The following is a 1,153,433-nucleotide window of genomic DNA, read 5'->3' on the forward strand; positions in this document are numbered from 1 at the left end:
ATTAATGGGTCATGGTCTAAGTTAAACTGAACATCTCCCTGTTAGTGATTCTGACGTATATGGTTCTCACCAAGCAGAACCTAGCTTTTGGAATACTGATTGTGGGATGGGGTCAAGACCAGGTGGTGGGTGCGCTCAGGTCAGAAGTCACAAAGAGTACCTCAAGTCTCAGTGAAAGACAGCTGCAGATTCCGATACTGGTTAGGCTAACACTTGTCGAAGACTGTAAAGTATAAATCATGATTTGTGTCGGTATCAATGCGCTTGCCCTACCTGATAGATATCAAGTTCTTGTCACAAGGAATAAATCAATGAGCATGAAATATTTGTGGTATTAGTTTGATTTAATGGGCATATTTGCAATTAACAGCCCTCATATATTGATGCGAAAACAGTATGGACAGTATAGAATTAATCGATTTACATCAGTGTATGATTCAAATAATCAAAAAACATAATCAATTTCAGAAAATTGCACAGGATTCAATAAACATCCAATATTTGTGAAAAGCAAGATGAAAACATGAAAAAATGCAATTATTGAAGAAAACAGTAATCAACATAAGAGAGAAGGGAAACATGGGGTAGGGCGAAGGGAAAATTAGAAAGAGAATATAAAGGTGAGAAATATGTTGATAGGTTGATCCGTTCAAAAGTTACGCACACATCCTTTCATGCGCCTCCTTGGTGTTATTTAACATGAATGTCCGCTTAGGAGTATTAATTTGTTGCTCACAGTTGTTAAAGAATCTGTGCCGAACATAGATAAACTGTTAGAACATTCACTATGTCATAGGGCATGTTGGTGTTGCGTATCATATTAATTCTCTATAGATATCCAAATCCTTGTTCACATTTGTCCACAATGTATCCTGATCACTAGTTAAATACTTTCTATCATTGAGTCATAATAGTTAACCAACTGTTTACTTATATGAAAAGACAACAATTACAACGCCTAGGCCCAACCCCTTGGTGTTGCTGGAGGACTTTTTGGGGGGACACCAAGAGGTATGGGCATATTTATTTGATCGAGAAGAAGACTTACTGCTGGCGGGGCTTCTCTATCTATTATTTCACCAATATGGCCTGTCAGGATACAGAGGGTGGCAGGGAATATGGGAAATGCAATAACAATTTTGGCATCCTAAAATGTTGGATGTTCCTTCTCTTCTCTCTCTCTTTTGAGTTCTTCCTCCACTTCCTGTCACTCCTCTTTTTCTCTTCTATTCTTTTCTTTTTAATTCCCCTTCTTTTCTTTTTTTCTTCTTTTTATCTCCCCCTCTGTACTCCTCTCCTCTCTTCTCTTCCTTCTTGTCCTTTTTTCTCAGTTCTTTCCTTTGTTCTCTTCTGGTCCTACCTGATCCCCAATCGATATACAGGAGTAGCGAGCTTATGTTGTTCGAAGAAGCTTGGACTATTCGCAATGCGATTGATCTATCATACAATAGGCATGTCATGGTTAGTAGTTCACTGATTGATAATATTTTCAATACGTTGATTGCCATCATTCAAGGAATAATGTGCATGTTATTTAAATTTCGGGCTTACTTTTTGTATTCTGCTATAAATCTTGCAATAAAATGTGCAAAGTAAAATAAAAAAAACGATTGATTTTACCAAGAGCTATTGGCAGGTACCATTAAACCTGGAAGACACGTAAAAACCAGCATTCTCAACCCCTACCAGGCTATTTCATTTGAAAGTACTTCCATTTGGGCTCCATGGCTCTCCTGTCACTTTCCAGAGGTTAATGGACCAGATTTTGCAGCCCTATTCTCGTTTGTGTGGCTCCTATCAGGGACGGCATTTTAATTCATAGCAACACCTGGGATGAACATATGTACCATCTGTATGAAATTACTAGAGCCCTTAAATGAAGTGGCCTAACAGCTAACCCCCAAATAAAACACTTAGCGTAATCAGCGGTTAAGTACTTGTGTTTCTTTGTGGGAAATGGACAGGTTCAACAACAGTTAGAAAAGTCTGGGCCATTCAAGAAACACCCATTCCCAAAACTAAACGGGATCTGAGGGCCTTCTTAGGACTTACTGGTTACTACAGAGGTTCATCCCTAATTACTCCGCCATTACCTCCTGTTTAAGTGATAAATTAAAGAATGCAGACCCTCAGTAATTACGATAGCAAAAAGAAGATCATGCCCGTTTTGATAACCTGTCCATTCTATGTAGCAAACCAGTCTTAAATGTCCCTAACTTTAACAAAACGTTTTTGCTTCAAACCAATGCTTCCAAGGTAGGGATAGGGGCAGTCGTATCGCAAGAATATGATGGGGTGGAACCTTCGGTGCTTTACATCAGCCAAAGACTATTCCCACGAGAGAGGAATTATGCCACCATTGTATTAGAAGCTTTAGCGATAAAGTGGCCCGTAGGATACCTTAAAATGATCACGGAACATTCACCCCTGACATGGCTCAGTCTTAGAAAGGATACCAACCAAATTCTAATGCAGTGGCTCCTTGATCCTCAACCCTTTGGGTGTTGAACACAGAAGGGGAAAGTAGCACGAAAACGTGGATTTCCTGTCCCATTTTCCTTTAGAAGACGAGGAAGTCTGAGGTATTAGGGGAAGGGTATGTGGTGAATCCCAACATGTCGTCACTTCTCCTCGAGGGGGAGACCCTTCCCATTAGGTCAGGGCAATGAGGCTGATACCCAATAGTCCCCCTGGTGGTGGTACTCAGCAGGAGAGGCTCCCCCTCTGGGGATCAGGGAGGACATTTTTGGGAGAATGGGGTACAACACCACTCAAGCTCCACCCACTTCCTTTACCTTCCCTCAATCTATGAGGACCACCTTCTCATCCCTCACTTCCATCCCACATACTTCCATGTAAATATGTGAGATTGAATACCCTACAGTGACTGAGACTAGGAAGAGTAGGGATGACTTAATGAAGATCTCCTTGACAGATACTAAGACGAGGAAGAGTAGGGATGACTTAATGAAGAACCCCCTTGACAAGGACTGAGATGAGGAGGAGGTGTAAAATGAGGAAGAATCCTCCTAAGAACTTGAATGAGCATTCTAGCTGTCATTTCTTATTCAACATAAAGAGAGAGGAAGGACTTGCCTTTTTGTCAGACCCTCTCATGATGTCCAGCGTGAAAGAGAGAGGCTGCTGATGACCAGAACATGTGCGAGGGAGCCGAGGAATCCCTATATGGTCTGCCGTGGCTGGGCAGACCGGGGAATTGAAGGAGCACAGATCCAGGTGGAAGCAGTGACCTGACCACATGGTTGTGGCAGAGCGCGCAACCCACCCATAGAGAAGCACTGCAGATACAGCACAAGAACGTGAGAAGCCGAACAAGATGTCAGAGAAGCATGCAGCCAACGGAAAAGAGACAGCAGAGTCCCAGAAGGTACATGGGGTGTTGTGATTGAGAAAAGGGGCAAGAGGAACCTCAAGTCCGGGGTCTGGGTCCCAGCTATATCTAAGGAGAATATCTTAAGCAATTTTCCATATGACAGTACCTGGCAGGAGAGTGAACCAGGTATATCAGGAACAAAATACAGAGGAGACAACAGGGTTGGGGACATGCAACCTGAGGAGGGGATCCTCACTAGCCATCTACTTTGTGGCACTACCTGGCAGGCGAGTGAACCAGGTCTGCCCAGATGAAGGGCCATAAAAACCTGGATCCGGGTACCCACCAACAAATGTTTATATGAGAAAGGCCAAGGGAAGGGTGACATTCCCTCTGGCATTGTGAACTGTGATACAAGGCCAGAGATAGGCCAGAGAAAGGGAGAAATGTCCCCTGTAATTGTAAATTGTGATAAAAAGCCTGAGAAAGACCAGGGGAGAGACATTCCCCCCCTGGCAGCATGAACCATGAAAGTAAAACCAAGAAAGGCCAAGGGAAGTGAGTCATTCGCCCTGGTGTTGTGAACTGTAAAACTAACGCCAAGAAAGGCCAGGGAAAGGGAGTCATTCCCCTGGTGTTGTGAAGTGTGAAACTAAAGCCAAGAAATGCCAGGGGAAGGGAGTCATTCCCCTGGTGTTGGGAACTGTAAAAGTAAAAGCCAAGCGAGTGTGAGAACAAAGCCCGGAAGGCCAGGAAAAGGGAGCCATTCCCCTGGCAATGTGATATTCTGAAACCAAGTGAAACCAGAGTCCAGGGAAAGGGTATCATTCCTCCTGGCTTTGCGTGGGGAAAACACTGAAAGCTAGATACCGGGAGAAGGGACTCATTCTTCTGGTAATTGAGTTTACAAGAAGAATCAAACCTGTGATCCAGGGAAGCGATTCCTTCCCCCTGGAGGGAAGAAATAATGAATGTATGATGCAAAGCCAGCAATCCTTTGTTTTGAAGTATTGAATTCAGGGGAAGGGCTTTGTTCCCTGTTGGTGGAAACCCAGGAACAAGATACCTGGAGAAGGGAGGCATTTTCCAGGAACCCAATAGTGAAGAAGCATCTATGGGCACTAAGGAATGTTGATGTTTGAACTGGAACTTTACCTTTTGAGTTTGAATGGAGAACTTTCACTGCTTTTTGGCATTTCAACCCGAAACTTTGTATTGTGTTTTGGGAAGGGATTGAGACCTGGGGAAGGGAGTCATTTCCTCAGGTAAATAACCCATCTAATGGGAGTCATTCTTCTGGACCAAGATGATACACTACCTCTTTAGTTTAGTTATAAGTGTAAGGCACAGGTATAGGGACGTTTGACTGTGGAATCTTTCTAGTTGCAACAACATCCTGACCGATCTATTGTCACTTCTTTTAGTTGAGGCAGGGAAACCCCTCATAGATATAGGGAAAGGTAGATTTTTCTCTGTATTTTGATCTTAATTAAAAGTTTATAGTGATCACTATCCTGTGTGTCAGGCACCTCCTTCTGCACCCTTACAGTTCCCTCTTTTTCCCACATGCAATTCCAAATTATTTGCCTGAAGCGTCCGGTGAAGTTATGCTCCCAAACTATGAGATTTCTTGTTTGTCCCACCTACCCAAATCTTTACCCATTTCTTTAAATACATATGGGAAATTATAGTGAAAGGTCTGCAATATTTCACTTGGGATCTGAACCCCCAAATAATGTATGGACACTCTTGCCCATCGAATCAGGCATATTGTAGCAAGGTCACATTGCCTCTCTAGTGGAATAGACATATTAAGGGACTTAGAATAATTAACCGTAAATACTGACGCTAATTGAAATTCTCAGAGTTCCTCCATCACAGCCGCCAGGGATGTTGCCACTTCCCTTATAGTGACCATCACGTCATCTGCATAAAGGGACATCTTATATATGCTTCCCTTAACCTCTATTCTATTTATCATCCCATTATTTCTAACCCTTGACACAAATGGTTCCATAGACAAAGCAAAGATTAGGTGGGATAACGGACAACTCTGCCTGGTTCCCCTTGAAATCGGTATCTCAGTCATTGTTAGCCCATTTCCTCTAATTACCGTGGAGGGGTTTTGATAATTCGCCAGTAACATTCAACTTAAGTTCGGTCCATCCCCATATTATCCCAGCAATTGCTTAATGTAGCCCCAATCCACCATATTGAACGCTTTATGCACATCTAGTGACGTGCGATAAATCCGAGGGAAATATCCCAAAAACCCTGCCCCGGGATCCTTCTCGTGTGGCCAAGGAAAGGCAGATGCTTCCTGATCCTGATCCTGGGGGTGGTGTTCTGCGGGAGGATCACATGAGGGGGGACTTGGGTCAGGTAAATTGGGAGAACCCCCTTAATAACTTCCCTAGAGACCCTACAATTTTAGTGGCCTACTGTAAAATTAAGACCTTTGAAACAAAAAGAAAACAGAACATTGGTGACTTCATGTCCCACAATGCACAAAGTACTGGGACAACGAAGAGTGGCTCAGAGGCACGAAACTGCATTGCGCAGTTAAATGATCCGAATGACCCACACCTGAGCGTGATCTTTGGGTATTTAAGACCCCCTCAGGTGCAGGCCATTAGAACTAGTGGGGGAACAGCAGTAGAAGTTGTAAGAAGAACTTGTAGCAGCAGAGAACTGAAGAAGCCAGAGCAGCCTCTGTTGTGGAAGAGGAGTTCAGTCCTAAGTGGGAAGCCTAAACTGACAAACCATTCTGTAAGAGAGAGACTCTCTTCATTGCATGTATGGTTCAAGCGGCTGGTGAGCACCGGGGTGCAGGAGGAGCAAAGCAGGCTCCTTTCCTAGCAGCGCGAGCCGCAGGAATGAGACAGGGGCCGGCAGGAGTTCAGAAGTCAACAGAAGAATCAGAGGCAGCGGTTCGAGCAGACGTGTGTGACACGACTCGTGAGTTTGCCTGTGTTAGGAAACCTCGGAACGCTCCGTAGTCAAACACTGACCTCTAATCATAATTTTGAGTACAGAACTAATTAAAGAAGGTTAGGTGTGTGAAATACTTTAAAGGAAGGCAATGTTACAACCAAGACTGCCAAAACAAAAAGTGAGCAATATTGCAGCAAGACAAAATCCAGCATTGCCAAAGTAAACAAGAGGCAATACTTTGGTGAACATATAGCCTATATTGGCAATATAAAAAGGGAACATTATTCCAGCACATGTGTAACCATTGTTCCCAGAGTGAGGAATAAGTAATATATAAGCCACCCACCAGCAAGTATTGCCTAAGCCAAAGAAAAGCAAGTGTAATAAAGAGATACGATCAGCGGTTGTTTGATGTAAATGTGAAAAACAGAGTGGCAGGAGTGAAACATTCCTTGTAAGAGGTATCAGGGAAGAGAGGAACTTAACCTGCATTGCCTGGGGCAAATATATCAGAGGAATGAACAGCCCCAATGTGTATTGTGACTTCATAGAAGAAATTGTGAATCTCAAATGTTGTTGAAAGCCAAAGACTTTTCCTCAGAGAATTGTGAAGCAAACCAAACCACAAATTGCAGGTCAAATTCAAAGTCCAGTCTTGTAGAACTTTCCCATTCAAAACCTTACATGTAGGTATGAGGCATAAGTACTTATTGCCTCTTTAAGGGTTTTGTGGTAATGGAAAAAGCATTTGGTGGCTCATTTTGCAAGATGCGGTAAGGTGAAAAAGTATGAAAATTAGGTCTAAATTGTGTACATATTTTAACACCACTCCATGGTATTTTATAAAACATTTACAGGCAGAGTGGAGACAGGAGGGAAAATATGTTTCCTTCTAATTCCCGCTCTCCTTAGAAAAATACAGTTTTATGCTTGCATGAGATTTTCATGCAGAAGAAAAACGAATGGAGTAATCCGTCTGCATTACCTTCCTGCTAAAAGCAGGCGGATCACCTGCAAATCCATTGCAAATGATGTATAAAAACTGTAATTTTCATGTGGCACTTACTTTGTTCACAAAACCGAGAGTACAGGAAATAGTCAAGGCCATGTTGCCTGTTCTTTTCTTCTTTAATTTTCCACTTCCTTTTGTGAATGTGCTGTCTCATATGACCTCTTTTGAAAAAACCAACCCTAGATACAGATGACCTAGGCAACTACAGGCCCATTATGAACCTCCCGTTTATTGGCAAAATCTTAGCAAATGTAGTTGCTACACAACTACACGCCAGAATTGAACAACTCCACATACTAAATGACTATCAGTCAGGGTTCTGCCCCAAGTGTAGCATCAGAATAACCACCATACAGGTTGACCACTGCATCCTTCTCTCCCTCTTTGCTGACAGGATGGGATTCTCTGGCTCCGTCCTGAATTGGTTTACCTCCTACCTCTCAGGCAGACACCAGGCCATCCAGATGAACTTGTTTAGTTTTAACCGACTCTAGATCTCCTGCGGAGTCGCCCAAGGCTCCATCCTCTAACTAACCCTTTTTAACCTTTACATGGAGCCTCTGGGCACTCCCCTCAAAGAACCTAATGATACGCAGATGCTGCTCCGTTGTATGTGAGAGTAAATAGCACGCAGGACATCATTCGTCTCTGCGATTATCTAGCCATCATCCAGTCCTGGATGTCGACTGCCTACCTCAAACTAAACCCGTCCACTGAATTTGCCCTCATCGGTCCGCCCACTAAAAACTACCTGTCCAACAATGGCTCAGTGATATGTGCCTAGAAGGATTTGATTCACACCTCTCAGACTCAGCAAAATCCTTAGGTTTCACTTTTGACAGCAGCCTGTCCTTCCAACAACACATAGCCAAGAAGACTGAAATAGCCTGGCTCAGAATCTCTACCCTTCAAAAAATCAAACCATTCTTCCTGCCGCAGGACTTCCGGACCGTAGTGCAGGCTCTTGTGGTCTCACACATCGATGGGTGAAATGCTCAACTGACAGGGCTCCCAGTTGCTCACTTGGCTTCCCTAAAAGCAGTCCACCACGCTGCAGCGTGTGTTAATATGTGAGCACGGAAATTTGACTGAATTACCCCCATCGTAGGCAAACTAAATTGGCTTCCACTGCAGGCCAGGATACTGTTCATGACTGTATGTATCATCTTTAAAGCAGTCATGATTAGCACACCAGCATACCTGGCAGCTAAGCTCCACATATATGGTGGCACAGGCACCTCGCACAGCAAATCAACCAACCGACTTGAATCACAACTCTTCCGCAAAGAGAGGACCCGCAAACAATCCTTGTTTTGTCATGCACCCCCCCTCTGAAACTTGATCCCGGTGACAGCTTGGAATGTTCCCACAAATCTTCAATTTTGCAAAACATGGCTAAACACTTGACACAGGACTAATTCCAGTGGATGGACATACCGATGCACAGACATCACAGTACTGCACTACTGTGAAAAGATGACAGACCAAATGACGGCTACACACATTCTGTACAGCGCCCTGCTGCTCTTGCGCTAGGTTTGTGTGTTAAACATTAAAATAATAAAATTAAAATAAATGTTAGCATTAATGTTGACAGTCCCCTGCCTGCAATTACCACTTTTGTAAAAGGACCCCAGTGTGGTGGGCTACATAGCGCCAATTTTTAAAATGTCACGCAATTTTGAGTAGGAAATGCCATGGGATATTTACTAAATTGCTTACATATGACTTAATGGATGGGATAAAATATTCCATATTTATACACTGCAGCACTTCGCCTTTATTCCATACAGTACAGTGAATATCCCATGCAATCCAAACTCATAACTAGGTGCTATTAAAGTTACCTCACATTGTCTAATGAAAATATCAAGCTGCTACAGAACTTTTACAGGGAACTGGCTAAAAGTAAAAAAGACTATGTTGAATATTCAGGATAGCCAATATATGTTGAAATCGGTCATTAACAGTGTTCTCACCTATTTTGAAGATGTATTAATTGCATTAGTCCTCCACTCAATATGTAATTCCTGAGTCATGTTGGAACAAGTATTTCATGGGGAAGTTAGGTCACACTCTCTTCCAATACTCATGCAAGACAAATTTGATTCTTAGAGGGGATCCTTCTCTCGTTCAGACATAGAAAACATAATTTCTAAATCAAAAAGGTTGATAGCAATGGGCCTGGATGGCCTATCTAATCTTGTGTTAAAAAGGGACCCAGTCATCTGGGCAGAAATTATTTTTGACCTGTTAACTGGTATTTCTATCTGTGGTATTATTCCTCCCTCATGGTGGAAGACTTTTATAGTCCTAAATGTTAAGAAAGGTCACTGTACTAATCTGCCCATTTATCGTTCCATTACCATCCTTGATTCTTTTTCCAAGATCTTTGCCTTCCTTTATCTAGATCATCTGAATGAATGGGCTAAGACAGTGGGTCGCCATTGAAATTCCAAAGTAGGGTTTGAAGAAAATCTTGTACTAGCCTAATTGACCTAATTATCAGTCTTTTGCAAACAGAAGCATGGCAGAAAAATAATCCACCATTAGATATGGCTTTTGTAACTCTCATGTCTGCATTTGATTGCATTGACAGGGTTAGATTATGGAACAAACTATGTGTTTGGGGTTTTCCTGGTGGATTGCTCAATATGATCATACAGGTGCAGACAAAAACTACCATTCAAATAAGAACGAGGAATAGTGGCAATTTGGTTGGGTGGGAATGTACATGTGTTGCTCTATTACAGGGTTGTGTCTTTGCCCTCTATCTATTTAATGTATGTTTGTAAGATCTTTTAGAAGACCAGGACAAATGCCTATTCCCTCCTAAATTCAGCTATCTATGAATTTCAGCACTCTTATTTGTGGCCCGTATTGTCTTATTTGACAACACCCAAATCAGACTGCCACGTGCCCTGAACAGTTGGAACCAATATCCACAAATAGATCATTTGAGAATGAATTTGAGTAAATAATGCATTCTAAGTTGCATAAACAACAATAAACTAGTTAATTTTAATTTTGAGCTTTTATAAAATTGACTAATAATCTCTAATTAAATTTACTTAGGATTTGCAGTACATGTTAAATCTAGAACTTTCAGACATATTCATAAGATTAAGGTCAAAATTGCCCCCTGTTAATGCACAAATGCGGACAATTGAGGCAAAATATTGTACATTTTCGTGAATACCCTTAATTAAATTCTATGAAGGGAAGGTCATTGCAACAATCTTGTATGGCCTTGAGATTATTATTCTTCCAGATTGGAAGATGTTAAATATTTTGAAAGGGAACTTCTGCAAAGAATATTGGAATGACCTTCCTCTTTGCCTATTGTCTTAAAACACTACAAATCGGGCATCCAATCTTGGCATTCAATAATTGCATGAAACAGATTGAAACTATTTTCCAAAATGTGATATCCTCCAAAGTGTCCTTATTTGTTGATTTAAATCAAATATCTGTGGACAGCTGGACACATTTCTTATTATTTTTTTAATTTTATTAGGCATTTAGTTTATTTAAACCTTTGCCAATTTCTTTCCAATTATCCTGTCCAACCGGTAAAAACATCAACAAAAACATTCCAGGTCTCATGGGGACGTTATCATATCATAAAAAAAATGTTTCCTTAAAAAGAAGGACAGAAATACAAATAGGGGAATACAGAGAATGATCAAAATATTTTCCCAGAGTCCCAACCACAGTCAATCAAGAAACACAACAATGATGTCTGACCACCTGCGATAGGAATCAATTGTGCTGTCAAACTTCATATTCACTCAGCCTTTTCAAGGTAATTTCCCGAAATGCTACAAGGCAAAACTGAGTTTGGTATCCCTCCCATTCGATAAGACCTCCCACCAAGTCTCTGCATCCACACCATACTGTCCTTGCATTTGTTCGCAGAAAGTAATCGTTCTCTAGGATCTCAATTCAGTACAAAAAGGGAGTAGATGTTTTAATGATTCCTGGTCCATCTTACACAATCTGCATCGATCATCTTGCATAGTTTTGCCATATTTATAAAGGGTTTCTTTCACAGGCTAGATATACTTTGCTAGACTCTTTGATTGTTCTCTACTTCAGCCGATAAATTAGTAGGAGGTTCAGGCTGCATCCGAGTTCCTTGAAAAAGCCTGTTTGTCTGCAATCATAACACCCAGCCTGAACAAACCACTCATTTAGACGATTTAGTAGGAGGGAGGTAAAGAGTTTCCACAACACGTCCAATAGCGCGATTGGTCGATAATTATTGGGGTCATTCCTATCTCCCCTCTTAAAAATCGTCATCACTACTGCAGTTTACCAGGAGAGTGGGACTTGGCCTCTTAACAGGATTCCTTTAAACAGTATCACACAAACATCGACCCAGGCCTCTGGGGCGGACCTCAGCATCATATTAATCAATTCATCAGGTCCAAGAGCCTGGGATCTGCTCATTATCTTAATTTGGGCTAAGATTTCTTCCCTGTCAAACATGATGTTTTTTTTATTAAATTTTTTTATTTGTTTTGATCATATTTTGATCTTTACAAAATGTTAAAATTAACATATTACCAGCTAGTGAACAGCTACTAATTTTACAAATGTCTTATATACAATTCTAATAATCAGAGGACAAGCCATTAAAAGAAGAAAAAAAAATCATTAGTACTGGAAGCCAAAGGTCCTTCACCCACCAAAAGCCTCCACCATAACCTATATTACTCTAGATTGACTCTCTACTTCTATATTAAGACTAGCTTTCTAGAAAAACATTAGGCCCAGTCTGCTGAGCGCCTATTGTGGTCAAGCCGAGTTTTTAAAGGACCTGGCCCACAGCAATCGTCAAGGAGGTATTATGCCCAGATATCAAGCGATTCCAAAAGTTCTGAGTGCAGGCACTCCACTTTATAAACAAATTTCAAGAAGTAGAGACTCTAGTCTCCCACATTCCTTCACATTCTAATAGGAGGTGATGCAGGTTTTGATTGTTTTGGTTGGCACATATTTTGCAAAAGGATAAAGTATTATGGCTTTGCCCTCTGATGTTTAAAATATCACCTCTATGAATTAAGTTTAGGTGCGCCCTAAGAAATAAATATTTTGATTCACTGTTTGGATGTTTTAGCAAATATTTAGGCAGTTCTCCCAGGTTTTTTTCCACTACTAAAAAACTGTTCTTTGGTTTTACGAGTCTCATTTCCAGCCCTGTTTGATCCAATCCATTGTTTCCAGTTCTTTCTTTGCTTTTGTAGGATTCTCTTTCAGGGTTTCTACCAATGAGTCAGCTTCTCCCAAGTTCCTTTTTACTTTTAGATCCAGCTTTTGAAGGATCTTGGAGCTGTCCGTATGAAGATGTTGCTTAATGTCTTCATAAAGTGAGTTTTTTTGTGGCATTATTATTAGCCTGTAAAGTGATAGCAGTCTCCAGACCACCTGTTGCTGCAGTGATTTTAGGCCGAGTTTAAACCTTTGGAACTGCATAGGAAGACAGTTGGGCAAGCCCAAAGAGTTCTTCCAAAGCTGTCGTGATGTTCCATTCGTGCCTTACTGTATCAGATTCATTGTTTTTATGGGAGCTGTACTGAGCATACAGGTTCCCAAAGTAAGACACCCAGATGTTACTGTGTATCTGGTTTGCCTGCAGAGCATAATTTAGCGCTCCTTCTTCATTGATGATTTTCCATAGGGTCCTCGTGTTGTTCTTGTTTAGGGCTCTAAGCATCTTTTCTACCTTATTCTGATGTATTATGATTTTATGAGAGATGAGCCAGTTTTTGTACTTTTGCTTCCGCTTTTTGATCAGTTTATTTCTGGTCAAAAGAGGGTAGTCCTTAAACGTCCTTATTTTTCTCTGTAATTGTCTCTTCTGCACTACCAACTCCTCGTCTTCGGAGTGTAAGGGTTTAAAGAGTGGTCTAGAGCCATTAGTGCATTGTTCTCTAAACAACACTCAAATCAAATCATACTTGATCTCTAGAACATGGCTCATCCGCCACAGCTTTAGTCGGTTTGTCAATTGTGGGATTGTCTCAGGTTTCAATCTCAGTCTACGATGTCCACCTTCAACCTCCACCTTTTGTGTCCAAGTTGGTCTTTTCTTTCTTTTTCCAGCCATTATAGTCAGGATGTACAAATTGTGATCACTATATCACGTGGGGAAAACATTTAGTTGCAGTATTTGGGAGTGCATGTAGCTTGAAACAAATAAATTATCAAGTGTTGCACTGCTGCAACGATTCTGCCAAGTAGAAGCCCCCGGGATATCTCCTGGCATTTGGCCATTCAGCATAATCAGGCCTTGATAGTCCATTGTGTCAAGCCAATCATTAGTCCTTTTAACTTTGCAGCCATTTCTCTCCCCTTCATACCTCCCTTCCACCTTGTCATATTTTAGTCCGTCTATATTCAGATCCCCACAGAGGATCAAGACTGGCTCCACCTTTGATTGATACGCCAGATCTATCCAGGACGTCAATGTATCTACAAAGAAGTTAGAATCAGTTGAGTCTGGATTCCAGTACAGATTTAGAAGAGTCATATGACTTTGTTGTCCGGTCTCCCTATCAACAGATGAAAGAACCAGAATTTGGATGTGAGGATTTGTTTCAAAGGATTCAATTACCTCCAGATTTGCTTCTTTTCTTACCATGGTTAACAGAGCAGCTGATGGGTGGCTCTGAGTTCCTTTCAAGGTTTTGTTTTGATACACTGAAAACCCCTCCAACGTGGGCAAGTCCAATAGCCAGGTTTCTTGTAAACACAGCATATTGAGAATGGCAGCAACGGGGTCAAGGTTTTGGAAGAGGTGGGGAAAGCCTCTAGTGTTCCAGGAGCCAATCCTCCAAGATCCTGCATGTCGATCCATCTGGCTCTAATGCTGGGGCTTCCCTACCAGTGCTCTGGCCACCAATTCCATGATGTCTTGTTATCCAACGTGGATTTCTTGGTTTGTTCCACATGCATGACTTTTTTAGGGTTCGCCTGACATACATCCTTTCCAATCGGTATTTTTAGTTGGGTAAAGTCATTTGAACATATTGGCTTTAGCCAACTTGCCTTACTTATGGTTGTTTGCTCTTCAGGGCTCTCAAAGGTCACAGTAGTTTGTCTATTCAGGATACTTCTTTTGTTCCCGGAAGTGCTCACCTTAGGCGACTCCTGCTCATATCCTTTTTGTCCAGGACTATCACCCCTATTTCTCAGATCCAGATTATTTTGGGGAGTACGCAGCTCAAAGCCCAATGCCCACAGTTCATCTCTGCAGTACAAAAGTATTGTAATCAAGGAGTCTGATTTCATATAAAGCCGCACTCGGTCAGTTTCCTTTTCATTTACAAAGCCAACGGTCATTATGGCAGTATCAATCACCCTGAGTTTTGGTACATCATGAAACAGACACAAGGTGTTTGATCGGTTCAAGATAAATCCATTGTTAGCCTGTAGGATTCTTTCCAACACAATGGCATGATCGAGTGGACAGATTTTTTTGGGGGGGCAAACTTCATTTTTCATTGATTTCTGGATCCCCTTGAGCCTCCTCTTGTTTTGAATGTCAAGCTAGGGGCATAATGGTCTCCTGTTTTGGGTTTTCTATGAGCTGGTGCATAATCCCAGCTATGGGCTTATCTGCTGTTTTCACAGATCCACTGACTCCAGCACTCCTTTATTCCAGCGTCATAAATGGACTTGGTGATCTTGGTGGCGTTTTCCTCGCCAATTTTCTAATTTCTAGTACTTTGGCAGATTTCTGTGGAGGATTGTTGCGTTCCTGAGGACAGCTACATTTACAGCTGTCATGACCGTTGGCATATTATCCTCATCTGTAATCTCATAGGTTAAAAGTTGCATTAACACATCATCCTCAGTAGCCAAGTCAGTTGTTATTCCAGCATCGACACTAGGAGCATTGTTGTGATCAATCAGGCCAGCACTGGGCTTTATGATCAACTGCAACCTTGCATTTAGTTTGGACTGCACAGAGAGAGCAGTGCACAAAACAGATTTCAAGTTTCTTAAAAAGCTCTGAGATCTACAGGTTTCCCCCTGCTTAGCTCATTGCATGTTTGTTCTTTGTTTTTTTGGTAAATCTTTCATTCTTGATGACTTCCTAATAGTTGATGGAGTTTGAATATTTTGATCAAAAATGGAGAAAATCTGTGACTTTTCGCTTAGCTGTATCACTTCCAGAGCTCCAGATGATTGTGTCAAAGCCGTCCCTTCACCCCCTTCCTCAACCCTCCCTTCCGATCTACTCTGATTCGCTTGACAGTTTAACCCTGACAACAAACCCTCCTCAGAAGGATCAGAAATTGGACAGTCAGTGGATGTTGCAGAGTACCTTGGTAAACATAAGGAGCTTCTTCTAAGGGACCTGGTGGAGATTCTTCTATAGGTGTTACAAGGCATGATGTCCTTGATGGACAGCTCACTGCCACCCTGTGAATCATGTTTTCACCATTTCTCACCCACAGTGCAGTTTTCTTTTAGCCGGTATTCAAGTCGGCACTACCTGCCCAGCTGGATTCTTCATCAGGTTATCACTGTGATGATCCAGAAAATGTAGATACTGGACAATGTCTCAAACTCCTTCTAAGAAGATCTTTTTATCCATATGGGCTTCTTGGGTTAGATCTATGAATGACTTTAAGATCACACTCTCCAGCTCTTTTTCTCTGGAGCGCTTTTCTTTGATGGCTGTTATCAATGTTTCCACGTGTGTCATCTTCGTGTGCACTAGTGCCAACAAAGTGGTAAAATCCTTGTAATTGTCATTAGGTTCTCATAAATTTTCAGATAGGTGTGCAGCGTAATGGCAATAGATACGGTTGATTGCATATGTATCAGCCAGTCTGACTCTCTGTGATCCTCCGATATTTTAGTAGGTAAAGTTTTAAGTCTTGTTGATAAGTTGGTCCTCGCTGCTTATTGTTAAAAGGGAGCTCCATGTTCTTGAGCACATGAGGCTTCCGACAACAAGTCAGACTCAGAGTCTTCAGTAGACTTGTACCACGAAGTCCTGGGTGGTTTGCCTCTGGCTGGACATTTCCGCCTTAGATCTTGCTTTAAGGTTGTCTTCGAGGTGCCAGCGAAGGGCTGTGAATCTTTCGATTGTTGCTGAGGTGACAGGGGTTTTTCCACATAGGACGCATTTCTCTGTCGTTTCACCGGAATTCTAGCTGCCTTCCTCTGAGTCACTCATTGGAGGCCCCCCGCGGGGCCCTCTCCCTCCACTACTCCATTGTGGGGTCGGTCTTGCAGGGTCTCTAAAATGGCTAGCCTCCTTTATTGGGGAGGCTGCAAAACCCGTAGGCATTTCCAGCACCATTCACAGGACAGTCTCTTGCAAAAAAGGTGAGGACTGCTCTGCAGCCTCCCATACGGGACTATTTATAGGATCCACACTTCCTCCTATTCGTGTGGAGGCTTGCACAGGGTCCAGATCTTTGGCAGAAGCTGCAGTAGTCACCACCGCTGCCAGGGCCCAAGCCATTTCCCCCACTAACAGGATGCTAGGGGTAACCTCCCTCTGGATCTCGTGTGAAGTTTGTAGTATGGGGCCCAGTCACAGTGCCTGACCATCAAGCTCCATAGAGTAAAGAAGCGCTTCATCGCGAACTTCCCCCCACCCCTCAAGTGTGCCGGGCAAGTCCTTCTTCTCATCTGAAACATCAGGAGAGATTTTTTTTTATAGCGGGGCGCCACCCGGGCATTTAAAATGCCATTTCAGGGATCCTAAGTCGGCAAGAGATTTGGATCTGTTTTTTGCAATTTTTGGCGAACCATATATATGGTGGGTACCCTTGCAAATGTCCGGCGAGGTAATCTGCAAAGCAGGGTTCAGCAAGGACTTTTTTTGGGCTGAAAAAGACTCAGTTAATACATCCCCTGCGGCTATCGACACGCAGCACCCATTTCGCGCAATCAAGTATTCAGCCCGCACACCACCCGGTGATCCAGAGCTGGCGGTCACATCACATACAGGTGCCAAAAGGGGGGGGGCAAGTTCACTTAGATTACAACTTGATGCCAGTTGTTATTTAACTTTAAGCTTCAAGTTCACTGCCTCTTGGTGAAGCGAAGAGGAGCCATCCCCCGCCTCAGGTAAACCAGTTTTCAGACGCCGTTCTTGTAGCCGCGTTCGCTGTAAACGAATAAGCTCTGTAGTGGGCTCCGTCTGCAAACACTCAGACAACAGTCCGCTACGCTCTGCGTAGGGGGGCTCTCAAGAATGTTTTCTGCCCCGGCAAACTCCTCCTTCAGGCAGAAATGAAAGACAGACTAGCTGCAGGGACAAAAAGGACAGCAGGGCTCACCAGGAACACTCAGGCAACACTCTGGACAATGTATCTATGACCTTGATATCCTTAGTAACAGATTGCAACAATATTGTGCTGGAATAGGACAGTAATCGGCAGTCTCTTTTAGAGAATTTGGACAAAGTAAAGTAAAAACTATATTATTTGTAGGGTGTGGCCAACATGATCAAATCTTAAAATATAAATTACATCTAGAGTATGGCAATACCTTCAGATCCTACAATTGTATTATCCATTATTTGGAAAGATTTCAAGATCCTACATTCTGTCAGATATTTATGTGGTTTCGTTTGAATCTCCTTCGGACATTGGAAAGTTGGGGCCCAAATAGGGGGATTGCTACAGATAAAAGAGGTTATCATCTCTGCACTATTCCAGAAAATGTAGAAACGTTGAAACATGTGCTTATACGTTGTGATTCTACTGTCGTGTTGAGAGTAAACAAATCATTTTGGAACTTTGTACACAAATTAAGCCCTTTAAACACAGACAAATGTTGGTACCGCTTAAGAGCAGGTACATAGATGTCCTGACTCTTGCCTTGCTTCGCATCACTTCATACCCGTTAAGGAGAATCGATTTATTTTGAATACTGAATTATGCTTGCCTATTACCATTTCAATACTTTATCATGTTAATAAATGTATGTGTTGTTATAATAATTTCATTTTTATTTTGTGAACTGTGTTGTTTTGAAGTATTTATTCATTTTTGAAATTTGTTTTTAAAAAACAAAGACACAATAGGTGGTATTTAAAACAAGTAATAACTAAAACGCTACATGTTTTTGCTGTTACCAATCTGGGCTAGATCGGATGACTTCACTCCTTGCAACCGTGGGATATTCCCCAAAATGTTTAAGACCAATGATCTATTTAGGTCATACACCCCATACTCCCCCCCTGCACTGCATTATTAAGCTTACATGTATCAACTCATTACAATTACCATGTCTACCATTCATTCGCTCATTCTTTTCAGTGTGTTTCCCATTAAAGGTTCTATTAGTACCAAGAATATTCGGCCAGAAGTGAGCTGAGGTAGCCTTGTCTCTATTTTTCTGCCTACAACCCCTCTATTCAATTCCAAATTACTTGGCGGAGCCTTCAATGGCTCATTCATTCTACCCTCTTTCAACCACTTAGGAGGATCTTCACCCATCTGTTTAGGGGTTACTACCGGTTGTGTCAAATATTGCCTCAAGGATTTTTCAATCTCTTCTCTGCGCTCTTCTAATGTCAGATATTTGCCTTGACTAGGAGGGTCAAGTCATCCGATTCCTGTAGATTTTTCAACCTCACATGTCCCAACAGCGGTTCTTTTATCCACATTCATTTCACCGTCCTTTTTACTAATTTCTAGCAGCAAATTATCCAGCGGGGCATATTTTAACTCAGATTGAGAACTACCCGGTGTTTCCATCAGTACTTGTGTAGGTTGCGTTGTTTGACCCTTCATTTTAGCTAGAGCCGCATATTTTCTCACAATTGCAGCACTTTTATCCTGCACCCGTTTGCCAGGCAAGGTTAATAACTTTATAAATTGCCTGGAATTTTTACTTTTTTGTAACTTTGTTATTTTATGATTCTTTTCCTTCTTTGAGTTGTTGGTTTAGACCTCCGACCAACTTTTTTAGTTTGTTACTGCAGGTCCTGAGCAGCACATATATGATAAACCGGAGTATCTGCTGTCACAGCCTTATGCTCCGGAATCTCGATATTTATCTTACTTTGCTCCTTTGGATTACTTAAATCTGAAATTTCCTCGCCCTTTTCTTGCTGAACAGCACAGCCGTTTATTTGTTCTTTACATTTATTCTTTTCGGTTTTGCTACCATTGCCTTTACTTCACTGACTTGTTCTTCTTTATCTAGTCGCATTGCCGCTCGTACAACAGCTTCTATTTGGGTTTGAAATATTTCATTTTGTTTATTGCCCACCTGTATTTGCGGCACATTTAGCACCTCCCGTTGTTCATTTATCATTCTGGATTCAACCAATTCTTTTAGTAAAAAGTTTTGATCTGTGAGACGAGAGTCTAAGGACTCATATAGCTTGGCCAGTGTAAAAAGGACAGTATTCATGGCCTGCAATCTATTTTCAGCCCCTGATAGTGCCTCTTGCCCCACACTTTCATTTATATCCAACGCTTTAGACCTGCATTGTCATGGAGTAGGTTGTGTGAAAGAAATTGAGAGCTCTGAGGATTCATTCTGTGAGTCTGTAAACTTCACTGGTGATTGCGACAAATGCTCTCTTTCATCCGTTTCAACTGATTGCAAATCCTGATTATTCACATTCGTATCTTGAGGCCTAATAGCCTCCACTGCAAACATTCTCCTTGATCATTCTTTGATTCCTCAATCCCAACAGTCTCCCCAACCAATCCATTACTACAATCTTGAGGGCAGGCAATTGCTGCTAAGTGTACCTGCACTGAGGTCACTTCTTTCAATACAGGCGGTATAACAGAACTCATTTTTGCCGGCACAACAAATTCTCCCAATAAGTCCTTCTGGGAGAAGGCCATCATCAGGGAATCTGTGGGCGAACGTAAATCAATTGCAATATTTACCTCACCCGCCGACTTGTCATTTGTATTTTGAACTTCACGCCCAGCAATAGAGACCACATTCGTTGTGACACTTTTTTTTTTAATTCTTTATTTTAATTTTAGTAATTAGAACAGGACTGAACAATAAATCACAAAGTATCATAACACAGCATAAAGGATATAAACATGTAGCAATAGAAAAAATAAATAAATAAATAAAAAACCTTAAATATATAATTTAACGATGAACTAGTACCTACTCAAAAAAGCTCCCCAGACCTTCGTATATAAACTCAATTTTCCCATTTTTCTGTATATAAATTTCTCAATATTCGCTAAGCAGTTCATTTCTGTAATCCAATCCTCCAATATTGGTGAGACACACGATTTCCAGCTCCTCAAAATCATTTTTTTGCAAATAGAAGCACCTCTGAACAAAAATTTCTTTTCCGATAGTGAAAGGTCGTCAAGTAAATCATCGCAGCCTAGCACCATAGTCTTAAAATCCAAGTGAACATTTTGGTTCAGAACCCCGAAACAAATAATACAAACCTAATGCCAAAAACCACGAACCCTCACACAGTCCCACAGCAAATGTTCCGTACTGCCTTTCTCACTCCAGCAACACCAACAAACATCAGAATCAGACAAACCTCTATTTTTAAGCCTTTCCGGGCTCCAACAAACTCTATTGAGAATTTTAATTTGTCTCAAACGTTCAGTCAAACTTATCGAACAAAGCTTCACATTCACACACATCACAAGCCACAGGTCAGAAGTGATTTCACAACCCACTCTTCTGCTCCATTCATTAAGTAATTCATTATTCTCCTTATAATTCGATACAATTCGATGATAAACCCTACTCGCAAGTGACTGAACGCCAGTAGTGAACAGTTCAACATTCGCATCCCCGTCACAATGCACTTCACCAATACATCTCTTCAATTTCCTGAAGTCCGAGATAGAAATCTTTTCAACAGTAAAAGTAGCACTTAACTCAGCAAAGTCAATCCATTTTCCATCTTTAAAAACATCACTAATCCATTGAATTCCGCCAAGAAAACACTCCGGCCAAAACAACAACTTGCCATTGTCCGTTATAGCTTTATTCAACCACAGAGATGCATCAGGCGATTTCAGAGCAACCGAGCCACACATATCATAGATATTCTTCCATCCAAACGTCTCTTAGAAACTCCATTAAGGGGCATCTACTACCATGTTTGCTAACAGTCGTGAATATCGCTCTTGGGGTGAGTGGGCCCATCACACTTGCCTCTGCCATCGCCCACACACTAGGAGAATCCTTCAAAAAAGGAAGAAAAAATTGGCACGAGAAGGCCAAATGATATGCCTTAAAATTTGGGACACCTAGTCCCCCCTTCTCAACCGGAAGCTGGAGTTTCCAAAGCTTCAGTCTTGGCGGTTTCTCATCCCAAAGAAAGGACTGGAGAGTGGTATCAATCAACTTCCAAAAAGATTGACCAATTTTCAGGGGAAGCATACTCAGAATATAATTAATTTTTGGTGCAGAATTCATCTTTAGCGCATTTACCTTACCCCCACAGAGATAGATGCAATACCGACCACCTTTGGACGTTCAATTTCAGTTCCTTACAAACCATACCCATGTTCTCTTCACCCATATCACTGACATCCGGAGTCAACCAAACCCCCAAGTACTTCAGTTTTTTCTCACACCATTGAAATCCAAACCCCACCACCAAAGACTTATCACAATGTGCAGTCACCGGCATTACCTCCGATTTAGACCAGTTAATCTTATATCCATATCCAGCCACTTCATGAAACCAATTAAGTGTGTTCATCAACGAATGCAAAGACAAATCCAGGTTCCTCAAAACTAATAAAAGATCATCTGCGTAGAACCAAATCTTCTGTTCAACACCGTGAAAGGAAACACCTTGCAAATTCAAATCACATCTCAATGCAATAGCCAGCGGTTCAATGGCTAGGACAAACAACAATGGGGACAATGGACAACCTTGCCTAGTGCCCCTATGTAAATCAAAAGATTGCGACAATAAGCCATTAGTTTTAACATCGGCTGTGGGGCGAGCATATAAAAGGGCCACCCACGCAATGTATTCTTCTCCCATGTTCATATTTCGTAAAACCATAAACAAATATTGCCAGTTAATTCGATCAAATGCTTTCTCAGCATCTAGGGAGAAAATCGCCACGTCTTCATCTAAATCATGTGCATGGGACATAGTCAATAACAAATTCCTGATATTACTGGAAGTCCTACGGCCTTTAACAAACCCAGATTGGTCAGTGTGAATAAGCTTCGGCATGAGTTGTTCAATCCGTAAAGCAAGTAATTTAGCCAAAATCTTATTGTCAGTGTCTATCAAACTGATTGGTCGATAATTTGACGCCAAGTTACCATCCTTGCCCTTCTTTAAAAAGACCGAAATAGTAGCATGGTTTGTAGACGACGGGAGAAGTCCAGGTTCCTTGGATTCAGTATACATATCCTTCAAAAGACCCAACACCCTCTCTGGCAGAATTTTATAGAACTCAACCGGTAAACCATCAGGTCCCGGAGTCTTCCCAGAATTCAATTTACCAATGGCAAACCTGATTTCATCAATTGTGACCTGTCTGTTCAACTCTTCCTTCTCATCACAATTAACCTTTGGAACATCCAACCTGCGCACAAAATGTTCACCTTGACCAGTAACATCAGATTCATTTCTATTTAAATCAGCATAAAAGGTCTTAAAGACTGCATTAATCTCACGCGGATTAAAAGTGGTCACACCATTCCCATCCTGAACTGAAGTAATGGCACCCTCAGAGTGTTGTTGTCTCAATCTGTAAGCTAGCCACTTATCGTTGTGACACTTAAAGACGGGCATTCATGATAAAATTTCCGAATATCCGTCGTATTTGATAACAATCTAGAGCGTGATGCGTTCCTACGTGGAACGCTCAGAATGATGTTAGCATGTTTGGGATTGACCATTGCTGTATCAAAATCATCAATTCCAGTGCCCATGGGTGGCATGCCTGTACGCAAAGTGAACATTAAGCCAACTTTTGAGGGGGAAAACTAAAGCACTTCACTCAGTTAAAACAATGACTAACAAATTTATATAATAAAAATTAAATAAATTAAAGCACGTATGTAAGCCTCGCCCCTCTCTACTCACCAGCTCTAACAGCCCTTTCCAAAGCCCTTCCACAAATGTGCGCACGCGAATGCGCGTGCGCTGCTCCTAATGAAGGGATGCTGGGAACTGGCTCAGTAGGAGAGGCGGAGCCAAAAAGTCACTGCAAAACAACAGAGTGTTTGTTAAGCCTCGTTAAGCCTCCACACTCCACACTCTATCAGCTGCTTTACTTAGTAATGATCTAAGCTGCAAATATCGTGTCAACAAGTAAAACGTTTGTGTAACTGAGTCCTCGCAGCAGCTTCAATATTCAGAGGTCCGGAGCTGTAACAGCCCTTTCCAAAGCCTTTCCACAAATGCACGCGCGCGAATGTGCGTGCGCCGCTCCTAATGAAGGGAGGCTGGGAACTGGCTCAGTGGGAGAGGCGGAGCCAAAAAGTCACGTGTCAACAAGTAAAACATTTGTGTAACTGAGTCTTCGCAGCAGCTTCAGTATTCAGAGGTCCGTAGCCGTAACAGCCCTTTCCAAAGCCCTTCCACAAATGCGCGCGCAAAGAGAAGATCCGCTGAACCCTGAGCAGGGTCATCGCAGCAGAAACAAATTATTTTAATCAATTTTCTTTGCCAAATTCTAAGAAAATATTTCTTCTGTGAGCAGGATACCATCCTGAAGCCCTCTTTTCAGGGTGACGGTTCTGACAGATATTGCAGAAGAATGCGCTGTGAACCAAGATTCACAGGCTTTAATTAAATTGATATAATCTGGGACATGACAAATGAACTTCTCTGTCACATTTTATTGCCCAGTAGCTAGCTTATAAGGGTGAAAGTGACAGAACATCAGCAATGTTCATGTTGGTCACAGTCATTAAAACGTACGCAAGGCTACGTGGAAGGACTTGTCCGAGCTACAGTTGGACTACTGCTGCCATATCCCGGTTCAGGCATGTTGCAGTAATGTTGCTACTGATAAAAACAATGCCATGATCTCCAAATTTCATTGTGCAGGGTTTTCAGTGTCAATGAATTATCATTATGTGAAGTTTTTAAAAGTTTTTCACTCAATAGCACTTCTTCAGGGATTAAATGTAAAATTCACACACTTTTGTAATCAATGGCACAATCTTCGACAGGGGTCAAACTGCCTTGCTCATGCTACTCAATGTGTCCACAGCTTTGACCTCGTGGACCACTCGCTACTTCTTAAGAGGCTCACTGAGTTTACCAACTGATCTGTCTCAGTCACAGCCTAGATTGGGTCCTTTCTTGGTCCAAATCTTTCTAGGGTATGGTTGCAGATTTGAAGGCTTCACCTGTCTCAGTGTCATGTGGTATTCTGCATGGGTCATGTTTGGCCAACATGCTTTTCAATCTTAACCATGAAAAAGAATATAGCAAACCTTAGCTCTATTTGTGTGTATACTATTAAACTGTTCAAGTAAGTTCGGCCATATCTCTCCATTGACAACTTGGCCTATCTTGTTTGTGTATTGGTTAATAGCAAAATTGATTATTGTAATGGTTTACTAGCCGGTACTTCCAAAACCAAGTTGAGGTCTCTACAGGTCATTCAGAAAGGGGCAGTGAGAGCTGTGAAAGGTCTCATTAGGATTACGCATATCACTTAGAAAAGAAGAGTGCTCCATTGGCTTCCTGTTTGTCATAGTCTCTCATAAAATCTTGACTTTGACAGGCACATGCTGAACAGGTAGCGCCCGCACATAGCTTATTCATTGTTTTCAGGAGTCCTTGACACCTAGGGTGCATAGATCTAATGGAAATAATAAACTCCAGCAGGCACTTATTTAAACTCAAGAACGTTGGTGGCACAGGTTTTGATAACTTCGCGCAAGAGCTTTGGAATAAACTTCCACCTGGTTTGTGGGATGCAAATAAGCTTTAAGAAAGCAATACAAACATACCTCTTTAACTCGAATGACTGAGTTACATGTCTCTGGTCTCTTAGCTTCTCTCCTGGTCTTTGAAACTTGTTTGTCTTAAATGAATGCACCTTTCTGTTGTTTTTTGTCTTGTCTGGTTTCTCTGTGCACACTGAGGCCTTTGGACGAGTTGCGTATTACAAGAAAATAAATAAATAAATAATGCCCTTGGCCTATTGATTCATTTTCAGTAGTGGAGCAAGTCATTCCTAATTCTTTGAAAAGCGTTTGCGCTTCCTTTGGCTACATTCAAGCTGTTACTCAATCTGTGTCCTTGGCTGTATTTGCTCCAATGTAACACCAGAAGGTGAAGGCCAGAAGGTTTTAAATCAATCATAACCACTTCCCAGCTCTGGCCACATCTCAGGACCATTGTTTTTCTGTCTACCAAGCCATTACAGAAGGGGATAGACCATATGCAAATCAGACTTGATCATGCTCTGAAAGGAGCAGTCCAGCTCGAACTGCTGGATCAGATCCCATCTGCACGAGACCACAAGCATCCCTAGAAATTGTTCAGCCTCAGTTATGTATCATCAGTGAGGTGTAGGCTTGGTCTCTAGGCCCAGGACCTACCTTTGGGCATACCCGTCCCACTAGGGGTGGCTTATGCAAAACCAAAAGGTGATGGCTGGAAGATTTTGAATCAGTCATAAGCACAGGCACATCTCTGAGAAACCCTCCACACCATTGTTTTTCAGCCGGCCGCCGCATGACAGAACCGAAAAGACCATATGCAAATCAGGCCTAGTCCCGCCCCAAAAGGAGCAGTGCAGTCAGGACTCCTAGGTCAGCTGCTAGGCTCCAAAAATCGCTTCCTACACTTATCTCCTGCCCTAACTGATGAGCACCTTTTGCCCTATGCTCCATGGACCGCACTAGATCTGGATCTGGAGAGCCTGATCGTAATAGTGAGATTTCACCATGACACCTCTTATAAGCATGCATGAGACAAAATGTCTCTATACAACGAGCCTGAAGCCACTTACCCAACGCTCTATGCAAATCATTAAAATGCAGACATTGCTCCTCTGCGGGAAGCCATTCCTCCTCTTCCAGGGGAGCTATATTGGTGGATTTCCTGGTTCCATTGGACTATGAGCCTGGTCCTCACGAGGGAATGCTTAAGAAGCATTATCTTCCACTGGAGTCGCCCACGGTGCGCGACTACCACAGTGCGCGACTTCCACAGTGATGCTTCGTATGTGTCAAGGGAAAGGATACTTAAGATAGAACAAGGTTTTGCAAACCAACGCGTCGGGACTCCAGTGCGTATCAACAAAAGACTTTAGGGCAGAGGTCGTCAAACTTTTAGATTGGAGGAAATGGGAAGGGGCAGCTCACATGGTCGGACTGGACCATAAAACGGTCTTAGGCACCAATGAAAAAATGGCCAGCAGTTGAAAATGATATTCAGTCCTTTAGTCACAGACTGTTTGAATAGTACCCAAGGGGTTGTTTTTTGTTCAAATGTAAACAAATTGTGATATTTAAAGAATATTTTTTCAGCAACAATGGTCAAAACTACCAGTGAAGTAACACCTCAAACTGGCCCACATTGGCCAAAAAAGTGGCCCATTTTGACAGGCCTACGCTAGCATTTTGCATTTTTGGTACGGTCATTGCCCTATTGCCCTATAGGCCAGTCCATAAAGGGTGAGAGGGCGTCCACCCACTGGCCACCTCACCCATTATGGAGAAGCCGAGGAGCCAGCCCAGTGAAACACTGAGCGCTCCCTCAGCTGCTTTTTCCAGCTGAGGGAGTGCTCCTGGGCTGGCTGAACTGTCAAAGGGAAACTGAGGGAGGGCTCCTGGGCTGGATGAACTGTCAAAGGGAAACACTGTTTGCCTTTGACAGTTCATTTCTCCAGCTACACACGATCACTGAGCCATGCAAGGCTGGGAGTGTTTTGCTTTGCCATCCTTGCATAGCTCATTGGAAATGCTGGCTGGGGCACTGCATATATGTATGTGCGAGGGGGTGCTCCTGCGCCTCCTCGCACATACGGGCAGAGCAACCTGGAGCGGGGCATTGAGCAACCACGCGCAGGCCCCTGGAGAAGGTAAGTTTATGCAATTTATTTTTTATTTAAATGTGTATGGATGTGTGTATGCTTGTGTTATGGGACTGTGGTGGGAGCAGGATGCAGCAGCACTGGGATAGTGGTGGGAGTAGGGTGGGGAGAGCCCAGGGTCTTTACTGGGAGTAGGGTATGGTGACGGCACGCAAAGTTCATAGCGATTTCTACATACTGTCCATCTGGCACTTTTGGAGGGGTCCGGCCTGCCCAAACTTAGCTCAGGGGGGCCCAGGCCAAAAAAGTTTGAAGACCTCTGCTTTAGGGTGAGCGTTTGTAACGAATACAGTAATGTTGAAACTAGAGGGACAGGGAATGTGGTCATAGCAATATCAGCCTTAGGCACTTAAAGGAAGCTTAGACTGCCTGCTATGGTGAGACACAATTCTATGGCAGGTGAAAGTACCAGGTAAAAGTACCAACTATGAGAGAGCTAACATGTTGACTGTGTACATTAAAAGGGGTAAAAAAGGATCTCAAGCAATTATCATTACCGCAAAGCCATAGTCATTGTGCATGTAGACGGATAATTCATTAATAATATAATTAACCGATAAATATGAGTTTAAGGGTGCAGGAGAGATGCCAGCCCCTTGTGAAATAATATGGACATGTATGTTTGTGAATTACCATTTTTTTGCGCAGAAAGGTCAAACTTGTGCAAGATGCAATGATTGTCAGTATAAGGCCTTTTTATATTAATAAGGTGTTGGAGATAGTTGCGGTCAACCAAGACCTATGTTATGAGTTTATGTTATACTATGAGTTATGTCATATTATGTCATATTGTAGTATTTTATGTTATCTTATGTAGTTAGGTTTTCTACTGCACTCCTCTGCCATGTGCATGGTAAAATGGTGTAATTGGACCTGGCAAAGAAGAGAACTGTGCTTGGTTAGTGGAGCAGGGGGAAATTGCAAGATAGCTTGACTGTTGTGTAGGTTTGTGAAGGTCGGAAAAGCCCGGATTCTAAGTGCTTGTAAGTTTCTGGGTGATTTGCGTCAATGGCACTTCAGGTATTTGAAGCCACGGGGAAGCCTGGGGTGCCTGTGTTGTGAGGGCGCTTTGGTTGGGAATATGCTATGCAAGTTGATGGGAGAGTTGAAGAGGTCTGATGCTGTTACTATGTGTTGGTAGGGGATGTTGCCTGGCCCTGTGTAGGTGGTTTAGTTGACATTTATTTATTTTTATTTATTTATTGTGCATTTGTAATGCACTTAAACATCAAATAAATTGTGTTTCAAAGTTCCCACAGGGCAACAGGAAGGGAACATGGGCAAGAAAGCAAATATAACAATGACAGATAGATGCTAACCTACTAGGACTTGTGAGTATTTAGAACGTGCAAGTGCAGAGAGAGGGAAGGATGGGGAAGTGGGAGGGGCGCTGGGGTTACCAAGAGTGAAGTGCTAGTGAGTAAGCAGCTGTTAAGTTACTAGGTGAGAGTGGTCAGCTGCCAATAAATAAGTAAGTGCTGGCCTGAGGGAGGGGCGTGGCTAGGAAGCCATGTGAAAGGACGTGTCTGTACGGGGGCTCCCAAAGATCCGCACATTATCCGACTAAAAACAGTGCAAGGACCGATGTAATTTGGCTGAGACTGATATGACTGCGTACATGAAACTCAGGTGAACGTGTGGATACGTTTCGATACGGGCCTGCACCTTGAGAGCGCAACAAAAAGCTAAAAGAAGATCTGGAGGCGAGAGTGCGATGAACGAGAAATTGGCCGCCGCCGCTGAACGAAGGAACAAAGGGGTGCTTGATCTGGGTGCCTGACGGTCGCACTGGAGCGTGGTGGTGGTGTAGGTGCATGACGCGGGTGCATCGAGGTCATTAAGGACACCCAGTCCTGCGAGGCCGACGGCGTGGACCTGGGAAGGGTGCAGGGCCTGACCGAAGATACTTGGTAACCGGAGCATGCGGTGTGACCGGGAACTGTGCCCCGGGCCCTTTGTGGCCTAAAGTGCGCCTCAGAGGGTGAGACGCGACCTGGCTTGGATAGGTGATAGACAAGATGGCCGGGGGAGCCGGAGGACAGAGGAACTTTGTGCCGGGGAAGTGGTGGTAACAATGGGGCACCTGCAGAGCGCACTGTGATACCCTGCCCCAGATCTGAGCAGGGATAGAAGGACGGAAGACATGTCTAACAAGCCCCTGAGAGCGAAGACCAAACAGCACACGCTCGACGAATACGCTAAAACGCCTCCCGGCCCAGACGGAGCCAAAAGCAAAGACAAAACGCAAGCCAAGGAAATGGCCGCCGGGGGTGCGAACCACGAGGTCCTCGCTGCGATCGCAGACCTGAAAGCGACCTGGGAGACCAAGCTCCAGCTCGCTGTGGCTGAACTGAAGACCGCAATGGAACTCCAAGTTGGGGCAGTGCAGGAGGACGTGAACCTCCTAAGGCAGGACGTGCGTACCCTGGCAGAGCGCACAGAGACTTTGGAGAAAGAATTGGGCCCTACCGCGGCGGACTGCGCTGTGCACAAGCGTGAACTCCATGCCCTGGTGCAACGCGTGGGCAACTTGGAGAGTAGGGCGGAGGAAGCAGAAGGGCGCGCCCGGAGGAACAACATCCGTATCGTGGGCCTGCCGGAGGGAACTGAGGGCCACAATCCAACGGAATTTATCGAAAACATGCTACTGCAGGAGATCAAGGGAGGCACCCTATCGCAGGGTTTTGCGGTTGAGAGAGCGCACAGGGCCTTAACTAGGAAGCCACCACCAGGAAACCCGCCCAGGCCAGTGATAGCTAAGATCCTAAACTACCGGGACCGAGAAAGGATCCTTGAACACTTCCGCAAGGGAGGCACAATACAACGAGGAGCGGTGAATATAACGGCCTATCCCGATTACACCCTGCAGGTACAGCGCAGTCGCATGAACTTTGGAACAGTGAAGAGGAGATTGCGGGAAGCGGGGCTTAAATACATGTTGCTCTATCAGGCCAAACTGAAGGTTTTCTTTCAGAGCAAGCTTCTGTTCTTTGTCACCCCGGAGGATGCTATGGAGTGGTTGGATGCACAAAACTGCCCTCAGGAGTCAGATGTTCAGATGGCCGGTGGAAAATAAAGGACGAGATAAGTAACGCTGTAGGCCCGGTCGGGTCATGAACATTGGGACTAGATTATAGTCATTGAACTCGCTTGAGAACATGCGAGCGTCAGGGGTTATGAAACGTGGTCCTTGCGCGGACATGGTTGCGAAGTTGAGGAGCCGCCTGAAGCCACCCTTTACACCCCCTTTTTGTGTTTAGTTTAGTCACTGTTAGTGGGGTGACACCCTGTCGGGTTCTCTATTTGGGTATTCCAAGGAGACCGAACACAGGGATGCCTGAGATCCAGGGATGGAGCTGGGCAGTTGTTGGGGGTAGGGGTTTGGGGGGGAGTTTTAGTTTTTGTATGAGCCTGGGGGTGAAACCGGGAGTGGGTGTTCGCAAAGTGGGGAGGGATTGCCTCGGATGGGGGGAAGAAACTACTGATAGGCCATGGGAGACCTCAGGATATTAACGTGGAACGTTAGGGGGCTTAACAGTTATCTCAAGCGAAATAAAGTCATGTTGTATCTTAAGAGGCAGAAGATAGACGTAGCCCTACTACAGGAGACACATCTAAAGCGAGAGAAACTGGAGCTGGTAGGGAGGAAGTGGAAGGGAACAGTGGTAGGATCAACGTACTCCGCCTATGCCAGAGGAGTGCTGGTGTGGGTGGCGCCACACGTCCCATTCAAGCTAATTGAGGAGGTTGTGGAGGAGGATGGGAGGTTGGTTATGGTGAGGGGGCTGGTAGAGAACAAAGTAGTGTGCATTGTAAACACATACGCGCCTAACCAGGAAACGGCGACATATTTCAGGACGCTGTGCACCAAGCTCAGTGTTGGGATGGGGGGAACGGTGATATGGGGTGGTGACTTTAATTGCGTGTTGAACCCCAGGGAGGATAGGTCGGATGACAAGATGGCTAAGCCCAGTCCGGCGGCTAAGGTATTGCAGACGCTGCTGGCGGATTTTGGCCTAGTGGATGTGTGGAGAGCGAAACACCCGAGCGCGAGACAATACTCGCACTATTCGGCTCCGCATCTACTGCACACGAGGCTTGATTACTTCTTCACTACGCCAGACATAGTCGCTGAGTGCGACCATATAGACTACAGGGCGAGGGTCCTCTCTGACCACTCGCCCCTGGTCATGAGATGGCAACTGTATTCCCCACGAGCGCGTATACCAACATGGCGCCTAAGGGCGGAGGCGCTCAAAGACCCCGCCTTCAGAGAGGATATTAGGGAAGAGATGACTGCTTATTTTGAGGTAAATAAAGGGAGCGTTAAGTCGGCTGGCACCTTATGGGAGGCCTTTAAGGTCGTAATGCGGGGGATCGCCATTGCGAAGTCTAAGGGATTGATGGGGGGAGTCCTGGCGGATTTGCATAGAGCTGAGACTGTGCTGGAGGATGAGTTGAAAGGTGGTGGGACAGATGCGGAGGCGGTCTCCAAATTGCAACAGGAGTGTGCGGAACATTGGGACAGGCTCTGTAATTTGAACTATAGAAAGTATATTGAGAGACTGCATGCGGGGGGAGATAAAACGGGCCGACTCTTAGCTTGGCTGTACAAGAGTGAGACCCCACGATCCCCGATCAGATTGGTAACCAATGTAAAGGGGGAGGAGGTAGACACCCAAGAAGGCGTGAACAGGGCATTCGTGGAATACTATAAGGTCTTATACGAAGATTGCGAGGGGGGCAGCCAGGCGGAGATAGACGAAGTGCTGGAAGATGTAGGCTTGCCCAAGGTCAGCGATGAGGAGCGAGAGGAGCTAGATGCTCCGATCACCCTGGAAGAGCTGAAGGAGATTGTGAGACAGTTGCCCACTAGTAAGGCCCCAGGGGCAGATGGGTTCCCCAGTGAATTTTATAAAGTTTATGCAGAGGAAGTGCTCCCGCCCATGCTGGAAATGCTCAACGAAGCGTACGAGATGGGACGGTTGCCGGAGTCACTTAGGGAGGCGATTATAATACCGCTCCCCAAGCCAAATAAACCAGGACATGATTGTGGCTCCTACAGGCCGCTGTCGATGCTGAACCAAGATAGTAAGATCCTGACAGCTGTCCTGGCTACTAGAATGCGTAGAGTGATCGGCAAGTTGATCCACCCTGACCAGACGGGCTATGTCCCTAATAGGAACATCACTCACAACCACAGACGCCTCCATAGGGTGGTCGAGTGGGGTGGTGGTGAGGACGGCGAAATGGCGATAGTGGCATTGGACGCGGTTAAGGCATTCGACTCTGTTCGGTGGCCTTGGCTGCTAGCGGCTCTGAGAGGGTACGGGATGGGACCAGGTTATGTTAGGTGGGCCGAGATGTTATACAGTGCACCACTAGCCAGGGTCCGTACGGGTGCGGTGGTGTCAGAGAGATGGCAGTTGGGCAGAGGCACTAGGCAGGGGTGTCCCTGGTCCCCAATGTTGTACATCCTGGCACTAGAACCCTTAGCGATTTACCTCCGGCAGCAATATGACCCGGTCGGCATCGATGTGAGAGGAGAGTGTCACCTTATATCCCTGTATGCAGATGATATGCTGTTATACCTAAGATACCCAGAAGAAAATTTGCAGTATGTCTTAGAGGTGATGGGGAGGTATGCCTGGTTGTCCGGTATAGCGGTAAATCCTCAGAAATCCACCCTATTTCCGCTGGGGGGCTATGTGGGGACTCCAGTGGAGAGGTTGCCAGTGTTGCAGATCCCGTGGGCGACGAGATCCTTTAGATACTTGGGAATTGATGTGTATCACACGACCGTGGAAGAGCACAAGCATAACACTGAACTTGCTGTGGGGAAGATCGAGAAATGTATGAGGTTCTGGGAAAGATTGCCACTAGCGATGATGGGCCGAGGAGCTATGCTTAAAATGGTAGTGCTGCCCAGGCTTCTGCATTATTTTAATAACATCCCCTACATGATTCCTAAGAAGTTTTTTGTGAGGCTACATAGTGTTTGCAGAGAATTCCTGTGGCACGGCATGCGCAACAGAGTCGCACTGTGGAAGCTGCAGAACTTCTATGATAAGGGCGGAATCAAGCTGCCGAACTTTGAGGCATATTATGTGGCAGCGCAGCTACAATATGTGTCCAGGTGGCTCTCTGATGACGAGACCCCTGAACACAGGCTGTTTGGGAGGGATTGCTCCCCTTTTTACTTGCGAGAGGTGATCTGGGTGGCTAATGCATGCATGAGGGAGCGGCCTAGTATGCTAGCTTTGGGACGGAACATGTGGAAACGGGCCTGCCGGATGATGGGCAACCCTTTCCCGTGTGTGTTGCAGTTCCCATTGGTCGCACTGGCGAAGGGAGATGGGCAGCTCAGAGCAACTATTCGGACATACTGGGAGTCAGTGGGGTTGGTCACCATGGGAGATATTTGGCAGGATGGGACCATCTTGGAATTCGAAGAATTAGAGGCAGGGTTCGGACTGCACAGGGGTCAATATATGACATATCACAGGATAGTGCAGGAGATCCGGAATAGGTGGCCCGAAACTACCCTGGCCGATGAACCGGATGCCACGGTGGAGATACTATATGACACATCGGAGGGCGGGCATGAGGTCTCTAGGTTGTACGAGATGTTGATGACGAAGGTTGGGAGCGATTTAGAGCACTTGAGACTGGAATGGGAAACGGAGATGGGGGCCCCGATGGCAGATGGGTTGTGGGAGCGAGCCCTCGGGTATCATAAAAAAGTATCGAGAAACGCCAGGTTTAAGCAAATACAGCTTTATATAACGCACAGGGCATACCTGACCCCTTTGAGAATATCCAAATTTCGGGATGTTGGACGCCAGGCGTGCCCCAAGTGTGACGAGGAGAATGCAGACATGATACACATGTTTTGGGCGTGCCCAGTAATTGCAAGCTATTGGGGTGAAGTGGCGCAGAAGCTGGCAGAAAAGGGAGTTACGCTCATAGTGGATTCAGCCTGGGCCTGCTTACTGGGGGGATATCCCATTGCGCGTAAACTTAGACATGTCGATAAATTGAAAGATCTGGCTTATGTGCTTGCTAAACGTAGGATTGCCATGGGTTGGAAGGAGTGTCATAAGCCACGAACGGAGGTCTGGTGGAGGGATCTCCAAAAATGGGCGGAGGCCGAGACGGCTGTGTGGCGGGATGCCAGTATTGCAGGGGAGGAGGAGGAAATGTGCTCTCTTGCGGCATGGAAACTGTTGATAGCTGAACTTTTTGGAAGGGGGTCGGCTCCAATTGAATCTGAAAGTGATGACGCCCCCTCGTCCACAGCGGATACCAATGGCGAACACCATACAGGCTCATAGGGGGGAGGGATGGGGATTGCAGTGTTGTTTGTTGTTAAATGTGTTTATTTATGTTCAAGTTGTAATGTCGTGTGGTTTATAAATATAAAATAAAATATATTTAAAAAAAAAAAAGTGCTGGCCTGAGGTGGCATAGTCCAGTGAGTGCCGAGGCAAGTGCTGGGAGCGGGCGGAGTCTGAAGGCGATTGGGTTTAGGAGGCCAAGACCCAGAGGATACATAAGGACCCTGGTCACCGATCTCAGAAACTGTGGGGTTTAGCAGAGGAGGGAGGAAGGGAAGGAGGAGGTGAAAAGGAAGGTCTTGAAGAGTTTCCGGAATTTGGAAAGATCCGGCTCAAGATGAAGTGGAAGAGGGAGGCTGTTCCATAGAAGGAAGCCAGTTGAGGAAAGAGATTGGCCACCAAGATATGGAGGGAGAGTATTTAGTGAGAGAGAGTTGTAGATAGTGTGGCTCCCTGCCCCAGACAGCCTTAAGGATGATGCAAAGGGTTTTGAATTTGATCCTTGCAAAAACTGGGAGTCAGTGGAGAATTATTGGTGCTGGAGAGATGTGGTCCCTGGGCTCGAGGCTAAGAATAAGTCTTGCAGCCCTAGTCAGGATTAGCTGTAGGGATCGTAGAGAAGAAGAGAGTAGATTAAGGAAAAGGCTACTGAAGTAGTTTAGCCTAGACAGAACTAGAGCTCTAGAGACATTGAGCTTCATGGAGAAAGTGAGGAAAGCAAGGTGTATTATGTGGTGGAAAGTAATTGTGGATTAGCAATGCGGCCCGCCATGTTGGAGCATGTTCTTATTGCATGAAAAGACATTGAATATTGTACTTTGTAGCTATGCAAACTCATGCATGAGTCCATACATTCTATATGCTTACTAATTTCCGGAACACCTATTGATAACTGCTGTTAACATTTAAGGCAATAGATACTGTTGGCACTATGTTATTTGACACATTTTATGACATGTTCTTTAACGTAATTTGGATTGAATTCAAATATGCATGGGGCCTGCCAACAATTTCGAATACTCCATATTAAAGTGCTTATTGCATTATGCAAGGCAGTTGAATACATGTAGACTCCCGGAACATTGATCTTTGAAACCTATTTAGGAATTTCATAATAAAGTGCATAGTGCATTGGTTCACAACGTTATATTCATGGGATTTGGCACAAAGACAGCTGTGGGAGTTCCATGGCAACCTACTTTATATTTTATACAAAGTGGCATTTGGAATTCGCCTTCAAATTTTGATATGATTTTGAGAATCAAACTTGAATAGCTCTAAATATGCAACTAAGCGTTGGAGATAGATTACCAGTTAGATATTATACATTGGGCCTCATTATGAGGTTGCCCGGTAAGGCAAAAACGATGCCGGTATGCTAATACCGGCATCATTTACCATCCCATTGCATTCCGACCTGCAAACCCGGTATTAGCGGCACCCTAAATAACGGTGCCGCTAATAACGGCATAGGCGCGTACACGCGCCCCTTCAGGGAGCAAATATCGGCATGCCGGTAATAGGGGGAAATCCCAACCTACGCAGACATGCAAATACCGGCATCGCGAAGCTGGTATTCATGGGCTGCACGATGCCGGCCATACAGGCATCGCGGACCACCCGCAAACAGCAATCAGGATACAAGGCAGCTGCCACAGGTGCACACAATCCCCACAGGTGGAGTCAATGGAGGCTGGGCCAGTATAAACTGAGCACACCCACACACCACACCCCCCCACAGGTGGAGGCAATGTAGACTGACTCAGTACAAAAGGAGCACACCTACACACTACACCCCTTCCTACACCAAAATGCTACCACTAGCTGTTGCAATCATGGCGCTGGAGGACATGCCTATACTGCTACAACTACAGCAACAACAACAACAACTACAGCAGTAACAACAGGCAGCACAGAGGAGGCGCAGGAGGAGAAGGAGGGTGAGACAGGCCCAGCAATTACCACCAGCGCAGCCACCAGTGCCTCGTGGGCAGCTACCAATTCCTCGCACCAGACCCAGCCCATTTAACCTAACCCCTGAGCAGATTCACACCCTGTACCGGTTGGACCGTGACACCATCACCACCATAGAGGACATGATACAGAACGACATTGCCAGCCACATAGAAATACGCACTGCCATCCCCCACTACTAAAGGTGGTGTCTGTGCTACACTTCCTGGCTACAAGCATCTACCAACACACAGTGGGCCAGCTGCATGGCATCTCACAACCACTATTTTCACGCATGCTGAACCAAGTGCTGGATGACCTCCTGAAGCACGCAAGCACCCACATATCCCTACCACGGACTGCCCAGGAGATAGCCGAAACCAAAGTAGGCTTCCATGCACTGGTAGGCATGCCCAATTGTGTTGGTGCCATCGACTGCATCCATGTGGAATTGGTAGTCCCCCATGCCATAGAGGCGGTGTACCACAATCGCAAGCAATACCACTCCATCAATGTGCAAATGGTATGTGACTCCAGCAAGATCATCACCCATTGCTGCGCCCAATTTCCTGGATCCACACATGATGCCATGGTACTTCGCAACGCCACGCTACCCCGTCACATGGAGCGACATGCTGGACCACGTGCCTGGCTGCTTGGTGAGTTGCACAACTGTCCCATGGCTGTGCTGTGGGGTACTGATGTGTGTGGATGCAGAAGGGGGGGCCTACTGCACCTGGGTGGGAAAGGGGGGGAATAGTTCACCAGGGTGGGGAAAGGGGGGGAATAGTTCACCAGGGCTGGGAAAGGGGGGGGAATAGTGCACCTGGGTGGCAATAGCCAGTGAGTGGAGAATGCATGCAGAGCTAAACACTCCTCACCTGAACCAGCCAAACGGAACATGACACATCACTGGGCCACATATCACAAATAATGCATATGGATGACAACAAGTAAGAGACACAACCAGGCTACCATGGTGATGGCAAACAATGCATGACTGAACAGGATGGCAACTGTGGAAATGTGGCTAGTGTGACCATGCATAGTGAAGAATATACAGCATGAATTGGAGGCTAAACATTTTCGCACTACCACAGCACATCTGCCTCAGCATGCATGATTACACCCTGCATCATCTATTTAACCCCATCCAGTGTACCACACCTCATTATAGTATACATTGCATCTAGGTGACTATTTTGTATACGTACAGGGACATGTGCATGCCCACACCAAATAGCTGCTGCCATGACTGTGCTCCCTCAAGGTGGCAGTTCAGAGTGACACACACCTATTTGTATCTGCTTGCAGGTGATGGAGGATATCCCTTGAGGCCGTGGCTACTTACCCCTGTGCGGAACCCGCAGAACAGCCATGAAGAGGAGTACAATCGTGTGCACACTCGTACCCGTGTTGTGATTGAGCAGACCTTTGGCCTGTTGAAGGCGCGGTTCCGCTGCCTAAGCAGGTCTGGTGGGGCACTCCTATATAGGCCTGAGAAGGTGGCAAAGATCACCATGGCCTGTGTCATGCTGCACAACATGTGCGTCCGGAGGAATGTACCACTGCCACCTGACATTGACATGCATGGGCCGGGTGAGGATGAAGGGGATGGAGACGGAGGCGAAGGAGCCCCCCTGCCAGTACGTGATGCACGGGATGGCCATCCTGTACGCCAAGCACTAATCGACGAATACTTTTGAAATGCAGGGACCATGAAAGTAATGTGCCAGTGACACACTGGCTGCATGTGGACATGCACATTTGTTTTGTTAGAAGTTCGCCACTGTACACCATCACACATTAAATGTGCATGCACAAAATGAAGTATGTCCAGCCATTGATTTTCTTGCACACAACGGGGGTATTTTTCAGACACGTAATAATGTGAACATATTCCCCTCACAACCCCCAGTGAACTCCCTCAGCCACCCTACAAACCCCAAAAATACCCAAGTGAACTCCCTCACCCAACCTACAAACCCCAAATGTCCCCAAATGTACACCAAACACTGTTCCCTTGACCAACGCCCATTTGTCCAATGGCATTGTCTGCCCACTCTACTTCTTTGCTATTTTGGGATCTGGGGGTGCCATGTCCAAGCGCCGTGCACTCCTCCGCGTCATCCGCACGGGGCTTGATTGGGCTGAGGTTGAAGGGGTTGTGGCAGTGGAGGTGTCAGTGGCCGGTCCCATGCCTGCCATGCCTGCCCCAAGTTGTGGGCGCTGGATTTGAGGCAGGTTTGACATCAGGGCTTGCGTAAGTGCCCCCAGCCACTCCCTCATGGCAGTTGTGGATGCCTCAATAGCAGCAGTGTTAGCAGCGATGGCTGTATTAATGGCCCTCATGGAGTCATTACCATCTGCAATTTGTTGCCGCATTAGTTCAAGCATCGACTCCTGTCGTGCCTCAACTCTTGACAGGCGCGCCTCGAAGGAGTCGTTGGCAGCAGGAGGTGGTGGTAGGCAGGGTGGTGGTAGGCAGGGTGGTGGTAGCCAGGGTGGTGGATGGCACTTACGAGGGGCCCACATCCAGGGCACAGTCCTCCTCAAAGAGGCATATGTCAGACTCTCCAAGGTCCGAGTCGTGGAGGCATGGATCGTCGCTGCTCTCGGCCTCTGTAGGGGGGAGGCTGGTAATGGGGCTTGGGGTGGGTGTGGTGGACATGACTGTATCACCCTCGTTCGCCACATCAGCATCCGCAATGTCTGCGGTGGTTGCCGGAGCGGGAATGGAAATGCCTCCCACTGTTGTGAGTGGCTGCTGCTAGACTCTGGCTGTAGGTGTTTCCTGCTGGGTTTCTGCCCGGTGTGGCACACTGCCTGTTGGTCTGGGCAGTTTGTGGGGATGGGGAGGTGGCAGTGGCCCTAGTCCCTTGCCGTGAAGTAGATGCACTTGCACCCCTGTCCTGCCTGCCATCTTCCTCGTCGGTGCCTGGGGGATAGAAGAGATGCAGGTCATCAGTGATGGTGTCACATGGCAGCGATAATCTATTGCGCTGTGATATGTTCATACATTCATGCATACAATTCTTACAGGGTTGTGGCATTTGGTGTTCTGAGGGGGCATGTGGACAATCAATGCATGGCTGGTGGCATGGCATTGGTATGGTGTCTGTGTGGTGAGTTACATGGGCACGGTCGAGTCATGTTGCACATGTGTTGGGATTGGGATTGGCATTCAGCATGCATTTGTGTGTGGCAGGGTATGGCATACATTCTTGACTGGATATGTTGATGTGGGCCTGGGCATTCATTTCCTTGCCTAGTCTCACTTCCACATCACTTGTGGCACATCATGGTTTACCCTACAGGGATGTGATGGATCACTCACCTTCTTTTTGGGATGATGCGGCGCCCACCTCCTGCTCTCCGATTCCCTCTATGGACTCAGGATCTATAAAGGTACTGGCTGTCTCCTCCCATGGAGTCAACTTCACTGGTGAGTGTGGCCCCCCCCTGTCGCCATGGCGGCCCTCCTGTTGTCTGCCAGGATCTTCCTCACCCTGAGGCGGAGGTCATCCCACTGCTTGCGACAGTTGCGCACACTCCTTGGGTTGGTTCTCACTGCCGACACCCTCTGTGCGACCTCCTGCCAGACTTCTTTCTTTTTGGTCTGGGCAGCATGCTTCATGTCGGTACTCCTGATAGTGTCCGCATGCTGGGCCAGGGTGTCAGCGAGCATACTAAGCTCAGTGTCTGAAAAACGCTGTTTGCGCTTCATGGGGGTCATCTTCCTGGTTGCCTTGGACATCCTGGTTATTTTCTGCCACAGCACAACACAAATGGACTGGTGGTTGGTGAGGATGGCAATGGATTGTGTTTTTAAAGATGGCCGCCGGCCCATTTCCCGTTCCTGCGCGATGACATAATTTCCAGGTCCGTTTTTTGCGAACACAGTATTACCATGGTGGTATTTCCGTGCCGGTATTTAGGGGTTGGTATGAAGCGGTACCGCTATGGGTGGGTCCCGCAATGCCGGTATAGGGGAGTTGGAGGACCTTTAGCGGCATGGCGGTATTGCCATTACCGGCATGGGGGAACGCGCGTGCTCGCGCACTCGTAATCACCCGCTATTAGCGGATTTATACAAGCACGGACACGCTCATTCCGGCATGCCAGTAATGAACCTGCGTTTACCGGGCTACTCGTAATGAGGCCCATTGACTTTGATACTGGATTCAATTACACAAAGTGCATAGTGCCTAGCAGCAATGGTGGATATTCCATTATGAAGTGCATAGGGCTCGGTGTAAACTAATTGGCAACATTGTCTTTCAATGCATTTAACATTAAAAGTGTAATGAAAGTTCTTCAGTAAAGTGCTTGGTGCTTTTCACAAGATAATTCAGAACATTAAATCCAGAACAATTGACATTCAAACATTTATAAAAATTCCATAATAGGATGCCTTGTGCTTTGTATGAAATGAATTTAAGCCTACGCTTTAAAATTTCCACATGGCTTTGGAATCAGACCTCAATGGCTCGGAACGTGCGGAACAACATTTGTGGGCAGCAGTTAATCAAGTACTGTGTATTAGTCAGGTGCTTAGTTGGAGGGCAAGATGTGCACAATGCCTGACAATGATTGGGATGCTTCATAATGGAGTACTTAGTGCTTTGTACAGAATCATTTTAGGCAATGATGCCGAGTGGCCTGCGTCATTTCTAGGTCAAACTATTAGTTGGCAAATATATGTCGTACTAGTGCTGGATAAAAAAAACTTTAGAAACGTTTGGTAATATTTGCAATATCATGGGTCATTGACAAACCTGATCGCTGTATCATGCAGAGCATAATGCTGAAAATACTACAATTCATTAAACCCTGCATTTCTTCAACACATCTTGTTCTCTTATTCCCATGTGATGGATTGATTATGTTCTATTTTATAGCCCCCTGCTTAACCGTGATTGCAGTATGAACCATGCAAGTGCAGTCGGATCTAATGGATTGTGGTTTTATGACCAGCAAGGGTTATATTTTTGCCAACGAGGGTGATATTGGGTAACTTGAAATATGAGACCCTGCGAAACATGGGTTTACATGTAAGACATTTACAAATGTATACAATACAGTGACATTTAACATTAAAATCAACCTGGTGATCACTATTACATCTACTAAATTACATATGATGTATAGAAACTAGTATAATTCATGAATCTGCACTTGGGAAATTCACAAGGGTTCCTTGGTTAATCCCCTACAAATGTGTAAAGCTCCTCGTCCTTATTGTGTCCATTAGGCGTCTTGGTGTCATAGTCTATGGTGTATCTGCATTCGGACTGTCTAAGTCTTTTTCCTCTGTAGCAACCCCTTGGGTGATGAGATATCATATTGATGGCAAAGTATTTAAAGGAGGATATATTTCCTTGGTGCACCTCTTTGAAATGTTTAGCCAGAGGATATGTCATATCACCATTTTCTATGCCTCTCAGCTGTTGGAGTATTCCTGCTTTGACCTACAGCTTGGTGCTACCGACGTACCATAATTTGCAATTGAAAGAGATTACATATATGACAAATTTTGATTTCTCGTCCAGTGCGTGGATAGCTGTAACTCATGATATTGATCCCAAATCGGCAGGCCTTAAATTTGTCACGCTTATAGAAGCCAGTAGGATTATTCATTGACCATCCAGTAGATACTCGGGGACAGTTGATTTAAATGGTATTGATGACAGTTTGGATTGTTTGGATGCAGCTTTTCTGAATGTAATGCTTGCATTCGCTTGTATATGTTGACGGACATCTTGTTCTCTTGTCATGAGATGCCAGTGTTTCCCTAGAATTGTTCTCACCTCTTTGGCTCCCTCATTGAAAATCGTAATGAATCTTATACAGTCAGCTGTCTGCTTATGCTTTAAGCTTTTTGACCTGCTTGTGGCGGGAATGTCATTTCCAGTCTGCCTGGAACATCTGTCATATGCCTTACTGATGACCACTTTGGAGTAGCCTATTGCGTAAAATCTGGCGGCTTATGTTCTGGGATTTTTCTCACAGGTTTTTCTTCACTACAGTTTTGTTTAATGCATGCAAATTCTCCATAAGTTATACTTCTTTTCAGGCTTGTTAGGTGTGCACTGGTAGCATGCAATACTGAGGTGATGCTGGTTTCCTTCCAATGTAATTCAGTGGTGATTTCTCCTTCTACTATCTTGATCTCAATGTCCAAGTATACAACCTCTTCTCTATTTTGCCTTTCTGAAAATCTTAGATTTGCATCATTTATGATGATGAGTTAAAAAAATTCCAGCCACTTATACATGTGTGCCATCCCATAGGATAAAAAGATCATCTATTTATCTTCACCATAGTATCACCTTATTGGTATGAACAGCCATTGGATCTGAACAGAATAGATTTTCCTCCTATGCCCTCATGAATAGGTTTGCATGGGGCTACTGCGGTTCCCATTGCTGTGGCACACAGTTGATTGTAGAACTGTCCATCAAATATGAAGGAATTGTGTGTAAGACAGAAAAGTGACATATCCAAGATCATTTGAGAGTGTTCTCTTTAGCTGAGGGATCTTGATGACAGATATCGTTTCACAGCCCTGATACCTGTTTGGTGTGTGATATGTGTGGAAAATGAGACAACATCAAGGGTAATCAGTAGGTAACCTTCATTCCAGGGAACATGGTCAATTTGTTTGAGGAATTCAGTTGTGTCTCGTGTTTAAGAGGATAGGGTTTCAATGAAGGGAAGAGGGAACTTGTCAATAAACCTGGAAGTATTTTCTAGTAGGGAGTCTATGGAAGCCACTATTGGTCTGCCTGGTAGCTTCTTTTTTAATTTGTGTGTCTTTGGAATGAAATGAATGTGGGTATGGTTGGAAAATCTTTGGTTAGATACATTTTCTCATCCCATTCCAAAAGGGCTTGTTGAAACCGTCCTTGAAGTTTAACGTTGTATTCAATCTTGTACCTTGGGTACGGATTAGTGGTCAGTTTTTCATAGTTCTTGGCATCCCTAAGTTGTTGTGTGGCTTCTACATTATATTCGCTAGCGTTGAACACTACCACATTGCCCCCTTTGTCAGAGGACTTGATTATGATCGACTTGTCTATTCTTAAGTCTTCTATGGCTTGCCATTGTGCAGCTGTCAAAGTCTGCTTTTATTTGGCATTAGGTCTCGATACCAGTGTTTTTAAATCATCTATTATTAAGTCCTCAAATAGATCATTATTGGAACTGTTGACCTTGAGTGGGCTGAATTTGGGCTTCCTTTTTAGGTTACTTTGTATTGTCAGTGTGGTATCTATGGTATGTGGTAGAGTCATGTTCCATTCATCTCTATTCATTTCCACTGCGTCTGTGGTTATTTGTTCAGTAGTGAGTCAAGAATGCACAATGCCAGTATTTCCTTGATGGTCAAAATGGAAGGTTTATCTTTAATGTGGTGTTTTTTATGTAAAGAATCCATGTATGCATAATGTTTGGCCAATCTTATTTTTCTTATGAAACAGTGTAGGTCAATCTGTGACTGTGGATAATCAAATTTGGAGGTGAGAGGGGGGAACTAAAAAACCCAGCCAAGATGACCGTGACCCCTTGAGCTCCGGCCTAACCCAGCATATATCCGGGCAAAATCCTGTTTTAGCTGCACTGGATGATCCTGAAAAACACCCAGCTGCAGCATAAATACTCTGAGCACGCCCTGTGGAAATCTGGTCATCCAGGGTGAACGTGGGGCACGGATCAAAGGCACAGAAGGGGACTCGCGCTGAGGGGTGGAAGTCCAGCACTGCAGAACTGGACATGCCACGCCAGTCAGAGACGCAGTGGAGAAGGAGCACCCACGGCTCTACAAGACATCCGAGGAAAGCCCCGGTGGTGCAGAGTCCTTATCCACTACACCCAATACCGGGTAGCGCTGACAAAGCCTACCGTGCCCAGCGGTACAATCAGAGGAAGCAGAGGGAGGAGCTGAGCAGGACTGGGGGAAAGCTCTAACACGTCTCAGTAAGGGACACACGAGGAGCGGGTGAATCGCACGGCTCCGGGTGTAATATTCTGTGAGACTACGACATTGCACACACACAGGAAATGGCCCCTGCGGTGGAGCCTGTGAGGAGGAAGGAGAGCGAGGAGCACCACCCTGCCCCCTCTCCCGTGGGCCCTGAGAGGTAGTGAAAAGACAGACTGAGATCAGTGAAAACACAGGTGACCCTAACCCACACAATCCTGGGCTGGCTCATATCAGGATCTAGGATCAGAGGATAGCAGAGCCCGTGCTGGGTGTCCAGGCCTCAGGAATAAATAAACCGTGTAGCATAGGGTGCACTGCCAACTTGGAAAGAACAGGTGGACCAGTGGTGAGCCCCCAGAACGTTCTATGACAAGCGAGCTGCCCTGACCATTGTGGTGGGAGCTGATCTCCCCTCAAATCATAGCATTGACCGCTGGCTCTGGGAACTGACAAAGGTGGCCATATTGCCTGCCAGCATCTTCCAGACTGACAAGACAGGGAGCCAGCAGCACCTCTTCTCCAGGATGCTTAAACTTGAGGTACAGTTTATCATCGCTGGCACCTACAATCTCTTTGAAAAGGACTCCTGCTGATAATTTTGGTACTTGGTAAACCTTGGAAACTCCACTCAGTGTCGGTCCCAGCGAGACTCTGAGGGGCCAACACCACCCGACCCCCAATAAAAAAACGCTTGACTGGGGGACATGACTGCATCATTCGCTAAACAACTCGGATCTGTGAGGTCAGCACTTTATCCTGACATGTCAGCCGACTAGCAGCAGTATCATGTCGAAAGCACAGAAATCAAACAAGCAGCAATCTAAACTGCATTTTGTGGCCGCCACAAATGCCAGACCACCCGGGACTGATGAGGGACCCCTGGAAGGCTCCTCACATATCTCTATACCAGATCCTGGCAATATACTCTGCGACATTAAGGCTGTGCTGGGGCAGGTGCAAGCGTGCATCCAATCACTTGACGGCAACATTTATATTTTAACGTGCAAAGCTGACCACATGCAGGTGTGCTTGGACAAGCATGGGGAGCGGTTGGATGAGGCTGTGGTAACGTGCAAAGCTGACCACATGCAGGTGTGCTTGGACAAGCATGGGGAGCGGTTGGATGAGGCTGTGGGTAGGATATCCACGGTCGAGGATGGAGCCAATACGGCAGTGAGAGACTTAGCAGAGCAAAGGCGCATGATCCTGGTGAAATAACCTAAGGATAGTAGGACTACTGGAGGCGGCAGGCCAACGCAACATGGAGGCAATGGTGGAGAACCTGCTGAAAGAGGTTCTTGATGATGAAGACTTTCCAGCTGTATTTATCGTGGAGTTAGCCCACCGCAAACCTAGTGGTAGGAAACCTATACCAGGAGCATCTGCCCGCCCATTGATAGCTCGATTATTGAACTATCGCGACAGAGGTGCAGCACTCCAAAGAAAAGGCACTATGAGATTTCAAGGCGCTCAGATCCGTCTGTTCCCAGACTTTTCAGATACAGTACAATCGTCCAGGAAGACCTTTATAGACGCAAAAAGAAGACTCAGGGAGAAAGGCATTAAATATGTGATGCTGTTCCCATCGAAAATGAGAATTGAACATAATGGCAGGGTGCCTTTTTTCATACCCCGGAGAAAGCAAGCTCCTTTCTAGAATCTCGTCCATGGGCCCAAGGCAACTGAGGCAACAATGATTGATCAGGAATTGCCCCGGAGGACCCACAAGATGTGAGACAAGGGATTAAAGTGGCTGCTGATACATTATTACAGCTGAAAATTACCCATGGACTGGGTTACTGGTAAGACTGGGTTCTGATGTGCCCCCCCCCCCCCGAGGGTGAGCATATGAGTGTTGGTTGGATGGAGGGCGAGAGGTGGAACTGGCGAGTTGTGGTTGCTGGTAGGGGAGGGTGCGTGGTTACAGTTGGGATTTTAGGTGGGACTCATTGGCAAGATCAGAAAGTATGTAGCGGTAGGTTAAAGGGCACACTGTGAGACACACAATACGTAGAGGAAATGTTCTTGAGGTTGTGCAATGGCCGGGTCACTTAGAAGCATCACATGGAAGGTGAGGGGCCTGAACTGTCCATCAAAGGGGCGTAGGGTATTGCTATACATGCAAAGACATCATGTGGGTGTAGAGTTCCTACAGGAGACACACTTGACATCGGACACAGAATCGAAATTTGGGAAAATCTGGCCATGTCATCGCTGCTTCTCTTCGTATTCATCATGCTCTAGAGGGGTGTGTAATCTCATTCATAAATCGGTGGGGTTCCACCTAACTACTATGGTCAAAGACCATGAGAGGAGGTGTCTGGTGGTGCAGCAAACCATACAGACCGATTGTATACTTTGATTAAGTACCATGGCCCAAACCAAGATATGACTGAAACACTGGGGTGGATTGATCACCAACTGGGGACAATACCGGATGGGGAAATAATTTGAGCTGGTTACTTTAACGCAGACATGGAACAGAGCCAAGATCGCACAGGAGATGCACACCATCAGACGCCCAAGATGACTGGGAAACTCAGGGATATGTGCTTGATGTGGGAGATCGTGGATATCTGGAGGGACAGAAATTGGGGGAAATTAGGGTACACCTACCACTCTTCTGTACACAACTCAGCATCCCGACTGGACTCATTTCTGATCTCCCACAAGCTGATAGGTGAGGTGTCTGAGGTGTATATCCTGGTGTCTACATTGTCAGATCATGCCCCAGTACTACTGGCCATTGAACTGATGGGTCAAGGAATGAGAAAAGCACCCTGGGTATTTAAAAGAGAAGGGAGGACAGACATGGTATTTGGAGAAAACCCTCTCTGGGGCGATAGACACGTTCTTTGAAGTTAATGAGTGATCGGTGGACTCAGCGGCGACCCTATGAGAGAGCTTCAAATGTGTGATTAGAAGAGAATGCATATCAAAAGAATCTGGGTACGGAAACAAATTAGAAAATAATTAATAGTTAAGGAAGGCCATATATGGGTGTTACAAGTGGGAAAATCTACACCAACACCCTCGGAACAAGCAGAGATCAAGAGGCAGCTACAGGTGTTCAGTGAACTAGCCCATAGAGAAGTCAAATTTATCTGGCAGAAGGACGCAGTGAGACAATACGCGGAGGGGCAGAGACCGGGAAGGCTGTTAGCCAGGGCTGCTAAAATGGATGATCCTGGAGCCCGGGTGTTTTCCATAACAGATACATAGGGAGTCGAAAGGTTTGCAGACCTAGAGATAGTCAGGGAATTCTGTAGGTTTTATGGTCAGCTATACTGATCTCATGTTCAGGTATCTAAGAGCGAGATGGAGAATTATTTGGAACATGTGGCTTTGTATTAGTGTGCAGACACAGAGCAGGAACTACTGGGACGTCCGTTATCATTGGAGGAGGTGCTTGGAGATATCCGTTCACTCCCACCTGGGAAATCCCCTGGGCCGGATGGGCTCACAGCAGAGTTGTATAAGCAATATGTGGGGAAACTAGCCCACTACTTGCTACGGATGTTCCATCAGAGTTTGAAAGACGACCGACTACCGGTGTCTCAGAGGAACGCGGTGGTGGTGGTGCTACTAAACCAGACAAATCACTGAATGAGTGCTCCTCCTGCGAGCCAATATCCGTCATTAACTTAGACAATAAAATTCTAGCCAAAGTTCTGGCAACCAGGCTGGGACCAATTAGGCAGAGAATGGTCCGAGCAGACCAATCTGGGTTCATACCGGGTTGCTCCACTTCCCATGGCGTTCGCAGGATGTTCGGCTTGCTGTCGGTGGTGCGCCAATATGAACCCATAATAGCACTTCTGGATCCCACAGAGGCAAATAACCCCATAGAATGGCCATTCCTATTTGCAGTATTGCGTAAGATGGGGCTGGGGGAGCAATTTATCTCACTAGTATCATTGTTATACACAATGCCAAGAGCCATAGTCAGGGTGAATGGTCAACTTACCTCCGACATAATGCTGGAAAGAGGCACCAGACTGGGGTGCCTCTTGTCGCTGTTGCAAATTGCCTTTGTAATAGAACCATTGGCGGCGGTGATCAGGGAGAGACATCTGCATAGGAGGGTCCAACTGTGCAAACACAGGTTAGTGATCTCTCTCTACACCGATGACTTGGTGCTCTTTGTGTTTGACCCCAAACATGACCTTGATCTGATTATGCGGGATGTATTGGAGTTTGGGGATTTCTCTGGGTTCAAGATTAATACAACAAAATCAGTCCTCTATCCAATGACAGATAGTATGGGGCAATAATAAAATGGGTGGTGGTGCCAATGGCATACCGACTACACTCGATATCTAGGGGTTAACATAGCCATTTGCCTGAAGGCCCTGTTTGAAAACAACTATAAGAGGATGTTGGAATAGGCGATTAATCTACCCCTCTGAAAGACCAAAGAAATATCTAGGCTTAGTACCACAAAATGAAATACGCCAATCACGGGTCGAAAAGATACAAGTATATTATATTTCTGTACAGAGTCAAAGCAAACAGATAGCTATCTGCCTCCCAACACCTCGCAGTGTGTACCAGCAGACACAGAGAGGGGTGAGAGTGCTGGACATCTTAACACAGACATTTTTATACAGTTTCTAATTATTGTCCAGCCCCTCTCTGAACTAATAAGTTACATGCTAGGGTTCGTGCCCAGTTCACATGTCAAATATTACAATATTGTACAATGGATTAAACAAGTTTGCATGTCCATGAATTTACAATGATGCCGTTGGTTCTCTGATTCACAGTAAGCCTTGTTTCAAGAATCGCTACAATGCAGTTCAGCAAAAGCACACGATCTGAGTTTGTTCTACATTGTCTCGTTTATATGAGGATGAGGTTCGTGAGCGCAGACAACACTTGGATTGCAGTTCATTCGAGTCACAAGGTTTCTTTGCATAGAACAAACAGTCTGCTCTCAGTCAGCCTAAACATAAACAAAACTCAAAGGTCGTTCGGCTCGGCTGCAAGTTGAAAACACAGTCCACCATTTTAGAACACAAAACAAGAGTTGAAATCAAAATGGCAGACGATTCTTAAAATGGCGGCAATGTTGATCAAATATCCAAACATTTCAGACACGGTTTTTCGTGTAACACGAATGGGCTTAGGCCAATATTCATAATAAGACGGTATTATATGAATACGGTTTAACAGACCCTCATTTTGGCCTAAGCCACGAGCATTACTCAAACATTCGCTTTACTAAAAACCCCACATCTCAATGTCCGTTCATCCTGAATCACAGTCTTCTGAAATATCAATTGCCATAATTTCCTTAATAGTGATATCCTGCATTGCAAAAGTGTTAGCAGTTTTCTTGGGTACATGTAACTTTGGTCCTAATGTACCTATAGTTTGTGCACAACATCCTCCTAACATAGAACTTATGGCAGGAAGACATTGTATATAACAACAACAACACAGTAGAACACCAAGAACTATCATTAGGACTGCAAAGAGCTCCCAACCCCATGAACATAACAAGTCCTAGAACCAAGCATTAAGATTTCAGTTTCCTTCTGGGACATGTACTTCCGTACTCAAGGTATGTAGGTTTTGTATTGCCTTGAAAATGGAGGGGGAGGAGTCGGGGGCAAAAACACAACACGCAGATCCCACCAATTTACATACCCCACCATGCTCAGCAGGATGACGTCTAACACCATTCTATTTTGGAGGGCCACTAATCTAATGGCATTTTGCTCTAGCATCATGTTGTATAGTATATCAGTGGTTATGTTGATGGTATTCTCCAGTACCCTTGCTAGTCTTCTAATATCCTCAGAATTCATTATTTGTCCCCAAAATGGCACAAAGGATTTTGCTATATCACCCAAGACTTGTGAAGGAATATCAGCATTCTCATCCTGCCTTGGAGGAGCCCTAGAGATTTAAGAGGTGCTAGCCATGTATACCCCTGGTATCAAGATACCCAAGTAAAAAGTACCCTGCCAATTTCTAGGTAACCAAGGATAGGCTTCATTACCACAAACAAAATAAATGGGATCTCCTACATACAAAGGTCCGTCCTCACTGGTTAGGTTTGCGATGTTTGTACAACCCTTGAATGTACCCTTTGGCTGAGAACAGAAGAAAACAGAGTTGGGGCTATGATTGATAGTATAGGAAGGAGGCATGGCATCCTGGTTGCATACGGGAGCCATCTTGAAAGAAATCAGTGATTGAAAAGGTCTAGAGAGTCTATCAGAAGGCCTAATAGAAGTAACATTGAGTTTGTGTCATGCTCACCTTGTACTCTGCGGGAGCGATGAATCCCTCCAGGTGTGGCAGCAGAAACCTCTTCCCTCTCCGAACAGGGACTAGCTGATCTGTCAAAACACAACACAAAGAGGTTAAAGCTTCCCTAGTGGTTTGTGACTTCCACCCCTTCCAGTGAACCTGTGTGATGGGTTTTTCAAGTCTGGGTTCTCGGCTCACATTTAGTGTGAAATGGCGTGCTCTCCATCCTGCTTCGAGGCAGGGGTGCTGAGTCTTGGTTGCTTGTATGAGTTGTCTGGAACTACTCAGTCTTTGGATCTTGGAGAAAGTTCACTGTGGTATTCCAGTTTACTCCACTGGAGCTGAAGGTAAAGTTCAAAAAGCACTGTATTGCCAGTCTATATTCCCAGTTGCCTCACTGGGTCTTGTAGGCTGGTTGGTGTGCCAGAATCCTCACTGGATGCAGTATGCAGGTAAGAGTCCAGTTTTCCTCACTGGCTATCATGCAAACACTACGCTGCCGAATCGCTTTTACTCAGTGTCTTTGCTTTTTCTTGCTGCTGCCGAAAGTGATGCGAGCTGCAACCGCCATGTAGTTCAGTAGCTGGAGCGCAGAGCAGGTCCGGAGCAGCTACTGATGTCGAAGTCCCAAGGTTCCAGAAGTTGGCAGCGAGAGCCGGGTGTGCGCGCGAGCAGGTGAGTGAACACTAAATGTCCCTTCGTCTTTTCCGCGCAGGGGATTCCGGACTGCCGTGAAGTCGTAGAAAAGCTGGAGTCACAGGATACAGAGGCAGACCGCGTAACACTGCAGAAGAGCCAGAGCTTCAAAAGACGAGGTGCGCGTGTGAACAGTTTCTCACACGAAGCACGGACCTGTCCTTGGGCGTGGCTTAAATTGCCAACCACGCCAAAAGACTAGAATGCACAGCATACAGTGCCCTGTGTTAAAGGAGCGACATGTTGGGGGAATTCTAAGAACCATAATGCTAGGAGGAAGTGTGTACTGCTCTACATGGAGCTAACCTAGCCCTTTTGCACCAGATTTGACCTCTGAGCCCCCATGTACCTATGCTGAGTTCCCCTGAGCACCCAGAGTGATGCAGAAACAGCAGTAGGCCTAGTCTCCATGACCGTTTGCTCCTATTTGCAAAGAGGGAACATCCCAAAAGTGTCAGGACTCATTTTTCGAACTCATTAAAATTAGTCCCATCGAAGTTCCCAGAAATACTGTCATTCCAACGACCAAAGAATAGGGCCCTGAGCGAGGCATAGGATGCAGTAGTTAAAGGAAGAGGATGAATATACCAACCCAACCCTTTTTCCCCGTGTTGTGGCAAGTGCGAACACACCCAGCAATTTGTTCTGTTTAGAATCACATAGGTCGCATTCATGATCAGTAGAAGAGTGTTATTATGATAACCATGTCTATGTTGCAAGTCTCAAGGAGGAATAGTGTGCAGATGCACAAAAAGGTAGAGACACAGTGGAGATATTTCAGTTGGTTACAAAGTCTCAAGTGGACGCACCCCTTCAATGTACAAAAACTCAAGCGAAAATACAATTACTACGCAGACTAGAACTGTGATTAAAAACAATGGGTCCTCAAGGACCATGATCTCTGATGAACAGATTGTTTGTCAGCCACAAGACAAATAGCTTGTTCCGCACGAGTAGATTTAGGAAAGGACATTGTATCTCAGAGTCTGTTGAGAAGCCGCTTTGTTAGGCTCTTTTAGTTCATCCGCCGGTGGCTCCTGACCACGTGGCCTATCTTGCTTCAAGGTAGCTTTGCCGGTCCCTGCCTCCTATTTATTTTTTCCTAGTGAAGGAGTGACAAGGGACTGGCTCAACGGTGGTTCCTTGTGATCACAGCCGATGCTATGCTGTAAGTCTGTTTCCTTGGATGCAGATCGTAACTCAAGACTCCAGGTACGGTGTGATCTGCGAACAGAGTGTTGTCACTTTCTGATGGAAGTGATGGACCAGAAGCAAGATTGCTTGGTGGTACAGAAAGATCTGAAGAAGAACTTGAAGGAGAAGTGACAGTCTCCTCAGACCCCACAGGCTCATGAAGGTTTTCCGGGACACCTTCGGTGTCGGTTAGATCAGACTTGTGATGCGGAGCAAAGTGAACAATTTCCTTCTCTTCTCCTTTATCATGAGGCAGAGGAAAAGATATCTTCTTGATGTGCGTTGCGTGAATCCAGTGTCGTTTTCTGTCTACTCGTACTGTGGTCTGTGTGGCTAACAGGAATTGAAACAGTCCTTTCCAGTGAGGTGCGCACAGGAGACTCTTTCAAACGACTTGATGAGCACCCATGTGCCAGGTTGGAGTTGATGACCTGGACCCTCGTGTTTTACTGAGAGGGCAACTCGCACTTGTTGATAAATAAATACAATTTTTGAGTTAACAAGTCACAGTACTCAGAAAGGAGCAAATGCTCTACATCTTTTAACCGCTTAGGTTTAGACACATTCCAAATATTGGCTGGTCTCCCCATGATTATCTCATAGGGAGAGAGCCCAGTTTTTGTTTGTGGGGTCGTCCGCATAGACAATAGAGCTATCGGTAAGGCATCTGGCCATTTCATATTGCTACTGGTGCACATTTTAGCCAATTTGTTCTTAAATATACCGTTGTGGTGTACTACAAGTCCGGCACTCTGAGCGTGTCTGGCCGAATGGAACCGATTATCGATCTGTAATCCTGCGCATATTTGCAGGATAACAGCAGAGATAAAATGTGGACCATTGTCCGACCAAATGACCCTCAACAAACCAAACCTGGGAAAATATTCCTTCAGCATGGTTTTCACCGTCGCTATTGCTGTGGCATCTTTTGAAGGCTTTGATCCATTTTCTGAAAGCACAAATAACTACCAGAACATAGTTGTAATTCTGACAACGCTGCATTTCAATGTAATCGAAGTTTATAACCTCAAAAGGCACAGAGGGGGGACCAAAACTACCCCTCGGTGTCGATGTGCCCTTCCCCATATTGTGCTGTAAGCATACCATGCAATTTTGGATCAAACGATCAGCAGTTTCTGAGATATTTACATTCACCCAAACAGGTTCTAACAGTTTACACATGTTTCTAGCACATATATGAGTTGGACCATGATCCATCGTAACCACAGCGGTGACATAAGCATCGGGCAGCATCCATCTTTTCTTCTCAATGTCTACCCAACATCCTTCATCATCTAAACTTGCTAAACCCTCAGCCCATTGTGTAAGCTCTTCTGGAGTGGCATCAGCCTGAATGTCTTTTATACAATCAATTCCTTCATCTATTATACAAGTGTTGGTGAATTCTCTCGTTATATACATTTCAGAATACAAATCAGTGGCAGCCTTTTTGGATATCCTGTCAGCAAAAGCGTTTCCTCTCCCCACATCGTCTTTTACTGTCTGGTGTGCTGCGCACTTCATTATTGCTAGTTGAGTAGGAAACGCAATTGCTGAGAGTAGCTGAACTATCAAAGTGTCATGTTGAATCTTAGTTCCATGTGAGGTCAAGAAACTTCTGTCTGCCCATAATCTACCAAAGTTGTGAACCACCCCAGAGGCCTACTGATTGTCTGTAAATATATTCACACTAAGCCCTTCGGAAAGTTCACAAGTTCGAGTCAATGCAATAATCTCTGCGGCCTGCGCAGAGTTATACAGAATTCTTTTGGTTTCCACAATAGTGCTTAATGTAGTGATGGCATAAGCAGCAGTGGATGTACCATCCGGGAGTTTGAAGCAGGAGCCATCGCAAAACAACTCCCCTCGTGGCTCTTTTAACGGTGTATCATTTAAGTCAATTCTGCCTTTAGTCTCTTGTTCTGTGGTATAGAGGCAGTCATGTTACATCTTGTCACTGCAAGAAATTTCTTGCAGAAGAGGCAATAAATCGGCTGGATTGAATGTGCAATATCTCTTAATTTGGATATGCGGAGCAAATAGATTCAGCTTGTATCTTGCTAATCGTGCTGATATGAGATGTTTCGTTTGCATTCTATTTAATAGAACGTCTACAGAGTGAGGTACCATCACGGTTAAGGAGTGACCCAGAACCATACCCTCACTTTGTTTATAGATGCAGCGGCAGCAGCAACAGCTCTCAAACATCTCAGCCAAGCGCATGCAACAGAGTCAAGCGTGGAGGAAAAATAACCGCACAGTCTATTCTTCCCTCCATGTTCCTGCGTTAACACAGCCAAAGCGCATCTATCCCATTCATGCACATACAACACAAAGGCCTTTTCATAATTTGGTGTGCCCACAACCGGTGCTGAACACAACGCTGCCTTGAGCAGATCAAAAGCTTTCTGGCAATCCAAGTTCCACGGTAAAGGCAAAGAAATGCCTTTCTTTGTCAATGCCAACATTGGTTTTATCATTAATGAGAAATTAGGGATCCACTGTCTACAGTATGAAGCTATGCCTAACAAGGCTGTGACCTCTTTCTGCGTATTTGTGACAGACATGCTAGAGATGCTTTTATCTGTTCAGGTGTCAGTCTTCTCCCCTCCTTTGACAGGAGATAGCCTAAATAGGCAACCTCCTGTCAACAATATTTAAACTTTTTCAATGAAGCCTTATGCCCATGTTCTGCTAGATGAATAAGCAGCAACATGGTATCCTCCTTCCAAGCAACTTCTGAGTCCGCAGCTGAAAGATCATCAACATACTGTAACAATGTACAAGCTGAAGGCAACTCAAGTGTGTTGAGCTGCTCCTTAAAAGCTCTGCTGCAAATGATTGGACTCTCAGTGCAACATTGTGGCACACAGGTAAATGTAAACGAGCATCCCCCTACGGTGTATCCGAACAAATATTTGCTGTCAACATGTACAGGAATACTAAAGAAAGTGCTCTTTAGATCCACAACACTAAAATGAGTAGCTGAAGCTGGAATCATCGTTAATATAGTGGTCACATAAAGTACAATTGGAAATTGTGGAGCATCAATCTTATTGATAGCACGCAAATCAATAATAAAAAGAAAAGGAATCGCATTATCCCCTTTCTAATACACCAGTATAATCGGACTATTCGACAAACTTCCTGCAATTTCCTCAATCACTCCTCGATGTACAAAATCAGAAACTATACTCTACAAAGCTTGCTCACCGTCAACTGAAATCTTATACTGTGGAATACGTGGTAGTTTAACACCAACACAATTTTAACAGGTTCAATTTGTAAAATACAAGCGTCATTATCATCAACCACCCATAAACATGCCAGAACTTTATCCAATTCAGTCGGTAAAGGCCTAGTCACGAATTGTGAAACAAAAATTTGCTGGGGTGAAATCATCAAATGCACTCCATCCAGAGAACAATAAATTACCACATTCAATTCTTTTAACAGATTCAACCCCAACAAATTTTCACCACAATTCGTCGTCAAAAGAAATGGACATAAATTGATGAATGGCCCCAGTGAAATCGGTACCAGCTTAGAAACCGGACTAACCACTGGTGTACCAGAGAACCCTACAGAAATGTTGTTCTGCCCTGACAGTGGAATATCTAGAACCCGTGAATGATCAACGGAAGACTTCTGTGCTCCTGTATCTATCAAAAATAGATGCTTCCTATTCCCCACCTTTATTTTTACGTAGGACCCTTTCTGATCGACGGGAATAGGTACTGGTTCCAGACTCTGCTTCGGGCTGTCCTAACGGAACAGTACATCATCAAAAGCGAGATCCTCAGAAAGATAGACAGCAGAAGTGTTATCAAAAATGTTCCTATTATCAACACTATGCTACTCACCATCTTGTGAAAATGACTGTTGATTCTGAGTGAACTGACTTCTACCAAGACCCCCTATCCCAGGACGGCCTCTGGATCGTCTACCCATCGTACCATGTGTGTTATTCAATTGCTGCTGAAGGATCGGGCATTGTGCTCAGCAATGACCTTCTTGTATGTAATAAGCACATTGGTTCATGTGTACAGGACCCATCTGCACATTACTCTGTGGTGCAAACTGTCCTCTAAACTGCGTATTTCCACCTCTAGTTCCTCTTAGCATCTGCTGCAACAATACTTTTGTCTTCAAGTCTCCCTTCTTCTTCTCTATCCTCTCTTTTTCATTATTGACCCTATTTTCATAATACTGAGCCAGGTGCAATACTTCAGACTGTGATTTTGCTTGCCAGGCGCTTTCCGAAGTCATAATTTGTGATTGGATATCAGGCAACAATCCACGCACAAATGTATCTACAAACAGCCTTTTTCCTGACTCAGTACTCAAATCCTAACCGCTAAAATCCGAAAACACTTGTTCAAACCAATTAAAGAACTCAGTAGTACCTTCAGATTTCCTGTGGATGCAAGCTGTAAGCTTGTCCCAAACTATTCTTCTCTCTGGAACTAAAGTCTTCAATTTGGTTACTATTCTGTCTGGAAGTGTCAATATCACATGTGGCGTTTTCTCACCAGCATTCCTTTCTCCGTCTATCCGTACCAAGTTAACCCATGTGTCACCCAATCCTGCCAAATCATCTACAGTTCTAGTCTGTTTCCATAAGTCAGCAGGTAGGATCACAGGGAACAAGTCTATATCACCAAGCGTGAAAACTGACAAATGCAAGACGGATTCAATGTCTTTATAAAATCCTGTTGGATTTTTCATAATATCCGGAATCATCTGTCTAATGGCATTCACTTCCTATCTGGAAAACGGGACATGAACAAACTAAGACATAATGAGCTTCAATAGTAGTGACTGCTGCGCCTGTTGCGGCATTAGCTGGAATTTCTACTTTAGGAACGAATGCCGGAGGAACTTCCCTCATTGGCAATTGCGAAGTAGGCAATTCTGAACGTTTGTTAAGCAACAAAGCTAAATCTAGCGACAAAGTAGCCAAAGCAGTATCAGGCAAAAATGCTCTCCTCTAAATGACCATCAAGTCTGCCGGACAACAAACCTTTTTCTTCATACACTCATCCTGCAGGTATTGTACCATTACCTGTAACACTTTCCTTTGCATTGCCGGAGCATACTGAATGAACGTGTCATATACTTCAATGGTAGAAATTGAAACATCCGAAATGCATCTAAGCGCATCTCTTGTGCAAATATGCATCTCTTCGCTAATTGGTTTACAAGAGGGAAGAAATCGTTTCTGCACATACGAAGCGTCCAATCTATCGCCATCCGTATCATCATTTTGTAACCGATCTAACTCCCTCTTAAACTCAAAAACCCTCTCAACATGCTCATGTACCTTCTCCGCAGTGTTCCTTGAGTAAGCTAAGACATTCAAATCCCTCAACCCTTGTGGGACATCCATGTCCGTCAAATCACTCCACATTTCAGCCAAGTGCATTCCCATCTCCTCTATCAAAATATTCTGTCGGGAATACTTTCTTGGTCAAAAATTGAAGTTAAGACAGTTGATATTTCACCTCCTTCTATACATTTCTTAGCCCATGCATACAATTCTCTTTTTCTAGCATTTGATACTGTACCACAAGTCACTACTTTTGGATCGGCAGTCGCTCCATCAATTTCTACAAGTAGAACAAGTGGAGCAGAACCACTTGCTAAAGAAAGTTCAGACAAATCTTGTACAACAGGTAGTGGAGACACTACTGCTGGCGGTAAGGATGGAATTACGGGAACAGCAACTGTCGGTAAGGGCGGAGATGCAGAAGGGGGGACAACTACAGGAAGAGGAGCAATAACTGGAGAAGGAAAAACAACGGGAGGAACAGGAGCAACAACGGAGGAGGTGAAACAACGGAAAGAGATAGAACAGGGAGAGTCACATAAGGAGGAGGTGCAGTGGCAACAGTCCTACGTTCATTTAAAAGTTTATCGATTAGCTCGTCTGAGGCATGAAAATCCTGAGACGGATATATTTTGTGTACCCCAAGTTGAAAAGCCCTATCCATACTTCTAATAGATTCTGACTGTTTCTGTCGATCATACAATAATGCTTTCTCAGAGACGTGCATGTTTCTCTTTACTCTTAAGTTGCTGCATAGCTTCCTTTCTCCAATTCTTAATGACATCAAATGCTGCAGGCCTAGCCTTTTTCTTCAACAATATAGACTTTAAATACTCTATACGGGTAATTTCAAAACTACCATGAACTGGCCACTGAAATTCAGAAGCATGTCTAGTTTTTCTGTGCCAAATATCGTTGAATACTATACTACCAAGGCCGTACTTACAGTACACAGTACAAGCCGGTGACCCCTCCGGTGGCGCCAGTCGGCCATATTCCAAAGATTGCCTGTCTCTGCGGAATAAACCCCTGAAACAGGCAGACAATTTCCCAGGCATATCGGATCACTGGTGTTACCTGGCGTCCTTTGAACTCGCAAGAGCAAATCTACAACCAAATATCAGGATACTTAGGAATCGGGGCACGAATCACCTGATTACAAGGTCTAAGGAGGTCCGATCGGATTACAAAAGATCCTCGTGGTTGGCGATTTCACACAGAGCCTGCCTCAATATGGGGACCCTCGTCAAGATGTCCTCTTGAACCACGTGCTCACCGTTCAGGGATCGGATTGTGCAGTACTGTCGAGGTGTCGCATCTCATACAAAGGGGCCCCCTTTTTCTCACTCTATGATCCTGGTCTGAAAGCCATGTCTTCTTTTCAGAGAGGTGACATCAATCTTGAGGGTCGCTATTCGGGCACCATCTGGAAAGATTAAAGAAATATTAAGGCTTAGTACCACAAAATGAAATACGCCAATCACGGGTTGAAAAGATACAAGTATCTTCTATTTCTGTACAGAGTCAAAGCAAACAGATAGCTATCTGGCTCCCAACACCTCGCAGTGTGTAGCAGCAGACACAGTGAGGGGTGAGAGTGCTGGACATCTTAACACAGACGTTTTTATACAGTTTTTAATCATTGTCCAGCCCCTCTGAACTTATAAGTTACATGCTGGGGTTTGTGCCCAGTTCACATGTCAAATATTACAATATTGTACAATGGATTAAACAAGTTTGCTTTTTCATGAAGTTACGATGATGCCGTTGGTTCTCTGATCTACAGTAAGCCTTGTTTCAAGAATCGCTACAATGCAGTTCAGCAAAAGCACACGATCTGAGTTTGTTCTACATTGCCTCATTGTTTATATGAGGATGAGGCTTGTGAGCGTAGACAACACTTGGATTGCAGTTCATTCGAGTCACAAGGTTTCTTTGCATAGAACAAACAGTCTGCTCTCGGACAGCCTAAATATTAACAAAACTTAAAGGTCGTTCGGCTTGGCTGCAAGTTGAAAACACAGTCCACCATTTTAGAACACAAAACAAGAGTTGAAATCAATGGCAGATGATTCTTAAAATGGCGGCGAATTTGATCAAATATCGAAACACTACAGACGCGGTTTTCGGTGTAACACAAATGGGCTTAGACCAACATTCATAATAAGACGGTATTATACGAATGCGGTTTAACACCTCAATCTCTATGGTAGGGTTTCCCTAGTCAAAATTGTATTATGGCCAAGGCTTCTCTGTGTATTCCTTAATGTCCTGCTACCATTACCCAGGGAATACTTAAAGTCTGTGACATTACAATTTATTTGGGCTGGGAAGCAAGCTAGAGTCTCATGGGACAAGCTGGTGCTGCTGCTACGTGGGGGAGTGTTGGCACTCCCATTTTTTCTAGACTTACTATAACGTGGCTCAGGCGGGGTACCTCTTACATTGGTATAGAGACCGGGCGACAAAGAACATGTAGAAGTGGAAAGAGGTGGAAAGAGCAATAGCATCAACATTTCTCTTAAGGTCCATTATCCTGACGGCGCCTGATGACCAGGGTGGAGAATATGGTGGAACTTTCCTGTAGGGCATGGGTCTGCATCGAGCAGAGGCCTAAAGGCAAGACCATCTATAGCCCTGACTTACCAATCATACACATCCCTGGGAACCCTATCACAAGCAAGAGCAGCTATGTTGCCTAGATGAAACGTCTGCACTTGACCTGCTTCCGAGACTTGTTCCCAAACGGGCAATTCGTAACATTGGAGGAATTGCAGGGAAGGGGGGAGCTCTCGGCCCTGGATTTGTTTCAGTTTTGTCAGCTTCAAAACTCTATGAGGCAGCTATTCCTGACTTTCCCCAGACAACTCGACATGGGTCCCATACATGACAAAGGGCCTCATTACGACCCTGGCGCTAAGTGAAAAACGATGGCGGTAAATGGTTACCGCCATCGTTTTCCGCCAGGTCCGATCATGACTCGTGACCGTAAACTACGATGCCAATAGCGGCATCGTAGTTAACGCTGCCGCTAACTGCGCTAAGGGTGCGCGCACGCGACCGCCCACACCGTACTTAGCGCCATGGCGGAAAGGTACGCAAATGCCGACCCAAGCGGACATGCACCTAACGCCATCACCGAGGCCGCTAAGTACCTTACCGCCATGGTGCAAATAACGCCATCGCGAACCAACCGTAAAGGGCCATGTCAAGTGAATGCAGCTGCCACAGGTGCACAGAAACAGCACAGGTGAAGGCAATACAGACTCAGGGGAGTACAAAAAGAGCACACCCCACCCCTACCCACACCCAGTCACACTCCACAATGATGCCAATACGACTAGCAATGTTGGGGCTGGAGGACCTGATAGCAATGCATGTGCTACTACAACAGCAACAACAACAACAACTACTACAACAACAACAACTACAACAACAACAACAACAACAACAACAGGCAGCACAGAGGAGACGCAGGAGGAGAAGGAGGGCAAGGCAGGCCCAGCAAGCCCCACCTGCACAGCCAGTGCCACCACGCAGGCAGCCCCCAATACCACGCATCAGAGCCAATCCATTCAACCTCACTGCTGAGCAGATCCACACCCTGTACCGTTTGGACCGGGACACCATCACCGCCATCGTAGACATGACACACAACGACATCGTCAGCATGATAGAAAGTCCAACCGCCATCCCCCCCCTACTGAAGGTAGTGGCTGTACTCCACTTCCTGGCCACAGGCAGCTACCAGCACACAGTGGGGCACCTGCATGGCATTTCACAACCATTATTCTCGCAAACACTCATCCAAGTGCTCGATGCCCTCCTCAAGCACACAGACAACCACATCTCATTACCACGGACTGGCCAGGAGATAGCTAACACCAAAGTGGGTTTCCATGCACTAGCCGGCATACCCGGTTGCATTGGTGCCATCGACTGCACCCATGTGGAATTGGTGGTCCCACGTGCCGTGGAGGTACCGTACCGCAACCGGAAACAGTTCCACTCAATCAACGTGCAAATGGTCTGTGACTCCAACAAGATCATCACACATTGTTGTGCCCGATTCCCCGGATCAACCCATGATTCCATGGCCCTGAGGAACTCCACAATACCACGCTACATGGAGCGACATGCAGGCCCAAGATCCTGGCTACTCGGTGAGTCCAATGTAATGGAAGTGGGCAGGTGAATGACGTACAGATGCATACTCCACCTGGCTGAAAGGGGGGGGGGATGCATACTCCACCTGGCTGAAAGGGGGGGGATGCATACTCCACCTGGCTGAAAGGGGGGGGGGATGCATACTCCACCTGGCTGTGAGTAACACGGAGAACGGAGACAGAGGATGGGCACTCACAATGCACACAACCCCTCTGCATACATTGGGTGATGGCATGCAAAACAGGCCATGGAAGCCATGAGCATATACAGGTAGCATTGTGTGAATAAATTAGGTCATGTAGATGTGAGCCAAATTAACAGTTGGATGCAAGCCATGATGGAACATCATGTTCTTGATCAGACAACATGACTGACACATACATTCTCGCCTACATACAGGTGATGCAGGCTATCCCCTGAAGAGTTGGCTCCTTACACCAGTCCGGAACCCGCAGAACCAGCACGAGGAGGACTTCAACCGTGCACATACACGTACTCGTGTGGTCATAGAGCAGACATTCGGCCTATTGAAGGCACGGTTCCGAAGCCTCAGTAGGTCTGGTGGGGCACTCCTGTATGGCCATGAGAAGGTGGCAAAGATCGTCATGGCATGTGTAATGCTACACAATATGTGCGTCAGGCAGAATGTGCCCCTGCCCCCTGACGCAGCACTACAACCACCTGACGATGAGGATGAGGAGGGAGCAGATGGGGCGGCACCCCATGGAGGAGGCGATGCACAGGAGGGGCGTGCAATGCGCCAAACTATCATCGACCACTGCTTCTAGCACACATGGCTGGTGTGTGTCACATGGTGACTGCACTTGGGGCACTGTGTGGCACCGGGACATGCACACTGTGGACTGTACACCAATAAAGCACACATGCGCAAAGAAAAATTCAACACACTCTGGGGTTTTTTTCAAGGTAAAAGTGTATTCAAGCCATGGAACGTCGTGACCCACCACCTCCCACCTCCCCCCTGCACACACACCCCCCCCCAACTCCCCCCTTAACTCCCCAACACACCTCCCCGCCACCCCCCTGCACACCCCAACACACCCACTCCCCTCTCCCCCCTCCCCCCCCCTGGAATCCCAACAAAGGTGTGAGTTAGTCTGTGCAGCAGTGTCTGAAGTAGGATTCCTACACTGTCCGGCCACTATTGGCAGCCCCCTCCACTGGCCCCCGGGGCACCCCTGCCTGTGCTGCGGAGGTTCCTCCCCGATCGGCGGATGGGGCTGCTCGGTGTCGAGCTGGCAACCGAGGAGGATCCTGCCTGCTCATTTGGACGCATGTCCCGAATTGTCTGCACAAGGTCAGTGATGGCGTGCCGCACAGCAGCAAGTTCCGCGCAGATGTCCTTTGTGGAGGACTCTATAGCGCCCTTCACTGTCTCAGCACATTTCTCCATTGCTGCACTTGACCCCCCACATTCTGCAACATGTTCTTCGAGCAGCGAGGAAAGTTGCTGCTGCCGGGTGACAATCGCCTCCAGGGAATGGTTGGTATTCTGGCCCATGGCTAATGGCAGTGGTATACCCATTGGGCTGATCACCCCCTGCAGCGGGGATGGAGTGGCTGGCCAATCGTCATCCTCTGGCTGACCCTGTGTGGCATCCGCATGCGGGCTGCTTAGGGACAGGTAGGGGGAATGAGGGTGGGCTGTGGGGCTTCTGACATCACTCTCCTCAAAGATCCCTGCTTCGCTATCGGAGGAGGCTGCAATGGCAGCAGTTTCCCCTATAGTGCTGCTTGCAGCAGAGGCTGTGCCTTCTGTGGGCATGATTTGTGTGATGTCTGCTGCTGCTGCTGCTGCTGCTTCTGTACTGCCTGCTGGGGTGGCTGTCTGTGCCCTGTCCTGTTTTCCTTGCATGGATTTTGGCTGCTGTGGGGTTTTCCTCGGGACGGCAGAGGTGGAGGGTTGTGGTGTTGGCACAGTTGTCCTGGCCCTCTTGGTGGGTGTGGAGCTAGTGGTGTCCTCTTCCTCAAGGTCGGAATTTGAGCCTGTGGTGGGACAAAGGAGGGAGAGTGTTATTGATGGGTCTGCGGACATTGGCCGGGCATTGTGGCGACTGGCATCTTATCAGTTGGTACATGTGGCACATTTCATGCAGGGGAAAAAAGTTGTCTCCCTTTTGTGTGGAAGTAGCATGGAGGTATGTGGGTGCCTGCAGTTAGGGTGTGCATACTGCATGTGTACAGGGTGCAGATCGGATGTATCTGTGGGCAGTCTCCTGCTGATGTGTTGCATTTACACTATGGGCCAACATTGTACTTCACATGAATGGACTTAGGTGAGATTTGCATGCCTTGATTTGAGCCACCTACCTGCATCGCCTGATGTCGGGGCTCCTCTCTCCATTCCTCCTACTCCTTCAATGCTCTGCATTCCGATTGTGGAGGCACAGATTTCCTCCCATGGCTGCAATTTAATAGGGGACTCCGATCCTCCCCCAGTTGCCATTGCCTGGTTCATGTTTGCTGATAGTATGCTCCTGACTCTGAGCCGGAGATCGTCCCACCGCTTGCGGCACTGTGTGACATTGCGGGGTGTTGTTCCCACGGCACTGACCCGCTGAGCTACCAGTGCCCATATGGCCTTCTTCTTGGATATGGCCGGTCTTGTCATTTGGTTGGAGAATACCACTGCGGCGTTCTCCTGGAGGGTCTCCGCTAGCATGGTAAGCTCCTCTCTGGAGAAGCGGTCTTGCCGCTGGCGGTCACAGGCTTTTTTCACCACTTTAGGCATTTTCCTGCAGGTAGAAGGTTGAAGCTGGTATTTGCGGGGTCTCAGGCTCGGATGTCCAGTGGTTGGGGAGGATGGCAATGGATTGTGTTTTTAAAGATGGCCGACGGGCTGCTTCCCGTTCCGGCGCGATGACGCTATTTCCGGTTTGGCCTTTTACGGCCGCCGCTAATTACGGTGGCCGTAAATTACGGTGGCCGCTACTTACGCTGGCGGAAGGGCACCTTGCTCGCTTAGCGATGCCGGTAGGGGCCTTTTCCGCCATGGCGTTAATTGCATTACCGCCATGGCGTAATGCTCGTGCGCGATGGGTCGTGATGTGGCACTCTTTACGCCATCGTCCCACGGCGTAAACGCTCATTACGCCATGGCGGTAATGACGGGCGATTACCGCCAGGGTCGTAATGAGGCCCAAAATGCTATGGGGGGTTGCATTAGAAGAACGGTCTCATCCTTATGTGCTGTATCCATAGACACCAGACGAGGGACAGGTACCTCCCTCCAAGAGAGCTGCGAGGCCTCATTAGGTCAGGCGATACCGGAGGAAACATGGAGATATTGCTGTGAGGGAATGAGGAAAATAGCACTCAATGCCAGATATAAACTGATTCATCTATGCACTGTTTTTTCCCCAACGTCCAAGATAGTTGTGCAAGATGCCACGACACATCAGCTGATTTCTTACAACTGACGTGGAGTTGGTCACAGATCTCTGATTTCTGGGTAAGTGTTTGAGGTACTCAGTGAGATTGTGGGAGAAACATTAGACCAGAACCCATTGATGGAGCTACTTGGTTACACAAAATCAATCCTGGGGGGCGGGGAGGGCATGAGGAAACTAGTTGGACTCCTCCTGCTTCTGGCCAAGAGACAAGTGGCATTGACTTGGGGAGAATGCAAACTCCAACATTAAAACAACAGCAGGCCGATATTCTTTATTGCAATGATATGGACACAGAAAATAGTAAATTATATTACCGTCAAACCAGAGCCAGTGATATATGGGGCCCAATTAACAAAAGATGATCTTCACCCTTCACAGTGATGTGACGGGGCTCAACGAGTCAATCGATTGGCATAACATCTAGTTTTCTTTTGTTATATCTCTACGGACTGTTCTGATTTATGGAGGATCGAATTTCATTCTACCCCCTGTCAGTGTCCTAACTTTAGTTTCATCATCTTTTAGCTGTCTGATCCACCTAGTGTCACTCACTCCCTCCCCACACCCTTTGCCCTGTTGAGGTCTGATGTTTCCCCTGCACATCGTTAGTGCCCTGATTGTATTTAGGGCTATTGAACGCCCGCACCCGAGGAGTCCTTTTTGGCCAGTTTCTAACGTTATCCCCTGGTCCACTCCAATATGGCCGCCGTTCTCCTGCCGTTCTCGGCACCTAATTTTGGGATCACCGACATAGTAGTAGGACTCACGGGGTTGCCTTGACTACCTGTCAGCATCGGCCGCTGTGCGCATTCACTAGTTTCTTTTGGCTGGTCGTACACGGAAAACCTGCATCCCGTGCACCCCTCCGTATAGGGTAAGTCACTCGCCAGCCGCCTAGCCCCGTGCATCCCGCCGCTTTACTAGGTCCTTATTTGAGGTAGCGCGCATTATGTAACGTTGTCCGCTCCATTTCTGTCCCCTCTTTTTAGTACGGACTGCGGAGATCCGTTCCCGCTTACTAACCCGCGTACGCATTTAGGTCAAGTTATTTGCATTGTTTTTCTTAAATATTAGTCACCGCGGGTGTGCACGATGCAGGACCCGTTGCACTCCTCGACCAACATCCTACCGCACACAGACCAAGGGAGCCTTACTACGGAAACGCCCCCACCTGTTGTCCCTGTATCCTTCTAGCTTGGGCCATATGTTCGTACAGGCGACAGTGCATTTTAAACCCGCCCCCCTGTGGTCTACCATTCACGTTTTCTTGTCCTTTCGACACTTAGGTGCAACACACTGCTATCGCCCCCTTCACCTATTATGAGGTGCATCTACCTATTGATACCCACCTGAGTTTCACACTCCCGTTATCTGCTGTTATGTTGTATGTGCTAGTGGGCTGTTCTTTGTATCATCAACTGTAATGTTTTCTACATTTATCGTAGGGTTGCGACGGCTGCTTCCCTACACCTACTAATCTAAGTAGAGAGCCCCCACCTGCACCACTATAGGTAATTATACCCCTATTTTGCTGCCTAGTTCATTTTTTGAACCTACCTAAGTACATAGTTATTCAGTAACTAACTCTTTGATGTCTGTTGTTGTTTTTATCCTTTACAGGTGCTATGAGGCTTTAATTAATTTGTGAACTACCCCATTTGTAAAATAGGCTATACTGTATAATACTTACCTCCTGATGAATGTTCCACACTTTGTTCTAAGGAACAGAAACATGTCGAGACACATCTCTGGACTGTAAACAGGGATTATATTTCATGACATATTGATCCATATGTGGATGGGTACCGCACTTTTTGCCTGAGAAGTACCCACAGTGGTCGTATTTTTCTGGTAACATCTCTGTAAAATGGCCATATAAGCCTGTTATGTATTCCCTATTGTTGTTTTTGCACATTGGAAGTTATATATATTTTTTGTCACTTGGACCAATTTATTTAATTGGATGTTTTAAACTTGACGATTTCTTCGTTATTATTAAAATGTGATACTATTTTTTAACTATATCTGGTCCCTCCTATTGTTTTGCTTATAGTGTTAATGCAAGGCACCTCCAGTACCTGACTTTTAACTTTGTCTCCTTATACATTGACTATTATCCTCCCGGATATAGACAAAGCATACACTGCTAATCTTTTATTAGTCAGTAGTAATCCGGGTTTCCTCCCCTTGTAAGTAGCCCATATATACACTACCTGATAACGCAATAGAGAGAATCAGAGGTGGATATTTAGCTACTACCCGCACGTTGCGAGAACATGACAATCGAATCAAGCAGTGTAGTATAATGCCCTATGGAGACATGTAGAACGTAATACGGACTCATTACCAACATGTTGACATGACTGTAAATTATACTGGCAATTCTAATGCATAGTAACTGTGATATGATGGACTACTATGTACTCAATCACTGTGTAATTGAAGAAGAACCACTGTTTGAGAGGGGGATGTTGTTGGCAGATGTGCCAGTGTTGTTGTAATATTCTAATAAAAATAATTTAAAAGAAATAATAATAATAATAATAATAATAATACAGGTGGAGGTGAGACAATAGGAAAGTCCTTTCATCAGTACTTAATTCTCTGAGTCAGTTAGGATTCTGTCTGAGGGATTGACTACTTCCATTGTATTATCTGATGTTACATCTTCCTGCCCTTTCCAGACGGCCTCCAGACTGTCTCTTCGTTTTCCTTTTTCCCCTCCGATCTCTTCTGTTCTTCCACGGTATTCCATACTGGACCCCGTTGGTTTCCCTCTGTTTTGATTTCTTCCCTGTTGTCTTGCCTGATTGATGTAGGAGTCTCATCTCCTCTAAAAATATATATCAATGAAAACACTTTGTTAACCGGATGTTATGGATAAATTGCACTAATAAAAAGCTATGAAATTCAATGAAAAAACTTTGTTAAAGGGGTGTTATGGCTAAAAGTAAAACCAAAAACCCCCAGAGAGTCACCAGTGAACATGGTAATCAGTGATGTCATCAATGACATTTGTGATGTCATCTTTCATGTACTGAGTGTTTGTCTTAGCAGTGTGTGGTGGTGGCGTAAGTTATGGTTGCTTAGCTTAGCATAGCTGGCAAATTTCTGGGGGGTTCGGTTTTTCTTGTAATCCTATCGTCCCTTTAACAAAGTTTTTTCATTGAATTTCATGGCTTTTTATTTGTGCAACTTAACCATAACGTCCCTTTAACAAAGTTTATTAATTGAATTTCATAGGTTTTTATTAGTGCAACTTAACCATAATGTCCCTTCAACAAACTTTTTTCAGTGAATTTCATGGGTTTTTACCAGTGCACCCTAATTTGCTACAACTTACCGATATACTTAACCCAATATAGAAAACATTGTCTCCAATTTAGAGTTTCACCTTTAAACACTGCCATTCCCCACCTTCTGGCATCATTTTCACACTTCTGTACATGTTTTGCAACTTTTTCCACTGTTTTTGTGTTCGCCGATGTTGGTGGACTTCTGACGCCATTGCGGACTTTTCGGATAGTGCCACATGACCACACGCGCACAGCATGATGATGCACTTCGCAAATGGGTCCGTGCTTCGTGAACAATTTGGAACTGCATTTTAGCTGATCTAGTAATTTCAACCGGGGCAGTACTCCTACGGTATCACCCCCATGCGCCACCACACCAAATCCCACCACCGCAATGCTCTCAGAAAGGCGGTTACTTTCTTAGGAAGTAGTAGGCTGTATTCCTCCACCTCATCTTCCTCAACCAATGCTGTAACCACACAGCCTACTTCTGTGGGACACATAATCCCACCAGCTACCTTGCAAGCAATAAAAGAGGCTGTTGATCCAGATCTTTCGAAAACAACAGTACTCTGTATATAATGCAACACACCACTCTGCAGGGGGGAACAATTTCCAAGTGCTTTTGAAGATGTAATCAAGGAACATGAGAAACACTGCCCTCTACCTTATATATAATACACACACAACACCTTCCTCTGTCCACCAGCCCCTGCATATGTGTGGTTGGTGCCCCTTCTCTAGTTTCCCTCACCCGCTTACTTTCTGGCCTCTCCTGCAAAAACATGTTTAAAAAAAAGTTCCTTTAGAAACCACCTTTCACAGTTAAAAAATAGAACTATAAAAAAGCTTATAGACTCCATCTACTCTACATTGTTCAGTAAAGTAGTTAGAGTCAATATGATTCTCTGACATTCCCATTAGCATTTCCTACCATGCTAATGGAAATAATGGACAATTGTATACTAAAGAAAAAGTAAAAAGCACAGAAACACATTTCGGTCAGAAATTCTTCTCTCTAGTATACAATAAACACCATAATCCATTGCAGACAATCCACAGTCACCACATTCTCCTGTCTTGCCCATTTCTTATTAGAAAACCTGAATTGCACATGCCCACCATCACACAAAACATTGTTTTACTGTTATGTTTATAACCCTCCCTCATTGCCTGCTTTAAACCATTCACACATATATCCACCAATCACTTAAAAAGCCTCTACATATAGCTAATCAACATATTCAACTTCCACCAACCAACTGCCACTTAACAATGTTCTACAAATCTATATTTCCTGTTCATATATCAATAAATTGTACATAGTGCTTCTATAAATGCACATATGCATTGTGCAGTGACAGAAGTGCATAAATAAAAGGGGCAGTATGGATTGGACAAGTACTCATGGGAGCCCAGGAGGGAAGTGCCAAAGAATCCCAAGCTGGGAGGCCACTAGCTAACTGCTGGTGCAGAGGAGTCCCAAAGGTGGGGTACACCTTAACCATTACGTCCCTTTAATAGAGAAAACAATCAGTCGATACCTTAATTAGGCTAAAAAAGTCATTTATTTGGCATATTTGCAGAGCTTTGGTGGGATGTCTCCACGTCCTAGGTCAGAGATTAAATGAAGCATTTGAAAACATCACAGCATTACAGTTTACATAGCCCCCCCATGTAGATACCCTGATATATGTGCGTGTCTGTACCTGATTTGTAGTTTTGCTCAGAGAGACATGTATTGAATGTTCAACTCCCCCTCAAATTGTGCTCCAGACCCGGAGGTAGAAGGGCGCTTAAGGAAGCGGTTATAAAAGAGTGATATATACATTTTCATTATACAGCAATTTACACAATTTACAAGCATAGTTAAGCAATCGGCAAAGTTCTCAAATATTTGAGAGAGGAGGTAAATGCTACTTTTGTTCAGTAGCCATCCAATAACATGTTTCCTAAAAATCTGAAATGACTCAATAGTTTTAATGTTGAGTGGTAAGGTGTTCCAGAGTTGGAAGGTAAGCACTGTGAAGCTAGCGCCTCCTGCTCTTTTTAAGGTAAATCTAGGCACTGTCAGGCATAAGGTGTTGGAGGATCTGGTGGTTCTGGTGGCGGATTTCAAGGTGAATTTATTGGTGAGATATGGTGGGGCTAGGTGGTTTAAGGCCTTGTAAGTGAGGCAAATGGTTTTCAGGTCAATTTTTTGTTGTATGTTGAGCCATTTGCACGCTTTCCTGGTAGAGGAGATGTGCTCTCGCCTTGGGATGTTAAGTGCTGCTCGTAGTGTATTATTTTGGAGTACCTGGAGTTTGTTAATTGTGGATTGGTTGGCACCTAGGTACAGGCTGTTACAATAGTCCAGTTTGGACTGTATAAGGGCCCTAGCGAGGGTGAGGCAACTATTGGAGGATAGGAAAGGTCTGCTAGTCCTAATGAGCTTGCCAGTGTAGGCAGTGGCTCAGGCGGTCATGTTGATTTGTTTGGAGAGGTTGGTGTTGGCATCAAGGTAAGAGCCTAGGGTTTTCACACTTTTAACAATGGGGATGATATTACCATCGATGATAATGTTGTTGTAGATAGGGCTACGTTTTGACAAGTTGCTAGGAGAGCCGACGATGAGAAGCTGCGTCTTCTCATCATTCAGGCATAGGCCGTGAGTGGCCATCCATGCCTGAATGATCTAGAAGATTTCGTTAATCCGGGTGATGTCTGCGTTGTAGTTGCCTGAGATGGTGAGGAGTATCTGGGTGTCGTCTGCATAGTGTCATGATCTCTGCTTCCAAAAGGTCAGGGTTTTCCCAACTCCCTTGGAAGCAGATCCATAACCCAGGTTCCGAGTGCCAACCAGTCCCAATTGGGACCTTTTGGACCCAGTCCTGGCGCCAGTGGCACCAGGCTCATAAATATGCCCAGTCCCAGCGCTAATGCTTGGGTGGACTTACCTTCAGCAGACCATGCTGCTTACTTGCCTGCCAGTTGAGCCTCTGATCCTCTTCTGTTTGGAACTACTTTTCCTGTTGGGTGGGGCTGGAGCCACTCCCTAGATTCAGAACACTGGAACTCTTCTGGAAGGCAGGAACTCTTTTCTTACCAGGAACTCTTTTCTTACTTAGGCGTGGCTGTGGAAGGAGACACCTAAGCACTACAGGAGGCTATTTAAACCACACCCGGTGGATGAATCTTGCTTTGCGTTATTCTGCAACCTCTGCAGCAGAACGCTCATCGTGTCTTCTGCATCCGGTCCTGGGCCTAAGGAAAAAGGCTTACCATCCTGAATCCAGTCTTCAGCAACACCTATAAAGACAAGAAAGAACAGGTTAGCATTCTGGCATCTGAAAGGCAAAGGCTTACCATCCTGAATCCAGTCTTCAGCAACACCTATAAAGACAAGAAAGAACAGGTTAGCATTCCGGAATCTGAAAGACAAAAGTTTACCAACTCTTCGCACGCTCCGGAGGCCTTCGGTGCTGCATCCCGCATCTGAAAGACAAAACAAGGTGCGTTTAAAGACATTGGGGAACTTTAATACTCACGTGCCATTACTCCTTTCCACATCTAATCCAGTGGGTATTCCGGCACCCTGCAGCCGCTCCGAACTCGTACCTGCAAAATAAAAAGACAGTTAGAGCGCATAGTGAAGCAGGCAACAAGCGCTTACTTACGTGCTTCCAGGCGCTTCTATTCATCACACGGGCTCCATCTTCAACTCACTTCAGCCCGTCATCCGCCATCGCCGGAACCCTGCAAAACAAGAGACATCATTACTAAAGACTTTAAAGACATTTGAATGACTCGAAACTTACCGTTCGTGCAGTAAACGACGGACAGCAGTCCTCTGAAGTCAAGAGGCCTGCGCTACCTATCCAGTGAAGAAACTGGTTACAGCACCCTGCCCCGAGGCAGATGGAGAGCTCGGCATTCACTTACCTAAGGTGAGAGCGTTAACCTTTGGGGGTCTACAAGAGAGGAGAAGAGGAAAGAGATAGGGACACCCCAATAACCCCAGTTCATTAACCCCATATTTTCTATCTGCAGACATCTTACTCTACACGTCAGGCATACAGTGCACAGAGGTCCAGCCCAAAGAGCCAACCGGGTGCTACACATCACCTTGAAGATACGGTAGTCGCCCAGTCAAGACCGGCGCCTCTGCGAGAATCAGGTGAGCGTTACAGAACGCAAAGCCTACCGCAAAACTCTCGCCCAGGCGCTATGGAAACCTCGGATACTGACCCCCTAGCCCGGTTACTTGGGGAACTAAGGGCAGAAGTGCATGCAGCTCGTCAGGAAACGAATGCTCTAAGAAGGGAACTAATTATTTCCAAGGAGAGAACAGACAATCTTGCTAGACAAGTGCTACAGTCACAAGCCGGACAGACCCCGTTACCCGCATCAGGGGCAAATCTTCCTTCAACATCCTCTATGAATCCAGTGCAGATCAACCTACCTGGGAATGTACCTCTGGCTCCGCCCGAACGATTTTCTGGTGACCCAAAGAGGTTTGCAGTATTTATCAATCAGTGCCGGTTGCACTTCTTATGCCGGCCAGCAGCCTTTCCAACTGATCAAGCAAAAGTAGCTTTTGTACTTTCGTACCTTAGTGGCAATGCGGCAGACTGGTCGATCCCTCTAGTTAATCAAGATGATCCGGTTCTCCATGATTTTCAAGCCTTTCAGCTTAGTATGGAAAAACTGTTCGCAAGACATTCACAGGGGCAGGCCTTGGACAATGAGCTTCTTTCGTTGCGACAGGGTAATCAAGACCTTTTGGCTTATATTGCATCTTTCAATAGACTAATAGTGGAAACTCAATGGCCTGAGGACAAAAGGATTACGCTGTTTTATAGAGGTCTACGTGGAGAGCTCAAAGACGTTTTAGCCCAAGTAGTGAATCCCCCACAAGACTGTTCGGATTATATAGACTTGGTCGTTCAAATAGATCACAGGCTGCAGAACAGGAAGGCCGATCGTTCCAAGTTTGATGCTCGAGTATTTTCCAAACCGCCAACTCCTTCCAAAGGAGTAGACTCCGGGGAACCCATGCAAATAGGGGGTCTGAAAGGTCCTCTAACACAAAGGGAGCGGGAAAGGAGGAAACAGTTGCAATTATGCCTATATTGCGGAAACTCAGGGCACTTTCTTCGAGACTGTCCGGTGAAACCTGCCAAGAAGGCAGTAGGAGCTGCAGTTACCAAAGTTACAAACTCTGAGCAGGGAAACGACCTCGCCCGACAAGAATAGAGGTCCTCTTGCCGAGCGTGAAAACCAGTTCCGTGACCTCGCATTTCGTGATACCTATGGTCCTCATTAGCCCTGATAATCCGGATCGATTACATGCAATTGAAGCTTACGTCGACAGCGGTGCCATCGGCAATTATGTGGATCATGAAATGGTTTTGAGGATGAATCTAACTCTTTGTCCCAAGGCTGTAAAGGACGTCATTACTACGGTGGATGGTACGGAGATAGCCTCCGGGCCAGTAACGCATACCACTCAAGAGGTGACGCTAGTAAGTCAAGATGGACACCATGAGAAGATCGTGTTCGATGTGATCAAGGCCCCTCAGTTTCAGATTATTCTAGGAATACCTTGGTTAGAGAAACACAATCCTCTGATCGATTGGCGAGCAAGAACGGTCCAGTTTCCAGAATGTGTCTCTACTTGTCACCCTCCACCTGGTGTTGCACTGGCCGCAATTTCTTCAGAGACTCCCCAGTTACCTCCCGAATACCTAGAATACCAAGATGTTTTCCGGAAGGATCAGGCTAACTCTCTACCTCCTCATAGGTCTTATGACTGCCAGATAGACCTGATACCTGGATCTACTCCTCCTTGTAGTAGAATTTATGCCCTCACCGAGCCTGAGAACCTTCACCTTCGACAATACCTGGATCAATACCTGGCAAATGGGTTTATTCGTCCTTCCAAGTCCCCTGCTTCTTCAGCTTTGTTCTTCGTTCCAAAAAAGGAAGGAGACCTTAGAACTTGTATCGATTATCGCTCCCTGAACCAGATCACCGTTAAGAATAGATATCCGTTACCTTTGATCCCTGAACTCCTGGACCAAGTCAGAAAAGCATGCATATATACAAAGCTGGATCTTAGAGGAGCTTACCACTTGGTACGAGTAAAAGAGGGCGATGAATGGAAGACGGCCTTCCGCACCAAGTATGGGCTATTTGAATATCAGGTCATGCCCTTCGGACTTTGCAATGCCCCGGCCGCCTTTCAATATTTTATGAACGATGTCCTCAGAGAGCTCATAGATGTATGTGTTGTTGTTTACATTGACGACATCCTCGTTTATTCTTCATCGGAATCTGAACATCAGAAACACGTGAAAATGGTCCTCGAAAGATTGCGTCAACACAAACTTTTCGCTAAGTTGGAAAAATGTGTTTTCAACGTGACTGAAGTTGAATTCTTGGGATTCATATTATCACCTGGCGGAGTGCGTATGGATTCAAAGAAGGTCGATGCAGTTCTCAAATGGCCATCACCATCCTCCGTAAAAGGTGTGCAAAGCATGTTAGGCTTCGCTAACTTTTACCGCAGGTTTATCCCCGAATTCTCTCGAATAGTCCAGCCCATCACTGCCTTGTTAAAGAAAAACAAACGTTTTGAATGGTCTACCGAGGCGGAACAAGCTTTCCAGGATTTGAAGACTAAATTTATCTCTGCACCAATCTTAAAACACCCTCGCCCCGAACTCCCCTACATCGTGGAAACTGATGCTTCAAGCCTTGCCATGGGGGCAGTTCTATCACAAAAGGACCCGGTAACCAATCAGTTGCATCCCGTGGCATTTTGGTCCCGCAAATTCTCGCCTCCTGAAATCAATTACACGATTACTGACAAGGAACTTCTGGCTATCAAGTCTGCCTTTAAGGCTTGGCGGCATTATCTGCTGGGGGCCCGACACACCGTTACTGTGATTACGGATCACCGAAACCTGCAATATTTGAAGACCGCAAAAGCCCAATCCTCTAGACAACTCCGTTGGGCATTATTCTTTGCCGAGTTTGACTTCATAATTACCTATCGACCTGGTACAAAGAACGGTAAAGCCGATGCCCTTTCTCGGATGGGAGTGGAAGAACACTTGGTCAACCCTAAACCTGTACCAATCATTCCCGAACAAAGAATTCTGGGTGTAATCGCCACAGAATCCATAGAGGAAGTTAAGGATAAAGCCAGGCAACTTGTAACTCCAGCAGACATACAGAATTGGCATCTGCAGGGAAAGGACTTTGCAGTAAAGGACAACTTATTGTATTTCCAAGAACGATTATACCTACCCAGCACAGATTTACAGAAAAAAGTAATCTCTTGTTATCACGACTCTTTAATGGAAGGTCATCCCGGTATAGCCAAGACCTCAGAAAAGATCAAGCGCTACTTCTGGTGGCCGTCTTGGAAAAAAGATATCAGAGACTTTATAATGTCCTGTGGAGTATGCGCCCAAAACAAGAGTCAAAAGGAAAGACCAGCAGGCCTCTTACGCCCTATTGACATCCCACCGCGCCCTTGGCATACGCTTTCTATGGACTTCATCACGGATCTACCTCCATGCTCCGGATACAATACGATTCTAGTAATCGTGGACTTATTCTCCAAGATGGCGCATTTCATTCCGCTCAAAGGCTTGCCAACAGCAGCAACTCTGGCCCGAGAATTTCTCGAAAACATCGTCCGACTGCACGGTTTTCCTTCGGTTCTAATTTCGGATCGAGGTAGTCAATTTATTTCTCATTTTTGGCGAAGTTGCTGTCGGTCGGCTCAAATTGATGTGAGACTATCGACCAGTCACCACCCTCAGACCGACGGACAAACCGAGAGGACCAATCAAACTCTGGAACAGTATTTACGCTGCATGCTGCAACAAACTGAAAAAACTTGGAAAGATATCCTTTGGATAGCCGAGTATGCCTACAATAACTCTGTCCATTCGGGAACTGGGAAAACCCCGTTTTTTCTTTTGTACGGCAGTCACCCTCGAACCTCGGAGTTGGATCCCCTCCAAGATCTTGAAACACCAGCAGTAGACTACCTGCATTCTACAATCACCCAAGCCTTTAAGGAAGCTGTTTCTCACCTTCAAAGGGCTAAAGAACAATACAAGAAAGGAGCAGACCAACATCGGAAGGAAGCCCCTCACTATCAAGTAGGGGATCAAGTCTGGTTATCCACCAAATATCTATCTCTAAAAGGGCCACGCACATTCAACCCAAGATACCTTGGTCCCTATTCCATCACTACCATAGTAAACCCAGTAGCGGTCAAGTTGGACTTGCCCCCGCACATGAAGATACATCCGGTCTTCCACGTCTCTCTATTAAAACCTGTGCAACCTCAAACCCGACTAACCAAATCTCCAAAACCTATCCTAGTGGATGGAGAACTCGAGTTTGAAGTCAAAAGCATTCTGGACTCCAAGATCTCCAAATCTAAACTATTCTACCTAATTGACTGGAAAGGCTACGGCCCCCAAGAGAGATCCTGGGAACCTGCTGAATATGTCCACGCTCCTCGCCTAATCAAAAGATTTCACCGAACATTTCCTGACAAGCCAAAACCCCCGGAGAAGCCCGGTTTGGGAGGGGCCTTGAGGGGGGGTACTGTCATGATCTCTGCTTCCAAAAGGTCAGGGTTTTCCCAACTCCCGTGGAAGCAGATCCATAACCCAGGTTCCGAGTGCCAACCAGTCCCAATTGGGACCTTTTGGACCCAGTCCTGGCGCCAGTGGCACCAGGCTCATAAATATGCCCAGTCCCAGCGCTAATGCTTGGGTGGACTTACCTTCAGCAGACCATGCTGCTTACTTGCCTGCCAGTTGAGCCTCTGATCCTCTTCTGTTTGGAACTACTTTTCCTGTTGGGTGGGGCTGGAGCCACTCCCTAGATTCAGAACACTGGAACTCTTCTGGAAGGCAGGAACTCTTTTCTTACCAGGAACTCTTTTCTTACTTAGGCGTGGCTGTGGAAGGAGACACCTAAGCACTACAGGAGGCTATTTAAACCACACCCGGTGGATGAATCTTGCTTTGCGTTATTCTGCAACCTCTGCATCCGGTCCTGGGCCTAAGGAAAAAGGCTTACCATCCTGAATCCAGTCTTCAGCAACACCTATAAAGACAAGAAAGAACAGGTTAGCATTCTGGCATCTGAAAGGCAAAGGCTTACCATCCTGAATCCAGTCTTCAGCAACACCTATAAAGACAAGAAAGAACAGGTTAGCATTCCGGCATCTGAAAGACAAAAGTTTACCAACTCTTCGCACGCTCCGGAGGCCTTCGGTGCTGCATCCCGCATCTGAAAGACAAAACAAGGTGCGTTTAAAGACATTGGGGAACTTTAATACTCACGTGCCATTACTCCTTTCCACATCTAATCCAGTGGGTATTCCGGCACCCTGCAGCCGCTCCGAACTCGTACCTGCAAAATAAAAAGCCAGTTAGAGCGCATAGTGAAGCAGGCAACAAGCGCTTACTTACGTGCTTCCAGGCGCTTCTATTCATCACACAGGCTCCATCTTCAACTCACTTCAGCCCGTCATCCGCCATCGCCGGAACCCTGCAAAACAAGAGACATCATTACTAAAGACTTTAAAGACATTTGAATGACTCGAAACTTACCGTTCGTGCAGTAAACGACGGACAGCAGTCCTCTGAAGTCAAGAGGCCTGCGCTACCTATCCAGTGAAGAAACTGGTTACAGCACCCTGCCCCGAGGCAGATGGAGAGCTCGGCATTCACTTACCTAAGGTGAGAGCGTTAACCTTTGGGGGTCTACAAGAGAGGAGAAGAGGAAAGAGATAGGGACACCCCAATAACCCCAGTTCATTAACCCCATATTTTCTATCTGCAGACATCTTACTCTACACGTCAGGCATACAGTGCACAGAGGTCCAGCCCAAAGAGCCAACCGGGTGCTACACATCACCTTGAAGATACGGTAGTCGCCCAGTCAAGACCGGCGCCTCTGCGAGAATCAGGTGAGCGTTACACATAGTTGGTGTAGGTGACACCCAGATGGTCCAGTTTGTCGAATAGCGGCTTTGTAAATATGTTATACAAAGTGGGGGAGACACAGGAGCCTTGTGGGACTCCGCATGTGATGGGGATAGGGTGTGCTGCTGCTGTTGCAGAGAAAACTCTCATAGTTCTATTCGCCAGAAAGGATTGTATCCATGTGGTGGCGGAAGAAGAGAAGTGAGCTGCGGTAGATAGGTGGCTGCAGAGGATTTCGTGATCTACTAAATTGAAGGCTGCTGAGAGGTCTAAAAGGAGTAGGATGGCGGCATTACCTTTGTCTTTAATTTCATCAATCTGGCTTTTGAGGTCAACAATGGCTGTTGAGGTCTAAAGCCGGATTGATGTATACCTAGCAGTTGGTTGGACTCAAGATACTCCTGAATTTGGAGGTAAGCGACTCTGTCCAAGATTTTTAACAGGAATGGGTCTGTGGTGATGGGTATATAATTTGTGGGTATGGCTGGGTCTAGTGATTGTTTTTTTTTAGGGGTGGGAGGGCCCAGGATTGTTTTAGGTTGCTGGGGACTGAGTTATTGGCGAAGGATAGGTTAATTAGTTTGGTGATGAAAGGGGATAGATCTCTAGCTGCATCTTTTATTATCTGGGCGGGACAGCTGTCCCCTTTGCAGTTGGAAGGTTTTAAGGAGGTGATGATTTTTTGAACTTCTGATGTTGTTACTTTCTTAAATGTGAAGCCTGGTGTTGGTGAGATTGGGCTGGTAGACTTGCTGCTGGAGAGTTGTTGATGTTTGTCCTCAATTTTGGTTTGGAGTCCTGTTTTTGTTGTTAAGGGCATTCTGGATGCTGGTGCACCACGGTTTGTCTTTCGTGCAGGTGTCTATGGGTGGAATGGGATTTTCTAGTTCTGTTAGTATTTTAAATAGTTCTTTAGTGCAGGAGCCTGCCTGATCTATCCTAACGTTATAGGCATCTTTTTTAGTGCGAATTCTCTCCCTTTTTTATAAAGCGGATATATTCGTAAGATTGGATTTAGTTTCAGCTGATGGGTTTGTTTTCCATAGGAGTTCTAACTTGGCTTTCTTTTTCCTGAGTAATTTAAGTTTGGGGGTGTACCAAGAGTTCAGTTGAGCTGTTGTTTACTTTTGTGCAGTTTCAGCGGGCCAGTGGTGTCAATGGCATTGGCCATGGAGTCGTTAAAGGTGTCAACCAGTAGGTTTAGATCAACATTAGCCGGTAGTGCGTTTAAGGTGGTTAGGACCAGGGGTAATAGGGCCTCGACAGTAATGTTACGTTTATTTCTGGTCGGACAGGCTGGTGCCATGGGGCACTTTTTAGGTACATGATTGATGTTGATTTCAAGAGGGATGAGGTAGTGATCAGTCCATGTGAGAGGTTGGGGGGACCCTACAGGTGGTGTTGCAGTTGAGAGCTGCTACCCAGTCGATAATTCTGCCTTTCTGGTGAGTGGGTAACACACTGAGTTGTGCAAAGCCGTGCTCAGTTAGGGCATTGGATAATGATGTAGCTGGGGCGTCATTGGGGTCGTTGTAACCAAGATTGAAATCTCTGAGGATGATAGTTTGTACTAGAGGCTCGGAATTTTCAGCAATGAGCGAAGTGATCTCTTCTTCAAAGACTCCTGGTGGGCCTGGCGGTCTATCTATAAGGTGAAGGGAGATCGTACTTTTGGGAGAGGTTTGTAGCTTGACTGTGAGTAGCTCACAAGATTTGAGTGATAAGGAAGAGGCTAATCTGCAGTCTAATGAGGGTTTAGAGATGTTTGCTACGCCTCCTCCCCTACCATTGGGTCTGACAGCTCTGAGGATAGAATAATTGGCAGGGATAGCTAGCGATAAATATGGTCCTGACGCTTCATGTAACCCGGTTTCCGTTAAGGCGAGGAAGTCAAGATCATAAGTTCGAATGATGTGCAAGGGATCTGACATTGAGTAAGGCTCCTTTTAGGGGGAGTAGTTCAGGCTTATTGACGGCCTTCGGTGTCTTGTCGGTTTTGTATGGCAGAGTACCTACTAGATGTAAGGGGGAGTCTAGTGCCTAGTTTATAGTTTCGGGATGTAAGGTTGGCGCTGGCTGAGCGTAAGGGTTCTGGAGACTTAGGTGTGGAGGGCTTGGTATTACGTTTGGTGTAGTTGGGCTTGGTAATGGGAGAGACGCTGCCTGGAGCACTGGGTCTGTGATGATCGAGAGTTTTATTGGAGATAGTGTTGGCTAGGAGGCCATTGTCTTTGGAGGAGGTAAGGTGAGAGTGGTAGCTAGATGGGAAGGGTGGTAAGGATCGTAGGAAGGGCGTGGGGCAAGAGATGGGGTGGTGTCTAGGACATCCAAGTTTGGCAAGGCCATCCTTGAAGGCTATGAAATTGCTGCCGCTGCAAAGTACATTGTCCTGGTGTAACTGGAGAGTAGGGAAGAAAAACAAATATCATTACACCCTGTTAGAGAGCTATCAGGAAGACGGGAGGGGTTGGTTATGTGTCAGTCATTGTATGTGTAGTCTAGTTGAAGCTCTGTATGTCAGACCAGTCCCTTTACAAGATCAGTGGTGGCACAATAATCAACACATCAGGCTTGTATCTCTAGAAGTCTGAAAGAGGGGATGTGCAGCCGGTTTATGTGTTAGGCCTGAGACCCAGGGAGCCCAGTATGGTATATTTGTGTCAAATATTGGGATTGTGTTACTGCCAGTGTATTGAAAATGTGCAGGCAGTTGAATTCATAGGTCTTTCTGGCTTTGTCAGTCCGGAAACTATCGCAGAGTACAGCAATCTTTTGATCATCAAGGGTGTGATTAGCTTCTGAAAAATGCTCACCCACTGGACTCTCATTAGTACATCACTTTGACAATGAAGCTCCATACGTTTATGCAGAGGTTGACTAGTTTCCCCAACACAGTAGCCATGTCCGGGACATTTCATGCACATAATCAAGTAAACAATGTTGCTGAATACACATGTAAAACGTCCCATAATATTGTAGTCCTGCCCATGATTGTGTCGGAAATGTTGATATGTGGGCAGGTTAGGCATCTTTTGTTTCTGCACGGCACAGTTCCATAATCTGTGTTATTTGTGTGTAGTTTGCTTCAGGCCATCATTTCCTTCAGATTGCATGGTGTCTGAAAGCAAGGAGGAGCATCTCAGGAAAACCCCTCTCAGACGTTATCTTGTTGCAGGATGGGTTGTAATTCCTTAGCAATGTTGCGAAGGGCTTCCAGCTCTGGATTCTATGTAACTACCAGTTGCACAAGGGTTTGTGTAGCTTTCGCTCTGTATTCTAAGATGTTGCTCTGGGGTTTTTGTGTTGCCCTGTGAATCGGGCTGTCCAGAATTCTGTGGTTGTATCCACTGTTTATGAAGGCTGAACTCTAACTTTGAATGTTGTTATGCCAGTCGCTTGTGTCTGAGCATATTCGATTGTATCTTAATGCTTGGCTGAATATTGGAGCATGTTTTATGTGCACTGGGTGGAAGCTCTTCAAGTAGCTGGTGTCACTCTTCAAGTAGCTGCCACGGTCAGTTGGTTTGTGATATACTGTGGTCTGTAGCTGTCCAACCTTTATTGTTATAGTGGTTTCGAGGAAATGTACCTTTATATACATATATATATATATATATATATAAAGAGAGAGAGAGAGAGAGAGAGAGAGAGAGAGAAGAGATAACTAGATTGATATATAGAGATATAGGGGGTAATTACGTAATTACGAGGATGGAGGCAAGTAACAGTCCTTACCGGCACGGAGCAAATACTGTGTCCGTGTAGTAAAGAGCCCGCTAATAGAGGGCTATTTGGAGTTTGCGGGCACGAGCTTTGCGCCATGCCGGTAACGACATTACTGTCATGCCGTTAAAGTTAAAAAAAAAATGGACCTTAGCGGCATCATGGAAAGTGCAGACATCACTACCGGCATCAATGGAAACGGCAATAGCAGTCACCACCAGCGCAAAGAGCGCTTTAATGAAGTCGAATTTACAGTGCTGGCTGAGACCCTGGCTGACAATGCCGAGGTTGTATTCGCAACCAGCCTCATGAGAGAGGCAGTGTTGAAGAAAAAAGAAATCTGGGAACTTGTTGCACAAAGAGTCAGCGCGGTAGGCAACACCCCCCGCACAACAAAGGATGTCCGGAAGAGATGCGATGACCTGCACCTGCGAGTCAGGAACATCCTGTCCGCAAACAGGAGCCAGGACATGGCTACTGGTGGAGGACCAAGTTCACCAATAAAACTAAGCTGGTGGGAGGAGATCTGCGCCAGCACGATTGGCATAGAGGCCATCGAAGGTGTTGGCGAGATGGAGCGTGGCGCCACCCCATCGGCAGAAGGAGGTGAGTGTCCGAACAATTTGTCTGTCTAAAGAGGCAATGCATGGCCCAATACATACACATTCCCTGCCTAGATGTCGTCCCCAGCACAGACACATGCACATGCATGCAGCATGGCAATGCCATAGCTGACAAACACCACACATATATGAAAATGGCATAAGTCACACTGCACGCGGGCCACATAGCACATGGCCGCACCAACATGAGTGACCCTGACGGATGCCTGCATGCTCCACTCATATAGCAAGCAACGTCATCATCAAAACTCCACTGCCTAATTCCCTCTAATGTGTAGAAGAGCAATGATACAAAATGTATGCATGATGCTTGTCGAACCATCACTCATGTCGTCCCTCTCTTGGTCCCCCACAGGTTCAGATCCTGACAGTGAGGCCCAGCACTCACCCCCACAGGCGACTACACCCCGGGAGAGGGCCAGGGATGAAGGCAACAGGCCTTCCACTTCCAAAGTGCCAGACAAGTCACGACAGGCAAAGAAGACCAATACTGGCCAGGATGCCACGGCACTGGTGCCGGTGAGGCCCATCACCACAGTCTCCACAACACCTGTGACAGCTGCACAGGAGACAGTCGATGGGGCACAATCAGCAGAAAAAAGCTATGTTGGGGAGGCGGCAGCTACGGCACCCCTGGCAGATGATGACGTGCAGGGCCAGGTGTGTGTGCCTGTCGAGGACGACTCCTCGGACCTACCTGCTACACCAAGTCCCGCCCCACCCCCCCAGTTCACACCTGTCGACTCTGACCACGACAGCACCCTGGAGCAGTCTGGGTGGGAGTCCGTACGAGGGAGCATGAGTCCCACAGAGGACCCAACTGGATTTGCCCATGTCACACATGCACCTTCCACCTCCACTGGTGTACAGGCGGGGGTGCAGCAGGCAGAACACGCAGCACAGCACCAGAAGGAACTCACTGCCCTAGTGAGACAGTTTGTGGCAGATAGGGCCCAAGCAAGGCAGGAGGGACGCGAAAAAAACTGCTTCCCTGAGGCAGGTCATTGTGGAAAGCACCAACAGGTTATGCGAGGAGCTGTCTGCCCTGAGGCAGGTGCTCACCCGCATTGTAGATTCCATGGAAGCTGAGTGTCCAGCCCCCAGAATGGAGCAGGCGGCCACCCCTTCTTCTTCAAGCTCCACCCAAACCAGCCCCCTACGTCGGTCACCCTGCGCCGCTTGGACATGCCACCACCAAGTGGAAGGATGTAGACGGGGCAGCCTGATGAAGGCAACTGAAACATGAAGCATTTGCTTGGACACCATGTGTGGGGGAGTAGTGGGAGGAGGGGGTGAGGGTGTGTGGGGGTGTTGTGGGGGGAGGTGGAGGGAGGTGAGGGTGTCTGGGGGAGTTGTGGGGGGAGAGGGGAGGTTGTGTGGGGAGTTGTGGGGGGAGGGGTGTGAAGGTGCGTGGGGTGGAGGGTTTCAGCACTTTAATATTTTTTGGACAGTTAAATACACCTGTTGTGTGAAAATGAAATTCTTGAGTGGACATTCCTTATTGCATATGTGTCATTTATTGATATACAGTGCATATTGTACATGTACTCCCACACCCAGTGCCCTCTGTCCAACTTTCATGTCAGCCTCTGCACCCATTTGTGTCACAAATATTGTGCAATCACTGACTGACGCACAGCACGTCCCTCCTGTGCATCGGCACCGCAATGATGTGCACCCACATCTTCTTGATCCCCTTCATCATCACCAGGTGGTTGCAGTTCAATGTCAGGGGGCAGGGGCACGTTCCATCAGATACACATGTTGTGCAGCATGACACATGCCATGATGATCTTGGCCACCTTCTCATGCCTGTAGTGGAGTGACCCACCCGACCGGCTAAGGCGGCGAAACCGTGCCTTCAACATGCCAAAGTTCTGCTCGATGACCACACGGGTGCGGGTATGGGAACGATTGTAGTCCTCCTCATGCCTGTTCTGTGGGTTTCGGACAAGGGTGAGGAGCCACGGCTTCAAGGGATAGGCACTATCACCTGCATGAGAGGCAATAAAAGTTATATGTCAGTCGAATCATGATGGACAGCTGTACTAGTCACACATGCCTGCAGATTATCGTTGGTCACATGCACATGTCCCTGGTTGTATCACACAATTTTTATTTCCTCAATGTGTTCTATGCCATGGACCTACGGTGTGGGTTACATCTCCAAGATGATACACGGTGTACACTGCCTTGAGGATTGTGGATGCATACTGCTGTGTTTATGTGAAATTAGTGATGTGTTGTGTTCTGTATGATTTTCTAACTGGCAGCGTTGGCAGTAGGCTCTGCAATATTAGGCATTCAGCGCAGATTATTACGATGGTGACATGCTGCACTTCTGTGGTGGTGGTGACCCTGTGGCAAGCTGTGAATTCCCTTGGTGATTTTGTTCAGTGCACTCCCATGGATGCATGTCCTGTGTAATGATTTGCTGAAGACATTTACATATTGATTATTCGAAGCATGTTGCTGGATAGTGTTACGGAGGGTGAGGTACGATGATGGGTGGTGGACGTGTTGTGGGATGTGATGTGTTTTTAAGTTTGCCATGTTGTGATAGCTGTCCAGCTAACTTCATTGCTATGGGGTTTGGTTGCCATGTTCAGTTAGGGATGCTTTGGGGCACAGTGTTTTGGGATGAGCACATCATGCGGTCACATCAACAATGACAACATGGTGGTGTGTGCATCTATCCCCCCATTTCACTTCCATGTGCCTGCAATTTACTAAGCAGCCAGGCACGTCGTCCTACATGTCGCTCCATGTAGCATGGTAGAGTGGAGTTCCGAAGGACCATTGAGTCATGAGTTGATCCGGGATATCGGGCACAACAATGTGTGATTATCTTGCTGGCATCACATACCATCTGCATATTGATGGAGTGGTATTGCTTGTGGTTGCGGTACACCGCCTCCATGGCATGTGGACAACCAACTCCACGTGGGTGCAGTCAAGGGCACCTACACAATTCGGCATGCCTGCCAGTGCATGGAAGCCAACTTTTGTATCAAAAATCTCCTGGGAAGTCCGTGGTAGGGATATGTAGTCCCTTCTGTGCTTCAGGAGGGCATCCAGTACTTGGTTCAGCATGCGAGAAAATAAGGGTTGTGATATGCCATGCATGTGCCCCACTGTGTGCTGGTAGGTGCCTGTGGCAAGGAAGTGAGGCACTGACACTACCTTGAGTAGAGGGGGGATGGCGGTGCGTATTTCGATGAGGCTGGCAATGTCGTTGTGTATCATGTCCACAATAGTGGTGATAGTGTCCCGGTCCAGACGGTACAGGGTGTGGATCTGCTCAGGGGCTGGGTTGAATGGACTGGCTCTGATTTGAGGGATTGGGGGCTGCCTGCGTGGTACCACTGGCTGCACTGCTGGAGCATGCTGGGCCTGTCTCACCCTCCTTCTCCTCCTGCGTCTCCTCTGTGGTGCCTGCTGTTGCTGTTGTTGCTGGTGTAGCAATGCAAGCATGTCCTCCAGCCCCAGTATTGCTACTAGTGGAATCATTTTGGTGTGGGAAGGGTGTGGTGTGTGGGTGTGCTCCTTTTGTGCTGGCACAGACTCCATTGCCTCCACTAGTGCTGATTGTCTGCACCTGTGGCAGTTGGGAACACTGCACAGAAGCATTTTACAGGTGGTTCGCGATGCCAGTATTACCGGCATGCCGTTATCCCCTATTAGTGCCTTCATGATGCCGGTATTTGCATGTCTGCCTGACTTGTGATGTTCTCCCATTAGTGGCATCCCGGTATTGCCGGCCTGAAGGGCCGCGTGCCCACGCCATTGCCGCTATTAGAGCCACCATTATTAGCGGTGCCTCTAATTCCTGGGTATTAGGTCGGAATAGCCCGGAGCGGTATGCGATGCCGGTAATCTTTTACCGGCATCGTTTTTCCATTACCTCCAACCTCGTAATGACCCCCATAGATAGAATGTTTTAACTGCCATTATGAAGATAACCATATGCCTCTCCTGTCCACAGCAGCATACGTATATATAACCAAAAACTCAGTATTCACACTTTTTGTGTTCCTATGGCTATTCCCCCAAGGCCCTTCTAAGGCAATTGACAAAATCACCATTACCGGCTTTAAAACAGCTAGATGCAAGACCTTCATAACAAAGAACAATCAATAATCACAAATAATTATGCAGCATATGCAAAGTAACATGAAAGGTTAGACTGACAAACAGCACTCATCTACATCATCACAAATGAAAGGGAACTATGATAAGCTTTCCAAAAACCACGTCTTCATCCCTGTGCACAGAAAATTCATGCATATATATGTAGACCATTGTTTGTATCCTACAATTGATTAATCATGTAGCCTTCTGCCTGCAGTTTACAGCATACTGCAAGATCCATGATGTGTTTCATGTGGCATTGCTCTAACCTCTATTTAACCCTTCATTCCTTAGAGAGGCCTTCCATCTCCCTTCAGTGTACAATCCCACCTACCTCGAATATGTGACTATCAAGAAATAATCTGTTCTTCTTTATCCATTCAAAACGTTCTGAGACGAAGAGAGGTTGTAGGAAAACACACAAAATTGATCCTGATGTTTCACAAGCGTTTTCCCTAGAAACCAGGTCCATGTTAGTCAAGTGCTGGGGGTTTGTAGTGTCCTGGTTCAGGGAAGGCTGCCAGAATGCAGTGATCACACAGTAGCCGGTTGGTACAAAAAGGTAAGTACGCTTTATTGTAGTTTCAGGGTATAGGCTAGAAGTAAGGGGAGAGCATAGGTATAGACATCCTTCTAGTAGCATCTCCCATCCTTAATCCCCAACTGTAGACCCTAGAACCCTGAAGGAACACAAGGTTCCAGCCTGACCAGCAATCCATGGCTTGCATTGCCATATACACAATGCAAGCCCGCAGTACAGGGTACTATCAAGCCCCCTAGGGCCTGATGCTCACCATGTGTAGGAATGGCCTTGCCTTCCATGCAAACTCGTACCATTCCCTGACTGCATTCTGCTGCTGGGGAATCCAGACGTGGACCCCTTGCTCACTATTCTTAGAGAGGTGCAGCTCCACCCTACTGATGAGGTCCAACCAGACCGAAACATGTGTCTGGGGTTGCTGTTGATACTCTTGTTCAGAAGAGAATTGCCTAGCATTTCGGTGCTGGACTGCCCCAGGGTAGGACAAAGACTGATATGTTTGGTATATTTCTTCTCTGTGAAAGATAGTGAGCTAAAGACTCTGGGTAAGTCTCTTGTAACCAGGACTAATGTTTGGCAGAGGGACTCCCAGGACCCCCCTTGTTAATTTGCATATTTAATGAAACTTTGGGTCTCACCCTAAATTACTAGGGGAATCCAGAAGTGGACGCCTTTCTCACTATTCTTAGAGAGGCACAGCTCCACCCTACTGATGAGGTCCAACCAGACCGAAACACGTGTCTGGGGTTGCTGTTGATACTCTTGTTCAGAGGAAAATTGCCTAGCATTTTGGTGCCAGACTGCCCCAGGGCAGTACAAAGACTGATATGTTTGGGATATTTCTTCTCTGTGAAAGTTAGTGAGCTAAAGACTCTGGGTAAGTCTCTTGTAACCAGGACTAATGTCTGGCAGAGGGACTCCCAAGACCCTTCTTGTTAATTTGCATATTTAAGTAACTTTGGGTCTCATGCTAAGTTACTAGGGGATTCCAGACGTGGACCCCTTGCTCACTATTCTTAGAGAGTCACAGCTCCACCCTACCGATGAGGTCCAACCAGACCGAAACACGTGTCTGGAGTTGCTGTTGATACTCTTGTTCAGAGGAGAATTGCCTAGCATTTTCGGTGCTGGACTGCCCCAGGGCAGGACAAAGACTGATATGTTTGGGATATTTCTTCTCTGTGAAAGATAGTGAGCTAAAGACTCTGGGTAAGTCTCTTGTAACCAGGACTAATGTCTGGCAGAGGGACTCCCAGGATGCCCCTTGTTAATTTGCATATTTAAGTAATTTTGGGTCTCACCCTAAATTACATGGGGAATCCAGACGTGGACCCCTTGCTCACTATTCTTAGAGAGGCACAGCTCCACCCTACTGATGAGGTCCAACCAGACGGAAACATGTGTCTGGGTTGCTGCTGATACTCTTGCTCAGAGGAGAATTGTCTAGCATTTTGGTGCTGGACTGCCCCAGGGCAGGACAAAGACTGATATGTTTGGGATATTTCTTCTCTGTGAAAGATATTGAGCTAAAGACTCTGGGTAAGTCTCTAGTAAAATGGACTAATGTCTGGCAGAGGGACTCCCAGGATTCCCCTTGTTAATTTGCATATTTAAGGAACTTTGGGTCTCACCCTAAGTTACTAGGGGAATCCAGACATGGACCCCTTGCTCACTATTCTTAGAGAGGCACAGCTCCATCCTACTGATGAGGTCCAACCAGACCGAAACACGTGTCTGGGGTTGCTGTTGATTCTCTTATTCAGAGGAGAATTGTCTAGCATTTCAGTGCTGGACTGCCCCAGTTCAGGACAAAGACTGATATGTTTGGCATATTTCTTCTCTGTGAAAGATAGTGAGCTAAAGACTCTGGGTAAGTCTCTTGTAACCAGGACTAATGTCTGGCAGAGGGACTCCCAGGTCCCCCCTTGTTAATTTGCATATTTAAGTAACTTTGGGTCTCACCCTAAGTTACTGGGGAAATCCAGACGTGGACCCCTTGCTCACAATTCTTAGAGAGGCACAGCTCCATCCTACTGATGAGGTCCAACCAGACCGAAACACGTGTCTGGTGTTGCCGTTGATTCTCTTATTCAGAGGAGAATTGCCTAGCATTTTGGTGCTGGACTGCTCCAGGGCAGGACAAAGACTGATATGTTTGGGATATTTCTTCTCTGTGAAAGATAGTGAGCTAAAGACTTTGGGTAAGTCTCTAGTAAAATGGACTAATGTCTGGCAGAGGGACTCCCAGGATGCCCCTTGTTAATTTGCATATTTAAGTAACTTTGGGTCTCACCCTAAGTTACATGGGGAATCCAGAGGTGGACCCCTTGCACGCTACTCTTAGAGAGGCACAGCTCCACCCTACTGATGAGGTCCAACCAAACCAAATAATGTGTCTGGGGTTATTGTTGATTCTCTTTTTCAGAGGAGAATTGCCTAGCATTTCGGTGCTGTCCTGCCCCAGGGCAGGACAAAGACTGATATGTTTGGGATATTTCTTCTCTGTGAAAGATAGTGAGCTAAAGACTCTGGGTAAGTCTCTTGTAACCTGGACTAATGTCTGGCAGAGGGACTCCTAAGGTGCCCCTTGTTAATTTGCATATTTAAGTAACTTTGGGTCTCACCCTAAGTTACTAGGGGAATCCAGACGTGGACCCCTTTGCTAACTATTCTTAGAGAGGCACAGCTCCACCCTACTGAGGAGGTCCAACCAGACCGAAACAAAGGATGCCGTTGATACTCTTATTCAGAGGAGAAGTGCCTAGAATTTTGGTGCTGGACTGCTCCAGGGCAGGACAAAGAGTGATATGTTTGGGATATTTCTTCTCTGTGAAAGATAGTGAGGTAAAGACTCAGGGTAAGTGTCTTGTAAGCAGGACTAATGTCTGGCAGAGGGACTCGCAGGATCCCTTTATTAATTTGCAAATTTAAGTAACTTTGGATCTCACCCTAAGTTACTAGGGGAATCCAGACATGGACCCCTTGCTCACTATTCTTAGAAAGGCACAGCTCCACCCTACTGATGAGGTCCAACCAGATCGAAACACGTGTCTGGTGTTGCCGTTGATACTCTTGTTCAGAGGAGAATTGCCTACCATTTCGGTGCTGGACTGCCCCAGGGCAGGACAAAGAGTGATATGTTTGGGATATTTCTTCTCTGTGAAAGATAGTGAGCTAAAGACTCTGGGTAAGTCTCTTGTAACCAGGACTAATGCCTGGCAGAGGGACTCCCAGGACCCCCCTTGTTAATTTGCATATTTAAGTACCTTTGGTTCTCACCCTAAATTACTAGGGGAATCCGGACGTGGACCCCTTGCACGCTACTCTTAGAGAGGCACAGCTCCACCCTACTGATGAGGTCCAACCAGACCGAAACACGTGTCTGGGGTTGTTGTTGATTCTCTTGTTCAGAGGAGAATTGCCTAGCATTTCGGTGATGGACTGCCCCAGGGCAGGACAAAGACTGATATGTTTGGGATATTTCTTCTCTGTGAAAGATAGTGAGCTAAAGACTCTGGGTAAGACTCTTGTAACCTGGACTAATGTCTGGCAGAGGGACTCCCAGGATGCCCCTTGTTAATTTGCATATTTAAGTAACTTTGGGTCTCACCCTAAGTTACTAGGGGAATCCAGACGTGGACCCCTTGCGCACTATTCTTAGAGAGGCACAGCTCCACCCTACTGATGAGGTCCAACCAGACCGAAACACGGGATGCCGTTGATACTCTTATTCAGAGGAGAATATCCTAGCATTTCGGTGCTGGACTGCCCCAGGGCAGGGCAAAGACTGATATGTTTGGGATATTTCTTCTCTGTGAAAGATAGTGAGGTAAAGACTCAGGGTAAGTGTCTTGTAAGCAGGACTAATGTCTGACAGAAGGTCTCCCAGGACCCCCCTTGTTAATTTGCATATTTAAGTAACTTTGGGTCTTACCTTAAGTTACTAGGGCAATATTGCAATCCAGACGTGGCCCCCTCTCTGACTATTCTTAGAGGCACAGCTCCACCCTACTGATGAGGTCCAACCAGACTGAAACACGTGTCTGGGGTTGCTGTTGATTCTCTTGTTCAGAGGAGAATTGCCTAGCATTTCGGTGCTGGACTGCCCCAAGGCAGGACAAAGACTGATATGTTTGGGATATTTCTTCTCTGTGAAAGATAGTGAGGTAAAGACTCAGGCTAAGTGTCTTGTAAGCAGGACTAATGTCTGACAGAAGGTCTCCCAGGACCCCCCTTGTTAATTTGCATATTTAAGTAACTTTGGTTCTCACCCTAAGTTACTAGGGGAATCCAGACGTCGACCCCTTGCTCACTATTCTTAGAGAGGCACACTTCCACCCTACTGATGAGGTCCAACCAGACCGAAAAAAGTGTCTGGTGTTGCTGTTGATACTCTTGTTCAGAGGAGAATGGCCTAGCATTTCGGTGCTGGGCTGCCCCAGGGCAGGACAAACACTGATATGTGTGGGATATTTCTTCTCTGTGAAAGATAGTGAGCTAAAGACTCTGGGTAAGTCTCTTGTAACCAGGACTAATGCCTGGCAGAGGGACTCCCAGGACCCCCCTTGTTAATTTGCATATTTAAGTAACTTTGGGTCTCACCCTAAGTTACTAGGGGAATCCAGACGTGGACCCCATGCTCACTATTCTTAGAGAGGCACAGCTCCACCCTACTGATGAGATCCAACCAGACTGAAACATGTGTCTGGGGTTTCTGTTGATACTCTTGTGCAGAGGAGAATTGTCTAGCTTTTCGGTGCTGGACTGCCCCAGGGCAGGACAAAGACTGATATGTTTGGGATATTTCTTCTCTGTGAAAGATAGTGAGCTAAAGACTCTGGGTAAGTCTCTTGTAACCTGGACTAATGTCTGGCAGAGGGACTCCCAGGATGCCCCTGGTTAATTTGCATATTTAAGTAACTTTGGGTCTCACCCTAAGTTACTAGTGGAATCCAGACGTGGACCCCTTGCTCACTATTCTTAGAGAGGTGCAGCTCCACCCTACTGATGAGGTCCAACCAGACCGAAACATGTGACTGGGGTTGCTGTTGATACTCTTGTTCAGAAGAGAATTGCCTAGCATTTCGGTGCTGGACTGCCCCAGGGTAGGACAAAGACTGATATGTTTGGTATATTTCTTCTCTGTGAAAGATAGTGAGCTAAAGACTCTGGGTAAGTCTCTTGTAACCAGGACTAATGTTTGGCAGAGGGACTCCCAGGACCCCCCTTGTTAATTTGCATATTTAATGAAACTTTGGGTCTCACCCTAAATTACTAGGGGAATCCAGAAGTGGACGCCTTTCTCACTATTCTTAGAGAGGCACAGCTCCACCCTACTGATGAGGTCCAACCAGACGGAAACATGTGTCTGGGTTGCTGCTGATACTCTTGCTCAGAGGAGAATTGTCTAGCATTTTGGTGCTGGACTGCCCCAGGGCAGGACAAAGACTGATATGTTTGGGATATTTCTTCTCTGTGAAAGATATTGAGCTAAAGACTCTGGGTAAGTCTCTAGTAAAATGGACTAATGTCTGGCAGAGGGACTCCCAGGATTCCCCTTCTTAATTTGCATATTTAAGGAACTTTGGGTCTCACCCTAAGTTACTAGGGGAATCCAGACATGGACCCCTTGCTCACTATTCTTAGAGAGGCACAGCTCCATCCTACTGATGAGGTCCAACCAGACCGAAACACGTGTCTGGGGTTGCCGTTGATTCTCTTATTCAGAGGAGAATTGTCTAGCATTTCAGTGCTGGACTGCCCCAGTTCAGGACAAAGACTGATATGTTTGGCATATTTCTTCTCTGTGAAAGATAGTGAGCTAAAGACTCTGGGTAAGTCTCTTGTAACCAGGACTAATGTCTGGCAGAGGGACTCCCAGGTCCCCCCTTGTTAATTTGCATATTTAAGTAACTTTGGGTCTCACCCTAAGTTACTGGGGAAATCCAGACGTGGACCCCTTGCTCACAATTCTTAGAGAGGCACAGCTCCATCCTACTGATGAGGTCCAACCAGACCGAAACACGTGTCTGGTGTTGCCGTTGATTCTCTTATTCAGAGGAGAATTGCCTAGCATTTTGGTGCTGGACTGCTCCAGGGCAGGACAAAGACTGATATGTTTGGGATATTTCTTCTCTGTGAAAGATAGTGAGCTAAAGACTTTGGGTAAGTCTCTAGTAAAATGGACTAATGTCTGGCAGAGGGACTCCCAGGATGCCCCTTGTTAATTTGCATATTTAAGTAACTTTGGGTCTCACCCTAAGTTACATGGGGAATCCAGAGGTGGACCCCTTGCACGCTACTCTTAGAGAGGCACAGCTCCACCCTACTGATGAGGTCCAACCAAACCAAATAATGTGTCTGGGGTTATTGTTGATTCTCTTTTTCAGAGGAGAATTGCCTAGCATTTCGGTGCTGTCCTGCCCCAGGGCAGGACAAAGACTGATATGTTTGGGATATTTCTTCTCTGTGAAAGATAGTGAGCTAAAGACTCTGGGTAAGTCTCTTGTAACCTGGACTAATGTCTGGCAGAGGGACTCCTAGGACCCCCCTTGTTAATTGTGCATTCTGCTGCAGCCAGCTCGCCCTCCTTCAGCACTGATCAACACAACCTGCCATGAAAAGACTTAGGGCCTAATTCTCAGAACATGTTTCAATGGGATTGCACCATTTAAAAACACTTCTGTGAATCAGGTCCTTAATGTTGCCATTCCTGATTCAGGAAGGTTTGAAGGGAAGATCCTGATAAAACCTAATGCATTGCTCATCATTCTTCATCCGTCGGAAGCCTCCCAAGGGAAAACCACCAATCGTAGAATGGATATCATGTTTTCCTGGGGGTCGTGGGATAGGGGTGTGATAACCATGTAGGGTTATCCAACTCTGCTCCTCGAGGGCTGAAAACATTTCAGATTTTCATGATATGCCCTATTAATATTCATGAAGAAAGTTCCATACTATGATTCTAAATGCATGCAAATTTAGCTCATGAATATTAATGAGGGGTATCCAGAAAATCCGTCAGGTTTGCAGCTATCGAGTCCTGGAGTTGGGCACCACTGATTATGCCCACTGTCCACTGCGCTGGGATAGTTTATGCGATCGACATTGAAATTCATAAGCATGCACAGCATGGGCTACTTTATCCGTCATCACCGATGAGGGCATAGATATATTATTTCTTTTAAGTCGGCAACTAAATAAAATAAGTACTTCGACTCAAACATGAGTGCAGGCTTTGTAAATGTCGTGGCTCTTCAGGTGGCAGGATGTGACCGTCATACCACCGCGGTTTGGCACATATTTGGGGGCCTGACAACCAAGCATGAGCAAGAACTAAAATGCAGATAGCAGAGCTCTCAACCTTTTGTGTCACCATGGCGCGTGAAAACACCTGATTTTCTGTTTGGCGGGCGAGGGTAACATCCGACCCTATCTTAACATCTCATGCCTATCACCTCCTTTATCACAGTCTAGAGCGTCTGGTGGCGCAGTTGGGAGGGTGTACTGGTGTGTGCACTGAGTCCCCTGTTGTGTGAAGGGATCCCGACATGTTGATAGTGTTGTCAGTAGGGAGCACTGCTATGGTATATAAAGATGGAGTGGGAGTGTGGATGGAAAAGGTATTAGTGGTAGGTTGGTGGATTGTGTCCGTGACTGAGTGGACGGCGAAAAGTATGGAGTGCTGGCTTAGCCGGTCCGATAGCACAGTGAGTTGAGCACTCGCTTTGACATCTGTGCAGGGCATGCTGATGCAGGTTCGAATCCCGGCAGGGCCAAACTCAGCTTTTCATCCTGCCGAGGTTGATAAATGTGCACCACACACCGGGGGTAATAAGCAGCGCTCAGATACCTGAGGGTTTATAGCGCTATATAAATTCTAAATTAAATTATAATGAGAGCCCAGTGAAGGGAATGAGCGTATAGGGAGCTTGGAGAGTGAGTCAGCTGGATGCAAGGCGGGTGACACCCCCAAAAGCATGTGAGTTGAGAGTTATGAGATAGAAAACCAAAGTAGGACAAAGGAAACAGCAGAAAAGCAGCCGGAAATGCACTCTCAGCCGTACTTAACAAATATGGCTACAGCTGCAAACTGACTGCCAGAAAGACTTATGGTGCAGGAGACGGCCGCTTTCCCCGCATGGAGAAGTCACATCTTCTGGCAAACAATACCTCTCGCAACACTGGAGAGACCCCCATGCAGGCTCAGACTGGCCTATGGGGTAGTAGGGCAATGTCCAAACCAAAAACGCAAAATGCTAGTGTGGGACAGCTTTTTGGGTCAAAGTGGGCCACTTCTTTGGGCAACGTGGGCCAGTTTGATGAGTCGCTGCACTATGCGGCGAGTAGTTTTGACCAGTGTTACTGAATAAATATTCTTTAAATTGCTCATTTGTGAAAAAACTCCCCCTTGAGTACTATTCAACCAGTCTGCCACAAAAGGAATGATTTACCATTTGTAACTGTGGGCCAGTTTCCCGAGACAATTGCATGGCCCAGTCCGACCTTGCATGTAGGTCTTGTAAACGGAAGTAATTCGGCATGAAGCGCTTTATAACAGCATATTATTGTGAAAGTGAGATCTTCATTTTAATAGTAGTGTGATGCGATAAAATTCTCTAGCGCCTTAACCATGGCGGTAAAAATATTGTTTTGGGCCATTAATAGGATGTTTCAGCCATTACCGCTTTTGAAGGCGGTGGCATATGATGGTTAATGCCTAGCCCCCCTGTTTAAAAGCCAAGTGCACCACAGAAACTCTTCCTTCCCCACGGAAAGAAAATTGTGCTCCTTGGCAGTGATTAAGTGTCGCTCCCGTCCAGTAAAGTAATTTGCCGGCTTCTTCCGGGATGAGTTGGTCGTCTAGTTTCCTCGTGGGCAGGTTCCCTTTGCTGGGACCCATCAGCGGAAATCATTCATGGGGACGGTCTCAGCAGACAAATGAAAGCATAACTAAAGCTTCAGAGGCGTGTAGGGGTTTCAAGTAGCGCCATTTTACAGTTTATGAGTTTAATGATGTTCCTTTTCTCTTTTCCCTCCCACATGTTATGACACAAAATGTCAAGCGGAAAAAGTCAAATAGTTGCTTGGAAAACTATTCAGTACTTTAGGCTAAAAACAAAAGGTGCAAGATACGCTCTTAAATTAATTAGGTATGGTAGTAGAGCTCTGTAGCTCTTATAGAGCAATTGATTACGAAAAATAAACTTGAAAAGAGGACCGCTGTGCCATAAAGGAGACAGATGATGCAAGTGGAAGGTGCACCTGTTTACATTAGTCAGTCACTGGGTCTCCCCCAGGAAGTAATTCATGAATCAGGGTGAGGGGGCAGGACGAGGTGGTTTCCTCAATGGTGGCAGCAGGATTCCCTGTGTGAGTAAGCTTCTTCACAACTCTTCCAGCCCTGATCCTAAGCCACCTCACCCCACCTCAGCCAATGGGAGACAAGGTTGGTGGGCTGGGGGGCAGGGAGGGGCAGACTTTATTTCCATCAATTCACTCAATTCAACACTGCAGCAAGGGAATTCTGTAACATGTAGCCAGGCTTGGGAACTCCATTTTGTGAGTAGTAATTGTGGTGTGCCACCCCTTATGGGATAATGGGTTCTTCCAGGGCTCGTTCTAATGTTACATGCTGTGACCATGTGACTCATGTAATAAAAGGGACAATCCGTTTCTGGCTTGTCAGTCAATACCAGCAAACTCCTGCCTGCTCTGTGGTTCTTCTGAAGCTCGATGCTGGTGCTGCGTAGCAGGCAGAGGCATGTAGCACTTTATACCAACTGTTAGGCAAGATTCTATGACAAGACTGGAGGCGAGCATTATGCTTCATCTTCATTTGTTTCTACTCTTCAGCAGTTCAACAAAACACTAAAAAACCATGAAAAGTGTAAACAAAACTTTTCTTTTTTTTTTTTTTTAAACTACAAAATCCATGAATCTCTGTAGTCCATGCTCTTTCCACCAGTCACAATCCACTTCCTGTGCTTGGACACCTCCTCTTCTTTTACTGCTCTTCAAGCAGATAAGTAGCATTTCTTCCCTCTCCGTTTGTTAGTGAAAGGATTGACTGAGTGTGAGCGGAAGATTAGCTAGAAAAGTATATATAGTAGACATACACGTAAGAGTGATTGACTTAGAGCGTTTTTATTTAAAAAAAAAAAATGCATATAATTCTTCATGTGGGGTTTTCGCCTTGATTTAGCGCGCTTTCGCGAGCAGCTTTAGGCGTTGTGCGGTCTTTAGATACCGCGAGGATTAGTCAGGAAAACCCTTACGTTTTCTCCTATCCTCGAGCAGGAGATTACTCGCAGGCTGACGGCCCCGTGTCGTAAGACCGACATCCCAGGGGCTCCATTAGCCTCGTGAGCTACGCGGCACGGCTCGCGAGCGCACTCGCGAGGGCGACCCCCACCTTTGTGTGGGAGGAGTTAGCCTTCGCGAGGGAAAAGCGTGCCGGAATTCAGCCCCTCGCGTGAGCGGGCTGTGGCTGCGTGAGCCCATACAGAGCTCCATACTCCAGAGGAGTAGCCCCCACCCTTGGAGGGGCGGAGCATTAGCGCGAAGGCATCCGCGCATCGAAATTCATCACATTCGCGCGACAACGGTGTAAGAATACACGCATTTCGGAACGCTCATACGAGCCGAAGACATTCCGACCTTAGGTACTTTGAATAGCAATTCAAGACAGCAGCGGTCATAACGATCGCACGACGGAGTGGCAGGAGATCACTCAATGAGATAGCAGCACTCGTGCTAAGGATCAGCAGATCACAGGACCACGAGTCCCCCACACTGCTGAGCAGCAGAAGATTGATGCTGCAAGAAAGTACACTTCCCTGAAGAAAGTCAGTGTACAGATAAAGGTGCAGCCACATTAAAAAAAAAAAAAAGGGATACGAATACCAAATAGTCACCAGTAAGAAGGAGCAGTGGGCGTGCTAAGAAACCTGACACAGGCATTTTAGGCACATAGCACAGTACAGAAATGTCCGAATTTGAGTGGAGCGAGGAGGAACAGCCTCAGGACCTCGCGGACAGTTTTAAGAAAGTGCTGGGAAGCTCCCTGGTTGACGCAGTGGCAGAGGGCGTCAGACCCCCTCCAGGAGAATCTGGAGACTTTGGAAGCCATGCTTTCGCAGCCTAGTAACAGCACCAAGATCTAGAAGCGCACGCCCGCAGATCCTGTGAAGGAGGGACAAAAGGGGAGTACACTAGCCCTCAAGAGGAAAGCCTCTGACGACCCCCGGGGCTCTTTGGAAGCGGTAGTATTAAAGACCTCGGAGGTGCCTGACGCTTTCTCTAAGCTGAAAGATGCTTATCTACGAAAGCAGGCTGTGCCGAACCTCACGACCCCCAATCCAGGGGATGACAACAATGGAGAAGACCCAGGCTCGGAAGAGGAGCCGATGGAAGTTCAGGCCTCACAGGATGAGGAGGAGGCCGAGGAGAAAGACTGGTCGCGTCCCAGCGAGAGTAAAAAGCTGCGGAAAGAGAAGCACCTCCTAGAATCGCAAGACGACATGTTCGACCCGGACAGCATTCGCAATCCGAGATCCACCAAGTGGGAACCGTCCCCTCGAGTGGCACAATATATGGCAGCAAGGCTGCGCAAACCCCTGGACAAGGAGGTGAGACAACGCCTACGGGCAGAGTGCCCACGCCCAGACCTGCCGGGAAAGGTAGCGGAGGCACCCGAGCTCGACCCGAAAATGTTGACCTTTGTGTCAAAGACGAGTAAGGACCCCCGCAAAGGCATTGATAGATCCTGGAAAAGCTGCCAGGAAAAGGTATTAGACTTAGCAGGACCCCTAGCCAAAATAATGGACCTCGCAGAAAGGGCAAAGGATACTGGAGAAGAGGTTGACCCAGAGGCCTTAGCAGGGTGGGCCCAGAGAGCAGTCTGCCTGCTCGGGAACGCGAATTGTGCCATCGCGTCAGAAAGAAGAAAGGGTCTCCTACTCAAGATAGATTCAAAGCTCAGCGATTTGTCATCATATGAAGCGGGTGAAGGAGCCCAAGGCCTCCTCTTCGGAGAGACCTTTGGAAAGGAGATGGGACGCTTCGTCGGAACATACGCTTCATTAGAAAAAGCACAAGCGTCTATCCGAAAAATATTCCCCAGTAGAGTTTTTGGAGGGACCGGCCGCTGCAGGGGTCGCGCAGCCGGTCGCAACCAAGGAGGCAGAAGACCCCAGAACACCAGGGCGCAATACTGGGAGAACAGAAGCCAAGACACTTTCTTTCCGGCCAGGGGAAGATTCCCGAGAGGCCGTAGGTCCAGAGGAGCAGGAAGAGGTCAAGGTTTTACACCAGGTGAGAGCGATACAGTATCCCCCAGTAGGGGGGAGGACGCACAGGTTTTTAGAGATCTGGCGCAAGCTTTCAAGCGATTCTTGGATATTGCAGACTGTCAGAGGTCTACAGCTAGATTTCATAGAGGCCCCGGTTCAGCGGTGCAGACCGCAGAGGCAAAGACTAGCGCAAGCGGAACAGGTTTGTCTAGACAGCGAGATAGCGCAGCTCGCCACCAAACAAGCGATAGAGAAGTGCGACATACCACTGAGGTTTGTGAGCAATATGTTCCTGGTCCACAGGAAGGAGAAGGTACGCCCGGTTATAAATCACAAAGAGCTGAACGGCTGGATTATATATCGGCACTTCAAGATGGAGGGCGTCCATCAACTCAGAGACTCCCTAAGAGAGGGAGACTGGCTGACGCGTTTAGACCTGAAAGACGCTTACCTTACGATACCTGTGATCAGAGAATGCAGACCATTCCTAGCTTTTCGCTGGCAAGAACAATTCCGGCAATTCAGGACAATGCCATTCGGTCTTGCTTCTGCACCCGGGGCTTTCAAGAAGTTGATGAAGCCAGTAGCAGCAGCTATCAGAGAGAAGGGCGTCAGGCTGATTATTTACCTAGATGATCTCTTACTCATGGCAGAGGACCGAGAAGTACTAGTGTACCAGACGGAATGGGTTCAGAACCTTCTGACCTCACTGGGATTCCTAGTGAACTCAGAAAAGTCAGACACTACATCTCCTCAAAGACTAGACTTCCTAGGGTTCGTACTAGACACCAGGAAGGCGACTCTGTAACTTCCAGCACGGAAGACGAGAGATATCAAGAGAGAGATCAGAGTATGCTTAGAGAAGAAGCAAGTATCTCTCAGGACGTTAGCGAGAATAGTGGGGCTATTAGCGGCTTCTATCCAGGCCATTTTTACTGGTCCCCTGCACTATCGCGCACTGCAGCGATTGAAAATAAAGCATCTGCAGCAAGGTCTGAAGTACCATCAACTAGTTCCCCTAGATCAAGACTCCATTACAGAGCTAGAATGGTGGTTAAAGAATATGGATGCTTGGAATGGGCGAGCCATATTCGGAGACAAGCCGGATCTGATTATAGAATCGGATGCCAGTCGGAAAGGTTGGGGGGCCAAATGCGGGTCTCTACAGACCGGAGGCAGGTGGAGCGAAGAGGAGCTTCAGTTACACATAAACTGTCTGGAACTCCTAGCAGGATCGTTCGCGATCAAGGCCTTCACGAAAGAAAGAGTAAAGTCTTGTGTCCTGCTGAAGATGGACAATATCTCAGCAGTGCGATACATCATCCACTTAAGCGGCACGAGATCCAAGATGCTGGCAGAGCTAGCAAAAGACCTGTGGCATTTTTGCCTCCAGTCAGGAACATCAGTGAAAGCAGAATACCTGCCAGGATCACTGAACGTAGTAGCGGATTGGGACTCTCGATACCTGACGGACTCCAACGACTGGAAACTGGATCCGACAGTGTTTCAGAGACTGAACGCGAGGTGGGGTCCATTACAGATAGACCTTTTCGCCTCCCGACTAAATGCGCAGAGGAGCCTCTACTACAGCTGGAGGCTGGACCCAGGAGCTCAAGGAACCGACGCGTTCCTTCAAGAGTGGATAGGAGGACCACACTACGCTTTTCCCCCGTTCATGATGTTGAGCAGAGTGCTGGCGAAATGCCGGAGGGAGAAACGGAGCTAGTATTAGTAGCGCCTTTGTGGAGATCGCAAGTGTGGTTTCCCACTTTAATGGAACTAGTATCGGACATACCCAGAGTTCTCCCCGAAGGAGGGCAACTCCTCACGGACCCAGCTGGATCGTGTCATCCTCTGAGAGTGAGAGGGACACTCCCGTTAGTCGCGTGCAGGATATCAGGAAGTGTTGGGCGCTGCCAGGAATTTCGGCGCAGGCTGCTCAGCTCATCGCTGAATCCTGGGCTCCTTCCACTCGGAGGAGCTATGACGCAGCTTGGGCAAAATGGACAAGCTGGTGTAAGAACAGAAGTGTTCATCCCGTTTCAGCACCTGTAGTGGAGATTTTGAATTTCCTAGCAAGTTTGTTGCAGAACGGGAGAGCCTTCCGTACGATAGGAGTATACAGATCGGCAATGTCGGCGGGTCATCTCCCGATAGAAGGCGCCCCAGCAGGGGAACATCCTGCAGTAGTGAGGCTCATTAGAGGAGCAAGATTTAAGGTGCCCCCGGAGCCTAGGTATGATACAACGTGGGACGTTGCGGCAGTGCTGAACCTGCTATCAGGTTGGCCAGCTGATAAGTACCTCTCGCTCAAGCAGTTATCAGGCAAACTAGCTATGCTGCTATGTTTAATTTCCTGCAAGCGAGTATCAGATGTAAGAGCTCTGGAGATTAACAGACGGTCCTTTGGACCGGAGGGAGTCACTTTCTCCATTGTCAGAAGGACCAAGTCAGGGACCTCTACGGTCCATTATCCATACTTCTCGAACAATCCAAAATGGTGCGTAGCGTGATGTATTAAGGAATACGAGGGTAGAACCGCGGAGAATAGGGCGGCAAGTACGACCCAGTTACTAATAGCACGCAGGAAGCCCTACCACGCAGTAGCAGCAGCTACCATCGCGAGATGGGTCAAGGAAATAATGCAAGCAGCTGGTGTGCATGTGACCGTGTATGGTGCTCATTCTGTGAGAGGGGCAATGGCCTTGTCAGCCGCGAGAGCGGGAGTACCCTTAAGTGAGATAATGCTAGCAGCAGACTGGTCCAGCGAACGTACATTTAAAGAGTTTTACTTTAAGCCAGTAGAGGGTTTGGCTAGTACAGTGTTAGGGAAGCTTTGAACAAGCATAATGCTCGCCTCCAGTCTTGTCATAGAATGAAGATTACCCCTGCTAGCTGCGCAGGGAGTATTAATTCTATTAAAGACTAAGGAGGCGAGCATTAAATTCCCACCCGAGTATTGTACTGTGTATAAAATGTCAATGCATTAGATGAGCTAGTAAACTACGTACGCACCACCCTAAGATCTCCTATTATGTTTGTCTTTATAGGGGAAGATCAGAAGAATAACTGAGGACAGTGGCGTTGCTGACAGTTGCAGGAAACCGGAAGTGCCCCGGTAGTTGAGTTATAAGTTCAGAAGAGATTTGCACCGTTGGCGAGGATTAATTAAGAACAGGAGGACGATCAGAGCAAGTAAAAGCAGAGGAGGAGTCCAAGCACAGGAAGTGGATTGTGACTGGTGGAAAGAGCATGGACTACAGAGATTCATGGATTTTGTAGTTTAAAAAAACACTTTTCATGGTTTTTAAGTGTTTTATTGAACTGCTGAAGAGTAGAAATAAATGAAGATGAAGCATAATGCTCGCCTCCTTAGTCTTTAATAGTATTAATACTCCCTGCGCAGCTAGCAGGGGTAATCTTCATTGTATGCTGTACCCTGCGGGAGACTGCACCGAGCTTGTCATCTTGGCAATAGTTAACCCAACCTTTGGTATTAGCATGTTACTACACAAGTTGATAGAGTGACTGAGCAGCCAGGCATATCTCAAGAGGGGTCAATGCAAGCTTTAGGGTTATCACACAGAGATACACAGTGTCAAGTATCCAAATAAACACTTACTCTCAAGGTTTCTTGATTAAAACATTATTTATTCATTTAACAGTCAGTTGAATAAGCCTTCTTTAGAAGGGAGCAAATATATGTAACACAATAATATACTTCAAAACTACACACACTCAGTTTCAATAAATCAGATGATACCCATTGGGGATGGCACACTGACACTTCCTACACACTCAGGTGACTTAAATAACTAGGACACTGTGGACATTGATGTATCACTGGTACATTTAGAGCAATACTGAGTTTAGTGTCAAAAGGAAATGATGGGGGAAGAAAACAATGCTTAACAAATATTCTTGTTTGTTTGTTTATTATTTATAATGCGCATCATACCCGGGGTTAATAGGGCGCAGCAGTTACAAGTATATGCGAAGCTTGGTTACACAGAAATATACAGGATACATACAGGTAAAAATGATATACAGAGAAGGCATATTTACAAACATGGTGTACAGTAGGAGAATATATAGACACAGGGAGGTATATACAAAATAGAGTCTGAAAGAGGGATAATTACAAGCTGTTGTCATGACAGTGAGCATAAGGTTAGGAATGTTGGTTGTTGGATTTTAGCCATATAATGGTGTTGGCTCTAAACTTGTGGTAAGTGGTCTATTCTTAGGCTAGGAGGCAGAGTGTTCCATAATTTGGACGTTTTCACCGGGAAGCTGTTACCTCCAATTGTGGATCGTTTGAAGCTAGGTATGACAAGATGATCTTTATTGGCAAGGCTTACTGGTCTAGTTGACGTCTGTTTGTGAAATCTTTCAGCCAAGTAGATGGGTGTGGCATTGTTAAGAGATTTGTATGTCAGCGATAGAGTTTTTAGGAGGACTTTGTCGTGGGTTGGGAGCCAATTATTCTGTCGACTGGTGTCGGAAATACGGTCTCTTCTGGACATGCCTAGGGCCACTCTAAGAGCATTATTTTGTAGAATTTGGATTCTTTTAATAGTGGCTTTGGGGGATCCTAGGTAGAGGGCATTACAGTAGTCCAGGCGTGAAAGGAGTAATGCAACTGCTATCAGAGAGGGATGGCTTGCCAGTGCGTATCAGTTTGCACGTGTAGGCTGTGGAAGGTGCTAGGGAATTGACCTGTTTAGTGAATGAAAGGTGAGAGTCGAGGTAGAAACCAAGTGTTTTTACCTTGTGCTCTACTTTTGTGATGTTCCCATCAATTGTGGATGATGAATATTTGGGACCTCATTTTTTTAGGTTGGGCTGGGTGCCCAGGATGATGAGTTTAGTTTTATCATCATTCAGGCATAGACCATGTGTGGCCATCCATGCCTGGATGATAATATACACTCTGTTCACCAAGGCCAAATCCTTTTCATAACCCCCTGAAAGCGGGAGGAGAATCTGGGTATCATCTGCATAGTTAGTGTAGGTGATACTGAGATGATCCAGATCATCGAAGAGGGGCTAGTGAAAATGTTATAGAATGTAGGCGAGACACATGAACCCTAGGGCACGGGGTCTGCGGCAGCTAGTGGCGAGAAGACCCGCATTGTTCTGCCATTTAAGAAGGATCGGATCCAGGTAACAGCTTCATCAGAGAAGTGTGCTGCTGTATTTAGATGGTTACAGAGGATAGTGTGGTCGACTAGATCGAAGGCAGCTGGGAGATCCAGGAGGAGGAGTAGTGCTGATTCCCACTGTCTTTGAGCTCGTCGATTTGGGTCTTCAAATCGATGAGGGCAGTTTCTGTGCCATGCTGGGGACAGAAACCTGATTGTCTAGCACCTAACAGATGTTGTTGTTCCAGGTGTTCTTTGAATTTGAGTGTATGATACCTCATCCAAGAGTTTTAGAAGGAAGGGCACAGTAGTAATGGGTCTATAATTGGTAGGTGTAGATGGGTCGAGGGTAGGTTTTTTCAATAGTTGGAGTAACCATGATTGTTTAAGGTTAGTGGGAAAAATGCCCGTAGTGAAGGACGCATTCATGAGTTTGGTGATGAATGGAGATAGATCACGGGCAGCATCCTTGATAAGCTGTGCAAGGCATAGGTCTCCCTGACAGTTCGATGGTTTAAGGGACAGACTAATTCTTTCCACTTCAAGGATGGAGACCTTGGTGAAGTTGAATCGCGTAGATTCGTCTCTGCTAGCTTTACCAGTTGTATTGGAAGCAGGGGGATCATTTAAGCCAATTCTTTTGCATGAAATTTTATTTTGTAGAGTGGCTATTTTATTGGCTAGGGCGTATTGGATATCCTCACACCATTTTTTATCTTTCGTGCATGTGTCGGGTAGTGCAATTGGAGTCTCTATTTCTTTAAGAATGGTGAACAGTTCCTTTATGTTAGATTTGGCGTTGGATATGCGTGTGTCAAAGGATATTCGTTTTGCTAGGCATATTTCTTTTTTGTAGAGGGAGGACAGTTTAGTAAGTTTGAGTTTATTGGCTTCAGATGGATGTTTTGTCCATGTAGCCTCGCAGTTTCTTTTTTGTTGTCTTAATTTTTTTAAGAAAGCTGTGAACCATTTATTCAGATTGGTTTTCTGCTTACTTCATCTTAGTTTCGCAGGGCCAATCTGATCCAAGGAAGTGGTCATGATTTTATTATATTCTTCAACCAATCTCTCAGGGTCAGTGTTGTCATGGAGTGAGTTGAGAGTAGGGAGTAGTATTGGGATAAGCCTATCCACGGTAATACTCTTTTTATTGCTAGTTAGAGTAGGTAGAGCCCTGAGGGCCGTAGTCGGTGGAGGTTTATTGGTGGAGAGCAAGAAGGACACAAGGTGGTGGTCCGTCCAGGCTAAAGGAGAGATGGATAGGATGTTGGCCTGGCAATTATGGTCTGCCACCCAGTCAAGTATTCTACCTTTCTCATGGGTGGCAATGTTACTTCTTTGGGTGAATTCAAGTTCTGATAGGGTGTTAGCTGTGGCAAGCTGGTCTGATAGGTAATTGAAGCCCATATTCAGGTCTCCAAGAAGAAGTACTTGTGAGGAGCTTTTAATCTTATTGGTTAGGATAGAGTTAATGACATCCACGAAGGTTCCAGGTGGGCCTGGTGGGCGGTATATGAAATGGATGTTTAAGGTTTGGGCATTGGTTAAAGGAACTTTGACTGAGAGTAATTTGCACGACTGGACGTCGATCTGGGTAGCAAGTCTCATGGCGAGACCGCATTTGTAGATAAAAGCGATACCTCCTCCTCTAGCATTAGGTCTGTCATGTCTCAGGATGGAAAACCCATCGGGGACTGCTAGCATGATCATAGGGCCTGCAGCAGGGTGTAACCATGTTTCAGTAATGGCAAGAAAGTCTAGATCCTCTTTCAGGATCAGATCGGCTACCTCTGTAGCGTGTGCTGCCAGCGATCTGGAGTTTATTAAGGCACCTTTTATCTGGGGACTCATAGAGGTTAGTGTGGTTGGCAAGGGGGCATGTGGGGGTTTAGGTTTGCTGTACTTAATTGAGCTTTTTTTGGTAGGCTTGGAGCCGCAGTGGGGGATTGAGGGCATGCTAGGGGTCCTAGATTCCGGGGATATGTTTAGCGACCTAGTGAGAGGCTTGTATATTTTGGCTAGTCTCGCTCTAAGGCATACATTTCTGTCCATGGTTGGGCATGGCTTGCATAGGAAGTAGTTTATGGCATCTGCCATGTCAGGGAGTGACGCAGTAGACAGATTAGGTGAGGTGGTAGATGTCACGGATGGCAGTGTCCTGTTAGCAGAAGTGGTAAGTGCCAGGATGTAGAGCGTGGTGCTCAGAGCAAGGATTATCGTGTAGAGAGTCTGGTTGGTAACTGATGGGGGCATGCTGATGCTAATGCAGTGAGGGATTAGTAGTTTGCCTAAGGCTAGGTACCATGGAGGTATGTTAAACAGCAGAGGCGTAGTAAGCCGTCTATATATTCCAAATCAAAGGCACTCCTAGATTCAGCATTTAGTATACCGGCTATATGTTACTAGGCAAACTAGGATGTAATGTGCAGACAGGGATATGCAGGTTCAGTATCAATAGTTCACCTGGATTCCGAATTTACTATGTGTGCTAATGTGTAGTGTGCAGACGCTATATGCAGAATCAGTGTCAGCGGTTCACCCCGGATCAATTCACTATCAATGGTGCACCAATATACATTATTTTCAGTGTAGGCTGACATGCAATATGCATGCGGGAGTATGCAGGTTCAGTAGCAGTAGTTCACATAAAGTCAATTCAATATCAGAAGGTTCACCTAGAGTCAGTTCACTATAAATGGTACACCTAGATTCGAAATTTGCAGTCCAGGCTAAAAGGCAGTAAATATGCGGCAGTATGCAATATGCACAATCAATGGAACACCTGGATTCAAAATATACAGTGCAGGCTAAAGAGCAATGTATATGCGGCAATATGCAATATGCACAATCAAGGGGGCACCTAAATTCGAAATATACAGTGCAGGCCAAAGAGCAATGTAAATATGGCAGTGAGCAGTATGCACAAACAATGGAGCACCTAGATTCGAGGTTTGCAGTCCAGGCTGAAAGGCAGTATATATGCGGCAATATGCAATATGCACAATCAAAGGGGCACCTAAATTCGAGATATACAGTGCAGGCTTAAAGAGCAATGTAAATAGGGCAGTAAGCAGGATTCACAATTAAAGGAGCACCTAGATCCAAAATATACAATGCAGGCTTAGAAAGCAATATAAATAGGGCAGTAAGCAGTATGCAAAATTAATGGAACACCTAGATTCGAAGTTTGCAGTCCAGGCTGAAAGGCAGTATATATGCGGCAGTATACAGTATGCACAATCAATGGAACACCTAAGCACGAGAATATGCAGTACAAGCTAGAGAGCAATGTGTATGCGGAAGTAAGCAGGTTCAATGGCAAAAGGTAGAACTGGATTTGAGAAACCGGAATTACAGTGTAGGCAGAAGTACAGAGTGAGGACCGGCATATGCACATTTCAGCGGTAGTTTCAAGAATCACGGTATCTGCTGGGTACCATGTATGTGGGTACATATTCATTTTACCTGGAGTGGAATGCAAGACTGTGTGTAGGGAGTTGTTAGTGCAGGTAACATATTGTTCAAATGTCTTTCTAGGAGAGTGCAGATCAACGTAGTTGTACCTGGGAGACAGGTGCAGCAATAACGGTCATCAGGGATCACAAAGAGCAAACAAAGCAGTCGGGATGTCAGAGCAACCCCTTCTTCCTCATCCCATTCCCGTGCACTCGCTCCGTGTGTGGGTTCGCCCTCTCATCACATCCCCCTCTCTGAGGAAGCAGGCTGGGCTAGGTGCATCCTCTCACATGGCCCGCTAGGTCTCCCACGCCGACCAGTGAAACACCTTATCTCCGAAGACACACTGAGAAGGGGGATGGGATGGTGACCACACATCGCCCCGGAACAGAAACTCTACGGCCCTATAACAGCTTTGTCCATGGATGTGTTTTAGTGTGTCCCCCGGAGTGCCTGCTGTGGGTCTGAGCTGCTCAAAGTGTTTCAGGTTCGTAAGCAGGTAAGTACTTTTTGAACCCTCCAATGCAAAGTAAATTAACCCTTTCCTGGGGGATAGTTAAAGTACAAAGTCAGAGGAAAGAAGAGTCTTTCAGGGAGCCAGGACAGCCCATGTTAGTTGAACAAAAGTCTAGGTGAGCTGAAGCGCTTCTTGCAGGTAGGTAAAAAGTCTTGCACAATATTTTAGAAATCCTTGTAGAAAATGAAATCACTGTAGGGCCACACGCTGGGAGGTTTGTGAGGAGCAAAGCTGCAAGCAACTCTGCAAAGGCAACCAGGACAAATCTCAACTGAGAGCTAGCAAGGCTACACAACAAGCAGTAAGTCCCTTTAGTTTTACAGTACCTTTGGTTTGTAGAAAACTGGTTCCAGCTAGCTTCTGTTCCTGTGTAGGTCTGCAGATCCTGTGTTCCTGGGCCTCAGGCGTGGGGACAAGAAGGAGAATGTCTGGGGACTCCTGCACTACGAATGGAAGGTCAGCGGCAGCAATGGGCAAACTTCAGATCAGCTGCACTTCGTGGTTTCAACTCCTCGTGGCTCTCGCAAACTGAACCACTTCGGTTCTCGGATACCTTTATGGACTTTCCTTGCATCTGGGGTCCAGCACTCTGTTGAAGTGGCTCAGGCTTGGTCAGTCCCGCTTCATAGGAGTCCGGAGGATCTTCCTGTAGCTCAGGTTCGACTTAAAAACGATGCACTCGATCTGGTGTTCCTCTCCCTGGAAATGGGTTCCTGCAGCAGCAATGGAAGTACAGCCAGCTCCGAAAGGATGTCCAGATGAGTTCGCTTTGGGGTTGATTGGTCCCACCAACCCAAGGGGAGAAGTTGTCCGTTGCAGTGCTTCTCTAGTCGAAGCGAATTCGGAGCTTCATCAATGCAGCAGGGCTTCACCGTGCAAACCAACGGACCAAGAGTTGCAGCAAGCGTCTCTTCCAAGTTCTTCTTCAGAATTCTTCGTCCAGTGGTCTACTAAGCCTTCCAAGCAAAAAGCCTTGCCTTTTATGCAGGATTCTCCCATTCATTCACAGCCTCGCTGTCACTCACACAGCAGGGTGGCTGTCCTCCAAGGACAGCCAGCCAGCCAATCACCTTTGGATGCATTCCTGTAACCAAGGGGTTTAAGCACAGGGAGTTTCGGTCACCTCCCTCACTTTCTGCCCTACCAGCCATGCTGCAGCCAGAGGCAGGCTTCACCAGTGAATCCCGACAAAGACAAAACGAACAAAAGGACCAAACCTGGTTTGGCACGTAGAGTACATCTCAAGAAGGACCTTTCCAACAAGAAATGGCAAAAAACGAAGGCTGGGGTCATTTTGACAAAATTGGCACCCATGAGTGTCTTACGCAGCTGCAATTGCAGCCCGGAGTAAAAACACACAATGGTAGGAAAACATAAACCACTGCCACCAGCCATTAATTCTAGAAAGGGTAACATAAACAAGTTACTTGAGAAACTAGAGAAAGGGGATACTAACTAACCCCTCCAGCACCCTATTGTAAGATAGTGTGTGCGGGGTCTAGAAAGTTCACTTCACTGCTCTTGGAAACAGTAGTTACACCAAGAGAAGGTATTCAAACCTTTGGGAAATCTAGGAGACTTCCCTGTGTCACTGCACTGAAGGTGTTGTGTGACACAATGTAAAGATGAAGCCTATGGAGTTAGTCAGACTCCAAAGTCAAAAGAAACACAGTGTTAAAAACACCTGGGTGAGAGAGAAAAAGGGCTCCCTCACTCCAAAGTTCAGCAAAATAGCTGGGGGTCTCTAAGGAGGGAGGAATTAACCAATAAAATGAAAATTCTCCTTAACACCAACATATTATTGTTGTTAGTACCACTTTATATGAAAGTGAGATCTTGATTTTAAAAGTAGTGCGATGCGATAAAATTCTCTAGCGCCTTAACCACAGCTTTAATAAAATTGATTGGGGCCATTAATAGGATGTTTCAGCCATTACCACCGCTTTGGAAGGCAGTGGCATAAGATGGTTAATGCATAGCCCCCCTTTCGAAAGACAAGTCCACTACAAAATCTCTGCCTTCCCCACGGAAAGAAAAATGTGTTCTTTGGCAGTGATTAAGTGTCGCTCCCGTCCAGTAAAGTAATTTGCCGGCTTCTTCCGGGATGAGTTGGTCGTCTAGTTTCCTCGTGGGCAGGTTCCCTTTGCTGGGACCCATCAGCGGAAATCATTCATGGGGACAATCTCAGCAGACAAATGAAAGCAGAAATAAAGCTTCAGAGGCGTGTAGGGGTTTGAAGTAGCGCCATTTTGCAGTTTATGAGTTTAATGATGTTCCTTTTCTCTTTTCCCTCCCACATGTTATGACACAAAATGTCAAGCGGAAAAAGTCAAATAGTTGCTTCGAAAACTGTTCAGTACTTTTGGATAAAAACAAAAGGTGCAAGATACATTATAGAATGAATTAGGTCTGGAAGTAGAGAGCTTTATATCTTACCGAGAGCAATTGTTTACAAAAAATAAATAAACTTGAAAAGAGCACCGGAGTGCCATAAAGAAGACAGATGTTGCAAGTGGAAGGTGCACCTGTTTACATTAGTCAATCAGTGGGTCTCCACCAGGAAGTAGTTCATGTATCAGGGTAAGGGGGCAGGACGAGGTGGCTTCCTCAATGATGGCAGCAGGATTCCCTGTGTGAGTCAGCTTCTTCACAACTTTTCCAGCCCTGATCCTAAGCCACCTCATCCCACCTCAGCCAATGGGAGACTAGGTTGTTGGGCTTGGGGGTGGGGTGCACACTTTATTTCCATCAGTTCACACAACTCAACACTGCAGCAACGGGATTCTGTAACAAGCAGCCAAGCGTGGAGAACTCCATTTTCTCAGTAGGAAGTGTGGTGTGCCACCCGTTGTGGGATAATGGTTCCTCCCAGTGCTCGTGCTAACGTCACAAGCTTTGACCATGTGACTCACGCAATAAAAGGGACAAGCCCTTTACGGCTCGTCAGTTGATACCAACTGACTGCTGCCTGCTCTGTGGTTCTGTGGCAGCGCTAAGCTGGCTCTGCGTAGCAGGCAGACGGCCTGTCTGCAGGGCCCTCCACCATGACAGAGCCCCTGCCGGGCAACTCTGCAGTTGTGTTCCAGAGCCCCTGCTGGGCAACTCTGGCTATCCATACTGGAATGGCCTGGGTGCCCCAGGCAATGGTGCTCCCGTGTGACGATGGGCAAACAGGGTGAATCCTGTTTCTGTATGTTGGCTGGGTGCCACTAGCAACCATGTGCCTGGATCCTGTGCCCTGGGGGTCCAGGCACAACAATGGCGGCGAGGGTAAGCAGACCTGCGATGCAAGTGTGGCCGCCAAGCAGCTTGCTGCTCCCGGGGCAATGTGCGCTCAATAGAGGAGGTGTATGCTGGAGATGCCAGAGTGAACGCAGGTCCACAGCGGTGAGGTGCTCCTACCATCGGAGCTTGTTTGGAAGCAGAGAATGAAAAGTCCTCCTGGTGTTACCCCCAGGTTGCGTGCAAAAAGCTCCTGTGCTCCGGCACTGTTCGTGCTTGGAACGAAAGTAGAGGGCCCTAGTGTTACCCCTGGGCTGCGTGCGTGGTGAATTAGGAAGAGCTCCGTGTCAGATCCGCAAGGAAAAGAAAAGAAGTTGTTGCAGGTGATGCAGCAATCTTCAGCTACTTGGTGATTAGAGCAGTGGGCCACTGTTGGTTATGAACATCTCCTGCCCGGGATGGTAAGGAACAGACCGTGTCTGAAACATCGACTTGACGAGCTCTCTAATAGATCCCCGGCCAACCAGGAGTGAACTGAAGCTGCCCCCTTATCACAGCTGTCAAATGGAAAAAAAAGCGTCGGTTTTGGTCTGGTCAGGGTTTCAATGAGTGCCTGCTGCTCCAGCGAGTGATTCTGTGCAGCAGGCAGTGAGTTACGGCTGTGGAGAAAAGAAAAGGGAAACAACAGCCAGGGAAAGGTGCCTGCAGTGTGTGCTCCAGGCAGGTGCTCCAAAAAGGACAAAGGAAAGTTGTGCAACCCTGGGCACAGTAACATGTGATGGTCTACTCAGACTATGCGAAAGCAGCACCCTCTACCATCCACTGCGGTGCTCCCCAAGGTTCATGCACCGCCCCCACCCTCTACAACCTGTTCACAAAACCGCTCTTTGACAGATTAGATTCTCTCGGCATAGCTTACACCAACTATGCCGATGATACACAGGTCTTCCTACCACTCTCTGGCACATATGACCAGGACACTGCAGCCCTCCTCCAGATCTACACTAAGATGCAAGCCTGGATGGCAGCTAATGGGTTGTGTCTCAATGGAGACAAAACGGAGATCATCATCATGGACCCCAAAGAAACACTTGTCAAACTCAGCCAACACTATCGCAACTTCACTATCAATGGCTCCATCATCCCAGTCTCATCAGCAGTCAAGGCACTGGGGGTCTTCCTAGACTCCACGTTGTCCATGAATCGCCAAGTCAGTGCGATCGTCTCGGCAACTGCCCACACCACTAAACTCATAAATGCAGTCACGCCATTCCTCTGCGACCAAAACTGCTTATCAATAGCAAGAGCGACCATTGGAGCTAAATTGGATAACTGTAATGCTCTCCTAATTGGCACTTCTGCTAATAATCTGAACAGACGAGACTGCATCACGCGGGCCAGGCGAGCTGCCCACTGGCTTCCCCTAAAGGAGAGAATCACCTGCAAGACTCTAACTCTAACAAACAAATGTCTAAGCCTCTCTGCCCCTCCATGCCCCTCCATACCTATCAGAGACACCTCATCACATCCCAAAAGAACTTACCAGGCCAACAAACTGTGCATCCCACCTATCAAAAGAACCAAAGCAGGTGGGATTGGCTTCGCATCCTAGTTGCCAAACTCTGGAACACACTACCCAACTCACTCAGAGCAGAGACTTCCCTCACAGCCTTCCGGAAACATCTCAAAACAACACTCTTTTACTGACCTAGCCTACCCTACCCCCCTCTCCTTCCTCCTTCTGCTGCAACTAAGTCTGTTCTATGCTAATAATAAATAAATAAAGAAATAAACATTAGCCATAGGCCTGTACATTGCCATGTGCCATACTGACAGTGCGTTCCACCTCTCAACTGTGCTGGCAGCCCCTCCTGCTGTGGTCCTGGGCCACTGGGCGGTGAGTGTCAAGGATAAAAATGTGAAAAGAAAGTTAGTGCGACCCCGGCATGGCAATATCAGTACAGGCCTGCACCGTTGCTGTACCGGAGTGCGGTTCAAGGAAAAGGTGGTGGTTTGCTCTGTGGAAAGAAAGGTGTGTGCCCTGCCACAAGAGTTTCGGAAAAGAAGGGAAGAACTGGGCTTGCACATGCCCCGATGCAGAAGCACATGAGGTTTGCACCCTTTAGAAATGCTTGTGCGCCCTCACGTGCCAATGGGGCCCCTGCATGGAAGGGGGTGGGGGGTGAAATGAGGGGCCTGTCATCCTGCAACCAGTACTGTGCCGCTGACCACCTGCCATCCATAGACTAGGCCGATGTGGCTCCTTGCGCCCCCAGTTTAGGCATTGCCGGCTCCTAAACTGTAGTGTGGAATGTCCTGATCTGATGCTTGTGCAACTATGAACTGGTTTCCTGCAGCCCTTCCAGTGCTTCAAGTGGACTCAGTAACATGCATTTTGATGCTGTACGCCTGCATGTCATGTTTATCCTCAAGGGGGGGGGGCTTGTTAAAAGGTGTATGTGAAGCTGCGCTCCTTTCTTTTATTTGCCTTCTCTATATGGAGCCAGTAGCTGACAATGGTGTCATTCAGTGGCTGAGGTTCCACTCAACCCAGATTAATAAAGGGTCTCTTAATAGAGGGCAGAACTACCAATGTGCCACCAGCAGTCCACTCACCATTACTGTCACCCTCAACATGTACAGAATGCTCAGTATATGTTTTGTGTTTGTAACTTCCTGAGTCCAAGGGCCTCAATACGAGGTGGGCGGTAAGGGATTATCGGCACCGGTAAGGGCACCGGTGCCGGTAATCCCTTACCGCCCTACTACGAGTTCCCTTTGCGGGTCCTTCCTTAACGCCTGTTTTTTTCAGGCGTTAAGGACGGGACCTGCAAAGGGACTCTAGAGCTAATAACGGTACCGCAATTTGCGGTACAGTTATTAGCGCCTTCTCCATTCCCATTGAGCCCTATGGGGGCCCAATGGGGGCTCAAATAGGAATAGGGAATGGCCCTGGTGAATGGGGAATTACCGGTCCCGCCAACCTTGGCATGGACCGGTAATTGCTCCATTAACCATGGTGGAGTCGGAACGAGTTTGGAGGCAGCCATGGCACTAATAGCGCCATGGCTACCTCCAACCTCGTAATGAGGCCCTTAGTGTCTGATTCTTTGTTCCAACCAATGACTCACAAATGGAGCCAGTATGACTGTTCGTGACTTTTGATTTATTGTGATGTCCGTTGTTGTTGCTTTTGTTTTGGTGAAGAAGGAGTGTGGTGTGCCACCCGTTGTGGCATAATGGTTCCTCCCAGGGCTTGTGCTAATGTCACATGCTGTGACTATGTGACTCACGTAATAAAAAGGACAAGCCGTTTCCGGCTCGTCAGTCCGTACTACTGACTCCTGCCTGATGTGTGGTTCTACTGCAGAGTGATGCTGGTGCTGCATAGCAGGCAGACGGCCTGTCTGCAGGGCCCTCCACCATGACATGCCCCTGCCGGGCAACACTACCGTTGTGTTCCAGAGCACCTGCTGAGCAACTCTGGCTGTCCGTACTGGAATGGCCTTGGTGCCCGAGGCCATGGTGTGCCTGTTTCTGTATGTTGGCTGGGTGCCCCCTTTAACCATGTGCCTGGACACTGTGCCCTGGGGGTCCAGGCACAACAGTAAGGATTAGTTTGGAGTGAAAAGCTCCAAGAAAGCATTGCGCTTAGCTGATACAAGACCTGAAACTGTATTGTGCATTTTTCATCCTTCCAAATGCTGTTGTGCCGGGTAATAGTGGGCCAGAAAACTCGCAAGATGGAAAGTGATGAGCTGTTGGTAAACTTCAAACGACAATATGCACTATCCCCAATTTCTGATCTTGCAGTGATAGCATGAAGCTGGGAACTACATCCGAAGAGGCCCTTTGTACGGCTCCTGGAAGACCTGCAACAGCAATGTGCATTCCACCCGGATGAAGGCCATCACAGCAGACATCTTTGCGCCAGGAACTACAAATTCAGAGATAATGGGATGAGTGTTTTTGCTTGAAATATAACTTCAATCTTTGATTTCAGCAGTACAAAGGACATTCCTTTCTGTAGTACCCTTTTCTCGGATATAGCTAAAAGCGTGTGTGTGTAAATTATTCATAGCTGTTTTATTTTCTGACTGGCCCCAATGAGCAATGTTTCGCCTTTGGTCCCCTCCCCCCCTACCGCCTTCATATTTTTGCGGGGGGTTGTCTAAAGAAGGCATTAGTCTTGAAATGTTCTCTCTTGACATTGATGGTTGTTGAGGTCGTCACTTGATTCCGTTTCAATGACTGTGGAAACAGTCGAAGAAGATATGTCCTCTCGCTGTGTGGTGTGCTTAATAACATGCCCCTGGAAATGTGCCCATGTGCCCATGGTCAGTACAGCACGCATCCAGGTGTGCACTCAGTCCAACTGGTAATAATGTGGTCCCCTTAAAGACATTCCTTTGTTTGGTATTTAAACTTGTCATGGATGTAATTTCACCAATATGCCAGGGGCAGCGGAAGTGACAGCACATGACCCTTTATCTCTGATGACATTTGTGATGTCATCTTTGATGTCCTGGGTGTTAGTGTTAGCAGTGCACGGTGGCGCGAGTTATGGTTGCTTATCTTACCATAACTGCCGAATTTCAGGGGTTTTTCGGTTTTACTTTGAACCATAACGTCCCTTTAAAAAAGTTTTTTTACTGAATTTGATAGGTTTTTAGTAGCGTAACTTAACCATAATGTCCCTTTTAACAAAGTTTTTTCACTGAATATATATATATATATACACTACAAAAAAAACTTATTTGATGGGACGTTATGGTTAAGTTGCCCTACGAAAAACCTGTGCACTTCACAAAAAAATAAATGTTCGCCCTCCGCATTATGGTTCAAATTAAAACCGAAAACCCCCTGAAATTCGCCAGTTATGGCAGACTGAGCCCCCATACTTGCCATCACCACTGTGCACTGCTAACACTAACACCCAGAACATGAAAGATATCATCTCAAATGTAACTTATGACATCACTGACGACATCACATGTTTAGCCCCTTTGGTTTCGTTCCCTGCCCTATATATATATGTACATTCAGTAAAAAAACTTTGTTAAAGGGATGTTATACTTCACAGTGAAACCAAAAAACACTGCACATTCCCGCATTATGGTAAGCTCAGCAACCATAACTCGCAGCATCTACGTGCATTGCTAAGACCATAAGACCATAAGCAATCGAGATTTTACAGCAGTAACCCGTGCTACCAAGAAAGAGGATTTTTTGTCTTCAACCGGAACGCCTCTGGCGTTTCCGGCTGAAGAAAACAAATACTTTTTCAAGATGGCCACCATAGAAAGGGAAGACGGGTGTTGGATAGAAACCCTTCTTCACTTTCCATTGCAGGCTACAGAAAGCAAAAATGAAACTATGTGACCGTAAAGGCAGCACCACATTTGTGTTCCTTGAGAAATGTATGGTTATGAGCAAGACCTTTACCAGAAAGGCAGTCCCTGGTGGACATGGCGACCTCAATGCAATGTTTTGTCACTTCACATCCCTGACATTGTGGCCACTAACCATACATAGAGGCTACCCCTCAGAGACGGAAGCTGTACCGTTGATTTGTTATGTACATGACCACACTTGTTAAATATCAAAACACTATCACATGCACAACATAAACCTTTTTGGGTGTTGTCAATGACCTTTACATACATGTGTTGTACATGTAGTAATTTTTTTCTGTAAAAATGTGCTTAAAAAACGCAAAGGAGTAGTCTACTTACATTTACATAAAATCTCAAACAAACTCTGTGATGGGAAGCGCAATGACATTAGAAATACTGTAAGCAACACCATTGCCACTCACCTTTTGACACATCATTTCGTAAGTGGCACAGGTCGAAAGGTGTGAAGATATGTGTATTGGGAGGGTGTAACCATGTATTATTTTACAAACATTTCTGTGCAGCAAACACTTTCAGTGCACCTTACCTCATTTTCCCGCTTTTAAGAAGATAGTAATCATTCTGAACTAATGTTGGTTGATAGGGCATCTGGGTGACAGAAATTGGTCTGACGGTGACAGAAATTGGCCTGACGGCACTAAAACATATGAGATGGGCCTGACCCTCCCATAGCCAAAGCAAGTGGTATGCAGTACCTTTCTCCATAACGTTCCTTGGCAGCTTAAACAAATGCATCCATATTGACGTACGTGCCGTGTTGTAGCACCTACAAAAGAACACATTACAACCTGCAACATAGCATGCCACATTGTGAAAACAGAGAGACACAGGGTAATTCATGGAATTTCGCACAAAAGTGTCGCACGCGGCTGGCGCACAGTGTGCCCGTGCAAATGTCTGCGCCAGCCGCGTGCGCTAAAATCGATTTCCGCGCACAGCGTATTCATGGATTTACGCATCCAAAACCAGCCGTGGTGCAGAGTGGCGCAGCGACCCTGTAGCAGCGCCAGTTACGCCCCCAAGAACGCCCTTGCGCAAGGAAAAGCCATAAAAATCCCCAAACCAGCGCAAAGGGCTGCGCCAACCCTTGACCAGTTTACCGGACTGCCAAACAGCAAACGCCAAGCGGGGAACGTGTATTACGGGGTTTCGCGGTAACACGAGATTGGCCTGGGTACGTGTATTTCATGGGTGCGCAGGAAGTATTACACGTGATCGGGCCTGGGGGAGCGGTGTACGTGTATTCCACGGGTGCGTGAGAAGTTACACATGCGATTGGGCTGGGTATGTGTATTTCAGGGGTGCGCGTGAAGTTTAACACGTGATCGGGCCTGGGGGAGCGGCGTAAGTGTATTCCAGGGGAGTGCGGGAAGTTTTACACGCGATTGTGCTGGGTACGTGTATTTCAGGGGTGCGCGGGTGTTTTCACACGTGATTGGCATGGGTACGTGTATTTCAGGGGTGCGCGGGAAGTTTCACACGCGATTAGCCTGGGTACGTGTATTTCAGGGGTGCGCGGGTGTTTTCACACGCGAATGGCCTGGGTACGTGTATTTCAGGGGTGTGCGTGAAGTTCTACACGCGATTGGCCTGGGTACGTGTATTTCAGGGGTGCACGGGTGTTTTCACACGCGATTGGCCTGGGTACGTGTATTTCAGGGTGCGCGGGAAGTTTCACACGCGATTGGCCTGGGTACATGTATTTCAGGGGTGCGCGGGTGTTTTCACACGCGATTGGCCTGGGTACGTGTAGGGGTGCGCGGGTGTTTTTGCAGGTGATTGGCCTGGGTACGTGTATTTCAGGGGTGCGCGGGAAGTTTCACACGCGATTGGCCTGGGTACGTGTATTTCAGGGGTGCGCGGGTGTTTTCACACGCGATTGGCCTGGGTACATGTATTTCAGGGGTGCGCGGGAAGTTCTACACGCAATTGGCCTGGGTACGTGTATTTCAGGGGTGCGCAGGGACTCCTACACGTGAATTGGCAGTGTGGGTCCTCCCAGGTGTCCTCTTTACCCCCTCCACGGCCCCTGCAGGCAGCCCACACCACAGGGGACTACCCTGCACCCCTGGTCATGTCCCGCAGGCAGCCCATCCACCATGGGCATGCCCCCCAGCCAAGCCACATGTCACCTTGCAATATTGTCAATCTGGAAAAGTGAATACCCTTCATTTGAATGACAGACGTAACTTGATGGCCGAAGGCCAACCGTCTAATGCACTGAATTATAGAAATACAGACTGCTATGCTTGACCAACAAGCGGCCATTTTAAACGTAGCAAGAATCGCCATTTTGCTTGTTAAACATTGCTCATTGCTCTCTGTCTAAAACTGCTTTGCAGCTTGCAATTCTTGCGAATTCTGCTTACTCTGCTCAACTGTTAACATTGTTGTCTGAATATGAAAGGGCAAGGTCGCGGGACTGAGGAGTTCGTTGAAACTCTTCATGAGTAGCCCAGAAAGGAATGCCCACGCTCCCTCTCTGTAGCCTTGAGGGAGAGCTGCAGGGCATTTAATCATTTCACAGCTGCCAGCCAGTCTCCTACTGTGGTAGAATATGTTAGAATAAAGCAACTAAAGGCTTGAATTATGCTCTTCTTACGGCCCCCCTTCGCAAAACCCTTTAGAGCGTGTCGGCTCCCAGGACACAAATAGTACCTCATAGATAGCAAAGCTTGGAATGTGACTCTTCCCCCGTGTGCAGCTTGCTTCCAAGAACAGAACCACCGTGTTCTGTTCAACAACTAGAAGATGCCTCCGCACTTTCTAATTGCACATTGTTACTAGAATAGACATCGAAAGTGTCATAATTGTCATACCCGTCGGAAATGTCCATCGTCATCCCGAGTTCAAAGAAAGTTCATAAAGGGGGGTGTTAAACATGACATAGCTGATTGTAGGATATGCATTTTGTATATATGTAACTGATGTACGTAATTCATTCTCTTGCGTCTCTCGAGGTCTAGAAAACTCACGTCGCGGGGCGTGAGACCACAGTTGGCCAATTGGGACTATTTTTGCTTGCAATAAACCCTAGCATTGGGAATTTGAACCTCGTGTCTGGCGCATTCTTTCGTGTATGGTTATTGCCTTGTTTCCATATCGCGAGGGACCCCTAGGGGCCCCTTTCAAGATGGCGCCCGAATAGGGACCCTCCCCCACTTGCCCCATCGTATACGTTGTAACGGAGTAAAGGCGGAAGAACGGCGAGGACGGGACGATCGAGCCGGGATCAAGAGGTGTATGGGGCGCCCTGTAGAGGTGAGGAGAGATTCCTTCACAGATCTGCACACATCTGATCCCTGATCGACGTACCGGCCAGAGGGCAAAGGAGGCGATGGTCCCGAAACGAGACAGAAGCCAGAGAAGCGCAGACACGACATTGGGAGAGGTTGCGTCAGGACAGGCGACTTGTTTTATCAGGTGAGTCATTCCCTGATTCAAACGAAAACCTGATTTTTGGTAGAGTGTTGATTTTACAAATTCAAACGTCCAGGTAAAGGTTAGTTAACCAAAGGGGAAGGTTAAAAACATGCCTGGAGTACTGTCCACTTTAGCGGGGCTTTTCCGCTGTGGTAGACAGTCCTTGGAATATGGCCAAAGTGCACCGCCTGGGGAACGCCGGCTTATGACATGTATGCAAAATATGGTGTGGGTGCGATAATATTTTGTGAAATTTGGCATAGGCAAACTAGAAAGCAACAGGACCATCAGTGGCTAATTAATGGTAGCTTTGAGATTGCGAGGATAGATAACCTAGAAAGGGTGTTGATAAGGAAAAAAGCGCGACCCACAGCTTTTGAGACTATCAAAGATTGGAAGAGGGAAGCAATGCTACGACTTAGGAGTAGAGAGAAGCATGCGCGTAGGCACAAATCGAAGCTTGAGGTAGCAGAAGAAAAGGAGGAGGAGGAGTGGACGGCGAGTCTAAGACGGGAAGGGAGATGTGAGCAAATGAACATAGAAGGAATATACCCGCAGCGGGAACTACACATAGCAGACGAATTAATGGAACATTTGCTAACTTATACGGGTCGAGGCCCAAAACCAGAATCGAAACCAAACACGCCAGTAGTGACTGCGCAGGCCCAACCAGTAGCTCTCATATCCCCTCCCAAAGCCCAAGCACTTCCCCTCACGCAAGCATTAACCCACGCCCCAACCACAGCTCGAGCCCTCCCACAAGCGCAGACCGCAGACGCACAATTTCCCAGCACCCAGGAAGGCCCTTCACAGATGCCACCTGTGTCACTTGTCCCATCCGCACCTCCCGCTCCAGAGACAGATTCAGCACCATCCGCCCCTCCCGAAGTCGAAATTGAGACAGGGGAGGCGAGAGGTGGGGCTGAAGGAACAGGATTTGGACGGGTAACTCGCAGCGCGATCAGCAAAGAAAGAAAGATTGAATTACAGCGAGAGGCAGAAAGGTACATAGAAGGAAATGATGGGACAGCAGCATTGGCCTCATTGTATGGGTACCGAAGAAGCAACGAGAGACAGGTAGTGTTGGAATGCATGGGGGAAATTTTGGTGGGAGAATGGAAAAAGATACTTGGGAATTTACCGCCACAACGATTGTTAGATTTGAATAAGTTAGCACGCAGTGAGCAAAGAGATGAGGATGTAAGAAAACATGTGTACAAACTCATTGAACTGAAAAATGAAATGGAAGATAGATATGCTGAAATGTTTGCTACACCTGAATATAGTCAGGAGTGTATTAAGAAAGGTAGGAAGGAGGCTTCGAGGTTGTATATGCAAAAATCGTGGACGACAGTTTTTTCAGGTGGTGCAAAGCATTTGCCGGTACCGGGACAAATAGGTGATAAACAAAGATTGCAGGCATGGGTGGGGGAAACAATGCGATGGATGTCGAACAAAAGAACGTCAGTGAAGGAAGTAAGTGAGATATGTAATGGGTACCCATTGGAGATGAGAAAAGAAGCGATGTGAACGATAGTAGGAGTGTTACTGCAGCAGGTCATTGGACACAATAGAGGTAAAGGAAATGCACAAGGCAGGGGAAATTTGAATAATATGCACGGGGTGTCATTGGGAATAAATCAATGTGCATACTGTAAGGAGGAAGGACACTGGCGAGCACAATGCCCGCACCTACAGAATAGAGGTGGGTTGGCCAGAGAAGGCCTCATAGAGGACATCAAGGGTCAAATGGCCCAAGCAGAAATAGCATGCAGCAGCAACAGGGATATACCAATGGAGGTATCAAAACCAATCCTATGGTCAAAACCAAACGCAACAGAACCAGGCATTGAACCAAAGTGTTCCGAACCAAAATCAGGGCGGGCAGGGCCAACAGAGAAATGATCAGAGTGGAGGACACCGAGGGGGAAATGGGAATATTTTTGATACACAACCAAACACTTATTATAGCAGCAGCGGTGACTACACATCGGACGATGTGTTATTTTCGCAATAGGACAGCCCACGGCAGGGGTCGGAACCAGTGTCTATTCCCGTGAATCAGAGAGGACCCTACGTAGAAATGAGAGCCGGGAATAAGGAGTACCGTTTCCTTGTAGATACAGGGGCACAGAAGTGTTCGATAGACCACCACTTGGTTCCGGAGATCCCACTGTCGGGGCAAAAGAATGTTTCTGTAGGGTTCGCAGGTACACCAGTAATTAACCCCATGTCTGAAGCTGTCCCAATTACAATAGGACCATTTACGGAACAGTGTCCATTTCTTCTGACAGAAAATTGTGGGGAGAACTTGCTAGGATTAAATTTGTTGAGAAAATTGGGGGCAGTTATACATTGTACGGCAGATGGGGTGTCCCTCACGATTTGGCCTCACGATGCACCGGTGACGGAATTTATGTCAAAAGCGTTACCAGAAGAGCTAAGTAGAGTACCAACCTGTCTGTGGGCAATGCATGATAACGATGTAGGATGCTTGAAAATAGAGCCAGCAAAAATAACTTTGAAAGAAGGTGTTACATTACCACGAATTCCCCAGTATAAAATTTCTGTTGAAGGTGAGAAGGGATTAAAGAGTATTGTTACTGACCTGGTGAGATTGGGGGTGGTTGAAGAAATTGCAGGTAGCACGTGCAACAGCCCGATTCTTCCAGTTTACAAGAAAGGAGGCAATTAAGTACCATATTGTTTCATAATTGATCTGCGCGCATTGAACAAAGTGGTAGACCCACAATTCCCTTTGGTCCCAGATGTCACAACAATACTGACAATGATACCGGCCACTGCAGAATACTTTAGTGTAGTTGATTTGAAGAACGCGTTCTTTAGCATTCCCGTGGATAAAAGCAGTAGATATCTGTTCGCGTTCACTCTAGGAGGTCGATCATTCACATTCACACGCATTCCACAAGGATACACAGAAAGCCAGAGTATTTACAGCAGAGCGCTAAAAGAGCAGCTAGACATGTTAGAATTACCCGAAGGTTGCGTACTCTTGCAGTACATAGATGACTTATTACTAGCTGCTGACACAAAAGAGATCTGCAAAGAAAGTACTATATTACTATTGACACACCTAGTGACCCATGGTCACAAGGCGAGTTTGAAGAAATTCCAGTATAATCAAAAGGAGGTGTCTTATTTGGGTTACCTACTTTCGAAAGAAGGGAGAATATTAACACCAGAACGCATAGAAAGTATTTCTAGTATGCCTATTCCAAAAACTCAAAAAGGAGTGAGAGCTGTAATAGGCATGGCCTCTTATTGTCGGCAGTGGATCAGTAGTTTTGCGTTGATTGTGAAGCCGATGATAAAATTAACTAAAAAGGATGCAGTGATGCCTTTACAGTGGGATGAGGAATGTCAGAAAGCGTTTGAGCAATTGAAAGCTGCATTGTGTGCTGCGCCAGTTTTAGGCACTCCTAACTATAAAAAGATCTTTAGACTATTTGTGAGCGAGAGTGAAGGATGTGCATTGGCGGTTTTGACACAGGAACAAGGTGGAAGAAATAGGCCGTGCGGCTATTATTCTTCCGCGCTGGACCCTGTAGCGCGCGCACTACCACGATGTTTGCGATCTGTTGCAGCGGCGGCTGCGTCAGTAAAGCAAACGGAAGGAATGGTATTGGGGCATACTTTAATTCTGATGGTGCCACATGCCATAGACGTTCTATTAAACAGAACACAGACGCAACACCTCACCTCTGCTAGACTAACAAGATATGAGCTCATCTTGTTTGCACCCCACATCCAAATTATGAGGTGTAGCGCATTGAATCCTGCAGAATTAATGCCACTGCCCATAGCAGAAATTGGTGACAACGAATCACCACCCCATGATTGTTTAATGGTCACTGAAGACGAAACAAAGGGAAGAGTTGACTTGAGCGACATCCCACAGAAAGAGCCAGATGGGGAGTTGATTTGTGACGGCTCTTGTTTTAAATTACCTGATGGCACATCAACGGCCGCATATGCAATTACTACCCTAGAGAGTGTTATAGAAGGCAGAAGAATCCCCTACAATTCGGCACAAGCCGCAGAAATAATAGCACTGACCCGAGCCTGTGAACTCTCTGAGAATTTGAACGTGAATATTTATACTGACAGCCAGTACGCCTTTGGCGTGGTTCATAACTTTGGCCGACTCTGGGCTGAGAGGGGTTTCTTGACATCACATGGGGCCAGGATTTAGCATGGGCCTTTGATTGTACGATTGTTGTCTGCACTCACGTTTCCAAAGCGCTTAGCTATAGTGAAATGCGATGAGCATAAAAAAGTAACATGTAAAGTGGGAGAGGGAAACGCATTTGAAGACAGGATTGCAAAACAAACAGCCACAGATTTGGGAAATAAAATGATGACAGTACAGACTGAGGAAGTACCTTGTATGATAGAGAATGGAGTTGCCACAGTCAAAGAAATGCAGGCTGAGGAAACGACCGAAGAGATTCAGGGGTGGGCTGAGGGCTCTGCTGAGTTAGATTTGGAAGGATGTTGGGTGGACAAGAGACCAAGAACTGGATGTTGCCAAATTGTTACGTAACCGCAATGGTTACAATGGCGCATAGCCCTGCCCACATTTGTGCGAAGAAGATGGTACAGCATTTATCCACAGTATGGAAAAATGAGCACATAAAAAAGAATGCAGAAAGGCTAGTGCAGAATTGTATTACATGCCTGCAACACAATGTAGGGAAGGGAACCGTGACTCCAGTAGGTAGTTTTGGCCCACCCTCCATGCCATTTGAGGTGATCCATTTTGATTTCATAGAAATGGAAAGGTGCCAGAACTACAAATATGTGTTAGTGGTGATTTGTGCATTTAGCAAGTGGGTGGAGGTATATCCTTTAAAAGACTGCACTGCCATGTCAACGGCAAAAGTAATGTTGAAAGAGTATTTCTCCCGGTTCGGGCTGCCCCGTGTCCTGTGGTCAGATAACAGCCCACACTTGTGGGCGCAGTAGTACTACAGATCTGTGCAGGTCTACAGATAGAGAAACGATTCCACAATTCCAAGCATCCCAGTTCTGCCGGGCTGGTTGAGAGACATAACGGTATCTTAAAGTCAAAGATAGCTAAAATCTGTGCTGGGAGCAAGTTGAGTTGGGTGGATGCATTACCCCTAGCGCTATTGTGCATGCGCACGCCTGTGCAGGCTAAAAGTGGGCTCTCCCCCTATGAAATTATAATGGGGAAACCGGCAAATGTATGGTGCGCACCGCAGCCCAAAGGATTATGTGAGGTTGAACATCCTGTGTTAAGCACGTACTGTGGCCTTTTAATGCAGAAGTTGCGTTTAATTCATCAGCAGGTGCAGGAGGCGTTAACAGTGCGATACACCAGACCGGGGCACTCGCTGGAGCCTGGAAGCTGGGTCCTGATTAAGAACTTTGAGCGGAAGACACCATTAGCACCCATGTGGCGCGGCCCCTACCAAGTACTTTTGGCGACATAAACGGCCATTCGAGTGGACGGACGCAAGGCATGGATCCATGCGACACATGCCAAAAGATTCCCAGGACTGCTGACAACTTCCGACGACCAGTGAAAGGAAACGGTCTCGGAAACGAAAGAAACTGTTGCCAGTCCACTTCCACAGCATCAGCCTGAGCGAGAAGTGAAAGTCGAAACAAAGCCCAAGCGAGAAGTGAAACTTGAAACAGAGCCTGAGGAGGCTGCCAGAAAGGGGAAAGGGCGAAAAGTGCCCCAACGTTGCTCAGCAGAAACAACACCACTGCCGAGCGACACAAACTCTGCATTGCAAACACGAGCAGAAACAACGAGTGTACCCCTTTGGCACCCGCCAGTTTCTGAAAACGCACCAAAGCCAAAGAAAGAAACTACATCATTGCCACGGCACTCATCGCTACCCATCATTGTGCCGCAGGCTGACACTGAGCCTGATAGTGAAAGTGCAATGGCACTATTCACGGATCATACAATACCAGGAGTGAAACGGTATAATTTGCGGCCTCGACAGGCAAAGTGATCCACAGATCTTTGGTGCTTTTCATTTGCCTTTGGTTCCACTCACGGACGGAGTAGGAGCCAGGGGCGTAGAGGAGAGAAGTGTGAGAGTTGTGCAAGTCGGGCAATTCAAGACTCACGGCTCCTCGGTGCGCTTATAATAAAGTACATGTGTCAGGAGCCAGAGCAGGACAAGCTGGACGCGCATAAGTACTAAGGCTGATAGAGTACATGTGTCCTAAGCCAGAGCGGGACAAGCTGGATGCACATAGTACTCTATCAATAAAGAACTGTTCAGAAATCGTCTGAGCAGTGGGAGAAAGAACAACTAATCTTGCTCGGAGTGGATAAGTGATCTAGGCTGTGAAAGGGCTGGCAGAATTGAACTGTGACATTTTCGTTGAACTTTTCTGGCATCAAGAACGAGAGACATTTGCGACAAACTTTGCCAGCAAGAAGGACGATGAAGAACAAATCAAGACCGGTTTCAGCCTCCTCCTGCACCCCTGCTGAAAAGATGATAGTTTTAGAGACTGTAAATTTAGGGAAAAAGCATGGTAAAAGGAATAAGGTACTGATGTGGACATTGGTCCTGTGTTTCTTAAGTATGGTAGTACCAACAATAACAGCTATTACACTATGGTTCCTGGAGTACACGCACCCATTAGAAACACTTTTGCCAAAAGCAGCTACTGAAAGCCCAGTTCATGTAATCACTGGTACTTTGTCCCCAATGGAAGAAAGACATAGAGAAGGATATGGCAACAATACATTGTTGTTCATCAAGAACATGACCCATGCGGTTTTAAAGAAAAAAGATTGCTGGGTTTGTGCCCATTTACCACAGCACGGTGGGAAAGGGATAGGCTGGTATGTACAACCGTTACCATTGGTTTATTCATGTGAAGTATCGTTGAGTGCAATGTTCTTTGGGAAATGGAACAAGAGTAATACGGGTCAGCTAGATGAGACCAATATGAATGAATTTGAGGAAGTGATCATGAGACCTGTGGGTTGTTCCATATTCCACAAAGCTCGCGTGTTTTCACCAGATCCCATGAGGAAGAATACACGAAAGACAAGACTAGATAGATGACATAGGCAGAATAGACCGACCCCGCCAGCAGAAGAAACATCAGTAATGACATTTCGAATGAGGGATGAATGGAATAAAGATGCTGTGCCCCCTGCCTATACAGTGGATCACAGCCCCGAAACTGCTCCCCTATGTTTACAGAAAAAAGGTTCCCATAAAGTAGGAACGTTTAGCAGCTGCCTGAACACAGTGGTTTTAAAGCACGAAATAGAACCTGTGTACGTGGGGGACCCTGTTTACTTTATATGTAGGGGAAAAAGCATATCCATGGTTACCTAGGAACTGGGAGGTACATGCTACCTAGGTCTACTGTTTCCAGGAGTGTTCCTCTTGGAGACAGCAGAAGTAGCCAGACGAACAAAAGGTAGAACTCAAAGGAGTAGGGAGGATGGAATGATAGCAATAGATATAGCCAAATGATTTATACCATTCTTGGCCCAAATATAAAATTCCTATAATATAAGAAAACTGTCTAGAATATTAAAAAATACAATAGATTCAACAACGGATATTTTATTGAATATGACGTTAGAAGAGAAAGGAATAAGACTAATGGCACTACAAAACAGGATGGCTCTCGATATAATATTAGTTGATTGTGGGGGAGTTTGCAAACTCGTAAAAACTGCATGCTGTGTGTATATAGATGATTACTCCCCTACGATATTTAAAGCAATCCGGAAATTACATGTCCTAAGTTTCACACTCTCTACTGAAGAAGGGGGTTGGGGGATAGGATCCTGGTTGTGGGGACTATTGCGGTCCTGGGGATGGAAGTTAATTTCGATACTAATGGTGGTACTTGGTATATTCATAACACGTTGCTGTTGCATACAATGCCTACCAATAGTTTGCACTGAGACAACTGAGGGATGTACTAAGGGATGTATGCACATGGTGTCGAGAGGAAAACAAACGCATGGCCGAAATAACAGAGACACTGATGAAATAAAAACAGTAAAACAATTCATGGCCATAGACATTAATGATGAAGATGATGCTCATGATAGCATGAAAGGTTCAGACATAGATACCCCAGACTTATCCTCATCGTAGGAGGATACAATGAATGAATAAGACGTTTGGCATACGGCCAAAAGGAGGGTTTGTCAATCTGGAAAAGTGAATACCCTTCATTTGAATGACAGACGTAACTTGATGGCCGAAGGCCAACCGTCTTATGCACTGAATTATAGAAATACAGACTGCTATGCTTGACCAACAAGCGGCCATTTTAAACGTAGCAAGAATCGCCATTTTGCTTGTTAACCATTGCTCATTGCTTTCTGTCTAAAACTGCTTTGCAGCTTGCAATTCTTGCGAATTCTGCTTACTCTGCTCAACTGTTAACATTGTTGTCTGAATATGAAAGGGCAAGGTCACGGGACTGAGGAGTTTGTTGAAACTCCTCATGAGTAGCCCAGAAAGGAATGCCCACGCTCCCTCTCTGTAGCCTTGAGGGAGAGCTTCAGGGCATTTAATCATTTCACAGCTGCCAGCCAGTCTCCTACTGTGGTAGAATATGTTAGAATAAAGCAGCTAAAGGCTTGAATTATGCTCTTCTTACGGCCCCCTTCCCAAAACTCTTTAGAGCGTGTCGGCTCCCAGGACACGAATAGTACCTCATAGATAGCCATGCTTGGAAATTGACTCTTCCCCCGTGTGTAGCTTGCTTCCAAGAACAGAACCACCGTGTTCTGTTCAACAACTAGAAGATGCCTCCGCACTTTCTAATTGCACATTGTTACTAGAATAGACATCGAAAGTGTCATAATTGTCATACCCGTCGGAAATGTCCATCGTCATCCCGAGTTCAAAGAAACTTCAGAAAGGGGGATGTTAAACATGACATAGCTGATTGTATGATATGCATTTTGTATATATGTAACTGTTGTACGTAATTCGCTCTCTTGCGTCCCTCGAGGTCTAGAAAATTCACGTCGCGGGGCGTGAGACCACAGTTGGCCAATTGGGACTATTTTTGCTTGCAATAAACCCTAGCATTGGGAATTTGAACCTCGTGTCTGGCGCATCCTTTCGTGTATGGTTATTGCCTTGTTTCCATATCGCGAGGGACCCCTAGGGGCCCCTTTCAATATGAACACCAACTCATGTCTCCCAGCACCCCCACCCCCCAGCAGTGCGGGGCACCTGCCAGCAGGCCCCCACTCATGTTCCACACATGTCCCCCAGCACCCCCACCCCCCCAGCAGTGCGGGGAACCTGCCAGCAGTCCCCCACTCATGTCCCACACATGTCCCCCAGCAACCCCACCTCCCAGCAATGCGGGGCACCTGCCAGCAAGCCCCCACTCATGTACCCCCCCAACACAACAACATGACCCACAATCATGGCCCTCATGTCCACCCAAATCCAACCGCACGCCACCCCAGGCCCAATAACCAACCAAGTCTAACATACACCCCACATTGAAATGGCCATTAAATGAAAAAACCCAAATGGCATGTATGTACATCAACACATGTCTGTCACACACACACAATGGGGGCCAGTGAATGTGAAAAGCCACATCATGACATGCATGAAACCAATGAGAGAATACCACACATTGAACTAAGGAAAAATATGTATTGAACAAAAAATGCAGTGAAACAAATAAAAACACCAAACAATGGACATAAGGAATGAAATGCTGAATGACAGAAAATTATAAAAAAATGAAATCTGAATCCAAACTCTCACTGCAACAAAGCAAATCCAAACTGCAAGAAAAAAGTAAAATCCATTGCTCCATGGTCAAATAAAATTCCAAATGGCGAAAAATACACAGTCCAACTATTTACAAGGATGAAATCCTGGGTCCATGAGCCCAACAGTTGAAATGACACCTACCAAAATACACTAACTAATGAAGAACTATATACAAAAATGTGGGGCATTGTCCAAGCACCCCAAAATAAATGAAAACCAAAATGAAACCTAACACTAACTAACTAACTAACTATATACAATGGCGGCGGGCATGTCCAACGGCTCACTGGTTGATGTCATGGGCCAGGGCATCATCGAACTCCTGTTCAATGGCTTGGAGGTGGGCATGTTCACTGGCCCAGAGGTCTCGCAGAGATAATGCAGTGTCCAGCTCCAACTCCCTGCGAATACCCTCGAGGCACTCAGCCCGGCTCCGCGCCCGCCGCCGCGCTGCACCTATCTGCTGGCCCAACCGCTCCCACACGGAAGACACTCCCATTCCAGGGTTCTCCTGCCCTCCGGCCGATGCCTGCCCCTCTGATGTTGATGGCCCCGAGCCATGATCTCTCCCACGTCGAGCCTGCCGCTGCCTCCGACGCCACTGCCTCTGCCAGCACGACGGCATCCAGGCTGATGGAATCCACCGATGCCATCATGCACGTGTCCTGCCAGATGATGCCGTCACATCCTCCATCTGCTGGGGTCCAGTTGCTGGTCTGTCCACCCCTGCTGGACCTCCGACTCCCGACTGTGGCAGGGATGGGATCCCCACGGAGCTGGCTGCGTTGGTCGGGGCAGGTCCACAGGGGGCCCTGGTGGCATCTGGGCCGGAAGACTGCATGGAGAACGACTGGCGCACAGCCTCCATAGAGGAGGAGAGGGTCGCCAGAGTGGCCGACACATGTACGAAACCCCCGACCATGGTCGCTCCCAACTGGGCCACGTTGGCACGGTGCTCTTCGTGATGACGTGCGTGCTCCCCGCGGGAAGCACACACCTCATCACGAATGACACCCATGCGCAACGAGAAACCAATCAGGACCTTCTCCATACGGCTGGGGGTCCCCTCGTCCACAGGTAGAGGAGTGTCAGATGACATGGACATCCCCCCTACCTGCGCACGGGCCTGGGCTGGGGCATCCCTGCTGGTGCATGGTGGTGCAGTCACAGTGTCAGGGACAGTGACATGCACAGGCCCCTCTGCGGTGACCTGTGCTGCCTCCTGCCCCTGGCCCTGGACTGCACCACTTGCACCAGCAGGGATGCCCCCACCAGGCCCCATGCGCGGCTCAGTAGCGGCCTCCTCCTCCTCTGTGGAAACCACCAACCTGGATGGCTCCACACCGTCTTCCGCCATTGCAAGCCCCTTTGGGGGCTCACCCACCCCTTCCGCTGCAGCTGTGGGGGCATCCCCGCCGCTTGGCTCCACAGCGCCGTCTCCGCCCTCTTCTTCACTTGCCGCTGTGTAGAGGGAGACGTAGAACACAATCATCAGGGTACTGTACAATGGTCCCCTAGACAGGAAGCAATAGCAGATGAGTGGCACTGTCAAACATCACTTCCATCATGTCCCTCCACAACACATGGGTCAGTGCAGGCAAAACACATGCAGTAACAGGCATGGCACATGCTATGGACATTAGCATACATGTCCAAGGCACTCTTGAAACATACAATGTTGGTTTGAAACTCACATGCATCATGGGTCATGCCTATCACATGCACACACTTCACCGTAGTTTCATCCATCTGGACTCGTACACCCCAGACACAGTGGATACAAGGATGACTAGGCTGCATCAGTGAATCTGAACATTGTCACAGACATATGTCATGCATCCATGCCATTTACAAGTCACAGACACGCAGGTCAGACACACAGACATGGACACCATACATGTACATGGCATCAGCACCCATCCCTCAACCCCACCCATGTCCAGGAACAGAGACTGGCATGCTTTCATGTGTCCATTCCGCATAGATCTCCCCATGTTGCATTTGAACACATGCACCAACCATGTGGTTCACACATTACTGGCCTCACATGCATGACCATGATGACGCTGCACACAGACACATACGTACATGGCCTATATCACACATACAGGCAAGTATCAGACAGCCAGCACACTGCAACATGCCCTGTCTCACACAGCAATACTTGGCCACTTACCGCTCAACTCCGGACGGGTCTGCCCTTCAAGGATCTGGGCATGGAGCGTTGGGCGTACGCGTTCGAGGACCCTCAGCTGGTGGCGCCGGGCCTTCATGAGGGTCCTGGACCTCAAGTCCTCCCAGCGCTTCTTCACTTGCTTGATGGTGCGGGTTGCCACCCCCTCCGCGTTGATGGCAACCACAAAGTCATCCCAGATCCTGTCCCGTCCATCCTTGTTGGCGCGTGATGATCCGAATAGGGCATCATAATGCCCCAGGACTTGCTCCACCAGGACACCAACTTCGGTGGCAGTGAAGCTGTTGGCCCTCTGCCCCTCTGGCTGGGGGTCGCCAGTGGTCTCGGATGGTGTTTGCCCCGACATGGCGACCCCCGAGGCAGGAGTGGGTGGGCAACTGGGTCCTGGGGCTGGGCTGTGGAGCGATGGTATCCCAGTCGGGAGTCTTCTGTTCCAGCAGGGGTGGACACAGCAACTGGACCCCTGCAGATGGCTGATGTGCAGGCACCAAATTGCAGGGCACGGTTGCAGCAGGCAGGCAGGCAGGCAGCAGCAGATGGCTCGTGGGAGGCTGCTCGGGGCTCTGGGGGGGAAGTAATTCGGTCTTTTGGGCAGGAGTGTGGTCTTCCGTGTGCTTACGCGTGGCCAGCTTGATACGGAGTGATTTGGCACGTGAAAATTTTGCACGTCAGCGTGTAATTCGAGGAAAGGCCCTTAGCGCGTAAGCGCGTCAGCACGCATACACGATTTCATTGGACCAAAGGCCCTTAGCACGTAAACGCGTCTGTGACGTATCGCGCACCGGCGTTTCCCTGGCAGGGCTTGAAGATCCCACATGGATTTCCATTGCTCTGTACGTGCTTTTCGTGGGGTGCGGTGCGTGTGTTTTCCAGGCATTGGGGTTCACACGCTATTACTTCACAGCGGGTGGGTGTTGGCTACGCGTTCTTCTACACGCAAGGCAGACGGTGAGTGGTACCCTGCTCCCCCAGGCCCGATCGCGTGTAAAACCACCCGCAAGCCCCTGAAATACACGTACCCGCTCCCCCAGGCCCGATCGCGTGTAAAACCACCCGCGAGCCCCTGAAATACACGTACCCAGGCCAATCGCGTGTGAAACCACCCGCAAGCCCCTGAAATACACGTACCCCGCTCCCCCAGGCCCGATCGCGTGTGAAAACACCTGCGCACCCCTGAAATACATGTACCCCGCTCCCCCAGGCCCGATCGCGTGTAAAATTTCCTGCGCACCCCTGAAATACACGTACCCCGCTCCCCCAGGCCCGATTGTGTGTAAAAACCACCCGCGAGCCCCTGAAATACACATACCCCGCTCCCCCAGGCCCAATCGCGTGTAAAACCACCCGCGAGCCCCTGAAATACACGTACCCTGCTCCCCCAGGCCCGAACGTGTGTAAAACCACCCGCGAGCCCCTGGAATACACGTACCCCACTCCCCCAGGCACGATCGCGTGTAAAACCACCCGTGAGCCCCTGAAATACACGTACCCGCTCCCCCAGGGCCGATCGCGTGTAAAACCACCTGCGAGCCCCTGAAATACACGTACCCTGCTCCCCCAGGCCCGAGCGCGTGTAAAACCACCCGCGAGCCCCTGGAATACATGTACCCCGCTCCCCCAGGCCCGATCGCGTGTGGAAACACCTGCGCACCCCTGAAATACACGTACCCCGCTCCCCAGGTCCAATCGCGTGTAAAACTTCCCGCGCACCCCCGAAATACACGCACACGCTATTATTCACACAGCGGGTGTCCGTGTTTGTCGCGTACCCCTTTGCACGTCATTTGTCCTAGAGGGCCACAGTATGGGACATTCATCAGAGCTGTGTATACGTGCTTTTTGTTAGCGCACATTTTGGCGCACATTTTTTTCATGCGCAGGGACGCTACCGCCTGCTTTCGTGTGGCGGACGTGTATGGGCCTGTGCGCGTCTTTGCCCGTGCGCTGGTTTGCCCTATTCGATTCCATGAATACGTGTTGTAGGCGAGCGTGTGGGCGTTCCGCGCACTTGCCTCCTGTACTTCCCCCGTGAAGCCCACATTTTCACAAGTTGTTCCCAATTCCGCGTGTCACGCCCCGTGTTCCGCCTACTTTTGTTATGTGCGCCGCGCTATGTGCGCTTTCGCTGTGGCCTTAGCGCACGCCGTTAGACGACCTGTGCGCCGGCATGCGCCGCGCACTTTTTCAGCGCACATCCCACATTTTACTCGCGCACGGACTTCCATGAATAGATGTGCGCTGTTTTCCCTGCGATATTCGCACTTGCACTGCGATTTTTCAAGTAGCACTGCGAATCGCACGTTTTCGCACGCATGCGCCGATTTTTTCAGCGCACATTCATTCCATGAATCGCCCTGTAAATTTGTAAAAAAAAACACTAACATTTAAGAATTAGTACAGTAGTTTTATTTTACAATGAACTGAGCGAAATCATCGCCCTAAGCAATTAGTAAAGTAGTTGTGTTTTCCAATGAACTGTGCAAAATGATTGCCCTATTCACATTTCCATACAAGTAGTAAGTTTCTGTCTTTGGTCGACAATGAATATGGTAATGGGCACATTGGTTTCTTTCACACACAGAAAATAAGCGTTGCCGCCACTGTAGTCGTTTTCCTCCCACATTGATCTGCAAGACGACATCAACCGCTATGATCTACACCACCAGAAAGGATGGAATATTACTTCTTATGGTGACAGCAGCGTAAGGACATAGAGGTCCGACACGGTCATCCCACTTAATTATGACGCACAGACAACTGGTAATGAACAGTTGCATTTGACGGTTAAAAAAGCCATCACTCTGCAGCTGTAATCTGTGACAATCACAATAGGGAAGGAAGTATCTGAGGGGAAAAGCGTAAATAAAACGTATATCAATATGCAACCTCTGCACAAAACAAAGTTGTAACACATACTTTTATTACTAAATATTAATTTAATTTGGGGAAATGTACTGGCACCCTACAAACGGTGACAACGTGCAATGTCCATAATGAGGAAAAAAAATTCAACGGCACATAAACCTTGTAATTCATTAGGAAACATTTTCATTTTTTTTCCCCCCAAAGTAAAAATGTTATGTAAATTCGGTATATAGGCGGGAAAAATACACTTACATGATGTGGACTGGCTCCATTGCGTTGGATGCAGTCAGACAGTTGTGTAACTAATATTTCATGTTTGGTGCAAACGTTTTTGAAGCATAACCTCATCAAACGATATGTTTTTCTAACTGTTACTCCTTACATTCTTTCTGCTCTATCCCTGTACCTCAAGGTTAAAAAAACAACTGACCCTTATGGCTGTCGACAAATATGCGGCCGTACTGAGCTCGTATTTCAAACAGAAAATGAAGTAGCCTTCACTTCGAATGCAAATACATTCTCATTTTGCAACAACATATCAGCGGCTATTCATGAGAACCGCTACTCCCGTACACGTGCGGAACGGCTGTGTGTACGAAATAGAGCAGGTGGCTGCCTCAGATTCCCACCAGTCTGACCACAGTAATGTTGTTTATGTATTGTAAAATGGACGCAGTAAGTTCTTTTCGTACAATGAGTAGCAAGTTTCACTGTACCGTACGACAGTGCTAACAAGAATACTTCAATGTTTCACTTTCTACTACCAAGTCTCATTAACGCTAACCTTTCGAAACAGTGTTCCATAAGTGTAACAAGTGCATAGGTGTCTTCTTTGTTTAGGTATATTAGCGGCGATGTCCGCGTTCAACAGAAAACGAAGTAAACATGGCGGACGTATCGAAAGATTAAGGCGCACTTCACGCTGTGCCACAACCAATTGGTGAAAGCGCAACATGGTCGTGGCCAGCACGCCACGGAATAGCCAATTGCAATCTTCTCCACGGAGCGAACAGGGAAGTGTGACCGCGGAGCGGACATAGATATCACTAATTTTTAGAGACATACTTTTTGATCGTTTTTAAGGGAACTACTGGATGGATTGTCACACAATTTACAAAAGCATGCTTTCGCGACCAAGCCCCTGCCACTGCCGCAAATTTGGTTGAAATCCGTCCAGCGGTTTGGCCTGTAGCCATGCGCAAAGTTTTCCCTCATTCAGTCTATGGGAAAAAAAGACGTTTTGGGACCCCCCTATAACTTTGCCCCCCCTGGACCAAACATCACCAAACTTTGCAAAAAAATTCAGAGTAGCCCACATACTTTTTTTGCAAGGTTTGGTGAGGATTCGTCCAAGGGCAGCGGAGTTATAAGCCACCCAAAAAATGCTCTTCCTATGGAAACAGCAACTTAACCATAACTACACAGCCACTACCGTGGCTATGTAATATATATATATATATATATATATATATATATATATATATATATATATATATATGTATATATATATGTATATATATATAGATTTTTTTTTTTAACATTTCTTTTAGGAGTAGCAAGGGAGCCCTCAGGCGTCACAGTTGCGACCCCTGGTGACCCCTAAATGACGTCCCTGATCCTCGTGTTTCTTAGGATAGTGTCAGGTTGCTCTATAGGTTTTGTCCAGTTTTCATCACCTTGCATCTCATGACGTTGCGGTTTTGATTCCGTGAATTTTATTTCAAAACAGGAGGTGTGTTTTCTCAATTCCTATATTTTGATAAATGCGTTGCTGCTTTTGCATAGCATGGAGGAAGTTGTATTCCTAAGCTACCTGTTATTATCTTCACTTTGATGTAAGTATTCAGCCAGCGTTACAGCATGCAGAGTGAGCGTTACTTTCTTTTTTTCATGGGCAGTTGTTTAATGGACAATTGTTTCTCTTTAGAGTGAGACAGGTGTGTATGCCTTTCGATGAAATGGGCAATGTGTTGTGCGTCTTCCTCTGCATGTGTGTGGCTTTCCTGTGCTGTCTCAATAGATCAAATTGTTGTGTTGAGTCGATGGTTGCGAGTTGAATTATGTGTGAGGGTTCTGGTTATATGGATTTATTCCTCTGCCATTCATCTATATTTATCCATATTGATTTTTTGGCCTTCTTTTCTGCATTTATCCACATGTATTTTTTGTCATGTGAAAAGATAATTGGCAAACAGTATTTTTCTGCATTTATTCTAATAAAAAATGCATTTATTAAAGCACCCATGCAGCCATATAAGAAGGATATGCTTGCTCAATTTTTTCCACAACAAACGGTTGCTCCTGTGACTGCTGCTGCCTTCTGATATGTGCTGCCAGCAATTTGAAGAACATTAATGCTATTTGTATGAAACCTTTACACTCTCCATGCTGCTAATCTGCAATGCGATTGACCTGCATTGTATGAGTGACATCATAGAGAACCAGACAATAAATAAATACAGACAGAAAGCAGATTGATTTCCGGCTGTATTTATGTGTAAAAATCAGTAAAAACGGAAAACTGGAATCCCTAATTAGTGCCATGTAGAGTCAGAGGAGAGTCCAATTGACAAATTATGATGAAGACATTCTACCTCACTCCCCCTCCTTCGGTGTCATGATGTCACAGTCATGTATGTGTGGATAAAAAGAATGAGGGTAGGACGTACCTCTGTGACCGCCACGGTTCAACATGATTTGGTACATTATTTCTCCCATGCTAGGGTCTGTTCATGGAGGGCTTTAATGTAACTCAAAAGACCAGCATCTAGTCCTTATGTGCCCACAGTTTTTCATTTTTGCAAACATATTGTATTAGACTTGAGGCCAAAAACCCATCAAGCAGTGATTGCCTATAGGTAGATCACTCCTCGCAAGTCTCTTGTCTCTGTTGTTGTGTGTCCGACCTCCTCTCTTGCTGCAATGGACGTAGTTCGGAAGTGTGTGCGACATTGGAGATTACATTTTCCACCAGGTGATGGACGTCCCAGGAAAGTTCTTGCAGGACCTCACCCCATTGGGCACTTGCATGCGGCAACTCCTCCTCCCACTCCAAGAGTCTGGCAGGCACACCTTCACCACGTGTGTATGACCTACCAAGCTGGGATACCGGAGTCTAGGCCCGTTGCAAGAGAGTAATATCATAGGCTGGTGGTCTACAACCCTCCTACAGGCATCAGCCTCTGCTGCTGACTCCATGATGGTAGGAGGCAGACCTGCAGACAGAATCCACCATTAAAGCATGCCCAGGGTCTCATCGCTCTCCTCCTCCAATTCAGCAGCCTCAAGGAACTCAAGGAGCACCATGGCATCTGGATTACTCAGTGGTGGACCCTCCACCATGTCCCTCAGTATGTCTTCCACATCAGATTTGGCAGCATCCACGGAAGATGACTTGGCAGGCCTGCTGATGATAGCCTGCAGCATGAGGGGATTCTTAACAGGCTCTGCACCCCGGTGTACACTGGTGGATGGTTGTTCCCCATCTGCCTGTTCCTCCTCCTCCTTCTTATTTGCTGTGCCCTCACCTGCATGAAGTCAGACAACAATATTCAGAGGCCTTCCTACCCAGCTGAACATGCATATGCAAATTCCAATGCATACAGACACAATACATCAGACATTGAAACTGCCCTTTCAGAAATGTGGAAGGCACAGGTGACAAACATACAATGCTCTGTGCAATCATGTCAATGCACATTATGTCCTGCATCAAGCCACGGATTGGAGGATTAGGTGACCATATATACATACATACATACATATATGAGAGTAGAAGGTCTAACAGCAGACAGATGGAGAACCGTGCTAAATAGCTGAGCCTCTCCACCACTACATCTATGCCTACTTGCAACATGTCGCAGTATTGTGGTTCCTCATGCCGACAAAACCTGCATGCCGGAAATTCTGTTGCCAAACTCCCCATCATCCCCTCTGCCAGATTGGCCAATGCCAGATTAATGGTGACCCATGCTCACATGCATCTTGACCATGTGTGAGGAGAGTGTAGCACGGATACGACCAGTGTGCACTTGCATGAGCACTGAATAATTGGCAGTCCGGATAGGGAGTGAACATCACTCATCAAACATCGTTTTGCCAACCACTGCAACTTCTGACTGGAACACCCCCTCATGCAACTTCTCGCTGACATTGTTGCTCATCCAAGTCCACTGGCCGCCAGGGCCAGTGAAAGGATGACTCTGAGATCGGCCACTGCTTATGAGTTATTCCATATGAATCACAATTAGTTTTAACAGTGCAATATCCACAAGCATGACACTGTGAGTGTGTCGAATGCCATGTGTCTTGCAAGCCATTGCCACATGTAGAGACAATTCTAAAGAATACTGTATACAGTAATGTGTGCTCCAGGATCAGTGTCAACTGCAGACATGGTTCAAGCATCCATCTTCCAGGATGCACAACATGCAACGGAAGTGTACATGTATGCATTACTGTAGTACTCATGGATGGTGAGAAGGACCATGACCAACTGTACTATAAAATGTGAAAACATATAATATATGTGTTGAGGAAAGCATATGTATCATGGACAATTGGCACTCACCTGATGTGACTGCATAGGTGTCCATGCCTCCCATGCCAGCCAACTGCTCACTGCTGATGAGGCCACTGGTGACCTCTTCAAATGGAGTCAGCTCCTCCACATCTGGTGATCTGCCTCCAGTAGCCTGGGCTGAGGCCAAATTGCTGCTGAGCTTCTCCTTGGTCCGCCTCATGAGGTCATCCATCCTCTTATTGACCTCTTATGTGCCTCTCCACTCAACAGGCATTGATGGGATATGTGACCACCTGCCACATCCTCCACCTTTGGGTCACAAGAAGGGCACTGCCAGCCCAAAGGTAAAGGTCACCATCGTGTTCGTCCACGTAATCAGTGAGGATTGTTAGCTTCTCATCTATGAAGGGCCTCTTCCTTGGTGGCCACTTCCCTATAACGTGTGCCTCTTCGTGGGGTGCTGCCTGTGCCTGCTTTGCAGGCTGGGCCCTCTTATCTCTAGATGGCCCTCTCGACCCTAGTGGGCCTTGGTGGTACTGGGGCACTTGGAGACTGACCAAAATGTTTAGCAGATTACCCCTATTCTGCCCTCATCCCCTTCCTCGTCCTCTTCGCTGAGTCCTCTCATTCACGGCAAGGTACACACACATCTCCTCACCTCCACATCTGCTTGGTACTCCCCAAATGTTGCCACCTCTGCGCACGGCAGGAAATCCACGTGGTGCATCCTAAATATCACTTCCTCCAAATATGCGGTGTACCCCCTAAATATCATCACCTCCACACACAGCAGGAAATCCACTTGGTACCCCCTAAATATTGCCGCCTCCGCGCCTGGCAGGAAATGTACATGTAGGTTGGAGGAGCTCATGAGCATGTTATTTACAGAGTTACGTGTGTGGAATTTACATGCATAGGGCCCATCCTCATATTTTGGCACTACGGCCTAGTACATGAAGTGGAAATACCTCTGCCTTGTGGTTACTCCCGCCGTATGCCATATCTTGCCTCCTCCAGCCATATTCTGTCTCCAAACCTCTGCATCACCTGCTGCCTGATATTGTGTCATTAGCTGTTGACCACTAGCACTGCCTTGGAGTGCCTGGTATTCCCACATAGCCTGTTCTTCTGTGGCTCTCCTGTCAGGCTCTGTGACCACCTTATCTGCCATTTAAGGGCTTCCACATCTTTATACCACCGCAGCTCCACAGTACGCATAGCCAGTGCCCAGCTTCACCCCACCAGCCTCAGGTGCACCATGTCTGCAACAAAGACCAGCACAAGGTGAGGTTGAGGGCCGTCAACTTTTCAACTTCAGAAGCTGGCATCCTGGGTCAACAGGTCCTGGCAAATTATGATGCCCTCTTTGTTCCACAGAAGCTGCTTGGAACGCATGGCTGTAACAAGATCTGGATGGACATCACGGCTGCCATCAATGTGGAGGGGGTGGAAGTCTGTACAGTGGACCATGCAAAGAAACGCTGGGATGATCTTAGGATCCGGAGCCAGACGAAGATGGACCTTCAGGCAGCTGCCTCTGTGGAGGTGCACTGTGCAGGCCACACTCTGAAGTGTGTCACCCCTTCACCTCCGGATTCTGGACAGGATCAACCCTGTGGTCCATGCCCAGGTCCTTGACCTGCAGGCACATATCGAAGCTGCTGATGATTGCTCAGAGGGTGAACATTTCCACAGATTTGGTATCTACTGCATGGGTATGCATGACTTGAGCAATTTGGTACTTTTCACGGCATGTGTGCTCCACAATGTATGTCATGGCATACATTTGTGAAGTGGACAGGGGTAGGAATGAGCTCAGTCAGCTTTTGGTGACACCGTATACTCGTGTACATGCACTGTGAGATTCTGACAGCAAGGCCTCTGACAGGAACAGTTGCCAGATTGAGATGTTGAAGGCATGTGAGGTACATACATGCATGCTCCTCTGTGGGATGTTCAATTGTGTATGATGATTGCATCATCACCACTCAGCAGATGAGCTTGACACATGTGCATGGATGTGGGGTTTGGCAAGTTTGTGCATTTGACGATCCAGATCAACATTGGGACCTGTCAGGTCACTGAATGAGGGGGCATACAAAGTGTGTCATCACAACATTTGTTTGTGTTTGGGAGCAAGAGCATTGCTTCTTGATCCTCAGCAACAGGTGCATGTACGTGTTGCATCCTTTCATGTTGGACAGTCAGGGGTGTATGTTGGTAGATGTGGTTGGATGAAGATGTGCCTATGTTGCTATGGACATATGTGGCCAGGTGCACTTTCTGTGGCCCTGACTGTAGGATACACTTGGGTGAGTGTTTCTTTTGCTTGTGACCAGATATGAACATGCTATGTTCACATGTGCATGTCTCATCATTATCACGTGTCATTTTGTCCTTCAATTGTGAGACTGGATTCTTTATGATGTCTGAGCATGGGCCTGTGTGCGTGAGGTGGTTGTTTGTTGAATAATGCTGACAGTATGATAATGATACAATTGGGGAAGAGTGCACATGCATTGGCACTCATGATTTATTCCTATGTTCTTTTTACCCTTTTCCACAGGTACAGCAACTGTCCTGTGGAACTGCATCCCAAGGGCAAGACCTCCAGATGCAGATGCAGGCACGCCCAGTTGCATCCACCTCGTCTGAAGGCGATGTGCCTGGGGAGCTTCTCATTCAGATGACGATGCCTCTGAGGAGGAGTCCCAGGATCCCGTCATGGTGGGCCCCTCAGCAGCAGAGGGACATGGTGGTGACATTACCACACAGGGGCCCCAAGTCAAGGAGGCCTCATTGGAGGTGTCTGAATTGATGGAGGAGGAGAAGGAGGAGGCTATTGCTGGCCTGCCCACAGTGTCAGTTGGGGGTAGCACAGGGGATGTGCAGGCTGCACACCTGGCCCTGAGACAGGAGGCTGTGCCGTCCGTCATGGAGTGGACAGCACAACTTCGTGTCCCAGAGCCATCTCCTGCAGCACTTCCCACCTTCACTGATGCCTCACCCAGACAGAGCTTGCACCTGGTCGATGTGGTCATCCAGTGCTGTCACTGCTGGTGGGTGGCTTGTGGAAGCATGTGTCTATCTGTAATGCTGTGCAAGCAACACATGAGCTGCTTGTAGAGCATCACGGCAGATGGGCCGTCTCTTGTCCCAACTGGCAACACCATGGCTTCCTGTGACCTCTCTGTACAGGTAACTGCAACGGCACCCTCCTCCTCCTTATCATCTGTGCCTCAGTCAACCTCAACTGAAGCATCCATGCGAGCTACCGCCGTGGATTCCTGTGCCCCTGTCCTGTCATTGGCCAGTCTGGATGTGTCTGTGTCCCTGGTAGAGGAGGAAGTCTGTAGCGTGTCAGATGAGGTGGTCACTGAGTCTGCCCAGGAATCTACATGGTAACAGGCTGTGGAGGAAGACCAGGCACTTCATGGCAGTGCAGGTGCTGTACTCCTCTGATGCAGACTGTCATCCAGTCAGAGGGAGTGCCTGTGCCGCAGACACATTGCCAGGTAGCAGTAGGTGATCCCATAGTGTGAGGAAGGAGGCACAACGGCGCCTGCAGGGACTGGTGTTGTCACAAGTGGAATTAGTGAGCTAACAGGATGAAGAGAGGTAGCGGGCACATGAGGCGCCAATTGGCAGGACCGAGGTTGCGGAGAGGTTGGTGTAGACACAGGCTGCCATTGAAGGATTCTTGCAGGGCAGCAGAGGATATTGCGTCTAGGATGAGGGAGGCTCTACAAGCCCTCAGGGAAACAACAGAGGCCTGCCTGCAAGAGGCAGATGTGGTTGTGGATGGGGCTTACCAGAGGCATTGTCTGAGATTAGCATGGACTAGACCACTGAGTCTTGTATATGGTTCACTAGTTGTAGGTTTCGTTTTTTTCAAGGACCATTATTCTGTTTCCTTCATTGTACATAGTTTTGCATGAATACATTTATAATTCATTATTCAACACCACTGTTTGCCGTCTCTTTGTGCCATGTGCAGCATGTCTTGGCTTGCTGGTGTATGCATGTGCTTATTTGTCCATGTGCACCTTTTGTTTGAACATGATCTCCAACTAAGTATGTCCTTTGGCTGTCATGTGTGTTTAGGCCATGCTTTGTGGGTCATATTAGTACTGGCTTACTTGCTGGGGCACATGTGTGTATGCCTCATGTGAGTGTGATCTTTAGTACGATGCCTTCATGGCCAGTGTACGTATGTGGACAATGGTAGATGTGGGGGGATGACATTTCTGGAATTGCACGTGTTTCACATCCTTGTTGTTCACAAGTGTTGCTTGGCTACTTCCAAGCTTTGGAGTACAGGCATGGTGGTCATTCGTGTACATGGGTGTGCTTAGGTGTGTTAAACATATATTCTATGTGTGTCATACTACTCCCTTCGTACATTTGTTCATGGGTGTTGAGTCATGTTGGGGGTTGTTTGAGGTACGCATGGTGGCATTACTTTGATTGACTTGTCCATATTGCCATGTGGACATGTGTTTCACAAGTAGGGAAGGGACGATCGCAAGGGTGGGATTAGGAAGCATAGTGCCTGATGCCATTCCTTGTGAAGGAACATTGCATATTTGCTGTCGGTGTATCTGTGTTGCTTGAGTATGTTTTGGATTGTGTGTCTAATAGTGGCGATGTGTGGAGACATTTGGAAATGAGAAGTATATTTCATGATGATGTTTTGGGTCTCTTATTGAGGGTGAGTACTCATTTGTTTACATGGCTAGTCAGATCTTCCACGAAGCAGGTATGGTTGCAGTATCTGTTGACAGCTCATTCACCCCTGCCCATTCACTTCTCAAGATTTTAGTTTATTGTGCGTTGGGTTCCTTTATGCTACCACAGCTGTTCAGGTGGACCTTTGGCAATTTCATGTCAATGTGGATGTGCTCACACTTCTGCAACAGGTATAGCTTATTGGCGTTGTGGATGAAGAGAAGGGATATGGTCTCACTCTTATTCCCTGGGCTACACCTCACATGTGGACTATGTCACCTGAACATCAAGGACCCAAAGTGTAGCTGCAATAACAATATAGTTGGCTGAGTGTGATCCAAGCAGAAGCCATGGAAGAGGTGAATGTCCTGGATTCACCAGCACTGCTTCCAAGTGATCATGTTGGAGGGTGTCTGCCAGATGTAGTTCATGGAAAACACAGTCCAAAGGAGTTGAGGTAGGTACGTGTTCTACAGTATACTGGGCCATGGGTGTTCGAGATGCATAACTGACAAGTGCTGTTGCAGTTGCAAGGATTGTAAGACTAACTCCACCATCATACAGAGCAAGGCCCACACGCCTGTTCCTCAACTTGGATGGACAGTGACTGAGTGTGGGTATCCATTACTGTTGGGTTTGGTACTGTACCCTTTTCCCAACATATCATGAATGTGTGCCAGCATACTGTGTTGTTTGTTCAGCAGGCAACAACATGTGTGCATGTGTGGTAGTCTGATTGTTGTGTCCCTATGTGCAAGGGGTATGGGGAGACATCAAATGAGATGTGGTCAGGCAAGTGTTGTAGCCAAATTACTTGGGAGTGTATGTGGTCTACTTAGGTGGACTGGGAATTCATGGACCTCTGCAAGCAAGATGGTCAGACATTTCACATTTCAGCCAACTCCTGGTGTCAGAACTGTGCACTTAATAAGTACGAGTGGGTATTGGGGTGATGTGTATTTGGGGTGCATTATTGTGATGTGGCCCCTTGTTGGGGCATGTACTGTGTGAGAGAGAGGTGGGCATAGAGTGATGTGGATTTGGGGGTATGGATTAGTGGGGTACTAAGATGAGGGCAGACCTGTGGGTGCTGCCTTAATGTAGGAGGTTGGAGTTTAGATTAGTGCAGGTACTGGGACGAGGACAGACTTGTGGGTGATTCCTTAATGTAGGTGGTTGGGATGCAGATCAGTAGGGGTTCTGGGATACAATACATTTCCTTAGGTGCTGGGCATATATTCACTCACAAAATCGCCCCATAACAGTTCATACAGAGTTGACCTCCCATGAAGGGCTGCAGTGATTTTTTCCATTATACAGATACTGGTGGTCACATTTATCCATTCACTTTTTCCCGGCACCTTCGCTGCTTTCCAACTAATTACAAAGCAAGCCTGTGCAGCGAGCAGGAGTGGCATTGATATTCCTGTCACACTCCTGAGTTCCCCTTCACATTCCTCCAACCCAAATAATATGAGAAGGGGTGCACGTTTGCGGTGGATCCCATCCACCCCTCTGATCCATCCCAGGACCTCATCCCAAAACATCTTAATACAGGGGCATCCCCACCACATATGCCAGTAGTCCGCTCTCTCACCATACTGACGCCAGCATAGAGGGCTCGACTGGAACATCTTTTACAATCTGTGAGGATCGTATTGCCATCTGTGTAAGAGCTTAACGGCATGCAATTTGTACTGGCACACTATTAAAATTTGCGAGGTCCCTTTACATATTTTCGCCCACAAGTCAGGATCTATCAGGGGTGCACAACTGATTTTGACAGAGGGCCGAAAGTACCTTACATGAGGGCTATAGTGGGCCGAAAAGTAAAAGTGGGCGGGGCGGTAGGCGGGACATGTCAGGAGGCTTTTTCAACCCCCAATTTGTATTAAACACATGGAAAAAGATGTTTTTGAGGGGTAACGATGTTTATTGCATTTCAAACTTACATTTCGTACTACACATTTTCCATTGCTATCATTTATTTCGATTTAGTTATTGTACATCGTCTATTTAATTAAATTATATATATTTTATTGACCCTTGATTGGACATTCCGTTATTTTGGACTGCTATAGGTTGCTGTTTGGGTTACCCAAGAGGAGTATGGCCTTCGTTGAGTCAGGTTTCTTCAAAAAAGCAAAGGATGTACATCTCCTAACTGTGCCTGTTTTAGCTTTATTATTGAGTTCACTCTTGGAGTGTAACACTATGCCCCATGGCTCCCATCCCCAACCAAACACTATGCCCCATGGTCCCCTCACCCCCAACCAAACACTATGCCCCATGGCTCCCATCCCCAACCAAACACTATGCCCCATGGCCCCCTCACCCCCAACCAAACACTATGCCCCATGAGCCCCCTCACCCCCAACCAAACACTATGCCCCATGGGCCCCCTCACCCCCAACCAAACACTATGCCCCATGGGCCCCTCACCCCCAACCAAACACTATGCCCCATGGCCCCCACCCCAACCAAACACTATGCCCCATGGCCCCCACCCCCAACCAAACACTATGCCCCCTGTCCCTCACCCCCCAATCAAACACTATGCCCCCTGTCCCTCACCCCCAACCAAACACTATGCCCCATGGCCCCCTCACCCCCCTAACCCCCAACCAAACACTATGCCCCATGGGCCCCTCACCCCCAACCAAACACTATGCCCCATGGCCCCCACCCCAACCAAATACTATGCCCCATGGCCCCCACCCCCAACCAAACACTATGCCCCCTGTCCCTCACCCCCCAAGCAAACACTATGCCCCCTGTCCCTCACCCCCAACCAAACACTATGCCCCATGGCCCCCTAACCCCCCTAACCCCCAACCAAACACTATGCCCCATGGCTCCCACCTCCAACCAAACACTATGCCCCCTGTCCCTCACCCCCCAAGCAAACACTATGCCCTCTGTCTCTCACCGCCAACCAAACACTATGCCCCATGGCCCCCTCACCCCCAACCAAACACTATGCCCCATGGGCCCCCTCACCCCCAACCAAACACTATGCCCCATGGCCCCCACCCCCAACCAAACACTATGCCCCATGGCCCCCTCACCCCCCTAACCCCCAACCAAACACTATGCCCCATGGGCCCCTCACCCCCAACCAAACACTATGCCCCATGACCCCCACCCCAACCAAACACTATGCCCCATGGCCCCCACCCCCAACCAAACACTATGCCCCCTGTCCCTCACCCCCCAAGCAAACACTATGCCCCCTGTCCCTCACCCCAACCAAACACTATGCCCCATGGCCCCCTCACCCCCCTAACCCCCAACCAAACACTATGCCCCATGGCTCCCAACCCCAACCAAACACTATGCCCCCTGTCCCTCACCCCCAAGCAAACACTATGCCCCCTGTCCCTCACACTCAACCAAACACTATGCCCCATGGCCCCCTCACCCCCCTAATCCCCAACCAAACACTATGCCCCATGGCTCCCAACCCCAACCAAACACTATGCCCCCTGTCCCTCACCCCCAAGCAAACACTATGCCCCCTGTCCCTCACACTCAACCAAACACTATGCCCCATGGCCCCTCACCCCCCTAACCCCCAACCCAACACTATGCCCCATGGCCCCCACCCCCAACCAAACACTATGCCCCCTGTCCCTCACCCCCAACCAAACACTATGCCCCATGGCCCCCTCACCCCCAACCAAACACTATGCCCCATGGCCCCCTCACCCCCAACCAAACACTATGCCCCATGGCTCCCACCCCCAATTTAACACTATGCTCCCTGTCCCTCACCCACCAAGCAAACACTATGCCCCATGTCCCTCACCCACCAAGCAAACACTATGCCCCCTGTCCCTCACCCACCAAGCAAACACTATGCCCCCTGTCCCTCACCCACCAAGCAAACACTATGCCCCCTGTCCTTCACCCACCAAGCAAACACTATGCCCCCTGTCCCTCACCCCCAACCAAACACTATGCCCCCTGTCCCTCACCCCCCAACCAAACACTATGCCCCCTATCCCTCACCCAAACCAAACACTATGCCCCATGGCCCCCTCACCCCCAACCAAACACTATACCCCAAACACACTCTCAAGCATGCACCCATACAGACCCGAACCCCCGCCCCCAACGCAGCACACACATTCTCAAGCATGAACCCATACAGACCTGAACCCCCCGCCCCCAACGCAGCACACACATTCTCAAGCATGCACCCATACAGACCCGAACCCCCCACCCACCAACTCAGCACACACACATGCACCCTTACAGACCCGAACCCCCCACCCCCCAACTCAGCACACACACATGCACCCTTACAGACCCGAACCCCCACCCCCCAACTCAGCACACACACATGCACCCATACAGACCCGAACCCCCCACCCCCCAACTCAGCACACACACATGCACCCATACAGACTCGAACCCCCCACCCCCCAACTCAGCACACACACATGCACCCGTACAGACCCGAACCCCCCTGCCCCCAACTCAGCACACACACATGCACCCTTACAGACCCGAACCCCCCAACTCAGCACACACATGCACCCATACAGACCCGGACCCCCACCCCCCAACTCAGCACACACACATGCACCCATACAGACCCGAACCCCCACCCCCCCAACACAGCACTCAAAAAACATTCAAATCAAAACATTCATACACATCCGACACCCACCCCCACCCCCGCATCTCAACATACACACAAAATACATTCAAATACAAACATTCACACACATCAGACACACCCCCCACCTCCGCATCTCAACATACACACAAAATACATTCAAATCAAAACATTCATACACATCCGACACCCCCCCACCCCCGCATCTCAACATACACATAAAATGCATTCAAATTCCAACATTCATACACATCCGACACCCATCCCCGCATCTCAACACACACACAAAATACATTCAAATCAAAACATTCATACACATCCGACACCCCCCACCCCCGCATCTCAACATACACATAAAATGCATTCAAATTCCAACATTCATACACATCCGACACCCATCCCCGCATCTCAACACACACACAAAATACATTCAAATCAAAACATTCATACACATCCGACACCCCCCCACCGCAACATACACACACAAACATAAAGTAAAACAGACCCGACACACAAACGCAAACAGACCACTTACGGGAGACGTGCTGGAAGGCAGGTAAGCGGCAGGTAAGCAGGAAAGCTGGAATCGTACTACGGCTGGCGTGGTCCAAGGCTGAAATGCCTTCCGGCATCAAGCCTTATGGACCACGCCAGCCTTAGTGCTGGCCCTCCATTGGGTCAGCACACACACACTACGTGGCTCGTAGGAGCAACGTGGTGCATGTGTGCTGAGCCAATGACGGCCAGTGTTTTGTCCGGCCCGGAAGACAACAAAGACTTTCCTAATGGAGGGCGGCCGCGGGCCGCCCTCCATTAGGAAAGTCTTTGTGCCTTGCGGGCCGGACAAAAGAGCATGGCGGGCCGCAACTGGCCCGCGGGCCGTATGTTGTGCACCCATGATCTAGATCATTCTCCCACCTGAGCTTTAGATTGACAGTGGACCCTTTTGCAGCATTTATTAGTGCTCTCATGGCTGAGATCAGGCCTTTAATCGCTGTCCTGCTACCCAGGATTGCTTCAAAGGGGCGAGGTCTTTCTGTAGCCTCTCCTTCCATTTGGCCCTCATAAAGATTCCCTTGAGTTGAAGGAAGGAGAAGACCGGTAGGGGGCCCTTCCCTAATGCTTCCCCCAATTCTATAATCATGACAAAGTTGCCCTCCCTCCAGAGATGACCCACCCTCTTGAGCCCTGCTTCAAACCAAGATTGAAATCTTTCATGATTAGGAATATCCTCCCGAACCCCTGGTGCCCAAATATGACTCAAAGGAGATGGCCATGTGGTGATCCCCCACATATCAACCCCCTCCCTCCAAATCTCCCAGATGGTACCCAATATAGGGTGGTTTCTAATTCTATGCAGTAGCTTGGCTCTCGGTACCCATAGCCATTCTGCAAGAGTAGCCGGGCCATATTGTGATTGTCTAAGTCTATCCATTGTGGCCCTTTCTGCTCTCTCACATGGGCGACCAGAACCCTTAACTGTACCACCTCATAATAATTCTTGAGATCCGGTAGTCCCACACCTAGCTTGTCTTTGGGTAAGGTTAGGACCTTGTATGCTATTCTGGTCTTCTCCCCTTGCCACAGGAACCTCAGGATTGCCCTTTTTACCTCTCCGAAGAAGTGTTTCAGGAGTTGGATTGGGAGCCTTTGGAATGGATACAAGAATCTGGAAAGAGCCACCATATTGACTGCGTTTAATCTCTCAAGCCAAGATATCATGCACTTTTACCATTTTTCTAGGTCAGCACGGAAGCTTGATAGCAGAGGGGGAAAGTTGGCATCATATGACGTGTCTAATTTTCGTGTAAGATTTATCCCTAGGAAATGTAGGGTGGTACCTGCGATCGTTAGGCCCTGCAGGGAAAATCTATCAGTGTCATCTTGGGAGGGTTCTCGCAGTGGGAATAGGATAGGCTTGGACCTGTTATTTTAAAGCCGGATAGTTCCCTGTACTGTTCAATCAGGTGTATTGCTCTCGGTATGGATGTAATGGGGTTCCTTATGTGTAGTAATAAATCATCTCCATACAGGGCCACCTTATATTCTTTCCCGCTCACCTTAAATCCCTCAACTTGCTGATCCGCTCTAAGTTTCTGGGCCAGAGGTTCAATGGAGATGGTGAACAATATCACGCCTCTTCCCAAGTCGAACCATTGTGAGTAATCGGAGTTGACCATTACAGACAAATGCGTCTCACTTTGCCCAGCAACGCCTCTAAGAAGCCCATTCTACCCTATCAAACGCTTTCTCTGCGTCAACAGATAGGAGAGCAAGGTCTCCCATCATGTCCTTTGATTAGTGAATCAGGTGTAGTGTCTTGTGCATTGTGTCTGCACCCTGTCTCCCCATTATAAATCCAACCTGATCTGAGTGTATTAGTCGAGGCATGTATATTTGTAGACTAGCTGTGAGTACTATTGCAAAAATCTTGGCATCTATATTTAGTAGATATATTGGCCGGTATGATCCACATTGTTTGGGATCCCTGCCTTCCTTGGGGATCACCATAATGAGGGCTTGTGAAAAGGAGTCCGGGGCCATACCTGTCTCCAGAATATCATTAAATAACTCCACCAGAAAGGGGAGGAGAGAAGAGAGAAAGGTTTTATAGAAGCCTGCCGTGTAGCCATCGTCTCGTAGGGCCTTCCCTAACGGGAGCCTCTTCACTGCTCTCTCAATTTCCTCTGCTGTGATAGGGGCATCCGTTTTGTCCGTTTCCTCACGGGAGAGTTTCGGCATCTCTACACCGTCCAAATAGTCATCTATTTCTGCTCCCTCATGAACCATCTCAGATTTATATAGGGTCTCATAAAACTTTGCAAACTCCTCTACGATTCCCCCTGTTTCTGCGTTCTGGGCATCTCCTCCCCCATCTATGGCAGATACCAACCTTTCAGCGCGTAGTCCATTTAATCTGGCGGCCAGCAGCGCATTCCCTTTGTCCCTCTTCTCATAGTGCATCTGTTTGAGAAGCTGCAGTTTGCGGACAACTTGGCCTTCCTCTAGGAGTCGAAGTTCCTCTCTCTTCTGTTTGGCTTCCAGGATCTTATCTGCTCTCCCCTCCGTGGTGGTCCGTGCCGCTCTGTCTAGATGGGCTATCTCCTTCCTTAGTCTTCTCTCTATTAGGGCCCTTTCTCTCTTTTTATTGGCCCCCTCCCTGATCAGGATCCCACGCCATGTTTCCTTCCCTGCCTACCACACCGTTCTCCTTGATATCTCCCCCGGTGTTATTTGTTTTGAAGTATTCGTTTATCTCACTGTCCATTTCTGCCCTAAAGACATGGGGGTCATTACGACCTTGGCGGTAAGGGGTTAACGGCGTCGGTAATGGTGCCGGGGCAGTAGCCCCTTACCCCCTTACCGCCCCATTACGAGTCTGCTCGCGGGAACCGCTAGCAGACCAGGGAGCTAACAATGTTGTTAGCTCTCTCCCCATTCCCATTGAGCCCTATGGGGGCTCAAATGGGAATGGGGATGTACCAGGTACGGGTTCCTTGAATGAGGAATTACCGGGTCCTCCATGGTTGGAATGGCCCGGTAATTCCTCATTCAAGGAACCCGGACCCGATACCCGGTAAGGAGGTAACCATGCCACAAATTGCGGCATGGTTACCTCCAAGGTCATAATGACCCCCATGGTCCTTCCACAGTGTCTCGTTGCACTGCCACTTTGTTCCCCTGTGTGGAAGGCCTGCCAGATCTAAATCAACCATTACCATGTCATGATCTGACCATGCGATTGGCGAGATCTCTGAGCCAGACGCCACCTCCCTCAGCCCCTCTGTAACATTTAAGTAGTCTTTTCTAGTAAATGTGCCATGAGGCACCGAATAAAAGGTGTATCCTGTCTTGTTTGGGTGGAAACCCAGCCATATGTCTCGTAGCCGATAGATCTCTACTATCATCTCCATCACCCTCAGCCCGGCCTCCATACACTGGTTCGCGTGCGTTAAGGTTACCCTCTTGCCTGTCTAGTTTAGTGTCCACCCAGAAGTTAAAGTTCCCCCCCAGGATTACCTGTCCAGAGGCCATCAACATCATTTTCGGGAGCATTCTCTGTAGAAATTGGGACTGACCCGCACTGGGGGAATACAATGTTGCCAGTGTAATGGTTATTTTTTACACAGTGCAGCACTACAGGACCAGTTTGACCGCGTACATTAGGAGAGAGGAATACTTCAAAATTTTTTGACCTTGAGAGGGTAGTGAGGACGGTGCATTTACCCTCACATGTGAGAATCCCTTTTGGAATACTGACATGGGACCCAGATGTTGAGTCTTTGACGAAGTGACGATCATTCTTTCATCATAAGCATGTATTGAGATAGAGAGAAGAGAAAAAGGAAACACAAGAATTCCTGAAGAAATTGGGAATCTGAGGCAAATAACAGAACAGGCCCAAGATTTATTAATGGGAAGAGAGGGTTCTCCCCCTACAAAAGAAGATTTTTTATTCCGGCACAAGACAATTTCCCCTGAAGAATGTCCTACATGACTGTATATCAAGGAAATAAACTTGTACAAGTCGGGGTGTTTGTATTACACTAACAGGAAATAGGCCAAATGTAGTGAGGTATAGGAATCAGAGTGTGATATGTACACACAGTGTGTGATCCTAAAGAAACAATTGCAACATTACTCTCCCATGGTGTTTCTACTTGTGTTGTTTTAACATAATGTATATGTTTTATGTACTATGATCATTTTTATGATTGTTTTATGAAATGTATTGAATCTTAATAACATTTTGTGATAATTGATTCACTTGATGTGGGAAGAGTATTTAGTGACACCTATTTAAATATCGGACTTTCTTTTTGTATATTAAAGTGTATGCTCACACAGCAAGAAGTCTGTTCATCCCTACCTGTGACTCAGAACCGTTTTGAGAATAGAGTATTTTTTGCACAGTACCTACTATCATAAGAGCTCTACCTTCCACATCTGCCCACACCTGGGTGACTTCTAGGTTCAACCCTCTTCTAATGAGTCTTCTAATGAGTATCACCACTCCCGGTTTCCGGAGGGGGCCAGAGCCCCAGTGTGCCACTCCCATTTTAGAGTGCGTATTTGGTTTCTGAGAGAAAGAGCATGTCAAGCCCCGCTCTTCTAAATTCCCTGCACACCAGGGACCTTTTGTAGGCAAATTCAGCCCCTTAACATTGAGTGTTCCCACCCTGAGGATGCTGCCTTTCTGAGGTCCTATTTCTACTGCCATTTCTTCCGCTGTGTATCTGTTGACCATAAATTGAGCCCCGGTGACCATGCCCACAATACATCACACATGTTACCACTCGATTCATGGATGAGGAGAATCCCGTTCGTAGCCTTGCACCCCCCTTACCCTCCCCACTCCCCCATCCCAAGACGGCATCCGATCCAGCTTGGTTAACATCACCAAGCCGATTCCGGACCACCAGCGGAGACCGGATATATCACGGTCCTATCGCAAAACAATCAAATAAACATTGAGTCACCTTTAATCCCCCCCCCCACCCGTCCCCAACTTCACTTAAAGTCAAATATCCCCAATTTATCTTTCAATGCATATGACCCCGCTGTAGATACATCACCCGGTTTGCTGAGGTCCGGTACATAGATGAGTCTAAGCGTTTTATTGCTCTAGAGACAGCGCCCCAGAGCATTATCAAAACCACATGGCGTTCAGGCGTCAGACATTAGTGCGGTGGATGAATGGTCATACATCCTTAGGTCCACTGCTCAGGTGACTCACAGTCCAACAACTCCATGATAGTTCTATATCGTACCAAAACATACGGATCCCGGGATTGATCACAGAGGAGTAGCATGAACTGCGTTAAAAGGCAATGCATTGTGTAGTGTCATTCCCACCCGGCCTAATATGAGGCCTCACCTTCCTTCCAGTAAGCTTGTTGATTTCCGTGGGGTCGTTCAAGCATCTGCCCCCGTAGAGACATTAACTCTCCTATATTTCCTGGAGCCAGATATGCACCTCCGTCTCGGACCTTGGATGCGCCATTGTCTGTCATCGGCTCTGCTTACATCTTGATGTAAGCTCATCGTCTTGATGTCCTAGGAGCTCAGCTATGCAGCTATGCAGCTTTTTATGTCTCTCTCTGTGCGAAGCCTTTCCTTCCGTCCATCTAGTTCAAACATAAGAGAGAACGGATAGCCCCATCTATAGCATACTCCTTTTTTCTTTAGCCACGTTTGAGGTGCATGCACATCCTTCTTAGAGCCAGAGTCAATGAGGACAGGTCTTGAAAAATGGTCACCCTTGCTGCGTCAAGGTTGATAGCCGCACTACGTTTTGCTTTCTCCAATATTCTGGCCTTTTCAGTGTAATTGTGGAACCGAACCAGAACGGTTCTTGGTCCCACCGCAGTTCCTCCTGCCCTATGTATCCTTTCAACATTAGGTACATCGATGGAGTCATCTGCAAATAGTAGCTTCATGATTTAGTGAAGTGTCTTTTTCGGACTCTCCTTCCAGTTCAGTGATACCAAAAAGACGTAGATTGTTCTGTCGTTCACGATTCTCCAAATCGTCCATCTTAAGGCGGAATTCCTCTTCTCGGGACTCCATTTCCGTAATTCGCTGATCCATTTGAGCCTCTAGCGTTCCCAGTGAGGATTGATTATTTTCGACTCTCTCAAGTCTTTCTTCCGTCTTGTCAATTCTCTGGATGATTCTATCGACTTTCTCTCCAATGTCTACTTGCATGCTTTTCATTTCTGCCAATAGTGCAGGCACATCTCCTTTAGTTGCAGCGGCGTCAGATCCTGAGGTCACCATGGCGGGGCTGCAGCTATTCTCAGTGTCAATTTGAAGTGGAGTATATCTGTAGTGCGCAGGTTTTTGTCTTATTTCCATGTACTCCAATGTGTGCACCTGTGCGTGGCGTCCCTCCACTTCTGTATGGCTGTCCCCGTTCTGGGTGTCGCGTCCCTTCAGAATCCTTCTCACTTGGAGTGACCATTAAGATCGTTGGCCCGGTTGCTTCTCTTATCCACTTCCAAGCCCTAGCTCTGGAGGAGGGCACACACCCCAATATTGGGGGCCCAACCCTCTAGATGTCAGCTTTGTCATAATGTCAGGGGGAACCGACACTGTACCCCACCAGAGTTACTGTAGGTTGTCTTTTTATGTGCGACACAAGAGGACCTTCTTTATCAGATGGGCCATTCTTGTTTACTGGGTTGGTGAGATGTGGTCCACTTAAACACTTGGCATTCTCAGGACAGTGCCTGGAATTGCAACCCTTCAGTACCTGTATCCTGTCCGTAGAAGCCACAACCTGCTGTAAGGCATCAGCACTGGTGGTTAGTCCCTGGTACACCTGTGAAAATATGTGGCAGGTGAGAAGCTCGGGGGTCCTGAATTTGGCCTTGATTGTTGTGCTGCTTTTTGGGTGAGGGCATGTCCCCCTGATGTACTTGTGAATTGAAATTGCCGTCTGGTAGCGGGGCTGTGTTCTCCTGGCCTTGGTGTTTGTGCATGCGTCACTTTCGGTTTGCAGTTTCTTCCCCTTGGCTTAGTGATCTTCCGTACATCCAGGCGGGCTGCCGTGCCATCCGGTTTCAATTCGATGGTTGTAACTCTGTATATATCCTATGGGTCCTGAAGAGGTCAGGATTTAAACCGTGACCCAGGTTGCTATCACTTTATGTTGCAATGGGTTCACCTATACGGGGCGTTTGTTCCGGGAGAGGCTCCCTGAGTGTAATTATTTCTGTACGTATTTCTACTTCCTTCAGGGGAGATCCGCACTCTCTTTGACATGTCAGGACCTCATGCCATTCCCTCAATTAAGGCTGACGTGGGAGGGCTTATGACAGTGTAGCCTTCGAAGCTATTGCCCTCCCCGGGTCTCATAGGCCCTGTGTGTCTCAGTGCACAAGGGTCAGTGGGCAGTGTCTGCCCAGCGTGTGGGTGGCTGCCCTCACCCCAGAGCTTATCTCTAATTAAAGACTGCACAATTGGGTACTGGTGCCTTGGTCAGATAAGTCAACTCCCATGCAAACGGGGAGGGGTGGCGGTGGCCTCTTATTGTTGCTGCTCTGAGGTGGTGTTGGGCCATGGGCTACAGGGTATGCCATGTATGAGTTGAGTCACCTCTCCTCACCTTGAGTGTGTTGAGGGGTCGCGCCGCACCGCCGTGATTCCTGAAAGGAGTAGGTCTTCCGCTGAGGTGAAAATGCATCAGGGTTCTCTCACAAAGGCAGGCACTCTTCCCTCAGCGTGCTTCGCTGTCTGTCAATGTGCCGGTCTGATCCAACCTTGGCATACAGATCGGGGCCTCCGGATGTATCCCGCGGGAGGGGAAGAAGGTCCCCACACAGGCTGAACCTCCTGCCTGATGCTGTTATTTTACACCTCGGGAGGGGGGAAGACCTCTTTCATGTTGTCAGCTCCCAGTCAACCTGTGAGGTTTCTGCTGGTCCGGCGGTGCGCAGGCTGACCCCTCCCAAGAGTCCTCACTGAGGCCGGTCCAACGTGCCGGGCGTGTGTGCTGAGTCAGAGGGAGTCCGCGGTTGCTCAGAGAGGGAGGGGGTCCTGACTCTCACATGCCTCGGGACTGCTCTATAGAAGCGAGTTCTCATTTCCCTGGGCCTCATTCGCTGTTCTGTCACATAGTATATCGCAGCCTTGCCCTGCAACAGGTTTCAATTTTGCTTTCCGTCTCTCTTGCAACAGCCGTATCTTCAGAATCCGGGGGCGGATATTCTTCGCTCTTGATTCTCCTGTATGCCAGGGGGGTTCACTGGACCTGCGGGTCCATTGTTGTGTTGAGGGCGTTTCCAAAGTGGGGGCTCAGTCCCTCTTATAGGACCATGAAACTGGGAGCTCACGTGAAAACAACCCTCATCCACACACTCCCTGGTGGCCTCATAGGCCTCCAAGCTGTCTCACACTCAACCTCTCCAAGCACCCAGTGATCAGTAGACAAGGAACCAGGCTGGTGTGTTATCAATGAATATTTTATTAATTTGTGATTTAATGTAATATTTAATAAACAGTTACAATGGTCACCAGGGGGCGTCAACACAAATTTCAGGGTATTCTTGGTCAAGTGGCACACTAGGACAACTCAAACATGGATGGCACACGGATTTACTTTACTGATTTCACCACTACAAGCAACAGTTCAAAACACCATGTACACAATGTAAATCAATGTAACCACAGTAAAGTGTATGCGCACACAAAAGATTCTTGAGTCCCAGCAACTTCCCCCCACCCCTCTCCACCTCCCTAGGCTTGTCAGCTTGGGATGGAAGGCAGTGGCAAGGACTGGGAACACAAGGTTAACTCAGATTTTAAATGGAGTTTTCAGAACACTAGGGAGCCAGCAATTAATTGGACGATTCGTTTTTCTGCACCAGGTAAAATGAGTTTTTACTTAGATAGGACAACTGCTATGGGACAGCACACAAGAGCACTTCAGGCTGCTTAGACTAGAAGACAAATAGGGCTTCGGAACAGACTGGCCAGCACACAATAGGAAACTCGATTTTAGTACATGAAACTCAAGAAAAAATAAAAGGGAATGCAATTGTAAATCCGTTATCAGAATATAATAGGGGAAGAGGGATAGATTAGGAAAAACTATTTTAGACAGGTTAAGAAAAATTTCCAGGAACACGAAAATACAAATGACACTTGTTTTACTAAGGATGCAAAAGACAGGCACTGTTTTAAGCACTGGGGAACTCACATAGGAAAATCGGTTTTAAGTGAAAATGACAGAGGCACATAACAGGTAGGCTCTGGGCAAATGGATTACTCACAGTCATAAAATCGGTTTGGGTTTTGAATGACAGATGCAAATAGAAACTCATTTTGGAAAACACCTTTTAAATGCACTGACAAATTTGTTTTGGCTTGCAATGAATTTGATTCTTTGGGGAAACACTTTAAAACTATAATGACTCACAAGACACTGGGAAGAGAGAGTTAGTTTTGAATTCTCTATCGATCCCGTGAAATAATGTGGGAATTAATTGATTTACTGAAAAACGATACTAGGGATCTACACAAGCAACTGGAATGCTTTCATGGGAAATGACAGAAACGCGCGAGTAAACAAAAGTTTTTCAATGGGATCAATTACTACAACGCGCAAACAAGTGCAATATTTCTCAATCGGAGAATGACTGAATTACATACACAAATAAATAAAGGATTTTCTATGGGAACAATTGCAACAATGCACATGCAAATGAAAGGTTTTTCAATAGAAAAATGACTGAATTACACAAACAAATAAAGGATTTTTAATGGGACTTTCTATATGGCAGTGCTGAAGAATACAGTGCTTATTTAATCTATGGCTGGGGATGTATATACTTTCAATGGAAGGGTTTGATGGACATCAAGGGGCACCCGGGCCTCACTGCTGGAACAATGAAGGGGTCAGTCAAGGCCTCGCTCTGTCCTCGAAAATCAGCTACTCCAGCTCCTGGCTTCACTGGCTTCATTTAGGCCCTTCTCTGCAAGGATGGTTCCAGATTTGGTTAGCTGCACACCTCGGATTTGGTAGGGAGAGTCCTCATTTGAGGCAGAGTGACCTATTTATAAGGCTAATGACATCACAGATGTCTCATATTTATCGCAAAATTGCTAGGGCAGTGGTCAAGAGTTCCCTCCTCTCAGCGGGCGGATAAGTCCAAAGAAAGTGGGCGTGTTCTGGGAAGCCAAGGAAGGATACCCCAACCATCATCTAACTCATACAAGGTTTGGATCTGTTTTTTTCACATGGAAATCTCACAGTATGATAAAATGCCCTTTCTCATCATATTATGACACATATGTCAGCCAATTTGAATACTATATTTTTCTGGGAATCACATAAACCTTGTTTGATGTCTGTGTGACCTATTGGTGTGAAGCTACAGTATTTTCTTGTTTATGCCCTAACTATATTAATAAAAAATATGGCAATCGGTGGGCGGAATATGAAAAGCATTTTACACATTTCCTCAAACTGTTATGGTTCTCACACTTATACAGAGACCACAATCACATTCTACCTCATAACATTTGGTATGTTAGTGTCACCAAAATCGTTTTTGGCTCACCAGAAGCACCTCACTAACAGCTTTTCAGAAATCTGAACATCAAGAGGGTATGATCAATATTTCACAAGTTATGACGTCAACAACTTCTCCCTCGTTCTGTGTCATGGTTGTGAAACTACTCCGTACTCTACCACCACCCATAGACGAGATCTGGTTTTAGCTCTGATGTCAAGAGGGAGGCTGTTGTTTGGATTAGCCCAAGACTTCAAGGGCTGATGGCCATGCATTTATGATGGCCTGAGTGGTTTTAGTCATAAAACCTGGGGGAGCAGGAGAATTCCTCATCTCATCCCCCTGACAATGGGGCCTTTGGAATCTAGTTTCACACTTGAGAAGCCCACAGCAGAAATTAAACCAAGACTTTGTGTTTTTCCCACTGCAAGCATTTTACTAATCAACTTTTAGAATTGCACAATTTCAACATGTATAACCCTTGCACAGTGGTTACCTACAAAACAGTGATTACAGAGGGGCAACATATGTATATGTCAAGACTTCAGCTGTATCTTTAAATGCTTATCGTGTTCATTTTAAAGGCACAATTGCAAGGTCACTGGGGAAAGTTCCAGGCATGAAAGGCACAATTGCAAGGTCACTGGGGAAAGTTCCAGGCATGAAACCTTTCATTCTGTTGCAATTTCACATTTTCTTGTAGAGTCTTGTAACTTAAAGGATTCTTCTGTGATGAGTTCCTTATGAACATAATTCCAGTATATTTATTGCACCTCTTGCACAAATTTTTAAGGAGAATATCTTTAATTGAAAGGGAAAAGTTGATTTTTACATATATATATATATTTCTGTCATAGTGAAAGGTCCTTTCTGCTGCACAGGCTTGCACACAATCTGGGCACTTTCATTTACATGCTGGACACTGCCATTTCTGCCAATATGACCTTAGCCTCCTGAAAAATTTTTGCAATTATATTCTCATGTCCTTTCCTCATGTCAAACAATGAAAATGTGTAGGCATCTCCATGTTTTACACCTAATTTCACTCCTCTTCGCTTTGAAATTGCAAGGCCTTAGCTCCATGTTAATTCACAACAGGTCTTTCGGTTTGGGGAGCCCTCATACTGACACTGGCCTTTAGTTATGGGGTTCTGGCCATTTCACCCCACAGCATCATCTTTGCTTGAGCGATTGATGAAGACCTTTTGGACTTAATTAATCAATTTCTTACAATAAGATTCCCATCATGAAGCACAAGGTGAGCCCAGGCTTTTCTAAACCAATTACAGCACCCCCAACAAACTATTTGGGAGAATTACTAAAGTACTTTTTATTAAATGCCAAAATAGTAACATGTGACCGTAAAAGTTAGTCAAGGACCCCATTGTATCAAGCAACTGATTAATGGCAACACCTTATATTCTGAAATGCATCTCTCATAGATTATAAGTAGGTAGCACAATCCGACATTTATATTTGTACAATAGAGTGCCACAAACAAAATGGCAGCTATCCATTTACAATAAATTGGAAAGCCTAACACAATGGCCGAACGTGGATAAATATTGAATTAATGGCATCTAACAAATACATGCTCTGGCCGTGGGAGGCAACATATTCTCTGCCAAAGCCAAATTGAAGCCTTTTTGCTCAAGAAGCCTCAACGTTTTTTTTTTCCTTCACACAAGTGTTGTGAAGCGCGAGTGAATCTGCTTCAATTGTGAGAAAAACAGTTTTGCCCATTTCACAATGGGCACCTGAAAGTGTGCATCATTGATGCCCGTAGTCATATGCCCTCTTCCACCCCCATGTACTGCATAAAACAAAGTTGATGGCAGCAGGGGGTGTTCTGCATATTTTAATTCACAAACTGGACAGTTTGAAATGTGCAGAATTAAAAAGTATTTCCATGACCCACTTTGGAACAGGTGCAGGTGGATGCGTAATACATGATGATGGGTGGGGGGGGTGCATTTTCTGGAATACTTTCATGCATGTGTTTTGAGTGAAATAACAGTGTTATGAACTGCTGCTACCTCACTTAGACTTCTATCCCTTAAACAAGAATAGAATTAACTTTTTTATTTTAAAGTATTTGGCAATTCACGGTGGCTGCTAAGAACCAATCAGACATTTCAACGTGCTAGTGGTCTTTTCAGGACATCATTTGCACTAGCAGATATCCCCCCCAAAATATGCCTGTCAACTGTGTAACTAAGATGATCTGCACATATCTTAAAAACACTCATGTAATACAAGTGCATAATATGCACTTTTTTTATAATTTCCAGAGAATTGGAGCTATGCTATTAACACCGAACCATGATTGCACAGGTTTCTGGGATAATACATTGCTGGTTTCTGAACTGTACACGCACAGTGGATGGATGAACTGGACCACTTTGCAATCATAGAACATCTGCATTAACATAAAAGCAATATAATAGATTTCAGGAACCTCCCTCTACCAAGTTCATACAGTATCACACTATTTCACTTTGTCTCCTTAAGGTTTGAGACCCATACATTTAACACTGATCAATTATTGAACCTTAGTTTCATTATACACACACACACATGATAATTAAACCTAGAACAAGTGTAAGCTTGATAAGTGGCCACAACATTTTACTCTGTCTCCTCAAAGAGCAAAGAGCACGAGTTCTAGACAGGACTACTGCAATCCTATTGTACGCTGCATACCTTATTGGCGTTAAATACTTTAACTCAGGACGACCGTGGTAAGACCAAACTACCATTGTATGAATTGGCATCGGGAGGATCGCTCAGGGGCAACGCGCTCACCTTGGAAGCAAGACGACAGGAAGCACCACAGGTTCGATGCCCGGGTCCGCGCTTATAAACCTCTGGGTATTAAGCACGTTATAAATAATCTATCATATCATATATTGTTTGGTGATTTTCGAGCAGCCTTCGACACCGGTAATAGAGAGAGATTGTGAGAGAAACTAAGCAGTAAGGCCATCCCCGATCATTTGTTGCACTATTTGATTCAATGGAACCCTGATACTAGTGGTGCAGGTTAGGCTGAGCGGCCATTGTATTTTCAAGCAAGAAATACCAGCGCATAGAAAGGTGAAGCAGGGTTGCGTGCTTGCACCCACGCTGTTTAACCTATACCTGGCAGTTCTGTATGAACAGCTCGCGACAGTGGCTAACTGCCCTCCAAAAAAAGGGAATAAACACATCATCTGGCTGGCTTATGCCGGCAATGTTATCATCTTTGACCATTAAGTGAGTATGCGAAGGATAATGAATTACAAGTAAATATGGCAAAGAGCGTGAGATTCAGTAACACTAAATGCTTAAGGCAGGCGCTAAATATTCAGACAGACAAAATGATGAGGGTAAACAGCTGTATGTAGTTATGATAGGATATCACTAGTAAAGGTTGTTGCAAGAATGAATAGAAAGCAAACAGCACAAGGCATTGTTACTAATGAGGGTCATTCAAAAATGTGTGTCAAAAACATCTGGCTACAGCTTAAAGGGTGTCCTACCAGCCTACAAACAGAGCTGTGTAATCATGATTATGTATGGACTAGACGCCAGCTAAAGAAGTCATGCAAGATGGCTAAATAAAATTGAAGGGCTAGCATGGAGAAAGATACTAGGACTTGCGCAAAGTATACTTGGTGAGGCCATTCGTCTCGAGCTGGGCTTGACATCGATCCATACTTGTGTTTTAATCAAAAAAGGCTTGTTATGTATAAAAATAATGGCCGAACAAGGATTCCCCTTATTGAAATCATTAGGGAAGGCTATGAATAGAAATGGCAGTGTGGTACTGACTAAATATAAAGAATGCTGTAAAAATACTCCCACGAGGATGGCTGGAAGCCCAGCTGGGGACTCGGCTGTCATCAACTGAGGAGAGAGATCATGATATGAGCAAAGGAATGGGATTGGGCATCATCTAGATAGCCCGCATGATTTTGCTAGACTGCCTCAGACATTCCTAAGCCCTCTGAGATATCTGCTTCTGTATCCTTCTCCTACTCATAGAAGAACGATATCAATCATGATAATGAATAGACTGCCCACACTGATGGTGGTCGGTTTCTGGTATGGTATCGCTCTTATCAAATGCTACTGCTGCTTATGTAAGAAAACAAACTATTTGGAGACAGACACATCATGACACAAACTCCCATGTTGGGTCACCTGTATGACATAAATCTGCTACAATTTGTGCACACCGGGGATCGTATTCAAGAGGACCAATTGGGTGCCCGATGCAGAGAGTGTACAAACCTGTTGCACAGGTTAGCTTTAGCGAGATTATCGCCACCTATATATAAAGCACTGCACATGATATATGTGAGCGTGGAGGATAATTAAGGAAGATCATGATTGCATATTGTTGAACTAGGAGGATAATTAAGGAAGATCATGATTGCATATTGTTGAACTCGGAGGATAATTAGGAAGATCATGATTGCATATTGTTGAACTCGGAGGATAATTAAGGAAGATCATGATTGCATATTGTTGAACTTGGAGGATAATTAAGGAAGATCATGATTGAATACTGTTGAACTCAGAAAGATATAGTGGGTGACACAATAATAATAACTTAGGATTTATATAGGCTACAAACCCTGTGGTGCTGAAAGGCTGAGTTTGGCCCCGCCAGGATCCAAACCTACATACGCAAGCTCTGCAAAGATGTCAAAGCGAGACCAGACCAGCTCTACTTAAGGAATGTGAGCGGGGAGGATGATTAAGAAAGATCATGATTGAATATTGATGAACTCGGAAAGATTTAGTGGGTGACCTGCAGAAATGAATATATTCTTAGCAGCTGGCCCATCCTAAGAAGTGTACAATACAACTACGACCCTACTACAGGATGGCTAAACTGATTGAAAAAGGGTGATCCTTAGGAGCAATCACTGATAAAGCCACATATGATTTTAGCTGTTTTGTGATGAATGTTCATATTCTTAACATAATATGCTGGTTATTGATGTAATTGTTTTGTAAATTGTTCATGTTTTTGCATATTTTTACACTGATTTAAATAAATGTATATAGAATAGTGCAAAAGGTTTAATAACAAATTAAGACATTGTAATAATAAATATAATAAATAACTATTATACAACACAAATGGAGATAACACAAAAACAGTAAAGTGATAAAAAGAATACTATTTATACATAAACATAGTGCAACTATTACTTGACGGAATCACTCGATGCTGCACTCACGTCAGATGTTGAGACTGACCTGAGACATGTTCAATGTCTATTCCATGCAGGATACACCCAACGCAGCATGGCACCAATATACTGATCACGGTAGTCACCCCTGGGTGGAAATGCCACTGATCTGGGCACGAGAAGCGGGAGGCAGGCCTGGGCGGGCAGGGAGATAGACTCTATTATACGTATTTACACCGTGGTAAAAGGGTACCAAGAAAGTAGTGGGTCTGTGACTCCGCCAGGGGACAGGAGCAACGTGCAGCACATTTTCCAAGGGTTGCAGCCATGCTGCTTGGCAGCCAATTGAGTTGAAACAGATTTCAGTTGAGCTGTAACTGCCATTGGGTAGTAAAGTGGAGAAGTGGGCTTTAACTTCACAAAGAACCCTTCCGGGGTGGTGAAAATGCTTGTAAAAAGATGTGGAGGTGTTAACCGTCAAAAAAATATAAGTAGTGTAACACTGCTCCCAACTGTTCCTACTCACTTCGGACACAGTATTTACCACTTGACAATACCCTTGCTCCACCTATTCCCTGTCACTGCATAGATGTACAACACTGCATCACAAATCCTCTCTACAAAACAGTGCACCCCACTACGCGAATATTCTCCATGCTTTAAATGACACTGCATCACACTGCACAGGTCTACAATATGATTTCCGCAGATTAACTGTCAACCCCATCTGTACCCACGGTGTGTGACACCCACCACTGCGTGTGAGTAAAACAATTGTCTGTAAGGCACCGAAACACCCCGGTGGGATGATGTGGGCTCTATAAACAGAAAAGGCTCCTGAAGTTATGGAAGATTTTCAACATTTAGAGAAAGCGCTGCAAATGACGTGCGTGGTACTGTAAAAATCAGCAGAATGGGTGATTATAAAGGTATTAGCCCAATTGACCTAAAAACATTCGACCTAAAACATTTGATCGAATATCTTTGACCTTTTTTTCGGTCAAATTTAATTAAATATATTTATGGGGTGGGTAAGGGTATAGATTAGGTTGAAAGGATGTGGGGGCGAAAATAGCCCCAAACCGATTATAAATACATACAGAAAAGCAACACGTCAGAGCACCAAAAGTATGCAAAGAAAGCACAGGGTTCCCCCAAATTCATACCCCCACATGAAAGCTTTTTTGCTGAGCAGCCAATGCCCATGTTCACCTCGGGGGTGCGAGGGAACAGCATGCAAGACTTGGGGAGCTCAGGCTCTAGTCCTGCTGACCCATCGCCATGGATTCATTCATTGTCGTTCTGAGCTCAGTCCGTGTTGGAGGAATTGCAGACTGCCCAGCGCTTGAGGGGGAAGTGTGCTGGAAGCTGGAAAGGTGCATGTATCCTTAGGTCACCCCAACTATTATGATGGGAAGTGGATTATAGTCTGTATGTCGAGTAAGGGGGATACAGGGGTTGTAGACAGGCGAGTAGCAAAAGTATGTCCTATTTTTTAAAACACGGACACATTAAAATATCATTGCGACTTGACAAGTGCAGCCATTTTTGCCCTGGTGCTTTTAATGTGCCAAACTTCCCTTACCAAGGTGCAATGTTTTTTTTTAATGTGTCCCAGTGTTTTTAAAAATAGGGCAAACTTTGCCCTAGTGCTAATACCGTGAAAACTTTGCACTTGCACCCGTGCAAACGTTCTGTAATCTGGCCCCAGGTGTCTAGGTAGTCCTATGTAATGGCATTTAGTCCCTTGCTTAATCCTGCCAGAAATTAGAAGTGAGTCTCAGGGAGATTAAGCTATTTGCAGAGGAGCACACAGTCTGGTCATGTGTGGAAACTGAGATTAACTTGCATATTTCCGTAGCCGCTTCAAAACATAAGGTCCCTCAGCTGAGACAACAAGTAGTCGAAGGAGGCTGCATGGTCCAATGACAGTTCAGTGCTCGTTGCCAGTAGTTGCACAACTCATTAGGGGGGAAGTGGGAGGGGAGCGAATGGGCTGGAGAGACACAAGAGCAATAGAACACAAAACAAATGACTAACAGATATCCTGGAACAGGCAGTTAAGCAGGAGATCGTGCAGGGGTGAATATTAACAGATCCCTGCCCTTAACACATCTGAAAGTGAACATGCCAGCACGTGGCAGTGAGGGGAGGGGTCGAATGGAGGTTGGGTGAAAGCAGGATAATTTTACATCTCGGTCCCTCCCCTTAACATTTACTTTTAGTGGACCTCAGCTGTAATCATCACTTCTTTCTATGGAGGCAGCAGGGAGGGTAAAGACTGGGTGTCAGTTGGCTTTGGGACGGGGTCCCCACCCCAGAATATTGGGGCTTTCCTGCCGTGAAAGCTTCCACTGGTAAAGAGAATCCAACCGTAGCAGCCCTCCCACCATAGTGCCAACCTACCAAGATGCCGTGGCAGGTACAGCTGTCAGCGTTTAGAACTGAGAGGACAACTCAGTGGGTTAAACACTGGTTGAATTGAACAGTGTTACATGCAGGTTTGACACCTCTGGGGGCGGGGGGGGCATCTGTTTTTCCCCTCCCAGGGTCTATACATGATTGAGCTCAAAAAAGGGACTGTGACGTTAAATCACGCATTTACAAAACCAAGAGTCTGGGCTTTTTTTGCATATTTGCAATAGACATTTGCCAGGCACAGCCATAGTCTATTACCTAGTCATAAAATAGCAATAGATGGAAATAGGTGTGAGAACCTAGGCATATAAATGTCAGTGTCTGGCAAACACCTGTGTAATAACTATACACAAGCCAAAACTGTTGGCTTTGTCAATGTTTTTTTTTTAATTTTTTTATCAAGACTTCAATTCAAGTAACTAATGCAGAGGCCAGCGTGCTTATAAATCACGGGGTTAGAAGGCACACTTGGTTAGTACATTTGTATTACGCCAGTAACTTATTTACTGCCCCAATAAAGCCATTACATCTCAGAAGACTGCTTAGAAATAACACTGGAGGTGAAATACAGCACAAAGGGCCTCATTACAAGTAAGTTGGTGTGGGAAAAAATCTTGGTAATGCAGTGCTATCTCTGTTACCGCTGCATTACTGTACTGCCGCACTCTAACCTTGAAGGTGAGGTGGAGGAGCAACCTCCATCAAAAAATCCCACCGGCAGTAATTCCAACGAAATCCCCATGAAGTCCTATGGAGTCCGTAAATGGAGAGTAACGCCACCATACCACCATCTGGAGGTAATTCCGCCAGACCAAGAGGCAGTAACAGTAATTCCATTTGGCAATATTTCAGTGGATTTAACATCAGAATACCGCCTAACTTGTATTGAGGCCCAACATTTGATGTTACTGCATGATAGATCATCTCAAAGAGAACCCAGATGAATATGGTTTAGGCAGGGAGAGTCAATTAGTTGGGTGGAAATGACTATAGGTATGAGGATGGCCATAGAGCAGTAGATATGTGCATACATAAGCAAATATCACACACATGCTGTGTCCCCCTGCTCAATTCCCATATCTCCCAGCTAGCTGTACTACAATGCCATAGTTTTCCGCACCACCCAATATTAAAAACGAAAAACTACCCATAACCAAGCCTGAAACATAAAAAAATGTTTAAATCAATATACCCAAAGTCTCTACAAATAATACTTCCATACTTGTTGCGAGCAGCCGGCCAGCCAGGGCAGACTTGTTACTGTGTGTTGTGCTAGGGTTACTCTAGGCAGCGGTGGGCCAGTGGAGGCACTGGAGCAAAGGTGGGCTGGCCCCTGATATGCTGCAAGGACGCCCACATCCACAGCATTTATAGGTGGCTGGGCTACACTGGGAGGGTGGTCTGGCATGGTCAGCAGTGTGATACTGCAATCCAGTGCGGTTGGGCAACACCACCGGACATGTGGTCCATGTGTAATGAGATGCACCGCCTTCTCGAGGGCAAGCATTATACCACTAATGTTTGTGTCACACCCCCTCATATATATTGTGGACCTCCCCCACGTATATCATTGGTGATGAGGTGGTGCCCGAGCCCACAATGATCCTGCTGTGCCCCGGTGAAAAGCACACATCCTGCCGTGACTGCCCTGCCTCCACTCCAACATCGGCGGAGTGACATCACACGCGGTGTTCCTCAGGCGCACCATAAGCTGCAAAGTACCAACTGGCTGCTCCACAAGGGGCTGTGCTTTAACGAAAAAAATAAGAAAGTTGTAGTGCAGGATTGCCAGTTTGCTCTTGTAATCGTAGGAGATAAACTGCATGCTGATGCGTAAGGTGTCACTGCTAGACCACCCAACAAGTTTATTGCCCCTGGTGGGAAAACAAAGGAGCTTCACCACATAGAGATTTAAAGATGATTCTCTTTTTTAACGGGAGCCAGTGAAGAGATATCAAGACTGGGCTAATATGGGAACCATAGGAGGTAGCAGTAGTCCCCCTGGCCGCAAGGTTCTGTACCAGCTGACGGCGATGGACTAAGCCTGAGGGCTGGGCTAAATGCAAGGCATTACAGAAATCCAAGAGGCTGGTGAGGAGTGAGTGAGGCGACTACTGAAGGATGTAAGGGGGCAGGCAGAAAAGGCAAGGCCTTGTGAAGGGCCTTCAATAAGAAGTGTCCTGTCTTGCATACTGCACTCACCTGATGGGCCGTAGAACGAGAGCAGGAGAGATACACACCAAGATTTATCACAACCGTCTCTGGGGTAAGGAAAACACCCAGTGAATCAGGCCAGAAAGAAGATGAGCAAGCAACCAAGCTAGAAGACACACCTACCACCAGATCTTCTGTCTTGCCCCTGGGGAGTTTAAGCCATGTATCACTCATCCAGCCCTTCACGACTCCCAGGCACTCTCATAGCCGAAACGACACCCCGCCTCGGTCTTGATCTAGATGGACTATGATCTGGGGGTCGTCAGCATAGGAGTAACACCTGAAGCCGTGGGAGAGGATGAGGACAACCAGCAACTGAACGTAGATGTTAAAAGACATCAGGGACAAGGCAGAGCCCTGGAGAACCCCACAGGACAGCGCGTGGGAAGATGAAAGAAAAGCGGGTAAAGAAATAATTGGCCCCTGCCAGTCAATAAAGAGGTGAACTATGCCAGGACATGGCCCGAGATGCCGGCCGTGACCAGGCGGGACAGGAGTATGGCGTGGTCAACAGGGTTGAAGGCCGCTGACAGATCGAGGCGGTCACTCGAGTGACGCAAGAGGTTCTCCCAGTGGTCGAAGAGTAAAATAAATTGGAATGATGTTCCCTTTGCCCCACTCCCTTCCCCACCTTTTCGCTGTCACTCCCCCATTCAAACCCCATACCTGGGTCCTTCCTTTCCTCCACCCTGTAACATTTTGTTTTACAATCGTTCTAGTAAGACTGAAGAAAACACAAAACAAAAGGAATTTAAATGACCCCCGTTATTGGTCCATTGTCACCCTTAGCATGCATGCACCTTTATGCAGCCTCCGCTTCACCACCCACCATTCGAACATGCCCATCTGCACACACCCACCCTTCTAATTTCCTCACAAGTGGCACAGCGAGTAGAGCGCTCGCTTTGACATCCGTGAGGGTTCGTAGCGCTATATAAATGCCAAATTATTATTATTATTAAATGAGACTGGGCCTATAGCCATTCATATTGCTGTAACACGGTGCTTTTTGGCTGCCTGGGAATGGGTTCTATATCGCAAGAAGTCTATTGAAATAAATAACCGGACATTCGGCGTCTTTGATATAGCTCACTGTGCTGTTACACTGGCTTCGTATTCGCAGTGCTCAGGTTCGAGGTTCCTGTAGGGGTGAATTACGAAAACAGTATATTTTTTAAGTTGCTGTACTGGAACGTTATTCTCGGTCGTATAAAGTAAGGGAACGATGGAGGATTGCCCTGGAAAGTAAGGGAACGCCGTACCCGTTAGTTCCCACCCACTTTGACCTCTGGGTTCTCCACGAGTCTTGTAGTGATTCCATAGCTGCCGTGTCCCCTGAATTTGATGTTTCCTGTGAGCCAGCATCCCTGGACCCCTGATGGTTGCTGTGGAAGGAGCGTCTAGAAATGATGTGTGTTGCACCTTAACATAACTTTGACATGCATGAATGGCATTACACCGGGGCTTATGATAATACGTTTATTTTGTTTATAGCTCTTACGTGGTGTTAATTGTTTTGAGCACATTTCAGAAAGGAGAGAGGCTCATATACCTTCTAATGAAGTGTCCCTAATATTAGTGTTGACATCTCAGAGTGCACTGAAGACATGGTACGGGAAAGGGAGAATGTTTCAAAATAATATTTTATTTGTTGAGCAATAGTTCTTGTCTTTTATACATATTTTTAACTGTACCCGGCATATCAAAGGCTTATCTACCCCTCTCCCTCTGCCTCACACTATGTCTCTGTCTCCCACTGTCTCTCTCCATGTCCCTGTCTCCCTGTCTCTTTCTAACTCTCCTTCTCGCAATCTCCACCCCTCTTGATCTATCTCTCTCTCTCTCTCTCTATCTCTCTCTCTCTCTGTCTCTCTCCCTCTCTCTCTCTCTCTCTCTCTCTTTCAGTCTCCGTCTCTGTCTCCTCTCTCTCTCGCTCTCTCACCTTGTCGGGTGTGTGTTTGCTGGAGTCACCTTAGCCATTGCTGAAAGCTGAGCAATTACAGCAAACACAGATATTGTGAAGGAGGAGGGATTAAGGGGTGATGTTATATGTTTGTTCATGTTTAAAACTACAATTAGAGCAGCAGGAACAGAGGCATCCCCACAGGCGGGGAACCAGTTGGATTTCATACACATACATTGTCATTGTGTGTCCTACAGGACATCACCAAATGTAAAGGCACTTTGCACAAGTGGCGGGAGCGCAGGGGGCGTGAATAAGCTCTGCGGTGGGTACTGTAGTTGTGGTAGACCTAGTAAGGCTCAGGAGAACCGTCCTACATGCTCTTCAAGGGAGGGTGGTTTGGTTAATTATTAGTGTTTGTGCATACTGTAACAAATGTGTAGGTTTCGCAGCACTACCAAACCAGTCAACAGCATACAAAATGAAACATTGCCTTGGTGTATTGCCTTCATAATGTTCATTTCTAATGCTCACTTCCAGTATATATTGCATAATAAGAGCGTCACACTTGCCTTACTGAGCAAATATTGTGGTAGCAAAAACTCCACTCTGCAGTTTTGATTTGCAACAGGTAAACCAAGCAATTTTATTTTCATCACAGTGCAAGGAAATAAACCAACAGTGTATCGGTGTCAGAAAAGGTGAACCACAGAACAGACCCTGTATATGTTTTATTTAAATAACACTAACGAGTACAACTTCCCGCTGCCAACAAACATGAATACCATTCCGATACCTTGTTTCATGGTAGTTCATATGTACATTTCACTTGCACAAATCCCTCCTTTTGTGCTTTATGCACAACAATCCATCAAAAAATGTCACATCTTTATTTTCACTATTTTATACATTTAGTTCTTTCGCTTCATGATCGTGGGACATGGTACAATACGGATCGAAGAACCAAAAAACAAAAACAAAAAAAAAACAGCCAGACAGAAACCAACTAACCAACTAACTAACCCCCTCTTTTCCACATCTGCATACCTCTCACGTACTACGCGTGCCCAAAAGAGACAGCAAAAGTAAGCAAACCACACACGCACTGCTAGCCACGCCATAAAACCAAACAGTTGTAAACAACAAACAACCCAGACTCTGGATGCTGCCCCTCTGCACACAACAAAGCACACCCAGAAAGCTGACACACATTGACTCCAGTTTCTCCTGGTTCTGCAAGCATCATCAGAAGAGCACAACGTGTATCCTAACCCTCATCCCTCAGTAACCCACTTTCCTAAGAGAGCCACATATCCTAACCCTCATCCCTCAGTAACCCACTTTCCTAAGAGAGCCACGTATCCTAACCCTCATCCCTCAGTAACCCACTTTCCTAAGAGAGCCACGTATCCTAACCCTCATCCCTCAGTAACCCACTTTCCTAAGAGAGCCACGTGAGCGCCTGGAGACCATGCAAATGGCAACGTTGCGCGGTATAAATCATCATAAGATAGCATAGCCGGGTCAATGCGGACTGACCTTCATTTTACTGCCGCTCTTTATCTATGGTGTGCGTTCAAGTAGATGTTAGGAAGCCAGAGGTATGAGATGGTCTAGTTAAATGGGATCTCATAACTTATACTTTCATGCCTGACTCTTTTATCTCGCCAATAGACAGTGCACTCTTTGAATCGGGTGTTTTCTGTTAAGTGGATGTCATGTGTAATGGGATTTTTCACCCAGATACAAGTATCCCAGGCAGCAAATAATGTCCTTCTTTTTTGGGGAAAGCCCTTGCCAATTCCTTCCCAAAAGGCTTTACTAACAACTGTTACTAAATGACCCTGACTATGTGTACTCGTGCATTGCAGCTGCGGAGTTTCCACTGGCCAGAATTCCCACTGGTTTCATACCCGAACCAGTTATCATTGCCCTGGGGCACTTATGACAAACCAGCCTGCTCCTTCGGGAACTCTTTTCTCAAAGTGAATGACTCAATCCCATAGTCTTCCCTGCCTGGGTCCTGGAAGTATTGAGCCGGTGGGGGCCCACAGTCCTTGAACAGGCCAATATGCTTGCAGTGAGCAGCGTGATCTAGAATATCTCCAGAGCGATCTCCATGACTACAGATCAGGTGGAATTCCAGAGTCACTTGGCCAGGCTCAGTGCTCAATGTCATCCCTGCATTGTTCACAGCTGGTCACTCAAAAGGTCTTCTGTCTTTGCGCACACTGTGTCACACCTGATTTATTCAGCAGCAGAACACGGTTTGATAGCAAGCTCTTTCTCATCGGGCCCAGATCCGAAATAATCTTCAGTTCTCCAAGACTACCCCTGTTGCCTTTTTTAATTTATTTCTCCTTGCAATTGGCATGTGTTACCATTGCACACATCAAGAGAATTAGCAGCATCCCATATATGTTATTCTATGAACTTCTCTTGATATGCAAAGCTTTCTTTTGGGCGAGACAAACAGCAGCAACCTTTGCACAATTGGGGAAATGGGAGGATATATGGAATCCTGACAAAGGTACGGAGCACCTGGCTGGTTCTAGGGAATCATTCAATGTGGTCCATATATTCCTGGTGATATCTTCCTTGGTCGGTGCTATGTAGCACAGTTGTTGGAGCACTACAGTAGTAAGCCTCTGAAAATATGTTATATTCAGTCCATGGAGAGAACAAAGAAAAGTGAGGACTAGAAGAGTGTGCAAGTCACAGGAGGAACTAGGAGCACTTCACTATAGACATTCCAAGATAATGAGAACATACCCTTTCAGTGGGTGTGTCATTTGATGTTAGGTTTGTTATCAGTAAACAATAAGGTCCTTCTTCCTCATCACCGTCACTCTACCCAGGGGCAGTTTTCATATCTACGTCTTCAGAGTGGGACATAGAAAACCGTACTTGTCTAGGGCATGGCTCACTGGGTGTGTCATGGACTTGTGAAAGTTCATTCACATTCGCATATGACTCTTTGGTATCTCCTTCCTGTGTCTGTAACATATAAAGCATTAGTACAAAATAACATCAGGTCACTCACACAGAGTACTTGCGCTATTTGATCTGATCTGTGCATATGGTAGCAGCATGTAGTAGGTATTGCACATTAGACTGATTCATGTAGGTTACGAGTAGTTGCAGACAATGTTAGTCGATATTGGTAATCAGATGCGCAATTCGAACTCAGGGGAACTTGAAGATCTTGAACTTGTGCTTATCAGCGCCTGAAAACGAGCTTGGGTGACTTCTTTCTCAAATTCACACGGCGTTCATTAGTTTAAAAAAACTAGATGGAGCGATCTTATGCACCTCTAATAAACCACCCTTCTATAACTGCAAAGTCTCTCCGAGGGGGCGCGGGGGCTGAAAACAGCATAACCGTCCATGGTAACTGTTCTGCTGCTGAAGATCAACACATCACCCCATGCGGTCGATATGCAAAAGGTGACACCCTAATGTCTGAAGAGTACACCTTTAAAAAAAAAAGGTTGGGATTCATTCTGCGGGCAGTGAGTGGGCCTCAGCCTATTCGTCCTCAGGAAGACAATGAGTTCATATTTGGAGCTGGATTGACTTGTCGGAACTAACATTAGAGAGTCTTAATAATTTAATTGGCCAGCAGACTCATTTAGAAGACGTACGTATTTTTGTCTCATCGAGTTGACGTAATTCACATTATAGGGTGTGTGTAGATTCACTTTTGAGATCGTTAATAGGGTATGCTACAATATGTAGGCACTTTAGGGATACACATCCATGGTTCATATTGGGCCATGTTTTAAATTGTGTCTTTTTCCAGTTGGTTGACTTGTTCATATAAATTTGGCATTATTGTGTTTTTAATTATTGTATTATGCTGTCTTTAACTGTCTCTGCCAGATACACCAGTACTCGGGACCTCACTGAAGCAGAAGGACCAACACCTTACCCCCGCGTTTGGGAGAGCAACACCAAGGACCTATCTTGTCCCTGAGCCCCTGTATTAGGACACATAGCACCCTGAGATCCAGATCAGCCAAAATCCCTGTTTTTCGCTGTCAAACTCCTTGGGGACATGGTTCAAGCCCTTTTGGCATATTCAGACCGTCAAGGCACACCAGTGATGCTTTTGGCACTCTCTTGATCTTCGAACAGCTCCTACAGTGCCAAGAAACTTGGTTGACGCTGTTGAATCATCAAGAATAGCGAGACAGCATTATTGACTCTTTACCGCCAAACCTCTATCCAGTCCATTGCCTTTCCCCTCTGTTTCATTACCCAGAGTAATACATCTTTATGTCTCTTGCATATTCCACACACTAGATTTTACTGTGTGTTCTATTTAGTTATTTATGCATATAGTGTTTTCAATTAAAGTATATATATATTTATAGAAACTTCATTGGGCATTCCTTTATTTTGGACTACTCTACTTTGCTGTTTGGGTTGCTACTTACTCACATTCACACCCCTCTTGAGTGTATGGCCTGCCCTCGACCCACGTTAGCACTAAAGGTGAAGGAGGCACATCTCTTAACTATGCCTGTATCAATCTTTTGATTGGGTTCACTCTTTATTTTGTAGAAGTGTGAGGGCTGACTGGGTGGTTTAGCCACTCCCTATCAGTGTACTCATTTCGTCACAGAGGCATATCATCTTTAGGGATTTGCAATATCGTACAATGGGCAATCCTTGACACTTGATGGCTGTATTTGTCATTAGGAGACCTTGGGAGGGACCTTTCCAACATAGTGCCATTGCAGACTTTCACGGATGCACCTTGACACATTTTCAGTATCCAGTTTCCAAGGAAATGCCACATCTTGTTCTTGTTCTTTTGGCAGTGCCTCCTTGGTCGGCAAGTGTATACACCTAACATTTCATCAATGTCTTGCAATAGACTAATAGCAAATCATCAGCTAAGTGAATGTTCATCTGCGATGACGCTTGTGATGGTGATGCAGGGTAGCTAAATGGCTGCACAAAGTTCCATAACCGCCTGTCCTGTGAAGTGGATCCCTCAATCACTGTTTATATTCACAGGCACTCCAGATCCTGGAATAAAAACCTTTATTAAAGTCTTGACAATGCCTTGGAGTCTGCTTTCCTGGAGGGGTAAGCTTCTTAGCATCCTGAAATAATGTCCAATAAAACTAATATCTGCTGAAATCCACAACATTTCAGCATTGGTAGGTAATCAAATTGAATATTTACAAAGGGTCCCCAATGAAGGGAAAGCACGCTGGTATTTCTTTTCATAATTTTCTTAACATTATGTTGTTGACAAATAACGCACTATTTGCAATATTTGCCAAATGTGCTACCCAATGGTGCATGCAGGCAAAATAATCAGTAACACCACTGGTACAACCAATCGGGCCATCTGGGAAAAGCCAAAGATGATGGGGATGCAAAAGGCACTCTGCAAAATTCTCTGATCGTTACTCAATTTCTGGTGCATGATCCTGCAAATTAGCAGGGTCCTCCATCGATGCAAACATATAGCAACAGGTGCAAAGCCTGAATAGCTGGAACTAGTGGCTTGTTTAGCTGCAATGTCAGCTAAAGTATTTTCTCTCATAACCTTGTAATGAAGAGATTGGTGAGCCCTGCATTTAACAATAGCAGTTCCTTTGGACAGCATAAGCGCATCTAGAAGGACAGAGACATATAGAGCATGTTTTATCGGTAATCCTGCTGAGGTTGAAAATCTTAGTTTTTTTCTATAATTGTAATCAATCCCAAAGACATAGGAAGAGCCAGTGCACATGGTAACAATTCAGTCTTTTGCTAATCTGCATGCTTTCTTTAAAATAAGTAGTTCAGCTATCTGAGCAGAGAATAGACTGGAGAATTGTGTACATTCTATTCCAGTGTGAGAAAAAAAAAACATAACTAGAAACCAATGTTCCTTCATCATTATGGAGGCATGGACCGTTTACAAAGTAAAGGATATCTGTATGGGTGTCAATGTCATCTTTCCTGGGCTGTTTGAGATTAAAGGGGACATAAATACAGTTATCTCGTTCCCTCTGCTGGACTTGGCAATAAAGAGCCAGAATTGAGAATGGGACAATGGGTCAAAGTGATAGGGGAATTGTTTATCAACATCAGCTGATACTTACTCGGGAAGTGGACAGATGATGCTATTTTCATTGTAACCAACAAAGCATGTAGTAGTGCAACAGTTTAAGGGGAACCCAAAAGTAAGCTTCCTCGCAGATGGCCTTAAGAATCTCAAGAGTTTAGTAGATGGTTCAAGGGTTTGAATTAACTGCACTTTAAAATGCACTCTATGAAGTTGGAGACTTCAGGTAGACTTGACTAAAGGGTGTTTCTAGCTGGTCCCTTGGCCTCCTGTGGGCTACCTCCGCTTAAGCCCAGGGTTCCTTAGCCTCCAAAGTTAGTGTTAATTCCATTGATTGATGGCCTGTACTGTCTAAGATAGCCTATGCATACCAGGCCAAGGTCTTATGTTATTCCAGGGCATCCCAAGGATATACTTATCTAATAGTCCCACAAGAATGGTCTGTGATGTTCTGTGTTTTCTCAGATACTCTCTCACCCTCTCACTCGCTTTATCTACTTTCCCTGACTTTGCACCTGTCTAGTCACTACTTCCCTTTCTCCGCCTACTTCCTCTCCCTTCCTTCTCTTCCCCATCTCCCGCCGTCTCCTCACGTCCTCTTTTCTCTCTTCCTCCCGATGTCGTCCCTCCTCTGTATTGCTCTCTCCTTTCCTTTGCCTCCCACACTCCTCTCCTATATCCACCACCTCTCTCCTACACTTACTACTTAGTCCTACCTCCAACCTACCCCTCTACAACTACTTCCTCGCTCTCTCTTCTCCCTCTCTCTCTTATCCTCTCTCTCTGGACTACACTCACCCTCTATCTCCGTCACACTCTATACTCTCATACTACACTATCTCCTTCAACCCTCTATACTCTCACTCTACCACCTGCCCTTTCTCTTCTTCCACTCACTCACACATGCACTCTCACAGCAGCAGATACACTGTTTCCACGTGATACCTCTCTCACACTTGCACCGTTGTCCAACTCCTCAAGAGACTCTTCAGCACTCTGCTCCACCTCCCATCCTTCGCCTCATCTCACGGTCTCCTTTCCCACCGCCTGACCCAACCCAAACACTTTGCACTCTGCCTGGATCCTACAGGTCTGTTATACCTGTAACTTCCTGCCTCTAACCTTCCCTCCTACCTCCATTGCATCGCGTTCCACCCGGCTCTGGGGCTCAATCAAAAGCTGCATCACTTTTGATCATGGTTGGGTAATCGTAGTGCAACTCTACATAAGGCCTCCTTTGCCATGCCCCCTTTTAGTGCATGGCATTTCGAATAATCTGTCAGTTTCTCCGCTGGATGTTGGTTCGACCTCTCACTCACTCTGAGCTGAGGTGAGAAACGCTTTTCTTGCTTAACAGGCACCGGAGTGTCCGAATCTGTGTAACAGAAGTTACAGTTGTATCAGGCAAGAGTACATTACTTGGGGCAGAATATTTCTCCAGGGACCCCGCGTTTAACAGACAGTCATGTTGCTGTCCAGCGACACTGGTCAGTGTGACTTTCCACTTCTCCGAGGAGAGCAGAGCTCCTCAGGTGTCCGCTAAACGTGATCAGAGAGGAGCTTTCACCTCAGGGTGCCTGGGCGGAGAGGCTCTGCGACAGAACCCTTGAATTTATGCTGTAACTCTATGTAAGGTTAAACTTATTATGCGTTGAAGTAAGTTAAAGTGCGCCCCACTGTGTTTGGTTTTTGCCAGGAAGACAAGAGTTACAAGCCCCGCCTGGTTTTGGGGGCGTAGATTTCTTTTTTATTTGTCTTTTTTTGTCCTCTTTTTATTATTGTCCCACAGTAATCTCTTCAGCAAGGCTGGAGCAAGACTGCCATCGATTGACTGAGGGCCCATCCTGTTAAACTCCCTCACCCGGCAACAGACTCTGAAAGGATCCCCAGGAGCTATAGCTCGGACAGGATCTCCAGGAGCTATAGCTCGGACAGGATCTCCAGGAGCTATAGCTCGGAGACAAGGCTGCAGAGATTGGTACTGTGCTGTACCAGCAAGCGGGTTGAGCACGTGGTGTCAGGAGCCATTGTGGCCTTTAAACTGAGTTTTACACAATGTATGGGGGTGCTCTGACCTGTGCATGTGTTTCCCTCTGTTTCATGGTTGCTATAACATATTAAGAAAAGGATGTAAACCCAATATTCTGTGTAAGACTTTCCAATAGTGACCTGCAGTACCGCTGTCTGGTGTTGTGGTTGCAGCCCATTCGCGCCCTCTCCCATTTCTTCTGGCAAAGCCTCTCTCCCTTCCCTGAGCACGCTGTAGCTGCAATGCCATCAGCTTGGCTTCCCTATCCGTCTTTTCCTCCTCTTGGCAAGTTACACGGTTTGCTACAGTCACCAGTTCTGTCGGTGGCCGAGACTGCCAGCCTACACAGATGACCGTGAGTTGCTGTTGTATCCTAATCTGCAAACCTTGGGCAAAAGCCGCAGCTATCACTTCTTGCAAAGTGTCTGTAGGTTTATTTATGCCAGTATGTGGAGTGAATACAATGTTTAATAGGCCTAAGAAATCGGCAGGAGATGGCGCCTTATTTTCCGGACAATTTTAAATTTTCATGCATTCTATTTTATTTGAGAAACCTTCAGGGATTGCGATCAATACATCTTTCCTCGCAGTGTTTAATGGCCAACTTACACCATGGTCTGCTGCTGGCTAGTTGCTTCACTCAATTAACCATTGACATACTTATGCCATGGAAGTTACTGGCATAAACTGGTTTATAGCTGCCCATGAGGGGGGTGTAGCATTGGGTAACTACTTGTATGTTTGGAAAGTCTTTTCTAAATTTCGAAGATCTCCAGGGATCGATGTTTCAAGCACAGTGACTAAACCACCTCCATCGGCAGTGTAATAAACGGGGTTGGAGTTGGATATTTCAGGGCTATCACGTGGTTATAACGCCAGCAATTACTTTGAATATGCTTCGATTTAAATAGATAGTTGTGGGTTGAGGTGTTAAAAGGGGATGGGAGGGGCTTGGGGTAAGGGTATTACTGAAGGGGAAGGATGGGAATGGGGTTCCCCCGCAAATAAAAACAAATAAAAAAATCGAAGTAAAAATTCAAAGTAATCACTTTGAAGTAAATTACATGATATGATATGATATTTTATTTGTATCGCGCTCGTACACAAGTGTTTCAGAGCGCGACAAGGCAAGGGAGGGGTACAGTGGAGAACAGAACAATGATCTTACTAGTCCCAGTGACATTGAGAACGTGCAAGTGCATGGGAGAGGGGGGAGGGGAAAAGTGCATGGAAGGGGGAGAGTGGAAAGTGCGGAGCAGAGGTTAAACAGATACATAATAATAGATATAAATAAAATAGATAATGGAGCAATAAGCAGGTGTAGTGCAGCCAGCAAGTGGCAAGTGCTGTGTTTACGGCAGCAGAACTGGGCAAGTCTGATAAGTGCATAAAAAGAAGAAAAAGGGGAGGGTGGGGGACTGTATGGGTACAGATACACTTCCCAGTGCAAGGGGTGGCAGGGGGAGCAGGTACCTGGGCCCGGGGGACAGAGGGTGGCACAGTGCCAAGAGAGAGCAGATCAGCAGGGGAGAGGGGGAGCGAAGGCAGATGGAGGAAGGTCTTGTGATGCTTCCGGAACCGGAGATGGTTCTCCTCAAGTTTTAGAGTGGCAGGGAGGCTGTTCCAGAGGGAGGCCCCGGCCGAAGACAGAGATCTACCCCCAGCTCGTTTCTGCTATTTGTCAAAATGACATGGAACCATTTCAGGGCCCTTACATTCTCCTGCTACAAGCAGGGGTAGGGTCAAAAAGGGAGGGCCAAGGGGCTGCAGCCTCCTGCGCTTCACCCGAGAAATAGTCTGGAGTGATTGGTGGCAGGTGCTGCTGTGGTGTCATTTCTGGGATGGAGTGAGATTTAAGACAGCTTGCTGATGCAAAACGGGCTTTTGGGGTAACGCGACTTGCTTAGGGGGTACCTGAACATTGCAGAATAAATTCATGTCTTCCACCCTATTCCCTTTGATTACCTCGGGATAGACTGGGCCATAGCGAATGGTGAACTGGGGGAAGTCAGATGACCCTTATATTCGGTTTTACTTTTGTAGCCTGACCTTTTCATTTTTCATTAGGTTCGTTTAGGCCTCTTGCTCTAGACTTGTTTATTTCTCTAGATGCTTCCTGCATGCCAATCAATCTAATATCCCCACTGTTCAGGACAAATGTGACCCTCTGTGTATGCGAGTACTCCTTTTAAGGGAATTCATTTATTCGTATCAAAGGCACCTTCAATTGGGAATTGCTGAGCCCCCCTATCCTGCGTAAAGGAGCTTAATGTGTGTAAAAGCATACACGCTTTAGGTTTAAAATGTCTGTACATAACATTTGCTGATTTGCCTTTTGTTGCAATTGGCACTTATTTAGACTGTTCTGTCCCACTTTTCACTCATACAAATTATTATGCAGCTCTAGGAAGGACAAATTGTCATTCATTTCAAAGGAGAATCTAGCATGTGCAGCCCAAGGTAGGGAAGGTCCTCATTCAGTTGCTGGGTCCCAAGGTTCAACTGCCCCCCACTTTCAGAACCCACTAACTTGAGAGGGCCCGGATGCAGCTGCAGTCAGCTTAGCTGCAAGACCTTGTCAGTAACTCATACAACTGTCTAACAACTGTGCACAGAGGAAAAGTTTAGACACTATTAAAGCTAAACCTTGGCACAGACGAAATACATAGGGCCTCATCATGAGTTGGGCGGTATCCCGGCTGTAATACCGCACAACTGTAATAGCGTTAGCTCCAACTAGTCCAACGGTATTACCACTGGATCACAGGTTGGGCGTTAATGGTAAATCCCCATTTTCAGCGCAAATACTGCATGCTAACACAGCCGGCGGCAATCATGCCAAAAACATGGCGCTAAATGGAATTTTTACCTCCAAAAAAAGGCTGGAGGAAAAAGAGCACATTTAGCGCACAACTCGTGATGGGGCCAGCCCTTAAATGCGGCGGTATTAGCATTACCGCCGCATTTAAGGGCTACCGCCCAACTCATGATGAGGCCCGTAGTGTGGACAACCAGTCATGTGGCTGTGTTCCAACCCTTTGGTCATCAGCGTCCAGCTCCTGTCCCCAAAAGGGCAGGACCTCAGAGACGTCTTTATGGGAGAGGAAAAAGGGGCACTAGTGGGCCCACGCTTTGGGGGAGTAGCAGACAAGGCTCTCTGATCTAAAAAAGTAATTTCCCATTGTTCACCAAATGTAAAAAGCACACCTCAGGATATTTTATGGCATGCTGCTGGGGCTCTAAACCTAGGCTTTTCTGTCGTTGACAAGTACATTCTGCTCTGATGAATTCATTGGGTAATGCTTTCTGTGTTCACTGTAGTGTGCATTATGTACAACCCAACTTCTGTAGTATTCTCATCTTTCCTTGAATATTATATTGATCATGTGCAATAGCTAAGTTGAAATGCATATTGATACATTTATTTTTCGCAATAGTTCAGAAGATAGCTCAGTGAGTTAAGCACTCATTGCAGAGATGTGTGTTCATATTCAAGAATACAATACCAAATTCCAGCAAGGCCAGCGCATCCTTTTCTATGTCTGAATGTATAAATCTGCATGCATATGTACTTCCCTGTGTGGCACAATAGGTGGTATTGCACCAATCTACACTGAGCAGACAACTGTTACTATGAAAACTAGAATAGAATGTCAGAATCGTGAAGATCTAGAAATAATTCCTTCAGATGGGGGGTTGTAAAACATGGGAAGCCACCCTCAATGATGAGCATCAAATGTTAGACCAGAGAGGTAATTAGGTATCCAAATTCGAGACTGTGGAACCAAAGCTTTCATGCTCGAATCCTGGATTTGCAAATCGTCTCATATCACTGACAGTACTGTGCTGTCTTCTGTGGAAAGGGGTGCCTTCTCACATGCTAGTGGCACTGTTTAGCCTTTTATTTATTTATTTTTTTTTTTATTTACTTGAACTTAATCGAAAAGATTTTAATGATTTTTACAAGGACTTTTTTCTTTTCAGACAAATCAGCGCTAATTCTGTATTTCTTTAGCTGTGTGGACAAAAGATGAAGCTCGAACTTTGGTCTCGGGTTTGGATCACGTAGACGTACATCTATTACTAGTCTGATTAATGATTAATGAGGTATCGATGGCTCAACCCCCTCCACTGCTGTTATTCTTCGTTCAGCCTGTTCACTCAATGAGTTGGTGAGTGTTTCCCAGGCTAGTTCTATTAACTTCACCATTGTAATTGTCCATCTCGTTGTTTCTCCTGAGATTAGCCTATTCCACACAGCCTCTTCGTCTAGAGTGCCCGCCCCTTGGAGGCAGGAATGCAGGTATTTATCTCTGTTTTGTCTTGTCTTTGAACATCTTAGCACTAGATGTTTTAGTGTTTCCACTTCCTCTTTGTCTTTACACAGACGGCATCTATTGTCCATCTTTGGTGTTCTAATTGCCAAGATTTCATGAGTCCTCAGCAGATCTAATCTGGCTTTCAAAAAAGTTCCTTGCATATTTTTATTCGGAAATTTTGTGCAGTAATTCAGTGGCATTTTCACTTTATTAAAAGTCAGTGGGAGGTGCGAAAGTAGCTTGTTTGCACTAGCAGTATCAATCGTCCTGATCCTGTCCATAAGTTCCATTTTTCTTTTCACTCGGTCTGGGTTGGATTTTAGATCTTCTTCCGAGCACAATACTTCGCTACGACTGTCTTGTACTGTTCTCGCCCACTTGTTGAGAGCCTTACAGGTGCCACTTTTGAGCTCTTCTGCAATAATAGCGTAGATTGGCAAAGAGTCTGCCATTACAATCTTTCTGTAGAATCTCATCTTGCTCTGTTCTACCAGCGAAGCAAGGGAGACCAGTCCCAGCTCCCGTCTAATTTCTGCCATGGATGTCGACTTTGGGAGGCCCAAAACCGATTTCCACACATGTCCTTCAAGTTTCTGCCATATCACACTCGGCATGTTTAGTGATGCTTCCATACCATAAATAATGGACGGTACGACCTTGGCCTTGTAAAAATGTATCGCCGGCAGGATGGAGAATTTCCCAAATTTTTTGTCTACCAGTCTTGTTTGCGCTGTTAGTCTTTTTACTTTATCCCATAGCTGATCTTGCATTGCTTTGTCCACTGAAGATCCGTCCATGGTTACCCCTAGATATTTAAACTGGGTGACTACTTCAAGCTTGGTTTCCTCCAGATACCACTTATGCTGCTTAGACAACCTCTTCGTAGTTTTGTCTAAAACAAGGACTTTTGTTTTTGCTGTGTTGATTTCCAAGTTATTTTTTTTTGTATACCTTGTCAAATTTGTCAGTTTCCATTGCAAGCCAATTTGGGTTTGATCAATGATGATGGCGTCGCCTGCGTAGAGAAGTCGCGAGATGGTAGACTTCCCAATTTTTGGTGGGAAGGCTCTTATTTTCTCCTCGTCGTTCTGGTAGTCCACAAGAAAAGTGGTAAAAAGGGCTGGGGCTAAAGGGCACCCTTGTTTGACGCCCTGCTTAACTAGAATCTCCTCCGACAGTACCCCTTGTTTACTCAATTTCACCCTGATCTTCGTTTGGGCGTGTAGTGCTTTTATCGGGCCCATGATTGACGATGGGCATTTCCAATTGCTTAGTTTGTGCCACAGTTTTGCCCGGTCTATTTTATCGAATGCTTTCGATAGATCTACAAACGTCAAATAGACTCTGGGTGCTCCTTCTCTTACTTCCGCTTTGAGGATATTTAACATCAATATGTTTATTGACGTGGTTCCATTTTTCTGAAAACCTGTCTGAAAGATGTCAAAACATGGCGCATTTTTTGCCCAAATTCTAAAGTGGTTCAACAGCTGTGATGCGTAGATTTTTTCCACAATGTCCAAGAGGGCTATCGGCCTGTAACTTTCTGGATCTTCTATTCCGCCTTTTTTGTACACCGGCACAATTATGGCGTTTAACCATGTTTCGGGAACCATTTTTGTTTGGCCACAATGGGCGAAGATTCTACTGATAATTTCAGCCCATGCTTTCGATGACTACTTCAAATCCACATTAGTCAGGCCATCTGGGCCTGGGGCCCTCGATGATTTCAGTTTGTTGATGGCTATTTCAATATCATCCACATTGGCAACATCCACCCAAGATGTTGTAGTTTCAGGTTTTTCTTTGGTCGCTTGCGTTTTTGGAAGCTCAAATTGTGCCGTTAAATTTGTTTTCCATTTTGTCTCAGAGACCGCAGTTACCATTTCTATTCATCTAGGCGGGTTTGCTGTTTTTATTGTTGCCCAGGAGTCACTAGATTTTTTTGAGCTAAGACTTCTTAAATTTTTTTCAGCGTCTTGATGGTACAACTGTAGCCTATGTTGTTTAAGCCACTGATTATATGCCCTTGATCCCCTGCGCCATTTTTCCCACGCTTCCTTGTTATTTGTTTTTTTTGCGATTTTCCTCCATCTCCTGACAACTTTTCTTTTATCCACAACCAGGCTATCGTAAACATGTTTAGGACCCGCGTTTTTCGACGGCTGGCCTCCCACAGGTTTTCTGTATGGGATAAGTAGCGTTAAGTAATTTTGGCGCTTTGCGTGGCACTTGGGACGTTGTTGCGTCTGGAAGTATGTATTTTTCCGTTATCCTTAATACATCTTCTTCCGACAGCCGTAGCCTTGATTATTGGTTGTTCGACTCAACATTGTATTTATATACCTGTCTCTGTATTTGTCTTCCTTGCCATGCGCATGTCAGGAGATTGTGATCACTGTGAATGGTTCTTTGCACTTTATACTCTTGGATCCTGGATAGAAGACTGGTTGACACATAGATGTAATCTAAAGTCACTTTGGAATTCAAATACTCCCATGTCGGGATGTTACTTTGTTGTGGGAATACTGTTGCGATATTGTACAAATTTCTTGGTTTGGTCAGCGCGCCCCATGCTTTTCCTCGTTTCCCTGTTGCTCCATGTGGCCCACTCCCCTTCGTTTCCTCGTTCCATTCGTTGCAATCTGCATTCAAGTCTTCACACACAATGACATCAGCATTCTCATACTCGAGTCTAATATATCTGCCATTTTTGTACAATATGCTTTGATTGTCGTTCTTTGTGGATTCCAGTAAGTGTTTATTATGATGACTTGTTTGCTATCCACCTTCCTCGTCAGGTCCGGTTGATCTGTCCATGCCGTCAGGGTGACCAGCATCTCATATGATTCGTGTAACTTAGTAGGTGTTGCCAAGCCTACGCCCATTTTTATTGCTGTCAAGAGACCTGACGACGGACGGCCTAATAGGCCCTTGCATGCCGGCGATGTTTCTACTACAAACCCGTCTATACTCGGTTTGTCTTGAAGCCAGGTCTCTTGTAGGCATATGATGTCCAGTGCACCTAGATCGACATCGCCAGGTCTGGTGAGGTGGACGTGACCCCTTGTGTTCCACGATCCCATGAGAAAACTTTGCTTACATCCTTTGTGTCCTAAGTTGGTATGTTCACTGCTTGTGGTTTAATGGGTCGTTATTAATTGCTAGTTTTCTGTGTTGAGATTCAACATTGATTTTAACCATGGCCATGGGCCCCTGCCTGCTGGCATATTCATTTTTTGCGTTGGTGCTGGGTCTCGTTTTGGTGCCTGCTTGAGTTACGCTCTGGACTGTACTGCCGATGTTTATGATAGTCTTCCCCTACTGGACGAGACTTGTGTTTCTCCGTGACTGTTTCCTGTCGTTCACTCCTTACTTGCCTATTGTTACTTTTCTTCTCGTTGCTTGACCAATTCTGGCGAGGGTTTTTGTCCGCTGGTCGAACATACTCCCTTTCTCACCCATATGTTTTTTCACCCTGCCCTTTACCGATCCGGTTGTTTCGATATCGTTCTTCTGTTCTCAATGTATAGTGATATTGCCTTTCAACCTGCTCGTTGTGGGAGTATCCTTTTTTCTCCCTCCGAGTTTCTCGTTTTATTTCAGTCAACCAAAACCCCTTTTTCTCCATTTCTCTCACTGCGCTGTCGTCCGTAGGCTGCAGTCTTAAGGGCTTAACGTGAACATAAGCTTTTGCAATCTTTCCTTTGTGGTAAGGTTCCACTAGCTTAATGTCTGTTGTTTTTATGCTTTTCAACAAATTCGTTTTACTCATTATCTTCAGGATCATCTTCCTATTAAGGATCATATACCCTGCTTTTGAGTCTATTTGTTCCACTTTGAATATACGTTCCACATTTTCTGCACTTGTAGTTTTTTTGCTTCGGTGCTCATCTGCAATTTTGGGGACGTCTGTTCGCTGAGGCGTAACCTGCCCACTTGCTCCTTTCCCACTTGGATTCATGTCAGCCTCACTCCTCAGTCTCGTCTTTTTCGGATCCTTGGGCGATACGATCTCTACGATCTCATTTTCGTCTTGATTTTCTGATCTTTTTTGCAATTTTTGATTTTCTATGGAATTTGGTTCTGGGTCTTGTGATTTTTTTTCTTTTGTTTGTTGCTCCATGCACTCCTCATTCTCTGAGCTAATGGAGACCGTCTCCCAATGTTGGGAGAGATTCATCAAGTTTGTGTCACTCATGAAGTCTCCTCCTCCTCTCCTCCCTGTTTGTAGGCCTCGGTATGTTTTCTTGCATATCCTTATTTTTCTTTGCTTTTTTTTCCTTTGACCTAGTTGGTTCCTGCTGACACCCCTTCACCCCTGGTGTAGACTTCTGGGGCAAACCTTTCTTAGAAATGTTTAGTACCACTGAGGGTTTACTCGTTGGCTGGTTTAGCAAGCCCGACTTGATTGGGTATAGTTGGGCGGGTTTCACTCGATCGCCACTCGTTTCCTTTATCTCTTGACTTGCCTCTGATTTTTCCAGACCTTCTCCCGTCAGGCTTCCGGCCTGGTTGCTTTTATGTCTCACTGGCTCCTTCGCTTTCTCTGTTTGTAGAAGCACAACTTGCTTTTTCAGCTCCTCTACTTCTTTTTCCCACCCTTTCTGGTGTTGGTTATTCCTTTCTTCTAATGCTGTAATGTAATCTTCTGTGTGTGTCATTTTTGAGGACATAGTTGCCAAGATCGACGTATTGTCTTGTATGCCGTCTTTTAATGCCTCGTACAATTTGCAGAATGGGGCTAGTGCAATCATAATGGCAGACATGATGGTTAACAGATCAGATTTTTTCCCTGGTGACTCTTTTTGTGATAGTGTGGCTATGTCGCTTAACCGTCTGTTTTTGGTGATTTCGGCGTGCTCTCTGCTTTGCCCGGAGTTGACAATGCTTCTATGAACAAATTGTTGCTCGACCGGGTGCCTTGTAGTTCCCCTTCTGACATTGTTTGCATGGGCGGACCTTTGTGTCCATCATTCCGTTGGTTCGTATCGTACTGCTCTCTCTCTTTCACCAGGGTACTTCGAGGGACATTTTGGCGGGTGTCTTGTAATTGTCTCATCTGTTTTGGCTGGCCAATTCCTTCTTGCAATGTTTTCTCTTGTGGGATTAGTACCACGTTCTGCTGCTTTGGGAGACACTTTGCCCTTGTCTGCTCTTGCCTTTGTAAAGCTTCTTCATACCTCTGTGGGCTCCTTAGCCCTTGTGTGGCCATGTCATGTTGTTCTTTCAAGGAGCTCAGTCTACGACTTTCTTCTCTTTCCTCTCTTTGCAGTCGGATCGCTTTTGCCGCATTTCTTTTTTCCAATAGGATCTGTGCAAGACCCGCTTCCTGGGGGCCTTTGTTACCTTCTTGGTCCCCTTCCGTGTCCGTTCTTTGGTGGTGTTCACAGGGGTGCTCTCTTGAACTGCTTCTAGGATTTCTGCATCCGATAGTTCATTATCTGAGTCTACTTTTCGTTTCTGATGGTTTAAAAATAATGCTTTTAATGTTCCTGACAGCGTTGGAGGTGGCAGTCCTTTCAGTAGTGTTTTGTTTCTTTTCTGTAATTTCAGGCTCCTAGTCACTGCTGCCACTTTCCCTTTTACTGGTTTTGAGCCACCGTTCTCTTGTTTGTTTTTTACTGATTTCAGTTGACTAATCTTTTCTTGGTTTTTCCTTTGGTTCGTTATTTTGCTGCTATCTTTTCTTTTTTTCGTTTTTGGCGAAGACGCCCTTTTCTCCGAGTCCGAATCAGTATCTGATATTAAGTTTTCACTTTCTCTCATATCATTTTCTTTTCCACTCTCCTCACTGTCGTGTATGGTAACTGTCTTCTTCGTGACCTGGTTCGGGTTACTGCCTTTTGGGTTTAGTTCATGCTGCTCGGCGCTTCCTTTTCTACCTGACTCCTCTACTGGCTCTGTCTCCCTGTGTACCATCGCCTGAACCGGCGTTATAGTTTCCTTCCCTTCGGACACCTTCCATCCGGTTTCTGCCGTCTTTTTCTTGGGCTGCTTTCTCCCCGTCCACGGCTGCGCTTTCGCGCCCTGTTTTCGTGCTCTTTGATATTTTTGTTGCCGAGTCTGCTCCTTCACATCCTTTGGGGCTGCTCGACACATTTCGGCTTCTCTCGTGGTCGGGCCCCTCTTCACTCTCCTTCCGCGTCTCCTTCCGCATCGGGTTTCCTCCGTTTGTCTCCAGTTCAGACGAGCCCGGAGTGCCGGCGAGGAGTTTCGTTGCTGACTCCACGTCGCTTCTTAACTCCCGCGCCTCAGCCCTGTAGCGCGCCCGCTGAGGGTCCGTCAGTGGCCGCCCTTCGACCGCCCCTGCCGGAGACCCACTCGCCAGACCGGCGGTACGCGGGGCGCTGCACGCCTCGTAATTGAGTAAGCCGTTTTCCTTGGCGCTTAGTTCCATTTGCGTATCTTGTGTATCTTCGCCTTGAGTTTGATCTAACAGGGCTGAAGCATTTAATACGCCCTCCGTGTTCATCATGTTGTTTTGCTGCAACATGGGAGCTTGGGGCTCTTCGTACGTTTCATGAACTGCTTCTTCACTGGCGAAAATCTTGCCTTCAGCCTCTTAACTGGTGTTTTATCGCTCCTTAGACGACGCCGGCTTTGGACCGCATCTGATTCTGCGACTGTCTCTTCTAGTCGCTCATTTCTGGCGCATTTTCGATCTTGGTGCCCTGAGAGCCTCGAGGATTTCTGAGTCGAGTCCATTTCTCCCGCTGACTCCCGCGGACTCCGCTCACCGCTCCCCTCTGAGTGGGGGTTTTTGAGTCCTCCCACACACTGGGTCAGTAGTAGACAGAGGAGAGAGACTGCGACTCCTGCAGACTCAACTCTCCTCACCAACTCCGCTCACCGCTCCGCTCTGAGTGGGAGTTTTTGAGTCCTCCCACACACTGGGTCAGTAGTAGACAGAGGAGAGAGACTGCGACTCCTGCAGACTCAACTCTCCTCACCAACTCCGCTCCCTTTACCTGATCTGTATTTGTGTGTAGACCATAGGGGTTCTAGTCAAATAGGAGAGCAGATATCACAGACCTTGTGAGCATATTTTAAGGTCTACTTATTTGACACTACAATGGTTTGCTTTTTTGTACAATTCAAAGGCACTTCTGCACATCATAAATAACAATCCACAAACCTGTTTTGTGTGTTTTCAAAGCTTTTCAGATCACATCAATTTGTCGGCTGGTTCTTAAATACTCCGCTTGATGGCGGAGACAATGAAGCTAGAATAATTCCCATATCCCATAATATGCTTCTATAACGCTTTGTTTTTAGAAATTGACATGTCGGCTTATGTGATTTGTGCACTTTCTATAAAATGGGATGGTTTAGTTGATGGTTAGAACTGGAAAAGAAAATGGTTAAGTGCAGAAATTGCCCAGTGGGCACAAATACAACTTTGCCTATTAACCAAAGGATGATCCCGTGCATCTCATTTAATCTCGTATTGGCTCACCTGTCAAAGTTGCCGGTCACTAAACGTTTCAATATTGTCAGCCCTTCAGACTGACTTAGTTCTCAGGGTCTGATCTTCGCTAAAGTACAGATAATCTAAGAGTCACCCATGTTCTTCTGCCGCAGTACATTTTTGTAATAAAATCCATTTTAAAAAATGACCACTTGATTTGCACATTTGTTTGATTTCAGTAATTTAATGTTTCTGCACATTACTTTTTTGAAATAAAATATGATAAGGCTTCCCAACTTGAATGTGCAACTAATCATTTATGATTGGAAAATGATAATTTCACATTTCCCTTTTTTACAATCCCCTCCGCACGTGTTTCTCCACTTCAATCAAATGGTTCACCGGGAGGGTTGGTCTTGCATGTATTGGATGCGTCCTTGTCTTGTCTCAGTATTTGTGAAGACTCAATGATGTTCTATGAGCTACCTGTTTATAATACCTGTCAGTAAAGGGGATCCTGATGTCTAGATTCTTGGGTATCCTTATTACGGCCGATTTTCGCTCCTTTCAGATTATGCGGATTGCGGCGTGTTAAACGCGACCTTTGTGATCTTCGCTAGACACCATATCAAGCTATGGGTTGAGATCGCGACGAGGAGAGCCCAATCAGATATTCTGGATCCCTTCATTTCTTTGGCTCGTGGAGGGGGGCCCAAAGGTATTGGTGCCACGGGCTCCAAATGTGCTTAAGATGGCCCTGCAAGTCCTTAGAGGTCCAACACAGGAACAGAAGGCAGCATGCACAATGCTGACAAGGACAGCATGAGGGGAACATATTTCCCCTAGTCTTTCTATCCCGTACTGGCTGTCATTTAACAATGGAATCCGTTTTAAGACACCATGAAAAAAGGACGCCCTTTGTTAAATCAAGATTACAGTACTACTTTAAACATGCATTCTTGCCTTGAAGATCTGCTGTACCCTCGAGCCCCAGCTGCATCAACAGAAGTCAGGTGTGTGGCGAAGACCTTGCAAGTATTGGTTGCCCCTCTTGGGAACTCCATTCCATTCCTTAGGCAGCATGAGATACACAGGTCTTTGGATGGTACCCAATACAACTGTCTGTTCATGGAAATAGCCTTTCTTGCGATCTACCCTTTATCCAGCGTTAAGGTGCCATTCACATGATGATCCTGTGCACCGCAAACCCAGAGCTGGTTTGTATGAAATGCACCCTGCTCAAAAGCCATTCAATGCAGCCAACACTGAAGGTGGGAGGTGAGCTCTCGTGACAGGCAGCAAAGAACCTTATCGTGCTGGATTGCAAAAATCAAAGCAATACATGTCTACCCTTCATGGGGGTTGGGGGAAAAACTCAGGCTCCTGCTCTCTCAAGCTAAAGAACGAATGGCGAATAATGCACCTTTTGTGTAAAGTCCCTTTTGTGCATGGTACATTGGCCTGTGCCTCTTCAGAACAGGTCCAGAAGAATGTGTATATGCAATACATTCACGAATGTAAGGACACAACACTTCCCTTTCCCCCAACCCGCGAGCTCAGCTTTGCGCAGTTGTGCACTAATTGAAAAGGGGATCCCCGAATGACCATTTCCGAAGCCTATTTTTTAATTCATGCAGGTGCATGTTCGCACATATTGTCTTTTGATCAAAGGCAAGTGTTCAAAGAAATGGAAAAATAGCCTTACAAATCTGCCTAGTAACCCAATGAGGGAGGAGGAGGAAAATAAAAGCGCCATCTCTGTACATACACACTTTAAGAACACGGAGTGCGCAGACAATAGGTGACTGGAAGCATGAGTGGAAACTTCTTTAGCAGCGCCTCAGCTCCCCCTGCTACTCCTACTCCCCCCTCCATTCCTTCCCAGCACAGTCACCCCAACCCACTATCCCTGCCCCGCCACTCACCCTCACCCCACTGACTTACCTGATATGCCTGGTCCCAGGTGCCACGATCTTTCCCCTGTTCATGCCATAGAAATAGAAAAGGCACTGTGTCCATTTTTGATTTACCATGACAGCGCCCATGCTGGTGTTTTCACCGGAGATGTAGCATGCACAATAAACATACACATAAACCCCATCTCCTGGCCAAAAATTAACATTTTAACTACTTGCCCTGGGATGGAGGCACAGGGTGAGAATATCAATCACCCCCTTTTACCGTACCCTTTTGTAGCCTCACTGTTGTCCTCAATTCACTCGGGCCTACCTAGGCTCGGGCCATTACAGTTCCTGAACCCCCCAGTCACAGGGTGATAGTTACATGCATACTCTGAAAGAGACTCTGACAACATGCAGATGCTCTCCTGTGCTGAAAGTGGAGGCTTAATTCAGTCACAGGAAAAGTCAGACGCACCCGGCATGGTACAAAGCGGACGCACCTAGGGGCTACACGTGCGGTGTATTGGTAGCAGAAGAGCTGGGATGGGTAGGAGGAGCAGGTGCAGGGGGGACTAGAGAGGGAGTGAATAGGGTTGAGTGGAGCTATCAGTGACTGGTAAGATATTATTTGTATTGTATTGTATTTATTATTTTTATATAGCTCTTGCATCCAAAACACTTTACATTATAACAACAGAATACATAGAACATTATAACCAAGAAGCAATTTACAATGAATCAAACCAATAAAAACAGTAAGCTGAGCAATCCATCAGTGAGGGGGGAGGGAGAGGAAAGGAAGAGGGAGGGGGGAAGAAGGGATATAAGGATGAAGTGAGGGAGGATAAGGGGAAGGGGGAGGGAGGAGAGGATCATAGGCGGATTCGAGGGAAGGGGAGAGGATGGGAAGGTTTCAAGGCGGGGAATGGAGAAGAGATTTCAGGGAAGAGCGAAAGGATGAAAAGGTAGGTGAGTGGCGGATCGAGAGAGGTAAGGAGTTCCAGTGGAGTGGGGCTGGGAGCTGAAAGGAGCGGAAACGGGAGGAGGCACATGGGGAAGGGGGAACAGTGAGAAGGAAGTGGTCGGCTGAACGGAGGGGGCGACGACTCTTATTTGAAGAGCAGTTTTTAAAACCTGCCTGACATGTAGGATGACAGGGGTCAGTCTCATCTGCATTGGTAACTTGATCCAGAGACAGGATGCAATGCAGGAAAAGGTCTGTTTCCCAGTTGTACCTCTCTGGACCTTCTTTGATCTTAGTTTTCAGCCTGGCGATGTTGTGCCTACTGGTGGTGCACTGGCCACCGGAGACGGTGAGTTAAAGTGGTGTTTCGGTTGTGACTGATTTGTAGGTAATGCCATCAATGTTTGAATATGATGCATGCTTGAGGGGTTAGCCAGTGTAGCTCCTTGAGGGTGGGGGGATGTGGTTGATTTGTCTTAAACCTGCAATGGGGCATGCCGCAACATGCTGATTGGTTTTCAGAGGGGCTGAGCCTCCTGCTGGGAGGGTGTTGCCACGGTTCAGGAGGTGGGAGAGTACCACGGCTTGGACAACTGTTCTGAATCTCAGGGCAGGGATGAAAGGCTTGACTTTATGGAGGAGCGCAAGCTGATACCATGATGCTTGGTTCTTCTTGGCAATGTTTTTTTTTTTTAAGGAAAGATCACAAATGATAGTAAAGCAGAGACATTTGGCACTGGGTGAGAGGTGAGGTGTGGATCCATACAGCTTCTTGTCAGTCAACTCATTCTGAACTTGGGCATGCTTGGGGAGATTTCCTAGGACAATTATGTTGGTCTTTGTAGGGTTTAGTTTCAGGTAGGAGCTTAACATCCAGGCTTGGATGAGAGACAGACAGTTGCTGAGTACTTGTTAATGCAATTAAGCTATAGGCAAAGCTGTGTGTCATCTGCCCATTGGTGTATCGTGTGGGCAGAGTTCCCACAGAGGTTCCATGTCGAGGTTGAAAATAGCAGGGGACAGGATGGAGCATTGTCGCCCATATGGACAGGTTGGTCTCTATTGCAAAGATATGAGGCGGCACACAGCTGGACTGTCCCTGGAAGCCTAGCTGGCTTGTCTGAATGTTGGTCAACTGTATTGAAGGAAGCAGAGAGATTGAAGAGGATGAGTATCAAGTATGTGAAGAGCGTCATTGATAACTTAGATGGTGGTAGTCTCTCTGCTGCATTGTGGCGAGAAACTGGATTTGTACTCCTGCAAGAGATAGTGCTGAGTGATCATTTTGTGCAACTGGATGACAGTCCTCTTAATCACTTTGCAAAGCAAGGGTAGATGCGTGAAGGGCCATAATTGGACAGGTCCTCTGAGTTCAGTGTGGGTTTCTGAAGTAGGGAGGTGTCTGTCCTATCAAGAACCCTCCAATGGATGCACTTGAAGGAAATCTGACCTTGGCCTCCACGTTCGACTACTTGGACAAAGTTAACACCCAGCTCGGCACACTGAAAGACAACCTGAAACCACCAGCACACATGCAGCACTGACACTTTGACTCAACAAACATAACCCCTTTACACCTTTGTCCTCAACAGCAAGCACACCAGCAGTGGAAAATAAAAGCTCTGTAGAAAATACCACTGTCTAGAACTCACCATCTAGTGAGCCCTCTGATCAGCACTTTAGACACTCGTCAACACAGCCAAAGTGTCAAATAAATGTACTAGGTTTTTTTTTAATCCTACATGGATTTTATTTCCCACTGGTTATGCAACCAAACACAGCAACTGTGCAAAGAAGAGAGACATCTCCACCCTTTACAAAAAGGAAATACTGTAGGCAAAACGGGAAACCTACAACACTAGAATAGCCCAAGCCAACTCTAGCATGAAGGAACTCTTCATTATCCTAAAGGAAATAGAATCTCTCATCCCAGTGCCGGACAACTGTGTCAAAGATAAAACATGGTGCACCAACATTCAGCAAGCCCTAGCTAACAAAGTGACAACTCTCCAATCTAAAATTGCCATTAAAAAATCATCGCTCAGTCTGGATACTAAACCCAAAATAACTACCACCCCTCCCATAAATAACATCGACATTCCTCGTTTCAAGTTCTCTAAAGTATCTAATATTGAGACTGAAAAAATCATACTCTCACTCAAACCATCTAATTGTCAGGGGGATCAATGTCCAGCACAACTGATAAAGGACGCAGCTAGAGACCTGGCCCCCTTTATCTCAAAACTCATTAACGCCTCATTCGCAACAGGGTCCATAACCAGTAACCTAAAAGAATCTTGGGTACTCCCATTGCTTAAAAAACAGACGCTAGACCCAGCCATACCTACGAACTACCGCCCAATCACCACTGTGCCATTCCTCTTAAAAATTATAGATAAAGTGGCATACTCTCAAATACAGAAACACCTTGAAATCAACAATTTACTAGGAGTACGGCAGTCTGGCTTCCGCCCCCAGCACGGGACCGAAACTTCCCTCTTAGACTTCAAGGCGCAAATTGATGAGCTTAGGGATCAAGGCAAACCAGCCTTACTCCTCCTCCTGGACTTATCAGCTGCATTCGACCTTGTTGACCATAAGGTCCTTTGCAGACACTTGGATATGGCTGCGCACTTCTCAGAAGAAGCCATAAATTGGATCCAATCCTTCCTCAACAATAGGACTATGAGAGTCTTCTCCACCACTGCGGCAGCAGACTCCATCCCCATCACATGTGGTGTGCCCCAGGGATCTTGTGTTTCTCCCACACTTTACAACTTCTTCACTAAGCCCCTTTTCGATGATCTGGACCATCTTGGTATCACCTACACTAATTACGCAGATGATACTCAGATTCTCCTACCTCTTACCGGTGATTACGACAAGGATTTGGCCTTGATGAACAAAGTGTATCTCATCATCCAGGCATGGATGGCCACTCACGGACTATGTCTGAATGATGACAAAACTGAAATCATCAGCCTGGGCACACCCCCTACCCTAAAAAAACTGGGCCCTAACTACTCTTCCTTTAATATTGACAACAACCAAATTACAACTGCCCACGAGGTTAAAACTCTGGGCTTCTACCTGGACTCCACCCTCTCTTTCAATAAACAAGTCACCACAATGGCCTCTGCAACTGCCTACACCTGTAAATTGATAAGAACAGGCAAACCCTTCCTATCAAACAACAGCTGCATCACACTTGCGAGAGCGCTCGTGTTATCAAAGTTGGACTACTGCAATTTACTCTAGATTGGGGCTAATAAGGAAGTTGTCAAAAGAATTCAAACTCTGCAGAACAATGCGCTTAGAGCAGCGCTAGGTATTCCCAGGAGAGCCCACATCACCGAACTTAGACGAGCCAATAACTGGCTCTCCACTCAGGAGAAATCCAACTAAAAGTTGCCTCGCTGGTCCACAAAAGTCTTAACAACGCCGCACCACTTTACCTCTCTGCAAGATTCACGAGAACAAAACCCACAAGAATCACCAGATCCGCTAACTCCAACAATATATCCATACCCAGAGTTAAACTGACTAGAGTCGGTGGATGTAGCTTTCAGGTGAAAGCAGCTGAACTCTGGAACTCCCTACCATCCACCTTGAAGACCGACCAACCCTACCTCACTTTCCGACATAACCTCATAACGCGGGTCAAAAATGCAGACATACAATAGTTCACCCATTGCCTGGACTTATTTATCCATAGTAGTTTCTGATCAAGACTGTAAATACATGCATCCTCTTTTGCGAATCATATATTTTTGTACATGTCTGTTGTATATTACTATATATTTCCTTGTTTTGCTTCTCTATTTTTGCCATTTGCTCCTGTAACTAAGCTTCAAGTTGTCTTATAAAATGCGCCCGGTTACCCCTGGGTCTGGTGTGCAATACAAGTAATAAAAACAAACAAACAAACAAACAAATAGTAATGTTGTTTGAAGGATAGTACTTGGAATGTACTAATTGAGAGGGTCTAAAAAGTACATGAATATGTGAGATTGTATGCAATGAGACATTGTGAAGTATCCTATCTACCATAGAATGCTATTTTTTTTCACAGAGAAAGAAGCAAAGATTTCTCCTGCATTACCATGAACAACAAAGTCAACCTGTACCCCCAATGCTACATTAACAAAAAGTACCATTTCCACTTCTGTGGTATTGTGTCACTATGTTCCAAAGACTATACACTGCCTATACAGTATGTATAATGACTATGCATATATTATTGAAATTGTTCTTTCCAATGGCCGAATTCCATGTCTGTACACATTATTACAATGGTTGTGGCCAGTGGCCAGATTCTTGGGTGCATGGCCATATTATGCTGTGGTGGCTGTGGCCAGTGCCTAGATTCTTGGGTGCACAAGAATCTAGGCACTGGCCACAACCACCACAGCATAATACAGCCATGCACCCAAGAATCTGGCCACTGGCCACAACCAACACACCACAATTTGCCCTTAACTTCCCAACTCAAACACCATCTGCAGACATCAAAATAGACCGCCAACCCCATTTTTCACCAATGGCAATATCGCCATATCATCGAGATTCCACACCCCTAATCTAACAAGCCCTCTTGTAGTCACCAAATAACCCCAAACGTGTTTCTCCAACTACCCACCAAACACTTACTACTACAATTGTTGTGGCCAGATTCTTGGTTGCATGGCCGTATTATTCAGTGGTAGTTGTGCCAGTGCCTAGATTCTCGGGTGCATGGCCAATTTTTAACCTATGCAAACATCCTCTTATCATCTACATTCCACTCCCGGCCCCTAACAAAGCCTGCCTGCAGTCGGACTGCTATGCCCCGCTTGCTCTTCTTCCACCGAAACAAATTGGCCCATATCATCTTTCTTTCTCTTCCCCCACCCCTTCCAGCCCCTCTTTCCAACACCAAATGACCCAAAACATGTTTCCCCACCCTTTTCCATGCCACGATGTCCATAGACAGTCGCAGATATCCACGCATAGAACATGGTGGGCGTTTTGGAAAAATATGCCGCACATCACGCTTTTCACCAACCAATAAGCGGGGTTGTCAGATGTCCGCAGACATCACAACGGTCCCTCGACCAATCGGGAGCCTGTCCGCTGAGCAAACAGGTAAGTGAATCCACAGACCGAACCCAGATATAACTATTCTTTTTTACCTACATTTCGCCTGTTTTAAAGAAAACTACTGGACGGATTTACACCAAATTTACAAAAGCATGCTTTCGAGACCAAGCCGCCGCTCCTGCCACGAATTTGGTGAAGATCCTACCAGTGGTTTGGGCTGTAGGCGTGAGCAAATTCTTTTTTCCATTGCATCTATGGAAAAAAAACACATTTTGGTACCCCCCTATAAATTTGACCCCCTTGATGAAACCTCACCAAACTTACCCAAATAATTCAGAGATGGCCATATACTTTTTTGTAAAGTTTGGTAGGGATTCGTCCAGGCGGAGCAAAGTTATAAGCCGCCAAAAAACATTTCTTCCTATGAGTTGAGCAACTTAGCCATAACTATAGGGCCTCTACTGCAAGCCCTGTAATATCCTTATTTATTTTTCTTACCATTTTATCTGTATTGTTCTGCATTTATTTTTTGCTCTGTCAAAGACATGTGTTGCAACTAGTATTTTACCCTATTTATGCAATTGAAAAATTGACATAGCACTTGAATGTCTGTTAAATGACGCACATAGCTGAGCTACTGAAGACCAATTCTGTTTTATCTCCTAATATAACTGGGTTTCTGATGGCTTACTACAAAAGGAAACACAAAGAACCGGACAACCCCAAATGGCAACACTTTCAAAAACACATGTACCTTTCTCTTGCAAAACTGGGCTCTCATGGAGCTGGTACTGCAACAGATGAAATACCTGTCCAATTATTTCTCCTGCTGCACCCTCACACCCCATCACACATGCACACATGCTGGCACCCACACTGGATATTGTCACCTCTCAAAAACGAACTAATGTTACTTATTACAGGTGATCCTTTGATTACTGCAGATCTGAGATGCATCTCTACATGCTGAAAAGAAACATGAATGCACTTTTGTGCACTTTGTAGGCACTGCGTTTGTGCAGCTGTTGATTGACCTGCAATGCATGAATGACAAACAATAGACCTATTTATATTTCACAGCTCATGCAGGTAGAGTGTGCATGATCTACTCATCGGTTTGTGTTCTAATGCAATTGAATCGTTCAGTGCAAAGAAAAACAAAAACACACAACAAGGTTACCCAGCACTCATAAAATTGGATAGTTAGCAATAGAGGCGCAAGTGAGAACCAAGTGCAATTAATGAAGGGGACGCAAAGGGGTAGAATAAAGGTAAAGGACAACAATAAAAATGAAACAGGGTGAAATTAAGAAAAGGTTTCAACGGGGGAAATGTGAAAGCTGGTGGCATTTTACTTTAGGTCCTCAGTAAACAGAGGCGCATCGATGGTGCTGAACAGCTGTCATTCTGTTGTTAATGACGTTGGCGCTGTAGCCATGGTAGCGGTGTTGGCTCGGAACAATGATTGGTTGGCAGGTACTTGAATGCCCATTAGGATGTGCAAAGCTGAAGTATGCCACCAATTCGAAGGGCAGCTACACCTTGCCGCATGCCCCACATTAGATCATGAAGGCGGGCTTAGCTGCCTGAGAACCGTAATGCTGATCACAGGAACTTGAGTCCACAATATTGTACTGATGGGTGCAATGGAAAGCTCCTGAAAAGGAGATGGTCTTTGCCACGTGGGTGGCCTGGCCAGTATAACATCTAGCTCCATGATCCTCTAAAACCATGCTGCCACGATGTGCCCTTAAGAAGTCCATTGTTAATGGAACAGACTAAAGGGGCTTATAGGGCAGGCCTCCATAAGAACACGGCGCCATGTGAGTGAGGAAAATGTCATGATGGGGACCTGTTTACATGAAAGTGCAAATGTAACAGGTCCCCGTTGTGGCGGAGTGCAAAAGCGTAGGGTAGAGGGGCGGCGTAAGGTGGTGCACATACTTGTACGCCTCTGCTGTGTAAATTCAGTAAGCGCCGCCGGCCAAGCTACTCCCCACTGATGAGGTCCAAGAAGGCCACAACGTGTTGGGATGCTCGTGGTCTTGTGCAGAAGGCATGTGACCAAGCAGATTGGGCTGGACTGCCCCTTTTGGGGTGCGCCCAAATGTATTTGCATATGGTCTTTCCCCTTTTCTAATGGCTTAGCAGGAGAAGAACGATGGTCTGGAGGGTTGCTCAGAGCAATGACTGGGGTTGAGATTGATTCTAAAGATTCCAGCCATCACCTCTTTCGTTTTCCTTCGCCATGTACGCATGGCAGGCAACGTTTACAATTGATTCCTATGAGGTCCGCCTGCTTTTGCTGGTCCAAAAGGCAGGTAGAGCCCATAGGAATCCCCAGGATTTGCGTCAGCATGAAAGTACATGCTGGTGCAAATGCTGGAGTATTTGTATGGCGGAGAGGAAGGGGGCAGCAGAATAGTGAGTTACGATCCGCCCCTGCTATCCGCCATAAAAATACTTGAAAATAAGCTGTAACGTAAATGAAATGCATAAATGCCTTACACAACTTTGCCTTATTCATTTCTATAGCGCAACCATAAAACCCAGGTGTATGAGGGTGTGACAAACAGTCAGAGAGATCATATAACAGTTAACAGAACATAGCCAGTGTGACACTTTTTTATTTGAAAAGCAGCGTCTTGATTCCTTTTCTAAAAACTGCAATAGAATGTACATCTCTAAGTTCACACACTTTTAAGCATTTGTTTTATGTTACAGCGCATGGAATATGAGATCCTAATTGCATCATACAGATTTTTCTGTATGGGGTTCATTATGTTAAACCATACAATATCCCTGAGATTTCTGTGCTTGGGCCCAAGCTTTTTGGGGTGCGGAACAGGTACGTCATTTGGGGTCACCAGGATATAGCCGCAACCCCTGGGGTTTCCCTTGGTACCTGGGTAGCAAGGGAGATTGCAGGGGAGCCTGCAGCCCCTGTGGGATGGGGGCCCCACCACGCCAGGTCTGGGGTGCCCTGGCGCAGTCTTCACCCATCAGGTTGATGGCTAGGCCGGGAATTCCTGCATGAGAAGGAAGCACTCAGTAGGGTTTGGAGCTGACAGTGACATGTGGCACGTGTCACATGCCACGTTCAACTCCGACCCCTTCTCGTCGACTTCTTCTCGGCTCACATACAGGAACCAGGAATCTCTCCCAGCTGTGCACCCGTGTAGAGAATGCAGTAACAGTGGATGTAACAGAAGGTGTATAAGTGAGTGACTGGTGGGGGAATGAGTATGAATGTGATAGTGTGTTTCAATGTTCTGGGTGGGTGGGCGCGTTCCTGATTGGAGAATGGAGTGCAAGTGGAAGTGAGAGGTATATGGGTGGGTTTATGGGAGAGAGAGAGAGAGAGTGTGTGTGTGTGTGTGTGTGTGTGTGTGTGTGTGTGTGTGTGTGTGTGTGTGTGTGTGTGTGTGTGTGTGTGTGTGTGTGTGTGTGTGTGTGTGTGTGTGTGTGTGTGTGTGTGTGTGTGTGTGTGTGTGTGTGTGTGTGTGTGTGTGTGTGTGTGTGTGTGTGTGTGTGTGTGTGTGTGTGTGTGTGTGTGTGTGTGTGTGTGTGTGTGTGTGTGTGTGTGTGTGTGTGTGTGTGTGTGTGTGTGTGTGTGTGTGTGTGTGTGTGTGTGTGTGTGTGTGTGTGTGTGTGTGTGTGTGTGTGTGTGTGTGTGTGTGTGTGTGTGTGTGTGTGTGTGTGTGTGTGTGTGTGTGTGTGTGTGTGTGTGTGTGTGTGTGTGTGTGTGTGTGTGTGTGTGTGTGTGTGTGTGTGTGTGTGTGTGTGTGTGTGTGTGTGTGTGTGTGTGTGTGTGTGTGTGTGTGTGTGTGTGTGTGTGTGTGTGTGTGTGTGTGTGTGTGTGTGTGTGTGTGTGTGTGTGTGTGTGTGTGTGTGTGTGTGTGTGTGTGTGTGTGTGTGTGTGTGTGTGTGTGTGTGTGGCCCTGGGAGACTGGGGATCACTAGAGCATTTGTGACACCTTTATTGACTTTGCACGTTTTACTGGTATGTTCAAGTAAAGCCAAGTTCATCTGTGTCATTACCTGGCTAGACTGGCATTTTGGTACAGCCAGTCTAGCCATTCCTTACTGTGGCATGACATGTATTCTTGTCATCTTTGATAAAGCAAACATGATAAGTAGTATTACCTCGCTCGACTGACGTTTTGGTGTAGCAACCTGTATATTTCTTACTGTAGCATGACTTCTTTTATTAACTGCACATCTATGATGAATCAAGGATGATAAGTGTTCTTATGGGTCTAGACTGGCTTACCTTGGAACCAGTTTGAACATGTTTTCTTATTGTGACATGTCACTTTTAATGGCCAAACCAACGGGAATATTTTCTTACATAGGAGAACTGGCGTATATTGGCAGAGCGCGCTGTGTTGCTATGGCCAGTGATGATACTATAAAAAAACTCAAATCTCAAAGCGAACACGAGTATGTTTTTATATAGGAATACTAGCACATGTTGGTGGTAAACCATCATGGAAACGTATGTGCATAACCAGCATGAAATTTCTTTTAATGCTGGCATATATTGAAGGGACCGGCATGACAATGCATTGGGAAATGTACTTGTTCACTCTTGGTGACTTGCATCTATTGTACTTTTTCTATGAGTTACCCTACAAAACCGATTGCAAACAGGCCTTCTACCCACATTTTCACAGAAAGTGTGCTGTGCAATGCACCATTTTAACCCATCATTCAAAAATGTTCTAATGTGAGGGGGAAGAATCCCCCTGACTCCCCACAAATCCATTTTCGTTAGTTCAGCCCCCTCGGTATGCAGGGGGCCCACAAATGTTGTGCTGTGCCACTGATTGATCTCTGTGCACAAATTCAAGTGTAATGTGAATGGTTGAGAGGGGCTGAAAACTGGACCAGGACCCTGCTCTGGTGAAACACTGTTTAAGAAAATAAGCATTGGACACAGAGGGGGTCATTCCGACTCTGGCGGTAGGGGCTTAACGGGGCTGGTAGGGCTGCCGGCCCCATTAATCCGAGGTTTGCTCGTGGGACCCGTTAAAGGCGTCCTTAGCTGGTTCAGCGAGCAGATCAGCATGCTAACAACGGGCCCGTTGTTAGCATGCTCCCCATTCCCATTGAGCCCTATGGGGGCTTTTGATGGGAATGGGGATGGGTTTGCTGGAATGGGGAAATACCGGGCCCTCCAAGGTCGGAATAGCCCGGTATTTCCCCATTCCAGGAACCCGGACCCATTACCCGGAAACGGGGTAGCCATGCCGCAAATAGCGCCATGGATACCTCCAGGGTCGTAATGACCCCAAGAGTCTCAGAAGTGAGAGAGCCATGAAATGACCTGCTCCTCCCCACTGAAACTCTTTCTTGGAAAGGGCTTTGTGGAAGCTTAATTCACAGACTGGTATTGGGGGCAGACGTCATTGAATAACGCACCTCGAACATAGAGCGCTGAAAATCATAGATGCATTGAGCCTCACTCTTGAGGGAAGTGCAACCTCTACCCCCTCCCCAGACCTCACCCTTTTAAAAAACGATTGAAGAAGAGTCATGTATCAAAGCCTGGGACATTAAGGTATTATGTTCGGCTTGTGGGGGACAACATGTGCTTGCTTGTCACATAATTTAAAGATAACTGCACACAGAGACAGATGGCCTCAGCGTACACCCTCAAAATGAGTTTCTTCTATCATAGTGGTAGATGACTTGATATACACCAAATTGTTCGTTTACAATTGTTCGAATGAACAATTGACCGATTTTAAAGGGTCACAATTGTCCTTGTCCTTTTCACAATTGACCGCATACATATATCGCTTTGGTAATATATATATATATATGGGTTTTGGAGGGGTTTTGGGTTGGGTGGGAGGTTGCGGGGGGTTTCCGCCGCATATATGTTACAATTGACCTTCACAATTCGGTCAATTGTGAAAAGGTCAATTGTAATTCGAACAGTTGTAAAACGAACAATTCGTATACAACCGATAACTCATAGATACATTTATAACCAGAGAATTTTGTCGATACTATATCCTGGTCAATGGTTGAATTTTCAGGCCTTGTTCGTGCAGCATTCTAGTCCTGTGTAAACAGAAAGTGCACGCCTCCGCAGGTCAGTGCTTTTCTAGCAGGTTTAACACATCAATGCCACAGATAACGAGAACCTGTGTGTCCATTGATCTATAGATGTTTCATACACTAACTGTAGCCTGCGTTAGAGATTTTGGTTACCCTGTTCAGAGTACTGCATTATGTATGTTTTACATGTAGGCTCCATGTCGAATCTGGAAAATGACATTCCCCAAGTGTGCGATCGTAGGCAAATCTCGCCTCCCTCTGTGCCTCGGTTCTTATACCTGGCTGAAATGAGAGTGCCTGGAAACACGGGTGTTAGATGCATCTGAAGGTCGTGTGCCATCACATCCCATGATGCCACTTGGGGGAGCGAGGGGGGGGGTAAAATTATGTCACTTCCAGTAATGTCATCAGAGGTCAAAGGCCGTGGAGGGTCAATTCCGCTAACCTTGGCATTTTGGTAAAATGACGTCCCTGGTGAGGAATGGTGTGCGGTTTTACCAACAAATGTCCCACCTGTATGGATATAAATCGTCTGCCTATCTCACTATTGGATTATTTGGTGATGTGCTGCAGGTTTCTGCATTCATCAATACTGTATGTAAGCAGACATGACAGTGGTCCACTGTGGGTGGAAATACACACAGACACAAACACAGACAAAAGCATCCTTTCAAACAAACGATCCTTCGGTGGTCGGCATATATGGAGTGGCATGACTGCCCACTGTCAGCAAGTGACCAATGGCACTGTCTTTGAGCCAGACCTCATGATCTTTTAACAATGAAATTGAGTTATAAAGTTAAAGTTAAACGGGTCCTTCTCTTCAACGGAGTCAGTGAGACTGAAGAAAGAGGTTGCACGTGTTTTTAAAGAATGTAGTCACTACAAATGGATGATGGTATTACTGGAAGTCAGATGTTAAAGCTACATTTAATGCATTACTACAGTTTCATGGGAAAGACTGCACCACTGAAAATGATGTCAATGTGGTTAAACTTAGTAACTACCAAAGTGGAAAAACCTAACGGGAAGAGTTCTGACAGCATTCCTCTTTCGCATTTCAGAGACCTTTTCTCTTTAACCCGAAGTGTCTGTTCTGGCTGTGAGAAAAGTTTGCACTGTCCGTGCAGTGCCTGTTACCCATACAAAAGATGCTTGTACTTTCCTTACCCAGGATAGAGCATGGTAATGCAGTGCAGAACAGTTTGGATACCCATGCAAGGGCATGGTAATGCAGTGGAATACAGTTGGGACACCCATGCTAGGGCATGGCAATGCAGTGCAGAACAGCTGGGACACTCATGCTAGGGCATGGTAATGCAGTGCAGTACAGTTGGGACACCCATGCTAGGGCATGGTAATGCAGTGCGGTACAGTTGGGACACCCATGCTAGAGCATGGTAATGCAGTGTGGTACAGTTGGGACACCCATGCTAGGGCATGGTAATGCAGTGCAGTACAGTTGGGACACCCATGCTAGGACATGGTAATGCAGTGTAGTACATGCAGTGCAGTACAGCTGGGACATCCATGCTAGGGCATGGTAATGCAGTGCAGTACAGTTGGGACACCCATGCTAGGACATGGTAATGCAGTGTAGTACATGCAGTGCAGTACAGCTGGGACACCCATGCTAGGGCATGGTAATGCAGTGCAGTACAGTTGGGACACCCATGCTAGGACATGGTAATGCAGTGTAGTACATGCAGTGCAGTACAGCTGGGACACCCATGCTAGGGCATGGTAATGCAGTGCAGTACAGTTGGGTGTCCAATGCAGTGCAGTACAGTTGGGACACCCATGCTAGGACATGGTAATGCAGTGCAGTACATGCAGTGCAGTACAGCTGGGACACCCATGCTAGGGCATGGTAATGCAGTGCAGTACAGTTGGGTGTCCAATGCAGTGCAGTACAGTTGGGACACCCATGCTAGGGCATGGTAATGCAGTGCAGTACAGTTGCGACACCCATGCTAGGGCATGGTAATGCAGCGCATAAATGTTGGGACAGGGCATCCGAAAGAGTTCACCAGTGTCTGGGGGTCGCAAATTGACATTTTGGCAAAAATCCTTGCATCACAGCGGACAAATATTTGTCTGTCAGCCACCAAGGCACACTTGTAACACCAGAACTGGGGGTGCTTTCAGCCTTAATTGGCCATATAGCTCCCAGACAAGCGCCCATAGTGTCTAGATGACACGCTGGGTTCTTACTGGGGGCGGCGGAGCCATGCGTGTGTGGGTGTGTGCGTGTGACAGGTCGTGTACTGTACTGAAACAGTGAAATTAATTGTTACATCTTAACATCTATATCAGTAAAGTACCACACATTTCACCATGTCAGCTGTGAGCAGTTCTTTCATTTTGTATCTCTTACTTTACATTATGAGAACCCTGACTTCCTGACATTGTTCTTGGCCCCCCCAGCCAGAGGCATTGCTAGGGGGGCTGAGGGGCTACAGCCCTGGGTCTGTTGTTTGTAGCCCCAGATAAAAGCTCAGGGGATGCAACCAAAAGGCTAGCTAGCTAGCTAGTGTAGAAGGGTGGAGAGAGAAGGGTAGCAGTGTGGAGAGGGGAGGAGGGAGTTGCAATGTGGTGAGGGGGGAGTGAGGAGCAGTGTGGGGGAAAAGGGAGCAGTGTGAGGGGAGTGAGGAGATGAGCACTGTCGTGGGGGGAGAGGGAAGCAGAGTGGTGGGGTACTGTGGGGAGAGCAGTTAGTGTGGGGAGAGCAGGATATTGTGGAGAGAGAGCAGGAGAGAGTGGCAATGTGGCGAGAGTACAGAAGGTAAGGGTGGCAAAGACAAATGAGAGTAGGAGGAAGGGAAGGGAGAGTAGAACATCAGAGTTAGGAGTAGATCAATGTGCAAAGAAAGGGCCAAGTGAGACACGGATGATCACTTATTTTTGTAATATTATTGTGATCCAAGGTTTGGATTCACCTACATTGTTCCCAGAGGAAGAGAGGGAGAGAGAGAGAGACTGTTACCCCTTAGCCCATCAAGACAGGCCAGTCTGTTAATAGACAGTAGGGGTTACAGATCTCTAGTGACCATCCTGGGGTTTAGGGATGCCTGGGATTGGGAGGGAATGCCCAGGGAAGATAAGGGAGAGAGCAACGACCCTGAGTGTGCACCTTCTCAATTTTTTCAATAAACACGCTTGAAGTGTCTTCTGGAGTTGGCGTGCTCTAGAGGCCATCTGTGACATAATTAAATAGGATGCAAATTTACTTCATGTCTCAGATGTTAAGGAAAACAGTAGGTCAAATTCACAATGGTCTTTGTGATACATGATATATGTGATCAGGCACCCAATATTGTTTGGCTCACTTGGTGCAGAAGTGATGGACTGCACGCATAGCCCAGGCAGGAGTGGGAGATCAGAAGACCTGGGCGCGGGTGGGAAGGAAGCTTGGCACTGGCGCATGGCAGCAAGAAGAACTGTGGGTTGTGGCTGTCGGCGGGGTACAAAATGGACTGGAAACAAGACAAGTTTGTCTTGCCGGAGCACTGCTCTGTCCCTAGGCCCAGGGGGTACCGTGGGATACTCCCAGATATGTTCTGAAGCCGAGTTCTTGCTCCCATAATATACTTTGCTTCCATGCAAATCACCAGGATTGGGTTCTATAAAGAGATACTGGGCCTCATTACGTGTTTGGAGGTAGCCATGCCGTTTTTAGCGGCATGGCTACCCCCAAACTCGTGTCCGGGTGCGGGTCCTGTGGTTTCGCAGGACCCGGTACGTCCCCATTCCCATTTGAGCCCCCATAGAGCTCAATGGGAATGCGGAGGATGCTAACAACGGGCCCGTTAATGACGGGCCATTGTTAGCATCCTGTACTGCTAGCGGGTCCCGCTCTGAATGTCTGGTCTGGCCAGGCATCCAGAGCGGGACCTGCTTCAGAACTCGTTATGTGGTGGCCCGGAATGAACGGTGCCGGTCCCTTACTGGCACCGTTCATTCCGTGGACGCCACAGTTGTAATGAGGCCCACTGTGTTGTTTGACCTGGCCTGGGGCCACACCCCTCAAATCCACCCTCTACTCCCCACAGCCTACCCCTCCAAGGAGGAGAGAGAGGGTTCCCAGTATATAGTCTTTCCATTTCCAGCACTGGATGTCAGGGGTGGTGAAAATACTTATAGCGAGGGACTCTGACCAAGGTAGAATAGATCGGATTTGTCTAGGGACTCCACGTTAGGCATCAACCCTCTTCTGGCTCGGATAGAGGATCTGGGGCGGGAGATAGGCCTTAGCTGGGTGGGGCACTGCCTGAGATGACGGTGCAGATTGGTGGGGGTGACACCTCTCCTTTTGCCTCTTACCTTCCTTACATCTTATTTCTTTGCTTACTGTTTAGAACTTCATCTATTTTACTACATAAGCAACACATATACTTGAGACATTTGTCCTCGGCTTTGCGCAACGTATTTATCTAGACCGTTTAAAAAGATACAGCCATCCATTGAGAAGACCCTGGTCAACCATGTCCACAATATACTTCGAATAGCCCAAGCACATCTCGTGCCCCACGCAGCAACCCAAAGTTATTATAGGGTGGCGATAGCCGCCCTATAGTTAAGGTGAGTCGGAGACACATAGGAAGGCCCTCAAAATTCTATTGTTCATAACTTTTGATTCGAGTAACGGATTTGGCCAAAGTTTTGAAAGTGATTAAAGGTCTGCGTAACCCCTCTGCCCCACCCGCGGACCGTAAAGAGTTTGCAACACAAAGCTTTCTGTAGCCTCTGGTATTGCTGTGAATAGCCGACATCTGAAAGCAAACTGCGTCACAGAAGCAGCATGTGCTCTGAAGTGAAAGGGAGAGGGCAGGGGAGGTGAGGAGGCCATCTAGGGAGTGGAGGGAGGTGACACAGATGAGGGGGCACTTAGTGATGGCAGGGAAGCATATTTCTTTTTCGGCTGTTTTGCCGATATTGGTGGCTATATCCGAGGTTACAAAGGACTACAGACAAAAGATATTTTTATAACTATAGTGACATCAGGGGTGATAAATGGCCAGTGATTCAATGGCCATCCAGGTCTCCCATCCATTCAGTTACCAGGACAGAAGCTGCTTAGCTTCATAGCGAGGAAGAGGAAGGGGCCAGCCTCCTCAGGCCATGTTGCCTGATAAGTCAGCCAACCTTACAAGATCACTTAGAGGAATGGGCTGGCCCTTTTCTTGCTTTGAAGCTAAGCAGGGTCAGCTCTGCTTTGAAGCTAAGGAGGGTCAGTCCCGGTTACTGCATGGATGGACGACCGAATGGGCATCGGAATGATTTACTTTTTTAAAAATGTGCTACTGTTATTCCTTGAAGGGTTTGCACTCAGAGACATTTTTTGCCTTTTGCTGAATTGCGTTCTGGTCTTTGTAGTTTCCAAGTCAATAATACAAAAAAAACAGGTATTTTTACAGCAACAGTAGGTTTCCCATCCCTGCAGTAACAGTAACTGAGACAAGCTCTGCTTATCTTCAAAGTGAGGAAGGGGTCAGCCAACTAAGTCCATGTTGCCTAATATATGGCCTCCCCCTTAGAAGAGCACTTAGAGAAACATGGCCTGAGGGGGCTGGATCCTTCCTCGCTTTGAAAGTAAGCAGGGTCGATCCCGGTTACTGCATGAATGGCAGACAGTCCACGATCCTGAATTCCATGTGCTTTCTTAGTTTTAAATATCTCATAACACACGGCATCCGCTTTTTTATAAAACAGAAATAATGTAATTCAAAAATTACATTTATGCTGAAAGCTGCTATCAGGGAACCTTGGCCTTAAGGAGTTCAAGACCCAGCACTTAACCATTATGCTACAATAATGTTGTTGTTTGGATGTTTACAAGTTTCCTACCTAGCCTTGTATCATTGAACATATTAAATTATAGGCAAAGTATAAAATGTATGCCCCCTGACACACCCAGCCATTGTGGCATCTGGCAGACCCGGGTTCAAGGCTGTATTTAACTGATTTAATTAAAAGGAAAGCAATGCAAGTGGGAGGTGGTGAGATTTGTTGCAGTGCAGTCCTGTGATATTATTGAGCCCGAGGGCATTTAGACGTGGCTGCAATGTCAGCCACGTCCAAACATCTCTTGCGCCAAAATAACAGCGCCGGAATGTCTCTCTCGCCGAAAAGAGTAGGCCAAAAATGGCGCTGTGACAGAATGCCCTAACCAAATCGATAAGGGCCAAAATTATGGTGCCGAAAAGGGGTTTACAAAATGGAGAACGCTGCTTAACCGAAGTGTGCACTACATGGCAAATAATTGAAGCTCACTGAGCATTACATAAAAACATTGTGGATTAAAAAAAAAAACGTTCCAGCATTGAGTATTGAGAATTCATACAGCGAGGCTATGGAACGAAAATCATCAAAAAAGCAACTATCAAGGAAGAACTTGTATCAAGGGACTCACTTTTGAAAGACAAACCAAAATTAGGAAAAACAAGTCCAAAAACTTCTTTCATTACTACATACAGTACGGAAGCAAGTAGGATCAAACAAATACTCAAGAATCACTGGAATATTCTTTTCACAGACTCAAGTGTGCAAAAACATCTGGATAATCATCCAAATATTTGCTTCAGAAGAGCACCGACTATTAAGAATTTGATCAGCCCAAGCTTTCTGAGTCCATTACCCAATTAGAGGAAAATCTTTTTTCAAATGGCAAATAAAGGAACTTTCAAATGTGGGCACTGCAAATTTTGTCCGTTCATAAAACAAGGCAAAAAAGAAATTGAACTACCGAATGGAAAAATTAAACACATTAATCAAATGATGAACTGTAACTCCACTTTTGTTATCTATGGGATAGAATGCACCTGCAGGACGCTATACATAGGGAGTACTATAAGAAAACTAAAAATAAGAATGTTTGAACATATAAGAGCAATCAGAAATAAAGATCTAAGATCCCCCATCTCAGTACATATCATCACGAATCACACAGATTTTGACATCTCCAATTTGAGAATTTTTGGCCTGGAGAAAGTGACTCTATCTCCGAGAGGAGGAAATAAGGAAGATTTATTACGAAAAAATGATTGCAAATGGATTTGTATCATGGATACCAGTGTCACAGGTTTAAATTGTGACACGGAAATGTATAACTGACTTTAAATATATATTTATATATTTTTGTTTGTTGTTTATGAGCTTTTTTATCACCTGTTTACTTTCTATATATGTATGTTACAATTAGAGTTGATTTGCTTAATACACATGATCTAAAAATTGTATTATCCTATGATCAAATGAGAATTCAAAATCAGCCCACAAATCATGTTTGCATGAACATACCATAAAATTAAAATAATTAGCCAATAAAAAACAAAATGAGCATATATATAACTTATCTATGCAGAACTAAAAACAGAATAATTCTTAGTTGAATGACCAACAAACAATAATATTCGAAAATAAATAAGTATTCCTAAAATATGATCAATTCTTAGGAAGGTTTGAGTTTAGAGGTAGTTTTACCAATCCAAAATGGCGGCCGGCACGTAAAAACGTGCGCGATGACGTCATCGCGTCACGCTAAATCACGTGGACGTGGCGCGATGACGTCATCACGGCACGAACGCGGCATAAATAGTAGGAACCAGCCAGGGTAAGTCATCCTTTTACTCGGATGCTTATCATGGCAAAGGATCGCAAAACAAGAAACAAGGTAAGAGTATTATTTCTGTAGAACTAAGCAGTGTCAGAAAATTAGTATTTAAACTGTGACCCTTTCTCCAAGCGCACTAACAAGAAATACTTTCTTGTTGTTTCTTTTCACCTTCCTCCCTCTAGTTATAACACAGAACTTTATCCAAAAATTGGGATAAAAAGGCAAACCCTGAAAAAATAAAATAACCATCAAGTTTATTTGTTCATCTATTTTGACCCTGTCAAAATTAGCTGGATATATGCTAAAATCACAAGAATGGTGAGTCATTACATAAAAAAATGCATTTTTTGGGGTATATAAAAATTAACAGCAAAATTTAATATGTGTAATTTAGCATTATTCTAAATGAAATTTTGTTTTTTTCTTTCTTTTAGCAAATACACTTCCTCTCCTGATGAACCGTTGTTAGCAACAATGGGGAAACACGTGTTGAGAGAGATATAGTTAGGCACAGATAATCAGTTTAACAAAAATAATTTTTCTTGAAGAAGCTACTAAACTATAGGTGTGGAGTTAACGCCTAATATCAAGTTGTATCAAGGATTGAAATGGTGTGAAGTAAACACAAAATTGGAACAATTTTTGTTTGAATGTTCTTGAATCTATTGTGCAAAATAAAAACAAAATTGAATTGACTCACCTTGAACATATTCTTTGAATAAGGTTGGCGCATTTGAGTAACTTTTCCAAACTTCCTTTTTTTATATAAAAACATTGTGGGTTCACACACCGCATCTGCATTATTATTTTTTTTACTGTGATGCTGTCAGTCCTTGAAAGTTCGGCACTCAGTGCCAATTTTTGTTGCTTTTTGCTGAATTGCATTCTGGTATTTGTAGTCACACAGTCAAGATGGGGGGAATAATGCCACAATTGTACACTTTTTGCCCAACATAGTTCTATAAGGATTGATAAGAACATGTGCAAACCAACGATTCAGGTCAGACTTCATGAAAATACGGTTAAATCTGCAAAAAACAAATGAAATCGTTGCAACCTCGGACACTGAAGGGGCCAAGAGCGCAGACTGCAGATTCTTTAAAGTGGCTGACCAGATGGAAAATCTTTACCACCTATTCATCGAATATTCAAAGGATATATGATGCTATCTGCAGAAGAGTGGCGGCCTGTTCTTTTGAGAGGAAAGCATTCAGGATTGTTTATTGCAGCTGTTAGATTTATTCGAGAAATACTCGGACCAACAGAAAAGGATTTATATATTTGAGTGACACTATGGTATGTGTACTTTTCAAGTTAGCTTAATAAAGCATACTACTGTTGAAAGCCGGACATGGGGGTAAGGAGGGATAATGATGAGAGGGCAAGTAAGTCATGAGTATTTGCCCACGATGTGGCAGAGAGTTTGCAATCCTGGACACTGGTGCAGTTATTTTCCCCTAATTGCAGCTGCTTTTCAGGGCATAAGTAGTGGGTGAAGAGCGTAACTTTATTTCAGAGGGCAGACGCAACCCCTTGGGTTTTTTTTAGGTTGGCAAGCTTGCTCAAGTATTTGACTACCAAGATTTTACCTAGGTTGTCATGTTCCTAGTGCAGATGCTTACTCACAAGACCACAAACACTTGTTTCGTATTGGGATTTAGTTTTCCAGCGAATCTTTCACGACAGATTACTGGGTTTTAAAGGTGAGCTCCTTTTACACTTTGCCAACATTGATGTTGGAACATTTCCTCTCTCAAGTTATTTTTCTGGTGTTCGTTACTTTTTTTTTTAAACGTTTGATGCTATTTTGTCTTGCGCCATTTCGTTATTATTAATAATAATTATGTGTGGGATAACAAAACCTCTCTTTACAACATGTAATTAGTGATGTCATCCGTGATGTGATCTGTGAAGTCATCACTGTGGTCATAGGCTGCGCAACAGGGGGCATGATGTTAATGTGGCTTTAGCTGAATTTCAGGGGTTTTGTTGCATTAAGTGCTCACCTTAACATCTGTGCAACTAAAGTTTTTTCCTTGAATATATATACACATATATGTCTTGAGATGAGGAACCTTTTCAGTGGACACTTATGGAAGTAGACCTCAGCGCCCTTATTAGAGCAGTAAGGTTGTCGCATGAAGAGAGTGACAACGGAGTAATGTTGGTTCCTCAACTCCGTTTAAAAAGGAAATGATAAAGGTGTGGTTCCACTCTTTACATTCATGCGCCAAAAATTCCAAGAAATAACTCCACTCAATCGGATTGTAGTTATAAAGTGGTATATTTATGTGGACGAGTGCCCTATTAGGATGACATGTGTTTCACCGGACTCAACCGTCTTTTTCAAATCAGGGCTAAATAATAATACAACATCAATTCCATACATTGAAATTCAAGAGGAATTATACCACCGTTCCAGTAAGTTAGTTACAAATGTAGACAGAAAGCAGGGAGAGGGATAGGGGAGGATTGGTTCGGATAGAAACAAATCATAACGCATTTGAGAGGGTAAAATATAAGAAATGAGAGAAACATGGAGAGACAAAACAAAAAGAAAATACAGTGAGTTCAAATTTCTTATTACGTCATACTGTACATGATTATAAGCCATATGTTGGGTACCCTGAAACATGAAACAAAGACTTCTTACCTAATGGTATTGAGTTCTAATTTTGAAACCCAGCCTTTCAGCAAGTTCTAATAAGTCATGGGATCAACCCCAACCTGTCAAATAAACTTTTAATAATTAATTTATATACAAAGTTAACTGCTATTTTGTAAATATTTCAATTCAAATATAGTTACTCTATATTATTATGACATTATTTGTGTGAAGTAATGAGTATTGACACTAATCAGATGTCATGGGTCTTTTATCTTTCTTTTATTATAAACACACAAGTTTGGTACCCGCTAAAGATTATGCTTTGACAGTTGTATAATAGTTCAAGCGTTTGCGTTAGCGAATGCAGTTTGAGTGCCCGTAAGTATCACTTCGTTAATAAATCAATAGGTAGGGCACAGGGCTTAGGCGAGGGTTGCACGTTCTTATAATTGACACGAAACAGCTATTACATCGTGTTCGTCATGGTATGTTTTAGCCTGCAATATAGTGACTGAAATTTCCTATAGACTATGGATGAGATCTATTCTTTCTCGTATCTTACCTCTGTAGTCGTTTCAACCGCACCGTGCACATTTGTCCACGTTCGAGCGCAGATCCAAAATGGTGGCCTATATTGTTGTGGTTACGGTTTCCCAGACAGCCGTGTTAGTCATATCTTAGTTTTCATTATGGGCATCATCTTTTGGGCAAAAGACACGGCATATTCAATGACATCAATGATATGAACCCATACGTTAAGGCGTACATTTACGAAGTGCTTATTGTTTGTAATATATTATATATTTGTATTTGTTACTGTACTTCAACTACATCCTCATAGTTCATTACAAATTTTCCTATGTTTTATCTGGACAAAACTACCTTTTGCACATATTTTTTAGTTATATGAGCATTCTTCTAATACTATGAACCAAATTGAAAAATTATTTCTTTTGGATTTTCAGCCGTTATCACAAGGAATAAACTTAATCTGCATCTCCTCAAAATACATACTCGCCACTTAAGGTATTTAAAGAGGTAAATATGTTATATATTGAGCTACAAGCTGGTCTCTATCATGTGGTTTACATAATTTACGGTATTGTGCATAACTCAATTCTAGGCATGGAAACTTGTTTTAGTTACATAAGAAAGAGGACATCTCATTGTCAGAGTTAAGGCCTCTTTCTACTGTCCGAAAGCGACATATTAGTTTTGATTCCTCTTGTCTTAGTTTCAATTCTTGATCTCCTCTTCTAGGTCCCAGGATTACTGTTTTTAGTCCCAAGAATATGATGTCTTGTTTGTTGCTTAGTTGATGATTCTTTTGCCAGTGAGATGCCAGTGGTAAGTTGACATTTGGACTTCCAATGCTTGACATATGTTCCCCGGATTCTTATCCGTATCTCTCGAATAGTACTTCCTATGTACATCTTTTGCATTGGCAGACTATTGCATAGATTGCAAATTTCGTTTTGCAGTTAATGAAGTCCGTAATAGTATGTTTAGTGCCAAATGAATCTTCAAAGACTTCTGTGTTGTCCATTGCATATTGACACATGTAACATGAACCGCATTTCCTAAATCATTCGGGTAACTGCGGTAGCCATGAGATAGTTTCTGCACATTTTTCTTCTGGTAATAATGAGGGGCTCAGAATGTTCTTTAAAGTTCTTGCTCTTTTGAATATCACTGTTGGATTGTCCTCAATGAAATCTTTAATGTGAGAGTATAATTTCAAAAGATCCCAATTTTTTTTTTTAATTCTTCTTAACGTCGCATTATTAGCGCAGTAAGTTGTGATGAATCTTATTCGTTCAGGCTGCCCGCCGGTTTGCTTGCTGCTAATCAGTGTGGTTTCTCTATTTAGTTTGTTGACTTGTTCGCGTGTTCTTATAATGGTTTTTCTGGCATACCCTCTGGCTAAAAAACGATTTGAGAGCAATTTGCATTCTTCATCAAAGGTTACTTTTGCCGAACAGTTCCTTCGGGCTCGTATAAATTCCCCTTTCGGGATGTTTTTAATTACTGAATTGTAATGGCAACTTGTCGCAAACAAGGTTGAGTTTGCCTCTGTTTCCTTCCTGTAGGTTTTGGTCATCAATTGATTTTCCTCTATGTAAATCGTTAGATCCAAAAAATGGACCTCTGATGTGCTGGAGGTTCCAGTAAATTGTATTCCAAACAGGTTTTGATTTGCTCTTTGTCTGAATGCTTGGAGTTGGTCGGCATTTCCCTTCCAGATGAGGAAAACATCATCTATGTATCGATTCCATAGAACAACGTTGTCTTCATAGTCTACCTCTGAGTATATGTGTTGATCTTCATACATAGCCATTGTAAGATTTGCCAAAGCCGGGGCATATTTTAAACCCATAGCTATGCCACGGGTTTGTCTGTAGTACTCTTTATTAAAAAGAAAAACATTGTTTTTTAATGTTAGAAGCAGCATTTCTTTAAGCATCTGTGTTGATTGGTAGTTTGATGCTGTGTCCTGAGAGAAGGTATAGTCTATAGCATCCAAGGCTGTATCATGTTTAATCGATGTGTGTAGTGCTGGGACGTTCCATGTGGCTAGGATGTATCCTGGTTGCCATTCTACTCCTATTAACTTGTTAATGATCGATGTTGTGTCTCTGAGAAATGACTTGGCTGTGCTGACTCTAGGTCTAAGAATGTTGTCAATGTACTCTGCCACATTGACAGTGGCCCAGCCTATTCCACTCAAAATAGGTCTCACTTCTGGAATAAGATGAAAGGTTTTATGTACTTTCGGTAGAAAATACATTGTTGGCAGTGTAGGATGTTTAATATCAAGCGCTTGTTTTTCTTCATCTGTTAGGAGTCCCTGACGGTGCCAGTCTGTGATTGCTTCTCTAAGTTCCTTTATAATTTCCAATTTCGGATTTGATGGTAATTTGGCATAGCATTGAGGTGTTGTTAAGTGATTGTAAGCCATTTTTATATAATCTTCCTGGTTCATCACTACAATTTTTCCACCTTTGTCGGCTGCTTTAATGGTTACATTAAAATCTTATTGTAGATCTTGAAGTGCTTTTCTTTCTGTTGATGAGAAGTTGTCAAATTGATATTTGGATTTCGATGTTCTTTTTCTCTTGCTTTTTGCATCCAATTCCTCATTTAGGTCCTTGGTCACTGATTTGTAGAAGGCATCTATTAGATTTTCTGGCATCAATTGCGGTGTGAATTTAGATTTGATTTTCATTTCCTTTGATGTAAGACTAGTTTGTTGTATTTGTAGTTCATATAAAGTTTCATGCATGGGGCGTTCTATATTGTCTTCCAAAGATCTAAGTAGATGAATGTAATTAAGATCTTCAACAGTGAGTTCACTCTTAGTCATTGGAGATTCCCTCTGTCTGTTTGTATTGGTCACTTGAGTGGCGAAGCATTTCTTGAGCTTGAGTTTTCTGACAAATTTAAATAAGTCTATGTGCACATTGATGGTGTTATACTCTGTTGTAGGGGCAAAAGTAAATCCTTTGTTCAATAAAGAGATTTCTTCTGTTTTCAGAGTCCGATTCGATAAGTTCAAAACAAGATAATTTACTTTGTCTTTTGTATGAATGTAAAGAGTGGAACCACACCTTTGTATACACATATACATACACATATTACTACAGTCTGGAAAAACTTAAAGTGCTTAGAAAAAATCTTCCTCTTCTACCAACGGACTGCCGGGCAAAGGTAGTTACCTCATCGATCATGTGATCGTTAGATCATTGTAATGGTATCTACCTAGGACAACCAGCGAATCAGATTCAGTGCATACAAGTCCTTTAAAACTCAGCAGCGTGGCTCGCTTTAGGCTGAGCAAGACTGACTCCTTCTGTAGCCATGCTACGCCAGTTTTATTGGCTGCCTGTTAAAGCTCGAGTTGTGTTTAAGATTGTATGCATTTCCCACCGGGCACTGCATACAATCTTAAACACATCCTATCTGAAAACTAGAGTGGAGCGTTATCAACTTAATAGGTGTCTTCGCTCAACGTCGCAAATGGTATTTCAAATTCCATGCTACCAGAGAGTCTGGACAGGGGACCGTGCCTTTTCGGTTCTTTCCCCTACCCTTTGGAATGCTTTACCTGCTGTTATGCGCAATACTGCAGGCCATCTCCAGTTTCAAAAACTGCAGGAAACGCATCTTTTTTTGCCATTTTTTATGGTGTTGCAGCACACCAAGTTGTCCCTCCTTAGTGCCTAGATGCCCTTATGCCTTAGTCTGTGCTCTACAAATATTGTACATTACATTACACATTTGACATACAGCAATCTTCACCTCTCGTTACGTTATGAGTTTTTATAAAGCACACAGTGGCAAAAGCATCATGGCGCTAGAGGGACATCAGGGAGCAGAGGAACTTAGAACAGAAAGGTTTTAAGACGCCTACGGAAGGCACCTGCTTACACGCCTTCTGATGTTCTGCATCAGTTTTTACTTTCACACTTCTCTCTCTTCTTGTATTACACCACGTTCGGATTAATGCATTCTAATTAGAGGAAGGCAGGGCTTGAGTCCGAAAAAAATGGGGGGACCCTGGGGAAGTGACATCATGGGACGCTAACGTGAAATATGCAAATTTCATTCAAGCCTGTCTTTCACAACTGAAAAAAACACACATGACAAAAAAAGAATTTGCCAAGGGGACAGATTTTCATATTACCTTAAATTTAAAATGCATGTGCCTTTTAAATCTGAGAACCTGTAACAAAACATGTCTGTATAGAAAATTAGATATATTGCAGCACTACAATCAAATATTGCCCTGGTCTTGCGGTTAATGAGAACAGGGCCAGGGTACGATTCCACCCAGGGTTCGAAAACCCAGACAGCACTGCAGCCTGTTAGTTTTTTTAATTTCTTAAACACACAGGGGGAATGGGGAGACGCCATCCATGCCTCGCCTTGGGCCCTGGAATAAGGTCTGAATGTCCCTGGGAAGAACTTAATGCACCTTAACTCAGACAAGGTTCATGGACTTTGGGACTACTATGGTAGTGGGCGAGCACAGTATAAGAAACCTAGATCGATTGTTATATTTGTACATTCTGGTCTTACACGGTGGTTGAAGTGTACGAAAAGAAGTACTGAAACTATGTTCCCTGCTGACCTGCCCCCGCTCCCCCCAAACCCCTTTGCCACGCCCCCTCCCACAGATAATGCGAAACCTGCAAGCAAACATACCTGCTGTTTAAGGAAATGTTCAGTGCAGTATACTGAAGTGCACGTTTCAACTTCTTCCTATAATTCTATTTTAAAAGTAAGTCATTCTGGAACAGTTTCTTTTTAACATAAAAATATAGGAACAGAAATGCTGTTTTTTTTTTTAAAGTAGAGGAGCACCGCGCCCAACCGCTCCCGCCTACTTCCACAGCTAGTCTCACACTAATATTGAAAATGTAGAACTGTAAATCCCACTGTGCAAAGTGCTGCTGCCGGCTACATGACAAGGGGCCTCATTACAAAATTGGTGCTATTGTGAGGAATTTGATCATCCGCACGGTGGGTGTGCAGTCGCCTGGGCTTTTTTGAAATTTTAAATGATGGTAGATCAACCTCCAGAAAATGCGTAGGGCTAAACTGCACACAATTTCCTATGCTCACTTCATGACATACACATTGACCGGTGTACTCTGGGTGGACATAGTCTACAGACTCATGTCCCCCCTGTCATATTTAGTTGGGATATGACAGCCAGGAGTACACCATATCATCTCAGAAGGGGGAGGGCCAAACCATCCTCCAGCCATGGCCAGCCTAATTAACTAAAAAAGGATCCATGGAGCTGCCCTGTCCTTTTGCTGGGCCCTGTAGCTGGTCATAGCATTTCCATACTAATCAGAGTTTAATTCAAACAGTTCCACATGGTGCCTGGCAGCAGAGGCTAATAAAGGAGACAGGATACCCCAACACCCTTTAATATGCACTGTGTCAACCTGATGCCTGCTCACGCTCTTAGTACTGATTGACAATGAAATTCATATCTGGGACTTCGTGTTTACAGTAGCAGTCCCCGCAGGGAGACCCCATTCAGAAGGTACACATATGTGGATTGACAAAGCCGTAAAGTCTGGTCTCGCTGCAGCTTCAAGGGAGACCTACCACTTTAATCATGAACCACAGAGAGCTCCATTAACCAGAAAAATACAGGAAGATGGGTTGGGCTTAGTATTACAGGTTTTCCCCCCTTTACCTTTTCTGTTGCAAAGCACTCTGGTTATGACCTCGAACATACAGGAGATTGTTGGTGGGGACCCAGGATTGGTTCATTAAGATAGGTTGAGCATACACCAATCCCTGTGGTCCATTTGGGTTTGCAGGAGGGCTGAGCCCCTCTTTTGTCAGATCGTCTGAAGGCTTCACCAAAAGCAGAATGAAGAACTCATCATTTGGACCATGGCTAGAGGTACAGTCTGCCTTACATCTTCTGCCAGTGAAAGAAGGCCAGGACCTCCACGAGGGAAGCAAGATCCCTCCCTTAAACATCTGCCTGGGAACTACCGTATACAGAGGACCATCCAGCAGCTCCAGAACCAGTACCCAACCAGCACACAGCGTGCCCCGCTAGGCTCTGCAGCAAGCTTCCTAGGTCGCAAGTGCCAGAGAGTCTCTGAACCAAACCAAGGACAAGGCAGCTGTCTGCAACACTCTTCTCAGCTTTGTGACCTCCACCTTAAAAGACGACACAAGCCCGGTGAAGAAGCTAGGAGCAGTGCATCGGCAAGCATCTACCGAAGTCCTCCGTAAAAGGACATTTTTGAACCAGTCGAGCCCCTCGAGCTGTCAGCGACTGCACTGCTGACTGCTGTTACGCTGCAGTCGCCAAGCCAATCCGAAACACCTCAACCAGTGCTTCAAAACCACCATCCAGCACTGAGACAACGATTCCCAAACATGAGCCGCTGTGTAGGCCAGCCTGCAGCCGTCCATCCAGCTTCGCTCGCTGAACTGCCTTTCGCCTGATACCTGCAGCTGTCTCCCATCTTGAACTCTGTCCCAAGAGCTGCAAAGCACCTGAATCTGACTGGACCCAGTTGACCACCAAGAACTTTTACAGCACATAATACATTGTGGTTTTGTCCCCCTGTACTTCTCCAAAGGTCTATGGAGATGTTTTAAGACGCATTGCTCCTTTTGTGCTGAAGCCAAGTATTCTTCAACTGTTGCGATTATTTACTATACCAATTCCCCTCCTGTCAGTAGCCAGAGTGCAACCCTTTTCCTTCTTTGAAAGAGTTTCTCCTCTGCATTCATTTTGTAATGTTCTAAAACTGTCTTTTGTGATCATATTAAAGTAGATATGTGTATGCAACCTTGACTGAACTGTCCGTTTTATCACTGGGTAATGATTTTATTTTCACTGTGTTGCAACTAACCAACAAGGCAAAAACAAAGAGGTGATGGCTGGAAGGTTTAGAATGAATCTTAACCTCTGGCATTGCTCTGGGCAACCCTCCAGACCATCGTTCTTCGCCTGCCAAGCCATTACAGAAGGGAAAAGAACATATGCAAATCAGGCTTAGCCCCACCCCAAAAGGGGCAGTCCAGCCCGAACTACTAGGTCACATCCCTTCTGCACGAGACCACAAGCATCCCCAAACATGTTTCGGCCTTATTGGGCCTCCTCAGTGAGAAGTAGCTTGGCTCTATAGGCCCAGCAGGCACGGGACCCACGTCTGGGCATACCCGTCCCACTCGGGGTGACATAGCAAAAACAAAGAGGTGATAGCTGGAAGGTTTAGAATGAATCTTAACCTCTGGCATTGCTCTGGGCAACCCTCCAGACCATCGTTCTTCGCCTGCCAAGCCATTACAGAAGGGAAAAGAACATATGCAAATCAGGCTTAGCCCCACCCCAAAAGGGGCAGTCCAGCCCGAACTGCTAGGTCACATCCATTCTGCACGAGACCACAAGCATCCCCAAACATGTTTCGGCCTTGTTGGGCCTCATCAGTGAGGAGTAGCTTGGGTCTCTAGGCCCAGCAGGCACGGGACCCACGTCTGGGCATACCCGTCCCACTCGGGGTGACATAGCAAAAACAAAGGTGATGGCTGGAAGGTTTAGAATGAATCTTAACCTCTGGCATTGCTCTGGGCAACCCTCCAGACCATCGGTCTTCGACTGCCAAGCCATTACAGAAGGGAAAAGAACATATGCAAATCAGGCTTAGCCCCACCCCAAAAGGGGCAGTCCAGCCCGAACTGCTAGGTCACATCCCTTCTGCACGAGACCACAAGCATCACCAAACATGTTTCGGCCTTGTTGGGCCTCATCAGTGAGGAGTAGCTTGGGTCTCTAGGCCCGGCAGGCACGGGACCCACGTCTGGGCATACCCATCCCACTCGGGGTGACATAGCAAAAACAAAGAGGTGATGGCTGGAAGGTTTAGAAAGAATCTTAACCTCTGGCATTGCTCTGGGCAACCCTCCAGACCATCGTTCTTCGCCTGCCAAGCCATTACAGAAGGAAAAAGAACATATGCAAATCAGGCTTAGCCCCGCCCCAAAAGGGGCAGTCCAGCCCGAACTGCTAGGTCACATCCCTTCTGCACGAGACCACAAGCATCTCCAAACATGTTTCGGCCTTGTTGGGCCTCATCAGTGAGGAGTAGCTTGGGTCTCTAGGCCCAGCAGGCACGGGACCCACATCTGGGCATACCCGTCCCACTCGGGTGACATAGCAAAAAGAAAGAGGTGATGGCTGGAAGGTTTAGAATGAATCTTAACCTCTGGAATTGCTCTGGGCAACCCTCCAGACCATTGTTCTTCGCCTGCCAAGCCATTACAGAAGGGAAAAGAACATATGCAAATCAGGCTTAGCCCCACCCCAAAAGTGGCAGTCCAGCCCGAACTGCTAGGTCACATCCCATCTGCACGAGACCACAAGCATCCCCAAACATGTTTCGGCCTTGTTGGGCCTCATCAGTGAAGTGTAGCTTGGGTCTCTAGGCCCAGCAGGCACGGGACCCACGTCTGGGCATACCTATCCCACTCGGGTGACATAGCAAAACAAAGAGGTGATGGCTGGAAGGTTTAGAATGAATCTTAACCTCTGGAATTGCTCTGGGCAACCCTCCAGACCATCGTTCTTCGCCTGCCAAGCCATTACAGAAGGGAAAAGAACATATGCAAATCAGGCTTAGCCCCACCCCAAAAGTGGCAGTCCAGCCCGAACTGCTAGGTCACATCCCTTCTGCACGAGACCACAAGCATCCCCAAACATGTTTCGGCCTTGTTGGGCCTCATCAGTGAGGTGTAGCTTGGGTCTCTAAGCCCAGCAGGCACGGGACCCACGTCTGGGCATACCCGTCCCACTCGGGTGACATAGCAAAAACAAAGAGGTGATGGCTGGAAGGTTTAGAATGAATCTTAACCTCTGGCATTGCTCTGGGCAACCCTCCAGACCATCGTTCTTCACCTGCCAAGCCATTACAGAAGCGAAAAGAACATATGCAAATCAGGCTTAGCCCCACCCCAAAAGGGGCAGTCCAGCCCGAACTGCTAGGTCACATCCCTTCTGCACGAGACCACAAGCATCCCCAAACATGTTTCGGCCTTGTTGGGCCTCATCAGTGAGGAGTAGCTTGGGTCTCTAGGCCCAGCAGGCACGGGACCCACATCTGGGCATACCCGTCCCACTCGTGCAGAAGGGATATGACCTAGCAGTTCGGGCTGGACTGCCCCTTTTGGGGTAGGACCAAGCCTGATTTGCATATGGTTTTTCCCCTTCTGTAATGGCTTGGCAGGCTGAAAAGCGAGGGTCTGGAGGGTTGCCCAGGGCTTTACCCGTGGTTATGATTAATTGAAAACCTTCCAGCCATCACCTTTCTGTTTTGCCAAAGCAACTAACCAACAATCCATGACCTTTTGGAGATAAGCCTGTCATTCCGTCCACGTTACCAAAATTGGATAAGAAGGTTTATAATTTGCTTGTGTTTCCAATCTGTTCGGATCCCTTCTTGTGTCCTAGAGGTGTGGGGCAGATAGATGGTTGAGAAACCGATAATCCTCCGTGGTTCACTGGTGCCCCAGAAGTTAATTCTTCATACGTATCCTGCCAGTGAATCTGGCAGATACCACCAAAACGGTAATACTGCTACGGGCACTTGGAATGCAGGAATTACTGGCATATTCCAGTTGCAAGTGAGCCTATGTAATTCCCCATTCCATGGAGTACATCCATGGGGGAATCGACAGTATTACCGCCACGGTGGTGGGGTGCCTGAATTACAAATCCAGCCACCCCACCACCAAACTTGTAGTATGTTGGTTCAGAAAAAATGGTGGTAACAGAATTACCGCCACTTTTTTACCTGCACCAACCAAACTTGTAATGAGGCCTAACCTGGAGAAATGTGGAACTGACAGGAAGCCAGTCGGCAGATCCCAAAACGAGGCAATTTAAAGAGGTTCTCACCATCTTGTGTCTCGGTGAACACTGAAAAAAAGAAAGAATTACAAACAAGAAAATCACTTCACTGCGGAAAGTATCCAAATCGCGAGTCCCGCAGAGCCCTCCCCACCCCCACCGTCCCCAGAGGAAGCCCAGAGCAGCGTCGCGGTCGTTTCAGGAAACGAGGTACATTAAATGCTGAGCACACACGGCACAGCCCAATTAGCCCGATTTGCCAGAGAGACCCTTTTTCGGATCCAGAAGAGGCACTGCAGCGCGCATTATCTCTTTCAATTTCACGTGAAGTGCTATCGCTACGCGCTTAATTTTCTTAAAGTGACTGATATCTCGCAAGGGTGCACCGACCGCCAAATGAGGTCACCGCCGGAACAAAGAAAATAAAAAAAAGACCGGTTTTCTCCCTCTGGCGAACCATCAATTCACAAAGGATCTTGTGATAAAATTGCAAAAACACCAGGCCTGAAAAACCGGTTCTCCCGGGTGCCTGAGGAACAAGTGCGGCGTCGCCGAGCACCGGACCACGGGGATGCCTGAAAGGCACTCATCCTACAGCGCCATCAGGGTTGACCCCATTAACTTGTTGTATTCCCTACAAATGCATCCGGGGTTGTCAGGGTAGGCGGCGTAGGCCACTCTGCTCCGCCCTGTGAGGATGGAAGGAGAGCGGCGTGTCCTTGACGAGAGACTCCCCGCCTCCATTCGTCATCAGACGGAGGGGTGCAGGGCGGTGTTGGCAAAATGAGCCTAGTCTGCGCCCACAGTATGCTTATAAAACAAGTCTAAAGGAGCAGAGGGTGGCTGGCCGCCTACTGTGTACAAAGGAATGTCATAAACGTACAGTTACTGGTGGCCTTCAAACTTTTGGGGGCCACAAGACTGTCCGGGGGATGCGAGGCCCCCCCAAAAGTTAGTATGGTGACGCTTTTCATGAAAATATATGCGGATATCCTATCTGCATATATTTTCATGAAAAGCGTCACCATACTATATGAGATATGGCGTATGTGGGTGCTCAGCAACCACATTTCTACCGGGGGTGAGGGGCAGGGAGAGAGGAGTAAGTGTGGGGGGGGGGTGGTTTGGCAACCTTTCTAGGGGGGACAGGGAGAGAGGGAGAAGCGGGGGGTGGGGGGTGCTCAGCAACAACATTTCTAGCTAAGGGGGCTCAGCGTAAAATGTGTTGAATGCCGCTGTCATAAACACTTGGGTATAGGTGCGCTATAAATAAAATATCATAGTATATACTGTATATCTGATGTCTAAGCAACCTGTGGAGCCAGGAAGAGGCACAGATTTGTTCTGCATTGTTCAGTTTGGCTTCTTTGAGGTTAGAAAATCTGCCTTCTCCTAGTTCCATAAATCGGCCTCTAAGCACTGACCGCAATCGTTTACTGTGAAATCGCTCTATAGAAATATAGACTGCTCGTTTGATCACTTCCTGTGTTTTGTGCTCACCACTTGGCTTTACTAGCGAGGATGGGCGCAAAGTCCTTCTTTACCCACTTCCTGAAACCGCCAGCCCAATCTCTATGAACATGTTAAAATGTGCCCCTTACATGATGTTCTCAACCTCTTCTTTACGCACTCTGTATTGAGTTTACGTTTGCAACACAAATGTGGTTAGGAGGTAGAGGGGTTCCCATATTACAGGCAAATAAGAGCTACCCATACACACCCTAATACTGTAACCATGCATGCCAGCTTCATCCATTCCATTAGGGAGATGTTCGTCAATTCCACACTTGGAGCCCGGGTTTATAATGGGGAAATCCAGGACTACAAGTCCCAGAATTCACCGTTAAAACCAGGACTGCACTATCATCTCACAAATAGAATGGATAATGTTGGAATATATGTGTTATGTTTTGTTATGTTACCTTATACTTGTGTAGCCAGTCCTGCCATGTGTTGTGACACTGAAGTGCTGCAGGTACAATCGCTCTTCTGAAGACCATCGAGAAGACGAGAGAAAGGAGCATTGCAGTGCATGCAGCAGTAATTGCAGTTTAAGGAACTGCTCAGAATTGTCCAGGAAAAGCAGCGAGGGTGGTTAGAGAAGAGGAGCGATGTCTATTGTAAATGTGCCACCTCTGTGGTCCCTTCTTACAACCATCCTCATTTTCTGAGACTGTATTGTCTATCTGGGGTTGTATCCTGTGTCCTATGTGTGATACCTGGAAGAACTCAACGTGTCCAGTCGCAACCATCCTCATGTTCTGAAACTGTACTGTTTGTCTGGGGTTGTGTCCCCTGTCCTATGTGTGATACCTGGAAGAACTCTTAACGTGTCCAGTCGCAACCATCCTCATTTTCCGAGACTGTACTGTCTGTCTGGGGTTGTGTCCCGTGTCCTATGTGTGATACCTGGAAGAACTCTTAACGTGGCCAATCGCAACCATCCTCATTTTCCGAGACTGTACTGTCTATCTGGTGTTGTATCCCGTGTCCTGTGTGATGCCTGGAACAACAGGCAAAAGTGCTGACTTGTTCCTACGTGTAGTGCACCCCCCCTATGGAACGCATATGGTAAAGGATGATACCTGGATGCTCAGACCGTGTTTCTCTGCTGCCTTCTTTGTTAGGGTGTCGCCAGGGCGTTTGGGCCGCTGCTTTCCTGGTCTTATGAGCCTCTTGGGAGGTACTATGCCAGCACGTTGCTTTAAGGTGACAGGCAGCAAGCTAACAAACCACGCTAACATGACTTGCCTTCTTAGCAGGGTATCTCCTCAACAGTGCCCTAGTTCAGAGTTCCATCCCAACCAATCACCAGTGCCTTAAATTCCCACCCTCATGTTGCCTTCCCCCTTTCCTCGATAACTATATACAGATTCATACCTTCCCCCGCTGTTGGTATTTCTCCAATTCAAGCACCCATGGTTGGTTCTCCAAGATCCTCTTATCTGTACAACTCCTTCACGTCCACCAAATCATCATGACCCTTGCAAGCCTCTATGTACCCAGATAGAGCTAATAGTCCCTTCTTAACTTCTGGCAAGAATTGAGAACAGACACTGGAACATACTGAACTCCTCCTAGCCAACCTGCTCCCTGTACCCTGGTTTCCCCTGGCTGAAGTTTCACACTATCAGCTACATCCCCAGGTCATTATGTGGCCCCGGCAGCTCCACTCTCACAAATTACCCACACATGCCTGACACCCCTAGTGTCATACCCCAAGGGCTCATATCTCCACATGCGACTATATTAGCTGTGAAGGCCCACATTATTTGCAGCCAATATTATTAAAATTGTTAATAAAAGTCTAAGACGTCACACATCTCCTTCAATAGGAATCCAACTGTCTTGTTGTACATAATAGTATTGCAGTGGTAAAGTGTGCTGCAATTTGAATCCCTCTGCAGCATCTCCAATAGTTATGATTATGACCCATATTAAGAGACCACTCACTAGGAAGCATCGACATGCTAGCAGTAACCACTGTGCCACCCAAAATAACATGCATTAAAAAACGAATTTTCCTACAATTTTCCATGAGGAGGTAACGAGAGAAATTGACAAAAGTGGATCCTGAGACTCGCACCTTAAAAGGACACCTATAGGTCTGTGCGTGAAAAGTGTTCTGCAAAATCATTTGGAAAGGTGGGCCATTTTATTTATTTATTTAATTGTTATTGTTTGCTTGTTAGGTGCTTATACAATAAGAAATACAGTTTAAAAGTGCCCACAGGGCAAGGGAGGGAGAAGGCGTGGGAAATAGATTAAAATACATAAAAAAACACAATACCTAAGAGCAGTGGGGGTGAGATAACGAACCTACTATGTCTTGTGAGTATTCAGAACGTGCAAGTGCAGCAAGGAAGAAGGCATGGTGGTAAGTGCTGGGGATTCTGAGCTAATGGGTGAGCCATAGATGAAATGCTAGGAAAGTTGTAATCCTAATGCATGTCCGCTTGCTGCCACCACAGCACTGGAATAGAGCCGGTGGAGCAAAGACAGGATCAGGATCCAGTAGTGGTGGAAGTGGAGAAAAGGAATTAGTGGTGCACTGGCTGCATTCAAAACTGAGGGAGAGGGGTAGGAGGAGAGGTGGGGGAGGGCAGGGGGAGGCCGGATGGTGGTTGAACTTTGGTTTGCAATCTTCATTATTATTATCCTTGTCTTATATTATGCTACGGTAAAAGAAAAGCCCAGGAATGGAGTAGGGCATCCATAATGACATAGAGTCTTCTGTCAACCCATCTCCTTTGTGAGATGCACCTCTGGTCTGTCTCCCCTTTGGTCCTTGACCCCCTGATGATTCACTCTCCAGTGGTTGGTCGCCCCTGTGGTCCTCGGCGGCTCTGGTGAGTCACTCTGCTCTGTTGCTTGGCTCTTTTGTCAGCAAACAGTGGTGCATTCCAGTCCGCATACCACTCCGATAAACTACTCAATCACTGCAAACTATGGTGCAAACCAGTCCATGCAACCATGGGGGCCAGTGGCCAGTGTTGGGATCAGAAAAGGCCTGGATCAAACTGACCATTTGTGCTGACGCAGAACAAGAACACATTCTCCTCATCTTCGTCTTCCGCATAGTCGTACAGTCCCCTCCTTAGCTCCTCTGCCGCCTGGACAGCCACCACTCTGGGGGGCTTCCTCCCTGCGACCACCTTTGGCGCACTACCTGCTGATGGCCCGACCATGCTGAGCGGCATTGGGGCTGGGCACACCTGTGCAAAGTGATCCACCTTGCCGCACCTCACACACGTGTGTCCTTTGGCCATGCACTCCTGCGCGTGCGGGAGATCCCATCCACACTGATGACATATGGTGGCACCTGGCTCTCTCCATGGCCAATCCCCTCTTCTCGTTGGCCTACCTCCTTGCCATTTGCACACGGTCGACACCTCCTCCAACTTCAACCGTTGCATGGGGGCTTCCAGCTTGAGCTGCTGCCTGCAGAGGTCCATAGCCGAGGCACGCACCTCCGGTAGTTCCTGGGCACGGCCCAGCTCCAGTATCCGGTCAAGGCCCAGCCATGGCTCCCTGAGGACCTGTTTCCGCAGCTTAGCAGAGCTACAGTCATAGATGATCTGAGCCCTGATCTCGTCATCCTCGAAGTTACCCATGGCACAGGACAGTGCGATGCCACAAAGCTTGCCATGTAATGCATCAAGGCTCTCGCCTTCCTCTTGCCTTGCGCATCTCATCCTGAACAGTTCATAATCCCTGTTGACCATGGGCATGAAGTACTCGTTCAGTGCTTCAATGGCTCTGCCATATGACTGGTCTATGGGCCGCAAGTCCTTAAATAACCTCTGAACAGCCGGGCCGGCTGAGTACAGGAGGGTTGGGCGTTTCACCCTGTCCTTGATCTCGACGGCCTCAAAATACAACTTGAGGTTCTCCACCCACGACGTACATCAGGGACCGAGACTGGCAGGCGCACCCACTACATCGAACGGATACAAGGGCGCAAGCTGGCCACCTTGTCGAGACGCCCTTTCATTGTCATCATCCCCCATGGTGGTTACTTGGTGTGCCGCAGTTTGCACTCACTGTTGATGGGCCCATGGCTTGGCTGACCAATTTGGAAGTCACTGATGGCGTACAGGCACTCCTTATGGAGCTGCTACCCGTCCTGGGACAGCTGGATATCCCTGGTGAAAGCAAGGAAACACTGCAAGGTGTAGACTGATGGGCCTTCAGGGCAGACTGATGGATTGATGTGCCCTTTTTGTGTTCCTGGTCACTGAGCCTTCGGGCCGATGGGAGTACCCAGGCCAATTTATGGGCAGGGCTGCCAATGCTGCATCGCAGTCTGCTCCGCAGGCACAGTACTGGATGCAAGCATTGAAGTTGATAGGCCCCGCCCCTTCTTTATCTGGAGCAAGTTTTCTTTTGTTCTTATTTTCACTCGGCCGGCCTGGGTCTTGACTGGGCCACACCTTCTCTTTCCGGGGCACCACAGGCCGCTCAGTGTCTCTTTGTTCCTCTAAAAAAATGTGTTTCCTTTTTCTTCACCGGCAGGCTTGGGTCTCAATGGGGCACGCCCCTTCCTCCCGGGGCTGCCGCTGGCTTCAATGCCCCTCTATCGTGCTGCCACGGGTCCGGGGTGTGTGTGCCCACCTTCCTTTGTTCACTGTCGCGGGCCAAGATTTTGGGAAGGCAGTAAGTTTTCTCCACTCGTGGGCGCGCGATGACGTGCAGGCCCCTTTTCCAGCTGGGCTGCAGTGCTCCATTTGACTCACTGGAGTGGACGCGTGAGGACCCGCTGCTTCTCCCGGCAAGTCTGCAGGGAGTCGCCAGCAGTCCTCCACGCTCTGCACTTACACCGCCGCGGGCCCGAGATCTTACAGGCTCCGCCCACTTCCTTTGTGCTTGTGTGGTGGTCACTCTTCCCTCCACACGCGGCCGACACCGCTGCCTTCGGGCAGAACAGCCACTAACAAAAAAGCGAAAATCAGGCTTTCAGCAGCCTGCACTGTAACTAGGTCAGGGTCCGGACCACCACCTTCGTTGCCTATGTTGGCGGCCTGCCATAGGTCACCAGGGCGGGCCACACCAGATGTCGGGAGCACCCGGCTTGACAAAATTCCTGCAGGCTTTGCAGTTGACACGCCGCAGGGGACACCCTGCAACATCCGGGTCACCGGATGTATGACCGTGGCTGGGGGCACCCAGCATATGGTAGCCTCGGCTCTGGGGGCACCCAGGCCAGGGCTGCTGCACAAGGCCATGATCACACGTCAAATGAAGACACAGACATGAGTTGCCACTTCATGGGGCTCTGCTGCACTGCCTCTCACGTGCTAGCAGAGTCCCTTTTATTGAGGAGTGTCATGACAAAGTCATGATACTCTTTCTTAAAAGGGCAACAGGTCCACACTTAAATGGGCCATACACCACAATCATGACTATGTCATGAGGTGCTCCTAATAAAAGTAGCGTCACACCGGCACGTGCAAGTAGTACGGTGGCGAACTCCATGACTGAAGCATTCTTTGGGTAATGCCGTGTGCTCACGGCTCTGTGTCTCATAAGCCCGTGTGAGCATGGCAGTGATCTGCTACAACATTGTGCAAGTTAACAATATTAATAACCTTTCGTTGTCACTTACCTAAAATCTAGGCGCTGGCACCCCCTGGAAATTCATAAATTGGCTCCTATAAGTATTGTAGTGTCCTCGACCGGAACCGAAGAAATTAATTTCACAATAGTCTGAGTGCCCGATTCTGAAGCTTTGAGCAAAGTGCTGTGGAAATCCAATATTGTCTATGTTAAAAATCACCATCCACATTCTAATATGAATTAAACAAGTGGCATATAGCAGACATGAAATCCATTTCAGTATAGTGCCGAAAAACAGGCACAGGCATTTGCTACCATTCCTCTGTACCATGCACCACTTAAAAAGCTACAGCTGGCGATGTAGGCATAAAAGCTATACTACCATGGAGGAAAAAGATGCAACACGTCGGCATTCAGAAAAACAAACATTGCATCCTCTGCGCATGGATGTCCTCTAGGGCCATCATTAATGTCCACCTAAATGAGTCTACCTGGACTCCAGCCTATCCATGGATAGACAAGTCAGCGCAATAGCCTCAGCAGCTGCATATCATGCGAAACTTATCAACGCAGTCACCATCACCAGCTCTAGGCTAGACTACTGCAACGTACTCTTTCTAGGAACCTCCAACAAAAACGTAGAGAGACTACAAGTAATACAGAACAATGCTCTCCGGGCAGCCCAAGGCATTGCTAAAAGAGAACACATCTCTGAAGCCAGAAAACTAGCCCACTGGCTCCCAATGAAAGAAAGGATCGTATTCAAAGCACTGACACTGACCCACAAGTGCATTCACTTCACTGCTCCTGGTTACCTCTCTCAAAGGATCCACCCCGTCTCCACTACCAGGCCAACCAGATCACCGTACACCAACATGCTCTCGGTGCCACTAGTAAAAAGAGTAAAAGCGGGCGGATCCAGCTTCCCCTATCTAGCGCCCACTCACTGGAATGCCCTACCTCCCACTATCCGAGGGGAGGCCTCCCTCACCACCTTCCGCAAAACTCTGAAAACTACCCTCTTCACATAAGACCCGACACACCAGCACGAATACTTATCATATATGTTGTAATATACGTCCCAATGCAATATCTGTAACAACAGTATGATATCTTGTAGTATTCATAATGTGTTATCAATCGCTTTCATGCCTGTACCATGTAACCAAGTTATTGCAAGTAACAGCGCCTCAATGCCCCTGGGCTTCTTGCGCGCTATATAAATATAAATAAATAAATAAATAAATAAATGTAAATGGCACTGTCATGGTCCAGGGCTCTCAGCCATACCTGACTGTCTACCTGCTATTCAGGCATGGTGCACTGATGACAATCTCTGCCTTAATACCAGTAAGACCAAGATCCTTCTCATTGGGACTCCAGCTCCCTCCTGTCCCCCTACACTCTGGCTGCCCTCCTTGAGCCCCCTCACCTAACTGACATGTGAGGCAAAAAACCTTGGTGTCATCTTCGACTCCTCTTTCTCCTTCTCTCCTCACATCACGGACCATGTCGAGAAGGCTCACTTTCAACTTCACCTCCTCCAAGGCATTCTTCCTCTCCTCCCATTCCCCCAGAAACACAATGGGCCTCATTATGACCCTGGCGGTAGAGTGATAACGGCGCCGGTAGTGCTGCCAGTGCGGTTATCACTCATATTACAAGTTCTGCTCGCTATGCTGCTCTGCACGCCTGGTCAGACCAGACATGCAGAGCGGCACCCGCTAGCAGAACAGGATGGTAGCAACGGTCCCATTATAAACGGGACCGTTGTTACCATCCTCCACATTCCCATTGAGCCCTACGAGGGCTCAAATAGGAATGGGGACGTATCGGGTCTGGGTCCCGCAAATGGGAATTACCGGGCCCGCAAAGGTCGGAATGGGCCGGTTATTCCTGTTTTGCTGGACCTGGACCCGGACCCGAGTTTGGGAGTAGCCATGCCGGTAAAAACGGCATGGCTACCTCCAAACTCGTAATGAGGCCCAATGTCTCCAAATCCCTAGTCCTCTCCAGGCTGGACTTCTGTAACAGACTCTTCCTCAACCTGCCTAAATCCTCCATTCGCCCCCTTCAACTAATACAGAATAAGAGTGCAAGACTTATCCTTGGCCTCAAGCCCAGGGACTGCATCTCTCCAGCCCTAAAATCTCCCCACCAGCTCCCGGTTGCTGCAAGGATCAAGGTAAAAACCCTCTGCATCATCTACAAGTTTTTCTGGGGTCTGGGACCCCGCTACATCCAACTCTCTCTCCCTAAATACCTCCCTGTTAGAGCCCTTTGGTCTTCTAGCGCCAACTCTCTGCATATCAGATGCTTCTCCAAGCAGAGAGTGGGGGGGTAGATCACTCTCCTCTGCAGGTGACTTCCTCTGCAATGGCCTCCCTGCCCCTCTAAGACTTAAGCCAGATCTTCTTACATTCTGAAAGCTTCTCAATACACTCCTTTTCGCTTCTCCTTCCCTCTCCACTGCTCATTTTTTCTCCCCTCTGCCTCTTGACTGGGTGCCTGATTCCTTCAGAGGTTTATGGGGCACCAGACACTCCCTTACCAGCCTTTCGCTGCACTTCCTCCAACCCCACCCTGCACTTGCCCTCTGGGCTTCCTCCCTCTGCACTAGCCTGGCTAGGCCTGACCCCCCGAACCACTCCAGCCCGTTGATCGCACTTAGCATGTGGACCTTTCTGCCGGACACACTCTCCTCCCTGGGCTCTGTCCAACTGGCCTCCTCGGGCACCCGCTTAACTCTCTGGCATTTCCCCTGTCCCCTCTCCCCTGCACTTCTATTACTGCACTTGCACGATCCAAATGTCACAAGGCTGAGTAGGATGGTTTCTGTTTTTCATCCCTGCCCCCCAACGTGTCTTGTTGCGCCTTGAAACACATTGGGCCTCATTCCGAGTTGGGCGCAAAGGGATTACCGGCACCGGTAAGGACACCGGTGCTGGTAAACCCTTTGCACCATATTCCGAGGTCCCTTAGCGGGTCCCTCCTTTAAGCCTGGTTTGACCAGGCGTTATGGACGGGACCCGTTAAGGGACTTCAGAGCTAATAACGGTACCGCAAATTGTGGTACCATTATTAGCTCCTTCCCCATTCCCATTGAGCCCTATGGGGCCTCAAATGGGAATGGGGAATGGCTTTTTCAAGGGGGACTTACCAGTCCCGCAAAGGTCGGACTACACCGGTAAGTCCCCATTGAACCAAGTCGGAGTCAGTACCGGTATGGGAGGTAGTCATGGCGCAAATAACGCCATGACCACCACCATACTCGGAATGAGGCCCATTGTGTATAGGCGGACTATAAAACCCCAATCAATAAAATAAAATAGATGAAGCCCAACACAAATCTGTGGAATCCCCACAGCACTTCCCGTCCCCTAGAACGGTCCCTAGGACACCCAATACCTCTAATATCCACAGATAAACCATAAATGACATTGGAGTGGCTTGTTGCCTTTCTGCCCATGCCGTCCCACCAGAGATTGGTGCTACGCTCTACTGGTACAGTTACACGCAAATGGAGGCAGACCCCAACAAAATAGAATATATTGCTGGGATTCTGCCCTTATTGGCAACTGAAATAAGGAGAACTAGACACCTGAGGTGGCATGGTAATGTCCCATGTGATCCTGTCAACAGACCAAGAACAGCAGATTCACTGAAACCTGATCATTGAATTATCAACTCTTTTACAAAGGCACAGTATGGCTAACTGGCCCATAAAAGGCCAATAACTGTCAATATTTTAAGCGGGAGGGAAAGAATATAGTTATTCAATTAGCTTTGTGTCCATTGAATCTCACATCACAATGTATCATGGTACATTAAGCCAAATGTTGTTTGTTTAAAAATAAAACCAACCCGGCAGTAGTAAGCAAAACTAGAATCCTGAGGTCCGTACTAGTATCACAAAGTTGTGTCAATGTTGGGGAGATGAATCACTAATGGCGTTAATGGCATGTACATGTCCTGCACTGTAGCTGATGGAGTCAAAGTGCACTCTACAAAGGACACAAAGCTAATTTGATAAAGTTGTAAAGTCCATGGGTCACTTCTAAAGCTCAGGTTCAGAAATATCTTCCAGTCTGTCCAGTGGCACTTGCATAGATGCTGTGTCTCCTGAGTAGTTAGAACCTGGCATGTCATGGTCACCTTTGTTTTCAAGGATTTAAGCACATATGTGCACATAACTGACCATGGGGAGGGCTAAGTCCAATGGGGAAGTTGTTTTCCTAGCAACTCAGCCCCCAGACTAAAATGAAATATAGTATATTAGCCCGGGATCACACAAATAAAGAAGTACATTCCACAGTATGAAGCCACTGTAGGCGCATAGCATGTCCACTCTGGTTTATTTATTGGATTTTATTCATTGAACATTTATATGGCGCCTTTATAGCAGAAAGGTTTTGCAAGCGCCTCAAGACTAATGGGGAAGGGAACAGAGGAGGAGGTGAAGCTTAAAGGCAAGCTGATTGTCATCAGCATAACACCGGAAGTGAGGCGAGAAGGTGGAGAGAAGGTGGCGATCAGGTGGGCGAGAGGAGCAATGTAAATGTTAAAAAGCCATGGTGATAGGATGGAGCCCTGAGGCACACTGCAAGTAGAGAGTGAAGTAAAGGAGAGAAAATGACCCATTGGAACATGTCAGGGCCAATTTGAAAGGAAAGAGGTCAGCCAAGCCAGTGCCCAGTCTGCGATTCCCAGAGAATCACTTAGTCGGTTAAGGAGGGTGGCATGATTGACCATGTCGAAGACAGATGACAGATCAAGGAGGATGAGAACAGAGTGAGAGTTGGAGTCAAGGTTTGAGAGCAAATCTTCATGGGTGTTCAGGAGAGCAGTTCTGTGCCTTTGCCACTTTGCTGGTCAATCATATTTTCTCAAGATTTGGTCTACCTCAGAGAATAGAATCAAACTGTGTGAGTCATTTCACCAGTGCATTGATGACAAAGATGTGGCAAATCATGGGTGTAAAGAGGAAACTACACGTTTCATAACGGCCCTCTTATTCCAAGGGTGTGGAATGTTGCAACAGGTCAATTGTTGATATTTTAAAGAGATTTGTAGCTGAGGCAGGATCCAGTTGGGATTTGCGATTCCCTCTGGTGCTAATGGCTATTAGGTAAACACGGTCTAGATCCACACACCTCAGTCCGCGCGAGATTCTAACAGGCAGGAATATGGTTTTACTACAACATTTACGGTACCGGACCAATAAGCAGGTCGTTGTAAATGCAGCCACAATTTACAAATATGTGGAAGAGCTGAGAATGCACCTTCAACATGCTTTTGCATTTGCATGGCAAAACTTTGAAAAAGCTGCTGACGGTGCAAAATCATACTATGACAGGAAAACCTTTGTGAGATAATTGTAACGCTCACCTGGTATCCACGGGGACGTCACTCAGCATGTTCTGACCTCTTACGACCTCGAACCCTTCCCTGGAGGCTATTCAACTGGAGACTGGGCCTGAAACACAGGATTGGTAGAGTTTAACTCCCTATTGTCTCTGTGTGCTTGAACCCCTTCTTCCCCGGGGTCCAACCCTTCCCTTTGATCCACAGCTCACCTTGTTTTCTTGGATAGTGTGCTCTCCGCCCTGCCTTCAGCGCAGGGGCGCATTGATTGATGCGGGCTCGTTGCTGCCTAGTTACTTCACTCGCAAGAGTCCGACAGGTAAGTATAATGAGTCTTTTGAACAGTTCTCTAGCTTTGTTCCTTTCCTTCCTTAGATGATGGCCGGCGTCCGAAGGAGCGATGACTGATGGGCAGAAGCGCTGCAAGGTAAGGGTGTTCCTAACGGTGTTCTTGTTCTTGCAGGAGCTGAGCGCAGAACAAAGATGCAGACCTACTGGAGACCGATCCGAACACAGTGAGTGTCCCGCTGCAGGTGCAGAAAACGCAAAGCATATTTCTCAGCCTGGGTGTGGCTTAAATAGTCTCTGGGTATCCCAGGTGCCTTTGGGCTGAACCACACCCAAAAGACTAGACCGCACATGCAGTTCTGGGAACCGAAATATGTGGGGGCATCCATATTGTCCCCATCAATGCACTACAAGTCCAATCACCAATGTTATCCTATGGGAGTGAGTGAGTCTGGTGCCACAAGCGCCAAGTCTGACTTCAAGTGGGTCTTTGGAGGGATGGAGAGGCCCTTGAGGGCCATGTTGGTGATCGTGACCTGGCTCCAGCCTGGCATCTTGGAGGGCTGGGGACATGAGGGGCAGGAATCATGACAATAATATGAAGTAGGCGACCAAGTCTATAAATGTAACTTTATGAAAGGTAAAAACAAAAATGCTACATTTCTGGCATCCTGGAGCAGACAATTTGAAACTGTGGATAAGGTTTAATCTGTGGTCTACCGAATTGCTATAAAGGAAGGACAGTTGACTGTCGATCAATTTGTTCATGTTAACCAAATTAAGCCATTTCACCTGAAATATGAAGTAAGAAGGCCGGTATTGGAGAGACTAGTATGGAGTGAAAAATGTAGTTATACCCTGAAAATGAAGCACTTTTATCTCAAAGAGACTCACTGTAGCAACTAAGTAGGTATGAGTGTAACTGCCAATGTGAAGTGATCTGGTCTGGTGTGGAGTCCCTCAAGGGGCAAGTCTGTCACCCATTTCGTTCAATCTATACATTAGGCCTCTGTGTTCTCTGCTGAAGGACCTGGGTGTGTTCTTTCTTTCATCTCATGATAATATCCTGTTTCCAAACTACGCAGGCACCGCCCAGTTAGTTATACAAACTACTGGTGATTTATTTCACAGTAGATTCTGAAGTCCTCTCTAACGTCTATAACCAAATTGAATCCTGGATGTCGGCAAACTGGCTCTGCCTCAATGGCAATACAACAGAGCTACTTATTTTTGGATCCAACAAGCTCGAGGAAAACTGAGCTTTGAATTTCTCTGAGTTTCCAAATTGGAATTAACATCATCCTGGTCCAAAAAAAGGTAAAAACCCTTGGCATTCAGCAGGAGACCTCATTAAACTCAGATGCCTACGTCAATCAGATGAGCAAAAACTGCAACTACTATCTTTGTCTTATTAAGAACATTTGCCCTTATATCACTGAAAACAACTGCACCATTATTGCACGAGCTACCATCCTCTCGAGAATCAACGACTGTAACTCATTATTGATCGGAGCTTCCTCCCTTAAAATAAAAAATGTCAAACCAACACAGTGCATATTGAAAAGAAAATAACAAAATGGGAAAATATCTCCAAGCACAGATGGAATTTACACTGGCTGCTGATCCAGGAATGCATCAACTTTAAAGCAGGAAAGGTGGCTCATAAATGCATCTTCGGCTCTGCCCCAGCCTACCTAAAATCTCTAATAACTCAGTACCATCCAGCCAGAACATTGAGATCATCTAATAAAATGCAGATTGCCTGCGTGAAGTACAAGCGTGCAAGCGGCTTGGGAATATCCTTTCCAGTTAAAGCAGCTAACTTCTGGAATTCCTTTCCCATTTCATTGAGAGCAGAACCCGAGTTAATAGCTTTTATGAAATCTTTAAAAACGCCACTCTCTAAGTAATTACCCCTGCCCTTCCATAGAAGTCTTCATTTCCTGTTTTCTTCATGTTTGTACTCACTGTGTGAATGTTTGCGCCCCGATGCCCGCAGGCATTCGGCACATTATAAATAAATGAAATTAATAAAAACAGTATTACATAGCAATTTTGCCTGGTGCGCATGTATATCAAATCCACGATGTCGTAATTCATCAATGGACAGTAGAATACATTCTCTGACTACACGCAAGAGTACCACCATTGCTTCGATATCCATTCTTCGAGCATTATAAAAGTCTACCAATAGGGCCTCATTACAAATCAGGCGGTCATGAAATAACGGTGGCGGTAAACCCGCTGCAACCGTTGTTTCCGTACCGCCTGATCCCGACTCCTGCAAGCGGGAGATGATGGTCCCACCAGGTTTGACCTGGCGGGTTTTACACCGCCCGCCTGCATTACGAGATGCTGCCGGTGTTTCCATGATCCCCATTCCCATTGAGTCCCATAGGACTCAATGGAAATGGGGATTAACACCATTCCGCCTCCGTGATTCCCGGAAAACCGGGGTTGTAATGCCCCGGTAATTCCGGGAATCACGGAGGCGGAATGGTAATACGAGTCCGGCGGTAACCAGGCGGTTTTACCGCCTCGGTTACCGCCAGATTCGTAATGAGGCCCTATATCTTTAGAAGAGATAATTCTAAGCCTAGGCACGTCTTGCAAGATAGAATGGTACTCTGATGTAAAATTAAAAAATATATCGTCTTTCTGCGAGAAAACAGCCTCCATAATTAAACGAGGATTTTCTGAACAGTAGTTACACTCATTTTCTTTTTCTTGTTGCATGCTCACACACGTTCTCCGATCAAGCCTGCTCCCTCTTAAAGATATCTGATGATCAGAGAGACGGGACAACAAGCGTTGCAGGCAATTCATTAGGCTTTAATACTGGAGCTGGAAAAATCCCTGTAGATACTAGTGCCCTAACTTTCTCCTTTCTCTTCTCTGGTTCGGTTTGCCAAGCAGTAGTCACTTCTCCAGTATATGGGGGATGAGAGTCATTCCGTTCTAACTCAACCTCAGGGTAGTTCCTTTGCTGTATCAGCAACCAAAGACTTTTTGCTTAGCTGTCGGAGCTACCCTAACATCGCGGCTGATCCAACTTGGTCATTCCCTGTGCTCTCTGAGTGATCATTCGCTCTTCCTTCATGCTGGTTCAGTGATCGAATGAATTTTAGTGAAGTGCCCTGGTTTGTGACTTTTTCGATTTCTTCAGTTCTTTTTCAGAGGCCTTTTTCTTCCCTTTGTTCCTCCCTTTCTTATTCTCCTGAGCTGGTTTAGGAGAGGATGCTAAGTTAACTACCATCACTCAATCCTCCTCATTACATGTAATAGCTCCCAATCTTTCAAATTCTTCAAGAAACTTCAGTGATGGAGGAGTGTCTACAATCAGAGGCTAAAATCTGGAAGGAGGTGGAGATTCTGGCAAGCTATTCTCCCTTTCTCGATCTTTGTTATTTCTAAGTACCAAACGTTTCCACCATTTCTCCTGAATATCACTCAATTTAATAGATCTTTCTATGACTTCGTATTTAAGCATATCATATACTCTGACAAGGGAGTTTAAGACGAAGTTTAAAGCAGCCAGAGTGGGAGCCTTACATCTGACCTCGGGTGATGAGGGTATTTCGTAGAACTCAACAAAGTCGATGAGTTTGTGGAATCATTTACATGTTCAAGGACGGGAGAGTTAAACAGTGCTGGGGTATAATAAAAAGAATCAGCAGGGTTTTGACATATAGCCCCCTCCTCTGCCTCCACGACAGGTAAATTGCAGATTTCTGGTATTTCACTACCGTTGCCAGGTAACTGTTTGTTCCGGGAACCTTTTTCACGGGATGAAAAATGTAAAGAGATTATGGCCCCGATTCATAGAATCCAGCGCAGAAGTAGCGCAAGCGCTGCATACCGAAAAGAAGCGTGCGCAACGGGTGCAAATCATCAATTGCGCGGCATGCGTATTCATGGATTTTCCGAGACACCATCAGCCGTGGCACAATGAACATCACGCAGTGCCAGTTACGCCCCCAACATGCCCCCATGCGCAGTAAAAAGCTAGTGAAATGCCTAACACAGCGGAAGGCCCTGCGCCATCCGTGGCCCAGCACACAGCCCCCCCAGTGTAATCATGAGAAAAATCGGCACGTACCCCGGTCGCAACAGCCAAATCGCATGGAAAGGCCTGCGCGTATCCCAGTCCGCACCCCAGCATAATCGCATATCTGGTCGCACCAGCCAAATTGCGTAGAAAGGCCCTTGCATACCCCTTTCGCACTCCAGCATAATCACATACCCTGGTTGCACCAGCCAAATCACGTGGAAAGGCTGTGCGTACCCCGTCCGCATCCCAGCCTAATCGCATACCCCGGTAGGACCAGCCAAATTGCGTGGAAAGGCTGGCACGTAAATCCTCCGCAACCCAGCTTAATCGGGTACTCCGGTGGCACCAGCCAAATTGCGTGTTAAGCACTGTGCGGACCCCGTGATACACGCACGATTCCGCTGGAAGCAGACGCCTACTGATTGGACAGCCCCACCCCGGCAGCCATCAGCCGCGCCTACACCCCACAGGCAGTCTACACCACATGGGACCCCCCCATCACCTGTCATCACACCCCGCAAGCAGCCCACACCACATGGGACACCCCCCATCACCAGTCACCACATCACCACATCCCGCAGCCAGCCAACACCACATGGGACCCCCCCACCACCTGTCACCACACCCTGCAGGCAGCCCACACTACATGGGACCCCTCATCACCTGTCACCACACCCCGCAGGCAACCCACACCACATAGGATCCCCCTATCACCCGTGACCACACCCCGCACCCCACAGGCAGGCCCTGCCTCATGTCCCCCCCAACACCTGTGACGGCAACCTGCAGGTAGGCCCCACCTCATTTCCCCTTCACCCCCCCAACACACTGTGGACCGATAGACATAAATGCAGCAGATGTGAAATGAAATGCCACCACACGCTGCACACTCCAAGTGCACCTTAATACCCATCCATGAAATGCACACCACAACATGCCATTAGAAGTCAAACATGACACATGCATGCATGTGTGCACACACATGAACAATCATGGACATTTAATTATTTGCATTTTTAATGCGCTCACACAGCCCGGGGGCATTGAGGCGCTGTTACAGGAATATATCTTAGTTGCGTATTTATAACGTGCGTGCTTAATACCCGGAGGTTTCTAAGCGCAGACAGGGGGATCGAACCTGTGTTGCTTCGTGTAATCTTGTTTCCAAGGTGGGCATGCTGCCGCTTGAGCTATCCTCCCAGGGCATAGAACAGAGTAAGCAAGAGTGAAACTTAACGCTAAACCACCGAGAACAGACACCACTTTGATTTTCAATGAAAAAATATATATTAAAATCAATATAAAAGTCATACTCAGTGAAATTAAAAAATGCAATCAGCATCAAATGAATAAATAAATGATTGACAAAATGAATAAACATTGGATGTTAACAAAATAAAACTGAAATCAAAGATGTGGTCCATGTCCAGAAATGTCGGTCCAAATGAAAACACAAATGAAAAGAAAACCATTGATTCATGGTGAACAGAAAATTAACTGTGAAAAAGATAACTATGTACAAACAACGAGGGTCCATTTTCCCAAGTCTTGTCCAAAAATCCTGAAGTATAAAATCAACAAAGAACTATGTACAAAAAGTGGAGCAAAGTCCAATAACTCCAAATAAAAGATAACAATGAATGAAACCTACACCTAAAGAACTATATTCAATGGCAGCGGGCTAGTCCTTGACTCACCATGTCCCCTCAAAGTCTCAGCCAGGGTATCATTGAAAACTGCAACCACTTCCCCTAGGCGGGCCTCAGCTCTCCCCTCGAGGACTTGCAGGAACTCCAACATGCTACTCCAAAACTCCCTGCAAGTATTCTCGAGGACCTCGGCCGCCTCTCTGCCCGACGCAGTGTATTCTCTGCCCTCGCCATGGAGAGTCTAGCCTCCCCTGCCCGCTGCCACTCTGCTCTGATCTGCTGGCCAATACGCTCCAACACTGAAGACATCCTTGTTGAAAGGTCCATTTTTGCCTCCTGCCCGATGGCCGATACCTGCCTCTCTTCCATTGGAATCTCCAAGTCCTGTCGCCTCCTACTATGAGCCTGCTGCTGCTGATTAGCCCAGTACCTGTGCCTCAAGGACAGCCTCCGGGATGATGACAACCCCCGGGGCTGTCGTGCATGTGCCCTGCTGCTTGGTGCCTGCTCTTCCTCCATTGCCACATATTCTGTCCCCGGCTGGATCTCCGTGGTGACCACCTGTGCTGATCCTCCTTCGACTCCCGACTCTAGCAGGGATGTGGTCTCCACCAGAATGGCTGCTGGGGTTAAGAGAGGGACACAGGGGGCACTGGTGGTATCTGGGCTGGAAGACGGCAGTGTGCACGACTGGTGCACAGAGGATGATGACGAGGAGGGGGTCACAGCAGTGGCCAGCACACGTAACCAAATTGTGACCAGGAACTGATCTAGCCAGTTAATGAGGCGACATACCTCATCGTGATGACATGCAAGACCCAGTTTGGAAGTCTGCATATCATCACGAATGTTGCCTGTACACCTCACGATACAGGCTAGCAACGGTTCCACCCTGTTCCGAATTGCTTCATCTGCAGGTACTGGTGTTTCTGTCTGCGTGGAAACATCTGCCACCTGCGGATGGGTCCGGCCTGAGGCATGCCCGTAGGTGCATACTGGTGAAGTCGCAGTCCCAGGGACAAGATTAGGCACAGGCCCCTCCACGGTGACCTGCAATGCCTCCGGCCCCTGATCCTGGACTGCACCAGTCACACCTACATCATGAACCCCACGCGGGCCCCATGTGCTGGGCTGATGCAGACTCCTCCTCAGGCTCTGCCAACCTGGATGCTTCCCCACCGTCTTCTGCATCGGATTGCCCCTGTGTGGGCTCACCTATCCCTACCACTGCCAAAGAACCCACAACCAACTTCACCCTCTTGGGCCTCCCCTCAGCAGTTGCCTCTGTTGTCGCAGACGCGGCACCAGTCTCCTCGCTCCCAGAAGATGACAGTACCTGGGAGGATTACTGGGCCCTGCGTCTGTGCCTGGTGGAGGCATCCCTCTTCTTCCATCGTCGCTGTGGATAGGGAAACATAGAACACAAACCTCAGGGTACTGAACATATGCATGTTTTTTTCACAATGCAAATGTACATCAGTGGCACTGTCAAAGTTCACAACCATCATCACCGTCCACTACACACAGGGAAGTGCTATTCACACACATGCACAATCATGTCTGTCATTCACAACAGACATTAACATCCTTGTACAAGGCACTGCCGGCAAATCAAAATTGTGCATTTAGCTCACATGCATCATGGAACATATACATCTCATTCAGACACATCACCTGACAGCCATGAAGCAGGCCATGGAGCTTTCACGCCAGAGTGCACTCGAGGTAAAATTGGCAGCGTGAGGCAATCACATAATCAAAAGCTCAAGTAAGATACATTCCGCAGTGTTGGCCAGTCACACACTCACTACTCAGACACATGCACATGTATACCATGCATGTCCATGATGTTGCCAAAAACACCCATGTGTCACACCTCTCGCATGCCCCAGTCCAGACACATGGATGCAAGCATGTGCACGTCGTTACATGCTGGCGCGCATCACGCATTGCAACACAGACACCATTGATGTTGCACACGCTTGAATGGACTCACATGCAGCAGTGTCTGAGACATGCACACAGACATCTATACAGGAGATATGCCAGACATAAGGCCAAGGTGCACACTCCAACCACACGTCAACATGCACATGCACTATGGTGGACAAGAACACATGGACATTTACCAGTCGATTCAGACGGAGCACCACCTCCAAGACCTGGGCGTGCAGCGCTGGGTAGAAGCGCTCCAGGACCCGCATCTCGTCGGTGGTCAACCGGCCCTGGCGCCCCCTTAGGTCATCACCAGCCTTTTGTGAGTCCTACACTTGAAGTCTTCCAAGCGCTTATGGACATGGTGGTAGTCGCAGGGTGCCACCCCCACTGCATTGATGGCACCCATGATGTCCGCCCAGATCTTACTCCATCCTTCCTTGTCGAGTTGCGGTGGTCCAGGGAAGAGGGCATCATAATGCCCCAGAACTTGCTTCACCAGGATGCCAACTTCCCTGGATGAGAAGCTGACAGCCCTCTGCCTCACTGCCAGGGGGGTTGCCACTTGCCTCAGGTGGTGTTGTGTCAGACATTGCAACCCTCGAGGCAGGTGTGGGTGGGCAAGGTGGTCCTGGGGCTGGGCTGTGGAGCGATGGTATGGCATGTCGGGAGTCTCCTGGATCAGCAGAGGTGGTCACAACAACAGGATCACTGCCAATGGCTGTACAGCAGGCACCAAAATGCAGGGCATGTGGGCAGCAGGCACACAGAGTGGGCAGGCAGCAGCAGATGGCTCGTAGGAGGCAGCTCAGGGCAGTTGGAGGCAGGTAAATTGGCTGGTAGGCAGGAGCGTGGGTCTTTCATGTTACTCACGTGGCCAGCTGGAACCAGAGTGACTCCGCACATGCGGAAACAGTGCGTTAGCGTGGAATCAGAGGAAAGGCCCTAAGCACGTAAGTTACATGACACACGCTGAACGTTGGGCATTGGGGTTCAGTATCGGGTTACAGGTGTGCGTAGGACAACATTGCAATATACGTGCAATTTGTGACGGGCGGAGACGTGGACTTTGGAGTATTTTCGGGTCCCACGCACATTTTTCACTACTGTGACAGTGCGTACTTCTTGTTTTGGCGGGGAGTTGATTCCGGCACACACGCATGTAGTTTTCTTTTTTCTATGAAGCAAAAGGTGAGTCGCGTATGCATTTTTCATACTGCGGTTGTCCCTGTGGTCGCGTACCCCCATTTTCGAGGTCATATTACCCTACGTGTTCCTCGCGTATGCATTTTTTGTGTTGCTGGGTGCCACAACGTTCTGCGCAACGTGTTTACTTCACACGTGGGCTACCGAGGGGTCACGTAGACGTTTACTTTTGTTTTTGGGGTGCCTGTGTGTTACACGACCCGTTATTCTTTCCTAAGGTGTTACATTTAGCCTTGCTGAAGCACAGTGGTACGTTTTATATCACATACCCTGCCCCCTCACTCAATTCGCCCAGGACAATTGATAACTGCACCTCCCATTGCACTTATCCCTCAGGGCCATGGCTGGGAGGGCAACAAGTGGAAAGGGAGGCAAAGGTGGGCGACCTGACGGAGGTGGCCGATGTGGCCGAGGGGGCCAAGGTGGCTGAGGTGGCCATGGTGAGCGAGGTCGGCGGGGTGTCCAATGTGTCCGAGGTGTCCAGGCCTGTGCAGGGAGGGCTATGCCCCCCACCCAACAGGGTCAGGGTAGACGCAGCTGATGCTGACGTCCCTAGCACCCGGGGTCTCGGACCAACAGTGTCATCTACTGTCTACAGCAGCCAGGGTGTGGAAGCTGCAGGGGCAGCTGTGGCTACCACCACCCAGGCTCAGAGTCACCCAGCCAGGACTGTAATGGTCCCGGCCCAGGCCCAGAGGAACTCAGGGGCGGATGTCCTTGTGTAACGCTCACCTGATTCCCGTAGAGGCGCCGGTCTTGACTGGGCGTATACCTTATCTTCAAAGGTGATGTGTAACACACAGCTGGCTCTTTGGGCTGGACCTCTGTGCACTGTATGTCTGACTCGAAGGGTAAGATGTCTGCAGATAGAAAATATGGGATTAAAGAACTGGGTTATTGAATGTCTCTCTCTTCTTCCCTTTCTCTTCTCCTGTAGAACCCCAAAGGTTAACGCTCTCACCTTAGGTAAGTGAACGCCGTGCTCTCCATCTGCCTCGGGGCAGGGTGCTGTAACCAGTTTCTTCACTGGATAAGGGGAGCAGGCCTCTTGACTTCAGAGGACTGCTGTCCGTCGTTTACTGCACGAACGGTAAGTTTCGAGTAATTCTAATGTCTTTAAAGTCTATAGTAATGATGTTTCTTGTTTTGCAGGGTTCCGGCGATCGCGGATGATGGGCTGAAGTGAGTTGAAGATGGAGCCCGTGTGATGAATAGAAGCGCCTGGAAGCACGTAAGTAAGCGCTTGTTGCCTGCTTCACGATGCGCTCTAACTGTCTTTTTATTTTGCAGGTACAAGTTCGGAGCGGCTGCAGGGTGCCGGAATACCCACTGGGTTAGATGTGGAAAGGAGTAATGGCACGTGAGTATTAAAGTTCCCCAATGTCTTTAAACGCACCTTGTTTTGTCTTTCAGATGCGGGATGCAGCGCCGAAGGCCTCCGGAGCGTGCGAAGAGTTGGTAAGCTTTTGTCTTTCAGATGCCGGAATGCAGTGTGAAGACCTCCGGAGCGCACGAAGAGTAGGTAAGCCTTTGTCTTTCAGATGCCGGAATGCAGCGCGAGGCGTTGGTGACAGCCAATGGACCAGGTAAGTGAAGAGCTGTCACTGAAGACCGTAATGCTAACCTGTTCTTTCTTGTCTTTATAGGTGTTGCTGAAGACTGGATTCAGGATGGTAAGCCTTTTTCCTTAGGCCCAGGATCAGATGCAGAAGACACGATGAGCGTTCTGCTGCAGAGGATGCAGAATAACGCAAAGCAAGATTCATCCATCGGGTGTGGTTTAAATAGCCTCCTGTAGTGCTTAGGTGTCTCCTTCCACAGCCACGCCTAGGTAAGAAAAGAGTTCCTGCTTTCCAGAAGAGTTCCGGTGTTCTGAATCTAGGGAGTGGCTCCTGCCCCACCCAACAGGAAAAGTAGTTCCAAACAGAAGAGGATCAGAGGCTCAACTGGCAGGCAAGTAAGCAGCATGGTCTGCTGCAGGTAAGTCCACCCAAGCATTATGAGCCCGGCGCTTCCAGCGCTGGAACTGGGCATATTTATGAGCCTGGTGCCACTGGCGCCAGGACTGGGTCCAAAAGGTCCCAATTGGGACTGGTTGGCACTCGGAACCTGGGTTATGGATCTGCTTCCAAGGGAAAACCCTGACCTTTTGGAAGCAGAGATCATGACAGTACCCCCCCTCAAGGCCCCTCCCAAACCGGGCTTCTCCGGGGGTTTTGGCTTGTCAGGAAATGTTCGGTGAAATCTTTTGATTAGGCGAGGAGCGTGGACATATTCAGCAGGTTCCCAGGATCTCTCTTGGGGGCCGTAGCCTTTCCAGTCAATTAGGTAAAATAGTTTAGATTTGGAGATCTTGGAGTCCAGAATGCTTTTGACTTCGAACTCGAGTTCTCCATCAACTAGGATAGGTTTTGGAGATTTAGTTAGTCGGGTTTGAGGTTGCACGGGTTTTAATAGAGAGACGTGGAAGACCGGATGTATCTTCATGTGCGGGGGCAAGTCCAACTTGACCGCTACTGGGTTTACTATGGTAGTGATGGAATAGGGACCAAGGTATCTTGGGTTGAATGTGTGTGGCCCTTTTAGAGGTAGATATTTGGTGGATAACCAGACTTGATCCCCTACTTGATATTGAGGGGCTTCCTTCCGATGTTGATCTGCTCCTTTCTTGTATTGTTCTTTAGCCCTTTGAAGGTGAGAACCAGCTTCCTTAAAGGCTTGGGTGATTGTAGAATGCAGGTAGTCTACTGCTGGTGTTTCAAGATCTTGGAGGGGATCCAACTCCGAGGTTCGAGGGTGACTGCCGTACAAAAGAAAAAACGGGGTTTTCCCAGTTCCCGAATGGACAGAGTTATTGTAGGCATATTCGGCTATCCAAAGGATGTCTTTCCAAGTTTTTTCAGTTTGTTGCAGCATGCAGCGTAAATACTGTTCCAGAGTTTAATTGGTCCTCTTGGTTTGTCCGTCGGTCTGAGGGTGGTGACTGGTCGATAGTCTCACATCAATTTGAGCCGACAGACAGCAACTTCGCCAAAAATGAGAAATAAATTGACTACCTCGATCCGAAATTAGAACCGAAGGAAAACCGTGCAGTCGGACGATGTTTTTGAGAAATTCTCGGGCCAGAGTTGCTGCTGTTGGCAAGCCTTTGAGCGGAATGAAATGCGCCATCTTGGAGAATAAGTCCACGATTACGAGAATCGTATTGTATCCGGAGCATGGAGGTAGATCGGTGATGAAGTCCATAGAAAGCGTATGCCAAGGGCGAGGTGGGATGTCAATAGGGCGTAAGAGGCCTGCTGGTCTTTCCTTTTGACTCTTGTTTTGGGCGCATACTCCACAGGACATTATAAAGTCTCTGATATCTTTTTTCCAAGACGGCCACCAGAAGTAGCGCTTGATCTTTTCTGAGGTCTTGGCCATACCGAGATGTCCTTCCATTAAAGAATCGTGATAACAAGAGATTACTTTTTTCTGTAAATCTGTGCTGGGTAGGTATAATCGTTCTTGGAAATACAATAAGTTGTCCTTTACTGCAAAGTCCTTTCCCTGCAGATGCCAATTCTGTATGTCTGCTGGAGTTACAAGTTGCCTGGCTTTATCCTTATCTTCCTCTATGGATTCTGTGGCGATTACACCCAGAATTCTTTGTTCGGGAATGATTGGTACAGGTTTAGGGTTGATCAAGTGTTCTTCCACTCCCATCCGAGAAAGGGCATCAGCTTTACCGTTCTTTGTACCAGGTCGATAGGTAATTATGAAGTCAAACTTGGCAAAGAATAATGCCCAACGGAGTTGTCTAGAGGATAGGGCTTTTGTGGTTTTCAAATATTGCAGGTTTCGGTGATCCGTAATCACAGTAACGGTGTGTCGGGCCCCCAGCAGATAATGCCGCCAAGCCTTAAAGGCAGACTTGATAGCCAGAAGTTCCTTGTCAGTAATCGTGTAATTGATTTCAGGAGGCGAGAATTTGCGGGACCAAAATGCCACGGGATGCAACTGATTGGTTACCGGGTCCTTTTGTGATAGAACTGCCCCCATGGCAAGGCTTGAAGCATCAGTTTCCACGATGTAGGGGAGTTCGGGGCGAGGGTGTTTTAAGATTGGTGCAGAGATAAATTTAGTCTTCAAATCCTGGAAAGCTTGTTCCGCCTCGGTAGACCATTCAAAACGTTTGTTTTTCTTTAACAAGGCAGTGATGGGCTGGACTATTCGAGAGAATTCAGGGATAAACCTGCGGTAAAAGTTAGCGAAGCCTAACATGCTTTGCACACCTTTTACGGAGGATGGTGATGGCCATTTGAGAACTGCATCGACCTTCTTTGAATCCATACGCACTCCACCAGGTGATAATATGAATCCCAAGAATTCAACTTCAGTCACGTTGAAAACACATTTTTCCAACTTAGCGAAAAGTTTGTGTTGACGCAATCTTTCGAGGACCATTTTCATGTGTTTCCGATGTTCAGATTCCGATGAAGAATAAACGAGGATGTCGTCAATGTAAACAACAACACACACATCCATGAGCTCTCTGAGGACATTGTTCATAAAATATTGAAAGGCGGCCGGGGCATTGCAAAGTCCGAAGGGCATGACCTGATATTCAAATAGCCCATACTTGGTGCGGAAGGCCGTCTTCCATTCATCGCCCTCTTTTACTCGCACCAAGTGGTAAGCTCCTCTAAGATCCAGCTTTGTATATATGCATGCTTTTCTGACTTGGTCCAGGAGTTCAGGGATCAAAGGTAACGGATATCTATTCTTAACGGTGATCTGGTTCAGGGAGCGATAATCTATACAAGTTCTAAGGTCTCCTTACTTTTTTGGAACAAAGAACAAAGCTGAAGAAGCAGGGGACTTGGAAGGACGAATAAACCCATTTGCCAGGTATTGATCCAGGTATTGTCAAAGGTGAAGGTTCTCAGGCTCGGTGAGGGCATAAATTCTACTACAAGGAGGAGTAGATCCAGGTATCAGGTCTATCTGGCAGTCATAAGACCTATGAGGAGGTAGAGAGTTAGCCTGATCCTTCCGGAAAACATCTTGGTATTCTAGGTATTCGGGAGGTAACTGGGGAGTCTCTGAAGAAATTGCTGCCAGTGCAACACCAGGTGGAGGGTGACAAGTAGAGACACATTCTGGAAACTGGACCGTTCTTGCTCGCCAATCGATCAGAGGATTGTGTTTCTCTAACCAAGGTATTCCTAGAATAATCTGAAACTGAGGGGCCTTGATCACATCGAACACAATCTTCTCATGGTGTCCATCTTGACTTACTAGCGTCACCTCTTGAGTGGTATGCGTTTCTGGCCCGGAGGCTATCTCCGTACCATCCACCGTAGTAATGACGTCCTTTACAGCCTTGGGACAAAGAGTTAGATTCATCCTCAAAACCATTTCATGATCCACATAATTGCCGATGGCACCACTGTCGACGTAAGCTTCAATTGCATGTAATCGATCCGGATTATCAGGGCTAATGAGGACCATAGGTATCACGAAATGCGAGGTCACGGAACTGGTTTTCACGCTCGGCAAGAGGACCTCTATTCTTGTCGGGCGAGGTCGTTTCCCTGCTCAGAGTTTGTAACTTTGGTAACTGCAGCTCCTACTGCCTTCTTGGCAGGTTTCACCGGACAGTCTCGAAGAAAGTGCCCTGAGTTTCCGCAATAGAGGCATAATTGCAACTGTTTTCTCCTTTCCCGCTCCTTTTGTGTTAGAGGACCTTTCAGACCCCCTATTTGCATGGGTTCCCCGGAGTCTACTCCTTTGGAAGGAGTTGGCGGTTTGGAAAATACTCGAGCATCAAACTTGGAACGATCGGCCTTCCTGTTCTGCAGTCTGTGATCTATTTGAACGACTAAGTCTATATAGTCCGAACAATCTTGTGGGGGATTCACTACTTGGGCTAACACATCTTTGAGCTCTCCACGTAGACCTCTATAAAACAGCGTAATCCTTTTGTCCTCAGGCCATTGAGTTTCCACTATCAGTCTGTTGAAAGACTCAATATAAGCCAAAAGGTCTTGATTACCTTGTCGCAACGAAAGAAGCTCATTGTCCAAGGCCTGCCCCTGTGAATGTCTTGCGAACAGTTTTTCCATACTGAGCTGAAAAGCTTGAAAATCATGGAGGACCGGATCATCTTGATTTACTAGAGGGATCGACCAGTCTGCCGCATTGCCACTAAGGTACGAAAGCACGAAAGCTACTTTAGCTTGATCAGTTGGAAAGGCTGCTGGCCGGCATAAGAAATGCAACCGGCACTGATTGATAAATACTGCAAACCTCTTTGGGTCACCAGAAAATCGTTCGGGCGGAGCCAGAGGTACATTCCTAGGTAGGTTGATCTGCACTGGATTCATAGAGGATGTAGAAGGAAGATTTCCCCCAGATGCGGGTAACGGGGTCTGCCCGGCTTGTGACTGTAGCAATTGTCTAGCGAGATCATCTGTTCGCTCCTTGGTAATAATCAGTTCCCTTCTTAGAGCGTTCGTTTCCTGACGGGCTGCATGCACTTCTGCCCTTAGTTCCCCAAGTAACTGGGCTAGCTGGTCGGTATCCGAGGTTTCCATAGCGCCTGGACGGGAGTTTTGTGGTAGGCTTTGCGTTCTGTAACACTCACCTGATTCCCATAGAGGCGCCGGTCTTGACTGGGCGTATACCGTATCTTCAAAGGTGATGTGTAACACACGGCTGGCTCTTTGGGCTGGACCTCTGTGCACTGTATGTCTGACTCGAAGGGTAAGATGTCTGCAGATAGAAAATATGGGATTAAGGAACTGGGTTATTGAATGTCTCTCTCTTCTTCCCTTTCTCTTCTCCTGTAGAACCCCAAAGGTTAATGCTCTCACCTTAGGCAAGTGAACGCCGTGCTCTCCATCTGCCTCGGGGCAGGGTGCTGTAACCAGTTTCTTCACTGGATAAAGGGAGCAGGTCTCTTGACTTCAGAGGACTGCTGTCCGTCGTTTACTGCACGAATGGTAAGTTTCGAGTAATTCTAATGTCTTTAAAGTCTTTAGTAATGATGTTTCTTGTTTTGCAGGGTTCCGGCGATGGCGGATGACGGGCTGAAGTGAGTTGAAGATGGAGCCCGTGTGATGAATAGAAGCGCCTGGAAGCACGTAAGTAAGCGCTTGTTGCCTGCTTCACGATGCTCTCTAACTGTCTTTTTATTTTGCAGGTACAAGTTCGGAGCGGCTGCAGGGTGCCGGAATACCCACTGGGTTAGATGTGGAAAGGAGTAATGGCACGTGAGTATTAAAGTTCCCCAATGTCTTTAAACGCACCTTGTTTTGTCTTTCAGATGCGGGATGCAGCGCCGAAGGCCTCCGGAGCGTGCGAAGAGTTGGTAAGCTTTTGTCTTTCAGATGCCGGAATGCAGTGTGAAGACCTCCGGAGCGCACGAAGAGTAGGTAAGCCTTTGTCTTTCAGATGCCGGAATGCAGCGCGAGGCGTTGGTGACAGCCGATGGACCAGGTAAGTGAAGAGCTGTCACTGAAGACCGTAATGCTAACCTGTTCTTTCTTGTCTTTATAGGTGTTGCTGAAGACTGGATTCAGGATGGTAAGCCTTTTTCCTTAGGCCCAGGATCAGATGCAGAAGACACGATGAGCGTTCTGCTGCAGAGGATGCAGAATAACGCAAAGCAAGATTCATCCATCGGGTGTGGTTTAAATAGCCTCCTGTAGTGCTTAGGTGTCTCCTTCCACAGCCACGCCTAGGTAAGAAAATAGTTCCTGCTTTCCAGAAGAGTTCAAGTGTTCTGAATCTAGGGAGTGGCTCCTGCCCCACCCAACAGGAAAAGTAGTTCCAAACAGAAGAGGATCAGAGGCTCAACTGGCAGGCAAGTAAGCAGCATGGTCTGCTGCAGGTAAGTCCACCCAAGCATTATGAGCCCGGCGCTTCCAGCGCTGGGACTGGGCATATTTATGAGCCTGGTGCCACTGGCGCCAGGACTGGGTCCAAAAGGTCCCAATTGGGACTGGTTGGCACTCGGAACCTGGGTTATAGATCTGCTTCCAAGGGAGTTGGGAAAACCCTGACCTTCTGGAAGCAGAGATCATGACACCTTGGCCCTAAGGCCAAGAGGTGTGCAGTGCAAGCTACTGGCACCAGCACCCAGGAACGGATACCTGCAAGCCAGCCTACTGTCGTGCCATCAGTGGCTGGTGCCATGGTCTAGTCCACAAGGACTCCAGCCCCTACTGACCCAAGTGGTCCCAGCCACTAGGGGGCTGCACGAGCTTGCAAGAAGCAAAAGCATGCAGTAGCGGGACAGGTTCAAACCCAAGGCACGGCACAGGAGACCCTCACGTTGAGGAAGAAGAGCTTCTGTAATGAGGAACTCGACATCGTGTTGGAGCACGAAAGTGACATGCTTGTGCGGGCAGGGAGCACACATATGCCTGCTCAGCATATGGCCGACTGGCAGCACATCACAGATCGAATAAATGCCTTAGGCCATGAAAGGGACACAGCTCGAGAGGTAGTGAAGCGTTGAAATGACCTCCGTCGCCGAGCCAAAGATAAGCTGTATGCCGCCTACGCATCTACTCTGGTGACTGGAGGTGGGACACAGCCAGAGGACGATGAACTCTCTCCACATGAAGTGATTGTCAGTGATCTGATTGATGTGGCGCAGATCGAAGGCGTGGGACACCTGCCAATATATGAGGAAATGTCCGGTGAGTGGTGATGCGTGTGCGTCCGAGACATGTGTATGTTGCTTGGGTGACGTGTTATGATTGTCTTGCAGTTATGCCTACATTTACGTGACTACCATGGGTTAACCATGTCATGGGGAACTGGTACGTTCTGGTTGTCATGCAGACTGCATACGGACGATGTGCTGCACACCAGGACAATACTCAGCACCACTCGTGCTCACTCATTCCATGTCACTCTCTGTCCAGCCTCTCTTGGCACTCTTCCAGCTACAACCTGTTATGGTGAATTGCCTGTGATGATCTTCCTATGCACACTCACCTTCTCTCATCACATCTCTTGATGTCTCTGAGAGGTCACCATGCCAGCTGTACCTCCTCAGAGGTGTTCTTCCTTGCAGCTTCTTCCCAAAGCAGTTCACTGTCTAAAGGGGGCTGGTCATTCCTATGCTGGCCTACTGCAACAGAATATACCAATGTTCCTGTGCTTCTACACTCTTCCCTCTGCAACTCTCCCAGGACTGGACTGTGTGAATGGTCCTTTTGTTTTGGGGCCAGGTATCTCCCTAGGACTGTGATGATGGCACTGGCTCCAAGGCACCACCCGCACTTGGGGGTCTATTTACTGTAGCCCTACAACCCACTGACAACACTTGACACCTGATTCATGCACTTTCCCTTACACTGCCATCAGCTATAAACTTTGCCTTTCCTGGTTATGTATTCCTGGTTATGTAGCTATGTTCTACGTAGAGCCCGTTCCCATGTACTGCACTACCCCCTCAGACTTCCAAACCCAGGTTTACCCTTCTACATGCCTATTCACTTGCGTGATGTCAATGTGACCTGGACTCATGGAATCGGTGTGCCTGCCTTCACTCTGTTCCACCACCCTAGCATCGTAGCACCTTGTGACACTTGTGTTTATTGTAATTAAGATTTCCATGTCATGTCATGTCACAAGCATTATACCTGGCTCTGGGACAGTATTCGTCACCATCCGTCACATGCTGTTTGTCAGTTCAGGCATGGCCATGCTAGTGGTATCTGTGTATTTGCATCAGTGATACTGGTGACTCAACAATGCCAGTCTGGTGCTTGTGTGTGATGCAGATGCTATGCACCATGGACTACATGTGGTGTTGTGCCCTTTAACACACATCCATGTCAGGTTTCATAATACCCTTCCCTTCCATTGACACTGCGTACGTGCCAGAGACATCACCGACATGGCAGGCTGATGTGTTGCATGACTATGGCTCTGGTGGTGAGTGCATCAACTGTGGGTGCTGGCCTGTCCCAGACATCTGTAGAGGGGAAAACCACTCACAGGTCCAGTCAGTGTTGGAACATCGGTCTGTGGTGGTTACGGGTGCAGGCCACGCTCCACAGTATTGACTCCTGTTCCTGGGACAGTTGTTCAAGGCAAGGGATGCCGTCCTACAGCCACAGACAGCACCAGCACATCAAGGGCCAGGTTTCCTTGGGCCAAGCAGGCATGGGGCCGCCAACGTGGTGGCCGTGTGCCAAATGGTAATAATGTGTGGGAGCATCCATGTATTCTGTTACACAACAACAGGGGGCTTCATATGAAATGTTGGCTCAGGACATGGATAGGTGGCCAATTCCATTCTCCCTGCAGAAAGACAGATGGAGTTCCAGCAGCAGGCATTTCAGTCCACATGCCGTTCACACAGGCTCCACATGCAGGCCTGCAACAGGTGCCGTCGGGCAGAAATTAGGACTCTGCGCGCAGCCATGGCTGCAGAGGGTCGGGCCCACAGGGCTGCTCTGAGGGAAGAGGAGAGGTCACTCTGATTTACACTGACTGCACTCAAAGCAGCACACAGTAGATGGTCAGAACAGCAGATGGAACAGTTGATGCACACCATCTCTGCGGAACTGCGTGCATCCCGTGACGTGGTGCAAGCGGAACTACGTGCATCCTGTCAGGTGTTGCATGCAGACATCCATGCCATCATGTTGCAAATGTGCACATCTCTGTCCCGCATGGCCGCTGCCATGGAAGTCCAAGCCAAGGCTATACCTGGTCTACCTCCCTTATCACTGACACCTTCTATTGCTACACCAGAGGGTGGTGACAGCAGCAACAGCTCTTCCAATACATGTTAGCCGTGCTGACCATCATCCCATGGAGGGTTTTTTCTTTTTTTTTCTCAACATCATCACAAGTGGGTATTGAGGTGCACCCTGTCCCTCCACCCTCCTGGGTGGCCCATCCACCCCCCAGTCTACCATGGGCATTTTTCATTTTTTAAAATCATTTTTTGTCTATTGTGCATTTATGTGACAGTGTGTTGCTTTGTGTGGCATCTGAGGGCATCCACTGTAGGTTCCAGCTGGGCCCATATAGGCTTGTCTAGCGTTGGTACACTCCTTGTTTGTGCCTTAGGGTCCAGTCACATATGCAACTCCTGCTTCCCCTTTCCATGGGCTTGCAAGGAGTGCAGCGTGTGAAAGTAACTTACACAGAGGCATTGAAGTTCTGTTTATCTGTGGGCAGTCTCAAGTACAACCTGTGTATACACCCCTAGTGGGATTCATGATTGTTTGTTCAGTGCATGTTTTGCATCCCTTTTTGTTTTGACATTGGGATTCATCATGTTTCATGTTCCATTTTCATGTATTAGCTTGCCGGTCTCCATTGTTGTTGGCCTTCCTACCGTGTGCGCTTCCCTGCACCCTTTAGTTGGCAGGGCCACACTACCAATAGAAGGGTGCCATGGGGTTGTTAGGGCACATTGAGGCACTTCCGGTATTCTGATTGGTGACTATCAGACCTATTCACTGTTGGGTCCTGTGTTTCTGGTATGTTATTCTGGCCAATTGATGTTCCTGTGTACATACTTGTTTTGATGTGTGAGAGTACTAGTTCTGTTTATTGTTGAGTGCTTTCTGACAGTACTGTTATGTGTTGGCCATTTATATGTCACTTTGACGTTGCTTAGCATGGCATGGTGTGGCAACTGGGTGACATGGATTTTGGGAGGGTTTAGGTCACATACCGGCATTCGGATGTGTATTTTTGCATGTGGTTGGTGGCATACTGCCTCTTCCATGTGTGCCTTTTATGCACACCAGATTGTGTTTGTTTTAGTTGTAAGGGATGCACGCAATGTAGCACTTCCAAGGACAGATTCTCCGGATGGTAAGGTTGGGACAGACGATTGTCCCTTTGTCATCATCAATTGTCACCTATAATGTGCCAGGCCTGTGTGTACTCGGCACAGGTTGGGTTTTAGGTGAAAAATTGTGCCACAAGCTGGGTACAGGCAGCCTTGCCACGTGCCCTTTCCCTCCCATGTGCATCGGCCATGCATGTGGTTGGGGACGTGGGGGCACCACCATGTGCACCAGTACACCAGGCCCTGTTGCAACGTTGTGCAGGACACATGCTGCCACAATGATCATGCACACTACTGGTGGTGCATATAGTAGCACTCCACCAGAGTGGTCAAGAGAGCAAAAGCGTGACTTTAGCACTCCCAATGTATGCTCCACTATGCCCCTAGTTGCAATATGTGCTGCATTGTATCTTACCTGGGGTGGTGTGGTGGGGTTCTGTATTGGCGTCATCATGTAGGTGCTCAGTGGGTAGGCACTGTCCCCTGTGGAGGTGAGATGGTTTGTCAGTGGTGTGGTTTAGTCTGTGTGAGGCATGCATGCATTTGCAGGGCCATTTGTACTCGCCAATGAGCCATGTGTTGCCATGCCTCCCAGCTTCCAGGGCGCGGTTTAGGGGTGACATTCTGTATATGAAACTTTCATGGGTGGACCCTGGATAGTTAGCATAGACAGAGGTAATGATTCCCTTGGCATCACATACAACTTGCACATTGATGGAATGCCAGGTGGACGTAGGGCCACATGTGTGCAATAAATAGCACCAATCACTTTAGGGAAGTGTGCCACCCCATAAATGTCCTGGACCCCGGCCTGGCTTTCTGTGGGTGTTCTGGGCCTGCAGACTGAGGGGCGTGCAGTCATGATTGCCAACACCTGGTGTAGGCAGTATGACTGCATGGCCTGTGAAATGCCCCCAACAATGGGGTTTGTCCGCTGAAATGACCAAGTGGCCAAAACATGCAGTACATTGAGCACCTTTTCCAGGGGGCTCAGTGCTTGGGAGCACAGGGGGGGTGATGTGAGGTCATCTTCCACTCCCTGACCTGGTCTAGGATGATATGAGGTGGGAACCTATACCTGCCATACACACGGTCATCAGGCATCCCAAAACGGCTGGTCTTGGGTAATAAAATGCGTGCCCTGGCTATCCTCCTCATCCTGCGGTGTCCCACGATCACTGTTGCAAAAAATGGCAAATTCATTGTAGCTGTAAACGCGCGTTTGTGTTTTGCATGAGTACTTGTGCATTGTACTTGTGCGCGGTGACGCTTACGCCAGCTTTCTCTTGGCAGATGTGTTTCTGGATTAGCGTGTCTTTTCCTGCACGCCGGTGAGCCCTGTTTGATTCCATGAATACATGTTGTTAGCGTGCGTGTGGGCGCTGTGAGTATTTTACTGTGTTACTTCCCACGTAACGCCCACATTTATGCTTGTTGTTCCCCATGCTACGTGTTCTGCCCCCTTTTTAGGTGACTGCGCAAGACGGTACGCCACTTCGCTGGGAGTCTTGCGCAAGGCGTTTGTAGTGTCGCAGTGACGTTTTGGACCCGCACGGATTCCTCGCAAGTCTCCGGGAAGCCACGCGCATTGTGTTCCATGAATCGGCAAACGTGCGTTTGCACGCGTTTTCACGCGCAACTCCCCCTTTTTACATGCAATTAATTCCATGAATCGGGCAGTTAATTGGAGTATCCCCTTCACTGGAACTCCTTCAATGGTGAAAGTAACCAGTTATCTTCGTCCTGATATTCGTTGAAGTTAATGTAAAATTCAACCCTGAGAATTCCAAAGCCGGGGTCCTTGGTGCTGCTGCAGAAAAGTTGTTTGCATTTTGAACTTAAGCTGGCGACATCAAAGGGGTTACAAACTCTGATGGAGGTAGCAAGACTTCTAGATTAGGGGGGTCTGCTTCTCCCCTAAGATTATACATCTTAGATTGGCTCAAACAAACAACTTCACTTTCTTGGACGATGTAGACAGAGACTGGGTTTACAGACAGAGATGAATATAGACCTCAGTGTCAGACCATTTTTCCGGCAGCAGGCTTTTCCTTCCTCTCCCTGCCTCTCAACTGCTCTGCAACTGGGCTTTGCTGGCACTTTGCTTGCATTCGCCGCCGCCATTGACATTGAAGAGGGGCTCTACATGAAGCTCCGCCTTCCATTTCCATGACAGCTATCTTAGGTAAACATTTGTTTGAATTAAAGGAACGCAGCAACAGTGAGACCTGTTCATTTAAATAACATTATTGCTATCAGCGCCCTGCATTAAAATCCCTGGGTGTTAATAATAATAACACTGCTGCTGGCAGGCCGGATCGAGTAGTAATGACGCCGCAGCCCATCGATAAAGCCCTCGCTTCGTTTGGGCCTGTAACTTGGACCCCAGGCCATTACCACCTGATCCGGACCACCGACTCGGGTATTTTTTGATCAACTATTAGCTATTGCCTGATGAGCTACATTAGCAGGGAAAAATGCATGGAGGATCCGTAATTGTATTACATGAAGGACGCTGACCAATTTAAGGACACTATAATTTAATCCCAAGAAGATACTGATAAGAGGATACTGTAATTCAATCACCTAGAGGATAGTGAATAATTTGAGGATACTGTACCTTGAAGATACTGTAAGTTATTCACAATAAGATACTGATAAGAAGATACTGTAATTAAATCACATGCAGGAATTTTAATAATGTGGGGCTACTGTAACTTGGAGATACTGTAATTTAATCACAAGAAATAAAATGTAATTGTATAAATCACAAGGACCAGGAACATGTGTATTATTAAAACACAAAAGCACAATAGCATCCTAAATACAGACAAGCAATGAACTCAATGTGAGCCCTTAAGCAGGTACGTCGTCATAGAGTAAATGCAGGTAATACCCCTCATGATGCTAAAATACAGCTTGAATAGCACAACAGGCATAGCCAAGAGCATCTTGCATCTATAAGCGCAGTAAGCACATAGTGTACATAAAATACAACCTTATTCATTTCATTAACGGGCAAACACCAGGAGTCCTCAAACAATGCTAAGTGTCATACTGCGGAGGGAGCATCACATACAGCCTGAACACAGGATTTTATATACAAAAAAAAGTGTTCCTATCTACTTGAAAATAAAAATAAAATCTGTCTCTCAGGCCAGTCGCTTCCCAAAGTTCAACCAACTTGTGGAGCTTCTTGTAAAGTCCAAGAGGGGGTTGGGTACAACCTCCCCACTTACAATCTCTTGGCCAATGACTTCTGCTTCCCCTCCAGCGTGTCTCTTGGAGATGGAGGGATGCAACCACCTCTGGGTCTCCTTGTGTCTCATGCAGATGTCCACCAGATATAGGAACAATTGTTTGTTCACAACTGGGAGATGGAGTCAACTGGGTTTGCCTTCCCCAGTTTCCATACATGCTTTCACGAGAGCTTTATCACCTCTCTATCATAGGGGCCTGATCTCTCCCCCACTTTGTTACGGTCACCACAGTTCTACTGTTCTTTACTCTTTTCCTGCTCCTCTTATATGCCGCATCAAATGTACGTCCTTCCACCCACTGTGGGTTCAAGACCTTCAGATCAGGGTCTTTCCCCCACCGTCTGCCTTTGCCCAAAAGTGCCCCCTTCAACTTTCCTGCTCTAGGTAGCTCTCACCTTGCCAGCCTCCTGCTCCTCTTCCTCCTGGTCTTCACCTCATTTCTCTTCAGTAGGTTCTCCTGCCGTCCTCTCCGATACTCTACCGCAACCGCCTCATGGTCTTTCACCCCATCTCGCCTCTAACCTCCTCCACTCCAGGCAGCTTTTCTTTCTTGCTAAACCAAGTTGCTCCAAGCTCCTGCTGCCACCCCCAACACCCACAGCCTTCCATCTTAGACTGACCCTCATACTGTGTTACGCCCTCCCCGTTACCTCATCCTCCCTCAGAGGTTTACACATCACTGTACCACATCACTGAACCATTACTCTTCTGCATGTGTAAAATTACTCGGTTTCTGTGGGCAGGGATATTGTGGCCTTTAGAAGCAGGTCCACCACCTTGGTTTTAGGAAACATGATGGCCGCACATATGTGGCAAGTCTCGAGGGCGGCGGCAGAGCCACAACTGCAATGGAGTGCTGCGTGTCTGTCCGCACAGTGGGACTGTGGCCTGATCAGAAGGTAGATGCATAGCGTGTGTAGAAGGGCTTGTCTAATTGCAGATGATGTGCTGCTCGTAATGCAAGACCTCTGCGCTTAAGTTGAGTAGGAGTTTGCCCCTATAGGGCCAGCACAGTACTTACATGGCATGTGGATGTCTGCTGCCAGACAGGGTTAGGTTAGGCTCAATAGGGGATCCTTCCCTTACCTTCTCCAGGTACATCATTGACTAAGCCGGGGAGGGCACAGGCCCCGTGATCCTCACACTACATACTCCCAGAATTAGGCAAGGGTCTCCATCACAAGGGAATACCAAAAACGGTATTTTACACACAGCTGAAGAAGAGTGGTGTCAATGTTTCCTGCATGCATACAAATCCTGCACACCCCCCACACCCAAAAACACAATAGATAAACATATTACGCAGAACTAAAGCTGTACGTGCCAATGTAGGGGGGGGATCTGTTATATTGACCATATGGTTTGCACCAGTATATTCATGGAAGTGGGGCAGGGTATGTAGGGAGACTAGGAATGCAGAACAGGGAGAGCCAATATCATCCTCCAGTTTGCATACATATGCTGGTGACTAGAACGGTCCACTAGCACGCCACTGTGTGGCATGTGTGCGTCCTGTTCTACTGTCAACTGAAGTGCTTTGAGAGAGACCACTAAGGCTTTGATGAGGAGGCAAATGGTACAAAGGTGTCCACTCACACTTCTATAGACCCTAATACAAAGGGTATCCGGTAATATTATCGCCATACATATGGTCGCCGGGAAAAGGCTGCAGAGACTTTATATATGGTAACCATATATATGGGGTCACTGGGACCAGAGGTTGCGGTCCCCCCACCCCGGGTCCCCTTGAAAAACTTTTAAAAAGTTATATGGGTTAGGGGGGTGTCTCCCGCATGTTGAATGTGATACTGTCCCTGAAAACCACTGCCATTTTTGGTCGACATTTTTGTCAGACGACATTTTTGCAGGGGCATTATCGCATGGAACCATACAAAGTAGGTGCACATGCTTACAGCAAGTCCCGCATTGGAGCATGGCCATAGGCAAAGACCGCCCACGTGTAGGGCAGGAAATGGCTCAGCTCACTTCTTGCCACATCTGCGGCACACGGTCATATGTAATAGTTCCACTTTCCTGAAGGAAAATCAGTGTAACAAACATCAACACAACAACTACGCTCCATCAAGTGTATCGCCATTGGACCAACAGGATGCAAACCCCAAATGCATCCAGAGAACAGCATACCTAGTTTGTTCTCTTTGAACTGCTTGCCTGCACCCATAATGTCTCTGCATGCTGCGATAAAGCGGGAAGGCACGTGTTCAGATGGTACACTTCAGACTAGTGGACAAGATTACAAGTCAAGAGCTGTCAGTGTTTGGCCCATTGGCTGACTGTATATCATTGCAAGTAAAGAACTCCATATGGGAGGAGATTGGGTTGAAGGTGAATGTGGTGTCAAGTATCCGCCATTCCATAGAGAAACTTATATGAAGTTGTAGGGTTGCACCATATAGTGCAGGAGTAGCATCTTCATGCCCAGGAGTTCCAAAAGGAGGCAGGAGGTGATTCACCCTTGGTCCCAAGCTGCAGCCCTATAAGGCATTGGGCCTCATTACGACCCTGGCGGAGAACCATGGTGCAATTTGCACCATGGTCCATGGCGCAAAGCTGCCAACTCCGCCATGGGGGTTGGCGGACTTACCGCCCCATTCCGACCTTGGCGGGGCGGTAAGTCCCCAATCCCCATTTACCCTTCCCCATTCCCATTTTTGCCCCATAGGGTATAATGGGAGTGGGGAAGGCGTTAATTACGCCACCGTAAATTACGGTGGCGTAATTAACGACAAGTCCCGTAGCGCCATGGATTTTTCCGCCTGCAAAAAGCAGGCGTGAAAATCACCATGGCGCTACGGGAACTCGTAGTCGGGCGGAAAGGTACGCCATGGTTTACGCCGGCGTAAACCCCTTTCCGCCAGGGTCGTAATGAGGGCCATAGTCTTCTATCAATTATAGATACTGCATGATTAGAAGGGATTGCAGGAATCCTCTTCTAGTACCACTATAATGGCACGTTGCGCGGCAAACTCCATTGACTGTCTCGAACGTTTTGTGATGCTTTGAAGTTTGATAGATACCTCCTGCAATCCCTAGACCGGCTTTGACACACATACACCTATAGGCCACTCACGCAATACAATGAAGACATCCCTTTCCGCTATTCAATATATATAATGTCCACCCTCTTTGCTACACAGGATCACAGGTCAGCTGTTGTGGGTTCATTGGGCCAGAGACAACACCAAAATCAGCTGTCTGTATGTAAGAAGTTTAATGTTCGTTGGTACACCCGATACTTGAGAAAGAAAGTAAGTCGATTAATGCAAGCAGGCAATACAAGACACAAACCACTGGCCATCCACACCCAATCAGACCCATGTGGTAGCTATCACTCTCAGAACACTCATGCTGTCACCCACATCGCATTTCACTCTGACCTCACATCACTCTGACGTCACTGGCTCAGTTGGAGCACCGCAGCCAGATACCTGAAACCATGACATCAGCGTTGATGTGAGTAGCCCGACGATGGCCACCGATGAGGCCATTGTGTTACACCAGTTTGTGAAATAAGGTGGCACAAACAATTGACACATAGCATTCCTGTGGCAGGGTACGAGTGTGAGCTCTCCTCGGACAACAGTCCAGCTGTAGCCACAACACCGTCTTCATCTAAGCTAATACATGAAATGTGCATTGAAATCATACGTGTAAATGATGAACAGCTTTGGCTAATAACCAACGCGGAGAAACAGGGCAATGTTCTTGGGCAAGCGTGAGCAGCTGGAAACCCACATGGCCGGCAGCAAAGCTGCTCGAAAGGTGGCACATAGCGACCGGTCATGCACTGTTGAAGATATTCCTGGCATTCGTAGGATTGTGATGAAGCTTGTGCTGTGTGTGGAAAAGGACACAGAAATGTGTTGTAATGTGCATAGGCGCGTGTGGAATGTTGATGCCGGTTCAGGAATCAACATTCCACAGGGGCCAGTTGATTACTGTATACTCTGGTGGTGGCACCTCAACGTTGGGGTCCATACAATAAAGGACTTAAATACACTTACCTGTGTCAGGAGATCGTGTCAAAATGCTATGGGCACTAGCATCCTCCCACATGTAGCAGCTACGTGTAGGGATCTGTGTTACACAAAAGTCAGTAGCAGAGGCCATCCAGATGAACTTCAAATCCCTTCCTACTCTCATCCACCTCCTTGAGGTCCAGAAAAAGGAGTACAGTGTGCTAAAGTCCAGTACGCTGGTACCAAGTGACTGAAAGCCCCCAGCAGCCACTGACTAGCCCATCACTGTGGCCAGGTCACAGGCAGGTGCAAATCACGGCTCACATGCAGCTGCAGCAGATGCAATGCCCAGCCAGCCCTCCCACCCCCCAAAGCGCAGTGTGCAGTTGCAGGGTGAGGAAAAGCATTGAATCAAGAGTTGTGGTTGTCATCCACACCGTTCTTTAACCGACATAATTGTAGTGCTTTTCATAGCCTTCTCTGTGCCCCGTGTTGGTAGGAGGAGATGATAACCTGTACAGTTCTTTATAAAAAAAAAAAAAAGCCAGATGCATGTATACATGCCACGATACCAGAGCTCGTGCTAGATGCTCGAGCAAGGTTATTGTGCTTCTCTTCCGTCACAAAGCATTAACGTGTGTACTGTGAATGATGTGTGCTTTTGGACAATAAGATGAAACAGCAGAGGCAAATGTACAGAATGTGATGTACACTCGGTTTTAGTGTTGTCCCTGTTTTGTTTCACACCATGAAGCTTTCCACGACTTCATAAATTGATGTTCCCTTGTCATGATTATTCAATAAACTTAAGGTCATCTGCGCATTGCCCTGCATTTCCCATTATGAAAAGTAGTTATTAACAGTGTTGTCCCTGACATTTTGGCATTACCACGGCTCTTCTTCCAGAGGTTTTAGGTTTTTTTTAACATTTATTTTGACATTAAGTGTATATGGTACATAGCATACCTTTACAATTATACAACACCGATAAAACCGTTTTACATTCCATACTCATAAAGGTAGACATTTCACATCAATAAAAAGACCTAGGAGAGGATCCTAAAAGGCAAGCAGTTCAGGAAATTAAAAAATAATAAAATACGCATTCGTTTCACAAGATCTCATTGTATCCAATGCTCAAAGGCCAGCCCATCCTAATTTGATGGCATTTAAGTTGATGGCATTTAAAAAGTTTAACAGTGAGAAAATTACATTGTTTGAGTGGCCAGACAGTAGGTAAACCCAGACTTCCTCCTTGCACAAAAATGACTCTAAGTAGTTAGGACCAAGCTAGTATCCGGGAGGACCAAAAAACACACAGTTTTCAATTATAAATAAAGAACCATGTTTTATTCTTCACTGTGTTGAAGATCCTGTTTCTCACAGAACCATTTCCTAGCCTTAAAAAACATATAACGGTATCATACAAAAATGTCACCCTCATTTGTGCGCCCCACAGTCACTGCGACTTTGGAGGCGCACAACATGAGGGTGGCATTTACTGCGCCCAAGCAGAGCGGGGGATTTTGGGGGTGTCCCCCGCTCTTTCTGGGCGCAGTAATGGGGGTCGGGGTTTGCGGGGGTGTCCCCCACTTACCATTTCAGCAAGCGGGGGACACGTAAAAAAAAAAAAAAAAGAAAAGCACCCTGCGGCGTCAGCTCCAACCCACGTGGAGTGCGTCCGGCACATGCAGAAGTGGGCCACCGTAAAGGTAAGTGGGGGGGGGAGGGAGTGGTAATGCAGGCCAGGGGAAGCGGGCACAGTGATCCATATGATCACTGCGCCGCGCCGTAACTGCTGTCGACATTTTTCGGCATCGCAGTTGCGGGCAGCGCAGTGATCACATAGATCCCATATAACAAATAACAAAACTACATATGACACATTTACTTATAAACACATACATTCTGGGTTAGTATAGCACATAGAAACAACAGTGTGCCTTAGAGCAGTAGCTACTCCAGTCTCCATAATTGTAGAAATTTGTGTTGCTTTTTCAAATTTCTTACACAGAGTGACATGAACGGCGTATCAACAGAGTAGAGAAACAATCATCTATACAGGTCTTCACACAAGGTATATAAAGAGACACAATACTTTCTTGTCTAAGGCCTCAATGATAATTTCACCGTTTTTTTTATGACAGCTCTAGTCCTTGTTTGTCTGATATTTTCCCAGGCTTCTCTGCTCTAACCCTTTCTGTTACCTCTGGAAGGTGCTTACTTCCTGTCACCTCTAATGGGTTTTTCATTTACAATGGATATATATGCAGATATAGAGTTCACGCAGTGCGTTTCGGCCCTTTTCAGTGGAGATAGACCATATCCAACAATGGTCTTCTCGTTGTTTGTACCAGGCCTTCGTCAGGACAGAGATAAGTTATCTTGTAAGGACTTTAGTCTTCTAACCCCAGATGAGATTGTAATATTATTTAGTAGACAAAGCAAAGGGTGGGTGCAATGTAGAGGCGTCATGCGGGTCACGCTGTGGTGTCGGTACCTTTCCTTGATGGCTGTTAGTAGGATTGTTAATCTTGTTTGCTACAGTGGTCCATTTACTTTGTCTTTCAAGGGCACCATATGCTCTTTGCTGACTTGTGGCAACATATAGTGAGTTCACGGAAAGAGTCACAATGCATTCTCATTCAGCATCTTCATCTGGTGAAACCACTTTGGGGTTCTTCGTACTGCTTGCAGGTCCTGTAGTTATACAGGCTTGCTGTACATCTCGTTTATGGTTGTTGCTGTAGAACGCGGCTCTGCTCTAGCTTAAAGTCTACGTTCATTGAGCGCAAGGAAGTCAATGTACATAGACTTTAAACTAGAGTGGAGCCGCGTTCTACAGCAACAGCCATAAACGAGCGCTCCTTCCTCAAAACTATACCTTCCGAGCAGTCCATTATTCAAACTTTCCATTGCTGCATCACCTCTAAACCATATAATAATGTAAAAACAAACTACAGATGTAACTGAACAATTTCCATATTTTCTGTTAATCAGGTGCATCTGTGAGCCCAAACGATCAGCTTTATTTTTCAGATAACCAATTAACCTCTCTTTAGAGGGTTTATTAAAAACAGGGAAACCCAAATATATAATGGTCTTTGCTTTCTTCCTGGACCTAGTCAACAGTCTCTGGCACCGTTCGCTTGATGGTGAGGGTATGTAACATACAGCCCATGAGAATAATGGAAGATGCCTTGTGACATTCAGATCGTGCAAGTGCAAAGGGAAGTGCAGGGGAGAGGGTGAGGGGAGAAGTACATGGAAGGGATATGAGGGGAAGTGCAGTCAGGGCAGCAGGGCTCTGAGTAAGTGCAAGGACGGCAAGGACTACACAGATGCAGCAGTCCCAGATTGAAGGGCTGGGTAGGCCAGAAGGCAGTGCAGGGTGACTGGCAAAGGGGTTAGGGGGCGTGGTACCCTGTGTGACTCTGAGGGCAACCACGCCACCGGTCAGGATGAGCCAACAGGTAGATTAGCAGGGAAGAGGAAGGTAGAAGGAAGAAGAGGAAGGTCTTAAACAGCCCCTGAACATTTCTGAAACTTCAGGTGATCTGGCTCATCTCCGAGAGGGGCAGGGAGACTGTTCCAGAGGGAGGCACTTTCAGAGGAGAGAAACCTACCCCCACTCTCTGTTTGGAAAAGCATATGACTGACACAGAATTTGAAGTAGTTGAGCAGAGGGCTCTAGACGGAAGATATTTAGGAAGAGAGTGTTGGATATAAAAAGGAGCATGCCACAGAAAGCCTTGTGGATAATACAGAGGGTCTTGAACTTGATCCATGTGGCGACAGGGAGCCAGTGGAGAGATTTCACAGCTGGAAAATAGTAGTCCCTGGGCAAGAGGCAAAGGATAAGTCTCACAGTCCCGTTCTGGATTAGTTGAAGAGGGTGGAGAGTAGAGTTAGGAAGGTTGAGAAAGAGGCTGTTGCAGTAGTCCAGATTGGAGAGAACCCGAGCTCTGGATACATTGAGCTTCTGGGTGAAGGTGAGAAAAAGTAGGATACCCCTGAGGAGGTGCCGCTCGAAGTGGGCCTTCTTAGAAAGGTCTGTGATGTGTGGAGGAAAGGAGAGAGTGGAGTCGAAGAATGATTATATATTTTCTTTATTTATATGCTTATATTGCTTGGAGGCCGCAGGCATCATAGCGCAGAAAGAAAGCGGCTTAAGAAACCAGGATGGTGGCGGTCTAACAACCTTATTCGAACAGGGCGGTTTTCAGTTGCTTTCTAAACAATAATAGGTTACTAATTATGCATAGGGTACTAGGGTGATTGTTCCATGCCTGTGCAGCCTGTATCGAAAAGGTGCACCCTCCTCCTCTCTTACTCGCTTGCTCCTGGGGCAAATCAGCTGCATAGTGCCTGCTGACCATGCAATTTCTGAACATTGATGCATTCCTGAATATATTGTGCTGTTTGTCTATAAAGACACCTATGGACAATGAGGAGTATTTTAAAGCAGATTCTAGCTTTTACTAGCAACAAATGTAAATGTCTTCTGTGAATTGAAATGGGTTCATATCTGGGGATTTTGTTTATAATTCTTACTGCATCATTTTGACTCACAGGAGGGTGAGGGGAGGAGGCCCAAGGCCAGAGGGAGAGAGGAAAAGCAGGAGCAGGTGGTCCCAATGAGAAGAATCTCTGTCTTACTGGCATTAAAGCAGAGGTTGTTAGAGGCGGACAGAGGCGTTGCTAGGAGGGTCTGAAGGGGCTATAGCCACGGGTCTTTTGGTTCTAGCCCCGGATAAAAGCTCAGGAGCTACAACCAAAAGGCTAGCTAGGCCTGAGTCCCGACAGTCCTGCCACTGGCCTAGCCCCAGATATTTTGCAGACCTAGCAACACCCCTGGAGGCGCACCATCCCTGAATAGCGAATAGACAGTCAGGAATGAGCGAGGAGGGAGATGAGACTGAGGGTAGCCTGAAAGAGAGCTGAGTGTCATCCACATAACGCTGAAAGTTAGAGTTAGAGGAGAAAGTAGAGATCAGGTGGGCCATGGGGGGCCAGATCGACTTTAAAGAGCCAGGTTGATAGGATAGAGCCTGGGGAACATGACATGTGGAAAGAGTGGCGGTGTAGAAGACCTAGTTGGGTCAGTCCAAGGGGAAGGAGGTCAGCCACTCCAGATCCTGACCAGTGATACCAAGGTTCACACTGAGGCAGTTGATCAGTGTCAAAGGCAGAGGAGAGGTCAAGGAGGATGAGGACAGAGTGAGAGCTGGAGTCAAGGTTGGGGAGAAGATCTTCACGGGAGTTCAGGAGAGCAATTTCCATGCCTCTGGCCGATCTGAAGCCATACCGATGGTCATGGAGATAACCAGAAGATTCAGTGTGGAGGTTCAGCTGGGAGATGGCCGGTTTCTCAAGTGGTTTGCCCAGGAAAGGAGTGATAGAGATTGGGCGATAATTGGCCAGGCAGGAAGGATCAGCAGAGGGCTTTTTCAGGAGGGGGTGCACAAGGGAGTGCTTCAGAAGAGAGGGGAAAGATCCAGTGGCAAACAAATGATTGCACAAATCGTCCAAGGCTGGAGTGACAGAAACAATGTTGTCCTTGATGGCTCTGGAGCAGCAGGGGAGCACCTTCCATAGACCAGACATGTCTAGAAACATCATCAGGTGTTATAGGAGAGAGAGAGATGATATAAGGGGTGGGGAGAATGAGATGAGGGGGAAAGGAGGCCAGAGGGGACCTGAGAGAGGTAGAGGGAGAGAGCGGAGGAGAGGAGGATAGCATGGACAGGATGTCCTGAGTTTTAGTGGCGAAATGAGAGGCCAAGACCATACAGAGGACCTGGGAAGGAACAGGAGAGGTAGAGACCGCTCTCTCCCTCTACCTGAGAGAGGTAGAGGGAGAGAGCGGAGGAGAGGAGGATAGCATGGACAGGATGTCCTGAGTTTTAGTGGCGAAATGAGAGGCCAAGACCATACAGAGGACCTGGGAAGGAACAGGAGAGGTAGAGACCACAGTCAGATTGGTCAGCTCCTTGCAAATTAGAAAATGTTTGGCCGTGATGTTAGAGATCGCAGAGACGCAGGCTTGAATGTGGCCCTCTTCTTGGAGAAGACAGAGAGTCTGTACTTCCTTTGGGCAGGTGCCAGGCCAGTTTGTCAGAGGATGTGCCTGAATCTCTCCACTTCCGCTTGGCAGCTCTGCACTTGCGTTTCAGAGTGGCCAAGTCAGAGTCATACCAAGAATTACACTTCAAGCCAGGCTTCAGATGGAATCTCATGACAGTGGCAAGGAAATTGAGGGCATTTGAGATAGACAGATGAAGGTTGGAGAGTGCTGTGTCAGAGTGGGAGTTAGCTGCAGGGGAAGGAGGAGGACAGAAATTAGAGGCAAATCGGCAACTGACACCTGATTCATAGGTCGAATGACCGTGAAGGAAGGTGGCAGTGCTGGGGCAGGTTTTGCCAGGGGAAAAGATAGTTTCAGGTGAGAGGAAAGCAGAAAGTGGTCAGATCAAGAGAGTGGAGTAGTGAAAGGGTTAGAGAGGGGGATGTTTGAGGAGATGAGAACATCCAAGGTGTGTCCGTGTTAGTTTGTTAGACCAGAGGGAAGAAAAGAGAGAGAGAGAGAGAGAGAGAGTCGCAAAAGATGTGGAAAGGCCCAGAGTGGTCAGAGGAATCCAAGCGGATGTTGAAATCCCTGAGGAAGAGAAGATTAGAGCTAGAGGCAAGGAGAGAAGAGGAGAGATCAGCCCATTCAGGGTGGAATAGAGCGACCTGGACAGGTGGTCTGTAGATGGTGGCCAGAGTCAGAGAGAGTCCAGGAGAGATAGAGAGCCGGCAGTCCAGGCATTCAAAGGAGGAGTAAGCCTGGGTGTGTTACACTTCTGTGCCTGTGCTTTGAACATAGCAAATTAAGATTGTACTCCGGCTAGATGGAATCAAATCAAAAAGCAGCTGATAGTGGTGGTAAAAATCGCAATGTAACCCCTTATGCTCCTGAATGTAAATAAGCAGGAATGAAGGGACTCTAGGGAGACCCTCAGACGGGAAAAAACCCTGTGACAATGAGAACTGTTTTTGTACTTCGGATTTATTTCAGGATAGTGCTGTCACTCCGTACGTAGATATAGACAGCCGTATCGTGTGTCAGGGACTGGACAACTGTAGACAAGAGGAGAACTGTTGGTAATTAGTTGTGACAACATGGCAAGTTGTACTTTAATGAATGCCGTGCTTACCGTTTGACTGGAACTTCCATTTAGGAGGTAGGAGATGTGTGATCTTCGGCAGATGAGAATCGGGGAAGAAGTGGTTTCCGAACAGGGAAGATAGAGGAAGTTAGAGACAGGCGAGGGCAGGGGGCCAAGGAAAGTACATAGGGCACAAGCTCACAAGAAAAAAGTGAGAGCATGGCAACGCGCCGTATCTCCTGCTTTTGGTATAGATATCCTTGCTGAATACTGCTCAATGATGACATGGCAGCAACAGTCATCAGCTGGCATGCACCCTCCAAGGAAACCAGAACATGGCACACTGATGGCCAGGATGAGGGAACTTGCATACAATGTAGACACCCTCCTCATCCACCTAGACCACAACGACAAAGGATGGCAACGAGATGTAACAGTATTCCCCGTCCCAAGAGGCGAAAGACCCGGTTTGCCAGGATGAAAGTGGTGAAACCACCTGACCAAACAAGGGCATGAACAGAAGAAGCATATTCACAGGTCCTGTGCGCTGGAGAGCACCCCTTCCAATCAACCGGGTACTGGAGGCAACCATGGAAATACAGGGATTCACATATACCCGAAACCTCGAATTCAGGAGTAGACTGCCTCAGAATCAGAGGAGGACGGGAACAGAACTGGCGATGGAAATGGCCAAGGACATCTGGCCACAATTGCGACACATGGGAAACCGGATACAGGAGAGACCAGGTAGGTGGTACCATCAACAAAAGGGCTGCAGGACCTATGGGTGCCAGGATTTCGAAAAGGACCCAAGAACTTTGGGGTCGGCTTGGAGGGCACCAAGTGACAAGGTAAAAACTTGGAGGACAACCATACATTCTAGCCGGGAGAAAATGAAGGAGGAAGAGACCTGTGGCAATCCACAGACTGCTTACTGTGTTACTGGGTTGCAGATAAAGCCACTAAAGCCAGAGCATGACCTTGGTGGATGGTATGTAACAAGACATCCACATCAGGAAATTGAGCCAGAATAGAAGGAGAGGATGGCAAACGGGTTGGTTGAAACCGTAGGCATAGAAAAGGTCTGTTGCCCAAAGAGAAGTGTGGAGCATTATTGTAAGCAAATTCTTCCAATGGTAGAATGTCTACCGTATTGTCCTGAGCTGGAGAAATGAAACACCGTAAGTACCCTTCCAGTGTCTGATTGAGCCTCTCAGTCTGCCCATTGGTTTGTGGGTGGAATCCGGAACTCAGGGCCCTCTTAATGTAGAGAGTAGAACAGATGAGTTTCCAATACCTGGAAGTGTCCTGTGAGCCATGATCTGAAACAATGACCTCCAGGAGTCCATGCCTAGTGAATGTGGTGTTGATGAATATCCTTCCCATTTGAGCAGCAGTTGGAATCTTTTGCAAGGCCTCAAAATGTGCCATCTTCGTAAAGTAATCTTTTGTAACCATGATTGTGGTATGACCACGAGACTCTGGTAGATCAACTACAAAGTTAGTTGAAATAAACTGCCATGGCCTATGAGGTAGATCAAAAGGAACCAGTAGACCCGAAGGTGGTTGATGAGAAGATTTAGATTGCTGGCGTATAGTTCAAGAAAAGACATTGGGCCTCATTCTGACCTTGGCAGTAAGGGGTTAACAGCACCGTTAAGGATGCCGGTGCTGTCAACCCCTTACCGCCGCATTCTGAGGTCCCTTAGTGGAAGCCGCTAGTAAAACCAACCACCCTTAGCGGGAGCCACTAAGGGACCAGTGGGGCCCGCTATTAGCGGGCCCGTTATTAGCTCCCTCCGCATTCTCATTGAGCCCTGTGGGGGCTTGAATGGGAATGGAGATGGGTTTTTTGAATGGGGACTTACCGGGTCCTCCAAGGTTGGATAGACCCGTTAAGTCCCCATTCAGGGAACCCGGACTGATTTTGGAGGCAGCCATGGTGCTAATAGCACCATGGCTACTTCCAAATACGGAATGAGGCCCATAGTCCTTGATGTTGCCCATAATAGTTATGATTTGATAGTTTATTTATATAGCGCCTATACACAATGTGTTTCAAAGCGCTTCAAGGCAAGGAAGGGAACAAGGGAAAATACAACCACATTCTTACAGGCCATGAACAGAAAGGATGTGAAATTAACTATCGTACTCGGCCTGACGACATTTCAGATAGTGCAAGAGCTAAGACATAGATAAGGAAGGGAGGGGGAGAGTGGGAAGGAAATGGAAACAGACAGGCGACTACCGTACTAGGCCTGACGACATTTCTGGTAGAGTCGGAGAAAAACAAAAGGTGAGAGAGAGGGGTGCAGAAAGGGAGGGGAGAAACAAAACAAGTGACTATCATACTAGGCCTGATGACATTTCAGATCGTGCTGAAGGGGGGCTGGGGAGGAAAAAAAACAGTAAGGAGAGGGAGGAGGAGACAGACGAGGTTGCTATCATACTAGGTCCAGGGAAAATTCTGATAGAGTAAGTGCATACAAGAAAGTAAGGGGAGGAAATAGGAAAAGGGAGATGGGAAAGGAGAATAGAGAGTTAGCAGTCAAAAAGAGAGGAGAAGCAATCGGGGAGAGTGAATACAATTGCAGAAATCAGTAGTAACACATAATGTTGCAAGCCAGGATACAAGATGAAGATGGGAACAGCATGATTCAGGGCCACCATGAGTACAAGATGAAAAAGGAAGTCCACCATGAGAGTTGAGAAAGAGTGACGCACCGTGAAAGAATGAAGTCCATAAAAGTCAAATCCAGCATTGGCCGCAAGGCGGTGATGGTGAAGGAACGCACCAGGTGGGCGGGGCTTGCTAAGTGGTGAAAAAGAGCAGCACGCAGGAAGGCACTCAGGAAGGCCACCAAATGTGCCTCTGGACGAGACTTAATGTGCCATTTATTCCCCTATGACCTGCGGCGATCAAGCAATCATGGCAAATGCATAGAGCTTCCCTTTGAGTCCTAGCAGTGGGCAAAAGACTTGATGATCATGAAAACAGAGTCCCCTTTCCTCAAATAGCTTATTTTTGTTGATGATTTGTACCAATTCTGGATCCTTTAGGTTCATGTCTCGTTTAACAGCCTGTACGAAATCCTCTATAATATGATTCAAGGTTGCCTAAGGGAACAGTTTTTCTGGTTGGAAGTTGGAAAAGGATGATCTTGTTTTCCTTGACAAGGCATTCAACATTAAATTGTTGCGACCTGGGATGGTGCTAAAAATCACATTGTATACTGAAAAGAAATACGCTCAACGGGCCTGTCGGCTATTTTGTGTCTCAGAATATTGTAGACTCTTCAGATTCTGGTGGTCAGTGCAAACTTCGGTGGTAGATTTGGAGCCTAAAGGAAGAAGTTTCCATTTTTTGAATGCCCTTTTTATAGCCAACAATTCTTTTTGCAAAACAGTGTAGTTCAATTCGTCAGGTGATAATGTTTTGGACATGTTTGCAAGAGGGACTTCAAATACATCCTTTGGTTTCTTGTTTAAGCACTGCTCCCAGTGCGTTATAGGAGGCATCGGTCTCAAGGATAAACCCCTTATTCTGGTTAGGTGTCTGTAACACGGGAGCAGTCGAAAAGGCTTTATTTAGTTCCTCGAAAGCTGCTTTTGCTGTGGATGACCACAAATATTTTACTCCCTTCCGTAGTAGACCTGTAAAAGGCAATGTGAGATGAGAATATTCTGAGATGAATAGAAATAAGCGAACCCCAGTAATCGCTGCAGCTCCCTCACAAGGATGGGGTTGTCCATTCAAGCACTGCTGAAAATTTCTTGGGATCCATGGAGATAGCCTTGAAGGATAAGACATACCCCAAATAGGTGACTTCTTCCTTGTGAAATTCAAATTTTTCTAATTTGCAGTACAAATGGTTTTCGTTTAGGCACTGTAAAATGGTTAGTACTTGGTTTGTATGTTCCTCTGGGTGCTGAGAAAACACCAGGATGTCATCCATGTATATCACAACAGAATAAAGCAGTAGACTGGCAAACAGATGATCCATGAAACACTGGAATACAGCAGAAGCGTTTGAGAGCCCAAATGGCAATTCTCTAAACTCAAGTGTCTGAATGGAGTACGGAAGGCCGTTTTCCTTTTCGTACCAGCTCGGATGCGAATGAGGTGGTAAGCTCCACGAATACCAAGCTTTGTGTAGAGGGTCGCTCCTTTTACTGCCTCCAGAATATCGGGGCTTAAGGGCATATGGTATCGATCTTGAATTGTGATCTTGTTCAATCCCTGAAAGTTTATGCAAGGCCATAGTTCTTCAGTATCTTTCTTTGGTATGAAAAATAAAGATGCCCCTGCTGGAGAGGTGGATTCTGTTATGAGACCATTTAGTAAATACGCCTGGAGGTACTCTTTTAGTAAAGATTTTTCTTTTGTCGACAACATATACATACTTCCGTAAGGTACTGGATGATGAGGGAGTAAATTAATGGTGCAATCGTCACTTCAGTGAGGGGGGGAGTTCTTTTGACAGTTCTTCCGAAAACACAGACAAATAAGACCGATACTGTGGAGTTAGCTGTTGTATCTTGTTGATGCACAAGGAAGTCTCTGGCCCTGAAGTGGACAATGAAATGGACTGTGGACCCGTTGGGCTGGTTGCTAAACAATGAGATACACAGTGCTCAGAGCCTGACACGAGAGTGTTGACTCTCCAGTTAATATAAGGGTTGTGAAGATGAAGCCAAGGGAGTCCCAATATACTGGGGTGGTTCGCCGCCTTGATGATGTCAAAGGTAATCTGATCTTAGTGGGAGGATACCGTCATATGCAATGGTTCTGTCTGTTCTGTAATGGTACCTGAAATCAGAGGGGTTCCGTCGACTCCTTCAACTGGAATGTTTATATCCAGGGATTCACAGGGTATTTTGTTTATGGCTGCCCATGTATCATCAATTAATAGGCCTGCAGCCCCACAGTCTATCAACGCTGGAACTCCTTTAATTTTAAATCTATCTTGATCACCACCATGTGAAAACCTGGTGACTGTTCATGGGAACGCGATTAAACATCCTGAATCGTGGGTTCCCCTATGATTGGGACGTGGTGTTTCCTGGGTGTCTTGGAGGTGCTGGAGGACAGTATTTTACCAAATGATCGTTGGCAGCGCAGTACATGCATAATCTGGATGTTCTTATCCTGCTGCCGTCCTCCGTGCATATCGGGCCTCTGGCCACACCTAGATGCATCGGCTCTTCTTGAACCAACGGTTTTATGGAATTCTTGGTGACTTCAGTGGGAGGTTTGTCTGCTCTGCACCTCTTGCGCTCTGTTAATCGTTACTGTAATCTGTAGTCAATTTGCATTGTTTAGGATATCATTTCTGTGAGATTTGCAGCTCGAGGGGCACGTGGAAACTCTTCCTTCAAGTTTTCATTCAATTTGTGTCTGAATCTGGTAACTAGAGCATCTCCCAGCCACGCATTATCAGTGGCCAATTGTTTAAAGATAGTAATATGCTTTAATAAGTCGGATGAGCCATGTCTGAGATCTAGGAGCTGTTCCTGAGCGCATAGGGTGACCTCTTGGGTTCTATGGTCTTTCATCGTCAAACGTTATTACGAATGCCTTTTAAACGTGTATAAAATTACAAAAAGGTCATCTAATTTTTTTTGGGGGGTTGCACCACCCCACCAACACCTATATTTTTACTATTCACGAACCTCCCAAACATTTTGATTCCCTTTTTCATAATTTCATACTCGTTTAAAATGCAGTCGTAAAAATGACAGGCGATGAAACAACGTTAGTCCACTTCTTTATAAAGGTGGGGTGTGGGTCGAGTATTGGATTATTGGTGGTCACTAACAGGGTGGCCCATGTGAGTGCTGCACCTATGAGATGAGAAATCATGTGGCCGACCATATCTCTTTCTGTCGGGAAGTAAGCAGCCTTAAAAGCAAATTGAACGGTGCATGCATCGAGAAACTCCTTCAATTTATGAGGATTTCCATCAAATTTCCCCCTTGAGAGCGGCCAGGGGTAGCTCTGCTGCACTAGGTGGTCTGACCATTTGTTGTCTAAGAGCCAGATTTTCTTGCTTGAGGGTGTGGATCGCTAAGGTAAGATTCTGTTCAGCGGGACATCAGCTGCTGCATCTGATCCATATTGTCGAGTCTTTCGGGCGATGCTATCTGTTACACTATTGTGCTTTGAACATAGTCATTTAAGATTGTACTCATGCTAGATGGAATCAAATCAGAGAGCAGCTGATAGTAGCAGTAATAATCGCCCTGCAACCCCTTCTGCTCCTGAATGTAAATAGGCAGGAATTAAGAGACTCCAGGGAAACCTTTGGACGCGATAAAAACATGTGACGACGGGAACTGTTGTGCTTTGGATCAATTTCAGGATGGTGCTGTCCCCCAATGTGTAGATGTCGACAGCTGTACTCTGTGTCCGGGACTGGACAACTGTAGGCAAGAGGAGAACTGTTGGTAATGAGTTGTGACAACACAGCGAGTTGTAATTTAACAAATGCTGTGATTAACGTTCGACTGGAATTACGATCTACGAGGCAGGAGATGGGCGGTCTTCGGCAGTCAAGAATCGGGGAAGGAAGGTTTCTTAGCAGGGAAGAGAGAGGAAGTTAGAGACAGGCTAGTAGAGGGAAGGCAAAAAAAGTGCATAGAACACGAACTCACAAGCAAAAAATGTGAGAGTAGTAACACGCCGTATCGCCTGATTCTGGTCAAGAAATCCCAGGTTCAGAATGCACAATGATGTCATGGCAGAAACAGTCCTCATCCGGCATGCACCCTCCATGGGAACTAGAACAGAACATAGCACACTGACGTCCATGTTGAGGGAACACACATACAATGTAGACACCCTCCACCGAGACCACAACGTCAAAGGATGGTAATTTGATGTAACAGGGTAGGAATGATAGAGGCAGGAACTCACTCAGGAAAGATCAGGGCCACTCCACCTATGGGCCAATTCTTCCTAGTTTCAGAGAATATCTTGTAGCCCTCATGTAGGAGAGTGTCAAAACTTGTTGTGACAGAGCTGGCCTTGAACCAAGTATCAGTGAGAGCGAGAAAATCCAGATGAAGGTCTTCGAGGAGATGGCAGATATCAGAGGAGTGTTTGACAGCAGAGCGAACATTGAAAGTAGCTATGTGGGGCAGCATGACACTATTGAAAGAATTCTGGGGTGTGGTACAAGAGAGAGAAACACCCAGTGGAAGAGGCAGAGGGGCCCAAGAGAGGGCAGAGGTAAAAGAGCGGGCAAATGGCCCAAAGATGAGGAAGAGGTGGGCGCCAGAGAGGAGGTAGAGGTAGTGCTAGGTGGCAAAGGGCCCAGAGAGGAGGCAAAGGGGAGAGCCACAGAAGAGGCAGCTGTGGTGGAAGGGAGTGGCAGAGGAGCAAGAGAGGTAGAGTAGGAAGGTGGCTGAGGGGCCAGAGAGGTGGTAGATAAGGTAGCAGAAGAAAAGAGGAGACACCTATCCAGGAAGAGGAGGTTAGGCTGAGTGCCCTGGGCCATTACTGTCCCATTCAGATAGATATTAATGATGATTTTGGAGGACAGGAAGGCGGCCAAGGGGACTGCCCATCTTGTGCCACCATAAATGGGAGATGAAGAGAAAGGAGAGAAAACAATGACCATATGTAAGATCCATAGGTTGGGAGACAGAACGACACAGAGCATGTGAGTGAGAGTCTATCTGGAGGAGGCACTGACATGGATGTCAGGGATGGGAAGGCATCAGATCACCACCTGAGAAGTGCAGACAAAGGAATGCACTTTTTACTAGGCCAAAAGCGTGTTCAGTGGTGTTGCACGTCTTCATATGGGAATTATTGGAGCAGCCTTCAGCCTGCTGTTACTAGGCCAAAAGCGTGTTCAATGGTGTTGCACGTCTTGATATGGGAATTATTGGAGCCGCCTAAAGCCTGTGTTAGTAGGGCAAAAGCGTGTTCAGTGGTGTTGGTGTCTTGATATGGCAATAAATGTAGCAGCCTTCAGCCTGTGTTAGTAGGCCAAAAGCGTGTTCAGTGGTGTTGCAGGTCTTGATATGGCAATAATTGTAGCAGCCTTCAGCCTGTGTTAGTAGGCCAAAAGCGTGTTCAGTGATGTTGCATGTCTTGATATGGGAATTATTGGAGCAGCCTTCAGCCTGCTGTTACTAGGCCAAAAGCGTGTTCAATGATGTTGCACGTCTTGATATGGGAATTATTGTAGCAACCTTCAGCCTGCTGTTAGTAGGCCAAAAGCGTGTTCAATGGTGTTGCACGTCTTGATATGGGAATTATTGTAGCAGCCTTCAGCCTGATGTTAGTAGGCCAAAAGCGTGTTCAGTGGTGTTGCACGTCTTGATTTGGGAATTATTGGAGCCGCCTACAGCCTGTGTTAGTAGGGCAAAAGCGTGTTCAGTGATGTTGGTGTCTTGATATGGCAATAATTGTAGCAGCCTTCAGCCTGTGTTAGTAGGCCAAAAGCGTGTTCAGTGCTGTTGCACGTCTTGATTTGGGAATTATTAGAGCAGCCTTCAGCTTGTGTTAGTAGGGCAAAAGGTTGTTCAGTGGTGTTGCACGTCTTGATTTGGGAATTATTGGAGCAGCCTTCAGCCTGCTGTTAGTAGGGCAAAAGCGTGTTCAGTAGTGTTGCACGTCTTGATTTGGGAATTATTGGAGCAGCCTTCAGCCTGCTGTTAGTAGGCCAAAAGCGTGTTCAGTAGTGTTGCACGTCTTGATTTAGGAATTATTGGAGCAGCCTTCAGCCTGCTGTTACTAGGCCAAAAGCGTGTTCAGTGGTGTTGGTGTCTTGATATGGCAATTATTGTAGCAGCCTTCAGCCTCTGTTACGGGGTGTAGGAAGGTAGTAAACAACTGAGGCTTAATGGGATAAGTGTTGTCATGTGCAAAACAATATATAGGTTGAATTACTGATGTCGTGTGCTTCACAGCATGGGTATTGCCGCCGTAACTGGTGCACGTTTAGTCATTTATGAGGCAACAGTAAGGTGGGGAACATGCAATTGACATGAGTGTAGTGATGGAACAGGTACTCACCATAAACAAGGTGTTTCACTGACCAAGTAGGCAACTCTTCTCTTGACACAAAGCTGTCAGTAGGCCAGGTACACTACTACTCCTGAGGATATAAGCATCCTGGGCAGAGCCGGGGAAGTTAGCATAACAGTGAGTTATCTGTAAATTGGCTTAACATAGCATCTGCACATTCATTGAATCATGCCTTTTCCTGTCCCAAAGCATCTGTTTCCATGCACATGGCGGAACCAATCGGATATGCGTCTCGTCGATGGACCCAACGGCATTAGGAAAACCTGCTATAGCATGGAACCCGGATTTTACTTGGGAAAGCTGAGCCGATGTCTTGGGGAAATTAATGTATTAATGTGCTGCACCATTATCGCCAACACCACAGTGAGTATGCCAGTGGGAACACACCAGCCGCCATTGCCGAAGTTGCCTGGTGTCACCCAGGGACACAAAAGTGGAGGACAGACAGTCAGTTTCACTATGGTGGGGTGGGAGATATTGGTGTATTAATGTTGCTGTTAGGTTCCAAATCAGATTTCAGAATTTTCAGCAGATGGCCGATGGTCTCCAGACTTCGCCTACTTAATGTGATGACTTCATCCTCACTCATGCCAAGAAGGTTTACACCCTGGATATTTCTGCACTCTTGTGTCTTCTTCGTGGTCGGGCAGCTCCTCACTGTGCTTCCCTTTGTTCCCGGTGTCGGCTCAGGATAAGGTAAGCAGCTGCATATGGCCATATTCGTCTTTTGTTGGACAGACACAAAGTGGACTGATCCTGTCAAGGTTATGTCTCTCTATTGTGTCCCCGCTTCCTGCTTCCACATTCTACCACAATGCAAAGTGAGCATATTTTCTTTTTTCTTTTTTGTTTTTTATTTGTTGCTTTGATCAGATTAAACCGATCTTTCCACAATGTTTTATACAAATGAAATAAAAAAGTAAGATCACTTACTTATACATATTTCTTTCAACCAAAAAAATACAATTATTCTTTAACTTTCACATATAATCCAAAAACAGTTGTTAGCTGAAACCAACAAGTTAACCTAGTTGCTCTCCAATGCTCTAAATTCAAGGCTTTCCCCCTCCTTCAATGAAGTTGATATTACCTCCACACTTTTAATATTCAGACAGTTTAGAAGGTGTGCAATAGCGTATCTGACACACCTTCTATTAGTATGCAGGAGTTCAAGCAACAAGTAATCTTTGGTCAGACCCACCTACTCATTGAAATAGCATTTAAAAGGACTAACTCTTGCAGATTGTAATTTCTGTGAGCACATTACATGGGGTATGTTGTGATCAGTGGGCCTGCGGTATTCCCATGTTGAAGGCAAATGATTACCTGTGTGTGCACAAATACATGCTTAGTTGATAATTAGATATTATACAAAAGGTTGGTGCCAACACCCGTGTAGACCCTAACAACACATGGCTAACAGGCTATTTAGCCCTTCATGTCTAAGCGATTTCCAGCTGTGTTGTGGTTTCTTGTAGTTTCTACAAGTAGTACAGGATGTGACTTTTATTAGAGAATTTGCCACAAAGAGGGAGTAATTGTTGATTTACAGAGGCTTGTATCCTCTTTGCCTGTGCCAGTTTAGCTGCATTTTTCATAATTTTATGACCTACAAGTCCATGATGTGCTCCCACCAGGGCAGGGTTCCAGGGCACACGTCTTTCACTCCAAGTACGTTTGCCAGCACCGCTTCCATGGCATTGTAAGTGTATTCCCGGGGTCAGTGTCATGAATCGGTCATTGCATTGTGTTCGCTAATTGTACTGTAAAATGGCTGACACTGACAACGATAGGCTCCCGTTGTTCCCTGTGCTTGATCCGTGAAATTATGATTTTGGCTTGTGTTCTACTTACTAAACAAGCATCTCGGCAGCATGGCGACCAACCATTGTGTAGAAATACACAGGTGGGCTCACAACATCTGTTATCCTGTTTACAACATCATCTTATTTCTGGACAGACAATAACACAAGTACATATGAAAAGGACAGCATAAACAACAAATGCAAACGACAAAAACCAGTGGGAAGTGGAGGGCCTGTATTACGGTCCTCTCCTAGGTGCAGAGTAGTTTGTCAAAAACAGCACTTAGCCTTGTGAATGAAACCACATACCATCCAAAAAATGTACTATCTATTAACTATTTGCGTTTTTTATTCTGAGGATAATTCAATAGTCACAAGTAAAACATAAAACAAAATAACGGCATTAAACAACACAAGCACATTCGTTATTGTGTACAACAAAGCAATAGTACATGACATCCGTAAAATCTAACACAAAGTTAAGCTTGAGGTCTACTTGGTCAATGCAACTCATGAGACATTTCTGTCTGTTTCTTCAGACTAGACACCCAGCGATTCCAAGCGTGGATCGCTATGTGTCTAGGCTGATTCGTGGTTAGATCAACTGCCAGGTCCAACCATTGTGTAACCAGTGAATGCAGGAGTCCGGATAGCATGGGCGTATTTTTAGGGGGGACAGGGGTGTTTGCCCCCCCAACTTTCATGGCACACTATTTTGTCCCCATTCATTAGACAGGGGCACCTTTTCTTCAGATGTCATGTCCCCACCAACATCCTAACTGTGTTTGAACACCACCCCATCCGTGCCCCCTTGTGACTGTCTTTTTTTAATATAATGGTTTTACTCCACTGCCGGATAGCCTTACCCTCTCATCCCCACAGTAGGTGCTCCGCTCCACTCAGCGAGCTTAGACTTTCAATGTGCAGGCTGCACACATGTGCCTGGCTGCCACTGATGTGGTGTGCTTCTCTGTTTACTGGAGGGCACAACCAGCAGATTTCACTGTTAAGGGGTCTTCTGGACTAGTTGCATTTTTTAGTTGAGGGTACGGATGAGCAACTGTATGGTGCTGGACTTTGGACTCACTCTTCACTTGGAATCCAAATGCTTTGAGCACATGTTCTCTGTTCAAAGGCATGCAGCACTTGAGGCCTGACTGTAAAATTCCGGGCTGGCTGCAAATGTATTTTCACTGTGCAGGATTTAAGCATAGTGGGGTCCTTTTCATGGCTGGGCATCTGTGCACCTCATAATGCATGAAGTGCAGTGCTGGTGCCACCTGTGATTGCAAACTCTTGTCCTGTGTCTCATTGGCGTACAGAGAAGAAGGCGCGGCACTTTGTTTTTGGCTTCACAAATAACACTGTTGTAGGCTTCCTCTGGGGATGTGTGTCACTGTGAGTGGAATTGAGTGATGCCATGGAGAATGGAATGGTCTCATGGTGTGAAGGTTCTTACAATGGCAGTTGGATCTGGTTGCTGGCTTTTGTTGGATGTGCCAGTATCTCTCAGCATAGTAACCTATCTGTTACCACTTACCTGGTACTCTGGGGAATGGAATAAACCTCCCTGAAGAAGCCTTGGTCAGTGTCTTCTTTACCCACGTGGCTACTACATTTTGATGATGAGCTGGTCCTCCAGGGGTGTCTGGATCAGATATTTCAGCAGAGGGAGCGGCAAAGGGACAGACACTGTCCACCAGGGATCCCATCCACACCAGGAGGCACCATCACTGCAGAGCCGGGCCGAGGTGGCTTGATCCTGCAGTTCGTAAGGGCTGGCAGGCCGGGTAGTGTGAGTGTCGCCATGGCAGGACAGAGGCCTGCTGGCAGGAGGTTGGGGTGGCGAAACCCAGTGCCAGGAGGGCTTACTCGCATCCCAGGTGGTGCCAGTGCCAACAAGGTGGGGCTTGCGAGAGGAACGATCTAGGAACTCTGTCCTCAGCAACTTTCAGGTAGGGAACGGTCGTGGTGAAGTTTGTGGACTTGGAGGCCAGGGGGTGTGAGTCTCAACTCATGAGTTGTTGCGGGAGCTATGGCTGTTTCTAGTAGAGCACGCTTGGTGCTGGGATGCTGGGATGCGTGAAGCCTGTCGGGGGCAGATATCAGCAAGCCGTTGAGTGACTCATTGTAACCGGGCATGTAGCCGTTGGTTTGGCAGATGAAGGGCTGCAATCCCCAGAGTTCTGTGGCACACAAGCTTACCTGTCAGAGTCGGTGGAGGAAGTGACCATTGGTGGTACACGTACTGCCACGTGGAGCTCCTGCTCCCTGCTCAGTTGGGGAATTAGTGATGACGTTGGCCCAAGCAGATTGGTCCGCCTCTCATGTTGGGGCGTGTCAGCAGCTCCCAGTGTTTCACGCTGCCTTTGCTTGTGAGTTTGCCGTCAGGGGTGGGGGAGCCTTTGGAAGACCCTGGAGTGTGTCGCTGTGATCAGGTAGGAATGTCAGGCTCAATGGCAAGTACAGGCTGTATCCCAACAGTGCAGGGTTTGAACTGAGGGTTATTGGTTTTCTGTCTACATCTGCCCCAGGTGTGAGCGGATTTCCTGGGATCTCAGGCTAATGGACCCTGATCTCTGGGCCTGGTCTGTGGGCTGTCGGAGGTCAGCTAACAGCCAGGAGGATTAGTCAGTCCTGGGTATGGCTTTAGAACCTATATTCTACTGCCTGCCATTTGTGTTTTTGTTGTGGCTTGGGTTAATGTTGTGTTTAAGGCCTATTTATACAGTTTGGAGTCCCTGGGTGATTCCATTCTGTCTTACCCGCAATTATTAACACATTAATGTCAAAACCGTTTGATTAAAAAGTTATTCATGGAGGGAGGTTTAAGTCCCTATATCTACATGAATTTCCCTACACGCAACCTCTTGATTTCCCTTCACGTGGTTCTAGTCATCCCTAGGAAGCGCTGGTGGGATGCCTGTCTAGGGCGTGGGGACATGCAAGAGGCTGACCCTGTCCTCTCTAATACTTTCCTGTGTTGCTAAAAAGAAGTGCACACCCTGAGTAGGTCGATTATGTTTTTTATTTGTATCGCCTACAAAGCAGTGTGTCTTATTTGAAAAAATACTCAATTGATGTCAATTAAGTTTTTCTTAAACAACAGGCAATAATTGTTACATGTCACTCATTAAAATATGCTTAGGTTGATGTTATTATACCGAGCCCACAACTCGCTTGTAGTAGGTGTCGTGGTTTGGGTCATCACTCCCAAACCAGTCTTCCTTCTGTCGACCGGTTTCACCGGCTATAATCTATGTTTCCGCTTTCTTCAGGACATAAAGATACCCTGCTTGTCAGAGCATTTCATTTTCTAGTACAAGACCGTTTTTCATTAATGTCTCTATGCCCTATTATAGGGTTGGGAGGTTTCCTGGGTTGTGGTCAGGTTTTGGAGGTTTTGGAGATTGGCTTTCGTGTCCCTTAGGTGGAGAAAGATAGAAAGGGAACACTATCAGTAACCCTTCTATGGACATTTATGATACATTCTATTTTGGTCGACAGGTGCTTGCGGCTCACCCGTCTTCCTACAGCGAGTCGGTCCACATTTTCATGAGTAGACTGTTGTCGTCCAGTTTGTTGGCCTGTTGGATGGTAAGCCAATGTTACTTTTAAAATGTATATCCACAGCCTCAGGGTGCTGAGAATATCACATTATCTTTTTTACCTTGCTGTGTTGCTGTGTCCGTGTGTCTTCTACTTTTCGTGTTAGTTCCGCCTCACATTCCTTTTTGTTCTTATTCCTATAGGTGAGGGCATTCAACCTGTTAGTCAAAGCCAACCTTTTGCATTTATTTCCTGTTATCTTGTTTCCTATATTTATTCATTTACCTTCCAGATAGCTTTGGACGATACGTTTTAAAAGTGCTCCTATTGGCGCTGTTCTTCATGTACGTAGTTAGTCTCTACTGTTATTCCCTCATCCAAGGTAATCTGCATGGGAACAGTGTATACGACACGGGTATTTAACTGACGATGTGTGTTCTGCATCTTTTAGTCAATGGCTCTTGTTTGCTATACGGACCGAGTCCACTAGCACGACATTGCAATTCTATCATTGAGCGTGATTGTTAAGCTAGTTTTAAGCGATCGCAATGATCTATGTATGGTCTCTTACTGGGTTATTTCTTGTTTCTCATGTTCCGGTCCTCCCGTTTCTATCGCGTCGTTGTTGCGTTCGCCATTTTGGTTTTCCTTGTTTATACTCATGTGAAACACGTTACGTGACGTGAGTCTGATCGATTGTATTATATCAAACAATTGCTGCGATTTACTGTATTCATGTATAAATTAGCTCTGTAATATTAATCGAAGACGTATTTGATTTTACAATACCTATTTCTTATATATATATGTGTCTCCTTTTTCACGAGACATGTACTTGCCATGGATACGGGCCACAAGTGATTCTGGGTAATGTAGTTTTCACAATGTATGGGTATCATCGGTCTGTAACTTTGATACCATTTCTCAATCTGTTCTTAGGTCATGTTGTATTGGTGTATAGACTATTTTGCCGTATATTTGTGTGGTATCGTTGGCCTCGATTTTTTTGTTTCGTAAATGGCTTATAAAGCCGATGTGGTATATCGCAGATATGTCTTAGTAAAGCAGCTTAAATGTTGCTGAGATGTTTTTCAATGGTCTGCCTAATTGCGGGTCAGAACTGTTCTGTTCCTTTCCCTATACAATTTGTGGCATTTGCATATTATTGTCAAGACTTGGTTTTCGTTGTTGGATATTTTGGATACCCTTATTATATCTTGGTATCTTAACCATTTGGGGTAGACACCGCACATACAAGGGGATGCATGTGAATATATTTATCTATTATTGTAGATTTGGGGACTTACTAGAAAAGTTATATGATCTCAGATACATCAGTTTGCCGGATCATGTTTGTAATAGTTATCAGGCCTGTTATGTAGTCTATGTTACAACACTGCTAGTGCTTGCCAGCAGATTTCCTCGTTCAATCCTTGTAGGTGAGTCTTCAATCTAAAGATCCACATCTGTTCACGTTTCAGAAGCAGAGCTGCTATATTGCCTCCTCGTCTTGGTTTTACTAGCACTAAGAGCAGACAGACCCCGACACTTCTCTGCCCCTCTAGTTCTCCTATACTGCCCTTGGAACCTCAAGGTTCCATTATATCTCTCTCAGATCACTCTCTGGGCCTGAATCTGAGTTCAGGAAGAAATGTATATGGAAAGGCGACATTCGCCCCTCCAGTTTCCAGCACCACCTGAGGTGGGTGGAAGGATTGTAGGCGAGGTGTCGTGCTTTCCAGCAGCAAAAGCTGCTAAAATCCATTGTTGTGTAGGCAGCTTGTGCAGCAGTATCACTGCGAACATTTATTAAAAGTGTGCCACTTATCTTATTTGCAAAAATGTACTTAATCTTGCAGTTAATATTAAAAGCAGTGCTGCAGAGAGAAAGGCCTTCATTATGAAGGCAAAACGTGTGCAGTACTGGCCCATTTACCGCTGTCTATGACACCCCGTTTGCTGTCAATGTCAAGGAGTTGCAGCATTGGGTTCACCTTTCTGATGTCCGAACGTCACCCCATGCAGCTCCCCCTTTGACAGATCCGCCACAACTTTAATAATAAAGCTATAGCTGTTTAGGTACGATTGCCAGCCATTGGCGCTTTGCTGACAGCAGTTCCAGTATAGGGTGTGTTTTCCTTTCAGGACCACGTTCATTCAGAGGCATAACACGTTTTCTTTCAATGGAACGAAGCATGAAAAAAACTGTGATCACTTCCTTGTTGTCTCGTTCTTCTCACTCGCTAGGTCCCTCCCCACAAGCAACATGTAATACTCTCTGTATTGTATATATGTTTAGGTTTTGTTCCCGGATTTTGTGAATATTCTTTGGGTCAGGTTATATTGTGGGGGCATATAAAAAGGGGGGTGTACACAGTGTGTTGAACATGATATTTTTCAAAATTATATTTTTCAAAGTGATGTTAACAGAAAAAAACGCTTGAATAACAGGTAACAACACTTGGTTAAAAAACAGCGGACTAGACTGGGGTTGAAGAAGAGACGAAATACACCCAATGCAAATGGGTTGTGTTTGATACAATTACTGATGCACACATTCAGGATGTAATCTATGGTACAGTCACATACGCTCAGTGGGGAAGGAAAGGCCAAATAGGAGCTGTTATGTTTTCTCTCTCACCCCTCATGCATCAGGGATGCCCATGATGTTAACAAATGGGAGGCGGCAGTAGTAAGCTGTGCAGCAGGAGGGTTTGGCGGGGTTCGATGAAGAAGTGCTATGGAAGGTGAACAAGAACTCTCTTGTCATATGGGGCACATACGTGTCAAAGCTAACATGGATCAAAGCAAAAGAAACTCCAGTGAAAATACAATCAGCAAAAGAATATGAGTTTTGCTTTTGAGGAAATAGCACCATTCATGTAGGGAATAATAACAAGTGCAACAAGACATTGTTCACCCCTGACCACAACGAAGCAACAGCTGTTCTTATGGACATCTTCTGGGTGCGCAGCCAACAAGCATACGTGCATCTCCCGCCATCATGAGAGGCACTTGCTCACTAACTGCCCTGCATTCAGCTGACCAAATGGTTCCTGATGCACACCTGGCTCTAATAAACAGGTCAATAGCAGAGCCAACCCTAGCCCTGCAAGTAAAAAGAAAGAAACGCTCAATCAGGAGAAGACGACAGAAATGATCAAACTACCTGTCCAACATTACCTCCAAACTGTTGAAAGAAATTCCAGACAAATATCACCCCTATAAGAAGACAGATGTGTTCTTTATCTCCCTTTCAATGCCAGGTATCCAGGCTGTAGCTAAGTGGCTGCTTATAGTGCAGTGGGAAATATCAAATTGGCAAATAACACAGGTCTGAATTCGATAAAAAGTGAGCTGTGAGCTATACGGCTGATGACCCTACAGAATAGGTACATCTGGAACTTCTTGTCGGCCATGGAAGGCGCTGTATGCAAGAAGATAGAGTTGTCATGTTGCACATGCGCCCCCTCAAATGATGCAATGTATTGTATTGTTTATTCATTTATAGAGTGCACCAGGCCCTCAGGCACCTGGGCGCATTACAGGTTTCATAAGTTACAGATGACATGGACATCAAAACATTTACATACTTACATGTCTTATTGCGATATACAGTTTTAGACATTAAGTACATTAATTACAGTTTCATGTTGTGGTGTTGTAGACCAGCTTGAGTTCATTGTCCATATGCAGTCACAAGTCATGGGAGTGCAGCCACCGCTTAGCATTAATTTTAAAGGAGTGAAAGGAAGATATGGCTCTTAAGGAATCAGGGATGTAGTTCCATAGTTTTGCCGCCATGACTGGAAAGCTAGATCCTCCTGTTTTTTTGAGTTTGAAGTTGGGGGTCTAAGGCTATTGGATTGCACCTTTCTGATGAGTCGTTCTGAGGTGTTTTTGGTGAATCTATCCACAAGCTATAGTGGGGCCTTGTTGTCTTTCAGCCTGATGTGGCTCTCCACTCCATGCGCTTCTCCCAGATCTCTATCGCTAGTGGAAAAGTCTTCCGCCGTCAGTATCAGGTGTTTGCCTAGATGATCTTTTTCCTGCTAAGACAGTGGTGAGTCCCCAAAGTAGACCTTCTGAGCATCAAAAGGAGGATAGGTGCTATGAGCAGTGTTAGTCTGAGCCACAGTGTCAGTGAGAATCGTGCCATCTTCAAAACCCCAGCAAGACGTATGCTTTTGCCTGTTATATTAGTGATAGGAACCTTGAAGTCTTTCAACCCTTGGACACTGTCAATGACTAATGTGCATTGTACCAACATATCTCCAGGCATGTCTTCACCCTTGGGAGCCTCCATCACCAACCTTCTGTAAATGTCATGTTCTCTGAGGCATACGTAGCCAGACACCATCACAGTCTTGCCAGGTGGCATGTCAGCTTGACTTTGATTGGTGGTGGTCACATCTCCCACAGGCCCTTCAGGTTGACTAAGCTTCTCCAATCCTCTCTTGAGGTAAGCCTGTTGGCAGACTGGATGCATCTACAGAGTTCGGGAAAACTGAATGCCAGCCATCTTCTTACAGTTTTATCAGTGTACCAACCATTGCAGAGTTGGTGCCCATGACCAGGTGTACTTCCGGGTTTTGGTTCTTCATGGTGCAAACCAATGCCTGTGTGTTCAATGTGGTGCTCACTCAGCCACTTCTTGTGTCAGATGGATTTTCACACAGAGATATCTGAGTTATCTACAGGCAGCATATCATACTCCAATAATTTTTAACCCTCCTAGAGGTTCCAGAGGTAGATGTGTCATATGCTGGCGATAGTAGTGTCCATACACTATGGTGACCTGGGACCCACTGTCCAGTAAGGCTGTTATCCTCCGCCCTTCAAGATTGACTGGGACTGGCATAGTGGTCCCAATGAGACCAGCTGGGATGCTGTGTTTGGGATACTGTTTCGGCCTGGAGCGGTTCGCTGGCAGCTCAGCCTTGTTGCTGCAGAGCTCATGGACCTGGCAGAGATGATCCACATTTTGGACCTGCCTGAGCCTTAGTCTGATATCCAATGGAGTTGATCCCAGAGTTCGGTGTCATCCTCGGGTTGTCTGTGTTTGCCTTATTCCTGATGTTGGGGTTCTAGCGGCTCCTCCTCTAGAACCTCCCAAGCGTTTCCCGACATGGCCCTCACAGGAGTGGGTTAGAGAGCATCAAAACGGACATCTACCCATGCTTAATTTGGATCTCTCTTGCACAGGCAAGTAGAATGATCATCAGCTCCACATCAATGGCAAAATCTCCATGGTGGAAGGGGTGTAGAAGAAAGGGTTGGAAATTCTCTGGGCTCTTGTGCCCGTCGGTAAGCCTGCTTCTCTCACGGGATGGTGGAAAGACACCTCCCCCTCTGTCCATATTTGGTGATGGATTTTCCCCGGACAATAGTTGTATTTGGAGCTTCTTGACAAACTGCTGTAGCTCTTCTATTTACCTCTGCTAAGCGGTAGTAGTGTCTGGGGAAATGGTCTGGTATTGTACTGGATGGTTCTGCACTGTGACATTGCCTGTCTCCTCTTCCAGTGCCCTAATGGACCTCAGCTTTTCTTCATAGCAAGGGGGATTATCCAGCTTCTGAAGCAGTCTCATTTATGGTAGCAGAATCGCCGCCTCCTGAGCCCCTCTTAGTACTTGATTTTATTGGCAGAGGTTTCATTTTGATGTCTCCACTACTCCTCTTTGGTGGGCCAGATGCAGAGTTTGTTCAATCCGCATCACATAATCAGACAGCGTCTCTCCTGAGCGCGGAGTGGTGACATGGAACTTAATCATCAGGTTATATCCTCCTTTGGTGGTTCCAAAAGCTCCTGCCAAAGCTCCCATCACTTGCTGAGAAGTAAGATCTTGACCCAAATCACGGAGTGACTGTACCATTTGCAGAGCAGAGCCCCCAATGCTTCCACTACTTGCCATCTCTTCTCATGATCCGACACCTTCTAAGTCTGGCAGCAAAAGTTTGGTGAGATCAGTTCATAGCTCTTAGGCCTCTTCACCTTTTGGAACAGGGCGCTTCACAAAAACCAGTCATAGTCACGTTTATGTCCCATGTTCATGCATGAAGGATGGTATAGGCTGTCAATCTAGTGCTACTCTAACAGCCTCTGCCACAGCGGCAGCAATGACAATGGCATCTTTGGTTGACATGGCGGATTCGGGGCGCTGAAGTCTACCTGGCCAGGAGGCTAATGACCACACTTGAAAAGCAAACAGTGGTGCCCCACCTCGGATTTCAGAGGGCAGTGTCTTGCCTGTAAGAGAATTATGCCCATAAAACAGCATATAACATTTGGTGTCCTGGCCAGGAATACATCCCAAACATTTCACCTTCACCGTGATGGGGTCCAGAGAGCTGGTCATGGCCAGGATTTCATCAGTAGGGGTATGCAATGGGACCCCTCCCACTAGAATCCAAACTTCCGGACTAAGTCCTTAGGCACGCACCCAGTGCAGCAGTCCTCCATCATGATGACCACTTGAGAGGGAGTAGCCAACATACTTTACTGAACTCCTGTCTATGGCTGGTGTACTTCCCGGGATCTCAGCAGTGCCTCCAAAGTGTACGGTGTAAGTGCCTTTTGATAGATGCGATTGCCATGAACCAAACCTATAAGTAAAAACGAATGAAGTAATGACTAGGTAGCAACCTGCATGGAACAGAAGAAGGGCACATGTCTTACTGTGCACATGCATGTGTCAGAATCTCCATGGGAAACCTAGGGAGACAGTTATCTGCGGCTAGTCCTTACTTGCATATAAATGAATGTATAAAGCAGGCTTGTCCAACCTTTTTGAATGTGGGGCCGAAGCATTCACTTTTTGTCACCCGGAGGGCCGGCGAGCCAAAAGTGAACACCCTGACCCAAAGCAGTATATTCAAAAGCGATGGTGTGTGACCTTTCACACAATAGCATCAAAGGCATAGCCATGCAGTCCCAAAGGTAGCTTTTGGTGTCGGGGGCAGTGATGAAAGGTTAGTTTCTAGTGATTTCTTCAAGTGTGTATGTGTAGATATTTCTCGGAAATAGTGGGGGCGACCGAACGTAGCGAGGGATCTATAACAATATAGGGAGGGTTTGGGGGGGTCTCCCCCCCAAGATTTTTTTTCCAAATATGGGGCTGAAATTGTGCATTTTACAGCAGGAAAAGTGACCAAAAAGCCATACGTTTACAATCAGTTCTAAAGGGGAACATGTACATTCCATGTCACTAACAGCAGACAAGAACATTGTAGAACACAACACATTTTAATGATCAATGTGTCCACAGTGTAAGACAGCACTGTCACTGATGTAACACATTGACATGCTGGTTGTGCCCAAAATATGCCTCTGTAGCAACATGTCTATGCTGGCTGTCACCAATTTAGGCCAGCATTGTCCTCTACAAAGCATGATTGATGCTGCCTGAGCATGTGCAGTGTGCACAATACATATGCCAGCTTATCTCTGTAATACACATTCAATACTTCTGTGGTAATGAAAGAAGCATAATCCCATTCCAGGGGGCACCTGAGGCAGTAAAAGTCCTCTGCCACGGCCCGGTTTATTGGTCGGACCCAACATTGCAGAAATCAATTAATTAATCGTGTCCACTGACCCGACAAACATTGAACAAATAAATAAATCGGGCAGGGGAGCCGACTTATGAATTTCCTGGGTGGTGCCCAAATATAGGAAGTGACATAACCAGCACTTATATGACCGCATTTGCACGTAGTCGCCAACTTGGTGCGAGGGGGACGGGGGGGTGCAGAACAGTGGAAACATTGGCTAGCATGTATTGCATATACTAAAGGCAAGTAAGAACGAGGTTTAAGCCTTCCAGTTGCATTCCAGTAGGCCAATACTGCCCCTACTCCACCCCTCTATAATCATCCAGGTTGTAGTAGCCCTCAAAAGGCAGAACAACACAACTAGGATAGGAGAACGAAATGCCATCCCATCCTGTGAGTGTGTCAAACCTCACAGCAAAGACTGTGCGTGTGCCTTGGAGCACAATCTCACTAATTTGGTGCAATTCGCGCAAGTGGTTGCATGGGAATGCCATGCGTGTGTGTGGGCTGCATACCCCAGATCACTTGCTCACTTCTTCACTGTGAAACTCTGTTCAAGGCAGTACTGTCCCAATGGTGAGAACTGTCATATTTTCACATTAACTATGCTTAAGCACTTTGGGTTATTGAATAGTGCTGCTACATTCGGAGTAATTCCATCCCTTTGAATATATTAGCTCTTGTATAACCACAACAGTGTTGATTTATTCTGATGATGATGAAGATGATGTTAGACTTGCTCAATAGTTCTGGTTCTGTATCATTAAATGTACTTCAGATCTTCAGAGTCTCGGGAGGATAGCTCAGGAGCAACACAGGTTCGATCCCGCTACATTATACCTCTACATCTGTGCACCCCACTTGCCAAGAGGGGTGCACAGATGTACAAATACACCCAACCCAAAACGATTTTTTTAGAAATTGGGGGACAGACTTGCTTTGCATCTGTGCCTCCATTTCTAAAAATCGTTTTGGGTTGGGTGTACCTCTACATCCGTGCACCCCTCTTGGCAAGAGGGGTGCACAGATGTACAAAAACACCCAACCCAAAACGATTTTTTAGAAATTGGGGGACAGACTTGCTTTGCATCTGTGCCTCCATTTCTAAAAATCGTTTTGGGTTGGGTGTACTTCTACATCTGTGCACCCCTCTTGCCAAGCGGGGTGCACAGATGTACGAATACATCCAACCCAAAACGATTTTTGGAAATTGAGGGACAGACTTGCTTTGCATCTGTGACTCCATTTCTAAAAATCGTTTTGGGTTGGGTGTACTTCTACATCCGTGCACACAGATGTAGAAGTATACCCGAACCAAAACGATTTTTAGAAATTGAGGGACAGATGCAAAACAAGAGCATCTTGCTTTGCATCCGTCCCACATTTTTTAAACATTGTTTTTTACCCGGCTTTTACCCGGGCTGCCAGAGAGAGACACAGTATGGATGGAACAAAGGACCATCCATACTGCGTCTCTTCTCTCCGGCCTAGGAGGCCGGAGCACCCGCATACTCTGCGCCCCTGAAACTTGGCCGTGGCCTGTAACTGCCTCTGGTGCTGGGGGCACCAGAGGCAGTTACAGACCACGGCCCTGTTTATTTATTTATTTGTTCAATGTTTGTCGGGTCCGTGGACCCGATTAATTTATTTATGCAGAAATAAATAAATTAATCGGGTCCACGGACCCGACAAACATTGAACAAATAAATAAATAAAACGGGCCGTGGCAGAGGCAGTAACAGTCCTCCGCCACGGCCTGGTTTATTTATATATTTGTTCAATGTTTGCCGGGTCCGTGGACCCGATTAATTAATTTATTTCTGCATTGCAGAAATAAATAAATTAATCGGGTCCACGGACCCGACAAACATTGAACAAATAAATAAATAAACCGGGCCGTGGCCTGTTACTGCCAGCGGTTTCCCCCCCCCCTTTTAGGGGGCACCAGCGGCAGTAACAGTCCTCCACCACGGCCCGGTGTATTTCTTTATTTGTTCAATGTTGTCTGTACAGCCTCGCGGGCCACATGAAATGGCTTGGAGGGCCGCATGGTGGCCCGCGGGCCGTATGTTGGACAACCTTGGTATAAAGGGTTAATGCCCTTAATCAACAGTCCGTAGGGTTTTTAGGATGCACACAACCTGTAAATGAAATGGATAACAAGTATACACATTTTCTTTTTATATTTATTTGTTTTAGTTGTATTACAACTTTTCAAATTTCATTAACAGATAAATAACATTAATATACAAAACACAATAATTGTCAATCTTACAAGGCTAAAAGATAACACATTCTTGCAATAACCGTTATCACATAATTAATAACAATTCATTTTATACAACTAATCACACTAATTCATACTATTTACAAAATTCCACTTAAATGCTACTTGACTCGACTTTTCCTCTTACAACCCACCAGTTACCTGATAGCCTTATCGATAATACATTACCCGTTTCACCCCTCTAACCAAGAGAGCACAATCTGAAAGAATTGCACTATGGCAATCTGGATTTTTGGGTGGGTACTAGAAACAGCTCATGCAATCTTTCATCACTCTCCATCTGTCTTTTTACTACCTGAGTATGTGCAAAACATCTGGTTCGTACATCACAAAGTGCTACACATTCCACGAGCAGATGTTGCAGAGTCTCTCTTTGTTCTTTCACAGAACAATATCTACAGTAATTTTGTGCTTGTTCCAACATTTTCCTTTTACAAAGGACATCCCTTCTATACCATAGATTTAACCGAAATCTTAAGTATCCCATTCTTACTTTAGGAGAGGGACTTTTTAACAAGTCTGACATCAACCCATATCTTTTTATACCAAATAAGAGGATGTCAAAGTCCTTATATTGGGAACACCTTGTCATATTTGCTACCCAATCAGCCAGATGTACTTTTTCCTTTGCTCTAACAGGCTTTGATAATAATAACTCTACCGTGGTATCAGCCTGGGCTAATTCATTAAATACATGCTTCCTCCACTTTGCAGCAAAGGGATTTACAGATTTCAGCAGATAATGCGCAATCACTTTCAAAATATCATTACTTCCGTTTTCCAGAAGGCAAGTATACACATTTATTCGCACGCAGGCACGTGATTTATGTTCGCGAAACCTTCTTGGGTCAGACCCCATCAGCGCTTACTGGTTATGAAATCAGCATCTCCCCCGAAAGTGAAAGAAAGTAAAATATCCTGCCAAATATCTCCTGTGGAGGTAAACTGTTAGTGGCAGCCCAGGTAAGAACTTCACTGACAGCAACACTCTGGTGAACATACATATCTGTATAATAAATATTAAATATATAAATATGACAGCAGCACATTAATCAACATTTAAACAGTGAATGGTATGAATATTGCATCCATGGCCTACAGCAACCTTCCAGTTACTGGAGCGACACCTGAGAGCAGGAGCCCTTCACATTTAATTGAATACATTGAGGATGGATTCAGGCTTTTCTAAGCAATAAATACTTAAATAGCTATTAAACATCTAACAACTGCCTGTAACGCAAAATGAAATAAATCTAATATGACTTGTAACTAGGCGGTAAATACGGCTTACAAATTTCCCAAAGTGGCATGTAACACTGTGTTCTTTACATCCCTAACATAAATGTAATTTATAGATATTACTAACTTCCTGTGAAACCAAAGAAATACCCCCTATGGTAGCTGCAGTCTACCACACAACAATTTACTGCCAAACATAGGGGCTCATTACAAGTATGACGGTCTTGTAAAAATTCTGGTAATTCTGACTCTGGCATTTTTACCAGACCAGCACACTTCCAAGTTTGCCGTTGGGTACGACGGATCTCCCGGCAGGCCTGACTTGCTGGGAGTTCAGGCGCCTACGAGCAAAACAATGTCTGAATTACTGTCAATGTTAATAACGGTGCCAGTGATTCAGCAAATCAATGCCATGGGGCCCTTTTGGACTTCATGGGAATGGTAACTTATCGTCACTCCGCCACCCATAATATCCTGGTAATACCAGGAAATAGCGGGTGGTGCAGACTGTAAGGCAGGGTTTCCGGTATCCAGCCAGAATTACCTGCAGGATACCGGCACCCCTGTAATGATCCCCATAGACACTGAAAAGAGAAAAACAGAGTTAAAGAGGACAAATACCTTAAACACCACAAAAACTGTTTTCACTCTGGCAGAGAAAGGTGAAAGCATCTATATTTCATGTGACAAAAAAATAAACAAACAGTGCCTTACTGTATAAACCCACTACTAAAAATAAGCTGGGCTATCCGCGGTGTTGCTTCCTTTAGCTGACATTTGATGTTGAAGCTAAAAACTACACCATAGGCTCTCAGGGCACAAATGACTGAGCAACCACTTTATTAGCTACCCTGGCTGAGATACCAGCAACATAGTGAAATCCTTACCTCCCTTGCTAAACTTTCCATAATAACCCAAACCGGTAAAGTGTATGACCCATTCACATGGGTCAAGGTTAGTACCACAGAGTTGACCTTGCCTCCCCAACTCTGCCGTTCACCCGGGAGGGTCACTGGCGTCCTTAAAACACAATGCAATCTTCACTTGTTAGATCTGCTTTTCTGCACATGTCTTTCGCGGTCTGTCGGAGTCAACGACCTCTAGTAGGGAACCCTGAGGGTTTTTGAACCGCTGCTCTTGTCCCTTGGTTAGCTTCTCTGCTACAGTAGTTGTGCCTTCGTTCTGGAAGTTCTGCTCATACTCGTGTACCGCTTTGCTCAGAGCGTGTCTTTAGGTGTTGTCTTTTTTCATGTGAGGAGATCAGTGCATACATCTATCAGGTGTATGCACTGAGTGTAAAATGCCTGACTATGCCTGACCCGATTAACGGGTCATGTCCAGTACGATGTGAGAGAGTTAGTCTGGTTACTCTTAGTCACCCTCTTCCCCGGCCCAGTGTTTGCGTAAAATGTCTAACCCCCACTCCCTGAAGACCCTTCACCCAGGTGATCATCCCACAGTGGTCCACCCCCAGGGTCTGAATCCAAATGCAATGACCGTGCTTTGGCCACCTGAGAGCGAGATCCCCTTGGACTAGCGGGTGAGACACCCTCTGGTTTCTCACATAACCTTCCCCTATGCGATGTAGCTGCATCTGTTTCACAGGGAGACTGGAAAGGAAATTGATGCTCCCCTGTTCTTTACCTTTTCGGTGTTCCACAGTGAAACAGTAAGGTTGCATGTCTAAGAGCCATCACATGATCGAGGGTTAGAGTCCTTTCCGTTGACTTATCCATACTAAAGATCAGTGGTCGGTGACAAGTGTGAACTTTCTCCGTAGAAGATAGTATCTTAGATGGACAATTGCCCATTTGATGGCAAGGGTCTCTAATTCCAACACACAGTAGTTCTCATGTGGGAGGAGTTTATGACTAGAGATTAGGATGGGGAGTTCTACTCCATCGTCTATTTGTGATAAAACTGCTCCTAACCCTCTGAGAGAGGCATCAATTTGTACCACTAATTCTTTCAAAAAGTCTACTACTTTTAGGATGGGGTTCTGACACAGTTTTGCTTTAGGTTGCTGTAACATGCACAGTCCTCATCAGTCCAAAATCTTCTGGGGTTCGGCATTACTGAATTGTCTTTTAATCTGGCTCATCTGTCTGAATAATTTGGAATAAACCTACGATAATAACTAATCAATCCTAGGAATGCTCTGAGGTCTTTCTTGGTCTTGGGTGTGGGGGCATCTAGGACGGCTTTCACTTTTTCTTGTTGGGGATGACACTGCTATTTCCTACACAGAAGCCAAGGTATTTAAGGGACTATTGAGCCAGCCTACATTTTGATGGATTTGCAGTAAAGTCGGCCTCTCTGAGGGTTCTCATAATAGTAGAAAGATGGAAAAGATGGTCTCCTCAAGCTTTACTATAAATGACTATGTCGTCAATGTAAGCCCCACAGAAATCTGAGTAGGGATGTAATATCCTGTCCATGAGTCATTGGAAAGTGTCTGGGGTCCCCTGCAGGCCGAAAGGGAGGACTTTGAACTGGAATAGTCCCAAGGGTGTCGAGAAAGTTGTCTTTTCCTTATCTGGTCCATGTACTGGGACCTGCCAATATCCCTTGGTTAAATCTAGGGTTGATAGAAATGTGGCGTTTCCATGTTTCTCTATTTACTCATCGATGCGTGGCATTGGATAGGCATTGAAGGCATTGATGGCGTTAACCTGCCTGAAGTCTATGCAAAACTGCCAAGATTGATCAGGTTTACTTATCAACACAATCGGGGAGGACCATGGGCTTGAATAAGGCTCGATAATGTTTGCCTTCAGCAATTATTTCACTTCTTCAACCACTATTTCTTTTCGTCCTTCTTGGAGTTTATATGGTTTCAAATGGACCACTTTTCCCTTTAGGGTTCTGATATAATGAAGTACAATGTGCTCTCCTGGTTTCTTGCAGAATGCATTGCGGAATGCCATGATACGGTTCATCAAATCTTCTTGTTTTTGTTTAGATATTTCTTGGGGTATAAGTTCAGAGTTTATCTATCTCGTCAGGTCCCAAACAAGACAATATCGAGGAGGTGGTGGCAGAAGGATTATCTTTCCACTCCTTTAGGAGATTTCCATGGTAAAGGTGGGTCTTTTGTTTTCTATCAGGTTGGGCTATTTTATAGGTACAGGTTCCTGTCTGCTCTAGCACCTTATATGGCCCATGCCACTTTGACGTTTTGGCCATACAAGAAGGCAATACAGAACATATTGTTGATTGTTCAAAGGTCACAGGCTTTTTTACAAAACAACTAAAGCCACAAACAATAACACTGTGAACAACGCTCAGCCTGCAACAATGGTAGTTTCACCATCTACATTGTTCTTCAGATAACAACAGCTTCCTCCTAAAATGATGCCTAGGTCTGCAGCGAGAAGCACATTATGAACAAATTACGCAGACCACCGGTAGGGACTTATTGGTGACAGCAAATACTAATCTATCTGTTAGTCCAGATTTGAATAGACATCAATTGACATCTTCTGATGACTTTGAATCATGTGACACTACAATAAGGACGGATTGTTCCTCTACCATCCAAAAGGGAGCGTCAATTATGACCAGCCTCACTGCAATCGAGGCAACAGTGGAGTCGATTTTTGGGCTGTGTTCGAACCTGGCCCAAGAACAATGTGAAATAAAAGAAATCTTGGCCAAAGTGGTGGATATTATCCTGACGCACTGCCAGATTAAACCTCCACTTAATTGTTCTAATGAAGAGGAGTACAAGCAAAATCCCACACAGGAGGACAATGATAGTCCATCTTTATTCTCCTCACCAGCTTCAGGGTTAACTAAGGAGTCAAATGATGAGAGCCTGGGGTTGGAGAGCGACATAGTATTTTCTATCATGGATGTCCCAAAACCGAATGGAAAATTGCAGCCAAGGAAAACAACATCTGGGACTTATAAGAGAAACACAATGCAAAATAAAAGAAATAAGGTTCCTCAACCCACCAAAGAACTAATAAGCAGGACAAATGTCAAGCGTTGGCAAACAAAAAACAACATGATATAATCTGTGTAGAAAAAGAAGATAAATTTGACATTGCCCAAAAATCCCAACAAAAATCACAGAAACAGAGGCCTGGTCCTAATAATTGTAAATCCCTGTGGACTCTGGACTCATGGCTAAAAAATCAGGAACGAAAACAAAGGGGTGCACAAAGGTAAGCAGGCTCTCAAGAAGTTGACAAAGCGAGAAACCAGGGGAAAATCAAGAAAAAGTACCCTGATAATAAGCAGCCTGAATACAACCATGAGTCAAGGCAATAATAATAACTTAGTAAAACCGGCTGATGACAAAGGGCCTCATCAGAAGTTTGGCGGTATCCCGGCATTAAATTCAATGGGATACCACCAACGCAAATAGCCTTCCCCATCTCGGTCCAGCGTTATTAGTGCCGGATCCCGAGTTGTGGTAAGGTTGCTATCCCCATTTTGTTAAGAGTCCATAGGGCTCTATGAGGCAGTATTGGTGCTATTACTGCTGGTGCTAATAACGCTCAAAGCTGGAGGTAATACTGCTACTTTCTGGCCAAACTCGGGATTGGGCGGAGCGGTAATGCAGCAGTAATAGCGTTACCGCTGCATTTTTACTGCTCCATCTAACCCCTGATGGGGCCCAAATACTGTTTCTTGCTTGGAAATACAAGAACAATGCCCACACAACCAGAGATGAAGAATTGTAACAACTGTGTTAGCAGATGTAGTGCTAGCACGAATGACAGCACTCACCCTATAAACAGAAAGATCCGCTGGTTACAAAATCAGACGTCTTATGGAAATCTACACTACGAGGGAGAACACTTTTTAAAACAGTGCGCAAGTTTTCTTCCTCCTTAATCAAATATGAGAATTAAAAATGGTGACTTGACTACACACGACGTAACAAACATTGAGTTACCGGAACTTGATAGTAGCACCAATTGGGTCATGATTACCTTTCTATCACCTGTGATAGTGGACTGTATTTGCTGTTTCGCCAACTAGATATACCACTTAGGGTTTGCAATTCAATATATTCTACCAGTGCAAAAAATGTCACAGAACATTCTCTCATATAGTAAACAAAATGAGAAAAGCCAGATATAGCGATTGAAAACATGGCAAACAGAGGAGGTGGAGAACATATACCAATCGACTGCGAACATGACAAGCAGTAACTCCTGGCAGGAAGAAAGAGATTCTTGGGCACCTAATGAATACCAGGGCGAGCAGCATTAACCTCTTAATTTAAATTATTTCCATATTCTTTCATGGAACACAAGAGGATTCCAGTCATTTACTACTTGTCCAGAAGGTAAAAATATAATAAGATCAGCAGAACTGTTCCTCTTGCAGGAGATCTGAATTACGGTTGACTTGGTAATCAACGGGTACACAATACAACTACTAGATCTCTAAAAGGAAAGGAGGGAAGACCAAAAGGAGGCCTATGCATAGGAGAAAAAAACTACATACAAGTGTCTGAATTTAAAACAAAGATAGAAAAGAAAATTGTATTTGTGTAATGATTGCTGACTTTCCTGTACACCTTGGCCATCAGAATGGACCATTTATGATCCTCCAGATGGATACAGTGCTCCAAAACTTCAGAATCATCTCACAAAGATCTTAAGGAAATGGCAGGAAACCTCTCCTGGGGGAGAAGTTTTTATCGCCAGAGATTTTAATGTGCACTGTATATACGTTGATGATTGTACCATTGTTGAATACCAGAGTGAATTAATTGACAAAAGTAACTTGAATTTAACAAGCACTCAGAAAAAGTAATTGAGCCAGGGGAGAGAGTGGTCAAATATATTAATTGAGTCTGATTTGCTACCGATGGTACCTATGAATTGCTCCTCCCTCTGCACACTTAGAGCTTGGAGCAGTGGGCCTGAAAGGTCATGTTTGGATGCTATTTTTGCCTTCTGTCACATGCGCTTGTGTATGTAGACATACAAAGTGGCATTCAACATACTTAGTGACCACGCAGCTCTCATAGCTTCCATACGAGCTAAAGAAAAGGTGGCACAGGGAGGTTTGTTTAAACAGGCTACGACAAACTTACATGGAAATCGTATTTGATGGTCCACAGCAAATGTTGATAGAGCAAACATGATAATAAATAGACAAATGTGCACTAGAAGTACTTTACTTGAAAGAGAATTAAGTAGCACATACTCTTTGATAAACAAGATCACTACATCAGCCATAATTCGGAGATCAATGATGAGGCCCATAGTGGGCTTCGATATTGAAATACATAAAACAAAGACAATATACTATAGAGATATAAGAAACATCAAGCGCTCAGAGATTGTAACATCTCATGAAAAGACGATTAAACTTAATAGCTTGGGCACTAACTACAAACAGTGGTTGCAGAAACAGATTCTGCTATGATGCAAAGAAGTTATGGCATCTATATCAAACATACTTCTCAGTTTTTGTGCCGAAGGAAATCACTGTGTATAAGGGGTGTCCCCTCAACTGCATATAGATAACATGATAGGCAGATCAAATAGTTCCATCATTGAAGGAATCAGGATTAAATTGCCTTTATTTAAGGTAAAAAGTGCACATTGCACTGCGCATATTCGGGTTGGGATGACACAGGAAATGAAGGGTGCTTTAAATATCACACACATACCATGAGTGTATAAAGATATATTATGAATACAGGATATAAAGTGAGAGATCTTTAATTAAATAAAAAATAGCTCCCTGAAGCAAAACACAGTGGGCCACATTACGACTGTTCCAGTCCGGAAACACTGCTGCCGGTAAGCCTACCAGGAACCTGTGTTTCTAGACTGGCACAGTACATCTCTGCGGCCGGGTGCCGTCCCACCCACAGAGTTTTGCAGAAGCACCAGCACTGTTGTTAACGGTGTTGGTGCTTCCATGGTCGTCATTCCAATGGAGTCTGGACTCCATGGGAATGGGGACTTACAAAATTACCACCACCTGACCTCCCGGCCCACAGGGTTGCAATACCGTTAATGCAATACCGTTAATGAGGCCTAGTGTCAGACAAAAATATATTACAAAATGGATAACTCAAGTGCAAAATGGTTTTCAGGCTTCAGCCAGGTGTGAGGGCCTACGAATGATGCCAAGAGTTTTCAGACAAGCAACAGAGACTGATACACTGGAGATAGTCTTTGGCAGCATCTCACGGTGAGGTAATTAGGTTTGTTAGGTTGAAATTGGAAATTGGCAGAAAAAGCAGACAAGATTGTGAGGAAGCCAGATAAGTAAGTAATCTTAGATACATTTATCTATGTTGTTATTGAAGAGGGCACAACGTGTGTCATGCAGACTATTCTGAGAGACCAGCTGTACTGTTTGGGCAGCCATAAAATCTGCTCTAAGGGAGTACACAACACTAACTAACTAGGCTGGACCTCTGCAAACAGATAAAGATGAGATATCAGTGCATCCAAATGTTCTTGGCAGGAGTTGAGCACTGTCATAGTTGTGTCCAGCCAAGTCTAAAATATGTTTTTTTTTAATTGAATTATCTGAAATCAATCAACTCTTCAATTTACAAACTTAACAAAAATCCATTTATCTAAAATGTACATAACAGTTAAAATATTTCTATCTAGAATCGACATATAATCAATTTTAAAAAATAAATAAACAAATGGACAATTTACATTTCTGATAGTCCTCCATTTCATAATATAGAAAATCAAAAGAGAAAATCTACAATCATTTACATGCCATAGATTAACAACACAAATACATAATTTCATACATTTACTCAGTCCTGTTCCACTACAAGTTTTAGAGCATTCAGAAAATTCACAGTGATGATTTGAATAGGAATATGAGAGGTGCTGAATATGAAGGACCAGCACTGATGTTCGTCCATTGATCCCAAGTAACAGCAATATTTCACAAAGTACTGCTGTCTTAGATCAGTCAAGGCCGGACAATATGCAATTAGGTGTTCAAGTGTTTCAGTAGCATCAAGATTATTACAAAAACGACAGACATTTTGAGCTTTATTTTTATTTAATTTTACATGAACATAAGTCTCTAGTTGGCCACAGATGAAAACAAAAACGCAAAATAGAATGCCTATAATAGACTGAAGGGGCTTTGCACAAGTAACTTTCCATGGTCCCCTCTGATTTAGGAACAAATGCTGGATAGATGAGCATTTGTAGTGTAAACACAAAGCTTGGTTGTCAATCCAGTCTTTGTGATAGATCTTTTGTTTTGCCTTATCTGGATTGATGATCAGTAAGTCAATAGTAACATCAGTATGTATAAGAACATGGTAGCTTGTAATTAACCAAACTTGTGCAAGTTGAGTTGTAAACAAATACTCTGATAGGGTTTCAAGCATGACTTCCATGTCAGTGGAGATCAAGTATTTCTGGAGTAAAGCACATACAGTGATAAATGACATTGAGCGAAGTTAGTCCCAGCTCATAACGGAGCCATGCAACTGGAATGCAGTGCGCTAGGTGTAAAATCTGCCTCCAGAATTTTTGCTTCCCATCTATCCAGAGTTTGAGTGGCGAGAGGAACTCTTGTTTCTAGCCCATACAATATTGAGGGTATTATTTTGGATTTCCAGAACATCAACGCTGGTGTAAGAGAAAATTTGCTAAAGCGATATAATATAATTCAAGCTTGCGACATGGCTGAGTTCAACTTACGCTCAATGCTACTTAGATGTTTTATTGAATTAGGTGTTCCCTGAAAAACCATTCTGAGTTAGGTATAATATGGAAAAACTAGTAATCTGACATGATTGATGGACCAATGTCTCAAACTGCATCCTTGTTTATTAGGCGTATATTTTACTATTTGTGTTTTCGTTGTGTACCTTTAAGTTCATTATGAGCAATGTAGGCATCAAATGCGGCCAATAGTTTCTGAAGACCAATCAGAGTCTTTCATATTAAGACTAAATCATCGTTGTACATCAATGCCTTAATTGCTACACCATTGATTCTCGGAGAGTCAGGCTGGACTATCTCAAAAGCATCCTTAATGTCATAAATGAAATAATTAAATATGGCTAAGGCCAACAAACAGCCCTGTTTAAGGCCGCGAGACGTAGGTATGGAGGCAGCAGATATTAAGCCATTGAGATTAAGTCGAATACGACTTGACGTGTTTGAGTGAAAACTATAAATGATATCACATAATGTTGGTGGGCCCTGATCTCTAGCTAGTTTTGACATAAGTAAAACTCTTCATATCAAATTGAAAGCAGAGCGTAAATCTACAAATGCAAAAAACACCTGCTGTTTTATAGTTTGACATTGAGATTTTAGTGCATTTAAGCAAAACAGATTTACACTCGTGCCCATGCCTGCCACGAAACCTGATTGTTGTGAATCATGGCATTTGCGTAATAGTGTCCAAGCATTGAAATCTCTTAAAATTAACTTTGCAAAGATTTTACCCGGTGTATTTAATAAACCTTTAAGTCTATAGTTCATAGGCAGTAACCAGTCCCCCTTCTTAAATGGGACTATTATCGAGGTGTGCCATGATAACGGTAACATTTTGGTGCATATATTTGTTGAAATAGATTGAACAAGATATTGCCCATAATACAGGTTTGTCTTTCAAAATGTAGTTATTTAGGCCATCAGGACCTGCTGCTCTAGATCTATTTGCTTTTTTAATGTACTGTGCAATGGTTTCTATAGGACAGTCAAGTAACCACCTTCACTCGGTTTTTATGGTATATGTGAAACTGTCAAACTGTTTATCTGTATATAGCTCTGTGAAATGGGCAACCCACTGTTGTTCCTGAACTCCGTTTGCTTGAGCTTCAATTTGATGGGCAGAGTGTCGATTATTGAGCAGCATCCAAATGTCTGCCAAGTTTTTGAAGGCCAGTGCCCTGATCATTCTTTCACCATCATGCTGGAATAAGAGTGAACGTTGTGCTCGTACCCAGTTTGTGTACTTATATTTGGCGGAACGTAATGCAGCCTGGGGGAAGGAGGAAGATGAAATCAGAAGTAGCTTCCATTCTTTTTGATATGCAGCCCTTCTTTCCCTCAACTCTGAGTCAAATCTGTGTATATGGGTAGCTGGTTGAGATTTTAAAATCAAAATATTGTCTTCAAACTGATCTAAAACCTTAGTGTATTGGATTGTTGGATTATAGATAGAATACCGTGCCACCATTTTAATGACTTCATGAAGCTTAAAGGGGGACCATGAAAAACGTGATCTAGCACGATTCACCATTAACGACTGCATAAACGATTGTCTATTTACACAGTTCTGAGCCTTGTTCCATTGGACTTCTAAGGCAAGCAAATTATGATCACTAAACTGCTCACTTACTACCACTAATGAAGAGATTTGCATGAACAGTTTTGGATTCACATATATATAATCAATAGTACTGGCACAACTCTCTCTATGCCAGGTTGTTTGTGCTGGAAGATCACCCTTAACGGCTCCATTAACCATCTAAAAACCTCTCTCGGTCATAAAATCAGACGATCTCCGGGCCTCTTGCATGGCATGTCCTTTTCTGCCATGAAGACAGTCAATATTGATGTCACCTGTCAATATGGTAGCTGTAATATCTGGGGACATCCCTATAATATCTAACATATTTGTCAACTCCTGGTAAAAGGTAATCTCAGAAATCCCAATGGAGTTGCAATATATATTCAATAAAGCAATGTTACCGTGTGAACTCACCAGTTTTACCAATTGGAGGAAAATACTATATGTTAACCACGGTTCCAAACTGAAATCAGAAGTCAATTTGACTGCCACCAAGAGGCCTGAAGGAGGTCATCCCTTGGCCAATCTCAAAGCTGGGACCATGGAGATCTCATAATTATACCAAACAGGGGGCGATAACAACCACGTTTTCTGAAAAACCAAGAGATCAAAAGATTTCAAAAAGTTATGAATCGAAGACTGAAGATGAGAGTGGCCTCTAGTGTTCCAACAGCATAGTGAGAAACTAGGGGGAGTGTAAGTTTGTTAGTTATGTTGCTTTGGAAAGAGACCTATTGGACTGATACATTTGTGCTTGGTCGAAGAGTAGGAATAGACTTGGCCAAAGAATGGATTGATGGATCAATCTGCTTTTGTGTGCGTTCAGAATCTTGGGTAATCAAAAACCCCATGTTGAAGAGGGACATCTTCGCCTTTCATATGGCATTTAAAATGACTCCAGAAGGACTCCACAAGCGCACCACTGTGAAACCTCGACCCGCTATAAATTCAACCAGATCTATATCACCAGTCGTAATATCCTCCAAATCCACAAAATAAGCTTATCAAATTCATGCGTCAGAGAGAATTGTGGAAGCCAGCTATGCTAATGTGGGCTTGGTGTACACCAGATAAGCCATCCACGATATTAAAGGAATGTTTTTTTCTCTAACTAAGAAGGCCTATCGGAAGCCTACCCTGACCAGGGTAGTCATTTGCATATAGATGTTGCATCATATAAATAGACTATAAAGCAGGTTAGAGGAGAACATGTTGTTGAGAGTGTGGGCCTCATTACGAGTTTGGAGGTAGGCATGAGCTATTAGCTCCATGGCTGCCTCCAAACCGGGCTCCTTTTTTTCCGGGTTCCTGCAATGGGGACTTATCGGGTCATTCCGACATAGGAGGACCCGGTAAGTCCTTCTTGCAGGAACCCCGTAGGGCTCAATGGGAATGGGGATGGAGGTAACAACGGGCACATTATGGGTGTCCCGTTGTTACGCCTGGGAGGTTGATGAAAACCTCCCAGGCGCCTGTCTTTCTGTCTGCTTCTGTCTGGATCAATAAAGTGTTCATTGATGTCTGGGGCTTGATGAAAAATGGGAAGCAGGGTCTTCATTTCAACTGCCATTTCCGAAGATAACTGATGTAGACATATAGATATATTATATCAGGACAGAACATGTGACTCCCAAGAGCTAGGCAGGGAGAAGCAGATGAAAGTGATATAGGTTATTATATTCGATGAGGAAGATATTCATTCTATACACATCAAACTTTAAACATCCCGAGCACCAGGTCTGGATGGCTTGGTCCAAATTGTAATCAAGAAAAATCTGACAGCATGGGCGAAATTACTGTTTGAATGGGTTACACAAACTATGAATAGTTTCTACAGTTCACAGGATTGCTTGAGCACATACTGAAACCAGTACCTTAAGTAGGCCATCAAGAAGTACAAAGAACAGCCACACCAGAGTTACTAGGTATTGCTCCTTTCCCTGAACACTTCTTGCTTTCCCTTGCACTTGCGCGATCTCAATGTCACCTGGCCTAGTAAGATCGTTGTCTCTGTCTTCCCTCTGTTCCCCTCCTGCGCCTCGTCACTCCTTGAAACACTTGTGTAGAGGCGCATTATAAATGCCATATCATATCATATCATGACCTTTCACCTTCCAGAATCCACACATCTAAGCAAAAATACATTCTACACCTACTCCCTGCTTTACCTGAAGACCCCATCCCCTCTTTTAATGGTGTCTACCTACTCCTCCCACTTTTCATGCTTACCTATTTCACCAGACCAGACTGATTTCTAGACACATTAGGTGTGAGCACATGTCCACTCTCTGGACAAATATTTGTGCTGAAAGAACAATCTATGGGGGTAGAGGACACTGAATAAATGGCTACTTTCATCCTTATTTACTTACTCTTCAGACAAAATAATCCAATGAAAGTAAACCCAAGTAGTGGAGGCTCTTGCAATCCTAACAGAGAAATGAGTAGGTGGTGATGTGAGCACAGAGGTCCAGGTGGCCATCCACTCCTAAGGCCCACTTCATATACAATATCACACAAAAAGAAGACGGGGGCTCATTGTGAGTTTGTCTGTATTCTGCTGGTAAATCCTCCGGAATACCAAAAATTGACTTACTGAAACTACTGGGCCTCATCACGAGTTGGGTGGTAGCCCTTAAACCCGGCGGTAACGTATTAGTGCCACCAATACTGCTCTGCCGGATCACGACTTAATCCAGCCGGCGCTATTATAGCCAGCAATAGTACAGCCGGCTGTAATAGCGCTGGCTGTAATAGCGTCAACAACACACAGCGCTATTACAGACCTATCATAAGTACAGTACCAGCGCTATAAGCACCGGAAAACTGATGCTAATAGCGCTGGAAATACCCCCAACTTCTGGCTGGAAGTAAATTCATCCAGGTGACAGTAATAAAGCCACAGGTGCAAACAATGCACACACAATGGCTACAAAAGACCCACCCAGGCCCCAAACACACTTCCCAACACGATGATGCCAGTTGGAGTAGGGAGCTTTGACATGGATTTCTACATGCTGTGTCTGGCACTACAGAGACTTGACAACCAGCCCAGCGAACAGGGCGCACAGAGAGGAGATGAGGAGAAGGAAGAGGATGAGGGGGAGGAGGAGGAGGAGACCAGCCCCAGCAAGGCGTGCAGCCATTCCCAGGGTCAGGACATCACCCTGGGCCCTGCCTGATGGCCAGTTGGTCGCAGAGTACAGGCTGGACAGGGCTACCATCACACAGTTTCTGGGCACAATTCAAGGGGACATTGGGAGCAGGATTTCCATCAGCACCGCTGTGCCCTCACTCATTAAGCTGGTTTCAGTCCTGCAATACCTTGGGACGGGCAGCTTTTAGCACACAATAGCTATGATGCATGGCATGGCCCATTCCACATTTAGTGCAGTCTTGGGCCAGGTGCTGGATGCACTGCTGCGCCACCTGAACCAACATAGGGCACTGCCCGCCACCCAGGCACAGGTAAATTAACTGAAGGCACCATTTTATGCGATAGAACAAGTGCCCAACGTGATTGCAGCCCTAGACTGCACACATGTTGCACTGGCAGCGTACCAGAATAGAAAATAGAGCTCATCATCAGCCACTGCTGCGCACGCTAGCATGGATCTACCCACGACTCCATAGTGCTGCGCAACAGCACACTGCCGGCCTACATGGAGAGACACAGAGGACAACACACATGAATAGTGTGAGTACAAACCCTGCTGGAAATGAATGCCAAAGAACAAGAAATGAAGGGGGGTGGGCATAGCCACAGGAAGCCTTGCATGCCACCATGAGCCAGAGCCAGCACCATCACAGCACCAGTATCATGTACGGGCAGCACACACAGACAAGGTGATGGCCACACACTGTTCAAAAGTGAGAGGAATCTACTCCCCATCCCCTAAACCACTGTAGATGTTCATGAGCATACCCGGACATGAACATCCCAGAGATAGTGACCCATGCCTGCACATTTACATGCATGCCAACCAAAACGAAAACTGGGACCATGTTGCTAAATCTCCACCATCCACTGAGACAGCCACATCCAAATAATACATATGACAACTCGCCCTGAACAGCCAGTCCTGATGATAGCCTCATCCTGAGGGTCTGGATGCACCACTGTGCCACTCACACCCAGGGAGCGGTGCAGGTGGAAAGTGGCCTACAAGGGTCATGTCGCCCATTGCACAGCAAACCCATGGAACATGACTACCGCATATTCCAAGTAGAAGTGGTTACATGACAGTACTTGATGAGCAGGAGGGGCATACACAAACCCGTTCACATAGTGCAGCATCTACTGGTGCGACTTCAGTCATCTCATGTGCAGCCAGCTGTCAGCTTCCACAGGACAACCCACTCAACCACACAGAGTGCATGTACGGCTCGAATGATGCATGGCATGAAAGATGATGGATGTATACCTATCAGCCAATCACATTTCATGTCCCTGTTGCACACAAGTAGGACCACAGTGCATAGCGTATTGATGCTTTGTATTTGCACATCCATTGAAGGGACCTAGACCTCATTTACTCATTTCATCCCATGCAGGTGACTCAGGATACCCACAGCTTACCTGGCTAATGACCCCGATACAGAATCACCAAACAGTGCCCGAGCAATCATACAACAAGGCCCACAGTAGGACACACATATGTATAGAATGGACATTTAGACCATTGAATGCACAATTCAGGTGCCTTGATCTTACTGGAGGGGAACACATATATTGCCAGAAAAGTTAGGAAGATTATCCTCACTTGTGCTATGCTGCATAACATCTGCTGCCGAAGGAATGTGCCACTACCCATTGATGCAGACGGCAACACACAGGGGATGTGACTGATGATGAGCATGCGGCCGCAGCCGGGCTCTTGCATACAGGGATAGGGTGTGGAAGGGGTTGTTGGCCAGACAGGCGTTGATCGACAATTTCTTTCAACATGGTGTATAGGCACAAACCACGACCAGCACTGGTAAAATAAAGAACACTTGCACACAATCATGAATGTCTTTGCATTATGTCAGGTTTGAATGGGCTTTAATGATTGTGGAACTAACCTCCTCCCCCCACCAACTCCCAAGCACACATACCCCCCTACCCCCACCAATTACTCAGCACATATACCCCCCTCTCCCCCAATAAACTCCCCAGCACACATACCCCCATCCACCCACACAGTGCTAATGGGTCCATGTGTCCGGCCCTCAGGCCAACAGTGCATGGTTCATCTAACGGGACGTGGACGCTTTCCACGTGCACCGCATCAGGTGAGCGGCGTTGCAAATGATGCAGTGGCCTCTGCCTGGGTGTCCCCTGTGGGACTCCTCTGTGAGGATGGTGGAGGTGGATAGCACTGATGCAGCCAACTGCAGCTGCTGGCGAAGATGTTTGTTCCCCTCGTACAATTCACTGACTCGCTGGCCAAACCCTGTGAGGGCCACAGTGCATGCTTCCACGACCTTACATCTGCGTTCATTGTCACGTGGCATGGACTTGGCCGTCCCCTAATGGCACTGCTGATGGCCCTGATGGCCTTGATGTTGCGGTTGTGTGCGCTGGCCATGCCCTCGAGCCTCATCTGACGTGCCTCGATCACATCCAGGTGTGTCATGACAGCGCTGGCAGGACCTGTTCCTGTGTCCCGTGCAGGGCTGCTGTGCTCACCTCTAGACTCCTGGGTGCCAGTGCCTGCCTCTGCTTCTCCCACTCCCTTGATGGAGGCCATGTCTGAGGGTGCTACACTGCTCTTCCCATGGTGCCAGCTCTGGTGGTGCTGGACCTCCCCAGTTCGCCCTGCTCTCACTCCTGTGCAGTGGCAGGGGGCCCCCGACACGGACCAGCAGGTCATTAAATCTATTGTGGCAGTCCTCGCCATCCCTGGGGACACAGCCCGCCACAGTGACATTCTCGCTGATGTCTGCCCGGATATGGTTACGCCGCTGTGATATGATATGATATGATTGATAAGATATGATTGGTTATGTATGACTCGCTTAAAACCCAGAGGTTTCTAAGCACGGACCCGGGGATGGAACCTGTGGTGCTCCATGTCGTCTTGCTTCCAAGGCGAGCACGTTGTCCCTGAGCTATCCTCCCCCGACCCTGCCTTCTTCTGTTGGGGCCATATAGATCATCCGGATGAGAACTCACCTACTCCACCAGAATTGTAAGTTCGCAACCCGAGAACTTGGGCTTGCGCAGCCTATCCAGGGCAGACTTGCCCCTCACACGCTCCGGGGACTTTTTCAGGTATTTGTTGGAGTGGATGGCTATGAGGGTCTACGATTTTCGGTGGATTGTGATTTCCAAAATGGGCGCCACTTTGTTTCCTGATCCGGTGGTGCCGCATTTCCCACGGAACTAATCGTGCGCATTACTAGCACATGCCATCAATGTTGGCTGGGTTTTGGGATTTCTCAGCCGGGCTCTTGCATACAGGGATAGGGTGTGGAAGGGGTTGTTGGCCAGACAGGCGTTGATCGACAATTTCTTTCAACATGGTGTATAGGCACAAACCACGACCAGCACTGGTAAAATAAAGAACACTTGCACACAATCATGAATGTCTTTGCATTATGTCAGGTTTGAATGGGCTTTAATGATTGTGGAACTAACCTCCTCCCCCCACCAACTCCCAAGCACACATACCCCCCTACCCCCACCAATTACTCAGCACATATACCCCCCTCTCCCCCAATAAACTCCCCAGCACACATACCCCCCTCCACCCACACAGTGCTAATGGGTCCATGTGTCCGGCCCTCAGGCCAACAGTGCATGGTTCATCTAACGGGACGTGGACGCTTTCCACGTGCACCGCATCAGGTGAGCGGCGTTGCAAATGATGCAGTGGCCTCTGCCTGGGTGACCCCTGTGGGACTCCTCTGTGAGGATGGTGGAGGTGGATAGCACTGATGCAGCCAACTGCAGCTGCTGGCGAAGATGTTTGTTCCCCTCGTACAATTCACTGACTCGCTGGCCAAACCCTGTGAGGGCCACAGTGCATGCTTCCACGACCTTACATCTGCGTTCATTGTCACGTGGCATGGACTTGGCCGTCCCCTAATGGCACTGCTGATGGCCCTGATGGCCTTGATGTTGCGGTTGTGTGCGCTGGCCATGCCCTCGAGCCTCATCTGACGTGCCTCGATCACATCCAGGTGTGTCATGACAGCGCTGGCAGGACCTGTTCCTGTGTCCCGTGCAGGGCTGCTGTGCTCACCTCTAGACTCCTGGGTGCCAGTGCCTGCCTCTGCTTCTCCCACTCCCTTGATGGAGGCCATGTCTGAGGGTGCTACACTGCTCTTCCCATGGTGCCAGCTCTGGTGGTGCTGGACCTCCCCAGTTCGCCCTGCTCTCACTCCTGTGCAGTGGCAGGGGGCCCCCGACACGGACCAGCAGGTCATTAAATCTATTGTGGCAGTCCTCGCCATCCCTGGGGACACAGCCCGCCACAGTGACATTCTCGCTGATGTCTGCCCGGATATGGTTACGCCGCTGTGATATGATATGATATGATTGATAAGATATGATTGCACAGAGGGAGGCGCGATTTGTCCACGATCACACATTTGGGAAATGTCATTTTCCAGATTCGACGTAGGCCCGATATGTAAAACATACATAATGCATTACTTGTAACAGGGTAGCGGAAATCTTTAATGCAGGCTACAGCTAGTGTATGAAACATCTATAGATCAATGGGCACCGAAGTACTCGTTATCTGTGTGTTAAACAAGCCAAAACTGCACTGACCAGGGGAGGCGTGCGCTGTCTGTTTACCCAGGAGCAGAATGCTGCACGAGCAAGGCATGAAAATGAAATCAATGACCAGGATTTAGTACCAACAAAACTCCCTGCTTATTAATGTAGCTATGAGTCAGTCAGCTACCACTACGATAGAAGAAACCTACTGTGCATGGGCAAGCAGAGGTCCTCTGTCTCTGTTTACATTTACATTTAAATTATGTGACAAGCAACCACATGTTGTCCCCCACAACCCAGAGCGGAACATAAACACCTTAAGGTCCTAAGCTTTGATACATGACTCTTCTTCAATCTTTTTTAACACGGTCAGGTGTGGTGCCGGTGGCGGTTTTACTTCCCTCAAGAGTGGGGCTAAATGTATCTATGATTTTCAGAGCTATATGTGCGAGGTGCGTAATTCAATGACCTCCAGGACCAGCCTGTGAATGAAGCTTCCACAAAGCCCTTTCCAAGATGGAGTTTGAGTGGGGAGGGGTGGGTCACTCCATGGCTCTCTCACTTCTGAGACTCAGCATCCAGCGCTTATTTTCTTAAACAGTTTTACACCAGAGCAGGGTCCTGTTGAAAGACCAAATAAATATTGAGGCTTAGTACCACAAAATGAAATACGCCAATCATGGGTCGAAAAGATACACGTATCTTTTATTCTGTACAGATTCAAATCAAACAGATAGCTATCTGGCTCCCACACCTTGCAGTGTGTACCAGCAGACACAGTGAGGGCTGAGAGTGCTGGACATCTTAAAACAGATGTTTTTATACAATTTTCCAAACATTGTCCAGTCCCTCTCCAAATGAATAATTTACATGCTAGGGTTCGTGCCCAGTTCACATGACAAATATTACAATATTGTTCGACGGATTTAACAAGTTTGCATGTTCATGAAGTTACAATGGTGACATTGGTTCTCTGATCCACAGTTAGCCTTGTTTCAAGAATCGCTACAACACAGTTCAGTAAAACACACGGTCTGAGTTTGTTCAACATTGTCTCCTTGTTTATATGAGGATGAGGCTTGCGAGCACAGTCAACACTTGGATTGTAGTTCATACGAGTCACAAGGTTTCTTTGCATAGAACAACCAGTCTGCTCTCGGTCAGCCTAAACATTAACAAAACACAAAGATCGTTCGGCTCGGGTGCAAGTTGAAAACACAGTCCACCATTTTAGAACAAAAAACATTTGAAATCAAAATGGCAGATTATTCTTAAAATGGCGGCAAAGTTGATCAGAAATCGAACAATTTTAAAAACACGGTTTTCCGTGCAACCCGAATAAGCTATGGCCAATATTCATAGCAAGGCGGTATTATACGAATACAGTTTAACAAACCCTCCTTTTGGCCCAAGCCAAGAGCATTACTCAAACATTCGCTTTACTCAAAACCCCACGAGTCAATGTTTGTGCATCCTTCTTCAGAAATATCAATCGCCATAAGATCCCTGATAGTAATATCCTTCATTACAAAAGCGCTAGCAGTTTCCTTGGGTGCATGTACCTTTGGTCCTGGTGTATCTATAGTTTGTGCACAACACCGTCCTGACATCGAACATATGGCAGGAAGACATTGTACACAACAACAACAAAACAGTAGAACACAAAGAACTATCATTAGGACTGCAAAGAGCTTCCAACCCCATGATCGTAGTAAGTTCCATAACCAAGCACTAAAATCCCAGTTTCCCTCGGGGACATGTACTTCAGTACTCACGGTATGTAGATTTTGTATTGCCTTGAATATGGTAGGGGAGGAGTCAAGTACGAAAGCACAGCATGCAGATCCTACCAATTTACACACCCCACAACGCTCAGCTAGGATGACGTCTAACACCATCCTATTTTGGAGGGCCACTGATCTAATGGCCTTTTGCTCTAGCGTCATGTTGTATAGAATATCGGTGGTTCTATTGATGGTTTTCTCCAGTACCCTTGCTAGTCTTCTGATATCCTCAGAGTTCATTATCTGTCCCCAAAAGGGCACAAAGGATTTTGCTACATCACCCATGACTTGTGAAGGAGTATCACCATTCTCATCCTGCCTTGGACGAGCTCTAGAGACTTCAGAGGTGCTGGCCACATATACCCCTGGTAACAAGATACTCAAATAACAAGTACCCTGCCAATCTCTAGGTAACCAAGGATAAGCTTCATTGCCACAAACAAAGTAGAGGGGGTCTCCTACATACAAAGGTCTGTCCTCGCTGGTTAGATTAGCAATTTTAGTACAACCCTCAAATGTACCCATTGACTGAGAACCATCCCTTCGTATACAGAAGAAAACAGAGTTGGGGCTATGATTAATAGTATAGGAAGGAGGCATGGCATCCCGGTTGCCTATGGGAGCCATCTTGAAGGAAATTAGTGATTGAAAAGGTCTAGAGAGTGTATCGGAAGGCCTAATAGAAGCAACATTGAGTTTGCTTCTATTCGCAAAGAGAGAACATCCCAAAGGTGTTAGGACTTGTTTCTCAAATTCATTCAGATTAGTCCCATCGAAGTTCCCAGAAATACTATGGTTCCAACAACCAAAGAATACTGCCCTGAGCGAGGCATAGCATCCAGTAGTTAAAGGAAGAGGATGAATATACCAGCCCATTCCCTTTTCCCTGTGTTGTGGCAAATGTGAACACACCCAGGAATTTGTTCTGTTTACAATCGCATGGGTCACATTTATAATCATTAGGAGAGTGTTATTGTGATAACCCTGTCTATGTTGGGAGTCATAAGAAGGAAGATTGTGCAGATGCAAGAAAGGTGGAGACACAGTGCAGATAATTTCAGTGGGTAACAAAGTCTCAAGTGGACGCAGCCCTTCAATATATCAGAACCCAAGTGAAAATTCAATTATTAAACAGACCATACTTTGATTAGAAAACAATGGGTCCTCAGGGACCATGATCTTTGATGAACAGATTCTTTGTCAGCCACAAGCCCAATAGCTTGTTCCGCATGAGTAGATTTAGGAAAGGACATTGTTTATTTTAATTTTTTTATTTTATTTTATCGGTTTATCACAAACCTTTAATATTTTACAGACAATACACATAACAAAACAGTTTTGTTGTATACACTCTCCTAAGAAGCCCCTCCATCTGATTTTTGATGACCCAATCACTACCTTCATTGCCCGTCAACTAAAGGCAAGCTTAAACGATTTTCTATTATCATTAAAAAGCGGGTCAGTGGCAGTAATAGTTTCATGTCAGAACCCTGAAACATGTAGGCCCACCAGTCGTCTGCACAGAGGGAGGGGTGATTTAAGCTCCAAGGTCTCAGGTGGATTGTTCTTTCTGATCGGAGCTTAGTGCAAAATAGCACTAAATACTTAAGGGTTTCCTTGTCTTGAGTTTTGTTACATTTCCATGCGCACAGCTGTTCCTTAGTTTTCAATGTGTTAAGACGCAACATCATAAACAACCTTCTTGCTTGAGGATCTGGAAACAGCTCGATATAGCGTTGTGGCATCTTAAATGCCCAAGTTTCATGAGGCACCTCACTCATCATTTTTGCGGCGGCTCGTTGTGTACAGGTTTGATCCCAGTCAGCACGGCAGATTTTTAGTTTAGCGGCATTCGGATTGTCGTGAAGCATATCCAGGCTGATTCCGTGTTCTTTCAGGATCCCTTCGCACCTCTTGATCCACAATGACACCATGCTCCTGTTCGCCGCTGTCGGACAATCAAAAATGTCAAATTGTGGTATTTGCTCACGTTGTCGAGTTTTGCAGAAAAAAAACAACAAGCTCCAACATATCCTAGCATGGAGCGATATGAGCGACAGTTCATACCTCAAACACGCTGTCATGATTCCCTTTGGGAGAGGCAGTGCCTTATACCAGAAACAGTTCTCTAGTGACGACCATATTTCAAGGGAGCAGCCCAATGCTTTTTCATCGCTCTATAGCAAACTGGGATTACATTTTGTTGATAAAAAGCCAACAATGGTTTTATTGAAAATTTCCCGAATTTCTTTTGCATAATCACGGATTGACTTGCCAGTTGTCTGCATTTCATTTGGGTTTCAGCAATCCATGGACCATCATTGATGGATGAGTTTATTAACATTCAAAGGTATTTTACACTCTGGGATGCCTGAATTAGGTCCTCACCCAGAAACCATTTCAGTTTTTTCATTTTTTTCACACTTTGACCGTTCAAGTTCTTGAGCACAAGAATGGAGGCAACGTATTGGCAGACAGCATTCAGTTTTCTTTGTAGGCCGACAGGTGTTAAGTCCATCAGGACCAAGTCATCGGCATACAAAAGCCAGCTTAGGTGTAAGTTAGCTACTTTTGGTGGGAATGAGTTTACTGAGTCGATTGATAGACCTATATCCAATATGAACAAGCTGAATATTGCAGCAGCTAAGGGACAGCCTTGTTTTACACCTTTAAAGGTTTTAATTGGTGCAGACAATATTCCTGTTCGATCTAGCGGAATTGTAATTGAAGTTTCAGTGTGAAGTTCTCGAATAGCGGCTATTAGATCTGCTGGGCATCCCCAGCTTTGGAGTTTGAAACACAAGAGTGACCTGTCGATGGTGTCGAACGAATACGAAAAGTCAATGAAGGCCAGATAGACCTTTGTATTTGATTTTATCGCCTCTATTTTGATCAAATTCAATAGTAGCAAGTTTAGAGAGCATCCCACCTGTTTTACGAACCCAGATTGCCTTTTGTCTACGTGATTTGATTTGACTGTCCAGGCCACCAGTTTTTGTTGCAACATTGTGGCATAGATTTTCCCTAATAGGTCCAACAATGCGACCGGGCGATAGTTTTTAGGGCATGTTCTGTCCCCCTTCTTAAATATCGGGACGATAACTGCAGACTTCCAGGATTTTGGATTTCGGAAGCACTTGATTATTCTTTCGAAAAAGGCTACACATAAAACTGCCCACGAGTCTGGATGCTGTTTGATGGTAAAATTAGTGAGGCTGTCCGGGCCCGGGGCACGCAAACTTTTTGCGTTCTTGATTATTGACACAATGTCATCTTTCAGGAAGTTCAAGGCCCACGGTTTTGGACATACTTCTACTGGGTCACTTGGGTACTCATTCGCTTTGTATAGATCTTCGAAATGGACTATCCAAGATGATTCCGAAACCATGCATGACTGCAGAGTTGTTTGAGGAGCTTGCGAGTTGTTAATAAGTCTCCAAAAATCCCTCGTGTTTTTGTTCCTTAGTATTGCTAGCATTTGTTCCATGTCGTTTTGTAGCAAGGCATGCTTGTGCAGCTTTAGCCAGTTCTTATATCTTTGCTTCACAGCCTTTTTTGCCAGTTTACGAGTGTCGACATCTGAAAGCCGGGTTCTCCTAAGTGCAGCCCACATCCTGCATTTTTGTTTGAGGATCTCGAGATCAAAGTATTGTGCCCGAACCATGTTCAAATGTTTTAGGCCGACCTTTTTTGTTTTGAATTGCGTCAATAGCTGGCCATATTCGAGATTTGTACTGAGTTGTCAGTACTGGTTAGTCAAGATGTTAACTTCACTCTCATCTAATCATAAGCATACTCTGTTAGATTCAACCAGGATTCTATGAGCCCACGTTGCAAGTTGAGCATGTGCTGTCGTGGCAAATTTCATAAGCAGCATATCATGATCGCTGTTTGGTGTTTTACAGACTTTCAACGAGTTTATCCTTGGGTGTAGAGCTTCAGACACAAACATGTAGTCTATGGTTGAAGATGAATCAGCACGGTGCCACGTGGGTGTTGGTGGTATATCATCCCGAGTGCTTCCGTTCAGCATTTGGAAGTTTCGTAGACTCATTTCGTTTGACCAAGCCTGTGCCAATGTATTTTGCTCTGATTTTGAAGGCTTGAAAAGGTTGATGTTTAGATGGTTCCAATACAAGTTCAGTATTGTAATCTGATCAGGCCTGAGCTCAAGTGGGCCCAACCTTTCAATGGAAGTCTCTTGGATGTAAGGAGAATGATTGACAGAGTTTAAGATCCGCCAGCCCGAGGATCTTCTAACCATAGTTATCATACCTGCCAACGGGCGCCCTTTTTGTGATTGTATTGTCGGATTTAGTGCGACTTCAAACTCAGATGTTACCGGCATGTCACTTAACCATGTTTCTTGCAGGCACGTGATGTGGAGACTGTTTAGCCAATTTGAATTAAACAAGTGTGTGAAGCCTCGTGTGTTCCAAGAGGCTAAGCCGCACACTTGTGAGGTCTCGACTTCCTGGCGTTATTGCTTGGATTTCGTATTTAAAGCCCCTGCCAACCTTTGCCACTCATTGATTGTCGGGGGGAATTTGAGGTTTTTATCCCCTCCTCGTTGCTGCCAACAGAGATTCCATTCCTTTTTATTGTGATTCTTATTTGTGCGTTTTGACCATCGAGTACACCTACACAATCACTCAAAGGTGATTGAGGCGACGTTGGGGGGGACTGTACTTTTTCACAATTTCGGTCAACTTCTTGAGTCTTCTTTGATTGCTCTTGTGAGTCCATCCCCGTAGGACCTCTACATGGTTCCAGTGCCTGTGATGGTTTCATGGTCACAGCCCTTTGGAATACCAAATTTCCGTTTTTAGCAGGGTGTGACAGCTCGGGCGGTGTAAACTTGTAGACATCAAACCCCAATGAAAACAATGCTACATTGGCCACCAGTATTGTTGCTGCAATTAACGATGAGGTTAGGTGGAGCACCACCTTGTCGTTCTTCCCTTATTCCGGAAACTCCACGATTTTTAAGTCGTTTGAGGGTATGGCCCGTAGGCTTGGTACAAAAAGGAGTAGCTTGATTAGATTTCCTTGATTTTAAGTCAAGTTATCGTTAGACTCCAAACTCTCGATTTTTAGCTTATGGACAATGCTCTTGCTAGGGACTGGCTTGGAGAAGCTTACTTTAGGATTTTGAAAGCGTCTTTCCGCAGGAAGTCCTTGCACCTTCGTTCGTTTGTTGTCAGATAACTCAGTATTGGCGGATGTAATCAACTGCCCGTGTGGGCCATTTACGTTTGCTAATTTAGCAGTTTGACAGGAGTTAGACCATGGCCTATCCGGTCTGGTTGCTTGAAGGTTAGCTATACACTGCGTTCTCTTCTCATGCATTGTCATAAACGCCGGTCTAAGTGAGAGTGGAGGCTGTGCTTGGTTAGTGTCCTCTTCTTCGATGATGTAACAAGTTCTTTCATATGACTCGCATTCTGTTGTGGGGGCTCTGCGGGACTCCTTGTCAGTTTGGGGTTGGCTTGAGTCAGGCTTATATAAAACTATTTTGGCTTCCAGCTGTGCGTTCAAATCCTTGCTTTGGTTGGGCACCAAAGTTGTTTGCTTCCCCAAGTTTTTTGTGCTTTTGCAAAAATGTGTTGATTCATCGAGATCCACATATGCCGGATCATCATATGCTGACAGGTCTAGGATCTCAGGCGGTAGATCATCCAATGGTGTTGTTACCTTAGCTTGAGGATACTTTAAGGATGTTGAATTAAGAGGTCACCTTGTGTTTCATTTTTGTTGTTAGGCGGTGCAGGATCTGCGGTTGGTTTGTTAGTGTCAGTAGACACTATTTGGACCATTTTAATGTTCTGCAAGAACTTCCCAGCTCCATTTAGTGTGTTATTTTTCCTCGCCTTTTGGTTCTTTGATTTCTTAATATTTTTCTTAACAGCTTGTTGTGTTTTAGGTTGCACTTTCTCTGAATTACTTGGGTTTTGGGACCCACTGATGAAAATTGAATATACATTTGGCTGCCCTGCTATAGGAGGTGGTGGCTCTTCTCTTGAGACCACTTCTGATTGTGAGCTGGCTCCTGAGGTCGATACTGTTTGAATGTCATGACGGGCTTGATTAGCGTTACCTCTGGCATGTTCAAAAACCGTATGAAATGACATGTCCGCGATGTTTGAGCTGACGGAAATTACAGGTGTTCCAGGTCCGGTCTTGGTCGGTGGCTGCATGTCCTTGCTTGCTGGAACCAATGGAGCAGCGTTGTCCCTCCTCACGTCAGGTAGGGCCATGGTGTCCTCTAGCGGGGGACAAATCGGAGTTGTCGTCTCAAAATGTTGAATTTCCAGCGGACTAGATACACCAACTTGGGCTTGCTGGCGTTGTTGTGACATATTTTGCTCATGCTCGCCTTGAGCTCTTGTGTTGGTGCTTGCTGGGGCTCTGTCAGTTATGGTGTTGCCTAGTTGTCTTGACAAGGACGATTGTGTTGCGACATGTTTAAATAATGCAAGTGCCTTTCGGGCGACTTCAGCAAACAACCTTTTGTCAGATGAGGCGCTTTCTCTGTCCTCAGTAGGTTGAAGGCGGCGACAATCTTTTGATTCCCTCATGTTGCTCAATATAAGAGCGATCGCATGTTTTTTCCAGCTGAATCAATTTAGAGTTCATCATAGCCACAACGGTCGTCAAATCTTTAGTCGCTTCATGTATGTTCTCATACAATTTCATGAATGGGGCTAGAGAGAGATCGCTGAGGATGACATTAGGAGGGCTTGGAGCTCAGTCGAGGGCAACATAGAAGGCGCTTCTGCTCTAAAAGCTTGCGCTTGTTGCTTGGGTGCCTTACTCGGAAAACGATCCTTGTCACGCCGAATTTTAGGAAATGGGCGTTAAATCAGGGATGAGTCTGAGGTGTCCTCGTACAATGAAGTCTCGTTGTAGGACAACTCATCTGCATCTTCCGTCTCTTTCCTGTTCGCAAGTGTGAGCCTTTTTTTGTGAGGTCAGGTGGATGCCAGACAAGTCGTGCCAAGACTCCCCATTGGGTGAGTGTTTGTTTGTTTTTCCACGTTTATAGCAGACTTTTGGCCATATATCCTCATCAGTTCCCATTAATTGGGTGTTATTTCGTTTTAAAGATGTTTTGACCTGGGCCTCAACAGATGGCCTATGTCCTTTCGGCTGTTTCATAGAACATGCTTTATTCATAAGCACTAGGTTCTGTAATACGTTGTTAACAACGTCCAGAGAGTCCCTTCTTGCCGGGTTTCTTGTTTCACCTAAGTGCGGTTCTGTTATGTTGACATCCTGAAAACAAAATGCCTCGTCGCCTCCAAATGGAGGCTCGTGACATTTTGCCTCTAGGCTAAGGCTGGGTGGACAGAACACGTTGTCATTGACATTGAGCGCCTCAATAGGCGCTTTGCTTCCCGCACTCATTGGCGAACTCGCGCTGATCGGGTCCTCAGTGTCTGTTATGCTACTTGTGGGTGGCCCACAAGCACACAAGGGTCTAATAGGTTCAATCAGGTGAGAGGCCGTGGGCGCGGCCACACTGTGCATCTCTGGGGGTTTACCACCCTCACCCTGCGAGATCACGCTTCCCAAGCACAACGCATGCCCACCGCCAGGGGCCACCTCCTCAATTCCGGGGCCGCTGACCGTCGCTTTCAGAGAAGCAACCACGCCTCTCCCATCGTCCTGCGACGGGCTCTGCCCCCCAACCTCGACGAGAATCCCAAGATACCGCTGCAGAGTCGGCAACTGGGTGAGTGTTATTTGTACATTTAGCGGGGGTGGGTTCTGAGGGTTTGTTTCATGATTAGCAATCGGGATTTCTTCTTAGGAGTTGGGCAATGCTGAGGTCTCGTCAGGCTCTGCAAAGAACCATTCGGCGGCAGTGGCTGCCTCACTGCCGTTCACCCTGGCATTGCAGCGGGCCGGACAGAGAGCCTCCGACGAATACAAATGGCCATTAGAGGCACCATCAATGGGAGCCTCAGTTACAACATCACTATTTAGGTGTGAAACATATTCTAGGTCTGAATCCTCCACAGCTGAAGTACATGAAAAATAGAGGCTTACTTTAGGTGTAGTTTGAGGACGCTGTAGGGTTACAGCGTCAGGCACTCCGCCTGCACAGTCTCGTCACTTCTGAGCCTGCGTCCCCAGTGCTGGAGATGGTACTGCCGACATCGGCACGGCTCGCCCACTCGCCAAACAGCAAAACAGCACCAAGTCCTCAGCCCTTTCCACCTCAGGGCTTCACGCGGCAAGGGCAACAGAGGCGGCCTTAAATAGTCAGCTGACAGTCAGCTGACAGTAGTGATGGAGCAGAAGCAAGATAGCTCAATGGTGAAGAAGGATCCGAAGAAGAACTTGAAGGCAAAACAGCAGTCTCCCAATGCCCCATGGGCTCAGGAAGGATTTCCGGGACAGACTCTGTGTTGGTTAGAACAGACTTGTGATGAGGAACAGAGTGAACAATCTTCTTTTCTTCCCCTTTGTCATGGGGCAGAGGAAAAGGTATCTTCTTGATGTGCGTTGCGTGGATCCAGTGTCGTTTTCCTTCTACTCGTACAGCGGTCCGTGTGGCAAGGAGGACTTGGTACAGTCCTCTCCAGCGAGGTGCGAGACAGGAGGCTCTTTCAAATGGTTTAACAAGCACCCAAGTGCCAGGTCAGAGTCTTTACTCTTAAGTTGCTGCATAGCTTCCTTTCTCCAATCCTTAATTACATCAAATGCTGCAAGTCTAGCCTTTTTCTGTAAAAATATAGACTTTAAATACTCTATGTGGGCAATTTCAAAACTACCATGAACTGGCCACTGAAATTCGGAAGCATGTCTTGTTTGTATGTTATGTTATGTTATGTTATGTTATGTTATTTTGCACTTATATAGCGCCTTATATACCATTGGTATGGTCTGAAGGCGCTGGTAGGTTGAACGCCCTTGGGAACCGAAGTTCGGATCAGTAGAGAGAGTGAAGAGAGTAAAAGGTGCGTGTGAGCACCGGGTATGTGTGCAGCTTGTGCGGTATTCATGTGAATAGCTGCTTCTTAGCGGTAGGTGTGGTGGTTGAGAGGTCAGGAGAATGTGTTTGTTCTGGCAGGATTTATCCAGAACGGCTGCGGCTGCTTTAGGCCTGAGGAGAACACCTGGCTGGGGGGGATGAAACCAGCAGTGCTTACTTAGAATGATGTGGAGTAAGCGGCGGATGTTGGTATGAGAACAGTTATACCGAATGGTGTCATAGTATCTCTGTGTTCTAGTTGAGTGTTGATGTAAAGGAGAGAGTAAGCGTGGTGGTGTGATATGATGAGTTATATGCTCTTTCAAATGTTCTCTGAATTCCAAATCATACTATACGTCACGCAATTCTATGCGCTCCGGTCTGTACCATGCACTCCTATCCACTCCATGCACCCCAGTCTGGTCCAATACACTCCGGACCGCCCCGTGCGTGCTAGTCTGCCCCGCGCATGCGCTCTTGTCCGCCCCATGCATTCCCCCCTGTCCGCACCATGCATGCCCTCTTGGCCGCCACACGGATGCCCTCTTGTCTGCCCCAGGAAAGGCCCTCTTGTCCGCCCCACGTATGCCCTCTTGCCCGCCCCACGCATGTACTCTTGTCTTCTCTACATATGCACTCCTGTCTGCCTCGTGCTCTAGGCATTCAGTAGCTCTACGTACTCCCATACTCCTCTACATCCATCCATTCTACGCACTTGCCAGTACTGGATGCATCTGTGCTTGTTCGTTCTATGTACTCGTCCGCTCTACGCAACACGTTGGTTCATTCTGGGCACTCGATTGCTCTAGGCACTGGTTCGTTCCAGGTACTCATCCGCTTTATGCCTTCACGCGTGCTATGCATTCATCTGTTTTACGCACTCGCTCCCTCTACGCACTCGCTCCCTCTACGCACTCGCTCCCTCTACGCACTCACCCCCTCTACGCACTAACCCCCTCTACGCACTCACACCCTCTACGCACTTAACCCCCCATACGCACTCATCTGCTCGACGCACTCATCCGCTTTAAGGACTCGTGGTTTTCACGCATCCAACAGCAATGTCCTGTTCTATATATTCATCTCTATACTCATCTGTTCTATACCATCATCTGCTCTGCATATTCATCCTCTCCATGTACTCATCTGCTCCATACATTCATCCGCTCCATACACGCATCCGCTCCATACACCCATCCGCTCCATACACCCATCCGCTCCATACACCCACCCGCTCCATACACCCACCCGCTCCATGCACCCATCCGCTCCATGCACCCACCCGCTCCATACGCCCACCCGCTTCATATGCCTATCCGCTCCATACACCCATCCGCTCCCTACGCTCATCCGCTCCCTACGTTCATCCGCTCCCTACATTCATCCGCTCTCCTACACTCATCTGCTCTTCTACACTCATCCGCTCTCCTACACTCATCCGCTCCTCTACACTCATCCACTCCATACACTCATGTGCTCTATTCACTCATCCGTTTTATACATTCGCCAGGTCTATACATTCATCTGCTCCGGTAATCTACACACTCTCTGCGCTTACGTATTCATCCGCTATCCACACTCTTGCGCTCTACATACTGATCCGCTCCACATACTTATCTGTTTACTACACACTCATCGGGTTTACGCTCATCCGTTCTGCACATCCATCTGGTTTACGCATTCTTGCATTCTACTCGCCTCTCTGAATTTACACCCTCATCCTCTCTATGCACTCACCCCTCTATGCCTCACCCCCTCTATGCACTCACCCCCTCTATGCACTCACCCCCTCTATGCACTCACCCCCTCTGTGCACTCATCCCCTCTACGCACTCAACCCCTCTACGCACTCAACCCCTCTATGCACTCACCCCCTCTGTGCACTCACCCCCTCTACGCACTCACCCCCACTTACCCCCTCCACGCACTCACCCCCTCCACATACTCATCCGCTCCACGCACTCATCCGCTCCACTCACTCAACCGCTCAACGTACTTATCCCCTTTAAGCACTTGTGCTTTTCACGCATCCAACAGCAATATCCTGTTCTATATATTCATCTCATACACTCATCTGTTCTATACCTTCATCTGCTCTGCATACTCATCCTTTCCATACACCCATCCGCTCCATACACCCATCCGCTCCATACACCCATCTGTTCCATACATCCATCCGCTCTATACATTCGCTAGGTCTGTACAGTCATCTGCTCCGACCATCTACACACTCTCTGCACTTCCGTATTCATCCGCTATCCACACTCGTGCGTTCTGCATGCTCATCCGCTCCACATGCTCATCTGTTCTACACACTCATCCGGTTTACGCTCATCCGTTCTGCACATTCGTCTGGTTTACGCATTCCTGCATTCTACTCGCTTCTCTGTATTTACGCACTCATCCACGCTACACGCTCGTCCGCTCTACACACTCATCCGCTAAACATGTTCATCCGTTCTATACACTCATCTAATCTACATATTCATTCGATTGCCACACTCATTCGAACTATATAGTTATCTGTTCTTCCATTCATGCATTCTTCCACTCAATGCATTCATCTGTTCCACCTGCTTCATCCATTCTAACTATTTCATCCACGCCATTCACTTCGTTCACTCCTCATGCATTCTGTCCATTTCAGGAGTTTAAATCTTGTTATTGATTCCGTATGATTTACTCTTATTCACCATTTCACTGTTTTGATCTACTTTATTCGTTTAATTCTGTTTGTCGTTCTAGTTTATATTAGGGGTTATTAGCTGTCGGTTTCTTGCATCAGCTAGTTTGTTGGATTGGTGTCATTGAGTTGCTGTAGTCTGTTTGGGTTAGTTTGGTACAGGTTAGTTTTATCGGAAGAGCCAGGTTTTCAGCAGTTTGCAGAAAGATGTTAAATCCTCGGTTAGGCGGATGTGGGGTGGGAGTGAGTTCCATAGCGTGGGGTCCAAGGCTGAGAATGATGATCCGCCTAGCCTCACTGAGTTTGTCTTCGGTATGACTAGGAGGCCGGCAGAGCTTGATTTTAGGGTGCGAGGGGGTTGATAGGGTTTTAGTTTGTCTTGAAGATATTGAGGTCCGGTTTTATGCAGTGCTCGGTGGGAGATGCATAAGGTTTTGAAAGTCCCCCTTCAGGTTACTGGAAGCCAGTGCAGCGTCTTAAGGGTTGGCGAGATGTGGTCTCTTGGGCCGAGCGCAAGTAGCAATTTGGCAGCTGCATTTTGTGCCCTTTGGAGTTTATTCAGTTGGTACGCGTGGACTCCGAGGTATAGGGGGTTTGCGTAGTCCAGTCTTGATATAACGATTGATTGGACCGCGGAGAGTCTGTTGGGAAAGATGCGCCTAAGGGTTTTAAGGTGGTAGTGGCAGGACATTGAGACGTTGTTGACTTGGCGCGAGAGTGTTAGATCAGAGTCAAGGGTGCATCCAAGATTTTTCACTGAGTTGGAGGGTGTTGGTGAGTTGCCCATGGCAGATGGCCAGGATAGCGGGTGCGGAAGAAGTTCTGAGTTGCCACATACCATGATTTCCGTTTTGGAGGGGTTCAACAAGAGGTGGCTTTGGGACATTCAGAGTTCTATGTCAAGGAGGCAGGAGGCCAGGTCAGGTCGGGAGTTGGGTTTTGAGTTCAGGAGTTTTAGAATTAGTTGAGTGTCGTCAGCGTAGTTGTAGCACAGGATATTGTGTGAACGAATTATCGGTGGGAGGGTGATCAAGTAGAGATTGAATAGGAGGGCGGATAGGCATGCTCCTTGTGGAACTCCTGTGTCGACTGGTCGGGCTTGGGAGGTAGAGGCGGAGAGTATCGTTATTTGGTACCTATCTTTGACAAATGAAGCTATCCATTTAAGAGCAGTTCCATGGATTCCTAGGGAGTGGAGGCGGTCTAGGAGGATTGAGTGATTGATTGTGTCTAAGGCGGCGGATAGGTCTAGAAGGAATAGTGTGGCGCATCCCGCGGAGTCTGCCGTCATTTTAAGGTCATGCCAAATATCGTGGAATACTATACTACCAAGGCCGTACTTACAGTACATAGTACATGCCGGCGATCCCTCAGGTGGCGCCGGTCGGCTGTATTCCAAAGATGATCTCTCTCTGCGGAATAAACCCCTGAAACAGGCAGACAATTTCCCAGGCATGTCAGATCACTGGTGTTACCTGGCGTCGATTGAACTTGCGAGTGCAAATCTACAACCAAATATCAGGATTCTTAGGAACTGGGGCACGACTCACCTGATTACAAAATACAAAGGAGGTCCGATCGGATTACAAAGGATCCTCGTGGTTGGCGATTTCAGCAAAGAGCCCACCTTGATATGGGGAGCCTCGTCAAGATGTCCTCTCGAACCGCATGCTCACCATTCAGGGATCGGATCGTGCAGTACTGTCGAGGTGTTGTGTCTCATACAAAGGGGCTCCCTTTTTCCCACTCTCCGATCCCGGTCCGATAGCCGCGTCTTCTTTTCAGCGAAGAGACATCAATCTTGAGGGTCCCTGTTCGGGCACCATCTGAAAGACCAAAGAAATATCGAGGCTTAGCACCACAAAATAAAATACGCCTATCACGGGTCGAAAAGATACAAGTATCTTTTATTCTGTACAGATTCAAAGCAAACAGATAGCTATATGGCTCCGAACACCTCGCAGTGTGTACAAGCAGACACAGTGAGGGATGAGAGTGCTGGACATCTTAAAACAGACGTTTTTATAGAATTTTCCAAACATTGTCCAGCCCCTCTCCAAACTAATAATTTACATGCTAGGGTTTGTGCCCAGTTCACACGACAAATATTACAGTATTGTACGACGGATTTAACAAGGTTGCATATCCATGAAGTTACAATGGTGACATTGGTTCTCTGATCCACAGTAAGCCTTGTTTCAAGAATAGCTACAATGCAGTTCAGCCTTCGGTCTGAGTTTGTTCAACATCGTCTCGTTGTTTATATGAGGATGAAGCTTGTGAGCGCAGACAACACTTGGATTGCAGTTCATATGAGTCAAAAAGTTTCTTTGCATAGAACTAACAGTCTGCTCTTGGTCAGCCTAAACATTAACAAAACTCAAAGGTCGTTCGGCTCGGCTGCAAGTTGAAAACACAGTCCACCATTTTAGAACACAAACAGTTGAAATCAAAATAGCAGATGATTCTTATAATGGTGGCGAAGTAGATCAGAAATCGAAACATTTCAGACACGGTTTTCCATGAAACCCGATTAAGCTATGGCCAATATTCATAGCAAAACGGTATTATATGAATATAGTTTAACACAGTTCAAGTTTGTGGCCCCTCTCAACCATTCACATCACACTTGAATGCGTTTAAGGTGAGCTGAGCCCAATGAGTGGCTCTTACCCCAATTCTCGACAGAACGTCACTCCTTACCTCCTTGCTCAAGGTTTCCCCAGAATTCATTCAGTTGGCAGGGCATACTTGGGCATTATTTGGGTGGACCGTGAGCCAGGCTTGGGTTGTGAGACAGGCTCTAATACCTGTCTAGACACCCTCTTAGCAGCGAGAGCTGTGGTAAAAGGCATGAGGACAGAAAGATAACTCGGGCACAACAAGACAAGGCAACATACACTAGAGCCTTTTGCCTGTTGTAACCCCAGGTCCCAGAAAACACAAACAGCACAAAGGACCTAGCCACCTGAATAAAAGTTACCTACAAAATAAAATAAGATAATCAATAAAAACTCCTTGATCCTGTCAAGGCTCCCTCTGTGGTGGCAAGTGCCATAATTAAATTGTCAAATAATTCAAGCCCTGATGGCTGGCAGTGACACCTGCCAGTGCTGACAATGTGACTGGCAACCATTGCATGGGTGCTTTGCACTACCTGGCAATTGGTTTGGTTGAAGCCAAAGTCAACAGTCAAATATCCTGATGCAATCGACTACCCGAGCTCGAAACTGTCACTCATGGTGCGTTTTAGGACCCCCTCAGTCATATTAACATATCAAAGAGGGCAGTTGACGTGGAACTACTAAACGAGTGTGCCCCACCACAGCTGTGATACATTTGCACTGCTCAAAGAATATTTTGCTCGCCTCCATCAGCGAGGCGGACAAGAATTTCAATGTTTCTTTAATGATCTCAAGCCATGATAGTACTATACAAAATAAGATTGACACACACCCTCCAAGATCAAGTCAGTGTTAAACTAGAACTAGACCGGAGTGTTCTGTTTGATGCACAGCAAGGTTTGCTGTGCCATCAAGTGGAGACAGTTCAGCCAGACATACATTATTTTAAAGGGGTCTGGCCTGCTGCTAGCCTGCTTTTAAACTGCGAATTGCACAAATGATTTCAAGTCTAATTGTATCTGTGCAGTGGAGCTGTGTGCTGAGCAGCACATAAAACGCGGTTCACAATAATTCCTGTGCACATGGGGAGGAGCACTGGTATGTTCCTGCCGACTTTCCATTTAAGTTAGCCTCTGTTGTTCAATAAGGAATAATGCAGAGTACACAGGCAAACTTCAAATCGAGCACGGGAAGCTACGCACACCGAAAAAAAACTGAGCTTTTTACTGAGCAGACAAACAATTCTCCATCTAATTTGAATCATGGGTTGTTTGAGTCAGAGGGAAACTCCCCTCTATGACAAGGTATCTAGCCGGATGATGTCTGTGGCCGTGCCTGCAACATGGATGCATCGGGCACGGGCAGCAGCAGAGTTACTGGCTCCTTTCTCGGTGGTGTCAGGGGAGTGGCTGGGCTTGTGCGGCTCAGGCGGAGCTTGGCTTCTCGCCTAAACTGCGCCTGCATGCAGCGTATGCATGCAGCAATGTGCAAAACAGGCGGATGGCAACCCTGCCTGACCCTCACGATCTCGCCTCACCCTGCTATTGCTGTGTCTGAGGCCCGCGCCAGCTACTGCAACCCTCCAACTTCATGGTGCATATGCAGTGGCTGTAGAGGCGCTGTGGTGCAGAGAGGACTCAGAGCGGCATCCTGCAGTGATGTTGCTGGCGGGAGCTGCCGCAGGCTCCTACCCTCCCCGTCAGCACATGTTTTTTTTAATACCGGTGTTGCAAGGAAGACCGTAGGAGTCGCAGCTGTGGAATTACCCCAAAAGACTGAAAATAAAAGCCTGAATGGGAGATTTGGGCGAATTTCGACCATACGAAAATTTAGAACGGCCGAAAAATTCGACCAAATCTCCCATTCAGAGGCATTATAGTGAACACCCTTGTTGACTATAATATCAACGGGGGTCATCCCCTGCACCCGTCCCTATATACATTTTAATCAAAATGTAAATAAAGAAATGGACATTGCAGCGCCTGGTTCAAAATCACGGAAGTTTGTTTGTTTGTTTATTCACTTATTATGCGCACCAGACCTGTAAGTAATAGTGAGCAGCAGTATGAAAATGCAAGGCTTACATAGTTACACAAAATACAGATATATACAAATATGATATAGACGCTTATGTAGTTACAACATTATACAACGTGCAAATGTGGCAGCTTATATAGTTACAACAATATACAATGTACAAATATACAGATTACAGAATGGTACACTCCATAGAACACTTAGACTCGCAATTAGAATAGAAAACACATGAGTTTTAAGTAGTAGTGCAGAGTTAGATAAGGATAGTGTTCTGTAGAGTAGGAGTAGGTGACTCCAGCTGCAGACACAGCCTAAAAGGTAGGAAGCTAAGGGTCAGTCGAGATGATGGGCCTCATTAGAAGGTTGGAGGTAACTATGCCGCTTTTAGCGGCATGATTGCCTCCATACCGCAATCCAGGCCCGGGTTCCTGGAATGAGGAATTACCGGGCCATCGCAACCTTGGCAGACCCGGTAATTCCCTGTCCGAGGAACCCGGACCCGGTCCATCCCCATTCCCATTCGTTAATGACGGGCCCGTTGTTAGCTCCCTGGTCCCCTCGCGGGACCCGGTAAGGACGCCTGGTTTTTCCAGGCACCCATTGCGGGTCTCGCAAGGAGACCTCGTAATAGGGCGGAACGGGTTTACCGGCACCTTTACCGGTGCCGGTAAACCCATTCCGCCAACCTTATAGTGAGGTCCGATGTGTTTTATAACATTTTTTCTGAAGTGTAGATAAGGTTGGTCAGTTCTCAGGTCTTGTGGCAGTAAATTCCATGATTTAGCAGCCTTTACAGGGAAGCTATTGCCAACAATAGTGGTAGGTCTGTATTTGGGTATAGACAGGCAGTTGACATTGCCAGCTCTGGTTGGTCTAGGAGAGATTCTTCTCTGAAATCTGTCTGTAAGGTAGGTGGGGGCAGCGTTATTGAGAGCTTTATGAGTCAGTGACAGCGTTTTTAGCTGTATTTTGTTGCCAGTAGACAGCCATTTATGTTAGCGTCTAAGGGAGGAGATATGAGTTCTTTTGTTTATGCCTAGGGCTGCTCTTAAGGCATTATTTTGTAATGTTTGGAGCTTCCATATGGTAGTTTTATTGGCGTCACTATATAGGGCATTACAATAATCAATTCTGGAGAGTATTAGGGCTCTGGCCAGGATCAAGCAGCTAACACCAGAGAGGAATGGTTTGCCAGCTCTTAGCAGCTAACAAGTGTAGGCCGTAGCGGAGGTCAGGGATTTTATCTGTTTATCAAATGACAATGTGGAGACTTTGATGGTATTCCCGTTTATATTGAATGAAGAAAACTCCTGGCCTAATTTTTTAATGTTGGCCTGTGAGCCCAGAATTAACAACTCAGTCTTATCATCGTTCAAGCATAGGCCATGAATGGCCATCCATGCTTGGATGATAAGATATACCTTGTTCACCAACTCCATGTCCTTGCTATGATCCCCAGAAAGTGGGAGGAGAATCTCAGTATCATCTGCGTAGTTGGTGTAGGTGATACCCAGATGGTCCAGATCGTCGAACAGTGGTTTGGTGAAGATATTATAGAGAGTTGGCGAGACACAAGAGCCCTGGGGAACGCCGCACAAGATAGGGGTCGGTTTTGCAGCTGTCGATCGAGAGAAGACTCTCATAGTTCTCTCACTCAGGAAGGATTCAATCCATCTGATAGCCTCTGGGGAGAAATGGGCGGCAGAGTCAAGGTGTCTACAGAGGACCTTATGATGGACCCATTGCTGTTTATCTTGGCCATGAAACCTCTAGCCATCTGGCTTAGTGGGGACCCCCTGATGAAGGGGTTTGTGGCCCACTGGGCAGGAAAACCAGGTGTCACTGTATGACCATGATTTGCTACTGTTCCTGGGTGAGCCAGAGAGGTCCATTCACAGAGTCGTGTAGATTCTCAGAATCTCTGGAAATGCAGTGGGCTCCGAGTTAATTGGAACTTTTTTCCAGTTCAGGGAGGATCCTTGGGCATTCCAATTGTCTTTAGATGTCAGGTGGCCATAGAGCCTTTTAGATATCTGAGGATATGGATTTGCCTCAATCCGGAAGTATTGATTTGTTGCAACCTAAAACCCATAATAGATTTCTTGCAGATACCCAATTTTGGTACACCCTCCCTCTTTTGCTGCTAGGATGGGATGGTTTATTTGAGATGTTAACACATCTGAGATACTCATATATCCTCCAAAATACCCAGGTTAGGATCCCTTTGTAAATTGGAACGGGCCCTGAGACACTTACCATGGCAAAATGCCCAAACCAGGATCGCACTGCAGGCTCTCTATGGCTTGGTCTTTGAGGGGCTGTCTCCCAACTAGCCATAATCAACCAGTGGTTTCACAGTGACCCACATATTAGGATCAAACATGCAAACCTACGACTGGATGACCGTATCCAGAATTTGCATGACATTATTGACTCTGAGGGCTTGCTGCTGGCCCTCCAGCAGATAGTTTGCATCATGAGAACAGTCACTAAGGTGATTGATTGGGAGGGCGTGGTGACTAGTATGGCTCCTCTGTGGTATAATCAAGTCTTGACTGAACTCCAAAATTTGAAATTGCACAAGTATGACAGGCTAACGAGATTCAGACCACAGACGAGGTGAGAATCGGTAATAAGCTTTGCTTGCTCCATGAACTACAACAACATGCATCGCATATGCTCCTGTACAGCTACCAGTATATCCGGTGTAGAGATGCTATGCAGGCACAGTTTTTTTAGAACCTTGACTGTCGAGACCAAACCCCACTTGCAGCATATATTCACATGCAATATATTCCCAAGAGGGCAATCTCAACCCTCTATCAAGTGATTCTTAATTTCATGATGCATCTCCTGCATAGGCTTAAAATGAAATGGGAATCCGACGTTGGCTCCGTGGAGGCAGAGGAGCAGCATGAGGCCATACTGGCACCACGTGAAATCATGATCTCAGCTCGTCTCAGGCTGATCCAGCTCAAATTCCTGCACACGGTATGTTATACCCATGAATGACTGTTTAGATGTGGCCAAGCAGTGAGCATGAATGCTTGCATTACCATTACACTCTGGGCACATGTTATTACACGATCTGGCTATGCCCAAGGATACTGAAATTCTGGACACGGGCGGTGAGGCAAGTGGCCTCGGTTCTCTGCTGCCTGTTCCAGAAGAACCAAAGTTTCTGTTATTGGGTATTTGGGGAGAGGTAGCCTACTCACGGTATGAGAAGCTTCTCTTTTCAAACGCATTGATTGCACTTACACATTCTGAATACTCACAAGGCATAGTAAATTTGTCACTTCCCCCCTTAGCACTTAAATTGTAATTTATTTCCCACCCTCCCTACCTCCCTGCCCTGTAGGCACTTTGAAACAGTAATTTCTTATTGTATAACCACCTAACAAGGAAACAATAAATAAATAAATAAATAAATAAATAAATAGATAGATAGATAAATAAATAAATAAATTGTGGCTAAAGGACACATTGCCCAAATTTGGGAATCCACAGACTCACCTAATGTAGTGTGGGGCTTGCATTGCATTATGCAATGCAATCCTTGGAATCTCAGTGGTGATGGAACCCTTGGCTCCTTTGGGGTTCCAAGAAGGACAATTGGGGATTCAGGATGGAAGACATAACTGGAAGGTTGCCCCTACATATGCTCTTCCTTCACTTCTAACTTGTAACCTGAAATTACAATAAAGCATACCTACCTTTTGTATCTGCTGGCTACTGTGTGCTCCCTGCGTCCTGCCTATTTTACTGGGTCCAGACACTACAAATTGGTGATGAGGAACACACTTGAAAATGGACCAAAGCCTGTGAGAGGGATCCCCTATGGTCACTAATCCATGGCGAAATGCTGAGCCAGTGTTGACATTCAATGAGATGCGTACTTATCAGGTGGCTTAAATTAAGTGGACTTCATTCCAATGGCTAATTGGAATTAGTAAATTACTCGCCCTCGATAACCTCTGATCAATTTTAGGCTGCTATGTATGCCGCTACATCTCAGGTATATATTGGTGCTGCTTTTTATATATGGAAGAAAATGTTATGTAATGCTGTTTGAAGATGATTGTTTTATGATGAATTTGTATATACTGATTGGTCTGGTATCTTTTTATTATGTCTCTTTTTACTTTATGTAGTAAAGTTTGTGTATAAGGTTTTAATTAACCCATTTTTGCACAATAAAGAATAATTTTAAAAAAGTAAAGTGATAATAGTAGGATGTACATTTTGAAGTGATGAATTGCACAAAAAGTTATATTTGGGTGCGGTAAATATTAGTAATGTTGTTTTATGTAAATATGTTTGTAGGGTGATGGGTAGAACATTTTTGGTTCTCCCCTGTGCTTCTGGGTCTTGTGAATGCTACCTTCTGTCCACAGATTATCGAACTGTCTGTGGACTCTACAGCTGCCACACTGGGGGTGAGTATAATATAAGAAACTTGTAGAAATGTAAGGGTGCACTGGTAAAAACCTATGAAATTCACTGACAAACTTTGTTAAAAGGACGTTATGGTTAAGTTGCACTGATAAAAAAAATATGAAATTCAGTGTAAAACGTAGTTAAAGGGGCATCAAGGTTAAGTTGCACTAATAAAAACCTTTGAAATTCAGTGAAAGAACTTTGTTAAAGGGACGTTATGAAGTTGCACAAATAGAAACCCATGAAATTCAGTGAAAAACACTGTTTAAAGGGCGTTATGGTTACAAGTAAAACCGAAAACCCCCAGAAAGTGACCAATTATGGTAAGCTAAGCAACCATAACTCGCAGCACCACCATGCACTGCTAACACTTACACCCAGGACATCAAAGATGACGACATTAAAGATGACATCACAAATGTCATTGATGACATCTGACATAATATGTGAAATTAATTTTGTTAAACAGTCCCTAAAAGGGGTTGTGTTTATAATATTGGTAACAAAATCGGGAGACCTATCATGAACTATTTAATGTATTAAAAAATATACTCATCTAAACAAACCCTTATATTGTAATTTTGTTGTTAATACAGGAACCTAATCGAACATATATATAGGCAATCGCTGCAGCATGCACCGTAGAAGTACAATATTTTTAATATGGTAATTTTGGACAGTAAAATAATGAATGCTTCCTTATAAGAGTTTTGAGTAATTTTAAACATGGAATAAATATTTAACAATTCGAGACTTACTACACACTTGTGTTAGTACAAACAATACATATGAAGACCCACAATGTATACAAATCAGAGGCACATACAGGGAAACTCAAGTAAGGAAGAAAGAAATAACAACACCAGAAACTGTCAATAACATTAAAGTTCATCTTCATATATACAAATGAATTGTGTGTTTGAGGCCTGCTTATTGCCCCAAATATGTGCACCACGAGCTAAGACCAAACCCTAATGAAAGTACTCTAGGAACATATGACAAGGTTAACGTCTAGCTATATAGCACCTATAACATTTTCATATTCTGATTGTCAGTGAACAAAACCACCTGGCCTACATATGTCAGTGAAGAAAAACAAGTGGCCTGGATATGGGATGTCATGTGTAATGTCATCAATGACATTTGTGATGTCATCTTTGATGGCCTGGGTGTTAGTCTTAGCAGTGCATAGTGGGGGGCACGAGTTGTGGTTGCTTAACTTACCATTACTGGCGAATATCTGGTGTTTTTCAGTTTTACTTGTAACCATAACGTCCCTTTAACAAAGCTTTTTTACTGAATTTCGTGGATTTTTAACAGTGCAACTTAACCATGACGTCCCTTTAACGTTTTTCACTGAATATATATATGTATATGTATCGTCAGTCAGACAGCACAGCAAGTAGAGCGCTTGCTTTGACATCTGTGTGTCATTATAAGCAGCGCTCAGATGCCCGAGGGTTCGTAGCGCTACATTTTTCAATATTATTATTAAAGTGTATTTAATGGTTTTCTTCCCTTTTTCCTATGCCCATAGTATGGAGACCGTGGAGGCATTCTGTATGTATGTTTTATAGGTATAACATTATAGTTTAACTAACCGCATAGTTTAATCAAACAAAACATGAGGAATGGTCTTATAGTTCATAGGACAACGGCTGTCTGCAGCAGCCAGTAACACATTGATCACAGGCTTGGACCATGTAGCAGGCAAGGCTTCAGGCTAAGGTGGACATGGAAAGCAAGCAGTCACTTCAGCTTGCCTTACCCAACACCACTCGGTTGGTTGGAGTAGACTAACATAACGCATGCCCTGAGAAGAGGTCAGGAATTAATACCACAGTCATTTCAAAAAGAGAACAGCTAAGTCAGGCTATTGCAACCTTTCCAAAGAGTACCACAGTCACCACTCTTCTCAGGTTTATGTGTAAACAGTACAATAACACAACACCTATGATTGGGTTACATAGGTGTATAGCTGTAGGGCAGTATAACTCCCCAACCAGTGATCCAGTGACAGAAAACTTTCAGAAAATTAAAATGTCGGTCACCAGTCCACAGGTGAGAGTGATAGAGCTTTGACAAATTAAGCATCCTGACCAATGTTGCCAGCATCCAGGTAGCACCCTGTAATCAGTTTTAAAACATTAAAAACAACCCATGCTACTACTTAATTGGCCTCTGGATCTGCAATGTCAGGGGAGATGTTAATGACTGAAAGGGCCTAGTCTAATTTACCCTCCAACCAACCTCCCTACGCTTCCATAGAGACGGCCTCCCTAGTCTAGGATAGGCTCAGCTTCCCAAGGCAGTGCTTGATGTTTCCTTGTGTAGCTTAAAGCAGAATATCAGTTTCCACTAATCTTAAAGAAGCTCTTTTCACAGGAACTGATTCCTCCTCAAAAATGGCAAGGAGAGAACAGATTTCAGGACAAAGCCTATTACTTAAGAGCCTTGTATATGGGATTAGAGTTGTCTGGTTTCCAATACACATTGGAGTAAATCTGTTCATTACTATTTTTCACTATTGACGCTATTGCCAGTGGGCTTTCAAATTCCATTAAGAAGTAACATAAATACTAATGGAGAAGTTGCACAGGCATCTACTCCAGTGCAGTTCTTGTTCTGCTCCTTGAGTGCATGTGATCCCTAATTTCTGTGGTGGGAATGCCCTCATTACATGGGCATCTGGAGAGGCAAACTATCTCTATATGGGATGGAGTTACAGCGGCTTATCTGTCTAATTCCTGAAACAGATTCCACCTATGGGATTAGTTAGAGGACACGGATTTAGATCTTTCTTTTATGCAAACACCAAAAAAGGTGCATGGCATTTTAAGACCAAACGTATGTGCCAACCAATATTGAGGAGAATGTCATAGGAGCATTTCAGATACCTTTTTGGAGCACTGTTAGGATCAGTGCCCCACGCGGCCATGGGGCCACTATGTCAGATGGCAGAGCTAGCTGTAGGTAAAGGATGAACTGCAGGGGCCCAGAGTTAAACATGCTCCCTGGTAGAGCCATTTCCATGAGGTGGGTATTCTGCATCTGGAGGTGCAGATGGTGATGATGGCCATTTGGGGCGGGGTACCGATGTTGCTCAGGATGGGGATAGGAAGGACGTTGGTCTTCCATCCAATCTCAGCAGATCGCATCCTCAGATAAGTCTTTCCCACATTATAATTCAATGCAAAGCGGCTGGTGAACATCCCACATTGTCTCTTCACAACTGGCATAGAGATCACACTAAACCCTTGTGTCCTTCAGTCAATCTATGGCTACATGATAAAGTGGTACAGTCCTCACGTTCAGACTTCGACTCCTCGGCCCATCATCTTTTCTTTCTCAGATCAGCTCTTGGTGTACAAAGAAATTCAGATGATAGGATAAAAACACGCCATAGAACTTCCCCGCCTCAAGCCCCTCAGCTTCCAAGCCCCATCTTTTTTGTAAATAAAATACACAAGACCTTCCATCAGAGACTAAAACTAAGAGCTTTCATGTCTTTTGTCCTCCTCAGACATTTTGAGATTAAGGGTACCTATCACCTAAGATCTTCCAAGACACTGGTTTATGGATTTGGACTTAAAGGACATTCTTTGAGTTGATTTTGGAATGTGCAACCTAATGTTTTTCATGTCTACTCTTCGGTCTATCTTCCACTCACTAGTGTTCAGCAAAATTCTGAAGCCAATGGTGGCAGCATTCATTTACTTAGGTGATAGGCTATACATAGGCCAATCCAATACCCTGCTAATTCAGCAGGTAGATCAAGCCATTTCTTTTTATCAGGACCTCATGTTCTTCATCAAATAGGGAAAGCCAGCCTTGACCCTGTGCCCAGTGTTGGAGTTCTTAAGTGTATTCAAAGATTCAATTCAGTCCATTCTTCAACGTCCAGAATACAAGTTGAAATTGATCCAACTCAAACTTTCCTGTGCTCGGCCCCTCCACCTTCTTTCCTTCAGGACTTTTGCAAGGATAGTAGGTTTCCTTTTCTTGTCCAGCCAGGAGATTTTATTTTGAATCTCTCTTTTATCGTGTCCTTCAACATCTAAAGCTTGCCACCATGGCAGCGGTCTCTTTTACACATTCATTCTCTTCATTCTGCTGCAAGGGAGGATCCCTGCTGGTTGTTTCAACATATTGGATGCATGAAATGGTAAAACATTCTTAAGTGCTCTACTGGAAATAAATATAGCCAGTAACTTGGGTTAGGGTGCCGTTGTTAGGACTCTTTCATATGCATCCGTTGGATACCAGAAGTGAAGTCTCCCTTCATCAATTGTTTGGCGGTCCTTTCAGGATCCTTTGCTATAGGAATTTCAGAAAACACAACTCTATTTTATGCATCCTCCTTCATAATGACAACATTTCAGAAGTCCTGTATAGCAACAGACTGGGCAGCAACAAATCCACTGTCTTAGCAAATCTGGCCAATGTGCCGTGGCAGCATTGTCTTTGTCACTGAATTACAGTTGAGGACTAATTTCTCCTAAGCATTCACAACACCAGAGCAAATTGGAACTCAAGCTTCCTAAGGGACCAGAGCGATTGGAAGCATCATCCTCAGATATTCCATGCACTTGTCACCTTTTAGAAACGCACATCTCTAGATCTCTTCTAACGTCAGTCATCGATTTCAACGATTCATTAGCTGGCACACTGGTCCAGAGTCTTTAGTGACAAGCAATTTCCTTCCGGAATGGCAAGAGAGGCTCTTTAATGCGTTCCTCTTTTCACACAGATCTCCAGGTTTCTCCAACGTGTCTGGAATCGGATCCATAGAATCCTTCTCATAGCTCCTCTTAGGCTGAAGCAACCAGGGTTTCCAGCTCTTCTTGGTCATTCCATGAATTATCCAGCTCAGCTTTCTCTGTTCCCTCTCCTTCTGAAAAATATACAGCCCATCTTCCACACCCCTGGTTTCTGGCAGTATGGTTACTTTTATGCACGCCTTTAAGATCCTATGACTTTCAACAGTTGTTTCTGGCCTTCTCAACCATTCCTGAGATCTGGGAACAACAACAAGTTACACATTGACCTGAAAAAGATTACCTAGTTGGTGCCTTCAAGGGGATGCTGATCCCATGAACACATTTCTTACTGGGCCTAGTAAGATCGTTGTTTTGTTCTCCCCTGCTCCCCTCCCTTGCCTTGTCGCGCTCTGAAACACTTGTGTACGCACACGATATACATAAAATATCAATCAATCAAGCTACAGTCTTGGTTGCTACATTTCTGTCCTCTTTGTCATCCAAGGGTAAATGTAACAGATTGGTGAATATCTTCAAATCAGCTATTTCCGATGGCCATTCCCACTCTGCTAACCTCTCCATCAGTCGTTCTCATCTAAGCAAACAAACTATGAAAGATCAAAAACGTATGTCCCCTCCAAATGCAAAGTATGTCCCATCAAGAGTGTTCTCACTTTCCTCACCAATTGCCGTTCAAGCTATTTTGGAATGGTAGCCATCTCCATTTCCCTCATTTCTTTACGCAGGGTATTAGCTGTTGCCAGTGAATCTTACATGAAGGTCCTAAAGTTGCGTCATAGTGACGTCACAACCTGGGCCCCTCTCCAGAAAACCTATCAAACTAATGGATTGAGTGCTAAGTAATAGTCCACCTATGGCTACTTTTATATATAGGAGACAACAACATTAGAGTCAACCTCGATTTGTTTACCCAATTCTTTCAGGTAATACTAAGCTACGTGTTTTGAAATGTTTACAAGAATATGCATTTCCACATTTGCATATTTCCTTTCAGAAACACCATCGTCCAGTGGCTCCCCCCACACCCCTGTTAGATAGGTGGATTAGATGGATTATGTCTTTAGCCGGCATAGGCATCTCTATGTTTGGTGGTCTTTATGCTAGAAGAGCTACGATAGCAACAGCTCTTGTTACTGGAGTGTTCAGGGAGGATGTCCTCAAAGCTACCAATTGGTCTTGTGAGTCAACTTGCAAAGCCTGTTATTACAAGCCAGTTCCTCACCTCGCTCACACATTGATTGGCATGCTTTGAACAAGTATAATTGGTGCCTTCGGTCTCGCCATAAAATGCTGATTTTCCATGCTGTCTTGCAATTAATCAATTTTCTCAAAGGGCCATTTCTACCAGGTTTCACCTTCAGGTTTAAGTTCCTGCCGACTCCTGAGTAGCGTCTCGTTTTTGCATGCGCAAGTGCAAAGAAAGTGATCTTCATGGCTTCATGCGCAATCATTACCTCAGTCCGCTTCTCGTCTATGGTTACTTCCAACCCCTGATTGATTCAAATTCCACTGTCTCGTGGGATTTGTAGTTTTCTCAAACGTTCTTCTTCAACTCAATTAATAATATTGTCTGCTTCTGCGTGTACAAGTAATGAAAGTTAAAACATAATACTTGCCTCTTTGTCTTAAAAAGAATTGTGATTTTAAGTCACAATCTTGTTCGGAAAATCAACATTGCATTTGCAAGTTTGGGGAGTTATAAATTGCCCACACATCCCACTTGTTTGAAAAGAAAACTCATTATAAGTGTTCGAGTCTTATCCTCGTATACAGGGGAGACAAGCTGGAAAGAATTCCCTGCCTGGAGCAGGTCAATGACTTGTCCATTGCTCTAGGGGATTCTAATAGTGCAGCTATGATTGCGTCTTAGATGTGCAGCTAGTCAGGTACCTTTTCGAGATGCTTCTGTCGTTTAGTATTAATAGGCTCTTTATTCACTCTTTGTTGTTTAGCAGTACATTCTAAATCATTGATCACATACATATGGATTATGTATGAAATGATCTTTCTCTTCACTGTAATGTGAGGGGATTCCTTAACCAAGTATCTAGCTAGCCTAGCACCAAAAAGGTATATCTGAACAAGCAACGGGTTTGTGGCGGAACACGTCATTGGTGTGATGTCGCCATACCTTGGCTATACTTTGGGATCCGAAGATTTTATGAAATAAAGACTTCATGTTTATTTGGTGATCCAGACTCTGGCTAATAAATGTGCATGAAAGGTTTGTGGGAATGCGACTGAACTACTGGTGGTTCTCACAGACCAGAAGAATATATATTCATATATATATACATATACCCTGCACACCTGCATCACATCAGCCTCCCTGAAGATTTCTGAGGCATGAAAGCGTGCTAGGAGGAGAACATCTTAGGACTGTTTGATCTTACTGCAGCTGGGACCCAGAGTGCCGTCCCTGCCACCCCTCTTGTTTTGTTTGCATATATATATATATATATATATATATATATATATATATATATATATATATATATATATATATATATATATGACAAAGAAGGGTGCGAGGGGCGCACTCTGGGTCCCAGCTAAATGTACCTTTCCACAGTCCAGTTGATGTTCTCCTCCTAGCGCGCTTTCTTGCCTCTTGCAATCATCAGGGAGGCAGTCTGTTCAGGTGTTTATTCAGGTGTTGATGGTTACTACCAGTGATGGCCTTAGGGGATTCTGGTTGCTGTAGTCATTCAAGTAGCCAGGAAACAACTCAACCTCCAATTACAAAATGTAAAACCCCAGTTGGGGGGAGGGGGGAAAACCAACAGTGTGGCTCTCCTGAGTAGGGGCATGTGTCACCCCGGTGCCGCCGCCTCTGGAGCCCGGGACTCCTAAAAGATTTGACAAAGAAGGGTGCGAGGGGCGCACTCTGGGACCCAGCTAGATGTGCCTTTCCACAGTCCAGTTGATGTTCTCCTCCTAGCGCGCTTTCTTGCCTCTTGCAGTCATCAGGGAGGCAGTCTGTTCAGGTGTTTATTCAGGTGTTGATGGTTACTACCAGTGATGGCCTCAGGGGATTCTGGTTGCTGTAGTCATTTAAGTAGCCAGGAAACAACTCAACCTCCAATTACAAAATGTAAAACCCCAGTTGGGGGGAGGGGGGAAAACCAACAGTGTGGCTCTCCTGAGTAGGAGCATGTGTCAACCCGGGTGCCGCTGCCTCTGGAGCCCGGGACTCCTAAAAGATTTGACAAAGAGGGGTGCGAGGGGCGCACTCTGGGTCCCAGCTAGATGTGCCTTTCCACAGTCCAGTTGATGTTCTCCTCCTGGCGCGCTTTCTTGCCTCTTGCAATCATCAGGGAGGCAGTCTGTTCAGGTGTTTATTCAGGTGTTGATGGTTACTACCAGTGATGGCCTCAGGGGATTCTGGTTGCTGTAGTCATTCAAGTAGCCAGGAAACAACTCAACCTCCAATTACAAAATGTAAAACCCCAGTTGGGGGGAGGGGGGAAAACCAACAGTGTGGCTCTCCTGAGTAGGGGCATGTGTCACCCCGGTGCCGCTGCCTCTGGAGCCCGAGACTCCTAAAAGATTTGACAAAGAAGGGTGCGAGGGGCGCACTCTGGGTCCCAGCTAGATGTGCCTTTCCACAGTACAGTTGATGTTCTCCTCCTAGCGCTTTCTTGCCTCTTGCAATCATCAGGGAGGCAGTCTGTTCAGGTGTTTATTCAGGTGTTGATGTTACTACCAGTGATGGCCTCAGGGGATTCTGGTTGCTGAGGCCACCACTGGTAGTAACCATCAACACCTGAACAAACACCTGAACAGACTGCCTCCCTGATGATTGCAAGAGGCAAGAAAGCGCGCTAGGAGGAGAACATCAACTGGACTGTGGAAAGGTACATCTAGCTGGGACCCAGAGTGCGCCCTTCACACCCTTCTCTGTCAAATGTTTTTTGGGAGTCCCGGGCTCCAGAGGCGGCGGCACCGGGGTGACACATGCCCCTACTCAGGAGAGCCACACTTTTGGTTTTCCCCCCTCCCCCCAACTAGGGTTTTACACTTTGTAAAAGGAGGGTGAGTTGTTTCCTGGCTACTTGAATGACTACAGAAACCAGCATTCCCTGAGGCCATCACTGGTAGTAACCATCAACACCTGAACAAACACCTGAACAGACGGCCTCCCTGATGATTGCAAGAGGCAAGAAAGCGCGCTAGGAGGAGAACATCAACTGGACTGTGGAAAGGTACATCTAGCTGGGACCCAGAGTGCGCCCCTCACACCCTTCTCTGTCATATATATATATATATATATAAATATATATTTCTATTGCCCACAAATAGAATTCACGTGATTATATTTAAAAAATGTTTTCTTTTGACAAGTTCTTGCAAAGTTGAATTGCACAAATTGGAATATAGCAAAGCTCATTGAATTCCCATCTTTATGGCATATATTAATAATTTTTAATGGTTATCTATCAGCCCATTTATACCATAACAGTTCTTTGAAGAGAGCTATCTGAAATCCAATTGGACCCATTGATTTATGACAATGATAAAAAGACTTCTATCACAGTGATTAAATACAATATGAGAACAAATTATACTGATCATTTTGCTATGGTAACTGCATGTTTAAAATGATTTCCTCTGACACGTAGACATCTATCTACTTTAAGTTATGCATGGTTTTATTGCTACGCATGATTGTGATTTGATGTAAAGATTCGTTTTATGAGGCTGAAGGGTTTCTACTGCTCGCCCCGTACAATCCCATCGGAACAATGCATTTGCTGCCTGCAGCGCTCTTCGCAGGACATCGCCTTCTCGGGGTAATTGTTGAGGTGCTTTAATCTTCCTAGGCACTCCCCAGTGGAGAGGCTCTGGGGTAAGACATGGTAAGAGCCCCCTTGTGGGATCATAACAGCACAGCTATGAGTCGCAGCAGGAATTGAGACTGGCACTGGCAGTCTTTCTGCAAAAATAGGCCCAACCAATGTAGTCAATAGGCACGGTGCAGTACCACACTTTGCATGCATTTGTTTTTGCTTAATTTTGCATTGCACCAACCCCATAAATAATCGTTAACACATCTTTAATTCGCAATTGAACAACATTTTCGGCCACAGATATGCATTGTTAACGTATAGAACAGTTGGATCGACCATGCACTTTCTTCCCAAGAAAAGGGCTACTCTCCAGCAGTGCTAATATAGTCTGTAGTGGGTAGTGCTTTTAATAAATGTAAATTTTAAAAATCTTTATTCAGCGTAACAGATAGAGTCGAGCGTAATTTGTAAGGCTTTCACTGTGTGCCAGTAAGTACAGAATTCTGAAAATCTTTAGGCATAGCAGAAGTACATAAGCACAACGAACACAGTGTACAGTTTGAGGTTAAGGTTCTGGTTAGTTTATTGGGTTAGAGGTTGTGATAGTGGTTAAGTGGGTAGGTGTAAGGGTTATAGATTGGCATAGGTGTTAGCGGCTGGGGTTATAGATTGGTAATAGGGTGTAAAGAAGGGGTACATACGTTGGAAATGAAAGGTTGGAGCTAGGGTTTAGATGTTGGAAGTTTGAGGTGTATTAAATTGCACTTAGGAATTTAGGGTTAAGACGTTTGAGGTTATGGTTAAAAGTTGTGTTTAGGTTTTAGATGTCGGGTTAGAGGTTAGAAAATTGGGTTAGAGATTGAGATTTGGAGTTACACTATGGTTTGGGGTTTAGAGATTTTGGCCAAGAGGTTGGTGTAAAAGATTGGGTTTAGAAGTTTTAGGTTGTGGGTTAGCTGTTGGGGGTTAGCAATTGGTCCTTTGGGGTTAGAGGTTGGCATTTTTCGATTGGTGTTGGAGTTTGAGACTAAAATGGTTGAGATTTTACACTGGGGATAACATGTTAGAGGTTGGGACTAGGTTGTTGGTTGGAAGTTAGTGGTTTTGTTAGTGGTTAGAGGCTGGTTATAGATTTTGGGGCTAGAGGTTGGGAGTTTGATTCTGTGTTTAGAGGTTGAGGTTCAGACTTTGAGATTAGGGTCTGGAGATTGGGGTTAGAGGTTGGTATTAGCAAGTAGAGATTGAGTTTTATAGGCTGACACTTGGAGGTTATGGTTACATTAGAGATAAGATGTTGGGGAGAGGTTATTTGGGTCTAGGGGTTGGGGCTAAGAGTCATAGTTGGATTTTGGGATTAACATGTGGGTTTTGAGATAGAGGTTGGTGCTAGAAGCTAGGGGCTGAGATGTTGTGAGTTAGTGGTTGCTTTTGGGTTTTGATGGTGGGGTTTAGGGACGAAATTGGGGATAATGTATTTTGAATAAGAGGTTGGGGGTTAGGGTTTATAACTTTGTTTTAGAGGTTAGGGTTTTGGTATGGGGAGTAGAGGGCTAGGGATTAGCAATGGGGTTGGAAAATGGGGGTGTTTTGGTAGGGGCTATTAGTTGGTTTTTAGAGTTAGCAATTATAGTTTGTGTTAAGGGGTTTGAGAATGGGGTTATAAACTGTCATTAGGTTTTAGAGGTTGGTGTGGTGGTTGGAGACTGGGTAAGGGATTGGGTTTAAATAATTGGTTAGAGAGTTTGGTTTCACAATAGATGTTGGATGATGGTTGGAAGTTTGGGGGATGGAAATTGGAATTAGAGGATGTGTGGCATTAAATGTGAGGAGATTGGGATTCGAGATTTGAAGTTAGCTGTTGAGGGTTAGAAATTTACGGTTATAAACTAGATTTTGTAGTTTCATGGTTGGATGCTAGAGTTTTGCATACAAGGATTGGTTTAAGAGATTTGGGGTTAGAGGAGGGGTTCAAATATTATTCATGTATTAGGTTTAGAGATTTTGTAGTTTCATGGTTGGATGCTAGAGTTTTGCATACAAGGATTGGTTTAAGAGATTTGGGGTTAGAGGAGGGGTTCAAATATTATTCATGTATTAGGTTTAGAGGTTGTAGTTGAGGTTGTGGTTAATGGTTTCCATCAGATATATAGGATTATGTGCTGGGTTAGAGGTAAGGGATGGGTGTAAGAGGGTGGCTAGATTAAGAGTGGCTAGGTTAACTGGTACTTGGACTGAAATGAATACTAGCAATTTCCCAATCTGTGGTTCTGGAGTGGAAACGCTGATACACTTCAAGTTGTTATGTGATGCTTTAAAATCTTTGAGAGATGGATATGTGAAAACCATTACTCCTTGAGGCCAATATTCGTAACATCAATGAAGTCATGATCTATTTATTGCAAGTCGAACTGAAAAGCTAGATGTTGTATACACTGTACTAAAATTCATTCATGAGCTTGGATTAGGAGGAAACGTGTGATGGAAAATCTGAGTATGGTTGAATAATGTGTAGCCATCCTTTTTTATGCATATTATGATTAGCAGTGCAAGCATTTCTTGAGTTACACTTTTATCAAATTAGTCATATGATCTCAAAGACCTCTGATCTCAGGTTCGCGTTTGCATGCTGCTTTATATGTCTATTTTAAAGAAATCATAGGTTTTATATACAACTGATTTTTCTGAAATGTATAACATTTTGTTTGATGTGTGTAACTTTTTCTTGAAGACTAAAGTGGACTAAAGGCATTGATTGACTGATTGATTGACTGATTGATTGATTTATTGATTGATTGATTGATTGATTGTAAGAGGGTTGGATTAAGTGGTTGGAGGTTTGGGGTTCAGGGTGGACTTTGGGGTGATGTGACTGAGGTAGAAGCTAGAATATTACGTTGGACGTTAGTATGGGGTAGAGAGGTGGGGTTATAGTTTGGGGCTGGAGTGTGATGGTAAGGGGTGGCAAGAAGGGGTTTGGGGCTATAGGTTGGCATTAAAAGTGAGGATTAGAGTAAGGGCCTCATTACAAGTGTGGCGGTCTGCAAATAAGGGTGCCGGTCGCACCTTATCGTAACACTTTCCAGACCACCATACTACAACTCTGCAGGCAGGTGCTGTTGCGCTAGATAGGTCTGACCTACCCGACACAACGACACCCACCCACAGAGTTTTCATGGAAACACCAGCACCATTAGCAACAATGCCAGTGCTTCCGTTTCCCCACTCCCATCGAGTCCTACAACATTTTCCGGCACCTGACATCCCAAGCCGCTGGGTCTTGTAATGTCCTGATGGCACCGGGATATCAGGCACCAGAAAAGTGTTACGAGTCCTGCGGCAACCCACTGGTCACACCGGCGCCTTACCGCTGGACTCATAATGAGGCCCTATGAATATTAGAAGCTAGTGTTAGAGCTTAGATTTAGTGGTTAGTGGAGGGTGCTGTACTTTTGTTTTGCATTCTTTTACTTGTAACAAAAAAGGAAAAACATGTTGTAACAAAAAAGGCAAAACTACAAGACCTGGAATGCATAGAGTAGATGGGCGACACCTGCCTTCCATGCCTTGGAAACAGCCACACAGTTACCAATCACTATTCTTTAGTCACAAGAAAGTAGTCTTCATGTGGAGTAAATGCTGAGCAAGAACCTTTTAAAGGCCAAAAAAAAAGAACTGAAGGTTAATGTTCCCATTACAAAAAGAGGACTACAGGTAGTGGATTCACATGGTGATCTAGTCCTAGAGGCCCAGTCTGGTGGACTTCGTAACACCTGATATTGGACATTCTGGGAGATCTACAGGGAAGGAACCAAACTCCAACAGACATTTAGTATGGCTAACTGGCCCCATTTCAAGCTTGACATCTCCATTCAACTCTGGCTTTCAGACCTTTAGTATTTTCGGGGTTGTAGTTTTGCTGTTGATTTATGTTTCGCACCCCAAGTGCCCAAATACTAAGTACTTTTGTCTAAAATCAAAGAGCAGCAGTTTCAATAGCTACTTTCTTACCAGCAATTACTTACTCTGAATTAAGGTTGGTAAGCAGTGACGAATTCCCTCAATCCATGGCAGACGTTCTGCCTTGTGGTTTTCTTTCCACTCTTGAACTGGTTAGTGCTACCGAATGTTGAACCCTACTCTCTAGAAAGCTGACTTGCGCTAGAGATGGTATTCTTAATGCCAGCTATCTAAACTCCCTCAGGGACTTCTTAATGGTCCCTACTCTGTCCAGTTGCTAGTGATCTAATGGGATGATGCCTTAGAAATACTTTGTTTGATTTAGGCTTCTACTAACACTCTCACCTCTCCCTTTCCTACTCTTCCTTCGTGTACACGCCGCTTCCCTCCTCCCACCACTCTTCTATCCCTTTGATGTTCTCACTCCTCCTAGGTCCTGCCTCCACCCTTTGATGTCACTCCTCCTTTGACTACTAGTATTACTTCCTTTACTGCTCAGCCCCCTCCTCGACAATACGACTCCTCCCTTGAAACTACTGCCCTCCTCTAAATTACTGCTCATCCCCACCAAACTACTGCCCCTCCCCACTAATAAATCCTCCTCCCTCCAAACCCTGACTCATCCTTCCAAACTACTTCGCCTCCTTCCAAACTACTACTCAAGACCCCTCCCAGTAACATTCGCTCCACAATCACTCATTCCACTACCGTGTTTGCCTACTCACCACACACGCACTCACACTGCAGAACCACTTTCACTCCTTAGCCAATACACTGTATTAACTTTGCCTCTTTTGTACATACTGTATGCATTTGCTTGTAACCTGTTCTATGCCTATCTGTACACACTGTATGCATTTTGCTTGTAACTTTTTTCTATGCCTGTCTGTAACCTTTATGAAAATGTGCCCAGATACCCCTGGGTTTGGCCCGCTATATAAATCAATAAACAAACAAACCTCGCCTTTTCCACAAATCACCTCCATGCTCCATTGCACCTCTGAGCTCACCTGAAAAACACACTTCCTGCTTCCTGCTATTTTTTATATCCATCTTTGCCTGCCCGGATTAAGCCTCTCTCCCTGACCAATAAGGCCCTCTCTGCCCCACCCAGTGTATCAAAAAGTCATATGTTTGCCACTTTCTCAGAGCGGGCTCACCGCATGTTGAAGCTAACGGCTCAGAAAAGCAGAAGTTCATGTTTGTGTTATTTATTTATTTTATTTGTTTATTTGTATAATGTGCCAAAAGCCTGCAGGCTTCGGGGCACAACATTTGCACACTAAGAACAAACATAAAGAAACAAGACAAGTGGACCCCAGATGGTAAGGGCCGAAACTAATGAGTTTTGAGGAGATGATTGCAAGCCTGGGTCAATGCAAATTAATTTAAAAGACAGGTTTTTAAAGCTTGGTGTTCTGGGATACCTGTTGGTGGAGTCTCCAAGTAAGTCTTTTAGGGGACGGTGGGATCTTCTCCCCTTTCGTTACCCAGTGATCCACCGGGTCTTGCTCAGGCTTCTCTTTTCTTTTTGGCAGCATATGGCAGCGGGTTCTGTCTTTCCAAATTGCGGTTCACAGCAACGTCTCAATTGCAATGTGGTTACTCCCCTTCTAGGTGAAATTCTCTACAAAGGGGGGACAATAATTGGGTTCCTTTCAACTGCCAACCTCTACCTAAGGGGGAAGATTGGCTCTGGATTTCTCCCTGGTTGGCCTCTCACCCCCGGCCAGTTTACTAGGCTTGTCGCGCCATGCATACCACTTCTCCTTATTTCCCTGGACCTTTCTTCCCCTAGTTCCTTGAAGCTACAAGTTATGCATACAGCACACACCCAATCAAAGGATACTATGAACAAGTTACCAGAATTTGGGGAAAACATATCTGTAATGGATGGAATGCTCACACGTGACATTGGCCAACTCAGGCTGTTGATCGTATGCATAAAGTAGCATAGACTATGTGGTTCTGCTAAAAATAAATGTATTTGACTGTTAAGAAAGGTTTCACGCTGTGTTATTCCTGTTTGAAAATCACCCAAAATGCATTGTACTAAATGGAAATGGAAATTAGATATGAAACAATTTGAGTTAGTCCAATAAAAGGTATCAAACCCCTCATTGTGTATAAACCGCATTGCAAAATGATTGGTTTATATTTTGATTTAGAAATTACTCAGTCAATTGTAGGCCGTGTTGTTGTGTTGTCTTTCCGGCGTTTTCCCGAATTCCTTACCTGCCAGCCAACAAATACCTCATCAGGGCAACTTCCAAATGAAGGACTGGACCTAGCTGCAGACAAGGGACTTTACGGCGCATATGCGGTGGCCATGTTCTTGGCTGGGAACATGAAAGTGCTACCCTTGTAATCTGTTTCCTGCTCGCTTGTTCTGTACATGACTTCTGTCTGCACTCCTCTACATTTCCCTTATTAGTTCCTGGTGCGTTATTTTGAATATCATTTCTTTCTATCTTGTTTTACAATTGCCTCTTGAGGTTTTCTCCCCATTCCCTTTCCTTCCTTGGGGTGGGCCCTGTATACCCCCCTTAGCCCTCCGCTACAACCTCCTCTTGTTAATCCTTATCAAATTCACCATTTTATGTTTTCGGGGCATTTTTGAAACTCGAATTACGAGTTCCTTCCCTTCTCTCTGACATCCCTTAATGTGACTTGCACGGCTCCTGGGTTTTTCATGTATTTTCTTGGAACCGTTCAATGTTTCTTTTAACGCAGGATATTGGGCCTCATTCTATGTCCACCAGTCTGGTACAAAAGTGCCTGGGGACTGGACCTGTCATACCCCTGCACAGGGAGAGCACACTTCGGGAGGGAGATGTTCCACTTCATGCCTAAGAGATTAAACGTGTAGCGAGAGGTTATTCCAGGTCTATCTCTGTTCTCAGCGCCCTGCCATGACCACAGCGTGGTGCAATATGTCTTGGAGATGAAGGTAGGTGCAGTGTAAAAAAGGCCTGGATACACGTGCAGAAAAGCCAAGAGACATGGACTGATGCTTTATACGTGAACTGGCTCGGGCTTTCCTGGGAAATTTGCTATGGAATCCTTGGTTGTCTACTTTGAAATCCGATCAGTAACGTGAATCGGTTTTTAGGCAGCAAGGAGAGTTCAGGGGTAAATGAAACAAGAGGATGCGCTAGTCGATTATGGGGAATGGGCCAAGCATCTTTCCAGGCATGAGGTTAATGTGTATTAGTTGACTCTTCATCACAATATGAGGACATCTGAAGATCTGCAGATCCTACTCTTCAAGGAACATCTACCCATCACTGATTGCTCCCCTTAACTCTGCTTCTCTCCCTCTCAGGAGCTCCCCGCCCTTCTTCCCTAGTCATTCCACCTACCTCTGTGACCCCTGTGCCCTACCTGTAACCCCCCTGGGTGCGTCCCCTATGTACAAGCTCCTTTGCTACCCAGCTGGGCTCACACTTCCCATGCATAAGAGGCAGCCTGAACAGTCATATTGAATATTCTCAGATTGTTAGTGGGTTGTCCCACAGTGTACTTTAGTTGAGTGCCCGAATTCCTAAACTGGTGATGGTTGAAGATAGTACAAAGTGCCACTTTTGTGTTCCCTGCTAATCCGTAATGACTGTGCATGTAAATCACCATTTACTACTAAGTATGTGGGTCACTGTCTGTCCAACTGGCGACAGTGGGCCTCATTAGGAGTTTGGTGGTATTCTAGTGATAAATCTGCCAGAATACCACCAAATTCAATTCCCGTTACCGCCGCTTGGTCCCATGGAGTAACCACAGAATTATAAGGGGTGGTAATTCCCCATTTTTGGAGTCCATAGGACTACATATTGATTTTTGGTGGATTTACCCCTACAGAATTACTGCATGGTAAATTCGCAGATTTTTGTAGGTGAAGTGGAGGATTTACCTCCAGCAACAAGCTGAATATCATTGGATTTGGTGCATGGTAATTCCACTGGCGTTAAATCCACCAAAAGCAGAACAGAATTACTGCCACTTTTTTCCCACACCGCCAAACTTGGAATGAGGTCCAGTATATTTACAGTGTGGAGGTTGATAGCTAGTGGGCTCTTTTAACAATTTGAAGGGTTCCAGAGGGAATACAGAAATAGCCATTTTTAACCCTTTGTGAAAATAGGTTGTCAGTTCTCAGAGTCCTTTTGCTAGACTAGACATTTAGTTTACACTAAAGCCAATCCAGGGAGGTATAAAGTAAAAATATTGACTATTTTCTTCTCTTCAGGGAACCTAACTTTGGGATGCCACCTAGTTGTACATCATTAGGGCTTACAGCCATACATTAGATGGTTACAGGGGAGAACAGTTCTTACAGTGTAGCATCCCTACCAGTATCAACTAGGGTAGCAGGGAATAGTTAACATTTACAGACAGTACCGAATATGCCAAGGGCTAAAAGGCGCATGGGGCGGAACATGTGGGTGGGCACTGACTAGTGTTTGTCAGTATGAATTCTGGGGAGGTGGCACTAAAAAAGTAAACTGTGACATCTTATCCTCCCAGAAGTTTAGACCAACTAACAAGAAGGGTGTAATTTTGTCAAGCGGTGTCAATGCCTGGTTGATAGGTACTGGGGTGCCAAACTCCCACCACCCGATGCAAGATATTTGCAGATGAAGAATATAGTAGACTTCGGATAAAAATATAGGTTAATTGCGTGTTGAGTCTATGGATAAGAAGGGTGCTATACTGAGTATTTTGGGGTTTATATTTTGGGATCTGGAGATTTTTCATTGAATACCCATGGATACCTTAGCATTTCTTTTGACCAAAACCATCGTTGAAATACTATTTGTATCTGACATTAATACTGTATCCTCTTTGTTGACCGACCATAAGAATCACAGGCCTCTGGTACCATTTGGAGTATTGTACGTTGCCCGCTTTGACCCGAACACTGTCAAGGACTGAAATACATCTGCCATTGGAAATGTCATGGGTAGGAGGTCATGAGAAGATCCTCTTGATTCGGGCAATTGATCAAGTCAGAAGGGTGGCCCACACTATGAGTAGAAGTCCAGGTTCCATCAGAAGAGAAGGTCCAACCTGAAACTCAGTGCTCCGCTCCCAGTGCATGAAAACAGGATCCATCTTAATTTATGCAGTCGAAGCATCCCACATTTGGCAATTAAGGAAGCTGAGGTATAAGCAGATAGGTCGACTTGACCATGATCACATATTTTGATGCAGTAATACAGTCAGGATAAGAATTGTGATGTCCCCAGCCAGAAACGTGGCCACTAAAACATGGGTATTTTCTCTTTCTTCAACCATCCCTGTGACACACATATGCATTTTCAAACACCAAACATCAAAATCATTGATAGAAAACAGAAATAACAATGCATTACCAATTAGGAAGTCTCACAGACACCGAAGCGGATGAGACAATCAGGGTGCGATAATGAGTTATGCCACCAGTAAGGACTATACACAAGAGGAGACCCTGAGAGCAGGTGGTGACAGCGAGAGGAATCAGGAGGAGACTGCAAGTTACGCCACCACTAATAACCACACCCAAGAGGCCAACATGAGAGCAGAAAAGGGTGACAGCAAGAGAAATCAGGATTAGACAGTGAGTTATGCCACCAGTAAGCACTATACACAAGAGGCAAACACGAGAGCAGAAAAGGGTGACAGGAAGATAAATCAGGATTAGACAGTGAGTTATGCCACCAGTAAGCACTATACACAAGAGGCAAACACGAGAGCAGAAAAGGGTGACAGCAAGAGAAATCAGGATTAGACAGTGAGTTATGCCACCAGTAAGCACTATACACAAGAGGCAAACACGAGAGCAGAAAAGGGTGACAGGAAGAGAAATCAGGATTAGACAGTGAGTTATGCCACCAGTAAGTGCCATACACAAGAGGAGACCCTGAGAGCAATTGGTGAGAGCGAGAAGAATCAGGAGGAGACAGCGAGTTACGCCACCAGTAAGCACTATACACAAGAGGCAAACACGAGAGCAGAAAAGGGTGACAGGAAGAGAAATCAGGATTAGACAGTGAGTTATGCCACCAGTAAGTGCCATACACAAGAGGAGACCCTGAGAGCAAGTGGTGAGAGCGAGAAGAATCAGGAGGAGACAGCGAGTTACGCCACCAGTAAGCACTATACACAAGAGGCAAACACGAGAGCAGAAAAGGGTGACAGGAAGAGAAATCAGGATTAGACAGTGAGTTATGCCACCAGTAAGTGCCATACACAAGAGAAGACCCTGAGAGCAAGTGGTGAGAGCGAGAGGAATCAGGAGGAGACCGCAAGTTACGCCACCAGTAAGCACTATACACAAGAGGCAAACATGAGAGCAGAAAAGGGTGACAGGAAGATAAATCAGGATTAGACAGTGAGTTATGCCACCAGTAAGCACTATACACAAGAGGCAAACACGAGAGCAGAAAAGGGTGACAGGAAGAGAAATCAGGATTAGACAGTGAGTTATGCCACCAGTAAGTGCCATACACAAGAGGAGACCCTGAGAGCAATTGGTGAGAGCGAGAAGAATCAGGAGGAGACAGCGAGTTATGCCACCAGTAAGCACTATACACAAGAGGCAAACACGAGAGCAGAAAAGGGTGACAGGAAGAGAAATCAGGATTAGACAGTGAGTTATGCCACCAGTAAGTGCCATACACAAGAGGAGACCCTGAGAGCAAGTGGTGAGAGCGAGAGGAATCAGGAGGAGACCGCAAGTTACGCCACCAGTAAGCACTTTACACAAGAGGCAAACATGAGAGCAGAAAAGGGTGACAGGAAGATAAATCAGGATTAGACAGTGAGTTATGCCACCAGTAAGCACTATACACAAGAGGCAAACACGAGAGCAGAAAAGGGTGACAGGAAGAGAAATCAGGATTAGACAGTGAGTTATGCCACCAGTAAGTGCCATACACAAGAGGAGACCCTGAGAGCAAGTGGTGAGAGCGAGAAGAATCAGGAGGAGACAGCGAGTTACGCCACCAGTAAGCACTATACACAAGAGGCAAACACGAGAGCAGAAAAGGGCGACAGGAAGAGAATTCAGGATTAGACAATGAGTTATGCCACCAGTAAGTGCCATACACAAGAGGAGACCCTGAGAGCAAGTGGTGAGAGCGAGAGGAATCAGGAGGAGACCGCAAGTTACGCCACCAGTAAGCACTATACACAAGAGGCAAACATGAGAGCAGAAAAGGGTGACAGGAAGAGAAATCAGGATTACACAGTGAGTTATGCCACCAGTAAGTGCCATACACAAGAGGAGACCCTGAGAGCAAGGGTGAGAGCGAGAAGAATCAGGAGGAGACAGTGAGTTACGCCACCAGTAAGCACTATACACAAGAGGCAAACACGAGAGCAGAAAAGGGTGACAGGAAGAGAAATCAGGATTAGACAGTGAGTTATGCCACCAGTAAGTGCCATACACAAGAAGAGACCCTGAGAGCAAGTGGTGAGAGCGAGAGGAATCAGGAGGAGACCGCAAGTTACGCCACCAGTAAGCACTATACACAAGAGGCAAACATGAGAGCAGAAAAGGGTGACAGGAAGAGAAATCAGGATTAGACAGTGAGTTATGCCACCAGTAAGTGCCATACACAAGTGGGGACCCTGAGAGCAAGTGGTGAGAGTTAGAAGAATCAGGAGGAGATCACGAGTTATGCCACCAGTAAGCACTATACACAAGAGGCAAACACAAGAGCAGAAAAGGGTGACAGGAAGAGAAATCAGGATTAGACAGTGAGTTATGCCACCAGTAAGTGCCATACACAAGAGGAGACCCTGAGAGCAAGTGGTGAGAGCGAGAGGAATCAGGAGGAGACCGCGAGTTACACCACCAGTAAGCACTATACACAAGAGGCAAACACGAGAGCAGAAAAGGGTGACAGGAAGAGAAATCAGGATTAGACAGCGAGTTATGCCACCAGTAAGTGCCATACACAAGAGGAGACCCTGAGAGCAAGTGGTGAGAGCGAGAGGAATCAGGAGGAGACCGCGAGTTACGCCACCAGTAAGCACTACACATTCGAGGCAAACACGAGAGCAGAAAAGGGTGACAGTAAGAGAAATCAGGATTAGACCTGTAAACACCACACCCAACAGGAGACCCTGAAAGCAGAAGGTTGACAGCGGAAACAATCAGGATTAGACAGTGAGTTTCAGACCATGAGGGGACAATGAGGGCGGAATTAGAGTTTCACTGAGAGAAGCCAGTAAGCAAATATCTGCCTCTCCCCACACCCTCCACACAGTCTGTAGGCAAGAGCCAGTCCTGTCAGTGGAATATGAAACTGGATGGGGCTAATTAGCCATTGTCCATATTTGTAGGTACTATGACGAAGGATGTGCAAATTCACCTCCTCCTCCACCTCGCATAAGGTACATGACACAGGAGAAGAGCCGGAGATACCACGATCGCCCATACTATTTTGGGCCAATTCCTAGTGCTCCAATGCTTGATAAGTATGTCAAGAGGTACCCACTCAGCCAGCCCTACAGACCAGGAGAGGTACAAACCTAGCCTAGAGTGGACGAGGAGCCTCAAACTGCAACTAAAGAGACCTCAATCGACAGTATCGATTAAAGCGTCAAGAAGCCACCCTACTGATGTTGTTAGAGACACCACGACATAGCAGCATTAGACTGAAAGCACACGTGCCATCCGCACATTGGGACACAAACACACACTTAGTTACACAAAGAACACAAGCGTACAGTTCTATAAGTTAGAGGACAGATGCATATACATACTGTCTTTGCCTTTATTATTTTGTCATTATGTCATTAGCTTGACACAGTGAAGCAGAAACTGCAAGAAGCAAGAGATCCTGAACAAGGCTTGCAAATGCTTATATGCCATTAACCTTAAGGAACTGCAGCAGCACCTATGTAACCTGACAGAACCACATGTAACTAAAATATGGAAAATATAGAATAACACAGACACGCAGAAGACGTGTTATGGCTTAGGAAAACTACAGCAGGCCACAAACACCTCAGCAAGAGCTGAGCTTAATTTAAGCTGAACAGAGAGCAACCGTGTGAGACAGAACACGCTGCCAAGGGCACCAGATGCAAATGACATTCCTTTCCCTGAACGACAGTAACACCAGCTGCAATAAATGCGAATAATTCCTCATAATTCAATGTAATACATAAGTTCCATATCACGGTCTCCGAATACGTGACCCAGCCAACTCAGATGATGAAGAGAAACTAGAAACTGGGAAAGAGAGGCGATCTCACGCAGCAGACAGAGCTTGCAACAAAGATGTTACAACGTGAGACAAGAGTTGCACGAGATGAAGGAGCACTCTCATAGTCTATGGTGGTACACACAAGTTACAATGCAGACACATAGTCATTCTTATTACCTTGAAAAGGCACACGAAGAGCTGAGAATCTTTGCGGGTCTGAGGCCTGGGATGTAAAATCTAGCCAAAAACAATTCAGTATCCTAGGGGTGGGTAGCAACGGGCAAGAACCAATGGTAAGACCCTCACACTGCAACATTGTTTAGAGATAGTAATTTGGGGATGGACCAGGCCAGCCACCCGACATGCGAGGGCGAGTGGAATAACTCACATAAGGGATTATATAGGTTATTAGGCTCCTGATGGCCAATCCCAGATGATGATAGGTTTTCTGGAGTAGGGCCCAGTTTGTGATGTCACTATGATGCAATCAGGATACAAAACTGGCCTGCGAGCCAGGAGACATTGAGATTTCTGTGGATTTCTTCAATCCTTGTACTGTTCCCTGTTGGTTTTGGCTGTAATAAACCACAGTTTCAACTTGCTGTGTGGCTGGGTCTACGTTCCTTTTGGGGGAAGGTATTGGGCCTTCCGAGAGTCTGCAAACTCCTAGTAGCCCTCAAACAGACCTGGGAGTTTGTCCCCGATAACAACCTAAGAAGTTTCTGGCGAGCCGAGGAATGATCGATAAATATGGAACCTTTGAAAGATGTGTGTGTCCTATTTAAATAAAGGCGCAACCCAACAGATACAGTCCAGTTTTCGTTCATTGCCCATCATAAAAACATTGAAATGAATACATTCAAATAAATAACAAAGTAAAATTAAATTAGATCAATGCAACTTCGATCCCAGGGTGTGAGATTTGCTGATAAACCGCAGGTCACAAATTGCTATGTTCTCATGATAGCTATTCAAGTTACTGTGCGTGCTGCAGGGATTTGTGAATAGCATACAAGCACAATGTATCGACTAAAAAGGAGAGATAAGTTTCATTTTTCACAATTTGAGACCAGTCCTTCCCTCTCAAAACTGAAACCTGTTCTAAACTTCAATGCCCATAAAAGAAAAAAAAACATTGACAACATTGACAACGTCCTTTGTTATATGGAAAGCCTTTAACAAGACATTGGGCCTCATTATAAGTATGGCGGTAAGGCAACAACAGTGCTGGTATCGGTACCGGCTCCGTTGCTACCGTACCGCCATACTACGAGTTCTGCTCACGGGTGCCCTTGCAGCCACCAGGTCTGACCTGGTGGCTGTACCGGCACCATCGAGCAGAACATGACGGTAGCATCGGTACCATTATTAACGGTACCAGTGTTACCACCCTCCCCATTCCCATTGAGCCCTCTGGGGCTCACCAGCAGGTTTCTCTCTCTCTCTCTCTCTCTCTCTCTCTCTCTCTCTCTCTCTCTCTCTCTCTCCCTCTTTCTCTCTCTCTCTCTGTCTCTCTCTCTCTCTCTATCACTCTCTCTCTCTGGGGCTCAATGGGAATGGAGAATAATTTTTTCCAGCGCCCAGAAAAGGGCAATTACCGGGTCCGTAAAGGTCATAATGGTCCGGTAATTGACCTTTTCTGGGCGCTGGAAAAAAATGAATACCGGCGGCAAAAATTGCTGCGATTACCAGTGTCAGTAACACCGGCAATATACCCCATGGAGTCAAAGGGACTCCATGAAATGGGGATTTACCACTGACACCAGCACTCGTAATCCAGTGGCTATACCACCGGACCGAGTGCCGGTATCAGTATTTCAGTTTGTCGGTATCCTGGCAGATTTACCACCAGGATATCAACAAACTTGTAATGAGACCAAAAGGGTTTACAACTAGCAACAGTCTGCAGTGATAAATGAGTTCTTAATTTCCATTTAAATTATTTATATAGTATCGAAGCCTTTAACGGTTCCGAAAAGCCTTGTGTTCCAATGCCTCCAGGAGTTCAAGGTTCCCTGAGGTGCCAGAGGCAGAAGCATCTTGAGAGAGGAGGGGTTAGTCTGAGAGAGAGAGAGAGAGAGAGAGAGACAGAGTGAGAGAGAGAGAGACAGAGAGAAATGGAGAAACCTGCTGGTGTTGCACGTATGGATGAAGGGTCCTGTCTCTAGGCAGAATGTAGGAATTTGTCACAACCGGCACAGCCCTGCCCCACTTATAGCCCTGACACACCTTTCTTAATTCTGCAAAGAGGCAGATAGTTACATGTCTGGGACTGATAACGTAGAGTGATTGTGGGCTGATGATGAAGGGCAGAGGTGTTCCTTTGTGTTTCCATGAATAGCTGGCTAGGAAGAGTTGTGAGGAGGTGGTAGGTAGCACAAGCATAGCCACTGGGGGTTGAGTGGGATGTTGGCCCTCTCAACCTTTGACGCATTGGAAATGTGAAACAGTGCATTCCCCCACAGCATTCTGGTAGGTCACACACGGGGTCTAAAGTGTGAATCTATTGTTTCATAGGGGGGAATGTGGAGACACCTCTCCAGAGCAGCCACGTACCCCAGATGCTGCCTTTTCCCAGGTCACACAGATCTCAGCAGCAGGTGAATTTGCCACACAGAGGAATTCCCCACTCGCATACCGGAAAGCAGGGCATGTAAAGTTTTTGAAATCTGCAAGTCAGGGTGATATCATATGATATGATTGGTTATTTATAACACGCTTAATACCCAGAGGATTCTAAGCACGGACCAGGGAATCGAACCCGTGTCATCTTGCTTCCAAGGCGAGCACGTTGCCCCTGAGCTATCTGCCCGAGACGATTGGTGATACTAGGAATACTAGGGCAACCCCGAAGCTAGGCTAGATGTGCATTATAAAAGCTCTCTGATGTCTTACTACTTGTATACAGAGCCCCATTGCTTCCCAGCTAGTTTCGCTATTTATAAATCCCAAATATACATGCATACAAATGCATGTACATGCTCGCATACCTATGCAAGTGCTACTTGCACTGCACTGGATAGCAGGGCACACACCGCGCAGGCCAGGAGTACATTGTGAGAGCTCTATGACTGTGCTAGCACAGCGACATGTCTGCATAGTGCATGGCATAGGCAGATTGTGAGAGCACTGGGGAAGTCTCAGTGCAGGGATACAAGTGTCTGCCCCGTGCTAGAAAAGTGGTGCATTGCAGGGCAATAGTGTTTCTATTCACTCCCTTCACTGTTCCGGACCGCCTGATGCCGACCCCTGCAGGCGGGAGGTGATGGTCCCGCCAGGTTTGACCTGGCGGGTTTTACACCGCCCGCCTGCAGGCGGACGAGGAAACACCGGCATCATTACGAGATGCTGCCGGTGTTTCCATGATCCCCATTCCCATTGAGTCCCATGGGACTCAATGGGAATGGGGATTAACACATTCCGCCTCCGTGATTCCCGGGAAACCGGGGTTGTAATGCCCCGGTAATTCCGGGAATCACAGAGGTGGAATAGTAATACGAGTCCGGCGGTAACCGAGGCGGTCTTACCGCCTCGGTTACCGCCGTACTCGTAATGAGGCCCTATCTCTTCCTTTCTTTCATGTATGAACTATTCCTACTTGTCACTTGTCAAGTGCCTTATATATTAAGTTATTCTCCCTCTGCTGTTGTAACCTTGTTTGATCTGTCCTTACGAGTATTTTTTTTTAAGTTGCCTTATATAATACCATCGACGGTGTCAGCCAACACACCCAGTCATTAATTTTCCTCTCTGTGGGATTAGGACTGGCAGAACCTGTGGGTGAGGAGCTTGCTGACTTTCCCTGTAACCATAAGGAGCTGTAAGTGCTTACCCCACATCCCTTTTCATGTATTTTATGTTTGTTTATATATTTATTTATTTAAATTGTTATAGCGTGCCACACGCCCGGAGTCCTCAGGGTGCACAAAGAACAATAGAAAAGAAAGGATTTATCTCTTTGGAAAAGAAAAATCGGTCCAAATACGGAACTCTGAACAAAATGAAGGGTGCTTCCGCACAGGTGCATTCAGGTAATTGCCATCCTGGAAGGTATTAGGATAGCTTAGTATTATCCTTAATAAATTTGGCATTGATTGCATATACTTTGGTCTTTTTTTGTGTTCTATCAACAGTTATATCTCATAACTAAAAAACAAGACTTCAGTGAAAGAAGAATTGTGAATAATTACTCTATCTATGGACACTACCACTCCTGACAAAAGTCCCAAACCAACCACGAGGACTGAAACATGTCCAGTTGATGCTTTATGAAATAAGATGAAACCAGAAAAATAGACTTGGGAATCTCACAAAGATTTAAAGAACAAATTAAGAAAGATTCACTCTTTCCTTTTTTAGTTCAGCCTAAACCAGAAGGTGTACTTTAACATCTTCCCCTTCTAATCGAGAAGATATAGTGTCACATAATTGTATATGTTGTCCTAGAGTCTTTTTTGTCATTCTTGTAAGTTTTTAAAATAAGTCTAAGTATTTTTGTACTATGGGCTCATTTAATGAGCTTTTAAACCTTTCAAATTCTTAATAAAAATTGTTACATATGCCAAATTGAATGCTGGGTTATTGAAGGAATAACTGTTGATAGCAACCAACTTCTACCTTGCTGTTAATGAAAAATGCACAAAGAACAAAACACAAAAACACACAACAGAAGGAAGTCAAGGAGGAAGTCAGGCGAGAGGGGCTCAGTCAGAGGAGAGATGAAAAGAAAGGCCTTAAGCCTTTTTTGAACTCACTTGTGATTTTCGATTTTGTGGTAGGGCATTCCAGATGGCAGGGGCTTGGACATCAAAGCCTGCTCCTCCGAATTTGGCAAGCCTGAATCTAGGCTACGATAGCCTGGATTGAACCTGAGACCTGAGGTTGTGGTTTGGCAGATATGCTTTCAGGCAGTGGTTAAGATATTTAGGGGCCTCACCGGTCAGGCACTTGTGTGTCATGGTAAGGATCTTATAGGTGATCAATGTTTCACTGGCAAGCAGTGCAATTCCCACCTTTCATTGATGCGTGCCTGGAAAGGTCAAGGGTTGCTTGCACTGCTCCATTTTGAGTGACTTGCAACGATGAGATATTGGATTGGGAAATGCCAATCAAAAGACTGTTGCAATAATCCAATCAAGAGTTTACAAGGGCAGAAGCGAGAAGGGAGGTGTTCTTGTGAGAAAGAAATGGGCGAATGTGGTGGAGAAAACACAAGAGGCCCGAATCTGAGCGACATGCTGTTTCATTGTCAACTCAGCATCCAAAGTGATGCCCAGAGTCTTCACCTTCTTCGCCACCAGGAAGTTACTATTGGCGATGGTGAAGCTTTTATATTCAGGAGCACGTTTTTTTAACTTGGGGCCACAAGCAGCAATAAGAAGCTTCATCTTGTCGGTATTGAGGGCCAAAGAGGTGGCTGCCATCAAGGCCTGAATCGTGGTATAGATGGTATTAGTAGCCGTGAAGCCTTGTGACTGAATGCCCACGAGTATCATCTGGGTAGTTGGTATAAAGGATACCCAGGCCGTCAGGGAGCCTCAAGACTGGCGTTGAATGTAGACGTTAAATGAAGTGGGCAAAATGCAGGAGCTTTTGGGACCCCGCAGCTGAAGAAGGCTGGTGTGGAGCTGGAGTCATCAGTGGCCACTCTGGCGTTGCCGGGGGCAAAAAATGAGACAACCCATTGTGCTGCCAACACGGAGCAGCTGACCAGCAACTCTAACCTGGCAACCAATAATGCATTGTTGACAAGCTCTAAGGCGGCAGACAGACCAATTCGCATCAAAAGGGCTGGCTGGCCTTGGACCATAATGCTGGAAAGACTGGACTTCAGGTCCAGCATGGCAGTCTCGGTGCTGGTTCGTGCTCTGCAACCAGATTGTTGTGCTCCAAGGTTGTTGTTATCTTCAATACATTTCTGGAATTGAAGATACACCACCCTGTCCATGATCTTAAGGAGAAAGGGCACATTGGTGATCGGGCGGCAGTTTTTGATAAGCATGAGGTCGAGGTCATCCTTCTTCAAAAAGGCAGTAATCCAAGTCTCCTTGAGAAGAGGTGGGACGAGCCCTTCTGCGAAGGAGAGATTGACCAGTTTTGTCACCCAGGGACTGGACGGACAGATATCACCCCGACAAGAGGTTGGTTTCAGGATGACTATGATCTGGAAAATGTCAATCTCAGTACTTTTGGGAGAAACGGAAGGCAGGTATATCCTTCATGTGTGGGGGAGTAGGCTGCTAAACCCCTTCCACGGTGCCCCCCACAAGGATGGTGGAATTCCTATGATTATTAATAGTATGTTTATTGCATGGCAACTTTAGAGACAAAGGAATTGTGAATTCCTTGGCACCATGTGGAGTCTTTTGCGGGGGCAACCACAGTGCTAGTCTCCCTGTTGAATTCCCTCAGGGTGGTGAAAAGCTCCTTGGAGACAGATTTGGCCTGTGCAATACTGGTGTTATAGAAAGAAGATTTGGTCTGGAGGATAGCGGCCTTGAGCTTTTTTGCTGAGAGTTTATAAGAATCCAGAGATACAGGAGAGGCAGATTTATGCCATTATCATTCAGCTGACATCTTCAGGTGTCTGAATTTAAGAACAGTGTCATTGAACCAACTCTTGATGTGAGTTTCAGGTTCCACACTCCTGCTTATGAGGGGGGGCCAAGGTATTAATGGCCTCCTTCAATGTATCCGTAAGGTGTGAGACCAGGTAAGAATCACTGATATAGTCGTCCTGGAGGCCAAGATTAGAGTCAAGACCATAAGACATTTTAGGGGGTGTCACGTTTTTCCAATATCTTGTTGTTGTAGAGGGTCGGGGCAGGCATCTAGTCTGGGAGGAGATGCAGGGGGGTATTGGTGAAGGTAAGCAAATGATGGTCAGACCAAGGACAGGGAGTCACAGACAGGTTGGGAAAGGGTAGCTGATGGGATAGGACCCAGTGAAGTATATGCCCTCTTACATGGGGAGACCCAGTGAGAGAACCCTATGGCATTCAGGGCAGCCAGCAGGGAGGAAGCAGAATTATCTGCAGGCCCATCGTCCCAGTAGATAAAGTCCCCCATTACAATGATGGGGGAGTTGGGTTTAGTGATTTTACTCAAGAGATTCAGAAACTTTTCTTCAAAGAGAGGAAGGGCTCTCAGGGGTCTATAGAGGACAACAATAGTCAGGGAGACATTGTCAGTGATTTGAAGTTTTGTCACTAAACTCTCGCAGTCATCGGGGGAATCATGGGATGGAAGATGACAATGTAGTTAGCTTTTAAATAGTAAGGCAACCCCCCCACCTCGTAGGTTATCACGGTCAGCACGGAAGATTTGGTAGTTGGATGGAATAGCAAGAGTGGCCTCGGTTGAGATGGCTTCATTGAGTCAGAACTCAGTAACGGCCAAAAGGTTGGGACTGAATTTGGTAAGTAGATCCTCGATTTCAATCCCATGCTGCTTAAGGGAGTGAGTATTGAGAAGAAAAGAGACATTGGGCCTCATTACGAGAACAGCGGTAGCCATGGAGCTACCATCCGGGTATCAGTAGGCCCCTGACTCAAGATCTGAGTGGACAAGGGCAGAATCTACTTGTACTACCTTGGTTTTAGCATGCATGTATCAAGGTTCCTAAGTGAATTTTGTTTGATACATATGAACTCACTGTGTGATCTTGTGCACATTTCTGATACCAGTTGTGGTGCTCAGAGAATAAAATTCAGACCAACCTGCAAGCCGGCGTTCATAAAGGTATTTCATATGGAATGTCTAAAAGAAATCTCTTTTACAAATTAGGTTTTCCTAGAAAGATATTGACAATCGGTTCCATTAGTCTTTGTTGACCAGAAATTGGCATTTGACACGGTGTCACGTGGACCTTTTGGAAACGTTTGTAGAGATAAAGGTCTCCTCCAATGCTGAATGCTATACAATGCCTATGCAATGATCATTTTCCAACAGTGCAGTGTGACCCTGGCGGTAAGAAGACACAACCATTCCCAGTGGCAACGGGTGTAAGGGAGGGATGCTTCCTTGCCCCTCTCCTCTTCCCTCTGTATACTAATAAGATTGCTCTTGTTGCTCTTGTTTCTGAACCACGAAAAGATCAGCCTATGCTCCCAGGCGCAGACAATGCAATATCCCCTTCTAAATGTCCACCAGGGCTCCATTCCCAATCACATTCCTTTTATAATACATGCACAACCAAAGGGCCAATAATCAATTTTCTAGGATGTCATTTAGTGCCAGGTTTGGAGGCAAAGCAGTTGGATCTGTTAAGGAAATCTATAATACACAAGCGGTTTCGGCTGCCGTCTCTGGATCTGGGATCTGGCGATCATGCAGTTCACCTGATCCTGAGGTTAGTTAGGGACCACATGTTTCCCTATTAGTGCACCCCAACCCCATTATTGCTAGAGCTGAGCTTTAATGTTATCAGCTACACCACTGAGTTAAATCTCTCAAAGTACTGGTTAAGGAGGTGGATCCCTCCATCGCTGGCAGTTTATAGGACCAAACCTTTGTAGGTCCTTTAAGATGAGGTAACACTCTACAGGGTGGATAGGAATCAAGACATTATTCAACATCAATAATTTAACCGACTCAGAAAGTTGGCAAAAGACTTTTTTCTGTTTTAATGTCAATTGTCTAAAACAGGGAGTACAACGGACATCATCCAACGTCCGACAGTAAGGTCTCTCATTTGCATTTCATAAAACACATGATTATATAGTAAATATTCATCATTAGTGACGTCATCCTACTTTGCAAACTAAGAAACATATGGAGGGTTGTGGTTGGATAACGGGAAATATCTGGGTATATTTTCTTTGAGGGATGATGTTGTGATTGGATCTCTACTGTCAGGTGGACAACTCTGCCCACCCCTAGTACAAGTCATTGTGAGCGTCATAAAATACACAACATCTTATTGGGTCTCTAAACTATAGGGCTCTTTTGTAGGTGGCCTTTTAAAATTGGTTGTCACGCATGTGCCCTTCTGGAATATTCCACTCATTAGCAGCATGCAAGCTGGTACCCCAGGTGCCGGTGGTTTCGGCCTGGTCATGCCTCACAACCCAATTAGCCCATCATTCATCATCACTCAAGCTGTCTGCCATGAGAATAGTCTTTGAACTCGGCCTTGTAAAGTAGCACTGCTCCTGGGAATAAAAGGGAGTGTGGGTATGACTTTATCTTCTGGTCTCGGTGTACCCTGCCTGAGTCTATTTCCATCTAAGTCATGTGACTGGAGACCATGTTTCGAGCTTCTCCTCTGTATTTAATGGTATTAAACTACTAGAACTTGGCACCCAATGTCCTTCCGCCGCACCTTAACAGGAGCTCGGCTTCTCGCCTTCTCGTACATTGGCCCTCATTACGACCCTGGCGGTAAGTGGAAAACGATGCCGGTAAAGGATTACCGGCATCGCTTACCGCTAGGTCCTATTACGACCCGAGATAGCGTTATCAGCGGCACCGTAATCAACAGTGTCGCTAACAGCGCCAAAGGCGCGGGCACGCGACCTCCCATGCCTTAAATACCGGCATGGCGCAAAGTGGAGATAATCACGAGCCAAGCGGACATGCTCTTAACGCCCTTGTGAAGGCCGTAAAGTACCTCACCGACATGGTGCTAATACCGCCATCGCGGATCAACCGTAAACGGCCATGTGCAGTGTACCTAAGTGACACAGGTGCACACAATCAGCACAGGTGGAGGCAATACAGACTGGCCAAGTACAAAAGGAGCACACCCCACCCCTTCCAACACCCAGTCACACTCCACAATGATTCCAATACGACTAGCAATGTTGGGGCTGGAGGACCTGATTGCAATGGAAGTGCTAAAACAACAACAACAACAACTACTACTACAACAGGCAGCACAGAGGAGATGCAGGAGGAGAAGGAGGGCAAGGCAGGGCCAGCAAGCCCCACCAGCACAGCCAGCGCCACCATGCAGGCAGCCCCCAATCCCACGCATCAGAGCTAGTCCATTCAACCTCACTGCTGAGCAGATCCACACCCTGTACCATTTGGACCGGGACACCATCACCACCATCGTGGACATGATACACAACGTCATCGTCAGCATGATTGAAACACCCACCGCCATCCCCCCCCCTACTGAAGCTAGTGTCCGTGCTCCACTTCCTGGCAACAGGCACCTACCAGCACACAGTGGGGCACTTGCATGGCATTTCACAACCATTATTCTCAAGTACGCTGAACCAAGTGCTTGATGCCCTCCTCAAGCACACAGACAACCACATTTCCTTACCACGGTTTGGCCAGGAGATCGCAAACACCAAAGTGGGTTTCTATGCACTGGCCGGCATACCTGGTTGCATTGGTGCCATCGACTGCACCCATGTGGAATTGGTGGTCCCACATGCCATGGAGGTAGTGTACCGCAACCGTAAGCTATACCACTCAATCAACGTGCAAATGGTATGTGACTGGAACAGGATCATCACACATTGTTGTGCCCGATTCCCCAGATCAACCCATGATTCAATGGTCCTGCGGAACTCCACAATACCACGCTACATGGAGCGACATGCTGGGCCGAGATCATGGCTACTCGTGAGTCTCATGTCATGGCCATGGAAATGTGAGGTAGGTAGGTGATTGATGTGCCAATGCATACTTTACCTGTCTGACATGGGAGGGGGAGATGCATACTTTACCTGTCTGACATGGGGGGGGAGAGATGCATACTTTCCCTGTCTGACATGGGGGGGGAGAGATGCATACTTAACCTGTCTGACATGGGGGGGGGAGAGATGCATACTTTACCTGTCTGACATGGGGGGGGAGAGATGCATACTTTACCTGTCTGACATGGGGGGGGAAGATGCATACTTTACCTGTCTGACATGGGGGGGGGGGGGAGATGCATACTTTACCTGTCTGACATGGGGGGGGAGAGATGCATACTTTACCTGTCTGACATGGGGGGGAGATGCATACTTTACCTGTCTGACATGGGGGGGGATGCATACTTTACCTGTCTGACATGGGGGGGGAGAGATGCATACTTTACCTGTCTGACATGGGGGAGGGAGGAGATGCATACTTTACCTGTCTGACATGGGGGGGAGAGATGCATACTTTCCCTGTCTAACATGGGGGGGAGAGATGCATACTTTACCTGTCTGACATGGGGGGGGGGAGAGATGCATACTTTACCTGTCTGACATGGGGGAGGAGAGATGCATACTTTACCTGTCTGACATGGGGGGGGGGAGATGCATACTTTACCTGTCTGACATGGGGGGAGATGCATACTTTACCTGTCTGACATGGGGGGGAGAGATGCATACTTTCCCTGTCTAACATGGGGGGGAGAGATGCATACTTTACCTGTCTGACATGGGGGGGGGAGAGATGCATACTTTACCTGTCTGACATGGGGGGGGGGGAGATGCATACTTTACCTGTCTGACATGGGGGGGAGAGATGCATACTTTACCTGTCTGACATGGGGGGGGGGGGGAGAGATGCATACTTTACCTGTCTGACATGGGGGGAGAGATGCATACTTTACCTGTCTGACATGGGGGGGGGAGAGATGCATACTTTACCTGTCTGACATGGGGGAGGAGAGATGCATACTTTACCTGTCTGACATGGGGGGGGGGAGATGCATACTTTACCTGTCTGACATGGGGGGGGAGATGCATACTTTACCTGTCTGACATGGGGGGGGGGAGGTGCATACTTTACCTGTCTGACATGGGGGGTGGGAGGTGCATACTTTACCTGGCTGCGAGTACCAGAGGTAATGGAGCAAGCTCATAACCTAAAGCAGGCCAGACTTCAGATGACACCTGACCACATAATGCTAGATGTGATCAGCCCTACCATGTGAATGAAGCTGTGTTCCAACCATTCCACAACCATCTGCATGGTCACTGTACCAAATCAGGCAATACACAGCACCAAACACCATCAACTGAAAGACCAGTCCCCCATAACAGCGCACAATCAGACGGAATGTGCCCCTGCCCCCTGACGCTGAACTGCAACCACCTGATGAAGAGGATGATGAGGGTGGGGATGGGGAAGCACCTCACGAGGAAGCTATGCACAGGAGGGACGTGACATGCGTCAGACTCTCATTAACCAATGCTTCTAGCACACATGGACGGGGGGTGTCACATGGAGATGGCACTTGGGGCACTGGGTGTGTCTGGGACATGCACACTGTGGACTGTTCACCAATAAAGCACACGTACGCAATGAGCAATGTCCACACATGTGATTTGTGCATAAACAGAAAGTGTATTGAAATAGTGATTTGAATGAACACACCCACTCCCCCCTTCCCCCTCAACTCCCCAACACACCCACTCCCCCCTCCCCCTCAACTCCCCAACACACCCACTCCCCCCTCCCCCTCAACCCCCCAACAATCCCACTTCCCCCTCCCCCTCAACTCCCCAACAAACCCACTCCCCCTCAACTCCCCTTAACATGTTGTGGATGTCAGTGCTGAAGTGCATCATGTGTGATCGTTCCACAGGGCGGCCTCTATTGGCACTGCCTCTCCCGGCACCCGGTGCACCCCGGTCTGTACGCCGCAGGTTCCTGCCCGATCTGCGGACAGGGCTGTTTCTTGTAGAACTTGCAGCCGAGGAGGTACTGGCCTGCTCACAAGGACGCATGTCCCTCATAATTTGCATAAGCTCCGAAAGTACGTGCCGCACAGCGGCCAGTTCTGCACAAATATCCGTGGAGCTGGACTCTATGGCAGCCTTCACAGTTTCTGCACATTGTTGCATTTCCGCCCTTGCACTTCCACATTCTGCCACATGTGATGATTTCTTCCATCGACTCCTGGTTTTTTTGGACTATGGATAATGCTAGTGGCGTGTCCATTGTGCTGGTCCCCTCCTGCACATCTGCCACTGGGCATGGAGTGGTCGGCCAAGAGTCATCAGGGGATTGCCCGTATGCCATCATCATGCTGGCTGCATGGGGACAGGTAGGAGGAATGAAGGGGGGCAGTGGGGGGACCCAAAACAAAATCATCATCCCCTACATTATTGTCAGAGCTTACTGAGGAGGCCGCAGTCTCGCCAATCGTGCTGCTCCCTGCAGACCCAGTGCCTTCAGTGGACACCACTTGGTGGATTGCTGTCGTAGGTGGTACCGTGGTGCTTAACTTGGTGCACATCTGTGCCCTGGCCTGTGTTGCGCTGATAGATTTCGGCTGCTGTGGGGGTTTGCTTTTTGCAGCAGAGGTGGAGGGTCGGTGTGTTGGGACTTCGGGCCTGGCCTTCTTGGCAGGTGTGGTGGCAGTGTGATCGTCGGCACTGTCCGAATGAGAGCCTGTGGTGGAGCAAAGGAGGGAAAAGGTTAGTGATGGGTCTGCAGACATTGAGCAGGCATTGTGATGGCTGCATTCATTTTGATTACTAGATGGTGCACATTGAAGGCAGTGACATACAGGTTGTCTCCCTCTTAGGTGGTAGAAGCATGGAGGCATGTGGGTGCCTACAGAAAGGGTGTGCATACTGCATGTGTAGAAGGTGGAGATCAACGCTGCTGTAGGCAGTCTTCTGCTAATGTGTCGTGTTAACCCAGTTAGGCATCATTGCACTTCCCAAAAATCTGGACTTCAGTGAGTTTGGCATGGCTGGATTCCAGGCACCTACCTGCATCACCTGATGTCGGGACTCCTCTCTCCATTTCTCCGACCCCCTCGATGCTCTCTGTGCCTATGGTTGCGGCACATATCTCCTCCCACGGCTGCATTTTGATCGGTGACTCAGCTCCTCCACCAGTTGCCATGCCCAGGTTTCTATTTGCAGACAGTATACTCCTTACGCGGAGCCGTAGATCGTCCCACCTTTTTCTGCACTGTCTTGCATTGCGGGGTGTTGTGCCAACTGCACTGACACCGTGCTACCATGTCCCATATGGCCTTCTTTTGTGTTATCGCCGGTCTGGTCATCTCTGTCGAGAAAACTACGTCGGCATGTTCTTGTAGTGTTTCTGCCAACATATTCAACTCCTCCCTGGAAAAGCGCTCCTGCCGCAGCTGATCTCTGTTTTTTTTCAGAACTTTCGGCATTCTGAAATTGATAGGTGTAGGAGAAGGTTTGTGGAGGTTGGGGGGGGGTCAGGTGTCCACTGGTTGAAGAGGATGGCAATGGATTGTGTTTTTAAAGATGGCCGCCGTGATCTTTCCCGTTCCTGTGCGATGACGCAACTTCGGGATCCGCTTATTTGCGATCACCGCTAATTTGGGTTCCCGCTATTTACGGTCACCGCTATTAGCGGTGGCCGTTAATATGGAAGGCTAGGGTGGCGGAGGTTCTATTTGCACGGCATACGATGCCGGTAAGTGGCATTTTTATGCCTTTAGAGGCATGGCGGTGTTTCCATTACCGGCATGGCGCAATGCTCGTGCCCGAGAACTCGTAATGTGCCGCTTTTAGCGGTATCTGGCCAGCACGGACACGGTCATTACGCCATGCAGGTAATGTCCGTTACTTACCGCCAGGGTCGTAATGAGGGCCATTGTATTGTACAATGTCTCCCTGACTTTTGTCATCATCTATAGACCCCTGAGAACCCTTCCTCTCTTTGAAGAAAAGTTTCTGAATCTCTTGAGTAAAATCACTAAACCCAACTCCCCCATCATTATAATTAAGTAGTTTCATGGCTGCTTCACCCCTTTTTACTTGCAATCGGGCCTCTTGATGCTCCTTCTATTGTCAGCCGAGTTCATCTTGCTGCGCCACACCTTTACATCCGCTCTATTCATGGGGTCCAGTTTGCTTAAAATATGACGTACAACTTCCAGATTCCTATGCATATATATACCTTGGCGCATCACCGCAAACTATTCACTACGTATATCCAGCCTTATGATTACTTTGTCTTCTTGTCTTACTGCTTCTGTACAATTGTAAAACGGTTGTCATTTTCTTCCCTGCTTTTTACTCGTGTGATCTTCACTCCGTACATGAACGTTTACTCGGTTCTTACTTCGTCATCAGATTCTATGTGGTCTATTCATCTTTTCCTTTGTCATCTCTTCTGAGGAGTGTCACTTTCTTCATGCGACGTCACCAGTTTCTTCTTTCATCCGCCTTCACGTGCTCTACTGGGATCTTTCCCAAGAGGCTGTCAGTTCTTTGTGAATACATAAAGAATGGTTTTCTCAATGGATACTTTTCTTCAAATGCTATAGACATCATTACAGGTGTCTTGCTTGTCACTTTTTTCGGTTCCCAACATATAGGCAATTTAGGGGCAGGATTTCCGGTAGAGGCTTTTGGCTCCTCCTCTACAGGAGTGTCCTTGAAGCTGTTCTGAAGCTGCCAGCTGCTAAACTACTTCCCTGGCCAATGGCCATGAAACATTTACTTGGGCACCGAAGTGTAAGTGATTTATCGATTTTCCCACTATGATTAATAAGACAACCAAAAGGGGGATGAAACTGGTATTCTGGGAATGGCACCCAAGACAGATGCTAACAACTTTCACTTTCTTACAGAGAAATAGTTTCATTTTACATGACAGATAATGTGTGATTTAAATGCTTAACTTATTAAGACAAATTTATTTAAATATTACAAAATAAAAACACATTTCTTTGTCCATTCAATTTAATCATTATGAAAGCAACGTATTTGTTTCACCGCAAAACAAATCCCAAACATGTATAGCTACTACATATATGTGCTCATAGCCTTACAGGTCTTGGGAGGGGTCATTATCGCTTGAAATAATGACCTTTCGCCAAAGTATGGCTCCCGGCTTCGCCTTGGGCCATAACTTGTAGTCTAGTCATTATCCCGCCGCAATGACTTCTGCCTCGGTCTATAAGGCCATATTTTAACATCCACCTAGTAGCGGGCGCGTGATTATTGTGCAATGTTTTTATTGTTTTTAATGTCAAATGTATTGTACAATGTGTTATGTTAATTACTGTATTGTCTAACCAAGTGATTGTAATTCACCTCTAGGAAAAATGTTTTTATGCTTGTATTTGTCATTCGAATTATTTTACTCCAATTAAAGTGTGGATTGCTGCTGCGGATGGGACATTGTAATGGTTCTAATAGTAAAAATGTAACGAAGGCTCCATGTTTCCAGTTTGTATGGAGTTTTAAACATAATTAAATACAGACGGAAATCAATGTGTTCCTGCCTGTATTTATTTTTCTAAGCCATAACAAAACGTGAAAGTGTGGGTTCCCAAGCTGTTAGGCTTTGCGTGCCAAGATTTCACCGACTAGCAGCATGGAGATTATAAAGAGGAGATTTTCACAACTAGGGCCATCGACGCCAGCAGGGCGTCGCTTTGTGCTTGCAAATACTCTTTTAGTGTTCGTTTAGTCTTCTGCTTTTGCAAAAGGCAGCCTTTCACAGAGGAGGACTGCAGGAGACACAACAGTGACATGGGAATGGACCCTGACAGCGTTTCCTGTCTATGACAAGTCCCCGAACTAAGTGTTAATGTTTTTAGGTCAGTCTGGGTATCCCACACCTGCAACTCAAGTCAAAACTCTGCAGACCTGAGCTGGCTAATTGGTGCCCTTTTTTAGGACAAGCTAAGAACTGAATCATGAACTCTTTACCATTCTCCATGATTTCTGCTTGTCTGACACACACACACACACAAGGATAATTTAATGGGGAAGGCTTCAGACCACCTTAATGAATGACTGCAAACCGGTGAACTTATTACACAGTTTCCTTTCTTGTGTATCCTTCTGTCAGTAGAAAAACAAGAGGAGATTTGACAGACACCTCAGGGTGCCCCATGTCAGGCGTGAGGTATTCATCCATCAAAAACGTTCAGGCTCAAGTCACGTGGCATTCCCATGCTTGCAATGCCACATTCATTATCAGAAAACAAAAGATAGAAGCTTCAGAAGCAAAACATCACCCCAGACATCCAATTCTCTATACGTCTTTGAAAAATGAAAGAGTGATGTTTGGGCAGAGCAGCATTAGTAGCTTTCGTGGCTTTCATCATGTCCTTGCATGCAGAACTCCCATGAGAGGCGTGGAGAGCTGTGTGCACATACATGTTTATCTTTCCGAGGGGCAGAACCAGCCTTCCATCATTCACGGCTTGATCCACTTACTAGACAACAAGAAAACACTTAAGGTATGTTTTGGTGCCAAATAAGCTGCTTTTGCACAATCAGGGTCATCATAACTTTTGCGGTGTGGGAAAAGTGCCAGAAAGGTGGTGGTAATTCTATTACCACCACTTTCTCCGCCTGCAAAAGTACAAGTTTGTCAGTGGGAGTCACTTATTTACCTCCAGCCAAGAGCTGAATACCGGCATTTACTGCTTTTTCCACCACCTGGAATATCCCAGTAATACCGGTACACCCGCAGCGCCAGTAGTGCAGGGGGTCCCATGCTGCCCATGCCCAGTGGGGGGACCCAGTGGTGGTGGGGGGCCTCATTCAGGCTTGCAGGGGGACCCCATATTTTGAGTTACGCCACTGGATATCAGCCAGTGGAACCAGTAGGTCAGTTTGCCTGTATCCCACCGGAATTACTGGCACTTGCAAATGCTTAAGGTTTATGTGCCTTGTGCATTTTGTTTTTTTAAACAAAAAAAACTAAGCTCTGTGGTTTCGAATTGGGAACACTGGAGAGTTCCATTAAATTGGGTAATGATCAAACCTATCATAATATCACTTAAAAGCAGTATCACTATGTAACGAGCATTCCCAAAGGCTGCTGTTTTGGCATTTCCCATGCACTGCCACAATGGTACAACCTGGCCAAAAGATGTCAACAGCTGGAAGCTAGTGATAGTACCTCTCTCATTACGGCAGCGCCTTGCAAAAGCCTTTCTGATGACTAAACCAGAGCCAGAACTGTTGCCTTTGTCAATGATTGCCTTTAAAAAGCATTCAGTGCAAGGAAAGATGTATGGGTACACATAATACTTATAAATCTTGTGGCTGGTGGTTAAGTCATTTTTATCACAACAGAAACTTTTTCAGATGCAATTAAACCATTACCTTTGAGAAGACTACTTATGCATAACACTGGTATCCCCTTAAAAGCACAGAGCTACCTCATAGAGAACCCTGGTGTGTATTCTTTTTTACTGTACATTTATATCACGCTTAATACCAGCGAGTGGTTTCAAAGCGCGGGATCAGGATTCGAACATGTAATGCACTTTGTTGTCTTGCTTCCAAGACAAACGCTTTGCCCCTGAGCTATCCTTGCTCCCCTGTGTACTCTTTGAGTGGAGAGGGGCAGGTAGTCGGTGGGAACAACCATAGGCTTTAGCGTGAACATGGGCAGTGAAAGGGCACGTAAAAATCCACCAACAGGCTGTGTGTCCTTCCTCACATCCCATCTCTCTCCTATCTTCCCATGCCACCAGTTTCAGCTCATAGGCAGCACTGACACTGCCACCTAATGGCTATAACTAAACATGTTTTATAATTATAAAAGTAAATGCTGACATCTGTATTAAATTTAAAACTTGAATTCTAAGTGCTAGGTTAAATAGTTAATGGGCCTCATTACGACCCTGGCACTAAGTGAAAAACGATGGCGGTAAATGGTTACCGCCATCGTTTTCCGCCAGGTCCCATCATGACCCGTGACCGTTAACTACGATGCCATTAGCGGCATCGTAGTTAACGCTACCGCTAACTGCGCTAAGGGTGCGCGCACGCGACTGGCCACACCGTACTTAGCGCCATGGCGGAAAGTTACGCAAATGCCGACCCAAGCGGACATGCACCTAACGCCATCACCCAGCCCGTTAAGTACCTTACCGCCATGGTGCTAATTACGCCATCGCGAACCAACCGTAAAGGGCCATGTAAAGTGAATGCAGCTGCCACAGGTGCACAGAAACAGCACAGGTGAAGGCAATACAGACTCAGGAAGTACAAAAAGAGCACACCCCACCCCTTCCCACACCCAGTCACACTCCACAATGATACCAATACGACTAGCAATGTTGGGGCTGGAGGACCTGATAGCAATGCATGTGCTACAACAGCAACAACAACAACAGGCAGCACAGAGGAGACGCAGGAGGAGAAGGAGGGCAAAGCAGGCCCAGCAAGCCCCACCAGCACAGCCAGTGCCACCACGCAGGCAGCCCCCAATCCCACGCATCAGAGCCTATCCATTCAACCTCACTGCTGAGCAGATCCTCACCCTGTACCGTTTGGACCGGGACACCATCACCGCCATCGTAGACATGATACACAACGACATCGTCAGCATGATAGAAACTCCAACCGCCATCCCCCCCTACTGAAGGTAGTGTCTGTACTCCACTTCCTGGCCACAGGCACCTACCAGTACACAGTGGGGCACTTGCATGGCATTTCACAACCATTATTCTCACGAACACTCATCCAAGTGCTCGATGCCCTCCTCAAGCACAGGGAGGACCACATCTCATTACCACGGACTGCCCAGAACATTGCAAACACCAAAGTGGGTTTCCATGCACTAGCCTGCATACCCGGTTGCATTGGTGCCATCGACTGCACCCATGTGGAATTGGTGGTTCTACGTGCCATGGAGGTACCGTACCGCAACCGGAAACAGTTCCACTCAATCAACGTGCAAATGGTCTGTGACTCCAACAAGATCATCACACATTGTTGTGCCCGATTCCCCGGATCAACCCATGATTCTATGGTCCTGAGGAACTCCACAATACCACGCTACATGGAGCGACATGCAGGCCCAAGATCCTGGCTACTCGGTGAGTCCAATGTCATGGAAGTGGGCAGGTGAATGACGTACCGATGCATACTCCACCTGGCTGAAAAGGGGGGGGGGGAATGATGCATACTCCACCTGGCTGTGAGCAACACAGAGAACGGAGACAGAGGATGGGCACTCACAATGCACTCAACCCCTCTGCATACATTGGGTGATGGCATGCAAAACAGGCCATGGGAGCCATGAGCATATACTGGTTGCATTGTGTGAATCAATTAGTGCATGTAGAAGTGAGCCGAAGTAACAGTTGGATGCAAGCCATGGTGGCACATCATGTTCTTGATCAGACGACATGACTGACACATACATTCTCGCCTACATACAGGTGATGCAGGCTATCCCCTGAAGAGGTGGCTCCTTACACCAGTCCGGAACCCGCAGAACCAGCACGAGGAGGACTTCAACCGTGCACATACACATACTCGTGTGGTCATAGAGCAGACATTCGGCCTATTGAAGGCACGGTTCCGAAGCCTCAGCAGGTCTGGTGGGGCACTCCTGTACCACCATGAGAAGGTGGCAAAGATCGTCATGGCATGTGTCATGCTACACAATATGTGCGTCAGACGGAATGTGCCCCTGCCCCATGACGCAGAACTGCAACCACCTGACGATGAGGATGAGGAGGGTGCAGATGGGGCGGCACCCCATGGAGGAGGCGACGCACAGGAGGGGCGTGCAATGCGCCAAAGTATCATCGACCACTGCTTCTAGCACACACGGCTGGTGTGAATCACATGGAGACTGCACTTGGGGCACTGTGTGTCTCTGGGACATGCACACTGTGGACTGTACACCAATAAAGCACACATATGCAATGAAAATGTCCACACATTTCATTTTGGGAAAGAAAAAAGTGTATTTAAACTATGAAACGTCGTGACACACCCCCTCCCCCCTCCCCCCTGCACACCCCAACACACCCCCTCCCCCCCCTGAACACCCCAACACACCCCCTACCCCCTCCCCCCTGAACACCCCAACACACCCCCTCCCCCCTGAACACCCCAACACACCCCCTCCCCCCTCCACCCTGGAATCCCTACGAAGGTGCGGTAGTGTCTGTGCAGCAGGGTGTGCAGTAGTCCTGCTCGACTGTCAAGCCACTAATGTGAATCCCCTCCCCTGGCCCCCGGGGCACCCCTGCCCGTGCTGCGTAGATTGCGCCCTGATCTGCGGATGGGGCTGCTCTGTGCCGAGCTGGTTGATGAGGAGGGTCCGGCCTGCACATCTGGACGCATGTCCCTGATGGTCTGAACAAGTTCTGTGAGGACATTGCGCACAGCCGCGAGTTCCGTGCATATGTCCTTTGTGGAGGACTCTATGGCAGCTGTGACTCGGTCTGCCAACCTCTCCATGCCATCCCTTGCCACCTCACACTGTGCAACATGTTCGTTGAGGAGGGCGGATAGCTGCTGCTGGCGGGTAACTATATCTTCAAGTGTCTGCTGGTTCCGCTGGCCCATGCCCAGTGGCATTTGCATGTCCATTGGGCTGCTCACCTCAGGCTGGGGGGATGAGGTGGCTGGCCAGTCCTCAGCCTCCGACTGCCCCTGTGTGGCATCCGCCTGCAGGGGGCTTAGGGATGTGCAGGGGGAATGTGGCTGGGCAGTGGGCCTTTCCTCATCGATGACCTTGATGCTGCCTGCCTCACTGTCGGAGGTTGCCGCTATGGCAGCAATTTCACCCAGGGTGCTGCTTGCAGCAGAGCCTGTCCCTTCAGTGGGCACGACTAGTGACATGTGCGGTGCTGCTGCTGGGTCTGTGTTTGCTGTTGTGGGGGCTGGCACTTGCCTGTCCTCTTCCCCAGGCAGGGTTTGTGGCTGCTGGTGTGTTTCCTTTAGGACGGCTGAGGTGGATGCCTGTGGCCTGGCCCTCTGGGTGGATCTGGATGCAGTGTTGTCCTCTTCCTGGAGGTCTGTGTCAGATCCTGTGGTGGAGCAAAGGAGGGATAGTGTTATTGATGGGTCCGCGGACATTGGACGTGCATTGTGAGGGATGACATCTATACAGTGGGTACATGCAGCACATTTCAGGCAGGGGCATACAGGTTTTGTGCCTTTTGTGTGGAGGTAGCATGGTGGTATGTGTGTGCCAGCAGTTAGGGTGTGCATGCTGCATGTGTACAGGGTGGAGTCTGGATGTGTCTGTGGACATTCACCTGCCGATGTGTTGCATATGCACTATGGGGCTACATGGTACTTCACATGATAGGACTTTGTTGAGTTTAGCATGGCTTGCTCTGGCCACCTACCTGCATCTCCTGAGGTCGGCACTCCTCTCTCCATACCTCCGACACCTTGGATGCTCTCCATCCCGATGGTGGATGCACATATTTCCTCCCATGCTTGCAGCTTTATGGGCGATTCGGATCCACCCCCAGTTGACGTGCCTAGGTTCCGGTTAGCTGAGAGGATGCTTCGGACACGGAGCCTCAAGTCGTCCCAGCGCTTTCTGCACTGCTGGGCAGTGCGGGGTACGGCCCCCACTGCACTCACACGCTGTGCCACTAGGGCCCATATGGCCTTCTTTTTCGCTATTGCCGGCCTTGTCATCTGCGCAGAGAATACAGCTGCAGCATTTTCTTGCAGGGTCTCTGCGAGCATGGTTAGTTCCTCCTTTGAGAAACAGTCTTGGCGCTGCCGGTCACATGCTTTTTTAACTACTTTGGGCATTTTTACTTGGCTAATTGGGTGGGTGATGGGTGTGGATAGGTGTCAGGGTTGGATCAGGTATGGTTGTGGAGGATGGCAATGGATTGTGTTTTTAAAGATGGCCGCCGTGCAGTTTCCCGTTCCGCTGCGATGACGCTATTTCCGGTTCCGCCTATTTACGGTGACCGCTAATTGCGGTCGCCGCTATGGTGTGTGTGGCGCTAGTGCACCTTGCGCGGCGTGCGATGGCGGTAAGGGCCATTTTTGGCCCATTTACGCCATGCCGTACTTTACATTAACGCCATGGCGTAATGCACGTGCCAGATGGGTCGGAATATGCCGCACTTTACGCCATCGACCCACGGCGTAAACGTTGATTACGCCATGGCGGTAATGTTCGGTACTTACCGCCAGGGTCGTAATGAGGCCCACTGTGTATACATGTGGGAAAATGCCAGTCAGAACTTCATTTTTTCACAGAAAAAAATAATGTGGATAAACATCAATAAAATGGGAAAAAATAAATAAAGACAAATATAGAAAGAAATGTAAAGAAAAAAAACATAAAAACAGGGAGCCTTAAATATATCAGAATAGAGTAAACAGGTTTTAAAGGGATTTGAGTATTGAGAACCCATGGCTTATTGTTAATATTTTTAATATTTTTAAAAAGAGGTAGGAAAACCATGTTTCCCAACCAAACAGTAAAAGTTGTTGCCAGCTGAAGAGACGCCTGTGGTCTTGAAAGCTAGCACACAAAAATAACCACATAGACTAATAAGCATAGACTAATAAAGAGGTAATTGCTGCAAGACACTGGCCCTCATTACGACCCTGGCGGAAATCGAAAAACGATGGCGGAAATGTAATACCGCCATCGAATACCGCTCGGTGCAATTATGACCCGTCACCGTAAAGTACGATGCCATCAGCGACACCGTAGTGAACGCCAACGCTAACTGCACCAAGTACGCGCATGCGCGCCATGCAAAACCGTAATTACCACCATGGCGCAACGGTACGCGAATGCTGACCCTAGCGGACATTTACTTAACGCCATCAAGCATGGCGGAAAGTACCATTCCGCCATGGTGAGAATTACGGCATCGTGAACCAACCGTAAATGGCCCTACTGAGTGCCTGTACACCACTCCCTGCCCACATTGCACAACTCCTCGTAGGTGCAATGAAGTTACACAATGCAACCAGTGAAATGTACAAGTCACCCATGCATGCCAACGAACAAATGAATGTAGGGGCTCCAAGTGCCTTGTGAGTGGCCATCCATATTTGGCATGGCACCATTGCCGTACTGATGCAGCACAGGCATGTGAAGGTTCAAGTACAGCAATATGAACTGAAACATGAGACAAAACAACAACAGGCCCCCATAGCTTGACACCAGTGTAAGGCAACATTCAAAGCAGTATCCTGAGGGAGACTGCACCAGCCCTGTACCCTTGCCAGTAAACAAACCAACCATCAGCATAAGCATGTACCACACAAGTTGGCAGAGTGACTGAGCAGCCAGGCTCATCTCAAGAGGGGCCAATGGGAGCTGCAGGGCACAGATGGCACGAATACAGAAGCTATTCCAATGGACATGACCTCAGTCTCCCTCCAAGAAACGCACGCAAACACAGGCACCTGTGACCAGCCATTTTCTGATAATCACATCATTCCACCAATCCACCTGGCTGACCGGCATCTGTTACACAAAAGCTAATCCCCCGCCCCTGAGCATGACATCATTAAAACAGTCATAATGGCAGCCCCCATCCCTGACCTTACTGGGCTTCGTAGGCAAACGCGGCCAGTACAGTACCACGCAACTATACTCAGAAGCTGGAACCCAATGCAGATCTTCTCACAATACATCGCTCCACAAATAGGAATATGCTACATTACTTGCAAAGAATAACGCTACACGGTTGATATCACAATCAAATTTTAATGCACATCAAATTCACCAAGCCCATACAGCTATTAGGTCATAAACTCCAAAATATTTTTCATTACTGTGGGCTGCATCCGCAATAAATGACCAGCTTCTTCTTGTGTGACGCCCTGTTCCTTCATGGTACACAGGGGCTACATTCACGTTCAAAAAGGCAACATGGAAGCGTCTAGAACCGCAGGGCCGTCCCATTAGGTAGGCACTAGTCCAGCTGAAAGGTTGATATGTAGCTCCTAGCCACTAGTACTGCGTAAGGGCATGTGGCCCATTGGCGATCGTCCCATAAGATCGTAATGGTGCTCCACTGATTAACTCGAAGCAGCAGGTGTCGGGAGTAAAAGCCATCTGCAGGAGTGGCATACAGATGGCAGCGGCAAAAGGGGAGGAGATACCTGTCACCCAAATGAAATGAAAAAGAATAGTATGGGCATCAGAACTTCATTTGTATTACTTCAATGATCACACTAAATCTACAGCCATATGCATGCTAGCCCACTCAAAAGGATTATTTCCACCCAAAAATCACTTGCGAATCATAACTATATAAATCGAGGTGAAAACACTATTACAAACGAGTGTTTGTGTGCATGCGTCTGTTAAGACAGAATCCATTAGATGGGATTAGTAACGTGCATGGACACAAGTGTTTGAAGGCGCGTCGAGACAGGGAGGGTTCAACAAGGGCAGATAGACGATGGTCCCACTATGGGAGCTCTGCATCACATAGCGCAGGGGAAGGGGATAGATTCCGAAAAGCCATGTACATGGCAAACTCTCAATTAAATCATCTGTCCATGCATCCATACATCATTCCCTCATCCCGGTATAAAAACGCCTGATTATTTACTCACATCACATTTCAAATTTCCATTGAGTCTGTGCGTAATGCAGTCTGCAAAATCCACTGTGCTCCAGCCCGGAATTCTAGTGTTGTGAAGTAACATGTATTTGGGAACGTCCTGCCTTATCGTCCACTACGCTATTGCGCATCCCATACTATTCATATCAATCATTGCATTCTCGCCATGGCCCCTGTCCCAAGGACATTAAACAATAGAACGTTATATTTGCAGTCAGACCTGTGGGCGTCTCCTCGCCGCTAGCTGAAAACCGAAAGCGCTGTCCTTCGAATTCCTCATTTGCAACATCACGTCGAAAAGGCATCTGTGACCGCTTGAAATCACAAATTCATCCATGTAGTGCGGCAGTGTGTGAAAATGGCAACTGGCTTCACTCACAAATGGGACGCCCCGCCCGTCGGTGAACCTCGGTACAGTGCTGCATGAGGGTCCACCGTTACTCGAGTACTACATTCCACTGACCCTTCACAAGTTTGTTCGCGACTGCAAAGATAGTATGTGAAACAATGGGACCATAGCAGAATGAACATATAAACCAATATTTCACTGCCATCGGGATTAAATACATGATTGTAATAGCAAGATGCCATGCGTCACATTGCAGCGTTGTGTGCGGGACGTGCCCGCCCAAAGGGGTATGCAGCTGGCACAGGTGGAATGAATCACCACAGGTGGAGGCTATACAGCCTGAAAACACATAAATTGCACACCCAACCCCCTCCCACAACCACACCCACACCAAAATGCTACCGGCAGGACTAGCGATGTTGGCCCTGGGGGACCTGATAGCACTGCAAGTACTCCAACTTCAAGAAGAAGACGAACACCAACTACTACAACAACCGGCCGCACAGAGGAGACGCAGGAGGAGGAGGAGGGCAAGGCAGGGCCAGCAAGGGCCACCAGCACAGCCACTACCACCACGCAGGCAGCCCGCAATCCCACGCCTCCGAGCTCATCCGTTCAACCTCACTGCTGAGCAGATCCACACCCTCTACCGTTTGGACGGGGACACCATAACCGCCATTGTGAACATGACACACGCTGACCTTGTCAGCATGATAGATAGCCCAACCGCCATCCCACCCCTACTGAAGGTGGTGTCTGTACTCCACTTTCTGGCCACAGGCACCTACCAGCACACAGTCGGACAGTTGCATGGCATTTCACAGCCACTGTTGTCACGGACACTATCGCAAGTGCTCGATGCCCTCCTGAAGCACGCAGACGACTACATCTCTTTACCACGCTCGGAGCAGGAGATTACAAACACAAAAGTGGGATTCCATGCACTGGCCGGCCTACCGGGTTGCATTGGTGCCATCGACTGCACCCATGTGGAATTGGTTGTCCCACATGCCATGGAGGCCGAGTACCGCAACCGGAAACAATATCATTCTCTTAATGTACAGATGGTGTGTGACTCCAACAGGATCTTTACACATTGTTGTGCCCGATTTCCTGGATCAACCCATGATTCTATGGTCTTGAGGAACTCTACAATACCACGCTACATGGAGCGACACGCAGGGAACAGATCCTGGCTACTCGGTGAGTCTCATTTCATGCATGATAATGTGGGGTATGTGATGCGGCAATGACCTGGCAGGAAGGGGGGGGGGATGCGTACGTAGCAATGTCATTCCACAAACATCCTTAATTGTCCACATACAGGTGATGCCGGGTATCCACTGAAGAGATGGCTCCTTACACCACTCCGGAACCCACAGAACCAGCATGAGGAGGACTACAACCATGCCCACTCACGTACCCGTGTAGTCATTGAACAGGCATTCGGCCTACTGAAGGCTCGTTTCCGCTGCCTCAGCAGGTCTGGCGGGGCACTCCTGTACCGCCATGAGAAGGTTGCAAAGATGGTCATGGCATGTGTAATGCTACACAACATGTGCGTACGTAGAAATGTGCCCATGCCCCCTGACGCAGAACTGCAAGCACCTGAAGATGGTCATGATGAGGGTGGGGATGTGGCAGCACCTCAAGGAGTCCGCGAGGCACAGGAGGCCCGTGAAATTCGTCAGAATATCATAGATTCATGCTTCTAGCACTCACGCCTGGTGGCTGATACATGGACACGGGACTTGTGGCACTGTGTGTGTCTGGAACATGCACAATGTGGACTGTACGCCAATAAAGGCCTCGTACACAAAGATCAATGTCCACACATCTCATTGGATGATTATGTAATGTTTATAGCATATGTGAAATTATATTACACACCCCATCGACCCGCCACCCAAGAAAGCCCAACACCCCCCCTCCACCCTCCTACCTCCCCCCGAACACCAGTGTCCAAAGATGCTCATTGTCAGTGGGCAGACGCTATTGCAAGCCCCCTCTCCGGGTATCAGGGGCACCCCTGCCTGTGGAGCGCAGGTTCCTCCCAGATCTACGTTGGGGGCTGCCCTGGACGGAACTTGCAACGGATGATGTCTCTGCCTGCTCACGTCCATGCATGTCCCTAAGGGTTTGTGAGAGCTCAGTGAGCACACGGCGCACAGCGGCAAGTTCACCACATACGTCTTTGGACGTCGCATGCAGTTCCCCCCTCAGGCTCTCGGTGCTTCTCTCCATTTGTACCCTTAGTGTCTCTGTACTTCTCTCCATTTGTACCCTTAGTGTCTCTGTACTTCTCTCCATTTGTGCCCTAAGTGTCTCAGTAGATGTTTCTATGACTGCCTTAGAACCCCCACATTCATCAGCATGCTCCTTGAGGAGCGTGGCCAGTTGCTGCTGTTGCACGATCACCTGGTCGAGGGACTGTTGCCTCTGCTGGGCCATGGCCATTTGCGGTGGTGTCACAGAGGGGCTGATCACCTCATGTTGCCTTGCCACAGGGCTTGTGGGGGATGGCCAGTAGTCGTCTTGTGGGTGCCCCTGCGTGGTATCCTCATGGTATACGGGATGAAACAAACTGGGGGATTGAGACAGGTCATGGATGGGTCCTACATCGACAGCACCGTTTTCTGTGTCGGAGCATGCTGCCATTAATGCAGTGTCACCTATGGTGCTGCTGCCACCAGAAGCAGTGCCTTCTGTGGCATCCATTGGGGGGACCTGTGGTGCTGCTGTTGTGGGCATGCTGGCTGCTGGGGTGCCTGTTGAAGTCCCCTCCTGTGTGCTGCCACTTGATTTGTGCTGCTGCCGTGTCTTGATCCGTGCAGCTGAGGTGGAGGTTCTTTGGCCGTTGGTCTTGGCCCTCTTTGCAGGTGTGCTGGTAGGGGTGTCCTGGAGCTCGTCGTTTGAATCGGACCCTGTGGTGGAGTAAAGGAGGGCGAGCGTTATTTATGGGTCTGTGGAAATTGGAATGGCAATGTATCACATGCATTGGGGTGGTACCTGAGGGTGATTTGGGTCAGGGCCTTGGAGGTGGTTTCATTTTTGTGTGGATTGAGGATGCAGTTGTTTTGCAGCCTGCAGTTAGGGTGTGCATGCTGCACGTGTAGAGGGTGTTTTTAGGATTTTTGATTATTTATGTATTTAATGTGACTTTTAAAGTGCGCTATCAGGCCAATGTATGTGGACGTTCTCCTGGACATGTGTTTCTGTTGCACTATGTGGACACATGGTACTTCACATGATTGGACATTGTGGATTTAGCATTGTTTTATTTGGCCAACCTACCTGATTCTTCGGATGTCTTCACTCCTTTCTCCATCCCTCCGACTCCCTCTATACTCTCCATTCCAATGGTGGAGGCACAGATTTCTTCCCAGGGGGTCAACTTGATGGGTGATTCTGATCCTCCCCCGGTAGCTGTGGCAATGTTACGGTTGGCTGATAGTATGCTCCGTACGCGTATCCGCAAGTCGTCCCATCGCTTTCTGCATTGCTGTGGGTTGCGGGGTGCGGTCCCCACCGCACTTACCCGCTGTGCCACCAGGGCCCATATGGCCTTCTTGTTCGCAAGTGCCGTCCTGGTCATTTGCGTCGAGAAGACGACGGCAGCATTCTCCTGGAGGGTCTCTGTGAGCACGGTGAGTTCCTCATGGGAGAAGTGGACCTGCCGCTTGCGGTCGCACGCTTTTTTAGCAACTTTTCCCATTTTGATTGTTTTAACTAGGGTGGCTTACGGGTTGGGATGTGTCTCAGGGTCGGATTTGTAATGGTTGTGTTGGGATTCTGATTTTGTAGGTGTACGGCGTGCTGTTTCCCGTTCCGGCCCCATGTTTTTACTTCCGTTTCCGTATATTTACGGTCACCGTATTTTGCGATTACCGCTCATTACGGTGACCGCTATGATGGGTGGCGGAATTGCACCTAGGGCGCCGTACGACGGCGGTGAGGGGCGTTTTGGGGACATTTCCGCCATCGCGGACTTTGCACTTCCGCCATGGCGTAATGCTCGTGCCCGATGGGTCAGAATTAGCCGCACTTTACTCCATCGTGCAATGGCGGAAACGCTATTTACGCTATGGCGGTCAGGTACGTTACTTTCCGCCAGGGTCGTAATGAGGGCCACTGTGTTTTTGCTCAGATTTCCATTGCATACATTTTAAAACTATATAACCCGGCTTTAGCATAGGAGGAAATGTGAGCGGCAAATGGTCATCTGTTCATTTCGCACTGCACCAAAGTACACACCACCGCTCCCTGCTGGGACCCCACCCCAGTCCATCATTACTGAGGAAACTTTCAGTAGTTTGTGACCGAGCAAAGGTCAAGGTCATTGAATCGGAGGCGTATTTGTATTTGTTTTATTTGTATTGCGCACCCTGCCCAGGGGCATCCGGGCGCATTTCTTTACATGTTTACAGGTTAATTTACATGTTTACAATCATACGTTTCAAGTCTTAATGTACAGTTACAGAGTAGCAGCATAGTAGTGGAATAGCTACAAACATATATTACAACACTATCCCGCTATACAAGTCTGCTTAATGAAGGCAATATTGTGAAATGGTATTTACATACGATCATAGGATGTAGCAAGGTCTTGCTCAGTGAGCCAGGATTTGGCTCCATTCTTAAATAGTGAGTACCGGGATTCAGTTCTGAGAAGATTTGGGAGAGTATTCCACAGTTTTGATGCAAGAACTGGGAAACTCGTCACTCCTGCATTTTGTAATTTGAATCTAGGAATAGTAAGTGAATGAACTTGTGCCGATCTTAGTGGTCTGGTGGCGGTGTGTGCAGTGAGGCAATTTGCCAAGTACTCTGGTGCTTGTTTGGTTAGGCACTTATGTGTAAGAGCGAGGGTTTTGAGTGAGATTCTGAGTGACACTGGGAGCCAGTGGAGGTTCCGTCTAGTGTCGGAAATGTGCATTTTTCTAGGGAAATTGAGGGCTGCTCTAATAGCGTTGTTCTGTGTTACTTGAAGCTTGTTGATGTTCTTTTTGCTCGTCCCCAGGTACAGGGCATTACAATAGTCAATTTTAGATATCACAAGAGTTCTTGCCAGGGTGATGCAGTTGGACGTGGTGATGAACGGTCTGCAGGCTGTAACAAGTTTACACGTATAGGCTGAGGCAGAGACTACAGAGTTAATTTGTTTTGTCAGAGAGAGGGTGGAATCAAGGTGGAATCCCAGAGTTTTGGTGTTGTTTGTCACCTTAATAGGAATCCCGTAGATAACAAAGACTTTGAAGGAGGAATCCAGTTTATTAAGTCTGAAAGGAGAGCCTAGGATAAGTAACTCAGTCTTATCGTCATTTAAACATAAACCATGAAGTGCCATCCAGGCTTAGATGACTGAATAGATCTCGTTGAGCACCTTTAAGTCAGTTGTGTAAACACCAGCGATTGGAATGAGTATCTGGGTGTCGTCCGCATAATTAGCGTAGGTGACACCCAGATAGTCGAGAATATCAAATAGGGGTTTGGTGAGCACGTTGTGTAACATGGGGGATACACACGACCCCTGTGGGACTCCACAGGTGACGGGAGCAGGCTCAGAGGAGGCAGATGGAGAGAAGACACACATAGTTCTGTTTGCAAGGAAAGATTTGATCCCGGCCGTGGCCTCGTCTGAAAATTGAGCAGAGGTTTTTAGATGATGGCAGAGTGTTTGATGATCGACCAGGTCGAACGCTGCCGAGAGGTCAAGTAATAATAGTAGAGCTAGCTTGCCTTTGTCTTTAATATCCTGAATTTGTGTAGTTAGGTCAATGAGGGCAGTCTCAGTGCCATGTTTCGGGCGGAAGACTGATTGCCCGAGGCCAAGGAGTCTGTTACATTCAAGGTATGCTTGAATTGGTAAATAGGCTGCTCGGTCTAAAATTTTCCGGAGGAAAGGCACTGTAGTAATCGGTCTGTAGTTTGATGGGTTGCTGGGATCTAAGCTAGGTATTTTAATGAGTGAGATGACCCAAGCATGCTTAAGGTTATCTGGGACCATACCTGCTTTAAATGATGCATTGATGAAGATGGTGATGAACGGGGCTAAATCATGGGCAGCTTCCTTGATGATAGGAGCAGGGCAAGAGTCGCCTTGGCAGTTTTTCCACCTCCCAGATAGTTAGGGGTGATAATTTAAAGGGTTTGCACAGGTTCTGGCGAGGCAGGTGGTTGAGATTAGGTACTGTAGAAAGGGGATTTGTTTGTAAGCTACATTTTCTGTTATTGATTTTGATCTTCAATGTAGTTATTTTGTCCATAAGTGCTTTTTGTATACTGGTACACCAGGCAGCGTTGGTGATGCACTTGTCTTTGGGGGTTATGGGAGACTCAAGTTCTTTAAGAATCTTGAAGAGCTCTTTCGTGTTTGATTCTGCCTGAAGGATCCGCTTATTGTAGGTATTCTTTTTTGCTGTGAGAATTGCTTCCTTGTTATTCACTGAAGCAGAGATCAGAGTAATTTTGTTTGCGTTAGTTGGATGGCTTTTCCAATGTGACTCAGCCTTTCTTTTAGTTTTGCGTAGGTCTCTCAACTGCAGTGTGAACCAGGAGTTAAGGTGCGCTCTCTGTTTAGGTTTGCACAGTTTTAACGGTGCTATGGAATTTAGAGCTTTTAGTATAGTTTGGTTGCATGTATCTACCAGGACCTTCGGGTCTGAGCAAGTTACTGAAGCTTTGTTGAGAAGGGGGAGGATGAGCGGTAGCAGTCTCGCTTTAGTCATATCCTTCTTGTTGCGGGTATGAATGGGTGGTGCAATACTGGGTTTCAGATTTAGGGGGGAAGCTTGGACTGTGAACGTTATCTTATGGTGATCAGTCCAGATGCATGGAGTGACTGATAACAAATTGATGCTACAGTTGGATTCAGCAAGCCAATCGAGGGTTCTCCACTTGATATGTGTAGGCTCATGAATATGATGATTGAAACCTAAGTCGGTCAAAGCAGAGGCAAGGTCCTGGGCTATTGTGTCATTAGAGTCTTGGAAACCAAGATTGAGGTCACCGAGTAGTATCATTTTAGAATTGGTCTTAGCATTAACAGTGAGAAGGGTGGAGATATCCTCAGCGAAGGAGGAGATTGGTCCAGGTGGTCGATATATGAGGTGTATTGTAACAGTTTGTGTAGGCGATAAGGCTGACTTCACTAATAGTAGTTTGGCGGAGGGAATCTGATTATTCGGGATAGGTCTGAGTTCTAATGCATTTTTGAATATGAAGGATAATCCTCCTCCTTTTGATTGGTTGGTCTCTCTGTCATTTCTGATCATCGCATAGCTTTCAGGTATGGCCAGGGCTAATGAAGGTCCTGAGGCTGCATGCAGCCAAGTTTCTGTGACTGCTAATAAATCAAGGTCCTCTGTGACAATGAAGTCGGCAATGTCAAGAGCATGCGCTGGGAGGGATCTGGCGTTAATCATGGCCCCTCTGAGTATTGACTGGAATTTTAGTGTAGTCGGTACTGTTGGGAGTAAAGGTAGGTATTGTGGTTTTACTATTAGGTTCCTAAGAGTGAGAGAACATGGTTGGTTGGGTGTGGGTTTGGGTGCATAGTGTTCAAGCCACAGCGCTGGTGCATTCAGATATGGGTTATTGCCAAGCATAGTGTGAATTGGCTTCAATCTAAAATAGGATGCTGTGTGATGTGAGATGTTATTTTGATCGCCTGAGGAGTGATAGATGCATTCACAAGTGTTGTGCCTAATATGGCTAGTTTGAGTAGTACGTTGTGTGTGGCAATTTTTGGGTGTATAAGAGGGGAATTAATGCTAGGAGTATTGGATACTGTCGTTACCAAGGACAAGAGAAGTACCTCACAAAAGTGATGGACCCAGTACATGTTAAGATGAATGCACGCCTCAAGATAGGCCTCAGGAGAAATGGCATCGTTCAGAACCCCTATTGGCGGATGAGACTAAACATTGTATACCTCATTGTACATTCGGAGAGAGGTGAAGTTTAGTCACAAAGAATTGGCTATCATACAACTGTAGCTAATAAGCACGGCTAAGCAGATAATATCGCTAATTAGGAAGAATGCGAAGTTCATATGAAGGTGTCTAACGATAAAACGCACTCAATGTAGAAATGGTTAATAGTATTAGAGGCAGGTTGCATATGGTGTTTACACAGGCAAGTGTTCATTCGTTTGGGTTACAGGTATAGTTGCCATGCGGGATGGAATGAAATAGTATACCAGAGTAAGTGTTGCCTAACAACATGCATATCACAAAGCATTAATTGGTAATGGGCTGATGCAAATGTGACTTAGTAACATAAAAATCACTAAAATCAGGATATTGGTTAATACCTGGTACAATATAAAAACAATGCTTGTAGGCAGGCAGGTGTGAACAGTTCTATGCAGCTGGAAACCTGCAGGTAATCAGGCTATACAGTAATTTGAATAGTTTGTGCTAAGCGGTAGAGGTCTTTACCAAGGAGTCTCTGTTGCTGGGGTGCCGGGTCGAATGATGCCGAATGTGCGCTATGCAATAATATGCAAGCAAATGACCCAGACGGGTAATCTTAGTGTCTTGATCAGAATAAAATGATCAAGGGGGAATAGCAAGGATGTGACTTAGCGCTTACCACAAGTTTCCGACGGAGCAGAGTAATGTGCCCAAGGCCACGACTTGGCAAGACAGGATCGTTAGTTGTGATCCTTCGTTTGTGGATCCAGCTGGTGCCTTCCGGTGTGAGAATCGGCCGGAAATAGGCTGCGGGACATGGAATGGGGAAATCAGCTGGCCTGAGTAGGCTGCTAGAAGACCCGGTTCCTCGGATCACCGTGCAGCCATCTTAGCTTGCACGTGGAATTTTGCGTGCACTACACAAAGCGGCTGCTTCATTAAGCAGTTTTAGCATGGGCTATGAAGGTGCAACCGCACTCGATGTGCGTAGGGTGTAAATAGGCTTTGTAAGCCTTACCCAGTATGTGGGGGGGTCGAGGGGCTGAGGCACTGCTCTTCCGACGTCTGCTTCCTCAGATTCAGGGCTCCAGTCCTCGGTGGCATCTGAAGGTGGACTGCATGGCAAAGACAGGATCCTTAGTTGTAATGCTTCATTTGTGGATCCGGCTGGCGCCTTCCTGTGCGAGCATCGGCCGAAAATAGGCTGCGGGACATGGAATGGGCAAATCAGCTGGCCTGAGTAGGTTGCTAGGCGACCCGGGTTCCTCGGATCACCGTAAGGCCACCTTGGCTTGCACGTGGAATTTCGCATGCATTACACAAAGCGGCTGCTTCATTAAGCAGTTTTAGCTGTTCTGTTCTGCAGAGAGAGTGGCCCCGCATGATATGATATGGCATTTGTTATGATATGATATGGCATTTGTATACACAAGTGTTTCAAGGCGCGATGAGGCAAGGAAGGAGGAACAGAGGGAGGCTAGAGACAACGATCTTACTAGGCCAAGTGACATTGATATCGTGCAAGTGCAGGGGAGGTGGGTAGGGAAAAAGTGCTAGGGGAAAGGGGAGGGTGCAGTGCTGTATATGGGATCAAAACAATAACAAGAAGTGTGGCCAGCGGGTGGCAGGTGCAAGGATAAGTGCAGACAGCATGTGTCCAAAAGTGCAGGTAGGAGGACTGTAGGGTTACAGATACAGATCCAAGTGCAAGGGTTGCCGGGAGGCAGTGCGGGTGTGAAACTGTGCGGCAGGGACCTGGACCCGAAATCAGAGGGTAGCCAGGTGACCAGTGCAGTTTCAGACAGGAAATCAGCAGGGGAGAGGAAGAGAGAAGGCAGAAGCAAAGAGGAAGGTCTTGAGGTGCTTCTGGAACCGAAGACGGTTCTCCTCAAGTTTCAGAGAGGCAGGGAGGCTGTTCCAAAGGAAGGCCCCAGCCGAAGAAAGAGATCTACCACCAACTCGTTGCTTAGAGAAGCGACTGACTCTGAGGAAGTTGGAGGTAGAGGAGAGAAGATCTTGAGTAGTAAGGTATTTACAAAGAGAGAGTTGGAGGTATTGAGCACCCAGGCACCAGAAGGTCTTGTGGGCAGTGCAGAGGGTCTTGAACTTAATCCTGGCAGCCACTGGGAGACAATGCAGAGATTTCAGTGCTGGAGAGATATGATTCCTGGGCTTGTGGCCAAGGACAAGTCGTGCAGTCCTGTTCAGGATGAGTTGCAGAGGGCAGAGAGTAGAAGCAGGCAGAGAGTGTGGCATCGAAGATGACCCCGAGGTGCTTCGCCTCACAGGTGGGAGCAGGAAGAGGGCTAAGGGAGGCCGGCCAGAGAGTGACAGGAAAGGAGGGTGCAGGTGTGCCGATGAGGAGAATCTCGCTCTTACTGGCATTAAGGCAAAGATCATTGGCGGCACACCACTCCTGGTGCATGGTCCTTAAATATAGAGTTGCTTCAGTTCGAAGGGCTGTTCTAGGGCATGCTTGACTCCCAGTTATGGGTCTGCAACCTGTGGCTCTCCAGAGGTTTTGGACTACAACTCCCATCATAACGCACCATTAACTATAATGGCTCAGCCTAATGGAAGTTGTAATCCAAAACATCCGGCGAGCCAAACGTTGCAGACCTCTGATGGGTCTAGGCTGAGTGGTCTAGCGCCCTTGACCAATTACCCTACCCTAAACTTTCCCAATATATACAAGAGGTCCTGGAATTGGAAGGCCATTTACAGGACTACCACCTAGAGCTAAATTCTTTTTTTTATTAACAAATTTTGGTCTTAGCATAAACAAGTACATCAACATTCCACATAAACAATGGTAATAAGCAAACACAGCAATAGCCAATTAAAGATAAGAAAATAGGTGAACTCGGGAGGGGAAAAATAGCCTCAACCCCCCCACCTCCCTATAAGCATCAAAAAATTACTTATCTTCCAGGTTCCACCAGAATCCCTCCAAACAGAAAATGACTTCAAATCTGAATCAAGAAATCCTCCCCATATGTCGTCAAACGGTTTGCCTTTCCTCTGCTGTCGGAATGCATTCCTCTCAATATTGTATATAGAGTACATTTTCTGAGGCCACATATCCTTTGTTGGGAAGACTGCAGATTTCCAATTTTCGTACGAAGATTCTCTTGGCAACCATTGAAGACTTCAAAATCCAAGTCAACGGTTGGTACGACAGCTCCTCCAGACTTGTATCCTCACCCAAAATGTAAGTTCTAAAGTCATACGTCCTATCCAAACCAAGAACAGTGTTCATCACATCCGTCAATTCGCTCCAGAATGACTTGACTCTAGAGCAATCCCATAACATATGTTCCAGAGTTCCTAAGGACCGGCCACATCCCCAGCAGGCGTCGGACAGCCTTAAACATTGCTTGCACATCTGTTCAGGATTCCCAAAAACCATATTCAATAACTTCAACTAACGAGCCCTCTCTCCAATGTTAATCGACATCCGGGACCTAGAGCTAACGTCAAATACACATTAATTGGAGTGTGGAAAATTATCGGTAAACGTCAGAAAAGTAAGTCTTAAATTCTCTTATAATCAGACATCCTAGCATTAACCCGTTTCCTCCCAACTAGCTCCCACCACCCGGCAGGGCAACTACTTTTGTGCACTTCAGACGATTGAGCCTTCAATGTCAAAAAGCACTGACCAATCCTTCCGGTCTGTTAGTCCTGATTCACTAAAAACTATAGTTGGAATGCTCCCTTATTTATGTCCATGCCCCTATTGGAGCTCCCGACTATTCAGCTCCAGGTAAACATGGCACTGGTGACTCATTTCCATTGCTGTCCTCTTCAGGCGCGGGGTGTTGGCTTCCACCATCCCAGTGATGTCTGGTGCCAGACAAGGGCCTCATTGTGGGAACATGCTCAGTCCACCCGGATCCAATGGCATGGACATGATGCTCTTGCCCCAGTAACCAGGGACAGGACAAAAACAGAGTCAGCACACTTGACTGCCGCTGCGCCGCTCTTCATGGTGACTACCGGAATTGCCTGGTGCCAAAACAAATTGGGATACCCTAACCAAGGATCTGCTGGAAGTGAAAGGAAAAAGATAAACACTAGTGTCAGTGAGCTATTTGTTTAGCAAGGTGTTAGAAAGTTCAAAGGATAACTTTTTTGTCCCAGTACCGCTTCCTTGTTTTCTTTTGCCAAGGAAGCTCCTCCCGAACTCGCTCCCTCCCATCGCTCGATCCACTTCAAACCCTACATTTTCCTGTTATCATTTTCTGTTAGTTCACTTACACCTCTATTTTTGTTATGCTGGGGGTCTGTGACCATCCAAATGACATATTTAAAAAAAAGTGTAAAGGAATGAAAATAATTTGGGAACATGATATCCATTAATATTACAGACGTACGCATTGACGCATACGTTCATATACATTTTTTGGCACAAAAAAATGTAAGAAAAGAAAAATTCCTTGTAGAGGGACAAATGAAAATTCACAAATTAAAGATTTAACATTTCTTTACACTAAGTGGACAACCACTACGGCACTCTGAAGCTAACATTCATCACCATTCATCTGTGGTGAACCATAACAATGTTCAGAACGACTGCACCCAGGAAACAATGCGTAGGTTGGATTAATCGTACAACTAGTTTACCACCAACTGTAATTACACATGACAGGAAAACATACTTACGTGGTCTACAAGTTCAAACAAATAATTTGATGAAAGAGTAGCAAAAGGTTGCGAGTTGATCTCCGCGGGAAACATATTTGTGTGCGGGCGTGCATGCGCGTGACAGTGCCATAACACATCCGGTCATGCCCTGTTTCACCGACAGGCCAGTGTTTATCATAGACCCATGCCCAGACTGTATTCACGCTACAGCTCAGGATACAGAGCTGTGCCTGATGAGACATGCATGTTTGATGCTCAAAAAGGTGCTCAACTGTTTTGCAAAACTCCAAATGTTCGTCATGTTATGCATTGTAACAAGCTGCGTACAAGCAATGGTTACAAGCAGGTGACTATCACACAGGCTTTCCCTGGGTCTGGAAAAGTGCTTGAAAGTAGTGCACCTCATAGGGCAGGATCTCAGTTTATCCCATTCTAGGCATAAAATAATATACTAGTCTAGGCTTTTAGCGTCACATTATGTTGCATTCTCACACTATACAGAAATGCAAGAGCTCTGTTGCCGCATGTCTTTATGAACCAATAGCGAGGATGAAGAAGCCGGGTGAGAAAAATGAAGAGCCGTTTATTTGCATTAACAACCTTAATATTTTCACACTCAGCAATTATTTTGCATACAGATTACTATTGTCTGACATAAGAGAAACCATTGACCTCATCATGATTTTGCCGGTCCGGAAAAAATGCCGGTAATCACCAGCATTGTTTCCGGACCAGCAAAACACAAGTTTGCCAATGGGGGCCACAGATCTCCCAGCAGGCCTCACTTGCCGGTAGATCAGGCACCTGCCGTCAAAGAAAGGCCTGAATCACCGATACTGAAAATACCAGTGCCAGTTATTCAGGCAATCTCCATAGGAACGGAATTTAGCGGCTCTCAGCCGCTCATAATATCCCAGAAATCCTGGGATATCGGGCCGCGAGACGGTATACGTCGGGATACCGGAAAACTCTTAATGAGGGACCATGTCCCTATTTAAATCTGTATGTAAGGGCTTTGTATAGCACAAACCTATCTAACAAGCAACAACAAACTATACAAAAGTGTGGGAAAGAATATAGAACGGCGCATAATGCCAGGGGAGGCCAGCTACGAGGATTCGTTCCATGGGGTCAGCTCCACATATGTGCAGATCTGCAATGTATGTGTTCGAATTCTGGCCTGTTATCAAGCAGTCGGATAAATAAGTGATTTAATTGGATGACAGTAACACTAGTCAGTTACAATGCAATGAGGACGATAAAAGCTCAAACTTCTGCTGGGCTGTGGAATCTTGCAAAAAATATTCCAATGAAAAAAATGTATGTCTCCCTTAAATTAGGGGGACCCCTGCCACATGCCCATGTGTGTACAGTGCAAGTACTCCCTGTAGTTATATTCTGGCTGTACTAGTGCCCTGTTGTGGGTTGTTGCTTGGAGAGTTTAGCAGCAAACCCTATGCAAACCAGTGTTGGATATTTTCACTGCCAATTGCTTACTAAAAATGGGTTTATGTGTTTTGGTCGAATGTAACCTGGTCAACTTTTTTCCCTCCCCCCCCCTTCCGTTTTTAACCGCAAGTAGGGAGATGGTGGGTTGGGGTTAGGCATATAGAAAGGGAGGAGGGAGAAGAGGAGAAAAGAACATGCGAGAGACACCCCCACTTTTAGCAGTGAAAATCAAAATGCATTAAAAAAGAATGTGACCAGTTTAAAATCAAGAACATCGCATAGAAGCATTAAAAATAGACAATTCACATACACCCTATTCCCAGAATACTTATTGGAAAAGGCTCAATCCTGCAAAAATCCAAATTCATCTGTGTTTCAATCTTGTTTTGTCTACTTTGGGCCTGTTGGCTGCCGTTCTTCTCTCCCATTCCCAGCATAGAAATCCCGCCACACAAACCATCCACTGCATAGTGTTTCGGTGAAATATACAGGACCACTCCCACGGTGTAGCTTAGTTCGTTTATAGCACTGATTTTAAGACCCATTGGCCTCTTCATACTTTTTATTGCCTATTAAATTCTCTCCTCAGTCGCCTCTCCAATTGGTCACCTCTTGAAACTGACCTCATCAATAGCCTGAGGATGCCGGGATCAACCTAGTGGGGTTGGGATTGGGGGTGATATCCATTCCCGCACCCAAACACCCCTTTATCCACAAATACCCCCATCCTGCTGCCGTCAAAGTATCAGTATGAGGAGAGAATGAATCATTGTATAAGATTTAAGTATTTCATTGAACCTTTTTGTTGTATGTACATTATAAATGGGTCCTAAACAATCTATACCTAATAACGTGTTCAAGTGCCGTTGTGATTTTTTTTCTCCATCGACCAGGTGTCCCATCACTTGGGCAAAAAGACGTTTAATACAGGTGGATCTTGTGATTTTCAAAGGTTCTCAGGCAGCGACCGAGTAGTGATGATATAGTTAAGAGTATATATATATATATATATATATATATATATATATATATATATATATATATATATATATATATATATATATATATATATATATATATATATATATATATATGCATAATATCACTTAAATACCTAAATACCTTAAATTCAATTCTATAATTATAGGAAACTTATGTCTGACTTTGGGCAGAGTGATCCAATGTTACAGCTACATTTCATGGTAAGGTTACGCCTCCGAAAGGGAGAATATTCTCAATGTTTTTCTCTAAATATTTCAATGTGGATCACAGGAAAACATTCCACACAAGAGATCTTTGGAATGGTAAAAATCCTGTGTATGACAGAGAATAGCAGTGGGACCGAAGATTTTATGTAAATGTTTCTGCAAATACAGATGGTCCAATCTAGAGCAGCAGACATAGTACCATACATTATTTTGTTTGCATCACAGGCAACCATTGACGCAACCTCTGCACTGGGATCGTATGCTCTCTCCAGTCAGGCTTCAAGAGCCTAGTAGGCTGTTGGGTTCTGAATCAGTTTCAAATGACCATGGCCATTTTCTGGAAAAGGGGAATAGGCTGTGTTGCGATAATTCAATATGGCTGACGTGAAGACATTTGCACAGAAATATGGTCATGGAGAAGTGAAGAACGCAGCTTAACAACTCCATTTGTAAGAAATAGACATTTGCCACTTTGCTTATAGCCGGCGTCTGCAACCTTCGGCTCCCTAGATGTTGTGACTGCATCTTCAGCAGCACTAGTCAGCAAATTCAGTGGTGCAAGACCATGGGAGTTGCAATCAAAATCATTAAGAAAGACGCAGGTTGCATACCCTTCACTTACAGTATCTGGCCGGATTTGTTGGGCATTTTGAATCAAGCCTTAATTTCTAACCTCCATTACTGGTGCCGGGAACAGGGCCTGGTGCATCGTCACAGACAGGGAAATCTCTCTGGTAGTGGTGACGTCACACAAGAGGATCTACATATTAACCAGACTGTCTTTTGGAGTCCGCCCACGAGCAGCCCCTCCATACATCTGTGAGGTTTGATACTCATCTGACACACCAACTAGAAGAGGATCTGAGATTTGTCGGGGTGCAACTATAGATACAGTCTGTGTTGCAGTGCAAGGATGCCAGAGCCTACATTTACAGGTAATTAAAGTGTGAGCATAGCAAGTGCGCGACCCCTGGAGGTGTAATTGACTGTGATTAGGTGGTAGGGCCATTATCTCCCACCTATCTGAGATCAATAGTATTGGAATAGGAGCGCCCTATGATGAGTCTATATTTCCCAAAGCATAACCAATCGATCCACTGGGATCTGAAAGCTTTAGACCTTTTTGATTAGAGCTATGGATCCTTTCAAGCATACCGGCATCCTGCAGCAGTTTCACCGTATGTGAAGCACTGTATAATTCCTGCCATTCCACACCCACTCCAACAAGGAGGAGAGACCCCTGGAAAGAATTCTTTATATCAGCATCTCCGAGGTACGAAGAATAGCACAACCTATAAGAACTTATATGTGGATGATTAAGCAGCTCTTGTTTAGATGTTCTCCTTTTATGCCGTGAATATCTGCCATTAGTACCCAGCAAGGGTCAATGAGCATGTTACAAGCAAGCTCATTGGCCCTCGCCAGGGCCTTACCTCGCTGAGAAGGCTCTGAAGCCTCAGTTTCACCGCCGTGGCTCTGGGGTTCCTTCGGTGACTGGCTGCCAAGTAAAGGGAGAAGGGACTACACGTAGGGCCTCATTACGAGGGCATAATAAGGGCACGGCTGCCTCCATACCGGGTTGCAGGTCCGGGTTCCTTCAATGAAGAATAATCGGGCCATTCCAACCTTGGAGGACCCGGTAATTCCTCATTGAAGAAACCCATCCCCATTCCCATTTGAGCCCCCATAGGGATCAACGGGAATGGGGAGGGAGCTAACAACGGGCCCTTAATAGCGGGCCCGTTATTAGCTCCCTGGTCCCCTTGCGGGACCCGCTAAGGACGTCTGGTCTGACCAGATGTTCTGAGCGGGTCCCGCAAGGGGACCTCGTAATAGAACATCCCGTGATGAACAGTGCTGGTCCCATACCGGCACAGTTCATTACGGGATCGCCAGGGTTGTAATGAGGCCCGTAGTCTCTTCTCCCTGTCCCATGGCAACCATTTTATTGTTTACTTGTTTTCCCTTTTTTCTGAATGGCCGCCATGGAAGGTCGCAGCACAGTTTCTCGACTCGTTAGGTGCCCAATACTATTGGCAATATGACCTTCGGAGGGGGCGATTACCGATCAGATAATGCCCACGGAGCTCTGTCAAAGTCCTTCAGTGCTCTGGCTGCTAACTATGGCCCTGGAGGCATTACATGACTGGTGATGGGCCCCCTTCTTGGGTCATATTGCCTAATTGAAGCTGCTTTTCTCATTTTCCCTGATTGTGCAGTTCCACATCCATATCCTAATTTTCTAGTCTTGCAGATTTTGGAAATGTTATGTGATGATCTGGAGAGCTTTCTTTTTTCATCTGTGCGTTCCCTCACCCTTTTTTTTTGATTGTCGGTTCAGTGATCCAATGTCTGAACTAACTATAACGGGATTGTTCAGTCTTGAAATGGAGAAACATCCTTTGAATTGTTTGAAGGTATACCACTTGCCTTAAAATCATCAAAAATACGTTTTTTTCATTATTTCAAAAGTAACTGTATCATTTCTGGAAGAAAGACTGGTTTCCCAAAAACTGGAATGAGGGAGGATGGAAATTAGGCTATTGTAGGTTGTGTAATTACTTTGTGTTTTTTATATATATATATATTTTATTGTATTTGGTTAAAAATGAACGTTTACAATCCACAATCACACAGACCTAGTTGCTGTACAGTTATATAAAAGCACAACCTACAAAACATGATCACAAAAAAAATATGATGAAACACAAAGGGATGGAAGTAAAGAGACATTTTAACAAATATGTCAAAGAAACAAAAACAAGAGAACTAAAACAAAAGAAGAGGAAAAATGGGTATTTGGGGATCTTCTCCCCTAATCCAGTGTAACACCCCCTTAAAAATAAAGCTGCTTATCTCGTTACTGAAACTGCCCCAGTGTCACACAAAAAAGGAAGCTTAGTCCAAATGGTTAAGAAAGGAGAACTGGATGGAGTGACAATGTTGTAGGTACAACATATGTTACAATTGCAAAATCCCCTTTAAAGAGCTTTCAGCCATGTCCGATGGGCACAATGCTTCTTTGCCCCATGCACAACAATTGAAGTCCTAGATTGCGATGTTTATTTTCTCCAGAACTTGAACCACTGCGATCGTCAGTGCTACTTCATGACCCGCCACAAGTCTATCCCAGAACATGTCCTCCTGATGTTTCTCATTACCCACTCCGAACCTGCCAAATAGTAAAAGTCTGGTAGGCTAGTTGCCTTCACAGTCCAACAACAGATGTTGAGGGATTGGTTGGCTGGGTTAGTGCAGACTCTACATAAGGCAGTGGCCGACAATCCCCCAAGCCCCTTTTGAACAGAATTTCCCGTGTCGGCCACATTTAGAGGAATTCTCATGAAGTTCTTCCGGATTCTCCAATCGGGGAACTTTACTAAATATCTGGCTAGAAGCCCCTGTCTTTTATCCACTTACTGAAACATTATCAATTGTTCTATCCAGTCCATCTCTTTCAAGGCTTTCTTTGCTTTTCCAGGATTATCAATCAGTGTTTACCGATACGTATTTGCCCAGGCTAACCCTTCTTCGACCTTTACTTCCAGTCCAGAAAGGATGATGGAACTCTGGTTGCCCAATTGATGTTTAATATCAGAGTACAATGTGTCCTCCTGAGCTGTGATGACAAGACGGAAGAGAGAACTTAAGTTCCAGCCGGCCAGGATCTTCAATGAGCGTAGGCCCAATTCAAACCTCAGACTGGCCATAGGGAGACTTAGGGGGAGACCAAGGACCCTTTTCCATATCAGGCCTTCCAGCCTCTGTCAGTCCACATTCCATAGGAAAGGCTTCCCTTCAAGGCCATGCAGAAATACGGGGACCACCTTGGCAGAGTAGAATTTAATCAGAGGGAGAATCGAGAACTTACAGTACTTTACTTTTTCATCTGTGGGACTAGCTGTATGACAAATTCCACCTTAGAAATGGATGGTGCAGCATAAACATTGTAGTCCAGGTAAATCACCTCTTCGACTCTTGGTACTGGCTGACCCCCCAGCAGCCACTGTGAAAAGGTCACCTTTTTGTTTGGATGTCTGAAGGCCACAATTTTAGATGTCTTGGGGTTGATTGCAAGGCCATTCTCCTTTGCATAGCAGTCCAGTTTATTTAGCAACCGCTGTACCCCAACTGCAGTGTGGTCCAATAGGACCACATCATCGGCATAGGCCAGCCAGTGAATCTTAGAGCCATTGATCACCGGACTGGCCAATGCCGAGGACGCCAGTAACTCCCCCAGATCTGCCAATTATAAGTTGAAAAACAGTGGAGCCCCCACGCAGCACTGGCGGATGCCTCTTTCAACCCTAATGGGATCCGAGAGGTGTCCATCATAGTCTAACCTGACCCTGATTGTTGTATCCTCATGGAGCTCGACCAGCATTGCTAAGAGGCCCTCTGGGATACCCCACCTTCTAAGTTTTTAACCACAGCCTGTTTCAGTTGACTTGGTCAAATGCCCTCGAGAAGTCTACCCAAGCCCCATAAAGTTGTTTTTCTCCCTTGTGCCCTGTCTTCTCACCCAGGACGCTCAGCACCAATCCATTCAATGCCGTTGAGAGGCCCTTTCTGAAGCCAGTTTGATGTTTGGACAGGATGCCTGCTTCCTTTACCCAGACCTCCATTTCACCCACAAGTATCTTCATAAACAGCTTACTCTCAATGTCCAGGAGGGCGATCGGACGATAGTTTGTGGGTAGAGTCTGGTCACCCCCCTTGAACAGCGGGATGATGGTCGCTGTCTTCCATGACACCGGGAACCTCTTCCTCACTAGGATGTCCCCAAAAAGCCAAAAAAGCAGCTTCACTCAGAGGGTTGGGTTATTCTTCAGTACCTGATATGTTAGGCCATTCGGCCCAGCAGCCCTTGAAGAAGAGGACTTAGAAATGAGGTCCCCCAAACTCTGTTTATCCAGCGGAAGACACCATACAGCGTCCCTCTCCGGGCAGAAAGTGGAATTTATTGGGTCCTCAAAAACTCCCGACAGGTAGTCCACCCACCCTCTTTCCGTCACCAAGTTACACTGACTGCTGTAAGTTTTTCCGTCCAGTTGATTAATGACTGACCAAAAATTCCGGGAATCCTGATTGTTAATTCATTTTAAGATCAATTCCCCGTCCTGTTGGAGGAGGAACATTTTTCTATCCACTGACCATTGTTTATATTGGGAGGACAGACATCTGAGTTCCCTCCTATAGTCATCCCCACTCAGGGCCAATTTTTTAATTTGTCTTATTTTTTGATCCCGTAATATTTTTGCCTGCCTTGTTTCTTCGTTCTTGGTAATGGAAGGGATAGCCCCTACTGTGGAAGGCTGGGAGGGCTGTTGTACAAATAGAGAAAAAAAGGGTACTCTAACCACAGATATCTTTCTGGACACTCTCTTTTGGTGTCTTAATATTTCTTATTCAAGTTATTTTCAAAATCAGGCTTCAAATAGTAAACCTAGTATCTTCATGAATACACAATTGTAACCCCTAAGTTGTCAAAATAAGGCACAAATCCCCTATTTCTATATAAATAGTTATTTAATTCAATTTATTATAGTCTGTATTGTTAACTCATATACAATAACAGAATCTTTTGTCCAAAATCAAGAAGAAAAAATCTCAAATTAAACGATAAAGCAAAATCACAAAGAAAAGAAAAGCAAATAAATAAATATAACCTGTGCACTGGTTATCTAAAAATCACATATTTAGGTGGGTTAGTATCATTTGTGTGATACAGTTTACATTATACAACAACAAATTAGAACATGTAGAAGAGAAAACAGTAGCAAGAAATTAGCACTGTATTGAAAAAGTTATTTGGCATTTACACATCAAGATTCGAGAGGTAAGGGCACCGAATGCTAGGTCCCAGATTATTAACTCTGGTTGTTTGATGACATGATTCACGTCTAAATGCCTGTATATGTATTTTGACAAACTGAACTATGTTTGATCTAAGTTCGAGGTTCAGAAGAAAAACTGGTATGTCTGGTCTCAGATGTAGCGAGGCCCACTCTGCCTAGCTATGCTCTGAGAGCTGTAAAGATCAGACCAGGGTAACTGTTGGTTTCTAGGAACAGAGGACCAAAACCATCGGTCTACGCCAGGGGGAGAATCCCCCTATCTAGTTGGAAAAGGTAAAAAAGGCACAATGTGTGCTTAATCCTGTGGCGTTTCGGCTTGTTGTTAGAACGCCTTCGTCTGGGGCTCCGGGTTGGGGATCTCTGTGAAATAAAAAAAAAAGGAAAGAACAAGGGGTGTGTATGAGATCTTGGAAAAGTCTCAAGAGCTGTTAAAATTACTTATAAAAACGGGGGGGGGGTTTAGCATAACTGCCTATTGTATAAACATATTAAAAGATACTATTAAGGTAACATAAACCATGTAGACCATGGTCTAGTATAGGTAATAGAGGGAGCTGCTTAAAGGCCAACCTGTAGGGAAGACTCCGCTTGGCAATGCTGCAAAGGGGTGGTGTCCTGTGTTCATTAGTAATACACTTGAAGTTAGGGTCCTGCTCGACGGCTGGCCAAAATCCTTCGGTAGCCAATAGGTCTGGAGAAGAATGCTCTAAAGGTCCCCTTGGGTAGGGTGTACCTGTGAAGGATCAATAAAACAGTATAGTGGAAAATAAACACTGAGTGTCTGACCCTGGTGAGAAATGTACAGGTCAATAAAAAGAAAGGGTATTGGAGGAAGTTAGGCAGTACCTGTGTGTCACATGTCTGTAGGCTCGAATTCCTTTTGTGTGAACAATTCTGATGACATGAAAATATAATGTCTTTGTTCTAATGATATATAAAGAGTTTTGAAAACGTCCAAATTGACCGAGCTTAAAAGCCTGGATGCGATTTGACCGAATTCTGAGTGGACGACAAGTTCGACCAAATCATGCATTCAATGCTGGGGTCTGCGGGGTTGTGCCCCGCACCCTTGCTCACTATATTGTGAGCGAGGGATGCGGGGGTCCCCTGCAGCCATCTCAAAAAGCCACAAACAAAAAGGAAAGGACCCTTATATCTCCCAAGGGCGTGGCCGGGTCTTCAGAGGGCAATGCGTCACATAGAAGGAAGTAAACAGTGTTCCTTAACACTATTGCGCTGGGGCAATATGAAGCAATATTTAAGGGCAAAGAGAATTCTTGCATTATAATATTGCCTTCATTATCATTCATGTAAAGGAGAAAAAACGCATACGAATTGATTGTAAGTCCCAAGGTAAATGACATAGAGATCAGAAAAGTATGACAGCCAACACGTGTTTCGACCTGTCCCGGGTCTTTATCAAGGCTGTACATGTTAATTTACGTGTTATGATACAATATGACAAACATTATCTGTCTCGTCTTCAAATCCCTCTATGGTCTTGCTCCACCCTACCTTTCCTCCCTCCTCTCTTTCAACACCCCTTCTCTCCCCCTTCGCCCTGCTGAACTTTTCCTACTCACTCCTCCATCACCCTGTGCCCCATCCCGCTTCCGTTCTTTCCAACTACTTGCCCCTTTCCACTGGAACCGTCTCCCTCTCCCTATCCTCTCCATCTCCTCCTACCCTTCTTTCTGCACCTCTCTAAAAGCCTATCTCCTCCATTCCCCACCCTGACATCTTCTGCTACCTCTCTCATTTCTATCCTACTACCCATCCTTACTCCTTCTTATTGCTTCTCTAGCTACAGTCCTACACCACTCATGTTACACCAGTGCATTCAAGTAATCTTGTGTAAATTGTTGCATGTATTGCTTTCTGTTACTTGATTCACATGTTGTTTTTCAATGCTTATTGTATTCTCTATTGTCCTCTTGTAAATCGCTTTGGTGTAAAGCACTATATCAAAATTTTATAAATACAAATACAAAATACAAATTAGCACTCAAATTGTGGATCCCAGACAGAACACGGTAACCAAAAATGTGACAGTCAGTTATGATCATACAATAGAACAGTTAAGCAGCAAATGAAATATCACACCATATCAATCATAGTTATCGGTTTCATTTGCCAATACGATGCATTTTGTAAATTAGGTAAGAACATCACAACATGGGGAGGAAGAGGAGAAAACAAAATAAAAATTACCATTATTATTATGTCTTTACAACTATAAAGGGAAGAAGTCTTCCGCTAAGAGTAAGACCAACCCTACTCTCAGGTTATGGAGAATATGCAAATGACAATTGCATACACAGAGGAGGTTGGCCATGGACTCGACAACATTACGTAACTGCGAGCGAATGGTTATCAAGCCAATAACCTATATAGTGGGGAGCTACAAACCGACACGTTCAGCGTACTAGTATTAGGGGAGGACATAAGAAAACCAAGTTTAACTTTATAAAGTACCTGTTGAGTTTAATTGATCACTAACAGTCAGTGTTAGTGGCTACTGACCTACTGTATGGATAAACGAATATATGTAACAATATCAAACATTTTCTTGTGAACCAGGTCAACGCGTACTGTGAATAATCCTGAAACTGTGAAAAGAATTTTGATAAAGTGTGGGTTACGATCATGAAATACCCAATATGACTAAAAATATGTCGAAATCACAGTTGACATAAAATACATGCAGAATGACAGTACGCAAGTGCGCACGAATGATGACGTTCGGGAGCAGAGTGGAGGTGGGACAGCGGGAGTGAAGTGTCAGGGGAGGAGAATCAAGAGAAATGATGAGATCCGGTGAGTTGCTATGAATGTAGGTTAATGATTGGTGAAGGTGACGAAAGAGTGATCGGAGAGAGTCAAGCTTGCAAGCTGAAGGCAGTGGGCCTTACTCACGTCTCCCGGGTGTGGCCGGGACTTCAGAAGGCAGGGCTACACATACGAGGTATTACTCTTACAAAAAGAGGTAGGAGTGCCAGGAGGATGATAGATGTGAATGTTGGTGTGGGGAGTCGGAGCAAACATTTTAACTATGAAGTGTAGAAGGAATGAGGTTGAGAGATGGAGTGGTGGAAGGGGTGTCTTCATTGGTCAAGAGACTCACTCTGCCCCCTTTCCTAGATAAATGTGAGGAGGTTGCGGAAACAGTGTGAAGTGCTGCTAGTGTGGTTGTGCCTTGGGGAGTGATCCAGGTGTTGGTGATGGCCATCATTTAAAGGTGGGGAAATTGAGAGTAAATGAGTGTTGTGGAGTTCATGGGCAGGTAGAGAGGGCTGGGTGCCTCAGGAAAGAGAGCTGAGGGGGTAGATGACGTTATGATAGGTATGAGCAGGGAAACCTGAGGGTTGCTTGAGAGAGTGGGAAGTATCAGGATAGGGTGGGATTAGAGAGGGGTAGAATGTGGGGCAGAACCAGTCGGGCAGGAGCTAGGAGCACCCTGATGAATGGTAGGGAGCGAGTAAGTAGAAGCACGATGAGGTCGGTCTGGAACATGTGTGTAGTGGGTGGTCTGAGGCACCAGGAAGGGTAGCAATGTGTTTGCTGTTAGGCAATCCACTAACAACGTGAGTACATTTAGAGCAGATATAAGTAGCTATCATACAGTGAAACAGGCCACTAGCAACTAAAACACAGGCAGCTGCCTGGTATGCAAGCATGTAGGGGGAGGCAAGAACAGGGTGCCAAAGATAGTCACATTGTGACTGTCTCTCTGCGTGTCCAGGTAAAAATAAAGTCGCGTTCTTAGACAGCTTTGCATCACACCCTTTGCTGGTCTCTGCAAGCCCCGCCCTGAGCTGTAACTTCATATTGCAACATTGTTGCTTGTTGCCGTGCTCTGCGTCACATATGCGCAAAGTTGGACTGTTGCATGGGAGAGATGAGTTGCAAACAGGCCCGGAAGAAATCGGTCTGATCTGACGGCCTAAGCTGCCTGCTCTGTGCTGCATTTAGGACCTCATCACAGGTTTGGTGGTATTCTGGTTGGAAATCCGCCGGAATACCACCAGACGGATTTACCATTACCACCACCTGGACCAGCAGAATTACTCCTGTATTCCAAGTGGTGGTATGGCAGTGTTAGTCCCCATAGGATCCATGGGGATTTCGACAGCATTACCGTTGGTGGTAATTTCTGCCAATTTTGCAGATTTTTTGGTAGTAAGGGGGCGAAATTACCTCCAGCATTTTGCGGCAGGTTTTTTATCTACTTCACCGCCAAACCAATAGTATGGCGGTGCGGTAATGCAGTGGTAACAAAGTTACCTCCATTTTACTGCCATTATTTACTGCACGGCTGTGGTGGTAATGAGGCCCTTAACCTCAAAAGCTTGACAGCTGAACCTCGAGTCCTCTGAAAGGAGCTTTGCGGCGACTTGACTTTTGTCTTCCGCTAGTTCCTTCCGGAAAGTCCTTACAAAATGTGCACCCTCTAATAATTCGTAAAGTCAGAGTCAGCGCGTATTAGAAGTAAATGTCAATCTCGCCACCACAAATGGATCTCAGCTTGAGTGTGCAGCACAGTTTGCAGAACTACTCCAACATTTTCACCAGTGAAATGACACAGAGCGTGCACCATCCACCTCGTGCAGGCCTCTGTTGCGGCTTGCCCCAGGGAGCGACCGCCACTGAGGCCCGATTCCCCGCTCCTTTCCACCCTATTACCGTGTTATGAATTTTGGGTATACTGAATTCTGAATGTGCTTGATTTGTCACTCAGAACTGGGTATGAAATATCCTTTGGTAGGGGGGTTTGGGCTGGATTTAGGAATATTTATGAATATCGCTGGTAGTACCTCAAGATCATTAAACCTTTGTCTGCCCTTTTAACTGCCATGGGTTTTCCCTCCCCAGTGCCAAGGCCTTTTTTGGTGATTTCGGTATTTCACCATTGAATACTTTCTAACATTTTCTTCTTCATTAACCCCTCAAGTGCCAAGGACGAGCTATCTCGTCCTTGGCAACAGGAAGGTAATCCCAAGGACGAGATACCTCGTCCTTGGCACTTAAGTTAAAGACGTGTGTACGTCCTGTGAAAATGGTCTTGTTTCATCTGTTTAACTCTTCGGCCTCCTGCTGGCCTTATAGATTCAGATGGGAATGTTGCTCTTTTAGATGCTCATCACTTTTGCACTTTTTTGCATTTCTGCTCTGCACGTTTTGCACTTCCATCTTTTGGGGATGTATGTATATGTGAATAATTGTTTTAGCTATTTTTGAAAGTATTTCTTAAATCTGTGAATGTATTTCTATCAAATTATGTATTTTTAAATAACACAGCTTTGATTAAATGTGTTCTGTGGATTCTGAATTAGAGTTTCTTTGCTGTCTGGTAATGAATTTAGTGAATATGTATTGTTCTATGAATTAATGAATTAAACTATGCTTCACTGGTTGTTAGTAAATATATTCCACGGATATAACATTTCTGTTTATGATTTCTTTTACCTGTGGACAAATGTTAACTTACTATGTTTTTGCTACAAATCTTTAATATCAGAATGGGATTCTAAGCCATATCCATTCCACCCGGTAAGCACCAAATTTACACATCCTGGGGTCTCTTTTTGAGGACCTTATGTCCTTGAAGCCTGAGGTATATGGCAGTGGTTCGGGGGTGGGCAGAAGCACATGTCTCGGGGTGCAGGGGTAGTTACGGTTGCTTTTATAACCATAACTAGTTTAATAGGGTTTTAGTATTACAACGCTGTTTTCTTACTCAAAAGGATCACCTGAAAAAACTCTTAGAAAAGTATAGGTGTTGGGGGAGGGCACGTAAGGGGATATAAGAGGTAGGGACTACATGATAGGGAAGGGGGGCTTGGGGAGGGAACTCCCCAAAAAGAAAAGCATTTTGATGAGTTGTTTCGCCCGAAAAAATGGCGATCTAAGGAAACAGAACGGGTTTTAGGTTTCGCATTGCCACCATAACTCACATACAACTATCTTTTTTCAGTACATTTCAAAAGTTTTCACTATAAAATATTAACCATAAGTTTACTGAGCAAAGTTTTACTCAGTCCGTACAGGCACGCCTACAATGGTCCCAGTATTATTTCCAAAATAATTTAAACTGCTCCCATGATATGTCTGGAGCAAGTGTCAATAAGCAATACTGTGTACAATAGAGTCTGCACCCCAAATTGTAGTTCTGCTAATAGCAAATGTCAATACATCTAGAGGACAAACACAGAGCCAATGCATGTGTGTTATTTTTAATGCATAATTCAAAACTGAAATGCATGGTTCAAATAATCCAAGTATGCTTGACTAGATCACAAATGAATGATTTCATGATGCCAAAGCGCCTTCCTTGGTTTTTAAACGGTGTCATTAATATTCTAGCGTCAGCCTGTAATATAAGTATAAACCTGTTCATATTCATTATACTGACTTGTGCGTTTATTGCATGGCATCATATGTTTTTTAGACTTTCGGAAGCGCACTCTAGAGCCCTCGAGGGCACCTGTGAAGAGGATGTGCAGACATCTTCGTTGTCAATGCACCCGACGCCCTTCTGTGCCAACGGAGAGGTGTCGCCCCTCAGAACTGGGTGTGCTGGCATCCACAGAATACCAAGTGCCAGCGGCTGGGCACTTCATAAGCATCCTCGGGTGCTGGTTTCCATAGTGACCTAATCTATATCTTGGAGTCAGCTGAATCGGCATTTCGGAGGACTCGGGGCCAAGCCTAGACCTTCCACGTTGTTGCAAAATCCTGCACGTTTAGAGCAGAATCTGTATGCACCCCCCAGCCCTGTCTAGTGTTCCTGTTTCGAGCCCAGCACCCTCGCTTCGTAGTCAAATCAAGATTACCATTGCACCGACGCCTGCCTGTGTGGGTGTCCAGTGTTGCGAGAGGCTTAAGTCTGCAACAGTCTGGGACACAAGTGCTCCTCACATGCTTGCTCACTGGATCATAATATAGCTCCTTGATCCTGCTTCTTGCCGCTAAGTTATGTTAATATGATTTTATACTGTGCCAGAAATATGCACTGTAATAGTATCAGAACACCTCGGCTTGCCAATGGAGTGCCACAGGCCAGGAATGTCCAGACCTTGTTCTGCTGTAAGAATGAAACAGAGTGGCGGCGGCGGAGATATGAGGATGAGAAAGCGAGAAATAGATGCTACAAACACAGGAAGGGAGGGAGGCAGGGGGGGGGCTGGAATGTTTTGCGATTAGATTGGTTTGTGTCAGTCCTGTTAGGTGGCTCACGGTTCTGCAAAAAGGAGGAGGCGGCTATGGCCGAAAGTGTTATGATGATTGGGTTGTGTTTGTAAGGCAGATTTGGAGAAATATCAGTACACAAATAATGCAGTTAGTGACAGAAGTTTAAGGAATGGAGTTGTTAAGGCCTGTCACCTTGATGTCAAAAGGTTGAGTTTGCAGTGAGATGGGCTGGTGGAGTTTGGTGATCGCAGGATAGCAATACTTAGCCATCTACTGAGCTCCCTATGCAGGACGTCTTCATTACACTATGTACAAGGCAAAGGTGGATGGGCGACCATACAAAGTAGGAAGGGAGAGAAGGGCCAGATGTCCGTCCTTCTATATGCAGCGACAGACTGGCACCCTTCGCTCATGTTATGTTACTATGCTTTGAAAGTTACTATGAGGCGATGGCACACTTTGTACAGCGCTTAATGCCACAGTAAGGCTTCCTCACAGGAAGCTGCTATGCAATTCACAACAACATATGCCTTCTTTAACAGAACAAAGATGGAGTTTGCCCCTTCAAAGTTTGTTTTCGTTTGGTGTCTGATTGCTGACACCTTCAATACACTGATCAGGTCAGCATGTGTTGATATTTAGTTTATCAGCTCACCCTCTGCACTATTCCTCCTTCTCCACCTTTCATTCCAGAGCTAAACTTACAATTAACCTTACCTCGCGAAATGTACCCCTTTATATCCCCAATTGCATAAACTATTACAACGTACATCGCTCCCTATGCCGCCTTCAGTAGTGGCTGTCTGTGGTCTGACCATGTGGCAGAAGAACCTTGGTTTTAACTAATGTCTTGTCCCTTTACACTTCAGATCATCCTGGTTAATAGCCTTAGTCCTTCAAAATAAGCTTATTTCACCAGATAATAGCCTTCCCACATCGCACGGTGCAGGTTACGGTACGGTCGTCTACTGTCTCCACCCATCTGGATTGTGAAGAAACTCTGTATTAAGTCAGTACAGCTTACCTTCTGAAGTGTCTTCGAATATCCAGAATACCAGAGCTCGCCCTCTGTCTCTACTTGCGTAACAGATTATATATCTCGTGTTTTGTATCCTGTCCATTGGGTTACGCTTCTTTAATGCATTCATAGCCAGGTGCTCGATTATCAACAGAACCTTTTATGGATCAGGTCCGCTGTCCCTTAAAAGGAAATTGAACCACTACTTACCTGCCCATACTTTGCATTCTGGATCTGCTTTCCTCGCTGATGTTCCAATTGACTGGATGAAAATATTGGAAGCTCAGCCTTTTCAGTGTTGTGACCTCAACTCTGGAACTCCCTACTGAACTTAATTCCAAACATTTCACATTTAGAAGGTCTTTGAAAACCTGGTATTTCTCCAACCTTCCCTGTGTCAGCTTCTGTCAGCTTTTGGTTCTTAGTCTTGCTAAGTACTAAGAGAGCGTCAGCATTGAAGCGCTCTATAAATCCCACAAACCTTGGTGCTCTTTGGTTTCAAAATCTCATTGGTGTGCAATATACTGAAAAATCATTGATTAACTTTAACTACTCAATTACTGTCCCATCTGCCTACTCTGCATCTTTCCTAACCCCTGCAAAGGATCACCCACCATGCCCTCACTACCAGAAATCTCTGCAATCCAACACAATTATGAGTCTGCACATTCAGTCCATCAAAGTGGCATCCAGTAACACTTATAACTTCATAGTTTTGTTTCAAAACAGCAATCTCTCTCCCATGATCTGGCTTCTTGACCTTTCAGCTGCTTTGGAGACTGTTGACCCTAACTTATTCTTGTCACTTATATCAAGAATTAAGAATCCCCTGTTTGAAATTGAAAGAATTTGCCTCAATGATGATATGTCCTGCCCCTTGATCAAGCGATCATCTGCGTCAACGCTTCTCTTCTGGGTCTTTATTGAAGTCACTGCATGTGGCTCCCCGTGCCGCACAAGCCATTGGCAAAGGAGGGAACCTGTGATTTGGTGACCAAGCTGCTAACATGATAAATGAACTTTGGTCTGAAACATGCTGTGTTATTTGAAGATATAAAATGGATGGGAGGGTTAAGGGGGTAGGCTGCAGGAGACTCCCCCCTATATATATGTGATAAAAACGTTCAGTTAAAAATAAATTAGATGAATTCTACCACGATCAAATCAATTCGACAAAATCACCTAGAATCAAATAGATAACAATTGATTAAATAAAGAAGCAAATAAAAATTGACAAGAACAGTTTCCATTTCTTGCTGTGCCGTGAGTAATAAGGGGAGGGTCTTCATTCTCAGACCCCTTTGAGAGATCAGAGTGGAAGGTGGTACTTTCAGGGCCAGGTTCTGCCCCCATATTGCTAAAATGGGGTACCTCCTCCTCAAAAATAGATAGCTATATCTCTTGGATTTACCCATAACCAGGTGTTTTTAGAACTAAAACAGCCGCCATCTTGTTTTTCTCTCGATGCAAGGGATGACCGCCGCTATATCCAAGGATATGGGAAAATGAAACGGAGGACAAAAGCCATTTGCAGGTAGGAAAATCATGCAGATGCCATCAGGCTAGTGGTGGGGGTGGCCAGAGGGCACAAAGTGAAATTTGGGAGCTGGGGGGGGGGGGTCTAGGGACAGAATTTGCAAGACAACGTTTTCTGTAGCCTCAGCTATAGCCTCGGAAAACTGACATTTCCAAGCAAACTGCGTCACAGAAACTATGTGTGTCGTGGGGGGAAAGGGAGAGCACAGGGGAGGTGAGGAGGCCATCTGCAGAGTGGGAGAATCTGGCACAGATGAGGGTGGCACTTGGTGAGGGCCTGGGGGACAGGAAAGCATTTTCTTTCATACATTTTTCCGATAGGACTACGGATAGTGAAGGATATGTATAGTTCAGTGCAGTTACAGATTTTGAAAATTAATTTTTTGAAGATATTTCTACATCTATAGTGACATCAGGGGTGACACATCACTGGCCATGGCCTTTGATTGCCATCCAGGTCTCCCATATGCAGTTACCAGGACAGACCCTGCTTAGCTTCAAAGCGAGGAAGGAGCCAGCCTCCTCAGGCAATATTGCAAATAAGCCAAAGTGACAAGACCATTTAGAGAAACAGGCCAGCCATTTCCTTGCTTTGAAGCTAAGAAGAGTCTGTCCTGGATACTGTGTGGATGGGCGACCGAATGGAATGAATAATTTTTTTAATATAGGGTCAGTCCTTGAAAGTTTTGCACTCACAGATCTTTTTTTGCCTTTTGATGATTTGAATTCTGGTATTTGTAGTCTCAGAGACAAAATGAGGAGGGTATGGGGGGTAATGTCACAATGGTACACTTTCTGCCTAACATAGTTCTATAAGATTTTATATTTTTGAGTGACACTATGATATGTGTACTTTTCAAGTTAGCTTCATAAAGCGGAGTACTGTTGAAAGCCAGACATGGGGGATGAGGAGGGGAAATGATGCAAGGACAAGTAAGTCATGAGTATTTGCCCACGATGTGGCAAGAGAGTTTGCAATCCTGGACACTGGTGCAGTTATTCTACCCTGATTTTGGCTACTGGGTGAAGAGCGTGACTTTTTTCAGAGGGTGGATACAACAAATGATGTTTTGTGAGGTTGGCAAGCTTGCTCAAGTATTTGGCTACCAATATTTACTTAGGTTGCCATGTTCCCAGTGCAGACGCTTGCCCACAAGACTACAACCACCTTTGAGGTTTTTATTTTTTACCAGGGAATAATAAACTTTGCAGGCATATTTATTGGAACATTTCCTCTCTCAGGTTGTTTTTCTGGTGTTCATTACTTTTTTTAAAAGTCCAAAGCTATTTTGTCTTGAGCACTTTCTTCTAAGGGGAAGGTCAAATAAAGTACATTTGCATATTTCATTTTAAGATATATGTTCACTTACTGTGCTTATATTCATGAGTGCCAGCTTCTGATTTTCACTATGGGTGCTGAAAGTACCTGGGCATGTATTATTCTTGCAACGGGTCATTTTCCCCCCGTTTTTGTGCAGCTTGAATGTGGTTAGTTTGGGTCGTGCGATGTATCACACCAGTCACCAAAAGACCGGCGCATTTCCTAAAAACACAGTGAGTTCTCAAAGTGTGCATTCTTTTATACTTAACAATACCACCATCAAAACAGGACAAAATCAGTTTGTGATTGATGAATGTTTTTGAGGGATGGGTTGCAAGTGTTTTAAAATATAGAGTGGCTGTGCCCACCAGCCATGTCTAGTGGTTTGGTAGTGTTCAGCCGTGCCCACCAGCCATGCCCAAAGGCCATGGCTAGTGGTCTGGTAGCATTCTAAAAATCTATGGAATAACAAAACCCTTGAAATTCAAGGAAAACACTTTAGTTGCAGGGATGTTAAGGTGAGAACCTAACACAACAAAACCCCTGAAATTCAGCTAAAGCCACCTCACCCTCACGCCATGACCACAATGATGACATCCCAGATCACATCACTGGTCACAAGACTAATTACATTGTATATAACTGATTACATCAATAAGGGAGTTAGACATAACATAAAATATAAGTTAGCTCTGAAACTCTGATTACCTTAATAACAATGTAGGCCGTGGACTTGGCCATGACAAAGGCTGTGGTGACTGTCCAGCACCAAAGGTCATAGCTAGTGGCCGGTTAGTGTTCAACAATACCAATGTGCCTGGTTACAAGCCATGCCTAGTAGCCCATCACTGTTTTAAAATATGCAGTGGGCAACGTTGAAAGCTGTAGTCAGTGGCCATGGCTCAGGGCCATAACTAGTGCCCATTCATATGTTAGAATATACAGTCAGCACAGCCAAAGGCCGTGGCCACTGGTTAGTATTGTGTTGAAGACCATGACTACTGGCTGGTTAGTGTATATAATATACAGTGGGCACAGCCAAAGGCTATAGCTAGTGGCTGGTTAGTGTATATAATATACAGTGGGCACAGCCAAAGGCTATAGCTACTGTCTGGTTAGTGTATATAATATACAGTGGGCACAGCCAAAGGCTATAGCTAGTGGCTGGTTAGTGTATATAATATACAGTGGGCACAGCCAAAGGCTATAGCTACTGGCTGGTTAGTGTATATAATATACAGTGGGCACAGCCAAAGGCTATAGCTACTGGCTGGTTAGTGTATATAATATACAGTGGGCACAGCCAAAGGCTATAGCTACTGGCTGGTTAGTGTATATAATATACAGTGGGCACAGCCAAAGGCTATAGCTAGTGGCTGGTTAGTGTATATAATATACAGTGGGCACAGCCAAAGGCTATAGCTAGTGGCTGGTTAGTGTATATAATATACAGTGGGCACAGCCAAAGGCTATAGCTAGTGGCTGGTTAGTGTATATAATATACAGTGGGCACAGCCAAAGGCTATAGCTAGTGGCTGGTTAGTGTTTATAATATACAGTGGGCACAGCCAAAGGCTATAGCTAGTGGCTGGTTAGTGTATATAATATACAGTGGGCACAGCCAAAGGCTATAGCTACTGGCTGGTTAGTGTATATACTATACAGTGGGCACAGCCAAAGGCTATAGCTACTGGCTGGTTAGTGTATATAATATACAGTGGGCACAGCCAAAGGCTATAGCTACTGGCTGGTTAGTGTATATAATATACAGTGGGCACAGCCAAAGGCTATAGCTAGTGGCTGGTTAGTGTATATACTATACAGTGGGCACAGCCAAAGGCTATAGCTAGTGGCTGGTTAGTGTATATACTATACAGTGGGCACAGCCAAAGGCTATAGCTAGTGGCTGGTTAGTGTATATAATATACAGTGGGCACAGCCAAAGGCTATAGCTAGTGGCTGGTTAGTGTATATACTATACAGTGGGCACAGCCAAAGGCTATAGCTAGTGGCTGGTTAGGGTATATAATATACATGATATTTCCCTGCACTTATCCTCCCTTCCCCCTCTCTTTTCACTGGTATTTGCTGCTTTGGCCCCCAAGCACATGCCCTCCCTGTGGGCACCTCATTCCTGCACTTATCCCTCTACCCCCCAACACTTACCTCCTCATGCACTTGCATGTTAGCATTGTCACAAGGTCAATATAACCGTTTTTGTTGTTCTACTTTTGTTGTTCTACATTCTTCCCATGGTCCCCCACCCCATCTTGTCTTGTGGCACCTGAAAACACTTGTGTATAGGCGCCGTACAAAATGTCCAATAAATACACAATACAAATAATGTGGGCACGGCTGAAAACCATAGCTATTGGCTTATTACTGTTGGATCATACACAGGGGGCATGGCCCGAGGCCATCGCTTATTGAATTTTATTATTTTAAAATATACCGTGGACATGGCCAAAAGATGTACAAACTGCTCATGGTCAAAGGCCATGGCTAGTGAGGCCCATTTATATATTAGAATATATAGTGGGCACAGCCAAGGATTGAGGCCACTGGCCAGTATTGTGCTAAAACCCATGGCTAGTGGCTGATGAGTATATATAATAGACAGTGGACACAACTGAAAACTGTAGCCACTAGTGAAGGCCAAAGTCCATAAAAATGTTTTTAAAACAAAGTTACAATTCGAAGTAATTTCCACAAAGTAATTTACCACGAAGTAATTTATTGAGCGGAAATGACATGGAACCATTACTGGTCAATCTAGGGGACTATGTGAATACAGTCAGCTCCTATCTGAACCACCAACTATAGCAACATCAGTCCCAGCCGCTAGGAGGAGTGATCTACGTCAGCTAGCCCGTACTTTGGTTCCACATCCAGAAGTTCAAAAGTCAGTCGCATCCCTCATCTTTATAGGGCAGGAGGTGCTCATCACGGGTGGGGTGACCGTGGTGAGACATGTGTTGAATGCACTGTAGACTGCCCATCAGGGGTGTTGCTGGGCTAAGCTAATGTCGGGACTGTCGGGACTCGGGGCTAGCTAGCCCTTGGGTTGCAGTCCCTGAGCTTTTATCCAGCGCTACAACCAAAAGACCTGGGGCTATAGCCCCCACAGTCCCTCCTAGAAATGCCTCTGCTGCACATTGTTTATTGAGATGTTCCACTTCACAGTCTATCGCAGGGCACCAGTAGTTTACACAGGGCCTCAGGTGAGAGTCATGCCCAAATAAGATTCTCCTCAGGGATGGGCGCCAGACATAAGTAACACGCATTGGCAGTGCCACTAGTTTTGGTGTTTGCAGTGATTTATTCATCTAATATTTATTAGTATGGATGTAAATAAAAAAAACGAGAAAAGGGGCTAATGGGGGGGCAACAAATGGAGCAATAGGGGTCAAGAAAGGCAACAAAAGTGGCTAAATAAGACTGGGGGAAAACACTAGTGCCTAAAGGGGTTGTGGGCTACAGAAGGGGCAAGAACAGGAGCCAAACTGGAGCTGGGGTCAACACATGGAGGCAAAGGGGGCACGAAAGGGTGCCGAGGCAAGAAAAGGGGGATATAGGAGACTGGGGCAAGAACAGGGGGCTCAACAGGACTGGGGGCAACACTATTGGCTAAAGGGGTTGGGGCCTACAAAAAGGGGTAAAGGGGGCAAGAACAAGGACTAAATGGGACTGGTGGCAATACACGAGACAAAAGGGGTTAGGAAAGGAGGCTAGGGCAAGACAAAGGGGATTAAGGGAGATAGTGCAGGAACAGGGGCTAGGGGCAAAAAGGGGGCTATCCAGGACTGGAGTAACACTATTAGCTAAAGGGGTTGGGGCCTACAAAAGCAGCTAAAGGAGACTGGGGCAACACAAGCAACAATATGGATCAAGAAATAGGGCTTGGGCAACAAACGTGGCTAAATAAGACTGTGGAAAAACACTATTGCCTAAAGGGGTTGCGGGCTACAGAAGGGGCAAGAACAGGAGCTAAATGGTGGCTGGGGTCAACACATGGAGGAAAGGAGGGCAGGAAAAGGGGATATAGGAGACTGGGGCAAGAACAGGGGCTAGGGGCAAGAAAAGGAGCTCAACAGGTCTGGGGACAACACCATTGGCTAAAGGGGTTGGGGCCTACAAAAGGGGCTAAAGGGGGTAAGAACAGGGATTAAATGGGCCAGGGGGCAACACATGGGACAAAAGAGGTCAAGAAAGGAGGCCAGGACAAGAAAGAGGATAAAGGGAGCTGGAGCAGGAACAGGGGCTGGGGCAAAAAGGGGCTAATCAGTACTGGGGTAACACTATTGGCTAAAGGGGTTGGGGTCTACAAAAGGGCAAAGGGAGACTGGGGGCAATAAATGGAGCAAAACGGCTCAAGAAAGTGGGCCTCCCTTTTGTGTTTGCTTTCTAAAACTTATTTTCAAACCATTAGCATTTCTGATGTATACTTGTGCTCTTGCACGACGTTGTGGGACTCATCCAATACAGCACTCATGTCTTGAAGTGTCTTGTTATTTGCATCCACAATTACTGTTTCAAGTTCATGTTTGAGATCACACGTTGGATGCCAAGAGCGCCTCATTCATTTTGCAGCCAACGTCTTCCTCTAAATTTGATAGGCATACAAATAAGTCTTGTTTAGTTCAGAAGTCTGAATTCTATAAAATGATGTCCTGGCTTTCTCCTACTCTCAAACTCCAGTCTCCGTTCTCAGCATAGTGCTTGGGTTCACCGTCCAAAGAACCGGCAGAGTGGACGTTAATCTTGTTCATATCTGCACCAGATTAGGCTTCCCTGATATAGGACACCCCCATGCACTGCTTTAGAGATGTTGGATCCCAGAATCTCTCAGTTGTTTTTACTGGGATCAGAGTATTCCGAATTTTGAAAACTGACATTGTCCAAACACCTTTCCAACAGTCGTACAGCCCTAACAGAAAACAATGATGACTATTGATTCCACAAACCCCTGGATGTCATATTAATCTCATGAGATACTAGAAAGAGAATGTCTCACCGTGGCCACATTTTTGTTCCAAACTACAAGAGTTCAAGTATACTACTGAACACGTGGAGAGATGGAGGAACCCTGAAGTGGACTGTATTCCAATGCTGCTCTCTGTCCCTGCCACAGCCACCTGTGATAAACATGCATGCATTGTGGGTTCCAGCAGGATGCTGAACTGAATAACCCCAGCCCTTTAAGATGGTTAGCAACTACCCTGGAGATGGATGGGGATGCAGAAGTTACTCAACATCAGTAATCAAAAATTGACTCAGTTTGTTGGTAAAATTGATAGCTGTTTTATTTTCAATTGTCTAAAACAGGGAGCATAATGAACATCAACGAATTCGCTCAAGCCTCTTACTCTAGGTAGTTCATAAAAAATGACATTCTTATAGTAAAAAATCGTCATAGGTGACGTTTAACCTGTGTATTACTAACGTCATCCTACGTGGCAAACTATAAAACCTATTAACAACTATGATAGGCTCTGAGTGAACATTTAAGTATACGATCCATACTAGTATGGGATAATAAGTGAAAGTGGTAGGTTTCTTAACATCAGGTGAGGCAACCAAGCCCTCCCTTCAAAATGGCCACTATGAACGTCACTAAATACACGACGTCCCATTGGCTACACAAACTATAGGATTCTTAATTACGTGGTCTCCTACAATTGGTTGGCACGCTTACCTTTGTCAGTACTTTTCCACCTATGTCTAGCAGATTGGACCTCCAGGTGCTGGTGAGCTCGTCTTAGTCCCAGCTTCCCACCAATTAGCATATCAGTCTATCATCACCTCAATGGTCAGTGTAGTCAATTAGGCTTTGACGCTCGGCCTTGAGTTTGTTCTGTACTGTGGAGAATCAGGTGAGCGAAGGCATGCTGTACCCTCATGCGTATGTGTGAGCATCTTGCTCATCCATTTTCATCCTTCCACGTGACTGAAGACCATGGTTTTGAGCTTTTACTGTCTTTAAAATACAATTTATTAATAGACCTCTGACGTCTTCTGTTTTTTTGTTCATGTGTTCTGAACAGGAGCTGTTCTTTCACACGATTCTGTATCCAATGTTAGCTCACTCCAACCTGATAAGACTTTCGCTTCTTGGCTTGACTTCATGGCTCATTCAGCCTTGTCTTTTCGAGATGCACTTTTAATTCATGTGTTTTCTTACTGCGCCACACTGAGAATGAGGCCTTCCACTTTTAGTCCAATTCTGCTATAACAGGTAGTGGAAACATCCATCCTTTATTCTTAAATGCATATATGTATTTATTGGCGCATGCCGCAATCTATTCACTATAAAGCTAGCCTCAAGAATACTTTGTCTGCTTGTGTTTCTTTTGCATCTGCACACGTGTAAACTGACTTGATATCCTCGATACTTTCTTGATGCCTTATAGAATATCTGTATTCCCTAGTCTCTGCATCTCTTCTAGGTATGTCAGCTCAGGTCTGTGTGATGTCACCATTCATCAAGGTCATTCATTTGCTCTGCTTCTTCCGGGATTTCATTCAAACGGCCATCATATTTCCTTTTTTGCAGGTATGTTTTTCTCAATGGGAATCTTGCCTCCAGGATTCTCCTAGGTATCGGTATTGTCACTGGTACCCCACGATTTTCACATCCGGGCTCCCAACATATAGGCAATATGGGTGAGGTGGTTGAGGTGGGGGTACTTGGCTCCTCCTCTACACTGCTGTTTGTGACATAGATGGTGCCGTCATGGAGGTATACTGGTGCAACTGTGAAGCAGTTCATCCATGGAAGGGGTGTCACTGAAAATAACCTTGAGGCCATCATTCAGTCATACTCGAAGGCAGTAGACACAAAAGGGGGAACCTGCGCTTGAAAGACCTGGCCGAAGGAAAAAATTGGATCCTGCAATTTTCCCAGTTTTTAGACCTGGATACATATGCGGACGGAATTATTGTTAACCGTATAAACATGGTTGATGCTACGGAGAAGTGATCACAGAAACCCAAAGGATCTAGTGATGTAGTTTCATTTTACTCTTTCTTAACAAAAGACAAGTTGGTTAAAAATGCTGGATAATCTAACGAGATTAAACAGAATCTCTACCAAGCAATAGTGAGACTACTCCTCAGAAACTCATGGAATTCAGGTCGGTGAACAAACAACTTAGGGCTGCTCTATTCAGATACTGGTGTTATGTTATTTTTAAAGCGCAACTATCACGGGCATCATTGCGCTGAAGACCTGCGGGCAGAGGCAGAAAAAGAGTCTAGAACAAAACGGTTTTCAGAAGACAGCAAAAGGATATATGATTATCAGTAGAGCAAAGGGAATAATGGGGTTTGTTCCACAGTGAGGTGGCTACCACAGAAAATGCACAGTCCCCCGTTCTGGTACGACTAAAGCACAGAAACTGAATTAAAGGCACTGCTGAAGATCATAGGGCATGAATTGGGACATACTGGGGAAATTTAACTTGCAAATAGTCAGGGCCAGTGCCATAGAAAGCATGTTGCACAGTGCAGAGCGCTTGGAATTCTATGTGCTTATATATCAGTAGCCAATGAAGAGAACAGAGAATCTGAGAAATAGAGACATAAAGAGGGGCAAGAGTAGCAGCTCTAGCAGCCGAATTCTGTAGGATTTTAAGACGATGTAAGAGATAGGTAGGTTGGGCAAGGAAAAGAGAGTTACAGTAGTCCAAAGTCACAAAGACAGAAGAGGACACCAAAGCTGCATGAAGATGGGTAGGCAAAAAAAGGAAGGATTTTACGCAAAAGCCTACATTTAAAATGGCCAGTCTGACACAAAGCACTCACTTGACCCTCCAATGAAAGGGAGGAAGAAATATGTAGCCACTGGTCCAGTGTCCAGAAAGAGGCAGCAGAAGGGAGGGGGGAGGGGGCAAAAACCAGCACCTCCATTTTGTCGCCATTAAGATGCAGACAATTATTGCTCATCCATGTATTGACTGTTTGCAGACATAGGCAGCGGCTCCACAGCATTTAGTGCAGCAGGCGCACAGTACACTATGATCTGGGTGTCATCCACACAGGAGTAGCAACAGAAGCCAAAGGATTGTATACGTCTTGCCAGAGGTTGGATGTGGACATTAAACAAGAGAGGTGAAAGAGCTGAACCCTGAGGGAACCCACAGGAAATAGGAACTGCGGCAGAAAAGAAAGGAGGGAGAGAAATAGATGTTGTGCGATTAGATAAAAAAGAGTGGAACTATGCAAGACTGGATCCATAATATCAGCCGAGGACAGTCTGTTGATCAGAGTGGAGTGATCAATGGTGTTGAAAGCAGCAGATAGAGCTAGCAAGATCAGTGTGATCTTAAGCCAGAAATAAACCAGGAATAAGAATGACTTACAGCGACAGAAGAGACAATGTTGTCAGAGGATTGAGAACCAGGGTAGAAGTCTTCTGGTGGCAATCTGATCAACAAAGAAAGAAGAGAATTACACAAAGTTTGTGAAGAGGAGATAGTATTAGGAGATGAAAATCCAGAGGGCAATGACTGAACAAGCCTAAACATCAACAATGGCAAGTTGATAAGTCGAAGTGGCCTTACGAAAGAGTTTTCTTGCAAAAGGGCAGTAGGATATATGCCACTTCTGTTATGCCTGCCTGTGGACAAGCCACAATTTGGCCAGCTGAGGAGAGAACCAGGGCTCAGAGGGACGGCTGTGCAGGTTAGCGGTTCGAAGTGGGGCTAAGTGATTGGCAGTGGACTTAAAAACCTTGGAAAGTGAATAGAGCTCAATCGTGGCAAAAGAGATGTAATCTGGGCCCAACAAAGTAACTCAGCCCGCTGCCTGGAAATTGCCAATAAAAGAGGCGACAGATGATGAAATATGTTAAGTGCTTGTTAATCCCAGCTCTTTATTCAGAATACACAAGAAGCAGGGGGGGGTGCCACAAGATCTACAGGCATGCTGCACTCATTTTTTACACCTGTGCTCCTGCTCCATTGCTGGCCAACCCACGTTAGATACCACATGCACTTGCATCACTTCTCTTACATTTCATAGGCTAGCTAATTTGGGTTCTCATTGGTTGGCATAGGATATGCTCAACCACATGCTGACCAGGTGTGATGGATATGGAGTTTTTATAATGAGGGTAGCGAGATCAGTGTACCACATATAATTGCAATCAAATGACAGCTCTTCATTTGCTCAGTCATGTCTGTGAATGTCCAAGGATCTTCTCTAAGTAATTACCTGCCTCTGTCCAGTACAGCAGGTGTGCTTATCTTAGTTTTAACACTTTGACTAACTGCCTGATGATGTACGTGTTCTTCAACCATTTTTCAGCTGAGAATATATACATTTTGTTCGGATTGTAGTTACCGCTGAATGCAGAGATTATTTTCCCTTTCTCATTTGTGCACCTGGACATGAAAAGCTGTCTGCCTTGCCTTGAAGCTAATTCATTTTAATGGTCATCATCCCTGTGTCCTGCAGTGCTTAGCTTAAGCATCTACCCTTCTTAATGCGGCCTTCACATTCCATTCTACTGTGCTGTGTTGTTTCTTCCAGGCTGCTTAAATATATGGTTTCTTGTATCATTTCAGCTCTGGGGGCTAAAACCTAACTAGATTTGTAAAGCATGCTTTTCGTTTGCAATTCTTTTGAACCCTACAGGGACCTTATATTAGTAACACGTCATACTCAGGATGGTATACAAAATAACTCTCACACCAAATAATAAGACTGACTCAGGAAGTTGACAAAAAGTCTCTCCTAACTGTTTTATTTTCAATTGTCTAAAACGGAGTTACAATGGACATCAACAGATGTCGCACAGCATTCTCTCAATGCGTTTAATAAATAATCATACTTTTATAATACAAACTCGTCATACGTGACGAGTGGGGCATTGTGGTTGGTTAAGGGGAACATCTAAGTAAACTTTCTATAAGGGGTTGGGTTGTGATTGGGTCTCTACAGTCAGGTGGACTACTTATGCCCACAGCCTAATGCAATTAATCTTCATTAGTTACTAGATACACAGTATCTCATTGGCGTTCAACCTTCTATATATGGCCCTCTACTATTGGTTGGCACGCTTGGACCCTTCTGGAAAATCGGCTTACTAGCAACACATAGGCTTGTACCCCAGGTGTCAGTGGGGGGACTTGACCTTGTCTCCCCACTCATTTAGCCCCTCATCTCTCATTGCTCATGTCACCTGCCATTGAGATTGCCTTGGAACTTGTCCTTGTAATGTTTCACTGCTCCTGAGAATAAAAGGGAGTATAGGCAAACTCTTATCACAATTCAGGTTTGCATGCCCAACTCCTATTTCCATCCTTGAATCACGTGACAGGAGACCGTATATCAGCCTGTTTTGAATCATTTAATTGTCTTGTATTAATTAACTTGGCACTCATGGTGTTCTTTCTTGCACCTTAACAAGGGATAATTCAGCTTCTCACATTCCCTGTTCTTCAAGGATAGATAACCGGTTCTTGACTACTCCATCGTTTGACACCAGGCTGTCACTAACCGGCAAGAAGACCAGAGTAAGGATGAAGAGTAAGTCATTTCTTAGTTCTTAAGGTAAACCCCCAATAATCACCAAGAGAGGGCTGTGGAGTTCCAGTACGTGGTGTGGCATTGAAGGTTTATGCTTTAATCAGGGCTGAGGGAGTATCATGTCTCAGAGAAATAAGAACACGAAAAAACGTGATTACCCTAGTCTGTGAAGCAGGCAAAGAGGCGGTACCCGGGAAATCAAAGAGTTTGCAAAGACGAGAGCAAATGGCAGTCCGTGTAACAGGAAATAGGTCAGTACACGGGTAATCAATAGTTCAGAACGTATTCTCAAGGCAGGTCGTGTAACAGGCAATAGGTCGGTACATGGGTAATCAACAGTTTAGAACGTAATCTTGAGGCAGGTCGTGTAACAGGCAATAGGTCGGTACACGGGTAATCAACAGTTCAGAATGTAATCTGAAGGCAGGTTGTGTAACAGGAAATTGGTCAGTGCACAGATTTACAGCAGGTCAGAACGTACTCACAAAGAGGTCCGTGGAAACAAAAGCAGAGTTCAGTATACCAGGAAATGAAGATCAGATCAAAGACGAAACTTTGAAACACTGGAAAGTACTTCAATTGGAAGCAGCGTACACATGCGTCTTTAAACCTGAAGGAAGCTAGGCTGACACATTACTCAGGCATGATGGGGATTGTGGTTCACGTTGGTACGCAAGACAACCGCAACGGTACGTTTCCATGGCAATCCCCATTGCCTAAGGAATGGCGCTGCAAAGTGTCAAAGTCCACATCAGAAGGGATATTGAGTCCTTTTATTCTTTAGATGGGTAGTTGCCTGTGTGCCTGTCTGAACTTTGCGAAGCGTGACCGACCCCTGATTCATAACACAGGCCATTGCTCAATCCTCAGCTGTTTTTCTCACTGTGACAAAGCTTTCTGATCCTTCCTTTTTCATGGGTCTGAGCTTACTAAATGTGTGACACCGATGTCCGGTTTCTATATAGGGGTGGCAGTGCCTGCAGTCTATTCACTACGTATAGCTAGCCTTTAAGATCACTTCTACTTGTGTTGCTGCATCTGTACAGTTATAAACAGGCTTGCATTTTCTGCAGTGCACTTCACACGTGCAATCATCATTCTGCATATGAAAGTGTGCTTGATTCCTTACTTCGTCATCAGATTCTATGAGGATCATGCATCTTCTTCTTTGACCACTCTTCTCAGTGCGTCACGCTCATTTCCTGTGACATCACCAGCCTCTCTTTCTCTCTTCTTCATATTTCCTCCAAGAGGTTTTCATCTCTACGGGGGTGCATCATATATGGTCTTCTAAATGCATAACTTTACTCGAAGGCTTTCTGTGGAATAGGCACCATCACTGGAGTCGTGCATGTCACGACTTCTGGTTTCAAGCATAAAGGAAGAATAGGGGCGGGACTTCCTGCAGAGTCATTCAGCTTCTCCTCTACACTTTAAAAGATGGTAATGGCTGTCTCATGTGTACTTCTCATGCTAGCATTCCATGACTGTATTTTACTGGGATCAAATGTATTTATTGTCTGCCATATATTAATTCCCTGTAAATGTATTCAGCATCTAACCCTGTCATTTTAAATATGTCCCTTCTAAGTGTCTCGAATCCTTGTCTATTTTATGCTGGCACATAGCTCCTCCATAAATGTATAGCACACTGTGTGCTTCTGCTACTATCTAATTTTAGTTTTCTACACCAATGTCATTTTGAACTAACTAATTCTTTAAGGCAGTTTAACATATGCATTGCCTGTTTAAATGTAAGTTTGCGGATTCTATTTTTCAGTGCATGTGCGCATGTGTAATTTCTATATCTCAGGAATGGAGTAAGGCAGTCTCAGTTTATATTTGTTTTCACCTGATCAGTATTTGTAAATACTGTAGGGCAAACACTGGTACTGGCAGATTCATCTGTACCCTTACAGAGGCACAAGATTCATTAATCTTAGAGGAGATTTTGGATGCCTGAATGGAGCACCAGCAATGATATGGGGGATGGCAAATGGTATGAGAGGTAGAGGTAGAGGGAGGAGAGGTGTCCATAGAGTAGGGAATAATGAAATGACCCGTCCATTTGCATGGATTTAAATTAGGTTACCAAAAGGGGAAGCAAATATAAGATCCCGTGTATTTTTAAATAGAGATGGGAGATTCAGCAATTAACAGAGGCAAATTGAGCTCAGACAGAGCCGAAGTAAAACAAATGGCATGTAGATCAGAAGGGTAATTATGGTACATATTAAGCTCTCCAACTAAAATTAAGTTTCAAAAGCGCATGTTCAAATGTGTAACTAACTCCAGAAATGGGGGATGATACACTATCAAAATATGTGTAGTTTCGACAAGGATATGGAGACCGGACCAGAAGAGGGAGTGTGGCACAGATAAATGAGGAACGGAACATCAGCACAACACCCTACCCCACCCCCCCCGACCCCAAAGTGTGCAGATAATTTATTGATCCAAAGAATACTATAGCCCAGGGGCAAAGCCGGGACCAAACAGAGGCCAGAGGATTCACCCAGCCAGGTGAACAGGGGCTTGTTCAGACCATTCACAGAAATGCCACTGGATGAAGAAAGGCACCAATAAAGCAAAGGGAGGATGTTCATCCTCACAAAAATAATAATTGCAGTCTGCGTATGGAAATTGATCTTCTGTGCCAGCATGGACAGCAGCTAAGCTACTTCACAGGTCTAATCACACTTAAAATGGGTCTAGTCACACAGGGGGTCATGCCGATGAACATTCTCAATAGCAGGAGAAAGGTATGTTGGGCCAAAGAAATTCTAGATAGAGTGTTCAGGATAATGATTAAATGACTTCATTCCGCTATCAATCTGAAATAGTTTTTGAAGGGAGAAATCAAGGGGTAACAGGGAAACTCACACATTCAACCCACAGAAGAATATGTCAAGCTGTGCGACAGGTGGGAGTTCTTGGTCTTTGCTATGCTTCCTAATATATGAGTGGAGGCCCTGGTGGGGATAGCGTTGTCTACTTACTAATATGCATGCTGAGAGTTGTTTAACTAAGTGTATGCTTTAGTTTGGATTCGTGTTTTCATGTTTCAGGAGATTTATGTATCTTAATGGAGGGAAGGCAAATAGGGCAAGCTGAAAATCTGTTTAACAAACAATAGGTCACAATTAACAATTGTAACTCTAGCTTAACAAAAATAGTACAGAGGAAATAGCAATGGAATGTTTTTGCAGAGTGCTACATTTTGAACTCACCTCACAAGCACATTTAATTACTCTGCTTATTAAGAGACAAACAAGTCTAGCTAGTTTGTTTTCAAGATGTACCTCTTGGTGAGGGACATTGCGAGACTCTCTTTTAAGCACTTTCCCATACATTACTTTGCTTCCATGAAGGAGAAAAAAGAGGGGTGGGTATTTTGATGTCCTTCTCACTGCCAGAAACCTGCAACATATAGAGGGGTGGTGTCTCATTCTTAGAGGTGAAGTAGAGGGGGAGCATTTTACAGTAGCTACAGTTTATGGCCATAGTGAAGGACCAAATGATTTTTCTGGAATTTCCTACACACTATACAATCAGTAATTACAGGCTACATCAATCCTGATAGTTGATTGTAACATGAAATTCAATAGTAAATGAATCAGAACCTCACATTATAGATGTGGATGAAATCATGTAATTAAGGAAAGCCTAATATTTATGGGACATGATTCATAGAAATAGCTGTTGATACCAAAATCCCAAAGCGTAAGAATGCTTCTTATATTTACATATACACAGGGCTTTCTCTAAAATAAATGTTATAATTGAAATAAAATAGCCTTCCAGTCTTCTTGATGAGTTACTCTTAGCTTTATTAGCATCTTCTTAAATTACTGTTATATAAAGACGTTTAGAACAGACACTGGCTCCCATCACCCAGGCAGAGCTCTCTCTAACTGCCTGAGCTAGGAACCTCACATCACCAACATTCTCACACAATAACATTCTACATGACATCACAAGCGCAACACAACATATCTCCCTTTCTTCTGGAAACACTACATACACACACAGAGCACACTACAACATAACTCTCATTCTAATGGAGACACTACACACACACATGAAGCACATCACCACTTACACATGCTTACCACCACAGTGCACCTTTTAAAGAGATGTGCTACTCTAAAACACAATTGTGGGAGCATGAGCTCCTTTCAGACACTTTGGGAAAACTAGTGAAGAGGAGGAGCCAAGTACCCCCACCTCAACCGTTCTGCCCCTATTGCCTGCATGTTGGAAACCAGAGTATGTGACATACACAGAGCAGTTGAAACGAAAAAGGCCAAAAGGAATCCGAGAGGCAAGATTCCCATTGAAGAAACCATACCTGCATACGAGGAAATATGATAGTTGTTTAAATAAGATGCCTGAAGAAGCAGAGCAAATAAATGGTAAGGAAGAATGGTGACATCACCAACCATCACCCAGTAAACGTCACGTACCTAGAAGAGATGCAGAGCCCAGAGAATGCAGATATTCCATAAGGCATCAAGAAAGTATCGAGGATAACCACATATTTGCACTTTTGTATACTAGCATGGATCGTATACTTAGATGTTTACTCAAGCACCCATACTCATAGGTTTTTGTATTTTGCCACGTAGGATGACTTTAGTAAACACATAGGTTAACATCATTGATGACGAGTTTTGTGTATAAAATCTAGAATGCATTGAGTAAGAGGATCGAGCGAATTTGTTGATGTTCGTTGTACTCCCTGTTTTAGATAATTGATATTACAACAGTTTTCCTTTTACCAGCTATCTGAGTCATTTTGATTATTGATGGATGAATAAAAATCTGCATCCCTGTCCATCTCCAGGGTAATTACTACTCATCTTAAAGGGCTGGGTTATCCAGTTCACTTGGTAGCGCAGAGGATGATTCAGATCTATCAACATAACTAAACTTTAGAGTCCCGGCAATATCGAACGACCTTTGCCATTCGGCTGAAAAGACGTGAAGCTTTACGTAGATAGTGGTTAGTGTCATTTGAAAAATCTTGCAAGCACAGTGTGACGGGTCCCCTGCTTTCTACAGAATCCCCTCCCACGTCTACAAGAAGCTGATCGAACAGAAGGTTGAAGAGGTGGTAAAAGAGGCGTATGATCCTGAGAGTCAGAAGACGAAAATGCGAGTGGTGAGTAAAAACTGTGAGAGTTGGCAAAACATATGGGTGATGAGTGAAGAAAAGAAGTGAGTAACGGAGGCAGACGGGATAACATAAAGTCAGAATAAGAGTGTTATATGTATATAGTGACTAGATATTGACTTGAGTGTGGCCAAGCAATAGAGGCATCGTGACAGAGGCCACGATAATATGATACGCCATGGCCTGCATTTTAAAGAACTTATCAGAAGAAAATTTAACCTAGAGTCCCATAGTGGATGACGTAGAAGACAGATTTGATTAAAGATGGATCTAAAGAGGTTAATTTAAACTCTGTATGGAGTACCTTAGAGGACAAGACAGATCTTAGAGAAGACTGTAGAGAAGAATATATGTGACCGGTCGAGTTTGTCTGTTTGTTTTATGTGATTATGAAAATGATGATGTCATAAGCGGAAAAAACAAATTGATTGTTTTAAATTGAACTTGATGGTTGTTTTTTAGTAAGATTAAAATAAAAAGTGTGATCAAAGGGATTGGAGCCTGCGACAGTTGGTGCATGCTCATATTGTGTTATTGTTTTAAATGTACTTTTTCAATCTGTGATTAAAGCAAGTGAGTGTTGTACAGGTTAAGAATAATGAGTTAAGAATAGAGGAATGTTACTCCACTTGTGCATCTCTGCAAGCAGTTGCTGAAACATGCACCCAAGCTTACACAGTATATTGCGGAAAGGGTTAAAGGAACCGCAGATAAAATGTTCATGCCGTGGCCGCAAGGAGGGTCACTATCGAAGGCAGACCTACAGCATATGACGACATATTTGCAAGCAGCATGTACAAGAAAAAAGATAGACAAGCGACTGGCAAGCTTAGAGCTTTGGAAAATGTACCAGGAGGAACAAGATGAGCAGCCTCTTGTAGACTGGATACTTAATGTATGCAAAGAGGGGGTGAGGAGCCCTCTGCTGCCCCCACCCTAGCTGAAAAAGAAGACGAAAATAAGAAAGACCATGGGTTATACCCATTGAGGGAGCTTAAGGCAGCGACAGAGTATAGCAACCCGGCATATGAGTTGCCTATGCAAAGCAGTGACGAGGAGGGTCCAGAGAAAAATACTGAGAGAGATGTAATCTCTAAGGCCCCAAGGGTCAAGGAGAGACTCATTAAAACGAAAAGTGATTGAGCAAGCACATCTCTAGATATAGGAAGAGAAATAAAGAGATGGAAGGGAGAAAGAGATAAAGATGATGAGTTAGCACTTCTACAGAACGAATGGATGGGTGGTCAGATTTTGCTTAAACTCAATGGTAAAGGCATCGAGGATGTAAGGCAAAGGGAATATCAAGATGAGCAAGATAAAAAGCATAAAGAAAGAGAGGAACGATTGTAGGACAAAGAAGCGAAAAGGAAGGATAGACACAGACGAGAGTAGTTGTATCAAGAGGAGCAACTAAGGAAACAAGAGAGAGCAGAAGAGCAAAGAAAACGTGATAACAGACGAAGAGCAATTGATGAGCAGGAAAGGCTAGAACGAAAAAGGATAGAAGAGGAGGAACAGAAGTTGAGGGACAAAAGAATACATAGACGAAAGGATGAGAAAAGAGAAAGGATATGAAGACAAAAGAGGAAGACAGGGTAAGAGAGGAAGAATGGAAGTGGAGAGAATTTGATGATGATATAGCACGTAAAAGACGACAGAGAGCATGCGATCTCGACCGCTTAGAGAAGGAGATAAGGGATCCCGAACCAGAAGTAGCATGGGAGGACATAGAGGAATTCTTCCCAGAATACGAGTCATTACCAGGCCTGACTAGAATAAATCTAGAGGACGAGTTTGACTCTAGGAGCATTGGGGAAATAATCGATAAAGTGTACCATGAAATGAAAACCCAGAAAGAATCAAAGGGGCTGGGGAAAAAATGATCGACACGAGAATACGCAGTTATACGACACAGAGGGAGCCTCCTGCAATACGAGGCAGAAGGAGTTATCTTTAGATAGACTTACTCTGAACAAAGACGAAGAGGAGAGAAGTTGCATGAGTTGGGCACAAGAAATGTCAGATGAAGACAGAGACACCTTCTGTGGGGAAAAGAGAGGGGGTGTATATGATCCTCAGGGATGTTTTTCAATGGATAAGGAAGTAAGATGGTCAGATTTAAACGCACCTATACCTAGGGCAGCAGAACCATTGACACAGTCAGACCGACCTAAGGGGCAACTCCATGGTGAGAGTGGGGAGTCGCCACCAAATGTGAGCAGATTAAGATCGCTGCCAGGAAGAAGGTGGTGTGGGAATCTTGTCCCTGCGGTGGACAGACACATGATGAGAAATGAGAATGAGTTTGGGGCTTCACAGTTTCCCTTGCTAGAGAAAGGGGGGGCCAGAACACAGTATATACCGTGGCCCCAGATGGACAAGGATAATTTAAGGTGTAAACTTCCGGGTTTAACTTCTGACGCTGGGAAATGGATACATGAGTTAGAGAAAATGACCGGAGGAAACACATTGGTTATACGGGACATTAAGGGTCTCCTGATCGCCATACTTGGTGAGAGGGCTGATGACGTTAGGTCAAGGGCAGGATATGCTGGTGTTACTACAGTTAATACTGCTCACGATGGAGCACCATTCAATAACTGTAGAGCAGTGGTCTATAAAAGGGCTTAGAGTACTGTATCCAGACACGTCCGATATGGGAGCTATAATGACGAAAAAGATGCAAGAAGGGGATGATCTGCTTGTTTATACTCAACATTTCCAAGAGCAGTGGGCCTTGGAGGCACGTGAATCTTGGGGAAAATCTATACATGTGTTCTATCATATATTTTGCCAAGGGCTGCCAGACCCTGTACAGAAGCAGCTCAAGAAATAAGTGGGTATGGAAGCCAAACCGTGGTCGGAGATTCAGCTACCCATTGCATATTATTGTAGACGCTTGAAGGAAAAGAATCGCAAGAAAGATGATGCTAGGAAACGCGAAGAGGCAAAGTTAGTACAGAAGAAATTGTCCAAATATGCCATTGAAGGGGCAATGTTGACAAGTGTAGATGGATCATATTCACAGCAGACCGCGAATATGCCACAGGTGAATAACCAAAGGCAGTTTGATCAGGGCAATAATGGATTTGTTCCGCGAGGAAGGGGAGGATTTCGAGGAAGACGTTTTCAGAATAATAAAGGGAATTGGCAGAACAATCAGGGAAGCTTCCAGAATAATCAAGGTGGGTTTCAAAATATGCAGGATGACAGTCAAAATATGCAGGATGTGCAGATTAGGGGACCTCCTACATGTTGGATATGTGGTATGTCAGAGTTCTTTGCTTGCGTGTGTAGAAGTCAAGGGTTCGTGCAAAACAGCCCACTTTTAAGAGGGGGACTTCAAACCCACCTGCGTATTTCCAGCAGAGTGGAGACCAGTTTGCTCAGAATCAAACGATGCAGCAGCAACAAGCGCAGAGAGTGCAGCAAGGCTTGCAAACACAGCAGGTAGCAGTCGATCCGCAACAAGGGCAGTCACAGCATTCGCCCATGCAGATTCAGCAGAGTACAAGCACTGGACAGCTAATGACTCCTAGAATAGGGGGTGTCACTGTCGATGGAGGGAATCCTTTTACAGGTAGCGGAATGAGGCTGTACCCGCAATAGGACAGATCACTGGGAGACCTGATGTGTTCAATAATATCCATGACGCCAAATCCTCACGAGGAACCAAGGGTAGACGTCAGTATTGGAGGCAAATATATTTTGTTTTTAGTAGGCACGGGTGCAATGCACTCATGTATACGAGTGGGGGTTATTTTCGTTGTCTGGAAATGCCGTGAATATTCAAAGTTTTACAGGAGCTACAAGAAGAGTTTTTTAAACTGAAGAATTACCAGTCTTTATAGGAGAGTGTGACATGTCGGTGCCATTGCTATATTCAAGGCGGAGACCTTTTAACATATTGGGTCGAGATCTAATGACAAAGTTGAACGTGACAATTTCATTTACTGATGAAGGCATAGTATGTTCAACATCAGGAATGCATTATTTAAACGTGAACTGATTTATTATGGCATTTTCAGGACAAATGGCCATACAAGCAGCACCTTTAGAGCCAGAGGCTTTCCAAACTTCAACTTCCTCAAAACAAGGCCCTCCGGGCAGCCACTGGAACTTCAAGGAGAGAACATATCTCCAAAAACAGGAGACAGGTCCACTGGCTCCCTGTCAAACAGAGAATCATCTTTAAAACGCTCTCCCTGGCACTCAAATGCCTCCACGAGGCAGCCCCCCCTTACTTGGTCCAGAGAATTGTTAAACACACCACCACAAGACCCCTTAGAGAGGAGTACTCCAACCTCATCTTTGTGCCGAAACTAAAAAGGTCCGTGCAGGCGGATCAAGTTTCCCCACGATAGCAGCCACACATTGGAATGCCCTACCACCTAACCTTAGAATGATTGATCCTCACCCTGCCTTCCGCAAAGCAATCAAAATACTACTCTTCAGCTAATACCACCCTACTGCTTCCTTGCCCTGACCACACTGTCTGCATATATTACTGTTGGTTTTTCTGTGTATGCACTGCAGCTGGATTTTGTACCTGTAACGAAGAGACCCGTCAGTCACATGTGAATTGCCAATTGAGAATGCTTATACACGTCATGTAACAAGCTCCACAATGCCTCTGGGCTGCAGGTGTGCTATACAAATGCAAATAAATAAATAAATAAATAAATAAATAAATAAAATTATGGAGTACGCATTCTATTTACATGGATACCAGGCTTGGTAGGCAAAACTATGAGAATACCTGATGAGTTTTTGTTTAAACCAAAAATACCTATGCCTGGAGAAGAGGGACGAGTTTTTCCCTTAGAGCTACAAGCAGCCATAGTGCGAGGTGAAATGGCTTTGCTTGATGGGAATGATGATGAGGGCAGACGAAGGTGTGCAGTAATTGCCATCAGGGAAGGTTACAGATTAACTGACATCACTGATGAGGATCTATTTGGAGATCATCCATCTGATGACAAATTAATATTTGACATGAGCATTACTTATTGGGTAAGAGCAATCAAACAAGCTTGCTCAGAAAATGATGTTGGCACAGAAACGTCCTGAGTATTTTGATGAAGATATGGCAAAAGTGCCAGTTTCATTGTGGACCTCAGGCCCCTATGACGTAGGCCTGTTGAAGGCTGTTGGAGAAGTAAAGATTACATTGAAACCAGGAGCAATTTTACCTCGAGCACACCAGTAGGCCATGCAATGAGAGACAGATGAAGGTATTTTTAAGACAATTTCCGCCATGATGGATCACGGGAACCTTATTGACCTCAGAGTCACCATGTAATACCGCAGTGTACCCTATCAAGAAATCTAAGGGGGGTCGTGGAGACTAATTCAAGATTTAAGGCTGATAAACCAGATTGTAAAGGCCGAGTTACCTCTAGTTCCTAATCCTGCTACAATTGTATGTAATCTACATGTTGAAGCATGATATTTCACTGTGATTGATTTGAAAAATGCGTTTTTCTCAATCCCATTGCAGGATCTGACATCATTTACGTTCAGACAGAATAAGTAAAAAAGAATGAGTTTACCTCAAGGGTATTGTGAGTCCTCCAGATAGACTTAAGCAATATTGATATAGAAAGTGTTGTGTTGCAGTACGTAGATGACATTTTAGTTTGCATCCCATTAGAGGTAGAGTGCAAACGCGATTCTGTTCAGCTGATGAGTACACTTGCTGACAAAGGATATAACATTGACAAAGAGAAGTTACAGTATTGTCAACGGGAGGTGTTGTACATAGGCCAATTGATTTCACATGAAGGAAAGAAGGTTACTCCTGAGAAAGCTGAGGCTATTTTGAAAACCGCAAAGCCGCACATGATAAAACCCATGCAAAGATTTCTGGGTCTATGTAATTATGTCAGAGCATGGGTCTTTGACTAGAGTTCATATATAAAGTCATTAATTTGAGGCTTTAAAGTAAGCACAGGCAACGCAAGAGAAAATTGTATGGACTGAGGAAATGGAAGAAGGGTTTGATGAGTTGAAAAAAGCAATTTGCACAGCTCCAGTTTTAGGGATTCCTAATTATGCTGAGGAATTCTTTTTGTTTTCGCACATGGAAGGCACTGTTATGACAGCAGTCCTTATGCAGAGAACACGTTGGGGTACAAGCCCCTTGCATATTCCAGTGGTATTTTAGACCCAATGATGAGAAGTCATTTTCCGTGTAAACAATCATTGGCAGCCGCCACTTTGGCCAAAGAGAAAGCTGCAAACATAGTGATGGGATGCTCTATGACGTTATTTGTTGAACATGCACTGTTAGCCATTTTAGAGAAACCAAAAGGCAGATTGACTTCTCAAAGGGCTTCTGACTATGAAGTAGTCATATCAAATCATATCAAATCAAGCAATCAAAATAGTTCAATGCAGAATAGTGAATCCTGCCATGTTTTAGCTGAACCACTGGCAGAGGACGAGCATGTGCATGACGGTTCGAACTATGAAGAGTTCTATGATGAAATCCCTAAGATAAAAGAAAATGCTTTGGCAGGAAGAGAAATTGTTTTTTATTGAAGGTTCTTCAAGAATCCATCAGAATAATGGACAGAGATACACAGGTGCCGCTGTAGTAAAGCACACGGCCAATGGGGAGTTTCAGAAGATGGTAAGTGCTTGAGTGCTGTCTCATTATTCAGCACAGGCTGCAGAGTTAGTGGCGCTGATTGTCGCGCTCAGGAATTATGCAGACCAGGAAGTAACAGTGTACTGCGACTATGCCTATGTGTCGCAGGGTTAGCACGTTGGAAAAGGAGGGGTTACCTCCAAGCGGATGGCATGCCATTGCAGCATGCTGCCTTACTGGACAGGCTTATTAAGGCACTGCAACTCTCAGTAGCCATCACAGTCATTAAATGCGCAGCACGTACTAAAAGGCCAGACTTTATCTCATGCGGAAACCAAGCAGCAGACGATGAAGCAAAACTTGCTGCATGTTCAGAAAATGTTATGTCATTTGATACGCCTGATGTAAATGAGAAAATGGTTGTGATGATGAATGTGTCTGAAGGATATAGTAATTTGTCAAAGACACAATTAACAGAGTTCCAGGGGGAAGCACCTCAAGATGAGAAGGATTTGTGGATGCAAAAAGGATGTTCTTTAAATCCCTCTCAAGCATTGTGGCGACAAGACAGCAATGGTAAACCCATGATTCCTGTAGCCTTATTAAGGGTGGCACTGGAACAGCTACACTACCCTGCGCACACAACTAGAGAGAACCTCGCTGCAACTATTGCAGAGGATTGGTTCATACCAAATTTGTTAGAACATGTTGTGTTCCATGTAGTGAAATGCTTTGTGTGTCAAAATACACTGCGCACAGTTAGGGGAGTTCTTCCGAGACCCACTGGCCCCTTTTAGCATTTGCATATTGACTATGTCGACATGCTGCAAGTATGTAATGGATATAGATACACGATTGTAGTAGTTTGTTCCTTTTCACAATGGATTGAGGCTGGTCCATGTACACATCCAGACTCTACCTGTGCAGTAAAATTCTAAGTGCGAGAAGTGTTTCCGAGATGGGGAATATGTGAAGTAATGAGGTCAGACAATGGCCCACATTTTGTGAATCAAACTTTTGAGCAGATCAGCTTGTTGCTTAATATAAAGCACAAATTTTCATCAGCCTATCATCCACAAGGAAATGGGATCTATGAACAGCTCAACGGCTTGCTTAAAGAAAGGATAGCCAAGTTGAAGCTTACCTTGAAGAAAGGGTGGTTGCATTGCCTACCACTATCATTATATGCATTGAGGAACCAACCAGGTTCAGACCACCATCTCACCGCCAATGAGAAAGTGGCAGGGTGACAGATGAAAACACCCCTCATGCCTCCACCCAGAGTTAGAAGTGATTCTCAGCCTACATCTGAACTGTTAGGAATGGAGCTATGTGATTATCTTATGTGTATGACTTCAAGAATCTCTGTCATTTCAGGTCAGCTATGGCGAAAAGGGTGTGGGGCAGTACAGAACACAGAAGGAGATGCTTCAGCAAGTAGCATTCGAGAATTATGTCTTCCCAAACTATTCCCCGGAGATGCGGTCCTAATCGCAATTTCACAAGAAAGTGGCACGAGCCCAGATTTAATGGCCCTTTCATTGTGGAAGACGTCACGCCGTCTGCAGTCAGAGTGCAAGGCCGATGTGCTTGGACTTTTCTAGGTAACGTGAACATCTGTGCTGGAGAGACCCCTTCACCCCTGCACCCTTCGGAAGCAAGCATCGGGGAAGAACCTCAGCAAATGCAGACAAAATCTATGACGAGGAAGAAAGAATCAGAGGCTGTCAAGTAAAAGCAAAGATTTCATTGGACTGTGCTTGGATCAGGACACTCTTTGGCCACTTATGAAAGAGTTAAGGATAGCTAAATCGAACACTCTGTACAGTAATTCCTGGGTTAAGGGAGGATCTTTTGTTCTTAAAGCCATAGGAGTTTGTTGACTTTGGACTGAGGCATGCTTAAGCCTTGATTAGAAGAAACATATGCCAAGTCGTGGGCTTATTTTCGACAATTGGAAGAGGGTGCAGTACCTTGATTCAATTCCTGTTTGGATTTGCCCATGGTGATTCCCAATGACAACGTTTCATGGATTATATATTCAAAGTTTTCATCTTTATATTGCGCACATACCCTGCAATTGTGGGGAAAACTACTAGTTTTTATGTTTTTCTGCAAGATCCTAAGAATGGTCCAATCGTAAGGAGGTTACTCACAGCAATTATCAAACATTTTCTGCAGCTACCAGAGTATAGTGGGGAAAGGACAAATGCCCCTATCAGCTGATGGTGCACACAGACTGGTCAGTGTGGTCTTCTATCGTCTGATTGAATAATACCTGCTTCTTGTTGGAAGACACACTGATGTGCGTACATTCCTAAGGGATCCAAGAAACAATGCAGCACTAAACGAAATCTTGAGAGGCATCATACTACAAGTGAATACTTATTTTGTAAGAACTCTGAGATCAGAGTGAAACCTTCGAGGGACAGATCGAGAGGTTGCTAGTCAGAAAGAACTTTTGTTTCATGCTGAAAGAAATTCATCATGTCATCTGGTCTAAGACAGATTTGAGGTATGGAATGGGAACCGGTGTATGTCGTTAAACTTATCTAGACTTACTGAAGTTGGTTTTCTTCTTGCTGGAGAGGTATCCACATTTCGTCTGGTTAAAGACTGGTTCCAGGGATACGTTGAGAGTTTGTTTTTGGTATCCAGTAAGCAGACAGCTGATCGAGAATAAGTTGCCAAGCCAGGATAGCAGCTCCAAGAAGCAGTATATAATGCTTCTGTATTAAAGTTACTTTTTTCCTTCCTTAGACAATAAAGATGATAAGTGTTAGTAGTAACATCATTATTCCAGATGCAGAGAGACGTCCATGTTGTCCGCAAAGTTGATGCTGCAAAATATCCTAAATGTGTATTATTTACGCTGGCATTTTGTTCATAAACATAATGCTTTCACTCACAGTAGATACATCGTACTACATTGATGTAAATAGGGCTATGACTCCTGTGAATCTTCCTGCCTGAGCTGAAGGAAGGTACAATTGTGGCAACTACTAGGCAGCCAAGACCCTATGTAGTTATTCCTGTCCCAAAGAAAGATGACAAATTGCCTGACGTTGAGATGAATGTCACTAACAATCATTCACATGCTAGAAGTGCCTTAGAGACTCTTTTTGTATGCAAGAGACAGACTTAGCAAGACAGGCAGGAGAGATGGTGATAGAAGGTGAACCTACACAAGTAATGCACAATTACACCTGGTCCTGTGATAAATGACCCAAGGGTGATTCCTAAAAGAAAGTCACACATGGAGATTCTGCAAGACATTTTCATGCCTAAAAGGTATGCTGAGAGGATGAAACTTTCTGAACTTTTTCCTACTCAGATAACATATGTAGATGTACCATTTCCACTGATAAATGTACCTATGATTAACCTGAATAGAAGAATGTATGCTAACACAGTTCATGAAATGATTATGGAAGGTCACATGAGAAGAATGAGGCCTAAAAGAAGCACCAACGAGGATGATTTTGAACTAAATGATTACCTGGACAGTACAGCTGACTTGGGAAATAACATATGGTATCACCATATGAAGGAAGTGGGAAGAAGACCTTCGAAGGAGGTACGCTTGGTGTGTGCACTCCTGCCTTACAGTATGGGAAAATCCAAGATCTTCATAGCTATCGAAATAGATGTCCAGACTACTCATTATCTTTCACCCATAGCACTTTGCAAAACAAGAGGCCAGTTCATGAGCCGAGATGCATACCTCAAATGGGCAACTGAATGTACAGATGCAGATGTAGATGACTACATCCAAGATACAAAGACAAGACACAGAGCCCATACTAAGAATCATGTGATCTTGATATGAGAAGCCTGGAGTGAAAGGAGCTGGAATTAGATGGGAGGTAAACAAAAAACTGGAGAGTCCAGGAAAATCTGCTGAAGAAATTCATAGATGGAAGAACAGTGGGCAAATGCAGATCTGGGGATCAGTGTTATCACCAGACGGATGGGAAGAAGGAGTGGTAATTTGCAGAGCATGGGTGGTCATTGGTTGTTACAAACCTGCCATTGACATTGTACAGATTGGCTGTAAGCCATTATGGCCAAGACTTGCTAAACTACTGACTTTGGTCGAAGACAGAGGAGGACCCTTGCAGATAGTGCCTCTGGAGAGCTCAAAGCTGTGCTTCAGAAATAATGGCACAAGAAAAGTTGGAGAGAATCATAACTGTGGTCAAATCTTTGATGTACAAGGAATGATACATGGAACAGCAGTAATCATGGATCATTATTGGGCTTGTGGATCCAGGACGTACATGAAGCTACCCAAGGATTGGGGAGGACGATGTTCATTAGTGAGTGTCCATGTTCCAGAACTGGTTATTCCAAAAAGTGACTTACAGCTTGACAGTTTTCCAAAAGCAGATGCTCAACAGGGGAAGAAGAGTTATGTGGAGCTGATGAAGAGGATGAAGAGAGAGAACTATTTTTCAGCAAAATCCATAGAAGCTTTTGATGCTATTCCATATGAACACAGGCTGTTCAGCCAGACCTCATCAGTATTCTCCCTAATTTTCATGCCGAGAATCCAGGTTGGAGCAAATACCAAATGGCTGCAGATTACCAGATGGGAATTTCTACAGATGATCAACACAACTATAAAGGGATTCAATGCAATCAGAGAAGAGATGAGAGCCATACGACTGATGACGCTTCAGAACAGATATGTCTTGGATATGATTACAGCTATGAATGGAGGTGTTTGTGCAAAAATTGGAGAATCATGTTGCACATTTATACCTTCTCATGATGACAAGAATGGAACCTTGACAGAAGCCATAGACATGCTGAAGAAGCTCCATGGTCAGATGATAGACGAAGTTGAATACATTTCTGATGGCAGCTGGTTTGGATCGCTCTTTTCTTGGGTTCCACAATGGATGGCAGACATTTTCAAGTTCCTGGGAGCCCTCATAGTAATGATATTACTTGAATTCTGTGTGATCAAGTTGATAATCTCACAATGTAAGAAGACAGCAAGGAAAGCCAGAGGAGTGAAGATCATGATCGATGTCAAACCAGGATGGAAAGCCAAAGACCTGATGGATGAAGAAATTAGAGACTTTGTGAAGGCCAGTATTCATGCAGCTGAGGGGACGAAGTTCCTGTATCCAAAGAATCATAAGAAGAATGTAGGAAGGTGGATTTATTGCAGTCCAAATGGAAAATTCATGTTCATGATGTGGAACATGGATGAGCATTTAAAAACTGCAGGATGACTGAACGGTATCATAAAGCTATGAATCCCAAATAAGCTTTTCTTCAGACCTGAATTCTTGGATGTGAAGGATGATGTGAGAGTGGTTGATGAATCGCCCAGAGGGGGGAGTGTAGAGGAGGAGCCAAGTATCCCCACCTCAACCGTTCCACCCCTATTGCCTGTATGTTGGAAACCAGAGTATGTGACATACACGGAGCAGTTCACACGACAAAGGCCGAGAGGAATCCTAGAGGCAAGATTCCCATTGAGGAAACCATGCCTAGATGCGATGAAAAATGATGGTTGTTTAAATAAGATTTCTGAAGAAGCAGAGCAAATAAATGGTAAGGAAGAATGGTGACGTCACCAACCATCACCAAGTAAAGGTCACACAGAGCTGAACCAGCGTACCTAGAAGAGATGCAGAGCCCAGAGAATGCAGATATTCTATAAGGCATCAAGAAAGTATCGAGGAGAAAGGACATCTTGGAATCAAGGTGAAGAAGCTTATGCCACAGAAACAGATGGAGACATCAGGCTATGTTACACATGTACAGATGCAAACTAAACACAAGCAAAGTAATCTTGAGGATAGCTTTATAGTGAATAGATTGTGGCAAGCAGCAATATATATATTTATATATATATATACAAATGGACAAGTAAAGGATGGATGTTTCCACTACGCATTATAGCAGTGCTGGACTTTAGCAAGAAGGCTGAGAGAGCCTAATTTCCAGAGTGTCGCAGTTGATAAGCAAATTGAATTACAAAGTGAAACTCAGCAGACAAGGCTGGATGAGCCAAAGAAGCCAAGGTCTTATCAAACTGGAGTAAACTAACATTGGATACAAATCGTGTGAAAGAACAGAACTCCTGTTCAGAAGGCATGAACAAAACAAGGAGACGTCAGAGGTCTGTTAAAAAATAGTATTAAAATGTACTAGAAGCTTGATTCCATGGTCTCCAATCGCATGGAAGGATGAAGTTGGATGAACGAGGTGGTCACACCTACGCATTAGGGCAGAGCATGCTTTCACTCCCTGAATTTCTCAGAGCTAAGAACACTCTCAAGGTCGAGCTTCAAAGCCTAATTGACAGTAGACCACTGAGGTGATGATGGATTGATATGCTAATTAGTGGGAAGCAATGGTTAAAGCAAGCTCACCAGTACCTGGATGGCCAGTCTGCATGCTGCTAGACATAGGTCGAAAAGTACTGACAGAGGTTAGAGTGCCAACCAATTGTAGAGGACAGTGTAATAAGGGGTCCTATAGGTGTGTAAACCAATGCGACGTTGTGTATTTAGTGACATTCATAGTGGTCATTTTTAGGGCAGGGCTTAGTTGCCCCACCTGATGTTAAATAACCAATCACATATTCACACATTTTTAGTCCAGTATGGATCGTATACTTAGATGTTCACTCAGAGCCAATCACCCATACTCATAGGTTTTTGTAGTTTGCCACATAGGATGACGTTAGTAAACATGTAGGTTAACGTCATCGATGACGAGTTTTGGGTATACAATCTCAGTTTTTTCTAGAATACATTGAGTAAGAGGATCGAATTCGTTGATGTTCGTTGTACTCCCTGTTTTAGATAATTGCTATTAAAACAGTTTTCCTTTTACCCACTATCTGAGTAATTTTGATTATTGATGTATGAATATAAATCTGCATCCCCGTCCATCTCCAGGGTAATTGCTACTCATCTTAAAGGGCTGGGTTATCCAGTTCACTACTGGTCCCACTTCTCGTAGGTGGGAAACAACCATCCCTATCTACTACTGTGGGAACTACTAATCCCACTTCTCATCAATGGCAACGGGCATGACCTCCTATTGCCACCTGAGGGAGGCATGACCATCACAATTGTCTTCTATGGGAGCTGCTAAACCCACATCTCAACAATGGCGATGGAATGAACTTCCATAACCACCTGCGGGAGGCTCCACCATCTCCAATCCACTACTATGGGAACTGCTAATCCCACTACTACTTGGCATCAGGCATGACCTCCTAATGCCACCTGCGGGAGGCATGACCATCCCTACCTACTTCTGAGGCAACTTCCCATCACTGGTAGAAGGCGTGACCTCCCCTTACCACTTGCGGGCGGCGTGACCAACCCCAACTACTTACAGGTAGGGTGACCATCCCTAACTACTTATATGGGAACTGGGCATCCCGGCTTCCCATCACTGGTGGAAGGCGTTACCTCCCTTTATTACTTGAGGGAGGCATGTCCAGCATGACCCCCTTGTCTATATTTGGATGAATACAGCATCCCTACCACTAACTTCTGGAGGAAGGTGTGACCTCCCTGTGGGATGACCTCTCACTATACCTAGGTGGAAAACTACTATTTCCAGCCTCTATCGCAGACAGTAGTCACAACCTCCCTGTCTAGCTTAGTGGGGCTAACATCCCTACTCTTAACAATAAGAAAGGCACAACCTCTCTTCTAACAACATGTGCTATATTAAGTTAACTTCTTAACTCACTTCACAACAAATTGCGCACAACCTCTATTCCTGCAAAGCCTCAGAATTGATCATTTCTAACATGTTGCATGGCATAATTTACACACATCTGAATGTATAGCTTTGTCTACACCTTATAAGCTAAAGGTCAATTTCGGGAGTCCCTACCACCTGCAATTCCTCAAATTGGTTATTCTTCAACCAACATCTGACAACTCTAACCATTCTAACCCATTGCCATGCAGCTTTCCTTCACATACACACTTCGACCATACCGGTTTATCAGGTTGTACTGAGAAAGAGTATGTTAAATATCTCATTCACTGCAACACATTTAACTCCCAAACTCTGAACCCATGACATTTTTCTGGGGTACTGCTTTTCGTTTTTGGGAGGCTGCTTTTCCCACGAAACGTCCTCTTATTCAGGGCAAAGCAAACAGTACCTTAACAACTTCACACGCAGCACTATGCCACCATGCCATTCTTCGGTGGAGCGCAGCTACAAGTCCCTCGTCATCTGTTTTACACTCTCGCTTGAGCATTTATGCTGGACAAACCGCTGCACCTTGCCACGCTGCTCCATTCTACATACTTACATGGCCACGTCTCGATTAGACCTTTGCTGGAGCTATTTTTCCTGGGGAGACCTTTACCATCCCTAACCCATGACTTTCGTAGTCGCTGCCGGCACACGCCTTCAGCATACCACCAGTCAGTGCTTTAAGTGGGCCGGGGCCTGCCGGGGCCGGGCCCCGGCAGTCTCCAGAAAGTGGGGCTGATCCGGGGCCCAGCCGGGGCCCCCCGTCCCACACAACATTGGCGGGATGCATTATCCCGCCGCGGCCGCAGCCGCGACGGGAAATGCGCCCGTCATTATGTCGGCCAAGCTGACAGAAGTGCCAGCCAGCCAGAGCGATGCTGAGGCTGGCGGCACTTCTGTCAGTTAGTGTAACTCCCTCTGATGACCCCTCAGGCTCCGTGATCTAATATGCAGATTAAATCACGGAGCCCGCAGGTTCGCAGAGGCTGAAAGACGCCTCGGGCTCAGTGATCTATGTGCTCTGAGCAGATAGATCACAGAGCCCGAGGTGCTTTCTCCGTCGGCAAAGCTTTATAAAAGATGCCTTGAACTGTGTACGTTTCAAGCCATCTTTTATAAAGGTAGAAATATTTCTATGTTTATAAAAGACGGCTTGAAACGTGCACAATTCAAGGCATCTTTTATAAAGCTTTGTCGACGGACAAAGCCACCTTGCGGTTTGTTTTATCCGCCATCAACGCTTCATAAAAGATGCCTTGAATTGTTTACGTGTCAAGCCATCTTTTAGAAACATAGAAACATGTTACAAATATCTGTGTTTATAAAAGGTGGCTTGAAAAGTACACAAACCATAGTAAGGTAAGCACACAAGTGTGCGTAACTTACTATGGTTTGTGCACTTTTCAAGCCACCTTTTATGAACATAGAAATATGTAACATTGCTATGTTTATAAAATATGGCTTGAAAAGTACACACACCATAGTAGTACGCATACAAACATATAAATGCTCACATACATTTATATATTTGTTTGCGCACCTTACTATGATTTGTGCACTTTTAGGCCACGCCCACAATGAAAGCCACGCCCCCAAACGAGGGCCCCCCCTCAATTTCTTACCCCACTTAAAGCACTGCCACCAGTTCATGTGGAAGCCTAACGGACAACGCTTCACTCTGCTTCATTAAAACAGCTCTTCCTGATAGTTCACGGACAGCTTCCTGGGGTTTTCACTCCCCCTTTTTCTGACGCCGGCACACTGCGCAAGGTCCCTTCCTCAGACCTTACAATGCCGCGTTTGCTGACACTGCAGACCAAAGTTCTGGGCCATCACCATCACTGACAGAGGCCCCTATTACGTCATCATTGAGACAGCTGATCTTAAGCACGGCGGAGCTCTGTTCTACCAACGGCCACTTCATCTCTGGTGGCACTCTATGAACACCCCTCCATAATGCTTGACCAGGTATTCAACTTCCATTAACTGCGCCTCTTTGGATATATTGTGCAAAGTGCACCTGCCTCCTTGACACTGTTGCTGAAATTATTCCCCCTGCGAAATTGCGGCATTATACTTGTTTTTCTCACTGTAGTTATACTGCGCTCTTCCTATGCAGAGCTTGAAAAGTTCATAAAATTACCTTTGGGCTTACTACTGCTTCTCATTTCTTCGCACTAGGCACTGGAACTGGGGTTTAACATGGCAAGCACTGCAATAGCACGTATCTTCCTTCTCTTCCAACCCAGGGGCATAAGTGTGAGCTTAGGGTCTGATTCTTTGAGTTTCACTGTTATTCTTGGTTACATCTGCTTCCATGGACCCTTTAAGTTCACCCCTTTAACCTCTGCCCCTGATACATACCTGACCTGGGTGATGGGACTTACATGGTGGGGGCAGTGCATTCTTCTTACTTCTCGCTGCACCCCCCCCCCTGCAGCCTGGTTACTGAATCTTCTTATTCTACTTTGCACCATAGGTTATTTCGCTTCCTGAAGAACATTCTTGCGGCCAATGAAAGAAAGTAGCCTTCCCGGCTTCTTGGTGAGTTACTCTTAGCTTTATTAGTAGCTTCTTAAAATACTGTTATATAAAGACATGTAGAACAGACACTGACTCCCGTCACCCAGGCAGGGCTCTCTCTAACTGCCTGGGCTAGGAACCTCACATCACCAACATTCTCTAATCCACACAATAACATTCTACATGACATCACCACATACCTACACTCGCATGCACAATACAACAAAAATGACAGAGGATAGACTTGGTATGAAACAGGTATTAGTGCCATGGTGCCTATAGTACTGCCAGATTATGCATCTGTATTGTGAGGTAGATTGGGGTTTAAGAGAACCTTAACACACTCCTCCTTAAGGACCTGATATTTACTAAGAATTAGACATTTTGTAATTTATTAGAATGGAAGCATTTGATCAGACGTGGTGGCATGCTTTAAATGCATAATGGGGCAGTATATTGAACAAGACACAAGAATCAAACAAATAAATAAAACCATACACACATTACTACAGCAGCATAAGAAGAAGGGTTTGAAGAAGAGAGCAGTTCAAGTGTTTAGAGGATAGGTTACAGCCCTTCAAATGAACAAAATGGAATTATTAATTTGTAGGACAATCCAAACCTCTGCCTCCCACTTTAGTCACACGAATACTAAGTAGCCCTATCTCTACTGATGAAGGCTAACCCATCTTGTGCCCCATCAGACCCTCTTGCTCCTCAACTAGTTAAGCCTATTGCCCCTTTAGTGGCCTCTTATCTCTCTGAACTCTTCAACATGTCCTTTAACTCTGCTCGTTTTCCTTCTATTTTCAACACAGCCACAGTCATCCCTCTCCTAAACAAGCAAGGGGCTGACCCAAACCTACCAGCTAACGTTTGCCCTGTGTCTCTCCTTACACACTACTCTAAAGTGCTCAAAAGGGTTGTGTTCAACCGTCTTACCAATTTCTTAGACATCCACAACCTTTGGACCCCCTACAAGCAGATTCCCGCTCCAGTCACTCCACAGAAACTGCTCTCATGAATGTGTGCAACTTAATCACCTCTGCTAAGCACTCCAACCTATATTCTTTCCTAATTCTCCTTGATCTGTTCGCTGCCTTTGACACTGTTGATCACTCTGATCACCTCTTTCTCTCTTTCTTCTTGGGATTCGTGATTGAATCGTTGCCTGGATTGAATCCTATCTGGCACTTCACCAATTCTATGTCTCCTGGACCAACAACACCTCTCAACTCACCCCTCGACTATTGGTTTTCCAGAAGGCACTGTCTTGGGTCCACTCCTCTTTATACTCTACAACTCTACTCTTGGGGCACTAATCTCCTCCTTTGGGTTCTCATAACAACTCTTCCCAGATGACACCATTCTTCTCTTTTCCTGAAATCGCTTCTCTGATCCCTCTACCAAAATGTACAACTGTCTCTCTGCCATTAATTATTGGATGGCTTTGCATACTCTGATTTATTGATTATCACTTAATTGTTCTTCCATCTCCCCTTCCCACCAGTAGGGCTCTTGCCTCGACCTTATCTCCTCTTCCCACTCCCTGCTGTGATCATCACTGCCTATCCTTTTCTTTCCTCAGATCATCTTCTCCTTTCCCTTTTACTCTCCCTTCCTTCATCTTCTTCTCCCCCTCTCAACTTCCTCTTTCGACTGTTGTAAGCCCCGATCTTGCAACCCCTCCTCTTTTCTTTCCTCCCTGTATTCCTTTCTCCCACCCATTTCATTGTTTTTTCTCTTCTCTCCTGATGCCTCAAACTCTCTCTTGTCCTCCTTTTAGTCACCCTTGTCAGCATCCATCCCTCCCATTCCTATTCCCACTCTTGAAGACCCCCCCTCAACCTTGGCTCACTACCGCCTTTTCTACATTCCGCTCTAATCTTCAGAGGCTGAATGGCACTGGAAAAAGTCCTGCTCCCTCTGACTTCACTGCTCTGTCCTCAATATATTCTTCTTTTGATCTAGCTTTACTCGCTGCTAAAGAAAAATGCTATTTCTCTGACCTCAGATTATCTTTCTCCCACCACTGTGTCAACCCTTTTAGCTTCTGCACATCATTTTCTCTCCACAATCTCCTGATCCTTCTCGTCTTTCAACTCTCACTTTGCTAATTACTTCACTCTAAAGTCGTCACTCTTCGCTTCTCCTTTCCTCGTCCTACTACCCCTCCGTATTCCCCAGCTGACTCTACCCCTACTCTCCCTTCCTTTTTTCCTCTTTCTGACCTCAACAAATCTAATCTTCTTCCTTATGCCCATCCCAACACCTTTCCTGCGAACCGACTTCCTTCTTCCCTAATTACTCAAATCTACCATCACCTTATTACTTATCTTGTGTCCCTTATTAACTGTTGTGTTACACACTCTTGATTTCCTTCTTTTTTCAAACATTCGTTTGTACTCTATCTCTCTTGATCCTTCTGTCATTGCTAACCTTCGTCCTATCTTGCTCCTGCCTTTGCTCTCTAAGCTGTTGGAGAGCCCAGTCTACTCCCAGGTGTCTTCCTATCTTCATCTTCATGCTCTTCTTCCTCCTCTTCAATCTGGTTTCTGTCCCTCACATTCCACTGAGACTGCCCTCCTACACGTCTCCAATTCTCTCATCAATGCTCGTCATGCCAAAATCTCCTCTGTTCTCATACTTCTTGTTCGTTGTGCCGTTTCAGACCCTATTGAACAGTGCTTTCCACTCTCACCTCTCTTGATTTCTCTGGCTCAGTTCTTAAGTGGTTCAACTGCTGCCTATCTAATTGCGCCTACTTTGTCACTTGGGCTGGACAAAGATCTTCTTCCTGCCCTCTTCTCTATGGGGTTCCCCAAAAGTCGGTATTGGGTCCCCTCCTTTTCCCACGCTACACTTTACCACTCTCCGCACATATTTCTTCATTTAACCTCTCATTCCACCTTTATGCTGCATAGACACACATTTTATTCTCTTTTTCCTCCTTTGCAGACCCTTTACACTCTACTGTCTCTCTGTCATACAACTACGGATGTCTCCCTAAATTCCTTCACCTTAATCCATCTAAGACTGAAAGCCTCTTCTTCCATGCTACTACTATCAGTACCCTCTACCCCTCCTTCCCTCTCCTTTTCTCCTTCGTTTCTCCACTTTTCTTCCTCAGCTCATGATCTTGGTGTTATCTGCGACCCCTATCTTTCCTTCTCCTTGCATATTTCTCACACTGCCCGCTCCTGTCACTTTGCTTTATTCAACATACGTCATGCCCATGCCCATCTCTCCTTTTATGGCACTAAGCACCTCAACTTTTCTTTAGTCTTTTCTCACACCGACTAGTGCTCTACCCACATCTTTCTTTGATTCGCCTCCTCTTTGCTCTTTCCCCTCTCTCTTCAATTACGTTCTTTCTGTTATCTATGTCTCTGTTTCCCTTTGATACCTGTCTATCGTCTTTAAGTTTATCCATGGTCTCACCCCTGGATATCTCTCTACACTGATTTCACTCTACTCCCCTACACGAGTACTTTGTTCCCAGAATCGGTGATTGCTTTTAGTCCCCAAATCCCCCTGTCCATCTTCCTGTTTCTGTTCTTTTGCTTTACTCGCCCACAACCACTGGAATTGGCTCCCTCTCTCTGCATATCCTCTACCTAGATATGCATTTTCCAAACTAACCTCAAAACTCGTCTCCTGTCCCTTCTTTCTGATAATTGATTATTTCTTCCTGTTCCACTGCTTCCTTGTTACTTGGATTGTTTAGCCATTTTGTATGCGCCGCCTTTTCAGTACCTGTTAGGCGTTTTGGCGAAAGCGCTCTATAAATGAAAAAAATATAAATACAAATACACACCACTTAGATTTCTGGCCCACCAATTAATGAGGTAAATGAAGAGAAATCGAATCGCAGAACACTGAGGGTTACCTGGGGAGAAAATAAAAAATATCTAAAGCTTAAACTATTTAAGGATCTTTATGAAAAATGATATCCCAGCAATCATAGCCAAGAACAAACAATCTCACAATTTTCAGATTGCAGAAAACTACCCAAACTTTCTGTAGAAGAATCACTGACCTTCGAGGGCCCAATAAAGAGGAGATAATTAGAGCGATGTCATCTTTCAAAGTAAACAAAATGCCTGGGTCTGTAAAATTGACAGTGCACTTTTACTTCTGACATAACTCAACCCTCTAAAACGAACAGAAAGGTTAACTGATTCAGTGGGGAAACCTACAATCTCAGTCCTTTCCAAATCATGAAAAGGCACAAAAGTGTTCTCCTTGTATAGTCTGATAGCCCTATTTCTTTTTTATTTATCTATTGGGTATTTATAATGCACCTATACATAATGGGCCTCATTACGAGGAGGGCAGTAAGGGGTTAACGGCGCTGGTCAAACCCCTTACCTCCCCATTACGAGGTCCGCTCACGGGACATGCTCAGGACGCCTGGTTTTACCAGACGTCCTTAGCGGGACCCGCGAGCGGCCCATCATGCTAACAATGGGCCCGTCATTAACAGGCCCGTTGTTAGCATGCTCTCCATTCCAATTGAGCCCCATGGGAATGGGGATGTACCGGGTATGGGTTCCCTGAATGGGGAAATACCGGGCCCTCCAAGGTCGGAATGGCCCAGTATTTCCCCATTCAGTGAACCTGGATCAGTGTTTGGGGGCAGCCATGCCTTTATTCAGGGCATGGCTACCTCCAAACTCGTAATGAGGACCTATGTGTTTCGAGCCTTAATATACTGAATATAGATGCAACGCTCTATGCCAAGACATTAGCAAAGAGATTGGAACCTTTACCACCAAAATGAATTAGGGAAGACCAAGATGGATTCATTATGAGCATATAGTACCCTACCTGTCGACCAAAACCCTACCTGTCGACCAAAAACTGCCTCACAATAGCCAGGGCCACCATTGGGGTCAAGCTGGACTATTGCAAGCCCTATTCATGGGTACTTCAGCCAAAAACCTCAAAAGGTTACAGGTCACTCAAAGCAACATCACTCAGAGCTGCGCTGAGTATCTCCAGAAGGGAACTGTTCTCACAAGCAAGAAGGGATGCCCATGGGCTCCCAGTTAAAGATCGAATTCTATTTAAAACCCTGGCTATCACGCATACATGTATCGACCGTACAGCCCCCCCCATATCTAGCAGAGAAAATAATTCCTATCACCTCCACCAGACCCATTTGTGCCCACCTGTCCAACATGATCTACATCACTTCCTTTAAAAGAGCCAAAGCGGGAGGTTCCAGCTTCCAATATCTAGCACCCAAAAACTGGAATGCGCGACCCACTTCTCTCAGAAATGAAATCTCCTACGCTGTATTCCGTAAATCTCTAAAAACAAAACTGTTTAACTAAGACAATTGTATTAGGCTAGTAGCGCCAACCCCTCTGGCCCTCGCCCTCCAACCCAGTACCAACCTGTCTGCAGTATTGTATCTCCACATTTGCTGTAAGTATTGAACCATTGGGTCATACATCGTTATTGTCCCTGTAACTATTGTCCCTTTAACTTAATATCCGTACTGGTCCCTACTAGCTGTCGCTGCACTACCCTTGGTTGTTTTCAACCATAGTATTGCTTGTGTACTGTATTTGCCTCTGCTAAAACGTCTTCCCTGTTGTCCTCCTCTGCAATTAAGCTATCATTACTGTATTAAGTACCAGGAACTGGTTTACCTGTAACCACAGAACCAGCTGGTAATTCCAACATGTCTATTACTATCGTAACTAAGTAAGCACTACTGTAACAGCGCCACAATGCCTAAGGGCCGATTTGTGCGGTGCATAAATATAAAATAAATAAATAAATAAATAAGGGGGATCATTACAAGTTTTGTGGTATTCCGGAGGTAACTTTGCCGGAATACTACCAAACGGAATTACAGTTACTACCACTTAATCCAGCGAAATTACAACCAGATAACAAGTGGTGATATTGTGGTGTTAGTCCCTGTTTATGGAGTACATAGGACTCCATGGAGATTTCAGCAGAATTCCCGCTGGTGTTAATTCCACTGATTTTGCCAGTTTTTGATGGTAAGGAGGTAGACTTACCATCAGAATTTTGCTGGAGTTTTTCCTCTGCTTCTCTGCCAAAGTTGTAGTGCGGCAGTGTGGTAATGTGGCAGTAACGCAGTGGTAACAGAGTTACCACTGCATTGACACTGTTTTTCCCACTGTGCTCTACTTGTAATGAGGTATAATGTCCGTAAATTAACTAACTTGGTTGATATTGCCTAAAAGAAGAAAATTCTCATAACACTAATCGCATTAGTTGCTGAGAAGGCTCTTGATAGGGTAGAATTGAATTTCTTAAGCTGGGATGGGTCCTTCAGTTTATTGCAGCTATTATGGCAATGTATGCCAAACCTAGTTGCCAGAATCAAAATGAAGGGCTTTATCTCAAGTCTCCTCCCTCTTAACAGAAGCAGGGGAGAGGGATGACCTAGGTCACTACTACTATTGACCCTATTGATCGAGCCCCTTGCAGAAGCTATTAGGACTGAAGCAATCATTCATGGCAGTGAATATAATGGGTACACCGTCAATACATCTTTACTGCTGATGTAACAATGTTATCACTAACTCAACCAGAAATATGTTTACCTGCTTTACAGGCATGGCACAACACACACAAGGAGGTTTCCGTGTTTAAGGTGAATTTAGAACAATCCAAGATATCAAATGTAATACTTCTACACGCTCAGTGGGAAATTCTGAAATCGATTTCCTCTTTCATGGCTACAGAAACATATGAAAAATATCTCAGAATTAAACTTACAACTAAAGTTTCTGCTGTGTATGGTGCCAACTACCCAAGCTTAATACCAAACCTTAGTGAAGATTAGAGATCCTAGAAGTCTCTAATGATTACATTAGAATTGCTTCTTTGAAGATGAATATTATTCATAGACCGCTGTATGTATTTCAAGTGTTACCAATTGTGGTGCTCAAAAAGGTTTTGCTCTTTCTCCAAAGAGACATAGTGCATTTCATGTGCAGGAGGTAGACCAAGAGTGACCCAAAGAGCAAAGCTTGTCCGAACATCCTTTGATATTACCAGACTTCACAGCTGAGGGTGATCCAGGATCGATTAAGCTGTGGAAACTCATTGAGGACAGTTTTACAGGGAGAGCTATGAGAAATGTGGTATGACTGCCCCCTAATGAGAGACCTTTGTGCAGTGTGCAAACTGCACTCAATTAAAACCTCGGATTAAGAATGAACTTTCGATATCCAGGCAAACTGAAAAGTGATAAAAGTAGTTTTTTCCAAAACTAAATCACAATAAATAAAAATACATTAATTAAAACCAACATGCAGGTTTGCAACAGGCCTGTTTCTAAATTAAAATGGACAACTTTCCCAAGCCCAATAACTTAAATTAATGGAAACCCTCAGTTCATTCCCCCCCCAATAAAATGACAGATTTTTCAAATTGGCTAAGAAGTGGTTTTGAAAATGCCTTACATATGTTTCACAGTGGTATAATTTTTCTTGCTCAACAATGCGAGAAGCTTTTTGGGTGTTAGGGACAGAGAAAAGACACACTACATGCAAATGAGACACTGGCCCTCATTAGGACCCTGGCAGATTTTTTCCGCCGTCGGCGGACTTTTCCGCCATGGCGCAAAGTCCCTTTACGCCATGGCGGATGGCGGACTTACCGCCCCATTCCGAGGTCGGCGGGGCGGTAAGTCCCCATTGACCCATTTACCCTTCCCCATTCCCATTTCGGCCCCATAGGGCTCAATGGGAGTGGGGAAGGAGTTAATTACGCCACCGTAAATTACGGTGGCGTAATTAACACCAAGGTCCCATAGCGCCATGGATTTTTACGCCCGCAAAAAGCGGGCGGAAAAATTACCATGGCGCTATGGGAACTCGTAGTTGGCGGTAAGGGGTCGGCGCAGCTAACGCTGGCGCAAACCCCTTACCGCCAGGGTCCTAATGAGGGCCACTATCTTTTACATAAACATCTTAAACCACAGCCTATTATATCCCTTAAGATTTTGGGAAGTATTTTTTTCTCATCCTCAGCTTCAAAAAGGTTAATCTCAAATCTATACAAAATGATTTCCTCTCATATTGTTACGAACCCAGGCTCACATAGGAAGGCAATGCATAGAGAGCGTGAGTGCAAGCTCTCAGTTTAGGAATGGAAACAAATTTGGCACACTGCTCATACGCCATCAATCCTCATGCAAGATAAAGAACAGCGTTATAAAAAGCTGTACAAATGATATTGCTCTCCAGTCTACTCAAAGCTTTCCAATCATACTGAACGAGGATTATGTTTAAGTGGGTGTGGAGGGGTGGGTTTGTTACTTTACATACAAGGGGAAAGAAAGAACTAATCGGATTGGCTATTGATATTCTTATACCTCTGTTAAAAAATGTGGTGACTGTACCAAAAGTTAACAGGACTTGAGCCCGACCTCGTTAAGTTCCGGAAGCTTCTCAAGAAGCTTCTCAAGACCTTCCTCGTCTCTTCTTCCTTCCCTGTCGCCAGGTAATATCTCCGCCTGCCTCTTGACTGGCTGCCTGGTTCTTTCAGATTCTTACAGGGCACCAGGCCATCCTATTCCAGTCTCCCCTGCACTTGGTCTTCCCTGACCCCCCCACCTCAATCTGCACTTGCCTTTCTGGGCTCCCCCCCACACTAGCCTGTCTGGGCCTGCACACTTATAGCCCTTCAAGCCCCTTATCTCGCACTTAGCTTGTGGACCTTCCTTCTCCTGAACTCTGTGCTTTCCCCTGGCTCTGTCCACCTAGCCACACCTGGCACTGGCCTTTTCACACAGGCCTTTCCGCCTTGACCGGCACTCCCCCCTTCCCCTCTCCCTTGCACTTCCCTTTACTGCATTTGCACTTTCTTAATGTCACAAGGCCTAGTAGGATAATTTTCTTACCTTGTCCTCCCTGTTCCCCCACCCTCTTTTCTTGTTGTGCCTCGAAACAATTTGTGTATAGGTGCTTTATAAATACTAAATAAATAATGAAAAATAAATAAGCTGTAAGAGATAACTTATGCATGACATGCAATCACAGATTATGTTCATTAAAAGGCTGTATATTGTTGCTTATCTGTCTTCTATTATTGCTGAAATGTTAATAAAAAAGGGTTCAAACAAAAAATAAATATAAACGGGGAGAGCAATGATCGTTATTGATCAATTACCAGTGGGTCTGGCGGACATGACTGTAAAACACTTTTGGGAACGAATGTTTCATTTGACTTCTGATATCCTTTAATTGGCTCAAAACAATTGTTTTTATCAATAGAAATGATCTGCAACATTGTAGCAATTAAAAAATTAATTTTCAGTGAATCTGACATTAATTCCACGCTTGTATTTTGGCTGACTAAGCTGTAGGCACAGTCTTTTTCAAATCCCAACCACTGCCACCATTGTGGCAAAATGACTTTTGCTCTGATGGAGTATTATTGGTGTTAACCAATCATTTGCGTTGTGGCATTCCTGACTTACAGACTTACATCAGCGGTCGCGTAGGAACCAGCCACGCTACACGCCAGCCCCCCGAGCATGGAGGGTTATTTTTCATTTGCCGCAACAGCGAAGAATCAAAATACAGGAATGCTACAACGCAAATGATTGCTTTACACCAATAAGCCTCAAATGAAGAGCAAGGACTGCTCGTAACACGTGTCCGGCTGCTGAATTTTGAACATTTGCAATAAAATTGCAACATAAGCAATATCTGACTGATTATTGTGTTGGCGCAGTGAGATTGGAAAACCGTTTTTAGTCTTACTTCACTGTACAGTGCCAGGGCAAGGCACTGACACCCTCCAGTCACCTGCTGTCTCCCCATCATAAGGTTTATGCAAGCGCAAGTTTCAATAAATTGGCTTTTTGTGCCCCTCACCTTTTACACACCTCTGTACTTATCCTGAATGAGAGGTCTCCATCCTGATTCAGACGTACATATATTCCTGAATTTGTGTGTAGGGCCGCGTTTAGCCTAAGAAATCCCTGTGACATTCCCCATTGTTGTAATTTCAGCCACAATTTCCGACGGTCGACCGAGTTGAACGCCATGGATAGATCTATTGATGCCACATAGATGGTCAGATTTTTTTTCCCTCGTGTCCTTTCCTGTCATTCCTTCACTATGTTTCCACTGATGTTAGTCAAATGGTCCCGACGGAAACCCGTTTCACATTTGTCCATTCTGCCTGTTGAGTGCCCAATCCTCTACATGTCTTAAGAGTATTCTCGCAAATATTTTGGTTTAGTCATGCAACAAGGAGATTGGCTTGCAATTCTTTGGGTTCCATTTGTCTCCCCTCTTGTAAATCTGGACCACATACTCTGACCTCCATGTTTTGGGAAATAATCCCAGTCTCCATTATATTTCTAAAGAGAAATAACCGGACAATCGCCCAAGTATTCGGGTTCAGCAGTTCATTCGAGCTGAGCAAAGACATGATGTGGCATTGAGCTGGTTCGAGACTGCAAGAACAGTGGCTCAAAGGTTCAGTGGAGTATCAAAAGCAGGACAAGCAGGTCCTGAGGTTTGGAATGCAGTGAACCGGGTCTGACCAGTTCAATGCAATGAAATATAAGGGTCCTGGCTGTCTTGACTCTTCTGATGATGTGGGTCCCACTCCAGGGTCTCTGGGACAAGTTCAGTCCTAGTTCTCAGCTCCCAGCAAGGGAAGCTGACCCACAAAATCAGCAGTACTTCGCCACAATTAGGTCCTGGGCAATAGTGGGGCTGGCAGAGATGCAGATCTTGTTCCAGCATCAAGAGTCACTCCCAGTGTGCCAGGGGAGCCAACTGGGAACAAAGCTCACTCCTGTCTTGGACCCTCAGTGATCACATCACTGGTGGAGGCCTCTAAAAACTCAACTTTCCCAACAGAGGTGCAAACTATTCTTCGTTAGCTGATCCCTAGCTGTTTCTTCCAAAGTGAATCTAAGAAGGACTGGGAGACCCCTTCTTTTAAAGGTAAAAATCCACAGGTGATTGAACGAAAGCAAGTCTGCTTTAGGGGTCCAATTTCTGTCCTTTAAATCAGTGGACTTTCTGGCATCAAACCCAAAGTGCTTTTTTGCTAGACGAAGTGGAAGGGACAGGAAGGAGAGAGAGAGGCAGAGAGAAACAAGATGGTGGAACCTTCCTCCAGCTGGTCTGAGCTCCCTATGTTTACACTAGCCCTGTTCCCATCTCTTCTAAATAGAATCAAAGGCCTTTTGCTATGCAGCACCCTGGTGTGAGGCTACTCATTTTATGAATTGGTGTGCCCTGTGATTCCTGTTCCCAGGACAGCTTCCTGTCAAGTGGCTGTGTCTCTGTGGAAGGTGCTAACTGCCCTCACATAGGAACAAAGAAAGGCAACCCCCAGGGCTACAGTCTTGCTGGGAGCAGCAAAGACAGCCTAGCTGGGGGGAATATACATACCCCTTCAGCAGCTGAGCTAGGCTTACACGGCTGACACATGTGTGATAACAAATTGATGTGGCTTGAATAATCATAAGAGATGCTAGCCACCATTCCTCAAACTCTGATATGGCTTAAAACCAAAGTTTAACGTGCAGCCAGGATTGCATTTGCATAAGTATGGTGTTTTTGGAACAGGGGTTCATATCTTAAATAAAGCCACTGCACTGCAGTGACTTGCCATTCACAGTTGCTGTCAAATGCGCACTTGTGACACATGCACCTGTATGTGCCACTGAAGCGCAGACGCTGCAGATCAGGATACGGATACAGCAGGGCACAGGTGTACACAATGTACTTGGAATAGAGTCTATGAAAGGGAGATCTTATTAGCAGATGTTCCTCCCTGAGATGGAATTACCCATATCATTTTAATGAAAAATAAAAAAAACAAGGGTTTCTGCACCCTCTTCAGGTGGCAGACCGTCACAACACATGCTAGCAGCACGTTTACATGTGAGCAGATGGTAACTAGACCATTTATCTGATATGATAGGATATTTATAATGCGCTTACTACCCAGAGGTTTCTAAGCGCGGACCCGGGGTTCGAACCTGTGTTGCTCTGCGTCGTCTTGCTTCCAAGGCGAGCACGTTGCCCCTGAGCTATCCTCCCGAGACGGTGACATTCCTGGGGCATTTAAGACTGCCACTGACATTTGCCCTCCAAAACCTATTGGCTTTGCATATGTTTGTTTACACTTTAACTGCAAGGTCTGATGTTTCTGCAATGTCCCACTAGCACTTGCTTTCCCAGTTCGCCCGGTGTCTTGCCATCCACCGCCATATTCTTCCGCTGCTTGAAGTAACCCCTGCAAAACGTTTCAGTTAGAAAATGCTACAGAAATAGCAAATAAAATCCATAAAAATCTACAATGACATCAAAGAACATTTTCAACCTCATCCTACGCATATTGCATGGATAACTTTACAGCTCTGTAAGCCCACAACTTCCTTTCAATGTAAGTAAAATCAGAACATTAAAGAAGGACTGATAGGACTGTGCAGATAAACACAAGCTTAAAGAACTCCTGCGAATAATGCATGGGGCTCCCATCACTTCCGGGGTATTACCCAGGCGTAATGCGTGGCTTGCCAGTGCTCAGAGGCAGCCTACATACCAACTCGCGCTTTTCGACCATTGCAACCAGCTAAGGGACAACACAGACTGTAAAGGGATGTATGTAACATTAAATAGACGTACTGCCCCTCTGGCGTCTTTTATAGGGGGGATGATTTAAGGAAAGAGAAAAACAGAGTGAGAAAGCTTAGGGCTGCTTCTGAAAATGGAGTTCTGGCGGCTCCCAGGTTGGCTCGCTCTGCGAGTGTGGGTTCCCAGCGTGCACCGCATAAAATAACCCTGAACACATAAACATGCAAAGCAGATCATTTAAATGTAACTAAAAATAGGCTCCTGAATATCAGGAGGCAAGGAAGGGGTTTATAGATGAAAACTATGTCAGTATCGTGGACCTCGTCTAGAGGTAGCCAGGGGTAGCAGCTCCCCCTTGCTGCCCCTGGCTCTGCCTGTTACCCCTAGTAACTTTTTTTTTCTTTATTAAAGCATTCAACGTAAAAAAAAATACAAAGTTTTGCTTATAAACACATTTTTTTTCCTCTTCCACCAACACAAGCCAAACCCCTCCTCTTTCTTAAGCCTACATCAGTTTCAGTCCTGGTTTGGCTATGTATTTTTGTTTGCAGTGTTCTTTAATCCCGTTCCAGCCTCTTTAGCTTTGCTCCCAAAAACATTTGCAAGCCTTTAGTGGTTTTTCTGTTTGGCTCATCATACAATGCTGACCACCATAAGTCAGGGTCTAAGTCACATAGTGGTGTCAGAATTGGTTGTAATAGGCATCCCCTTTCAGTTCGAAGTTCACGGCAAAACAGAAGCAAGTGGCGAGTTGATTCTTCTTCTTGTTTACACAATCTACAGGCTTTTTCCTTTGCCAGACCATATCTGACCAGATTAATCCTTGTTCTTAGAATGTTTAAGCGAAGGCGCATTATTAAATCTCTATGTTGTCGGTTGGCGCTTTTTTCTAGATAACCTGGCAATATCTGAGGGCATCTAGTTATCTTGTCAGACAAGGTGTGAAAGTTCGAAGCCACTCGGGCACGTTCTGTTTCTGCCCAATCAATTGACAGCAAAAGTATTTTTACTTTCTTTGGCTGTTTACACAATACTTCAGTTGTTATTTTCATGTTATGCAATAGTTCATTATATTTCAATTTCCATTCATCTAGTGGCCAAAAAGGCAATTTTGCTGTTTCCTGTTTCAATAATAGATATTGTGGTGGGCAATTTTTTCTGAAAGTGTTGAGTGCTTTCCAGACAATTCGGACCTGCGTGGAATACAAGTCCAGTTCGTGTCGTATGATTCTTATTGGAACACAAGTAGGAATTTTCAATAGTTTGCGCCAGAATTTGGCTTCAAGTTTGTCCCATGCTTCCCACAGAATCCTCAGGGCCGTTTCGCCCACGTATGTTATAGTGGGAATTACTTTTGCATTATAAAAATCCACAATCGGGCACATAGAAAATTTAGAAAACGTACGTTTCAGTATGAGTGCCTGTGCTGTTAATTGGTCCATTTTCTGCTGCTGATGAATCCAGGGTTGATCACTCCAGTTGGCACTCACAATCGCTCCCAAATATTTCACATTTTTCACTATTGTAATGGGATCATGCTCAATGCGCCATTTGAATGTTTTTCTTGCCACCGGACCTGCCTTTTTGATTATCATTACTGCTGATTTTTCCAGATTGATTTTTTGTTTAATTTTTTTCAAATGTGTATTTAGAGCGTCCAGTTTCTTCTGTAAGCCAATTGGAGTTTTATCCATCACTATTAGGTCATCTGCGTATAAGAGATGACCTTTTTTGTTTCTCCTATTTTTGGCGAACATGCTCTTGACGGTTCCAAGCATTCTTTTACTTCTAGTATATAGAAGTTGTATAGAATGGAAGCTAGTGGGCATCCTTGTTTTAGCCCACACTTTGTTGCAATTGCCTTCGTTAGATTTCCCTTTTGATCCAGTCTCACTCGCATCAAAGTATTTGTATGAAGAGTTCTAATAGCTTTTATCAGATCTACCGGACAGCCTTTTTCTGTCATTTTTGTCCAAAGAGTTTGTTGATCCACTCTATCGAATGCTGCGGCCATGTCTATTGTAGCAACAAACAGTTTTTGATTTTCTAGTATAGTCTTTGCTTTTAGTAGGTTTAGAATTAGTAGATTTAGGCTGCAGTCGACATTTTCTACAAAGCCTGCTTGTCTATGATCGAAATTTCCTGATCTTTGTAACCATTCCTTTAGTCTTTTTAAGAGTATACCAGCAAAGAGTTTGCCTAAAGCATCCAGTAGGGATATCGGACGATAGTTTTCGGGGCATGCTCTGTCTCCTTTTTTATTATGGGAATCGTAATCGATGTTGTCCAGGATTCTGGGATCTGTCCTTTTTTTGCTATTCTTGTAAAGAGTACAAAGCACATGTTTGCCCATATCTCTGGGGCCTGCTTTAGTATTTCATTCGTTAGGCCATCCGGCCCTGGTGTTCTAGATCTACTTGCTTTTTTGATCAGTGACAGAATTTCACTTTTTTCAAATTTTATGTCCCATCCCTTTTCCTTGTTTAGGTCTTGTGACAAGGATCTTCTACGTGTTCACAGTTATACTTTGCTTGAAAAAATTGTTCCCATTTTGTTTCATTTATAGGGTTGAGTTGTTCTTCACCTGGATGATTTCCTTTTTGATTTAGCAGAGTCCATAAGTATTTTACATTTTTATTGCGAATCGCCATGAGCATATGTTCAGAATCCTTTTGAAATAATAGTGCTCTGTGGGATCTAACCCAATTTCGATGTCCTTTTTTTAATGCCTTACTTTTTATTATCATATCATCACAATCTATATTCTGTTTTATCAAAGCTCTTAAATCTCGCGCAAGCGGATGCTTTTTTTCCGTTATTTAGGCGTTAAAATGATGCGCATTGGTTTTTCTGGTCCTTCTATTTGTTTCATTGCGCACTTTGAAGATTGTGAGACAAGTTTCGTACTCTACATCATTAGCTGTTGTAGTCTCCCATTTATTTATCGATTTTGTTAGGATTGGAATCACTTTAGTTGACAGCCTCAGTCTGTTTCGTCCCTCATTAACACTAACTTCGGTTGTCCAGGTCTTTCTTGATTCCTTCTCATTCTTATAAGATGGGGCTGTGTCTAAGCATGTGAGAATTAGTATTCTGTGATCACTGCTTTTTGTCGGTAGAATTTTTAAAGAGGTTATTCTTCCAAAAGTTGCTTGATCGACAAAAAAAGAATCTAGAGTTGCACTTGCATTGTGTGATGCCCATGTAGGTTTTCCCTCTAGATCTCCTTGGACATTACCATTTACTTGCAGGAGATCACGATTCTCCATTTCAGTCTGCCATTTTTTGCGATCTTGATTGTTTTTGTTGGTTATGACTTATCGTATTTGCCTGTGTATTTTTGCTTTTGTCACAGGCAATATTTAAGTCACCACACAAGATTAGTACCGCATTTTCGTATTCTGATCTCAACTGGTCTATATAGATGGTGAGTGTTTCCAATAGTGTTTGTCCATTTTTGGCCTTTATATTCCAGTATAAATTAAAGATGATTAGCATTTGTTTTTCCTTTTATTTATTTCTTCCATTTGTTTCTTGTTGCAGGATTGTTATTTGAATCAAGGAGGAAGGTTGAATTGTACGTATTATATTTCCGCTATACGTATTCCTTATGATGGTTAAAAGGCCTGCAGAGGGTCTGCCTTTTTTTCCTTTAAAGAGCTTTATTCAGAAAACAGGTAGCTGCATGTATATAAGGCTGCTCTTGTAGCCAACACTCCTGGATACAAATGATGTCTGCCATTAATATTTCTTTATTTATTTTTTCAATCAAATGATGGAAACCTCTAGTATTCCAGGACGCAAATCGTGTTGATCCTAGCGTCTCCTGGCCTTCGGTCTAATGTTTTTTTTTGGTTGTTTTTGTATCCAAAGTTTCTGCTAACCAGATCCATGAACTTTCTATATCAATTTCTGTTTCCATTACATGGGCACTGTTTTTTTGCAATTCCAAATGCTCATCCTTATTGCCTTTAATTTTCATGCGGAGAGCATTTGGTCCCCGTAACACTGTTGGGGAAAACCGTATAGGTCTATAGTCCACACCCTCTTCACTTTGCTCCCCACAGGCATACTTGGGTTCTTCAGAGCTTTTTGTCTTTGGTATATTTTTTTTTGCTTCCTGTTGGCTCTTTTGTGGACTTTCTATTTTGATGTCAAAGCCCAATACTCGAAGTTCATCCGCGGCTAACCGTATTGAATTCATAACTGCCTTTGAGTTTAGATGAACACATATTCTATCCATGTCCTCTTCATTTGGAAACTCCACGATTCTGAATTCTTTTGGTTCAATAACTCTCAGTTGAGGCACGTTATGCAAGAGCTTCATTAGGTTTGATCTATTTAAAATCAAGCCATCATTTGCTCTTAAGACTCTCTCCATTCTTAATTTTTATTGCTCGTGTTATCAAATGGCTCTGGTTTATTCTTTACACTCCTTGTATCTTTCTTCTCCTCTCGATCCTGTATCTTTTTTGATTTCAAGCTCTTGTTTTCTTGTGTATTCTTTCTTTCCCGGTCTTGTTTAGAATGTTCAATCATAGCTTTAAGCAAAAGTTGTTGCTTTTTTTCCATTGCATTTTTTACCTCTAGCTGTGATCTTTTTTCTTGCAAGGTTCGGAAAATCAGTGATGTTATTTCAATACATTCCGGAGTTTTATTCAGAGAGCTATTTTTGTTATTCACAATTTCTTCGTCCTCATCAATTGTCTCTCGTGAGCTTTCGTCCTAATAGACAGATAAGAGTAATAGCGCTTCTTGGCTATCGGAATTGTTTAGGGTGCTTTCTTGTGTCGTATCTAGCTCCACATCTTTGATATATTCTCGCTCTTGCTCCTTTTGTTCAAATATATCCTCCTTTTTTTGTTTACATTTGGTTTTTGACTAAATTTCATTGTCTCTTTTCCTATGGGCTTCAAATTTCTGATAAACTGTCGTGTTCCTTCATTTGTCACACATTTTTGATTAGGTCTTTTTATTTGGATTTTCCAGGGTGCCCTTTTTTCTTTTGTTTTGTTTTTCTGAAGGTTCCTTTGATTTTTCTGCCTTGTCTTGTCTTTTGGACTCATTTGGGTTTTCGGCAGTAAATAGTGGGAAGACATCCCTGTTTTGTTTTTGGCAGACATTATGGTGAGTAACCTGTCCTATTTTACCATTTTCCGTAGACTCTCCCTGTTTTCTTTCATTACTCTTATTACCTGTTACGGTTTCTTGCCTAACGATTTGCTCTATTGTTTTTTTTACTTGTTGTTTCAATTTTCCTACCCCGATCAATACGTACGTTTACGTGCCCTTTGTTCCTCAGTTGGCCTTGGCTCTATATCCGCTTTTTCTGTTGAGGTGCTCTTGTTTTTGCACTGTACAGGGTCTTTATGGCCTTCCCATTTGAGTAAAGTGATAGTATCACTAAAGCAGTGCAAGAAAGGTTTCTTATCTTCCCGAGCCTCCTCAATTAAATCAATTAGAGTTTTGAAGATGACATTTTATGACTCATTTTCTCGAGCCCTCCATTCTTTAGCGGCCTCAGAGTGCTTCTCCACATATGTTAATTTGGATTGAATTTGACCCAGTGAAGTAGCTTGGTCTCTGTAATTTTCATGAAGTGCTTCATATAGCTGCAAGTATGGAGCTAAAGCTATCGTCATCATCGAGCCAACTGCTTCTTGCATATTTGTGCAAATATCTGTAGTTGGCCATGGATTTTGTGGCATTGCTGGTTCTCTTCCAGAATTTTTTTCTTTGGTTTTCACTGGGTTAAGACCGGACACGATTTGTTCATCTTCTTCAGGCTGTGAATCCAAAGACAGGCTACTGCTTATTTCTTGTGGGAAATTTCCGCTGATACTTTTTTGTTGCAAAACTGAGACACCTCGATTACTAAGAGTATTTTTTTTGTTCTCAGGCTCTTCTACACTCATGACACTTTTTTGTCGTTTTTCTTCTTTTTTTCCGGGGCCATATTTGATGTAGATTTATTTGCTTCTTCTTGCTGTTGTTTGGAGTCAATATTCAGAGCCTCCTGAGTGATGGCTTTCTGGGAAGTGGGTAAATCTTTCTTTTTGAAATGCCATCTTAGAGTTCTTATCCCTGAGAGAATACGTGGTCTAGATTTCTGGGGAGGGACTTGTTTCTGTAAGCCACTTGCCCCCTTTATTAGATTAATTGTTGCCTTTATTCTTTCTTGTGTCAAGGTGTTCATCAATTTTTATATTGGGGGTTGTATGAGTCCCTTTTCTAAAACACACATTGATTCTTTATTGCGGGCAATCAAGTTGTTTTTTTTTGTCACTTTCACAATGTTTCTGTACAATCTGTTTAGTCAGGGTAACTTTCGTTTTTAGTGCTTGCGGACTTTCCAGTGCATCCAAGAAAACTGGTGATTCAATACTTTCATACAAGATGCTTGGTATGAACGTTTTTGGGACTTTTAGTTTAATATTACTGTTCTTTTTTTTCTTGGTAGTAAATGAAGCTTCTTCTTGTGGGAGGCAGAAAGCTTCAGTATTTTTCCCTTCGGTCCCCATTTCAGACGTAGCTTCCCTCCGTGCAAGCAGCTCTTTCCCCAGTGATTGCTCCGCCGTCCTCCTCGCGGCTTCTGAGCCGTTGCCTGACTCTGCTAGCGGGACTTGGACACAGTGCGCATGCGCGTCTCCGTCGGCCCTCTCGCAGAACACAGGTGGTGACGGAACTCGATGGAGAGGAGAGCCGAGAGGAGAGACGTCGGGTGCTGTTGTTCGCCCAATTAAGGTAAGGAGTTTACCGGGGGGAAAGAGACAGGGGCTATTGTTTATACGATCCATACAATTAACTGACAGGTCAGAGGGTGCGCATCATGACCTACCTTGATCATGGGCACTGTTCACCGCCTCACATTCGTCCCCAATGCGACTCCCAACGCCGGGCAGTTTCGAACGGCTTCGGGTGCGAGGTACCTGGAGATTGACCTCATCACTGGAGATCGTTGTTGAAATATGGTCCATGGTATTCCTTTCAACTCGCACCACGCCGAACACTCGCCAAACACTCCACAAACGCTCCGCTAGGAGTGAAAGTATTATAGGGGAGGGTCCACCTCCAGCCTCCCAGTGGTAATGGAAATGAAAAAGCTACTCAGACAGTAGCAGCAGGATACAGAGTGTCCTCAGGTCACAGGTCCAAAAACTCGCCAAACACTCCGCCCCTAGTAAAAGAGGCACTGCCAGGGACACTTAGACATGTGCGGCTCGCGGGGACATTCAGTTCACTGCAGATGAAAAACGGCAAGATCCCAAATCATTTTTTTTAAACATGCATTTTATGAAACAATAAATGCTAAACTGTAGCATACTGCTTTGTTTCAAATAACTTCAACTAACTGCTAATACCTCCTATCCTCTTGCTTCCCTTTCTGCTCTATACTATTTATACATATCATGATTGTCTGTTGTTTTGTTTTTTATGTAACTAAGCTATGATCACCCACTGTAACAAGCGCCACGATGCCTCGGGGCTGTTGTGCGCTCAACAAATGTAAATAAACAAATAAATCTGAATGATTTTCAAGGAATGCATTATTCTCAAACTTCTTGCGTATGGAACATGTGATTCTCTAGGGCTGAATTTTAGCCAGAGTACTGGTTTTGTTTTAGCATAATTGTGAAGCTATGTTTATTTAAGGTCTGTTTGCACCAGTGGTCAGCAACCTTTGGCTCTCCAGAGGTTTTGGACTACACATCCCATTAGCCCTAGTCAGCACAGTCTATGGTAGAGGCTCGTGGGAGTTGAAGTCCAAAACATCTGCAGAGCTAAAGGTTAAAGAGCCCTGGTGTAAGCTATTCATACATGAGGGATATGTTGTGCCTTAATTGCTATTGATTATCAATTTAGAAAGTGTGCATGTACAAGAAAAGAAATATGTTTATGATGGTATTTAATTCTTTAAATTCAACAACAAGGCTACATATATAACTGCGTGTCAGGCCAACATAAATAGGTGAGATAGTTCAGTGAGTAAAGCACTCGCCTCAGATATGTACTTAGCCTGCAGTTACATAATGCAACTCCTGCCCTTTATCATTTCAAGGTTGATACATTGAGCATCATCAAATTGGGTACCACTGGCACTTATCATGACAGCTCTTAGAAGTGACAGCACTCCATTATGTAAAGCCCTCCATTACATTTAGTACAATCTGTGTGTGACATATGTGGAACCATGATTGACTGAGGAACACTATGCGCAGAAACTTACTAATCTTCCTGAGCACCATATCTTAACACATTTATTTATTTATTTATTGTATTTGTTCGTAGCGCCCAGACCCGGAGGTATCACGGCACTAAGAAGGCAGTACATGTTGGGTTGCAAGATGGTGTGACAATTACATTTCAATATAGATCATTCATAACATAAGAGGGGCTCGAGGTGCAGGTGGGGATGGATGTGTGCAAAGTAGGCACACTTCATGTGCAATAGCAGAAACTGGGCCTTGGAAGCTGAGCCTGGCATGTGATGGCGGCACAACTGTCAAGTGACGGTACAACGTGGATACGTTGCCAGTGCCTACGTTTATGACGCTGTTCTAGCATGTCGAAACAACACCCGTCAACTATGATAGTCCTTCTGTGTATGCCCTTGGCATTTCATAACTGCACTCATGGAATGTCAAGGCAGTACCCTAGGTCATATATGGTTGGGAACCAAAATGACCTTTTCTCTACTTACACTTATAGTTGTTCTTTTACATCAGTGCACATGTCATGCAACTGTCAGAGTGACGGAACATGTGACATTACTTCCTGTGATCCAACTAAGGTCTAAGGCCGTCTACTGCCGTTCCTGTAATGTCATCAGGCAAGTGATGTCCATTCTGCTACCCCTAGAGTTTTGGTGAAATGACATCCATGGCCAGAATCGATGATAGAATAAGGGGATGAGCAAGATAAAGGGTCAAGTAAACTTTATTTTTAAAATATTTGTAGTGGCCCTGGTTGGCTCTTGTCCACGAGTCCAGCTGTTATTGAAATATAGCTGGAACTTTTGAGATGGCACGTTTTCACTGGCTCTTTTTACAGTCCTTGGACTCTATAACCAGCATGCAATGTCTTAGTCTAATTCTCTTTTTTTATATATTTGGGGAGTAGGGCTTCTTTTTGTCAGGTCTCCCTCACAAAGGCTTGCTTGAGGAGTAGGAGGCTCCTATATCTAATATCCAATGTTTTTGACCGGTATCCTTCACAGGTGCTTGCTTGAGAAGTGACAAACTCCTATATCCAACATCTATGGTTGTGTCAGGACTCCTTCACAGATGCTTGCTTGACGAGCAAGGAACTCCTATATCAAACATTCTGTGGTTTTGTCAGGTCCCCACAGATGCTTGCTTGAGGAGCAAGGAACTCCTATATCCAGCATTCTATGGTTTTCTCAGGACTCCTTCACAGATGCTTGCTTGAGGAGCGAGGCACTCCTATTTCCAACATTCAATGGTTTTGTCATGTCTCCACAGATCCTTGAGGAGTGAGAAACTCCTATATCAAACATTCTGTGGTTTTGTCAGGTCTCCACAGATGCTTGCTTGAGGAGTGAGGAACTCCTTTATCCAACGTTCTATGGTTTTGTCAGGACTCCTTCACAGATGCTTGCTTGAGGAGCGAGGAACTCCTTTATCCAACATTCTATGGTTTTGTCAGGACTCCTTCACAGATGCTTGCTTGAGGAGCGAGGAACTCCTTTATCCAACATTCTATGGTTTGGTCAGGTCTCCACAGATGCTTGCTTGAGGAGTGAGAAACTCCTATATCCAACATTCTATGGTTTTGTCAGGTCTCCACAGATGCTTGCTTGTGGAGCGAGGAACTCCTTTATCCAACATTCTATGGTTTTGTCAGGACTCCTTCACAGATGTTTCCTTGAGGAGGGAGGAACTCTTATATCCTACATTCTATGGTTTTGTTAGGTCTCCACAGATGCTTGCTTGAGGAGTGAGGAGCTCCTATATCCAACATTCTATGGTTTTGTCATCGAAGAACAAAGCCAAGTCAGACTCACGCAAGAGAACACTTTATTACAAAATAAATACCCTTTACTGTCCGTCAGGTGCAGTGGTCACAAGATACTCAATAGTGGCTGCATTGTCCTGCCTGCTAGGCTCTCACTTGCAAGTGAAAAAAACAGTATCTGGGCAGGACACGCAAATCCCACAGCGGATTCGTGGTTGTACTCTGAGGCACGAATATGTGTAGGAAGTACCGGAATTTAGGGATAGACCTTTTGTAGGTCGAATTTAAAAATATTTTCCAAACCTATTCAGCACTCACTAAACAGAGGGCCATAACCAGCTCATAACTGAGAACTGTCGGATAGAGGAATCTGTTTGCTATGTGCTCTTGGAGCTTCTTTTCACAGCCTTCTTTGTCCTAAGCAATGTGATTCACTGGTTACAGGTGAACAGTGATGCCACAGTGAGACTGCAATGTTAACATTGCTCAGAAGTTTTTAATAGATTTACCCACCTTCATCTAAACAAGGGGTCGCCAAACACCTATCCACCCACTCGACAGGCTGACACCCACAGCTCGGCAAACGATAGAGCTGCTGATTCATCTTGGTGTCCTTTCTCTGTTTCAGTGAAGCCGTTGGGCGGGCTGTGAGGAGGACAGGGGATTGGCAGCAGGTCACTGGGGGAGGGATTAGTGCTGGTCAAGGAGCAGCTCTGAGGATGAGGTGGCGAGGGGGCAGATGCAGCACAGAGACAACAAGACAGGCCAAGCCATAAGGGACGGCACTCAGCGGGAGGTCCACAGGGACCTGCAGCGGCAGCATGGTTGCATACAGGGGGAGAAAGGGTAGCAAAAAGTGATGTGTGGAGGATGATGGGTGTTGATGGCACTTTCCGGCCCCTGCCGGAGATCCCGTGAACCATGCCCGTCCACAGACACACACAGTTGCTTCAGGTTCGGGCTCCCCGGTCGCACTGACGTGGCTGGGAACGCCCCGTTTATTTATACTGCATGCGGCGGAGTGAAACGTCGCTCCACCACGTGCGCGCCCCCTTAAAGGGGCAGCGCCACACTCCTCCTTTTTCATAACAACGAAACACATGAACAAAGGAAGTACTAACTACTACACATAACGGCACACTGCACCAACATGTCCCCAGAGACCCCTTTAATGACACCCACCTTGTTCCCAGGTGAACGTCGGCCCCCGGGCATCCATGACACAACAACAGTTTATTTAGTCCATCACATAATTAGTGACACGGGCAGGTTTCCCTCGCCCTGGCCTCAGGGGGTACCTCCTGTCGGTCTCTTGGGTTGGAGTTCCTTCACCCGGCCCCTCCCGGGTCGGAGACCCCGACAGGAGAGAGGGGCCGCTGCCCTCATCCGGCACCTCCACCATGTCCATGTCTGCCGTCGGCACTGCCGTGGACTCGCCCAGTTTTTTAAAGAAGCTGGCGTTTTGGGTGACAGAGGCCATTCCATCCGACACTGTGTCCATCAACCCCTTCACTGCCACCACATCCAAGGGCGTCGGCTCATACGTGAGAGAGAGCTTTCCTTGTGGGTGCCAGTTTCTCACCAGCATCTCATCCCCGGGGGCCATTCTCTGGGGCCTCAGATCCCTTCGGGTGTTCGCCAGTTCTGTCCGTACTCTTCTCTCCCCCTCCACCGGATCATTGTCAGTGACAGCGGGCTGGTATCCCAGCAGAAAGACATAGAGCGCCCTCTGTAGGCATTCACCCAGGCCCTGGGCTATGCAAAACACTTTTGTTTAATGTTCTCATCCTGCGCTCCGCCTCTCCATTTGCTCTGGGCCACAAAGAGGTGACCTTCCAGTGGTGTATCCCGTATCCTCTCATCAGGTCCGCAAAGCTCTTGCCCTTAAAGGGTGTGCCGTTGTCCGAGCACAACACCTTGGGCAGTCCGTGGGTAGCAAAAACTTTCTCCAGCGCCACCACCAGCTTTTCAAACGCCACAGACTCTACGAATTCCACCTCTGGGTACCGGGACCACTCGTCCACCTAAACCAGGATATGTGTGCCCCTGGTCGTGGAGCCGAAGTTTGCGTGAACCACATCCCATGGTCTCGTCCCTCTGGGCATGGTTTCTATGACCGGCTCCTTCAGTGCTGGCGATGCCACCTGACACCACACGCACAATGCCTCAAATTCTTCCACCCTCCTCTCCAGCTCTGGAAACCAGACTTTCTGACAGAGGCGGGCCTTCGTCTTCGGCGCACCCTGATGTCCTTGGTGAGCTCGATGATCGATGATCGGCACCTTTGCCTGTGGCACCACTATGCGGTCCCCTCGAAGTAGTAGGCCAGCCTCTGAGAACGCCAGCTCCTCGCTCACCCTCCACAACTGCTCCAGGGTGACCTTGGCCTCTTGCATTCTTCAGGCCAGCGAGTCCATCACCACTCTCCATGCACCCTGCTCCATGGCAGTCTTTAGAATGATAAAGCATTCGTCTGCCGCTGAAGCCCCCTCCATTTTCTCCACCGGCATGGAGTTGGGCGTTGCTGCCTCTACCACCAGCCGGATGGCCCCTCTGGTTTCAAAGGAGTGCCAGCATCCAGCGTTCTATCCTCGCGGGTGGTTATGAGGACAAACCTGCCAGGATGGGCAGCAGGGGCTTATGGTCCGTGAACACCACCACCGGCCTCCCCTACACGTACAGTCTGAAATGTCGGCAGTCCCATAAGACTGCCAGCGCCTCCCGCTCAATCTGTGAGTACCGCTGTTAAGTGTCCGATAGTGCTTTGCTGGCATACGCTATTGGCCGGACCTCCAGATTAGCGTCCACCTGGGTAAGCACAGCCCCCAGACCATAAGGACTTGCGTTGACTACAATCTCTGTCTGTAGGGCGGGATCAAAGAAGGCCATAGTGTCCTCGGCGTGAGAGCCCCCTTGATGTCATCCATCAAATGCTGCTTGTTCCAACGGCCCCCACTGCCAGGTGACTTTTTTTGTGAGGGCCCGCAGGAGCTCCGACCGGGAGGTCAAATTCCTAAAAAACCAGCCACAATAGGTGACTATGCCCAGGAAGCTCCGCACTTCAGATACATTTTCGGGCGACCGGGCTTCCTGGATGTCCCTCACCTACTGGGGATCAGGCGACACCCCACCTTCGACAATCCCGAAGAACTCAATAGCCATTTTAAGGAACTCGCACTTATCGCGTTGCAGGGTGAGACCCAGGGATCGGAGGCACTCAAATGTCTTTGCCAGCCTGGATAGATGCTCTGCCTCAGTCTTGGCGAACACCAAAATATCGTCACGGATGTTGATCACACCCTTGAGATCGGTGAGGGCTCCTCTGATGATATTTTGAAATACATCGGCAGCAGATGACACCCCAAAGCTGAGCCTCTTGTACCGGTACAAACCACGGTGGGTGATAAACGTGGTGATATATCTGGATTCTGGGTGGAGCACCACCTGGTGGTATCATGCTCGCAGATCAAGTTTTGAGAGAAAGCGTGCACCCTGCAGCTGAGTGATAATGTCATAGATGGTGGCCGTTAGGTGTCTTTCCCGCTTGATTGCTTTATTGTTTTATTGAGGAGACGCATGTCCACACATATCCTGACCGAGTCAGGCTGCTTTGGCTTTTGTGCAATCATGATAGCGGAGACCCAGGGAGTGGGGCCCTCCGCCTGTTTTATTATGTCAAGTCTGGCCAAATTGTCCAGCTCCTGATCCACCAAGTCCCTCAGGTGGAATGGCACCCACAGATGTTTCAATGCCACAGGTTGGATGGAGTCATCTATGTGCAATCTGACTGGGTCGCCAGTCATCCGCCCAATTCCTTCGAACAGACCTGAGTGTTTGTCCAATAGCATCTGGATATCCTCTACATACACCGAGTATGCAAAGGTGACGATCCCCAGGGCCTCCACAGTGTTGCTGCTGACAGGTGTGACATAAAATCTTGCTTGAATCTTTGATCCTCCATGCTTCACATCTGTGACGAAGGCACCATAGAGCGGGATTGGTTGTGCACCACCGAAGGTAAAGATGTGAGCCTTGGGCTTAGAGAGGCAGGGCGGAGACTCCATGGCATCATAAATTTGGTCAGACGAAAAGTTAGATGAATGTTTAGGGAAGGACAAGCCTTCGAAGTCGGGAAAGTTTCACAAACATTCACCTTGGCCGAAAAGATTTCCGGACCGCCTTTGCACAGTACCTTTAAAGTGAAAAAGAGCTGTAGCTGAGGCAGTTGTTCCTGGCAGCTTCTGTCGCGGGGACAAGAAGGAGGACGTTGGGAGATTCTTGCACTGCCCAGGGAAGAGGCCACAAGCTTGGCAAAACGTCGGTTTAAGGTGTGAGTGCCTCAAAGTCCACAAGCTGGTTTCCTTCCCCCTGGCTATCTGGTTTTCAACATCACTCTGAAGAAAATTCGACCAGGATGGGCACGGTGTCCAGGTGGCTTGCGAGTTGGTTGTTCCCACCAAACTCAAGGGAAGAAGTTAACCTTGAAGGGCTTTTCTGTCAATGGAGTTTCAGGCAATTCGGACCTGCAGCAGAGCTTCAGCGGTCATCCAGGAGTTTCAGCAGTCCTCTTCCTTCAGCTCGTCTTCAGTTCTTTCGTTCCAGTGGTCGACTCTGCTAGACCTGCTTTTAAACAGTTTTCCCCCATTCATTCCAGCCTGGCTGTCAATCACACAGCAGGGTGGCTGTTCTTGCCAGACAGCCAGCTGGCCAATCACGCCAGAGTGCATTCAGGTCTCCTAGGAAACTAAGCACAGGGAGTTTCGGGCACCTCCCTCACATCCTGTCCACCCCAGACACTCAGGCGCCAGAGGAGGGCTTCAGCACTGAAACCCGCCAAATGCCAATGAACAAAGGGACCAAACCTGGTTTGGCGCACAAAGACAAACACAAGAAAGACCTTTCCTAAAAGAAATGGCAAAAAAAGTTGACCAGAGCCTGTTTTTACAGATAGGTCTTGGGCGCCATATTGAAAAACATGGATGACCCTATTTTTAGCTACCGTTGTTTGCGGTAGGAAAAAATCATGGTAGTTTGATCTAAACGACTGCTACCAGTAATTTCAAGTAGGAAAGGGTAACATTTGACTGTTACATGAGTGTTTTGACTCAGGGGATGCTAAGCAACCCCTCCAGCACTCTATAGGAAGATAGTGTGTGCTGGGTCTGTACATTTAAAGAGACTAGTAAAGTCAATTTAACTTTACATGCTCTGGGAGACAGTAGGCAGTCCCAGAGAAGGTATTTTAACCTTGGGAAGTCTGTAAGACATCCCTGTGCCACAGCACTGAAGGTGCTGTGTGACACACAGAAAAAGATGATTCCTATGGAGTTGTTTTAAAACGCCATAACCAAAGAACACAAAATTAAAACATCAAAATACATGGAAGAGTGGAGAAAAAAAGGCTCACACTCTTGCCAGGTAAACAATCAAAGTTGCTGGGGGTCTCAAAAGGTAAGGCAAATTAGCACATTCATGAGAATTCTCCCTAACACTCGTCCCCCCCAGACTAAGGGACAGGAGGATTTAATTCACTCTTGGATGAATCTCCTTACTCCAGTTGGTCAAACATCCTGGAGAGACCATCAGTATTTTGGTGGTGACACCCAGACCTGTGTTCAATGGTAAAATCAAACCCTTGCAGGCTGATTGACCATCTCAGTAGTTTAGGGTTTTCCCCTTTCATTTGCATCAACCATCTCAAGGTTTGGTGGTCAGTCTGATTCACAAAAGTAGATCCATACAATTATGGTCACTCTTCAGTGACCACACAATAGCATAACATTCTCTTTCAATGGTTGCGCACCTTGTCTCAGGTTCCTTCAGCTTCCTGCTGATGAAGCAAATGGGGTGCTCCCTACCTTTCCCATCCAGCTGACTCAAAACTGCACATGTACCTGTATTTGAAGCATCTGTCTACGCAATGAAGGTTTGGTTGTAGTCAGGATCTCTTAGGACTGGAGCTTGACAAAGGGCTTTCATTAGGCCTTCAAATGCTTGAGTGCACTCCTCATTCCACCTGACATTTTTAGGGAATTTGGGAGAGGAGACCACATTCAAGGGAGAAGCCATGTCCCCATAGTTCTCTATGAAGTTCCTATAGTAACCAGTGAGGCCTAGGAAGGATCTCACTTGGGTTTGAGTGGTAGGGGTGGCCCAGTTATGTACAGCTTGTACTTTGCTAGGCAATGGCCTGATTTCACCTCCTCCTACCTCATGTCCAAGGTAGACCACTTTACTCTGACCAATTTGACATTTACTTGCCTTTATGGTCAGATGGGCCTGCTGAAGAGCCTGCAAGACATATCCTAAGTGGTCAACATGTTCTTTCCAAGTAGGGCTGAACACTGCGATGTCATCCAAGTATGGCATGCAGAAGTCCTCAATCCCATTCAGAACCTTGTTAACCATCCTTTGGAATGTAGCAGGTGTGTTCTTTAGTCCAAAGGCATTACCTTACACTGGTAGAGGCCTGCTGGGGTTGAGAATGCAGTTTTCTCCTTGACATGGTCTGTCAGTGCTATTTGCCAATAGCCTGAAGTGAGATCAAATGTACTGAGGTACTTGGCTGAACCAAGTTTGTCCACCAGTTAATCTGTCCTGGGTAAAGCGTGGGCATCAGTCTTGGTGACTGCATTAAGAGCTCTATAGTCCACACAGAATCTCAACTCCTTGGATCCTGCCTTTGGTACTAGAACAACTGGACTAGACCATGGACTGGTAGTGGGTTCTATTACCCCGACATCAAGCATCTTGTTGACCCCCTCCTTTATGTGGGATCTTGCATGATCTGACATTATGTAACCTCTGCTTTTAACAGGTAAACAGTCACCAGTGAGAATAGCATGCTGGCCATGAGGGTCAAGCCTGGTGATAGTGAAAACAGAGAGGAAAACTGATTTAACAGAAACTTGACATCATCCTGTTGTTCAGGTGTCAAATTAGAATAGAGATTAACTCCTTCTATGTTCTCATCTAAAGGCTGGCCTCTGAGTAGGTCAGGTAGAGGTTCACTCTCCTCCTCCTCTTGAGCTGAAGCTAGAAGCAAAGCTCCCACTTCTGGTCTTGAGACATAAGCATTTAGACGGTTGGTGTGAAAGACTCTGGGAGCCTGTTACGCTCACCTGGCTCCCACAGGGGCGTCGGTCAGACCCGGACAGCTGCGGTCTCCACCCACGTGATGCGTAATGCAGCCATGACTGACTGGATCTGCCCTCCTAATCCTTGTCCTTCTGCTTAACCCGTAGAAATATTCTCCTGCAAGTGGAGGGATTGATTTAGCCACTTGTGGATTCAAGTGCCTGAGGTAAGTAATGACTATGAGCCTGGCGTCTTAGGCGCCAGGACTGATTTCTACTATGAGCCTGGCACCCAAGGCGCCAGGACTGAACCCAGATAGCCCCTAGCCAGGGCTGCTGAGGTTTTACTAAATGTCTAGATGGCTGCTCCCGGGGCTGATGGGCTTGGTCCGGATGCCTGGGGGTAGGCATCATGACAGAGCCTCCTTAGGATTGCCAGATAGTTGACCTCTCCAAGTTTGCCCACAACCTTGAAGGGTCCTATCCATTTGTCCTGTAAGGCCCTCTGCCTTGTAGGTACCATAACTAGAACTTGCTGGTCTTGAGTAAACTCAACCATGTTGGCCTTCTGGTCATGCCAATGCTTCACCAGAGCCTGACCTGCTTTCAAGTTATCTGATGCTTCTGCCACCATGTGTGACATTCTCCTTCGGAGACCTATCACATAGTCAGTGACTCTCACTGGCTTGGGGGAAGGAGCACTCTCCAACCCCTCCTTAATCAGGGCCAAGGGGCCTCTAACTGGATGGTCAAAGAGAAGTTCAAAGGGACTAAATCCAACTCCCTCCTGAGGGACTTCTCTATAAGCAAATAGAAGGCATGGCAGTAGAAGGTCCCATTTTCTCCTAAGGGGTTCCTCTAAAGCACCTATCATGCTCTTCATTGTACGGTTGAACCTCTCCACCAATCCATTTGTCTGAGGTTGGTAGGCAGGTGAGAACTTGTAAGTTACTCCACAGTTTTTCCAAATGGCCTGCAGGTAGTGGGACATACAATTGGGTCCCCTGTCAGAGATAACTTCCTTAGGAAAACCTACTCTGTTAAAAATACCAAGTAGGGCCTTAGACACAGCCTGAGCTGTAACAGTTCTCATGGGTATGGCTTCAGGATACCTAGTATCATGGTCTACTACAACCAGGATAAACCTGATGTTGGAGGGTCTAAGGGACCAACAATGTCGATTCCTATCCTCTCAAAAGGGACTCCCACCACTGGGATAGGCACCAAGGGTGCCACATTCTTGGCTCCACTCTTGCCAGAGATTTGGCAAGTGTGGCAGCTCCTACAGAACGTATCTACATCAGACTCCAACTTAGGCCAGTAGAAATATAAAGAGAGCCTTTCCTTGGTCGTCTAATAAATTAAGTGACCAGCCAAAGGAATCTCATGGGCTAACTGTAGGAACTGGAGTCTGCTTTCAAGAGGCACTACAAGTCTTCTGCAGTCCCCTGGGATAGACTCAGTCGGTTCACTGTAGAAGAGGCCATCTTCTCAGTACACCTATGTTTCCCTGACCCTTCCCCATCCAGCTGGGAAGCTGCCTGTTGGCGAAGACCTTTAAGAGCAGGACACTCTCTTTGACCTCTGCTGAAGTCTGCCCTACAGGGTCCACCTTCTGCCAGTAAAGACTGCAGCTCAGGATGGTCTGCAGGATCCAGATCTCCAACAGGAGCAAGGTCCTCTTCCAGCTCTGATTCCTCAGCAGCTGATTCAACCACAGAAGGTCGTCCCACACACTCAGCCTCAGCTGGTGGAGGAGTCACAGGTGTGACTTTGGACAGTCTCCTCGGGGATGTTCTTGTTGGTAGCTCAGGAGTGCTGGCTGGTTTCTTCCTGGAGGTTTTAGGTTTCCCCTTTTCCTCCTTCTTTCTTGAAATTGCAGTCAGTTAGTCCTGTGGACTGGGAGTTACAGTTTCCTCTATAATCCCCTCTTGAGAGCCTTTTAAGGTACTCTCTCTGGCCTTCCTAGTCTGCACCTGTTTCCTTTTGTTGGGAGGCCTGAGGGTGCTTGATACAACTCCAAGAGTTTTGAAGTCATTCCCCAACAGGACTCTCCCAGGTACTTCACTGTGCACACTTACAGGTATCTTGACAGTCATGTCATTGCACCAGATGAGAGCTGGTAACTGTGGAAGCATTTGGACAGGGCGTCCAGCAAGCTCAGTTAGGTATTTAGGTGCCTTAGCAACATCCTCTACCTTGAAAAATGATTCATCAACTACAGTTATGCTGGCCCCAGTGTCTCTGATGGCAGGGGTCTCCTGACCATTCACAAGAACACTGTCTTTGTAATCCTCTTTAGTATTGTCTGGAATGGAATTGTACATCAATGGATTGCAGATCCATTCTTCGTTGCCACTGTTGGCACTCTCCGGCCATTGCCGGAGATCCCGTGAGCCCTCCTCGTCCACAGACACACACAGCTGCTTCAGGTTCGGGCTCCCAGGTCGCACTGACGCGGCCGGGAATTCCCCATTTATTTATACCGCACACGGCGAAGTGAAACATCACTCCGCCGCGTGCGCATGACCTTAAAGGGGCAGCGCCACAGGTGTTCTGCAGTGGTGACAGGAGCAAGGGGGTCCAGTACAGGAGAATTGATAGCGGGGGGAGTGTGCAGTAGTGGATGAATGTAGTATGGAGGGTGAATCCCAGCATCACAGAGGAAAGATCAATTATAAAGGAGGTGTTGGGGGGAGGAGCTGAGTTGGCAAATCCAATTACACTGAAGGTTGCACCAGAGTGTTGGTGGGTAGGATCGGTGGGTGGGGATTGGCAGCTGGGGGGATAGAAGAGCCACGGATTAGGGTAACCACACAGAACCTTTAGTACTAGTGGAACCCAGCGTATCAGACACCAAACTGGAGCTCTTCCTCTCTCCTATCTATCTCTGTCTGTCTCTCTCTCTCTCTCTCTCTTTCTCTTACACAGACACACATACACACACTCGACCTGCTCTCTCTTTCTCACTTCCTCTCTTTCACACACACACATCTGCACTCTCTTTCACTCTCTGTCTCTTACACACGACACACACGCGCACACACACACACACTTTATCTGCACTCTATCTCTCTCTTTTCCCTTCTCTCTCTCGCTCTCTCTCACGCACACACACACACACACACACACACACACTTTATCTGCACTCTCTCTATCCCTTTCTCTCTATCTCTCTCTCTCTCTCTCTTAAACACACACAAACTTTATCTGCACTATTTTTCTGTCTCTCACACTCTCCCTTACACACACACATTATCTGCACCCTCTCTGTCTCTCTCTCTCTCTTACACACACAAAGCATATGTACTCTCGTTCACTCTCTTTCTACCTCTTTTACACACACACTTTATCTGCACTCTCTCTATATATCTCTCTTACACACACACTTTATCTGCACTCTCTTTCACTCTCTCTATCTCTCTCTTACACACACACTTTATCTGCACTTTGTCTCCGTCTCTCTCTCTCTTACACATGCACACACTCATTGTATGTGAACTCTCGGTCACTCTCTCTATCTCTCTCTTACACATACACTATCTGCACTCTCAGTCTCTCTCTCTATCTCTCTCGTACACACATACACTGGATCATTACTCTCTTTCTCTCTCTCTCTCTCTTTCTCTCTCTCTCTTTCTCTCTTTCTCTCTCTCTCTCTCTCTCTCTCTCTCTCTCTTTCTCTCTCTCTCTCTCTCTCTCTCTCTCTCTCTCTATATATATATATATATCATTGACACACACACTGTATCTGCACTCTATCTCTCTCTCTTTTCCTTTCTCTCTCTCTCCCTCTCTCTCTCTCTCTCACACACACACACACACTTTATCTGCACTCTCCGTCACTGTCTCTATCTCTATCTCTCTCCTACACACACTTTATCTGCACTCTCTGTATCCCTCTCTATCTCTCTTAAACACACACAAACTTTCTCTGCACTCTTTTTCTCTGTCTCTCTTACACACACAAAGTATATGTACTCTCGTTCACTCTTTTTTTACACACACACGTTATCTGATTTCTCTCTATATATATCTCTCTTACACAAACACTGTATCTGCACTCTCTTTCACTCTCTCTCTCGCACACACACTGTATCTGCCCTCTCTTTCACTCTCTCTCTCTTACACACACACTTTATCTGCACTCTGTCTCTGTCTCTCTCTCTCTCTCTATCTCTTTTACGCACGCACACACTTTATCTGAACTCTCTTTCACTATCTCTCTCTCTTACACACACACTTGATCTGCATTCTGTCTCCGTCTCTCTATCTCTCTTACACACGCACACATATCTGAACTCTCTTTCACTCTCTAGCTCTCTCTTACAAACACACACTAATCTCCCGGCTAGTTATCGTCCAATTAGCCTTATCAACACCGATAATAAGATTCTTGCCAAGGTTCTGGCGACGCGCCTAGTGCAGTTTTTACCGGCTTTGATTGGAGTAGAGCAGTCTGGATTCATGAAAAATCGGCGTACATCCAGTAATATTAGGAAACTGATACTAACCATGGAAATGGCAGATAGAATGGATTGTGATGCGGCTGTTTTTTCTCTTGACGCAGAGAAAGCGTTTGACAGAGTCAGTTGGGATTATTTGTTTTCAGTACTGAGGAGGATGAACTTGGGTGAAGATTTTGTTTCTTGGGTTGCACTCCTATATGCCAATCCAACGGCAGCTGTTAAGACTAATGTGGTGATGTCGGAATCTTTTTGTTTGCATAGAGGTACGCGCCAAGGCTGACCTTTTTCTCCTTTGTTATTTATTTTATCAATTGAGCCTCTAGCAGTCTGCATTAAAAATGAACCAGTTTTGCAAGGTGTTAATTGTTGGGGTGTCATGCAAAAGGCTTGGCTTTATGCGGACGATCTATTATTGGTGCTGCAAAATTTAGAAGAGTCCCTGCCCTGTCTGATGAATATTTTGTCTAATTACCATGATTGTTCAGGATACAAGATTAACTGCTTGAAGTCCGAAGTCATGCCCCTTTCCAAAAGGTGTGATAAGGCTATGGTCACGGGATTGGGGTTCTCCTGGTGTGATGTACGCATGCGCTATTTGGGGGTGTGGCTGACGCATCCGGTCTCCATCATGGTTGATGAAAACATGAGCGTAGTCATTCAGGATTGTAAGATGGATTTGGAAAGATGGTCGCTGCTTCTTCTCTCGCTGTGGGGGAAAGTCAATGCCCTGAAAATGAATATGATGCCTAGAATTAACTTTGTTTCTAGCATGATTCCGTTGAAAATTAAAAGTGGTTACTGGAAAGATCTAGATCGTCTGGTTCAGAAATTCTTGTGGGACCGAAAACCTCCTAGACTCAGTCTTTGGAAGTTGCAGCTCCCAGTCCATTTGGGTGGTCTGGATGTTCCTAATTTTAGGGCCTCCCATTTGGCCTTCTCGGCTCATTCTTTTGTTCCGTTTTTGACTGGTGACCTCGATAGCTGGGCGGTGGCAGAGTCGAGTGCCTATGGGCCGCTAGGCCCAGAAGCCTTGTTGACCACAAATGCGAAGATTCTTGGTGGCAGTATGTTGGCAACATAATTTTTGCGTAATTCATGGACTGAAGTTTTATCATTGTTGGGTTGGGACGCATTTAAATGTAGGAGTGCCTCTATCTAGCTGAACCCCAAGATTAGAGATAATTCACTGACAATTTTTTGGCCAGATTGGTTTTTGTTGGATATTAAACTGGTTTCTGATTTGGGGAATAAGGATCGGTGGTGGACTGCTGCAGAACTGAGGGAAAGATATAATTTGGATGGGCTTTCTGACTCTACTTATAGACGTCTGAAAAAGGCGGTTGGGGAGGTGGACTGGTCTGACTCATGGGATGTGAAGGTTTTCCTGACAGGTTCGGATGGGGAGAGGAAAGGATTGGCCAGTCGACTGTATAAGCTAATCGTGTCACATTATCAGAGTAATGAAAATTTACAGACAGTTTGGAGTGAGAGGATTGGATCAGAGATAGACATGGAAACCTGGAGGAATATGTGTGCTAATGTCTCACTGTGTCCGCTGAATCTGTGTGAAAGGTCTCGCCAGATGATTCTGAATCGAGTATATTGGTACCCGGAAACACTTCATAAAAGAGGCATGTCTGACAATGCTGATTGCTGGGGATGTGTTCAAGAAGTTGGGTCACTGGAACACATGCTATAGAGCTGTGTGAGGGTGAGAGAATTTTGGATCAAGGTTTGTGATGTATGTGACAGGATTACTGGTGCTGGGTCTGTACTGGATTTTAAAACGGTAGTCCTTGGAGATGATTCTGGGATGGCCAATGTCAGCTCTGGACTTAAAAAGTGGTCATTTAGGGCTTTTATTGTGGCCAAGAGACTGATTCTCCGTGGGTGGAAAGGACGGGTACCTCCTTCTTTTGAGGATTGGATTCAAGAGATGCAAGGTCTGTCGAGGACCGAAAAGCTGATATATAAACTGAAATGTAAAATGTCTTCCTATGAGAAGATTTGGAACTTGTTTAATGATTTCTATTAGATATTTACTCTTTTTGTTGTTTTCTGACATTGTCTTGGCATGTTCTTGTGTAGATTTAAAGGTTATGTTTCTGTATGCATGTATATATTATAAATAAATAAATAAATAAATACATTTAAAAAAAAGAACCAAACACACTTTATCTACACTCTCTTTCTCTCTTTCTCTCTCTCTTTCTCTCTCTCTCTCTCTTATAGACACACACACTGTATCTGTACTCTTTCACCCCGCCTCTCCCGTTCTCTTCCTCTCCATCAGTCTATGTTTCTACCTCTTTCTCTATGAGTGATAGTCAGCTCGTCATTTGCAGATGCACTCCTATTGAACCTTCGCAATACACCCCTATGAGAAAGGCCTAAGGGATAAATAACATCAGGCAGGGTTCCAGTCTGCCCTAGATAAAAACAAAGAGTAGCTTGTAGACGTAAAACCGACCAGAGAGCTTTATATTTAACAAATATCTTTGTGATGAAGGGTTGTATTCTCCAGTCACTGAGTACGTAATCCACACTGGGTTTGGTGCACATTGCAATAAGGCTGTCAAGCGCTAGGGTGACAGTATCAGCATGTTTTCACTTTTTATTTAGAAACTACATTATAAGAAGGCAGTTAAGAGTCTGGGGTGGTCCCTGCACACTTGTCCACAACCTTGATGGGGCTCCCGCCTCCCTTTCCCAAGCTCCCTACCCGCAAAAGGCTTGATACACGATTTGTTGACTATAGCCAGGGTACCCCCACTGTCTAGACAGACCCAAATCATAGGAGGCATAAAGGCTGTATTATCCCTCTATCCCACTCAGGGACTAGGTTACCTAAAGCAGGGTGACCAGAGTGTCTTGTGACAGTCTTTGAGTCCCTATCCTCACTCTCGCCTGACACTCTTCTCTACTCCACCTCCGCTACTCACGCCGCCTTTCTACCCTCCTTATCCCTGTCTCCCTTCTCTCGCTTCTATTGTGTCCGCTCTCTGCCTGCCTCCCTATCTGACACCTCTTTCATTCTGCCTCTCTATTCCCTCCCCCCTCCTGCTCTTATCCCTCCTGGTCTGTCTCACCTTTCCTCCTCCCTCCTAACGTGAGACTGGCTCTCACCCAGCCTGTATTCAATCCCACCTAACTCTCCTGATCTTACTCCTTTCTCCCACTCTCTTTTTTCCTCTCCCACTCATATCCATATGTACAAACATATTGGTAACTCTCTTTTAATGCTAACACCTGACACACTCCCAAAACACACGAACACTCTCCTGCAAGTCCTCCTCCACCTGTTGCACATTCCTCTCTGGTCTCTTGCTCCTCTTTCTTCTCCTTCAACCTCGCCAAAACACCATTCTCCGCAAACTGACTATTCTGTGTTTTATAACCCTCCCTTTCCGTTCTAGGAAATTCTCTGGTCTCCCACTGAGTGTTTGGGTCAGCTGTCCCTCTGAATTAATCTCTACCTTCTCTACCACAAACTCCTTCTATCTTCTCCCCTTGTGGTTGGGAATTGCTCCTCGGATTCTTCATAAGGGCGTTTAGCCCCACCCTTCTTGCAAGATCCATTTTATTTCAGTCAGTCATGTGGTCTCTTGTGTTGTTTGCTCTCTTTTCCCTCCATGTTTAGGAGTGTTCCCTGGTCTCCTTTACTATACTGCTGTACAACTCCCCACTGACTTCAGCTCTGGCCCCACTGCTCCACTCTTCCCCCTATAGTCAGTCTGGGGATTCCATGGCAGGTTTTGGGTCTCTAATTTGGCTTAAGGATGGATGAGAATAGTCCATTTTCAACATGGTAACCATTTCTATCCTTCTGATCCGGGACATATTTTGGCCATTGGACCCAGCGGCATTGTGGTACTTGTAGTCCTTGATGTGGGTTTCTGTACGGTGTTGCCCTCTGGGGTCCACTACCCATTCCAACACGACGAGGAGGGTGGTGCATGCTCATAGCTATAGCCTCTGTGTCTTATGTTGACACATCCAGCCACTCTGAATGACATGACTGAAGAGAACCACCAGAAAGATTAGAAAACACGAGTTGGCCAGGACAAAGGCTGATAGGCACAAGGACAAGGAATGAGGTACCAATATACATACAATATCAGAAATCACAATCTATTCTGAATCAAGCACACTGAAAGGTATCCAACAGGTATACTAAGTGCCAGTTTGAGCTTAGACAGTGGGCAGTACCGGGAATCAATGCATGGTATTGACTGTGAAAGTTCCTAATAATTCTCTTCCTAATAATGACTCTTGCCCAGAACTGCTCCTCTTAAGAGACCATCCCTGTTGAGCAGCATCCAGGAAATGGCTCACTGCTGTCTTCACCTATTCCAGGATTCAATGAAAGAGTGCAATGATCTCAGGCAGAGGGCCTAGCTCTGCTTGTGCTCTCCTATGAGTGCGCTTCCAAGGTCTAAAATCTGCTATGTGTGATACTAGCTTCCTGGTTCCTTGAATGCCCAGTGTGCACCATTCCCTTCCTGTGTTTGTTTCAGTTTCTGTCCTCATTGGTTACGAGTTTGTCCAGCTCTTTCTTGTTCTAGGCTCTTTATTTCTACTCATATTCTTGTCACCTTATCCTCTCACTTTCCTTTCCAGCATCAATTCCTCTAGGAGTGGTCATCCTGTTATCTCTGTCAGTCTGCCTGTGCATTCCTTTGCCACCCTACGATACCAGTAATTGTTTTACAATCCAGTGACTTGAGTCCAGTTCAGTATTCCAGTCCAGTTCTTCCCTTTAGTGCATTTCTCTTTTCTTTTTTCCCTGCCTCCAACTTCTACAAGAAACACACGCATGTGTGTGTGTGTGTGCGCGTGCAATGCTTTAAAATACATTCAGAGTGACTTCAGTTATTACACTGTTGGAGCACCAGTAAGATAAGATGCTGTATAGTGCCTCCCGTATAGTGAACACTTCAGTCCTCTATTCTCCAAAAGAAGCTCTGTAACCCTGTCAGAGTAACTGGATGGAACTTGACTACTGATCTGCCACAAGAACCAAAGATGGTCACACTCACAGATCAAACAAATGATAATTTACTCAATTATTGTTTATTATTCAAATGTTCACTTTCCAGCTTTAATCTGTTAGTATCTGCTCCAGCTTTACTCAGTTTTTCTCATGCCAGTGTCAGTCCATTCCAGCCCTGCATTCCACACAGTCCAGCTCTTACCTCAAACAAGCCAGAAGGTGTTGGCAAGCATTTCCCTTGCCTACCACATTGGTATGTATTCTGTGCAGTCTTATATTACCTAAACCACCTCTCCTTTTGAATTCCTGTTTACCTGTTGAATCTCAGATCTGCTCGTGAGGCATCTGTGGCGAGGTTCAGCAGAGAGTCTTCTATGGCTCATCATGTTATGTGGATGTACTGCACATCAACTCACCCTCATAGGAGCTTCAAACCACGCAAGCATTGAACAATGTGCAGGTTTCACACAGAGGGTTCTACAAATGAAATGTGGTGTAGTGCATAGACCAGAATCTATAACAGCCCACCGCCTGGGACAGTTCAGTGCATTTTTCTTGTGGTATTTTATGATTTGGGGGAAGGTCAGCCCTACATACCCTTTGTTCCACTTACTCTCCAACTACTATACTCAATATTTTCCTACACCCTGGCCCTTTACTAGCCTTTAAAATATCCCATAACAATGCAGTGTAATGGCACAGGCTAAAATCCGGTTGAATGGCTGTTAGGAAATGGGAGATAACCATTAACTATCCATCTATATGCATCAAAAGTTGGTGGAGTATCAGTAGGCTTTTGGATTTCCGTAAAATCCAATTTGATCTGATTTGTGCCCGCTGTAAGTTATTTTCCCTTTTAGGGGGTTATCCAAACATGTACACTAGAGGGCAGCATTGACCTTGCTACGCATGGATTCCTGTAGTCAAAATGAAAACCAAGATCAGCGTGCTGCCATCCAGTGGTCATTTTTAGACATGTTTGTACTGAATATGGTCTAAACTGAAATAAGACTTATGATATGTGCCCCTTAACAATTATTTATTGTATTGGCCATGTATTTTTTCAAAGTAGCAATTAGGATTTAACTATTGGATTCCCGACGCTACAAGGCTGACAAAAGTAAGTTCTCAACTTGTCAGAGAAAATCTGAATGGACTACTTGATCAAACAGTGACTTGTATTCCAAAGATTCTCCATCAAACACTAGTCTATTCAAGTTCATTTGGGGAAATGGGCCAAAAAAAGGCCACTTCTATTACCATATTGCAAATGTTTCTGAAAAAAGGTGACTGTACATTTCAGTTAAAGAATAGCAGAGTTAAGCCCTAGTTATCATAAAATTAAATATCCAGCTCTTTTTAGCATTCATTTTAAGAATCTATTTGACCATCCACTTAGTAAATAGGCAAATTTGATATTTTACCAAGGTCTCCATTGTAATCTCTGTTATTTATTGTTTTGGCTGATCAGTCCTTATGCAACTTTGAAAACTGAAAAACTGCCTATGTCCATCATGCACCTTCCACTTCTTCTCTTGAACACCATGATTTATATTATCTTTGGGTAGTTCATGTGTATGGGTTGAATCCAAAATGTATTCAGGCTCTTACCTTGACCCATGTCAGTCAAATGAAGTGCATCAAGTCATCATTTAATTAATTGCATTTTTGTATGTGCACTTTTCCTTTTTCCGTTATAAATTGAGGATTGCAAGTCCAGGTATACAAAGGCCTATCAAGGACTGCATTTGCATAATCTGTGATGTTTTGGCTTCAAAAGAAGAATGCAGCATTTACACGTAGCAATAAATGATGCATTTTCTGTCTACACTGGAAAGAACGTCTGTCTGTGATTTGTTTGAGGGCAACAATCAATAAATACAGATTTTGAAAAATGTTGAAAACCCTGGAATAACGCCACAAGAACTGGAAATATATAAACTCTGAAAAAAGTTAATTTTAAGTATCAGATTAGGGGGGGTGGTGGAAATTCTCATGACTCACAGCATTGAGTAGATATCACAAGTGCCACCACCACACTCACCAGTAGCAGCAGCAACATCACTGCTGCCACAGCATTTTCCCAGAGTAGCAGAGCCAAGCAGCCCGCCACATTCCCGGAAGAAAGACAGGTCTGGTCATCAGTGGAAATGTGATTGTCCTCCTGCAATTGGGGAAATTCTCATGTGCCACAATGGGGCATGAGGAGGAAGGAGACCAGGTGTGCATTATCTGGACATCCTAGGAGATGAGGAAGAGGATGATAGGCAACTTGCACAGCACATGCCAGCTGGCCCAGCCTTGCCAGGGTGCGTTGTAGGAGATGCTGACCAGGTTACATCCTCCAGATACACCAACCATTTCTGAAGCAGCCCATCAGGCTATTGTGTGCCCACTGCAGGAGGTATGCCATTGCATCCAGTCATGAAAGGTGTTGCTATGGCAATAGGGGATTGTTCTGGTGGTTCTATTAGAACTTCAAATATTCACATCCTTCCAAGAGTTCTTGAGATCAGGGGATAAAGAAGGTGTGGGGCAGTCGGACAGTTGCAGGAACGAGCAACGCCCCTCAGTGACCTGATTGTTCATAGTCCCTCAGTGACCCCAAGTGATAAAGAAGGGCAACAAATAATCTTTAACAGATGTCACTGCAGTCATTCTTTAATAGGTGGCCTCAGTGCAGAAACCTGGAAGAGCCTAACTGTGATGTTAATCAGGGATAACAAGATAAGGGATAGGCAACTCTCTTGTAAAGAGGGAGAGGGCCGGTAGCTGACAATTCTGACAAAATGTCCTGCCTGTAAGTCATGGCAGGGGACAGCCACATGGCGCCTGGAGATGACACTGGCCATTGAATGGCTTAGATGAAAATAGGGTCTCCACTCATCAACCTTAGGGGTCATTCAACCATCCTATGAGCCCCAGTAGAAACAAACCCCTCCAAAATAAGACCAATGGAACTTGTAGTGTGGTCCCCTTGAGGCAGGTGGGCTCAGAAATCAAGAATGTTGTCCCATTAAGGGAGTGCGCCTCACACATGAGGAAGAACGCTGTGCCTGCAAGATGTTTGAAGACAGCCCCCAAAGATCAAAGGCAGCCATGTAGCTAGGCTTTCATTCAGTTTCAAGGCACAGAGAGGGAGAGAAGCCTTCCCCGAGATATGTTATCCCATAACTGATACAATGTTGACAGTTTGTGTTTACCGGCAGCATTTTCACTTGTAAGGGAAATATTGTAACAAAGCCATTTTCCACTGACAAAGGTCCCCCCCATGAATGATATAAAATCACAGTTCCATTGAAGTCAAGCATGGTGTACGCACGCATAGAAGATTCCAGCACTCTTTTAAAAGATTTACCATCATCAGGCTTATAGGTTGGGATGATAGGGAAGGGGTGTCCTTCACAGGAGATGGGCTGCAGCCAATGCAGGGGGGTAGAATTCTGAGATGGCACGAAGGCCAAATAAATGCTTGGTCCACCCCTAAACCCCGGAGGAGGCCCAAGTGAGACTATTAGAAGCAAGCAATCCACATCCCTCAATAACTCAGAACCACAGGGGCAGACTCTCACCCAGAGTCCAGACCAGGGGGAGTGGTAACTGCATTATACAAACAACAAGCAACAGTCAGCCAGTGTTGGAGCTTTGAGGGAGGAGGTTGGAGTTTGGAGTTAGCAACTGGAGATTGGAGCAGCATGGAGAGCAAATAGGAGAGAAGATTAATGAAGAGAGGAGTCTAGATTAGCAGTCAGGAGTGGAGGAGCTTGGAGCTTAAATGATGAGAAATCCCCAAAGGTTTGGTGAGTTTAAAGAGCTGATTGGAGTTACAGGGGAGACAGTTGGGAAACATCAATGGATTGTTGGCATAGTTAAGAAGGAGGTTGGGAACTATCAGGAAACTGTGTTAGGGAAACTTAAGGTAGTTTGTTTTCATAAGGAGGAGGTACTTAAATATTTGAAGGAGTTATTTGGTGAGCGTAAGAAGAAGTGGGGTATAGATCTGAAAGAGATAGTTTGTGAAATAATAGCAGCAGACTGGAGAGGTTAGAGAGAAGATTATTAAACACCTGAAGTAGAATATTGGTGATTTTAAGAAGAAGCATCGTAAGGATCTAAAGGAGGCATTTGGTAAGTTTCAAGCAAAAGGCAGAGACTTTAGTGAGGAGTTAATGAGATTGAAGAGGAGGTTGGTAAACATCTGGCAGAGGTTGAGAAATATTTGATGGAGGAGGTTGATGCAATTGAGAAGCAGTTTGGAGAACATCCGAATTAGGATTCAGGAAAGATTGAGAAGGGGTTCTGCAAACATCAGAAGGAGATATTGGAATGATTGAGAAGAACGTTTGGTTCAAATCATAATGAGGTGGTAGGAGAGTGAGAAGAAGCTGGTAAAACATAGGAGAAGAGATCAGATGGTCAGAAAAGTAAGGATTCAGAGGGCCCATCTGGACGTAGGCAGGTATTAGAAATGGGAGGAGGAAGGATGCTATTGTGTGGCCATGAGGAGGGAGAGTCCAACATGTGTTGAAAGGTGACAAGGACTGGAGAAAACCCAATAGTACAACAGGAAGTGATAGGACCCCCTTGACCTCACTAGTATTATCAGGAAAGAGTCAACACAATTGGATCCAGCTCCTTCTCAGCCTGTAGCTATTGCTTTCCTTCCAACTCTTATAAAAGAGCCAAAAGAAGTTGACTAAAAGACCTTAAGAACAAAGGGTGTGAGATCCCTTTAAACCTGTAATGAAAGACCACAGAGGAGAGACCCATTGGCACCTCAGAAAGGGGGTCCACCTCTGAGGATGGAGAGAATGTGTGTTGGTATGGTTCATCCATCCTAGCAACAGTAATTTGGTACTATCCCACATGCCAACATTAGGGGACTTTGTGTTGTTTTTATCCACCTACTGAAACATTAATTTCGCCCATCCTGTAATAAGAGAGTTTATGTTGATTTCATCCACCACTTGGAACATTACTTTGGCACTTCCTATACACTATCCTTAAAAAAAGGTTTGTTAAACCTTATCCCTCTTAATCCGCTTGCAAGCTGGTCATAATCCACACAATGGGAGAAAAGATGATTGCATTTGACTAACCTAAAGCCAGTAGGTGTAAGTGTACTGATGTTTCTGACATCCCATCGGACACAAAGTAGTTCCATAATCACGCTGATAACCACCAAGGCATATTCTTAGTTACCCTCTGTAAATTGGCACTGAATATCATTTGGCAGATCAACTCCTTATACGTCTACTGCTACATCTGTTTGTCAAGTCCACATGAAAATTATATTACAATTTTTGGATCTGGGTGATAGAAGAAATTATTTCTTTATAATTGATGAAAGTATTTGGAAGTGGTGTGTTACTTTATGATGCAGAAACACTGTCCTTCATGTAATTATAATTTACAAAACCTGAAATTTCACAAATGTGGTCCTGAGGAAGGCATTGCATTTAACAACGCTGTTACCTAGACATCTTGTTTAATAACATTGTGTGTGATAAGCGTAGCCTTTCATTAACTTTGAAGGTAATTTGAAAAAAAAAGTATTCAATTTCTTAATTTCAATTTGCATACAATTAAAATTATATGAAATAGAAATGTGTATGTACAAATCGTTTGATTCTTTCTAATTTGAAGTGTTATGCATTAATTTGAATTTATTTCTGTCCTTTTGTATACTGGAGATTTGGGTACTAATTGATTATGAACATACCATTAAACGCTAGAAAGCACTTTCAATGTGAACGTTTGTATCTATTAAGACTTATGCTTGGTGTGGCGGGTCTGTTGATCCCTGTCACTTATGTTACATAACATTAAACCAAAGCAATGCCATTTACTAGTCTCCTAATTTCTGATCACAGTAGTGAATAGTAGAGAGTCACAGGGCGAAACACTGATCAGGCATGGAAATGTCAAACATGCTCACCTAAGTATACGTTAAAAAAGGAATAGGTGGTAGGTCACAGCAGTAGTGTGGACTAGCAAAAGAAAAAAGAAACAAAAAACAAAAAATCTATAGCAGACCAAAAAGCAGCTGAACCTGTAGGGATTGAATGGGAAGTGCCCTGAAGGAAGAAGGACGGCAGAAATAATGAAGAGCTAATGCTACTTTAAATGTTGCTAGGCAGCTTGCTGTAGGCAACGCATTGTTTACATAGTGTCTATGCCTAGGTTAGCCCACAACGGTCTCAAATGCAAAACATGGAAATTGGTGGTGGCCCTTTTGGATTGGTAACAGCTCACGAACAGTTACATCTTAGGTAGCCTGACGCATTGGGAACAGAAAGCGTGATCCAAGACGCTGCCTCCATCTTGTGCCATGATCTGCAAAGGAAGGCTAGAGCTTTCACAGACCTGTGCTGAACTGCCGCCCGTCCTGATGCCTGCATGGAGAGCTGCTCACTCGTTATAGTGCAGGGACTAGGAAAGGGGTTTGTTAGAGGTCTGATGGGTGTTGGGTAGGCTGGTGGAAGTACTCGCTTGTCCGCTGTTTGCTGTTTCTCCCGTGGACTTTGTCTCCTGATTGTGGATCTGTCTTTGGACTGAACGTGCGTCAAGCACCACGTGAGACATTCCGCGAGTCTCATTTCTAACGTGGCTAACATGTCACAAGACGTTCCTATAACAGAATGCCTGCGCTCCTGCGCGCACGCTCCCGCAAGCAAGTACCGCATCAAGTACTCGCTTGTCCGCTGTTTGTTGTTTCTCCCGAGGACTTTGTCTCCTGATTGTGGATCTGTCTTTGGACTGAACGTGCGTCAAGCACCATGTGAGAGGTGATCTTTTTGGAAACCTTATCAGAACATTGTCCACACTCTGTAAGTGGACACAGACTGAATAAGACTGAATCAGACTGTTGTATCAACGGCTTTCTTTCTTTTCTGCGAGTCTCATTGTTAACGTGGCTAACACGTCACAAGACGTGCCTATAACAACAGAAAGCCTGCGCTCCCGCAAGGAAGTACCGCATCAAGTACTCGCTTGTCCACGTAGCTGCGAGGCTGCGAGATATGCTTTGTTTGCACTAGCTTAATTGAAGTTTGTTGCTAGCTGTGTTCTCTTATTTGTTGCTCACACTGTGAAGTTTAATTGATTTTGTTTGTGCTGCTTGTGCGTATGTTTTGGATTTATGTCATTTCCTTGTTACACCCTTAAAATGTGCATGCCCCCACTTACCTGCCCTTCTAATACAATGGCTGGTGTGAAATCCACTCATATTGCCCACCAGTCGGTTAACCTTACACCAGTACACTCATGTAAGCCTATGTGTAACCCGGTACCTCCAAATGTCGCATTTCATAATTGGAAGCCAAAATTTGGCAATCACAATGTTTCGTCCGTATTTGGTGAAAAACTGTCTTTACATCACAAACTGGCCACGCGTAAAGCTTGCTCAGTAAATTAATTTCCGACGCATCATATCTTATGGGACCAGACATTACTACATGCTCTTGGCAAGGAACAACCCACTCAGCCTCAGCACACTGAGGACGTGCCTACTCAGTCACTGATTGACAAGCCTGAGCCGGTTCTAAACCTTTCTGTAGTTAGCTCCCCAGCTTCAGAAATTTCTATCTATGCAAGTCAGTGTGAGTCTCCAATCACCATCCGCTCTGACTTGCATGTTGATTCCCCTCACCACTGTTCCCCTATCCCGGCTCGCTCGGCGTGCTCTCTGTCTTCCTCTTATGTACATCCTACTCCTCGTCCAAAAACTCGCTATGACTTGCAGAATTCTCTGCACTCTACGCCTACCTTGATAGAGTTAACTCTTTCGGCGATTAACACTTCGCTTCTGGGTCTTTTCAAGCTATTTAATTCCCTTGAAGTGAAGATTGTGAATCAATCGACTCAAATTGATCGTCTTGACTCCAGCTTATCTGTGTTACGTGATCATCTCACATCTCCTACGAAGTCCATGATTAGTCCTCCTGAAGTCACTTCGGTTGTGGCCGACATACACACAATCACATCGCTAGACTCATGTCCTCGCTTGCCTATCAACATCTCGCCTTCGTCACATCCTGACGTATGCATTCCAACAGCTTTTCCCTGCATTTCCCAGATTTTTCGCTCGCCGGAAGACTCGATCCTCTTAGTCCCCGCAAACGATAAAAAATAATCTTGGTCTAGCGTGAACCAAGCGGAGCATCTTACTGAGGATCAACTGGCTCCTCTTCTACCCCTTACTGAGGCCATTACCAAATCCAGACAAGCACTCTCTCTTGCCCCAACCACGAGCCTAAAGGGCTATGCTACTCAATCGAAAGAAATTAAAAATCTAACCTATATGAAACATCCTAGAAATAGCTTGGTTAATTTTTTTCGGGCACTAACAACTCCTGCTAGTCGATCCTCATAATTCCCATTGCCTGTGCCTGCTACTTCTACCTCTCCACCAGTTACCAACTTTGATGCTGTTTCTTCAAACCGAGTCCCCTCATGCGTATCTGCTGCGCTGCCCAATGCTACACCTTGGAGCATGCCCCTCTCAGTGCTCTGTTCGATGTGATTGAAAAATCTTTAACAACTGCTACAAAAGTAATTGATATTACACATGACAAGCCTTTTTTTCAACCTGTGACTTCTAACATTCAGTCCTCAGCTAGATCTACTCAAGAGGTAACCTTATCCATGGACACCATGAAATTAGCCATTGATGCATATTTAACCAAGAGGTTGCCACAAATGAATCTACCCCCTTCTTCTCAAACAATCCAATCTACCTTGCATTCATTGCCAAATATACAACCTCATGTAATTGATGCAAATTCACAAAGTTTGAATGCTGCCTTTTATCAGGGAAATACCAAACCCATGTTCACAAAGCACTTTACCTACAAAAGTAATCAAAGAAAATACTCATGACAACAGATCACAAATGATCAACTCCAGATTGAACAAATGCCATACCTTGATTCTAAAGTGCCGTGGTGGGCCCTTTACCGTCTATGACCTGAATCGCTGCAGTGTATTGAACATCTTTGAAGAACTATCTCAACTTGAGGATATTGAATCAGGCGACATTCAACAAGTCGAATTCATTTCTGACACAGATCTATCAATAGTTAGATTATGGATACCGTCTGGGGTTGTCCTCAACACCATCTGGAAGTCTAAAATGACGTTGTTTGAAATTTGGCTTTTTGCTTGCACAAGATCCTATGCGCGAGCAAATTGATCATGCTGATCAGATCCCTAATCAAATGTTGTATTTGTTCAAAAGCCCTTTCTCTGATAAGTACACATAACCACTACAAGAAGAAACACTTATTCCTTTTGTTTTTGCGTGTTGGAATACACGTGGTAACTCACATCTATCCACGTCTGTGGCAAAACTTAATGAACATTATGACATCTTTGTTCTGCAAGAGACCTGGCTCATCAACGAACCTGTTTGGGATAATTATCAAATCTCATTAATTCCAGCCAAGAAATCCACGCAAGGCCGTCCTTCATCCGGTCTCCTTGTTGCAGTTAATATTAGTATGGGCCTCTCGGTTTCAACGTGGGCCTCATTTGGCACCTCTCTCCAACTAGTTAAAATTACATGGCTTCAATGTTCTTTTGCAGTATTAAACATCTATCGCAATCCCTTGGGGCTGACTGATCAAACCTTCTATCATGAACTCATTAAGCTGTTAGATTTGGTTCTCACAACACCGAGCATTTAATCTACCATAATTTTAGGTGATCTAAATCTTGATTGCATTAATTGTAAGTCAGGCAAGAATTCTTGTGCAGCTGAGAGATGGGACCTTTTTATGACTGACCGCAATTTCTGCAGAGTAAATGGCTCTATCACTGGCGATATTCCTCCAAAGGTGACATGGCACAGAAACTCATCTTCGAGCATTATTGACTATGTATATGTTGACACTAGGCTATTCCAATAACTTTCTTCTTTTGAAATTAGTGAGCATGAAGCAAGTGATCATAATCTTCTAACCCTCAAATGGAAATGGCCAGTTGACCACTCTCATACCATCAGGAGATGGTCAAAACAAAACTTAAGTATTAACTGTGCCAAAACTCCCTTTCATTGGTCTGTCCCTCAGCTCACTGCCCTCTCTCATACTTACACGTTTGACTTGCTGGTGAAATAAACACATTGTGTTTATCGCCGTGAAAGGAAAATTATCTGCCAGTCTACATCCATAAATAAGGTGATTGCTCTTAGAGAAGCTAAATGCACATACCTGAACTGGATCAGAGATCAAAGAGCACGCCTCTTTCAACAAGATAGCGAAACGATGCTTCGCAACATAAGCACAAAAAACTCTTCCCAAAATTGGACCCTATTAAATAATCATTCATGTCATACTTAACCATTGGCTCAGATGTCGGGTGTCCAAGAACATCAATGGGTTCAGTATTTTACAAGTCTTTATACTGATGAAATCTTTCAGAAAACCTCTCGCCCTATCAAATGCGCTGAATCCTGGATGTTGAGTGTTCCATATCGCTCCTAGAAGAACTAATTAAGAAATTAAGTGCTTCTCGAGCTGCAGGACCAGACGGCCTTAATAACCACATGTTCAAATCAAATCCTACATAGTGGGCGAGAATTCTATATAAACTATTCCAACACATACTAATGACCAAACAATTACCCACCTCCTGGACTTCTTTCATCACAGTCCCTATCTTTAAAAAAGGTGATAGGTCATGCCCACAGAGTTATCGCCCTATAGCGATTCTTGACGCCCCGGGAAAACTATTTGCAAGCTTGATTCTACATGATTTCAAATGCTGGACACTCTCAACAAACTACCGAGATCCTAACCAATCGGGTTTATTGCCGGTATGGGCACTGCAATCAATGTAATGTGCCTAAATGCACTAAATGCTCAATGTTGTATCTCTAAACAACCAATCTATTTTGCATTTGTTGACTTAAACTGTGCCTTTGACTCTGTGTCCCGCACTATATTGTTTAACAAACTGCAAAGAGATAACTGTCCTGACACTCTGTATAATATAATTCACGCTTTCCATTGCAACACTTCAATTCAAATTCGGCTAAATTAGCAGGCCTCCTTTCCACCTTAATTCCAACTTTTTGGGGCCTCAAACAGGGTTGTCTGCTTGCTTCATCAATTTTTAACTATTTTTTGCATGATTCAAAAGAGATCTTCCGTGATGTTTGTACAGACTCACCAAAACTCAATAACCAACCGATCAAGGCACTGTTCTACGCAGATGACCTTGTTTTGATTTCTAAAACTCAAATTGGCCTTCAGAAACTGTTATCTGCCTTTGACGTTTACATTAAATCAAATTAACTTAAGGTAAATACAGATAAAACCCAAATAGTGGTCTATGCCCCAGTCAGATTCCAGAACTCTCAATTTACTTGGATGATTAATAATGTTAAACTAACTACAGTTAATGGTTATATATATCTAGGCATGGTTTTTGAAGGTAATGCTGCAGCCAAAGGTCAGATGGAAAATGTTGATAGCAAATTGGCCACTGCTATCTCCCAGACTAAAAATCATCATGAGACGTTACAGTAAATTTTCCATTATTCCAGCTCTACTTTTTTGGAATCACAAAACCACACCATGTTTGCTATATGGTCTTGAAACTACTGCTCACCTACCGCAGTCTTGTTTTGACAAACTTGAGGCCAAATTCTGGAAACAAATTTTATGTCTTCCACAATGTATTCCCATCTCTTGGCTGCGGTATGAACTGGGACTGACCTCGTTATACGCCCTCTATCAATGGCGATTATGTAGCTTATTTAGAAATGTCTCATTTCAACCCCTCACAATGTAATGTTGAAAGTTCTGGCTTCCTACTTGTTTTCTTCGACACATCAGTTCGTTCAGAATTGGACCCTAGGAGTTATTCGTATACTTGTATGTGCTGATGTATCTATTGACTTGTTGATATCGAATCCAATCAAAGCCAAAATATTGATATATGAATTCGACTGGATTAAGAACTCAGAAAAATGTTTTTCGTATCAACAATCTGCTCGACTGAGATTTGCCCCCAAAATAATGCACGTTATGGCAAGTTATTTACAAAAAGCTCCATCTCCAAACCATTACTCTGCCATGTTACGCCTTTGCTTCAATTTGTGGCCCACACGTGACCTTTGGGCCACTCGCAAAATAATACCACTAGAAGAGAACTTTTGTAGATTTTTCCTGAACCAAACCTGCCATGAGACAGTGGAACACCTAATATCACTTTGTCCTGCACTCGTAGCTCTACGAAGAACTCACTTCTCAAAACGTTGTTACACCTAGGGACTTCTTCAGGACCATGATCGTTGGACTGTACTTTTATGTTCATCTTCAACTTCTTTCCAGATTGCACTTATTGGTTTTTTGAATGCTTTAGAATTGGAAAAAAAGACTGTATAGCTCCCCAAGAATGTAATCTAATTCATACTCTATCTAATTGAATTTCTTTTTTTTCCTTCTAAAGTTGTTTATTTTGTTTTAACAAATTTTAACACACGTCTTTATAGTTTTTTTTTAGAAATGATCTTATTTAAGTATATTGAAAAGTTGATTTAATTCATTTGTATCAATAAAAAAATATAATAATAATAATACTAGCATATTCATGGTGTTCTTGGGTTTTATTTCCGTTAAATTAAATCCTGTACTCTGACATATCCAACAACACTGTAAGGGCAAATTGAAGAGTTGGTAAACTAGTCCCTCAAAAATAATTGTCACTGAGTTCCTGGCAGGAAATTCGCCCATCGCACGTATCAACCTGTCCAACAATTGTATGGATTTTTAGTACTTGGCAACAAAGAGCGATAATATATCCTTGGGGGACTAAATATTACAACAGTGCAATGGAGACAATAACTACAAAGAGACATTGTACATTTGCACCCGGGGAAGGGCGCTCAGCCAATCAGGTAGCTAGAACAGCGGGCAAGAATACACAATCCCCATCCGCTGTTCCAGCTACCTGAGGCCTTTGCCCGGGTGACGTTTTTTCTTTTTTTTCAATGCGGGGTGGCAACATGGAGTCTCTCCCTGATGCCTCTGCGGTCCCAAAATGAACCAATTCCCCCCGCCATCCCCTCCACTTACCTGCATGACCAGAGCATTGTGCTCCGGTCCCGGGCTCCTTCCATCTGGCCACTGACATAGACATGGATATGGATTTAGTGCATTTTCCATATGGCGGCGGGCAGCTTTTTTCATCGAGAAATCGGCTGCGCAAGCAGTGCAGATCTCCCGATGAAAAATGTTAAAAAAAATATTCACACCCTGGGCGAGCCACCCCCAGGTGTGAATGGCTTTCATGCCCTGCCAGGAGGGTGGACATGGCCTTTAACGGCCCACAGGCAAAGTTCATTGTACAATCACTCTCACTTCAGCAAATGTCACTGTACAGTGAACTATGCCGCAGTGAGAGTGATTGTGGCTGGTGGCACCTTGCAATAGAACAAACACAAACACAAGGTGCCTAAAGTTCAGCCACAACTAGATAGGCTGTCCTTCTTGTCCATCCCGAACACAGACCATCAGTCATCTAAAGATCCATGGGTCTGCGGGGCAGGAAGGAATAGAGAATGCACAACCCAAAAACAGCAGCACTGAAGTGTACTGGTGGTATTCTCTTTCTAGTTCCTTCATTTTTTAACTCTGGTGGTCCAGAAGAAGTGGATTCACTTGCACATGCCCACTGAAACCGGTCAACCAGCTAGCTCATGGGCTGACCAAGTATCAACTGGCCAACCCTTCAGCAGTTTTTTCAAAAAATCCTTTTTTAATATATTTGACCCCTTTAAGTCAAAAGAAGCAGGAGTATTAAAGCAATAATTTTCTCTCTGCTTAAACTCACAGTCCAGAAACCTTCCTCTTGTTCTGTTCTCTTCTCTAGATGTTTTAACTGTGAGGCAAATGGTTAATTACTTCATCTAGCGATAGTAGGAAGAGGGTCAGTCTCCTTTCTATCCCCTCACCCTAGATAGGCAGCCACCACCTCTGTCTAGGGAAAGCATAATCAAGTAGGGATAGCTAGCATCGGTTGGAGGGTCCTACTAGGCCATCAAGGCATCAGGTAATAATGTCCCCACACATAATAAGCCCATACATAATGTCGCCGGGAAAAGCCATTGGTTACATTATATATTTTGTGGCTTTATGAACGGCGACAGGTTGCGGGATATCCCCTGCTCCCCTTATAAAAAAAAAATGAAATTGGGTTGTTGAAGGGGTGTCCCCCGCGTGTTCAATTTTATAATGTCTCTGCAAAAAACGGCGACATTTTTGTCAGGAGACATTTTTGCGGGGACATGATTACAAGGAACCGCTATTAACTAGCATTTGGAATCATTGAAAACAAGTAAACTGATCTGTACACTTTACGTGTGTTCATGTGGGCACTCTATACAGCTGGTTCTCGGGTTCTATGCCCTTGGACAGCTAGAAACACACACTGCTCTGAAGTCGCTTCTTTCGGACAAGCGCTTGCTTTGCATTATTGGCCCTTCATTAATATATTAATGCCCCCCTTCCTATGTGTCTTCACCAGCAGCAGGTGCGGACTGAGATTCTGCTGTTTCGACCAACAGTTCTAACAAGCCCACAGTGAAGCTGGCAGAAATTGCATTAAATATTTAATATTTTAATATTAAAACCCAGCAGTGGCTGCAGGAGGTTGCGAGCGATGGGGTGAAGCAGGGGAACCAGAGGAGATGATGGATGTACAGGTCGTGCTTCACCCTAGTTGGGCTTCGAGTGCCCTCTAATATGTTCTCTCTCTCTCTTGGGCAAGATCCTTAAAGGGCCAGTATTACTTTGCTGACACAGGCACAAGCATCTCGTCCCACACCGAGCAAGGGGTGGATTACTCTGTGGGCCCGATTCATGGACTATTTGCCCAGTTCAAAGTGAATTTGCACTGCCGAAAAGTGACTTTGCACTGCCGACACAAAACCTGATTCATGGAACCGTGCAAAGTGAATTTTTGCCGTGCAAAGTCCGGGCAAAGTCATTTTGAACTACAAAAATAACTAGGCGCTGACGTTGCCCGGGAAAAATACACTTTGCACAGTTCCATGAATCGGTGGTTGTGTCGGCAGTGCAAAGTCACTTTTATTTAATTTCTTTTTTAATGTATAAAGCGCACAAACAGCCCTAGCGCATCGCAGTGCAAATTCACTTTGAACCGGGCAAATATTCCATGAATCGGGCCCTGTGTGTGTATCACTACATCTGTAACCAAGGATTAAAATAAGTCAGAAATGCACCACATGCACTGGATGCGGGTGCCGTGAATACGTGCCCGGCCCGTCATGTGCCGCAGACAGAGCTTGCCCTGGGTAGTCACGTTGTACGCAGACAAGCAGTTCAGAATTGATTAAACAACAAACAGTCTTGCAAGTATGGTGCCCCAATAGGGCAATGCATATTTTTTGTTACTAGCTCTCAGAACCACGTAAGTCCATTCCTCAAGTGATTTAACAGCAGCAGAATTGCAACACACTTGTATTGCATGCTGTTCCCTCGCCTAATTAAACGAGGAAACATTGTATACATTGCATTTGACAACCTAGATTTATCAGACACATATTATCATATGATACGTCATTTATAACGCACCGGTACTCGCAACAAGACAAGTTGTGGGTAGCAAAATGGAGGTCAAGACAATCTTGCGTACCCCAGAGAGGAGGCAGAGATAGACATACTAGAAACCCTAGAAGAATGTACACTTCCCAAGCTCAAATAAGCGGATAGAGAAAGTCTAGGAACCCCAATAATGGAAGCGGAAGTAGACCTAGTGATTAAGCTGCTGCCCACTAGCAAAGCCCCGGTGGCAGATGGGCTCCCAAGCACATTTTAGAAGACGTATAAAAACGAAATACTCCCCCCCCCGCGATGCTGACAATGTTCAACGAAGCGCTAGATAAAAGGAAACTACCGGAATCACTACGGGAGGCGATCATTATCCCCCTCCTTAAACCTAATAAACCAGACACAGTAAAATCCTGACGGCAGTGAGGGCTAATAGGCTAAAACCAATGATACACAAACTGATACACACAGACCAGATAGGATACGTGCCACATAGGAACTTAACTGATAATTTGAGGAGGCTCCCTCATGTAATTGACCACACCCGAGAGGGCACACAAGAGGTAGCAATATTCTATTTATACACGGACAAGGCGTTTGACTCTGTTAAGTGGCCATGGCTGCTGGCAGTTCTGGAGGAGTATGGGATGGGACCTACATAATGAGATTGGTACGACTACTCTATAGTGAGCCGATAGCACGGGTCAAATCAGGCGCTAGCATCTCAGAGAAATGGCAACTGAGCAAGGGCACCAGACAAGGATGCCCATGGTCACTGATGTTGTTCATCTTAGTGCTAGAACCCTTGGCAGTAAACTTAAGACAGTAGTATGGGGAAGTGGGGATTACAGTCACAGGGAAGCAGCACCTGATATCACTATAGGCAGATGACATGTTACTGTACCTCCAATACCCAGAAGAGAATCTGCAATACATTCTACAGGTGATGGCAAGATATGCGATCTTATCTGGCATAACAGTAAACCCCTCTCAAGTCAAGTACATTCCCTCTGGGTAGATATGTAGGAATACCGAAACAGCAGCCGGTACTACCGGTAGGTTGGCAAACTGAGAAGTGTATGCAGGGAATTCATATGGCACAATACACGGAACAGGATATCATTGTGGAAACTACAAAACGCGTACGAACAAGAAAGCTTAGACTACCAATTTTTGAAATATACTGTTTAGCTAGCCAGCTGCAATTCGTAACCAGATGGCGCTCAGAAACACAAACATCTCAGTCTAAACTGTTGAGCGCGGGGAGCTCCCTGTACTTTTTAAATGAGAGCTGCCAAAACAATGTAAGGTGGGAGAGGGAAATCTCCTTAGCTTGGGGGGCAGGGTCTGGCATAGGGCCTGCAGATTGATGGGTTACACAACCCTGTGGTCCCAACAGATACCATTAGTGGTGCAGCAGGGAACAGACTAACAAACTAGGAGGAGTATTAGGCAAAAATGGGAACCAGTAGGCATAGCGACAGTCAGAGTTGTTTGGTCAGAGGGACAGCCCAAGGGATTTGATAGACTGGTAGAAGAAGCGGGATTACACCTGTAACGGTCACCTGACTCCCACGGAGGCGCTGGTCTAGTCTGGGTTGCTGTGGCCTCTTCGAGCGTGATGCGCAGAACTTGTAACACAGACTGAACAGGACCCTCAAATCTTGCTTGTCTGGCCCGTAGGAATATCCTTCTGCAGATGAGAAAGGGGATTAACTGCAGAATAGTGTGCTTGCTCCCTCCTTCCCCCCTTCGTTCTTCTCTAACTTCCTCCGATATCCCCGGTTGAAGCTCACCTTATGGTTTGAAAGGATGAACTCTCCATCCTGCTTCTGGTGCAGGGGCGCGTGTTTGTCCAGTTACTTCACTGGTTTTCAGAATGGCGCTGGCAAAATCCACTTGACTTTTCCTATCGGAACGCCGTAAGTATGAAGATTACAAAAGTTGAAGTGTTGAGCCTCCTTTTCTGTTGCCTTCCTAACCTGTGATCTGTCCTTTATTTCAGGTGCAGAATGATGGCGATGCGTTGAGGGATTGAATTGCCGATGGTAAACTCAGGTGAGTTAGCGATGGGGGCGACCCCTCTTAATGTCTTTATATTCCTCCAGTAATGTCTTTTGTCCTTTCCCCACAGGGGCCGGGGTGCGGTACCTGCCAACGAAGCGGCGCCGACCCGAAATGAGGAATGGTCCACCAACAGAAGACCGGTAAGTGTTATGGCGGAAAATTAGGCTTTCCTCATATGTTCCTTCTGCTCACCTTTTGTCTCTTCTTCTCTCCCCTAGGCGCAGAGATGTGGCGACCGGAGCAGACAGTCGCGGTGGAGCCAGAAGAACTCCCGAGGACAGGTGAGTGAAGCGCGGCGCTGCAGCGAGCAACGCGGTGCTTTTAAATGAAAGTCTTTTCTCAGGAACGCTGGCGTGAAGGTTCCGGATGCAGGTAAGCAGTTTGATAAAATTCTTGGTTTTCACCTTTCTCTTCTCTTCTTTCCTTACAGGTGTTCCAGGATCGAGGCAGGCGTGGCTGGAGATCAGATGCAGGAGCAGACACGGTGAGCGTTCAGCTGCTTGGATGCAGAACAACGCGAAGCGTGAGCTACTGTCTGGGCGTGGCTTAAATAGCCCCCAAAGTAGTTCCAGGTAAGTATCCATCCCTGGCCACGCCCGAGTGGCAAAATAGTCCCAATGAAAAAATAGTCCCTTTCAGGTCTCAGGGAGGCCTGAATCTTGCAGCATGGTCTGCATCAGGTAAGTGCACAAAACACCTTCCTTTATGAGCCTGGCGCCTATGGCGCCATTACTGATGTCCAACATGAGCCTGGCGCCAACGGTGCCAGGACAGAGTCCAAAGAGCCCCTATAAAGGGCCGCTGGGCTTTTACCCGGGGGCATGATGCCTGCTCCCGGGGGTGCTGGGCCTGGCCTGGTGCTCCGGGGGTAGGCATCATGACAACACCGGGGCCAATACATAGTATATACCAGACTAACGCGGAACATCAAACACATGTGGCCTGACATGGAGCTAACCCAGCAGTCAGATGAGACGATAGAGACGTATGATGTGTCTAAGGGAGGCCATGAAGTATCCCGTATTCACGAGTTGCTGATGTCAAAGGTAGGAAAGGAGATCACCCAAACGAGATTAGACTGGGAATAGGAGGTGGGGTCACAAATGGAGGATGGGATGTGGGATAGAGCTCAAGGATACCATTAAAGGGTATTGAGGAACACTAGGTTTCAGCAGATCCAGTTATACGTAACCCACAGAGGGTACATGATGCCCCGGAAGATAGCAAAATTCCACCAAGCGGGAATACAGACTTGTCCGAAATGTGGGGAGGTGAATGCAGGAATGACACATATGTTCTGGTCATGCCACGAAATAAAGAGGTTCTGGGGGGAGGTGGTCCGATATATGTTTGTTTATTTGTTTGTTTGTTTATTTATTTGTTTGGTAATGCGCACCAAGCCCTTAGGTAGACGAGCGCAACAGAAACAAGAAATCTTAAAACTTAGTTACAGTACAAGGTAGCAATACATAGAGCAGTGATTGCAGTAGGAGCAAAAATACAGGTACAAGACACATTAAATACGAAGCAATGGTCTTGGTAAATCAAGGAGGCATTATCGTGAGTAACAATATATGCACACATACATATACAGATATGTATATACAACCTTACATGTCTACGTTAACGTGTATCCATGGTGCATGCAAATATGACAGAACAGACAACCATGCATGTATAGTTAACCAATCTACAGGGTAGTTTGAGGGAACAAAGGGTTGTGTAGGGGCTGGAGAGGTAGAAGTGTAGTTCGGCAGTTAGGTGTCGTTAGTGTGTAGCCAATTGAGTATCTTATGTCTGAATATAGGATAGGGTTGTTCTAGTCTGAGGTCAACTGGTAATTTGTTCCAACATTGTGCTGCTTTAACAGGGAAACTGTTTCCTCCTGCTGTCGAGCGTTTGAACCTAGGAATCTCTAACATAAATGTCAGAATGGGATATTAACCTGGATGTAAGGAACCCTTGGGGTTGTCTTCTGGGTGGATTTCCTAGAACGAATAAAGCCAAACATGTGAGCAAACCTAAAGACTTGGCATATGTATACTGGCCACACGAAGAATAGCAATAAACTGGAAAGTGCGCGTAAAACCGTCAGCTTGATCTGTAAAAAATGGGCAGGGGTGGAAACGAAAATATGGCAAGAGGAGGTGGAGGGAACCGGGGAGCCAGAAACTGAGACACTGGCGGCCTGGGAACACCTAGTGGCCCCAATATCAATAATGGATGTAGCAAATGAGTGGAGTGAATCATAACAAGAACGTCACAGTCACAGAAGACTCTCGGAACGGAGTGTAATTGCCAAACAAAGTGAATTGTAGGCCGAAGGGAAGGGGGATTTGGGAGGAACAGGGGGGAAAATGTGACATGTAACTGAATACACTAGATATTTTATAAGATGTGAATTGTTTATTATGTTGTACGGCAAAATGTTGCAAAATCTCAATAACATTTTTTTTTGTTTAAAACGTTATACAGGAGGCATGGAGAAGTGTGCGGGTGTGGCCAGCACAAGCACCAGGCAATGTCACTTTCCAACCTATTGCTATCAATGGAAATGGATAACTACCACTGCTGTCTACGTGGGTCATGAAGTTCATGACCAATCATGCGCCGACACAGGGTGAAGAGAATGTGGCCAGTGCACACTGTTGTTGCTTGTTGTGTGAGAACTGCTGAATGACATTTATTAATAAAGTTGCCAAAATACTACATCAGAATCAGACTGAGTCTGAGAAAATAAGTGCTGGGGCTCAGAAATACATCCCAAGTCTGAGCCCTGGCAAACACCCCCACAAATTAAGCACTGTACAGAAGTCCTCTGTTCCTAGAGAAAAGATAGTTGGCTATCAGATTGCTTGCTGGATAGAGGAGTACCATCCCCAAAGTCTGACCAGAGAAAATTTGATCAAGAAGCCTAATACCAACCTTGACCTGTTTAATATGTGTTACAAATATAAAGGTTTTACTAACTTTCTACAAAGAGTTCACATATTTCATCGAGTCTGCCACAATATAACTCTTATTTACTTTCCGTTACAGGCTTGATCTTTAACATTTCCCAGTGGTCCCCACACTCATGGTCCTCTTCTCCACGTGTTGCATCTTCTCTATCTTGCCCCTCACCCTCCCACCATTCATCTTCCATGTTTTGAATCTCTGTGGACTACCCTTCCAACTCCAATCACTTTCATGGGCTCTCTCATTGTCCTTCTGCGTATGTTTTGCGATGGGACTCTCGGGTGTTAGAAATAAAAAGAAGACTTCCTCACGATATGGGCTTTACTCCCCTGATGTAACCCCTCTGTTCCCTTTAGTTCTGGGGCATTTCAACACACTTTGGAACAAGAATACCAGCAGCAGCCCCCCAATTAGTCTGCATGCTTTGGCATTCTCAGAGAAGGATCGCTGAGATGCCGTGTTTTTCTCGGTTCAGAGAGCCAGGGGTTCATGTCTGGATTTCGCTTTCCAGCGTAGGATGTAACTTCAAGGGTTGCAACATTTGCCAAAAGTGTGAGACCCCGCTATTGAGAATGAGCAAGGCCAAATATCTCATTCTGTGGGATGGCACCCACGTAGATGGCTCTACTCTTTGCCATGGCAAAGTAGAAATACACATTCATAGTAGTCTATATGTGTGTATACACTAGTAAATATAATGACAGGTTTTTATATAGTACTTTATGTAGAATTCCCCCACTGCAACAATAGTTGTGAGCCCTACAGATAAAGGGGTGTATCGGCCACTTTTACTACCTAAAAATAAACAAATACTCCCAAAACATGAAAAAAGAGAGAGTGAAAATACTCACAACAAAAAATAGGAAACAGACACAGTGACCTTGAGCCCCTGATATCACCCACACAGCTCCATGGATATGTTTGAACCAGAAGTGGACGCAGTACCACGGGAAATAACTATTATTACTGCCTGATGGGAAGAAATACACAGGTATCTTTTAATGTGCATGAATAACTAGGTGCAAAGGAATAATTATTACAAAAACATTTCAGTTTTTCTGTTGAAACTCACTTATAAGATATTACCATTGGAAATTGGAGTAGGATTTGTACTCCCTAAACAATAATTTTACTCCCAAGGTTAAAAAAGAGGGAGTAAAATACTACCACTTCAAAATCTTATCTGGAGCACTGGTCGTTAATTGGTACTCAGTATTTTGACTAGGAAGGGTGAATGGGAGATGCAGCCCTGACAGGATTTCCACGTGAGTCACGCTGGCTGTCCCACCTCAGAGACGATCAGTTAATGTGTAACGTCTCTTCCCAAGACCTGCAGCAACAAATGGAAAATATCACCCCCGGAACTGCCATGGCAGAAAATCAGGAGATGTGCAAAAAATACATTTGAACCACTTAATTCAATTGAAATCATTTTGTAAAAGTGAACTGCCGTCAGGTGAAAACATTAAACAGCAGAGGCAAATCACAGCAAGCATGGGACAACGCCATGTCAGCTTTTAATAAACAATAAAAAATCAATTAATACAACAAAATGACTGCTTAGACTATCTTCACTGCAATTATGGAGATGTGCCAAACCAATATGTGAGTAATTGGACCCAGTGGATTCCATCAAATGTCCTGCACGCTGATAAAGTATAAGAATGCACTGCTGAAATATTTTTGGGAGGAGAAACCTTTTCTGAGATTTAATACAGGCAAATTTCAATGCTTCTTTCTTGTTTCCAAGTCAGCAGGCTATACATCTACTGAACTGTGTGTTATTATGTAAACAGATAACATCCATTGGCAAACAAAGCCATCAGGATATTGAATGGCTTCCCTCTATGTGAGCATTCATTGTTCCATCAGCAACTGCCTTGGACAAGGCTTACTTCCTCTATTTCCTTAGGCATGTAAAGTTAACACTAAAGATCATTAGAATGGACAGTAAAGATAACCATCTACAAAGAAGTAATAACGCTGAAGACGAATTTTGACCCAGCAAAGTCAATTTGTACTACTCACTCAACCCATTGACAAATGTTAGTCAAGTTAAGGAGACATTCCGAATATACCTCTATTATTAGAATCCAATTTCTGTTGTCTTCCACACTATTTCAAACTTGCTGAATCTGAATGACCTCATGAATGCAACAATGGCAGGTTCAGTGGTGACATCGGCCACCAATGCCTTCAAGGTATGAATGTGGAGAAGGTGGTGGCATGTTTAAATCAATAGATCCACATTGGGGGGGCGGGGGGATGTCCTGCCTGTGATAGTTAGTAATTGCAATGTATTCAAATGCACATTCAATCAGTTGTGACCAAGAACTTTAATGGGCAGCACTACTATTTGCCATATGATGTACCAACGTGCAAAATACAAACATACACTCAATTTTAGTAATGTAGTTCAGCTTTTCATATTGCTGGATCTGTTTTATTGTTATTATTAAATTTCTGAAAACAGCAATCTATCTGTAGTCAAAATTAAACCATAATACATTTGTCAAGAGGGTGGCATAGCTTGATCCCTCTACATAGGTATACAAATGAAATGGCAGAACACAAATGTGGACAGCATAGACACAAAGATAAGTCCACAAGAAGCATTACTTCTCGGAAGAAGAAATCCATGAGGTTATTCAAGGCCCTATGTTGTTTAATATGGAAGGCGCACAATAACACCTAGCCTCCACAGCAACAAACGACGACCTTTTTGAATCTCAAGATAAAATGCTTCAGAGCTGAGGTTTACGGCCATTTTCTAAGGGAGTACCTTACAGCCAACTTGGTCCCCCTTGGACTGCAATGAACCCGCCCTATTTCTTGATGATAAAGACTACATGTAAGGATTTAGCAGAATATCCTCCAAATGTAGTGGAGATCTCATGGTACTTACGATTACTACCGCTCTAAGGATACAGCAGCAAATCTCCATTGAGCTCAAAGCAGAATAAAACAAGTTCCTAAATGATGAAACTTTAGAAAATGTGCATGAGAATCGTAAAGCAATAGACAAACCCCTGGATACATTCATGTCAAGCACATCAGAAAGAAAGCATAGAAAACTAGCTAAAGACATTAAAAATGTCAAACTCGAAGTAGTATACCCATATCTATCTGCGGAATATGAGGAAAACAAAGAAAAGGAAAGGTTAATGAACCATACAGGACCAACTAGAAGCAGACGCAAGACAGTGTCCTTTTGGGACATCTCCAGCTCTGATTCTTCAGGAGACGACCAAGCAGCAACCAGAGGTAGACAAACTACTCGTGGACATTTTCAACCGACACCAATGATGCCTTTTTTAGGACAAGGGGGCTCCAGAGGAGGCTACTAGGGCCCACCGCAATTTCAATCAATGCCTTACTACAACTTCCCTCAGTGGAGGGCACCAAACCACAGCAGGAGATGCAGGAGATTCTAGAATAAATACCTATCTTCAACCTGTCAGGGGTCATCCTGACTCAAGATGAGAATTCCCTTCCAGACTGGTTCAGATTAGATCAAGAACTAGCCAATTTCTACAGAACTATCCAGAGAAAAATGTACTTTAATGACAAAACCAATCTCACCCAGCAAGAAGATTCCGTCTCAGGATCAAATCAGACTTCAATCCCCAAGAGGTGATGAAATGGCTCCATCTATCCTGACATTTGAGAAATGTATCAAAAAAGAAATGAAAAAAGCACAAGACAGCCCGGCACAAAAGAGGCAGAACCTTTCCTTGGGTGAACCCAAATCCCTTAAAACACTAGCAGACAACAAATCCCTTGTTATAAAATCGGCTGACAAGGGTGGAGGGATCGTTGTCCATAGCACGGACCAGTACAAGAAAGTGGTCATGAGACTTCTAAATGATGAAGGAAACTACAAAAAATTAAGGAAGGTTCCCACATGGGATATGAAAAGGAAAATACAGGAGATAACTCAGTTTGCAGCTGGCAACGACTGGATCTCAGATAAAGAAGAAGTCTATTTAAACACTTCTGAGGGGAGAACCCCGGCTTATTACGCTCTTCCCAAATTGCATAAGAACCAGCCATCACCCCCAGGAAGGCCAATTGTCTCTGGATGTGGATCAGTCTTAGAACCCATCAGCAAATGTATTGATTACTTCATCAAGCCTTTGAGCCAGAAAATTCCCACGTATCTAAGAGATACCATGACGACCATATTGAAGTTTGAGAATCAGCCATTCAGTCCTACAGAAGACCTACTTGTCACCATCTCACTCACCACATAACCCAAAAAAGAGTCCCTACGAATTTTATAGTAGAGCTATTGGAACTGGCCCTCACTAACATTTGTTTTTTGAATTTGACGAAATGTTCTACTTTCAAATCTGTGGTACTTCTATGGGCGCAGCATTTGCCCCCAGCATAGGCCATTATTTTCATGGCGGAATATTAATACAATTATGTATAAAACATCTCCAATCCCTTTCTTGACAACATCACATTGTGGCATCGTTATATAAACAACATTATCTTCATTTGGAAGGGCGACTACAACATCCTGACTGACTTCTTCAAATGGATAAATAGCCGCACAGAAGAAATCAAGTTCACAATGAACAGCAGCAGCATGGAAATTAACTTTTTGGACCTCACGATCAGACCAAGCAACAAAAAAGTGGAATGTACTATGTTCAAAAAAGAAATGGACCGCAACACTTGCACTATCAAAGTCACTACCCCAAAACCTTCGGAATAATCTACCTTATGGCCAATTTTTAAGAGTCCGTAGGAACTGTAGAGACATCGGGGAATTTAAAACGCATGCGTCTGCATTGCACAGCAAACTGACCGCAAGAGGCTACCCTAAATAACTGTTAAAGAATACACAAAAGAGTGTGAGATTCATGCTTAGAGAATCACTACTGTCACCCAAAAATCATGACACCTGTAAAGAAGACATCATCGCTTGCGTCACAACATTTGGACCCAGTACTACCAAGTTAAAGGGTATGATAAAAAAAGTTTTGGCCTCTACTTCAACTGAGTCTACCTAATGAACCGACGCCAAGAATGGCCTTGAAGATATCCAAGAATCTGAAGGACATACTGACGCATGCAAGAATGAGCAAAAGCAGTACCAGATCCTCCATGTGGAATCTTAGAGAAATCAGGGGCCACTACCCTTGTGGGACTTGCATGGCATGCAAATTTACAAGAAAAATGAACTCATTGTCCATAGGAAGTAAAGATTGGCAACTGAGCCACTTCTCCAACTGTAAATCACTCAACGTCATCTACATCATCAAATGCCATTAGGGCCTAGGGTACATGGGTCAAACCTCACAGATCGAGGATTCGGTGCAAAAACCTCTCAGCAGCCCTTGTGTCCCACGTTCTCGAATTCCAGCATGGCCCAGACAATCTCTTATGGTGGGTAGAGGATAAAGTGCTCAACACCAACAATACCTGTTAACTCCTTGAATTTTAAAGAATCTTGGTGGATGTTCAAGCTCAAATCCATATCTACAGGACTTAACGAGGCACACCCATCGGGCACTTGCATGTGAGCTTTGCACCACTCTGCCCCTTTAGGTATAGGCGCTAAGGACATCATAATATGCAGCTTGCCCTTCCACTCAGGGAGCCCCTCTCAAACAGGCACCCGCTTTTGACTCAGACTACTGCCACATTTGGCCCCGTGCTTTCAGGCAGTCCACCCCTCCCCATTTTACGAGCGCAAACATTACCCAAAATGTCTTGCAGGCTCCACTTCAACATTGTGTACTCGTTCCCATGACTACGAAACGATACACCATACTACGCAGGCGCATATGAGAGCCTCTGCACTCCCTCACACATGCACAGACCTCCGCCAGCCACAGCTCCACTCGTGCTCGCCAGCACTGGGAGACAGCCACTACCCGCGGCACTCCTCATGCTTCATGTCAGAGGTAAGAACTGCCCGGCACATGAGTAAGAAATTCCCTGCAGCTGCCATAGCCACCTGGCACCCCTTCTATAGCGGCCGTACGAATTTGCTTCATTAACAGCAACTCACTGCCTGCTGGCCACGGATTCCAAGCCCAGCAGCCCATGAATGCACACAGAGGCCAATTAGAAAGCGGTCCGCCATACTTTTACTGGCATATATGGCATTAAGGTACCTTGCCCTTCATTTAGCCCCTACATTGCCCGTATCCTTGACTAGGTTTACCCCACATATGGTTGATTATGTCCACGGTACCCATCTTCATCCAGGCATATATTTATTTCTTTTCATTTTCAAGAGTCATACCTCCAGCATGTAAATAGGAGGACTTGAGACACTGCATCTTCAGTGGTTATCTCTACACACAACTTCTATTTTATGCCAGAAGGTGCCCAGACTGGGTGCTACCATTGTTAAGGTCAGTGAAGGACCAGAATTGTGATCGCTAGATATTTCCTTTAATTGTTGTTTTTGTGTATATACTCTCGTGACACCCTGTCTGCAAACTGCACTTAATAGGACATTTTAAATATCCCTTTTAACCTACCCCCCATCCACTTTTTGTAGGGGAGACCATGCCTTGGCTCCAGAAGAAGGATGTCAATCTCTCAAAGCCGAAACGTCTGTGGACTTCAGCACCATTTGGTGCCCTCATGCTCCACTTTATTGAACTTTGGACTATGATTTATCTTCCTGACATCGACCCACCAGAAGGTCCCTATTTAGCCTGGCTCTGGTAGACCTTTCCAAGGTCTTTATCCTAGATAAGCTACAGTATTTACGCTTTCCTGGGTTGTTGAAACTGAAAAAGATTGTAATGTATGCAACGGATACCAACATGTAGTATGATATATGCCATGTTAGTGCTTTCATGCTTGCATTTTGCTAAATGTTGCATTGCCTTGCACTAATTTGTCTTCTTGCATGAAGTGATGCTTCTTGTGGACTTATATTTCTGTCTATGCTGTCCATATTTGTGTTCTGCCATTTAATTTGTATACTTTTGTAGAGGGAACAAGCTACGCCACCCTCTTGACAAATGTATTATGGTTTAATTTGGACTACAGATAGATTGCTGTTTTCAGAAATTTAATAATAACAATAAAAACAGTTCCAGCAATATGAAAAGCTGAACTACATTACTAAAATTGAGTGTATGTTTGTATTTTGCACGTTGGTACATTATATGGCAAAAAGTAGTGCTGCCGGTTAATGTTGTTGGTCACAACTGATTGAATTTGCATTTAAATAGATTGTAATTACTAATTATCACAGGCAAGACGCCCCCCCCAGTGTGTATCTATTCATAGCACATAGTCCTGTCCCTGTAAAAGGCCATCCCTCTTTTTACCCATGTTTACACGTTTGAGTATGTACGCGTACGTAAGTGTGCTATGTGTCCATTTCTCCTCCCGCCCTCTTCACCACCGTCTACCCAATGAATACTGCCAAATTACAAGGGTCTGGCACTCCTGCCCTCGAGTACAGGTATGCCAAACAAAGCTAATCTACCTTATGGCCAATTTTTAAGAGTCCGTAGGAACTGTACAGACATCGGGGAATTTAAAACGCATGCGTCTGCATTTCACAGCAAACTGACCGCAAGAGGCTACCCTAAATAACTGTTAAAGAATACACAAAAAGTGCGAGATTCACGCTTAGAGAATCACTACTGTCACCCAAAAATCATGACACCTGTAAAGAAGACATCATCACTTGCGTCACAACATTTGGACCCAGTACTACCAAGCTAAAGGGTATGATAAAAAAAGTTTTGGCCTCTACTTCAACTGAGTCTACCCAATGAACCGACGCCAAGAATGGCCTTGAAGATATCCAAGAATCTCAAGGACATACTGACGCATGCAAGAATGAGCAAAAGCACTACCAGATCCTCCATGTGGAATCTTGGAGAAATCAGGGGCCACTACCCTTGTGGGCCTTGCATGGCATGCAAATTTACAAGAAAAATGAACTCATTCTCCATAGGAAGTAAAGATTGGCAACTGAGCCACTTCTCCAACTGTAAATCACTCAACGTCATCTACATCATCAAATGCCATTGGGGCCTACGGTACATGGGTCAAACCTCCAGACCAATCCATAAAAGAATTGGCAGGCACAGATCGAGGATTCGGTGCAAAAACCTCTCAGCAGCTCTTGTGTCCCACGTTCTCGAATTCCAGCATGACCCAGACAATCTCTTATGGTGGATAGAGAATAAAGTGCTCAACACCAACAATGCCTGTTAACTCCTTGAATTTTAAAGAATCTTGGTGGATGTTCAAGCTCAAATCCATATCGACAGGACTTAACGAGGCACACCCATCGGGCACTTGCATGTGAGCTTCGCACCACTCTGCCCCTTTAGGTATAGGCGCTAAGGACATCGTAATATCCAGCTTGCCCTTACACTCAGGGAGCCCCTCTCAAACAGGCCGCCGCTTTTGACTCAGACTACTGCCACATTTGGCCCCGTGCTTTCAGGCAGTCACCCCTCCCCATTTTACGAGCGCGCACATTACCCAAAATGTCTTGCAGGCTCCACTTCAACATTGTGTACTCGTTCCCATGACTATGAAACGATACACCATACTACGCAGGCGCATATGAGAGCCTCTGCACTCCCTCACACATGCGCAGACCTCCGCCAGCCACAGCTCCACTCGTGCTCGCCAGCACTGGGAGACAGCCACTACCCGCGGCACTCCTCATGCTCCATGTCAGAGGTAAGAACTGCCCGGCACATGAGTAAGAAATTCCCTGCAGCTCCCATAGCCACCTGGCACCCCTTCTACAGCGGCCGTACGAATTTGCTTCATTAACAGCAACACACTGCCTGCTGGCCACGGATTCCAAGCCCAGCAGCCCATGAATGCACACAGAGGCCAATTAGAAAGCGGTCCGCCATACTTATACTGGCATATATGGCATTAAGGTACCTTGCCCTTCATTTAGCCCCTACATTGCCCGTATCCTTGACTAGGTTTACCCCACATATGGTTGATTATGTCCACGGTACCCATCTTCATCCAGGCATATATTTATTTCTTTTCATTTTCAAGAGTCATACCTCCAGCATGTAAATAGGAGGACTTGAGACACTGCATCTTCAGTGGTTATCTCTCCACACAACTTCTATTTTATTCCAGAAGGTGCCCAGACTGGGTGCTACCATTGTTAAGGTCAGTGAAGGACCGGAATTGTGATCGCTAGATATTTCCTTTAATTGTTGTTTTTGTGTATATACTCTCGTGACACCCAGTCCGCAAACTCCACTTAATAGGACATTTTAAATATCCCTTTTAACCTACCCCCTCCACTTTTTGTAGGGGAGACCACGCCTTGGCTCCAGAAGAAGGATGTCAATCTCTCAAAGCCAAAACGTCTGTGGACTTCAGCACCATTTGGTGCCCTCATGCTCAACTTTATTGAACTTTGGACTATGATTTATCTTCCTGACACCGACCCACCAGAAGGTCCCTATTTAGCCTGGCTCTGGTAGACCTTTCCAAGGTCTTTATCCTAGATAAGCTACAGTATTTACGCTTTCCTGGGTTGTTGAAACTGAATAAGATTGTAATGTATGCAACGGATACCAACATGTAGTATGATATATTCCATGTTAGTGCTTTCATGCTTGCATTTTGCTAAATGTTGAATTGCCTTGCACTAATTTGTCTTCTTACATGAAGTAATGCTTCTTGTGGACTTATATTTCTGTCTATGCTGTCCATATTTGTGTTCTGCCATTTAATTTGTATACTTTTGTAGAGGGAACAAGCTACGCCACCCTCTTGACAAATGTATTATGGTTTAATTTGGACTACAGATAGATTGCTGTTTTCAGAAATGTAATAATAACAATAAAAACAGTTCCAGCAATATGAAAAGCTGAACTACATTACTAAAATTGAGTGTATGTTTGTATTTTGCTTGTTGGTACATTATATGGCAAAAAGTAGTGCTGCCCGTTAATGTTGTTGGTCACAACTGATTGAATTTGCATTTAAATAGATTGTAATTACTAATGATCACAGGCAAGACGCCCCCCCAGTGTGTATCTATTCATAGCACATAGTCCTGTCCCTGTAAAAGGCCATCCCTCTTTTTACCCATGTTTACACGTTTGAGTATGTACGCGTACGTAAGTGTGCTATGTGTCGATTTCTCCTCCCGCCCTCTTCACCACCGTCTACCCAATGAATACTGCCAAATTACAAGGGTCTGGCACGCCTGCCCTCGAGTACAGGTATGCCAAACAAAGCTAATCTACCTTATGGCCAATTTTTAAGAGTCCGTAGGAACTGTACAGACATCGGGGAATTTAAAACGCATGCGTCTGCATTTCACAGCAAACTGACCGCAAGAGGCTACCCTAAATAACTGTTAAAGAATACACAAAAAGTGCGAGATTCACGCTTAGAGAATCACTACTGTCACCCAAAAATCATGACACCTGTAAAGAAGACATCATCACTTGCGTCACAACATTTGGACCCAGTACTACCAAGCTAAAGGGTATGATAAAAAAAGTTTTGGCCTCTACTTCAACTGAGTCTACCCAATGAACCGACGCCAAGAATGGCCTTGAAGATATCCAAGAATCTGAAGGACATACTGACGCATGCAAGAATGAGCAGAAGCAGTACCAGATGCTCCATGTGGAATCTTAGAGAAATCAGGGGCCACTACCCTTGTGGGACTTGCATGGCATACAAATTTACAAGAAAAATGAACTCATTCTCCATAGGAAGTAAAGATTGGCAACTGAGCCACTTCTCCAACTGTAAATCACTCAACGTCATCTACATCATCAAATGCCATTGGGGCCTACGGTACATGGGTCAAACCTCCAGACCAATCCATAAAAGAATTGGCAGGCACAGATCGAGGATTCGGTGCAAAAACCAAACCTCTCAGCAGCCCTTGTGTCCCACGTTCTCGAATTCCAGCATGGCCCAGACAATCTCTTATGGTGGATAGAGAATAAAGTGCTCAACACCAACAATGCCTGTTAACTCCTTGAATTTTAAAGAATCTTGGTGGATGTTCAAGCTCAAATCCATATCGACAGGACTTAACGAGGCACACCCATCGGGCACTTGCATGTGAGCTTCGCACCACTCTGCCCCTTTAGGTATAGGCGCTAAGGACATCGTAATATCCAGCTTGCCCTTACACTCAGGGAGCCCCTCTCAAACAGGCAGCCGCTTTTGACTCAGACTACTGCCACATTTGGCCCCATGCTTTCAGGCAGTCCCCCCTCCCCATTTTACGAGCGCGCACATTACCCAAAATGTCTTGCAGGCTCCACTTCAACATTGTGTACTCGTTCCCATGACTATGAAACCATACACCATACTACGCAGGCACATATGAGAGCCTCTGCACTCCCTGACACATGCGCAGACCTCCGCCAGCCACAGCTCCACTCGTGCTCGCCAGCACTGGGAGACAGCCACTACCCGCGGCACTCCTCATGCTCCATGTCAGAGGTAAGAACTGCCCGGCACATGAGTAAGAAATTCCCTGCAGCTCCCATAGCCACCTGGCACCCCTTCTACAGCGGCCGTACGAATTTGCTTCATTAACAGCAACACACTGCCTGCTGGCCACGGATTCCAAGCCCAGCAGCCCATGAATGCACACAGAGGCCAATTAGAAAGCGGTCCGCCATACTTATACTGGCATATATGGCATTAAGGTACCTTGCCCTTCATTTAGCCCCTACATTGCCCGTATCCTTGACTAGGTTTACCCCACATATGGTTGATTATGTCCACGGTACCCATCTTCATCCAGGCATATATTTATTTCTTTTCATTTTCAAGAGTCATACCTCCAGCATGTAAATAGGAGGACTTGAGACACTGCATCTTCAGTGGTTATCTCTCCACACAACTTCTATTTTATGCCAGAAGGTGCCCAGACTGGGTGCTACCATTGTTAAGGTCAGTGAAGGACCGGAATTGTGATTGCTAGATATTTCCTTTAATTGTTGTTTTTGTGTATATACTCTCGTGACACCCTGTCTGCAAACTGCACTTAATAGAACATTTTAAATATCCCTTTTAACCTACCCCCCATCCACTTTTTGTAGGGGAGACCACGCCTTGGCTCCAGAAGAAGGATGTCAATCTCTCAAAGCCGAAACGTCTGTGGACTTCAGCACCATTTGGTGCCCTCATGCTCCACTTTATTGAACTTTGGACTATGATTTATCTTCCTGACATCGACCCACCACAAGGTCCCTATTTAGCCTGGCTCTGGTAGACCTTTCCAAGGTCTTTATCCTAGATAAGCTACAGTATTTACGCTTTCCTGGGTTGTTGAAACTGAAAAAGATTGTAATGTATGCAACGGATACCAACATGTAGTATGATATATTCCATGTTAGTGCTTTCATGCTTGCATTTTGCTAAATGTTGAATTGCCTTGCACTAATTTGTCTTCTTGCATGAAGTGATGCTTCTTGTGGACTTATATTTCTGTCTATGCTGTCCATATTTGTGTTCTGCCATTTAATTTGTATACTTTTGTAGAGGGAACAAGCTACGCCACCCTCTTGACAAATGTATTATGGTTTAATTTGGACTACAGATAGATTGCTGTTTTCAGAAATTTAATAATAACAATAAAAACAGTTCCAGCAATATGAAAAGCTGAACTACATTACTAAAATTGAGTGTATGTTTGTATTTTGCACGTTGGTACATTATATGGCAAAAAGTAGTGCTGCCGGTTAATGTTGTTGGTCACAACTGATTGAATTTGCATTTAAATAGATTGCAATTACTAATTATCACAGGCAGGACGCCCCCCCCCAGTGTGTAGTCCCTGTAAAAGGCCATCCCTCTTTTTACCCATGTTTAAAGCAATGACTTTCTCCAAACTCCCAATGTATGCATTGCATTTATTGTTTACTACTGTAGTTGAAGGGGAGTGTGTGTGTGTGTGTGTGTGTGTGTGTGTGTGTGTGTGTGTGTGTGTGTGTGTGTGTGTGCTATGTGTCAATTTCTCCTCCCCCCAACCTCTTCACCACGGTCTACCCAATGAATACTGTCAAATTACAAGGGTCTGGCACTCCTGCCCTCGAGTATGCCAAACAAAGCAAATACAGACAAAACATTGAACCGAGGCAGGAAATTAGCAATTCAATTGATTTTTTTAATATTTCATCATTCAGAAAAAGAAGGTAAATATTTTAGTTAAACACATTCTCACACAATAGTCATGCAATTGTTCAAGGTTATAGTACTAACACTATTTCGTTTTCGCTGCACTTTCTTTGTATAGATTCACATGCCATATTTTCTTTTTATTAAATTAAAAATAATTATTCAGGCCAAACCTGCCAAAGTTGGAGAACTCTGATCTTTCAGATTTGGTGGGAAAATTAGCATGAAATCTCCCACGGACTCACATGGGATAAATGGAACTATCATCAGGGAGAAGTTGAACAAAATATCCTGACCCATAGACTTGTTTGTTTGTGGACGGAATGGAATATGACGACTAGCAGTTGTGCTCCACCCAGGCCATTCATCTCCCTCGTCGCACACCGGAAGAAGGGATGGGGAGTCATTGTGTGCATGTGGAGACATCTACAGGAAGCATTCACAACACCAACAGTTATATATTTTCGATAGTGAAGGCAAGTCCCTGTTAACGCACACTCCAGAGTGAATACAGCCTCCAGGGAAATAAACCGGGAGATAGCTTGCAAGGACAACAAGGTTTAATTGTACAAAATACAAAATATCAGCAAAGGATTCTGCTGCTCGAGAATGTTCTGGCTCCAGAATACATGACAGTGCTTTTTGAGAGACCACATTATCATAGATGACATCATGTATATGGTCTAAACAAGCACATTTCATTGAGTGGACAGTATGCATAATCCTGCTCCATATGGGATGCCTGGCTACAATTGGTTGGTTCTTCCGCTGTCGGTCAGGCTCCATGTGGATCAGCTAGGCTCATCTTGTTGTCTGGTGAAGGTCAGGTTGTTCATGAAATACAATGTTACATCTAATATAGCACACTAAACCTACTACTACATCACTGTGGCATGCACCTGGGTGGCTCGGGGATTGGTGCCAGAGGGAATGGAGGATGAAATACAGTCACACTGACCCACACATTCTGGGCTTCGTTGATACCGCTTCTCTCACACCCAAGGTCTCCACCCTGGTTTTGATCTATAATGTATCCCTCCCTGTACATCGTGTTACAAATGATGTATTTTATGCTGGGGGTGAAACAGTCGCGCATGCTTGGATCTTTTATGGTCACTTGATTTGTGCTAGGACAGGGAGGTTGCTTGCATATCATGGAATGCAGTGGTTTGGGGATCGAATCAGTGGTGTGGTGTTGGCTTTGGGCTGACTGGGTGGGGGTTTTAGGCCTCCTGGCAGCTTCGTGGTGATGAATGTGTGCTACGCAGAGCCTGGTGTTGTCTCACGGTCTTTCAGGGTGCATTCCTCTGAAAGATACTAAATGTTTGCAACAGTGAAGGGACATGGGGAAAGTGGACTTCCATGAGTACTGGCGGTATGGAATCATTCTGCCTTAATGATGTTGGGTCTAGTGAAATCTTTCCATGGAGCTCGGCTGGTGCAGTGCGGGCATGCAAGCCTGTGCTTTTGTCATTACTACAATATGGCATTTCTTTCTATGCATCTCCTAATGCCATGCATCTGCTGTTCGTGCTATATTACTTTCGCACTGAGTTTCATAGTGCGGTTCTCTTCCGACTTATACACTGCACTGTCTCATAGAGGATTCACTTCACCTGAAGGCGCTTAGGGGGGTGGGATATACCAATTTCCATCCCAACATTCACCCCTTTCATTACTTCTACAGTAACAAATTCTCCTACCCCATATTTACGCTCATTGGCTCGCCTTACTGTTTCCTCCCATGCGGGTGTTCTTTTTTTCGGCATCCAGGCCCTACACCCATGTCTTAAGCTCCCCCCTGCTTGCACGTATTGCGCAGGTGTACATGTCATTTAAATGCATCCCCCACCTCCAGACAGGTCTACCCACACTTCCTTGTAATTTTCGTGTAAGGAACAATGATTGTGTGATATAGGTTATCAACTATATTTCCAACAGAGATTGGGACCATGTGGTGAACAGGGTGGTCAGGCTGTATTTCTATTTCCTTTGTGTCACAAGGTACTTTAGTATTAGTCATAGAAGATCATCATTGCGCTACTAGGCACTGCTTTGGCACAACACCGGTGAACCAATTGGCACGTGCAGAATATCACCAAAATAAATACGATGATGGGCACCAGCATTTTCACCAATGTTCCAAGCTATGATGGGGCCCAGCTGAAGGCCATAGTGAACCAATCTTCTTATTGAACGCGAGCTTCTTTTTCATCTTCCCTCCTAGTTCATGTACTGCCCCAATGACGTGTGACAATGTCCAATTTTCAGCATTTTTGGAAGGTACGAATGTGCAACATGAACTCCCAATCTCTTTGCAAACACCTTCTTCCATGGCTGTCAGGAGATCCAAGACTTACCTATTTGGCATTGTCATTAGTCTAAGGGCCCTCAGGTCCACATTTATGACATTGAACCCTTGTTCAGTATTGTTAGCCAACTGGATCAGCTCCCATCTTACAATCTGGAGTTATTTTGCATTGGCTCGCGATTGCATGCTGGGTATTAGAGATGCAAAAAAATATCTTTGCGCAATTATAGAGCTTGTATTCATCAGATATTTGCGCAAGCAGTTCAGATGAGTCCGTCAATAGGTAATTTGAGGATCTTATTCTTCTTCGCAGTTGGTGATAGGGCTCTTTCTCAGTAAGGATTGGAAAGTCTGGTGGTGGAATCGTGTGCTGCACTTCGATTGTTGGGGGCACTGTGGGTGCTTCATCAGGACGGGGCCCCCCTTCTGGTACTACTAACAAGGCAGAGTGCAGTGTGGTGAGCGAACAATAGCCCCTCCAATAAATCCGGATGTGCAAGTACTCTTGATGGCCGCAGACCCATTTATAATCCATCAGTGCCTTTCCTGAGGTCTGGAATTAGGATAGTTCTGTTACACCGCTCGTTCAACCCGACATAAACACTTCCTTCACTGTAAAAACATAGTTCATAACTTTCTTCTTGATGCACTTTTACCGGCTTTTCAATGGCTGCAATCCATGTCAATTTGGTGATGTGTGCTGTCCATATTTGTGCACATGCTTGTTCTACGAGAGCTTTTGTTTTTTCTGGGATCTCTACAAGTCCTTCGGCTTTACAAGTGAGAGTTGTTTCTTGCCATTTATTGTTAGAGTACTTCACCCCTTCTATTACCAGATAAGGTTCTTTCAAACAGTTGGGGTTGGTGGAACTCGTTTTGCATTTTCTGGTGTCTGGAATAACGAGTTCTAAGTGGCTGTTGCGTGCCTGGAATGTGACTTTGGTCCTTCATAGCGCAAGATGAATTAGACATTGTGTCTCTGTCATCGGTACTTCTTGCAGTACTAAAACCTTAGGTGCCCCAGATGTGTGCAGTATTAAGGAACATATGTAGCAACTCCCATTGATAGTTTGCCTTCCCATTGCACTCCTGTCGGAGTACCAACTGTTCGAGTGCTCGGGATGACAAATATCTTGTACTGCATCTAGGCCTAAACCATGCTATGCATCATATTTATGCTGGCGCACTTGTCTTTTCCTTCGTTTATGACCTATTGCGTGCCTTTTGACTACTTTTCTACTGCTGCTCACCATATTGACATTACTGCTGCTTCCATTACACAAATAGCTCTTTACATTTTGCATTAGTATTTGAAAAATGTTTCTTGTTTATACTGTTATATGGTAGCTGATACTATTTGCATGGGTCACATTATGTATTGTTCTCATTATGTTGTTTGGTTCTTTGCGGTTAAATTGTACACTATCATTCGTCCTTTCATTCGGGTCAGGGCTGGAACTCAGTGTTGTTACAATCAAGGACATAGGGCTAGGGGTGAATTCACTTACATTAGGAGGTAATTCAGTGACTTTGTACGGTAATTCAGTGACATTGGACAGTATACTCATTTTTCAGGTACCCGTTGTCCCCCCCTTCTTTTAGATGTCCAGCCAGGATAAAAGATGTTCCCCAATAAATCCCTAACACAAACATTAATACTGTAAACAAAATGGCCATGAAGTAGAGGCCATAATCATAACTATACATTCTGGTGCTACTAAAACTGTTTCTATCTACAGTTGAAGAACATCTTGGTGCGGTCATTTCCATCTCAGTTGTAACTGTTGTTTGGAAAAAAACAGGGAAGGGAGGAAAAAACAAGGTAGGGAGGGGTAGAGGGAAGGGAAGGAGGAGAGAGAGATAGAGAGAGAGAGAGTTTTAATTACCCTTGTTTGTGCTCTAGCAACAATGCATGTACTTTGAACTGTTTCACATGCACTCATATTGGTAGCATGAAGCTACGCAAACTGAGGGCAGTAGTGCTGTCTTGACTTTGGACACTTGGTGACGAGTCGGTTTGGGCACTACGAATGTCTGAGAGGTGTATCCAATACCTGAGCCCCTTCACCTTTACTGCAAGGGGGGTGGGGAACACAACCTTGTAGATCCCATGGAACCTGTGGTTGTTCCATTTTCACACAAAGCTTCTGACATAGACTAGTTCCCCAGGGAACAGTGGTTGAACATGTATGGCGTCTGTTTGTGGGGCTGCTGATGTAATACATATGATTGCATGCGTTAGTTGAGATAGATACTGCTTAAATTCTTCCCCCAGGATTGCTGCCACTCTATGAGCATCTGATGGTCTTCTTACAGGCGATAGAGGTGCCTGCATATGCCTACAAGTCACTATTTTGTGGGGGGACAGGTGGTGGTCCTTATTGGGCTGTGTGCGCAGATGAAACAGTGCCAGGGCAGGCTGTACACCTAGTTCTTTTTTAGGGTGTTACATAACTCTTAAGGAGGCTGTTTATTCTTTCTACCACTCCATTTGCTTGTAGGTGGTAAATTGAACACATGCAATGTTTGATCCCTAAAAGGGTGGCTATTTCCTTGAAGATCTCATTGAAAATATGGGTGCCAATATCTGACCTCAAAACATCACAAACTCCCCAGTGGGGGAACACCTCTCTGATGAGGAATTGTGTGGCACACTTGAAATCAGGGTGGGCACATGGACCAGCCTCAACCAATCTTGAGAACGGACACACCACCACAACCAAATATCGCGCCCATTGCATCATTCCCCCATGTCTGCATCGTCAATGTGCAGCTCACGGAATGGGCCAACGGGGTGGGGCAGAGTTCATCATAACGTTCTGAGGTAATTCCTGTACTAAACACTTGGCAGGTGGTACATTGAATGACCATAGTCGAGAAGTGTTAAATTGGGGATAAACCAATCTATGAGAAAGGTAATGCAATTGCTCAAAAGCCGTGTGTAATAATTTGAAGGGCATCACTACTTTTCCTGTACTTTGTTGTCTCCATAAGAGGTCTGTGGGGGATTGCACGCACCCATGTTTGAGCCACGTACCCTGTTCTTCTGGGGGTGCCATATGCTACAGCTCAATTATCTTGGTGATTGGGAGAGCTGTGTATGCATCTGTATATTGTCTTGTGTTTACTGTTGTTACAGCGTATTCAGCAGATGTGGGCACAGAGAGATATGCTGCAGCTTTTGCTGCTGCATCAACAGCTGCATTTCCCAGTGAGATTTTGTCTGCATTGTGTGTATGTGCTGTGCATTTAATGACCGCCATCACAATGGGTTCTGTGTGGGTGGAAATCAGTGTGTTGAGCAGGGCAACATGTTGTACTGGTGAGCCATTTGCTTGACTAAACCCCCTCCTTCTCCAGCGCCACAGACCTGTGTGCACCGTTGTAATGAGATGGGCAGAATCGGAGTAGATGGTAACATAGCACCCCTTAAATGCCTGCAGGGCTTCAATGAGTGCTACCAATTTATCTGCTTTGGCTGAATAATGTATGGGCAATCTCCTAATTACAAGTGTTTCATATTCTCCTTCCTCTAGGCGTACTATTGCCACCTCAACATGTAGTCCACAGTCTTGCATCAATTGTTGCTCACCCGTCAACGAAGAGGATTTCTAGGGGGCTGTCTTTGGCTTTGGGGATATCATTGTCCTCGCCTTCATAAGATGCACAGTCATACTGTTGCAGATCTTCAGCGATGCATGGTTGTGTGATGAACATGGCTGGGTTTACCGTCTTGCATCTTGCAACATAGATGTGGGGGCTTTACAATATGATTTCATAAGTTTACAGCATTTAAAGTATATACAGTTCAGTCTTGTCTTTAGTACTTGCCAATACTGTCAATGAACTCACAGAAAAATAATCAGTTCACTTTTCACCCACCCACTATTCCGTAATAGAGCTTTTTCTCACAATCACTGCACTCTTCTGATTCGCTCACAAACATCACACACTCCCCTCCTGGGCCTCCTCCGTACACTTTAAAATACACCAACTAAACAAACTAAAATAACAAGCTAAAACAACAACCACAACTTTTCCGGAGCTCTCTACTTATATGGAGCTCCTATATTTCTCCTTATATTTTTCCCACACTGGTTGAGACAGTGCACATGGTGCCACCCTCTCCTCTTACTCAGGGAGGTTCCCTTATTCTGTTTCATATTTTCCAATATCCTTAAAAAGTTAATAAAAATGGCCTAAAAAAATCAACACAGTCCATAAACCGATTACACTCTCAATTTCAGTCACTGCGCGTTCATAGTATTCGCACTGCTCAATACACCCAACCCTACTTTGTTATCCCTTGCAGGGTATACTCACGTGTTCACATTCTCCCAAAGACCTCCATTTATGGGGTTCCACAACCGGCCTGCACCTCTCCTTGGGCCGCACCCCGCTCCGAAGAGCAGACGGGATTCTGCAAAGACAACTCCCACAAGGCCACTGAGCGTACGCCTTTTGGGACTGGTCACTGTAAGTGGGCACGGCCCTTCCAGAGAGGTTGCCTGGATACCTCCGCAGGTACGGGGTGATAGTCCATCCCAACAATAGGTAGGTGTGTTCCCTATAAAGTAATATTTTTAACAAATCACATTTTAAATATTACAATTTTCCTCATATCATCACAATAAAAGGAATACCATGTTGTCACTGGTCTTTATTTTGTATTTACAAATAAAAAGAGGAGTATGTTTCTTCAAGTGTTACATGTTCAATACAAAAGAAAAATAATTGGGAAAAGCAAAATACTTTAATTTAGGTCAGTATGCAGGGATTCTATATTGATTAGACATCAAGGGCCTGGGGCCTTTTTATGAGTGAGAGGGGGAAGTAGTGCATTCTGGAACACCCCTGCATAAATAAACTGTACTATTCCTCTAGAGAAACTGCTCTATGGAAATGGCTTTTTTGGGCAGGAAAGTCTTAAAGGAAAATTTGATTGAGTGTAACAGTTACAACAACAATTTAAATGATCACATTTTCAATGGCTATGAATGTTATGTTTATCATGTTTGAGATTATGACAACGACTCTTTACTGAGGAAGACAAACGTGCCTTCAAGGCATGAAAAATTATCCAAAAAACGCACTCACATATATTAAAAAGAAGAATCTGTGAAAATGGTTCAGACATACAGAGAGGTTTTATTTTGAACATCGATCAAAAATGCCCACTGGCAATAAAATTAAATGTGTAAACCAGAGCTTGAGACAAACTTGACAGATGAAGCTGATATTTTTTAAACACTGGTCGATATTACAGTCTAATGAAGAAATCAGAACGGTTGTATGTCTAGTCATCCCCAAATTGTACCTCTCAGACCATCTGTTTGACATACACTGCTGCCCAAGTGAATGGTAAATTCCCTCTGTCCACACCAACTGGTTGGTCGTCAGAAGGAAACTAGTCATCAAGTTCTCGAAATTAATTAACCTGCAATTGGTACGGGGATTCCGACCTAGAGAATAAATTGACAGATATCTGCCTCCCTAGTGAGCAACTCATACAGGGGCGCCAACTGGGGTGGAAAGGGACATACATCTGCTTTCCTAAATTGCATTCAGTACGAGGATGCCAACTGGGGTGTAAAGGGACATACATCTGCCCCCCTGACATGCAATTGGTACGGGATGCTAACTGGGGAATAAATGTACATACATCTACCTCCCTAAAATGCAATTAGTACAAGGATGCCAGCTGGGGAATAAATGGACATACATCGGCCTCCCTAACATGCAATTGGTACGGGATGCCAACTGGGGAATAAATGTACATACATCTACCTACCTAACATGCAGTTAGTACGAAGCTGCCAACTGGGGAATAAATGGACATATATCTGCCTCCCTAATATGCAATTGGTACGGGGATGCCAACTGGTGAATACATGGACATACATCTACCTCCCTAAAATGCAATTAGTACAAGGATGCCAGCTGGGGGATAAATGGACATACATCTGCCTCCCTAACCTGCAATTGCTACGTGGGCATTTGTTTGTCCATGTATTCTCCAGTTGGCATTCATGTACCAATTGCTGGTTAGGGAGACAGATGCAAATCCATTCATTCTCCAGTTGGCATACGCGTACCAATTGCAGGTTAGGGAGGCAAATGTATGTCCATTTATTCCCCAGTTGGCATCCCTGTACACAGGAGGACAATGTGTGTCCATTTATTCTGCAGCTGGCATCCTCATACTAATTGCAGGTTAGGGAGGCAGATGTAAGTTCATTTATACCGCAGTTGGCATCCCCATACCAATCACATGTTAGGGAGGCATATGTAGGTCCATTTATTCCCAGTTGGCATCCCCATACAAAATACATGTTAGGGAGGTAGATGTAAGTACATGTATTCTCCAGTTGGCATCCCCGTGCCAATGGCATGTTAGGGAGGCAAAGATATGTCCATTTATTCCCCAGTTGGCATCCCTGTAGCAATTTTGATTTTGGGTGGCAGATTTGTGTCCAATGTTTCCCCAGTTGGCATCCTTGTACCAATTGTATGTTAGGGAAGCATATTTACGGCCATTTATTCACCTGTTGGAATCACCGTCCCAATTGCATGTTAGGGTGGGAGATGTATGTCCATTTATTCCCCAGTTGGCATCCCCATACCAATTGCAGGTTAGGGAAGCAGATTTATGGCCATTTATTTCCCAGTTGGCATCCCTGTTCCAATTGCATGTTATGGAGGCAGATGTATCCATTTATACCCCAGTTGGCAATTCCCTATCAATTGCTTGTTAGGGATGCAAATGTATTTCCATGTATTACCCAGTTGGTATGCCCGTAGCAATTAAAGGTTAGAGAGGCAGAAATAAGTCAATTCATTCTCCAGTTGGCATCCTGAACCACTTTCATTTTAGGGAGGCAGATGTATGTCCATGTATTCCCCAGTTGGCATTCCCGTACATATTAAAGCTGAGCAAAGCAGATGTATGTCCATTCAATCCCCAGTTGGTAGCCCCGTACCAATTGCAGGTTAGGGAGGCAGATGTATATCCATTTATACCCCAGTTGTTATCCCCGTAAAATGCCATGTTACGAAGGCAGATTTATGTCGATTTTTTTCCCAGTTGCCAGCCCCGTACCAATTTCAGGTTACAGGGGCATACGTATATTCATTTATTCCCTAGTTGGCATTATCTTACCACTTAGGGAGGTAAATGTGTGTCAATGTATACCCCAGTTGGCATCCCCGTACCAATTGCATGCTAGGAAGGCAGATGTATCCCTTTAAACCCCAGTAGGCAACCCTGTACCAATTTTAATTTAGGGTGGCAGATTTATGTCAATTTTTTTCCCAGCTGGCATCCACGTACCAATTGCGGGTTAGGGAAGCAGTTGTATGTCCATGTGTTCCCCCGTTGCCATTCCCTTTCCAATTGAAGGTTAGGGGGCCATATGTATGGCCATTAATTCCCCACTAGGCATCCCCTTACCAATTGCAGTTTAGGGAGGTAGATATAGTTCCATTTATTCTCCAGTAGGCATTCGTGTTCCAATTGCATGTTGGGGAGGCACATGTATCCATTTATACCCCAGCTGGCAACCCTGTACCAGTGGCATGTTAGGGAGACAAATGTATATCCATTTAATCCCCTAACATGCCATAAATCGACATATAGCTGCCTCTCTAGCATACAATTGGTACAGAGATGCCAACTGGGGAATAGATGGCCATACGTCCGCCTCCTTTAGTGTTAGAATGGGTTCCTTAACTCTGCTCTAGTCAACAGATGTTCAGGAGGCCCCCTTTGTTTAGTGAAGCAGGGAACAGGGATCTGTATTATTTGTGTATCTTAATGAGGGTATAATGATGGCACAATGTATTCTTACCTTCAATCTGTACTTCTGTGTACCTGAATGATGTTACTCGCATGGCCTTACACTTACCATCACATGTATGTAACTCCTCTGTGACTAAGACTGCCACAAGTAACAGTGCCGCGATGCCTTTCAGCAGTATGAGTGCTACATAAATGTAAAAATAAATAAATAAAATAAACACTTCTGCAAATTTAGCCAAGACCAATCAAGGTAGCTTGGAGAGCAGTCAGGTCTAAGTCTAAGGAGTAGTGGGGGTGATCTGAGGTCTTGGATGAGCACACACAGTAGGGCACAATAATTACTCTTAGACAGATAGTAGAATAATGCAGAACACAGTAATACTACTACTTAAACACACACTAGATAAAACATATGCAGGTAAAACATATCTACAATCACTTTTCGGTGTATGTGGTAAAGTGCAGGTTGCCGACAAAACCTGTAAGGAGGGAAAGCACACAACTTTGAACACAATGGTCAACTCCAGAAATGAGTATCCCTAACTTAAGAAGTCCAGCCCTACTAAGATTGGAGCCTTGTGATCAATGTTATGTGCATGAATAAAAACGCTTGTCGATGCGTAAAGCTCACAAGGGACACATTTCAATGGGAAGGAAACGTGAGAAGAGGACACTGCAGTGTGGAAAATCCAGTTCCAAGAGTCAGAGGCAGGTCTGCTATGGAGAACAACGCTGTCCCCAACTTTCAGTCGACTATAGGAAGCAAGATCCCCCCAAGTCAAGATTGGGATCACAAGGGATCCATCATGCATAAAAAGAGATGGATGAACTAGGAGCCACTGGTAAGTGGTATGATTACTCACCACCCTTAGCTCACTCTAGGTTCAAAATTGGCAGGTTTGAAGGTCACCTGGATTACGAAATCCCCTCCTTGGTTACACTTCAAAGTGCACAAACTCTGTGGGTGGGGATGTGGGACCGATTTACATCAGGTGCTTTATCTTTCGTCTCAAATGCAGCACATAGAAAACACTGATGCAGCTGGTCTCAGCACGTTTGAAGAAAGGTGGGAAAGTCACCAATAGTGACCGCCACTGACGCAGCAGCTCTCAAGTCTTGTTGAGTGATGCACCCTTCTCTCTCATTGCCCAAAGCAATAAGGATGATGAGATTTAACAAGATGCCTGACAGTGCAAACTAGTTTTTGCAAAAGCTTAAGCCAAAAAGGGGGACTAAATCTACACCTGGATGAGTCTCATGTTCAGGTCGGTTAAACATTCTGGACAACCCATCAGCATTGCTATGTTGGGCACCAGGCCTATGCTCAATAGTGGAGTCAACGACTTGGAGGCTAATGGACCACCTGAGAAACTTAGGACTCTCTCCCTTTATGTTCAGCAGCCACTTTAAGGGATTATGGTCAATTTGCACAGTGAAGTGTGTCCCACAGAGGTAGGGCGTCAGCTTCCTTAGGGCCCACACAATAGAAAAACATTATTTTTCTACAGTAAACCATCTGAGCTCTCTGTCATTAAGCAGGCAACTGATGAAACCAGTAGGGTGTTCCATGTCTTTCGCATCTAGCTGTGATAGAACTGAACCTATCCCAGTGTCAGAGGCATCTGTTGTCATGATGCCCGTTCCCGGGCTGCCGGTTCAAGCCTGCGTCCCCGAAAGCGGACATCCAGTCCCCAAGGAAGGACCCAGCAACCCCATATAGGGGCCCTTTGGACAGTGTCCTGGTGCCTAGGGCGCCAGGCTCATAAAAGACATCAGTCCTGGCGCCATAGGCGCCAGGCTCATTATGGAAATGCTTGGGTGCACTTACCTGATGCAGACCATGCTGCAGGATCCCGGCCTCCTTGAGGCCTGAAAGGAACTACTTTACCTGTGGGACTAATTTATCATCCGGGCATGGTTGGGGAAGGTAACATACCTGATTGGAGGAAGGATGCATACCTGGAACTTCTTCCAAGGCTATTTAAACCCCACCCGAACAGCCACACGTGCTTCGCGTTGTTCTGCATCTAGCAGCTGGACGCTCACCGTGTCTGCTCCTGCATCCTGACTTCTGCCACGCCTGCCAGCATCCTGGATCACCTGCAAAGGAAGAGAAGAAGAGAACAGAAGAAGGAAATGTCCTTACCTGCTAAATCCGCATCCCAGAGACATCTCGTCGACAATCCTGAAAAGGAAGACTTTTATTTAAAAGCTCATCGCGTCGATCACTGCAGCGCCGCATTCCACTCACCTTTACAGGGCGCCTCCATGTTCAGCAGCGATCATCCGGATTCGCAGTCACGCCCCGGCGCCTAGGGAGAAAAAGACCAGAACAAAAGGTGAGAGAGAGAAGGGAATAAGGAAAGCTAAATCTCCATGTTAAGACTTACCTGTTGATTCATTTCCTCTTCATTTCGGGTCCGCTCCTCATCCTGGCATTTCCGGACCCCGGCCCCTAAGGGGAAAAGATACATCAGTGTTAATGAGCGAATGAAAAGACATTACCAAAAAACGCTCATTAAAGACTTACCTGATTTCTACAAGGATTTCACCTCTCAACTCGGGTCAGTGCCTGTTCCCCGTACATTCCTTACCCCGGCCCCTATGGGGAAAAAGACACTAGCATTAGTACATTAATGCATGGACACAAGGGGAACCTCTTATCAAACAATTTACCTGGAATCCAAGCAAGTTTGGTTCTCACCAATCCGAAAATCCAGTGAAGTAACTGGATACCAACGTGCCCCTGCATCAGAAGCAGGATGGAGAGCTCGTCCTTCCAGACCCTAAGGTGAGACGCTACGAGGAATCACAGAAGGGTTTCGAGGAGGGTGAGAGGGGAAAGTGGGAGGCTGATTGCATTACCCCGCAGACAGTTAATCCCCTATTTTCGCCTACCGAAGGATACTTCTGCGAGCCAGACAAGCCAGATTTGGGGGCCCGGTCCAGTCCGTCTTCCGAACCCTGCGCATCACCTTAGAAGAGGTCACAGCAGCGCGAACCAGGCCAGCGCCTCTGTGGGAGTCAGGTGAGCGTTACAGAACGTGAAGCCTTCCTACAAATTCCCACCCAGGCGCTATGGAAAGTTCTGAGACTGATCAGTTGGCCCAATTACTGGGGGAATTACGGGCCGAAGTACATGCTGCTCGTCAAGAGACTAATGCCCTCAGGAGGGAATTAATAATATCAAAGGAAAGAACTGATGACCTGGCCAGACAGCTTTTGCAAGGTCAAGCTGGGCAAACTCCTCTACCCGGTTCCGGAGGGAACCCCGCTCCTGTGGTTTCCAGTAACCCTGTGGTGATTAATCTACCTGGAAAATTGCCGCTGGCCCCACCCGAACACTTTGCTGGGGACCCCAAACGATTCGCCGTATTCATGAATCAGTGTTGTTTGCACTTCCTATGCAGACCTGGGGCCTTCCCTAATGATCAGACCAAGGTAGCCTTTATATTGTCACATCTCAGCGGCTGCGCTGCCAATTGGTCAGTTCCACTGGTTACCCAAGATGACCCGATTCTCCGTGATTTTCAAAGGTTTCAAGCAAGCATGGAAAGGTTATTTGCTCGACACTCTCAGGAGCAGGCTCTGGATGACGAACTTCTATCCCTGCGACAGGGCAATCAGGACCTCCTATCCTATATTGCAACCTTTAATAGACTAATTGTGGAAACGGGATGGCCAGAGGATAAAAGAGTCACGTTGTTTTATCGAGGCCTACGCGGAGAACTTAAAGATGTCTTGGCCCAAGTTGTAAATCCGCCCCAAGAATGCACAGAGTATATAGACTTAGTGGTCCAATTGGATCACAGACTTCAAAACAGAAAAGCAGATCGGTCCAGGTTTGAGACCCGGGTGTTGGTCAAGACCCATGCTAATCCCAAGGGAGTTGATGTCTCTTAGCCTATGCAAATTGGAGGGGTTAAAGGACCCTTAACTCAAAAGGAATGTGAAAGGAGGCGGCAGTTAAGATTATGTCTTTATTGTGGGAATTCTGGACACTTTCTACGAGATTGCCCGGCAAAGCCGCCCCGAAAGGCGGTAGGAGCCGCTGATAAAAACCATGAAGACTCTGTTTCGGGAAACGACTCCGCCCGACAAGTGTAGGGGTCCGCTTGCCGAGCTTGAAAACTAACTCTCAGACCTCGCATTTCATTGTGCCAATGGTTCTCGTAGATCCAGAACAGCCTAAGCGGTTGCATGCAATAAAGGCATACATCGATAGTGGGGCTATTGGAAACTATGTGGATCGTGAATTGGTCTCTAGGATTAACCTCCCTCTCCGTCCTAAAACCAGCAAAGATGTCATCACCACAGTCGATGGAACTGAAATTGCCTCTGGACCGGTAACACATTTCACTACTGAGGTGACTCTTATTGGTCCCAACGGCCATCGGGAGGGTGTTGTGTTTGATGTAATCAAGGCTCCACAGTTTCAGGTTATTCTTGGAATCCCTTGGTTAGAGACACATAATCCTCGAATTGATTGGCGAGCTAAGAGAATAACCTTCCCGGATTGTACACAAACCTGCTACCCAGAAAACCTGAAGGTTAATCTAGCATCTGTAACCTCTGCCTCCATGCAACTACCTCCGGAATACCAAGACTTTCAGGACGTCTTCCAAAAGGAACAGGCCAACACGTTACCTCCTCACAGATCGTACGATTGCCAAATCGATCTGGTGCCCGGTGCACAACACCCTTGTAGCAGGATTTATGCCCTTACCGAACCTAAGAATCTGACAATATTTGGATCAATACCTAGCTAATGGTTTTATTCGCCCGTCAAAGTCCCCGGCATCCTCGGCTTTGTTCTTCGTGCCCAAAAAAGAAGGCGACCTTAGAACTTGTATCGATTACCACGCATTGAACTGGATAACGGTTAAAAACCGTTATCCTCTGCCTCTGATCCCTGAACTCCTTGACCAGGTGAAGGACGCTTGCATATACACCAAGTTAGATCTCCGGGGGGCTTATCATCTGGTACGAGTTAAAGAAGGCGACGAATGGAAAATTGCCTTCGGTACTAAATACGGATTATTCGAGTACCAGGTGATGCCTTTCGGATTGTGTAATGCGCCGGCTGTCTTCCAATACTTCATGAATGATGTCCTTTGGGAACTCATCGATGTTTGTGTTGTCGTATATATCAATGACATTCTGGTGTACTCCTCTTCGGAATCTGATCACAGAAAACACGTCAGGGCAGTACTTGAAAAACTGCGCCAACACAAACTATTTGCTAAATTGGAGAGATGTGTTTTCCATACCACAGAAGTCGAGTTTCTAGGTTTCATCCTGACACCCAAAGGAGTCCGAATGGACTCAAGAAAAGTGGATGCCATCCTCAAATGGCCATCACCTAGCTCTGTAAAAGGGGTTCAAAGCATGCTCGGCTTTGCCAATTTCTATCGCAGGTTTATCTCGGAATTTTCACGCGTGGTACAACCCATTACTGCACTCTTGAGGAAAAATAAACGTGTTGAATGGTCTGAAGAAGCTGAGCAGGCTTTTCAGGATTTAAAAGCTAAGTTTACCTCCGCACCTATATTGAAACACCCGCGTCCAGATCTCCCTTATGTCGTCGAGACTGACGCATCCAGCCTAGCCATGGGAGCTGTCCTGTCCCAAAGAGATCCCGAAACCAACCAACCGCATCCTGTAGCATTTTGGTCCAGAAAATTCTCGGCACCCGAGGTTAATTATGCAATTACGGACAAAGAACTGTTAGCCATTAAGTCCGCTTTTAAAGCCTGGCGGCATTATCTGCTTGGCGCTCGACATACCATCACAGTGATCACTGATCACCGGAATTTACAGTATTTGAAAACCGCCAAGGCTCAGTCATCACGGCAGCTCCGATGAGCTTTGTTTTTCGCTGACTTTGATTTCGTGATTACCTATCGACCTGGCTGCAAGAATGGCAAAGCAGACGCCTTATCCCGAATTGGAATGGGAGAATCTGATACAAACTCAGAACCAGTACCAATAATTCCCGAACAGAGGATTCTAGGCATGACTTCGTTACAGACGCTTGAAGACATTCAAGCCAGAGTGAAACAACTCCTGGACCCTACAACCTTACAGGATTGGATACAAAAGGGATCAGACTTTACCGTAGATAATGGTTTACCTTATTTCCAAGGACGCTTATTCCTGCCACAGAAGGAATTACACAAACTAGTTATTTCCGGTTATCATGATGCATTAATAGAGGGACACCCCTGTATTGCCAAGACAGAGGAAAAGGTGAAACAACAATTTTGGTGGCCCTCTTGGCGAAAAGATGTTAAATCTCTTGTGATGTCCTGTGGTGTTTGCGCCCAAAATAAAAGTCAAAAGAAAAGACCAGCCGGTCTCCTTCAACCTCTAGACATACCGTCAGCACACTGGCACACCCTATCAATGGATTTTATTACGGACCTGCCTCCTTGTACAATACTATTCTGGTAATTATGGATTTATTTTCCAAAATGGCCCACTTTATTCCTTTAAAAGGTTTACCTTCAGCTTCTGTCCTAGCCAAAGAATTCCTCGAAAATATTGTTCGCTACATGGATTCCCATCTATACTAATCTCTGACCGGGGAAGCCAATTCATTTCCCACTTCTGGCGCAAATGTTGTCAAATGGCGCAGATCGACGTAAGATTATCGACCAGTCACCACTCTCATACCGATGGTTAGAATGAGAGGACAAATCAGACCCTTGAGCAATACTTACGGTGTATGTTACAGCAATCTGAAAGCAACTGGAAAGACATTCTTTGGATAGCCGAATACGCATATAACAATTCGGCACACTCTGGAACTGGCCACAGTCCTTTTTATACTTTGTTTGGGCATCACCCTCGAACCTCAAACCTTGACTCACCCCAGAACCTCAGAATGCCTGCAGTAGAACATCTGCATTCTACAATTACCCAAGCCTTCAAAGAGGCAACTACGCATTTACAACAAGCCAAGAGAAAATACAAGGAGAATGCTGATCTACATCGGAGTGAAGCACTTCCGTATCAGATTGGGGATCAAGTGTGGTTAGCTACCAGACATTTACCACTCAAAGGGCCTCAAACTTTTAACCCAAAATATCTGGGACCTTATTCTATTACCGCAATAATTAACCCAGTGGCTGTTAAACTTGATTTACCAGCTAGTATGCGAATACACCCTGTTTTTCATGTGTCACTTCTGAAACCAGTGGTACCCGGAACCCGACTACTCAAACCTCCAGAACCTATTCTAATAGATGGGGAGCCCGAATTCGAAGTGAAGAACATTTTAGACTCAAAAATGTTTAGGTCAAAACTGTTCTACCTAATTGATTCGAAGGGGTACGGACCTCAGGAGAGGTCGTGGGAACCCAGCGACCATGTGCATGCACCTCGATTAGTCAGGAAATTCCACCGACTCTTCCCAGACAAACCAAAACCCCCGGAGGGAACAACCTTGGGAGGGGCCTTGGGGGGGTGTGCTGTCATGATGTCCGCTCCCGGGGAGCCGGTTCAAGCCCTGCGTCCCCAAAAGCGGACATCCAGTCCCCAAGGAAGGACCCAGCAACCCCATATAGGGGCCCTTTGGACAGTGTCCTGGCGCCTAGGGCCAGGCTCATAAAAGACATCAGTCCTGGTGCCATAGGCGCCAGGCTCATTATGGAAGTGCTTGGGTGCACTTACCTGATGCAGACCATGCTGCAGGATCCCGGCCTCCTTGAGGCCTGAAAGGAACTACTTTACCTGTGGGACTAATTTACCATCCGGGCGTGGTCGGGGAAGGATACATACCTGATTGGAGGAAGGATACATACCTGGAACTTCTTCCAAGGCTATTTAAACCCCACCCGAACAGCCACACGTGCTTCGCGTTGTTCTGCATCTAGCAGCTGGACGCTCACCGTGTCTGCTCCTGCATCCTGACTTCTGCCACGCCTGCCAGCATCCTGGGTCACCTGCAAAGGAAGAGAAGAAGAGAACAGAAGAAGGAAAAGTCCTTACCTGCTAAATCCGCATCCCGGAGACATCTCGCAGACAATCCTGAAAAGGAAGACTTTTATTTAAAAGCTCATTGCGTCGATTGCTGCAGCGCCGCATTCCACTCACCTTTACAGGGCGCCTCCATGTTCAGCAGCGATCATCCGGATTCGCAGTCACGCCCCAGTGCCTAGGGAGAAAAAGACCAGAACAAAAGGTGAAAGAGAGAAGGGAATAAGGAAAGCTAAATCTCCATGTTAAGACTTACCTGTTGATTCATTTCCTCTTCATTTCGGGTCCGCGCCACATCCTGGCATTTCCAGACCCCGGCCCCTAAGGGGAAAAGAGACATCAGCGTTAATGAGCGAATGAAAAGACATTACCAAAAAACGCTCATTAAAGACTTACCTGATTTCTACAAGGATTTCACCTCTCATCTCGGGTCGGTGCCTGTTCCCCGGCATTCCGTACCCCGGCCCTATGGGGAAAAAGACACTAGCATTAGTACATTAATGCATGGACACAAGGGGAACCTCTTATCAAAAAACTTACCTGTAAGCCAAGCAAGTTTGGTTCTCACCAATCCGAAAATCCAGTGAAGTAACTGGATACCAACACGCCCCTGCATCAGAAGCAGGATGGAGAGCTCGTCCTTCCAGACCCTAAGGTGAGACGCTACGAGGAATCACAGAAGGGTTTCGAGGAGGGTGAGAGGGGAAAGTGGGAGGCTGATTGCATTACCCCGCAGACAGTTAATCCCCTGTTTTTGCCTACAGAAGGATACTTCTGCGAGCCAGACAAGCCAGATTTGGGGGCCCGGTCCAGTCCGTCTTCCGAACCCTGTGCATCACCTTAGAAGAGGTCACAGCAGCGCGAACCAGGCCAGCGCCTCCGTGGGAGTCAGGTGAGCGTTACATCTGTCTGCATAATAAAAGATTTCTGATCGTCAGGAGCCCTGAGAACAGGGTGTGGCACAAGGAGTCCTTTAAGCCTTGAAATGCCTTCTCACACTCCTCAGGCCAAGAGACTGTGTTGGGTTTCTTTTGATTAGTGAGGGCAGTCAGGAGGGCAGCTATGTACCCATAGTCTGCCAGGAAATTCCTGTAGTACCCAGTGAGGCCCAGGAAAGCTCTCACTTGGGGTTGGAGTGTGGTACTAGACCAATCTTGTACTGCTTGTACCTTACTGGGAAGAAGTTATATTCTACCTCCACCAATCTCATGCCCAAGGTAGACCATTGAACCCTGACCAATTTGACTTGCTGGTCTTTATGGTCAGGTGGGCCTGCTGGAGAGCCTGTAACACAATCCCACAGTGCTTTACATGTTCTTCCCAAGTGGGCCTGAAGACTGCTATTGTCTCGGGAGGATAGCTCAGGGGCAACGTGCTCGCCTTGGAAGCAAGACGACATGGAGCAACACAGGTTCGATCCCCGGGTCTGCGCTTAGAAACCTCTGGGTATTGAGCGCTTTATAAATATATCATCCAGATATGCAATGTAGAATTCATTCAAATCATTCCGAACATGGTTAACCAATCTCTGTAATGTGGCAGGTGCATTCTTCAAACCAAATGGCATTACGCTGAACTGGTAAAGCGCAGCTGGAGGTGAAAATGCTGTCTTCTGCATGGCACATTCTGTCAGGGATATTTTCCAATACCCTGCAGTGAGATCAAAGGTGCTCAGGTACCTAGCTTGTCTGCCAATTTGTCCCTTCTTGGTAGGGGGTCAGCATCTGTCTTAGTGACAGTATTCAGAGCCCTGTTATCCACACAGAAACTACACTCAGAGGTACTTGCCTTTGGCACCAGAACCACAGGACTTGACCATGGACTACTGGCGTGTTCAATCACCCCTAGATTCAACATCTAGTTGAACTCAGACTTGATGTGGGACCTAACTTTGTCTGACATCCTATAGCTTCTACCTTTGGTAGGCCCACTGTCTTCAGTGTTAATGGCATATTTGCACCAAGGTGTGAAAACTGAAGTGAGTGAGAACAAGGGGGAGAATTGCCTCAATTATTAGATTGCTGAGGGGCCAATTTGACACCCTCAGTGAAGCCATCTGAAGGACCGCCTTGCAACAGGTCAGGGAGGGGTTCAGATTCCTCTTCCTCTCTGTCTGATGCCAAGGGAAGAGCAGCCATTTCCACTCTAGGGATGAATGCCTCCTGCGTATTTACATAGAAAACATTTGGGGCTTGACCAGGCCTTCGACTAAATAGTTTACCTCACCAAGATTCTCTGCAACTTTGTAAGTGTCTGACTATTTATCCTGTAGTGCCCTAGGCCTTATGGGATTCATGATCAGGACTTCTTAACCAGGGGCAAAGTGAACAAGTGAAGCCTTCTGGTCATACCAATGCTTAACCAGGGCCTGACCAGCCACCTACTTGACACTGGCCTGAGCCATCAGTAAGGCCATCCTCTTTCTTAATCCTAGCACATAATCCACTATATTGGTAGTGATAGGGGCAGTGGGGAGCTCCCACCCCTCCTTGACTATAGCCAAGGGTCCTCTGATAGGGTGACCAAAAAGAAGTTCAAAGGGACTATATCCAACCCCTTGATGAGGAACCTCTCTGAAGGTGAAGAGTAAGCATGGTAAGAGGAGATCCCACTTTCTTCACTGGAGCGCCTCAAGAGCTCCGGTCATGCTTTTCAGAGTTTTATTTATTTATTTATTTATTGTTCTCTTGTTAGGTGCTTATACAGTAAGTAAATTATGTTTCAAAGCGCCCGCAGGGCAACAGGGAGGGGGCATGAGAAACATTAAAATACATACAAAATAAAAATATAAATACAGTGGGGGAGGTAAAGGCAAACCTACTATGCCTTGTGAGTGTTCTAACATGCAAGAACAGAAGGGAGGGAATGAGGTAGGGGCTGGGGTGCTCATGGGTGAGCAGCTGGTGAAGTGCAATCTATGGTAAGTGGGAGCCTCCAGGAGTAGAAGGGTGTGCCAAGGCAAGCCCTTAAGCCTCCGGGTCATTGGTGCACGATATAAATTAATAAAGTAAAGCAAAGTAAAGTAAAGTAAAGTGCTGAGGAAAGACAGAAGTGGGGGGCGACTCGGTGTGGGTGTCAGGGCCCCAAGGATACATAAGGGCCCTGGACAGCAATCAAGCAACTGTGAGATTAGCAGAGGAGAGAGGGAGAAAGGAAGAGGTAAAGAGGAAACTCTTGCAGAGCTTCTGGAATTTTAGAAAGTCCTGCTCAAGACCAAGAGGGAGTGGGAAGCTGTTCCAAAGAAGGGAGCAAGCTGAGCAAAGTGATTGACCTCCTGCCCTCTGTTTAGCGAAACGCTTTAAACACAAAGAGTTGGTGCCAGAGGAGCGCAGAGGTCTAGATGGGGAATATTTTGTAAGAGACATTTGCAGATAGTGTGGTCCTTGGCCCCAGTCATCCTTGTGGATGATACAGAGAGATTTGAACTTAATACGTGAAGCAATTGGGAGCCAATGAAGACGTTTTAGGGCAGGAGAGATGCAGTCCCTGGGCTTGAGGCCAAGGATAATTCTTGCTACCCTATTCTGGATTAGCTGGAGGGGTCGCAGAGTGGAACAAGGTAGATTCAGGAGGAGGCTATTGCAATAGTCAAGCCTAGAGAGAACCAGGGCTCGGGTAACATTGAGCCTCTGGGTGAAGGTGAGAAAAGGTAGAATTCTTTTGAGAAGGAAGAGCTGAAAGTTGACTTCTTGGCAATGTCCTGAGTGTGAGGGGGGAAGAAGAGAGAGGAGTCGAAGATGACTCCAAGGTTTCTGGCTTCAGAAGAAGGAGCAGGGGGACGCATATGGATGAAGGCCAGAGTAAAGGGAAGAAGTCGGGAGCAGGGGTCCCAACGGGAAGGATCTCAGTTTTGCTTTCTGTTGAACACCTCACTAAGCCATTTGTCTGTAGATGATAAGCTGATGATAACGTATAGAAGACCCCACACTCCTTCCACATGGCTTGCTTGTACTTGGACATGAAGTTGCAGCCTCTGTCAGACACAACTACTATAGGGAAGCCAACCCTAGTGAAAATGCCAATAAGGCCTTTGCTACTGACCTGACAGTTATTGTTTTCAGTGGGATGACTTCAGGATATCTGGTTGCATGGTCAACTACCACCAGAATAAATCAAAAAAGGTAGCAGGTGCTCCTCTCCAGAAAGAACATGGCATGATAACCTGTTATGAGATGAGAGTTTGCAGCACACACTTTTTGCTCACTGTACCTTTCACAGATGGGAAATATCCATTTGCATATCAGTCTTTGTCCCGCCCACATGGGCCGTCCAGCACCAAAATGCTATGGCAATTCCTCTCTGAACAAGAGTACCACCAGCAACCCCATACATGTGTTTCAACCTTGTGGGGCCTCATCAGTGAGGTGAAGCTGTGCCTCTCTGAGCACAGTGAGCAGGGAGTCCACGTCTGGTTGCCCCCAGGTAACTCAGGGTGACCAGCCCCACGTTCCAAGCAAAATATATCAAAAAAGGTAGCCGGCGCTCCTCTCCAGAAAGAACATGGCATGATAACCTGTTCTGAGATGAGAGATTGCAGCACACACTTTTTGCTGACTGTACCTTTCACAGATGGGAAATATGCATTTGCATATCAGTCTTTGTCCCGCCCACATGGGCCGTCCAGCACCAAAATGCTATGGCAATTCCTCTCTGAACAAGAGTACCACCAGCAACCCCATACATGTGTTTCAACCTTGTTGGGCCTCATCAGTGAGGTGAAGCTGTGCCTCTCTGAGCACAGTGAGCAGGGAGTCCACGTCTGGTTGCCCCCAGGTAACTCAGGGTGACCAACCCCAAGTTCCAAGCAAAATATATCAAAAAAGGTAGCAGGCGCTCCTCTGCAGAAAGAACATGGCATGATAACCTGTTCTGAGATGAGGTATTGCAGCACACACTTTTTGCTGACTGTACCTTTCACAGATGGGAAATATGCATTTGCATATCAGTTTTTGTCCCGCCTACATGGGCCGTCCAGCAATGAAATGCTATGGCAATTCCTCTCTGAACAAGAGTACCAACAGCAACCCCATACACATGTTTCAGATTTGTTGGGCCTCATCAGTGAGGTGAATCTGTGCATCTCTGAGCACAGTGAGCAGGGAGTCCACGTCTGGTTGCCCCCAGGTAACTCAGTGTGACCAACCCCATGTTCCTTGCAAAATATATCAAAAAAGGTAGCAGGCGCTCCTCTCCAGAAAGAACATGGCATGATAACCTGTTCTGAGATGAGAGTTTGAAGCACACACTTTTTGCTCACTGTACCTTTCACAGATGGGAAATACCCATTTGCATATCAGTCTTTGTCCCGCCCACATGGGCAGTCCAGCACCGAAATGCTAAGGCAATTCCTCTCTGAACAAGGGTATCAACAGCAACCCCATGCACGTGTTTCAGCCTTGTTGGGCCTCATCAGTGAGGTGAAGCTGTGCCACTCTGAGCACAGTGAGCAGGGAGTCCACGTCTGTTTGCCCCAGTTAACTCATGGTGACCAACCCCAAGTTCCTTGCAAAATATATCAAAAAAGGTAGCAGGCGCTCCTCTCCAGAAAGAGCATGGCAGGATAACCTGTTCTGAGATGAGAGTTTGCAGCACACACTTTTTGCTCACTGTACCTTTCACAGATGGGAAATACCCATTTGCATATCAGTCTTTGTCCCGCCCACATGGGCAGTCAAGCACCGAAATGCTATGGCAATTCCTCTCTGAACAAGAGTATCAACAGAAGCCCCATACACGTGTTTCAGCCTTGTTGGGCCTCATCAGTGAGGTGAAGCTGTCAGTGAGCAGGGAGTCCATGCCTGGTTGCCCCCAGGTAACTCAGGGTGACCAACCCCAAGTTCCTTACAAAATATATCAAAAAAGGTAGCAGGCGCTCTTCTCCAGAAAGAACATGGCATGATAACCTGCTCTGAGATGAGAGTTTGCAGCACACACTTTTTGCTGAATGTACCTTTCACAGATGGGAAATATGCATTTGCATATCAGTCTTTGTCCCGCCCACATGGGCTGTCCAGCACTGAAATGCTATGGCAATTCCTCTCTGAACAAGAGTACCAACAGAAACCCCATACACGTGTTTCAGCCTTGTTGGGCCTGACCCCATCTGTGAAAGGTACAGTGAGCAAAAAGCGTGTGCTGCAAACTCTCATCTCAGAGCAGGTTATCATGCCACGTTCTTTCTGGAGAGGAGCGCCTGCTACCTTTTTTGAAATATTTGAAAGGAACTTGGGGTTGGTCACCCTGAGTTACCAGGGGGCAACCAGACGTGGACTCCCTGCTCACTGTGCTCAGAGAGGCACAGCTTCACCTCACTGATGAGGCCCAACAAAGCTGAAACACGTGTATGGGGTTGCTGTTGGTACTCTTGTTCAGAGAGGAATTGCCATGGCATTTCGGTGCTGGACTGTCCATGTGGGCGGGACAAAGACTGATATGCAAATAGAAATTTCCCATCTGTGAAAGGTACAGTGAGTAAAAAGCGTGTGCTGCAAACTCTCATCTCAGAGCAGGTTACCATGCCATGTTCTTTCTGGAGAGGAGCGCCTGCTACCTTTTTTGAAATATTTACAAGGAACTTGGGGTTGGTCACCCTGAGTTACCTGGGGGCAACCAGATGTGGACTCCCTGCTCACTGTGCTCAGAGAGGCACAGCTTCACCTCACTGATGAGGCCCAGCAAGGCTGAAACATGTATATGGGGTTGCTGTTGGTACTCTTGTTCAGAGAGGAATTGCCATGGCATTTCGGTGCTGGACTGCCCATGCGGGCGGGACAAAGACTGATATGCAAATGGAAATGTCCCATCTGTGAAAGGTACAGTGAGCAAAAAGCGTGTGCTGCAAACTCTCATCTCAGAGCAGGTTATCATGCCACGTTCTTTCTGGAGAGGTGCGCCTGCTACCTTTTTTTGAAATACCACCAGAATAAACCTGCTGCCAGAGCCTGTTGGAGGGTCAAGGGGCCATAAATGTAAATCCCTACCCTCTCAAAAGGCGTTCCCACTAATGGGAGCGGTACCAAGGGAGCCTGAACTGTTGTCCCACTCTTAGCAGAAATGTGGTAAGTAGCACAACTCCTGCAGTGACCTTCTACCTGGTCCTCCAGTAGAAGTTCATGGACAACCTCTCCTTAGTCTTCTTGATACCAAGTTGACCTGTAAGGGGGACTTCATGTGCCAGCTGCAGGAGGAAGGGTCTCACTTGAAGGGTAACCACCAACCTCCTATGGTCTCCTTTAGTGGACTTTGTGGGCTCCCTATATATCAGCCCACCTTCCCAGTAAATTCTATGTTTCCCAGGAGGTTCTCCCTCAAGCTGGGAACAGGACTGTCTCCTAAGACTTTGCAAAAATGGGCACTGACATTGGCCCTTACTGAGTTCTTCCGTGCCAGGACCAGCTTCTGCCAGTAAACTGTGAAATTCAGGATGGTCATGAGGGTCAAATACTTCAGGCAGCTCCTCTTCCTCGTCAGGTTCAGGAACTTGGCCAACAGCCTCCACCTCAGTGGTAGGTGAGTTGGGGGTATGTGCTCTTTCCCTCTTTTGTATTTTCTGACTCCTTTAGCCTTGGGTTTCCCCTTTGGCTTTGGACTTGGCCAAGGCAGCCTTGGTTTGAAGCATAGTGCAGGGTCTCTCTGCTGTATCTCCCACAAATCCCTAAGTCTCTGAGATCATTTCCCAGCAGGACTCTTCCGGAGACTTGCCTCTGAACACTTACAGGTATCCATGACTACTGAACATTCACAGCTAGAGTTACAGGCATAACTGGAAACTTGAGATGGGGGCCATCAGTTAACTTAGTGGGCATTAGAGGGGCTCTAGCCCGCTCTTCTGAATTTACCAAAGTGGAATCCACTACAGTTCTGCTGGCCCCATTGTCCCTGATGGTAGAGGCTTCTGATATGATAAATGATATGGCATTCATAATGTGCTTATAGGGAAGACAGAGACAACGATATTACTAAGCCAGGTGACATTGAGATTGCGAAAGTGCAGGGGTGGGGGGGAATGGGAAAAGTGTGAGGGGAAAGGAGGAGGGGCAGTGCAGTACATAGAATAAACTGTAAAATAAATAAAAACAATAAACAAGAAGTGCAGGGAAAGTGCAGACATCAGGTGTCAAGTGCTGGTAGGGGGCTGTAGGTATACAGAAACAGCCCACGAGTGCAAGGGTTGCCAGGGGGGGCAGTGCAGTTGTGCAACTGGCGTGGAGGGGACCTGGGCCTGAGAACAGAGGATAGCCAGGTGACCAGTGCAGTTTCAGTTTTGGCCAGGAGTTCAGCAGGGGGAGAAGGAGAGAAAGCAGAAAGCAGAAGCAAAGAGGAAGGTCTTGAGGTGCTTCCGGAACCAGAGATGGTTCTCCTCACGTTTCAGAGAGGCAGGGAGGCTGTTTTAGAGGGAGGTCCCAGCTGAACAAAGAGATCTACCACCACCACATTGCTTGGAGAAGCAGTGGCGTAACACTCAGCAACAAATCACGGGTTTGCGCCACACTCTAGGCCAGCCTAGATTATCACGCTTGAGCAATACGCACAAACGTTCTGCTGAAGGGATATGCTGCACACTGCACTAGGAGAAAGATATAAATATGTGTTTTAATGCAATATACAGCATACTTTCTGAGAAAAATGGACTAATAAACCAGAGTGTTTGCAATTGTTTTGTAGGGTAACACCAATCCAATAGATGCAAGTCACCAACAGTGCAGAGGAACATTAATGCTTTGATATTAAAAATGCCATGCCACAATGAAAACCTGTCCAACTGGCTGCACAATGTAGACCAGTGTAGACACGTAATAACATTACAGTATAGCATGCCAGGCCCCATTTAGACATACCCAGACTGGTTGCACCAAAATGCCAGTCGAAGCAATAATACTCATCAAGAAGAGAGCACACATTCAAGCCTGTGTCTATGTGGCCTCTAACAACACAGCCAAACTCTTTAAAATCTGCAAGGAACTGGTCAATCCTGTTGCGGTCTTTACCTCTCCTGTTCCATACCAGGCCCTCTGTATGGCTCTGTCATCTCACTTCACAGCTAAAACTCAGGACATCCTGTCCTCTATCTCCTCTTCCTCTCCCTCTTCCTCTCTCGGCCCCCCTTTGGCCATCTCTACCTCTCTTCCTCATTTCTCATCTTTCTCTCTGACAACACCTGACAAGGTTTCTAGACAAGTCCGATCTATGAAAGTGTCATCCAAACAGGTGCTCCCTTGCTCCTCCACAACCATCATGGACCATATTGACACCCTTGCTCCAGCCTTGGCCGATTTCTGCAATCACTATTTCGCCACTGGAACGTTTCCCTCTCCCCTTAACCACTCCCTTCTGCACCCACTCCTCAGGAAGCCGTCTGCCGATCCTGCCTGCCCGGCAAACTATCGCCCAATCTCCATCACCCTTTCCTGGGCAAACTGTTGGAAAAGCTGACCATCTCCCAGTTTACTCTCCACACGGAATCTGTTGGTTGTCTCTATGACCATCAGTCTGGCTTCAGAGCTGCCAGAGGCCAGGAAACTGCTCTTCTGATCACCTGTGAAGATCTGCTCTCTAACCTTGATTCCAGCATTCCTTCTTTCCTCATCCTCCTTCCTCCCTCGCTCATTCCCGACTATCTATCCGCGATTCAGGATTGGTGTGCCTCCAACTATCTCTGCTTTAATGGCAGTAAGATGGAGATCCTTCTCATTTGGACTCCTGCCCCTGCTTTCCTTTTTTCACTCTGGCCATCCACCTTGGGCCCTCTTCCTTCGCCTTCCTGTGAGGCAAACAATCTTGGTGAAATCTTTGACTCCACTCTCTCTTTCTCTCCTCACATCTCGGACATCGCCAAGAAGTCCCACTAACAGCTGCTCCTCCTCAAAGGGACTCTTCCCTTTCTCACTTTCCCTCAGAGGCTCACTGTCTCCAGAGCCCTGGTTCTCTCTAGGCTGGACTACTGCAACAGTCTCTTTCTCAATCTGCCTTCCTCTACACTCCACCCTCTGCAACTAATCCAGAACAGGACTGCAAGACTTATCCTTGGCCTCAAGTCCAGAAATCGTATCTCTCCAGCCCTGATATCTCTCCACTGCTTCCCAGTTGCTGCAAGGATCAAGTTCAAGACCCTTTGCATTGTCCACAAGGCTTTTGGGGCTCGGGCCCGCACTACATCAACGCTCTCATCCAAAATATCTTCCTTCTTGATCCCTTCGCTCAGCTACCCACAACAGTCTAAGGGTTAGACACTTCTCCGGGCAGAGAGGGGGGGGGACTCTCTCCTCTGCAGGTGCCTCCCTCTGGAATAGCCTCCCTACCCCTCTGAGCCGGACCACCTGAAGTTCCGGAAGCAGTCAAAACGTTCCTCTTCTCCTCTGTTTTCTCTCTCTCTACCTCCCTCCCCTGTGGCCTACCCATCTGCTGTACCGACTGGTTGCTTGGCTACCCTCAGAGTCTCACTGAGTCCAGACTCTTTCTTGATCAGTTTTGCACTGCCTCTGGGCCTACTATGCACTTCGGCTGTAACTGTAACACTACATCCCTTGTTCTCTATGCACTACCCATAACCGCGCTGCACTGGCTGCACTTACTCAGAGCATTGCTGCCCTGTTTTTCGCTCTCCTCTCCCTTGCACTTCCCCCCTCCCTTTCCCTTTTCACTTCTCGTTCTCGCACTTGCACGATCTGAATGACACAAGGACTAGTAAGATTGTTTCTCTTGTCCTCTCTCTATCTTCCCACCCTTGCCTTGTTGCACCTAGAAACACTTGTGTACAGGCGCGTTATAAATGACTTATATCATATCATTTGATCAAAGATGCCCAGAAAAATATACAATGCCGCAGTAAGAAATGGCTAGACTGGCAGCACACAAATGGCAGTCTAGCCAGGTAATTCACTTAGCAGGACTGCTTTATCCGAAATTCCCAGTTAAAAAAACGTCATACCAAACTGAGGAATGACTCAAACTGGCTGCACCAAAATGCCTCTCTAGCTACTAATGCCACATATCATGCCTACTTATCCTAGACATGGACAGCATTATGAATTGTCACACAATCCTGCCCCCCACACCTCCCCTCTCCCTCCCATCCCTACACCAACCTCCAAAATCAGATCCTTGGCCTAGAATTACCCCCGCATCCATCGTCCTTGTCCCAGAGCTTACGTATGAGGCTCCTTGCCTCATAGGTAAATACTGGGATGAGGTAGAGTGGAACTAGGAGTAATGAAGATTACAGGTAGCTAAGTCAGGCATTACCTCCATGTACCTCTACCTCATCCCAGTACTTGTGTATGAGTGCCTTATACACGAGTACTGTCTCATACACACTGGGACGAAGAAGAATAGGGCTAGCAGTAATGAAGATTACCAATAAGTAATCAAGGAATTAAACACAAGTATTGGTGCAACACCATTGAGTTGACTGGGATTCAGCACCCCCGTCCCCTGAAATTATGGGCTATGTTGACTCGACTAGGCTGACCTTCAGAGCAGTTGCCAGAAAGAACAGGACACAGATGTTAAACGGCACCTGGGCTTCGCAGTTAACTAGAGACCTACAATTACTAACATACAGCATTTAACTGTTAGTACCTGCATTCAAATGCCAAATATTTTAGGCAATGGAAATTGTGATGTGGGTTTAATATTGCATGCCAGAGGAGTGATTGGAAGGCTAGAGTGGGAACAGGAGACCACTCACTCTCACAGCAGTCCTAAGTGGGTGCTTTCAACCTTAAAGGAGAGCGTTAACTGCTTGTAGAATTGAAGCGGCACTAGAATAGTCTCATTAAAATGCGTAAAGAATGAGATGCCTCCAAACAAATAAATCTGCCCCTCACCAACCACCCATGAAGTTAGCGCTTCTCCCAACATTTGAAGGGTTAGCCCCACGAAATGTAGGTTTTGTTGCGCCCGTGAACGCAAGCACACACACCATTCACCATATATACACATGCACACCCAGCCATCCATACATTTAAGTGTGCATTCTTTCACCATACAGGCACACCCAGGCAGCCATCCATACATGTAAGTGTGCACCCTTTCACGTTACAGGCACACCCAAGCAGCCACCTATACATTTAAGTGCACCATTTCACCACACACTCACACACGCACACAACATGGGGTTGAGGGAGCCCTAATACTAAAAAAAGAAATTGGGCCTCATCACAACTATGCCAGTCTGGAAACAACGGTGCCGGTAAGCTTATCGCCACTGTTGTTTCCGGAATGGCATATTACAGCTCTGTGGCTGGTTGCCATCCCTCCCGGCAAGTCAGACCTGCCGGGTAGAACAGTACCCAGCCGCAGAGTTTTCACTGAAGCACTGGCACCGTTATTAACGGTGCAGGTGCTTCTGTTGTCCCCATTCCAATAGGACTCTATGGGAATGGGGACTTAGCATTTGCCGGCGCATGACTACCCAGACCGGCAGGGGTTGTAATCCCCCCGGTGTTACCGGGAAGTCAGGCGCTGGTAAATCATAACGTGTCCGGTAGCAACCTACCGGTAGCACAAGCCCGGTTACCGCCACACCTGTTTCTTTTCTCGTCACTCTGGACCAAACCATAACGAAAATAATTTCTTTGTCAAGACAGAGTGACTTCAAAAATTAACTATTTCTTTTTGAAGTCATAGGGCTCCTCCACCCTATGACATGGAGGCCACCAGCCTAGGGTCTTCCATACCATGGGGAAGGAATAGCCCTCAGACTTCAAAAAGAAAGTTTCTTTTTGTAGTCACTCTGCCTTCATAAAGACATTATTTCTGTTACAGAAATAATGTCTTTATGAATGCAGAGGGATTTCAAAAAGAAAACAATTTTGTTTTTTGTTGAAAAGAAAATATATTTTTTTTTCTCCAAGTTGGCCCACTCCCAGGACATGTGCTGGTGGGGCCGCCTGCACTGCGGGGGCTGCGGGGGCCCCTGCTACGCCAGTGTGGAGAAGCGACTGACCCTGAGGGAGTTGGAGGTGGATGAGCGAAGAGCTTGAGAAGGAAGATATTTAGGAAGAGAGAGGTGAAGGTTGGAAGACCCTGGCCACATAAGGCCTTGTGGACAATGCAGAGGGTTTTGAACTTAATCCTCGCAGCCACTGGGAGCCAGTGGCAGAGATTTCAGTCCTGGAGAGATACGATCGCTTGGCTTGAGGCCAAGGACAAGTCTTGAAGTCATGTTTACGATGCTTTGCAGAGGGCAGAGAGTATAGGCAGGCAGATTTAGAAATAGGCTGTTGCAGTAACCAGCCTAGAGAGAATCAGAGCTCTGGAGACAGTGAGCTTCTGGGGGAAGGAGAGGAAAGGGAGAATACCTCTGAGGAGGTGCAACTGGTAGGGTCCCTTCTTAGAGACGTCAGAGATGTGAGGAGAGAAGGAGAGTGTGGAGTCGAAGATGACCCCTAGGGTTTTAGTCTCACAGGTGGACGCAGGAAGAGGGCCAAGGAGTGTTCAGGTGTGCCCATAAGGAGAATCTTAGTCTTACTGGCATTAAGGCAGAGATCATTGGCGGCACACCACTCCTGGAAGCAGACAGACAGAGATGAGAGAGGGAGAAGAGGTGGCTGAAGGGGAGCCTGAATATGAGCTGAGTGTCATCCGGCTAGCACTGAAATTTGGGGCAGAGAACGGCAATGCAGTGTGCAAGAATTGACACCAATACCTGGCACTTTTCTACACCACCTACCGGGACACTATCCTTAAAGTAGTGCTTAGTATTATCAAGGATGGAAGCATACGACTCAGACACTCTAGGTTCACACAATCCGAGGGAAATTAAAAATACTTCTGAACCTATCAAACAGGGGAAGGAGTCAGAAGAGAAGGATGCCCCTGTGAATATGTCTTCCTCCTCATGGTGGAAGGCCAGATTCACAGAGTGGACCCCCAAGGTTTTGACCTTGTATTTGGGGTCCCCCTTCACATGGTCATTTGCTCCACAAGCCACACAAGAGCCACTGGATCTTGGGACAGAGGGAGGATTAATATAACCAGAGTTGCGCTTGGGATTGTTAGTCCCACTACCCTATACATGGTCATGTGACTGACCCTTTTTAAACTTGTTATGGCCCTATTGGGATGCAGATTTGTAAGTGAAAGTACCCTCCTTATCCTTCTGCTTCTTCCCCTCTTCCTTAAGGCGGTGGGCGCTGCAATCCTCATGGCGGAGCAGAGAAAGCATGTTTACAATTGTCACACGCAGCAGCGCCGCATTGCTGCAGTGTTTTGTCATTACATAAATAAATAATCATTTCTTTTGGCAGGAGCTCACGCTGGGCCCGACAAGTTAACACAGAGGAGCACGTCCCATTTAATGCAGTTTTGCCATTAGTAAACAGCGCGCAGCTCGCAGGCTAACGCTGTTTACGGAATCATTTGTTTGTAGAGGCTGGCGGGGAGCTAGAGCTGTAACCCCTTCAGAATTAAATTGTACGCAAACAGCGCTGATAGTAAATTCTATGCTAATCAGCAGCATAGTAACAGAATTTTCATTGGCTGGTTCTCAGCAGCCAATGCAAATCGTTGATGAGAGTGCGGTGGGTGCAGCACACTTCTCTTCAAGTCGAACACCAAGTCAGTAGAGCGAGCCGGGGTGTGGTCAGCCACCTAGCCAAGGGACTAGTCAGAGATTGCAGAGGAGTGCAGTCTTGCCCAAGTTTGTTGCCTTGCTTGTGGAGTGGACTTGAGTCTGTAAATAGTAACATACTATTTATAAGTACTGTGTAACTAACTACTGGAATGCATTTTTGGGCCAATACTCTGTACCAGCTCTTGCTCCAGTGTCCCGTCGCCAGTCTTGCAGTAAGACTTGGGCATCCCGGCCCAGGCATAACCCACTTTGAGTTTGAGCACTCCCTCTTGGATTTTGCTGAAATCCCAGAGGGAGTGCTCAGACCCAAAGTGAGAGTTGAAAGAACACAAGGCGGTGGCGTATAAAATCAAGTATCGCATGCAAAAATGATTTAATAATTCACAGCTTTTGCTGAAATGGTGGTTTAATTTGGCCTGCAGGTCAGGACATGTGTTTGTTTTGTTTGTTTATTTATTTGGTAATGCGCACCGAACCCTTGGGTAGCTGGGCGCATATGTGTCAGGTGACATTTGAGGAGGAGTGGGGCCCTCAGCACATCTGTGCAATGTGTGCCTGCAGTCTTGGGCCCTGCACTGGGGCACTGGCTGGGTCGCACCTGGGAGCTCCACACTCTCTCTGGGTCTAGGATTCACGCAGCAGCTGCTTGCCTGAGTTCAGCACTTCCGTTCTCAGCATGAAAGGGTTTTTCTGATCAGAGGAGAGGAGGTGATAATAAAAGCAGCCAAGGGATGTGCGTGCACTAAGGAGCACGCATCTATGAGCGCACAGGTAAAACTAGGTACGGTATGGGTACGCTACTGAACACTAACAGGCAAAGCTTTCGTTCACTTTATCCATTATGTACGGAACCCAGCAGTTTAATGAACAGCGGCTGCGCAGCCTGCGCTACATGATGCAAACTCTCGCTAGAAGAATGCCGCCTCCACCACCGTTCTTCCAAACATGAACCATTCAGGGATATGACGCATGCACTTTGCTTCTTAATGTAAAATATTTTCATGCAAAGTCCTATTCGTGAACTGCACTCAAGAGTAGTTCCCTTCACAAAATCATTGGTTCAGAAGACATTTGCACTCAGGCAATTTTCGTCTGGCAACAAAATTGCCCTATTCATTTGCTGCGATTATGTGTTGGAAGCCAGAATGTTCATGGACTTGGACAGACCGTAGAAACACAGTTGTGATGATATCACTGATTTTACACCGGCACCAGTATAAAAATCAAGAACGCTTGTCTTCTGACAGGGGAGCAAGTTGGGTTGTTTTTTTATTTTATAATATTTAAGTATCTGTTATCGGTGTCCACTCGTATTTTCTCCTTCCGTGCAGTGTCTGTTCTTATAGCTGTCTGGTCCCCATCTGCCTGAAGTGCAGGGTGCCTCACGATCCGTGTGTGAACACCATACTTCATCATGAGTTCGGCCTGGGTCTTATTGGTTGCCTCATGGGGGAGTTGCGGTAGTCCCGGAGTAGGCAGCATAAGGCTTGATGTGGGTTGGCTCCCTCTACATGGGCTCTCTGCAGAATCTTCTTAATTGAGGCCATAAACCGCTCAGCCATCCCATTGGCTTGTGGCGAATGGGGCGTGATTTTCTGATGGGTGAAGCCCATGTGTTTTGTGAGTGGGCTGAATTGGGACTGGGGATTCTGCCCTGGCTGTGCAGGTTTTCACCCACCGGTTGACCATTGAGTCCAGGAAGGAGACCCGCACTATGGCACCGGAGCTGCCTTTTTGTGTTGACCACACCCCGGTGTCCCCGGTGTCCCTCGTACGCAGTCTTGATGACCTCCGCTTTCAGGGCCGCAGGGATGACAAGTTTGCATCCCCTCAATAAAACAGTCTTGTCTTTAACAGCCAGCTCCATGTGTACTTTGGCGAGCCTCTCTGACTCGTCTTTGCAGGCTCCGGGTGGCTTAGTAGTGCCCGGCGGTAGTCTTTCCATCTATTGTTCTCCATCAGGCTGATTGCCAGGGACATGGAGGGATCTGCTGCGGAGGCTAACGCCACTGCTTCCAGTGATACGGCCGGTGGGAGTGCATTTGAGGAAACATAGTTGATATATTCAGCATCCCCGGCTCTGGTAATCGGATTGCCCGCAGGGTGTCTCGATAAATAGTCTGCAGGATTGTTGTCATCCCCTGGTCTGTGGACGTTATGAAAATAGTTTTCTTGGAAACTGATTCCTCATTGCTCGATCCTGGGAGGCATCTTGGTGCTGGGGTTTCCGAACAACGAGAGCAAGGCCTGATGGTCCGTAATGAGTGTGAACCTTTTGCTGATCACAATGTCGTGGAAGTGTTCGCATGCCCAGACGGCAGCTAGGCTCTCTTTCTCCACCTGTGAGTAGGCAGACTCTGGTGGGGCTAGCGCCCTGCTGGAATAGGCTACAATGTGCCTAGGGTGTGTGTGTGTCAGTCCCACTGCTTTGGGGCAGTATGGCCCCTAAGCCCACGGGGCTTGCATCCACCACGATCTTGGTGTGCCACTCCGGGTCGAAGTAGGCCAGTTTCAGGGCCTCAGCCAGTGCCAGTTTGATAGCATCAAATGCTTCCTGACATTCGACTGACCAGGTGAATGTCGTGTCTTTCTGGAGCAAGCGGCGTATGGGGTTCGGTGATGGAGGCGTAGTGCGGGATGTATTGGTGCGCAGTACCCTGCCATTCCTAGGAACGATCTTAAATCCGCAGCTTGGGTCGGTTCTGGTAGGTTGAACATGGTGGAGACTTTGTCAGCGTCCAGCGTCATACCCTCCGCAGAGAAGATGTGGCTGAAGAATTTTAGTTTGGTTTTGCTGAATCGACATTTGTCAATGTTTAGGGTTAGGACTGCCTCTTGGACAGCTGTGCAGGTAGCAAGTAAGGCGGCATCATTTTCTCTATGGGATTTGCTGAAAATAAGGATATCGTCACTGTAATTTAGGGCTCCACGTATCGTTCGGATGATCTGCCTGATGGTCTCCTGAAAAATGTCGGTCCGCAAACGAGATTCAGAAATTAAGGCGTTTGTATCGGAATAGGCCCTGATGGGCTGCGAAGGTGGTTATGCCTCTTGATTCAGGATGGAGCACCATTTGGTGGTAGCCTTGATTGAGATCTAGCTTGGAGAACAGGAGTGACATATTCAGCTGGACGATCATGTCATCTATGCGCGGTCCTGGGTGGCGTTCTCTTTGGATGGCGGTGTTGACCATTCACATGTCCACACAAAGCCTTAACCAGCCTCCTTCCTTTGGTACGAGCACTAATGGTGAGACAGATGGGGTCGGTCCTGTGGCTGGTTTGATGATGTCGTCATTCAGTAGCTGCGTGAGTTCTCGTGACACTGCCACTTGTAGGTGGAACCCCACTCTTATCGGATGTTGGGGAACTGGTCGAACTGTCATGACTATGTACAGTTTGACTGGGGTGCCTTTCATTTTTCTTAGCCGCTTGCAGAGGAGTGGGAACTCTGCCAGGATAGAGTCTTTTGAAACGGGTTCGTCAAGTGGGTACTCGATCCGCCCTGTGCAGAGGAGTTCCATCAGCTCGCTCGTGGGAGCGGTTGATTGTATCGAGTCACCTTCGTGGACGTGTATGTCAATGAGTCCCAGGCAGGACGCTGTGTGGAAGCTTAGGAGTCATCTCCCTTTCGTCTGGCTTCTGATTACGTGGATGATTGTAGTCATGGACAGTCCTTTGTATATGAGCAGCCGTCGTCCAAAATGTCCTATGGACTGGAGGGGAAAGTCTGCTCCCCACTGAAAGATTTTGGAGACCGTCTGGGTCAGTGTTGGTCGCTCAGGTATCTGGAGAAATTCCTTTTTGTCCCATGATATTGACTGTGGCTCCTGAGTCGACCAGGAACCAGAATTGTTTGCCACAGATGCTGACAGGTATCCTGGGTGCTTCTCTCTGCTTCTCTCGCTTCTCTGTCGTCCTGGATGAGGTTGACATAGTCGACTTACTCATATTGGTCATATTATTTTCCTTCATATGTGTGTCCGTGTGGGACCGTAGCATAAGGGTGGGCCCGTGGTTGAGGCGGTCCGTCATACTCATCTCTGAGGTGTGCGTTGTACTCATAGGTTTCTGGATCTTGTGGGTTGTCTTCAAGATAGTGGTCTTCAACCACCATCACATACCGCCTGGGCCCTGGCTGGTATGGGCACATCTGGTATGTTGGGGTGTGTGAGGTACGGCTGAACGTCCTCTATTGTGGCAGAGGCAGTGGTCTCGAGGTGGGGAATGCCCTGCCTTCTCTGCAGACTGCCTGAAAGTGTCCTTCTCTGCCGCACTTGCCACATCTTTGGGAGAGGGCAGGGCAAGTCCCTGAGTGGGGAAATGCCATCCTGCATGGGTAGCACTGCTTCTGCATTCTGGGAGTTGCCTGGTACCCTCCTGTGGTGCCCCTGTCACTGTTCTGTTCAGCTTGCAGAGGAGTGGGAACTCTGCCAGGATAGAGTCTTTTGAAACGGGTTCGTCAAGTGGGTACTCGATCCGCCCTGTGCAGAGGAGTTCCATCAGCTCGCTCGTGGGAGCGGTTGATTGTATCGAGTCACCTTCGTGGACGTGTATGTCAATGAGTCCCAGGCAGGACGCTGTGTGGAAGCTTAGGAGTCATCTCCCTTTCGTCTGGCTTCTGATTACGTGGATGATTGTAGTCATGGACAGTCCTTTGTATATGAGCAGCCGTCGTCCAAAATGTCCTATGGACTGGAGGGGAAAGTCTGCTCCCCACTGAAAGATTTTGGAGACCGTCTGGGTCAGTGTTGGTCGCTCAGGTATCTGGAGAAATTCCTTTTTGTCCCATGATATTGACTGTGGCTCCTGAGTCGACCAGGAACCAGAATTGTTTGCCACAGATGCTGACAGGTATCCTGGGTGCTTCTCTCTGCTTCTCTCGCTTCTCTGTCGTCCTGGATGAGGTTGACATAGTCGACTTACTCATATTGGTCATATTATTTTCCTTCATATGTGTGTCCGTGTGGGACCGTAGCATAAGGGTGGGCCCGTGGTTGAGGCGGTCCGTCATACTCATCTCTGAGGTGTGCGTTGTATTCATAGGTTTCTGGATCTTGTGGGTTGTCTTCAAGATAGTGGTCTTCAACCACCATCACATACCGCCTGGGCCCTGGCTGGTATGGGCACATCTGGTATGTTGGGGTGTGTGAGGTACGGCTGAACATCCTCTATTGTGGCAGAGGCAGTGGTCTCGAGGTGGGGAATGCCCTGCCGTCTCTGCAGACTGCCTGAAAGTGTCCTTCTCTGCCGCACTTGCCACATCTTTGGGAGAGGGCAGGGCAAGTCCCTGAGTGGGGAAATGCCATCCTGCATGGGTAGCACTGCTTCTGCATTCTGGGAGTTGCCTGGTACCCTCCTGTGGTGCCCCTGTCACTGTTCTGTTGCTAGTTGGCTGGAGTGCTGCAATCAGTTTGCTCTTGTCTTGTTTTGAGGCAGTGCCTCCTGACCTTTGGGTGGCTTGTGAATCTACCCTCTCGAAGATGTGTGCCATTTCGCTGACCTCATCATTAGAGAGAGGTTTCTTGAGTAGTTGTTTTTTCAGTGTCTGGGACAGGAACCGCTCAATTGCCCTCAGCCGGATGGCTTCCTCTAACTAGAATTTGTGGAACTGGGAGTATGCTCCTTTGATCCATAGGTGGGTGATGAACTCGTCAACAGTCTCATCACCCCTTTGGGTACATTGATTAAACATATATCGCTCATAGTCGCGGTTTGGCTAAATGACAAGTCTCTTATTGAGGGCGAATATGAGAGTGGCAAAGTCTGGTTGCTCTGCAGGAGGAATGGTCTTGATAAGTGTCTTGACCTCACTGCCAGCGATGTTGAGGAACATATTATGCAAATTCTGTGAATTTTCTTCTCCTGCGGCTTTAATAAAATTGTTGAAGTCGACAATCCATTCCACCCACCATGGGCCCTTGTCTACTTGCGGGACCATCGAGAACGGGGGGAGCATGTGCCATGCTGTGGTGGTGGATTTAATGGTCTGGTCCGGCATGGCAGGAGGTTGGATTGCAGGATGGGGAGGTACAGGGCGTCGTTACATGACTGCGTGAGTTAGAGTAGCTCAGCTCGGTCTCCTGTGGTTCCTGTAGGGGTCATGTAGGAGTGCGTGTCGCCGAGATCCTGGGTGTTGCCTGCAGTGTACACTGTGCGTGGAGATGAACTGCCCCTTTGGTTTGTGCGTGCGGGCTGTGGTCGGTGGCCGTGGTTTCTAATATTCACATGCCTCAGTGTTTGAAGAGGCAGAAACCTGGTTGACTGTGTTCCTTCCAGTGTGTGTCTTTCTCACTTTTATTTTATTTTTATTTTTTTATTTGTTTGTCTGGCGTGCACTTGGATTGCTCTGGTGGTGTGGGGCAGCAGGTCCTTGTGTGCAGCCTCTGGGGGGCTGCAAGGCAGTAGCAAATGCTTTGTCATTCACCTGCTGGTCTAGCGTGCAGCCGTGCTGCATCACATGTGGGGGATGGGGTCCGCTGGCGGATTGCCGTGCGGCGGGGAAAACTGGAGGTGTGAGGAGCCTGGAGATTGCGTTGTCAGGGGGGGAGGAGCCTGGGATCAGGCGTGTGGCTGTCGGCGGGATCACCGTCTCTGTGGGAGTCCGCTGCGGGAGCAGGCGGGAGCGGAATGTAGTGGTGGAACGTAGCACGGTGGGATCACCTATTCACATGGAAACAGGAGGACTCGGTGTACGAGAGGAATAGCGTCGTCGCTAGTTGTTGAGCCTGGCCGGCTCTGTAATAATGAAGGACTCGACACCGGTGAAACAATGCGTCTTTCTTTATTTGCATTGTGGAACATACTGCCTTGCTTCCACTTTCCTCTTTCTGCTCCTTCTTCCCAGTCATGTCCCTCTATCTTAAAGAGGCAGTACCCAGTGACAGTATCTTAGATAATTATGAGTACAGAAACCAGCCGATTCCCTCGTATTGTTGGTGTTTAAAATATCCTTCCACCTAAGCATTGTGATCTACCTCTCAACATTGTTTGTGTTTGTCCATGTGTATTTCAATGACGTGGTAGTGAGCATTCCCCAGGCTTCGTGAATAAATAATGAACACAACGAACAACGGGCAGCTGGAGAGGTGAAAGTCCATAAAAGGTTCAATATTTTTTTTAAAACTGCAATAAAAACACTGTTCTCATTTCTGAAAGTGGACCGGAAGCATGATAAAGTGTTTACACTCTGCAATGTCGCTTATACATAGCTTTATCAAGCCAAGATGGACATCTCTCACGGCTGCAGACAACTACATACATGCTGTCGTTTTATCAGCCTTGTGGTTGGAGAATTGAGGCATGTTTAGAAACACAAGCAACGTTGTGGTGGGTCTGCAGGCTTTAGAAATGTCTTTCTTGGGTTAATGGTAGCACTGCCCTGGAAGACAATTCTCTGAAGCAAAAGGCGTGCATTTGGGTTAGCTGTCGTCTCCGCTGTGTGCAGGAGCTGTCTAAGCCCAAAGTGAGCTGATGGGGCTTGGGAGAGCAGCGTCCATCTCTGCTGCTATAATACAGTCTGTAGATAGGCTAGATGGGTAAACGGCCCGAATAGGAGAAGGAGGTGAGGGTCTGAAACGCACAAAAGACTGAATAGAGGATTCTTTTAATGGAAGAGAAGGTTAACAGTGCTTGAACACGAGGTGGAATTAACCAGGTTTCGACTTCAGCCAGCACTGCTATATCCCGTGGCAGCAGCTGCAGGACCATGAAGCAAAGGCTTGAATTCACTAAACAGTCACAGGCAACGTTCACTTATTGTCTGAAAGCCTAGACAGCGAGGGAGATGCGGCTGGGCTTGCAGCTCCCGTCCTCTCATGGTGAACTACAACCTTCGGTGCACCTGATAGGTTGGGCAGTTAGAGGCAGACCAGTGAGCTGCAGGCGGGCAGCATGGCAGGCCATTCTCTTGAAGTGAGTGGTCAGCACAAGGCTTGATTTATTAGATTTGAGGGGCAGCTAAAGTGCTCTGTGAGGCCTTCTCCCACAATAAAGGACCCCAACTATGTGCACCTAGATATGCAAACTCGGCGAGTTACAGTAAGGCGAACTTCCTAAATCAGGGGAAGGCTGAACGTCCTCTGAGTTGTATTTATTTGTTTTTACAGTATATGGGCCAGAGGCTTGAGCCAGGGAAACAGAGTATGACGTGGATGTTCTATCCAGCCTCAGTGGTGCTGAGAACACACTTGGAAACCAGTGAGGCAGCAACGTATTGAAATCAAATATGCCCCGGAGGGCAGCAGAAGATGTTGGTTACTCTTTACTCGTCTCCACCCCCACTGGAAAGGCTCTTGCATATTGAGTAGGTTGTTCCCGGGACATGCACCCACGAGCGAAATCCTTCCAAGAAGGCTAGATGTGTCCCCAAAGGCAGGGGGCAGCAGGTTTCAAGTACGCCTAGACTATTTACAGTAGTAGATCCTTTGCATCCAGAACAGAAGGTGTGCCCTTGCTTCTACTTCAAAGAGTCTGTTGCAGAATTGCATTTTCAATGATATATATATATCGCTTTCACCAAAGCGCTTAGAACATATTTACATATACTATCACCCAACCGAAGTACCTGAAACCTAATGCTTTTTAGGTCATATTTGGCCGAGTTTGGACAGTAAATTGAACATTTTGTAGGCCATTTTTCCAAAATGTGCACAGCGGGAAACCCCCCCCAGCAACCCCCTTCATGTGGGTTGGCCTTGCTCAATGCGCCCGCTCGCTTATCAATTCGTCGACAGAAATGTACGCCACCTTTCAAAGTCCCCAGCCGCCACTGCCCAGACGCAGGCTTGTCCTTATGGGACACCATGTTGGATACCCATAAATCTGCTGCAGTGGCTACCTTCTTAGGATCTATCTCCTTGGAGTCAGGCAGATGCTGCTTAAGCTCACTGCATGGGTTGCTGTTGTTACTCTTGTTCAGAGAGGAATTGCCATAGCATTTCGGTGCTGTACTGCCCATATGGGCGGGACAAAGACTGATATGCAAATGGGTATTTCCCATCTGTGAAAGGTACAATGAGCAAAAAGTGTGTGCTGCAAACTCTAATCTCAGAACAGGTTATCATGCCATGTTCTTTCTGGAGAGGAGCGCCTGCTACCTTTTATGAAAAATTAAGCTCAGGGAAACATGGGGCAAAAACATGTTCCAGCATGACCGAATGGACCATGCCTCCAAAGGTGGTAACTTTATAACCTTAAAGACCTATAAACTAGACACCTCCGGTGACCCCTCTTGTTTGGTGCTCCTGCCCTCAAAAGCCTTCCTTCCTGCAGAGATCCTTGGTAGAGATCCTTGAGGCACCATTGGCCCAGGAGGAGTGGGGAAGAGGGAACTGTCCTTCTACATCGATGGCCGGGGCTGGTGTGCAAGCCGTACTACAGAAGGCACTACCATGCATGCTAAGATATGCTGAACTGAACTGCCATCGTCACACACAACATTGACAGAGAGCTTTCATTGCAAAGCCTGACCAATGGTTCCTTCCCATCTCAATTCTCCATAATGATTTACTCAATCTCCTCCAATTCCCTGTAGGGGACACGCTTTACACAGTGCCTGTGATTACGCAAGAGAAGATGTTAAGTTGATTCCACATGGGATTTCAAGTGGAAATCTCAATGTTTAACATCATTGCGGCTCACTGCAGCCATAAGGATGATCATTCTATAGCTGTGGTGCCTGTCTGGGTAATCTCTACACTTCTGCTCACTTTACCTGCAGTCTGCGCTCGTTCTGCAGCTGGGAGCCTGTCTGGGTAATCTCTACACTTCTGCTCACTTTACCTGCAGTCTGCGCTCGTTCTGCAGCTGTGGAGCCTGTACGGGTAATCTCCCCCACTTCTGCCCAATTTACCAGCAGTCTGCACTCATTCTGTAGCTGTGGCACCTGTATGGTTACTCTACCCACTTCTACCCACTTTACCTGCAGTCTGCGCTCGTTCTGTAGCTGTGGAGCCTGTACGGGAAATCTCCCCCACTTCTGCCAAATTTACCAGCAGTCTCCACTCATTCTGTAGCTGTGTCACCTGAACAGGTACTCTCCCCCACTTCTGCCCACTTTACCTACAGTCTGTGCTTGTTCTGGGGCTGTGGCACCTGTACGAGTAATCTCCCCCACTTCTACCCACTTTACCTGCAGTCTGAGCTCGTTCTGTAGCTGTGGCACCTGTACGGGTTACTCTACCCACTTCTACCCACTTTACCTGCAGTCTGCGCTTGTTCTGTAGCTGTGGCACCTGTATGGTTACTCTACCCACTTCTACCCACTTTACCTGCATTCTGCACTTGTTCTGTAGCTGTGGCACCTGTATGGTTACTCTACCCACTTCTACCCACTTTACCAGCAGTCTGCACTCATTCTGTAGCTGTGTCACCTGTACAGGTACTCTCCCCCACTTTTGCCCACTTTACCTACAGTCTGCGCTTGTTCTGGGGCTGTGTCACCTATACGGGTACTCTCCCCATTTCCTGCCCATTTTACCTGCTGTCTGCGGTTGTGCTCGGGATGTGGCGCTTTCATATGTCACCTTGGCTAGGCTGAATCTTATTGACCCATCACTAGACCTCTTTTCCAGCCTTTTTTTTGTAATCACTCATTTTCTGAACTTCCCGTTGGGTATCATACGCTATAGCCGATGTCTATACCGTCTGCAGATAGTCCTAATTTACCTTCTTTGGCCCTCATTACAAGTGAGCTGGTCCCGAAATAAGGTGTGCGTAACAACGTTACCGGCACCTTTTATGAACTGGGTCACTGAGTCTGCCGGTAGGGGCTGTGAACTACCAGCAGGCCTGACCTGCTGGTAGTTCAGGCCCCTACTGGCAGATAAATCACTGGAGTACTGGCACCGTTAACAACAGTGCTGGTGCTTCTGCGTTCCCATTCCTATGGAGTCCCCTGGGAACTTACCATCCCGCCGCCAACTGCAATATCCTGGTATTGCCAGGATAGCGGGTGGTGGAAATGTTAAGCCGAGGTTGCCAGTAGGCCACCGGTGCTACGGGCAACCTCGTAACGAGGCCATGTGTCTCCAGTGAATTACCACATTCAAGAAAACAGACAGTGGAACAGAGCCACACGTCCCAGATGCTGGGAAACACATGCCCATGTGGGAAACAGAATCAGTTAGAAGCTGATAAACCTGCCACATAACATTCAGATAATACAGGCAACTAACTGCATGCGAAGGAATAGGGGCCGGGCGTGAACATGGGAGATGGCGAAGGCAGGCCTGTCATTTCTATATATGTTGCAATGCCCACAACAAGCCTTGTGGATGTCTATTGTCATGCCAAGGTAGCGTTTCTCTCCTGTCATCCTGTGATTACAGGCTGGGAGCCTGTTTTGGCGCCACCTATTACAATGCAACCAGCGGTTTGGAACTCTGTGGAAATAATCTTAACCCACCTAAGAGTTGACCACACTAACTGGTTTCAGCTCCACAGTCAACCTAGAACTACGCGACTAGTTTGAATTTCTTTCCAAAGACAAATTGCACATATATGAACACATCCTTACTTTAGATTAATACTAGGGGGTGTGTGTACAACAATGCAGGTTATTGTTTCATTATGTGCAAATACTGTTTCTTTGGCCATTACTTTGCAACAATGTGAATATGATGTAATATTTACTTCACAAAGTAATACTAACACACTCTTGATGCATACATTGTGATGTGTTTTAGTTCTAGGTAAAGAATCACAGTATCCATATTCTGTTCATTTACTGTATTATGAATATGTTTGATATAAATCCAGTCTTGGGGACTGGTCTTGTTGAATGAAAGCAACATGTTTTGAGCACGAAAGCAATGGCTCAGGGTATATATTCGGAATTTATATCCAGAATAAAATAACCCCTGTATTTGGATACTCAGCTTACTTTTGGAGCACTATTAGAAAATAACAACACCCTGATACAGTACAGAAGAACACTCTAAGCGAGTCTACAGTGAGAAGCATTTTTATGTGGTTGGAGCAGGCCCGGCTCTAGCAGGGAGTCCAGGGGGGCCAGGGCCCCCCAGAGCCAGTCCCTGCCCCCCCAGAAAGGGGGCCATGTCAGTGGTGTTATACACCATTAGTAACCAAGGCAGTGGGGGTGGACGTCACTCTAAACATTCATCAGCAACCTCAGAGACATCATTCTGAGAGACTGAACTGCAGGCAGCCGGGCCAGGATTTGTTTTCTTGCCCTAGACAATGATGTATGCCCCACAGCCATGAAAATACAAAAGATTAGGGAGATGGAGGGCCATTCACACCTCTAACTGAGGTAGAACATGTATTTAAGCAGGCTGCCTACAACTATTTTCTCAAACCTAAAATCACAATTTTGGTTTCTGTAATTTAAAGTATGTTTTTTTTGTGTGGGAACATAGTGTTTTTTCAAATCATGCTGAATAAAATGGTTAATTATATCAAACAATATAAATGACAGGTAAAGTTGCTTGAGCACAGATTTCTGCAGAAGGTGCATCAACTGACTGGTGGCCCTTACAAATTACATTCAAAGTATATATTCTGCTGCATTACCTACTTGAGTACAAGTAAAAAGATAAGGTTGGTAGTAACATACATTTAATTCTGGAGGGGAAGAGTGTAGTAACATTAAAAAGTGATAGATGCAAAGCTTTGAATTAAACATTACCACTACCGTTGCTCTGCGCAACATTCCATGCCATAATTCTGTAGTATATATGTGCCATTAGAGAAGGGGACAAGCCATTAGCAAATGACTTGTGGTGCTGCCACCAAAAGCTGCAGTTCAATCTCAATTGCTAGGCCGTGTTCCATCTGCACTGGAACACAAGTAACGAAATGCATTTTTAGGCCCTATGGTCTAGCAGTTTGGGACTGGCTTCTGATATTAGTGACATGGCCAAGGCTGACATGCAAACAATGGTATGGAAGGCTGGCCAGAGCAATGATAGATTCAGAGACTTTTTACCTATTAGGTACAACCAGAACGCATGCAGTGGACCACAGATAGGATGGCGATAAAATGTGAGGAGAAACACACATCCTATGGGTGTGTCGGGTCATTTACCCACCTAATGACTAGCCATGGCTATATTAATGCCTCACTGACAAAACCTAACCTTTCTAGAACTCTTTGAGCAAGCTCTATCACAACCTAACACCAAACGTGTTGCTCTATAGGGCCTGCCAGTGTTATATCTAAGCATTCTTTTGAGTGTTTCATTACTTAATTGCCTATGTAAATGAGCTCCTGGTGTAATAATATCCTCTTAATGTGTGTCTTCAGCCGGTTGATTTTATCAGCAATATATTTGTCAATGCCTCTGTGACTTGCACTGAAGTCCTGTCTTAAACAAGCAATCGCATTCCATCAGTTTTTGCTTGCGCATAGGTATTAGCAGACATTTGCCAGGCAATGCCATCATATGCCCAGTTACTGCCACCATTTTCCAGCTGTTGCCATCTTATGGCCATGTGGTACCCTTATGTGGTACCCTTATGGCAGTGTCTGGCAAATGCCTATCCATGCATAATCAAAATCCCAAGTGGTTGGCTTTGCCAATGCATGTTGGCTTCCGTTTGCCTCCCTAAGTGAATGTGTATATGTCCAGATGTGGGTGTCTTGCTTGCTACGCCTAGGGAATAAAGCTGCACCTCACTGAGCTGGTCCAACAAGGCCCTTCGTGAAAATTATAAGGCTAGGTTGGCAAGTATTGACCAGTTTCAGATTTTCTCATGCATACTTACCAGTGGGGCTCTGACTTAAATAGAATGTATCTTTGTTTGGAAGCCTAGTCTACTCTGCCGGAACATTTCATGATTCAAACAACATACCTACGCCACTTAGTCAACTACATGGATGCTGGTGCTCATAGTGTGTTCTCTCACTCGCATGCAGACCCACTGTGGTTGTGTGAAAGCCCAGAGAGAGTGAGTTTTGAAAGTGTAGCCGGAGAATTCATAGTTGCCAGTTAGTCCAATGTTAATCGGGACCCAGACCCAGTGACTGTATATGTGATTAAGGCAGTATGGTTAAAAACAGCAGCAAAGTGGTGCAAACCATATTGCCAATTTATCACACTGCGTACCGTCTATGAGTTGGTGATAAAGTGGAGGAGTTATCTCAAGCACCAAGCTGGACGTAATCAAACACTTTACTGCCAAAATTAATTTGAATTACCAATTGCAGTAGTAAAAAAATAAAAAAAACTCAATGGAGTCCTTTGAATTTCGAGAGAAGGATACACTGCCTGCCACCCATCATATGGCCTCAATCCAACTTTGGCGGTGTGGTAAAAAAGTGACGATCCATTACTGCCCCTTTTTTGGGGTGGTAACAGAATTACCTCAATTTTTTCTGCGCACCAAACGAGGGACATCATTCAGGGGTCGCACCTTCTCCCTTGCTACCCCTGTGGTCTCCCTTGCTACCACTAAAAAAAATATAGCCGTTTAGCCAGCTCAGTGGGTGGAGCGCTCACTGCTGCAATGTGTGTGTGATCTGCAGGTTGCAGGTTTGACTCCCGGCAAGGTCAACTTAGCCTTTCATCCTTCTGAGGTTGATAAATGAGTATGGACACAGGTTGGGTATGTATATTTGTACTGTATGAAGTGATTAAGCGTAAGTGCTATATAAGAACACATTATTATCGTTTGGTCTTGGACGTCTGCTTGCATTCACAGTAATTTGGTAATATGGGCCTATAAGCGCTGATATTAATGATACATATGGGGATCCAGGAGGACCCAGGGCCCGACCCCCCTGGCAGATGGGGAGCAGGTGCAAATGGATCTAGGTCACCTGGCCTAAACCCCGCCCACCTGGTGCCTTCCAGATTGGCTCTCTTTTTCACCACTTAGCAATCCCCACCCACCTGGTGCCTTTCTGGTTGGCGCTCTTTTTCCCTACTTAAGGAGCCCGCCAGCCTCTTTTCCTTTGCAGATGGGGAGCAGGTGGAAGCGGATCTAGGTCACCTGGCCTAAACACCACCCACTTTCTTAGCCCTGCCTCTTCCTTCATGCTCTTAGATCAAGGGTGTCTCTCGTCCGGGCAGCCAAAACAAAGGGCTGATGAAGAAAAGGGCAATTCCTGTTTGGACCTGTTTGGACCTGTTTGGACCAGGAGGACCCAAGGCCCGACCCCCCTGCTGAGACAGCAGGTAAGCATGCACCAACATGTGTTTACTCCCTCTGTCCCCACAGGCCATGGCCACCCCTTCTGGCCCCCCTGTGATGTTCCCTTGTGCCCTGATCCCTTCTCGCACACAGGTGTTGCCTGTTTTGCTTGATTCTTCTATCCTGCTCCCCCCCTCTCGTCTACTTCTGCAGGAGTCTATCCTGATACATTCTGGTTTCACAGTCTTGTGGCCAATGCTAGATTTAACTTTTATGGACTTCATTGATTCACAGTGCGTCACCCTTTCTCAACTCTCATGGTGGACTTCCTTTGCATCTTGTACTCATGGTGGCCCTGAATCATGCTGTTCCCATCTTCACCTTGTATAATGGCTTGCAACATTATGTGTTACTACTGACTTCTGCAATTGTATTTGCGCTCTCCTCTTGTTTCTCCACTCATTTTGACTACTTACTCTCTGCCTCCTCTCACGTTCTCCCTTTTCATATCTCCTCCCCTCTTCTCCTTACTTTCTTCTATACACTTACTCTATCAGAATTGTCCTTGGACGTAGTATGATAGGAACCTCATCTGTCTCTTCCCCCCTTACTTGTTGCCCCCACCCCCAGCACTATCTGAAATGGTGTCAGGCCTCGTACGATAGTCGCTTGTTTTGTTCCTCCCCTCCCTTTCTGCACTTGTCTCCCTCACCTTTTGTTTTTCTCCGGCTCTATCAGAAATGTCGTTGGGCCTAGTACGGTAGTCACCTGTCTGTTTCCATTTCCTTCTCATTCTCCCCTTCCCTTCCTTATCTATATCTTAGCTCTTGCACTGAAATGCCATCAGGCCAAGTTCGGTAGTTAATTTCACATACTTACTGTTCATGGCCTGTAAGAATGTCAATGTATATTCCCTTGTTCCCTCCCTTGCCTTGAAGTGCTTTGATACACATTGTGTATAGGCGCTATATAAATAAACTATCATATCATATCATAAGTACTGACTTGATAACCTCATTCTGTTTGAGTAACTTTACAGAGTTAGCATGCAAACAGAATATGTCATGCGTGTTGTGGGATTTGTTTGGAAAGTATGATGTAAATCCTGGGTGCTGGGTGTTTATGCAGTGCCGGAAATGAAACACGAACACCCATAAAAGAAGAAAAAAGAAGAGCGTTTTCTATAATGTTGCGGACAAAGTATAAAAGATGCAAAACCTTTTATAACTAAAAAGCAGTATTTCAATATTTTCTAAAGAGTGCAATCTGAGGTGGATTTAACATCTGGACTAGGGACAAATCCCAATGTCCATCCGCCCCCCCCCCCTCCCGTTCTACCCTCTCCCCTGAAATGCAAACAGCAGGCCCTACCATTGAGATTGTATCTTTTTAACGTGTCTCAGAGGCAGATTATTTACAACAGTAAGAGCTATGTCAACTATGCTGATGTATCTGTGTCTTTTCCCCTTATCAGGTGATCACTCCAAAGACACTGAGGTAATCAATGCCACATACAACCAAATCCAGCTCTGGATGCTGTATAATGGCCTAGCCCTCAATAACTCAAAAACTGAGATTATTATCCTGGGCACCGGCCCCAAGCGGTGCCAACTTGATCAGTCCTATTGTTTCTTTTAAATTGCAGACTGTCTGCTCCCCACTTTGAAAATAGTAAAAACCGTGGAGTCACTATTGACCAAGAGCTCTCAATGAGGTCCCATATCAGCGGCCTATTGTCTAACTCAACATACTACATTACACTTTGTTCACAAATCAGACCATTCCTTGAGGCCTCCAGTTGTGCCACCCTATCCAGGGCGATCATTGGGAGCCGCCCGGACTTCTGTGCCAGCAGTCTACTTGGGGTAGGCAAAGGAGAACTCAATTGTCTGCAAGTTGTGCAGAACAACGCAGTGAGGGTCGTTATAGGTATGTTTAAAACAGATCATATCTCAACAGCACGCAGAGCATTAGATTGGCTCCCCATTACAAAGAGAATCGAGAGAACCAAGTTGCAGACCCTTTGCCTTGCACATGCTTGCATGTATGGAATAAGCCCTTCTTATATGGCAGCACAGTTGAAGTGGCTATCTAACGTATATCCAATAACACGGGGTTGCTTTTCACCCCAAAGGCCAAACTTGTACAGGTCCAAAATGGATGCTTCCCAGCCACAATTCCTCAGTTGTGGAATACTCTTCCGCCTGTCCTAGCGCTTTAAAAATACATTAATTGAATTACAGATGGAAAAAGGTAAAAAGGCAATGGCACATTAAAAAAAATTATATAGGGTTTTAAGAAGCTGTTTGTATGATTGTTGGGTGATTAGTAATTAAGGGGATACAGAACAAGCTGTGTGAAACAATAACCTTGGCATGCATTCATTTTCATTTTGTGTCTGTATCAGACCTTTTGTAAGTTCTCATTAATTGCTTTGCTGGAGCTTGGAGGCTTCCATTCAGGATGGGGAAAATAAAGCTACAGTCATAGGGGATTATGTTCCAGGTCAAGCTGAGTGGAAGAAGTGGAACTAAATGCATTTAGCTCCACTTTTTATGAGCTGTAGGATTTTGTCTGATTTGATAGGCAAAGTTGGAGAGCAGATCAGACTTAATAAGGTCCCCCTGCCAAATCCGATTGGTATTCCACCAACAAATATTTTTAAATTGGTGGAAAACCAATGGATTCCTGCGAAATCTGCCTGACTTTTACACCTGGCAAAAGTGGACAGAGTCAAAAGGAATCCATTATGGATGGCTCCCACAATTGTTAATTGTGGAAGTGATTTACACTTTTCCAGACACCTACTGGTAAAGTAAAGAGCAAAGGCAATTTTCACCCGTGTTTTACTCTTTATTTTTCCAGTACTTGGTGGAAACAATTAAAATTAATAAATGGCCTCTTTTGCAAAAAGTGCAAACAGGAGAATTCTTCTCTATGCAGTTTAGAATTCAAAACAAAAAGTCCCCCCACCCTAATCTTTTCATCAACATGTTTCTACAATGATGAAAACATTGTCAGATTGGTTTATCATGTAACTTGTGCATTTTTTAAGTAATGTGTATAAAATTGAGTATTATTTTAGGTATACAAAGCCAAACTTCAACACATATTTGTACCGACTTGACTCAGAAGATGTGTAGTATCTAAATTTCAGGCTTGTCTGAAATTACGGCTTTACCACTTAACCAAAGGGTATGATCCCGAGAATTGTTTTCAATTTCCCTATGCCTTGCCTGTAAAAATTAGGTTCCCCTAGAAGTGATTCTGTTTGCATTATAAGCCCCACTCATGGTTTGATAGATGGCTAGCACAGGCATAAGGGGACACACACACACACACCTCGCTAACTTTGAAAATATCTGGGCCAAGTAAACACATCAAGCTAAGAGTCATCATGGACAATTGCATATTATAACCAGTATGTAAACAGTATGTACCAGACAATGATCTACAGGGGCATGGCAGGGGAGCAAGGCCCTCTCCTTCATGCCACACCCCACCAGGAGCAATACCAGGAGGCCGGAAACCCTTCAACCAGCACCGTCTGCCTCCTGATGCATTTTGTGTTTAAAACGTAATTTTGGACATGAACCATTGATGGGGGACATTCAGAATGGGACTACTGTAGGGGATCAATTGGAAAGGAGGGGGGTGGTTGTGGACTGGGTGGGTGAAGGGAGGATTGTATGCATGTGTATGTTATTGGAGGATATGTATTTGTGCTCTAAATATTGTTAAGATCAACAAGACTACCTGTATTGATTGGGCATGGAATGTTCTGTTCGAAAGTAAGAAATAAAATCTTCTATTCCTTGCTTCAGTATTCTGGGGGATGGGGGACCTATCCTTCACAACAAGATGGAGGGAGCGCAAGCATCTCCTCCAGAGCCTGCCTGGAGTAGCCACAGTGCTCAGGAAGGTTATGTTGGGCAGAAACCATCTGAGATAGATGGTACAAAGACTGGGGGCCTCACTGCGCAGCCCTCTCAGAGGAAGAGGAGGAGGCATCACCCTCAATTCTCCCAAGCCAGGTAAGGAAAGGCATGCTGGGTGCTTTTGTGAACAGGTGGAAGGGTAGGTAAATGGGAACATTGGTTAGGGCAGCTTAAGGAAGGTGTCTGGATGGTGAAAGGTGACGGAGGATCAGATATAACAGAAAGGGGAGAGCAGATGGGAAGGGAAGATAGGTAGATTGAAGTTGCAACACTATTTGCCTTGCTTCTCTTTTGTATGTACTGTTTTTTATAGAGCGGTGCCAATGTATTTTTGAACATCTGAGAAAATAAATTGCTGGATCACGGGTCTGGGAAATCTGGATTCACGCCAGCACTTTGATTAGGGTACTCCTAGACCCACACCCAATGGAAGGCCCCCCTAGTCACAACCCCGGCCCACCCAGATGAAAATTCCTGGAGCCGTGCCTGGGTTGGAGCCCCCCTATCGTTACCTATTCTGTTCTACCTCTACTTCCTGCCACAGAACTAGGGCTATCCCTTCAGTTACCAACCTATTACAATACAAGCACGGTTATTTAACTACAATACGCGCAACACTGTCTTATTTCCTCCACCGCAAATTGCAGCCCCCTCTGTTGGACTATTGAATTCTCCTCCTAAAATGAGCAAGGCAGTCAATGTTCTAGCATTGACAGAGCCGGCATGTACGCCGGGCTAGGGGGCAGGGCAGGGAGTTCTGTCTCCCCGCCATCCTCCTTCTCTGCGCGGGCCAGAAAACAGAAGGGAGACGTGGAGTCCTATTTGTTTTAAATGTTAGTTTCTGCAATGGACACTGTGAGCTATGCCTGCGCTGCTTGCAAAGTGGAGTGATGGGTCCCGTAGCATAAATTGTCCTTAATTTATCACCAATCGTGTGCAATTATCCCACAGAATAGCCTTCTTCTTCAAGGCGGCTATACTTAATCACAATGCCCCTGAAATCTAATTAAACCACCGTTTACTGCCTTTATTTTCCGTAAAGGATGCGCTCCGGCTCCCAATCCGCTGTAGTAAGTGACAAGTGATGAATTGGCCAACCTGGGAAAAAGCCAGTTTAATGAATCGATTGCGCGCTAAGCAGATGAAATAATCAATTACTATCATCATAAAGCCGGCATTGAGCCACTGGGAATGATCAAGCGTCCCTTTGGTTCACACCTACAAAATGGCGGCTCCGTCGGTGACATTACCTTACACGCAGACACGTACATCAACGGCAGTCCCAGCAGGGGGGTTGCTAGGTCTGGAAAAGACTCGGGGCTAAGCTGATGTCGGAACTGTTGGGACTGGGGGCTAGCTAGTCTTTTGGCTGTAGCTCCTGAGATTCTATCCGGGGCTACAACCAAAAGATCAGGGGCTATAGCTCCCTTAGCCCCCCCCCTAGCAACGCCCCTTAGTCCCAGAGTTCTCCAAAGGTTTCTTTAGTGACCCCCACGCTCCCGGCCCTCAAATACCCAAATAAAAAGGCACTGTTGATTACAAAAAACCCCTGCCCACAATCACTACATTTACAAGGAGACTGGAAGAACTTTAGACCCGTATAAAAGCTGCTTTGAGGCTGACAGCCATCTCAGGAGATGTAACTGCAGCCATGAAATTATACTATGCACAAGAGTGGGCTTGGGTCACCAGACATGGTTTATGCAGTTGGAAATTAAAACGAAGAAGGTATGTTTTTCCTTCGCCTTCGTGGGCGCTATGGCAGGAATAAAAACTGTCAGGCAAGCTGGGTTATTTAGGTCCTAAACATGAGTTTGCTCGATTTTGCAATGCAAACATCATGCTGTAACGAATGTTACTGGGTGCATGCAGGCTGTGCAGTAGATTCGTCTGCTTGGGGGTATATCTATGGTGTTGTGCCAACAGGATCGCTGCGTATGGATAATCCAAACGTATGCACGCAAGTGCAAAACTGCACAGTATTAGCACCAGAGCAAAGTTTGCCTTATTTCTAAAACACTCTGACCTGTTAGAAAACCTTTGCACCTTGACAAGTGCAGTTTGCATGCTTTAAGTACCAGGGCCAAAATTTCCCTAGTGCAAAAAAGATATATTTCAATGCATCTGTGCACCAGGGCAAAGTTTGCCAAAGTGTTAATACTAAATGATATTAGCACCAGGGCACCCTTTGTCCAGGAGCAAAAATGCATTGGAAATGTATCTTTTTTGCACTAGGACAATTTTGGCCCTGGTGCTTATTGTAATTGGTTATTTATAACACGCTTAATACCCAGAGTTTTCTAAGCACAGACCTGGGGATCAAACCTGCGTTTCTCTGTTGTTTTGTTTTCAAGGCGAGCACGTTGCCCCTGAGCTATCCTCCTGAGACCACATGCCAAACCGCATTGAAATGGTGCAAAGGTTTTCTAATATGTCCCAATGTTTTTGGAAACAGGGCAAACTTTGCGCTACTGCTAATGTCTTCCCTCAACCCTCACCCCCCAACACCCATGCTTTCTCTCCGTCCTCACACCGAACTCAATGCCCACAGACAGTTGCTTTACTTCTTGCCGTGCTTCCCAGGTTCAGATAGAGGCTTTGGTGCACGCATGGCAGTGCGTTGAGGTTGCCATCTTGGACGACCAGCAAGGGATCCCTCTGTTGGGGGGGACAGAGGTGGAGCGAATGGAATCAAGTCCACAGATGCGCTGCAGCATCAGCAGCAGTGTCTGCTGCACGTGCACCGGTGTAACATTTCTGTAATCTGGCCCCAGGAAGCCATGACCACATGCCCTCTCGCCAGTTGATCTAACCACGAATCAGCCTAGACACATAGCGATCCACGCTTGGAATCGCTGGGTGTCTAGTCTGAAGAAACAGACAGAAATGTCTCATGAGTTGCATTGGCCAAGTAGAACTCAAGCTCAACTTTGTGTTAGATTTTACGGCTGTCATGGACTATTGCTTTGTTGTACACAATTCCTACTGTGCTTGTGTTCTTTCATGTCGTTACTTTGTTTCATGTTTTACTCGTGACTATTGAACTAGCCTCAGAACCAAAAACACAATTAATAAATCGATGTTTCATTGTTTTGGACACTTCCCTGTGTGGTTTAATTCACAAGGATAAGTCTATCTTTTGGCAAACTACTCTGCACCTAGGAGAGGGCCGTAATCCAGGCCCTCCACTACCCACTGGTTCTTGTTGTTTGCTTTTGTTTTTGATGCTGTTATTTTCATATGTACTTGTGTTATTGTCTGTCCAGAAATAAGGTGATGTTTTAAACAGAATAACAGATGTCGAGAGCCCACCTGTGTATTTCTCCCGCACCCCCTCTCGCTGCAGCAGAACGTCATAATGATGGCTCGTGGTTTGCAAACTGTTTCCCAGCCTATAATTAGATGGTAAGTCCTGCATTCTCATGATCCGGAAAATCTGCAAGGAGGAGTTTCCGCGTGCACTGTCAGCAGAACACCTCGTGCACAGTTTTCTGCATTCCACAGGCACACAGAAAACACTGCAGACGAACACCACAGGCAGTATTTGAAATCCTGGCTATTTTTACCAGTGCTGTCAAAAATCATAATTGGGTTATTAGAGTGTTTCAATTCCAGACGAAGCTTTAAAAAGAATCTGCAAATTAGAAATGTGGTGACTGATCATAAGAAATGATTTTTAGGTGGAAAATTGCATGCTCTGTGGTTCTACACGTCAGTGAATCTCCATATCTGCACGAGAAACATTGGTATACATGGTTGGGCATGCGTGTGCCCCCTCTAGGGTAGAAAATCAAAGACGTGATTAAGACAATACAACTCGTAGGCCCAAAGATTGAAAAAAGTAAAATGGAGTGTTGTTCAACACAGCTGTGCCTCCCTATTAGGAGGTAGGTGGAGCAATGGGCACAGCTAAACCACTCAACACCTAATTCCTCTTCACAATACATGTCTGTTCTTCTGGGAAGCCGCAGCCATTCTCCTTAACTCGTTCACTGGTCAGTTCCTATGTGCTACCCAGCCTTTCAGATGCTACTCCTTGCGTTGCGCGCATGCGCACACACACATGCACACACACTCACATTTCACCTCACATCACATGTGCCCACTAATTATAACTACACTTATGCACCCCTCCACAACCATGCACAGCTAACTACATCGCCACATTCTGTAATCTTAATTGTGTTGATGATGTTGCTTGTAAATTACATCAACCAGGGCATCAGGTAACGCACCACGTGCATGAGCCCCCAGAAGGAGCGGTGACAAAACACCCACACCCACACCCATCCACAGGTGTGACATCAAATATAGTGGGCCTACTATCCCCTATCAGTGAAATACTGTGTTTCTCACCCTCTGTCATGGCATGTGTGAGCTGATCCGCACAAACAAGAGTACTTTATTAAGTGTGCACTTGGATTCCCCTGGGAATTCTTAAAACAAGTCAATCATATATACACACGCCCTAAAATTAGAAGAAATCCTTGATGCCAAGATAACTTTCCTGCCACGTATAGAATTAAGGATGAGTCGCTATCTGCTCCACAGGGAAGAGGGGTTCCGAGTGACATCTGAAAGATGGCGAGTTGCCAATGATGTCTCTCGGAACCCCCAGGTGGAAGATGGCTCGGAGTTGATAGCTACCCATCTTTCGTTGTATGCTATGTAACACAAAGATGCCAACTTTGTACAGAGGGCTTGAGGGTCATGTATGCCTTGCTCACACTCCCATGGACCGCGCTGCAAACATTTGCATAATTTGTATGGCTGTGCCACTGGCAGAAGCAGACCTCTGTACAGTCATTGTACAGAGATGAAAGGCCCGCTTTGCATGTATAAGGGTCATCACTTTAGCAAGTGATAACCTTGTTTCTCAGCCTGACCTGCTCGTGGGGTTCCTGACACCAGTGATCGAAGTGAGCGGGAACGTTCATGAGCGGTGTTCAACTACTTGAATTGTTTTCTGTTTACCATTTCTCTACTTTTTATGACCATATTCACCATTCTATACAGAGAATTTGTCCATTCATGTCCCTGTGCAAGTGTAAAGTTGTAATGGGAGCCTTAGTTATTAGTCACTTAGAGTATTGTAATGCCCCGGCCACAACACCCTGTCACATGTTGCACTATGCTACCCCCTACCCTCTCCCCTGCCGAGACCACAATTCCACTACTTTTGTTGGTACACTTCTATCACTGCCTGACACGTTGGCGGCCACCAGGGATATTGTAATTTTTTTTCAGGTCTAACTTGCGAGTTGCGTGTCAGTTGGCAGCTCTGTATGTATGCCAGGCCTGGCTACAGCAGGGGACCCAGGGGGGCATGCCCCCTCCCCCCCAAGGCCACCCCCTGTCCCCAGTGGAGGGAAGGTGAAGTTATTTATTGCCTGATATAATATGGTTATAGCCTTTCCTTGAGTTCCCTCGGTATCTTGATTTCATGGAGGTCCCAGCTCTCCCATATAGCTGATTCCGATGTGATTCTACTGCCCCCCTTTCCCATTTCCCATGTTACCTCGCATCGTATCTCAATTAGATACTGTCCCGCCTGTTGCAGCCTTTAATCTAAAGTCTACTATACAGTACTTGCAGGGGGGGTGTGTGGGTGATCTTCCAACAAGCCCCGCTCTACTTTAATTGTATTCTCTAAACTACATTAACTCATCAATATGGGCTTCCTATGTTTTCTTTTAATATCCCCAACAAAGAGAAATGTCGATATTATATCATTCATGAAAGAATAAGAATGTGATATGAGAATTTGCTTCAAGACAATAGAAATAGAGAGCAGACTTTAGAGTTTAGTCTGGCTGACCCATAATACATGAGTATATAATTTAAATCATCTAATTCGTGTTTGGTAAGGATACTAGAACTAATGTCATAGTTATTTTCCAAAAAACTAAATCTACCTCGTAAGCCATTAAAAATGAGAGAAAAACTCCTTAGTATAGGCTGGCTGACCTGCGATGCACGAGTTTATATATTATCAACCTAAAAATCTTCGACTGCCGATAGCATTAAACTAATATCATAGACATAAAAATGTATAATCCTGTGATGTCTAATGTATTATCTTTGTGGAATTATCTGTGAGCATGGGCAATGATACCTCATTCATGGCATCTAGGTCCCAAAATAAGGCGGTCATGAATGCAGCGACGATAGCAAGCAAGGAAGGACTAGCGTTGCCATATGAACGCTAACACAACACGAGAGAAAAATAAAATAGAGGCGTGCCTGTGGCACAACGTTGCTGACGCTAGAAGACTGAATGTGAACTTTAGAGGTAAGCCCTTAACTGGATGCAGGCTGAAACTGTGACCCGATCTCTAGCATCTGTAATGTTTTTGCACGAATTTGGAGCGCGTAATATTACAGAGACGTTTTGTTGTTAAACTAAATGATAGAGTTAGAAGCGCGAACTCCGTGAATAGGAGCGCACTTTTTTGCAAGGCCCGTTAAGAACCAATATTAATGTACTGCTACCAACAAGGAATCAAATGTAAGCGCAGTGTCGTTGTGACAAGAACGGGGGAATGTTAACTATGCCCTTAATTTAGGGTTTTAATATGGAGGAGTTTGTCCTAATGGAATACATTAAATTAGAAGCAAAAAGCTTCTAAACAAAGTATTTTAGCTGCTAATTGAATCATGGTAGAGATAGTGAGAATTCACAATGAATATAACTAACATTGGAGAGATCCTTCACCCTGTAAATATTGCAGAATGACAGTACATTGTTTCTCAGGTGGGATTCAACCCGTTATTTTTGTGCAACCACTACAGACAAAATTGTCAGAAATCTAACCTTTTTTTTGTTAAGAAATCTTCTTTTTTCAACCCACAATGCAATGTAGTGAAATAGGATTTACAGGAATAATTTCCGAATATGATTAATTCGAATCACTTTGTTTTTTTCCCCTGTGCATGTGCAATTTTCTCTACTTCATAAAATATCCCCCCATAGCCCCTCCCCTTGTTCTCTGAGCAAATACTAATAATTATGTGAAAATTATGTGTTATGTGTTATTATCATTTGATGTGGGACCTATGTACTTATGTTTTCTTTCCTATGTGTTTTGACTTTGTGATGGAACAAATGACAATAGCCCTGATTGAAAAAGGCATAGCAATTGCCGAAACACGTGTCTCACAGAGAGCTACTAATATATATCAAATTAAACATCAAAACTTACTGATAACGTTTATATCATTTTTTTGTTTTATTTACTGTGGCGCTGCTAAACAAGTGAAGAAGGTCTGTTTCCTTCTATTCAACTACTTTAATTTGTGCCGAGCCTGTATCACCATTTACCCATTCGTTCACCACCACCAACTGCACTGCTCAGTAATACTTCCTACGGTCTAGTAGTCCCAGTCCCACAGCCAGCCTGACCTCGTCAGGATTTTAAGGACTATTCTCAGAGGGGTGGAGGGGGGGGGGGGCGGGAGGCTCCATCCCCAGACGATTTCTCTTTGCATACAAGTTCTCTATTTTCCGTAACATGCTTTGGCGGAGTCTAACCAGGGTGTTCTGGAGAACATAGAGTGGCTTCAGTAAGGTAATCATTTAACCTAAATTGGCCCGTCCCACTAACAGTATTGGCAAAGTCACCCAGTGTTTAACATCTTCTTTTGGTCTGGTGAGAAATGGCCCCAAATGGCCGTGAGGAAATCAGACCCTTCCGTTCCCACTTCAATACCGAGATATTTGATGGTGCCCCTCACGGTCTTTAGCGGGCAGTCCACCGGGCGTGCTTCTGCCTCTCCTCTTACAGGGACCAACAATGATTCATGGGGCTTTAAAACAAATATGCTAGGAATTATGAGGTTTCCTTAATTTAATAATAATAATAATTTCGCATTTTTATAGCGCTACGAACCCTCAGGTATCTGAGCACTGCTTATTATTACCCACAGTGTGTGGTGCTCATTTATCAACCTCGGAAGGATGAAAGGCTGATTTTGGCCCCGCGGGATTCGAACCTGTATTGGTAAGCTCTGCACAGATGTCAAAGCGAGCATGCTCTACTCGCTGTGCCACTTGACCGGCCACTGGACCATAATCCGTCAATAGTTTTCTCTCTCACTTAGAGGCTGCCACCTGGTGATCAAAGAATGCCACTGGGTTTTTTGGGTTTTAAGTTCCACAGTGTTTCCTTCTTGGAGGCCGCTCTTCTCCGGGCGTGTATGTGGCAGCACCGGTGCCCTGGAGCGTTGGCATGTCTGCACGTAGGTCAGGCGTTGGACTCTTGAAGAGCCAAGGACAGCTTGTGGTGCTACCTCAGGTCCCCAGGCTGCCTGGCTTAACACTAGGGCTTGTCATTGGCACCGCTCTCTTTTCTCACTTATCTCTCTCTCTGCTCCTTTCCTTCTTGATGCCCACACCATGCTCAGTTCTTCTCACCCACCCACGAGACTTTGCATCTCATAACTTCTCCTCTGCTCTCAGGGTTGCCAGCATCCGGCCACCTCCGAGCTTTCTCTTTGGAACTCTTGCCACCCCCGCCATAATGATCTTTGAACACCCCACGACCTGCTGAGTCTGAGCTCTACCTCCTCTTGTATTCCTCCTCTGTTCTTGGTCTCACCTCCTCCCTGTGTCTCCTTTCGCCTTCCTTCACCTCTTCCTCTTAAGTTGTTATCACCACAAATATATTTGAGTGAATTAATAATGAATAGTTCATTACTGAAGGCTGTGAATCAATAATGAACTACTGATGGCTGACACATTTTAATTGAAATTGGTGTACTGGAATGTAAGAGAGATGTTGGAGTATTGACAAGGAACTATTGATGGGTTTGAAGAAGTTTAACTGTAATTGTAATGAAGTGTAAGCGTCGTTTCATATGTCTTGATGTATAAAGGTTTGATATAAACCATATATACAAATTAAAAAGAAAAGAAAATGTCCTCATCACCTACTCCTTGTAGTTTCTTTTAACCTCTTTCATCCCCGAATCAGTTTTTCACACCACCACTATAAATAACCCATCATATCATATCACTTTCTTAGTCTTTCTTACCACCCCCTTCTTATAGCTCCTTTCACGCTCCACTAGCGCCTCTGGTTCCCCGAAGACTCCGCCTACCCCTACTCACTCCCTGCCACCTCCTTCTCTCTCCCCCATTACCTTCTTGCTCTCCGCAACCTTCTTCTTGCCCTCCAACACCTCTGCATCTTCTGTAGCCTCCTCATTAGACTGCCACCCGCTATCTTGATATCCAAACTCTAATTCATAACTTCTACACTACTACATTACATGTGTCCCATTTTATAGCTGGTCAGATATCACAGCGAGTTGAGCGCTCGCTTTGACATCTGTGCAGAGCCTGCCGACCCAGGTTCGAATACCGGCGGGGCCACACTCAGCCTTTCATCCTTCCGAGGTCGATAAATGAGCACCACACACCGTGGGTAATAATAAGCAGCGCTCAGATGCCTGAGGATTAGTAGAGCTGTGTAAATGGGAATTATTATAGCCGAGCAGGTTTTACCTGCTGACATTGTGATTGCATAAATGATGTCAACTAGGGTTTCATTATGTGAAGTATTCTAGTTTGTAACGCACCAAAGGGCTATGAAACGCTTCCGCTGCCTCTAACCTCAGCGGCCTGAGGTTTCAATCAGGGGTGGACTGGACTATAGGGAACTCTGGAGATTTCCCGGAAGGCCTCTGCACCCTGGTCCTCTTTTATGGGGTATTTCCACATTTTCTCATAGGAAAAGGGTTGACCTTGCTGAAAATGTGTAATTTGGGGCCTCTTTAAACATTATTTCCAGGGCTTATTTTGGTTCCCAGTCCGCTCCTGGTTTCAATGGAGTGGGCTCCCATCTTGGATTCACCCGGGCAGCATTTATGGCTGGGGCTGCTGCGTTAGGGCTCGCAGTCCTGTTGCAGATGGCAGATGACTGTTTGCTTGCGCAGCAATGCCTTCTGGGAACTCCTGTGCTGCGGGCTGTCAGGCAGTCTCACAGGGCAGCGCAGTGAATGAACACCGTCTCCACTCAAACCATGTTTTTTTAATCAACAGTGTTCCTCTCGTGGGGTCTCTTAGCAACGGCCCGGCAGGCAGAGGTCACTGGGAACCTCTCTGCCTTTCAAAAGCATCCCACGTCATGCCAGGGGCACGTATCACACTCCATGCTTATGGAAGATAGCCAATGGCAAGGCCACTCACCCACAGACACCTGCAACCATACTCCATTCCCAACAACACATTGCACAACACTTCTGCCATTAGAATGCAGCTATCCTGCACGACAGATATTGCTCTAGCAGGACACATAATGAACCTATTACCCTGGCACTCTACCTTGTCAACTTCAAAGCACCCACCCACTTGCAAGCTCAGTATGGGTAGCTAGTAGGGACCTGGCCACCAACACCCAACTTCCCTTTGGATAAAATGCTCACATGTATTCTAAACTTCTCTGAGGAATCTCCCGTACCTGGACTTCAGTCCCCCTTAGGGCACTCAACCTACAGCGTGTTTTCGGACCATAGCAATGTTGAAAGGCGCTATATAAATGACAAATGATGATGATGATGATGATGAAAGGCAGTACTCCTTGACTGTGGTCTAGGACTGTTTCTGCCAGCAAATTAGAAACATTTATGCTCACATAAATATCATCTCCTTCAATTTGGACAGCGACAATGCCTTGGCTATGAGTAGTGGTGATCTCCCGAGCAGGCAGGGCTGGACCTGTAATTGTAGGCTTAATTAGGCTCTGAGTGCTCGGTGGCACTTACCGATGCCTCAAGAGGTCCATATGCTTTCCCATACTTCTCCTTAAATACTTAGGGACCAGTGTTGGTAGTCTCCCAGTTGTCTGTGGGCATGGGTACCCCTTACCTGACTTCTGGCCAGCTTACTCTTCAATGTCCTTCTGCCTTGTATCCTCGGCTGAGGATTTTGGATTTCCTGCAGGCGTCTTAACCAATCGACTGGTGGCATGGTACCTTATGAGTCTTAGAGGGCACCAGGCCCACCTTAACCAGTCTATACCAGCACCCCCACAAATTAGCACTGTTCTTTCCTGGCCCCCTTCCCTCACTAGCCTGGTGGGTTGGTCATCCCTCCCGAGTCTAGTCCAGGCCCCGTCCTCGCACTTTGACAGTGGTCTGCCCCCGGCATCCCCTGGCACATGCCCCCCTGGTCCCACCTCCAAGCACTTGTCTAGCCCCTTGGCCCTTTCTTCCTTCCTTCCCTCCCTCAATGCATTTGTATGCCCCTCCCTTGACCATCACCTACCCCCCACACCATTACCTGCCCCCTCCTGCACTTCCTGTTACTGCACTTGCATGATCGGAATGTCACAAGGCCTAATAGGACCGTTATTGTTGTTTAACTCCCCTATTCCCCCCCTTTTTGTCTTGTGGTGCCTAGAAATACCATTTTGCTATATAGTGCTGTGACGAATCAACTTCCAGGGCACCAGTGTTCCAAGGATGAATATCGGTTTCTAAACCATCAATCAGCCCAATACCTCTAGTACAGCAGTAGGGATCCGAACAGATTTGAAACACAAGTAAATGATAAACCTCCTTATCCAATTTTTGGTAACGTGGACGGAACAGCAGGCTTATCTCTGCAAGGTTGTGGATCATTGGTAAATTGCAACACAGCGAAAATACAATTATTACCCAATGATAAAAGGGACTGTCCAGTTAAGGTTGTATAAAAAGATCTACTTTATTATTATTACAACAGACATTTCTATCACACTACAAAATACAACCAAACCTGTAAAGGAACACAGAGGATCGACAGTTTCACGAAGGAAAGGGATGCACTCTGGATACTGTCAGGGGGGTAGTCCGTAAAGCAATCAGTCTTAACTGTTCAAGGTTATTTGGTTGCAGCACCAAGGGAGTAAGGGGTTGTAAATGTCACTAGGGGCCTCCGGAAAAGGACCAGGCGGACAGAATCACATTGTACCTGGTGCTTTAGATGATCTTGATGCTCGACAGTGTCAAGTCAATTCCAGGACGCTTTGCGTCTCCTGCGACAGACTTCAAGATGAGAGACAGCTGCTGGTATCAGGCAGCAGGCAGTTCAGCCAGCGAGGCTGGACAGACGGCTGCAGGCTGGCCTACACAGTGGCTCTGGGTCAAGAATCGCTGTCTCTGTGATGGTTGGTGTATCTGAAACGCTGGTCGGGGCCTCTCGGATGGCTTCAGTGACTGCAGCATGACAACAGTCAGTGGTGCAGCCGGTCATGGCTCGAGGGCTCAACTGTCTCGATAAAGTCCTTAAAAGATGGACTCTTGTTGATGCTTGTAGCACTCCTCCTAGCTTCTTCGCAGGGCTCGTGTTGTCCTTTAAGGCGCACGGGCCAAAGCTGAGAAGAGTGTTTGCAGGCAATGGCCTTGTCCTTGGTTCAGAGGCTCTCTGGCACTCCCCACCTAGAAAGCTTGCTGGCCTAACCCAGCAGGGCACACTGTGTGCTGGCTGGGTACCGGTTCTGGAGCTGCTGGATGGATCCTCTTAGTCCGGTATCTCCCTCTGTTCCCTAGGAGATGTTTAGGGGGGGGATACTGCTTCCCTCTTGGGAATCCTGGCCTTCCTTCACTTGCAGAAGCTGTAAGGCAGGCTATACCTTCAGCCATGGTCCAAATGAGTCCTTCGTACTTACTCTTTTCGTAATCATTGGATGATCTGCTAAGTGAGGGGCTCAGCCCTCTTGTAAAGCCAAATGGGCCCCAGTGATTGGTGCAGGCTAACCCTACCTTAATGAACCAATCCTGGGTCCCCACCAACAATCTTCTGTTATGGGTGAGGCCATAACCGGAGTGCTTTGCAACAGGAAAGGTAAGGGATGACAACATGTACTACCCATCTTCCTGTCTGTTGTGGATCAAAGTGTCTCTCTGGTTAATTGTGCTCTCTGTGACTCCCAATCAAAGCACAAGTCTCCCTTGAAGTTTGTGGCAAGAACAGACTTTCTGTCTCCATCAAATCACATACTTCTTCCCTCTGAAAAGGGGTTCCCTGCAGGGGTTGCCTACTGTAAACAGTTGTCCCAGACATGACATTCACTGCCCTTTATACAGAGGGGTGGGAGCTAGCTTCAAGCTGACACATTGCATTTCAAAGAGGTGTTGGTTTTCCTGCCCCTTGTGTTAGTTCTGTGACCAGGTCTCTTTGCAGGTCTGTTTTCATTTAACTCTCATCCATATGCACTGCCTCCACACGGAATGTTGACAATAGAACAGGGAGGATCATTGGATCCTTTGATAATTTAATTAGGCTGTCCATGGCCGGAGGATGGTGTTACCTTCCCCCTTTGGTGATGCTTTGATGTAACCATGGCTGTCACATTCCAGCTAACTGTGACAGGGAGGACTGCTCCTGTAGGCTGTGTCCTCCCGGAGTACACTTGACTATGTGTTTACTGTGCAGCGAGCTTTGGAAAATGTGTGTGGATTATCCCATAACATTTTCTGAGGTTGATCTCCCATCATTCATTTTAATTACAAAACTTCAAAAGAGCCCAGGTGAGCGCACAGACCTGTGCGGATGGTCGAATTCCTCACAGGTCCTCCTTGTTAATATTCAATAAATAAATAAAACGTGGCCCACTACCTTTCAAGCAACAGCAAGTAGACTGAGGCTGCGGGTGGACCGGTAAACCCTGGGGATACTCCACTTAGGAGTGAAAATTCACTTTGCAAGCTACTAACCAGCTATAAAAATGGCACTTGCCCCTCAATTCTGTACATACACACAGTGCACCATTTCTTGCTCGAGAAGAGTCAAATATCACTAGCCAAAGGCTACTGGTGAGTGTACATTTTGAACCCTGCTCCATGTACCTACTGCGGGATCTACAGCTCGGAGCAGGTGGTGGCCCTGTAACCCAGTGTCAGCCCAGTCTTATCACCCAGCTTCCAGCATGGAATTCGTCACACCAGTCCCAATAGCAAGATCCCTCATGCATACCTACACACAACACACTCTCTTCATAGAACAACAGTATTATTACAACATCAATAATACCATTATTTAATTGGAACCAAATTCCTCATTTTACAAATAATTGTCAGACCAGGGTATGAAAGAATTCAGCAATATACTTTAATTCATATAAAATATGTCAAAATGTATTATTCATACAAACAAAAGTCACATAAAATCTAAAAACAATGGGGCTCATTACGAGTCCGGCGGTAGCCATGCTGGTAAAACCGGTAGGCTGTCGCCGGACGCGTGGTGATTTACCGGCGCCGGACTTGCCGGATTAACCAGGGCATTACAGCCCCGGTGGTCCGGTAAATCCAGCGCCAGCAATTCTGTTAATCCTCATTCCCGTGGAGTCCGGACTCCACGGGAATGGGGACCACGGAAGCAGCGGCCTCGTTTGAAACGGTGCTGGTGCTTCCGTGAAACTCTGCAGGCGGGTGCCGACCCGCCCGCCAGGTCTGCCCTGGCAGGGCGGGACAGCACCCACCCGCAGAACTCGTAGTTTGCCGGTCCGGAAACAACGGTGCCGGTAAGCTTACTCGCACTGTTGTTTCCGGACCAGCAAACTTGTAATGAGGGCCAATGTGTACATATTAAGACATAGTAAGTATTTGAAAATGCCAGTGCTCCACATTCATAACCTAGGATATGTATATCCATAGTGATGTAGGGGCAATCACTGGATGGTACACTCCCACCCCATGGATACACAGCTAGACCACAGGCCAACTAGTGTGCAACAAGTTACCGGATGTTTAGCGACTTATATTCAGTATCACATATATCTTATATATCAATCTGGGCATCAATGAATCAAAATTCCTACATAATTATGATGGCTCCAATGGTGCCCACACTAGTTTCAACTACTACTTAATATTGTCGTCTTCCTCAGGGCCAATGCAGTCCACACTGCAAACAAATCCAAAATAATCCAAAATGAACCACTTAACAAATACTCTCTACCACTGCAATGCCAACACCCAGCCCAAACACTCAAGTCAATCAACAAGTACCTATACTCGAGGTACGCAGGTAACGAGTTGCTGCTGCTCTATGCTGTTCCATACTTCATAAATGCTGGAACACAAAGCACAGGACATGGGTTCAATTAGTCTCCCATGTTCCAATTTACTACAGGCTTAATAGCTCAGCCAATGTATAATTCCACCTTTAAAAGAACATAGTTAATTAACCTACACTCCACACGGCTGCCACTCCTATAATAAACCACCATACTACTTAGTCCGTACCTTTTCAAATTGTTGTCGTCATGACGATTGTCTTTCCATAACATTTCTTGACCACATAAAGCTGACTCCGCACGCCCAAAAATCGTGTGTGTTCACCACAAACATGTTGTGTAGAAACACAGAAAGGCATAGTTTGCCCATTTACCATTGTTGTAATATCACTAGTGTACTAAGACTCCCTACTCGATTCGTCCATAACTTTTTTGAAAGTTCTTGTTGTGGTCACAGCTTAATTTCCACAACCATTCCACGACATTGTCCGAGGGTCCAGGCATGCCCAGTGATGGCGTGTGTTAACCACAAAAAAACTGTTAAAACATGGAAAAACCGAAAGCACCAATTTGCCATGACATTTGCCTTCAGTGTGAAGGTGAACGTAATGGCAAATTGACATGTCCTGTGCTTTGTGTTCCAGCTTTTATGAAGTAGGGATCAGCATTGAGGGGCAGCTACTGGTTACCACATACCACTACTCGATGTCCAAGTGCAGGATTCTTCTCAAGCATGCCACAATTTTCCCCTGATCGCATCAGCAACCTGTGAAGAGAGGCAATGGGCTGATCAGCAACTTCTGAGCTCAGCTGCACTGAGTCTACTCCAATACTAGTTTTACAGGTACCTGTAAGACAGTTATTTCCCTACCCATAGTCTAGGATGTCCTGTGCAAAGCAGCCTTCCAGCGCTGGAAGGTTGTTTGGCTGGCAGAGGCCTGCTAATGTGCCACAGATAGGGGATGAGGTCCCCTGTTAATTATGATACCTTGGGAGGATCCCAATTAAAGAATTGACCTTTCTTTTCACAAGCCCACCCAGCCACAAGTTGTGGATTTGAGGGGCTCTGGTATGCAGATCTGGACAGGGTTCACAGGTTCTATTTTCGAATCCACACAGGGATTTTAAAAATGATCTGACGAGCAGTCAGATGTCCCAGCAACATATAAGTGACCAGCAAGGGTGTAAAGTGCCACGTTCGGTAGGTGCCTCATGAAGCCTGGGTGAACAACCAGCTCCTGGCTGTTCCCTACCCCAGAATTCCTTATCTCCTTGATATTGAACTAGTGAGTGCATTTGCCTTGCACCAGTTTTGGTTTTGAAAGAGGCCAGGGTTTCTGCTCTGCGTTGCTTCCAGATTTCTGAGTGGCTCATGACCTCCTGCGTCTGCTCCCCTGTCTGCCTCAGCAGACTCGCTAGGGTGTGCCAGATTCTGTGTAGTCCGCAAGAGTCAGCCTGACCTATGGCTCCAGCTGAGGACAACTCATTCCTCACTGGCAGGCTATTCAGGTCTGAAATTTCTCTATCCCCCATCTCAGATAACATTTCTATGCCGGTAGGCAACCCTGAGAGTACTGAAAATGGTGCTAACATGATAATCACCTCAGTGGCCACTGAGTTCTCTCTCCCAAGAGTAGGAGCATCAGGGGACTTCAGGTTTGGATTGGGAGGTACTGGTGAGACCGGTCTCTCACATTCCGCAACTGACAAATCCTCCTGTTTGTGGAACACACCAGGGCTTTCCCTCTGGCCCTTTTTCCTTTGTTAGAGCAGTTCTGGACCTCTGTCTTGTTCTTGCTTCACAGTCTGCCTCAACAGACCTGTTAGAGTGGAACAGCCCTTCTGTTCCAAGCAACAGTCATTATGATCTGGCACTCCAATGGATGATCGCTCACTCAGTCCTGGGTACCCTTCAAGCTAGAAACTACCCTACCCACCATCTCAGGTTCCTTTTACATGCCAGTAAGCAACCCTGAGATTACTGAACCTAGTGCTACCACAATAGTCATAACAGTCGCCACAGGGACCTCTCTCGCAGGAGTAGACGCCTCAGGGGACTTCAGGATTGGACAGGGAGCTACCGGGGACACCAGTCCCTTGCACTCTCTGGTTGAGGAACCTCAGGGCCGTGGCGCCCTCAAGCACTTCCTCCTGTGCTGTTCCCAGATCTTCCGCTCCAATAACTGCCATGACTACATCTGAGTCAGGGAGGTTATTACCTAACAGACACCCTACTGGAATGGAAGCCATGACAGCAATATGGTGCAAGGAGAGTGTGCCCCTCCAACTAATCCCTACCATTTCCATGGGACAGAAACTCAGACTGTCAACCCAACTTACCTGCGAGTTTAGTCTAGGTGGTATACTGCCCTACCTTCACCTGTTGCTGGACAGCTATGACACTAACGCCAGTGCCACGCAAGATGGGAGACTTTTCCCCTGTTTTTAGAGACACAGACCAGAAACATCTGAGGCTCTGCCCCCCAAAGGACCTGGTACCATTCCCACTAAGAGTGAGGGAACCTTCATCCACGACCTGGTCTAATGGGACTTCATCTGTTAAAATGTCCACGCTGCCTGTGGGCTCCTCCTCGATCACAATAGCCTGCTTGGTTTTCCACTTGCAGGCAGGATTTTCATTCCTATGTGTCAAAGCTCCACACTGAAAACAGCCCCTGGTTGTGGAGTGTGTGCGGTCTCACTGCTTGAGGTGTCCAGACTGTGCTTTTTGGTAGGAGTTGACCTTCCATGGTTCTGTGATTTCCCTTTGGATTTTGGGGGACTTTTCTTGGAAGAAGGGCCAGAACCTTTGTCCTTTCCCTTCATTCATTTACCATGATCAGTTGTGATTTATTTGGGTGCATGCGCCTTAGCATTTTTGGGGACTTGAGTGTTCACGTACCTGCCGGCAGCCTTCTCAAACACCAGTGGCTTGGTGTCACTCATGTGCCCTAAACGCTGGTGTAATTCCATCTCACACTTTTCAAGGATTTTCTCACATCCATCCCAATTAAATATGCCCTGAGATGTGTCATCTTTGTTACCTGCGGCCCATTCACACCAAGATTCTAATGACTGATGTGTAAACGCCTCAAAATACTTACTCCCCACCTCAGATGATTAGACTTTGTCCTTGGGGAAGTGGCATCCAGGCTGGGCTTGGGAGCAACAACCTGAGATACTTCCTTACCCACTAGACATTCTCTCAGTTTCCCACTCAAATGAAATTCCCCCTGCACCTAATAATGCTCTGCGGTTTCTCTGAAATTTGGTTTCTCTAGCCTTAGTGCCATGTGGGAGACTCAACTTCTCACAGAGCTTGTGCAGACAGTCTGATTCTAGGCCCTGCACTATGTTCATTGAGAGCCACATCAGGGTAATTAAAAAATACCTTGCAAGTGAATCTAACTTTAACTTTGCTGAGGTAAGGGGAGGGGTTGTTAATCTCCCCAATTACTAGCAAGAGGAAGTAGGCCAGGGGATAATCCCCCGCACTCAAAAATGAAAGAGTGTCACAACCACACACCCTGGGTCATGTACAGAGATACCCCGGGCGGTGGGTGCCATGGGACCATGCTGGGGATTTACTCATTTGTGTCCCTTTCGAACACACAGACACAGGGGGCCCGGCTGGACTTGGTCCTGGTGCCTTTGGCACTAAACTCATGTGGGGAATTGACATTGGGATTACTGTGTTCCATTTACTTATTTTCCAGGCCTCTTATTTGCGAGGTTCTCAGTGTGTCCTTCTTGGTCCAGCTTCACGTGCCAGGGACTAGGTGTGGCTGGGCGTGTCAGACAGAACAAACTAATGGGCATGGCCTCAGAATCTGTGCTTTGCGTTAACTTGCAGCAACGTAACGCTTACCGACGCATAGACCATCAGAGAAATACGCACCCAGGAATCCGACACTCCGCTCTGTCATCTCTCCACAGCATCCTTGTTCACGAGTCCGGTCGCTGCAACAGAAGAAGACAAGACAAGGTTAGCGCATCACACAACAGGGAGCGCACTGCATTTAAAAGCATGCGCGCAATGCTACAATACAACTCACCTGTTACCTGCAACCGCGGATCCAGTTCTTCATCGCTCCGGTTACAGCATCCGTGTCCGGCGGCTCCAGGGCCTGGCTTCAATCACCTACACGGGAGAAAGAGCAAGAACAGGATTACAGCAGGTACGAACAATAACTCACCGAACAGACACTTGTTGAGGAACGAAGTAAACGAAAGATCACGGAAGACGCACAATACAAAGACAAGCAAGGAAAGGCTGAAAACCAACAGGCAGTAGAAGACAGACAAGAATGAGAGCACAATTTACCAAAAGAGCTGGGTGGTCGCAGCTGGACTGGACTACTGGCCGCAAGGGTCCAGTGAAGGAACTCGGTCCTTGGCCACTAAGCGCTCCTGCCAGAAGTAGCAGGACGGAGTGCCCACAGACTCTACTAAAAGGTGAGCCAACTGGGGACAGGCACCATTCGGGAGACAATCCTGGGGGTGGGGGGAACGGAAGGGGTGCAAGACCGAAGCTAGCATTGCTCAACGTCTTCCTTTGTACCCACGCAGGTGCGTGACCCTGGGGTACTACTACCACGCTCACTGGTGTCCACACGGCAAGCACATCCCTAGGATGCATTTCACCCCTGGGAGAGCTACAACCGTGCCGCAACGCTCCCAAAGAGACAAGCTAAGCGTAACAAAGAGTACACAAATATTACAAATAGTACTGTTTATTGAAAGCTTTCGAAACAGGGATCAGGTTATGGACAACGCATGATTCTCCAATACTTTCTCATCGTTCTCAGGCTTCTCATGAACTTTTAAGGAGACGTGACATCACAAAACAAGTGATACATTGCAAAAACCTAAGGTAGCAAGGGACTGGTTTGTGAGGTAGACTACATGTAAGATATATATGGGGTTTGTAACCTTATTTTCTAAACAGTATCTGGTGGCTCTTCCTGTGGCCACCTTGTAAATATTGAACTACAGGCATAACAGGTTCGTGGGTTGCCATTGGGCCTTGCAACAAATTGTAAGCTAGCGCGGAAAGGGGGTAGGGATTGGACAGTAAGGGTATTCTCAGCCTTGGCACTTTGGAAGGTTACCAGCCCATGAGCAACTATTAAAGGTGGGGGGAACAGTCCCAGACGTGCTGCTTGTACCTAACAAGTTACCATCTCTGATCCTCTAGGGCTTGAGATAGAACATTAAGCTTTCAACCTGATATTACATTTGTATCATCTTGCCTTCAGTTGAATGGGAACTGTGGTTTCTGCCTGTCTCAAATGAATAGGCTTTGTCCTCCAGGTTCAGGTCACATGTGTAGGGACCACAAACTTAATTTTCCTGCTTGCATTTATGAGGATTTTATGGCTTTACACATGCAGGTGTCCTATCTCTTCTACTGATGTGAAACTTTCTCTCCCTCTGTGTCCTTGGCAAGGCTGTGCACAATAGCTGCGGGGACAGCCTGGTCTGCGCCCCTCTGTGAAATCAGTGTGTCAGGCCTCTCTCTGCATTCACAAGCCCTTTCAGTGCCTTCCATTAATTTCAATGCGGCTATGGCTTCCATCTTTATTTACATGGCCACTCGTGTACTCTAACCCTGCCCCTTTCCTTCTCACTAGGGACAAAGGACTTTAGAAATGCAGCATCCTTGTGTGAGGCTACTCCCTATGAATTGGTGTGCTCCTTTGATGCCTGGGCCTAGTGCAACTGCCTGCTGTGCGGCTGTCCCTTGCGTCAGGTATTACCTGCCCTCACAAAGATATAAATAACCAATGAAGAAGCATGACCATTCAGGTTCCTGTTGTCAGGGCTGGACCTAGTGCTGGGACAAGGAGTCAGGTAGCAGCCATCAAGGGGGCTGCTGAAGGGGGAAAGGCACACCACAAGCGCCCCATCCAGTATTCAAGGCATGTTCTCCATCCCTTTTGCAGGAAGAAGACTTTGCGATGAAGAATCGCCTTAGAACTACATTTGCACAAGCCTGCCAGCAGGGAAATGCAACGCCCGCGCTTTCGCGCATGCATGAGCCACACCCCCACAGCGACACTCGCAATTCCAGACTTCATGGGGAGAAGACATGTTTCACCCGAGCTCCGGCAGGCACGCCTACGCGGGGCACAAGCTCCCACCTGAACACCGCCGGCCCCGCATACAACAAAAAGATAAGTCAATCTCTATTGTTACTTCTTGCTGGGAACGTTTTGGGAGGCACAAGCAGATCTTCAGCTGAATGCTCAGCTGGGACCACGGTCATTGTTCAGAACTAGATATAGGGACGGAGGCACAAAAAGCATTGCGCATGAACCATGCTTGACTAGAAAAACGTTGCGCTTGCACCCTGCATGACTAATCAGCCCACACATGTTACGCTGGGGAATTAATCTATGCTCTGAGTGAATTTAACCACAAGCATTTCTTGAACCATGTGCTAGGAGCCTGTATTTGTTTCCGCCCGCACTGACAATATGTTTTGGTTTTTTTCAGTGGAATATTGAGTGTCCTCTGGCCGAGCAACACAAACAGACCAGGAGAACCTGAGGCACCAGTCAGAAATCGAAGCTAAGTGTTTGCTTACTTGTTTCAAACTTGTATGATGTAATGCAAGGGGATATGAAGATCATGCATGAAATATGAGATATAATCTGCATGAGTTAATGCAGGTACTGCAGAGTGGTATTACCAATTGTTTGTAGCTGTGAAAGAACAGCAACACATAATAGTATCCTAAGATTCATTAGTGTCCTGGTTTCGGAGCTCCAGTACAAAGGCTTCCCTCAGTGGGGCACACAGTGTGAGTGAGGAGTACATGAATGCAAGGGCGGAGCATACCCACTGGAGCAGAAAACAGGAGTCGAGGAGCATGTTCCCCTAATGTCCCCTACCCATCCATAACATCTACCTAACCCTCTTTCCGGTTTTCCTAAACTCCCTCAACCCATACAAACCAACGGACCCTAACCCTCTTTCCCCGGCGGGTCACAGTGGCCTGTGGTTTACTCTCCCAGGTGCCAAGACCCAACGGGGAGGCAGGTGTTTGTGCTGCCTCTGCGCCAGTCAACAGGAGCTGTCACTCCTGTCCTGTCAAGTCGATCCACCTGGCTGAATACACATCACTCTCCACAGCTGAGCTTTACTCGCAGGAGCTGACACGTTTGTGAAATCAATTTGAATGTGGCTGTAAACACTATGAGAATACCGTCCCTCATACCCTAACTTGAGTATCACTTACATTCAAAGATTATTCTGCCACCAGGAGGAAGACCCATAATTGTATATTTTTAGAACAGGGGTGCCTATCTCACTGCACCTGTCAAATGTGCATTTGTGACCTCTGAACCTGCTCTGTGCCACTGGTAGAGCAAGTGCTGACAATAAGGGTACTGATGCAGCAGGACACAGGTACACACAATGCTTCTGGCATGCAGCTTATGCAAGGGGAATCTGATCAGCAGATTTCCCTTCCCGAGATGGAATTACCTGCATCATTTTATTAATTTAATAAAAATCAAAAAAGCCAGGGCTCCTACACCCTTGCCAAATGGAAATTGGTCAGAGAAGGAAACAGGGAAGTAAAGGCATCAGTGCCAGGGAGCCATCGGACGAAATTCCACATAGAAATTCCACATATCAGCGATCCCGACCCGCCAACATACCTACAAGGGGAAAATGCTTCTCTTGTCCTCTGTTTGGCTTCCATTTCCAGAGCATCAAGGACACTGTAGTCCATGGCATCTCCAACCACTGTACCCCTCTGCCACACACCCTTGATTCCTACTCTGAGTGAACAGTGGCATTTGCCACCACCGGCTCATCTTGTAGCTCTCATCAATGGCACTGCAATGACACCCTGTGGGTACGGGTTACCGTTGGATGAATGGTAGGGCAGCAAGCGTGTGAGAAAGGGGTAGTTAGGACAGGATCAGAGGTGTAGGCAAGATAGGGCCTGAGTTGGAAAGGCCCACCCAAAACCTGTAAATGTCAACTCAGCAGAACAGTGTAGGCATTTTTGCAGGCGTTAAAGTCCATCCCGCTAAGGGACCTTGGTGCTAATTACGGCACCGTAATTTACGGTGCCGTAATTAGCACCTTCCCCATTCCCATTGAGCCCTATGGGCCAAAAATGGGAATGGGGAAGGGGCCATGATGAATGGGGATTTACCGCCCCGCCAACCTTGGAATGGGGCGGTAAATCCGCCATCCACCATTGCGGAATCCGGCATGGACAATGGTGCTAATAGCACCATGGTCCAATGCCAGGGTTGTAATGAGGCCCATTATGAGACCGGCGGTAGCCGTGCCGTTAAAACCGGCACGGCATGCGCCGTTATCATTTTTTTTCCGGTGCCCGCGAATGGGCAATTACCGGGTCATTACGGCCCCACTGGACCCGGTAATTGACCATTCGCGGACGCCAGAAACAAATGCTCCCGATTCCCATTCGAGCACCATAGACAAGGAATCTAGAGAGTAATCTAGCGAGCTGGCTAACAGCTTTCCTCCCATGACCGAGGTCAACGTATGTTTCACTCTGCATTAGATACAAACAGGGGTGCTCTGTATGGCAGCAAAAGCTCTGCCTCCACTAAGTAATGGTACGGAGATGATCCAACACAGCGCGTCGATTCCAGAATGTGTTCTTCCAGTGGTCTGTCTGTATGCATGCGCAGACCACAGCACCCGAAGGATGAATACACCAGGTTCTGTAGCATGTATGGGGTCTGGAAACACGTTTGGGAGGCCCTTGCTGAGCTAAACTCAACTGAAAGGAATGGACCACAAACTGAACGGAAAGAGCTGGTTTCAGATATGAAAAGTAGTTTGAAGTAGAACCAGGAAGCAGGGCGTGGTTTACCAAGAGTTGTTTACCGCTCTATTTCAAGCCCTTCCCCCCAAAAATAAATGCATTGGTGAATTGGAATTAGAGGAGCAAATTATCAAATACCTGAATATTATGTGGGAAAGTACGTCAATAGTTCTCCCACATCAGAAAAAGGACATTGAGTTAACCTATGGTAGGTGATCCATGTCCTTTGTATATATGGAATGTAATAACCCACTAGATGAGGTTGGAAAAGACATAGGATCTGGACAAATTCCTGTACAGTTTCAAACTTTTGGAACTATGTGATGTAGAACTAGAAGTGACTTCCAATGCGTGCACATTGGACATTCCTTTGACCTCTTCTTCCAGTCACTGTCCTCCCTACATAGACGCGTCGATATTGACAACAGATATGGACTGTCACTAAAACCTGCTCTACACTTAATTGGCCACTGCCAGTAATTTGCTTCAATCCCCCTTGGATCTTCATCCAATAAGCAATTGACAGCCACGCAAGTTACTGATTCCGTTGCCTCAGGAGATGTTGTGAAACTCCAGCCGTTGCTTCTCGTTCCCACTACGGAGAGTGGCTACAAAGCAACTATTCATCGTTCAGAGCTGCTGACTGTCAGACATTCCTTCTTTGTCATTCAATAACCAGATCCCGCCGTGCACTTTGCTCTGGCTTGGCCACCTGAGCTGCACCATCCCGTGCCTTTTGAAGCGAGAAGCGAGCATAGTGATGGAAGGGCAATTCCAAAATGTGTGTGGGCGGGGAGGGGGGGGAGATACAGCTAATAGTTTGGTTATTCCGGTCGGGGGGAGCCAGGTCTTTACAGATGGGGTAGGATTTCTCGACGGGGCAGGAAGGAATTGGGTAGGAGTGCGTCGGCTAAGCGTTCTTCCCTTGCAAAGGCAGAGGACTGCTGGGAAATCTCCTGATTGATGCATGTCTTTCTCCGGGCGGAGTCAATGCAACAGCAGAGTCTTTTTAGCGCATTCACAAATGCAGCTGTTCACAGCATGTTATACACGTTCTACCCAAAAGTAGCTCCTCCCTAAGGCACTATAAGGTGTGCAAAAGGAGCTATTTCATAACTCACATGCAGAGTTTCAATCTCCAGAAAAAGCACTATGCACCACAGCAAAAACAACATACATTCTATTCATGTTTTACTTACAAACATATTTAACAAAATCTGGGCTAATTCTACTCCCCTGGGTTTTCCGGACATAAATAATCGCCAATGCCACTCATTATATGTTAATTATTCTCATACATGTTGTGGCTTTCCTAAAAACCTGTCTGGTTTAGACTATTCGGTGGGTGATCAGGCCCACCCCTATCAACATATGAGCAGCTCACTCTGGCCTACATTTTTGGCACATCGCTTGTAATCTCACCCGGAAACGTTTCATAGCCTCTGTATTAGCAAGGGTCGTATAGCTCAGTGGTATAGTATAGCTCAGTGGCTCCGGCAGAACAACACATGTTCGAATCCCGGGGTGTGCTTGGAAACTTCTTCAGCATTATTAAGCTGTTATAATTAACCAATTATATTTATTTGGGGAGTATCTGCAACCTTGTCTAATCACATATTAGAACGCCCTACCAGGTGTTTCTCAATCTTGATTGGTCAATCTGCGGACTATACGAACTGGTAAAGCCTGCAGACTTATTGCAGCCCGCAAATCAGGTGTTCCCAAAGCAAGCAGCTTCAACGTTGTATTCTGCAACGTTGAAGCTGCTTACTTTGGGGTGTATGAAAGTGTTTATATACACCCGTGTTCTCAGCAGCATTTTTGTAAAATAACGAATATGTCGTTATTTTACAAAAATGCTGCTGAGATTTCAGGATTGCGCCTGTTATGAGAAACAGGCGCAATCCTGAAGGTGCCCTGTCGTGCACTACGAGGACGCCCAGGCCCACTTGAGAATACTGGTGGAGCCTGGGCATCAGGGCATCCTGATTTGGCGCAGTAAATCCTGCTCTTTAGCACATTCACTGTGCCAAGTTCAGAATCGGGCTCTGTGGGTGTTCTAATAGCTTTATAGACCTGCAGCTTGGGCCGTACCCGGCGTTATGGTCCCTCATACCTCCTTAAAGGCCATTGCTTCGCTCTGGCCATTAACTCGGTCTTCAGGGCCCATAACGCCCGGTACGGTCCTCGCTGCAGGTCTATAAAGCTATAATCATATTACCTTGTCTAATCATATAATTAAATGTATTTGGGGAGTATCTGCAACCTTGTCAGATCAGTTCTTCACTAACCTGACTATGACTTTCCGTGTTCTTCCCTCTTGGAGTGTGAATCATGCTGCAACATGCCAATAAGGTACTGGGCCTCATTACACGGAAGGCGGTAAGGGTTAGGGTACCGGTGACCGTTAACCCTTACCGCCTTACTACGAGGTCCCTTTGCGGGAACCGACCTTAACGGCTGGTGTAGACCAGCCGTTAAAGTTGGGACCCGCAAAGGGACCTTGGTGCTAATTACAGTACCGCAATTTGCGGTACCGTAATTAGCTCCTTCCCCATTCCCATTATGCCCTATGGGGCAAAAATGGGAATGGGGAAGGGCCATGGAGGACGGGGGAATTATCGCCCCGCCAACCTTGGAATGGGGTGGTAATTCCCCTTTCCTCCATGGTGGTACCGGTATGATACCGGCGGCAACCATGGTGTTAAAAGCACCATGGTTTACTGCCTACCGTGTAATGAAGCCCACTGTTTCTTAGTACCCCTAATCGTGAAAATGATCATTCCTTATATGTGGAAATAAATGTAGGGGCTTCGTTATGAGCCCTAGACTATTCGCAGTGGCTGGCTACGAGCTGTGGGGAGCCCCATTCTGAAGTCCTGCAGGTCACAGATGGCCCATTTTTGGACTGGGCGCTGCATTCCCAGAATGAGCTTTCTGAAACCTGTCCCGTGGTAACACGCCTAGATGCGTGTGGGAAAATAAGCCACCAAACTTCCAAGATATCCAAGCACACACTGAAGCCCCTCATAGATCCAAAACGACACTGTGGTCTAATGTATTATCCTCCAAATCTTCCTTGGATACAAAATCGAAATATCAACTACCGTACAACAAGCCCTCCTTTATCTCTCCAGAATTAGGGTCCACCAGCTAGGACCAACATACACCCATGATAGCACAAAATATTCTTTGCCTTCTGCATCCTCCCCGCTTGTTTGTAACATCTGTTTCGTGAAGGAACCATTAATAAACGTGTTAAAAAGGTATTTTCCACCTGCTGGAGACGGCCGACCTTCTCATAACCCCAGCTCTTGCACCCAACCCGCTTGAACCAGCAGGAACAGCTTAGCCCCTGTAGACCGTTAATATATGTTACAAGGCCCTGGCAAATCGAAAGATTCCTCCGGTTATTTGGCTTTCTTAATGACTCGTTTGGAAATACGATCATCCCAGTTCAGCTTGCTATTAAATCTGATCCCCAATTAAACAAAGGAGGAGCAGCAGACAAACTGTTGCCCCTCTAAAACAATTGGCGGGATTCTTGTATTTGTCTGAGAAACACACATAAAACATTTGGACTAGTTAAGCCGTAAACCCCTAGACTTCATGTAGGAGAAGTACTCCTCTACCAATATCTGCAGTGATCTTGGAGTTCTAGCCAGGAGAAGTGCATCATCACAGCCTGGTGGAGAACCACCAGCCTCCGGTCCCCATATATCCGTCTCTGTAACATCCAGGTAAGTAGAAAGACAGTTAACGTAAAGATTAAAAAGAGAAGTAGTACAATCACACATTCTGGCCGGATTCATTTGTTAGCAATGATCTGTTAGCTCAGTTCACCACCCACACCATATTGAACACAGACCATTATGTCCTCATGAAGGGCCTCCACCATGCACATTAGGGTTATTAGCATCCACACTGGCACCAAGAGGCTGGCAAAGAAGTATCCGGTCCATGTGGTCAAACACGGAGATCAGATCGATGAAGGCCACGTAGACAGAGGAATCCAAGACCATAACATATTTGGCCAGAATGAGATATAAATGAGGGTACTGGTGCACAGTACTAGTCCCTGCCCTAAAAGCTAGCTGTGTGTACCACAGAATACTTTTTTCTGTTACCCACTCCCTAACCTGCTTCACGATTATGCCAGAGGACATCGTAGCGGTCCCATCAAGTAAAGTAACGGAGCAATACCCATCTAGAGAATGCATGCCCTTTTTACAGATGGGTACATTATCCCACCTTTTCAACTCCTCCGGATTTCGTTTGCGGAGATAATTGCATTAAAGACTGGCAGAAGAAAGTGGCACCACCGTTCCGTCTGTGAGCAGAACATGTCAGTAGGGTCGCCGTCTATCCCTGGTGATTTGAAGGTTTTTTGCCAGATCAGGGCATATTTCAAATCCCTCATCGTCATGGGATTTACGCCCTCCACCTTCTGCCAGTTAATCGTTAGCCCACTGCTCCAGTTTGAGGAAATACCTTTAGAATTATATTTTATCTTGAAAATGTCTGACCTAATCCTCCTCTGTTATATGAAAACACCCTGTGTCCAACTCATCTGAATACTTTGCCACAATGTTCCAAAAGGATTTCATTTCAGCCTTTGCAGCAGCTTCGCAGAGAGCTTCCCAGTCCTTATTAGCAAGCTCCTCCCTCCTTACTGTTTTTGCAGCCTTATACTCTTGGCGTTTCAGCTTGACTTCTTCTATTTCTGCTATTAGAAGCTTCAAGATTGGAAGAAGAACTCTCTTGTTAGCCTTCAATGCTTATTATCTGAGAGTGACTCACTCAGAGAAGGAAGGACATTTTCGAGAGACAGAATGGTGGTTATGCTTGGTAAAAGTAGCTACTAGAAAAGGAAATCTAGCTCCGCATTTATCCGTCTCCAGAAAATCAAGACAGCTTAACAAAGATCAAGAAAGCCTACAAAACCTGGATCAGACAACACAGGCTCCATCTATACCAACAGGACGCGGAAACTATGTTGAAGCTGGTTTGTGGTTATCATCCACGGGAGTTTTGGCCCTGTTAAGATCTTCATCTGCTCCAATGGAAATGGCTCAAATCAATCCAATAAGCGAGGCAGAGTGGACACATTTCTACAAAAATCTGTTCCAGTCACGTTGGCCCAAATTCCTTTCGATATCGATACCGAATTGGAGTCCTGGGTTGATCTGAGCGACAAAGCAGAAATAACAAAGGTTCTCCAAAGGCTCAAACCATCGCGAGCCCCGGGCCCGGACGGTATCACCAACCTTGACTTAAAACAAAATGTTAAAAAATGGACATCATTGATCAGTGAGATTTTCAAACGCTGCAAACAATCCAGACAAATCCCGGCGTCATGGACCACATATATTGTGGGGCCCATATTAAAAAAAGGTTGAAAGGAAGATCCGAAAAACTACCGCCCTATTGCGCTACTTGATACCATCAGAAACGTTTTGGTGCACTACTTTTACAACATTTCCAGTGATGGGCAAAGCATGCTCTGTGTGCCTACCCGTTTCAAACGGGCTTCACCAAAGACAATGGGACGGCGACTAACGTCTTGTTTCTTAGCGCTTTAAAAAGCAAAGTTCTTGGAGGTGGGCCACGTGTCTTCCTTGCGTTTGTAGATCTGGAGCAAGCCTTTGATCAGGTAAACAGAGCGAAATTGTGGGAAAAGCTGAGACTCTGGAATTGTCCAACAGACATCCTTCAACTGATCCAAGCGCTCCACAAAGACACTAATCTCTGCGTAAGGCTGAACCAAGCGGGTTTGTTGTCAGCGGAAATTTCTGTGGAAAGAGGGGTAAAACAGGGCTATCCATTAGCCCCGGCCCTCTTTATCGCATATCTTGGTGACTTCAAGGAATCTGAACTACCCATTCACTCTTTCCCCCCGTCCATGGGAAGCCAGAAAACTACAAGGTTATTATACGCAGACGACATTATACTAATGGACTTGACTCTGATTGGCCTTCAGCGCCAGTTAGACAACCTGGTTACTTACACCAGAGAAAACGATCTTACCATCAACGTATCGAAGACAAAGATTCTGGTCCTAGAAAAAAGGAAACGACCAAAAGAAAATACGTCCTGGCATCTGGAGGGGGTCGCCCTAGAAAAAGTCTACAACTTTAAATAATAATGCTCGACTGTTCTAACACAAACTCAACTCTACAGAGCTCGTTAATGGCCAAGGCGACCTAATTGGCGGCACAAGCCCGCGCTCTGGATAAGAAATTCGGACGATTTTCTTTGCTCCCAGTGATCAAATTCTATCGCGCAAAAGGGGTTCCGTCCCTTACCTACGCAGCGGAAGCCCTGCCACACACACCTGGACACCTGTGGCTGAAATTAGAGGGTTATTTCTGGCGTACGGTACTAGGCCTCCCAAAGTCCACATCAATGCCTTTAATTAGAAGAGAGCTAGGTCTTCTCTCGCTGGGAGGGACTACAGAGATCAAAGCAATGTCATTATACAGGAAAACGTTGCTCCCGGATTGTCCACACTTACTAGCCACAATATGAGCGGAAACAACAGCCGCACGCTGTAATGTGTTAAACTCTTGGGAAGCAGCATGTAAAGCAAAACTGCTAGAAATCCAGTTTTCAGAGGATGACCTTGTCCGGTACCCGAAAAAAATAAAAAGGAGAATGGCCGAGCTTGACTGGATTAAAACCTCGGACACTGCTACAAAATCGAAATCAGTTAGCCACCTTCCGCCATATCAAACCAAACTGAACTCGGTCCCAAACTACCTGAGCAAGTTCCCTAGCAAACCAGCCAGAAACTTGTTTTTGAGAGCATGATTAAACTTGTTGGCAACAAATGAGATTTTAAAGCTGAGAGGGCAAAGCACCACAGACTCATGTCGTTTTTGTGAAAACGAAGCAGAGGTGGAAACTATACGCCATTTGCTACTAAACTGCCCTGGAACAAAAGAAATCGGTGAGAAATTCTTGTTATCACACCTCCTGGCGTCTTATACGAAGGAAGAGAAAGTATGGTGGAGCCGCCTGATGAGCCGAGAAAGAACAACTTGGACAATTGCCACTACACAAACTCTTAAATCTATTCTGTCAAAATGGCCAGCAGAGTCAGCTACTCAAAATCCAGTAGAGTTAGCTTCTAAATAACAATTCAAGCGACCGTAGAACTATTCTAGGAACTTACTGGACTTACAGAAATGTCTCTTTACATAAATGTTTCTTTACAAAAATGTTTGTCTTGCACTTCTACTTCTCCTTCCTCATTTTCACCTTTACCCTCACCGTTTCTCTGCTTTCTACTTTTCTACTTCTGCTTTCTTCTTCTTCTGCTTGTTTCAGCTCTCTTCTCTTCCTTCTTTTCCTTCTTCTCTTCTTCGAATCTACTTCTACCTACATCATTGCTCATTTTCAGTTTTCTTTCTACTTCTACAAGGTTTTGTAAAAATCATTGAATTGATTAAATCAACTAAATAAATAAATAATTATTTAATTGTACTAGCATTGTGAACTGCCTCTTTATAAAATATGACAATATTAATTTCTAATGATCACTTGCATTAACTTGTCCTAATGAGAAGATTAAGTAATCAAAACCTACACTAACCATACAAATGATTTACTGAAAGAGGGTTATCATTCCAAGATTCCAAGATAAGCAGTCTTGTGTGCTCCTGTCATACTCTTTTGAAATATCCCTATGAGAAAGTGGAAGGGGACAAATAGCACAAATGACCATTCCTAGATGATTTACATAAAATGAAAGAGTATTATGGGAACATAAGAATAGGCACAATTTTTATATTGGAAAAACATGCTTGTGATGAAAAAGGGTTTTATGCTTTAATAACTAAGCACATGCTGCACACTGGGCTCTGTGCTCATTCCATTCTGCACAAAAAAGTGTTTGTAACTATGAAGAATTGATATTCATCCGGACAGCCCAGAACTTGGAGGTGAGGATAAAATCGCTTTGACATGTCAATTCGTTCTGTTGGACCCTTGCAAAGGTTTAGAAGAGGGAGGGGGGAGTGAGGTCTCAGGTTCCATGTGATATTTCTGCCTATTGAAGGACAAAGACAAAAAAGGCTGATTTTGCATGGCCTTCAAAATGCCAAAATATCACATTCTGAACCACCCTCATCCCCTTAGAAGGCGATCCCACCCCACCCCACCCTCTCTCACACTGGTGGTATTTCTATGAAAATAGGGATTTCACCCTCCAAATTCCTCTTTCGTCCCCTTCCGCCCCCTTCGCAACCTAACACATTCCCCCCTCATCTTCCACTCACACAAACAGGCATTTAGCCAGTCTCCGCCTTCTCCCGTCTCCACCACAAACATTCCCCCTCCTCTCTCACACAGACACCCCACTCACAAACACACACGCGCACACACACAAATGCGCACCTATTACAACCGCGCTCGAAAAAAACGCTCTGAGCGGTCTGAGGACATTTCACCCAATACCGGGTCTCAGGATGTGGAGGTCTCTGCATGTGTGCACGCGCAGACATCCCTAGAGAAGTACATATATAGGATGAAGTAGTATTATTATCCCCACGGGCGCGTGGCACTTTATAAAAATTGAAATAAATAAATAAAATCGCCTGGCATGTTGTATCCCTATTGCCTTTAACCTGCTGTAGCAATAAAAGGTGGTCTGATTGGGCAATTTAAAGGTACTGACTTTTTCAACCTCAGAAGGATGAAGGACTGAAAAGGCCCAGCCAAGATTCACACCTCTGGCTGCAGGTAGACGACATCTGCACCAGGTGTATCTTACCAGCTTTCGCGAATGGATTCCTACGTAGGTATTCTTACCTTCAATGGTATCAACCTACATAATATGCAGACGGCACACATATATATTCTTGGTCAGGAGAATGTGCCAATACATAGTGTTGCCTGGCAGAAATTGTCCTATTACGCGGCAGGCACCGTTTTGGCAGATATGGAAAATGATGCACCAGGAGATATTGCTTATGGCCCAGGACCACGCTATGAAGTCACATGGGGTGGGAATGCCAGGATTTTGACCCTGCTCTCCTGGAGTCCACCCCAGCAAGGCGGCCACCAGAACACCCCCAACCCTCGCCCAGATAAAAGGCACCCTGTTGGCTGAACATTAAAGTTTTTTTTTTTTTTATTTAACATTTATAAAGCGCTCACACAGCCCGCAGGCATCGAGGCGCTGTTACAGTAATTGCTTGTTTTTCTTAGTTGCGTAATTGTGTTTTTTTTTTTTTTGGTCTTAGTTACGTATTTATAACGCGCTTAAACACCCAGAGGTTTCTAAGCCGGACCCGGGGATCGAACCTGTTGTTGCTTCGTGTCGTCTTGCTTCCAAGACGCGCACGCTGCCGCTGAGCTATCCTCCCGGAGAAGCACATAGGAGAGAATAACTAGCTAAAGAGACATCATGGATAAACGGAGTTATTGGTTGATATGTATAGGCAATGCAAGGTTAATCAATTTAGCCAATAGCCTGCCAAGTCGTCACAAAGCACAAGGTTGAGGACCCAGAGGTGCCAGTGTTGGTGCAAATTGAAGGGACCATCCTACATTGAACGGCAAACTGAGATTATTTGGAATGCAGGCTACTTAACATGTAATACAAGCCACAATAATATGATATGATGGGTTATTTATAACACGCTTAATACCCAGAGGTTTCTAAGCGCAGACCCCGGGATCGAACCTGTGGGGCTCCATGTCATCTTGCTTCCAAGGCGAGCACATTGCCCCGGAGCTATCCTTAGGGAGGGCCGGTTGCTAGTGAGTTTAAAGCCCTCATTGATGTCTATTTCAAGTGCCTGTCAATGTAACGCTTTTCTGAAGTAGCCTGGAGTAATTAAAGCTGATCAATCGATTGGAAGGTGCTCCTAATAAATACCAAGTACATTGGCCAAACATTGTGTGTTAAACCAGTCATGATTCATTTTGTGATGAGAGGCTTTCTTGTTATTCGTTTGTTTAAGAAAGACCATTTTTGCATGGCATTAAATAAAGGGTATTTTTATTTTCAGGCAGCTGAGACGTCAAGACCTCGCCTGTTGGATTGTTGGTGCTTAAATATAGCAGATGTGTGTCCGAAACATGCATGTAGGTTTTCTTTTTTTTGTTACCACCTAGGGATGGTGCTTTTTCAATCACATTTAACATTGTTACCACTCTGGTACTCAAGCGTAGGTTTGAGATATCACATGTGGGCTATATGTTATGATTAGGTGTGGGTTGTATTTTATAATAAGTACATGTTGAAGGAGTTCCCTCTGATTTGACCTGGGTTGGCATGGGAACAGACATGTTGATGGCATTTTAGATGCGGGCTTTGCCATTTCATATATGATCTTAAAGGGGAGCAATACTTTTTAGGTTTGTTTGATTGGCGGCCGAGTTATAAATGTACAAATGTCACGTGCATAGTAGGCGATTGAAGCAGAGGAGATGATGGAGGAAATTGGGGGGGGTGGTGGGGGACTGGCCTACAGGGAACTCTGGGGATTTCCCAGTAGGCCTCTGCAGACTGGGCCTCTTTTGTTAGGGAACCTATTTCATTTCCACATTTTCTCATAGGACTAGGGTTGGGCTTGCTGAAAATATGCAATATGGGGCCACTTTGACAATTATCTCCAGGACCACTTTCGGGTCCCAGTCCGCCCCTGGGCAATGCCCATCAGCTGAAACCAGCAGGGTAGTGAAATGGCACCCCTGCTCAACCCACTGGGCGGCAAGCCGGCCGTGACCAAATCAAAGCGTGTGCATCTCCCCCGTGGACTGTGGCTGGAAATGGCGGCAAAATAACAATAGTATGAGGTTTTTCTATAGTGCTTATGCTGAAATCCTGCTGCTTTTAAGCACTGTGATAATTACCGTCAATGTTAAGTTATGTGACTGGGATTCTGCTACCATTTGCATGGTCTCTAGGCACTCTTGTGGAGCTGAAAAAGAGGGGAGTGGGTTAGGTTAGTGGGGGGAGAGGGAAAATAAACATTGTTTGCTGGTGTGTTTGCTACTCAACCTAATAGAATTTTTTAGGGGGGGTTGGAATGGATAGATAAGGGGTTGGGGTGGTAGGAAATAGCTAAAAACTGTTGGAGGTAGGGGAGTTGGGGGGTACCCCCCCCCAAAAAGAAAGGCGGATTAACCTTTTCGTTAGAATGTTCACTTTGAAATGGCAGGGGATGAAATTGTAGGCGATGAAAGAACATGGAACCAGTTACTTACACTCATTGTATTGCCCACACACGAATGGAGGGGTGAGGTATCCTGACCGGGAGTCGAACCTATGACTACAGGCCACACACAGATATCTGAGACATGTGTTTTAGCCCCTGCGAGGCCTTACTGGGTATGCGCATCGTGTATGCCCTCGCAGTAGACCCTCTCTGGGCATCTGAGCCCCATCACCTAGGTAACCCAGGTCTAAGTCTGCTCACTCCATGCATCCCATTTATGAGCAGGAATCATCTTCAAGTCTTGTGCTTGACACAGAGTGAATTATTTGGCATCTGATGACCTGACTGTAGGAAACACATGCTGTCATGCAGCTAGGGTGGAAAGGGTTCGTGTGCATGGACCTATTTCTGGGAGTGGGTTTTGCTGTGATGGGTGTTTTTAAGGCACTCCTTCATAAAGGAGCAGACATGGAATAGAAGGGAACGGTGATGTTCTGTGCTTTCTGTCTGATCTGCTCCATTCTAGTGTGAAAGGTTAGCATTGTTTGCATGGTGTGTCAAGCCTGTTTGGAAACTCCAAAAAGGTACTTCTGCATAGGGCACTCTCCCGTGCATGGTGTGTCAAGCCTGTGTGGAAACTCCAAAAAGGTACTTCTGCATAGGGCACTCTCCCGTGCATGGTGTGTCAAGCCTGTGTGTAAACTCCAAAAAGTAACTTCTGCACAGGACACTCTCCCGTGCATGGTGTGTCAAACCTGTGTGGAAACTCCAAAAAGGTTCTTCTGCATAGGGCACTCTCCCGTGCATGGTGGGTCAAGCCTGTGTGGAAACTCCAAAAAGTTACTTCTGCATAGGACACTCTCCCGTGCATGGTGTGTCAAGCCTGTGTGGAAACTCCAAAAAGTTACTTCTGCACAGGACACTCTCCCGTGCATGGTGTGTCAAGCCTGTGTGGAAACTCCAAAAAGTTACTTCTGCACAGGACATTCTCCCGTGCATGGTGTGTCAAGCCTGTGTGGAAACTCCAAAAAGTTACTTCTGCACAGGACACTCTCCCGTGCATGGTGTGTCAAGCCTGTGTGGAAACTGCAAAATGATACTTCTGCAAAGGGCACTCTCCCGTGCATGGTGGGGAAAGTCTGTGTGGAAACTGCAAAATGGTATTTTTGCATAGAGAACCCATTTGTGCATGGTGGGGGAAGCCGGTTGGGAATTTGCAAAAATGTACTTCTGCATAGGTCTCCCACCATTGCATGGTGGGCGAAGCATGTGTGGTAACGTAAAAAATGTACTTCTTCATAGGGCACCCACCATTGCATGGTGTGGTAAGTCTGTGTGTAAACTGCTAAATGGTATGTTTGCATAGAGACACATCCGTGCATGGTGGGGTAACTCAGTGGGGGAAGCCGATGTGAACATTGCAAAAAGGTATTTCTGCATAGTGCACCCTCCCGTGCATGAAGGAGAAGCCAGTGGGGGAAGTCTGTGTGCAAACTGCTAAATGGTATTTTTGCATTGAGAACCCATTCGTGCATGGTGGGGGGAAGTCAGTGGGGGAAACCGGTGGGGAAATTGCGAACTGCTATTCTGATACAGGGCACCCTCCCGTGCATAGAGGGGAAGCCAGTGGGGGAAAGTCTGTGTGAAAACTGTTTTAAAACAAGTATTTATGCATAGAGAACCAATCCGTGCACGGTGGAGGAAGTCAGTGGGGGAAACCGGTGGGGATATTGCAAAATGGTATTCCCACATATGGCACCCATATGTGCATGGTGGGGGAAGTCGGTGGGGGAAGCCTGTGTGAAACTCCAGAAAGATATTTCTGCATAGGCCCCCCATCCATGCATGGTGGTGAAAGCCTGTGTGGAACTCCATAAAGATATTTCTGCATAGGCCACCCATCCATGCATGGTGGTGAAAGCCTGTGTGGAACTCCAGAATGATATTTTTGCATAGGGCACCCATCCATGCATGGTGGTGAAAGCCTGTGTGGAACTCCATAAAGATATTTCTGCATAGGCCACCCATCCATGCATGGTGGTGAAAGCCTGTGTGGAACTCTTTTTCGGCATAGGCCACCCATCCATGCATGGTGGTGAAAGCCTGTGTGGAACTCCAGAAAGATATTTCGGCATAGGCCACCCATCCATGCATGGTGGTGAAAGCCTGTGTGGAACTCCAGAAAGATATTTCTGCATAGGCCACCCATCCATGCATGGTGGTGAAAGCCTGTGTGGAACTCCAGAAAGATATTTCTGCATAGGCCACCCATCCATGCATGGTGGTGAAAGCCTGTGTGGAACTCCAGAAAGATATTTCTGCATAGGCCACCCATCCATGCATGGTGGTGAAAGCCTGTGTGGAACTCCAGAAAGATATTTCTGCATAGGCCACCCATCCATGCATGGTGGTGAAAGCCTGTGTGGAACTCCAGAAAGATATTTCGGCATGGGGCACCCACATAGTATTGGGAATCTAAAAACATGGTGGAGAGCACTTCCGATTAACTTTGTTCAGCGGTGAAATGCACTTCAAATCGGGATCTGTCTGGGTCCCTCTGCTTTTTATCACATTTTTTTATTTATTTAATTGTTTTTTTATAACACGCGTAATACCTGAGTTTGGTTTCTAAGCGTGGATCGGGGTTTGAACCTCTGTTGCTCTGCGTGGTCTTGCTTCCAAGACCAACATGTCGCCCCTGTGCTGCCCTCCTTTCATTATGCAGTGGATCATGATAATCTAGATAAAAAAGCCGACCCTCCTGATTTGGGTTTTCCTGGCATGAGCTCATCCTGTTTTGAAAGCACAACTTATCCCAATGTGCACAATTTACTTGTGTGCAAACTGCGATCGATTCATAAAGGGAATTTGCATTTGCAGGTTGCCAGATTGCCTGTGTACAGATTGTGTCATATGTGCACAGTCGGTAGGGAAGCACAACTGAATGGGCCAGATGTGCAATGCACCTCCATTAACAGCTAATGCGCATATAACCCAGATAGAACATGCTGATGCAAAAAGGAGCATACCTCTTGCACCTTTCCTGACTTGTCCCAGTTTGCTCATGTTACAAAACTAGCATGAGATTTGAGAAAGAGATCCTGACACCTTTCCACTTTCATTGGAAAAGGTGTCTGGTTCTTTTTTTCACTCATCGCCTTCCGATGTGGAAATTCCCTTCCAGGGACCTGTCCCTAGGGGTGTTCTACTTTTTTGTGAATCAGGCTGAATAGAGAAAATTGAGGAATGCCCCATGGTGCTCGTTGTGGTTCACTAGTTACACACAATGTGCATGCAAGCGAAGGAGTGAAGTGCGGCTCGCGCACTTGGCATGGGCCCATGTATTTCTTTGGGACTCGGGCATGATTGTGTGCATGAAGATGAATTTAGTGGTGGTGTGATTTCAGGTGATTTATATATGGCTGTGAAGTTGCTGAGTTCTACAAGGACCTGCATAGGTAGATCAGACCTTTCAGATAGCAAGACCCTCTGGAGTCCATTTCCTATATTGTGTTCAATATCCATGTCCCTAGATCTGCACCCCCTCCTCAATGGAGAATAGTCAGGTGGGCGCCTGCTGCTGGCACGCCGCATGTCCTCGATAAACACTGTGCCTCAGGAAGCAAGGATATGTGCTTCGACATGTTAAGGCACAGGTGTGCATCATTAGTCATTGGCAGCATAGTCAATGATGAGGTATCATGGGAGTTGTAGTCCAACACATCTGGCGAGGCATAGGTTGCAGACCTCAGTGTCAAGGGTTTAGTGAAGACACTCATGAGTTGCAGCAACGACTTTGAGTGCTCTTGCTGAAATTACACAAGGCCTTGCTTTCCCCTCCAGAGAACCTTATTCGTCGAAATGATCAGTTCATAAGGCTCGTCCTTCCCATCACCATGGAAATCTATAGGTTGGGCTACATGACGCGACAGCGTTCCACAACTGATTCAACTTGTATCATTACTCGGTTGAGCAATCCGAGGGCCTCTATGAAAGTGTGACTATGATAGGCACTTACCGTCGGCGGGGATGGGTTAATGGCCCTGCATTCGGCAGTAAGTGACCGCTGAGCTCGTCTAATGGAAGGTCGAAGCTGCGCGCTTTGTCTCACAACTCATTATCTAGCGACGCTGCCGGCTCGTTTGACGCCTCATTAGTAACACTCTCGTGACTTCCGTATCCCGCTGACTGCCATGCAAATTACGGCGAGTGTCCCAGCCGCAAATGTTTCCCAAAGGCCCCGCCGCAAATGGGACACGGCAGGTTACCAGTGGGGGCTCTCCTGCCGGATAACATTCCACCTCCGGTTACAGCCCAAGATGCCTTCCCTCCACTAATGACGATGGGAGCGCTATTTGCCAGCTTGTTAATTTGCATAAATTAGAAGGATCGGCGGGCCTGGCTGCAGCAACGAAACCCAACGAAAAACAAGTACCGTGAGTGCACTGCAAGTATTCTTCGCAAGTGCTTGCATTTATTGTGGTAGATGACTTGACCTATGACCTGTGCATACACCCGCAGCGACAACTCACTCACCTTCTGGGTAAGGTTGCCAAACCGGACCGTCTTCAGGTAGCCGACTCCTGAGGCAGCCTTTCATTGCGGCATTTCACAATCTTGCTCGCCGAGACAGCACTCAGCGCCAAGAGGCCCTGCAAATAGCGATCGTTGAGCTTCACAAATACCAGGGCCAGAGTGGGACAACAAATAGGCCCGCGAACAAAAAGAACATGACGCAAAGTCACCATACAAGCCCATCCTGGCCCAAAAAACCCGGCCCTGCAGGGTTGTCAAGCCAGCCCTTGGGGCAAACACCAATAGACATTGACCTATTGCCCTAAAGAGCAGCTGGATCATGAGAAATACCACATAACACAAGATAGCATAACACAACAGAACATGGCATCCATAACATTGCGTAACGTAACATGGCATAGATGACATTGACATAACATTACATATCATGACGTGGCACAACATGGCATTGTATAGCATGGTATGACATTACACACTGGTGTACTGACTGAAGGGGTAGCGGATGGATACTGGCCATCCCTCACACCCTTGTCCTCAAAGGGAAGCAAAACGTTTGGGGGCATCGGGTCTTCTGGGCAGCCAATCCTTTTTTCGAAGTGACTCTGTTTTCTACAATGCACCTTACTATGAGCCTGGCTTGCCTGCTGGTCTGCTGAGCCACGCATCTGCCCCTTGAGCAATGCACCTTGCTAGGGGCCTTCAATCCCAAGGCGTGTCTGCTGAGCCGCTCTCTGCTGAGACACGCCTCTGCCCCTTCAGCAATGCACCTGCTAAGGGCCTTAAGTTCAAAGGCTTGTCTGCTGTGCTGAGCCAGGCCTTTGTCCCTTCAGCAATACACCTTGCTAGGAGCCTTCGACCCCAAGGCTTGTATGCTGAGGCATACCTCTGCTGAGGCAGGCCTCTGTCGTTTCAGCAATGCACCTTGCTAGCAGCATTCAGTCCCATGGCTCGTCTGCTGAGCCACTCCTCTGCCCCTTCAGCAATGCTCCTTGCTAGGGGCCTTGAATCCCAAGGCTTATCTGCTGAGCCACGTCTCTGCTGAGCAGGCCTCTGCCCCTTCAGCAATGCACCTTGCTAGCTGCCTTCAATCCCAAGGCTTGTCTGCTGAGCCATGCCTCTGCCCCTTCAGCAATGCACCTTGCTAGGGGCCTTCGATCCCAAGGCTAGTTTGCTGAACCACACCTCTGCTGAGCAGTCCTCTGCCCTTTCAGCAATGCACCTTGGTAGGGGTCTTCAATCCCAAGGCTCGCATGCTGAGCCAGGCCTCTGCCCCTTGAGCAATGCACCTTGTTAGGGGCCTTCGATCCCAAGGCTAGTTTGCTGAGCCACACCTCTGCTGAGCCAGTCCTCTGCCCCTTCAGCAATGCACCTTGCTAGGGGCCTTCAATCCCAACGCTTGTCTGCTGAGCCACGTCTCTGCTGAGCAGACGTCTGCCCCTTCACCAATGCACCTTGGTAGGGGTCTTCAATCCCAAAGCTCGTCTGCTGAGCCACGCCTCTGCCCATTCAGCAATGCACCTTGCTAGGGGATGTCAGTCCCAAGGCTCATCTGCTGAGACACGCCTCTGCCCCTTCAGCAATGCACCTGGCTAGGGGCCTTAAATCCCAAGGCTTGTCTGCTGAGCTATGCCTCTGCTCCTTCAGCAATGCTCCTTGCTAGGGGCCTTGCATCCCAAGGCTTTTCTGCTGAGCCACGTCTCTGCTGAGCGGGCCTCTGCCCCTTCAGCAATGCACCTTGCTAGGGGCCTTCAATCCCAAGGCTTGTCTGCTGAGCCATGCCTCTGCCCCTTCAGCAATGCACCTTGCTAGGGGCCTTCGATCCCAAGGCTAGTTTGCTGAACCACACCTCTGCTGAGCCAGTCCTCTGCCCCTTCGACAATGCACCTTGGTAGGGGTCTTCAATCCCAAAGCTCATATGCTGAGCCAGGCCTCTGCCCCTTCAGCAATGCACCTTGCTAGGGGCCTTCAATCCCAAGGCTAGTTTGCTGAGCCACACCTGTGCTGAGCCAGTCCTCTTGCCCTTCAGCAATGCACCTTGCTAGGGGCCTTCAATCCCAAGGCTTGTCTGCTGAGCCATGCCTCTGCCCCTTCAGCAATGCACCTTGCTAGGGGCCTTCGATCCCAAGGCTAGTTTGCTGAGCCACACCTCTGCTGAGCCAGTCCTCTGCCCTTTCAGCAATGCACCTTGGTAGGGGTCTTCAATCCCAAAGCTCGTATGCTGAGCCAGGCCTCTGCCCCTTCAGCAATGCACCTTGGTAGGGGCCTTCGATCCCAAGGCTAGTTTGCTGAGCCACACCTCTGCTGAGCCAGTCCTCTGCCCCTTCAGCAATGCACCTTGCTAGGGGCCTTCAATCCCAACGCTTGTCTGCTGAGCCACGTCTCTGCTGAGCAGACGTCTGCCCCTTCAGCAATGCACCTTGCTAGGGGTCTTCAATCCCAAGGCTTGTCTGCTGAGCCATGCCTCTGCCCCTTCAACAATGCACCTTGCTAGGGGCCTTCGATCCCAAGGCTAGTTTGCTGAGCCACACCTCTGCTGAGCCAGTCCTCTGCCCTTTCAGCAATGCACCTTGGTAGGGGTCTTCAATCCCAAAGCTCATATGCTGAGCCAGGCCTCTGCCCCTTCAGGAATGTACCTTGCTAGGGGCCTTCGATCCCAAGGCTAGTTTGCTGAGCCACACCTCTGCTGAGCCAGTCCTCTGCCCCTTCAGCAATGCACCTTGCTAGGGGCCTTCAATCCCAAGGCTTGTCTGCTGAGCCACTTCTCTGCTGAGCAGACGTCTGCCCCTTCAGCAATGCACCTTGCTAGGGGCCTTCAATCCCAAGGCTTGTCTGCTGAGACATGCCTCTGCCCCTTCAGCAATGCACCTTGCTAGGGGCCTTCTATCACAAGGCTAGTTTGCTGAGCCACACCTCTGCTGAGCCTGTCCTCTGCCCTTTCAGCAATGCACCTTGGTAGGGGTCTTCAATCCCAAAGCTCGTATGCTGAGCCAGGCCTCTGCCCCTTCAGCAATGCACCTTGCTAGGGGCCTTCGATCCCAAGGCTAGTTTGCTGAGCCACACCTCTGCTGAGCCAGTCCTCTGCCCCTTCAGCAATGCACCTTGGTAGGGGTCTTCAATCCCAAAGCTCGTCTGCTGAGCCACGCCTCTGCCCATTCAGCAATGCACCTTGCTAGGGGGTGTCAGTCCCAAGGCTCATCTGCTGAGACACGCCTCTGCCCCTTCAGCAATGCACCTGGCTAGGGGCCTTAAATCCCAAGGTTTGTCTGCTGAGCTATGCTTCTGCTCCTTCAGCAATGCTCCTTGCTAGCTGCATTCAATTCCAAGGCTTGTCTGCTGAGCCATGCCTCTGCCCCTTCCGGAATGCACCTTGCTAGCGGCATTCAATCCCATGGCTCGTCTGCTGAACCAAGCCTTTGCCCCTTCAGCGATGTACCTTGCTAGGGGCCCTCAATTCCAAGGCTTGTCTACTGAGCTATGTCTCTGCTGATCCAGTCCTCTGCCCCTTCAGCAATGCACCTTGCTAGGGACCTTCAATCCCAAGGCTTGTCTGCTGAGCCACGCCTCTGCCCCTTCAGCAATGCACCTTGCTAGGGGCCTTCGATCCCAAGGCTAGTTTGCTGAGCCATGCCTCTGCTGAGCCAGTCCTCTGCCCCTTCGGCAGTGCACCTGGGTAGGGGCCTTCAATCCCAAGGTTTTTCTGCTGAGCCACTCTCCGCTGAGCCACGCCTCTGCCCCTTCAACAATGCACCTTGCTAGAAGCCTTCGATCCCAAGGCGTGTCTGCTGAGCCAGGCCCGGCTCCTTCAGCAATGCACCTTGCTAGGGGCCTTAAGTTCAAAGGCTTGTCTGCTGAGCCAGGCCTCTGTCCCTTCAGCAATACACCTTGCTAGGAGCCTTCGACCCCAAGGCTTGTATGCTGAGCCACGCCTCTGTCCCTTCAGCAATGCACTTTGCTAGGTGCCTTGAATCCCAAGGCTTATCTACTGAACCACGTCTCTGCTGAGCAGGCCTCTGCCCCTTCAGCAATGCACCTTGCTAGGGGCTTTCAATCCCAAGGCTTGTCTGCTGAGCCATGCCTCTGCCCCTTCAGCAATGCACCTTGCTAGGGGCCTTCGATCCCAAGGCTAGTTTGGTGAGCCACACCTCTGCTGAGCCAGTCCTCTGCCCCTTCTGCAATGCACCTTGGTAGGGGTCTTCAATCCCAAAGCTCGTATGCTGAGACAGGCCTCTGCAACTTCAGCAATACACCTTGCTAGGGGCCTTCAATCCCAACGCTTGTCTACTGAACACGTCTTTGCTGAGCAGGCCTCTGCCCCTTCAGCAATGCACCTTGGTAGGGGTCTTCAATCCCAAAGCTCGTCTGCTGACCCATGCCTCTGCCCCTTCAGCAATGCACCTTGCTAGGGGACGTCAGTCCCAAGGCTCGTCTGCTGAGCCAGGCCTCTGCCCCTTCAGCAATGCACCTTGCTAGGGGCCTGGCTTGCCATCTGGCTTGTCTGCTGAGCCACACCTCTGCCTCCTCAGCAATACACCTTTCTAGGGGCCTTCAATCCCACGGCATGTCTGCTGTGCCATGCCTCTGCCCCTTCAGCAATATGCCTGACTAGGGACTGTCAGTCCCAAGGCTTGTCGGCTGAACCATGCATCTGCTCCTTCAGCAATGCCCCTTGATAGGGGCCTTCGATCCAAAGGCTTGTCTGCTGAGCCAGGCTTCTGCCCCTTCAGCAATCCACCTTGCTAGGGCCCTTCCATCCCAAGGCTTGTTTGCTGAGCCAGGCCTCTGCCCCTTCAGCAATTCACCTTGCTAGGGCCTTCGATCCCAAGGCTTATCTGCTGTGCCATGCCTCTGCCCCTTCAGCAATATGCCTGGCTAGGGGCTATCAGTCCCAAGGTGTGTCGGCTGAACCATGCCTCTGCTCCTTCAGCAATGCACCTTGATAGGGGCCTTCGATACCAAGGCTTATCTGCTGAGCCAGGCTTCTGCCCCTTCAGCAATGCACCTTGCTAGGGCCCTTCCATCCCAAGGCTTATTTGCTGAGCCAGGCCTCTGCCCCTTCAGCAATTCACCTTGCTAGGGTCTTTGATCCCAAGGATAGTTTGCTGAGCCACGCCTCTGCTGAGCCACACCTCTGCCCCTTTAGCAATGCACCTTGGTAGGGGTCTTCAATTCCAAGGCTCGTTTGGTGAGCCACGCCTCTGCCCCTTCAGCAATGCCCCTTGCTAGGGGCATTCGATCCCAATGCTAGTTCGCTGAGACACACCTCTGCCCCTTTAGCAATGCACCTTGCTAGGGGCCATTAATCCCAAAGCTCGTTTGGTGAGCCACGCCTCTGTCTCCTCCTATCAATCGACCATGTTGCCCGCAGGTATACGTGCCTTTCTTCCCTAAACGGCGCGTTTGTTACATGAGCCCTCTGACCCCAATACATAGGGTGACCAGACGCCCCGATTTTCGTGGGACAGTCGGGTTTTTTATGATGTTATAAAACCCATTCCAGGATTGGATGCGTAGGTGGCTACAGTCCCGGTTATTGCTGGGAACCGATCCCGAAATAGGACCCAGTGTGACTCTTCATGCACATAGCTCTCAACTCACCCGCTTTTGGCGGGTGTCACCCGCCTTGCAAAGGGCTGACTCACCCGCCAAGTCTCCTGCACGCCCATTCATTCCAATGGGTGTCTCACCCGCCAGAAACAAAATCGGGTGATTTCACCCGCCTTTGCGAGACAAATGGTTGAGAGCTATGCATGCGTGAATGGGGGCGTGAATGCTTTTCACACCCCATTTCCTCCCCCATCCCTTCCCTGACCACTCTCCTACAATGAGAGGAGTGTGCCTGTGAGCACACCTCTGCAACAGGCGAGCGACATAGAAGTAGGACTACAGTTTTATCGGAGTCCTATTTGTGTTTACTGTAGTTCTACTTCTATGGCCTGTCCTGTTTTTTAAAAAAATAATCTGATCACCCTACCGATACCCCAATATATGATTGTGTCTACATGCAAATCCCCAGATCAGCATGTTGCGCGTATTCCCCCCCTGCTCCCCCAAGATCATGCGGGGCTTCCAGAACTGCTTCCTGTGCAGCGCGCGGCATTTATCGCATCCCTTCGCAGATACGGGAGATAATGAGCAGATGAGGCGCGCCACGAGCTGCTCGGTGCTGTCTCCTGATGGATGCGGGAGGCACGTGCGTGCACCGCACAATGCTGCTGCCTGCCGTCCCCTGCCGTGGAAGATTTAATTAATTCACGTAACAGGCTCTCTAGATAATAGCGCACGACCCTTTATTCCTGCAGACCACCATTGGGCTTTCTGGCGGATGTATGTTTGCACATGCATGCATACATGTATTAATCAACAGTATCACACGATCAGCACAAGTGCTTGCTGTATTCGGCTTAAAAAGATAAAAGTTTAAATCAAACTTGGCCGAATTCGCACTGCTGAAGCAGTGGTTAAAGTGTAGGATTTACTCAGCAAAACTCACCATCTACAGTGCATTACGTCGTAATATGTTATCGTACAGGGTCAAATAGCACTACTTCTGCAATCTCTGTCTTCTAGGCACTTTTCAACTATGATCTTTCTATTTATCGCTATAAGAATGGAATTGTCTCTTGGTGTTTCATAGTACTTAAAGGAATGGTTCGGTCAAAAAATGTTATTGTCCTGACGGGTCGGCCATGTGTTTTAAGCCTAAGTCGCTCGATTTTAGAAAAATTTCCTACGGACCTTACCCGAGTTTTCGTCCATTAAACGCACGCGAAAACAAGCATCAGGGAGCTGCCATTTTGTGATAATCCTATCATTTCCCCCATCGCCCTGGCTGACCTGCTTTTGCGGCACTAAATCATATCCCCCGCCTCTGAGCCTGTCATCAGCAGACGCGTACCGCCCATTTCACAACGCCAAAGCACGTCTCGTGTCAACAATCGCTGCGCTTCAGCTAATGACGTGTCGCCATGGAAGTGGAAGGACACCTCTTTCCTCAATAAGTATAAACAGACAGTTTCACAACACACAGCAGCAGATTTTCGATTCCATTCCTCTTACTGTATTTCTTTGAGTATTCTGTGACTCGTTTCTGTGCTCTGGTCAGCTACCTTCGTTGCTAGTAGCCCGTGTGAACACCTGTACCATCGCTATAAATTATTTTAGTTTGTTCACCACACAATGGCTACAATAATGCCCTACATGTACGAACCCGAGTATACCGAGGAGAAACTACTGGAAAGGGAAACCTGCGAAAACGATGGGGCTTCGGACGGCAGTTGGCAGGACGAATCAACGGATGAAGACACTGGACATAGTCGCATGGGCAGTGTTTCCACTTGGTGCACATGCAATCGGTGCGAGGTAATCCCAACCGAGGACGAGAACTGCTGCTGCTATGAAAACTCGGGATGCGTGGCCTACATTTCGGAAGGCGATCCACGGCCGCAATGCATCACCGAGCTGCCAGACTTCAGGGCAGCCTGCCTCACACGGTCCGTGTTGAGGATAATGATGGTGTTTATGCACAAACTTTGCGCAACTGTTCGTCCTCGTAATCTGAGTAACAAGTAAGTATACTCTGCTTGTGATGCTACTACTATTTCATGGTCGTCTCCTATATCCAAAATTACATCTACATATCATTGTAATGCATGAAAGTCGTTCAATAGTGTGCAGTGTCTAGATAGCATTTGTCCGAGCAGAATGCCATTAGTTAAAAGAATTGTCATTGACAACAAACATTCATTAAACTTATCTTGGTCATTTAAAAACAGTTTGTTTCATTCTTTTTCACAGGTGGTACAGGCTGATGGCCTATCGTTCCTTTACATGGTGGTTTCACGGGAGGCTTGGACACCGCGTTCGAAGAGTAATACCTGCATATGCCGTTCGTGCCATAAGACAAACTTTCCCCAGTGACAGCAGTCAGTACAGGGGATTTTCTCTAGCTGTGCTGTAACCTGACCTGTACAATGTGTAAAGTCTTGTATTTTTGTGCCATCAAAATAAGATACAAAATAAAACACCACATATATTTTAACAACGGTTGTTTCGATTTTTTAAATGAATGAAGTGTGTCTCCATTCAGCAGTCTTCCTGTGCCTTGTCTGCACGCCCACCGGCCCATCCATCCACCCCCCCCTATCAAAGGCAATTCGCACCCGGGGATGAGCGCTGCCATGGTGTGCTGTCAGGGGCGATAACGGCCAAGGTGCCAAACACCATGTACACTTCAAAAGGTATCCCACGCCCACGGGCCATCGCTCACATGGCCTTCTCAGACCCCGTGTCTGTCATGATCTCTGCTTCCAAAAGATCAGGACTTGCCTGACTCCCTTGGAAGCAGACCCATAACCCCGGTTCCGAGTGCCAGCCAGTCCCAATTGGGACCTTTTGGACCCTGTCCTGGCGCCAGTGGCACCAGGCTCATAAAGATGCCCAGTCCCAGCGCTGGAAGCGCCGGACTCATAATGCTTGGGTGGACTTACCTGCAGCAGACCATGCTGCTTACTTACCTGCCAGTTGAAACCCTGATCCTCTTCTGTTTGGGACTACTTTTCCTGTTGGGTGGGGCAGGAGCCACTCCCTAGGTTAAGAACACTGGAACTCTTCTGGAAAGCAGGAACTCTTTTCTTACCTAGGCGTGGCTGTGGAAGGAGACACCTAAGCACTACAGGAGGCTATTTAAACCACACCCGATGGATGAATCTTGCTTTGTGTTATTCTGTATTCTCTGCAGCAGAACGCTCATCGTGTCTTCTGCTTCTGATCCTGGGCCTAAGGGAACAAAGGCTTACCATCCTGGAATCCAGTCTTCAGCAGCACCTGTAAAGACAAAGAAAGAACAGGTTAGCACTACGGTCTTCAGTGGCAGCGCATCTCTTACCTGGTCCGTCGGCTGTCACCAACGCCTCGCGCTGCATTCCGGCATCTGAAAGACAAAGGCTTACCTACTCTTCGCATGCTCCGGAGGTCTTCGCACTGCATTCCGGCATCTGAAAGACAAAAGCTTACCAGCTCTTCGCACGCTCTGGAGGCCTTCGGTGCTGCATCCCGCATCTGAAAGACAAAAGAAGGTGCGTTTAAAGACATTGGCAACTTTATTACTCACGTGCCATTACTTCTTCCCACGCCGAATCCAGTGGGTATCCCAGCACCCTTCAGCTTCTCTAAAGCTCCAAACTTGTACCTGCAAGATAAAAGGGACAGTTAGTGCGCATCGTGAAGCAGGCTACAAGCGCTTACTTATGTGCTTCCAGGCGCTTCTATTCCTCATGCGGGTTCGATCCTCAACTCTCATCAGCCCGCCATCCGCCATCGCCGGAACCCTGCAAAACAAGAGATATCATTACAAAAGACTTTTAAGACATTTGAAGTGCCCAGAACTTACCGTTCGTGCAGTTAACGACGGACAGCAGTCCTCTGAGGTCAAGAGGCCTGCACCCTTATCCAGTGAAGAAACTGGTTACGGCACCCTGCCCCGAGGCAGATGGAGAGCTCGGCGTTCACTTACCTAAGGTGAGGGCGTTAACCTTTGGGGTTCTACAGGAGAAGAGAAAGGGAAGAGGAGAGAGGCACCCAATAACCCCAGTTCATTAATCCCATATTTTCTATCTGCAGACATCTTACTCTTCGAGTCAGACATACAGTGCACAGAGGTCCAGCCCAAAGAGCCAACCGTGTGTTACACATCACCTTTGAAGATACGGCATTCACCCAGTCAAGACCGGCGCCTCTGCGGGAATCAGGTGAGCGTTACAGAACACAAAGCCTACCGCAAAACTCCCACCCAGGCGCTATGGAAACCTCGGATACCGACCAACTAGCCCAGTTACTTGGGGAACTAAGAGCAGAAGTGCATGCAGCCCGTCAGGAAACGAATGCTCTAAGAAGGGAACTGATTATTTCTAAGGAGCGAACAGTCGATCTCGCTAGACAATTGCTACAGTCATAAGCCGGACAAACTCCGTTACCCGCATCAGGGGCAAATCTTCCTTCAACATCCTCTACGAACCCAGTGCAGATCAACCTACCTGGGAATGTACCTCTGGCTCCGCCCGAACGATTTTCTGGTGACCCAAAGAGGTTTGCAGTATTTATTAATCAGTGCCGGTTGCACTTCTTATGCCGGCCAGCAGCCTTTCCAACTGATCAAACTAAGGTAGCTTTCGTGCTTTCGTACCTTAGTGGCAATGCGGCAGACTGGTCGATCCCTCTAGTTAATCAAGATGATCCGGTTCTCCATGATTTTCAAGCTTTTCAGCTCAGTATGGAAAAACTGTTTGCAAGACATTCACAGGGGCAGGCCTTGGACAATGAGCTCCTTTCATTGCGACAGGGTAATCAAGACCTTTTGGCTTATATTGCGTCTTTCAACAGACTGATAGTGGAAACTCGATGTCCTGAGGACAAAAGGATTACGCTGTTTTATAGAGGTCTAAGTGGAGAGCTCAAAGATGTGTTAGCCCAAGTAGTGAATCCCCCGCAAGACTGTTCGGACTATATTGACTTAGTCGTTCAAATTGACCACAGACTGCAGAACAGGAAGGCCGATCGTTCCAAGTTTGATGCTCGAGTATTTTCCAAACCACCAACTCCTAACAAAGGAGTAGACTCCGGGGAACCCATGCAAATAGGGGGCCTGAAAGGACCACTAACACAAAAGGAGCGGGAAAGGAGAAAACAGCTGCAATTATGCCTCTATTGCGGAAACTCGGGGCACTTTCTTCGAGACTGTCTGGTGAAACCAGCCAAGAAGGCAGTAGGAGCTGCAGTTACCAGGGTCACAAACTCTGAGCAGGGAAACGACCTCGCCCGACAAGAATAGAGGTCCTCTTGCCGAGCGTTAAAACCAGTTCCGTGACCTCGCATTTCGTGATACCTATGGTCCTCATTAGCCCTGAACATCCGGATCGATTACATGCGATTGAAGCTTACGTCGACAGCGGTGCCATCGGCAATTATGTGGATCATGAAATGGTTTTGAGGATGAATCTGACTCTTTGTCCAAAGGCTGTAAAGGACGTAATTACTACGGTGGATGGTACGGAGATAGTAACGCATACCACCCAAGAAGTGACGCTAGTAAGTCAAGATGGACACCATGAGTAGATCGTGTTCGATGTGATCAAGGCCCCTCAGTTCCAGATTATTCTAGGAATTCCTTGGTTAGAGAAGCACAATCCTCAGATCGATTGGCGAGCAAGAACGGTTCAGTTTCCAGAATGTGTCTCTACTTGTCACCCTCGACCTGGTGTTGCACTGGCAGCAATTTCCTCGGAGGCTCCCCAGTTACCTCCTGAATACCTAGAATTCCAAGATGTTTTCCGGAAGGATCAGGCTAACTCTCTACCTCCTCATAGGTCTTATGACTGCCAGATAGACCTGATACCTGGATCTACTCCTCCTTGTAGTAGAATTTATGCCCTCACCGAGCCTGAGAATCTTCACCTCCGACAATACCTGGATCAATACCTAGCGAATGGGTTTATTCGTCCTTCCAAGTCCCCTGCTTCCTCAGCTTTGTTCTTCGTTCCAAAAAAAGAAGGGGACCTTAGAACTTGTATAGATTATCACGCCCTGAACCAGATCACCGTTAAGAATAGATATCCGTTACCTTTGATCCCTGAACTCCTGGACCAAGTCAGAAAAGCATGCATATATACAAAGCTGGATCTTAGAGGAGCCTACCACTTGGTACGAGTAAAAGAGGGCGATGAATGGAAGACGGCCTTCCGCACCAAGTATGGGCTATTTGAATATCAGGTCATGCCCTTCAGACTTTGCAATGCCCCGGCCGCCTTTCAATATTTTATGAACTATGTCCTCAGAGAGCTCATAGATGTGTGTGTTGTTGTTTACATTGACGACATCCTCCTTTATTCTTCATCGGAAACTGAACATCGGAAACACGTGAAAATGGTCCTCGAGAGATTGCTTCAACACAAACTTTTCGCTAAATTGGAAAAATGTGTTTTCAACGTGACTGAAGTTGAATTCTTGGGATTCATATTATCACCTAGCGGAGTGCGTATGGATTCAAAGAAGGTCGATGCAATTCTCAAATGGCCATCGCCATCCTCCGTAAAAGGTGTTCAAAGCATGTTAGGCTTCGCTAACTTTTACCGCAGGTTTATCCCCGAATTCTCTCGAATAGTCCAGCCCATCACCGCCTTGTTAAAGAAAAACAAACGTTTTGAATGGTCTACCGAGGCGGAACAAGCTTTCCAGAATTTGAAGACTAGATTTATCTCTGCACCGATCTTAAAACATCCTCGCCCAGAACTCCCCTACATCGTTGAAACTGATGCTTCGAGCCTTGCCATGGGGGCAGTTCTATCACAAAAGGACCCAGTAACCAATCAGTTGCATCCCGTGGCATTTTGGTCCCGCAAATTCTCGCCTCCTGAAATCAATTACACTATTACTGATAAGGAACTTCTAGCTATCAAGTCCGCCTTTAAGGCTTGGCGGAATTATCTTCTGGGGGCCCGACACACCGTTACTGTGATTACAGATCTCCGAAACCTGCAATATTTGAAAACCGCAAAAGCTCAATCCTCTAGGCAACTCCGTTGGGCACTATTCTTTGCCGAGTTTGACTTCATAATTACCTATCGACCTGGTACAAAAAACGGTAAAGCTGATGCCCTTTCTCGGATGGGAGTGGAAGAACATTTGATCAATCCTAAACCTGTACCTATCATTCCCGAACAAAGAATTCTAGGTGTATTCGCCACACAATCCATAGAGGAAGTTAAGGATAAAGCCAGGCTACTGGTAACTCCAGCAGACATACAGAATTGGCATCTGCAGGGAAAGGACTTTACGGTGAAGGACAACCTATTATATTTCCAAGAACGGTTATACCTGCCCAGCACAGATTTACAGAAAAAGGTAATCTCTTGTTATCACGATTCTTCAATGGAAGGACATCCCGGTATGACCAAGACCTCGGAAAAGATCAAGCGCTACTTCTGGTGGCCGTCTTGGAAAAAAGATATCAGAGACTTTATAATGTCCTGTGGAGTATTCGCCCAAAACAAGAGTCAAAAGGAAAAACCAGCCGGCCTCTTACGCCCTATTGACATCCCGCCTCACCCTTGGCATACGCTTTCTATGGACTTCATCACCGATCTACCTCCATGCTCCGGATACAATACGATCCTAGTAATCGTGGACCTATTCTCCAAGATGGCGCATTTCATTCCACTCAAAGGCTTACCAACAGCAGCAACTCTGGCCCGAGAATTTCTCGAAAACATCGTCCGACTGCACGGTTTTCCTTCAGTTCTAATTTCGGATCGAGGTAGTCAATTTATTTCTCATTTTTGGCGAAGTTGCTGTCGGTCGGCTCAAATTGATGTGACACTTTCGACCAACCACCACCCTCAAACCGACGGACAAACCGAGAGGACCAATCAAACTCTGGAACAGTATTTGCGCTGCATGCTACAACAAACTGAAAAAACTTGGAAAGATATCCTTTGGATAGCCGAATATGCCTACAATAACTCTGTCCACTCGGGAACTGGGAAGACCCCGTTTTTTCTTTTATACGGTAGTCACCCTCGAACCACGGAGTTGGATCCACTCCAAGATCTTGGATGCTTGGGTGGACTTACCTGCAGCAGACCATGCTGCTTACTTACCTGCCAGTTGAACTCCTGATCCTCTTCTGTTTGGGACTACTTTTCCTGTTGGGTGGGGCAGGAGCCACTCCCTAGGTTCAGAACACTGGAACTCTTCTGGAAAGCAGGAACTCTTTTCTTACCTAGGCGTGGCTGTGGAAGGAGACACCTAAGCACTACAGGAGGCTATTTAAACCACACCCGATGGATGAATCTTGCTTTGTGTTATTCTGCATTCTCTGCAGCAGAACGCTCATCATGTCTTCTGCTTCTGATCCTGGGCCTTAGGGAACAAAGGCTTACCATCCTGGAATCCAGTCTTCAGCAGCACCTGTAAAGACAAAGAAAGAACAGGTTAGCACTACGGTCTTCAGCGGCAGCGCATCTCTTACCTGGTCCATCGGCTGTCACCAACGCCTCGCGCTGCATTCCGGCATCTGAAAGACAAAGGCTTACCTACTCTTCGCATGCTCCGGAGGTCTTCGCACTGCATTCCGGCATCTGAAAGACAAAAGCTTACCAGCTCTTCGCACGCTCCAGAGGCCTTCGGCGCTGCATCCCGCATCTGAAAGACAAAAGAAGGTGCGTTTAAAGACATCTCCAGGCAGGCCAAGCCGGACGCAGGCCAGCTCCCTGCAATCCACATAAGTGTGTCTCCATTCAGCAGTCTTCCTGTGCCTTGTCTGCACACCCACTGGCCCATCCATCCACCCCCCCATCAAAGGAAGTTTGCACCCAGGGATGAGTGCTGCCATGGTGTGCTGTCAGGGGCGATAACGGCCAAGGTGCCAAACACCATGTACACTTCAAAAGGTATCCCACGCCCAGGGGCCATCGCTCACATGGCCTCCTCAGACCCCATGTCTCCAGGCAGGCCAAGCCTGACACAGGCCGCCTCCCTGCAAACCACATAATACCACGACATACACACGTCATTCATTCACAAACACACCCCTGTTTCTAATACTTTATAAACCACTTGATATGTCTCATGAGAACATCTTTGTGCTTTGCAAGTCAACTCCCGAACGTGCTATGTGAGAACCACTGAGATCTATGGTAATCTGCTCGTCGTCGTGCTATCCGTGAACTTCTGTGACCGCTTCGGGCAAACTCGTCAGTGTACTACCTGTGGCCATCTACCTGTTCTCCTGCAACATACTACTCGGCTTGCTGAATCCAGCTGTTTGTTGGTCAAGGTAAGGCCATGTATCCTAGTCATATTTCGTTGATTTTTAACTTTCTATCTATTTGCGAGTAGAGTACTCAATAGTGCTATGTTCATTGGTCCCATTGCTAATGACTTGAGTTTCAATTGTTATGCTATCAATAGATCTATTTATTTTCATATGTGTCAATTGTCATCGAATTGCATCTTTCGTAGGGTCCAGTCTATAATGTAAGCATGTTTCCTTCTCGTGCAAGACAGTACATCCAAGGGACGAGTCACATGTTCAGAGTTTAGTCACAACATTTATACATTTCTGCAATTTATGCAAATACTAATCCGCACATGATGAACTGGTATAGTTCCGGCAACCAAAACAAACTTTGCATTGAACATTGTATGGTTCATTTACTTTTGTATCACATTTTTATTCATCAAGATTGTATAATAATGTCGATATTTACTTTGCAGAATTTTCAACAATGCCTGCCTTTTCGATTAGCGGTTGCCCTTCGAAGACCCATGCTAAATCTGAAGGCACTACAATGCATGTATTCCCGAAAACTGTTGATCGAATAAGAGAATGAGTCAGACATTGCGGATATCCACTGGTTGAGCTGGAAAGTAGAGTCCAACAAGTCTTAGAGGACAAGAGGGGTGATTGATACCGCATCTGCAGCCGGCACTTTTCCTCGAACATGTACGCCACATCTTGGGTAACAAAGAAGAATAAACGGCGAACGACACGAAAATTGCTCGCAAAAGCTATTCCCACTCTACTCGTCCACATTCCGCCGCTGGTGAGTCAAGTGTCCGGATTTAACTTTAGGCCTTGCGGTAGTGTGTAGGTAGCCGAATGGATTAATTGATATTTTAGGTGTTGTGTCCCTTGTAATACTTTCGACATTGATATGAGTGTATAGCTTTTTGAATAATGACATTTATCAATGTATTCTTTTTAGATTTCATAACCCACAAACAAAATCTATATATGGGCACAGGGAACTGTGCTATATTGCGCATTTTCAATAGCATTACTCTCAAGTATTCTGTCTCCTTACATAGCAATTTTAAATATTGGCATTTCATTATCAAACAATAATTTACCTTTACAACTGCTTGACTATCCCTTGAATCTGAAGCAAGAACATTCTACATCCGTGACGTGCTCGCAGTTATCAACCACTTCTAGCGCGTATCAGGTAATCTTACTTGGCTATTCCGCTACAGACTTGTTTTATGCATGTCAAGTAAGAGTTATTATGTATCGTGTAATTATTTTACCGAATGTTTGGTTAGAGCTTTCCAATTGATATACACCTTAGTTATCGACCACTGCTGTTTGTTTTCAGTTATAATTAGTGTTATCCATACTAATGCAAATACTGTCTTTCAGGGAGACGCTGAAGCGTCCACCACATTGACAACATCCCTAGATGTTCTTCAGCAGCAGGAGGTATGGATACTGACAGCTCCATCGAACTAGATCATCAGAGCTGGAATACTTGTCGTTTGATTGTTCTACACAATTTTTCATTCGTGGTTAGCCATTGATATCTACCTGTGCGGTCGACCCCAAGTCTGTGTTATGTTTTCAATATTGTAATCCTTACTAATGCAAGTACTATGTTTCAGGCAGTTGATGGAGCGTCAACCCCTGCACTTGATGCGGAGCCTGACATTCAAGTAATTCCAGGGGAAGTGGAAACAGGACCTTGCGTATACGAATCGGCGCAACAGCTTTCGGAAGTGCGCACTACATTTACAACATCCCTAGATATTCTTCAGCAGCACGAGGTATGGATACTGACAGCTCCATCGAGCGTGATCATATAACGTGATTCCATTTGCTATACTTTCTTCCCTATTAACACAAGTACTGTGTTTCAGGGAGACGACGGAGCTTCCACTACAATCACAACATTCCATTTAGATGATGCAGATGTAAATAAATCAGAGAAATACATCGATTAAATCTGATCATATTTAGATATTCCTTGATTCTTTTAGACAATGCATCATTTGTGGTTATCTCTTTATATGTACTTGTGCCGTCGACCCCAAGTGTGTGTTATGTTTACAATATTGAAAACCATACTAACGCAAGTACTGTGTTTCAGGGAGACGACGGAGCTTCCTCTAGAATCACAACCTCCCTTGTAGGTGATGCAGATGTAAAGAAATCGGAGAAATAAGTCGATTAAATCGGTTCATATTTAGATATCCATTGATTCTTTTAGACAATGCATCATTTGTGGTTATCTCTTTATATGTAGCTGTGCCGTCGACCCCAAGTGTGTGTTAAGTTTACAATATTGAAAGCCATACTAACGCAAGTACTGTGTTTCAGGGAGTTGCTGATGCCTCCTCCTCTCCAATACAATCATTCATGGCTCATGGCAGACCATGCGGAGCAAGAGGTATGGATACTGACAGTTCCATCGAACTAGATCATCAGAGCTCGAATACTTGTTGTTTGATTGGTCTACACAATGTTTAATTCATGTTTAGCTATTGAGATGTACCTGTGTGTTCGTCCACACGTGTGTTTTATGTTTTCAATATTGTGATACATAGTAATGAAAGTACTATGTTTCAGGGAGTCGATGGAGCGTCATTCCGTGCTGTCTATGCAGATGCAGAAAATGTAGTTGTTGCAGCGCAAGAGGAAGGGAAGACATGCAGAAACAAATCGGTGCAGATGTTGAAGTTCGAGTCAAGAAAGTTGCAAAGAAAAGAAACAAAAATAAGGTTAGTTACAAACAGTTCATCATTTTAGAAATTGTTTTGTGCTGGGGACTATATTATGTTTTTTTCCTGTCAATTGTACTATACTTTATCTTGTGTTTAAACTGAACATCCCTTTTTCAATCTGTCCTCTAGTTACCCGTGGGTGTACGAACTATACATACACAGACAGTGAAGCGAATGAGAGATGCTGCTTGCCAGACCATTTACACTATGGAGAAACTATTTCAGATGCGGCGTGTTGAGACTCGAGATGCTTATGTCCAATGGCCAGAACATGAAATGAATGTGCCCGGAGAATCCAGTAAAGTTTTATTGGACCATTGCTACAGTGCGACCGCACCAGCACAAGAAGATGATACTGAATGTATTGAAGATAGCTCTGAAGTAGTCGCAGATCAATTCACACAATCCACACCCGCCAAAAAATTGCCACCCAAAAAGCTGTTGACATTGTTGTGTTCTCCCATAAATGATGAAGTAACAGATGTTGAAATGACAGAGAATGAACCGACAGCAGCATTCACCGACGCATCAGAACTTGATATCAGCGATATTTGTTTCAATTGTGGTGATATGTCCTCAACGATACAGTCCGAAACAACTTTGACGCTGGATGACAGTCTAATGAAAGAGGGCAAATACATAGTATTCGACAGTTGTTTGATTGATATTATAAGTATGCTGAAATGTGGGCATTCAGTTGGAGAGGAAGTATGTGGGAAGCCATTGATTCATGTGACTCGTCAAAAACAAGGCAGTAACGTCAAAATACATGCCGCCTGTAGATCAAATCATACATTCTCATGGTCTGCACAACCGATGCTGGGGAAACTGCCAGCAGGCAATCTACTGTGTGCAGCTGTCTCACTTTTTAATGGGTCCAGTTTTAGAAAGTTAGAGTCTTTCTTTCAGTTTGTGGGACTCCATTTCATTTCTAAAATGCAGTACTACAAATTACAACATGATTATCTATTTCCAGCCATTAGTGATGCTTGGAAAATTGAACAATTGTCTCTAGAAAGTACATTCAAAGGCAAACGATTCAGGCTAGCCGGCGATTGACAGTGCGACAGCCCTGGATTTTCTGCCAAGTCCTGCACCTACCACTTTCAGGACATGGATAGTAAAAAAATTGTGAGTTCGGTGGTCGTGCAGGTGTCCCAATGTACATCCTCAGTGGCCATGAAGAAACTAGGATTTATAAAATCATTGGAATATCTACAATCGAGGGGAATGGACATCAACAACATAGCCACGGACAGACACGTTTCAATTGCCAAGACAATGAGAGAGCAGGTCCCACATATTAAACATCAATTTGACGTATGGCATCTTGCTAAATCAATCAATAAGAAAATCTCGGCTGTAGGGGGAAAAAAAGGTTTGGAAAGTATTTGACAGTGGTCCAAGTCTATCAGCAACCATCTTTGGTGGAGCTCCAAAACTTGTGAAGGGTCAGTGGAAATCCTACTTGAAAAATGGCGGTCACTGATGCACCACTGTACCAACGTTCACCGCTGGACAGAAAAGAAACATTTCCACCAATGTGAACATGGCCCTTTGTCCACAGAGGAGGCACGGAAGAAGAAGTGGTTGATTCCATCTTCACCTACACACAAAGCCATTGAGAAGATTGTTTTCGATAAAACTCTATCAAGAGATTTAAGGGGACTGACAGAATTCTGTCACACAGGAGGTTTGGAGGTTTTCCACAATATGTGCCTAAAGTACAGACCAAAGCGATTGCATTTCGGCATACAGGGCATGAAACATAGGACTCTACTAGCTGTCCTGGCCCATAACGAGAATGTGTGCCGTGAACAATCTAGGACTACGGGAAATGTAGGGATGCCTCGCTACACTACGGCCTTTGCAAAAAGAAGTAAGAAATGGGTGGTAAAACCAGTATATGAGGAAATGGAGTTCGACTTTGTTAAAGGCCTTATTGTTACTGTACTAGAGAAGCACAGATATGGAATTTTGAGCGTTTCTGTGCACAGCACTGATGCATTGCCACCGAACATTGCCACTGTGCCATGTCCGCCCAAAGCAGAGCTCGTTGAGAAGTACAAATCCTCATATCCCTGACCTTGTGAATATGTGTATGTATATATTTTTGTTGCTGTGACTAAGTTTCACAATCTCATGTAAATGCTGCGCACTGTTAACCGAGGGAAGGCTTGTGTATTGCAAATAATAAAACAAACAAACAATAAATCTCACTTTCAACTCAACTCCTCGGGTACTTTATACTTTCCCTGGCCTTCCCCCAAAAAGTCAATGGGCCTCATTACACGGAAGGCGGTAATCCAGGGTGCTATTAGCACCCTGGACCATGCCGGTAAATTACCGGCACCGCCTTGGCGGAAAGGGGATTTACCGCCCCATTCCAAGGTTGGAGGGGCGGTAAATCCCCTTTCCGCCATTGCCCTTCCCCATTCCCATTTCAGCCCCATAGGGCTCTATGGGAATGGGGAAGGCGCTAATTACGGCACCGCAATTTTGCGGTGCCGTAATTAGCTCCGAGGTCCCTTAGCGGGTTGGTACTTAACGCCTGCAAGAAGCAGGCGTTAGTTCCTCCAACCCGCAAAGGGACCTCGTAGTACGGCGGTAAGGGTTAACGGTCACCGTTGCCATTAACGGTGACCGTTAACCCTTACCGCCGTCCGTGTAATGAGGCCCAATGTCTCCATAGTTATGGTTCTCTAGGGCTGCAAAGCTCGCGGACAACGAGGACAAAATTGGGGGCCTTAGAACGTGCCAAGCAAGGCGTTGCAGATGGGAGAGAAGCCAGTTCGCATTTGCACATTGAGGCCTAATACATAGATGGAGTCGAAAATTCAAGTTCTCACAGATGGCTTTACACGGGATGTTGCAAAGTAAGAATGTATGCTCATGCAGAGTGAAGGTCAGCGGCTTTGATTTTTTGCTCGTGGGCTGAAGAGGCCCGCGACTCGCACTGGCAGAATAAGGTTCTATTGTTTTTTGACCTTGAGAGACAGGGACCATGCCGAAAGGACTTCATTTGAAGGAGGGCTGCAATAACGTAAGAGACGATAAGGCTGAAAATTCTGAAGCTAGACCGAGTTTCATGTTAGTTCAGTATATGAAAAATCGTTGGCACAAACACAGTGGGATTTACGGACTGCATTACGCAGAGACACAATGGAAATGGCAAATATAATGTAAGTAACTCTTTAGACACTTTTATACCGGAATGAATGAATGAATGAATGAATGAATGAATGAATGAATGAATGAATGAATGAATGAAGAGCAAGTAAAACGTTTGTGGGATCGTCTTTCTACTGGGCACATGGGCATGCATGTCCCCATTCCACATGCATGTAGACAAACAGTCGTTTCTCAGTGGTTCAACGCTAAAAAATCATTACATTGTGTGTTTACCTCAATTTATTTAGTTAGTTTTCGCATTGCTTTTAGAGCCGAACATACTCCATTGCACTATCCTCGCAAGCAAATAGTTTCAGCTCGGCCGTAATAAATAAAATGAATAATAGTAATAAAGATCGGCTGGTGAGACTAATTTCAATTTTTATGTTTTCTAAACAGGTACATCCTACCGTACTGCTACTGCCACCTATTCCAGACCACGGCCGATGGATTTTTTAATCGCCAGCTGCAGCTTCTTGTAATAACTGCACAACGTTGACCATTTTATGGGACGATCGCCAAGGGCCCATATGCCCTTACACAGTACTAGCGGCTAGAAGCAACATATCATCCTTTACGGTGGCCTAGTGCCTAGTTTATGGAACAACCTTGCGGTTCACCGTGCATCCAAAGTGCTTCTTTTAACGAAAACCATCACCCTGTGTACCATAACGGAACAGCGCGTGACTCACGATAAACTTTAGCGGATTTGCGGATCGAGAGAAAAGAAAAAAAATTTAATTCCGATTTAATATGCCAATTGCTGAATATTCTCTAAACATTTAATGTCAAATAAATGTACTTTACCAAATGTACCGTACTGCTGTTTGATTTTAAAGTACAGTTTCATATTCCGAATTGCGGCACGTGGTGTTGTGAGTTGATCTGTGTTAGTTTCCGGGTTCTGTGTGAAGGGACGTAGAAGACGACTGGGCGCGTTTGCCTACGCAGCACAGTAATGTCACGGAGAGAGACAGGGAATATGAATGTTTTGATAATGTCAGGCTCAGGGGATAGGATTTAGTGCCGCAAAAGCAGGTCAGCCAGGGCGATGGGGCAAGTGATAGGATTATCACAAAATGGCAGCTCCCTGATGCCTGTTTTCACGTGCATTTAATGGACGAAAACTCGGGTAAGGTCCATAGGAAAGTTTTCTAAAATCGAGCGACTTAGGCTTAAAAACACATGGCCGACCCGTCGGGACAATAACATTTTTTGACCGAACCATTCCTTTAATTATCCAACGTAGGGGTGCTCCTTTCAGTCAAGTTCTGAAAGATAAAAGGCTGAGTCAACGCTACTGGAATTCAAATATGTGTCTGGGGTGGCAACACACTAACCTCAGCAATGGCAGTGCAAGGGGCAGTCATGAGAGCTGAAAGGGAGTGTAATGACAGTCCCAGGAGGAGCAATCACAGTGCAAGGAGGGATTGAGAGTGCCAGGGGGAGCAAGGACAGCTCAAGGAAGGAGCAATGCTTGCTTTACCCTCGATGCAGCATGAAGGGTAAAACAAACGTAGGTGCTATTAAATGAATAGACTCGCCCACATGTAATTTGGAAAAGTCTAGCCACTTAATAACACCATTTTACCATGTTTTTATACCCTTGATGCAACATCAAGGGTAAAACAAACTTTAGAGTTATTACGTTGATGAACTGGTCTACATTAAATATAGGCCAGTCTAGCCACGTAAAAACACTTGTTTGCTTTACCCTTGATGCACAGCGCTGTGTATCAAGAGTAAAGCAAACATAAGTGTTAATATGTGGACAGGTTCGACTACATTCAATGTAGGCCAGTCTAGCTATGTAATAACACTTAAAATGTTTGCTTTACCCTTGGTGCAGCATGGTGCCTTCCTGGTTGCCGCTCTTTGGCCTTAGCCCCGCCCATCTGGTGCCTTCCTGGTAGCTGCTCTTTGGCCTTAGCCCCGGCCACCTGGTGCCTTCTTGGTTGCTGCTCTTTGGCTTTAGTCCCGCCACCTGGTGCCTTCCTGGTTGCTGCTCTTTGGCCTTAGCCCCGCCCACCTGGTGCCTTGCTGGTTGCTGCTCTTTTCCCCTACTTAAGCAGCCCTCCAGCCCCTTTTCCTTTGCAGGTGGGGAGCAGGTGCAAGTGGATCTAGGTCACCTGGCCTAAGCCCCGCCCACCGGATGCCTTCCTGGTTGCCACTCTATGCCTTAGCCCCTCCCACCTGGTGCCTTCCTGGTTGCCGCTCCTTTGGCCTTAGCCCTGCACACCTGTTGCCTTCCTGGTTGCAGCTCTTTTTCCACACTTCAGCAGACCTCCAGCCTCTTTTCCTTTGCATATGGGGAGGAGGTGCAAGTGGATGTAGGTCACCTGGCCTAAGCCCCTCCCACTTTCCTAGCCCTGCCTCTTCCATTTGCTCTTAACTCTTAGATCAAGGGCGTCTCTCGCCTAGGTGTCTGAAGCAAAGGGCAGACAAAGAAAAGGGCAATTCCTGTTTGAGCCTTTTCAGATCAGAAGGACCCAGGGCCCAAACCCCTACCCAGACAGCACGTAAGCATCCACCAACATATGTTTACTCCCTCTGTGCCCCCAGGCCATCCCTACTTCTGGTCCCCTATGATGTTCTGTTGTACCCTCCCCTTCTCGTATACAGGAGTTTCCTGTTTTTCTTGATTGTTCTACCCTGCTTCCCATCCCTCCTTCCAATGCCCCCCCCTACATCCTAACTCTGCAGGAGTCTGTCCTGATACATTCTGGTTTCACCATCAACGCTGGTTGCCAATGCTTGGATTTGACTTTTATGGACTTCATTGACTCAAGGTGCGTCACCCTCTCTCAACTCTCATGTTGGACTCTTCCCCTGCATCTTGTACCCATGGTGGTCCTGAATCATGCTGTTCCCATTTTCATCTTGAATCCTGGCTTTTATTTGCTGTTCTCTCACTACATTATGTGTTACTACTGACCTCTGCAATTGTATTCGTTCTCCCCTCTTCCTTCTCCACCTTTCCAATGCTCACTCTCTGTTGTCTCCTCCTCTCCCTTTTCCTATCTCCTCCTCTCCTCCCCTTACTTTCTTCTTTGCACTTACTCTATCAGAATTGTCCTTGACCTAGTATGATGGCAACCTTGTTCGTCACCTCCCCCTCCCCTATTTCTTTTCTCCCCCCAGACTCCCCCAGCACTATCTGAAATGTTGTCAGGCCTAGTACGTTAGTTGCTTGTTTTGTTCCTCTCCTACCTTTCTGCACCCCTCAGCCTCACCTTTTGTTAATCTCTGCCTCTACCAGAAACGTTGTCAGGCCTAGTACGGTAGTCGCCTGTCTGTTTTCCTTTCCTTCCCACTCCCCCCCCTCCCTTCCTTATCTATGTCTTAGCTCTTTCACTATCTGAAATGTTGTCAGGCCGAGTACGATAGTTAATTTCACATCCTTACTGTTGATGGCCTATAAGAATGTCATTGTATTTTCCCTTGTTTCCTCCCTTTCCTTGAGGAGCTTTGAAACACATTGTGTATTGGCATTATATAAATAAACTATCATAACATATCATATCAAGTGTAAAGCAAACTCAAGTGTTATTTTCAAATGGCCTTCATTTAATGTAGTTCACAACATGCACATACCTAAGGGTATATACAAACTCTCATGGCATTTAATAATTATTCTTGTCTTTTGCGATTTCTTTGCATAAAAACAAACTTTTAATTGTTAAAAAAATACTCTTTATTTTGTGTAATACATGAAAAGAAGGAGAAACAACAATGTATACAAAAGTTCTCATTCATTACAAATGCATGGCTATATCTATGATTCAACCATTGATTTAAATAAGAAAGACACAACCAACTGTGACCCACTCTGTAACTCATACAAACCAACCACATTCATTCATCTACATGATCCATTCATACAGTGCAAAAGGCGCAAGGTAAACCATTTGTTGCAAAACAATATGTCTTGCAATTCGACCCAAAGTGCAAAGTGCTGTTTGGGCATTAAATGCACCAATTGATTAAAATGCTGGCATGTATCAATTATCCAAGTCAGATACAAGTATTCTCCAAACGAGTCATGTAGGCTACCCAGATTTTGTTGTCCAGTGGAGCTTAAGAAAAAAAAGGTGTCGACTCGAGTTTCGGCTCAGTAATCTACGTGATTTTCATACCCAAGCATCTTCAGGACATAAAAAGACCCAATCTATGATCACATTGGTGTGTGTTGCCAATTTGACAAACTAAGCGTCTAGAATAACACCTTGAAGGGGGAAAAGAAAGGGAAGAGAGGAAGAGAGGGAGGGGAGAGAAAAGGGGAGACAAACAAATAAAGAAAATAAAATTAATAAATCATTTATAACTACTTCTAGACATCTTCCCATTTGCATTGCTTATCTAATTAGGATACAATGGCCAAAGTGACACAGACAATTCAACTAATGCTGTATTAAGCCCTTATTTAAAAATTCAGAAATTTGCAATATCTCTGCACCAGATCCTCAATTTCTTACATTAACCGCCACATGACCAGTACACGGAACATAATTCAAAAAAGACACTTGCTGATAGAGAAATGGTTAACTCTATAAGAGGGTGACGTAGCATACATTCATCCTTGCAGCCTCTGAGGCAGCGGTCATTGATGCTCTGTGCAGTTACCAGCACATAAAGAGCGGGAGGGCATGCAAACTCAATCATGATGGAACAATCTAAGGGGCCTATTGAGCATCCCTCTATGGCAATCTGCCTGGTGACTCAACTACCAATTTCCAAAACACCTCAGTAGGCATGACTGTGTGAAAACGTAAATATCTAGCTCTGTTGTCAACAGGTGATACTCAAGAAAAAAATGGCCTGAGAGAGGTACAGCAGACATGCAGATATGAGAATCTACCTGGTCTCCCTATCCAACCCCAAGACCTGAAGACCGGGGCTGAACAGAGATTCCAGGGAAACCCCCAGGGGGAAGAAACCCCTGTTCTGATGCTCAGCTGGAGATGTGCAGGACGCTGAGATGAAAGTAGATGGGGCGGTCTGAGAATCCCTTCTGAAAGCCCTGCAATGAGAAGGGGATAATTAGATGCAGAGAACTTGGAAAGGATAGCATATTCGTAGTGTTGATTGAGAGATTACCCAATAGCGAGGTCTGAGTCTAGTGATATCACGGCCTGAGAAGAGATCCAGAGAAAGGAGGAATTGGACCGGGATGAAGACAATAAGGGACAATAGTAAAAATGGTATGTACAAGGACCTGAAGAGTTGATAAATACGTGAAGAGATGCTCGCCTACCATATGCCAGACAGTTCTGAGAGGAGGAGACTTGTCACAGAGGAGAGAGGGAAGCGCTGAGGACTTCGTAATTTGTAAAGGATACCCTTTGGAGCTGGAAAGGCCGCTGTCTGAACACCTATGATACGAGCGGAGTCAAGAGTTAGCCTTGGGAGAAAGTGAAAATGAAAGCCAAGGCTATGGGAATCAGGAAGTACCGCTGGAGGCGTGGTTGTGTGGCCAATAACTGTTTGTTGCAAATCGAAGTGATGAGGAAGAATCTCGGACCAGAGATGAAAGATCTGTAGAGACCCCAGACTGTGGACCTAAGGTAGTAGGAAAGTGAACTGTTAGACCTGGGAGAAATTCAAGAGCGAATCCGTAGGTAAGGGAAAGGAGACGTACCACTGGAGCTGTGGTCTTGTGGCCAGGAACTGCTAGCTACGAGCCAAGGCTGAAAGAGGGAGTACTGCCGCGGGGTGTGTGTAGGAGCTAATGAAGGGAGAAGACAAAGGTAAGGCAAGTAAATAGGAATTCAATCAACAGAGATGTTCAGTGAGTGGTGCAGCCACCGGGGAAAGCAGAGTAGCAACGAGCTGCAGTCGCGGATACAGGCTCAGATAAACACAGCAAGCAGCTGTTACGCTCACCTGGTATCCACGGGGACGCCACTCACTTGTGGGGACTCTGGTACCCTTTTCAGCCGCTCCCTGGTATTATCAGCGGGGAAGTTCTGCCTGGAAAAGAGGTGGGCAATGTTCAATACTGGGCAACTGGGGTGAGAGCACCCGGTATGCCTGCAGCCCCCTCCCCGGCCTTTCCTCACCTTGTTATCTGTTTTGGTGTGCTCTCCGTCCTGCCTTCTTGGCGGGGGTGTGTTGTCCTTGTGGGGGTGAGCGATCTAGTTACTTCACTGATGCTCCCCTTAAAGTCTTTCAGGTAGGTCTTATTACTGGTATACTGTAAGCCTTTCTTGCACTAATGTCTTTTCTCTCTCCTTAGATGTGCGAAAGTTCGCGGTGGGCCGTGGGCTGAGTTTGGTATCGCCGGCAGGTGATGATGGTGTTTGCGAGCTCCTTTTTGCAGTAAGTAGGCGCTTGTGCGCGGCGCTAAGATGCCTTGCCTTTTTTAATAATGTCTTTTCTCTCTCCTCAGCTGCACAGGAGTTCGTGGTGGGACGTTTGTTGAATTCGGGATCACCGACGGGTGATTATGGTGAGAACACCTTGAGGCGGTAGGTAAGCGCTATGCGCAGCGCTCAAATGCCTTGCCTTTGCTAACCAGTTTGTCCTTTGTTCCCGTAGGTTGCGGCACTCGCCAGAGCAAGAAGTTCCTAGGCGGTGCTGGCCGATGGGCAACTCGAGAGCTAAGACGCCGGTGCAATTGTAAAAGTTTAATGTCTTGTTTTTCCTCCTTTTGCAGGTCAGACAATTCGGGAGGCTCGCTGTTCCTTGGATGTTGTTTGCAGGCGCAGAGGGCAGCTAGCAGTGGAATCACAGGTAAGCTGCTGCGAATAACGATGTTCCTTTGTCTTTCAGGTGCAGTTCTTTCCTGGTTTGCAGATGCTGCTGGACATGATGAGTGTCACGCTGTAGGACTGCAGAGTAACGCGAAGCATGTTCTCTAAATCGGGCGTGGTTTAAATAGCCTCAGGAAAAGTAGTCCAGGTAAAGTAGTCCCTAGGCTACCACACCCAAAACACTATACCGCATAGCTTGGCTATCCACGGAACCAAGCTATGTGGATGCTTCCATGTTGACTGGCATCAAGTAAGGTAGTTCCCAAGCACAGTCCTCATTAAGTATGAGCCTGGCACCAAAGGCGCCAGGACTAGCCCCAAGAGGGCCGGGGCAAAGGATGCTTCAGCTTGGTGGGGGCCCGAGTCGGGACCCCTCCTGGTTTATGGGCCTGCCTGGGGGATTTTAAGAGGTGGGTCGTGACAGCGCTCTCCCCCAAGGCCCCGCTCAGACGTTCCTTCTGTCTGGCCCTGGTTTAGTTGGAAAGTTGCAATGATATGTTCTAATCAGACGTGGTGCATGGATGTTTTCGCAGGGCTCCCAGGATCTATCTTGGGGTCCAAACCCTTTCCAATCGACTAAGTAATATAATAGTCCCCTCAAATACTTGGAATCCAAGATGCTTCTGAGTTCGAATTCTGGTTCTCCTTCAATGAGTATGGGTTTTGGTGGTGTCCCATCCCATGTACCGGGTTGCATTGGTTTTAATAGGGACACGTGAAATGCTGGATGAATCTGTGATTAGGTGGTAAGTCCAGTTTGACGGCTGCTGGATTGATGATTGCTTTGACGGTGTAAGGCCCTAAGTACCTGGGTTAGAAAGTCTGGGTTCCTTTGATGGGTACAAACTTGGTAGCCAGCCAAACCTTGTCTCCCACCTGATAGTCTGGTGCCTTTTTCCGGTGTTTGTCAGCGAATTGCTTTTGTTTTTCTTTGGCGAAAAGAAGAGGTTCTTTGGCCTTTTTGAAAGCCTGGGTGATGTTGGTGTGAAGAGTTTTAACTGCTGGCATCTCCAAATTGGTTGGGATATCTAGTTCTGAGGTACGCGGGTGTCTACCATAGATGGTGTAAAAGGGGGTTTGTCCGGTACTGGAATGCAGGGAATTGTTATTTGCGTATTCGGCTATCCATAACAAATCTTTCCAGTCTCTCAGTTCATGGTGTAACATGCACCGTAGGTATTGTTCGAGGGTCTGGTTGGTCCTCTCAGTCTGACCGTCACTTTGGATAGCGTGATGTCAATTTGCGCCATTGCACAACATTTTTTCCAGAAGTTGGAGATGAATTGACTACCTCGATCGGAGATCAGGACCAATGGGAAGCCATGTAGTTTTACAATACCATCCAGGAACACTTTGGCCAGAGTGGGTGCGTCAGGGAGGCCTTTGAGTGGAAAAAAGTGCGCAATTTTTGAGAGCAAGTCTACGACTACCAGGATGGTGTTAAATCCACGACTGGGAGGTAAGTCAGTGATAAAATTGAGGGAGAGAGTGTGCCAGGGAGTGGGAGGAATGTCTAAAGGTTGCAGAAGACCGGATGGTTTTTGTTTTTGTGACTTGTTTTGCGCACAAACTCCACAGGACTGAACATACTGGATGACATCTTGACGCCAGGCTGGCCACCAGAAGTTTTGTTTTACTTTAGCTAAAGTCTTGGTGATTCCAGGGTGCCCATCGATCAGAGAATCATGATAACTAGCAACAATTTGTTGTTGTAAATCTTTGGTGGGGACATACAACCGATCCTTAAAAAAGGGTAAATGATCTTTAATAGAATATTGCTCCCCTCGAGTTTGCCATGCGAAGAAGGTATCTGGGTCCATGGTTCGTTGAATCTTATCTCTCAGCTCGACTTGGGTTAAGGCCGTAGTGAGTCCCAAGAGTTTGTCTTCCGGTATGATGGGGACTGGGTCCGGGGGCGTATACGCCAAATCATCCGTGCCAGTACGAGAAAGTGCATCAGCTTTTCCATTCCTGACCCCTGGTCGAAAAGTGATGACATAATCGTATTCGGCGAAGAAAAGGGCCCACTGCAATTGGCGTGAAGACTGGGCTTTTTGCAGGTTTCGATGGTCTGTAATAACCGTAATGGTATGCCTGGCCTTAAAGGCAAATTTGATTGCCAAGAGTTCTTTGTCTGTGATGGCATAATTCATTTCCGGGGGAGAGAATTTCTTTGACCAAAAGGCCACTGGATGTAGCTGGCCCATTACTGGATCTCTTTTCGAGAGGAAAGCCCCCATCGCTGTGCTGGAAGCGTCTGTTTCTACCATATAGGGAAGATCGGGGCAAGGATGTCGCAGGATTGGTGCGGAGGTGAACCTTCTCTTGAGTTCCTGAAAAGTCTCCTCTGCTTCTTCGGTCCATAAATTTCTTCTTATGTTTTCTTAGCAATACTGTGATCGGGTGTACGACCTGTGAGAAGTCTGGCATGAACATGTCATTGGCTTCATGGCTATCCATAGGGAGGGGTTTCATTTTTTGTACTACTCTGACACAGCTTTGGGACAAAAGGGAACAACATACAGGAAGGTACTGGAGACAACAACAGCAACCCAACATTAGTCCTAACACCACTAACAATATGGCATGGTAGTGGCTTCGTTGTCATTGGGAAGATGTGTCCATAAAAGATGTACAGAATCATGTCCAAGGAACCAGAAGAAGGCAGAAAGTCCTATCTCTAAAATTATACAAAATGTAAATATTGCTATACGATCTTCCGCTGTCCATATTTTTTGTGAGCAAGAAGGTAGAGTCACTTTCTAGTTTTTCATTTGAATTTGATCACCAAGTGGATGCAACTCCATAATGCAGGCTTATTCAGTCTTTAGATACCCCGTTATCTCCTGGTGTGAACAGGGATCAGGACACATTTATTTATCGCGAGTGCAGGACTGACCTCAAGATCAGACCTGCACTTGTAAGTTTTCTGGTGGGCACATAACTGACATCAGTACCAGATCTGCACTTTTAGATTTCAGAAGCCCAATCCTATTCTTTCCTGGATCTCAGATTGTATCTGGTTGCTCCTGGTATAGTATGATCTTCGAATAAGGTGGGTGTCTGTACTGAAGGGTTTATATCGGAAATTGGACAGAATCACAGGGGTACAAAAATCCCTTGTTTCAGACAAAGGAGCATGAGCTCCATCAGAAGGCAAAGGAACCAATTTGATATGAGCAGTGTGAATCCAGTGTTTTTTTCCCTTCCATCCGAACAGCAGTCTGGGTGGCTAACAAAACCCGGTGTGGCCCTGTCCAGTGTGGTTCCAGTGCATTGCTCCCCTGGAAGTTTTTCACCATAACAAACTCACCAGGTTTCACCCTATGACCTTCTCGTAGATTCCTGTTTGGTAAACTATCCTTCACCTACTAGTTAATAGAACGCAATTGTTCAGTCAATTGTGTACAATAATCAACAAGCAGTGGCTGCTCAATGTCCTTCAATGCTCATGGTCTAAGAGCGCCCCAAACATTCGCTGGTCTACCCATGACTATTTCATGGGGGGCCAACCCTGATCTGGATGCAACTGTAGTTCTCATAGAGAGCAATGCTAAAGGTAGAGCATTTGGCCATTTAACTCCTGCGTGCGCACACATTTTAGCTATTTTATTTTTCAAAATTCCATTGTGATGCTCAATTAACCCTGCACTCTATGGGTGATTAGCCATGTGAAATTTCTTTTTAATCTGCAATCCATTACACACTTCTGCAATAAAGTAGGGGCCATTATCAGACCAGATTACCCTGAGTAATACAAATCTGGGGAAATATTCTGTTAACATAACTTTTGCAGTAGAGATGGTTGTGTTATCTTTTAGGGGGAAAGCCTCTACACATTTGCTAAAGGCACAAATCACTACTAGCACATATTTCAAATTATTGCATCTTTCTAATTCAATAAAATCAAAATGCAAGACCTCAAATGGGAAAACAGGAGGATCAAAATGTCCTGCGGAGACCGTAGTCCCTCTGTCTACTTTATGCTGTATGCATATTGTAGAGGAGCAGCTGAGTGCCGCCACTATTTTGCCTATATGTTGGAAACCAGAAATTGCGACATGCGCAACACCAGTAATGGTACCCATACCACAAAGAATCTTTGAGACAAGGTATCCATTGAGAAGATCCTATGTGAAGTATCCCCGAAAGACTGGTGGTCTCCTAAGAGAAGCACCTGAAGAAGTGTGAAGATGTGAAAAGGAGAAGCTGGTGACGTCACAAAAGATGAGAGTGAGCATTGGGAATGATGTCCAGAGAAGAGAATGCACAGGTGATATAGAATCTGATTATGAAGTGAAGAATCGAGAAGACGTTCAGGTGCAGAATGAAGATTGCATGTGTGAAGAACACTGTAGAAAACACAAGTCGTTTCACCATTGTATAGACGCTGTAACGCAATAGACTAAGCATGCTTAAGGCTTGCTATTCATAGTATATAGACTGCAGGCGGTGCCACCAACATATATCTATATAGATTTCTGGATATTCAATGATACAATTTTAGTAAACGAGTCGCCATGAAGGAAGACGGATAGTAAGCTACGTGTGTTGCAGCAAAGAATAGGCTTGAATTTGATGCAAGACCAAAGAGGCTGTTTGGCTTGATGTCAAAGACTGGAAACAGCCAAGAACTGGTTATCAGCTTGTGAAGAACAGTACACGTGAGAAGCAGAGGCATTCCTTGTTAAGTGGCAAAGGGAGAACACCATGATGGCCAAGTTTCTTCATTAAAGACTATTAAATTCTATAATACAAGAAAATTCACAGTCTTTGAACACGTGAGCTGAGGATGAAAATAGACGAAGAGCATGGTGCACCAGATTGAAGATAGCGAGTGCCTGCACTCTCTCATATTCCCAGAGGCAAGAAGCTACTACAAGGTCGAGTTCAAAGACAATGTGAATGGCAGACTGGATGAGTGATGAGAGATATTGGGCTTTGATACCGTTGATCAACCCTTACTTCTCAAGACTCTTTCCTCCTTCGGTATCCGCGGCTCTGTCCTCAACTGGCTTTCCTCCTACCTTTCCAACCGTTCTTTTGCTGTCTCCTGCGGTGGCCGTACCTCTTCCACCCTCCCCCAGGAGACTTTGGTGTTCCCCAAGGCTCTGTACTTGGCCCTTTCCTTTTCTCACTCTACACTTCACTATCTGCCCCCTTTTTCTCCTCTTTTGGCATATCTCATCATTTCTACGGAGATGACACCCAGCTATTTCTTTCCTTTTCTTCTGTCACCCCCGAACTCCACCATAATCTTTCTTCCTGTCTTACTGCTGTTAAAAACTGAATGTCATCCCACTTTCTTTCCCTCAACTCTGAAAAAAACTGAAGTCTTATTCTTCCCCTCAAACACGTTTCCTACTCCCTCTCACCCTCCTTTTATTTTCTTTCCTCCTACTAACCTCCCTATCTCTTCCTCTGCTCGCAACCATGGCCTCCACCTTGACTCTACCCTCTACCTTTCCTATCATATTTCTCTTACCTCTTGCGCCTGCCACTTTCACCTATTCAATGTTCGCAAAATCTGCTCCTCCCTCACCTTCCATGCTACTAAACTCTTAATCTCTTCCCTCATTTTCTCCCATCTTTTCTACTGTTCTTCTCTCCTCTTTGGACTCCCTGCGTCTCACCTTGCTCCCCTCAAATACCTTTACCACTCTGACATCCATACTCTCTGTCTTCTTGCACCTCATGATTCCATTTCCTCCTCGCTTTCGTTTCTTGCCTGGCTTCCCTTTCACTCCCAACTTAAATTTAACTTCCTCTGTCTCGTTTTTAAAATTCTTCATGTACTCGCTCCCCCTTACCTTTCCTCTCTCCTTTCTTTCTACTCTCCTTCTCACTCCCTCTGATCCGCTGATCTCTTCTTACTCACTGTTCCTCCATCCCCTTGTGCTTCCTCTCGTTTCCGTTCCTTCCAACTCCTAGCCCCCCATCACTGGAACTCTTTACCTCTCTCCATCCGTTCCATTTCCTCTTACTCCTCTTTCCCGTGCCTCCTTGAAATCTTTCCTTCTTCACCCTCCACCCTGACTCACCTCCTTCTCCCATTATTTTCCTCCTTTATCTCTTCCCTCCTTCCTACTTCCCCTCTTCTTCCCTTTCTTTCTCATCTCTCCTTCCCTTCTCCTGTCATCTCATCTTCTTCCCCTGCTCTGACCTCCCTTTCTACTTCCCTTTCTTCTTCCTCTTATCTATTCCTCCTTTAGAACTGGTCAATTGATCTATATACTGTTTTTGATGGTTTGTTTCATGTCTTTGTAATTTTTATGCTTCTTGTTTATTACAATGTATTCTTGTTGTTATATTGTAAAGCGCTTTGGCGTAAAGCGCTATATGAACCTAATACATACAAATACAAATTGGGTTGGGAGACATAGTCAAGTTCATCCACCAGCACCTGTGGTTCCAGCTTATGTTCTGCTAGACCATCGAATGTTCCAGAAGGGTACAAGCATGCCAACCAATTGTAGACGGCCGTAGTTTGAGAGCCAATGAAGTGTTGTTTTTCATCTTAGTGTTGAAGATGACTTGCACTGTGACTTGCGCTAATGGAGGGCTTCAGTGCCCATCTGACTATAGAGACCCAATCACGATCCTATCCCATATAGAAAGTATAGTTAGATGTTCCCCTTGAGCCAACCACAATCTCCCGCAGGATTTCTTAATTTGCCACGGAGTATGACGACACATATGACAAACTGTTAATATATAACTGTGATTTTTTCATGAGATACTTTGAGATTATGCTGTGCGACATCCGTTGAAGTCCGTTGTACTTCCTGTTTTAGATAATTGTGAATTAAACAGAGTTATTTTCCAACTTCCTGAGTCAGTCTTACTGCTTGTGTAAGAAGTTATTCTCCATCACATCTATAGTATGATGTGTTACCTTGTCTAAAAGGGCCTCTAGGGTTCAATATCATACAGTTGTTAACCACTTTCTCAGCTTTTGTAGTGAGCAATAAATTGCACCAAACATTTTTCAGTAGTTTGCAAATAGTGTAAGCATGTATGTGAGTGGGTCTATGGGTCATACGCACAACCAAGGGTACACAAGCATTAGGCAACATCGATTGCTTTTTGAACTTCAGTTACTATCTTCTGATGGGAAGCACATTTAATTATTGCTAGTTTCTTTGGTAGCGTTAGAGATTACAACAATCGCAATATTAAGGAACCATGCTGTATATTGGTACCATGTGAAGTCAGAAATACCCTTTCTGCCCATAATTTCACAAAACTATGTGCTACTCTGAAAGCATACTGATTATCGGGTGAAAATATTTACAGAAAGGTTCTCTGAAAATTTGCAAGCACAGGTCCCGGCTAGAATTTCAGCTGCCTGTGCTGAATTATAAAGAGTTCATTTTGGCTTTAGAGGTCCGGTATTGCAAAGCGACACTAATGATTCAAGCAAGGAAAATATTTATCTTGAAAAATTGTAGACCATTTGTCGCATCTTCCTGAGTTGTGGTTATAAAGCCGAAAACCACTCAGAACATGTATTGAGCAAAATTACTCAGATTTCAGACAGCGCCTAAGTTGGTGCTCAAAACATACGTTTTATTTTAAATGGTTGCCAAGCGCAAGAGCAAGCATTTAAAATAAAACTTATGTTTTGAGCACCAATTTAGGCGCCGTCTGCAATCTGAGTAATTTTTTCAATACATGTGCTGAATTATATGTGCTGAATTATGAAGTATTTGTTCGGTATCCACTATAGTTCTCAAAGTAGTAACCGCGTACGCTGCGGTTGTAGTTCCATCAGGCATTTTAAAACATGACCCATGTAAGGAACTCAAGGTTGCAACAGTAACGAAAGACACAAGTGATCACAGTTCAAGGGTGTTCATTAAACTGTATAAATGGGTGAAAGAAACACCTAACCTAAACCTAAATCTATGATGGGAACAAGATACGACCATCAAATAATGATAAGGCAGTCCTAGTAGCGTCTTATCAAAATAAAACAGCCGATACTAAAAGGAAACTATTGCCAATTCTTACCGCTAAATTACAAAATAGTGTGGGATAGTGTTCATAAGAAAAGAAAGAAGTGGTCACAAATGATAAGTCAGGTTGTTATGGCAGGGATCTCCCTTCCCCATGCTTTTAGCACGGGACAAGGCGGGACTCCTGAGCACAGCACACTCTTGGGCTTCTCCAGCACAAGGTTACAGTTCCTTTTCTCATTATCAGGAACTTTGGTGGTCAAGTCTCTTTTCATAGCAAAGTCTGTTGCCTCCAAGGGCCTGATGTGTCAAAATAACAAAACAAAAGTTCCTTTCAGTAGTCTCCACGACGGGTGATTTCTCTGAACCCTGGATCCCCCTCAACCAGGCTCCCATCCGTTGTGCAATGTTGGGCTCCCTCAGTCAGCTTCACTATGGTCCTTTATTCAAAATCAGCAACTTGTAACATTCAAGAATCTCAACGGGCCTCATTACGAGTCCGGCGGTAACCGCGGCGGTAAAACCGCCTGGTTACCGCCAGACTCGCATTACCATTCCGCCTCCGTGATTCCCGGAATTACCGGGGCATTACAACCCCAGTTTTCCGGGAATCACGGAGGCGGAATGGTGTTAATCCCCATTCCCATTGATTCCCATGGGCGTGTCCTGGCCACCTGGATGACAGATCCCCAGGGACTAGTCAGTGAGACACCTTCAGGCTTCTCACACCCATCACAATATAATTCACCTTCCACCTGCGGAAGGGGGTATCTCGCAAAGCAATTTGACCGTTGATGTATTCTTCAGTTGCAAAGATACAATCATGGTCGGCTGCCTCATTGTCCCCAATACCCTGATTTGGTATGGGTAATAGCTCAGCGGTGTTGAGTGTGTTGCAGTGCTTCATTTTGATATGTGATGAAAACAATATCAATTCATATCTGGTAAGTCGTCCTATATTGGACATCGACTGAGCGAGGCACCATCATGGTTAAATAGTGACCTAAAACCATACCTTCACTTTGTTTCACTGACACAGCTGGAGCTACTACTGCATGCAAAGCACATGCAACAGGGTCTAACGTGGAGGAAAAATAGATGCATCTTGATGTTCACCAGTCCATGGCACCGGATCCTATACATTTGTCCTGAGATGTATCAAAGGCTTGACAATAAGCGAAACATTTGGTATCCATTGTCAACAATGAGAAGCAGCACCTATCAATGCTCTAACTTGTTTCTGTGTTTTTGGCTTCAGCATATTGGAAATTGCTTGTATTCTGTCTGGTGCTAGTTTCCTATCCTCCTTAGACAGGTGGTACCCTAAATATGCTACCTCCTGTCTACAATATTGACATTTCTTGAGAGAAGCTTTATGGCCATGATGAGCCAGATGTATCAATGATAAGGTTGCATGTTTGCAGAGTTCCTCCGTGGGAGCTGCAATAAGCCAATCATCAATGTATTGAATCAATGTAACAGATGCAGGAAATTTCAAGGAATTCCACTGTTCCTTAAATGCCTTACTGTATATGCTTGGACTTTCTGTATCCTTGTGACATTCTAGTGAATGTATAGGCTCTTCCACCAAGGGAGAAAGCAAATAAAAATCTGCAATCCGGATGCAATGCTATACTAAAAATGCGTTCTTCAAATCGAGTACTGAAAAATATTCTGCAGATGGTGGTATCATAGTCAAAATGGTAGTAATGTCTGGAACTATCCGTAATTGAGGTACTACAATTTTGTTGACTGCTCTTAAATCAATTACAAGACGGTACAGCATATTTGTATCCCCCTTTTTATAAACCGGTAGAATGGGGCTATTACATACATATTGATTTCTTCTGCAATCCCTTGACTTACTAGGTCAGAAACAATTGTTTCAAGTGCTGAATAACCTTCAGGAGATACTTTGTCCTGTGGAATACACTGAAAAATGGCTTCCTGTCGGACTTGTATTTTTACTGGGGCTATATCCATAAGGCCAACATCATTATCGGAAACCGCCCATAATACCTCAGGGATATTATCTAACTCTTGTGGTAGCGGTTTTGCTAAAAATCTATACATTTTTAAGGGCATACTGTAATATGTACTCCATCAGGCGTACAATAAATAGTAGCACATAATTTCTTCAATAAATTCAATCCCAATACGTTTTCTCCACACTGTGTACTTAACAAAAATGGTATCTCGCTAGCTGCTGGTCCTAAGAGAACCGATACTGCTGCTGACACATTACTAGCTACAGGTGTTCCAGCAAACCCTACTGAAATATTGGTGTACCCACTCAAAGGAATATCTGGAACCTTCGCATGATCTATAGAGCTCTTCTGCGCCCCTGTGTCTACTAGAGATCAATGTTCCTATCTCCCAACTCTCATGTGGTTGTAGGGTCCTGCTTGATCCACAGGAATGGGGATTGGTTCCATTTTCATTTGATGGATGTCCTATTCTGAAGAATCCCAAGAAAAAGCCCCATTGTTGTATTGGTTAGTGACAAAAGAATCACTTGGACTATCAAAAATGTTGGAGCTACTGAGGCTGTAGTAGTTGCAGCAGCGCCAGTTGCAGGCACCGGTGGTACCCGTCTGCCCGACCGCGTATCTGAATTCCCTGACGTCCTCTTTCCCTTCTTTGATACATTCAATTTCCCCTATTCAACAAGGCCGGGCACTGCGCCCTCCAATGGCCCTCCTGTTTGCAATATGCACACTGATTAGGCCCTGGTGGTGAAAAGGGTACAAATGGACCAACATCTCTTTCCCTTGTGCCAATAAAAGTCCCTCACCTCGTTCCCTGTTGTACTTGCTGTATGAACACTCTTCTCTTAAGAGCCACTCTCTTCTTTTCTGCTTTCTCTTTTTTTTCATTCACTCTGTTTTCATAATATTGAGCAATATGTAAAATATCTGATGGTGTTTTAGTCTGCCAGCCACTTTCTGTTTGCATTATAAGAACGCTAATTTCTGGTCATAATTGATGAAAAAATGTATCTGCAAATACCTGTTTCCCTGTCGGCGTAGTCATTTCCTGGCCTAAAAAGTAAATGGATCCCATTACGAGCTTGCTGGTAAAAAAAACAAGATTACGGGCATGCCGGTGCAACCATGTCCATGTAGCACTGCTGCTGGTATCTATGGTAGATTCCGAGTCAGCGTGCACGTGCATTCCGGCATGCCGGTAACAGTTGCACCAGCATGCAATCCATTGCAATCCTCAGCCTACAGCACAAGGGCCAGGGAACTGAGCAGTGCGAAAGCAAGCAGAGGAAGATTGCTACGAGGCAAGGCACAGTCCGTCGCAGAAAGCCGAGGTTCAGCGACGTCGAGCTGAATATGCTAGCTGATACCTTGGTGGAACACGTTGAAGTCATTTTTTGCGCAGACCTGCGCTGGGGAGCACAACTGCACAAGAAAGCCGTGTGGGAGGAGGTTGCGCAAAAGGTCTCGGCGGTGGGGACAACACCCCAGACTGTACGTGACTGCAGAAAGCGGTGGGATGATCTCCGGCTGTGGGTCCACAAATTGCTCTCTGCTAATCGCAGCCAGGGCACGGGCACAGGAGGTGGACCACCATCCCCAATAAAACTTGCCAAGTGAAAGGAGACATGCAGCACAGTGATGAATATGGAGGGAATCGAGGGCATCGGGGTGCCGAGACAGGAGGCCCAACATCGGACTATGACGATGAGTGACCCTTAGTGTGATACCAAAGTCACAACACACACCTCCAACCCCAACTACAATGACAAAGTCCCAATGGCGCGTAGATGAGAGCAAACACATGCCCCATCACCCCCCACCTAAAGCCACCTGCGACGTAACCACAATGTCCCTGCCACGAATACACCCAACAAACCCCACTGACACAACCCACATGAGTCCCCAATTGCCAACACAAGCACCATCTGCAAGCACACACACACATACACATCACCGTACAGATGCAGGTCTGACCACTGTGCCATCTCATGGCCCGGTGCACACATCACCACCACCATTTGCACACCTGACCGACCAACCATGACCATGCACGCAGTATAAACATCAATGCATCTACGCACATAATGTGAGCACATCTGTCCCACATCCAAACAACACATGGCACACAGCCACTGAGGCATGGCCACAACACGCAAACCACAAGACACCTGTAGGCCATCCAACAAACACGATGCACAACATGGCTGCACCAAAAGGATGCTCAAACAGCACCATGGTTGCCCCTCCAACATGTCCATGAGAATGTACAGGACTCGGAATGTACTAGCATCGATGTATAAAAGATGTATGAGGACCCATGACTGATGCCCTGCCTCACTGTCCCCCACAGGCACAGGAACAGACAGCAAGGCAGAACACGCCCCAACATCCATAAAAGCTGCTGCACGTCGGAGCGTGGTGACGACAGCGCCTCCTCCAGCCAGGGGCCTTTAACCTCAAGGGCAGGACTGAAGCATGCCACCGCTTCCACGTCACAGCCCCCCAGCCAAGAGGACATACAGGCTGTCCAGCAGTCCGAGCAGGGACAACCTACCCCCACCAAGGACCACCAGCAAAGACCCACTGCTGCCAGCAAGGCATACCAGCCAAAATCCATTCCTGGCATGAAGGCCATGCGCAAAACAAACACATGAACACAGGAACCACCTCAGGTGGAAGAACTGGGATTGCAAGTGGCGAGTAATGTGGAGGAGCCACAATCAGCGGCCACAAGTGAGCAGGGTGAGGCGGCCCAATCTGCCCAACACAGCAAGGAGGAGGAGGTGGCAGACCCCCCAGACAACAGCACGCATGATGACCGTGAAAGTACGCCACCGATGCAGGCAATCTGACGTTACTCTCCGGTTCATAGCTCAGCTGGACACAGCACAGTGGAGGACAGTGCCCCTGACAACAACATGGAGGAAGCTGTGTACAGCCCCGGGAGCCCACATATCCCACCTCCCATGCAACCACCTGCTGCACAATACATCCAGGATCTGGAGGGGTGGCTGGCCCGCATGGAGGGGCGGCAGCAGGCCATGCAGGATATAGTTAGGCAATATGTGGCAGATGGCGAGGTAACACGGAAGGCCATGCAAGATGCCCTGCAGGAGAATGCCAGGGTGGTGAGCCGGGCCGTGTACCGCGTGGCTGGGAAGGGATGGCAGCCATGACCCAGGCCATCACTCAGTTGGCAACTGCTATGGCAGAGCAGAGGAATGCCAACACTAATCCCCAACTTGTCCATCATCGGGCACGACACTGGCCAGTTCCACACATACAAGCCTGGAGCATCGCTCCCTGCGATGTATGCGCCACAAAGACACTCAACCCCCTCCTCCAAAAAGGGGGCGTAATTAATTGGACGCACATGTGCATGTTTTGAGGGAGTAGCGGTGGAGTCGTGGTGGGGGCATTTGGGGGGCAGAGGGGTTGTTGGGTTTTGGGGTGCTGGGGTTGTAGGTATTGGGTGTTGGGGTATTGGCTATGAGGGAATAGGGTGTGGTGGTAGTGGGTTTGGGGGTTGTGGGGTTAGGGGTTGTAGAGGTGGGGGTAGTGGGGTTAATTGTTTTGGGATAGTGGTGCACTTTCAGCAATGGCAATATGTACATAGTTAATTTCTGTTCAATACAGCTGGTGTGAGTAAGGAAAACACATGACTGGACATTGATTCTTGGGTGTGTGTGTCAATTTAATTTTGTACAGTGCCCAGTGCCCAGTGCTCAGTGTGCCCCATTCCCAGTGCCTTGTGTTCCCCAGTCCATCAAAAGTATTGTTCAATCAAATCTTGCCGTGCTGCACATCCTTCATGCACATTGTGCTGCTGGAGATTTCCAGCATCTTCCCCATCCTCATCCTCATCTTCAGGTGGTATCAGGTCCATGTCAGGGGGCAGGAGTACATTGCTTCGGATGCACATGTTGTGCAGCATGGCACATACCAACACTATCTTGCCCACCTTCTCCGGCCCGTACATGAGTGCCCCACCTGACCTGCTGAGGCAACGAAACCGTGCCTTCAACAGCCCAAAAGTCTGCTCATTCGTGACACGAGTGCACAGTTGTAGTCCTCTTCGTGCCTGTTGACTGGTTGCCTGATGGGGGTCAGGAGCCATAGCTTCAGGGGATACCCAGCACCACCTGCATGGGAGTAATGGAACATGTACTTGTGATTAATTCAGTCATTCCTTGTGATCACTGCCTGTAAAGTGTTCATGATTACATGCAGGAGATCATTCATGACAGCACTTGACATGTTCCTTATTGAAAGACCCAGGTAAGTGTACTTAGGGATGACCCATGCTGGTCACGTCTCAGGGACCTTTCCATTAGAAACAGCACTCACACAAATGAAGGCAAAAGGTCCATGATATCCTCACATCTGATGGATGTGTTGCCAATGCAAATGGACTATGCATGTACAGTGCATCATAACACTTTTGCCTGATGTGCTTCATGATACACAGTGGTTGTAAAATCATGCATTCGACTTCTTGAGGTCACCATGTACATGTCCATCAATGCCTTCCCCCATATGACTAAGGCACATTCACATTGGTGGTATGGTCCGCCGGTGAAGGGTGAAGTTTCTGTGGTAAGGCTGTGCGGGTCCTGGCATGGTGGAAATGAGGTAATGTGGATGAATCCTGCACCACTCAATCATATGTTAGTGGTGGTAACTGATTGATGATTGAAATAGTTACCATGCTTGACCCATTGCATTTGGAAGTGTCCCATAAGGTGTCTGGACCGGTAGACTGGTCTGCGGTGTATCTGTGTGGTGGGTGCAGTGACTGAGATTTCCCTGTGTGGCAGTGGGATTTAGCTCAGGCTTGGCAGATTGACCCATGATTTACTTTGCTGCGCTCATCTATTTCATGCATTGTGAGTGCAGGGTGGTGCGTTGTGGTACCTGTGGTTCATTCTCTAAGCAACGAGCTGGGGGTAGATCTCTCTCCGCAGCAGGGGCCTCCCTCTGGAACAGCCTTCCTGCCTCCCTGAAACTTGAGGAGAACCATCTCCGGTTCCGGAAGCACCTCAAAACCTTCCTCTTCGCTTCTGCCTTCTCTCTCCCTCTCCCCTGCTAAACCTTCTTAACTCCCCACTGAATTTTGCACTAAACCTGCATCTGGGCCACTTCAGCGACCTCGGTCCAGGGCCCAGCCACTCTCCACTTGCACTGCCTCCCTGGCTCCCCCTGCACTGTGGGACTGTCACTGTATCCCTACAGCCCCCTTCCCAGCACTTCCCAGCACTTGCTCTGCACTTCCTCGCACTTGCCACCAGCTGGCCCTTTTTATTTATCATTTATTATTTATTTTTTATTACGCTACTTACCTTGTACTGCACTTTCCCCCCCACCTCCTCCCCCTGCACTTTCTCCTTTTCCCCTTACCTCTGCACTTGCGCATTCTGAATGACACCTGGCCTAGTAGGATCGTTTGTCTGTCTTCCCCTTCCCTCCCTCCCTGCCTCGTCGCGCCTTGAAACACTTGTGTATAGGCGCGTTACAAATACCATATCATATCATATCATATCATATCATGTCTAATGATGTTCCTGATGCATGTACTGGTGTGGGCACTGTGTATATTGCTTCCATGTATGCACAGTTGTGTAGCATGCCACATCTTCATCCATTTGCTGGGTCCCACATTCTGTTGAAATCACTAGGGTCACAATTTTAGGCACCCAGGACGCTGTGTGTGGTCTTATTCCATTTGTGTGATATGCTGTTGTGCAGGTTTGGGGTGTAGAGGTGTGTAGGTGTGGTCCCTCATGCGACTTTGACTTCTATAGCCCAACGCAGTCTATCTGCACTTCATTGCATCCATGGTAATGTTCACGCCTATTTTCTTGGGTGATTATGGATTCATACATGTGGTGTGCACTTGTGTTGCTCATGCAGGCCATCCAGTGCTATGTTGCTGCGGCCTTCATGGCCCAGCCAGCAGTCAGGTTGCCTGTGCTTGTGTTTCTCCCCCAATCAACACCCCTCATGGCCCAGCCAACAGTCAGGTTGCCTGTGCTTGTGTTTTCCCCCCCTTCAATCAACACCCCTCATGACCCAGCCAGCAGTCAGGCTGCTTTTGCTTGTGTCCCCCCCCAATCAACGCCCCTCTGGCCCTGTGGTTAGACTTACTCAGTATCCAGGTACGTTGTGCAGCATGTCGTGCCATGTAGCGGGGAAGGGTGGAGTTACACAGCACCATGGCATCATGTGTGCAGCCTGGGAATTTTGCACAGCAACGCGTTATGATTTTGCTTGCATCGCACACCATCTGGACATTCAGGGAATGGTAGAGCTTTGTGTTGCAGTACACTACCTCTACGGCATACTGGACTACCAGCTCTACATGGGTGCAGTCAATGGCACCAATGACGTTTGGCTTGCCTGCCAGTGCATGGAATGCTATTTTGGTTGCATTCACCTCCTCTGTGGTCCGTGGTAGCTTGATGTGGTCCCTGGCATGTTTCAGGAGTGCATCTACTACCTGGTTGAGCACACAGGAGAAACAGGGTTGTAAGATTCCATGCAGCTGCCCCACTGTGTGCTGGTAGGTGCCTGTGGAAAGGGAGTGTAGCACAGACATTACCTTGAGCAAGGGGGGATGGCTGTCCGGATGTTGATGAGTCTGACTAGGTCATCATGGATGAGGTCCACTATTGTGGTGATGGTGTCCCTGTCCAGGCGGTACAGTGTGTGGATCTGACTGTGCAGGGGTTAGGTGAAATGGACTGGCCCTTTGGTGAGGGATTGGTGGCTGCCTGCGGGGTACAACTGCCTGCGCTATTGGTATGTGCTGGCTCAGTCTCGCCCTCCTTCTCCTCCTGTGCCTCAACTGCATTCTCTGGTTCACTGCCTGCTCAAGGAGTAGCAGTGCAGGCATGTCCTCCAGCCCCAGTATTGCAACTGCCAATGGTAGCATTGTGGATTTGGGAGGCAGTGGTGTGTGGGAGTGCTCCTTTTGTACTGTGCCAGACACCATTGGCTCCACCTGCACTGATTGGGTGCACCTGTGGCAGGTTTCTACACAGCATCAAGGTATCCGTCATTACCGGCTTCTCCATGCCGGTATTTACATGTCTGTGCGACTCTTAATGTGCACTTCGCAGCGGCATGTCAGTGTCACAGACATGGCTGCCGCGTGTCAGCGCTCATGCTGGCAAGGAGGAGCCCGGTCACAGCAGGTCACTGGCAATGCCGGTAACACTGGCATCGCTGCTCGTAATACTCCGGTCTGGCAAACGGTGCCGGTAAAGTCATACTGGCATCGGTTTTACCGGACCGGCAACCTTGTAATGAAGCCCAATAACTACTTTCTCAAACTCATTAAAATACTCTGTACCCCTTCAATTTTATTTTGGACACATGCAGCAAGCTTGTCCCAATTGATTTTTCTCGGGTACCACCTTTTTAAGTTGTGCAACTCTCATAGTTGGAAGGTTAAGCACTGCGGGAGCAGTCTTTTCACCAGCTGACCTGTTAGTGTCAAGCTGAAAAATTGCATTGCATGTCCTCCCCAAAGTTGCAGGGTCAGTGATATTTTTGATTGGTGTTGGCAGGACTACTGAGTGAAGATAGAAGTATTCAAAATTGCCTCTAATTCTTTATAAAACCCAGTAGGGTTTTTTTTTCTAATATCAGGGATGGTCTGTTTTAATGCATTTCATTCTTGCCTGGAAAAGGACACATGAACAAATTGGGTGTCATATTTAGCAGGCTGCATAATTGGTTTCCCTTGATTATCAAGAACCGGATCTCCGTGATCATCATGCATGGTATGCTGTGTTACGTAAACAGGCGGCACCTCCTGCATAGGAAGCTGACAATTAGGTGGTTTTGGCAATATTAAAAGTGCCGTTAAGTGTATGAGTTGGTCTGGGATACTCATTATGGATGCATTATCTATTATCAGTTTCAAGTGTGGCAACTAACCAGAATTCCCTATCTCGCCTTCCTCATTTTGCTGCATAATTGCATCCAACATTACTTTCATGGCATGCATCTGCATCTGGGGGGCATACTAAGAAAGGGTACTGCGAATAACCGAAAGAGGTGTCAAAGTGGTGGCCCATCTAAGAGTGGTACATGTAATTAACTCTAATTTCTCACACACACACGATTCTTTACATGCTGTGGTGATAGCTAGCTGTTGGACATATTCAGAAGTATTAGTTTCAGCTTCTAGTTCCAATCGAGCCTCTCTAGTCCTTTAATTTAATCAAATAACTCCCAAAGTCCTTTAACATGTGAAAAAGCATCCTTCTCCGTAGGACAAGAGAAGGCAGCTAAACATAAATCTTGCAATTCCCTAGGAACTACCAAAGGCAATTCCTTTCCCCACTGGATTCGAATCTCACTACCCAAGCATTCTAATAAAATTAGTCACTCAGGACCTTGGGTTTCAAGTACTTCCTCAACCACATTCTGTCTGACTCCCCTCAATGCTAACCGAGTTGCCTGCTCCCTCAATTTCCTTTGTTGGGTAGGCATTAAAGCGGCTCGTGTATTCCTATTAATGGGTTCTCGTTTCCTTGCCTTTTCTTTAGTAAATGAGTCATGTATTATTCACTGGGAGGATCTATGCTGGCATCTGATATGTCATCTTCTTCTAGTGGGAGGATTTTGGGGATCAGGAAGAGTGGGAGGGAGTTTAGGGCCGGGAGGCCCTCATACTAATGAGCTCTGTGATTGACTTTACGGAGGAGGAGATGCAGAGGAAAGAAGATGTTGGCGAGGGGTATTGAGAATCTGTTATGTTATGGGATCTTGGGTAGTAGTAGGAATAACGGGGTAAAATCCTGTTCTTTGTTACCGTCAATCTCTTTCTATCTCCCTAATATTTTGTTGGTGTTTTTGCTGATAATGAACTAAAGTTATGTGATCTTCGCGTGGCTTCCTTGCACCAATCACAGATAACATCAAAGGCGGATGGTCTAGCCTTATTCTTTAATAACACAGTTTTTAAATGCTGAATTACAGATACATCAAAAGAGTCATGTTCTGGCCATTTTTAACTGGCTGTATTTTTTTGTCGTTCTGTGCCATGAACTGTTGAATACTATCTCCCCAAACCTATATTTGACATACATCTCGTACCCCGGGGTACCTTCTGGGGGTGCAGGCTGACCAAATTCTAAATTGTTTGCTGGGCAAACACAACAAAGTCCGGACCAACACATTCAAAGTTTACTGAGACCAGGCATCATAAAGCTCTATCCTGGTAAAGAAGATATCAGCTTAATACCTCTGATTTAACCCAACTAATCAAGTCTTACCTGCCAAGACAGCTATACTTACTAACAAAGTTCTGTCTCAGTTTCTCTGGGAGAAATATTGCGTATAGTTCAAAGGGCCCCATCAGGGAGAGGACATCTATGGAGAGAAGACCGCTGAGGGAGGCCAGTGTCAGCTGTGAGAAATCAAATCTCCATAATAGTAGGCAGCCCTGAAACCAACCGGTCAGTCGGCTGATTCCTTTCCTTCATGTCTATCAATCAAAGTGCCCTCGTCCTAGGTGGGACCCCACGTTCATGGGTGCCATTTGAGACTTCGAAGCACTATAATTCAAACAAAATAGAACATCTTAGACAGGGTTTCAAGATTGCAGGTCAAATTTAATAAACAATACACATTAAAAAAAACACTTGAGCGGACTGCAGTTCAAACCACTACCAATTTATGGTGAGTGCAGAAGTGAAGTAGCTGAATGGGACATCATCTCTCCTTTTATACTAATTGAGGCTGCACCAACACAGTTGGTTCATCATTCATTTACAAAAGATGATAAAATACAAACATGTTTAGCATATATACTCCGCAATTTGACCAATGCTTATCTAATCTGAAGTGGGTATGGCAACAATGTTTTTCGCAGATGTTCCTGCTATGTCAAGAATCTTCAATTTACTCATGGCTCAATCATATATTCTTTCTACTGGTTCATGGTCAGTGGCTCATGTTTGAAGTCATTGAAACATAACCCCATCTGCCTTTTGCATCAACACTAGTAATGCTTTTCAAGCAGGCTTTGAAGGCTATCTTTCATGGATTTGATAAGACAGATAAGGCTGAGGGCTACAATTCAGTGTTTAACTAAACTTTGTTTAACCCGGTCAGCCTTTACATAGCATTAACCCACAGAATGGGCTATGTTGAAACACGGGTTCTTTCCCTGCTAGATACAAGGACTCATCATTATCTTATTTAACCTGTATCAACAAGGGCCAAGAGACCAGAACACACCTTTCTGCACAGTTCCAATTTTTTCAACACCAACATGCTTTGTAATGACTTGAGAGAAAAAGGCCACACGTACATTTCGATTTTGGTTCATTTGGTGAAACTGACAAATGTACCCCTTTTAAACCTTGCAAGACAACTGGGTTTTTGTTAGCAGAAATGGATTAGCTTAGGGCTAATTAACTACATATATGTATTCTTATATTCTAACAGAGAGAGACCAGTGCTGAAGAGCTGACATGTGCTAGAATACAGATTTGTGCCTGAACAAAGGGTATTTGCTTGGCTCAGGATGAAGGATGCCACAGCAAGAAACAACTGTAAGGCAAGGCAGGAGTTGAACAAGATAACCCATGTACATAAGACATATTTTTCTCAGATTAAGTAAAGGAGTGAATAGTTATGAGTGCCAAGTTTTGAACAATCAAAGATGCAGAAAGTGCATGCAGGACGGAGCAACCAAGTCTCCAGAGGCCAAGAGGAGTAACAGCACTGAATATAATTAAATCAAATACCACTTAATAGATAGACAGAATGGACAAAATGATGGTCTCTTCACATGTGGTGTAAGACCAGAGGACAAAGCCTATTTATACAGCTCTGAATGAAGATTGCAATGTACCTTCACTCCCTTTAAAGTCCTGAGGATGAGAACATACAGCAAAGACGACTACAAAGAGGAAGCCTTGGCTTAGTGCGTAACTGATGAGAGATGGTAGGCTAATTAGCTAAGAAAGGCTGTTGTCTGACATTGTTCCCTTGCACCTGGGTTTAATTGCTTACGTGATGCTAACGAGCCGAATGTTCAAGGTTGGTCAGAGGGTACCAAACAATCATGAGGGCCTAAGTTATGGTGGACCATACATGGTTGCAGAAGCCTATCCGCTGCTTGTATTATGCTATTATCTGTATTTTACCTAGTCAGGGGCTCTTCCCTTAACCAATTCCCCCACCTCACCCGTTTTTACCGTTTGCCACATAGGATGACCTCATAGCTGACGTACATCGAGGTATAAAGCTTTTTGCATAATGGAAATGAGCTAAGAGTGTGTGAGCTACAATCTGTTGGTTCGCCAGGTATCCCTACTTTATTGATCTGATAATAAAGTAGTATTATGTCATATTCTTTGTGTTTGTTCAGTTATTTAGGCCTGAGATCAATTATTTGGTTATCCCATTCGGCGATTGGAACGCTCCAGGTGCTATGCCACATTTTGGTAGCAGTGTTGATGGTTCAGATCCACTCTCCACCATTAGCCAAAAGATTGCAGAGTTTCCTGTAGAGAGCGGAGAAAACGGAGATGAGATATGTTGTGGGCTCGGTAAGGCAGCCAGCCGTGACAGAGATGAGATATGTTGTGGGCTCTGTAAGGCAGCCAGCCGTGACGGATGACACTGGAATCGCAGGTATGTTTCACCAAGTCTTTATTTCGGTCACATGCATAAGTGTCTCGCAGGACACACAGATGGTAGAAAAGAAGGCTGCCACTCTGCCACCCAGGCTGCTATTCCCAATGGCTCTTCCTCTCAACTATCACTCTTTCACCCAACCGTCACTCGTAGAGCATTCACTACCTTTCAATAACACATGGTTAATCCATCCATGCGACCAAGCACTCATGCGCACCCAACCTGCTTCCAAGTTCCCAGTCCTAACAAGATGCCATGACTAGAGAAAGTAAAAGAAAGACAAGCGTAGAAATTGTTTTGCACATTTGTTTGGGGTTGCAAATATGTCAGTGTAAGAAGCTGATTTGTTAAACTAAAAACATAGAATGATAATAATAATATAGCTGTTTATCAGACCTTAATATGATATGATAGGTTATTTATAATGTGCTTAATACTCAGAGGTTTTGAAACGCGGACTGAGGGATCGAACCTGTGTTACTCTGTGTCGTATTGCTTCCAACATAAGCATGTTGCCGCTGAGCTATCCTCCCAAAACAAGTGATTGGTGCCAATCAATCAATTATAGGAGGGTAGCAGTTGAGAATCGATAGATAAAATAAGATTCTTAGGTTGTCAATAATAAAACAGCAGGACAGCGAGAATCGATATAACTATAAATGAAGGAATAGATAGAATATTATTGTATAGGCTTGGAAATTGTTTTTGGGTGGTGGGCAGTGTTTGATGGTGCATAAAAGGTCTGGTAAGTACAAACAGTTAAAAATGACTTATCATCATGGGGACAATCCTCTTTTACATTTGTGAAAAACATTACTGAGGTACACACCTAAGATTAGGAAATATCATGCTGAATGGGTAAGAGGCACGGCTGACAAAATGTTCATGCATTGGCTTTCAGAACGTTCCCCATCAAGATCAGTATTGTAATACATAAGAACATACTTAAATACTGTGTACACAAGGAAGACACAGCAAAAAAGGTTAGCTATATTAGATCTATGGAAAATGTATCAGATCGAGAGAGAAGACCCACCTGAGAGGGAGTGGATGCTTAATCAGCATGAGGTAGAGGGCAAAGCGCCCTCAGCTCCTCTTTCTCGTTCTGAAAACAAGAGTACAGACACTGAGAAACTGGGATTCGATTCCTTAAAGGAGTTAAAAGCAGCAGCAGGGCATATTCATCTGAAATATGCACCCCCAGGTTATAGTAGTGAAGACAGTACAGAAGAAAGTAAGACCAAACAACGCGAGTGCATGTCCAGATATAGTAAAAATGAGGAGCATAAAAAGAAAAGCGACAGATGTATAGAGATAGAAGAAGAGACCAAAAGACAAAGAGGCAAGAAAGATCAAACCATTGAAGTGACAATTGTACAGAATGAGTGGATGGGAGGACAAATATTACTTAAATTAGATGTAAAGGTTATCAATGAAGTTAAAGAAAGAGAGGAACGGGAAGGAAAGGAAAAAGAAGGAGAAAGGACATACAAAGATGAGAAGGAAAAAGAAAGGAAGAACAAAGGTGGTATGAAGAGCAGATAAAGAGAAGGAGATAAAAGAGGGGGAGAAAAATAAACTTGAGGAAATAGTAACACAGAGATTGAAAGAAAGAAGGTTGCAAAGATGGTGAGAGGAAGAAAGAGAATGATGGGAGGAAGAGAGAAGGTTGTAACAGCCCTGCAGGGAGCTGCACAACATACGTAGAGTAAAGACATGGGCTGATGAGCATGAGGAAGAAGGCATAAGGAAAATGATTGGAGAGCTACATAGGCAGATGATGGGAAAAGATGGCTATGAGGCCAAAAGGAATATCGAAGGATCTTGACTGAGAGAAAAAAGGGATAGATCAAAGACATAATGATGGAAAAGCATAGAATGTTGTCCCTAAGCAGATAAGATATTGATGACGAGGAAAGGGCTAACAGCCTTCCAAATTGGGGTATAAAGATGTCAGACGAAGAAAGGGAAGAAAACGAGAGAGCACGAGGAGAGGGTATGTGTGGCTCTTCGATAGATCCAGACATAGGAAAAGGGTTAAAGTGGTCAGATTTAGAAAAGCCGGAAAAAAAACACCAGAAACTGTATCATACCTGAACGACCATAAGGACGGTCTCATCGGGTAGGGGAAATGTCCTGGCCTTTTGTGAGTAGATAGAGGTCATTTTCAGGATGAAGATGAGCGGGTGAAACTAGCCCTACCTGGAAGACAAGAAGAGCATGTGGACATGATTGTAGAACAGGATTTACACAATTCCTGTTATTAGAGAAAGGGGGAGTATGACCACAATATATACCGTGGACAGAGATGGATAAACATAATTTGAAATGTGAATAACCTAGTTTGACTGCGGGAGCAGGTAAATGGATTTCTGTGTTCAAAAGAATGACATCGGGATTGACATTAGCGGCTAGAGACTTTAAAGGCTTACTAGCAACTATCCTAGGGAAGAGAGCTGATGACATTTGGATACGAGTGGGATATTCCAGTGTGACAGCACAAAACATGACACATAATGGATTGCCATTTAATAATTGCAGAGCAGATGTATGGAGGGCACTTTGAGTACAGTATCCTGTTACGTCAGACATGGGCACGATCAAGACATGGGAGAGAATGAGGATCCTGTTGCTTATATTCAGGAGATTCAAGGACATTGGTGTCTTGAGATGAGGGAACAATGGGATAAGACTAGCATTATTTTATCATATTTATGTCAGGGACTGCCGTGCCAAAGCAAAGGCAAATCAAAAAGCAAGTTGGGATGGAAGCGAAGCCATGGCCAGCAATACAGTTGACTATTGTATATAATTGTCAATTGTTACAAGAGAAGACTAAGAAATAAGCTGATCATTGGAAGCTTGAGGAAGAAAAGTTTGTTCTGAAAACATTTCTAAATTTCCCATAGAAGGAGCATTATTGACAAGAGGTGAAAGGCTGGTTCACAAGAGTTACAGCCTGCACAGCCAATCAATGTGGGCTACCCAGTTGATCAGCGAGGGTACAATTTGTGGCCATGTGGTAGAGAGAATTAACCCAGAAGACGAGGAGGCAGATTTTAAAAACCTCAATGAGGAGGAGGATTTAATGGAGGACAACCGCAATAATGCTGGAAATGTGGGAGAATGGGACATATGACTCGCACATGTAGAAGTAGAGGGAGCATGCAGCAGAACTGGCAAGCTCCAGGAGGGGGATGGGCTATTCTCCACAGTATAGTACAAAACCACCAGAGTATTATGCCCAAGATCACACCAGTATTGGACACGTGCACCACAAATACAGGAAACCCACCAAGTTCTGCTGTAATCACAGTCACCACAAGGGCAACTACAGCAAGCACCTATGCAACCACAACAAGTACAGACCCAACAGTACACTCCAACACAATAGGCGATGATGCCACAATGGAATGTGAATACAGGAGTCCCACAAACACCCACACCCAGGATAAGGAGTGTAACAGTTGTGGGAGGAAATCTGTTTGTGGGTACAGTGTTGAATGTATATCTACAATAGAAAAACCCACAGAGCAACCCGATGTGTTCAGCACAATCAGTGACACCAGAGCCCCAAGATGAACCAAGGGTCAGGGTAATGATAGGAGGCCAAACATGTTTGTTTCTTGTAGACACAGGAGTCACTCATTACTGTGAGAGGGAAAGTATCCAATGTCCGCATTTCCATCAATGTGAAGGGATTCTCTGCGGGTATGAGTTTAATTCATTTTACTAGCGAATCACCAATTCCAAAAGGACAACATGACATGTTTATGCCACTATTGTATTCTCGACAGACCCCAGTTAACATATTAGGACATGACTTGATGACAAAACGTAACATGCAATATCCTCTATTAACGAAGGGATAATGGGGGTCATTACGACCCAGGCGGTAAGTACGCCAACTTTACCACCATGGTGTAAACTATGTTTACACCATGGTGGATGGCGGATTTACCGCCCCATTCCAAGGTGAGTGGGGCGGTAAATCCCCATTTCCCATTTTACCCTTCCCCATTCCCATTTTTGCCCCATAGGGCATAATGGGAGTGGAGAAGGCGCTAATTACGCCACCGTAAATTACGGTGACGTAATTAGCACCAAGGCGGTTTAGCGCCATGGATTTTAACGGGTGCTAAAAGCAGCCGTTAAAATCGGAATCAGGCGTTAAGGGTTAACGACAGCGTTAACCCTTAACGCCTGAGTTGTAATGAGGGCCAATATGTTCCCCTCCAGGGATACATTACATGAATATAAGAGAGTTTATATTAACATTTACAGGCCAAAAAGCATTGCGAGGGGTTCCTTTAGACCCAGTAAGCATTTGGTTGATATGGATTCCTGGATCGATGGGTAAATTACTGAGGATATCTGATGAATTTTTTTTAGGTCACAAATATCTATGAATGATGAGGAAGGACAGACTAACAGACTAGACAAATGAGTAGCTGTTCAGAAAAAAGTATTCAGATGATGAATTTGTGTTTTTTATAAGCCTTGCCTATTGGACAAAAGTTGCGAACAGGTAAATACCACAGAGAATGGTATTGGTAAAAAAGAAACTGCCCTTTTTGCAAGAAGATTTAGAAAAAGTTCCAAGCATATTATGGACCAACAGTCCATATGATGTGGGTCAATTGAGTAGAGCAGGTGCAGTCAACATTAAACTTGAGTCAGGAGCAATGATGCCCCTAGCAAAACAGTACCCCATGCACAGAGAAGCAGATTCATGTATTTTTTAACCCATTTCCACTTTAGTACAGCAGGGAATATTAATAGCATCAGACGCCACATGATACATGGCTGTATACCCAGTAAAGAAATCAACAGGGGGTATGGGGGGCATGGAGATGTATTCAGGATCTACTCCTAAACAATATTGTCAAAGCAGAGTTCCCTCTGGTTCAGAATCCAGCCACGATATTATGTAACATCCCAACTACAGATAAATATTTTACAGTAGTAGATTTAAAGAATGCTTTCTTTTCAGTACCTCTTCATTAGGACACACAAGATTTGACCTCATTTTCATATAGAAATCAGTGGTGGAAACCTACAAAATTAACAAAGGGTACTGTCCCCATCAATCCTTAATAGGGTTATTCCGATGGTCATAGGTAATGTACAACTCGAGAGTACAATAATTCAGTACGTAGATTACATATTAGTATGCAGTGAGACAGAAGAAAAATGCAGAGAAGACTCAGTCCACTTAATGACAGTATTAGCAGAAAAAGGATACAAAGAGGACAAAGAGAAACTACAGTATTGTCAGGAAAAAGTCCTTTACATAGGAAAGCTAATCTCTCAACAGGGGAGAAAAGTGACACATGAGAGAGCAGAAGAAATCATGAAAACTCTAAGACCTAAGACAGTGAGGGAAATGAAGCAAATCTTAGGCCTATGCAATTATTGTTGGTCCTGGGTTTTTGATTACAGCTCAAATATTAGACCACTTCTGAAAAGACTAAAGGAAGCATAAATAGGTAAAAATGACATAACATGGACAGATGAGATGACTTCAGAGGCATGCTCGAGAAGTTAATGAGTATATAAATGCATACCTTGATAATTCAGCCCATTTATAAAACAACATATGGTATCAACACATGTAGGAAGTGGGGAGATGAATGTCAGATGAGAGCTGCTCTGTTCTCTCAACCCTTATGCCATGAGCACAGCCAGAACATTAATTGCAAGAAAAATACCTACGCATGATGCAAAGTGTCTCAGTCATCTAGCAGCATGCATGACAAGAGGACAATTTGAAGGAAAAGTGGCAACCCTACGATGGATGCCAAAGAGAATGTTCCCATATGAAGATGTGTATATAAAAGCACAGAAGTTGATAAAAGATCCAGGTTGGAAAAGCAGAATTCTCCTGTATTCCTTCAGTGGTCTGACTGGAGAACAGATGAGGATTGTTAAACAAAAAAGACTGATTGCGCAGACACATGGGAAACATCAGGATTGCCAGGATGCTGGGAGGGACCTCAGCTATTAGTATATGGACGAGTAATAACCAGTACAGGATGGGAAGAAGGAATGTTAGGATGCAGTGCACATTTATTGACGACAGCACCAGTAGATAGTGCAAATAGTGAATGATGAAGGCCTGAAAGAATAGGCAAAACATTTGAAATGATTAACATGGGTTGAAAATGAAGCAGGACCTGTATCCATGCATCCGATGAAGAATGTGACACTGTGTTTCAGAAACAGTGGTCCGACCAGCTGGACAAACCAAAGAATGCAAGCAAATAATTGATGTGCCAGGATCAAATAGAGGAACTGCCATGTTGATGGACCACTATTGGGCCTGTGGATCCACATCTTATATAAAGCTGCATAAAAATTGGGGTGGAATTTGCTCTATAGTGATAATACAAGGACCTACATTGGTGATATCCTCAAAGTGATCCCCATATCGACAATTTTCTGAAAATGGACACACACAAGAGGAAGAAGAGGTCGGTCAACCTCAACCGACAGAAGAGAGTGAAAACTATTTGGCAAAATCAAAAGAAGCTTATCACGACATTCCAGATGAGCAAAAATGGTTCAGTAGGACAGCAGTGATATTTACAGCAATATTTATGGCAGGAATTCAAACTGCAGTGAACCCCAGGTGGTTGCAAATCACTAGATGGGAGATGCTAAAAACAATTAACACAACAATAAAAGGATTTGATGCAATTTTTTTTATTTATTTGGTACATTTTTGACAATGCCCAATCCGTGGGGTATCATAGTGTTAGTAGAGCGTAATGGTGGGAAGGTAGGTACAATAAGAAGTGGGTACATAGTAAGTTCTATTCATACTTGTCGAACAGCCATGTTTTGGTTAGTTTTTTGAAGGTGGTGAAGGATTTCTCATTGCGGACATGTGCAGTAAGTAAATTTACATTTATGAGCTCAGTTTTCACATCATTCAGACATAGGTTGTGAGTGGCCATCCAGTTTTGGATGGTGCTGTAAACTTCATTAATGTTAAGGAATTCACTATCGTGGTCACCCATGAGAAGGATGAGGATCTGAGTGTCATCTGCAAAGTTGTTGTAAATGATGCCATTGGCATCTAAACAATTAAAGAGGGGCTTTGTATAGGTGTTGTAGAGGGTAGGCGACAGAAAGGAGCCTTGTGACACACTTGGTGGTGCTGGGATGGCATCAGCCGCGGAGTCTCCTATGAGCACTCGAATGGTAAGACCCTGAGGAAGGATTTGATCCAAGAGGTAGCTTCCGGTGAGAAGTGGAAGTGTTGTTTGATATGTTGGCAAAGGAAGTTATGGTCGACCTAGTCAAAGGCTGTGAATAGATTGAGGAGAAGGAAGAACTCTAGTTTGCCAGAGTCTCAGATCGAGTTCATTTGCATTTTGAAGTCAAGGAGGATAGTTTCTATGCTGTGCCTCAGGCAGAAGCTGGATTGTCTTTTGACGGGAGGTTGGTACTTTCAAGGAATTGTTGGATTTGCAGATAGGGTAGCCGGTCCACATTTATTAGGAGGAAAGGTACAGCAGTGATGGGCCAGTAGTAAGTAGGTGTATCGCGGTCTAGGGCTGTTCTTTGTAAGAGGGTGGTGACTCATGCAGATTTGTTCAAGGAGGGAACTGTGTTAGTTGCGAAAGAGGCATTGGGGAAGTCAGTGATAAGGTGTGCGAAGGTGGGGGCACAAACCTTCACAATGTGTGCGGGACAGGAGTCTCCTTGACAGTTGGATGGTTTGAGGGTGCTGATGATGGCAGAAACTTGCTCTGGAGAGACTTGCTGAATGATTTTGGATATCAGTGTATCTATCTTGTAGGTCATTGGCCGTGAGAATCCAGTCAAGGATTTGTCTTTTGTCATTGGTCAGAGATGGGATGTGTTGGGTGAAACACTTGTTGCTTAGGGCATCTGATAGTGCAGTGGCTTTGGTTTCGGAGACGTCATTAAATCCGAGGTTGAGATCTCCTAAAATTATGCACTTGGTTGCTGGTTTCATGAGGGGTGTGATAAGAAGTGTTATGTCCAGGTCGAGAGAATTTGGACCATTAGGCTGTCTATAAATATGCAGCATATTGTAGGCTGTTTGAGGATCAGTGGTCAGCTTTATGAGTAGCATTTCATATACTGGGGAGGTGGTCAAGGGGCAGGTTTGAAATTGGAGTTCAGTTTTAGAGATGAGGGCAACCCCACCTCCAGGCGCATCAGTACGGTCAGCTCTGTTGATGGTGAAGTCCGGAGGGTTGGCCCGGGACATGTGTGGTCCAGAGGCCTCATGGAGCCAGGACTCTGATAGATACAATCTGATTGGCTCTCTCTCATGCCTTCCCAAGCCCCCCTCCTTACCTTCCTTGCTGCAGCCCGGGCGCTCTTGTGGGCCGCGGTTCCCCTTCCGCTCGGTCTGCGGTGACGCCCCGCCCCTCGTGGCATTCCTGGCGCCTCTACCCCATCTGTCCTGGGGTTTGCCTTTGTAACCTGCAGGGGTGCCCTCCGGCTTTGCAGGTGCCCCGGGAAGCCGATGCTCCGCAGCAAAGGGTCACATGAACCGTCTAGCGGTCCACTCCTCAGTGCTTCTCAGCTGTTTTTCAGCGGCTAGTGGCTATTCTTGAACCCTTTTGCTGAATTTCACAGATTTTTGGCCCGGCTTTGGACACCTAGGATTGCCTCTTGGACTTGCCCCCTGCACATTGTATTCTGGAACTGTTTTTGACACTGGGACTGCCTTGCTGGATGCTGCCTGGATTAACCTTTGGATTTGTTTGCCTTAGGACAATTGGATTGTGACTCCTGGTACTATTCTGGTACTACCCTATTCACTGTTTCCCTGGATTCAAGTGCTCCGCCAATCATAGCAACCTTGACTGCCTGCCCGCATCCTGCTGTCCACTCCTTTAGGTGGGAACAGTTAGGTCCCACATTATCACAAGTTATCCTTGGGGTAGGTGTTGCTTATGATCCTATTTGCCTTTCTTCATTGTGGTACTATAATATTTGCATTCTAACCCCTGCCTTTCCTTTCAGCACCCGGGACTCGGTGCCTCCTGTTCCTGCCTATATCCTGCGTCCCCAATAACCGCTCAGCGAGTAGTATAGCTCTTCTCTGATTGGTACTTGGGGACGGAGGCATTCTAATCTACGTGGACCTCAAGTCATAACACTCTCGCCCGGTCCATACCTCATGCAGAATCCCTCGAATCTTCATCCCCGGTGGGGGATCTCGCAGCTCCTCAGCGAATGACGAGGCTCGAAACGGGGCAATCCCAGCTCTGAGCCTCCACAAGGCTGGAGGCTGCCATCCTCCCCCAACGGGGATTCAGGTAAATGTTTTCTTTCTTCCTCCCCACTCCCTGCAACCAATCCCCTCCCTGCCCTCCCAACCCCACTTACCGTCGTTTTTCTCCTTTTTCGGGAGCGAACGCGCTGGGAATACTTCTGTCCCCAGCGCATCTGCTCCAGATGGCCGCCATGGAAATCCCATGGAGATCCCTTTTCCGGCTGCGTTATTTTTCTTTCTGTTCCAAAACGCAGCAGAGTTTCGGACCAGAAAAAGAATGCTATGAGTACCCTGGTCTTGCGGGCCGGGGTACTAATAGCAATAAGCCCCTCGCCGCGCGGGCATTACCGAGTCAGGTAATGCCCCAGGGCCTTCATTAAGGCCCTCACTTCACTTGGGCTGTATTTCCCTATTGCTTTAGTTGTTCAGTTTCATTCACAAATTAATATGTTGGAACAGTGCGTCATTAATGAGTTGAAGGTTCTGAATGCATTGACGGAATTGTTAAATGATAATAAAAATGTAATAAAAAAAATAAAAAAATAAAAGAAAGAGAAGGCAAAGGGCTAACGAATCCCATCAGAATGTGGGGAGGCAAACCCTTTCCCAAAGACAGCACAGTGAGATAAGATGATCTGTCCAGGTTGATTGTATCATTGGATTGTAAAATCAAAATATGACCCTCGATTCTTTGGCTCCACTGTCTCTAATTTGGCTACCTAATTAAATCACCTGACTAACAAATTACACTCTTCATTGGGGGTTGCTACCCAGTTTTTACAAACCCGGTTTGAAAGGATCAGGCCCTAGACCAGCACTATACTGATGGAAGGCTAGCTTACATAACTAGCACTTCCTGGTCCAGGTGTGTAGTTTAGTAGAGCAGTAGGTGTTACTGTCCCCAAGCTTTACATAGTTTACACACTATTAGGGAGAATTCTCTGTTTAGGCTGAATTTCCTAACCTAGTGAGTCCCCCAGCAGCTTTGCTGGATTTCAGGAGTTTGTTTTTTTCCATCCTGCCAAGAGTGAGACTCTTTTCCTCCCACTCTTGGACATGTATGTGTGTAATTCCTTTGAATGTCAATGTGTTCTATGGGCTATGGGGTCTTTTACTCCATAGGGTCTCATATGTTTTTCTATGTGTGTTACACCGCACCCTATGTGCCGTAGCACTGGGGCGTCCTAGCGGACCCCCACCATAGACTCCATACCCGGGGACTGACTACTGTCTCCCCGGGCATGTAAAGTCACCATTGGCTTTACTAGACCTAAATTTACTAACAGGACTAGTACAAACCATCTTATTGTGGACGTACTAGTAGGGGTAATTCGATTACTCCTGGATCTGTTACTCGAGGGGGCACTATCCCGTCCCCCCTCGTTGAGTTTTGGCTGGTGGCAGTGGAAACTACTTGTTATGTTCGACCCCGGACCTAACCCTATGGGATTCGTCCCGTTGTTGGAGATTGATACTTTTTCTCGTTAATCTCTAACGTACCACCGATCTACTTATCTTAAATAGGTTTTTCGGATGGTATTTTCTGCCAGAACTCGGTTTGTAAAATGGCGTCTGTGTTCGTCTCTGTGACTCCTAAACCAAAGGTTGAGCCCTTTGTTCCACTTTTGGCGGGCTCTGTACAGAGACCCTCCAAAGTGGTGCCATTCTGTCTGGGTTACCACAGGGGTGTGGGAGGGGGTTTAGGCACCCTGGACCGAGTTGCCTTGCCAACTCCGGTCGCACTCTGGAGTGATTGGCCCAAGTGGTGAGCCTTCCCGCTCACCACTTAGCATGTGTTGATTGACAGCTAGGCTGAATGAATGGGGGTTTTCTGAATAAAAGCAGGGCTTTTGAGACTGGATCTTCAGAAGTCGCCACAGGACCTAAGAATCCGACGAGGGTAACGCTGAGCCGACCTGCAACGACGACACCTCCGGTGGAGCCCTGCTGAGCCGACTCACCACTTCCCGACGACAGAGGAGATCTCCCTGCCGGAGAGTCTCGTCCCCTGACTGGGGGGAACAACCAGTCCCCTTTGCTTTTTATTCGCCTCAGGACGCAGTGGTCGAATTACCCGTGCAGCGCACCTCGGCAACCGGATAGCCACTACCCCTGTACCGCAACCAAAAGGTGGTGCCTTGTGACGGAGCACTCCGCGGCTGGTCTCTTCCCTGGTGGTGCACCGGACTTCACTTTTCTTCGACGGCGAGAACCTCTCTACTCTTGGCAAAGACCCGACATGCATCCACCACCAGGAACAACTTCCCCCGCCGGAGCTGCCCTCCACAACAAGGTAACGTGTCCGCCTGGCTTCCCTTTCGATCGGTTCGAGTGAGGTGTCTTAATCCTCCCCTTTCCGTTGGGTCGCCTCCAAGCTTTTCTCATTTATTGTTCTGAACTGGTTCAATCTGCCGATAACAATTTGCTACAAAGACTTGAATGCATCTCCACTAGAGACTTTTTCGGGACACAGCGCCTTGCGCCTCTCTGAGTGGGCCTGGCCTCTGAACTTTATGATCTATTGTGGTTCTTGCCTTCTTACCGTACATTTTTGCCCGTGAAGTATTGAACTGTGTTGATTTCGTAACCTGCCTATCTTTTTCTCTCCCGTCCTAACTAATATTCGAGTGCCATCTAGGTTGAGGTATACACCTCTGTCTGTAAATAAGTGGTGCCGGTAGAACCTAGACTTGTCGAGATATTGTTAGGGGGATTGATCGTTTTTTCTTCGTAGAGTAATTATGTTTGATTTGTTGGTCGTGAAAGTGCCATAGTGTTTTTCATAGATGTTTCGTTATAAATAAATACCTTAATATCTTTACACTAAGCCTCGTTGCGTGTTTGCTTGTCTTGCTGGGAAGAATTGCCCTATCTTGTATACTCTACATACTGCTCAACTCTTCTTGAGGGAAGTCTGACTGCTCAGCCACAGCTACCAAGTGAATCTGTGTGGTACAGACTGCTACCAAGTGGGTTCACCGCCAAACACCTGTAGTCCTAAATCTTTTGCAGTGGTCCCAGAGGGAACTGCACAGGTTTCCGCCTAACACACACTCAAGTTTATCATCCTCAGAGAGAGTCAAGGCTATGTCTGCCTTTCCAGGAATCCCTACTGTGATCTGGCATCTGAACACATTTGTCAGTAACAAGTACTACCCACTAAGCTATCTTCTGAACTATGGTGGCACTCAACTCATCAATATGCATTTCAATTGGTTATTGAATGTGATCTGTATATTCTCCAAAGAAAGGTGAAACTGATACATGGGCTGTGCTGGGATGAACACAGAAACTATATGTACTGCAGTGAACACAGAATACATTAGACACAATAGATACATTCAGACCTTAGTCATCACAACAGATAGGCAACACACTCAGCACCTGTGTGCACGATACAAAATCTTGATGTGTTATTTATGTTCTAGGAGAAATATGCACTGACATATTTGTATCAGGCAAACAGATGACAGCCCATCCCAGGGTGAGGGCGAGGGGCACTTACCCCTTTTGCCCCCATTAAGACGTTTCTCTTTTAAGTGTGTTCACTTACCAGTGCAGTGTGATCAGTGCTCCAGTCAATGAATCTGTGGCAGCTTCCCACAGCACAATCATCCCTTCCACTGAATTTAATGTCATTAGGTTGCAGTCTGGGGATTAGTGGGTGGGCCTTGCCCCTCCGGCTACAGCCTTTCTATGACATTTGCTCACTATTATTAATCTTATGGAATTGCCAGTACATGATTTGCTAATATTAGGTTTAGTTACAATGCTTTATACCCGGTCATCTGCCCCAATATGGAATAACCTATGAGCGGGTTTGCGGATCTGCGGGTCTCTGCTCTGGCAAGTGGTTGCAGCTGGCCACATGGTTCATGAACGCTCTGAAATGTCTTTGTAGGTGCAGGTATGGGAATTCAGCTGAAATTTCGCCATTCACTTCGCTTCTGTGGGTTGAGTTTGTTAACCGTTCACGCCTCAATTCTCTTCCGCGATCTGCTTCCGCCAGACCCACACTTTTCTGGAACTTGTAGTGCGCTACTCTACTTGAGTTGATGGTATCCTCTCAGATTACATAAGAATACCACGTCTTGGAGGGGAGGGTGAGCCCAGGGAATCCTCCTCCATTCACCCTTTGGAAGGCACATCGGGAAGTGGTCCGACCAAACCACTCCTCTGGGGCGCAATGCAATCATAGCAAAGAATGGGAATTTATTCCAACTCACCACACTGTATTTCAGAAAAGTACAAAGGCATTCTGTAGCAGCAAGGAAGTGAAACGCTCACTTCCCAACAGCCTACCCCATCGATATCGTGAGACTCTTCGCATCCCGTGCTCGCTTCCTGGAGGAGGCGGAGCCTTGCGGGAGTCACGTGACGGAACCAGCGCTGAAGACCAGCCTCATCCGCCCGAGCGGCGCATTCTGTAGCAGCAAGGAAGTGAAACGCTCACTTCCCAACAGCCTACCCCATCGATATCGTGAGACTCTTCGCATCCTGTGCTCACTTCCTGGAGGAGGCGGAGCCTTGTGGGAGTCACGTGAGCTGTCACGTGACAGAACCAGCGCTGAAGACCAGCCTCATCCACCCTTGCAGCGTTAAGCCCGTCAGGGGTAAAGGCCAGTGACTGTTGTGCGACTGTTTGGCGCACTGGGGGCGTATCAAGAGGCAATTCGACAGTCAACTCACTACTAAACCACCGCACTGTGCGGTGTGAGCCTGGTGCTCGGGGCCAGGGGGCCGGTCACTGATTCCACTGTGAGACCCACAGTGCGTCGAAAACCTTCAACATCACTCCGGCTCATTCACTTCCCCAGCGTGCAAATATGGCACCTACATCGCCCACGGAAGACGACATCAGTCGCCGGCTCAGGAGTAGCAAAGTATCACAAGAGCTGGGAGAAAAACAAGACCACCATGACCCTAAGGATGTGATAAAACAAAAAGCAGGGAAAGTCCCTGCGCCCCCTCCTCCTGAATCAGCGACTGGCGGTAACAACCTGGACCTGCCATCTTCCCAGCCTCACCGAAGTCCGTCTTCTCTAATTCCAACGAGAGCTTCAGCCGAAGAGCCGCCTCACAGCGAAAGACTCCTCCCGGCATCCGACGCCGACGGCTTCTTGGTCGTTTCCGGTCGCGACCTCACAGTGGCCTGGGTCAAGGAAGCAGAATTAATAGACCGGAAGAGTGAGCCCGCAACAGTAGCTCTGAGCCCGCTTCACCACCAATTGGGCGCTGTGCCTAGCCGTTCCACCGCAAGTGCGAGTGACACCCAGCTCGAATCTGCCGTAGGGCAGACTCGGCAGGCGTCTCAAGGGCGGGGCACAGCCAGACCGTAGGAAATTTCCGACGCAGGATCATCAAAACATCTTTTCTCCCCAGGAGTATGTTTCCACGCAACAATCCGTGACCCCCGTGTTGGAGAAAAAATGTCGCCGCAAATGACTCTGGCCCCTAAAGAATCAGAACATCTAGTCCAGATTCACTGTGACAGGACTATAAGTCAGAATCCATCTAAGCGCACAAAGTTCACAAAACAGAGGGCTCCACCCAGTTCAAACATTAGGAAAGAGTCCGGGTCCACGGACTCCGGCGGTGAACTGTCTCCTCAGAACAGACGCTCCCCAGATGACTCAGTCTTTGAAACATCAGCAAAGGAAAAGCAGTCACTGGTGCTATTGACTCAAGCTGAGCCCCTCATCAGTTCACCAACAAGCGCTGCAGAAGCTCCGTGCCAACCCCTTGCCATAGCACTATTGGTCCCGCATCAGGCGGAAACATTATTACCGAAAGAAAACGCTAAAAGTAAACTCAAGCAAAAGAAAACGGGGGCAGGGAAACCTCGTAAATTGCAGCAGAAATTTCAGAGACCCACAAAAGGCCTGTCGGCGCCGCTGCTCTCTTCATCTCAAAAGGAGTATTTCATCAGACAACACAAAAGAAAACTGGACCAGGACCCCGAACTATCAGACGCCGAAATTCTGGAAGCGATTAATGAATCTTCGCCCAGAACGAATCTACCAAAGCAAAGTGCTTCTGCCCTAGAGTCACTTCTACCTCAACAGCCGTCGACCAAACAGATGTCACTGCAGGGGTCAAAAGAAGATTCAAATCAAGATCTGTCCAGTTCGGCCACTCCTGGACCATTGGACAAGCTGGGTAGAACTCCCCCTCCGCCTCTGATAGGGCTCCGAAATGAGTCCATTAACAACATCTCTTCATCAGAGGACACAAGCATTATGGCACCTAAAGGAAATAGCACCGTGGCAGGTCATAGAAATTCTCAGCCTCCAGAATACTATGCGTGGACTCGCCCTCACATCCAAGGCCAGTCTATTAGACTTCTAGGCGACACCGACCAGTCTCAGCAAGATTCAACCCATCCACCTGAGAGAAGGACCTCTGATAGATGGATTCCTAATCCTTCCGAGAGAACCCAAAACACCTCCCCTAAAAACAGGAGGCTGAGCGAAATTCCAAGCTCGTCAGACAAAGGATCTCCGGCACGGAAAAAAACACATTTACTTTCCATTATGTCAGCACTTACGATTGCATTGAACCCATTTGCAAAACTTTATGAATCCATGCATGAAGCACTTAAAGACAATACCACTATGATAAGCAGCATGAAGGACAAACTCACCTTTATGGAGGGGTTCATATCTGCCGTGGAGCTAAACTCGAACAGGTCAGAAGCGCTCTTGGAAGAAAAACTGAAAAAAATGGAAAAAAAAATGGAGAGCATCTTATGCACGCACCTAAGAGCAGCAAGTGACCCCCCCAAAGGAACGGATTCTAGATACACGCAGACTTTGCCTAATGGAAAGCACCATGACATGGCTCCAATTTTTGAGAAACGGCCGTCAAAGCCGATTACACCGTCTTCAAATTCCAGCCCCTTAGCGCAAACAAATGGGTGTGTGGAACACTCCAAAGAATCAGACACTGTAATCATATGGACAGTCCCAAAATATCTGAAAGATACTAGGCCGGTACAGGGTTGTACCAAGGCAGTAGAAACCCCCGTGAGTCATCCACCTAAGCTGAGTGCCACAATTCCACCATGCAAAGAGAAAGCCATTAAACCCACCAATCCGGATGCAACTGCTGCGGCTTATCTGTCTCAAGATCTCCTAGAAATTTCCCAGCACGTAGAGGCTAAAACGCTGCACCCTGGATCCACATCTAGTCAAGAAGATTTGACCGGCGTTACACCTTGCCCAAATCACTCTCAGAAAAAATCGCAAAGTGGTAGTGTGGCAGGCCAAAGTAAAAGCGGCAACCGGTGGCGTAGTCCACGATCGAACTCGCCAACTATAGCTCTCGGAGCTCTTAAGGATCTTGAGACAAAAGAAAAGGCTTCGGCCCGAAAATCAGCTAGAGACTCCAGCTCAAGACGCAGAGAAGGACAAAGACAGGGCAGGCCCCGAATCCCTTCGCACAAGGAAAGGAACAGATGGCATAGGGCTGACCATAAGGACCAAATTAATCTGGAAAATTCAACAATCTACAAGTTAGAGCAAATAACAGCCAAAGACAGCTACCTAGTTCTCAACCGCAGGACAGTTCTAAAAATCTTGACCAAAATTGAAAAACTGCGACAACTAACTTCCGACGATATAATTCTTGTTGAACCCTACCATAGAGAACACAAAGCAAAAGCATTTCTCCATGTTAAAAACAAGGCAGCAAAAGAACTCATGGTGGAAACGGAAAGGGACTTGCGCCGCGTAGGCCTGAAATGTCAACAGATACCGAAGCATCCAACACTCAAATCATCTAGCGACAGACCGCAGGGGTACATGGTGAATACTCCATCTAAAAAAACATTCATGCGGCTCGGCCAGGCGAGGATACCGGAAGGAAAAACATGAGGAACCAGCGCACTGAGGAGCAGACGGAAAGCCGACGACTGCTCAAAAAGAAAGGGGTGCAATACACCGACACAGAAATTGGCGTGACAAACACAAAAGAGACAGACGGCGAAAAACGCTACCAAAGGAAGCCCGACGTATCCCCTTAGAAGAGAGAGAACGAGGTCCACTCAGCAACTAACCCATGGAAGTGGTTTTCAGAGACTTTCTCTCGCCAACACAAGAGATAGCAACGATCGCCGTGTGCCATGAGAAACATGTTTTGCCAAGAGATTGATGTACAGCAACCTAAATTCAGCACTCTTCAAATGGCATCATGGAACACGCGGGGCTTCTGCCATCTAACCACCCCGAATGACGCCAACCTGAGTTCCTTTGATCTTGTATGTCTCCAGGAAACCTGGCTTCTAAACAAACCCATATTCGATGGATATGAGATTGAAGTATCTCCGGCAACAAAGTCTATTGCAGGCCGACCCTCAGCGGGCATATTGACTGCCATCCGCCTGGGTTCGGGTCTTACCCCGTTGGGAAAGATTGCTGAAGGCTAGTGCCCAGCTGGGTAGTAATCCATCTGCACCAGCATCGGCATCCTTAGCTGCAGATCCGGTTCCACCTCCCGTTACACCGCCAGTCTATCTTACGTCTCAGTTCCCTTTGGCACCTCCGGAACGCTTTCATGGAGACCCGAAATTATACCACTCCTTCTTGAATCATTGCAGACTGCATTTCTTGTGCCGACCAAACGCCTTTCCTGACGCCACCACTGCTGCTTGGGCTAATCTGCTATTGGAAGCTGGCAGTCTGTTACATTTTGATTGTGATGCTCTACTGGAAGCCATGGGTCATGTTTTTGATACCCGATACAAGACCCAAGCCACGGAATTAGAATTACTGGCCTTGCAACAAGGTGGCACATCACTTATTGCTTATGTGGCCAAATTCAACCAATTGGTGGCAGAAACCAATTGGCCAGAGGATAAAAAGACCTCCCTGTTCTATAAAGGATTAGCAGATAATCTAAAAGACCACTAGGCCACGGTCACGGGGGGTCTGACCTCTTTTCATGAACCTTTGGACCTTGTTCTCCAAATAGACGCCAGGCGGGTCGAAAGAAAAGGAGAAAAGTGAGGAGCACTTCCAATAATGCCCACTCCGCACTCCAGTACGCAAGTGGCGGCTGAACCCATGCAGATTGGGGCGGTACGGGGGCTCTTATTAACAACGGCTGAAAGGGAAAGACGGCGCTCGGCCAACCTCTGTTTCTATTGTGGTGTCTTGAAAAGGGGTAATTGCTCCCCGGGACCAGCCCTTATTAGCATAAATTACCCACTTACAGGTCCGCTCATGCTGAGCAATGAACTCATGCGTGAGAAATTACACCTTCAGTATAAATTTAGCATTTATTAGACAAAAAGCATAATATAACAGAACAGTAAATTTAGCAGCAATTTGGAATTCAAGTTAGAGAAGATTACAAAGCTCATTAGAGAAATCACAAAACTTAGAGAAACACAGTCTTACGCCCCTTGGATGCTTCATTAGCGCTGGAGACCTGGGCCGTCTACAATGAACTGCTTGCTCAGCCAGCTCTGTAGATGACAGCGCTACAAGGTGCCGCCGGGGCTGTCCATGCCGTTCCTTAGCACGTCCGCGGCTGAATCTCCCACCAGTTCTGGGTGCTTGCACCTTTTGTGCTCTCGTGCCATCAATCAGCATGACGCACAGTTCCAGAACTTTCCTCGTGCAAAATATATTTACCGATGGAAAAACCCAACTCTCTCTGAGATGCTCCTTGCACTTACCCCTCCCTTGGAGCCCTGTCCACGAAAGCACTGGAATGTCTTATCAGCGTGTGGAAGGCCGTACCAGGCCTTCTCATAGAAAGAAGGTATGTTTACAAAGCATGGCAGAGCCACGGTTGCAAAGACAGGATATTCTAGGAGAAGCTGAAGTCAATTAACCCCTAGTGAGCAAGCTTTACCAGGCCTGCACTCTGCTAGCTAATATCTACAGTGCTTCAAAGATTGGCTATCTAAGCGCTATATAGGTGCTATAATGCTCCAAACACTCAAATACAAGTCTCTATCAGCTACTAAACTGGGGCCCTCTGCTTTGCCTTTCTATGCACAATGCATAATGCAACCTTCCACCCCTCCTAGGCCTGCACATTCCTTGTAGCTCACTAATGCTTAATGTAGGCGCTACCAACTTTCAGCATTTAGCACATACTTTGAATAAGCTATTAGCCTCAGCTGTTAATGCAGCCATCTAAGGCCCTAATATGCAAATATGGCACTTTGTATTTCACTACATATGGTTTATCTGAACATTTTCTGAAGGCTTGTACCAAGAAACTGAAGAGGTCGGGAAACGGGAAGACTCGCTGATGGACGGAACCCAATCAGTCTTTTATCTTTGGATTCCAGCTCTCTTGTGATGAGCGTTACCTTTGGTCTTCCTTCAAGCTGGTCATGGCCAGGGGAAGTAGAGATTGACTCTGGAGCCACGGGGAATTATATTGATCAGGTGTATGTTACCACCAAAAATATCCCTTTGCTCAATAAGGAACACACTGAGTTAGTGAATGCCATGGATGGTTCTACTTTAGTTTCAGGTTTAGTCACGGAACATACAGTGAACATGGATATGGTCACACGTGCAGGACACAAAGAAACAATACATTTTGATGTTATTGCTGCCCCCCAATATAAGATTATTCTGGGTCTTCCTTGGTTAAAACTACACAATCCAGATATCGATTGGGTAGCCGCAGACATTTTCTTCTCCTCAAAGCCCTGTGAGGACCATTGTATGGAAACTCATGAACCAGCACTGTGTGGAAGACCCTGCAGCTGTAAACTTGCTAGATCACCGGAGATACTGGTGTCGAAGCGTCCTGCCCGAGATCGCACTGCCTGAAGGCCAAAATGGCAGCCGACCGTACCTGAAGAGGAAATCCTATTGCGGAGGACACCTGCTGATAGTGGACTGCAGACGCGACTCTCAAGGCAAACCAGATTGTGGCCTCGCCGCTGGACTTTGACATCTCTAAGCTCGCCACAGAGGGGGGAGCCGGGAGCAGAGGACAGAGCGGCTAGCTAAAGACTAATAGGCTGGAGACTGGGTAGCGGCGTAGAACGAGAGAACACCACCGCTGCCACCCGTGGCCCACTCTTGGTGTTGGAACAAGTGCTGGGGGCCTCTCCTGGACCCGCTTGAGCCTATTCCTGGGCCGTGTGGCTGGAGCGGGCACAGAGGAACCATACCGCGTGAGCCCGGGGGCCAGAGGGGATGAGCTGAGGAGGTGCAACCCCCGCCTCCTGACAAGTTTGGCACACTGTGGACTTACCCGTGGTCCAAGGTGACCTCCCATGGACCCGTGGGGAGACCGGAGCTGTGACTCGCTGAGAGAGTGTTAGACCAGCGCCCTGCGCTGCGCTACCGGGCAGACTGTTGGTAACTGCGGATCCGGCTGTGGGAGAAGACTGTATTACGAAGCACCTTCCTTAGCCCACATAGCCGCGAGCAGGTGAAACCTGAGGCACAGAACCCGCGGAGGAGGCGCTGCGTGGAGGGGACGGAGGAGGCTGATGATTGCTCCCTCTTCCCCCCCTCGTCCCGATAATGATGTGGCAATGGGAGACATGTTGCAGGTAAGGGAGCAAACAATTGGGGGATTAGCTACAGAAGAAGCATGATTGTGACTGGAGGCGGAGCCTTGTGGGAGTCACGTGAGCTGTCACGTGACGGAACCAGCGCTGAAGACCAGCCTCATCCACCCTTGCAGCGTTAAGCCCGTCAGGGGTAAAGGCCAGTGACTGTTGTGCGACTGTTTGGCGCACTGGGGGCGTATCAAGAGGCAATTCAACAGTCAACTCACTACTAAACCACCGCACTGTGCGGTGTGAGCCTGGTGCTCGGGGCCAGGGGGCCGGTCACTGATTCCACTGTGAGACCCACAGTGCGTCGAAAACCTTCAACATCACTCCGGCTCATTCACTTCCCCAGCGTGCAAATATGGCACCTACATCGCCCACGGAAGACGACATCAGTCGCCGGCTCAGGAGTAGCAAAGTATCACAAGAGCTGGGAGAAAAACAAGACCACCATGACCCTAAGGATGTGATAAAACAAAAAGCAGGGAAAGTCCCTGCGCCCCCTCCTCCTGAATCAGCGACTGGCGGTAACAACCTGGACCTGCCATCTTCGCAGCCTCACCGAAGTCCGTCTTCTCTAATTCCAACGAGAGCTTCAGCCGAAGAGCCGCCTCACAGCGAAAGACTCCTCCCGGCATCCGACGCCGACGGCTTCTTGGTCGTTTCCGGTCGCGACCTCACAGTGGCCTGGGTCAAGGAAGCAGAATTAATAGACCGGAAGAGTGAGCCCGCAACAGTAGCTCTGAGCCCACTTCACCACCAATTGGGCGCTGTGCCTAGCCGTTCCACCGCAAGTGCGAGTGACACCCAGCTCGAATCTGCCGTAGGGCAGACTCGGCAGGCGTCTCAAGGGCGGGGCACAGCCAGACCGTAGGAAATTTCCGACGCAGGATCATCAAAACATCTTTTCTCCCCAGGAGTATGTTTCCACGCAACAATCCGTGACCCCCGTGTTGGAGAAAAAATGTCGCCGCAAATGACTCTGGCCCCTAAAGAATCAGAACATCTAGTCCAGATTCACTGTGACAGGACTATAAGTCAGAATCCATCTAAGCGCACAAAGTTCACAAAACAGAGGGCTCCACCCAGTTCAAACATTAGGAAAGAGTCCGGGTCCACGGACTCCGGCGGTGAACTGTCTCCTCAGAACAGACGCTCCCCAGATGACTCAGTCTTTGAAACATCAGCAAAGGAAAAGCAGTCACTGGTGCTATTGACTCAAGCTGAGCCCCTCATCAGTTCACCAACAAGCGCTGCAGAAGCTCCGTGCCAACCCCTTGCCATAGCACTATTGGTCCCGCATCAGGCGGAAACATTATTACCGAAAGAAAACGCTAAAAGTAAACTCAAGCAAAAGAAAACGGGGGCAGGGAAACCTCGTAAATTGCAGCAGAAATTTCAGAGACCCACAAAAGGCCTGTCGGCGCCGCTGCTCTCTTCATCTCAAAAGGAGTATTTCATCAGACAACATAAAAGAAAACTGGACCAGGACCCCGAACTATCAGACGCCGAAATTCTGGAAGCGATTAATGAATCTTCGCCCAGAACGAATCTACCAAAGCAAAGTGCTTCTGCCCTAGAGTCACTTCTACCTCAACAGCCGTCGACCAAACAGATGTCACTGCAGGGGTCAAAAGAAGATTCAAATCAAGATCTGTCCAGTTCGGCCACTCCTGGACCATTGGACAAGCTGGGTAGAACTCCCCCTCCGCCTCTGATAGGGCTCCGAAATGAGTCCATTAACAACATCTCTTCATCAGAGGACACAAGCATTATGGCACCTAAAGGAAATAGCACCGTGGCAGGTCATAGAAATTCTCAGCCTCCAGAATACTATGCGTGGACTCGCCCTCACATCCAAGGCCAGTCTATTAGACTTCTAGGCGACACCGACCAGTCTCAGCAAGATTCAACCCATCCACCTGAGAGAAGGACCTCTGATAGATGGATTCCTAATCCTTCCGAGAGAACCCAAAACACCTCCCCTAAAAACAGGAGGCTGAGCGAAATTCCAAGCTCGTCAGACAAAGGATCTCCGGCACGGAAAAAAACACATTTACTTTCCATTATGTCAGCACTTACGATTGCATTGAACCCATTTGCAAAACTTTATGAATCCATGCATGAAGCACTTAAAGACAATACCACTATGATAAGCAGCATGAAGGACAAACTCACCTTTATGGAGGGGTTCATATCTGCCGTGGAGCTAAACTCGAACAGGTCAGAAGCGCTCTTGGAAGAAAAACTGAAAAAAATGGAAAAAAAAATGGAGAGCATCTTATGCACGCACCTAAGAGCAGCAAGTGACCCCCCCAAAGGAACGGATTCTAGATACACGCAGACTTTGCCTAATGGAAAGCACCATGACATGGCTCCAATTTTTGAGAAACGGCCGTCAAAGCCGATTACACCGTCTTCAAATTCCAGCCCCTTAGCGCAAACAAATGGGTGTGTGGAACACTCCAAAGAATCAGACACTGTAATCATATGGACAGTCCCAAAATATCTGAAAGATACTAGGCCGGTACAGGGTTGTACCAAGGCAGTAGAAACCCCCGTGAGTCATCCACCTAAGCTGAGTGCCACAATTCCACCATGCAAAGAGAAAGCCATTAAACCCACCAATCCGGATGCAACTGCGGCGGCTTATCTGTCTCAAGATCTCCTAGAAATTTCCCAGCACGTAGAGGCTAAAACGCTGCACCCTGGATCCACATCTAGTCAAGAAGATTTGACCGGCGTTACACCTTGCCCAAATCACTCTCAGAAAAAATCGCAAAGTGGTAGTGTGGCAGGCCAAAGTAAAAGCGGCAACCGGTGGCGTAGTCCACGATCGAACTCGCCAACTATAGCTCTCGGAGCTCTTAAGGATCTTGAGACAAAAGAAAAGGCTTCGGCCCGAAAATCAGCTAGAGACTCCAGCTCAAGACGCAGAGAAGGACAAAGACAGGGCAGGCCCCGAATCCCTTCGCACAAGGAAAGGAACAGATGGCATAGGGCTGACCATAAGGACCAAATTAATCTGGAAAATTCAACAATCTACAAGTTAGAGCAAATAACAGCCAAAGACAGCTACCTAGTTCTCAACCGCAGGACAGTTCTAAAAATCTTGACCAAAATTGAAAAACTGCGACAACTAACTTCCGACGATATAATTCTTGTTGAACCCTACCATAGAGAACACAAAGCAAAAGCATTTCTCCATGTTAAAAACAAGGCAGCAAAAGAACTCATGGTGGAAACGGAAAGGGACTTGCGCCGCGTAGGCCTGAAATGTCAACAGATACCGAAGCATCCAACACTCAAATCATCTAGCGACAGACCGCAGGGGTACATGGTGAATACTCCATCTAAAAAAACATTCATGCGGCTCGGCCAGGCGAGGATACCGGAAGGAAAAACATGAGGAACCAGCGCACTGAGGAGCAGACGGAAAGCCGACGACTGCTCAAAAAGAAAGGGGTGCAATACACCGACACAGAAATTGGCGTGACAAACACAAAAGAGACAGACGGCGAAAAACGCTACCAAAGGAAGCCCGACGTATCCCCTTAGAAGAGAGAGAACGAGGTCCACTCAGCAACTAACCCATGGAAGTGGTTTTCAGAGACTTTCTCTCGCCAACACAAGAGATAGCAACGATCGCCGTGTGCCATGAGAAACATGTTTTGCCAAGAGATTGATGTACAGCAACCTAAATTCAGCACTCTTCAAATGGCATCATGGAACACGCGGGGCTTCTGCCATCTAACCACCCCGAATGACGCCAACCTGAGTTCCTTTGATCTTGTATGTCTCCAGGAAACCTGGCTTCTAAACAAACCCATATTCGATGGATATGAGATTGAAGTATCTCCGGCAACAAAGTCTATTGCAGGCCGACCCTCAGCGGGCATATTGACTGCCATCCGCCTGGGTTCGGGTCTTACCCCGTTGGGAAAGATTGCTGAAGGCTACGGCATCCTTGCAACACTGGCATCTTGGCACCACTACGACCAATATCACAATTGCTGGGCGAAGGCCGAAATAGCCATAATAAATCTTTACTGGAAACCTGAGCGTACCAGCTGCAAAGACTTCTGTAACTCCATAACTTCAATCATTGACGAGTCCAGAGTCGACCGAGGGGTCGTAAATCTGATCATATGCGGAGATCTAAATACCAAATGTGGGCCCGGCATTGTGACCACCAAAAACACCCTCCCACGCCCGTTGCAGGAAGACCGAGGCCGCGCGTGGTCTAAACTAATGAAGTCTCGAAATCTGCATAACACGGCAGCTCTTCAAAAAAACAAAAGCCAAATTCCTACATGGGAAAGACCAGGGGCATCAGCAACCATCGACCACATCTACATCAGTGAAGGTCTAATCCCATTCTTTATTGACTTTAACGTGGTAAAAACCACAAACAGCGATCATAATCTACTTAAGTTGTCATGGGGTGGAGCTACTGTTAGGCGATCCTCTGCACACCAGTCCACTACACACCAGTCCACTACACACCAGAACACTGCTCACATTTCCCAAACATCTCCCTCCACGGTTTGAGGCTCAACTGATTCGGTGAACCCAAAGGACCGAAAACTCTGTACCAGCTATGGTGTACGGGCTCGATTGCAACCCTTTCTGCATTGGCAATTGCCTTGGAGAGCATACAGCAGAAGGGGCGGTGTTACGTCTCCACGTCGATCACGTGATCCAGAGTGGCGTTCCTCACGTGACCTTGGTGGACGTCACATGACCCAGAGACGTCACATGACCCAGAGACGCACAGTATAAAGGTCTGAGAGACAGAACACTCATTGCTTTTCAGCTGTCTTCAGACTCTGTTTGGCATTACGTATTGCTCCACTGTTACCCTTTGATCACGGAACTCTACCTCGGACTCCTTCGGATACCCCTTTGTACCTTTGCTTGGAACTGTTTACCTGTTGCCGGATTTTGGACTACATCCTGACCTGTCTTTGGATCATCCCTTGGTACCTCACTGAACTCTTACGCCATTTCCCTTCTGGGAATTCAAGTCACGCCTTCTCTCCTACAGGTGGCTGATCCTACATCCACGCTAACCTACGGTTCTACTATTCAGGGACCGCCGCATCATCTGAGTCTCGAACCTCTACTAGGTTTCCTGGGTTTTCCTAACACCCGATAGGTAAGACCTTTTAGATCCTTTGGTTTACTTAATATGTATTGTGATTGCCTGGTACTTAACCTCGTTCCTCTTTGACAGCAGCATCGGTGTTCCAGAGGTTCCGTGGATCTGGGAAGTCATCTCCCACCTGTGGCCTCAAAGGTCGCACAGCGGGTTTCTTTTTAGTTCCCCTGTGCGTCACTTGGGGACGGAGGTCTCATCGGTCTACACGACACTCAAGTCAGAACAGCTACACAAAAAAAAATCTCACTAGCACCACAACATTGAAGCAAATAACCAACAAAACCGTTTGAGATTGTCCTCGGACAACATAAGAAGTTTCGCGAAAAATCTATGATCGAAATACGATGTCGCAAGCAAAGTCTCAGCGTGCGAAAGGCCTGAATACACTTCGCTTCTAGCCCCGCACATAGTAAAATTCTCCAGTAAATCTCAAGTCTCTGTGAATCACATCCACTCTTTCAATCAAATGATCACGGACAGGCGACAAGTAGTACGGAAACTTAAAAGACTGGCCATTAAGGAGGGGTCTACTGAATCCTGGACATCGTTCAAAATGGGACAGAAGCTCTACAAAGGGTGGATAAAACAATATCGTGCCACCTTATACCAGAAGGACGCAGAAGTAATGCAAACTACGCTGTTATCAAGAAGCTCTAAAGACTTCTGGGCCCTGCTGAAGAGCGCAAATGGCCTGAAACCACCTCCAATTTCCAACTCGGTGTCAGAGCAAAAATGGATCGCGCATTTCTCAGAGTTATACCGACCACTGTCAGCTACAGTCCCCGAGTCGACAGGGCATCCTCCTGAGGCATCGATGGATCTTTCAAATCCACAAGAAATCTCCAGAGTTATCAACAACCTGAAAGTCTCCGGGGCCCCAGGCCCAGATGGGCTGACGAACTTGGATATCAAAGAACACCCGGACATTTGGTCCAAGACAATCAGCAACCTCTTTTCCATCTGCCAGCGCCGGAAACAGATCCCTACAACCTGGACCGAAGGCGTCTTTATCCCAATTTTTAAAAAGGGAGTCTCAAGTCTACCAGCAAACTACAGACCGATAGTCCTCCTGGACATAATTGGCAAAATCTTTGCCTCTCTCCTGCTGTCCCACTTCAAGGAATGGGCTAGGATCTCTCCAGCATCGGACACCTTCCAGACAGGCTTCTTAAAGGGTGCAGGCATGTCAATCAATCTCCTAATTTTGAACATCATCAAGGCAAAGGTTAAGAACGGAGCTCCGAAAGTCTTCATGGCTATGATAGACCTCTCCCAAGCATTTGACATGGTTGATAGAGACAAGCTATGGGCCAAACTAACAGCATGGAATTGCCCAAACCGTCTCTTGGAACCTATAAAGGCCCTACATACAGCTACATCATTCCGGGTACGGCTCAGTCGTCAAGGCACCTTATCAGACCAAATCTTTACTGGACGGGGAGTGAAACAGGGATGCCCCCTTGCTCCTGCTTTATTCATAGCTTTCATCGGAGATTTCCAGGTGCCAGAGAAAACAGTGAGGAGCTTCCCCCCAAAAGTAGGAGCGAATCAAGTATCAAGGTTGTGGTATGCGGACAACTTAGTCCTTATGGACCAGACTGCAATAGGTCTTCAAAGACAGCTTTCCAATCTGGCTGAATATATGGAAAAAAATAACCTGCAAATCAACATCGCCAAAACCAAAATCCTAACAATATCCAAAACAGTGGGAAGGAAAAAAAACTCACACAACTCCTGGTTTCTGGAGAAAGCAAAGATTGAAGAAGTGACGGAATTTAAGTACTTGGGCTTAATGCTAGACAACACCCTGAGAGACAGGTCACTACAAAATGCCATTTGGAGCAAGGCAAGAAATTTAGCAGCTCAGCTACGTGTGATCGATAAAAGGTTTGGCAAATTTTCCTGGATTGCAGCTCTGCAATTCTATAAAGCAAAAGTTGTGCCGGCACTAACTTATGGGACGGCGGCAAACTTAAACCTACCCACTGAGCTTTGGACCCAGTTAGAAGGTTTCATCTGGAAATCAGTTCTAGGTCTGCCTAAGTCGGCTCCAACACCAGCAATCCGGCGTGACCTAGGGCTACAGTCCCTTGCCTCCGTGGTGACTCAAAGCACGTCCCAATTGTATGGAAAAATCCAGGGACCAAACACCATGCCCATCTACGGAATTATCCTCTCTGAAATTCAAAAAGGGTCCTGCAAACCGCTCACTACCTGGGTCGATAAGATTAAAACTAGTCTTGAAGAAATATCATGCACTGAAGACCTTCTTATCTCAAGTCCAGGCCGTGTCAAAAAAAACTACAGCAACAAGACTGGATCAACACGCTGGAGCTAGTACAGCAATATAAGTCTCTAAAGCATCTTCCACCGACCCATAACAAACTAAAAGAACCCCTGAAATACTGCGAGAAATTCCTGGAGAAAAATTTAAGAATGATCTATCTGCGCGCGCCTAAACTTACTACACACTAGGGAAATTCTAGCAGCAAGATCTTCAACGCTGAATTCGGACTGCCGCTTATGCGGCGTCCCAAATCAAGTGGAAACGGTCCGCCACCTTCTCATGAACTGTCCTGCGCTATCAAATGAGAGACAAGCATTTATGACACCACTTATCAGTGACCCACTAGCCATCGAAGAAGAAACCTGTTGGTCCCGTCTGATGGCAGGTGATTCAGCCAGATGGTCAAGAACTGCAGCTAAATTTGCAGCTGCAGTCGCTGGCCCTGTCCAAAGCCAACATAGTTGCTAGTGGTCCCTAGTCAGCTACGTCTAGGAGGCTTGAGACTTTCAGGTGGGACTGTTCGGCAGACCCCATTTATGCCCGCTAGACCTGATTACTCGTCTCTTGACCCCCTAAGTGGTGTGATAATGCGTCTCTTTTCTAATTGAAATTTAAGCAACGCATTAAAGAGAAACAGAAGCAGACTTTTTTACACTTTTGTAAAAACCAATAGGTTAAAACAAATAAAAGAAAAAAAAAAAAGTACAATAGATGTGTACCAGACTGACCATCTTGGAATGATAGCCTTCTATCAGAAAATATACATATGGTTATTCTATGTTTTGAAAATGTGCTTTGCTTAGAAAGTCTTTTCTTATGACAAAAATAGTTTACAATGATGTCGTTATGATTAAATAGTTTCCTTTTTGGGTTTTTTAATAGCTGCTTTTGTAAAATAAATACAGCCCACTGTCCCAAGATGCACAATGTTTTCCATCTGGTTGCGCAGCTATCAGCAAGGGTGTGGGTGGCTTTAGTAAACCCAGACCTCAAAATGTTACCCTCAGCCACAAAGAAAGAGACAGAGATAGAGTGAGATAGTCAGAGGTAAGAACAGAGATGCTAAGAGACAGAAAGAGAAAGAACGTGAAAGGGAGAGTGACAAAGCTAGAGAGAGTGATGGAGAGGCAGAGAGACTGACGTTTGATACGCCGGCTACAGGTTTTAAATCAACAAACAAAAATTGACCTGTCAATTTTTGTTTGTTGATTTAAAAACGGCCTTTGACGACCCGAGATAAATTTTGGCCAACCTTGAAGAGTTGAGGGACCCCGGGTCCCTGACAGCGGCGAACGAAAATGTATATAGTAAAAACTATGCCTCTGTCAGATCGGGCCTCATCACGACTTTGGCGGTAACCCTTAAATCCGGCGGTCACGCTATTACCGCCGGATTTAAGGGTCTGCCAAATCAGGACTGATTTCGCCTCAGCTCTTGACTCTTGGCGGGAAATCCGCCGGCGGTAAGAGCGTGAATTTTCCCCATTGAGCCCAATGTGGAATGGGGCATTCCCGAATGGGCTCAATGGGGAATGAGGAATTACATTACCGCCGAACTCGTGATCCGGCACTATTAGCGCCAGGGAGTTCGGTGGTAGGGCTAATACCGCCGGCAGTAATACCACCGACGTTACCGCCAAAGTCGTGATCAGGCCCATGGTGTAGGAGAAAAACAACCAGGTCTGTCCCCTCACAAATGGCATGTGGAAGGGTTGTGTTTTGGCTCCCCTACTTTTTTCTTCATTTATCAATAACGTGATGGTTGGCATTGCCAACCTGGAAGCTGATTGCCCTAATCCCTGTGGAGAGAAACAGAGTGTACTGCTCTTTGTCTGTGGCATGGTATTCATTTTGCCTGATCACGACTTTGGCGGTAACCCTTAAATCCGGCGGTAGCGCTATTACCGCCGGATTTAAGGGTCCGCCAAATCAGGACTTCGGCGGATTTTGCCCCAGCTCTGAGCAGGGGGGAAATCCGCTGAAAATTTGCGCTATTATCGCTGGCGAGAAATCCGCCGGCGGTAAGAGCGCGAAAATTCCCCATTGAGCCCAATGGGGAATGGGGCATTCCCGAATGGGCTCAATGGGGAATGGGGATTAACATTACCGCCAAACTCATGATCCGGCGCTATTAGCGCCAGGGAGTTCGGCGGTAGGGCTAATACCGCCGGCGTTACCGGCAAAGTCGTGATCAGGCCCTCAGTCTGGACTACAAAAACATCTGGATCTCTTTGATGTTAATTGCGGTAGAAGAGATTGCCAATAAACATATTAAAGATGAAATATATCACTTGTGCCCTCAGAACACATTTGGCCAATGGAGGAGTGGATGATCCTTCCTCTCCTTTGTGCTAACAATATAGACACGCTGAGCCGCAGAAGAGGAGTTCTCCCCTGTCAGTTAGCATGTCCATGTTATGGAGGTTAGAGCCATCTGGTTCTTGGTGGCTACGCATGTGTCTATATGTATCGTATGGATACACACATACATACACAATAAACAAAAGTTACATATCATTTTTTTTTAAATCTTACCTGCTAGTATCCTCACCATGCTCTGCACCACCATGGGGGTCCAGATGGTCCTCCCTACTCTATTCAATGTGGGCACAGTAACTGGCAGCTGTCAGTCAGCATTTCCATGTTGTGTAGAGGAGAGAGAGCCATCTGGCCCTCCATGTCAGCACATGGTGAGGGTGCTAGCAGGTATATGCTATTTTATGTATTTTGTGTTTGTGTTTGTGTGTATATGTATGTATATATGCATGCATGTGTATTGGTGTGTTTGTTTGCATGTGTTTAAGGAGTTGTTTGATGTATTAATGTGTGGGTGAAAGTGTTATATGTGTGAGTGTGTGTGTTTGGGGAGGGGGGTTGCAAAATGTAGGGGTGGGCCCTGCCATTCCCACAGCAGCCCTCACCTGGTAGCAGTGCTGAGGACATGGCATTCCTGTTTGCTTTACCCTTGATGCACAGTAAATTATCCTTATTTTGCATCAAGGATAAGCTAAACTATGACAAATCTGAAACTGTCCCATTAACCTATTTATTTATTTATGTCTTCATTTGTAGAGCGCACGGAACCCAAAGGTGCATTCCTGAAGAGATTATATTGTTGTTACGCACATGAGGGACATTACATTACATTAGTAGTACATAGGAAATATTTCATGACAGTACAGGTACAAATGAAAACAAGGGACAACATTAACGCTCATGTGCAAAGAGCCATGCACTTGTGCTTTATCAAATATTCCTTTATATTGAATGGTGTGGTGCCCTGAACCTTTTACATGTCTTGGTATTCTTATTTGGAAAGATATTGAAACAACCGCTACTTTAAATACTTCATCCATCTTTTAAAAAATAACAGATATGATCAGAATCGGGTCTACATTATATCTAACCTGGTGGGGACATCTGGACTCCATTAAATGACTCTTCATCACATAATCTTATACTTGATTGCAATGATTCCTGGATCTTTCCCTTCTACATTCTTTAAAATACTTGATAGTTTACTTTCTAAATTATTTTGCAACAACCAAACTCCAAGAGTTGCATTAAATAAACCTAAACTATCTAAGAATAATGGTGGTGTTAAATTCCCTGATTTTCTCATAGAGCATTCATCTCATGGCAAATTGTAATCTTTCTTAATAATAAAAATCATATGGTTAATGTTCCTACTTGAGTTAACATTGAGGCTCAATTAATTGCGCCATTAAACCTAGATCACTTTCTTTTAACATCTTCATGGACAAACAATAAACAATTACCTCTATTGAACCTTTTTAAAACCACCTGGAACAAAGTTTAAAAAAGCTCTTATGTTACAGCTGATATTGAAAACACATTTATTTGGTACAATAAAGTAATTCTGATTAAATTTGATCCTATCACTATTCATGGATGCTACTCCAATGGCATTCATCGAATCAACCAAATATTCTATAGTTGTATTGCTATTCCCTTTCTACTACGGAGATTACAATATATTCTAACTGCTTCATACTTCGCCTTCGGTTCTACTCTCGCTATCACTATCACCAGAGTTATTTCCACCCTTTCCTAGAAACGTCCATCTAAGCTCTAAGAGCCTATCTAACCCCAAAGAAAATATCTAAGCTCTCTATGAATATTCCTAATTAATGTCGGTCTTGCAACTCCTTAACTCCTGGTTTTATGCATGTTATTTCTAACTGCAAATTTGGATATGCTTCTGGGGAAAGAGTCTGGAAGTGTTTACAAGATATCCTTAAATTTGATGAACCTGCACCTGGAGCGTTCCAAATGCCAAATGGTATTACCAAATAATTGATTTCAGGCCCAAATAACTGGACAGACTCAAAGAATATAGCCAAATACTACTTTATTATCAGTACAATAAAGTAGGGAAACCTGGCGAACCAACAGATTTCTGCTCACACAATCTCAGCACATTTCCCTTGCGCAAAAGCCATTGAACCTTGATGTACATCAGCTATGATGTAATCGTATGTGGCAAACATTAAAAACCTATCGGGTGGAGGGATTGGCTAAGGGAACATATATACCCATGGTTCCTATAAGGGTTAGTATCATCATTGGCTGCCCCTTATCTGGTAGGCACGCCTTAAACAACCTCTAATTACGTAACATAGATATAATAGCATAACTACAGCAGCGGATAGGATTCTGCAACAATGTATGGTCTACCATTACTTAGGCCCTTATGATTGATTGTCACTCTCTCACCAACCTTGGATATTTGGCTCATTAGCAGCACAGGAGCAACGAAACCCAGGTGGAGGGGAACAACATCAGACAACTGCCATTCTAAGCTAATTAGCCTACCATCTCTCATCAGTTAGGCCCTAAACCAAGGCTTCTATTTTGTAGTTGACCTTGCTGGCGGTTGTCTTCCTCGAAACTTTAAAGGGAGTGACAACAAATTGCTATCTTAGTCTGGAGCTTTAGGAATAGGCCTTGTTTACTGGTCTCACACCACGTGTGAGGAGACCATTATTTTGTCAATTATGTCCTTTTATTTAATGCTATTTGATACCATTATATTGGGTGTTATTTCGCCTCCTTGCTTCTGGAGACTAAGTTGCTCTGTCCTTCATGCACCTTCTGCATCCTTGATTGTTCAATACTTGGCACTCACAATTATTCACTCCTTAACTTAATCTGAGAGGAATATGTCTTACGTACATGGCTCATCCTCTGCAACTCATTTTGTTCCTCGCAGTTGCTTCTTGCTTTAGCATCCTTGATCCTGAGCCAAGCAAATACCATTTGTTTTTGCACAGAGCTGTATTCCAGCGCTTGTCAGCACTGCAGCCTTGGTCTCTTCCAGAGACTTCTTACTTACTATTATACGATGCTGACATCCATTTTCTCAATATGGCTGCTTTACTCGTGTAATATTTCCTAATTTAGCACGTTTCTACATTGTCTTATCTTACTTGTGTTTCTGCATATATACATCTACCACATCTCTTGTTACTTATCTTCTATTTGTAAATGGTTTTCTTTATATTCCCATGTATGTTTACTTTGTTGCTTCAGTTACATCGTCATCCTTCAGACATCCATACATCAGGTTTAATGTATCTACGTATCTTCTCTCTTCATTCCGTCACTTCTCTTCTGTTCAACTTTATTTATAATTCTTCTATGTCCAGTGTTGTCTGCAAGCTCATGCCTACCACCTCAGCTCGAGGGTACATTTGATACGGTTGTCTGAGCGCATAATGTCTTTCATGCCTTCGATGTGGTGCTGGGATTATACCAGGTGTCATTTCTCTTGATGTTTTTCAAATATGGCAGAGGTAAGGGGTTGGGCTCTATAGATGACATTTGCATCTGCCTCTCCACATTCCCCCCCTCTGGTCATGTCCTCGACCACCTCCTCAATTTTCTTCACTTTTTCTTCCACAGAGGTTTCTTTGGAATCCATATCTTTGTCACCCCCACTCGTGTCATCTGCATTCTTTATGTGTTCATCCACACTCCAGTTCATATGGCAACACTCTGCAATTGGTTGACAGAACACTCAACATCCCACATAATTCAATTGATCCTTGGGATAATAAAACTTCAATCCTAAGGGTGCCAAAGTACTTTCTTTCAGGTGCTCACGGATGGTGCTTTCAGTATGCATGTGCTTGTCGGCTACAGCATTCACACTGATCATAATCCTCAATCCTTACATTGTCATATAAGACAGAATTCCAACAACACTAACACTAGTATCTCCAACAATTTGAAAGCATTTGCCATCCAGGTTGGAGCCCATGTGAATAGAGATGTATATCTATCTTCATCATCAGTCTCATCTACTTTTTCCACCACTTTCGTATGCAGAGTTGACAGCATAGTTATTGCTTCTGTCAGGGTTCCATTTTCTCCATCATGGGCATGTTGGTATGTTCAGCAAGAAGGCATGATCTTGGTGTACACGCCTCCTACCATTGCTGTAATTAAGTCAAGGACATACCTGTTCTGGAGGCTCCTGAGTCTCATGGCCCTCAATTCTTCTCTAATTGCCTGCAAGCACTGCTGGCACTACTACAACCAATGTCCCAGCAAGTGCCTTAATACAAATGGAGTCCAGAAGACCAGAAGATGGCCACCGTGGAGTGCAACGCTTTGCTGATTCACCTTCAGTGCCTATGAAGGCCTTCAACCTACCTGCATCCTGATTGGCTACAGAGCAGTACACAGGAAGCAGCCTGTCCGAGCCGGGAGACGAAGCCAGCCCAACTCGAAGGCATGGCTACAAGGCGTTCATCACCTGTCTTTTCCTGTGTTTCTCGGGTGCAAGCATGCCATGAACAAATTCTCTGAAAGCTACTCCTCCAACTTCCTTCCCACTGATAATGCAGATCCTGAGCCAGTAATACATTGTGACCCATTCAGGTAGGAGGTGCTGTGGCCTCTCCTGCGCATCCTGTGATTACAGTCCAGGCCTTCCCAACGTTGCTCTTGCCTGCCTCACACCCACCTATCGCCTGGGTGGTCCTCCGGGTATAGCGGAGTGCTCCATGAGCGCATCCCTAGTCCGACTGTGGTATGTGCATCTCATCCCACCCCTGAAGAATTCTCCCAGCCTTGCATTGAGATGCTACCCGCAGTGGAACCCGCTCTCCCTTGATCTCAATCCAACTACTTTCACACCTTTTCAGCTGCAGAACCTTGACCCAGCCTCCTAATCACGGTCTGAACAGCACAACCAACGACACTCTGCCCTGGGTTACCACAGCGGGTCTAACCACCCCTGCAAACTACCCATCGGGACTACCGCCAATCTCCTCAGCTACCTTGCTACACTCTGAGGATGTTCTGTACTTTGGTGTTAAGACCACCCTGAGGAATGCACAATTTAACTAACAAATAAAATGTAAAGTTGGAGATCATTTTGGGTCTGTGGTTGGAGAAGGCAGCGCAATGTACACATCACTCTTTCATATTCTCTTGGTTGCAAAAGATACCTCATCAAGCAGCCCTTGCATGGGGGACAGCCAGCTAGGGGCCAATGAAATGCCTTTTCAACATCAACATCAATCAAGGAAACTGTACCCTGAGTATTTGTTTGATACTGTACTGTCTCAAAGCACTCTCATGTGGTAATTTGGGGATGTTGACTCTATGGCAAAGCAAGCAACACAACTCAGTTGATGGATGAACCGCCTGCTTAGACAGTTGTGTAACAACATATGAGAGGCCCGATATTTAAACAGTTGTCGAAGTCATAGTGCATGCACCGTTTTATTGCACAGGCCGAGACAACTGGCACAGCATGTTGCATACAAATCTTCCTTGCTGACAGAGAGGACTTGAACGCTAAAGTTCCTCTGTATCATCTGTACATTTTCATTAAAAACTGCTTTCACCTACACAGAATCAAGGCTGTCATATTGAAATCATAATCTAAGGGAGCTTATTTTCTGATGATTGTTTTACATTTTTATACTGTGCTCGAATAGTATCAATGTGGGCTATTGGCACTGTCCTGTAGGGTAATACTCCAGGGATTGTGAGATACTCAATCCATTCTAAAAAAGCTACTTTTAAGGGAAGCATAGGCATCTGTAGACTTCTCATTAAGCTAACACGCCACTTCCTTACAGGTGAAACATCCATGTCCTAGGTTGCCTACAAAACATAAAATGGCTATCTATGGTAGTAACTTCCAGTGATCTTTGCTGACAGAACTGAGAAAGCACAGTCTTACATTCTAACTTGCGAACACTTCGGTTTAACCTTTTTTCAGATTGTAGATGAATGGTGGTATTATATCACATTAACTATCAATTAAGCATTAAGGGCAAAACTTTATGAAATAATGACAAAGTCATTCTAGAGCACCAACAGCACATTGTGATGCGTATGGACACTTGTAGCGCCATCGTGATTACTGATATGAGTACCTGATTTTCAATGTCAATTACAACTAATGATATAAGAACATAGACCTGCAACATGACTGCAATACCTGCCAGCTGATGAGGTTTCACATGATGGGAATATGTGGGATAACATGTCATTACATAGCCTATGATAGCTCCACTTGGCTATAGGTAATAACAGCAATCAAATGGTGTGAACACTAAGTTATATGTAAATGTACATTTAACTAACCCTTAGTACTGCGCCAAGTTACCGTCATAGTGGTCTAATTACAGAGCTTGGCAAATGCCTACCCAAAGCATATACAAAAGTAAAAACATGTATCTGTGCCAAAGCGTTTCTTTTCCTTTCCTCTTTCCCATTTAATAGGGTTTTTCGTATGCAAAAGTGGGATTACTGGATGATAAATAATAAGGTTTATGAGATGCCTTTAGTCTTTTGCAGGCTGGTGCATCTCATGTGTGTATGGGCTCAGTGGTTGGGCTGGGACTGCCTGGTCCCGGTCCACATGGTGGTGCCGGTGTTACTGGTGTGCGGGCGTGGGCCGGCCCCACACTGTTCCCTGGTTGGACCGCTGCTGGTGTGCATGGATGGTGCAGATCCTTGCTATGGGTCCATCTGCACTTAGAGAGCATTGTGGGTAGTCTGTCTAAAGTGCCTAGAAGATCATACAAGGATAGATTGTCTCTTTACACAGATGATCAGATCACACAGCACGTTCAAAGAATTGCTCCATCCGAGCTTATGGTATGCATAAACGCACCACTTCGGTGGACATGTGCCGCAGGCACGGCCATTCATCTACACACTCTAGAATACAACTACGACTATGACAAATTCAGTCCAGCTGGAGACATAATGGCATCACCCCTTACACCAGACTTGCTTCAACACCTCTGCCATTAGAACACAGCAATAACCTGTGCCAATTTTCGGTCTAGCTGGTCACATATCGAGTCTCCTGCTCTATCGTGACGTCCCTCAGCACCCATTCACATGCCTGACCACCTGGGTTGCTTACTGGGGCCTAGCCAGTCCAGCTAATGCCCAATCTTGGCCAAATGCACACACGCATACTAAGGCTTTTTTGAGAATGATTCCCATACTTCGGTCTCCGAGGGCGTTCCTACCACAAAGCGCTTTGAGGCCATACAAATGGGATAAGGCGCTATATAAATGACAATCACCACTACTACCATATAACTATTTCCTTCCTCATGCCAACCTTGATGGAAATGGTTAGCTTAAAAATGGCATTCCATTCATATACTGTAGCTTTTAGCAATAAAACATTGAAATAGAAAAAAAAGCAAGAGAAAGGGAGAGAGAGAAAAACCATAAAGCAATGTAGGTTATTGTGTGACATAGCAGGGTTTCAAAACATTTTTCATCACCTGACATAACACTTGAATCTGCACATATTGGAAGCGTTTGGGAGTTTATGCTTTGAGCATTGAATATGCACCCTGCATTTCTGCATAATGAGATACACTGTCATTGTGCGCCTGATATTTTCACCCTCTCTTCTTGGTACTTCAGAACCTTCGACAGCGCATTTGTGGATAATAGCGTTCCGGGCTGTATAGGCTCTTCGAGGGATCCAGAGAACGAGCATGCCAACAATGGTGGTAAGGAGGTTATTAATGCCTTTATACAATTCTCTTGTACCTCAAGAGAGAGCATCAGTCCCATGCAGTGGTGCCTTGTTACGGGGTGACATGAAAGTCTGGAAACCCAGGTGGGGGAGTGAACTTCTTTACTAAGTTCCAGGTGACAAGGTATATATAACCTGTAAGTCCAAGGATAAGTAAGTAGGAAGATAGCCACTGGCCTCCACTCTCACAGGCTGCTTCACTCCAACTGACATTCATGGAACTCACACCACAACATTCCACAGGCATGACATCCCACCAGGCACTCTATCAAGCAAGCATTCATGCAGGAGCCAGGCAGGGGAGACACAAGACATAACTTGCCTATTATGAAAAGCTCTGATTCCTCGGTTGCTTGCTTGATGCTGTTGACCATTGTCCAGAGGAGCCGGTGGCATCCATTTTACTTTGTAACATGTCATTGTCACCAAAAACAGGAATCGGTTTTAGGCACGCTGTTGAGTCAGGCGGTCTGTTAAGGGGACTAGAAGTCAACACTGGAGCTCTAGGTTACATGAATCAACTAGCAGGGCCAGCACATTTAAAATGGGGAATAACAAATAGTGTATTTGTTGATAACGGGGTGGTCAATACGGACCTGACTGGTTGAATTCACTGAGCTATGGAGATGAGGACAAGTGCTAGCGACGCATTTCAACATGAGAGGTGTCATTTTAATTGTATTCTAATCCAGTCAGTGAACTGGGAAGCACACATTTAGACATGTCAGGAGTGGAACAGCTGCTCAAAGGGCTTGGCTTGTCAACCCAAGGAATAGGGCATTCCAGGAAGGTTTTGACAATTAATATACATGGGAATAAATGAGATAGAATGCATTTCCGTGGACATTTTGTGCACATTTCTTGGAGATTCTGCAAATCTGAATGGGTTTCATTATTCGGTGGGGGATGCCCTTGAGAGAGGCCTCGCTTTAGGACGTTTAGTAGACCCTAGTGAAGGGCAGAGGTCATGGCGGGGAGGAGACATTGGGGTACATGATCACATGGTCCTTATGTCAGCTGCAAACAACAGAGTGGGAACCAGTTGTTTTAAAATGAGCTGAAACACTGGCAGCGGTTATGTCACCCCCCCTCACACGGCATACCATCGATCCACTACATGACTGTGTCCTGCAATCCTGGTGTGTTGTGAGTGCAATCTTGGTATGTTGCGAGCTAAAGTGGCAAAGCACTGGTCCAAAACTGGTTATTGCTTCAAGATGTCCGCTTGTACCCCCAAAGTGCAATATTCAGTGGCAATTTTGAGGGAGCTGCAAGCTCATGCTGTAGATATTGAATATAAGGACATGCCTAGGGTGAGTTTGTGTATATGTAATTGCTGTGTTCTTATAATAATAATAATAATTATAATAATCATAATTATAATAATAATAATTTAGCATTTATATACTGTTACGAACCAACAGGTATCTGAGCGTTGCTTATTATTACCCACGGGGTGTGGCGCTCATATAACAACCCCTGAAGGGTGAAAGGCTGAGTTTGGCCCTGCTGGGATTTGAACCTGCGTCAGCAGCAAGCGAGCGCTTTACTCGCTGTGCTATCTATCCCGATTACAAATAGATAACAAGAATAATAAGAGTTAATAATATTATTAGATACATCCTCGATCAGAACCGAGATTCAAAAACGTCTTTATGCGAGGGCAAAAGGGGCACTTGCCCGGGGCCCCCACCTTGGAGGGGGGCCCAAAGAGGCTGCCTGATCTAAAATTCTTAGTTTCTATTGTTCTCCAAACTTAAATAGCACACATGAGAATGTTTTATGGCATGCTGCTGGGACTCTAAACCAACTGCCTGTCTGTTGTTGATAACTACATCTCTCCTGATAAATTTAGGTGGTCAGTCATAATTTCAACAAAAAGAAATTCGAAAGACAATAATGTCGAAACAATATATCGAAAATTAATATAATTTTTTTTTTTATTATATATTTATTTTGGGGTCCGGGAATAAAAAAAAATGGGTAAAACATTTTTTTTTTTTTAAAAAAGGGGGCTTCGGGGGGGGGGGACCATTTCAAATAAAAAAAACGTAATTAAAAAAAAAAACTATAAACCTAAATTTACATGTAATGCTTTCTGTCTTCACTGTGCTATACATAGTTTGTGCATTCACTGCGGCACAACTGCTGTAGCATTCTCACCTTTTAGTGGGGATTATATTGATCATGTGCAATATACAAAGTTAAAATCCATATCGATAAATTCAAATGCTGCAATGGTTCAGAAGATAGCTCAGTGTGTTAAGCACTCATTGCTGAGATCTGTATCCATATGCAAGATTACAAACCCAAATTCCAGCCAGGCCGACTCAGTATTTCCTAGGTCTGAAGTTTATTAACCTGCAGGTATATGTGTTTTGTTTTCTAGCACAACAGACGCTATGACGCTATTATCAGCAATGTACCTGGACGAGTCTGATTGCTATAAAAACAAACTTAGCATCAGTATGGAGAAGGTCTAGAAATTGGTTTCTTCAGACGGGTGGTTGCAAAACCTAGGCAGCCACACCCCACTGATGAGCACTGTCTTGAGAGGTGATTAGATAAGCAAACTCCCCCCATGGTGTTCCCCCACCAGTGCACTTCTCCCTTCACCCCTTCCCTTGCACTTATCCTCAATCACTTACATGGTAGGATTGTCACAAGGCCAAGATAGCCGCCGTTTATCTGTTGTTGCTGCTTTTTGTTTGATATCTTATGTTCCGCCCACCCCACTTTTTGTCTTGTGGCACCTGGAAACACGTGTGTGTGTATAGGCACCATACAAATGGCCAATAAAATAAAAATAAAAAATAAAGTCAAGACTATGGAACCAAAGCGTTCATTCTGGCATCCTGGATCTGCCAGCAGATACAGTGATCCTGGACAAATCAACGTATGTTGCTTAGCCCATTAGCTAATCATTCTTTTTATATAGGCCTTGTGAGTGGAAAGGGTTTTAGACAGAGACAGCAGGACCGCTCTCACAGGCCTCTGGCAAGTATATTTTAAGAAAAAAGTGGGTGACTCCTCATGCGGTGTGCAGAATGTCAGGATCACAAAAACATTTTTTATAATAGATTGTAAACAGGTCTGTCGACACGTGTTTCGATCATTCCTGAAAAGCTGTATGTAAGCTCATTTGCGAACACATACAACTATTCCTTTTCGACCATTTGGAGGTCTTGTGGATATTAGTTCTACCTTATTTACATTTTGCCTTGAAAAGGACCCGGTGTGGGTCGAAACACGTGTCGGTGGACTTGTTTACAATCTATTATAAAAAATGTTTTTGTGATCCTGACATTCTGTCTGAATACTACTTATTGCAAATGTATTCCAATGTTTACATACGTTTGTCAAATTGCTTCCAACTCAAATTTTAACAAAAGCAGCGCACACTGCATGAGGAGTCACCCCCTTTTTTCTAATGCAATTTGGTAGTAGGTTCGAGGTATCTACTAGTCCCTCTAGGGTGCTGCAGCTATTACATCCACTCCCATTTTGTGTTTTCTTGTGCTTTTTCCGTTTTCCCTTTTTGCCCAAGCGCTTCAGTCACCCGGCACACCTCGATTTAGACTTGTGTTAAGTATATTTTAAGGTCTGCTCGTTTGACACAAAACACGGCTTGCTTTATTGTACAATTAAAAGGGGTTTCTGCAGGTCTATAAATAATAATTTCACTGTTTTCTGGGCATATTTAAGGCTTTAAAATATAAAATGAAAACCCAGAAAGAATATGTTAAGATCACATTAATTGGAATGCTGACACTTCTATACATCCTTTGATGATGGAGACAATGAAGCTAGAATCAGGGGCGTAGGAGACACACAAAACCTGAGGGGGCAGATGACACCTTTGGAACTTTGCTAAAGACACAACATAACCCAAACCAGCCCGCCACAGGGTCGAGTGCCAGTCCTTAAAGCGCTTTAAATATATGTATTCTTTGTTGTTAAAAAAAGAAATAGAAATAATGACAGTTTTAAAAACACAGTCACACTTCCACACTCATTATAAACACATTTTCAGCAAAACAGTCTTCTATTTGTAAAATAAAATATTTTTTGACTACTAAACTAACTTTCAAACATTTCTGATCTTACAGCAGGGATTTTAACTAAGCAAAGTACTATACATCGTTTTGAAGCTCTAAATGTAATTGTTGTATGGGGGCTTTGATATATTTTTGTTGTTGAATTGTGTATCCTTTAGAATCTCAAACACATTATGTTGCTATTGCTTGTATTTCTACCAGATACATCATATCTTTATGTATTGCAGAGCAATATGATTCAGTCTTTTCTGAGATGTACTTGGACGCAGTCAGGTTTTCAGTCGTCGCAAAACACTAACGCTTCTCTCAGCCCCAGAGAAATCAACTGGAACAGTTAGGAGTAGCTCTTTGTCTGGGAAGATTCCTAGGAAAATATCTACCCGTTTTGGGTCTGAAGAATACTTGTGGATGCTTGATAAGATTGTCACTTGTGTAGAGAGGAGGGGATATTTGCTTTCTCAGTATTTAACTATAATTTCAGTGCTTCTCCCTGGTTAGTGAAAGAGTGGAGTGGAAGATTTCAGAAGGGGAAATGGGGGAGGGTGAAAGAAGGGAGTAGTGGACAGGTGGATAGTTGCTAACAAATGAGCGTGAGAGTGGTGGAAAAAGATGATCAGGGAGGAGGAACATTTAAGAGGAAGAGAGCAGTATAGATAATGTCCAAAAAAAGGTTGATAGATAAAATTACTCATTTGGCTATTACCATGCCTGCCACAATATTTTAGACTCTACTTAGATCAAGCACTGGCAGAGTAGATAGTGTTGGCCTGATGTATAAGCATTTTCTGTGCATTGGTGTTAATCTCCAGGTCCCATGCTAATTACCAGCTATTTCCATCATTGGCCCATAAAGTACCACAATTTGTCAGGAATGGGCATGATGTGCTCTGGTACTCACACCATGCACCATATATTTCTACCCTATACCAAGTAATGCAATCAAAAGTCCAAGTACTTACAATTTCAATGTTTTAGTATCAAAATCCAAGGTACTCATATCATCACCAGATATTGGCATCAATACAGCAGGTTCAGGCACAATTACCATCTAATGTCCTGGTACTCAATCGATTATCGAAGCTATGCAAATTAGCATGTATGCCCAGTTAGGAATCAGTGCCAGATTCCAATATGTCCATTCAGCAAAGAGGTTCATGGCTATATTATGCCCATTTAGCATTGCAGTGCAAGATTCTGTGTCACTTAATTATGATGTTAATGCAAGGTTCCATTATATCTAATTAACACAAAAAGCTAGATACCAATATGCCAAGTTATCATATGCAATGGCAGAGTCAAATATGCCCAACTAGCACAGTGATGCCACATTAAATGATTTGTAGCTTTCGGAGTCGAGCAAGATAGCATTATGAACAGCAGCACTGTAAGCCCAGATTTCAGTATGCTTGGATAGCACTGCACTTCTGCATATTCTGTAGGGGGCTGTATGCGCGTGGTGCAGTTGGATGTATATGTGTGGTGCTGTGGGCCGCTGGAGTGTGCAATGCAGTGCATGGGTACTGTATGCACAGTGGTAAGAAGTATGTGCATGGCTATGCTGGGGGCAGTGTGAAGTGTTTTGTTGGAATGCTGTGTGTGTGCGCAGTGCAGTGATGTATATGTACAAGGTTGGGTGGTGTGGGCATAGAGTGCAGTGGGGTGGGGTGTATGCACAGTGCTGCGTGGGGTTATACTCAGTGCTGTGTGGGGTGGGTGTGCAGTAGTGTGTCTACTCCGTGATGGGCAGTGTTACCTATGCAATTCTAGCATGTTTATTGCCAAAGCGTACTTGGGCATATGCTGTGCCTGCTTCTTACTTTATAATGGAGTATCTTAATGTTGACCACATCTCAGAATGCATGTCCTTTTAATGTACCTAATTAATTCAAAAAGAAATGCATTCAAGTGCTATTCTCTCACTTTCTAAAGATGTTCTGCTTTGCCAACTTTCAGCCAAAATGAAAAATAAGCATTGGTAAATGCCAACAGTTTGGGTATGTGTGTAGGCATTGAAAAGGCACTTGCCAGGCACTGCTGTAGTGGTATCAACTGGCCATAGATGGCAGCAGGTGCACAATTGTGAGAATACCTGGGCATCTAATAGAAGTGCTTGACAAATGCCAAACACTTACACAGAAGCCAAAATTGGTGGCTTTGCCAATGCTTGCTTTTCATAGGACTTCAATAAAGGACATCCATAGTGCTTACAAATCGAATGGCTGAAGGAATACTTGCTTCAGACATGTTTATTGCACTGGTTGCGTGTTTAAATCTCCAATTAAGTAATTCACTCTCAGAAGACTGCTTTGAAAAAACATTGACAGACACTTTGAGTGCAAGATGTTGATGGTAAGGCTTGATTAAAGCAAGCTCAAAGAGTTTCCATGAGGAGGTGCTTCGGGTGGGGGCACAGGAACTGGGTGGAAATGGTCATAGAGATTAGCGTGACCATGTGCAGTCAATGGGTGGACAAATAACCAAACAGCACCTTCAACCTTTGTGTCCCTCCTCACATGCCATTTTCCCTAGCTGTACTCTAATGCAATAGTTTGGGCTTATAGGTGACGCAAGGCCTAGGGTGTATCATAAGTAAAATTCAATGGGTCAGATTCTCAAAACCTTTTTGCCGCAAGTGAGATGTGCTAGCGCAACTTCTCACTTAGGCCAAAACAAGGAGAAGCCCAATCGACAAGGGTCATCTGAATGATCGCAACCTAGATGCACTCATTCAGATGCCCCTTTCCCCCCTTCGTGCATGTGTGCAAATAAGAGGGAATTCCCGGGTATTTAAATGCACTGAATGAGGGTCATCCCCCTCTGCGTTTGGAAGAAGGCGCAGTGAGGGGGCGCAAGTCATGACAGGGTAATTTCTCACTCTGTCATGATTCTTTATTTTAAATGTAACAGCCCTGGAACTCCTCAACAAAGGCACAGAGGATCTAGACAAACACCACAACCTACACACCTCTCTCCCAACGGACCGCCAGGAAAAGCATTCAACAAAGAGTCATCCAAAGCACACATGCTACACTGCAGCCTACTTAACGTATGATCTAGGGCAAAACACAGAACCGAAATGTACGACCTCGTTAGCGAAGGCGGCATTGACGCCCTCTTCCTCACAGAGACATGGCTATGAGACAACTATAAAGTAATCGCTCATGGAGCCATACCCGGCAACTATAAACAAATACAATCTAACCGAGAAGGCAGATAAGGAGGAGGAATTGCCATGGCAAAAAAATATATATATATCTGCTCCACATATTTACCTTCAACAGACATAGAAAACTGCAAATCACTCTTAGTCAACCTCAGACTCAGCGAACAATCCAATCTACTCTTCCTTCTTATCTAGAGACTGCCCACCTACAACCCTAACTTCACCCCATTATTCACTGATGCCATAGACAGCATAGCCATAAATCATGACAACATAATCATTCTAGGAGATTTCTACATTTGGTTTGAAAAAGAAAACAAAACCAAAACTAACTCCATCAGCACACTCCTGGAAATTTTCCATCTAAAACAAATGGTGAATGGACCCACCCACAGAGCTGGATTCAACCTTGCCGCAATATTCTGCAGGGATGGACTCTCCACTACCTCCCCACTGGTACCAATCATCTGGAGGGAGCATCATATGATCCCATTCTCTGTTAGAACCCCAACCCGTACAATACCCACAAACATAAAGCAATCAATGACAAACTAAAGAAACTAGAAAAGGCTTGATCTAGAAATACCAACCCAACTACTAGAAACCACCAAACCTGATTCCTCTCAACTACATGAAACACCAGACACGGTTGAAAAGAACCTTCACCCCTGGATCACAGATAGGGTAGACCATTTGGCACCCTTAAAAACTTTCAAACCCTCACTGAAAAAAAGTAGTGGCCAGATGGTTCTCAGAGGAACTGTGAGAACTCAAGGAAACAACCTGGACACTAGAAAAGACGTGATGAAAAACTACAAGAAACTGGATAAAAATAACTACCAAATAAACATTTATCTATACAGATTGGCAGGATTGAAAGCCAGGAATGCACATTACGCTACAAGAATCCAATCGGAAACAAACCCCCCAAATGGAAATTTACAGAATTATCAAGGATATATAAAACCCATCCTCATGCAGTAACAACACTGTACCCTCGCAAATGTTATGTGAGAGTATTCCAGACAACCTTAGAGTAAACATACGCTCAATCCAGCAAGCCATAGAGGTATCCAGTAGGACCACTAACAACACCCTTCAGTGAAACCAGATATCCACTATGCAGTGCAACATTGACCAAATCACTGGCATAGCTGAGGCCCCTGCAGCTACCATGGTGCAAAAGGCCCCTCTGCCACTTGTCCTGGGAGGAAGGGCCACTTACACTTCAAAAATAAATAGTTTCTTTTTGAAGTCACTCTGCCTTCATGAAGAAATAATTTCCGAACAGAAATAATGTCTTCATAAAGGCAGAGTGACTTCAAAAAGAAATAGTTTCTTTTTGAAGTTCGATGGACCACACCACCCCATGATATGGAATCCTCCAGGCAGAAATCACCCAATACCAACCCAGAAGAACCTAAAGTTCTAGCACTTGACCTCCAAAAGAAACAAGACACTATGAGAAAACTAAACTCAGAGAAACTGTTTTCTCCATTCTTATAGCCAAACTATGGAACTCGATCCCGAAGAAAAAGAGGATGATGGAAGACCACCTAATCTTCTAGATATGGCTTAAAACTTGGTTATTCAACTCACAAAGAAAAAAACAGATCAACAACTATACAATGATCACCCTCATGGACAGGCCATTTCAACCTCATACAATGTCCAAACCATGGGGAGGCTCTTTCAACCCCATCCATACAATGCCCAAAACACACCCACAAAGGCAAATAAACTCTAGCCCCAAGGGGCAGAACCACAAGGACCCCTACAACCGAACACACCTCAATTCTCGGACCAATGTTTCATGAAACAGGGACAAACTTTGCACAACGGATCAGGAGGACCCAGGAAACCAATTATCCCCTGGACAACTCTCATCTCCTCTAGATAATTACTCAACCCAGGGACAGCTAGCAGTCCCCTAAACAATACTTTCTATCATACTAATCTATTTCCTTCCCTGTAGTCTCGTCCCACCAATTCAATTCTAACCACAAGCCAATGCAAAGGTGCATGCCTTGCAAAAAGAAAACAATAGCATAGCTGCACAATTTCCAGACACCACCCAACATCCTAATAACCACTTCCTCTTCTCTACCACCCACTGTCACCACACACTTACCACCCACACGCAGATGGCTAGAGAACGACTCTGCTAAACACCAAAAACTGCACATCACTCTCAAATCAACTCACAAACCCCAATAGTCTCCAACACTCTACAGCACAGACACTGGGTGCTGCCCATCTGGAAACAATAAGCATGCAGTGTACAAAACAAAACACACCCAGAAAGCTCGCATGCACAGACTCTAGTTACTCCTGGTTCTACATGCATCAACCCACCCCACTTTACCATATAGATCCACGAGAGACGCTGAAAACCATGGAAATAGCAGACATTTAATAATAGCAGATGTTAATAATAAAAAAAAAAAGTCTTCCAAAAGCACATGAGTAAATTGTTGGCTCTACACAGGAATCGAAATGCTTTTTTTCCTCCTGGCATTTCGCAGAGATTGGCCCTATAATGGCCGGTCTTGGTGAAATGCGCGTGCAGCAATTACATGGTTGCTGGGAACTTGCCATACATTAGTGTCGGGAGCGTGCTAATGTATGCAAGGGGGCTCAGTAAAAATGCTCAGGTCACTTTGTGAATAAGGTCACCTGAGCAATTCTGAAAGCAACAAAATGAAATTGAGATGATCTGCTGCGCTCCTTTCCTTTGCGCTGCTTTTTGACAATCTGGCCCAATGTCTGGCTATACTATCCCATTAGCAAAATAATGATTCAATATTTCTCCTAGTTGGAGAAGGAAACCTCAATGGTTGAATTCTCTGCTAAACTCTGTTTATTAGAAGGTGACATTTGCATTTGCATAGAGATATTTCATTACAAAGGCTTCAATAAATTACACAGTGTTACCACATCACTTACCTGTCGTAAGGGGTGCTCCTCTTCACTTACCTGGGGTAGGAGGCGCACCTACGGGTCCCGGCGCGCCCCATCCTGGCGCTGCTATCCCCGATACCGGCTGGGGGGACCGCGGTCTTCTGCGGCACTCGGCGCTTCCGGGGTTTCTGTGTCTCGTGATTCGCGCATGCGCGGAAGGCCGCGTTTTGTTCTTCGCGCATGCGCGGTCCACGAGACGCTTGGGAAGCCACAAGCTTGCTTCCCAAGCCTCGTTCTGGGCACGGTAGCACCCAGGGACAGCACGGCTTGCTTTCCAAGCCTCCCGGGTGCTGCCGGCCCTATTTAAGGGATGGAATCTTGAGACTCACCGCGTCTCAACGCGGTTTGTTTCCCGGATCGTGTTTTTCGCTCCTGCAGCCTTCCGCTGCGTCCCATTTTTTCCTTGTTGGATACCTGTCCCTCCAGTTCCCTTCAGTTTCCTTGGTTTTGGTCCTCCCTTCCCTTGGTTCTCCCACAGGCTGCCTAGCTCTTCTCCTTCCCCTCCTTCCCTCTCAGCCTTGCTTCTCTTCAGCCTTGCCTGCTGCAGCCTTCCTGTAGCCAAGCCATACCCTGCCATGGACTATTCACTCCTGATCAGCCAACTTGCCTGCTGCCTACCTTGATCCTTGCAGCCACTGTCTTGGACTACTCTCCTCTGACCAGCCAACTTGCCTGCTGCCTTCCTTGTGCCTTGCAGTCACTGCCTTGGACTATCTATTCAGCTCAACTATTGGTCCCCAGCCGTTTCCTGGAACCTTGCTACTTCTTTTGTGGACATTAGCCTTAAATCATCAGCCTACTTTTGGAGTCCTCTCAGAAGTAGGTTTCAGCATACAGTCCGCAAGCACCGGCCTTCCTGACTGCCCCGGCGCCACGAGAATCAGGGAGGTGCACACTTGTGGCGTTGGGAGCTGGTCCACCCCTAGCCCTGTTGACACCAGGGAGAGGGCTGCACCGGTTTCTTGCGCTACACCTTCTGCAGCCATCAGTCGGACAGCCTGGCGACCTCACCACAATCAACTACCGGAAGTTCAGGTACTCTGCGCCCTAGAGACGCCATCTTTAACAGATTGAGACGCCTACCTTCCGACTCTGAGATGGATGAGGCTCAAGAACTTCGGGAGGAGATGCGAGTTCTTCGGGCCGAAATGACAGCACTCCGTCAAGAGAACATTGCCCTAAGACAGATGGTGTCACAAGCCTCTGGGGCAGCACCTCAGGCAGAAGGAGCTATGTCTCAGACCACGCCCATCAAGTTTGACGGTGATTCAAGACGTGTGGCAGAGTTTTGCAACCACTGCAAGATACATTTCCTCTTTAGAGCCTCCTATTTCAATTCTGACAAAGCCAAGATAGGATATATTCTGGGAAATTTGACTGGGAATGCCCTGGCGTGGGCCGCCCCATTGGAGTCCGTCAATAGCCCCATACTCAATGACTTCGCAGCTTTTGAAAAAGCATTTTTGGAGGTTTTTCAATCACCAAATCTGGCCTCCACAGCCCAGAACCAATTGATGTATCAGAAACAAGGATCTATGGATATAATAGCCTACATTGGCCGTTTTCGTCAATTGGCAACCGACTCCCAGTGGCCTGAGATAACCCAAAAGGCTTTGTTTCGAAGAGGATTGAGAGAGGAGTATAAGGACGAATTACTGCATATTCCAGAGCCAGACACCCTTCAGCAATTAATTGAACAGGTTTTGCGTATAGACCACAGATTGGCAGAACGGAGGGATGAGAGACAACGAGCTGAACGGATGTTCACAAGACCACCCAACGCTCAGGCCGGATATTCCGGGTCTTCGGACCCCGGTCCAGAACCCATGCAGTTGGGAGCCGTTAGGGGTCCGCTCTCTGAAGCAGAACGAAAACGCAGAAGAAGTTTAAGACTTTGTTTATACTGTGGGGCTTCTGGGCATTTCTTGGGTACCTGTCCTCTACGCCCCCAAAGGAAGTCAGAAAACTAGAAGGCCTGTCGTCAGTAGGAAGAGCAACGACAGGTCCTGACTCGTACTTAGTCCTTTCCAATTCCAATTCCTTGTTCCAGCCTATGCAACCGGCTGTTCTACTGGTTGTGAAAATCAAGCTATCATGGTTAGACAAAGAGGCTCTAGGCTTATTGGACTGTGGGGGCTCCGGAAATTACATAGATGAGACATTTGCAGTCTGTCATGGCATACCTCTGTTCGCCCGGAGAAGTGTCCTGCCCGTCGAGGTGATCGATGGGACCCCTTTATCTTCAGGCCCAATTTGTCAACAAACCATGTGCCTACATATTCAGATTAAAGAACATGGGGAAAGAATCACCTTGGATGTCATCAGATCACCCTCCTATCCTGTGGTCTTAGGTTTGCCCTGGCTTCTTCACCATAATCCAACCATCGATTGGGGAGCTCGCACTTTGGATTTCTCCTCTGCTCATTGTCTCCAAAATTGTTGTTTGCCCGGCGTGTCAAGAAAGGATATCTCCTCCATACCCCTCACGAGGGGTACTGGTCCTCCTGGGTTTTATTCCCTGTCGCCTGTCCCACAGGAATACGCCGAATTTCAAACCGTGTTTTCTGAACCTGAAGACATACCACTGCCTCCTCATCGAATTTTTGACTGTTCTATAGAACTGGTACCTGGTTCTGTGATACCTCATGGGAAGGTATATGCCTTGTCCCTTACTGAGAAGACGGCCCTTCAAGAATACCTGTCAGACTTACCTGTCAGACTGCATCAGGAAGGGATACATTGCTCCCTCAAAGTCACCAGCTGGTTTCCCGCTATTTTTTGTGAAGAAGAAGGAAGGAACCCATCGACCCTGTATCGACTATCGTCAATTAAACGATATCACACGAAAAGATAGATATCCATTGCCTTTAATTCGGAACATCATGGAATCCCTTCGAGCTGCCCAGGTTTTTCACCAAGTTGGATCTGCGAGGCGCTTATCATTTAATTCGAATTAAAGAAGGAGATGAATGGAAGACGGCTTTTAAGACCCCTTTTGGGCATTACGAGTACCGGGTCATGCCATTCGGGTTATGTAATGCCCCGGCTGTTTTTCAGCGTTTCATGGATAACATCTTTGGCGACTTAATCGGGATATCAGTTTGGGTGTACCTTGATGATATTCTCATTTTCTCTGCCTCCCTGAAGCAACATGTGGAACATGTCCGAGAGGTGCTTCGACGGTTGTCCCAGAACCAACTGTACGTTAAGGCTGAGAAGTGTTCTTTTCATCAGAAAAGAATGGAGTTTCGGGGTTATGTGATCAGTGGCACAGGAATCTTCATGGATCCAGCCAAGGTACAAGCCATTCAGGACTGGACTCAACCTTCCGATCTGAAGTCCCTTCAACGATTCTTGGGATTTGCCAACTTTTATCGGCAATTTATACCCCACTTTTCACAACTCACGGTTCCCTTGACTCAATTAACCAGCAGTAAAGTGCCCTTTCTTTGGAATTCACAGGCCACCAAGGCTTTTAACATCTTGAAACAAGCCTTTAGTACTGCTCCCATTTTGCGTCATCCTAATGATGAGATGCCGTACATTGTGGAGGCTGACGCCTCTGATTTTGCTGTTGGTGCTGTCCTCTTGCAGAAGGAACCTGAAACTGATTTGGAACACCCTGTGGCATATTTTTCTCGCAAGCTCACTCCTAGCGAACGAAATTACGCAGTGATCGAAAAGGAATTGTTGGCCATAAAGGCTGCATTTGAAGAGTGGAGGCATCATCTCCTTGGGGGCCAGCATTCGGTGGAAGTACGTACTGATCACCGAAATCTACAGTATTTGAAGTCTCTTCAGTGCCGAACCTCTCGTCAAGCCCGATGGGCCTTCTTTTTCTCTCACTATGACTTCCATATTACGTACATCCCCAGTGCACAGAACTTAAAGGCCGATGCCTTGTCTCGATCCTTGGATATAGATGCGAGAAGTCAATACAGGGATGAGCCACTAATATCCCCAAGGCATTTTCTGTTCACACTTTCACCTCATCTTCAGAAGATTATACAAGACACAAGTTCTGATCCTGCTCGGGAAGGCCTCCTGAGACATTCGCAGGTTACTGAAGATAATGGGCTGCTTTTCTTCCGGAACAGGCTATATATCCCCACAACCTCACTTCGGACTCTTGTGCTTCATGGGTTTCACAACTCCCGAGTGGGTGGCCATCGGGAAGTGAGAGCAACTCGAGAATTGATATCTAGACAGTTCTGGTGGCCTGGCTGGGCCGATGATGTTGACCGTTATGTTAAGAGCTGTCCTGTGTGTGCTCAGGTGAAGACTCCTAGGAAGAGGCCCCTGGGATTGCTTCATCCCACTGAGATTCCTCCTTACCCATGGCACACCATTGCGGTTGATTTCATCTTTGAACTCCCTCCATCAGAAGGATATACCTGTATCATGGTCGTTGTGGACTGTTTTTCTAAGGCGGCCCATTTTGTTCCATTTTTTAGGATTCCCACTGCTTCGCAGATGGCGTTGGCATTTCTTCAGGAGGTATACAGGCTACACGGATTACCGGAAAAGATCATATCCGACCGAGGATCTCAGTTTTTGTCGTCTTTCTGGCGCCAATTGTGTAGCCATCTCGGCATTCATTGCGCACTCAGTTCTGGTTATCATCCTCACACCAACAGCCAGACAGAAAGGACTAACCAGACTCTGGAACAGTACCTTCGCTGTTTTGCCAATGCCACTCAATCTAACTGGAAGTCACATTTGGTTTTTGCTGAAGTCTCCTACAACAACACGGTTCATTCTGCTACTGGCCTGAGTCCGTTTTTCTGTTTGTCTGGTTTGCATCCTAGACTGGTGCCCTTTTGTCCCGTACTTTCTAGTGCGGTTCCCTCTGCTGATCAGCTCGTCACTTCCATCCAGGATCAACACTCCTTGGCATGCAGTACCTTAGCGGAGGCACAGGCATGGATGAAGCAACAGGCTGATAAGGGGAGGACCCCGGAACCCGCTTTCCAGGTGGGGGATTTGGTTTGGTTGTCCTCCAAGAATCTTCCAATATGTAATTTGCCCACCAAATTGGCTCCCCGATATTTTGGCCCATTCAGGATTACTAGGCGCTTGTCTGCTGTAGCATTTCGTTTGCAGTTGCCTCAGTCATGGTGGGTGCATCCAGTTTTCCATGTTTCCCTGTTGAAGCCATACGTGGTTGACACTTTTGGCCGGTCTTCCCCTCGTCCCGCATCTGTTGTTGTCCGGGGGACCCCTGAATTTGAGGTGCAGGAGATTTGCGATTCACGCATAAGGCGAGGGGTTCTCCAGTATTTGGTGGACTGGAAAGGCTACCCCGCCTTTGATCGTACTTGGGAACCATGTAGTTATGTGCATGCTCCCTGCCTGGTTCGTGAATTTTATCGCCGCTTTCCTTGGAAACCTGGGGCTCCTGGCCTTTCTGGGAGGGGGCAAAGTGTTACCACATCACTTACCTGTCGTAGGGGGTGCTCCTCTTCACTTACCTGGGGTAGGGGCGCACCTATGGGTCCCGGCGCGCCCCATCCTGTCGCTGCTATCCCTGATACCGGCTGGGGGGACTGCGGTCTTCTGCGGCACTCGATGCTTCCGGGGTTTCTGTGTCTCGGGATCCGCGCATGCGCGGAAGGCCGCGTTTTGTTCTTCGCGCATGCGCGGTCCACGAGACGCTTGGGAAGCCACAAGCTTGCTTCCCAAGCCTCGTTCTGGGCACGGTAGCACCCGGGGACAGCACGGCTTCCGTTCCAAGCCTCCTGGGTGCTACCGGCCATATTTAAGGGATGGAATCTTGAGACTCACCGCGTCTCAACGCGGTTTGTTTCCCGGATCATGTTTTTCGCTCCTGCAGCCTTCCGCTGCGTCCCATTTTTTCCTTGTTGGATACCTGTCCCTCCAGTTCCCTTCAGTTTCCTTGGTTTTGGTCCTCCCTTCCCTTGGTTCTCCCACGGGCTGCCTAGCTCTTCTCCTTCCCCTCCTTCCCTCTCAGCCTTGCTTCTCTTCAGCCTTGCCTGCTGCAGCCTTCCTGTAGCCAAGCCATACCCTGCCATGGACTATTCACTCCTGATCAGCCAACTTGCCTGCTGCCTACCTTGAGCCTTGCAGCCACTGCCTTGGACTACTCTCCTCTGACCAGCCAACTTGCCTGCTGCCTTCCTTGTGCCTTGCAGCCACTGCCTTGGACTATCTATTCAGCTCAACTATTGGTCCCCAGCCGTTTCCTGGAACCTTGCTACTTCTTTTGTGGACATTAACCTTAAATCATCAGCCTACTTTTGGAGTCCTCTCAGAAGTAGGTTTCAGCATACAGTCCGCAAGCACCGGCTTTCCTGACTGCCCCGGCGCCACGAGAATCAGGGAGGTGCACACTTGTGGCGTTGGGAGCTGGTCCACCCCTAGCCCTGTTGACACCAGGGAGAGGGCTGCACCAGTTTCTTGCGCTACACCTTCTACAGCCATCAGTCGGACAGCCTGGCGACCTCACCACGATCAACTACCGGAAGTTCAGGTACTCTGCGCCCTAGAGACTCCATCTTTAACACACAGTTACATACATTTGATTTGTATATTAATACTTGTTTTACTTTGAACTATACAAGGAGCATGTTACTTTGTGGACTTAATACTCAAATCATTTCACTGGGCCTCATTATGACCTTGGCGTAATGGGTTTAATGGCGCCGGTAAAGGTCCCGGCACCATTAAACCCATTCCGGCCTATTACGAGGTCCCCTTGCGGGACCCGCTCTGGACGTCTGGTTAGACCAGATGTCTTTTCTGGGCCCCGCGAGGGGACCATGGAGCTAACGGGCCCGTTATTAAGGGGCCCGTTGTTAGCTCCCTGGTCCCCTCGCGGCACCTCCCTGGTCCCCTCGCGGGAATGGGAATGGGGAGGGAGCTAACAACGGTTGTTAGCTCCCTCCCCATTCCCATTGAGCCCTATAGGGGCTCAAATGGAAATGGGGATGGGTACACTGAATGAGGAAATACCGGGTCCTCCAAGGTTGGAATGGCCCGGTAATTCCTCATTCAAGGGACCTGGACCCGAGTTTGGAGGCAGCCATGCCCTTATTAAGGCAGCTAATCTGGGTCGCTATTGTGGATTATTAAGGGCATGGCTGCCTCCAAACTTGTTATGAGGCCCACTGACTTTGAAAAGATGCTCTTCAGATTACAATTGATGTCTGGGATTTGCCCTGCAGCCACTTACTTAAGGGTGGAGGGGTTGTGACAGCTGTTCATCCACTCATCACCTATTCTCCTGATACATTGACCTTACTGAGCAATTCACTGGAAGGTAAGCAGTACCTGTATATATTTCAAGCATTTGGAATAAGAAAGGCACATTTCCAAAAAGATGTCCTGCACCGCAATTGGAAAGATAAAGAGCCTTTCTTTGCCCAGATTGTGGGGGATAAATCATATTGTATCCACAATGCCTAAAATTATGTGGGTGATTTACCCGCCCTATTGTCCCCATTTCCTACGCCCATGGCTAGAATCATTCCAATTTTACATAGTACTCGTCTATGACATTTTACTTTTAGAAATTGTCATGCTGGGCTGTGTGATTTGTTTTCTTTCCAAATCAGTTCTATAAAATGGGATCATTTTAGATCATGGTACGAACTGGAAAACAAAGTGTTGAAATACAGAACCTGCAGTGGGCACAATCCCAGCATCACCTGTTAACCAATGTGTGATCCTCATCTCATTTAATCTTGTATTGCCTAACCTCTCAAATGTCCCTAAACATTTCAACATTGCCACACTGCAGAGGGATTTTCTTCTCAGGCTGAGATCTTCGGAAAAGCCTCACTCATGCTCTCACTGGTTAATGCTCCAAATGCCATTCCATAATGTAGCATAAAACTAAAACTAAAGAAAAAGTATGCATCCAACTATGAGTTGTGAAAAGTCAAGTTTAATGGAAGACTGGGGTGTGTTGGTGGCAATGTCCAGTTAACTCACCATCTCGTTCCCTCGGATCCGCTCCTGCACCCAACTTCATTCTCCTATCCCCTCCACCTACCTCTTCTTGATTCTGCTCTTTCTCCCTAATCGCCTCGCTCCTCTGAAATCCTCCACCCACCACAATCAAATTCCAGCACAGCTGCGGATCTCATCAAAGCTCGACATAAACTTCACTTACTTGCTAAAGAGGGAGCTCGCCCTGCCCGCTCCCCCATCCTCCCTACCTGACCCCACCATTCCCTGCAGTGACACTTAATAATGTCATTTGGTTTGCTTATATAGAACTCCTTTAGTTTGAAGTGCTTGCCCCCTTAGGATAATGATACCTTTGGAAGTCTCCTGTTTTCTTAAGTAAATGTTTTAGTTTGGGCTGTTAGGTGTCACTTGCGACACAGATAAGCTGCAACTATCGCATTTGAGTACAGATAGGGAGGACCGACATATGAGGAGGGACACGGAGGACCGACATATGAGGAGGGACACAGAGGACCGACATATGGGGAGGGACACGGAGGACCGACATATGAGGAGGGACACAGAGGACCGACATATGAGGAGGGACACAGAGGACCGACATATGCGGAGGGACACGTAGCCTCTAGGTGTTGTGTGGTTATGTGCCCAACCACTGCCTGCCCATGGCTGTGCTAATCCCTATGGCCATTCCCACCCATTCCTGCCTCTGCCCGACCTAAACACTTCCTTATGGGAACTCTTTGAGTTCACTTTAATCAAGCCTCACTATCGGGCTTTGCATTCAAAGTGCCTGCCAGGTTTTGTTCAATGCAGTCTTCTAAGAGTTGACTTAACTGGAGTTGTAAACACGCTACTGGTATAATAAAAATGTCTTACCAGGCCTTCCTTCCGCCACTCCATTTACAACTACCCTTTGTGTCCTTCACTGAAGTCATGTTAAAAACAAGTGCTGGCAAAGCCTCTGAAGTCCTTTTTCAAACAAACATTGGCAAAGCCAACATTTTTTAAGATTTTGACAGGCACTGATGTTAGATGCCCAGGTACCTACACCCTTTTGCACCTGCTACCGGCTGCCACTAAGGCTGTGCCTAGCAAGTACCTTTCACATGCCTACAATAAAGTCCATACTGTTGGCTTTGTCAATACTTGTCTATGTTTGTTTTGTCCCCGGTTTATGTATTACTTTTTTACACCCTCATAAACCGCTTTACCACTTGTTTTCATCTTTGTGCTATTGCACAGGCACCATGCCTGGGATTTGCCTCCACCATCGGTAAATGTATTATTGGAAGTTATTTCTCATCAAACAAACAAATACAAATGGCACTGAATGATTCCAAGTCATTACACATTCTACATGTTGGACATCATGGTATGCTTCATGACATTTCAAAGCAAGATCAAAAGGAGGTTATCTGTGGAACAGAGAGACAAGAACACATTTTCAATATTTAGTCCAACCGCTTTGACAGCAGTGAGTGCTGAAGTTGATTTTTTTTTCTCCATTTATGTGCGAAAGTCCATTATTTGCTTTTTACAGTTGCATTTGTAGCATGTTAGTATACTGCCACTATGAGTGGGAATCCTGCAGTTCGCAAGTCTGGTGTAATCACAATGAGCAGTTGGTTAATCGAAAGGCCTGTCAAGGGTTTCTGAAAAATCCGTCCATCAGGAGTGTAAGGCTGTGGCACATGCATGCCTGCACCTTTCTAATAATGTTGTATGGACCTCTTCCTGGGTGTTATAATAGATACCCAAAAATCCACATAAAAAAACAATCTAAACAAATACAAGCCTACAAATTCCTGCCATTGTGGCGGACATGTGTGTTTACCAGTGCCCCGAGAGCGACCATTATCCTATTCCGGTAAATTTGAACTTGCAGACCATTATTTCTGGCCTGAGATTGACCAGACATTTAAGCATTCATTCCGGTCTGAATCGTATTTCGTGAAATGACCGGAATTTGGATAAAGCAATAACCTTGGGTTCCTTTGTAACTGAGGTGGTGCATTTGTCATTGGTGAATGCCACATTGGTTATATCTTTATTTGAAACTCATCTGGCAACGATTCAAAGTTGTGCTATGAGGTCCCCTTCATCCATGCGTAGGGCGCCCTAGGGCTTAAGAATCCACATCGGCATCCTTAGGACAAGGAAATTAGGAACAGGAAGAGGCTGCTGAGGGGAGAATTACGGGCCATAGCAATGACAGAGCTACAATTGATAGCACATAGCAACAAAGTTAATAGGGCCAAACAAAATTATAGCAAATGGCTGAAGAAGCATAGGTATGCCATTAAGTGCCTGCGATGGCGAGACTTGGTACATGCAGTCGTGTCCAAGAACAATACTGAATTTTAGAAAATCGTAAATGGTAGTGGCTGGACCTCCAGAGATACAAATGGTCTACTTGAGGCAGGTTGGGTAAAACACATACAGCAGGCCTTTGGAGGTATATTTGTTGATTTCACTGGCCAGATGTCGTCTTTGAATAACTGGGTCTATGGTTTGGGCCCTGACGACATCGCAGGGATTATCAGAGTCAGTAAATACTCCAGATGGAATCTGTAGTACCATTACATGGTCTGATCCATTAGTTTGGGATCATGCTCCGCATCAGCTCTTTTGTAGTATCGAGGTTTTGCAGAGAATTCCAGCTTCATGGCAGGATAGCATTATTGTTCCAGTCCTCAGTAAGGGCAGGTATGACGATCCAAAGAACTATCGCCCACTGGCCATGCTGGACGTCTCGGCTAAAATGTTTGGTAGGATTTTACTGAAAGAGCTTGATGTTTGGGCAGGAGCCGCTCACATAATTCCCTACATCCACAGGGGGTTCTATAAATAATTCAGCACTAATATACAGATCTTAGCACTATCTACCACATTCCTACAAGCATGGATGGTTAGGAAACTCCCAGTGTACGTGTCCTATGTCGATCACTGTGGATCGAAATAGGGTGTAGGGCAAATTGCTGAGGCTTAACATCCGAATGGACTACTCAGGAGGATTGTCCTATTGCACTCCCAGACTAGGGTAGAGATTAGACTGGATCAACATGATGGTACTACTGCTTGGATACCAATGCAAAAAGGCCTCAAACAAGGCTGTATATTAGCCCCCATGTTGTTCAATCTCTATCTTTCTGACGTGGAGGCGGCTATTAAAAATCCAGTCTGGACCTCTCCCATGGAGGGTTACAAGCCTCTTTGAAAATCTTTAAAAAATATGCGGACGATAATTCAACTATCATAAGCATCTCTAAATCTAAAATAATGGTCTTTAATCCCGAAGGGAGAGGGTAAACAAAAGGTTATGTTGGGAGATAGAAGGAATCAAACTTGAAGTACTTTCATGTTACAAGTATCTGGGTATCACCTTGATTCTAGGCTAAGCGGTAGTGCCCTTTTGGACTATGTCAGATTGAAGTCTAATGCAACCTGAGGGGTAATTCGCTCCTTTGCTCAGAAGGGGGGAGGGTCCTCTTCTGGCTCCTGGGTTCAGCTGTATCAAGCTAAAGTGGCGCATTTTATTCTTTATGGCGCAGAATCATGGGCGTTAGCAAGGGCTAAGAGACGGGCAAATCCAAAAGAGCCTTATTGAAGAGCTTATTGTGGCTTCAATCAAGATGGTTTTTGGGGAGTTTAACATCATATCCATTCAATGTGAAATAAACCTTGGCTGCTTAACTCTATTTTGGAAACTGGTTAACGATCTGGAAGGCTCACCGGAAAATCTAATTTTTGAGGTGTTCAGGTCGAGAGCTACTTTGATGCTGCGAAGTAACCTTGTCAAAGTGAGTCAAACGGCAAAGAAATGGCTAACATTAGCTTCTTCGAAAACACTGGGTTCATCTCTCCAGCGCTTCATGCAAACTATAAACAGTGGCGAGGATATGCAGTACAGAGACTACCTTCAGTATGGGGGGGATTGTAGTCTGGATGCCGATGCGGTTGATGATGTGCTCTTCAATGAAGGTGATGATAGATATGATTGAGGCCATGTCAAGCCGGTATAATGTATATATTTGACTTGGGGTAAGGTTCCAGGGTGAGGCCCTGATGCAGGGTATTGCCGGCTGCCTGCGGGTGGTACCTGCTGCACATTCATGTTTTGGATGGCCACCGGGTTCCTGATTTGCCTCCTGCGCCTACATCGTCTCCTCCTCTGCCTCAGTGCTGCTTCAATCTGCACTGCTGCCCGCAGGTTCCCTATCCCAATTGCTGCTAGGGCAGCTGACAGCATGGTTGTGTTGGAAGGTGCTTGGGTGTGGGTGTGGCCCTTTTTTAGGCTCCCAGTAATGATGTGCAGCTGGCCTGATTGTGCACACCTGTGGCCTGTTGCAGCTCACCTGCCACCGTTTAACGTCATGTCCCCAGTGCCGGTGGTACCGGCACGGTGTTCACTGTGTTTACGCCATGATCCTGGTGGTTTTTCGTGTCCGTGCCACTCGTAATGTGCCTGGTGTTGCGCATTGCCAGATATTGGGGGTGCGTCGCAGAGTCGTCCCGCTGTTTACGTGCACCAACCTACCGGGTGAGTTCACACCGCGGGGGTCGCTTTGCAGTGATGGTGTTTCCGGCATCGCGGGTCAGAATGAGCCGGTCCGGTAAACGGTGCCAGTACAGGTTTATCTGCACTGTGAAATCCGGACAGGCTAACTTGTAATGAAGCCCAATGTATCTACTACTGTGCTGATAGCTTCAGCAGTGTCCTGTAAAATATCATGAGTTGTGTTATAAAATATGGGGAACTCAATAATTCAAAACAGTGTCCATATGGTGTCCCCTACCAGGGTGTGTGCCGCTTTTGACCTCACACAAAAATGTCACTAACCTATCCAGAACTCTATTTGTTGCTGCTCCACCCTTTAGAAGAGAACAGGATACAAAGGTAGACTTGCACACAAACGCAGATCACCTCAATAAGTGTTTCTCCTACAGAGCTATCTTTGCAGTGCATGATCATATATGTAGACAGGCTACACAAGCTAGTTTTAGTTAAAGCAGAAACGTTATTTTGTATAGTGTGCACAAAATGCATCGGTTGGTTGATGAAATAAGCCTTTAATTTTGATAATTTCACAATTAAAGAAAAACACACAAGATATTCATTTAAATCGACTACTAAGTGGGGAGTCTATGGCAGACTTTAAAGCATGCCCTTTGTGTGCAGTGTATTTTGGCAACAGTTCAGCACACAGTCTACACCCATTTTCAAGGCCATGGCGCCCCATTGTCGTGAAGACTTTTACTAGGTTTTTACAAATTTAAAATTAATTTTTTGTGGAATTGGCTTGGATATCCACGATTTCATTCTTAAGGTGAAGGCCAATTCATAAAACAAGTATCAACTACCTTCATTTCTCATGTTTTTGTTGTGGGCCAAAGATGTTAAGCATGTCCTCTCCTCCATGCCATGGATGCTGAAATGCAATCCTTTGTGGTGGAATTTGACACACATGTTCCACCTCTAAATCCCCTGTGTGGCAAACTGTGTAAGGCCCTTCACATCGCTTGTCAGCCCCTTGTTAGATAAAATCTTCAGAAGGGCTACATGTGGCGGCAGCCCAGGCTCAGCCATTTCTAGCTCAGCCATTTCTACCTCCACTCCTGACCATCGACCTCTGGTGGATTTACACAGGCATTATAGTGCAGGTTGGCTGGTATTATGGTATCGAAGTGAATTCCGACCAGCATTAGTTCAGATTGACCACAGCTGCGAGATCTCCACCAGTGATGATGTCTTGATGACTGTAATCAATTTATTAGTTCTTCACAACCATTTCTCCCCCTGAAACATTGATTTTATTGGCCTCTAACTTAGACACATACCAAATGTCGAACTGTTTCCTGATCTGTGGGAAACCCTCTCGCACGACTTTGCCTAAGATTACATGTCTACCGTTTCCTATCAATTCGAATTCTAAACCTCTCTATTGAACAAGTCCGATCGATTTTATAAAGCCATGCTTCACTTTCACAACAGAGGAAGTACATTTTGGACCAACACAGAGTTGTAGTTTTTCTAGTACACAAATGCTGGAAATGAGAAGAGCAATATTTTTGCACTAAATCCAGTGCTGTTACACCGACGATCACCAGACAACCAAAGCCTTTTTCCTACGCTCGTGCATTGTCCTGTCCAGTATTCTCTGTTCTTGTTGCCATGCACCATCGATTCCAAGCAATAGGTATTTTATCTGGTATTTCAAGCAGGAGTTCCTTGACATAAACTGTGTTCCAAACAACTCACATTTCATCATAATTTCTGGTGAATGATGAAATATTAAACACAAGTGCACATTAACAAAGCAGATTGTCTCCTGTGACATTGCCAAGAAGATGCTGAGCAGACCAAGAAAGGGTGTAATGTTCAACTCCACAGGTACCTTGCATTGTTAAGTTGGTTCCAATTAAAAGCTTTTAAAGAATTGATCAATGGTTTATCATAAGCTGTGCCGTCAGTTGATGTGGGGCATATCAGCATCTTTAAGTAGGCAGCCCTCAACAATGACACACTTAGCGTCCCACAATAAGTCCTCATTTGGCAATTCACGTTCTTCTGCTTCAAACATGGTAGTTATTTCTTCATGATGTAAGAGTATTCAATTCAACACTACAGCTAAGTCAATGCCTAGCCTGGGATACTGAATGGAAACCCTTATTGATATATCTTTATGTCCAGTTCATGAGTTCTGGATGACTACCACTATATAACACCCCTCTCTTAGAATCCCCCTGACCCCACTGAGCCAAGAAGTAGTTCTGTTTTGCAAGTTTAAAAGGTTTATTTGAGAAATAAAACAAAATATAGATACCACGCTTTTATAATAAATTAATAATCAATATCGCCCTTATAAATATAATGTTAATCAACAATGGGTAATCTGACACTAGCACACTTCTTTATAATCAATGAGGATTTAGTATAGGATGGATAAAGTAGCAAAAATACTTTTATGATTTCAAGGGAAAGCAATGAGGAATAAAATGCAGTACAGAAATACTTGATATGATTTTAGCAAAAGATAAGATAATCACTTTTTCTCTGGCAATTCCCCCCCTCCCCTATGCAATGTAAGAAATGGAAGCAGATGGAAAGAGGAGCACACAGTTCTCAGGAATGCAATCAAATACCATACGAAATTCAATTCCCACCCAGCAAGCTTAGAGAAAACAGGTATGAGTTTTAAAACACAGGCCCAAGTGCTTTGAATGTGGTGGCAGTGAAGTGAGAAATATGCTGAAAATGCTTTTAATTCCCTTTAGGAGGTTCAGGGTGAGTGAGAGATACTTGGGATGAGCTCAGGCTCACTTTAGCAATGATTCAGGGATGGTTATTAAGGGGCAAACAAATTTTTAGCAGAAGGGAAGCAAAAAGCTGCTATCTTTTTACAGGCAAAGAAATCAGGCCAAACCGCAAATCGCGGCAAAATTCGCGAGTGCGTGAATCGTGATTATGGCAAAAGTATAAGGAGTAGCAAGTCGGTTCTAGGTTCGTTGGAAAGCTGCGATTCTAAGCTTTCAGAGGAAAGTTAGCCCAAACGGTTCCAGAGATACGGACGATTAAATAAAGGTAGTTTTTCGGATTTAAAGTAAACTCAAAATGACAGGTGACAGCTTGCAGCTTCAGAATTGACAGGTGACAGTTGTGCAGCTTTACAAATGACAGATGACACGATTTCTAGGAGGCTGTTCTACTTAGGTTAAAATAGTTTGGATTAGATTATTTTAACTAAGAGATTGGTTCTGCACAGTTCTGCTAGGTACTCACAATATAAATTTGAAATAGGCCTCGCCACAGATCTGGTCAGGTTTTGGACTGGACTCCGGTTCTGGTCTCGGCACTTCACAGTGATCTGGGTCAGCTCTCTGGTTCTGCTCACAGCCGTCTGGGTCACTCTGGATCACTGGTCTGGTTTCTGGGTCTCTCTGCTTTCTCTGGGTACAGCACTGCTTCTGGATCTTTCTGGCGGAGGGTTTCAGGCCAGAATCAACAGCTCAGCCCGGCTGTGAATAGTCTGCAAATGATTTTGAGGCCTGCTGACAAATACTTTTGCTTGCAGTGGGCCTTCTTGGTTCAAAGTTCTGTAGCCTCTGTTTAGCTTGGAAGTCTAAGTGTTGGATCTCTGGATGTGAAGTCGTCGGTCAGCATGCTCCGCAGCAAATGGAATTGAATGTCTCTATTCCAAAATGACATCATTTTGCGCTTTTTAACTGGTTTTGTAATATCGGACATTTACCCAAAATTACACACATCTGCGCAAGGAGTATGGACATTAATTGATGAAGTGTCAGATTTTTAACATGCAGACATTTGGAGTGAGACCCTATTTTCCGCTAGCAACCCCCCAGAATACACCACAGGGTCCTAACGCCTCTCAAAATGTTCACAGAAAAATCACAAAAATAATGATATTACTTATATAATTCTGACAAGTCCGCACTATGAGTTATCTATCTTTTTAAAATTATGCCCTGGTCAAAAAGGGGTGTGGCTTCCCACATCAGAGGGTGGAATAACTGGTTTATCCACTTCCCCCAAGCTCAGCTGCTAGCAGAGGCACTGCCCCTCCCAGTTTCCCCTAAGAGGAAGCCACTTTTACGACGCCCCCAATATAACATTTGCCTGAGTCCAGGACAGGCCTTTGTTCAACTCCCTGTAGTCCCCAGCTGCCACTCCCCTTTCAATCAACAGGGCCATGTGACCTCAGGATGCAGCCAGTTTCAACTCCTGTCGGGGGTAGTTGTCAGGCAGAATCCAGTTTCATTAAGCCAGGTTTCAGCTAAATGTCACTTTTTGTTCCCAGTTTTCTACATTCAAATCAAACTGACAATTTTTACCTATACATTAAATGATTACTTCCTTCAAGTCATTTCAGAATATAGTTTTACATTGTATTCATCTCTTAGCAAGTCTTTCCTTGGTCTGGTTTTGTTTCATTTGTTCAGTTTTACACAAAAGTCTGGTGGTTTTAAAACGCCGGCTTTCTGATAGTAGTGAGTACTGGTAATGTAACCATTTTTGGGATTAAGAAAATGAATTCCCCACAGTTCTGAGTTGTTTTTTTGGCAATCAGCATTGCCATTCCCAATGGTTTCAGGCTACTGTGTGTGTAGCCCACTGGTGGTTTTAGGCAGTGCCCTCCTGTGCTCACAACATAGGGAAAAATGGGTGGCAGCCTATTCTTCATGTTTTCCCTATGCACTCTCTGGGGAGTTCTGGCCATCATGATGTTTTCCATGCCAGTACTGGACAGTTTTATGGTAGGGTTTGGATGCATGGGTAAAAATATCCCACAAGCCCCCCCTCTTGCGATGGCCATTCTGTCCTTTCACTGATGGAACTCGCAAGATCTGGGATGTTCGCCTCCTCTTCTTCCAATTCCATAGGTGGCACAGTTCAGCATCTTTTCCTCCCTCCAGTCGATCAATCAGTTCTCCTTGCTGGTCCTGATGGGAGGATTGGGCGGTACCCCGGGCCCCTTGGGTCTCTGCTCCCGGTCTCCGGATCGTCCTCCTTGGCCAGTCTCCAGGTTTTCTTTCTCCAAGGACGACAAAGGAAAAGCAGCAATACCTATTCGTGGACATTTTTCCATCACTACTAATGGTGTGGCAGACACATACATTTTATACTTTAACATACCTAACATTTTACTTTTGAGATACAAGTTATCATTCAAAGACAGTGGCTTACAAGAGTATAATATTTTAGAGACTATTTGTGGGATATTTTAGGGTTGGAACTGAATTAATCTGGAGCGGTCCCCTCTGGTATTGCAGAGGACTCCTCCAGTTGCTGCAACGTGTGCCTGGGATGGCAACACTTTAGCTGGTTAATATGGACCCACTTGTCTTCCCCTTCCGCCAGACTGCCTTTGGGGATGCAGATCTTATAGGCAACAGGGGAGATCTTGTCTATAATTTCAAACGGTCCCTTCCATGTAGGCAAGAATTTTCGCTGTTTGGCATGGTTCCTTTGGAAATTGTATAGATAGACCCGATCACCCACCTTATATTCCTTTCGGGTAGTTTTTAAATCATAGTGGGTCTTCATGCTCTCGGCTGATCTTTCTAGATTCCGCTGAGCCCAGGCAAAAGCATGCTGAAGGTGTTTTCTTAAATTCTCCACATACTCATGAGTTGTGGAGGCATTTATCAACGTTTGCTCTTGGGTTCTGTAGAGCAAATGCTGGGGAAGCACCATCTTGTGTCCAGTCATCAACTCAAATGGTGACATTTTGGTTGCAGATGAAGGGGTAGATCTGATGGCCATTAGGACCAGAGGTAGTCGGATATCCCAACTTGGCCCAGAATCTGCCACAAACTTTTTGAATATGCTCACAATTGTCCGGTTATATCTCTCCACTGCTCCAGAAGAAGCTGGCCTGTAAGCAATGTGTAGCTTCCTTTTAACCCCCAGTATCTCCCACATCTTTGTCATTACTTCACTGGTGAAGTGGCTACCCCTGTCTGACTCAATCCTTTGAGGTAGACCAAAACGGGAAAAGATGTGGTTAATCATCAGGACAGCTGCTGTTTCTGCCTTGCAGTTTGGGACTGGGAAACATTCCACCCACTTGGTAAACAAGCATGTAACGGTCAACATGTACTTGTTTCCTCTAGACGAGCGAATCACAGGGCCTACAAAGTCGATTTGCAAATCTGACCATGGCAGTGTCATCCCCCTCTTTTGGAGAGGCGCACGGTGTGTGAGGGATGATGGCTGAAATTGTGCACACACAAGACACCCCTTCAAGTATTGGTCGAGGTCCTGCCCCATGTGTGGCCAGTATGCAACCTCTCTTAAGATTTCCAGTGTTGTGTGAAACCCCCTATGACCGGCGGTGGCCGCATCATGGGCGTGACTTAACATCAGGCTTCGGAATGAGGTAGGAACCACCCACTGATCATGGCCAGCTTTGGATTTCCTTATCAGCAAACCGTCTTGGTTTCGGAAAATTTTTGGACATTTCATCAACACTCTTAGGTCCTCTTTCCCAATGTAATCGGTATCCGTAAGGGGAAAGTTCTCAGGGTCCTCAAGGTGTTGGTAAAACTTAGCAATAATTGGATCCCCCTTCTGAGCTGTAATTAAATCAGCATCAGGGGTCTCCTTACTCCATTGTGCAGTTGAAAGATCATTGTGAGCATTTGTCTGGGACCTAGTGATAGCAGTGACCTGGATTTCCCCCAACAGGGACTCTATTTCTATTAGATCCCCTTGGATGGCCCCGGTTTTGGCCAGCTGATCAGCTAAGTCATTTCCAGTTTTGTCTGGTCCCTCTACTTTGGAATGACCCTTGATCTTCTTCCAGTAGATGGTCATCCCATTCGAGGTGACCAGATCATCAATGTTTTGGATTAACTTCCCATGTTTCAGGGGTTTGTTATTAGCGCATAACATGCCTCTGGTTTTCCAGTTGACCAGGTGCTCCACGAACCCGTTCTGTACATAATCCGAATCTGTGATTATGACCAGTTCGTGGAGTTGATGCTGGACAGCAGTGAGGATGGCCTGATGCACAGCCATCAATTCGGCCACCTGACTACTTCGGGGACCAATTTTGTATCCAGCGGAGGGTTCTGGGAACTCCTTCACCCATGCATTCCCTACGCCAGCCACCAGTTCTTTCTCCCCGTCATTGTCAACATGGTAAGAGCATCCATCCACATAGACAGTGGGCATTCCCTCACACTTGTCTTCTTCAAAGACTTTGTGTGGGGAATTAAGGTATGCCTCCATGTTGTCCTTGATTTTTAGACTTTCGCCCTCGTGACAGTTTTCTCTGGCACAATCATGCAAGTCAGCCAGACCTTGCGCGAGGGGACTCTTCTTGTTTTGGCCATATCTGACCTCCACAGGAAAGCCTTGCATTGACAGAATCCAGGAAGTAATTCTGGAATTACTCACATTTCCGGCCCGGATTCTGTCACTTTGGAGATATTGCAGAGGCTGGTGTGGAGTCTCCACTATGATGTGTTCCCCCTGGATAAACGGGCGGTAATTCTTCAATGCCCACACCGTTGCCAGGAGTGCCTTCTCACAATTGTTGAATTTTACCTCCACAGAGGATAAAGTTTTGCTCACATAGGAGATTACTTTATTGACCTTGTCATGCTTTTGGTATAATACTGCCGTCAAGCACGTATTAGAGAACCCCATCTCCAGGAAGAACTCCTTGTTTCTGACAGGGTAAGCTAGGCAAGGCGCTTGTGAGAGGCTTCTTTGAAGTTGTTTTACCGCCTCGGATTGTTCTGGACCCCATTCCCACTTGACCCCCCCTTCAAGAGATGAATCAGTGGTCTAGTGATCTCTGCGTAGCCTTCAATGAAGTTTCTGCTGTAATTAGTCAGTCCAAGGAGGCTCCTTAGTTCCCGCAGAGTTGGGGGGTCTTTCAGTTTCTGGAGTGCTTCCACTTTCTTTTCTTGAGGACATAGACCCTGACGAATAATCTCATGCCCCAAGAAATTAACACGGGTTCTACACCACTGTGCTTTCTGAAAGGAAAGTTTTGCTCCGGCGGCCCTCAACTGTGTCAGAACATAACGGATCTCCGCTATGTGTTCCTCCACAGATAAACTTTTGATGAGGACATCATCTACATAAGCCAGGTTACCCCTCGCACCCAGGTCAGGCATGGCCTTATGTAGGAAAATGTTGAATTCATTGCCGGAGTTGAGGTATCCGAAGGGAGTCCGGGTCCAGGTGTTCTGCTGGCCCCCAAAGGTAAAAGCCAGTTTGTATTGGTCCTCCCTACTGACAGGCATGTTCCAGTATCCATTGGTTAGGTCTATTGCAGTGAATACTTGTGACCCTTGAATCTGGGCCAGCCCTTGGTCAATGTAGGGCAGAGGCCATCAGGAAGTATGGACCCGTTTGTTGAGCTCCCTAAGGTCGGCGCAGAGTCTCCACTGGCCGTTTGGCTTCAATATTCCCAGCACCGGATTATTGAAAGTGCTGTGTACTGGACGTATTATCCCCCGGGACTCAAGGTTCTTAATTATTTCAGTAAGGGACTCCATGGATGCGAGAGGCAAACGATATTGCTTCACAAACACTGGAGTCATTCCAGGGTCCGTGGGAATTGTTGTTGTGTGGATGTCGGTGCAACCACAGTCATATGAGTCTACCGCAAAGAGATCTTGGAAATCCAAGAAAACTTGTTTCAACTTTTGCTTCTGTTCCAGAGTCACACAGGCATCAGCTAGGTTGACTCTCTCTTCCACCATCTGCCTGAAGCCTGGAAAGACCTCTGGTTTGGCTATCTCAGCGGCCTCCTCCAACTGGGTGGAAAAGTCCCTGGTCAGAGTGCTTATTTGTACTGGAGGCTTCAGGTGGGAAAGGCAGCCCTCATGGACCTGGAAAATCACCTCATCCCTCCTGATGTCACAAGTCACATCTTCCTTACCATAAGGGCAAGAAGTGTACACCAGGAAGTTGCCCCCATGCCGGGTGAAAATCCTGTCTGGTGTTGTGTTGTCATCACTGTCACCGTCAAAACAGTCCTTGGGGATTTTTCCTAACAGTTCATTTCCTAGATCAATGGAAAAATGTCAGTCATCAACCGCCATTCCAATAATGGTGCCTGCGGCTAGAGTAATACTCTTTAAGTCGCTGTTATCCACCTCTATTGGAATGGTGTCATGTTCTATGTTCACTAATGGTGTTGGGTTTACCCCCAACCCTTGCTGTTGGAGAGAAGCATTTAGATGTATATAAGCATCAGGGTTTTGCAATTTTTGTCCTCTTTTAACTTTCACTTCCAGGGAGAATTGTCGGGTCCTTTCTGGGATGGTGACTTCCTCTTTGATCTGACTTTCAACTGCATAAGGTAGCAATTGAGCTGACCTAAATGCTTTTTCTGGATCATCAAAGCCCATGGGATTATCCGCTAATCGGGACCAAGCTTTGAAGTTTATTAGGTCCAAACTAATGGCAAAGCAATTGAGAATGTCACTGCCTAAGTAAAAGGCGGCAATGACATCTCGCACGACCCAACAATTATGGACTATGCTCTTGTTGCCAATGGAGATTTTGAGCATACACCTGCTTGGCAGGAGATGTTTGGAATTAGGTGCTTCCAGGTCCATTTCCCATTTGTCTATCAGTTTGAATGTGGGAATGGCTGGATCTTTTGGGAGTTGGCAGAACATGGCTTCGCTGATGAAGCTCTTACCGTTGTTCACACACACTCGAGCGAGAACAGAGTCCTTCCCATCATTTAACTGAACAGGGATGAACAACTGCTCTCCAATTTGCTGAAAATCAGCCAGGCTCTGAGCTGATTTCACATCTTTCTGGACTATAGGAGTGGGAGTTTCTGATTGTGGATTAGTAAAGAATTTCAGGGTTTTTCCTTCCAGTGTGGAATACCACCTTAAACTGGAAGGAAGGTTGATTTTCAGAAATAGAGAGGACCCCCCATCACCAGTCTGTTGTCCTACTGCTATTACTGTCACGTCTGGAGTTTGGTTGTTCGGGAAGTGAAATTCTACTTGGTCAGATTTTTGTTCAACCATGTGGCAGGTGCCGTTTAAACTAACATGGTTGACACTCTGTTTTAATTTTATTGGTCGGCTAGTCTGGGTCCAGAGGATCTTGTTTACACAATCTATTAGGGGTGACAACCTTCTCAGGAGGTCATTCCCTAGTAAACAAGGGGTGCCCTCTGGAGTCACTACTATGACCGGGTGTTTCACCTTGAGTTGCCCAATTTTAATGTCCAAGTCTGCAGTCCCCTCAACGGGAATTTCCTTCCCATCAAAGTTCTACAGTTGGCCAGGAAGAGAGTTGAGAGGCATTCGGTAATTCTCCCCCCTTCCTGCATTTAGTTCCTCAAAGGCCCTTTTGGACAGAAGGGTGGCTTGGGATCCAGTGTCCACCAGTGCCAAAATTGTACCCTGCCCCTGTACTTGTACTGAGGCATAGTATCTTCCCTCCTTCTCCTCAAGGGGGCACAGATAATGCACATTTTTGGACAACTGGTGGGCTAACTTTCTGGTTTTGGACATTGCTAGCGAAGAGATTTGGGCAGAATTCCGTGGAGAGCCTTGGGAATCTGAAAGAAAAAGTTGACAACTGGAGATCAGAGCCATTGTGGGTTCCCCTGGTTCCGGTTCTGGGCAGCTCCGCCCTTTTTGGAGGCAGTCATCAGGATGGGTTTGACCCTTGGGATTTTGGTATTGTCGGTTCTGGGATGAGATGATGGGCGGCGGTAGCTCAGTCTACACATCTCCCCAGTCTGGATTGGAATCCCTTGGGACCCATTTTTCCTTGGGAGGAGTTCCCCCATCTCTAAAGGAGAAGATCCTTTCCCCAGGATCCTCTGAGGATCCCTCTCCCTCAAATTGGAAGATCTGTACCTCCTCAACAAACTGGGTCTGTTTGGGTACTTTGTTTCTCCTACCTCCTCTCTGCTCCTTGGGTGGCAGACTTTCAGGGGTAGGAGATATTGTTTCCGGTTCCTGGTTTTCCAGGGGCTGTTTGCAAGTTGGGAAGGAAGCTTCCTCCAAGGCTTTACACCCCCCTTCCCCTTGTGCCTCCTCCCTGGGAACCGGTGGGTTATCAGGGTGCTGCCCCCGTCATTGTTCTGGAGCACCAGGTCCAGAGTTTGGGGCATTCTGCAGTGGCATGCTCATCTGAGGGTTCTGTTGAGCCCTCAGTATGTGACCCAGATCTCGTGCCATATTTTGGACCTGGCGCTCAAGTTGTGAAACTCGCTCAGGCTGATACGGGGCTCTATTTTCTCCCCGGGGCTGATCCCGGGAAGGGTAGCTATCCCTTCTCTGGTAGTACCCCTGGTTGGGAAGATGTTGGTACCCCTCTACCCTTGGCCTCCCCTCTCCCGGATTAGGTTGTCTGGGCTCAGGGAATTGGGGAAAGAAGGATGGATGATTTTGGGGCTGGAAATTGGGTGGATACCTGGGGAAAAAGTTCTGCCCAGAATTTGGAGAATTTCTGCCCTCCTGTGGGAAGTTGGGAGGATTGGTCGGTTTCCCTTGTAGCGGGGACTTACATAGTCAGGGGAGCGGGGGACCTCATTTGTGGGACTACCTCCTCGACTCCCTGTCTGTGACTGGCCCGAGGGCCTTCTGGGCTGTGAATTATTTGGTGCAGGCAGGTTTTTAGGCCCCCATCTCCAAATCTAAAACAGGGGCAACCTTTACCTCTGCCACCTTGGCAGCAGCAGGGGTGCTGTTGGTTTTGGGGTTTTTCGGCGTGTTATTTTTATTTTTGATGGGCTTCTGCACCTCATAGATCCGGGTAGCCTGTTCAATGACCCAGTCTAAAGATCTTTTCTCAAGAAAATCTCTCACGAGCTGGGTCATTATGTATTTGGGTAAGGCATGGAAAAACGTATTGATAAATTCTCTGCTATCCGTGCGCACCCTTCTGGTGGTCTGCGCAAAAGCATGCTTTAATTCTTGCACAAACTCTTGTGGGGCCTGATCCTCCCCACATTGCAAATTGTAGGCTGCCTTGCGAGCCTCTTGAGGATTTCTGTGCACAGAAACATGTTTTAAGATGGCCGCCCTGTATGTGGACCACCTTGAATGGTTTTGATCCTCCAGCCCCGCAAAGAAACTGCAGTATTCTGGTGAGAAGGTCCACTTTACATATTGAATACAGCTTTGGCTGTCCTTCAAATGGAAAGTCTCCATCATTTGCTCATAGAGCTCCAAGTGTTCCCAAACAGAATACTTGGCGTTCTTATGATAAGGCGTGATGACACTCCTTATTGCCTTTATTTGTTTCAATGGGTCCTTAAGCAAGGCCCTTTTTGCCTTACTGGCCTTTTTGGTTCGAGTAACCCTGGTCCATTCATCCTCCGACTCAGAAGCGCTGCTCCCAGAGGTGCCCGTCTGATCTTCCAGGTTTTCCCGGATTCTGCGAGTCTGGGAATGGCTGGCAGAATGTGGGGACATGGTCTCCTGTGTCCTGTAATGCTCAGAGGAGTCTTCAGACCCCTCCTTGCTGCCAGGATTTGATGGGTACCCCCCCACTGACCTAACTGGGCAGAGGTTTTCAGGATGCCCTTAATGGGCCTACTCTCCTGGGGTTCCCCACTAAATTGCACTGTGCTTGGGTTCCCATACCCGGATGCCCGCCCATCCATTCCTGGGAGGTACTGGCCTATGAGCCCCATACTTCTAGCTGGATAGTAATCTGCTGTCTCCGTGGCCCTGGGCTCATGTGAGCGAGGAGACATGGGGGTGGCAGAGTCCAGGGACTGGGTGAGATGAAGGCCTCTGGTACCAGGGCTCCTGAGGTTATGCTCAGGCGTTTCCCTTTCCCAGCGCACCTCGTCTCTATCAGCCCCTCCTCCCGGTTGCAATGCAAGAGCCTGCGCTTTCAGTTCCTCAGTTAAGGCCTTACTAGACTCTATCAGTCTCTCCTGCATCGCTACCTGTTGCTGGAGCCTATCATTGTGCTGACGGAGAGCCTCATTTTCTCTCTGTGCCTCCTGATTGGTCCTGGAGTACTGGGCCAGTCTCTGCTGCAGGAGGGTTACCTCCTGAGCTTTGTCCCTATTGACCTGCTTCTTTCTTGCCAGAGCACCCTCCACCCTCCTGGTGTGCTCTAACAAGTTCTGGTGTTCTTTATGGAGGTCACCCAGTCCCTGGAGGGCCAGGTGATTTTCTTCCATTTTCCTTTTTAAGTGGCAGACTTCCTGGCCTAAGGTATCCCTTTCCTGACTAAGAGCCTTCATCTGTGCCGCCAGGTCGCCCCTTTGCCTTTGGAAGGCACCAGCTTTCTGGCGCTCCTGGTCAAACTCTGCCTGGGTATCCAGGTCTTTCAAAATCAGTTTATTGCTCTCTGCCTTCTCCCTATCTAGGTGGCTTTGCAGGGTGACTACCTGCTCGGCACATGCCCTATTGAAATCTAATTGTTGCTCCAGCTTTTTCTGGCTCTGTAGTAGGGAGTCCAAACCTTCTTGGTACTCCTGCAAGGCCAGAAATCTGGTATCCTGGTCCACCTTTTCCTGTTGCAGCACATCCATATCCTCCTTTATTTTAGTGATGTACTGTCTGCTGTCCTTTTCTGACTCCTGGCTCCTGAGCAGCCTCTGCTCAGAAGAGTCCAGATCAGATTGGGCCTTCTCTAACGCCATCTGTTGCCTATTTGCCAGATCTTGGCCTTCAGCACATTTGTCCTGTATGGCTCCCATATATAGATACAAATATGCCGCTATCCTGGCAATCTTTTATGTTCATCTTTGGCTTTAGGGGCCATATATAGTTCACTCAGGGCCACATGTAGGGGACCCTGATCTCCCCATATATCTGACCCTGTTTCAGTGACCTGTTGCGCGATTGCCTGCAACCAGACCGTTTGGTCCTGATGAGTCCACTCACCTCTCACAAATAGCTTATGTAAGAAGTGCTCTATGGCTATTTTGATGTCTACCAGTGTCGTCATTCTGGAATTTGAGTTCCTTCCTGACTTACAGAAGTTTGTATTTTATTTTTGCAAAACAGACCGTTTCCTTAGAGCGTTCCTTTGAGGAGTGCTCTACAGCGTAACACAGCGTGGTGATCCAACCGGATGTATGTATCTTGTCAGTTAGCACACTGTATTAATCTGCACAAGTGATAGATATAATCCCGAATCCCCGGCTACGAGCCACCAATTTGTAAGAGGATTCAATTCAACACTACAGCTAAGTCAATGCCTAGTCTGGGATACTGAATGGAAACCCTTATTAATATATATTTATGTCCAGTTCATGAGTTCTGGATGACTACCCCTATATAACACCCCTCTCTTAGAATCCCCATGACCCCACTGTGGCAAGAAGTAGTTCTGTTTTGCAAGTTTAAAAGGCTTATATGAGAAATAAAATAAAATATAGATACCACGCTTTTATAATAAATTAATAATCGATAATGCCCTTATAAATATAATGTTAATCAACAATGGGTTATCTGACACTAGCACACTTCTTTATAATCAATGAGGAGTTAGTATAGAATGGATAAAGTAGCAAAAATACTTTTATGATTTCAAGGGAAAAGCAATGAGGAATAAAATGCAGCACAGAAATACTTGATATGATTTTAGCAAAAGATAAGATAATCACTTTTTCTCTGGCAATTCCCCCCCTCCCCTATGCAATGTAAAAAATGGAAGCAGATGGAAAGAGGAGCACACAGTTCTCACGAATGCAATCAAATACCATACGAAATTCAATTCCCACCCCAGCAAGCTTAGAGAAAACAGGTATGAGTTTTAAAACACAGGCCCAAGTGCTTTGAATGTGGTGGCAGTGAGTGAGAAATATGCTGAAAATGCTTTTAATTCCCTTTAGGAGGTTCAGGGTGAGTGAGAGATACTTGGGATGAGCTCAGGCTCACTTTAGCAATGATTCAGGGATGGTTATTAAGAGGCAAACAAATTTTTAGCAGAGGGAAGCAAAAAGCTATCTTTTTACAGGTAAAGAAATCAGGCCAAATTGCAAATCGTGGCAAAATTCGCGAGTGCATGAATCGTGATTACGGCAAAAGTATAAGGAGTAGCAAGTCGGTTCTAGGTTCGTTGGAAAGCTGAGATTCTAAGCTTTCAGAGGAAAGTTAGCCCAAACGGTTCCAGAGATACGGACAATTAAATAAAGGTAGTTTTCCGGATTTAAAGTAAACTCAAAATGACAGGTGACAGCTTGCAGCTTCAGAATTGACAGGTGACAGTTGTGCAGCTTTACAAATGACAGACAACACGATTTCTAGGAGGCTGTTCTACTTAGGTTAAAATAGTTTGGATTAGATTATTTTAACTAAGAGATTGGTTCTGCACAGTTCTGCTAGGTACTCACAATATAATTTTGAAATAGGCCTCGCCACTGATCTGGTCAGGTTTTGGACTGGACTCCGGTTCTGGACTCGGCACTTCACAGTGATCTGGGTCAGCTCTCTGGTTCTGCTCACAGCGGTCAGGGTCACTCTGGATCTCTGGTCTGGTTTCTGGGTCTCTCTGCTTTCTCTGGGTACAGCACTGCTTCTGGATCTTTCTGGCGCAGGGTTTGAGGCCAGAATCAACAGCTCAGCCCGGCTGTGAATAGTCTGCAAATGATTTTGAGGCCTGCTGACAAATACTTTTGCTTGCAGTGGACCTTCTTGGTTCAAAGTTCTGTAGTCTCTGTTTAGCCTGGAAGTCTAAGTGTTGGATCTCTGGATGTGAAGTCGTCGGTCAGCATGCTCCGCAGCAAATGGAATTGAATGTCTCTACCTGTCCCAGCAGTCTCCTTTTATGTGTTTTGGAAATGGGTGTGTGCCTGGGCCTAGCTAGCCTGCCCCTCTCTACTTGTCATTGGCCCAATTCTCCCCTCCCCCATGATTGGTGGAAGGAAATGGATTGTCAGCACTTTTGCGCTTTTTAACTGGTTTTGCAATATCAGACATTTACCCAAAATTACACACATTTGTGCAAGGAGTATGGACTTTAATTGATGAAGTGTCAGATTTTTAACATGCAGACATTTGGAGTGAGACCCTATTTTCCGCTAGCAACCTCCCGAATACACCACAGGGTCCTAACGCCTCTCAAAATGTTCACAGAAAAATCACAAAAATAATGATATTACTTATATAATTCTGACAAGTCCGCACTATGAGTTATCTATCTTTTTAAAATTATGCCCTGGTCAAAAAGGGGTGTGGCTTCCCACATCACAGGGTGGAATAACTGGTTTATCCACTTCCCCCAAGCTCAGCTGCTAGCAGAGGCACTGCCCCTCCCAGTATCCCCTAAGAGGAAGCCACTTTTACGACGCCCCCAATATAACATTTGCCTGAGTCCAGGACAGGCCTTTGTTCAACTCCCTGTAGTCCCCAGCTGCCACTCCCCTTTCAATCAACAGGGCCATGTGACCTCAGGATGCAGCCAGGCCTGTCAGGGAACACAGCTGTTGATCCAGTTTCAACTCCTGTCGGGGTAGTTGTCAGGCAGAATCCAGTTTCATTAAGCCAGGTTTCAGCTAAATGTCACTTTGTGTTCGCAGTTTTCTACATTCAAATCAAACTGACAATTTTTACCCTTACATTAAATAATTACTTCCTTCAAGTCATTTCAGAATATAGTTTTACATTGTATCCACCTCTTAGCAAGTCTTTCCTTGGTCTGGTTTTGTTTCATTTGTTCAGTTTTACACAAAAGTCTGGTGGTTTTAAAACGCCGGCTTTCTGATAGTGGTGAGTACTGGTAATGCAACCATTTTTGGGATTAAGAAAATTAATTCCCCACAGTTCTGAGTTGCTTTTTTGGCAATCAGCATTGCCATTCCCAATGGTTTCAGGCTACTGTGTGTGTAGCCCACTGGTGGTTTTAGGCAGTGCCCTCCTGTGCTCACAACATAGGCAAAAATGGGTGGCAGCCTATTCTTCATGTTTTCCCTGTGCACTCTCTGGGGAGTTCTGGCCATCATGATGTTTTCCATGCCAGTACTGGACAGTTTTATGGTAGGGCTTGGATGCATGGGTAAAAACATCCCACAATGAGACATACTGTAGTCTGAGTCAGGTTCTTTATTATCCAAAATATTTGCAGTCCCTCCATGAAGCTTCTAAAAGTGACATTTCTATTGCAAGGATTCATGAGTGATAATGGATGTCTGGCCTCTTGAACATGCAGGTCAGCATTGATGGGGTAGATAGGAAACAATACTCATCTGCACTGAATTCTCTCTTAAAGAATATCTATAATGAATATCTGCTGAGTAGGAGGCATTGCAGAGCAGCCATGGTTTCTAAGATTCTCCCATAGCTCTGAGGTGGGTTTTTTAAAACACTTTATTCAAGTTTGACAAGCACATTTTCAGAGGTCTGAGGTCCTGGTCACTGCACATAAGCGTCTTTAATGATTGCAACTGGAGATGCTTTTCTTTGATGCAACATCAGGAGGATCGGAAGGAAAACTCAGGGGCAACACACTTGTCTTTGAAGCAAGACAATGCGAACCATGATGGGCTTGATACCTGGTCCTATGCTTGGAAGGTGGGCTATGGCCTGAAGCGCAATAGAAAAAAAATCTTTAAGATTTAACATACAATCTCCCAGGTCAATACCGTTTAACAGCCTGTGTCCCTTCTTTGTTCTGTGGTCTCTACTTTTTCGTTATTTTTTTTCCTAAGCCTCTTTGGGTAAATAATGAAATCAAAAATTAGGATGAGTGTGTAATGCCTTGAACATTAAAATCTTATGTCTGCACAAAACACGTTTGAAACAGACACAGTCATTATACTTTGGAAAGAATGCCTAACAAGTTATTCAACATGGTAAGAACAGCAACCTGTGCATAATTTCAATGACAAGGGATACAAATAGTTCAATTACAGCCTCTTGTTTGGGGAAATACTTTTTGTGCATGTTAATAGCCTGCCTCTGCCCTGTTTGACAATGTGTAACCATGTCTAGGGATTTGGGCGCACCGATTAAAGTCTCTGAAGCCAATATATTCTCGATAAGCAAATTAAATCAAGCGTGCAGTGTCTGGAAAAAAAACACATTTTAAGAATATAACAATTGTGAGTCTGCATCAACTAACTGTAAATCAGAAGTACTTCGAGCCTGCTATCAAAGCTGTGTCTGCCGCATGCACCGTTGCGATATGATATGATAGGTTATTTATAACGCGCTTAATGACCTGAGGTTTTTGCTCTGTGTCGTCTTGCTTCCAAAGCGAGCACGTTCCCCATGAGCAATCCGCCCGAGCTGATGGTTAGCAACACCACGTAATCTCATAATGAAACAAATGAGTAGAATGTTCCCAAAAGGCCCCAATGCGCAAGTCAATAATCAATTGAAACTATGGCTATGGCCTTCTATTGGCTCTTTAATTCTGGCCATAGGCCTTTCAGCACATGAAGCACAGAATTTAGGGTTTCAGTAAATTGATTTGCATATAGAAAAATCGAACATAAGGAGGATTTCTTTTAATACTTTAAATATGATGTATTGAAACTTATAATCAAATACAGTTTCAATTGATTATTGACTTATGCAGTGGTGCCTTTTGGGAACATTCTACAAAATTGGAAAAGAAATACATGACCGCATCTAGCTAAGATGGTACAAGAAGGCGGTGTTGTGCTATCCACGAAGAGCTGTCTCACACTCCGTTTGGACACTCTAGGAATTTCGCAATTGTGAATGCAATACTTATATAGTAATAGTTAAATAAAGTAACAATCCGAAAGCAGCAGGCAAACAGTTATTTTGTTGTTGTGTGGAAAAAGTAATAGGGACATTTGGGTACTGGTAATCATTCTTTGGACTTGAACACTTTTTTAAAAAGAAATACAACATCCACTTCAGGCAACAGATCTTCATCACTGTCCAACCAACAACAGGCACACTGCCCCAATATATGTATCAAGGTATATGGGAGAGAAGGGACCAGAACACAAGCTCTTAGATCAATGATATATTTCTTCTCTCGTTGAAAGTCACATTTATTTTGTTATTTATTTATTTGGATTTTTAAAGCGCTCACACAGCCCGGGGCATGGAGGTGCTGTTACAGGAATATGTCTCTTAGTTACGTACTAAGCAGGGACTTGGGGATCGAACCTGTGTTGCTTCATGTAGTCTTGTTTCCAAGGCAAGCAGGTTGCCGCTGAGCTATCCTCCCGGGATACAAGACGACATGCATCATGGTATCGAATGACCAATGAAGAAGTTAGTATGTGTAACATTTCAGACCTTCTTTCAAATGATCAAGGGCCTTGTTTTAAAAACAGAGCTACTTGTATTTTTAATAGATGCTAAACTTTGAGATGGTGCCCCAGGGAGATCCGCACTTCATGTTGGTGACACAACACACATTGATCGCACCACACACTAGTATGGGCAGCCCCGACGAATTCACATATTTCAACCCTTTGCATACTATGAAATGTCCATGTTATTTTCAAAAGAAATATGTATTTCTAACTTCCACTATGATGTGTTTCAGTGCGTACAAATATTGCAGCCCACCCAAATTGCCAGAACGACTTATATTTTCTACTAAAGGAAGTCACAATTCCGTCTCTTGAAAGGGTCTCACCCCCCACTCTCCTGCATCCCCCACCCCCACTCGGTGGGGCTATCCACGTGGTTGGGGACTACTTTGCTAGAGAGACAGCTTTTGCGGTGTTTGAACACTGTGTCTGTTTCAAGAACACCTCAGGTATGCCACTGTGCATATCTCTCCAGGACTTTAACAAAGCCGGAGGAAGGGCTGTCTGAGTTCAGAAAAGCTGCAAAGGGCAAGACCAGCTGGTGAAATGTGTCAGCACACATTGGAAAATGTTACCGAATGTGTTCACCAAGGATGAAAGGAGGAGACAGGAGTGTTGGTAATCGAAACAGCAACCTGGTGAGCACACATGCATACTGAGTTTAGCTGGACAATGTGCTAGTGGAACATTGCTCAAAGTGGTGCATCAGCAGGCAAGAGTATGAAAACATTTTGAGATATTGGGGGACAATCTTATGTGCCAAAGCACTGTGGAGCTGGTAGTCACAGATAATATTAGAAATTATGCAACACATTCATGCACATGCCACAGGTGACCTCCACCATTTGCAACTGCAAATTTTGCATGTGGTTTACCTTTAGGTACGATTCGAAAAGTGAAGAGAATAGTTGAATAATAACAAGATGATAAAGGAATGCATTTAATATCCTTAATTTAATATCCATTTTTCTAATGATGAGCATTGTCACTTCTATTTTTTTTTTTAAATCATCTAATTTTGATGCTTAGGATAAATATTGTTGTATTGTCCATGTTATTTCGATAACTTCTATACTCTGAAATCCCAGATAATGTGCAGAAGGAGATGGAGTGTATGAAGCACTCAGGGCTCCCTCAATGCAATTTGTCCACTGTGAACCCACTAAGTATATGCTCTTGTGGGATATTTTGACCCAGCTGTGCTATGTTACATCACTTTCCTGCATTGGTGCAAGAAACAGCACAAAATGGGCGTGCCCACAAAATGGGCGTGCTGACTCCTGTGCGCACCAAAATCTCCAAACTGTGTTTTTGTAACAACCAGAAAAATGGCTGCACCACACGGCCACACACACATTTCAAGTGGAGTGGAACAGAGTACTCACTGCAGGAATGTGCCAGTGTGCTCTGCAACATTTAACATGGGGTGAAGTGAAAGAGGCAGCATTATTTTGCTGAAAACCCAAAATGCCTCTTTAAAATGACATCTTTTCAACCTTAAAAGTTCTGCTTGGTGCTAAATTCATCAACTTCTAATGAACCACTGTGATTAAAAAGGCCCTGCAATGCCCAGGATCATTCATTGTGTCTCAGAGGAACGGGGCCTCATTTGAATGACAGCTCCTGTCAAATGTATCCTTGAAAAATCAACCCAGGGCTTGGTTTTCATTTTACACGGGAAACGTGGCTATTTTCTTTGCAACAGTATCAAGAATCAGCTGTCCATAGAAAGACTCTAAATAGATGCCTGTAACTGTATCCGTGCTGCAAAACAACTCCAGCACTCAAGAAAAGGACTATGGCTGCACAAAGTGCATATTTGCTGGAGATGAAAACCTGATTTAAGAAATAGTAAAATGGGCTTTTTCCTGACTGAAGGGGGAAAATCACCTATTTCAAAGTATATTGCTGTGTAAAGGCTAGATTATTTAGAAATGCAAAAGGATTTGTTACTGATATGAATACAATAATAAACTGTTTTAATTCTATAGGTTTAAAGTTAAGATTTAAAAGGAGAAAATCAAGGCTAAAACCCAGGCTGAGTTGGCAAACTATATTAAAAAAAACCTGCTCTGCCAGTTGCTAGCCCTGAGAAAGGGTGACATCTCATAAACCTCTGGAACAGGAAAGGCTAATTGCCAGCCTGGAGGCTTTGAATACCCAGGACAAAGGGACTTCACAAGTCATCATCAGACATTCGTCGTTGCTCCAGGCTGAGACAATAGCATGCTGAGACTCTCACCTGTCAAGTGTGAGGGGCAGAAAACTTCAATCAAAAGAGAGGCCCCTCATCCTGCTTCAAAGGAATTGACATTTGCTTGCAGTTGGGGAAAAGAAAAAAAACTGATTAAGTGACATAGACTTCCTGTTGGTTTTAAAACGCCTATTTTGTAACTGAACTTTAAAGACATTTACCTTTGTATCAACAATGAGGAAAAATATGATAAGTTTGTAGTTTTAAATCTAATTTTATGCTCTTCATTTGTAGAACTCAGTACTGCATACTGAGTCCAGTACTGGGCCCAGGACCGAGGTCGGTGAGAGTGGCCCAGTTGCAGATTCAGTGCAGTTTCAGTGAAGAATTTAGCAGGGGAGAGGGAGAGAGAATGCAGAAGCAAAGAGGAAGGTTTTGAGGTGCTTGTGCAGGAACTCAAACGTGCCTTTGCGCAGACCACCAGGAGGGGGCGCACAGATACTTGGGAGTTCATCACCACCTTTTTCCATGCACTCCCCAAATATATAATGACTCAGATGGTGAGGGACTTCCATGAGAAGAGATCACTGGACTGGGTCATAGAACAGGCGACCCGCATTTATAAGGTACAAAAACATGTAGATAGCAAAAAACACAAACGAAAACCCCAAACCAGCCAACACCCCTGCTGCTGCCAAGGTGGCGGAGGTGAAGGTTGCCACCATTTTATATCTGGAGATGGGGGGTCTAAAAAAATGTACCTATCCAAAATCCATCCAGTCAAAGAACCAGAAGGCCCTCCTCGGGCCAATCGCAGACAGGTGGTAGTCAGGGAGGTAATCCCACAAATGGGACCCTTAACTCCATGATTACATAGCCCCCGATACAAGGGTAACAAACCCATCCTGGGGTATGTGTGGACTCCCCCAGCCCAAGGGGGGGATCCAACCAGGTAGGCACCACCCCAGGAAACTTCCCTCCTAACTTTTCCCCAGGAGGGCAGTAATCCCCCAAATGCCGGGTTGAGTTTCTTTCCCCGGTACCCTCAAAACCTCAACCTACAGAACAACCCTCCTTTCTTTCCCCACTTTCCAGAGCCCAGACAGCCCAATCCGGGAGAGGGGAGGCCAAGGGTGGAGGGTTACCCAAATTGTCGAAACCCAGGGTACTATGGGAGAAGAACCCAAAAAGACCCATTTTGTGGAGGAGGTTAGTGTCCTCCAATTTGAAGAAGAGGGGTCCTCAGAGGATTCTGGAAAAAAGATCTTCTCCTTCAGGGACGGGGGAACTCCTCTCAAAGAAAAATGGGTCCCAAGAGATCCTAATGAAGACTGGGTGAATGTGGGGTCTGGGTTAGAATCGCCCATCATTGAACCCCAGAATGAGCAGCAAGGAAATCACACTGTCCAAACCAAGTCTGGGGACTGCCTCCCAAAATGGGGGGGGGGGCAGCCCAGAACCAGCACAAGAGGATTCCCAAACTACCCCACCCCATTCTGGGGACTGCCTCCTAGAAGGGGGGAGGCTGCCCAGAACCAGCACAAGAGAAACCCCAAACCTCACCAACCTAATTCTGGTGACTGCCTCCAAAAAGGGGGGGCGGCCAGAATCAGAACCAGGGGAGCGCAAAACTCCCCAAATATCCAACTGTCACATTTTTCTTGCAGATCCCCAAGCTCCCACACAGAATCATGCCCAAACTACCCCTGTATCAGAATCAATTGACCAACCAACTTGCCCAAAATGCACATTATCTCTGCCCCCTTGAGGAGAAGGAGGGAAGATTTTATGCCCCAGTTCAAATACAAGGGCAGTGAACAGTGTCAGCACTGGTGGACACTGGATCCCAAGCAACTCTTCTGTCAAAGAGGGCCTTTGATCAGCTGAATTCAGGAAGGGGGAGAGATACCAGATCCCTCTCACCCCTCTTCCTGGACAACTTCAGAACTTCGATGGGAATGAAATTCCTGTTGAGGGGACTGCGGATCTTGAAATTAAAATTGGACGACACAAGGTGAAACACCCGGTCATAGTCGTGGAACCGGAAGGCACACCCTGTCTACTGGGGAATGACATCCTGCGAAGGTTGTCCCCCCTAATAGACTGCGTGAACAAGGTACTCTGGACCCACACTAACCCGCCAGTAAAATTAAAACATAGTGTCAACCATGTTAGTTTAACTGGTTGAACAAAAACAGGATCATATTGAGTTCCATTTTCAATTCCAGCAAATCCCTGATGTGACAGTAATTTCTGTAGGACAACAAACTGGTGATGGGAATTCCTCTCTTTCTGAAAATCAAACTTCCTTCTAGTTTCAAGTGGCATTCCACACTGGAAGGAAATACTCTGAAATTCTATACTGATTCACAATCTGAAAATCCCAATTCCATAGTCAAGAGTGATGAGAAACCAGCTCAAAGTTTAGCTGACATTCAGAAGAGAGAACTGTTTTTCATCCCTATTCAGTTAAATGAGGGGAAGGAATCTGTCCTCGCCCGAGTGTGCGTGATCAACGGTAAGAGCTTCATCAGCAAAGCTATTTTCCGAAAACTCAAAAAAGATCCAGCCATTCCAACATTTAAATTGATTAATAAATGGGAAATGGATCTGGAAACTCCGAATTCCAAACATCTCCTGCCTAGCGGGTGTATGCTCAAAATTTCTATTGGCAACAAAAGCATAGTACATAACTGTTCGGTCGTGCGAGATGTCCCTGCTGCATTCTATTTAGGCAGTGACATTCTCAATCGCTTTGCTGTTAATTTGGACCTGATAAACTACAAAGCCTGGTCCCGATTAGGGGGTAATCCCAGGGACTTTGATGATTCAGGAAAAGCATTTTGGTCAGCCCAATTGCTGCCGTATGCAGTTGAGGTTCAAATTGGAGAGTAAGTCACCATCCCAGGACGGACACGACTATTCCCACTTGAAGTAAAGATTAAAAGAGGACAGAAACTGCAAAATCCCAGCGCATATGTTCACCCCAATGCCTATCTCCAACAGCAAGGACTGGGCTTAAACCCAACACCATTAGTCAATGTAGAACACAACACCATTCTAAAATTGATGCATAACAGCGACCTTAGGAGTATCACTCTGGGCACAGGCACCATTATTGGAATGGCGGTTGATGATCAACATTATTCCATAGATTTAGGTAATGAAGTGATTGGACCAATCCCCAATGACTGTTTTGACAGTGATAACCACAATGACATAACACCGGACAGGATCTTCACCCGGCAAGGGGGGAATTTCCTGGTGTACTCTTCCTGCCCTTATGGTACGGAAGAGGTGGCCTGTGACTTCAGGAGGGATGAGGTGATCATTCAGGTCCACAAGGACTGCCTCCCCTGCCCGGAACCCTCTGTGCAGGTCAATACTTTAACTATGGACCTCTCCACCCAGCTGGAGGAGGCCGCTGAAATAGCCAAACCAGACAGCTTTCTGGGCTTCAGGCAAATGGTTGAAGAGAGAGTCAACCTAGCTGATTCCTGTGACATTTGGAGCAAAAGCAAAAGTTGAAACAAGTTCTCTTAGATTTTCAAGATCTCTTTGCTTTGGACTCATATGACTGTGGTCGCACCAACATCCATACAACAATTCCCATGGACGTGGTATGACTCCAGTGTTTGTGAAGCAATACTGATTGCCTCTCGCATCCATGGAGTCCCTCACAAAAATAATCAAAAACCTTGAGTCCCGTGGGATAATTCGTACAGTCTTTAACAGAACCTTTAATAATCCGGTGCTGGGCATTTTAAAACCCAACGGCCAGTGCAGGATCTGTGCTGACCTAAGGGAGCTAAACAACAGGTCCATATGTCTCGATGGCCCCTCCCCTACATTGACCAAGGGCAGGCCCACATCCAGGGGTCAAAGGTATGCACTGCCATTGACCTTACCAATTGGTACTGGACCATACCTATCAGTAGGGAGGACCAATACAAGCTGGCCTTTACCTTCAGGGCTAGCAATACACTTGGACCCGGACTCCCTTCGGATACATCAACTCTGGCAACGAGGTTAACATATTCTTACACAAGACCATGCCCGACTTGGGTGAACGGGGTAACCTGGCCTATGTAGATGATGTCCTGATCAAAAGCTCAACTGTGGAGGAATATATAGTAGAAATCCGTTATGTTCTGACACAGTTGAAGGTTGCCGGAGCAAAACTATCCTTCCAAAAGGCACACTGGTGCAGGACCTGTGTCAATTTCCTGGGACATGAGATAACTCCTGAGGGTCTCTGTCCCCAGGAAAAGAAAGTGGAAGCACTCCTAAAACAAAAAGACCCCACAACTCTGCGTGAGCTAAGGAGCCTCCTGGGACTGACTATTTACAGTAGGAAGTTCATTGAAGATTACGCAGAGATCACAAGACCCCTGATCCATCTGTTGACGGGCGGGGTCAAGTGGGAGTGGAGTGCAGAACAAGCCGGGGCTGTAAATCACAAGACCCCTGATCCATCTGTTGACGGGCGGGGTCAAGTGGGAGTGGAGTGCAGAACAAGCCGAGGCAGTAAAGCAACTCAAAAGAAGCCTCTCACAAGCGTCTTGTCTAGCTTACCCTGTCAAAAACAAGTAGTTCTTCTTGGAGACCGGGTTCTCGAATACATGTTTGACCGCAGTATTATATCAAAAGCATGACAAGGTCAATAAAGTAATCTCCTATGCAAGTAAGACTTTATCCTCTGTGGAGGAAAAATTAAATGATTCTGAGAAGGCACTCCTGGCAACGATGTGGGCATTGAATAATTACAGCACGTTCATCCAGGGGGAACACATCATAGTGGAGACTCCACACCAGCCTCTGCAATATCACCAAAGTGACAGAATCAGGGCCGGAAATGTGAGTAATTCCAGAATTACTTCCTGGATTCTGACAATGCAAGGCTTTCCTGTGGAGGACAGATATGACAAGAGTCCCCTCGTGCAAGGTCTGGCTGACTTGCATGCTTGTGCCAGTGAAAACTGTCTCGACGATGAAAATCTTAAAACCCAGGACAACATGGAGGTGTACCTGAATTCCCTGCACAATGTCTATGAAGAAGACAAGTGCGAGGGAATGCCCACTGTCTATATGGATGGGTGCTCCTACCATGTTGACAGCAACAGGGAAAAGGAACTGGTGGCCGGCATTGGGAATGCCTGGGTGAAAGACCCTCCGCTGGGTACAAAATCGGTCCCCGTAGTAGTCAGGTGGCAGAATGGATGGCAGTTCATTAAGCCATTCTCACTGCTGTCCAACACCAACTCCATAAACTGGTCATAATCACTGATTCAGATTATGTCCGGAACGGGTTCGTGGAGCACCTGGTAAATCTCTGTGGGATGACCATCTACTGGAAAAAGATCAAGGGTCATTCCAGAATAGAGGGACCAGACAAAAGTGGAAATTACCTAGCTGATCAGCTGTTCAAAACCAGAGCCATCCAAGTGGATCTCCCTGAGATTGAGTCCCTGTTGGGGGAAATCCAAGTCACTGCTATCACTAAGTCCCAGACAAATGCTCACAATGAACTCTCAATGGCCCAGTGGAGTAAGGAGACCCCAGATTCTGATATAATCACGGCTCAAAAAGGGGATCCAATCATTGGTAAGTTTTATCAACACATTGAGGACCCTGAGAACTTTCCCCTGACGGATACCGATTGCGGAGACCCCAGATTCTGATTTAATCATGGCTCAAAAAGGGGATCCAATCATTGGTAAGTTTTATCAACACTTTGAGGACCCTGAGAACTTTCCCCTGACGGATACTGATTGCATTGGAAAAGAGGACCTCAGAGTGTTCATGCAATGTCCAAAAGTTTTCCGAATCTAAGACGGTTTGTTGTTGAGGAGATCCATATCTGGCTGTGACCAATGGGTGGTTCCTACCTCATTCCGAAGCCTGATGCTACGTCATGCCCATGATGCGGCCACAGTCGGTCATCAGGAGTTTCATACTACATTAGAAATCTTGCGAGAGGTTGCATACTGGACACACATGGGGCAGGACCTCGACCAATACTTCAAGGGGTGTCTTGTGTGTGCACAATTTCAGCCAACATCTCGCACAAACACCGAGCTCCCCTCCAAAAGAGGGGGATGACACTGCCTTGGTCAGATTTACAAGTAGATTTCATTGGGCCCATGATTCGCTCCTCTAGGGGGAACACGTACATGCTAACCGTAACATGCTTGTTTACTAAATGGGTGGAATCCCTCCAGCCCCAAATTGCAAGGCAGAAACAGCAGCTGCCCTGATGTTCAACAATCTTCTCGCATTTTGGACTACCACAAATGATTGATTCAAACCGAGGTAGTCACTTCAACAGTGAATTGATGACAAAGATGTGGGAGATACTTGGGGTAAAAAGGAAACTTCACATTGCATACCGCTGGTCCCCTAGTGGTGGAGTTGAGAGGTACAATAAAACCATTGTGAGCATACTTAAAAAGTTTGTGGCAGACTCTAGGCCAAGTTGGGATATCCGATTCCCACTTGTCCTGATGGCCATCAGATCTACCCCTTCTTCTGCAACAAAAATTTCTGAGCTGATGACTGGACGAAGGATGGTGCTACCCCAGCATCTGCTCTATATAACCCAAGAGCAGACATTGATAAATGCCTCCACAACTCATGAGTATGTTGAGAATCTGAGAAAACATTTTCAACGTGCTTTTGCGTATGCTCAGCGGAATCTAGAAAGATCTGCAGACAGTATGATCTAAAGACAACTAAAAAGGAATACCAAGTAGGAGACCGGGTCTACTTGTACAATTTCCAAAGGAAGCAGACCAAAGAGCAAAAATTCTTCCCTAGTTGGCGGGGACCTTTTGAAATTGTGGAGAAAATCTCACCAGTCACCTACAGAATCCACACCCCTAAGGGTGATTTGACAGGAGAGAGGTGGGTCCACATCAATCAGCTAAAGATTTGCCACCCCAGGCACACTTTGCAGCAAACAGAGGAGTCTACAGAAAACCCAGTGGGGGATACATCTGAAGCATAGGAATATTTCAATTGTCACCGAATGTATGTGTATCCCACTGCTGTCATCCCGATTGGAGGACAGTTAGTGGGAAATTGTCGTAACCGGTTTGTGTTCTCTTTTATAGATTTGCACTAATTGCACCGTCATTACCAAGGAGGACCTCCTCGGGGACCCGGAAACGAAAACCCAAGGAAATCCGGAGTGTCGCTCCACAATACAAAAGAAAACCTGAGAGAAGACTGAGGTATCGTTCCACATTCCAAACAGAGGCAGCGAGGAGAGCGTGTTGCATCATTCACTGATGAAAGAAGGACTCATACCCGACTGAACCTGCTTTTTCAAGAAAATAAAAAATTCCACTTGCCCGCTCCCCCATGACTGGAAGTCCAGACGGAGTCGGGGGCGGGGAGGGGGAATCTGTGGGATATTTTGACACACTCAGCTGTGCTATGTTACATCACTTTGCTGCATTGGTGTAAGAAACAGCACAAAATGGCCGTGCTGACTCCTGTGCACGCCAAGAACTCCAAACTGCGTTTTTGTAATAACCAGAAATTGGCTACACCACCCTGCCACACACACATTTCAGGTGGGGTGGAACAAAGTACTCACCTAGGAATGTGCCAGTGCGCTCTGCAACATTTAACATGGTGTGAAGTGAAAGAAGCAACAGTATTTTTCTTAAAACCCAAAATGCCTCTTTAAAATGACATCTTTTCAACCTTAAAAGTGCTGCTTGGTGCTAAATTCATCAATTTCTAATGAACCACTGCAATTAAAAAGGCCCTGCAATGTCCAGGATCATTCATTGTATCTCAGAGGAACCAGGCCTAATTTGAATGGCAGCTCCTGTCAAATGTAGCCTTGAAAAATCAACCCGGGGCTTGCTTTTCATTTTACACGGGAAAAGTGGCTATTTTCTTTGCAACAGTATTAAGAATCAGCTGTCCAGAGAAAGACTCTAAATAGATGCCTGTAACTGTATCCATGCTTCAAAACAACTCCAGCACTCAAGAAAAGAATTATGGCTGAACAAAGTGTATATTTGCTGGAGATGATAACCGGATTTAAGAAATAGTAAAATGTGCTTTTTCCTGACTGAAGGGGGAAAATCGCCTATCTTAAAGTATATTGTTGAGTAAAGGCTTGATTATTTAGAAATGTAAAAGGATTTATTACTGATAGAAATACACTTATAAACTGTTTTAATTCTATAGGTTTAAAGTTAAGATTTAAAAGGAGAAAATCAAAGCTAAAACACAGACTGAGTTGGCAAACTATATAAAAATAAACTTGCTCTGCCAGTTGCTAGCCCTGAGGAAGGGTGACACCTCATAAACCTCTGGAACAGGAAAGGCTAATTGCTAGCTTGGAGGCTTTGAATACACAGGACAAAGGGTCTTCCCAAGTCGTCATCAGACATTTGTCTTTGCTCCAGGCTGAGACAATAGCAGGCTGAGACTCTCACCTGTCAAGTGTGAGGGGCAGTAAACTTCAATCAATAGAGAGGCCCCTCATCCTGCTTCAAAGGAACTGACATTTGCTTGCAGTTGGGGAAAAGAAAAAAACTGATTAAGTGAAATGGACTTCCTATTGGTTTTAAAAAGCCTATTTTGTAACTGAACTTTAAAGACATTTAACTTTGCATCAACAATGAGGAAAAATATGAAAAGTTTTAGTTTCTAATTTTATGTTCTTTATTTGAAAACCTAGTAGAACTCAGTGCTGCATAAGGAACAGGAGTTGTAAAGAATGACAGATTGTGGGCAAAGTATTGATATTGCGCACATAACATTTTGTACACACATCCCAGTGGTAGAAGCGCATCTGTGTACAATGTTGGGAAATGTTAGCCCACATTTTTCATGGTTAAAATTCCCAAAAAGTAGCAGAAAGGCAAAACTAGTTCCCACAGACTTGGGGTTTGTATTGAAGTATGACCCACAAAATATGCAACCTGTGAATCTGATTTTCCCACAGGTTATAACTTTATAAATTTGTATTTGTGGCAAAATTAGATTTTGGTTCCAGTGGCTAAGGGAGGTTTCTAGTCATTGTAAAAATCATCCCATAAACATGACATCCTTTTCTGTGATCCAATCAGTGAAGAGCAAGGCGGAAACTATGCTCTTGCCCAATCCTAGCATCATGGGTGAGGGTAATAAGCCTGCCCCTGCAATTTACTGTAATGATGTCATTTGGCATGATAAATAAGGGAACCTGACAACACACAAGACACTGATTCCTGACTTTCTTCCTGATTTCCTGCGTGGCATCCTGTTCCTGATTTCTTCATCCTGCTTGATCCTGATTCCAGATTCCATTGCAGAGCCAAGGCCTATGCATTGCTGAACCCTTTTTCAGCTAGGCCTCAAATTCTAAAAATCCACAAAAACCCAAGGGAAGCATCCTGATCCAACCTGGCTTGCTACTACTAGATGCATGCCTGCAAACTCGCCATCCCCCTTATCTCCTGTCTCCAGTAACTAGAAAGGCCAGTCCAGTGCATTCCGGTGACCAGAATGACCTAGATGATCCTGTCCCGCTCGGTTTGCCCAGTTGTCCTTGGTTAGACCCGACCCGTGTGATGACCAGAACCCTTGACGGTCCAAAATCCTAAATGAAAGTGGACTGTAAGTATTAATAGGAATCATAGAAAACCATAGAATACATTGTCCTATCCCAATCTCTAAACCATCCTATCCTTAACTTAATAACTCATAACATTGTCAGAATCCTTCTTGCAATCCTGTCTTTGATTTATCTTGCTAAGCGCCATTTCTTTAGCCATTTCGATCTTGCATACATCTTAAATTATCACTTCTTCTTCGAGTGAACTGACTTGTTCTGCCGGAGAGGACACTGGGGATCTGGTGTTGAAGTCATAAATCAACTCTAGAGTTTACTGTGTCCCTCCTTGGTATTCTGGCCAGAATGCTCAAGCATAGAGTGGTGTATCACTCAGAATATTGAACCTATAGATGTAATAAAATAAACATTTCAGCTGTGCGCTGCATACTAGGCTGAAACCAGGGTGTATTGCCTGATTGAAATACTTAACACTCTGTATGCCACAAGAAAGTGCCATCTGTTAGGATATAATATGGTACTGTGATTAAGAGATATACAAAAGATGAACTGTGTTGAAAAATGTTCAAAATATAAGCACTGAGCCATTTGTATTATCCATGGCAGACACTCCTTTCCCTGCCCTCCATGTAGCTTGATCCGCAAAGCCCATGTGGGCAGTACCAGCTTCCCAACTACGGGTGCCACTTTCTGGACCGCCCTCCCATTCCACTTCAGGGCGATTGACTCTCTTGCAGCCTTCCGGAAAGCCATCAAAACCAGGTTCTTTGTCTGACAACTGCACATGTACCTATAATTACCTGTATGTACCACTATATATGTAACCAAACTACCTGTACCAAGTTTCTTTTGCTGGTCTGAATTCCTGTAACCCTGAATTAAGCCTTCTGACGCTCTGATTATAGCGCCTCGATGCCTGTGGGCTGTAGTGCTCTCTACAAATCCAAATAAATCAATAAACAAGTTGAGATCAGGTTTGACTGGGCATCTGGGGCAGGGCCAACATGCTAACATGGATATGCATTTTGGTCAAAGGGCTTCCATTCAAATAGTTACTTCACTGCACAGCCGCAACTTTTGACCATTTTACGTGCAGAAATATTAATAAACATATACCTCCTCATTACATGAAGGCTTCTACACAGAAAAGGGAGATCCAGCACTACTGAAACGATTTCTTTCAAAAGGAATGATTTGACATTTGTGAGTGTGTGCCACAATTGTCTTGCATACAAACCAGATTTGAATCTAGTAGTCAAAGCCTCGGGTATAACCCCCCCCCCCACAAAAAGGAAATAAATTGGTATTGACACGCAGACATACTAAAAGTCAGGCATATTCATATTACAGGTCATAATGTAGGAATTTCAAATGCAAAACATTTATGATGATATGTTTTATTTATTTAAAACACAGTCATAAAAAAGAATACAGACAGTTGGGCTGGTGGAAGTACAGTAATGTTTGTAAAATAGTTGTATTAATGTAATGCTATACTCACTCATTAGTGGGGACCCTCATTTTAACAGTGCCCCTAAGTTATGACTCAATGGGAGTCATTACAACCCTGGGGGTAGCCATGCCGCTATTTGCGGCATGGCTACCCCTATTCCGGGTACCGGGTCCGGGTTCCTGGAATGGGGAAATACTGGTCCATTCCGACCTTGGAGGACCCGGTATTTCCCCATTCCAGGAACACAGACCCTGTACATCCCCATTCCCATTCGAGCCCCTATAGGGCTCAAATGGGAATTGGGAGGATGCAAACAACGGGCCCGTTAACGACGGGCCCGTTGTTTTCATCCTGGTCTGCTCGCGGAACCCACTAAGGATGCCTGGTAAAAGGAGACCTAGTAATGAGGCGGTAGGGGGTTAACGAAGCCAGCAGCTCTACCGTCCCCGTTACCCCCCTACCGCCAGGGTTGTAATGACCGCCAATGTCATCAGCCTACGGAGAACTTAACAGTGAAGACAGGCTGCCTGAAATTCCATCTGCAAAGTAATGCACTGCTGTGGAGGGATCCTCTCCAGGTAAGTAGGTCTACAAGTGGATTTCTCCTGGCAACAGGTGTTTTCCAGTAAAGTGGCTTCAGTTCGCACAACTGGCGTTGGCACGAAAAAGGACACACCGTCCACATGACCTGGTTCAGGAAACTCGTGCCCAGTGGCGCTGCCTTACACAAGGAGTTTTTGAATTTGATTTTCTTCCCTTTCCTTATAAATGAGATATTTATTTATTTATTTAATTAATAATAATAATAATAATAATAATAATAATAATAATAATAATAATAATAATAATAATAATATATACAGCCACATAGCTTTGTATATACAACATAAAAACAAGCATTTCATAGATATAAAATCCTTTAACACCTGCTTATAAATGTACGGTGGTTCAAAGATAAATGCATGCAAACCATCTATTATACATTTTTAAAAGGCTGCAGGAATAAATGTAATATGGTTGATGACCGACCTATAGGTGAAAATTATTCTAAATGACGGGACAATGATAATGGCACGGTTTTTTAAATAAACAGATTGAGAGGGATATGTAGAGAAAATGCTTAACATACATATTGTACAGTACACATGTTTATAACCTTTGGCTAATATCAAAAACACTATCAGAGAATGTTTAGTGAAATGCAAATGCGAGAGTGGCAGATCTTTTCATAGCTGAAAATGTTTAAAACAAAATGCATTGATGCATAATGGCATTCCTCCGCAAATACATGCTGCATTGATAACATGTATAATGTTACTGACTCTGACTGATGTATAATCGAGAATGTTGTCATTTCATCAAGATGTAAGAAGTGATTTGGTAGAGCTAAAATGTAGATTCACACAACGAGACACACACATGGATAGTAAAGCAGAAAGAGAGTGTATTGCAGGCAAAAGCATCTTCTGCATTTTCATGATGAGGCATTATTGCATAACGAGACACACACGTGGATAATAAAGCAAAAAGTAGAAAGCCTCTGTTGATATGTATTGCAGGAAGAAGCGCATTCTGCATTTTCATGACAACACATTACTGCATAAATGCAATAAGACTTCAATATTCTCCGGTGGCAGCAGGCATCACCAGGAGCAGAGAGGTTTTTATGGGTGGACAAACTGGGCATGTGCCCAATTTGGGGCTGTGGGGGGTGGCACTGCTTGGTGGTGGAGAGAGGGTGGCAGTTCATGGTGTGCGGCTAAGTCATGAGGCCAAAAAACCTTTTTGCATTCTTTATTTCTGTCACTCATTTACATCATCATGTAGACCCTGAAAAGATCATAGGATTTGTGCGTGCATGCTTGCAGGCACATTTGACACACAGAAAAACAAGTATTGTCAATCCCAACAGTCTGGGTTCCTTTGTAGGCTTTGGAAAGGGATTTGCCAGGCACTGTGTGGTATTAACTGGCCATTGATGGTAGCAGGTGCAAAATGGTGTGAGTACCTGGGCATATAATAGCAGCACCTGGCAGATGCCTAATCCTTATACACAAGCCAAAGCTGTTGACTTTGCCAACGTTTGTTTTTAACAGGACTTCAGTGAAGCACACACGTTGTGCTTATAAATCGTGTGGCTAAAGGCAGACCTGGCTGACGCTTTTATTACACCAGAAGCGTGTCTACAACTCCAATTAAGTCATTGGGGGTCATTACAACCCAGGCGCTAATTGCGCCAACTTTACCACCATGGTGTAAACTACGTTTACACCATGGTGGATGGCGGATTTACCGCCCCATTCCAAGGTGAGTGGGGCGGTAAATCCCCATTTCCCATTTTACCTTCCCCATTCCCATTTTTGCCCCATAGGGCATAATGGGAGTGGGGAAGGCGCTAATTACGCCACCGTAAATTACGGTGGCGTAATTAGCATCATGGCAGGTTAGCGCCATGGATTTTAACGGCTGCTAAAAGCAGCCGTTAAAATCAGAATAGGCGTTAAGGGTTAACGAGGGCGTTAACCCTTAACGCCTGGGTCGTAATGAGGCCCATTAACTCTCAGAAGACTGATTTGAAAAAAACACAGGTAAGCAGTTTGAGAGCAAGGTTTGATGGTAAGGTGTTTTAGATGGGGAGGGGCAGCAACTGGGTGGGAATGGCCATCAGGATTAGCATAGCCATGGGCAGTCAATGGATGGGCAACTAATCAAACAACACCTTCAAGCTTTGTGTCCCTCCTCATATGTCATTTCTCTCTATCTGTACACGAGTGAAATTGTTTCAGCTTACCAGTGGCGCTAATGTGCCACCTAATAGCCCAAAATAAAAAACAGTAATGATGATTGACATGGAGGTTCTCTTGTTGTCTGATGGCTCTGCCCCTCCTTGCAGTGAGCCAATTATTTGTCACTGTTCTCTCGCCTTCCCTGATTGCTGGGTGTGGCGGTGGGTGCAAAGGGGAGTGAGCTCAACTGTGTGAGCCTCACTGCCAGCAGCACGAGGACCACACTTTGAAAGGCAGCAGGCCTTGGCTTCTATCCTGATGCCTGCCTGCCCTGGATCGGATGTTTCCCCCTTCCTGGGCGGGTGGCACACTGCTGCAACTTGCCTGAGGCAGCTGCTCTGCCCTCCCTCAGTGCGTGGTGTAGCAGGTTGCTGCCACTGTTACTGTTTGTCTGCCATCACGATCAGCACTTTCAGTTACCTGCCTACAGCCTTCCTTCCAAAGTCACTCTTCCTTGAGGCTTGAGGCGAGTGAGAGGAATGGTCCTCCAATTGGGGACGGTATGTACATTCATCATCCATGCAAGGCCGTCAAAACGGGGGTACCAGTCAGAGGGGAAAACTGCCCAGGCCTTCGAAGGGCAGGGCGGCCTCTTGGGTTGGGGGTTCCCCATGTGATGTGTTGTAGGTTATTATTTGCATAGCACTTCTGGCATCTGTGACCAAATCCCAGTGATGACGAATTGGGATTTGTGTCCTTATTACTGAGCTTAGCACGCAGACACCTCAATTTAAATCTTAACTTCGGTTCCTGATCAGCACAGTGTTATTCCGGACCAATCTCTGCATCTTCCCATGTCTAAAAGTGCAATTATGTGAAATGTGATGTGAAACTATAGCCGCCAACTGCTGTGCTGCCATGTGCTAATATCGTCCCATCAATACTAGGATTCCCTAACTTAGCCTCAAAGGTTTGAAGGCCAGATTGTTATGCATGTGGTAGTGCATGTTTGAGGGGGCTCTCCCACCATCTATCTCAAATATCACATTTTATCCATCAGGATATGGGAGACAGGCATTAATAATTCACGTTTTGCATTTCATTGGCTTTGTAATTACCTGCTCAGAGTACAAGCAATATACACAAAGTTAAATGAAAAGGAAATGGGGTGCTGAGTTCTGTAATGTGCAGGGCCTACTCAGCCTTTCATCCTTTCACAGGATGATAAAATGAGCACTGTTTCACTGAGCAATGAAACCCCTGATTACTTAAGCACCAGGTTAGTTTAAAGTACCCAAAATAACATGACTCATATATTTTCAAAAAATGCTTATCTGAGGAAGAAATGTAGTTGTCATATTGGGGAGTGAGCCTGAGAAGGGCATTGGCAGGTCCTCACTTTAGTGGAAAGTATTTCTGGCATGACAGCCCCCCCCGTAGCCCTTGATTCTGAAAGGCAAATAGTGAGATGGCTCCTCCATCCACGGGGTCCATAAATAAGTGTATGGTTTCAAAAAGCTGGGATGTTTAGGCTGAGAGGGCAGCAGTTTTGAAAGCAACTGAGTATAACTTTTGCACAGCATGCTGTAAGAGCTGAATCATGTCTTTGTCTTCTAAATGTTTGTATAGCACCTTGTACCGCACATGGGCCAGGAAAACCCTTTCTCAGTCAGATACTGGACCACTTCTAAGCCATGGTACCTTTGATTTGCAGTCATTATTGACCGGGCTAACCTAACAAAAGCAGGTGACAGATAGGCAGCTTCCCCAGATGTAATAGGAAAGTAATAGTAATGGAAGTTATGTTGACCCAGTGCACAATAAATATGTTTTGGTGTGTGAAGGCTTTTGTTGAGAACATTTCTATGACAATTATGCACACTGTTGCACAATTATGCAACAGTGTATTTAATTGTTGTAGGGGGAGCCGTACAAATTGGAATACACAGAGATAGGTTGCAATCTCGCCTTAGGCCCTGCCGCTCAATGTTGGCAATCATTTTGAAAAACAAAAAACACTGACATGCTTACTTCTCTGTAAATTCCTTTGTAGCACACCTGTTAAAGTTCCTCTTTGGTGCAGGTCTGGCATCCATACACTAGCCATTAGCACCTAGTAAATCTCAATCATCGCGTAGCTAAGGTAATGGCTGACAACAAAAGGAGAGGGAGAACAGGCAGGACAGGATCTACTTGTCTGCACACACTGTGATATTGCACTGTGGGGGGTCCCCAACCTCCACCTGGCTACCTGGCAAATAAGTGGTAGCATTTCTTTTAAAGACCTAAACTCATCTTGATAATGCATAATGTGCTGATGAGGTATTGCAACCAAAGTCAGATCAGATCAACTGAACCTCTAAATGTCTAGTTTATGCATTCACTACAGCACAACCTTTGTGGCAATACCATCTTTATTTGAGGAATATATTGATGAAATGCAATAATCCAATTGGAAATTAATATGTTTGAGTACCACAATGGTGAAGAAGATAGCTCAGTGCATTAAGCACTTGTAGCAGAGATGTGTGTGTGTGTGTGTGTGTGTGTGTGTGTGTGTTTGTGCGCGTCGCTATGGGTCATATGTGTGTGTATATGTATGCTGTTGATAGGAGCTCTACTACTGACCAACATATCTGCAATAAAGAGAATTCGATATGTAAAATAGCGTCATTACGGCGCTGGTCTAGTAAGTGGTGATGTGTGCCTTTCCTCACACAAATATTTTTTAAAGCAAGAACAGCATTGCAAGATAAATGATAGCTACTACATTTCTCAGTGTCACCCATCTACTGGTTTATTCAAGATGCGCAATGGGAAGTGATGTTAGCATTTCTCAAAGCCCCCTTATAATTGCCCTCTTCATTTCCTCCTTTCTTTCCTTTAATTTGTGTTTTTTCCATATATGGGTCCCCTTTGATCAATGTCCTGTTTTCTTTATTCAATTCCTGAGCATGCCATATTTCGCATTTTAGAATGTACACAGTGTGAAGAATTGCCACCAGGCAAGGGTGCAAAACCCTGTCTTTTTTAAGACTTCTGCCCAATACATAAAACATTTTAAGGAATACAAGAAGAAAGTAGGTAATACTTAGGTTTCTTATGTTGCTGATTCTTTTAAAAACATGACTAGTTGGGTTGAAGGATACAAGGTCACCACCTTTGAGGGTATGATGTATTTAGTCATGCTTGAACACATTTTTGCTTCTTGTTCCCCTGAGTTTAAGCAGCATTTGGCTGACTCCAAGGAGATAGAGTCTAAGAAGGTAGCCATTACAGCAGATTTATGGGTGTCACACATAGTGTCCCATAAGGACAAGCCTGCTTCTGGTAAGCAGGAGGAGGGAAAAAAGAACAAGGATAAAGAGGGCGGGAGATCCAAAAAATCTTCTTTTCAAAAGGGCCAGAAAAAGTAAAAAAAGGGTAAGACACCTGAATAGAGTCAGAGTAGTGGGAGTAACCCTCCCAAGTATAGCTCAGGTTACAGTAAGCCTCCCTATGTGCACAGACCCAGTGGATCATGTATGGCTTGTGGAACAAGTGACCACGTGAAGGGGGCCCCAGATGTAAGGTAAAACCTTGGGGTCCACTCTGTGAGTCTGTCCTTCCCCTCCTATGAGGAGGAAGACATTATCACAGGGGCATCATTCTCCTCAGATTCCTTCCCAGTTGAACATAATCTGAGCTAGTCTTAGATTCCCTGGGTTCCTGGGAACCAAGAGTTTCAGAAGCTTATGCTAGGATACCTGACAACACCAAGCACTAAGGACAGTGTGCAGATCAATGGAGTAGACACTTCTGCCCTTAGGGATAGTGGAGCCAGCAGAACTGTGGTGGATGCCACTCTAGTCAACCAAGAGGAGCTTGTCAGAGATCCCCTTATGCCCACCAAGTTAGCTGATGGCCCCCTCTCAAGTTCAGGGAAATACCTGTCAATCTTATTATTCATTTTACAGCAGTAAAGATTCCTGTGAGTGTACAGAGGAAAGTCCCTGGAAAGGTTCTGCTGGGAAATTACCTCAGAGACTTAGGTCTTGTGGGGGATAGATCAGAAAGACCATGCACAATGTCACAAACAAGAGCTGCCCTGGCCAAGTACAAGGCTGAGCAAAAACCAAAGTGGAACACCAAGGATAAGGGAGTCACAAAATCAAAAAGAGGGAAAGAGAATATCACCCCAAACTCACCTACCAGTGAGGTGGAGGTAGTTGGCCAATTCCGTGAACCTGATGAGGAGGAGGTGCAATACTCAACCCACATTACCATCCTGAACTCCAGAGTTTATTGGTTGAAGGTGGTCCTGATATGGAAGTGTTTAGCAAGGGTCAACATGAGGCCCCATCTTTTGACGGCCTAAGGACACATGCCTGCTCCCAGCTTGAGGGTGAACCTCCTGGGAAGCATAGGGTTTTTGGGAAGGTGGGCTCATGTACAGTAAGCCCACAGAGTCTACTGAAGGAGGCCATAGGAGGTTGCTGGTTCCTCTTCAAGTAAGACCCTTCCTACTGCAACTGGTGCATGAAGTCCCCCTTGCTAGTCACCTTGGAATCAAGAGAACCAAGCAAAGGTTATCCATGCACCTCTACTGGCCCAAGATGGGGGTGTAAGTAGAAAGTCATTGCAGGAGTTGTGCCACCTGCCAGATTTCTGGAAAAGGTGGCTCAACAATCCAGGCTCAATTGGTGCTACTCCCTGTTGTGGGAGTGCCATTTGAGATGGTAGTGATTGATATTGTTAGTCCCCTTGACCCACACAGATACTCTCACAATAGAATTATCTTAGTTCTGGTCGCCCATGCCACCAGATACCCTGAAGCCATCCATTGAAGACCGTGACTGTCAAATCAGTTGCTAAAGCTTTGCTTGGCATTTGTACTAGGGTTGGCTTGATTAAAGAAGTTGTGTCTGACGGGGGCAGCAACTTTATGTCCAAGTATATGCAAGACATGTGGAAGGAGTGTGGGGTCACTTACACATTTTCATCAGCTTATCATCCACAAACAAATGGCTTAGTTGAGAGGTTTAATAGAACTCTCAAAAGCACGATTGGGGCTGTGGAAGTACCTCAAAGAAGAAAATGGGATCTCCTGTTGGCATGCTTACCCTTTGCCTACAGACAAGTACCTCAAGAGGGAATTGGCTTTGGCTCCTTCAAGCTTCTTTTTGGTCACCCTGTAAGGGGACTATTGGACATATTAAATGAAGAGTGGGAGCGTCCCACTCCTCCTGTCACTACCAATGTAGCGGACTATGTGTTGGGTTTAAGGAAGAGGATGGTCGTCCTGATGGCTCAGGCCAATGACAAGTTGAAGGCTGGTCAGGTATTAGTCAAACATTGCTATGACCAGAAGGCTTCACTTGTTCACTTTACCCCAATTCAAGAAGTTTTGATAATGAATTTCATAAGCCCTAGAGCCCTATAGGATGAATGGTCAGGTCCTTACACAGTTGTGGAGCAGCTGGGTGAGGTCAACTATTTAATGGACCTTAGAAGGCCTGCACAGGCCCCATTAGTGTTTCACATAAATAGACTGAAGGGTTTCATCCCTAAGGTTGAAATAACTGCACTTCTACTGGCTTCAGATATCGGAGAGGGGGAATCAGAACCTCTACCTGACCTGTAACTGAATGGTCCTTCAGATGGCTCCATTGAGGGTGTCCAAGTGGCCCCTCACCAGACTTCGGACCAACAAGGGGAAGTAAGAACGTTGCTGAGGCAAGTCTCCTTCTTGTTCTCACTGACTCCAGGTTTGACACCCTGGTGCAAACACATGATTAACACTGGAGATAGTGTACCTACCATAAGTAGGGGTTACAGAATGTCAGACAAGGTACGATCCTACATCCAGGTGGAGGTCAACAAGATGTTGGATCTAGGCGTGATTGAGCCTTCCAGTAGTGCCTGGCCCAGCCCTGTGGTATTAGTGCAAAAGGCTGGTACCTCTGAATTTACGTTCTGTGTGGATTATAGGGCTCTGAATGTCACCAGGACAGATGCTCACCCCCTACCTAGAACTGATGAGCTGGGGGATACCTTGGGTGCCACCAATTAACTCAGCACATTTGACCTCACTGCTGGCTATGGCAAATAGCCTCAACAGAGCATGCCAAGGAGGAGACAGCATTCTCAAATCCAGAAGGCCTTTACCAGTTCAGGGTAATGCCCTTTGGGTTGGAAAATGCACCTGCCACTTTTCAGAGGCTTGTAAACCATGTTCTAAATGGGTTGGATGATTTCTGCTTGGCATATCTGGCATATCTGGATGATATAGAAGTCTTCAATGCCACCTGGGAGGAACATATAGAGCACCTCAGAATTGTGTTACAGGCTCTTCAGAAGGCTGATTTAACCATAAAGGCCAGTACGTGCCAGATTGGATAAGGATCAATGGTCTACCTTGGACATGAAGTAGGTGGGGGGAGAATTCAGCCTCTACTGAGTAAAGTACAAGCAGTACAAGACTGGCCTGCCCCCACTACATACTACTGAAATTTCATCGCAGACTATAGCACCATAGCCGCCCCTCGGACTGCTCTCACTACTGCAAAGAAGCCTAAGAAACTCTTTTGGACTGAGGAGTGTGAGAAGGCCTTCAATGGTTTAAAAGACTCCCTGTGCCAGGCCCCTGTTCTTATGGCCCCTGACTACAGATGTGTATTTATTTTGCAGAGGGATGCCTCTGACACTGGGATAGATGCTGTACTGTCACAGATAGATGAGAAAGGCAAGGAACACCCGATTGGATTAATTAGTTGCCAGCTTAAGGACAAAGAACTTAGGTGGTCCACTGTGAAGAAATAATGTTTCTCTGTTGTGTAGGTCCTAAGGAAGCTCTGGGCCTTCCTCTATGGGACCCACTTCACTGTGCAGACTGACCATAAAGTGGCTAATGAACATGAAGGGAGAGAATCCAAAGTTGCTCAGGTGGTCCATAAGCCTGCAAGGGTTTGACATCACCATTGAGAGCACAGGCCAGGTGTCCAACATAGCAATGGTGATGGGTTGTCCAGAATGTTTAACCGACCTGAACATGAGGCCTATCCAGGGGTAGATTAGTTCCCCCTGTCCTTAGTCTGGGAGGGGTGAGTGTTAGGAAAGATTTCATATAGGTGCAATTCTCCCTGCATTTATGGACCCCCAAACATTTTGCTTTTGTATGGCTATCCTAACCTGACTTTTTCCAGTGGAGCCCAGCCTTCAGCTGAACTCCCCTGGGCTTTTGTTCACTTGTTAGGGGGAAACTGACACGTCCTTCAGACTGTCAGAGCTGGGAAACTATGTTTCCCTTAGTCTTTGACTATGTTGCCATTTTCTGCTAACTTTTTTACAGTGCACATTGTGCCTTCCAGCACCGTGCGCTGGGGTCCCTTTTTGTTTTATGGCCCTAGACACCCTTGAAGGATGTTTTAGTGATTTTACAAGTGTGTCTGAGATGAACTGGTGACAGCAGTTACCTTTCAGAATGTTTTACATCTTTTTACTGAGTTAAACCACGTTTACCTGGCTCAAGACTGTGGCCATATCTGAAAATGGCCAAGCCACAAAACCTTTTGTTCTGTCCCATGGCCATTATGTCCCTTGCCTTCATGCAGGTCGAGAAACCTGGGTTTTCCTTATTTGAGTATGCAGCCTCCTGCGAAAACCGGTTTCCTTCGCAGGCTTCTGCCTGACACCTATGTGTGCCCAAGAAGAGGGCTGGGACTGCCTGGTCCCAAACCACACTACTGGTGCCAGGCTGTGTGGAGTGCCTGAATGACTGAGACCACCGTGGGCCTTGATTGGTCCACATCTGGAGTGCCTGCAAGAGAGCAGATCTTCTATTGGAAGTCCTCAATTTTGGCTTGAAGCTAATCTTGGATAAAAGAAGGGGTTCTGCAGCCATTCCAGGTTGATCACCTTTGTTCTCACCAAAATACACAAGTCTCCTACATGAAGAAACCGCACCTTTGGAGTCGCAGGAACAACTACTCTCAGTGCCTCCTGCTTACCCACCGAACAAGCCCCTTCGGATATGTTCATGGGCCATCCAGCAAACTTTCCAGTTCTACCTCAGGGTAGTCTACCTCAGGGTAATCCGCAGCACTGCTGCCGTCTTGAGTGCAGACCCCAGACTTGGGAGGTTGCTTGCTGCTTGTCCCGTGCATTCGCCTGCCAAATTTCCCAGTCCCAGCTCCTCTAGGTCCCGAATAAGGACAGTGCACAATTCTGCCTGCATCCACAATTCCTGTGTCACTACCTGGTGGTGACAATAGCTAGAGTTCCCTTGCTGTTCTGCTCTCTTGTGCCGTGAAATGTTCTCATACCTCCTTCTGAAGATGAGAAAAGGCAACTGTCCTGTCATGGACGATCGTTCTCCAACGCACTGAGAGCCGGAGCCCCACGAAACTGCAGGACACAAACCTACTAGCGACCTCGACTAAATTGGCGAAGTTTGGTCCGGACTGTGCCGAGGGTCAGTGAGTACTTCCATAATTTACTTGTGGCCCCCTGGCAAAGCCGATCGTTTTTACGCACGAGTATCCCTAAAAGTTATTCAAACTTGGCTGTGTTAGCCTGCGCTCCCTAGCTATTCCTCCCTTTTGAACACTGCTTTACCGCCAAGGGCAGGGCTTCTGAAATAGTGGAAACTAATTCTTCATCGCCTCAAGCCCCTTCCTGACTTGCTCCAGCCCCTTCAAAAGACCTACTTTTTGTTCATCTGCGTGATCGTGCGCTTTTACACACAAATGTACTGTTGAGCATAAGGCGCCCCACTTCTTAGGGTTAGACTCGAAAGTTAGGGAACTAACTCTCAAGAATTACATAATTCCATTTGTTTACTAACTTAACCCTCTCTTCACAGGTTGCGGTTCTATCCTGTAACCGAATTGCATTAGGATATGTGTCTTAAATATATTGTAAGGTGTAAGGATTTGTGTGATAACTGTTTTCTCATTGCCAAAGTTACTTGTATCTATTTGGTCCGGCCAACAATAAATGTATAGATATTTTTCAGATACACTTGTCTAAGAATAATTTGTGGTTTGTTGCTGTGTGTGCTGATTGTGGGCTACCGATTACTCTCACCCCCCCGAGACTTACTGCCTCATCACGACTTGGGCGGTAACAGTAATGCTATTAGCGCAGGCGGTATTAGCCCTACCGCCGAACTCCCCGGCGATAATAGCGTCGGATCACGAGTTTGGCGGTAATGTCAATCCCCATTACACATTGAGCCCATTCGGGAATGCCCCATTCCCCATTGGGCTCAATGGGGAAATTTTGCGCTAATACCGCCAGCGGATTTCCCACCGGCGGTAATAGCGTGAATTTTCAGCGCATTTCCCCCCAGCTCAGAGCTGGGGAGAAATCCGCCGAAGTTCTGCTTTGGCGGACCCTTAAATCCAGCGGTAATAGCGCTACCGCCGGATTTAAGGGTTACCGCCAAAGTCATGATGAGGCCCTTACTCTTGACCACCTTCCAAGCTACCTAGATTGGTCTGGCTTGTGCAGAAGGTGCCCATGTTTCACTAAAAACATCAACATATTCTTTTTGTGGCTAGTAGTTCACCTACCACCCCTGGAACCAGGCTCAGGGTGCTAGTTTCTTCTTACATCTTCTCTGTTCTTCCTTCGGGGTAGGTTTTTGTACAGTATTTTCTATTCGTTCTATTGGAGGTGGTGTGTTTAATTAAACTATATATATAACCTTGATTGGACATTCCCTTTATTTTGGAATGTGTAAGCCTGTGTTGTTTGTGTTGCTTCTATTTCACCTTCACACCCCTCTTAAAAACATAGCCTTCCCTCTTCCCACGTTACCACAAAAGGTCGGAGGAGGTATATCTCGTAACTGTCCCTGTGTTACCTTTATTATTGAAGCCAAGATTTAATTATTTGGCTCTGTTGAGCATTGAGTCTGGAGTGGTACAAGAGATATCATTTTCTGATCTAAAAGGAAATATATAGTTTAATCTTGGCAGTGTTTCAGGCTCATCAGCCTTGGGCAGTAGAATGCATGTACTCACTGGGTTCTTCTCCTTTAATGCTGTCTATGAATTAGTTGAATCTGTCTGCTGTGTGGGCATGAACTGAAGTGAAGTTTGATTTATTACATGTCTTTTTGTTTTCTCTGCTGCCTAGTCACGTAATGTGTTTGCAAGAGCATGCACTTCAAACACATTCACACAGAAACAAAGTGGTCAGGTTCAACTATTAGGTCATCATTTTATTAAATAAATGCTTGCGTAAAAATAATGTTCCTTTATTTTCTCTCAAAATGTATATATTATTTAAAAAACAAAGTGAACATTTCTTCAATATAGTATCCGCTTGGGGAAACAGGTCACAGAGATGTGTAATGAGTATATTTTATTAACAACTAGATAATCCATTTAAAGCCTAGAGGTGTGCAATCCCTTCATTTTGCAGATTTGAGGGGGCATGGATTTAGGAGGAAGGGGGAGTGACCAGGGTTTCCGCTGGGGTGGGAGTAGGGCATGGGTTTCAGGGTGGCCCCAAGGTTGCCTGTGCACCGGGCCCCATAATCTGTTACGTTGACCCTGACCAGGAAGGGTATATGTCTCGGGTTTGTGCCGCCAGAGAATTCAAATGTACCTCACCAGGGTCTGACGTTCCATTACCACAAGATGGCAGTGGTGATCAAGGGTGAGTCGCAGTGGTAAGTGTATCGAAATGTAAGTGATGCCTACAGGAAAGGATACTTACAATGTACATGGCAATGAACCGACTGATGATTCATTGAGTAAAAGAGCAGGGGGGACCATTCCTTTAGCGTCTCGTTATTGAATTTACATATTTTGTTCTTTGCTCTCGATTTTTTTGTAATATGTTTTTCAAAGACTCCAGCATTTTGAGCATCACTTGCTGTGAGCGGGTGAGGAAGTTGTCTCTAAATAAGAACATTTCACATAATCTGCCAAATTGCTTCTGCCACCCCACTCCATTTTACCCAGACAAATCCGTTTACTCTCAGCTGCCACAATGGACAGCGCTCTAAGGCACGTCATCCTTTTCTAAATCCCTTTCTAAATGTATGTATTTATTTATAGACATTTTGCGTCCCGCTTTGCGCAACAGATGTTGCTTCACAGTGGCCAGATTTAAAAAGGGAGAGGGAGATGTGGGCAGGGTGGCTCGGGAGGAGAGGCTATACGGAGAGGTGGGAATCATTGCAGCCATGAAGAAAAGTAATGGGAGACGTCTTTTTCAGCTAAAATGAGAGCCACATTCCAGATTTTCTTAATTTAGAGCTCTTTTCATAACTGTATTTGGGCCCATGGTCTTTAGTAAATTCCATCCAAAGTGTACTCATGACTCCTCTGCTTATCTAAATCGATAGGTTATGACCGTTTTCCGAAACTGAAAAAACTCTCCAACTTCCTAATCTCCCACGGGAGACTGTTCCATAGTTTGGGTCCGAAAACAGAGATATGTGGTCGCCTCTATACACACAGGAAGATGACGGAATAGCCAGAAGGAGTTTATCTTGTGATCGAAGTGCCGGATTGGCTGATAAAAGTTCAATTTCTCCTTCTGTCAGATAGGCATAATATGTTAAAGCTCTTGTATAGCAAACAAAGAATATTGAATTTGATCCTTTCCTCCACTGCCAGCCAATAGAGAGAGCGACGTAACCCAGAAATAGGGGTGTGCTTCCTTACACCAAACACCAATCTAATGCCGGCGTTCTGTGCCTTTTGGAGTTACTAAACTTCTTTAGCCAGAATGCCAGCTAAAAGACTGTCACAATAGTCCACCTGTGAGTTTACCAATTCTCCTACCACTGCCGCAGAATCGTCCACAGGGACGAAAGGAAGAGAATGGGCCTCATTACACGGTAGGCGCTAAGGGATTACCGGCACCGCTAAGGGCACCGGTGCCGGTTATCCCTTACCACCCTATTCCGAGGTCCCTTAGCGGGTCCCTTCCTCAAAGCCTGGTTTTACCAGGTGTTATGGATGGGACCCGTTAAGGGATTTCAGAGCTCATGACGGGCCCGCTAAAAGCGGGTCCGTTATTAGCTCCATCCCCATTCCCATTGAGCCCTATGGGGGCTCAAATGAGAATGGGGAATGGTTCCCGGAATGGGGACTTACCGGACTCTCCAAGGTCGGAATGACCCGGTAAGTCCCTATTCCGGGAACACGGACCCGGAATGCGGTAAGGGGGTAGCAATGGCGCTAATAGCGCCATGGTTAGCTCCTACCGCATAATGAGGCCCAATGTCTTAGCAGGAACAAAGAGTAGAATACAGCCTGCACTTTGGCACCGACTTAACATTCACAGCTAAGATCATTCTGCCATATACAGCCAAGATATTTTAACCTGGATGCATGCTTCAATTCAGTACCTAGTCAGACTGGGAGGCAGAGGGCATCTATACCCTTTAAGGAGATATTTTGGACCAAATAGGGCAACCTCCATATTGTTTGAATTAAATTGGAGCCAGTTGCCTGACATCCAGCTGCTAATTTCGTCCAAACAAAGACTTATCCTTGTGAATGACTCCTCCACATTATCCAATCTAATGAACACCTGCGTAACATCTGAAAATGACTGGAAACCAACCATATGTTTCCACAGTATGCCCATTCTTAATGCTTAGGCGGGATCCCTCCGGAGGTGACTCCCCCTTAGGGGACAGCGACCCCAGTAAGGATATGTCACCATTCCTCCCCCCGTCACTAACACTTTGGTAGGGTATGTAGGGGTTTAGTTTAACAATAGCTATATACACCCTTAACTAATGGCTGAATTGTCTTCTGACCTTAGCTATGGCCATTCTCCTGCAAAGAATAAGGAGAACCCACTAGCACAGCTTCAAAACTCTGTTCTGTGCGAGCAAATGGCGAAAGGGCCCTCAGTGGAGCGAAGAGGCTACACTGGAAAGTGGGTGCTCACAGACATAGCGCAATACAGTATCTAAGAAGAGAATACATCCACCAGCAATGTATGGAGCAAGCACACAAGATTAAAAAGCTGTCATATTATTTCTGCCTGATTCAAAGATGGCTGCCAGCATTTTTGACACCAAGTACTACAAAACATATATCATCAGGAAAAGAGGGGGAAACATATGGAGAGGAGGTGCAGCTACAAAGCACATGCAAATCACAAGACCTGGGAAAATGGGTCCGCCAATCAGAGAGCTTTTTGGAGCAATTAGGGACAGGCCCACAATAACAAATCCACAGAACAGCAGAGAGTTGGAGGGTTTGGAGAGAGAGAGCAGGGAGTGGATAGAGGTTCAAGGGTCTAAGCCAAATAGCCCAAATCTTGAGGGAGATTAGACGTTAAGAGGAGAATGGTGAATGGATCCTGCTGGGGGCTAGAGTCCAGAATCTGTCCAGAGTGATAGACCATTGAGAAGGGCCAGAGTCACTAGGCTGCTGGCACTAGAGCCCAGATTCTAGTGATGACGCAGAGAGCAAAGGAGTTGAGAAAGAGAGAAGCTCTGCTATCCTGCTGGTGTTGGAGCATGGCAAGTGCAGCACACTTGGTGAACCATAGAAGAGCCAGTGAAGGGCTGAAGCACAGAAACATGACCCTTTTGTAGAGAGGTATTATTACTGCGGCCTAAAAAGGACCAAAGTGGTGGGTAGAGACATGTACCCAATAAGTCCCCTAGAGCAAGAGGGGAATTAAATGGTCTATCACAGGTCTGCCGAGACTTTATCTACAGATTCCAGGAGGACATCTCATCTTCTGGACTTAAGGACAAGCCAATGAATGAAGCATTCCTGGGAACTATAAATTCCCTGAGACTGAGTTACATTTTTGTAGTTGGTAGTTGGTCACATTAGTTGGTTGTTGGTTAGATTAGGGGTTGCACACTGGGCTCCAGACTTTTGCCCTGCCCAGATGCGACCCTTGTACTAAGGTTCCTCCTCTATACTGACATTGTTTATATGGAGTCTCCCTTTTGTGGTTTAGGCGTTACCACCCAGCTCCAGCAGGAAGTCTGCTAGCCTCCCCGTAGGGAACAATAAAGGTGTTGGACTAATCCTGGTGCCTTGAGTAGTCAGTTTCATTGTCACTGTCACACCTATCTCTAGGGATACGCCTATTTTCTTATGACCAGTGGGGGCATTGAAATCTATAAGCAGTAGCAGTTTTCATGTTACTTGCTATTTTAATCCTGGTTGTGGGGTTTACATTGTGAGAAGGATGCACCATTGCAGATGTACTGTGTTTTGTTATGGTTATATTGAGTCTGAAAGTGTCAACCTTGTCTCTAGAATGATAGGCAGGATCATTTTCTAGTTCTCTGATTGTAAGGTAATCCAAATCACAAGTTTAGGTTTAGTTAATGTGCTTGTACATTTGGAAGGATAGCTTTCTGGTAGCCCCTAGCATGACTTTTACAAGTCCATGTGTCACTTTCTAGGTTAATTGCACCCCAGATTGGTTCTAATGTCCTACCTTTACTTTTTAGCTTAGCAGATTGTCTGTCTAATCTTTTATTTACTGCTTTTCTATCTGTCCTAGCTATTTTAGGATTGAGTGAGGCAACTATATCTAGTGTTCTTCTGACATCATCCCCGAAGATGCCCTAAAAAGCATTGACATGGTAAAGGTTAGTATATTGCCATGTTGTGTCAACAAAGGTGTGCATGAGGGCCTATATTCACATACAGCATAATTTAACTAGAAAGTAAGGCACCTAACAAAGTATGTGTTCCCCTTAGTACAATTAAGTAAAGTATTAAAGAAATTAAAGGTATTTGCTTCAACTTACGAGGCTTTTTCAACCAGCTAATTAGAACACTTCTGGGGCTGAGTAGAATATTCTGACATGGCCAAGGTGTTCAGTAAACATGAAGGTGAAATTCTACCCTTACATCAGGGTTCTGGAACCTTTGGCATTCCAGATATTTTGAACTACAACTCCCATTTGCCCTAGCCAGTGTAGTCTATGGAGAGGGCTCATGGGAGACATGGTGCAAATCGACTCGAGAACTGCAAGTTGAAGAACCCTCTCCTAGAGTTTCATTGTTACATAGACTTCTATGCCTGTCCCACACTGCCCTGTAGTCAAAGCTATGCCGTTATAGAACAGGACAATTAATACTTAAAGTTATTCCTAGATAAATGCCAGGCCAACAGGTTTGTTCACTATTCATCTACTAGACCCAAAATGAGGGGGGAGTGTCCCGAAAGCAGTGATGGAAAGGGACTATAACTAGCCGAAAACAATGGGGTCCACACTGCTGTAGAATCAATTAAAAAATAAATTGGATGGTGACTTAATTAATGAGTGTATTAAAAGCGATATCACTGAACCAACAAATTTAGGCTACATCAAACTCTGAAAGCAATCAAGAAAGTCTCATAGTAAAAAAGGAAAAGTATTTATTTTACAAAAGGCATCATGGAGAATGAAATAAAAATAAAACAATCTAGTAAATGAATGAATAAATTGGTCTTCAGTTAAACATTAACACAGAAAATCAAAAGAGAAAATCAAAAACAATGATCCTACTTCAGTTAACAACAAACAATATGAACTGAAAAGAAATGCCAACTCTGAGTGTTGACTTATATTCAGCCAGCACTCAAATGATTTGGGTTGATGAATTTTGCAAATTTTACGGGTTGGCAGAATTTTCTTATTCTTTTTTTAAAACATTTAGTTGACCGGTCTGCCTACGTGTGAGTGCCATTACATAGAAAGTGAAAGGACAAACTAAATAGACATCTTCAACACGTTTCGGCAAAAGAGCCACCTGTCTGGCAAATGATTCCAAAAATGAGATAGTTGCCTTCCTCAGGGCGAAAAAACACACAACAACTGGACCCTGTGGGGAAGCAGACATAAACATAATAAATAATGTGAAAAAGATAATCTTATTGCAAAATTCTACCAAGATTGCTTGCAGAGGAAGTTAAAAGCCAGGGAACAAAAATAACCAATAATTGGGACTGTAGCTAATTCGGAGTGACCAGACGCAATGCTTGCCGGCGACCGGTGCGGGGCATCTGGGCGACAGAGCCAGGGATAACCTCACCAGCACTGCATCATCACATGGGGATGCGACGGAGAAACACCCTCGAACAGATAACTACTTGTCACCAACAAATGGCAATCTTTAACTTAGCTAAAGTCGAATTGACACCTGCTCAGATTTCAGTATTATCGAAAGGGCTCTCATTTGCGCCTACTCGACCGACGGACTGGTTCAAAACCGAATTAGAAATTCATCGTTTTCTTAGAACTGTCTGCCTTAGAGTTTTCTTTAATGAATTCCCTGATACTCAACCAGCTACTGATACCGGCCTACGTGTTCCCTCCACTTTCAAACCACAAGACAATGAAATGCCCAAAGAAATTTTGACTTTCGAAAAAAGCATTCTCCAAGATCTTGACAAACTTAAAACTAAAGGGAAACATCTCAGATACAATCTTTCCTTGTCGGAAAACTAAACATTGATGGAATTATCAAAACATTCTTCCATCATTATAAAACCAGTTGACAAGGGCGGGGGAATAGTTGTGATGTCAAAAGTACAATATTTGGATAGGATGAATGATCTACTACAAGATCAAGTTAGTTACAAAAAACTCAGGAAAGATCCAACAAGTGACATTAGATCTGAAATGGAGAGCGCAGTACAGTACGCCCATGATCGTGAATGGATCATAGATAGGGAATCCAAATTTTTGACCACAAGTCAAGGCCGCATACCTACAATGTATGCACTCCTGAAGATACACAAAAACATGGAAAAACCTCCTTGGAGACCAATAGTCTCTGGCTGCGGGTCCATACTCGAGCCCCTGTGCAAATTTATAGACACTTTTTTTAAACCTATCAGTGTTTGCACAGAAACTTATCTTAGGGATACGACTCAAACAATTACGATTTTTGAGAAGCTTGACTTCGACCAAACAACTCAGAGACTAGTAACAATGGACATCCAGTCCCTTTATACTAGTATACTTCAAGACCAGGCAATTGACTGTATGCGAGAACTACTTACGGAGTACGATACACAGGAACGAGTCCCACAAAACTTTATTTTGGAACTCATGACCATAGCATTAAATATAAACTACTTTGAATTCAATGGTCAATTTTACCTGCAGACGAAGGGTACAGTGATGGGGGCAGCATTTGCCCCAAGTCTAGCTATACTATTTATGTCCCAATTTGAATCACAACACATCTCATCTATTACCAACCCTTTGCGTGACTGCATTACTTATTGGAAGAGGTACATAGATGACATCATTTTCATCTTGACTGGGTCAGAGTCAGATTTGGTATCTTTCTGAAACTAGCTGAATAATATAGACACCAACATCAAGTTCACAATGGAATCCAACACAAAACAAATTGCCTTTTTAGACCTGGTTATTAAAGATGAATCAGGCAAATTGAAATGCTCTCTGTACCGTAAAACAAGTGCCCGCAACACCCTGTTACACTACTTTAGTAATCATCCACGCCATCTCCGTGACAACTTACCATATGGACAGTTTCTCCGTATACGGAGAAACTGTTCAAATTTGAATGATTTCTATGAACAATCAGAGAATTTGAGCACCCGTCTTATTGAAAGAGGTTACCCAAAAGGCCTGATCAATAAAGCCAAAAAGAGGGCGCGCTTCACAGACAGGGATATATTGCTCTCCCCAAAAACTACCATTGACTCATTATCTGGTACTAACAGTGCCAAAATGACGTGTGTCATAACCCATGGACCACAAACCTTCCAGATGAAAAAAGTGATCTCTAAATAATGGTCTATTGTAAAACTCAGTCTGCCTGATGCACCATTGCCGAGGTTTGCCTTAAAAAGGGCCAATAACATTTGTGACAAACTAGTACATTCCAATTTCAAGAAAGACCCTCCCAAATTGGGTCTCTGGGACCTAAGAACAACTGTTGGTCACTTCCCGTGTGGATCTTGCTCAGTCTGTCAATTTACAAGAAAACTCAAGGAGTTTAAAATTGGGGCAAAAACATGGACACTTTCGTCTATGACAAACTGCAAAACTAAACAAGTGGTGTACTACATCCAATGTCCTTGTGGACTTCGATATGTTGGACAAACTTCTCGACATGTCCACATCAGGATTTCTGAACATCATTCTAGAATTAGGTGAAGAATGGAATCTGCACATCTTGTAAACCATTACATTGAACTACAGCATTCCGTCAATGATATTTTGTGGTGGATCTTAGATGTAGTCAAAAATACACCCAATGTGTCTTGTTGTCTTTTACAGAAGGAAGCACGATGGATTTATCGCTTATCCACCGATATTAATGGGCTAAATGAGGATTTCTTCCCCATATCATAGCACATTCGCTGCTTCTTCTTCTTCTTCTCTTTGTTTCCATCATTTAAGTATGTGTGCAGCATGTGACTATCCACATAATCAAAAATATGCATCTCTGATTTTTTGCATCTTTGATTTATGCACTCTGGATGCATGTACCGCCCTCACTGACCTATGTCCTTTCAGTTTCAGTGCAATTAATCGACTGATTGGTGATCTAACCGACCCGCCTGTTTGCCTTATTATTCAAAATCTCTTTACTTGATGCACGTCATTTTTCGCCACACAACCATGCAACACCATTATTTTAATTTACTTTTATTTTACTTCACTTAGCCTATCTGAATCGGCATGATGGTGCCTCTGGCGGCCACACTATTATATGTCCGCTCTTTCCTAGTTCTTTTTCTGGTTCGTTTGCATACCTTTTGGAACATCACTGGTAGCAGGAGCCCTCTCGGTACCTTCGTGCCGTCCGACTGGCGCGTTTGAAACAGTTATTATTCATTCCTTCAGATTACCCCTTAAATAAACTTCTAGGACGCCAAATCCACTTTAAGATCCACTTACTTGGCGCCAGGAGTTTTCAATCACATTCATTGAGAACAGCCTTCACATCAGAACGACATGAACGCATCTGCCAATCTGCATGTTAGCTCCCTAGAGGCTTGGCATCTTCAACCAATCACATTTCCAGCGTAAGGAGGCACACCGTTTGCCAGCCTCTCCCAGTTTGCGAATGACGCTGTCCAATGAGAGGCGGCCCTGCAGCTAGAGCCCTCCCTTCCTCTGTCCTTTAGGCTCCGTGTCTCAAACATGCTGCATACACGTCAGAGCTCTCTGGACAGCCGGATCGACCTGGCCGCTTCTTAATAGTTTGAAAGCAGCGGTAAGAATGCTCCCTTCCAGTTAATTTATTTATTATTATTTTTTCTTTCTGGCCTGACCTGTATTTGACCTTATCCCGTACCTTCTAAATCTACTCTTATTCGAGGCGCCTTCGGACGCGCTCATTTACTTTTTGCTAACTTTATTACTGACACAGTTTGTATCGCGCATTTTGAAGCTATGAGGCACACCGCCCACCATTCCAGGCACTACTAAAGCTTTAAGCCATTTCCAAGTCATCCTGTCTTAAAGGTAGGCGGCTGTTATCTCTCTGATCCACGGCTATTCATGTGCTTTTTAGCACTTCTAAGTCATTTTTGTTAACAACTAGTCTCACATAAATCTAATGTATTCATAGGTTTACCAAACCAGATCCATCAGATGTAATCTCACGTTTTTGGATTTACTCCACAGCATGCTGAGCAATGTTATGTCAGCATTAAATGGTTTCAGTGCCAAACAATGCCCACTGACAGGTAGCTCTGCAATTACATAGCGCCCCTTATGCACCTGGAACATTTCCGGGTCTTTAGATATGTGATGGCATAACCCTTAAACCTTTCCCTAAAATTACTCTTTTCAGAGGGTGTTTCTCTGTCGCATCCCCCTGTGATGATGCAGCGCTGGTGAGGTTATCCCTGGCTCTATCCCCAGACGCCCTGCACCGGTCGCCGGCAAGCATTGCATCTGGTCACTCCGAATTAGCTACAGTCCCAATTATTGGTAATTTTTGTTCCTTGGCTTTTAACTTCCTCTGCAAGCAATCTTGGTAGAATTTTACAATAAGATCATCTTTTTCACATTATTTATTATGTTTATGTCTGCTTCCCCACAGGGGAAGTGTTGTGTGTTTTTTCGCCCTGAGGAAGGCAACTATCTTATTTTTGGAATACTTTGCCAGACAGGGGGCTCTTTTGCCGAAACGTGTTGAAGATGTCTATTTAGTTTGTCCTTTCACTTTCTATGTAATGACACTCACACGTAGGCAGACCGGTCAACTAAAAGTTTTAAAAAAGAATAAGAAAATTCTGCCAACCCATAAAAATTGCAAAATTCATCAACCCAAATCATTTGAGTGTTGGCTGAATTTAAGTCAACACTCAGAGTTGGCATTTCTTTTCAGTTCATATTGTTTGTTATTAACTGAAGTAGGATCATTGTTTTTGATTTTCTGTTTTGATTTTCTGTGTTAATGTTTAACTGAAGACCAATGTATTCATTCATTTACTAGATTGTTTTATTTTTATTTCATTCTCCATGATGCCTATTGTAAAATAAATTCTTTCCCTTTCTTACTATGAGACTATCTGGATTGCTTTCAGAGTTTGATGTAGCCTAAATTTGTTGGTTCAGTGATATCGCTTTTAATACACTCATTAATTAAGTCACCATCCAAGTTATTTTTTTAATTGATTCTACCTCAGTGTGTACCCCATTGTTTTCTTCCACTATTCATCTACACCTAAATCGCCACCTGTGTTCTCTTTACCTTTTTGATCCCAGCATGTCTTGCTGTAAATGCAAATTTACATCAAGGAACGCAACCTGGGAAAAGAAAGCTACCACCCAAGCGATTTTCGAAAATTCTGGAATGCCATTGGAAACATTATATAAACCAAATGCCATGTCATGGTACTCAAAAAAGCCCAAATCTTGTTCTGAATGTGGTCTTCCAAGCTTCCTCTTCTCACTCCCAAGCCCAATGATAGACTTGCCACAAGTCCAGTTTGGACGTCCCAAAACAATCACTCCAACTCCATTTGTGTTCTGTGCTGGCAAACGGAAATAGCCTCCACAGCTACCATGCTCTATCCTATCATCAACTGAGCCGACCCCCCACCCTGCCACAGCTTTCGCAAAACATGTACATGTAACTTGCTGTGGCTGGGATACTCGGCGCAAATTTCCAAACACATCCATTTTAAAGTACACACTGAATGGTAGACACTGTTATAGTTACATGCAGTGAGAAGCTGAACATATCCGCCAGAAAAGGGAGAGAAGGATCAGTGTTGCCTGGGGAGGGCTGTGTGAGTTTTTTTAAACCATGGCATGTGTTTCTGATTGGTAGAACATCTTGAAAACAGGATTAGAGTACTTTAATTAAAAAAACATACTTATTAGTGTGTTTTAATGGAAGGCCTTTTCAAATTTTGCAGCTGAAAAGTCACATTATTATGTAAATGCGCTTCACTTCAGGCTGGCGAGCAGCCCCTGCCTGCACATTCACTTCATATTGATTTTCATGATCTTAACAAAATTGAGGAGAAGAGCGTTGTTCATTCGCAGTGAACACTGAGCACAAACTCTGCCGTCATTTGCACCCAATGAGCAGAAAATATACTTACTGATTAAGGAATGTATTTTTTCATTTCCAATCTTCATACCCACTACTCACTCACCTGTCTCACCCCACCACTCTTCCTCACATCCCACCATGCCCTATGACACATCAACACGCACAATGACAATTTGTGTCACACCCAACACCATCTTGCCCGCTCACATCATACCACACCACACCACACTTCAGCACACACCACAATTCCCCATTACTCTGCACTATGACCACCATGTCTCCCTTCCCCGTCACAACTCCCACACCAGGCCAGATATGTGCCCTACATCACCACACCATGCCTCACCATGTCCTATCATATCTTGTCATGCCAAGCCTCATCCCACCACACACTGACATAGCATGCAACCCCACAAGTTGATCCATATCCGACCAAGTCATGCCACACCCCATCACATCATGCAAAAGAACAAGTCAATCCATATCCCATCAATTTTCATGCCACACCCAACTAAATGTCACCATACCCACCATACCATGCCACATCACAACATGTTGGTCCATACACCACCAATTCATGCCACACCCTACGACATCATACCACACCATCAAGACCACCAAGACATGCCACATCCCAACACTTCATGTCACTCTCTACCTCATCACACATACCCCAAAACACAACTCCCCACATCACCTCCACACTATCTGTCCACACATGACACCTTCCAACCATAAACTGAGAACCATAGTGCCGTCACACAAGCACACAACTAGAGCCTAAAGGCTACAAACTAGACAATCTACTATTGCAACCCAGTATTCTTAGAAGGTACAAAGTCTGATAAACCTGGGCCATTCAACCCATCCTAAGTAATGCCAAAATTAACACATTCACACCAACACTGAAATGGACGAATCACAGAGGTGCCGAAGACTAAACACTGTGTGCTAACTATCCAAACTCATTATCCACTATAACAATTGGGGAAATGCAACTTCTCCTTAGGAAACTCTTTGAGATCCTACTAACTTGAGAGCAGTCTTTTGCCCATAGAAGACTTCTATAATAAGAGCAACATCTTCAACTTCCACCGATTTCCAGAAGCTGCTAAAAACTTGTATGGTGGCGGGTGAATCCATGGATGGCTCCTCCTGCCCTACAACATCATCCCTTAAAAAATCAATTCATATCGATAACCCCCTTGTGATATATTATCATATTTAGCATAATGTAGGTGAGAGCAATATATGTAAAATGGATCTTTTTATCAGCCATCTCACTGACACATTTTGGCCACTGTTTTGGGGCCAATTTATTTCCAACGTGCACCACACAAAGCCTTCCAAGCTGCTGTCTATCATGTCATCATGTCATCATTAGGTGGCTCCTTGTCAATCAATGCGGGTTGCACAACCCACATCTTCATGTGCTGGCCCTGGCCACAAATGCACTGCAAAGAGGAAGAGAGCTTAACTTCAGCATCCTTTCAGACACAGAGGCATGCAGGGCCCTTTTGTTCTCTGTAACCTCCGTGAATGTGGGATGGAGTGCCTGCCTGATGCACCCATGAGAAACTGTGGACCTGGGTTCACACCTGCTGTGAACCTCATCCACTTTGCGATTGCCTCATCAACTTGGTTGTCCCCCAAATCAACTAGGTCAGAGGTGTCAATTTGCTGGACAAACGTTATTTTTGTCAGAAATGTATTTTATACTTTTTCAGTTCAAAGTGCTAAAAAAAACATATAGATCAACCTTGGAACCAGGTTCATTTTGACTGCAAATTTCCTGCCAATCCAGTCTCGTGGGATGTCCACCTATGCAGGTGGCAAGAATGGCTTTCGTAAAGTGGGTCAATACCGTGCTCATGCAAGCAAGAGTAAGTGGGCATCATCTTCATTCTGAGCTAGTTCAGGACCCTGGTTTACCACTTAAAAGGAAAGATTTTCCATAACCCAGCAGCAATATCAGGCGTCCCAGAGACAATCAAACCTTTGGACATGGCCTAGGTGACCAAATAGCGTGAGGCGGCTTCAGAATTGATTTATCTCCCTAATGACGGCTGATAAGGTTTACTCTGAATTTTTCAAAAAGCATGTTATCTGTGTATGATGCAATATGACATTTGTAAAGCACCTGTACACAAGTGTTTCTAGGCATGACAAGACAAGGAGCGGGAAACATAAGGAGGACAAAACAACGATCTTAATAGGCCGTGTGTCATTCAGATCATGCAAGTGCGGGGAAGTGCAAGGGGAGAAGTACCGGGGGGCTGGGGCGAGAAATGCAGGTAACTCAATAGTGCAGCCAGCGTGTGGCTCAGTGCAGGTAACTCAAAAAAGTGCAGTGAGAAGGGACTGTAGGGTTGCAGCTACAGACCACAAGTGCTAGGGGAGCTTGGAGGCATTGTGAGGTGCAACTGGACATGCAGGAGCCTGGGTTCAAGTTCAGATGGTAGCCAGGTGACCAGTGCATGGAGCGGTCGGGATATCAGCAGGGGAGAGGAGGAGAGAAAGTGGAAGCGAAGAGGAAGGTCTTGAGTTGCATCTGGAACCGGAGGTGGTTCTGCTCGAGGATGAGAAAGGAAGGGAGGCTGTTCCAGAGGGAGGCCCCAGATGAAGATAGTGATCTGTCCCCAACTCTCTGCTTGGAAAAGCAACTGACCCTCAGAGACTTGGAGGTGGAGGAGCGGAGAGCTCGAGAAGGGAGATGTTTAGAAAGAGAGAGTTGGAAGTAGTGCGATCCCACGTCCCAGAAAGCCGTGGGGACGATCCAGAGGGTCTTGAACTTGATCCTTGCCGCTACTGGGAGCCAATGAAGAGCTTTCAGAGCTGAAGAGATATGATCCCTGGGCTTGAGGCCAAGGACAAGTCTTGCAGTCCTGTTCTGGATTGGTTTTAGAGGTTGGGGAGTACAGGCAGGAATATTTAGAAAGAGGCTGTTGCAGTAGTGCAGCCTAGAGAGGACCAGAGCTCTGGAGACAGTTAGCTTCTGGGGGAACGTGAGGAAGAGAAGAATACCTCTGGGGAGATGCAGCTGGTAGTGTGACTTCTTAGAGATATCAGAGATGTGAGGAGAGAAGGAGAGGGTGAAGTCAAAGGTTCTTAGTCTCACAGGTAAGAGCAGGAAGAGGTCTCAGAGTGGGCGGTCAGAGATAGAGAGGGAAGTGGGAGCTGGTGTTCTGATGAGGAGGATCTCAGTCCTATTGGCATTAAGGCAGATATAATTGGTGGCACACCATTCCTGAATTCTGGTCAGCCAGTCTGGAATGAGAGAAGGAGAAGAGGCGGCTCAGGGGAGCTGGAAGGAGAGCAGTTAGACCCCTGGGGTACACTACAAGTAGGGAGCGAGATAGAGGAGAGGAAAGACCCCAGCTGGGCCTGAGAGGGTCGGTCAGTGATACTCAGGTTATCACTGAGGCGATTGAGCAGAATGACATGGTTGAACGTATCAAAGACAGAATAAAGATCGAGGAGAATTAGAACAGAAGGAAGGTTAGAATCAAGGTTGGAGAGCAGGTCTTCATGGGTGTTCAGGGGAGCAGTTTCCATGCTTCTGGTAGCTCTGAAGCCAGACTGGTGGTCGTGGAGACAGCCATCAGATTCAGATTAAGCTGGGAGATGGCCATATTTTTCAAGAGTTTGCCCAGGAAAGGAGTGATAGAGATCGGTGATAGTTAGCCGGAGAGGAAGGATCGGCAAAGGGCTTCTGGCAGGGGGTGCACAAGGGAGTGCTTAAGGGGGCACAGGAAGGTTCCAGTGGCAAAAGCAGAAATCGGCCAAGGCTGGAGCAAGGGTGGCAATGTGGTCCTTAATGGTTCTAGATGAATAGGGGAGAACCTGTTTTGACAAGACTTTCATCGATTAGACTTGTCTAGAAACATTGTCTGGGGTTAACAAGGGAAAGGAAGGGAGGAGGAGAGATGGCCACAGGCGGGCAAGGAGTGGAAGAGGAGGAGGATGAGTAGGAGGAGGCAGGGAAAGAGAGGGTGGACATGATGCCCTGAGTTTTTTTTTTACAACTTTTAACAACCAACAACCATTAACATAACAACCAAAAACAATTAACATCACACACAATCTGGCACTTCCAATTGGGATTCCGCCCTTCGTATCAATTGTCTTGATGCGCTTCCATGGCCTCCCTCGCACATGTCCTTAGTGTCCTGTGTCGTCACATGAATGGCCTCTCTGGGTCATGCATTATCAGGATTGGGTCCCCTCCACCAGCTTCCCTTCTCAATGGGGGCACACAACCACTACGTCGCTGCCTGCTTGTCAACAATTCTCCGTCTCACTGAGGTTGCTTGTACTCTTACTTCCTTTGTGTTCTAACAGTTCCTGTATTAACAAATTCCATGCAAGTATCTTGGTTTCACTCTCGCTTCCTCGCCTTTGCAGTGCTCTGGTCCAAACAGACATCTCAGCTAACGTCCATTTCTTCAGGTCTGCCCACCATGTCTCTATAGTTTGCCACGTGCTAGAGTTCCACGCCATTGCTATGCAGCACTTTGCCAGAATGCACATTAGGTCTTACATTTTTGCTATGTGCGTCCTCTGTTTGCCGCCTCTCGGGAACAGGCCCAGCCAATAAGAGTCTGGTGTCCACGCTTGCATGTGAATTCCACCCTCAGCCACTTTTGCTTTGACAGTGTCCCAAAACTCTGCTCCAGGTTTGCTTGTTTCTCATATTGGACATTCTCCTGTGCATGAGGTAAGCTCATGTGTAAGGTAAAGCTGTGCCTGTCTGAATCTTGCGTTCCTGGGGGGCCCTGGACCATTCCTGGTCCGTAAATGTTTTTTGGAGTTCTTCTTCCCATCTCGTGCATGCCTGCAGTTCTTGTGCATTCTTGGTTTCCAATAGCTCTTCGTTGAGTCTGGAGGCCGTTTGTCCCCCTTCTGACACATCATACCACACGTCCAGCCCCTCCTCGGTATCTGCCCCTTCGGTTAGTTCGGCCCATTGGCTATGAGGTTTAGTGATGAAATGAGAAGCCAAGTCTGTACAGAAGGTCTGGGAGGGAACTGGAGATGTAGAGACGGCAGCAGGATTGGCCAGCTCCTTGCATATTTTGTAGAGTTCGGCCGAGTTGTTAGATGCCGCAGAGACACAGGCTTGTAGGCAGGCTCTCTTCTTGGCAAGGACAGAGAGTCTATATTGCCTTTGGAGCAGGCGGCAGGCCAGTTTGTCAGAGGGTGCACATGATGCCCTCACTTCCGCTCAGCCACCCTGTACTTGCCTTCGAGGGGACCAGGTCGGAGTCGTACCAAGAGTTACACTTGGATTTGGGCTTCAAGCAGATGCTCATGAAAGGGGCAAGTGCATCAAGAGTGTTAGAGATAGAAAGATGAAGGTTAGATAGGGCTGTGTCAGGGTGTGAGTCCGCCAAAGGTTCAAAGCGATTAGAGAAAGTATCAGTGAAAGACTCAGCTGACACACGCTTCATGGGTCGGATGACCGAGAACATAGGTGGCAGTGCTGGGGTCGGCTTGGCCTGAGGGGTAGAGAGGGAGAGGTGGGAGGAAAGGAGAATGTGATCACTCCACGAGAGAGGAGTGGTGAGACAGTTGGAGAGGGGAGGTCTGAGGAGATCAGAACATCCAGGGTGTGCCCTGCAGAGTAAGTCGCGGGCCAGAGGGAAGAATAGGGAAAGAGAGAGTCGCAGAGGTTGCAAAAGAGTCCTAATAAGTGCAGGTAACATCCAGGAGGATGTTAAGGTCTCAGAGGAGGAGATGTTGAGAGGTAGAGGCAAGGAGAGAGGAGGAGAGGTCAGCTCACTCAGAGAGGAAGGGGGCAACCTGGTCAGGCAGCCTGTAGATACTGGTCACAGTGGGAGACAGGCCAGGAGAGATAGGGAAGCCTGCAGATGAGGCAATCAAAGGAGGAGTAATCCTGCATAGGAATGATAGAAACAGGGATCCACTCCGGGAAGATCAAGGCTACACCCCCACCGGGATGGTTAGTCCCTGGTTAGAAGAGGATCCTGTAGCCATCAGGAAGAAGAGTGTCAAAGATTGTGTTGGAGCTGGCCGTGAACCAAGTCTCGGTCAGATCGAGTAGATCCAAATTCAGTTCTGTCGGAGGAGTGTTTCATAGCTCAGCGAAAGTTGAGAGTAGCAATGCAGAGCAGGTTGCCACCGTTGAAGGACTTCCTTGGAGGGGTACAGGTCAGAGGTACTCCATGCGGAAGAGTTGCAGGTGCCCGAGGATGGGCAGAGGAGGAAGGAGGAGACAGCAAGGTAGCCAGGGAGGAGGAGGTGTGTTCCAGAGGTGTGGCAGAGGAAGGAGGCAACAGGGTGGCCAAAGAAGCAGCAGAGGCAGCAGAGGCAGCGGTAGAGGTAGAAGAGGCTGGAGGTGGCAGAGGAGCCAAAGAGGGGAATGGTGGAACAACAGGAGAAGAAAGGAAGTTGAAAAGGCACGGGAAGTGTCTATCAAAAAGGAGAAGGTTGGCCTGAGGGCCTTGGACTAAGATGGTGCCGTTTAGATAAACATCAATGATGATTTTGGAGGAGTGGGGGTGGGCCAGGAGGAACTCCCACTGGGTGCCAACATACATGGACAAAGAAGAAAAGGTAGAGAGTACAGAGACTATATGGGGGGGTCCATAGGCATGGAGAGGGAACAACAAAGAGGATGTTGGCAAAGGTCTGTCTGGGGGAAGCACTGGTGTAGGTATCAGCTATAGGGAGGCCTGGGTTGGAGACCAGGATGTCCCTATAAGCTTCTTCCTGCCAGACCTAGTGCGAGGGATAGGATAGTCAATAGAAAAGCAGTTAAAGAAGATAGGTGAGGCAGAGAGCACCAAAGAGGGTGCTGGGAGGAGGGGGGGGGAAAGAAAATTTGGGGATGGAGAGCCCAAACTGGGGGAGTGGTTAGCACTGGGATACAGGCAGGTGGGGGGAAACACTAGGCGGGGGAACACAGAAGGAGGGTGGGGCACACAGAGGACAGTACAATGGACATAAAACCTGATTCAGAGCATAGAAAAGTCAATCACCAAAGGAACCTAGAAGTAAGGAATGAGCAAAATAGGGATGCAGGCAGTACAATGTAAGCAAACAACCCTAGAGAAACAAAAATGACAGGAACAGAATAATCACCACAGGAACCTAGAAGAAAGGAATGAACACAGCAGAAATGCAGGCAATGTAATGTGATCCAACAACCATGGAGAGCAAAACGTCAAGAACAATGCACAAAAAGGTCAGGGAAGGGAGTTTAAGAAGAGGGGAGGGAAGGACCTGCGAGTAATGCGGGGAGCGCAGCGCCTGGAGGAGGGAGGGGTGCGCACAGCCGAGTAGAGAGAGAGCTCACGCAAGCTAGAAATGGGTGGGGGTGCATGCGGCCAAAGAGGGAGCGCACGCGGCTGAAAATGCAAGGCAGTGAACACAACCTAAAGTAATAGGGGGCGCATGTGGCCTGCACAGGATCGAACAAAGCCTAAGTTTTGAAGGAGTGTTTGTTCACTAAGTAGGAGGGCGCACACCCGGCCTAGAGGGGCGCAGGAGCGCACGTAGCCTAAGTTGCGAGGGAGTGAATGCACCCTAAGGTAAGGTATAATGTGGTTTTATGAGATCCCACCCTCCTGTCAGTGCCCGAATCTCTTCATTTGCATACACCCTCTGAGCGAATGGCTCCATCCAGAACAGAAATATCAGGGGTGATAAAGGGCAACCCTGCCTGTTTCCACTTGATATCCCGATAGGGTCCATGGTTGTATCGTTAAGTTTAATCCTAGTGCTGAGATTGTGAAAGACTATTTGAACCATTCCTAGGACACTCAAGCCAAACATAAATGCAGACAGTGTAGTAAAAACATACTCTCAATTAAACCAGTTGAAAGCCTTCTTTGCATTCAAAGCTAGAACTGAAAAGGCGTCCCCAACCGTCTGCTCAACTCAATGTGATCTATAGTTCTTCTGATATTATCATGAGTACTGCGCCCAGTGATAGAAATTGCCTGGTCAGAACAAACCGGTGATGGCAAGACACCCATAAGTGCCAAACCACATTCGTACATTTTGGCATCGATAGGGCAGTCTGACCCGCAATCCGTAGCATCCTATAGATGCTTCAAGAGCCGAACAGTAGACAATTGAGCCCTAGAGAATGTAACAAGCTCTTAGTCCCTAAATACATTGAAAATCTGCACCATGGGGCCAATGAGAACTGATTTAAATATTTAATAAAAAGGCCCTATAAGCCCTTGTACTTTATTATTTTGGAGCTATGATATATCTTCATCACCCTTTTCTTTAGAAATTACATGCTAAAGCCCCATTCTCATGCATCAAAATCTGGGAAAGGTGTGCCACTTCTATGTACTGCCATTCCTGGCCATGACTCAAAGAATGCCTAGACAAAGTTGTCAAAGGGATATCATTGTAGCTTTCTCATTTCCTCTATAGTGAAGCGACCCCGCCCGATAGGTCGAACATGGAATATAGTTTCTAGTACTAGTGAGTTAGAGTTTAAAGCCTGTTCACATTATTCGCCCTCTTTTAGCAAACCTGATTTCGTTTCAGCAAAGCATGGGTGCTGTGGTCTTCAGGGATAGCCTTTAGCTGAACCCTAGTAATCCTCAAATTCCTCAAAGCTCTAAATGTGTCTCTTAATGTATGGGTCTCCTCCTCATTACTAACCTCTGCTTCCAGCCTTTAGCACAGACACTCCACTTGAACTGGCCATATGGGCCATATTGACAAACTCTCCTTGCAACACCGCCTTCAGGGCATCCTAGAAAATACATATTCCATGAGGCCATTTTCCCCAATAAATTGGGATGCACTTACGAAGGCTGCATATGGTCAGATTAGAGACAAATATTGCATCCGTTTTAATATATACTGATGCATTCCTACTTGTCTGTTTACAATAAAATTGATTTTTGATTGGGGACAACCTATTTACCACGCAGGAAACATTGACTGTCTTGACCTGCGAGGGATGGTGCCCTTTATATACATATACATAATGATTTTTTGTCTATTCCTTTCCACTTTTTTCTAATTCTCTAATTTCTTTTCTCTTTTTTCTGCCTTATTTTGGTTATATAATTTTGATTTTGAATACAGATTGGGCATTAATTTGAGATGTAAGCTGTCCTCTGATGCAATATGTTTTTGAATTATTTTATGCAGTGTGTCGGGGGCCAGTCATAATTTCGAATGAAAAATTTCGAAAGACAAAAAAGTCGAATCAAAAATGTCGGAAAAAAAAATGTCGAATTATTTTTTTTTTCAATATTTTTTTTGGCTCTAGTTTATATAAAAAATAGGTAAAAAAATAAAATAAAAATAAGGGGGGGTTCGGGGGGAACCCCCCTATTTTGAAAAAAAAACATCAAAAAAAAATTCGAATTTTTTTTTTCTACTTTTTGTTTTCTACTTTTTTTCGACTTTTTGACTTTCGAGATTTTTGTATTCGAAATGATGTCTATAAACCCAGTGTGTCCACTCTACACTTTAGGACGCTTATTAGACTAATATGCACTTTAACTGGAAATGTTCAGTATTGATTGTGTCTTTTTATGCTGTTTTTATTGTGATTTCAGCACCATGTGTAATGTACTTGAATATGTGTCTATTAAAGATTGATTGATTTTTTACTTTCCTTGACCTGGTCTATCCCCTCATTTAGCTCCTACACAGTGAGCAATTTATCCCGTTGATTTGTTCAATGGATTGTTTCACGTGAACCCCTCCCTCTCTCTTGTGCTAATTACTCTGTTATTACCCTGGGTTCATGTTGTTGGGGACGCCTATCCTGGATTACATGCATATGAAAAAGAAACACAACGTTTTTGGAGGTTAGCGTCTGAAATAAGTACCTCGAGAAAAATATTGCAATCACCATCAATAATTTCAGGCAGGGAATGGCTAGATCATGTTTGCAGTCTTTAGTTTAATGTTGATAATGGGGGGGACTTGTAAGTAGAGCATCAATGATTAATGCTATAGGAATTTACATTTTGGAATTCTGCCTTGCAGAAGTTATGAATGCAATATTGTCGCTAAAGTGTACCAAAACCCCTGGCCCTGATAAAATACTAGGTGAAATATATAGGAGTGAATTAGACATCTGGGTACCTTTTTTTACTTTCTTTTTTAATATTATTAATATAAATCGTACTGTTCTGCAATCACGGAAAACCACAGTAATAATACCAATTTTCAAGAAGGGGGAGAGATCCTATCGCCCTATTTCTTTAACTGATACAAGTGCTAATATTTATGGAGTCTATAGTCCTGACTAAGAGAGTGGGCTGAAGAGTTTGATATAAAATCTAATCTACAGAGCAGTTTTTAAAGGGGTAGGGGACTGTTGAACAAGCTTTGTTACTGACAACCTTAATTTTTAAATCTTTATCTGTAAAAAAGGGATCACTTAATATTGTGTTTGTCCATACAATGGACAGAACTAAACTGTGGCAGCTTTTAGAGTATTTAGGTTAACCAACTCTATCACTTCAGCCACTTTATTCATAAACAAATGCTAGAGTAAGGTTCGGGGAATATGGTCAAAGCACCAAATTATTTCCAACAAATAGAGGGATAAGACAGGGCTATGTTTTGGCCCCATTTTTATTTCTATGAACCATTTGGCATCTACCATGGAAAACCCGGCTGTGATGCACCAATCATAGATGGAATCATAATTGGCATCTTGCTCTCATCTCATGACGTTGCTCTCATCTCAAAAGTACCCGCTGGCATAAAAATGCAGATTCAGACTTTAGAGCATTTTTTTAGCAACTTTTGGAAAATTTATAATTCAAAAACATCAGCAATAATATGTCATCCATCCCAACGCTAAGAAAGTGAAACCCATTTTTAACTTGAATGGTGGGACTGGACGCCTCCTCTCTACTTTTCATTATTTCGGTACGCGTATATCGGACAATGGGCATAGGAAAGATCAGATGAAGCAGAGCGAATGCACTCCAAGACAAAAAGCAGGGGCTACTTTACACTTTGTTCAGAACCTCAGAGGGAATGCCATTTGTTCAGGAGTGGAGGTATGTAAGAAGGCAGCACACGTAGCAGCAACATCTGGCGTGGAACAGTGGGGTCATACTGCATCAGAGGGTTGAGAATAGCTGAAAGGCATGTTATTAAGAAACTGCTAGCAATCCCAACATCCGCTTCTTCAATCTTTGCATATTTAGAAGTGGCAATGTGCACGATAATTTGTGAGTTAACCATTATATCCCTCTTTTTTTGGGTCCGTCTGAACACAACCATTGAATTGTCCCTTCACAAAACAATAGTTTGGTCAATAGCCTGTGATTTATTAGGGAGTAATTGGAAATGGGAGAAATGTATCAAAAATATGTTAATATATTGTGCTCTAGCTTCTTGAAGCGTCTCAGGTGCTAGATGGAATTACAAATACAGATTACAGACCAAATAAACGGACAGACTCAAAGAATATGACAAAACACTACTTTATCCAAAGTAGGGAAACCTGAAAAACAAAACATTGTACTGATGCATGTACTCTCACAAAGCAGCTTGATTACACTGAGGTCTTTATAGCCCAATATGCGTCATCTGTGATGTCATTTTGCGTGGCAAGATACAAAACATATCGAGGGGAAGGATTGGTTAAGGGATCATATCTATTTATAGAATATATAACGATTAGTACATCATTGGTTACCCTTTATCTGTAGGGCATGCCTTGAACTAACTCTACATACGTGCAGTATTGATTATAATGGACAAACTGTCAGTGGATTGGTCTATGGAACATTGTATGTTAGGTTGTTCCTCAAACCCATTGATTGGTTGACATATTATCCCAATCTTGGATTTTAGACTCTTTTAGCAGCATGTAAGCAAAACGGAACTTGGGTATTTGATTCCCGTCAGACTACACCCGTTTTCCCAATGAGGCCATCACCTCTCATCGGTAGGCCATAAGCCAAAGTCTTCCTTTTTTAGTTGACCTTCCTGACTGCTCACTGGCCTGGAACATTTAAGGGAATGTAAGCACACCACTATCATTGTCTGAGGCTTAATGAATAGTCTTTGTTCTCTTCTCTGAAATCACATGTTAGCAGACCACGAATTTGTCAATTTCAGCCTTCTATTTTCTGCTATTTGATTTAATTATGCTGGACGCACTTGCTGAGCTTTGGCTCTAGAGACTTGCTCACTCTATCTCATATGAACTTTATAGCAATTCTGCAGCCTGTGCTGAGTAAATTGAGGACAATCTTGCCATTGTCACTACCTCAAATTCGCCCTCGTTATTCAGTTTTACTACTGCTGATCCTGTATCCCTTTCCCCAGTTTTTTTTAACCAATTGTCGATGACCCATCAATAAAGACAACTTCCCCTCTCCCAAGAGCAGCATTTTCTCTAACTTGGGGGATGTCATTATAATTTGAACTACATTGTACAATCATGTACATAATCATCCTCCCCTATTGGCTAAAATTGCAAATAATGCATGCTCTACAAATAACGTTATTGAACACCCCATTGTTATACCTGAAGCTTTTTCGATTGCAAATGCAGCAGCTGCTAAAGATTGCTAACAAGTGTAGTGTCCTTCAATAACTTTATCTAAAATCCCACTATAATAAGCTAATGGCTTGTGTTCATATCCTAATGTCGTCTTTTGTGTGGGAACTGCTGTCATAACTTCTCCATTTGAATAGGAGAATAAATACCAATTTTCATGATAATCTGGAATCCCTAACACAGGGCCTCTACTAATGGCCTTTTTTAATTCTTCAAATCCTCATCTCATGTGCCCATGTCAATGTGCTCTTGTCTACCATAGCTTCTTAAAGCCCTTTTAAAAGTAGTTGAATGGATGTGCTTTAAACAAACACCCAGGCTCTACAGTAATTACATAAGCCTGTTTTGGGTGCTGAGGTTTTCATGATTGCTTCTGCTCTTTCCAGGGTCACTTTTTTCCCTTTCATGAGAGATTAGCTGTCCTATATACAAGACTTATTCTTGACAATATTGTAACTTTTCTTTGTCTACTGTATACTCTTTCTCTAAGACTATTGTCATGAGCTTTACTGAGTCTTCTCTGCATCTTTCTTCTGTCTCTTTACACACCAAAATGTAATCCACATATTGAACTATCGCACTTTCGAGTTGGACATTACCCAGGTCTATCTGGAGGACTGTGTTAAAGATCGAGGGGGACTCACAGTACCCTTGGGGCAATTGAGTATGTTTCAGGTGGATCGTGCTATAGGACAAGGAAGTAAAATCTTGTGAGTCTTCATGTAGGGGAATTGGGAATTGAGAAAAATGTTTTTTTTATTTATAACTGTAAAATAAAAAGCAGAAATGGTCTCACTTAGGCCTTCATATGCTTCTCTAGACATGGGGTATTGCTTTGCCTGCGGCCGGCAAAAGGGCTCCTTGTTTAATCTTAATTTGAACTGCCCCTATTCCTTTTAATAGACCCACCTCATATGGGCTTTTGGTCCATAGAATATTTGGCACTTTCTCTAAGCCTTCCTGGAAAAATGGCAGTTTATTTCTTACCAATGCCATTCTCTGCGGTATTTCTATATTCTTTACTTTAATCCAATAAGTGAGACTCACAAAAAAATACTAGTTAACCATCTGAGTAGTCATCTCTAAACATCTCTTTGTCAGTCAAATCCGTCAGTCTGCTATCATCCTCTTCATCTTTCCCATGGAGCATCGCCCTTTCATCTCTGACCACTGCTGCTTCTAATTCTAAGGAAATAATCTGCCCTCGTTCATCATCCCTAGGGATTTATGGCCTGAACAAAAATTAATCAGGGATTCTCAATATTTTACCTATCAATCTGGGTAACCATGATAATAAAACTGTCACTCCATACAAAAATACCTCTGGATCTAAAGGAACTCCTCAGAATGCCTTCTGGTCTGTAAAAGTTAATATAAACGCATCCACATTCATGTAATGTAACCCTGGGATTGAATACACTATCCCATCATCAGTGAAAGATATCCTCATGTTAGGTTTCATCATTAAGCCACGCCCTAATATGTTAACTGGCGTCTGCCTAAAATATAATAAAGGCATCAACATATCATGTACTCCTATAGAGATTGGTAATTCCTCTGTAAAAGGAACTAAAATCATCCCTGAGCATTCATGACAGTACTTGAGATTGGGTATTTTCCCTCATGGACACAGGAACGAGTGGCTTCAGTGTCTACAAGAAATGAAAATGTCTTGCCTCCTATCATCACCTTGACCCTTGGTTCCTATTGGGGTTCTGGCATTACTGATAGTACTGAACACATCAGGTCACCCAGTGGGCTACCCTGTGTATAAATCCATCCTCGTACCTGTGAATTTCCTCTTACCACAGTCACACTCCCCAATTTCGGTGCACATGCTTGCTGAGCTTGTGTATTCCTATTGCAGTCCACTACCATAGCATGTTGTGTCTGCACTTGCTGTGGATGTACCTGTTGTGCTTGCATGGGTACTTGCATTTGCTGTGGCACTGACTGCAGAGGTTGCGACGCATATGTCTGAGCCTGTGTGTGATCTTGGGCATAATATTCCTGTGGTTCTGTGTTATATTGTGTCGCATAACCCATCCCCCCTCTTGGAGCTTGCCAATTCTGCTTCATGCCTCCTCTGCTTCCGCATGTCCTAGCTATATATCCTATTCTTCAGCAATTCCAACATTTTTGTGGCTGTTGGCCATTAAATCCTCCTATTCCCTGAGGGTTTTGAAATCCACCTCATCCAACTCCTCTAGATCCATTCCCTCTTCCTCTTGGCCACAAATTGTACCCAATCCTGATCTGTGGGATACCCTTTGTTATCTTGCTGACCTGATTGTATTTCCTGTGTCACCCTTACTTCATTGCTCATCAATACCACTGCTTCTCTGGCTTTTTTTGACAATTTCTTCTGAACTAACTTAGCTTCCTCCTGCTTTCTATTCTCATTCCAACTGTTCTTTCATTTGACATTGCACTGCCTCAGGCAACCCCTGACACAAAATGTGGTAAAATAATGCTACTAGTTTATCCCACGGTTTACGAGTCTCCTGATGCCACTTATCTTGAATATCTTGAAAATAAGCAACAATCCTCTCCCATCTTCCTAGTCATAATCGTACACATATCTGATATATCGGGATATTGCTTTCTAAGCCACCACAATACGTCTGCTCTGCAATTATTAAATGGCACTCCATCTTGTGTCTTGTTTTGTGCAGTTACACCTGTGTATCCTGCTTGTTTCCAAATGTCGTCAGTTCTCTCCCCTTGAATAGCTGCTAGGAAGCCTTTTACGCCACCTATAGCTGGTGTCATTCTCTCTAACTCACAAATCGATTTTCCCGCACCAGAAGTCAAACTCTGCAATTTACATTTTAAATTGTTTTTATCCATCTGTGGCCATGGTATATATTGTGGTTGTCCTCCCCCTTCTCCAATAATGGTAATTGTGAAAACCCGGTCCATAATCACTCCTGCCGGTGCTTTGTGTTCTCCAAGCAGGGCTTGTCTCGCCATTTGTCTCCGTCCTGGTAATGTCCTTAACCTACTTACATAAGGCAATGACATATTCCCTGTACTGCACGATTGTTCTTGTGGTCGATCGGCATATAATGTTGATCCTGGCATTATCTGTTTGGGGTCTTCTAAATCTGACCATTTAACCCCTTTGTCTATACTTGATTCTTTTGAAAATCTGCATGCACCCTCTTTTTGTGCTCTCATTCTCCTCCCATTTTTCATCTGACATGATTATGCCCCAACTTGTGTGACTATTGTCCTTCTTCGCATCATCGAGATCTAACCTGTATAAAGACAATGTTCCATATTCTTCTGTTATGATGTGATCTAACATACCTTCAGTCCCCCTTAATAGGGATCCCTCTACATTCTCTTGGGTTTTATACCTGACTTTATCCCTCATTTGCCTGTATAAATTCCCAAGTCTTTGATCTATGTCTTCTGTGTCCTGCCCACCAACCCATGCTGATCTCTGCATTCCGTGTAGCTCTCTCTGGGGCTGTTGTAACCATCTCTCCTTCTACAGTCGTTCTCGTGCATCAATCAGCACTATGTTCCTATGACATAAATATTCTATCTCATCATCTTTTAATCCCCTACTCTAACCTTCTTTGCAACCCAAGTACTTTCATTCTTTGGGCTTCTATCTCTTCTCATCTCTTCTCTTCTAATCGCTCCTTTTCTTGCCTCATATCTTCTTCGTTCTTTGCTTCGCTTGCATTCTTTATTCCTTTCTTCTTTGTATGCTCTTTCCTCTTCCTTCTCTTTCTTTTCCTGCCCTTCTCTTTACTCTCTTTCTCGAACCCCATCAATGCCGTTATCATCTAACTTAAGTAATATTTGTCCTCCCATTCATTCATTCTGTACTAATGCTATTTCCTTAGCCTTGCCCTCTACTTCTTTCTGCTTTGTTGCTTCTTCCTCCATTTGTCTGTCTTGTCTGTCCTTTCTATCATCATGCTGTTTACTTTCGTTGCATGTTAATATATCTTTATATTCGCTGCCTTTGCTCTCTTCTGCCTTATCCTTGCTGTTATGAGCGAGGGATGCATATGTTGGATTAACATACCCCACTGCTGCTTTTAATTCCTTTAAAGGGTAAAATCTCTTATCCTTTGTATCTACGCTGTATCTACGCTCTTGTCTTTAGGAGGAGACAGGGGAGCCGAAGGCGTTACATCCTTCCCCTTTATGCTGATTAAGCACCCACCCTGTTCGCGGCTGGATCTCCTTTATCACTCTGGTACATCTTCCATAACTCTAAAATGGCCAGCCTTTTCTGTAACTTCTTTCCCTTATATGTGGAATGCAAATAAGTTATCACATGCCGCAATATGGTTTTCGACAGGGACCACTCCTGAGGCCAAAGCATGAGTGTTTTATTAGTCCTGTCTCAAACCCCTTCCACATGATATTTCCTTTTCTTTGCTGTATATCTTGGCAATGTCCTACACAAATGTAAAAGACTGTCGATACTTACCTGATGTTTTATCCGGTTCTTTATTGTATCTAATATACCACGTTGATCAATTGGTGCAGGCACGTCAATCACTGTGTATAATGCCAAAAGGAACTATTTTAACTGTTTACTTTTTTAGTTAAAAATCTATGCAATGATATTCTGTTTGCTCCTTTGTTTACAACGTAGAGGAGGAGCCAAGTACCCCCACTCCACCTACCCCACCTACATTACATGAGAAGTATGAAACTAAGTATGCAACGCATACTACACCAATCAGAAAGCAAGAAGAAGAGCAAGACTCTGTGCAGTTCCCATAAGAATACCTATACCTAAGAGAATATGGGAAGTAAAGTACCCATTAAGGAAACCATACCTACATTCAAGACAATATGATGGCCATTTCAAATCGATTCCTGGTGAAACAAAGAAACTGAATGTCCAGGATGAATGGTGACGTCATCCGAAACTGAATCGACCCCATATAGAAGATAACCAGACCAGAAAGGCAGACGATGTATGAAGAACAAAGAAGTACTAAGGATAAGTGACATCTTGGGATCAAGATGAAGAGATTTATGCCATAAGCATGATGAAGATGCTTAGTTAGGTTAAACGTGTACAGATGCAATGAAACGCAAGCAGCAAAGCAATCATGAAGCTAGCCAAATGCTTATAGTGAATAGATCGCAGCAAGCGCCAACATATACATATATGCCTCATAGATACATATGGATTAAATAAAGAATGAATGTTTCCACTACGTATATAGCAGTCTTGAGCAATGAGGAAGGCCTCAATTCAGTTTTGCAGTTATAAAAGCAATTGAATTAAACAGAATATATTTCAGCTAAGGAGTTGGATGAGCCAAAGAGCCAAGGTCTTATCAGAACTAGAATTGACTGACATTAGATACAACTAACGTGAAAGAACAGAAGCTCCTGTTCAAGAAGGACAAGTAAAAACAAAAGACGTCAGAGGACTATTGGAGAATAAAATAAAATACACAAAAAGGCTCAAATCACAGTGTCCAGTCATCTGATGGAAGGAAGTTGGACGCATGAGGAGATCACACCTACGCACAGGAGCCAGACAGTACCCATACTCCTTAAAAAATCTCAGAGAACAGTACAGACTCAAGGCCAACTTCAAACACTAATTGACACTGAACCATAGTGGTGATCATAGAGTGTACTTTTAATTGGTGGCAAGCTGGTATCAAGACAAGCTCACCCGCACCTGGTTGTTCAGTCTGCATCCTGCTCACGTAGGTGGAAAATTACTGACGGGGGTTAGTAGCCAACCAATTGTAGAGGACCACGTAGTTGGGGGTCCTATAGTTTGTGTAGCCAAAGGGTCGTTGTACATTTAGTGACGTTCCTAGTGGCCATTTTGAAGGGAGGGCTTAGTTGCCCCACCTGATGTGAAGTATCCAATTATTTCTCTTCGTTACTCTATACAGATATAACACCTATGCTTAGTTATTCACTTAGAACTAAACTCGCGTCCCGATAGGTTTTAGAGGTTTGCCACGTAGGATGACGTTGGTAATGACGCAGGTCAACACGTCAGCTATGACCAATTTCAGGTTTAAAAACCCAGCTTTTTAATGAAATGATTGAGAGTTGAGTATCGAGCGATTGCTGATGTTCGTTGTACTCCCTGTTTTAGTTACTTGCATTAAAACAGACAAACTTTTGCCAAGCTATTTGTGTCATCTGAATTATTGATGTTTGATTAAAATCTGCATCCCCATCCATCTCAAGGGTATTGCTACTCATCTTAAAGGGATGGAAATCTCCAGTTCATTCGGTAGCAGAGATTGATGGTTAGAAATTTCTTTGCATTTGTAAAGCGCTTAGCAGCTCGGGGGCATCAGGGCGCTGTTTCAAGGAAGTGTTTTAGTTACAGGGGTGAAGTTGGTGCATGGTTACAATAGTCAGTAGAAGGTTACAATGGACGAGTGCCTTACATTAGCCCGTACATGGATGGTTGCCTTACATTAGCTATACAGTTGGCAAGATGAGCACAGACAGATGAGAAGTACATACATACGGTACCGGGTCCAGAGCGGGGTTTACACAAACAACATTATTTTTATTGCTTTTCTGAAGACCTAGTGGGGCTTGATGCCTCTTACAGAGGGGGATAACAGGTTCCAGTTGGTAGCTGCAAGAACTGGGAAGCTAGCGCCGCCTGCTCTGGTCCTCATGCTTTTAGGAATGGTTAGTCGGTTGGTGTGGTTGGATCTGATGGGTCTGTTTGAGGGGGGGGCACAGAGAATCTTTGCGCAAGGTGGAGAGGTGCTGTGTCGTGGCGACATGTGTGAATAAGTGCCAGTGACTTAAAAAGGATCCGTTGCTTGACGGAAGATACCATTGGCCGTCGACATTAGTAACTTAAGGGTTTCGGCAATATCACACGACCTTTGCCATTCGGCTGACAGGACGTGAAGCTCCCCGTAGATCGTGGTTAGAATCAGGCAAATCCTTGCAAGCAGGGTGTGACGGGGCCCCTATTTTAATATAGAAACCCCTCCCACATCTACGCGAAGCGGATCGTAAAACAGCTCGAAGAGGCGGTAACAAAGGTGGTGATCTTGAGGGTCTGAAGACAAAAACATGCGAACGGTGAGTGAAGAAGACCAAAGAGAGTTGCAAAAGGGATGCATGCATAGTAAATAACAGAGAGTAACGGAGGGAGGCGGGATAAAATATAATGCAAGAGTAAGAGCGTAATATATATATATATGTATGTGGGAAAAAGATATTGACTTTAGTGTTGCCAAGTAATATACGAGAAAAATAGTTGTGAAGTGTAGCCATGTTATAAGGATACGCCCCATTCCTAGACTTTAAAGAGTGCTAGCATCAGCTTTAATTCAGAGCCCCCTGTCATGACCTCAGGTATAGATTCCATGGGCCTGGTCTCTTGCCCCCACATTAGAGCTCCAAAACACCATGGGTGGCCCCGGGCTAGGTTATTAGCAGGAGCAAGGTGGGCCAAGGCATGGCAGGACTGGCGACATGCCAAAACACTTGCATAACCAATACACCATTTACGGGCATTCAGGGGTTAATATGCCTGGGCATGACTTTTCAGGGGTTAATGGTTCTCGTTAGGTACCTCCAGTACCAATACGCCTCGCCAAGATGGAGGCCCTACTTCTGATGGCACCTTTTGTTACAGGCCAGTCTTCTGGGTGTGGCCAGACTGGCTTAGTATAAATAGCCACACATCAACCAAGATCTTCACTTCGCGTCGATCTGCAGATGCAGCGTGACGCTCCCGGCACCGTTCCCGAGAAAGAAAGCAGATATTAAGTTAAGTCCACACACGCGCGGCTCCTCTACTCCCCAGAAGCTGTTACCTGCTCGCATCCAGATCTTCGCAGCAACACCGTCCTGGAATCCCCGTCTTCTCGCCACCCATTCCGGGGGATCAGCTGCAGCCTTAAGGATTCCCTCCAGTGCCGCGCTCCACTCACCAGCTGTTGCAGCCGCATTTCATGTTCGTCTCGTGGGCGGCCTCTTTGCGACAAACCTTCATTCCAGCAGCGTTCCAGGATAAAAGGGGGAAAAGAAAAGGTCAGTGTGCAACAAGTATCCAGCACAAAACGTTTTACGCTTAAGCTCGCAAAAGGCAATACGGAGCCTTAAAAGACTTCCAAGTAAGGCGTTAAGCAAAGGATTTTCAAATTAATGCTCTAAGCAGCAAAAGCAACAAAGAGGCAGATAAATACTCAAAAGGCCTTAAAACAGAAAGCATAAGGCACGTATTGAGACTTTGAGTCATTGGCACTAAGGAACAATCACACGAGTGCCTACCTTGACCTACCTGATAGAACTTCCATAAAGACTTAAATGCCGCAGCAGGTCTGGGCAGAACTCTAAACAACAACCAGTGAAGTAACTGGTTGCACCTAAGCGGCCCTGTTGAAACCAAGCAGGATGGAGAGCTTCCTGCAACATAAAAGCAGGTGAGAGAGGACCCAGGGGTTGGGGATTGTGGGACGTACTGGGTGGTGGTTCTTACCCGTATCACACAGTAGCTGACATACCTGTCCATTTCCTTACAGATACATATTCCCAACCCAGAACTCCAGAGCATACACGAGGAAGCAGTGAGAGAGGAGGATTCCTGGTGCCCCTGCAGAGCAAACGTGAGCATTACAACCCCTTTATGAGGGACATATAGAAAACGAGATAAGTTTAAAGACTTTCTTAAGGGAATTTTGGCTTAAGTTCTAATCGGAACAAGAATTTAGAGGGTAAGACGAATCCTAAAGAGAGGATCGTGAGGTGCACGTATATCTGGCCGTTCAATTCTGTCTGTTTTGTTTTATGTCGTTGGAAAGTGTGATGACGTCAGAGCTGGAAAAAGAAATGTTTTAAGTGATAGAGAAACGTGAAGTTAAGACGTGAAAAGTGATTATTTTAAGATTAAACTTTGATGGTTGTTTTTTTAGCAAGATTAAAGTAAAAAAAACATTGTGATGGGATTGGAGCTTGCGACGATTAGTGCTCGCTCATAAGTGTATGTTGATTGAAAAATAAGATTGAAAATTGTAACTAAAGAATAAGCAAAGTGGTAATAAAAGGAGAAGTAAAAATTAAAAATGTAAGAAGTTACACCATTAGTGCATCTTTGCAAACAGCTACCAAAGCACGTGCTTAAACTGAAACAGTAAAGTGCAGAATGGGTTAAAGGTATTGCAGACTAAATGTTTATGCCATGGCCCCAGGGCGGGACATTATCGAGAGCAGTTCTACAGCATATGATGACATATTTGCATGCTGCGTTCACAGGAAAAAAGTTAGAAAAGCGCCTATCGAGTCTAGAGCTTTGGAAAATGTATGAACACGAGAAGGAGGAGGAGCCTCCTTTAGATTGGATCCTTAATATATGCAAAGAGGGAGGTGAAGAGCCTTCTGCTCCACCCGCCCCGTCTGAAATAAAAGACGAGATTAAAAAAGACAAAGGGTTATACCCATTAAGAGAACTTAAAGCAGTGACAGGATATAGCAATCCATCATACGAGTCACCTACGCAAAGTAGTGACGAGGGCCCAGAGAAAGGTGCTGAGAAAGATATAACCTCCAAAGTCCCAAGGGACAAGGAGACACGCGATAAGGAGAGAAGTGATCAAGCAGGTACATCTCTACAGATAAAAAGAGAAATAAAGAGATGGAAGGAAGATAACGATAAAACTGATGAGATAGTGCTCGTACAGAATGAGTGGTTGGGAGGTCAGATTTTACTTAAACTTGATGCTAAAGGCATTGAAGATGTAAGACAAAGGGGAGACCAAGACGAAGAAGATAGAAAAGAAAAAGAAAGGGAGGAACGATTGAGATATGAAGGAGCGGAAAGAAAAGACAAAGACGGCAACAGTTATATCAAGATGAGCAAGCTAAAAAAAAGTGAGAGCAGAAGAACAAAGAAAGAGTGATAATAAAAGAAGAACACCCGATGAAAAAGAAAGGCTAAAAGAGAAAATAATAGAAGACGATGAACAGGAAAGGACAAGAGAGAAAATAATACAAAGGTGAAAGGATGAGGAAAAGCGAAGGGCATATGAACGAAGGGATATGAAAAAGAAAGAGGCAGATAGAATAAAGGAAGAGGCAAGAAAGCGCAGAGAAGTCGATGATAACATGGAACGCAAAAGGAGATAGAGAGCAAGCAATCTTCAGTATTTGGAAACGGAAGTGAGAGATCCCAATCCACGGGTAGATTGGGAAGACCTAGAGGAATTCTTTCCCGAGTCCGAGCCATTTTCAGGCACTTCTAGAGTAAATCTAGAAAATGAATTTGACTCTAAAAGCATTGGGGAAACGATTGATAAAGTATATCACGAAATGAAAGCCCAGAAAGAAGCACAAAGGAAGGCAAAAAATGATTGTCTTGAGAGTACTCAGTTGTATGACACAGAGGAAGCCTCCTATAGTATGAGACAGAAGGAGCTGTCATTGGACAGTTTAACATTAAATAGAGATGACGATGAAAGGAGTTGCACATGTTGGGCACAAGAAGTATCAGACGAAGAAAGGGAAACCTACTCGAGGGAGGTTAGGAGTTTTATATGTGAGATAGAAGAACATCCGCCTTTGGATAAAAAAGTAAGATGGTCGGATTTAAAATTACCCATGTCTAAGGCATCAGAGCCACTGACACAGTCAAACCGACATAAGGGGCAACCCCATGGTCAGAGGGGGGAGTCCCCGCCCTATGTAAGCAGGCTAAGGTCATTGTCAGGTAGACGGTGATGTGGGAATATTACTCCAGCAGTAGATAGACAAGAGATGAGAATGAGTTTGGAGCATCGCAGTTCCCCTTGTTAGAACAGGGAGGGGCCAGGCCACAGTATATACCAATGCCCCAGAAGGACAGGGAAAACTTAAAATGTAAACTCCTGAATTTAACTTCTGGCGCTGGAAAATGGATACATGAGTTAGAAAAAATGACGGGAGGGAATATATTAGCTATAGGGGATATTAAAGGTCTCCTAATCGCCATACTTGGTGAAAGAGCTGATCAGGTATGGACACAGGCAGGTTACTCTGGTGTGACTACAGTCAACACCGCGCATGATGGAGTGCCGTTTAATAACTGTAGAGCAGCGATTTGGAAAGCAATTTGAGTGCTATATCCGGTCACGTCCGATATGGGAGCTATATGACAAGGAAAATGAAAGAAGGAGAGGATCCGTTGCTTTATATTCAAAGTTTCCATGACTCATGGGCGCTTGAAACACGTGAGGCTAGGGGAAAGTTTATACCTGTATTTTATCATATATAATGCCTAGGGCTGCCAGAGCAAGTGCAGAAACAGCTCAAGAAATTAGTGGGCATAGAAGCAAAACCATGGTCGGAAATTCAGTTGACCATTGCACATTATTACAGACTCCTGCATGATAAGAATTGCAAAAAGGATGATGCACGTAAAGGTGAAGAAGCAAAGTTAGGTCAGAAAAAGTTATCCAAGTATGCCATTGAAGGGGCAATGTTAACTAACATGGGCAGGTTAAACCCACAGCAAGCAGTACCTATGCCGCTAGTAAATTACCAAAGACAGTTTGATCAGACAAATAATAGATATGCTCCAAGAGGAAGGGGATATCGAGGAAGAGGTTGGCAAGGTAATCAAGGATATTGGCAGAATAATCAGGGACATTTTCAGATTAAACCAACAGGGGTTTCAGAATATGCAAAATGATAATCAAAACATGCAAAATGAGCAGATGGGAAGACAACCGCTTGTATGTTGGACGTGTGGAATGACAGGACACATAGATCATATGTGTAGGAGCCAAGGGATGGTACGGAATGCTCCGTTTTCAAGACAGGGAATGCCAAATCCACCTGCATATTCGCAGCAGAGTGGGAATGGAGTTTTGCAAGATCAAACAGTGCAGCAGCAAGTGCCAACAGTGCAGCAAGGCTTGCAACCACAGCAAGTGACAGGTAATCAACTGCTAGGAAAATCACAGCAATCTCCAATGCAACATCAGCAGAACACAAACACAAAGAAACCTATGATGCATAGAATAGGAGGTGTCACTGTTGATGAAGGAAATCCATGCACGAGTGATGGGGTGAGGCTGTACTCGCAATAGGACAGCTCACTGGGAGACCTGATGTGTTCAGTCCTATCTATTACACTGAATCCTTGTGAGGAGCCAAGGATAGACATAATTAGAGGCGGCAAAGTTTACTCCTTCCTAGTGGATACGGGTGCAACACGCTCCTGTATACGTGAGGGCACATTTTTTATGTCTGGCGATGCGATGAATACTCAGGGCTTTACAAGAGCAACACGTTGTGGTCCTTTTACAGAAGAATTACCAGTCTCCATAGGAGAATGTGATATGAAGGTGCCACTGCTTTATTCAAGGCAAACACCTGTTAACATATTAGGACGAGATTTAATGACAAAAATTAATATGACCATTTCATTTACAGACGATAGCATAGTATGCTCAACACTGAGTATGCATTATTTAAACATGTGCGAAATGATCAGTGCATACGCAGGACAAGTAGCGCCCAGAGCAATACCATTGGAACCCGAAGTGTTCCATTATGGGGTATGCATTCTGTTAACATGGCTGCCAGGTCTAGTAGGCAGAACCATGAGAATACCAGATGAGTTTTTATTTAGACCACAGATACCTATGGTTTAAGAAGAGGGTCGAATTTTCCCCTTAGCCTTAGAAGCAGCTATATTTTGAGGAAATATGGCTTTGCTTGATGTAACTGATGATAAGGGTAGACGATGGAGCACAGTAATTACCATAGAGGAAGGCTGCAGAGTGACTGACGTCACTGATGAAGATTTGTGTGGAGATGACAGTTCTGACAATTTTCTGATATTTAAAATGTGCATTACTTATTTGGTCAAAGCAATTAAGAGAGAGGTCCCGCAGAGAATGATGCAAGCAAAGAAGTGTCCTGAATATTTTGATGAAGATATGGCAAAAGTACCAATTTCAATATGAACCACTGGCCCCTATGACATAGGCCTACTGAAAGGGGTTGGGGAAGTGAAGATTACATTGAAGTTAGGAGCTATTTTACCTCGAGCATGACAATATCCCATGTTTCGAGGGGCAGATGAAGGAATTTTCAAGACAATTTCCGCCATGATGGACCAAGGTATCTTAGTGACGCCAGAGTCACTGTGTAATACATTAGTTTATCCGATTAAAAAATCAAAGCAGGGGGTCTTGGAGACTAATTCAAGATTTACACCCGATAAACAAGATTGTAGAGGCCGACTTCCCTCTAGTCCCTAACCCGTCTACGATTCTATGTAATATACCTGTTGATGCACGATATTTCACAGTAATTGACTTGAAAAATGTGTTTGCACAAAAACTCACAAGATTTTACATCAATCCCTTTTAGACAATTGCGATTAAAAAGCATAAGGCTGCCCAAGGGGTACTGTGAGTTACCATTGATTATTTATTTATTTATTTTAAACTTTATTTTTGATTTGCAATTCACATCACAATCGCTTCAACTTCATATTGGTACAGGATATACAAAACAAAACAATAATATACTCCCTTCTACTCTCATTTTATGTATCAACATTGCATATCTTAGTATTAGCGTAGTTTTAACACATAGGGCACATGCAGCGCAAAATTCTGCATGTGATTTAATCGGAATCTGATTCTTCTGAATCTGGTGGGAAGGTTCCAAGGTAAGATCTGAATAGAGTCAAAATGTCTTTGGGTCTACAAGGTGAGAGAACCAGCTCAATATAAGCTTCTTGACATTCGTTGGCATATGTCAATGCTGTAAGGAATTGTTCACCACTCGGTGCATGGTTACTCTTCCATTTTTGCAAGATACATTTCTTAGCCACTACACATGCTATATTGAACAGTCTCCTGTTTTTTTCTGGGATTTTTCTATATCTCCGAACAGGTATTTCTGGGGGTGTAGATCTGCAGGAATTTGTGTGATATCCTCCAAGATGTTCGCTACTTCCCGCCAGAACCTGGTTATTATGGGTCAGGCCCAATACATATGGTATGCGTCCGCATTAGGCTTGTTGCATTTGGGACAGTTAGTGGTTGTGGAGTTGTAAAATTTTGCCATCTTGACTAGGGTATAATGAAGCTTATTCAGTATTTTAAACTGTATAAGTCTGAGCCCCCATTCAAGGAGACTTTCTTTGTAAGGAGACAATATCTGGCCCATTTCCCCACCTCTATTGTTATACCCATATCTTCTTCCCAAGAGGCCTTTATGGTGTTGGACAATTTTGTGTGGGTTTGGACTAAATTATATAGTGTGGAGACAACTATGCCTGTTTGTGAATGGAGTGCTTGGTAACAGGTGTGTTCAGGTGGTTCTGTTGGATATGTTGACCATTGTGTCTTGAATGCTCCCTTCATGCGGTGATAATGTAACGTGATGAGTTGACCCCGCCCCACTGTGTCTGTGAAGTCTTCCAGGGTTACAAACCTGCCATTTGGGAACATGGCCTTCACTGTGATGTCATATTTTGGGATCCAAGCATTTTGTATACCTATGTCATAGGTAGGTGCAATGCCCGGGAAATTCCACAATGGAGCTTGTGAGTCGTAGGCTGTTTCTATGTGGAGTCGCTTACTGATTACGGCCCATGCTGCGATTGTACAGGATGCTGGGTCAAATTTGCAGCTGTCTTTGGGGGATTTTGCAAAAATTATGGATCTTAAGTCCGTTGGGCGGACCCAGTGTCGTTGTATGGGGACATGTGGTGCTTCTTCTGCGGGGTTCTGCCAGTATTTGGCGTACTGTGCCTGTGACACTTGGTAATACAACTCGAAATCGGGTGCAGCGAAGCCCCCCATTTCATAGGGTTCCACCAGTTTTTCCCATTTCAGCCTATTGCCTCCCCCCCCCCATTCCATATGAAGGTGGTCGCCATGGAGTGTAAGTTTTCAAAGAAAGGTTTGCCTGGCCATATGGGACGATACTGAAAATGTACAAAAGCTTGGGTAGGACCACCATTTTAAGTACTGCAATTCCACCGGCGAGTGATATGGGAAGTCTAGTCCAGATTTGAAGTTTGGTATGGATTGTCTGCATTGTGGATTCGTAGTTATCTATGTATAGTGACGATTTGTCCCTGGATAACAGGATTCCCAAGTATCTGATGTGGTCGGGAGCCCATCTCAGACCATGCGTGTGTGTAGGGCGGGTAGTGGCCTGTGTCAGTGGGAACATTTCAGACTTGGCAGTATTAATTTTGTAGCCTGAGTGTACAGTAAAGTCTTCAATCACTCTCAATATAGGCTCTAGGTTCTCCTCCGGCTTACGTATATACAATAGTGCGTCATCCGCATATAGTGAGATGGATTGATAAATGCCAGCCATCTTTATGCCCCTCATTTCCTGTTCCCTTCTGCTTGCGGCCGCCATAGGTTCAATCGTGAGGGAAAAGAGGATGGGAGAGAAGGGGCAGCCCTGTCTAGTGCCTCTGTGTAAGGTGAGATGAGTAGAGAGGGTATGGTTTGTTAGGACCCTAGTTTTAGGCGAGGTGTAGAGCAGTCTAACACACTGCGTAAAGTATGGGCTGAAGCCGAACTTATGGAGAACCTCAAACATGTATTTCCACGAAACGGAATCAAACACTTTCTCAGCGTCCAGTGAAATAGCCACAGCCTGTGCGTCCGGCTTGATCTGTGCCATGATGCTAAACAGTCTACGCAGATTTAAAGCCGTGGACCTTGTTGGGATAAAACCACATTGGTCAGGATGTATTAGGGTGGTCATTTTGGGCAGTAGTCTATTAGCGAGTACTTTTGCATATATCTTTGCGTCTGTGTTTATCAGGGACAGAGGACGATACGATGAGCATTCATGGGCAGGGCGTCTAGGCCTCAGGAGGACTGTTATGACTGCGTCTGTCATTATGCCTGGGAGCGAGCCGGAGCTCAAGGCTTCCTCCCATACATTAGTTAATACCGGGGCTAGTATTGCGGCATATGTCTTGTACAGGTCAGAGTTTAGGCCATCTGGGCCTGGGGTTTTGCCCGATGCCAGTGATTTAATTGCCTCATCGATCTCTTCGTTGGTTATTTCCTGCTCAAGGGCCCAGTTGTCATCTGGTGAGAGTCTAGGGAGCTCGATCTTGCTTAAGTATGTCTTTATATTGTCCTGCGTTCGTGTATCGTGGTTTGCGTACAGATTGGTGTAGTATTCAGCAAATTCGACATTAATTTCTTCCTCTGTGTGTACGGGCACTCCCTTATCTGTCAATATGCTAAGTGATGGGGGCGTGAGTATGCTCATTATGTAATATACGTGCTAAGTGGTTACCTGCTCTATTTCCTTCGCCTAGAGCGGTGTGTATCAACGTAAGGACACCTGTGTGAAGAGTATTCAGTATAATACATGCAGTTGCCCCATTGTTTCAAAAGACTTTCATTAGTTCCCCGCAAGGCATGAGTCTCTTGGAGCATTACTAATGTGCAGGCGATGTCTATTAATGTATGCCCCCACTTTACTGGATTTTGCCCTGTTGTTCAGTCCCCGGATATTCCAGGTTAGCCTGTTGGGTGCGTGTGTTCCATGCGCCATGTCAGCAAGTTCCGAACAGTCCTGGGAGGGGGGGGTGACTCAATGGGGGGATCAGCGCGTGATACTGTGATTGCATTTTTTACTATGAACAAAACAGCAAACTTATTCTCAAGGTGCCCAACTGGGGCTCTCAACATGAATGACCATATAGCTGGCCAGCATAACAAACCAAAATTCCCTGTACCCACCCTCGCCCACACCATCTGGCCCAACATGATGATGATCCCTTGTTACAACTCTGTGGTTTCACTCGTGGAGGGGGGCGAGTGCTGCAACTCCACTTCCGTAGCTGAGCGCATCTCATTCGGCTTCTTTTAATGATTGAAAAACTGTGTTACTCCTTTCTGCTACTTCAGAAGTGTGCACAAGCACGAGCAATAAGGAGGTTAAGTGCCGTAGCCGAACAGTAATCCAGGGCAAGAGTTATATTGGCTGTAGGTCATTTTGAACGTGATCGTTCCCTCCACGCGGAAGGGGAATGGCTGCCTCCACATAGGCCAGTGCTGCTGCTGGGGAATCAAAAAAGAGAGCTTGTCCGCCTTGTTGTATGGGTAGTTTTGCAGGAAACAAAAGGGCGTATGGCACCTGTCTTACTCGCAGCTGACGTTTGATGGATTCATAGGAACGTCTTTGGGTCTGGACTCCCGCTGAGAAATCGGGGTATATGTGTATATTGTCATTGCCATGTCTCAGTGGACCCTTTTCCCTTGCCAGTTTCAATGCAGCATCTCTATCCCTGTAATTCAGTAGCTTGACAATGATCGAGCGGGGGGGAGCCCCGGGCTTGGGTGGTGGGGCAAGTGTGCGATGTGCCCGTTCAACCAAGAATTGAGAGGAGAACGAGTCAGCACCAAGGAGGGACTTTAAGATAGTTTCAATTTGGGATTCCATTGGCCCCCTGCAAAAGGATTCTGATAGGCCGACTATGCGTATATTATTCCTTCTCGACCTCGACTCCAAGTCATCACACTTATCACAGAGTTTGTTCATTTCACCTTTCAAGAGGGTGATGTCATGAGTATTTTGGTGAGTATTTTGGTGAGTTGAGTCTTCATTTGTACTTATTTTGTTTTCGGCCTCTATGATTCTGGCGCTTTCTTTGTCTACCCTGGCTTTGAAAGAGCCTATTGTTGAGACAACATCGTCTAATTTAACATTAATTGTAAGGAACCATTTTGGACCGTTGCTAGGAGGTGGTCAAACTTGGAGTCATCTGTAGTTGATGGCACAGCAGCTGTCGTTGGGTCCGGGTTCTCGGAGAATGTTTGCGAATTTGTAAAGGAATCCATTGGCCCGGTCTTCCTGCTTTTAACTATGTTCTTTCCGGGCATCATAAGGGCATTCACTTAGTTATTTCGATTGAGGTGCAGTGCGTGGTTGTCCTCTGGGATTAGGATACACTTAGATCAGTTAACAGGACTGCGTCCCCGTTGAGCAGGAGATAATGTGTTCTCTGCGGTAGCTCCTGCCAGTTTCTGGTTCCTGCATCCCACCCGTCTCTTTTTTTCCTTTGGAACAGGATGTTTAGGGCGATCTGGGCACAGTGTCGGATAAACTGGGGAGCACTTGCCTTTTTTCGCGTTGGAGCATTAGCGTGTGTTTCGGCGGTTCTACCTGTATTCTCCGGAGAGGACTTTGTCCTCCCACATATCAGGAGTGCATTGACAGGGGTGTAGGAGCAGTACTTTCACATCATGGGCTTGAGGGCGAATTGGCTTCTGATTGTACAGTCTGCGGAGTAGGGTAGGATCAAATATGCTTTTAAATAGCTGATTCCAGTGGGACCAGCCAACGAGAGATAGTGTCGCCCCTGCCCGGGTATTGGCCAAATATGGCAGTTTGTCCTGGGGTCAGGTGCGCTAGGTGCCTGCTAAGTTTTTCTGCTTCAAGTTGTTACGTCTCTGATTAAGCCAAGGGGGAGGCCATGTGGTCTTCCTCTCTGCCTCTCCCCTGGTTGGTTAATGGAGTGGATAATCCCTGGGCAGTATGTCCCCCTCAGGTGCCGTCGGCCTTAGATCTCAGGCTTCCTCCACATGCAAGATACGTGCCTGTTTGGAGTGTTCAGCTTGTGCCATTCAGTACAACATGGAGTTTCTCCCGTGACCCCCAGTATTCCAGTTTCAGTATGATATACAAAATGTTCGTGTCGGAGGGCCCGGAGGGTCCACTTCAGCTGTTAGCTCCAGGCCGCCCATCAGCCGTGGGCTGCGCGCTACGCATGCGAGTGCAGACACCTCCTATGACCCAGCACACGCGGCTGGGCCGGGGGAAGAGAGCCCGGATCGCCGCGCTCTGAGTATTGTTATTGGCGGCTGTCAGCTGGGACGACCTCCACCGGTTATGAATGTCTACACGGTCAGCGCTGCCCCCAAACCACACAGGGAGCGTGGACAGCCTGTAAACTGGGAGATCAGAGGAGACAAGGCTCAATGCATCCGGGGGCACAGGGATAGGCAGCTCTGTTCCTACCGGCTGGGTCCCTCTCCTCAACGTGCCTCCGGTGTTTCTTCTCGCTGGATTCCGAGTCACCTCGGCTCGCTGGCGCCGCTGCTTCCAGTGTGCGCCGTCCACAGGGCTGGACCCGCCCACTGGGAGGCCTGCACACATCAGGAGCTGTGGTATTCGCGCAGTTACTTCTAGAGCCCTGAGGCGGCCCGGAGCTTCCAACCCGTGACCTTGTCCAATTACAGGTGTTCGGGTCCGATTCCTCTCATTCTTTTTGCGGTCGGAGTCAGGATGTGTTCTTTGACCAGCACAGCTGTTTTTGTAGCTTGGGGGGATTTAGTTGCAGCATATATTTGTGGAAGATTTCTCGCCGGAGAGGAGCTCCACTCTTAGGCGGCCATCTTGTTGCACAACAACACGCCCTCCCGAGTCACCATCAATTTTCAACAGAGTCCTACAGATGGACCTGAGCAATATTGCTTTAGAAAATGTTGTGGTTGGGGGGTGGCCAGCAACGGGACGATGAGGACATGAGTTCCGGCGGCCACAGCAAATAGGCTGAATAAATAGCCTGCTACGAGTGGCAAAGCTGCCCAAAACGCATACCCTCCTGAAGGCAAGCGCCCCCGGCGCACATGGAGATAATTCCAGGCCAAAACGCATCATTTTGAGCGAGTTCGGAGTGGCGGGAAGGAGGCGACGCACTCGCGGCATCGCACGATCAAAATGGCCACGCTCACTGGAGTGAAGCAGGATGCCGGGAAGTCGCGTTGAGGGAGATCCGCGACTATCCCCCCATGGACCGCAACGCAAACGATCTGTCCGCTGCACCTGGATAAATCAACAGAGCTGTTGGGCGGCAGCCCCCGTGTGGTCTGCGGAGAGGCTTTGGCTGGTGAGGCGAGATGGGCAGGAAACCCACCACATGCCCCACACGACAGGGCCGGGGTCGGTGAAGTGGAGCCCGTGAATTGGCTGGGGAGACAAGGCGAGTGGGTCGCCCACCACACACCACGGCGAACGAAAGGAAATGCCCCCCCGTGTACGGGTCAGCCCCTGCACGACAGAGCTGGGAAGGAGCTACGCTGGGTGGAGCACAGAGGACTGCCCTGCTGCCGAGACCGGTGAGGGGAGCCCGTGACATTAAAAGAATCGCCGCCAGCCCGCTACAGCAGCCCAGACTGAGATACCCACACATTGGCATTCGACATGGGCAAAGACAAATCCAAAAGATTGATATCCCAGAGCAGGATAGATCAATTTACCACGTCGACAACTAAGACAACTAACGGCCAACCAGAACAACAACAATACCAAACAGACACCATGGCGGGAACGGAGGGCACGATATCACTAAAGGACATTATGGCGGCCATAGCCGACTCGCGCGCCTCTATGGAGCAGAAAATGGATGGCATCAGCATGGACGTTTCCCTCCTGCGACATGACCTCCAGAAGCTGACATCGCCCACCGGTGAGGCAGAACAACGCATATCCGGCGCGTTAGATGGAATAAGGAACATAGAACAGCAGCTGGCCAGAGTCACAACACGTTTAAAAACCATGGAGGAGCGAGTGGATGAGAGCGAGGGAAGGTCCAGGCGTAATAATGTTAGGATCCTGGGACTGCCGGAGATAGCGGAGGGCCCACATATGGAGCTATTTCTGGAACAGTGGCTTACAGACATGTTTGAAGACAACACGTTCTCCAATTTCTTCTCCATTGAACAAGCCCACCGTGTGCCGACGGGTCATCCAATTCCGGGTGCCCCGCCTCGTACAGTGATCGCCAAACTATTGAACTATCGTGATCGTGTTGCACTGATTCAGTTTGCAAGGGCAAAAGGCACTCTCACCTATAATGGATCCAAAATGGCATTCTTCCCAGACTACACCAGGGAAGTGCAGAAGGCTAGACAATCGTTTGACCCACTGAAAAAATAACTACAATCCCTCAAGGTGAAATGCGGCCTGATGTTCCCTGCCCAAATAAAAATTTACCATGGAGGGACAACAGTCCACTTCACCGACCCCACAGAGGCGTGGAGATGGGCGGAACACCACATAGAGGGAGACTGGACGGCAACGAGGGGCCACAGAAACAGAGCAGCCCGTGTCCGGCTGGGTCCTGAACCGCCAGACCAACAACCGCCTGCACCTGGAATCGCACCACAGCTGCAGGAATAAGAGCATCGACTCCTGAAATATATGCGAACAGAAACACCCTACCATACAGGGTTTAAGGTACTGTATACTAACCTAATGCTGAACATGTATACAGATTGGCCACGAAGAGACACACAGCCAAGCGGCCAGCCCAGACAGAAGCCCCCCCTTCCCCTGGTGTGCCACCCTGTGACATCCCAACGGGGTACATCCGGAGCCTACACACAGGGATACAACCCCGAATAGTTCACTTGTTAGCGGGCTCACTCAGCTACGGTTAGCTGAGGTTTGTTGTTGAATGTTCGAGCGACAGATGCTTCGAGTTAGAAGGACTATAGGGTGGGGGATGAGAAGTTTGTTTAACGACGGTTTTGTTAAGAAAAGGGTCCAAAGTTCAAATCTAGAACGCTTTGCCACAACACTATCAGCAGACGACATGTGCACATGGTGCTATGAGCCAGTGACTAACCCGAACTCTTCACCAAATGGCCTCCACTAACACAGATGTCAGGACCCTACGACTCCTAACCTGGAATGTTAATGGGATGGGAAGTGGAATCAAGAGACGACTTATCACACTCCTAAATCGACAAACACCAGACGTAGCCTTCCTAACTGAGACCCACTTAGCAGGCACTACATGTACCTTATTCAAACGCACCAACTACAGAATTGCAATACATGCTGGGTTCACCACAGGCTCTCGTGGGGTGCTTATATTAATACACAAATGGTTGCCCCTGACCATGACACGGGTGACCCAAGACACTGGCGACAGGTACACACTTATTACAGGAACACCATGGAAACAGACGATAGCCCTACTCGGGATCTACTCGCCACCGACACTGCTCACCACCCTGCTACAGGACATTACACCTCTGATCTCGAGAGATAACTCAGACCTACTGATAATTGGGGGTGACTTCAACAAAGTCATGGAGGTGGTGATGGACCGCTCACACTTAAGAGGAAGAAACACCACTGTCCGAACTAAACTAGCAGCGTTCACCACAGCAATGGGACTGCAGGATGTGTGGCGTGACCTACACCCAGACATGAGGGAATACTCCTTAACTCAGGGGTACACGCCTCTTTATCGCGATTAGATTACTTCTTTCTGCCTGGGCCAGAGATTCACAGGGCCACAAATACAACTCTACTGCCGCGCGGCATATCAGATCACTCCCCCCTGCTAATCGAGCTCAACATGGCTAGACCACGCCTGCCCCCTTCCTGGCGCTTAAATAACTACTACCTAGGCCTCCCAGATTTTCTGGAGCAAATACAACAAACGACAAAAACTTACTTTGAGTTAAACACAGGATCAGTGGATGATCCGGGGATCCTGTGGGAGGCACTCAAACCGGTACTGAGGGGTGAGATTTTGTCATGGTCTGCTGCACACCGAAAGAAACACCAACAGAAATTGGTAGAAGCCGAAGAGCAAGTGACCCAGGCTGAACTAAACCACCTGGCACTAGACCAACCGGAAACAAATCAAACACTTGCCCAAAAACGCTTACAGAACGTTGTGCTAGACAACGCAAGGCAGGCACATATGACGATGAGAGCTAGAATATATGAGACCGGTGATAAAGCCGGCAAAATGCTGGCATGGTTAGAAAAACACAAAATAGGCAGCGGCCAGGTCAGAGCGATAAGATCATAAGGAGCTGAACCCTTACTGACCGACCGCGACATAGCCGAGGGCTTCACAGCTTACTATACAGAGCTCTACAGGTCACCCACGTCGCCTATCAGTAGATCGGTACTAAACGACATAACCCTCCCCACTCTAAGCGCTGAACAGCAGGCTCTACTTGAGAAAGATATCACAGAGGAGGAACTGATAGCGGCCATGTCGGAACTCCAGACGGGAAAGACACCAGGGCCAAACGGCTTCCCGATTGAGATGTGGCGTAAACTTGGTACGAATGAAATTGCCCCCACTTACTGCGAATGTTCCTACAGTCCAAGGAGAGAGGACGCCTACCGGCAGACCTCCGGAAAGCCACGTTAATAGTGATTCCCAAAGCAGACAAACCGCCAGACCTCTGTAGTTCATATCGACCAATTTCACTTAATAGTGAGACCAAAATACTAGCAAAAGTACTGGCCAACCGCTTACAAAAGGTCATCACAACATTAATTCACCCCGACCAGTGCGGAATTATGCTGAAACGGTCGACCCGCATGAACATTCATAGGCTACATAGTAATAGAGAATGCACCCACCACCCGAGGCCCCCTGGCTGTACTGGCGATTGATTTTGAAAAGGCTTTCGACTCGGTGTACTGGGAGGCAATTTGGGAAATAATGCATCAGATGGGGTTTGGTCCCCAGTTTCTGAGCTGGGTGCAACTCTTTTATGAATCCCCCGAGGCACAAATGAGAGTGAATGGGTGGCCATCGCAAACCTTTAAGCTTGGGAAGGGAACCAGCAGGGTGCCCATTATCCGCCATGATATTTGCCCTGGCTGTGGAACCTTTAGCAGAGGCATTGAGAACGTCACCGGCCTGGGGGGTATTCAGTGGGAAGACGGGCGAGAGGATAGAGTCTCCCTGTACGCGGATGACTTGCTTCTTTACTTAAAAGACCCACACCATGCCTGCTCCACGATTGTAGACATACTAGACCGATACGGTACTTTTAGCGGGCTAAGAGTAAACTGGCCCAAATCAATACTGTTCCCAATAGGCGCCACAACTTTTATACCGCCAGCCAACTGTCCCTTTTGCTTAGAAACTGAGCAGTTTAAATACATTGGCATACAAATTACTAACGACTTAAGCAAATATGTGACCAATAACCTCCACCTGATAACAACCAGATTCACAGAAAATGCCAGGCACTGGGTCTCTCTCCCATTGACCCTACTAGGAAGGGCAGCATTATTCAAAATGATGGTTCTTCCATGCTTCTTATACATACTGCAAAACGCCCCACTACACATCCCAGCGAAAGAATTCAAAAAGATAGACAGTGTACTAAGGAAACTCCTCTGGAACAACGGACATCCACGTATTGCGCTGGGCAGTCTGCAGCGCTCCATTTGGGAGGGAGGGATAGGGCTCCCCCGCCTACAGTCCTACTACTGGGCTAGCCAAATGGCAGTGGTCAACGACTTACTGCATGGGGACACCACGTTGCCACACAATAGACTCGGGAGTGCCAGAGGACGTGCTAGACCTCAAACTGAACTCCTTTACAAAGTGATATGTAACTCAACCCCACAGTCTATGCTATCACACATTGCCCGAGTATGGAAAGACACACACAGGTTCCTGGGATGGGAAGGGAAAATCACCCCCCTACAACCACTGTGGAACAACAGGAATCTATCTGAGGTAAACAAGCTTCCGAGATGGCGTACATGGTTACAACATGATATCAGTACAGTGGGCGATATCGTAGAAGGGGGCAGACTGGTATCCTTTGAAACCCTAGAATCCAGATTTCATCTCCCAGGCACTGAACGGTTCCAATATGCGCAGATGCAGCATGCCCTACAAGCCCACCTTCCAGCACTTGAAGACATGGCCGAAAGCACTGCCCTCGAAAGAAACATAGTTGAGGCAAACATAGAGACTAAAGTAACGTCCACCATGTATAATGTAAACACTTCCTTTGCCACCACTGAACTAACCAGCCTAAAAGGCAAATGGGAAAGAGACATAGGATTTATACAACCGGAAGACTGGGTGGGGGCCCTCATGTACCCTCGGGAGGTGGCCATTTCGGCAAGACGTAGACTTATCCAGCTTAAAATACTGCACAGGATTTACTACCCAAAGGTGGCATTATATCACTGGGGGAAAACATCTGAGCCACACTGTCTTCGGTGCAAGAGGGAGGAGGGAATCTTCCACATACTGTGGGACTGCAACCATATACAACAGTACTGGCAGAAATGTTGCGATGAACTCTCACGGGTACTGGGGAGAACGATACACAGAGACCCAAAGCTACTCCTGCTTGGGATAGAGGAGGAGGGAGAAGCATCTAAATTTGAGAAGTTGCTTCTATCGACGACCTCTGCAATAATTAAAAGGAACATTGCACAATTATGGGGTTCGGAAACAACACCGCAGTACGAACAATGGGTGACGGACGTCAACATATGCATTGCAATGGAACGGAGAGTATATACAGCCAGGGGGTGTCTGAGGAAAGCAGACAAAATATAGAACAAATGGGAGGAAGCCCAATGACTGTACCAACCTGAACAATGGATGATAAGGCACAATGTGCAAAAGTAATCCAATCTGGCAAATAGCGTGAGAAATAACGGACACTGCAAGACCCTTTTCTTTCCTTTCCTTTTCTTTCTTCTTTTCTTTCTTGTTTTCTTTTCACCTGACCAGGGACTGTTCCACTGGTCATATAGGTTGAATGTTTATATGAAGAATGTATGTTTTGTGATGTTAAGATGGAAAAAACAGTAAAATGTGTTATAAAAAAAAAAATGTTGTGCTGCAATGCGTAGATGACATTTTAGTTTGCAGCACCACAGAAGAAGAGTGCAGACGCAATTCTATTAAGCTAATGATTATGCTTGCCGACAAGGGATATAAGGTTGACAAGAAAAGTTACAATATTGTCAACAAGAAGTGTTGTACATAGGCCAATTGATTTCACATGAAGGAAAGAAAGTTACTACTGGTAGAGCTGAGGCCATTCTAAAAACTGCTATACCACACACGATAAAACAGATGCAGAGTTTTCTAGAACTATGTAATTATGTCAGAGCATGGGCCTTTGACTACAGCTCGTATACTAGGCCGCTCTTACAGGCCTTAAAGGAAGCACAGGCTAAGTAAGAGAAAATCGTGTGGACTGAGACAATGGAAGAAGGGTTTGACGAATTGAAAAAAGCCATTTGCACAGCTCCAGTTTTAGGGATTCCCAATTAGGCAGAGGAATTATTTTTATTCTCGCACACAGATGGTACTTTTATGACAGCAGTAGGCAGTACTCACACAGAGAGCTACATTGGGGTACAAACCCCTTGCATATTACAGTGGAATTTTTGACCCAGTAATGAGAGGTCATTTTCCATGCGAACAAATTTTAGCAGCTGCCGCGTTCGCCATAGAAATGGCTACAAACATAGTGATGGGATGCTCCATGACATTATTTGTTGAACATGCATTATTTGCAATTTTAGAGAAACCAAAAGACACGTTGACTACTCAAAAGGCTTCTGCCTATGAGGTAATCATATTGACGCCAGCAATTAAAATAGTCTGATGTTAAATAGTGAATCCAGCTCTGTTTATAGCTGAGCCTATTACCGAAGGGGAACCTATACACTATTGTGCAAACTATGAAGAGTTTTGTGATGAGCTCCCTAGGGTAAAAGAGAATGCACTTGCAGGGGGAGAGATTGTCTTCATTGACGGTTCTTCGAGAATCGATCAAAATGACGGGCAAAGATATACAGGCACTGCAGTCGTGAAACATTTGGCAAATGGAGAATTTCGAGTGCTCATAAGTACTCGATTGCCATCACATTATTCAGCGGAAACTGCAGAATTATTGATGTTGATACTTGCAGTCGGGAATCACGCAGAGCAGGAAGTAACAGTGTACAGTGACTCCGCCTATGTGACATCAACGGTGCACGCAGGATTAGCATGCTGGAAAAGGATGGGCTACCTCTGAGTGTACGGCATGCCAGTGCAGCACGCAGCCTTATTGAACAGACTTATTAAGGCACTACAACTCCCGGTGGGCATAGCAGTCGTTAGATGCGCAGCTCACACGAAAGGAACAGATTTTATCTCATGCGGAAATCAAGCAGCAGACGCTGAAGCCAAGCGCATAGCAAATACCGATACAGAAATGGTGAATGTCCAAACCATTATTGTAAATGAAAGAATGACTGTGTGGACGAGGGATACAATCATATGCCTAAAACACAGATAGTAGAGCCCCAAGGGGAGGCACTGCAAGAAGAAAAGAACTTGTGGAAGCGAAAAGGGTGTTCTTTAAACCCCTCTGAAGCATTGTGGTGACAAGACAGCACTGCTAAACCAGTAATGCCTATAGCCTTATTAACGGTAGCACTAGAACAGTTACACTACCCAGCGCATACAACTAGGAAGAATCTTGCTGTAACCATTTCTGAGGATTGGTTTGTACTGGACCTAATGGAACATGTGGCATTTTTTATGGTAAATTGTATTATTTGCCAGCAGTTCACGGCTGAGCATACACTGTGTATAGTGAGGGGGGTCATCCCAAGACCCAATGGTCCTTTTCAACACTTGCATATTGACTATGTCGACATGATAAAAGTTTGTAATGGATACCAATACCTTTTAGTTCTAGTATGGCCTTTTTCCAGATGGATAGAGGCAGGTCCATGTACGCACAGAGACTCTACTTGTGCAGCCAAGCTCTTGGTGCGTGAAATATTTCTTAGAGGGGGAGTATGTGAAGTAATGAGATCAGATAATGGACCTCACTTTGTTAACACAGTTTTCGAGCAGATCACCTCGCTGCTTGGAATAAAACACAAGTTTATTTCGGCTTATCATCTGCAAGGAAATGGTATCTGTGAAAAGCTCGACGGCCTGTTAAGAGAAAGAATAGCTAAGTTGAAGCTTACTTTGAAAGAAAAGGGGGGTTGCACTGCCTACCACTGGCATTGTATGCTTTGAGGAACCAACCAGGTTCTGACCACTATCTTATACCGCACGAGATTGTGATGGGCAGAAGAATGAGAATACCTTTAATGCCTCCCTCTTGAGTTAGAAGTGATGCTCAGCCAACGTCAGAAGTGTTAGGACTTGAATTACAAAACTACTTGAACTGTTTAACGTCTAGTTTTTCTGTGATTTTAGGATAGTTGCAGACACGAGGGTGTAAAGCAGTACAGAACACGGAAGGAGATGCTTCAACAATCCAAACTCCTGAATTTCTACGTCCAAGAATCTACCCAGGAGATAGAATACTGATTCATAATCACACAAGGAAAAAGTGGGACGAGCCCCGTTTTCACAGTCCTTTCATTGTGGAGGACGTCACGTCATCTGCTGTCAAAGTGCAGGTTAGGCGAGCTTGGATCTTCCTGGGCGACACGAAAATCTAGGCCTGAGAGATGCCTCTGCTTGCACCCCACCGTGAAGAAGCTAAAAACATTGTGGACGAACCACAGCACATGCAGACGAGCTCCATGACGAGGAAGAAGGACGCATAGCCCGAAAAGTGGAAAGCTTGAAGAACTTTTAGTGGACTGTCGCTTAAATTGGACACTCCGTTTTTCAGCCATAAATAAAAGGGTAAAAGGACACATTCAAACACTTTGTGCATCCTAGTTGCAGTGTAAAAACAATATCTGCATTAGTGAAAGCCACAGTAGGTTATGGACTTTGGACTGAGGCATGATTACAGCCTTCATAACAAGAAAAGTGAGAAAGGTTTATTAACTTTGGACTGAGGCACACTTAAGCCTTGATAAGAATAAGGATATGCCAAACTTTGATTGTGGACACATCAATTGGAAAAGGATACAGTATCCCGATTCCTTCCATACAGAGCTCTTGTTCGGAGTTACTAATGGTGTTACCGAGTGATGCCCTTTCTAGGCATATACATACGTATTTTCAGTTGGTATTACGTTTGTATCCATCACTGGTGGGGAGAACTTGACACATTCCAGATTTTATTGGTAATACTGACAACTAAAAGATTGTTAGAAGATTGCTCATAATCATCACTGAAGAGTTTTTGAAGTTACCTGAGTTCAGTGACAAAAACATCCGACGCAGCACATAGACTGGTCAGTGTGGTGTTGTCATGATCTCTGCTTCCAAAAGGTCAGGGTTTTCCCAACTCCCTTGGAAGCAGATCCATAACCCAGGTTCCGAGTGCCAACCAGTCCCAATTGGGACCTTTTGGACCCAGTCCTGGCGCCAGTGGCACCAGGCTCATAAATATGCCCAGTCCCAGCGCTGGAAGCGCCGGGCTCATTATGCTTGGGTGGACTTACCTGCAGCAGACCATGCTGCTTACTTGCCTGCCAGTTGAGCCTCTGATCCTCTTCTGTTTGGAACTACTTTTCCTGTTGGGTGGGGCAGGAGCCACTCCCTAGGTTCAGAACACTGGAACTCTTCTGGAAAGCAGGAACTCTTTTCTTACCTAGGCGTGGCTGTGGAAGGAGACACCTAAGCACTACAGGAGGCTATTTAAACCACACCCGATGGATGAATCTTGCTTTGCGTTATTCTGCATCCTCTGCAGCAGAACGCTCATCGTGTCTTCTGCATCTGATCCTGGGCCTAAGGAAAAAGGCTTACCATCCTGAATCCAGTCTTCAGCAACACCTATAAAGACAAGAAAGAACAGGTTAGCATTACAGTCTTCAGTGACAGCGCTTCACTTACCTGGTCCATCGGCTGTCACCAACGCCTCGCGCTGCATTCCGGCATCTGAAAGACAAAGGCTTACCTACTCTTCGTGCGCTCCGGAGGTCTTCGCACTGCATTCCGGCATCTGAAAGACAAAAGCTTACCAACTCTTCGCACGCTCCGGAGGCCTTCGGCGCTGCATCCCGCATCTGAAAGACAAAACAAGGTGCGTTTAAAGACATTGGGGAACTTTAATACTCACGTGCCATTACTCCTTTCCACATCTAACCCAGTGGGTATTCCGGCACCCTGCAGCCGCTCCGAACTTGTACCTGCAAAATAAAAAGACAGTTAGAGCGCATCGTGAAGCAGGCAACAAGCGCTTACTTACGTGCTTCCAGGCGCTTCTATTCATCACACGGGCTCCATCTTCAACTCACTTCAGCCCGTCATCCGCCATCGCCGGAACCCTGCAAAACAAGAGACATCATTACTAAAGACTTTTAAAGACATTAGAATTACTCGAAACTTACCGTTCATGCAGTAAACGACGGACAGCAGTCCTCTGAAGTCAAGAGGCCTGCTCCCCTTATCCAGTGAAGAAACTGGTTACAGCACCCTGCCCCGAGGCAGATGGAGAGCACGGCGTTCACTTACCTAAGACATCTTACCCTTCGAGTCAGACATACAGTGCACAGAGGTCCAGCCCAAAGAGCCAGCCGTGTGTTACACATCACCTTTGAAGATACGGTATACGCACAGTCAAGACCGGCGCCTCTACGGGAATCAGGTGAGCGTTACAGAACGCAAAGCCTACCGCAAAACTCCCGTCCAGGCGCTATGGAAACCTCGGATACCGACCAGCTAGCCCAGTTACTTGGGGAACTAAGGGCAGAAGTGCATGCAGCCCGTCAGGAAACGAACGCTCTAAGAAGGGAACTGATTATTTCCAAGGAGCGAACAGATGATCTCGCTAGACAATTGCTACAGTCACAAGCCGGACAGTCCCCGTTACCCGCATCTGGGGGAAATCTTCCTTCTACATCCTCTATGAATCCAGTGCAGATCAACCTACCTGGGAATGTACCTCTGGCTCCGCCCGAACGATTTTCTGGTGACCCAAAGAGGTTTGCAGTGTTTATCAATCAGTGCCGGTTGCATTTCTTATGCCTGCCAGCAGCCTTTCCAACTGATCAAGCTAAAGTAGCTTTCGTGCTTTCGTACCTTAGTGGCAATGCGGCAGACTGGTCGATCCCTCTAGTAAATCAAGATGATCCGGTCCTCCATGATTTTCAAGCTTTTCAGCTCAGTATGGAAAAACTGTTCGCAAGACATTCACAGGGGCAGGCCTTGGACAATGAGCTTCTTTCGTTGCGACAAGGTAATCAAGACCTTTTGGCTTATATTGCGTCTTTCAACAGACTGATAGTGGAAACTCAATGGCCTGAGGACAAAAGGATTACGCTGTTTTATAGAGGTCTACGTGGAGAGCTCAAAGATGTGTTAGCCCAAGTAGTGAATCCCCCACAAGATTGTTCGGACTATATAGACTTAGTCGTTCAAATAGATCCCAGACTGCAGAACCGGAAGGCCGATGGTTCCAAGTTTGATGCTCGAGTATTTTCCAAACCGCCGACTCCTTCCAAAGGAGTAGACTCCGGGGAACCCATGCAAATAGGGGGCCTGAAAGGTCCTCTAACACAAAAGGAGCGGGAAAGGAGAAAACAGTTGCAATTATGCCTCTATTGCGGAAACTCAGGGCACTTTCTTCGAGACTGTCCGGTGAAACCTGCCAAGAAGGCAGTAGGAGCTGCAGTTACCAAAGTTACAAACTCTGAGCAGGGAAACGACCTCGCCCGACAAGAATAGAGGTCCTCTTGCCGAGCGTGAAAACCAGTTCCGTGACCTCGCATTTCGTGATACCTATGGTCCTCATTAGCCCTGATAATCCGGATCGATTACATGCAATTGAAGCTTACGTCGACGGCGGTGCCATCGGCAATTATGTGGATCATGAAATGGTTTTGAGGATGAATCTAACTCTTTGTCCCAAGGCTGTAAAGGACGTCATTACTACGGTGGATGGAACGGAGATAGCCTCCGGACCAGTAACGCATACCACTCAAGAAGTGACGCTAGTAAGTCAAGATGGACACCATGAGAAGATCGTGTTCGATGTGATCAAGGCTCCTCAGTTTCAGATTATTCTAGGAATACCTTGGTTAGAGAAACACAATCCTCTGATCGATTGGCGAGCAAGAACGGTCCAGTTTCCAGAATGTGTCTCTACTTGTCACCCTCCACCAGGTGTTGCACTGGCAGCAATTTCTTCAGAGACTCCCCAGTTACCTCCCGAATACCTAGAATACCAAGATGTTTTCCGGAAGGATCAGGCTAACTCTCTACCTCCTCATAGGTCTTATGACTGCCAGATAGACCTGATACCTGGATCTACTCCTCCTTGTAGTAGAATTTATGCCCTCACCGAGCCTGAGAACCTTCACCTTCGACAATACCTGGATCAATACCTGGCAAATGGGTTTATTCGTCCTTCCAAGTCCCCTGCTTCTTCAGCTTTGTTCTTCGTTCCAAAAAAGGAAGGAGACCTTAGAACTTGTATAGATTATCGCTCCCTGAACCAGATCACCGTCAAGAATAGATATCCGTTACCTTTGATCCCTGAACTCCTGGACCAAGTCAGAAAAGCATGCATATATACAAAGCTGGATCTTAGAGGAGCCTACCACTTGGTACGAGTAAAAGAGGGCGATGAATGGAAGACGGCCTTCCGCACCAAATATGGGCTATTTGAATATCAGGTCATGCCCTTCGGACTTTGCAATGCCCCGGCCGCCTTTCAATATTTTATGAACGATGTCCTCAGAGAGCTCATAGATGTGTGTGTTGTTGTTTACATTGACGACATCCTCGTTTATTCTTCATCGGAATCTGAACATCGGAAACACGTGAAAATGGTCCTCGAAAGATTGCGTCAACACATACTTTTCGCTAAGTTGGAAAAATGTGTTTTCAACGTGACTGAAGTTGAATTCTTGGGATTCATATTATCACCTAGCGGAGTGCGTATGGATTCAAAGAAGGTCGATGCAGTTCTCAAATGGCCATCACCATCTTCCGTAAAAGGTGTGCAAAGCATGTTAAGCTTCGCTAACTTTTACCGCAGGTTTATCCCCGAATTTTCTCGAATAGTCCAGCCCATCACTGCCTTGTTAAAGAAAAACAAACGTTTTGAATGGTCTACCGAGGCGGAACAAGCTTTCCAGGATTTGAAGACTAAATTCATCTCTGCACCAATCTTAAAACACCCTCGCCCCGAACTCCCCTACATCGTGGAAACTGATGCTTCAAGCCTTGCCATGGGGGCAGTTCTATCACAAAAGGACCCGGTAACCAATCAGTTGCATCCCGTGGCATTTTGGTCCTGCAAATTCTCGCATCCTGAAATCAATTACACGATTACTGACAAGGAACTTCTGGCTATCAAGTCTGCCTTTAAGGCTTGGCGGCATTATCTGCTGGGGGCCCGACACACCGTTACTGTGATTACGGATCACCGAAACTTGCAATATTTGAAAACCGCAAAAGCCCAATCCTCTAGACAACTCTGTTGGGCATTATTCTTTGCCGAGTTTGACTTCATAATTACCTATCGACCTGGTACAAAAAACGGTAAAGCTGATGCCCTTTCTCGGATGGGAGTGGAAGAACACTTGATCAACCCTAAACCTGTACCAATCATTCCCGAACAAAGAATTCTGGGTGTAATCGCCACACAATCCATAGAGGAAGTTAAGGATAAAGCCAGGCAACTTGTAACTCCAGCAGACATACAGAATTGGCATCTGCAGGGAAAGGACTTTGCAGTAAAGGACAACTTATTGTATTTCCAAGAACGATTATACCTGCCCAGCACAGATTTACAGAAAAAAGTAATCTCTTGTTATCACGATTCTTTAATGGAAGGACATCCCGGTATGGCCAAGACCTCAGAAAAGATCAAGCGCTACTTCTGGTGGCCGTCTTGGAAAAAAGATATCAGAGACTTTATAATGTCCTGTGGAGTATGCGCCCAAAACAAGAGTCAAAAGGAAAGACCAGCAGGCCTCTTACGCCCTATTGACATCCCACCTCGCCCTTGGCATACGCTTTCTATGGACTTCATCACTGATCTACCTCCATGCTCCGGATACAATACGATTCTAGTAATCGTGGACTTATTCTCCAAGATGGCGCATTTCATTCCGCTCAAAGGCTTGCCAACAGCAGCAACTCTGGCCCGAGAATTTCTCGAAAACATCGTCCGACTGCACGGTTTTCCTTCGGTTCTAATTTCGGATCGAGGTAGTCAATTTATTTCTCATTTTTGGCGAAGTTGCTGTCGGTCGGCTCAAATTGATGTGAGACTATCGACCAGTCACCACCCTCAGACCGACGGACAAACCGAGAGGACCAATCAAACTCTGGAACAGTATTTACGCTGCATGCTGCAACAAACTGAAAAAACTTAGAAAGACATCCTTTGGATAGCCGAATATGCCTACAATAACTCTGTCCATTCGGGAACTGGGAAAACCCCGTTTTTTCTTTTATACGGCAGTCACCCTCGAACCTCGGAGTTGGATCCCCTCCAAGATCTTGAAACACCAGCAGTAGACTACCTGCATTCTACAATCACCCAAGCCTTTAAGGAAGCTGTTTCTCACCTTCAAAGGGCTAAAGAACAATACAAGAAAGGAGCAGATCAACATCGGAAGGAAGCCCCTCAATATCAAGTAGGGGATCAAGTCTGGTTATCCACCAAATATCTACCTCTAAAAGGGCCACGCACATTCAACCCAAGATACCTTGGTCCCTATTCCATCACTACCATAGTAAACCCAGTAGCGGTCAAGTTGGACTTGCCCCCGCACATGAAGATACATCCGGTCTTCCACGTCTCTCTATTAAAACCCGTGCAACCTCAAACCCGACTAACTAAATCTCCAAAACCCATCCTAGTTGATGGAGAACTCGAGTTTGAAGTCAAAAGCCTTCTGGACTCCAAGATCTCCAAATCTAAACTATTTTACCTAATTGACTGGAAAGGCTACGGCCCCCAAGAGAGATCCTGGGAACCTGCCGAATATGTCCACGCTCCTCGCCTAATCAAAAGATTTCACCGAACATTTCCTGACAAGCCAAAACCCCCGGAGAAGCCCGGTTTGGGAGGGGCCTTGAGGGGGGGTACTGTCATGATCTCTGCTTCCAAAAGGTCAGGGTTTTCCCAACTCCCTTGGAAGCAGATCCATAACCCAGGTTCCGAGTGCCAACCAGTCCCAATTGGGACCTTTTGGACCCAGTCCTGGCGCCAGTGGCACCAGGCTCATAAATATGCCCAGTCCCAGCGCTGGAAGCGCCGGGCTCATAATGCTTGGGTGGACTTACCTGCAGCAGACCATGCTGCTTACTTGCCTGCCAGTTGAGCCTCTGATCCTCTTCTGTTTGGAACTACTTTTCCTGTTGGGTGGGGCAGGAGCCACTCCCTAGGTTCAGAACACTGGAACTCTTCTGGAAAGCAGGAACTCTTTTCTTACCTAGGCGTGGCTGTGGAAGGAGACACCTAAGCACTACAGGAGGCTATTTAAACCACACCCGATGGATGAATCTTGCTTTGCGTTATTCTGCATCCTCTGCAGCAGAACGCTCATCGTGTCTTCTGCATCTGATCCTGGGCCTAAGGAAAAAGGCTTACCATCCTGAATCCAGTCTTCAGCAACACCTATAAAGACAAGAAAGAACAGGTTAGCATTACAGTCTTCAGTGACAGGGCTTCACTTACCTGGTCCATCGGCTGTCACCAACGCCTCGCGCTGCATTCCGGCATCTGAAAGACAAAGGCTTACCTACTCTTCGTGCGCTCCGGAGGTCTTCGCACTGCATTCCGGCATCTGAAAGACAAAAGCTTACCAACTCTTCGCACGCTCCGGAGGCCTTCGGCGCTGCATCCCGCATCTGAAAGACAAAACAAGGTGCGTTTAAAGACATTGGGGAACTTTAATACTCACGTGCCATTACTCCTTTCCACATCTAACCCAGTGGGTATTCCGGCACCCTGCAGCCGCTCCGAACTTGTACCTGCAAAATAAAAAGACAGTTAGAGCGCATCGTGAAGCAGGCAACAAGCGCTTACTTACGTGCTTCCAGGCGCTTCTATTCATCACACGGGCTCCATCTTCAACTCACTTCAGCCCGTCATCCGCCATCGCCGGAACCCTGCAAAACAAGAGACATCATTACTAAAGACTTTTAAAGACATTAGAATTACTCGAAACTTACCGTTCGTGCAGTAAACGACGGACAGCAGTCCTCTGAAGTCAAGAGGCCTGCTCCCCTTATCCAGTGAAGAAACTGGTTACAGCACCCTGCCCCGAGGCAGATGGAGAGCACGGCGTTCACTTACCTAAGACATCTTACCCTTCGAGTCAGACATACAGTGCACAGAGGTCCAGCCCAAAGAGCCAGCTGTGTGTTACACATCACCTTTGAAGATACGGTATACGCCCAGTCAAGACCGGCGCCTCTACGGGAATCAGGTGAGCGTTACAGGTGTTCTTTCGTTTAATTGAAGACTACCCCCATCTCATTGGAAGACACACAGATGTGGTGACATTTCTTAGAGACCTAAGAAATACTACAAATTTGAATTTGATTCTGGAAGGTATAATAATCAGGTAACAATCTATTCTGAGAGAAAGCACAGAGCTGTGTAGAAACGTTCCTCCGAGGGACAGATCGAGGAAGTGATAAAACCAAGAACTTTGTTCATGCTGACAGGGAAGCTACAATGTCATCTGGACTGAAGCAAATTTGAGGCATCGATTGGGAACTGGCTAATGAAGCAAAATTTATAGCAGCTTGCAGAAATCATCTTTTTTTGTGATAAAGGAACATTTGCACCACTACTGGTGGAGAAATTGGTTCCAGAAACCAGCTAGTTGATCAAGGACGAATGCTGAAGAAATCAACAAGCTTCCAGAAGCAATCTAAAAATGCAATGTCATTAAAGGAGTGTTTTTCCTTCCTTAGCATCAAATGATCGAGATGGGTAATCAGAGTAACTTTGTGTTGCCCCAAGAGGACAGACGTTCAAATTGTACCAGAAGTAAATGCTGTTGCATTACATATCATTGCATTGTTTACACATGTATTGTATTCATACTCATATTGCTTTCACTGACAGTTAGAACTGATTTTTATATAATGTCATGCCTGTAATCCGGGGTTCGTGGTCATCCTGCCACTTACGGCGTGCCCCATCCTGGTGGATTAATCCACGCTTTCGTCTAGGTGGTCCTGGGACTTTCATGTCCCTGTGAGCTTCCGGGTTTCCCGTTCGCGCTGGGCTGCACATGCGAGGCCGGCTGTGTCTGTCCCTCTGCGCATGCGCAGTGCACAAGGCGCTCGGGCGGAGACGGACATGCGGTCCGAGCCTCACTTTGGGTATACCAACACCTGGGAACTGCACAGCTTGTGTTCCAAGCCTCCCAGGTGTTGGTTGCCCTTTATAAGGAGCCGGGCCATCAACGCGGTTTGTTCCAGATCGTGTCCGCGCCAGAACTCTTTGAGCTCCAGTTTCTTCCTCCTGGCCTGATTCCTGTTTTCCCTGTTGCCTGTTTGCTACCCCTGGCTGTTCTGTCCTAGACCTTCTGTCTCCTTGTTCCTTGCTCCTGGGGAGGTGACTCTCCTATTCTTTTTGTCCCTATTTCCTTGGGTGGTTGCCCTTTTCAGTTCCTTCTGTGGGTAGGTTTTGCTCCTCTGTTCCTGGGTTCCCCTTGCCTTGGGTTATCTCCTCTGCCTCTTGTCCTGCCTTGGTACGCTGCCCTTTTGGACTCATCAGCTCTCATTTCCACATCAATTGCCTGTGGTTTCACCACTGACATCATCTGGATCCTGCTGTCTACAGAGGGACTTCCAACTCTCATCAGGAAACGCTTCCCCTGTCAGTGCTTGCACTGTCCTGACGCTACGTAAATCAGGGGAGAGTGCACCCGTGGCATTGGGAGCTGGTTCACCTCCAACCCGGTTCTCATTCGGGTAGGGTTCAGACTGGTTCCCTGCGTCAGTGAATCTCCACAGGACCTTTCCGACAGTCTGGCATCTTCTCCGAAACCATCAACCGGATGAACAGGTACTCAGCGCCCTTGGGACGCTTTTCTTAACATATAGGCGCACATGATGCAAAGGTTCCTAAAAATGTGTCTGAGAAGAAAGAAAAGATAAAAGTGGCAACTACAAAGCAACCCAGGCCATTCATAGTAATTCCTGTCCCTAGACAAAATTGACAGATACCTGATATGAAATGGATGTTATTAGTAATACATCACACACAGCACTTGTTTTAAACACTGCTTTTGAACGCCGGAGACAGGATCGGCGGAACAAGCAAAATAAGGGATTGACAAAGGTTGGGCCCACACAGATAATGCATGCAGACACACCTGGACCAGTGACAAGAAGCCCAAGCACAAGTCCCACAAGGCAATCACGTGCAGAGATGATAGCAGAATCAATATGGCTGTTCTTAGCCATTTCCAGAAAAAGACAGAACGATAAAGAAAGACTTCATGAACTTTCTTCTACTCAGATAGCCCGGATGGATGTTCCTGCAAATCAACCAGCCAGAAGAAGTTATGCCGATGTATTCAGAGATATGGTTATAGAAAACTACAGGAAGACTTTGAGAATTGAAAGAAGCACCCAAGAAGACAATTATGAACTGAAGGATTATCTAGACAGCACAGCACACTTGGGAAACAATATATGGTACCAACACATGCAAGAAGTTGGACAAAGGACGTCAGATGAAAACTGCTTCCTATGTGCACTCCTGCCATACAGCATGGGGAAGTCAAAGATCTTCATAGCAATTGAAATTAATGTCCAGGCAGTTCATTGTCTTTTGCACATAGCACTTTGCAAAACAAGAGGTCAATTTATGGGAAGTGATGCTTCTCTTAAATGGGCAACTGAAAGGACAGATGCAAATGAAGATGACTACAAGCAAGATATAAAGACAAGAAACAGAGCCCATACCAGAAATCATGTGATCAGATATGAGAAACCAGGAGTGAAAGGAGCTGGCATTAGATGGGAAGTGAACAAAAAACTAGATAGGGCACGTCTCTCTCCCTATCCCCTAACCCTAGATATGCGGCTCGTCAGCGCATCCTAGGGGTAGTAAGATCACAATGGTTTAGGAGGAAATATTGGAAGGCAAGTTTAGTTGAAGGTTACATAACTATAGAAATTGATGAATAACTCTTAGAATTGGTAAAAACCTGTGATTTTTTGTGTGTGATAAACTTTCCGGGACATCTCACAGGAGCACTCCCCGCTCTGAGCCCAATAAGTTTGTTTATGGAACAAGGATGAGCATGTGAAATCAGCTGGATGCCTGAAGGGAGTTATACAAATATGGGTCCTTAAGAGGCACTTCTTCAGACCAGGATGTCTAGAAATAGAAGACAATGTGAGAGTGGTCGATAAATCGCCCAGAGGGGGGGAGTGTAGAGGAGGAGCCAAGTTCCCCCAATCCACCTACCCCGCCTACATTACCTGAAAAGTATGAACCAAAGTATGTGACGTATACTACACCAATCACAAAGTAAGAAGAAGAGCAACGACTCTGTGCAGTACCCATAAGAATACCTATACCTAAGAGAATATGGGAAGTAAAGTACCCATTAAGGAAACCATACCTACATTCAAGACAATATGATGGCCATTTGAACGCGATTCCTGATGAAACAAAGAAACTGAATGTCCAAGATGAATGGTGACGTCATCCAAAACTGAATCCACCCCATATGGAAGATAACCGGACCAGAGAGGCAGACGATTTATGAAGAACAAAGAAGTACTAAGGATAAGTGACATCTTGGGATCAAGATGAAAAAATGTATGCCATAAGAATGATAAAGATGCTTAGTTAGTTTAAACGTGTACAGATGCAATGAAACGCAAGCAGCAAAGCAATCATGAAGCTAGCCAAATGCTTATAGTGAATGGATTGCAGCAAGCGCCAACATATACATATATACCTCATAGATACATATGGATTAAATAAGGAATGAATGTTTCCACTACGTATATAGCAGTCTTGAGCAACGTGGAAGGGCTCAATTCAGTGTCGCAGTTACAAAAGCAATTGCATTAAACAGAATATATTTCAGCTAAGGAGTTGGATGAGCCAAAGAGCCAAGGTCTTATCAGAAATAGAATTGGCTGACATTAGATACAATTAACATGAAAGAACAGAAGCTCCTGTTCAAGCAGGACAAGTAAAAACAAAAGACGTCAGAGGACTACTGGAGAATAAAATCAAATACACAAAATGGCTCAAATCGTGGTGGCCAGTGATGGAAGGAAGTTGGACGCAGGACGAGATCACACATACCACAGGAGCCAGACTGTACCCATATTCCTTACAAAATCTCAGAGAACAGTACAGACTCATGGCCAACTTCAAACACTAATTGACAGTGTACCATTGTGTTGATGATGGAGTGTACTTTTAATTGGTGGGAAGCTTGTATCAAGACAAGCTCAACCGCACCTGCTTGTTCAGTCTGCATGCTGCTCACGTAGGTGGAAAATTATGAACGGGGGTTAGTAGCCAACCAATTGTACAGTACCACGTAATTGGGGGTCCTATAGTTTGTGTAGCCAATGGGACAATGTACATTGAGTGAAGTTCATAGTGCCCATTTTGAAGGGAGGGCTTAGTTGCCCCACCTGATGTGAAGTATCCAATTATTTCTCTTCATTACTCTATACAGATATAACACCTATGCTTAGTTATTCACTTAGAACCAATCCCGCTTCCCGATAGGTTTTAGAAGTTTGCCACATAGGATAACGTCGGTAATGACGCAGGTCAACAAGTCAGCTATGGCCAATCTCGGGTTTAAGAACCCAGCTTTTTTATGAAATGATTGAGAGTTGAGTATCGAGCGATTGCTGATGTTCGTTGTACTCCCTGTTTTAGTTACTTGCATGAAAACAGACAAACTTTTGCTCAGCTATTTGTGGCGCCTCAATTATTGATGTTTGATTAAAATCTTCATCCCCATCTATCTAAAGGATATTGATACTCATCTTAAAGGGCTGGAAGTCTCCAGTTCAACACTTTCTATCAAGTTTTACTATCTCGTTATTTTCTTATTAAAATTTTAAGAGTCTCTTCTTTACATATAAATTAATTTCCTTTGATTTTTACCCTCCAGATATATGTCAATCTCTTGATCAAAAAATCTACCAATCGCCTTAATTTTTTACTATCGTTTTATATATATTAATTGAAACAAAACACAAAAGCTCTATATTGACATTTACATAACCCAACACACATGTGCACTTTTTCAATTTTATTGCATACGCCTTCCTTTATTATTATAGTTAATACATCCCTTCTCCGTTTCACTCCATTTTGGAGTTTGATACACATTGTTCTACAGGCCTTGCCTCAGGAATCGTACATTTCTTAGTGCATACCCTTCTGTGCCTCTTGGAAACAGGAATCGAGGTATCTACTTCTCTTTATAGTCCCCCCAAAAACAATTCCTGTTACTTTTTATACTTATTATTTACAACACAATCCCTCCCGCAATTTTTGAGGTATCGATGTTCTACTTACATCTATGCATCAGCTGAATTACCATGGCTTCGACTCTCCCTCAATTGACCAGTTCCCCTTCCGTCTATGGGGCGCCTGCGGGGACCAAACATAAATGTCATCAAAAGGGCACCTGCTGACTGTCTCTTCTAACACATGCTTTTTCAGCTCGCTCTCCGCAGGCAGCTCCACAACCATCTAGCTAAAGGGGAGAGCAGTCAATTGTCTGGAAGTGTGGATCTGGGCCTAGGTCGATTAGACCGTAATCATCCGCACTGCTTCCAAATGTGCTCTAGCACCTTGAAGCATCTCCTGTGCTAGAAGGAATTACAAATAAAAATCACAGACCAAATAATCGGACAGACTCAAAGAATATGGCAAAACTCTACTTTATTCAAAGTAGGGAGACCTGACAAACATCGGACTGATGCCTGTACACTCACAAAGCAGCTTGATTACACAGAGGTCGTTATACTCCAATATGCAGCATCTATGATGTCATTGGATGTGGCAAAATACAAAACCTATCGAGGGGAAGGATTGGTTAAAGGATCCTTATATAATATATAAGGATTAGTGCATCATTGGCTATCCGTTATCTGTAGGGCACTCCTTGAACTGCCTCTACATACATACAGTACTGATTATAATGGACAAACTGTCAGTGGATTGGTCTATGCAACATTGTATGTTAGGTTGTCCCTCAAACCCACTGATTGGTTGGCATACAATCCCAACCTTGGTCTTTCAACTCTTTTAGCAGCATGTAAGCGAAATGAAACGAAGGTGTTTGATTCCATCACCTCTCATCAGTAGGCCATTAGTGAAAGTCTTCCTTTTGTAGTTGACATTGTTGACTACTCACTGGTTATGAACCATTCAAGGCAGTATAAGTACACCTCTATCTTCGTCTGAGGCTTAATGAATACCCCTTGTTCTCTTCTCCGAAATCACGTGTTAGCAGACCAAGAATGTGTCAATTTCAGACTTCTATTTTCTGCTATTTGATTTCATTATGCTGGATGCACTTGCTCCTCTTGGCCTCTAGAGAAGTGCTCACTCTATCTCGTATGAACTTTGTGCACTTTTAATTGACCAACAGTTGACTCTTGCAGATGTTTTCTTATTCTTCAGTCTATGAGGAATGTCCCACATTCAGAGCTTATTCCTTAAAATAGCATCCTTTATTTTGGGCCAACCTTGGGTCATCGTCTGTTCTACACACAGAACTATTCTTCTGCGTCTCTTGATCATACAGCCTTAGTCTGTTTCTGAGGTAGCTTGGTTGTATCAGGCATGAATCGACGTCCATTTTCCTATCATGGCCATCCTAGCCACACTATATATACCTGTGTAGCAAGCTTCAATATGTTTCCTTTCTACCTTGCGTTACTGCCCACTTGCAGTTATTGATCAATAAGTAACTTCATCTTCTTTGTAGTCATGTTTACTTTAGCTTTTAGGTGCATGTTTCTGTTTGTGCTTCAGTTACATTGTTACTCTTAAGTATTCTCATATCGTTTCAACATAGGCTCACATATCTTCTTTATGATATCACTCTGCCCTCATCCGATTTCAATAGGTGCGTGCTGGCATCGTTCTATGCAGCATCTTTCGACTGGCTCAATGTGAAGGTACTTTATGTATGGTTGTTTGAGGGCATAGTATCTCTCATACACTCAATGTGGTATGGGAACGATGCCGGGGGTCCCATTTACTGCTCTTTTCCAACCATTCCAAAAGGACGGTGCTGAGGTGGTGGAAACTTGTGAGAAAGCGGATACCTGCTCCTCTACAAGATCTACATATCCTGTATTTATGGAATGAATCTGATAAAATGGGTGGCAAAACTAAAAAAACTATCAAAGAAGTATTTAACACGCACCCCTCAAGCTCATCTGCATCTGGACCCTGATCTTCAACCTACACTTACCAAAGGAACACCTCACAAGGTAAGCCCTGCTGGGCTTCCATGCTGCACGGTATTGAGCGCCCTGAGTAAAGATGGTCACTGTCTACCCTGCAGAAGCTGTTTCCTACTGCAGCGTTCTAGCGCCTCTCCTGGCTTCCCCGGATTGGCCTCCCATCCAGCTAACTTTGGATACGCACATCCGCTGGCAGGCGGAGCTGGCCCTTAAAGACCCTTGTTGCCTGTCTGGGCCATCACTCCTGAAGCTCACCTGCACCTGGATCCTGATGTGCAAACTACACTTACCAAAGGACCACCTCACAAGGTAAGCCCTGCTAGGCTTCCATGCTGCTTGGTCTTCAGTGCCCTGCAAAGAGATGGCCACCGCCTACCCTGCAAAAGCTGTTTTCTCCTGCAGCAGTCTAGCGCCTCCCCTGGCCTCCCCTGCTGGCCTCCCATACAGCTAACTTCGCATATGCAAATCAGCCGGCAAGCGCAGTCGGCCCTTGTCTAAAACCTGCTTTTATGGCCCTATAAGTCAGTCTCCTCTACTTCCCTCCTACGCTGAGCCACAACATTCCTCCCCAGGCACTTACCGGCACACAGTTTCATTTACACTACCAGATTTCTCCCACCCTTGGCAATTCACCAGGAACCATGCTCACCCACCTCTTACAATGAGTGAGCCCCCACATGCCCACTTAACCCCACCAACCCACCACAGCCTACCCACATACCTTGCCTAGGCTCACTCCTGAACGGTGGCCTCGTGACACGCACACTGACCCCCTCACAACCGACATCACTCCCTCCACAAACCATTACCAGAAACTCACTCCGTCAATTACGCACCCCCACTGCCATCATGTCTGACACCCATACGATACTACCCCCATCTCAACTCCCACACATCTAAGCGCAGTGCACTCTCTAAAGCCCAGCCTCATCTGAACCCCAATATACTAAAATATGCATTGATCAATGCAAGTTCTATCTCTGCGCATGCACCAGATATCTTTGACATCATCTCTACGAACGACCTAGATTTCCTTGCCATATTGGAAAATTGGCTCCAAGCAGCAGCAGGGCCCACTGTGACGATCACTATCCCCCCAGGATACTCCATCCTATGAAGCGATAGATCCATTAGCAGAGGCGGCAGAGTCGCCCTGATATACATAGATTCTATCCCCATCCGTGCCTTGCATACTAGCCCTCCTCCACCTAAATGCAACATTGTGTCTCCTAAGATCTCCCTATCCCCCACGGCCACTGCCACCCTGTACCTCATCTACCTCATTTACCAACTCCCAGGTCCCACCCTCTCCTTCAAAGAGGACCTACTGCCTCTCCTTGCCTCCGACCTTAAGCCCAACTCCAAAATCGTACTCCTAGGAGATCTCAACCTAGGCCTCAATGACGATAAAGATAAAGATGCAATCTCCATAGCTAATGCTCTAAACACTCTGGAATTCTCACAATACATCTCAACACCCTCTCACAACCTTGGGTGCACACTAGACTGGATCACTGACCACAATTGTGGCACTTCCATCATTTCTTATGTTCCATGCCCGTGGTCAGACCACCACAATATCTCCTTCTCCCTCCCCACCGCTAAACACCTCGCAGCCTCCATTCCTGCACCCTCTCACTCTGAACCCGTAACCTCACGAAAGAGTGCAGCCTCCCCTTAGTTGTTATCAATGACCTTGACCTACACTCCGTAACAAACCCCACCACCTTTGTGGACCATACAACTACATTCTCTCTAATGCCGTCAACACACTTGCCCCGCTCAAACATCGGAAGGTGTTAGACGATCCTCTGCACACCAGTTCGCTACACATCAGAACACTGCTCACATATCTCCACCATCCCCTCCCACGGTTCCAGGCTCAGGTGATTCGGTTAACCCAAAGAACCGGAAACCCCGTACCAGCTTTGGTGTACGGGCTCGATTGCAGCCCTTTCTGCATTGGCAATTGCCTTGGAGAGCGTATAGCAGAAGGGGCGGTGTTACGTCACCACGTCGGTCACGTGATCCAGAGTCACGTGTCCTTGTTGGACGTCACATGATCCAGAAACGTCACATGACTCCCAGACACACAGTATAAAGGTCTGAGAGACAGAACACTCATTGCTTCTCAGCTGGCTTCAGACCCTGTTTGGCGTTACTACTTGCTCCTTGCTATCTTGATCACGGAACTCTACCTCGGACTCCCTCGGATACCCCTTTTGTACCTTTGCTTGGAACTGTTGACCTGTTGCCGGATTTTGGACTTCACCTCGACTTGCCTTTGGATCATCCCTGGTTACCTTGCTGAACTTCTACGCCCTTTCCCTTCTTGGGATTCAAGTCAAGCCCTCTCTCCTACAGGTGGCTAGCCCTTCATCCACGTTAACCTGCGGTTCTACCATTCCAGGGATCGCCGCATCAACTGAGTCTCGAACCTCTCTACTAGGTTACCTGGGTTACCCTTACACCAGATAGGTAAGACATTTTAGATCCTTTTTGTTTATCTGACTGTGTTGTGATTGCCTGGTACTTAACCCCATTCCTTCTCGACAGCAGCATCGGTGTTCCAGAGGCTCCGTGGATCTGGGAAGACATCTCCCACCTGTGGCCTCAAAGGTCGCACAGCGGGTCTCTATTAAGTTCCCCTGTGCGTCACTTGGGGACAGAGGACTCATCGGTCTACACGACACTCAAGTCAGAACAGACTGAGAAGCCGTATAGTCGTGTTTGACGATGCAGGGATCCACGGAAGAACCCATAGCTGCTTTAGTCCAGGCAATTACAATATTAAGGGCAGATATGGCAGCCGCGAACACAGTGATCCACCAAAGGTTGGATTCCATACAAAGTGTTCAGCATTCCCTTCCTGCAGACCCTGAGTTTGGAGATGCCAGCTCCTTCACTACACCCCCTCCCTTGGCTACTTCTACAGTCCCGACTCCAATGATCCTCCCATCTCCTTCCCCCCTGGCTGCTCCGGAACGCTATCAAGGTGACCCCAAGAAATTCAGAACCTTTGTTAATCAGTGCAAGTTACACTTCTTATGCAGACCTTTGGCTTTTCCTACTTCCACTACTAAAGCCGCCTTCGCCCTCTCCCATTTAGCCGGAACGGCTGCCGCTTGGGCTAATCCCCTGCTAGAGAATAATAGCCCAGTCCTTTACGACTTTGATTTGTTGGTTCTAGAAATGTCTCGAGTATTCGATACTCGACACAAGGCGCAGTCCAGGGATTTGGAGTTTTTGGAACTGACTCAGGGTAGAAGGACTTTGATAGAATACATCACCCGTTTCAATCAGCTAGTTGCAGAAACATCATGGCCAGAAAACAAGCGGGCGGTGGTCTTTTATAGGGGGTTGAGTAACCCCATGAAAGATGCTTTATCAGTGATCCCTTCTATGCCTACTCAATATCAGGAATTGGTTGATCTCGTCTTGCAGGTAGATGCACGACGATCAGAGCGTAGAGCTGAGTTGGGGGTCTCTTCCCATCCTACTCTTGCTAGTACTCCTGCTTCCAGTACAGAAGAACCTATGCATGTGGGAGGTTTACGTAGTCCTATCACAACATCAGAGAGGGAACGTAGAAGGGTGGACAATGCATGCTTTTATTGTGGCACCACTGGACATATTGTGAAAGAGTGTCCTCGACGTCCCAAGAAGAGCCAGGATTTTCGGATGGCTCGACCTTAGATCCGGAGAACAGGTCGAGTGTCCCGTCATCATCTCCGGGTACCTCTCTTGCCTTTGCTTGTGTCCAACCCGTCTCTGTAAAGGCTACTCTATGTCCCTCTACAGGCCTTCTTCATGCAGTCAATATCATCATTGATTCAGGTGCCACTGGTAATTACATAGATATTGATTTGGCCCATTCCCTCAACCTACCTTTAGTGGTAAAAACACGACCGGAACATGTCCAAGCCGTAGACGGCTCTGCATTGGTTTCTGGTCCTGTTAGACACCAAACTGCACCCCTCTTGTTGAACATACAAGAAACACACACAGAAACCATATGTTTTGATTTAATTACCACACCCCAATTCGGTATCATACTAGGAATTCCATGGTTACATGAACATAACCCATTGATCAATTGGCAGTGAAGCACTGTACTCTTCGAGTCCGAAGTCTGTCAGAATTACTGTCTCCCGGTCCATCAAGCCTCTGACACACCTTCTCGGGCCTTAGGAGCATTAGCGCAACTCACTGTTGATGATCCAGAGATTGATCATTCGCATACTGTTGGGGGGTTGGTGTCTGGGATTCCGCCTGAGTACAATGCATTCGAATCGGTTTTCGATCGGGGCTCTTCCGAGGTACTTCCTCCACATAGACCCCTTTTGTACCTTTGCTTGGAACTGTTGACCTGTTGCCGGATTTTGGACTTCACCTCGACTTGCCTTTGGATCATCCCTGGTTACCTTGCTGAACTTCTACGCCCTTTCCCTTCTTGGGATTCAAGTCAAGCCCTCTCTCCTACAGGTGGCTAGCCCTTCATCCACGCTAACCTGCGGTTCTACCATTCCAGGGATCGCCGCATCAACTGAGTCTCGAACCTCTCTACTAGGTTACCTGGGTTACCCTTACACCAGATAGGTAAGACATTTTAGATCCTTTTTGTTTATCTGACTGTGTTGTGATTGCCTGGTACTTAACCCCATTCCTTCTCGACAGCAGCATCGGTGTTCCAGAGGCTCCGTGGATCTGGGAAGACATCTCCCACCTGTGGCCTCAAAGGTCGCACAGCGGGTCTCTATTAAGTTCCCCTGTGCGCCACTTGGGGACAGAGGACTCATCGGTCTACACGACACTCAAGTCAGAACAGAAGGCCAAATCCACCACACACATAAATCCGTATTTCACCCCTGACCTTCAAGCCATCTGAACCAGGAAACTATTCACTGAGGCGGAATGACGAAAAGACCACTACAACACCAACAAATCACATTTCTCTACTAATGCGAAAGAAAACAAAAAAGTAATACTCAAAGCCAAATCTAGCTCCTATAATGTTAGGATTGTTGATGCCAAATCCGATACACAAGAGCTCTTCTCCAACCTGTGAGAGTTAGAGACCCCAACTATCCCTTCTACTAATTTCTCCAAAGAAGACACTTGGTGCGGCAAAGTCAAAGATGCATTGCTGAGTAAAATCTCATCACTTCAGAACAAAATCCTTACTAAACAAGCGGCCATCCGCAGCAAGCCCCAGTACACCTCCAGCTCTGGGTCACCCCCCCTTTCACTTCCACCACATATCTGAGTCCGAAGTCACCCGCATCATTAACAGCCTAACACTGTCATGCTGCAAAGGTGACATTTGTCCTGCCCCACTAATCAAAGATTGTGCAGATGCCCTCTCCCCCCTCATCACCACCATCTTCAACACCTCTTTTGTATGCTGTACCATTCCAGCCTGCCTCAAAGAAGCCTGGATCTCTCCCCTACTTAAGAAGCTGTCGCTTGACCCAACCATCTGACTAACTACCACCCCATCACCACCATCTCCTTTCATCCTCAAAATCTTAGACGAAGCAGCTTATCTCCACACCCAAGATCATCTAGAGAAAAATCACATCCTCAGTATCACAATCGGTTTTCCGTCCAGGCCACGACACAGAATCCACCCTGCTGGGCTTTAAAAACCAGCTTGACGATATCAGAGACTCCAGTAAGAAAGCCCTTCTACTGCCACTTGACCTGCCTGCCACCTTCGACCTCATGAGCCACCACCTCGCCACCGGTGCCAACCTCTCTCCAGAGGCTAATAACTGGGTCGGCTCCTTCCTTGCAGAACGTACCTCCTGAATCTTTGTGGGTGATTCCACTGCTCTCCCCTCCTCAGCATCCCACAAGTCTCTTGATTCTCCCCCACACTCTATAACATCTACACAAAAACTCTTTGACCACCTCGACTCCCTTGGCATCCCATACACTAATTACATGAACAACATACAAATTCTCTGCCCCCTCACAGGCAACTATTCTGAGAATACCAACCTACTCAACTCCACCTCTAAGATCATCCATGCCTGGATGGCTTCCCACCAGCTCTGCCTCAAAAGGCGAAAACACAGAAATGTTACTCGTCGGAACACAAACCCTTCACAACAAACGTGACCCATCCCACCACTCCATCATTGACTGGATTAGCATTGCAGTCTTGCCAGCAGTACAAACTCTGGGTGTCTACCTCGACGCTACCCTTAACATGACAAGACAAGTGAATGCCATTGTCACTGCTGCCGCACACACCATAAAGCTCATTAATGCCAGCAGAGCCTTTATGTCCACCGATAACGTCTTACTATTGCTCGAGCCATCATAGGAGCCAAGCTACACTATTGCAATTCGCTCCTAGCAGGCCTCTCTGAGAAGAACATTAGAAAATTACAAATCGCCCAGAATAATGCACTGGGTGAAGCCCTTGGTCTGTCTAAATGCGGCCACATCACAGCTGCCAGAAGAAAGGCCCATTGGCTACCAGTCCACCAACGTATTGAATGCCATACAGCAGGAGGTGCCGGTTTCCCTGTCATAGCCCTGGCACTTTGGAACTCTCTACCACCCTCCATTCGGGCATAACCTTCCTACCGGGCCGTCAGAAAACTTTTAAAAACCTGGCTCTTCGTTTAGCAGTCTATGTGCCTGAACCTCTTGTCTTTGCCATGTTCTCTACTCAACTGTAACCAGCGCCTTGATTCCTGCGGGTTTAGTGCACTTTACAAATGAAAAATAAATAAATAAATAATTGGGCATTTAACCGTTTCCTAAATCCTCTGAATTTAGGTGCCAAGATGCCAGTGCATCTGAATATAAACACTTCTTGGGGTTTTGAACAGCATTTGTCCTAGCTGGAAAAGCCATTCTGCTGGCTGTTGAAAGGCTGTGTTTACATATACTTCCCTTGGCTGCCTCCACATGTAAATGGAACCAAGAAAACACAGTACTGCCCACACTGTATGAATGTCACTGAAACAATGGCCTATTTTATGTATTATATTCTTCTGCAAGGAAAACATTGATTAAGCGCAAACAGGTTCAGGCAGATGGATGATGCACTGTTCTTTTTTTTTTTTAAGTATGTAATTCAAAACAAACTTGTATCGTTTTAGCTAATTATTTGCAAATTCTTTAGTTTTTGTGGCACATGACCTAGATGTCCTGTAAGAGCCCGGGCGCGGCGAGCAGGGCTGAAACTGCTAATCTCAGCCCGCATTCCATGGAACGTGCAAGCTACTTCCCCTGCCCTTCAGTGTCATCTTACCCCCACCCTCCCTTATATGTTTTTTTAAGGTTCCCTCCATCTCTCTGCCCCACTTACCTCTTTACATCATCGGTGGCAGCCCCTATGCGGCAGCCACCACTGCTCTGTGGCCGCCATGGAAATGGAAGAGGGCCTCTGTATAGACCCCAGCCTTCCATATCCACGCGGCCATCTTTAGACAGTATTTTCATTCAATGAACAGGACGTCGCCCGTGTCCCATTTGTTGAATGAAAATGCAATTTTCTAGCACCCCGAGTTTCCAGATTGGAAACCCAGGGTGCTAATGGCGTTAAGCATTTGTTCCAAGTGTTGGAACGGGTGTTAACTTCATGGGGCCCTAGTTAAATGCCCTTGCTTCGCTCAGGCCTTTACCTCAAGCCCCGGGCCGTTAACACCTGTTCCAGCCCTTGGATCGGGGCCTTAACGCTATATTAGTGCATTTATCACGGCTTGTTTAGATACACACTCCCACAGCTGCATTTTCTGTTTTTTTGGTTAAAAGGACTGCATGTCTCCGAATGCATAGCGCTTACTCTGATGTACAACACACACATCCATTTTGGAAAGCATACAATACTGTACACATAAACAGACTCTACACATACACAACCTTAACTGATCGATGAAACCTCTTTTTGCACATGTGGACCCAGCGACCAACATACAATGTTCTACTAAAGAGTTGCTGTGTCCGTTTAGCTCTCCACGATCACTGTGTGGCAATTGGGCAATTCTTGGAGACGCCCCACAGACATCGATTTTCACCAGGTGCTTCCACTGTGGTTTACGAGATAGGTGCCCTCTCTTATGAAATGCCAAGCTATTAAAGTGGTCAAGTGTGACAGATGTCTGGACCATGAACAGCATGTCGCTGAAGTCATTCTTGTCTCCATCCACTGTTTTACATGCAGTACTCATTAACATCATGGATCAGAGGTAACACCCTAGAAGGTAAAAGAAACACACCCTTAATGTCCTATATACATACAAACAACGCATGCCAACACACAAAATGTAAGGCTCCCCCCCAAGTTGCATTATAAACAAGGACTTCAGCAAGTGAAGTGCACAAGGACTCCAGCAAGTGAAGTGCCACAAAAGTTACAATGAAAACCCATAACTGTATGGTCATTCTCAAAATAAGTCTTCAAACGCAGTAGGATGGGTTAAGGAGAGGGTCATAAGGTGCATACAAGTCAGCAATTTAAATGTTGCATGGAGTACCATGTTAGGTGCATGTGTGGCACCTTAATCATGCCCTGTTGACATTTCCCATCCCACGGAGACTGGAATTGCTGTTGTGAAATGGTAAAAACGCCTTGCAAGAGGCCAGAGATAGTATTCAACATTTGCATATGAGTGGTTTGCACTGAGCCGCAGCAGCTCAACTAAAAATTCAAATGGAAGAATAAAAAAGAAAAGGGCTAGAAAAGTAGTTGGCATTTCAGTAGAGACTCCATTAGAATACTCAGAAGTGCAATTTGCTAAGCGAGTGGTGAGGGAGCCACAGTGACCCCAGACAAAAATTCAAAAGAAATACATTTAAAAATGGGACCCAAAATAGCAGCACACATTTCAACAAAGAATATTTAGACGCTTATGCAAGTGGCAGCGGAGTTGCCATGAGGCAAAAAAAACAACTCAAAGTTTTGCACATTCCAAAAGAGAAGCCTTTTTTTTTTTTACAAACCTGTAGTTCTTAAATACAAAGTTAAATAACATTAAAAAGTGTCATGGTTTGAGTTGAGGAAACTATAAAATGGCATTGGGTGTCAGCATTCTTGCACAGACGTTGGCACATCCGATTCGGCCAGCAAGCTGCAAGGCTAATTGCGGCTGCAAACATGCATAAGCTTTGACCCACTAGGGTCTATGTTTTGTGCTACTGTACTTGTGAATAGGCAGACAAAAGCACAGAATACCAGAAAGCCAATTCATACAGGTCATTGGAGTAGGCTGGATGTGAACCCACCTCTTCTGACTGCAGCTATTCTGAGGAGAGAGCCCAGATCCCTTCACTACCAAGGCCCTATGCATGTGGCCCATAGAAGCATAGAGAAAAGTCAGCACATCCTTCTAAATTACCACGCTCTGTGCTTCGACACAATATTGTGCATGTTCTGCGCACTGTACATCCAGTACCACATCGGAGAGAGAGTTGGGAGGTGTCAGTAATTTCTTTTTAGGCTTAATGGTGATGGAAAAAAGAAACAAGTCAACAAGAGGTCACTCAGTGACCCAGCAGGTTTTTTATCGATCCAAAGATATGTCAAAAGTCGATGACAAGTACTGCAGGTGCAAAACAAGGGGGGTTCTGGGAGTCCCTCTACTGGTACGAACACGGCCCATTGACCAAGTCTTTAGCTCACATTCCCCTTCACACTAAGTTACCAGGGTAATCCAGACGTGGACCCCTTGCTCACTGTTCTTAGAGAGGCACAGCTCCACCTCACTGTTGAGGCCCGACTAGGCCGAAACACGTGTCAGGGGTTGCTGTTGGTCCTCTTGTTCACAGTAGATTTGCCTAGCATTTCGGTGCTGGACTACATTTGGGAGGGACAAAGACTGATATGCCTATGGATATTACTCCGCTATGAAAAGCGCAGTGAGCTAAAGCGTGGTTGAGACTCTCTGGGGAGCCAGCCACCCAAGAACAGGTCAATGGGCCATGGTTGTGCTGGTAGAGGGACTCCCAGACCTCTTTATGCAAGGTCCAGAAGGTGCTTGTCTTCTTTGAATGTTTTTGTCTCTTACTTTATTTAGAGAAGGGAAAGGAAAGTCATGCATCATAAAATCTGTGTTCGCTATGTTAAGAATTGTTCTCTCTTTCAACCCTGACATGGTAAAACTAGCCCTGTAATTTGCACACCCCGACCTGGACAATGGGTATATGCAGTACTTGCTTTGTTCTTCTCGCTGTGCCGAACAGTGTGTCAATGTACTGAAGAAAATGTATCATGGTCGCTTACGCCCACAAATTATGGTTAGGTTTACATTAAAGAAAGGCTCATTAAAATGACCTTTCGGCTGTTTTTTTATTGACGTTCCCAGATTGTAACTTCGGGGCTTAACTTCAATATGAGTGCATTGCCAGAGTTAATAACAGATTGTATGTTATAGGCAAACAGTATATGGAGGTCAAGTAAAATCGTGAGGGCCAGCTGTGAGAAAGTACTACACAATGCATATTGTACCAGTGGAATGAAACATATTTCTTTCCTTGGCCAAAAACTCCATTTGCTGAGCTTGTTCTTCTGTGAATATGAAAGCGGCGCATGTTTCCTAAGCCCTTATTCATTTTACAGCCAATGTAGGGAGTAATTATCCCGACAAAAAATAGCTAGCACTGTTGATGCTGTCAAGAGTGTGCCGAGTGGGCCAGACAAGACATGTCAGGCTTTCGGGATTCCAAGGATCTTATTTGTTAAAGATCTCAAGAAGGTGTCAGGTAATTGCTGGTAGGGGTTTTCCGAACAAAATATTCAGAAAGGGAACAACCAATTAAGGCTTCACATCAGCTTCAAACAGGACCAGGTTAGGGCATGCTTGACACAAGCTATGGGGCTTTCCAGCTGAGGATTCCTCTGCCTGGTTTGGGGATAATATTGTTGTAGGAATTAGAAACAAAGAAACATTAAAAAAATTGCAGTCCAGAGATTGATAGGGCTTTCTTGCTCACACACACTCTTGGACTGCCGAGTTTCCTCCCAGAGAACATTCAAGTCAGTACTTAATAAATATGAGACCAGTCTCTAATAATCGTCTGAGTATGGACACCATATAAGCTTGGTCCGACGTCCACTGAAGAACCCTGATCTTTGGGGTATGAGTTTCCAGGGGCTCCTGAATCTCATAAAGTGGTCCTGGGTGCTCCAGGTTCCTTATTCCGCGGGTGCTCTAGCGCCTATCAAAGTCGTAGAGCTTCTTCCAACCAGTGGATGCAGCTGGCAAAACTCTTCACAGAATACACTGCTGCCAGAGCTTCTTGGCCACAGGAAGCCATTGGTCGGGCCTCTGTTCTCCTTCCTGCTCTTGGCACTTTGTCCCAGTAGTGTCACTCTCACCTGGCAGTGCCTACCATAAGCTCTTTGTTCCTCACTGATGCTAGACTGACTCAATACTCTGCTCATCACCATTGTCTGCCCTGGACCGGACTATTGAAGGGGTCACCTGATCTCCACCCTCCTCATCAGGTTTTATGTACGTATCTTACCCTCCAGCTATGGCGGTCTGGGCCTAATGTTATTTTAAGGCACACTGCCATTTGGGATTTCAAACTGTGGCTAAGTGAGAGCTGGCCTCCTCTCCCCCTGGAAGCTGTGGTGAGTCTGTCTGTTTCTTTTAAGCAGTCTCTCATTTGTTGGCATGCACAATGTCAGGCAGTAAGTGCTCAGTAAAGCCTTTCAGATCTGGAAAAACGTCGTGGGATAAATTACTTTAGTTCCCTGGACCTTTCATTTTAATAAGCAGACACTCTGAGGGCTGGAATGTATCTGTGAAAGTCTCACTGGCAATGCTGGAAGGGCCTTTCTTTCTTGATCGTGTTGCAAGAGTTTTGGTTCCGGTCTCATGGAACACTCTGGTATGAATGCTATATTTGTGCGTTTTCTCCGGTGCTTCTGCCAGAGAAACGAAAACATCAATTGCAACGTCAACAATAATGCATCAGAATTACCATGAGAAATCCTACTTTGACTCCTATTTTGACGCTAAAAGCATCCTTTAATCCTTCCAATTCCTCTACAATTCGGACCCCTACAACCTGGGTCCTTTAAAAGGGCAGGCCTGCTTGCTGATCCAAGGTGACAGACTTTGGATGAATAGAAGAGACCTTTGGCCTCTTTACGAGTTGGGAGGTGCAGTAAAAATGCGGCAGTAACAGCATTACAGCTGCATTTCCACACTGTACAATTACGAGTTTGGGTGAAAGTTGGAGGGTTCACCTCAAGCTCTGAGCTGGCGGGAAATCTGCTGATTTTCCTTCCATTTTTGGCCCGATTACTACGGTGCAATTACGCCGCAAATGCCCCATTGAGACCAAAGGACTGAAAAGAAATGGGGACTTACACTCCCACTTGTAATCCGGCAGCAATACTGCCGGACAAATGGAAGTAACAGTAATTGTGTTGTGCAGCATTCCGGTGGATTTACCGCAGGGATAGCGGCCAACTCGTGATGAGGCCCATATATTCGCTGGAAAAGGAAATTATGGATAGAGCTACTTTCCCAGCCCTTAGGAGGAAGTCTCTCACAATAGGCATCAATGAGAAATCTGGGTAAACCCATGACCTGGAACAGAAACATTGATGTGCTGAAACACAGAGGGCCTGATTTGCCTAGAGGAAGCATCTCTGATGTGCATCTGCAACCTTATGCCAGTTCTCAAAGCAGGAAACTGGAGAACATCTGCAGTTGCCTGGAGCATCTTTGAGATGCTCCCGTGCAAATGTGATTCAGCAAGATTTGCCCAGGGGCATCTCAGATATGCTGTAGCAATCTCCAGAGAAAGTACACATTTGAGATGTTCAGTGCATCTCATGATCTTTGTGCACATCTTTGGAAATCAGGCCCAGAGGTTTAATTGATGCAATGTGAATACACTCAGAGAGAGTACACTTTCACTTCCATGTTTTCTACAAGATCAGAAAGTCACATTTTAAAATGTTTTTAAGAGCCAGATCAGGCAATATTAACTGTACTTGTAAATAAAAGGTGCTGCCTTGGAGCATGAGAATGGTGTGAATGTAAGTGGATGTGAAGATGGGATACAGCGGTTTACTTCTTTGATTCTGACATAGGTCAAGCCAGTGCAATGGCAATAGCAGACAAGCTTAAGAGAAGGCAAGTTAGCTCTCAATTCTCCAACAGAAGACCATCATCCTGGCCTCTACCCACAACACCAAAGGGATGAAGTATATGGCCAACTCCACCAAGATGAGAAGAGAGATTTAGGGTAAGGGATGGGTGATAGACGTTCCTAGTTTGATAAACTGTGGATTGTAGAAGGTCCAAGAAGGTCGAAGGGCTCTGGCAACTACTTTATACACAGACATCTATGTTTATCGACTCTCGTTCCTGAGGTTGCCTGTACATCTACCTTCTACTTACTGTACATGCCTAGATGTCAAGTCTGCCGGTAGGGACTGTGATCTACTGGCAGGCCTGACCCCCGGTAGATCCGGCCACTACCAGCAGCCACTTGATGCAATCACAGGCACCGGTATCTCTTGTGCCTACGATTGTGGCATCCCCATCCCATGGAGTCCTATATATTGCAGTGTGTCTGCCAACTGTAATATCCCGGTGACAGTGGGATATCAGGCAGCGGAGACAGCACGGTAGTTCCCCGGTATTCTGCCAGAAATACCAGCGGGATACCGGGGAACTCGTAATGAGCCCAACAAAGAGGGGTACCAGAACATAGGATGTGTAAGAGTGAACCAGTGATGTGTGGTCAGATAAACATTCAAATTCATAATGTTCGTAGTGGTGGAGACAGTAGGAAGGATATGATACAATGATGGCCAGTCTAATAAGCATTAACAATCATTGGGATGCCATCCATTTTGTTTTTGGTGCAGGCATGGTATCCACATTTTCCAGGCTGTACCGTAGAGGTACTACCTGGCCATAAGATGGAACGTATGGAAAATGGCTCTAGTACCTAGGCTTATATCTACGCAGGAGCCAAAAGTGTTTTAAACAGAAATTCAGTGCAAGGAATAGATGCACGGACACACAAGCTGCTTCGCCATGAAAGGGCTGAAGGCACACTTGGTTAAGATAGATTTATCAGATCAGGACCTGATTTACCTTCCAGAAGGCTTCTCAGAAAGCACAGAGCTAACTCAAAGAGATCCCAGGGGGTTAGGTGTTTGGTGGGAGGGGCAGGTAGTAAGTGGAAATAGCCATATGGACTAGCGTGGCCTAGGGTGAATAAATAACCAAACCAACATCTGTATGTTATGTACCCCTCCTCACATTCTATCTCCTATGTTCACTTCCCATGCCAATGTTCCCTCTAATTATTTTTCTCTACATGCAGAAATGGCTGGGTTCCACGTGTGTAACAGACTAACGAGGTAAGCCGCTTTGTGAGCATGCATATCTGGTGAGCTATCATTCCCAAAGCTTTTGTAAGGGAGTCTCTGTTTTGCAGTCGCTGCCACTCTACAAATTAGTGTAAACGGTGTAATTTACATCGCATTTTACAAAAATAGTAAAAAAAAATATTTTATATTTGATTATGAAGACCAGTTTAAGAATTAAGGATCTGCCACAGTACTTAATAAGTACTCCTTCTAAGACAATGCAGAAAGTATTTTAATCTATTGGAAAGAAAACTCTTTATTACAAAAAACAAATATCACTCATAACTGATGTGGCTGGCTAACAATTCAGACAGCATACAATATTTGGAGATGGAATAATGATAACTAAAAGGAACCTCCATTATAATTAAGTATTTCAAAGGTCAGGAGAAGATAATTTATGTAAAGATTAAAATTGCATCAGAATAACTGCACCACATTGTCCTGTGAACAGAGCTGTGACAACACATGTGTTGATTCTGTTAACTAACGGTTAATTGTAACTACTGAAACTGTAATTGAGTATTGAGGTTTCGGTTAGAGGAGGCCACATTCAACTGTAAGTGGCAATTAATAAGGTCTACAATCTTCTGATTCAGAATACCAAGTAGTAAGCACTAACCTGGTCCGACAGCAGATATGGAAACAGCAATTGCAGAACGCACGGACCTCCCGGAGGATCCTGCCCCACCCAGAGGGATAGAACAACCACTGAGTGAGAAACACAAACCCCAGGGAAACCCTCTGTTGGGGAAAAAACCCTGGGCGATGTCGATGGATGACTTCTAAAATGGATCGAACTCCTCCGGGCGTAGGATCACAGGAAGACTGTGGCAAGAGTTCTACAGAGTAAAGAAAAGACAGGTAAGTACTGAAGAAAGAGAGGTAAGTTTGGAGGCAGAAAAAAACAAGGGAGTGGGTTTGCACTTACTGGTAACTCTTAAACGGGTTTGGCATTGAATAAGGCTGCAGAGCCAACTCAGTTCAAGTTATAGATCCGTAATCTTGGAAAAGGGAGAGCGGGAGTTCCCTAGGAGATGAGAGAGAATTAATCACTGGAAAGAGAAAGGAAACTAGATATCAGATGTAGAAGGGGAACTCACTTTCTCTAGAAGGACGGGATTCCCACTACTTGCAGTTCGCTTGATTGATGGGTAAGGAGCGAAGGGTAAGATGTGAGCCGGAGAAGGAGGTCGGATCGGGAGCACAGCGGAAAGAAGACGCTGCTGAGGATTTCTAACAATGGAAATAGTCAGAAAGGGGAAATTAGGACAGAAAACACGAGCACATCAGAGGTAGAAGGAAATGCCCTAGACACGAACTTACGGAGCGTCACACAACTAAATAGCGACGCTTCGAAGTGAGATTCTTCGGTCCTTTAATGGATACACGTGACCCGCTGATCGCGTCCGTTGAAAGCGTGAAGTAACTAGACTGCTGCAACCCGCGTAGTCGAGATCTGCGGCCATCTTGAATGCATCTCGTTGTATCGATCCACACAACCTCCTGTTTTGCAAAAAGGACCAACGTCGGAATGGTGTAACAGTATGCCGCCTCCTCATGGGTGGAGAACCCGGCTTCCCCGGGTGGAGACAAAAAAATTGTCACACCAGATGGGGCGCGTGAACACCAGAGGCTGGTTCCCAGGTTCTTTCCGCCAGGGAATAACCCTTCCAATCAATGAGGAATTGGAGGCGTCCCCTATGATATCGAGAATCATAAATGTTAGCCACTTCATACTCAGTTCCAGTATCGGTCACTACCGGAGGAGGTAAGGCTTTGGTAGACCGTTGAAAATGATCTTTCACTGATAACTTGATCTGGGAAAGATGAAAAACTGGGTGGATGCGAGACCAGGAAGGAGGTAAAGCCAAGCGAACTGCGGTAGACCCCACCCAGGATACTACCTTGAAGGGACCAAAAAACCTAGTAGATAATTTGGAAGTAACCAGGTGTCTCGGGAGAAATTGTGATGCTAACCAAACACTGTCCCCCTTATTCAAAACTGGCATCTCACGACGATGTTTATCAGCATATTATTTGGCTCCGTCCTGTGCCGTTTGCAGTGCCAAGCGAGCTATCCGGTGTCCAGTCTGGATGTCAGCTATGAGATTGTCCACTCCGGGAGAACTGAAGGAAGGTGGCGACACAGTAGGGATAAAAGAAGGATGATACCCATAGGAACAATGGAAGGGACTAGTTTTGAGAGCCGAATGTCTGGTGTTGTTGTATGCATATTCTGCCAATGGCAAAAGATCCACCCAATTGTCTTGTGCGGCAGACACAAAGCAGCGTAAGTAGCCTTCCAGCGTCTGATTGAGGCGTTCAGTCTGCCCGTTGGTCTGGGGATGATATCCTGAACTAAGAGCCCTCTTGATTCCCAGAATATGGCATACCTTCTTCCAATATTGAGATGTGTATTTAGGCCCTCTGTCTGACACAATAGTATCGGGAAGACCGTGCCGGGAAAAAACTTCTGAGATGAATACCTTGGACATCTGAGCTGCCCCAGAGATCTTGAATAAAGGGGTGAAATGAGCTAATTTCGTGAAATAGTCAATGGTGACCATAATGGTGGTGTACTAAGAAGAAGGTGGAAGATCCACTATGAAATCTGTAGAAATTACTTGCCAAGGTCTTTCCGGAATTGGCATACGGGCAAGTAGGCCATACGGGGGAGCTTGTGTAGTTTTGGATTGAATACACGTACTACACGTGCTAACATAGTCACGTACATCCCATTGGAGAGCGGGCCACCAGAAATGTCATTTGACAAGATCGAGGGTGGTCTGAATAACTCGATGTCCGGCGGCCTGGGAGTCATGACACATCCGGAGCACTTCTGTTTGGAGAGAAAAGGAACGAACAAGAAGTTGTTCGGCATGGAAGTACAAATCTTGATTCTTAGTGAGGTGATGAGTGGAGGCAAGATCCTCGCACAACTGTCATTGCTGGAAAGTTTCTTGTTTGAGAAGTTGAAGAAAGTCGGAGATTACTGCAACAAACTTCGCCTTAGGGAACATCTTTTCAGAGTAGAATCTAGTTGTTTGCGGGTTCTTGCGAGACAGAGCATCTGCTCGCAGATTTTGATTTCCTGGCAGGAAAGTGAATTCGATCCTATACGGTAAAAAAAAATGGGCCCACCGTGCCTGTCTGCTGTTGGTAGTTTGAGCTTGTTGTAAGACTTTGAGGTTCTGATGGTCCGTAGGGACCTCCACCGGAAAGGGCGAGCCTAACAATAGATGCCTCCATTCTTCAAAAGCCTTTTTAATAGCTAAAAGTTCTTTTTCAAGTACAGAATAATGTTCTTCTAAGGAGTTAAATGTTTTTGACAGATAGGAAACAGGTCTTTCTTCCCCTTGACCCGACCTTTGCAGGAGTACCGCCCCTAAAGCATGATAACAGGCGACAGTTTCAACAATAAATGGTCGGGACTGGTCGGGAGTGATTAATATCGAGGCGGAGATAAACAATCTTCAAAGTCTCAAAGGCTTGTTGAGCTAGCGGATCCCAGGAGAATGGTACCTCTTTCTTTAGTAGTCTGGTGATAGGTAGAATTGTCTCTGAGTAGCAGGGTATACATTTACGATAAAAGTTCGCAAAACCCAGGAATCTTTGGACTTCTTTGATGGTAGTCGGGGACGGCCAGTCTAAGACTGCAGAAACTTTTTTGGGGTCCATGGAGATACCTTGAGCAGACAAGACGAATCCTAGGTAAGTTATTTGTGGTTGGTGAAATTCACATTTTTCTGCTTTACAGTATAATTGGTTGGCCTGTAGACGATCTAGGACGATGTTGATATGATGGATGTGGTCATTTTTATTTGCAGAGAAGATCAAAATGTCATCTAAATAAATAATGACAAAGTGAAGCAGAATGTCTGCAAATAGGTGATCCATATATCGTTGGAAGACTGCGGGCCATTTACCAGACCAAACGGCATTACCTGGGACTGGAAATGGCCAAAGGGAGTACGAAAGGCAGTCTTCCACTCGTCACCAGGAGCAATTCGAATTAAGTGATACGCCCCTGGAAGATCTAATTTGGTGTAAAAGGAAGCTCCATGAACTGCTTCCAGAATATCCTTGATCAAGGGCATGGGATACTTGTCAGATATAGTGATCTTGTTGAGTCCTCTATAATCTATGCAAGGTCTAAGTTCTTCCGAGTCCTTCTTGGGAATGAAAAACAGAGAGGCACCCGCAGAAGATTTAGATTCAGTTATTAGACCGTTCTGTAGGTTGAATGGAGATAGTCTTATAGGGCTGTCTTTTCTCGTTGAGACAGTACATACATTTGTCTAAACGGAATGGGTTTGTCCGGGAGAAGTTCTATATGACAGTCGTCTCTCCGGTGTGGAGGTAGTGTAGGAAATTGGGGTGTCGAAAAGACTCTGTAATATTGTTGTTGACATTCTGGGATCATTCCTAACTGACCAATGGAGGGAACCTCAGGAGTGTCGGCTACCTCAGAAGGAATCTGAACGCCTACAGAATTTTCATATAGACAGTGAGAAATGCAATATTCAGAGCCTAAAAAAAGAGTACCTGCCTTCCAGTTTATAAAGGGGTTATGAGTACGTAACCATGGAAGGCCCAAAATAACCGGGAAATGAGTGGCCCTTATCAAATCGAAGACCAATGTTTCTTTATGAGAGGCAATCATGCATGCCACAGGTGTGGTCTGTTCCCGAATGGGCCCCGAGCTTAAGGGGCTCCCATCAACCCCTTGAATAGGAGTAGAACAAGACTTGGAAATCCTAGCAATCCCATTTTTAGCTGCCCATTGATCATCCAAAAAATTCCCAGCAGCTCCGCAATCAAGTAATGCAGGAATACCCTGCAACACTTGATCCGGTAAAATGATGGTTAAGGAAAGGATTATCATGGAGTGATTGGTAGCATATGGTTCAAGTGATGATCCAATTCTCTCAGGGGAACCCTGATTATGAACACCTGCCGTGAATCCCCCTACGGCAGGGAGCTGTTGTTTCCTGATAACGGAACTCGAGACCGGTGAGGAGGAACAATCGGGCAGTCTCGTAAAATATGTGAGGATGAGCCGCAGTACATACACAGCCCTAAGGACTTCCGACGTTCTCTTTCTGCAGCTGAAATGGGTACCCTAATGAACCTATCTGCATGGGTTCTTCGATGGGGGTTGGTTTACTCGTGATTGGAAGAGGGTCGAGATTGCTCTTCGTTTTCTCCTGAGAACGTTCTTGGAGACGGTAGTCTATCTGCATGGTTAGGGTGATCATCTCTGCCAAATTAGCTGGTCGTGAGACCTTAGAAACCTCATCCTTAAGTTCCTCCGAGAGACCCCATCGGAATAGAGTCAGCAATCCATCATTGGGCCATCCTGTTTCAGAGGACAATTGTTTGAATTGGTTAATATACGCCATGAGGTCCTTATTGCCTTGTCTAAGGTCCAGGAGTCTCTCCTGTGTGGTTACAGAAATCTCTTGCCGGCTAAGCATGGCTTTCAGGCTATTGGTAAACGCTGGATAGGATTCTAAAATGGCGTTGCCTGAGGTGACTAATGGGGTAGCCCAAGCAAGGGCTGGGCCCGATAAGTGTGAAATTAGAAAGCCCACCTTTTCCTTATCCGTAGGGAAGAACCGGGACTTAAAGGTAAACTGAACTGTGCAACTATCCAGGAATTATTTTAGTTTATGTGGATCCCCATCAAACTTGCCCGTGTGTAAGGCTACTGGGGGGGTCTCAGAGAATGCGCGGACAACCTGTTGTCTCAACTGGGCATTGTCTTGTTTAAGGGTCTGCATCTCCAAAGACATGGATTGCATTGCTGCCATCAGTTGCTGCATTTGCTGCTCCATTCCAAAGCTGTCTGATCAGGATTTTTTTTGTTCTTTTTGGCGTCGCTAACTGTTCATTCTGTTAACTAACGATTAATTCTAACTACTGAAACTGTAATTGAGTATTGAGGTTTCGGTTAGAGGAGGCCAAATTCAACTGTAAGTGGCAATTAATAAGGTCTACAATCTTCAGATTCAGAATACCAAGTAGTAAGCACTAACCTGGTCCGACAGCAGATATGGGAACAGCAATTGCAGAACGCAAGGACCTCCCGGAGGATCCTGCCCGCTCCCCCTCACCGGGATAGGACAACCAGCGAGGGAGAAGCACGAACCCCAGGGAAACCCTCTGGGGGAAAAAACCCTGGGCGATGTCGATGGATGACTTCTAAAATGGATCGAACTCTTCTGGGCGTAGGATCACAGGAAGACTGTGGCAAGAGTTCTAGAGAGTAAAGAAAAGACATGTAAGTACTGAAGAAAGAGAGGTAAGTCTGGAGGCAGAAAAAAACAAGGGAGTGGGTTTGCACTTACTGGTAACTCCTAAACGGGTTTGGCATTGAATAAGGCTGCAGAGCCAACCCGGTTCAAGTAATAGATCCGTAATCTTGGAAAAGGGAGAGCGGGAGGCCGCTAGGAGACGAGAGAGAATTAATCACTGGGAAGAGAAAGGAAGCTAGATATCAGATGTAGAAGGGGAACTCACTTTCTCTAGAAGGACGGGATTCCCACTATTTGCAGTTCGCTTGAATGATGGGTAAGGAGCGAAGGGTAAGATGTGAGCCGGAAAAGGAGGTCGGATCGGGAGCACAGCGGAAAGAAGACGCTGCTGAGGATTGCTAAGAATGGAAATAGTCAGAAAGAGGAAATTAGGACAGAAAACACAAGCACATCAGAGGTAGAAGGCAATGCCCTAGACACAAATTTACGGAGCATCACACAACACAGTAGCAACGCTTCGAAGTGAGATTTTTCGGTCCTTTAATGGAGTCAAGTGACCCGCTGATCGCGTCCGTTGAAAGCGTGAAGTAACTAGACTGCTGCAACCCGCGTAGTCGAGATCCGCGGCCATCTTGAATGCATCTCGTTGTATCGATCCACACAACCTCCTGTGTTGCAAAAAGGACCAACGTCGGAATGGTGTAACGACATGCTGAAAACCAGCCTTGCAGCTAACAGGCATACCGCCACCCATTATTACTCCATAAAATCTGGAAAATGTGCCCAACAAAAATGGTAAACCATGAACATATAGGAGCCTACACTCTCCGTCTACCCACAAAGCTCTGTTGATATTTTCGAAACAGTGGCATAGCTGCCAACATGATCTATTCCAATCTGTAGGTGCTTATCCAGTCCGGACTTTTTCTCCACATTTTGGGACCAGAATGCAAAGAAAAGACCTGGACTGGATACGCCCCTACAGATTGGAATGCAGATTGGAATGCATGATGTTGGCAGCTATACAGTGGCATAGGAAGGAACTCTACTAACATTACTGCCTGATTTCAAGAGACATTTTAAGGGGAAAGAACATATTATAGTAGGCATAAAGTATCCCTATTGGCAAAGCAAATTTCTTTTGTACTCCCAGAAAAATCATTTGATTTCATGTAGGGAGTAAAATCCCATCAGAGCCCTGTTGCAGCCCTGAAATTGGAAATGAAATGACAGGGCGCATAAAACAGCCTATAGTTTTGCACTCCCTTGCCCACCACAGCCTAGATACAAATTCAAAAAGAGCCTTACTGATGTCTATTATGGAGCCTTGTGGAAGAAAAGCACATGCATTTGTCTTTTATGTTAATAGCAGCATTCTCAGAGGGATAACAGTTTGAGTTCCATCTTCTGTAACTACAGACGCCTCTTATGCAATTGACTGTCATCATTTAAACAAGATATGTGAGTTGCTAATGGCAGTAAACACAGAACATGTGATTATATTGAAAACCCCTCAGTTAATAAGTATTTAAAGAAACAGAAGGTGCAGCTTCCTAGACTGATACCAGAGCTTCCTATCATACAGCAAACAAACACTTTTCCTTCACTGTGCTGTACTGCTGAAACATCGGACTTCGTTTTTGAAAGTTGCTGATTTGTTCTTCGCCCGCAAGGAGTGTTCTACTGTGCCCTTCCACTGGTATCCCTCCCTGGCTCCTGTGCTAGCCTCCAATACTAGTTGGCAGGGCTTTGTAAACACTCACTGGGATATGTGCATACCTCTTTAAGGTGATCGAGTCCCCCCACATACATATGTGTGAGAAGACTATCTACTACTAGGGTAGTCATACAATATAAACTGAAAAGGCAATATTGTTGCAGAGGGGCCTATTCAAATAATGTTATACACAATATTACAAAAAACACTTTTTATTTTTATACAAAAATCCATAACTGATTTAAGTTCAGGTTGGTGTAAATAAAGGCATATAGCCCAGGTGTACTAGAGTGTATGATGTCAGCTTGAGACAGCAGTATTTAATATTTGTGAAATTATTTGATGTATTTTTTGTTTATTTGTTTTATTGGTTAATCACAAGAAAATTGTTAACCTTTCACAAACACAGTCCTCAATTCTTTCTACTCTTCATGTTTAATTAGTCTCTCAGTCTTTGCCAATTTTGTGTCCGAGTTCATTGTGTTCGTCATCGTCCTTTATTTCAGTAAAGATCCATTCCACCAGTTTCAGGACGTCCAGCGTCTGGCCAATTTTATGCACCGTCATTAGCCGTTCCCACCATTCCTCCTCTATGTTACAGTCAAATGGAGTCGATGGTTTCCTCAAATACCTGCTTCTGATGTATGTAATTGTATAATCTCCTGTTTTATGTATGTTTTTAGAAGTTTAGACACTCCTGCTTCTGATGTATGTAATTGTATAATCTCCTGTTTTATGTATGTTTTTAGAAGTTTAGACACTTCTTTAAAATGTGTAATTACATGTTCTAAATTTTCAAAATGTTTTATGACATTTTTATATGGCTTTTTGTATAACAATAAAAAGTGTTTTTTTAAATATTGAGTATAGCATTGTTTGAATAGGCCCCTCTGCAAGAATATTGCCTTTTCTGTTTATATTATATATGCATGCTCACAATACTTTGCAAGAAAAACATGTTTAAGGCCTCACTGATTGTATGCTCAAGAAAATGACCTGAATCTGCATGTACACAATGATCTTGCGGTGCATACAAGATTGTTTGCAACATACCCCATCATAATATTAATGGGTAGGGTTATAAAAGTGCTTGGTGAAACAATTCTTTATTAGCAGATATTTTCCGTATCATTTTTCAAGGTCCATGCTCAAATGAACTCTGAAAACTTGGAAAGGATGCAGATTGTGCAAAAGTATTCCCTGCTGTCTGAATATCGCTGCCCTAATACAATGATGAGTAATTCCAGGCATAGTCCTTGCCCATTACCCGTTGCAGACCAAGTAAATGATATTGCAATGTTGTTCTCCACTGAAAGTAATGTTAGCAAGGAGACACTGAGTTTGACTTTTGTTTACTCAAAATCCTTAGAGGGCTGATTAATATTTGATTTTAATAATGCATTAACTTGCAAGGGTACCGTTACAAAGCACTTGTCTGGCATATGTACAAATGTACAAATAGGAAGCATGGGGTGAGGTTACACATCCAAGTAACCTGCTAACTTACAGTCAGCATCTCATGTTTGAGCTCACAGTTGGGTTACATAGTGTGGATGATGCTTTTGCCGAGGCACCATGAGTAACACACATTCTGGTGCTTGAATGATATTTGTATTACAACAAACATAACAAGTGGGTGTAGGTACTGGAAGAAAGTCATAGTGCTCAGAGGTAGACACAGACACAAAGATACACGTTTCAGAAACCTTTATTTATAAAAATGGGGTTTGAAGAATGCATAACTTGCCCTATTTGTAAATTAGAGTAGTCTCGACAATTAAAAAAAGAAGAAAGAATAGTCCAAAAGTCTGTCTCTCAAAAGTAAAGAATCTGTCCGTGTCAAACCTATACTTGCATTCACGTTCTAACTTACCAATGTGTAGGGTATTGGATAAAGTATATAAGTGTCTCAAAAGTACATCAGGATTGTCATGGAGCTTCTTCTCAACTCCCTTCCCCAAGCTTAAATCACTCTGGATATCCAAAAGTTCAGTTTGTTCCAAACAGTTCTCATGAAGACAGTTCAATAGTTGTCTTATCCAACACAGTTCCTGCACTTCTCTCAGGCTTCCCTCACCTGATTCATGCTCTCTAACATAACACAGTTCTACTTTAACAATGTTCCAAGTGGATCTTTCCGGCTTTCCTGACCAGAGCTTAGACTCTCTTTACTCGTTACGTTCAACTCTTTAGTATTTTACATTACAATATTTCATCATCTTGATACACAGGGTTCCCTTCCCCAATGTTCCTGCTTTGCTCATGCGGTTTGTCCAAGACCTTCGAAGTGGCACCGTTTTACTTATTCCCATGCCTGACCACTCCAACACTGTTGCATTCTGGTTATCGTATTTCTTATACTCTGTTAGTCTTTCCTCAATCGTGCCTTCTAGCACCAAAACAAGTTTTGCTTCCTTGGTCCTCATTCCAAGGTGGGCGGTAAGGGGTTAACTGCGCCAGTAAGGGTGCCAGTGATGTTAAACCCTTACTGCCGCATTACGTGGTCCTTTAGTGGGTCCTGCTAAGGGCGGCTGGTTTTACCAGGCGCCCTTAGTGGGAGCCGCTAAAGGACCCGCATGCTAACAACGGGCCTGTTGTTAGTATGGTCCCCATTCCCATTGAGCCCTATGGGGGCTCGAATGGGAATGGGGATGGGTTACCTGAATGGGGAAATACCGGTTCCTCCAAGGTTGGAATGGCCCGGTAATTCCCCATTCAGAGAACCCGGACCCGGTATGCGGTTAAGGGGGTAGCCATGGCGCTAATTGGAAGATTCCCCCGGGAGTGGGAAGGGAAAAACCCTTATGTTTGTCACAGTACAAATATGGTAACCATACGCAGAGCCAACATAGGGTGTCCGGTAATATCTAAATGCGTGCTGAGGCATATGTTACAATAGGTACAAGGTACAAGTATGGTAGGGTCAGGTATATGTTATGTTATGTATAGGAGTCATGGGTGGGGAGGGGAGGTTATTGGATTGATACATCTGGGCATATCTGAGTTAGATCTTCTGTTCATGGAGACACTTTTTCTTATTCGTTCTAACCTTCTGAGGGTGCATTGGGCCTCATTATGACCCTTGCGGTCCGGTAATGAAGGGTGCCTGTACGGGACCGAGACCCTTCATTACGGGAGTGCTGATTACGAGGTTCCCTTGGCGAGACTCGGAACAGACATCTGGTAAAACCAGACGTCCTTTCCGGGTCCCGCGAGGGGAAGAGGGAGGTAATAACGGGCCATTTTCTAATGTGCCCGTTATTACCTCCCTCCCCATTCCCATTGAACCCTATGGGGGCACAAATGGGAATGGGGAATGGTTCCTTCAAGGAGGAATTACCGGGTCCTCCAATGTTGGAATGACCCGCTTATTCCTCATTGAAGGAACCCGGTAATGGAGCCCGGTTTGGAGGAAGCCATGGTGCTTATTGCACCATGGCTACCTCCAAACTCGTAATGAGGCCCATTCTGTTTTAGGGATTTTAGGTTTTTAAGGTCACACTATTATAGTAGTGTAATGTAAACAGGGAAGACCAGAATATCAAGACAAGTTAGCAGAATTTACTTAGATTATGAGAGAAAGCAAATGCCAGGTAACTGCTGTGGCTTGTGCCTTAATTCTTGAGAAGATGGGAATTGTCTGTGTGCGCTGGTAACATTCTTCTGAGTGGCACTTAGAAGGCAGCTGGGCAAGTGCACATGCGCGCAACTTAGAGGGAACATTGGCAGTAAACCAAAACCAAAGACACAAATTAAAAAAAAAATACATGTAAAAATGTGACCCAAAATAGCAGCACAAATTTCAACAAAGAATATTAAGATGTTTAATGTGCTAAGCAAGCGGCAGCAGAGCAACTCAATGTTTTGCACATTCCAAAACAGAAGCCTTTTTTACAAACCTGTAGTTCTTAAATAAAAATTTAAATAACATTCAAAAGTGTCATGGTTTGAGTTGAGGAAACTATAAAATAGCATTGGGTGTCAGGATTCTTGGAGAGACTTCGGCACATCCGATTCAGCCAGCAAGCTGCAAGGCTAATTGCTGATGCAAACATGCATAAGCTTTGACCCACCAGGGTCTATGTTTTGCGCTACTGTACTTGTGATTAGGCAGACAAAATCACACAATACAAGAAAGCAGGGGTGGACTGGCCTATACGGAACTCTGGAGATTTCCCAGTAGGCGTATGCACCATTGGGCCTCTTTTGTAACCTATTTTATTTTCACATTTTCCCAGAGGAAAAGGGGTGGGCTTGCTGAAAATGTGTAATATGGGGTCACTTTGAAAATTATTTCCAGAGCCTCTTTTGGTCCCCAGTCCATCCCTGCAAGAAAGCCAATTCATACAAGTGCTTCGTCAAAACATTGTGCAACGGCCGCGCGGTGTAAATCCAGTACCACACCAGAGAGAGAGTTTGGAGGTGTCAGTAATTTCTTTTTAGGCTTAATGGCGATGGAAAAAAAGAAACAAGTCAATCAGAGGTCACTCGCAGACCCAACAGGCGTTGTATCGATGCAAAGGTGTGTCAGCCGATATTCATAGGTCGATGACAAGTACAGAAGGTGCTTGTCTTCTTTGAATGTTTTTGTCTCTTACTTTATTTAGAGAAGGGAAAGGAAAGTCATGCATCATAAAATCTGTGTTCGCTATGTTAAGAATTGTTCTCTCTTTCAACCCTGACATGGTAAAACTAGCCCTGTAATTTGCACAGCCCGACCTGGACAATGGGTATATGCAGTACTTGCTTTGTTCTTCTCGCTGTGCCGAACAGTGTGTCAATGTACTGAAGAAAATGTATCATGGTCGCTTACGCCCACAAATTGTGGTTACGTTTACATTATGGAAAGGCTCATTAAAATGACCTTTGGGCTGTTTTTTTATTGACATTCACAGATTGTAACTTTGGGGCTTAACTTCAATATGAGTGCATTGCCAGAGTTAATAACAGATTGTATGTTATAGGCAAACAGTATATGGAGATCATGTCAAATCGTGAGGGCCAGCTGAGAGAAAGTACCACACAATGCACATTGTACCAGTGGAATGAAACATATTTCTTTCCTTGGCCAAAAACTCCATTTGCTGAGTTTGTTGTTGTGTGAATATGAAAGCTGCACATGTGTCCTAAGCCCTTATTAATTTTACAGACAATGGGCCTCATTACACGGTAGGCGGTGAGCCATGGCGCTATTAGCGCCATGACTCATGCCGGTAGAATACCGGCACCGCCTTGGCGGAAAGGGGATTTACCGCCCCATTCCAAGGTTGGAGGGGCGGTAAATCCCCCTTCCAGCATTGCCCTTCCCCATTCCCATTTCTGCCCCATAGGGCTCTATGGGAATGGGGAAGGCGCTAGTTACGGCACCGCAATTTTGCGGTGCCGTAATTAGCTCCGAGGTCCCTTAGCGGGTTGGATTTTAACGCCTGCAAAAAGCAGGCGTTAAATCCCCCAACCCGCAAAGGGACCTCGTAGTTAGGCGGTAAGGATTTACCGGTACCGGTATTTTACCGGTACCGGTAAATCCCTACCGCCATCCGTGTAATGAGGCCCAATGTAGGGAGAAATGATCCCTGACAATAATAGCTAGCACTCTTAATTCTGTCAAGAGTGTGAAGAGGGAGCGCACAGACAAGACATGTAAGGATTTAGGGATTCCAAGGATCTTATATGTTAAAGATCTCAAGAAGGTGTCAGGTAATTGCTGGTAGGGGTTTCCCGAACAAAATATTCAGAGAGGGAACAACCAATTAAGGCTTCACATCAGCTTCAAACAGGACCAGGTTAGGGCATGCTTGACACCAGCTGTGGGGCTTTCCAGCTGAGGATTCCTCTGCCTGGTTTGGGGATAATATTGTTGTAGGAAGTAGAAATAAAGAAATATAAACAAATGTGCAGTCCAGAGATTGATAGGGCTTTCTTGCTCACACACACTCTCAGACTGCGCAGTTTCCTCCCAGAGAACATTCAAGTCAGTACTTAATAAATATGAGACCAGTCTCTAATAATCGTCTGAGTATGGACACCATATAAGCTTGGTCCGACGTCCACTGAAGAACCCTGATCTTTGGGGTATGAGTTTCCAGGGGCTCCTGAATCTCATAAAGTGGTCCTGGTGCTCCAGGTTCCTTTTTCCGCGGGTGCTCTAGCGCCTAGCAAAGTCGTAGAGCTTCTTCCAACCAGTGGATTCAGCTGGCAAAACTCTTTATTGAATACACTGCTCCCAGAGCTTCTTGGCCAGAGATAGCCATTGGTCGGGCCTCTGTTCTCCTTCCTGCTCTCAGCACTTTGTCCCAGTAGTGTCACTCTCACCTGGCAGGGTCTCCCTTAAGCTCTGTGTTCCTCGCTGATGGTAGACTGACTCAATCGTCTCCAAACACCATTGTCTGCACTGGACCAGACTATTGAAGGAAGGGGTCACCTGATCTCCACCCTCCCATCAGGTTTTATGTACGTATCTCACCCTCCAGCTATGGCGGTCTGGGCCTAATGTTATTTTAAGGCACACTGCCATTTGGGATTTCAAACTGTGGCTAAGTGAGAGCTGGCCTCCTCTCCCCCTGGAAGCTGTGGTGAGTTTGTCTGTTTCTTTTAAGCAGTCTCTCATTTGTTGGCATGCACAATGTCAGGCAGTAAGTGCTCAGTAAGGCCTTTCAGATCTGGAAAAACGTCGTGGGAGAAATTACTTTAGTTCCCTGGACCTTTCATTTTAATAAGCAGACACTCTGAGGGCTGGAATGTATCTGTGAAAGTCTCACTGGCAATGCTGGAAGGGCCTTTCTTTCTTGATCGTGTTGCAAGAGTTGTGGTTCCGGTCTCATGGAACACTCTGGTATGAATGCTATATTTGTGCGTTTTCTCCGGTGCTTCTGCCAGAGAAACGAAAACACCAATCGGAACATTAAATAATAATGCATCAGAATTACCATTGGGAATCCTACTTTGACTCCTACTTTGACTCAGCACGAGTGCTAAGGTTATCCTTTAATCCTTCCAATTACTCTTCATTCGGACCCCTGCAACCTGGGTCCTTTAAAAGGGCAGGCCTGATTGCTGATCCAAGGTGACAGACTTTGAATGAATGGAAGAGACCTTTGGCCTCATCACGAGTTGGGAGGTGCAGTAAAAATGCGGCAGTAACAGCATTACAGCTGCATTTCCACACTGTACAATTACGAGTTTGGGTGAAAGTTGGAGGATTCACCTCAAGGTCTGAGCTGGCGGGAAATCTGCTGATTTTCCGTCCATTTTTGGCCCGATTACTACGGTGCAATTACGCCGCAAATGCCCTATTGAGACCAAAGGACTGAAAGGAAATGGGGATTTACACTCCCACTTGTAATCCGGCAGCAATACTGCCGGACAAATGGCAGTAACAGTAATTGTGTTGTGCAGCATTCCGGTGGATTTACCGCAGGGATAGCGGCCAACTCGTGATGAGGCCCATATATTCGCTGGGAAAGGAAATTATGGATAGAGCTACTTTTCCAGCCCTTAGGAGGAAGTCTCTCACAATAGGCATCAATGAGAAATCTGGGTAAACCCATGATATGGAAAAGAAACATTGATGTGCTGAAACACAGAGGGCCTGCTTTTCCTAGAGCAAGCATCTCTGATTTGCAGCTGCAACCTTATCCCAGCTCTCAAAGCAGGAAACTGGAGAACATCTGCAGGTGCCTGGAGCATCTCTGAGATGCTCACATGCAAATGTGATTCAGCAAGATTTGCCCAGGGGCATCTCAGATATGCTGTAGCAATCTCCAGAGAAAGTACACATTTGAGATGTTCAGGGCATCCCATGATCTTTGTGCAGATCTTTGTAAATCAGGCCCAGAGATTTAATTGATGCAATGTGAATACACTCAGAGAGGACACACTTTCACTTCCATGTTTTCTACATGGTCAGAAAGTCACATTTTAAAATGTTTTTAAGAGCCAGATCAGGCAATATTAACTGTACTTGTAAATAAAAGGTGCTGCCTTGGAGCATGAGAATGGTGTGAATGTAAGTGGATGTGAAGATGGGATACAGCGGTTTACTTCTTTGATTCTGACATAGGTCAAGCCAGTGCAATGGCAATAGCAGACAAGCTTAAAAGAAGGTAAGTTAGCTCTCAATTCTCCAACAGAAGACCATCATCCCTGCCTCTACCCACAACACCAAAGGGATGAAGTATACGGCCAACTCCACCAAGATGAGAAGAGAGATTTAGGGTAAGGGAAGGGCGATAGACGTTCCTAGTTTGATAAACAGTGGATTGCAGAAGGTCCAAGAAGGTCGAAGGGCTCTGGCAACTACTTTATACACAGACATCTATGTTTATCGACTCTCGTTCCTGAGGTAGCCTGTACATCTACCTTCTACTTACTGTACATGCCTAGATGCCAAGTCTGCCGGTAGAGGCTGTGATCTACTGGCAGGCCTGACCGCCGGTAGATCCGGCCCCTAGCGGCAGCCAATTGATGCAATCACAGGCACCGGTATCTCTGGTGCCTACGATTGTGGCATCCCCATCCCATGGAGTCCTATATATTGCAGTGTGTCTGCCAACTGTAATATCCCAGTGACAGTGGGATATCAGGCAGCGGAGACAGCATGGTAGTTCCCCGGTATTCTGCCAGAACTACCAGCGGGATACCGGGAACTCGTAATGAGCCCAACAAAGAGGGGTATCAGAACATAGGATGTGTAAGAGTGAACCAGTGACGTGTGGTCAGATAAAAATTCAAATTCATAATTTTGGTAGTGGTGGAGACAGTAGGAAGGATATGATACAATGATGGCCAGTCTGATAAGCATTTAAAATCATTGGGATGCCATCCATTTTGTTATTTGTGTAGGCATGGTATCCACATTTTCCAGGCGTTACCATAGAGGTACGACCTAGCCATATGATGGATTGTATGGCAAATGGTGCTAGTACCTAGGCTTATATCTACGCAGGAGCCAAAAGTGTTTTAAACAGAAATTCAGTGCAAGGAACAGATGCAAGGACACACAAGCTGCTTCTACGTGAAAAGGTTAAAGGCAAACTTGGTTAAGATAGATTTATGAGATCAGGAGCTGGCTTACCTTCCAGAAGGCTTCTCAGAAAGTAGAGCTAAACTTAAAGAGATCCCAGGGGGTTAGGGGTTTGGTGGGTGGGGCAGGTAGTAAGTGGAAACGGCCATATGGACTAGCGTTGCCTAGGGTGGATAAATAACCAAACCAACATCTAAATGTTTTGTACCCCAATTCACATTCTATCTCCTATCTACACTTCCCATGACAAATATTCCCTCTAATTATTTTTCTCTACATGCAGAAATGGCTGGCCTTTGTGCGCACATTATATTCCACGTGCGCAACGGACTAACGAGGTAAGCCGCTTTGTGAGCATACATATCTAGTGAGCTATCAGAAAACTCCTCTGTATTACAAAAAACAAATATCACTCATAACTGATGTGGCTGGCTAACAATTCAGACAGCATGCAATATTTGGTGATGGAATAATGGTAACTAAAAGGAACCTCCACTATAATTAAGTATTTCATAGGCCAGGAGAACACAATTTATGTAAGGATGAAAATTGCATTAGAATAACTGCACCACATTGCCCTGTGAACAGAGCTGTGACAACACTTGCTGAAAACCAGTCTTGCAGCTAAGAGGCATACTGCCACCCATTATTACTCCATAAAATCTGAAAAATGTGCTAAAAAAAATGGTAAACCATGAACATATAGGAGCCTACACTCTCCGTCTACCCACAAATCTCTGTTGATATTTTCGAATCAGTGGCATAGCTGCCAACATGATCTATTCCAATCTGTAGCTGCTTATCCAGTCGGTGCTTTTTCTCTACATTTTGGGACTTGTAGTCTGTTTTATAATTGGAAAAGCAGAACTACAAGTCCCAGAATGCAAAGAAAAGACCTGGACTGGATACGCCCCTACAGATTGGAATGGATCATGTTGGCAGCTATGCAGTGGCATAGGAAGGAACTCTACTAATATTACTGCCTGATTTCAAGAGACATTTTAAGGGGAAAGAACCTTTTTTAGTAGGCATAAAGTATCCCTATTAGCAAAGCAAATTTCTTTTGTACTGCCGGAAAAATCATTTGATTTCATGTAGGGAGTTAAATCCCATCAGAGCCCTGCTTGCAACCCTGAAATAGGAAGTGAAATGACAGGGCACATAATACAGCCTATAGTTTTACACTCCCTTCCCCACCACAGACTAGATACAAATTAGAAAAGAGCCTTACTGAGGTGCCTTGTGGAAGAAAAGCGCATGCATTTGTCTTGTATGTTAATAGCAGTATTCTCAGAGGTATAACAGTTTGAGTTCTGTAACTAGGGGCCCCTCGCTGTAATCATTTAAACAAGACATGTGGGTTGCTAATGGCAGTAAACACAGAACATGTGATTATGTTGAAAACCCCTCAGTTAATAAGTATATAAAGAAACAGAAGGTGCAGCTTCCTAGACTGATACTAGAGCTTCCTATCCTTCAGCACACAAACACATTTACTTCACTGTGCTGTACTGCTGAAACATCGGACTTCGTTTTTGAAAGTTGCTGATATGTTTGTCGCCCGCAAGCAATGTTCTACTCTGCCCTTCCACTGGTATCCCTCCCTGGCTCCTGTGCTAGCCTCCAATACTAGTTGGCAGGGCTCTGTTTAGAGTGAGGGATTGCAGCAGTAAGACACTCCCTGGGATATTTGCATACCTCTTTAAGGTAATCGGGTCCCCCCACATACATATGTGTGAGAAGACTATCTACTACTAGAGTAGTCATACAATATAAACAGAAAAGGCAATATTCTTGCAGAGGGGCATATTCAAATAATGTTATACACAATATTACAAAAAATACTTTTTATTTTTATACAAAAATCCATAACTGATTTAAGTTCAGGTTGATGTAAATAGAGGCAAATAGCCCAGGTGTACTAGAGGTTATGATGTGAGCTTGAGACAGCAGTACTTAATATTTGTGAAATTATTTGATGTATGTAATTGTATAATCTCCTGTTTTTATATATGTTTTTAAAAGTATGGCCACTTCTTTAAAATGTGTAATTACATGTTCTAAATTTGCAAAATGTTTTATGACATTTTTATATGGATTTTTGTATAACAATAAAACGTATTTTTTTTAAATATTGTGTATAACATTGTTTGAATAGGCCCCTCTGCAAGAATATTGCATTTTCTGTTTATATTATATGTGCATACCCACAATACTTCGCAAGCGAAACATGTTTAAAGCCTCACTGATTGTATGGGCAGCTCAAGAAAAAGACATGAATCTGCATATACACAATTATCTAGCGGTGCATACAAGATTGTTTGCAACATACCGCACCATAATATTAATGGGTAGGATTATACAACTGCTCGGCGACACCATTTTTTAATAACAGATATTTTCCATGTAATTTGTCAAAGTCCATGCCCAAGGGAACTTTGAAAACTTGGAAAGGATGCAGATTGTGCAAAAGTATTCCCTGCTGTCTGAATATCGCTGCCCTAATACAATGTATGAGTAATTCCAGGCATAGTCCTTGCCCATTACCCGTTGCAGACCAAGTAAATTGTATTGCAATGTTGTTCTCCACTGAGAGTAATGTTAGCAGGGAGACACTGAGTTTGATTTTTGCTTACTCAAAATACTTACAGGGCAAATTAATATTTGATTTTAATAATGCATTAACTTGCAATGGTACTGTTACAAAGCGCTTGTCTGGCATATGTACAAATGTACAAATAGGAAGCATGGGGTGAGGTTACACATCCAAGTAACCTGCTAACTTACAGTCAGCATCTCATGTTTGAGCTCACAGTTGGGTTACATAGTGTGGATGAAGCTTTTGCCGAGGCACCATGAGTAACACACATTCTGGTGCTTGAATGATATTTGTATTACAACAAACATAACAAGTGGGTGTAGGTACTGGAAGAAAGTCATAGTGCTCAGAGGTAGACACAGACACAAAGATACACGTTTCAGAAACCTTTATTTATAAAAATGGGGTTTGAAGAATGCATAACTTGCCCTATTTGTAAATGGGAGTAGTCTCGGCCATTAATAAAAAGAAGAAAGAATAGTCCGAAAGTCTGTCTGTCAAAAGTAAAGAATCTGTCCGTGTCAAACCTATACTTGCCCTCACGATCTAACTTAACAATGTGTTGGGTATTGGATAAAGTATATAAGTGTCTCAAAAGTACATCAGGATGGTCATGGAGTTTCTTCTCAACTCCCTTCCCCAAGCTTAAGTCCCTCTGGATTTCCAAAAGTTCAGTTTGTTCCAAACAGTTCTCATAAAGACAGTTCAATAGTTGTCTTATTCAGCACAGTTCCTGCACTTCTCTCAGGCTTCCCACACCTGATTCAATGCTCTCTAGCATAACACAGTTCTACGTTAACAATGTTCCTCATGGATCTTTCCGGCTTTCCTCACCGGAGCTTAGACTCTCTTTACTCGTTACTTTCAACTCTTTAGTATTTTACATTACAATATTTCATAATCTTGATACACAGGGTTCCTTTCCCCAATGTTCCTGCTTTGCTCATGCGGTTTGTCGAAGACCTTCGAAGTGGCACAGCTTTACTTATTCCCATGCCTAACCACTCCAACACTGTTGCATTCTGGTTATCGTATTTCTTATACTCTGTTAGTCTTTCTTAAACCGTGCATTCTAGCTCCCCAACAAGTTCTGCTTCCTTGTCTCCATCTCAAACGTGCTCCTTAGCAACCCGAAAAGTTCCACTTTCTTGTCAATTCATTTAATCACTCATTTCTGTTTCATCCGATCCCCATCGGGATCTTGCTTCACTCAATATTCTCTTCCGTAGCCTTTTCTGTCAGCTTTCACTTTCATTAACTTTATTCAACTCGCTTTTCACCTCAGCGATACTTTGTTTAACTTTCACATTTCACAGAGTCTTTCAACAATGCAGTATTCCACTGGAGCACGCTGTTACTTTATTTCATCACAGTGCATAACAATCTTAGCTTTCTTTTAGAACCTCTCGCTTCTTGCGCGTAACCTTGCTTGCAACTTGATAATCATTCGCAACGTTACAAACCAGGCTCTCTCATCACATGGAACTCACTGGCTGTACTTTAAAAACACATCCTTCACAGTTCTTCTATCTGAGGTCAGGGTCTTCCCCTCCTGCCTCTCAGACCTTCCTCGGCGGCTTCGCCGGCATCTCTGTCCGAGGAAAACAAGCAATCTATTGGCACAACATTCAGAGACATTAACTAGTTTCTCAGCTTCTTTTGATGAACCCTTTTGGCTTCTTAGAGACATGGCTCCCTCGCCACGCTTTCTCCTGCTTCAACCTGCAACCTGGTAGCTTCTTGGCATCGCGTTCTGTCAAGCCTGGTTCTCAACAGCCTCTTCTCAGCTGCTCTCCATCTCGCCTGCTCTCCTTCTCAAACTCGCCTTTGCCTTCCTGGCTTTCCGTTCTCCCTGGGTTCCACCTTTTATACTTAGTTTGCTTCTCAATTGGATTCAGATGTTTGTGATCGTAGCTAAGTGCCTGACTTCGCCTGTATGCATTACAGGGACATTCATAGAAAGAGAAAAGTCCTTTTGAGCGTAGATGTTCAGTCGTAATGTTATTAAGAGGGGAGAAGCATTGAGGGTTCTGCAGAAACCAGGGATCTGGCTGACAGTAAACTGAGTGGATGTCGGTTAGGGGGTTATTTGAAAGGGGGGAGACCATGTCTCACCCTTGGGTAATCTCTCCCCAATCCCAAGGAACCCTCCACTCAGATGATCCTCCCTCGCTAGTCCGCTCCCTGGGTCAGGATCCAGAAGCGATGGCCCTTCCCTGGATACCTGTTTGGAAGATTCCCCGGGAGTGGGAAGGGAAAAACCCTTAGGTTTTTCACAGTAGAAATATGGTAACCATACGCAGAGCCAACATAGGCAGAGTCAAGGTTGTCCAGTAATATCTTAATGCGGACTGAGGCGTAAGTTACAATAGGTACAAGGTACAAGTGTGGTAGTGTCAAGTATAGGAGACATGGGTGGGGAGGGAAGGTTATTTGGTTGATATATCAGGGCATATTCATGGAGCCACTTTTTCTTATTCATTTTAACCATCTGAGGGTGCATTTTGTTTTAGGGATTTTAGGTTTTTAAGGTCACGCTATTATAGTAGTGTAATGTAAACAAGGAAGACCAGAATATAAAGACAAGTTAGCAGAATTTACTAAGATAATGAGAGAAAGCAAATGCCAGGTAACTGCTGTGGCTTGTGCCTTATTTCTTGAGAAGATGAGGATTGTCTGTGTGCACTGCTAAAATTCTTCTGAGCGAAACTCAGAAGGCAGCTGGGAAAGTGCACATGCGCACAACTTAGAGGGAACATTGGCAGTAACCCAAAACCAAAGACAAAAATTCAAAAGAAATACATTTAAAAATGTGACCCAAAATAGCAGCAAACATTTCAACAAAGAATATTAAGATGTTTACGGGGTAATTCATGGAATTCATGGATTTTCACGCGAGCAGCGCAGAGAGGGAGCGTGCGTCTGCGTGCACCAGCCGTGTGCGCTAAACAGCATTCTGGCGCTCTGCGTATTCATGGAATTACTATGCCATTTTGAGCGCTGGCGCAGAGAACATCCCGCAGCGCCAGTTACGCCCCCAAGAACGCCTCTTGCGCAAGGAAAAGCCATTGAAATCCCCAATGCAGCGCAAAGGGCTGCGCTAACCCTGGACCAGTTTACAGGGCCGCTACACTGTAATCGTGTAAAAATACTACGCGTACCCCACTCTGGGTAGCCAAAACGTGTGAAAATGTACTCGCACACCCCTCAGAATACGCGTACCCCGCTCGCGCCAGGTAAATTGCATAGAAAAAGTAGCCCCTGTGGTGTGGGCTGCCTGTGGGGCATGCCCAAGGTGTGACAGTCTAAAAAAATAGATACCTCTCACGACCAAAGGGAATGTATCATATTGGCCAGCGACCAACCGTCTCATGCACTAAACGTCAGAAATACAGACTCATAAGTTTGACCAATGTGTGGCCATTTTGATGTAGCTAGAATCGCCATTTTGTTCTCTAACGTTTGCTCATTGCTTTTTGTACAAAACTGCTTAGCCAAAAGCTAATTCTTCTTATTCTGCTTATTCTGCTTCACTGATTACTTTGTTGTTCAAAGTGAAAGAGCAAGGCCGCGAGGCTGGGAGTTATTCGTTGAAACATAACGTAGGCAGCCCCAGAGAGGAATGCCCATCCCCTCCCGCATATAGCCTTGGAGGAGAGCAACACGGCATTTAATCATTTCACTAATGCCAGCCAGTCTCGTTAATATGGTAGAAATGCTAGCAAGAAACAGCTAAAGGCTTGAATTATGCTTCTCTTACGGCCCCCCTTTCCTAAGGCCAGCAGAGCGTGCTGACTCCCAGGACACGAATAGCAAATAGGAGATAGCAAGGCCTGGATTGCGACTCTTCCCCCGTACGCAGCTTGCCCGCAAGAACAGAAGCACTATGTTCTGTTCAACAAAGAAATATGTCTCTAGACTCGCAATGTTGCATATTGTTGCTAAATAGATGTTTAAAGGTGTTGTCATGATGCCTACCCTCGGCCATCAGGACCAAGCCCAACAGCTCTGGGAGCAGGCATGCAGATACTTATTAAAACCCCAATAGCCCCGGCTGGGGGCTGTTTGGGTTCAGTCCTGGCGTCTTAGGCACCAGGCACATCATAGAAATCAGTCCTGGCGCCATAGGCGCCAGGATCATAGACTTTACTTACCTGATGCAGACCATGCTGCAAGTGAGTCCAAGCCAACGTGAGGCCTGGATGGGGCTATTTTATTACAGGGACTATTTTTTACTCGGGTGTGGTTCTGGGGAACTTCTTACCTGGAACTGCTTTGGAGGCTATTTAAACCACGCCCGAATAGCAGCACACGCTTTGCGTTATTCTGCATCCAGCAGCGTAACGCTCACCGTGCCTGCAGTCAGCATCCAGTCTTCTGCCACGCCTGCCTCGAATCAGGAGCTCCTAAAACAAGAGGAAAGAAAGGGACAAGGTTAGAAAACAAACTATTTTTGAATTCCTCACCTGATTCCGGATCCATCTCGCCTCCGAACCTGGAAAGAACATCATTTCAGTATGTGTCGCATCTCCAGCTGCAGCGCTGCACCATATTCACCAGTCCTCGCAGCATCTTTCGATCCAGCACTGCCTCCATCATTTCTTTGTCGAACTCCGGCACCTGGGGGACAAAAGAAAACAACAAGGTGAGCCGAGAAAACCAACAAATATAACTCTTATCACCATAGACTTATCTAATTTACCACCGGAGGCATTATTCTATAACTCTCCACATCTTCATGTGCCACACCTGCAAAGAGAGAGAAAACAACACGTTAAACACGTGCAACATTTACCGGACAGCGTCGGGTAATACAGACTCTTACCTGAGCGCCACCAGCTACCACGAGAGCATCTTCTCATGAACTCAACTGCAAGACAAGGAAGGAAGGGGGGAACAAGAGTGAACATCGGACATATTGAACTTAATACTTACTGATCCTCGCCAGAAACCTCAGAGTCAATACTCTCCGGAACTCTCCCACGCCTTCAAACCAGTGAAGTAACTGGCATCAACACGCAACTGCAATCCTTGCAGGATGGAGAGCTCATCTTTCAAGAGTATAAGGTGAGATTGCTGAGAGGGCACTTCAGAGGTGATTAGTGGGGAGGACTGTGGGGGGCTAAATCCATCTCTCCACTTGCAGAAGAATACTTCTATGGGTCAAGCAGACAAGATTAGGAGGGCCAGTCCAGTCAGTCATCTCTGCCCTACGCATCACGTTGGTGGAGACCGCAGCCATCCGGGTCCGACCGACGCCCCTGTGGGAGCCAGGTGAGCGTAACAGGTGTCATATTCGTCGAAATTGTCAATCATCAGACCCAGTTCAAAGGAATTGTACAATGGGCGTAATGGACATGTCAAGACTGATTGCAGGATGTCCATTTTGTATATATGTAACTGATGTACGTTATTTGCTCTCTTGCATCCCTCGAGGTCTGGAGACACAAGTCATGGGGCGTGAGACCGAGTTGGCCAACTGAGACTATTTGCTTTGCAATAAACCCTAGCTTTTGGGAATACAACCTCGTGTCTGGCGTGTCAGTTCGTGTGTGGTGATTTGACTTGTTTCCACTACACGAGGGTCCCGTAGGGGCCCCTTCAGGTGGATGGGCTGCCTGCGGGGCATAGTGAGGGTGAGTTAGCTGCCTGTGGGGCATGCCCAGGGTGGATGGGTTGGCTGCGTGTATTACTGGGGTACGCGGGGAGTTTTACACGCAATAGGGCTTCTGTGAGAGTGGTACGTGTATTACTGGGGTACGCGGGAAGTTTTACACGCGATAGGACTTGGGCAAGCGGGGTACATGTATTACAGAGGTACGCGGGGAGTCTCACACGCAATAGGCCTTGGGCGAGCGGGGTACATATATTACTGGGGTACGTGGGGAGTCTCACACGCGATAGGCCTTTTGTGAGCGTGGTACGTGTATTAATGGGATACGCGGGGAATCTCACACGCGATAGGCCTTGTGCGAGCATGGTACGTGTATTACTGGGGTATGTGGGGAGTTTTACACGCGATAGGTCTTGGGCGAGGAGGGTACGTGTATTACAGGAGTACGCGGGGAGTCTAACACGCGATAGTCCTTGGGCGAGCGGGGTGCGTGTATTACAGAGGTACACGGGGAGTTTCAAACCCGATAGGCCTTGGGCGAGCGGGGTACGTGTATTACAGGGGTACGCAGGGAGTTTCACACGCGATAGGCCCTGTGCGTGCAGGCTACGTGTATTTCGGGGGTATGTAGGGAGTTTCACACGCGATTTGGCATCGTGGGCCCTCCCGGGTGTGCAGTTTCCCACCTCCCCATGCCCTGCAGGAGGCCACACCACAGGGGACTACCCTACAACCCTCACCATGCCCTGCAGGCAGCCCACATGGCACCATGTCTTGTGAGCACACTTGTGAGCTCCGACTCATGTCCCCCCACCCACTCACCCACCCAGCAGTGACGGGCACCTGCCAGAGGGCCCCGACTCATGTCCCCCCACCCACTCACCCACCCAGCAGTGACAGGCACCTGCCAGCAGGCCTCGACTCATGTCCCCCACCCACTCACCCACCCAGCAGTGACGGGTACCTGCCAGCAGGCCCCGACTCTTGTCCCCACCCCAATACGTCATCACGATCCACACTCATGGCCCTTAAGCCACACAAATCCCACCCCACGCCACCCCAGTCAAAACACCCAAACAAGTATTCCATCCACCCCACATTGAAATCCCCATGTCATGATAGATCTCAAATGGCAAGTATGCACATCATTACATGTCCGTCACACACACACAATGGGTGCAAGTGAATGAGAAAACCCACATCGTGACATGCATGAAACCAATGAGAGAATACCACACAAATGAAGTATGAAACGAAAATGTATTAAATACAAAAGCAAGGGAATGAAAGAAAATCACACAATAATAGAAATAATAAACAAAAGGCTGCATGTCCAAAATGAATGAAAAATATATGAATGCAGAATCCAAATAAATCCAAAAGAAAAAGGCTCCAAAGCGTTCGTCCATTAAACCAAATCCAAAGGTAAACAAAAAAGAAAACCATTGCTCCATGGGTTAAAAAAATTCAACCCAGTCAAATCCAGTCCAGAACTATGTAAAAATCCAGGGTCCATGAGCCCAACAATCCAAAGGAAACCTACAAAATACCCTACCTAACTAATAACTAAATACAAAAAGGTGGGGCATAGTCCATGCGCCCCAAATGGAAGAAAAATAGAAAGGAAACCTAACACTAATTAACTATATACAACGGCGGCAGGCAAGTCTTACGGCTCACTTGTTGATTTCCTGGATCAGGGCATCATCGAACTCCTGTTCTAAGTCCTGGAGGCGGGCCTGTTCCCTGGCCCCGAGGTCTCGCAGGAATAATGCCATGTCCAGCTCCAACTCCCTGCGAATTCCCTCGAGGCACTCAGCCCGCCTCAGCGCCCTGCGCATGGAGTTCTCCACCCTGACCATAGTGAGCCGTGCATCTTCCGCCCGCCGCCGCTCCGCATCTATTTGCTGGCCCAACCGCTGCCACACGGAAGACACTCCCAATCCAGGGTCCTCCTGCCCTCCGGCCGAAGACTGCCCCTCTGATGTTGATGGCCACGAGCCATCATCGCTCCCACCTTGAGCTTGCTGCTGCCATGCAAGTACCCTGCCTGTTGATGCCTGCACATCCTCCTCCTGCCGGGGTCCAGTTGTTGGGGTGGCCACCTCTGCTGGACCTCCGACTCCCAACTGTGGCAGGGATCTGTCCTCCACCTGCCTGGCTGCTTGATCAGAGGCAGCTCCACAGGGTACCCAGGTGATACTTGGGCCGGAAGATGGCACGGAGGACGACTGGCGCATAGGGGGTTCAGTTCAACAGTTCTCTTATTCAGCATAGTTTCTGCACTTCTCTGAGGCTTCCCTCGCCTGATTCATGCTCTCTAACATACCACAGTTCTACTTTAACAATGTTCCTCGTGGATCTTTCCGGCTTTCCTTACCGGAGCTTAGACTCTCTTTACTTGTTACTTTCAACTCTTTAGTATTTTACATTACAATATTTTGTCATCTTGATACACAGGGTTCCTTTCCCCAATGTTCCTGCTTTGCTCATGCGGTTTGTCGAAGACCTTCGAAGTGGCACAGCTTTACTTATTCCCATGCCTGACCACTGCAACATTGTTGCATTCTGGTTATCGTATTTCTTATACTCTGTTAGTGTTTCCTCAAGCGTGCCTTATATACCACAATAAGTTCTGCTTCCTTGTCTCCATCTCAATCGTGCTCCTTAGCACCCCAAAATGTTCCACTTTCTTATCAAATCATTTAATCACAAATTTCAGTTTCATTCGACCCCCAACGAGATCTTACTTCACTCAATATCCTCTTCCGTAGCCTTTCCCCTCGCTTTTCACCTCATCGATACTTTGTTTGATTTTCACCTTTCACACAGTCTTTCGACAATGCAGTATTCCACTGGACCACTCTGTTACTTTGTTTCATCATAGTTCATAACAATCTTAGCTTTCTTTTAGCACTTCTCGTTTCTTAAGTGTAACATTGCTTGCAACTTGATAATCATTTGCGACGTTACAAAAATCGGGCTCTCTCATCACATTGAACTCACTGGCTGGACTTTAATAACACATCCTTCACAGTTCTTCTATCTGAAGTAAGGGTCCTCCCCTCCTGCCTCTCAGACCTTCCTGGGCGGCTTTGCCGGCATCGCTGTCCCAGGAAAACAAGCAATCTCTTGCCGGTGCAAACATGCGTAAGCTTTGACCCACCAGGGTCTATGTTTTGCGCTACTGTACTTGTGATTAGGCAGACAAAATCACACAATACAAGAAAGCAGGGGTGGACTGGCCTATATGAAACTCCGGAGATTTCCCACTCGGCCTATGCACTATTGGGCCTCTTTTGTGTGGTGACCTATTTTATTTTCAAATTTTCCCATAGGAAAAGGGGTGGGCTTGCTGAAAATGTGTAATATGGGGTCACTTTGAAAATTATTTCCAGGGCCTCTTTTGGTCCCCAGTCCATCCCTGCAAGAAAGCCAATTCATACAAGTGCTTCGTCAAAACATTGTGCAACGGCCGCGCGGTGTAAATCCAGTACCACACCAGAGAGAGAGTTTGGAGGTGTCAGTAATTTCTTTTTAGGCTTAATGGCGATGGAAAAAAAGAAACAAGTCAACCAAAGATCACAGACCAAACAGGTGTTGTATCGATGCAAAGGTGTGTCAGCCGATATTCATAGGTCGATGACAAGTACAGAAGGTGCTTATCTTCTTTGAATGTTTTTGTCTCTTACTTTATTTAGTGAAGGGAAAGGAAAGTCATGCATCATAAAATCTGTGTTCGCTATGTTAAGAATTGTTCTCTCTTTCAACCCTGACATGGTAAAACTAGCCCTGTAATTTGCACAGCCCGACCGGGACAATGGGTATATGCAGTACTTGCTTTGTTCTTCTCGCTGTGCCGAACAGTGTGTCAATGTACTGAAGAAAATGTATCATAGTCGCTTACGCCCACAAATTATGGTTACATTTATAATAAAGAAAGGCTGATTAAAATGACCTTTGGGCTGTTTTTATATTGACATTCACAGATTGTAACTTTGGGGCTTAACTTCAAAGCGAGTGCATTGCCAGAGTTAATAACAGATTGTATGTTATAGGCAAACAGTATATGGAGATCATGTCAAATCGTGAGGGCCAGCTGTGAAAAAGTACCACACAATGCACATTGTACCAGTGGAATTGAAACATATTTCTTTCCTTGGACAAAAACTCCATTTGCTGAGCTTGTTGTTGTGTGAATATGAAAGCTGCACATGTGTCCTAAGCCCTTATTCAATATTAACTGTACTTGTAAATAAAAGGTGATGCCAGGGAGCATGAGGTCAAGCCAGTACAATGGTAATAACAGGCAAGCTCAAAAGAAGGCAAGTTAGCCCTCAATTCTCCAACATTAGGCCATCATCCTGCCTCTGCCCACAACAGCAAAGGGATGAAGTATATGGACAATATAGACGTTCCTAGTTTGATAAAACAGTGGATTGCAGAAGATCCAAGAAAGTATAAGGGCACTGGCAACTACTTTATACACTGGCATCTATGTTTATCGACTCCCGTTCCTGAGGTAGCCTGTACGTCTACCTACTGTACATGCCTAGATGCCAAGTCTGCCGGTAGGGGCTGTGATCTACTGGCAGCAGGCCCCCCGGTAGATCAGGCCCTACCAGCAGCCAATTGATGCAATCACATAACCGGCAGAGGCGTAGCCAGGATTGTCTAGAAATGGGGCCTGAAGCTAATGTAGTTTGGTCCAATGCACTGACAGAAATAGCTGTAAATGCCTACCCAGCACTGCCGAGTGGGCATTTACAGATTTTGGGTGGGCCTTGTCCCTCAGGCCCTACCCTGCCTACGCCTCTGGGCACCGGTATCACTGGTGCCTATGATTACGGCATCCTATGGGACTCCATGGGAGGGGGGATTTACTGGTGTGTCTGCCACCTGTAATATCCCGGTAACACTGGGATATCAGGCGGCAGAGACGGCACAGTAATTCTCCAGTATTCTGCAGGAACTACCAGCGGGATAACGGGCAACTCATAATGAGCCCCAATGTGTACAAGTGTCCGATAATAAAACAGATGTTGAACAATGGACAGAATTTCACAAACAGATGTGTGAAATCACCACTTGAAGGTACTTCAACACAATGAGTCATTCATCCCAACAAAGAGAGGTACCAGAACATAGCATGTGTAAGAGTGAACCAGTGATATGTGGTCAGATAAAAATTAAAATTCATAATTTCGGTAGTGGTGGAGACAATAGGTACAATGATGGTGACTCTAATAAGCATTAAAGGCATGGTCCGGTAAAAAATGTTATTGTCCCTACGGGTCGCCCATGTTTTTTTAAGCCTAAGTGGCTCGATTTTAGAAAACTTTCCTATGGACCTTACCCGAGTTTTCGTCCATTAAACGCATGCGAAAACAGGCACCAGGGAGCCGCCATTTTGTGATAATCCTATCACTTGCCGCATCGCCCTGGCTGACCTGCTTCTGCGGCACTAAATCAATTCCCCCGCCCCTGAGCCTGTCATCAGCAGACTCGTACCGCCCATTTCCCAACGCCAAAGCACGTCTTGTGTCAACATTCGCTGCGCTTCAGCTAATGATGTGTCGCCATGGAAATGGCAGGACGCCTCTTTCCTCAATAAGTATAAACAGACCGTTTCACAACACACAGCAGCAGATTTTCGATTCCATTCCTCTCTCTGTGTTACTTAGAGTATTTTGTGACTCGTTTCTGTGCTCTGGTCAGCTACCTTCGCCGCTTGTAGCCCGTGTGAACACCTGTACCATCTCGGTAAATTATTTTACTTTGTTTACCACACAATGGCTACAATAATGCCCTACATGTACAAGCCCGAGTATACCGAGGAGGAACTACTGGAAAGGGGAGCACGCGAAAACGATGGGGATTCGGACGGCAGTTGGCAGGACGAATCAACAGATGAAGAGCCTGGGCCTAGTCGCATGGACGGCGTCTTCACCTGGTGCACATGCAATCGGTGCGAGCTAATGCCAACCGAGCAGGGTCGGACTGGGACAAGAAATAGGCCCGGACGTCCGAAAAAAAGTGGCCCACCCCTCACCTCAAAAAAGTGGCCCACCCCTCGCCTCAAAAATGTGGCCCACCCATCGCCTCAAAAAAGTGGCCCTCAAACCATAATCCCTGAATCGCATCAATTCACGACTTTACAGAAAATGCTATGCCAAAAGAGAGAGAGGCGGAAAGTTCACAACCATCGAAATGGTTACACACCCCAGTCATCTGTGCAGAGGGCTATCGAGGCACACAATCTCACAGACTTCAAAAGGTATCCCATGCCAAGGGGCCATCGGTCACATGGCCTCCTCAGACCCCGTGTCTCCAGCCAGGCCTCCCCTTGAAGCTGACCGCCCCCCTAATACCACGACATACATACATCATTCATTCACAAACACACCCCTGTTTCTAATACTTTATAAACCACTTGATATGTCTCATGAGAACATCTTTGTGCTTTGCAAGTCCTGAACGTGCTACCTGGCAACCACTGAGATCTACGCTAATCTGCTCGTCGTCGTGCTATCCGTGAACTTCTGTGACCGCTTAGAGCAAACCCATCAGTGTGCTACCTGTGGCCACCCACCTATTCTCCTGCAACATACTGCTCTGCTTGCTGAATCCAACTGTTTGTTGGTCAAGGTAAGGCCATGTATCCTAGCCATATTTCGCAGATTTTTAAATTTCCATATATTTGCGAGTAGAGCACACAATAGTGCTATGTTCATTGGTCTCATTGCTATTATCTTGAGTTTCCATTGCTATGCTATCAATAGATCTATTTATTTTCATCTGTGTCTATTGTCATCGAATTGCATCCTTCGGGGGTCCAGTCTATAATGTAAGCATGTTTCCTTCTCGTGCAAGACAGAACATCCAAGGGACGAGTCACATGTTCAGATTTTAGTCACATCATTTATACATTTCTGCAATTTATGCAAATACTAAGCCGCACATAATGAACTGTATAGTTCCTGCGACCAAAACAAACCTTGCATTGATCATTGTATGATTCATTTACTTTTGTATCAAATCTTTATTCTTGAAGATTGTATAATAATGTCGATATTTACTTTTCAGATTTATCAACAATGCCTGCCTGTTCGATTAGCGGTTGCCCTTCGAAGACCCATGCGAAATCTGAAGGCACTACAATGCATGTATTCCCGAAAACTGTTGATCGAATAAGAGAATGGGTCAGACATTGCGGATATCCACTGGATGAGCTGGAAAGTAGAGTCCAACAAGTCTTACAGGACAAGAGGGGTGATCCATACCGCGTCTGCAGCCGGCACTTTTCCTTGGACATGTACACAACATCTTGGGTAACAAAGAAGAATAAACAGCGAACGACACGGAAATTGCTCGAAAACGCTATTCCCACTCTATTCGTCCACATTCCGCCACCGGTGAGTCAAGTGTCCGGATTTAGCTTTAGGCCTTGCGGTAGTGTGTAGGTAGCCGAATGGATTAATTGATATTGTAGGTGTTCTATCCCTTGTAATAATTTCGATATTGATATGAGTGTATAGTTTTTTGAATAATGACATTTATCAATATATTCTTTTTCGATTTCATAACCCACAAACGCAATGTATATATATGGAAACAGGGAACTGTGCTCTATTGAGCATTTTTCAAGTATTCTGTCGCCTTACATGGCTATTTTTAATATTGGCATTTCATTATCAATCATTAATTTACCTTTACAACTTCTTGACTATCCCTTGAATCTGAAGCAAGAACATTCTACATCCTTGACGTGGTCGCAGTTATCAACCACTTCTAGCGCGTATCAGGTAATCTTACTAGGCTAATCCGCTACAGACTTGTTTTATGCATGTCAAGTAATAGTTTTATTCTATCGTATAATTATTTTACCGAATGTTTGGTTAGTGCTTTCCAATTGATATACACCTTAGTTATCATCCACTGGTGTTTGTTTTCAGTTATAATTAGTGTTATCCATACTAATGCAAGTACTGTCTTTCAGGGAGATGCTGAAGCGTCCGCCACATCTACAACATCCCTAGATGTTCTTCACCAGCAGGAGGTATGGATACTGACAGCTCCATTGAGCGTCATCATCAGAGCTGGAATTCTTGTTGTTTGATTGTTCTACACAATGTTTCATTCGTGGTTAGCCGTTGATATGTACCTGTGCTGTCGACCCCAGGTGTGTGTTTTGTTTTCACTATTGTAATCCTCACTAATGCAAGTACTATGTTTCAGGCAGTTGATGGAGCGTCAACCCCTGCACTTGATGCAGAGCCTGACATTCAAGTAATTCCAGGGGAAGTGGAAGCGGGACCATGCGTATACGAATCGGCGCAACAGCTTTCGGAAGTGCGCACTACATTTGCAACATCCATAGATATTCTTCAGCAGCACGAGGTATGGATACTGACAGCTCCATCATGCGTGATCATATAACGTGATTCCATTTGCTATACTTTCTTCCCTATTAACGCAAGTGCTGTGTTTCAGGGAGACGACAGAGCTTCCACTACAATCACAACATCCCATTTTGATGATGCAGATGTAAAGGAATCGGAGAAATAAGTATATATATGTACCTGTGCCGTCGACCCCAAGTGTGTGTTATGTTTCCAATATTGAAAACCATACTAATGCAAGTACTGTGTTTCAGGGAGATGCTGATGCCTCCTCTCCAATACAACCATTCATGGCAGTCCATGCAGAGCCAGAGGTATGGATACTGACAGCTCCATCGAAATAGATCATCACTGGTCGAATACTTGTCATTTGATTGTTGCACACAATGTTTAAATCGTGTTTGGCTATTCAGATGTACCTGGTGTTCGTCCTCACGTGTGTTTTATGCTAACAATATTTTGATACATAGTAATGAAAGTACTATGTTTCAGGGAGACGATGGAGCCTCATTCCGTGCTGTCTATGCGGATACAGAAAATATAGTCGTTGCAGCGCAAGAGGAAGGGAGGACATGCGGAAACTAATCGGAGCTACAGCGTGCAGATGTTGAAGGTCGAGTCAAAAAAGTTGCAAAGAAAAAAAAACAAAAAAAGGTTAGTTACAAACAGTTCATAACTTTAAAAAAATGTTTGTGCTGGGGACTATTTTATGTTTTTTTCCAGTCAATTGGACTACACTTTATCTTGTGTTTAAACTGAACATCCCTTTTCCAATCTCTCCTCTAGTTACCCGTGGGTGTCAGAACTATACATACACAGATAGTGAAGCGAATGAGAGATATTGCTTGCCAGACCATGTACACTATGGAGGAACTATTAATTGAGGCGAGGCGTGTTCAGGCTCGAGATGCTCATGTCCAATGGCCAGAACATGAATTAACTGTGTTTGGAGAATACAGCAAAGTTGCATTGGACCATTGCTACAGTGCGGCCGCACCACCACAAGAAGATGATATTGAATGTATTGAAGATAGCTCTGAAGTAGTTGCAGATCAATTCACACAATCTACACCCGCCAAAAAATTGCCACCCAAAAACCTGTCGACATTGTTGTGTTCTCCCATCAATGTTGAAGTAACAGATGTAGAAATGACAGAGAATGAACCAGCCGCAGCATCCATAGACGCATCAGAACTTGATATCAGCAATATTACTTTCCAATGTGTTGAAATCTCCGCAACGTCACAGGCCGAAACAACGTTGACGCAGGATGACAGTCTAATGAAAGAGAGCAAATACATTGTATTCGACAGTTGTTTGATGGAAATTATAAGTATGCTGAAATGTGTGCATTCCGTTAGAGGAAAAGTATGTGGGAAGACATTGATTAATGTGACTCGTCAAATAAAAGGCAGTAACGTCAAAATAAATGCCGCCTGTAGATTAAATCATAGGTTCTCATGGTCTGCACAAACGATGCTGGGGAAAATGCCGCCAGGCAATCTACTGTGTGCAGCTGCATCACTTTTTAGTGGCTCCAGTTTTAGAAAGTTAGAGGCTTTCTTTCAGTTTGTGGGACTCCATTTCATTTCTAAATCGCTGTACTACATATACCAACGTGATTATCTGTTTCCGGCCATTAGTGATGCTTGGAAAATTGAACAATTGTCTCTAGTAAGTACATTCGAAGGGAAACGTTTCAGGCTAGCCGGCGATGGACAGTGCGACAGCCTTGGATTTTCTGCCAAGTACTGCACCTACCACTTTCAGGACATGGATAGTAAGAAAATTGTGAGTTTGGTGGTTGTGCAGGTAACACAATGTACATCCTCAGTGGCCATGGAGAAACTAGGATTTATAAAATCAGTGAAATATCTACAATCAAGGGGAATGCACATCGACCTCATAGCCACGGACAGACACGTTTCACTTGCCAAGACAATGAGAGAGCAGTTCCCGCTTATTAATCATCAATTTGACGTATGGCATCTTGCTAAATCAATCAGTAAGAAAATCTCGGCTGCAGGAAAAAAAAAAAAGGTTTTGAAAGTATTTTGCAGTGGTCCCAGTCTATCACCAACCATCTTTGGTGGAGCTCAAAAACTTGTGAAGGGTCAGTGTAAATACTACTTGAAAAATGGCGGTCACTGATGCACCACTGTACCAACGTTCACCGCTGGTCAGAAAACCTACATTTCCACCAATGTGAACATGGCCCTTTGTCCCCAGAGGAGGCAAGGAAGAAGAAGTGGTTGATTCCATCTTCACCGACACACAAAGCCATTGAGAAGATTGTTTTCGACAATACTCTATCAAGAGATTTGAGAGGACTGACAGAATTCTGTCACACAGGAGATTTGGAGGTGTTCCACAATATGTGCCTAAAGTACAGGCCAAAGCGCTTGCATTTTAGCTTTCGGTGCATGAAACATCGCACTCTACTAGCGGTCTTGGCCCATAACAGCAATGTCGGACGTGAACAATCTAGGACTAGGGTTAAAGTAAGGATGCCTCGCTACAGTAAGGTGTTTTCAAAACGAAGTAAGCAATGGGTGATCAAACCAGTCTATGATGAAATGCAGTTCGACTTTGTGAAAGGCCTTATTGTTGCTGTGTTAGAGAAGCACAGATATGGAATTTTGGACATTTCTGTGCAGAGCAGTGATCCATTGCCACCGAACATTGCAACTGTGCCATGTCCACCAGAAGCACAGCTGGTTCTGAAGTACAAATCCTGGTTTAAATAATTGCAATACGATTGTCTTTTTGTAAATAAATGTTATTGTACAGTGTACCTGTAACCCTAACCCCTACCTTCACCATCATGGGTGGCGAACAAGCTGGGTGTCATCTTTGAATTCTCTCTATTCACCTCATATATGTGTATGTATATATTTTTGTCATGTCTCATCTCATGTAAATGTAAATGCTGCGCACTGTTGCGCACTGTTAACGGAGGGGAGGCTTGCGTATTGCAAATAATAAAACAAACAAAGAAACAATAAATCTCACTTTTAACTCAACTCCTGTGGTACTTTATACTTTCCCTGACCTTCCGCCAAAAATTAAATGTCTCCATAGTTCTGATTCTTTGGGGCTGCAAAGCTCGCAGACAACGGGGACAAAATTGGGGGCCTTAGAACGCGCCAAGCGTGCCGTGGCATTTGGGAGAGAAGCCAGTTCGCATTTGCACATTGTGGCGCACTACATAGAGGGATTCTAAACTTCAAGTTCTCACAGATGCCTTTACTACGGGATGTTGCAAATAAATAATGCGAAGGACAGCGGCTTTGATTTTCAGCTCGCGCCCAGAAGAGGGCCACAAGTTGCACTGGAAGTATAAGGGTCTATTGTTTTTTGACCTTGAGACAGGGACCATGCTGAAAGAACTTCATTTGAAGGGGGTGCGCAATAACGTAAGAGACGATAAGGCAGAAAATTCAGAAACTAGACCGAGTTTCATTTTAGTTCAGTATACGAAAAATCGTTGTCAAGAGCACGGTCCGTTTTACAGACTGCATTACGCAGAGACACAATGGAAATTTCAAATATAATGTGAGAAAATCTTTAGACGCTTTTATACCAGAATGAAGAATTAATGAATGGATGCATGAATAAATGAATGGATGAAGAGCTAGGAAAAGCAAGGAAAACGTGTTCGTAGTGGGCACATGGGCATGCAGGTCCACTGGTCTCACCGATCTCGGTCCTTGGCCCAGCCACTTTTCCCTGCACTGCCTAACTGCACTACGGGACTGTCTCTGTATCCTTTAGGCCCTTTCTCCCGGCATTTACCTTGCACTTGCCACCAGCTGTCCCTATTATTTATCTTGTATTCTACTAACCATTTACAGCACTTTTACCCCCCTCTCCCCTTCCCCATGCGCGATCTGAAAGACACCTGGCCTACTAGGATCGTTGTCTGTCTGCCCTTGTTCCCCCCTGCCTCGTCGCGCCTTGAAACACTTGTGTATAGGCGCGTTACAAATGCCATATCATATATCATATCATTCCACACGCATGTAGACTAACTGTCGTTTCTCATTGTGTGTTGGCCTCGATTTATTTCGTTACTTTTCGCATTGATTTTAGAGCCAAACATACTCCATTGAACTATCTTTGCAAGCAAATAGTTTCTGATCGGCCGTAATAAATAAAATGAGTAATATTAATGAAAATCGGCTGGCGAGACTAATTATAATTTTTTTGTTTTCATAACAGGTATTTGCTCTCCTTCTGCTACTGTCATCGGTTTGAGACACCGGCAGACGGATTCTTCAATAGACACCTGCAGCTTCGTGTGAACAACTGGAGCACGTTAACCATATTATGGGACGATCGCCAAGGGCCCACATGCCCTTACGCTGTACTAGTGGCAAGAAGCAACATATCAACCTTTACGATGGACTAGTGCCTAGTTGATGGAACAGCCTTGCGGTTCACCATGCTTCCAAATTGCTTCTTTTAACGAAAAGCAACACCCTGTGTACCATTGCGGATACAGATAAAAGAAAATAAATGGCTTTCGGAGTTCATATGGCAATTGCTGAATATTCTCTAAACATTTAATGTCAAATAAATGTACTTTATCAAATGTACCGTGTTGCTGTTTGATTTTAAAGTACAGTTTCATATTCCGAATTGTGGCGCGCTGTGTTGTGAGATGGTCTGTGTTGGTTTCCGGGTTCTGTGTGGAGTCGCGTAGAAGACGACTGGGCGCGTTTGCCTATGCAGCACAGTAACGTCACGGAGGGAGGCGGGGAATATGAATGTTTTGATAATGTCAGGCTCAGGGGCGGGGGAATTGATTTAGTGCCGCAGAAGCAGGTCAGCCATGGCGATGCGGCAAGTGATAGGATTATCACAAAATGGCGGCCCCCTGATGCCTGTTTTCGCGTGCATTTAATGGACGAAAACTCGGGTAAGGTCCATAGGAAAGTTTTCTAAAATCGAGCCACTTAGGCTTAAAAAAACATGGCCGACCCGTAGGGACAATAAAACATTTTACTGGACTATGCCTTTAAGGATCATAGGGATGCCATACATTTTGTTTTTTGTGTAGGCATGGTATCCACATTTGCAGGGGTTACCGTAGAGGTGCTACCTGTCCATAAGATGGAACATATGGCAAATGGTACTAGTACCTAGGCTTATATCTACGCAGGAGCCAAAATTGTTTAAAACAGAAATGCAGTGCAAGGAACAGATGCAAGGACACACAAGCTGCTTCTACATGAAAAGGCTGAAGGCACACTTGGTTAAGATTGATTTATCAGATCAGGAGCTGGTTTACCTTCCAGAAGGCTTCTCAGAAAGCACAGAGCTAAACTCAAAGATATCCCAAGGGGTTGGGTGTTTGGTGTGAGGGGCAGGTAGTAAGTGGATATGGCCATATGGACCAGCGCGGCCTAGGGTGGATAAATAACCAAGCCAACATCTGTATGTTATGTACCCCTCCTCACATTCTATCTCCTATCTTCACTTCCCATGACAATAGTTTTTGGCTTATATAAGCATCTCTTTCAACGCCACCAGGTAGCCAAAACTAAAAAACGTGTTTGGTCCTTGGTGTATAAGCCCTGTTTTAAGCCTTCATTGAGAGAGCCAGCAATGTTACAGTGCATGTACAATAACAATGTATCTGCTTGCACAGAGCAAAATATAGCTCCCAGAGAAGCTATGCATGTTACAAAATGTGTAACTGAGATCAGGGGTGGACTGGGAACCAAAAGAGGCCCTGGATATCATGTCCAAAGTGGCCCCATATTACACATTGTTAGGGAGAATTCTCTTCTATGGCTAATTTCCCTTACCTATAGAGTCCCCCAGCAGCTTTGCTGGATTTGAGGGGTTTATTTTTTTCTCCTGCTAAGAGTGAGACCCTTTTTTCCCACTCTTAGGCAAATTGCTAGTGTGTGTTTTAGACTATCTTGTGTGCTTATGGTCTATAGGGTTTTTCTCACCCTCATAGGAATCATCTTTTTCATGTGTGGTACATAGCACCCTATGTGACGTACCACAGTGGTGTCATAGCGACCCCCAAACATAGACTCCATACCCTGGGACTGACTACTGTCTCCCAGGGCAGGTAAAGTCCCCATTGACTTTACTAGTCAAATCTTATGAACAAAACCAGTACAACCTATTTTACTATGGAGGTACTGGGAAGGGTTAATAGTTTTTCCCTAGTGTTCATTTTCGAGGGGGTACCGTACAGTCCCTCTCTCAAACGTTTCTGGCTGGTGGCAGTGGTTACTACCGAAAATATTCGACTGCGAATATTTTCCTATGGGATTTTCCCATTGTTCGAGGCTACCACTTTTACTGACAGCCTCTAACATACCGCCGGTTTATTTTAATATTCACTTTACTCCGGTAGGTTTTTATTGCCAGAACTTTGATTTAATTTCTTTCTTGTGTCTTTCTCTATAGTCCTAACCCAGGTCAGGGATACTTTGTTCGTCCTTTTGGCGGGCTTCTGCACAGAAGCCCCCCTCCCGGCGCCACTGAGTCTGGGGTAGACAGGATGTGTGGGAGGCGGAATAGGCACCCTGGACAGGGTTGCCTACGCAACCCAAGTCGCACTCTGCCCTGATAGGCTGGGGGGTTTTCCTGCCAGGAGAGCCACCCCACTGTGTGAGTGACAGCTAGGCTGTATGAAGTGGGGTCTTGCTGCATAAAAGTAGGTCCTGAGGAATGGAGGACAAGACGTTGCCACTGGAACTAAGAACCCGAAGAGGAGAGAAGCCAAAGACATCTGCAACGACTGAACCACCGGTGAAGCCCTGCTGCAGATCCTCACCACTTTTTCCCAACGACTCGAGAAGATCTTCACCTGCAAAAGTCTTCTTCCCTTGAGCTGGTGGGGCCAACCAGTTCGCCAATCGCCTTCCAGGACCTGCCTTGGTCGAATCGCCAGTGCCAAGCACTAGGAGACCGGATAGCCAGGTACCCGTCCACCCGGACCACGATTTAAAGGAGTGTACTTTTTATTTCGTTTGCCAGCACTGCGGCTGGTTTCATCCCTGGTCAGTGCAGTAACTCCAACCTTCCTCCACGACGAGAGCCTCTCTTCCTCTGCTAGATCTCCCGAACTGCAGGAACAGCCAGGAACTACCACCACAGCAGGAGCCTCTTCTATTTTTTAAGGTACATTGTTCTGCCAGGACTCCCTGTTCGTTGGGTACTGCTAAAGGTGTTTTAAATCCTTTACCTACCTAATGGGTTGGCCGCCCCCATCATCTAACATTGTCTTTCACCTTCTGCAACGAGCTTTTTGAATCGTTTAACAAAGACTTGACTGCAGCTACAAGAACATTTTGCTCCTGGGCACTTTGCCCTGGACCACTGACTCTGGCACAGGCCTATTGACTCTGGCTAAATCTGTTACAACTGCCTTCTCTAGATTGATTCTCACCTAGAAATGTGTTGGTGCACCTAACTTCTATAACCACCTTTTCCTTCCCTCTTTTTCACCTCAGTATTACAAATACTAAAGTACTGCCTTGCCTAACTGTTCACAATCTTCTTGGGAAGTGTTGCTTGTGTGTGTAAGAGTATATTCCTGTATCACTTGACCTTTCCCTCACTTTTCAGAAATTGATAGAGTGCCATTTCTGCTTTGTTTTCAGTGTGCCGTTTTGCTCAGTTTTCACTCTTGCTCAAACTTGTCTACAATTTAAATAGGGAGTTGTATATACTTTTCTTGACTGATTTAACTTGCTTTTATAATAGTGATTTGTGTGTGAACATCAGAGTGTGTAAAATAAGTATATATATTCTTTTTGATACAAAGCTTTGGTCAGTGTTTCCTTGTTCCATAAGTATTGTAGCCCTAATGTGTAAACCCTGAATACTGCTCATCTCCCTCTTGAGATACGTCTGACTGCTTAGCCACAGCTACCAACTAAATCTTTGTGGTACAGAGTCATACCAAAGGGGATTTATTGCTCATACCTGTAGTCTTAATCTTCTGTAGTGCTCCCTAAGGGAACTGCACAGGATTCTGCCTAACACACATGTTCAGCAAGCCCAACCCTTTTCCTATGAGAACATTGGGAAATAAAATAAGTTACCATACCAAAGAGGCCCAGGGGGGCAGAGGCTCAGCGGGGCATCTACAGAGTTCCCTATAGGCCAGTCCACCCATGACTGAGATGGGCCTAATTCACAGAAGCGTTTTATAATGGCAAAACCCCATTGGAAAACGTTCTGTGAATTAGGCCCAGCCTGTCTGCAACAAACAAAATAAAGGGTGTTTTTAGTTGATGTCTGTCTTATTTTATACAGTGCTTGATTACTGCCAAAGTGGGCTCTTGGTGCTGTTCTCTAGGGTAACCCTACTGGGGTTACAAGAGACTCAATCCCACTCTAAAAAAAATATCTATGGTCAGCGTGGGCATATGTAGATTAATAGGCAGGTTCTTTAGTAGAAGAAAATCTATTTCTTAAAGTGTTTATTAAAGATGAGATGGCCATCTATGGGAGCAATTTCCAGAGATGTTTGCTGCCAGGGTCTATAAGGCCCTGTCTCCGAATTGAACTTGTTAAAAGCATAGCTGTAACCGTTTAAATGTCTGGTTGTGGTGAATCAAGTAAGCCTGTTAATGCTATACTGACTAAATCCTGCCAGGATTCATATCTGTGATCCGTGTGCTGTATATAGAATTCCACAGCAGGTGCTTTATCTTACCGAGCTACGGCTCAGAACTGGATCTTCCTCCCTCACTTGAATATACGATAGGGAACAATAATAGAATATATATCCTCAGGCTCCTAAATGGCACGGACACATGGCACGACGCCCCCCGCCCCCTTTTTAGTATCATCTAAAATGCTGAATATAACGGTATTTCATAAAATGACACTCCTGGTATTTTTTAGAAATCTTGCAGAATAAAAATAACACATTGACCTTAATCATAAAAGTCATTAATTTAATGCCATCTTGAAATGGTAAAAGCTCATTAGCATTGTACCATTAAAATAGATTAGCACATCTTTCGAGCAAGTTATGTTCCCAGAGGCCTCAGAGTAATACAGGGAAGGATGTGCTGGCTTTGCGAATCAATCCTCATGCGCACATTAAAGCACAATAAATATCACTGTGACGAGTCTCTACAAATACCCAGGTATGTGGTGCGCACAGAGTGCAAACGTTATGGTTTTACTGCAGCTCCAAACGCTTCCGTGGTCACGTGCAAGGTCACGCAGGCGGCAAGCAGCCAGCGTCCTGTGAGCAAAGGGGAAGTCAAGCAAAGGCTGCGTTGAAATACCTAGCTGAGCTCAGGGGTCATGTGATTTCTTTTGATTTACGAGCGACACTAAGCACCCACAAGAGTGTCTAGGCACACTTCTAGAGTTGTAGGGGCATCTCGTTTTAGACAAGAGACAGAAAAGGAGCAAAAGACTAGGGATTCTTACCAAAACAGCCAGGTCTTTAATTTCCAACGGAAGGCTAGAAGATTTTGAGTTTGGTGCTTCCATTCCAGGAAGGAATTCCATAAAGTACATACATGCTGTGACGTCCCAGGTTGTTGTAGCGCGCATGCGCGGGCCTCATTGTGGACCCGCGCATGCGCAGTCAGAATAAACTGCGTCCGTGCGGCAGTTGCCGCCGGGACGCGTAGCAAGCAACATCGCGTCCCGTGTCCTCCTTACATGAGTGCGTGTGCGTATGCATTTGAGGGCCGCAGGGCCATATGTAACAACAGGTGACGAGGCGGGATTGCCGCCACAGCGTTCGCCCAACGTACGTGGGCGCACAATCCGCATCATTATGCGAGGACACGACGTGGACCGAGCGTGAACGTCCTTTTCTCCTCAGAGCAGTAGCGGCCTGAAAAGGTGCTCGTGCGCTGCTACCCAGAGAAGAGAGGGTGAATTTTTGGAACATTTGACTGTCCCCAACAACATGGGGACAATCCAAAAAAAAAAAAAAAAAGCTGGACACAAGGGGAAAAGGCGACAGACAACAGCAGGAGGTACGTTGAGCCTTACACCAGCCAGGTTTGCGGCCTCTAACACACCCAGAGGTGCCTGTGCGACCTGTGAAGATGGCCAGTAGCGACGAAGATACGGAAGTTGCGACAAGAGCGGTGAGGACACAACAGGGGTCGCTGTTGCCAATGCAGGAGTTTGACATGTCGGGGCCCCCGTCCAAACTAGGACCCAGGTGGCTACTATGGGTTAAGAAGCTCAAGATGTACTTTACAGCGACCGGAACCATCAACGATGATGCAAAAAGGGCGACCCTTCTGTATTCGGCCGGGCTGGACGTAATGCGCATCTACGAATCACTCACCCTGCCAGTAGTTACTTACAACACTGTCAAGACTGCGCTAGAAAACCACTTCATTCCACAGTCGAACGTCGACTATGAAAGATTTTTGTTCTGCAGAGAGAAGCAAAGGGAGGAAGAATCTCTCGATCAATTCTGCGCCAGACTGAGAGTGATGGCCAGCACATGTCGCTGGGACAACGACGAGTTGATGATAAGAAACCAGGTCCTCCAGGGCTGCAGCTCAGGTAAATTGCGGCGACAAGTGCTGAGAGAGCCGGGGTGGGCACTACAGCAGATACTAGATAGTGGCCGGACGTACGAGCTGGCAGAATCCAGAGGAGCGAGCATGGACGCAGCGGTTAGGCCAAGCACGCGGGAGGAAGCTTTTGCCATAAACAAAAGGACAAAGCTGAAGGATAAGTGGGTCCCGAAGACAACGGAGAACAGATATCCTACAGCGCCCGGATCACTCTGCCAAGACTGCGGATATGACCTGCCACATGTAGAGGAGTGTCCTGCCAAAACAAGATCCTGTGGACGGTGCAATGGACCGGGGCACTATGCCCGCATGTGCCGTGCCCCTGCTCCTGTGCCTACACAGAGAGGCCCCGCGAGAGCAAGGGGCAGCGGTTTCAGAAGGCAGCGCAGCATCGCAGCTCTCGAACAGGAGGTACGGAGGTTGCAACTTGCAGAGGAAGAGGAGGAGGACGACGAAGAAGAAGTGTTTTTAATTTCAAACATTGCCTCAGAAAGCAAACGGAAGAGACAACCCAGGTGTGTGGTGAACATACTGGGCGTGCCGACGCAGATCCTCATCGACAACAGAGCATCCGTATGCGTGCTGGCGGAGGAACATTATCTAAGACTCCCAGGCCCGCCGGCACTGGACAAGTCCATGGCGAAGATATTCGCTTTTGGAGGAGACACCCCGTTGCCACTCAAGGGTGTATTCGTGTCACCGGTATCGAGAGGGGAAAACACCATCAAGGCAAAATTCTTTATCACGAACGTTAACCCTCACTCGCTACTCAGCTGCGCTGCATCGGAGGCCCTCAATTTGGTTCACTTTGCATATGGAGTATACCAGATTGACATCGAAACGCTGCTGGACAAGTTCTCGGGCATCTTCGAGGGAATAGGGAAGCTGAAAGCACCCCCAGTACGCCTGCATATCGATGAGTCCATCAGACCGACAGCCCTCAAGCACCGTAGGATTCCGTTCCACCTAAGGGAGAAGGTGGAGGAGGAACTCCGATCACTCGTGAATATGGACATTATTGAGAGAGTAGAGGGGCCGACACCCTGGGTGTCACCGATTGTGGTGGCTCCCAAGCCGAAACAGCCCGGGGCGATGAGAATTTGCGTGGACATGTGCCTCCCAAACGCCGCAATCAAGAGGGAGAGGCACATTACTCCAACTCTAGATGACATTATCGGAGAGCTTCAGGGGGCAAGGGTATTTTCAAAGCTGGACCTACGAGCGGGCTACCATCAGCTTGAACTGCACCCGGACTCCAGATTCATAACAACCTTCACGACGCATGACGGCCTATACCAATTTAAACGCCTGAGCTTCGGTGTTTCGTCAGCTGCCGAAGTATTTCAGAACACCATCAGGGGGGCGTTGGCTGGCCTTAAAGGTGTATTGAACATGAGCGACGACATCTTAGTTTTCGCGGACTCAGAAAGGGAGCACATGAAGAGGCTGGAGAACATGCTCCAGAGACTGAAGAACTTAGGGCTCACTCTACATCGACAAAAGTGCGAGTTCTTCAAGGACCGCATTGGTTTCTTCGGATTCATCTTCCATGCGGCTGGTGTATCACCTGACCCGGCCAAAGTCAAGGACATTAAGGAAGCCGCCCCCCACAGTCCCCCACGGAAGTAAGGAGCTTCCTGGGGATGGTAACTTACTGCGGGCGTTTCATCAAAGGGTTGGTGTCGCTCGCAGAACCGCTCAGAGTGCTAACGAGGAACGACGCCGCGTGGAAATGGGGTGCCAGTGAACAAGAGGCATTCCAGACCCTGAAGAACGCCCTATCCGATAGGGACACCATGGCATACTTCAACCCCAAGGTGGAATCGGAGGTGGTGGTCGATGCGAGTCCAGTGGGAGTAGGGGCTGTGCTGCTGCAACCCAATGAACGTGGGGACATGCGTCCCATCGCCTATGCAAGTAAGGCCTTTTCTAACACGGAAATGAGATACTCGCAGATCGAACGGGAGGCGTTGTCCATCCTGTGGGGCTGTCGCCATTTCCGTTTATGCATCCTGGGCAAACCTGTCGTGGTGGTGACTGACCACAAGCCGCTACTGCCCATACTGGCAGGCGTGTCATCCAAGCCGCCCCCCCAGGATCGAAAGGTGGATGCTGGCCCTGATGGAGTATGGGGTGAAACTAATTTATCGACCAGGAACGAACAACCCGGCCGACTACCTGTCGGGCCACCCCAGCAAGGAAACCTCTGTCACCGACATTGGGGCGAACGAATGCCACGGGCTGCTGTGTCAGGTGGTGGAAGGGTCCCTTCCAATGGCACTCTCAAGAATTGCAATAGCGACGGAATGCTCCAATGACGAGGTCTTTAGCATCATCAAAACCGCCGTGAGGAGCGGTGATTGGAGGGAGGTACTGCGCAACAACTCGCGCCGACAAGCAGAGGCCCAGAGAGACCTCCAAGCACTCTGGAAAGTGAGAGATGAACTCTCCGTCTCAGACGATGGGCTAATACTTCGAGGGAGACAAATCGTCATCCCCCGGGCACTGAGGACAAGGGTGCTCGAACTAGCCCACATTGGTCATCAGGGGGTTGTCAAAACGAAGGCGCGGCTGAGAACCAAAGTATGGTTCCCGGACTTGGAGGAGAGAGTGGAGAGCTTCGTGAGGAGATGTGTGGCATGCCAGGCGGCGACCCCAGGAGACAGAGCCCCGCCGATAAGGTCGATGGAGCGCAGTAGCAAACCATGGGGGACTGTCCACGTGGACTTCGGCTCGACTGGTCGTGGCATGTACTTTCTGGTAGCAGTTGACCAATGGTCCAGGTACCCCGAGGTGGAAGTGGTAAAGTCGACGGCGACGGAGTTTGCGACGAAGGCGTTGGACAAAATGTTCGCCACACATGGATTCCCGGACCTACTGTGCTCAGACAACGGGCCGCCGTTCACGGGCAGCCAGTTCGCAACTTACCTCCGGGAAAGGGGGATCCGGCATCGAAGAGTGTCCCCACTCTGGCCGCGAGCCAACGGGGAGGCCGAGAGAATGATGCGGACTCTTAACAAGGTCCTAAGAATTTCCGCCAGTGGCGGTGAAGACCTGGAGAGAAAACTAATGGAGTTTCTAAGAGAATACCGCACAACACCCCACCAGTCCACGAGAGTGGCTCCCGCCGAAGCACTGTTTGGAAGATGCCCGAGGGGAATGCTACCGGAAGAGGAAGCCCGTCTGCCAGGGATAATCAACAATGAGGGAGTCCAGGAAGAACGGGCCAGGCGTAACGACAAAGAAAGTGAACGGAGGGGTCTGCAGGAAAAGTAGGTGCGAGTAGGGGACACAGTGCTGGTCAGAAATCGGCACCCCGAAGGGAAGCTGTCCCTGCCATTTGAGCCGCGCCCGTGGAAGGTAACGCATGTGAAAGGCACGATGGTGGCGGCAGCCTGCGACCGAGGAACAGTCACGCGCAACCGATCGTTCTTCAAAAGACTCGAAATGCCCGCTGAGAACGGGGTTCCGGAGGAATCCGTGGGTCAGGAGGAGCCACCTGGAGGTCAGGAGGGTGAGCAGAACAGGGACTCCACTGGCTCTGAACGGGAGTGTGCCACTCCGCCCACCACCTCGCCAAGGTACCCGGTCCGCCGGGAGCGGAGGCTACCAGGGCATCTCAAGGACTACGTCCTGGACTCAGGTGACTGAACTGAGAAAGTGAGGTGAGACTTCAAGTTGTTAATGCGACCGCCCACATGGTCACCAGTTGTGCAGGGGTGTGCACACCCCGAAGGTTTACACTGTTTTGGTTAAAGTTGAAAAGGGATGTGACGTCCCAGGTTGTTGTAGCGCGCATGCGCGGGCCTCGTTGTGGAACCGCGCATGCGCAGTCGGAATAAACTGCATCCGTGCGGCAGTTGCCGCCGGGACGGGTAGCAAGCAACATCGCGTCCCGTGTCCTCCTTACATGAGTGCGTGTGCGTATGCATGTGAGGGCCGCGGGGCCATATGTAACACATGCCAACATTCCGAAGCAGCTGAGAGGGAGATTTCTACAGCGAAATCGAGAGACAATTTCGCCATAGAAATGAATTGGGGAAATAATTATTTTAGGCGGGAGAACGTGAAAAATAGCAGTATTTTTCACTAGAAAATCCGGAGTCTCACGCCTAAATCGGGAGGGTTGGCATGTATGAAAGTATTAGCCTGGACAACAAAAGAAAAACCCAGGGCACAAGCTTGCCTAATCCATGGGACATAGACCAGAAGTTTGCCCAAAACCATTATGTTTATTTATTTATTTTAGGCATTTATATAAACGCATACATGCCAACATTTCAACCCACCTCTGCAGGAGATTACGTCAGAAAAATCGGGAGCCAAAGATTTTCCCATAGGAATGCATTTGGCAAAGATTTATTTTAGGTGGGAGAACGTGAAAAATAGCATTATTTTTCACTGGAAAATCGTGATTCTCCCGCCTAAATCAGGAAGGTTGGCATGTAAGTAAACGCGCCAGGCCGAGGTCATAAGGGCACTGGTTACAGTAAGACAGAAAGAGAAGGGCGGCGTGGACGGTGGTGGGGGAGAAAACAGTCTTAGGTGAAGAGGAACGTTTTTTGCTTCTTCCTGAAGCTGTTGTAGGAGGGTTCTTTGCGGAGGTGGTTAGGGAGCTTTTTGCAGAGTGCAGGGGCATGGGCTGCGAAGCTGCTCCCTCCCGGCCTTTAGCAGTTGAATCGGGGGGTGATGAGACAATGTTTGTAGGCCGTACGTCGGGGCCTTGTTGTAGTGTGTCTTGAGATTTTTGTTGGCAGGTAAGTAGGGGCGTTGTTGGAGAGGCAGGGGTGTGTGATGGATAAGATCTTGAAATTGATCCTACCCTTGACTGTGAGTCAATGGGCTGATCACCTGGCTATGTGGTCCTGCTTTCCGATGTCGAGTGCTGTTCTTAGTGCATTGTTTTGGATTGATTGTAGATTGCACAGGTTTTTAGCAGAGGTGCTGCAAAGTAGAGAATTGCAGTAGTCGAGTTTTGAGCAGATGAGAACTCGAGCCACTTCTAGTCATTTTTTTGGAGACAATAAAAGGTCTGCTTGTGGCGATGAGCTTGGTGGCATAACCTGGCGTTGAGGCAATGTGGTTGGTATGTTGTGTCATGTTAAGGGTGGAGTCCAGATAGACGCCAAGGGTTTTTATGGTGTTAGAGACATGGAAGGTGTTGCCATCGCTTGTGAAAGAGTTGTAGTCATGATGGAGCGTGGTTAGTCTAGCTGGGGGGCCCACAAGACAGAGCTTAGTCTTCTCGTCATTGAGACAGAGGTAGTGTGTGGCCATCCAGGTTTGAATTGTTTCGTAGAGGAGGTTGATCTCGAGTGAGTCCTGTGTGTCGTTGTCTGTGTCGTCTGCATATTTAGTGTATGAGACGCCAAGAGAGTTGAGTCGAGGAGATCAAAGAGAGACTTGGTATATATATTGTACAATTGTGGGGCAACGCAGGAGCCTTGTGGGACACTCCAAGCTATGAGGGTCGGGTGCGCCGAGGCTTCTCCAATGAAGACTCTGGATGTTCTGTTTGCGAGGAAGGAGGAGACCCATTTGGCTGCATCCGACGAGAAGTGTGCTGAGGTGGTGAGGTGATGGCAGAGTGTGTTGTGGTTGACCAGGTTGAATGTGGCGAAGAGGTCTAGGAGCATAAGTAGGGAGATTTTGCCTTGATCGTTGTCAGCATGTAGCTGGTTTTGGAGGTCTAGTAGTGTTACCTCGGTACCATGTTTTGGTCAGAACCCAGATTGGCGGCAGCCTAGGATATGGTGGGACTCAAGGAAACACTAGATTTGCAGGTAGGCGACTCTGTCAATCAGCTTTAGCAGGAAGGGAACTGTGGTGACTGTGGTGATGGGGGATCGATGGAGGGAGGTTTTATTTTGGAGGGGGCTACCCAGGATTCTTTATGGGCCAGAGGAACAGAGTAAGAGGTGAAGGAGAAGTTGATGATGGCAGTGATGAGGGGTTCAGCACAGTCCTTCACAATGGGGGCAGGGCAAGAGTCCCCTTTGCAGTGGAAGGGTTTAAGGCCTTTGATGATGTTTCTGAGGGTATGCTCGCTGATGAGTTGGAACTCGAAGGGAGGGAAATCCCACGGTTCAGCAGGCGATGTGGCTGAGTGAGCCATGGTGTTCAGTTGTTTGCTAGCGATCTTGTGCTGTTGAAGAGTGATTTTGTTGGTGAGGTTGTCATGGACGATGTCGCACCAATCATTGACTTTGTGGATGGTGCTTGGGGGGTTGCCAACTCAAATAACTATATCCCCAATGTGAGCCTATGGGAAAAGGGCATTCTCCCGATTTCTGAGGTGAAATCTTCCTCTCAGGGGCTCCAGAATGTTGGCATTTCTGGAATTGTATTTTCCCAAAGAAAAGTATTGGCGTTAGAAATATTTTAGGACTGAGAAAGTAAAAAATAGCAAAATGTTTCATGAAAAAAAAACAGGAGCCTCCAACCCAAATCGGGAGGGTTGGCATGTAAGGAATTGATCAAGGTCTGCAAATGGTTAGATTATGTGGCTCCTAGCAATGTTGGATTGTAATAGTCCACTCTTGCACCTATGATGGCTTGGGCCATAATTCGATAATGCTCCTGTGATAGAAAAGGATCAACTTGTTGGAGGAGCATGAGGTGATATGCAGTAGTGCTTATTTTAACCCAGGGGAGTGACATGGCTGTGACGAATCAACTTCCAGGTCACGAGTGGTCCTGGTGTAAATATCGGTTTGTAAATCATCAATCTGCCCACACCTCTAATATACCAGAAGAGGTCTGAACAGATTGGAATAACAAGCAAATTATGAATCTCCTTGTCCAATTTTGGTAGTGTGGACCGAACGGCAGGCCGATCTCCGAAAGGTTGTGGATCATTGATTAGTTCTGACACAGAAAAAATACAATTATTACCCAATGATAAAAAGGACTGTCCAGTCAAGGCTGTATCAAAAATATCTAGTTTATTTATATCACGACAGTCCTAGCAACACTACGAAATACAACCCACCCTGTAAAGGAATGCAGAGGACTGACAGTTTAAAGAAGGAAAAGGGATGCACTCTGGATACTGACAGAAGGGTAGTCGGTATGGTTAATAACCACAACCTTTTAAAGTTACTTGGCTTCAGTACAAAGGGAGCAATGGGTCTTAATATGTCTCTAGGGACCTTCGGGGAAGGACCAGGGGGACAGAACCACAATTTACCTTGTTCTGTAGGTGTTCTTGATGCTATATAGAATAGAGTCGGCTTCAGTGCACTTTGCAGGCTTCTGTGACAGAGTTCAAAATGCGAGTCAGCTGCGGGTATCAGGCGGCAAGATGGTTCAGCGTGCAAAGCTAGATGAACAGCTGCAGGCTGGTCTACACAGGGGCTCGGGGTCAGGAACCGTTGTCTCAGTAATAGTCTGCAGTTCTGAAGCACTGGCCGAGACATTCCAGATGTCTTTAAGCGACTGCAGTTTGACAACAGTCAGCATTGCAGTCGGTTGTAGTGCAAGGAACTCGACTGGCTCGAAAATGTCCTTTAAGGCGGAAGTCGGGAGAATCTAGTTGAGGCACTTCTCCCAGCTTCTTCAATGGGCTTGTGTCGTCATTTAAGGCGGATGGCCCAAAGCTGAAGAGTGTGTTGCAGGCAGCTGCCTTCTCCTTGGTTTCGGGTTCAGAGACCTTCTGGCGCTTGCTACCAAGGAAGCTTGCTGCAGAGCCCAGCAGGGCATGCTGTGTGCTGGCTGGGTAACAGTTCTGGAGTGGCAAAAGGGTCCTCTGGATTCGGTATCTCCCTCTGTTACCTGGGAGATGTTTGAGGGAGGGATCTTGCTTCCCTCTTTGGAGGTCCTGGCCTTCCTTCGCAGGCGGAACATGTAAGACAGACTGTACCTTCAGCTAGGGTCCAATGATGAGTTCTTCTTTGTTATTTCAAGTGAAGTCTTCAGATGATGTGGGCCACAGTGATTGGTGTAGGCTACGCTTACCTTAATGAACCAATCCTATGGTCCCTACCAACAATCTCCTGTATGCATGAGGTCCTAACCAGAGTGCATTGCAACAGAAAAGGTAAAGGGTGAAAACGTATGATACTAAGTCCCACCCATCTTCCTGTCTGTTGTTGATCAAAGAGTCTCACTGGTTAATGAATGTCTCTGTGGTTCCTGATCCCTTGTAGCTGCAGTGGGACCAGACATGGGTGTAATTTTAGGGGGAGACAGGGGTGTTTGTCCCCCCTAACTTTCAGGCACACCATGTTTTCCCCATTCATTTGGCTGGGGCACCTTTTCTTCAGATATTATGTCCCCCATCCAGCATTTTCAGGAAAGTTACTCCACTGGGACCAGACTCTCTGCCTCCTGCAAACCACATTCTCATACCTTATGAATGTATATAGCTGTGGCCGGTGATCTCTAGCAGTCACCCCAATTATCAGCAGAGAATACTTGGGCCCATCAAAGACTCCCTACCACAAGAATGTAAGACTCAGCCATGGGGCAAAGTTACTGTCTTTTATTAGCAAACAAAATGACAGGGATCACACCAGAAAAACAAGTATCCTCTCGAGCTCTTGTCTTCTAAGCACGTGTCACCCAGTTTTATCCCGGTGTGATGTCACAAATTCAGGTTCCATCCCAGGTTCCAATTCAGGTTCCATCCCAGAAACCTATAATATATTTACATTGGTCAATTTGCGTAGGCTACATATAGAATATATATGGGTTAGTTCTACAATTGGACAGCCATATATAGTGGCTCCTCCAATCTACAATGTTTCAGGGTCACAGAGATACCATTGGCCATTGCAACAAATAACATCCCCACGTGAAAGGTAAATCTGGATTGGGCAAAATGTGTCCATCCAACCCTGGGACCCTGGACAGTTACCAGACTAAGGGTACCTTTTCAAGGCAATGGGAATGTACATGGAGGTTTGAAGTGTTCCCTAATGTTGCCATCTCAGATCACCTGATCCTGGGAGAGTGCATTCAGTTAGCAACTCGTGGGCAATACTTGTAGCTTTTTTCCTCTCTGGTTTGATGGGAACAGTCCTCTTCATCTACCTTGGTTGACTGGGCATTGTCCTGTTTGGCTGGGTTACATGTGTAGAAACCACGAAAGTAAGCTGTCCTGATTGTAATTATGAGGATTTTAGCCTGATTTTCTGTAGGTGGCTCATTGTCTTGGTAACTGGAACTTTCCGTCTCGACTTGTTCTTGGCTGAGTGCCTTGTTTGTACTCACTTCTGGCAGCAGCGATCATATCAGCTTTTCCAAGTACTACAAGCCTGTCTCCCCTTTGCCACTTGTTTCAGAGACCTATAACCTCCATATCATTCCTTATGGATTTTCCATGTTAGAAGCTGTCAAGCATGTGCAAGCTACATATATGAATACTTTCCATCTTGCGGTTTCAGCTTTGGTAAACGATATGAAAGGAAAGATATGTATGTGTATCCGTCCTCTTCCTACGTGGGTCATAAGCATGTGCTTCATGCCTATATGTAATAAACTAGTGCATGTTTGTGTAACTTCATGAATGGATGCATATGTACTTCATGTATAATGCGGCTATATCGTGATGTCAGTGATGACATCCTTAATCTATGGTTTTGCAGTTAGTTGACTTGCTCGATCAATGTCATTTCCATATCGTCCAAATCATTGACTGGGTATAGTCTGCGAGGCTGTCTGAGCGAATAACATTTCTCATACCTGCGATACATCGAAGTTCGCAGAGATGGGCCTAAGAGTGAGGCACATCTGTCGTTTCTCTGCCTTCGTGTTGATAGTCTTGTGGAGGGCATGAGGGTCAGATTTGGCCCCCTGAATACAAATGGGGTTCCTCTACTGGGGTAGCCTACTGTAAACATGAAGTCCCAGAAATTACAGCTGACTCTCAATGATACTAAGGGCAGAAGCTGGCTTCAGGTTGACACACATATGAACGTTTGTTGGGGCTTTCTGTCTCCTTTGTTAACCTCTGCAGTCAGGCCCCATGTGGGCCTGTTTGAAGTACACTCTATTCATGTGTTAATTGCTGCCACCAGCTTCAGGAGCTAATATTTTATTTATGTTAGTATTTATAGCAGAGCGCCAAACCCTCAGGCATCAAGGGCACTAGTTACAGTAAGTGCAAAGTGACATTCATCAAAGTGCAATACCACGCATAAGGGTTACAGCATACAGTTATTTAGCTAAAAGCTTAAAATGGCAAAGCCGCACCTCGTGGTACAGGGGGCTATAACTGGTATACCGATATACAGAGACAGTCAGGTAGGTGAAACACATCAAGTAGGTATATAATCTGGGAAAGCTGCACCTCATGTTACGGGGGCTACATCAGGTATACAGATATACAGAGACGAATCAGGTAGGTGCATAATCTGGCAAAAGCCGCGCCTTATGGTACGGCGGCTACATCACGTATATAGAAATACAGAGACAATTCAGGTAGGTGCATGATCTGGGAAAGCTGCACCTCATGTTACCAGGGCTACATCAAGTATATAGATACACAGGGACAAACAGGTAGGTGCATAATCTGGCAAAGCAGTGCCTCATGGTGCGCGGGGGCTACATCAGGTATATAGAAATACAGAGACAAATCAGGTAGGTGCATGATCTGGGAAGCTGTACCTCATGTTACCGGGGCTACATCAGGTATATAGATATACAGAGACAAAACAGGTAGGTGCATAATCTGGCAAAACTGCACCTCATGGTATGCGGGGCTGCATCAGGTATGCAGATGCCCAGCAAAAAACATCATGTAGGTTTCGGTCAGATGCACGTTCAACATCAGACTACTGGTCAGATCAAGTAGGTTGTAGGCATATTTTGATACATTTACCATGTTAGAGTGTGTGGTAGGTCATGCAGGTTACAGATAGGTGAGATTACGTGGTAGGTAGGTAAGGGTAAAAAAAAAAATCAGGTAGGCTGCTGATAGGACAGTTTCTCAAATGCTGAATTTGGAAATGAAATAGCAGTTTAGATGTATTCTCGTCGCATGTTGGGATGCGAGAAGCAAAGTAGGCAGGGGGATTGCAAAAAACAATAGGGTGGTGATGTGGAGAAATAGGACAGGCACGGACCGGTAAAGCCTCACCGCACTAGGTGGGGGGCTACATCGGTCATGCGGGGTAAGGTCAGATTGAGTCAATAAGATGTTGACACAGGTGAAGGCTGCCCATGTGATCGAGTCGTGGATAGAAGGTGTGCAGCAGGGGCAAGGACCAGCCCAAGGAGAGGCACAAGGTCTGCATATGATATATACAATCAGCACAGAATACTTCCAACTGTGAGTAGGGTGAAGAGGATGATAGCATGCACATGGTTGCATACCTTGACCACTTGTCAGGGTCGGACAGGCACAGCCAGGTCTCAGCTTTTCCCAGTGGCCTTCCCCTGTCAGCATGAACTGGCTTCGCCTGCCTGCTGTGGGGAGGCCTGCGAATTAGGCTGTGACCTAGCCAATCAGAGAAGATGGTCAGAGACGCTCCTCCCAGTTTATGATGCAATGCTGATGGTAGTTGATGGCAGTAGCCATCTTAGAAGGGCATCGGGCTCCGGTCCAGTAAATGGAGAGCACTCCCTGCTGCCATGTGCAGCCCGTCAACTCTGTGTTGGCATGGAGGAGGAGAGGCAGCATGGTGTGCCAGGTACCCAGGAATAAGACAGGCCTCAGACTTTCCTAGCGGCCTTCTCTAGCAGAATGACCTGCCTTCACCTGCCAGCTGTAGGGAGGCCCGGGAAGTAGGCTGTGGCCCAGCCAATCAGAGGAGATGTGCAGAGACTCTTCTCCCAGCTCACGCTGTAATGTTGATGGTAGTTGATGGCAGCGGTCATCTTAGAAGTGCACCCTCTCGGAAAACCTTCAAAGGTGGTAAACAGCTTAACTTAACTACTCTGAATGCTCACTCTTCTGTCAAACTCTCCTCTGACATCTGTCTCCTTCTCGAACACTTTGACCTGGATGTCCTCGCTCTTACTGAGACGTGGTTCAATGCCAGCTCTGTCACTGCTCTTGACACTCTCCTTCCTGAGGGCTACAAAATCCTCTCCAATTCCAGACCCAACAGGACTGGAGGTGGAAAGGCCCTGATCTTCCCTGAGTGGGTCCCTGCGTCCATCATACTCATGCAATCCTACTCTTCTTTTGAATGCCCCCGCTGTAGGCTTGGATCTCTCCTACTGTCACTCTCACTCTCTCCACTATCTACAGACCCCCTGGCCCTATCAACCTTTACCTCTCTGAATGGGCCAACCTTGCCTCATCCCTCTCAACCTCATCTTCCAAACTCCTCCTGCTTGGTGACTTCAACATCCACCTCGACTCTCTTGAATCATCCACCTCTCAGTTCCGGGTCCTCTGTGACTCCCTCTCTCTCACTATTCTTTCTTCTAGCCCGACTCACTCTGCCGGCCATCATCTCTGGTGACATCCATATCTCTAATCCGGTCACCACCCCCATCTCCTGGTCTGACCACTCTCTCCTTTCCTCCCACCTGGGGCCCCTTAGCCCTCTATCCAAGCCACTGCCTGCACTGCACCCTCCTTCGCTGTCATTCGACCGATGAAGAGAGTGTCAGTCACTGCTTTTGCCTCCACCTTCATCCACCTCCTAGCCCCATTCTTGACACTCCCTCTGACTCAGTCCTTGCAAACCTGCAACTCGCCATCTCTAACACCCTTGATATCCTTGCCCCTGCAAGGAGGATCCACCTAAAACCTGCCACCAAGAACAACAGCTGATGCAACTCTGATCTAGCATCTCTGAAACGCAAGTGCAGAGTTGCTGAACGGAAGTGGCAGACCTTGGGCTTACCCTCTGACAAACTAGCCTGCCAACTGCTCCAAAAGCAATATTGCTTCTCTCTCTGCTCCAAGAAGTGGGCCCACATGCAAGCCTGCATCTCTGGAGCCACTAAAAACACGACCAAACTTTTCAAAATCTGCAAGTAACTCGCCAATCGAGTTGCAGGGTCCACCTCTCTCCTTCTCTCCCAGGCCCTTTCCACTGGCTTGGCCTCCCATTTCACATCCAAAACCCAGGACATCCTGTCCTCAGTCTCTTCCACCCCCACCTCTACTCCCATACCTGCCCGCCTGCCTCCCTTGACCCCCCTCCTCGTACCCCCCTAACTCTCGTCCCTCCTTCCCATAGCACCATAGCATGAGGTCTCTAAATTGGTCCGCTCTATGAAGGCCTTTTCCAAACAGGTCCTCTCGCCACAGCTCTTGCTGACTTCTGTAACCACTCCTTCTGCACTGGCCTTTTCCCTCTATCTCTCAAGCACTCCCTTGTGCACCCTCTCGTAAAAAAGCTGTCTGCTGACCCCTCCCACCCAGCTAACTATCAGCCTATTTCCACAACGCCCTTCCTGGGTAAACTCTTGGAGAAGTTGGTCCTCCCCCAACTGACCCTCCACACTGATCTTTTTGTGTGCCTTCATGACCATCAGTCTGGATTCCAGACCCCGAGAGGCATGGAAACTTCTCTCCTGAACACCCGTGAAACCATGCTTGCAAATCTCGACTCCAACTCTCCCGCTGTTCTCATTCTCCTTGATCTCTCCTCTGCCTTTGGCATAGCCTACCATTCTATCCTCATAAAAAGACTCTGTGACACCCTCGGCATCACTGACTGGACACTGCCTTGTCTGACCTCTTTCCTTACTAACCGCCCTTCCCAGTTACGACTGGGCTCTTTCTCCTCCACCAACACCATCTCTATCTGTGGCATCCCACAGGGCTCCATCCTGTCGACATGACTCTTCAATAACTATCTCAACCCTCTTGCTCACCTGATCTCCTCCTTCTCTCCTCATTTCCAGTGTTATGCCGATGATACACAGTTTTCCTTCAAGCTTCCCTCCACTTCCTCCTCTTCCTCCTCTGTAATCCCTGAATGTCTGTCTGCCATTCAGTCATGGTGTGCAGCAAATTATCTCTTTCCCAATGCCAGTAAGACTGAGATCCTCCTCATCGGGACACCTCTGCCCTCCATTCATGTTGCCCTCTGGCCACTCTATTTTGGCCCCTCTACACCACCATCTTGTGAGGCCAAAAACCTCTGGGTCATCTTCAACTCCGCTCTCTCCTTCACCACTCACACCATGGACCTTACCGAGATGTCCCACTTCCAGCTCTACCTCCTTAGGGGTATTCTTCCTTTTCTCACCTACCCCCAGAAGCTCAATGTCTCCAGAGCTCTGGTCCTCTCCAGGCTGACCTACTGCAACAGCCTCTTTCTCAATCTCCCTCTTTCCTAGTTTCCTAGTTTCTCCCCCTCCAGCTAATCCAGAATAGTACTGCAAGACTTATCCTTGGCCTCAAGCCCAGGCACTGTATCTCTCCAGTGCTAAAATCCCTCCACTTGCTCCCGGTGGCTGCAAGGATCAAATCCAAGACCCTCTGCATCATCCACAAGTCCTTCTGGGGCCTGGGACTATGCTATCTCCAACTTTCCCTCCCCATATAGTACCCTGCTAGAACCCTATGCTCCTCTAACTGCAACTCTCTGACTGTCAAACGCTTCTTCAAACAGAGAGTGGGGGGCAGGTCTCCCTTCTGGAAACTGCTCAAAACTTTGCTCTTCTTTACCTCTTTCCCTCTTTCCCTTTCCTGCTAATTACCCTCTTCTAAATACCTAGAGTTGCATGTCAAACATACCCTGAAGTGGGCAAAGCATTGGTTGGAAACGAAAACTAAATGTGATAGAGCAGTTCAAGCAATCTTATCTTGCTCTTATACTTTAGCAAAATCCTACCAATTCTATTCTATGGAATCGACATATGGGGGCATCATTTTACAATTGCACTGAAACACTTTGAAAGTCTGATATTTTGCGCATACTGTTCCGTATTCCACAAACATTGTAAATTGAATACCTCTACCTTGATTTGATCATGAAAACTGTAATGTTTTAGGACAAATTACAAAAGTTGAACCACTGAACAATAATGGTGGGCTTTATAAACGCATTTCTTGCTATTGATCATTTTAAGTCAATAGAATGTTCCCGCTATTTGCAATGGCATGTTGGGTGTAGTGACATATCAACCCATATCATCCGAGGGAGCGATCCATGTGGTCAAAGCACGCTTGAAAAAAAGACTGATAATGATGAGTAAAATTGAAAATCTTCACTCCATTCTGTGAATTTATTGGTGCCGGTCTGACTAAACCAGCATATCTTGTGGCTTATCCTAACAGTGCAGTAGCCGACAGTGGGCCTCATTCCGAGATTGGAGGTAGTCATGGCGCTATTTGCGCCATGACTGCCTCCAATAACGGTACCTGCACCGGTCTCGTTTAGTGGGGACTTAACCGGTGTAGTCCGACCTTTGCGGGACGGGTATGTCCCCATTGAAATAACCATTCCCCATTCCCATTTCATCCCCCACAGGGCTCAATGGGAATGGGGAAGTAGCTAATAACAGTACCGCAATGTGCAGTACTGTTATTAGCTCTGAAGTCCCTTAACGGGTCCCGTCCTTAACACCTGGTCAGACCAGGCGTTAAGGAAGGGACCCGCTAAAGGACCTCGTAGTAGGGCGGTTAGGGATTACTGGCACCAGTCTCCTTACCGGTGCCCGGTATCCCTTACCACCCTACTCGGAATGAGGCCCAGTATATGCTATTGAAATTTAACATCAGTGAGGCACTGATTACACAAAGCGCTGGTTTAGGCATTGCACGAGAATCACGTTTCTGTCGCCTATGTTGCTCCTAAGCGATAGAAACGATTGAGATATAGTTTTATTAAGTCCTATAATAATCATCTTACCTGTAACAATCTATCTGCATTATGGGTGATGTTTATGTGTTTATGAGCAGTTGTGACCATAATTTGATCTACCATATGGTAAAATTCTACTGGAAATGTGCTGATGTTTTAAGAATATTATCTTACTGAGTTTTAATATTTTAATAACATAATATCTATCTTATTTTCCACAGACATTTTTTACAGTAATCTTATTCATTTGTATGCATTCAGTATTTTATCAGTGCAGTTTTGTAAAATGGTTTTAATGATAAAATTGTTTTATATGTGTCGGAATATGTAGTTTTGTCAATTTATTTGTCAATGTGTTTACTCTTTGTTGTATATACAAAACCTTTTTGGTTATAAGCATATTTGAAATAAAACTAATCACCCTACTGCCGCTGAGACAGGAGCCTAATCCCCATAAATCTCACAGGATCCCAGACCCTTCTTCCCAGTCAAACTAGCACCTCTCAGCCCCCCCATCTGCACTGCCCTTGCAGGCCGCTGCTTGGCAGCTCCACATGTGGATGTGGCCTTGAGAGTCACCAGGACTAGCACTTAGCCTGAGGTTCTCCCTTGGCCCTCCTCCAGCACTTGTCCGCTCCTCTGCTCCTCCCTCCATCCCCGTCCCCTGCACTTCTCCTCAATGCACTTGCGAGTCCGAATACTGCAAGGTCTAGCAGGTCTACGACGGTATTTGAACTGTTTTTGCCATTGTTATTATTCCCCCTGTTCCCTTCCCAATTGAAACACAATTCTGCTGTGTAAAGCATCTTACAAATGCTCAATAAACTTAAATAAAGAAATAAAATTGGGCTCCGGTCTGGTAAACAGAGAATGCTCCGCACTGAAATCTAAACTGGCCACTGTCAAATCTGCTGGTGGAAGTAATAATCAGATGGAGGTAACGGATACAAAAACCCTTACTGCTAATAGAAAGGCAAGAAAGGGGCAGGCCAAAAAGAGCTACAAAGAAGAATGGAACTGTGACGAGTTGACTTGTGAAAACGCATAATGTTAACACTGAGATTGAAGTGGAAGATGTTGAGAATAGTGACACTGTGGGTCATTATGACCCCGGCGCTAAGTGTTTAACGGCGCCGTAAAAGGCTACGGCGCCGTTAAACACTTAGCGCCTGATTACAAGGTCCCTTTGCGGGACCCGACCTTAACGGCTGGTACAGACCAGCCGTTAAAGTAGGGTGCCGCAAAGGGACCTTGGTGCTAAGTACGGTACCGCAATTAGCGGTACCGTACTTAGCGCCTTCCCCTTTCCCACTGAGCCCTATGGGGCAAAAATGGGAATGGGGAAGGGCCATGGTGGCATGGGGAATTACCGCCCTGCCAACCTCGGAATGGGGTGGTAATTCCCCTTTCCGCCATGGCGGAGTCGGTAAATTACCGGCATGGACCATGGTGCTATTAGCACCATGGTCCAACGCCTGGGTCATAATGATGCCAACTTGAAAGCATTGTTAGCTTGGCAGAGGTGTCCCTAAAAATGGGTGTGGGATCCGCTCCTGTACATGGGGGAACTCAAAGGAAGCCAAATGACATTGTTGCTAAGCCAAAGTATGACTCTAAACAACAATGTGATGATGTCCTCAAAGGAAGCAGCAAGACCTTTGTTATTCGCAGCCTGTTCCCTATGCCGTAGATAAGGGGCTAAATAGGTATTAATACCCCAATTGCGTGTAATTTGGTCTAGGAACTTGGACTAAGTGGAACAAGTCGAGGAAGGCAGACATTTGACTTCGGTTGTTTATTGCTATTCTTTTAACACTGTTGAACTAAATGAACAATATTCATCATGCTTGCACAAGATGGGGTACAAATTTGAGGCTGTTAGAAACCATCCCAATTCTAAATATTTGCCAAGGCTGATGGTAACTACAGGAGAAACCCTGAAACCTTTGAGCAGCGAAACGTGTATAGTGAGGACACAGTGGTAGCTAGGGATCGGGGAATTGTTGCCACAGTAAATATGTAGAAGGCAGATTGGCAGAAATTGACAAGGTTGTAGAATATTTTAAGGCTGCCCTACATGAATGGGCATGGCCTATGGGCCCAATGTTAACAAAGGGTGGTGATCAGCCGTGATATGTTGCATCATTGTTCCGGGGATAGCTCAGGGGCAATGTGCTCGCCTTGGAAGCAAAACGACACAGATTCGATCCCCAGGTCCGCGCTTGGAAACCTCTAGGTATTAAGCGTGTTATAAATAACCAATCATATCATGCAACAACCGTGGTTACACCCATTTTCTGAATGATCTCCATGGCCATAAACTATTATTTTGGTACAATATATTCATACTACTAGAAACTGTGCACTGCCAAGAAATACTAGTGGATGAGTGGACTCTGTACCAGGGATTTGGGATTAAGGGGCCTAAGTAGCGACCTAAGAAAGGGCTGATAACCAGTATTAGTAATGAGTTTTCAGCAATGAAGCGGGCTTTAAAATATAATGATCCCAATACCCAATATATTGGCTGTGGAAGTTCGACTAAGGGAGAGAAACATGTTATTGATAAATGTGTATGTTCCCCCGCATGCTAAGCTTAGTTTTGAAATTCGTGACACCGTTGGCATAATTATGGCAGAATGGAGAATGGCAACCAGCGAATCGCTGATCATTCTCGGTGGGGATCTCCACGCGCATTGCCTTGAAATGAAAGCTATGGTCCCTACTAGCAATGGGCCTTTTAATAAAGGATGTGGTAGACCAACAAACAAACAAGGAAGGCAATGGATAAACAATGTGCTGAAGAATAGGGTCAATGGAAATCTCAGGCTAGAGGGGAATAATAAACAAAACTGAACCCAGAAGGGGCCACCCTGGGTGGCCATTTTGGACTACTGCTTTATTAGCGATGAATATACTGATCATATAGATATTCATATTGAGTGTACTAACTTTAGCCTCCACGCTATGTTAACGTTCAAAATTACTATCGAAAGGTCTACACCAACGCATACAAAATTGGGGATGTGGTACTAAATGTAGGGGAAAACCAGATAATCTGGTCAGATAAAAACCTCAAAAAAGTAAAGACCTGTATTAATGCTAACGTGAATGCCATATACTCCATTAATGCTGATGCCAATGAGGAAGACATAGTGGCTTGGTACAAACATCTAATAAACACAGCTATTCCTGTGGCTAATAGATATGTATATAGGGGCAAGCTGGTAAAGACCAGATGCTGTGATCCAGCAGTCAGGGCAGCTAAATGCAAGCTCAGACAAAGCACTAGAAAGGTAATAAGGCAAATACCTTACTTGCAGAAGGCAGGTCCTATTATAAAGAAAATGAAAAATACCCCCAGGAATTGGCTGAAAGGATGACACATGGATATCAGGAACGCAAGTTGGCAGAAAATTCTGGAAATCCTGACCTCTATGGATTCTAAGCGCATGTGGAAAGCATTCAACGGGGTCAGGGGAAATAAAACTGAACATTTAATAAACCATATTGATGAACAGATATAGATTAATGGCATTCATGAGGTTTTTGAAGTTCAAGATCCTGGTAGCTTTGAGGAGGAACAAAATGGAAACATTCCATTTAACATGACTTTTGACCTATTGTCCATCATTATGAAAATAAAAGCCCTAAAGGGATATCGGTTACCTGGTCCCGATGGGCTGCCCAACATTGTCCTCAAAAGCGACCCAGATATATTGAGGGATATCCTGATATCTTTATTTACTAGGACCTGCAAAGAGGGGGACAATTCCAGGGAGTTCGCATAAAGCCAAACCAATCCCTATCCAATATACAAAAAGTATTGCCGAAAAGACCCATCTAATTCTAGATCATTGTCCATGTTGGACTCAACAGGAAAATTATTTGGGCCTTTGGTCTCAGATTGGTTAAATAAATGGGCTGAGGAAAGGCATTTAATTGTCCCATTCCAGATAGGGTTTAGACTGGATCTTGCACGGCCTATGGTTTGCTATCGATTAATTCTCTCATAACCAAGTCTCTCAGGAAAGGTAACGCCTCATTGCATCTAATGTTCATCGACATCAAGTCGACGTTTGACAGTGTCAATCGTGAAAAGCTATGGAGGAAGTTAGAGGACTTGGGGATCCCGGAGTATCTGCTGCGTATTGTGCATGATTTCCACACTGCTACACAAGTGCAGGTGAGATTGGATAGCATGGGTGCGGGCATTGATTAGATAACCAGCACCAAAGGCCTAAAGCAAGGCTGTGTGCTGGCGCCCATGCTATTTAATTTATAAATGGCGGACTTGACATGACACCTGTCTGGGGTAAATAACTTCCCACCAAGGATGTGTGGAAACAGGATGTTATGTATAATGGACGCAGAGAATGTGGTCATTTTTGGCCACACAAAAGTAGCCCCTGGAGGGTGGACCTCTATCAATTCCTAAGGAACTACAGAGTGACACCCCACAGCACCATGGGGTTACCACCGGCAGATGGCATGTATGGGACAGTGATAAATTCATCCATTCCACACCACCCAAGCCGGGGCACAGACGCCTAAGATAGCGAGCGCACTCACCAAAGAAGGATTACAGTGAATGAGCGGATGAGCACCAAGAGACATGTAAAGGAATCCAGACACCAAGTCGGTGATCAAGTGTTGGTGAAGAGGAACCCCTCGAAAACGAAACTGGACATCCAGTATGACGTGGCCCCATGGACCATAACTCAACGGCGAGGAACCATTATAACGGCCACACAAGGAGGCGACAGATCACCAGGAATGCATCATGGTTCAAGGGAGTGCCACGACAAATGTGGACTGACGGGGACCAGCAGCCCTCAGAGGAAACTGGATCGCCGCCAGAGGATGAGCATTACCAACCTGAGGAGGAGGTGGAGTCGACAGTGAATCTGGGGATGGATGAACCGAGCGAGGCGTCTCCAAAGAAGGCAGGTGAGACGCCACAGGGCACAAGGTCGGGGACAGCGTCCAGATGCGGGCGCTATGCCCTAAGAACTGTGCAGAGAGCCCCAGACAAGTTAAAAGACTACGTGCCTCATTACGACCCAGGCGGTAAGTTACCACCTGGGTCATACCTTTACCGCCATGGCGTTAACTACGTTTACACCATGGTGGTTGGCGGATTTACCGCCCCATTCGAAGGTGAGTGGGGCGGTAAATCCCCATTTCCCATTTACCCTTCCCATTCCCATTTTTGCCCCATAGGGCATAATGGGAGTGGGGAAGGAGATAATAAGGCCACCGTAAATTACGGTGCCGTAATTATCTCCAAGGTCCCTTAGCGCCATGGATTTTAACGCCTGCAAAAAGCAGGCGTAAAACTCACCATGGCGCTAAGGGACCTTGTAATCAGGCGTTAAGGATCGGCGCCGTTTACGGCGCCATAAACCCCTTAACGCCTGACTCGTAATGAGGCTATACAAGTGGTAAGACCACAAACTGTGCTGGACTAGATTGCACTGTAGAGTTAAGTTGAATCAGTTTCACATGATTACAGTTATTATGTTGTGTTATCATTTGTTGGAAAAAAGGAGGAATGTTGTGTACGCCTTACGTCCCGCAACACGGTGAAGTAAGGTGCTCCAATAAAAGCCCCGCCCCCTCCCCGAGGACGCAGTTCTGGGGCAACCGAGATTCGTGTGTGGGTGTCATTCTTTCTGTACTCCGCAGCAATGCCTCGGCCTGCGGGGCAACGCACGTGCTCTCCCTCGCCGGCACACCGGCTGGAGAGGACAGAACACTGGGAATCGAACCTGCGTTGCTCTGCATCGTCTTGTTTCCAAGATGAGCGCGTTGCCCCTGGGCTATCCTCCTGCGACTGCACAAAAGCTTTCAAGATGTGACGCGCTGGTAGCATCGAGGGCCATCACAACACATGCTTGCCCGAAAAATCTTCATGGAGGTCATTTTGAAAAAACCTCGAACATTGAAAGGAGGGGACTTGCTACATGTACACTTACAAACCGGTCCAATTCTTGTCATGTCACTACAAAAAGCAAAGAAATGTGTAAAGGCAAGCGTAATCACCGGCACGCCTTTGTTTTTGCACTTTGTAGGGAAAATTGAGTTGAAGCCACCTGCCATTTACACATGGCAGGTGGCGTTTACAGTAGAATTCTATGAAATTCTGTTAGTGGTGTAGAAAGCAGAAGGATTCCATAGGAATCCAAACCATTTGCGCCAGCATGAAAATGTCATGCTGGTGCAAATGCTTATGCATTTTGTATGCTGGAAAGGATGGCAGTAGCTGAAATGGTCATTCCTTTCCATTCTCCCTCTCTGCTATGCAAATTAATGGAAATGTGGATTGGAGTAAAAAGCATGTGAAACATTTTGATGAATTCTTCACTTCCTCATACGCATGGTTTTTACTCTACTAAGAACGTGACCCCCTATTATTGGCTTCAGGTGCAAGCAATGTAAATTACTATATTAGGGCGGGGTGTGCTGCCCCCTTCCTGGGACTTACAAGTTCAGATTAATATTCTAATGTACATTTGGATTGTTAATCTAAGTATACATCTCTCACCAAAGCACAGTGCCAGGCAGCACAGTCAACTCTGGTGCTTATCATATCATATATGCAATGGGGACTGTGCTGCCTGCCTCGCAGCAGGGACGCATATGCCCACTAAAGTTTTTACAAAAATAGGAAATGCACAGCCCTCTGCAAAATATGCAGAGCGCAATAATGAGGGCGTCGGAAGTCTGGCCCTACTGCCACTCACTCTTGCGCTAATGGCATATGTGCAGACTGACAGGAGAGGTGTCCTCCCCTGTCATTCAGCTTGCTCAGCGCAGGACAGAGGCGGGCAATCCGGTCGTATGTGGTAGCAGCAGCGGTGGATCTGTGCTGAGGGCACCTGCAGGTAAGCGAAGTAATAATGTGTATGCCATGGATAATGGGCCTCATTACGACCCAGGCGGTAAGTTACCGCCTGGGCCGTGACTTTACCACCATGGCGTAAACTACGTTTACGCCATGGTGGTTGGCGGACTTACCGCCCCATTCCGACCTAGGCGGGGCGGTAAGTCCCCAATCCCCATTTACCCTTCCCCATTCCCATTTTTGCCCCATAGGGCATAATGGGAGTGGGGAAGGCGTTAATTACGCCACCGTAAATTACGGTGGCGTAATTAACTCCATGGTCCCTTAGCGCCATGGATTTTAACACCTGCTAAAAGCAGGTGTTAAAAGCACCATGGCGCTAGGGGACCTCGTAATCAGGCGGTAAGGGTCGGCGCTGTTAACGCTGCCGTAAACCCCTTACCGGCTGAGTTGTAATGAGGCCCAATGTGTTTGTATGCATGCGTGTATGCAAGGGAGGGTGTCTGTGTACGTGTGTATGAATGTGTCTGCACGTGAAAGTTCATATGCTTGTGTTTTTATGTATGCGTGCATGCAACGAGTTGTAAGAATGTGGGGTGAATGAGAGCATGTTTGTTGCATGAATGTGTATGCCTGCGTGGGTGAAGGGTGGGTTGGGGGGGGATTTTTACCCACCATCAAGATTAAAGCAAACATGATAAGTGTTATTACGTTGCTAGACTGACATGCAGTCACACCCGCATATTCGTTGCAACATTTACTTTTTAAAAATGTTATTGTGTTTCAGTTCAAAGAACTTTTCACAAGATAAATAAAAAATACACATACATCACTACATTATTAATTTCATTTGAACATCAAACATTCATCATAATAAAAAAGACAATCAAATTCAAACTCCTTACATTCCGATAACCTCTCCAATGACCACATAGCAACTGATTTAGCCACAATATTAGTACACAGATTCGAGTAACACCTCAATTCTTTGCCAAAGTTTAAACAAAGCCATTTTGAAAGGCTATTACTGGCCATAAGACATTTATTCCAAAAATATTTACTTTTAATTTCACCCACATTACTAACAAAAGTTCCCAGGTAGGCCACATACAGATCTCCCAACATATGACAACTGGTTAATACATGGTGAACAGACTCCAGTAGGCTTTGGCATTTACACAGACTGCAGCCTCTTTCCTTCCAACTCCTCCCAAGCCGACGTCCTATGACGACAAGAGTGGGTAGTTGATAAAGGCGAAGAAGCATAACAAATCTTCTTAATGCAGGGGATCGTAGCAGGTATGGTTGGGGCTTCAATAGGTGGTCTAACATTCAACATAGTCTGTGAGGGGTCAGTAATGCGAGCCAGACAAATGCTTGTGTTTTTCTCAAAAGTAGACATTTTATTAAGAACCCAATTTGAAAATAAATCCTTGCTAATCCTACTCTATCAGGGAATTCCTTACCTGGTCTAACGTCGAAGGGAATATCTCCTAACATAAACAAACTGGCCCTCACACTAAACAACAAAACATTCAAAGGAAATCATAAAAAACATAAAAAAAAGATAAACAGTTTTTAACCACTATGTGGATGACCTTCACCTGTCCTGTGTAAATCCCTTCCCCAGGGATTTTCAATGTAAGTTCACCAAATGTGGAAAGGAAAATAAAATTCTTGAACCAGTTCCTGTGCGTTCCAAGTTGATATAAAAGTTCATCAAACAAATATCGACTTGTAACAATTCTTCAGCTTTCATTTGAAAAGATCCCCTTCCAAGTTCAGTCAAGGAAATAGCACCAAAGGTAATCCTGGATGTTCTCTTTCCAAAATTAATAGCCACAGTTCAAAAATTAGGTTAACAACTTCTTAAAAAACCTTGCAATTGGTTAAGACTTCTGCATTGCATTTGGAATAATTGTCAGGATGCGTCTTCTTGGTTTGTTGCCTTACTCTTGACAACCAACCTTCTACTACTGTTACCGTGGGAACATTCTCGTTTGTTCCACAGTATACTACTACTTCAACCAACTTCAATGTGGCATCCACTGACCGTTTATACACCACCACAGTTCAGGTACTTCTACTTCTTCTTCTACAATTTGGTACTTCAGAAATATTAGGCAAGACTCTTCAACCTCTCCAGGCTAGGCAAGGCACTCTTCTTTCCTATACTTCTAGAAATTGGCAGCCTCTTTGCCTCTTCTATCATCTGCCTTACTGCCACTTTGGCGCATCTACTTCTTCTTATACAAGGATTTTAGGTATCTAAAGACAAGGCACTTTGACCTCTACAGGTAGGCAAGTTACTCTTCTTTCCTAAACTTCAGGAAAAGGGCACCCTCTTTGCCTCTTCTGTCATCTGCCTTTCTGCCATTTAAGTACGTCTGCTCGACTCTTTACAAGTACCCAACTCCCTTACCCAGCTTTGTTCACGCCTTCTTGGTTCTAGTAACTACCCTTAAGCTGTATTTCCACTCTGCCACACTTGCATCAGAGGACACTGGACCTCTAACAAGCTTGTAAACTAGATGGGTAGTTCTTAATAGGGCTGGTATTAATGTTGAAAAGGTTTGCCTCTTGGCTTGGGTAATGCTTGTTCTTTTAGACAATGGAACAACTTCAGGACATCAAGAATAAATGTTTCAACTACTGCAAGGTTCAGTCTTCAGAGGAAAACAAGATTTAGGTACACGCGATCACTCTTTCATATAGATTTTTTGCTTCAAAGAGATGCCGTTGATTGTATTTCTTTTTTAATCACGGAGACGGCTTCCGACTCCTGTAAGGAAATACAATGAGTCACATGTGACCTTCCTTTGATGCTGAATATTCGTGTAACACTTCTAGAAGTTAAAGTAAGGTTTTCGGATTAACAGTTTATACTTGCTTTAAACCTCACGCAAGTTGCTTCTGAGTTGGTAACAGTTACCAGCAAAGCTTGTATAGTGAACCTGAACGCTGAGCTTCACTCAAAAGCTCCAGGAACATTGCGGTTGCGGGCTGCTTCACATTCCCGACTTCGTCAACTGCTATTACTGGTTCTGGCACACTTGGGACCCACACTCTTCCTCAGCACAGGTGTCTGGGGTTTGGTCACCTTAATTGGGATTTTCCTTCACTCCATAGTCCCTCGGCTTTCCTTCTGCTATGGGCCTCGGGCTTCAGCTTGGTCACGGCAATCACAGCTACTAGGCGCACATGGGAAAAACTCCACTCTCAACAAGTCTTCCTCAGTCGCGCTCTGAAACACTTGTGCACGAGCGCGATACACATACAAAATATCATATCAGTGTAGCCACAGAAATGCAGGGTTTCAGACCACAGGACCCTCTTAGAACTTGCAGGTGAAATCTGCTGTCTCCATGCTCTGGTGTCCTTTCTGTGATCACACTTCCTCGTGAATTGCCAACCACCTGCTCTCCTACTGCTGCTTCTGCTGCCAGCCTTCCAACTCCTGTTCCACCTCATTCTTTCTCTCTTCTCATGCTGCAGCCTTTTATACCTCACATGTTTGGCAATTGCCTTCAGTTGTAAGCCATTGACTTCAATTGCCAAACCTGTGCAAAGGCTGTTAGGCTTAATTGCCCGACTACTACATCTATATGCTTCTTCATTCCTCTTCTTCGGCTCAGTCCCTGTAGGATTGTGGGACATGTAGTTTACTTTATCAAAGTAAGATTTGTCTAATTGTGCAATATCTTTGAGCGTAGATTTAATTCCCTTAGTAATTGTATTAGAGGAGCTGTATGTTTTAATTGGGCTAGAGGAAGATGATTTAGAGAAGACACCATTTCTGCCTTTCCTTGTAGTGTACCTTTGGTAGTGAGAATGGCTTTTAATTTTAGGTACCAAAAAGATTCCTTCTTTTGGCCTTATAAGTTTTGGGGTTAAAATTTTAGGGTTTACCACATGCGCCCGGGATAGGCGTAGCACCTTGTTGAGGGTACGCCTGAACCTCTCCACGTCTCCATTCACTTGGGGCCATCTCAGCGCAATGTGGTGGTATTGAATGTTCAGATCATCTAGGTATTTCTTGATTTCGGCCCCTTGGAAGGGTGGCCCGTTGTCGCTCCGGATGCGGCGAAGCATGCCATGGGTGGCAAAAATCTTCTCCAGAGCTGGCATCACCATGTCTGCAGGGGTAGATGACACCATTTCCACCTCGGGATATCTTGAGTAGTCGTCGATGGCTACCAACAGGTACGTGCCTTCCTGGTCCGTGCAGAAGTCAACGCTGATCACGTCCCATCTTGATGACCCCCGTTCTGCTGCTTGTATGGGTTCAGGGTTGGGGGGTGCGCTTGCGATCTGACACGGCAGGCATGCTGTAATGAGTTGTTCCACCTTGGTGTCAATGTGCGGGAACCATACTCGGTGTCTGATCCTGGCTTTGGTCCTGACCATGCCTTGGTGACCTTCGTGAGCCTGCGCAATGACTCTGTCTTGGAGCCCTGCGGGTATGACGATTCGAGCTCCTCTTAGTATGAGACCTTCCTTGGTGACGGACAGGTCTTGTCGTACTGGGAATATGCCTGTGAGGAAGTCTCTGGCTTCGGGTGTGCGATTGTGTATATTTCGCATAAACAATTTCCATTTGCCTGAGATGATGGAGTCTTTACAAGGTCACAGCAGGGGTCAGCTTGGGTAGCTTGTATGATGTCCTCGATGCCGAACCCTCTGGGTTTCATCCTGTGGACGACCTGGCAGATGTGTTCCTCGGTTTCTTCTGCCACATTCACTTCCCTTGGCGTGGCCGCTCTCCAGTGTCTGGATAGGAAGTCTGCGGGGTTGCTAGTGCCAGGTTGGTATGTCAGTTCAAATTCGTACTGTTGCAGGTGTAGAAACCATTTCCCTATCCTCGCCGGGGCGTGTGAGGAGGATCCTGTGAATATGGGGATGAGAGGCTTGTGGTCCGTGTGTGCTTGAAATGTTCGTCCATACAGGTATATGTGAAAGTGGCGGCAGCCCCACAGTACCGCAAAGGCCTCTTTCTCAATGTGCGAGTACCTTTGTTCAGTGGGAGTTAAAGCACGCGACGCTTAGGCAATTGGCTTGGTCTCACCTTTCTGGGCAACTTGGACCAGGATCGCTCCGAGGCCGATGAGGCTGGCGTCAACATATAGTTCCATTTTCAATGTGGGGTCATAGTACACCATTGTGGTTTCGGCCGATAAGGATGACTTGATCTTCTCGAAAGTCTCCTGGCAGTTGGGGCGCTAGACCCATTTAATGTTCGATTTTGTGAGTTCCCTAAGTGGCTCGGACATTGTTGCCAGGTTGGGGATAAAATCACGCAGTACGTCGCCATCCCCAAGAAGCTGCATACTTCAGTAGGTGTTGATGGGGATGAGGCTTCCTTGATGTCTGCGACTTTTTGTGGGTCAGCTGAGACTCCTGCGCCGTTAAACACATATCTGAAGAAGATGATTTTTTCCTTCATGAACTCACACTTTTCCTGGTGAATGATTAACCCTGCGGCCTCCAGCCTGCTAAGTACCATCTCGAGGCAACGCATGTGTTCTTGCTTGTCGCTGACGTGCATGAGAATGTCATCACTGACATTGAGTACTCCGGGATGCCCTGTATCACTTCCTGGATGGCTTGCTGAAAGATTTAGGCCGCTGATGATATGCCAAATCTCAGTCTTTTGTATCAGCGCAGACCCAGATGCGTGGAGAACGTCGTAATGTACCTCGAGTCCCGATGCAGTTTTAGCTGATGGTACCCAGCATTGAGGTCAATCTTGGAGAACACCTTTGATTCAGTGAGGTCTGTGATGATTTCGTCCAATGTGGAGGTGATGAGTTATTCCCGCTTGATGGCTGCATTGGGGAGGTGCATGTCAATGCAGATCCTCACCTTCCCCGGTTGTTTTGGCTTCTTAGTCACCACCATGGGTGAAACCCACGGTGTCGGCCCAGTGACCTCCTCTATGATGCCGGCTTTCTCGGCCTGGGTGCTTGTCCAGGAGGCTGGCAATGTCTGATTGGTCTGTGATGATGCAGACGAAGCGTATCAACTCTAGGTCTTCTGCTGCATCCCCACTAAGCAGGCACTCGATGCCCGCGTCGACGACATACACCTTGGATTGTAGTGTTCGGTCGCCTCTGCTGAGAGTTGTCCGAAAACGTCCTAGCACTGGTAATGGAGTTTCGCACCCGTGGGCGAATAGGAGCGTGTCTGTCTTCTTTCAGACCGGGGGGGCGGTGTAGCTTTCATAACATGTTCGCCGGCATGACGTTCACCGATGACCCGGTGTTGATTGTCATTTGAATCTCTTGGCCTTGAATGGCCACTAAGCATTTCTGACTTCTTTGCCTTTTTGTTGACTTTGTGCCTCTGTGGTCAAGTGCTGAGACTAGGTATACTTTTCTTCCTCTTCTCAGTTGTCCACTATCTGTCTCTTTTGTTGTGACGCCGTCGCCATCGCCTTCTTTGTTGGTGGATGAGTTGGCTGTCTTGACACGCCGGGCATTGGCCTGTTTCTTTCTCCTCTGGGACCATTTTTCTTGTTGCGGCGGGGGGAGTTGTGCGGGTCCTGATGATCTGCAGTCTCTTGCGTAGTGATCCTTCTGGCCACATGCTCCGCACGTGGTTCCGTGTGCTGGACAGTTTCGCCTTCCATGACGTACGCCTCCCTACCATCCACATTCGGCAGGCCCTGGGGTCCTTGATTGCCACCGAGATGAATTGTTTGCATCGCTGACATCTTCTCTTGACTGTTGGCTGCTGGCAATTTTCACTGTCGTCGGTGTGAGCTGGAGCTTCTGCGGGGTGGTGCTCATGTGTGCCGCCCTCGCATGTGATAGTTTCCTCAGACGTCCGTATTTAAGGATTCTGGCTAGTGATATGCCCTTTTCGCTCAACACCATCCTGCGTAACTTTTCCGAGTGCATGCCATTGATGATCTGGCGTCTGACATCTTTTTCGACGTTGTCGAACTCACATGATAGCGTGAGTTTCCTGAGTCTCGTGTGATATGCATCAAGCGTTTCCTCTTCTAGCTGGATGGTGGTGCAGAAGATGCAAGTTTCGTAGTCCGGATTTAGTTGTGGCATGAAGTGGGCTGTGAGGTTGTCCTTTGCTAGCTGGTAGACATCTAAGCCATCTCCGATGATGAGCGAGTTGAAGATGTGTAGACTTCATCACCCATGTTGAGTAGGAGGTGCAACCTCATTTTCCTGGGCGTCGTGATGTCTTTGCAGTCCATAGCCATTTCAAATTTCTGGACCCACAACAGCCATCGGGAGCTCACAGATGAGGGGTCTGTGTAAGGGTCAAAAGGTCCGAATGCCATCGTGGATCCCCCCTGCGTTCGCGGGGACGGTGTTGCGGGCAACAGATTAGCTGCAATCCTCGATGGCGTGCTAGGCCTGGGTGTAGATGTGCCTGATGCCATGATGTGTTGACGTATGGGCTGATGTAGGGAGCATGCGCCGAAGTTTCTTACCTCAGGGAGATGGTTGCTAGCGGTGCTGCATTTCCTGGTCTGCCTGGAGGTCTGTTGGTTGGCTCCACTCATGCATTGGCATCAAGCCTGCCTCTCCTGTGTTGGGCTTGTATGAGGTCCATAGTGTTTGTGGACAAAGAGATGGAAGCAGTGTGCCAGATTAAAGAAATGGCAGAGAAAAAAGAATTGGGTTTTTTTATTTTTATTTTTTTATTTTTTTCAGTGGGGGATGGGCCCCCACTGTGTTTCCAAAAATTCACCCGTGTCGAGGGCTTATGGGCGTTGTGATTGCTCATGCACGTGGTGTATTGTGATCCGTTCCTCCGTCGCCAGTGTTCTGTCCTCTCCAGCCGGTGTGCCGGCGAGGGAGAGCATGTGCGTTGCCCCGCAGGCCGAGGCCTGGCTGCGGAGCGCAGAAGGAATGACACCCACACATGAATCTCGGTTGGCCCGGAACTGCCTCCTCGTGGAGGGGGCGGGTCTTTTATTGGAGCGCCTTATGTCACCACGTTGCGGGACATAAGGCGTGCACAACAACCGGGTCCGTGCTGAGAAGCTTATGGGTATTAAACGCATTGTAAATAACCCAACACCCTCAGGGTTCTTGCAATCTGCATCATGGGCACACACACAGCTCTGCATCCTCGCGCTCTCCCTAACTAACCAACTGTGCGCACATTATTTCAGATCTGCCGGAGCACCTATGCATAGACCATGCAGCGCGCGCAACAAATAAAATAGCACTAATGCTTCTGTGTAAATGTTCGCCCCTATTGGTGGCTTACCGCTCACTTTTGAGAAAGGGCCCTTGAAGACCTGTCTCCTAAAATTCGTCCCCAGCAGCCACAGTCTCTTAGCAGGCCCTGTACCATCCCCCCCCATTCCCCTCCCCAGCCACATATTGTCTGGGAGCGCCAGAATATCTAGGTTTTGGATGCAGGCCCAGGACCAAGCTGCTTAGGTAGTTCCACAGTGTGACGCATTGCGCTTGCAGTCTGGCCCTTCCACAGCATGCAAACTATCTTTCAGAAACTGGGGGCTTGCATGCTGCTCATTGTGAACACTGTGGCCATCCCAATGTGAAGCCGGATTGTATTGTGAATGGGACCCAACGTTTTCATGGCTATCTGCTTACCACTGGGGCAGGCAACATGTGCTGCTTGTGGAATCTTTGCTGCCAACTAAGCAGGAGGCCCCTTCTCACAGGAATCTGCCAACTGGTAATGTGTGCTTGGCTGGTGATGTGTGTGCACTGTATCTGGATGTACCAGCTTTCAGGCGGCTTTGAAAGCAGGGTGGGGTGGCAACCATGAGAGCGAGGGAGCATTAGGCGTGCCAAGCCAGGGAAAGTGCCCAGGTACTTTTCACTACCAGGACTTCAATGCTTTCCTTTGTCAATCAGGACGTGCAGATAGGGGCTAAGGGCGGTGAAGGAGTTAAGTTCTGACCAATGCACTGGTTTGGTCACCGTTTTCGTTCTCAGTGCATGCAATTCCCCAACAGAGGGACCAATAGGAGCAGTGCAAACAAGAGAATGGAGGAAGTGGAAACAAATACAAAAATTCCAGGTGCTAATCCAGCCAATTTCAAATATGGGGTCACCAAGTAACTTTACATACACAAGGGGGTCGCCCGTAGGCAAGAGCAGTGCAGGGATCCCGCCGCCATCAGAACAGTTACAGCGCATGCATCAGCAGCGTACCCTTCTCTGAAACAGCATTTCCCACAGAGGCAGCCAGAGATCAAGCTTCCCTTGCACCAACAAACCATACAGCACAGAGAACATCCGTGAAAGCTTCCCTCCCACGGAACAGCTGCAGCACAGGAAGCGGCATTGAAAGCTTCCTTCCTGTAGAACTGGTAGAGAATGTACAGCAGCAGGTCAAGCTTTGCTTCCACAGAACATGTAGTCCATGCAGCACAGAGAACATCAGTAAAAGCTTCCTCCCACGCAACAGCTGCAGCACAGGAAGCATCATTGAAAGCTTCCTTCCTGTAGAACTGGTAGAGAATGTACAGCAGCAGGTCAAGCTTTGCTTCCACAGAACATGTAGTCCATGCAGCACAGAGAACATCAGTAAAAGCTTCCTCCCACGCAACAGCTGCAGCACAGGAAGCATCATTGAAAGCTTCCTTCCTGTAGAACTGGTAGAGAATGTACAGCAGCAGGTCAAGCTTTGCTTCCACAGAACATGTACGTCATGCAGCACAGAGAACATCTGTGCAAGCTTCCATCCAATAGAACACCTGCAGCACAGGACGCAGTATTAAAAGCTTCCTTCCTGAAGAACCAGTACAGTATATGCAGCAGCAGCTCAAGCTTCCTCTGCAGAGAACATGTACGCCATGCAGCACAGAGAACATCAGTGCAAGCTTCCCTCCAATAGAACACCTGGAGCGCAGGACACAGTGTTAAAAGCTTCCCTCCTGAAGAAGCAGTACAGTATATGCAGCAGCAGCTCAAGCTTCCTTTGCAGAGAACATGTACGCCGTGCAGCACAGAGAACATCAGTGCAAGCTTCCCTCCAATAGAACACCTGGAGCGCAGGACACAGTGTTAAAAGCTTCCCTCCTGAAGAAGCAGTACAGTATATGCAGCAGCAGCTCAAGCTTCCTTTGCAGAGAACATGTACGCCATGCAGCACAGAGAACATCAGTGCAAGCTTCCCTCCAATAGAACACCTGGAGCGCAGGACACAGTGTTAAAAGCTTCCCTCCTGAAGAAGCAGTACAGTATATGCAGCAGCAGCTCAAGCTTCCTTTGCAGAGAACATGTACGCCATGCAGCACAGAGAACATCAGTGCAAGCTTCCCTCCAATAGAACACCTGCAGCTCAAGACGCAGTGTTAAAAGCTTCCCTGCTGAATATCCAGTACAGTATATGCAGCAGCAGGTCAAGCATCCCTTGCAGAGAACATATATGCCACGCAGCACAGAGAACACCAGTGCAAGCTTCCCTCCAATAGAACACCTGCAGCGCAGGACGCAGTGTTAAAAGCTTCCTTCCTGAAGAACCAGTACAGTATATGCAGCAGCAGCTCAAGCTTCCTTTGCAGAGAACATGTACGCCATGCAGCACAGAGAACATCAGTGCAAGCTTCCCTCCAATAGAACACCTGGAGCGCAGGACACAGTGTTAAAAGCTTCCCTCCTGAAGAAGCAGTACAGTATATGCAGCAGCAGCTCAAGCTTCCTTTGCAGAGAACATGTACGCCATGCAGCACAGAGAACATCAGTGCAAGCTTCCCTCCATAGAACACCTGGAGCGCAGGACACAGTGTTAATAGCTTCCCTCCTGAAGAAGCAGTACAGTATATGCAGCAGCAGCTCAAGCTTCCTTTGCAGAGAACATGTACGCCATGCAGCACAGAGAACATCAGTGCAAGCTTCCCTCCAATAGAACACCTGGAGCGCAGGACACAGTGTTAAAAGCTTCCCTCCTGAAGAAGCAGTACAGTATATGCAGCAGCAGCTCAAGCTTCCTTTGCAGAGAACATGTACGCCATGCAGCACAGAAAACATCAGTGCAAGCTTCCCTCCAATAGAACACCTGCAGCTCAAGACGCAGTGTTAAAAGCTTCCCTGCTGAATATCCAGTACAGTATATGCAGCAGCAGGTCAAGCATCCCTTGCAGAGAACATATATGCCACGCAGCACAGAGAACACCAGTGCAAGCTTCCCTCCAATAGAACACCTGCAGCGCAGGACGCAGTGTTAAAAGCTTCCTTCCTGAAGAACCAGTACAGTATATGCAGCAGCAGCTCAAGCTTCTGTTGCAGGGAACATGTACGCCATGCAGCACAGAGAACACCAGTGCAAGCTTCCCTCCAATAGAACACCTGCAGCTCAAGACGCAGTGTTAAAAGCTTCCCTGCTGAATATCCAGTACAGTATATGCAGCAGCAGGTCAAGCATCCCTTGCAGAGAACATATATGCCATGCAGCACAGAGAACATCAGTGCAAGCTTCCCTCCAATAGAACACCTGCAGCTCAAGACGCAGTGTTAAAAGCTTCCCTGCTGAATATCCAGTACAGTATATGCAGCAGCAGGTCAAGCATCCCTTGCAGAGAACATATATGCCACGCAGCACAGAGAACACCAGTGCAAGCTTCCCTCCAATAGAACACCTGCAGCTCAAGACGCAGTGTTAAAAGCTTCCCTGCTGAATATCCAGTACAGTATATGCAGCAGCAGGTCAAGCATCCCTTGCAGAGAACATATATGCCACGCAGCACAGAGAACACCAGTGCAAGCTTCCCTCCAATAGAACACCTGCAGCGCAGGACGCAGTGTTAAAAGCTTCCCTGCTGAATATCCAGTACAGTATATGCAGCAGCAGGTCAAGCATCCCTTGCAGAGAACATATATGCCACGCAGCACAGAGAACACCAGTGCAAGCTTCCCTCCAATAGAACACCTGCAGCGCAGGACGCAGTGTTAAAAGCTTCCCTCCTGAAGAAGCAGTACAGTATATGCAGCAGCAGGTCAAGCATCCCTTGCAGAGAACATATATGCCACGCAGCACAGAGAACACCAGTGCAAGCTTCCCTCCAATAGAACACCTGCAGCGCAGGACGCAGTGTTAAAAGCTTCCTTCCTGAAGAACCAGTACAGTATATGCAGCAGCAGCTCAAGCTTCTGTTGCAGGGAACATGTACGCCATGCAGCACAGAGAACACCAGTGCAAGCTTCCCTCCAATAGAACACCTGCAGCGCAGGACGCAGTATTAAAAGCTTCCTTCCTGAAGAACCAGTACAGTATATGCAGCAGCAGGTAAAGCTTCTGTTGCAGGGAACATGTACGCCATGCAGCACAGAGAACACCAGTGCAAGCTTCCCTCCAATCGAACACCTGCAGCGCAGGACGCAGTGTTAAAAGCTTCCCAGCTGAATAACCAGTACAGTATATGCAGCAGCAGGTCAAGCTTCTGTTGCAAGGAACATGTACGCCATGCAGCACAGAGAACACCAGTGCAAGCTTCCCTCCAATCGAACACCTGCAGCGCAGGACGCAGTATTAAAAGACATTTTCCACAGATGTGAACGGAATAATTAATTGAAGGGGGAGCCATAATGTGAATACTTGAGAACGGTCTTTTCGTAAGAATTCATAGCTTAAAACATGAATCATTCCTTAGCCTCGCTCTCGAATGTTTTGGCATCACCCTTCCCTTCTTCAGGAAAAGTGGCCTCTGAAAGTTGACACTGTACTCTACACGAGGCCTACTGACTGATGTACCACCATGTGCTCTCCTCATGCAACCAGCCCTTTCTCCATTCACTACTGGACTTAAATTATGCCACATTTCCAACCAGCATACCGCTTAACTCTAAACCACACCCCTGACAAAAACCACTCAGACAACGTTGCTAAATCTATCTTACACCAGGCCCCTAAACTTTGGGATTGGGAGATTGCTCACAGAAGGAACCCAACATTAACATGATGGCCTCGCAGAGGAAAAGGATGGCAGATCCAGGAAGAATCATGTGCCCCGACTTGGGGTCCCAGAATAGGGCATTTGCTCCAGGGCGGTGTATCACCACCAATCAAGTTGCATAGAAACCAAGAATATTCACTGGTGTTCTGCCATCTCCCGAGCCTCCTGAAAGACTAGCCACACCTCCAATCTCCCTATTTGTCTCTGACCTGTCTCTGCTGTCTGTTCCAGGCCTCTGTGGCTTTCTCCCGAGCCTCCTGACAGACTAGCCACACCTCCAATCTCCCTATTTGTCTCTGACCTGTCTCTGCTGTCTGTTCCAGGCCTCTGTGGCTTTCTCCCGAGCCTCCTGAAAGACTAGCCATACCTCCAATCTCCCTATTTGTCTCTGACCTGTCTCTGCTGTCTGTTCCAGGCCTCTGTGGCTTTCTCCCGAGCCTCCTGACAGACTAGCCACACCTCCAATCTCCCTATTTGTCTCTCACCTGTCTCTGCTGTCTGTTCCAGGCCTCTGTGGCTTTCTCCCGAGCCTCCTTACAGACTAGCCACACCTCCAATCTCCCTATTTGTCTCTCACCTGTCTCTGCTTTCTGTTCCAGGCCTCTGTGGCTTTCTCCCGAGCCTCTCACCTCCAATCTCCCTATTTGTCTCTGACCTGTCTCTGCTGTCTGTTCCAGTCCTCTGTGGCTTTCTCCCGAGCATCCTGACAGACTAGCCACACCTCCAATCTCCCTATTTGTCTCTGACCTGTCTCTGTTGTCTGTTCCAGGCCTCTGTGGCTTTCTCCCGAGCCTCCTGACAGACTAGCCACACCTCCAATCTCCCTATTTGTCTCTGACCTGTCTCTGCTGTCTGTTCCAGGCCTCTGTGGCTTTCTCCCGAGCCTCCTGACAGACTAGCCACACCTCCAATCTCCCTATTTGTCTCTGACCTGTCTCTGCTGTCTGTTCCAGGCCTCTGTGGCTTTCTCCCGAGCCTCCTGAAAGACTAGCCACACCTCCAATCTCCCTATTTGTCTCTGACCTGTCTCTGCTGTCTGTTCCAGGCCTCTGTGGCTTTCTCCCGAGCCTCCTGACAGACTAGCCACACCTCCAATCTCCCTATTTGTCTCTGACCTGTCTCTGCTGTCTGTTCCAGGCATCTGAGGCTTTCTCCACCTCCCGGAAATTGCATTGCTGAAGAAACAGGAAGGGACCCCTTTCTTTTCTGAAGGATATCCCTTTTCATAGCCATGTCAACAGGGTGTTATTTCATTGTGGTAGAACATGTTCACACACTGAGCACTCTGATCACAGACAAGTTTCCCATTATAGAATACTAGCACCCAGGGTAGGTCCAGGTTCTAATAACCTTAAAGCCTGTTAAATAGCGGGTGTTAACATCACTGTGGACAATGTTAAAGGCCTGAACATATGAGGTTTAAGACAACAGAAGACCAACCTTTGCCGTGTGGACTACCCTAACAATGAAGTCGACCCTTGACCAGGGACATCATTTGGGGGTTACCCATGCACCTGTCCTTGCGACCCCCGGGGCGACTGGACAAAGAGGCAGTGCCAAGAGTCTGTGTTGCACCTAGAAAAGGCAGTGGTAAATGCAGCTAAATGAGCCACAGCATTTTTCACCTGGAATCTACATCTTGTTAGCTGGAGAAATAACAGGGATGCAAGAAAGACAATGAAGCCAACATCACTAACAGGTTGGCAGTCCATTAATAAAGAATACCTGAATGGTTAGGTTCAGAGGCGGGACTGTCTATGCAGCTCATACCTAGTACTGGGTATCGGGGCTAGGTCTAGCTGGCTGGGAATGGGTAAGAGCAACTTGCAGTCCTCAGTGACAGCACTGCATGAATGCAAATCTCACTAGTGTTTCTTGTTGTCTGCTTTGCACATCCAGTGAGCCACTCGGCCTGTGATGAGAGGGTAGTGCCCCAGTGGCTTCTACCACTAATCCTGACTGGGAACTGTGTGACCTGACCCAGATCCGCCAGAGTGCATCACGAGCACACTGTGGATAGATGCAAGGTGAGAAACGTACATGAAGCTGCCCTCCAACTTTGAAATAAACCATCTGTTGCGTCGCCAAGCAACAAAAAAAATATATTTGGAATGGTAGCTCACGGGCAAAGCAATTGCTTTGGGAACAAGAGGATGCAGTGCGACATGGGTTTAGTTCCTGTTCCAGTGCTTAGGAGCCAGAGGAGCCTGGCATTAAACAAAATATAAAGGACCAAAGGACCAAAGAAAATAATAAAATTGGTCTTTTCTAGGGGTGCTATCATGGAGCTGCTTCTTACGTTTTTAAAATAAAAGAAAAACTGCAATTACTGTGACCTGCAACACATCCTTTCCCTCTATCTCTCATATAACAAAAAAAACGGTGGGTTACTTACCAAATAAACAAAACAGAAAGGTTGAAAGGTTATGGCTGCAAGGTTTTAAATCATTCATAACCACTGGCACAGGTGCAACCCTCCAGACCATCGTTCTTTTCTGGTTGGGATTGTGTTGGTCAGTTGCTGTTTCCAGTCCTTGGTCAGACAGTTGGCAGGCGCTGGCTGTCTGCGCTTTGGTGTTTAGGCCTCTTCGAGATGCTCTGTTTACAGTTTAGCCTGAGTGATGTACAATAGTCCAGGTTGTTGTGTTGGAGGTCTCCTTACATTCATAGTAATTTGGTAACAGGGGCTTATACACACTGATATTAACGCTACATATGGTGATACATTCTTTTACGAAATGTGTACATATTACAGTGATATCGTAACCATATTTTTCTTAGTGTACTTAGTGTACTGAGGAATTAATGTTATGTGATGCCACTCTCATTTATCAAGAGGTGAAGGGTTGTGTGCCATCACCTCCCGTGTTGTCACTTGGGGCAGGGTCAAATTACATCACTTCCAATGATGTCATCAGAGGTCATGAGTCGGGTGATGTCACTTCTGGTACCGTTGGCATTTTGGTGAAATGACGTCCTTACCCTTGACAATGCCCCTTAAGGCCACACCTTCCAATTCACAGCCTGAACGGGTTGGCTTTCCCGAATTCAACAACAATACCAATACAACAGGTGACAGGCTCCCTCAAGCTTTGCCTGAAATGTACTCTTCGAAGCTGAGACAGTTTGAGCACCTACTATGACCAGACCGCACTCTCTGCATATTCAGTCCATGCACACAAGTGCTATTTAGTTTGGGCTATTAGGTGGCAGAGCAACCTATAAGCCGAAACCATTGCATTTGAGTACAGATAGAGGGAAATGGCATATGAGGATGGACACAAAGCTTGTAGGTGTTGTTTGGCTATTTGCCTACCCATTGCCTGCCCATGTCCATGCTAATTCATATGTCCATTTCCACCCAGTTCCTGACCCCTCTGCCCGGCCCCAAAACACCTCCTCATTGGAACTCGTTCAGCTCATTCATTCAAGCCTTAACATCAAACTTTGCACTCGAAGTGCCTGCCAGTATTTTTTCAAAACAGTCTTCTGAGAGGTAATAACTTGGTTGGTGTTGTAAACACGTTACTGGTGTCATAAAGAATGTCTTCACCAGGCCTGCCTGCAGCCACACGATTTATAAGCAATATGCGTGTCCTTCACTGAAGTCCTGTTAAAAACATGCTTTGCCAAAGCCAACAGTTTTATCTTGTGCATAAGTATTAGGATGTGCCAGGCACTGCTATTAGAAGCTCAGGTACTCACATCATGTTGCACCTGTTCCCATCAATGACCAGCTAGGCACTGGCCGACAAATGCCTTTCCCATGCCTTCACGAAAACCCAATCATTTGGCATTGCATTATGTTTTGTTTTAGCCTTCATGAAGTCTGAACATTATAAGGCCAGATCAATTCTTGCAGTCATTTCCTTTGACTGGACCACATATCTGCAGACTAGCAATTTCCAGTCTGCACAGTTAATTAAAATATCCATAAATTAATAGCCCGCTAGATAGTATGGATCACGCTTTCCACACAAATCAGATTCTCCGACTGCAATAAAATATCTTAATGAGATTCTTCAAATTAAGGAGAAACAGTGGCGGTGTGAGGAGATGGAGGCATATCCCTTCAACAATGAAATCTCGGTGGCCGGCTTCCTCTTCTGGGACCAGAATATCAAGTCATGTAGAGAAATGTCACGTCGGGAAATGTTGGTCCTGCTATCGACCTCACAGCTGTGGCCCCGGCTAAGGAGCTTATAGACAGAGGCTTGCTGTGGCCCCGGCTAAGGAGCTTACAGACAGAGGCTTGCTGTGGCCCCGGCTAAGGAGCTTACAGACGGAGTCTTGCTGTGGCCCCGGCTAAGGAGTTTACAGACGGAGGCTTGCTGTGGATTTGTGGCTGGGTCCACTCCAGATCATGATACATCGATGCATGCAGAAGCTGTTTTCTCTGGCGGGGAAAACCGTACATGTAACACCACAGATGTCCAATTTCTGTTCCAGGAGAGGACGTATCCACGGTGCCCATGGCTGCATGGACCGCAGCCTGCGCAACCAATCGGCCCTCATTCCTCAAGCAGAAGATCTGCATTCCTGGATGTCCTCTCCCACGGTGATCATCTTCAAAACTAGACTTCCTGATTTAGCCTGATGAGTGGGAAGATGCCCTGACATTAGCATGCACATTTCATTTTACAAGCCTTGTTTATTAGTAAATGTTCTGTACTAATACAACACATGGCATTTGTAAACATTATTATCTAAAGATTGATTCAAATATCTGCATAATTCTGTCTGTACAGATCCTGAACAGTATTTGCAGAACAGATACAATTTTACCCAATAATAATTTAACGACTACAGTGGCAAGAGATTATCTTCTAATCTAGTACATTCTACTATTTTAGTCTTCACCTTTTAGGATGGACACATTCACATAGACAAATTCTTGAGTAGCGATGGTCTATATTAATCCCGTTCTCTGTCTTTCCCCAACTCATAAAATGGATGCAACACCTTCGAATATTTCTGATAGGTGCCATTCGCTAGCACACACACCTTTTCCATTCCAATACTCCCCACAGCTTAACCCCCCATAGGGCCAAACCTGGGCCTTCTACAGGCTTCCACTGGTGAGCCAGCACTATTCTGGCTGTGGTCAGAATAAGCGTAATTAACTTTTCCTGGCCCCACTAGCCTCACACGATCCTTCCACCACTGCCCCCAGGAGTATTATAACCAGGGAAATGGGCAACTGAACCCCTACAATATCTTTGATATGCCCCAGGATCTCCTTCCAAAAACCCCTGTGCTTTAGGACAGGACCACCGTATAATTTGCTGATCTCCAATCTCCCCAACATTTCTTCAACATAAAAGCGAATACTGTTTGTGTATTTTATGGAGCCTCTTCGGTGTGAGATACAAGCAAAAACATGACTTGTAGGCTGCTTCTTTAATTGAGGCACACCTCGAAGCCTTATGTGCCTGCCACTAGATTTACAATTTTTCCATACATGGGAGATTATCCTCCGGGACCGCTTTATCTAATTAAGTTCTAGGTTCATTTATCGACGGTCATTTTTTGAATGGGTTTCGCCAACTTTTTTTACTTGAAAACCCTCATCGACATTTTTCTTTTTCTATTTGGTGTTTCCCCCTCCAAACCCTCCTCCCCTATTAATTTAACACTATCAACCACCCCCCATATATCCTACTCCACACACCCCTATTGTTTTTATTAGTTTTATGGTAAATGAACGCCGTACCCTAATAAACGATACATTCTCGAAGGACCCCTTCCTTAGTTGACAATTCCAACCCGATAGGCATCCTAGTTCCAGTGGCTCTAACCACCCGGTGGGAAATCCAGTGCCTGTACATAACGAACCCGTTCCCTTTCACCAACCTGGAATTTCACTTTAATGTCTTCAAACGAAAGTAGAGAATCCTACTTATAAAAATTGGTCAATTTCAATATGGGATATACTCTCCAGTCCTCCCAAAAGCTGTCCGAACAGACAGGTCCGAAGTCTGAATTAATGTCTCACAGTTGTAAAGGGACCCAGTCCTGGGGTTAAGCCCCTCCGTCTCAATGCCTGATTCCAGTATCGTAGGGAACATTCTAAGAGGGCATTCCTTGCCACTCGCGCAGAATTACCCAGAAAAGGAAGGGATCCCGGCGGTATAAGTGTAGCTTCCTGTTCAAGGTTGCACCACCCTTTCGTAGTATCCTCTGCCACCAATTCCAACATGGGGGGAGCAATCTGTGCCACCACCACCTATCTCTCCATGTCGGGGACTCCCAAACCCCCCAACAACATGGACCGCATGAGAACCTGTCTGGGAACCCTTGAGTTCCTATTCTATCCCAGAAGATAATGCTTTCCTGGGCATTTACTGATAGTTCTTTTTTTCAAGGTCCAAAGTTATATATCTTGTGTGTCATTACATGAGAGTCAGGTGGATCTTAAGATTGTTATTGAGTCTATTCATGTTCCTAACATATCACTGATGTTTTATAGCATCCCATTTCACAACAGACTTTTTCAAGCTAGTGCACACAACCGAGCATGATACATTTAAGGTGCATTCCTATTTGACCACAAAGAACAAAACAACAATATGATCTACTGGCATATGACGGTGTCCACAAGCGGTGGTACCCTTCAGCTACAGATGGCAGGTTTTCTTGGCTCGCTCTAGTGTTGTTATCCTTTAGTTTTTCACCGGGGCCATCAAATATCAACACTATATCATTGACATAAGTGATGTCACCTAGAGGATAACATGATTCATGAAATGTTCTGGAGTTTTCTGCCAAAAAAAGATTCCTGACTTTATCACTTGCCATTAATAGGTATGTCTGGGAAAGAGGCATATTTTGCTCCCATAGCAATCCCACCTTTTTTGCACCTGGGTATTTCTTCTTTCTATTGACCAGGAAAGGGGCAAGAAAAGTAACCCAATCTCCAGGAGAATAAGACCTTGTTGCACAGCAAAGGGGAGTGAGTCGAGGGAACGAGTGGGGTGCATGTGCACCCCAACCACCTCTCCGCCCATTTAACCCCATGTACATTTTAAACACAAATTTGATGTTTACGTTATTATTGTTTCTTTATTAAAGTTATTCTGTGTTTTGTATTCGTTAAATTCACTTCATACCCAATAAAGGTAAGTGTTATGTGAATTAGAGCAAACTCGTATAGTGGCAGACGCAATATGGTTCTTGCAACACTATCCCTTTGCCCTTTCATCCCACCTCCATTTCTTTCCTTCTATGTGCTGTGTGCATGATCTGAAGGGCATGGATCTAACATAAGAGGTTCCGGAGTTGAATGTGTTTTGCCTGCATATGCCCAGAGTCAGAGCATGGCCATCACGGAATTGTATGCACTTTAAGGGACTGCAGGAGACACAAGGGAGGAGTGGGATTTGACCCACGCTGTCACTTAAATAAAGTATGTGATGCTAGCACTTTGGCACGATGTGTTGGCAGAGTGTAGACAGAAGCCAGCACTGCCAGGCACAGCAGCACTGCAAGCTCTTCTAGCCAGACTGTGCAGGAATGTAGACATAAAGCCTTCAGTCCTGAGCCTGGGCTTTGGGATGGAGAATGCTGACCTGAGGTGAGCTAAGGGCACCTGTACCTGTAAGCAGGTGTGATGGATAACAGCGGGCGCCACAGAAGCCAACGAGCGGGAACAGGAACTTGCTGATACTGCTGAGAATGCCAGCCAGCAAGAATGGAAGCTGCAGTAGCCACTAGGGATGAGGGCACGAAAGAGTGGTGTTGCCCATCACCCTGGCCTTCGTCCAGGAGAACCTAGAGTATGACAGCTAGACACTTCGGGCTGTAAAGTGCACATTTCTATTGACAATGTCAATATACCTGTGGCTCTGGCCTTGTGGATGGTCTTGAATTAGCATGGCCAAAGCTACGCTGGTCACCATGATAACAGGGACCCCCATGACAGCATCTGCAGCGCAGTGTAGGGTGGTGTATTACTGCCACTGATAGTGAAGAAGCATCTGGAAAGCGCCAAGAAATTCAGGGAAAGTGGCAAGATATGGTCTAATGGCTCCCTGGAGGTTCACGTGACCATCATATGCCTGGCACACCACAGTGCAAACACTGCAGTAAGATGTGTGCAGTGCAGATGGCTGATGCATGGAAGCATCAGAGATCCACAGTTTCACCTGCCGTCCCTGTCCACTGAGATTCGTTTTGTTCAGCCAGTGCCACTGAACATGCGGAATTGTCCAAAGGCGAACCTCCGAAAGGTATCACTACATATTATTCCCACCAAAAATATTGCTACATATATGGTCGTCTGGAACGGCCATAGGCGATATTTTTGGGGGGATATTTTTGGGGGTTTTGGGAGCGGGGGTTGCAGGGGTGTCCCCTGCTCCTTTAAAAATAATGCTGGGGTTGCAGGGGTGTCCCCCGCATGTTCCATGCCTTAATATCGCCGCACAAATATGGCGATATTTTTGTATGGCGATATTTTTGCGGGGATTTTAACACATGGAACCCTCCGAACTTCACTTGGCAATCAACACTCTGCCGGCAAAGCTTTGTAAATGGCCTTTGGAAACGTGCCAATCTACCAGGGTAGATGCCATAGGGCCGATGAGTTTGCTATATTGCCTTCTTTCTCAGCAGTCCCTAATCTTGGACAAAATGTCTATCCTGCTTCAAGCCTTGACTTTTGTTGCGCAGGATCTATCATGTGGGAGGGGTTCGTTGGAAGAACCTGAAGTCACTGAAGCTTTTCGGCAACCATAGCCAAAGCTCTGAAACTTTGGGCTAAATGGTGAAGGTGACCTAGGACCTGCTTTGCGTGTGATCGCTGGACTCTGGACTTGTATTTTCAGGCATTGGCAGAAGCATAATATCTGCTATAACCATTCATGGTGAGCTTGAGCAGAACCTCTGATAGGTCCATGTCTCCACCCTGATGGTAGATCACTTCCTACAAAACGATGTGAAGGTTCCTAGGATTTTGATCAGTGTTGGGAGGCTTGGCTTGCATTTTAGTCCCTCATAGACTGATTAAATTGATTCATAAGGGTGTCAGTGGCTTAAACAGTTTGCCCAAAGATCAACTGATCCAAGAGGCTTCTACTCAATGGAGTCCAACCTTTTCCATGGAACAAGGACACCAACCATGGTATATTGCACTGAGGCGTGTCCAAGGAGTGGCCTGAGGTGGCACGTGCTACCCTTGGAATCTGATTGGCCACCCCAGGTACCACTCCATTATCCAAAACTATGATCATTACGTGTGTGTGTGCGTTCGTACTTCATGCCACCCTTGCATAAGGACACGCCACTGATATTGCAGTAACCACAGCGGGCACTAGGAAGGTGATTTCTTGCTAAGTGGTGCCCGGCGGCATACCTTTGTAAATTCATTTGAATTTGTCACCAGGCAAACCTTGATGATGAAGAGATGCAGGGCTTGGCCAATCTCTGCCATTGGCACACTTTCTAGAAAACATGTTGGGCATCACTTCCCAAAGATGGGAAGACAGACATTAGCTGGCGTATGACACTTTACATATACAGAATTTAAGAGAGCTCTGCGGCCTCATTACAGACACTTTGAACAGGCGCAAGTGCAATTTTGCACAATCTGAGCACTACAGAAAAAACTGCCAGAGTGGCATAAAAGAAATGTCAATGAATTTTTGCAGCAGGCAATGTTTTTCCTAATTTTAATTAGGAAGGGTATTTGCACCAAGGCAAACATTGCCCTTGTGCTAAAATGATTGCAGGAATATTTGCACGACAACATTTTCAGCCCTAATGTGAATACTGTGCTAAGTGCTTACTTTGCGGAAAGATCCTCATATGGTGTCCACGAAGAGGAGGGAATGGTGAGTCCTGGCTCATCCATTATATAAACAAATCCTACAATCGAGAAATTGCAGTCTTATGGCAAGGGATGAGTCATTATTGCAGAAGAACCCATGCTGCGGTGCAATTAGGCACAGTTGCAGCAGAAGAAGACAAAACAGTCCTCAGAGTGCTGTTTTATAATGCTGTCTAGGAGTCCTTGTGGGGATAGGGAGAAAAGAGGGAGGGAGAGAGACAGACAGAGAGAGAAAAAGAATAGAAAGAGAGAGAGGAAGAGAGAGAGATCTGATATCAATGGCTTTTTTGGCAGCTCACTTGATGCTAGAAATGGGAATGGAGGGGTCTTTTTGGGTTTAGGGAGACTGACAAGTCCTTCTTTTGTATGGGATTTGCTCCTCAAGGCTCATAGTAGAAGGGACGGTGAGTTTTTGGGATTGCCAAGGGAGGCATGAAAGGTCTTCTTGTGTTGGATTCTTGCACTCCCATTATGTTTGCAGCCCTTCTCCCCCAGGTTAATGTTACCTTTGAAAGTCACCTGTGTATTTTCTGTCCCTCGTCTATGTCCCACTTCGTTCACACCATCGTAAACTGGCTCACCACTTGTTATCAACTTTGTGCTATTATAGAGGCACCCTTCTGGCGAATGCCTGCGCCATCTGTAAATGGGTTATTATACGTCATTTCTGATTGAAATTGACATCCCTGTCCTACAAATAAATTTGAACACAAAAATGCAGCTATATTGTCTGATATCATTTTCGTGTTTCATGATGTTGTTTGGCTTCTTCGAGGCGAGTAGTGCACGCTGCACGTGCCCTACCTACCTGCTTACCTACCTATCTGTGTTCTTGCTTCTTTGTTGGACTGGTGTAATTTGAGTCTCGAATACCCGGTGACCCTGTGACTTGGTGATGCTGTTTGGTGGCTGCATGGTGCTGTGCCATGTGGAGCTGCTTCTGTGAATGGCACTGTTTCTGTCACTGATGCTTTGACCTAGTGCCGTGTGGTACTAATCATCTCTGCCATGTGCCAGAGATACAGTAGTACTGAGGGTGCATTTGTGTTGGTCGACCCTCTCTGTCTTCCTCAGGAAATTCTTCTGATGCCAGCCATGTTTAGTTTCGAAAGGTGACAACATTAAAGATGTGGGTGTGGTTTGTGTCTTTGTGTAACTGTGCAGCCCTTTGTCTCTGTCTTCTTCCTGTTGAAATCAGGTGCTGTGTGCCATGTTCTATTGGCTGTTGAATAAGGGCAGGCTGTTATGTGACCTCTCTGCACAGAGTTAGGTCCCGCCTACAAACAAGAAATGCATTGCATTTTTGGGATAGATCCCCACACCCAATCATTGCTGCTGTCCTGGTTTCAGAGGCCCTGCCTTTAATCCACCACTGTTTTGCCGTCCTTGGCTTCGCAGTAACAGTTCATTATTTTGTTCATTCCATTGTTCATTTATATTCGTATCGATGAAAACATTGTATGTGATATGTCCATCAAAAGACGCACAGCTGCTTTTGGAGGGTTCATTGTGAAAAAGCATCCCGGATAAGTAGTGGTGTGACTTGTGAAGCACCGCCAGTCCAGCCACTCCAAAATGGCGTCTGCAGGAACAGGCTTTGTGCAAGCTTATTCGCACGTCTCTGTGCTGTAATAACTTCACGGTACTCGATTTATCAATCTCCAAATGTCGAATGAAGGGATGAATTTGCCCTGTCGGGATTTGAACAGACAGGTTGCTAACAGATGCCAAAGGTGAGCGCTAGACAATCTTAATGCTTAAGTGGTCTCCCTGAACCAGAGTACAGCCTAGCATGAGGTTTCTATAGCCAGTGTCACACCTGAGCACCGCACACACATGAAATAGCAGCATGCCCAAGTCCCCTCTAATGAGGCTGTCATGTTTACAGAGATGAGACTAAGAAGAAAGGCAAACACACCCGCATTGAGCAATGCAAAGCATCCTCCATCCGGGGCTACGCCCTCCAGGATCCTCTCACCATCCTCTCACCATGTGGCACTGGCAGCAAGCCAAAGGCCCTGCTCTCTTGCCAGACGGTCCTGGGAACCGGTAACACCAGCTGTCTGTTCACCTATCTATGTGGACAGGCATGTAGCCGCCAGATTTTCTCCATGCTTGCCTGGTGTGCAGTTCTGTTTTTTAAAACATCTGTGTGATATAGTTCAACAAACTTCCACACATCAGATACAACATTATAAAAGAAAACTGAATACATAATGATCAGAAATCACATACTTCCATCTAATTTACACAGGCTACTAAACATTTTACAATTCATAATCTTTAAAAATATAGCCTGAATTTCCTGCCACGGTTTTGTTATTGCAAACAGAAGAGATATTTGATGCCTACTTAAACACTGTAGCCACAATGATTTTGACTGATGATTTGATGATATCTGAGGATGAGGCAAAAGGAGAGCGTGTGTCGTTCTGTCTATGTGCCCTCCTGTGTACTGGCCTGTTTGCATAATTGTCTTTCTCTGACCACATGTGGGTGTGTTTGAATGTATGGGCATGTGTGTGGGTGTGTAGGCATGTTTGTATGTGTCTCTACGTGTGTATACCAACATGTTGCCTGTTTGTCGGTGTAAGTAAATTATCATTTGTACTGCACCCTGCACCACCTAATAGTATCTATGTGGCGAGGCGTATCTGAGTGTATGTGCCAAGCCTGGGATGTCCAGACCAGAGTCTGTGATAGGAGAAGGAAAGCATAGCTGTGACCATGCCCAGTGGGCTAATGGGGTGGTTCGAGGGTTCCCGGAGCTACCCTAGTCCAATTAGCAACTTGCTATGCCCAGTGGAGCCTTTGGGTAGCCCAGGGTTTCCATCAGAGTAGCCACTTCGGTGGCTCAGGGTGTCCTGCCCAGCCCCACTCAAAGTAGGCACTGAGCATTCCCAGTGGGCTGCAAGGGGTCTAGGCGCCACAGGGCTTGCCCGAAATACCACAGCCACCGACGTGCACTTCTCATGATACCATATACGCTAACACAACTGACTTGTGTGTAACCATATTGCTCAGGACTAGAGCAACAAAGTTGTAACCCCTTACTGGATAGAGTCAGTTTACTTTTGCCCATTTAAAAAAAAAAATACAATCACACAGATTGTCGGTTGTGCGGTAATCTTGTCGATGAAACAGTTTATCACCTGATTACGGAATGCGAAAGCCTTGTGTTTCTACGACTCAAATATTTTAAGGCATATAATAATGCAGAACAATGCAGTAAATGTGTTTGAAATACCTTCACTATGGTTAACTTTTATCCAAGGCAACGATATCACTTTAATGTACTTTATTGTTAAGTTTTATCTTCATGTAGCTGAAATGTTAACATGTCTTCAATAAGCTGATTTGTGCTTTTTAATCAGACTGTAATGAATATGCTGAATGTATTTTATCTTTTTTTATGTTGTGTTATACAAAGCCTTGTTGCTACATGTATATCAATAAATAATTTATTATTATAATTAAAAAAATCACAAAAATCAAAGGAACTGTAAAATAATGGATTTCGAGATGCCATTTCCCAGGGCGATCAGCAGAACGAGGGAAATGATGTGCAGTGCATGGCAGTGGACAAGTTAGACTGTAGTTCTATTATGGTAGATGCACAATTATACTTGGATTAGAAACCATAACTCGTGAATCTTTGGGGGTCTATTGGTTTGGGCTGAGGCCATGTTGTAATATTGATACTGACAAAAAGGTGAAGTCTACACATATTGGGGAGGTCAATATTAGGGTGCAAGCACACTACAAATAAATTAAACCTGAACCCCCACTACCACACTAGCCCTCTCCTAGCCCTCTCCTTCACAGGACTCACTATATGTCCATACCAACCCCGTAGATGTGGTTAATTTGGAGTTTCTATAGGAAGAAGCTGTTTTGAGATCCGTATGCCTTTGCTGCTCTTCGAGGGATCTGCAAACAACCTGGTAAAACAAAAATTATTTTGTGAAATTCAGTTCAGGAAGGACAAAGCTATAGGGAGCCCCAAACGTTGCATTTCCCATTCAAACCCCCATAGGGAAACCTTTGCTGTTACCTACAGATCCACAGGCATCCACTGGATCCATGTTTGAGAATGAAAATGGATTATGCCCCACAAGAGTACAAGGATGAGTAGTTGCTAAACCACCCTCACACTTCTAAAAAGTTGTTAGGCCTGCCGTACGCATCACCCATGCATACACCTGATTAAAGACACGTAGCCTGGTGTCCTATCAACCTACTTTATTCTCGCTCTCACACGTTCTGCCTCCTTCCTCCCGTCCCCCTCCCCTTCCGCTTTCCTCCCGCTCCCCTGGAGACAGCGGCTCTGATTGTCGGGTCTGCTTTGCTTCTTTCCTCAAATGTTGTTAAGGAGATGGTGGGTGGCATGGCATTTGCTGACAGGTATGAGATATATTCAGTGGCTTCGTGTTCTAGTGTGTCCTTTTTGTCCCTTAGGGGATGCCTGGATAGGTAGTCCGCTGGATTGGCACCTCCCCCTGGTTTGTGGATAATGGAGTAATCGTACTCTTGCAGTCTTATCCCCCACCGTTCAATGCGGGGCGGCATTTTCGTCCTGGGGTTTCCAAAGATTGATAGCAGGGCTTGGTGGTCCGTGACCAGTGTGAAATTTCGACCGATGATGAAATGGTGGTACTTTTCGCATGCCCATAAAGCGGCTAGGCTTTCTCTCTCCGCTTGAGAGTAAGCTTTTTCAGTGTGTGACAGGGCACGGCTAGCATATGCAACTATTGCGTGATGAGTGCTATCCGAGGGGTCGGTCTGGGCTAGGATGGCTCCTAGTTCCACCGGGCTCGCATCAACTGTAATAATGGTATGCCAGTCTGGACGAAAATATGCCAGTTGCCGGTTGTTGGAGAGGCCTTGCTTTATTGCCATGAAAGCTTCTTGGCAAGGTGCGTCCCAAGTGAATGGTGTATTTTTCTTTAGGAGGTTGCGGAGCGGGTCAGTTGTTGAGGCATAGTTTGGGAGGTAACGTGCGCAGTATCCCGCCATTCCCAACACGGAGCGTAGTTCTGCAGTGGTCGTAGGTGCTTGGAGTTCGGTTATTACTTTAATTTTGTCCGGGTCGGCTGTTATGCCCCTGTTCGAGAATGTGTGTCCGAAGAATTTTAAGCTTGTCTTGTTGATGTCGCACTTGGGCTCGTTGAGGGTCAGTCCCGCGTCTTGTAGGATGGAACAGACAGTTCTTAGGGCTTTGTCGTGCTGGTCCTGATCTCTCCCAAATATCAAGATGTCGTCACTATAGTTTAGTGCATTCATCTCCGATGCTATGAGCCGTCTGATGGTCTCTTGAAAGATCTCTGCGGCGGACGATATGCCAAAATTTAACCTTTTATATCGGAATAACCCATCGTGCATTGCAAATGGGGTGATGGGCCGTGACTCTGGAAGTTGATGATATCCTTGGTTGAGGTCAAGTTTCAAAAAGAACCTGGCTTGGTTTAACCTGATCAGCATGTCTTCTAAGCTTGGGCCCGGGTGCCTTTCCCTTTGGATAGCGGTGTTCGGGATGCGCATGTCAACGCATATGCAGAGACGACCATTGTCTTTGGGGACGATGACTATTGGCGATACCCACGGAGTTGGTCCATCTGCTTTCTCTATGATATCATTGGAGAGAAGAAGTTGTATTTCTTTTGATACTTGTTCTTGAAGGTGGAAACCCACTTTGCGTGGGTGTTGCGGGACCGGTCTGATGTTGTTGTCAATGTGCAGCTTGATGCATGAGTCTTTTAACATGCCTACCCCTTCAAATAGCTTGGGGAATTGGCGTTTGAGATCTTCTTTCGATAAGGGCTTGTCTGTTATTGACCCGATGAGTCCGTGTGGCAGTGGTAGCCCTTCTATTTCTTCTGACTGGTCGTAGTGTAGGTCAATTAGGGCAAGGGCCATAGCTGTTCGGTAGCTGAGGAGGCAGCGGCCGACGGACGGGCTCCTTATGACGTGTATCGTGGCTGGTAATGTGATGTTTCTGTGCCGTAGATTGCATTGGAACTTTCCTTTAGAAGACATGGGTTGTGTCGCTCCCCATTGAAAAATGTGTGTTCTAGATTCTTGTAGGGGGTATGATGACGCTATGTTACGGTAGATGTCTTCATTCATGACATTTACTGTCGCTCCTGTGTCAATGCTGAATCTGTTTCTGATGTTGCGCAGCTGGACCATTACTCTGGGGGCCGACGTGTCTCCATCTTCAACACTGAGGAGACATACGTACTCTCTGTCATAGCCATCTTGCAAGTATTGAGTGTGGTCATTCCCTCCTGGTTGATGTTGGGGTGGGAAGCTGAGGTATGGGTCTCTGTCTTGCTCACACAAGCTTGTGGTCTCTCCCTTGTGGGTCACTTCATACTCCACATTTTGCATGATGTTACTCCTGTGCGTGTCATATAGTTCATGATCTTTTTTGTCTTGCTCGATCTGGAGACCTTCGAGGCCTCTTACAGTGTTTGGGCATAGATAAACATTCGCGGAGGTTGAGGTGTTTCTGTCCGTCTGGCGAGGTTGGTCTGTGTGAGTTTCCATCGTGCGAGTAGTAGGTCTCGGGCATGATGATCCTCCTTCCGGTAGCAGTTCTTTACACATCACTTGGAAGTGATTTTCCAGGCCGCATCTCATGCAGCGTTGGCCGATGGCCGGACAGGGACCTCTGTGTGGGTATTCAAATCCACAACGATAGCATTGGCGGTCACTTTGTGTCCGTTGTGACGGGTACCTCGTGTTCATCCTTGTTTGTTGTGCTGTGTTTCGAGCATAGGGATGTACTGCTGCTATTACCTCTCCCTTCTTGGGGTTCTCGATGGCCGCTGCTTGGATGTCCACTCTCTCGTAAACTCTGGCTAGGTCTAATACTTCCTTTAGGGATAAGGGCTTCTTTAGGAGGTGTTTCCGGAACATCGACGATACACAGCCTTCTATTATATGTAGCCTGATGATGGCTTCCTCATCATTAAAGTTGGCGAAGTCGCACTTCGATATTTTTCTTTGAAGGCGAATGACAAATTCCCCCATTGATTCGTGGGGTAGTTGACTGCATTGGTTGAACGTGTACCTCTCGTAGTCGCGATTGGGTGAGATGACAATTTTGTCATTGATGGCTTGTCGTAGTTTTGCACACGCGGAACGGTCCTGTAACGGGATCGTGCGTATGATGTTCTTAATTTCTCTGCCTGCTACGTTTGCGAAGATGCTTAGTATGTTGGGGGGTTGTTGCGTGCCTATGGCACCTACAAAGTCCTCAAATTCTTCCATCCACTCTTCCCATCGTTGGCCCTGGTCATGGTGTGGGTTTAGAGTGAACGGCGCGGGTCTCCTCATTAGGCTGGCGTATGATGATGGTATCTCTAATGGTGCTGGCTGTGCATTGGGGTCTGTGGTGTCTGGAGCCGACATGATGGTGACACTGAAATTCCTTTTGTTGGTTAGATGGCGCTTAGGTGCATATAGTGGTTAACTATGGTGTTACGGTCCTTTGTACAGCTTTCACGTGGGCGCAGTTTTTCCTTTCTCCTGCGTGGTGTGGTGATAGTGTGTTCCCTTCTGATTATATATATTTTTTTTGATTGGAGATGTCACGTGGGAAGACACAGGGTTCTTTTCGTGGTAGCTTCCTCGTGTAAATTGCAGTTTCTGCGTATGAATTGTAAATGTCACACGGAGAGACACGGGGATTTCTTTTGTTGTCCCTTTCTCTTGTGACCACGTGTAAATTGCAAATGTCACGTGGGGGGGGGGCACAGGGATTTTGTTTGTCGTATCTTTCTTTTTGTAAACTGAAAGTGTCACGTGGGGAGACACAGGGATTTCCTTTGTTGTCCCTTTCTCTTGTGACCCGAAAATGTCACGTGGGGAGACACGGGGTTCTTATACTCCCGTGATATTTGCGAGTGCCACGTGGGGGATATGGGGTTCCTTCCTCGAGTTACGGTCCTTCCAGATTGCATTAATTTGTCACAATCGGGAGACGCGAGGCTTCCTTTCCCCCCCCCTCCTTACTTGAAGTGGTCGTCACGGTACACCAGTCTTCTCGTCGGTGTTGGCGCTTCTCTCCTGGGCGCACGGGCCCACTCTGGTCCTCCGGCGCTCTCTCCTCACTTCTCCGGCACGCGGGCTTTGCTCCCTCGAGGTGCGCAGACTTCTGTGCGGGGCGCACGGGCCGCCGGTCGATGACGGGCACACGGGCCCTCCCCGTCCACTGAAGCGCGCGGTCCTCTCCCACCTGGGGCACACGGGCCTCACCTTCTCGAGGAGCACGGGCCTCCGATCAGCAACGGGCACACGGGCCCTCTGGTGAGCTGCAGGGCACACGGGCCACTCTGCTGGGCCTCGAACTGTCGGGCACACGGGCCCCCCTCACACGGGCCTCACTTTCTCGGGGCGCTCAGGCCTCCTATTAGCAACGGGCACACGAGCCCTCTGTCGGGCTGCAGGGCACATGGGCCACTGCTGGGCCACAGGGTACACGGGCCCACCTCGAACTGCCGGGCACACAGGCCCTCCTCACACGGGCCTCCCCTTCTCGAGGCGCACGGGCCTCCTATTGGCAACGGGCACATGGGCCCTCCGACGAGTTGCAGGGCACACGGGCCACTGCTGGGCCACAGGGTACACGGGCCCACCTCAAACTGCCGGGCACACGGGCCCTCCTCAACTGCTGGGCTCACCGCCCTCCAGCTACTGCTGCCGGCACGCGAGTCTTTGCATCGGCTTCGTCGCCAGTGTTAGGCCTGCCGTACGCATCACCATGCATACACCTGATTAAAGACACGGAGCCTGGTGTCCTATCAACCTACTTTATTCTCGCTCTCACACGTTCTGCCTCCTTCCTCCTATCCCCCTCCCCTTCCGCTTTCCTCCCGCTCCCCTTGCCTTGGTCCTCTTAAAGGGGCCATGTCCTTTTCCATATACAACAAGAGTGATCCCATGAAGGTAAAGCGGGCACAGGTAAGACCTTTTGTGCTAACATGAGCTGAAGGCAGGCTATACACTAAAGGTGGGTGTGACTGTTAAACAGTACCAAACCGAACAGCAATAGAAACAACAGTCCAAAATAAAGGAGTGTCCAATCAAGGTTCTAGAACCAGTGGTCAAAGTGTAAGAAAAGAAGTAGTGGAACTCTGTTCCCTGCTAGCCTGCCCCACCCCTCACAAACACCATAGCCCTGCCCCCTCCCACACACAATATAAACCCCCAACCACATTTGCCTGCAGTTCAAGGGAATGTTCATTGCAGTGCACTGAAAGTGCAAGTTTCAACCCCTTCCTGCACTGTTATTTTAAAACGAAACCGTTCCGGAACGGTTTCGTTTTAAAATAAAAGTATAGGAGCTGTAAAACTTAATTAAAAAAAGTATAGGAGCACCGCTCCCGTCCGCTCCCGCTCACTTCGACCACTGTCTAGAACGATACATATACTTAAAACAAACACACCAATAGTCAATAAAACTGTACTATAAACACTAACAAAAACCCACCACTGTGAAGGACGACAGAGAAATGCAGAAGGGAAAGTTGCAAGTCTCGATTCTTAGCAGGATGGAAAAAGGCAATACATCACCACAATGTTCAAAAGATATGCTTCTTGATGGAAAAGGTGCAACGGGTAGGCTTAACCTGTTTCTAATTTCCCTACAAATGGTCCAAGGGGGCTGGGGCCTTCCAACAGTACCTTTATCAGTTATTGGTGGTTCTACGGCATTGAACCAGGCTTCTTGTCATTGAGCAAGTGTTTCAAATCCCGTCTGGATGCAGTGAGTTGCAGTGAGCGCGTTTGGTTTGAAGTGAGGCGGGTTGCAGTTTGATGCAGGGTTCTAATCAAGTGGGTCAATGGGGCCACCAGAGATGGTTTGTTGATTGATCACCGGGCAAAGAGAAAGATACTGGGAGCTTGGTCGAGACACAGTGGTTTGAATTCTTCCACGGTGGCAAGCTTCCGGTTCGAGCCAAAGCACAGATATTCTCAGCTGTCATGGTGCAATGACGATGTGGTTTGAGGACGCAGGAACAGCAGTTCTAAGAGTTTGAAGATATGCCAAAGGCAGCACCACAGTTTCCATTGGTTTGAATGCATTTGAACGTTGTCAAAATTCAGGAGACCACCTGGTTGACTTCTTCATTTGCTGTTAGTCCAAATCCAGGGACTCAGGGACAAGATGAGTCTGTGTTCCCCACCTGCGGGAGGCTGGATAACTACTGCAGAAGCCCTTCATCTCCAGTGAGGTCCTGGGTACCAAGTGTAGCTAGAAGTGAGGTGTGTCTTGCTCTTGCACCAGTTCACCCACAATGTGCACTGGGACTGGGTAGGGAGCAGAGCTTGTCTCTGCCTTGGATCACTCACCTCACTGGCGGAGGGTTCTGGAAAAGTAAACTCTCCAAAAATAGGTCTTCTTGAATTCCAGGACTGAATCCCAAAATGAATCAAACAAAGAGTGGGAGTACCCTGACTGTATCTCCAAAGTGCAAAAAAGGTAGCAGACGCACCCTAGAGAAAGAATACTGCATTATCACCTGTTCTGTGGTTTTTTTCCCACTTTGAGAGTCTGCAGCCATCGCTTTTAGCGCACTGTACTTTTCACAAAGGAGGAATAACCATTTGCATATCAATCTTTGTCCTGCCCACAAGGGCAGTCCAGCACTGAAACGCCAGGCAAACCTCCTTTGAACAGGAGTACCAACAGCAAACCCAGACACTTGTTTCAGCCTTGTTGGGCCTCATCAGTGAGGTGGAGCTGTACCTCTCTGAACACATTTAGCAAGGGGTCAACGTCTGGGTTCCTGCAGGTAACTTAGGGTGACCAACCCCAGGTTCCTTACAAAAATACAAAAAAGGTAACATGTTCCCCTCTCTAGAAAGAACACAGCATGATAAACTGTTCTGTGTTTTTTTTTCCGACTTTGAGAGTCTGCAGCCATCGCTTTTAGCTCACTGTACTTTTCACAAAGGAGGAATATTCATTTGCATATCAATCTTTGTCCCGCCCACAAGGGCAGTCCAGCACCGAAATGCCAGGCAAACCTCCTTTGAACAAGAGTATCAACAGCAACCCCAGACACGTGTTTCAGCCTTTTTGGGCCTCATCAGTGAGGTGGAGCCTTGCCTCTCTGAGCACAGTGAGCAAGGGGTCCACGTCTGGGTTCCCCCAGGAAACTTAGGGTGACCAACCCCAAGTTCCTTACAAAAAAACAAAAAAAGGTAGCAGGCGCCCTTCTCTAGAACGAACACGGCATGATAACCTGTTCTATGGTTTTTCCCCACTTTGAGAGTCTGCAGCTGTCACTTTTAGCTCACTGTACTTTTCACAAAGGAGGAATATTCATTTGTATATCAGTCTTTGTCCCACCCACAAGGGCAGTCCAGCACCGAAATGCCAGGCAAACCTCCTTTGAACAAGAGTACCAACAGCAACCCCAGACATGTGTTTCAGCCTTGTTGGGCCTCATCAGTGAGGTGGAGCTGTGCCTCTCTGAGCACAGTGAGCAAGGGGTCCACTTCTGGGTTCCCCCAGGTAACTTAGGGTGACCAACCCCAAGTTCCTTACAAAAATACAAAAAAGGTAGCAGGCACCCCTCTCTAGAAAGAATATTGCATGATAACCTGTTCTGTAGTTTTTTCCCACATTGAGAGTCCGCAGCCATCGCTTTTAGCTCACTGTACTTTTTTACAAAGGAGGAATATCCATTTGCATATCAGTCTTTGTCCCGCCCACAAGGGCAGTCCAGTACTGAAATGCCATCCCCTATGTGCCATGCAAGGCTGGAGAAGCAAAACACCCCTGGGCTTGCATGGCCCATTGCACGCTGGGGTATGAATTGTCAAAGGGAAACCGCATTGACAGTTCAAACCAGCCCACGAGTGCTCCCTCAGATGACTTTTGCAACTGAGGGAGCACTTAGTGATTACACTGGGCTGGCTGGGCAGGGGGATACGTGTAGAATCGCCGTTGCCCATTACAGAATAGCCACCCCTGACGCACTGTGGAAAATGCCTGACTCAGAGGTAAATCAACGTTGTTTTGTGTAAGTTCGATACTAATGGGATGAGGATATGATGAATCATTGCAGGGTTCGAAACTGAGGGGAGATATTTAGCTCCTGTTTGTAGCCTGGATTGAGAACAACAGCTACCTTTGGCTCCTCAGGCCCACTGATGCTAAACAAACACACCTATATGAATATAACTTTGGGGCAATCTATAAATAAACATTAGGACACAACACATCTATGTGGCATTTAAAGCATAAGGGATTATAAATAATTGGACAGAATGATAGGTTTGCATCTTATGTGGAAGTTAATTTACAGAACACTATGTACTAGCTCCTTGTGACCCAGTGGTAGCTCATGGTCATTGGTTAATGCTGGATTCAAAGGAGCTTCTTTTAGCTCCTGCTTATCCAATCTTAATTTCGATTCCTGCATTGTGGACTGTGGTTTTAAGAAGTGGATAAAAAAGGTTTATTTTGCATATGTTGTCAAACTGCCGAGCTTGAACAGATCTGAGGATGTTGCAGTCATTTTTCACACCACATTTCGCACCTTTACCCTATTGAAAGCGTTCAAACAAAGAAGCAGTCAGCAATAAATGAAATCTTGATCTGATCACGTGACCTCCACACTGTAAATCAAATTTCAAGAGCTTAAAATGTATTTAAATGGTGCTGTTCCGCATCTGAGGCGAGTGCTACTTTGTAAAAAAAAGTAAGAAAATTAGGATTGTTGTACTTGTTTATAGAGATTTGATGAGTTTTATTAGTTTAATAATACGTTTTCATTATTGTGGTAACATTTTAAAATACCATGTAATGTTTTAACATTTAAAAAATGCTTTGCTAGATAGCAGAGTGCTCTCTTTGTATTTTACATGTGCTCTTGTACAGCTAATAAAAGGACTTGTAACAAAAGGTAATATTTCATGTTATATTTTGCATTATGAATATGGTAGGTTTCATTATGCGGGATTAAAGAATAATGGGTTTGTTGTACACTACACAGCAGTTTGACACAGAGCAGACTTTACCAGGTGAAAAAAGGAAGCAACACACCATTTTAATAAGTGATAATAATATATTAGTATTGCCTTTAAGGTTGGCCGTTTACAAAATGAGTTTAAACATTGACTGTGTTGCCTTTTAGGAAGAGGGCTATGTTTTTATTTACAATATCAGTTTTGTACAGGATGTTCAGTGTCAAGAAACTGATTTACATTATATAATGCTTTGCTTGTGGCACTTAGTCTAGAAACGCACATCTGGCTGTTAGAAAACTGCTTCAAACTTTGGTTTTACTACGGCAGGTGCACCAAGTTGAGAAACCAAACAGTGTTGGCTTCCTTATGAACATCTCAGGACCAACTGGCACTTACTCATTGTAAAACTATTTAACTATGGCTTGTGATCTTCACTGGGGGATTCAGCTGTTGACTCTGTCACGTCTTGACGTGCCCAACTTTGCCTCTCCCACATCGTTGTGTGGGCGGCCTCCAGTTCGGGCCAAGTTACTGTAAAGGGACATTGGGCTAGGGAGGGGGCGGGACCAGGAGGGTCACGTGGATTTGACAGCTAGCCATTATTTTTGTGAGAAATAAAGACGTACTACGGTACTCTCCATGTCCGTGTGTTAATGGCCCATTCAGGGCCTGTCTGGTGACGTGTCCCGCGGAGCCCTGTGCATGGTCTGCACTGGGGGCGCCACATTTGGCGATGAGGATCGCGCAAGAATGCACGCTACACTGTGCCTGGAGCCAGCGTGCCAGAGCGCCATTCAACTAAAGAAATGCACGTGGGCCTGGAGCACCGGCCGTGCTACAGTGAGGACGCTGACTGGGAGGGTGCAGTCGGGCACTTCAAACGCGCATTGGCGCACCTCCATGCACTGTCGGTGCAACTCAAGCTTGACTCAAGAACCCAGAGGTATGGGCTAAAACACAAGAAAGAAGCCCAGCATTGTTTGTTGTATACCGAGGCTCCCTCTGAGCGCTTGCGACGACTCAACCACACTCTTTGAAGAGAGGGGGAGGAAACAGAGCCAACGGAGGCCCGGCACTGTTATAAAATAAAAAGGGGCACGGCAGTACAGCCTAGCCTCGTGCTAACAACGTGCATTAACCCAGGTCCCTCCCCCACCCTCGCAGCATGAGGGCCTTGCCAGAGCCAAAATAGTGCACTTCGAAGGGGCAACACGGCCTGAGGGGCGATATAAGCCCACAACAGCTCCCAGAGAGGGAAAATCCAGTGGTCCTGGAAAAAGATAAAGGAATAAAGTGGACTCACCACGTCCAGACTGGTCACGCATGTGTCAGCAAGTGCAGCTCATAGCACCTGACAAGGGGCTCTTCACCCCCACGCCACCTGAAGCCAACACACCCAAGAGGAACCCAACATCACACCTTGTCTGAGGAAGACACCTCGTCCACGTCAGGGGCCGGCCCCTCAAGTCAAGCTTTCCCCCCTGCCAGTGGAGGGTCCCACGTTTTGCACTTACCTCATGCCTTTGACATATGAGACACCAGCAATTTAGACCCCAGAAGGGCGACCTGGCTATGTGGTTTCAACTTCTACGTAGGGGCCATAGGACTTAAAGATGACACCCGGCTCAAAAACACGCTATTCTTAGCAGTGGGACCAGCTGTTAGAGACACTGTCGGAGAATTAATCGATTTTGACAATGCTTCATACCAAGACCTGCATAGCAAGTTATCAGAATACTTCACCCCACATACCGATGTTGATTATGACTAAACGCCAAGAGAAGGGGGAGTCCTTAGACAATTTCATAATGCGACTGTGCATCAAACTGAAACATTGCGAATTTCATCGATACTCCAATGATTAGGCCCTACGGTCCCAGGTGATATCTGGATGTGACTCCCAGGCATTTCGAAAAAAGCTCCTGCACCAACAGTGGTCGCTTGAAGAAATTCTCACCCTGGCACGCATGGAGGCAGCAGTAGAATCTCAATTGGGTGAAGTCATCATACAGTCAAAGTACATCGATCAAGAAGCCATCAACAAACTATTCACGTCACCAAACCCACCTCCCAGATGCACCGATGCCACATGCTACAGGTGCGAGTACGAATACCCTCACACAGGAGACTGTCCCGCACTGGGACTAAAATGCACCAATGTGGGGGGTACGACCACTTCAGGGCCATGTGCAAGAATGCCCCCAATCACCCTGCCAGCCGGAAAAGTTTTAAAGAACAACGTAAGTCAGCACCAACAAGTCCACACGATGGAGGACCAGACACAGACCTGAAATGGCAGCAGTGAGACGAGCGGGACCACAGGAAAACATATGCACGTGAAGAATACAGGCCGTCCAAAGGCTCCCGATGCAGCGGACACAGGCACTACATCTGCTACATTGAAATGAATTCACCCTCCAGTAGCGATTCGCCTTCATTGGGTGAGGACCCGCAGAAAAAGGGGTATGTGTGGGCTTTGAACAACAGTGCTGCAACCCAGCATAGCCCAGTTCAGACCATAGAAGTCAATGATACGCCACTGGACTTTCTTGTTGATACTGGTGCCACAGTTGATATAATTAGCGAGGAGACATACAACACACTCGCATAGGTGCCCAAGCTCAAGAAGGCCACAGTCGACATCTACCCGGATGGCTCCACCACACCGCTGCCATGCAAAGGCGTGATCTCTGCCAGATGGACATACAAGGCCCATATCGCAAGACGGAAGCAAACAGAGGCTGTATACTCAGCTTCAAAACTGCAGTGAACGGACTAGTCCATATCATCTACCAGCTGATGGCTCACACGTAATTTGCTTGGCCAGAAGACATCGAAGCGGCTTTTCCAAACTTATTAAATGGACTATGGAAGCTACAAAAATGTAAAGTCCAACTTAACATCAACCCAGGGATAAAACCTGTTGTCCAACACTACCGGGGCATACCCATCAATATCCAAAGTCAGGTGGAGGAGTAATAAAGCAACACGTCATAAAGCGGGCAACAGGTCCCACTCCATGGGTGTCCCCTATAGTACCCGTCCCGAAGAAGTCCCCGGACAGCTCCATCAGACTATGAGTAGACATGAGAAGGGTGAACGAGGCCATAGAAAGAGAAAGACACCAGGCACCACGAATAACTGATATGATACACCTACTGCATGGTGGCAAGTTCTTCTCAAAGCTGGACCTTACAAAGGGTTACCACCAGATCGAGATTGTGAGTCCAGATATAGTACCACTTTCGTCACCCATCTTGGCCTATTCCAATACAAGAGGCTCAGCTCTGGCATCTCGTCTGCTGCAGAGTTTTTTCAAGAGGAGATTCACAAGGTCATCCGACATGTCCCGAACTGTCTGAACTACTCGGACGACATGTTAGTGTACAGCAAATCAAAGTAGGAACATGACGCAGCCCTACATAAAGTCAGCTCAGCGCAAGAGGCAGCGGGACTAACACTCAACCGAGCGAAGTGTGAATTCAGAAAAATGGTCACTCAGGTTTTTCGCCCATATATTTTCTGAAAAACGCATGAGACCAGACCCTGAAAAAGTAGCTGCCCTCAACACCGCCCTACCGCCACAAAACGTATCAGAACTATGCTCTTTCCTCAGATTAGCAAGCTGTTGCCCAAGATACCTGCAGGACTATGTGACCGTCAGCAATCCTCTCTGCCTACTCACACGAAAGGACCAACCTTACCAATGGTGGACGGACTGCCAGAGCGCCTTCCAAACCATCCGCAACAACATCACCAAGGCAGAGGACATGGCATACTTTGATGCAGACAGGAAGACCAAAGATGTCGTAGACACCAGCCCGACCAGCCTGGGAGCCATATTGACACAATGCAACCCCGCTGGAAGACTCATAGTGGCCTATGCAACAAGAAGCCTCACGACAACTGTACAAGCGTACTCTCAGGCAGAGAAGGAGAGCATAGCAGTGGTGTGGGCCTGTGAAAATGTCCACCTTTTCCTATATGGCAAGACATTCACGGTCGTCACCGACCATCAGGTCCTTCTAACAATATTCGGCGACCCCAAGGCGAGGATGCCCCCTCAGATAGCCAGGTGGGGACTACGGACCAAACTAAACTTTCGAAACTCGACACCAACTATAAATCCTTCACTATTGACGGGAATGACATTAAAGTGGCCAATGTCACCAAAACTCTAGGAATTTACCTCGATTCCACACTGTCCCTCATTCGACAAACTAATGCAGTTGTTTCTGCATCCTCGTACACCTGCAAATTGATCACAGCCTGCAGACCATTCCTGACTCCGGACAATTGCCTGACCCTCGCTAGAACCCTCATCCTGTCCAAAATCGACTATTGTAACGCCCTCTACCTTGGGACTAGCCAAAGAAATCTGGACAAACTCCAGGTCACGCAAAACAACGCCATAAGGGCAGCACTCAACATACCTAGACGGAACCATATTTCCAATTTTAGACGTAACATTCAATGGTTACCTATCTCCCACCGCATATCACTCAAATCACTTGTGCTCAGACACAAGGCTCAGAACAATGCAGCTCCTGCTTATTTAGTATCACGCTTCTCGCAACACACAGCCATTAGACCCTTGAGATCCGCCCAGATTCACACACTGGACATCCCCAGCTTCAAACTACGCTCGGCGGGAGGGTCGAGTTTTCCGGTCCTTGCTGCCAAGCTTTGGAACTCACTTCCTAATGCCCTAAGGAACATTCCGCACTGCCTCGAATTTAAAGCCAAAGCTAAACTTTGGCTACGAGAACAAGATACCTCACCTTCCACCCCTACATCCTTCAGCGGCTAGTGTTTGTTTCTGCACGGCTGTCTGCATATTGTCACTCCGACTCTCACATTTGCCTAACGCGTTTAGTTTCGCCTGCCTGGCGATTCTGCTGTAATTTAAACAGATCTGATGTATACTTATCTTGCTACTTGTAACTGCTCACAGATTGTACCCTTCTCCTGTAACCGGGCGGTGCTACTTTGTTGTTACTATCTATGTTAATATCACCTGTAACGGTATACTGTATCACCCCTTCTGCAACCTGTAACCTCCTTTCTGTAACTTGTAACTTCCTCCTAAACATGCACCCGCAAGCCTCTGGGCAAGGTGCGCAATATAAATAAATAAATACAAATACGGCTACAGGACTATAAATTTGACATTGTGCATCGCCCAGGGAAAGAAAATAACCCGGCTGATTACCTATCAAGACACCCCACAAGTCCAGCCAAAGCGAGTCCCTCCATTGCTGATGCTTACATCAACTATATCATACATCACCTGAAACCCTTACTTGTGGATTGGGCCATTATATGGAAAGAATCAGAAAATGACAAAGCTCTCGCCATAGAAACTCACTGCATCTGAACAGACAAGCTGGCACACATCAAGCATCAGGCTAGGCAATAACAGGAGGCAGTGCAAGACGACATAAAAGCACTGTAACTAGTGAAAGACGAGCTAACGGTGATGGACGACTACATCATCATGAAAGGCTGCAAGACTGTCATCCCACTGTCGTTGCTCGAACGCGTCATCACGCTATCGCATGAAGGCCACCGGGGTAGTCTCAACGAAACGCCACCTACGTCAGAAGGTGTGGTTCTCTAAGCTAGACACTTTGGTGGAAGAGAACGTTGGCAGGTGCGACACATGCGCAATCATGGCTCCCCCACCACACCCAAATCCGCTACAGATGTCCCCACTTCCAAAAGGCATCTGGGAAGAGTTAGTGTAGATTTCTTTGGACCATTGCGAAATGGAATCTATATAGTGGTGCTCATCGACGAACATTCTCTTTTCCTGAATGCACAACTCATTGACTCCACGGCAGCAATATGCGTCATCCCAGCACTAGACCGAATGCTACCCATGGGATACCAAAGGTCATAAAATCAGACAATGGGTCCCCATTTACGAGCCACAGCTTTGAGTGCTTTGCCCACTACATGGCATTCCAACACCAAAAGATAACCCTACGATGGCCCCAGGCCAATGGGATTGTCGAAGGGTTCATGGTCAATGTTACGAGAACTCTACAGCCAATGTAGTCTACAAACCATTTGAGCATGCCCTATATCAGCTTCTATGGGAGTATCATCACACTGCATACAGCACCACCGGCGTCAGCACCTCCAACTTCATGTTTCGGCGAGTCATATGAACCAGGCTGCCGGAAGCCAAAATTCCACTGCAAGTCACTCTACTCAACCAACAGGTTCAGGTCTGTGATCAGGAACAGAAAGAAGGAATGACGGAGAGAGCTGATGCCCAGAGAGAGGCAAAGGAGTGTGAAATAGAACTGGCAGATCTGGTAGTGGTGTGCCGGCCGAAGGCCAGTAAAGAAGACTCAACATTTGTCCCAGAGAGGCTAGTGGTGACCAGCAAGAAGGGCACCATGGTAACCGCCAGTGGAGATCACCAACAATCTATAACGAGGAACTCCTCCCAATTCAAGAGACTCCCGGTTTGCATACTTATGAGATGGGAGCAGTCATGTGATAGTACAGACAGATTGCTTTCAGATGACTCCTATCAAGGAGATAGGGAACAATCTGAAGGAGAGGAACACTGCGGAGAAGAATGTCACCTACCCAAGACCTCCCCTGCCCCAGAAGGCCTCAACAAAGCTGCATAAAAGCACACTAATTGAGGAGTTGGGGTGAGTGTCCAGGTGACGCTGTACACTAAAAAGGGGGGAGATGTCACCTTGTGACATGACCAACTTTGCCTCTCCCACATCATTGTGTGGGCGGCCTCCTGTTCGGGCCAAGTTACTGGAAAGGGACGTTGGGCTAGGGAGAGGGCAGGGCCAAGAAGGTCACGTGGGTTCGGCAGCTAGCAGTTATTGTTGTAAGAAATAAACACGTACTACGTACTCTCTGTGTCTGTGTGTTAATGGCCTAGTCAGGGCCTGCCTGGTGACGAGTCCCGTGGAGCCCTGAGCATGGTCTGCACTGGGGGCAAATGAAAAAGGGGGGTCCTGGGAGTCCCTCTGCCAGACATTAGTCCTAGCTACAAGATCCTTAACCAGATTCTTTAGCTCACTATCTTTCAGGAGAAATATCGAAAACATATCAGTCTTTGTCCTGCCCTGGGGCAGTCCAGCACCGAAATGCTTTCTCTGAACAAGAGTACCAACAGCAACCCCAGACATGTGTTTCAGTCTGGTTGGACCTCATCATTAGGGTGGAGCTGTGCCTCACTAAGAATAGTGAGCAAGGGGTCCATGTCTGGATTTCCCTAGTAACTGCACTGGGGGCTCCACAGACTCAGCACTGTGAACTCCCTGACTGTTCGGTGTACGTAATGTGCTTACTCAGTCCATCTTTGACTACTCTGATGCTTTTTTCTATAGTGATCTGAAAAATCTTGTTCTAAATGTTTGTCGCTTTACAAAACACTGTAAATTAAATTTCAAAAAAAATATTTTGAAAGGCTTCCTTCAGGAACATAATTTCACCAAAATGCCAGGGGTAGCGTCAGTGACATCACACAACCCTTGACCGCTGATAACATAACAGGAAGTGATGTCATTTGACTCCACCCTGAAGTGATATCACAGGAAGCGATGGAACACAACCTTTCACCCCTTGACAAAACAGAAAGTGTCATCACATAGCATTGTTCCTAAGTACACTACGAAAAATATGTTTACGATATCACTATAATGTGATATACATTTCATACAAGAATGGATCACCATATGTATCCTTAAGAGTAGTGTGTATAGGCCCATATTACCAAATTACTGTGAATGCAAGCAGATGTCCACGGCCAAATGATAATGATGTGTTATTATATAGCACATACGCTTAAGCGATTTATATAGAACAAATATACATACAATATAACCCAACGTGTGTTGGTACTCATTTATCAAGGATCAGAAGGATGAACGGCTTAGTTGAGGTGTTTAAGAACAGACTAAATCAGTGACTCACCCCCCGAAGTGTGCTTGAAATAAACCTTTAATGAGTGTAGCAAGTATTGTATAGAATTGCAAAAAAGACACATTATTTGGTATTCCCATTCTTTCTTATTTAGGGTCACTGCTGAAAGTGTTAGACTTGTGGAACCGTAGTTCATCTTTTTTTGTTTTCTAAGAGGCCTGAACAAGGAATCCAGCCACTCCAGAAGCAAAGAGCCACATAGTGCTGGCTCACATTTAAAAAACAAAATAAAAACATTTTATTTCTTTTAGGAGTAACTGTCACGATACCCGCTCCCGGGGAGCCGGCTCAGGCCCTGCGTCCCCGAAAGCGGACATCAAGTCCCCGGGGAAGGTCCCAGCAACCCCTTATAGGGGCCCTTTGGACAGCGTCCTGGCGCCTATGGCGCCAGGCTCATAGAAAACGTCAGTCCTGGCGCCATAGGCGCCAGGCTCATTATGAAAGTGTTTGGGTGCACTTACCTGATGCAGACCATGCTGCAGAACCCCGGCCTCCTTGAGGCCTGAAAGGAACTACTTTACCTGTGGGACTCATTTACCACCCAGGCGTGGTCGGGGAAGGATACATACCTGATTGGAGAAAGGACACATTCTAGGAACTTCTTCCAAGGCTATTTAAACCACACCCGATCAGCCACACGTGCTTCGCGTTGTTCTGCATCTAGCAGCTGGACGCTCACCGTGTCTGCTCCTGCATCTTGACTTCTGCCACACCTGCCAGCATCCTGAATCACCTGCAAAGGAAGGGAACAAGAGAACAGAAGAAGGAAAAGGCCTTACCTGCTAAATCTGCATCCCAGAGATATTTCGCCGACAATCCTGAAAAGGAAGACATTTATTTTTAAAAGCACATCGCATCGATCACTGCATCGCCGCATTCTACTCACCTTAATAGGGCACCTTCATGTTCAGCAGCGACCATCCGGATTCGCAGTCGCGCCCCCGCGCCTAGGGAGCAAAAGACAAGAACAAAGGTGAGAGAAAGAAGGGAAAAGGGAAGCTAAAACTCCATGTCAAGACTTACCTGTTGGGTCATTCCCTTTTCATTTCGGGTCCGCGCCGCATCCAGGCATTTTCGGACCCCGGCCCCTAAGGGGAAAAAGACATCAGCGTTAATGAGTGAATGAAAAGACATTACCAAAACACTCATTAAAGACTTACCTGATTTCCACAAGGATTTCACCGCTCACCTCGGGTCGGTGCCTGTTCCCCGGCATTCCGTACCCCGGCCCCTATGGGGAAAAAGACACTAGCATTAGAACATTAATGCATGGACACAAGGGGAACCACTTATAGAAAAACTTACCTGGAAGCCAAGCAAGTTTGGTTCTCACCCATCCGAAAATCCAGTGACGTAACTGGATACCAACGCGCCCCTGCATCAGAAGCAGGATGGAGAGCTTGTCCTTCCAGACCCTAAGGTGAGACGCTACGGGGAAGCACAGAAGGGTTTTGAGGAGGGTGAGAGGGGTAAGTGGGAGACCGATTGCATTACCCCGCAGACAGTTAACCCCCTATTCTCACCTACAGAAGGATACTTCTGCGAGTCAGACAAGCCAGATCTGGGGCCCGGTCCAGTCCGTCTTCCGAACCCTGCGCATCACCTTAGACGAGGTCACAGCAGCGCGAACCAGGCCAGCGCCCCCGTGGGAGTCAGGTGAGCGTTACAGAACGCGAAGCCTTCCTACAAATTCCCACCCAGGCGCTATGGAAACTTCTGAGACTGATCAGTTGGCCCAATTACTGGGGGCATTACGGGCCGAAGTACATGCCGCTCGTCAAGAGACTAATGCCCTCAAGAGGGAATTAATAATATCAAAGGAAATAACTGATGACCTGGCCAGACAGCTTTTGCAAGGTCAAGCTGGACAAACTCCTCTACCCTGTTTCGGAGGGAACCCCGCTCCTGTGGTTCCCAGTAACCCTGTGCAGATTAATCTACCTGGAAACATGCCGCTGGCCCCACCTGAACGCTTTGCTGGGGACCCCAAACGATTCGCCGTAATTCATGAATCAGTGTCGTTTGCACTTCCTATGCAGACCTGGGGCCTTCCCTAATGATCAGACCAAAGTAGCCTTTGTATTGTCATATCTCAGCGGCTGCGCTGCCGATTGGTCAGTTCCACTGGTTACTCAAGATGACCCGATTCTCCGTGATTTTCAAGGATTTCAAGCAAGCATGGAAAGGTTATTTGCTCGACACTCTCAGGGGCAGGCTCTGGATGACGAACTTCTATCCCTGCGACAGGGCAATCAGGACCTCCTATCCTATATTGCAACCTTTAATAGACTAATTGTGGAAACGAGATGGCCAGAGGATAAAAGAGTCACATTATTTTATCGAGGTCTACGCAGAGAACTTAAAGATGTCTTGGCCCAAGTTGTAAATCCGCCCCAAGAATGCACAGAATATATAGACTTAGTGGTCCAATTGGATCACAGACTTCAAAACAGAAAAACAGATCGGTCCAGGTTTGAGACCCGGGTGTTGGTCAAGACCCACGCTAACCCCAAGGGAGTTGATGTCTCTGAGCCTATGCAAATTGGAGGGGTTAAAGAACCCTTAACTCAAAAGGAACGTGAAAGGAGGCGGCAGTTAAAATTATGTCTTTATTGTGGGAACTCTGGACACTTTCTACGAGATTGCCCGGCAAAACCGCCCCGAAAAGCGGTAGGAGCCGCTGACAAAAACCATGAAGACTCTGTTTCGGGAAACGACTCAGCCCGACAAGCGTAGGGGTCCGCTTGCCGAGCTTGAAAACTAACTCTCAGACCTCGCATTTCATTGTGCCAATGGTTCTCGTAGATCCAGAAAAGCCTAAGCGGTTGCATGCAATAAAGGCATACATCGATAGCGGGGCTATTGGAAACTATGTGGATCGTGAATTGGCCTCTAGGATTAACCTCCCTCTCCGTCCTAAAACCAGCAAAGATGTCATCACCACAGTCGATGGAACTGAAATTGCCTCTGGACCGGTAACACATCCCACTACTGGGGTGACTCTTATTGGTCCTGACGGCCATCGGGAGGCAGTTGTGTTTGATGTAATCAAGGCTCCACAGTTTCAGATTATTCTTGGAATTCCTTGGTTAGAGACACATAATCCTCGAATTGATTGGCAAGCTAAGAGAATAATCTTCCCGGATTGTGCACAAACATGCTACCCAGAAAACCTGAAGATTAATCTAGCATCTGTAACCTCTGCCTCCATGCAATTACCTCCGGAATACCAGGACTTTCAGGACGTCTTCCAAAAGGAACAGGCCAACACGTTACCTCCTCACCGATCGTACGATTGCCAAATCGATCTGGTGCCCGGTGCACAACCCCCTTGTAGCAGGATTTATGCCCTTACCGAACCTGAGAACCTGCATTTGAGACAATATTTGGATCAATACCTCGCCAATGGTTTTATTCGCCCGTCAAAGTCCCCGGCATCCTCGGCTTTGTTCTTCGTGCCTAAAAAAGAAGGCGACCTTAGAACTTGTATCGATTACCGCGCATTGAACCAGATAACGGTTAGAAACCGTTATCCTCTGCCTCTGATTCCTGAACTCCTTGACCAGGTGAAGGACGCTTACATATACACCAAGTTAGATCTCCGGGGGGCATATCATCTGCTGCGAGTAAAAGAAGGCGACGAATGGAAAACAGCCTTCCGTACAAAATATGGATTATTCGAATACCAGGTAATGCCTTTCGGGTTGTGCAATGCGCCTGCTGCCTTCCAATTCTTCATGAATGATGTCCTTCGGGAACTCATCGATGTTTGTGTTGTCGTCTATATCGATGACATTCTAGTGTACTCCTCTTCGGAATCTGATCACAGAAAACACGTTAGGGCAGTTCTGGAAAAACTGCGCCAACACAAACTATTTGCTAAACTGGAGAAATGTGTTTTCCATACCACAGAAGTTGAGTTTCTCGGTTTCATCCTGACACCCAAAGGAGTCCGAATGGACTCAAGAAAAGTGGATGCCATCCTCAAATGGCCATCACCTAGCTCTGTAAAAGGGGTTCAAAGCATGCTCGGCTTTGCCAATTTCTATCGCAGGTTTATCCCGGAATTTTCACGCATAGTACAACCCATTACTGCACTCTTGAGGAAAAATAAATGTTTTGAATGGTCTGAAGAAGCCGAGCAGGCCTTCCAGGATTTAAAAGCTAAGTTTACCTCCGCACCTATATTGAAACAACCACGTCCAGATCTCCCGTATGTCGTCGAAACTGACGCATCCAGCCTAGCCATGGGAGCAGTTCTGTCTCAAAGAGATCCTGAAACCAACCAACTGCATCCCGTAGCATTTTGGTCCAGAAAATTCTCGGCACCAGAGATTAATTACGCAATCACTGACAAAGAACTGTTAGCCATAAAGTCCGCTTTTAAAGCCTGGCGGCATTACCTGCTTGGCACTCGACATACCATCACGGTGATCACTGATCACCGGAATTTACAGTATTTGAAAACCGCCAAGGCTCAGTCATCACGGCAGCTCCGATGGGCTTTGTTTTTCGCTGAATTTGATTTCGTGATTACCTATCGACCTGGCTGCAAGAACGGCAAAGCAGACGCCTTATCCCGAATTGGAATGGGAGAATCTGATACAAACTCAGAACCTGTACCAATAATTCCCGAACAGAGAATTCTAGGCATGACTTCTTTACAGACGCTTGAAGTCATTCAAGTCAGAGTGAAACAACTCCTGGACCCTACAGTCCCACAGGATTGGATACAAAAGGGATCAGACTTTACCATAAATAAAGGTTTACCTTATTACCAAGGACGCTTATTCCTGCCGCACAAGGATTTACACAAACTAGTTATTTCAGGTTATCATGATACATTAATAGAGGGACACCCCGGTATTGCCAAGACAATGAAAAAGGTGAAACGACAATTCTGGTGGTCTGTTAAATCTTTTGTGATGTCCTGTGGTGTTTGCACCCAAAATAAAGGTCAAAAGAAAAGACCAGCCGGTCTCCTTCAACCTCTAGACATACCGCCAGGATCCTGGCACACCCTATCAATGGATTTTATTACGGACTTGCCTCCTTGTTCGGGATACAATACCATTCTGGTAATTGTGGATTTGTTTTCCAAAATGGCCCACTTGATTCCTTTGAAAGGTTTACCTTCAGCTTCTGTCCTAGCCAAAGAATTCCTCGAAAATATTGTTCGGCTACATGGATTCCCAGCTATACTAATCTCTGACCGGGGAAGCCAATTCATTTCCCACTTCTGGCGCAAATGTTGTCAAATGGCACAAATCGACGTAAGATTATCGACCAGTCACCACCCTCAGACCGATGGTCAGACCGAGAGGACAAATCAGACCCTTGAGCAGTACTTACGGTGTATGTTACAGCAATCTGAAAGCAACTGGAAAGACATTCTTTGGATAGCCAAATACGCATATAATAATTCGGTACACTCTGGAACTGGCCATAGTCCTTTTTATACCTTGTTTGGACATCACCCTCGAACCTCAAACCTCGACTCACCTCAGAACCTCGGAGTGCCCGCAGTAGAACATCTGCATTCTACCATTACCTGAGCCTTCAAAGAGGCAACCACGCATTTACAACAAGCCAAGAGAAAATACAAGGAGAATGCTGACCTACATCGGAGTGAAGCACCTCCCTATCAGATTGGGGATCAAGTGTGGTTAGCTACCAGACATTTACCGCTCAAAGGGCCTTGAACTTTTAACCCAAAATATCTGGGACCTTATTCTATTACGGCAATAATTAACCCAGTAGCGGTTAAACTTGATTTACCAGCTAATATGCGAATTCACCCTGTTTTTCATGTGTGACTTCTGAAACCAGTGGTCCCCGGAACCCGACTACTCAAACCTCCAGAACCTATTCAAATAGATGGAGAACCCGAATTCGAAGTGAAGAACATTTTAGATTCAAAAATGTTTAGGTCAAAGCTTTTCTACCTAATTGATTGGAAGGGGTACGGACCTCAGGAGAGGTCGTGGGAACCCAGTGACCATGTGCATGCACCTCGATTAGTCAGGAAATTCCACCGACTCTTCCCAAACAAACCAAAACCCCTAGAGGGAACAACCTTGGGAGGGGCATTGGGGGGGAGTGCTGTCACGATGCCCGCTCCCGGGGAGCCGGCTCAGGCCCTGCGTCCCCAAAAGCGGACATCAAGTCCCCGGGGAAGGTCCCAGCAACCCATTATAGAGGCCCTTTGGACAGCGTCCTGGCGCCTATGGTGCCAGGCTCATAGAAAACGTCAGTCCTGGCGCCATAGGCGCCAGGCTCATTATGAAAGGGTTTGGGTGCACTTACCTGATGCAGACCATGCTGCAGAACCCCGGCCTCCTTGAGGCCTGAAAGGAACTACTTTACCTGTGGGACTCATTTACCACCCGGGCGTGGTCGGGGAAGGATACATACCTGATTGGAGGAAGGACACATTCTAGGAACTTCTTCCTAGGCTATTTAAACCACACCCGATCAGCCACACGTGCTTCGCGTTGTTCTGCATCTAGCAGCTGGACCCTCACCGTGTCTGCTCCTGCATCATGACTTCTGCCACACCTGCCAGCATCCTGAATCACCTGCAAAGGAAGGGAACAAGAGAACAGAAGAAGGAAAAGGCCTCACCTGCTAAATCTGCATCCCAGAGACATTTCGCCGACAATCCTGAAAAGGAAGACATTTATTTTTAAAAGCACATCGCATCGATCGCTGCAGCACTGCATTCTACTCACCTTTACAGGGCGCCTCCATGTTCAGCAGCGACCATCCGGATTCGCAGTCGCGCCCCCGTGCCTAGGGAGCAAAAGACAAGAACAAAGGTGAGAGAAAGAAGGGAAAAGGGAAGCTAAAACTCCATGTCAAGACTTACCTGTTGGGTCATTCCCTTTTCATTTCGGGTCCGCGCAGCATCCAGGCATTTTCGGACCCCGGCCCCTAAGGGGAAAAAGACATCAGCGTTAATGAGTGAATGAAAAGACATTACCAAAACACTAATTAAAGACTTACCTGATTTCCACAAGGATTTCACCGCTCACCTCGGGTCGGTGCCTGTTCCCCGGCATTCCGTACCCCGGCCCCTATGGGGAAAAAGACACTAGCATTAGAACATTAATGCATGGACACAAGGGGAACCACTTATAGAAAAACTTACCTGGAAGCCAAGCAAGTTTGGTTCTCACCCATCTGAAAATCCAGTGATGTAACTGGATACCAACGCGCCCCTGCATCAGAAGCAGGATGGAGAGCTCGTCCTTCCAGACCCTAAGGTGAGACGCTATGGGGAAGCACAGAAGGGTTTTGAGGAGGGTGAGAGGGGTAAGTGGGAGGCCGATTGCATTACCCCGCAGACAGTTAACCCCCTATTCTCACCTACAGAAGGATACTTCTGCGAGTCAGACAAGCCAGATCTGGGGCCCGGTCCAGTCTGTCTTCCGAACCCTGCGCATCACCTTAGACGAGGTCACAGCAGTGCGAACCAGGCCAGCGCCCCCGTGGGAGTCAGGTGAGCGTTACAGTAACAAGGAAGACCCCAGGGGTAGAAAGGGAGACCTCAGTGGTCGCAGTTGCGACCCCTGGTGACCCATAAATGACGTCCCTCGTTTGCTTTTTGTAAACTTGTTAAAATGGCATTTCCTTCGTATGACACCTAAGAATATGCTGGTTACCCATTGTAATTATGTGTTGTTATCGTGTGCAAAAGAAAGAGGCGCCCTCCAGCAGATGTTGATTTTCTGAAGTCCACTGTACAATTGCTGCTGGAGCATCATCACCAAGTTGCAGGTGTTATTCCTTTTCAACTGTTATATATATATATACATATATATATATATCAATGAAAAAACTTTGTTAAGGGGACGTTATGGTTAAGTTGCACTAATAAAAACCTATGGAACTCAATGAAAAAACTTTGTTAAAGGGACGTTATGGTTAAGTTGCGCTACTGAAAACCTATCAAATTCAGTGAAAAAACTGTGTTAATGGGACATTATGGTTACAAGTAAAACCGAAAAAACCCTGAAATTCGCCAGTTATGGTAAGCTAAGCAACCATAACTCGCGCCACCACAGTGCACTGCTATTCTTTCCTGAATCTCCTGCCCCTATGTTCCTGATCTTCTACATTCATCTTGCCAAATTCCATATTCCACTGCAAAGACAAAGCATAGCTGATTCCAGATTCCACTGCAAGGCCAAAGCATAGCTGATCCTATCCCAACAAGGCCAAAGCATTGTTGACCATCCCAGCAAGGCCTCAATCCATAAATCCTACTAAAGAATCCTAATAACCAAAGGGAAAAGCGGTGGTGTTCTTTTGGGAAGCATCCTGAAACCAGACCGGCTTTTTGCCCACTAACTGCATGCCCGCTGCAAACATGCCATCCAGCTGCCCTGATTAGCCAGTGACCAGATGGGCTCAGCTGCTGTTCTGCTAGGAGAGTCCGCCGCCACCTGGTGACCTGATCCCTGCAGTCCAGAACCCGGTTGACTGTTCCTAATCTCAAATTTAAGAGCGGACTGTGAGTATTCCCCATCCCATAACACATAGTCTAACCCCTCTTGACTTTTGTCTTTGTTCCACTCTCTAAGCAACCGTAGCCATTCCTTGATACCTTGTCTAGGCTGTTCTAATTCTCTGTGCACCTGTTCTTGTTTCCTAGTGTTAGCGCAATTCTTTCATTCACCTCATCTTGTAACTCATTAGTAATATTAGGAGTAATTTAAATTAATTCCCACATAGATCTGAACATGGCAGGAAAAGGTTGACGTTGCAAAACAATCTTTGAACGTACTGTGGCTTTCTTTAACAATATAGAATAGATAATTTAGTATAAGCAAAATTTGCCTTTCATTTTTAAAACTGATTTTCTCTTTCGAACTGCTCTATTATCCTAAAAACGAACCTCATTCTACCTTCCAAATCTCTCTCAATTCATCAGCTATAGCCCTCCTTTCACTTCTATATTGTCCCTGTGCTGTGCATCTCTCCCCCTGCCACAAAACCGCATTCCGATTCAGTATTTTTCAACCATTTAAGAAAAAATAACGTTTTAACATTTAAAGCTGAAAAAAGTGTAAATGTAACTTTTCCATATGTGAATTCGGCTGCACTGTGTTTTCAATTCGAACCTGCTTTGTGAACTGTATGCTTTTGTGATACCTTACATTATAGTTGATAGTGATATAACATCCCTGATACTACTGTGATCAAACATATGCATATCATTATTTAAACACACATATCATTAATTATTTATCAAAATCCGAGTGTCATGTTAGGCCTTTTGAAAGGGTTTAAAATGTGCTTCTGTTTGCTGCCTCTTATCCCTGACTACCTGCTGCTTCTTTCTATCCACTCAGAATTTGATTATTTGTGGGTTGAGGGAACATTGCAGTGGAAACCTTAACTTGGCTGCTACATATCCTAATTCAAAAAGTGCTGCTATTCATTTGTGCTTTGGATAGGTTCATGTAGAAGCTTAACCAAGTGTAGTTCAGTAGTTTTTATTGTAATTGTCACCCCATTGGTGATTGCTGCCCAATATTAAAATTTGTGTGATTTTTGTGAATTTTAAAACTAAATAAGTATTGTATTTTCACCAACCGGCCTGGTTCATAGTCCATTGTGACCCAGGGTATTTGCAAAAGGTGTTGTGAGACAGGTCGGGTACCGGCTCAATTTGAAATCGTTGAAATTAAAGAAAAAGCATTCCTATTGAGCACCACATCCCAGGCTAAAACCAAGTGTCCTGGTCCAGTGTGTGACTCCCGATTGGGATCCTTAACGATGCAGAATATTGGTAACCGGATCTCAGAACACCATTCAAGAATCAGTTGTAAGTACCTGACATCCCCATTGGTGGAACACTATTTGACTAACCACCATACATACAATGACTTACTCTGGTGGGTTTTGGAAAGAATCCGTGTGGGCCCCAATATACAGGGCCGGCCCCTGGACCTTGAAAGCAGGTGGATCCACAGGATGGATATGTATGAACATGGACTGAATGAGCAATTCATTCCCCAAACGTAACCCCCATCTAATGTGTTACATTTTACCACATATTATTTTTTCTCCCTGCTCTTTGTTTTATCCATCAAGTGCACATTTGCTCCATAAACAACTACATTGGAGCCTATGACATTTCTGATACATGAGCTCTATTCACACAATATGCAAGAACGCACATACACTTACTCCTGGCCACCACCATTCGCTCCTTTGCACTTTTTTCTTATCAAGCGGGTCCTCCCCATTCATAACCCTCGGCCCTGAGAATTTGCACACGCGCCATTGATCCTGTATCTGTATACATATGCAATTTCACGAACAAACAAATAATTTGGGCTCCCCCACCCTTTGTCACATTCTCTCTGTAGACACCACCTGAAAATGTACCATGGCAGTAACTCCGGGGGCATTTAGAGCCAGAGACTTCACACGAAAATAACACTGTCTAGCAACCACCACACAAACCTCTCTCCAGTTTATGCCCACGGTTTGGTGACCACGCAAAACGCAAACCCAGGTGATTTTTATTCTCCTTTCATTGTCGATGGCATTAGAGGTCACTGAACCAAAAATGTGTGCACTACACAAATATTAGGACCCAACCCTGGTTTGTTAATGCATAAAAACATCCCCAATCGGATACCTTACCGTCTCACCAAAACTCACCTTCCTCTACAGGACAGCCCTGAGCCTCGGCAGAAAACATATGACTCGTGCGTCTGTGATGTCTTTGGTGTTTGGTACACCTCCAGTGTGAGGGAGAAGGGGAACCCCCTTTCCGTGGTGGGTCCATCTTTTCTGCTTACCACGTAGTAAAGGACAGTGCAAGTTGCCTTTATTAAATCTAAATTCTTCTCTTTTCTCAAATTTACTTTTGGGCATTTTTCACAAATGCAAGCAGCCCCAAATAGACCAATGTTTTGCCTTTATACCTACAGGGTCTTTCACCTAATGCCCTGATGAAGGCGGACATGAGTATCTTTATCCACATCACCGCCGAAACGCTACATGTATGAGGGGACTGAAGGTGCTTCCACGCCAGGCTGCATGTCAATGTTTTGGGACATAGCCTACTTATCTTCATCAAACTCTCCTTTTTTCTCCCCACATCGTGTTGGCAGACCCTACCTCGAGGGAAAAAAAGTCTATTTTCACAAACGATTAAATAACGGAACAGTATATTGCTTTCATTTACTGGTTTGGCAGACCCCACCTCGAGAGGCAGCCCCTATCTCGAGGATTAAAAGTTTATTTTCACGAAGGATTGAATAACGGAACATGTGAATGCTTTCATTCACTGGTGCATAAATTGGTTATTTTCTGATTGATCATTAATCGCTTATATTAACGAGACTACAGTGAATAAACCATTAGCAACAGACAATTTAGTCTAAAACCTTTCATCAATTTCAAAACATTCCTTATTATTTTTTTGTCACATTTTCTGATATTGTGTTGTGAAATGTGTGTATTTGACTTATTTTCCAAATATCAACCTCATTTTACGCACACAAGATGTGTTAATGGTCATAATCTGTTTAATTGACATACAGTCTGTTTACGTCTGAATTTGATGTGTGTTCCCAACATTAACTTAAACCTCTACACCTTAGATGAGTTCAATGATCACAATCTGTTAAACTGTCAAAAGGATGTTTTATGTCTGAAATTATGTACTTTTACATTTGTGTTTATTTCTCAAGAATACATAGGAGCAAAACATAGTAGATCTACTTCTTGTCTATGTGTGTTTTTCTGGCATAAAATACAATATAACTAATTAATTTTGAGTTTCAGATAAACTAGCGGTTGGACCAAGGAGTTTCTAAATAATATAACCCTTGTGTAACCAAACACACGTAGCAGTATCCTTTCTTGTTTGCATCATGTTAAGTCTTAACTTTTTCCACACTGCTGTCAAGTGAAAATGCGTGAACTTTATTACTGCTGTTTGCCATTTTTTTATTTGTGATAAAGAAGCTTTACCAAGGATGGGACTTTTCACTGCCAAGGCCCTCATGGGGAATCTAATGCCTCACACTACTACCACCTCTCAAAGGCCCTACAAGTCCTCCACAAGCTCCTACACCAGCAGAACATCTCATTTAAAATACTGTGCATTACTCACAGAGCCATCCGGGCACACTTGCCAAAATTACATATTAGGCAGGTTTCAGCTGTACATTGCCATTTAAACACGGAAAGTACCCACACAAAAAAACTGATCCTACCCGCTGTGATGAAGTCCCCTGACTGGCTGTTGGGGTAGAGGGTCCCACCGCTCACAGCAATATTTTGGCCTGGAGGCGGTGTGGGCAGGACGCCCTGGACCACCCTACCATGGCCCCTTTGCTTGGCAGAGACTTGTCACATTGATCAAGGACATGGCCCGCTCGCCTTTAAAGAGGCTGAATGTGGAAATAAGGTATCCAACCCACACCCACTGTTCCTGAAGTATGACCCCCTTAAATGGTTGGGGACCTCCATCTCCCAAGAACCATTGTATCATGTGTGACGAGGGGTCGCCAATAACCAGTCGAGGCCCTTCAGTAAAGTTGCAATGGTCTTTATTTGGAAATTGCAATCTGCTTCAACTAAGGATTCTTGCATATTCTTAGAGCCTACTGGGTTCTTTAGGGAGTTTGGGTCTCAGGCCGTACCTTTCTAACTCAACTTCCCCAGTCTTTCCCTCCTACCTATTCCAGGCATCCGTAACAGGGATGTTGGTGTTATCGGCAGGGTTTTCTCTAGGTCATTGGCTCCCTAGGGGCCTTCTAACTTTCCCATTCCTACCCTGCTTAGTATTTTAGGGACTTTGGAATGGTGTCCACTTCCACACGATCTCATCTGACCCTCTCCTTCACTGGGTCGTAACGTTATGCTCCTCCCACCACTGTTATCCCTCGCGTCCCACACTAAACCTTCCTACCTCCACCCTTTCATATTACTACTCATGCTACTTCTCGGTTCCTCCACACTACTGTTATTACCGCCTGTTATTTCTGATGGCACTTTCTCCTCCCTCCTACACTACCTCCTTTCCTCTAATACTCCTCTGTTACCACTTTCACTTCTCTGCTCTAACCACTAATCCTATTCCCTTACTCCCTGTCACTACCACTGCCTCTCTACTACTACTACCATCTCTCACTACTACTGCTCCCACTCTACTGCTACTACTACTACTACTCTTCTACTACCACTACTATTCTATTACACCTTCTCTCTAGTTGTACTGCTTCTACTACTTATTACCACTAATACCTCTGCTTCCCAGTACTACTCCACTACTCCTACTACCACTGCCTTCTCTGTCTTCCTACCACTACTCCACTACTCCCAATACAACTACTACTATCTCCCTTACTATTACTCTATTTCTTCTACACTCACTCCTTACTCTCACACACAATCACTCCACAGACCCCTCTCTCCAGTAACCTCCACATTCCTGTCACACTCTCCTCCTCTGTTCTCTCAGATGTCCTCCTCCATCTCCTGTCCTCCCCTAACTAGCCCACACCTAACAACTCCCAGGCTTACCTTTAAATAGCCCAGCCCATCCCAGGATTGGACAACTGCTCCTAAGCAATCAATTTCCTGGCTTGAAGGGGCGTGGCAGGGGGGCAATGGGAAGGGCTTATAATGGCTTGTAAGTCCCAGCAGTTCTTCATGCGGTCTGACTACATTTGTAACCAGGAGCCTGTAATGGCTCACAAGGACTAGTTGTTCTTTCAGGCCTCACTGAAGGCCTTTTCCCATTGAATATCTCACTGGTGGGCTAGTGGTGTTGCCATTGCCCTGGCCTACCTTCATTATTAAAATCCCTGGTGGGTAAGTGGATTTGTCCCCAATGCCTCTATGCAGAGGCGTAGACAGGGTAAGGCCTGAACGAGCAAGGCCCACCCAAAAGCTGTAAATGCCCACTCAGCAGCACTGTGTGTTCATTTACAGATGTTAATGTCACTACCGTGGGCCCAACTACATTAGATTCAGACCCAACTTGTTAGACAATCCTGGCTACGCCTCTGCCTCTATGTGGGCCTTTCTTTATTAACAATAATACTTGATGATTCAGTGGTTTGTATTCAGTGGTCTTTCAACACTGTACCCCGGTGGTCTTACTGGTACTGGCTCTGCTCCCCTTGCTCAGGCTACTGCCTGCAGTCTCTTTCTGCTACAGCCGTGCTCCTCATGGCTCTCTGGTGGCATCACTCTCCTCTGCCGCACCCTTTTGGGTGTGGCTACTGCCTTCTCGGGTCCCGACGGTGTAGCGGCAGCATCCCATTAAGTAGCCTGTAGGATCGGGGGCGTGGCTAGGCGGCCATGCTGTAGGAGGCACGATCGCAGAGCTCCGCCGAGATCCTGCAGAGATTCTAACCACACAGGCACAAAACGACTGGTAAAGAGCCCAGACAAACAGATACGGACGTCGGAACAGTAGCAGAGCACTCGCTGATTCTCCCGAGGAAAAACGGAGTAAGGATCGCGGAGAAAAAAGCAAAAGTAGGCGCCACCTGCGAAAAACAAAATGGCAGGCGCAAGGACCTGAGCAGCCGAGAAAGTACGTCGGAGCTCCGCAACCCGAAAAGGAAAAAGTCCACAGGTGCTGCACGACCGACCAGGGAGGGAAACAACGCCCATAACAGCGGGGTCCCTCCGGAGAGGTGGTGGAACCGAACCAGGGCGACCCAGGAGGCGGAACAAGGAGCGCAGATAAGGGCATCGCGGGAAGACGAGGCCGCGGAAGCCCAGGGGGGAGAAAGGCCACCTGAGCCCTGACCCGACACGGGAGCGCAGCGCACCGGTCGCGACCGCCTCTCTGAAACCACAACAAGGGACGAACGCAACAGCAGGATAAATCAGGATCCCATAGCCTGGAAACCCGCTACAAACTGCGCGGATCACAAGGTGAGGCGTAAACTTGGAGAAGGAGGAAGGTACATTAGGACATACGAACGACAAAGCCCACGGCCGGAGACCTGGGAAATAAGCCCGGGACACCTATCAACTAACAGTGGACCGGACGTAGATCCATTGACCACTACGCAGCATTCAATTGGACCTTAAAGATAATGTTGAACCGGAAAGCGGAAAGTAAATCAAAGCAAACCAGCATAGAAAACTTCGCCAAAACACCCGGGAACACGCAATCTGTTCAGTCCGACGCAACAATGGCCTCCTCAAGCACAATACAACGGCTGGGAGACGCAAATGATAGACCGATCCTAGAAGCCATAGCAGCCCTGCAAACATCCCTCGAGGCCAAAATGGACACAGCAATAGGCGCCCTCAAGGCGTCCTTAGAAAACAAACTCGACACCGTCATGGTAGATGTAGGCCTTCTCCGCCAGGACGCCAGAAACCTGACGGATAGGGTAACGACAACAGAACAGCAAGTGCAACAAAACACCACGGACATCGCAGTCGCACAAACGCAAATGGCGGAGGTAATACAGAAGATCAAGATCCTGGTACAAAGGGCAGAAGATGCGGAAGGAAGGGCTCGCAGAAATAACACCTGTATACTCGGACTTCCAGAGAGCGAAGAGGGTAGAGACCCCACAGAATATGTTGAGACTATGCTACTCCAAGAGATTGAAGTCGGAAAACTGTCCCAGGGCTTCACGGTGGAGAGGGCACACAGGGCATTGACCAAAAGACTGCAACCCGGTGCCCCTCCAAGAGCGATTATTGCCAGTATTATGAATTTCAAGGACAGAGAGAAAATATTATCGTTCTCAAGAGAGGGAGGAGTGATTGAGAAGGGCTCCTCCAAGATAACAATCTACCCAGACTATACAGCGATGGTTCAAAAGCAAAGGGCGAAATTTGGCCCAACTAAAGAGCGCCTCAGGACAGCTGGAGTAAGATACATGCTCCTATACCCAGCCAAACTTAAAGTAATACACCAAGGGAAATCACGTTTCTTTGACTCGACCGAAGAGGTCCACACATGGATAGATCAGCAGGGCTTCCCCCAGCAAAGTCGAAGGAACCGAAATAACAACGAGAATTAGCCTCGCTGAAAACAAAAGAAGCCTTAGCCCAAAGAATAAGACATCAACATATAGAAACATGACCATGCCAGATGCACTAGACGGAGGAGCGACTTGCCCCATTCCAGCAGAATCGCACAAGAAACCACCCCCCTGAAGAAGAAGAAAGTTCAACAAGTTAGGATGCTAGTTTGGAAGCATCATGCTGCGGCACGCCAGCCCCACCTCGGTGGACAGAGCGAGAGAAGCGGCGAAGCCCGAGCAGGGGTAGGGTGGCTGGGCGTTAGTTTAAAGGTTATGGTTTATGTATTGGTTAGCAGTAAGTATGATCGACTGGCACATGGCACTACCGACCAGAGAGACAATTTCAGAGAGCAGAGAATGGCCCGAGAGGGTGGGGAACAAGAAGACACACAGCAACAAATCATGGGAAGTAACCTCGGATGCAAAGGCGGGGTGGCCCTGGAGAGGAGAGGAAGACCCCGAGATCTAGAAGGAAGAAAGATAAGCAGAGCAGTGCACAAAACGAAGGCTGTGGGACGACAGAGCCGAAACAAGCGCAGCACACATGGACCCTGACGAGATAACAATAGCAACCTGGAATGTGCGAGGCCTCAATGCGTATGTTAAACTGCCACTGGGGATGATGGGTAGAGCGGCCATTCTGAAAATGGTGGTGCTTCCGAGATTGCTATACTACTTCACAAACATTCCGCATGCCATGCCCAGAGCCTTCTTTAAGAAACTGAACACAATAACACGGGGGTTCCTGTGGGGAGGGGCAAAATCGCTATGACAACCTTACAGAGAGAGTACGAGGAGGGGGGCATCAGGCTGCCCGATTTTGAAAAGTCCTAATTAGCAGGGCAACTGCAGTTTGTGGTTAAATGGCTGGGAGAAGACGAGTCAATAGATAAAACACTTCTCCAACCAACACTGAAATCCTACTATCTACGTGAAGTCCCATGGCTCGACAAATCCCTGATCAAGACCCTACCAAACATGCTGAAGCTCGCAATGGCATTGTGGGCGAGGGCGTGGAGACTACAGAAGATCAAAGACCTTTGTTCAGCTCAGATCCCACTAGCGGGATTAGTAGGCACAGATACCAACACACTTGCAATATACAGATCCCAATTGGAAGAGAAGGGTGCAGCACAAATTGGAGATTTGAGGAAAGATGAGCAGTGGGCAGAATTCCAGGACATGGTGGAGGACTGCGACATACACAAAGGTCAAATCATCCTATACAACAGGATAATACTAACAATCAGGAAGAGGTGGCCAGAGTGGCCAGACCAAGAGGACATGGAAGGGGAGTTGGATGCATGGTACGACATATCAGAAGGGGGACACACAACCTCCAGATTATATGAACAAATGCTAAAAGCTAACAATTTGCAAGTGCTACGCACCAGAGAGAACTGAGAAGAGGAACTCGGGAGACCCCTTGGTGATGAGGAATGGTCCAGGGTGCTGAAATACCCAAAGAAGGTTTCAAGGAACGCACGGTTCAGACATGCACAACTATACGTCACGCATAGGGCATACCTCACGCCTAAGAGAATGCACGCAATGATGCTTGGAGGCCCCCGCACATGCCCCCGTTGCCCGGAAGAGCAAGCAGACATGATACACATGTTCTGGACCTGCCCAGTGATACGGGTCTTTTGGGCCGAAATTAGACAGAGAGTGGCCAGTAGTGGACTCCGAATACAAGAAGAGAATCCTGAACTGTACTTGCTGGGTCTCTTCCCAAGAGGAGGCAGACACAGGGGCGCACCTGGCTAAAATGACAGACCTATTATGCATATTAGCTAAACGGCAGATAGCACTGGCGTGGAACTCGAGGGAGGGCCCAAAAATAGATCTATGGTAGGCAGACTTTAAGAAATGGGCAATGACAGAGACAGCAGTGTGGATAAAGGCGGTACAGAAAGGAGTGGGGGAAACGGGACAGAGAATGATGGCATGGAACTCTCTGATGCAGAATGTATTTGAACAAAGAGAAGACAGTGAAGAAGAAAATCCGGGAGGCGGGGAGGAACAGTGAAGGACAGTCATTCGATAAGCCCCCAGAACAGGGAGGCGTGAAAAGTGAACACTAAAACGGCCATGAGAAATGAGGTGGTCCAAAAGACCTGACCCCCCACCCACTCTGAGGCGGAAACGTGAAATGACATCTATGCCGAGTGCCATACGGCCAGTTATGTTGTTGGTTAAATGTTAGATGTTTTGTTTGTTTTTTGGTAATGTTGTTAAAAATCAATAAAGAGTTATTAAAAAAAAAAGTAGCCTGTAGCATCGGGGCATCTGGGAAATGTAGTTGCGGGCGGGGGCGGTACCTGGGATGTGGGGTGGGAAGCGACATAGCGGGATGCAGGAAGTATTCAGGGTTAGGTTGGAGATTGAATAAAGAAGTTGTGGTGAGCTTCCTGGAGTCCGCATCTTGCTTATTGCAATGCAGTGTGGGTTTAGGCCTTCCGAGCTAGGAGCTTACAATGAAGACGAGCAGGCAGCCTACGCTGCTGGCGTTCGCGGCAGCCTGCGTCAGGGCACTGCTTCTGTTTTCTTCATACCTGGGTGCACTGTGATTATGTGAGGCCTGTGTGTAGTATCCTGAACACTGTACATCTCTTTGGGGAAACAGTGTGTCTCAGTTGTGCTGTAGAGGTGGCTCTTGTGCCTGTGTGGCGGCCGCCATCTAGTCAGGATCCACAGGCATTCTGAATGCTGAGGTGAGCGTGCAGATAAGCAGCTGTTTGACAGACTATTTGTTGAACCAGAGACACTGGATATGGCCCTACTACTGGCCCAGCTGCATTAGCACCTACTCATTCCCATTTAAAGCACAAAAGCACCCAATTATCACCATCATCTTGGATTCTCAGCCCTGTGACCCCCAACAGGTATCAATCTTTTCCACTCAACATGTCAGATCAGGACATTTCGGCCACTGTTCCTGTCAAACCACAAGTGCAAGTACAGCAGAAGGTCCAGGAATCCCTGGTGGTGCAGTTGCCTGGGAAGTTTGATGTCACCGACACCAGCAACATGGGACTCAGGTGGGTCAGGTGGATCAGGGATTTCGCCCTCTACAATGGTGCGGTGTAAGATGCAAGAAAGGAGGCTTCTGGTACATATGATCTCCATGTCGACAGAGTGTGGGTGCATCCTAAGCTTTTAGACTGCCATGGGTCTAATTCATGTGCTGTACAGGCTGATGGTCAACAAATACATTGACACCGTGGACAAGATTGACTAGTTATTCCCGGCACTCTTCAAGGTTATAGGCAATTACGCAACAGACAAATCAAGTTTCACATTGACAAGGACGTCCACATACCAGATCAAGTGGAGGAAGAACTCTGCAAACTGCTGGAGCGAGATATTATAGAACCAGCAGTGGCCTCCACACCTTGGATATCACCTACTGTGCCTATTCCAAAGAAAGGCTCTAAAGCCATTCGGCTGTGCGTGGACATTAGAAGGCATAATCAGGCCATCAAGAGGGAGTGACACCTGGCCCCTCGAATCATAGACACAGTACACCTTCTGAATGGTGCCAAGGTATTTTCTAAGCTGGACCTGAATAAGGGCTATCACCTGCTGGTCCTAAGCCCAAAGAGCCGCTACATCCCCACGTTCGTAACACATCTTGGCTTATATAGATACAAGAGTCTGAGCCTTGGAGTCTCGGTGGCGGCGGAAATATTCCAGGAGGAGATACACAATGTAATAAAACACATTCAGCATTGCATCAACTACAGCGATAACATTTTGGTGTTTGCCACAAATGTGGAGAAATGTGATAACACCCTCTCCAGAGTATGCATGGCGTTAGAAGCAGCCAATCGCACATTGAATCGGGACAAGTGTGAATTCTGAAAAAGGAACCCTCTTTTCATCGGGCACATTTCCTCAGAGATCCTGAGAAGGTTGCCGCACTTAACGAGATGCTACCTCCATCTAGTGTGCCGGCATCTTTTCTGCGACTGGCAACTTATTGCATGAGATACATTACGGATTTTTCCACCATCAGTGAACCTCCAAGGGCTCTCACAAAGCAGCAAGTACCATTCCTGTGATCTCCAGCATGCCAAGAGGCATTTAAAACCATCCGAGACTGCATAGCAGAGGCTGAGAACATGGCATACTTTGATGCAGAGAGAGAGACTGAGCTAACCGTAGTTGCAAGCGCTGTAGAATGGGCGTCATTTTGGCCCAAAAGGTGCTGGACAACTCCCAACAGAGAAATATTGTTTCGTACGCCAGTCGTAGCCTGTCAAAGATGTAACAAGCCTATTTGCAGGCCGAAAAGGAAAGCTTGGCGGTTGTCTAGGCCTGTGAACATTTTCATTTGTTTGTTTATCGGAAGCCATTTCCAATTATAACAGATCACCAGGTCTTACTATTTCTGTATCGAAACCCCTAGGCGAAAATGCCACCTCGTATCGCTCGGTGGGGCCTGAGGCTGCAGGGCTATGCATTTAACATAATTCACCGGCCAGGGAAGGAGGACAATCCGGCCAACTTTCAGTCCCGTCATCCAAGGTCAGTGGACATGCCTGAACCGGCAGTGGCAGATCAGGTATTTGGTACAACAAGCCATCCCGCAAGGGGTACATCCGATAAAGCTGACACAAGAAGCGGAAGGAGACGTGGTCAACCAAATTATCATAGAAGGGCTACAGTCAGGGAGGGGGAGGAGAGCCAAGGAGAGGGGATGTCTCAATAAGTGAAGAGGGTCATGGACAGCCTCCTACTGGTGAAAGAGGAACTGGCCATGTCAGACGAAGGATTGCTCCTCAAAGGTAATAATATGGTGGTGCCTACACCGCTGAGGAGACAAGTGGTTGAGTTAGCACATGAAGGACACCAGGGAATTGTGTCAACTAAAAGGATGTTAAGGCAGAAGGTATGGTTCCCACGGTTAGACTTGATGGTCGAAGACTTACTAAACGTGTGTCACACCTGTTGTTTGATCACACCCACAAGGCACCCCGAACCTCTGGAAATGACTGAGCTTCCAAAGGAGCATGGGAGGAAGTGGCCGTTGACTTCTTTGGACCCATTTAAGGGGGGAAATATGTGTTAGAAGTTATGGACGAATATTCACGATTCCCTGAAGCACAGATAGTAACTTCCACCTGGCCCACCATGCCATTCCGTTACTGGACAGAATATTCTTGCATATGGTATCCCTAGAGAGGTGAAATCAGACAACGGGCTGCCGTTTACAAGCCAAGACTTCAAGACATTTGCAGAGTATATAGGGTTCAGTCACAGAAAGGTAACTCCACCATGGCCCCTGGCTAATGGGACGGTTGAGCGTTTGAGGGCTAACTTGAAGAGAGCACTGCAGATATCTCACCTTACGGGACAGCCATAGTAGCAGGTGTTACATCAGCTGCTGCGAGATTACCGGAGCACACTCCACAGCTCTACTGTGAAATGCCCTGCAGAGATAATGTTTGGCCACAACAGCCGCACTTGACTGCGGCAACACAATAAAGAATCTGAAAAATGTATGGAAGATGATTCCATGAGAGCAAAGGATGTGGCTGCCAAGGAGAAGATTAAACACTATGCTGACACCAGGAGAAGGGCGAAGGACTCCTCATTGCTGCTTGGAGATATGGTAGTTGTGAAACAGCCCAAAACCAACAAACACACTGTCGCGTTCCATGAGAATCCGTTAGTCAAAACAAGCAAGAACGGCTCCATGATCACTGCAGAAGGAGAACAGCACCAGGTGACGCGAAATTCATCAAACTTCAGAAATATTGGATGAGTCCTATCAAGGTGATGGTGAGGACTCTGAATTGGCCGAGCAAGATGACCCAGCGCCTGCGTCTAGGTCAGGACATCCGGAGTTGAGATATGAACTACCTCAAAGGGCAGGAATGAGGCCCTGCAGACTCATTGAAGAAATGGGATAACGAGTCACAATTGGTAGTTAAATTGGGGGGCGGGGGAGTTGTAGCTTCGGGGCTTCTGGGAAATAATGTAGTTGCAGGTTGTGCGGGACCTGGGGAGCAGGGTGGAAAGTGACATAGTGGGACACGGTTAGTATTCAGAGTTACGTTGGAGATTGAATAAAGAAGTTGTGGAGAGCCTCCTGGAGTCTGTGTCTTGCTTACTGCAATGCAGTGTGGGTTTAGGCCTTGCGGGCAGTCTCGCCGCCTGCTGCTGCACTGCCAGGCAGCCTCTCCCTGCCGGGCTTCCCCGGTTTCCTGGTGCGTGGATCTGGTGTCACATTTTACCGCAGCCGGGCAATCCAAGACCTCAACGCCAGTCTTTTTGTGTATGGAAGGGCTAAATGGGGGGCCTGCCGACACACCGGCACCTTGCAGGGGTTTTTTAGTGTTTGGGCTCCCTCCCCATTAAAAGGGCCCTGTCACACATGACATTACCCAACCCTGTTAATGTATCATCCCGATCGCCTGGTAAGGAGGGTCAGCTTAGTCCTGACCAGCAGGAGAAGGCTGTCACAAGAATTTCAGAATCACAGGGCTTCCATGTCCCCATTCCCATTGAGTCCTAAGGGACTCCACGGGAATGGTGACTTACAGTTCCCACCGACTGACAAACTGGTCCGCCGGGATTCGTCATTTCCTAGTGGCACCAGAATATCAGGCGGTGTAAACGGTGTTACGAGGTCCGTGGCAACCCGCCAGTAGTACCAGTGAGTTGCCGTCGACCTCGCAATGAGGCCCAACGTGCAGGAAACAGGCTTTCCTGCAGTAATGCAGTATATGCAGGTATCCGCGCACCAAGAAACCTATATTCAATTAAATTCAAAGACTGCGAAATGGCACCATGCGCCGCTTTGTTCATCTCTCGCCCATTGCCAGTCTTACACGCCGGCTTCTGTGCGAATGGTGTTTTGCAATGACAGTGCCAAAAAATGGTCACGAAGAATGAGACATGATGAGTTGGACTGAAAGTATGTGGCACATGTAGAACGTGAGTCAAATGAAGAACTACTCACATACAAATGGACACAGAGAGTGGGATTAATAGAAGTGGAGCGTGTAGGCCTGTCAGGTCCCAAGCACGATAACAAACCTTTCTTGGCCTGAGCCCCCACCCACTTAAACTTAGACTTGTGAGCACCTGCACTTTTTTTTCCCATTTCATGCACTCAGTACGACTACAGAACATTTAGAATATAAAGGTAAACTCATTGATTGCAATTACCTGTTATCGCTCCACGCTTCTTTTAGTGACTATGGCACAGCAGAATCAGGACTAAAACAGCAGAAAGACGGCAAGCACACAACACAGCAACGCACACCTGCTAAAACAGAAAAACAGCTTAAGGATCCCGGGCCTCCTGCCCTCCGGAGGTGACCAGCAAAGACAGACCACTGACACAAAGGCTCTCTTCCTGGAAACTTGACATCTGAAAAACAAAACACAACATTGATGTAGTTGAAGGTGCTGGTTGCACCTTATTATGGCTGAAATCCCTTTCGAAACTAGGAAGTGTCTGTTCGCAAGGACAAAGGAGAAATAGCACACATTTGGCGCAATTTACAAGGAAATAGACGGCCCGTGTAAATTGCGCAGAAGTCTGCTATTTGCCCTGTGTTCGTGCGAATAGCATACATTCTGCACAATATACACGGACGAAAAAGGTTTGTTTAAATTGTGCCGAATGTGTGCTATTTGTCCTTCGTCCTTGCGGCCAGCCTGGGTAATTCGCATGGCTGTGGCTGCTGCGTTTCTTGTCTTCTGCCTGGGGCGGGCTCGCGGTGCGCCTGCGCATTGATGATGGGAACGCCCGCATGTGCCCCTGCAGCCCCCCGTCTGCTGACTGTACTGGCTGGCATCACATGCTGTGCACTGGTGGCACGAACGAAGGAAAGAACATAGTCCAGAGTGAAAGAGGAAACATTAATGAAATTAATTCAGAGAAAAATGACAGAGAAAAATTACCAGAGAAAGTTAAAGAAGGAAAAACAATTGTAAAGAGACAGAGAACTTGATGAGAAAAGAAAGTTAAAGGTGACTTAGGACACAAACGCAAGACATTGGAGGAGGAGAGGACAGGAAAATAGAACAATATAGTAATACATTAAGGAATGAAAAGAAAAATGAACGAAACCAAAGGAGTGGAAAGGGGAGCAAGAAATTAATCTAAGGAAGGGAACGTGAAAGGGGAAGGAAGAAGGAACTATCGCATGCGTGAAAAGGTGAGGCCAAGCCGAGGGCTTTCACGGGCTTCCGGCCCGTCGTGCATAATCCCTTCTTCCCATGCTTGAGTCCCTGTGAGGACGGCTCAGTCCTTCGCCCTTTGGTAGCTAAAATGCACCTAATTAAGTGGAGCCGAAAGAGCCCAAATTATCATTTACTTTGCCAACGTGTGCATTATTCACGGAAGTGTGAGTATTTTAGCTGGCGGGTGGCTATTTGGACTGTTTTACAAAAGAAACCAAATTGTATGTCTCGTGCAATGCGGCACTAATGTAATTCTATGGCTCCAACCCTCAAGTGATTTACTCTCTGTATACAGCATTGTAAGGCTTGTTTCTGTGGCGCGTATGCGCTTTCTCTTAATGCGTAGAGACATTTATGTTGGCCATCTACCATCTGAAGCCAGATTAAGACAGCTGCTCACCCAAGAGTGAGACTCGCCCGCGTGGAGGTACATCAGCTCTCCGTTGCAGGCCAGTGGGAAGAGAATCGCCAGTTGGCAACACACACACACAGACGTTTTTATGGGAGGGCACTTGCCCCGGCCCCCACTTTGGAGGGGGGACCCCACAAGGCTGACTGGTGAACAATGGAATCTTGCTTCTTTAGATCAGACTTAAATAGCACATGTCAGGATATTTTATGACATGCTGCTGCGGCTCTAAACCTATTGCCTGTCTGATTTGACAAGTACATCCTGCCTTGTATTGGTTTCTGTGTTCACTGTGGTATACATAGTTTGTGTGTTCCTTACGGCACAACTCCTGTAGCATTCTTTCCTTCCTGTGGGAATTATGTTGATCACGTGCAATAGGCAATGGTGTAATGCATATTGATAAATTGAGTGCCACAATGGTTGAGAAGTTAGCTCAGAGTGCTAAGCATTCATTGCAGAGATATGTGTTCATATGCAAATTAAATAGCACAATCCAGCAAGGCTGGCTGAGCCTTTCCTATGTCTGAAGTTTATAAATCTGCCTGCATATCCACTTGGTTTTGCAGCACTACAGGTGCTATTATCACCAATGTACCTGCACCAGCTAGGGGTTGCTATAAAAACGAACATGTCATCCGTATGGTGACGGTCTACAAATTGGATTGTTCATATGGGGGTGTTGTAAAACTTAGGCATTCACCTCGATAAGCATAAACTGTTAGTCCAAGCGGTGAATAGGTCTCCAAATTCAAGACGGTGGAACCAAAGCGGTCATGCTTGTATCCTGGCTTGCCAGAAGACGATTCAGTGATCCTGGTCAAAACATCTAGTATCTGTGACATTACTGTGCTATCTTCTGTGAGGTTTGCCTTCTCGCATGCTAGTGGCATTGTTTAGAAGAGAGCGGACCACATGCTGAAGGCCTTGAGCTGGCATATTTCAAGGCCTACTTCTTTGACACAAAACATGGTCAAAGGTTTTTCTGCATGTTTATAAATAACAATTTCACAAGCCAATGTTTTGGAAGTATTTAAATCTTTAAAATACAAATCCAGATTTATTTAGTTAAATCACATCGATTGGTATACTGGTAATTAATAATAATTGTTGTTTATATAGCACTACAAACCCTCAGGTATCTGAGAGCTGCTTATTATTACCCACAGTGTGTGGTGCTCATTTATCGACCTCGGAAGGATGAAATGCTGAGTTTGGCCGTGCCGGGATTCGACCCTGCGATGGCAGGCTCTGCATGGATGCGAGCACTCTACTCGCTGTGCTATCTGACCGGTTACTAATATACTTCCCTTGATGATGGAAAGAATGAAGCTAGAATAATTCCCATTTTGCATAAAACCCTTCTATATTATATTTGAAAAAAATGTCATGTTTGGTAATGTAATTTGTGTATTTTCCAACTCAGTTTTATGAAATTAGATTATTTTAGTTCATGGTAAGATCTGGAAAAGAAACTGTTCAAATGCAGACATTGCAGAGTTGTCACACATCCCAGTTGCCCCTCTTAACTGACGTGTCATGCTGGGCATCTCATTAAAAAAAATGAAAAATAAAATAAAAATCTTTTATTGCCTTACCTCTCAAAATTGCCAGTCCATTAACCTTTCACAATTGGCAGCCCTTCAGAGTAATTTCCTTCTCAGGGTATGATCTTCAAAAACGTCTCATACATGGTTTCATTGGTGTTGCTTCCACTATAATAGTGAGAATTGATATATTGCACACCACTGGCACTTGTTCCTTTGATCTCTAATGGTAATACTATTTGAAAACCATGTCCCACTTCTAATCTCAGTCTGTCTGGATACAGACACTTTCCTGGTAGCTTCTAATCTGCCTCCACTATCCATGCTATGGTATGTGTAGTTTTCTCCTTCCTTCCAATTGGCCTCCCCTATCCATGCTTGAGCACTTTTCCATTCTGTGAGGCAGCTAAAGTGAGTTCTCTGTCTATTCTGGGTTACATGTACCTTTTACATGCAGTCCTGCATTAATACTACAGGCTGCATACCTTCCTGGATGCTATTGATAAAAAGTCTCCTGTATCTATGCTAGAACAGATGTAACCTATCAGTAGACTGCTAATGGTGGCTTTCAAATGCTAATTGTTTATCATTGTGATTAGAGCAATTATGAAGAGGTTAAGAGGATTTAAAATGAATATAAACCTATGGGTTGTGATCGTGGTGAGGAGAGTGAGGAGGGATGCGAGCAGATATTCTTGATAACTTAATTCTTTTGGTTTGGTGGAGGGGGGCCCCAAAGATCTCCGTGCCCAGGGACCCAAAAGTGCTTAAGATGGCCCTGCACACACACACCCTCTATGTTGCTCCCATCATCATGTATGTACACAATCTCTTCTACTTTCCCCAATGGTGCCTTGAATTGGCCTGAAGGCGGTATTTAGCGCTATAGAAGAAACAGACATGCATACAGCAGCAGCAGGGGTTCCCAGTCCTCACTTGACCACACTGTGTGATCCTGGGCAAATAAAACCATTTTCCGTTATGTGCGTGAGGTGGGCAAAGTGGTCATCTAGCATTCCCTTCAACTACCTGTGACAGAATTTCCCGAACTGTAAGTGTAGGGACTGCCCAAATGTAAGCTGAGCACCCTGATTAAGAGCTGTAGTAAAAATCCCACACATTTCCGAGTGCTCTCAGGTCATATGTTGCACCTAAGCCCGCCTTGGCATTTTACCCACAAACTCTTTCATGCTGCATCCGTGGGCCCATATCAAAAGTGGTTCAAAGACTGCCTGACATTCCCAGAATGCAACTTGTTGGTTAAAAAAAAAACAGGACTGCATGACCGTGCTACTCGTGACCTGCGCCAGCTTGGCAGCAATAGTCACTGGTTAAGATCAGCGTCCGATAAATGTGCACACATTTAAGAGGCTGGCAACTTGGTAAAAGTCGTGCCATATAAGGACCAGTTGTATTACATGGTCCTGGTTTGAATGAAAGAAAGTGTAGCTCAGGTGTTTTAATCCTACAAGATGGACAAAATGAGTACCATCAAGGTGGCATCATCACGGTCCCTCGCACCCTCCCAATGTCATTAGAGTCATCTTTATCCAGTCCTGTCTTCTAAACTTTCCAGGCTGCGAACCTGTAGTAAGGCTTTTCAAAACCGACAAGCCGATTCGTTGGTAAGATAGCTCAGCGGGTTGAGCGCTCGTTGCTGCGATCTTTGTGTGATCTGCAGGTTGAATTCCGGCAGGGCCAACTCAGAATTTCATCCTTCCGCGCTTGATAAATGAGTACTCTGGTTGGGTGATATTGTATGCATATATGTTCTATGTAAATCGCTTAAGGCATAAGGTCTTTATAAATAACACATCATGATCGTTTTCCTCCAGACGTCTGCTGTCAAGAAATACTTGTATGGATAAATATGACTGGAGCTCTGGAGGATGAGAGGTCCCACTGGGAGCAGGTGTTCCCTCAGAGTTAGGGATGTTCAGAGCCAGTCGCTTTTCCCTGACCAAGTTTTAACAGAAAGGTAACATTAGCCCTGCAACCTTGCGACAGGGTCCTGCTCCCTGAAGCCGGACCCCCTCTAATCTCCTTATTTATGTATGTATTTATTTATTTATTTATTTATAAAGCGCCTGTACACAAGTGTTTCAAGGCGCAACAAGACAAGAGGGGGGCAGGGATGACAAAAACAAAAATGGTCCTACTAGGCCTTGTGACATTCGGAATGTGCAAGTGCAGTAAAAGAAGTGCAGGGTAGCGGGGGCATGGGGAGTGCCGGTCTGGGCAGAAGGGCCAGTGAGACAGCTAGTGCCAGGGGAGGCAAGGTGATCAGAGCCAGGGAAATGCAGAGAGTGCAGGAGAAGGAAGGTCCACGAGCTAAGTGCGAGGTAAGGGGCTGGAGTGGATCAAGGGGTGCAGGCCCAGACAGGCTAGGGCAGGAGAAGGGGGCCCGAAAGGGCCAATTCAGGTTGCTGGGGGCATGGGAGAGTAAGTGCATGGGTAAACTGGACTGGGGTGTCTGTATAATCTAAAGGAGCCAGTCAAGAGTGTCCCGGGAGGATAGCTTAACGGCAACGTGCGCGCCTTGGAAGCAAGACGACAGGAAGCAACACAGGTTCGATCCCCGGGTCCGCGCTTCGAAACCTCTGGGTGTTTAAGCGCGTTATAAATACGCAACTAAGACAACAACAAAAAAAAAAACAATTACGCAACTGAAAAAACAAACAATTCCTGTAACAGCGCCTCGATGCCCGTGGGCTGTGTGAGCGCTTTAAAAATGCAAATTAAAAAAATAAATAAACAAAAGAGGCAGAGAAATAGGAAGAGAAAGGGAAGGTCTTGAGAAGCTTTCAGAACTTAAGTCTGGGAGTGGCAGGGAGGCCATTCCAGAGGGAGGCACCTGTGGAGGAGAGAGACCTACCCCCCACGCTTCGAAAAGTGTCTGTTCTGCAGAGAGTTGGAGCTAGACGACTGAAGGGATCTAGCAGGGAGGTATGTAGGAAGAGAGAGTTGCATGTAACAGGATCCAAGGCCTCAGAAAGCCTTGTGGATGATGCAGAGGGTCATGAACTTGATCCTTGCAACAACCAGGAGCCAGTGGAGAGATGTTAGGGCTGGAGAGATGCGATCCTTCGGCTTGAGGCCAAGGATAAGTCTTGCAGTCCTATTCTGGATTCTGGATTTGTTGAAGGGGGCGAAGGGAGGAGTTAGGCAGAATAAGGAAGATGATTTTGCAGTAGTCCAGCCCGGAGATGACCAGAGCTCTGGAGACATTGAGTTTCTGGGGGAAGGTGAGGAAAGGGAGAATGCCTCTGCGGAGGTGCAGCTGAAAGTGGGCCTTCTTGGTGATGTCAGGAGAGGAGTGAGATGAGTCTAAGATGGCAGCAAGGTTTTTTGCCTCACCGGACGGTGGTAGGAGGGGGCACATGGAGGGCAGCCAGAGAGTGGGAGGGAAGGGGGGGAGCATGGGTCCCAATGAGAAGGATCTCTGTCTTACTGGCATTAAGGCAGACACTGTTGGCAGTGCACCATATCTGAATAGCAAACGGGCAATCAGGAATCAGAGAGGAAGAGGAGGATGCAGAGGAGGGAAGCTTCAAGGAGAGCTGCTTGTCATCCGCATAACACTTGAAGTTAGGAGAGAAGGTGGAGATCAAATGGGCTAGTGGGGCCAGGTAGATGTTGAAAAGCCAAGGAGAGAGGCTAGAGCCCAGAGGGACACCGCAGGTGGAGAGTTAGATGGAGGTGAGAAAAGGGCCCAGTTGAACCTGGGAAGGTCGGTCCGAGAGGAAGGATGTCAACCAGTCCAGAGCCAGGTCAGTGATGCCAGGTCCGTTTTATAAGGGTGGCATGATTGACCGTATCAAAGGCAGAGGAAAGGTCCATAAGGATGAGAACGGAAGGAGAGTTGGAATCGAGATTAGATAGTAAGACTTCACAGGTGTTCAGGAGTGCTGTTTCCGTGCCTCTGGCAGCTCTGAAGCCAGACTGGCGGTCTTGGAGACAACCAACAGATTTAGTGTGATGGATAAACTGGGATATGGCCAGCTTTTCCAAGAGTTTGCCCAGGAAGGGGGTAATGGAGATAGGGAGGTAATTAGCCGGACAGGAAGGGTCGGCAGAAGGCTTTTTGAGGACAGGATGCACAAGGGAGTGCTTGAGGAGTGAGGGGAAGAATCTGGTGGCAAAGGAGTGATTGCAGAAGTCAGCTAAGGTTGGAGCAAGGGAGCCAATGTTGTCCTTGATAGTTCTAGATGAGCAGAGGAGCACCTGTTTGGATGAGACTGTCATAGAGTGAACTTGTCTAGAGGCGTCATCAGGTGATATGGGAGAGAAAGAGGAGAGTAGGAGGGAAGGGATGAGGGGGGCCAAGGGAGGCCTGAAAGTGCATGAGGGAGAAGGGAGTGGTGTAGAGGAGAGTGAAGACAGGATTTCCTGAGTTCTACTGATGAAGTGAGAGGCCAGAGCATTGCAGAGGGCCAGGGAAAGCAGAGGAGAAATGGAGACTGCAGTAGGATCGGCGAGTTCCTTTCAGATTTTGAAAAGTTCATCTGTGTTGTTAGTGGCCCCAGAGATGCAGGGTTGGATATAGGCCTTCTACTTTGAGCATATGGAGAATCTGTATTGCCTTCGGAGCACACGGCAGGCCTGCTTGTGAGAGCAGTTGCTCAAAGCCTGCTACTTCCGCTCAGCAGCTCTGCACTAGCATTTCAGAGAGGCCAGGACGGACTCGTACCAGTAGTTGCCCTTGGATGTAAGCTTTATGGAGATCCTCATGACAGGGGCAAGGATGTTGAAGGTCGAATGATGGAGAAGGAGGTGAGTAGTGAGAGGGTTGGAGATGGAGATGTTGGCAGAGATTAGAACATCCAAGGTGTGTCCGGCAGAGTGCGTCGGACCGGGTGGAAGAATGAAGAGGGAATGAGTGTCACAGAGGTTGGAAAGAGTCCAGAGGCCGCATCAGGGGAGCCAAGGTGAATATTGAAGGAGAAGTTTAGAGGTGGAGGCCAAGAGAGAAGAGGTGAGGTCAGACCACTCTGGGAGCAAGAGGGAGACCGGGCCAGGTGGCATGTAGATGGTGGCAAGAGTCAGTGAGAGGATGGGAGAGACACCAAACCTGCAGATGAATCATTCGAAGGAGTAGGACCGAGTGGGTATGAAAGTAGCAGCGACCCATTCAGGGAATATCGTGGCCACTCTGCCCGTTAGGCCTGGACTTGGAGAGGATCTTGTAGCTTTCTGGGAGGACAGTGTCAAAGAAACTTGACAGAGCTGGCCATGAACCACGTCTCGGTGAGAGCTAGGATGTTGAGGCCGAGTTCCTCAAGGAGGTGGCAGATGTCAAGAGGAGTGTTTGACGGCAGAGCGAGAGTTGAGGGTAGCTCGGTGCAGTTGGTTGCCATTTTTTAAGGTCTTCCAAGGAAGGGTACAGGAATGTGGTACACCCGTCCGTTGAGGCAGAGGGGAGGTAGAAGGAGGAGTGGCAGGAGAAGGGAGGACGTTGATGAGAGACAGAAGACGCATATCAAGAAGGAGGAGGTTGAGGTAAGAGCCCTGGACTATGACAATTCCATTTAGGTAGACATTAATGATGGCACTAGAGGAAACTAAGTATGACAAGAGTACTTCCCAATGGGTTCCACCATTAATTGGAGAGGAAGAGAAAGGGGAAAGCACTGAGACCCTATGGGGAATCCAAAGGTCCAGAGAGGGAATGACAAAGAGGATGTCGGTGACAGTCTGCCTGGAAGAAGCACAGACATAGGTGTCAGCTATGGGCAGGCCTGGATTGGAGACCGGGAGATCCTTCTTTAACGTTTTCCTTCCAGACTTTGAAAGAAAGATAGGATAAGTTATAGAGTAATAGTTAGAGAAGATGGGTGAGATTAAAAGCACCCGAGAGGGAGAAACTGCAGTACACAAGACTGAACTACAACACATAGCAGAGCAACAATCTAGAATCAAGAGCCCAGGAAAAGGGAAAAGCCGAGGTTACAGCAAAAACAGAAAAAGCAAGGCACCTAGAAGTGAGTGTTCTGGATAGAGGGAAGAGATCCTTGATAGTGCGATAGAGGGAAAAAGCCTAATTTTCAAACAAAAAACAAATGCAAAAACACTCAGATTGGACTTTCATAGATAGAGGGAGCGACCCAATGACTAGCTAAGAGAAGTCAACTAACACCCAGATATGGAAAACATACAACTGTGACGTGCAGCAGACTTTGCTGATAGGAGTAATAAGAGAGTAGGGACAGTTAAATAGGAAGCAGTAATGGTTGTCCCCCCCTGCCTGCACCTTTCTTCCCTTGTCCGTTGCTGCTGGTTGACAGCTGAGCTTCATTATCCCGCGGCAAACACAGACAAACAAAGGCAAACACAGTCTGGCGCTGCTACTGTAGGAGCTGCCCTTTGCCTCTGGGACCTTCACTAGAGGGGGCTGCACAGGCAGTGGGGTTGGGTTCAATTAATTGGGGCAGCACTCCCAATCAGGGGTCGGGGGTGGGGTAGGCAATCAGACGCAGGAAGGGAACGGGTTAATTAACTTCCCAGACAAAACAATAATTATTACAATGCAGGTGGGAGCACAAAGATGTTAATCAACTCACCCCTAGCACATCCAGGCAGGAAACCTGATTAACCTCCACACTGCCCACGGCCACCCTAGGCTGCTCCCTGACTCTTGCCCTATGCACAAACCTCCAGCCCCTCCCAATCACCATCTTCAAAATGTTCTCAAAATGCACCCCCAACCAGCTGCAGCTCTTTGTTTTAAACCTTTGTGTACACTCACCCCCTGGTTTTCTGACCCATTTAAAGGCATACTCAACACTACACAGGTATTTCTTACACACTGTTCTATTCACTGCCTGTTTATGGGCACCCATACCTACTCCCCACACACATGCTTCTCCACAGTAATGCGTCTGGGTGGTTCTTGATTCTGAGTGATTCTCTCATGAACCCTACTCTGGCTCCCAATTGGATGCCACCTTCAAAATCCTTTGTATTACCGACCGCGCAGGTGCAGAAAGCAGGCCACAAATACCTACAAGAAAAGATTACGCTTTACCTCCCAACTTGCACCCTAGGGTCAAGCACAGCGACCCCCCCTAGAGATCCCTGCCTCCAATTTGGCCAGGATTGGAGGGTCCGCCTGTTCAACCCTGATGCCAACTATGTGGGACTCACTGCCTCCCTGCATTAGACACAGCAATGACTACATAGCTTTCCGGAAGGCACTCAAAACCTGCCCCCCCCCACCCCCGACTGATCGACTTACCAAGAAATTGCATGGTAACCCATTCAATTGATTCCACCAGGAATACTGTATGCTCTGAGGCCTAGAGATATCTATCTCCAGTAATCTTGATCGACTGTGCTAGACTCATAAACCAAAGCACTACTACTACTTATGAGCATGCTCATTGCCATGCAAATATGCACTACGCTATTGGTCCAGGAAATGCCCATGCTTGCTGATCCTACTCATCTGGAAATCCATGAGCCGAAGTAGATACCGGGAGCTGTCTAGCATTTATTTTGTGCTAATCCCACCTATATCGGAATGTATTTAGCAGAATTACTTATCGGGGAATCTATTTAGCAGAACTACCGACCAAGGGCATCTCTAGCACCAATACAGTCATTTCATGATTTGGGACAGATCTGCTTATCAACCACCCATCAGACTTCGACAAAAGCAATTGACCCAACGAGACACAGAGAGGACCTTAGCCTTACAGCCCGAACCCAAAGGGAGCTACCATCCATTCGACAGGCACTGGAAGCCCATCAGAGATTAGGGTCCCCCTGGAAATCAAACAGACACTCAAACACACCACTTTGCTAACTTTTTCATCAGCACCAACAAACAATAGAATGCAGCTATACCCCTCGAAATTCGGCCTTCTCTGCACACATAATCTCATTCACAAACTCCAGCACCAACAGAATGCAGATACCCATGTCCAACCGGCCATGCTGCGCACATTTTACTGATCTCACACAACCACTGCACCAAGCTTAGCACTAGAATGCAGCTACACACCACTTAATCCACACTAGCTGCAAACATACCGAGTGCACTCAAGCACGTTTTACTACATTACACTCTCCACTGACCTGGACTACTGTCCCGAGGACGTTCCACCTACAGCGCTTTGGAATCATAACATATACAAATGCCAAATAACATAACATATGAAAATTACGTAATCTAAGCCCAGGTCCCTGTGTACAAGACAATGGCAGGGACACGAAGAAGCAAGAGAACTGTTGATAAGGGCAAAGGTTGCCGAAGATATACTGGTAAACATAAAAAGTAATAGTGACAGGATAGTGCAGTCACAGGTTCCTATCCCTTTCTCCCCTGTTCCAGCGCCCAACGAGAGCTCAGAGGTTCTCGTGCCTCCCGTCTAAGCCGCAGTCTGCTCACAGGCCCTGGCTTCGCCCATTCCCCGTAATAAAACGCACAATCCCCTACACCGCACTGTACGGTGGAATGAAGCACACCACCGAGGAAACCCAATGCTATTAGCTGGGAGTGCCATCGTGTGTACATTTTAATGGGGAGTGTTTTTTTTCTCCCAACAACAGTTTTTGAAGCTAAATCAACGTGCCGGGGTCTCCACACACCGTTGTGCACCGTTCGGTGAAAACTGTCTAGCGACAGAGCGCCTTTTGGAATGTCATGACCTCCATTATGTTTTCCTACTATCCAATGGCACAATCTGCTCTTTTCAACATAATTTAAATATAACAGGACCACACAGCGCTTAGCCTTATCAAGCGCCTCAAATGCATTCTTAAATTCCAAGTGCACCCTCTGAAGTAGTCGACCCTCCTCCCCCCAGATTCCACTGATAGTGCCCGCCACTCATTCTAGTACTGCCACATGCCAAGAACCAACACTACAGCAAAGGCAGAGGGAGGATCAGATTAAACACTTTTTACTTTTTAGTGCAGGGCAATCTCAGCGTTAACCCAATGATGCTCTTTGCAAGAAAGATTTGCAAGTGCAATTGACTGCTTCCACTAACAGTACTAGGGGCAGAATGGGTAGCATAATTCAGGAAGGCACAGTAGTGGATGACACAGGAAGGCTAGAGATGCAACAGTAAAGACAGCTGTATGCCTAGTGGAAGTGATGGAGAAGTCAGAACAAAGACAGAGCTGGAGACAGCGTTGGTTCCACAGGGATGTGGGCAGACTAGTCTGTCTTGCTTATGTGTCTTCAAGTTCTCTGTGTCTATGTCTATCATCTCCTTTTCAGCACCATACTCTCCAGTATATATCTGTCCTGCTCTCTTTCATATAAAAGAAAAGGGGCACCTGGCTATTCCCTGACCATTCAAGGTATTATACAGTATATCAAAGAACACAATTAATCAGGGCGTTTCTGGACAAGCAAACGAGTAGAGGAATGAATCTGTTCCAAAACATTTTTTTATCACAAATATTGCGTCATTTTATGTAAATTGTACACAAACATCCTTCACCATCATGGTATAGTGAGTCCCACACCATCCCAAAGAAACATGCACATTTGGCACAGTTCATGGCATATATATGACATCTCGTGATTTATACAGACGAACCTTGTAATGTCAAGGTTTTTCAATGACATAATATACAATACATATAATGGCCCTCATCACAAGGTTGGCGCTCCGGTAAGAGCGGCACCGGTAAGGCAATACCGGCATCCATTACCGGGCCGGTGTATCATGACCCTAGATGCCGTTGCTACCGCCATTGTCAAGGACCCGCTGTGGCCATGCACCACCGTACCGGCATGCGGGCACGCACGCAGATGGGGAGGCCTTAATACCAGCATGCCGCAAAGAAGGGAACACCATGAGTCGCACTTACAAGTACATACCGGCATCGAGATGCCAGTAAGAAGGGCCACCATGATGCCGGCAATACCGGAATCGCGGACCACCCGTAAACTGCAAACTGCTGTTTAACCAAGCGCCACAGGTGCACACAATCAGCACAGGTGGAGGCAATGGAGTCAGGGTCAGCCCAAAAGGAGCACACCCACACACCACACCCACTTCCAAGCCAAAATGCTACCACTTGTACTTGCCATACTGGGCCTGGAGGACATGCCTGTACTGCTACTCCTTGAGCAGGCAGTACAACAGGAAACACAGAGGAGACGCAGTAGAAGAAGGAGGGTGAGACATGCCCAGCAAATCCCACCAGTGCAGGCAGTCGCTCCCCGCAGACAGCCAACAATCCCACGTACAAGGGCCAATCAATTTGACTTAACCCCAGCACAGACCCACACCCTGTACCGCCTGGACAGAGACACCATCACCAACAAAGTGGAATTAATACAGGATGACTTGGTCAGCCTGATCAACATCCGCACAGCCATCCCCCCTTTGCTGAAGGTGGGAAATGTGCTCCACTTCCTGGCCACAGGCACTTACCAACACACAGTGGGCCAAATGCATGGCATGTCCCTATCATGCTTCTCTGTTGTGTTAAACCAAGTGCTGGATGCACTACTGAAGCACGCAAGTGCCCACATATCCTTACCAAGGACACCACAGGAGGCAAATGCCACCAAAATAACATTCCATGCACTGGTAGGTATGCCCAATGTAATTGGTGCCCTCGACTGTACCCATGTAAAGTTGGTAGTCCCACATGCTGTGGAGGCGGTGGACCGCAATCAGAAGCTATACCATTCTATCAATGTGCAGATGGCGTCTGATGCCAGCCAGATAATAACACATTGCTTTTCCAGATACCCAGGATCCAAGCATGATGCCATGGTGCTGCGGAACTCCTCACTACTCCGCTACATGGAAGGAGACGTTGTACGAAGTGGCTGGCTGTTGGGTGAGTCTGCCCTCTGGGCCATGGGGGCAGATGGATTGGGGAGGTACATGCATATGCAAGGGGAATGCCCTCTGGGCCATGGGGGCAGATGGATTGGGGGGAGGGGTACATGCATATGCAAGGGGAATGCCCTCTGGGCCATGGGGGCAGATGGATTGGGGGGAATGGAAGTTTCTTAAGTCTTCCGCCGACACACAGCACTCACATATGCATGCAAAATGCCCCTAGCCAAGACATACATTGGGTGGCCTGGTGGTTTAAAAGCCTAGGACCCTAGGTCGTGTATGTAACACAAGGCTCCCTCTATGGATAGGTATGCACTGTACAGGGCTGACAGTCATGTGGATGTGGCTGCCAATGACATGATAGTGCATATGAACTTGAATGATGTACAGACTGAGCACACTTGTCAACTGAGCCTCATCCTCACACATACCTCCTTCTGCTCCCATGTAGGTGATGCTGGATATCCTCTGAAGCTGTGGCTACTCACCCCTTGGCACATCACCTTGTCCCAATAGAACTTACCAGAACAGACATTCAAACATTGGGATTCAGATGGAACCCACCCAATTAGACACAAAAATATTTCTAAAAAATATAAGTTGTTGATTAACATAGACATGCGCTATATTCCTTGCACATTCTAAACACTTTTTTGCTTTTTTCTTGCTTTTTTCTTGTTATATGTTCCATTTTAGAATTTCTCTCTACAACACTATGTTGAAGTTGTATTGTTTTTTCGAAAACATTATGATTTGTTTTTTGTTTGTAATCAATGAAAAAATGTTTTGTACATATTTGTAAGTGTGAGTTTTCAATACAAGTCATTTATTTTCATAGCCCCTCGTATGTATGTGGGTTTTCCTTCTGGACATTTTCTTTGGGTCAATCTTTTCAAGATATATTCTATTAGTAAAAACAGCTAAGGTTCCTTGATTTTACAAATTGGTCATGCTTTATTCAATGACAAACAATCAAGGTGAACCTTTCTCAGTAGCAGTACTATTTTCTTTGTATCAGTGGCTACTCACCCCTGTCAGGAACCTGCAGAACAGGCACGAGGAGGACTTCAATCGTGCACATGCACGTACACGTGTGGTCATTGAGCAGACGTTTGGCCTTTTGAAGGCACGGTTTCTCTGCATCAGCAGGTTGGGAGGGGCACTCAAAACGGGCCTGAAAAGGTGGGCAAGTTCATCACGGCATGTGCAATGCTGCATAACATGTGCATCCGGCGGAACATACCCCTGCCACCTGACGTGGAGCTGCCACCACCTGGTGAAGTAGAAGGAGAGGAAGGAGTAGAAGTAGGACATAGGCCAGGACGCGAAACACGTGAGGGTCGCGCAGTGCGCCAAATGGTCATATACCAATCATTCTGATGTACTTTGATGCAGAGGGTGCCATGTGTTATGAACTGTGGGCACTGGGTGTGTGGGCACATGTGCACGAATCACCATGAAGCAATAAATTGACATACAAAAAATCAGCAATATCCACTCATGTGATGTTTGCTACACAACTGGTGTAGTTGTGAGGAATTTAGTACAACATGATTCAACAATCCACGCCCCCACCACCCCTCCACCTTCCCCCACCCTACTCCCATGACCCCAAACACCCCAGTACTACACAATACACCCACCACCACCCTCCACCCACCCCCTAACACCCAAAGTCAACTATGGCACGACATGCGTCTGGATGTATACCCAAAGAGATTCTGCAGGGTGGCCCTGCTATTGTTGAGCCCCCTTCGGAGGTGGGGGTTGGATCTCTGAGCGGTAGGAACTCTGCAGGGATATGCGCACGGGGCTGGTCTGCCTCGAGCTCACTGGCGTGGATGATGCAGATTACCCAGATGGTTGTGATCCCAGGGGCAGGGTTTGCCGTTGGTCAATGCTGTCAGCAATCCTGGTGAGGATCTGACCCAAGGCAGTGAAGCCATCACGCACTTGCTGTGCACTTGAGTTAATGGCCTGGATTACGGCCGCAGTGCTGTCCTGGATGATACGGCGTGTTGTCTCCCCTTGGAGAGACGTCCCTCAAGGTCCCGTATGGCAGTGTGGGTTGTGGTCGGTCGGTGATGTAGTCGCACAGCATGAATCATGGGGCTGTGCATGGCCGGAGACCACTCACCATGGCTGCCCTGGTCGGATGAGTCCCGCCGAGGTGTGTCCTGTGGGGTGGCCTGCGGGCTTGGTGTGTGCACTACAGGCTCTGATTGGACAAGTCCTGCATCACCCTCATTGTCTGGCTCAGCTCCCTCATCAACACTATGATCTGCCGATGCAGCCATCTCCCCAATTGTGCTGGAAGCAGCAGACTGTGTGCCTTCCTCCATGCCTGCTGTGTCCTCAGCCAGTGTGGATGGTGTGACCAGGGGTGCAGGGGCAGGTGTCTGCTCGCCCCTTGTGGTTGTCTGTGTGGCTGTTTTGGCACCGATTGTTGACCCGCTTCCGCGTGTGCCCATTCTTGGTCCACTTGAGGTTGATGGTCCTGTGCCATCAGCTTGCTTCCTAGGCCTTTTGGCTGCTGTTATGCATTGTGCACTCACATGTGCTTCATCACTGTCTGCATCCGTACCTGTGGGGGACAGAGTGTGGCAGGGCATCAGTGATTGTGGCGCTTGCATTATGCATGCATTGGTCTTTGGGCATGTGGCGCCATCTGATCAGTTGCATTCTTGGCTTTGTAGGGGACTGTGTGCATGCAATGTTGGAGGGAGGGTGCATTTTGAAAGCGTAGTCGTGTTCACATGTACACCATGTTGGCTGCTGTTGGGCCTTGATGTGTGTTGGGAGTTTCGTCCTGGGTGATACATGCCCGTAATATGTGTGTCGGGTGTGTATTCGTGTATGGGATGGGATAGTGGTGGACCCGGCATGTGTATATGGATAAGTGTAGGTGTGTATGATGGGCCATGTATCGGCTGACGTTGCTGCCACATTTGGGGGTCAATGATTTTGATTAGTTTTGTAGGGACACTCACCTTCATCTGCCGATGTTGGCACGCCAAACTCTGCTATACCAGCTCCTTCGATCGACTCCACGTCTATGACAGCGCTGCAGGTCTCCTCCCATCTGGCCTATTTCAGTGGTGAGTGTGGTCCTCCTCCTGTTGCCAGCCCCTGGCTCCGATTGGCCGACAATATGTGCCGGACTCGCAGCCTGAGGTCTTCCCACCGTTTTTAACAATCGTGCACTGTGCGAGCGGTGGTGCCGACTGCACTTACTTTCTGGGCAACTTCTTCCCAGATGGCCTTCCTCTTTAGCTGGACTGGACGCCTGAGGTCATTGCAGAACACCACTTCAGCATTTGACACTAGGGTGTCGGCTAACATGTTGAGCTCATCGTCCGTAAAACGTGGTTTGCGCAGGCGGGCCGTGCCTTTCCGGGTGGCCTTCGACATGTTGTCCGTGGTGGCCTAGGAGTTGTGGTGTAGAAGGTCCTGTAGGTTGAGGATGGCAATGGATTGTGTTTTTGAAGATGGCAGCCATGGCATTTCCCGCTCCGGCGCGATGACGTTACTTCCGGGTCCGGTATTAAAGGGCCCGTTATTAGCACTATGTTCATAACGGTAGTGCTATTTAGGGGTTGCCGAGGCCGGAGGCGTTCTGTGCGTATTGGTCGATGCTGCTATCTGGGGGATTGAGGGTCGTTAACGGCATGCCGGGGTGCGCGTGCTCGCGCACTCTTGATCTCCCGCTATTTGCGGGTTGGTGCCAAGCCAGACATGTTATTACCGCCATGCCGGTACGGGCTGATTTTTAGCGCCAACCTCGTGATGAGGGCCAATGTCTTTTTGCCACTTTTGGCACACTTGAACAGAAAAACAAAAACAAGTCGACACAACAGTGTTACGGCCTATGGTATTTTATTAACTGCAATTGTGATGGCCTTCATCAGGACGGGAGAAGTGAAACTGTTGCCTCACTGCCTCTGGTGTAGATCTGGTGTAGATCTATAATAATCAGAAAATGAATACAGTTAATGCTTTTTGTCCTGGGGATTCTTTACATATGCTCCAAAGTAGCTGTAACATGCACCCCAGAGGGGCCATTAAAAGGATTAAAAAAGCTTACTGTGTTGTGTAACTAGAACACAGTGAGTCTGGGAAGCCTCCAGAGTCCGCACCATTTATGTGTGCTGGGCAGAACAGAGTCTAAGGTCTCTCAAAATGCTGTATCATGTAAATGTGTTAACAGATGCAGAACAAGTTTGCCTGTGAGAGAAAACACAAAAGGATGACCTTTGTATTTTTCAGTCACCTGCCACATATTATGCTATACACTAACTACCTGGACAGTGTCATAGTCTATCACAGGCTTCTTACCTCATGGAGTAACAGATGAATAATTTGACTCCACTGTATGCACCTCAGTCCTAGTTAGCAGAGAAAAAGGCACCATGTCACTAAACTATTAAAATTAGTAAATTAATTTCATACACACGATTCACTGTGTAAGTGAAAGGAGTGAAAAAAGTCTTACATCTATCTACCCATAGATAGCTCAGAGTAGGGTGTCATGAGAAAAAGGTACGGCGCAGTGTGTGTGCCCTTCTGCTTAATCTTCCTTATTGCTCACTGGTTCGCCTATATATAGATGCAGAGGAAGAGTCTAAGAATGATCTAATGATTGCTTAAAACACTGGATGTTGCCAGTAATATCTAGGTGCTTACCACCATTTTATCCTGCGGTGACGCTTGGCTTGTATTGTGTCAAAGCGCTTCGTGTAGCAAGGGGCTCACTTATTACTTGTGCAATCCTCTTGCGTGTCGATACGCCTGTAGAGGAGCAAATGTAATGTCTAAGACTGGGTCTCTATTGACTGCTGTTAAAAGTGTGTGGATTGCCTTTGGCGTCTGGTCGCTTACCGCTTAACTATATTCGCTGGATCCTGCAAAACCACTTGTTCAGTCAAGCCTGACAGTGCTTGGGTATTCCGTGCTGGTTGCCAAGCAATATGTTACCTAGGTAACGCAACGTGCCGAAACTTCGTTCCCAAAGGGTTAGAACGTGGCGGCCATATTCCAATGGTTTAGTTGGATCTGCTCTGCCTGCTCAAAAAATACTTGCATCCTTATCTGGTGGATTTGTGTCTGATCAAGCTACCCCATAATTAATTTAAACACAATTTGATGATTGTAATTTAGGATGATCGACTCAGGGGAGAGAAAAAATTGAAAGGGAAAAAAAATATATATAGAACCTGAAAAATAAAATATATTAAAAACCCTGATTTTAAAAATTACATGGTGGTCAACGTAATTCACGAGCTTACACTTCTGTTAGAGACTCCCGCTCGGAGGGATATTGATACAATCACTATATGCGCGCAACCGGTATGGGTCACAGGTTGTTGACTTCTCTCTGGGATTTAGAACATGAGCATGCATAAACGGACTTCATAATGTGTCCAGAAATTCACAGTCACTATCTAAATTGCGCACACTTCAATTGTTAAGTGCATAACCTGTTAGATTATCTTTTGCAAAATTGTCACATGTAGGTTTGCATAATTATTCTAGGGTCGGTGTTGAGTCTAATGACAGTCACGTATGTCTGTGTATTACCTACTGTCTGCCGGGGAAAACACAATTCCTATACCAGTCTCACCCAGTACATGCATGAATGTTAACATATAACTTTGAATAGACATGGTCAAATATTTGAAGCAAGTACATATATGGTTACACATTGGTCACCTAATAACAACTTAAGTATGCATTATCCCACAATTGTCTCATCTAGATAATGTGTGTACTACCTACATAGAGACAGATGATGTGGTCAGCATGATCTACTCAATATGCCACTCCATTCAATGGATATGTTTAAACCGTGGTGCACGCTGTCCAGTTTATAAATCAGTTTTTGTTCCAGACATCTTAACTTTTTCTCCGGATCCCGCCTCTGTAGTTGAGGTTAATTCCTTGCAGCACAAACAAAAACAGATCTTTATCTGTGTGTTTCATCTGTTTATAGTGGTCCACCAAAGGTTTGTCTGCCACTTGGTTGCGGATACAAGACAGATGTTCAGATTTTCTTTGTTTTTCTGCTCGTATGGTTTTACCTACATACAGTAGGTTAGAAGAGCATTGGGTAATGTATATGACTATTTTGCTATTGGAATTGGTATGTTGATTCAAACACCAGTTAATGGTTCAATGTTGAAAAATCAATTTTTGTCTGTGAAATTACATGCCACACATTTACCACATTTGTGATGTCCCTGTACTGGTGGTAGATTCCATGATCTTTCCAAAGAGACTTGTGTTTTAGTTTCCCTGTAGGTATGTACTAGGTGTTCCTTTAAGTTCCTGTTCTTTTTTAAGGCAAACAATGGTTTCTTCTTCAATGTCCCTTCATTTATTATAAGGTACCAATGTTTGTTGATCGAGTTTTTCAAAACATTACTAATAGGGCTATACGTTGTAACACACACCAATCGTTCCATAATCTCCATTGGTTTAGGAGACAGGCACACTTCTCTTGTAGTATTAGATGCTCTTTTGTATGTCTGTTTAATGGCTTTTTTTTTCGGTATCCTCTGTCAAATAATCTCGGTTTAAGGTCCAAGGAATGTTTAGCAAACGTTTCTTTTTCCATGCAATTTCTGCGAATGCTCAGGAATTGCCCATACAGCAAGTTGTGTTTCAACCACATTGGATGATAACTTTCAAAGTGTAGTAGACTGTTACGGTCTGTGGGTTTGCGAAACAATTCTGTTTTTAATTGGTCGCCTACTCTTCATCCAGAGGGCGCTATTATGGGGGACGGTCATATGAGAATATGGTGTTTTCAATCATTCACAACCTCAACTCTTAACCCGCCATAGGATCCTGCAGGGCTAGTGTGTTTGTTAAGAATTCTGATGTGAAACCTTGTTAAACCATTCAACGCCTGGTTCTCCAAAAGGCGTCACCCTTAGGAATGACAAAGCAGCTCGTCATACCGGTACCTCTCACCGGTCATAGCTTTGCCCAAGGCTGAGATACCGCCTGGAGGGTTGCATACCCTAAGCACTGTGTGCTGGGGACATTTGAAGTGATTCTGATATGAGTGTTGCTTAACGTGGGTGTGGTAACTAAAGCAGAGTGCAAATGTCTATAATATTAGTGCCAAGTTAGAAGGATCTAGGTGTTGCAATCAGAGGAAATACATTGTTGGTCCTGCCTGCCCACTTGACCTCCACATGACCTGACAGCTGTACCTTACATGGAACTCAGAGCTAGCTGCATACATGGGATTTTAGCTAGGCCACCATAATACGGATGGTTAACTTAGCTCTCCATTACATAATTGTTGGCTCTTCTGCCACATGGGCTCCTGAACTTGCATTCACATTGGCTTTTATAATTGCTGTGACATGGGCTCCAGAGTTCAGTCATACTGGCTTTTGGGGTCCCTGATGTCAGTGATGTGCCTCTATGTTTGCAATCTTATGGGCCTGCTGTCACGAGGGCCGCTGAACCCTTAGTTCTATTGGCTGCAGGGATCACTCCCATGGGTTCCTAATTTTACAGTCTCGTGGGAGTTTGGGATTACTGTCAGATATTGCAGTCACATGTGCGGCTGGTTTCAGTGGCACAGGGGCCGCAGATTTTGCAGCCGTATGCTTGTCTTGAATGCTGTCACGAGAGCTCACATTTTCGCAGTCTCATGGGCTTTTGGGATCGCTTTCACATGGACTGTTGAGATTACAGTTTTATGGACAGCTGTATCCCTGTCCTTGCATGACCACGCATGCCTCTCATCGACATTCACACATTTCCAATATGTCATTATGAATTACCCCACTGATTTGCTGCGCTCATCCTCACCCACTCTCATCATCAGTCAGCAGTCCTTGCACAATGTGACCCTCTCAGTCATCATTAACATCTACACTAGACATTTGTGCTGACTGACGATTAAAACAGATGTGTTTTGTATTCGAGAAGAAAACATGTATTACTTTTAATGCCCCACCATCAATGTCATCATGTACAATGACTACACACCCACCTCATGTTTTGATATTGTGGATGTATGGTGCTGAATGAGGCCCCAAACTCTCACCTTAAAAAAAAGTGCAACCTGCAAACATGTAATTGGCGAGCTGGAGCCACTGATAAGTGGACAACTATGACTGAATGCAATGGCACTGAGGCACTTTGTCGGGACACTGTGGGGGCATCATTGGCATGACTCACTAATCTCATACCAACTCCAACTTTATTTTTACAAGCAATTTTTATTAACTTGTAAAACAACCAATCAACAAAAAAAACATGTATGTCATATAATGTTAAGCATAATCTACAATATGATAAAATGTCCACTGTCTCCCCATTACCCTCCCCCCTAACTCGAGCCTACTCCACTTCACCATCTGCCGTTGTTTCCTCTAGGGGTACCTCTCCCTCTGTATTCCCAGAGGAATCATGTTCACTTAGGCAGGCCTGGGTGGACCCAGACAGTGTGGCCACTTAGTGTCTCCAGGCCATCAGGGTTTTGCTGCTTCCTCATCTCCCCCTCTATTGACCGCTTCATTCCATACCACTGTTTCTGCTTCTGCCCATTTCTGGAGATCATGCCACCAAACAACTACCTTTGGTCTATTGTTTGCTTTCCAACCCATGGAGATTCTGCACTTGGCCAGTATATAGACCAGTACATAGGCCAAGTCCTTAAGTTTACTCACGTGTTTCAGTTTGCGCGGTCTAGAAAACACCCCTACCATGCATGCCCACACAGATTCCACATCTAGTATGATCCCTTTCTCGGTTAAGCGGTGGGCTTACTTTCCAATTTTCCGGGCATGCCCAGAACATATGTATCATCCCTGCGTTCACTTCCCCACATTTGGGACATGTTTGTATTCCTGCGTTCTTGAATCGAGTAATACTCTGGGGGTTCATGTACTCTCTGTGAGTAACATATATCTGGATCTGTTGCAGCCTCGCACTCCTGGACACTTTCTTGTGGTGCCTTTGTACCCTCACCCACAACCCACCATTCATGGGCTCCCCAGCTTCCTCTTCCCAGTCCCGTCTCAGCTGGGTCACCCCCTTTCCCACCCTGGACATTAGTAGTTCATAGATTGGAGAGACCGCGTGCCCCGCCGTGAGATATCATAAATTGTTTCTATGGCTGTTTCAGGTTGACCTTCCAGCACTATTTCTGAGCATGTCTCTTTCACCCGCCTCACCAATCTGGAGTAAGTAATATACTGCCCTGAGTGGAGACCAGTTGTTTCTACCAGTACGTTAAATTCCATTACCTTCCCATCTTGCCATACATCTTCCAGCGTTGCAATGCCCACTGGTTCCCAATGCTTACGAATTGTCTTGCTCAGTTGCTCGTCCACTCTGGTCAATGCCACTAGCCTTGCGCCACATCTTCCATCCCAGTTCTAACATCCTCGTGCCCCCTTTTAGCTCGGGTTTTGGCAGCCATATCCATTCTTTAAAAAAAAAACGTAACACATTCAGACCTAGACTCCGATGTTGAGCCTTCCGTTAACCACTTACCCACATATTGTAGTTGACTGGCCAAGTAATAAACCTCAAAGTTGGGCAATTTTAGGCCCTCTTTATCATACATGTTCTGCAGTTTCCACGGGGCTATTCTATTCCTGGTGTTGTGCCATATGAACCCTCTCCATATGCTTTGAAGTTTAACGAAGAATCGCTTCGGTATCATATATGGTATATTCCCCAAAAAGTGTAACAACTTTGGCAATACAACCATCTTCAACAGTGCCACCCTCCCTACCATGGCCAAAGGGAGTTTAGCCCAGAATCTCATGCTGTTCTCAATGTTTGCCACTGCCATCTCTGTGTTATGTTTGTATTCATCCTCTACCGTGTGATAAATATCAATCGCTAGGTATCTAAAAGTTCTAGTCTCCCAATGTATTTGTAATACTGGTAGATTTTCTCACAGAATCACCTTGTATCTCCCCAAGGGGTATATACATGATTTCTTAGGATTGACTGTAATGCCAGACAGCAACAAAAATCGCTCCATTACTTCTAAGATGTATTGCAGGTTTTCCTCAGGATACTTCAAGTATAACAGCATATCATCAGCATACATTGATATTAAATGTGGCCCTTCTTTCCCGTAGATCGCCACCTCCTCATATTGTTGCCTCAGATATTTCGCTAAGGGTTCCAGTGCCAGGATAAACAGCATCGGGGACAAGGGCATCCCTGTCTAGTGCCCCTACTGAGTTGACACCTCTCTGAAATGAGTGCTTCCGTCTTGACTCTGGCTAGTGGCGTACTGTACAGTAGTTTCACCCACTTCAGGTACCCGTCCCCTATTCCATATTCCATATTCTTTTAGGGCTGCCATCAGCCAGGGCCATTTAACAGAATCAAAGGCCTTCACCGCATCTAATGAGAGAATTGCAACTACGTGTGAGTCCCTTTCTGTTTGCTCTATGGCATGGTGGAGCCTTCTGAGATTGTCAGGTATGCTTCTGTGTGGAACATATCCGGTCTTGTCAGGATGTATGAGTTTGTGAATAACTTGTCTCAGTCTATTTGCCAGCACAGCCGTGAGTATCTTGCTGTCCTGGTTCAGCATGGATAGCGGTCTATATGACCCGTAGTCCATGCTCGGCTTGTTAGGTTTGAGAAGCAGAATAATAATTGCCTCTCTCAGAGATTCTGGCAATATCCCTATTTCTCATGCTTCGTTCAACATTGCTAGTAACGGGGGGTGCACTTCTATCTTATATGTTTTGTAGAACTCACTGGGGAGTCCGTCCACTCCCGGGGCCTTGCTAGTAGGTAATTGCTTTATCACTACTTCTAATTCCTCCAACGTGATTGGGGCCTCTAGGTTCTCCCTCTCTTCAGTTTCCTAATTTAGGCAAGCCAATATCCAGTGTTTCAACCATCTCACTCCATTCACCCCCTTCACCATCTCCATATAGTTTTTGGTAGAACTCAAGGAACCCTCTGTTCACGCCCTCTTGGGGGTCGAGTATTTGTCCATTCTCCCCCTTTATTGCTCTGATCGTTGGTCAGGGTGTCTAATTTTTATACAACCATGCTAGCAACCTCTCCGGCTTGTCCCCACCAGCAAGCTGCCTCTCTATGTATTTCTTGGCACTGGGAGAGATTCAAGTTGCATAATCTCTCCCAGTGCCCTCCGCACTCCTGCTGCAATTGACTTATGGTTTCGGCTTCCTCAAGGGAGCTCTCTCCTCTATGCATAATTGCCTCTATTTTCGCCTCTGCCTTTTTTCAGCTCCTGCATTATACCTCCTTGGAGACCTTTGGTTCCAGCTTATTCTACGCTTCCGGTGTCATTTTCAAAATATTCTACAATTTCTTTTCTTAAGTCCCCTCTGAACACTGTGTCTTTCAATGCTTCGGCTCTGAGTCGCCATGTTGGGATCCTAGCTCTAAGAGGCAAGTATTGCCATGTTAAGAATAGTGGCGAGTGGTCTGAGAGGATCCTCGCTTTGTTTCCCGACCGCACTAGCTCCCCCGTCAGCTCCAAAGTAGCAAACATATAGTCTAGCCGTGTATACAAGTTTTGTGGGGCAGAGTAATGAGAATAATGTCTTTCATGTGGGTGGTGCAGTCTCCATACATCCTCCAGATGAAAGTCTCCCAACAGGGTTCTCAAGGTTTTGGCTGCAGGGGTAGGTCTATCTAGCTTCCTGTCTGATCTGTCCAACCTGGGGTCCAGCGTGCAATTAAAGTCTCCTCCCCATATGACTGCACCCCCGAGGTACGGGCTAACTTTGCTATATAAGGTCTTGAAATAGGCCACAGTATCTTGGTTCAGGGCATATGTGTTGATGATACACAACTCTCTATTTTCTATCAATCCCTGTATCGCCACCATCCTCCCATCAGACTCCACGGTGGACTGTAATAAATTAAAGGGGGCATGTGGTGCTATCCAAGTAATTACCCCTCTGGTGTATGCTGAGTACGTTGCCCCTATGGTGGTCCCCTTCCATTTCTTCCTTATCACATCCCCTTTTTCTTTCGTAAGGTGAGTTTCTTCTAATAGGGCAATGTCTATTCTCTGTCTCCTTAGCTACATCATGATCTTATTCCTCTTCAAATAACTATTGAGCCCCCTGACATTCAGGTTGCTATCTTAAGGTCTCCCATCTCTCATCCATACCCAGTCCCGCCTCTATCCTCCCTTAGCGCGTGGGTGTAAGCTTGTTCCTTAACTAATTCTTCAAACTCCCCATCTCTCCTAACTTCCCACTCCCCAACTCCCCTCCCGCCCCAACCCAACCCAACCCAAACACAAACTCCCCAATTGCCTCCCCTTTACCCACCCTCCCCAAACCCAACTGATGTCCAGCTCCATCCCTGGATCTCAGGCTACCCCGCATCTAGCCTTTTCTTGGTTACTACCAATACTCAGGACACAGCTACTGGTGATTCGTCTAATCTAGCTACTGGGGGTAGAATCGTGCTCTTTTTTTTATTTTTTTTATTTTTTTTATTATTTGTTATAGCTGGTAAACCAACTTTTCAAATATTACATACATTTTCATAAAACATGATAAATACATTCATACTCGGGCGTTGCCTAGACCTATTTATACAGAATTACAACAACAGAATATATATACACAGTTTCTCGCAACTTGAATTTCATATGTCGGTCACTTTCCACTTTTATCCAATTCATTCGGATTTGGTTTCAGGAAAAATTAAATTTAAAAATTGTACAATTGCAATCTGTATAGTTATTCTTGGATTAGAGAATAGAATATTCCATACTTGTGTGCAGTCTGTGGTACTCTTAACAAGCAATTTTTCCCCAAAACATTTCACTCTTATATCATATAATGCAGTGCACTCAACCATAAGATGTTGTAACGTTTCTTTTTGCTCCTTAATTTGACAGTGTCGACAGAAATTCTGTTCCTTTGACTTTTCTTCTAAACAAGATCTCATTTGTTTCGTATTGATTTAATCTAAATCTTAGATATTTCTGTCGGCATACATGTGATGGGAATTTCAAAAGATATTCAGATATAACTCCATATCTTTTGGTACCAAATGCATCAGAGTTGAAGTCTTTGAGATGTGTACAAAGTTCCATATTCCTGATCCAGTCTGCTTGATGAATTTTATTTTTTGCACGATCAGGATTTGTCAGAAGAAGCTCAATCGATACCAAAGCATCGGATGCTTCATTTAAAGTGTGATTTCTCCACTTTGTTGATATGCCATTTTTTGCTGTTAGTAAATTTTGAGCCTGTACATTTAAAAAGGTAGGTTTCTCTAACCCCTCCAGCATTTTTCGTAGAAGGGCACACTGCTTCCATAATGCATGAGCATACAAAGACACCAATCCCAGTTCAAATCTTAATATAGCCAGTGGTGTTCCATGCGAAAGTGATATTACTCCTTTCCAATATTTAGCTTCTACACTGTCCCAAAACTTACGGTTTTGCGGCACTAGGACCTCAACTCCGTATAGTACCTTGGACTTGTAGAAGGACATAATATGTTTCAATGTGAACTTCCCATATTTTCTTAGGAGAACTTTCGATTGAGATATCAAGGCACTCAATTTAACTCTAATTTCGATGGTCATAGTGCTTAGAGTTTTCTTGTGCTCAATATACACTCCAAGATATTTATATTTCACAACTTCAGTCAATACACAGTTTTGAAGGGACCATTTTGGATGATATTTTTTCGATATATTGGTATTACAAACTAGTATTTGGGATTTAGCTGTGTTGATCACAAGATTGTTTGCCATTGCGTATGAACCTAATTGGTTTAGCATATTTTGCAGACCAATGGGTGTACGAGACAGTAATACCAAATCGTCTGCATATAATAAGTAGGCCACCTTTTGGGATCCTATACGGGGCGCATCTACTACACATTTCATTAGGACAGGACCTAAATCAAGAATGAAGAAGTTAAACAGGAACGATGCGAGAGCACATCCCTGTTTAACCCCTCTATGTGTAGAGATGGCTGGTGATCATTTCCCTTCCATGTTTAGTTTGACTTGCATAGATGTGGTCGTGTGTAGTAACATCACCAGATTTACTAGTGTTGTTGAGCACTGATGTTGTCTGAGTTTAGCTAGGAGCATAGCTCTATCTATATAGTCAAAGGCAGATTTGAAATCAATGAACCCCAAATATAGTGGGAGTCGGCTATCAGCTTGCTCAGATTGTATCATTGTTAGGGCTAGGATGTTTGGTATCGTGCCCATACCTTTTACAAAATCAGACTGGAAAGGGTCCCTTAGGCAGTTTTTATCCACCCACTCATTAAGCTCTTTTAATATAATTCTACTAAATATCTTGGCAGGAGCATCCAATAAAGAAATTGGGCGACAGCTCATCGGTAGTTGGCGGTCACCTTTTTTGCAAATCAGAACTGTGATTGATTCCGTCCATGTTTTGGGTAATTTCTGATGTTTATTTATAGCAGAGAATATCTAGAATAGTGCTCTTCCTACATCTCCCAAATTGATGCTACATTATACCGCACCTACCCAACCCATGTGACGGTGCTCATATATATATTCCAGTCCAACAAATCCACATGATGGTGGTCAGATGTATAAGGTGAGTCCCTTTGCGGATGATGCTCTCCTATATCTTACGAATCTGCGTGCTTCGGTTCCTGCCTTGTTCTGGGGGCTTTAAGAGTATGGGAAACTGGGTTTAAGGTTAACCTGGAAAAATCGGTGGCATTCCTGGCAGGGCACCAGTAGGGTGGGAAAATAGCACCACACGATGGCTGTCATCCGGGCCTTCCCCCTTTAGTTTATCTGGGCTCCACCCCAGAGAAATTTGATTGTTCACACGTTGCCACTTTAATCTCGGTATGAAGCAGGCCTATCGAGAGCGGGACAGATGTGGGAAGGTAGTAATATTGTGTCCCTAGAGCGCCTGGAGAAATGCCTCCACATAGGTAGACTCTTTCAATACTTACAGATTAAAGGGATGCTGACGAAACCGAGTTGTACATAGAGATCACACCTCCATCGAGAGGCTACTGCTGCAGGACACTGGCATGAAGGGCTGGAGGTATCGGTCCAAAATCCCAACAAAAAAATGCTGAATGTGTTCTTACTGCGCATTCAACAGGGAAAAAATAAATGCTGTTTACAATTATAGCAAACAAGGTGAACGGGGGTCTGCCGCTCCCTTTGTTTGCTATAGTTAATTCAGGGTGCAGGGGTGTCCCCCGCATCCTTGTCATGGAAGGTGGAGGACACTAAAGTTAAAAAAAAGGACGCTGCTGCGCCAGCTCCAACCCACGTCAGTGGGAGGGAACTGCTGTTGCAGGGATAGATGGGAGTCGACAGCACATACAGAAGTGTGCAGCTGAAAAGGAAAGTTGGTAAGGTGGGAACCAGGTAGAGGGATGCAGGAAACAAGTTATCTATGTGATCACTGTTCCTCGCCGCAATGGAAGTCAGCGTTTTCTTAGTCAGCATTTTTGACGGCGCAGTGATCACATAGATCTGGGCCGATAGCAAAAATATAAGGGCAATTAAGGCATAGTGACCCAATCAATATGCTGCCAACAAGGGCAAAGTGGACCAGGGATCTGAACATAGATATAACTGACCAGTTGTGGACTAAGCTGTGTAGACGGGTAAAACTGTCCACACTGTCTATGCTGTATGATACGAGATGGCATTTTTAATGTGCCTGTACACAAGTGTTTCTAGGCGTGACAAGACAAGGAGGGGGAAACATAGGGAAGACAAAACAATGATCCTACTAGGACTTGTGTCATTCAGATCACGCAAGTGTGTGGAAATGGAAGGGGAGAAGTGCCGAGGCGAGTGAGAGGGCAGGTAACTCAAAAAGTGCAGCCAGGGGGGGCGTGGCTTGGAAGGCCATCGATGTGGTCGCTCCCTTGAGGCCGCCCGTGGGATGTCCGCCGCCACCGCCAAATTCAAGCGGTTCCGACCGAGTATCCAAGTCGCCAATGACATCTATGGCGATCGGAACCGATGAGGCACAACCTGGCTTACAATGATCTTCGAACGCCGCTGCGTTCGCCTAGAACTTAGCAACCGCACCGCTCCCCCGCCGCCATCCGAAGGAACCAAGATGGCGTCCGCGCCGGAACTCGGCAATACACTGCGAACCTGATGGCGACGGACCTCAGGGGGACCGAAGAGAAGCGGCAGACAGAGGCTACCCGACAAACAGACGAGAACTCCATCGGGGGCGGCCCTCGGCCGGGCCGACAGGGGTATCATGGAGGCCACGAGATAAGCCCTGGGACCCGCCCAGAGAAGCCCAACTTCATGGGCATTCCTTTCACATACCTCTCGGTGCTTCCTGGGGCGCCCCGGCCCACCCATCCAGTCACAGCTTCGGCCTCGCCGCAACCTTTTCAGCCAAGACCGCCAAACACGATCATCATGTCTAGGCAAGCAAAGGTTGGCAAAGGGGCAGATATCGCCACCATGCTCACTACGCTAGATAAAAGCAGGAAGCAGGAGCCTCCTAAACTCACTCCGCAGAAACAACAAGAGGACGGGGGATCTCTCGCCACCAAAGGGGACCTAATAGCTTTCATGGCGGACATCAAGTCGGAATTCCGCTCATGCCTATCGGAACTCACCACCAAAATTGAACAGACGGACCAAAGGGTCACAGAGGCCGAACAGAGGCTCGGAGAAATCGAAGACCACTCCCGGGATCACGCCACCACTCTAGGGGAAATGCGAAGAGCCATTGACTCCCTGCATTAGAAATGCGAGATCCTGGGGTTTAAGCAGGAGGACCTGGAAAACAGGGCGCGCCGCAACAATCTCCGCATCCGGGGGGTCCCGACCTCCGTCCCCGACAACAAGTTAGCGGACTACATGGGGCGCTTCTTCGATGCCCTCCTCCCAGACTTGGATAAATCTCAGCTCTTGCTAGATCGCACCCACAGACTTCGCCCACGTCGCGGGGCAGTCTCCGCCCCCCCCCCAGGTGTCATCACAAGGGTCCACTTCTTCACAACCAAGGAAGCGATCTCGGCGATCAGCCGCCAAGGGGAGGAAATTACATTTCAGAGTACGCCACTCCAAATATATCAGGACCTCTCACCACTTACCCTTCAGAAAAGAAGAGCACTTCGACCCCTGGCACTATTCCTCCAGGAGCAACAAGTCCGATACAGATGGCTGTTTCCGGCGGCGCTACAATTCACATACAAAGGCACCTTACGCCGCATCAGCCACTTGGAGGACGCAGAGAGGATCATGCATCCATCTTCGCCCCAGGAACCCTCCACACCAACCCCGGAAGGTGCTGAGGCCCCTGGACCGCTTTCCTCCCGAAACCTAAACATACACCATGGTCATCAACCCTGCGGACCAACAAAAAGAAATGAACAATGGCGCCCCCCCGTACCTCCGGGTTCCAGTTATACCCCTCCCTGGCCTCCTCCTAAATTCGGATCCGCCACATAACGCTTCATCTGACGACCTACGAGGGCGGAGACGGCAGACCATGCCCACGGTTCATACCCACTCCAAGGACACTTTCCAACTTTCGTTCCTTGGACACCCACGGTACTTGATACACGATGGGACAATCGGCCACGTTGGCCAAGGGTGGACCCATACCTACAATGTTGGTCTACTCACCAGTTAAAGTTGCAGCCCCCCGTTGGGGCTTCGCGTTAAAACCTCAAGTGCAGGATGGTACTACAAGATCTTGTGACAAACATGGCAGCTGAATCATCGACCCTGACCCCCCCCCCCAATTCAAGGGGTAGAGAATGGGACACCTCTGGACCACCAGGTTCTACGAATCCTCTCCCTAAATGTTAACGGACTGAACTCTCCTACCAAGAAAAAGGCAATTTTATTAAAGCTCCAGGATGAAAACGCTGCGATAGCCATGCTCCAAGAGACCCACTTGTTGCCAGCGGATGTGATCCGGCTTGCTCTCAATCGTTCCCGCTTCAATTTTTCGCCTCTGGTTCAAGCAAAAAAGTGGGTAGGGCGATTCTCTTTAGAAAAGACTTGAACCCACAAATCCTGGAAACAAAAACATGCCCGGAAGGCCGATACACAGCAGTTAAATGCCTCCTGTTTGTAGACCTATACACCCTCATCTCAGTATATGCCCCTAACTCGGGACAATCACTCTTCTACGACTCCTTGGGCATGACCCTCGCTAGCTTTGTGGAGGGCCAAACAATCGTCGGAGGGGACTTCAACGGGGTCCCCGACCCCACTAAGGACAGGTCACACCCCCCGAATCCAAGCGATTTCGCCCAAGCTCTCAGCCTCCTCCGGTTGTTCAGATCTCTGGAGATAATAGACTCATGGCGGGTGTTTCACCCCGACAAAAGAGACTACTCCTTCTACTCATTTGTTCACCGCACTTTCTCAAGGATTGATTTATTTCTGATCTCCCCACACACCTTCTCCTCAGTCAAAGAGGTCTCCATTGGCACGAGGGCCATGTCTGACCACGCTCCAGTGTTCTTGGAACTCTGGGTTCAGGACCTCAATTTCAATAGCCCACGCAAATGGTCTCTGTATGACCCGATCCTCAATGACATGGCTACGAGAGACAAGATCGCAACAGGGATTAAAAACTTCTTTGGCGAAAATCCAGCCTCAGACACCTCACTGGCAAATAACTGGGACGCCATGAAGGCAGTGATCAGGGGCTCTCTCATTGCTCAGGGGGCGGCCTACCACCGGAACAGACGCCAGACTCGAATTGCTTTGGAGGACGAGCTAAGGGAGGCAGAGGCAATCCACAAGGAAAAAGGCTGGTCCCCTAAGACACAGCGGATCATGCGAATGGCGAAGAAGAAGCTTGAAGCCCACTATGCGGAACAAACCGCCCTAAAGATGGCGAAAGCTAAACAATCTTACTACGCAAAGGGCAACAAAGCGAATAGGTTCCTGGTGGCCAAACTAGCCAAATGGAGACGCATCAACACGATCGCAGGCCTAAGGGATCCGGAGGGGGTCACTCGATACTCGGAGCCCGAAAAACAACAGCTTGCAACAGACTACCTGACCCAAATCATGAAAGCAACCCCTCGTGACCGACCGCAACAGGTGGAATATCTGCGGAAGGCAGCGGTTCCCCGTCTCGCCAACACAACGAGAGACGAATTAGAGGAGCTCATCACAGGAGAGGAGGTCGAGGAGGCCATCAAGTCGCTTAAAACACGAGCCCCAGGCCCAGACGGCTTCTCGACCAGATTCTATAAACTTTTCAGGCCACAACTGACTCCCCACCTCGTTAACCTGTTCAACTCCTTCAGGGACACAGGCGCGGTCACCCCATCGATGCAGGAATCAACCACCATCCTCCTGCCCAAACCGGGAAAAGACCCAAGGAGTCTAGCCTCCTACAGACCGATAGCACTCTTAAACATTGATGCCAATATATACTCAAAGATCTTGGCAAACCGCCTGAACCGCGTGCTCCCGAAGATCCTTCATCCAGACTAAGCAGGCTTCATCCTCCATCGATCCACGGGAGACAACATACGTAGAGCCCTGAACCTGGTGGACCTCGCCTCTCGGAACTCCCAAAAGCTGGTCTTAGTGGCTCTGGACGCAGCTAAGGCATTTGATCGAGTTGATTGGCCCTTTATGAAACTCACCCTAGAGGCCTTCGGCTTCGGGCCAACCTTTCAGTCAATGGTGTTGGCCAACTATAAGAGCCCGAGTACGAGTCTAAGAATTAATGGGCACAGCTCAGCTCCGATCCCCCTATCATGCGGAACCCGGCAGGGCTGCCCGCTATCACCCCTACTCTTCGCTCTCACCATGGAGCCTCTGGCCCAAAGGATTAGGGGAAACAATCGTATTACAGGGCTACAGGTTGGCCCCAACCAACATAAAATCGCCCTATATGCGGACGATGTCCTACTCACGATCTCGGAAGCCCAATCATCATTGAGACAGGCAATACGAGAACTTACCATCTATGGTGAGGTCTCTGGCTTCACTATAAACTTTGATAAATCCTCGGCCATGGGCATCGGGCTCACTCCAGCAGAACGGGAGCCACTGGCGACGATGTGCCCGATGACATGGGTGAAGAAGGCCATCCCCTACTTAGGGGTCCGCATCCCGGATTGCCCAGGAGACAGATACAAAGCCAACTTTCCCCGGCTGCTGAAAGAACTGGAAGGTGACTTGAAACGGTGGGAGACCCAAGAGATCTCACTGTTGGGGCGCATCACAGCATGCAAGATGAACCTACTACCGAGGTTCCTATACTCCTGCGCCTCACTCCCGGTAGCGATCCCCACACCAACCCTTAAGGACATCCAAAGGAAGATGCTGAAATTCATCTGGAAAGGTAAGAGAGCGAGAATTCCCCTCAAAACGATGCTGGGGGGCTCTAAGCAAGGAGGTCTGGGGGTCCCGGACTTGAGGGCCTACAGTGTGGCAGCACAACTAGCACAATTTCAGGCATGGCAGACCGTAACAAACCGCCCCAGTTGGGTAGAGCTGGAACAGTCACAAACACCTTTACCCTTGCGATTCCTGCCACACATTTCACCCCCCCTTAGAACACACTGGGGAGACCTCCTCCTGTCAACTAAACACACCCTTAGATCCTGGGACTCGGCTTTAAAGCAGAAGGGAGTGTCCAGAGGACCGAGCCCACGCCCCCGGTCTTCCATAACCCATCCTTCTCATCCGGAACAGACCTTCGCAATTTCCGGAATTGGATAGAGGGTGGGCTGGAGACTATAGACCAGCTATATATGGGAGAGACACCCCTCACCTTCGCCCAATGTAAGGAGAAGTTCCAACTCCGGGAAAGGGACAGATTTACCTATATTCATCTGCGCCACTGGTGCTCGCACCCTCAGACTCGGCAGGCAGCAACTCGTCTGCCCACCGCCCTGGAGCTAACACTGGGGGATCTTCCAACCCGAGGCAAGGTATCCACCCTATACAGGCGCTTCTTAAGAGACTTCCTGTCTACAAAGACCCGCAGCATGGCTCAGTGGGAGGCGGACCTGGGCCATCCGGTCGAGGACCAAACCTGGGTGGACATCTGGAACAGAACGCACACCTCCTCTACGTGCGTTACCAACAGGGAATGTGCGTACAAGGTGCTCCTACGATGGTATTACCCACCCCTTCGACTCCACCACATGAACCCGCAGGTGGATCCTGCCTGCTGGAGGGGATGTGGTCACCCAGGCTCTTTCTTTCATATGTGGTGGACTTGCCCAAAGATACGACAGTTCTGGAGGACATGCCTAGAGACCATCGCACAAATTACAGGGAAGGCGATCCCTCTAGAACCTGAACCAGTCCTGCTGGGGGCCCCGATCCCCACGATCTATCCGCGCTCCGCGTCCAAGTCTAAACTATTGACACACTGCCTTCTGGTGGGGAAAACGGTGTTGGCTAGGACCTGGAAATCATCAGAAGGACCTCACATAACCCAATGGTGGTCTAAACTCTGGGACATCCTGATCGCGGAGAAGGTCACGGCAGCACAGGCGGCACGCTCCACCGCTTTCAGAATGTCTGGAGCCCAGTGCTGGAATACGACCAGCGCTTCCCCGCCCAGACCTACAAACTGACCAGGGCCCGATGGATATTGAAACATCAAGTGGATCCGGCAGAAGACATATAAACCCTAGGGGGCAAACCGGACAACCCAGACTGAAAATTCAGCCTCCGAACATAAGGGTGAGAGAAGCCAGAGGGAGGAGGGAAGGAGGATACCCGAGGGGGGGAATAAGGACTGGGGATCGAAGAACTTGAATACGCATTGCTTTTGATATGTCATGTTTTGTATTTTTTGCCATCCTGCCTTGATTTAAAATAAACGAAGTTAAAAAAAAAAAAAAGTGCAGCCAGCATGTGGCTCAGTGCAGGTGACTCAAGAGTGCAGCCAACGGGTGGCTCAAAGTGCAGAGAGAAGGGACTGTAAGGTTGAAGATGCATACCACCAGTGTTAGGGGAGCCGAGAAGCAGTGCAAAGTGCAACTAGGAATGCAGAAGCCTGGGCCCAAGTTCAGAGGGTAGCCAGGTGACCAGTGCATGGAGCAGTCGGGACATCAGCAGGGGAGAGGGAGAGAGAAATCAAAGAGGAAGATCTTGAGTTGCTTCCGGAACGAGAGGTGATTCTGCTCAAGTTTGAGAGAGGCAGGGAGACTGTTCCAGAGGAAGGCCCCAGTCGAATATAGAGATCTACCCCAAACTCTCTGCTTGGAAAAGCGACTGACCCTCAGATAGTTGGAAGTGGATGAGGGGAGAGCTTGAGAGGGGAGATGTTTGGAGGAGAGAGTTGGAGGTAGTGTGGACCCAGGTCCCAGAAAGCCTTGTGGACGATGCAGAAGGTCTTGAACTTGATCCTTGCCACCACTGGGAGGCAATGAAGAGATTTCAGAGCTGGAGAGACACGATCCCTGGGCTTGAGGCCAAGAAAAAGTCTTGCAGTCCTGTTCTGGATAGGTTTTAAAGGTCGGAGCGGAGAGGCAGGCAGATTTAGAAAGAGGCTGTTGCAGTAGTACAGTGTAGAGAGGACCACAGCTCTGGAGCTAGTGAGCTTCTCGGGGAAAGTGAGAAAAGGAAGAATACCTCTGAGGAGATGCAGCTGATAGTTTCCTTTCTTAAAGACGTCAGAGATGTGAGGAGAGAAGGAGAGGCTGGAGTCAAAGATGACCCCAAGGTTCTTAGCCTCACAGGTAGGAGCAGGAAGAGGGCCTAGAGTGGGTAGCCAGAAAGAGAGAAGAAAGGAGGGAGCTAGTGTTCCAATGAGGAGGATCTCAGTCTTACTGGCATTACGGCAGAGTTCATTTGTGGCACGCCATTCATGAATTGCGGTTAGACAATCTGGAATGAGAGAAGGAGAAGAGGCGGCTGAGGGGAGCCCGAAGGAAAGCTGGGTGTCATCCGCATAACACTGTAAGTTGGAGCAGAAGGAAGCGATGCAGTGTGCAAGAGGTGGCAGGTGTTGGTTGAAAAGCCAGGGAGGGAAGTTAGACCCCTGGGGAACACCACAAGTGGAGAAGAGATAGAGGATGCTCAGTCAGTGAGAAAGAAGGTCAGCCAGGTCAGGGCTTGATCAGTGATACCCAGGTTATCATGGAGGTGATTGAGTAGGATGACATGGTTGACTGTATAAAAGGCAGAAGAAAGATCAAGGAGGAAAGAAAAGAGAGGTTGCAGAAATCGGCGAAGGCTGGAGCAAGGGTGTCGATGTGGTCCTTGATGGTTCTGGAAGAAAAAGGTAGAACCTGTTTTGATGAGACTTTCATAGATCGGACTTGTCTAGAAACATTGTCAGCGGAGAACAAGGGAAAGGAAGAGTAGGGAGGAGGAGAGATGACAACAGGCGGGCCAGGAGTAGAAGAGAGGGAGGAGGAGGAAGAGGAAGAGAAGGAGGACAGGATGTCCTGAGTTTTTGTGATGAAATGAGAAGCCAAGGTCATACACAGGGCCTAGGAAGGAACAGTAGAAGTAAAGACTGCAGCAGGATTGCCCGGCTCCTTGCAGATTTTGAAGAGTTTGGCTGAGTCTTTAGATGCAGTAGAGATACGGGCCTGGATGTGAGCTCTCTTCTTGGAGAGGACAAAGAGTCTGTATTACCTTTGGAACAGGCAGCAGGCCAGTTTGTCAGAGGGTGCACCTGATGCCCTCTGCTTCCTCTTTGCCACCCTGCACATGCGTTTGAGGGTGATGAGGTCAGAGTTGTACCAAGGGTTGTACTTGGATTTGGGCTTCAAGGGGATCCTCACGATAGGGGCAAGCACATCAAGAGTGTAAGAGATAGAAAGATGATGGTTAGATAGGGCTATGTCAGGGTGTGAGTCATCCAGAGGTGCAGGAAGGGGAGAGAAAGTGGTGGCAAAAGCCTCCACTGACACTCGCTTTTTGGGTCAGAAGACCGAGAAGGTGGGTGGCAGTGCAGGAGTTGGCTCAGCCTGACGAGTAGAGAGAGAGAGGTGGGAGGAAAGGAGAAAGTGATCACCCCAGGAGAGAGGAGTGGTGAGAGAGTTGGAGAGGCGGAGGTCTGAAGAGATCAGAACAGCCAGCGTGTGCCCTGCAGAGTGAGTTGGGACAGAAGGCAGAATGGAGGGAGAGGGAGTCGCAGAGGTTGTGAAAGAGTCCTGAAGAAGTGCAGGTAGCATTCAGGTGGATGTTAAGGTCTCAGAGGACGAGAAGTTGAGATGTAAAGGCGAGGAAAGAGGAGGAGAGGTCCGCCCATGCAGAGAGGAAGAGGGCGCCCTCTAGATAGTGGCCACAGTGAGAGAAAATATACAAAAAATGGTCAGGGTTAGTGAACCTATGTACACTCATACACATAACCCTACAAAAAGAAAAACACTGCTCTAGATTGAAATATGAACAATTTGGCTTTTTGCCCAATTATTTGAATGTATAAAATATCATTTTCAAAGTTGTTTCTTCGAGCAGGACAAAAATTAAAAGCAAAAAACAATATTTGTCAACAGTACATTAGTCTTCTATCCAGTTAAATTCGCTGGATCTGAGTGCAAATGAACATGTGTCATCTCTTACAGAATTTTAGGGATTTTGGTGAACAAATAACATGTGAACGTGATGCAAAGCAGTACAAAAAATGACAGTGTTGACACTATACACTGGGGAAAAGAAGGTGGAGTCGACAGTACAGTGTTTCGGCCATTCCGCAGCTGATCCATAAAGCTGATAAGTGGTTGGCCTTCATCAGGACAGAAAAACAGTTGAAAAGCAGGTGTCCTACTGGTCTCTGGTGGAGAATGACAAGAGACGTGTGGTTTAGAGTTTATATTAGTTCAGTTATTGATTGTATTATTTATAGAAAGCATTTAATGCTGTTTCGTTAGAACAAAGAAGAACGCTATTTCCCACAGGAAATACGTCACTGATCTTACCGTGTTGTAAGTTTCACACGGCGGGATCAAAATTGGTCGAAACAAACTCTCGATTGAATCCAGAAGAGTGTTGCCAAATTTCGTAATGTTTCCTACATACCCAGTTCCCTATTGGTGATTTAAGAAAAACAGTGTTGCTGGCGCAGCTATACTGACCCATATATATTCTGGACCCACATCGCAGTAGTCCAAACAATCTGCTCTCCATAGCCACGCAAGTACTCCAAAATGGCCACCAGGCTATTAACATGGAAATTGCCATGACAATGTTTCTCAGTTTTTGAACACGGACAACGAGTCCTCTGCAGCACTGCATGGCTCATATAGGCTCCTGTTTCGGGGGATTCATCTACACCGATTAAACTAACAACTATAGGTAAGGATCCTACCGACACCATCTCGTCGTATTAGCCACGGCATCACAATTGTGTGACTGATCCGGGGAACCGCATAGTAAATGCAGATTAACTAATGCATGGCTGCCTGCACGTAAGAGTCAAGGTATTACACGTGTTACATGTCACCACAGGAGTCACTAGAACACATTAAATTCCCTAGGGGACCCACACCTGGGACTGTTCACCCAAGGGGGCTGTGCCAGCAGCTGACCAACCGCATTTATTTTTTTGGCAACATGATTTTTTGGCAACTCGACCCACAACCTCAAACGAATATTACGTGTGAGAGGCCAGGTGCTACTCGAGCCTCACGCTGGCCACATCCATGCTTGGGCCCTCAAACGATAAAAAGCGCATACCTCCCCATAAATCGTAGAGGGGAGGTAGGGATGGCTGTATCAATAGTGCCTAACATTTTGAACGTATCTAGGGCTCACTCTTACGATCTAGTAAGTGGACATGTGCACCATGTTTCCCCTTGAAAGTCACACATGTAGAAGAATCCATGTGATACCAAAAATGCACATCTTTTCTCTTTTCTCTGCAGCTAAAGGACCCATTCCGGTGGAATAACTCACACCGTGAACCTGAATGGATGTGTCCACCAAAAAGGACACAGACTTTTGTATCCAACGCGATTCACTTGCAGGGTAAGACTCAATTTTCCTTTGGAATTGGCAGCCCAGAATACATATGGGTCAGTATAGCTTCACGAGCAACACTGTTTTTCTTGTATCACCCATAGTGACCCGGGTATGTAAGAAACATTAAGAAATTTGGCAACAGACAGAAGATCAGGAGGGGAGAGGAAGTGAGAAGGCAGAAGCAAAGAGGAAGGTCTTGAGGTGCTTCCGGAACCGGAGATGGTTCTGCTCAAGTTTCAGAGAAGCATTGAGGCTGTTCCAGAGGGAGGCGCCAGCTGAAGAAATAGATCTGCCCCCAACTCGTTGCTTGGAGAAGTGACTGACCCTCAAGGAGTTGGACATGGAGGAGGGAAGAGCTCGAGTAGGAAGATATTTCCGTAGAGACAGTTGGAGGTAATGCACTCACAGGCCGCAAAAGGCTTTGCAGACAATGCAGACGGTCCTCAACCTGATCCTTGCCACCAGTGGGAGCCAATAAAGAGATTTCAGAGCTGGAGAGACACGATCCCTGGGCTTGAGGCCAAGAACAAGTCTTGCAGTCCTGTTCTGGATAAGTTTTAAAGGTCATAGAGTAGAGTCAGGCAGATTTAGAAAGAGGCTGTTGCATAGTCCAACCTAGAGAGAACCAGAGCTCTGGAGACAGTGAGCTTTTGGGGAAGTCAGAAGGAAGAATACATCTGAGGAGGTGCAGCTGATAGTTTGACTTCTTAGAGACGTCAGAGATGTGAGGAGAGAAGGAGAGTGTGTTGTCGAAGATGACGCTGAGGTTCTTAGCTTGACGTGTGGGAGCAGGAAAAGTGCCCACAGTGGACGGCCAGAGAGTGACAGGAAAGGAAGGTGCTGGTAAGCCGATGAGGAGGATCTCTGCCTTACTGGCATTAAGGCAGAGGTCATTGGCAGCACACCACTCCTGGATTGCAGAAAGACAATCTGCGATGAGAGAGGAAGAAGAGGCGACTGGGGAGAGCCTAAAAGTGAGCTGAGTGTCATCCACATAGCACTGAAAGTTGGAGCAGAGAGCGACTATGCGGTGGACGAGAGGTGCCAGATATTGGTCAACAGCCAGGCAGAAAGATTGGACCCCTGTGGAACACCACAGGTAGAGAGAGAGATATAGGAAAGGACGGACACAAGTTTCACCTGGGAGGGTCTGTCAGAGAGAAAGGAAGGCAACCAGGCCAGAGCCTGATCAGTGATACCCAGGTTGTCACAATTACATGTAAAACAGAAATACCATAAAATCTTTAATGATGTTTGCTGGCAGATGTCTCCTTTACACTTTGCTAGTTTGAGCTTTCTGAGGAAGTTGCCGGTTTCTACTTCCGATACTTCTCTAAATTAAAAGGTAGGTGTGGTCTGCTGCTTTGTGAAGGGGGTAGGTGGCGTAGTTGCGGTGATGATTGCTTGTTTCTTTGCTATTTTCAGCTGCAATGAATTGATTTTGTCTCGCATGGCCAGCTGTATGTTTGTGCACCGGCTTCATAGTAATGGGGTGGGGGGGGTGGGGGTGGCAGGTGCTTCCAGCCTGCTGAGGATTTTGAAGATTTCATGGGAATTGGAGCTGGCATTCATTATTCTGGTGTTAAAGAATGCTGCTTTAGCTGCAATAATGGCCTGCTTATATTCTTGAGCAGTCTTATTGAAAGACGCTTTCATGATTGCCGTTGGGTCCTTTCTCCAGAGGACTTCTGCATGCCTTTTTGTAAGGCGAAAAGCTTGGATGTCAAGGGTAAACCAAGAGTTGATTTGACCTGCTAGTTTGGGCATTCAGGGCATTAAGGGGGCAGCTAAGTTAATTGCTGTTGTCAGGGTGTTCAAATAGATGTCAGCTAGGACCTTTGGGTCGGTTGAATTGAGGTTCTCTGGTAGGAGAGGTGTGAGCAAAGGGGAGATAGACTGTTTGGAAATCTTCTGAGTACTCACGACAGGATAGAAGGCATAGCTGGAGTAGGGGGTGGCTGCCATTTGTGGGGGGAGGGTGTGAAAGTTATGATGTGGTGATCCAACCCTGGACAAAGGGTGTTGGAGGTGATTGAGATCTAGGTGATTAGATCAGCTACCAAATCCAGTGTTCTACCCTTATTGTGAGTTGAAGTAGTTACACAATTCTTAAAGCCGAGCTCAAAGAGAGCATTTGTCATGGATAGGGCAGTATAATCCAACGCTTTGTTGAGGCCTAGATTTAAGTCACCAAGAAGAAATGTTCTCAAAGTGGGCTTTATGTTCCCTCCTACAAGATGGATGAGGTTTTCCTCGAAGGAGTGAGTTTGACTGGGCGGTCAGCAGATAATATGTATGGTGATAGTGTCTACTGGTGAGGATGTGAGCTGGACAGATAGGGGTTTGCAGTTCCCTTCCATGGAGCAATTGGCAAGTCTGATCAGTAGTTAGTCTCTGTATATGAGGGTGACGCCACCACCTCTTGCTTCAATTCTGTCGCTTCTGAGTATGGTAAACCCCTCTGGTAGTGCTAGGATAAGGCAGGGCCTGATGCTTGATGGAGTCAGGTTTCTGTGATGGCTTGCAAGTCTACATTTTGGGAGGTGATGTAGAGGAGCAGCCAAATGCCTCTGCAGGATGTCCCGCCCACCTGTATGTTGGAGGCCTGAGATTGTGCCATGCTTGACACCAGCAGTTGTGACCATTCTGCAGCGAATGTTTGAGAAAAGATATCCTTTAAGAAAACCTTATCAGATGTACATTCGAAGAATTGACGATCTCATGGAGGAAATCCCTGAGGGAATATGAAAAAGAACAATAAAGAGAAGTTAGTGATGTCACAAGGAGCGAGTGTGACGTGCCGAGAAGATTGGCTGAAGAAGATGCATGACCCATACAGAAACTGATGACGGAATAAAGAATCGAGGAAACTTTCATATGCGAAGAAAAGAGTGCACGTGTGAAAAGCACTGCAGAAAATGGAAGCCGTTCAATAATTGCACAGATGCAGCAATGGAAGTAGAGTAATTGACCTTAGAAGCTGGCTGTATGTAGTGAATATACTGCAGGCATAGCCGCCATTGTATAGAAGCTCAGGGCATTAAGTGGGGTAAGAAATTGAGGGGCAGCCCTCATTTGGGGGCGTGGCTTGCATGATCGGCATGGCCTGAAAAGTACACAAACCATAGAAATGCACTCAAACAAATATATAAATATATGTAAGCATTTATATATTTGTATGCGTAACTTGCTATGGTTTGTGTACTTTGCAAGCCATCTATTATAAATATAGAAACATGCTTGTTTATAGAAGGTGGCTTGAAAAGTACCCATTTAAATATTTATTTGGGCGCCTTACTATAGTTTGGGTACTTTGCAAGCCATCTTTTATAAGCATAAAAAATATGCAACATATTTCTATATTTATAAAAGATGGCTTTCAAAGTACACAAACCATAGTAAGGTATGCATATTTGTATGTGTACCTTACTATGGTTTGTGCACTTTTCAAGACTTCTTTTTAAAACACAGAAATATGTAACACATTTCTATGTTTATAAAAGATGGCTTGAAAAGTACACAATTCAAGCCCTCTCTTATTAGGCTTTACCGACGAACAAAGCCTGAGGCGTCTTTGTCCGTTGGCAAAGTATTATAAAAGATGGCTTGAATTGTGTACTTTTCAAGCCATCTTTTATAAATATAGAAATATGTCACGCTGTCCCCAGGTTTGCCGAGGGTCAAAGATGTATAAGTGACCTGGGAAGGGTCAAACAAAAGGACAGTAACTTCCTCTGGTGAACCCTCGCGCGAGCGCTCACCAGAGTAAGTTACAGTGACTGACAGAAGTACCAGTCAGCCACAGCGACGCTGCGGCTGGCCGACACGTCTGTCGGCATGACTGATTCAATGGACGGTGCATCTCCCGTTGTGGCTGCGGCGGGATAATGCATCCCACTGTGATGTGGTGGGACCGAGGGGCCCCAGCAGGGCCCTGGCTCAGCCCCACTTTTTGGAGACTGCCGGGCTTGCCCCAGCCCACTTAAAGCACTGTAGAAGCAGGACATCAGTGCCTTGAATTAGTAAGCTCAGACTCAAGGAGGAAGAAGGATCAAGAGCTGCGTCACAGCAAAGAATTAGCTGAGATCACGGATTTGAATGGTGGAGTTGTCTGGCATGGTATCAATGTTGAAGCAAGCAAAGGCTGGCTATCTATTCTCAAGGCAAACGTGAGAAGCTGAATCATTCCTTGTTAAGGTGCAAAGAAAGAACACAATGTGTGCAATGTTTTTATTCAGTTAAGACATTTAATTACTACAAAATGGTCCGAACCGTGGTCTTCTGTCACGTGAGCCAAGGATGACAATAGAGTTGGGCACGCAGTTCCAGAACTATGATAGCGCAGGCTCACACTCCCTTATATTCCCAGAGATGAGAATACACTGCAAGGCCAGGTTCAAAGACAATCTTCATGGCAGAAGGCATGGGTAATGAGAGACGTTGGGCTAATTGGGTAGGGAGGTAAAGTCAAGTCCACCTCCTAGCACCTTGGGTTTGAGCTTACGTGCTGCTAAGTGAACCGAATGTTCCAGACATGGCACGAGCGTGCCAACCAATTATAGAGGGCCATATAAAGAAGGGCCTTATAGTTTGAGAGCCAATAATATACTGTGTACTTAATAATGATGCTGACAGTAGAGACCCAATCACAACCCAACCCCTTATAGAAAGTATACTTAGCTTAAGCGTATCATAATCCCTCGTAGGTTTTTCGTATTTGCCACGTAGTATGACATCATATATAACGATTTGTTAGTATAAAGATGTGTTTTTTTTAATGAAATGTACGAGAGAGCTTGTGCAACGTCCGTTGATGTCTGTTGTAACTCCCTGTTTTAGACAATTGATAGTAAAACAGAATCACTTTGCCATATTCCTGAGTTGGTTCGATTATTTGGTGTCAGAGTTTTTCTGCAACCCATCCATTGCATGCATGTTGGATAGATAAGCTCAGTGATAAGGTCATGCATGTCTAGGGTTTGGGCATAGAGTGATTTAGCGTTCATGAGAGCTTCCTTGAGGAGTGGAGGGGGGACCCTGCCTGCGTAGTGAAGGTGGGGGCAGATGTTGTGTGGGACTGAAGTCTCGAGGTGAGAGGTATGGCTGCTGTGTTTCTCGAGGTGGTCATGTGGGTTATAGCAAATGATGTTGGCTCACCAGTGTACCCCATAGGGTAGTGGCTCCCCTTAGAATGTATGCGGTGGTGAACGTAGCGTGATTACTCTTTTTGATTGACCACTTACTGCTCTGATTTATGGTCAGTTGGTTATAAGACAGTAATGTTCTTGTACCATGTAATGAGGCTTTGAAATCTGGGGTGGTGGCTTTGGGTTTAGCCCGTGTTCTTGAGTCTAGGTGTGCGTTCCGTATTGGGGTTGGGGCTGGGGCAGAGCATGACCGTGACCTGGATATTCTTGTGCCCAACCTACTGTTGCGCACTGAGGTGGGAGCTGGCATAAAGGAAGTGTTCTTCTCAGTGGTGATGGAGGTGATCTGCAGTTGTGGCCATGCCCTGTGGGTAGCTATGTGCCTTTTCATAGTATGCAGGGCTGGCATTGAGCCGGAGCCAGGGATTACTCTTTGAGCGTAGGGTGGGATGATTATGGTATTCCTGTCATCGAGGCAGCGGGCTCTATCGCTAGGTCCTGTGAGGTGCATGGGACTGCATCTTGCAAGCCGGATCGGACCCCATTGCCGGGTGACCAGAGAGGGGTTCTGGGAGCTACAAACATGTAAGGCTGAAACTCTATGGCGATACGTCAATGTGGGTTGCTCGGCAGCGACATACTGCCTGGCTGGTGATACCTGCTGTCTTTGTGAGGTGCAGTCACGTGGGAGCTGGGCAGATTGCTGATCCTGCAGTGGGTCGTTAGGGTCTTCGCTTAATATTTGGCATCGCAACATGCCACAGTGGCTTTGGTCGTTTCTTGTCTTATCGTGCACATGGAGCGGAAGGGCTCAGTTGGCATACGTCCGTAGTAGGTTATGACATCATAATATGGTTACACATTTATTTACTTACTTTAAAATCTTAAGTCCTGCTATCTGGCTTAGCGCTGCAGTGCTTGTCTAAGGCTTCAAGGCTCCACTTAATGAATGTTTGCTGAGCTCCTTGGCGCAGGAGCGCCTCTGTTTCTCCCCCCTCCCCTTCTCTGCTTAACTGTCCCTTCCCCCTTCTCCCTGCATACCATCTAAGCACAGTGTCTGTCGGCAGGGTGGTAAGGTGGGTGAGCCAAATGTAACTCCCGATTGGGGGAACGGGGTTGGGCAGGGTGCACAAAGTGGGCAAGTCGTGTGGAGACAAGTATAACGTGGCATGGAAAGAGAACAGGAGACGACATTATAGGGCCATACGTCAGGCTTACCTTTCATTTGGCGAGATCCAAAAGCTATCGGGCTCGGCTCCGCAAGGCTCCATGGTGGCAAGCAGGGGAGAGCTGCAGAGAGAAGGATCAATGGCCTTGAGTCCCGGCCTTTGGGACCGGCCGGCTCTGCCTTCTGGCCTCGCAGGGAAGTTAGCCTTTGAGCTCCCTCCAGCTGATCAGCTTGCCTGCAAGACTGGGCAGCCACATCATGGCCTTTCAGCTTGTCGGCAGCGATGGCCATTTTATTAGGACTTTCCACATCCGAAAACTGTTAGGAAATTCTGAAATTCTGGTTGTCCAGGGTACCAGATGATGATCTACCACTTACCAGAGGTGTAGTAGATGAGAAGTACAAGGAGGTTGAGGCAAAGCTAAATGGAAGAGGGACTGGAACCGAAGAGCGCAAGAAGTGAATAGAATGAGATAAGCAGGTGATAAACCATGAAGATATTAGAAAACTATACTGAGAAAATTATAAAGTAGACCGGCTGTAATGAATATAAATCTGAGGAGATAAAATCACACAGGAAGAGAATACACCGAACACAAATTGAGGAATGATAGATTAAACAAAGAGGGCTAAGCTGGCAGGCCGGAGACAGAGAAGAAGACTAGAGAAGTGAAACAGGCATGAGAAAAGTAAGGAAGCAATAAGGAGCTTAGAGGCATCAAAAGTAAGAAACAACGGGTCTTGCGGCTATTAAAATGTTGACAGCAGCAAGACCGAGAGATGGTAGAAATGTGAGAAGTGTATGAGAGAGAGGTGCTGAAGATAACACCCAGATGACGAACAGACTTAGAGATAGGAAGAGAAGAAGGAGGAAATAAGATGGAGGAAGGGGGAATAGAAGGCGGCATAGCAGAAGCAGGAAAGAAGAGAACCACAGTTTGATATGGATTGAGGTGTAAGTAGTGGGAGAACATTCAGAATTGCAGACGGGCCAAGAGAGCAGAATGAAGAGTCAGAGAAAAAAGAAAAGGATAGAAGAATCTGGGAGTCATCAGTGTTGAGATGATATGAGAAGTGTATGGATAGGCCCTAATCACCTTGACCCCAGGTGGGCCCATTGCTTAAGAAATGGCTGCACGTTTTGTACGTAAGCAAGTTTATTGCACAATCGTCCAGGGAGGAGGAGACTCTGTAGAATCAAACTAAAAAGAGTCTCCCCGAACCGCATAGCTTGATACATTATATACATTTCTGTAACTGTTAAAACACTCATCTATTTTAATACAATCCACCCCACTAAATCCAATCTTTCTCCAATTCTCCCATTCCCATTGGTCACTGTTATGTTAACTACCATCTTCAGAACATATTCATAGCACACCCCTTTTTGGTATTCCTCCGTGGTAGGTTGTGTCATCATAACATGGTTGGACATTTATTTACTTTAAAATCTTAAGTCTATCTGGCTTAGCACTACAGCGCTTGTCTAGGGCTTCAAGGCACAACTTAATACATGTTTGTTGAGCTCCTTGCCTCCGCAGGGTCTGTGTTCCTCTCCCCCCTCCCCTTCTCTGCTTACCTGTCCCTTTCCCCTTTTTCCTCCCTCCCACCCACCACTTCCCATTGTAGAACTGGTCCGATGCCATGTGTGTGCCTCACCTCACGGGCTCCATTTTTCATTCTTGCCTGATACCTGGTTGGGGTAAGTGTTTGCGCTGCTAGAGGCAGTGGGCTCATACTTTAAAATCTTAAGTCCTGCATTCTGGCTTAGCGCTGCAGTGCTTGTCTAGGGCTTCAAAGCTCCACTTAATTCATTTTCGTCGCTCTCCTTGGTGCAGCAGCACCTGTGTTTCCCTCTCCCCCTCACTTTCCCTGCTTACCAGTCCCTTCCCTCTCATTCCTTCCACCAACCGCTTCCCATTGGAGAACTGGGCCCTAGTTAGGCAGCCTTCCAGGCAGCCCCTGCCCAGCAGCGCCTTGGCAAAGGACCCTGAGGCTACGGACAGCAACAGTGAGTACCAGTTCCAGTGGTGTCTGCCGGTGTCCAACGTGGCAGCGAGGAGCCTGCAGACGTCACTCTGCTTCAACCTATCAGGTAAAGGGCCAGGCTGGTGTAGTACTCACTGCATCCTTCTAACTGTCTTACACACCCGTCTCACTCCTGTCATATTCATAAACTCACTCAAGCATCTTAGTCACCTGTTGATTAGCCCTACCACCCTTTGCATTTTAAAAAAAAGTTGAATCTGGGTGTTTTGCTTTGCTGCTGTGACCGCTTGTAGCCATTTAAAAAAGTTGAATCTGGGTGTTTTGCATTGCTGCTGTGTTAAAACCTTGACCGCTTTTAGCCATTTAAAAAAAGTTTAATCTGGGTGTTTTGTATTGCTGTTGTGTCAAAAAGTTGACCGCTTTGAGCCATTTAAAAAAAAGTTGAATCTGGATGTTTTGCATTGAGCTTTGATAATAGGTTGACCGCTTTTAGCCATTTAAAAAAAGTTGAATCTGGGTGTTTTGCATTGCTGTTGTGTCAAAAAGTGGACCGCTTTGAGCCATTTAAAAAAAAATTGAATCTGGATGTTTTGCATTGATGCTGTGATAATAGGTTGACCGCTTTGAGCCATTTATTTAAAAAAAGTTGAATCTGTGTATTTTGCATTGATGCTGTGTATCCCACTAGGCTCTCTCCCCCCTCTGCGTTCCCTCCCCACTGTGGTTCATGTACTGCTGTGCATCACCTGTCTATTCCGCTTTTTGCTCCTTAGGGTCTGACCCTCACATGCCCCTTCTGCACATCCTGTGTGGTGCATCTCTACTTCTCTCTGCCGCCTCCTCCCCTACTTTCCTCATAGCACCCTCTATGGCACTCTCCATCTCCCCTATCTTTTCTAACTGCTACTCTATCTCCTGTCCTATCCCTCTCACTAAGTCGGGAGGGAAGGAGTTCAAGAAGGACATCCTGGTCTCCAACACAGGCCTCCCTATTTCTGATGCCTACACCAGTGCTTCCTCCAGACAGACTCTTACCGACATTCTCTTTGTAGTTCCCTCTCCACACCTATGGACCCCCTCATATGGCTTTGTTCTTTCTCCTTTTTTCTCCTCTCCCATAATGGTGGCACTAGGTGGGAGGACCTTTTGGTGTCCTTCCACTCCTCCAAGACCATCGTTAATGTCTACCTGAATGGCGCGTCTTGGTCCAGGGCCCGCAGCCCAATCGACTCCTTTTTTTGAAAGGCGCTTCCCACGTCTTACCAACATCTTCCCTTCTCCTGCTACTCCTTCCACCACCTCTCTGACACCCTCCTGTTCCTCCTCTGCTCACCCTTGGGCCCCCCTACCACCTCTGCAGGGCGTACCTCAAGCCTGTACACCTAAACGGAAGTCTTTCAAATGTGGCAATCTGCTCCACATCGCTACTCTCAACTCTCGATCTGCTATCAAACACTCCTCTGACATCTGTCACCTCATTGAAGAACTTGACCTGGATGTCCTTGCTCTCACCAAGACATAGGGCCTCATTACACGGTAGGCGGAGGACCAAGGTGCTGTTAGCACCTTGGTCCATGCCGGTAAAATACTGGCACCGCCTTGGTGGAAAGGGGAATTACCGCCCTATTCCAAGGTTGGCAGGGCGGTAATTCCCCCTTCCCCCATTGCCCTTCCCCATTCCCATTTTTGCCCCATAGGGCTCTATGGGAATGGGGAAGGCGCTAATTACGGTGCCGCAAATTGCAGTACCGTTATTAGCACCCTGGTCCCTTTGCGGGTTGGTTTTTAACGCCTGCTAGACAGCAGGCGTTAAAGTACCTACCCGCAAATGGACCTCGTAGTAAGGCAGTAAGGGTTAACCGTCACCGGTACCATTACCGGTGACCATTAACCCTTACCGCCTTCCGTGTAATGAGGCCCATAGTTCACAGCCAGTTCTGTCACAAGTTTTGACACTCTCCTCCCTGAGGGCTACAAGATCATCTCCGAACCCAGAACGAACCGACATGGAGGTGAGGTAGCCCTGATCTTTCCGGAGTGGGTACATGCTTCTGTCATCCCTACGCAGGCCTACTCCTCCTTTGAATGCCTGGTATGCAGGCTCTCTATCTCTTCTGGCCTCACTCTAACTGTGTCCACCATTTACAGGTCACTTGGCCAAGACACCCTGTTCCTCTCAGAATGGGCTGACCTCTCCTCTTCTCTCCTTGACACTAACTCTCAACCTCTCTTACTCAGAGACCTCAACATCCATCTGTCCATATGGATGCTTCCAATCCCTCCTCTGAGCTCTTCCGCAATCTCTGCAACACTCTCTCTCTCTTGCTATTCTACCATGTGGCCAACAGACTCCGCCGGGCACATTTGGATGTTCTCATCTCTTCTGACATCCTCCTCTCTAACCCTCTCACCACTCCTCTCTCTGGGACTGACCACTTTTTGCTCTCCTCCCACCTGAAGCTCTCTGACTTCCAGGTGAAGCTTACCCCCAGCACTGCCACCTACCTTCTTGGTCATCCAGCCCATGAAGTGGTTGTCAGTTGAGGCCTGTGCCGCTACTTTCTCTCCTCCTCCTGCGGATGACTCAAACTCTGAAACAGCCCTCTCTAGCCAGCATCTTTCTACCACTAACACTCTTAAAATTCTTTCCTCTGTCACGAGAATCCGCCTGAAGCCTACCTCCAAGTACAACTCTTGGCATGACTCCAACCTTGCCACTCTAAAGCGCAAGTGTAGGGTGGCTGAGAGGAAGTGGAGGTTATCGGGTACATCCTCTGACAAACTGGCATGTTGCCTGCACCAAAGGCAATACAGACTCTCTGTCCTTTCCAAGAAGAGAGCCCACACCCAAGCCTGTGTCTCTGCAGCCTCTTTACAACATGGCTGAAATCTTCAAAATCTGCAAGGATCTGGCCAATCCTGTTGCAGTGTCCACCTCTACGGTTCCCTCCTAGTCCCTCTGCAAAACTCTGGCCTCTCACTTTACCACTAAAACTCAGGAAATCCTGTCCTTTCTCTCCTCCTCTCTTTCCTCTTCCTCTCCCTCTACCTCTCCTGGCCCCAATCTGGATGCCTCTCCCTCCCCTATTCCTTTCTCCTATTTTTCTGTGATCACTCCTGATGACGTTTCTAAACCAGTCCGATCTATAAAAGTGTCATCTAAGCAGGTTCTCCCCTGCTCCGCCAGAACCATCAAGAATCACATCAAGACCCTCGTTCCAGCCTTGGACAATTTCTGCAATTACTCTTTTGCCACTGGAACTTTCCCCTCCCCCTTAAGCACTCCCTTGTGCACCCCCTCCTGAAGAAACCTTCTGCCGATCTTTCCTGTCCGGCAAACTACCACCCAATCACTATGACTCCTTTCTTGGGCAAACTCTTGGAAAAGCTGGCGATCTCCCAGCTTACTCTCCACACTGAATCTGTTCGTTGTCTCCAGGACCATCACTCTGGCTTCAGAGCAGCCAGTGGCATGGAAACGTCTCTCCTGAACAACTGTGAAGACCTGCTCAGTAATCTTGACTCCAGCCTTCCTTCTGCCCTCATCCTCCTCAATCTTTCCTGTGCTTTCGACATGGTCAATCATGCCATCCTAATCAATTGTCCCTATGAGAACCTGGTCATCACCGATCAGGCCCTTGCATGGTTGACCTCCTTCCTCCGGGCCCGTCCTTCTCAGGCCCAACTGGGGTCCTTTCTCTCTTGCACCTCTCTCTCCACATGTGGTGTTCCCCAGGGCTCCAACCTCTCACCCTGGCTTTTCAATGCCTACATGGCCCCTTTGGCCCACCTCTCCCTTCTCATCTAACTTTCAGTGTTATGCGGATGACACTTAGCTACGCTTCAGGCTCCCCTCTGCCTCCCCCCATCTCTCGCTCATTCCTGACTGTCAATCCACGATTCAGGAATGGTGTATCTCCAATGATTTCTGCCTCCATGCCAGCAAGAGAGACTTTCCATCTTTCCCTCTGGCCTCCTTCCTTGTGCCCTCTCAATGTGCCTTCCTCGGACGCAAAAACCTTAGGGTCATCTTTGACACCACTCTATCCTTCTCTCCTCACATCACAGACCTCTCGAAGAAGTCACTCTACCACCTCTCGAAGAAGTCCCTCTACCAGCTGCACCTCCTCATAGGTATTCTTCCTTTTCTCACGTTCCCCCAGAAGCTCAACGTCTCCAGAGCCCTTTCTCTCTAGGCTGCATTACTGCAACAGCCTCTTTCTCTACCTGCCTTCCTCTACTCTCCACCCTCTGCAACTAATCCAGAACAGGACTGCAAGACTTGTTCTTGGCCTTAAGCCCTGAAATCTCTCCACTGGCTCCTGGTACTTGCTATTATCAAGTTCAAGATCATCTGCATTGTCCATAAGGCTTTCGGGGGCCGGGGCCTGCACTACATCCAACTCTCTCTTCTGATGGTCAGACGCTTCTCCAGGCAGAGAGTGGGAGGTAGATCTCTCTGCTCTGCATGGTCCTGCTTCTGGAATGGCCTCCCTGCCCCTCTCAAACTTGAGCAGGACCACCTCAGCTCCAAAAGTAGCTCAATACCTTCCTTTCGCTTCTGCTTTGTCTCTTTCTCTAAATTGCTGACCCACCTGCCTGCTGCGCTGACTGGTCGCTTAGCTACCCTCAGAACTCAATGGGATCAGGCTCTCCCATGACCTGCAACCACCTGCACTGCCTCCGGGCCTCCACACACATAGGGGTTCTATCTGTAACCCTACAGTCCCCTTCCTCCTTGCACTACCCTGAGCCGGCTCCCCCGACTGCACTTACTTAGAGCAATGCTGCCCTAACCGCACTCCCCCCATCTTCCCTCCCCCTGGCACTTCTCCTCTCCCTCTTCCCCCTGCACTTGCACGATCTGAATGAGACAAGGAAGGCTTTGTAAGATCATTTGTTCGTCCTCCACATGTCTCCCTACCTTGTCTTGTCGCGCCTAGACACAAGTGTACAGGCACATTATAAATGACTCATCATATCATATCATATCATTTGTATGAAAGAATAATTCATTAGAAATCACAGCTGGCCTAAGCCCTTTAACCCTGAACGTAACTGCACATGGTTTGCATGGGTACTTCAAACGACATGAGAGAGAGCAAAATGATCAGGTTGCCTTTGAACTATTGATAGCCATCTCATCTAACCCGGTTTTACTGGTGTCCCGGAACATTGTAATCTAAATGACTACCATTTCAGCATGCACAGAAAGAGAAAACAATCAAACTCCTGAGTATTTGTAACAGGAGAGATTGTGCGCTAATGATTCCTGGTAGAGTAGTCAGATAGAAGTTAAAAAGGAGAACAGAGAGGCAGGCGGCTTAAGGTACTCCAATGTTCACAGCGCGAGCAGTTGAGACAAAAGGGGAGAGGAAGGCAATTTGTTTACTGTTGCTGAGGAAGGAGGCAATCCATTTGAGTGCCGAGCCACGGATTACTAGGGAGTGGAGGCAGCCAAGGAGGACTGAATGGATAACGGTGTCAAAGACCACTGACAGGTCAAGGTGAATCAGCGCTGCACAACCATCTAACTGCTGTGACTTTGAGATCAGAGTGGTTTCTGTTCCATGGCGCGGTCTGAAGCCTGATTGTGCAGGGTCGAGTAGTTTGTTGGATTCTACAAAAGAGTTCAGCTGGGAGTAAGCAGCTTGGTCGATGAGTTTCGCGAGGAATCTGGTGTTGGAATTCTTCGGGTCAATGGGGTTGAGGGATGCCTTTTTTAGAAGCGTTTTGGCATTTTGCCCTACCCTTCCCATTAGTAAAAATTAAAAGTGGAACATAACTCAGATATGACTCTTTTCCTTCCTCTCTCTATCCATTCCATCCCCACCTATTCCTCATTTTGTGTCTCCTTGAAATGTCTTCTTCTCCACTCCCCTCCGATACACTTATCCCCTCCTTCCACCTTCCTCTTTCCCCCCTTTTTTACCCTCCTCCTCGTACCTCTCTCTCCCTGCTCCGTTCCTCTTAAGTCTCCTCTCCTCCTCTCTCGCCCTTAGCTTATTCCACTTCCTGTTTCTCACTTCCTTCCCCTTCTCCACCCCCTTTCCCTCGTTTATCTTCACTGGAAAATTGTTCTACTTGCTGTATTACTGGTTTGATTCATATTTTGTAATTGCTTCTACTGTTTTTATTGTATCCTTGTTGTTATAATGTAAAGCGCTTTGGCGTAAAGCGCTATATAAACACAATAAACATAAACGTAAACATAAGGTACCAGATGTGAGGGAGTCGTTTAGTATGGATCTTGCACGGTCTCCTGCGCAAGTAGAGGAGAATATTTCTTTCAGAAGAGAGGCGGGGCAGGGGCAGATGGGGGATCCGGAGGGTCTGCTGCCGGATAGTAAATCTGGCAACTCGTCTCTCCAGATGGGTTGGAAAGAGTCGAAGGTTGGCATAGTGGTTGTCGGGGCAACGGGATCAGGAGGGGTAGGTGTTGGGCAGGGGGTGAGGGTGGTTTTGTGTTAAGGGATGCCATCCTGTCAAGTGCGGTGTTGTAGAAATGTAGCGAGAGGGAGTCGCACAGCATTTGCGTGGGGGTGGTTTGTGCAGAAGTGCAAGTAGGTTTCACGAATTATGAGATGATCTCGTGGAGTTCTTTGCTGCTGCTGCCACAGTTCAGACTTCATTATTGTAATAGGCCTTTTGGATCTCGGATTTGTAATTATGGTGGTGGAGAGCGAACATAGATCTACTGAGATCGGTTCTCACCATTTGTGCTCAAGAGAGTTATTTTAATTTTTGAAGGTCTTCAGGTGGGTTGTGAACCATTTGGAGGACGGTCCTTTGCGAGAGGCTGCGGGGTGCGAGGGCCTGAGAGGAATTAGTGATTATTTAAGCCAGGAGTCAAAGGATTCAATGGTTAAGGGTCTCGCCGCAGGTCAGCATCGCTGGGGGACAGAGTAGCAGGGCTTCGGCTAGGTCGGGGAGTACCTGGACTTTTTTCCAGCATTTGTGATCAAAGTGGGGGCCAGGGGAGCTGTGGGAGGAGGGGCTGATGTGTGGATAGAGAAAAAGATGACAGAGTAGTCTGTCCAGATAAGTGGTTTGGGACTGGATATAGAGACAAAGTCATAGGAGCTGAATATCGCATCAAGGGTGTGACCACCTGAGTGAGTTGGACCAGTGGTATGTCGGGAGAGGTTGAGTGCATCGAGACTGTCGACCAGAGGTTGGGTCATGGGGTTGTTGGGCATATGAAACAGGATATTGAATCTCCCAATAGTGTTCGAGTTGGGTGATTTACCTGAATGGTAGCTATGGAGTCACAGAGATTGTTGGCAAAATGTCTGTCATATCCAGGGGGTCTGTAAATGAGTAGGAGGCTGTGGGTGATTGTTGATGGTAGCAAGAGTTTTACTAGAAGGGATTTACAGGCAGCATTGCATGTCTGGGTTTCGACAAGTGAGACTGAGAAATGAGGTTTGTAGAGGATTGCCACACCCCCACCTCTGGAAGGTCTGTTGTGGGTAAAAAGAGAGTAGCCAGGGGGGAAGGGCCTTGTGTGCGACGGGTGTAAAATCAGAGAACCAGGTTTTGGTGATATAAATGAGGTCGGGATTGTCAGAGGATAGGTCAAAGATGAGGTGCCTGTTTCATGCTACGGAGCGGGCATTGAAAAGGATGCACTATTTACCTTTCATCCTGGCAAATAGTACACATTTTGTACTATTTACACTTCATCCTGGCAAATAGTAGAACTTCTTCACTATTTACCCTTCATCCCTTCGTCCTTGCAAGTAGTAGATATTCTGTAATATTTACCCTCCATCCGATCGTCCCTGCACATAGTAGAAATTCTGCACTATTTACTCTTCCTCCTTGCAAATAGTACACGTTTTGCACTATTTACCCTTCGTCCTTGCAAATAGTACACGTTTTGCACTATTTAGCCTTCATCCTTGCAAATAGACCTTACCATTTCCTTAACATGGGTTAACTCACTGTCATTTCAGTGATATTATTACTCATTGGCAAATGGCAAGTGTGGGCAAAATAACTGCAAGCGCAGCCACTTGCCAAAATGCACCATATGTTATGTTTCTGACTTTGTTGGACTACAAAGGATTCTGAGCACAAAAAGTACCAACGCAAAACCCAGAATATAAGTTCATGGTATTCACAGTGTTTAGGCGTAAGCATCCCATTTTGCCAAGAAAAGGCAGGAAATCTGAGCTAGAAAAATGCACAGGATGCAAGGCAGCTTTTCAGCAAATTGTATTCTCTGGGTCCACGTTTTTTTCAATTTTTCCCGGGTTCAAGTCCTAAAAATAAAAGTGGGAGGACTCATCAAGTCGGATGTGACTTTGCCAGAAATTAGCATATCAAGCTGAAGTATGTAAGGACGAATGGCATTTGCCTTTCATAAAATCAACACTAACACAAAACCAAGAGAGGATATTTTCTTCTAATTGTGTTTTTGAAAAAGTTAAAAGGTGTGCATGTTTTAAACTCCAAAAACCAATACAAATGTTTTCCCTGTTACTTTCAGTACTGAAATGGGACTTTTCTCCTTTATTTGTTTGCTATTTTTCATCAGGTTACATAGTGCAGTGGTGAAGTGTCCTGCCCGCAGACGTGATAACTGTGGTTCAATCGCTGAGTTCGGCTTTAATTCATAAATTCAAAGTGGACATTCATTGTTTCTTCATTTTAGCTGAGGGGGGACAGAGTCCCCCCTCTGAAAAAAGTGGGTGGACTCCGCCCCCCCGCCCCCGTGTACCCTGGACTTGAATCCTGCATTTTGTCCTACCCTTCCAATTAGTAAAAATTAAAAGTGGAACATAACTCAGATAGCACTCTTTTCCTTGTTGAAATAGCAAACAAATACCCTAAAGAATTACTCTTTCTGAAGATTAGAAAAGAATATCGAACATTCAAAAACATTCCAAACTTTGCACCACTAAACAAGAGCCTTGTTTCAGCATGTGTGAACTAGGTGATAGCTCTGTTAGGAAGTTAGACAATTAGACAATTAGACAATACTATTATATGTATATATATTTCTCTAAGGGTATGTATCTGTGCGCAGCCTTCTCTTCTAAAATTCTGGCTTAATTGAGCCCTTTTCGGACACCAATGAAGTGACGGATGCCACAGTCATTTTATCCTCACATCCATATTCTGCAGATGGTCTGATGATCTCAAAATTCACTTCGATTTCATGCTAAGCTTCTAGACACCCACTATTTGCTCCTCCTTCCTCGTTCCCATCAGTATAGTCTGAAAGAATACAATAGGAGAGTACCAGCCTGCCCATCTTGCAATGATAGCCTTCTATCAGAAATTATTTTACATGGCTATTCTACATTTCCATTGCTCAGTACCAAAAACGTAAAATTATTATTATGTCAACAATGTATAGTGGAAGTGATCATTATGAATTAACATTTTAAAATGATCAAAATAGTCAATATGTTACGGTTATATCACAGTTAAATGATTTCCGTTTTTATAAAGCTTATTGTAACAGACAAAATTGTCAGTAAAATAAACTATCAAAAAGGAAATAATTTAATTTAATAAATAGCTGTTCCCCGTGGCTTCACTCTCGTGGATTTTGGGATTTGGTACAATTGTTTTCAAAAGACACATGAGTTTTTTGTTCAAACTGTACGAAATATAATTTACAGGTTGATGTCTTAATGTAATAATCAATGTTTATTGCAGACGTTAGTCAGGGCATATTGTCTATGAAACAAAGATAGTTGTTTCATTGATGTGCATCCAAAGGTTTTGTCGTGTTATAATTACAAACAGACAATGGGCCTCATTACAACCTAGGCGGTAGCCGTGCCTGTGAAACAGGCACGGCTGCCGCAGGAGCTGCATTTTTTCCAGCGCCCAGACATGGGCAATTACCGGGGCATTACGGCCCAGTATTTGCCCATTCCTGGGCGCCGGAAAAAAATTCTTCCACATTCCCATTGAGCCCCATAAGGCTCAATGGGAATGGGGAAGCCGGGTGCACAGGCACCGTTATAAACGGTGCCTGTGCATCCGAAATGCTGCGCTCGCGGGTGCCCTTCATTCTGCCCGGTTACACCTAGTCAGGCACCGGCTACCACAACTCGGAGTTTGCCGTTGTATCCGACCGGCAAACTCGTAATGAGGCCCAATGAATCAGAAAAAGAATACTTATTTGCCATCTGCAACCTCCAAAAAACACGATTTGAGTACTAGTTTGTAAACTACATTAGTAGTTCTCCCTGCAGATGCCAGGATTACCAGAGAGTTAGGTGTGCTCACTCTGGAGCAGGCCACGTAAAACTGCCCATGCGAGAAGCAGTCTTCCCTTAGGTCAATCCCCTCTACCTTTAAAGTCTACCCTGAGATTTGTTGATTTTCATGGCTGAACAAACCTTTAAGGAGAACTGAAGTCTTTCAAATTTAAATGGATATTCTGAAGGTATAAGAGGTATTTGTGGTATGAACACAAACTCCCCCCTTGCCAGAACATGTTAGCACTGTAGCCTCAATCACATTTCTGTTGAGAGCTTTCACTCGCAATATGGTGCCATTACAGAGTTTAGGTGGGTTGAGGTTCTGCAATAATATCACAGGTGCACCCACTTTGATAAGAAGTTTGTGTTTGGGAAGACCAGGAGGATTTAAAGTGTTCAAGAGCTCAACAGGGTTGTGAACTGCATCATCACTTTGAACCCACTGAGTTTACATATTTGTACTACATTTGGACTCATCCGAAAGAATTACTACGTTTTTTACTGATTACGGCAGCCATGCTGTTCTTTGGCATTAAAATGGCACGCTCACATAACTATTATGTAGATTTCTCCCTTAGATTATTTATGTCAGGGATCATTTTGAATGTAAGGTCTGCTAGGCAATTGACGACTGTGCCTAGGTCGTAAGGGATGACAATAAAAGTGCACTAATCCGAATCGCGTAGTGTGGTGACTTACTTGGTGACAATTGGGATTAGTGTACTTTCGTTTCAGATGCCGTATGCTCCCACGTCTATTGATAATTCTTGGGGATCTCTAGTCACCAGCCTACTGCGTTTGTATACTGGACAGGAGTGTCTGCACAGGTCTTACTCCGCTTCCTCCGCATGGCCCGACTACCACACAGGCATCAGCAACGCTCAGGTCCAGGCCACGCCTGAATTCTCAGCCCTTATACTAAACATCACTGCACATTATACACACACAATAGTGTGTAGACTACCCCGCCCTCACGTCAATACAGGCTTTATGAAAAGGATAGGCACTGTCCTCAAATGGCACGCTCACATACCACCTAGTGGTGGAACAGAGTCTGATGTGCTCTCCACACGTCCACCTTGCTTCTTATGGCTTGCCTATAGACCACGTGCACTTACAACACGCACTCTTTGCATCACCATCGTTGTGACCACACACATGGATTTTAAACAAAAGAGATACAAGCTATCCTTTTGTCTCTTCTCTTAACAGACCTGGTGCTTTTGGCTTGCCACCAATAGGCATTGCCACATCCTGGTGAACACATTGGACCCAGGAACGCCAGGCAGATCCTCAACAGTTTATTGAATACACTACAGTCTCCACCATGATTTTTTGAGGGACTTCCGAGTACAGCTATACCGCTGCACTCACGCTTCACGGTAAGCCTTACTCCCATGCACACACTTGTGTATTTCCTCGGCACCAGTTAGCCACTAATAAGTAACTAAAAGTAGAAATAACATATCACCGAGATCATAACAGCTATTCATTATACTCCAACAGATTTAATGCACGGACAGAGTCACTGTTCACTCCTATCCTGAAGAAGGCCACCACAATAGCGTGCTTTCAACAACAGCCACTGTTGGCCGAAACACTACAGTGTCGATGATCTGTGACACAACTCCTTGACCCACCTTTTATGTTTATGTATATTGTTGTGTGTACTGTTTTGTTCTACACCCATAGACCACTAGTAGCCCTGGGTAGCACTTACTCTCGTTTAGATTAAAATGTTTAGTTGTTTTGTCAGAGAATGTGCACCAATATAGGCACATTACCTCAATAATCAAGAGGTTGGTACCCATAAGTACCCCCATTGCTAAAATACAATACCTGTCCGTTCTACTGTCTTGCTTGTCAAAAATGAAAATATCTAGCAGCATGCTAAAGAAATTGTTTTGAGATCTAATAAATTAATCCAACACATCACTGTTCTTTTGATCACACATCCTGATTTTTTCACATTATTACTGGTGTGTCCTGAAATGAAGGTATATGTAGGACACAGAGGAAAATGTAAGCAGTAAAGAAAAAAGAAAAAACTAAACCAGAATGCCACCTAAAAGAAAACGTTTTTAAAAAAAGAAATCAAAAAGCTAAAATAAAGATTACACAAATGCACACTACTTACAGATGACAAGACATGAGAGAGAAGGTTAGGACAAAGGCAAGGTAAACAGTGATAAGAAAAATGGATTTTTGTTGTCCAAAAAGCTCCTGCTAAATGGATAGAAAGCTGTCTGCAAGCAAGACAAAAAAGTAATGAGAGAATCATACAAGTTGTCTGTGGGTTTGGTGGAATAACCGCAGATATTCCAGAGAACCAATCAGAAGCTGTGTTGCAGAGCTGCGGTAGGCGTCATCGCATATATGCAATGGGCATGGTTTCATATGGGAAACAAGAACATATTAAAAAAAAGACCTAAAAATGTATGATTTCGACTGTTCTCACAGTGTTATTGGGGCAAAAATGTTTCATTGTGTTGTGGCCTGTGTAACTGTACCAAAAAACTAGCTGCAGGAAAACCACATTTACAGATGTAATCACACCGACATGGCCCCAGTTATCGCATGTGAGGCTGTGTAGGCACAGTTATAGCCGTGGTTATGATAACAGCCAATGGCCGGTGTGTGTTTTTGGCACGGATATGTAACTGTGGTTATAACGGCCCGTTAATAGCCATGGTGATGGGCTGTGGAAAAAACAAAACACATACAAACTTGAAACTCCTTTTTGATAATTTAACTGAGTTAATCATGTTTGGTTATGATGTGGCCTGTGGTTGTGTGTTTGGGAAATATCATATTAAGCTTTGTTTTTGGTCAAAAGAGCAGCGGTGGTTATACCGTGCGTGCAGTAGCTGTGGTTATTTTGTCAGCCAATAGCCATCATGCCAATAGGGATTTGCCTTTCATAGCTGTGGGTATGGGCCTTGAAAAACGAAAAATAAACATGGATACAAATTAATTAATCTTCTTTTAATCAATTTCAATGAGTTGGACATGTTTGATTGTGGTGTGTCTTTGGGTTGTTTGTTTAAGAAATGTTATTTTAAACTATGTTTCGTGTCATCAGAGTAGCCGTGGGTAAACGTACCTGTCGTATCCGCTATTAGGAATCTGCCTATAGGATGTTTTGTATTTTGGCAAGTGGCCATTACCACGGGTATAATAGTTGTTTTGGAAGCTAAGGACTGGGGAGAGCACTAGGAAGTGTAGATCACTGTGCTTGCCCAGTGTAGCAAATAGGAGAAGCTGTAGCTGGTTAATAGTTCTTGAAATATGGCGCCCTTCTGTGTTTGTAAAGTTAGATAGGTATTGGGCCATCTTGTTCCAGTGGCCTCCTTGGCCTAAGAGGTTAACCAACTGAGTCACCAGAGTACACACTAGATTAACTACTCCCTGGTATCTAACACACACCTTGACAAAGACCCCAGTTGGGTCGAAGCACATCAGCATTAGTGTTTAATTAAATCATATTCAATATACCCAGACCACAGGACTCCGTTTTCATTACTTACAAGTGCACTTGCACCAATGGATACTAGCAACATCCCATTTCCAGCGCCTGGTTTGATTTTGGTTCTTCTACAATACCTACTACTGTTTTTGTAGCCCCGGATATAGGGTTGTACCTAGCTATATTGTAACTACGATTATACAGGTAAAGGTGAAAAATAGTTTAGACCAATTAGATTATGAGTTTGAAAAGAATGTGTGATTGGTTGATACAAGATACATTTTGCAAGATGGTATGGTATTGGAAGGTGGTATTAATTTTACATTGTCTGCAGGGAGAGGCGTGTTATTAGCAGATGTGGAGTTGAAGCATTCATACATACTATTCTGGTGGGCCTGTTTGAAATAATTTTTTGAGGTGGGAAAGACAATTTCAGAAGCAGATTTCTTTCTGACAACTCATTCACCTAAGATTGTGGAGGAATATATGATTTTGAGAATGGGACTAACAGTGATGTGGAAGATATAGGTGAATTTTATGAAAAGCATTGATTCACTAAATTTTTCTGGTTTTACAACATCACTTTAGACAGAATATTTGAAGAAAGAGATATGTGTTGAAGCTGTGGACAGGTATTTTGACTGGGAGCACAGGATATTTTCTTTTTGGGAAAGGAAAATTAATAAACCAGCTAACGGAAGAGCACAGAGAAATGTTGCACGTTCTTTTTAATTCGTCGATGGAACGTAGCAGTGGAATTGGAGAAATAGATGGGTTCTCACAATTAAATAGCATTTTGTTGGGTATAATTTTGATATAAAAACAGAACAGCACTTTTAAGCGCCACCTGTAGAAGGTATTTAATCATATTGAAAATGTAGTATGTGTTGTGTTTATTTTTTTTAAAGTATAGCCGTGGGATAATCGTGGTTATTCGATAATAGTAAAAATCAAATACTTACTTTGTGTGTATGTGTATATATATATATATATATATATATATATATATATATATATATATATATATTCACTGACAAAACGTTTAGTTTGTAACCAGTTATGTTGAGCAATACATTTTAACAGAACCTTTCAAATTCAGGGAAAACTTTCCTTGCAGGGATGTTAAAGAGAAAATATAATGCAACAAAACCCCTGAAATTCAGCAGCCAGTTCAAGCAAAGACACCTTAACTTCTCTCCCCGTGTTGCGCAGCATATGACCACAATAAAGCGATCAGCGATTGCATCAATAATGACATCACTGGTGACATCACGAATTACATCGTACATGACATCCCTCATGGCATTACTGATGACATCACTGGTGACATCAGTAATTACTAATTACATCATATATGTCATCACAGATATTTTTGATTTTAGCAGTCTTACCATGCTCTCCAGCTATATCTTTGGGCATGGGCACACTAACAGGTAAATTACATATGTCGTCAAACAGTTTATAAACAATTTAATTTCATGTCTCTTGTTATTTTTAACTGAACTTTGCCCTCTTATTGAGCCATATTTCCATATTTCATATTTAGCGCATGTGAAAAAGTACCTTGGCTTTGGTGGCAACTGGGCTTGACAACACTGCTGACCTCATTTGAAGATTATCTGTTTTAACGATATGTCATATTTGTGTTTATTTACACATATTGTGAGATCCTTGTCTATTGCCTTACAAAGTCTGGCAGACCCCCAGAACTCCCCCCTCACCCCAAATAGATTATCTGTGCACATTGACACTCCCATGTACACAATACACCCTCAGTGTGATGGCGACATTCCTGCAGGACACAAACGACAACAGTGCACATCTGCAAACACTATGCCTGTCCCCAGCTCGAGGGATGCCTCTGTCACTAGCTGTCTGTGAATGAATAAGCCTTACATGGGACCTTTTCCTCAGAGAGGAAGGTGAGCTTCCAATCTGGATTTCATCTCTGCAAATGTTCCCGGTCATCAAGACAAGAGAATTATTGTATGATAAGTCTGCTGTGATGTAACAAATAGATTAACAGGAAATTGTGTTCTTTTGGCACCCTTCAGGGAATGTTGATGTTAGCTAAGCCAATTGGCATTAAGGACGTTCATGCAGTATTAGCCAAACCTTGCAAAGCTGCAGTGTCATGAACGTTGTGTCCTCTGTTCCTCGCCATAAACTATTGCTTTCTGGAGCGCTCCTCTCTTCTCCCCCTGCCTCACCTTTCAGGCCTCCCTTGTCAGAGTCCTTGCAAAATAGATAGACAAAATGGTGTGTATCCTCTGAAAAAGAAAGTACTTGAAATAAAAACAAATATGTAATTGTGCTAACATTGTAAATTGGCTGTTTTGAAAATGTTAGAATACTATTTTCTCATGATCGTTTCCAATTCATATTAAGCTTCTCTTACCGAGGTAAGGGCATTATCAGAACCTATAATAGCCATATAAAGGTTTTTTTGATAGATGTTTTAATTCCAGGATAGACAGTTTGCTACACTCCTATTGTACTCTTTCAAAACTTCCCTATGAGAAAGGGAAAGGAGACAAAGAGCACCAATGAGGGTATCCGGCTTCTTTGCATTAAATCAAAGAGCATTTTGACAACATACGAATGACCACAGATCATTATATTTGAAAAAATGTCTATGATAAAAGGTTTCTATATGTGAATCACTAAATATGTACGGTGCTCATTTCATTTTTCAAAATCTTCACCCTCATATTAAATTGTTCATAATCATGTGTCATATATACTCAATCGGACAGCCTCAGGACTTGTGTGTGAGGATAAAATGGCTGCGACATCTATCATTCCATTGGAGGCCTAGTGCTGTTTTCTTTCTCGTTTCTGAAGATAGTGGGCCTGATTACAAGTCTGGAGGAATTAGCAGTGTTATTTTTTCTAAGAAGAGTTTTAGTTCTCATTACTTGTAACTGTCAAATGTCTGTCTGCTTCTGAGTTTTGGGTTGTCCCATTCTAACATCCCATAGGACTTTGTTGGGTTATGGAGGAATTACTTCAAGAGGTAACTTGTGTGGTGGTAAATCTTACATTTTTGGGAGGTAAACCTGAATTCAATCCTGTTCTTATTTCCTCCCTATGAGTTTGCAACCCATTATCAGGGGGGACTGAAAAAACTGCAAGCAATTCTGCTGTTTCAGTTACCTCCAAACCAATAGTCAGACCGTGTTTCCTCTCCCATATGAGAAGAGCTTCCCAGAATTTTAGAAGAAGGGGGGTGGCGGAGTCTCTGGGTTATATTGTCAGTGCATGTCCCTAGAGTATATATATCAGTGTAAAACCTTTGTTAAAGGGACGTTATGGTTACAATTAAAATCGAAAAACACGAGAAATTTGCCAGTTATAGTAAACAAAGCAACCATAACACGCGCCACCACCGCGCACTGCTAACATTAACACCCAGGACATCAAAGATGACATCACAAATGTCATTGTCACATCACTGATGACATCACATATTAAATTGTGATAAAAAGGTCCTGTAAGGGGTTGTGTTTACAATGTTGGTAGCAAGATATCATAAACTACTTAATGTGCTCAACTAAACAAAATATTATATTGGAGTGTTGTTGTTAATAAAGGAATCTAATCATACATACACATAGGTAATGGGTGCAGCATAGAAGTACAGTGTGTTTAATTTGGCAATTGTGGCTATTAAAATAAATTAATTGATTGTTTGAAGCCTGCTTATTGCTCAATATATGTGCACCATGAGCTGAGACCCTAAGGAAAGTACTTCAAGAACATACAAGAATGTTAACGTGTACATACATAGCACCTTATCAATGTTCATATTTTGACTGTCAGTAAACAAAACTACCTGGCCTTCATATGTCAGTCAACAAAAACAAGTGGCCCAGATATGTGATGTCATCAGTGATGTGATCAATGACATTTGTGATGTCATCGTTGATGTCTTGGGTGTTAGCAGTGCATGGTGGTGGTGCAAGTAATTTTGCTAAGCTTACCATAACTGGGGAATTTCTGGGGTTTATCGATTTTACTTGTAACCATAAAGTTCCTTTAACAAAGATTTTTCACTGAATTTCATGGGTTTTTACCAGTGCACCCTAATTTGCTGCAACTTCTTAATATTATGCTTACCCGCAATATAGCAGCATTTGCGGCCAATCTAGAAAGTTTCACCTTAAAACTGTGCCATTCCCCCACATTCTAGCAACATTTTTAACACTTCTATGAACTTTCTGTAACTTTTTGCACCATTTTTTGTTTGCTGACGTTTGTGAACGTCTGATGTCATTGCAGACTTTCCAGACAAGGTCACGTGATCACACGCGGTTTGCGTCTACTTGGTTGAAAATATTTCACCTTTTCACTTTGGACCGAAATATTTTTGCAATTTTTTGACCGAAAATCCCCACAACCTCACCTATTCCCTTACTCCACCCCATATATATTTATATATATATATATATATATATATATATATATATATATATATATATATATATATATATATATATATATATATGTGTGTGTGTGTGTGTGTGTGTGTGTGTATATATACACACATATATACATATATATATGTGTGTGTATATAACATTTTATTTGATCACATTTTTTCAAAAAAATGATCATTCAGTAAAAGTAAAAGGTCAAATGTTTTTCAACTAAGTATTCTAATACCATCATACGCACGTGGCGTGTTGATGTGTTAGCCAATGGGTCCGCACTTGGCAAATGTTTCCATGCTTCACAAACAGTTTGAAACTAAATGTTCAGCTGATGTAGGAAGTTTCAAGCTGAAAATGTACCCTTGCACAGCTCCTACACCTATTCTTAATGATTTTCCATCTGCAATGCAGGATAGAACACATGCTTGCAAGAATATTAGCACAACTGGTGTTTAAATTTAAAAATGGCATCCGCCATGGCCATCCCTCCTCCCCAGGAGCCACCACCACCAATACCACCACCACCAGGCGGAGGGCCTGGACAATGGAAAAAGCACAATGATGCAGAAAAGAATCAAGAGGACCAGGAAGATCAGATAGAGGAAATACATACCTCCAGCATCCAGAGAGAATTATGGGTGTGGCTGTTCTTTACCACCAGTGTGGGTGTATCAAAGGCTTAGGGTACCAAGGTGAAATGCACTGAGTGTACTCAGTCGCGGACAACCTGGCCAGTACTCCTACGGAACCACCTCCATGTGCCGCCACACCAAATCTAACCACCGGATGCTCTGAGGGAGGAAGTTCCTTCCTCAGGAAGTAGTAGGCTGTCTTCCTCTGCCACATCTTATTAAACCAAAACTGCCACCACACAGGCTACTCATGTGAGGCAGAAGATCCCACCAGCTACCTTGCAAGCCATAAAAGAGGCTGTTGATCTATATCTTTCCAAGACAAAAGTACTCTGTTTATACTGCAACACACCACTCTACAGGGGGGAGCAGTTTCGAAGTGCTTTCGAGGCTGCAATCAAGGAGCATCAGAAACACTGCCCCTTACCTTAGATTTAAGGCACACACAACGTCTTCCCCTGTCCACCTGCCCCTCAGTATGTGTCATTGGTGCCCTTTCCCTCATTTTCCTCCCCACCTTACTTCCTCTCCTTTCCTACAAAAAAAAAAAATACAAAGTCAAAAACACCCCCAAAAAAATTCCTTTTGACGCCACCTCCCACAGTTAAAAAATAGAACAAAAAAATCTTATAGATTCCATCTACTTTCTATTTTTGAATAAAGTAGTTCGACCCTCAATAAGATTCTCCACAGTTCCATTAACATCTTATACTATGCTAGTGGCAATAATGGACAATTATATAGCAGAGAAAAAGAAAAAAGTACATATTTATTTTTCTGTCAGAAACACTTTTCTCTAGCATACAATAAGTACCATAATCCATACACCTTCCTAACTATTTGTGGTCCCCGCAGTCCCCTTCCCAGGCCAGGCATCATTAAAAGTCCCCAATGCCACATGCACACCATCACACAGGATAGCCCTACAACCCTTTTTATTTTTCTAACACTCCCTCATTGGCTGCTTTTAAACACTCACACATCCATCCAGCAATCACTTGCAAAAAATCGACAAGTAGCCCTATCAACATATTAAACTTCCACACAGAAACTGCCACTTACCAATATTCTAGAAATATTTTCCATCTGCATTTCCCTTACTTATACAAAAAGATTGTACACAGTGCTGCAATAAATACACATATGCATAATGCAGTGAGAGATGTGTATGAATAGAACGGGGACTACGGATGGCAAATGCTGAAGGGAGCCTGGAAAGGAAGTGCCAAGGAGTACTGAAGTCAGAGTCCACTGCCTAAGACCTGGGGCAGAGCAGTTCCAAGATTGGGGTGGACAGCCGCCAGGGGGTCGGTTCACAAGCACAGTGCTGAAGAAATGGTGGGGTTCTAATATCGACTAGTTATAGGGCCTGCAAACTGGCAGATATATGAGGGACCAGGCCACCAGTTTCAATGGCAGTAGCATGCATTTATAGGGAAGGGAGAGAGGAAAAGAGGAAGAGAAAACCAACATTTTGAGAGGTTTCCATAACTTAAGGAAGTACGGCTCAAGTCTAAGAGGGGCAGCCAAACAGAGAAACCTGACTCCCGCTCTTTGTTTCAACAAGCGTTAAATAAACAGAGAATTTAAGTTACAGAAGCGGAGGGCTCTAGCAAGGGAATAATTAGGGAGACAAAGTTGTTGATAGCATGGTCCCAGGCCCCAAAAAGGCTTCTGGATAATGCACGGTGTCTTTAATTTCATACTGCGGCAACCAGGAGCCAGTGTACAGGTTTTAGAGCTGCAGAGATATGATTCATGGATGGGCTTGAGGCTAAGAATAAGTCTTCCTGCCCTATTCTGGATTGCTGAAGGTGGTGTAGCGAAACAAAGGTGGACGTTGAGGAAAAGGCTACTGCAGTAGTTCAGCCTAGCACCCTGGGAAACACTGCAAATAGAGAGTGAGGTGTTGAAGGAGAAATGGCCCAGTTGGAGCTACGAAGGGCAATTAATGACGGAAGAGGTCAGCCAGTCCAGTGAACAGTCCATAATGCCAAAGGTTTCATAGAGCCGTTTATTAGGGATAGAATGGTTGACCTTGAGAAAGGCGAAGCAAAGATCGACGATCACTATCCTCAATTGTAATACAATCATAAATATCATATACACTTCAATTATATCATTCAACCATATTACAAATACGATATCCTCCACTTATAGTACCTATACTAACTATACACATATTACTATAGTGCACATGGCCAGTGGTCAGATTCTTGGGGGTACGGCCTATGGCCATGCCCCCAAGAATCTGGCCACTGGCCACAACCACCACAATATAATTAAGCCATATAACAAGTATGTACAATACACCTTGAAATAACAATACTCACCCAACCTCCTCACCTTCACCTCCATCCCAATAATGTCCACGAACAGTAAAATTCACAGAACACACCCGAGCACCTACAGAACTTTTTTCACCTATACAAATAGCTATATATCAACTTTGTTCCACTCCCCCACCCTTTCCAAGCCCTCTTTCATCCACAAAATAACCCCAAATATATGTTCCAGACTTTTTTTCCTCACTACACTGCCCACGCACAAAAGCCATGATCCACTCATCCAATATGACGCACCTCACATTTTCAAACATCTAATGAGCGTGCTCCTGTCTACATAGTTTGGCGACCATTCCTCAAATGGCGCCAAAGTTATAAGATGCCCAAAAAGTATTTTCTATAAGTTCATCAACTTAACCAATAATATTATTACCATTTAGTATATAAACATCCATCCCATCACCCGATCATCACTTTATATAAATTCCAAATTCTCACATTTATGTTTCTCGTTCATAAACCCCATCACTTTGATAAATACATTTATTTTTATACCATAAATATCTTCTATATTATTCTGTGATACATTCCTTTTTTTAGACACCAATGAATAGTCTGCGGACTACACGACTATTCGGGTGGGTCGTTTATGAAATAAAGTGTCCACACACACACACTGCTCTTCAGGGGGGAGCAGTTTCAAAGTGCTTTCGAAACCAGAGTCAAGGAACATGATAAACACTGCACCCTACCTTATATTTAAGACCCACCCAACATCTTCCTCTGTCCCCCTACCCCTCCATATCTGTGGTTGCTACCCCTTCCCTCGTTATCCTCCCTTCCCTCTGCCACTTTACCTCCTCACCTCTCTGACAAAAAAACAAAATAAAAAAAACATCTTTCAAAGTTAAAAAATAGAAGAAAAAAAAACAGAGGAACTTTTTCGGCCTGTAAGGTCCACAGACACTATAATACTGTGTGGACAACAGAAAAATTAACTTGATTTTTGTTGAAAAATGGTGGCTCTTAAAATAACCTTTTTTTTACTTTCTGACTTCTACATATTTTTGGGATTATTAGGTTGCATATACTTAAGTAACAAATGTTCTACTAAACTTCATTATTTTTCTAACTTTCACAAAAGTGCTTCTAATTATTTTTCTGTTTTTCCTTTTTGTTTACTACAAGTACTAAAAAATACACAGAAACTGTTTCAATGCATTTTGAACATTTTCAAGAAAAATATGATTGCCAACCTCAGTCAAATGCTCTCCATCTCTTCAAAAAAAAAAATGGACAGTATGAAAGTTGATATTTCCACTCTGAAAAGATGTCATTTCAACATCCTGCAAAAATGCACATACAGAGTTGGTTACATTGTGCCTTGCTTTCTCAATTGAAAAAACCCACTGAATTTGTTATTTTAAATTTAGGGGGTCCCCCCAGGGGTCCCTGCCAATCTCCCCATTTCCCTATGTTTATAGCCTCACCCTAACCCCCTCCCCACCTAGTTAAACCCCTTGCCCCATATATATATATTTTTAAATCAGAATTTTTCCAATAGACTTTCCTCATTAAAAAAATCTATCGAAAAACATGTTGGAGGTAAATTCACTGGATACCATCTTTCAGCTATACAAGAGAAAACAATCTTCAAATGTGGAAACAGTTTCATCAATGTAGAGCATGTGCGAAATGAGCCAGAAAACATGGCGCTGATTATCGGCCATCTTGGACATTCACTTCCATTTACCACAATGAAACAGCAATGAAAGCTTACGTTTTCATGGGCTTAGCAAGTAAAAATGTATTACTGCAGCAGAGGCAAGTCAGAAAGGGAGTCGGAGTGCTCTGCAGGTGCAGGTGCTCTGCAGGTGCAGTGATAAGGGGTACTGGGAACGAAAGCAAGGAGAGAAGTTGTTTTTTCTCCGCTTCTAGCTGGAATATCCCACTCTTTGCTCCTCATGCTTATTGTCTGCTGTTCGGCCAAGGGTGTCTGGTAACCCACGAGGGGCGGGGATCAAAAGAAGCCCCATAAAGAGAAGAGGTTTTCCTCTTGGTAGGCAGTTAGAATTTGGACCCCGGGTGATGCGGTCTTGCTGAGAGGGAGGATACTCTGCCCAGACCCCGTTAGTACGAGTGATCTCTTTGCCTACATACTGTGGGTCTAAGCAATGTCAAGGTGGCCGACATGAAGGTGTCTTCTGCAACTATCATAACAGTGATGCGCTTTTTCTATGTTTATGTATAACAGACTATTGGGGTCATTACGACCCGGGCGGTAATCCCTTACCGCCCTATTACGAAGTCCCTTTGTGGGTCCTCCCTTAACGCCTGGTTTTACCAGGCATTAAAGACGGGACCCGCAAAGTGACTTTGGAGGTAATAACGGTACCGCAATTTGCGGTACCGTTATTACCGCCTTCCCCATTCCCATTGAGCCCCATAGGGGAATGGGGAAGGGCCCTGTTGAATGGGGAATTACCGCCCCCGCCATCCTTGGAATGGGGCGGTAATACCTCCATTCACCAGGGCGGAGTCAGTATGGGTTTGGAGGCAGCCATAGCGTATCGTAATGACCCCCTATGTGTTTGTTTTTCTTCATGTATGTTATGAGTGAATAAAAGGTCTATAACGAGACATTTATTTTATCATTATTACCAACGTATACGTGTAATTCTTTGCCTATCTGAGTCCAATTACTGATTTTGCAAGGATCCAGGAGGCATAAGCATGAGGTCTCTCCACGTGGCCAAGATAAAACAAAACAATCAACTATTAAAATGTATCCTTCAATACAAACTGTAATAAAATTCCAATTACATAGCCCAAACTATTGCCACCACAGTGAAATACAATAATATCCAGATGCTTCAAAGTAACCATACTCTCACAAAACAAGAGCAATTCCACCCACTTTATTCCTCAAACTCTAAACCAAGAAACTTCAAATCCTTGAAATCCAAGATTCCCAGGGTACCCTCACTGCTAATAGTCCACCTTAACCCAATATACCAAGAATCTCCCACCAACCAGACCCCCTGCTTCCTCAAAGCCTTAGCCATCGTCACTACACACAACAAACATAACTCTTGCTGTGCAGTCTTCCTGTACAGCACACCCCCATCACCACTAGTCCCCTTTTCATGACTAGCCTCCTTTAAATACCTGGATTGAACATATAGTGTTCACGGACTACCACGTTGTCCGGGAACCGCATGGCCAATTGAAGGGGGTGTGGAGGTTTAAACTCAATTTAAAGCATTTATTTTACAATGGTGGCTCTTAAAAGAGTCTTTTCTGTGGGATGGTGTTTCAATTTTTTTTGTTTTTCTCGTTTTTGTGTCCTACTCCTACTAAGAAATACTTTATTATACACTCGACATCTTCCCTTTCAACTTGTTCACACAAACCTTTTCAATTCATTTTTAACATTCCTAAAAGAAATCTGATTGCCAACATTAGTTAAATGCTTTCCATCGTTCTGAAAAGTATTTACACCATCCAACTTCACATTTTCATTCTCCAAAGATACCATCCCTAAACCATATGAAAAAGTACATACACGTTTAGTGACAAGGTGCCTAGCTTCTTCCATTTGTGGAGAAAACAAATGTGGACATCTCCATATTTGCCTTGGATTGATTTGCGAAAAAAATATCTTTGCAGCTGGAGTTCCATTGGGCTTCTCAACATTTTCTTCATGGCAAGCTTCAAAGATACTGGCCTTATATAGCCCAACCTGTTGCCTCCACAATGCACAACAATACAATCTGGACGTTTAAACTGAGACCGCCTCTTACAGAATGTCAATAAGGTTGCCCAGTTTAACCCACAAACTGCATAACACAGAACTTCCACTTCTTCGAATCCAATAGTAGCAGAGATGCCACACGATTCAGCGTAACCCTTCAATGAATGCATCCAAGAATCTCCCAACATGCACACATTTTGCTTCTTAATAGCCATAGTTACAGACCTCTTCACTGCACCCAACAAAGAAAACTTCTGTTACCCTCTCTTCCTGTACACCACAACCACAGAACCTGATTGGCTAGTCCCCCGATGTCCGCGGACATCCACGACATCCACGACTGTCGATGGTCACTGCAATCCCCTTTCCATGCCAGGCATCCATAAAGACCCAGATGGCACGTGCGGATCTGCAGACTACTATTGTGTCCACTGACAAAATAGCACAAGGCAGCCCTTCTACCTATATTAGCCACAACCACCACAATAGAATTAAACCAGCACCACTTTTTTCACCTACAAAAATGGCTCCATCTTAACTTTCAGTCCACAAAATAACCCCAAACGTGTTTTCCTCCCTTTTTTCCCACAGCACTGTCCGTGGTCAGCGGCTGTTGGGGATTGTGATGACATGTCTGAGGTTTGCCAATGCCACTCATGTACAACTGTCATGTGTGTATGTGTCCATTGTACAGTGCCCTGATGCCTGTGTTTTATTTCTCCCTGTCTGCAGCGTCAACTGATGAAGAGGGCGGAGAAGGTGCTGTGGAGCACAGCGGCGGGGATCCCACCGCCAGCCGGAGACGCAAGGCCCGGCTCCCCTCCCATGTTGTCATCTCGTCGGGGAGTGAGGAGTCTGGTGCCACGTCCCAGGCCGTAGCTGCCGGGGGGAGGTCCAAGAGGCGGAGGTTGGAGTTGGACTCCTCGGCAGCAGAAGGGGCAGCTGGGACCCCACAGGGCCCAACAGGGGAAGATGGCACGGAGTCATCCAGGTTGGTGGGGGGTTTGGTGGAGGAGGAGGCCGTGCAAGCAACAGAGATGGGGTCTGGAGGTGGGGATCCCACTGGTGCTAGTGGTGCAGTGCAGGACCAGGGACAGGAGGCAGCACAGGCCGCCGTGGAGGTGTCTGTGTGCAATCCTGTCCCTGATCCTGTCCTTGCATCATCTTGCACCAGCAGGGATGCCTACGTCCAGACCCGTTTTCAGGCAGGGGATGAGCTCACGTCAACTGGCCTTCCTCTGCCTGCGGACGTGGCTATCCGGGTCCGGGTTGAGCCTATTCTGAGTGGTGTGGTGTTGCGTCAACGGGCCATGCGAGGTGACCTGCAGTCTTTTCATGAGGAGACTGCACGTCATCTCGAATGGCTCGTTGACCACGTCAGCCTGCTGGGACAGGTCACCCAGGCCGGATTCCTCCGTATGATGGGGCTTGCTATGACCCCCTCCTCAACTGAACCCCCTACGCGCCAGTCTTCCTCCGTGCCATCTTCCTACCCATCAGTCACCTGGGTGCCCTGTGGAGCTGCCTCTGACGGTGCGGCCAGGCTGGTGGAGGAGGCATCCCTGCCACAGTCGGGAGTCGGACGTCCAGCAGGGGTGGCCACATCAACGACTGCACCCCAGCCGGCGGAGGATGTGCAGGCAGCAGGAGGCAGTGCACGGGCAGAGGCACAGCAGCAGCAGCAACGTGGTGGGAGCCATGAAGGCTCGGGGCCTTCAACATCGGAGGGGCAGGCATCGGCCGGAGGGCAGGAGAAACCAGGACAAAGAGTGTCTTCCGTGTGGCAGCGGTTGGGCCACGCCATAGATGCGGAGCGGCAGCGGGCGGAAGAGGCATGGCTCACAATGGTCAGGGCAGAGAACTCCATGCGGAGGGCCCTGAGGCGGGCCGAGTGCCTCGAGGCAATCCGCAGGGGTTTGGAGGTGGACACGTCGACGGCCCTGCCTGTGCCTGTGGTTGGGGATGTGGGGGGACCACCATGTCCACCGGGACGCCCTGCCGTGTTGCAACATTGTGCAGGACACATGCTGCCACAATGATCCTGCACACTACTGGTGGTGCATAGAGTAGTTGCCCACCAGAGCGGTCAAGGGAGCGGAAACGTGACTTGAGCACTCCGAATGTGTGCTCCACTATGCCCCGGGTTGCAATATGGGCGGTGTTGTATCTTACCTGGGGTGGTGTGGTGGGGTTCCGGATTGGCGTCATCATGTGGTTGCTCAGAGGGTAGGCACTGTCCCCTGGGGAGGTGATAATAGTTGAGATTATTAGGGTTTGGATATTTGTCTGTGTGTGACTTGCATGCATGTGCAAGGGCATTTGTACTGACCTAGGAGCCATGTGTCGCCATGCTGCCCAGCTTCCAGGGCCCAGCTCAGGGCGGACATTCTGTATATGAAACTGTCATGGGTGGAGCCAGGGTAGTTGGCATAGACAGAGGTGATGATTCCCTTTGCATCGCATACCACCTGTACATTGATGGAATGCCAGTGCTTGCGGTTTCGGTAGATGTGCTCAGTGGCCCTAGGTGGACGTAGGGCCACATGGGTGCAATCTATGGCACCGAGCACTTTGCGGACCCTCAGGGCCATGGAGGAGGACCGCCTCCGGGACATTGAGCAGGAGTTCGATGATGCCCTGGCCCGGGACATCCACAAGTGAGCCGTCAAACTAGCCCGCTGCCCTTGTACATAGTTATGTAGGTAGTGTTAGGTTTCATTTTTTTTTTGGGATTTATTTTGGACCTTTCGGACATTGGCCACATTTTTGTATATAGTTTATTTTATTAGTTAGTGTAGTTGGATAGGTTTCCTTTCTTTTGTTGGGATAATGGACTCTGGCTTGTTCCAATGTACATAGTTTACTGTTGGATTGTATTTTTCTTTCACATTTTAACCATGGAGCAATGGCTTTCTTTTTTATTTCCCATTGGATTTTGTTTTGTGGACAGCGACTTTGGACACCATTACTTTGGAATTTGATTTTTGGTTTTGCTTTTTTTCACGGACATGCTTCTTTTAATTTTTGTACATTCACATTTCTGTTTCTTTATTTTTGATTCTATTTATGTTTCCTTTAATACATATTTTTTTAGTGAACTTCAATGTGTATTTTCCCACACTTATCACTCACCACACTATCCGCGGACACTGGCGGCTGTCTGCGTATTCAACATGGCGACTGTTTCCAAAAAATATGAAGCAGCTCACGTTTTTCACCATCCAATCAGTCGGCATGTACAATGTCTGCAGACACCACACCAGACCCTGATTGGTCCACAGGTGTCCGCGGACTCCAAATCAGGAAATGAGTCAGTGGACTGGACCCAGATATCACTTTTTTTAACCTACTTTCTCAATTTCTTTATAACTACTGGACGGACCTACACCAAATTTACAAAAACACGCTTTCGGGACCAAGCCGCCACTCCTGGCACAAATTTGGTGAAAATCCAACCAACGGTTTGGGCTGTAGGAGCGAGCAAAACTTTGTTGACATTGCATCTATGAAGATTTCCACACATTTTGGGAGCCCCCATTACTTTGTCCCCTCCTGGACGAAACTGCACCAAATTTAACAACATAATTCCGAGGGGGCATATACTTTCTTTCCAAAATTTGGTGAGGATTCATCCAGGTTATAAGCTGCCCAAAAAGTGCTCTTACTATGAGTTGAGCAACTTAATAATAACTACAGGGCTGCTACCGCAGGCCCTGTTATATATATACATATATATATATATATACATATATATATATATATATATATATATATATATATATATATATATATATATATATATATATATATATATATATATATATATATACTCTAGACTAGGAACTCTAGACTAGGCACTAGACTACCCAAACAGCCTGCGCCCTTTGCCCAGACCCACCAGATTAAGGCATGTCCTTCCGGACTAAAGAACCTTAGACTAGGCACTAGACTTCCCAATCCACCAAGTGCACACCCACCTCTTAGCCACACTAAGAAGAAGCTCAAACACACCAGGCGCAACATGCACAAAAGGAAACCTAGCTGCAATCAAACCCCTTGCACCAAATCCTCTGAAACTTTGCCCAACAAGGTCCACACTAGCAATGACACCGAAATAACACAAAACCTCAAGGGAGGTCTCATCAACGCTAGATCTTTAATAGCCCACGCCTCGGAAATTGCTGACATCATCACCTGTAACCAACTCAACTTCCTAGCAGTTACCGAAACATGGCTACACAAAGCCGCTGGCCCTGCCCTTATGATAGCCATACCCCCAAACTTTACCATCTTCAGAAAAGACAGGGAAACTTCCAAAAGAGGAGGCATAGCTCTTATCTGCAGAGCCAACCTCACCATCAAGGAAATAGACAGCTTCACTATGCCGTCAGCTGAACTACTCTCCCTAAAACTAGAAATCTCTGCCTCACATACTATCACAATACACCTTATCTACAGACCCCCTGGTATACTAGGCACCTTTGAAGAAGACTTAACCACCCTATTAAACACTAATGCCAAACCGGGTACACAAATCATCCTATTAGGCGATTTGAACTTAGGCTACAGGGACCTAAAAGACTCCAATGCCTCCACCATAGCTAACACTATTGGGGAAGCAGGCCTCACTATTCGGAATAACGGCCCTACGTACTCTAAAGGCCGCACATTGGATTGGGTCGCAGATATCAATTGTGTTTCCCTCATAACAGCAATTGCACCTTACATATGGACAGATCACTATCTGATTACATTGACCATTTCAGACCTTCCCCAACCTAAATCTACCAAACCTCATGCTCCACCTGCCCTCTCCCACTGCAAAGAAATATAACACTCGCAAATCTTCTCCCCCTGATCCAACCTATCACTAATCACTCTAGCCAGATCTCTAAGCCTAACGATCTAGTCGACCTGTACAATAACACCATCAACTCGGCGATTGACGCCATTGCACCGCTGAAACTCACTAAATCTAAACCTATTGCCCATCTGAACACCTGGTTCACTCCCACGCTAAAAGCCCTACGCAAAGAGAAATGACATGCAGAAGCCTGTTGGAGAAAAAACCCTTCTCCCCACAACAAAAACCTTCTCACTGCCCTTACTAACAGCTACAAAAAACAAATCATTCAGGCAAAAAAAGAGACCTTTAATGACAGAATTAATAAAGCGAACTTGAATACCAGGGAAATCTTCTCCATTCTGAGAGAATTAGAATCCCCAATTGCACCCATAGACTCTTGTACCAAAGACAAAGCCTGGTGCACTAACATTCAAAAAACCTTATGCAACAAAATCACAATGTTACAAGACAAATTATTAGCCAAAAAATCCGCCTTCCACAACATTGCCCTCTCTACGCAAGAAACCATCCTCCAGGAACTTTCCGCCAACCAAACTAAACCCCCTAACCGATTTAGCTTTAGAGCCATCTCTACTGCGGAAACTACGAACATCATCTTGTCCTTGAAACCGTCCCGATGCCCTGGTGACACCTGTCCAGCACCAATTATTAAAGAGGCTGCACACGAAATAGCCCCCTTCGTCACATCATTTATTAACTCCTCATTTAAATCATGCTCTGTTCCAACTAACCTTATAGATGCCTGGATATTACCTCTCCTAAAAAAAGTTAACCTGGACCCCAATGTCCCAACGAACTATAGGCCCATAACAACTGTCCCGTTCCTCCTTAAAATCTTAGATAAAGCTGCATATCTTCAGATCCAAGCTTATCTGGAGATCAACAATCTACTAGGGACAAGACAATCAGGATTTAGGCCAAGACATGGAACCGAAACGGCTCTCCTTGATCTTAAAAACCAACTAGACGAGTGCAAAGACAGAGGAGACATCTCTATTCTCCTACTCCAAGACCTATCAGCTGCCTTCGACCTGGTAGATCACAAGGTACTTTGCAATCACCTCAAATCGGCAGCCAACCTCTCTACAAAAGCCACAGCATGGATAAATTAATTCCTGGACCAGAGAACCATAAGAGTCTTCTCACCTTCATCAGCAGCGGATCCAGTCCCCATCACCTGTGGAGTCCCTCAAGGGTCATGTGTTTCCCCCACGTTATACAATATTTTTACAAAGTCTCTCTTTGATATATTGGACAAACTAGAGGTCTCATATACCAACTACGCCGATGATACACAGATTCTTATCCCAATCCAGGGTGACTATGAAAAGGACACCAGACTCATAAATAAAATCTACCAAATCATCCAAACTTGGATGGCCACACATGGCCTATGTCTTAACGACGACAAGACTGAGCTCTTAATCATCGGGTCTACCAACAAACTGAATAAATTACCCCAGCTGTACAATTCCATCAAGATCCATGGCATCAAAATCAAGGTAGCCAAGGAAGTTAAAACCTTAGGATTCTACTTAGACTCAGCTCTCACCCTCGACAAGCAAGTAAATGCTACAGCCTCAGCAACCAGTTACACCTGCAAACTTATCCACGCATGCAAACCATACCTATCCACAGATAGCTGCACCACCATAGCGTGAGCCCTCATCCTCTCCAAATTAGACTACTGTAATGCACTGTATCTAGGCACCAGTAAACATAACATCAACAAACTCCAAACCCTGCAGAACAATGCCCTTAGAACAGGAATCCCCAAAGGGCAACACATATCTGCCCATAGAAGAGCCGTCAACTGGCTGGCCATCAATGACCGTATCAAATTTAAAACTCTGAACATTACACACAATTGTCTGAACAACAAAGCTCCTGCATACCTCACAGAAAAATTCACAAAGCACACTTCTGAACGTTCCATCAGAAAGCCCTCTCAAACAGCATCAAAGTCCCCAACTTTAAACTGAAAAGAACTGGTGGGTCCAGCTTCCCGGTTCTAGCAGCTCATCTCTGGAACTCCATCCCAGATGCACTTAGAGCCACCCCTTCCTTCCATGTGTTCAAAGCTAACGTTAAACTCTGGCTTAACACCAACGACTGCTAAATGCCCCAACTGTACCAAATACTCTGTATATTTTTTGTAAACACTTGTAAATGTAACATATCTTTCATGTAAGTCATCCAACATTGTAACGTAAGAAATGTTTTGATATATGTAACATATCTCACATGTAAGTCTTCCGACAGTGTAACATAAGAAATGTTTGATATATGATCCTGTAACATAAGAAATGTAACTTATGTATGTACCTGCAACCCAAGATTTATTTTCTGTAAGCGCCCAGTTGCTTAACGGCCTGGTGCGCTCTATAAATAAACAATACGATACTACATATATATATATATATGTATATATATACACAAAAATATATATATATATACGTGTGTGTGTGTGTGTGTGTGTGTGTGTGTGTGTGTGTGTGTGTGTGTGTGTGTGTGTGTGTGTGTGTGTGTGTGTGTGTGTGTGTGTGTGTGTGCGTGTGTGTGTGTATAATGCTTAGGTATGTTTCTGTACTCAGCTGATGCAATGTATCAGTGTTTGTTTGCCCTCTGCTGTCCAAATGGCAAAGTGCACCCACTTCAACAACAGCTAGAATTTCAACAAACAGAATGAACACGGTTCTACGCGGTCACCTTCACCTTCGACTATCGCAAACGTTCAGAAATTACTTCTTTCAACCCCCACTTCTCTTCGCACAGGGCACGACTGTTCCAGTATCAATGAACAGTTAATTACCAACATTTCAGTCTCTAAAGAGCGAAACGCTGTAGGAAGAATGCCTTCTCACAAGGTAAAACTGGAAGTAGGTGCTGTCATTATGCTACTAAACAATCATAGAGGCCTGTGTGATCGATGGAACTTTGAGACGGTTCTTATACCGCCCATACCTCTCATTCCATCTGATATGTTTAGCCTTTTCAATGACCATCACAGGGACCTAGGCCCCCTTCCTGGAAGTGATCAGTGGCAATTCAGATATTTAAGAAGGGGGACAGAAGTGACCCTACGAATTACTGACCGATATTGTCCTTTAAGATATGCTAGAACGGCGTATGTTACGGCGGGAACAGCGAGTATATACATTAATTGAAAAAACGTTAGTTATGGGACAGTTAAGGTGATCGGATTAGATGAAACAAAACCCATGTAATTCAGCAAACGTGGGAAGTGAATATCATCTCAACTTGACATCCACCTGTTGAGGACCTCTAGGATCTAATAATGTGTTATTTATATAGCACTTGCGCCTAAGCTCATTACATAGAACATATATAGATACAATATCACCCAACCAGAGTTGGTACTGTTTTATTGACCTCAGAAGGATGAAAGGCTGAGTTGACCTTGCTAGGATTAGAACCTGAGACTTCCAGATCACACACAGATTGCAGGAGCGTGCGCTCAACCCACTGAGCTATAATGCTGGCCTCTAATTTTGGTTGTCATTGTGAATCCCATCTGGTATATATGTACTCATGTGCTTTGTAAAAGGAGGGGTGCCGAGTTAAGATGATCATCACTTCCCACATCCGCTGAATTTCAAGGGTTTTGTTGCATTAAATCTGATCACCTTAACTGTCTATTCAGTAAAGGCTTTTCAATTTTTTTCAAGGGTTTCGTTGTACCATAGTTTATTCAAGGGCCATTAGCCATGGCCCTTCGCCATGGCCATTGTACATGTTTCACCAGTAGGTTTGTTTAAGGGCCACTAGGCCATGGCCACGGCCGACTGTACATGTTCCCCCTTCTGGTTTCCTTGGGGCCCACTTGTCATGGCCTCCGGCCATGGCCCTTGCACATGTTACACCAATACGTTCCTTTGGGGCCCACTGACTAGGGCAACTGGCACAAAGACCCATTTACTGTTGCCTAATAGCTGTGATAACAACAGATGCCCCCCCCATGTGCCTCCTTCATTTTCCCTAGGTCCCCCCACCCACATCAGTTGATTTTTATCTTCCTGCCCCCCCCCATTACTCCCTTTCTCTCTTTGCTTCGTGTGACGCGTTTTTGTTTCTGAGCATGCCTCCCTCGGTATTACCGTGATAATGCGAAAATATGCAAACTGTAACTGGCTCCTCAGACCACACCCAACTTCACATGATGTCCTCTTTCCCCCTCCCCACCACTAGCCTGGTGCAATTACAACCTTTTTGCTCCTCTACAAAGCTTTTTTTGCACTTTTCTTTTTCACCTTCCCCTGGTATTACCACTGCAATCGCTCGCATCGAGCAAAAACAAATGGCAGTTTTTTATTTCTGAAAAGCCTCTCTGCTGCAAAGCACCATGGGAGATATAGCTATATTTTAGGGAGAAGTGGGCACCTCGTTCCCCTCAAACTATTTTAAAAACTACCAAACAGAATAACCCCATACCTATCTGAGAAATTAAGTCAATGTTTCGTGCCCTAGTTGTTTCTTGTTTGGTCCAATTCCCTCCAATTCCCTCTCTAACAGTTTTTGCACTTTGCCTTGATAAAACGTGGACTTGTTCTCTATAAGAAAATGAATGGGAGTAGGCCGAAAACACCTCTTTTTTTTGCTTTCTTAATAACTCCTTAATTTTTTACGAATCTTTCCCATAATTTTCAGTTTGGGTGGCAGGTAGTGGGGGGTGGCCGTGACTAACTTTTTGTTTGGAAAATATGAGCGAAGTCCGTACTTGCGAGGACAGTATAAGTCACTTCCGGGCTCTGTGCCTCCGCGCGACCTGCAGTCTTGTCTTTTTTGCAGACTCCTCTAAACGGTGCTATAATGTGTAATTGCTGCACCAGCATTCAATATATCCTTGTATGTCAAGCAGTGAACATGTCTATTCTATGCAGCTTTAACTAAAACTGTCATTTGTGCTTAGAAGATATCAGAGCCGGAAAACAGAAATCCCCACACTCTAGCGGCTGTTCACTCAATGATGAGAAATGTTTATTTTACTGAGCGGAGATGGATAAGTCACCTGGGAGGCTGTGCCGGCCTTGTTTCAGATGTAAGCTCCGGGCGCAGGAGTTCAGAATGCAACAATACCGCCGGGACATTTCTCAACGGTAAATCCTGTAATGTAACAATTCTGCGGGGCTCAGCATCCCAGCATTTTATAAACTCAGATTCACGGCGACCAGCCGAGTAACGCGAATTTATGACTCACTCTCTGAGAAGGCATGCTAATGGGGCAGAGGGAGGCTGTCTGCAGCCATTTGGCATCGCGTTTACTGTAATGATTTTCAGTCTCTTCTCTGTCCTTTTGTTGCACCTCGAATGCCAATGGTCAAAACGTTACCGGTCGCTTTCCCTTTGATCCTTTGTTTATTTAGCGGGGGGGGGGGAATCCCGCATGTACCCCAATTACTACCCCCATTTGCTATACTGTTGCCATTACAAACAAATGCGGCCTTTCTGAGGGAATGCCACGACAGCAGGACAAGGAGCATTCTGCGGGCCTGCTTAATGAAATATTTAGAGTGGTGCAAAGTCACTTTGCACTGCCAACAAAACCCTGATTCACAGACCGGTGCAAAGTGTATTTGGGTTGTGCAAAGTCACTTTGCACGAATCAGGCCCTAAGTGTGGCAAAATGACCTAACACTCATGGGTACACCTGCACTGGTGCAAAGTCACTTTTCACTGCGCTAAAAATGCGATGAATCAGGCCCTACGGGTGGCAAAATGATGGGTACACCTGCGCTGGTGCAAAGTCACTTTGCACTGCAAAAATACACTTTGCAACACTGTGAATCAGGGCGTTTGTTAGCAGTGCTAAAAATTCCATAAATCAGGCCCTAGTGTTGCAAAATGACCTAACACTGATGGGTACACCTGTCACAACAGAACAATGTGTATTTTCTGTAGGTTTTATTTAGAAGCACCCATTGGCAGAACCGATAGAGGGGGAGGACCCCCCCCCCCCTAGGATTTCATCACAGATTACTCATGTGAGTGCAGTCTGGTACTGGAAGTTTAGCACACTCGGGCAGCAACCATGAACAAGCACCAACAAAGTTCACACTATAACACGTAATAACAATCACTAAAGTACTTATTACAAAACAGGCACATATGTCATGCCAAAAAATAGAGCAAAGAAAAGAAGGTTTCTGCCAAGCCTTACACATCAGGGACTCTTTCCATTACATTGACAGCAGAGGCAAACAACTAGGCTAAGGCACAGAGACGATGTTCACCTGTGAGCAACCCACTATTCCAGAAACATACAAAAGGAGGGGCTATTGATACATCCCTAATGCGGATGTATATTTATACACATTTGCCAATGGCACCTATACAGACCAATAGATTTTGCTCCACTAGGTGTCGCTAAACTGGCACCTATGAGTCACATCTAATGAAAATGATAACATTAAGCTAGGAAATGATGAGAGAGCGGGGTCAGGTTGGACAAAAACCGACTAAGCATGTCACCAAGGAGGTTAAAGGGAAAAAGAACAATTCAATTTGAATGAATGGAGATGTATGTTATGTTATGTTACTTTGCATTTATATAGCGCCTTATGTACCATTGGTATGGTCTCAAGGCGCTGGTAGGTTGAACGCCCTCGGGATCCGAAGTTCAGGTCAGTAGAGAGAATAGAGAGAGTCAAAAGGTGCGTGTGAGCACCGGATATGTGTGTAGCTGGTGGGGCATTCGTGTGATATCTGCTTCTTAGCGGTAGATGTGGAGGTTGAGAGATCAAGAGTATGTGTTCGTTCTGGCAGGTTGATATCCAGACCGATTTTGGCTGCGTTAGGCCTGAGGAGAAACACATAGGCTGGAGCGTGTGTAACCAGCAGTGTTTAGTTAGAGTGATGTGGAGTATGTGGCAAATGAAGGTATGAGAACAGCTATACCGAATGGTGTCATAGTATTGCTGTGCTCTATTTGAGTGGTGGTGTAAAGAAGAGAGTAAGCGTGGAGATGTGAATGTGGTGGTTTACATTAGGTGCTATAGTTAATATGAAGATCAAAATAGTCAAATTCTCTTCTACTTCAAGAAATCGAGACCATTTCCTCTGTAAAGGGGAGAGACAAAATAGCTCCGGATATCAAATATACTTAGACACCTCAGAACGATTATCAGGCAGCTTCCTGCAGACAAAATCGTGCATAGGGACAGATCCATAAACCTTTCTTTGTGAGTGATTTGAACTCACTATAAAGTCATTTTTTGGTGTGTGTGTGTGTAACAAACACATCTGTGCACGCAGTTCACGCACTGTGTGCTCACATCCGAACACAGGCCGATATGTGAATGGGCAGGTTCTGACCGGGCTAGAGCCGGCCTGAGGCCTGGGCAGTCTGTGCGGTGGCTCAGGTCCTCGCTGTCAGAGGGGCCCCACAAGGCACCAGTGTCTGCCTAGAGTGCTGTGCAGCTTCCATGTATGAAGCTTGCGTGAGGCCACAGTTTCGCCTCCCAACATTCTGTTGCTCGCTAGCGAGAGACACCCGTTTCCAGCGGCTCATCAGATGCTGCAGGCCCTTTAATGACTGCTCATCACTTTCTTTTTTCAAGCAGTGCATTCAAGTGGGGGCGATTTATAAATGATGGCCCATTTAAGAGAGCGATGCTTTGGAGGAGATGTTCATAACGTTTCCGTGTTAAGAAATGCAAATAGACATTTTCATTCTGAAAGAACACACACAGCACCAGTCTAAATCTACACTCTCCTCCAGGTCAATTACAAAATATCAAACAAAACAGTTTTAAATTAGCTATATTATTTTCATATATATGTTCATATTTAATGCACCAAAAAGAGTTTTTTTGGTAGAATGTGATATTTTCATCACATCATATATGAATCCTGCATTTGTCAAACACTGAAACACAAACAGGTAACCTGTTCACACATTACATGTTGTTGTATGTCTTGATAATTTTCAGAACCCAAAGACCAATTTTTGCATTTTGCTGAATTGCATTCTGGTATGTGTAGTCTCACAGTCAAGCTGGGGGAAAATTGTCTCAATTGTACACTTTTTGTTTAACATATTTCTGTAATGATTTATATATTTGAATTGGTACCTTACTATGGTATGTGTACTTTTGAAGTCTTTATCAAGCAGAGTATTGTTGAAAGCCAGATGTGGGGTTGAGGAGGGGGAATGATGAGAGGGCAAGCAAGTCCTGAATGTTTACCCAGGATGTGGCAAGAGAGGTTGCAATCCTGGGGACTGGTACAGTTATTTTTCCCTGATTGTGACCATGTGCTGCTTTTGAGGGCACAAGTAAAGGATACATGTGGGTGGACAGCATAACTTTTTTCAGAGGGTGGATCCAACGCCCTTAGGTTTAGTTTATTTTCTTTATTTGTACCGCGCACCGAACCCTCGGGTAATTCGGCACTTAAAGCCTATACAGAGGTTGCAGGTTTTGATGCAAAGATATACAGACAATACAGAATTTTGGGTAGCAAAGAAATACACAAAATACATCAGCAGAGATAAGTGCAGGTCGACCAAAGGTTACAAAGGTGGTCGTGGGTGGGAGAAACAAAATGCAGCGTCAGGCAGGGAAGTTACAACAGGCAGGGGGGTCCGACGGGCCAGAAACTGGGCATTCTTGGAGCTTCCCGAAGAGCCAGCTCTTTACTTTGGCTCTGAAGGTTCAGAATGCAGGTTCCATTCTGAGGCTAAGAGGAAGGGCATTCCACTGTTTGGCAGCTAGAACTGGGAAGCTTGCCCCCCTGCTCTTATTACTAGAAATCTTGGAACGGCTAGACAGTATGAGTAGATGGCTCTAGTTGGTCTGGTAGGTTGGCGTATGTTGAATTTGACTGCTAGGTATTTGGGGGCAGTGTTTGAGAGACACTTGTGGGTGATGACAAGAGTGCGGAGGGCGATTCTGTCCCGTACCGGGAGCCAGTGAGCGTCCTGCCTCAAGTTAGTGATGTGCGTGGATCTTGGTATACTTAGAGCTGCTCTTAAGGCGTTATTTTGAAGGACCTGAAGTTTGTTGAGGTACCTTTCGGAAGTGCCTAGGTAGATGGTGTTGCAGTAGAACGATCTTGGATAACACTAGAGCCCTGGCTAGTGTGATGCAACTACTAGGCAAAAGGAATTGCTTGCAGGCATTAGTTTGTTTGTGTAGGCCGTGGAAGACGCAGTTGGTTCACCTGCTTCTTGTGGGACAGTGTGGTGTCTATGTAAACTCCCAAAGTTTGGATCTGTTTGGCCACTTTGATTGGGTTTCCATCGATGTTGATGGATAGATAGCGATGGTCTAGTTTGTTCAGAAGGGTTTGGGAGCCGACGATCAGGAGCTCAGTTATCTCGTCATTGCGGCATAGGCAGTGATCTGCCATCCATGCCTGGATTTGCAAGTAAATCTTGTTGATTCTTTTACAATCATCTTCATAGCACCCTGAGAGTGTGATGAGAACCTGGGTGTCATCAGCGTAATTGGTGTATGTGACACCAGGTTGTTAAGACGGTCAAAGAGGAGCTTGGTGAAGATGTTGTAAAGCATTGGAGAGATGCACGAGCCTTGCGTTATGCCGCAGTGGATGGGAATTGAGTCCGCTGAGGCAGAAGGTGCAAAGACCCTGGTAGTGTGGTTGGACAGGAAAGATTATATCTAGGTAGAGGCGCTGCTGGAAAAGGCAGCTGCTGTAGACAGGTGATCAGTGAGCATCTGATGGTCGACAAGATCAAGTGCAGCCGATAGGTCTAGCAGCAGGAGCATGGCAAGCTTACCATTGTCCTTAGCCTCATCCATATGGATTTTGAGATAGAGGAGGGCTGTTTCCGTTCCATGTCTTGGCCTGAAGCCCGATTGTCTAAGGCCTAGTAAGTTGTGATCCTCCAGGTATTTCTGGATTTGGAGGTAGGCCACTCTGTGTAGGATCTTGAGGATGTAGGGGACAGTGGTGATAGTTCGTGGGAGTGTTGGGATCTAGGTTTTTTTTTAAAGGGGCATGACCCAGGCTTCCTTGAGGTTGTTGGGTACCATGTTGGTCTCGAAGGAGGAGTTGATTAATGCTGAGATGAATGGGGCCAGCTCCTTTGCGCCTTGCTGAATGATTGCCGCTGGGCAGAGATCTCCCTGGTATTTGGAAGGTTTGAGAGTTTTGATGATTTATTTCCACTCCGTTAGCCGAGATCGGTGAGAAGGAGAAAGGTGGGGTATTAAATTGTGGGAGGGCGGTGGTGGGGATAGTGTTCTTGGCCAGGCTGCTCTTTTTTTGCTCAATTTTGGATTGGAGCAGAGCAATTTTGTCTGCAAGGGCTTTCTGGATGTTAGCATACCAAACTGCGTCTTTAGCGCAGATTTCCGATGGTGGTGCTGGGGACTCTAGCTCCCTGAGAATACTGAAGAGCTTGGATTTGGCGTTGTGGATGCGGTTGTCATAGGTTTCCTTTTTGGCGCTAAGGATAGCAGATTTGTATGATGCGGCTGCTGCAGTGAATTGGGCCTTGTTAGTTGGGTTGGGTGATTTTCTCTAGAGGGCTTCTGCTACTCTTTTGCCATTCCGAATTATTTTTAGATCAGACATAAACCATTTGTTGAGGTGGTTTGGCTTTGGCTAGTTTGATGGGGGCGATGCTGTTCACAGCGGCCTCAAGAGTGTTATTGTAAAGGTCCACTAGCTTAGTTCTATCCAGATCCTTGAAAATGGCTGGGTCGAGGATGTTTTGGATCAATGGGCGCAGGTTTTGGAGTGTTAGGTTTCTGTTATTCCTGGTGAGGATTTACTGGCGGTGTGGGGAGGGTCAGTGCATTCCTTTGGATGATAAAGGAGATGAGGTGATGGTCCGACCAAGCGGTAGGAGCATTTTGGAGGTTGGTTGTAGAACAGTTGCAGTCTGCCAACCAGTCCAGAGTTCTACCTTTATTGTGTGTTAGGGAGGTAACACGATGGTTAAAGCCAAGTTGGGAGATGGAGTTTTCCAGGGATGAGGCATTGGGGTCATTAGAATCGGAGAGACCTAAGTTAACGTCAACAAGAATGATTATTTGTTAACCAGGTTTGGTGTTGTTGGTCAGTAGGTCAGAGATATCTTCCTCGGAGGAGGAGATATGACCCGGGGGTCGGTAGATAAGGTGGATGAGGATGGTTTGGGTTGCTGAAAGAGGGAGCTCAACTGAGAGTAGCTTCATTGAGGTGGGGCTGGCAGTGGGGGTGGCTCTGAGGCCGAGGGACGTTTTAGCGATGAAGGCTACTCTGCCTCCTTTGCTGTTCTCTCTGTATTTCCTTATTATTGAGTAACCATCTGGGATAGCTAATGAAAGTGCTGGGCCAGCCGCCTGATGCAGCCAGGTCTCAGTGATTGCCAGGAAGTGAAGGTCATTGCTCGAGATTAGGTCTGCAATGTCTAAGGCGTGGCCGACCAAGGAGCGGCCATTGATGAGTGCGCCTCTAATGATAGGATGTTTAGCTGAGCTCAAAGTTTCAGGAGCATTAGGCGCGGAGGGTGGGAGAAGAGATGTATTGGTGAGTGGAGGCTTGGGAAGGCGGGGATGGCGGGTTCTCCAGTGGGGAGCCTTCCGTATAGGGATCCGGGAGCAGAGTCTGAGGTTCCTTGCCTCCATTGGGCATGGGGTCCAGGGAGCAGGAGGGGCTGCAAAGCGGTTGATCCATTCAGTAGGGCTAAAGGGGACGCTCGGGAAGTGTTCTTTTGTACAATTATTCCCCTTTGAAGGCTCATTATATGGAACTGGTTGCGGGGAAGGGTGGTTGTCTGGAAGTGGTAGTGCGTTGAGGAGAGAGAGGACAGAGGCCATAGTTAGGGTGTAGAACACCATAGTACAGATGCTAATTCTGTAGGCGTACCGCAGGCTGGTTATAAAGCAGCAAGCTGGTTCACCTAAAATGCAGTTGGCTAGATTGCTTGCGGTGTAATAGTTGAGTTCGCTTTCTAAACAGTAGGCTAGATCATAAGAAGTACGGTGGGCCGGTTCATACAAAAAACAAATATGTAGTGGACTAGTTCACTCATTGATCAGTAGGCCAGTACATGTAGGATGCTGTAGGTCATGTCACAAAAATGCAATAGGCTAGTTCACTTAATAATCCGTAGGCCAGTACAGGTATGATATGATATGATATGGTATTTGTAGCGATGGACCAAGTACCTAACAATGCAGTAGGCTAGTTTACTCAATAATCACTCATTTAATAGTGGGCCAGTATAGGTAAGGATCTATAGCAAAGGACCAAGTACATAACAATGCAGTAGGCTAGTTTACTCAATAATCACTCATTTAATAGTGGGCCAGTATAGGTAAGGATCAGTGGGCCAGGTCATTAAAAAATGCCGAGTTCACTAGGCTGATTCACTCAATAAAGCCTGTATTGGGCAGATTTGCTACTTATGCAATTTTCTCCGTTAAGCGATATGTGCATTGACATTTCGGCGACGACAAAACAAATGCTCAGGGCACTAAACACTTCATACGCTAATACCGGATTACTGGCAAATGGGTCACAGCCCGTATTGGGCACGGAACAGATTAGAGGCGCATATAGTTGTCAATGTAGTAGCGGATGGTCCGTGCTTTGAAGTTTGGCTAGTGCAAACGTTAATTCAGGAGTTAGAGGTTCAGAGTGAATGCAATGCTGGTACAGTTTTTGACAGCAGGCAGGTCACAGCTCGAATAGGGTGCAAAACAAATCCGATATTAGAGCAGCTAACAGAACAGTAAGGTTAAAACTAGCATGTGTGATGGTGATTGGTTAAGAGGGTAGCATAATTCATTTAAAAGCTTACTCAGCTGCGTGGCCTTGTGTATGTAAGTCCATTCACAAGGAGTGTGCATCTTAGGGAAATGTCCATGAGTCTGTTTGTGTAAAATAATAATGGGCAGAGTGTCTGGCTCTGGCAACGTCTCTGGACAGGCTCAGGACAGGAAGCGAGCCTTGGATGTCGTGCCTTAGAATGCGGGCCGGCTTTTCGCCTGCCGCCGAATGGGCATCCAGTAAATAGGGTGGCTCCAGCCAATCCTATGAGGTCTTGCAGAGGCTGGTGGCAACACAGCTAGTCGGCCACTTACAGTGGCCGAGTGGCCATTTTGGAAAGGCTTACCTCGTGGGTCAGCAGCTGCGTATACCTCATGTCAGTGTGCAAAAATCAATAAAGTACAGCACGAATGCTGAGATGAGCAAAGACATTTGTTGCTTTAGAGACAAGTGGAAAAGGGAATTCGGAATTTAAGTGATTTTAGCTCTTCAAGCCAAATGATGTAGAGAGAAGCCTAGGGGCTTACGGTGATGGTGGGGGCCCATCCGGACAACAGGCACTGCTGCTGCGGTGGAAAGAGGGATACTGCTCCTTCAGATGCTGCAGTGTCTGTAGGTGTTTTTGAGGTTGTTAAGCTTGCTCAAGCATTTGGTTAACACGGTTTCACCCAGGTTGTCATGTTTCCAGTGCAGACACTTATCCACAAGACACATGAAATTATCATCAAAGTGCATCCCCGTATTAGGATTTTGTTTTCTAGGTTATATTTCACTACATATTTCTGGATTAAAAAGTGAGCACCCTTTATTCTTGGCCAGCGTGTTTAATGAAACATTTCCTCTCCCAGGTTGTTTTTCTATTGTTGATTAATTTTTTTTGAAAGTCCAATGCTCTTTTGTCTGGTGCCCCTTCTTCTAAGAAGAAAGGTCAAGTGAACTAAATTAGTATCCTTCACTTTAAGCCATGTTCACTTACTGTGTGTCTTGGGTGCCAGCTTTTGATTTGCCCTATGGTGGCAAAGGTTCGCACACCAAATGATGCACAAGAGTCATTCTCATCCCCATGTGAAGAAACCCCATTTTACAGCACATGTTGATGCAGGAATAGGAAAGAAGACATATGTTTTACAGGAAGATCTAAGGGCCCGATTGATGGAAAAGTGTGCATTTCTCCTACAATTGCCGCACACTGAGAATGTCACTACAGAATATAAATGTGCGCTGCACGTATTCATGGAATGTAAGAGGTGGGTGAGCCTGGCGAGGCCTGGGTTCAAATGGGGGGGTCCAGTCCAACCCTTGTTTCAGGCCAGTACTCCTGAACACCACGGGCCAGCCACAGGCCCCACCATGGCTGCCCAGTACTCGCACGATCAGTGAACAAAAAAAGAAAAGAAAAAGCAGCTCAGCCTATGCTATGTATGCCAGGCTTCTGCTATTTGTGGGCGCAAGGCTTTCTCTATATTCTACACCTATTCTTCTTCTGTAGATATGGAGCCAAGTACCCCCATCCAAAGCTCCTCCCCCATGTTGCCTATATGTTGGGAGCCAGAATGTGCGACACGTGCAGTACCAGTGAGAATACCTCTACCAAAGAGAATCCTGGAAGTAAGATTCCCATTGAGAAAGCCATACATGCATAGACGACAATATGATGGCCATTTGAATGATATCACAGAAGAAGTGGGAAAACTGAGCAAAAGGGAATACTGGTGACGTCATGATGAGCAGAATTAATGCACCCAGAAGAGATGCAGAGACGAGTGAACATAAGCACTCTATAGAAGCAAAGGAGGAGGTGGAAAGATGAGCAACATTTCGGGCACGAAATGAAGATGTTCATGCTACAGAAATAATGAAGAAGATATCAAGTCATTTTACAAATGTACAGTCGCAGCAATGCAAGCAGACAGAGTATTGTTTAAGGTTGGCTATGCAGTGAATAAATTGCGTCGATGCGCCTATATATATATATATATATATATATATATATATATATATATATATATATATATATATATATATATATATGTATATATATATATATATTTCTGAGGCTTGTGGAATCTGCTTAGATCACATGCTGTGCATAGGCCGACATCTAGTGGAAGCTAGTTTGTTTTTCGAAACTCGAAAATGGGCGTCAACACAGGGCGTCCACTGTACCCATGATCCCCATGCGTGTAGGACCCTCAGATTGTTTTTTTCCGCCATACTGGTCGGAAGCATTTCGCGGAGTTCCCTGGCCTTATCCATACTTTTGCTAAATATTGTTATATTTACCCATTTCTCCACCCCAACGTCGAGTCACCGCTTCCACGCTCGATGCCGGCCCGGAGAAGAATTCGACCGTCGACAGCTGCACGACGGATTTGGGCCTCGGAAGGCCTCCGGCCTCGGCCCGGGCCTTGGAAGGCCTCTGGCCTCGGCCCTGCAAGTAGGGAGAGTGGGGGGTGGACATACTCTACACTCTTTTGGTATATAGGTACATTCTTATATATTCCTACACTTAATAGCCCGCTGCCACAAGGTGCGTATGGAGGGTACCCCTTTCCAATTCTGCCCCAAGTGCAACTGCATGTACCCTTGGGTCGACAGGCACGCCACGTGCAATCTCTGCTTGCCGAGGGACCACCCCGAGGTGAACTGCAGAGCGTGTAGTAGGTTTAAACCTAAAACACTTAAGGACCGTTCGACCAAGCGTTGGGCCCACCACGCCAGGCGTCAGGAGGCCATGGCAGCGGAGGGTGCCTTCACCGATGGCAGCGACGCCGTACTTTCAGACGGCGAGGGCAACGTGGCGTCAAGAGACAGCCGAGCGCAAGTCCCCGACCTCGGAAGGTCGTCCGGCAGGTCGGCTATGGGGAAGACCCCCGGCGACACAAGCGCTACCCACAGCACTTCCACAAAGCACATGAAGTCTAACCGAGACTCGACGCGCACGTCGAGTTCTCGGAAAGAGGCATATAGAGAACGGTCCGAATCGGTGTCCTCTGGGCGTTCTCAATCTAGATCGCCGCATGACTACAGGCAATCATCCACTGTTGCCAAGAGTGCCTTGCTCCCCAGTGTAACGGAAGTTCGATCGTCTGAAGACGAAGCCGACTTCCATCCCCAGACCGCACTCCAGGAGTCGGCGCTCGCAGACCACGTAACGGCAGCTCCCGAGTCCCTACCTCCACATTCTAAAGATAGGGACACCACCCATGAACCTCGACGCCAGGCATCGGAAGGCTCCGGAGGGGCGAAAAAACAGGGAAAACACTCTTCCGCCCACGGGGAGGGGGGAAAACAACAGAGGAAGCAGTCTCAGCCTCCTCACACACCTCAAAAACTTCACACTCCTCATAAACAGACAGACAAGTCCCAGTTCTCTGTTCTCCCAAGGACACCTGCTAAAACCAGTAAGTCTAGTCAGGATAAGGTGGAGAAAGCCCCAGAAAGGATCATTCCCAGTTCTAGAGAATGGTCTAGTGATGACATAGACAGAGTTATGTCAAGGATGTCTTCATTGGCAGATTTTTACACAAAGAACCCTGAACACTTTCTCTTCTATACTCCCGACGGGTCAGCACCCTCAGGCTCTAAGGTTCCAATACCTCCAAGTAAGAAGTCCCGGTTTGAAGCCCCAACACGGTCTTCGGACCCCTTCTATATACAGCCCTACTCCCAATATCAAGGGGATACATCCTTTTGTGAGGATCCAGATTTGGGCATGTTGGAAGAGCAAACTGGTACGGGCTACTATGGGGATGATGAGGACCAAGAAGAGGAAGAGGAAGACCCGGAGACCTACAGAGTAGATTCCCCGGTAGAGAAAGAAACCCCGATTACCGACTCCCCTGTCGACAATCAACCTCTCCTGAATGAAGTTCTGTCCCGAGCGGCAGAACATTTCCACATTGACACCCAGGGTGCTCAAGAGGAGAGGGACTTCGCAGAAGAGTTAGTGGGAGAAAGGAGGCCTGTTGCTCAGGCCATCCCTATCCTTAAGTCTATTCAGAGAAGAATAGACCCTTCACTTTTAAATCCTAACCTCACCAGGGCAGTGAACCCCAGGATTGAGAAACTTTTCAGGGCAGCCCAATCAGACCCACTGTATATAAGGGGGCATCTGAAACCGGACTTCCTGGTTGTTACTAACACCCGTAAGAGGGCTGGAACACCCTTGTCATCGTCCGAAGCTCCTCCCGACAAGGAGAGCAAGAAACTGTATGGTTTAGGCAGGAAAGTAGCCTCCACTTCCGCCTAGCAGACAAGGATTGCCAACTCCACCACCCTGTTGGCCAGCTACAACTGCCTTCAGTGGGAAGAAGTCGCGGCACTCATAGACTCCGCCCCAGAACCCTTAAAGGGCCAGCTGGCACAAGTTGCGGCGGAGGGAAGAGCCGTGTCCAATTGCATTTTAAAAGCAACCTTTGATGCCGCGGATAACGCCGGCAGATTGATAGCAGAAGGAACTGTTATCAAGAGACACGCTTGGTTACGGCAGTCTGGATTCAAAGCTGAAACCCAAGCATCTTTGTTAGATAAACCGGTGGAGCCGGATCTGTTGTTTGGTAAGGCGGTCGAGGACGCGCTGAAAAATGCCAAGGACGAATATGAGACACTCAAATCCCTAGACCAACTAACCAACAAACCCCCTAATCAGAGAGGGAATGGCAATTTTAGTCACCCACGCGGCCAAAATTCCCACATAGGATCTAACTATTCCCAGGGGCAGGGTACACCGTGGAACAATAATAACCAACTGTCTACCCAGGGTTACGGCAGGGGTAATAAAAGAGGACGTGGTAGGGGTAGAGGCAGTCCCAGTAAAGGAGGCGGCACGCCTCCACCAAAACAGTGACACTCCGTTCAGGGTCCCTTCTCACGCAACCCCAGTAGGGGGACGCATTTCCAACTTCACCCGAGTTTGGGAAGGGATCACATCAGACAGATGGGTGCTGTTCACCGTATCCGCTGGGTACTGCATAGAACTGTTAGAGCGTCCCCGGAACCGTCCTCCACGACAAAGAATACATTCTTTGGAACACCAGAAGATCCTCCTCGAGGAGATCGTCAATCTGCTAGCAAAGGACGCGATAGAACTCGTCCCGGGACACCAGGTATACAAGGGTATTTATTCAACTTACTTCCTTGTGCCAAAAAAACATTGGACTTACGGCCTGCAAACAAGTATGTCAAGCCCCAAAAATTTCGCATGACTACTCTCCAAGAGGTAATCCCCCTCCTAAAAAAGGGGGATTACATGGCAACATTGGACATGAAAGATGCCTATTTTCATATTTCTATGTTCCCAGCGCACAGAAAGTACTTGCGCTTCAAGGTGGACAGTCGGCACTACCAGTTCAAGGTACTGCCCTTCGGGATAGCTTCGGCTCCAAGGGTATTCACCAAGGTACTGGCGGTGGCAGCAGCACACCTACGCAGGGAGGCAATCCCGGTGTACCCTTACCTGGATGACTGGCTCATCACGGGGGAGACCCCAGTAATTTGCAGAACAAACATTCAAAGGACAATCGACCTCCTCTTCGAATTGGGCTTCTCAATAAACGAGAAAAAGTCAAGTCTGGTGACAAGCACCTCCAAACAGTTCCTATGAGCTATCCTAGACACTCAAGAGGGGTTGACTTTTCCTTCCGAGGAAAGAATTCAGAATATACTGCTGCAAATTCTGCAATATCAGTCCAGTCGCCAAATAACGGTACGCAAAGCAATGCGGTTGCTGGGCATGATGGCGTCATGTATTTACCTGGTCCCCCATGCGCGCCAGCGCATGCGTCCCATGCAGGAATGGTTGGCGAAACAGTGGTCTCAGGCAAGTGGTCAGTGGGACGATCTAGTGGTCGCTTCGCCAACACTTGTACAAAGCCTAAACTGGTGGACAAGAGAAAATCTGTCCAAGGGGAAACCCTTTTACGATCCCGAGATACAGGCGGTAGTCACAACCGATGCATGCCTGATAGGGTGGGGAGCTCACCATCTCCACCGCACAGCTCAGGGTCTCTGGTCTCACTCAGTGGCCAAAAATCACATCAACCTGCTAGACTTTCTGGCAGTATTCAAAGCGCTTCAAGCGTTCTAGCCCTACCTGCTAAATCTGTCAGTGCAAATCCGGACGGACAGCACTACAGCCATGTTTTACCTGAACAAGCAAGGAGGGACTTGTTCGACCAAATTTGTCCAAGCTTGCCCAGAAAATTTGGAAATGGGCACTCAGACGGAACATCTTCCTGTCATCGCAACATGTTCCAGGGGATCTCAATTCCCTAGCGGATGCTCTAAGCAGAGACCCCCTCCCAGAAGAACACGAATGGTGTCTACACAGAGAAGTCGTAGAAGATATCTTCTCTCAGTGGGGCTTCCCCACTTTAGACCTATTCGCCACAGCAAAAACAGACAATGCCCAGGATTTGCATCCAGGTTCCCCCAACCAGACTCCCAGGGGAACGCCCTGTGGATGAACTGGTCAGGAATGTTTGCGTACGCTTTTCCACCAACTCCTCTCATCAGGAAGGTGGTCAACAAGATGAACAGAGAGTCGATGACGCTCGTCCTGGTTGCTCCCATGTGGGCGAGACAACCGTGGTTCCCACACTTACGCAGATTAGCCGTGTGCGAACCAATCAAACTTCTGGCCTGGTACAACCTACTGTCCCAGCACCAAGGTCAAACAGTGCATCCTCAACCCAACTCAATGAACCTGGCAGCATGGCTCCTGAGGTCATAGAGTTCGGACATCTCAATTTACCACAGAGGTGTATGGACATCCTAAAAGAATCTAGGAAGCCAAACACGAGGCACTGCTACTTTGACAAATGGAAGAGATTCTTTATCTGATGACAGAATAAACAAGTCAACCCAGTTGATTGCACTCCTTCCACTATTGTTACATACATGCTCCACCTGCTGGATGCAGGACTGGTTTTTAACTCACTGAAGGTACACCTGGCAGCTCTGTCGGCATACACCACTTCCCATAACAAGGTGTCGTGGTGGAAAGTACCAGTAGTTAAAGCCTTCATGGAAGGAGTAAAGAGACTTCACCCTCCTATTTCAAACCCACCAACAGGATGGGACCTTACCGTGGTGCTATCTAAGCTCATGGGCCCCCCATTCGAGCCCATGCACAAAAGCAGTCTCAAACACCTGACTTACAAAATGGCCTTCTTAGTAGCAATTACATCTATAAGAAGAGTCAGTGAAATTCAGGCTCTGTCAGTGCAAGATATCTTCTTTACTGTCCATAAAGATAAACTGGTTTTACACACACACCATAGGTTCTCACCTAAGTTTATTTCTAAATTCCACGTGAACCAGTCCATCGAGCTTCAGGCTTTCTTCCAAGACCCACAGAGCTTGGCTGAGGTGAAACTACACACCCTAGATGTGCGTAGGGCGGTCCTCTATTATGTAAACAAGACTAGACCGCTAAGGAAAACAGACCAACTGTTTGTCTCCGTAGCTACAGGCAGAGAGAGGGGTCGTGTCTCTAAAGGTGCCATCTCTAAGTGTATTATTATCTGTATCCAGCTGTGTTACTCCCTTTCTGAAAAAACTCTGCCTTTCACGCCAAGAGCCCACTCTACAAGAGGCATTGGGGCCACTCTGGCTTTCATTGCAAATGTCCCCCTTGACACCATTTGCAAAGCAGCTACTTGGAGCTCTATTCACACTTTTACTCAGCACTACTGCATTGACACCCATTCCAAGACAGATACCCAAGTGGGACAAGCGGTTCTAAGACATTTATTTGCTCATGACCCTTCTCACATCCCACCTCCTTCTTCAGGTACTGCTCGCTAATCTATGCACAACATGTGATCTAAGCAGATTCCACAAGCCTCAGAAGGGATACATTACTCACCGTAATCGTATTTCTGATGCTTGTATCTGCTTAGATTCACATGCGACCCACCCTTCCTCCCCTCTGAGAGAAGGCGCATGGATGCTTGTAGTCTTACCTTTCTTATATCTGCTTGGATCATCTGTACTCACGCATCTCCTCATGCTACCTCATGTCAGAAAAAATACAATCTGAGGGTCCTACACGCGTGAGGGATCATGGGTACAGTGGACGTCACACTAGGGATAGTATTACTGGCACGCCCTGTGTCGACGCCCATTTTCGAGTTTCAAAAAACAAACTGTAATACTCCGCAGCTTCCACTAGATGTCGGCCTATGCACAGCATGTGAATCTAAGCAGATACAAGCATCAGAAATACGATTACGGTGAGTAATGTATCATATATATATATATATAGGAAATGTAAGGACTGTGGATGATTCCACAACGCACTTTAGCAGAGCTGGATTCATGGAGGTGGATCCAAGAAAGGCTTGGTTGCATCAACACCAAGAAGTCAAGGCCACCTTGAGCTTCGATGTGCGTACAAACAATTACAGAACGTGTGAAAAGAACAAACCTTCTGTCTTAAATAAGAGGTGAGAACATTGAAAACATCAGAGGTTCATCAAATAGTAGTATTTTAAATGCAGTAAGACCCGAAAACATGGTCTATAGTCACGTGGTCAGATGAAAATAGACATTATGATGAACTGTATCAAAACCAAGAAGACAGAGTATGCTATACTCCCTCATATTCTCAACCACAGAGAACATTTCCAAGGCTGAGTTCAAAGCCTTAATTGACTATTTGGCTGCAAGTGTGATGATGGGTGCCAGGTGTAATTGGTGGGAAGCTATGGTTTTAAACAGCCCACCAGCACCTGTGTGCCAGCCTGCGTGCTGCTTACGTAGGTGGAATATTACAGAGGGGTACAAGAGTGCCAACCAATTAAAAAGGGACACGTATTAGAGGTCTCTATAGTTTGTATAACCAATGGGATGTCATCAGTGCTCCAGATAAGATTTTGGGGTGGGAGTATTTTACTCTCTATTTTTAAACTTTGAGAGTAAATGTGATTTTAAGAGAGTAAAAATGACTTTTCTCCTTTGCAAGAGCGTAAAATGTATGCAACACCCTGCTGACGTGTGCAAAAACTGTATGGAAATCATTACTAGGCGGCAGGCAGCATTGTGACAGAATACACCTTTCATTATTTCTCTACGATCTAGTCATTTGAGCTCTCCTGTATATATTTAAATGTTGAAAACGCAAAAACCTAGCCAATTACACAATAAAGCAAGCATGAATTGTATTGTGTGTTTTGAGGTTCAATAGCAAATTTGTCTTTTGGTGTTTAATGAAAGTCCTAATTTCCTCAAGCTATTACTACCTGATGGTATGCCAATGTTATGATACAACAGTGCAGAGAGGCAAGCATTCCATGCTAAATTCTATACCTATTCTCAAGGTCAAGTGGTTATTTATGTAGCGCTTTTGGCAAAGCACTGTACATTGAACGAACATATTTGTAACAATTATCCCCATACCGAAGTCGGTACTCCTTTATCGACCTCGAAAGGAGGAAAGGCTGAGTTAGCCTTGGCGGGAATTGAACATGCAACCTACAGATCACGCACAGATTGCAGTAAGAAGCGCTCAAACGGCTGAGCTATCGTATTGGCTTACATCCTTCAGAGGTCAGTAAACTGTGTATTGGCTGAGGTATAATAACCACAGTGCCTAGATGATGGACGAACCACGTATGAAGCGCTACATAAAGTGAAACACTGATCTGAATTATCACAGGGATAGGTTTTGCTGAGTTTCTATTTCAATTACAAATGTAACTTTCATTTGTTGGTTTTTTAACAGAGCTTGCCCTTCCTGGAGAGTCAGGTTTTAGATGTTTTTATTGTAGTCTTGAAGATTTGAGAGGCTAGAACACCTGTAATTGAGTCTTTGCTCACCCTTGAGCAAAGACTCTGCTGCCACTGGCCATTTATAATAATGTACCCCATTGACTGCAAGGTTGAATGAATGTAAACTAGGCTGTTCATAGTCATCATTTTACACACTGTTTTTATAATTAGAGTGTAAATTAAATTATAAGCGTACAAATGATCTGCCTCCGCATGATTATGCACACAGCACCAGAACTCTGTAAAATACAATTGTGTAATACTGGTTTGCTTTCACTACAAAATATAAATTCTAAGTTGCATCTTAGTTTTCCATCTTATTAATTACACAGTCCTAAAATGCTAGGAAAATAAAAATGCACAGTTCTTCTGTTTGCTCCCCACACACCACAGCAGAAGCTGAATGGAAAGAAACCATTCCTTTTATCACAGTGTGCAGTTTCTTTTTTTGAAAGGCTTCAGAGAAATACATTCTGTTTCAGAGACTTTTCTCCATGCCTTGAATACATCCATGTAGATAAAAATCAAAAGCAGCGTTCTGGTTTCTGTCAAGTAATCTGACCTTTGCACTGCCCTCTGCTCTAACCTTGTGTGTAAATGTACACAGGAAAATAATAAAGCTGTCATATTTCCAAGATTTTCATGCGTAAAAAGGCTTGGTACGCACCTTATCTGGAGGACTGGATGTCATGTATTTGATGACATCCGTACTGACCTGCACTAGAGGAGGGCTTAGTTTCCCCACCTGATGTTAGAGACCCAATCACCTTCCCTGACCAGTATGTAACGTATATCTAGATGTTTCTTGTAAGACTATCACCATTCCAAATAGGTTTTTGTAGTTTTCAACTTAGGTAGACGTCAATGATGATGAGTTTTTAGCATCTAACCTGCTTTTTTTATATGTTGATTTGAGTGTGAAGATCGAGCGAACGCATTGATGTTCGTTGTAACTCCCTGTTTTAGATAATTGATATTAAAACAGTCGCACTTTGCCAACTTTATGAATCAGTTTTGATTATTGATGTTTGAGTAATATTCTGCATCTCCATCTGTCTCTAAGTATTGCTACCTCGTCTTAAAGGGCTGGCTCGGATGTCCCAGTTCACGTGGTAGCAGAGGATGGTTAAAAATCCATCGATCTAGTAAGCTTTGGGGTCCTGGAAATATCGGACATCCTCCGCCATTTAACTGGAAGAACGTGAGGCTCCTTGTAGATAGCGGCCATTAGTTTAAAAACCTTGCAAGTACAGGTGGGCCGGTTCGCTCGTTTTAAGGGGAATCCCTTCCCGACATCTACAGGAAGCTGTGCGGACTGAAGGCTGCAGCGGCTGGTTTGAGGAGGAGACGATCCTGAGGGTTGGAAGTCTAAAACGCGAATGGTGAGCACGCTGCGTAAGGTCGCATATTTAATGAGCACGAGTGGGAAAGAGTGATAAAGGGGATATAGTAATGGAGGCTTGGTTGAGGTATTTTATTATTTATTTAAAGCTGAGAAGCATCATGTTATAGTGTGAGACGATGAGCGTCATAGTTTAAGGTGTATAGACGAGGAGCGATCTATATAGTAAGCCTGTTAACCTACGTCAAGGACGTTTAGAAGGAGCTTGTCCTAGAGTCCAAGTGGACATACATAGGCCACGAATGGCCAATGTGTCGTTAAATAGGACTGCTCATACTCCATCGGAGTCATTTTAGGGGCAGAAATAGTCACGAGGAGCGTGGACTTAAGTATATGTGGGCCGGCCAGTCTGTCAGTATTGTCTGTTATGTGTGGTAAGGAAATGAAATATTGAGAAATAGGGAAGAAATAGACTGTGGTGGAAATGATGAGATTTGAAGAAATTTGACTATTTGTTTATCAGTTAACTGATAATGTTCAGTGAATAGGTAGATTGAAGTAAAACCTTAAATAGAGGCTTGGAGCTGCGATGATTGGTGCACGCTCATATTGTATTATTTTTCTGGAAAGCATTTATTTTTGTGAAATAACAGTAAGTGGTGACAGTCAATTGTGACTAAGACATAATGGAGGATATTACTCTACTCATACACTTGTGCAGACAGCTGCCACAACACGCACCCAAGCTTAAGCAATACAGTGCAGAATGAGTTAATGGTACGGCAGATAAAAATGTTCATGCCATGGCCACAAGTGGGATCGATGTCAAAAGCGGTCCTGCAACATATGACCAAATATTTGCATGCATCATATATGGGAAAGAAGTTAGAAAAAGGTTTGCGAGCTTAGAGCTCTGGAAGATGTACCAGGAGGAACGGGAAGACCCACCTCCTCAGGACTGGATGCTTAACAAGTGTAAAGAGGGGTGTGAAGAGCCTTCGGCTCCCCCTACCGCGCCTGAAGTAAATGGCGAGAGTACGAAAGATGAAGGATTATATCCTTTAAGAGAGAGAGCTTAAGGCAGCAACGGGGTATAGTAACCCGACGTATAAATCACCTACATGTAGCAGTGACGAGAGTTCCGAAAAAACTCCAGAAAGAGATGTGATTCCTAAAGTCCCACGGGACAAGGAGAGAAGTGATCAACCAGGAATGTCTCTAGATATAGAGAGAGAAATAAAAAGATGGAAAGGCGAGAAAGACAAAGCTGACGACATAGCGCTCATACAGAATTAATGGTTGATGGAAAGAACATTGAATAAGTAAGGCACGAGGACGATCAGGATGAGCAGGATAAAAAAGCCAGGGAATGAGAGAAATGATTGAAAGAGGACAAGCCTAAAAGAAAGGACAAAGAAGGGAACAGCTGTATCAAGATGAACAGTTGAAAAAACAAGAAAGAGCAGAGGAGCAAAGAAAGCATGATGATAGACAAAGAGCAGTCGAAGAACGAGATAAGTTAGAAAAGAAAAAGGAGGAAGAAGAAGAGCTGAAGCTTAAGGATAGAAGGATAAAAAGACGAAGAAATTAAGAAATGCGTAGAGCATACAAGAGAAGAGATGTGAAAAGACAGGAAGAGGAAAGGGTAAGAGAGGAAGCAAGGAAATGAAGAGTGCTTGACGAGGAAATAGAACTCAAGAGAAGACAAAGGGCACGGGACATTGATCGCATAGAGAAAGAGTTAATGCAACCTAATACAGTAGTAGCATGAGAGGACATAGAAGAATTCTTCCTGAAACATGAACCAATGCCAGGTCCGTCTAGTGCAAATCTAGAAGATGATTTTGATATAAGAAGCATTGGGGATACAATTGATAAGGTTTATCCTGACATGAGGACCACGAAAGAATGAAAAGGCAAGGGAAAAAAATATTGATTTGAAAGTACGCAGTCGCAAGGCAAAGAGGTAAATTTGTTTAGCCTCGAGCATAGAGCTTTGTCTTTGGACAGGCTGACTCTGAACCGAGAAGAGAAAGAGGGAAGTCACACAAGTTGGGGACAGGATATGTCAGACAAAGACAGAGAAACCTTATGTGGGGAGGAAGGCGCTAGTGTATGTGGTCCTGAATGGTGTTCTCCTATGGATAGAGAAGTAAGATGGTCAGATCTAGACCTACCTAAATCGAGGATGCCAGAGCCACTGGCATGGCTAGATCGACCTAAAGGGCAATCCCATAGCGTGAGGGGGGACTCACACCTTATGTGAGTAGACTAAGGACATTACCGGGAAGAAGACGTGTGGAACTATTGTCCCAGCTCTGGGCAGACAGACGATGGGGGGTGAATGTGAATTTGGGATCTCGCAATTCCCATTGTTAGAGAAAAGAGGGGTCAGACCACAATATCGTGGCCTAGCGCCCGTGTGCTGCGACCCGCTCCATTGCACACAAAGGAAGCAGGTGAGTCAGGCAGCAGAGCGTGACCTGGGTTAACGGAGAAAACACTGTAAAAAGTGTTATTATCCTCCGTGTGCGTTCCCTGCCCAGGCCCCATTTCCTGTTCTCTCCCCTTCCACCCGCCTCCCATCCCGCCTACAGGCGATTGATTAGCTGCCTTCTCTGCAGCCCCTGGGCCTAGCGCCCCGTGTGCTGCGACCAGCTCCATTGCACACAAAGGAAGCAGGTGAGTCAGGCAGCAGAGCAAGACCTGGGCTAACGGAGAAAACACTGTAAAAAGTGTTATTATCCTCCGTGTGCGTTCCCTGCCCAGGCCCCATTTCCTGGTCTCTCCCCTTCCACCCGCCTTCCATCCCGCCTACAGGCGATTGATTGGCTGCCTGCTCTGCAGCCCCTGGGCCTACCGCCCCGTGTGCTGCGACCCACTCCATTGCACACAAAGGAAGCAGGTAAGTCAGGCAGCAGAGCGCGACCTGGGCTAACGGAGAAAACACTATAAAAAGTGTTATTATCCTCCATGTGCGTTCCCTGCCCAGGCCCCATTTCCTGGTCTCTCCCCTTCCACCCGCCTCCCATCCCGCCCACAGGCAATTGATTGGCTGCCTGCTCTGCAGCCCCTGGGCCTAGCGCCCTGTGTGCTGAGACCCGCCCCAGGCCCCGAAGCCTCCCTCTCCCACCCCGCCCCCTCCTCCTCCCGCCTCCCGTCCCGCCCATCCCCGCTCTGATTGGGCTTTGAGGCCTTCATCTCTGGTCCTCCCAGGGCAGCCTTCTGCCTGGCAGCCCCCTGCGGCTAAGGGCCCCAAGGTCAAGGGCGGCTCCAACAGAGGCGGCTCCTAGAAGTGTCAGCAGGTGTCCGCAGGGGAAGCCAGTAGCCAGCAGTCAACCAGCAACTACAAGGACGAGTAAGGTAAGGTGGCTAGGTTTGGGGAGAGATACAGCTCATTGTGTGAGTCTCAAACTGCATTGATAGCAGGGCCGCTGTGCCCAAATTGCATTCTGTGATTCTCAAACTGCATTGATAGCAGGGCCGCTGTGCCCAAATTGCATTGTGTGATTCTCAAACTGCATTGATAGGCCTCTCTCCCACTATACAGGTGTCTCAAACTTAGCAGGGCCGCTGTGCCCAAATTGCATTCTGTGATTCTCAAACTGCATTGATAGCAGGGCCGCTGTGCCCAAATTGCATTCTGTGATTCTCAAACTGCATTGATAGGCCTCTCTCCCACTATACAGGTGTCTCAAACTTAGCAGGGCTGCTGTGCCCAAATTGCATTGTGCGATTCTCAAACTGCATTGATAGCAGGGCCGCTGTGCCCAAATTGCATTGTGTGATTCTCATACTGCATTGATAGGCCTCTCTCCCACTATACAGGTGTCTCAAACTTAGCAGGGCCGCTGTGCCCAAATGGCATTGTGTGATTCTCAAACTGCATTGATAGGCCTCTCCCCCACTATACAGGTGTCTCAAATTTAGCAGGGCCGCTGTGCCCAAATTGCATTGTGTGATTCTCAAACTGCATTGATAGGCCTCTCTCCCACTATACAGGTGTCTCAAACTTAGCAGGGCCGCTGTGCCCAAATTGCATTCTGTGATTCTCAAACTGCATTGATAGCAGGGCCGCTGTGCCCAAATTGCATTCTGTGATTCTCAAACTGCATTGATAGGCCTCTCTCCCACTATACAGGTGTCTCAAACTTAGCAGGGCTGCTGTGCCCAAATTGCATTGTGCGATTCTCAAACTGCATTGATAGCAGGGCCGCTGTGCCCAAATTACATTCTGTGATCCTCAAACTGCATTGATAGCAGGGCTGCTGTGCCCAAATTGCATTGTGTGATTCTCAAACTGCATAGATAGGCCTCTCTCCCACTATACCGGTGTCTCAAATTTAGCAGGGCCTATGTGCCCAAATTGCATTGTGTGACTCTCAAACAGCATTGATGGGCCTCTCTCCCACTATTCAGGTGTCTCAAACTTAGCAGGGCCTCAGTGCCCAAATTTCATTGTGTGATTCTCACACTGCATTGATAGCAGGACCTCTGTGCCCAAATTGCATTGTGTGATTCTCAGGTAGGAGTGGCCTAGGTCAGGAGCAGAGCAACCACTCTGCCCCAAACTCTGAGCCACTGCTCCATACAGACCTTTGCAGGTCTCGTGTCTAGTTGGGGCTCTTGTCTCCAAATTGCACTGTAGGATACTTAGACTGCTTTGATAGACCTCTCCCCACTTTTACAGGTCTCTCAAGTCTAGCTGGAGCTCTGTCTCCAAATTGCACTATACGATACCCAGATTGCATTGATAGGCCTCTCTCCAACTACACAGGTCTCTCAAGTTTAACATGGGCTTTGCCCCCCAGGTTGCACTTTAAGATACCCAGACTGCGTTGTTAGGCCTCTCTTCCCATCATAAAGGTCTCTCAGGTCTAGCGGGGGTACTGCCCCCAAATTGCACTGCATGATACTCAGATTACATTGATAGGCCTCTCTCCCACTACACAGGTCTCTTGTTTAACTGGGGTACTGCCCCCAAAGTGCACTGTATGATACTCAGATTGCATTGATAGGCCTTTTCTCCCACTGTGCAGGTTTCTCAAGTGTAGCTCGTGTTCTGTCCCCAGATTGCATTGTGTGATGCTCAGATTGCTTTGATAGGCCTCTCTCCCACTATACAGGTCTCTCAAGTCTACCTGGGGTTCTACCCCCAAATTGTTTCCCATAGGCCTTACTCCCACTATACAGGTCTCAAGTTCTGCTGCAGTTCTGCCTCAAAGTCACTCCACAGCCGGTGCATGTCCCTCCTAAACACACATGGCTAACTCACCACAGTGAACCACATTCAGGGAGTCACAGACATAAGAACGCCACCGTCAACACCCAACTATACAACCCTTATCCACCTCCCTTACCCCCACCAAGACAGCGACCGAACGTATTGGCAACATCAGCTGGAAATACCAACTACAGCCAAAGGCTAAAACCCGCAGAGGACAGCATCCACACCAAGTACTACACCACAAGACAACCAGACAACAAAGAACCAACTGGACAGTTCAATCAACTCATCTTAAAGATTAAACAACTCTTAATCGTAGAATGCAAACGACCCACCCAGAGGGAAAGAAGAGAAGAAAGAACAAACACTCCAGAACTGCAACTAAGAACCACAACAATAGAACACACCCCCACAGACAGGATCAAAAATCGAACCAACATTCAGAGAAGAGACAAATCCCTCTACCTAACTCCATGCCTCGCTGAGAACGGCTCACCAGACCGAACCAATGCAACGTCAGAAGCAGCAACATTAAGCAACCTAACTACATCACAAAGAAGAAGGATGAACACCACCAGAAACAACAAACACACGACCGAAGCGATAACACCTTACATCACCAAAGCTAGAAGACCCTCTGAACGACAACCGCAACACCTGGGAGACGAACCCGATGAAAACCTAAACCCAAGACAAAACTTAGAAGACCTTTTCGAGGACGCCGACAACCCAAAACCTACACCTCAACAAGATCAGAAGACGACCCTAACAAGAAAAGCCAAACTAAACCACAACTCCAAACTACACTGCAGCCTAATAAACGCAAGTTCCATGTAAAAACAGTCTACAGAGATCTTCGACGTACTCAATGACAATGGTATTGACATCATATTCATCACAAAAACTTGGCTGGACGACAACTACAAAATCACACTTCAAAGCTGCCTTCCAGCAAACTTCAAATGCCTTCAAACAAACAGGAAAAACAAAAGAGGAGGGGGCATCGTAATAGCTTTCAAAGAACACCTTAAAATAAGAACAGACGAACCACTCAACATCCTCAACTGCGAATCCATGGTCATACACCTAACAGCGAGCCCAAAAACCAACATCACATTCATCCTAGTGTACAGACCTCCAACTTATGATGCATCCTTCGTCTACAACTTCATAGAAGCCATCACATAGCCATCAACCATGAACACCTAATCATCCTGGGGGACTTCAACATCTGGTTCGAAGACAATCATGCCAACTCCCAAAACTCACTGACTGAACAACTCACCACCATGAAACTATGACAACTAGTAAAAGGGGCAACACACTCGGCAGGACACACTCTGGATGCAATCTTCGCTGAGGAAAAACTCATCACCACGGCACCACCAATACAAATACTTTGGAGCGACCATCTCATCATCCCATTCGTAATCAGTCTGCCTATGCAAGTTTCAATTCAACCCCCTAAACTCTCACCCACCACAAAAAGAAACTGGAAAGACGTCAAAGAAAGCAACCATTCGAACAACTGGAGTTAACCAAACCCTCAACAACAGAACTAGAGGTAGCTAATCTAGACGGGAAAGCAGAGATATTACACAAATGGATTGCAGATACAATTGGCAAGATAGCCCCGGAAAAACCATTTACACCATCAAAAAAGAGAGCAATGGCTAAGTGGTTTACCCCACTATTAAGCACCATGAAAAAGGAAAACAGAAAGATGGAACTTGAATGGAGAAAACATTACAACCAAGACAAAAAAACACTGTTCCAGAAGCAAATCCATGCATACAAGAAGGAAATTCTAAAAGCAAAAAGAGGCACTATGATGACAGAATCACAAAGGCCACCAACACACAAAAAGAAATGTTTCACATCATTAAAGAAATGAGAAACCCACCAGGCTGTGACAACACCCCTACCCCCTCTGAGAAACTCTGCAATGACCTTACAGACCACTTAAAAAAAAAATGAACGTCATCCGACAAATCATCCAACAGAGGCCAGCCATTAGCAACATACAACAAAACAAACCTACCTCAAAACCACAACACAAACTCAATAACTTTCCTGAAATATCAGCAGAGGCATTCGCAATGCTGGTAAAACACAGCAAGAAAGCGGGTTCACCGATGGATCCCTGCCCCCCGGACATCTACAAATCAATCCTCGCACAATGAACGCCAGCGGAATACTACAGAAACCTTCTAAATCTATCACTAGCAACAGGCACTGTACCAAGGATCTTCAAATCAGCCTACATCAAACCACTTCTGAAAAACACAAGCAGCGACGTAGATGACCTCTCCAACTACAGACCAATCTCCAACATCCCCTACCCGGCAAAACTCCTCGAAACCTACATATACAAACTAACGCAAGAATACGTTGAAAAACACCAACTGCTAGACCAAGCTCAAGTCGGCTTCAGACCCACAAGAGGTACAGAAACAGCACTACTATCGATCTGGGACGACCTAAAAACAAACGCAGACTCCAACACAACATCAGCCCTCATTGCTCGACCTCTCTGCAGCCTTCGACACGGTTAGCCATGACACCCTAACCAAAAGACTAGAAGACATAGGCATAACCGACACAGCGCTACGCTGGACTAAACCATTCCTAGCAGACAGAACAGAAACCGTTTGGATTGAACCCTTTAAATCCACCACACGAGTTAATGACTGTGGAGTGCCACAAGGATCCTCACTATCACCACTGTACTTCAACATCTACCAAACTCCAGTTATCAGAATCTTCAAGAAACACAACCTCACATGCTACAACTATGCAGACGATACTCAAATCATCTACAAAATCAAAGACACCCAAGCCGTTCTTTCTAACCTAACCGACTGTCTAAAAGAAATCTACAACTGGATGAATACCAACAAGCTGAAAATCAACCCAGGAAAAACAGAAATCATGATCATATCCAAAGATCAAGAGAAGGAAACCGCCATCCCGTGGCCAACGGAAATGGGAATCGCACCATCACCATCTAAGGTAGTAAAAAATCTGGGATCCTGATGGACAACACCCTAACCTTAGAGCCGCAAATAAACGCAACAGTCAAGAAATGCTTCTTCCTCCTCCACACGGCATGAAAAATACTACCTTTCTTCTCCTTCACACACAAAACACTCACTATCGTCGGCCTCATCATGTTTAGTATCGACTATGCAAACAGCCTCTACCTAGGAATACCAGAATACCTACTAAAGAAGCTACAAGGGATCCAAAACACAGCAGCCAGACTACTCCTCAAACTATCCAGAAGAGACCACATCACCCCTGCCCTAAAAACACTACACTGGCTCCCAGTAAAACAACGTATCACCTTCAAAACAATGTGCATAACGCACAGGGCAATCTGTGGACAAGGAGCAGAATTCCTTCAAAAGAAAATACCAATCTACAAGCCAATGAGACCCCCTTAGATCAACTAACGAAATCCGCCTGGAACTAAAACCTTACATCAAGAAAAAACTCAGAGATACCGCCTTCTACCACTTAGCCGCAAAAACCTGGAACAGCATCCGAAAAGAAATAAGGAACACCAAAGATCACCTTAATTTCAGAAAATTACTAAAAACCTGGCTCTTCGATACCAGAGACTAAAACCAAAGCAGCAGTAAGACAAACGACTAAACCGGAAAGGACACTGACGAGCCCCAGATCCAACTGATAAGCACTCAGGGCACCAGGAGGGGTGACGCCAGACAGAGTGGTACACATGCAAGACCCACGGAGATGGAGGCAACAACCCCAGCCAATTCTTACCATCCCCAACTGCCGTATAGCTACAACTAGGTACCACTGGTTTGTGGAACTAGCGAGATACCACCAATCACCGCACTAACTAAGATATGGACACTGGCAGGTGCACTGGCCATGTGGGTGGGGGTGGGGAGCATGCAACGCTGTTGACAGAACGGGCGGAAGAGGCAGTGAGATGATCAAGGGGCCTCGTATACAAAACAAGCACGAACCTCGAGAGGCACATGATGCCCAAGCACCCCATCGAGCGAGATTACGCGAGCACAACTGGTCAACCAGGATATAGATGCCAACTAACCGAGACCACTAACAATTTCCTCCTCCGCATACACCTCTCAAACTCCAAACCAAACACAACCACAAACCTCCAGCACAACAATCCACACAAACTTCACCACACTGCAACAACAAAACAATAAATGCACATAGACCCGCACATCAGTACACGACGACTACCGGCCGCATACACCCCAGGCCCAGACAACGGACCCACCGGGCTGAGGCTGCCAACAGTACATCACTGCGCTCTTGCACTTTTCCAACCTCCACCTAGTAACTCACCCGCCCTCCCTCCCTCCCTCCCTCTTTCAGAGCCGCCAGAGCGCCAGGGGACCACTCCGGTGGTGATAGTGCACGGTACAAATGTCCTTTAACATTAACATTAACAATATATTCCTTGGCCCCAGGTGGATAAGGATAATTTAAGGTGTAAACTCCTGAGTTTAACGTCGGGTGCCGGAAATTGGATCTATGAATTAGAAAATGACAGGAGGAAATACATTAGCAATAGGGGACATTAAGGGTCTTCTAGCAGCTATACTTGGGGAGAGAGCTGATGACATTTGGTCAAGAGTAGGATACGCAGGCGTCACTGCTCAGTATACTGCTCATGATGGAGCTCCATTTAATAATTGTAGAGCGGCAGTCCGGAAAGCGCTTTGAGTTCAGTATCCAGACTCGTCGAATATGGGCGTTATAATGGCACGTAAAATGCAGGAAGGAGAGGATCCGTTGATTTACATTCAGAATTTCCAAGAGCAATGGAGCTTGGAGACGCGCAAGCCGTGGGGGAAATCTATACCTGTATTTTATCATATATTATGTCAAGGGCTGCCAGATAAAGAGCAGAGACAGCTCAATAAATTGGTGGGTATGGAAGCAAAACCTTGACCAGAAATACAGTTGACAATAGCGCATCATTGCCGTTTGTTAAAAATCAAAAGAAAGAAGAAGGCAGGAAGCTTGAGGAGGCTAAGTTGATGCAGAAAAAGCTATCAAAGTATACTATAGAAGGGGCAATGTTAACTAGTGGAGAAGGGCAGGGAACACAGCAAACAAAGGGTATACCACAGCTGAATAACCAACGGCAGTTCGATCAAGGAGGGAACGGATTTGTACCAATGGGCAGTTCTCAAGAAGGGGGACTGTTTATCCGCCTGCATTTTGCACACAAAATAGGGATGGGTTTGCCCAAGATCAAACAGTGGATTAAGCACAAGCACCGAGAATACAACAGGCTTCGCAACCACAGCAAGCACCATTGAATCAGCCACAAGTCACAGCATGCACCCATGCAGATACAGCAGAGTGCAAACACAGGACAGCTACTGACTCCTAGGATAGGGGTGTCACTGTTGAGGGAGGGAATCCTTTCACAGGCACAGTAATAAGCATGTACCTGCAATAGGACAGCTCACTGGGTGACTTGATGTGTTCAGTACTATCAGTAATGCCAAATCCTGAAGAGAAGCCAAGTGTTGACGTCACGATAGGAGGCAAATCCTTTTCTTTTTTAGTAGACACGGGTGCAAGTCGCTTATGTATACAGTAGGGAAAAATGTTACGCCTGGGTAATGCCATGAATGCTCAAGGTTTCACAGGCGCTACAAGTAGAGTTCCTTTTACTGAAGAATTACCAGTCTCTATAGGAGAATGTGATATGACTGTACCATTGTTGTATTCAAGGCACACACCAGTTAATATACTGGGTTGGGATTTAATGACGAAGTTGAATATGATGATTTCTTTTTCTGGTGAAGGGATAGTGTGTTCAACACCAGGGATACATTATTTATATGTGAGTGAATTTATTATGGCATTAACAGGGCAAATAGCCATACGAGGAGTACCGTTAGAACCAGAGGTGTTTCATTATGGGGTATGTAATTTGTTAACATGGCTGCCTGGTTTAGTAGGTAAGACTGAGAATACCTGATGAGTTTCTCTTTAGGCCTGAGATTCCTATGGACGAAGAGGAGGGGCAGAGATTTCCCTTAGAGCAGCAAGCAGCTGTAGTACGAGGGGTTTTGACTATGCTCACAGGATTTGATGACAATGGCAGTTCATGGAGAACAGTAATTGCTATCGGAGAAAGTTACAGATTAACTGACGTCACGATGAGGACATGTTTAAAGATGACCCATCTGATGATGAATTGGTGTTCGAGATGAGCATTACATATTGGGTTAGATCAGAAAAATGTGAGATTCCGCAGAGCATGATGATAGTAAAACAGCGTCCTGCATTTTTGGATGAAGACATGGCAAAAGTGCCAGTTTCTTTATGGACTACAGGCACCTATGACATAGGCCTATTAAAGGGGATTGGAGAAGTTAAGATTAAACTGAAGCCAGGAGAAATTTTACCTCAAGCTCGACAGTATCCTATGTCTCGAGAGGCAGACAAGGGTATTTTTAAAACGATATCCGCCATGATGGATGAAGGCATTTTAGTGAAGGCAGAGTCCCCATGTAATACAACCGTGTATCCTGTGAAAAAATCGAAGGGGGTGGTTGTGGCATTTAGTTGAAGACATGCGCCCAACTAACCAGATTGTAGAGGCAAAGTTTCCTTTAGTTCCTAATCCAGTGACGATCTTATGTAGTATCGCGGTTGAACAGTGCACGCAGGGCTAGCATGTTGGAAAAGGAGGGGCTACCTCCGAGCGGACGGAACTCCAGTGCAATATGCACCTTATTGGACAGACTTATTAAAGCACTACAGCTCCAAGTAGCCATTGTGAATGTTAAGTGTGCAGTGCACACTAAGAGAGCAGACTTTATTCCACGTGGAAACCAAACGGCAGACGAAGAAGCAAAACGAGTTGCATATTCAGAGGATATTTTGAGCTATGATACGCCTGATGTGAATCAAAGAATGGTGGTGATGATGATTATAAATTAAAGTTTTAATAACTTGTAGAAGACGCAACTAATGGAAGTGTGAGAAAGATACGTGGACACAGAGGGGGTGTTCTTTATCCCCTCCCGAGGCATTGTGGCAACAGGAAAGCACTGGTAAACCTCTGATGCCTGTAGCCTTATTAACGGCGGCGTTGGAACAGCTACACTACCCAGCGCATGTCACTAGGGAAAGCCTCGCAGCAACTATTGCAGAGGAATGGTTTGTACCAAATTTGTTAGAACACGTTTCATTTTATGCAGTAAATTGCATCGCATGTCAAAGGTTTATTGCTAGGCACACACTGCGAACAGTCAGATGTGTTATCCCTCGACCAAACGGTCCTTTTCAGCATTTACATATTGATTCTATTGATATGCTACAGGTCTGTAATGGCTACAGATATATGATAGTGGTAGTGTGCCCCTTCTCAAGGTGGGTCGAAGCTGGCCCATGCACACATCCAGATGCCACATGCGCTACGAAGTTCCTAGTTCGAGATGTATTTCCACAATGGGGAATATGTGAGGTATTAAGATCAGATAATGGCCCCCATTTTGTGAATGAAGTGTTCAAGCAAATCAACTTATTGCTCAGTATAAGGCATACGTTTTCTTCGGCTTATCCCCCGCAAGCCAACTGGATATGTGAGAGCCTGCTTAAAGAAAGGATAGCTAAACTTAATTTAACATTGAAAAAAGGATGGCTGCTTTATCTGCCTCTTGCATTAAGTGCATTGATGAATCAACTAGGCTCTGACCATCATCTTACACCCCATGAACTAGTAACAGGGAGGTGAATGAGAACGCCTCTCACTCCTCCATTGAGGACTAGAAGTGATGCCCAGACAACAGCAGAATTGTTAGGAGATGAGCTACGTGCCGACTTAACATGTATGACTACAAGTATCTCTGTCATTTCAGAACAAGTCAAGCAGACGGGGTGTATGTCTCAGAACACAGAGGAAGACCATACAGCAACCAGATCAAATTAACTTCTATTGCCAAAACATTTTCCCGGAGATCAGGTACTGATCCGTAATTTTGTCCGAAAACGGCATCAACCCAGGTTTAATCGTGGAGGATGTCACTCCATCAGCAGACAGTGAAGGTGCAAGGAAGACGCGCTTGGATATTCCTGGGAGACGTGAAGATCTACAGCTGCGAGACCACCACACCCCCACCCTATTCGGAAGCAAGTCAAGGAGAAGTAATTCAGCACGTGCAGACTAGATCGATGATGAGGATGAAGGATTCAGAGACTGTCCAATAGGCAGATAAAGAGTTCATTGGACTGTGGTTCATTCGCGACACTCTTTGTAGCTGCAAAACAAGGAGTTATTGCTCTTGAGCCACAGGAGTTTGCTGACATTGGACTGATACACATTGAAGTCTTGAAAAGAAAGGCCAGACCTAGAGTACATCTTTAAAAATTGGAAGAGGCAACAGTTCCTCCATTCCTTTCTCACTGAGTTTCTCCTTGGAGGTGGCCATGGTAGTGCCTAATGGCAACGTTCATCAGATCATTCTTACTGTTTTCTTCCTCATTCTTCGTGCGTATTCATCATTGGTTGGGAGAACTACTGATGTTTATTTGTTTTTGCAAGATCTTAAAAATGGTCTAGTTGTGAGGAGATTGCTCGCTACCTAAGTACTGTATGGAAAACATGAATGCCTCCATCTGATGAAGACTCTCATAGACTAGTTGGAATGGTCTTTTATTATTTACTGGAAGCACTTTCTCATTTGGTTTGGCGAAAAGACAACTCCTTTGCATTCATCAAGAACCCTATCAACTGTCCTGCAATCTGCAAGTTGCTTGTGGAGCTCGTGGAGCAGATACAGCAATTGCCAGAATATTTTGTGAGATTGCCTGATTAAAGTTTGGTTTCTACTTCGTTAAAAGTAAAAGTAGAAAATGGGTAACATTGATAGCAACAATAATGTGCAAACATTGAGAGACCACCACGACGTGCAAGAGGCTAGTGTTGGATCAGTTGGACTTAATGGTACATAATCTACACATGTATTATGGACATTATCATTCTACTTTTTCTCACAGTACGTACTGTCTATTATGTAGATTCAAATAAGGCAGTAGTTCCTGTGTATCTTCCTATGCAGCAGGAGGGTACAGAAGTGGCAAATGTAAGGCCACCGAGACCTTATGTGATTGTTCCTACTCCAGGGGTGCATATGAAAGAGCCTAGTCCTGTGACAGATAAATCTGGGCTTCTCTAAGGAGGGAGGTTGGCTTTGCAGGTTTTTCAGGATATTTGGTTACCCTCATATTATGTCAAAAGAAAGACACATTTTGTGACTGACCCTACATCAGTAGCACAAGTAATGGCACTGATTGCAAACAGCTAAAAGAAGTACAACGGAAGATGATCATGACTTGAATGATTATCTAGACAGCACAACACATTTGGGAACAATGTGTGGTATCAGCACATGAAAGAGGTAGGGAAAAACCTCAAAAGAGGAATGCTATATGTGCACTCCTGCCTTATAGTATGGGGAAATCAAAGATATTCATAGCCATTGAAATAGATGTTCAGACAGCTCATTGCCTATCTTAAATTGCACTGTGCCGAACACAAGATCAATTCATGGGCCGAACAGCTTATTTAAAATGGGCAACTGAATGGACAGATCCGGATGAAGATGATTATGTGCAAGAGACAAAGACAAGAGCAAGAGCCCACACTAAGAATCATGTGATAAGATATGAACAGCCTGGAGTGAAAGGGGCTGGAATTAGATGGGAAGTAAACAGAAGACTTGAGAGTCCAGGAAAATCAGCAGAAGACATTTGAAGATGGAAGAACAGAGGCCAGATGCAGATTTGGGGATCAGTACTTTCTCCAGACGGATGGGAAGAAGGAGTGGTTATCTACAGAGCATGGGTAGTGCTGGCCCACTACAAACCAACAATTGACATTGTGGAAAACGGATGCAAACCATTGGTATAGAGTCCTTTCATCCCCATGCATTTGTATGCCTGCAATTTAAACGTGCACAAAAGTTCATCAAATTTTTATTTAGGGGGTGGGAAAGGGCAGATAAGTGGTTGGGGGGTCAGGTATAGTTAAAAATAGGTTCAGGAGGTGAGGGTGCTGAGGGGAACCCCCAACAAAAAAATTGATGAACTTTCATACACCTTTAAATTGCAGGCTTTGAAATGCCTGACGATGTAAGGACATATAACCAAACCGTTATGGCCAAGACTTGCTAAACTACTGACATCGGTTAAAGATAAAGGAGGGCCCCTGCAGATAGTGCCTTTGGAAAGTGCAAAGCTGTGCTTCAGAAATAATGGCACAAGAAAGCTTGGAGAAAATCAAAACTGTGGTCGAGTCGTTGACGTGCCAGGAATTAACATTGGAACAGCAGTGATAATGGATCCCTACTGGGCTTGTAGATCCAGAGTTTATATAAAGCTGCCCATGGATTGGGGAGGACTGTGTTCTATAGTGAATGTTCATGTTACAGCATTGGTGATTCCTAAAAGTGACCTGAACATTGGCCAGTTTCCAAAAGCAGACGCTCACCTGAGGAAGAAGAGATATGCTGAGCTCCTGAATCGAATGAAAAGAGAGAACTATTTCTCAGCCAAGTCGATAGAAACCTTTGATTCTATTCCATATGAACACAGACTGTTTAGTAGGACTTCATCGATATTCATGAAAATCTTCATGCCCAGGATCCAGACAGATGCAAATACTAAGTGGTTACAAATAACCAGATGAGAATTGTTGCAGACGATCAACACAACTATCAAGGGATTCAATGCTATCAAGGAGGAGCTGGTAGCCATACGATTGAGGACTCTTCAGAATAGGTATGTCTTGGACATGATTACAGCCATGAATGGAGGTGTTGCGCCAAAATCTGAGAAACATGTTGCACGTTCATACCTGCTCATGACGACAAGAATGGCACCTTGACAGAGGCCATAGAAATGCTGACGAAGTTACATGTCCAAATGATAGACAAAGTGGAAGACATTGCTGATGACAGTTGGTTTAGATCACTCTTTTCGTGGGTTCCACAATGGATGGCAGATATATTCAAGTTCCTTGGAGCCCGGCTAGTGATGTTAATGCTTGGATTTTGTGTGATTAGGGTAATAATCTCACAATGCAAGAAGACTGCCAAGAAAACTGTGGGAATAAAGAACATGATTGATGTCGAATCAGGATGGAAGACGAAAGAGCTGACAGACGAAGAGATCAGAGACTACGTAAAGGCCAGCATCCATGCACCTGAGGGAACTAAGTTCCTGTACCTGAAGAACAACAAGAGGTATGTGGGGAAATGGATTTACTGCAGTCCCAGTGGACAATGCATGCTTACATCTTGGAGTAAGGATGAGCATGTGAAGTCAGCAGGATGCCCGAAGGGAGTCATAAAGATTTGGGTCTCAAAGAAGTATTTCTTCAGACGAGGATGTCTAGATGTGAAGACTGATGTGAGAGCGGTTGATGAATCGCCCAGATGGAGGAGTGTAGAGATGGAGCCAAGTACACCCATCGAAATCTCCTCCACCATGTTGCCTATATGTTGGGAGCCAGAATGTGAGACACGTGCAGTACCAATGAGAATACCTGTACCAAAGAGAATCCTGGAAATAAGAGTCCCATTGAGAAAGCCATGCATGCATATACGACAATATGATGGCCATTTGAATGAAATCCCAGAAGAAGTGGGAAAACTGAGCAAAAGGGAAGACTGGTGACGTGATGAAGAGCAGAATTGACGCACCCAGAAGAGATGCAGAGACAAGTGAACATAAGCACTGTATAGAAGCAAAGGAGGAGGTGTTAAGGATGAGCAACATTTCGGGCTCGAAATGAAGATGTTGATGCTACAGAAGTAATGGAGAAGATATCAAGTAATTTTACAAATGTACAGTTGCAGCAACGTAAGTAGACAAAGTATTCTTTAAGGCTGGCTATGTAGTGAATAGATTGCGGCGATACACCAACGTATATATAGCTATATAGAAAATGTAAGGACTATGGATGATTCCACAACGCACTTTAGCAGAGATGGATTCCGTGAGCAGAAAGACGTTTTCAGTGTGTCGCAAGTTAGAAATCGAAAACTCAACCATGGAGGTGGATCAAAGAAAGGCTTGGTTGGATCAACACCAAGAAGTCAAGGCCACCTTGGGCTTGGATGTGCGTACAAACAATTACAGAACGTGGGAAAAGAACAAACCTTTTGTCTTAAATGAGAGGTGAGAACATTGAAAACGTCAGAGGTTCATCAAATAGTACTATTCTAAATGCAGTAAGACTCTAAAACATGGACTACAGTCACATGGTCTGATGGAAATAGACACTATGATGAACTGTATCAAAACAAAGAAGACAGAGTATGCTATACTTCCTCATACTCTTCAGCACAGAGAACATTTCCAAGGCCGTGTTCAAAGCCTTAATTGACTAGTAGGCTGCAAGTGTCATGGTGGATGCCAGGGCTAATTGGTGGGAAGCTATGGTTATGACCAGCCCACCAGCACCTGTGTACCAGCCTGCCTGCTGCTTGCGTAGGTGGAATATCACAGCAAGGTATAGGGGTGCCAATCAATTAAAGAGGGACACGTAATAGAGAGCCCTTTAGTTTGTATAACCAATGGGATGTTGTGTATTTGATGACGTCGGTAGTGACCTGCACTAGAGGAGGGCTTCGTTTTCCCACCTGATGTTAGAGACCCAATCATCTTCCCTGACCAGTATGGAACGTATACCTAGATGTTTCTTGTAAGCCTATCACCATTCCAAATAGGTTTTTGTATTTTGCAACGTAGGTAGACATCAATGATGACGGGTTTTTAGTATATAACCTGCTTTTTTATATGTTGAATTGAGTGTGAAGATCGAGCAAACGAGTTGATGTTCGTTGTAAATCCCCGTTTTAGATAATTGATATTCAAACAGTCGCACTTTGCCAGCTTCCTGAATCAGTTTTGATTATTGTTGTTTGATGTTTGAGTAATATTCTGCACCTCCATCTTTCTATGAGTATTGCTACCTTGTCCTAAAGGCCTGAGTTGGATGCCCCAGTTCACTTCACTTGGTTGTCCTTAGCCCCCCGATTGCACAGTCACTCCCTGGGGGGAGGGATGGCCGGGTGCCACCCTGACTCCGCTGCCCCGGGCCCACCCCACGCCACACTGAGCGCGTGTGGATCTCCTCACCTCTCCTGCTCAACTCGGGATATCAGTGCCACCTCCTCCCTTCCTCTGTGGCTCTGGGGGCTCACTGGTGTCAGACCCAGGCAGGTCGAGGGTGTCTCTATTGATCTCCGTGTCCAGGTGCCCTCTGCCTGAAACTCCTGAGCGATCGGGGGCTGGGATTGCTGCGGCTTATCTACCTCAGGCCGTAATTCGCTTTCGCTTGGGCCACGAGAGTCAGGATTGCACCCCTGTGATGCCTGTACTCTTATCTCGCCACAGGTTTCACTCCCAAGCACGATGGGGGTGTAACCAGGGGGGCTCTTATCCCCAACAGCTTCGGGGGAGAGGAGCAGCACAGAGGGATCACCACATCTCTGCCCCATCCCCCCCGGTGGCCGATTGCTTTAGCAATTCTAATACTATTACTGAGATCGAATTTGCGATGAGCTAAGAAATTGCCCAGTCTGATTGAAAATGTCTTTCTTTGGCCTGAGGTCATCCTGTGCACAGCAAAAATGAGAAGGAGCCCAAATGCTGGTGGCACATACTATTTGTGGTGGTGCTACCTTAGATAGATCCGTAATAATCCGGGTCAGTGTCTTGGCTTTAGCTTTCAGTACTGTCAAGCGGAATGATATATCTACCGCGAGCTGCCTGGTACAACCACACCACTGCTTTATTAGAGTCCATCATTTTCAAAGCATTGACGCAATCATGTGTGGCACCCTGGAGAGTTGCATGTGGCTATATGTAAATATGTACACTTGCCCCTAAAACCATGGGCGTAATTTTAGGGGGGGGGACAGGGGTGTTTGTCCCCCCCAACTTTCATGGCACACCATTTTGTTCCCATTTATTTGGCTGGGGCACCTTTTCTTCAGATGTCATGTTCACCCCCCTTCCAACATTTTTTGCAAAGTTACTCCGCTGCCTAAAACGAGCCCTGAAACTGGCACGTGCGGGGAGCAGTGGGCAGCCATTGCAGAAAGAATATTTGCCATTCTGCAGGAAGTAGGATGAATAGATTGATGGCTTGAAGTTTGTCATTGATCAGCTGCGGCTTCTTCCTGTCCGAAACCTACATTCTATCACTGCACTACACAGGAGGCGATAGAACTGAAAAAAGAAAAGCCATCTAGATGTATAACTCTCTCTCCCTCTCTTGCTTGCTCTCTCGCTCTCTCTCTGTTTGGAGAGTTATATTGTCTATGGCACTTTAAAACAACTAAGTTGGTACATTAAAAAACGCAGATAAATACTGTCTAGTGGAATGATAGAAGGTGGCTGTTTTCCAGACAGGATATGGCCTCTCACTAACAATGTCAGGCTTCCAGTCATTAACCTATTCTAGTTTTTATTATTTTTATTTATTTTTTTTTAAACGGTTTTTATTAATTTTTAAAACAAACAAACAATACAAACCAAACTGGCAGCGCTTTTGCAACAATCACATGAACATCAATTAGTCAAGACCACTGCTCCCCCAATCTCTCCCCTTCAAGAGCTTGTTTGTCCTTCACTTTCCGTATCTGCTACGTGTGGCAGTGGCAGGGTATCATCTCCTTCTGAGTCTGCAGAATCTGTTATTGTTCCAAACAGTCCTGCTATTAATACTCTCCATGCCATCAGGGTACCCACTTCTTCTTCCCCACACGTGCTACATGCCTCCTGCCATACCACATTTTCAGCCTCCGCCCATTTCTGCAATTCCCGCCACCACACCTCCACCCGTGGCTTATGACACTGCTTCCATCCCATGGCAATCCTTCGTTTTGCGAGCACATATGCCAAGTCCTTCAATTTCCCAACATGTTTAAGTTTCCATGGTCTGGGAAACCCTCCCAACAGGCAGGCCCAGGCCGTATCTATAATGAGCGTGACCCCTTTGTCCGCTAGATTTTGCGCCACTTCTCCCCAGAAACTCTCAATCACTGGGCAAGACCAAAACATGTGTGTCATATCAGCATTTTCCTTATCACACTTTGGGCACGCTTGTCGTCCCGCATTTCCGAACTTCGATATTCTCATCGGGGTCATGTAAGTTCTGTGCGTTATATACAACTGTATTTGTTGTAATCTAGCATTTTTTGACACCTTCTTGTGGTATCCCATAGCACGCTCCCACATCCCATCCTCCATCTGTGCTCCCACCTCTGTTTCCCAATCCAACCTCAAATGCATCAACTCCTTCCCAACCCGGGTCATCACCATCTCATACAATCTAGAGATCTCATGCCCCCCTTCTGATATGTCATATATTGTCCCCATAGTGTCGTCTGGTTCCTCCGCCAATACAGTCTCTGGCCAGATTTTACGAATATTCTGCACCAGCCTTAGGTACGTGACATACTGGCCCCTATGCAAGCCCGCCTCTTCCCCTAGTCCTTCAAAATCCCTAATGGTCCCCTCTTGCCAAACAACCCCCAATGTAACCAGCCCGACCGACTCTCAGTAGGTCCTGATTATCATCCTTAGTTGCTTGTCTTCCCCTGCCAAAGCAACCAGCGGCACCTGCGGGGAACACGGGTACGGGTCCTCCATCATTCGACATACTCTACGCCACATCTTCCACCCCAGCAACATCATTCCCGGGCACTCCTTCATTTCTGAACTAGGCAACCAAATAATCTCCTTCAGGTAAAACGGAGTGCAGTCCTGTCCAAACAGCCTAAATTGGGGAGTTACCTCGTCAGAGAGCCAATTGACCACATATTGCAACTGACCAGCTACATGCAACTTCCATAGTGCCACTCTATTCCGGGTGCCATGCCATAGGAAGTCTCTGCACATACTATTCAGCTTGGCAAAAAACATCTTAGGTATCATATACGGAATATTGCTGAAAAAATGTAAGAGCCTAGGCAGGACCACCGTTTTAAGCATCGCTCCCCGTCCCATCATCGCCAACGGCAACTTTTCCCAAAACTTCATGCTAATACGGATTTTTCTCACAGCCACCTCGGTGTTATGCAAATGTTCCTCCTCTACCGTGTGATACACATCTATTCTGAGGTAGTGGAAGGAACCAACCGCCCATGGTATCGGCAACACTGGCAACCGCTCCGGAAGGGTTCCTCTGTAGCTACCCAATGGGAATATGCTCGATTTTTGGGGGTTCACCACTATGCCAGACAGTTCTGCATACCTTTCCAATACCTCCAGAATATATTGAAGATTTACCTCCGGATATTTCAAATATAATAGCAAATCGTCAGCATACAGGGATATTAGGTGTTTCTCTCCCCCTACCTCGATGCCTATCATGTCATTGTGTGCCAAAGGTACACTGCCTGGGGCTCCAGGGCCAGAATATATAACATCGGGGACCAGGGGCACCCTTGTCTGGTGCCTCTGCTAAATTGCCACCTCTCGGACATCACCGCTCCTGTACGTACCCTAGCTAGTGGCTCACTGTACAACAACTTCGCCCACCTAATGTAGCCCGGCCCCTTCCTGTATTCCCTCACGGCCTCCAGCAACCACGACCACCTGACTGAATCGAAAGCTTTGACTGCATCTAAGGACACAACCGCCATTTCACCCTCGCTCTTGCTCCCCCATTCAACCACCCGGTGGAGTCGCCTATGGTTGTGGGTTATATTCCTGTTGGGGACATAACCTGTTTGGTCCGGATGTATCAATTTACTAATAACTTTCCGCAATCTATTAGCCAGGACCGCCGTCAATATCTTGCCGTCCTGGTTCAGCATTGACAAGGGCCTGTAGGAGCCGCAGCTATGCCCTGGTTTGTTGGCCTTAGGGAGTGTTATTATAATCACTTCTCTAAGCGATTCCGGCAACCGGCCCACCTCAAACGATTCATTAAGCATTTCTAGCATGGGGGGAGTACCTCCTCTCTATATGCTTTATAAAATTTGCTAGGAAGTCTGTCCGCTCCCGGGGTCTTACTGGTGGGCAGCTGCCTAACCACTTCCTCCAATTCCTCCAAAGTAATCGGTGCATCCAGCCCTTCTCTTTCTTCGGCACTAATCTTAGATAATCCAATCTCTCTTAAAGTTTCCCTTATCTCCTCTCGGCTGCCCCCCCCTTTGTCCTCATATAGTGCCCTGTAATAATCCAAGAATGCCTCATTGACTGCTTCTTGGGTGTCCGATTCCTCTCCATCCTCTCTGGTTATCATCCTAATCGGGGGCCTAGGGGTTTCACTCTTGTATAACCCCGCCAAGAGGCGGCCCGTTTTATCCTCACCTGCATGCTGCCTCTCAACATACTTCTTATAGTTAAGGTTGCAGAGCCTTTCCCAAAGTTCTGCACTCCGCTGTTGTAGTTTAAGTACTAGCTCTGCATCCCCCCTCCTCTATTGAGTTCCCTTTCTAGTTCATCCTCAGCTCCCCCCAACTCCGTCAGGACCCTAACCTGCAGGCCCTTTGATTTAGCAACACCACCTTAAAGGCTTCCCAGAGCATGCCCGCCGAATCCACACTGCCAGTGTTCTCTTCGAAATAATGTATAATCTCGTCTCTGATATCCTCTCTGAAAACCGGATCCTTGAGTACCTCAGCCCGGAGGCGCCACGTCGGTATCCGCGCCCTGGGGCGGCAGTACTGCCACCCCAGGACCAGAGGCGCGTGGTCCGACAGAACCCTCACTTTGTATTCCATTTGGGTGGTCTCTACCACCACATCTGGTGTGGCAAAAAAATAATCAAGTCTCGTATGCAGTTGTTGCGGGGCTGAGTAATGCGAATACTGCTCCCCATTAGGATGTTTCAGTCTCCAAACATCTGCCAGCCCGAAGTCGTCGAGCAGCGTCTGCAACGCCCTGGCTGCTGGGGTGGGCCTATCAATCTTATCATCAGATCTGTCTATCCTGGGGTTCAGCACACAATTAAAATCCCCTCCCCAAATAACCGCCCCACCCACACACGTACCCAGGTTGGTGCACAGAGTCCTAAAATATGCCGCTGTGTTTTGATTGGGGGCATACGTATTTACAATGCACACCTCTTTATTCTCCACCAGCGCCTTCAATATAACCATCCTCCCCTCTCTATCCACCACCTCCTCTGTAAGTTGGAGTGGAACGTGCGGTGCTACCCAGACCAACACTCCCCTAGCGTAGGCAGAATACGGAGAACCCACTACAATACCTCTCCACTTCTTCCCCACCAGCTCCAACTTTTCCCGCGTCAGATGCGTCTCCTACAACAGTGCAATATCAATCTTCTGTCTTTTCAAATACATCATGACCTTGTTCCTCTTTAAGTAACTATGGAGTCCCCTGACATTCCACGTTACGATCTTAAGATCCCCCATAGCTCATAAGTATCCTCCCCCCTTCCGTGCAGCCAATCCCACCTGCCCATGCGATACAGATACAGCCTTCTAGCTCTTTCTTGTAGCCTCATGTACAAACTCGAACTCCCCATAACTATGTACACCCCAAACTCCCCACTTCCCTCCCCACCCTCTACCCATCCCTTCCCCAACACCACACTCCCCAACTGCTGCCCAGCTCCATCCATGGAACTCAGGCACCCCCATATCAAGCCCTGCAAGCACCAACCAATGCCCAGAGCTCAGTAGGGTGAAGTCGCCCTAATGGCCACTTAACTAAGGTTACTAAGTGGGGTAAAGAGATCCGCTCTGCAAGGCTCCCCTAAAAACAGCAATAGTCACAGTGCTCATAACATATTGTTTAACAGTCTGACCTTCTCTGCCTAAGGCCGCTCAAATGACTATAATCAAGTCCCAGAGTCCTATTACGCGCCATCTTGAAGCGCCCTCCTCGTGCGCTACTTATCTCCTCCATCTCCTCTTCCCATTCGAACATCAGGCTCCTGTGGGCATCCCTGCGCGTCGAGCCATCCCATGGCATCCTCCGGAGTCTCAAACAACAAAGTCCTGTGTTTGTGAAAAACTTTCAATTTCGCCGGATACAGCAACATGTATTTATGGCCCGCCTCTCTCAACCTCCGCTTTACCGTCCCAAAGTTCATACGGCTACGCTGCACAGTCAGGGTATAGTCCGGGTAGGCCGTTATGTTTGCCGCCCCTCGTGTAATCGTTCCACCCTTGTGGAAGTGTTCTAGTACCCTCTCCCGGTCCCGGTAATTAAGGATTTTGGCAATTACTGGCCTATGTGGGTTTCCCGGTGGCGGCTTCCTTGTCAGAGCTCTATGCGCACGTTCCACCGCGAATCCCTGAGATAAAGCTCCTCCGGGTATCTCCTGCAACAGCATAGATTCAATGAACTCCGTGGGATCATGGCCCTCTGATCCTTCTGGCAGGCCCACAATGCGAATGTTATTCCGTCGTGCGCGTCCTCTCGCCTCCTCCGCCCTGTTCTCCAAGTTGCCCACTCTCTGCACCAGGGCATGCAATTCGGCCTTATGGGAGGCACAATCCGCGGTGTTCGGGCTCACCTCTTTCTCGAGGGTCTCAGTGCGCTCCGCCAGAGACCTGACGTCCTGATGAAGTAAATTCACCTCTTCCTGCACCTCACCGACCTTAAGGTCCAATGCCGTTTTCAGCTCAGTAACGGCCAGTTCAAGTTTAGCCTCCCAGGCCGCCTTCAGGTCCGCAATCGCAGCGAGGACCTCTTGGTTAGTGCCGCCTGCAGGTGACTTATCCTTGCTCTTGGAACTTTCCGGACCAGGGGACGTCTTGGCGAAGTCGTCCAACGTGGGCTGCTTCGCCTTCGGTCTCACGGTTCTATTAGACATGATTCTGCAGCCATACAGGCTGATTCGCGTTAGTATCCCAGCATAGGGGATCTGCGTTCAGCGCAAGTTACAAATGCGCACACAGTCCGCTCCTATCGCCCGACTACCGTGCGACCTGCTCCTTCCTTTGTTCCGGTCATTGATCGGCCATTTTGTTTCGTCTTCCGTCTCCGGCGCTCCTTATCTTTTTCGCACAAAACTCCACCGCCATTCCTCCCTCGCCTTCCAAAAGTTCACCAAGCGCAGTCAGTCCGTTCACACACCAACATGTGTGTTTTCAACAGTCATAGGCACGTTGTTATGCACTATTTCGCCAGGATCATTTCAGGATCTCGGGAGCTCCTCCAGATCGCGTCCTCCTACATGGCCCTCGTAGCCACGCCCCCAACCTATTCTAGTTACTTTGCAATAGTTGCAGCATTGTGGCAAAGATGAATTCTGACATGGCTGCTCAAAGCTATACACAGCTGTCAATTTGAGAACTCATTTTTGCATTCTAATTTGCTTATCAGCGAATAGTCAACTGCAATTCTCCAAGGGGCGACCGATAGTGCTTTAATGGTTTGAAAAGAAAATGGCACAAGATGCCACTTCTGTATGTGATTGGATGCAGAAACCCACGTCTGCACTCGGAGAAGCTGCTTTCTTTTAGGCATGCTGTTGGCTTCCTGTGTCTGGCTTCAGCGTACAAGGGGCAGAAAAGTCAAAAAAGGCCCTCCTCTTTCAATTGTGTCTGAACAATGGGGGCACATGTAATCCTTAAGCCAAGAGCGTGCAACCTTTGGCTCACAAGATGTTTTGGACTACAACTCCCATCAGCTCCAGCCCACAGAGTCAACGTTGAGGGATCGTCGGAGTCACAGTCGAAAAACTCTGGAGAGCCAAAGGTTGCAGACCCCGGCCTTGATCAGTGCACCCATCTGTCTGTTGTATGTAAGGTTAGCTGACCAATCTCATGCGGGTCAGTAACCTTCTGTGATTGACTTTAATTACAACAATGGGTAGTCTACCATCCTGTTCGGAGTGTCTATCAATGCATGTTCATTGGGTGGTATTGAGAGGTGGTCATTGAACCAATTCATGGTACCTATTGTCTGGTGTTGCTTTTTAACATGGCTCAACCATAGAGTTTCATCTGCCCTTCGCTCTTCATGATATCATTTAAAACGATCTGTGAAAGATTCGCCATTTCAGTAGACCATATGGAAAACCATAATAATGAGATGTGTTTCATACCTGCTTCCTCATGAAAGGCGACTGTTGGCGTTGTAGTGGGCAATCCTAACAGACTTTGTCATCATTTATGTGTTGCTGTTTGGATACTAAGGTCCGGATCAAACCCCCTATATACCTGAACCATATAGCCCAACACCTAAAGAATTGGCCTTACAGATCCATAGCTTCTGGTCTGCAGGTTGGCTGCCAAAGCACTTTGAAAATTTGAAGCTTGTTCCTATCTCACAAAATAAAATATGCCTACTCTATCATATGGGAGCACTGTGAAACGTACACCTAAGCAGTTAAAATCCCTCATGCAGACGAGGCAGGAACCATCCTGGAAAAGAGAAGGCATTCTCACCCTGGGATTCATCAGTCTGTATCTTCATATGTAGCTCTCTCATATGTTGAGACGCTGCGAGTGCTGGCTATTAGGACAGTGTCACCCACTTGCAATAGTGCTGCAATTTATTTATAGCCCATTAGTGCCATCTTTGGTGGTCAGTTCAGGCAGTTGATGTCCACATACAATAAGTTAGGGGCAAATATGCACCCCAATCAGACTATTTACGTGTATTATTTCCGTACATCCCCTATCCAATCGAAATCTTTCACTGGGAGGCTTTCACCAGCCACCTTGGCTTGATTATCCATTCATTCCGTAGAGGCTCTTAACAACCTCCTGAACCTGACAAAGGCTCACTAGAGACTCACTGTAAGGTTCAGCGCCAAACATTAAAAACACTAACCTGCATATGATTGTTGAAACAGAAAGCAGTTATGAAAGATTGCCCTGCAACATAGACTCTCCGGAAGACAATAGTCACAGAGAGTAATGGTAGCAGGGAAACCCTCTGGTGAAGAAAACCCTGATCAGGAGGGATGATGTGTCGGGTCTTACAGAAAGAATCAGCCACAGGAGTCAACGCTGCTCAGATGCACTGTGCGATGTACAGCTATGTACAGTCACTCGGAGGCTGCGGAGGAGGGATCGGGAATCAGGCAGATGAAAGGAACCTTCGCAAAGAGTTGGGAGCACTATGATATATATAAGGACAGAGCAAGGAAGGGTTAAAATGCTCATTCACACCACAATTGTACAACAAGCGGGACAATATCACCGGTACTCATGAAGCACCGAGCTATGAGAGTAGCGATGCACAGTTCTCTGGATCCGCTAGCCTTTTAGTCAACTTCGCCTTCTTCATGGATTGCGCGAAGGACATTCCGGGCGCCATGTTGGAATTCTCCTGATGCATCCATACTGATAAACACGGCATACGCCTCCTGCATTGCCACAGTGACCACCATGACCGGTGTGCTGTGACACTTTCACCAGACTCTTGTTTTTGTCAGGCAGTGTTCCCCAGAGACCTTCAGCCACCTTTTGGCTTTGTAAAACAAGCGTTCACCAGAGACCTTCACCAGCCTCATGGTTTCTCCAACAAGCATTCCTAGGGTACTTCCAGCATGTTACTAGGTGGTCTGGGGATTTGTCTTCTTTGGGCCACCGGCTCAGTCTCTATGCTTCCTGAGAGATGCTGCTTTCTGGAATTCCTTCCTCATTACTGATGGCCTTGATATGAACCCCCACAACATTTTCAGCAAAGTTACTCCGCTGCCTTTTACCTCCACATGTGATTGGTTTTGGGACGTTCAGGTCTTCCCTTTTTCCGAGCATGTCTTGGGCTGTTTCCCCTGTTTGATGAAGTCCCATTGGATGAGCCACCTATGGGGCAGCCAGGAATCTGAGTTCCCAAATGCCCACAAGCTATATAGCTTCTACCTGGGTGAGGGACTCTAGAGATCCCTCATAGTCCCTCCACACTGCCCAGATACATTTTTTCATATGAAATTGTGCGGCTTGGTCAGGTGTCCTGTTTCTCTCAGTCAAGTGCAGGAGACGAGGAGGAAAGGAGTTCCCTGGTGTATCACAGAGACCCAATCCTGGGGTGGTCCACTCTTCATGAATCACAAAATCCTACAATCCACCATTTCTAGATAGCCAAACGGTGAGAACCCTTGGGTATTTTGAATAAGCTTTAGTTTACCTATCTGTGCCTATATAGGCTTATGCGGTTCAGGAAAGGGGGGCACTAACGGTGAGCACTTATGCTGAGACTCTTCACTCCTAGCTTGTATCATGCAGTGATTATCACTTGGGTTCACACAAAGAATGTTCCTCGTGCAATTACAGCAGCTGGCAAAGGCACTAAGCAGTGTGTCAAAGTAATACCAAAGAAAGGAAGGGGGAGATACTTTATGGGAAACGTGTGTTCAGGTAGTAGCCTATAGAAGGAGGGAAAAATACTAGCTGCTATATGTGACATGCAATTTGTTGGTTGCTATATCCTGAGACGTCAAGAAATGAGTTGGGTGCTATGATCCCGAGACTGAGTTCCTACCAACAATCGAGTTGGAACCCTATACTGGTGTGCTAGACTAAGTAAACCGGCAGTAAAGGAAGTCCTCTAGATAGGTCCCAAAGACTTCCCAGTTATACATTCTGACATTTTGGAACACCACATCCCCTTTATGTTTTATTTTAAATCCCTAGAACCTGCCTGTTACCTGTGAAAATGTTCAGCTTTATCTCACCTCATGTGTTCCGTTGAACCTTCCTCTCACGTCTCAGGAGGAAAGGGGATACAATTTTCATATGGTCCATTGGTCACTTTGAAGTTCATTGCCGGAGTGAGAGAGTATTGCGGAGTGGGCAGCGAACACGCCACCAAAACTACAGTTTGCATGTAAGGGGGTATAATTTGTTCTATGGTCATAAGGGTTATTCACTGAAGAGTGTAATGCCATTGACATCTACTTTGCACATGCTAAACAGCCTTGGCTGGAGTAGTGGCCATTGGCAGGCAATGCGACGTTGGATAAATCTAGAAACACAGATGGCGAGTGCTGATTAACAAAACAGGAACAAGTCCCTCTGCCTTGTCGCAACTTGTTTGTGTTCTAACCTGGCGTAAATCAGAGTTGGAACCCTGACAAATCTGCATTAACGTATTTTCCTGATTTAATTGTGTTCACTGAAAGTGTTACTGCTGCCCCTTTTGTATTGGACCACTTTCAGCAGAAGAGATATCATTGTTTTTTTCACTTTTCATCTTGCCTTTTAAATTCCCTTCTGTGCAAAAGAAGCGAGGTGGATACAAATTGTGCATGACACAAATTGGATTATTTGTAATTGACCGTGTGCATCCACAGTGCATTCCGTGGGGAGAGAAGTCACATAGTTGCAGGTGAGGAGATAGGAGGTTCAGAGCAACATTTGATATCAAGTCATTCCTTGGAGAAATTACAGTGATTAATTAAACACAGACGATGAAATGGACTGTGTGGGGTTGAGGAAAAACGCACGTATGGATAATCTGACGGCGGGAATCGCCGGTGGACAGTGTAGACATGAATACAAAGTATCGAAGATAAGAAAAGATCAAAGATGCCTGAAAAACACAGGCAAGACTCTAGGGAACATCAGTAAAAAACACTGACTTCTTGGAGTAGTTAATTATTCTTTTTGGTAGATGTTATTCCATAAATCGAGACCAAAGCAATGGAAGCAATTCAAGATGAGAAAGCCTCACTGAGACACTGGATGCAAAGACTGAAGACTTCAAAATGTAATGTGAAGAGGTGGAGCAGAGGGCCCCTAGTGCGAGCAACTAAATCAATGACTTTGAAAGCAATGGAGACAAAAGTGCAACCAACTAATAAAACATTTACAAGACAATGCAGAAGACTGGGGTGATTGATTGAAACAATCCAAAATGCACGTTTTTGGAATCCCTGAAGCAGATAATACCTACTTGTGGTCTATAAAAATGTATTCATTTGGGATTGCTATATTTCCTAAAACAAGCTGGACCAAAATCAATGAAATATATATGAGCCAGTTGCCACTGTATTCACTATAGGCCAGGTGTCTACAACCTGCAGCTGCCCAGATGTTTTGGACTACAAATCCCATCAATTCTAGTCAGCATAGTCAATGGTGAGGAATTATGTGAGTCGTGGTCCGAAACATCTGGAGAGCTGCAGGTTGCAGACACCTGCTATAGACGCTTACTACCTACTACTGGAATTACTACCACTTTACTGTAGTGCAGGATTCTCACTTTGGAAGTGACATGGTGGGAAAACCTTGAACACTTTGCCACATTAACGCCATAAAATTGAGGATTTGCCATGGCGGTATTACCACCCATGGTAAAATCTACAAATCCCAAATGGATTTCTAGGGGCTGCATGAACGGGGATTAACACCACCAATTCCCCATTAGTAATCTGGCAGAATGGCTTCCACAACGAGTGGCAGCAAGAGTAAACATGGTTGGGGGGTATTTCTATCGGAAATATCGCCCACTCATAAGGAGGCCCTATATGTGTTTAAGGACATATAGGGTATGTCTTTACACACAAATAATAAGATCAATATACCTACCAACATGTCCCTGCCACAAGCTTTACATAGCCGAGACATGCTGCAATAAAATTGACAAATATAAGTTGACTCTGCCCTAAATCAAATGTGATGGTAGTTTTAGTTTAATTTTGCAATAATATTTGAAAGTCTAGTACTGCTAGATGATCATATTTATTGGCAGGGATCAGTAGCAATGAATTTTGGTTTTGTTTTGACTTTCGGTATTGCTGACATGGGAAGTCTGAAACATTTAAATTACTTTAAGCTGTATAGCTTTTGCTGTGCTATGTTTTCTAGTGAATGGGTGATAACGGAGGACCATTTTTCTACAGTCAAAATGTGTTCTCAAATCCAAATGATTCTAAGTGTTGTGAGATGATATTCTCCCACCTACTCCCCCAGGATCTTCCATTCAGGTGACCAGGGAAGGGCCATCGCTTTTGGATCCCGACCCTGAGGGCGGAGAAGCAAGGGAGGATCACCTGAGTGGAAGGTCACAGAAGATTGGGAGGAAAATACCCAAGGGTGAGACATGGTATTCCCTCTAGCCGAATTATACACCAAGCCACGCTCCCTCAGCCTTAATGGGGTATTTCCAAGCACACCCCATCTTCCCCTCCCCATTTCCAGTACATACTGGGTTAAAGAAGAGGTGATCAGGATCAATGAGGATTATCCAAAGAAACAACATAGGGATACATAGTGAGGCCTACCATGTAGTAACACCAATAGACTGTCCCACTGATAGAGTCAGGCATGGTCAGGCAATCAAACCAAACCATTTACACCTGACTCCACTTGACAATTACTTCAGGTATAAAAGGTTTGATTCTGCCAGGAAGTACGAGTGAGCTGGGATTACTGGTTGGAACATGAAGGCAGCAACACAAGAAGCCTGGGGGACCATAGGAGAATGGGAAACCGAGACGCTGGCCCAGTGTATGAGAGGGGTCACAGCAAGGCAAAGGAGCTGGGTCTCCAAGAAGCCAGAGGAAGGCGAGGTGCTATTTATTGGCCGTGTCCAGCCCAATGCTCGTTCCCCTGGGACATGTGTCAGTCCCAAAGGTGTCTGAGGGGCAGGTGGTGAGAGACTGACCTCATGCCCTGTATCCCAGAGAGTTGCTTGTTGGCGCTACGCTGTCTGGGTGAGTCTCGCCGTGTGAATGAGAGAAACACAGGCGCGTGTGGAGGGCTGGAGCGGGAACGGCAGCTTGAAAGCAGAAAGTAAAGCGGAAGGCGGAAAGGAAAAGAAAGCAAGGAAAATCAGAGTGTGCAAGGCCGCAAAGCGAAAGACAGCAAAGTGAGGGTGCAAGCAACCTGAAGCAGGAAAAGGGCATGTGAGCGACAGATTGAGAAAGTGCATTACAAAGTGAGAGAAAGTGACAAAAAGGTAGCAAGTAACCTGAAAGCAGGGAAAAGGGGGCACAACAGACCCAGGGGTGAAAAGGAAAAGTGCAAGAGGCACGAGACAAAGAAAGGAAGGTGCAAGGGTGCACGACCAAAGAACAGAATGTGCCAGGTGCACGATAATGTCAAGAAGATTGTGCAAGAGGCATAGCAAAGAAGAGCAGGGGTGCACCATTGAAGGAAAGAAAGGTGAGAGAAGGTGAAAGAAAAACAAAGCCTGGGTAGAAAAAGAGCACAAGGGGGAGAGGTGCCCAAAAGTAAGAAACAGAGTACAAAGAGAGGGGTCAGGAGTCAGAGTGGCGATGCAGGGGAGGAGCCAAAGCCCAGCATTTTCGAAAGTCTCTGACACTACCCCAAGGAAAGAACTGTGTGTTAAAAGCTTGGAGAAGGAAACCCAGAGAGGCCCACCAGAGATGTTGTTGACTATTGTAAAGAGGCCTAACAGGAATGCGTCTTTTTATTTTGGAACTGGAAGAATTGATGCTTGGGTAAGGGAACCCCGAGAGAACCAGAGACAATGTGAACTCTATTGACTTACGACAAGAGCCCTAGGTGGAAGGTTCTAAGGGCAACCCTTGTGAGTTTAACTATTTTAAACTGGCAAAACTATACCTATGGGTAAGATTACCTGAAAACCAGCTGTGGTTTACATTCCTTTTTTTAACTACCATTTTGTCTTTAAGAAGATCCTTGAACACATTTTGTCTAAGGGTGAGGGCAAGCATAGGTTCAGACACTGACAAACTTTGGTGTTGGACTTACAACATTGATGGCCCTTAGAAGCATCTGTTGAGGGAACCACCCCTTTGGATTTAGGGCTATTTAGGCATTCCACCAACTCAACAAAGCTCATGAATAAAGATTTTCAAACTGTCACCTTTGAGTCTGTGTCTCCCTTGATACCAAGCCTGTCTCACAGTGTGAATGTAAATCTGTTGGGTTTAGGCTAAATGTAATGCACATTCTGCATTTCCACATAAGTGGTTTCATATAATGTGCAAGGGTATGAAACTTACAGATGGGGATGTGACAAATGAGTTGATTAGGGAGATCATTGATCCAAACATTTTTAGTTATGAAATACTTTAAAACACGTGTTTTTATTGAGATTTGGTTACATATAAAACCTCACGCAAAATTTAAATATAACAATTCATGTGAACATTTGAAATACATTAAATAGACAATGACAAAGTGCAAGTTACAACAATTCAACAATATTAAAAACAGGAATAAGAATTTAAAACAACTTAAAATTTGAAAATAGATCGTTTGAAAACCGCAGAATCCACATTTGAGTAAATGGAGAGAATAGACAATCTTATCAGTCAAGCCCAATAGTTCAAGAGTGAAGAGATGGATATCCCCCAATTGCTGAAAAATAGTACTGACAAAATTAATCAAAGCAATTGTAAGCTACAATATATTGCTAACCATGAAACAAGACCATGGACTACAAGGACGTATTTGAGATGAACTACAGACTAATTTTCCCAGCATACTTAAACAGAGCCCTCTCACTGCTGGGCAATCCATAATCGAATGCCTGACAGTTTACATAGCCTAGAGGTCCAATTGCTCGATGAAGACCTATTTGAGGGCCCAAGACTTTAAGAGTAAGTAAACAATTTAATCGAAATCTCGAAAAAAAAATCCTAAATGTAATCGAACCAGATTCTCTCATTTAGTGACAATAATTCCAATCCATACATAATGTTTTGAGTTGCCTTCAGGCCCTATTCCACTCACTTGAGAAGGTAGGCACCAGATCCCATCATTTCAGAGTGACCGTCCCAGAAGCAGAGGACAGCGTGATGACGGGACATTTGATGGAAGCAGAAGACGAACCCTGGAAATGTACAAGGAAGGTTATTGTTTTGTTTTGGGGGCGGGAGGACAAACTTAATTGGCATGTATTGAAAAGGGCATGACCATGAGGGAACATAAGGGTAAGGCGAATTGGAGGTGGGTTGGGTTGGGTTGGCTTGGGTTGTGGGGTTATCTGGATATTGTCCATTTATCTGCTTGCAAGCTGTAATAAATCGAATACCGAATGGCTCATTCTCGCTAACACTCCTTGCTCTTTTTGCTTTGCTTGAAACTCATATACATCCAAGGTGCAAACCCCGACCCAAGTCTAAACCGCAGTGAAGGTGTTACAGGGTTATTTTAGCCCATTGAATCAGTCAAGCAGTGTGGGTGTTTGGAGAAGGAGCTGTCAAATGGTGTTTGGAAGATATTGGACAAAGAGTAGAGAATTAGGGGGAAGTGAGGCCGAGTGGAAGAAGCTTGTAGGAGGTGGGAAAGAGATTTTGGAGGAGGTTGGACTCTGGAGGGGGAGAAGGAGCATTGAGAGAGGAAAGGAGGAAGCCATTAGCTGGTTGAGGGTGTAGAAACTCAGCTGCTCAAAGATGCTCGAGAATGAACCTGCTCAGTCAGAATCTGAAGGTTCAAGAGGGCAGGCTTGTCAGAATGTAGGGGTGAGATCCTGATCTGAAGTGTGTAAGACCACAGGAAGAGGAGGAATGAGCCACTGGCATGGCATAGAGGAGTCTGAGGGCCATCATAGGACTAGTGAGGTGGTGAAGAGGGCAGTAGTCCAGACCCCAGGACAAGGAGGTCATAGAGGCCCTCTAGAAAACACACCTCAGTGAAAACTAAATGGAAGCAACGCCTATTATATCAAGTGGGAAACAGGAGAAAGAGAACCCCAGAAGATCAGAGAATAAGAGGCCCCAGAAAAACCTGAGGAGAAGGATTCCTGTTTAAACCCAGGGCCAAGACCAAAGTGAAAGAGGCCAAGAGAAGGCCAGAAATGAAGGTTGGCGGAACCACTTAAACCTGAGACTCAGAATGCAGGGGCTGAGGACATCCTGAGAAGCTCTAAGAAGAAGGGAGACCACCACTCATACCACCCACCTGCACTGCATACGCACATCCCACCAATCTTGCCAACAATTAAATACCATCATCACACAGGCACTCTGCAAAATATTCCACCTTAAATCACAAAAACTCTCCAGCCACAACCATAAACCATGCTTCAACTACTCCCTCCTCTGAATCAGACAGGAAGCCAGATGCCAAGAAAAATCCTGGCAAAAGAACCCATATCCCGCCACCAGAACACCACTCAAACACTGTCACAACAAATGCAAAACAGCGGTATGCAATACTAGAACCACCCATTAACTCCAAGAACTCCAATCCACCACCAATCGCACACAGAAACTACTTAACATTGTCAAATCCCTCTCCAAATCATTATCTGCACCTTCTATTATTTATTTAATTGTTTATGGTTTACAAACAGAATCCTTTTATAATATCACAAAACAATCATTTATACATACATTACATTAATTATTTACATACACTATAGATCACATTAAAAAGAATGTATAATATTTGAAAGTTCACTTCGTTAAAATCACATCCAAAAATTGTTGAAACTACTATGTCCAAAGAAATTGTGTTGCTATTTAAAATCCAAAAGCAGACAATTCAGTATTTAGAAAAAGAGCCATTAAAAACAAATCTAGCAAATAGGTCCAATCACTGAGGCTGAAGGATAGAACAGACAATTATTAGATGTTTCAGCGTTTCAACTTCTTCCACACGAAATCTACAAAGCCGTGAATCCCTTGGTATTTTTGCTCTTGCACCTTGACCTTTTTTTGTCAAAAACAGATTTAATTTAAAACGCAACATCAGGTGTCTGTGCTGGCTCAACGGATGCCTTAGTTGATAAAAATGAAACACATACAAAGTTTTAATTTCATGTTAAAAATGATAAATGAGGTGATAATTCATTGCTGAATCCCTATTTTCGATCCAGTCGGTTTCAAACATTTTCTTTTTAACCCTTTAAGGACAGGCTATTAATTCATCTTCAGTGATATTGTAAGCATCTAGCACTGCCATGAATTGCTGTTTACATTCAAGCAAAATTTTACAGACGTTTTGATTCAATTCTATCTTTAAAGCCAAAAAAGCAGAATACTTAGGAGGTAAAAGAAGTGTTCTCCAGATCTGGACACTTTTCCAATTTGCTCGAGAACGTAAAGAAATAAGACCGACCTCATGCCTCAAAACTGGAATCGGGATTCCACACGGTAAACTCAAAACCTGCATCCATAGTAGCCCTTCAACCTTATCCCATGAGTTAGACAACAAGACGGTTTCTGCCCTGTAAAGGAAACGAGGGGCCGTTTTTTGATAGTAGTACTTCACTATAGGGAGGCCTTGAAGTGACCAAATTTGTTGTAAAAAACTCATAGTTTCCGTGGCATTAGTCTTAATTTTGCTTAGCATATTATCAAAGGTGGGCGCCGTGAGCTCCTGGCAGACAACAACACCCAAATATTTAAAATTAGAGAGCACTTCTAAATGCTTGTGTTCCAAAAACCAATTACATTTCAGCTTCCCACGCTTCACACAATATGCCATTAAAACGTTAGATGTATTAACATTCAATGTAAGGTCCTTTGATAGAAAATAAGTGCTTGTCCCTGCCAAAGCTCTCTGCAAACCTATGGGAGTTTGGTCGAACAAAACAACATCATCCACATATGTCAAATAATTTAACTGTAGTTGACCCAATCGTGGGGGGTTGTTTAATATCTTTTTAAAAATCGTTCCAAAATCACTAATATAAATTAAATAAGAAAAGAGCCAAAACACAATCTTGGCATAATCCACTGAATGTTTTGATCCACCTTGTTGAATTACCATTTTGGTCCAGTCTAACCCTTATCTCGGTATAAGAATGAATGGCGATCAGCATGCTTAAAATGCCTTTTGGACAGGCCAGCTTAAACAGTTTGTCCCACAACATGGCCCTATTGACACAGTCAAAATACTGCGTTATATCCAGGAAAGCACTCATTCCTGCCCTAAACCCTGACAGAAATTCACCAAAACAACCCATCGTTAAAGCCCACTTCTCTAGTTCCTGTAGGATTAGAGCACCACATATTTTACTAGAGCAATCCAATAAAGAGATTGGTCAGTAATTTCTTGGAAGCAATCTATCACCACTTTTACTACTATCAGGGCCCTTTTTCAGGATACAGGGAAGACATCTGACCACACCTTCCACACCCCCATCTGCTGAAGTATGCAACTCCCTCATGGACTACTTTAACTCCAAAATACACAATATCAAGCAAGCCCTCTCCTCTGCTCGCCCTCTCCCACCCCACATTCGAACACATGGACCACCTAACACCCCATCAACAATAACAGCCTCATCACCTTTGTTACTAAAAGAAACCTGCCCACTTCCTAGATGAAGAAGATCCTACAAGTAAGCCAGTTGTGCCGTGCATGTATGTTTATTTTACATTGACACAGTCCTTTTTTAGTTCATTCAACAATTTATTTTACAGGTCTTTCGATAAGCACGAAAGTTTTTTGGCATCAAACAGACAAAAGTGATTGTGAACGGTGGTAACACGGGTTAAGTGTCAACCTCTGATGTATTGAGGTTAAAACTCCACACTGAAGTACATTCCCTGTATAGATGTGATAGAGAAAGAACTATCAAGCAGGGAAAGTATACCTGAGGCTTGAAAATGGCCCCAGGGTTAGTTCACACAAGGTGTACACAACAGATATTTACACAACATACACAAGGGGGAAGATACAGTTGTGTCACGGGGATCGACACAGGTGTGTTTCGGCCAAAACATGGCTTGATTGAAGCCGGTCTATATGCTGGCCTTCGTCAGGAAAGGCACCATTGGTGGTGCTGTCCGTTGATTCTGCTGCTCCGGTGGCAGTGGCAAGCTGGGAAATATCCTCACGTGGTTGAAGGATAGTGTGTGCGTGATTGCACTTAGGAATATGCCTGAGAGTGCTTCAGGCCGACATCTCTCGGGTTCCCGCTGACTGTGAAGGGCCACAGTGGGTCCCAGATCGCAGTATGTCTGGCGTACCTCTGTATACGGGGTCCTCAGCTCGAAATGATTTTTTGGCCCTTCACAGTCAGCGGGAACCCGAGAGATGTCGGCCTGAAGCACTCTCAGGCATATTCCTAAGTGCAATCACGCACACACTATCCTTCAACCACGTGAGGATATTTCCCAGCTTGCCACTGCCACCGGAGCAGCAGAATCAACGGACAGCACCACCAATGGTGCCTTTCCTGACGAAGGCCAGCATATAGACCGGCTTCAATCAAGCCATGTTTTGGCCGAAACACACCTGTGTCGATCCCCGTGACACAACTGTATCTTCCCCCTTGTGTATGTTGTGTAAATATCTGTTGTGTACACCTTGTGTGAACTAACCCTGGGGCCATTTTCAAGCCTCAGGTATACTTTCCCTGCTTGATAGTTCTTTCTCTATCACATCTATACAGGGAATGTACTTCAGTGTGGAGTTTTAACCTCAATACATCAGAGGTTGACACTTAACCCGTGTTACCACCGTTCACAATCACTTTTGTCTGTTTGATGCCAAAAAACTTTCGTGCTTATCGAAAGACCTGTAAAATAAATTGTTGAATGAACTAAAAAAGGACTGTGTCAATGTAAAATAAACATACATGCACGGCACAACTGGCTTACTTGTAGGATCTTCTTCATCCTGATTATTCCTTTTTTTGTACATATACCCACCTGGGTAAATCAGGACTCCGCCAGGCGCCCTATATTTTCTACCACTTCCTAGATGATGCATGCCCGCCTCATGCTTCATCCACTACATCTCCACCCTCGCTCCCCACTGGCTCATCATCATGAACTCTTGCCTCACATGGTACTATCCCCTATGCACTCAAAACTCACCCATCCTCAAAGGAACATCTCTTGACCCCATAATCCCCAACAATCATTACCCAATCACTATCACGCCATACCTGCCAGAAATATGGGACTCTTCATCAATACCCAACTACAACAACACATCACCACAAACATCCTACTCAACCCCTTTCAATCTGGCTTTTTGACCTGGACACAGCACAGAGACGGCTACACTTTACTTCCTCGATGACCTTCATAACATCGCAAAGGACACACAGCACTACTCGTACTCTTTGACCTCCCTGCAGCCTTCGATGCCATTGACAACACCATTCTATTAGACATCCTATTCCACAGGATGAAACTCTCAGGCACTGTCCACAACTGGTTTACCTCCTTCCTAACTGACAGGGCACACTTTGTCTCCATGTCCCCTTTTCGATCCAACCCCACCCCAGTCAAGGATGGGGTCTTGCAATACTACTTCCGTCTCCACTGTTCTTCAACCTATATGTTGAATCCCTTGGACAGACCATTAGCAAACACATTGTCTATAACCACCAATATGCAGATGATACAATAATATACTTCCAAATGTCATCACCCTCAGAACTCCATATCCTCAAAAACTGTCTCTCCACCATCACCACCTGAATGGTCACCCACTTCTTCAAGCTCAACCCTTCCAAAATGAAATAACTCCTCAGCTACAACCCAGACACAAATCTAAACACACACCCTGGATCAAAGAACTCTCCATGCACAACCCACACATATCACTCTCAGACGTGTCAAATCCCTTGGCTGGCTTCACCATTAACCGCCACCTTTCCTTCATACAGCACAAAGTTGTTGTCACCAAAACATGAAATCTACTACTGCACCTCCTACGTATGATCAGACACATCCTTCCTCTGGATGACTTCTGCACCTGAGTCCAAACACTAGTTCTCTCCAAGCTGGACTACGACAATGCACTCCTCACTGAACGCCCCAGCAGCACCCTTGCCCCATTGTAAGCCAAACGCAATGCAGCAGCCAGACCCATCCTCCACCTACCCAAACATTGGCACATCACCTCAGCTCTCGCCCAGTTCCACTGGCTCACGTACCCCTCAAAAATGCCTTGGCAGGAGTCTGCATTGTTTCCAAAGTCATCCACCACAAAACCCCATCTTACCTTCATGACAAATTCAAACCCATCACCCAAAGAAACACCAGACAAGCAAGTCAGCATCTCTGACACATACTGCTCTTCAAACTAATATGCACACAAAAACAAGCATTGACGCACTTGGCACCCATCCAGGGAATGGAACATCCTACCTCTTCACATAGGCACTGCATCCTCCTTCACCACTTTCAGAAAGAGTCTCAAAAGATACCTGTTTCCCCACGCCTAGCCGCACTTTCATCTCCCCTTATACCACTTGTCTATTTTAATGTTTCCATAGTATCCTGAAAACATTTTGTAACTTCTGTTTCTCCTCCCACCTTTTCAACGTTTGAAACGTATAAGGCGGTCTGAGACCCGAAATCCAAAGGGTCGATTTTTTTTTGGGGTCCCCCCAAAAACCCCTGTTTTTGGTGTAAAACCCACTTTTTTTTTACTATACGAAAACCCAAAAAATATATATATTTTAAAAATCAAATTCGACCCTTTGGTTTTCGGTCCTATTGCCTCAACCCTATTGCATTCGATCCTTTTGGTGTCGAACCTTTGACCGGACACCCTTTTTGCAGCACAATGATTCAGGCCTCTCTGCTAGCGGCGTGTCTTTTACAGCACAATGATTCAGGTCTCTCTGCTAGCAGTGTGTGTTTTGCAGCATTATGACTCAGGTCTCTCTGCTAGCAATGTTTCTTTTGCAGCATGATTACTCAGGTCTCTGCTAGCAGTGTGTCTTTTTCAGCATGATGACTCAGGTCTCTCTGCTAGCAGTGTGTCTTTTGCAGCACGATGATTCAGGTCTCCCTGCTAGCAGTGTGTCTTCTGCAGCATGAGGATTCAGGTCTCTCTGCTAGCAGTGTGTCTTCTGCAGCAAGATCATTCAGGTCTCTCTCTTATCGGTGTGTCTTCTGCAGCATGATCATTCATCTTTCTCTGCTAGCGGTGTGTCTTTTGCAGTATGATGATTCAGGTCTCTCTGCTAGCGGTGTGTCTTTTGCAGCATAATGATTCAGGTCTCTCTGCTAGCGCTGTGCCTTTTGCAGCACGATGATGCAGGTCTCTCTGCTAGCAGTTTGTTTTCTGCAGCATGATGACTCAGGTCTCTCTGCTAGCAGTGTGTCTTTTGCAGCATGATGACTCAGGTCTCTCTGCTAGAAATGTGTCTTTTGCAGCATGATGACTCGGGTCTCTGCTAGCAGTGTGTCTTTTTCAGCATGATGACTCAGGTCTCTCTGCTAGCAGTGTGTCTTTTGCAGCATGATGATTCAGGTCTTCCTGCTAGCGATGTGTCTTTTGCAGCACGATGATTCAGGTCTCTCTGCTAGCGCCAGGGATCAGCTTCTTTTATTAGCATTCAGACCATTGATGTTTTGTGAGCCCATTGTACTCCTGTGTGACTTCCCTGTTGTTTAGAACCCTGATAAATAACACCTAAGAGTGTATTTATTCCCTCACTGGGATCTACAATTGGCTTTGCTTTTTCCTAAGTGCGCTCTACCCTTCGCAGCGGTTCTCCTTCTTGGAGTCTGTGGTTTAGATATAATTGGACCCCGGTCAGGATCACTGATTTTATGTATTTATTTTATTCATGCAGAATTTGTAACCACAGTGCATTACATGTTTTTTTTAACAAAATCGTAATGTAAAAAATCCCAATTGCTCACTTTATAAAGGACTACTAGCAGAGAGACCTGAATCATCGTGCTGAAGAAAACACACTGCTAGCAGAGAGACATGAGTCATCATGCTGCAAAAGACACATTGCTAGCAGAGAGACCTGAGTCCTAATGCAAAACCTTCGATCCTTACCTGAATTCCAGATCCACCGCGCCTTAAAGCTGGAAGAAAGAAGCATTTTACCTGCGCTGCCTCGCCTGCTGCAGCGCCGCGCTGAACTCACCGGCCTTCGCAGCATCCTCACGATCCATCGCATCCTTCTGCATGTTCCCGCCGCACTCTGGCACCTAAGGGGAACACAAGACCAGCAAAGGTGAGCCAAGGGAATAAACAGAGGCAATAGTAACTACCCCCATAGACTTACCTGATTACCGCCGGGGGTACTTTTCCTCTTCACAGGTCGGCGCAGTCTCCATTGCATCCTCGCCATACCCTGGCCCCTAAGGGGAACAAAAGGACAACAAGGTGAGACAAAGGGACAAACAAGGGGAACTCTTCTTACCACAATAGACTTACATAATTTTACCGCCGGAGGCATTATTCCCCGAACTTCATATTTTCTCTCCACACCTGAATAAGGGAGCAAGCAACAGGTTACATTCTGGCCTTATTTTATTGAACTGTGTAGGATAAGCCAAATCCTTACCTGAACTTCGTCAGCTACCACGAGGAACTCTTCGCTGGGGTCAAGCTGCAAACTGCAAGGAATCGGACAAGTGTGAAAGTCAGACATGTGAACTCTTACGAACTACATACTTTTCAGAGTCAATATTGTTCTGGAACTCACCAATTCCTTCGAGCCAGTGAAGCAATTGGTTATCAACGCGCCCCTGCGCTCAATGCAGAATGGAGAGCTCATCTTTTCAAACCATCAGGTGAGACTATAAGAGGGGACATCAAAGGTGATCTGTGGGGAGAACAGCGGCGGTGGGGGGATTTACGCTCAACTCCACGGGTGGTTAATCCCCTTTCTCCATTTGCAGAAGAATATTCCTACGGGCCAAGCAAACGAAGCTAGGTGGGCCAGTCCAGTCCGTCATCTCGGCCCTACGCATCACATTGGTGGAGACCGCAGTTGTCCAGTTCAGATCGACGCCTCTGTGGGAGCCAGTTGAGCGTAACAGAACATGAAGACTACCCACAAATTCCCACCCGGGCGTTATGGATACCTCAGAGACTGTCCAATTGGCCCAATTAATAGGGTAACTAAGGGCTGAAGTGCATTCCGCCTGTCAAGAAACCAATGCTCTTAGGAGAGAACTGACTTTGTCAAAGGAGCGAACTGATGACCTTGCTAGGCAACTATTGCAAAGCCAGGCTGGACAAGCACCCCTACCTGGTTCCGGGGGAAATCCAGCTCCTGTGTTATCGAGTAACCCTGTGCAAATAAACCTACCAGGAAATATTCCATTAGCTCCACCCGAACACTTTGCCGGAGATCCCAAAAGTTCGCCGTGTTTATGAACCAATGCCGCTTGCACTTTTTATGGAGACCTGGAGCCTTCCCAAACGATCAAGCCAAGGTAGCCTTTGTATTGTCATATCTCAGCAGCAGTGCAGCTGATTGGTCAATTCCACTAGTTACTCAGGATGACCCAATTCTTCGGGATTTTCAGGGCTTTCAAACTAGCATGGAAAGACTATTTGCCCGGCATTCCCAAGGACAGGCCCTGGATAACACACTTTTGTCCCTACAACAGGGTAACCAGGACCTTCTATCCTACACTGCAAACGTTAATAGGTTGATAGTGGAAACTGGATGGCCTGAGGTAAAACAAATCACGTTATTTCATCGAGGGCTTCGAGGAGAACTCAAGGATGTCTTGGCTCAAGTCGTGAACCCACCTCTAGACTGCGCTGAATATATAGACTTAGTGGTCCAGTTAGATCACAGACTTCAGAACAGAAAGGCTGATCAAGCCAAGTTTGAGAATCGGGTGTTGGTCAAAACCCACGCTAACCCCAAAGGAGCAGATGCTTCAGAACCCATGCAAATCGGAGGGGTTAAAGGACCCTTAACCCAGAAGGAAAGAGAAAGGAGATGGCAAATGCAATTGTGTCTATATTGTGGAACTTCTGGGCATTTTCTACGGGATTGCCCGGTAAAACCATCCAACAAGGCGGTAGGAGCTGCTGATAAAAGCCATATGGAGTCAGACTCAGGAAACGACCACGCCCGACAAGCGTAGAGGTCCGCTTGCCGAGCTTGAAGAAGGATACTCAGACCTCGCATTTCATCATACCAATGGTCCTCATAGATCCAGGGCAGCCATCGCGTATGCACGCAGTAAGGGCATACATTGATAGCGGGGCCATAGGAAACTATGTGGACTATGAATTGGCTTCCAGGATGAATCTACCTCTCTGCCGAAAAAACCATTTCAGATGTCATCACCACAGTTGATGGAACTGAAATTGCCTCTGGACCTGTAACTCATTCCACCGCAGAGATGACACTATTGGGTCAGGATGGGCATCAAGAGACTATTGTGTTTGAGCTAATCAAAGCCCCACAGTTCCAAATAATACTGGGGATACCTTGGTTGGAAACACATAATCCTTGTGTTGATTGGCGAGAGAAGATAATAACCTTCCCGGATTGTGCACAAACCTGTTACCCAAAGAAAAATCAGAACGCAGGCCTGGCCACAGTAACCACAGCAGTCATGCAACTACCTCCAGAATACCAAGAATTCCAGGATGTCTTCCAAAAGGAACAGGCAAACACCTTACCTCCTCACAGATCGTACGATTGTCAAATCGATCTCATACCCGGTGCACAACCCCCTTGTAGCAGGATCTATGCCCTTACGGAACCTGAGAACCTTCACCTACGACAATACTTAGACCAGTACCTTGCCAATGGCTGTATTCGCCCATCCAAGTCCCCTGCATCTTCAGCTTTGTTCTTCGTGCCTAAAAAGGAAGGTGACCTCAGAACGTGCATAGACTACCGCGCATTGAACCAGATAACTGTTAAGAACCGATACCCATTGCCTCTGATCCCTAAACTACTAGACCAAGTGAAGGACGCCTGTATATACACTAAATTAGATCTCCGGGGGGCATACCATCTGGTACGTGTAAAAGAGTGCGACGAATGGAAGACTGCTTTCCGCACTAAGTATGGGTTATTCGAATACCAGGTGATGCCTTTCAGGTTGTGCAATGCACCAGCAGCCTTCCAATACTTCATGAACGATGTCCTTCGTGAACTCATTGACGTTTGTGTTGTCGTGTATATCAAGGATATTCTAGTATACTCCTCTTCAGAATCTGACCATGTGAAGCACGTCCGAGCAGTCCTTGAGAAATTGCGCCAGCACAAACTATATGCAAAACTAGAAAAATGCGTTTTTCATGCCACAGAAGTTGAATTCCTTGGGTTTATCCTGACCCCAAAGGGAGTCCGAATGGACTCACGAAAGGTGGACGCAATCCTTAAGTGGCCATCACCAAGTTCAGTTAAAGGAGTACAAAGCATGCTCGGCTTTGCCAATTTCTACCGCAGATTCATCCCAGATTTTTCACATGTCGTACATCCCATCACAGCACTCTTGAGAAAAAATAAACGCTTTATGTGGACTGAAGAAGCTGAAAAAGCCTTCCAAGAGCTGAAAGCGAAATTCACGTCTGCACCTGTGTTAAAGCACCCGCGTCCTGAACTTCCATACATAGTGGAAACTGATGCATCCAGTCTAGCCATGGGAGCTGTCCTGTCTCAAAAGAACCCTGAAACTGGCCAGCTTCACCCAGTAGCATTTTGGTCCAGAAAGTTCTCGGCACCCGAGGTAAACTATGCGGTTACCGACAAAGAGTTATTAGCCATTAAATCCGCCTACAAGGCTTGGCGGCACTATCTTCTCGGTGCCAGGCATACCATTACTGTGATCACCGATCACCAGAACTTACAGTATTTAAAAACAGCCAAGGCCCAATCGTCACGTCAACTCCGATGGGCATTGTTCTTTGCCGAGTTCGATTTCGTGATAACCTATCGACCAGTTTGTAAGAATGGTAAAGCAGACGCCTTATCCCGAATAGGGATGGGAGAGGCAGAAGTGAACCCAGAACCAGTACCTATAATTTCCGAACAAAGGATTCTTGGCATGACTACTCTACAGACACTAGAGGACATTCAGTTAAAGATCCAGCAACTCTTTGATCCTACAGCCCTGCAGGACTGGGTAAAGAAAGGCCCGGACTACTCTATCACCAATGATCTGCCTTATTACCAAGGGCGGCTATTTCTGCCACAGAAGGAACTACAAGAGCTAGTCATTTCCCGTTATCATGATACCCTAATGGAGGGGCACCCATGTATTGCAAAAACGGAAGCTAAAATTAAAGACAATTCTGGTGGCCCACCTGGCGAAAGGATATTAAATCATTTGTGATGTCTTGTGGCATTTGCGCCCAAAACAAAAGTCAAAAGAAAAAACCAGCCGGACTCTTACAACCTTTAGACATTCCGCCTACACCATGGCACACCTTATCGTTAGACTTTATTACCGATCTACCTCCTTGTAATGGGTTTAACACCATTCTAGTTATTGTGGATCTTTTTTCCAAGATGTCCCACTTTATTCCTTTAAAAGGACTGCCTTCAGCCTCAATCCTGGCCAAAGAATTCCTCGAAAAACATTGTTCGCATACATGGATTTCCGTCCGTGTTGGTCTCTGACGGGGGCAGTCAATTCATTTCACATTTTTGGGAGAAATGTTGTCAATTGACGCAAATCGACATGAGATTATCGACCAGTCACCACCCCCAGACCGATGGTCAAACGGAGAGGACCAACCAGACTCTTGAACAATACCTGCGTTGTATGTTACATCAGACTGAGAGTAATTGGAAGGACATTCTTTGGATCGCCGAATATGCATACAATAATTCAGTACATTCTGGAACTGGACAAAGCCCCTTTTATGGGCACCACCCTCGAACCTCAGACCTTGACTCACCCCAACACTTAGAAATGCCCGCAGTGGAACATCTACATGCTACGATTACACAAGCCTTTAAGGAGGCAACTGCACATTTAAAACAGGCGAAGGAGAAATATAAGAAAGATGCTGATCGGCATAGAAGTGATACTCCACAGTACCAGATAGGGGACCAAGTATGGTTGGCCACTAAATACATACCTCTCAAGGGAACGCGGACCTTTAACCCTAGATATTTGGGACCTTACTCTATTAAGGCCATTATCAACCCAGTGGCCGTTAAGTTGGACTTACCTGCTAATATGCAAATTCACCCCGTCTTTCATGTGTCACTTTTGAAGCCAGTGCAACCAGGGACAAGACTAACCAAGCCACCAGACCCCATCCTTATAGACGGGGAGCCTGAATTTGAAGTTAAGAACATCCTGGACTCCAAGATGGTGAAGTCAAAACTTTTTTATTTAATCGACTGGAAAGGTTACAGACCACAGGAAAGGTCTTGGGAACCTAGTGACCACGTGCATGCACCTCGATTGGTGAAAGGATTCCACCGAAATTTCCCAGACAAACCAAAACCACGGGGAAGAACGACTTTAGGAGGGGCCTTGGGGCGGAGTGCTGTCATGATGCCTACCCCCGGGGAACCAGACCAGGCCCAGCAACCCCGGAAGCAGGCATCAAGTTATTTTGAGCAAGCCCAAAAACGCTGTTTGGGTGCGGTCCTGGCGCCTATGGCGCCAGGCTCATATGGAGAGTCAGTCCTGGCACCATAGGCGCCAGGCTCATAGAGTAGAACTTACCTGATGCAGACCATGCTGCAGAGCTCCAAGCCAAATGAGGCTTGGAAGGGACTATTTTACCTAGGGACTATTTTTTACTTGGGTGGGGCTGGGGAGGAATACTTACCTGGGACTACTTTGGAGGCTATTTAAACCACGGCCGAAGAGCAGCACATGCTTTGCGTTATTCTGCATCCAGCAGCGTAACGCTCACCGTGTCTGCAAGCCTGCATCCAGTCTTCTGCCACGCCCGCCTCGAGTCTGCAGCTCCTAGAAAAAGGGAGGAACAGAAGGAGAAGAGGTTAGAATAATAGCAAAACCTTCAATCCTTACCTGAATTCCGGATCCACCGCGCCTTCGAGCTGGAAGAAAGAAGCATTTTACGTGCGCTGCCTCGCCTGCTGCAGCGCCGCGCTGAACTCACCGGCCTTCGCAGCATCCTCACGATCCATCGCATCCTTCTGCACGTTCCCGCCGCACTCTGGCACCTAAGGGGAACACAAGAATAGCAAAGGTGAGCCAAGGGAATAAACAGAGGCAATAGTAACTACCCCCATAGACTCTCCTGATTACCGCCGGGGGTACTATTCCTTTTCACAGGTCGGCGCAGTCTCCATTGCATCCTCGCCATACCCCGGCCCCTAAGGGGAACAAAAGGACAACAAGGTGAGACAAAGGGACAAACAAGGGGAACTCTTCTCACCACAATAGACTTACCTAATGTTACTGCCGGAGGCATTATTCCCTGAACTTCATATTTTCTCTCCACACCTGAATAAGGGAGCAAGCGACAGGTTACATTCTGGCCGTATTTTATTGAACTTTGTAGGATAAGCCAAATCCTTACCTGAACTTCGCAGCTACCACGAGGAACTCTTCGCTGGGGTTAAGCTGCAAACTGCAAGGAATCGGACAAGAGTGAAAGTCAGACATGTGAACTCTTACGAACTATATACTTTTCGGAGTCAATATTGTTCTGGAACTCACCAATTCCTTTGAGCCAGTGAAGCAACTGGTTTTCAACGCGCCCCTGCGCTCAATGCAGGATGAAGAGCACATCTTTTCAAACCATCAGGTGAGACTATAAGAGGGGACATCAAAGGCGATCTGTGGGGAGAACAGCGGGGGTGGGGGAATTTACGCTCAACTCCACGGGTGGTTAATCCCCTTTCTCCATTTGCAGAAGAATATTCCTACAGGCCAAGCAAACGAAGCTAGGTGGGCCAGTCCAGTCCGTCATCTCGGCCCTACGCGTCACATTGGTGGAAACCGCAGCTGTCCAGTTCAGATAGACGCCTCTGTGGGAGCCAGGTGAGCGTAACAGCTAGCAGAGAAAGATGAATGATCATGCTTCAGAAGACACACTGCTAGCAGAGAGACCTGAATCCTCATGCTGCAGAAGACACACTGCTAGCAGAGAGACCTGAATCATCGTGCTGCAAAAGACACACTGCTAGCAGAGAGACCTGAGTCATCATGCTGAAAAAGACACACTGCTAGCAGAGACCTGAGTCATCATGCTGCAAAAGACACACTGCTAGCAGAGAGACCTGAATCATCGTGCTGCAAAAGGCACACTGCTAGCAGAGAAAGATGAATGATCATGCTGCAGAAGACACACCGATAGGAGAGAGACCTGAATGATCATGCTTCAGAAGACACACTACTAGCAGAGAGACCTGAATCCTCATGCTGCAGAAGACACACTGCTACCAGAGAGACCTGAGTCATCATGCTGAAAAAGACACACTGCTAGCAGAGACCTGAGTCATCATGCTGCAAAAGACACACTGCTAGCAGCGAGACCTGAATCATCGTGCTGTAAAAGACACACCGCTAGCAGAGAGGCCTGAATCATTGTGCTGCACAAAGGATGTCCCGTCAAAGGTTCGACACCAAAAGGATCGAATGCAATAGGGTCGAGGCAATAGGACCGAAAACCAAAGGGTCAAATTTGTTTTTTAAAATATATATATTTTTTTGGTTTTCGTATAGTAAAAAAAAGTGTTTTTTACACCCAAAACAGGGATTTGGGGGGGGGGGGGCAAAAAAAATAAAAGAATTCGACCCTGTGGTTTTCGGTCCTTTTGATTCGACCCTATTGTATTTTGGTCCTTTGGTTTCGATCCTTTGACCTATAACCGCTGAATCGGACACACCGCTAGCAGACAGACCGGAGTCATCACGCTGCAAAAGACAAACCGCTAGCAGAGAGACCTGAGTCATCATGCTGCAAAAGACACACTGCTAGCAGAGAGACCTGAGTCATCATGCTGCAAAAAACACACTGCTAGCAGAGAGACATGAGTCATCATGCTGCAAGACACACCGCTAGCAGAGAGACTTGAGTCATCATGCTGCAAACAAAAGACACACTGCTAGCAGAGAGACCTGAGTCATCATGCTGCAGAAAACAAACTGCTAGCAGAGAGACCTGAGTCATCATGCTGCAGAAAACACACTGCTAGCAGTGACACCTGAATCATTGTGCTGCAAAAGGCACTGCGCTAGCAGAGACACCTGAATCATCATGCCGCAAAAGACCCACTGCTAGCAGAGAGACCTGAGTCCTAATGCTGCAAAAGACATACTGCTAGCAGAGAGACCTGAATCATCGTGCTACAAAAAAGACACTGCTAGCAGAGAGACCTGAGTCCTAATGCTGCAAAAAACACACTGCTAGCAGAGAGAGCTGAATCATCGTGCTGCAAAAGACACACCGCTAGCAGAGAGGCCTGAATCATTGTGCTGTGCAAAGGACACACCACTAGCAAAGAGACCGGAGTCATCATGCTGCAAAAGACACACCGCTAGCAGAGAGACCTGAGTCATCATGCTGCAAAAGACACACTGCTAGCAGAGAGACCTGAGTCATCATGCTGCAAAAGACACATTGCTAGCAGAGAGACCTGAGTCCTAATGCTGCAAAAAACACACTGCTAGCAGAGAGAGCTGAATCATTGTGCTGCAAAAGACACACCGCTAGCAGAGAGGCCTGAATCATTGTGCTGTGCAAAGGACACACCACTAGCAGAGAGACCGGAGTCATCATGCTGCAAAAGACACATCGCTAGCAGAGAGACCTGAGTCATCATGCTGCAAAAGACACACTGCTAGCAGAGAGACCTGAGTCATCCTGCTGCAGAAAACACACTGCTCGCAGAGAGACCGGAATCATTGTGCTGCAAAAGGCACCACGCTAGCAGAGAGACCTGAATCATCATGCCACAAAAGACCCACTGCTAGCAGACAGACCTGAAACATCATGCCGCAAACGACACACCGCCAGCAGAGAGACCTGAGTCCTAATGCTGCAAAAGACATAATGCTAGCAGAGAGACCTGAATCATTGTGCTACAAAAAACACACTGCTAGCAGAGAGACATGAGTCATTATGTTGCAAAAGACACATTGCTAGCAGAGAGACCTGAGTCCTAATGCTGCAAAAAACACACTGCTAGCAGAGAGACCTGAATCATCGTACTGTAAAAGACATACTGCTAGCAGAGAGGCCTGAATCATTGTGCTGTGCAAAGGACACACGGCTAGCAGGGAGACCTGAGTCATCATGCTGCAGAAAACACACCGCTAGCAGAGTGACCTGAATCATTGTGCTGCAAAAGGCACCACACTAGCAGAGAGACCTGAATCATCATGCCACAAAAGACCCACTGCTAGCAGAGAGACCTGAATCATCATGCCGCAAAAGACACACCGCTAGCAGAGAGACCTGAGTCCTAATGCTGCAAAAGACATACTGCTAGCAGAGAACCCTGAATCATTGTGCTGCAAAGGACACACCGCTAGCAGAGAGACCAGAGTCATCATGCTGCAAAAGACACACCGCTAGCAGAGAGACCTGAGCCATCATGCTGCAAAAGACCCACTGCTAGCAGAGAGACCTGAATCATCATGCCGCAAAAGACCCACCGCTAGCAGGAAGACCTGAATCATCATGCCGCAAAAGACACACCGCTAGCAGAAACCTGATTCATCATGCTGCAAAAGACACACCGCTAGCAGAGAAACCTGAATGATTATGCTGCAGACACGCCGCTAGCAGAGAGACCGGAGTCATCATGCTGCAAAAGACACACCGCTAGCAGAGAAACATGAGTCATCATGCTGCAAAAGACACACTGCTAGCAGAGTGACCTGAGTCATCATGCTGCAGAAAACACACTGCTAAGCAGAGAGACCTGAATCATCGTGCTGCAAAAGGCACAGCGCTAGCAGGAAGACCTGAATCATCATGCCGCAAAAGACACACCGCTAGCAGAGAGACCTGAATGATCATGCTACAAAAGACACACTGCGCATTTTGTGCGGAAGGAAGGGTCAGGAGAGGCAGCCGACATCGACACGTTATGTTCCTGTGTAGGGAACAGCTGCTAATTTAAATACGAAGGCAGGGGGTAGAATTATCCATGGCAGATAATGAATGCTGATGGGCATTGCCAGGATTTAAGGCGGGGATAAACCTCTCTCTGTAGACAGTCGTATTTGCCCAAAGAAGGTGCACCTGCAGCATTGAGGATTGAAATGAACTTGAAGGTCCAATGTATCATTTTTGACACTTTAAAAGATTCTTGTTGAAATAAAACTCTACTCTTCGGTGCCAGATTACGCTTTTTAAAAAAAAGAATCTGCCTTACCATAGTCAGGGACTTCAAGTGGAGAGATAAATATAAAACGTGTACTTATCAACCCACGGAGTGCCATGTGAGGGCGTCTTTAGTCTGGTCGGGCACACTTTAAGCATCAGCAGCTCCCACTTTTTCTCAAGCTGAATTGTGCAGGATTATTCAGTGTCTTTTTAAAAATGATTGTTAAAAGCGCCTAATTCTTTAGGAAATATCACCAGTAGTGAATTATCGGTTTAGCACCAATATCACCATGACAGGGCATCCGTTCTTTATCCTCACTGGCAGTATGAAACTGCCACTGCTGGTAAATATCACCACTAGTAATTACCGCAAGCGGTAAAAATACCAACAGTGAAATGTGCTTTTGTACATATTCTATGCACAATGAAATCGTCAGCTGGGAACAATATAAGCAGTTTTTAACCAGCAGTAAAATACCACTGGCAAAAAGCAATACATGTACATTTCAGTGACCTGAGTAGAGCACGTACAGATGAAAACCCCTTTGAATTATTACATTAATGATATGTGAAAACATTTTGCTATGTGAGTTATATTGCGGCTGATGTTAACGTGCAAGGCAATTTTACACACCTGCTCAGAGATGATCTTATTTTCAGTGGTAATTACCACTAGTTTAAGAAGCTTCACCTTTCTGCGTAGTGGTATTTGACCCACAGCTAATGGTCAGTACTGTACCACTGTCTCTATTTACCACTAATAGGCAACGATTACCACCCTTTCCAGAAGCTTGCTTGAACTTTTCGTAGGGTAAGAAAGGAAAAGCTTGCCAAAGTATATTCCTGAGACTGATAAAGAACAGCCAGCAAGCCATATTATTTTGCATGAGATTTGACCAGTTTGCGGTGTGTAAATACCCCAAGGTTACATATGCAGGTTCTTGACCCAAAACAATCTATGAATGATGCATGAGGGCCTTGAACTTTTGTCTGACCAGCAAGAGATCTAGTGCTTTCAGCACACATAAAGGAACTTAAAGAGAGAATGCATACCAGAAAACTACATCATGTTTCCATTGGTGGTGCCAAGCAGAATGTACGCACGAAAAGAAAGACAAGTTGTAGGCTCAGATGTTGATGAATGTATGCGAAATGGAAATAAAAGGGAAGAAAACAAGCAGGATACAATGTTAATGGAAGAAGGGACACCATTCCAAGATGGCGGATTAGCAGTCAGGGGAACAAGGAAGTAAAAAGAAAAAACAACATGTGACCTAGGCTAGGAAAAATAACAAAAGCAATGGCAAATAGTAGGGCAATGCTTGTCAAAGCCCATAGCTCAAGGTTTTTGTTTTGGAGTAGTCCTTGTGTACTCGAATTTCCCTTCTTCCCAGTCCCTGTCCTTTGGTTCCCCACACTGCTAATGTGATCTCTCTTTCGGTACGTAAGGACCTTCACTCTCGGCATGGCACCGTTTCCCTATCATGCATGCTCTTAATGTCCTGTGAGCTACATATTTTGCATTCTCCTCCTTTCCCTTTGGGGTGGCTTCTGCAAAATTTACCAGAACTGTGTGTGCATCCTCCATCCTTGGAAGGCCTCTCTCACTGTTCTCTGATATAATTCCTCCAGAAGTTAACTGTCCGCGCGCATTTGCTTCTGCCGGCTTCCCTGCTCAGTCACCACCCGTTTCACTACAGGTTTACTGTGTCATTTAATTTGGCGTTGTCTGCAAAAAGCGTTTTCTACTTTAGCAGCATACTAACAGAGAGAATATCCCTGTCCCTTACACTGAGACATTGTGTCCCATACCCAACCTCTGAGAAGAGTAGTACAGCACTATAAATATTGTAATAGTTTTAAGAGGTTTCTAAGCGCGACCCGGGATCCGAAGATGGGTTGCTCTGCATCGTCTTGCTTCCAAAGGGAGCGCGTTGCCACTGATCTATACTACCCATGCCACTAGAACATAGTTTAGATGTGAGAATTACATATTTACGTAGAACATATGTCTTGCATATGTCTGGAAGGAGATCCGACAAGAAGCCATGACTTGGCCCTCGCATGAAGTCTTTCCTAGTTGGGAAAGGGGAGACTTCACGCAAGGGGCTACAGCCCCCAGTCTTTTGGTTGTAGCCCTGGATAGAAGCTCAGGAGTTACAACCAAATGGCCAGCTAGCCCCCAGTCCTGACAGCCCCGACATTAGCATAGCCCCGGATCTCTTCCAGACCTAGCAACACCCCTGGATACTACTCCCTCTTCAGTTTAGCATGAGGTATTCACGGGAGGATTCCACGTGAACTAGCTAGGACAGAAACAGTCATCTTTATGGGACACATAACAAATTTACAAAATACAACTTCACCTTGCAATGGATACACATGGCAGCCCATGGTGCATCAATCTCCAGTAGACATGGTTAACCCCTTCGAATTGGCCATACATGTGTTATGTTATCTTGCATTTGCATAGCGCCTACTACGATAGTTCAGGGCGTCGAAGCGCTTTCTTTGTTAGTAATTAGTAGGTGATTGTAAGCAGATTCAATTCAACACTACAGCTAAGTCAATGCCTAGTCTGGGATGCTGAGGGAAACCCTTATTGATATATTTTTATGTCCAGTTCGTTTACTCTGGATGACCACCCTTATATAACACCCCTCTCTTAGAATCCCCCTGACCCCACTGAGCCAAGAAGTAGGTTTGTTTTGCAAATTAAAAGGTTTATTTGAAAATTAATTAATGTTTGATAGCACACTTGTGAAGATGATAGTGATCAACAATGGATAATGTTACAGTGGTACACTCTTTTTGATGGCTTAGAAGTGATATAGAGAGGATAAAGTAGCTGAGAATGCTTTTATGGCTTCAAGGACAATGCAATGATGAATGAAAATGCAGTACAGAAAATAAACTTGATGTGACTTCAACCAAAAGACAATGTAATCACTTTTCTTTGACAATCGACCCCCCCCCCTTTATGCAATGTAAAGAGATGGGAGGAAAGCACACAGTTCTCAGGAATGCAATCAAATATAATTCAGCCCCCCCCCTAGCAAGCTTAGAGGAAAACAGGTAGGAGTTTTAAACACAGGCCCAAAATGCTTTGAATGTGATTGCAATTAAGTGAAAAATATGCTAAAAATGCTTTTAATTCCCTATAGGAGGTTCAGGGTAGGTGATAGATACTTAAATTAATTCAGGATGAGTCCAAGATGGCCGCCGGGGTGAGGAGTCGCAGCTAATCCGCGCTCCGCCCGGGCCGCCAAAAAATTGCACGACCGAAGCCGTGACGGACCGCCTCACCCCCCCCCCCCGACTGCGGAAAATCCCCCCCGCCTCCCTCCCCGGCGAGGAAACAGCGCCGCGGCAGATTGAGCCGCAAACGAGAACCGAGGAACGGGGCGGACCGGCTCCTCCCCCATCGGAGCCGTGGGAGTCTCCCCTGCGCCGCAGAGAACCACACTACACGGCATAGGGAGATCGAGAGACGGCGGGAGCAGGAACTGGGACTCGGCGGATCCCCGAGGGGAGGATCTGCCCCCCCCCCAGGCGCCGCACTATCTAACGAGGAATACAGAGGAGAAGGGAGACGCGGCTGCCGCGGCCGGAGATGAACGGCGGCGCCGAGAGAGCAACGGCGCGATCAGGGCGGACCGCTGGAGAGGAGAGGCGGGGGCCGCCCTGAAACACAGCGCAAGAAAGGTGAGCCATCCGGGGGGGAGAGGGTGAAACGCCTTGAAACGCCCGCCAACACACAATCGCCCCGAAGGGGGGACCCAGAGAAGACACGGGATAAACACTGAAGGACATTAAAGGGGGAAAAAAAAAAAAAAAAAAAAAGAAAAAGAAGAATATATGTATATATATGAACGAATTGCCCAGCAAAAAGAAAGAACCGCGGCATCAACGGGCCGGGGATCCCCCCCTAGGCCTAAAGGAATACACTACGCAGGACCCTGACCCCCCCCCTACGCAGGCCGGAGAAACCTCTTCCCCCACTAGCCAGGGGGCGAGGTAACACGCAACTGCTACCAACATCAAAGCACCGAGAAACGACCAGGGAAGGAGCAGGAACCCAAATTGCACGTCTCCCTAAAGCAAGAACCCCCCTGCCCACAGGAAATTTACAGCGGAAGGGAGTGGGAGAAGGGTCCTCAGGAGATCTACACGAAGGCGCAACAACCCCTTAAACAGACTTACAGTCCACTCCACCATGTCTAGAGTAAAAGTAAAGGGGAACCCCATCCAACAGACACCCCAATCAACGAAACAAGGTGCGGACATCTTGCAAATGTGGTCAACAGAGGGGTCATCGCAACAGAAGGGAAGAACCCAGGGAGAACCCATGGGGGAGCCAGAGTCACAATCCCAACAGCTACAGCCACTGACCAGGGAGGACATGCAAACCTGGCTCATGGACTTGCAAGAAAAATTCATGTCTACAGTGCAAGAACAATTTACAACTATGAAGAATGAATTGAAACAAGCGGTACAAGACATGAGAATCGATATAGATAACCTAGAAGAAAGGACGGATACAGTGGAAAAAACGGTGCAAAGTCTAGAAGAAGATACGAGACAAACAAGTGAAACGCAAGAACATTTGGTGACTCTCACTCACAACTTAGAAATACAATGTGAGGACTTGGAGAACCGCTCTAGACGCTCCAACATCCGAATCAAGAACATGGCGGAATCAGTGCTAGACAAAGACCTGAAAGAGGCCGTAAAGGAAGTGTTCAGAGACATACTGGGGACCCAAAACACGGATGAAATCGGAATCGACAGAGTCCACCGGGTGGGACCAAAAAGATCAGGGGCCCCAGGGGAAAGACCACGCGATGTCCTGGTGGCTCTCTCCTCCTACCCACAGAAGGAACAGATTCTCAGAAGAGCCAGGGAACTGGAACATATTAAAATGAACGGACAAGACATCCAATTGTATCAAGACCTCGCTCTAATAACCCTCCAAAAAAGGAGAGCAATGTCTCCACTAGTGAAAGTTTTGATAGAAAAACATATCCGCTACAAATGGACCTTCCCATTTGGGATACTCTTTACATGGGAGGGGAAACAAAGAAGGGTGACAACGGTGGAGGAAGGCCTTAGCACAATGGGCCTCCAGGAAGAAGAAGGGGAACGGGGGGAGACCTCAAACAGGAGAGATCGGACGAGAAAACCAATGGGATGGGAAACAAGCACGCAAAGAAAGACAAATACTGGGAGGGAATCCCGGAGAAAAGTAACGTGAAGAACCCAAGAACCTGCATTCAAGGGGAACAGATACGGAACAGCAATTTTCGATACCCTGTCGGGGTGAGGGAAGAGAGCGGAACGAAACGGACAATACACAAATGGCGGTCGGGGTAAGAACCGACGGCTTGGAACTCGGCGAAGACCAATGGGTCAGTGGGGTTTAGGATTCCCCATAACATACCCCCCGAGGGTAAGGAGGGCAGGGAGCGACGGGCGCAACGCCCTAGCGTCAATAGGAACCCTCGCCCTACTCGGGGGACAATCTGGTTGGTTTAATGTTCAAAGTTGGGGGGGTGGGGAAGTTCAAGGGAGGGGTAGGGATCGGAGGAATCAAAGTAATGATACAAGAACAGAAGGGGACCTGACGCAACGGCAAACAAATATAACACAATGGGGATGATACGTGTGGTGACCTATAATATACGGGGCATGAATCACCCCACAAAAAGAGCGAAACTGGAGAAACAGTTTAAAAGGGGGAAGGCAGATATACTACTTCTACAGGAAACCCATATCAGAACAAGGGATAAGCAGAAAATGCGGATAAAAGGATACAAAATCTGGGCTCTAGCAACGGCAACTGAAAGGAAAGCCGGGGTCCTCATCGCGGTGAAAGAAGGTATGGACACTAATCTACTGGATACAAGCATAGATAAAGAAGGGAGATACGCCTTCGCCAATGTGGTTATTGAAGGACTCAACATTACGCTCGCCTCAATATATGCACCCAATCAAGGACAGGATGGCTTCTCAGAGATGTACTATCGAAATTGGAAAACTATGCTAAAGGGGAAGTGATTATAGGGGGAGATCTCAACTTGGCGTGGAATCCACAGGTAGACAGGAGTACAGGGAGTGCACAAGGACAGGGGGCACCATCAAAGCGTCTGAGACAACAAATGGACCAGATGGCCCTAAACGATGTCTGGAGGGAACTGAAGGGTGAACAGAGGGGGTATACCTACTTCTCACATGTCCACAACACGATGTCTAGAATTGACTATTTCTGGGTCTCGGTGGGACTACTGGGAAAGATTCAGGGGCTTGATAAGGGTACAATAGCCCTCTCGGACCACGCCCCGCTATGGCTAGATGTGACTCTCCCGGGGAGGAAGAATGGGCTCTGGAGGTGGAAACTTCCGCAGGAACTGATCCAGGACCCAATAACAGGGGAGTCCATTAGGGAAATGATAAAGGAATATTTCATACAAAATGACACCGGGGAAGTAGCGATGATTGCAGTTTGGGACGCATTTAAAGCAGTGTTGAGGGGGAAAATGATTGCATTAAAAATCACTAGAGATAAACAAAGGTTTCAGTGGGAAAAAGAACTAGAAAAAACAATCGAAGATATCCAAGAGAAACTTCTGATACACCCCACTAAGATATTAAAAAAGTCTCTGAAACACACACAGGGCCAATTAGAGATGCTCCGCATGAAAAGCGCAGAGAGGAACCTACTCTATTTGAAACAACGATACTACATAAGAGCAAACAAAGCAGACCGACTACTGGCAAGACAACTAAGGACAAAACAGAAAGAAACAACGATTAAAGCCATATATGACATGAATGGAGACCTCCAAACTCGCACACAAGACATGGGGGAAGCACTGAGGCAATACTACCAAACTCTCTACTCCACCGAAAACCCCAACGCACAAACCCAAGACTCATATTTAGAGGCCATAAAGCTCCCGAAAATATCAGAAGAGGACAAGCAGACACTAGAGACACCTATCAGAGAAGAAGAAGTCAGTAAAGCCATAAAGGGACTCCCAAACAACAAAGCCCCAGGCCCGGATGGGTATACAGCCTCATTCTATAAAAAATATGCAGATTTATTGACCCCGATCCTGACGAAGCTCCCGAACTCCTTTAAAGTCAGTGGTAACGTGGCCCCTACTATGAATGAAGCAAAGGTACTGCTATTTCACAAACAAGGGAAAGATCCAATAAACCCAGCATCATATAAACCAATCTCACTGATAAATTTAGATGCAAAAATATATACAAAGATCCTGGCAACAAGGCTATCCCCACTTCTCCCAAAACTAATTAGTGAGGATCAATCAGGCTTTATTCCCGGCAGGCAAACACACGACAACACAAGGAGGCTAGCTCATTTAGTGGAAAAAATAGGCATAAATCACACCCCAGCGGCACTACTATCGGTAGACGCCGAAAAGGCTTTCGACAGGGTGGAGTGGTCAATTCTGTTCAAAATTCTGGAGCGCATAGGGTTTGGGGAACGGTATATTGCGAGCATTAGAGCGAACTACAATTCCCCATCTAGTAGAATAGTCATTAATGGTGAGCTTACGAACACGGTGAGGATATCGAGAGGAACGAAACAGGGATGCCCCCTCTCACCTCTGCTGTACGCTCTGTTTTTAGAACCCCTCCTAATTAAAATACGGGAATCAACACACATTAAAGGGATAGAAATGGCAGGTCAACAACACAAAGTGATCGCTTATGCGGACGATATGCTAATAACCCTAGAAAACCCAGAATTCACGCTATCAGCGGCAGTGAATGAATTAGAAAATTACGGGGCCATCTCAGGCCTGAAAATTAATAGGAATAAATCAGAAATACTAATCCTGGCAGGGGACAGAACAAATATAGAAAGGGAAGCTAAACTACTGGACCTAAAGATCGCACTAAAAGGTATAAAATATTTGGGGATAATAGTACCTCATAGAATAGAACAATTCTATGGGGAAAACTACCCGCTGCTTCTCATTAACACCCGAAGGGAACTTGGTAGATGGAACCCCCTACAGATATCCTGGTGGGGTAGGATACAGTCGGTCAAGATGACCATCCTCCCAAGGGTACTGTATTATTTTCAGGCTCTCCCGGTGGGTATCCCAGACTCATTCTTTAAATCACTAACAAAACTGGTGTCGTCCTTTGTATGGAAAGGAAAATCGCCTAGAGTGGCCAGGAGGGTCCTCACAGCACCAACTAAAGAAGGAGGGATGGCACTCCCCCATTTTAAAAAATTCTATCAGGCAGCCCAGCTAAAAGTCCTGAGGGAGTGGGTAGGGGAGAACCCGCAGCAGATATGGGCCAAACTAGACAGAGCAGTAGCAAGAACCCCACTGGTAGAACTCCTCTGGAAACAGAGGCAACACAGACATGCAAATTTAGGAATAAGCGAAATCATGAAATCCACGTTAGATGCATGGGACGCCCAGACACGAAAAGGCATAATGTCCACGGCGCTTGGACCCTTTACACCCATATGCAGGAATCCGCAATTTCCACCGGGGATGGAACTAGGGGCATATGACAGCTGGGAGAAGGTGGGCATTACTAAAATAGGCGAAATGTTCGCAGACAAGGAAATCATCTCCCTAGAATCCTGCTTCGTAGGCAGAAATATCCCCAAAAGCGATAGATATAGATACGAACAGCTAAAACACTGGCTAAACTCCCCGATAATCACTGAGGCAGCAACCAGGGACCTCACAGGGTTCGAGTCATACATCATCTCCAACACGGGGGAGAGAAAGTGGGTCTCAACTCTTTACAAATTCATTAACTCACAAGGGGAAGACATTAAATGGACATACAGAATAAAATGGGGCAGAACGTTAGGGGTGGAACCAACGGATAGTCAATGGGCAGACCTATGGAAGCAGATCCCCAGAATGACCCGATCGGCACAAACCAGGGAGATGTGGGTCAAGATTATGACACAATGGCATTATACCCCAGAGAGGCTCCACTCGATGTACCCAAACACGCCAAACCTCTGCTGGAGAGGATGTGATGAAGTAGGAACATGGAGACACATATGGTGGGACTGCAAGGGCATAAAACCCTTCTGGGAAGAAGTGAAAAACGAAATGGGCAAAATATTCCCGGATGTGGGGCAGATGGGGGAAGAGGTGTGGCTCTGCGGAATCAGAGATGAGACAGCAAGACTATACAGTAAAACACAATGGAGAAGCTTTATGGGATTGCTTATAGCTGCATGGACCACCATAGCACAAAATTGGAAAAATAAGCATACCCCACTGACATACACATGGCTACAGAAAGTATGGTCCCATATATCAATGGAGAAAATCACCCACAAAATCCAAGGAACTGGAGACATATTCGCGAAAGAATGGGAAGGGACCTTGCAATATCTCCAATCAGACTTTATGAATCAATGGTGCCCCCACAACATCAAAATATCAGACATCTTCAATGCATAATAGGAACCGAGACATTATGATTTCATCCGATCAGATGGGAGGGAGGGGGAGGGGGATGGGACTGTTTTAAGTTGTAATGTTATCCCGTATGTGACATCTATGTAAAATCAATAAACAAAAGCTTTAAAAAAAATTAATTCAGGATCACTTTAGCAATGCTCTATGAATGATTGTCAGGTTGCACAGGAATTTCAGCAAGGAAAGCAAGGACAAATATTTATACACGTGGCTGAAATTAAGCAAAATGTCAAATCGCGGCAAATTTAGGCGCGTGCGTCGAGCGCAATTACGGAGGCACTATAAGGAGTAGGAAGTCGGTTCTAGGCTTGTTGGAAAGCTTAGAATCTTAGCTTTAATATGACAGTTAAAACTCTCTCAAACAGTTCCGGAGATACGGCCGATTTAGTAGAGGTAGTTTTTTCGGGTTTGAAATTTTAAAGCTCAGAATGACAGATGACAGTTTTCAGTTTTAAAGATGACAGAATGACACGATTCTAGGAGGCAGTTATAATAGGCTAAAATAGTTTGGATTAGATTATTTTAAACTAAGAGATTGGTTTTGGCACAGTGCTAGCTGGGTACTCACACTAGATTTTGGACAGGAATGCGACTTCGTCACCGATCGGGTCAGGATTGGCTGGGCTTCTGCTAGCAGTTCTTCACAGCAATCTGGTCTCTGGTTCTCTCTGGTTCCGGATACAGCACTGCTTTCTGGATACTGCTACGGGTTCTTGCAAAAGTTCTTGGCAAAGAATTCAAACAGCTTGCCCGGCTGTTGAATAGTTTGGTTGGTTTTGAGGCCTGCTGAAGAGGATTCAGCTTGTGGATTCAGGCCTCTCTGCTACAAATTCTGGAGTTAATTTCTGGTCTCTGGAGATTGATGGATTTGAAGTCTGGATCTCTGGATGTGAAGTCTGAAGTCTCCCGGCAAAGCGTCCCGCAAGAAAGTGGAAAGTGAATGTCTCTACCTGGGTTTCAATGTTCCTTTTATGTGTTTAGAAAATGGGTGTGTGCCTGGGCCTAGCTAAGCCTGCCCCTCTCACTTATCATTGGCCAAGCTTTCCTCTCTCCCTTGATTGGGGGAAAGAAATGGAGTGTCAGAGTGATGCTGTAGGTTTTATGGTTAGAGAAACCTACCCTTGTCAAATTGCACACAAATCTATTTCTGATCCAAATACATATTTATCTATGTACCATTTTTCTAATATTATAGGTCCAGTTAACATATTTTCTGTAGCACCAAACCATCCGATCCCTGTTTTTGTACGATGTCGTGTCCACTTATGACAGAATTCTCCCCTTTTTATCCATATAACGACCTCTAAACCTTTCCAGATTTTACACAAATGTGCACCAGGGATATGGGTTTCAGATGATAAAGTGCATACATTTGGAGTAACAACCTTTTTTTCCGCTACTATCCCCAAGAACATACCACAGGGTCCTAACACCTCTTAAAATGTGCACAGAAAAATCACAAGAATGATGATGTTATTTATATGATTTTGACAAGTCCGCACTGTGAATTATCCATCTTTTTAAAATCATGCTCTGGCCCCAAAGGGGTGTGCTTTTCCAAAGCACATGGTGGAATTTCTGGTTTATCCACTTCCCCCAAGCTCAGCTTGCTCTCACAGGCACTGCCCCTCCCAGTTTCTCCCAAGAGGAAGCCATTTTACGACCCCCCCAATATAACATTTGCCTGATCCAGGGACAGTGCTTTGTTTAGTTTCCTGTAGTCCCCAGGTGCCACTCCCCTAATCCAATCAGAGAAACTGGGTATCGCCCAGTTTCATCATATTCCTATATGGAGTGTACTCACTGCATGGTGAGCTGGGGCATGCTGAAGCCGTGCCCAGGAAAACACAGGCAGAAAAGCTCTTTTATTAACTTCCCCAGGGCCCCAAATATCAACACACCTTCAATTTAGGGGAACTCCAGAATGTTTATAAAAAATGTTGG

This window comes from Ambystoma mexicanum, chromosome 2q, assembly GCF_040938575.1.
Source record: "Ambystoma mexicanum isolate Mex_15411 chromosome 2q, UKY_AmexF1_1, whole genome shotgun sequence".
NCBI classification, from domain to species: domain Eukaryota; kingdom Metazoa; phylum Chordata; class Amphibia; order Caudata; family Ambystomatidae; genus Ambystoma; species Ambystoma mexicanum.